This window comes from Schistocerca americana, chromosome 3, assembly GCF_021461395.2.
Source record: "Schistocerca americana isolate TAMUIC-IGC-003095 chromosome 3, iqSchAmer2.1, whole genome shotgun sequence".
NCBI lineage: Eukaryota > Metazoa > Arthropoda > Insecta > Orthoptera > Acrididae > Schistocerca > Schistocerca americana.
In genome coordinates this window covers 575,486,935-576,640,367 of record NC_060121.1, presented here as the reverse complement: position 1 = coordinate 576,640,367, position 1,153,433 = coordinate 575,486,935, and the positions used below count along the sequence as shown (strand labels likewise).

At 41.3% G+C, this 1,153,433-nt stretch overlaps 1 long non-coding RNA gene, 1 other non-coding gene and 1 pseudogene across 2 annotated transcripts; 1 reads left to right on the top strand and 2 right to left on the bottom strand.

Annotated features, from left to right (window-relative positions):
• Window positions 1-550,536: 550,536 nt before the first annotated feature.
• Window positions 550,537-1,052,931, top strand: LOC124607125. The gene is made up of 3 exons (XR_006978778.1): window positions 550,537-550,847; window positions 804,479-804,536; window positions 1,052,872-1,052,931. It is a non-coding gene; the product is annotated as an uncharacterized LOC124607125 (long non-coding RNA).
• On the bottom strand, window positions 700,977-701,051 carry Trnat-ugu. The gene has a single exon. It is a non-coding gene; the product is annotated as a tRNA-Thr (tRNA).
• On the bottom strand, window positions 1,047,128-1,047,245 carry LOC124607858 (annotated as a pseudogene).
• Window positions 1,052,932-1,153,433: the final 100,502 nt, after the last annotated feature.

Genomic DNA, 1,153,433 nt, shown 5'->3' with positions numbered 1-1,153,433 from the left:
AGTAGTGTTTCATTACCTTTCGTGTAAGGTGCTGCTGTGATGATCTAACTTAGGGTTTTATTCTCGTTTTGTTAGTGGAGACGATGGTTTAGTACTACGGTTCCGCTGACTTTAAGTAGCGTTGTCAGACAAGGCGGGAAATGAGCCCCGCAGAGCGGAGTAAGGAGCAATTTATGTTCGCGGCTTCAACGCGTTGGCTGTCGCCGTATATCGCTCTTCACTAGAATCCTCACCAGGACGTGTAAGCCGCCAGGTCAGACAAGAGAGATGGCCGATTGCTGGAATTTACCGTGTGTGCTCAATCCCGTGGATATACGCCGCAGCGAAAGGAAGTCGACCGCGGAAGGATGCGACTGTATACAGCTATTGTGGTCACGATAAAATACTACAAGGCATTTCCTCCGCAAGAAGTATCTTAGGCACGTTCGCTATTTTAGAACACCTATCACAATGTTTCTGCTAAATTTACAACCGTCCGCTTTCACCTAAGCAAGGCTCTATAGTGTTGACATAATGTTTGCTCCTCAGTAACTGTGACCATATTACGAACATTAACCCAGGTCGTCACACTTTTTACAGTTACGTATTATTTTACACGTTTAGGGATTAGGGTCGCATCGTCGGGCCTTAACACACATGGATCCAGAGATTACATCTGACATATAATAATCACCCTGTCATCTAAACGTCCAATTCCACCCGTCTGCTTTGATCAGTGACGTAACTGTGTTGTGTTGTATGACTTCACTGAGGCGCGGCGTGTTTGAAATAGATTGTGTTTGCAGAAGGAGTGTCGGAGTAACCAGTGGCACACTGTAATGTGAGATGTTTATTTTTCTAAACTGGTTGGCAGTCTTGTTAGCATCGCACTGGATTTAGTGTTATATGTTATTCGATATTTTGGGTGTCTGTTTTTGTAGCCCCGACAGTTACTTTAGAGCCGTTAGTTGTTGACCACTGATTGTTTATTTCAAAAGTATTGGTTGTTAATGGCTTGAAACTTATTTTTTTGTGCCTTGTTTGGTATTATGCATGTATCTCACAACGAAATTTACTGGTCGTTTATTGGTTACTGCTATGGCCGATAATATAGCGTCTGCAGTATTAAATTTCTCCAGTTACATTGCCTCTTGCTGAACGTGTGAAGTATTAACAATGTGCGGAATTTATTAAATTGAGCAAAGTCTCTGCTGTTCAAGCCAAGGCCTAGTGTATGTGGCGGTGAGTTCAGTTGGTTGCAGTAAGAGCTATTTTGGTTGTTACGTGCGTTTGCGTTTTTGTGTGTGTGTGTGAGTGTGTGTGTATTTGTGTGTGTCTGTATGTGTGTAACCGAAAATAATGTTTAGTAGTTTATAGTGGTAGGTATTGTAGTGTGTGTTGTAATTAATTTGGTCTGTTTGGGTTGTGATAACAGTTGCGCTGCTTGTGGGTCTTGGTACTGCAGTATTCGTTTGAGCCATATTTTTTTATAGTTTTGTGTATGTGAGAGAGAGAGGGAGGGGGGTTATTTTTTCGCCGTTTTCGTTCTGTTCTACTCGTGTGTTTTTTTAATTTTTTTCGGTTTATTCGCCATGATTTCGTTTGTGTTATTTGTCGGTTTTGTCTGTTTTTGAATGGCGACATTATTATTATTATTATTGTGGTGGCAGGCGTTATCGTGTAACAGAATGGTTCCTGCACTCTAATTCCTCGAGCGTGGAACAATAATGAATTTACAGCCCTATGAAGACACTTTCTATAAATTGTGGCTTAACATAAACTCAAAACGCTCTGGAATGCTGTCGTATAGAATCAGCCTGTTGCACGAAAACGCCTGCCCCCACGCTGCCGAACGAACAGAGAGTACGCTTCAGTGACCTGATTGGGAGACACTGCAACGTTCTACGCAAAGCCCAGAACTTTCACCCTGTGATTTTCACATCTTTGGTGACCTGAAGAAAGAAATGTGTAAACTTCAGTCTCAGCCGTAGAGCAAGTACAAGACAGTGTGCGGCTGCCATCCGTCATCAGCCGACCGCGTTTTTATAAAACAGTAATTGGCTGTCTCGTCTCACACTGCCATAGATGTATTAATGCGTGGGTGATCACGTTTGAGTGGAACCATTCCATGGCTGGTGTTCGGTTTCATTCAATGGCCGTTATATTTTAGTACAACTTTCACTTATGCATTTTTTTCTGGGGCTGTACTACTGACAGATTTTTTTATGTTGGTATATCTTGAACAATAAATTGACTCCAATGACAGCTAAGCAGGGGAAATAATTTTGCGAGCATGAGTTTTTAAGAATGTCTTGATAGGTCCATTTCGTTCCAGAGGATAAAAGTGACCAGTATCCTACCACACCAGTATCCTACCACAAAATTTATAACTTTGAATGAAATTTATAGAAAACTTTATGGGTTCCAACCTTCCGTTATCAACAGTGAAGTAATAGATGCCTTAACTCAAACGTGGCTCTAATTCCCTTGAAGATCATTCACATGAAGGACGCTTCAAAAATGCAACCGTAGATTAAAAGTTAGAGAAAGAGGGAGATACACTGACAGACGAATAGTGGTGATGGACATGTGGAATACGAGATATTATAGGCTTTTCAGAAGAATATTGTTAGAGAAAGAGGGAAATACACTGACAGACGAATAGTGGTGAGGGACATGTGGAATACGAGACATTATAGGCTTTTCAGAAGAATATTTTTTACATCAAGAAGTAGCTATACGCGCACCGTACAAGACATTAGGCTCCCCCTTTAAAGAAGTACGCTGGTCGTTTTACAGTGCCGTAGACGATGTATAACTGGTAACAGGCCGTCACGTGAGTCCATCGCTGACGTGCCATGGCAGTGAAGCTGCTGGTATGGTGGTAGGTGGTTGTATTGCATCAACGTATCAGAGCGTTCAGCGAGTAGACAAGACGGAATGGCAGAAATGAGCCGTCACATTTTTACGTGGCCATGCCCATGTCATGAAGGAAGTTGTCCAAGTAGAAATAATCGTGTACCACTAGCAGCCCTGTAACAATTCGTAAGAATTGTGCATTTAAAAAGATCCCAGCGCACATGTTCCAGAGACGATTGTCCCGCCTTGTAAATGAAGTCAGGCTCAAACACGACAGGAATTGCAGCTGTCACTGAATGCAAGTCATAACGCAGCCGTCGGATTCCCCTTTTAATTATCTTGCTTAATTAATTGTTGTGGTCGTCAGCGTACCGGAGTACCCAACGCCGTGTTACAAGAAAAATGTTACACACAGATGTAGAATCTTACTTTGCGTGTTCGCAGGATTTTTAAATCATTATTTTGAAACAGAGAAAATTTTATTCTCGTTGACAAGATAAATTGCACATTTCTCACTTTCTGGCTCCCCAGAGACATCTAGTAACGGTGATTCAAAATCCTATGAAATTTTAATAAATAATTACAAATTGAGGTACAAGATTCACAAAGGCACATAAAAGTTAAATGTAGTGTAGTAAATGCAGGGTACTTTCCTATAAACTTGGTGGAGTTATACTACAACCATAAAGTAATATCCCCCCAACAGTAAAACTGTTAGGTCTACTTCTTTTTCATTTCATTAAATGCTCCATCGTTGCATCCCTCAATGGCCACGTGACTTTTGTATGTTGTGCATGTATATGCTACATAAGCAGACGGTTGAGATGTGTTCAGATGACTGCACTACGAAACTAAATTTATACCTTTGTCCCATCATGCGGATTTACTGCGGGGCTGATAATGGCACCTGCCCAGCCTCGGTGCTGACTTTTCGTATGCGGTTTTTTCTGTAAGTTACAGCAATAAGACTATCACTCTTATTATGGTCCATTTCAAACATTTTGAAGTAAAAACATCGTGCTGATCAACGCAAACAGCAGATGTAATCGAAGCTTATGACCTCATTATTTCATCTCTCAAGGCTAACGATTCGTCTTCTATTATGTTTCTTGCCCCTCTGCCACTCAATTTTCCCTGATGCTTCCTTTGAAACACTCGACGAACTCTGATTCTTTCAGCTCAGATAGTCTTTAATTTCTATTTCTCGGTAATTTCTTTAGTTTTAATCTGCAGTTCATAACCAAAATATTATGGTCAGAGTCAACATCTGCCCGTGGAAATGATTTGGAGGTTAAAACCTGGTTTCGAGGTCTCTGCCTTATCATTATGTATTCTATCAAAAAGTTCCCTTGTCTCATGGTCTCATGCCCTTTCATGATTTTAAACCGAATATCAGCTATGATTAAATTATGCTCTCTATGCAAACTTTTTCCAGATGGCTTCCCCTTTCATTCCTTTCTCCCGCTCCATGTTCTCCTGATTTTTCCTACTCTTTCCTATTCTACAGACGAATTACATTCCCACTTCACAGTTAATTTTTCATCCCCCTGAACCATCCGAATAATTTCTTTTATCTTTCAGTCTATTCATCATCTGCGGAGCTAGCAGCACATAAACGTGTACCACTATTGTGAGTGTTGTCTTAGTGTCACTCTTGGCTACGATAATCCGTTCTCTCTGCTGTTCATAGCAGCTTACCCGCACTCTCATTGTCTTATTCATTATTAGACGTGCTCCTGACTTATCCTGGCTTGAATTTGTAGTTATGCTTATCTTATCAGAAGTCCAGTTCTTCCAACCATTACATTTCGATAATTCTCGCTATATCTTACTTCAATCCGTCCAGTCCCGTTTTAAAATTACCTAGTTTCCCTAACTGATTAGGATCCAAGATTCGACCCTCCTACCCGTAGAAAGCTGGTTTCGTTTTTCCTGATGACAATATTTTCCTAAATAGTCCCCGCCCGGAATCTCGGATGGGGAACTATACTGCTGACCACCCAAAATGCAACACTCTGAAGAAAGTATCCAGATGATGTGTAATTTTACAGCATGCGTTTGCGGCGAAGGCAGGTGCACATTATTAGCATTCAGAGCGGTCATGTCACACGGGTGCCAGTAACGCCACTTTGCAAGAGCTATATAAAGGGGGAGCAGACGGCCGTGTGAATTTATAGTTGCATATAGGGATAGCGGATTATCCTTCAGAGAAATAGGTCATCGTGTCGGACGGAACTGTGATGCGGATCTGCAGTCGCTGGATGCGAAGGGGGGGGGGGGGGGGGGGGGGGAACGTCGTACCGATGGGACCGATTACACCCACCTCGTTGCACCACTACACGTGATAGATATATTGTGGGCGTGGCAGCGAAGCATCGCTCTGCCACATCACGAACAGTATCACAACAAACTCGGTCTGTTGCGCAGTGACCGCTCGTACCATTCGTCGTCGTTTGCACCAGAGAGGGCCCTCCACAAGGTGTCCATTGCTGCGTTTACCACTGAGTCAACGCCACAGCCATTTGCGCCGGCAATATCGCAATGAGTGACGGACATGAACAACCGAATAGAACGACATTGCTTCTATCGACGAATCCATAGTCTGTCTGCACCACTACGACGGTCGGATAACGGTCTGGAGACACCTTGGTGAGAAACCTTTTTCTTATGCATCGCCATACTGCTCCTGCACCCGGCATTATGGTTTGGGGTGGTATTGGATTCTACTTCCGCACCCCTGTAATACGCATTGTCGGTACACTAACCAGCCAGCGTTACAGCTCTGAAGTATTGGAGCCTGTTGTCCTCCCTTACCTTCGAAGCTTGCCAACGGCCACATTGCAACAGGATAATGCGCGAACACATGTGGTACGCAATTTTCAAGACTTCTTCGTCGCCAATCGGAATGCAGTGTTGCCTTGACCTCCCTGTTCCCCTAATCTCCCGCCTAACGAAAACGTCTGGTCGATGACGGCGGAACGACGGGCCCGGGCTACACCACCCACGGCGACAGCAGAACAACTTTGGCAATATGTGGAAGCAGCATGGACTGCTATACCCCAACAACACACGCAGAGTCTCTTTTCAATGCCGAGGCGTGTAGCAACCGTTATAGCCAGCAATGGTTGCAACACTTAAACTGATTTCATCATCTTCCTCACTTCACATGGGGCTGTATTTTCAATCGTGTGAATTTTGTACGACATGTTATCTCCTAAGTCAAATTGGCTCTAATATCTCCAGTCTTGGTGTTGCATTTTGGATTGCTGGCAGTGAATTTTAACACCAGAATATTTACTTACGAGAATGTCATCGTCCCTAACCATGCAATAGAGGTGTATGCCCTCGGGAAAATAACCACCATATTCTTTACTGTGAACGGATCACCGTGAAAAGTATGATGGAAATGGGCATGAATATAAATCTAAAATATTACTCCCTAAGACAGATTTGAAGTAAAATTAGGAAACTCCAACAGAATCACCAGTTGTAGATCTGAAGGAAGATATTACGCATTCAAGGAGTGTAAATTAACTGTTTTAGGTCAAATGATGTACCTATGATTTATCACCGACAGAGGAAGGACTCTTTTCTAGGCATCTACTGCTGGGTAAATATGTCTGGAGTAAAATGATACCTAGTGGAACTGCACTGGAAACTGACGAGAAGACTCATTTTCTCCGGGATCGTCACAATACTGTTATTAATTATTCATTCAAAGTCTCGCAACATGCAACTTCTAAGACGGACACAGTGATAACTCTTTCGAGATGTGCGATATTTACCTGTTATCACGACGGAGTTCATTATAGCAAAGGAAATACTCCTTTATAGCCACCACCAAATGGATACTGTTGACCAGAGCACGGGATTACTTTCTGAAACCACAGCGTAAGATACTGAAAAGAGTAAATTCCTGTGCGATACACACAATGCTGCGACTGATCAAACTCTCGGGGTTTTCCCTGTGGTGACGGTACTCACGACTCCTGAGAGTACCGCACCACAGTCGATAAGCCGTGCTCGAAACACTCGTAGCGCAGGAGCTGTATGGGTTGGCACTACGAACTACGCCGAGGTACGCCAGGGGCCGCAGCTGCCAATCCATGGGCATCTCGTGCGTGGATAGCGACTGGTCGATGCCTCGTTAATACAGGAACAGTGAGCTACGGCTAACAGCTCTCTTCATTGAACCCAGTCGTGTACAGTCTCCACTTACTGCAAAGTCTGTAAGCTGCAGTGTTCGTCCTACGTCTCCGAGACTGAGGCTCCGTCAGACCAACTCTGGAGTCTAGGTAGGCATCACTGAGACGCACTGTGACAGGATTTTAATATTTTAGAGGACTTGTAATAATTTCAAACGTCTAACTGTCCTGGGCATTTCACAAGAAGCATCATTTAAGTTGAGTATGTCTTCATATTTAATAAATATCATTTTTTTTACTAATTGCTGATTATCTTTCTGATTGAAGGTAACCTATGCCGTCCTCCTACATTCCCAACATTCCCCACACTGCTGGAAAGAGGATCACTGTAATTAATAATCCAGCAATCTTTCTCTGGTGTCGCGGGAGGGACTGACGTACTTGACCTGTAACAGTAGGGATTCTGTGCTTTCGACCAAATCTTGTAAGAAAGTTCCGGAAGGATATCCTTTCATTGAAGGTCCATCTGCAGCTACACATCGCAGACAAAGGCATGCAAGTCATATTCAAATTACCATTTGCAGAAGTGGCGATTATACGTTTCTATACTGGGAAACTCGTTAGGCAATATTCCACATGGCTTACTGTCGTTTGTATGTGGGATTTCGTCTCGCGCTAATGTTACATTACAAAAAGTAGCCTGTTATTCCATTAGGTATACTGTAGTAAGAACATTATTTCATTTATCTGCTGCTGTATTGTTTCAGTCTGTCGATAACTCCCCTCCAGTACTCTTTTAGCTGGAGTAGAATCGATTTATAGAAATCAGCGAATCTTGCCGCGATCTATTCACCGAAATTTAGTCACCAGCATTCAAAGAGTTGCTAATCCCTCTTCTTATGATCTGTGTTTAAACTTAGACTTAGAATCCTACCTTTTATCGTAGTGCGATATTTATCACTCCAATAGGAAACACGTTGTCTCTTTCGTCCTCCTGGTGTGTGTGGGGTAGATGCATCAGAACTGTGGCCTACCCAGTTCTCCTAACATCGCCAGAAGACTGTTCAGCGTCAGGTTTGTCCTGTGAGCATCCATTTTGGCAGTTTCCTTTCTGAGACTTCCCTATATGGTAGATGTAACCACACTGGGAAGTAGTCGCTCCAAAGGATATCGGTACCTGTTCCCCGCGGGGCAGAATGAATAGCCACAGCAGCTGGCTTTGTGGGTGATTGAGCTAGAATAGTATACGTACGTTAAATTTACTACTGTAGACAAATGGCCACAGTACACAGTGTTGCTATCGCATATTTTGAATCTGTGCCCTGCACTGATAATCGTATTCTTTCGCCGGTAAGTTTAACACTACATCGAAGTGTTATGTACCAGCAGCCTCTGTCATTTGAAATACCCCATTGGTTTCAGTATAAAGTGTAATATCTGAAGACTTGATACAAAGGTTTCGTGTCTTCGGCCAATGCACGTTTCTGATAGATGATATTAATTCTGAAAGTTCCTTCAGCACAGCATTTACTTCCATCTCAATATTTTTAACTTCTGAACATTCTTTCTGCGTCTGTTCCAAGTATATGTCAATGACATCTCGGCATGTCGTAAGACCTGCGTCAAGATCTCGAGTGTGTTTCGCAGCTTACAAACGATAGGATGGTTTCCAGTTTATCTGTTCGCATGAGTTTTTCTACTTGTTCGACAGAGGCAGTCTTTATCAGAAAGATACCATTACAAAGCCTTATCAATATTTATGTACTCTTATCAGTATTACGGAGTATCTACAAGTCCCACCGATTACGGAATGTAACTGAAATCTTCTAGAAGTCACTTTTTTCTTTCTTCACCGCAGTAAGCAGATCATCACAAGATGGTACCATGTAAATAATCATATTGTGTTTGAGGTCTTACCAGATCTTCCTTCTAGAACTCTGCGGGTTGTTAAGTTGTCTATACAACCTGGTAGTCCATTGAGTCCGCTGCGAGACTGGTCAGTGGAAGAACGACATGGTGGCTAATAGATGACATATGGCGGCGACAGAGAGAAATAAAGCTCCTGTTTCCGGGTTACGTGACCACGGAAGGTCATACAAACTTATGTTGCTTCATACCGTGTTGAAAGTATTTTGTCTTTAAGTTATTTGGTTGTGGAAAGGAACTAGTTTGTTGCCAGTTTAAACATGTTCGTCATCTATAGTAAAAGCCCTCCCAATGTGCAATGGGTACTAATCCACAGATATTATAAAAATGTATGTATTTGTGTATGTTCAACAACTGTTCCAGAACTACTGGATGGATTTTAAGCAAACTTGGTACATATTTGCTTATTACCTGGAAAGAAATACTTTTGGGATAAGAACCACAAATCTCCTATTGGGGTGAGGCTGATAGAGACAGGAGGGTATGGGAGGAGGAGATGGACCAGTAGAGGATTGGAATAAATACTTACCTGGGCAACACCGGGTACTTAGCTAGTGTTTCTATAAGCGAATATTAGTTACTTGAGATAATTTATATCGACAAGCTATGTGTACCTTCCTAGTACACATAGTAAATATGAGAAAAACGATGTCTACATACTGCTTGGGAACTTATTTTTTGCGGTGGGCAACCTCATACAGTTAAAAATGTCTATTTGAAGGTTAATTTGAAGGCTATAAATGAATTTCATTGCGGCACAGTTTATCGAGCCCTTGAAGCCCTTGAAAATCAGAGAACCTGTGATAACAGTTATAAATTAAAAAGAGGACTGATTATAACCGTTAAGTAAAGGTAAATTCAATAATACTTACTGGTTGTTTATTTGAGAGCTAATTTACCTCCCACTGTTATTCAAAAATGCATTACAATATGACTTGACACACAGTATTTGCCGGTCCTGTTCTGCTACACTCATCGTTCAGTGCTTACGTTTTTCTGTTTCACTAGAATACAGTATACTGAAATAATTTTAATCAGAATGGAAATAATTCCAGTATATTTATGGATGAAAAACTATTTTATTGAATTGTCTGCATTTAAAAAAATTTACGAGCTGAGAAAAAACTGGAATAATAAAGACAGAGAAATTGTATGTATTTAAAAATTCTGAAAATAGAATTTTCAACCAAAAACAATGTGAATTTGAAGTGCACTCTCTCATTAGCGGCTCCTATGCCATGGAGTCGCTTGTTCAGGGCACTCTGGGTGCATTCATGCAACTGTACTGATGTCGAAGACGTCTCCGTGTGGTAGATTCATATCCTTTCTTGGATTCACACTGTACTTACCACTCAACCTAATGATCGTCCACTGAACTTGTAATGGGTCCAACGTTGAACAGGCAGTGATTCACGTCCGGCAGCTATCTCAGCTTGGAGTCCAAGTCTTCTGAAGTGTTCTTACTGCAAATGATTCCATTTAATCTTATACATCCTTTTTATGTGAGCGTCACGGCCTCTGTATAAACACATCATATTTCAGGACTATTTGAATGGGAACCAAATGTGTAAATATTACTGCAAAATAAAAGATTTGCAATCGAGTTTGAGTTTAATAAACCTGTGATCAACAATCGCACCTTTCCTGAGCTTCAAAGATACAGCTCAACCACTCTCTTATGAGTAAGGATACGGAATACTATCACTCAGCGACACGTTTGAAGACTATTGGATTCGTCATTCCGACGTAAGAATCCCCTTATCACTGACTTATCGTCAACGGGACGTCCCACGGCTTCTTTTTTCCTTCATAGAAAAATAAATTCGCGAATGCTATAATGTGTTTCAGGGTTTTTTTTATGGATACAAAGTACGCAGGCACTGATTACATTCCATTCAGATCATTAAGTACGTGAGACGCTTTTTTTTTTACAGAACGTATTACAAAACACAGTAAAGATAAGCCACTCTCCAACAAATACGGAAATATTTGGACGTAAATGGTGTAGGGTGGAGGGTCCCATTTCCTCCTTTGCTCTTCCATTCGAGAACGGTACGTGAAACTAACCACAGCAAGTCTGCGAATGATCTCTTTTCTTTGTTATTTCCACGCTGTTTATGTGGCAGGCAGTTTTCTGTTCTCTGTGTCTTATTAGAGTTTACACTTGAGGAACATTTTATTGTAAATTTCTCCGTTATTCACAAGGCCCCTCTTGAGTTACACGAGCATGTCAGAAATGCTTCAGCGCTTTCTAAGCGATCCCGCGACGAAACGCGCCGTTCCTTTTGGATCTTCCCCGAAGGAAGCAAGGAAGAAGGAAGGAAGATAGGGTTTAAGTTGCCGTTCTTATACAGTTCATTAGAGACGCAACACAAGCTCGGATTGTGTCAAGAATGGGAAAGGAAATTGGCCGTGCCCTCTCAAAGGAACCACCCCGGCATTTGCCTAGAGCGGTTTAGGGAAATCGCGGAAAACCTGAATCTGGATGGTTGGACACGGCTCTGAACCCTCGTCCTCCAGAATGCGAGTCCAGTGTGCTAATCACTGCGCCACCTCGCTGGGTGGATCTTCTGCGACTCCTGTAGTAGTGCTACTTGCTAAGGGTCCATGACTGACGAGCGATGACCAGTAATCGTTCGAAGACGCGCTAGAAAGCCTATTCTTTGTGCATGAATTACATTTCCTAATGCTTCTTCTAACGCGTCAACCTGGCATCTGCCCTTCCTAGTGCTACGTTGTCATTCCATTTTAGATCACTCTGGGCGAATAGTCACAGATATTTTACCACAATACTGTTTACAGCGATTTATAGCCAAATGTGATATCAACAAAAATTTAAACTTTCCAGTTGTTCATGTGGAACACATTACGTTCAACTTCGAGGGATAACAGCGAGTCTCTGCTTCACTTCCCGGTCCACTGCAGGTCTTACTTCATTTTTCTACAAGTTTCTGAGGTTGTAACTTTCCTACATAGAAAAACACTGGCCAAGAAAAGCAGAATGAAGATTCCAATGTTATCAGCTAAGCCATATACATACAGTGATGACCAAAACATAAAGAACACGTGCTTAACAGCTTGTTTGTCTGTATTTGGAACGAAATACAGCACTGATTCTACTTATCAAGGACCCGACACCTTATGGGTAGTTTTGTCGAGTTATGTGACATTAGGTGTCTACGCACAGGTCATGCAATTTACATAAATAACGGATCGTTGATTTGCGTACTCGATGATGATTGCCGAAAGCGACCCAGAGGGATTCCATAGGATTTACGTCAGGCGAATTTGGTCGACGGGACATCAACTTGCGTTCACTATAATACCCCTCAAACCACTGTAGCACGATTCTGGCTCGGAGATATCGACAATTTTACTGCTGAAAGACGACATCACCATAGGGGAAGACATCTAGCGTGAACGAATGCGGGTGGTCAACCGCAGGTCCCATGCAAGCGCCGGAGAACGTCCCTCATAGCATAACACTGCACCCACCATCCTGCAGCCAAGGCGCATTGCACGTTTCGAGTGGCCGTTCACCTCGATGACGGAGTTTGTGGAGACGACTATCGACCTAGTGGCACAAAAGTGTGATTTACCAGAAAATCTGACACGTTACCATTAATCTACGGTCGAATCTCTGTGGTCCCCGTCAACTGCAAGCGTAATTGACGATGTCGTTGGTTTACAATGTGAACACGTGTGGGTGGTCTGCTGCGGAGCTTCAAGTTTAACAATGTACGATGAACGGTGTGCTATGAAACACTTATCTGTGCATCAGCATTGTGCTCTTTCGGCAGATATGCAACAGATCACTGACTATCCTACTTCACAGAGCAGACAAGCCTCTGAACCCCACCATCTGTGAAGAGGGTGGACGTCCACCAATTCACTGTAGTTCTACCTGTTTCTGTAGATGCTCACGACAGGAGGACGTGAACATTCGACCAGCTTCGTCGTTTTAGAGATACTCGTTCACAGGCTCCGAGTAATAATAATTTGCTATTTGTCAAAGTCGCTTCTCTCAATGAATTTCCACATTTGCAACCCATATCTTCCCCAGGGTGATGCCCCGTCAATGTCTGCTCCGCTTAGGTGCTTGGCAAGCCGTCACTTGCTTTAGTCATAGACATATGCCTTTATCTTTCGCTACTGCCTTTGTCCCACATCTCGCGCAGTGTCGGCAAGGTTAAGTATGGATTTGGTGTAGTTAATTTTAAGGAGTGAGCAGATGCCCTTCCTGCTGCCACCCCAGACCCCATGGGTCGAAAGTAGCGTACCCCGTGTAAGTCATGAAATAGTGTGAATGTGTTTCAGATGTGTGGGAGTCGTGTAACTGAGGCGGAACGTGGGGAATTCGCAGGTGGTGATCAGGAAAACCGCCTGAAAACCACATCCAGGCTGGTGTGCCGTCGTTAATCCGACGGGCGGATTCGATCCGGGACCGGTGCGCCTATCCGAGTCCAGGAAACAGCGCATTACCGCTCTCAGCTAACCTGGTGGGACATAGACATATGTGTGACTGATGCTAAATATTTTTATCTTTACATAAAAAGTATTATCTTTTTAATAACGGTCACCTTCAGATCTCAAATTAATAATCAAATTATCTAATTTAATAAGGTTGAACCTTGAAATGCTAGTGTAGCCATGTATCACCACAATAAATAAAAACTGCGAATAACTGAGGGCGTGTAAATGAGAATAGTGGTGTATTTAAGTTTACAAAAATAATGACAAGTCTTCTTTGTTCATTATAATTATCATTCATTCCTACGTAGGAAGGCGTCGGTAAAATAGTTTCACCATCAGAAGAGAAATTTGCTAATTGAAATTGCGTGAAATCTCGTCGCAAAGCGAAACGTGTTTTTTTTAGCTATTGCCACCCCAACTCCCTTATTGTCTCCGTTACTCCTCTCTTCCTCGGTAATACAAAACGAGCTGACCCTCTTTGGACTTTCAATTTCCTCTGTCACTCCCACACCGAATACTCTAGCGTTGTGCAGGCAATCTCATTACTAGGCCTGTGGCATCTTCTAAAGTGTTCTACGGCCAAAACGCAGTGTTTGGTTTGGCCTTCTAGGTAACATTATCTGCGCGAAAGTTCCAATTTAAGTTGGTCGTAATTGTAATTCCAAGGAATTTAGTTGAATAATCATGTGGATGACCACACACTTTTCCTTAACATAGATAATTGCCCCCTTTCTCACAATACTGATATCGTGTCTAAGTCATTTTGCAGTTGGTTTTAATCTTCTGAACAGTTTGCTAGACGGTAGATTACAGCGTCCTCTGCAAACAGTCTAAGAGAGCTGATCACATGGTCTCCTATATCGTTTATGTAGATAAGGAACAGCACAGGGTCTGTAACACTTCCTTGAGGAACACCGAATATGACTTTTATTATTCTCAAAGATTTTCCGTCGATTACTGCGTACTGTGACCTTTCTGTCTGTCACAACAGAAGCGAAAGTGCATAGGCAACTAATTTGATTAGAAGTCTCTTGTGAGGTAGGGTGTCAAAAGCGTTCTCGAAATCTAGAAATATGGAATCGATTTCAGATCCCCTATGTGCCCTAATTTCAATACCACATTGTTAAATACAGGTGTCTCATTGTTTTATGAAATTAACTAACGTGTTTCTATTACTACTTCCTTTGTGTTCTCTAAACTAGAGAGAGACGGGAATTAGATCATGATATAAGATAATTTGGAAGGGTTTGGGGGTATTGCAATTTTGATACAACTCCTCCCAATATGTAATTATTAATTTTCACCAAGACGGTGGTGACCTGTGTTAGGTATCTCTATATGCCACAAAACTTGGCCGTAGGCACCAAGTTACTAACAGTTTTGTACTGGGAGCCCATGCACTCAGAAGTGTAATAGGCGCCACTAATATAAAGCGTTACGATTACCGTTTGCGAAGCGCAAACACACTTCACAATTTCCGTAGTCTTAAAATGAGCCGCCAGTCCGTAGTCTGCAGCTACAGAAAAACCTGCGACCGATAGCGGATTAAGTTACACTGTGTGCCCCCGGGTCCTTCTGTCGCTTCTCACTGCTCGCGTTTCTCCCTCACGGCTGTTTCAGCGCTACTGTCTCTTTCGAAATATCAGAAGACATCAACCTTGAAACTTTCTTTTTCTTTTTGTCAACAAGTTAAACGTGACGACTACCACAAATGAACACTTTTCCTCTAATCTCAACGCTAAATATTCGTTTTCTGAACTGTGTGCAAATCTTTGGTGCTCGGTATATTTAAAATATGAAATCAAATTCAGACTTTTCCCGATGTTATGGCTGTGGTATCATCGTTTCTCAGCCAGTGCTATACAGTCGATCACTATTCAGTAATCTGATATTTCTGATGCTCGTTTGCAGCTCACCGGAAAATAGTGGCAATTTTCACCATAAATCCCAAAACAAACGGACACGTCAATTGCAATTGAATTCATCAGTTTCTGAACTACTCAGCTTCTCCGCAAGAAGCAAATTAAAACATTTTCAGCCACGCGGAATGGCCGTGCCGTTTGAGGCGCCGTGTCACGGATTGCGCGGCCCCTCCCGCCGGAGGTTCGAGTCGTCCCTCGGGCATGGCTGTGTGTGTTGTCGTTAGCGTAAGTTAGTTTAAGTAGTGTGTAAGTCTAGGGGCCGACGACCTCAGCAGTTTGGTCCCTTAGGAATTCACACACATTTGGAACATTTTCATGAAACCACCTTACTAAAGCTGAGTCCAGACACCTAAAGACGCGTTCTTCCATAATGCGCAGTCACTTTCCTCGGACAATACTTAAACACACATCTCGCATACATTGTGAAGGAAATATGCCATTGTGCACAAACGACAGAAAAAACATTTCCAATTAAGCGGCTGAACCTGCTCTTCGGTGCCTCCCACCCAACAGTGCAATATGATTTTACTTTACCAACACATTCCAATATTCATACGTCACATACATGCTGTATCAGCCCCTCGTCACTCTGAGAGAATAACAAATGAAGAAAATAGTGTCAAACAACAGAAAATAATAATTGCTGTTCGTAACTAAACCCATGGCGTAAAATGTAGTTTTACAAACAAAATACTATTTAACAATCGTTCCACCTATGAAGTGCTTAAAGCCACTCTCTGACGTATTCTGACGAACGTACGTATGTTCCAGGAGGTTGCTTGTAAGGCAAACGTTTAGAATCTGTGACGTAGGTAATTTTGAATAAGCTCATACAGCAGTTACTTATTGTTATTGTAAAAAGTTACATTAATTTTCATGCTAATAGATTCCGGGAAATCACCAAATTAATTCACAGGCTGGTGTGTGGTTTTTGCGATCTGCAAAGTACGCACACACTTGGTGGGGCCTACTGTATACGAGCACAGAGCCAAAGGATGCCATTGCGTCGTCACGGAAGTGGCTGCTTCAAAAAATGGTTCAAATGGCTCTGAGGTCATCAGTCGCCTAGAACTTAGAACTACTTGAACCTAACTCACCTAAGGACATCACACACATCCATGCCCAAGGCAGGATTCGAACCTGCGACCGTAGCGACCGCGCGGTCCCAGACTGAAGCGCCTAGAACCGCTCGGCCACACCGGCCAGCGAAAATGTGCTGTCAGTGATGAAATATTGTTTTGGAGCAAGAAAACTCTCCATCTTTACGTAGATTGAACATAAAAATATCAGTAAAAAATTTATTTCTTGGCAACAAACATTAAGAATAACAAAGACTATATAGTGTCATGGAATTTCTACATAATTGTGGGATAAGGACTTTGATGAATAAAATGATCAATCTGGTTTCAGCTCTTAGACCTATCAGAAGCATTTGTACGAGGTTTCTTTTAAACGCACCATTTTGTTAATTGTACTACAGCTTTTTAACAATATATGTAGAAAAAGTATTTGGCCTTGTAATCTCATTTCATACCTCTACGTGCACGTGAATGAAGCGAAGTGGAAATAATTAATTATCGATAGAATTCATGTTTTATCACTGGCCATCAGCCATTTTTTTTTGACGTAATGGCGGATTGGGGAGCCATTATGTGAAATATAATTAATCACATGACTTTCGGGCTTCACCCTCAGGCTCACAAGAAAAAGTGCTTTGAATACTGTGTTATCACAAAAAGAAATTTTTTTTGCAGAAAAGTTTTCATTACATATACACGTCAAACGCAAAGACAACAAACAATAATAAAAGCCTCTGGCTTGCTTTTGAGTAAATTTCGGCCTGGTAAAACTCTTGTTTTCACTGCCGTGAATATTATTCAAATCATAATTAACAGTATAAAAGGTCAGTGAGCCAACGGGCTTGCCGCAGTGGTAACACCGATTCCCGTCAGATCACCGAAGTTAAGCGCTGTCGGGCTGGGCTGGCACTTGCATGGGTGACCATCCGATCTGCCGAGCGCTGTTGGCAAGCGGGGTGCACTCATCCCTTGAGAGGCAAACTGAGGAGCTACTTGATTGAGAAGTAGCGTCTCCGGTCTCGGAAACTGACATACGGCCGGGAGAGCGGCGTGCTGACCATATGCCCCCCATATCCGCATCCAGGACGCCTATGGTCTGAGGATGACACGGCGGCCGGTCGGTACCGTTGGGCCTTCATCACCTGTTCGGGAGGAGTTTAGTTTAGTTTTCAAAAGGTCAGTGATTAACAAAGAGTTTACCTAACGTTGAAAATAATGGAACAGCTATATAGGTGAGTATATCGTCTCCCCCCTCTCTCTCCCTCCCCCCCCCCCCTCTCTCTCTCTCTGCAACAATATTTATTTATCGGATATTAAGAATTACAGTTTTAAACAAACCACGAGTATTTTTTAGCTAGCCGTGTGTGTTGATAACAAAAGCAAATTGTTACAAAAAATAGCTCTGAGCACTATGGCACTTAACTTCTTAGGTCATCAGTCTCCTAGAACTTAGAACTACTTAAACCTAACTAACCACTAGGCCACTCCGGCCGGCGCAAATTGTTGCGACCCAACCTAGTACTTCTATTCAGCATTATTTGCCTACGTAACAACACTGATGATGATTCTAAGTGAATATTTTAGCCCCTACTACGAGGGAGCGAAATATACAAGAAGTCCCAACTTATAAATATTTTCATCCATGATTCCAAACGTAATAAACCGATACGTCTCATAAAAACAGAGGAAAAGAAAAGAGAGCGACAGTAGGCGTGCGCACGCACGCCTCGGACAGAGGGAAGGAAGGAAGGAGAGAGAGAGAGAGAGAGAGAGAGAGAGAGAGAGAGAGACGATACAGGCAACATTGAATTTCTCGCAGTCACGATAGCTCGCCTCGTGTTTCCATTCACAGTTCGCGCACCTCGGCTCGTCCTAACTAAGATTATGGAGTTGAAGTTGAAACCACCAGAATTACAAGCAGTCAGCTAAACAATTATTTTCATACATTCCACAAAGCAGTTATATTTAGTGATTCCAGAGCAAAGAATAGATATTCTTGCATTAATATAGGGTAGATTAAACAGGTGTTTCTATGTAATTTTCTAAGTGAAAAATCTATTCTTGTTTATTCATTGTCATCACGATTTGTTACACTTATTACAACCTTTTATGTGTGAACTATGTGATTCATGACGGTACAGTGCTTTTGTAAAGTGATAAAGTATTTTCCACATACTTAATACGAAGTGTGTGTAATCTTCTAAGTCGAGAGTTTTCATTGTTTGTGCTTTTGCCGTGTGAAGAGTGGAGGAATGTTGAGCGGTAAATTCGAGGGCGAATTTCTCCGAAGGGTGGAGGAATGTTGAGTGGTACTTAAGTAAATAAATTAGTGAAATCAAAGTGAACTAGAAATTAGAATATAAATGAAGAACTTGGTTTAGTTTAGAGAGTTACATACTCGCAAACAGCGGGCAGAACAGCAGAACAGAAGAGACAATGACCGTGAAGTCAGCAAGTTCCACATAAGCGGGCGCTGTCGATTCAGCCGTCAGGGCATCGCCCGACCGGCTCACGTGTTTCTCAGTTGTCGCATGTGAGCAAAGGCCCTCGCCTACATCCCAAGAGCCAATGACCGACGTTAAGAAGACTCTTCGAGAAGCTTTTCAACGTGACAGAAGAAGCAATGACCGGCTCACGTGTTTCTCAGTCGTCACATGGGATCAAATGCCCTCGCCTACATTCCAAGAGCCAATGACCGACGTTAAGAAGATTCTTCGAGGAGCTTCTCAACGTCACAGAAGAGGCAATGACCGTAAAGTCGTTCACCTCCAGTAAATTGAAGTGAATAAATATGCGAGACGCAGTGGGCCAGTCAGACGAAGACGGGGACGGAGACGGAGTCGAAGACGAAGACGGAGACGAAGACGGAGATGGGGACGGAGACGAAGAGACGAAGGAAGAAAAGAAGAGTAGCAGTAGTTTTCAGTCAGTTTCGGTGCTGAAGACCGTCATGCAAGAAGAGACTGCATCATGCACAGACGCACCAAGTCCGCCGCTGTAATGGAATAGCAAGCAGCAGCCGCGGCGCCAGAAGACAGAAGTTAAAAGGAATTTGAAGTCTGATTTTTGCGTACCCGGGTGATTCGTGAGGACGGGAAGGACACGGCCTCACCTCAGCTGTCACCTGTGAGCTGGGATGAAGACCTGACAGCCGAAGACTGGCAAGCGGGAGTCCGTGGTTCGAGTTCGGGACACTGGCCTTGCCCCGCCGCGCCGCTCCGCTGGTCGACGCACAACACACGCAGCCGCTTAGAGAAGAGAAACACTGGGACGCCACATCCAAGGTATCACGATCCGATGTACGACTTCGCTCGCAATAATTAAACGGGCCACCTCGCGCTGCGCGTCTCCAGTTAACTGGGCGAGACGGCGACACGAGATACACACCGCTACGCGTAATCAGACGCCGCTGCCGCCGCCGCCGCCGCCGCTGCCGCAGCAGAAGACTTCACAAACGACACAGCTGCCGCTCTCCGAACCAGAACATCCCGTAAGATACAGTTGTACAAATCTTCAATAAAAGTTATCTTATGTAAAAATGATGTTTCATTCGACCTCATACCCGAGCCAAGGAAGAACCCACCCTGCCCACATGTTGTTAAGAGAGAAAAGTTAAGTTATTTAATATTTTCACCCTGACAGAATGCTTTAGAATGCTCATTCTGACAATTGACAGCATCAAAAGAGAAAACCCAGTTACATTGAGTGACAGAAGTGTCACATTTAGTAACACAACTGTTACACTTGAGAGGCAAACTGAGGAGCTACTTGATTGAGAAGTAGCGGCTCCAGTCTCGGATACTGACATACGGCCGGGAGAGCGGCGTGCTGACCATATGCCCCCCATATCCGCATCCAGGACGCCTATGGGCTGAGGATGACACGGCGGCCGGTCGGTACCGTTGGGCCTTCATCACCTGTTCGGAAGGAGTTTAGTTTAGTTTTCAAAAGGTCAGTGATTAACAAAGAGTGTAGCTAACGTTGAAAATAATAGAACAGCTACATAGGTGAGTATATCGACTCCCCCCTCTCTCTCCCTCCCCCCCCCCCCCCTCTCTCTCTCTCTCTGCAACAATATTTATTTATCGGATATTAAGAATTACAGTTTTAAACAAACCACGAGTATTTTTTAGCTAGCCGTGTGTGTTGATAACATAAGTAAATTGTTACAAAAAATAGCTCTGAGCACTATGGCACTTAACTTCTTAGGTCATCAGTCGCCTAGAACTTAGAACTACTTAAACCTAACTAACCGCTCGGCCATTCCGGCCGGCGCAAATTGTTGCAACCCAACCTAGTACTTCTACTCAGAATTATTTGCCTACGTAACAACACTGATGATTCTAAGTGTATATTTTAGCCCCTACTACGAGGGCGCGAAATATACAAGAAGTCCCAACTTATAAATATTTTCATCCATGATTCCATACGTAATAAACCGATACGTCTCATAAAAACAGAGGAAAAGAAAAGAGAGCGACAGTAGGCGTGCGCACGCACGCCTCGGACAGAGGGAAGGAAGGAAGGAGAGAGAGAGAGAGAGAGAGAGAGAGAGAGAGACGATACATGCAATATTGAATTTCTCGCAGTCACGATAGCTCGCCTCGTGTTTCCGTTCACAGTTCGCGCACCTCGGCTCGTCCTAACTAAGATTATGAAGTTGAAGTTGAAACCACCAGAATTACAAGCAGTCAGCTAAACAACTATTTTCATACATTCCACAAAGCAGTTATATTTAGTGATTCCAGAGCAACAATATCGGCAATTATCAACACAAAAGATTCAAAAATCATAAAAGTTAAACAAGTCAAAGAAGTAATTAGATTTCTAACAGAAGAACAAGACGTCTGCAGTTCAGTGGATACCACCTTACAGTGCCTTAGATGAAAAAGCTGATTTTTTAGACAAAAAGAACACAAAAATTAAACAAATTTCAGAAACTATCATGTGGAAACTCATTATTAACCCCATGATGTACATTGATGATTTTGGCTCGTGTAAACAAATGCCGGAAAAGATTAAAATCACGGGTCACGCTTGTGTGAATGAAAGTCGGGCCAAACAGTTTTTTTATGTGTCGGATATGGTTCTGTTCAGTACATTCATAATCCTAAAAACCATCCGCGGAGAGAGAAACGAAACAAATTTTGATTTGCGAATTAATTTAGCAGAAGTAATGTCGAAAGATGTCCAACTGCCGACCTACGAAAAGCGTGAAAAACCAACACAATGTGAAAGACCTCTTATTGGCGAGTACGAAACTAGTATGAATTACTCTAGTAGTAACTCTTACTTCTATAGTCTGGACTGCTTCAGTAAACTACTTCTGTAGTAATATACTCTTTTAGTAACTGATGGAGAGCTCAGTTTCTATTTACTTCTTTAGTTGTAACTAAAGTAATAACGCTTTTTAACTTAGGAAGTAATCCATTTCCGCAAACTGCTGGTACGTACATTACGTTCCCTCTCATAAAATATTGACTGTCGGTAGACACTACTGCATCACCTTTTGCGTAATTTATGTTCATCGCTATAATTTTAGAAGCTAGAAAGGACTATTAAATTGAATTATTAAAACTGGAAAATCTAAATGCTGTTGTACTAATTAATCATAAGATCTGTTTATTCTGAAAAAGAAACGTGCTTTTAATGGATGAATCTATTGTTAATTCCGTCATCTAAAACTACCAACGTACATTGTTGCTTGGTGACACGCATTAATTTAAGTGTCAGTTGGAGATACGAGCCAGCAGCAGCATGGAGGTAGCCATGAAACGTTCAAAAGACATACCAGGAAATGAAAATGAGCGGTTTGCTGAAATAATGAAAAAGTACGTAACTACTATTGAATCTTAAAAAAAACACGGTGTCAGCAATCTAAAAAGGAAAATGGATGCTTGGGAAAAAATACACGCTGAGTACAACGCAAAGGCTCTTACGCAAAAATGATAAGAGCAGCTTAAAGTAATCTGAAAGGACAAGAAAGCGAAAGCAAATCCAATGAAAGCTAATGTAATAGAGAACAATTTCAAACTGGCGGTGGAGTAGGTGAGACGAAGATCGACGATATAAGCCAAATGGTTGTTGATATGATCCCACAAGTTTCGAGGGAATAGCTGGAGCTAACGACAATGACATATCTGAAGGTAATGTGATACCTTCAAGCAGCTTCGATAATGATAACTGCTCTGAAGGCGGCAATAAATCTGCTGAAGGTGGAACTTTATCTCATAGTCATGAACCTCGGCCTGCATTCTCTGATAGGAGCTTATCAGAAGATGCGCCCAGCATAAGAGGAAGAGAGTATGCTGCTGTAGTGAAGAACCAAGAGTTGTTGAAAAAAAGCAGACGAGGTTCATTCCTTAAAAACGCGTTTAATACGAGAGGAATACAAAGAAAACATGTTATTAATAGAAATCATAGAAGAAGAAAATAACCTTAAAATGGAAATTATCAGTAAGTTTAGGAGCGTAATGGAGCAAACTACACTAGACTCTCGCTAAGCCGGTAATTCCTGGCACATATGGGTGACGGATTAGCGAAGGGCCGGATTATTGAGTGGCTGAAATTTATTTTGTTCATTTATTTATTTTGAAAACGTAGGAGATATAGTGTCCTGTACTCTATTAAACCGAAGAACACAATTTTAAAACATAGAGGATATACTTAATTAAATCCCAAAATTCATTAATTTTCAAAGAAAACTTAGTCCTTGAGTGTATACTGATCATAATTGTACAGTCGTGTCACTCACAATGAAGCATGTCCCAAATTTTTAACTGTGGCCATGATGATACGCGGCAGTGGCACGCTTTATCACACAACCGCTTTACAAGCATTACATCGGTACTGCGTGTATCTGGTTGTTGCATAATGTGCTCCAGGAAGACCTCGGCAGCTTCAGCACCAGCAGTGTGAGAAATCTTCATGTTCTCTCCTCCTGTGTCCTCGTATTCATCACTTTCATCATTACTTTCTTCCACGCTTTTTATTATTTCTTCATCTGTCAAAGTTTGGTCCGTATCACAGTTTTCCTCATTCAGCCGTTTAGTAACATCTCCTTCATCAATTTCTTCTCCTCCTGGAAGGTTGTGGAATATGTCAGTGTACAAAATAATTGATAATTCCGAATTGATTGGCTCATCGGTGTCACTCACTACTGGATCCAACTCGGCATCAACGGACGGTCACAATTTTCTCCAGCTGTTCATTATTGTAGCCCTCTCCACTTTATCCCATACTTCGGCTGCTTGGAAAACAACATCACGTATGTTAATTGCTTTCCACGCCTTCAGCGTAGTCTCGATAGAGTCGATTTCACTTTCGTTCAGCAAGGAGACGAGAACTGAATGTCGATAACGACGTTTAATTGATTCGAAAATTCCCTAGTCCATGGGCTGGGCCGGCCGGAGTGGCCGAGCGGTTCTAGGCGCTACAGTCTGGAACCGCGCGAAAGCTACGGTCGCAGGTTCGAATCCTGCCTTGGGCATGGATGTGTGTGATGTCCTTAGCTTAGTTAGGTTTAAGTAGTTCTAAATTCTAGGGGACTGATGACCTCAGAAGTTAAGTCCCATCTGAAGGATGACTGGGAGCATTGTCAATTATAAAGATAGCTTTCAGTGGAAGCTTTTTCTTCTTTAGCTCTTTTCTCACTGCTGGAACCACCGAGAAAATATTTTGTCTGTCCATCCGCCCTTTCTTCTGAGTGCTATATCGCACTGGCAGAGTATTTGTGTCAGTGTGTTGAAAACAACGTAGATGTTGGGATTTTCCAGTCATCATTAGCGGTAGTTTATGACTCCCATTTGCATTACAACACGCTATTAATGTTACGCGCTGTTACTGTTGCTTGTAACCACGAGCTTCCTCCTCGTTCTTGGCAGCTAATTTTTTTGAAGGAAGCATCTTGTAAAAGAGTCATGTTTCATTTGCATTATACAAGGCACCAGAATTTAAATCTTCTTCCTCTATTATCTTCCGTATCTTGTTTACAACCTCATCAGCATCCATGATGTTAGTTGAGCGACTTTTCCCGGTGACTGTCAGCTGCCGAATTCCATGTCGTTTTTTCCAGTTTGACAGCCAGTCTTAGCTCGCTGCAAAGAACTTACTGCCACCAAGTTGTTTGTTAAATGCAGCTGATTTTTCCTTTATAATCAGGCCAATGACTGGAATTCCTTTACTGCATTGTTGTATGAACCATCTATAAACAGCAATGTCCAGTTCTTCATCCTCACTCTTTCGCGTAACCTCTCGTTTTCCCAACTCGCTATCCATTTGTGTTGAGTACTGTCAAAAGACATCTTCTTTCTTTTTCATGTCATAAATAGTTGCTGGTCCAACACTGAACTCAGCAGTAACGGCTTTCTGCGAAGAACCTCGATTTAAATTACGTAAAAATTTCGAGTTTCTGCTTGAAATCTAGCGTAACGTGTTACCTTTTAGAAGCCATGATTGCGAACTGGAAAGAAAGCAAAAATTTCAAATATAGTATATGAAGCACTGTTTTAGTAAGTATTGTTGTGCACGATAATTCATTGTGCAGGTGTTTTTGGATGTGCGGCGGATACTCAGAGGCCGGACAACTGAGGCCCGAATTAGCGAGAGTGTAGCGTACAGGTACCAATTGTTCAGACATTGTACTCGAGAAATTAGGAATTTTGTGAATGAATAAAATACTATTCATTTGTATAAAACATATTTTATTTCCTTGACATGTTTTCAAATGATTGATATGCTCTTGTTTTTTGTATGGCATAATATTTCTGTTTTTCATTTCAGCATCGGTACTAATTTTTGTTAATACCACAATCTAATATATGTCTGAATTTGTAATATTATAAAAGTAGTCTTTTTTTTAGAAATAATCGGAACATTGTATGACTTTGTATACTCATTTAAAAATAAAGCGAAAATGTCAATTCCGTAGCAAAAAAATAAGAAAGAAAAAAGGACATAACTATAAAATTACACATAAAGAAAGTGAGTCACTTTTCACTGCTGCAGAGACAACCCAATGGCTTATTCATTCATTTAAGAAGACATAGTATTTACACTAACATCTAATTTTACTAGAAAACTAAGTACAATTTTAATTACAGTAATTAAGTTTGATAGACCTTATGACAGCTTGTCCTGCACTGTCAGTTTCTCGCAGAAATGCATATTGTTTGATGTCATTCACCTCCACAGCATCAGGGTGAAAACTTCTCTAACTTCTATTCCAAAGTTGTGTACAACTGCAGCATCCACAATAACATTCTCACATTTGTTTGGTTTAAACCGGATTGTTTTAGTGAGAATTTGGAAACATTTCTTCCAAACACCGAACGCTCGCTCTATTACAAACCTGGTAGCAATACGCGCTCTATTGTAGCGCCGTTCGGCTCCTGTGTGGGCTCGGAACACGGGCGTCATAAGATGTTTGGAGAGAGCATATCCACTATCTCCGACAAGAAACGCATCATATTGTCCATTTTCAAATTCTACACCAACTCTTGCCCCAAACGCGTGCATCATGCGTGGAACCTGGCCAACGGCTTACTACGTTCAAAATCTTCATATTGGCATCACAGATGATTCGTATATTGATACAAAATAAATTCTTGCGATTTCTTGTGCTCCAGAAGGACAAAGTATGAGTATGTGTCCACAACCTATAGCCCCTTTGACATTTGGTTATCCACCAGTTCGATAGAATTCCCTTTTGTTCTTTGATATATTTTCTTGACTCTGTGACATTGACATATACAGTGGCTTTAAGGCAATTAAACTGTTTATCACACTGTTAAAAGATCTTCCAGCAGTAGTTCGATGGACATTAATGAGATCTCCTGCTACGATTTGATAAGTACTTGTGCGAAATATTCGCAGTCTACAAAGAAGCTACAGCCTAGGAGACAAAGCACGGTTCCTGTCAGAACTGTGATGCAATAACACGGCTCCAGCATACCAAGCAGGAAGTCAAAAGATTCCTTACGAAACGAAAACCATTGTTTGTAATCACTGTCGCTATAGATCACAAATGGGTCTCTTCTCTCCATTACAAACCTCATTCTTGCGATGTTCACCTCTTCCTCTATCACCATATATTCTTCGTAGTCCAGGTAATTCACAGAATTCTACACTTAAAACACAAAAATCAAAGATCACACTTTACCTCTTACTTTACTCCTGCTACTGCCTACGAGTAACTTTTGGCTTTATTTCCTTCTTAAGTTACTAACGTGGTAGCGTACTGTTCAATGGTGCTCTCCACCAGTAATGGAGTAAATAAATTTACTTCGGAAGTAAATGAAAAATTTACTCCTGGAGTCATTTACTCCTTTAGTTCATTACTATCGACTGGAAGTTGCCTATTTCCTGCACTTTTAGTAACTTATTACCCTAGTTTCACTTACTCCTGGTTGGCGCTCGCCAACCTTAGATTCCAAAGGTAATACAGGGCCCGTATTCCAAAGCATATCGATCCAAAACCTAAGAAAAAGACCAGCAAGGATGTGCAAAGTTTGCATGAAACACAAAGTACGAAGCGAAACGAAGTGCACGCCATTATATCTACCATTTCGAAACTACAGTTCCATGCAAGACTAAACTGTTTTAGAGTTGTAAGCATTTTACTATTAGGAATTCGTTGAAGGGGCGCATTTCTTCTTGTAACTGCATTTTTTTGTTGACAATATCCAATTTTAGGCGTCATGTTATTACAATCCCTCTCAAGAAGTCACACCTAAAGACGCCCATGAAGATTATAATTTCTATTAAAATATCATTTAAGTCTAAAAGCTGATATTTATATTTTGAATTATTATTCCCAACAGTGAGTTACAAAAATATGCATGAAAATGGAACAAGAATTGAATTAGCGTTAACGTCTACAAGAACAATATCACATGAAACAAATAAACGTGTGGCTACATAACAGGTACCCGCATGTCGGCTTTTACTCCTATTACGACTGTCTCGCGCATCCCGCTGCCCTGTTTCGCACGCCGCTTCTCACATCTCTTGGGCACGGACTTTGCCGTGTTAAATAGTGCGGTAAGGGGTTACTAACATATCTCAAGAAGAATTTAAAAGCTCCAATAACATGTTATCTGAGGGAAAGATGTGAAAACAATGAACGACTCAGTAGTGCCTGACGAACCAAGAAGAGAAGCAGTAGCCAGATTCCGCCTGACTGCTGGACATGACTGACCCCACAAGATTGGTTCGATCAGTAACGAAGAGCACCTAAAATAACGTACAAAATTAAGTGATTATAATTCAGACTTCAAATCGTTGTATTGGGAAGCAAGAAGACGAATGACAATAAGCCAAAAACCAGAATATTAAAATAATAATAATAATAATAATCAAGAGTTATTTCGCAGAAAGGCATGCAGGATTAGTTAGGCCTATGAGATTTACGGTTGAAACAGTATCGTGTTTGTGAATCAATAGTTATCATGGAGGAACATATTGATAGTAGAATGTAAATGAAAAGCCCTCTGTAATCAGTAATTATCTCTTTAATTAATGTGTAAACACAACGTAGCAATGGATACCCCAACATGAATGTGAAACGAGGTTAACGCTAACACAAGAGTTTAGGAGTTGATAGGGAACTCCGTTGCATACCAAAGGGACAAGAAAACAAAATAATTTGTCTTGTACTGTTAGCCTATTATTTCGAAGTGACATCGAGCCGTGCCCGCTTTAATTTTGGCGGGCTTCGTATCGCGCCACTAACTACTTTGGCTGCCGATATCAATCTTGATCATATGTCTGGAACAAGGGTCCTTGGTCGAGGCATGTGTTGGGTTTTGGCGGGTCCGGGGACTGACAGTTAGCTGCGGGGCCGACCGGAGTGACCGAGCGGTTCTAGGCGCTTCAGTCTGGAACCGCGCGACCGGTACGGTCGCAGGTTCGAATCGTCCCTCGGGCATGGATGTGTGTGATATCTGTAGGTTAGTTAGTATTAAGTAGTTCTACGTTCTAGAGAACTGATGGCCTCAGCAGTTAAGTCCCATAGTGCTCAGAGCCATTTGAACCTTTTTTTTTTTTTTTTTTGAGTTAGCTTGGGGGGGGGGGGGGCTGAGGTGGGACATGGCTGGCAAGTTGGTTTTCAGTCCTCTTCGTCCTCGAGAACCCGCGAGTAGTTAAATCGGTAGGAGGCAATCTTTGTAGGCTGGATTAAGGATTGACAGTGTCGAGTTGCGTGAAGAGCGGCGGACGCCGTGTTCAACATGTCAGCAAGTTCCGGGCTAACTCTGCGAGCTTAAATTTTATAGGACCTGGAGGATCACTTGCACGTATTGGACGCAATAACAACCCTGCTCGGAATCCTGGAAGTAACGGCTCCTTCACACCTCAGTGGATTTAGGTGTTGTTTTTTTATAGGTACTTGTTATCGTAAGGCCACGTTTGTCTTAATGTGGAGTTACACCTGTCACATTAACGAGCCTCCGGGCGATTCTGTGGCTGGTAATCGGTCAGTGTAACTGATAATAATTTGTTGTAGCAGGGGATATTCTGTGCAAGTGTACGATCGTTCTCTGTTACAAACTGAACTGATGATATTGTAACACAGTCTGTGTAGAAGGCAAGGCGCTTTTCATAAATGAGTGTGCCCTAGCTATTGGATTTGCGGGTGCTGATATTCCACCTTGCTAATTTTCAAGTAATTTTAGGGAGTGTTAATCTTGTAACTTGTATGTGTAGTCACTTCCAGATTAAATTAATATTGCTTGTACCCTAGACACTTTCGTTTGTAGTCTTATTTGGGCAAATTACGGTTCCCTTCTGATATTTGGTGGCAGATTAGTTTTGGCAGCGGACGACGCGCTCCTGTTTCCTGGGCCCGGAGCAGAGACGTGTTATCGTTCTGCTGCGGCGACCCTTCCGTCGTCGCATGACGACTAGGTTGACCCGTAATCTGGGGCCTCTCTCAGTTTCCTCGCGCTGTCTCAAATTAAGTAAATTTGATTGGTGATACGTGCCACGGTGGAGTGTTGCCACTTACTGCTGGATTACTTGATCTATTCAATGTTGTGACTTTTGCAAGCACATAATCTTTGAAGCGTGTTCTGCAAGTCCAAAGTTCCTTGTCACTATTCTTGATCTTTAACTACTTGTTTAAACCTCGCAGCCTTATTACTAGTTCCGGAGCGTGTTAAGTTTTAAAGCCATTCATTTATGAGTATGAGCTGTTGAGGTTTTTTCCTCTCTTATCCACAGTCATTGTAAAACTTGCCTGCTTGCCGCCTTTTGGCTGTGATAGCCGTCTCCTGTATTTGCACCTTTTCTTGTATTTAGGAGGACTGTATATTTATTTAAAGGTCATTCTTACAGTTTCTTCTGGTGCGTACCAGCTGGAAGTCACATTTAAAATGTATGTCTTCCCAGCTTTTCTCGTATTTTGGGGGTTTGTGTATTTTATTTGCTCAAGAGATTTCATTAAGCTTTATAGATTGTTAAGGGCTTTCCAACAGCCACAATCAGTGGCATAACATGCTATCCTTTCTGTATTATGGGTGGATGTTGTCTATTTCTTTAAGGCGTTACCCATACTTGGGAATTGTTTGTACCTTTAGTGATACTCATTTATAATTTATTTTACAGGTAAAACTCAGTTTGTTGAACCAGCTTGCAGCCACAACTAGTTGTTGTGACACCTGGTTTTAAGCTGTTTATTAATGGTATAAATTGCTAAGTTTTGTTATTAATGACTTAGTCATGTTCAAGTTCTTTAAATTATTGTGAGCGTAGTTATTCTTCTGACAAGGTTTTCAATTTGTAATTATAATAACTGTTGTTAAGCAACACAGTGTATTTCATGAAATGACAATTGGCGAAATATGTGGGGCCACCTTCCATGTGTTTCTCCTCAAAATTATCCCAGCTCTTGTTGTGAGGTATAAGACATTTTCCAGTTTCTAACTGACAACCTTAATATTTGAAAAATATGTTGGATACTTGTTGGTATTTGGAATATGGCCCAGTCTATTTCTAAACGAAGTGTGTTCTCTCAGAAAAGCAAACAAACTCGAGTCTGATAATGACAGATAATTACATTAACAGACTAAAGTGACGGAGCCAGACACATTAAAATTGTCTCCGCAATAGGACACGGTTTACATTATCACCACAACAGCAAAGAACAGCAATAATTTTACACTTGATGTACTGTGTGTGGACGATTGCTTTTTCGGTGAAGAATGGGCAGGTGGTACGCAATGATGAGTACTGAGCAACAGAGTGAGAAGTCCACCTATGAAAAAAGTAATAACATTGCGTCATTGTAAGCTTGCGGTTGGCGTCAGCCCATACCATGTGAATGGAGTTTGTTAATTAGAATCTTTAATGAAATAGACTCATTTGAGCCTGTGATATCAAACACAAGTAAATCATGACTCATCAAACAGTGATAAAGGAAGTCATCCAACTCATCAATTAAACAATGATTTCACTGAACTAAGTTTATTACATGTAATAAATTAAATCACAAGAAATGGGTTTAACAGTTACAGAAATGAATAAACTAGTGCCTTGACAAGTCTGCATAAAGGGCTTGCAAATATAATTCAAGTGAATGTGTAGCAGGACAAAATATTTGCGTTTGTGGAAGACATATTGTGATTGCCATAGTTTAGTGCATAGAGGCAGAGAATACTACAGAAAGGTTTGTGTGTGCACCTTTTGCTGTGGTTGAAAGCATGTTGAACCTCTTACTGCAAATTAATCTTCGAAATAAAAATCCGAATTAATGAACATCGTTATGAATGACTTGCCTTTCGATATAGTTCACTTTGCAGTTGTGGCCGGATATCACCATACCCATAAACTGCAAGTGGCGGCCGAAGTGGCTGCAAAATCAGTCATTAGTTCGACACCAACAACTCCTCCCTGTCTGCATCTAAATTCAACTCAGCCAGTGAGAGCCACTCGTCCCAGACTAGCTGAGAAGTCGTCTTGAATAGAAGTCTGCCCACACAGAAGCCTCCCAGAGAAGAAGCATTTCTGAGAAGTGACTATCTATAGAGAGCTTCCGAAATGGAAAACTTAGTGCTCTGTGTTTTCTGGCATTATGTGATTTTGATTGACTGTATACTAATTCTTGTGAGTGCTGATCAGTATAATGGTATCTTACACGATACTAGTCTCCCTTGCTCACTCAGGTTACAGGTGACTAACCAGTAAAAGCTTATTAGCCTTGGCACTCAAAAATATACCCACATGACTCCTTCTCTGTCCCTGCTCACATAATTTGTTCAGTACAGTAAGCACATTGTACATACAATGGTACTCCTTACTCCCACTTCTAATTAATTTAGATGAATCAACAGTAGCCATCTTTATACATTTTTAAATACTGTGTTTGAGAGAAGTTATAATATTATTTGCTTATGGTTCATTTATTTCTGTAAATGTGAAGTAAAGTGTGGTACACCGGAGTTTGAACTTCTTTGCGTTGTATGTGAGTAATGTATGTAAAATACTATGTAAACTGTTTACTATGTTAAATAATTTACTGTTGACATTTTGTATTTAAAAATATTTGTGTGTATAAATTGTTCATGTTGATGAAAATTTGACAATTTAAGAAATGGTCTCACTTAGGAACAATGTAAAAAAAATAGGTCTTATGTAAAAGCCAGTGCGCTTTTCTTTGAAACGAAAATGGCTCTGGGGAGTGTAAAAGATGGCAAGGGTGAATAGACGCGCTACCTAGAGCAAGTGCTGGAAGTAAGTCACACAGTCTGTAGGCAGCAGTGATTAAGACGACACCTTTGTGAAGCAGGAGAAGCTTTCCCTGCAAATTTCCACAAAAATGCCTCGGTTAGAGGCTGCAAGCGGCTTACGGCATAGCTGCGAGTGGTTGGGCTACTATATGCAGAACTGAACGACGGCAAGAAGAGAAATTGAGCCCACACAGAAAGATACTTGCAGGCCACCGTAACTGTTCGCCACATCCAAGCCTACAGCCACCAGAAAGTTGTTTTTTTGTATTTTTGCTTTTGTACAACATGAACTGTTAATTTAAACAGTGTTTTAGTAACCATTCTTTAACTATAAAGAAACTGGCTCACCCTGTTATTTCATCCTAATCATACACCTATATAGGGTTCCTTCCTAGTGTTTGGTTAGTCCAAGTATCCTGTTTTACAGACTTATGAATTGCCAAGTTAATACAAAGAAGAACCATTTAAATTGTTTCTGTGTAAATAATAAAATAGTTTTCTTAACTATTGCAAAGAGTTTTAGTACAGGTTTGCTTACATAAAATTCAATCGGAGTGAAGCCAAGTTACTAGAATCTGTTAACGACTATACAGAATTAGTTCAACGAGTAGGAGCTTTCGAAAGTAAATTCCAATAACAAAAAGTGAAGTGAATTGAAATATTCATTATAAAAAGTGTGTGCCTTAGCATCTAAGTATTTTAGTATTTAAGTTTCTTGGCTATAGAAAGTGCTTCTGTAAAGGCCTCCCCTGGCCAAATTTTTGTAGCTTCCTTGAAGTTATCTACAGGGCTTTTTCTCTTTTAAAAACGTAATGTATAAGGATGTAGTCCAACATCGTTTAAGTGGATAAATATTTATTTGGAGAACCAAATTAAACAGTAGCCATAAAGCAGGCAAAATTCATACTTCTGCTTTTGCAATACTTCACTGTTTCATTGCCTGATAGGCTGGCGACCATTAGTATGCATTTTAAACCACTAAAAGAACTTGGAACTGAGTTGTCCTAGCTTCAGTATAATATTATTCATACTGCGTTTCTATCTAACTGCTGGTTAAGATCTTAGAAAAAGAAGTGAATAGTCTGATTTGCTTATCTGCTAGACACAACACATGGTCAAATCCTGTAAGAAGGGTAACAATATTTATTAGCTTTTTCTATTAAAGGGACTACCCTCCCATATTGTACTTTATTTGGAAACTAAAGTAAATTTTAGTAAGAGTGTTATAAGTGGCTTTCCCTGTGGCAGGACTGTTTGTTCTGCTGGGGCAACAGGGCTTTCTGTCATTTAGGTAAAAGCATACTAAATTACAATAGTAGTGGTAGGGCAATGAAGTGACTGTCTGCAGAAAGCTTCTGACAAGGAAAATTTAGTGCTCTGTGCTTTCTGGCATCATGTTATTCTGATTGGCTGAATACTAATTCTTGTGAGTGCTGACCAGTATAATGATGTCTTACAAGATACTGGTCTCTCTTGCTCACTCAGGTTTCAGATGGTTAACCAGCTAAAAAGTTGTTAGTCTTGGCACTCAAAAATATGTCCACAACACTCCCTCTCTAGCCCTACTTTCATAATTTGGTCAGTACTGTAGTCTCTTTGCACACACAAAGGTACTCCTTACTCCCACTTCTAAATTATTTAGCTGAGTCAATAGTAGCCATCTTTACATTTTTTAAACATTCAGTTTGGCAGCACTTTGCCTAGAGTCAGGGTTTCACTCGCTTCCATTCTCATTCTACTTTCTGTAATATTTTATTAATAGTCCGCGTTTTTCAACGAAGTTTGACTGCCCCCTGTTCCCTTCTACAACAGCTCTTGTTATGGGACGTTGGCCATTAACCAACAAGCATTTCGTAGCCCACGCAGCTCGTGAAAAACAGCCTCAGTTACCCAGCACGTCCTGGAGATGGAATTCGAGTTGTTCAATTTCACATGTGCAGTGTCAAGAGTGGCTTTCGTTCTGACTCTCATTCCAAAAACCACAGCTCGGCCTAACATTATACCTGACTCGCATTTTGTGTCACATGGGAAGTTAGTAGTGACCCTGAGAATAGCGGTAGAGGCTGATTCCCGCGGATTTATGGCCCTGCTATGCATCCCCCATGAACATCACATGTTACCACAATATTCCTGGATTGAAGAATAAAGTAGATGAGCTCCTGGTTTGTTTGGATGACATTGAATCTGATAATTTAACAGATATACTATACCTGTCTGGCCATCACATTGTGTCTGATATGGAAAAGGTAAATATCAGTGGGTTACAAACTAGCTGCACGTATGAGTAGAGAGAATAAGGTGGGAGGAGGAGTTGCGATATATGTCAAAAGTTATCACTGTGTAAAAAGCTTAGATACAAAAACGTTTTGTCTAGAGCAACATATAGAAGCATGTGCCTGTCAACTTAAACGGAAGGAAGGCTCTTTTATTTTTGTAACAGTATACAGGTCCCCTTCAGGAAACATTCATTTATTCCTGGAAAACTTGGATGCCTTGTTGTTCTATCTGTCAGATAGGGGAGAGAAAATCGTTATTTGTGGGGACTTCGATGTCGATTCGCTGAAAGAGTTCAATAGGAAGAATGACCTGTAAGTCTTTCAGTTTGACAACTGTCATTGATTTTCCTATTCGGGTGGTAAAGGACAGCAGCACATTGATAGATAACACATTTATAGACCAAGATAAGTTTAAAAACATAAATTCTTGTCCTTTTGAGAATGGCCTTTCTGATCATGGTGGTCAGCTAGTTACAGCATATGACATAGCTCCATTCAGTAAGTCAAAACTACCCTCCAAATTTGTGTGTTCAATTAATGACTCAACAATTATAAATTTCAGGGAAAATCCTAGCAGTTGGACTGGGATGAGGTGTACAGGGAACCTGATGTCAATTTAAAATAACTTATTTCATGATACACTTGTAAGAGATTTTGAAAACTGTTTCCCCAGGAAGATAGTTAAATCTAATTATAAGAAACCATGCAAAAACCTTGGCTTACTAAAGGGATAAAAATATCTTGTAACCACAAAAGGGAACTGCATCTAAGAACAAAAAAGAGTAATGACCCAGAAACAGCCAAATATTATAAAAACTACTGTGCTACATTAAGAAAGGTTGTTAAAAAGTCCAGAAGCATGTGCATCATGTCTGAGATTAATAATTCTGAAAACAAAATCAAAACAATTTGGAATATTATTACAAGGGAGACAGGGCAATTAAGAGCACAGGATGACAGCATGACCATCAGAGCAAACGGAAACTTGACAAACAACAAGTCAGAAGTCGAAAACAATTTGAATAACAATTTTTTTAAATGTTGTAGAGAAAATAGGATCTAAATATTCATTAGAAGAAGCAAGGCAGTTAATGGAAGAGGCCTTACCCACACCATTTGATACAACTGAAAATCCACCCACCTCTCCTTCTAAAATTAGGAAGATAATAAACTCTCTCAAGGATAAAAGCTCACATGGAATTGATGGCATTTCCAGCAAGATAGCAAAAGCTTGTTCCCAAGAGATAAGCGGAATTCTTAGCCACATATGTAACAGCTCTCTCAAGCAGGATATTTTCCCAGATAGACTGAAGTATGCCATTGTTAAACCACTGCATAAAATAGGGGATACGTCTGATATCAACAACTACCGCCCAATCTCTCTTCTGACTGCCTTATCCAAAATTGTTGAAAAAGTAATGTATTGTACAATAGCTTCACATCTCGATAAAAATAAAGTTGTAACAAAATGTCAGTTAGGTTTCCAGAGAGGTTTTTCAACAGAAAATGCCATATATACTTTCATTAATGAAATATTAAATGCTCTGAGTAACTGGAAGCCAACTGTTGGGATTTTTTGTGATCTCTCAAAGGCTTTCGATTGTGTAAATCGTGGAATACTTCTAGATAAGCTCAAGTACTATGGTATGAATTGGGCAGCGCTCAAATGGTTTAAATCATACCTAACTGGAAGAGTGCAGAAAGTCGATCTAAACAGTTCACATAATATGCAAAAAAAATGGTGATTTCTCAAACTGGGGAACAATCAAGAATGGGGTGCCACAAGGTTCAGACTTGGGCCCTCTGCTGTTCTTAATATACAGTAATGACTTGCCATTCTATATTTACAAAGATGCAAGGCTGGTTCTTTTTGCTGATGATACAAGTATAGCTGTCACATTCAACAGACAAGAATTAACTGATGAAATTGTAAACAATGTTTTTCAGAAAATCATAAGTAGTTCTCTGCAAATGGGCTCTCATTAAACTTTGACAAAACACAGTATATACAATTCCACACAGTAAATCGAATGACACCATTAATAAATATAGACTCCGATCAGAAATCGGTAGCTAAGGTAGAATAGTCAAAATTTCTAGGTGTATGCATTGATGAAGGGTTGAACTTGAAAAACACACTGAAGACCTGCTGAAACGTTTGAGTTCAGCTACTTATGTTATTAGGGTCATTGCAAATTTTGGCGATATGCATCTCAGTAAATTAGCTTACCACGCCTATTTTCATTCTCTGCTTTCTTATGGCATCGTACTCTGGGGTAACTCATCATTGAGTAAAAGAGTGTTCATTGCACAAAAGCGTGTAATCAGAATAATTGCTGGAGCTCATCCAAGATCATCCTTCAGACACTTATTTAAAGAGCTAAGAATCTTCACTGTAGCCTCACAATATACATATTCACTTATGAAATTTGTTATTAACAATCTGAACGAATTCAAAAGTAATAGCAGTGTACATGGCTACAACACTAGGAGAAAGTATGATCTTCACTACTCAAGTTTAAATCCAACTTTGGCTCAGAAGGGGGTAAATTATGCTGCCACAAAAGTCTTTGGTTGCTTACCTAATAGCATCAAAAGTCTGACAGATAGCCATATAGCATGTAAAAGGAAATTAAGAGAATTGCTGAATGGCAACTCCTTCTACTCATTAGATGAATTTTTGGATATAGTAAGTGGGTAATTTCCCCACCCCCCCACAAAAAATTAAAGACATTAAGTGTCATGTAATATTCTGTGTAATGTAATATCTTGTATAGACACCTTTTATTAACCTGAGACCTTCCACATAATTACGAAGTGTTGTATTCATGATCTTTGGAACAAGTACTAATCTAATCTAGTCTAAACAGAGGAGTCCATCTTCCTTTCTCTGTGGCTCCTCATTTAGCACCGTAGGCAATGAAACATAGAAAATTGTAATGTAAATAGTTATCTGCTAGCAATCAGTAGTACTAATTAACATGTTTTTATCCAGTGAAGCTTCATTCATTCCAATTTAATTAGACTCTCTCTTATGGATTTTACATAAAGTATGGGATAGGTTGTTAAAAACGGTGCTGTAACATCATTACTGATAGCTTCGTTTGTGAAGCAGAAACTGATAGCAACTTGAATTATAGTGGTCTTAGTCAAGAAGGGGAATTCTGCAGCATCTTGGATCTTGGTGTTGGGGACGAACTATCTTAATGACGCATGGAACGTAATTTGCAACGTCACACCAGCAATACAATACAACAACCACTAGTCCCAAAAACAGTAGCAAGTGTTGCAAAAAATGCCAACTCCATGTAGTTTGAAATTGCTGATGTAGGCCAAATTTCAGAATCATTTGGTGTGTGACGAATTTTGTGTGGAGGAAGTTCATTAGGCTGGTTTTCAAGTTCCAATAGGTGTTGTGGAAGTTCACCTTAGTGAAGGGGAAATACTGATTCTTGTAAGTACGTTAAACGAAAGGAGAGAGGAAATAGAAGAATTAAGGAAAACTGAAGAGAAAACCGCACAATAAGAGAGGGAAAGTCATGAGAAAATAATGAAGAATATACAGAAAATTTTTAAAATTTGTAAGGAAATGACGAAGATGTTTGAAGAGAGAGAAGAAAAGCAATGCACAGATATATGTGAAGAAATGCAACATACACCTATTCTTAAGGACTTTACATTGCCTATCGAGTCACAGTAAAAAGCAACTTCAGATACTGACTTCTGGTAATTCGATAAATGTTCAAGGAAATGACAGTGTGAAGTATTGTGCTAAAATAGAGCTTGTGACAGTGACATCAGTGTCACAGAACGTCGAAAGTAGTGTCAGAAATTTTTATAAACCTTCTCTTTTGTGTGTTAACTTTCGTCCATTCTGTTTCGGCCGCTGCGCTCGAGAGAGATCGCACTTTGTAGTGGCGTATCTGATATAACGATGGAATTATCGTCTTATTGAAGCTGTATGCATCATGTAAGTATCATCGAATAATATATCAATTGCTAATTTCAAGATGTCATTGTTTCCTTTATCTTCATTTCCCTCCTGTGTTATGGAGTTGAGTAATTGGAATTTTTCTAGATTTGCCGTTAAAGCATTGTTGGATAGCGGCCATCAGCCGTCATTATGCCAGAACAATTTAATTTCAAATATTATGGGCTTCATTCCATAAATAAGGAAGTACTATTTATGTAATTCAAGACAGAAAGCTTTACCGATCGTTTTTTTGGCAAACAGAGTATTAACTGAAATACTTTCTGTGACGAAAATAGAAAATGCTCCTATATGGTTAGCCTTGTTAAGAAATAAATTTGTAAAATAGTCTATATAATATATGTTAAACTAATGGATTAATGTCCCATTTGAAATCATAAAGCAATATTGTCAGTCAAAGGTCAGCCTACGTTCGCTATAAATTTGTTTAGTTACGTAAGTGTGTTGTACTCGTGGCTTCTCCCGTAGCGTGGAAGTTTAGGCCGGACAAAGCATGGTGCTTATTACGCGCTGCGGTTAATAGCATTGTGCAAGCGACTTACTTGCAAATATTGTCGCACATATTAACAACTTTAAAGAATTTTCTTTGCCTACGTAACGAACGATTATTATTCTTGGCTGTTGTTAACTGCCCATTGCTACGAATACTTTCAAGCTCAACTTCACGCGCCGGCCGAAGTGGCCGTGCGGTTAAAGGCGCTGCAGTCTGGAACCGCAAGACCGCTACGGTCGCAGGTTCGAATTCTGCCTCGGGCATGGATGTTTGTGATGTCCTTAGGTTAGTTAGGTTTAACTAGTTCTAAGTTCTAGGGGACTAATGACCTCAGCAGTTGAGTCCCATAGTGCTCAGAGCCATTTTTTTCAACTTCACGCAACTAACACGCCGAGCAGTAGCTGCGTGCGTGAAATTGAATAACATCTACATCTACATTTATACTCCGCAAGCCACCCAACGGTGTGTGGCGGAGGGCACTTTACGTGCCACGGTCATTACCTCCCTTTTATGTTCCAGTCGCGTATGGTTCGCGGGAAGAACGACTGTCTGAAAGCCTCCGTACGCGCTCGAATCTCTCTAATTTTACATTCGTGATCTCCTCGGGAGGTATAATTAGGGGGAAGCAATATATTCGATACCTCATCCAGAAACGCACCCTCTCGAAACCTGGCGAGCAAGCTACACCGCAATGCAGAGCGCCTCTCTTGCAGAGTCTGTCACTTGAGTTTGCTAAACATCTCCGTAACGCTATCACGGTTACCAAATAACCCTGTGACGAAACGCGCCGCTCTTCTTTGGATCTTCTCTACCTCCTCCGTCAACCCGATCTGGTACGGATCCCACAATGATGGGCAATACTCTAGTATAGGTCGAACGAGTGTTTTGTAAGCCACCTCCTTTGTTGATGGACTACATTTTCTAAGGACTCTCCCAATGAATCTCAACCTGGCACCCGCCTTACCAACAATTCATTTTATATGATCATTCCACTTCAAATCGTTCCGCACGCATACTCCCAGATATTTTACAGAAGTAACTGCTACCAGTGTTTGTTCCGCTATCATATAATCATACAATAAAGGATCCTTCTTTCTATGTATTCGCAATACATTACATTTGTCTATGTTAAGGGTCAGTTGCCACTCCCTGCACCAAGTGCCTATCCGCTGCAGATCTTCCTGCATTTCGCTACAATTTTCTAATGCTGCAACTTCTCTGTATACTACAGCATCATCCGCGAGAAGCCGCATGGAACTTCCGACACTATCTACTAGGTCATTTATATATATTGTGAAAAGCAATGGTCCCATAACACTCCCCTGTGGCACGCCAGAGGTTACTTTAACGTCTGTAGACGTCTCCCCATTGAGAACAACATGCTGTGTTCTGTTTGCTAAAAACTCTTCAATCCAGCCATACAGCTGGTCAGATATTCCGCAGGCTCTTACTTTGTTAATCAGGCGACAGTGCGGAACTGTATCGAACGCCTTCCGGAAGTCAAGGAAAATAGCATCTACCTGGGAGCCTGTACCTAATATTTTCTGGGTCTCATGAACAAATAAAGCGAGTTGGGTCTCACACGATCGCTGTTTTCGGAATCCATGTTGATTCCTACAGAGTAGATTCTGGGTTTCCAAAAACGACATGATACGCCAGCAAAAAACATGTTCTAAAATTCTACAACAGATCGACGTCAGAGATATAGGTCTATAGTTTTGCGCATCTGCTCGACGACCCTTCTTGAAGACTGGGACTACCTGTGCTCTTTTCCAATCATTTGGAACCTTCCGTTCCTCTAGAGACTTGCGGTACACGGCTGTTAGAAGGGGGGCAAGTTCTTTCGCGTACTCTGTGTAGAATCGAATTGGTATCCCGTCAGGTCCAGTGGACTTTCCTCTGTTGAGTGATTCCAGTTGCTTTTCTATTCCTTGGACACTTATTTCGATGTCACCCATTATCTCGTTTGTGCGAGGATTTAGAGAAGGAACTGCAGTGCGGTCTTCCTCTGTGAAACAGCTTTGGAAAAAGGCGTTTAGTATTTCAGCTTTACGCGTGTCATCCTCTGTTTCAATGCCATCATCATCCCGGAGTGTCTGGATATGCTGTTTCGAGCCACGTACTGATTTAACGTAAGACCAGAACTTCCTAGGATTTTCTGTCAAGTCGGTACATAGAATTTTACTTTAGAATTCACTGAACGCTTCACGCATATCCCTCCTTACGCTAACTTTGACATCGTTTAGGTTCTGTTTGTCTGAAAGGTTTTGGCTGCGTTTACACTTGGAGTGAAGCTCTCTTTGCTTTCGCAGTAGTTTCCTAACTTTGTTGTTGAACCATGGTGGGTTTCCCGTCCCTCACAGTTTTACTCGGCACGTACCTGTCTAAAACGCATTTTACGATCGCCTTGAACGTTTTCCATAAACACTCAACATTGTCAGTGTCGGAACAGAAATTTTCGTTTTGATCTGTTAGGTAGTCTGAAATCTGCCTTCTATTACTCTTGCTAAACAGATAAACCTGCAACGGCCTTGTGATCACTGATTCCCTGTTCTACACTTACTGAGTCGAAAAGTTCGGGTCTGTTTCCTATCAGTCGGTCCAATATGTTATCTCCACGAGTCGGTTCTCTGTTTAATTGCTCGAGGTAATTTTCTGATAGTGCACTCAGTATAATGTCACTCGATGCACTGTCCCTACCACCCGTCCTAAACATCTGAGTGTCCCAGTCTATATCTGGTAAATTGAAATCTCCACCTAAGACTATAACATGCTGAGAAAATTTATGTGAAATGTATTCCAAATTTTCTCTCAGTTGTTCTGCCACTAATGCTGCTGAGTCGGGAGGTGGGTAAAAGGAGCCTACTATTAACCTAGGTCGGCTGTCTGTCGCCTTCAATAAGCAGAAGCGGAAAGCGGCCAGTTTGGCGCCCAACCCGGGTCCCGGTTGAAAGAATTACCGCTGCCCATTCGTATGTAAATATTTGATTATTAATATTACTGTTGTGTATTTAGTTCAATAGTAGTAAACTATTGCTAATTTCAATGCATTTTCTGTTCCATGCATGTTAATTATCCACTGAGAACTCCCGAGTAATCTCTTGGCTGAATTAAAGCTACTGAAGTGCCAGGAGGAAATACTGAAACAACTAGAGGCCATAGAGTGTAGCCGTGGACTGTCTATGACAACAAAGGGAAAAAGGTAAATGGTTCAAATGGCTCTGAGCATTATGGGACTTAACATCTGAGGTCATCAGTCCCCTAGAACTTAGAACTACTTAAACCTAACTAACCTAAGTACATCACACACACCCATCCCCGAGGCAGGATTCGACCCTGCGACCGTGACTGTCGTGCTGTTCCACACTGAAGCGCCTAGAACCGCTCGGACACATCGGCCGGCTGAGGAAGGTAAGGGCAACAGTGTACCTTCCTTTTATTTTTCGATATTGAAGTCAGGGTAGTGCAGTACAGAGGCCAAAGTGAATTTCCTTGGGCAGTGAATGTCACTGCGCACAATTTTTCAGTGTAGCATTGATTGGCAGAACTATTACTGCAATCTGAAGTTTTCAGTTTGCAAGATTTATTAATTATTTCGTTTTATTTCGTTTTTTTATAACCATGAGTAGGATTAGAACTAGGTTTCAGCTGCGCTCAGAGGGATAATATATCTGACAACGAGGCAGCAGAGAATATCCATGAGATAGACAACCAAAATGAGCAGATTATGCGTCCTTCGTTCTCCTAATTAGAATCAGAGAACCAATTAGCAAGAGATGCGACACCTGAGTCGAGAAGTACTCAGGAGCAAGTGGGTGGTGTACAGAGTACAGTGTCCACTCACAGTAGCACTGATACAACTAATGCAGCGGTGGAAAAATCCGATGGTCAACGGAGATTGGTTGACGGAATTCTTTAATTGGCTGGAACTGAAAGATAAAGGAAAGACAGGGAAAGAGATCAAGCCTTGGTAGTTCAATTTAGGGAGTAGCAAAGGGCCAGCTAAAAGGAAAGGGAAGAAAAGCAAATGCTCTGGTGTGACAATATCACATCGCAGTTGAATATTATGTTAGAGATAAGGGATCAAAACTTTGCTAAAAGAATAGAGGGTAGTTTGAAGAACATTACTACCAAAGTAAGTCTGATAAAGGAAGCCTATAATGGCTCACATGAATCAGGTGACGTACTTACGGAGGAACTACAGAAATCCCAGACCTCCACTGATAAACTGAATAAGCAGGTAGAGGAAGTGACCACTAGACTGGCTCAACTGCAGACAAAGCACTCAGTGCAGATCCAAGAGCATATGAAGGAGCATACCGAAAAATTAGACAACAATGTAGCACATTGGTTGCAACAAAAAGACGAGGAGATTAAGGGACACATAAATACAGAGGTATGGGCAGCCATTTCTGGAGCCACCACTGAATCGGCTTTTGTAAGTGGAGAGTCTGCCAATGAATTAAAGTCGAAACTGCAAAGTATCAATCAAATTTTATACGAAGATTTGCCACAATGGAAAAACTAAATCTCGACACGAATAGTTCGCATTGGGCGAGGGAGCCTGTGTGTGGCTGTAAGTCAATATCAGGGCATACCGTAGCGTAAGAGATATGGTAATGAATCAGGGTATCGAACAGCCTCTGTTCCGGTAGGTCAGTCCTATAAGAGAATCTCATGTACCTGCAAAACGAGAAGGCACATAGGCCTCCTAAAGTATAAATATCCTAGAGAATTTAACAAAGGATAGAAAGTTTACGAATTTTGTCATGAGATGAGAACCATACACGCTGTGATTTTTATAAAGAGTTTTAAGTTTGTTCTTCCCAAAGTTTGGACAGAAAGAGAAAAAATATAGTTCGTTGCAATCCACAGAGTTGTCGATCCAGCGTTACGGGCAATGGGGAGTGTTGAAGCATACGGTACCGCTCCAGCAATTTGAAAGTATTCAGGAAAGACTCAGAAAAGAAGTATACAGTTCTCAACAATATAACCCGAAAATGGTACTGTGAGAAATTTTGTAGAAAAGTATATTAATAAAACGTGATACTGAGACGAGCCGGTATCTACGAGAGATGTACTAGGTATTTTGAAAACAAGGCTGCCTAGGTCGGCACGCGAACATTTAATGAATGTACCTGACACAGACCTGGAACAATTTCTAGCTTCTACGGATTAATCTGATATGACCCAAGAGTATACTAAAAGATACAATGGGAATGACAGTATTTATCCTCAATCAAAAAACCACAATAAATGTGATACAAATGGTCATGGCAACGGTAACCGTAAAAGAAATGGTTATCGCAACCGTGACAACAATAATAGTTATGATTACGGTTCAGGCAGCAATGATCGTAATGGAGGACATAACAATAATTATAACAGTAACAGTTCACCAAATGAAAATCGTAAGCGCCGAAGCGATGCGATTCAGCGGTACCATCAACCGAAGGTTCGCGAAATTTGACTCCGACCAGCGACAAAACAAATCTGCAGGGCCTCCGAATACTCAATGGAGGTCGACTGCAAACCGCAACGAGGATCGTCAGACGTGCGTGTATCGGCAAAACAGTCCGGAGAGACATCCTCATAATGACTAAAGAGTACAAAGAATCTAAAGGCGTGATGAGAGCCCACTGGGCCTATCAAGTTCGAGTAAACTATATTTGACCACGCTACGCCTTCCACTGTTGGTCAGGGCACAGAGAGAAGGCACATTTGACTACCGTTACTTGTACCGAGACGGACATAATATCCGTGACCAATTGTGCTACGAGCCAGCAAAGTGTAAAAACACGGTAAAACAGGTAGTACAAGCTGCTATTCACGCCAGAATCGTAAAGTATCCGGTAACTGTCATTGTTGATAGAGGAGCGACAATCAGTGTACTTGATTTTAATTTTTACATAGAACTGTGCAAGGAACCCACCTTATCCATACCTATACTTCCCGTACATGGAAGCAAAGTCGTGGGCGCCATTGAAGCCAAAGCACAAATTGTGAAGTACCAGGCTCAAGTGGACTTGGCAATAGAAAATAATGCATTTCAGTGCATATTCCTTATCATTAAAAATTTGTCGGTCAGTTGCGTGCTGGGATGGGACTTCCTCCGTGAGTGGCAAGCGAGAATTGATCTCCCTACGCTTCAGTTTGGAACCGCGCGACCGCTACGGTCGCAGGTTCGAATCCTGCCTCGGGCATGGATGTGTGTGATGTCCTTAGGTTCGTTACCTGGCATATTTGTTAGTCAATTTTTAAATTATGTTCGTAGAGAAACCGGGAATCAATAAGGGTTATACTTACCATACTGAAATGCCAGGGCTAGCATGCCAGAGAGGGTTAGGTTGTGGAGAGGGGCCAAAATGAGGTTGCTGTCAGTTACACTCAACATAAAAACATAAAAACTTGTCCACACACAATATTACACAAGAATGCAAAACACTCAAAATTATAATGGACGTTTATAATGGAACTTTAGATCGGCTGAAGGGTACACTCAAAATCCAAGACGGAAGGCCTAGGTAAGAAATTGACCTAGAAGTTTCTTCTGAAGGTGTCACCCAAAAATATTTTATAAGTCTCCAATCTAAACAGGCTGAAGACCTTTGCACTTTAATGTTAATGGAACTAGGCTGGAGGCCACATATTAAGCAATAAGAAGTGTTTCAATCCAACGGCAGAAGGCCCAATCTTAAAACAATTGAAACAAATTCTGCTGAAGGCCCCATACCAGAACATCACAGTCGTATGCCTTACGGGCGAGACAAGAACATTAATTTAAGAAATATTAAAACTCGGCTGAAAGCCACACATCAACACAATAATTTAACGGCTTATGGCCTTAAAAGATTTGATGTAAAATTCGGCTGAAGGCCCCTAAAAGAACAACAACCTCATGCCTTAATGGCAAGACAAGAACATTTATTCAAGATATATAAAACTCAGCTGAAGGCCACACATTAACCAAATAACTAAAACTCAAACAGGGAAGTTACCATGTAACAGACACGGAATGGCGCTCAGAAGTTCCAAGGGTCGGCCTCGAATTGTAACACTAACACCCGTTTAGGTGGGACAGGCAGCCTGACCAACAATCTCTTAATTGGAAGGCAAACCAACCGACAGACAGCTGACCGACCAATCAACCAAATCAGTTCCACTCAATGCAACCATCAAAACGACCACAAGATTTCAATACAACGATACACAGAATCTTGGCGCCCACAACGACCAACAACACCTCAGCTGTTGAACTACACGCCACGTTGGACAGCAACAACACACCAAGGAAAATACAATGGCTAAAATTACATTAACTACCAGGGCAGGCAACCAGAACGTCAACGGCCATATGGAAGAAGATATCACTGGTGAACTTCAATAATAGGGAATAAATTAAGTTAAATTTTACAGGAAGACCGCTGGAATCTTAGTCGACTTAAATACACACATGCAGTTGCTCGTGGGAATGTCCCAGAAGCGACAACCAGGATCAAACGAAGAAATGTAAACAGTTGAGGCTTGATAGTAAGTTAAGTGAGGACTAAACTTTCATGTCCACTGGGCGGCGAACTTCTTCACTCGCAACCAGTACCTCACACAACTGCACGTGCAAGCCTCCAGCGGCTCCAGCCCGTATCTGCACAACTGGGCTTGCTTGCTGCTCCACGCCAACCGACCGACTGAACTGCTGGTGTGTCTCCAACTGACTGACTTCCTTCAGACGGACGACGTCCCGGAGACACTGGTTCGGACCCAACCATGCAGAGGGAACACAACCGACATCTCTGCACTGGAAGGAACCGACCCAAATAAACGTCGTCGATGCGACACCCGACCGAATGACCAATCAACAGTCGCCCCCAGTGGTACTGGCTGTGCGGACCTCACTGTGGCTCCGTGCCCGACTGCACTTGTGCCTCATTGTGGCCGCCCTGTTGGTCCTTCTCTAACTGACTGACTTCCTTCGGATCGACGACGTCCCGGAGACACTGGCTCTGATCCAACCATGCAGAGGGAACACAGCCGACATCTCTGCGCAGGAAGGAACCGACCTAAATAAACGTCGTCGATGAGAGGACCGACCGAACGACCAACCAACGGCTATCCCCGCTGGTACTGGCTGTGCAGACATCAATGGGGCTCCGTCCCTGACTGCACTTCTGCCACATTCCAACTCCAACTACTCCCACACATACGACGACCCGGATATACTATCGGTTGCCCAGAGATAGTGCGACAGTGCACTTATCGATACGCGCTGCTGCTCACAGGCAGGTAAGACATCAATTCAGTGACACCAGTAATTGAAATTAAAATGATGAGGTGGCCGTACAGTAAAAACAAGATGTTATATAAGGTTGGCATGAACATGAGCCATGCATGGCTCACATATGGACGCATATCTCATCCAAATGTATTGCAGACCCACATATTCAGTGCCCTGAAGCGTTTACCCATGAAATGAGGAAAATGTTGGAATGGAACATTAGAGAAGTGTCAAACTTACCTTATAGTAGTCCTTCTTGCAGTAGGTAAAATAAGTGGAAGTGTACCCCTGGTCCCTGGTGGAGGGGATATAAGCAAAATAATAATACCAGACTGTACCAGGCCAGACCATTTGGAAGAACAAATCCAAAAGTTTTATAACGTGAAGCGCCTGACGCTGCTGCTATGGTCGCAGGTTCGAATCCTTCCTGGGCATGGATGTGTGTGATGTCCTTGGGTTAGTTAGGTTTAATTAGTTCTAAGTCTAGGGAACTGATGATTGTAGATGTTAAGCCCCATAGCGCTTAGAGCCAATTGAACCATTTGAGCTACTCCGCACGGCTGCCGAAATATGTTACCAATTTAGAGTATTGCCCCTTTGTGCCGAATATAAGTGCCAGCTTCTTTATAAACGTGCTTGGCGCCATGTTAGGCTATGATCTATCATGCAGAGTCACTCTGAATGTTGATGACCTCGTCATAGTTACTAATGCTTGGGAGGACCATACTGAAATAATTACTGAAGTACTAACAAGGTTTGCAGATGCCGGGACAACAGTGAACTTTATGTAATCAGAGTTCAGAAGAGCACAAATCAAATTTCTTCGTCGCTTGATACCTGGGGAAGGAATAATTCCAGAGCCAAAGAAGTTAAAGGCAATTAGAGAAGTCTCAGCGCCTAGAACAAACAAGCAGTTGAAGGCATACCTAGTATTAGTATCATTTTTCAGGCGATTCGTGCATGATCAACTTTTTAACACTGGTGCACTGGTGAATTTGTTGAGAAAAAATACGCCTCGAAGAAATCCGGGATATCAGGATGGTGCAGGATTTCTGTGTTGCGTCGGACTCGTCATCATTTGGCCTGGTTTGGGCCTTATGCAAATCCCACTATTATGTGTATGGGAAACACATTCGTGGGCACGGTGGTCACACTTCACTAAGCTTGTTACTATCGTGCTGTTTATTGCATGCTAGCTTAGCAAGATGGGCTCTTATGACACAAGAGTATGACCTAGAAGTTATTCACGTAAAAGACAGCGACAATATCACTGCGACAATATCACTGCAGACACATTATCACGTTTGCCACAAAGGTTATCACAATTTGCAGAAATAACTGAGCAAATATTTCAATACCGGGTTATGCTAGTTAAAAATCCAACATATAAAAGGAAATTTGCTGGCACAAGCAAAAGTATGAGACAACTTCAACAACAAGATGACTTGTGAACGGAGATAATATAAGCATTAGTAAGTGATCCACGTAGTGAGTTAGCCAACCAGTATAGGATAGCAAATGATATACTTTCCATCGGAAAAATGTACAGAAAGACAACTGGTGTGTTTGTGTACCGTCCGAGTCGGTAGACAATCTGATCTGGTACAAAAGTGCAGTAGGAAAATTTCCGGTTACGGTTATTATCCTAACCTCAAAAGGAGAGTGAGTAATTTGGTAAGGAAGTGTTATATGTCATATGGCCAAACATACAAATGTATCTACGAAAACTGAACTCCATCCTATAACTGTAGTAAAACCATTGGAATTAACATCAATAGACGTCTTTGGGACACTTCCGACCGCTCGGAAAGGGGAGGGGGGGGGGAGTTGTAAGATACGTGTTCTCCAAATATTTAAACTTATATACGATTAAACGTTACATTTCCACACCGATTATCAGGAGAATAATGGCCGATTATATGCCAAATGTTGGTAAACCAACGGCCATGTTGTCTGATAATACATCATACGTTGTCAGCACAAAATGGAAGCAATTTCTACGGGAACAAGACATAACACAGGTACCGATCTCTCCATTCTATCTAGGTAGTGGTACAGCTGAAAGGGTGTTCAAGGAGTTTAATAGCATCATTAGAGCGTTTGCTAACAGGCAACATATAAAATGGGCTGAGTATGTTCAACCGTTTGCAAAAGTATTTAATAGTTTACCACACGCCCCAACGGGTTATACCCCAGGAGATACACTCCTGGAAATTGAAATAAGAACACCGTGAATTCATTGTCCCAGGAAGGGGAAACTTTATTGACACATTCCTGGGGTCAGATACATCACATGATCACACTGACAGAACCACAGGCACATAGACACAAGCAACAGAGCATGCACAATGTCGGCACTAGTACAGTGTATATCCACCTTTCGCAGCAATGCAGGCTGCTATTCTCCCATGGAGACGATCGTAGAGATGCTGGATGTAGTCCTGTGGAACGGCTTGCCATGCCATTTCCACCTGGCGCCTCAGTTGGACCAGCGTTCGTGCTGGACGTGCAGACCGCGTGAGACGACGCGTCATCCTGTCCCAAACATGCTCAATGGGGGACAGATCCGGAGATCTTGCTGGCCAGAGTAGTTGACTTCCACCTTCTAGAGCACGTTGGGTGGCACGGGATACATGCGGACGTGCATTGTCCTGTTGGAACAGCAAGTTCCCTTGCCGGTCTAGGAATGGTAGAACGATGGGTTCGATGACGGTTTGGATGTACCGTGCACTATTCAGTGTCCCCTCGACGATCACCAGTGGTGTACGGCCAGTGTAGGAGATCGCTCCCCACACCATGATGCCGGGTGTTGGCCCTGTGTGCCTCGGTCGTATGCAGTCCTGATTGTGGCGCTCACCTGCACGGCGCCAAACACGCATACGACCATCATTGGCACCAAGGCAGAAGCGACTCTCATCGCTGAAGACGACACGTCTCCATTCGTCCCTCCATTCACGCCTGTCGCGACACCACCGGAGGCGGGCTGCACGATGTTGGGGCGTGAGCGGAAGACGGCCTAACTGTGTGCGGGACCGTAGCCCAGCTTCATGGAGGCGGTTGCGAATGGTCCTCGCCGATACCCCAGGAGCAACAGTGTCCCTAATTTGCTGGGAAGTGGCGGTGCGGTCCCTTACGGCACTGCGTAGGATCCTACGGTCTTGGCGTGCATCCGTGCGTCGCTGCGGTCCGGTCCCAGGTCGACGGGCACGTGCACCTTCCGCCGACCACTGGCGACAACATCGATGTACTGTGGAGACCTCACGCCCCACGTGTTGAGCAATTCGGCGGTACGTCCACCCGGCCTCCCGCATGCCCACTATACGCCCTCGCTCAAAGTCCGTCAACTGCACATACGGTTCACGTCCACGCTGTCGCGGCATGCTACCAGTGTTAAAGACTGCGATGGAGCTCCGTATGCCACGGCAAACTGGCTGACACTGACGGCGGCGGTGCACAAATGCTGCGCAGCTAGCGCCATTCGACGGCCAACACCGCGGTTCCTGGTGTGTCCGCTGTGCCGTGCGTGTGATCATTGCTTGTACAGCCCTCTCGCAGTGTCCGGAGCAAGTATGGTGGGTCTGACACACCGGTGTCAATGTGTTCTTTTTTCCATTTCCAGGAGTGTATAATGTTTTCGAGTAGAGAAGACAATTTCAGTGCTACCTCAACTGGAAGCAGATGTAAATACAAAAATAAATAATACGTTAGTGTACCTCACAAAAGAGGCTGACATTCGAAAAGCGAAATATGATAAAAACCTGACTAAAGATCAAACCTATGTCACAGGTGAAACTGTCTTGTCGAGGACTTACCCAAAGTCTTCCAGCATAAAGTGGAAAAATTAGAAATGGCAGTTACTTTATGTTGGGCCTTACCGAGTAATAGAGATAACCCTGCTGAGAGGGGGGGGGGGGGGGGGGGGCTACAGACTAGCTTGTCTTATAGCGGTGAACATGAAATGATTATGTCCTTAAAAGGATTTGAAAAAGTTTATTCAATAATGTTGTTTGTCTCTTGTCTGCAGATGTAGGGTCTTAATATTTTCGTTTAGTACACATATCTCATGATGTTTGGTAGTTGTTATCCCAGTTAGTCCATAGTAGTAACTAGCAAACATTAATCATTTTAGAAGTGAGAATATTATGCATTGTTTATAATTTAATAGTGTAGTGAAGAGTTACTGATGGGAAGGTCTGGTGCAAAAGCCACAGCTTATGGTGGACTTCAATGCTGCGTAATAACGTACTCGAGATTAAGTCTCGTTTGACCATTAGGAATATTCTGATACAGACTCTCAGAAAGAAGCAGTTGCAGACCATGTTTATTTGAGATCAGTAGTAATAATAAAGTACTGTATGCTTTCATCAAACTAGTAAATATAACAGAAATTAGTTCAAAAATGGTTCAAATGGCTCTGAGCACTATGGGACTTAACATCTATGGTCATCAGTCCCCTAGAACTTAGAACTACTTAAACCTAACTAACCTAAGGACATCACACAACACCCAGTCATCACGAGGCAGAGAAAATCCCTGACCCCGCCGGGAATCGAACCCAGGAACCCGCGAACAGAAATTAGTATTCGTCCGTTGGACACAAATACTTTTATAATAATTGTAACGTTCTTTTAAAAGATTCGTGGTTTTTTTTGTTTGCTAATGAACATATACAATGCGTAATGTTTGGGTCAGGCAAATTTACTGTGTGATGTGTTGTTGAGCAAATGACTTAATCTGCTAAACCGATACACAATTTTCATAATGAAGTCACTCCCTCTGAAATTTACCCAGGCTCGTGTGTTCCACGAGTTCTATAACAGCGTGCAATAAACTGATAAAATTCCCTATGCAAATAAACAATGAAATAAATTTTTCTTAGCTCTAGAGTCGCAACGGATGTAAAATGGTTCAAATGGCTCTGAGCACTATGGTACTTGACTGCTGTGGTCATCAGTCCCCTAGAACTTAGAACTACATAAACCTAACTAACCTAAGGACAACACATACATCCATGCCCGAGGCAGGATTCGAACCTGCCACCGTAGCGGTCGCGTGGTTCCAGACTGTAGCGCCTAGAACCGCTCGGACACCCCGGCCGGCGCAACGGATGTAACCTTGGTATTCTGTTCTCTCCACAGTACGCACAGAAAATATTCAATCTTGGCACAGCGAAGTGCAATGCCGGCCGTAAAATAGCTTCATACAAATAATGTCAGTAGATTAACTGATAAATGAATAACCTTGCAAATATTCAGTGAAAATAATGTGCAGTGCTACCCTCATTGAAACTGTTACCAACATTAATACTTTTCTGGTTCCAGCACATTAATATTTTTCTGACTGTGATTGAAAAATGATTTCTTTAAAAATTATTCATTGCATTTAAATAAACGCGACATGTAAGAGGATGAGGTTCCGATAAGGGAATATCCTAAGACCAAATGCTTCAGTTTGAAAATTGTATTCAAAATAAAGTTTCTCCTTCACAAAATCTAATATGAAACATTTTACATTAACTTGAAAATCTGTGAACTTTTCAACGATTCTACAGTTCCCACTTACCATAGTAATTATAAACACCTGGATTGTTACGTGAGAAAAACTCTGATATAGTTTGGCAAAACATATTTCAAAATTTAACTTCTCTGTATCAGCACACAAAATATTACAAACAGGAGAGGAACACTGTGCTCTGGAGCGCGGGTTTTAGCCTGGAACCTTTGCCAGATGAAGTATCCATGCACGACACACGACCCAGATTCGTTTCGCTTCATGTCAGGCAGTACCTCTTTCTGCCATCCAAACAACACAGAAGTTCTCTTGCATACCTTGCGAAACTAATACTCCTGGAAGAAAGGATACTGCGAAGAAATGGCTTTGCCACGTCCTGTAGGACTGTTCCCGTAATGTATTTTTACGCTTCAGTGGTGTGTTCGCTCCACTTCAGAGGAGTGTTCGCTCATCTGAAACTTACTGGCAGACTAGATGTGCCTGGATGGTTCAATCGGTCGAGCAGTTAGCCATCAAACACAAATATACTGAATTCGTGTCCTGGTCCGGCACAGATTTTAATGTGCAAGAAAGTTTCAAATCAGCACACAGTCTAGTGCCCAGCTAAGATTTATTCTGCTACGATTTGTTTCCCCTCGACTTGCAATTTAATCAAGTGACAATCTCTGGAGAGGCGTCTCCCGGGCATTCGTTATTCCATTGCAACGGGATCTAAACTGAACACCTCTATTCCCTTCCTTGTGCTCGGTCTGTTTTGGTTGTGAGTAGTTCCTTTTAGCGGTTTTTGCTTCAAGAAGGTACCGAAATTAATTGACCACGCGCACAATGAGGCATTCATCTATTTACAATTTCCACGATCTCTTCCGCCTCGTGCGGAAGAAACGCTCTGTTGTGCTCCACAATTATAGTGACTATAATTTGTTATCTCTGGCATGTTATCATGTGTCAGGCAGTCAGCAGAAAAATACGTTCATTTCTCTCGTTTACGCAAATAAGCCGATGTCCAGTACTTCTTTAGCGTCGGAGTGGAATCACGTCTGTCGGACAAATTCGCTTTAGAATGCTAGATCCTATAACGCGACGTCGAATCTCATCTTTCATTTCATGTTGAGTGTATTAAAGCTTGTGAATGTCTTTTTTTTTTTAGGTTGGTTGCTTGGCTGATTTTAGGGGAGAGGACCAAACAGCGAGCTTATCGGTCCCATCGGATTAGGGAAGGATAGTGAAGGAGGTCAGCCGTGCCCTTCAAAAGGAACCATCCCTGCATTTGCTTGAAGCGATTAACGGAAATCACGGAAAACCTAAATCAGGGAGGCCGGACGTGGGTTTGAACCGTTGCTCACCCTAATGCGAGTCCACGTGTGCTAACCACTGCGCCACCTCCTTGGGTTTCTTTTCTTTTCTTTGAGTCATTTCTCATCGGATTATATTGATGCGGCGCGCCACGAATTCCTCTCCTGTGCCAACCTCTTCATCTCTGAGTAACACTTGCAACCTACGTCCTCATTCATCAATTTGTCGGATGTATTCCAATCTCTTCTTTCTCAACAGTTTTTACCCTCTACAGCTCCCTCCAGTACCATGCAACGTATTCCCTGATGCCTTAACGGATGTCCTACCATCCTGTCCCGTCTTCTTCTCGATATATTCCTTTCCTCGCCGATTCTCCGTAGAACTTCTTCATTCCTTACCTTACCAGTCCACGTAATTTTTAACATTCTTCTGTAACACATCTCAAGTGCTTCGATTCTCTTCTGTTCAAGTTTTCCCTCACCCATATTTCCCTTCCATACAATGCCGTGCTCCAAACGTACATTTGCTGAAATTTCTTCCTTAAGTTATGGCCTGTGTTTGATATAAGTAGGCTTCTCTTGGCTACGAGTGCCCTTTTCGCTAGTGCTATTCTGCCTTTGATGTCCACCTTACTCAATCCGTCATGGGTTATTTTGTTGCTTATGGAGCAGAATTCCTTATTTTCATCTACTTCGTGATCACCAGTCCCGATGTTAAACTTACAGCTGTTTTCATACCTATTGCTTGTCATTACCTTCGTCTGTCTTCAATTTACTCTCAGTCCATATTTTTATTCTTTGCTCATTAGAATGTTCATTCCATTCAGCAGATCATATAATTCTTCTTTACTTTCACCGAGGATATCAATGTCATCAATGAATCTTATCATTGGTATCCTTTCACCTTGGATTTTAATTCTACTCTTGATCGTTTCTTTTATTTCCATCATTGTTTCTTCGATGTACAGATTGACCAGTAGGTGTGAAATACTAAATCTCTATCTTACATCATTTTTAATTCGAAGACTTCGGTCTTGGTCTTTCACTCTTATTGTTCCCTCTAGCCTCTTGCACGTATTGTAATTTACCCGTCTTCCTCGATGGCTTACTCCTATTTTTCTCTGAATTTCAAACATATTGCACTATTTGACATTTCGAAACCTTTTTCCAGGTCTACAAATTCTATGAACGTGTCTTAATCTTTCTTTAGTCTTGCTTCCATTATCGTCGGCAACATCAGACCTTCCTCTCTGGTGCCTTTACCTTTCCGAAAACCAAACTTATCGTCATCTAATACATCCTCAATTTTCTTTTCCATTATTCTGTATATTGTTCTTGTCAGCGACTTGGATACGTGAGCTGTTAAGTTGATTCTGCGATAATTCTCGCACTTAATCAGTTCTTGCAGTCTTCAGAAATATGTGGGTGATGTTTTCCCGAAAGTCTGGCGGTGCATTGCCAGTTTCAAATGTTCTATACACACCGAGTTGAATAGTCTTTCTGTTGCCACTTCTACCCACTGATTTTAAAAATTCTGCCTATTCCTTCTGCCTTGTTTAATCGTAAGTCTTCCAAAGCTCTTTTGATTCCGATTCTAATACTGGGTCCTGTATCTCATCTATATCGACTCCTGATTCTTCTTCCATCACGTCATCAGACAAGTCGTCTCCCTCACAGAGGCCTTCAGTGTACTCTTTCCACCTATCTGCTCTCTTTCCTGCATTTAACGGTGGAATTCCCATTGCATTCTTAATGTTACCACACCTGTTTTTAACTGCCGAAAGTTGCTTTGATGTTTTTTTATACTGAGCCATACCTTCCGACATTCATTTCTTTTTCAATTTCATCACAGTTTTCTTGCAGCCATTTCCCTAGACATTCGATTAATTTCATTCCTAAGTGACTTTTATTTGTATATTCCTGAATTTCCCTGAACATTATCTTATATCCATCTTTCATCGATCAATTGAAGTATTTCTGCAGTTATCCTTGGTTTCTGTGTAGTTACCTCCCTTGTACCTACGGTTTCCTTTCCGACTTCTGTGATTGCACTCTTTAGGACTGTCCATTCCAACTGAAGTCCTTAGGGAGCTATTCCTTGTCGCATTATCTACTGCGTTGGAGAACTTCAAGCGTATTTCTTCATTTCTTAGTACTTTCACATCCCATTGATTATGCCTGACGTCTCTTAAACTTCAAACTACTCTTCATCACTATTAAATTGTGATCTGAGTCTATGTCTGCTTCTGGGTACGCGTTACAAAATAGTGTTTGATTTAGTAATCTCTACTTGACCATAATCTAATCTAAGTGAAATCTTTCCGGGTCTCTTTTACTAGCTGAACTCAATTAGTCATTCCTAGTACCAAGCTCTCATTCTCCTGTAATCCTTTCTTCTACTCCTTCCCCTACAACAGCATTCCAGTCCCACATGACTATTAGATTTTCATCTCCCTTGACGTTCTGCATTACCCGTTCAATATCCTCCTATTCTTTCTCTGCCTCTGAGCATGCGACGTCGACATGTCAGTGTTGGTTTGCTGTCGATTCTGATGGAACAACGCTATCGCTGAACTGTTTAGTCACTCACTCTCTGACATTCTCTCCTATTCATTATGAATCCTACTTCTCTTACAGGATTTTCTGCTGCTGTTGACATTACACTATGTCCATCCGACGAGAAATCCATGTCTTATTTCCATTTCTCTTCACTGATCCCCACTGTATCCCCACTAGCATTAGGATAATGCGGTTTGCCTTTGTTTATTGAATTACTCAGGCCACCAGTGTGTGTCTCATTTTCTTTAAATGCCTCAAATTCTGGCTCCTGCTTATTGGACTTACATTGACCTAACTTCGGTCAAATTACAAAAATGCTTCGCGCACAAAGGTATTCGCTCATAATAAGTTGTGCTTCAACAGTCCACAGCGTATTTCTGATTACTCTAAAACACATGTCGGCAGTACAATCTGTATTCGTGTACGCGGTTTTTTGTTTGTTAATGAATATATGAAGTGCGCAATGTTTCTCTCAGGCAAATTTACAGTGTGATGTGTTGTTGAGCAAATGATTTAACCTACAAAACCAGTACTCAGTTGTCATAATGAAATCAATCTCTCTGTAATTTACGGAGTCTCGTGGGCACCGACTTATATAGCCCTGTACAATAAACATAAAATTCCCTATACAAATAAACAATGAAATAAATTTTCCTTAGCTGTAGAGTCGCAACGGATGTAATGTTGGTATTCTTTTCTCTCTACAGTGCGCATAGAAAATATTCAATCTTGGCACAGCGAAGTGCAATGCTAGCCGTAAAACAGCTTCATACAAATAATGTCAGTAGATTAACTGATGAATGAATAACCATGCAAAAGTTCAGTAAAAATACTGGATATCGGCTCAGCGCTATGCAATGCTGCCAACAGTAAAGCTGTTACAAGCATTAACACTTTTCTGATTCTAGCACATATCTTTTTTTTTTACTCTGATTGAAAAATGATTTCTTAAAAAAAAATTTCATTGGATTTAAGTAAACACGACATGGAAGAGGATGAAGTACAGATAAGGGACTATCCTAAGAACAAATGCTTCAGTTTCAAAATTGTATTCAAAATGAAAGTTTCTCCTTCACAAAATCTGATATGAAACATTTTGCATTAACTTGACAATCAGTGAACTTCTCAGCTGTTCTACAATTCTGTCGTAATTAAAAACACTTGGATTATTACATGACAAACGTCTGACACCGTTTGTCAGAAAAGATTCCAAAATTTAACTTCTCTGTATCAGGAGTACAAAACATATAAAATATTACCAATCAACCTATACATTAAACCTGATGGAAAATACTTGGTTCCCACATCCAAGGATCGCTTCATTTTATAAAAACTGTATTCTGCGGCGTCCATAGACTAACAACTAAATTCTCACAGTATCTTTTAAGCCTTGCATCCTACCTGTAACAGAGTACAACGACAACTGCTACTGCTCCCTGTGCGCTCCTACTTACAATCGATTCTGCCACTCAGGTAACATCTTTGGTTCAGTGGTGTCAAAAATACAATCTCTTCTACATATGACAATCGTTTTAGGTTATTTTTCACGAATTATGTTACAAAATCGGGCTCCACGTACAAGTGGACCCCTCACACATCCAAACGGTACGGCATATTTAACAAACCACGCTGGAGGGTTATGTGGGGGGGACCACTTCAGACCGGGACAGATAGACCAGTAAACCACTAGACAGACAAGAGTAAGCAGCTGTATACGTTCATAGCCTGCAGTGACGGTGAAGACAGTTTAATATGCTCTATGCTGGCTCCACTACTGAACGCTTGCAGCTGGCAAAAACGAGAATCAGCTCGTGAGATACACCCGGTAGATGTCAGGGACTGCTACCGAATGAGATCTGTCGCGCAAAGGAAAGAAGTACATCGTCCCCAGTTGCAGAGTGCGAGAAAAATATTCTTTGAGGCAGAGTACGCTGCTAGGAAATGAAGTAAAAGGAACATGGAGAGAGTTTGCGGAACAGTATTAGTTTACATGGTTATATATTCTATGCAGTCATGATAAATTTGATGTCCAGAAGGAGAATATCACCATGTACTGTCTGCTTTATTGCGCACACAAGAAGTACTGAAGAAAGTAGGTGATCATTCATGTCCTAGAGATGCCAACAACATTAAGATGGTGAATCGTGCTTTGTTTGTTGAAGGAGTAACACAACGGCGATGACATAAAAAATTAACATATACCGTCACGAGAAAGAGAAGAAACTTCAGTGTTCAATGTCAACCTCATTATTCAGTTGTGCGTGCTGAGATTTGTTGAGGAAATATACCCATGTAAATCCTGTTATTTTTGTGCTGAGAAAGGCCTCGAAAGTAAACGTGGAGATTGCCTCGTTCGTTGAGCCAACATAAATCATGACGTATGTATCCCTCCTCTGGGTGAGCAGGAGGCGTGTGTAAATTCGATAGGAACCTCTTCGTTAAGTGCAGTTTTGCTCTACTAGTGTTTAGATCAATCGAAGAGTTTAGTTTAGTGTTAGAGAACAAAGCTGTCTAAGCGAGATTTCCCTTTTCAGAGAACCTGAGGAACTACGTCACATCTTTATGGAGATGAAACCTCTTAAGAGAACTTTCATCAGAAGCCAAAGCAATACCACCGTTCTGAATGTAAAAATGAGCATTCAGCCGGAAATGAACTACTACACATGTTGTTCTCCATCAGTTTACTTGGCTGCCTGTCTCCGAAATCTTGGTTTCTTCCAGGACGAATGGAAAAGGGGGAAAATTCATTATTCTGGGGAGAAAATCCATAAAAATTAATTTGATGATCGTGCCTAGCTTACCACTGTGACGACAGAAGGGACGTGAAGCTAGATAATGTGCTCTTCTTCAAATTCGGAATTTTACGGGACTTTGAATATCTGCTTTTCTTCGTAACTGTTGTTAAGTATTACTATTCTTTGTTTATTATTACCTAGACGTTGACCTATGTACTCTGCCAAATGTAAATTCTGAGTGCATTTACACTCAAAGTACACTGGTGACCAAGATTAAAGCATCAAACCGCTATTTCTCCGTCCTGTGTCTTATTCACGATCTAATGATACAAAGTGTAAACCAGACGTCCGTACGATCGTGTTCTGCACGGAAGATGGCATTCCGGTCAGTGGACAACCATGCCAACGATGACGTCAGGGCACCTATGAAACGAGGTATTGTTTGCCAGGTAGCCCCACACCCACAATCGCTGTGTACACAGTCACAGACGGCGCAGTATGGCACAGAGAAGATGCCTACCAGGCTATTGGCGGTGGAGGGCCATAGAAAGAAATGAAACAGGACAGTCCCAAACTGATTTGTCCCGATGGCTTCATGTGAATCGTTCTGTTGTTTCTCGGATGTGGCGACAGTTTATAGGGACCGTAACTGTATCCCAAGAGAAGGGCAGGGCCGATCACGTGTGACTTCAGAAGAGAGGACCGTTATTTGGCTAAAAGGGCACGACAGTACCACCTTAGCAATGCACAGCAGCTGGCATGTGAGATCGCAGAATCCACTGGACGCGCTGTATCGAGGCGAACAGTGTGCAGAAGGCTTCAGCAGAGTGGTCTGTATTGTCGGAGACCAGCTGTATGTCTACCTCTGAAGTGTCTTCACGGAAGACAACGTCTAGAGTGGAGTAATCAACATGCCACTTGAACGGTCGAACATGGGCCAATATTGTTTTCACATATGAGTCTCGATTTAGTCTGAAAAGTGATTCTCCATGGATTCGCATCTGGAGGGAACGTGGAACATGATTTCGCCAAACAAACATTGTGAAAAGAGACCGATATCGAAGAGGATCCCCCAGTGGTGGGGTGGTGTGGGCAGGTATTATTTACCACTCGAACTCCTCTTCATGAAATTGTATGGGTGAATCGCCATGGTTTAACTGTTGTCGGGTGTCGTGACGAGATCTTGGGATCTCATCTGCGATTGTCGCGAGGTGCTGTGGGCCCAGACTTCGTACAGATGGACGATAATGCTCGACCTCATAGAGCACGATGTTTGAAGTTTTTAGGAAGCGGAAGTATTGCACGCTTAGCGTGACCTGCTTGCTCTCCCGATTTGAATCCAATAGAGCATGCTGTCGTCAGTGAAAATGAAGAAGAATTACGCTATCTATTGATTAGAATGAACAGTGTAATGAGTAGAGAATATGGATTGAGAGTAAACCAGAAAAAGACAAATGTAATGAGAAGTAGCAGGAATGAGGATAGCGAGAAACTTAGCAACAAAATTGGTAAACACAAAACAGAGGGAGTTAAGAAGTTCTGCTACCTTTGAAGCAAAATAACCCGTGCTGGGCGATGCAAGAAGGACATAAAAAGCAAACCAGCACCGGCAAACAGGGCATTTCTGGCCAAGAGAATCTATTGTTATCACACATAGTCCTTAGTCTGCAGAATAAATTCGTGAGAACATACGTCTGGAGTACAGATCCGGAAAAGAAGAGAATTGAAGCATTTGAGATGTGGTGCTACAGAAGAATGTTGAAAATTAGGTGGCCTCATGAGATAAAAAATGACGAGGTTCTCCGCAGAATCGGCGAAGAAAGGAACATGTGGAAAACACTGAAAAGAAGAGGGAGCGGGTTGATAGGACATGTGCTCCGACATCAGGGATTAACCACCAGAGTACTAGAGGGAGCTGTAGAGGGTACTGTAGGGGGGAGCGCACCTGCTACTCTGAGATGAAAGGGTTTGCAGAGGAGCTGAATTCGTGGCGGTCTGCATCAAACGAATCAGATGATCGATGACAAAAAAGACACGTTTTAACAAAGTCATGTGCATGGCCCTTTCATTGTCTAGAAATTACGGTGCGCACTTCATTCACTTCGTTTCATATTTGTCAGTGTCTTTCTCTTGGTCGAGTCACTCTTTTGGTCATGATCTGGTAAGCTTATGATTCATTACTTGCGATATAAAATTGTTGGTATCATTATAAAACGTAACTTTAACTTACATACATCTCTGGTAATAACTATTCGTTATTCTTTCATTTAACGTCAATTTCTGAACTCTTTAAATTATTTTAGTTGTGCTATAGCCAGGAGTATGAAAAAAATTATTACTAGCTACGGTACAAGCAAATGCTTGAAAGTATGAGAGATGCCAGTTTGTCAACTAGTTCTATACGCCCAGAGAGAGCCGGTATATTTGGGTACTTATGGCCTGCTTTTTGTTTTCACATGGTAATAACTGATCGAGTAGTGTTACAAATTATACTACACTGTTGACTGACAACCAAGATACCATCATGCGGAGTTTTGCTGAAGAATGCTGTTGGCAATTTCTGGTATTGCATAAGCGTGTTGCCTACCTGTATTCTTTTCTGCTCTACTGCCCCCATCTGGAAATCTGGTTTATCGCAAATGTTTGTTTGAGACTACCTGCGAAGTGACTATTGCCATTTTCCTGTCTGATTGCAGCGAGACCTTTTGTGTTTCCCATTCCTCAGTCGCTAAGTAAACGTACCTAATGCAATATAGCAGGGTTTCCGAGCTCTCAAACAGCGATGAAAGGGAGTGTCTGTCCCGAGAACTTTGTTCAATAACCGGACAACATTGTTCTAAGTATTTTGTGTTTGCCCATTGTCAAGGGAAAGCCGGCCGGCAGCATAAAAGCTGTGTACGTGATTGTAACAATTGCTGTTTCAAAGGTCAGCAATATGTTTAAACAGAAGAAAATGAGACAAGAGAAAGGAAGCAGACACGAAGGACTGCGTCGTCATGTTAGCAACTACTGCAGTCAGCTGAGTGGTTCTGAACAGCACAGAGAGCTAAACCGCAATACAGAAACTGCCGAAATAAGGTTCTCTTCTCTATGACTGACACCTATATGTAGCTCTATTCTTCAAAGTATTTTGTATTCGGTCATAATTAACTAATTGGAACAAAGTGGTCTCCATAATAACACAAATCTCGTTAATCCGCTTCTGGAAGCATCAGTCGTGCCAAGCCAATATCGTTCTCTTCTGATGTAATATCACCCAGATGTCTACATCAGAAAATTCGTTCATTTTCGGCAATTAACCAAAATTCCATTGGTTTGCAAACGTTTAGATGGGAAGAACGAACAGTGATATTACTAGAACATTTTTCGGCGTTACACTGAATGGGGGCTTAATTAATAATATTAATGAATAAATGCAATAATTTTAGTAGCTGTGTGACCGGTTACGAAGTCTCGTAACTGGTTGGCCCTGACTAGTATTAGCACACGATCTGACTGCATAAAATAAAAATAAAGAATGACCTTTCAAGACTTCAATTATATGTATACAGGGTGAACATTAATAAAACCGACGAACTGCAGAGAGGGATTCCTGACTGGAAATGGAGAAAAAAAGGTCCTACGAACATACGTCCGGAAAAAACATCGTTAGCACTGTAGACGGCGCTGAAGAATGACAGCTCCTCCGACCACGTGCCGTCTGTTCCTTGCGTGTTGCAGGCTGTGTGGTTGACGCAGCGTATGGTAAGCAGCAGAATGGTCCGGTATTCATGTCGGGAACAAGCCGAGAGGCTTTTGTGTACGGCCAAGCAAAAAAATGGTTCAAAGGGCTCTGAGCACTATGGGACTTAACATCTGAGATCATCTGTTCCCTAGAACTTAGAACTACGTAAACCTAACTAATCTAAGGACATCACACATATCCATGCCCGAGGCAGGATTCGAACCTGCGACCGTAACAGTCGCGCGGTCCCGGACTAAAGCGCCTAGAACCGCTCGGCCACAAGGGCCGGCTACGGCCAAGCAGATGGAAATGGTCGACAGGCAGAACAGCTACACCACAAGTACCCTCACAGATACCAAGCAAATCACACATTTCAAACCTTTTCTGGGCGTTTTTGTGATCATGGGTCCATTCAGAGCGACGAACGTGCAGGGAGGCAGCGGACTGTGCGTGGACCAGAGTAGGAGCTTCTTGTAGGGTTCGTCTCTATATCATGCAGAACCAGGTCCTCCAACTCTGGAGTACGCACAGTCTGCCGGCTTCCTGCACGTATGTCTGTCTAACAGAACCTGTTATCACAAAAAGAGCTTGAAACTTTGTGATGTGGTTGGTGTCTATGAGGGTACTTGTTTTGGTTTAGCCGTGCTGCCTGTCGACCATTTCCATCTGCTTGGCCGTGCACAAACATCATCTCGGTTTGTTCCCGACATGAATACCGGGCCATTCTGCTGCTTACAGTACGCTGCTCCAATCATACAACCTGCAACACGCAGGGAACACACGACACGGGGTCAGAGGAACTGTCATTCGTCAGCGCCATCTACCGTGGCAACGATGCATTTCCGGACACAGGTCCATCGGACCTTTTTTCCGCATTTCCATTCACGAATCTGTCTCTGCAGTTCGTTGGTTTTATTAATGTTCACCCTTTATTAATCATACGGCGTGTGGTATTGTTTCCGATTTCAGAATTTCCTCAAATTGTAAGAAAAAACATAACGACCCAGAGTTTTTTTCCCCATTGCTACGAATGGTTCAAATGGCTCTGAGCACTATGGGACTCAACTGCTGAGGTCATTAGTCCCCTAGAACTTAGAACTAGTTAAACCTAACTAACCTAAGGACATCACACACATCCATGCCCGAGGCAGGATTCGAACCTGCGACCGTAGCGGTCTCGCGGTTCCAGACTGCAGCGCCAGAACCGCGCGGCCACTTCGGCCGGCTGCTACGAATGACAGCAGTCTTTCAATATAGATAAATGCAGGATATTTTTCTTCAGATGTGTTATCACAGCCGTGAGTTTATTAAAAGTTTAATCCACCTATTGAACTTGCAGTGTCAATTAGTGCAAATGCTACATTTTATTCAATGAATATACACAATTGGCCAGATATCGACCCAATAAGCCCTTTTCAAGTGAGTGAGTATAAGCAAGATCAACAGATTTGCTCTTAATATCCTCTATGCCATGTAGACGCACGAAATGTCACGATAAGTCGGTATTTGCTAATTTTAGGATCGATCAAAGTTTCCGTTCGAAGGCCGTACAGCTACATAACCGGTATGCCAATCAGGGAAAATCGCCTTAGGTAATGAGGCAATCATTCCACCGACACAGGTTGACAACATCCATTTGGTAATAAACACCGTGTCCTGCTGCGTGAAGAAGTCCGTAACTGCCTGTTGTACATCCTCGTCCGACAGGAATGGTCACCCCTTCGGAGCCTTCTTTAAGGAAACGAAGGCGTGATATCCGCACGGGGAGAGACCAGGACGATACCTTGGGTGCTTTACCATACCCACTTTTTGTCGATAGCAGATGAGGCTGGCCACCCAGTAGAGTAGCGTCTTGTGTCGAATCGTGACCAGCACGGAATTTGGTGCAGAAATATATAAAGGTGGATTTCTGCAGACATGCTTCGCCCTATATATTCTTCATTCTCCGATGGATGACTAGCGGTGTATATTCTTAGCAGTACGTTGGTCCAGTGCGGACCAATTCGATAATAACGTCGTCATGGTTCACATTTCCGTATTATCGTTCACAAGTCGGAAAGACACGAATGCCACACTGATCCCTTGCCTACATATCGGTGTTCGTGTTCCCGCACCGGAATCGCGCTACGTTGCATATGTACTGCAGCAACGCCCTCAAACGGAAACTTTTTCGTCGTTTCTTATAAACAACTACGCACTCCATGTGTTCACGTCCGTTCCAACAAACAAAACAAACAAATGGAATGCATCGCCATACAGTGTTATCTTCGCCTGTGTCCCCCACATCGCTGTTACCATATCCTGGGACGACTGTTGTGACTCGTTGAATTGTCAACAGCCACATGCAGCATAGCGGGTGGGCACTGAACGTTCGTGTTGATGCTAAGCAATGGATTGCAGTGTAATATCTGTGATGCGTACTGATAGTGAAGAGTGTGCTATAATTAGAAACCATAGCTGTCTATAATGGCCCCTCAAAGACAACTCCTACAGCTGAACCTTTTGATAAACTTATTTTTACATTCAAACACTGAGTGGAACGAAAGAAATAGTATTATATGTCGCCATAAAACTAGGCCTCTTAAGCACTTTAGGCTGGTTTATTTTGGAAAATGAAGGAAACTGCAGGACAGTTGCTTAATGCATTATCTTTATTCCCTCGTACTGACCACAGCACGACTGTTATTGAATTTTTGTCGCTTTTACTTTTTTGACACGGAACATTTGGTTCCATGACAACACTGAAGTGAGGAGATGATTAAGAGGTTTTATTTTTTACACCAGATGATGGAACTTTAAATGTTCCGCAACCGGTCGTGTACGCAACAAAGATCGTGGATTAAGCAACTGTGTGGTGGTTTTCTTCGTTTTTCAAAATGGCCTTGTACAGTAGCGGCTGCCCGTAAGAAGAACCCTTCGACTGGTTGCAAGTAACCAGCATACTGCAACAACGAGACACTGCTGAAATTATGGACAGTTACGCACTCGGTTGCCACAACCAGCCCGTCACTGAAGAACCGGAATTCAGTAGCGACCACACCTGGCGATCAAGCAATGGGGCAACTAATGGAATGGTTTGAAGTAAGCGAAGTTTGCACACTCAGTTTAGCAGCAAGACGGCGACTGAAATGATTCTGACTTGTCTTTGATACAGACCGCTTTATCACCAAAATTGATCGGCATCTGGCGATATGGGACGTCCAATACACAGAGTATTCAAGCAGAGAAATTTAAAAAAAAAGAAAAAGAAAAAAAAAAGAAGTTGTCCGCTTGTTTAGCTGGGTGGCAACGTACTCGTGTCCCATGCAAGCAGGCCCGGGTTTGATTCCCGGCCAGGTTGGAGATTTTCTCCGCTCGGGGACTGTGTGCTGTGTTGTCCTCCTCATCATTTCATCCTGATATCACGCGCGCAAGTCGCCCAATGTGGTGTCCACTGAAATAAGACTTGCACTTGGCGGCCGAACTGCCCTGAATAGGGACCTCCCGGCCAATGATGCCATACGCTCATTTGCATAAAAAAAAGTTACTTGAAGGAAATAGTTGACATCTTTTCAGACGAAGAACTAGTTAATGAAGGAAACAGAGAGGGATGTTAGTAGAAATTATAATTTAGAAGTTATATTTTTAAAATAATTATTTTAACATTTTCACACGCCTCTTTTTAAAAAAAATTATGTACTGTTTTCACGTGAAATTGTTATCATGTCCTCACTGTTTTCCAACAATGTTTTTCTTGAAGCTGTATTGAGAAGTAAGTTTTGTGCCTAACAAGAGCTACTGAAAAATAATGGTTTACTAATTCCGTGTCATACAGCTCACAAGTCCCCCTCAAAAAATTTTGCTATAAATGTTTATATTTTTATGTATACAAGGTGGCCAAAATAAGAGAGACCCCATGTCTTATAAACAACACAGATAAAATTCACTCGTTTATTGTATAATACAGAGTAGTAAATTGTAATTATGAAAAACAAAGTAGTGAATTTTCAACAGGTCAACAGTTCACAGGATGTGCTGAAAATATCCCACATGAACTTCGATACACAACTCGGCACGTCTCAACATCTTTCTCGAAACCTTTGCCAATTAATTTGGTGTGATTTCCTCAGTTGCATTGCGAATGTTTCTTTTCAACTGTTCAGTTGCATACTGGTTGTTACTGTAGATTTCAACCTTCAAATAACCCCACAAATAAAAATCACAGGTAGATAAAACGTGCGATCTGGAAGGCAATATACCTGCTGAAACAGTATGTTCTTCTCCGAAGGCTTCACGGACGTGTGACATTGAAAACCCTGAAGTACGCGCCATAGCGCCATCTTGCTGGAGAAACGCATTCTCTCGTTCTTCCTCCGTTAGCTGTGCTATGAATGGTAGCAACAGTTCCGTTACATGCACCTGACAGTTCAAACTGCTGTTAAAGAAAATGGGGCCTACAATCCGTTGGCCTGAAATTGCCCACCAAACGCCTACTTTCAAATCACGCTGAGGTAACTCAAATCGTTCCCTGGGATTGTCCATTGACCATTAGCACGTGTTTTGAGAGTTCACTACTTGTTAAGGTCAAACTATGGTTGAAAGTTGAAGTAAATATTCGGACCTACATAAAGATCAGTGACATGCTTGGGTAACCATTCGCAATAGCGTTGTCGTTGTACGTAATCCGTAGGTTTCAATGGTTGCATCACTCTTGCTTTCTGTGCTCGTATTTGTAACAGCTTCAAAATTTCTGGCATCACGTTCGTTTGATGTTTAGTTAGGAGAATAGAGGTCTAGGTGATTTCCGTGGACTTCTTACCATAGTCTCGAGAACACGTTCAATGTTTTCCGGCGAAGAAACTTTCTGTACACGGTTACGTTTAGCGTTAGCGCTTGAGCCCTGTTGCTCTAAATTTAGTGATCAATTTCTGCTCAGACTTTTTGCAGGAGCAGCTGTCTCCGGATATTTTATCGTGAACCTTTCATTTAACGTCTGAAACGATTTACATCCAAAAACCTTTCAACAATAAACACTCTTTGTTCCTTTGAAAAATCCGTTCCGCAGAACTGTACTCACAACAAGCTCCAGAATTACTGACAAAGCACACGGATCACTAAATCACCACTGGACATCATGTGACCTCACCCGAGCGACGCCCTAGCGTTAAAAAGTAATAATACTACGTAACTTCAAACATCATGTTCAGTATAAAACGGGGCCTCTTTAATCTCGGCTACCCCATAATTATTTCCAAATATTTCGGCTAACTTTTGAGTCTAAAATATCATGAAAACTGAAAGTCTCAGAAATTGCGAAGAATTGTAGAAACTACAAGCTTCATTTAGCATAGGACACTTTTTCAGTTACTTGCGTTAAGGCCTGCCCCCGAAATGGGCTGTCTGTCTAAGTACCTGCAGGGAACGTTCCAGCCAGGAAGTGGCGACCATTCACAGGCTGATAGTACCTGACTTCCTACGATTGAAAACCCCAGGAAGTTGACAAGACAAAACAGAAAGGGGAAGACCCTCTTTCAGAGAGAAAAAATAACAACAGATATATAGACTACGCGAGGAAATCTTTAGGGAATAGCTGATTTACACGCTCATATATCCATAGTCTGAAGACCTCTGTGCATAATTATAGCGTTGATACTATTATTGATAATCGTGAGTGCACACTGCCATCTTCGGTTTTGTAAATTATTATATTGCCAGAGTTGAGTAAGTTTGTTGGTATTATAGTTCGTAAATCAGTTGTTTGACACATTTACTTCTCAAATCTACGGCAGTCTGCCTATGATCGTCACTAATACAGAACTTATCTTCTGTATCTACGTGCGGCAAGATGTTCCAGGATATCTGATGACGACATTGTCCTAAACGCATAATGTTGGAATGACAAAGTCAGTTTGCATCCGGTCAATACTGCAGATATTACTATTACACTACTGGCCTTTAAAATTGCTACACCAAGAAGAAATGCAGATGATAAACGGGTATTCATTGGACGAATTTATTATACTAGAACTGACGTGTGATTACATTTTCACGCAATTTGGGTGCATAGATTCTGAGAAATCAGTACCCAGAACAACCAACTCTGGCCCTAATAACGGCCTTGATACACCTGGGCATTGAGTCAAACAGAGCTTGGCTGGCGTGTACGGGTACAGCTGCCCATGCAGCTTCAACGCGATTCCACAGTTCATCAAGAGTAGTGACTGGCGTATTGTGACGAGCCAGTTGCTCGGCCACCGTTGACCAGACGTTTTCAGTTGGTGAGAGATCTGGAGAATGTGCTAGCCAGGGCAGCAGTCGAACATTTTCTGTATCCAAAAAGACTCGTACAGGACCTGCAACAAGCGGTCGTGCATTATCCTGCTGAAATGTAGGGTTTCGCAGGGATCGAATGAAGGGTAGAGCCACGGGTCGTAACACATCTGAAATGTAACGTCCACTGTTCAAAGTGCCGTCAATGCGAACAAGAGGTGACCGAGGCGTGTAACCAATGGCACCCCATATCATCACACCGGGTGGAACGCCAATATGGCGATGATGAATACACACCTCCAATGTGCGTTCACCGCGATGTCGCCAAACACGGATGCGACCATCATGATGCTGTAAACAGAATCTGGATTCATCCGAAAAAATGACGTTTTGCCGTTCGTGCACCCAGGTTCGTCGTTGAGTACACCATCGCAGGCGCTCCTGTCTGTGATGCAGCGTCGAGGGTAACCGCAGCCATGGTCTCCGAGCTGATAGTCCATGCTGATGCAAACGTCGTCGAACTGTTCGTTAAGATGGTTGTTGTCTTGCAAACGTCCCCATCTGTTGACTCAGGGATCGAGACGTGGCTGCACGATCCGTTACAGCCATGCGGATAAGATGCCTGTCATCTCGACTGTTAGTGATACGAGGCCGTTGGGATCCAGCACGGCGTTCTGTATTACCCTCCTGAACCCACCGATTCCATATTTTGCTAACAGTCATTGGATCTCGACCAACGCGAGCAGCAATGTCGCGATACGATAAACCGCAATCGCGATGGGCTACAATCAGACCCTTATCAAAGTCGGAAACGTGATGGTACGCATTTCTCCTCCTTACACGAGGCATCACAACAACGTTTCACCAGGCAAGGCCGGTCAACTGCTGTTTGTGTATGAGAAATCGGTTGGAAACTTTCCTCATGTCAGCACGTTGTAGGTGTCGACACCGGCGTCAACCTTGTCTGAATGATCTGAACAGCTAATCATTTGCATATCACAGCATCTTCTTCCTGTCGGTTAAATTTAGCGTCTGTAGCACGTGATTTTCATGGTGTAGCAATTTTAATGGCCAGTAGCGAATATTAGAACTCTCTATATATTTTATTCTAATGAAACAGTTTATTTTTACTATTATTATCAAAATTATTATAAAATCTTATTCATCTGTAGCATGTTAAAACTGGCGGGGGAGATGAGTCGGCAGTTTACGAGGGGCGTTCAGTAAATAATGCAACATATGTTTTTCTCGACCAGTTTTGCTTGAAAAACAGCGGAATTTACTTCTAGGAATATTCCCGCTTCAGTTCCTGTACTTTCATTAAGTTCCGATAGGTGGGGGCGCTATACATAACCTTCAAAATGGCGTCTGTTACAAAGGTGGGATTCAAGGAGAAAGCTATCATTGAGTTTCTTTTGGCGGAAAATCAGAGAATCACAGATATTCTTAGGCACTTTTGGAATGTCTGCGGAGACCTGGCAATGAACAGAAGCACTGTCAGTCGTGGGGCGAAACGTCTTTCATCATCACAAGAAGATTGCGGAAACCTGTCTGATCACGTGTATGCCGGCTGACAGCACACAGCTGCAACTCCTGCAATTTTGGAACGTGTGGACACACTAATTCGAGGTGTAAGACGGATCACAAACAAACACCTCGCTGCACAACTGGGCATCTCTGTTGGTAGTGCTGACACACTCGTCCACCAGTTGGAGTACTGAAAGGTGAGCGACCGCTAGGTTCCTCGCCTCCTAATAGAAGAACGTAAACACCAACGTAGAACGATTACTAGGCTGATCGTGACAGTTTTTTATCCAACATGGTCACAGTCGATGAAATGTAGGTCCATTACTTCGAACCGGAAGCAATACGGCAATCCACGGAGTGGCCCCATACCAGCTCTACTCAGAAGGAAAAGTTCGAAGCCGCACCCTCAGCCGGTAAAGTCACGGCGACAATCTTCTGGGACTCTGGAAGGATTGTTCTGTTTGATGTCCTCCATCACAATGCAACGATAAACTGTGAAGAGTACTGTGCTACCCTCGGGAAATTGAATGAACGAGTTCAGAGTGTTCGTCGCCATAAAAATGCAAACGAACTTCTTGTTCTCCGCAACGCAAGGGCTCACACAAGTCTGCGCGCCTGAGGGAAGCGCACGAAACTTCACTGGACTGTACTTCCCCATCCACCCTGTTGTGTCTAGACAAGACAGCCTAGACACAATGAGAGGAAGCCGAAAGGCACGCGCTTAAACTCACGCAGGCTGGCGTGGGGTCTGAAACAGGATACGTAATGAATGCTATAAAGAAAAGTACGTAGCTTCTGGAATACTTAACTTTAATCCACATTTGTAGAACATCGCTCTTGATGATACATTAATAGAATCTCAATATCAATTGAATACGGCGCCTTGCTAGGTCGTAGCAAATGTAGCTGAAGGCTATGCTAACTATCGTCTCGGCAAATGAGAGCGTAGTTGTCAGTGAACCGTTCCTTGCAAAGTCGGCTGTACAATTGGGGCGAGTGCTAGTACGTCTCTCTAGACCTGCCGTGTGGTGGCTCTCGGTCTGCTATCACTGACAGTGGTGACACACGGGTCCGGCGTATACTAATGGACCGCGGCCGATTTAAAGGCTACCACCTAGCAAGTGTGGTGTCTGGCGGTGACACCACATTCCTCCCCCGCAAATCGGCGTACGGTTGTGTTATAAGGCTTCCGCCCACCGTGGGGAGGTTCCCATGTTGACGTATGCGACGAGGTGGGGAGCCTAACAACAGGCGAGGCTGTGCCACCCGCACCCTGCCATTCGGTCCGAGGGGAGCTAGGAAACGCCTAAAAACCTAGTCCAGGGTGCACGCCAACATGCGGTGTATGCGCCTGTAAAGATGTTCCGTTCGTCTGGACGACGGAATGTGAACGCGCCTTTCGCCAGTTGAAATCGGCATTGCTTTCAAATACTTGCCTTACGCCATTAGATCCCCAAAAACCCCTTTTGTTGATGGTAGATGCATCGGATTTCGGGATCGGTGCTGTGCTTACGCACAAAGATGGATCGCATGATCGCCCTATTGCCTTTGCGTCCGAATTGCTCTCGTCTGCGCAAAGAAATTATTCACAGGTAGAGAAAGAAGCTTTGGCTCTCGTATTTGGTATTACTAAGTTCCATGCTTTCTTGTATGGTCGTCACTTTACCATCATCACAGACCACAAACCTTTGACATCGCTTTTTCATCCGAACAAGCCTGTACCTCCACGTACAGCGCAGAAATTCATTCGCTGGTCTATTTTCCTCTCGCAGTACCGCTACGATATCTTGTATCGGTCCACTGCTAAGCACGGAAACGCCGATGCGTTGTCCCGTATGCCTGTTGCTGAGGATAGAGCATTCGATTCTTCCGAACTTGCTTGCATGTTCATTGATTCGGAAACCGATGACGTGGTCGAATCGTTTCCGATTGATTTTCGTCGTGTAGCTACAGCCACAGCTGCTGACCCTGTCCTTGCTACCGTTTTGCGTTTTGTTGCTACGCAATGGCCCTTGTCAAAGTCACGGATCGAGGATCCGTTGGTTCGCCGATTTTTTGCTCACAAGGGGAGACTTTTTGTTCGACGTGGTGTTTTGCTGTTGCGTTCTGATAATGATCAGTCCCGGGTCGTGGTCCCACGTTCGTTACAGTCCTCTGTCTTACGGCATCTCCACCAAGGACATTGGGGTATAGTGCGCACGAAACAACTTGCTCGTCAGCACTGTACGTGGTTCGGAATCGATGCTGCGATTACGAATATGTGCTCTTCTTGGATGGCGTGTGCCGCACAACAATCCGCACCACCGCGGAAATTCTTTGCATGGCCGAAAGCCACTTCCCCTTGGCAACGCTTACACATCGATTTTGCTGGTCCATTCTGGAATGCTTGGTTGTGGTCGATTCTTTCAGTAATTTTCCTTTTGTTGTCCGGATATCTTCCACGACGTCATCTGCCCATACAAGCGTTATCCGCTATCTTTTGCATTGAAGGTCTTCCACAGACTATTGTTTCCGACAATGGCCCACAATTCATGTCCGCAGAAATTCAGTCATTCTGCAAGGCCAGTGGTATTCAACATCTGACATCCGCGCCGTTTTCGCCTCAGTCAAACGGTGCCGCTGAACGACTGGTCCGGACTTTTAAGTCCCAGATGTTGAAGTTCAAAGAGTCGCATTCTCGGGAGGACGCGTTATTGCTCTTCTTGTCCTCGTATCGCTCTCAGCCCCGAGATGGTCGCTCGCCGGCTGAGTTGCTCCACGGTCGTCCTCATCGAACCTTGATGTCTTTGCTGCATCCGCCGCATCAGGTTCCTGTGCAACGGCAGACACCTGCTTTTGTTCCAGGCGACGTTGTATACTATCGCAACTATCGAGGTTCACGGCGTTGGCTCGCAGGGCGCGTTCTTCGCTGCCTCGGCCGCGCTATGTATTTGGTTTTGGGGGCCTCTGGTGAGGTGCGTCGGCACTTCAATCAGCTGCGCCTCTGTCGTCGCACGGGTTCTGCCGCTCCCCGTCTGCTTTCAGCGACGGTGCCGTCCGGTCAGCGCCCTGGGGACCACCCATCTACTGGCTCGCCTCATCCCCAGGTGTTACCGACGCTGCCTTCCATTTTGCCCCGTGGCGACGCGCCGCTGCCGCCGCCGCCGCCGCCGCCGCCGCCTGTTCTCCCGCCGGCGCCGCCCGCAGTGGACGCTTCGCTGCAGCCGCCAAGCGCCTCCCAGGGTCACGCGCCGCCGATCGCTTCCCGTGACCAGCTGTCCTCCGACATGGAACTCTTGCCCGCTCCGGACCAGATGTCGTTTTCGCCCGTCGGGTACCCCGACGCGATGGAGGTCGACCCTTCGGCCCCTCCTGTCTCTTTAAGGGCGCATACACCGCATGTTGGCGTGCAGCCTGGACTAGGTTTTCAGGCGTTTCCTAGCTCCCCTCGGACCGAATGGCCGGGTGCGGGTGGCACAGCCTCGCCTGTTGTTAGGCTCCCCACCTCGTCGCATACGTCAACATGGGAACCTCCCCACGGTGGGCGGAAGCCTTATAACACGACCGTACGCCGATTTGCGGGGGAGGAATGTGGTGTCACCGCCAGACACCACACTTGCTAGGTGGTAGCCTTTAAATCGGCCGCGGTCCATTAGTATACGCCGGACCCGTGTGTCACCACTGTCAGTGATAGCAGACCGAGAGCCACAACACGGCAGGTCTAGAGAGACGTACTAGCACTCGCCCCAGTTGTACAGCCGACTTTGCAAGGAACGGTTCACTGACAACTACGCTCTCATTTGCCGAGACGATAGTTAGCATAGCCTTCAGCTACATTTGCTACGACCTAGCAAGGCGCCGTATTCAATTGATATTGAGATTCTATTAATGTATCATCAAGAGCGATGTTCTACAAATGTGGATTAAAGTTAAGTATTCCAGAAGCTACGTACTTTTCTTTATAGCATTCATTACGTATCCTGTTTCAGACCTCACGCCAGCCTGCGTGAGTTTAAGCGCGTGCCTTTCGGCTTCCTCTCATTGTGTCTAGGCTGTCTTGTCTAGACACAACACACCCCACAGCCCGGACCTCTCACCTCCTGTTTTGCCCAGAAGGATGCTCTCCGCGGGAAGTAGAAAGTGGATGATGGGGAGGTTACTGATGCAGCAAGATGTTGGATCCTACATTGAACAGTAGAGTGGTACCATGCGGGCATAAAGGCCCTCTCAATAAGGTGGTGTAAGGCCGTCGCAAGGTACGGAGATTATGTAGAAAAATTGTGTTTTGTAGCCAAAAGAGTGAGAAATATTATGTTTTATTGGAATCCTGAATAAAATCACCCTGATTTCAGGAAAAAAATGTGTTGCACTACTTGTTGAACGCCCCTCGTATATTTGAGGGCTGGGGGAAAGGGGGAGGAGGAGAGTGGGGAGAGTCGGCAACAGAATCCTGAATCCGTGTATGCGTTAGATACGAACAAGTAAGTGACTTGGAAACTTCAAATTCTCACTAATCAAAATTTGCGCACAGCTGATTTACTTTTTTGAATTTTTTAGGTTTTGAAGAATTTAGCGATCATTAATTTTAACTGTGCTATATCAGCATCTGAGCTGAACATTCGCGTGCTCATTGTTGGTCCCAGCACAGGTAAAGGAAAAAGGGGAAGTGACAGTAGTATAAAAATTACCCTCCGCCATGTACTTTAAGGTAGCTTCCGGAGGGCAAATGTATAGTAGTAAAAGTTACTATATTCGGCATAGTTTGGGTTTAGGATCTGTATTTCTTATCTTTTAAATTTTCCGCTGCCATGCAATGTCTATGAGTTCGAGCCCATTAAAGTATATTACAAATCGCAACAGAACTTGGAAATAATAAATTCACATGAAGGATACTCAATGATTTGCATCAAACATTTTTATTCAAGGAAACAGTATCACTTCCATTGATCTTACAGCGGGAGTAGGACGATGGTTGCGTACACGTATGGGTAAAAAGGAACATTGAATTTCCATCCGCGAGATATAACATGTGCTATCTTTCAACTTCATTTTTCTCAGTAGGCAAGTACCAAAACAAGATAAAACGATTCCTTAAGAAGGAAGGGATGAACTTTCAACACACATTAAAATTCTTAAAGAAAAAATGGTAAACCATGGATGCACCAGGAAAAAACAGGCTCCAACTATTCGTATTTACATCAAATAAACAAGCAAAACTAATAGATAGCTGCAATATAAGTGAAGGAGACATGACCCAGAAACTGAATTCGCCATAGTGGTGGAGTTTCTAACGATCACCACCGATTCTCAAAACTACCAAAGTCTTCCCTGGTTTGGCTGCGTGCATGAGGATCAAACACTGGCGTAAAAAGATCCAGAATGTCAGCATTATTACCAAGTAGACACCTCGTAACCATACCGTGAAAAAGAATAGAATAGAATAGAATAGAATAGAATAGAATAGAATAGATAAACCTCACAAAAGTCGTCAATTGCAAATTATACATCGGTCCCAGACTCCATTTTGCTCAGCTTCGAAAAGTCTGACCAACCGGTAGAATGATAATTTGATCCATGGGAACACACATATATCTTGCAAGTGGGAAGGCAGCATATATTAGAAAGTTTTATTCTGCATATTGTATCAAGGAGTATTAATACCCTTGGAGGTTGAAATAACGTAACTCACGAGCAGTTTGGAAATTTGTAGTAAGGACTGAGAGACCAAACCGCTGAGGTCATCTCTCCCTAGGCCTACGCACTACTTAATCTAACTTAAAGTAACTTATGCTAAGGACAACACACACACATACACCCACGCCCGAGGGAGGACTCGCACCTCCGATGGGAGCAGCCGCGCCAACGGTGGCAAGACGCACCAGACCGCAGGGCTACCCCGCGCGGCTAACTCACGAACACTTACATAGGATTATGAAATAACTAAACTGATCCCACCCAAGATCAACATACGCTATGAGCGCTCACAAGAGCACGTCTTCCTCACCTGGTGGTCACCGCTTCTATTTGTTCTTCAAAAAAGGTTCAAATGGCTCTAAGCACTATGGGATTTAGCATTTGACGTCATCACTCCCCTCGTCTTAGACCTACTTAAACCTAACTAACCTAAGGACATCACACACATCCATGCCCGAGGCACGATTCGCACCTACGACCGCAGCAGCAGCGCGGTTCCGGACTGAAGCGCCTCGAACCGCTCGGCCACAGCGGCCGACTTACTGGTTCTTCAATTGTGCAGAAAGCCACCTTAGTTCTCACTTTGACCGCCGTGTTTTTACAAGATGGGAATGGTACTCAGCCTATTACAAAAACGCCCTGGCGGCTCCAGATGTTCATCCAATCCTGTAGGTGCCAGGAAACAGCCAAAAATTATGTGCCCTTTATCCTTGAAGCCTCCTGGACAAAATTCGAGCAGAAACTCCGCGGAACTTTCCACAGCGTTCCGCGTGAGCTCTAAACAGGCCAATCACAGGATGTACTTCTTAAATAATGCGGGAAGGTTGTTGTCTATGGCTAGCCCAGGCCACAAGCCAGGTTTGAAATATAGGAATCGAATTAAAATTACAGAACCTCTCCGAAGAAGAAATAATTCAAGCTACTCTGTCTCTTCACCTACAAATAAATGCCCAATTAGTAATTCGTCTACACATTGTAGAGCTTACTACTGAAGAGAAATATAGCAAAAGGATGGGACGGGATGATTATGTGAAATACAGTGATGTGAAAATTGATATAGATGATTCCCTTTCCACTGTTTCACCTAGCTCTCAGTTATTTAAAGCACCACCAGCAGATCAACCTGCTATAACTGAAAGTAATTTAAATATTCCTGAGAAATATTACTTGAAACTGGGCTGACGCAAAATTATGTACAAAGTCAACATAAAATTTGGGGTGCAAATAACATGACAAAGTAAGCTCAGTTTTGTGGGTAGTGCAACATACAAGGACGCGTTGAAGAGTAATGTCTCCGAAGAGTAATGCCTCCGAATTCTTATGTGAAAACTCTTAACGCTTTTTAAATAAAACAAATGTTATTAACATTCTCCATCTTTGTTCTTCATGTCTGCATAATTACAGCCGTCTGCCACTAGAGAGTTCCGAATTGTATCGCGCAACATGACGCTGTGTAACGTAACTATGTCGGTGCGTGAGAAATAGCGTGCCGTGATTGAATTTCAAATTTGAAGATTTCGTCCATACTTTGATCACCCCTCCTTCAGAATGATAGTGCCAGCCCACACAGGAGCGCTGCAACACCTTCAACATTTGACGCCTTGGGTTCAATGTCATCGATCGTCCTCCATAAGCAGCGAGTTGGCCCCATCAGATTTTCTTCTGTTTCCAAAACAAAGAACACCTTCGAGGACTTCACTTTGATGGTGATAAAGCGGTGCAAGCGGAAATGAGGTTGCGGCTCCTTCAATAAAGTCAGCCATTCTACAGTGACGGTATCAACAAAATGGCCTCTCGTTGGCAGGAATGTGTTTATCACCAGAGTGACTGTGTGGAGAAAAAAATATAGGCATGAAGAACGAAGATATTGAGCGTTAAGAACATTTTTAATACAAAAAGCTTTAAGATTTTTCACATAAAAATTTGGAAGCATTACTTTTCAGAATGCCTTCGTACTAAGAATATTACATTAACACAAATCTATTCTTACAGTGGTTTCATATGGAGTATCTTATTCAACATGCTTTGAGCCTACATATATACATACAAGTTATGAGTTTGAAATGTATGCAGAGGTAGACAGATAGGCAAACTTTAAGTAACTGTCCAAGAGTGGTTGTGTTGGACGCGAGTCTTCTGTGGAGCTTACTGGATAAACGATTACAACCTAATCAGTCATACTAGAAGTACCGTAATACCTTTAATTTGTCATGGTAATAAGCTGTATAGCAGAAATAGAACTGCAGTAAAGTAGTCGACACCTGGTACTGTAAGGTGTATCGACACTGGTGTGCAAAACTTAAGGACAAAAGTAACTTTCGCGTGATATGTCACTACCAAATGACATAGCTCGTTACCTCGGTGAAACTTGAGTCATATAGAGAAGAAATTGCTGCAATATAGTACAGAAGGCAACTCAAAGACATACGCAAGGAGACGAAAGAATGACACTTTTATTTTAAGACTGTAATCTCACTGAGGTCAAAGTGATTGAAGATGGTCCCTTGGACACCACAAAAGACTGTACATGGTTCTTAATAGGGTGTGATGTTACCACGGACAGCAATGCATGCTGTGCAGCGTGCTCCCATGGTGGTCACTTGTCGTGGGACGTTCAATCCCTATACCAGTGCGGTTGACAACAGTTGCATGATCTTTGGCGCACGTGGCTGTGCTGTAATACGTTTCTCCATCGAATCCTACACGTGTTCGATGGAATTTAAATCGGACGAACGGGCAGGGCAGACCATTCGCCAAATATTCTCCACCTGCGCTGTTCGATGCGGTCGAAAGTTGTCATCCCCAGAAATGAAATCAAGACACACATTCGGATGTAGTACAGTGTCACAATAACGTCAACTGGCTAGCGTGCCGTTTTCGAAGATTTGGAGGAAAGAACGCCCGTGCAACATAATGATTCCCGACATCATAACGCCTTGACCAATGGAACCGACCATATTCGACAGTACTGGACGTAACCGCATATGGCGAGAGGTGGCAACATGAAATGCACCGAGGAAGACGCTCACGTGTACGAACGACCATCAGAAGATGTCAACAGCGCTGGTGTAGGAATGGAACCGCCCACGTGCACGAACGGCCTGTCGTATGAACTCCTTACCAAACTTGTTACCAGCATGGAAGGACCCTGCACAGCTGTCGGTGGTGATCACACACGCTATTGAGAGCCATGTTCAGCCTTTCTTCATTCCATGGGACGCTCTTCAGTCACGGTGACTTCGGTGACTTTCAATAAAAGTGACATGTCTGTTCGTTTACTGCGTATTTCTTTCAGTTACCTTCTGTTGTGTTCTTTCTGTTCTGTACTGCACTGTAGCAGTTATTTCTTTCTATGGTCCAAGTTTCATCGAGCTACTGAGCTATGTTTCTCGACAGTGACATTTCGTGCGAAAGTTACTTTCGTCCTTAAGTTGTACGCATCAGTTTAATTTGATGCCACCCAGTGCCAGCCTCTTCATCTCCGAGAAGCACTAGCAGCTAGTCTCCTCAGCTATGTGTTGGATATACAGTATTCCAATCTCTGTCTTCCTCTACAAATATTATTATCCTCTACAACTGCCTCTAGTACCGTGGAAGTTACCTCCTGATCTCTTAACACTTGTCCTATCATCCTTTCCCTTCTTGCTGTCTTTGTTTTCCGTATATTACTTTCCCCGCCGAATCTGAGGAGAACTTCCTCATACATTATCTTATCAGACCACCTAATCCCAAGCAACCTTCACAGCACCATATCTCAAATGCTTCGATTCCCTTCTTTTCAGGTTTTCCACTCGTCCATAATTTACTACCACACAATCCTGTGCTACAAACGTACATCCTCAAAACTTTCCTTCTTAAGTAAGATCTGTATTTGATACTGGCAGACTCTTTCGGCAAGGAATACTCTCTTAGCCTGTACTAGTCTATTTCTTATATCCTCTTTGCTTCGTCCATCATGCATAGTTTTGTTTGCATCGTAGCAGAATTCCATCAATTCGTCTATTTCTTGGTCCCCACGTTTGATGCTAAGTTTGTAGCTAATTTCGTTTCTACTACTTCTCAGTACCTTCCTCTTTCATTGGTTTATTTTCAATCCATATTATGTGTACACCAGAGTTTTCATTCCATTTGTAGCGGTCCAGGTTGGCGACCACTATGTGGTCGTCGAAGGATGGCAGGAAAGCCGCCTGTCGAAGTCGAATATGGATGACCTCAGAGAATGAGTGATGTTGGATCCAAGGGGACAACGAAGCCAGAGAATGCTCTTAAGAGGGGCATCTCATTCTACAGAGCAAAGTTGGCCAGTGTTCATAGCCAGGAACCACTGAGGTAACGAAATGCGACATCTGTATGGGCCGGCATCTATCCAACCATCATCTGTTATGGAGACAGTCCACTGTTCGCTGACAATGTACAAACTACCCTACAGACAGACCAAATCACAGATTCAGTTGTTTGTTTTTGCGAAAGGCATCTTCTTCTGTATAACAGATCCATTGTAATTAAATTATTGTAAATATGGTGGAAGAGCTAGTCCAGAGACAGCCTGCATTTTGCCAGAGCTCCCCCTTCCCCACCCCTTCCCACCTCCCAAAACCCTCTAGTCCAACTGCCATGCGTGTAAAATGGCGGCTGTTAACTTATTAGCCAAGGAATATGAGGAGAACCTTCATGGTTGACTTATTGCCTGGTGTTTATTTAGGATCTAATTTATCACTCCTTTCCTCCTCCTCCATACCCTCTTCGCAACTTGAGTTGTCATCCAGGGTTTACTTAGGGTCTAATTTAATACCCAATTAGGATTTCTTTTTCTTGTCACTATATTTATTAATCAGTTTGCATGATTATTTAGGCTGTAATTGAAGACCCTCCTCTGTCGCCCACTGCTCTCGACCACATGGGTGTTTATTTCCGATTAAATGTATTACCTAATTTACTGTCTTTCTCGCTCATATTTATTAGTCAATTAGGATACTTTCAGACATAAGATGGCGTTCAGGATGGTCGACACTAAGCCATCACAATCGAAAATGGTTGTCCAAGATGGTGGAACGTCAAAGAGTCACCAAGATGTCAGATATATAAACCACCCACATTCCGAAATAGTTGTGCCAGTTTCCACGGCACTGTAATCGTCCACCCCCATCACACATCTGAAACAGTTGGGCTTGCTAGACAGTGACAGTACTGATACTGTCTCAAGCCTCCCCACAGTGTCAGTGCCAAGCAGCATCCCACCATGCTCCCTCCGCCAGAACAGCACATACTCCATATGCGGAGGCTGCACCATGCTCAACGTGGTCGATCACAGAATACTACATAGTTTCTCTAGCCGAAAAATGTTTCTAAGAATTCAATTATCACGTTCTTCATTAAGGCTGGAAGCTCAGTTTACATCTGATGCATTTTCATGTCAAACAGCGGTGCATGTTGAATGCGACAAATTTGCAGAAGGTTTAAGTGTTTGTGGCCCACCACACTGTCAGCCAACCGCCGACAGTCGCCCAACATGCTGTTTCGTGAGTTTTCTTGTCTTGTTACAATGCACATGCGCATAAAGAACATGGTGTTACGTTTACCCATTATTTAAACATAGAACGGTATACCAGTCACCACACAGACTTTGGTATTACAACAAGTGGTCGTACAAAACCAATCTCACCTCTTTTTCATGCACACGTTTTTTATGCACAGACAGGGACAGATTTCTTTAGATTACAGTTTCTATAGCATACACTACATGAAGATAATCAAGAAACAGACAGGAGTTGTGTGAAATCAACAATAGAGGCCAATACCTGCAATGAGGTAGTAAATGGGATTAAATGTGCGACACAGACTTCGTACTTTCCATTAACAGCAACAGTGCATTCTATACTCACTTCCCTCATCTAACTTAGTAATAATTATGCATTGCTAAGTGTGTTTTGTGGGCTAAATAACATCTCTACACATACAGAAATGGGGCAAAGTAAAGTGATTACCCTCTGCAACTGTGTTTAGGTAATGCAGAAGGATAAGCCGATGACTGTGTTTTATTGCCAGAACACTTAGAAGATGCAATAAATCAACTAAATTAGTTTGGCTACCACCATCACACCTCAGCAAAAGATCTGGAAGAAAAGCCGAGAAAATTATGATCGCGTGTAAAATCGCTAAACGCGTCTGAGGCTTCCATTCAGTCACTTGTTGACCAGTGTGGAATAGCAGTTGAAGACAGCAGAAGGAAAGCATAAGTTTTAAATTTCACTTTCAATAAATCGTTCACAAAGGGGAATGATGCAAAAATACCGTCATTTGATCATCGGACAGACTCCCTATGGGCGACATAGTAATAAGAATCCCTGGTGTAGAGAAACAACTGAAAGATTAGAAAGCAAATAAATCACCAGGTCCAGATGTAATCTCAGTTCGGTTTTACAAAGAGTACTGTATGGCTTGGGCCCCTTACCTAGCCTGCATTTATGATGAACCTCTCGCTCAGCACGAAGTCATAAGTGATTGGAAAAAAGCGCAGGTGACTCCAGTATATAAGAAGGTAAAAGAACGGACCCACAAAATTACAGACCAGTATTCCTAACTTCGGTTTGCTCCAGAATCCTTGAATATATTCCCAGTTCGAATATATTAAATTTTCTTGAGATTGATAAGCTTGTGTCCACGAATCAGCATGGTTTTAGAAAGCATCGCTCGTGAGAAACTCAGCTTGCCCTTTTCTTACATGATGCTCTGCAAGCTATGGATGAAGGCAACAGGCAGATTCCGTATTTCTAGATTTCCGGAAGGCACTTGACACGGTGCCCCATTGTAAGCTGTAAGCAAAGTTACGAGCATATGGAATTAGTTCACAGATACGTGAGTGATTTGAAGACCAATATGTTGTCATCGTCGACGAGTGTTCACCAGAGACAAGGCTATCATCAGAAGTACCCCAGGGAAGCGTGACAGGTCCGCTGTTGTTCTCTGTGTACACAAATGATTTGGCGGACAGCGTGGGCAGCAGTCTGCGGTTGTTTGCAGACGATACTGCAATGCATGGTAAGGTGTCGGAGTTGAGTGACTGTAGGAAGATGCAAGACGACATACACAAAATATCTAGCTGGCGTAATGAATGGCAACTAGCTCTAAATGTGGAAAAATGTACGTTAATGTGGATGAGTGAGAACAAACCTGTAATGTTCGGATACAGTATTACTAGTGTCCTGCTTGATACAGTCACATCGTTTAAATATCTGGGCGTAACGTTGCGAAGCGATATGAGGTGGGACGGTCATATGAGAACTGTGATAAGGAAGGCGAATGGTCGACTTCGCTTTATTGGGAGAATTTTAGGAAAGAAGTGGTTCGCCCGTAAAGGAAATGACGTACAGGACTCTGGTGCAACCCATTCTTGAGTACTGCTGGAGTGTTTGGGAGCCGTACCAGATCGGAATGAAGGAAGACATCGAAGCAATTCGGAGGTGGGCTGCTAGATTTGTTACCGTAGGTTCAAACAACACGTAGGTGTTACGGAAAGGCTTCAGGACCTCAAATGGAAGTACCCGGGGAGAAGGCGACGTTCTTTTCTATTAACACTATTGAGAAAGTTCGGACGAATGGCATTTAAAACCGGCTGCCAAACGATTCTACAGCCACCAACTTACAATGTGCATAAAGACCGCAAAGATAAGATACAAGAAATCAGGGCTCTTATGGAGGTATATAGACAGTTGTTTTCCCCGCGTCGCTCCGTTTGAGAGTGGAACAGGAAAGGAAATAAGCAGTGGCAGTGCAGGGTACTCTTCGCCATGTACCGTATTGTGGTTTGCTGAGTATCTATGTAGATGTAGATGAAGATGTTGATGTAGATGTACTCTTCTCACTCCTCTGTTTGAGTGATGCTGCGGAGTGTGGGATCCTCACGAGACTGGATTGACGGTTCATTGGAGAGAGACGTGGCCGATTTATGGCATCATCCATACCTAATCTATACTTACACTCCCTCTATTCTTTACAATAGATATAGTACGTACGCATGGTAAAGCTTTTCTCAGAAAATACTGTACCGAAAATCAGACGCATAACACCCACACGCCACCTTATAGTGCGTGTTGGAGAGCACTTCCATCACTTAACCTTAATCTCTGCTCCATTAATGAACGGTGTATGGAAAGAATGATTGTCGGTAATCTTCCCTATTAATTATAATTTTTCGGATGTTCTTGTTATAATTTCACGAGACGTATGTGGTAGGAAATAATATGTGGCCCAAGTCTTTGGAACATCTCGGATTTTTTTTTTTTTTCCAACAGTGAACGTGTCCGTGATTCACAGTTAGGAATTTTGGACTGCGTAACACATTTAAAAACGTGCACTGCAGAATATCTTTCTTTACAGCAGTTAAGTAAAAACCATTCCCAACTTAGTATTTATGGCGAACTGCAAAGCTGCTACTGATTTCTCTGCAAAAAGAGTGATACTGACGTATTTTTTAAAGGAAGTACATGCACCTGCTGTTGCTAAGCAGTCCGTATTTTAAAAAGAAAATCTTGACTGACAGTAGAAAAAAAATTTTGCCAGCTTCAAACAGAATCGCCTGGATAGAGGAAGGGTATTGCTGACATGCCTTTAAAAAAATCATGCACATGCCATGCTATCTAGAGTAGTCCGTATTTGAAAAAGATCTTTACTAAAAGCAGAAAATGAAAGTTATTTAGCCACCCTGAAACTGCTTCTCTTGCAAAGATAGGGTAATGCTGACGTACTTTTTTAAAAATAATCGTACATGTGCCATTGCTATGTAGTCCATATTTAAAAGAGAAGATCGTGTCTGGCAGTAGAAAACGAGTTATTTTATAAACAAATCCATTACTTACGTTTCGTTGCGGAAACGGAATTTCCGGTACCTGTACAGGCTCTGTTCACAAACGGTGCTTAGAAAGAATGATTATCGCTTAACATTCGTATTAGTTCCAGCTCTTCAGATTAACTCGCTGTAGTCATTTTGCGAGTCATATGTGGGAGGAAGTAATATTAGTTATATCTGACATTGTCAGAAAAGGAGAAAGCGATTAAATCTATGTTTCTCACAATTTTAAAAAAATTATATTTGTCTAGAACGCTTACACTATGAAATATTAAAATGCCATTACTAGTTGTTCAGTCGACTCAAACTAGTCATTACATTTTAATTTTTTATAATGTACGCAGTCTGAACAATTAGAAAAGCTTTTGTAAAAGGTTTTTACATTTGATGCTTTCGTGAACAACCAATTGACTGCTTCTTTCCTCCTTAAATTCGTCCAACGTCCACCTCGCACAGGATAATCTCAAAGACTTCTACCGCTAGGGCTGTATGAGAATCCACCAGCAGAGAACGCCTAACGCCTTATCGACATTCCCACTTCCAATGCTATGTTCGGTTGCACGAAGCCCTCACAATAGCATCCCATTATCTTTCACCACAGACTGGCCTTGGAGACAAGATGCATAAAATGATGGTGATTGATTTTCACAGACTGATACAAATCCTGAAAATTCCTTAGAGACTCCACATGGTTTATTTTCCCATTTAAACCACTGAACTGTTCCCAGTTTCGACCGGGATAAAGTGCAAGAGTACCAATCATTGAATGTTGGCGGTTGGTAGTTGGCATTCCTAACGAGCGACTGCCCAGCGGCTGACAGTTTCCGCCAACGTGAATGATTGGAACTCTTACACTGTCCGGCCCGACCGTGTGTTATATATTACCAAATATTATAATCTCATAACCTGAAGATGGGATTTTAAAATCTCGAAAACTGTCGTGGTTTAAATAAATACTAGTACAACTGAAGAGGGACTCTCTAAACTACATTTTGCGAAGAAGTTCGTATAGAAACAGTCATTGCCCTCTCTGTTGTGCTAAATGAATTTATTAGTTTTGTTTCTGCCACCCCTGTAGGTAAATCAGTATCATGGACACAATGTAATGGCGTTCTGCATACGCATGACGAAGCTGACCTGCACGCTCTCCAGTGGCTGCAAAGAAGTTGTCTGCAGTGCCACCTGCCCCAGGCCACAACGTGCCTGAGTGACGTTGCCGCCTGAAGTGACCTCTCGATGTGAGGAGACCACCTGAGTGTTCGGAAAAACAGATAGTCCTGCTCCAGAAACAGAATCCTGTGTTATTCTTTTCATGCCGCATCTTTTCTACAATGTATTTCACTAGTTTTACCCCTTTTTCTAGTGGTACCTGCAATGTCTGTTGTAGTTTTGCCGCCGACGGTGTTAATGATAATACGACGTCTCCCACAGTGTCTGCGTACAATGTTTGAAACGCAGTAGGAGCGGCGGCGGCGTCGGAAGCTGTAGGGGCGGCAGTGTCGTCGCCCTTAGCAGTGCTGGGGTCTCTTAGCATTGAGCTGAGGCTGGTGCAGCAAGCAGCTGCCACCTGCTGGTCTCTGGGACGTCGAAGTCGACTGGTCGTTCCTCCGTGTGGACCATTACACTTGCACTGGTAATGGTTCCGGCCTCGACTATAGTGTGGGATTCCAGGAGGGCCGAGGCTTGACACAGTGTGCTACGTAAGGCGTCGTGGCGGTTTTCTTCATATATGAAATGTATTCGCAATTGCGAATATGGACAGCCATCAACGGTATAATGGATTGACGAGAGTGAAAATTTGTGCTAGACTGGGACTCGAGCCCAGATTTCCCGCTTATCACGAGTGGTCGCCTAACGACAGGCTATCCAAGCACGTCTCGCGGTCAGATTCAAACTTCCAAGTGTCGTCAACAATGTGTCTACGACCTGTAATCGTACGTCCATTGTGTACATTCTCGTACAGGGGATATGATTTACTTGAAAGTCGTTTGCCGGTGTCGGCAGATAAATACGATATTACACTACCTGCATTATTCTGAATTACGACCAATTTTCCTTTGGACATACATGCGTGGCCGTGAGTCGAGTCGGAATGCCAAATGGTAAGACGACCGCTCGCGGTAAGCGTGAAAATCAGGTTCGAGTACCCGTCCGGCACAAATTTTCATTGTCGTCATTCCAATATACAGCTGATTGCTCTCCACATTCGTAACTGCGAATTCTTTTCATACATTTCATAATGGCTGTAGTCCTCACAGTGGCAGTTCCTTAGAACGTGCATACTTGTTCGAAAGAACATGGCATCGTAATTGGGAATAACACAGGCACCGCAATATCGTATGGTTCTCTTCATCGTCAGCCAGGGCACGTGCTCTCCACTGTAATCTCTCTCTCTCTCTCAGCTGCAGTTTGTGGATAGTTATGCAACAGAGGAGAAACTTTTCTCTAGTAATCTTAGGTTGGTTAGAAATGTACGGCCGCCACTTACAGTGGAAATGGTTTGTTCTCCCATCACTGGACCTTGCTTTACCAATTACAGCAACAACAAACAGTGTATCTTTTAAAAGCGACAGTTCCCATGTGAATAGTACAGCCTAGTAAAATTTGCAAAAAGGAATCTCACAGTCGCCATGTTCTACAGTGCACAGGACAACTGTTTATCACCTGGGCATAACCAAGTGTTGCCGTGATCGAAACAATAAGTGCGCTGCGACGACTGAGATTAAAGATTGATAAACGGCCTCACATGTTTCCACTATCAGAGAGTATATAACTACGGAACTTCTGTCCTTTGACCGCGTAGGTATCCAAATAATTTTTCAACTGGCAGGGGGGGCGGGGGGGGGGGGGGGGGGAGGGGGTGCTGGTTGTCTGGGGATACAATTAATAAAATGAGGACGGGGGAAATCTACGGTCAGCGAAAAGTCTCTTGACATCATGTAACCTCCCCCAACAGAAAAATATAATTATATCTTTCACATTTAGTGTAAACTCCCAACAGTTTATTATTCCATAACCTCGCAATAATAAAGTGACTAACTTCCGAATAGAAAATGTGACTCATATATAACCTTTCAATAATTAACTGACTTTGAATATGAACTGGCAAATTTGGATGTCAGCAGTGCTGCGTCATGGCCCTGAAAGATCGTCCTGAAGAAATTGAACATTCTTACCTCAATTTAGTCGCCGGAAAACGCATATACACTCCCGGAAATGGAAAAAAGAACACATTGACACCGGTGTGTCAGATCCACCATACTTGCTCCGGACACTGCGAGAGGGCTGTACAAGCAATGATCACACGCACGGCACAGCGGACACACCAGGAACCGCGGTGTTGGCCGTCGAATTGCGCTAGCTGCGCAGCATTTGTGCACCGCCGCCGTCAGTGTCAGCCAGTTTGCCTTGGCATACGGAGCTCCATCGCAGTCTTTAACACTGGTAGCATGCCGCGACAGCGTGGACGTGAACCGTATGTGCAGTTGACGGACTTTGAGCGAGGGCGTATAGTGGGCATGCGGGAGGCCGGGTGGACGTACCGCCGAATTGCTCAACACGTGGGGCGTGAGGTCTCCACAGTACATCGATGTTGTCGCCAGTGGTCGGCGGAAGGTGCACGTCCCCGTCGACCTGGGACCAGACCGCAGCGACGCACGGATGCACGCCAAGACCGTAGGATCCTACACAGTGCCGTAGGGGACCGCACCGCCACTTCCCAGCAAATTAGGGACACTGTTGCTCCTGGGGTATCGGCGAGGACCATTCGAAACCGTCTCCATGAAGCTGGGCTACGGTCCCGCACACCGTTAGGCCGTCTTCCGCTCACGCCCCAACATCGTGCAGCCCGCCTCCAGTGGTGTCGCGACAGGCGTGAATGGAGGGACGAATGGAGACGTGTCGTCTTCAGCGATGAGAGTCGCTTCTGCCTTGGTGCCAATGATGGTCGTATGCGTGTTTGGCGCCGTGCAGGTGAGCGCCACAATCAGGACTGCATACGACCGAGGCACACAGGGCCAACACCCGGCATCATGGTGTGGGGAGCGATCTCCTACACTGGCCGTACACCACTGGTGATCGTCGAGGGGACACTGAATAGTGCACGGTACATCCAAACCGTCATCGAACCCATCGTTCTACCATTCCTAGACCGGCAAGGGAACTTGCTGTTCCAACAGGACAATGCACGTCCGCATGTATCCCGTGCCACCCAACGTGCTCTAGAAGGTGTAAGTCAACTACCCTGGCCAGCAAGATCTCCGGATCTGTCCCCCATTGAGCATGTTTGGGACTGGATGAAGCGTCGTCTCACGCGGTCTGCACGTCCAGCACGAACGCTGGTCCAACTGAGGCGCCAGGTGGAAATGGCATGGCAAGCCGTTCCACAGGACTACATCCAGCATCTCTACGATCGTCTCCATGGGAGAATAGCAGCCTGCATTGCTGCGAAAGGTGGATATACACTGTACTAGTGCCGACATTGTGCATGCTCTGTTGCCTGTGTCTATGTGCCTGTGGGTCTGTCAGTGTGATCATGTGATGTATCTGACCCCAGGAATGTGTCAATAAAGTTTCCCCTTCCTGGGACAATGAATTCACGGTGTTCTTATTTCAATTTCCAGGAGTGTATATCTGCTCCTATAAGAAATTTTTCTGGCACAGCCGAGTGCAATGCTGGCCGCTAGATTTGTCATGATAAAAAGAAACAACTATTTTTCTTTACGATAATCTGGATGACCATGGATTGGAGAAATTAGCAAATTCTTTAAATTCAGATGAATGATTGTCAAAAGTTAATTTTTATAAGAAAGATTATTATTAAAAGATTTTTAAACGTTTACATGGGACTTGATATGACAATAGTAAAAAATTACTTGTAACAAATTACATATGCGCTCGGCTACATTTACCTTATATTACATCGCTCAAGCACGACCGGCCCCACCGCCCGACTGCTAGCTACTACTTACTACTACTGACACTGCTCTTATTGCAGCCAACACTGCTCTCTGGTTTGAGATTCTCTTATAGCTTACATATCGCAGGCAGCGCATGAGCAATCCATCGAAATTATATCTGCTCGAGTGCGCTAGCAATAAATTCCTTAGTCATGGACCTCTTACAAACAAAAGAATAAAAGTTGAGGAGGAGGACGAGGAGATTTCTAACATCCTTCCGACAACGAAATCATTAGAGATGGGGCAGAAGCTCCGATTAGGTAAGGACAGGGAAGGAAATCGGCCGCGCCTTTTCGAAGGAATCATCCCAGAATTTCACTGGAGCGATTTAGAGAAATCACGGGAAACCTAAATCAGGATGACCAGACGCGGGTTGGAGCCATCTTTTCAAATGCGAGTCCAGTGTTCTAACCATTGCGCCACCTCGCTCGGTAACACAAATTGTCGTGGCCTTGTGTTATGAAAGTTACTGTGGGCCAGTCACAAACATTGGCATATATGGTGAGCTTACGTCTTGCTTTAGACCAGGTAAAATGCAACCAAATGCATAAGAAGTTCAGTGAAGTAATTAAATAGAAGACAAATACCAACAGAGAGAGTGAAAGTGACTACGAAAATTCCACCTCTAACACAATATGGCAAATCATGGTAGTTGTAATAGGGTGGCACGTTGTAACTTACTTCACTTTTGCTGAGGGCTCGCGGTTCTGGATGCGAGGGTAGCATTTTGCGTAACGGTGCGTCACCGTAGGCACATCTTCACAGTGCACCTGCGTAATAGGCCAAAAGAAGCCCAAAGCCAACATAACTGGAGGGGGGCCGCTAACAGTTCCTGTGTCCCGGACTGCAGGCAGGGCTCGGCCGTTTGAAAGTTAGGTTACCTGGACTGTTCGGGCGCCAGCTCTACGAAGCGAGCGACAAATTGCTGCTCCTGAGCGGATGCGTGCCGTATGGTCGTATTTGAACTTAACGGCTCCCAATTTTAAAACAACCTGCCATTTTGTGAGATTTCAATATTAATTAAATAGTGTACAGCTAAACTGTTTAGCCGCATCAATGCAGTAGTAGACCTCGCTCGAAAAATAGCGCTGTTGTTTGTTGTACGGAGAAAATTGGTTTGATACTGAATGATTTGATTATTTAACTTTTTAATAGGTAAATTGATAGCTTCGTCCTCGGTAAAATGAATTCGTCTCTCTCCAGCAACGTGAGTCTGTAATCGGATTCCCTGAATTAATTCTATATCAGAATTTTTCTCTGTCTCTAGCACCATAAAGGGCAGTTCCGCTGGCTTTGCCCATAAAATAAAACATGAATAGCGTTGTACAGGAGGAGAAAATGTGGCGCCGACGATGTAGTTTGTAGTAGATCATAACAGGTTGATCTGCGCACGTCATTCCTGAAGAACATAGCTAGGGAAGGTACAGAAATAGTAAGGAAACAAATTACGCCTTCAATCTGGCTGCAAAATCAGGAATATGACACTTATGTTTTCCATACTAAATTCTTTTATAAATTAGTCACATCTGATGCAAGGTATTGTTTTCTGCAGACCTAGAGATCACTCTGACAATTATCTTTTCATTCGGTTAAGTGTCTTTCTTCCTATTTATCACTATACCACTTTTAAATAAGAAAGATCAAAAGGAACTACATTCGATAATTTTTCGACATATTACTATTAGTGCACTGATTAATAAGGATCGTCTTATTCACCAAGTCCCTCAGCTTTTTCATTGATTACTTCTGAAAATTATTCAGTTTAGAAGGGTAATAAAACCTTTATATCATTTAGACTCTCTTCAGACAGTCGATGAACTTCACGTCACGAGAATCTCACCACACTTGCTATATCTTTGAGCACCAGTTATAGCATCATTGTGACATATCCACAAAGAGAAATCGTTAACTATGCTCGAACATTGCAGTACAAGTTCACATAATTTCGCTTATGGTCAACAATGACAAACGTTTCGCGGACACCTTACACACAAAAATTCAGGGTGGGTTGTTAATACTCGCTCACTTGATGTGGGAAGTTACTCTTCCGACACAATTTCGTGGCTTTTGTACACAGCCTATGCGTTCATAACACACATAAAATGTTTTGGACACTTGACATCAGTAGAGTTCGCCCGATTACAGCCTGTCATTGAGCAAACTTTGGGCCTAACTGGAGTATGGAAACAGATAAATAATGAGGTGATACTTTTTGTATCAAACTGCCAAATGGTAAACCATGTGTTTTGAAAAACGGTGGAAAAATATTATTGGCCTAGAGTGAGTACTGGACGGCCAGAGAATTTCGTCAATGGACTGCGACTAGGAGAGTTTTTTGACAGGGCAGTCATCAAGTCACGCTTGCCTGATAACCGGATACTTATTAGTACAATAATTTCGTATTAATGACTGGAAAGCAGAGAGACTGCTTTTTGAGATAAAGCCCGGGCGGTAGCGTTAAGGTACAGCGGAGTGTCGACAAGCGTCGTACTCGTCATCTTCTGGCGAAGACAGATTGAATTTTGATCCAATGATGTTTGTTTATTATGAAGCGGTTTTCGGCTTATTTGGTCACCATTGTTTGAATAAGTGCAACAGACACAGACATTTCTAGGAAACCTTTCCTTTAACTTGAAATTATTACATTTTAGATACAACTATACTGTTTTACAAGGATATGGATTGTCTCTTTTGCTGATTATGGGCGCAAGCGAATGTTCGTCATGAATTTAATACATGTTCTATCTTAGTATTCAACTCTTCACGTCATCACGTTCTCGATTGGCTCGATTTCGCCTTCCTCTCCTCATGTTATCCTAATGTTTCTGTACCTGTTGCATCCTCATATTTAAGTACGTGGCTCACTCTACAGTACGTGGCGTCTGCTGCTCCTTCCGCAACAAAATGAATTTTTTTTTCCAAAATGCCTTAGCAGAGCTCCCATTATCCCTTTCCCCAGTAAGAAATTTTACACGGATTTTCTTTCTTACCTGTGATTTCTATTACGCCATCCTTTCGTTCTTTAAGTCTCGAACTAATTTTTAAGACCCACCTGCAGTGCACCATCTCACATACTTACACTTTATTCTTCTCCGAAGTCCCCTTCATTCACATTTCACTGCGCTCAGTGAGGTGCTCCATGCTGCACGATTCCGCCGTGATCATCCACGCACTGATGCTCTGGACTTATAATGTACAGTAGGTGGCAATTCCGCTCAGTGAGGTACACCATGCTGCACGAAATTCCGCAGTGGCCATCCCCGAACTGACACAGTGGACTGTACAGTGTACAGCAGGGGGCAACTGAAGGAATCACCAGTCTGACGTAAGCTGTATTAGTATGTTGAGTAGTAAACCGCTTCAGACGTAATCAGCTTGTCGTTAATTCGAGACCTAAACTCCCATCAAAATGGAGGATTAATTTTTTATGTCTCGGGTCTCAAACTGCTTATTTTGTTTGTTTCTACAGTACCTCTTCTTTCTTCTCTCTAGCGTTAATTCCGTCTAGTACGGGGACCGCTTTTCCAGGATTTGGCCTTTTTCTCTCATTATTGTTTAACTTCGTAGATGAATACCTTTCGTAACACCACGGTCATCAAAGTGACCTAACGGTGCTTTTAATAATTTCCATAACGAAACTCTGTCTCGAATCTGACAGAAAACCTAGAGAGATTCTGATCATACATAAAGCACACCAGTGGCAAGACACAATCAATACCTTCACTGCGCGATAACAACTGTGAAGTCACTGATGACAGTGCCACTAAAGCAGAGTTATTAAGCACGGTTTCCCGAAACTCCTTCACCAAAGAAATCGAAGTAAATGTTTCTGAATTCTAATCAAGAACAACCGCCCAGATGTGAAACATGGAAGTAGAAATCCTCGGTGTAGCAAAGCAGCTCAAATTACTTAATAAAGGCAAGGCCTCCGATCCAGATTGTATACCAGTCAGGTTCCTTTCAGAGTATGTTGATACAATAGCTCCTTATTTAGCAATTATATATAAAAGCTTGCTCATAGAAAGTTCCGTACCTAAAAACTGGAAAATTGATGAATTCATATCAATATCCAAACAGGGAAATAGGAGAAATCCGCTTAATTACAGGCCCATATCACTAACGTCGATTTGCAGTAGGGTTCTGAACATATATTGTGTTCCAACATTATGAATCACCTCGAAGAAAACGATTTATTGCCGGCCGGTGTGGCCGTGCGGTTCTAAGCGCGTCAGTTTGGAACCGCGTGACCGCTACGGTCGCAGGTTCGAATCCTGCCTCGGGCATGGATGTGTGTGATGTCCTTAGGTTAGTTAGGTTTAAGTAGTTCTAAGTTCTAGGCGACTGATGACCTCAGTAGTGAAGTCCCATAGTGCTCAGAGCCAAAACGATTTATTGACAATTAGTCAGCACGGATTCAGAAAATATCGTTCTTGTGAAACACAACTAGCTCTTTATACTCTTGAAGTAATGAGTGCTATCGAGAGGGGATGCCAAATTGATTCCATATTTTTAGATTTCCAGAAGGCTTTCGACACCGTTCCTCACAAGAGTCTTCTAACCAAACTCAGTGCCTAAGGAATATCGCCTCAGTTGTGCTACTGGATTCGTGATTTCCTGTCAGAAAGGTCACAGTTCGTAGTAATAGACAGAAACTCATCGAGTGAAACGGCAGTAGTACCTGGCGTTCCCCATGGAAGTGTTATAGGATCCCTGTTGTCCCTGATCTATATTAACGACATAGGACACAATGTGAGTAGCCCTCTTAGATTGTTTGCAGATGATGCTGTCTCTTACCGTCTTGTAAAGTCATCAGATGACAAAAACGAACTGCAAAATGTTTTAGATATGATATCTGTATGGCGTGAAAAGTTACAATTGACCCTTAATAAAGAAAAGTGTTAAGTTATACACATGAGTACTAAAAGAAATCAGCTAAATTTCGCTTACGCGTTAAGTCACACAAATCTGAAGGCTGTATATTCAACTAAATACTTACGGATTGCAACTACAAATAACCTAAACTGGAACGATCACATAGATAATGTTGTGGGTAGAGCAAACAAAGACTGCGATTGATTGTCAGAAAACTTAGAAGGTGCAACAGGTCTACTAAAGAGACTGCTTACACCACGCTTGTCCGCCCTATCCAGGAGTATTGCTGTGCGATGTGGGATCCACGTTAGGTGGGAGTGACGGATAACATCTAAAATGTTCAAAAAAGGGCAGCTCGATTTGTATTGTCGCGAAATAGGAGAGATAGTGCAACAGACATGATACCTGATTTGGAGTGGCAATCCTTTTTTTCATTTTTTGTATTTCGTTGCGACTGGATCTTCTCACGAAATTTCAGTCATCTGTTTTCTCCTCTGATTGCGAAAACATTCTGTTGGCACCCACCTACATATGGAGAAATGATCATGACGATAAAATAAGAGAAACCTGGGCTCGCACAGAAAAATTTATGAGCTCATTTTTCCCGCGCGCCGTTTGAGAGTGGAACAGTAGAGAGACAGGTTGAAGGTGGTTCATTGAACCCTCTGCCAAGCACTTTATTGTGAATAGCAGAGTAATCGCGTACATGTAGATGTAGATGGAAGTCACGTGCGTCACCTGTATGCGAATAGTATAAACTTTGTTATGCGTGTGATCGATCATATTATAACTGCTCGTGTACAGTATCCCATGAGGCTGAATTTCAACATCAACCAATGTTTGCCTAAGCGAGAGTGGAAAACCGCCTAAAATTCACAATTAGGCTGGCCGGTGTACCATCTCACGATCGTTAATCCACCTCACAGGTCGATTCGCGTGTGGGTCAGACACCTCCAAGTCTCGCAAACTAGAGCGCTGCGCTTAACGCTATACGAGCAGATCTTGCTTCTTCAGTTCTTATCTCAATAATTATAAGATGAGTTGAAATGAAAAAGTGGATCCCAAGGTGAAGATATTAAATAAACAACAATTTAGGTAATTTGTTTCAATATTCGGTTGGTATAGCTGAAGAGAAAACATATTTCGCCTGTGAAAGAAAGCGTTGTAAAATGTATATGCAGAGTAAGTGGTCGCGAAATTGAAGTTCGACTCCAAGCACTTTTCTTGTAGGTCCGTCTTCCCGACATCTTAAACGAATACTGCAAGCAGGCAGCGCTCTAGTACTGTCAGCTTATCCTGCGCCACCAGAGATATGTTCTCGGGAATCTCTAATTTCCCATTCCGCACTTCATGGGTTGTGTGCGCGTTGCGTTACAGTATTGCAGCCACAGTATTCTGATCTGTGGAAGCTTAGCTTTGATGCCGGCTGCTGAAATTGTGGCAACTTGGCAGAACGTGCTGAACACAACCACCACCTCATTCGGGCGGGTCAGCGACGGTATGTAGAAGAAGGTTGGTGATGCGAGCCGTCTCATAAAGGACACTTACCCATGGCACAAGTGTACTGACGTCCAGTACACTGACACGCTATATATGAGCACGGTTCGGCATCCTTACTTCCTAAGCCGAACGTATTCGATTCTTCTTGATCTGTTGATTTTGTTTTTGCGTTTCTTCGAAAGAAACTGGCATTTGTCTCCGAACAGTTCTATGGATATGATATTTATAAAATAAAATAATCACTTATATTTTTAGCCCAAGAGCAGTGGTAACTTCCTTGGTCCGTTCCATAATTTGAAACTGACGTCATGCTTGAAAGTTAAAACCTATCCAGCAAGAAATACGACATTTATTCCACAATAAATTCTTCTAGGAAAAAATAATTCTCATCTGCTTCTGCTTCATCTGTGGACTAAAGTAAATAAGTTGATAGATCTTATTCTAAAGGATTCACGAGTTACAAGCAGTCTTGAATTTTCATTGCACTGATATTGTGTGTGTGTGTGTGGTTTGAGGTTTTCGGGCGCTAGACAGCGTGGTCATCAGCGCCCAAACGCACAGGAACAGGAACACATGCGGTGAAGGGACGAAGATGGACAGTGAACAAGGAGAACGGCTGAAAGACACAGACCTGATGCAGTTCCAAATCCTCACATACAGAGGCAAAACATGAGGAGAAGAAACGCACTAAAAAAGGAAAGGAAACACAAGGAAAAGAGAACAGAAATCGAAGTGAAACAAGTAGGTAATCGTGACTGGTGGACTTCTTACCTAAACCCTGGGTGAGCCAGTCACCCAGCAGCACATTAAAATCCTGTCCCTAAAATCCGAGGCAACAAATTGGACAGGACACAAAACAGTAAGACCTTAACCACAGTCGTTGCGTCGTCTTGCAAAATAGAGGGCAAATCCGGTGGCAAGGAAACCACCACCCTCTGGTCAGAGAATAAAAGACAGTCAAGTAAAACGTGGCGGAGAGTAATCTGGACGCCACAAGCACTGCAGATTGGGGGATCCTCCCGCCGGAGTAAATAACCATGCGTTAAGGGACTGTGCCCGATGTGGAGGCGAGTGAGGAGAACATCAGACATCAAAAGACACTGTAATAAAAAATAATATTTCCCTTTGATAGCGGTACATTTCACTGATTTCGTTGTAGTTACATTATCGATTAATATCGTTCAGTAAAAGAAATTTAATTCATAAGATTCGCATATACGCAGTCAAACATTAGTGCAAATTCATTAAACTTGTCTAAACATCTACCCTGATGAGTTCGAGTCCGCTTATGTGTATGCTAGAACTTCCACACATGTATACTGTGTACTTTATTCCAGACACATTCTAACATAACAGACATGGTACCGACAGATTCGCTGAAGGTTTGTAGTCCAGCTTTACGTTTTCGAGTAGTTATACGTCTTACCACTTAAACTATTCATACATTTTTTTCGGTAAATAGTGTTGGTGGGCACTTCATAAGTACTACATTGAATAACTATAACATCAGTTAAATAAAATTTTATCGATTATGGAAAACTGTCATCAATGTACGTCTGCCATCAAATTTTTAAATACGTAATTATTCAGAAAACATAAATTATGAAACAAGCGAAGGACATACTACATGTAATCACGTCTCTGAGTTTTAACAACATGGAAACAGCCATTTTAATTCCATTAACAAAGGAAATGACGAAAGTTACAAACTGTGCAGTTAAGTTTAATTATAAATTAAACTACATTTTGGAACTTTATATCACATCCTAAAACTTAGCGGACAGAAACAATGAAATTCTGTCTAGTTTTCGTACAGTCTGTCTCAAATAAAAAACAAACAAATTAGACATGTGGAACATACGTTGTTATTTTTGTACTGAGAAATGTCTTTAATTTACGAAACTATTCACATCAAAACTCCGTTTTTAATTTCTTATTCCTGAGACTGAGCATAAAACTTACTTAATCTATTCTCGAAAAATACAAAACTGTCGAACACTGGCTTAACGAACGTATTGAAAAACGCGTCTTAGTTAAATTAAGCATACCAGTGTCAAGAGAACACTGAAATTCATATTCTCATAAATGTGTACCAATAAGGTCTGTAAGTTTTATCCACTTTCTATGTAGCTTGTATTGTACTATTTTAATAACGTTATTACCTTGTTACAAAAACGTGTAAACAAGAGCAACAATAGTAACTCCAACCCAAACCTGGTGATCTTACAAGGTCTTTGACTACACAAAGCGGACAAGGCACTTCGCTGTCATCTATATTAGGAAGCAGACGTGTTTTAAGCTTGCTCTGTGAACGATTACATGAAAATAATTACATATGAGCATTTCTGTCGACTGTGGATGTGAAAGTGTATCGTAACCGGAGATTAAATCATCTATTAAAATGGCATCATTATTCAACGAGAACATAAAGTATAAACTACTACCAGAAACTATTTTTACAAACTTGCACAAGAAGAAGCAACCTGGGAGATTATCATCAAGACATGGACTGCATCAAGTTAATTACAATGGATTCTGCTACTCCTTCTTCACTGTGTTCATATTTAGATCCTTAGAGGTAGACGATAAGTTCGACTATTTTTGTCAGGCCCTAAAGTGTTAAGACAAGTGAAGGAAGTGAGCTTAGAGCAGGCATGCGTCTTGTTTTTAATATGGTATTGTTGATCAGTCACTGGAATCAGTCACAGACTTCAAACATCTACCAGTTTCTGTTTGGAGCACTTTCAGGTGGCAGACCACGTAATTTTAACCGTGAGGAAGGTAGCTAGCTGGCACAGTTCCTATGAAATTGTAACACATACATGAAAGATATCACATACAAAATCCTTATTGAACCAGTCATAGTGAAGGAGTATAGTACCCACGAATCAATGATAGAGCACTACCCCTATCGTCAGTGTGAAATCAAAATAATTACGTGACTTGTGATTTTTTGTTTGCATGCTGAACTGAAACTGAAACGTTAATACTGCCCTTTTCCCCCCGTTTTCACGCGTTTGTTTATTATTAAAAGCAGTGGCAAGTATTTTTTGCTGCTACAGATGTAAATCGAAATACCGTACGTAAGAGAATGAAAAGGAACTTTTCATAGGTCAATATCATAAAGGACTAATTCAAGCTGTTGTTGATGTTGTTGTGATCTTCAGTCCGAAGGCTGGTTTGATGTAGCTCTCCATTCTATTCTGTCCTGTGCATGTCTCTTAATCTCCAAGTAACTGCTGCAACCTACCTCCTTCTGAATCTGTTCACTGTACTCATCTCTTGCTATTCCTCTACGATATTTACCCCCCCTCCCCGTTTCTCTCCACTACTAAATTGTTTCAGAATGTCTCCTATCAACCGATCCCTTCTTTTAGTCACACTGACCACAAATTTCTTATCTCCACAGTTCTAATCAGTACCTCCTCATTAGTTACGTGATCTATCCATGTAATCTTCAACGTTCTTCTATAGCACAACATTTCAAAATCTTCTATTCTCTTCTTGTCCAGACACTGTACTGTTCATGTTTCGCTTCCATATATGGCTACATTCCAGACAAATACTTCAGAAAAAACTTGCTAACCTTTAGTCTACATTCGGTGTTAACAAATTCATCTTCTTCAGAAACGCTTTTCTTGCAATTGCCAGTCTAGATTTTATATCCTTCCTACTTCGATCATCATCAGTTATTTTGCTGCCCAAATAGCAAAACTCATTTGCTACTTTCAGTGTCTCGTTTCCTAATCTAATTTCCTTAGCATCGCCTGATTTAATAAGACTACATTTCATTATCTTTGTTTGGCTACTTTTGTTGATATTCATCTCATATCCTCCTCAAGACTAGTCTATTTTCTTCAGATGCCCTTCCAAGACCTTTCCTATCTCTGGCAGAATTAAAATGCCACCAGCAAACCTCATAGTTTTCATTTCTTCTCCATGAATTTTAACTCCCACTCCCAATTTTTCATTGGTTTCCTCTATTGCTTCCGCAAAGTACAGACTGAATAACACTAAGGATAGGCTACAGCCCTGTCTCACTCCCTTCTCAACCACTACTTCTCTTTAATGCCTCTAGACTCTTATAACTGCCGTTTGGTTTCTGTACAAGTTGTACATAGCCTTTCGCTCCCTGTATTTTACCCTTTATTCCTTCAGAATTTCAAAGAGTATTCCACTCAACATTGTCAAAAGCTTTCTCTAAGACTACAAATGCTATAAACGTAGGTTTGCGTTGCCTTAACCTAAGATAAGCCTTAGGGTCAGTACTGCCTAGGGATATTTCTCCTGTCTCGCACATCTTACACACCAGATGGAAGAGTTTTGTCATGGCTGGCTCTCCCACGGCTCTCCCAGTTCTGACGGAATGTCGTCTACTCCCGGGGCCTCATTTCGACTTAGGTTTTTCAGGGCTCTGTCAAATTCTTCTCGATTACATCTCCATCTCATCTTCATCTATGTTATCTTTCTGTAATACCGCATTCATTTCATCTCTCTTGTATAGATCCACTATATAGTCCTTCTACCTTCTAGCTTTCCCTTCAGTGCTTAGCACTCGTTTCCTGTCTGAGTTCTTGACGTTCGTATAGCTGCTTCTCTTTTCTCCAAAGGTATCTTTAATTTTCCTATAGGCAGTATCTGTCTTTCCGCTAGTGAAATACACTGATAAGCCAGAACATTATAATCACCTGTCTAATAGCCAACATGTCAAACTTTGACACGTATAACAGCGGCAACGTGTTGTGGCAGGGAAGCAATGAGGTCGTGGTAGGTCGCTGGAGACACAAATCACCTACTTCCCATAAATTACGGGGAGGATAGCCATTAGCTCTGAAACCACAATCAGTCACAACCTAGACGTGTTCGATCGGGTTCAGATCTGGCGAGTTGGGGTCCAGCACATCAATTGGAACGCGTCTCTGTGTTCCTCGAACGACTCCATCATGCCCCTGGCCTTGTGACATGGCGTATTATATTGTTGAAAAAGTCACTGCCGTCGGGAAAAATGATAGTCACGAAGAAGTTACGTGGTCTGCAACCAGTGTATGATACTGCTGGGCCGTCATAGTGCCTTGCACGAGCTCTGTTGTATGAATGGATGCCCACGTCAATGTTCCCTAAAGCACAACGGAGCCGCCACCACCTTCTCTCCGTCCCACATTACAGGTATCAAGGAGCTGTTCCACTAGAAGGCGACTGATCCGTACCCCGACATCGGCATGATGAAGAAGATATCGGGATTCATCAGATCATACAATGCTCTGCCACTGCGCCAACGTCCAGTGGCGATGCTCAAGTTCCCATTTCAGTCGTAGTTGCCGATATCGTGATGTTAACATTGGCACGTGCATATGTCGTTGGCTGTAGAGACCCATCGTTAGGAACGTTCGGTGCATTGTATGTTCAGACACACTTGTACTCTGTCCAGCATTAAAGACTAATGTTAGTGCCACCACAGTTCGCCCCCTGTCCTGGATTAACAATCTGCCCAGCCTACGACGTCCGACCAACCACACAACAACTGGACCTGGTTCCACACTGGTTTCGCCACATGTTGAAGAAACTCACCACAACACTCCTCGAACACTTGGCAAGTCGTGTAGTTTTCGAAGTGCTTGTTCCGAGCCACTGGACCATCACAAGCCGCACTCAATCAAACCCAGACAGATCGCACGCCTTCCACATTCTTCAGAAGGGCAGCACGCTAGTGCACCGTGCGTGTGTCAGACTAGCAGTCATTCCTGTCCAGGTGACGCTGCTATCGTGTGGATGGGTTTATATCGATAATAGGTCAGTGGTCATAATGATCTGGCTCATCAGCGTATGCGTCCAAATCCTTACATTTGTCCTCTAGCCATTCCTGTTATCCATTTTGCACTTCCTGTCAATCTTATTTTTTAGACTTTTTCCCCTTTCGCCCGCATTATTTGCTGCAATTTTCTCCTTTCATCAATTAAATTTAATATCTCCTGCACTATACAAGGATTTCTGCTAGGCTCAATTCAAGTTATCATACCAGAAAAAGGCGCATTATTTGCTGCACGTCGTTGGTTCAAATTCGTTTTTTTTGTTTGGGACACTTTCACTTTGGAGCAGCAGGAAGCTGTTTCGCAATGCCACCGCAGCAAAATTCATTAAAAGAGAGACTTTACAGTATGGGCAAGTAGAGTAAAAAACGTAAGAAGTGGTTGCGGCTATCAGAGTTAATGACGTTTGAGCTATCTCATTTGTCGAAAACAAGCGAAATGCCCTTGCTATTTAATTCAGAAGTGTTTAGGAATGTTGATTCGAGATACCAAATGCATATTACTAAAGTGTCAGTGAAACGCATGTACAGACTGCTCCGTATTTCTGAGCGCGATTTGCCTGTTCATCGACTTAATGACATTCAGAATCCACAGAGCGCTTACAGACAAACCTTATACCGCTCTATAGTAATGTGGTTTTTGGAGTCTATGGCTGCTGACGATGAAAATTACATTCTACACATCTGAATGCTCATTCCATAGATATTCCTACTCTGTGAATACGAGACTGCGATCGCAGTCTAGGCAGTCGTTGATTATTTATTGTACAATTGTTAGAAATCTAATATTACTTTCGATTTTCATTCATGATCAACTGTTATTAAGTTTGTCTCTTGAGAAGCTGTTGTATTGGGTGAAGTTCAGTTGTTTAATGGTGTCCTTCCGGCTGTTCTGCCGAGTTGTTGTTTCCATTCTATGCACAATATTTCAACAACCGGCCCAGCTGTCTTCTTCTGGTGCTGCGAGTTGTTAAGTGCAATCGCTACGTGGATTTCATCCACACTACGAATTATTGTTGAACTCGCACGGCTATTTACAGCTGAGTTCGATCCTCGATGTATATTACGCCCTTTGATGCTCTTTTATTTCTCAGAGCCTGCACTGATATTCATCGAAACGCAAATTCTCTCAGCGGTTTCTAGTTATGGTGGATGTGCTAGCTGACGAGGTCCTCATAAATTAAGTGCAGCAGCCCGAGCCTCGTTTAAACTGATACCCCTGTCCCCGTTTATTAGGTTTTCTGACACCGTTATTTGAATAGACCCTACAATCATGTTGCAGAAACTTGATGTTTGCACCACAGTACTGGACTCGCCGTATTTCATTCCATTTAAAGGTTTGTCAAGACAGGCAATAACAGTCTACCCATCACCACGTCTTCGGTTTGTTCATGGTATTGTCGGTTGAATGGGAAATAGTTGAATCAGAAGGTGCTTAAAAAGTTTTGTGAAACAACCTGCGAACTTTTTCGCGATGTGTTCCAAGGAATCAGAGAGATTCTCTTAAAGAGGCAGACTGCATCTAAAGTGAGAGAGCACACGTTCATTTGTAACCGAAACTATAATTTATTGCTACTGAAACTACAGTTGGAGCACCATTTCGTAGAAGTTATCATTTACATTTACCCCGCGGAGAAAACATAAATGATCTTAATTTTAAGAAATAGTATTAGTGATTTTGAACAAAAAACTACATATGGACATATGCCCTATTACGAATGGTTTCCTAGGTAGAACAGGTTTAATATCACTTTTGTACGTCTTTCTTTAATAACTCGAAAACCGCACACGCCAGCGAAAACATGTTTTTGTACACAATTAAACTAAATTAAATTTGCTACAACAAAGGCCCTATTTATTTTTTCTCTAGGACTAACAGTTCGCGGCGAGAAATCACGAGAATATTGACAACATAGCGCGACGCGCGTGCGCTATAACTTAGGTACTTTTTGTAGGCCAGTTTGAGGTAGTTTTCCGATTTGAGAGACCACAAGCGTCCTGTATCAAAATGTTTGTCTATATTACTGTGGTACGTTGAAAACAATGACAATGAATAATACAGATAACAAACAGACGTTTACATTAAAAGAGTTTTATCTCGGAAACCATTCGGAATGTCCACATCAAGTTTTTTGTTCGTAATCAGTAATGCTGTCACACGTCAAAACCCGTGCCTTTTCCTATGAATCACTTAATATATATATCTCGCAGGTATGCATTGGCAGAGACAATGCAAACTGTTCGGCGTTGTTTACCAAGCAATTAGATATGATTAGAATATTCATCGACGAATTTCTCTGCACTGATGATTAAAATCGAATATGGACAACCAGTTAAATGAAACTGGTAATTTACATCTATTACGAAAAACAGCTAATAAAAGAACAGTCGACGAATATAGGCTTAACAGTACCAACAATACATCTTCGGTTTATAGGGAGACTTTGAAGAAAAATAACACTGAATAACTTTCGCGGAGAAAACGACTGTTACAATTTTAACATGAATTATTTTATTCCTATTGATGGCAGAGTAAACTGAATAAGTGAATAAGTTAACGAATTCAGCAAAGATATATTGCAGACTGTCCCTAAAGCAACGCAATGATGTTAGTCATGACTATTTTCACTGAAAAATATCACAAAAAAGTACCGCTTATCGTTTATTACACGAAGCTGAGGCAGAGCCATTATTTCGATGGACTGCTGAAATTAATATGTTACACTAAGGCAGTATTCCGAGATGCAGTGCGAAACACCACATCTTGGTGACACTAACTGCAGGACAGAGCCGTCATAGGACGATGTGAAATGTCAAGAATCAAGAAAAGAAACCAGAGGAACGGATAGAGGAACCGGTTGGACTCAACAAATCTCGCCACCTGTCTGCATTTACTACACCTACGTCAATACTCCACAATCCGTCTCACGGTGTGTAGCGGAGTGTACTTCGTTTTACACTGTCAATTATCTCCTTCCTGTTCCCGCTGCGAATGGTTTACAGGAAGAACGACTGCTGGTAAGCCTCTATATGAGCTCGAATATCTCTAATTTCACACCTGTGGTCTTTTCGCGAGGTACACAGAGGAAGAAGCAATGCATTGGTTGATTCTTCTGGTAACGTACGCTCTCGGAAACTTAACAGTGATCCACACTGTGATTCAGAACGACTCACTTGCAGCGTCACAATATTCATTGTCCACGTGGGGAAAAAATTGCTGCAGAGGTTCGTGACGGCGACGTTCCCGATTGCAACGACGCTGCTGGTTCTGATGGTGTAGCAGCCGCTCTTATAGCAGCTGCAGCAGTTCATCTCAGCTGCTAGCAGAGGGCTGCAGTAGCCACACACAACCATATGACTGGCGCTGTGTACCTCTTTCCACTAAATATACTCAGTGCGCCAGTGGTGTTATTTCGGTGACTGTAGTGAAAAATTCTAGTTAATGTTGTATTTTTTATGTATGCATTAACTTTGAAAAATCAATCAACCACAAAAATGGTTAAAAGTGAAGCAAATGAGATTTTTAAAAAAAATCTAGATTTAAATCAAAAGCTGGGGGACCTAAAATCAGAATTAGATGAGCTAAATGAAAACGTTAATAACCAGAGCTTAGAGTTAAATGAAAATAGCTCAGACCACTTGCAAGAATTGAAAATAGCTTGATCTCTAGAGCTCACTGTTAAATCAAAGTTAGATAACTGCAAAGAAAAATTTCGCAGGGAAGGGGGAGTGTAACAGCGACCCCGGAAGTCACGAAAGCAAGTACACTAATGCCCAGATGTTAAGTAAAACCAAGAAAAGAGGCCTTATTGCCTTAACAGGATGACGGAAGGATTAGTGAAACAGCTGCAGCTTAATCACGAGACATTTGTCGTACAGCTATGCCCGAAACACGATGTTATAACAGTTAGGATAGCTAAGATACATATTTTTAAGAAAATAATATCCACCCCCGGCAGCTGAGTGGTCAGCGCGACCGAATGTCAATCCTAAGGGCCCGTGTTCGATTCACGGCTGGTTCGAAGATTTTCTCCGCTCAGTGACTGGGTGTTGTGTTGTCCTAATCATAATCATTTCATCCTCATCGACACGCAAGTCGCCGAAGTGGCGTTAAATCGAAAGACTTGCACCAGGTGAACGGTGTACCCGAAGGGAGGCCCTAGTCACATGACATTCATTCATTCAAGAAAGTAACACAACTGGGGAATCTTTTCCATATCAAAATAAACTCTTAATAAGGGATATAGCTACTCTTAACAGCCAAACGTACTACACTGTCCATACTGGACCAACTGCACCTCTGAAACGACGAACATGTCGTAGCAGAACGTCATCTCTGTGCCTGTCAGCGTTTACAGTATTAATACGAAAGCTAACAAAGATCTGCAGCTCTGTAAGGCCATTCAAAATGTTGCCTCCAACAATATAACGCCATGGCTATCAAACCGGTTTCTTTCCACGGTGTTCCTTGGGTTGTATCGGCCACCAGGTTCTCTCTCGAGTAACATGCGACGAGAATCATTTTGAAACTGAAGCGGTAATCATTTGTGAAGAGCACATTGTTCCATTCACTCATTGTCCAATTTAGATGTCTCCGATTCCATAATACACGGGTGAGATGTGAAAAATACCGAGTTGCACTGTGGTTTGGAGTCAACGTTAAGCTGTATATCTCCTCCTAACTGGCTGACTAAGTCGGTTCAAACGTCGACGGAAAACTATGGCATACAACCTCCAACAGAACTATACCTGGTGTCCAGACCAATTTTGGGACTGGCAACTTCACGTTTTCATCAGAATAATAGTTGATGTATTAACCTAATGAATATCGCCACTGTATTAGGCAATTAAAACCCCAAACACTATTAATATTACTTACAAACTTCTACAAGGAATTAAAATATTTCAGTGTTAGCGCTTGAGTTAGTTCTGAGTCTGCTAAAGGCTATTTTTCAGTTATTTTCTTCATGCAGAATTGCAGAAGTACCGGCAATCGTATGCTTGCTCTCATTCCCAGTGTGACGAATGTGGTGAATGGTGTATCTATAGTGTCCAAAATATATGAGTATGGACAAATGCGCTCATTTTTCTACCGCTTCTGCAACAATCAGTAATGAGAACAAATAATACGTATTTGCAATTATTATTGATTAGTTTAGAAAGTAAGAAGTGATTTATGCCTTTGTTTTTCTTGCGCTTCAGGTCCACCGGACGAGGCTGCCGCCGACCGAAGTCCATTCAGTGTAAATCAAAGGCGGTCCGCGGATCTGGCCGTTATATGAACAGGGTTGCGAGTCTGCCGCTGCAAGAGGATCGAGTTCGACCGAATGTACAATCGTTTATTACTATTATTATGTTACTTTTGATTTGTATTCGTGATCAGTTGTCGTTTGGTTAGCCAGGAGAGAGGCTACTGCTTTGAAGTGTTGTTCAATTGTAGTTGAAACTACAGTATATGTGAGGGTCGCCTAGAAAGTAATGCACTGCATTTCTTTTTCTACAACAATTCTTTATTGAACATAATGAGAATTACACACACGAAAGAATGATGTTTTATCCAAATCCCTATTTCTACACGTAATCTCCATCCTGTTCTATGGCCCTACTCCAGCGCAAAACAAGGGCATGTATGCCCTGTCGGTACCATCCCTTTCTTGATGGCGGAGCTGTGCTTCACTGTGTGAATCACCTCCTCATCGTCCTCAAAATGTCTTCCACGAATGGCACCCTGTAATGGCCCAAACAAGCAGAAGTCCGAGAAGCTAGGTCAGGTGTGTCAGCTGTGAGAGCCACGAATGGTCTCCCCGACCGCTACAAATCGTGGAGCTCCGCCGAACCGCCTTCTGACGACCTCATCCTCTGTGTCCAGCGACTACTTCTCTCGACAGCAGATGCTCCATAGACTTTGCGCAAGCGTTTGTGAATATCCCCCCCAGTTTGTTTCTCTCCAGTGAGAAATTCAAAGACGGCACATAGCTTGTAACATGCATCACCTATAGACGCCATTTTGGAACTGTCCTGCAGCTACGCTATCTGTCGAAAACGACGAGAACTTGGCTAGCTCACTCAGGAGACTTCAAATAATACATACTTAACGTGTCCCATTCGTAGCACTGTTTTCGACTGAGAAAAAAGAAATGCGGTGCATTACATTCTGGGAAACTCTCGTAGTTATTATGTATCTATCCAGCTCGAAGGAACAATGTTTGATATTGAGGAAACAATTATATCTTTCTAGAATTATATTTTGTTAATTATCATGTAGACAGACGTCAGCACAGGCAATGAAAATTGTTCTCTGGTATTTAACCAGCAGTAAGTTCAAAAGATTGATTTGACTAACATATTTATTGGCACCGTTCTCTACACTGATGCACCTATTCAAATCTGGAGAATCATTTACATGAAATAGGCAATTTCGGTCTATTAAGAGTAAACGACTACTAACAGAGTGGTCGACAGATTTATATATATCAGCAGCAACAAAATTTCTTCCGTTTTTTTGAGACACTTTGTAAGAAAAAAATGATAGTACAATTTCCGTGGAGAAACCTACAGCTATAATATTAATAAGGTGGTATTTAGCCCCTTCGACCACGGAACAAGCGAACATGTAACAGTGAGGCTAGCTTGCGGATTGCTTGCGTAAAGTAGCTCTGAAAAACTATCCTGTATTGTAATCATTGGAAAAGGATGGAACAATGACAATGCATACCGCTTATTATAGGTCTACAAGTATCACGAAGCTAAATCAGGGTCATTTCTTCGACGGATTGTCACATAATACCAAGGCAGTATTCCAGAAGAAGTAAGTGACACTGTACGTTGTGCAAAAATCCGTCACTAGTGAATGTTAAGCATAGAAGGAGAAGCCGAGTTAGGGTCCATTCCTATCAGAGTCACACACGTGATCGGATAAAAGTTGATATTAACGCTACACAGAAGGGTTCAAATTGTACTTCGTTCACTTCGGGAAGCAAACAGCTTCCAGGTGTTCCGCACACCGTAAGGTGTGGTGGCGCCGCTGACGCTGAGTGCTTGGTTTTAGCACCACAGCCTGAATAAAGTGACTTTATGATTGACAGATTCCAGCAGCGGTGGCGGTGTCGCCAGAACGCAGTCAGCTTCGCTAGACACGCTAGACAACACTCTGCGCATACTAATAAAACAGGCAGCACAGTGAGCACTTGGCTGTCGAGAAAGAACCACAATTAGCTGGCGGCTAGACCTGTAGCACCCGACTCGCTGAGGCCTCAGATACGAAGTTACTTTAATCGGTGTACAAAAAGGTTTCAATTCCCTTCGGAGTGCAGTTCAAATTCTCTGCATCTGGTCTCATTTGCTTCTGGTTGTACCCATTTTTCCGAAATGTTGTCTCGAGGTGCTGCAGTTCTGCTGGAAGGCTCTCCTGATCGCAGATGGACCGTGCCCTGTGAACAAGTGTGCGCAAAACGTCTTCAAGCTCTGAGTTGTGGTGGCAACTGAAGCTATTTAGGTACAAATCGGTGTGTGTAGGTTTTCTGTATAAACTGTGTCCCAGCTTGCCGTCAGGTTTCCGTTTCACCAGGACTGGGCCACTAAATCAGCCGTGGCTGACCATTGTATAAAGAGTGACCATACTATGAACTATGAAAAAACAAAAGTACTCTGTCAATCCTCCTACGTCTGGGACTGCGTTACTAAAGAGGCCATCGAAATCCGACTACAGGACGACGTAATTAATAAAGACAGCGGCCTTCAACTTAGTCCAGCTTGGAACCCTGCACACAGCCTGGAGAGAAAGATGCGGTTCCATAGATCGAGGACCGTCCCCGATGACGGCAGCAGGGAGACTGCAAACCCCATTTCAGATCCAGGCGCCGCTTCCCCCACCACCTCCAGTAGCCGCCGCGCCGGCCGCACCGAAGACACCAGGAGAGGAACGGTGGAGGGGGTAACGGCTAGTATATATAGGGCGCCGAGAGGAACAGCACAGCATTCGTGAGGAACTACCTGAAGATGGCAGCGTGTACGTCTGCCGAAGTATTGAGGAGAAATTACGACTCTACCCGGTCGGATACCCGAGAACTGTTCAAATTGGAAATACGTAGGGAAAACTTCAGATCGCATATCAAGTCTCTATCATTCCGCCAACAGCCTTGTGAAAAGTGGTCGGAAAAGGAGATAGCGGTTCAAAGCACTCTCTTCCTGTTCAGGTGGAAACTGGCCCAGAATGCACAATAATCAGCAACGATCAGCGGCTGGGGTTAAAGAGGACAATCCAAAACATTTGCTTTAAAGACACTTAAAGTCTAGCCGCAGGAAATGTGGCCTACAACAGAAAAAAATTATGAAGGTGACTACATTGACAAATGGTTCAGAAATGGTGTCCCATTCGAACCTCCGGACAGGAAAAGCAAAAGGGGTGCTGACCATGACCAAAAAAAATTGATAAATGAAATGGAAGATATCATCTATGAGTGAGAGCATGGATTGTCAGAAGTCAGATACCATATGGATTACATCATGATGGAAAGATATTCCTACATGAGATATTGTATTGTAAGAGGTACCCAGGAACGGATACCGACTCAAATCGTAATTATAAATGGTGAAGAATCAACTGAAGTTTAAGAGAATCTCCAGGAAGAATCATCGTGCATGGAAGTGCGATACTGAAGAACGGGGAAACAATGGTGTGCGATGTAAGTTCTCTAATGTAGTTTAAACTATGGTAGTGAATAAGACAGTAGGTGCTCTAATTGGAAAGGAATGTTAATCTTTAGAAATCATAGAAGTTAGGCAGGCAACTACAGGTGTATGATTTTTAACTGCTAAGAAACGTCAGGTAAACAAGAAATAAGTTGATTGGCTACAGCTGAAAATGCAAAAAAAAAAGTAAATAAATAAATAATAATTCAGGAAAACAGAGAAATACTGCAACATAAATCTCTTAAACTGCAATCCGGCACTATGATAGAAGGGAAAGCTGATTTGGGATAAGCGTGTAGCGGGGCTGTATTAAGGAAAGAAAAGACAAAAATGTGGATAGGGAATAAGAAGTGGCTAAATATGAGACGGGCAGTCTTATATGAAAGGAAATACGAAAGATAAGTAGTACAGGCAAGGGGAGAATAGAATCATTTGAAATGTTATACTTCAGAGGCATCCCGAGCATTAAATCGATAGACACAATAACTAATCAATATATACTATATCAGTAAGTGTCAGTAAGTGTGCAATGTCCATGGTGCTAAAACTCAGAAACGAGTCCCGGTACGATCAAGGGAGTTATATGGTGTGGTAGCCGTTTGTCCCCTATCTAGGAAGAAAGTTCCCGTTTTTACCTGAAGGGCGTGCTTTTGAAGATATAAGGGCTGGGAAGTTTCAACCTCTAGTAATTTCTAGAACATTCCAGAATATTCGAGAGCATTCCGGAACATTCGAGACTACTCGAGAGCGTTCCGCAACATTCCAGAAAGTTCCGGAGTGTTCCACAATGATCTGGGATGTTCTGAAATGTCCGGGAATAATATGGAACATTAACGAAAATTCCAGAATGTTCGGGAACATCTCGTAATATCCCAGATCATTGAGTAACATGCTAGAAAACGCTCGAATGTTGTGGGATGTTCTGGAGCCTTGTGGACCATTCAAAGCGTTTTTGGTATGTTCTCGAATTCACCACTGGTGGAGCTACCCATTGGTAGGGGTATATAAAGCAAGACCCTCCGTGGGTTCGAATGTCAGTTTCTTATCAAGTGATGAAGGTAGGAACCGAGAAAGTAGCGCACTGAGTGAATAAAAACAAAAAGTGAAGTGTGAGTACTCAAAGTGATACAGTATTTGAATATAAAACGAAAATTGAGTGTGACACGCGTGAAAAGAGTAATTGGTGTATTTGTGAACAAAAAGTTGATTTGATTTATATTTTAGACAATGCCCAAACGTGAAAGAGGAGGAGATCTTACCAGTTCTGAAGCAAAACGGCGAAAATAAAAACGAAGAGCGCGAAGCACATTTAAATCCCCAACGAACGAGAATGAGCACCGTGGCAAGAAGAACAACCGACGAACAACGATATGAATGGAATGAAGAATCAAGAATTGTGACACAGTCTTGTAATAAAAGACTGCGAAGTGAAGGCAGCCTTGAAAATATCATCCTACGAGAAGTGCGGACGAGAACAAGTTCAGTACAAACTAACAAATGAAGCATTCCAGAACGACCAGACGAAAAAATATAACGTACACAGATGCGTCGTAATCAGAAAAAATAATAACATCTGCAATTTGGCAAGGGGAAAAGTTCAGAAGGCAAACACCAGGATTCTGCTACACGAATGGAAAAATTCTATTACTAACTCCTTGAGCGAAGCCAGCTTCTGAAGAGATAATACATGAAATTGGGTATGAAATAGCTTTAAGGCAAAACTTGACTAAAAGAAGGAGTAGGTTAGCAGAACACATCTTGAGGCAACAAGAAAGAATTGATAGGGTAATGGTGGTAAATGTGTGAGTACTTAAAGAGAGGGACCATGGCTTGACTACAGTAAGCAAGTTCAACTAGACGTACGCAGATTTGAAGAGGCCTAAATATGACAGGCAAGTGTGAAACGCTACAACAAATCAATCTTCAACCTTCGGACTGAAGACAACATCAACAAATTGCTTAGAAATGAAGCCAATAGGAAATGCACAGAAACCAATCTAAATACCTGGAGGAACATGTGATGAAACTGTCGTGAGATGGACAGATTCAGTAGAACGTAAGTGCGATAGTTTAAAAGCGCTGTTGTCAACATTACAATGAAAAATAATTTCCACAAATAAATTCAGTGAAGAAGGTATCGAAGAGAGGAAGTAATTGCCAGATAAAGTGACAGAAGAAAAGGTTGTATGTTTGGAGGACACGGGAGATCAAATATTAGAATTTAACAGAGCTGTGGAGAGACTGCCGTCAAACACAGCAGAGGCAGTGGAAAATATTCTTTTTGAATTTCTAAAATCATTAGGCGAAGTGTTAACCAAGCGTCTATTCAGATTCATATGTAGCCTCTATGAGACTGGAGATACGCCATCGGACTTTCGGAATATTATCATCCGCAAAATTTCAGTGACAGCAAAGGTACATAAATGCGGGAGCTATCGTACAAGGAACTGGGCAACTAATGCATCCAAGTTTCCGACTAGAAAAATATACACAAGAGTGGAAATGACAATTAAAGATTTGTTACATGACGATCAGCTTAGCTTTATGACAGGTAAAGATGCAAGGGGAGCAGTTTGCACGTCACATTTCATAATGGAAGCAAAACTTACAAAAATCAAGACTTTTAATATATTTAGAAACAGAATGCAGAAGGTTGAAATAAGTGGTTCATGTAATGTTAAAACAACAGCTGATTCCTCAAACTGGGGGGCTATCAAGTACGGAGTCCCACAGGGTTCGGTCTTAGGTCCTTTACTGTTCTTGATATACATTAACGACTTACTATTCAACACTGATGAAGATGCAAAGTTAGTTCTTTTTGCTGATGATACAAGTATAGTAATAACATCCAAAAACCAAGAACTAAGTGATGTAATTGTAAATGATGTTTTTCACAAAATTATTAAGTGGTTCTCAGCAAACGGACTCTCTTTAAATTTTGATACAACACAGTATATACAGTTCCGTACAGTAAATGGCACAACTCCAGTAATAAATATAGACTTTGACAGAAGTCTGTAGCTAAGGTAGAATTTTCAAAGTTTTTAGGTGTGTCCACTGATGAGAGGTTAAACTGGATCGTCTGAGTTCAGCTACGTATGCTATTAGGGTTATTGCAAATTTTGGTGATAAGAATCTCAGTAAATTAGCTTACTATGCCTACTTTCATTCACTGCTTTCGTATGGCATCATATTCTGGGGTAATTCATCGTTGAGTAAAAAAGTATTCATTGCTCAAAAACGTGTAATCAGAATAATTGCTGGAGCCCACCCACGGTCATCCTGTAGACATCTATTTAAGGATCTAGGGATCCTCACAGTAACCTCACAGTATATATATTCACCTATGAAATTTGTTGTTAATAATCCAACCCAGTTCAAAAGTAATAGCAGTGTGCATGGCTATAACACCAGGAGAAAGGATGATCTTCACTATGCAGGGTTAAATCTGACTATCGCACAGAAAGGGGTAAATTATGCTGCCACAAAAGTCTTTGGTCACCTACCAAACAGCTTCAAAAGCCTGACAGATGGCCAACTAACATTTAAAAATAAATTAAAAGTATTTCTAGATGACAACTCCTTCTACTCATTGGCTGAATTTTTAGATATAAATTAAGGGGGGCGGGGGGGGGGGGGGGGGGGGGAACAACTTAAACATTAGTGTCATGCAATATTTTGTGTAATGTAATATCTTGTACAGACATCTTTTATTAACCTGACACGTTCCACATCATTACGAAGTGTCGTATTCATGGAACAAGTATTAATCTAATCTACACAAAAGCATTCGAAAACATAATATGATGAAAGATAAATCTCAGAAAACAAAGATAAGATATAGGGAAAGATGGGTAGCACTTACGAAATAAGGGGAAACAATAAGAATACAAAATCAGGATAGAAAAACTCGGATTGAAAAGGGATAAGACACGGATGCAGTCTTTCTACGTTTATTTTTAACTCGTTCATCGAAGAAGCAATGACGGAAAAACGAGAAAGTTTCGCGAATGTAATTAAAATTCAGGGAGAAACAGGATCAAAAATAATGTTCGCTGATGACGTTGTTATCATGAGTAAAAATGAGCTAGAATCACAGGACCTGCTGAATGGAATAAACAGACAGTTGAGCACCGATCATGGATTCGCCAAAGAAAGGAGAAATTCATGAAGAGTAGTACAAATGAGATTGGCGATATTGGGGACTACGTAGCACATTATGTGAACGAATTCTTCCACATTGGAAGCAAAATAATGCATAACAGAAGAGAGGAAGATTTAAAATGTAGATTAGTGAAGGCAAAGAGGTCACTCCTCGCTAAAAAAAAAAGTCTACTAATACCAAACAAACCCCTAATTTAAGGAAGGAATTTATTGGTGTGCATGTCTGATGTACGGCACTGTATGGAAGTGAATCATGGGTTGTGAGAAAAGCGGAAGAGGAGAGAATCGAAACATATGAATTGTGGTGTGCCTGGAGGATGCTGAATACGTGATAAGAGGCATCGGAGAATCGGGGAGGGAAATAATGTCTGGAAAACATTTCATATAATAAGGACAAGATAATAGGAAACGTTTTAAGGCATCATTTCGTAGTATCAGAGTCAGCTGCAGATACAAAAATTTGAATTTTACGGTTTGTACATAAGGAAATGTTGGTGACCTTGGCGCGTTCTCTGTAATCGCTCTTCCTGTAATCTCCACTGTGTGCCTATGTGTGTGTGTGTGTGTGTGTGTGTGTGTGTGTGTGTGAGTGTATGTGTGTGTGTCTGTCTTACGCTATCTCTATTTTCCTCGTCAGCTGACTGTACCATTCATTCTTCCTTTGAAATTTAGAAACTGAAGCCTACTCTGGAAGGACGCGAAGTCAGCTGAGTCAGTATCTAGTTTACGATCAGTAAAACATCTACTGGCAATCTAAGACGAATTTTCTTTGATTACTTTACAAATGCTAGTATACCATGTGACTTCAAGGCTATCTCGCAATGGGTTTCGTGCTTCCACCACTGATAAAGCTTTCTTTGCTTCTTGTCTTTGCAGTAAATACATTTGTTTTAGCCACTTTGGCAGATTCCAAGCGGCTACCTCAGCGAGACTTTGAAAGGCATCCCCGAGAGACAAACCTTATTTTACGACCTCCTCTGCCCCTGAGCTCGAAGCTTTATTGCGACAGATTCCTTTTAGAAGCAAGCGCCAAACGTGAAACTTTTAACGTCAGGCTTCCCATGAAATTGCTGTCTGATACTTCTTTTATGCTGGAATTTTATGACTTCCATTGCATGATGACTGTGATTCACAGCAGGCTGCCACAATAAAAGTGACCAGGGCGGCAATCAGAACAACATCTACAGTTTATTAGACTGCTTTAGTTCCCCATGTTTCTCCACCACATATTGGAACTGGGTATCCAAGCCAATGATTCACTCTGTTCCAACATCGATAATATCAGCTCCAATTCCTTTAAAAAATCAATGAATTTCTCTGTATTAAAAGTCGCGACTGCTTCAGTATAACAAAACAATAACATCAATAATATGTGCGTGGATTTACAATTAAAAATCACGATAAAATAAGTTATATGAAAAATGAAGGAGTAAAAATTAATAATATTCTGTGCTGTACTCTATCAAAGATAGTTCACTGAAGAAAATGAATGATCCATAATCCCAGAACTTCCTCTTAAAAACGTTACTTCAGTATATCCTTCATACAGAAGAAAGGAAATTATGACAATAGAAATTATAGGTAACAGAGAAAGAAGCGTTAATCTCACAACGAAAGTCAGTGATGTGAGCTTTTGTACAGTCTGAAGTTATATAATATTGTTTATGTAACAGAAAATCCAGCCTGAGAAAACAGTCATAATAATTAATTTGGTTATGGTTTCAAATACTTGTATTCGAAGACAATAATTCGTAAATAACTTACAAGAAAAGCTAAATGGACGATAGTGGATGTCTCGCGTTTAGCTGATGTCGCCAGGGTCACGTGAGAACGAACGAGATAAGCACCAAATGAACAATAAAATTTTACCTGGGGTACAGACTGGCCAACATGCACACAGACTCACCGCGCGTCTTGTATGCATCTGGCTACAGAGAGACATGCGGGAGGGCGTCGATGTAGCTCTTAAAGGAAAGGCTAAAATAGAACAGGGTAGCAACTTAAGTCTTGCTTATTCCCCTCTAGTTTCAAAGAAACAGTGAAGGAAGTAAAAAAATCTAAGAAATTAAATAATGGGTCAAGTGGAAAAAATATCATTGACTTTTATTAAGTATAAACTTAACTAGCAGACGATGTTGTCACTAAAATTCTCTAGTAATTGCCTGGATCACCTGTTCCTCATTTTCAGGCAACGATCTCGAGTGCTGAAAGAAAAACTATGGGCATGTATTAGCATTTACACATGAATGCCCTCGCGCAACGAAAAAGACTTTGTCTCTAGAATCCGAATCACTGTGCACTCTGTAGAAAGGTGATAGTAGTCAGCCGAATACGAAGGAGCGAAGTAGTAGCATCTTTGGCCTCGTGTTCCGTCGTTCTCTGTAGCATTAGAGACTCTTTCACAGGCATCGTCAGATTCTACGAAGTTCTGGTGCTGTATCCAATGTATATACGTATGTCAGTAGTTTCTTTAGTAACACTGACGGAGAAGAGGAAATAAGTGTATCTGTGGTCCAAATCATCTCGTGTGTTCATACTGAGGCAAAAAAAAATCAGTATCGCGACAATTAATAGCGAGAAATAGCCAAGAGAGTATGGATATCTCTGGTGTGTGGGACGAGAGGAGGTGTATGGAGGAAAATAGGGTTGGTGGGTGGATGGCAATAGACCTTTCTTGCACTGCTGGCCAATTTTTTGTGACTGAATGGTATTAATAAGTCCTATTGCAGTTGAGATTTGAGATTGTATGTGGCAGCGCTAGTTGCTTGGCCATACTTCCTGCTGCGCGTTCCAGGTAGTGTAGGACTTGCACAGAGGAGAACACTCCCCACTAATCATTATTCCGCCTTCGGCCTTCCGGAGCGAGGCAACGAAACCAATTTCGCTCTCCACTGGCTCACAGCGTGGTGCCTAGCCCCACTCCCAGAGCCACCTGCTCGTGAACTGTCGCACTTCTGAGGCTCGCCTTCCCTCCAAGCTATTAACGCGTCACATGAGCACTCTCGCACCGCTAAAGTTAATTTACTGTCCCACCTACAGTGGTAACGCTGGCTTAATATTATCTCCACCCCACCAACTGTGCAACAGTGACAGTAGAATTACTGACATGTTATTCCACCATTGAAAGTACGAAACAAATCCTCAGGGTAGCCAGTTTATTTTCCTCGGGTGCTGAGTCCGTTTTGGCAATGCAGGAAGATCCATTCTTTATCCTCGTTATCTAGACAACGCCAAAAGAGACTCTGCTGTACTACAGAAAGTACAAAAAACAAGCACTTAAATAGACGCAACACCTTGTAGTTTTTAATATGAATTTGTTCCTAACTGAGCTCAGAGGGTTTATTTAATTTGATTAGAAGTTAATTTAGTTGAAGGCGCTCCAAAGACGGCAAAAGGGGCCACAAACTTTATGTACTAAATGAAATGTATTCGCAGTTGGCAATATGGACAACCATCAACTGTACAATGGAAAGACGACAGTGAAAATTTTTGCCGGATCGGGACGGGAACCCAGATTTCCCGCTCGATTTTCTTTCTGATGATCTTATTTTGTTCGTAATTGTTCATGGGATACGTTCGGGTCGGACGTCGCATGACACCTGTTAGAATGTTCATCGTTGATCCGTTCACTCAGTTTTTTTTTTCCGGCAGGAGCACGCCCCGTGCATTGCCAGTAATCGCCAGTGGTCAGTCATTAGATGATAGTGTGCTCCATAGAGATGGGTGTGGAATTCTGCAATGCAGTGACTGAGGCCTCCTCTTATTTCCGGGAGTAATTTCTCTGGGCAGATGTTGGCGCCTTTGAAATATATGCGACTTACTGTTTAACCGCTTCGGCATTCTTTTGAGGTATTACCGTCCTTGTGCAACAGGATAATACATAAGTTGCTAAGATCATTAGTTAGTCGAGTACTTTACCCCCACCCCCTTCTTTCCTATCTGTTTGAGGGGACGAGCAACAGCAAATGCGTGTCGGATACGTTTCATATAACACTTTTTTTTAATATTCCTTCCAAATGATACTACGTAGGAAGGATACTGTTTTTTTTTTTTTAGTATGTGGTCCAGTTACTCCACTTCCACCAGGAAGAATCTGCGTTTGCCCGAGTAACAGCGTAGACTAGCTGTCTTCATTTAACCGAAAAAATGCAGAGATTTGGTACGTGTTGCTGTTGAATAGTTCCATTGGGTATGATCATATGTCTATTATTAATTCTTCTACATATCGTTTGAACAGTGCTGATGCAACAGTGATGCCGCAAGGTAGGTGCTGAAACTGGTACAGGCCGAATGATGTATCAACCAGCTATATTTGCGGCTCTTCATCTGTGGAGATCTGCAGTTATGCTTCTGCCAGATCAGACTTTGAGAAGCACTGGCCAAAAGAGAGGTTGTCAAAGAATTATTGAGGCGTGGGATAAGGTAAACACCAATGACTGCTTCTAAACGGACTATTACTTTGTAGTCGCCGTAAAGATGTCCACTGGGGGGAGAGAAGTCACAGGATACCTCCTAATATCATGTCGGACTTCATTTTGCCACAGAGCGAGGTGGCGCAATGGTTAGCACACTGGACTCTCATTCGGGAGGACGACGGTGCAATCCCACGTCCGGTCATTCTAATTCAGGTTTTCCGTGATTTCCCTAAATCGCTCCAGGCAAATGCCGGGATGTATCCTTTGAAAGGGCACGGCCGACTTTCTTCCCCATCCTTCCCTAATCCGATGAGACCGATGACCTCGCTGTTTGCCGGCCGGTGTGGCCAAGCGGTACTAGGTGCTTTAGTCTGGAAACGCGCGACCGCTACAGTCGCAGGCTCGAATCCTGCTTTGGGCATGGATGTGTGTGGTGTCCTTCGGTTAGTTAGGTTTAAGTAGTTCTAAGTTCTAGGGGGCTGATGACCTCAGAAGTTTAGTCCTATAGTGCTCAGAGCCATTTTTTAACCTCGCTGTTTGGTCTCTTTCCCCAAACAACACAATCCAACTCGTTTGCCCGCCGTAATGCAGCAGTTCAAAGTGGCATGGACTAAAAAAGTAGTCGAAAGTCCTCCACCTCTATAGCTGGGCATAATTGCAAAAGTGTTGCCGGTGCAGGATTTTGTGCACTAACTGACGTCTCGATTACGCCCTTTAAATGTGCGATGGGATTTAGATGGGGAGAGCTGGGTGGTCACATAATTCGCTCAAATGGTCGAGAATATACTTCAAACCAGTCGCAAACAATCGTGGCCCGGTGACATGGTGCACGGTCAACTATAAAAATTTCAACGTTGTTTGGGAACATGAAGTCCTTGAATGGCTGCAAGGGGTCTCCAAGCAGCCGAACAAAAGCATTTCCAGTCAATGATCGGTTCAATTGGACCAGCGGACCCAGTCCATTCCACAGCCACGCCATTATTGAGTTACCACCAGCTTCAACAGTGCCTTGTTGACAACTTGGGTCCAAGGATTCGTGGGGTCTGCGCCACAGTTGAACCCTACTATCAGGTCTTATCAAATGAAATCGGGACTCATCTGACCAGACCACTGTTTCCCAATCGTCTACGTCCAACCGAAATCCTCACGAGCCCAGGAGAGGAGCAGCAGCCGATGTCCCGCTATTAGCAAAGGCACTCGTGTCGGTCGCCTGCTGCCACAGCCCCTTAACGAAAAATTTTGTAGCACTTTCCTAACGGATGCGTTCGTCGTACGTCTCACTTGGATTTCTGCGATTGTTTCACGCAATGGTGCTTGTCTGTTAGCACTGACAACTCTAAGCAAACGCCGCTGCTCCCGGTCCTTAAGTCAAGGTCGTCGACCACTTCGTTGTCTGTAGTGAGAGGTAATACATGAAATTTGGTATTCTCGACAAACTTTTGACACTGTGGATCTCGGAATACTGAATTCCCTGACGATTTCCGAAATGTAATGTCCCATGTTTCTAACTCCAACTACCAACCCACGTCCAAAGTCTGTTAATAATCGTCGTGCGGCCATTTTAATCGGTAACACGCTATACGTAGTTACAGTTCACACAGTTACTGACTAAAGAACAAAATCAGCGCTCTGATAAGGCAAAGGATAATGAAGAGAATGCGTTTAGCGTCTTCCATCAAGAAATGAGTGCGACGAAGTCGGGAGCTCCATGGTCTGTCCGTGTGGCGCATATTTTTGCGGCTCCCCTTTATGTGGCAGCAGAGGAACACTGGATACATCGCCTTTTTAGACGAGTACCAGTTCTGTGTACCACATAACAATGGACGTATCTATGTGAGGACGTTACGAGGAGAACACGCGTTGCCAGATTCTATTTGTCATTTTCGTAGACATCCAACACTTGGTGTGATGGTAACAGGTTCGCAGTAATCGGTAATTCGGAGAGCAGCTGTTAAACTTCATGATGTGTTAAGGCTAGTAGCTCTGCGCTGTCCGCAAGGTCTCAAAGACGCTATTTTTCAATAGTATAATGCATGAACATATGTTGCCCGTGGTGTCCTGATGTGTTCGGCAGTTGTATATTACCTATAGGTTCGATAACCGGCAATTGCGACAGATTGCCGAACGATCTTACTGTCACCAAAATACAACTCACGTAAGGACCCCGAAAGCCAGACAAGAGAAATCAAGACTCTTGCCTAAGCATACCTTCTCGAGACCAGTACCCCTGAACGATATCAAATTATATTGTAATGGCTATATCAGGAAGGGACCGACAGCAACACAAAAAATGTTTTAACAAGTAGATCCTGGACACCTGGATGGAGACTGCAGTGCTTGACAATTTCGCCAGACCAATATGAGGTCCTGAGCATTAAGAAACCGCTGATTTCAACCTGGCTGATTACCAATTGTGGGTAAAATACGACGCGGTCACGTACCATATACAAGCAAACAGTCCCAACACAGTATAAAGAGGCCACCACTTGATGAGCAGAGCAGAGTTCAACAGCCCGAGAATTACTGCCAGCAGACGAACCTCGGGTGTTCATTAGTCAACAGCAGAAAATTGAGTAAGTGTAAGAATGTGTTCAGTTAAGCTTGTACACTAAGAACGACTTGCATCTATCATGACTTAGTTGCATCTGCGACTGATTGTCACTTATAGTGTGATGTGTAACGGAAACTGTCGGTTTGATTTGAGCAGTAAGAAACTAGCTCCTTTTCATGATTCGAGTCAAAGTGAATAGGCCAGGCAGGCTATTTATTCTAGTAATTGTATCTAGTAAGCCTCACCTATGTTCTACGCTCATTGAAATTATGACCCAGTCTTCGTGCTCTTTGACACGTTGATGTGAACTCGAGAAGAAGCAATAAAATCTGACCAAGGTACCAACCCAGAAACTTGTTTCTTCATTTCTACCTCCCCTAGCCAACTAGCCGAGTCTTTCTGTACTGTCTCCAACCATAGGGACCTGATAAACCTCGGCTAGACCCGTCCGCCGACTTTTCCCTTTTCACGAAGCCGCTCGCGTGCCAAAGAGTAGGTAGACTGAGGGATTCACGTAAGTATGTTGTTACCCCTATGGGGTTACGACAACATCCAACACCCCAAACGAAGTCTGTGAAATAATTAAACATTAGAATGAAAAAACTGATTCTTCTCTTTCAAAGTGACGAATAGTTCACTGTACTTAGTTAATGTTCAAACAACTGAAACTTGCGTTTTCTACGTTTTTCACTACTCGAAGAAATAATGCGTTAGTGGGACATCTGATTCTACTTAATGGTAACAACACTTTTTTCTATTCACGGTCTAGTGTCCACCACTGCACATCGTAAGTCACGCGCCACGTTCGTTCAGATCTGCACTTTTGTTTTCACTGGTACGTAGTCCTAGTTCTACTTTCACATTTGTTAAGTTTCGAAAGAACGGTGTCCTTTAGTGTTTCTATAATAATAATAGTTACTAATCACTGAAATGTCGCTAAAATAATACCAGTTCTGTTTCCAGAAAATCTGTTTGGAATGTGTTGCCTTTCACGACATCCAAGAAACTGTGATTTCACACGGATTTCGCTGATGAAAATATGCCTTCATTGCATAAACTTGTCTTGGAACCCAGACATTTACTTGTCAACTTGATAAATCTGAAAAGTAGTTGCTAAGTTTATTAATTATGACTAGTAACAACTACCTCTGTATGGACAGCACAAGAAATAAATAGAAAAGTAAAATGACCTTGAGTACTCTTGATTAAATAAATAAATTTTTAAAATTAAAATTTTATTGTTCATGTAAATGAAGGTTTACAAGGAGTTCCTGTCGTCAGTTCTTACTCATGACAGTGAGATGTGATCTTTGAACACGATGACCATTAAAAATTTGAGGTTGCTTCAGCGACCAACTGAGGGATGCATGTTGGAAATTACTGTCAGAGAAAGGAAAGCAAGTAAATGAATTAGGGGACACATAGAACTGAAGACATGACTGTAATAATGAAGGAAAAAAGTGAACTTGGGGTGGACGTTAGCCACTTCCGACTTCCGAGACAAACGAATGAGTGGCAGGTGGATGACGTTAGAAAATATGCAAATGCAACAGGCTTTCGTATCTCAGAAGATCGGAATGTGATGAAAAGTACCTAGAGGGCATGTTTATCGAGCAAAAAAAAAAAAAGTTCATATGTGTGTGAAATCTTATGGGACTTAACTGCTAAGAGCACCAGTCCCTAAGCTTACACACTACTTAACCTAAATTATCCGAAGGACAAACACACACACCCATTCCCGAGGGAGGACTCGAACCTCCGCCGGGACCAGCCGCACAGTCCATGACTGCAGCGCCTGAGACCGCTCGGCTAATCCCGCGTGGCGTTTATCGAGCAGTGAAAGACAAATAAATGGTGTTGATCCATTACATACAGGGTGTCCCATGTAAAACAGCTACGCCTCACGTACCAATTTAATCAGGTCTAGTCGAATTGCTTGTGAAGTGGCAACACTGTCTCGAAAGATCGCTGCACTGCATTTTATCGAAAAGTTGAGTACAGCTGTGTGTTCGTGCGTCAGTTGTTGTGAGAAGCTCGTATTGTTGAGTTGTTACAGAAATGGAGCAGTTTGCATCTGAAAAGCGAATTGATGTTGTGGTGTGTTAGATAATGATGGGCTCCAATGCGAAATATCCTGACAGAAAACTCCCCACGATCAGCACTATTCAAGATCTGTACAAGAAATGGAGGGCTGTAGGATCCGTTCAGAATGTACAGAGAAATGGTAAGACCACTGAAACTATAGACAGAATTCGCATGGACGTTACGAGAAGTCTGCGCACGTCGGTAAGGAGGCTATCGCAGCGGATTGTGTATTTAATACTCCATGCCATCGGGTACTAAGAGAAATGAAATTTAAAGCACGACGTGTGAGTGTGATGCAGGAGTTAAAATCTGAGGGCCAGAAAAAAAAAAATATTATCGTAACTAGCTGTTAACATCAGCTGTTAACGATTACTTGGCCTCTTGCTTTACTTCATAACAGGCCTGGTTCCATTTGTCAGGATACGTGAACTTCCAGAATTGTAGGGACTGGTCGCAGGACAACCCATGCAGATACGTTTTTGGTGTGCGTTGTCCGGCATGTGCATTACTGGCCCATATTTTTCAGTTTCATCTTAAACTGTATCAGATGTACTGATCGCCCTGAACGTTACGGCCACCGACCTACTCAGGCGACAAAAGCGTCATCTGGTGAGCATCAATGGAATTCGTACAAGGCACTGTAATGGCCAAGGAGTATCGTACACTATTTGCAGACCACATAGACCCCTTCATGACGATCGTATTTCCTGACGGCAGTATCATTTTTAACAAGATAATGCACCATGTCACAAGGTCAGGAATGTGGTGGTGCTGTTCAAGGAATACAGTGACGAGTTCCAGTTGATATACTGGCCCCACAACTCGCCAGATCTGAACCCGATCGAACACATCTGGGATCTAATTGAACGTGACGCCAGAACTTACCGTCCCCCCTCCCCGGAAGTTACGTGAAGTGGGTGACGTGTGTGCAGATGTGGTGCCAGCTACCTCTAGCGACCTACCAAGGCCTCATTACTGCCATGCCACATCGCGTTGCTGCTGTTATCCGTGCCAAAGGTGGACATACCTGCTGTAACGTTGGTGGTCATAAAGTTCCGGCTGATCGGTGTACCGCGAGACCTTTGACTATTTCTATGCGCAATTAACAGATGCAGAGAATCTGTATGCAGTATTTCTACAAGGTGGAACAAACGCTCACACAGCCAACCGAAGTATGGCCTACATCACCAACGTGTTTCCAGAAGACAGACTTGTAAGTATAGACCTCTAGCCCCCAAGGTCCCCGTACTTAGCATCGTATGATTTTTGTCTATGGGGCACACGGAAAAGCAAAGTGTATGCTGTCAGTACTCACACAATACACGATTTTAATCGGAGGGTTACTAGAGAGATAAATGACATCACGTCTGCAGAATAATACAGTGTTGCTGGTAACGTCATCATACAAACGTCAGTGGTGTCTGGATGCCCATGGCCACCATTTCCAGAATCTCTAGTAAATAGATAACTACTTGCTCTTAATATTAATGTTATCTATTCTTTTTTTGGTTAGTTCATTGTTACTTGAATCTCGGACGTGAGGGGTATCGGTTTTACGCGGGACATCCTGTATTAGAGTCTCCCACAAACCGATAACAACAGTTACTTTCAAAAAATAATATGCAGTCTTCGCAAAATCGTCATTGAACCCAATTTGTTTTTACACCCCCACCCTCTTCTGCAAAAAAAGTTACATTTTACCTCTCAGGATACCACTGAGATAAAAAGTAGTTTTTCCTTCTTTCCATTTATGAGTGGAACAGCAATGGGAATGACTAATAGTGGTACAAGGTACCTTTCGCCATGTTCCGTATGATGGTTTGGAGCGTGTGTATGTATGTAGCTGGAGATGCAGTGGCCAATGCGTTTTCCGTATCTCCCAGCCATTGTAACTGGTCAAGGGTTGCCGAGAAACTGGCAAGCCACCACTTCTAACCACTACGACTACTGAACTCTCGAAAATGTGGAGTGACGAACTCGTGTCTGTCATCCACACTCACTGGGATTCGATACCAAGGCGGGCTGTAGTCGTATCTGCTGCTGGGAGTGGCACCTCTGTAGTAAATTCCACACCCTGTGTAGCCTAATGTATCCAACGCCTTGCCTTTGCCGTAGTGGTAACACCGGTTCCCGTTAGATCACCGACGTTAAGCGCTGTAGGGCTTGGCTAGCACCATTTAGTTCATGGGTGGTTTCTGTGAAAACCCGAAGAAAGTGTTTTCTCCATTTTCTCGCTGTCAGCAGCGCATATCTAAATACCTAATCGCAGGAAATTGCTGAAATTTTACAGGTATATTCTCTAGCTATTTATCTCGAATTTCTGTTTTCCAGTTTTCATAAATCTTCATCTGATACCGAGAAACACCTCAAAAACATGATTTTTGGATACCAAAACGGAGCCGCTGATTCCAAGACGGCTATGCGCACCTAATGACTAATCTTTAAGATACAGTCCCAGATTCCGATCTCGAAAAGTCTTGAAAATTTTCTTAATATCATTATCCGTTTCCGAAGTACAGAGGTTGTGGTGGTACGCCACATAACGTGGTCAAAATTATATTAAACCACTTCCCAAATATACCAATACTGACGTCGCAACGAAACAAACATTATCTCAAAACAATAACAAAAACTCTGTGATAAATTAATATGATCTGCAAATGTAGTTTTTTTTGTTTTTTTTTTTTTCTTCGTAGCGTAAGAAATCATTTTGTGACAAGGCATCAAAACGTGTAAGTTTAATGTAATATTTAGCCTAAATATAATCAGATATTACTTAAAAGTGTTGCTAATGTTTACTTGTACCAGCTCCTATATTCATGAAGTGGTAGATTTAAATTCTTTATGCAAATTTTATAGGGGAACTTTGGTGCAGAGGTCAGCGGCATCGTTCAGCGCCAGAGTCGTAATAAATATCTTAGTATTCGCTAATTTTTACAAGTAAAAATAAATGAAGGAGATTTCTCTTGATTAGCGGATCTTCCTTTGAAACAATAAAAGCATTATTGAATCATATTTGAGTAAACTAAGTCCAGTAATTTTTTTCGATCCCCACTTAACGACATTGCGAGAATGCAATAGTTGTACAGAGATGAAGAGAGTTGCACAGGGTAGTCTGGCGTGGATAGCTGCATCAAACCAGTCTTCGGACTGAAGCCCACAAGAAAAAATAACCAAATATTTATATTTTTTGATGTGTAAGAAAATATATTAACGATAAATCAACCGTGAGAACAAGAGGTGTCAATCTAGATAAGTAGTTGAAATTAATATGGATTCAGACTTGTTCTCCGGTACTAGCACATGTATGAGCCCATGCCTTGCTCGGTAAGAAGGCTCGCTAGCGGAGCCCCGTTCGCGTCATCACATGGCGGCATATCGTGTTGTACCTCGAGATACTCTGGGCACTTGCACTGCAAGTCTAAAAGTGTGCTTGTCGCATGCTATTCTAACCATGGACCGCTCCTACTCTTGGATGAGGTGCCTCCTGGAAGTACTGCTGCATAACATTCATCTGGGTGGGGCAAAACGACATTTTTGTTAGATGGTTCCAGTTGTTCATTGATTTTTCCCGACCATCAAAAGAGAAACCTACTCTTCTCTTGCTGGACAGTCACGCCACTCATACAAAGAGTCTACAATTAATTGAGTTGGCTCAGAAGAACAATGTCATTCTTCTGTGCTTTCCACCACACACAATACATCGCTTACGACCATTGGATGACAGTTTCATGGCGCCTTTAAGCTCATACTATTCTACTGTGGTCAAAAATTGGCTTCTTAACCATCCAGGCCGGATTGTCACAATTAGTCAAGTAGGGAAATTGGATGGTGCAGCATTCATTAAGGCTGCCACTCTTCAAACAGCCATAAATGGGTTCCATACCACAGGAATTTTCCCTTTCAAAACAGATATCTTTCCAGATTGGATGTTTGCTCCAGCTGATACTACAAACAGACCAGAGGAGGATGTTACTCAAGACATACCAGAACAGGAAACAGCAGAAATAGTGCTGCCTGTTGTCGTACCCGATGACACCAATTCTTTACTGACAGACTCAAACACTATGACTGTAGCCACACATGTTTCAATTGATTCTGCTGAAATGCTTAGGCCAAGCGACTCAATGTCAACTTTCAATGTGTCTTCAAAAGACATTCAGAAGATTCCCCAGGCTGAGAGGAAATCTAGGTCTAACCAAAATGACAAAAGAAGGGGCAAATCAGCAATAGTGACCTATTCTCCATATAAGCAACAACTGATTGACGCCGGCCGCGGTGGTCACGCGGTTCTAGGTGCGCAGTCCGGAACCGTGCGACTGCTACGGTCGCAGGTTCGAATCCTGCCTCGGGCATGGATGTGTGGGATGTCCTTAGGTTAGTTAGGTTTAAGTAGTTCTAAGTTCTAGGGGACTGATGACCACAGCAGTTGAGTCCCATAGTGCTCAGAGCCATTTTTGAACTGATTGACGCAGTAGTAGCTAGAGAAAGAAACTTCAGGAGGTTACACAAAAAAGTCACTGGACAAAAGTGTGAAAAGGGCGAAGACACACAAATCAAAACATTCTGCTCAAGTTGACAGTTCAGAAGAGGAGGAGAACAATCGAGATACATTGCGCATCTACTGCAATGATGTGTTCTCAAATTCAAGGTCTCTGGAAGGGTGGATCGAGTGCTCAAAGTGTGAAGGCTAGGCTCATTAAGTTTGCAGTGGTGTTGAACCAGATAACTCCAAAAAATTTGAGTGTGGTTTTTGTAAATAACTATTAATTATTCATTTGTGTATTGTTTCATGTATCATACTTCTATACTGTGTAATATGTCTATCTTATAATGAGTTGATTTTCTGTTATTCCTGACGAAATAAATTACTCTGGAAGACAAATCACAAAAAATTGCCAGGTGTCCTGTTTTATCCTACTAGTCTGACGAAACAGAACAATTAACCACTTCACGGAAAACTTCTCTCATGTTCAATAAAACATCATTTTCTGAAAATTATTTTTATGGAAACTATTGTTAAGTCTCAATTTAAGCTGCACATAAAATATGGACATTTATGCAACAATAACTTAGACATAATATGAAAATTTATGTTAAGTATCCCGTTTTGCCCAACTCTCCCCTAGAGGGAAAGAGAAATCATATTTGTAGAATTCTAAATCCAAACACATCCCATTGTACATCACTAGCTATTGTCGCCAATATTTGGCGAAATGATGCATTACACGTTGTTTGCTTGCTAACTGTGTGAAGGAAAAGAATGTTTCATGAAAGTAAGCCAAATTTGGTATCCTACAGAAATATAAAAAAAACTAAATTCTTCATTTATAACTTGTGCGAGATGCTGAGAAAATTGATGATCCCCTGTTTTTGCGATGAATATCACCCTGATACTTGAAAATTGTTTGTTCTTGTTGTGGTCTTCAGTCCTGAGACTGGTGTGATGCAGCTCTCCATGCTGCTGTATCCTGTGCAAGCTTCATCATCTTCCAGTACCTACTGCAACCTGCATCCTTCTGAATCTGCTTAGTATATTCGTCTCTTGGTCTCCCTCTACGATTTTTACCCTCCACGCTGCCCTCCAATACTAAATTGGTGATCCCTTGATGCCTCAGAACATGTCCTACCAACCGGTCCCTTTTCCTAGTCCAGTTGTGCCACAAACTCCTCTTCTCCCAAATCGTATTCAATACCTCCTCATTAGTTATGTGATCTACCCATCTTATCTTCAGCGTTCTTCTGTAGCATCATACTTCGAAAGCTTCTATTCTCTTCTTGTCCAAACTATCTATCGTCTGTGTTTCACTTCCATATATAGCTACACCCCATACAAATACTTTCAGAAATGACTTCCTGACATTTAAATCTATTCCCGATGTTAACAAATTTCTCTTCTTCAGAAATGCTTTCCTTGCCATTGCCAGTCCACATTTTATATCCTGCCTACTTCGACCATCATCACTTATTTTGCTCCCCAAATAGCAAAAACGTCCATTAGGTCGTCAAATTATTTACAACTGCTCATATTTAGGTAATTTATAGTCCAAAACAACAGTTTGAACAAAAGAAGTGATTTTCAAAAGGTTGTTTTATTTTGAAATGGTTATTGGCATTATTATTATTATTATTATTATTGTTTTTAAAAAGTGGCAACACTGGAAACATGCTTCATTCGTCAGTTATGTAGTTTTTTAATCATTCAGTCATTGCTGGTTAAAAAGTGCAGTTTGCAATATTGTCGGTTTTAATATTACCTATTTGTTTTCCACTAGTTTTCGTATTTAAAATAATCAAAAAGGAAGTAATGCTTCTTATTACAATAGTTTTGCTGAGTTTCATTTGTGGATTTAAATTTTTGTTACAGGTTCGAAATGATAACCTCTAATTTCCTTGCTAAGGGCAAGCCGTCGCACACTTCTCCAAGAAACTGCGAAGAAACTGGAATGTTGTGTGATGCCTCCTGGCAAGACATTCACAAAATCGTTGTAATACATGCAAAAGAAAATTTATATGTATTATTATTATTGTTACTATTATTATTATTATTTCATTTATGAATGAACTATTGTCGAATGTGTAGACTCTGCAAAAAAGAAATAATTTTTTTTCATTTTTATGTTTGTACAACAATTATGGATCTATATTTTGCAAATAACGGCTGTGGTCGGCGAGTGTAGAAATCGAAACAGACAATGATAGTTAAAAAAGATAACAAAGATGCATATTAAATTGCCTATAAATAGTGGAAGTTAAAACATTACTCTCTCTGTCTTCTTGTAGCCGTCAAAGTTGTAAGAGCCTGTAATGCTCGATTGGATGCTTGGTTAGGTCTCTTTTGTTCCTTGTTCGAGAAAGACGCCATTGGAGGCTGATGAATGTAAAAGGTGTGTACTTTAAATTTATGATTTTTAAATATACAGACTGTTAAAAATACTTGTAATAATTTATTGCTAGCTTGCCCAGTATTTCATTCCACATTTTTAACCTTTTTAAGCATATTTAGAATTTTTCATGATGCAGAGCTGTGCAGCGATCGCAGGAGCCACTGCCACAGAAAATTCAAATTAAAGTGAATGAAGGGGCAGTTTTCTCGCAATTAAGCGGGCAGGTAACGGTACATTAAAATTATTTCTTTCAGCTTCCTGGAAACGTCAGAGGTGAATGGTGGATTTTATTATGTCATTTTCTGGTGGACATGGGCAACTGCTACTACAATATCAGTGACGTAAATAATTTAAGTAAATCAGAGCAATAAAATTTTACTTGTGTGATATCAAAGACTCCTGTGATGAAACCTGTTCTGCCTAATAATACAAAAACCAAATTTCATTTTTACTCTCATGATCTCGTGTTAGTCGTGGAAATCAATAGTGTATATATATTAGAAAAACCACTGCAGCTATTACGTTCAGCAAAGATATAGCATACTGTAACTTCTGTACGTATAATAAGAGTAATTCTCAGTGCATTTCAGAGATGAAAGTAGCGAAGGACATGTCTAATTTCATAATTATTTACAGTAATGATACCGTGTTCCATTTCTAACAAACCAGATCAGGGTTACATAAGAATAGTTCGTAAATTAAAGATCATACGTGCACAGCAGGAAATCTTTTAGTGTTGTGCGAATCCCCACATAATAGATCAAGGTGCACTAAGTGTGCTCACAACAATAAGCAATATACAGTTAATTAAAATATCATGCCATATAAACTGCATATAAAGTCAAAAACGCGGTGAGGATTATGCAACAGTTGTTACTGCATTCCTGCATTCCACACATTCCCAGAGGCATATAGCAACTTTTTCATGGATTTCTAAGTCCATCATCAGTTGAATTAAAATTGACAATAGAAGATCTGCTGAAGCAGATAGTGCAGGAAAATGTACCAGGAAAAGGATCACCACACCTCGTACCGATCTGAAAATCAGGGACATCTGCCTCTAAAATTGTAAAGTGAGTGTTCCCCGTTTGACTGCGAAGATGAACGACGAGAGTATAAAAGTTTCGAAAAGAACAGTCCAGAGGCTGTTGGTTGAAGAGAATCTGGTGGATTGTCAGCCTACCAAAAAACAATGCCTCACTGGCACTATGAAAAAGAAACGACTGCAGTGGACTAGACAACACCGAAATATGATTGTTGCAAACTGGAATCAAGTAAGTATTATTTTTTTGAACAGTGAAATTTATCGTTAACGATTTTCTGCTGTTCATTCTAATATAGTATAGGTGTGTTTCTCCAAAGAATAGACATAACAATTTTTTGTTTCCAAAAGTTATTTTGTCAGACGATGCTCTGGACAACAATTCCATAGAGATTGCCTTGTGGAGAGGGGTAAACATCTGGTTAGTGTCATGGTGTGATCTGTCGTCACAGCCAAAGGCATGGGACACCTGTCCAGTGTAGAAGGGACTATAAAATAATACCTTTACAAGCGAGTATTAGAAACTGGTTACTGGAAATTGGATATTTGTGGTAAGTTCCTATGAGACCAAACCGCTGAGGTCATCGGTCCATAGGCTAACACACTAGTTAATCTAACTTAAAACACTAAGGACAACACACACACCCATGCCTGAGGGAGGACTCGAACTTCTGATGGGGGAGGGGGGGGGGGGGGGCACGCGGCAACACGGTTACTGCCGTAGCTCAATAAATGGGTCCGTGATGAGGGCGACAACATTTTTACGCATGAGTCGGTACTGTGCAGCAAAGCCACATATGTTACTGCTCCTGCATCCTTGGCTGAAAAAAATGTTAGTGTTTTGCCCTAGCTAGGGAATCACCAGACATGAACTACATAGAAAGCATGTGGGAGCTCACTAAACGAGCAATTGCAAAGGAATTGATCACCACCAAGTGCCAGTTTGGAATTCTCACCGGACAATAGCACCACAACTCCGAACTCCAAGAAAATGCAAAGGCATGTATGGAAAGCATGCCCTGATGCATAGAAGCCCTTACTGCAGCAAGGGATGCAATCAGGAAATACTGAAATTTATTTTATTAGATTTTCGTCAGTGCTAACATTACTTCTCCTAAAAATAAAAAGTAATTTTGCCTACATTTATTGTCCTTTAATCCCAATAGTATACTGGTACAAATAAAAATACATAAGAGACCTACAACCAACCTTTTTCATATCGAAATCCAATTAAACTGGAAAATACAAAAATCTGGGTACTGTACCTAATAATATGAGCATCCACTGTAGCTTCTAAAGTGATGCTGTAAAGTGCCTCCGGCTTCATCAGAAAGGTTCTGGGAATCCCATGTTGTGGTACTGAAGCACATGCAAAATTTTTGTGTATGTAAAATTAGTTTAGAGCTTTTCACTTTCACATAAGTAAACCATCAAAATTTTACTGACCCTTAACGTTCTTTTCATATGAGTGATATTCCCTGCTATAACAGGGGAAAGAAGGGAACCTGTGAAAAAATTCTCCTATCAGAGGACAAAAAAGGCGAATATGCTCCTTTCAAAATTTTCCCTAAAATTCTGGCACATAAATGTATTCAAACTTTCTTATTGCTGAGAGAGCATGAGACATTGGCAATGAGAAAGTGACGGAAAAGTGATAAAGCTAATGTAGTTGTGGTATAGAGAGCGCGAAAGAGACAATGGCAGTGTGAGAGAACGAGATGGACACAGTGGCAATGGAATGTAGTTGACAGTGAAAGATCTGTCCTAGGAAAAGAGTGAAGGAGACCATGCCAGCGTCAGAGGAAAGAAGAGGAAGAGAAAGTGGATGAGAGCCAGTGATAACGACAGTGGCAACGAGGAAGAGAGAGATAGTGACAGTGAGAAGAGACAGCAGCAGTGAGAAGAAATGAAGGAGACAGTAGCAGTAAGCGAGATCGAGAGGGAGACAGTGACAGTAAGACCAGACAGTAGTACCAGTAGGACAGTATGAGGGAGACTGTGGCAGTGAGACAGGGGGCAGTGACAGTTGGAGACACACTAAGAGTTGGGCTGTATGAGTGAGTCAGAATGGGCAAGTCGGAGTGGATGGGAAACAGAGACTTACAGAGATGGACTTGTGGGTGTGAACGAGTTACAGTTAGGAGATCTCGTGGGAAGTGGATTGCATGTTGAAAAGAGCGAGAATATGCTTGCATGCAGGTTTTGGTAAATTTTTAAAGATGCTGAGGAAGGTATAATGAGGCAACTGATGCCCCTCATTTCAGTCAGAGTCTCTTAAACAGGAGTGTATTGGCCTTTTTCGTGCTCAGATATAGGAGAATTTTTCCGCTGGTCATAAAGATATCGAAAACTGATGCAGATGATATCACAGGATAATAGAAGAAAAACATGTTCCAGTAAATACTGACGCATAAATGAACCGTTTGCGAGATAATTTCGAATGTTTGTTTACTAGCCACCTCTGACAACAGGATGAAACATTGTCGTAATTAGTGAAAATTTATTTGAAATGTAAGCTTTTCGAGTAATACCTCATGTAATTGAGCTCAATACAGCGCAGCATCTCGCCACGGGGGAGGCACAGAGGAGTGCAAAAATTGATCAAAAAACCATAAGTGAAAGTCGGTTTAGGAATAAGTTGGGACAGATAGGTAATTTTTCCTACCTCCTGTACATATATTCTGTCTACAAGAAGAAGCCTTTCCCTCACCTCACAACTATAAACGCACACTGTGTTTACAATAGTGTACCACGTGGTACACAGCAGTAAGGAGAAGTGGGCTTGGCGTGGTGCAACAGTTGTCGTCAGAAGGAAACTGGACTGGAGCAGAAATGATTAGCGAACACATAAATACAATAAATCGAAGTTTTACTTAACTTCTAGATTTCTCTGTGCGTGGAGAAGAAGCTTTAAAAAAAACAGCTCGCTCATATGGAGTTCTTGCTGCTACTTCACTACGATTCTGTTCGACTTGAAAGGTCAGTTAGCGGGTGCTGAAGGAAATAAGCGGTTTGACAGAAGGCTTCCTATTTGTTTCGATTTCTGCCAACTGAAGACTGGAGCGAGACAGGACAGTGGAGGAAGCAAACATTAAAGATGAAAGGGAATATGTTATTTACTGCGCAGCCAGCCAGTACTTCCGCTGCTACAAAGTTTCGGTCGGTACACACATTAAAAGGAATTCACATTAAAAGGAATTCTGTGTCTGATCATTAATATTATGGAAGTTTTTAGTCGATGTGCTCGTATACATCTACACTCTCTTTCTCTTCTGAACGTAGTATCAGTTAACACAAGATGATAAAAATCTGCTTCAGGCGGGATATGGGTGAAAACAGACCGTCAGATTTAGCTAGCTATCTTGCCGAAAGAATACGACACAGCAGCAAAATTTGTCTTCATTGACATAAGCAATGGGATTTCTTTGCTTAAAGCAAGGAAATGCAAAATAAATGGTAACAAAAAAACATCATTCTCGAGAACCAATGTTTTTGAAGATCTCAATTATATCTCATTTTCCTTTATTTCTAAACAATAACACAGGCCAACGATGAAAAAACTTTCTTGCTGAAAATACTTTATTCTTATGTTTTTTAGGGTGGGAAATCCAAACATGATACTTAAAAAACTGTCACCCACCATTTCTTCACGTTTTACAGTTAAATTTATTAAATTAAGCGATTTTTAAAGAATTTAACAGCTTTTATATAGTTAAAATAATTTAAAAAGGAGGTTTAATGAATGTAGATGACTTTGGTAGCACTGCTGAAAATATTTGCTGGCAAAAAAAGGTCGATTGTATTTTTGTGTTAACAGGTTTACTGTCAACCTAACCTCACTTTCCCATTTCCTGTACATGTGCTCAGTACAATGTCTAATTGTGGTTGTAAAAATTCTGCTGAAAGTTTTTATTGTATTTGTGGTGAATTTGTGATTTAAAAACACCAGAGAAACATTACAGACTTCGTGTAAAAGATTTGTCTATCATACTTGGGATCTAAATTTGGTGAACGAGACATATCTTGGGCACCGCATAAAGTATGTTATGTATGTGTTGAAGATCATTCAAGCAAGTCATTACAAAGTTCCTAGGATTTGTAAAAGACCCAGAATATGTTTCTATAATAGCTAAAATGTTAAAAAAATTAAATCTTTAGGATGTTTAATGAGCCTGAAAGTTCACATTTTGGACAGTCACCTTGATTACTCACCGGACAATATTGGAGGTGTTAGTGAGGAGCAAGGAGTGTGTTTTCACCAGGACATTAAAGTGATGGATAAACGCTACCAAGGCCGCTGGAATACCAACATGATGGGGGACTATTGTTGGTCACTTCACCGAGAAATTCAGCAAGCAACTCATTGCAGAAAAAGCTACACAAGAAACATCAAAGAAAGAAGAGAAAGAAAATACAAACAATTCCAGCTGACAAGTGAAACCTCTGTTAACACATATCATTGTTGTAAGTAGCTTACAGCAAATACAAACCATGCTTACATTGTAACAAAGCATTTTATCAATTTCCCCATTTACCGTATAGCATAGGATTTTTATACTTTATAGTAAATAGCATATTGCTCGAAAATTATGGTTGATACAAAAAACTAAGGTTAAATTTGGATTCAGCTCATAAAAATCTATAAAGATCAGCTATCAAAGTAAGAAAAGTTTTCAAAAAAAAATTTTCGTTGGTCTGTGTAATTTAAACGATCAAATGAAATCCGTTCTTTATTATATAGGGTATATCAAAAAGAATCATCTGATTTTTAAAAAAATCATAACTACTATTATGTTATTTGACAGATGTACTTGAACAATGTACTGTTAGAAAAAGGAAACTCTAGAGCTTTACTTGGTTCTTGCTAGTTAGGAGCAGTGTGTGCCCACTTCAGTTCTAGTAAAAATGGTGGTAGGACAACAGGAAGTGTTTTGTGATCTATGTTTTGAGCAGAGCGAGTCAGTAATAACTGGTCAGTATGACTTTTGCACTAAGTATGATGTGGATCCTCCTACAGTACAGAGCATTAGACAATGGCATGAACAATGCGGAGAAGCAGGTTGTTTGTGTAAAGGCAAATCGCCGTCCCCAAGTGTCTGACATAGTTTCCCAAGGTGTCTGCAGAAATCCGTTTGCCGTGCTCGACAGCTCAACATGCCCCCATAGTCCGTCTGGCGTGTGATGCATCAATGTTTACACTAGAAATCATACAAAATTCAGCTACTGCAAGCTCTTCGTGATGATGACATAGAATAGCATGTGAAGCTCTGTGATTTCGTTCTTGGCAAGATGGAGGATGACAGTTTTCATCCACGCTTAGTGTTTAGTGACAAGGCAACATTACATTTAAATGGAAAGACGAACAGTCATAATATGAGATATGGGGTATGGAGCAACCACATGAAGTTGTAGAATATGTGAGGGATTATACAACAGCGACGAACTCTCCAAGACTTTTTTTTTTTTGCAGTTTCACAGCAAAAGGTGTATGGTCCATTTTTATTTGCCGAGTACAGTGTTACAGGAAGCACATATCTCTATATACTTCAGAACTTCCATTTCCCATAGTTGGAGACTGATTCGAACGACTTCATTTACCTGCAGGATGGGGCAATACCACACTGGCATCTGAATGTGCAGGAATTTTTAAATCAAAGGATTACTTAACGATGGATCAGTCACACTGGACCAAATGATACAGCCTTACATTACTGGGTTCCAAAGTTACCCTGATTGTATGTGATTATTTCTTGTGAGGGTTTACAAAGGACTCTTTTTATATGCCTCCATTACCAACAACAATGAATGAACTGAGACATTGTGTAATAGCAACTGTGAAAACTCAAGACATTCTCACTGCAGTGTGGGAACAATTTGAATACTGCATTGATGTATTCCATCCATGTGAGAGGGGGGGGGGCATGTTGAACAACTATAAAAAAGTTTGAAAAAAGACTTTTTGGGTTTCCCATTCATCAAAAAACAAAATTCATTGCATATGTTTATTAGTTTCAGAGATTTAGACGTTCGAAATCGGATGATTCTTTTTGATACATCACAGCACAGTTATCACAAAGACAGAGGGCACTCCTTGTCATGAGAAGTCTTTTGGTAACAAGCATTGGCCTTAATTTGAGGAAGAAATTTTTGAGAATGTACATTTGGAGCACAGCATTGTACAGTGATTAATCATGGACAGTGGGAAAACTGGAACAGAAGATAATCGATGTGTATGTCATGTGGTGCTACAGAAGATTCTAGAAAATTAAGCGGTCTGATCAGACAAGGAGTGGAGAGGTTCTCTGCAGAATCATTGAAGGTGGGGACATATGAAAAACACTGACCAGAGAAAGGAGCAGGGTGATAGCACATGTGTTAAGGTGTCATGGTAACGTCCACTGTATTAGAGCGAACATTAAAGGGTAAAAACTGCAGGGGAATACAGAGATTTGAATATATCCAACAGATAACTGAGAGTGCAGAGTGCAAGTGCTAATCTGAGATGCAAAGGTTAGTGCAGGAGAGGTATTCGTGGTACATTGATGATGGCTGCACTATTAGCTGAAATGTAGATTTTCAATAAAATACAGTTGATATTACAACTAATGCTGACATTCTCTAGGTCCTAAATTTATTTCCTAGTTATACCTTTAATTTGTTGTGTGCAATACTTTTCTATAGTACATTTCACTTAAGCAATATTTTTAATAATACCTTATTTTAATTAAACCCACTTACCAAACTTGTAAAAGTTTCAGAAAGGCAGTTTTATTGGCCGAGAAGAAGGGATCACAGATTTGGCGGTTGTGTCAGGGGCTCAGGTTCATCTCTGTACTGCTTTGATTCAGTGTTTCTCCACCCTGTGCATTGGATCCATCTATGTCCCAATTGAGGCCTCCAGCATATGAGAAGTGTCCCTACAACGAAGCAATGCAAGTTCTGGCTGGTCGCAAGGTCACTCCATTTGGCAGATTCTTGTCTCCTGGAAAGGGGTGTGTTCATGAGATGGGCGTAGTATGTTCATACACCAAGGTATTGAAAGGCGAACACGTCATCAAAATGTTGATCCTAGGGCTGGACAACAGGCTGGCGAATCCTATCTCGGTACTGCGGAACCCCCAAATTGTCATTGATGACGATGACAGGCGTCCAACATAGGTACATGATGTCATGAATGACCCTCTTCACTACTGAACCCAGGAAACAGAATGGGTCAGAGGTACATGGTTGTATGTACTTGACAGTCTCTGCACAGTTCTATGTCGATCATCAGGCGTCAGAAGACAATCTGCATTCATCATTGAAAAGAACTCGACATGACTGTTTCAGGTTCCATTTGAGGTATTCTCTTGTCCACATTCTTCACCCACCTCAGAGCTAGTAAGTTGTTACTATAATTCATAATGAACACCTCGGGACGAAATTGGTCGTATGAAGACGGCTGGGTGCTCTAGGTCGACACAGCTTTCCCAGTTGCCTCTTACAGGGCAGCTCGTAATTTTATAGCCTTCTCCTCAGAATACCTAGAAGCCATAATTTCTAGGCAGCTGTTAGTTATCAGCTGGTGTAATTAATCACAGGCATCCATTACGAGGTACATATTCAGCGTTTTATATCTTACGGTAGTGGCTGAAATGGTTTTCATTTTTTGTGCAGTTATGTAATTCATCACTAAAGCAAATTTCTTAACAAGAAAGATCATTGGATATATTTAAGTAATTATCATCCAGTTTAATTGTATTCTGTTTTTGAAAAATACACGAGAAAGTAAAGTTCTCTACAATAGCTCCACATAAAACTAAAAGTTACTTTCTCAGCACTACAAAACCTTAGGGTTTAGAGAAGATAAAATGAAAGATTTTTTTTAATATGACAAAATACCACAATCGCTCCGTTTCCCCGTTAGGAGACCTTGAAGGGTTTGACATTGGATTTCTCTTTGGCCAACATTCACGATTTTTTTGACTGCTTAATATACATCAAGTTAACACGAGAATCTGATGTGCAGCACAGTTACATCTTACCTTTAGCAGCGTCCATGTCCATGGCAATTATTGTTGTTTATGTTATGTTGCATTTAGTACAAGAAAGTTTCTACTGATGTTTACATGTACTTTATGGCTGATTACAAACTAACCAAGTTAGCTGACATACATCTAAGAGAGATGTATATCAGCACTTTGGCCGCAAGTGAACAGGAGAATGTTCCTACTGAACACCAACACCTAAATAGTCTTCCAAAGAAATGGAAATTATGAAGGCGATGCAAACAGCACGACGAACCGGAAGAGAGCAAGCAACTGGCGTTTCTGTCATATGTGAGGCCAGGGAGTGCAAAGATCGCAATGATCCTCAATAAATATGATGTTAAAATAGTTTTCCGAACACCGCAGAAGATCTAGTTTTTTTGGTCAAGGTTTCAGTGCGACCGTGTTTGCCAAGATGTCCACGCCATTCATTGAGAGTGTGGCCTATTATAGTTGGGGCAGCCACAACGTCATAAGGTTCACCTGCAGGTAACAGACAAATTGGTGCTCACTGAGCTACGTATCTGATTTTGAACAGACAAGAGTCATTCGCAACGAAGTACCAGGGTTTGAAGCATATGTAAAATGCAGCAGAGTTCACATAATATCAGGTAAAGAACCCACATAAAACCCTAAAATAATAGCAGTGAGACTTTTGGGGTAAGCCTAAGTGTATACAGAATGCCTAGGCTAATGGTAATTGGAGGTGATGTAATCGTTGCAGTACACAAGAAACTAAACGAAACTGAAATGGTAACTGACGCTGCATCTGGTATGGTTTAGCAAGAATCAGTATAAAAATTTAGCATAAACTTATGACTTTGAGTCCTTCTAACTACGTTCTAACTCACCTCAAGAAGTAACCAAAAACCTTAGCGAAAACTCAGCTCGCTAATACATGTGTCTTCTAACCATACGATCACCAGTGGAGAAGGCTTTCTTCGCCCAAAATAGTTTGGAATAATTACAGTTCTGTAGGTGGTAGCTGTGACAAAACATATGTGAAACAATACTAAATACTTTCTCTTGGAACTGCTCACAACAGATGTTAATGAAACTGACCTCTGACAGTAACACATTATCGATGCAGCACTCACATCAGTCACTTCACCGAGAGTCTTCTTAACATGTTACATAAATCCCCTTTTAACAACTGTGCAATTTTCTCCACGAATGAATCCTGTTTCCTCTTCTTAGATTTTGGTCTCAGTGTATTTTCTGCTAATCGAGGCTCGGGTGCAAGTGCTCTCAGTTTCAACTGTGTTCATATACCCATAATTTACGAAAAATAACTTTTTTCTACAGGTATAATAATCTAATATTCATTCACAGGAAACCAACTGCAGCAGCTACTACAGTTCAAACAGTAAACTCATTACTACAGCTCTAACAGTGAACTTCTCCATCTACAGGCAGTAGTGGGTAATTTCCGCTTATGTCCTTTGTCGTAGCATTCAAAGGAAAGACTTCTGTTTATGAAATATGTATAGCTTAATGGGAGTAGCAGAGTCACTACTTCTTCCTTGGTTCTTCACATATTTCCTCCTTTTGCACCTCTTTAGTAAGAGGGGCGTCCAATAAGTAATGCAGCACATTCGATTTCTCGACTAATTTCGACTGAAAAAATTCGAAATTTGTTGTTGGACATCGTGGACTATTCCCACTTCAACCCCTATAGTTTCATGAAGTGGCAGCATTAGTCTATACGTAGCCTTCAAAATGGCGTCTACAAAATGGCGTCTACAGGTGTGTTCCAGCAGAGAGATGATATTGAGTTCCTTTTTATGGAAAACTATAGCATTACATATATCCATAGGCGATTACAGAATGTCTACAGAGGCCTGGCAGTGAACAAAAGCACTGTACAAGACGTCTATCATCGCAACAAGGTCGCACAAAACTGTCCGATCTTCGGAGTGCCAGCCGGCCTGTAAGTGCTGTAAGTGTTTTGTGCTACAAACAATAAATCGCCACAAAAATGTTAACGAACTCCTTCTCCATGACAATTCAAGGCCTCATACTAATCCGCGCACTCGAGAGGAGCTCATTGGAATGTTATTCCTCTTTCACTCTACAACCCAGACGCCACATGCTCTGACTTTCATCTGTTTGGGCCAACGGAGGATGCACTCTGCGGGAGGTTGTATGTGGATGATGGGGAGTTTATTGAAGTAGCAAGACATTGGCTCTGACGTTGACCAGTAGAGTGCTTTTTCCTGTGACGAAAAAAGGATTATTCCAAGTAAGTTCATCCAAGCCTGATACCCACTGCCTCAGGTGCAGGGTCATCAAATTAACATATTTAAATCTCAGTTCTTCTAGGCAGACAAAATAACCTTATATTTGAAAAACTTTTCCATTTTATTAATTCAGTAATTTTTTAAGGCTGTAATATATTTTTATCTCTGCAATTAACAATTATTCACAGTGATAAGGAAGTGTTCTGTGTGCTTGCAGTAGTTTGCATGGAACCTGTACAGACATGAAAAATGTCAGCCATGGACATGCATGTTCAGTGTCATTGAGATGCAGCAGTCAGTGCATTTGGCCTCAGTTGCTCTTTGTGTTTCTGTGAGACAGGTCATATTTGTTAAGAGTGCAGCCATTTGCCATTCTATTTGTGATGAAGTACATTTTTAAATGAAATAGTACTCAGTTACTTACAAAGGAAAGTATGAATTCGTGTGGTGTCAGAAAATTACTTAATACACCAGTAATAAGTGAAGAAGAACAAGATTGTGTATTATTACAGCCCAGTATAAACTATCCAGAAGATCAAGTTAAAGAAATACTATATTTGGACATCATAGATACTGTGTTACCAGTATTAAGCAAAAGGTTTTGAAAGGCAGCAAAGATCTTGTAGTGATCCTTTCAAATTACACAGGCAGGAAGTTAAAAAGATTTTGAGGCTAGGGCTTAAGTTGACTTTATTTAATTCATTAAGTGCTAGGAGAATCTAAGTAAAACCAGGCAAAAATACTTTCTATAACATGTCTTAAGATTTGTGAACAAAGAACTGAAATCAATGACAGAAATAAAAGTGATACAGGAGAACCATAGGTGACATTTCATAAGTCAGTACCAAAAAATCAAAGTGTCTAGGATGCAAAAAAGCTGAAGATGATTTGAGGTGCTCCCTGTTAAAACTCTATTTTTTTCCAAATTGCAGAAACGCCTCATATGGTAAACAGAAACTAGAAAAGTGAAGCATGATTTGATCATTTGAAGGGGGTGGGTGGTTACATAGTTTAATTCTTAATTTCTTTGCGTGTTTTTGGTACTTGCATTGTTTAATTCATAAATTTCGGGCGTATTATAGTATTTGAGAGTTGTAGCATCGCGTTTTAGTACCTGAATAGTGTAAATTCGCGTAGTCGTTTGTCTTCTGTTTTTGTTTTGAACGGCCAGTGTCGGTTGGTCACAGTCGGTGTGCTCCCTGCCGCCGTTGGATAAGCAGCTGCAGCAGCAAGTCGTATACTCCTAGCTCACTCATTTGTTACATAGTTTAATTCTTAATTTCTTTGCGTGTTTTTGGTACTTGCATTGTTTAATTCATAAATTTCGGGCGTATTATAGTATTTGAGAGTGTAGCATCGCGTTTTAGTACCTGAATAGTGTAAATTCGCGTAGTCTCCTTCCGCCGCCGAGCAGTGTCAGCAGTGCGCAAGTAGCAGCATTACTGCATTTACTAGGCAATCTTGTATTTTAATAACCGTTTAAATTTTGTGTCAAATTGTTTGTGCTCTCTGTAGATTAGTTCAGACGTTCTTTGCACAACAGTTTTGAGCATGGATAGGGACTGCAACTCTTGTGTTCGGATGCAGGCTGAGTTGGCATCACTTCGCTCCCAGCTTCAGGCAGTGTTGGCTTCGATCACACAGCTTGAGGCTGTTGCCAATGGGCATCACTGTGGGGGTCCGGATGGGGGTTTGTCGGGGACGGCCAGCTCGTCCCACGCATCCCCCGATCGGACTACTACTCTGGTTGCCCGGGATACTGCCCGCATTGAGGCTGATCCCTCACCTGTGGTAGAGTGGGAGGTCGTCTCAAGGTGTGGCAGGGGGCGAAAGACATTCCGGAGGGCTGAACGGAAGGCCTCTCCAGTTTGTCTGACTAACCAGTTTCAGGCTCTGTCTCAGGCTGATACTGATCTTCGGCCTGACATGGCTGCTTGTCCTGTTCCAGAGGTTGCCCCTCAGTCTGTAAGATCCGGGCGGTCGCAGAGGGTGGGCTTACTGGTAGTTGGGAGCTCCAACGTCAGGCGCGTAATGAGGCCCTCTAGGGATATGGCAGTAAGAAAGGGGAAGAAAACCAATGTGCACTCCGTGTGCATACCGGGGGTAGCCATTCCAGATGTGGAAAGGGTCCTTCCGGATGCCATGAAGGGTACAGGGTACACCCATCTGCGGGTGGTTGCTCATGTCGGCACCAATGATGTGTGTCGCTATGGATCAGAGGAAATCCCTTCTGCCTTCCAGCGGCTATCTGATTTGGTGAAGACTACCAGTCTCGCTAGCGGGATGAAGGCAGAGCTCACCATCTGCAGCATCGTCGACAGGACTGACTGCGGACCTTTGGTACATAGCCGAGTGGACGGTCTGAATCAGAGGCTGAGACGGTTCTGCGACCGTGTGGGCTGCAGATTCCTCGACTTGCGCCATAGGGTGGCGTGGTTTCGGGTTCCACTGGATAGGTCAGTTGTCCACTACACGCAGCAAGCGGCTACACGGGTAGCAGAGGTTGTGTGGCGTGGGCTGGGCGGTTTTTTAGGTTAGATGGCCTTGGGCAACAGCCTCAACGGGTGCGGGGCAAAGTCAGGACATGCGGGGACCAAGCAGCAATCGGTATTGTAATTGTCAACTGTCGAAGCTGCGTTGGTAAAGTACCAGAACTTCAAGCGCTGATAGAAAGCACCAAAGCTAAAATCGTTATAGGTACAGAAAGCTGGCTTAAGCCAGAGATAAATTCTGCCGAAATTTTTACAAAGGTACAGACAGTGTTTAGAAAGGATAGATTGCATGCAACTGGTGGTGGAGTGTTCGTCGCTGTTAGTAGTAGTTTATCCTGTAGTGAAGTAGAAGTGGATAGTTCCTGTGAATTATTATGGGTGGAGGTTACACTCAGCAACCGAACTAGGTTAATAATTGGCTTCTTTTACCGACCTCCCGACTCAGCAGCATTAGTGGCAGAACAACTGAGAGAAAATTTGGAATATATTTCACGTAAATTTTCTCAGCATGTTATAGTCTTAGGTGGAGATTTCAATTTACCAGATATAGACTGGGACACTCAGATGTTTAGGACGGGTGGTAGGGACAGAGCATCGAGTGACATTATACTGAGTGCACTATCCGAAAATTACCTCGAGCAATTAAACAGAGAACCGACTCGTGGAGATAACATCTTGGACCTACTGATAACAAACATACCCGAACTTTTCGACTCTGTATGTACAGAACAGGGAATCAGTGATCATAAGGCCGTTGCAGCATCCCTGAATATGGAAGTTAATAGGAATATAAAAAAAGGGAGGAAGGTTTATCTGTTTAGCAAGAGTAATAGAAGACAGATTTCACTCTACCTAACATATCAAAACGAAAATTTCTGTTCCGACACTGACAATGTTGAGTGTTTATGGAAAAAGTTCAAGGCAATCGTAAAATGCGTTTTAGACAGGTACGTGCCGAGTAAAACTGTGAGGGACGGGAAAAACCCACCGTGGTACAACAACAAAGTTACGAAACTACTGCGAAAGCAAAGAGAGCTCCCCTCCAAGTTTAAACGCAGCCAAAACCTCTCAGACAAACAGAAGCTAAACGATGTCAAAGTTAGCGTAAGGAGGGCTATGCGTGAAGCGTTCAGTGAATTCGAAAGTAAAATTCTATGTACCGACTTGACAGAAAATCCTAGGAAGTTCTGGTCTTACGTTAAATCAGTAAAGTGGCTCGAAACAGCGTATCCAGACACTACGGGATGATGATGGCTTTGAAACAGAGGATGACACGCGTAAAGCTGAAATACAAAACACCTTTTTCCAAAGCTGCTTCACAGAGGAAGACCGCACTGCAGTTCCTTCTCTAAATCCTCGCACAAACGAAAAAATGGCTGACATCGAAATAAGTGTCCAAGGAATAGAAAAGCAACTGGAATCTCTCAATAGAGGAAAGTCCACTGAACCTGACGGGATACCAGTTCGATTCTACACAGAGTACGCGAAAGAACTTGCCCCCTTCTAACAGCCGTGTACCGTAAGTCTCTAGAGGAACGGAGGGTTCCAAATGATTGGAAAAGAGCACAGATAGTCCCAGTCTTCAAGAAGGGTCGTCGAGCAGATGCGCAAAACTATAGACCTATATCTCTGACGTCGATCTGTTGTAGAATTGTAGAACATGTTTTTTGCTCGAGTATCATGTCGTTTTTGGAAACCCAGAATCTACTATGTAGGAATCAACATGAATTCCGGAAACAGCGATCGTGTGAGACCCAACTCGCTTTATTTGTTCATGAGACCCAGAAAATTTTAGATACAGGCTCCCAGGTAGATGCTATTTTTCTTGACTTCCGGAAGGCGTTCGATACAGTTCCGCACTGTCGCCTGATAAACAAAGTAAGAGCCTATGGAATATCAGACCAGCTGTGTGGCTGGATTGAAGAGTTTTTAGCAAACAGAACACAGCATGTTGTTATCAATGGAGAGACGTCTACAGACGTTAAAGTAACCTCTGGCGTGCCACAGGGGAGTGTTATGGGACCATTGCTTTTCACAATACATATAAATGATCTAGTAGATAGTGTCGGAAGTTCCATGCGGCTTTTCACAGATGATGCTGTAGTATACAGAGAAGTTGTAGCATTAGAAAATTGTAGCGAAATGCAGGAAGATCTGCAGCGGATAGGCACTTGGTGCAGGGAGTGGCAACTGACCCTTAACATAGACAAATGTAATGTATTGCGAGTACATAGAAAGAAGGATCCTTTATTGTATGATTATATGATAGCGGAACAAACACTGGTAGCAGTTACTTCTGTAAAATATCTGGGAGTATGCGTGCGGGACGATTTGAAGTGGAATGATCATATAAAATGAATTGTTGGTAAGGCGGGTACCAGGTTGAGATTCATTGGGAGAGTCCTTAGAAAATGTAGTCCAGCAACAAAGGAGGTGGCTTACAAAACACTCGTTCGACCTATACTTGAGTATTGCTCATCAGTGTGGGATCCGTACCAGAACGGGTTGACGGAGGAGATAGAGAAGATCCAAAGAAGAGCGGCGCGTTTCGTCACAGGGTTATTTGGTAACCGTGATAGCGTTACGGAGATGTTTAATAAACTCAAGTGGCAGACTCTGCAAGAGAGGCGCTCTGCATCGCGGTGTAGCTTGCTCACCAGGTTTCGAGAGGGTGCGTTTCTGGATGAGGTATCGAATATATTGCTTCCCCCTACTTATACCTCCCGAGGAGATCACGAATGTAAAATTAGAGAGATTAGAGCGCGCACGGAGGCTTTCAGACAGTTGTTCTTCCCGCAAACCATACGTGACTGGAACAGGAAAGGGAGGTAATGACAGTGGCACGTAAAGTGCCCTCCGCCACACACCGTTGGGTGGCTTGCGGAGTATAAATGTAGATGTAGATGTAGGGGGTGGGTGGTGGGGGGGACGGAATGTGTACCAGGTGTTAAGTAACAGTTTTAAGTTTTTGACAATAGGCAGAATAAAAGTGGTGAGGAAATTGTTAAGAAAGCAAGAGATTTTGCCATGTGTCTAGTGTTTGGAGATCTAGAAAAAAGATAAATAAAAATAAAAGGGGTCAGAATTTAATGTTAGGGAGTGTGTTGTTCAACAGGCAAGGAAACTGAAAATAGATATCAGCATTTTATCAATTTCTAAACAAAACGGACATCAAATGATCACAGATGAAGTTGTAAAACTTGTTGGATTCTTTGGTTTAGAAAAGTGAAATGATGTGGAAAAATTACTTAGGTACTAAATAAAAACTCATTCTCATTAACACATTTTACATATAGGCTACACACAAAATCTTGTTCCCAATTAATACCACAGAATACGATTTCACAGAGGTCTACTGGTCTAATGCACTTGGCACAATTATCCTATGCACAATTTTGTTCACACATTCCAACAGTTTGTCCCTGATTTCTACCAAAATGATGAATAACTTCAAATGTTATCAGAATCAAAAGGCAAAGTTTTCATTCAGGAGAATGTGTATAAGTAAAAACGAGTTATTCTGTGCAACCTAATGGAACTAGATCGTTGTTTTAAGTGGGAGAACTCAAATATTAACATTGATTTTTCTAAATTTTGTTCAGTAGGACCAAACTGGTGTATTTCAGCTGGTGCTGCAGGCAATCATTCAGTGTGTGACTGTAGTATCCAAAATGTAAAACTGTTTTGGATGAGGAACACACTGAAGAAACATTTTAAGAACGTATAAAATTTCGTGTATATGACCCACAAAATTATGACTGCATTCTTAATCACTGTGATAATTGTCTCAGTTATGACAAATTAGCTTACAAATATTCTGATCATGAAATTGAGTACACCCAGTGAATTTATTTATTTATTTTATTTATCTATTTATGTTTGTGTTCCACAGATGCATCATGCATGTGTATTGCCAGGACATAGAATGTGTCAGATTATTACAGTTATAACCATATCTAAATGGACTTGAGACTTACAAACTAAATCATATATGAACAGATACATGAAATTCAAATATTAAAAAAACAACACTGATTATAGTAGTAATAATGATTACACAAACCAGTTATAAGTTTTATATTCCTATACAAATAAAAACCATTCTGCCATCAATTGATATGCCAGTGCTCCATAGCCATTTCTTACAGAAATGCTTAAAATTGGGGATATAGCTAAATTAAAAAAATGGCTGAAACTTTATCTATTGAGTAGTTCTTTCTATTCTTTATAGGAATTTTTTGACAGTGTGCTACAATTAGTACAATTGTTTAATTTTAAGCATTCCTGCAAGGAGTTTCATTATAATCACTGTTTGCTTTGTAAATTGTATGATTATTGTTCGCAAAGCACATTAGTGAAACAACGTACAGAGATGGCATGGTGAGTATCCCAAGCTCTTTGAATGAATTTCTGCATGAGTATCTGGTGTGCACTCTAGCCATAGTTCTGCTGACTCTTTTCTGTGCAATAAAGACTTCATTTTCTCATGATTGGTTACACTGATTATCAGGCCAACTTGACAAAGCAGTTTCCAGTTTTTGTAGAATGCACTGACTTGTTGGTAATAAAATGACAAAACTTAAACCACATTCATTTATATCTTAAGTGTCAGGCAAGATCCCTGAAAAATTTGAATGAAAATTTAACCCCCAGTAAAGCAAACTGTTAATCCACTTCACTGAAAACTACAGTTTTATAATGCAGAATGAAATCATGAGTAACCACTGGACAAGAAGCAGCAGTGCAATCCATACTGTATGTAAGGGATAAGCAATAAATGTGGAAAAACTGGTAATATTGAACCGCTGCTTGATATCTAATGATGTGGAGCACAGTGTAGGATTTGTAAATGCTGCTCAGAAAGAAATGGTTAAGTTAGTTCACTTATGAATGTGTTGCTCAAGCTTCAATAATTTTTCGGTTGATACTGAAAATTTTTTTTCCTACTACCAATTGTAAACCGGTGTGATTCGTTGAAAGGAACTGTAAGATGTCTATTGAGGGAAGCTAGTCTTCAACTAGAGGATGATGTACCAATAATAACTGCATCTGGTGTTTAAAATATCTACAAGGCTAATGCTGACAAGTGCTTTTTCCACTCCTTAGAGAAAATCAATATAGATTTCCTATGCAAGACCCTCCAAAAGACATTTTTGACAACCACATAATTTCTGGTAGCAGGACTTTTCACAGTTACCTGCCACTTTCCTGTGGTTCATTAGAAATTAGAAGAGTAACTTGTTCTGAAAAGCCTTCCTCAACTTTCTTATTTAATGACAGTACTGTACCCCAGAATGAGCATGCACCCATTTTCAATAAAACTCTTTTGTAGCAGCTGTATATGCTGACAGGTGGTACTTCATGTTCATGAAGAATGTATGTGATGAAGAAGGAGATGATGAACTATTTTCCCTCCTCTGTACTGGACCATCAGTGTCATTCCTAAACCTGAGAAGGAAGACTCATGTTTTGTGCCTTTGCAAAATATTTTATGTACTGTTGGTGTACCTCTATCAAGCACATTGGGAAGACTTATTACTTTAATGAGAATGAGAGGAAGTTAACAGAATCTAATTTGTCACAGTTAATTAAAAATAGAGACACTGTAAGTACTTTCACTTGAGAACTCCAAGGAACTTCACTGCAAAACATATACATTTTATTTCAAACACTCATCTACCTAGAATAATTGTTATTTAAATAGATTCATTTGATATCTTTAAATAAAATCACTTAATTAAAATTAGTAATGAAATTTTCAATTAAAAATCTATTAGCTGTTTCCTATTATTATTTCAACAAAACATGAGATACATGTAATATATAGCTTATCGGTCTACACAATGTTTTAAATTAGCTTCTGAACAGTGCTTTGAAATGCTTATATATATATATAAAAAAATCTGTCTCTGTCAAATCCCCATTTTTTTTTTTTTAATCGTATCACATTTGAGTTTCAGTGAAAAATGGCATGAAAACAGCTCTGTCTGAGAATATTTACATTATTAAAAAAGAAAAACACTATTTGGGCCTTAACAGTTTCAGTTGATTTTCTGTATTCTGAAAAATCAAGCAGAGTTATTAAAGTTTTGGCCATTAAGTTACATCCTTTTTTTGATACCTGCAAAAATATGATGGATGTCTTGAAAATGAGCTAAGCTATTTTATTTTCTTCTAAAGTAATGCAATCCAAATGGGAAGCTTCACCCATGACATTAATGAATATTTTTTTACGAATTTTCCAACTTTTTCCCTCAAAAACTGTATGAAATATGTGGAAGAAATTTTGCTCTATTTATTGCCATTGCAAAAGTAACAAGTAAAAGAATTTTCATGCAAATTTTAGGTTGTGGGTTTCAGGTCTGGATTAACTTTGAGTGATCATTTTTTAGTCATAGTAAAAAGATTTTTGTTACCTGATTTTTTCGTGTGTAGATTCATTCATAAAAGTATATTTAAGTTTCATTTTATTAGAAAGCTTGCAAGTTTGGGAATAATTTCAGACCAAAACTAGGTTCACAGTAGGTTGAAGAAATGTGATACAACTGTTTTTCAACACCCTTTTAATTTTTCCACTAATTGGAAAGTCCCATACATTGATTTTTTATAATTGTCTTTGTAACGTAACTGCTTACATAATTGCATTTCTGTTGACTATACTCCTCTCTTAACATCTGGAAAAGTTTCCATATCAAATACCTCATAAAGAGCTGCGTTACAAATATCTCTGTAGATAAGTTCCATATCCTCATGGTTTAGATGGAAAGAGCATCTGCCATATAAGCATGAGAGTAAAGATTTTCAACTGTCCCCATTGATATTTGTCAATGCCTATAAGCAGCTAAAGGTCTTGATTTCATTGAAATTTCACTTATCACTTCATGTGGTATAATTTTTTGGGGTAATCAACCTTTAGCAGAAAATTCTTTATTGCACAAAAGAGAGCAGTTAGAATCATGAGTGGTGTTCATCCAAGATATCCTCGCAGAAACCTGATCCCTAAGCTGCAAGAATTAATGACCATTTCTCAATACTAATTTTTTCTGGTGGTTTTGTCCATAATCTAATAATCTCTTTACATCTAATAGTGCATACCATGACCACAGCACAAGGTCTAAAAGTGATTTACAAGTACAATCACAAAGGAAATAAAGAAAATGACAGCTGAAGGCTTCAAGGAATCATTCAAAAACTTCATCACAGCTGCGGACCCTATCACATTGAATTTATTTAAATAGGAATCTAAAAGATCTAAATCTTGCACCAAAAGGTGTTCACTGTTGTCCCATGAAAGTTTTCAATTCTCTTCCATCAGATATCAAAGTCCACATTAATGACTCACCTGCATTTAAACCTAAATTAAGAAAATATCTTATGGATAAGCCATTTACTCTTTTGATGAGTGTATGAAAATTAACCAGTGATGGTTTTTGTAAACAAATGTTGTTGTTTGTATTGAAGTTTTGAGACTTTCAACTTCTAATGTTCTATTCATTATTTATCTTCCTGTTATAGGATGGTCAATGTATAAATAAACTTTTCTTTTTGTACCTTAAGATCTTCTTAGTAATGTACATTATTTTATTGTGCACTGTTTACAATATCTATGTAATGATGTAAATCTGACTCATTCCACATCCTTGTGATTCATCACAATATGGATCTGTGGAATTTGAAATAAACAAATAAGTAAATAAAAAAATAAATAATTTTGCAGGCACATTCTCACAGAGCCAAAGTTATTGGAACATCACTATATTAAAACTTTGGTAAAAATAAATTTTAGTTTGAGGCAAAAAAACTTGTTTGTAGGCAGTGGGTGACATGACTTGGATAATTTGATATGGAATGACCCAATATTTTCAGTGTGGATATGTCTGTGCTGTCATGGACCTGTATGTACACTGTTTTTGTTCCATTTATGAACAGTAAAGTATATTGAAATACTGGGTTGCATTTTATATATATATATATATAAACAGTGAGTCTTTTATCCAGTTCATTCTAAACATACCACTAGCTGTAAGAGATGTCCTTATCAGCAGCATACACAGTGACATTGCAGCCTCTTGTGTACTCATCATTTATGTAGAGAATGAAAAGCATTCGACCCAGTACTGTTGCTTGAGGAACTCTATATTTAACTCCTTGAAATTTAATGTTTATATTTCTAACTTTCTCTTCTATTTTGTGTTTTATTTCCACACACTGCCTTCTATTTTTCACGCACAATTTTGTAATGTTACCTACTTTTACTCTCCTGCAGTATTGAAGTTTGTACAGCAGTGTATCATGACATTCACAGTCAAAAGCATTGGATAGATCTGGGAACAAACAACAAATTTTCCCTTGGTCATTTAATGGTGTCATTATGTCCATGATGAAATTTGAAATCACTGAATTGGTCTACCATTGTTCATTGTGTAGGATTTAACTCTTTTGATGAAGTGTATCAGTTTCTCTTTAATTATTGTATCTACTACATTTGACAGTACTGACCATATAGTGAAGGGTTTATAATTTTCTGGGTCTCTATTGTTGCCTGCTTTGTATATAGTGAAACATAACACCAATTAAATGCCACTCAACACATACATTCTCTAAATTAATTCAGGATCACTCACATAAATAAAAAAGGTCATAATATGTAATATATGCCTGAATAAATTTATACCAACAAAAATAATTACCACATTATATTTACGCTAAAGTGTAGAAGCTCTGTAAATGAAGGGAACATTTTCCATGATGGAAGCCTCGAGTAATTAATAAAAAATGTAAATGCATTATTGTCATTAAGTATTTGAGAAGTTATTCTCGAATAAAGTAACAGACATATACTAATATCATAGTGTGCTTACTGTTCTGGAGCAGACATAAGTTTATATACGTATTTTCAGTTTTTATGTATCAATTATAATTGTTAATCAATCAAAAAATGAATCTAAACAATTCCGAGGATTGTTCAAGATTGTTTAGATTGTATATATAGGGGACCTTTGGAGAAAAGAGAACCACTTGTATGAATATCAAGGGCTAAGCTGGAAACACAGTTCTAAGCAAAGAAGGGAAAGCAGAAAGATGGAAGGAGTATATAGAGGGACTATACGAGGGCGATGTTCTTGAGAACAATATTATGGAAATGGAAGAGGATGTAGATGAAGGTGAAATGGGAGATATGAACCTGCGTGAAAAATTTGATAGAGCATTGGAAGACCTAAGTCGAAACAAGGCCCCGGGAGTAGACAACATTCCATTAGAACTATTGACAGCCTTGGGAGAGCCAGTCCTGACAAAACTCTACCATCTGGTGAGCAAGATGTATGAGACAGGCGAAATACCCTCAGACTTCAAGAAGAATACAATAATTCCAATCCCAAAGAAAGCAGGTGTTGACAGATGTGAAAATTACTGAACTGTCAGTTTAATGTCACGGCTGCCAAATACTAATGCGAATTCTGTACAGAAGAATGGAAAAACTGGTAAAAGCCGACCTCGGGGAAGATCAGTTTGGATTCCGTAGAAATTTTGGAACACGTGAGGCAATACTGACCCTACGACTTATCTTAGAAGCTAGATTAAGGCAAACCTACATTTCTAGCATTTGTAGACTTGGAGAAAGCTTTTGACAATGTTGAGTGGAATAATCTCTTTCAAATTCTGAAGGTGGCAGGGGTAAAATACAGGGAGCGAAAGGCTATTTACAATTTGTACAGAAACCAGATGGCAGTCATGAGTCGAGGGACATGAAAGGGAAGCAGTGGTTGGGAAGGGAGTGAGACAGGGTTGTAGCCTCTCCCCAATGTTATTTAATCTGTATATTGAGCAAGCAGTAAAGGAAACAAAAGAAAAATTCGGAGTAGGTATTAAAATCCATGGAGAAGAAATAAAAACCTTGAGGTTTGCCGATGACATTGTAATTCTGTCAGACACAGCAAAGGACTTGGAAGAGCAGTTGAAAGGAATGGACAGTGTCTTGAAGGGAGGATATAAGATGAGCATCAACAAAAGCAAAACGAGGATAATGGAATGTAGTCGAATTAAGGGAATTAGATTAGGAAATGAGACACTTAAAGTAGTAAATGAGTTTTGCTATTTGGGGAGCAAAATAACTGATGATGGTCGAAGTAGAGAGGATATAAAATGTAGACTGGCAATGGCAAGGAAAGCGTTTCTGAAGAAGAGAAATTTGTTAACATCGAGTACAGATTTAAATGTCAGGAAGTCGTTTCTGAAAGTATTTGTATGGAGTGTAACCATGTATGGAAGTGAAACATGGATGATAAATAGTTTGGACAAAAAGAGAATAGTGGCCTTTGAAATATGGTGCTACAGAAGAATGCTGAAGATTAGATGGGTAGATCACGTAACTAGTGATGAAGTATTGAATAGTATTGGGGAGAAGAGGAGTTTGTGGCACAACTTGACAAGAAGAAGGGATCGGTTGCTAGGACATGTTCTGAGGCATCAAGGGGTCACCAATTTAGCATTGGAGGGCAGCGTGGATGATAAAAATCGTAGAGGGAGACCAAGAGATGAATATACTAAACAGATTCAGAAGGATGTAGGCTGCAGTACGTATTGGGAGATGAAGAAGCTTGCACAGGATAGAGTAGCATGGAGAGCTGCATCAAACCAGTCTCAGGACTGATGACCACAACAACAACATAGGGGTAGCCATATTGGCATAAGGAGGTTAGTCTGGTTTGGTTTTGGAGCAGTGGGCATGTAGCTGCTCCTTTTGTATCATAAGTATTGTTTGTCTTTGTAATGATGAGTTGATTTTATTTTGAAAGTATAATAAATATATTAAAATATAATACAAGATTAATTTTAAATTTAACTTTTCTGAAGTTAAATGTTACTGTTACTGAAAACTTAAGACTTCAGCTGCCACAGATCATCAGAAAGGATGAGTACACAACCCCAATATAAATTTTTAACCTAAGAATAGTTACATTTTAATAGAATCTACTTTATTGGCTTTGTGGGGTTCAGACAATCTTCCTTCTTCGATTGACTTGTTTATTAATAATGTCACTGTCTCTGCTGAGTACTGTGAGCAGTTCTCTACTCAAGTAGGTATGTCATCAAGCGCTTCTGCATTTTTTGTTTTCTTTATGCTGATTATGTTTCCTGTCTCCCTCTTATCTGTAGAACAAGTGGCATTTTGTCCCATGTGTTGCTGTTCTACAGTTATGTAATGCTCATTGAGAATGGAGCTGATTTCATGTTGGTTCAAAGATTCCTTTCCTTTCATTACAAGTATCATGCCTCAATTGTGTCTGTACTACTTAACCCAATTTCTTTTCTGTTGGCATTAGTGAAAGTTGTCACAATATTTGCCACCACAAAAACTTCAGTTCTGGATTTGGTTTCTCTTGAAAATCTGTGGTAAGCTGTCATGTTGTTAAAGTAGACTTCATTATTAGTTTATTTTTCATTTTTTTGGTTCCATTCATACAAAAATTTCAGTTTATCTTTCGATATTTAGTGTCGTACGCTCCTTACCCACCTTCCTCATTATATTTCTTCACAATTTCTTTAGATCTTGCATTACTTATTTTGAAGCAGAATGCTTCCCCTTGTTTATCAGTGGATTTTTCCATGTACTTCTCCATTTTGCTGATTTGAGCGTAACATTTAACATGTTCAGATTAGTTTCAGTCATCTTCTTTGATTCCTAAAGATGATGAAATTGTGTTCTGAGTTGTCCTATGTTACAGTAACAGCCCACAGTAGCTTGAAATTGCAATATTTAATACCTGAACTTTTTGTATAAACTTAACTATGTGAAGACATGATGTATCAGAATTTTAAGGTAGCGCAGCATCTTGTGGCATTTTCACTTTTGAACAAAGAGTGTGAGTTCTGATCAGATTATACGGGTCTCTTGAATAAGGGCTGTCTTTTAGTGTACTAATATCAATCTCATTTACTGCTATTACACACATGAATTCCCTGGTAGCCTTTTGTAGCAGTACCTCGAGAGAGAACTATCTTCTCTTCTAATGTAATCTTCAAGGTGTAACTAATAAAAACTCAATAGTCTGCTGTATATTACTGATGATGATATATTAAGACAAATAATACCTCTCACATAGGCACATTAACAGTCGTGGTACAATAAAAGACAAATTATACTAAACAGAAGTAAAAAAGGTAATGTGGGAAATGAAGCTTACAGCTTGGCTTGATAAATAATAAAATTAAAAAACTGACAGATAAAAAAATTCCTCGAATGCATTTAATTGTTGCAACCAAAACCAATTATTTAAGGGATAAATGCACTGAGATGATCTCTGCAAGATGTTTTTAGCATGCCAAGTAGTATTTGCTGGTGCATACAAAAAAAACCATTGACATAAATAGAATGTACCAGCAAGATAATTTCCTTTTTAAGATTTTCTCTTAGAGGAATTTTACACAAAAGCAAAATGGATAGGGAGTTAACAATTTCTGCAGAGAGAAATTAACCATTAAAGATAGTATGTTGTTGAAGGCTAATTTCTCAACAGATTGTCGAGGTTCTTTGCATATCCAGTTTTATAGGCAGCTAAGTACGGTATTTAAGCAGACCAATATAGACAGCTGTTATTACAGCATATTTAAGTCTGTCTCAAAGTATGCCTTGAAGCTTTTAGTGGTTATAAAGATTGCTTAAGGGCAGTTTTGTCAAGTATACCTAACATTTTTAACTGTAGTGCAGACCCGACGGGAGGCCCTAGCCACACGACATTTCCATTTCCATTAGCAGTGTCACCTATGATTAAGATTTTACAAAATAGATTTTATAGTGGTCACACCTGTTGCTGCTGTTTAGACTTTATTCAGTTATAAATGAATCAAGACTATTTATCAGCAATTGATTGTATGATATGAGGTGGGCTTTGTCATTTGTGCACAGTAAAATTAGCAAAACAGTGAGAAGTAAATGCAGTTGATAAGTATAGTTCATATACAAATATTTATTAAATATGGCAAATAATAAAATAGTCAATACAGTGATTAAATAGTCATTGATTTAAATACCACTCTTAACTTAATATGAATTGACACAAGTAGAGTTTTCAGACAGTGAATATATTAATAATCATACAAGCTAATAACCACTGTGGTTTTACTTCGTGTGAGTTCCCAGTTTTTGTGAACATTGGAATATCATTGTAAGTTTTGGTATAATGAGATAATCATGACTTTCTATCCTAGCAAGCTTCACTGCAATGTTTCTCTAAAGAGTACACAAATATAAACAGATTTACAACAGTCAACAGGCTGACCCTGCTAAAGAGATTGCAAAAGAGCTCCATTGACTAGTCATACCATTGTATGTGAAATTATTTTTCATATTTTTAAATTGTCAGTAATGTCAAGAGTGAAAACACAATATGAGATATGTGACTGTAAGATTTCAAAACACATTACTTAACGTGCTCACTACATATCACATCTCTAAGTTACCGCAGGTGCTTAGAGATTTTTGAAATATTTCTAGGCTCATAGCTGACCTGTTCTTCCCAGTTGCATTTGAAATTAGTGTGCATTCCTAATAGTTTAACAGATTTATTTCTGAGGCTCTTGACAGTCGTATAAGAAGCTTTCGCGTTTTCCCTGGATTACAGAGTAGTTTATTGTATGAGGTAAAATAGAGCTAAGATATTTTGATGTCAGGTAAGCAGAATTTATTATCAGCATAGCATATGACACCCTGATCTTTGTAATGAGCCATGTCATTGACAGCAGTAACAAGAAACAAAGTTTCAATGAAAGTATTTATATTTGGCCAAGACAAACTGTCAGTCTAATTATTAAGATGTAATTACTGGTAACACAGGATTACATTCTCCAGAAAATTCCAGCTTTGCCGCTGAGATATCTAATGGAATGCAGTCAAATGCTTTGTTTAAGCTGCATAATGCAAATGATGCCATATCCTTATTTCAAAGGCTATTTATGTTTGACCATTAATTTCCAAAAAATTTATGGTGGTGGTTCTGCCCTGTATGAATCCAAACTGCCGTACATAGAAGATTATGTTTATCAAAGTAGCTACTTAATTGGGTAGACATAAGTGAGTCCAATATTTTAGGAAATATGGGTAAACTGAGAGTCTGTTACAACTTTGTGGTAGATATTTATCATCAAAGAAGGGACATAATTGAAATTTTAAGAGAATCAGAATATATTCCTTACTGGTAAAATACGTTAAATATAAAAGTTAGTGGTGTAAATATGAAGTGTGTTATGGTTTCAATAATGTCATTAGAGGGTCAGTATCAGTCCTTGTTTTTGTTGTTTGAGATTCCTGAGACTGTTCTCTTGGTGGAAAAGCCACATATGAATATTAGCAATGTAGGGAAAGATAGATTGCTGCTTACCATAAAGAAGACATGTTAAGGTGCAGACACATACAATTAAAAGACACTTACACAAGGCTTCTGGCCGCAGCCTTCATCAGCAAAAGAGAAACATGCACCATTCATACACACAAGCAAGGACACCTCACTCACACCATCTATGGAACCTTAGGTCAGGTCAGAGAGCAGTTGTCACATGGGATCGCAGCAGCAGTCTCGATGGGATCAGGATAGGGGAAGAGATAGTAGTGTGTGGGTAAGGGGGGGGGGGCAGGGGACTGCAGGAAAGGAAGCAAGGAAAGATGGTGGCAGTTGGAGGGGATCATTGGCACAGGGTGCAAGCAAAGAGGCTGGAAGATGAGAATAGGCAAAAGATGATAGGCAGGGGGGGGGGGGGGGTGTGGAAACTGTTGTGGTGTGGGGAGGAGGAGGGGGGGAGTGTGTGAGGACACTATGTTACCATACATTAAGGCTGGAATAATTACAGGAGTGGAGAATGTGTTGTAAGGAGCACTCCCTTCTGCACAGTTCAGAAGAGTTAGTTGTGGAGGGCAGTGAAGTAGCCATTGAACATTGGAAGCGTGTTATGCTTAGCTGCATATAGTTCCACAGGGTGGTTCACTTTGGACTTGGTCACAATTTGGACGTTTGTCGTTCATCATGGTGGACAGCTGCTTGTTAACAGTATCAATATAAAAGACTGTGAATGGCTGCAACAGAGCTGGTAAATGATATGACTGCTTTCACAGGTGGCCAGGCCCCTGATGAGTAGGATAAACATGTGACAGGACTGGAATAGGAAGTTCTGGCTGGGTGGATTCGACAGATCTTGTTTAACATGGTTTTCTCTTTTGATGCTAGTCAATTGTCAGGATGAGCATTACTGTAAAGTGCATTTGATTCTACAGCATTATGTCAGGGTGAAAAACACTAAATAAATTACTTTTTCTCTCTTAACAACATGTGGGCAGGGAGGGTTCTTCCTTGGCTCAGGTATGAGGTAGACTGAAACAGCATTTTTACATAAGATAACTTTTATTGAAAGTTTTGTACAGCGGTTTTCTTACTGGATTGTTCTGGCTGGGAGAGCGGCAGCTGCGTAATTTGCGAAGCCTTCACGCTGCATGAGCGGCGGTGTCTGATTATACCTGGCGGTGTGTATCTCATGTCGCTGTCTTGCCCAGTTGACTGGAGACATTCTTCATGAGGTGGCCCGTTTAATTATTGAGAATGAAGTTGTGAAACAGATAGTGGTACCTTGTATGTGGAGTCCCAGTGTTTCTCTTCTCTAAGCGGCCGCGTGTGACAGTGTTGTGCATCGGCCAGCGGAGCAGCAGAGCGGGGGAATGCTACTGTCCTGGGCTCAAACAACGGACTCCAGTTTGCCAGTCTTTGGCTGTCAGATCTTCGTCCCAGCTCACAGGTGACTGCTGATGTGAGGCCGTCTCCTTCCCGTCCTCATGAGTCACCCGGGTATGTAAAAATCAGTCTTCAAATATCATCTAACTTCTGTCTTCTGGCTATGAGGCTGCTGCTTGCTATTCCATTACAGCAGCAGACTTGGTGCTTTTATGTACAGTGTAATCTCTTCCTGCATGACGGTCTTCAGCACTCAAACTGAACTGAAAACTACTACGTTTGTCGGGCCCACTGCATCTCATGTATTTATTCACTTCAGTCCACTGGAAGTGAACGACTTCATGGTCATTGCCTCTTCTGTCATGTTTAAAAGCTTCTTGAAGAATCTTCTTAACGTCGGTCATTGGCTCTTGGAATCTAGGCGAGGGCCTTCGATCACATGTGACAATGACAACTGAGAAACATGTGACCCATCCGGGCGATGCCCTGACGGCTGAATCGACAGCATCCGCTAATGTGTGTGTGGGGGGGGGGGGGAGGGGGAGGGGGGGGGGGGTTAGGGGGTGATGGCTTCTCTTGAAGGTGCTGACTTGCATGCACTGGACATTGCCACTGCTGCTCTGTCCACTGTTTGCCAGTGTGAAAATTTTTCTAAACTAAACTAAGTTTTTCATTTATTTTCTAATTTCTACTTCACTTCATATTGATTTTACTAATTTATATACCTATCTTAAGTACCACTCAACACTTGCACCTGGATCTTTCACAGGGATATGATCCTTGTGGCAAGAGATTGCAATTGGGAGTGGCATAGAGATGGACTAGCATGTTGTGAAAGTTGGGTAATGGATGAACAACAACACTCTAGGAGGGGGTGGACAATCTTGGTTAGTAAGTCCCTCTTTTCAGGGTATGATGATAGTTAATCAAAGACTTGGTGGAGGATGTGATTCAGCTATCCCAGTCTGGGATGATACTGGGTGACGAAGTGGCACTTCTTTGAGGTCAATTATTAGGGGTGGCGGAAGGATTGGAGATGTGAGGGGAAATGGCACGGGAGATCTGTCCAGACTCCAAACCCACTGCCTCATTCCTCATACCCTTACTTACTTTAACCTAGCCCAAGAATACTTCTCCTTTGAAGAGAAGGTATACAAACAAATTTATGGCGCAGCTACAGCAACCTACCTGGTATCCACTTCTGCCAACCTGTTTATGGTCCATCTAGAGGTGACCTTCCTAGCCTCCCAAAATGCCAACCTCTTAGTCTGTTTTGATTGGACACAGGGCCAAGACACCCTAACTTCATTGCTCACAACTTCAACAGCCCTCCTATCTGCTTCACCTGGAGCTCCTCAACCCAGTGAGCCACCTTCTTACATGTTTACCTCCTCTCTTCTAATGACTCCATCTGCACCTCTGTTCAAATTAAACCCACCAACCATAAACAGTACCTGCATTTTGGCAGCTATCATCCCTTTCATGGCAAAAAGTCCCTCCCATACAGCATGGTCAGCTGGGGATGGCTTATTTGCAGTGACAGGAAGTCTCTTGCTCAGTGTGCTGAGGGTCACACCGAGGCCTTCACGTACAGGCACTATCCCCCAGACCTATTCCACAAACAGATCTCCTATGTCATTTCCCCTCACATCCCCAATACTCCCCATGCCTCGGAGAACCGGAGACAGAGGATCGCCCCCTTCATCACCCTGTATCATCCTGGACTGGAACAACTGAACTACATCCATCACCAAGGCTTTGATTACTTGTGACCATGCAACAAGGGACATACTTCACAAGATACTTTCCACCCCTCTTAAAGTGCTGTTCCATCACCCACCCAACTTCCACAACATCCTAGTCCATCCCTATGTCACTCCCAATCCCAAACCTGTGCCACAAGGGTCATATCCCTGTGGAAGACCCAGGAGCTGGATCTGTCCAAACCAGACCCATCACAGGTTTATCCTAGGCCATCAGGGGCCGGGCCACCTGTGAAAGCAGTCATACCATTTAACAGTTCTTCTGCAACCAAGCACAGCCTTTTATTTTGGTATGACTACCAACAGCTGCTGACCAGGATGGACATCCACTGCAGAACTGTGGCCAAGGGCAAATAGACCACCTTGAGGACTGCATGCAGTTAAACATAATGTGCTTGATTTCAGTGCCTCTTTTACTAGCCTCCACAGCCTGATTTTCAGAACTGCACATGAGGGAGTTATCCTAACAATATGTTTTCCACTCATATTACTATCCCAGCCTCAATGTATGATAACATATTGTCCTCACAACCTCCATCCAACAGTTTCTAACACTTCTGTCCTATCATCTCCTGCCCAATCTCATCTCACAGTTGCTTTGTTTGCCACCCTCTGGCAACCCCTCCCCCTCAGATTTGCCCACTCCTCTCTTTTTCACTTCTTTTCTACCCACCTCCCTGCCCCATAACCTCCAGACTCTGTGTCTGCGGGCATTCTAGTCCCTGTACTACCTGCCAAACAGCATTCCTCTGTCCCGCCCCCCTCTCCCCACCCCTTCACCCATACAATACTAGCCCTCCCCCTTCCCTTCAACTCCACGTGATAGTTGCATTCTGGCTTGATATGCCAGAGTTGGCAGTTGTGTGTATGAGGTGTGCTTCCTTGTTGTATGAATGGTGTGTGTTTTTCTGTTTCTCTTTTGCTGATGAAGGCTGTGGCCAAAATCTTTGTGTAAGTGTCTTTTAATTGTGCCTGTCTGCAACTTAACATGTCTTCTTTACAGTAAGTTGCACTTTTATCTATTCCTACATTCTTGTTCTCTTAAAGGGTGTGGCAGTATACTGCTTAAAGATATGATCACTCTGCATGTGGACATTAAATAAATCTCTTGTAGAAGTGCATGTTGCTTCTGTTTTGCTTCCATTTTTAGTAACTGAATTAATAAAGTAGTGTTCTCTTCACTGGATTGAGTTAAGTCTATTGAGTGTGGCTTAAGGTGTTGTCTAGCACTTCAAATTCCCAAGCTCTCTTTCATTTATAGGGTGTACATTCTATTCATCTAACCCAGATCAATTCCTCTGTATACCAATTAAACTTTTCATTTTCACATATGCCAGAAGAAGTAGTTTTAATTAACTGTGAGCAGATATATCATTCTTCTGTGTTTATTTTTGTAAAAAGTTACCAAAGGCAGAAATTTCTTCAGGGCTCCAAAAATATGGAAATCACTTGGGGAGAGATCAGGACTGTAAGGAGGATGGGTAAGGGCTTCCCAGCCAAACTTCTGCAGTGCATTCTGAAGAACCTTAGCAACATTGTACAATACACACAGACCAAAAGTGATACAAGAGTACTGATTAAATATAATTATTTGAGATCTAGAGTTGTGGGAAATAGTGAACAGCATGGCAGATCCCATTTCCCTTTGTTATACAGTGAATATTTCTTCAGACATCCAGGGAATCTGAAAAACAGGCATAGATCATTGAACTCAAGCTGTGCTAGTGTTAGTAAAAGTGACAGTGAAGGTATTCAGAATGCGACTGACAAATCAACTCAAGTGAATCAGCAAACTCAACGCATCATGATCACCTGCGTCACCACCATTGTCGAGCCACTGTCAGTGTGAACAGACACAGGCAGTGTGTAGTGCTTAGGACCCAAAAGCATATCCAAATGTTGGACTGTAGAATTAGTATAGTTGTATTTCTAGTGTGTTACAGCAGGTTTGTTTATTTTAAAAAACTACAAGCAATATAGAATATGTGATATTTTGAACTGTAGTTCGCTTTAGGTGCCAACTACGAATTTTACTGATTCAGAAGAATATCAGTGGAACTAGATGTAGCTCTTCTAATAATGTAGTCACTTCTACTAACGCTAGGAACAGGCCTCTCTTAGTATTTGAACAGCCCTGAAATGTTTCCTGTTGTAACAAGGGGCCGATGGCGGCAGTCCATAACTTAGCTCCTTCTTCTTTAGTTTTCTTTTCATAGGATAGTTCACCTTGGATTATCATGTATGATTTTTAGTTCTTGCTTCTGATTATGTTTTGCAATTCATATATATTTTAAGGATGGTTTTAGTTTTAAATTTATTTAAATTTTAAAAATACTTGCATGATATAATTTTTCAAACAAATTTTGTACACTACACCTTCTAGAGAATAAGGTATCAGTTTTAATTGAATATACCTACAAAGAAAAACATAGTGTTGCAACAACTATTATTCTAAAAATTGAAGAATGATATAAGATATTCTGACTCCCAAACATTATTATCAGTGTTGATGGGCACTGAGAGACTGCATCTATGGTATGCAGGTCTCCAGAAAGAACATTATTCATTGTCACTGTTCATGGAACTGCTTGATTATTCATCTCTTTCATTAATGGAAGCAATAATTGAAGAAGATTAACATATTAAATGATAATTTTGCTTTGAGGAGCTTTGCCACCTGAAATACCAACATAACTACAAAGCAAGTAAACTGTTCATTATTTCAGAAGTAATTGCCATAATTCTTAATACAGTAACCCCAACGTGAGACAACATGTTCACTGCCTTAATGGGAAATAATAATAGTAATAAGTCTACTAGGCTAAATGACTATCAATTTCAGCATGGGAAACTAGTTACATATCTCATCTCAGCATTACTGTAAATTTGCAGGTTCAGTAAGTAACAATTCAGTGAATCAAGAGAAGTTACAACAAACTTCTGATGAAAAATTTAACTTTTTCTTAATGTAATGAAGAAACTGCAAAAAGGTGGGAATTTAAGGAGGTGGGATCTGGATAAACTGACAGAACCAGAGGTTGTAGAGATTTTCAGGGAGAGCATTAGGGAATGATCGAGAGGAATGGGGGAAAGAAATACAGTAGAAGAAGAATGGGTAGCTTTGAGGGATGAAGTAGTGAAGGCAGCAGAGGATCAAGTAGGTAAAAAGACGAGGGCTAGTAGAAATCCTTGGGTAGCAGAAGAAATATTGAATTTAATTGATGAATGGAGAAAATATATAAATGTAGTAAATGAAGCAGGTAAAAAGGAATACAAGTCTCTCAAAAATGAGATCAACAGGAAGTGCAAAATGGCTAAGCAGGGATGGCTTGAGGACAAATGTAAGGATGTAGAGGCATATCTGACTGGGGGTAAGATTGATACTGCCCACAGGAAAATTAAAGAGACTTTTGAAGAAAAGAGAACCACTTGTATGAATGTCAAAAGCTCAGATGGAAACCCAGTTCTAAGCAAAGAAGAGAAATCAGAAAGGTGGAAGGAGTATATAGAGGGTCTGTACAAGGGTGATGTACTTGAGGAAAATATTATGGAAATGGAAGAAGACGTAGATGAAGATGAAATGGGAGATACGATACTGCATGAAGAGTTTGACAGAGCACTGAAAGACCTCAGCTGAAACAAGACCCCAGGAGCAGACAACATTCCATAAGAACTACTGATAGCCTTGGGAGAGCTAGCCCTTACAAAACTCTACCATATGGTGAGCAAGATGTATGAGACAGGCGAAATAGCCTCAGACTTCTAGAAGAATATAATAATTCCAATCCCAAAGAAAGCAGATGTTGACTGATGTGAACATTACGAAACTATCAGTTTAATAAGACATGGCTGCAAAATAATAACACAAATTCTTTACAGACGAATGGAGAAACTGATAGAAGCTGACCTCGGGGAAAATCAGTTTGGATTCCATAGAAATTTTGGAACACGTGTGGCAATACTGACCCTTCGACTTATCTTAGATAATAGATAAAGGATAGGCAAACCTACATTTCTAGCATTTGTAGACTTAGAGAAATCTTTTGATAATGTTGACTTGAATAATCTCTTTCAAATTCTGAAGGTGGCAGGGGTAAAATACAGGGAGCGAAAGGCTATTTACAATTTTAGCAGAAACTAGATGGCAGTTATAAGAGTCGAGGGGTATGAAAGGGAAGCAGTGGTTGGGAAGGAAATGAGACAGGGTTGTAGCTTATCCCCGATGTTAGTCAACAAGCAGTAAAGGGAACAAAAGAAAAATTTGGCTTAGGAATTAAAATCCATGGAGAAGAAATAAAAACTTCGAGCTTCTCCGATGACATTGTAATTCTGTCAGAGACGACAAAGGACCCGGGGGAACAGGTGAATGGAATGAACAGTGTCTTGAAAGGAGGATACAATATGAACATCAACAAAAGCAAAATGAGGACAATGAAGTGCAGTTGAATAAAATCAGGTGATGCTGAGGGTATTCGATTAGGAAATGACATGCTTAAAGTATTAATGAGTTTTGATATTAGGGGAGCAAAATAACTGCTGATGGCCAAAGTAGAGAGGATATAAAATGTAAACTGGCAATGCCAAGGAGAGCGTTTCTGAAGAAGAGAAATTTGTTCACATCCAGTATAGGAGTATAGGTTTAAGTGCCAGGAATTCATTTCTGAAAGTATTTGTATGGAGTGTGGCCTTGTATGGATGATAAATAGTTTGGACAAGAAGAGAATAGAAGCTTTCTAAATGTGGTGCTACAGAAGAATGCTGAATATTAGATGGTTAGATCACAAGCCTAATGAGGAGGTATCGAATAGAATTGGGGAGAAGAGGAGTTTGTGGCACAACTTGACTAGAAGAAGGGTCCGGTTGGTAGGACATGTTCTGAGGCATCAAGGGATCACCAATTTGGTATTGGAAGGCAGCATGGAGGGAGACCAAGAGATGAATACATTAAGCAGATTCAGAAGGATGTAGGTTGAAGTAGGTACTGAGAGATGAAGAAGCTTGCACAGGATAGAGTAGCAAGGAGAGAGCTGCATCAAACCAATCTCAGGACTGAAGACCACAACAACAACAATTACACAACAAATTGCCACTAAAGCACATGAGAGTAAAATCAAACAAATGCAATTACAAGAGATGGCTAAGACTTTTAGTTAAATTACCAAATTTACATGAGAATAAGATAACCATGAATATAAGGCAATCCCTTTTCTTTCAAAGGGTTATTTGAAAAATTTTGTTTGACACAGTCTGACAATCAAAATTATGATCTATGTCATTGATATAAAATATCTGACTAAAAATGTTAACACCATACCTGTTATAAACTAATATCATTTGCTGCTTGTCTACATTTTGATGATACAGACAGAAATAAACAAAAAGGAATGGTTGCACTAATTTTTAGCTTCACTTCCTTCTTAGCTTACTATCTAAGACAGTTTATGGCATTACTATTTTTAATCAAAATGATCATCATCATTACTGGTACCATTATGTGAGATGATTACTTTCTCCTAGCTAATGAGAGGTGGGAAAAGAGGCAGTGTATTCCTATATATGAGCAGTAGTGAAATTTATAATCTTGTTTGATATAAATTTTTGGCTGTTTCTTCCGAATATGCCACAATTTGTGAGGTGATAGTTAGGGTGGGATCTCAAAGCATTGCTGCAACTGCTGCAAGTGAAATGATCCAAACAAAATATTGCTGGTTCCACAGCATATCAAATTTTTTGATAAAAAATATGTGAAAACAAAGAATCATATAAAAAAAGAATTCCCACAATTTAGGCAGGTTAAATGGAAGAAAGAATAGTCATCTGACCTCAAATAAAAGATTTCAAGAAGGACAGGAATTTTAGCGAATCACAAGGTAATGTCGGAGATTGTCACGCATTTCTTGGCGAGAGTAGAGCATCTAACTGCAAGGAGACTGTTGGCATCATGATGGGTGCACTCAGAAGTATGGGCTGCATATCCTTAAAAATGCATTGCCTCTACAGCAAATTGGATCTGTTTCGAATTTAACTGGCAGATGTCAGTGATGAGCATGTTGAGAGATTTCACCAGAAATGTCTTACATGGAATAACTGTACCAAAGCAAATGGATTTCAGCAATCCTTGCAGATTACTGCTGGAAACTCCAGATTAATTTTAGATTTGGTGTGGTAGAGGTTGATTGCACTGTTGCTTTCGTTTTAATGCAACATTTTCTGACACTTTATCTGAGCATCACAACTATGTAGCTGTTTTTACAGATGGGTTGGAAAGGGGGACTCTTTTGGTTGCTCTGTTGTTTTCCCCAGATCATGTCCTCAAAGTCTGACTACCTCAAGACTTTACTGTCTTTGATGCAGAATTATATGTGATCTTGCAGGCAGTGGAGAGGATGAGACATTCTTTCAGTGTTAAATTTCTTGTCTGTTCCAATTCCCTGAGTGCTCTTCACTCTCTGAAACATTTGTATCCAGCAGGTAAAGCAATCCAGACTATCCAGGATGCTGTCCTCCAACTACAATGACTGCAAAAGGTGGTGTCTTTCTGCTTGGTACCAGAACACATGGCAATTGTGGGGAACTAAAGGGCAGATCTAGCACCAAGGATGTCAAGGATGTGTCATGATCATCTGGTGTTTCAGTGTGTGATCTCCCAACATTCTACAACCTTGCTGTTGAGCTCTGGAGTCTTGAATCAGTGGGAGGATGAGTGGCTGGAAGTGACAGACAATAAGCTCCATCTAGTAAAGCCCACAACATGGCCGTGGTATACTTCCTTCCAGCCACTTAGATGGGATGAGGTTCTCTTCACTCATCTTCAAGTAGGCCACAGCTCTATGGCTCCCTGTTCCAGCAAGAAGCCTCTCCTATGTGTGGTCCTTCTGGCATACAGATCACTGTGTGCCACGTTTTATTGGACTGTATTTTATTTTCGACCAGTGAGCTGTGGATTATTTGCTGATGGATCTACAGTCTGTTTTAAGTAACATTCAAATGAATGTGGTAAGAATTTTGAAGTTTTGTGAATTGTCCAGCGTTTTCTCCAAGATTTTAGGAAGATGGCTGAATTGTGTTAACAGGTTGACTGACTCACCCATATTTTACATATATGGTCAGCCAGTGAATTTCTCTGTGCCTTCCATTTAGCTCCTTCGTCATTTTATTTGTGTTACAGTCTCCTGTTTTTTGAGTGATCAGTCTTCTGACTGCTTTGATGTGGCCCACCACGAATTCCTCTCCTGCCCTAACCTCTTCATCTCGGAGTAGTATGGCCTCAATTATTTGCTGGATGTATTCCAATCTCCATCTTCCTCTACAGTTTTTGCCCTCTCCAACTCCCTCTAGTACCATGGTAGATGTCCTGTCATCCTGTCCCTTCTCCTTGTCAGTGTTTTCTACATACTCCATCCCTCTCTGATTCTGCACAGAACCTCCTCATTCCTTACCTTCTCAGTCCATCTAATTTTCAGCATCTGCCTGTAGAACCACATCTCAAATGCTTTGATTCTCTTCAGTTCCAGTTTTCCCATAGTCCATGTTTCACTACCATACAATACTGTGCTCCAGACGTACATTCTCAGAAATTTCTTCCTCAAGTTAAGGTTTATTTTTGATACTAGTGGAATCCTCTTGGTCGGGAATGCCCTTTATGCCAGTGCTAATTTGATTTTGATTCCTCCTTGCTCCTTCAGACATTGGTTATTTTGCTGTCTAGGTAGCACAATTCCTTAACTTCATCTACTTCATGACCATCAGTTCTGACATAAGTTTCCCACTGTCCTCATTTCTGCTACTTCTCATTACTTTAGTCTTTCTTCAATTTACTCTCAATCCATATTGTGTACTCATAGATTGTTCATTCCATTCAGCATATCATGTAATTCTTCTTCACTTTCAATTGGAAAAGCAATGTCATCAGCGAATCATATCATTGGTATCATTTCACCTTGAATTTTAATTCCACTCCTGAACCCTTCTTTTATTTCCAACATTGCTTCTTTGATGTGCAGACAGAACATTAGGGGAAAAGACTGCACCCTTTTTAATCTGAGTGCTTCATTCTCGGTCGTACACTCTCATAATTCCCTCTTGGTTTTTATATGTATTGTATATTACCTGTCCCTTCCTATAGCTTACCCCTAATTTTCCCAGAATTTTGAACATCTTGTACCATTTTACATTGTGGGACACTTTTTCCAGGTCAACAAATCCTATGAACGTGTCTTGATTTTTCTTTAGTCCTGCTGTCAATATCAACCACAACATCAGATTTCCCCCTCTGGTGTCTTTACCTATTCTAAAACCAAATTGATCATCGTCCAACACATCCTCAATTCTTTTTTCCATTCTTCTGTGTATTATTCTTCTCAGCAACTTGGGTGCATGAGCTGTTAAGCTGATTATGTAATTCTTGCACATGTCAGCTCTTGCTGCAGTCTTCGGAATTGTGTGGATGATATTTTCCCATAATTCAGATGGTTATGTCGCCAGACTCATACATTCTATACACCAACATGAATAATCATTTTGTTGCCACTCCCCCCAATGATTTTATAAATTCTCTTGGAATGTTATCTACCGATTCTGGCTTACTTGATCTTAAGTCCTCCAAAGCTCTGTTGAATTCGGATTCTAATACTGGATCTCCCATCTCTTCTAAATCAACTCCTGTTTCTTCTTCTATCACATCAGACAACTCTCCCCCCTCATAGAGGCCACCAATGTATCCCTTCTGCTTATCCGCTCTCACCTGTGCCTTTAACAGTGGAATTCCCGTTTCACTCTTAATGTTACAACCATTGCTTTTAATGTCACCGAATGTTTTTTTGACTATCCTGTATGCTGAGTCAGTCCTGACAATCATTTCCTTTTCAATTTCTTCATGTTTATCATGCAGCCACTTCATTTAACCCCTTGCAATTCCTATCTATTTCATTCCTCAATGACTTGTATTTCTGTATTCCTGAATTTCCCTGAACACTTCTATACTTCCTTCTTTCACCAATCAACTGAAGTATTTCTTCTGTTCCCCATGGTTTCTTCACAGTTACCATTTTTGCATCTATGTTTTTCTTTCCAACTTGTGTGATTGCCCTTTTTGGAGATGTACATTCCTCTTCAACTGTACCTTCTGCTGAGTTAGTCCCTACTTCAAGCATATCTCATCATCCCTTAGCACTTATATATCCCACTTATTTGTGTATTGGTTCTTCCAGACTATCTCTTTGACTTCAGCCAACTTTTCATCACTACTACATTGTGATATGAGTCTACATCTGCTCCTGGGTATGCCTTACAATCCAGTTTCTGACTTCAGAATCTCTGCCTGACAATTATGTAATCTAACTGAAATCTTACTGTGTCACCTAGTCGTTTCCAAATATAGCCCGCTCTCTTGTGATTCTTATACAGACTATCTGCTGTTACTAGCTGAAATTTATTTCAGAACTCGATTAGTCTTTCTCCTCTCTCATTCTTTGTCCCTGGCCCATATTCTGCTGTAACCTTTTCTTCTACTCTTTCCCCTGCAACTGCATTCCAGTCCCCCATGACTATTAGATTTTCATCTCTCTTTGTGTATTGTATTGTCCTTTCAATATCCTCATATACTTTTTCTATCTCTTTCATCTTCAGCTTGCAACATCAGCTTGTATACCTGAACTATCACTGTCGGTGCTGGTTTGCTGTCGATTCTGACAGGAACAACCATATCACTGAATTGTTCACTGTAACACACTCTTTGCCCTACCTTTCTAATTATAATGAATCCTACTCCCGTTATACAATTTTCTGCTGCTGTTGATATTACCCTACACTCATTTGATAAGAAATCCATGTTTTCTTTCCATTTCACTTCACTGGCCACTACTATATCTAGATTGAGCCTTTGCATTTACCTTTCCAGAGTTTCTAGTTTCCCTACCATATACAAGCCTCTGACATTCCACCCCCTGACTCTTAGCATGTCATCCTTTCATTTATTATTCAGTCTCTTTCTCATAGTCACTTCCCCATTGGCAGTCCCCTCCCGGAGTTCTAAATGGGAGACTTTTCCAGAATGTTTTGGCAATGAAGAGATCATCATGAGACGTTTTCAAGTACTGGCCACATGTCCTGTGGATACACGTTATGTATCTTTAATGCAGTGGTTTCCATTCCCTTCTGCAGCCTCATGCTGCTGACCACTGCTGATTCTTCTGGCTTTAGTAGCAGTTTCCCACCCCAGGGACCAGAGAGTGCCCTGAATCTCTGTGCGCTCCTCCACCCTCTTGGGCAAGGCCATTGGCAGAATGAGGGAAACTTCTTATGGCTGAAGCCTTCAGCTGCCAATGCTGATTATTTATCAAAATTTAAGTGGTGGCAGGTTTCAAACCCAGGACCAAGGACATTTTGATTACTAATAAAAGATGCAACCCCTAAACCAGCTTCAGCTGTGTGGCTCCTCTCTAGTATCTTTTATTCTTTCCCATTCTCTTAGCATGTATGATCACATTTTAGTAATTTTATCCACATCTGTTTCTTTTAACGTGTGTACAGGCACTGGTGACCTCACCATTGAGCACCCGAAAGCGCCAAACACAGTCACACACACCTCTAATAATAGCTCATTAAAACACACAAATTATGTAGTCTTTGTTACTTGGAGATAAAGTATAGTTATCACTTTACAACAGGAAAGAAAAAGAAGTGACATTACCTGTTATACATAGGTAAGAGAGAATATATAATTCTGCATCAAAGACAGTAAAGTCTTGAGGTAGTCAGACTTTGAGGACATGATCTGGGAAAACAACAGAGCAACCAAAAGAGTCCCCCTGTTTCAACCCATGTGTAAAAACAGCTACATACTTGTGATGCTCAGATAAAGTGCCAGAAAATACTGCATTAAAAAAAATCAGGAGTGCAATCTCCCTGTATTACACCAAATCTAAAATTAATCTGGGCTTCTCCAGTGAACAGGGTGGCAGCTGGTCAAAACCCTGGAGTTGCAGTTGTACTTGCTCCACACTGAGTGACTGCAGCACAAGCTGCACACAAATCCCAAATGACATTGTGGCTTGTGGAGAATTAGAGAACAAGCATTCCAGAGGCAGATGTGCAACAGTATGGTGTGTGGGTGAAGTCAGATCTGTGAGGAACTCACATGCCTGATGCACCATGAGCTGCTGGTGGATGGTTAAGTGGCATTGTGGACAGCATCAATGGTCTGCAAATAAGAAGGCCTCACCGATCCATACACCCTGTACCCATAGTCCAGCCGCAAACACATGAAAACCCTATAGAGCTGTAGGAGATGTGCTCTGTCAGCTCCCAAGACATGGGGCTAAGGTACTTTATCATGTTTAGTGCTTTGAGAGACCTGGCTTTAAGGGCTCACAGGTGTTACAACCAAGACAATTTGGAGTAAAAAATGAGGCCCAGAAAACCTCACTGAGTCTCCAAAATGTAGGATGGTGTCCCCCATATACAAGTCAGGTAAATTAAAAATACAACAAGAACGATTGAAATGAACACACACAGACTTATCTGCAAAATAATGAAGATCAATCTTTGAAGCCCACTGGTCTGACCTCTTCACCATAAGTTACAACTCTGTTAACTGTTGTAATACCAGAGGAGCAACAGAAAACAGTAAAACTGTCCACAAATAAGAAGCATTATACAGGACATCTTACCATAGATGTAATACTGTTTATGGCTACAGCAAAGAGGGTAACACTTAAAACATTGCCCTAAGGGACACTGCTTTCATGCTCGAATTGATCTGACAGTGTCACCAACTTGAGTTCTAAAAAGCCACTGAGACATAAAGACCATAACAATATGGGGAGGTGGCCATGAAAACTCCACTGATGCACTTGCACAAGAATGCTGTTTCTACAGGTAGTGTCATATGCCTTACTGATAATGAAGATGTCAATGCAGTGATGGTCATGTAGAAATAGCTCCATCTAGCAGGTTAGGTTGTCAACAGTAGTTCGAAATCTCCAGAGTCAAAATTGAGAGAGGCTACAGAGAGTTGTGTGGTGTCTAACGGCCAGACCAGACAATGATTAGCCATTTGCTCCAGGGTCTTTTCTACACAGCTCATTAAGATGATACTCCTGTAGCTACTGCAAGAAGTGTGTTCCTTTCCTGGTTTTAGGAGAAGTATCAGTATTTCCTCCCTCCATAAGCTAGAGAAGTTGCCTGTGCATTATATAAGTTTAAAACATTCAAGGAGGCTTCCCTTTGATGCCACTGGCAAATGCCAAAGCATGCAATACCAGATTGGATCATGGCCGGGTGCAGTGTTCTGAGTTTCAGACAGTGCAGACTCCAGCCCCTACACGGAGAAAGGAGAGTTGTAGGCCTCGGAACCGTTGGACCCAAAGTCTAACTTTCCCCATTCTACAGTCACATGGTATCAGCGAAATGTCGGATCCTGGCTGGAATCGGCAGTAGTTTTTGCAAAATTCTCTGCCAGCATCTAAGCAATGTCTCTGGGTGTCATTTGGAGACACCCCTGTTTCAACACTGCTGCTATTTGTAAATGACTGTGTTTACCAGGAATCCTCTGGATGGCCTCCCATACTTTTGTAAAACAAATGGAACAGCTGATGGAGTACAGGAACTCTTGCCATAGCCTTTTTTGCTCTTCCTAATGATGTGTCGAGCCTTGGCCAGCATCTCAAAAGGCTGAGAGGTTAATTGCTGTTGGGAGGGTAATGATGTTGTGGCAAAATAATAACAGTTAACACCACTTTATGGTAATGATATATTTTATTCACTCTGTGATCACAAAATGTGACAAGACAGAAAAAAAGCTGGACATCTAGTGAGCTGAGAGATCATCATAAAGAGAGATAACATGGATTGATGTATCAAACCAAGACAGGGCCACCCCATCCCCATGGGAGTGCAGAGCATGGTGCAGGAGCAAAAGCAGAAGGGAAAGTAACCGGGAGGTGATCAGGAAAGACACAACGTAATCTTTCATCCATGTTGGTTGGTGTAGGGGATGACTGGCACAGGAGAGTGGGATCTGAATAGGAGGGGAAGGGAGGGACTGTGGTCGGTCACATAGAATGAAAATTGACAGTATGCCATCCTTGTTGATAAAAGCTCAAAGGGAGCCATTGACAAAATCTTTGGGTAAGTGAACAGCTTGCACAATCGTGAGGGTAACATCCTTAGATTTACATACATGAGACAGTGCACAAAAAACAAACAGTCATTATGGTGTTGCACTGAAATGTCATCCACTGGAAATGCTGAGACATCAACAGTAAATGTGGTCATAGTTGAGCACGGTGCTGGTGGTGAGAAGAAGGATACAGGGAGATTGTCAAACACATAACTGTCACTGGGGGAGACATGATCACTAACACTGGCTTAACAAGATGTAAAGGAGGGTGGGAGGGAAGTGCCTGCTGAACACTCACTGGAAACCTGTTCACTTGTTGGTTGACAGTTGGAGCATGTTCAGTGAGGACCCATGCAAGTTTAACTCTATGTAAAGAGACTGTTTGTGGCATGCCATTTAGCAGGATGATCATAGTGTTTGCAGCATGGTCAGGAACCAAGTGAGATCCTGAATAGGGTGAGTAAGAGCCGGATGAACGGTGCCCTCTTGCAACATAATAAAGTCACAGTCTGCAAGTTCCTTGTGTAAAAGGACTGGTGGATAGGTACTTGTGGTTGTGGTATGTGTGTACGCGGTATATGAGAGTGAACTTGCTTGACTAAGATGGGTAGCCTCTCTTCATGAACACTAGTAGTGTCCTCAACAAATTCTGCTTGAAGTACCTGGTGTTCGCCATAAAGGATCTCTGCCACAGAGGCCTTTAAATCGTCTTTATGTGCTGTGCAAATGCCTAGCAGTACCCACAGAAGTGCATCCAACCAACAGTCAGAGTGGCACATTAATGCTGCCTTTAGTGTGTGGTGCCAGCCCTCCACTAACCTGTTACTTTGGGGCTGGTATGGAAACACTTGGCACCGCATAGGACATACAATCATTTGAAGAGTAGAGATCTGAATTGTCTGCCCTGATCTGTGGTGAAGGATGCAGGGTAGCTGAAACAGGAGAGCCAGCAGGTAATGAACACTCGAGCCACGTTATCAGCTGACATATTGTTCAAAGGAACTGCCTCTACCCACCGTGTCATGCAGTTAATGACTGACAAAATGTAGCAGTGGCGATTAGAAGGGGGTATGGGGCCAACAGGGTCTGTATAAATGGGTCTGAAGTGTTCCTTCAGTATTCCAAAGTGACCCAGAGGGAAATATGCATGTCAACCAACTTTGGCACATTGGCAAGATACGCTGGCTCCAGCCCACTCACGACAGTCTTTCTTGATGTGTGGTCAAATGAAACATTCAGTTACTAGTCACTCTGATGAGCTACACCGTGTAGTGAAGAGAAAATGGCCTGTCAAAGAGGAAGGGATGTATTAGTCGATGTATCACAAATAATCGGTTGAGTTACACCAGGGAAAGGGCATGGTTGAATGTGGAGAAGGTTGCATGTTCATGTCATGTCAGGGTCACCAGTGTAGCGAGTATTGATATTATGGTGAAATAATAATATTTAACACAACTTTATTGTAATGACGTACTTTATTCACTTTGTGATCACAAAACGTAACAATACAGAACAAGTGAGACATCAAGTGAGTTTAAAGATCATCATAAAGAGACATCACATGGATCAAAGTATTGAACTGAACAAGTTACACATCTGTCTTAGATTGCTGATCGGTACTCCGGGATGGATAAGTGAGTGGCACGATGGATCACTCATGTGATGTGGTCCACCCACAGCCAGCTGGCTGAACAGCATCCAGTTAGCCCTGTTGATAATCTATTTTGGTGGCTTCTCTTCAGGTAGAGATCCATCCAGTAGGTGAATGTGAAATGGGAAGCGGTTGCTGGAATGAAGGTTGCCAATGACCTCCCACTGAATAGAGTCTGTGAAGGCTGGAGAGCACAAAGAGAGGTCAATGGCTGAGAATGACCCAGTAACAGTACAGAAATGAGTGTGAGTACGTTTGTTGAGGATGCACAGCTTGTGAGATGTTATGAGGCTCTCTGAAACCTAATCCTGAGGGCAATTAGAGGTTGAGCCTCACAAGATATGATGGGCGTTTATGTCTACCTGGAGGAGAAATGGTCAGGGGAGTTGCTCTATAAGATCTGTAAGACTCTCAGAGTCTATCGCATCTTGTGGAAGTAAACACAGAGAGCAAACAGTGATCCTCCAACACATGTGAATTTCAGATGCAACTGCTTGCAGGTCAGCAGCCAGGGGAGAGCAGATGAGTGGTGCATATTAGTGACAAACACTGCAAGCCCTCCCTTGGATCTCCCCCCCCCCCCCCCCCCCCAATAGGTCATCCTTTCAGTATAGCCTATAGCCCTGCAGCACTTGGACATCAGTAACTTTAAAATGTTTCTTGTAAACACAGGCACAAGGGGCGTGCCTGTGCTAGGAGATTCAGTTTCTCCACATGAGTCCTGAACACATTCAGATATGCTCCTCAGCAGTCAGACATGCCACAATGGCATCTGATGGTGGTTGAGACAGCTTTTGACCTGAAAGTTGTGATCCTTACCCTGCACCCTCTCCCTTCAAGGATGAGGTGGAAAGGAGGTGCTGAGAGCCACTCTGCTTTTTGTGTGCCTTCTTGATGCTCAGTGCAGAACTGTCACTGGTCTTTTCTGTGGCAGTTGCTTGGATTGCTTAATCCTTACTTGCTTTGCCTTGGCATGTACACATGCAAGTACAGTTGCTGGTGGTGGATAACTGTACACTGGACATTGTCTGTGTCAAAGCATGGACCTTAGGAACAGGTTTATGTGCCATAGAAGCATAAGAAGTGATAAACACAGAGGTTTTGTTGCCTTATATTCTTTCTTGGTTTCTGCATAAGGGATCTGCTTGGTGACTTTTAGCTCTTGAATTTTTCATTCCTCAGCAAAAACAGGACAGTCTCGGCTCCAGACTAGGTGGCTCCCAGAGCAGTTAACCCAAATTAGTTGAAATGGATGGTCAGTTCCAGCTTCATGGGCTGCCCTTCCACATATCCCACAGGTCACTTCACCCTCGCAACTCAGTGCTGTGTGGAAGAAATGCTGGCATATGTACCACTGCACAGTGTTAGGTACATAAGGCCTAACCCTAAGTTTGAGAAAAGCTGACGTGATGTGTTCAGACAGCATTGGAAAACTGGAGGTCACAATAAAGGTGGCGGTCTTCTTAGTTTCTCCATTATTCCTATGCATCCTTTGCTCTACGTCCACTATCCCCTTTGACACCCATTCTCATTTAAGTTCGGCAGCGTCTATGTCCAAAATGTCATGGCATGTGACCACATCCTTGCTGGAGTTAAGGGAGTTATGCAATTCAAGGGCCAGCCGAAGTGGTTAAAGGCGCTGCAGTCTGGAACCGCAAGACCGCTACGGTCGCAGGTTCGAATCCTGCCTCGGGCATGGATGTTTGTGATGTCCTTAGGTTAGTTAGGTTTAACTAGTTCTAAGTTCTAGGGGACTAATGACCTCAGCAGTTGAGTCCCATAGTGCTCAGAGCCATTTGAACCATTTTTTTGCAATTCAAAGTTATGTCATATTCACCCAATTTTTCTGACTTCCTATGTAGTTCCAACTGCTTTGTCCTGTTAGTCTCAACCAGTAGGGAACCATTTCACAGCCCCTTTAGACTTTAGGCTTCCAGCAAGTCCTTCCAAGCCTTTATGAATATAGAAGGGGGACACTTTTTCAAATGCCTCCCCTTAATCACCAAAGACACATTTTGATTTACCACTCCTTGTGCCCTGTTACTATAGCACAAGGTGGATGATTTCAATCATCAGGAGGGCTAGTCTCTCATTCATTTGGAGTGCTGGGTGTGAGCACTCCCAGGCAGTAAAACTATCATGCTGGGAGGAGTAGAAGAAAGCCCCACATGCCCGAGTAACCCTTATACAACTGAGGTGCAACAGGATGCCTAGAAGTTGCCCGATAATGGCCATTCCACCTCTTCAACAGCCATGCCTCTCATCAGCATGCAGCAAGCCTCCACTCTTACAGTCCAGGTGGTCAAGCCAAGATCCCAGTTCCCTGCCGCATACAATGTTCCACCACTGCAGCGCATGGTGGTTGCTGAAGCATGCATAGAGCTTATGGTTACAGGGGACTAGTTGTGCTTTCAAGTTCCCAACTCAGGAACCTTGGGGTCACCAAGCCTGTACTCAGCAAACAAATGTTTAGCCGCTGAGAGGATCAGCTGTTAGAAACACTGGTAAATGATGTGAATATGCGGTGAGGCACTGTATGCCAAATGCAAATAATATGTTACATTAAACAGTTTTTGTGAAAAAAATCAACACTGTATGTATTTGTACCTAGTAATATTTAATTAGTTATAGAAGGTGAATAAGAATGTCCCAATTGGGCCAAACTGTAGCAGCACAGGTATACAGTAGAACCCCTCTAATCTGACCTTGAATGGTCCGTCACTCCTGCTGGTCTGACCGTGCTACGGCTCGTGAGCCTGGCCTGTCAGGCCATTGTTGTAGTGTCTACTGCTGTGCATATTGTTATACTGTATGTTATTGTGCAGTTTTATCCTTTGTTGGGATTAAAAAATGTCATTGTTTGCTTTATTCCGTGTTCTATACAGTACTTATTACTGTAAATTCATTGTGTGTACAGTTGTCTGTTTTTCAACATGTCTAGATTCAAACATAAACATGTAACTCTTTCACTAAATGAAAAATTAGCAGTGCTACAAAGACTGGACAAAGGAGAATTGCTCCAAAAACTTGCAAAGGAACTGAATGTAGATGTTACAACAATTAAGGATTGGAGGAAGAATCGGAAAGACATTGAATCCTATACAGTTACAATTGATGGTGAAAACACTCTGAAGAATTGCAAAACATTAAAAAAGCCTAAACTTGAACTGCTCGATAACACATTGTGGATGTGATTTTGTCAAGAACGAAGGGAAGGATCTACAATAACCGGGCCCATTTTCAAAGAAAAAGTGATAGTTTTGCACAAAAAACTGGAAGCCAAAAGCAAATTTGCTGCCAGTGGAGGCTGGATTGATCGCTGGAAAACTCGTCATGATGTCCAATTTGTTTCTATTTCCAGTGAAAAACTATCTGCTGATGCCACAGCTGATAATGAGTTTTCTCTTAAGTTTCAAGAAATTGTAGAAGAAAATGAACTGTTACCCTGCCAAGTGTACAACATCAATGAGACAGGGCTGAACTCTAAAATGTTGCAAGCAAAAATGCTCGCAGCTTCAAATGAATCCGTGGTAGGAACAAAACTTACAAAAGAGAGAATAACAGTCATTCCTTGTAACAATGCAGATGGTACCCACAAGCTCTCCTTGTTTGTTATTGGCAAATCTAAGAAGCCAAGGGCATTCGAAAATATAAACTTATCTTTATTGCCGGTTTATTACCACAATCAAAAATCTGCTTGGATGGACTGCAACCTTTTTCAATCCTGGTTTTTTAATGAGTTTGTGCCAACAGTCAAAAAAGGCTTGAAGCAAAAAAATCTGCCCCTTCGTGCTCTACTGCTATTGGATAACATACCATCACATCCATCTGAGGAAGATTTGGTGAAAGGGGACATAAAAGCTCTCTTTCTGCCTCCTAAAGTGACCTTACTCATCCACCCAATGGATCAGGGCATTATCGAATGGTTGAAAAGGTGATATTGCAGAAAGTATATCAGCTCAATCTTGGAAAAATCTGGAGATCATAACTTATTTGAGGCAATGAAATCCCTGAACATCAAAGATGTTATCTATACAATCGCTGCAGCATGGGCGGAACTGAAACCTGACACATTGTAGATATTGTGGTGTAAGCTCTGGCCACAAGTTATGACTGAAAATGAGCATACCAAAGAAGAGCAAACCAACGATGCACTGGAAATCATTAAAGATCTACAAACTCTGGAGCCAATGAATGTGACAAAGACTGTGACATTTTTGAAGAGCTCAATGATGACCAAATTGTTGCTGCTGTTAGCCAGGAAACTGTGAATGAGGACTCGGATGGCGAAGACGAATCCCCCACCCAGATTTCACACCCAGATTTCACACAACGACGCAAAAAACACTTTTGACATCACCCTTCAATACATCAAGCACTATCCAACTTCAACTCCAATGGACATTTTGTGGATAAAAAAATGGAGGGACATTGGAGTTAAATCTAGAATAACATCTGCTAAACAAAAATGTCTGACTTTTTCTCCAGGTTATTTGTTTTCATTTTTACTGTAAAAACAATGCATACAGTATAATCATTTCTTAATTTATACATACAGTAGTTTATTTCTTTGTAAAAAATTCCTTTTTTTGTATACAGTGCCAAAGACATTTTTTAGTTTACAGTATCTATTGTTTATACATTATTCAGTACATTACAGTACTGTAATTTGTTTGTCATTTTTCCTTTTAAAACCAATACATATTATAGTCTGTGCAGACATTTTTTAGTTAATATATTGTTTAACACTGCATAAAAAACATCTTTTCATATTACTGTAGACGTCTTTTAGCTCTTAAATTGTTTAATTTTTTGTATTAAATGTCTTTTTATATTTTTTGCAATAAATATTAGATTTTTCAGATAATCCGACCTTTTTTTCGTTCCGATCATGGTCCCGGTTACGAAGGTGACAGATTATAGAGATTCTAATGTAGCTGTGAGTAAAATAAAGTGAAACATGAGCAGTTACCGCTTGTCAGGATGGGTCCTACTCTTCCTATGCGCATGGTAAGGTCTGCAGATGGTTTTGAAGACAGGGGAGATGTGTGGGGACGTAGTACACAGATCAGCAGTGGACATATACACATTATTGTTCAATTATTCATTTTTATTACCCCATGAACATGAATAAGTCTTTAGTTATTCAGTCCAGCTAGTTATAGTCATTCAAATCCATTTTGTTCTTCACATAATGTTCCGCACGGAGTGGCAGGCACAGTCATGGACAGTGGCACAGAGAGGCAATCTCCTTACTCAATGGAGAGTCATCCTGGTGTGCTGACTTGATGACAGTGACAAAGATGCTGCACAGGCCTTCATAAGGCTGTGGTGTTTAGCAAGACAAGCCATCGGTGCCTTATAGGCAGGCTGCAGTGTTCCCACGGGTGCAGATAGGTGGACAGCTGGCGCAGTGTTGGCTGCTCAGGTGAGGCAGACAGTCATAGTCCCTCATTCACGACCCAGTGGCAGTAGAGTTATAGCAACTGCTCAGACTGACACAGATTGGGTGTCACATACTGCTCAGGTGGCTAAACAATCAAGAGTTGGTATGGTCATGGTTAAATACTACTTCCCCCCCAGCCAATTCGTGGTAACAGCAGTGTTTCTGGGTAAGATCAAAGCATCAGCAGTGTGCTGATGTCCAGGAGATGTGATGTAACCACCAGTATGTCAGCCAAACTGCATAAATTACGTGATGCTCGGTTGTAGCCTGGTTTTGATGCTCATGGTCCGTCTGTCTGGTCGAGACCTCATTGCAGTTCTGGACTCCGACTTCTCTTTCATGTTCTCTCATAGTTCTACCATTACATGATTAACTAACCATTTTTATATCATTTACAAATGCCTGTTTTATGCAATTGTGTTTACAATAATACTCAGCCACCAGGCAGTCTATACATATCACACATATTTCAGTTTTGGAAGGTCAGTTGTCTCTCCTATATTTTTTCAAAAAGCCTTGGGCAATTCTGTTGTTTTGTTGTCAGTACTTTGTTCACGTATTCATGTTTACAAAGCTCTTGGTGGGGGCTGTTTTAATAGAATTGTTCAATCTCTCTTTCCATCAAGTACACTTGATATACTAGAGGTAGGCAACTGGCAATCTGCAGGCTGCCAGATCCAGCCCACAATTAGTTTATTTATTTATTATTTATTTTATTGCAAGTTCCATTGATCCTTATAGCAATTGAGCTGTAAGGATATGGAATGAGACAGTATCTTTACAAGGTTAACAATACAGCAGCATATATTATGGTAAACTCATGACAAGACTCGTAGTAACATGGAACACTAGAAGAAATAAAAACATATTGCATTCATCAGTATTTGAACAACAAGATAACACTACAGCAACAAATAGTTTACATTTATGCTTACACTGAATGGCTAACTCAGTTGTATAATAAAAACTTGCTCCTACACACTACAAATTCGCTAATGGAAGAGAATGACTTTTGTATTAGGTAGTCCTTGTTTGGTCTTGAACTTTGGTGTTTCAGGACCAAGACTTTTGATGACACTGGGTAGAGCATTGTAAATTTTGATGCCTGTATAATTTACTCGTTTCTGTACAAGAGTATAATTTGACTGGTTGCTATGAAAGTTCTCTTTTGACCTTGTATTTTGACCATTATATTCACTATTGGTTTTGAAGAGAGAGTGGTTTTTATTAACTAAAAATACAAGGGAGTATATGTACTGAGATATCACTGTAAATACCTGTAGTTTTGTAAACAGATTCCTGCATGAGTGCCTTGGTTGCACACCACTCATGATGCATTGTCTTCTGAGTGATAAAAAACTTTTTGCCCCAAAAGACAATTCTGTAAGACAAAATTACATGGAAATATCCAAAATAAGCAGCTCTTATGGCATTATTATGTGTGGCTGGTGCAATTATACGTAAGGTAAATGTTGCAGAATGTAGCCTTTTTTTCTAGATCTAGGGTATGGTTGACCCATTTTAGTTTGCAATCTATGTACACACACAGGAACTTAGCTGATTCGGCTTGCTTTATTTGGAGTTCATTAAACCAAGACAATTAGTTTATTGTGTATGTTACTATAATCACGTACTTCAAATACGCCTTCAGGGCATATTCTGTTGAGGTTTATGACTGAGTGCTACAAACTGAGTTTGCCTTTAATGCAGTTTGAGACATCAGCATGTGAAATGTTTTTTCTACAGTAACCAGTAACTAGAAAGTATCCAAGAAGAACGCTAAAGACTATTTAACTCTTTCTCCCAGTGTTCATTGATACATAAAATACTGCAGGTAATTATCAATACAATATTGCAGTTCATTGATTTTTCCCTCTGAGATATAGTTCATTTATATGAAGAAGGAGAATAATATTATTGATACAAAAAGATATTTTGATTTCACAGGGTCTTGCATGTTCATTTATTTTCACTGGGTGATCTAAGGCAACACCACTGTCTGAATGAATTAGTCTGCTGCAGTTTCCTTTTAATGTTGTTTCTACACTTCCTTTCCCTAACAAACAAGGTACATAGGTATACACACAAAGACTGTCTTTTAAAATGAGACAGATGCATTAACACATTTCATTTGTTTATCTCTTGACACAGAAATCTCTACCCATGGTAATTTAGATGCTCACCATGTTCGGTGTACAGAGTTTTCTCAAGACTACTAATATCTGCTACACTGGATTTTGCATAAGTGGCACTAATAGTGATCACCAGAAGATCCAGAAGAAGAGCCCAGAAACGGAAGATGATCATGACTTGACCTAAGAAAATAGAAGATTTTACTTTCAAAAAGAAAATCCTATATGATCTTAATATAAATATTCTCTTAGCTGATGATGAACTTGTAAGGTTTAAAATTTTTATGGGTTGCTACAATCTTGATCTGTAGGTTACACCTCCAACCAGGCTGAAAAATCATAGTACATATTAAGTTGTCTTGATAAAGTGCCCAGTGACATGAAGTGCACCATATCTTCTATAAACTTAGGATTCTCCAACCACAAAGCAGTGATTATGTAGCTCAATTTGCCATTGAGAACACCCCAAAATAAAAATTCTAACATAAAGCAGATAATTCTGTGAAACAAATGTGCATACTTTTCTGACCCATATACAGAGAGAAAATTTATAGACTATTCACCACTAGAGAACAAATATGAAACTTTCTTAAAAACTTCTTGCTTTTACTTTAACTGTCATTTTCCTTTTGAAACGAGAAGTACATGTACTAGCAGGAAATCCTCCAAATGTATCAGCAAAGATACTATTACATCAGCTAAGAGAAAGAGAGAACTTTTTACCCCCAGCAGAACCAAAGCTGGCAACAGTGAATTTACACACTTCAAAAAAAGTTTTGCATCACCTCGGTTCCGAGACTTCTGGAACCTGTACAGAAAATCGGAATAAACATCATTTCAGCCATTTTTATTGCTCATGAAAATCACACGTTGCATGTTGTACCACCATACAGTGAGACCTTCAGAGGTGGTGGTCCAGATTACTGTACACACGGGTACCTCTAATACCGAGTAGCACGTCCTCTTGCATTGATGCATGCTTGTATTCATTGTGGCATACTACTCACAAGTTCATCAAGGTACTATTGGTCCAGATTGTCTCACTCTTTAATGCTGATTCAGCGTAGACCCCTCAGAGTGGTCAGTGGGTCACATCATCCATAAACAGCCCTTTTCAGTCTATCCCAGGCATGTTTGATAGGGTTCATGTCTGGAGAACATGCTGGCCACTTTAGTCGAGCGATGTCATTATCCTGAAGGAAGTCATTCACAAGATGTGCCCAATGGGGATGCAAATTGGTGTCCATGAAGACAAATGCCTTGCCAATATGCTGTCAATATGGTTGCACTATCGGTCGGAGGATGGCATTCATGTATCATACAGCCATTACGGCGCCTTCCATGACCACCAGCAGCGTACATCAGCCCCATATAATGCCACCCCAAGACAGCAGGGAACCTTCACCTTGCTGCACTCGCTGGACAGTGTGTCTAAGGCCTTCAGCCTGATCGTGTTGGCTCAAAACATGTCTCCGACAATTGTCTGGTTGAATGCACATGCGACATTCATCAGTGAAGAGAACGTGATGTTAATCCTGAGCGGTCCATTTGGCATGTTGTTGGGCTCATCTGTACCACACTGCATGATGTCATTATTGCAAAGATGGACCTCGCCATGGACGTCAGGAGTGCAGTTATGGATTAGGCAGCCTTTTGTGCACAGTTTGACTCATAACACGACATCCTGTGGCTGCACAAAAAGCATTATTCAACATGGTGATGTTGCTGTCAGTGTTTCTCTGAGCTATAATCAGTAGGTAGTGGTCATCTAATGCAGTATTAGGCCTTGGATGGCCTGAGTGAGGCATGTCATTGACAGTTCCTGTCTCTCTGTATCTCCTCCATGTCCGAACTACATCGCTTTGGTTCAGTCCAAGATGCCTGGACACTTCCTTTGTTGAGAGCCCCGTCCTGGCACAAAGTAACAATGCAGACAAAATCAAACTGTGGTATTGACCATCTAGGTATGGTTGAACTACAGACAACACAAACCGTGTACCTCCTTCCTGGTCGGCTGTCGAACTACTTCCGTCTAATAGGGGCTGCTCATGCATGGTTGTTTACATTTTTGGGCAGGTTTATCAACATCTCTGGACAGTCAATGGTATTGTGTCTGCAATATAATACTCACAGCCAACGTATATCTTCAGGAGTTCTGGGAACCAGGATGATACAAAACTTTTTTTGATGTGTGTATAAATAAATTCCTTGGACTGTGGTTAGTACAGTGAAAAAGCATGCACAAATACTAGTAGAAACCAACAATTTTCACGTAACATTAACCTAAAAAAATGCGGGATTAGTTTCCAATAAAAATGAAATGGCTGACAAATTCAACTACTAATCACCTAAAGAATTAAAAATCACAGAAATTGTCTCAACAATAATCCCTTCCCACAACTGCAATAAGTTTGTTAGCAAGCCACTAACCCACATTATAAATTCCTTATTCCTGAATGGCACATTTCCAAATCAACTCAAAACTTTAGAAAGCCTACCAATACACAAAAAGAGAAATAAATGAGATAATAATAACTACAGGTAAACTGGCATACTCTCAGAATTTAGAAAAATATTTGAATTCATCATGGCCATCAGACTATATATATTTCTGTGGAACAGGGAAATTTTGCCCACACTCAGTTTGGCTTCCAGGGAAAGAAAGCTACAGTTGATGCACTGCAGGAATTCCTTGATTTTACTGTACATCTTTTTGACAAGAAGCTACCAACTTGATCTCACTTACGACATTGACCTGGTTAATCATGCCATTTCACTGAAAAAGATTAAATGAAAAAAAAGGAGTTGTTCATGAATAATATGTTCAAATAAATGAGATCAAGCCTTCAGGAAATGCAAATACTAGACTCACCTTCATGTATATAAGCCACAAAACATGGAATTCCACAAGAATCAATCTGAAGTCCCTTACTGTTCTTGCCACTTGCAAACTGACCTGCCCTTGAAATTATCTACCAGTAGAACCTTCCCTTTTTTATGACACCACATGTCTTACTTATGACACAAAAGAACCAGCCAGATTATGGTGAATGAAAGCACAGCCCAACTAAACTCATGGCTTAAGTCAAACCAACTGCTGCCTAATGCAAATAACAGTTGGCCTAACCTCACACACACACACACACACACACACACACACACACACACACACACACACACACACACACACTATCTCACTCTTTCTTTCTCCTCTGGTCCCCACTATATCACTTAAATGATAACTATGTTTGTCAGTGAAACCAAATTCCTATTAGTTTCCATCACTAGCTCACTCACATGGAAATGTCACATTGAGATAACCAGTACCAAATTCTGTGAAGTATCTTTTATGATCAAATGAATAGTAAATGTAAGAAATATTTGAACCCTGACATCAATGTATTATGCTCTCTTTTGTTTGATACTGAGTTCTGGAATGAATTTTTGGGACCAAAGCGCAGAATCATTGAAGTTGTTTAAACCCCAAATCAAAGTACTCAGATCGATACTGTCTGAACAGTAAAAGGAAAGGTGCAATCCACTGTTTAAGAAACTGAGAGTATTACCCTTCCCATGGCAATGAAGATGAGGTGTATTATATTTTGCAAAGAAAAACTATAATTAACTGGAAAGAAATTCAGAGTGGCACCACCAAAATACAAAATCAAAATCCCGCTAAGGATGGTTCTCCACTCAAAAAAACTACTACACAGGTGTTAAATACTTGGCAATAAAGCAGTACAATCATTTCCCAAAACTAGAGATTTATCAAGAAAGAAAGTAGAGCTACTGGCTTCAAGGACGCAATAGTAAAATTTTCTCACCAGTATGTCAAAATATTTCTCTTTTGTAGCTGTGAGAAATAATTGTTGCCATTCTTTTCCACAGATGTGAATACCGTGTTCTGCTTTGGTACTGCTGGACTAATAAAGAATTTTGAACATAATCACACAGAAGAATGATGGCTGTTCACAGACTCATACAAGAGAACCCTTAAAGGTGTTCCTCAGCTTATCAGAAATGAGGCTTCAAGTCCCTCAATTTCCCACACAATGCAAACTAAAGAAACTTATGAGAATATGCGCCTGTTATTACATTCTGTGGAACACATCACACACTCTTGATACACGTGTTGAGATTTAAAAGCAGCTCCTTTTACAGGGCTACAACTAGGTTATACCAAATTATGCTGCTCCAGAAGTGTAGGACAGGAGGAAAAGATCAGTCATTTTTCTGAATGAGAGTGGTCTAAGAGTAAACACTATGAACCTGATATGGAGATTATAAAAAAATACTGCTTGCAGATCCAAACAAAATATTGTTGCTTCCACTGCATATCAAATTTTGTTTGACAAAAGGGGTGTGAAAATGAAGAATAATGACAAAAGAGCATTTCAAATTATGAAGAAGGAATCCCGACAATTTAAGCAGGTTAAGTGAAAGAAAGAATAGTCATCTGACCTCAAATAAAAGATTTCAAGAAGGACCGGAATTTTAATGAATCACAAAGTAATGTGGGATATTGTCACGCATTTCTTGGCAAGATTAGAGCATCTAACTGCAAGGAGATTGTTGGCATCATGATGGGTGCACTCAGAAATATGGGCTGCATATCCTTAGAAATGCATTTCCTCTACAGCAAATTGGATCTGTTTTCAAGTTGACTGGCAGATGTCAGTGATGAGCATGTTGAGAGATTTCACCAAAAATGTCTTACATGGAATAACTGTACCAAAGTAAATGGATTCTTGTAATGCATGCAGATTACTGCTGGCAACTCCAGCTACAACATATACATGAAAATCATATTCAGAAAGTTAAACAGTTTGATTACTGAAGCTTCCTGGCAGATTAAAACTGTGTGCCAGACCGAGACTCGAACTTGGGACATTTGACTTTTGCGGGTAAGTGCTCTACCACCTAACCAACCCAAGCACAACTCACAACCTGTCCTCACAGCTTTAATTCCACCAGTAACTCATCTCCCGCCTTCCAAACTGCACAGAAGCTCTCCTGCATGCCTTGCAGAACTAGCACTCCAGAGAGAATGGATACTGCGCAGACGTGGCTTAGCCACAGCCTGGGGGATGTTGTCAGAATGAGATTTTCACTCCAGAGTGGAGGGTGTACTAGTATGAAACTTCCTGGTAGATTAAAACTGTGTGCCAGACCCAGACTCAAACTTGGGACCACTGTCAACATCTGCATTCTTTCTGTTTAGAATTATTATATTCATCTTGGTATTTCGCCTCTCTCATACATCTTGCTCACCAGATGGTAGAGTTTGGTCAGGGCTGGCTCTTCCAAGGCTATCAGTAGTTCTAATGGAACGCTGTCTGCTCATGGGAACTTGTCTCGGCTGAGGACTTTCAGTGCTCTGTCAAACTCTTCATGCAGTATCATATCTCCCATTTCATCTTCATCTACATCTTCTTCCACTTCCATAATGTTTTCCTCATGTACATCACCCTTGTACAGACCCTCTATATACTCCTTCCACCATTCTGCTTTCTCTTCTTTAACTAGAACTGGATTTCCACCTGAGCTTTTGATATTCATACAAGTGGTTCTCTTTTCTCCAAAAGTCTCTTTAATTTTCCTGTAGGCAGTATCAGTCTCACCCCTAGGCAGATATGCCTCTACAACCTTACATTTGTCCTCTAGCCATCGCTTCTTAGCCATTTTGCACTTCCTGTTGATCTCATTTTTGAGAGGCCTGTATTCCTTTTTGCCTGCTTCATTTACTGCATTTTTGTATTTCTCCTTTCATCAATTAAATTCAATATTTCTTCTGTTACCCAAGGTTTTCTACTAGCCCTCATCTTTTTACCTACTTGATCCTCTGCTGCCATCCTGATTTAGGTTTTCTGTGATTTCCCTAAAATCGCTCCAGGCAAATACAGGGATGGTTCCTTTGAAAGTGCACGGCCGACTTCCTTCCATAATCCGATGAGACCGATGACCACGCTGTTTGATCTCTTCCCCCAACCAATCCAATCCAATCCTCTGCTGCCTTCACTATTTCATCCCTCAAAGCTACCCATTCTTCTTCTGCTGTATTTCTTTCCCCCATTCCTCTCAATCAATCCCTAATGCTCTTCCTGAAAATTTCTACAACCTCTGGTTCTGTCAGTTTATACAGATCCCATCTCCTTAAATTCCCACCTTTTCGCAGTTTCTTCATTACATTAAGGAAAAGTTAAATTTTTCATCAGAAGTTTGTTGTAACTTCTCTTGATTCACTGAATTGTTACTTACTATGGAACATGCAAATTTACAGTAATGCTGAAATGAGATATGTAACAGGTTTCCCATGCTGAAATGGATAGTTGCTTAGCTTAGTAGACTTATACCTATTATTATTTCCCATTAAGGCAGTGAACATGTTATCTCACACTGGCATTACTGTATTAAGAATTATGGCAATTAGTTCTGAAATAATAAAACAGTTTACTTGCTTTGTAGTTATGTTGGTATTTCAGGTGGCAAAGCTCCTTAGAGCAAAATTATCATTTAATATGTTAATCTTCTTCAATTATTGCTTCCATTAATCCATTAATGAAAGAGTTGAATAATCAAGCAGTTCCATGGTGACCTCTTTTATCAGCTGAACAGTGACCAAAAAAAAAAAAAAAAGTTTTTTCTGGTGAACTGCTTACCATAGAAGCAGTCTCTCAGTGCCCCTCAACACTGATAATAATGTTTGGGAGTCAGAACATCTTATATCACTCTTTAACTTTTAGAATAAAAGTTGTTGCAACACTATGTATTTCTTTATTGGTATATTCAATTAAAACTGATACTTTATTCTCTAGAAGGTGTAGTGTACAAAATTTGTTTGAAAAATTATATCATGCAAGTATTTTTAAAATTTAAATAAATTTAAAACTAAAATCAGCCTTAAAAATATATATGAATTGCAAAACATAATCAGAAGCAAGAACTTAAAAATCATACATGATAATCCAGGGTGAACTCTCCTACGAAAAGAAAACAAAAGAAGAAGGAGCTAAGTTATGGTCTGCCGCCATCAGCCCCTTGTCACAACAGGAAACATTTCAGGGCTGTTCAAATACTAAGAGAGGCCTGTTTCTAGTGTTAGTAGAAGTGACTATATTATTAGAAGAGCTACATCTAGTTCCACTGATATTCTTCTGAATCAGTAAAATTCGTAGTTGGCACCTAAAGCGAACTACAGTTCAAAATATCACATATTCTATATTGCTTGTAGTTTTTTAAAATAAACAAACCTGCTGTAACACATTAGAAATACAACTATACTAATTCTACAGTCCAACATTTGGATAGGCTTTTGGGTGCTAAGCACTACGCACTGCCTGTGGCTGTTCACACTGACAGTAGCTCGACAATGGTGGTGATGCAGGTGATCATGATGGGTTGAGTTTGCTGATTCACTTGAGTTGATTTGTCAGTCACATTCTGAATACCTTCACTGACACTTTTACTAACACTAGCACAGCTTGAGTTCAATGATCTATGCCTGTTTTTCAGATTCCCTGGATGTCTGAAGAAATATTCATTGTATAACCAAAGGGACATGGGATCTGCCATGCTGTTCACTATTTCCCACAACTCTAGATCTCGAATAATCTTATTTAATCAGTACTCTTGTATCATTTTTGGTCTGTGTGTGTTGTACAATGTTGCTAAGGTTGTTTAGAATGTACTGCAGAAGTTTGGCTTGGAAGTCTTACCAATCCTCATTACAGTCCTGATATCTCCCCAAGTGATTTCCATATTTTTGCCTTTTTTTTCTTTACAAAACTTCTGCCTTTTTTTACAAAAATAAGCACAGAAGTATGATATATCTGCTCGCAGTTAATGAAAACTACCTCTTCTTGCACATGTGAAAATGAAAAGTTTAATTGGTATATAGAGGAACTAATATAGATTAGATGAACCACACTCCACCTAGACACTGCATATAAAAATGCCTGTAAGGAAAGGACACTATTTATGTAGCATGTCTAAATAATAATAATAATAAAGATAATGACAATAATAGAGATCTAGCTTTACACAACAAGTTACACACATAAAATGCAAAGAATGTACACCCTACAAATGAGAGACAGTTTGGAAAGTTGAAGCACTAGACAACGCCTTAAGCCACACTCAATAGACTTAACTCAATCCAGTGAAGAGAACACTACTTTATTAATTCAGTTACTGAAAATGGAAGCAAAACAGAAGCAACATGCACTTCTACAAGAGATTTATTTAATGACCACATGCAGGGTGATCATATCTTTAAATAGCATACTGTCACACCCTTTAAGAGAACAAGAATGTAGGAAATGATAAGATTGCAACTTACTATAAAGAAGACATGTTAAGTTGCAGACAGGCACAATTAAAAGACACTTACTCAAAGATTTTGGCCACAGCCTTCATCAGCAAAAGAGAAACAGAAAAACACACACCATTCATACACACAAGGAAGCACACCTCATACACACAACTGCCAACTCTGGCATATCAGGCCAGAAGGCAACTATCATGTGCAATAGCAGCAGCAATCTGAAAGGGAAGGGAAGGGGAAGAGCTAGTAGTGTATGGGTGAAGGGGTGGGGAGAGGGGGCGGGACAGAGGAATGCTGTTTGGCAGGGGTTACAGGGACTAGAATGCCAGCAGACACAGAGTCCGGAGGTTATGGGGCAGGGAGGTAGGGATAAAGGAAGTGAATAAGAGAGGAGTGGGCAAATATGGGTGGGAGGGGTTGCCAGAGGGTGGAAAACAAACAGACTGTGAGATGAGGATGGGCAGGAGATGATAGGACAGAAGGGGTAGAAACTGTTGGATGGAGGTTGTGAGGGCAATATGTTTATCATACAGGGTGTTTCAAAAATGACCAGTAAATTTGAAACGGCAATAAAAACTAAACGAGCAGCAATAGAAATACACCGTTTGTTGCAATATGCTTGGGACAACAGTACATTTTCAGGCGGACAAACTTTCGAAATTACAGTAGTTACAATTTTCAACAACAGATGGCGCTGCAAGTGATTTGAAAGATATAGAAGACAACGCAGTCTGTGGGTGCGCCATTCTGTACATTGTCTTTCTGCTGTAAGGGTGTGCTGTTCACAACGTGCAAGTGTGCTGTGGACAACATGGTTTATTCCTTAGAACAGAGGATTTTTCTGGTGTTGGAATTCCACCGCCTAGAACACAGTGTTGTTGCAACAAGACGAAGTTTTCAATGGAGGTTTAATGTAACCAAAGGACCGAAAAGCGATACAATAAAGGATCTGTTTGAAAAATGTCAACGGACTGGGAACGTGACGGATGAACATGCTGGAAAGGTAGGGCGACCGCGTACGGCAACCACAGAGGGCAACGTGCAGCTAGTGCAGCAGGTAATCCAACAGCGGCCTCAGGTTTTCGTTCGCCGTGTTGCAGCTGCGGTCCAAATGACGCCAACGTCCATGTATCATCTCATGCACCAGAGTTTACACCTCTATCCATACTAAATTCAAACCGCGGCAACCCCTCAGTGCCACTACCATTGCTGCACGAGAGACATTCGCTAACGATATAGTGCACAGGATTGATGACGGCGATATGCATGTGGGCAGCATTTGGTTTACTGACGAAGCATATTTTTACCTGGACGGCTTCGTCAATAAACAGAACTGGCGCATATGGGGAACCGAAAAGCCCCATGTTGCAGTCCCATCATCCCTGAATCCTCAAAAAGTACTGGTCTGGGCCGCCATTTCTTCCAAAGGAATCATTGGCCCATTTTTCAGATCCGAAACGATTACTGCATCTCGCTATCTGGACATTCTTTGTGAATTTGTGGCGGTACAAACTGCCTTAGACGACACTGCAAACACCTCGTGGTTTATGCAAGATGGTGCCCGGCCACATCGCACGGCCGACGTCTTTAATTTCCTGAATGAATATTTCGATGATCGTGTGATTGCTTTGGGCTATCCGAAACATACAGGAGGCGGCGTAGATTGTTCTCCCTATTCGCCAGACATGAACCCCTGTGACTTCTTTCTGTGGGGACACGTGAAAGACCAGGTGTACTGCCAGAATCCAGAAACAATTGAACAGCTGAAGCAGTACATCTCATCTGCATGTGAAGCCATTCCGCCAGACACGTTGTCAAAGGTTTCGGGTAATTTCATTCAGAGACTACGCCATATTATTGCTACGCATGGTGGATATGTGGAAAATACCGTACTATAGAGTTTCTCAGACCGCAGCGCCATCTGTTGTTGAAAATTGTAACTACTGTAATTTCGAAAGTTTGTCCGCCTGAAAATGTATAGTTGTCCCAAGCATATTGCAACAAACGGTGTAATTCTATCGCTGCTCGTTTAGTTTGTATTGCCGTTTCAAATATACCGGTCATTTTTGAAACACCCTGTACATTGAGGCTAGGATAATAACAAGAGTGGAAAACATGTTGTTAGGATAACTCCCTTCTGTGCAGTTCTGAAAATCAGGCTGTGGAGGTTAGTAAAGGAGGCACTGAAATCAAGCACATTATGTTTAACTGCATGTAGTGCCTCAAGGTGGTCTATTCGCCCTTGGCCACAGTTTTGCTTTGGATGTTAATCCTGGTCAGCAGCTGTTGGTAGTCATACCAAAATAAAAGGCTATGCTTCGTTGCAGAAGAACTGTCAAATGACGTGACTGCTTTCACAGGTGGCCCAGCCTCTGATGGCCTAGGATAAACCTGTGATGGGTCTGGATTGGACAGATCCAGCCCTGGGTCTTCCACAGGGATATGACCCTTGTGGCATGGGGTTGGGATTGGGAGTGACATAGGGATGGACTAGGATGTTGTGGAAGTTGGGTGGGTGATGGAACAGAACTTTAGGAGGGGTGGAAAGTATCTTGTGAAGTATGTCCCTTGTTGCATGGTCACAAGTAATGATGGAACAGCACTTTAGGAGGGGTGGAAAGTATCTTGTGAAGTATGTCCCTTGTTGCATGGTCACAAGTAATCAAAGCCTTGGTGACGGATGTAGTTTAGTTTTTCCAGTCCTGGATGATACTGGGTAATGAAGGGAGCACTCCTCTGTGGCCAGTTCTCCAAGGTGTAGGGAGTATTGTGGATGTGAGGAGAAATGACATAGGAGATCTGTTTGTGGAATAGGTCTGGGGAATAGTGCCTGTATGTGAAGGCCTCGGTGAGACCCTCAGCACACTAAGCAAGAGACTTCCTGTTACTGCAAATATGCCGTCCCCGGGAGGCTACACTGTATGGGAGGACTTTTTGGCATGAAAGGGATGACAGCTGCCAAAATGCAGGTATTGTTTATGGTTGGTGGGTTTAATTTGAACAGAGGTGCAGATGGAGGCATTAGAAAAGAGGAGGTCAACATGTAAGAAGGTGGCTCGCTGGGTTGAGGAGCACTAGGTGAAGCAGATGGGAGGGGTTTTGAGGTTATGAGGAATGAAGATAGGGTTGCTTGGCCCTGGGTCCGATCACGACTGACTAAGAGGTTGGCGTTTTGGGAGGCTTGGAAGGTCACCTCTAGATGGTCCATAAACAGGTTAGCAGAGGAGGATACCACATAGGTGGCTGTGGCTGTTCCATAATTTGTTTGTATACATTCTCTTCAAAGGAGAACTAGTCTAGGGCTAGGTTAATGTAAGTACGGTGTATGAGGAATGAGGCAGTGTGTTTGGAGTCTGGACAGATCTCCCATGCCATTTCCCCTCACATCTCCAATCCTCCCACCACCCCTAAAAATTGACATCAAAGGAGTGACACTTCATCACCCAGTATCATCCCAGACTGGGATAGCTGAATCGCATCCTCCAACAAGTCTTTGGTTAACTATCATCATGCCCTGAAAAGATTAGATTAGATTAGATTAATACTAGTTCCATGGATCATGAATACGATATTTCGTAATGATGTGGAACGATTCAAATTTTCCAATACATGACATAATTAAGTTAATTTAACAACATAATTAAGTTAATATAACAACTTTTTTATTTTTTGCTTTTTTAAATATTTTTTTATAATTTTTTTTTCTTAATTTATATCTAAAAATTCCTCTATGGAGTAGAAGGAGTTGTCATTCAAAAATTCTTTTAATTTCTTCTTAAATACTTGTTGGTTATCAGTCAGACTTTTGATACTATTTGGTAAGTGACCAAAGAAAAGGGTAGGAAGAAGAGGGACATACTAACAGAGATTGTCCACCCCCTGTTAGAGTGTTGTTGTTCATCCATTACCCAACTTCCACAACATGCTAGTCCATCTCTATGCCACTCCCAATTGCAATCTCTTGCCACAAAGACCATATCCATTTGAAAGGGCCTGGCCACCTGCGAAAGCAGTTATATCATTTACCAGCTCTGCTGCAGCCATTCACAGCCTTTTATATTGATATGGTTAACAAGCAGCTTTCTACCATGATGAATGACAAATCTCCAAATTGTGACCAAGTCCAAAGTGAACCACCGTATGGAACTATATGCAGCTAAGCATGACATGCTTTCAATGTTCATTGGCTACTTCACTGCCCTCCACAACTAATTCTTCTGAACTGTGCAGAAGGGAGTTTTCCTTACAACACATTCTCCACTCCTGTAATTATCCGGGTCTTAATGTATGATAACATACTGTCCCCCCCCCCCCCCCTATACCAAAACAGTTTCCAACCCCTCTGTCCTATCATCTCCTGCCTATTCACATCTTCCAGCCACTTTGTTTGCACCCTCTGCCTACGACCGCCCCGGCCACCATCTTTCCCTGCTCCCTTTCCTGCAGTCCCCTGCCCCCCCCCTTACCCATATACTACTCTCTCTTCCCCTATCCCGACCCCCTCCAGATTGCTGCTGCCATCCCACGTGACAACTGCTCTCTGACCTGACCTAAGATTCCATAGTTGGTGTGAGTGAGGAGCCCTTGCTTGTGTGTATGCATGGTGTATGTTACTCTTTTGCTGATGAAGGCTGTGGCCAAAAGCCTTGTGTAACTGTCTTTTTAATTGTACCTGCCTGCACCTTAACATGTCTTCGTTATGGTAAGCAGCAATCTATCTTTTCTACATTGCTGATATTCATATGTGGCTTTTCCACCAAGAGGAATCTCAAACAATAAAAGCAAGGACTGATACTGTCACTCTAATGACATTATTAAAACCACAACACACTTCATATTTACACCACTAACTTTTATATTTAACATATTTTACCACTATGAAATATATGCTGACTCTATTTGATGATAAATATCTACCACAAAGTTATAACAAAATCTCAATTTACCCATATTTACTAAAATATTGGACTCACTTATGTTTACCCAATTAAGTAGCTACTTTGATAAACATAATCTTCTATGTACGGCAGTTTGGATTCGTACAAGGCAGAACCACCACCATAAAATTTTTGGAAATTAATGGTCAAACATAAATAGCCTTTCCATTAGATATCTCAACAGCAAAGCTGGAATTTTCTGGAGAATGTAATCCTGCATTACCAGTAATTACATCTTAATAATTGGACTGGCAGTTTGTCTTGGCCAAATATAAATACTTTCATTGAAACTTTGTGTTTTGTCACTGCTGTCAATGACATGACTCATTACAAAGATCAGGCTGTCATATGCTATGCTGATAATAAATTCTGCTTACCTGACATCAAAATATCTTAGCTCTTTTTTACCTCATTCATTCTCATACAATAAACTACTCTGTAATCCAGGGAATATGTGAAAGCTTCTTATACAATTGTCAAGAGCTTTGGAAATAAATCTGTTTGAGTATTAGGAATACATACTAATTTCAAACGCAGTAGGGAAGAACAAGTCAGCTATGAGTCAAGAAATATTTCAAAAATCTCTAAGCCCCTGCGGTAACTTAGAGATGTGATATGTAGTGAGCACATTAAGTAATGTGTTTTGGAATCTCACAGTCACATATCTCATATTGTGTTTTCACTCTTGACATTACCGACAATTTAAAAACACAAAAGAAAATTTCACATACAATGGTACGGCTAGTCAAATGGAGCTCTTTTGCAATCTCTTTAGCAGGATCAGCCTGCTTACTGTTGTAAATCTGTGTTTATATTTGATTATAATAGAGGGAAACATTCCACGTAGGAAAAATATATCTAAAAACAAAGACGATGTGACTTACCAAATGAAAGTGCTGGCAGGTCGACAGACACACAAACAAACACAAACATACACACAAAATTCAAGCTTTCGCAACAAACTGTTGCCTCATCAGGAAAGAGGGAAGGAAAGGGAAAGACGAAAGACGAAAGGATGTGGGTTTTTTGGGAGAGGGTAAGGAGTCATTCCAATCCCGGGAGCGGAAAGACTTACCTTAGGGGGAAAAAAGGACGGCTATACACTCGCACACACACACATATCCATACACACATATACAGACACAAGCAGACATATTTGAAGACCCACATCCTTTCGTCTTTCCCTCTCCTTCCCTCTTTCCTGATGAGGCAACAGTTTGTTGCGAAAGCTTGAATTTTGTGTGTATGTTTGTGTTTGTTTGTGTGTCTGTCGACCTGCCAGCACTTTCATTTGGTAAGTCACATCATCTTTGTTTTTAGATGTGTTTATATTTGTGTACTCTTTAGAGAAACATTGAAATGAAGCTTGCTAGGGTAGAAAGTCATGACTGTCACATTAACCCAAACATATAATGATATTCCAATGTTCACAAAAACTGGGAACTCACACGAAGTAAAACCACAGTGGTTAGTAGCTTGCATGATCATTAATATATTCACTGTCTTAAAAACTCTACTTGTGTCAATTCATATTAATTTTTTTTTAAGGATGGTATTTAAATCAATGACTATTTAATCACTGTATTGACTATTTTATTATTTACCGTATTTAATAACTGAAACCCAGAATCTAAAATTTGCATGACAATTTTTTTACTTATTACTTTTGCAATGGCAATAACTAGTGTAAAATTTCTTCCACATATTTCATACAGTTTATGAGGGAAAAAGTTGGAAAATTTGTTAAAAATTATATATAAATGTCATGGGTGAAGCCTCCCATTTGGATTGCATTATTTTAGTCGAAAGTAAAATAGCTTAGCTCGTTTTCAAGACATCAGTTATATTTTTGTAGATATCTAAAAAAGGATGTAACTTAATGGGAAAAAATTTAATAATTCTGCTTGATTTTTCAGAATACAGAAAATCAATTGAAACTGTTAAGGCCCAAATAGTGTTTTTTAAAAATAATTTAAATATTAAATAACAATTGTTCTAGGTAGATGAGTGTTTGAATATAAAATGTATATGTTTTGTAGTGAAGGTCCTTGGAGTTCTCAAGTTAAAGTTTTTACAATGTCTCTATTTTTAATTAACTGTGACAAGTTAGATTCTGTTAACTTCCTCTCATTCTCATTAAAGTAATAAGTCTTCCCAATGTGGTTGATACAAGTACACCAACAGTACATTAAATGTTTTGCAAAGGCACAAAATGTGAGTCTTCCTTCTCAGGCCTAAGAATGACACTGATGGTCCAGTACAGAGGAGGGAAAATAGTTCATCATCTCCTTCTTCATCACATGTATTTTTCATGAATGCGAGGTACCACCTGTCAGCATATACAGCTGCTACAAAAGAGTTCTATTGAAAATGGGTGCATGCTCATTGTGGGGTATAGTACTGTCATTGAATGAGAAAGTTGAGGAAGGCTTTTCAGAACAAGTTGCTCTTCTAATTTCTAATGAACCACAGGAAAGTATTAGGTAACTGTGAAAAGTCCTGCTACCATAAATCATGTGGTTGTCAAAAATGCCTTCTGGAGGTTCCTGCATAGGAAATCTATATTGGTTTTCTCTAAGGAGTGGAAAAAGCACTTGTCAGCACTAGCCTCGAAGGCATTTTAAACACCAGATGCAGTTATTATTGGTACATCATCCTCTAGTTGAAGACTAGCTTTCCTCAATACACATTTTACAGTTGCCAAAGCATCACACACAGATTTACAATTGGTAGCAGGAAAAAAAATGTTCAGCATCAACAGAAAAACTATTAAATCTTGAACAACACATTCATTAGTGAACTAACTTAACCATTTCTTTCTGAGCAGCATTTACAAATCCTACACTGTACTCCACATCATTACTTATCAAGCAGTGGTTTAATATTGCCAGTTTTTCCACATTTATTCCTTATATACAGGATGAATTGTACTGCTGCTTCTTGTCCAGTGGTTACTCATGATTTCATTCTGCATTATAAAACTGTAGTTTTCAGTGAAGTGGATTAACAGATTGCTTTACTGGGGGTTAAATTTTCTTTCAAATTTTTTAGGAATCTTCCCTGACACTTAAGATGTAAATGAGTGCAGTTTAAGTTTTGTAATTTTATTACCAAGAAGTCAGTTCATTCTTCAAAAGCTGCAGACTGCTTTGTCAATTTGACCTGATAGTCTGTGTAACCAATAATGAGCAAATGAAGTCTCTATTGTACAGAAAAGAGTCATCAGAACTATGGCTAGAGTGCACACCAGATACTCTTGCAGAAATTTATTCAAACAGCTTAGGATATTCACCATGCCATATCTGTACATTTTTTCACTAATGTGCTTTGTGAACAATAATCATACAATTTTCAAAACAAACAGTGAATATCATAGTCACAATACAAGAATTAAACATGATCTTCACAAAGATATAAAAAATACAAGCATGGTATGGAAAGGAGTACATTATTCAAGCATAAAAGTATACAAAAAACCTCCATGTAATGTTCAGTCATTGCGGATATGACTAAATTCAAAAAATGGCTGAAACTTTATCTTTTGAATAGTTCTTTCTATTCTTTACAGGAATTTTTTGACAGTGTGCTAGAATTAGTACAATCATTTAATTTTTAGCTTTCCTGTAAGAAATGGCTATGAAGCACTGGCATATCAATTGATGACAGAATGCTTTTTATTTATATAGGAATATAAGACTTATAACTGGTTTGTGTAATCGTTATTACTACTGTAATCTGTGTGGTTGTTTCAGTACTTGATTCTCATATATCTGTTCATATATGATTTAGTTTGTAAGTCTCAAGTCCATTTAGATATGGCTATAACTGTAATAATCTGATACATTCTATGTCCTGGCAATACACGTGCATGATGCATCTGTGGAACACAAACATAAATAGATAAATAAAATAAATAAATAAATTCACTGGGTGTACTCAATTTCATGATCAGAATCTTTGTAAGCTAATTTGTCATAACTGAGACAATTATCACAGTGATTAAGAATGCAGGCATAATTTTGTGGGTCATATACACATAATTTTATAAGTTCTTAAAATGTTTCTTCAGTGTGTTCCTCATCCAAAACAGTTTTGCATTTTGGATACTACAGACACACACTGAATGATTGCCTGCAGCACCAGCTGAAATATACCAGTTTGGTCCTACTGAACAAACTGTAGAAAAATCAATGTTAATATTTGAGTTCTCCCACTTAAAACAACAAACTAGTTCCATTAGGTTGCACAGAATAACTCGTTTTTACTTATACACATTCTTCTGAATGATAACTTTGCCTTTTGATTCTGATAACATCTGAAGTTATTCACCATTTTGGTAGAAATCAGGGACAAACTGTCAGAATATGCAAACAAAATATTTCTTCAGTGTTTATAATTGTGATAATTGTGCCAAGTGCATTAGACCATTAGACCTCTGTGGACTGGTATTCTATGGTATTAATTGGCAACAAGATTTTGTGTGTAGCCTATATGTAAAATGTGTTAATAAAAATGAGTTTTTATTTTGTACCTAAGCAATTTTTTCACATCATTTCGCTGTGCTAAACTAAAGAATCCAACACAAGTTGTACAGCTGCATCTATTTATTTTATTTATTTATTTATTTATTTATCCATGGAACAATAAATATTGTATGGATGTCGTCAGTTTACAACACACGAGCACACATTTACATTTACAATGAAACAGGTTTCTCATATTTTGTGTAGTTTTTATAACTAGTCATACACACATTTATAATTACATAATATTTTGGTGATAATGTCATATGTTGCTAATAATCTGTATCTATGTTAAATATTCTTTTACAGTATAACAACTTTTACTTACTAAAAAGGTTTTAAGCTTTTGTCTGAAAGTGAGGGTTTCATTTATTTCTTTAATTTCTAGTGGTAATTTGTTATACAGTTTTATCCCATTATAAAATATACTTTTTTGCGCCTTTGCCTTGTTCTTTCTATCTAGATGGAGGTGGTGACAAGCTCTTGTTTCATGGTCATGTATTAGGCTGTTTGTGTTGTACATGTTGAGATTTTTCTTAATGAACATTATGTTCTGAAAGATATACTCACAAGAAACAGTTAGAATTCCTAGCTTTTTAAATAATTCTAGACAGTGGGCCCTGTTGTTGCTGTTTGTTATTATCCTTATGGCTCTTTTTTGTACTTTCAACACAGTTTGTATGTTACTGGCACTTGTTCCCCAAAACATGATCCCATAGCTGATGACTGAGTGTAGATATCCGTAATATGTTATTTTAAGACAAGTATTATTGCACACCAGTGCAAGGATTCTAAGAGCATAGCATGCTGTGGATAATTTCTTTGCCAAAATGTTGATATGGTTTGTCCATTTCAGTTGGCTGTCTACATTCATCCCTAAGAATTTGGTACTTGTTACACATTCTAATTCATTATTATTAACTTTTATTCTAGTGGCATTGTGTTTTTTGGTCAATTGGAAGTTAATATAGTTAGTTTTCTTTACATTTAGGGTTACTTTATTTTTTAATGACCTGTTGTGGACATCACTGAGAGCCTCGTTTGCTCTTTCTGACAGTTGTATTGGATTTTAACCTGTTATTATTATGTTGCTGTCATCAGCAAAAAGTACTTTTTCGCCATGTCTGATACTTTGTGGGAAGTCGTTAATGTATATAAGAAACAATATTGGGCCTAATACACTTCCCTGTGGGACGCCTATATTCACATTTTCTGGGTCAGACAGGTGTTTTATAAGGGAATTGTTTGAAACTTGTGATGTCTCAACTGTTTTCCAAGTATGATTTGAACCACTTCTTTGTCACACCTCTTATTCCTATTTGCCCTAATTTATGAAGTAAGATTTTGTGGTCAACTGTATCAAAGGCCTTGGACAAGTCTGAAAAGATACCACTTACATTTTCACCTTTGTCCAGTGCTTCTAAAATTACTTTAGTGAACTGTGCTATAGCAGATTGTGTGCCTTTTCCGGGCCTAAAACCAAATTGGTCATTGGAAAGAAGATTATATTTATTCAGGCAATTTAGCAGTCTCTTTTTGAGTAGTATTTCTATTATTTTAGAAATGATAGACAGTATAGAGATCGGCCTGTAGTTCTCTACATTTTCCACATCTCCGTTTTTAAGGATAGGTATAACTTTTGCTTGTTTTAGGTACTCCGGAAAGTATCCAGATTCGAAAGATTCATTAATTATGTCTGTTAATGGGCCCTTTATGGAGTCTATACAATCTTTAATTATGCAGACTGGGATTTCATCAAGTTCTACTGAAGTTTTATTTTTTAGTTGGTGTACTACTAGTGCCACTTCCCTTTCTGTAGTTGGCAAGAGCACCATTGAGTTTGTTGGCTGGTTCTGAGTAGATAAATCATACGTATCTGGAAATTTCTGCTGTAATCTTTTTGCAATACTACTGAAATATGAGTTTACAAAATCAGCTAATTTTTTAGGGTTACCTGCTGGTATATCTTTGTTTTCAAAATGTGAATTGAGGTCCTTTTTAGCAGAGTTAGATGTTTCCTGTTTGACGATGTTCCAGGCTGCTTTGCTCTTGTTTTCAGATTCAAGTAATATTTTGTTCTTTAAAAGTTTTTTTGCGGCTAGCAACACCTTTCTGTATATTTTCCTGTACTTTTTGTAGAATTGCAGAACTTCTGGGTTAGATTGATTATTTTTTATGGAGTTGAGATATCTAAGAGTTTCTGAGGATTTTTTGATACCTGTAGTCACCCATTGATTTCTCTTTGTAGTTTTAATATGATAAAGAGTTTTGGGAAAAATCTCTTCAAATCTAATCTGTGATCATTTGATGCCATTTTGTTTAGAAACTGATAAAATTTTGATTTCTATTTTCAGTTTCATTGCCTGTTGAACAACACACTCACTAACATTAAATTCTGACCCCTTTCATTTTTATTTATCTTTTTTCTAAATCTCCAAACACTAGCCACATGGCATCTAAATCTCTTGCTTTCTTAAAAATTTCATCACCACTTTTATTCTGCCTATTGTCCAAAACTTAAAACTGTTACTTAACACCTCATTCTTCACTTTACTAGCTTCCATTTACCATATGGGGCATTTCTGCAATTTTTAACAGGGAGCACCCCAAATCATCTTCAGCTTTTTAGCATCCTTGACACTTTGATTTTTGGTACTGACTTATGAAATGCCACCTACAGGTCATCCGTATCACTTTTATTCCTGTCACTGATTTCAGTTCTTTGTTCACAAATCTTAAGACATGTTTTACAAAGTTTTTTGCCTGGTTTTACTTAGATTGTCCTAACACTTAATAATTTAGATAAAGTCAAGCTTAAGTACTAGTCTCAAAAAATTTTTAACTTCCCGTCTGTGTGTTTTGAATGGATCACAATAAGATCTTTGCTGGCTTTCAAAAACTTTTAAGCAATACTGGTAACACAGTATCTATGATGTCCAAATATAATAGTTCTTTAACTTGATCTTCTGGATAGTTTATACTGGGTTGTAATAATACACAATCTTGTTCTTCTTCACTTAGTTCTGGTGTTTTAAGTAATTTTCTGACACCACACGAATTCATACTTTCCTCTGTAAGTAACTGAGTACTATTTCATTTAAAAATGTTCTTCATTACAAACAGAATGACAAATGGCTGCACTCTCCGCAAATATGACCTGTCTCACAGAAACGCAAAGAGCAACTGAAGCCAAATGGACTGACTGTTGCATCTCAATAATACTGAACATGCATGTCCATGGCTGATATTATTCATGTTTGTACAGGTTCCACACAAACTACTGCAGGCACACAGAACACTTCCTTATCATTGTGAACAATTGTTAATTGCACAGATAAATATATTACAGCCTTAAAAAATTACTGAATTAATGAAATGGAAAAGTTTTTCAAATGTAAGGTTATTTTGTCTGCCCAGAATAACTGATATTTAAATATGCTAATTTGATGACCCTGCACCTGAGGCAGTGGGTATCAGGCTTGGATGAACTTACTTGGAATAATCGTTTTTTTGTCACAGGAAAAAGCATTTTGATTTAAGATTTATTCATGTGCCCATTCGCAAAAATCCATTAACGTTTTTATTTTATTAGAAAGCCTACAGTCTTGGGAATTACTAATGATGAAACCTGGGTCTCCCAGCAAGTTGGCGAAATAAGATATTATAGTTTTTCAATGAACTTGTAGTTTTCTACTGTTGGAACAACATATGTGAAGACATTACAGGTTTTTTTGTAAAGAGGATGTGCTTTTTCATAAGCTACTGACTTTACTTTTCCTCAGTTCCTCATTTATTAAACTTAATACCACTGTTTCAGAATTCTCTCACAGTTGTGTTTGCACATTATGTTAGTGAGGTAAGACAGTGTAAAGTCCTCTGTGTTTTGGCAAAAGAAGCAAATTTTGACATAGAAACCAGAGGAATGTATAGGTTTTACTCAAAATCTGCAACTCATGATGCTTCTCTGTAAATTGCAAATGGTCAACAAGGCAGACAAAAAAACATTCCAGCATTTTCAGTGGAATTGTTTTTAGATACTAACAAAAACAGAGGTGACAGTAGATCTTTATGAATGGTGACCATGCAAGTGTGGGTGTGGAGGGACCCCACTTCATGTTTACAAAAAATGTGAGTGTAGACTATGGTTTAGAATGGTACTCCCCCACCAGTACTCTTTTCCAGCAGAAATAATGACTCCTAGGTTTTCTGAGGAGAAGGCTATAAAATTACGAGCTGCCTTGTATGAGGCAACTGGAAAACCTTTGTCAACCTAGAGCACCCAGCCATCATCATATGACCTATTTGGTCTCGAGGTGTTCATTGTGAATTATAGTAACAACTTACTAGCTCTGAGGTGGGTGAAGAATGTGGACAAGAGAATATCTCAAATGGAACCTGAAACAGTCATGTCGCGTTCGTTACAATGACGAATGCAGATTTTTTCTGATGCCTGATGATTGTCATAGAAGTGTGCAGAGACTGTCAAGTACATACAGGCATGTACCTCTGAGCCATGCTGTTCCCTGGGTTCAGCAGTGAAGAGGGTCATTTATGACATCTTGTACCTATGTTGGATGCCTGTCATCGCCATCAATGACAATTTGAGGGTTCTGCGGTACCAAGATAGGATTTGCCGGCCTGTTGTCCAGCCCTAGGATCAACATTTTGGTGATGTGTTCATCTTTCAATACCTTGATGGATGAGCGTACTAAGCCCACCTTATGAACAATCCTTTCCAGGAGACAAGAATCTGCTGAATGGAGTGACCTTGCGACCAGCCAGAACTTGCACTGCTTCGTTGTAGGGGCACTTCTCACATGCTAGAGGCCTCAATAGGGACAGAGATGGATCCAATTCACAGGGTGGAGAAACATCAAATCAAAGCAGTACAGAGATGACCCTGAGCCCCTGACACAACTGCCAAATCTGTGATCCCGTCACCTCTGCCAATAAAACTGCCTTTCTGAAACTTTTTCTACACGGAGTTTGCCAATTTTATAAGTTTGGTAAGTAGGTTTAATTAAAATAAAGCATTATTGAAAAGTATTACTTAATTGAAATGTGCTATAGAAAAACATTACACACAACAAATTCAAAAACCCCGTCTTACCATTATCATAATGCATCTGAAACCACCTGATGTCTCCAGGTGTATTCCACATACATAACCTTTTTTCATGATTTCTAAAGCAAGTGTCAGCAATGATTAAATTATGCTCCATGCCAGTTTCTACCAGATGGCTTCCTGTTTCATTCTTTACCACATGTTATCCTTCTATTTCCCTTCTCTTCTTTTTGCTACTACAGAATTCCAGTTCCTCATCATAATTAAATTTTTGCCTCCCTTAACTATATAAGTGATTTATTTTGTATGACCAACTGTACTTCACTGATAGTTTCAATAATTAGCACTTCCAGAGTGGTTAAAATATGTGATGTTGGTATAACAAACACTGAACATCAACTGACAGACATTTTCCAACTGCAGTTATAAGTAGATGCCTACCACATAAAAGGTAATGTACCACTATAATAGTAAACTGAGTTTTTTCATGGAAAATTACAGTATTATAACTATTATGAGAGTCATAACCAGTCATTTTTATGGAGCGACCACATAATGAAAGATGAAACAATTGTAAATAGTCAGTCATCAAATTTGTCAATGGTGAAAGAAGTAGACATGAAAAATGAAATATTTGAAAGAATGTAACTGATATGTATTCACACAACTTCATCTTTCTTTTCTATAATTTCATGGTATAGTTAATCACATGTGCTGCCATTTTTGCAGCGATCATTAACGTACAATCTCTGGACAACATGTAGAATTTAAACTACCACAGCAGCATATTAAAAACTGCTATTTATCTTCGTCTGAGGTGCCAGCTGCTAGATTCATGCCATAGGTTTCCCATCCATAGGTCTGTATGGCTTTGGTTACCATTAGTGACTGCCACTCCATACGGGAATTTCAGTTCCACATGAAAATTTCATGCCTTGGAAAATTCTTTTCCTCTACCTCTACTGCTTTCTGCCCTGCAGAGGGAACTGAATATGGGTTGTTAACCTTGAGTTATTATCAACATTTTTGACTATCACAACTACTATCATGGGATCATTAGAGATCCCAAAAATTATTAGTATCTCCATTTACTTAGATTCAATTTTTATTGTAATTGTTTTATACACATTCGTTTAAACTTGTTAACATCTGGTTCAATCTAAATATGAGGTGTAAGGAAGCCAGAAACTCATACAAAACATGTTTATTTTAATGTCTACATTTTTTCAATTCTCAATGCAAATGTACACTCCTGGAAATTGAAATAAGAACACCGTGAATTCATTGTCCCAGGAAGGGGAAACTTTATTGACACATTCCTGGGGTCAGATACATCACATGATCACACTGACAGAACCACAGGCACATAGACACAGGCAACAGAGCATGCACAATGTCGGCACTAGTACAGTGTATATCCACCTTTCGCAGCAATGCAGGCTGCTATTCTCCCATGGAGACGATTGTAGAGATGCTGGATGTAGTCCTGTGAAATGGCTTGCCATGCCATTTCCACCTGGCGCCTCAGTTGGACCAGCGTTCGTGCTGGACGTGCAGACCGCGTGAGACGACGCTTCATCCAGTCCCAAACATGCTCAATGGGGGACAGATCCGGACATCTTGCTGGCCAGGGTAGTTGACTTACACCTTCTAGAGCACGTTGGGTGGCACGGGATACATGCGGACGTGCATTGTCCTGTTGGAACAGCAAGTTCCCTTGCCGGTCTAGGAATGGTAGAACGATGGGTTCGATGACGGTTTGGATGTACCGTGCCCTATTCAGTGTCCCCTCGACGATCACCAGTGGTGTACGGCCAGTGTAGGAGATCGCTCCCCACACCATGATGCCGGGTGTTGGCCCTGTGTGCCTCGGTCGTATGCAGTCCTGATTGTGGTGCTCACCTGCACGGCGCCAAACACGCATACGACCATCATTGGCACCAAGGCAGAAGCGACTCTCATCGCTGAAGACGACGCGTCTCCATTCGTCCCTCCATTCACGCCTGTCGCGACACCACTGGAGGCGGGCTGCACGATGTTGGGGCGTGAGCGGAAGACGGCCTAACGGTGTGCGGGACCGTAGCCCAGCTTCATGGAGACGGTTGCGAATGGTCCTCGCCGATACCCCAGGAGCAACAGTGCCCCTAATTTGCTGGGAAGTGGTGGTGCGGTCCCCTACAGCACTGCGTAGGATCCTATGGTCTTGGCGTGCATCCATGCGTTGCTGCGGTCCGGTCCCTGGTCGACGGGCACGTGCACCTTCCGCCGACCACTGGCGACAACATCGATGTACTGTGGAGACCTCATGCCCCACGTGTTGAGCAATTCGGCGGTACGTCCACCCGGCCTCCCGCATGCCCACTATACGCCCTCCCTCAAAGTCCGTCAACTGCACATACGGTTCACGTCCACACTGTCGCGGCATGCTACCAGTGTTAAAGACTGCGATGGAGCTCCGTATGCCACGGCAAACTGGCTGACACTGACGGCGGCGGTGCACAAATGCTGCGCAGCTAGCGCAATTCGACGGCCAACACCACGGTTCCTGGTGTGTCCGCTGTGCCGTGCGTGTGATCATTGCTTGTACAGCCCTCTCGCAGTGTCCGGAGCAAGTATGGTGGGTCTGACACACCGGTGTCAATGTGTTCTTTTTTCCATTTCCAGGAGTGTAATTTAAAAGTAACAAATTTTTCATTTTAGTAGTAACTCTCCTTTTTTGCTTCATGTGCCCAGTTGATTGAGGTCAACATTAATCTCTGAAAGGGGAAATGTAAAGAAATTAACAGCCATTACTTCATACTTAACAAAAATTTCGAATTCTAAAATATTGATGTTCATGATGTAGTTACTCTTTGTTGCATTGTATACATAATGTCTTCTGCTGAGAGTGGTTTCTGCAGACATTTTTGTTGCATCTTGAACAAATGACTAACACTTTTTTGTCATGATTTCTTATGCAAGAGTTACATCTTTGGCGCTTTGTAGGCCCACTTGAGCTTGATGGTAGGAACTGCTCTTCCAAATGAAATGCTGAATTAATTAATGTTTTCACACTTTTTGATAGAGTTGGTACAGTAGCATGTTGCTTCATGTGCTTTTCTGTTAAGAGTTGTCGACAGTTCTTTCATAAACTGAAAATGTGACATCTTTGTGTTATGATTTGACTACTGTCATATTACATAACTGTTAATAATGGCAATATCCGTTACAGCCCACCATACGGCTAGGGACCACCTTTTACATCTTCTTACACATTTATAGAGAGCACACTACTGATCAAGAGCACCCACGCCCCCCTTTGTACAATTGTAAAATAGAGTAATATTAGGTACACCACTCTGCTGATCAATGCATTTGTCATGATGCACTGATGGTAGCATGACTACTGATTTACTTTTCTTGGGGAGCATATTGCTAAATGATTCGTAAAACCAAATTTTGTATGTCCCACTTCTTATAATTTACTGGCCAAGAATTATGCTGGAATTTCACATTACTGTTTCCAAAGTTTACCATTGTACATCAAACCAATCTTTTGTATTTCATTAGCCACTTCTACAGAGGTGAACCAGTTATCTCCACTTACGTTTCTGTTTGTTGTAGCAATAGGCTGAACCAGATTCAGAACAGATTTTGCTTGGATGCTTAGTTTTGACAGATTTTGTGTTGTCGCCTTCCCTGAATAAATAAAAGCATTTAGCACAACACGAACTCATAATTTTTAACCCAAATTTTTTGGGTTTGTTTTATAGATAGACTCTAAAAGAACAGCGTCCACAAAGACCTACTACCATTTCATCAACTGTTGCACATTGTGAGCAGCTGTAATTTGCTGTGGAGTTAGCTTGTTAAACAATAGCTGCCATCTTGTCACCTGACTGTTTTCTCTGTTCCCTTGTTGCTCGGTTATCAAATCTGATAACAGACAGAAGAAAAATAAACTATTCCTTGGAAATTGTTGCTCTAACTATTGGTTTTCCTGTTAGTTCTGTAGCAGAAAGTGCGTCTGCATTCCAATTATTATACTTACAAGCACCTGTGAGATAAATCAATCTGAGAAAAGCTCGCATTTCTTCTAGAGACACACAATTAACATACGTCGCAGTCACACCATAATTTACACTCACTTCAGAAATTAGTGCATTTGTGTTATCTACTATAGTGTTCAGTATATCATCTGTAATAAGTAGAGACCATGCTTCAAATGACGTAGAAGGCTTACATTGCCGAGCAGGTCCAATCAACCCCAGTAAGTGAAAAATAATATTAGTTTTCTCAGTCTAGAACAACTGGGGGGGGGGGGGGGGGGGGTTCATGACCATTTGAACCTGTTTTTCTCTTAGTAGTAACTAAAATAATCACTTTCAGAGACATCCAAATCAGAAATTGTTGTGTTTGTATTGTGGGTGATGTGTTCACTTTCACAATCACTTATATTGTAATCATATTCCGGGCTTCATTCTTCTTCTGCAGATTCATTTTCTATGTTATCTAAATAGTCCATAACCTCTACCGCAATCATAACAAATCTGTTGATACGAATTCATTCACTACTCTTTGTTATGTCACACATGCAACTCAGAAAACACAGTGGAATATTCAGAAATAATGTGCATGTAAGTACTATCCTGGGGTCTTCAGTGACCCCAAAATACAATTACTCTGTAACAAACTATGTCACAACTTGCACTAATGCATTCCTTGAAGACAATTGACTTCTAAGAGAATACATACAGTCTTCGGTGCAAGAGCAGAGATAAATAATATAATGTTTATGATGGGGTCAAAAATGAACCCCAGATAGTAACTGGTGGTTAAAGAATATACATATATTACATTAAAATTCTTCTTACTACATGTTGTCTTATTTGTTTTAAAGCTTTTTTTTTTCTGCAATGTTACTAATTACATAGGTCTTTTGTAACTCTAACAAAAGTCTTATTAAGGCCAAACATGTTTCATTTTATTCCAAAGCATCTTCAGTGGTCACTGTAACAATATGGATTTTCTTATAATTTTGTTTGCTAGGAGCATGAACAGTTCTCAAGCTTATGCTTACTATTATTAACAGTATTAAATTATAATTGTTTCTAATGGTTTTTTGTTTCTTATGTCATCCTTCATGCTCTTCTGGACACCTGTGATAAATTTTAATACATATAAATTTGATTGACACTAAATACATTCACATTTTTTAGTTGCAAAGGCACACTGTGATTTTGTCATATCATGTACTTTGTTTCGATATTACAGGATACATTCACCTTTTTGTTTTGTTTTGGTGGTAGAAGTAATGTCAGTTACTGCTGTATGTTTTTGACTAACCTCTCTCTCTCTCTCTGTCTCTCTCTTTCTCTCTGTGTGTGTGTAGGGGGAGTGTGGTGTGTGTGTGTGTGTGTGTGTGTGTGTGTGTGTGTGTGTGTGTGTGTGTTAACAACATTGTGAGGCCCTAGATTTATGTGGTGTTGTGTTTTCTTATCTTTATGTTTTCTAGATTTTCTTATTCAGTTGTGTAACTAGAGATTCTTACTCTCCATTATTTCTTGCTAGCTGAATTATTATTGTTATGTTCATCTCCTTATAGTGTTTGTCAAGTGGTGCTGTGTTTAGTCTGTGGAGCACATATTTAAAAACTGTATGTTTTTGTGGGTGCTTAGGTGATTTGTGCAGTGCTGTGTCTGTTGCGTTTTTCCTGTAGGTACTGGGTGGATGCTGTGATGGATATATCAAGGTGGTTTATTTGTGATACTTGTTCCTTCTCTAAAGTGACCTTAGCATTTTTTGTAGTGTGTTTATCTCTGTGTGTAGCTGTTCTATCTTACTTTTAGGTTTGTCAACCAATCAGACTCAGTCATCCAAGCATCTGAACCAGTATAGTATATACTATTTTCCTGGTTCTATTTCCTGGAATATTCTTCCTTCTACTTTTTTCATGAAGATGTTTGTTAACTTTTCTGAAATGGGGGATCCCATTGGCAATTCTTCTTCATGTAATAAGAATTCTTTATTAAATTCAAAGTAGTTTTCGCCAGTAATGAGGTGTAGGAATGTGCTTATATCAGTTATGTGTTCCTGTGGTAACTTACTATACGTATCTAGGTCTTGTTCTATTATCTTGATTGGTTCCTCAACTGGGATTGTGGAGTACATGTTTCCTACATCAAATGAGACCAACATAAATGTAGCTGGAATACATAAAACATTAACTTGTTTTAATATTTCTTCAGTGTTCTTCACTGTACTGTTGTTTAGTAATCACCAGCCATCTAACCTTTACCAATCCCAAAGACATGCAGCATTCAGATATATGTGCCACAGACAAACACAATACCACTTGACAAACATAACTACAATACTGAGCTGGACATAATAATTCAGATAGTAAAAAAATAATAGATACCAAGAACCTCTAGATGCAAAATTGAGACAATAAAATCCAAAAAACGTAAAAATAAAACAACACAACACCAAACAAATCCAAGGACCCACAACAACCACCGTGAAATACACACCAACACCACCACTACACAACAAGGACAAAAAACAGACCCTCCACACCTAAGATGATACAATTGGTGTATGGAAACAAACTGGCATACAAAATTGGGGACATCCTCAAGCAACAGTAGAATTAGCATACCAGAGCAATAACCAACTACAGAAATGTCTAAAGAAGGAAGATGACACTAAAGTCTTGCATTTACCAGCTGCAGTATAATAGTTGTGATGTCCTATACCTAGGAGAGAGCAGAAGAACATTTGAAATCTACACTTCTGTACAAATAAGAGTCATCATTTAAAACTGTTAGTAAAAATCTCAAAACGTTCTTCACCAATTTCCTTCAAATTTTTACATGATACTCTGATAAAAATTCAGGCAGGCACAGGCTATATGTTTTCTAATATATATAATACAATATAAAATGAAAACATCCCTAGCAAAAATCAGCAAAAGTTCTTAGACTGACTTACTTCAAGTTTTTACATGATATGCTAATTAATATTCAGTAGGACATTCGCTATATATATTTTTTAAAACCTACATAATACATTTTTGTTAAAAGTAACTGCAAGAAAAAAAAATGCAGTTTAGAAAATGTGCGCTTTCATTTTCTTTCTTGCAGTCAGTTTTAACAATGATGGCAAGTCACTTGGACCATTATATAAATTGTTTTATGCATAATTATAAACGAAAATGGTACACAAACTATGTGCCATCTTCTTTTCTCCCTTGCAGTCAGTTTTAACAGAAATCAGTAAAGATGTATTTATGGCTTATCAGCTTATGATTACCATACAGATTCTGAATTATCCGTAACTTTATAATCCTACCTGTTGCAGATTAAAACTATGCAAAATACTGATTTGAACCTACTATCCTCCACAATCCATCAGTGGGTGAGGTGTCTCATAACCTGTATACCAGTGATTCTAACCAATTTACCCAGTCCCAACTAATTCAGCTAATCATTTTAAGTGACTTTAGTTCCCAATCAAGGTTTTGCTCACAATAACAATAAAAAAGGTTCAGAGTCAGAGAGAGGGGAAATAAGAGATGGATAGAGGGGGGTTGGGTGTGGGAAGGAGAACATAGAAAAAATTGGGGCAAGGAAGTGGAGAGACATATAGGGAACAGGAGGAGATGAAGGAAGAGAGGGGTGAGAAGGAGATTAGGACATTTATCCAGTTTCCATATATATTTAGCAGTTACAAAACATTGTCTGTTTCGCTAGTGAGGTATGAGGAATATAAAAGCATATGGAAATGTGACACCAGCCATTAAACATATGCAAAACTTCTCCAAAACGAAAACCACCACCTTACCACAGTAGAAACAGTCACGAAAATATTCAGATTCAGTAACAAGAAACATCCCCTGAATCAACAAAAGAGGTTCCATATCCATAATGAAATAACAGAAAAGAAACACATAATAAATGACTAAATAAACATTAGCAACCAAATGTTATTTTAGCTAATACAACATATAGTGAATAATGAACAGTCTCCCTAGACACCACACGAATAGTACCAGTATCACATAAACAAGGCAATATGCCCACCCCAGACCATTCAGCACAATATTAAAGTAAGATAATACTTTATGCACACAGAAGTTAGAACAAAATATCTCTTCACTTTCTCTCACTCTCTCTCTCTCTCTCTCTCTCTCTCTCTCTCTCTCTCTCTCTCTCTCACACACACACACACACACACACACACACACACACAAATACCAGTTGAAAGATATAAACAAACACAGAACAGTGGCAGATGCTCCATTTACCACCAAAACAAAACAAAAAACAAAAAAAATTTGTATACCGCAATGATCAAAACAAAATACACAAAACGGTGACGTGGCAGTGTACCTTACTAAAAAAAAAGAAATGTTAATATAATTAGTGTTTGTGAAAGTGCTGTGTACTAAAATCTACCAAATATGTGTAGAAGAATGTAATGATTGACATAATAAACAAAAAAACATGATTGACAATTATAATTTAATAATGCTTATAGAAATAAGTGAAAGCAAAACTGTTCATGATCCTGGCAAACAAAGTTATAAGGAAAGCCATATTGTTACAGTGATCACAGAAGTTGCTTCGGAATGAGAGAAAAGTTTTTGATCTTCATAAGACTTTTATTACAGTGGAAAAGACAGTGTAACCTATAGAGTTTCTCATTACTGTTTCTTCTCTGTAACCATTGCACCTGTCTCAGTAAATTCATAAAGCAAGTTTTGGCAGTAACAGCTGCAGTGGAATGAATAGTCTGATGCTACCAGACCTGGGCATAGGGAAATTACTCTGGAGGTAAGAAATTTCTTATCTGAGAGTAGAGAAGACTCATCCCAAGAGTTAAAAGCTGGATTACATCCTAGTGGTGCAGACATTCTGAAATCAAGCATGAAAATATAGAATGTGCTTACCAAAACTAGACAAAAATGTCCAGTAAACATGGGCTCTAAAATGCACTACAAGCATTTGTTCATCTTTGCTACTGTGAAAAACATCTCTATCACTGCAAGCTCTTTTCTATTGTGAACAACCTACAAAACACTATAAACAAAAGAGTAAATAAATTCAAAATTAATCTCTTACTGTGTAACAGAAGAGCTTGTAATATAACATACTTGTTACTATGAGAGACTTGCACTTGAAAACTTCAGTAAAGGTGATGCTCAATATGGCATCCATTCATAGTAAGGAAATCTTCTATCCAATTCTTTGTTAATCATACACACTCCGAAAAATCTGAGATTAGTCATGAAAACATTGTCAAACACTGAAATTGCATTTCTGTAGTTCTAGCACATCATTAATCGGGTTTTTATACACAAAAGATTTCAAGTGGGTAGACAATCAAAAATCCAAAAGATCAGAGATTCGGAGAATGACCTCTCCTACATACTGGACCTCCCTGACCACTCTATTCATTAAATGTCTCTATGAGGTGTTCTTGGACATTTTGGAGAAAATCCACTGGAGTCCATCATGCATAAGCCATATTTCCAGCTGTTGTTGGAATGGTACCTCCTCTAGCAGGACAGACATGCCTTTTGATAAGAAATAAAGGTACCTTGCACCAGTCAACCTGTTTGATAGTACATAATGTTCTATTAGGCTACTGCCAATAATTTCTGTCTATACAATAACTCCAACTCAGAACTGATGCCTTGCTTCCTCAACTGCATGTGGATTTGCATAAGCCCATACTTGCTGCTTAAGAAAATTGACAATCCCACCACATTTGAAACCAATATTGTCTGTGAATACTACCTTTGTCATGAAATATGGATCAACACCACACACTGGTAAGTCACTGGCAGAACTGCATTCTGGAGGGCTGATGTGGTTGATGGGCATGGACACATTGTACATGATATGGGTATACTGACTGTTCATGTAGGATTACCCAGACTACAGAATGAATAACCCTGATAGGTGCTGAAAGTTTATGTACACTAGTTCCAGGATTTTATGTCATTCACTGCAATATTCTCTCCTTCATAACAGAAGTATGGATGGTGTGAAGTATGCAATGATCCATCATTGTTGGAGTTACAGAGTCAGTTAGCCACAGAAAAAGATGGCTGAATAACTGTGCAGATAGTATCCTGCATTATAGATGTTTTTCAAAATAGAGGACACACATCTGATGGTTGCTTCTGTTTGGCACACCATGTTGTTGTTGTGGTCTTCAGTCCTGAGACTGGTTTGATGTAGCTCTACATGCTACTCTACCCTGTGCAAGCTCCTTCATCTCCCAGTACCTACTGCAGCCTACATCCTTCTGAATCTGCTTAGTGTATCCATCTCTTGGTCTCCCTCTACGATTTTTACCCACCACGCTGCCATCCAATGCTAAATTTGTGATCCCTTGATGCCTCAGAACATGTCCTACCAACCAATCCCTTCTTCCAGTCAAGTTGTGCCACAAACTTTTCTTCCCCCCAATCCTATTCAATACCTCCTCATTAGTTATGTGATCTACCCACCTAATCTTCAACATTCTTCTGTAGCACCACATTTCAAAAGCTTCTATTCTCTTCTTGTCCAAATTATTTATCATCCATGTTTCACTTCCATACATGGCTACACTCCATACAAATACTTTCAGAAACGTCTTCCTGACACTTAAATCTATATTCGATGTTAACAAATTTCTCTTCTTCAGAAACGCTTTCCTTGCCATTGCCAGTCTCCATTTTATATCCTTTCTACTTCAACAATCATCAGTTATTTTGCTCCCCAAACAGCAAAACTCCTTTACTACTTTAAGTGTCTCATTTTCTAATCTAATTCCCTCAGCGACTTAATTCGACTACATTCCATTATCCTCATTTTTCTTTTGTTGATGTTCCTCTTGTATCCTCCTTTCAAGACACAGTCCATTCCGTTCAACTGCTCTTCCAAGTCCTTTGCCATCTCTGACAGAATTACAATGTCATCGGCAAACCTCAAAGTTTTTATTTCTTCTCCTTGGATTTCCTCTCCCTGGTTTTTAATATCTACTCCAAATTTTTCTTTTGTTTCCTTTACTGCTTGCTCAATATACAGATTGAATAACATCAGGGAGAGGCTACAAGCCTGTCTCACTCCCTTCCCAACCACTGCTTCCCTTTCATGCCCCTCGACTCTTATAACTGCCATCTCGTTTCTGTACAAATTGTAAATAGCCTTTCGCTCCCTGTATTTTACCCCTGCCACCTTTAAAATTTGAAAGAGAGTATTCCAGTCAACATTGTCAAAAGCTTTCTCTAAGTCTACAAATGCTATAAATGTACGTTTGCCTTTCCTTAATCTTTCTTCTAAGATAAGTCGTAGGGTCAGTATTGCCTCAAGTGTTCCAACATTTCTGTGGAATCCAAACTGATCTTCCCCGAGGTTGGCTTCTACACGTTTTCCATTCATCTGTAAAGAATTCACGTTAGTATTTTGCAGCTGTGATTTATTAAACTGATAGTTCGGTAATTTTCACATCTGTCAACACCTGCTTTCTTTGGGATTGGAATTATTATATTCTTCTTGAAGTCTGAGGGTATTTTGCTTGTCTCATACATCTTGCTCACCAGATGGTAGAGTTTTTTCAGGGTTTACTCTCCCAAGACTATCAGCAGTTCTAATGGAATGTTGTCTACTCCTGGCAGTATTGTATCTCCCATTTCATCTTCATCTACATCCTCTTCCATTTCCATAATATTGTCCTCAAGTACATCGCCGTTGTATAGACCCTCTATATATTCCTTCCACCTTTCTGCTTTCCCTTCTTTGCTTAGAACTGGGTTTCCATCTGAGCTCTTGATATTCATACAAGTGTCTCTCTCTTCTCCAAAGGTTTCTTTAATTTTCCTGTAGGCAGTATCCATCTTACCCCTAGTGAGATAAGCCTCTACATCCTTACATTTGTCCTCTAGTCATGCCTGCTTAGCCATTTTGCACTTCCTGTCAATCCCATTTTTGAGACATTTGTATTCCTTTTTGCCTCCTTCATCTACTGCATTTTTATATTTTCTCCTTTCATCAATTAAATTCAATATTTCTTCTGTTACCCAAGGATTTCTACTAGCCCTCATCTTTTTACCTACTTGATCCTCTGCTGCCTTCACTTCTTCATCCCTCAGAGCTACCCATTCTTCTTCTACTGTATTTCTTTGCCCCATTCCTGTCAATTGTTCCCTTGTGCTCTCCCTGAAACTCTGTACAACCTCTGGTTTCGTCAGTTTATCCAGGTCCCATCTCCTTAAATTCCCACCTTTTTGCAGTTTCTTCAGTTTTAATCTACAGTTCATAACCTATAGATTGTGGTCAGAGTCCACATCTGCCCCTGGAAATATCTTACAATTTAAAACCTGGTTTCTAAATCTCTGTCTTACCATTATATAATCTATCTGATACTTTTTAGTATCTCCAAGATTCTTCCATGTATAAAACCTTCTTTTATGATTCTTGAACCAAGTGTTAGCTATGATTAAGTTATGCTCTGTGCAAAATTCTACCAGACGGCTTCCTCTTTCATTTCTTACCCCCAATCCATATTCACCTACTATGTTTCCTTAACAGAAGATAATGTCTGCCATTTCCCATGTGGGATAAGTGGCTTCCACAATGCTGGTAAGTGAAACAATTAAACTAGAAAGTAAAAGCTCTTCACAAACTTATCAAAATACAATTTAGTTCCATTACAATAAAGGAATGCACTGACTTACCTTAAACTGTGAATACAGTTTATAGATCTAAGATGGCACCTAGTGTGTGAACAGCATTCAGTATGGCACACCAGTTCAAAAGTATTCTTTTATAGTGCTGATGTGAATCTCTACAAATCAAATGTTGAATGTTTCCGAGTGACATGCTACACTTCCTTACTTTGCAATCTTGCATGTGTACCTTTTCAAATAATGGTAAGCATGCAGCAATCCCTCCTCCAGCAGGAGCTCAGCCAGCTCTAGCAGAGCCATCTGAGTAGAACAGCATCTCAGCATTGTGAGCTAATCAGCACTCACTCATGTAATGGCCTTGCTGAAGCATACCGATACATTAGACCTAATCACTGCTTTGTCTCCAATGCAATGCTCAAGAAAATAGAGAACACAAATGAACTCAACAACAAGATCAGTGTCTTACTAATGAGAATGTGTGTGTCTTTAAAAAAAACACCCAGGATGACTCACACAATGGATGAGATTGGACAATACCAAAAATGTAATGATTTCATAAGTGTTCAGTGTACTAGACGAAACTGGTGCAAATACAAAGTATACTTCAAAACCACCACAAAAAAATTAGGCATAAAAGTCTCCTAATTTGCTATTAACGGTAACCACGGAGTAGGTCACAGGATGCCAGATTCCAAAAAATCCAGGACCTTCTTAACAAAATTCATATCCTATAGGAGACCTCAGAAATCTTCTGGGGCAACAAAGGAATCAGAAAAATCAGGTGTGACCATACGTGAACATCTTACACCTGAAAGAGTGAAAGTACTGAACAGTGCAATCTCTCAGTTTTGGTTGCAGATTGTGAGAGCTAGGGATGCCAGGATAATTATAAAGGCAGCTACAGAAGAGCACTCAGTGAGCAACAACAGAGAATTTAGAAACCTAAGTTGTGTGAGCCCAAATAGGTCTTTTGTAAAGAAACATTTTAGTTTGTAGTATGTTCCTCAAAAACACTTTCCTGTCATCATAGTTTGTTTATTTAGGTTTACTTTTAGTGCTAGTTACACATATTTATTCAAGTTTCGTACTTACTGTACCAATATAATCATTATTTCACTATTACTTCACTAGTGTCACAGGATTTTAATTCAGGTGATTAATTTACTATCAAATTAATAGCTTGGTGTATAAATTCTGGTTCCTACAGTTTTCCTCATTGATTGTCATTGTAGTTCACTGTTGCTATTTGAGTATGTATACATAATGTCATTTTGTCAGTGGACCCTAGAAAATGGACTGTCAAGTGGGAAAATAAGAATATTTCTGACATATTCTACTACTTGAGCTACATAGGGGTGGAGGCAGCCAGAAATATTTGAGTCACATGTGAGGATAATGCCATTGAGCAGAGCATAGCAAGTAATCAGTTTTCTCATTTTAAAGAGAATCATTTTGACAGAAGTGACTCTCCACATTCAGGAGAACCTTCAGGGTTTAGTGAAGATTGTTTAAATGCATTAATCCACAATGATCGACATCAGTGTACTTGAGAACTGGAAGATATGTGATGAACTGTGGTTATTCCACCATCATGCAACATTTTCATGCAATGGGGAAGGTTTAAAACTTGAGTGTACAGATACCGCATTCTGTAAGCCGAAAACAAGAATCAGTGGGTGACCACATGTGCATCTTTGCTTGCTTGTTATCAAGTGGCTTGAGAACAACACTGGTCATTCCAATCCTGCTTCATTTGTGGTGATGAGAAATGGTGTCTTTATGCTAACATAAGGAAAGGAAAGGAATGTTTGAGTACTTAAAAAGCAGCAACTCATCGTACAAAGACTCTTGCACATCTACAAAAGTTGTTATGCATCTGGTGGAACAGTGCCAGTGTGCTGTATTACGAATCACTGCCAACATTTATTGGCAACAACTGAGACATCTTGCAGATGCACTCTAAGAACAATGAACAGGTAGACTCCTTGAAGTGATGCTACTCCACAATAACACCTGCCCACATTCTACTAGACTGATAAAAAACAGTATACAAGAGTGTGGTTGTGAAGTTATTCTGCACCCACCTCATTCAACAGATCTTGCACCCTCAGATTTCCACCTTTCCCACTCTCTATCCCACAGCTTTCAAGGAACTTCCTTTCTGGATGAAATGCGCTGCGAACATGGCTTGACGAGTTCTTTGCCTCAAAACCACGTAATTTCTACACTTGTGGAATCAAAAAATTACACTAGCATTGGCAGACTGTTACCAATAGTGAAGGAGAATGTATCATTGGTAACTTAAGTCTCTGTTACATATATCTGTTGTGTTTATTACACTCATGGAAAAATGCTACAAACCTACACAACACCTAAGGATCATTTTATTTATTAGTGACATAACCTTAGATAAACTATTTCTCTGCTATTCCTATTGTTTTCTTTATTATTATTATTTGTATATAATCAGTCTTTCATTACCATTGTCTCATACTGTCATACACTGCTAATCTGGTCAACATGTTTTGTCGATCTCTAGAAAACACACACAACTTCAAACTTTACCATCCATTTCGAGAAACATACCACACCTTGAACTATCTATTTCCACTAGTCACTTCCTCCTGCTTCCCAACTAACTTTTACATCTCCTTGCACCTCCATCCTCCCCTGCCCACCAGATTCCACAAAGTGCTGGGCTATGTCTGACCCTGGGGCAGCTGTCTCTCCTATCTGCCCTCTAATAGTAGAAATGACTCGTGATAGCTCTACTCTACAGCTTGCTCACACAAATGTGCAGTCCTTATCTACTCCATCTGACTGAGTTCTGCTGCATACTTCAGAACCTCAGCTTTCATGTCATACTCCTTTCAGAGACATGGCTGAAGCTGAGTATCCATTTTCTTTCTCTAAGCCTTGACAATTTCATTTTTCTGAGACATAGTAGATGTAACAGACAAAGGGGTGGTGTGGCAGCATATGCAGGCACAAATTTGTTTCCCAATGAGATTCTCAGATCTAAGACAGAGGACAAACAATGCAAAAACTGTTTCACAGACATTAAAGCACTCAATGGAAAGTGTCTCATCTGTATAACATATAACGCACCTAAAGTTGGACGGCTCTCTACTTTTGAATCTGCTCTCTTGAGTCTCAAATCTTTGTATTAATATGTAATTGTAACTGGAGTTATGAACATAAATTTTCTAAATAACAGTCCTTCAGTATAAAAGGTCATGTGCATAGTTCCCAGCTCAAAATTTATATGGATTACACTTGAGTATACTCCCAATACAGCAAACATTCATGTTTATCGGTATACTGGCAAACAAATCTTGAAACAGAATAATTCACACCAATCAGATTGCTGCACCTGGCTTGTCTGATCTCAATGTAATATTCAAGAGTTACTTTTTGCAATGTCTAAAGAACAAACGGCAAATAGTGGATTTAAGAGATTTTAATTGTGTGAGTACGTCTGAGCTTACAGCTGATATCTATGATATTACTTGGCAGAAAACAGTGTGATAAAACTTTGCCATAAATAATGAAGTATCCAACTTCACTAAAAACCTCAATAATTCATATGACAATCATGCACATCTAAAAACAATAAGAATAAGGATAAAACCTGTACCATGGCTTACATGCTATCTGAAACACCTTACATGATCAGATGCAGCATCCAGGAGATAAGAACAGCACTTGACCTCTGATAATCATCTCATCTACAAGCACCTACAAAACTGAATTAGTCAGTCTGTGAGGAATGTAAAACTCAGATATCCCTACTTGATGACGATGTCCGCACACCTGCAGTTCTGTGGGAAAACCTATGATGTCTGGGAATATTCAAACCAAGATCGTCAGGTGTAAGATCTAAATGAGTATTTCATCAAGTCAATATCTTTACTTGACAAACATGCATCAGTTTCTTTATGGTATCAGTAGTATAACAAAAGAAAAAAAAAATTCTGCAGCTGGTAAATTCTAAAACAGTCCAGGAGTCAATTGCATGAATTTGTTTGGCAGCTGCATGACATGATAGTATAACAGTGCAAATGATTAATCTTCTCATTATTTCTCTACTACCCAAAATAATGGACATATTAATCTGCCAAGCAGCCTTCCGACTACAGGCACATTTGCATTCTACCAGCACTATTGAAGTCTTTAGAATACATATTTAATAAACAGCTAACCAATTATTTAACATCAAATAATCTTTTAGATGATTACCAATCCAGTTTCTGGCAAAACTGCTGCATGCTGACTGCTCTTATAAAAGTGACTGATTAACTGGAAAAGACAAAAGATAAACAACAGGTGACTATAATGTATATTTTGGATTTCAGCAACGCTTTTGACACTGTCAACTTTGACACTCTATTTGCTAAACTCACAAGTTGAAATTTTTCTTCAAGTGCTGTACAGTGGTTTCATTCGTACCTTACATCTTGCCAACAGTTTGTAATGATTAGAACAAAAAGGTCACATGGAGGGTTATAGTATGAGGGGTCTCAAAAGCATCAGTACTGGGCCCATTACTCTTCTCACTATATGTTAATGTTGTGTCATCTGTTCTCTCCCATTGCAGATATCACCTATGTGCTGACAACATTCAGTTATGCCTAAATGCAAGTCCAACAAACATGTACACAGCCTTGCTTTATCAGTATGCGCCCAGAATATAGCCTTGAAATTTAACCCATCTAAAATGCAAGCAATCTTAGTTGCTCACAAAATACATACTACCCCTCACTTCAGAAGGTCTCTTCCACCATTAATTCTAAATGGAACAGAAATAACCTTGTCTTCTCCTGCACAGAACTTTGGGATAATTCTGGACCAAAATTTCAACTGGACTGAACACACAACTGGCGAGTGTAATAAGGTTTCAGCATCACTTCTTCACTCACTGCGGAAATTTAAAAAATTATTTCCTTTTCAGCTTAAATGAAGCTCATAGAGACAATAATACTCCCTATACTTGACTATGGTGATGCCATTCTCCAAGGACTTTAATACAAAAGCACTTGCAGGCTGGAACTGCCGATGAATGCTTGTGGACGATATGCTTTTTTGACCATACAACACCAGCCACCAAAAATTGTGATGGCTACATTCCAACAAGCACAGAAACTATCGTACTCTGTGTTTGCTCTATTGTCTTCTCAATTACTCGACTGCCTCTTATTTAGTATTCAACTCTTACTGTACCATCTGAACAGCACAGCAGAAACACTTGTTCTTAACAAAATGAAATTCTCTCTGTACCATCACACAGCAGTGACATGTTGTCTAAATCAGTTTCTGTATCAGAAACTGAACTCTGGAACAAACTTATCAAAATATCAGAGAAATCAAAGTCCTCGAAAATGCGAAGAACGCCTGATGGTCCACCTTCTGCCACAACAGCCATCTCTCCTACATTCTGTGCAGCTCATTCTCATCATTCCCTCTTGTCCAGAACTTTTCCCTACATCTTGTTGCCAGAGTTCTCTATCTATATTCTGTTCTATCTTAAGAGCTACTGTCACTAATGTTTCCATTTTCTCCACTTTCTTTATCCAGTCCAGTTCTAATGATACTAAACATGGTTTCAAATGTACAAAGCTAATCTATATCATTCTAAATGTCCTTTCTTCTTCTTATTGTTATTAGCATCAGTTATTTTTATTATTACTATTATTACTGGGAAGATTTTGTAATATTTCTGGTATGTGTTGCTCCTGAACAAGGGTAAGAAAGGCCTTAAGGCTAAACAAGCAATAAATAAATAAATAGTGGATGTTTACTGAATGCTGTATCCATGGACAATAAGAGAGGAATGTGTGCCATTACTTCTGTATTCTTAATAGCAGATACATTTTTGTCTTGTTTCTGTTCACACTACCATCCTTTCAAAATATGGAATACTATTTTTTTAATAGGCATTATATCTGTTGCTGTGTTTGCTTTACATTCTAATGCATGATATTAGAATCCCTGTTTCACCATGATGGAATCCAGCTTGTAACTCCTGCAGTCAGTCTTCACAAAGTGTCACTTCCTTCCCTACTCAATAATAATTTACTAAAAGTACACAGAATATAAATCATCAGAAATAATTGGGGTGCAAGGAAACGGGATAATGAAGTAGGTACAGTGGAATTGCATAATGTGTTCAAAGTTTTCTGAAAATGTAGATACTGTGAATCTACTCTGAGGCTGTAAATACTGTGATTCTTAATAAAATAGTTGATATTTCAGTTTAACAGTATTGGATGTCTATAAAATAGACAGTCAGAGCATTGGACAGGCACAGATAGTTACAAGAGAGACAACAGTGAAGAAATTGTGGGCTAGAGAAGAAATATCTCCTAAACTGACTGATGTAAAAAGGCAATTTAAAATGTTCTTGAATAGAGAGAAATACAGTAATGTATTACCAGGGGCATAACTAGGCTGTGAAAACTGGGATGGTGTACCAAAGCCCCAAAAGAAAAAAAAGAGATAAAAGGAAAAATTAAAATGGAAAAATAAGTAAAACTGATCAGTCAAGTAAGGTGCTCTGATCCCACAAGAGAACACCACACAATGACTGACACAATAAACTGTATTAAGTTAGGAAACATCTTTTTATAATGGGTACACTGGCCATGGAATGGCTCACGATAACAGTTCAATAACACATATGCAGAGATAAACATGTAACTGAGTTATAGGTGGCCAGGCACATCTCTAAATACTGTATGCTGGCCAGCAGAGTGTATGGACGAGAGGATGCACGTGCACCCACAACTGGTGGCCTCTAATGGTTGTTGATCCTTTAGCTGGGTCAGTCGAATTCTATGGTGTGCCTTACAATTGTGCACTAGGGCTGTTGATGGGCTGTTGATAAAATTCCCCCCCCCCCATACATCGAGTAATGATATTTTCATTTTATATTACAATTTCTCGAAATTTTTGGAAGATATTCGTTGTTCTTCTTTTGAAACTGTAGTAGGACATAATTTTACTTTCACTGTTCGAAGGAGGCTTACTATTTTTTGAGCTTTCATCCTTGACTGTGTGAAGCAAGTATATGTGGCACAATAGAAGAATTCCAATTGCGCTGGGCGCAGGGGGTGAATTCTGATATGAAGAATTTAAAAAAATTAATGAAGCCAGTATACTATTTCTTCACATTGACATTCTTCAAAAATAGTTTCTGAAAATGATGATTAAAATTTTAAATGAGAAGACTGGTTGCTGTGTTGGGCAGAGATATGTGAGGGGAAATGCTGACATAGTCACTGCTTGTTTCTACCAACAGAAACTGCAGCATTTAGCTTCACCAGGCAATTTTGACACTACAACTGTTAGGTCACTTGCATTTACAGAAGTCAACATGTAGTGTTACGGACAAATCCGATACGTTATGAAAAAGAATGATGGAGCCATCAGATATATTTTATTGTGCCACTTACACGCAATGTACGTTGTTAGCAAAGTGGTTATCGCCAAGCATGAACATGAATCATTCTCCTCTCAATTCTTTCTCTACGGGGGATAGGCAGGCTGTTAGTTTGTCAATGGACAGAATATCTAATAATAAATCAATACTTAAATTGCAGCTCTAAAACTGACAGTATATTTACAATGTGCAGCTGATTTTTTTATAAGCAGGTACACCGATATTTTTTCTGCTGCTATATCAATACTTTTTCTGATATATCAAGAGTTGATAACGATATTTTTTTTTTAAATACTGATATGTTTGATTCTGATATTTTTAAAAATATCAACAGCCCTACTGCACACCAAGATCAGTGGTGTGGATCTAGGCAGATGACTGTGCCCACCCACCTTGGACGGTGCAGCATTGCTGATCCCTGGAGTGAGTTGTGGGTGACCATGATGTGGAGGACCTAGAGATGAAAGGAGTGAGCATCCTCCAGTCACTGGAGATGTGGAGATATGGGCAAAAGTGGCTGGTGGAAGGAGGGCCCCAACAGCATCCCATCAGAGCACAAGACAACAGAACCAGCTATGGGTAATCTGAGTCAGGATCCATGGAGACATCCAATGGTGGTGCGGAAGGATGAGGTGACACTGCCACAAGACGAGGCTGTTCCTGCAACATCAAACCAGATAGAGCTCACCAGAGTTGCTACGAAGACTGCCATTCTAGCCCATGATGACAGCTGGTATCCAGTGGGGTATCGACCAAAACCATGCGCCAAGCTTGCCTTCCCTGGCATAAAACTCGGTATGCAGAAACGCAATGGTGGGCGAGATCCAGAATGGACGAGATGGAGTGGTAACTTTGGCTGGCACCTGTGGAGAATCTCTACTGGAATATTGGAACCAACAGGAGTCATCTGGTAGGCTGTTAGACAAAAATTTAATGCCTCTTCAGTGCGGAAGCCTTCCGGGTATTTTTTTATCTGTGTCTTAAATGTGCAAGCCATGTGCTTGGCATCCCTGTTAAACTGTGGATGAAAGGGAGGGGAGCAAATGTGATGAATGCCTGACCACACACAGAAATCATGAAATACCTGGGAGAGGAACCATGGCCCACTGCCAGAAACAAAGGTAACTTGAAGACCTTCCATAGAAAAATTTTTGGAGAGACCTTGAATAGCAACCTAAGTAGTGACCAACGGACACCGGACCATGTATGGAAAATGCAAATACACATCAATGACAATCAGCCAGAACACATTCAGAAATGGACCCAAAACATCAAAGTGGATGCTTGCCCAGGGCTGGGTTGCAGGAGGCCATGGAGAAAGTGATGACCTGCAAAACACAATTCACACAGTTCACAACTGCCTGTTGACTAGCACAATGGGGACATACAGCAACCAAGTGCTCCATGTCACAGCCAATGTCAGGCCAGTAAACCTATCTGCGAGCTAATGCTTTGGTGCAGGAAGCACACCATTGTCCCTCAAGTAACCACCATAAAACCTTCCTCCACAAACTCCTAGGAATGACCACTGAGGAGCTGCATCATCAATGGAGGTGAGAACTATCTCATCTAAGACCAAGAGAAAGTACTTTTGAAGCAGATCAGGTGAGCACCCTGGATGATGAGAATACCAACCCTGTTGGATGAGGTGGACTACCTGCCTGAGGACAAGCTGCTGTTGCCTTGACAACTTGAGCACCAATGGTCAGAAAACTGTCTACCTTTTGGCGGGAGGAGACATCCAAATGAAAACACATGAGCTTCAGCCAATCAGACTTGCGGTCTGGGCCAACGAGCAGCCAAGATGAGACGTGGCTCCCTGTAGGGCAAAAATGAATGTTATAGTTGTATTTAGAGAGGAACAAGGCCCACTGCTGCAACCTGTGGGTCACCTTATTGTGGACACTGGCAGAAGGACTAACTAACAAAATTATGGGATTACGGTCTTTAATTAGTTGAAATTTAGAGCCACCCAAGAAAACATGAAATTTGGTGACCACATATACAACAAACAGAGCCACATTCTCGACATGGGAGTACTGGACCTGTGCTAGACTGAGAGTTTAGCATGAAAACACCAGTGAGTGCTCCACGCCATATGCATTCCAATGTGTGATGACCACCCGCACATCATGCTGTGAGGTGTCCATAGCCAAAGCCAATGGTTTTTTGGCATCAGGGGTAGCTAGAAATAGTGCCAACTGGAGATGTTCCTTCAGCTTAGTTAAGGCCTGGTTGGATGCTGGAAGCGAGACAAAGGGAGCATCTTGGCATGAAGGAGATGCAGTGGGTGTGTGCAGGTGGATGTCCTGGGAATGAACTGGTGGTAATAGGCAATTTTATCTAAGAAAAGAAAACCCTGCAGCAAGGGCGTACCCAGGATCTGAACTAGGGGTGGGGTGGGGCAGGTCATACTAGTCTCAGGAAACAAGAACTCGAGACAACATACAACACTTCTCATTAAATGAAACAGTAAACCAGTGAAAAACTGCTTTTAAAAAACATTTTAAATACAAGAATGCACTTTCACAATCCGAGAAAACGTGCAGCATTTCTTATTAAATAAAACAGTAAACTAGTAAAAAACTGTGAATATCTTCTAGGGGTGGTGGGGGGGGGGGGGGGGGGGCAGCTGCCCCCCCTGACCCTCGCTGGGTACACCCATGCTGCAGTTACTGCAATGATGAGGGATATGGCAGGCCCATAATGGCCCTGACAAGACTCTCCATGGGTGAGATGCTCTGCCTTGAGATGATATGGCCTGGAAACTCAAGAGATCATTGGAAACATCTGGACTTCTACAGGTTGCATTGCAGACCCATGGCCCAGAGTTTCTGAAACATGACCCAGTGGTTGTGCAGGTGGTCGGTCATAGTTCATCCTGTAATGATGATGCCATCCGGCTCGTTCAGTGGTTCCCAACCTGGGGGGAATTACACCCTGAGCGATAAAATGAAATTTTCTGAGTAGTAAAAACTAAACAATTTGATTCTCTTTCAGCCAAAAAACTAAATTATTTTCAAAAGATCATTACTATTATCATAATTTTGTAAGGCTCTACATCAATCATGTAAGTTATCAATAATTACTTTTTCTCAATTAGTAGCATTAATGTGGTGGAGGTTACATGTTCCTCATCTAGCTCACCCACTACACACATATGTTGTGCTTTGCCCTGTTCATCAGTGATGATAAAAGTGAGACATATACATAAGAAATGCTAAATATCTTATGAAAGTTTCGTCTTCAAGTTTCAGATAGCACCTGTAGTAGCCTATAAATTTCTTCGTTACTCAGTTCAAAACAGATAAATGAATTAATTGACAGCATAAAACACCAGTAACTACATAAGCACTACTACAATGCTGTACACATTATTATTGTTATTATTATTATTATTATTATTATTATTATTATTATTATTATTATTATTATTATTTTCACTTAAAACTTCCGGGCTGATAGGCCGTGGTCGAAGTATAAAACTCTCTCCTGACGTTTCGTCTCCGACTGCGGGAGACATCCTTGGAGCTAAAGTAATGAACTGCAAAGAGAACTCGACGAAGCCCTGATTACATAGGCAGTACAGAGGGCGCCACAGTCGATCACATGGCATCGGCTATGAGATTGTCTCTGGTAATGCCAACATTCTTGATTGAAAGTAATCGATCGTCACGCTTGCGGTGCAATGCTGACATCCAAATTTTATACAGTTTAACACCTTCGTCTTTCCTGTTAAAATTATTATGATGTTTATCAATCTCGATAGCCTCTCTATACAAGCATGCACAATAATGTGAGGTTTTTGATATGACGCTCGTCTCGCTGAATTTTATTTCATGATCACCTTCCTGGTAAACATGTTCCGCTATGGTCGATTTATCGGTGTGACCCAGGCGGCAATTCCTCTTATGTTCAACAAGACGGGTGTTCACACTTCTCTTTGTGGTGCCAATGTAAACCTGTCCACAACTACAAGGAATTTTATATACCCCCGGTGTAGCCAAAGGGTCTCGTGCATCTTTTGCCGACCTTAAAAATTCTTTTATTCTTCTGGTGGGTCTGAAAATAGTTTCCACCCCATACTTGCCTAAAACTTTCCCAATGAGGTCTGTGACCTTACTAATGAACGGAAGAAAAACTTTGCCCATGGATGACTGTTGTTCATCGTTACTCCTGATACTCTGCCTACAGCAAAGTGCTCAATCTATATCCTTGCTAGAATAGCCATTCTTCACGAACGTTGACCGTAGATGTTCAATCTCATCTTTTAAATGAACAGGTTCACAAAGTTTGTACGCCCTGTCTACCAAAGTTTTCATTACACCTCTTTTATGTCTAGGGTGGTGGTTTGATTCTTTGTGAAGATAACGATCAGTATGTGTGGCCTTTCTATGCAACTTATGGCCCAACGTTCTGTCCCGTTGTTTAATCACAGACACATCCAGGAAGTTCAATTGCCCATTCCTTCCCGTCTCCATAGTGAATTGGATTTTCGGATCAATGCTGTTTAAATGTGTTAGGAAGGCATCCAACTCCTCTGCTCCGTGTGTCCATACTACGAACGTGTCATCGACGTAGCGATACCATCTGGCTGGTCTCTTACTGGCAGTCTGCAATGCCTGTTGTTCAAAAGTCTCCATAAATAAGTTAGCCACAGCAGGACTGAGAGGACTGCCCATAGCCACCCCGTCAATGTGTTCATAAAAGTTATTATTGTATTGAAAGTAGGTTGTGGTGAGGCAGTGTCGGAATAATGCCACAATAACGGTAGGAAAAATATCCGCTATGCATAAGATAGCTTCGTTTACCAGAATCATGGTAAATAACGACACAACGTCAAAACTGACAAGGATATCATCCAGGCCCACGCTCATTTCCTTTAACTTGGCAATGAAATGAGCTGAATTTTTAATATGACTGTCCATCCTATCAACATAAGGCTGCAGCATTGAGGCAACGTGTCTAGCTAACTCGTGTGATGGTCCGCCTATAGTGCTGACAATTGGCCTCAACGGAATCCCAGGTTTATGAACTTTGGGTAATCCATAAAGTCTAGGTGGATATGCTTCTGTTTTACAAAGCAGCTTCTTATTGTCGGAGCCAAATGAAGACGCTTTCACCAGTCGATTTGTCATTCTTAAAATCTTCATAGTCGGATCTTTCTGGAGTTTTTTGTAATTGGAGGGAACCAAAATGTCATTGATTTATCCATGATAGTCCTCACTGTTCAGTATGATAGTGGCATTAACCTTATCTGCATTAAGAACAATAATGTTTTTATCTCCATTTATATCCCTCAGCGCCTTCCTTTGAGCCTGCGACAAATTACTTTTAGGTGGCTTACACGTACGTAAAATCCTAGCCGTTTCCATCCTAATTACGTCAGCGGACTGCTGTGGCAGCTTACAGATACCAGCCTCAATATTTGCTACAATATCCTGTGTGGGTACGTTTTGGGGCATCACAGCAAAATTGCCTCCTTTCGCTAGTGCAGAAATTTCAACTTTTGACAAATCTTTATCAGACAGGTTAATAACAGTTCGAGAATTGTCCTCAACTGAACCTCCAGAAATGTTGTTCTGTAAGTTATTGAACTTCTTCTTCTGCCTATTTGCTGACATTTCTGCACTAACTTCCATAGTTTTGAATGTTAGACTGTCAATCTTATTCCAATCACCATACTGCATAGTATTACTAAGAAACAAGTGGAGATGAAAAAGTTTACTGCTGGTTACCACCAGTGCTCACCGCGTCTGATGAATCCTCTCACATAGCATTGCAGACTCCATACGGTTGTAAATACGATGTGCCTGGGCCGAGCGAAACATCCTCTTCACCTTCAGAAATTTCGGAACCATCGAAGTGTCCCTGCACCGTAACAGGAAGGTGAGGATACACAGTTGTTGTGCTTTCTTCTTGCGCATTCATTCAAATCGTCGAACCGATGCTGACATATCCTCCCCGTAAAGGCGTTTGATCATACAATGTAAGCTTTCACGGCCGGTATTGTCTTCACTTAAAACTTCCGGGCTGATAGGCCGTGGTCGAAGTATAATACTCTCTCCTGACATTTCGTCTCCGACTGCGGGAGACATCCTCGGAGGTAGAGCGGCGAACTGCGAAGAGAACTCGACGAAGCGCTGATTATATGGGCAGTACAGAGGGCGCCACAGTCGATCACGTGGCGTCAGCTATGACACTGTCTCTGGTAATGCCAATGGAAGTTAGTGCAGAAATGTCAGCAAATAGGCAGAAGAAGAAGTTCAATAACTTACAGAACAACATTTCTGGAGGTTCAGTTGAGGACAATTCTCGAACTGTTATTAACCTGTCTGATAAAGATTTGTCAAAAGTTGAAATTTCTGTACTAGCGAAAGGAGGCAATTTTGCTGTGATGCCCCAAAACGTACCCACACAGGATATTGTAGCAAATATTGAGGCCGGTATCTATCAGCTGCCACAGCAGTCCGCTGACATAATTAGGATGGAAACGGCTAGGATTTTACATACGTGTAAGACACCTAAAAGTAATTTGTCGCAGGCTCAAAGGAAGATGCTGAGGGATGTAAATGGAGATAAAAACATTATTGTTCTTAATGCAGATAAGGGTAATGCCACCATCATACTGAACAGTGAGGACTATCATGGAAAAATCAATGACATTTTGGTTCCCTCCAATTACAAAAAACTCCAGAAAGATCCGACTATGAAGATTTTAAGAATGACAAATCGACTGGTGAAAGCGTCTTCATTTGGCTCCAACGATAAGAAGCTGCTTTGTAAAACAGAAGTATATCCACCTAGACTTTATGGCTTACCCAAAGTTCATAAACCTGGGATTCCGTTGAGGCCAATTGTCAGCATTATAGGCGGATCAACACATGAGTTAGCTAGACACCTTGCCTCAATGCTGCAGCCTTATGTTGGTAGGATGGACAGTCATATTAAAAATTCAGCTCATTTCATTGCCAAGTTAAAGGAAATGAGCGTGGGCCCGGATGATATCCTTGTCAGTTTTGACGTTGTGTCGTTATTTACCATGATTCCGGTAAACGAAGCTATCTTATGCATAGCGGATATTTTTCTTACCGGTATTGTTTCATTATTCCGACACTGCCTCACCACAACCTACTTTCAATACAATAATAACTTTTATGAACACATTGACGGGGTGGCTATGGGCAGTCCTCTCAGTCCTGCTGTGGCTAACTTATTTATGGAGACTTTTGAACAACAGGCATTGCAGACTGCCAGTAAGAGACCAGCCAGATGGTATCGCTACGTCGATGACACGTTCGTAGTATGGACACACGGAGCAGAGGAGTTGGATGCCTTCCTAACACATTTAAACAGCATTAATCCGAAAATCTAATTCACTATGGAGATGGAAAGGAATGGGCAATTGAACTTGCTGGATGTGTGTGTGATTAAACGACGGGACGGGCCATAAGGTGCATAGAAAGCCCACACATACTGATCGTTATCTACACAAAGAATCAAACCACCACCCTAGACATAAAAGAGGTGTAATGAAAACTTTGGTAGACAGGGCGTACAAACTTTGTGAACCTGTTTACTTAAAAGATGAGATTGAACATCTACGGTCAACGTTCGTGAAGAATGGCTATTCTAGCAAGGATATAGATTGAGCACTTTGCTGTAGGCAGAGAATCAGGAGTAACTACGAACAACAGTCATCCAAAGGCAAAGTTTTTCCTCCGTTCATTAGTAAGGTCACAGACCTCATTGGGAAAGTTTTAGGCAAGTATGGGGTGGAAACTATTTTTCAGACCCACCAGAAAAATAAAAGAATTTTTAAGGTCGGCAAAAGATGCACGAGACCCTTTGGCTACACCGGGGGTATATAAAATTCCTTGTAGTTGTGGACAGGATTACATTGGTTCCACAAAGAGAAGTGTGAACACCCATCTTATTGAACATAAGAGGAATTGCCACCTGGGTCACACCGATAAATAAGCCATAGCAGAACATGTTTACCAGGAAGGTGATCATGAAATAAAATTCAGCGAGACGAGCGTCATATCAAAAATCTCACATTATTATGCATGCTTGTATAGAGAGGCTATCGAGATTGATAAACATCATAATAATTTTAACAGGAAAGACGAAGGTGTTAAACTGTATAAAATTTGGATGCCAGCGTTGCACCGCAAGCGTGACGATCGATTACTTTCAATCGAGAATGTTGGCATTACCAGAGACAATCTCATAGCCGATGCCATGTGATCGACTGTGGCGCCCTCTGTACTGCCTATATAATCAGCGGTTCATCGAGTTCTCTTCGCAGTTCGCCGCTTTACCTCCGAGGATGTCTCTCGCAGTCGGAGACGAAATGTCAGGAGAGAGTTTTATACTTTGACCACGGTCTATCAGCCCGGAAGTTTTAAGTGAAGACAATACCAGCCGTGAAAGCTTACATTGTATGATTATTATTATTATTATGTCCACCCCTGGAAGCTGAGTGGTCAGCGCAACAGAATATCATGCCTAATAGCCCGGGTTTGATTTCCCACTGGGTCTGAGATTTTCTCTGCTCAGAGACTAGGTGTGGTGTTGTCCTTATCATCATCATTTAATACCCATCGACACGCAAGTTGCCGAAGTGGTGTCAACTCGAAAGACTTGCGCCAGGCTAACCATCTATCCATCGGTAAGCCCTAGCCACATGGCATTTACATTTTTGTTATTATTATTATTATTACTATTTCAATTACACCTACTGGCTGTGGCCAGACACAGAGGCATGAACAGCCTGAAGTCTTCCAAATTCAGTCAGTTCCAAAGTAAGGAGTGCAGCAATCAAGTAATTTATGAACAGTACATAGCTTACACATTTTAACTTGGTTGATTTTAAATTGGTGAACTGTGCAGGTCAAGTAAGTGCCAAAATGGAGAGGAGTAATGCAGGGGAAGTGATTTGCAATGAGTGTCTACCCTCACTGTGGATAGTTAGCTTTCTTATCTAAAAAGGAGTTATGTGAAACACCATTCCTTTGGCATGCATTCTAACATGCACACACACACACACACACACACACACACACACACACACACACACACACACACACAGTATATACCATTCACCTTTCATGGTTTTAAAAATAAAAATGTTCCAAGAAAGGTCTTTCATTCTACAGTTTAGTTAGGCTCTAAAGTTGGTGATAATGTGAGTGAGGGGTAGGGTAACAGATGGCAGTGGGTGGCAGGTGAAGGGGTGGGGGGGAATGTGGATACTAGCTAATGTCTAATTGCACTCAGGGGTAATCACCTAAGAAAGGTTGCTACCCACTCGTAGTTGAAGCAGTGTGGAGTATTGGACATTACCTGTTCCAAATAGCACTAAAATATTTCAGAGGCACTTGTGACCTCAAACAAAAACCATTGGTATTGATAAAGGCTGAAAGGTGTATTAATGACCAAGATAGGCTTGGGCTCATCATCCAGGGGTAACTGGTGATATGCTTAGCAAAGATCAAGTTTGTAGGAGAATTCACTCTCCACAAACCTTATTAACAATTTATCGGGACATCGTATTGGGTATGGATCAACCACAGGTTGTGAATTTACAGTGTCCTTAAAGTCGCCACAAAGGCACAATTTACCAGGGGGTTTTGTAACGATGACAAGGGGTGTGGCCTATTTATTAGAGGAAACAGAAATGACAGCCCTGAGAAATGGGAACCACAACCTCAAGAGAGGCTAGCTGGTTCAATTCTGCCTTGACTTTGGAGTAGAAATGTGGGGTAATCCACCTAGCATGAAAAATACTGGATGATCTGACTGCTTCAAGGGTATGTGAGCTTGAAAGTCTGCAGAGATATCCTGAAATTCTGACACAAGAGATTCCAAAGGTTCATAGGGAACCTTGGCAAATACCAGCTGTATGGAGTCCATGAACTAATAGCCAAATGCTCATGAAGGCATCAAACTCAATGAGGTTTGCTGCACTAGTAATATGGAACACAAAAACGGTAATAAGTCAAGTCACTGATTTAAAGGTGACTTCTGCCATTGATTTGCCAACAAGGGGATTTGCTGTTTACATATCCCCATGTCTACCTGCAACAGAAATAAAATCTCAATAAAAAGCCTGCTGGAATCATGGCCACAAACCAGTCGTGACAATGACACATAATGAATATCAATATCTGTTGTCTCTGATGTGGTGTTCTGCACATCTGAGTGACAGACTACCAAAATGTGCCCTTTTTTCAGACACTTATGACAGATGGCCCGCCCAACACTAGAGACACTCTGATCTGTCATGTATGGAGTAACATGATGTGCATGATGGCAACAAGATGCAGCACATAAAATGATGTAGGAGCCACAAGATCAAGCAGCTGGCACTGCCATGACATCATCTTCCCCAGATGCAGTGGATGTAGCCAGGCCACCCTGTACCACTACAACATTATACCAGTCTTCTACTAGCCGACCAGCAGCTTGTGAGAGCTCATATGCCTGGGCAATTGAAAAAACCTGTTTGAGGGAGGGGTTCTCTATCTGGAGGGCCATTGTTGGATTTCCTTAGTCCTGGACAAAGTAGATAAAATCATGAACCATGACATCTGCATGTGACTCTTTTGGCTTGTCCATGACAAAATGGTACTTGCAACTAAGGCTGTATGTGTGTGTGGGGGGTGAGGTGGGGATGGGGGGTGGGGAGGGATGTTGTGTCCCAGGCATGGTAAGACTGATGGGGTTGCCTCTTGTGTTGACAAAATTCAACCCTAATGGCCACAACATGCATCCAGCAGCAAAAATAGGAACACAACAATGAATGTAAGGTGCGAGGCTTATTAATGAGAGCAGGATACAATGTTTTACGAATAAGCTGCAATGAGTTGTATGAGATGAGATGTATGTAGAAAGACGCGCTGATCTCAAACTCAATTTATTCCATACTTAATTTATGTCATTATTTAAAGTTACTTCCCTAAAATGTTATCAAAAAGATCTACAAAAAGAACTAGTAAGACTTGGGTAACTAATTGAATTAAAATCTCATGGAAGAGAAAGAGGGAAATTTATGTGAAGGCCAGAGTAAATCAAGATTCGACATTACTTGTATACTACAAAAAATACTGTAGTATTTTAAGGAAAGTCATTCAACTGTCCAGAAGTATGCACGTTCTGACAGAAATAAATAATGCAGATAGTGAAATTGGATCTATATGGGACATTGTCAAACAGGAGACAGGACAACCAGTCAGTGTGCAAGATTCCATAACAATTAAACTAAATGACAGTGTTGTAACTGATAATTCACAAGTGCAAACACTTTCAACCATCCATTTCTAAATGTAGCAGCAAAAATAGGATTATATGGTTGAGATGAAAAAACAAGAGAATATATTAAAAGTGTCATTCCATGAAACTTTAAGCAGCTAGAAATAGCACCAACATCCCATCACTGAAATTAATACATTTATAAAAATTCCAAAAAGCGAAATTTCTTGTCTAGTTGAAGGTATTTCAAACAGAATTCTGAAAAGTTGTTCCAACTTAATAATTAATGTCCTTAGTGATATATGCATCACTGCCACAGGGAATTTTTCCTGGTATTTTAAAATATTCAGTTATTAAACCACTTCATAAGAAAGGTGACAAGATGGATTTAAACAATTATAGTCCAATTTCCTTACTGACATCTTTTTGAAAAATATTCAAAATAGTAATGTACTCAATAGTAGTTGCACACTTAATTGGAAACAATTAACTAAGTGTATCACAGTTTGGCTTCTAGAAAGATTACTCAAGTGAAAATGCTATTTCTACATTCAGTTATTAAATAGTAAAAGACTTAAATGATAATACATCATGTGTTGCCATTTTTGTGGTCTCTCCAAGGCCTTTGACTGTGTAGATCATGATACTCTATTAGAAAACCCACATTTTATGAAATAGATGGCTTTACACAGTTGATTTGAATCATACTTGGCAAAATGAATGCAAAAGGTTATGATGAATAATTCAGATGATGTTGGAACGGTAGAAAATTTTAGTGACTGACATAAAATCACAAAATGAGTCCCAGAGGGTTCAATTTTGGGTCAATTTGTATTTCTTTATATGTGAATAAGCTTTCACTTATGGCAATGAGATGCATGTAGAGGTATACTGAACAAACTGTCTCAAAAATATATGCACATAAATTTATATTTCGACAGTAGTCATACACATGTACACAGCAAGAGACATAAATGCAGAATCCTAGAATTACGTGGTGGCTTGAATCCCCAATCTCAGTCAAAGATCATGCTGTTCATGGTCGATATGTCCTATCGATGTCACACACTTAACATTCAACAAGCAAAATTGATATGTTTGCAGACAATACTAGTGTTATAATAAATCAGATTTACAGAGAAAGACACAGAAGAGATAGCAAATGATATGCTTCTCAGAATTACTAAGTGGTTCTCTGAAAACGGACTTGTCCTAAAAAAAAGAAGAAAGGAAAAAAATAAAAAAAATAAACAGTGCATTTAGTTCTGTACAACAAATAGAGTCATACCAACAAGTGATCAAGTACATGACCAGGAGTTTGTAAGCTGGATACAATGCTCCAGATTATATATTTTGGGGTAATTCATCACTGAGGAATATTATTGCACAAAATTATTGCACAAAAGCGTGTAATCAGAATAATAGCTGGAGTCCACCCAAGATCATCCTGCAGACATTTATTTAAGGATCTAGGGATATTCACAGTAGCTTCTCAGTATATATACTCTCTTATGAAATTTGTTATTAACAACCAAACCCAATTCAAAAGTAATAGCAGTGTGCATAACTACAATACTAGGAGAAAGGACGATCTTCACTATTCAAGATTAAATCTAACTTTGGCACAGAAAGGGGTGAATTATACTGGCACCAAAGTCTTTGGTCACTTACCAAATAGTATCAAAAGTCTGACAGATAACCAACAAGTATTTAAGAAGAAATTAAAAGAATTTCTGAATGACAACTCCTTCTACTCCATAGAGGAATTTTTAGATATAAATTAAGAAAAAAAATATTAAAAAAAAAATAAAATAAAAAAATAAAGAAAAACAAAAAAACACAAAAAAATAAAGTTGTTATATTAACTTAAGTATGTTGTTAAATTAACCTAATTATGTCATGTTTTGGAAAATTCGACTCGTTCCACATCATTACGAAATATCGTATTCATGATCCATGGAACTAGTATTAATCTAATCTAATCTAATCTAATCTAATCTTACATTTACATGTTGACAAAAACTTGAAATGGAAGAAGCATATTACTGTGCTTCTCAAACGATTAAGTTGTGCTACTTTTGCTCTTTGTGAAATTAATAACCTTGGAAACAAACTTATCAGCCTCCTGATACATTTCGCACATTTCCAATCTACAACGTCAAATCAAATAATTTTCTAGGGTAACTAATTATGTAAAGAAAAAAAAGTTTGACTGCACAAAAGCAAGCAGTATGAATAATATAAAAATAATACTTGGTGTTCACCCAAAGACATCATGCAGGTACCTCTTCAAGTAGCTAGGTAATTTAACTGAATTGTCACATTATATTTTCAGTACAGGGATATGTCGTGAATAATTTATCACTATTTGAGAAGAACAGTGATGTACATTCCCACAATACTGGAGGGAAAAATGACGTTTATTGCCCTATTACCCATTTTTAAGGCTTTCAGTGGCTCAGAGGGCATTTGATATGCAGCAATAAAATTTTTTGAACATTGCCAAAACATAAAACGTCTGACATGCAGTGAAGCAAGTTCTATATCTAATTTAAAATCATTTCTCTTGGACAACTCCTTCTATTTCATTGATGAATTTCTATTAAAAAACTACCAGCAAGTAAAATAGTTCAATAAAAAATAAAAATTTAAAAAGAAATCTAGATTGTAAGTGAAATGCTTGAGTAGGAGTACTGATAATGTGTTAATTAATGTCAGCACTAATCATGTATACATATCCTGTAAACTGGCTCATTCCACATTATTTCAATAACAGAATAATTAATATCATCTATGGAACATTTAACTAACTAAGTAAGTACCTCAGATGACAATGAGAATGGTTCCTGCAATGGGACCAATTCTTGCAACACCTGATACAAAGTGGAAGAAATCCATGACCAAAACAGTGCACAACATACTGCTGTATCCATAATGTGGAAGGCATTGAATGATGCTGTAGGCAGTGTTCATATACACCCAATATTCCACTGCCTTTCTGAATGGTAGGACTTGAGGAGGAAACAGCACCAGAAATGAATTTTTGGAGAGTAGCATGGGCAAAGCCTGTTGCATGACCAAGATGAGGTCCAAGGTCCTACTGTTGCTGCATTGACAGTTGGATCACAGATTCCAGTGCAAAAAAAAATTGTAAAGCAACTGCACAATTCAAAACACAGGAAAATATGACCCTCCCTGTTGCAAATGCTTTGTAATCCCATAAGAGAACACCACACAATGATCGACACAACAAACTTAATTAAGTCTAGGAAACAATTTATTATAATAGGTACACTAGCCACAGAGTGTTTTAGAACAGTCCAATAACATGTTGCAGAGGTAAACATGTAACTAAGTAAGAGCTGGCCAGGCCCATCTCCAAAAGCTGCCATCCAGCTAGTAGAGTACATGGATGAGAGGCTGCATGAGCATCTATGAGTGGTTCAGTTGTCAAACTTCTCTCTGCATCTGCTGAAATGTGTGGCCTCACTTCTGAGTAACTACTGCAAGCTGCATCCTTCTGAATATGCTTAATGTATTTATCTCTTGGTCTCCCTCTACGATTTTTACTCCCAATATTCTCTTTAGTATTAAACGGGTGATCCCTTGATGACTCAGAATGTCTCTCTCAACCGACCCCTTCATCTAGTCAGGTTGTGCCACAAATTTCTCTTCTCCCCAGTTCAGTTCAGTGCCTCCTCATTAGTTATCTGATCTAACCATCGAATCTTCAGCATTCTTCTGCAGTGCCACATTTTGAAAGCTTCTATTCTCTTCTTGCCTAAGCTGTTTGTTGTCCATGTTCCACTTCCATACATGGCTAAGCTCCATACAAATACTTTCAGAAAGGACTTCCTGACACTTAAATCTGTACTCAATGTTAACAAATTTCTCCTCTTCAGAAATGTTTTTCTTGTCATTGCCAGTCAACTGTACTAACACCAGAAAAGGAAAGTTGCTACACACCATACAGCGGAGATGCCGAGTCGCGATAGGCACAACAAAAAGATTCACACAATTAAAGCTTTTGGCCATTTAGGCCATTGTCAGCAGTAGACACACACACACACACACACACACACACACACACACACACACACACACACACACACACACACACACACACTCATATAAACACAACTTGCACACACATCTGCATTCCCAGAGAGCTGAGACCACACTGCAGCTCTCTGAGATTGCAGGTGTGTGTGCAAGTTGCGTTTATGTGAGTGTGTGTGTGCATATGTGTAGGTATGTCTACTGCTGACAAAGGCCTTAATGGCCAAAAGCTTTAATTGTGTGAATCTTTTTATTGTGCCTATTGCGAGTCACCATCTACGCTACATGGTGAGTAGCAACTTTCCTTCTCTTGTATTGTTACATTCCATCCTGGATTTTCCAGTCTACTGTACATTTTATATCCTCCCTACTTTGACTATCATCAGTTATTTCACTCCCCTAGCAGCTGAACACATCTAATACTTTAGTTGTCTCATTTCCTAATCTAATTCCATCAATATCTAATTTGATTACATTCCATTATCCTCGTTTTCCTTTAGTTGATGTTCATCTTATGTGTCCCTTCAGGATGCTGTTCATTCTGTTCAACTTCTCTTCCAAGTCCTTTGCTGTCTCTGACACAATTACAATGTCATCAGCAAACCTCAGAGTTTATATTTCTTCTCCCTCTTCTATTCCAAATCTTTCTTTTGTTTCCTTTGCTGCTTGCTCGATATACAGATTTAATGATATTGGAGGTTGGTTACAACCCTGACTTACTCCCCTCTCAACAACTACTTCACTTTCATGCCTCTCAACACTTACACTATAACTGCCATCTGGTTTCTGTACAAATTGTAGATAGCTTTTACTAACTACACATTACTACTACCAGCTGTAGAGTTTGAAAGAAAGTATTCCAGACAACATTGTCAAAAGCTTTCTCTATGTCTACAAATGCTATAAATGTAGGTTGGCCTTTCCTTAACCTGTCTTTTATGGGATGTTGTATGGTCAGTATTGCCTTGCATGTTCCTACTATTCTTTGGAATCTGAACTGATCTTCATCAAGGCCAGCTTCTACTAGCTCTTCCATTCATCCGTAAATAATTCAGGTTAGTGTTTTGCACCCATGGCTTATTAAACTGATAGTCCAGTAATTTTCTCACCTGTCAACACCTTAAGTTGGTATTATTACATTCTTCTTGAAGTCTGAGGGTACTCAATTTGTTTCATACATCTTCTTCACTAGATGGAAGAGTTTTGTCATGATTTGCTCAGTAGTACTAATGGAATGTTGTCTACTCCCAGGACCTTGTATCAACTTAAGTCTTCCAGTGCTTTGTTGAATTCTTCATGTGGTACCATATCTCTCTTCTCATTTTCATCTATGTACTCATCCATTTCCATAATATTGCCCTCAAGTACATTTCACTTGCATAGACCCTCTCTGCACGCCTTCCACATTTCTGCTTTTTTTCTTTGCTTAGGACTGGGTTTCCATCTGAGCTCTTGATATTCATACAGGTGGTTCTCTTTTTTCCAAAGGTCTCTTTAATTTTCCTCTAGGCAGCATATATTTTAACCCTAGTGATATATACTTCTACACCCTTACATTTGTCCTCTAGCGATTCCTGCACAGCCATTTTGCACGTTGTATCAATCTAAGTTTCTAGACATGGTTATAATAGAGGGAAACATTCCACGTAGGAAATATATATCTAAAAACAAAGATGATGTGACTTACCAAACGAAAGTGCTGGCAGGTCGATAGACACACAAACAAACACAAACATAAACACAAAATTCAAGGTTTCACAGCCAATGGTTGCTTCATCAGGAAAGAGGGAAGGAGAGGGAAAGATGAAAGGATGTGGGTTTTAAGGGAGAGGGTAAGGAGTCATTCCAATCCCGGGAGCGGAAAGACTTACCTTAGGGGGAAAAAAGGACGGGTATACACACACACACACACACACACACACATATCCATCCACACATATACAGACTCAAGCAGACATATTTAAAGACAAAGAGTTTGGGCAGAGATGTCACTCGAGGCAGAAGTGCAGAGGCAAAGATGTTGTTGAATGACAGGTGAGGTATGAGTGATGGCAACTTGAAATTAGTGGATATTGAGGCCTGGTGGATAACGGGAAGAGAGGATATATTTATGAGCAAGTTCCCATCTCCGGAGTTCGGATAGGTTGGTGTTAGTGGGAAGTATCCAGATAACCCGGATGGTGTAACACTGTGCCAAGATGTGCTGGCCATGCACCAAGGCATGTTTAGCCACAGTGTGATCCTCATTACCAACAAACACTGTCTGCCTGTGTCCATTCATGCGAATGGACAGTTTGTTGCTGGTCATTCCCACATAGAATGCGTCACAGTGTAGGCAGGTCAGTTGGTAGATCACGTGGGTGCTTTCACACGTGGCTCTGCCTTTGATCGTGTACACCTTCCGGGTTACAGGACTGGAGTAGGTGGTGGTGGGAGGGTGCATGGGACAGGTTTTACATCGGGGGCAGTTTCAAGGGTAGGAGCCAGAGGGTAGGGAAGGTGGTTTGGGGATTTCATAGGGATGAACTAAGAGGTTACGAAGGTTAGGTGGATGGCGGAAGTACACTCTTGGTGGAGTGGGGAGGATTACATGAAGGATGGATCGCATTTCAGGGCAGTATTTGAGGAAGTCGTATCCTTGCTGGAGAGCCACATTCAGAATCTGATCCAGTCCCGGAAAGTATCCTGTCACAAGTGGGGCACTTTTGTGGTTCTTCTGTGGGAGGTTCTGGGTTTGAGAGGATGAGGAAGTGGCTCTGGTTATTTGCTTCTGTACCAGATTGGGAGGGTAGTTGCGGGATGCGAAAGCTGTTGTCAGGTTGTTGGTGTAATGCTTCAGGGATTCCGGACTGGAGCACATTCGTTTGCCACGAAGACCTAGGCTGTAGGGAAGGGACTGTTTGATGTGGAATGGGTGGCAGCTGTCGTAATGGAGGTACTGTTGCTTGTTGGTGGGTTTGATGTGGACGGACGTGTGAAGCTGGCCATTGGACAGGTGGAGGTCAACATTAAGGAAAGTGGCATGGGATTTGGAGTAGGACCAGGTGAATCTGATGGATCCAAAGGAGTTGAGGTTGGAGAGGAAATTCTGGAGTTCTTCTTCACTGGCTGTTCCCTTCAATTAGGGCCATGGGTACCAGGATGGCCCCTTCGTACGCCAAACTATTCATGGGTTGCTTAGAGGAAGCCTTCTTGGTTACCCAGGCCTGCCAACCCAAAGTTTGGCACAGATTTATTGATGACATCTTCATGATCTGGACTCACAGTGAAGAAGAACTCCAGAATTTTCTCTCCAACCTCAACTCCTTTGGATCCATCAGATTCACCTGGTCCTACTCCAAATCCCATGCCACTTTCCTTAATGTTGACCTCCACCTGTCCAATGGCCAGCTTCACACGTCCGTCCACATCAAACCCACCAACAAGCAACAGTACCTCCATTACGACAGCTGCCACCCATTCCACATCAAACAGTCCCTTCCCTACAGCCTAGGTCTTCGTGGCAAAAGGAATCTGCTCCAGTCCGGAATCCCTGAAGCATTACACCAACAACCTGACAACAGCTTTCGCATCCCGCAACTACCCTCCCAACCTGGTACAGAAGCAAATAACCAGAGCCACTTCCTCATCCTCTCAAACCCAGAACCTCCCACAGAAGAACCACAAAAGTGCCCCACTTGTGACAGGATACTTTCCGGGACTGGATCAGATTCTGAATGTGGCTCTCCAGCAGGGATATGACTTCCTCAAATCCTGCCCTGAAATGAGATCCATCCTTCACGAAATCCTCCTCACTCCACCAAGAGTGTCTTTCCGCCGTCCACCTAACCTTCGTAACCTCTTAGTTCATCCCTATGAAATCCCCAAACCACCTTCCCTACCCTCTGGCTCCTACCCTTGAAACTGCCCCCGATGTAAAACCTGTCCCATGCACCCTCCCACCACCACCTACTCCAGTCCTGTAACCCGGAAGGTGTACACGATCAAAGGCAGAGCCACGTGTGAAAGCACCCACGTGATCTACCAACTGACCTGCCTACACTGTGACGCATTCTATGTGGGAATGACCAGCAACAAACTGTCCATTCGCATGAATGGACACAGGCAGACAGTGTTTGTTGGTAATGAGGATCACCCTGTGGCTAAACATGCCTTGGTGCACGGCCAGCACATCTTGGTACAGTGTTACACCATCCGGGTTATCTGGATACTTCCCACTAACACCAACCTATCCGAACTCCGGAGATGGGAACCTGCTCATAAATATATCCTCTCTTCCCGTTATCCACCAGGCCTCAATCTCCACTAATTTCAAGTTGCCGCCACTCATACCTCACCTGTCATTCAACAACATCTTTGCCTCTGCACTTCTGCCTCGACTGACATCTCTGCCCAAACTCTTTGTCTTTAAATATGTCTGCTTGTGTCTGTATATGTGTGGATGGATATGTGTGTGTGCGAGTGTATACCCGTCCTTTTTTCCCCCTAAGGTAAGTCTTTCTGCTCCCGGGATTTGAATGACTCCTTACCCTCTCCCTTAAAACCCACATCCTTTCGTCTTTTCCCTCTCCTTCCCTCTTTCCTGATGAGGCAACAGTTTGTTGCGAAAGCTTGAATTTTGTGTGTATGTTTGTGTTTGTTTGTGTGTCTGTCGACCTGCCAGCACTTTCATTTGGTAAGTCACATCATCTTTGTTTTTAGATATATAACTTTCTAGACATTTCTATTCACTTTCTTGTGCTTCATTTATTGCATTTTCATATTTTCTCCTTTCATTGATTATATTCAGTGTTTCTTGTGTTACCCGATCTTGACTACCCCTCATCATTTTACTTGCTCGATACTCTGTTGCCTTCACTATTTCATCTCGCAAAGCTTCCTATTCTTCTTCTGCTGTATTCCTTTCCCTGTTCTTGTCAATTGATCCCTAATGCTCTCTCTGAAACTCCCTATAACCTCAGGTTCTTTCAGTTTATCCAGGTCCCATCTTCTTAAAATCCCACATTTTTGCAGTTTCTTCAGTTTTAATCTGCAATTCATAACCAATAGATTGTGTTCAGGGTCCACATCTGCCCCTGGAAATGTCTCACTATTTAAAAACTGGTTCTGAAATCTCTGTCTTGCTATTATATAATCAAGCTGAAATCTTCCAGTGTCTCCAGGTCTTTTTCGTGTATACAGTCTTCTTTCATTATTCTTAAACCAATTGTTAGTTATGACTCAATTATGCTCCGTGAAAAATTCCACCAGGTGTCTTCGTCTTTCATTCCTTGTAGGAGAATGTATAATTTGCAGCATTCATATTTTCCTGTAATTAGAAGATTTACAAAATTCATACATCTCCAACACAATTTGGTTCAGAAAAACCACAATAATCAGCCTGTAGGACTAGTTTGAAAATCAGCCTATGCCAAATATAATTGCAGCGTCAAAGATCTCAGCATTCATTAAATATACAAGCTTGTGAGAATTGGTGTCATGTGTTCACAGAAAGGTACAATCAATTTCATGCCTGTGTTTTGACTGCCACAAATTAGTGGAACTCAGATGTTTGGTGATGGCTTAGCTCCATGATCTTATTCAATTTCACAGTTTTCTTATGATGTTGCTGACTGTGGTTGGACACACCCATGTTTCTCACCAGTCACTCATCTCAGACACATAATGAGCATAGGTGTGGGGCAGTCCAGAGACCCCTATATTGTTGAGAACTACATGATGCTATGATTTGTTGCTTACTCCAAGATGATATGCAGTACCTAGTCACTGCACAATTAAGGAAACTATCCAGCAATAGCTGCAGGGGTATAACGAGGATGGAATGACTGCAGTAATGCCTCCTAGTTACCCCTGGAAAAAAAGGAATAGTGAGAAAAAATTAAAATGGGAAGGAAAAGAGGAAAAATCAGTAACATCGATGAATCAAGAGAAGTATTTCCACTACATTAAAAACAGGAAAGGTCATTTTAGAAGTCATTTTGGTGAAATGGTATTTGATTTACCGAACTTGCCTCTTTTACCCAGTTTTCTTCATTAGGTTAGAAGTCAGTTTGATGTAATGCTATTTGATTTACTGAATTTACCTCTTTTACCCAGTTTTCTTCATTAAGTTATGGGCCCAGAGGGAAAGTAAATAGTTGGAAGTTTAAAATGAGATCTATTGTGAGCATACACAGAACCAGCTAAGATTCTAGATAGTGACACAGAAATGGAACAAACTGAGAAAGACAACTAGCTCAAAAATCTCATGAAATGTGATAAAAAATGTCATTGAAATATAATAGAATGAACTGTCAACAGGCACCTGGAATACAAGAAAGACTGCAACAGTGTGTTTTGAATGTGGAAAAACTTGTGCTAAAGATCTGAAAGAAAAGTGTCACTACTTTTACTTAAACAGTTACTGTGATTCAAGTTCGATCTAGCAAAAATGAGTGAGCATTTCTTGGAAGTTGACAAGTTATATGTAATCTTCACTCAACAGGTGAGGTAACAAATTGATGCAATGTGTCATCTTCTGTTAACAATGCCACAACAATATAACAAAGTTGTAACTGCAATTGAGACACTGAAAATGAAAAATCAGAAGTTAAGCTTCATGAAAAACTGGCTCATGGATCACCAAATTTAATGTGCACATTATAAGAAGAAACCTGCAGTAGACTTGGGGCAGAATAAAGTGTTCTAAATATACAGAAAAAGTTTCAACAAATGGAAAAAATGAAAAAACCAAATTCATATGTCAGTGAAAGTGACAAGCACAATGCAGATGGAGAAAAGATCTCTACTTTTAACTGACAAAACTGTGATGAATTAAGACATAAAAAAGCATATTTAATGAATTGGTTCCCTGGTATTTGGACTCTCCTGCTAGTGGACATTTTGTGAACAACTTAAAAGGCATAGATGAAGTGCAAATGGCTGAAAAACAGCTAACGATTAAAATTTCAAAAACTGTAACAATTCTGAAAGCAACACAGTTCAATGCAGTGATGCTGACTGAATGGAAGGGCAATGCCAATTTTGTTTAAATACATTTTGTTTGTACTTGGATTGTCTCACAACTTACTGTCAATGCACATGCTGGTGACAAATGGTCTTAAAGCTATGTTTAATAATGGAAGAACAGTTATTCAAAAGGAAAGAATATTGTTGCCTTTATGATACGGACAAGGTGTCTCATGAAAGAAGTCTAGGATTGGTACACAGCTCATGTGACATGGGCACTAGCTACCACCGCCATATCCCACGGAAGCTACCTCACCCGACTATTAGACGCTAATTTGCCGGTAGTCGGCTGCACACGTGCTTCCCCTGAGTTAAGCATAAACAGCGTTGCCATCTGATTAACTTAAGCTTAACTTTATTTACAGTAGGTGCTCAAAATTGTGTCCCTCTATTGTAAGAGCAGCCTGACATCACCTACACACATTAGCAAACACTCAACGAATTTCAGCTGCCAAAATCTGGGAAATGACTAGCCAAACTCCATCTCCTAACTTTTTGAGTGTTGGGGATTAGTTGTGTACACCTTGTCTTTTAACATTCCCCAAAGTAAATCTAATCTAATCTAAAAGACAAAAATTATACAGATTTAGATCTGAAGAATGAGAAGGACAGTCAACTATCCTATTATCAAAAGCACTTTGTATTACTGTCATAGAAGCATTGGTGATGTGTTGTCTTGTACTGTCCTGCATAAAACAATCATATGTCTCTTTGTTAGGTGTTAGTTCTTGAAAAAAAAGGATGCACCATATAGCTGACATAACTGTAAGAATATACATATTGTTACATGCTTCATCAGGAAAAAAGCATCTCAGCATCAATGTATGTCTCATGCACAGACTATAAAAGCCAGTTGCATTAATAATGTCAAGCAACAGTATCTGAGTTTCTCAGTTAATGCACTATTATTATTTTGTATGCTTTCAATTTGTATGTGCACAGCTCTATGAGCAAATGCTTTGGACACACCAGTCTGAGGTGCCAAATGGCACATAGATATTCTTGGATTTCTTTCCAAGGCCTCCAGTTAAAACACTAGGTTCTCTAGGCCTTCTTTTGTGAAACACAGATACAGTATCTTGAAATTTCTTCACTAATCTGTGTATCATCCAATCATTGGGATCATGCACCATGAATTCAAACAGACATTCCATGTACAATTCTGTTTCTGCATAGTTAAAGACAAGAAATGTTCTTTGATCCTGCAAGCATACCACATCGAATGGAAACACAACAGGAAACTCAAAACAAGTCACCTGAACACTCAGTCCCACAGTATAGAAAGAACATGAATGGTGTTTATGTCTGAGGATCGGCCCCAGTGTCATAAGAACAGGAAAAGCCCCAGACTTGGCACAGTTGCAGTAATGACATCAAGCAACAATATTTGAAGTGATTAAACTTGACAAAAAACTCAGAAGAAAACACCAGTATGCTCAGTTGCACTGCATAGGGACTACACACAAAGTATTGGTATCTGACAAACTATTACCAGAAGATGCAAACACGCTGCACATACCCTTCCTGAGCAGCTTTCATGAGAAACCGTGTATATAAAGTCATAAATGTACACTCTGAAAATCGTTTTGGTAACAGAAGCAGTACAGACTACTGTTTACTTGACTATCAAAACAGCAGCGTGTGCATTAAACAGAATGATTCTTACTATTATGTAATATGTTGAAATGCCAAAGTTTCAGAAACTATGAGTGTTTGTTTGCTTGGCACATTTGTGACTTTCTGGTGAAGTGATTTTTAGAAAGTCTGACTCCAGAATAAAGAAGAGCTTCACAGATGTTATAATGTTCTTGGGTATCCACTTTGGTGTCTGGAAGAGAAACACGTAATTCTTGGAAGAGACATCAGTTTAGTGAAAATTGTTTTGCTTTAATAATGAGGATTGGTTCTCTTGCAAAGAAGACATAAACATTGAGGGTATCATTGATGAAGAACATGTCAATGACTACAGAAATGACTTCACATCATGTAATAATGACGCTGAAGTGTGAAATTTCCAGAAATCCACTAAAGTGTATCAGAAAGAGAAGTCTGGCATGGATAGAAGACTATGTTGTATTAGAGTTGAATGCAGAAATGTATGTCAAGGATGCTGTGAGACTTTTAGAGGAATCTGTAGCAGATTGGATAGTGATCAACTGCTTCATGCTGTACCATAAGAGAGGCCAGTAATAAAATAAATAAAGAAAAAATAAGGAAAACTTACTTGGACAGTATGTGAATTACTTAAAGACAAGAAGGCAATTGACACCAAATGGCTTTTTAAGGTGAAATGTAATGACATAGGCAACACTAGCAGTTATAAATCTAGACTAGCTGCTTGCAGCTGCTCTCAAAGAACAGGTTTCTTTTTTTTTTTTTTTTTTTTTTTTTTTTTTCACTCCTGTAGTACAATATTGACAGCCTTGAGAACATTATTTGCCATTATGAATCATGAAAAACTGAGTGCAGACCAAAAGATACTTTACTTCATTAAAATTTAGACAAAGAAATTTCTGTAAAGATACCAGCAGGATTTAATGTAAAACCTGGAAGCACAGGTGAACTGAACAAAGCAATTAATGGTTTAAAGCAGATGTAAACACTAAGGTTTATGTTTTGTTATATGTAGATGCTATTATTTGTTTAGGAAATGATAAGTTGAAATTTGAAGAATTCAAATTAGCTTTAAGAATTAAATTTAAAATAAAGATTTGAGACTGTTTCTTGTGAATTAAGATGTATAAAGTAATGATGGAATAATTTTGAATTGTAAAAATTATTTGAAAAATCTGTTGAACAGGTTCAGTACGAATAAAAGCAAGCTAATTAACTAATCATGGAACTGAATTACAACACAGAGAAGTGTAGGATGATAAGAGATTGCAAGAGAAAGTGCTTACAGAAAATTACTGCAAAGTTTATTCTATGTAATTCAAACAAAATGGTATGATTTAAGATTTGTTGTTAAATATTTCAGTTATTATAAAAGTGATCCAAGGAAACACATTTGAAATGTTTGAAGAGAATACAGCATTACAGAAAAAGCACAGTAGATTATGAGGTGCATTATAAAAATAAGGAAAACAAGGAAATTATAATAAATTATGCTGATTAGATCAGTGAACTAGATACAAAATTCAGCTTCAGGTTTTGCTATCAACCTGTTGTTAAAACTTTAAGTTGAGGAACCAAAAGTCAAAGTGTTAAAGTGTGGTGGCATTGTATTCTACAGAAACAGAATTTCTATCAGTTGCAACTTGAGTTGTAGCACATTTGTGATTTGTGAAACTGTTTAATGTCCAACAAATTATGAAAAATAAAAGACTTATAATTTAGTAAGACAATCAGTCTAGAATTGTCTTTGTTTATAAACTGGAATATAAAAGACTAAAACACATAGATATTAAATATGAATTTTTTATAGACATGTGACTGAAAGTAAAATAGATATTAAGTACAATGAGTATGAAAATCAATTACCTGACATTTGTTTCAAAATCATTGTGGAAGCAACACTTTGAAAAATTGTCACACAGACTGGGATTATGTAAATTTGTAGACTAGCAAAATACAGTGTTCCAGGAGTAATGGTCAATTTCCAGGGATTTGACAGGATGACAATTTGAAGCAGCTCTTAAGATCTGCATTTTACAGCACAGGTTTACAAGACTTTTTTGCTCTGAATGACCATTCCTCTTATGTATCTGAATACTGATCACACCTTCTGGCACACTCCAAATAAAATTGAGAATGGGTGAAAAATTACCAGTCCTATAATATGTTTGTAAGATTTGTTTGCAGTGGAGACTCTTTGGCTTTTTCTGTACATTCACTGTGCATATCTAAGTTTTTATAAGGTGTATCTAAAAACAAAGATGATGTGACTTACCAAACGAAAGTGCTGGCTGGTCGATAGACACACAAACAAACACAAACATACACACAAAATTCAAGCTTTTGCAACCAACGGTTGCTTCATCAGGAAAGAGGGAAGGAGAGGGAAAGACGAAAGGATGTGGGTTTTAAGGGAGAGGGTAAGGAGTCATTCTAGTCCTGGGAGCGGAAAGACTTACCTTAGGGGGAAAAAAGGACAGGTATACACTCACACACACACACACAGATCCATCCGCACATACACAGACACAAGCAGACATTTGTAAAGGCAAAGAGTTTGGGCAAAGATGTCAGTCAAGGCAGAAGTACAGAGGCAAAGATGTTGTTGAAAGACAGGTGAGGTATGAGTGGCAGCAAATTGAAATTAGCAGAGATTGAGGCCTGGCGGATAACGAGAAGAGAGGATATACTGAAGGGCAAGTTCCCATCTCCAGAGTTCTGACAGGTTGGTGTTAGTGGGAAGTATCCAGATAACCCGGACGGTGTAACACTGTGCCAAGATGCGCTGGCCGTGCACCAAGGCATGTTTAGCCACAGGGTGATCCTCATTACCAAAAAACACTGTCTGCCTGTGTCCATCCATGTGAATGGACAGTTTGTTGCTGGTCGTTCCCACATAGAAAGCTTCACAGTCTAGGCAGGTCAGTGGGTAAATCACGTGGGTGCTTTCACACGTGGCTCTGCCTTTGATCGTGTACACCTTCCGGGTTACAGGACTGCAGTAGGTGGTGGTGGGAGGATGCATGGGACAAGTTTTACACCAGGGGTGGTTACAAGTGTAGGAGCCAGAGGATAGGGAAGGTGGTTTGGGGATTTCATAGGGATGAACTAAGAGGTTACGAAGGTTAGGTGGATGGCGGAAAGACACTCTTGGTGGAGTGGGGAGGATTTCATCAAGGATGGATCTCATTTCTGGGCAGTATGGAGTGATGGAGTACTTCCTTTCACGCCCATCACCTGCCTCCCTACCTAAAACCTCTTTCCTCATTACCTTACCCAGCTTCATCCTGACCCACAACTTCTTCACTTTCGAAGGCCAGACATACCAACAATTAAAGGGAACAGCCATGGGTACCAGGATGGCCCCCTTGTACGCCAAACTATTCGTGGGTCACTTAGAGGAAGCTTTCTTGGTTACCCAGGCCTGCCAACCCAAAGTTTGGTACAGATTTATTGATGACATCTTCATGATCTGGACTCACAGTGAAGAATAACTCCAGAATTTCCTCTCCAACCTCAACTCCTTTGGTTCCATCGGATTCACCTGGTCCTACTCCAAATCCCATGCCACTTTCCTTGATGTTTACCTCCATCTGTCCAATGACCAGCTTCACACGTCCATCCACATCAAACCCACCAACAAGCAACAGTACCTCCATTATGACAGCTGCCACCCTTTCCACATCAAAAGGTCCCTTCCCTACAGCCTAGGTCTTTGTGGCAAACGAATCTGCTCCAGTCCAGAATCCCTGAACCATTTCACCAACAACCTGAAAACAGTTTTCGCATCCTGCAACTACCCTCCCAACCTGGTACAGAAGCAAATAACCAGAGCTACTTCCTCATCCTCTCAAACCCAGAACCTCCCACAGAAGAACCCCAAAAGTGCCCCACTTGTGACAAGGTACTTTCCGGGACTGGATCAGACTCTGAATGTGGCTCTCCAGCAGGGATAAGACTTCCTCAAATCCTGCCCTGAAGTGAGATCCATCCTTCATGAAATCCTCCCCACTCCACCAAGAGTGTCTTTTCGGCATCCACCTAACCTTCGTAACCTCTTAGTTCATCCCTATGAAACCCCCAAACCACCTTCCCTACCCTCTGGCTCCTACCATTGTAACCGCCCCCGGTGTAAAACCTGTCCCATGCACCCTCCCACCACCACCTACTCCAGTCCTACAACCCGGAAGGTGTACACGATCAAACTCAGAGCCACGTGTGAAAGCACCCACGTGATTTACCAACTGACCTGCCTACACTGTGAAGCTTTCTATGTGGGAATGACCAGCAACAAACTGTCCATTCACATGAATGGACACAGGCAGACAGTGTTTGTTGGTAATGAGGATCACCCTGTGGCTAAACATGCCTTAGTGCACGGCCAGTGCATCTTGGCACAGTGTTACACCGTCCGGGTATCTGGATACTTCCCACTAACACCAACCTGTCAGAACTCTGGAGATGGGAACTTGCCCTTCAGTATACCCTCTCTTCTCATTATCTGCCAGGCCTCAATCTGCGCTAATTTCAATTTGCCGCCGCCCATACCTCACCTGTCTTTCAACAACATCTTTGCCTCTGTACTTCTGCCTTGACTGACATCTCTGCCCAAACTCTTTGCCTTTACCAATGTCTGCTTGTTTCTGTGTATGTGCAGATGGATATGTGTGTGTGTGTGTGTGTGTGTGTGTGTGTGTGTGTGTGTGTGTGTGTGAGTGTATACCTGTCCTTTTTTCCCCCTAAGGTAAGTCTTTCCACTCCCGGGATTGGAATGACTCCTCACCCTCTCCCTTAAAACCCACATCCTTTCATCTTTCCCTCTCCTTCCCTCTTTCCTGATGAAGCAACCATTGGCTGTGAAACCTTGAATTTTGTGTTTATGTTTGTGTTTGTTTGTGTGTCTATCGACCTGCCAGCACTTTCGTTTGGTAAGTCACATCATCTTTGTTTTTAGATATATTTTTCCCACGTGGAATGTTTCCCCTCTATTATATTCATTTTTATAAGGTGTGTTTAATATGGAGTTCTTCCTTCAGTGAAAAAATTAAAATTAAAGTTTCATTCTTGGAACTATGGTCTGCTAGCAGTTTTCTTTTTCAGAAATCACAGGAATCCTGAATTGGATGGGTAGATTAGAATTTAAATCACTGTTGTCTCAATTGCGATTCCTGTACTTTGCCACAGTTAGGATCCTGCCAGAAATAGCTAGTAACAAAGGATAATGTGACAAACTACTTGACAAAACTTTCAACATTTGTGAAAGATAAGAGCGTTGTGTGTAAACTGCCTAACAAATAGTTATAACAGTAAAGAAGCGTTTCAATGTGCTTTGCAAGGGTGAGAGGTTGGCGGAGGCTGCAACTGGACTTAAAGTTAACAGTTTTTTTTATCCATTGATTAAAAACACTCATTCGTGACTGAGGAGCACTACATGTTACAGAAAACAATGGAAACTCCAGGCTGCAATAACAACAATGTCAGGAACATGTTAGATTGCCACTCACCATAAAGAAGGCCCAATGAGTTGCAGACAGCCACAATGAAAAGACTATCACACACGCAGCTATCAGCCAAAGTCTTCCTCAGCAAAGGAAACATACACACTTTCAAAAAAGCAAGCATACCTCATGCACACTTGGCCACAACCATCGATAGCTCCACATTCCCGTCAGAGCTGTTGGTGGTGCAGCCGAGTGTGCATCAGTTGAGCTTGCTTGTTTGAATGTGTAGTAGTAGTAGTAGTAATAGTAGTAGTAGCAGCTTTATTCATCTGTAGATCTCTTTTTACAAGGATATAGGACATGTCAAAGTACAGGGTGATTCAAAAAGAATACCACAACTTTAAAAATGTGTATTTAATGAAAGAAACATAATATAACCTTCTGTTATACATCATTACAAAGAGTATTTAAAAAGGTTTTTTTTCACTCAAAAACAAGTTCAGAGATGTTCAATATGGCCCCCTCCAGACACTAGAGCAATATCAACCCGATACTCCAACTCGTTCCACACTCTCTGTAGCATATCAGGCGTAACAGTTTGGATAGCTGCTGTTATTTCTCGATTCAAATCATCAATGGTGGCTGGGAGAGGTGGCCGAAACACCATATCCTTAACATACCCCCATAAGAAAAAATCGCAGGGGGTAAGATCAGAGCTTCTTGGAGGCCAATGATGAAGTGCTCTGTCACGGGCTGCCTGGCAGCCGATCCATCACCTCGGGATAAGGTTTCATAACTAACCTTTTTCGTAGGACTCTCCATACAGTTGATTGTGGAATTTGCAGCTCTCTGCTAGCTCTGCGAGTCGATTTTCCTGGGCTGCGAACAAATGCTTACTGGATGCGTGCTACCTTTTCATCACTCGTTCTCAGCCGTCCAGAACTTTTCCCTTTGCACAAACACCCATTCTCTGTAAACTGTTTATACCAACGTTTAATACACCACCTATCAGGAGTTTTAACACCATACTTCGTTCGAAATGCACGCTGAACAACCGTTGTCGATTCACTTCTGCCGTACTCAATAACACAAAAAGCTTTCTATTGAGCGGTCGCCATCTTAGCATCAACTGACGCTGAGGCCTAGTCAACAGCGCCTCAAGTGAACAAATGTACAACTAAATGAAACTTTATAGCTCCCTTAATTCGCAGACAGATAGTGCTTAGCTCTGCCTTTTGTCGTTGCAGAGTTTTAAATTCCTAAAGTTGTGGTATTCTTTTTGAATCACCCTGTATTTACAAGTTTAGATCAATTTAAAATAAGCTAATTTGTATACATGTATTTACAAACTCCTGGTATACAATACTTTTTTGCAAATAATGAATTAAATAATGTAATGCCACACTGTACATTGATATCTCATTATCAGTCACTGCACACTCTATACATACATTGTATTATAACACTTTATTCGCAACACACACACACACACACACACACACACACACAAACACACACATTGGTGATCTCTGGGCCTTTTTCTGTATCACAACTTCCCATTTGGCGTCCTGAAAAACTGAGTCAGCAATCCTCAATAATGAGTGAGATGTTGAGCTCAGAAAGAGGAAGAGGTGTTAGTATTGTGATATGCATAGCTTTGGGGTAAGTATATCTAGAAAGGAAAAAAGAAGGAAATAAACAAAGTGCAGGCTTTATGTGGAAAGTTGGATGTTTTATAATCATTATTATTATTATTATTATTTATTTGTATAACATTTTTTATCAAACCTCTACTCTGTTTTATTTAAGTAATCCTACAGTGTATAAAATGTATTGCATAACAGGTACTTGTAAGCTGCCTTTTTAAATTAGTGTATTTTTGCAATTTCTTTAATCTGTTTCGTAATTTATTGTACAGTTTTATTCCTTGGTAGAAAATGCTGTTTCGAGTTTTGTGTTTATTTTTTCATGGTAAATGTAAGTTGAGTCTATCTCTTGTTACATGTTCATGAACCGAGTTGTTTGTGCAGTAATTACCAATGTTATTTTTGATATGTACAACTGACTGGTAAATGTATTCCTCAGTGTTTTGAACAGATCTTTACTATGAGCTCGACTAGTTATTATTCTTACGCTCTTTTTGGGAGTTAGAAAATTGTGTTCATATTTTGTGCATTTGTTCCCCAAAAAAGAAAGCCATAGCTAAGAACTGAGTGTACATATGAAAAATATGTAGCTAAAAGAATGGTACACACTGATCAGAGTATTCTATGGGCGTAACATGCTGATGACATTCTGCTTGCAAGTAGCTTTGTGTGTTCACACCACTTCAACTGAGAATCAATATTCACTCCTAAAGATTTTGCCTTTGTTACACAGTCTATAGAGGTGACATCTACATTTAATTTAACATTGTCATTTTTCCTCTTCAAACTGAATTTCATGGCATTACTTTTCTTTATATTCAGTGTCACTTTACTGCTTATTGACCAGTCATAAACTTCCTTGAGATTTACAGTTGCTTTCTCAGCAAGGAGTTCTCTTGTTTCCTCAGTGACTATAATCAGTGAAGATAATTTTTTCACCATGAGTAACACTACTGGGAAAGTCACTGATGTGTATCGGGAGCAGTACTGGTCCTAATATGCTTCCTTGCAGAACACCTATATTAATGTGTTTTGGTTCTAATAAGTGTTTTACTAAACATTTGGATCTATTTGAAGTATGTGTTATTTCTTCTCTTGATCAGAAAAAATCATTCAGAAGTACAAAAACCATTTTAACAGAAAAGATGGAGGACTAAAATGAGACAAGTTGTGAGCCTCGATCATAAATAAAACAAACAGCATCAATTCACTCACCTTACATACTCCACAACATATTGCCATACCTCGTCGATTTTGGCAGTTGTCTCTTGATGTCATTATCTCGCTGCTGTACAGATGCATATAAACAGTTTGGCTTGCTGAGTGTGTTTAAGATTGAAACAGCTGTTAGATTAGATTAGATTAATACTAGTTCCACGGATCATGAATACGATATTTCGCAATGATGTGGAACGAGTCGAATTTTCCAATACATGACATAATTAGGTTAATTTAACAACATACTTAAGTTAATATAACAACTTTATTTTTTTGTGTTTTTTTGTTTTTCTTTATTTTTTATTTTATTTTTTTTAATACTTTTGTTTTTTTTTTCTTTTTTTTCTTAATTTATATCTAAAAATTCCTCTATGGAGTAGAAGGAGTTGTCATTCAGAAATTCTTTTAATTTCTTCTTAAATACTTGTTGGTTATCTGTCAGACTTTTGATACTATTTGGTAAGTGCCCAAAGACTTTAGTGCCAGTATAATTCACCCCTTTCTGTGCCAAAGTTAGATTTAATCTTGAATAGTGAAGATCGTCCTTTCTCCTAGTGTTGTAGTTATGCACACTGCTATTACTTTTGAATTGGGTTTGGTTGTTAATAACAAATTTCATAAGAGAGTATATATACTGAGAAGCTATTGTGAATATCCCTAGATCCTTAAATAAAGGTCTGCAGGATGATCTTGGGTGGACTCCAGCTATTATTCTGATTACACGCTTTTGTGCAATAAATACTTTATTCCTCAGTGATGAATTACCCCAAAATATGATGCCATATGAAAGCAATGAGTGAAAATAGGCGTAGTAAGCTAATTTACTAAGATGTTTATCACCAAAATTTGCAATGACCCTTATTGCATAAGTAGCTGAACTCAAACGTTTCAGCAGATCATCAATGTGTTTCTTCCAATTTAATCTCTCATCAATGGACATACCTAAAAATTTGGAATATTCTACCTTAGCTATATGCTTCTGATTAAGGTCTATATAGATGAAGGTGAATCTTTATAGCCTTTGAAAATGTCTTCAGTATTAGGAAACTAAACTTTAGGCACAGAAACATGCTTTTTGGCAAAAGCCTAACTCCCATAAAACAAAATTAACCCTGGATGCAAATATTGGTTGTGAAAGCCTGGAGTGTATGATCATTTATGAAAGAAAAGAATTTATATCACTAAGCATACACATTTCAGTATCAGTTTATATTTTTAAGTGAAATTCAGACTTAAGTACATAATTGAAATTACCTGTTCATTCTTGTTTTGTCTTGCAGCAGGCCTACAGTCTTGGATGTTATCTAGCTTTTTGTGCTTTTATTTAGTGATGTAATTAAATTTTACTTAATATTTTTATTCTGAACATAAAATGATTCTTACTGGTTACATACAGATTCTCATAAGAAACAATTTAGTTTGGTATTTAATTAAAATGATATTGGATTGCATACAGTATTTGTTATGTGCAGTGATGAAGGAACGACTAGTGCTTCCATGTGTGGATAGATCAGAGAAAACTTGTTAAAATTAAATTTTGCTATACCAGAGCATTTAAAATAAAACAGACTTACAGGAGCATGCTGAAAAATAGTGTTTATGAATGTTTTAAGTGAAAACTCTTACAGCATTGTCAGTAAAACAAACTTTTTTAACATTCTGCATCTTTATTCTACATGTATTCATATTTATTTCTCAGCATAGTCACCCTGGCAATGAACTCATTTCTCCCAATGAGAGACCACTTTGTTGTACCCACCCCTGCAGAATATTTGACTTTGTTGGCAGAGCCACAGCCTCATCTCTGCTTGCACTGCTTCTTCACTATCAAAATCAAGTCCTTGAAGGTGTTCTTTAAGTTTTGGATACAGATGAAAATTGGATGGTGCCTATTCAGGACTGTGTGGAGCACAATAAACAACAGTGAGCCCAAGGTGTTGGATTGCTACAGATGTCACATCTCTCGTGTGTGGTATGGCAATGTCATGCTGAAGGAGAGGTGCTTTATGTGTGGACAAACCCTTCAAATTTGGGCCTTCAATTTTCTTAAAATACCTTGCAGAGCTTACGGTGGTGCCTTCAGGCACAAATTCCAACCACACCACACCTGGAACATTTCAGAACATTGTGAGCATGGCTCTGCCTGCTGATGTAATGGTCTTGAACTTTTTTGTGTCAGTGTTTCTTTGTCGGGATCTCCATTGATGTTCTCTTGTCTTCGGTGTAAAAATGGTGACACTAGCAGTCATCACCTGCCATGATGTTTTTAATTAACCCATTACCCTCACACATAAAGTAAAAAACAAATTGTTGACAAATGTCCAGTCTCCTCTGTTTCACATCAGGAGTGAGTATTTGAGGCACCCACAATGCACAGTCTTCCAGGCCACTGTTCTTCAATGATGGTCTGTAAATGCTCTCATGATATGCTGCACTTATATGATAGCTGTGTCAGTGTTATCCAATGATTTCGTCTGATAAGTTCATCAAACTAGTTGATGTGTCTCACAGGCTGCCAAAAATGTTTGTCCACTCTGAGCTCTATCATACAACCCTGTTTCCTTCATTACGAGCATGAACACCTGCATGTCAAACATTACTGTTGATGATACAATAATCACCATACACAGCTTTCATACTTCTATGGATCTCAATTGGAGGCACATTTTCTGTGGTTAGGAACTTGGTTGCAGCATGCTGTTTCCAATGTTACACCACAGTTGTATTACCCACCACTGTGTTACATACAACAGTCCAGAGCCCTCTAGTGGCAGAGAGTTGCAGCTTGCATCAGCCAAGTGGGAAAATTGGCTCAGCAATATGCATGGCATATAATACCTCAAACACCCAATTGTAAGAAGTATCTAGCCTGAATCAATGGTTGCACGCTCTCCTTGAGTACATGCACACAGTCATAATGACCCAAAACAGAGTTAAGTATTAGTTTGCCCACAACCCAAGTTCCAGTCAGTTACAATATTGCAGTATTCAGAATAAATACAGGTAAACAGAGTCATATTTAGCTTTGAATAATGACATAACCCAGTAGCTTGAGAACCAAAATTAGTGTATGAAAGCAGACATGTATACATCATGTTATATTGTCTATAATAGTAAATGTCTTCCACACTATTTGCTAATTGTCCATACAAATCAACCTACATACATAAAGGGCTAGAATATTCATTTACAATTGTTAAAAAAAGTACTAATTTCAAATTATGTAATGTATTGGGAAGTCAATCCCACTACTTAAAGAAAGATACATTGATGTTAATGTGGCTAACAATTCACAGATCTCAGTCACAAACTGATGAAGTTGCCAGATGCTTGAGTACATTACCCAGCACCTATGATCTGTTGTAAGTCAACTGGTCCAGCAGGGTATAGTAATACAGCAATGTGGGGAGTAGATCTGCCCACATCTTTCACACTCTGTCTGAAACTTCATTATGCTTAAACTCCACAAATACCTGATACTCACCAACATAATCACCACCATCATCATCATCATCATCATCATCATCATCATCATCATCATCATCACCACCATCATAATCTTTCAAAATTTCTTCATCAACAATGTCATTAACAACACAAGTTTCATCTCCATCAAAATCACTAACCGACCTACATTCATTCGCAATAAGCTACCAGTCTCAGACTTACCAACCTCAGTTATTTCACAGCTCTCATTCACATGTACATAAAAAATGCCATCTAATTCAGATCCAATATGGTTGTCACCTGATTTACATGCATCAATAGCACTGTTTTCTGACCCAGAGAAGAAATCATTAGTACATACTACACCAAAATTCTCATTACTCTCACATTCTGGTTTATAATTAGCACCTACATCACTATAATTAAACATGTATCCCAAAACTTTTCATCAAAACATAAATCAGATATCTGACTTCCTCCTGTTCAACTTCAGATACCTGTGCCATATCAGTAACACTGATGTCTAATTGCAAGAGTAAATTAGGGGTCCTGTGCTTGTTGTGTTTCCTTGCCCCAAGACTGTGGACCTCCACTAAGATGGACGGCCATTTTCTGAGTAGTTACCTCTATGATTGTTTCTCCTATTAAATTGCCCATGGTTATCCCCATTACTCCTATACTGCTGATGTTCCAAATTTCTGTCTCTATTAACATTTTGACCTTGATAGAAGTTACCATTTACTCTGTTTTTGTAGTTATTACCATTGTGACCTCTATCATTTTGATTATTATAATACATATTTCTTTCTACTGCCCCATCCAGCCTGTCAATATACTGCAAAAATTGTTCAAGACAATCATCAGGTCTGTGTACTAAATCCCACTGCAGCCTTTCTGGTAATCTCCTTTTAAGTGAAATAGTTAATGTCATTTCATCAAATGGTTTGTCAAGTTGTGTTAATTTCTAAAGTTGATTCATACAAAACTCTTTCAGAGTACTGTCCCTATTTCTATAATTAGGACCATTCAAAAATTTACTTTTAAATCTCCACTGCTCAGCTTCCAACCAAAATTTATTTAAAAAACTTTTCTCAAAACTTTGATACATTTCGCACTGTCTTAAATTTAAAGTTACCCAAGACAGAGATTCACCTTCAAAAATCTTTTAACAAATTTAATTTTTTGATTGTCACTCAAGCCTGGGGCAAAACTATCTCTACATTGGCGCAGAAAATCCACTGGATGTAAATTATCTGATGGAAAACTTTTCATTGGAATGCTGGACCATGCAATACCATTGTTTGAATACAGATACTAAGGTTCTGTTCCATTTTTCTGCTACGGCCTTCTGTCTGATGTCATTAACATTCTTCATCTGTCTTGGGGATTTGGCAATAAACTCATTTTCCAAAGCAATAAATTTATTTTCTAAGACATCACCTTTTTCATTCACACTTTTTAATCCCTATGACAGCCAACTTTTTAGCTCCAAAAACTGATTATGAAGTTGGTCTGTTTGGTATTGCACTCTGTCTATTTGTTGTTGTTTTCAGTTCTTATTTCAGTTAACTGACCATTAACTGCATTAAATTTGCTATTGTTATCTGCCTTCATTTCATCTAATTTTGCCAAAATCAACTGCAAAATACCAATTTTTATGGTTTCTTTGCTGACTACGATTTCACTCTGTTCAAACATATCATGTCTGGGTCCTACAGTTTTCACTTCTGCATCACTACCACACTTGCCTCTATTCATTTTGGCAACAATCACACAAGTCTACAAACAAATTAATTTTACAAATTGTTTGTACTTATCTATCTTTTTTTTATGTCCCTTGTCATAGGTCTAGAGTTGTTTTACAATTAATCTGGTCCATCATTTTTGTTAGTATCTCATCACAGTTAATACGACTTTGTTGGGTAGCTCTTGGTCTCATTTCTTCAAGAGATCAGAAATCCATTTATACATAAAACGAAAATGACACAAATCACTGTCCCTTATTCTGCAACAGAAAAACTTCATTATCAGTCAATTGATCCTGGACAATGCCAGCAATTGTAATCTTACCCTCCCTCACATCGGCTGTTGATTTTCACTCATTTCATAACAGATTCTTTTAATAAGCTTCAAGAGGAATAAGATTTACAAATAACTTTCTTTCTTGTCTTCTTTTCTTGTAGTTGATTCCAATTCTTCATGTCTAGAGGTTGATTCACGAGTCTGAAATTTTTGTCTTTGTGGGTTCCAAATGACATGATAATTCTGAAATAAGCCTGCTCCATAATTTCTGTTTCTGTAATTTTTTTATTCTATCACATTTATCTTTACCATACTGTCTTTACAATCTCCACTTTTAAATAAAAAATTACATTGTTATTGCCAAAATTAAAAATACGTCCAATCCCATCAGAGGCATGGTCACTAGCACTTCATTCTGCAGTACCAAGAAAGGAACACAGTTCAAATCAAGACATGACCTCAGTACAGTAAATGAAGACAAACACTTGGCTTGATATCACCAAGAAATTAATAATTTTGTGTGTGTACAGATCTCCCAGTGGTAGTGTGGACACTTTTTCAATAAATTAACAGAAGTTCTGGATAAAGTCTCAAGTACAAAGGTCAACATAATTCTGTGTGGAGACATTAAAATCAACACTAATATCAGAAATGTATCCAGCAGCACCTTCAAAAACATCCTTCAAAGTTTTGGCATGTCCCTATTGGTCAACAGTGCAACAAGGGTTACTACAATGACTGCATCAGCAATTGACCATGAGGCCACAAATATGGACAGGGAAAAATGTGATGTAGCTGTAAAAGATCTCAGACTATCAGACCATCTCTATCAAATAACAACAGAATTCACAAAAGTTGTACTTGATGATCTTGATAAAGATGAGTGTGTCGCAGGTATATTTTTGGATCATTCTATGGCATTTGATATGGTCGACCACAAAATTCAATTAAATAAATTAGAAACATTAGGAATAAGAGCAGTAGCTAATGACTGGTTTCAACCATACCTAACAGATAGGGTACAAAGAGTAGAGTTAACACATACTTCAAATAGATCCAATCGTTTAGTAAAACACTTATCAGAACCAAAACACATTAATATAGGTGTTCCGCAAGGTAGCATATTAGGACCAATACTGCTCCTGATACACATCAATGACTTTCCCAGTAGTGTTACTCATCGTTAAAAAATTCTCTTCACCAATGACAGCAATATTATAGTCACCAAGAAAACAAGAGAACTCCTTGCCAAGAAAGCAAATGAAACTCTCAAGGAAGTTTATGACTGGTCAATAAGCAATAAAGTCACATTGAACATAAAGAAAAGTAATGCCATGAATTTCAGTTTGAAGAGGAAAAATAACAATGTTAAATTAAATGTAGATGTCACCTCTATAGTCTGTGTAACAAATGCAAAATTTCTAGGAATGAATATTGATTCTCAGTAGAAGTGGTGTTAACACACAAAGCAACTTGCAAGCAGAATGTCATCAGCATGTTACGCCCATAGAATACTCTGATCAGTGTGTACCATGCAGTGTCTTTTAGTTACATATTATTCATATGTACACTCAATTCTCAGTTATTGCATTTTTTTTTTTTGGGAACAAATGCACAAAATATGAACGCGATTTTCAAACTCTAGAAAAGAGCGAAAAGAATAATAACCAAAAATACTAGTCAAGCTCATTGTAAAGATGTGTTCAAAACACTGGGGAATACATTTACCAGTTAGTTGTACATATCAAAAATAACATTGGTAATTACTGCACAAACAGCTCTGTTCATGACCATGCGACAGTAGATACTCTACTTACATTTACCAAGAAAAAATAAACATACAACTCAAAACAGCATTTTCTACCAAGGAATAAAACTGTAAAATAAATTACCAAAACAGATTAAAGAAATTGCAAAAATACACTTATTTAAAAAGGCAGCTAAGAAGTACCTGTTCTGCAACACATTTTATACACTGAAGGATTACTTGGATAAAACAGAGTAGGGGTTTGATAAAAAAATGTTATACAAATAAATGATGATAATAATGATTATAAAACATCCAACTTTCCACATAAAGCCTGCACTTTGTTTATTTCCTTCTTTTTTTCCTTTCTAGATATACTTACCCCAAAGCTAAGCATATCACAATACTAACACCTCTTCCTCGTTCTGAGCTCAACATCTCACTCATTATTGAGGATTGCTGACTCAGTTTTCAGGACACCAAATGGGAAGTTGTGGTACAGAAAAAGGCCCAGAGATCACCAATGTGTGTGTGTGTGTGTGTGTGTGTGTGTGTGTGTGTGTGTGTGTGTGTGTGTGTCGTGAGTAAAGTGTTATGATACAAGGTATGTATAGCGTGTGCAGTGACTGATAATGAGATATGAGTGTACAGTGTCGCATTACATTATTTAATACATTATTTGCAAAAAAGTATTATATACCAGGAGTAAATCTAATGATTGTCTCTAGCTAGAAGTCTGTAAATACATGTATACAAATTAGCTTATTTTAAATTGATCTAAACTTGTAAATATAGTAGAGGGAAACATTCCACATGGGAAAAATATATCAAAAAACAAAGATGATGTGACTTACCAAACGAAAGCGCTGGCAGGTGGAGAGACACACAAACAAACACAAACATAAACACAAAATTCAAGCTTTCGCAACCAAGGGTTGCTTCATCAGGAAAGAGGGAAGGAGAGGGAAAGACTAAAGGATGTGGGTTTTAAGGGAGAGGGTAAGGAGTCATTCCAATCCTGGGAACAGAAAGACTTACCTTAGGGGAAAAAAGGACAGGTATACACTCGCACACACACCCATATCGGTTGGTCAGGGGTACCTAGGAGGCATTGCTGCAGTCATTCCAGTCTCATTACACTGCTGCAGTTATTGCTGGATAGTTCCCTTAATTGTGCAGTGAATATGTACTGCACATCATTTTGGAGTAAGCAACAAATCATAGCATCATGTAGTTCTCAACAATATAGGGGTCTCTGGACTGCCCCTCACCTATGCTCAGTATGTGTCTGCGATGAGCGACTCGTGAGAAACGTGGGTGTGTCCAACCACAGTCAGCGACATTTTAAGAAAACTGTGAAATTGAATAAAATCATGGAGCTAAGCCATCACCAAACACCCAAGTTCCACTAATTTGTGGCAATCAAAACACAGGCACGAAACTGATTGTACCTTTCTGTGAACACATGTCACAAATTCTCACAAGCATGTATATAGTTAATGAATGCTGAGATCTTCAACACTGCATTTATATTTGGCATAAGTTGACTTTCAAACTAGCCCTACAGACTGATTATTGAGGTTTGTTTGAAGCAAATTGTGTTGGAGAAGCATGAATTTGATAAATCTTCTAATTACAGAAAAATATGAATGCTACAAATTATACATTCTCCTACAAGGAATGAAAGATGAAGCCTTCTGTTGGAATTTTTCACAGAGCATAATTTAATCATAGCTAACACTTGGTTTAAGAATAGTGAAAGAAGACTGTATACACGGAAAAGATCTGGAGACACTGGAAGGTTTCAGCTTGATAATATGATGGCAAGACAGAGATTTCAGAACCAGGTTTTAAATAGTGAGACATTTCCAGGGGCAGATGTGGACCCTGACCACAATCTATTGGTTATGAATTGTAGATTAAAACTGAAGAAATTGCAAAAATGTGGGAATTTAAGAAGATGAGACCTGTATAAACTGAAAGAATCAGAGGTTATAGAGAGTCTCAAAGAGAGCATTAGGGAACAATTGACAAGAACAGGGAAAGGAATACAGTAGAAGAAGAATGGGTAGCTTTGAGAGATGAAATAGCGAAGGCAACAGAGGATCAAGTAAGAAAAATGATGAGCGGTAGTCAAAATCGGGTAACACAAGAAACATTGAATATAATCAATGATAGGAGAAAATAAAAAAATGCAATAAATGAAGCACGTGAAACGGAATAGAAACGTCTAAAAACTTAGATTGATAGGACGTGCAAAATGGCTGTGCAGGAATCACTAGAGGACAAACGTAAGAGTGTAGGAGCATATATCACTAGGGTTAAAATATATGTAGCCTAGAGGAAAATTAAAGAGACCTTTGGAAAAAAGAGAACCACCTGTATGAATAACAAGAGCTCAGATTGGAACCCAGTCCTAAGCAAAGTAGAAAATCAGAAATGTAAAAGGAGTATACAGAGCGTCTGTACAAGTGAGATGTACTTGTGGGCAATATTATGGAAATGGATGAGTACGTAGATGAAAATCAGAAGGGAGATATGGTACCGCATGAAGAATTTAACAATGCACTGGAAGACTTAAGTTGAAACAAGACCCTGGGAGCAGACAACATTCCATTAGAACTACTGAGCAAATCACAACAAAATTCTTCCATCTGGTGAACAAGATGTATAAGACAGACTGAATACCCTCAGACTTCAAGAATAATATGATAATACAACTTCAAGGAATGCAGGTGTTGGCAGGTGAGAAAATTACTTAACTATCAGTTCAATAAGCCATGGGTGCAAAATACCAACACTAATCATTTAGAGAAGAATGGAAGAACTAGTAGAAGCTGACCTTGGTGAAGATCAGTTTGGATTCCAGAGAAATGTAGGAATATGTGAGGCAATACCGACCGTACAACATCCTATAAAAGACAGGTTAAGGAAAGGCCAACCTACATTTATAGCATTTGTAGACTCTGAGAAAGCTTTGGACAATGTTGACTGGAATACTTTCTTTCAAATTCTACAGCTGGTAGCGGTAATGTGTAGGGAGTGAAAGACTATTTACAATTTGTACAGAAACCAGATGGCAGTTATAGTACAAGAGTTGAGAGGCATGAAAGTGAAGCAGTGGTTGAGAAGGGAGTAAGTCAGGGTTGTAACCTACCCCCAATGTCATTAAATCTGTATATAGAGCAAGCAGTAAAGGAAACAAAATGAAGATTTGGAATAGAAGTTAAAGTCCAGGGAGAAGAAATAATCTCCGAGGTTTGCTGATGATATTGTAATTGTGTCAGAGACAGCAAAGGACTTGGAAGAGAAGTTGAAAAGAGTTAACAGCGTCTTGAAAGGCCGATACAAAATGAACATCAACTAAAGGAAAATGAGGATAATGGAATGTAATCAAATTAAATGATGATGGAATTAGATTAGGAAATGAGACACTCAAAGTAGTAGATATACTCAGCTGCTTGGGCAGCACAATAACTGATGATAGTCAAAGTAGGGAGGATATAAAATGTACAGTAGACATACAATAACAAGAAAAACATTTCTGAAGAGGAGAAATTTGTTAACATTGAGTACATATTTAAGTGTCAGGAAGTCCTTTCTGAAAGTATTTGTATGGAGCTTAGCCATGTATGGAAGTGGAACATGGACAATAAACAGCTTAGGCAAGAAGAGAATAGAAGCTTTCAAAATGTGGTACTGCAGAAGAATGCTGAAGATTCGATGGTTAGATCAGATAACTTATGAGGAGGCACTGAATTGAATTGGGGGGAAGAGAAATTTGTGGCACAACCTGACTAGATGAAGGGGTCGGTGGATAGAGACATTCTGAGTCATCAAGGGATCACCCGTTTAATACTAAAGAGAAGATTGGGAGTAAAAATCGTAGAGGGAGACCAAGAGATAGATACATTAAGAATATCCAGAAGGATGCAGCTTGCAGTAGTTACTCAGAAGTGAAGCCACACATTTCAGCAGATGCAGAGAGAAGTTTGACAACTGAACCACTCATGGATGCTCATGCAGCCTCTCATCCATGTACTCTACTAGCAGGCTGGCAGCTTTTGGAGATGGGCCTGGCCAGCTCTTACTTAGTTACATGTTTATCTCTGCATGTGTGTTATTGGACTGTTCTAAAACACTCTGTGGCTAGTGTACCTATTATAATAAATTGTTTCCTAGACTTAATTAAATTTGTTGTGCCAATCATTGTGTGGTGTTCTCTTATGGGATTACAATGCATTTACAATAGGGAGGGTCATATTTTCATGTGTTTTGCATTGTGCAGTTGGTTTCCTATTATTATTATTATTATTATTATTACTATTATTTTTCAATGGAATCTCTGATCCAACTGTTGATGCAGCAACAGAAGGACCTCATCTTGGTCATGCAACAGACTTTGCCCATGCGACTATCCAAAAATTCGTTTCTGGCTCTGTTTCCTCCTCAGTTCCTACCATTACAAAAGGCAGTGGAATATTGGGTGTATATGAACACTGCCTACAGCATTATTCAATGCCTTCCACATTATGGATACAGCAGTATGTTGTGCACTGTTTTGGTCATGGATTTCTGCCACTTTGTATCACGTGTTGCAAGAACTGGCCCCATTGCAGGAACCATTCTCATTGTAATTTGAAGTACATAGTTAGTTAGTTACATGTTCCATAGATGATATTAATTATTCTATTATTGAAATAATGTGGGATGAGCCAGTTTACAGGATATGCATACATGATTAGTGCTAACATTAATGAACACATTGTCAGTACTCCTACTCAAGCATTTCACTTACGATCAACATTTCTTCTTAAATTTTCATTTTTTATCTAACTTTTTTACTTGCTGGTAGATTTTGGATACTAGTTCATCAATGAAATAGAAGGATTTGTCCTAGAGAAATAATTTTAAATTAGGTTTCAAACTTACTTTGCTGCATGTCAGACGTTTTATGTTTTGGCAAATGTTCAAAAAATTTTATTGCTGCATATCAAATGCCCTCTGAGCCTCTGACAGCCTTAAAAATGGGTAATAGGGCAATAAACGCCATTTTTACCCTCTAATATTGTAGGAATGTACATCACTGTTCTTCTCAAATAGTGATGGATTATTCACGCATCTCCCTATACCGAAAATGTAATGTGGCAGTTCAGTTAAAATAACTAGCTTCTTGAAGAGGTACCTGCATGAAGTCTTTGGGTGAACACCAAGTATTATTCTTATATTATTCATACTACTTGCTTTCATGCAATCAAACTTTTTTTTTCTCTTTACATAATTAGTTACCCCAGAAAATTATTTGATTTGATGGTGTAGAGTGGAAATGTGTAAAATATATCAGAAGGTTGATAAGTTTGTTTCCAAGGTTATTAATTACACAGAGAGCAAAAGTAACTGAACTTAATTGACTGAGAAGCACAGTGATATGCTTATTGCATTTCAAGTTTTCACCAACATGTAAATCCAATAATCTGGAGTGTTGTACCCAGCTTACCAATTCCTGGTCACGTACATGTACTACATCACTTCTTGGTATGGCTCTATTTGTTGTACAGAACTAAATGCACTGTTTTGTATTTTTTGTATTTTTTTACTTTTTTATTTTTTATTTATTAATTTTTTTCTAAGGACTAGCCCATTTTCAGAGTACCAGTTAGTAATTCTGTGGAGCATATCATTTACTAACTCTTCTGTATCTTTCTCTGTAAATTTGATTTATTATAACACTAGTATCTTCTGCAAACATATCAATTTTGATTTTTGCTTGTTGAATGTTAAGTGTGTTGTGTCGATAGGTCATATCGACTATGAACAACATAATCTTTGATTGAGATCGCAGATTCAAGCCGCCATGTAATTCTAGGATTCTGCATTTATGTCTCTTGCTGTGTACATGCATACGACTACTGTGGAAATATGTATTTATGTGCATATATTTGTGGGACAGTTTGTTCCAACATCATCTGAATTATTCAGCATAACATTTTGCATTCATTTTGCCAAGTATGATTCCAACCAGCTGTGTATAAAGCCATCAGTTTCATAAAATGCGGGTTTTCTAATAGAGTATCATGATCTACACAGTCAAAGGCCTTGGAGAGACCACAAAAATAGCAACACATGATGTATTATCATTTAAGTCTTTTACTAGTTGATAATTGAATGTAGAAATAGCATTTACAGAATTGTGTTTGAAATACCTTCAACCCCACAAGAGATTTTGCTTTTTAGAATTTTTATAATTGTGTTAATTTCAGTGATGGATGTTGGTGCTATTTCTAGCTGCTTAAAGTTTCATGGAATGACATTTTTAATATATTCTCTTGTTTTTTTGCAACTGAACCATTTAATCCTATACTTGCTGCTACATTTTGGAATGGATGGTTGAAAGTACTTGCACTTGTGAATTATCAGTTACAACACTGTCATTTAGTTTAATTGTTATGGAATCTTGTACACTGACTGGTTGTCCTGTCTCCTGTTCGACAATTTCCAATATAGTTCCAATTTTACTATCTGCATTATTTATTTCTTTCAAAGCATGCATACTTCTGGACATTTGAATGACTTTCCTTAAAATACTACAGTATTTTTTGTTGTATACAGGTAATGTCGAATCTTGACTTACTCTGGCCTTCACATAAATTTACCTCTTTCTCTTCCATGAGATTTAAATTCAATTAGTTATCCAAGTCTTACTAGTTCTTTTAGTACATCTTTTTGATAACATTTTAGGGAAGCAACTTTAAATAACGACACATATTAAGTATGGAATAAATCGAGTTTGACATCAGCACATCTTCCTCATCCCATACCACTCATTTTAGCTTACTCTTAAAACATTGTGTCCTGCTCTCATTAATAAGCCTCACACCTTACGTTCATTGTTTTGATCCTATAAATGCTGCTGAATGCTGAATGTTTCAGCCATTAGGGTTGAATTTTGTCAACACAGAAGCAGCCCCCATCAGTCTTATCATGCCTGGGCCACAACACCCCTCTCCCCCCCCCCCCCAAACTCCACTCCCCTCCCCCCCCCCCCCCCCCCCCACACACACACACACACATACAGCCATAGCTGCAAGTGCTATTTTGTCATGGACAAGCCAAAAGAGTCATATGCAGATGTCATGGTTCATGATCTTATTTGCTTCGTCCAGGGCTAAGGAAATCCAACAATGGCCCTCCAGATAGAGAACCCCTCGCTCAAACAGGTTTTCTCAATTGCACATGCAAATGAGCTCTCACAAGTTGCTTGTCTGCAACTAGAAGACTGGTATAATGTTGTGGTGGAACAGGGTGGCCTGGCTGCATCCGCTGCATCTGGGGAAGATGATGTCATGGCAGTGACAGCTGGTCGATCTTGTGGCTCCTACATCATTCTAGTTGCTGCTTCCTGTTACCATCTTTCACCATAATGTTACTCCATACATGACAGATCAGAGTGTCTCCAGCGTTGGGCCATCTGTCATAAGTGTCTGAAAAAAGGCTACATTGTGGTAGTCTGTCACTCAACTGTGCAGAACACTGCATCAGAGACCACAGATATTCATATTCATTAAGTGTCATAGTCAGGACTGGTTTTCGACCATGATTGCAGCAAGCTTTTTATTGAGATTTTAGTTCTGTTGCAGGTAGACATGGGGATATGTAAACAGAAAATCCCCTTGCTTGGCCAAACAATGGCAGAAGTCACCATTAAATCAGTGACTTGACCTATTATTGTTTCTGTGATCCATATTACTAGTGCAGCAAACCTCATTGAGTTTGACGCCTTCATGAGCCTTTGGCTATTAGGTCATGGACTTCATGCAGCTGATATTTGCCAGGGTACCCTATGAGCCTTTTGAATCTCTGTGTTCAGAATTCCAGGATATCTTTGCAGACTTTCAAGCCCACATATCCTTGAAGCAGTTGGCTCATCCTGCATTTTTCATGCTAGGTGGATTCCCCTTGCATTCTCCTCTCAAGTCAAGGCAAAACTGAACCAGCCTGCCTCTCTTGGGGCTGTGGTTCCCATTTCTCGGGGTTGTCATTCCTGTTTCCTCTTGTAAATAGGCCACATCCCTTGTCATCGTTATGAAACCCCCTGGTAAATTGTGCCTTTGTGGCGATTTTAAAGACACTGTGAATTCACAATCAGTGGTCGATTCGTACCTATTACCACGTCACGACATATTGTTAATAAGGTTTGTGGGGAGTGAATTCTCCTTCAAACTTGATCTTTCCTAAGCGTATCACCAGTTACATCTGGATGATGAGCCCAAGCCTATCAAGATCATTAATACACCATTCAGCCTTTATCAGTACCAATAGTTGTTGTTTGAGGTCACAAGTGCCTCTGAAATTTTTCAGTGCTATTTGGAACAGGTAATGTCCAATATTCCACACTGCTTCAACTATGAGTGGGTAGCAACCTTTGTTAGGTGATTACCCCTGAGTGCAATCAGACATTAGCTAGTATCCACATTCCCCCAATCCCTTCACCTGCTGCCCACTGCCATCTCGTGCCCTCCCCCTCCCCCATATTATCACCAACTTTAGAACCTAACTAAACTGTAGAATGAAAGACCTTTCTTGGAACATTTTTATTTTTGAAACCATGAAAGATGAATCATATTTACTCTGTGTGTGTGTATGTGTGTGTGTGTGTGTGTGTGTGTGTGTGTGTGTGTTTGTGTGTGTGTCTTAGAATGCACATCAAAAGGATTCGTGGTATGATGCACAACTACTTCTCAGATAAGAAAGCTAACTATCCACAGTGAGGGTAGACACTTGTAGCAGGTCACTTGCCCTGCATTACTCCTCTCCATTTTGGCTCTTACTTGACCGGCACAGTGGAACCCAATTTAAAATCATCCAAGTTAAAATGTATATGTTATATGTACTGGTCATAAATTACTTGATTGTTTCACTCCTTACTTCGGAAATTGCTGAATTTGGAAGACTTCAGGCTGTTCATGCCTTTGTGTCTGACCACAGCCAGTAGAAGTAATTGAAATAGTAATAATAATAATAATAGTATTAATAATAACAAAATGTAAATGCCATGTGGCTAGGGCCTACTGACAGGTAGACAGTTTGCCTGGTGCAAGTCTTTCGAGTTGACACCACTTCAGCGACTTGTGTGTCGATGAGGATGAAATGATGACGATAAGGACAACACAACACAAAGTCCCCAAGTGGAGAAACTCTGACCCAGCCAGAATTCAAACCCAGGCCATTAGGCATGACATTCTATCATGCTAACCACTCAGCTTCCAGGGGCAGACATAATAATAATAATAATGAGTACAGCACTGTAGTAGCACTTATGTAGTTACTGCTGTTTTATGCTGTCAATTAACTCATTTATCTGTTTTGAACTGAGTAATGAAGAAATTTTATGGGCTACTAAAGGTGCTATCTGAAACACTTTCATAAGGTATTTAGCATTTCTTATGTATATGTCTCACTTTTATCTTCAGTGATGAACAGGACAAAGCACAAAATATGTGTGTAGTGGGTGAGCTATATGAGGAACACATGGCCTCCACCACATTAATGCTACTAACTGAGAAAAAGTATTTATTCATAACGTACATGATCAGTGTAGAGCCTTACAAAATTATGATAATAGTAATAATCTTTTGAAAATAATTTAATTTTGTGGTGAAACATACTCAAATTGTTTAGTTTTTACTACTCAGAAAATTTCACTTTATCCCTGAGGGTGTAATTACCCCCAGAGTTACAAGCTGTATTCCATCATTGTTAAACAGAGATTCTGATATCATGCATTCGAATGTAAAGCAAACACAGCAACAGATATAATGCCTACTAAAAAAAATATTCCATATTTTGAGAGGATGGTAGTATGGACAGAAACAAGACAAAAATGTCTCTGCTATTATGAATGACCTACAGAATACAGAAATAATGGTACACATTCCTCTGTTATTGTCCATGGATACAGCATTCAGTAAACATCCACTATTTATTTATTTATTGCTTTTTTAGCTTTGAGGTCTTCCTTACCCGTGTTCAGGAGCAACGCATACCAGAATCATTACAAAATCTTCCAAGTAATAATAGTAATAATAATAATAATAATAATAGTAATAATAACACTAATAATGGTAGTGATAGTAATATTAATAACTGATACCAATAACAATAACAATAAGAATAAGAAGAAGAAGAAGAAGAAGAAGAAGAAAGGGCATTTAGAAAGATATATATTAGCTTAGTACATTTGAAACCATGTTTAGTATCATAAGAACTGGACCGGATAAAGAAAGAGGAGAAAATGGAAACATGAGTGACAGTGGCTGTTAAGACAGAACAGAATATAGATAGAGAACTCTGGCACCAAGATGTAGGGAAGAGTTCTGGACATGGGGGACTGATGAGAATGAGCTGCACAGAATGTAGGAGAGATGGCTGTTGTGGCAGAAGGTGGACCATCAGCTGTTCTTTGCAGTTTGGAGGAATTTGATTTATCTGATATTATGATAAGATTGTTCCAGGGTTCAGTTTCTGATACAGAAACTGATTTAGACAACAGAGAGAATTTCACTTTGTTAAGAATGAGTGGAGTGACTGAAGAGCTGAAGAGACAATAGAGCAAACACAGAGTATGATAGTTTCTATGCTTGTTGGAATGTAGCCATCACAACTTTTGGTAGGCTGGTGTTATATGGTCAAAAAAGCATATTGTACACAAGCATTCATCAGCAGTTCCAGCCTACAATTGCTTTTATATGAAAGTCCCTGGAGAATGGCATCACCATAGTTAAGTATGGGGAGTATTATTGTCTCTACAAGCTTCTATTAAGCTTCTATTAAACTCAAAAGGAAATAATTTTTTTATATTTCTGCAGTGAGTGAAGAAGTGATGCTGAAACCTTCTTACACACAGCAGTTTTATGTTCAGTGCAGTTGAAATTTTGGTCCAGAATTATCTCAAAGTTCTGTGCAGAAGAAGACGAGTTTATTTCTGTGCCATTTAGAATTAATAGTGGAAGAGATCTTCTGAAGTGAGGGGTAATTTTGTGAGCAACTAAGATTGCTTACATTTTAGATGGGTTAAATTTCAAGGCTATGCTCTGGGCCCATACTGATAAAGCAAGGCTGTGTACAGGTTTGTTGGACTTGCATTTAGATATAACTGAATGTTGTCAGTGCATAGGTGATATCTGCAATGGGAGAGAACTGATGACACAACATTAACATTTAGTGAGAAGAGTAATGGGCCCAGTACTGATCCCTCATACTATATCCCTAGATGTGACCTTTTTGTTCCAGTCATTACAAGCTGTTTGAAAGATGTAAGGTATGAATAGAACCACTGTACAGCACTTGAAGAAAAATTTCAACTTGTGAGTTCAGAAAATAGAATGTCAAAGTTGACAGTGATACTGAAATCCAAAATGCACATTTTAGTCACCTGTTGTTTATCTATTGCTTTTTTCAGTTAATCAGTCACTTTTATAAGAGCAGTCAGCATGCAGCAATTTTGCCAGAAACAGGATTGGTAGGCATCTAAAAGGTTATTTGATGTTAAATAATTGGTTAGCTGTTCATTAAATATGTATTCTAAAGAATTTGATAGTGTGGATAGAATGCAAATGTGCCTGCAGTTGGAAGGCTGTTTGGCAGATTAATATGTCCATTATTTTGGGTAGTAGAGAAATGAGGAGAAGATTAATCATTTGCACTGTTGTACTATCATGTCATACAGATGCCAAACAAATTCATGCAATTGACTCCTGGACTGTTTTAGAATTTACCAGCTGCAGAAATGTTTTTTCTTTTGTTCAACTACTGATACCATAAAGAAACTGATGCATGTTGGTCAAGTAAAGATACTGACATGATGAAATACTCATTTAGATCCTACACATGAAGATCTGGGTTTGGATATTCCTAGACATCATAGGTTTTCCCACAGAACTGCAGGTCTGTGGACATCCTCATCAAGTAGGGATATCTAAGTTTGGCATTCCTCACAGACTGACTAATTCAGTTTCATAGGTGTTTGTAGATGAGATGATTATCAGAGGTTAAGTGCTGTTCGTATCTCCTGGATGCTGCATCTGATCATGTAAGGTGTTTCAGATAACATATAAGCCACGGTACAGGTTTTATCCTTATTCTTATTGTTTTTAGTTGTGCATGAATGTCATATAAATTATTGAGGTTCTTCATGAAGTTGGATACTTCATTAATTGTGACAAAGTTTTATCACACCATTTTCTGCCAACAAATGTCATATATATCAGCTGTAAGCTCAGACATACTTACAAAATTAAAATTTCTTAAATCCACTATTTGCAGTTTGTTCTTCAGGCATTGCAACAAGTAACTCTTGAATATTGCATTGAGAGCAAACAAGCCAGGTGTAATCTGATTGGTGTGAATTACTCTGAATATATGTTTGCCACTATATTGATACATGAATGTTTGCTGTATGGGGAATATGCCCAAGCGGAATCTGTATAAGTTTTGAGATGGGAGCTATGCACATGACTTTTTATACTGAAAGACTATTATTTAGAAAATTTATGTTATTAACTCCAGCTACAATTACATACTAATACAAAGATTTGAGACTCGAGAGAGCAGATTCAAAAGTAGAGAGCTGTCCAACTTTAGGTGCATTATATGTTATACAGATGAGACACTTTCCATTGAGTGCTTTAATCTCAGTGAAAAAGTTATTGTGTTGTTTCTCCTCAGTCGTAGATCTGAGAATCTTATTGGGGTGTCAAGAAAAGACCTAGAACAATAAGGTAAAACAGAAATAAGACACAGGAAACAAGCCTGGAAAAATATGTGCCTATCCACACCAAAGCATGGAATGAAGCATGCTGCCAGCAGTAAAACATGGACAACCCACGAAGAAAGTGGTAGAGGGAGCTAAAACAATATAGCAGATGGAAGTGGCTGGCTGACTGCAAGGAAAAAAGGGAGAGAGCCAGCCTCTCCGCAATACACTAAAACCTCCAGCCTAAAGGTTTAGGCCAGAGTCCAGACACATCACAAAACTTTAAAACATAAGACACACACATCTCATCATTATCTAAAACACAGGGCAGATCCCCATCAACTTGTGCTTCTGCCCTTGCATCACGGTATAAAATGCAGTCTGTTAAAATGTGCCGGACAGAGATGTGCACACCACAAGCATCACGAAACAGGGGATCCTCCCGGTGTAATAGAAAGCTATGTGTGAGAGGACAGTGCCCAATCTGAAGATGCGTGAGGGTCACTTCTTCTCGCCTGAGCACCCGGCAGGAGGTACACCACGGCCGAGTTGCTGACTTCACCAACCGCAGTTTATTGGCCGTCATCGCCAGTCATTCTTCCTCTCCCAACTCCATGCACTTCTCGTGGAGTGCAGAAATGACAGACTGCAAGGGAATAGGACACTGGACCACATCCTGCTCTCTGCAGGCCTCCTTGGCAGCCCAATCGGCCTGTTCATTGCCCCATATTCCGATATGACCAGGTACCCAGCAGAAGGACACCTCCTTACACTGCTGTTGGAGCAAGTACAGTTGGTCATATATCAGCTGGACCATCTCCTCAGTTGGGTACAGATTCTGCAATGATTGTAGGGCACTAAGAGAATTGGAGCAAAGGAGAAGTCGATTGCCTCGAACACGATTCATCTGCTCCATTGCCTTCAAGACCACGTGGAGCTCTGCTGCGAAAATGGTATATTCATCAGGGAGGTGAATCCAAGTAACATGATCAGGGAACACTACAGAACAGCCAATTAAAATCTCCTGTTTGGAGCCATCAGTGTAAACGACAGTAAAACTGTTATGCACATCTAAAATGTTAAAAAACAAAGATTCTAATGTAAAATCTGGTGTACAATCTTTCTTAAAATTAGTCAAATCTGAAATAAGTCTGGGTTTCTGGAGGAGCCAAGGTGGAAATCTGCTCCAACCACGGTGGAAAACATAAAGACCAGCCATATTTATCGCAGAGAGGCAACCCTGTATGCAAATCCCATAGGGCTGCATGATCACACTGTTCAGTACTTTCACTCTTTCAGATGAAAGATGTTCACGTATGGTCACTCCTGATTTTTCTAATTTCTTTGTTGCCCCAAGAGATTTCCGAGAATCTCCTATAGCACATGAATTATGTTAATAAGCTCCAGGATTTTTTGGAATCTGGTACCCTGTGACCTACTCTGTGGTTACTGTCAATAGGAAATTATGAGACTTTTGTGCCTAATTTTTTCATGGTGGTTTTGAAGAATATTTTGTATTTCCACCAGTTTCTTCTAGTACACTGAATACTTGTAAGATCATTACATCTTTGGTACTGTCCAATCTCATCTGATCTGTGAGTCGTCCTGTTTCTGGTCTTTTTTTTTTTTTTTTTTTTTTTTTTTTTTTTAAGCATACATACTTTCTCATTAGTAAGACACTAATCTTGTTGTTGAGTTCAGTTGTGCTCTGGATTTTCTTGAGCACTGCATTGGAGACAAAGCAGTGATGTTTGCCCAACTTGGTCTAATGTATCGGTATGCTGCAGCATGGCCAATACATGAGTGCAGATGAGCTCACAATGCTGGGATGCTGGTCTACTCAGATGCCTCTACTAGGGCTGGCTGAGCTCCTGCTGGAGGAGGGATTGCTGCATGCTTACCATTATTTAAAAAGGGACACAGGCAAGATTGCAAAGTAATGAAGTGTAGCATGTCTCTCAGAAACATTCAACATGTGATTTGTAGAGCTTCACAACATCAGCACTATAAAAGAATACTTTTGAACTGGTGTGCCATACTGAATGCTGTTCACACAGTAGGTGCCATCTGAGATCTATAAATTGCATTCACAGTTTTAGGTAAGTCAATGCATACATTTATTGTAATGTAATCAGTTTGTATTATGATAAGTCTGTGAAGTGCTTTTACTTTGTAGTTTAATTGTTTCACTTACCAGCACTGTGGAAGCCTCTTATCCCACATGGGAAATGGCAGACATTATCTTCTGTCATGGTGTGTCAAACAGAAGCAACCATCACGTGTGTCCTGTATTTTGAAAAACATCTAGAATGCAGGGTATTATCTGCACAGTTATTCAGCCATCTTTTCCTGCAACTGACTGACTCTGGCTCTGTAACTCCAACAATGATGGATCATGGCAGACTTCACACCATCTGTAGTCCTGCTACGAAGGAGAGAATATTGCAGTGAATGGCATAAAATCCTGGTACTGGCGTACATAAACTTTCAGCACTTATCATGGTTATTCATTCTCTAGTCTGGGCAATCCTACATGAACAGTCAGTATACCCATATCATGTACAATGTGTCCATGCCCATCAACCACATCAGCCTGCCAGAATGCAGTTCTGCCAGTGACTGTTGCCAGTGTGTGGTGACAATCCAAATTTCATGAGAAAGGTAATATTAACAGACAATATTGGTTTCATATGAGGTCAGATTGTCAATTTTCTTAAGCATCAGGTATGCAATGATGCAAATCCACATGTAGTTGAGGAAGGCATCAATTCTGATTCTGAACTATTGTGTAGACAAAAATTATTGTCAGTAGCCTAATACAACATTATGTACTATCAAACAGGTTGACTGGTGCAAGGTACCTTCAGTTTTTATTAAAAGGTGTGTCTGTCCTGGTAGAGGAGGTACCATTCCAATAACAGCTGCAGATATGGCTCATGCATGATGGACCCCAGTGGATTTTCTCCAAAATGTCCAAGAACACCTCACAGAAACATTTAATGAATAGAGTGGTCAGGGAAGTCTAGTACGTAGGACAAGTCATTCTCCCAGTCTTAATGCCTTTGGATTTTTGAGTTTCTCCTCACTTGAAATCTTTTGTGTATGAAAACCCCATTAATGATGTGCTAGCACTACAGAAATGCACTTTCAATGTCTGACAATGTATTTTGGCTAATCTCAGATTTTTCGGAGTGTGTATGATTAGCAAAGAATTGGATAGAAGATTAAAGTAAGTCAGTGTTAGAACTTTTGCTGGTTTTTGCTAAGGATGTTTTCATTTTATATTGTATTATATATATTAGAAAACATATAGCCTGTGCCTGCCTGAATTTTTATCAGAGTATCATGTAAAAATTTGAAGGAAATTGGTGAAGAACGTTTTGAGATTTTTACTAACAGTGTTAAACGATGACTCTTATTTGTACAGAAGTGTAGATTTCAAATGTTCTTCCGCTCTCTCCGAGGTATAGAGCATCACAACTATTATAATGCAGCTGGTAAATGGAGTACTTTTGGTTTATGTCAGTGTCATCTCCCATCTTTAGACATTTCTGTATTGGGTTATTGCTCTGGTATGCTAATTCTACTGTTTCTTAGGGACATCCACAATTTTGTATGTCACTTTGTTTCCATACATCAATGTGTATCATCTTGGGTGCTGAGGGTCTGTGTTGTGTCCTAGTTGCGTAGTGGTGGTGTTGGTGTGAGTTTCATGGTGGTTGTTGTGGTTTCCTGGATTTGTTTGGTGTTGTGTTGTCTCATTTTTATGTTTTTATGGATTTTATTATCTCAATTTTGCATCTAGAGATTCTTGGTATCTATTATTTTTTACTATCTCAATTATTATGTCCAGCTCAGTATTGTAATTATGATCGTCAAGTGGTACTGCGTTTGTCTGCGGCACATATATCTGAGAACTGCATGTCTTTGGGATTGGTAAACAACAGTACAGTGAAGAACACCAAAGAAATGTTAAAACAAGTTAATGTTTTATGTATTCCAGCTACATTTATGTTGGTCTCATTTGATGTAGGAAACATGTACTCCACAATCCCAGTTGAGGAACCAATCAAGATAATAGAACAAGACCTAGATACGTACAGTGAGTTACCACAGGAACACATAACTGATATAAGCACACTCCTACACCTCATTACTGGCCTAAACTACTTTGAATTTAATAAAGAATTCTTATTACATGAAGAAGAATTGCCAATGGGATCCCCCATTTCAGGAAAGCTAACAAACATCTTCATGAAAAAAGTAGAAGGAAGAATATTCCAGAAAATAGAACCTGGAAAATACAGTATACTATACTGGTTCAGATGCTTGGATGACTGAGTCTGATTGGTAGATGAACCTAAAAGTAAGATAGAACAGCTACACACAGAGATAAACACACTACAAAAAATGCTAAGTTCACTTTAGAGAAAGAACAAGCAACACAAATAAACTACCTGAATATATCCATCACAGCATCCACCCAGCATCTACAGGAAAAACACAACAGACATGGTACTGCACCAATCACCTAAGCACCCACAAAAACATGCAGTTCTTAAACATGTGCTCCACAGACTAAACACAGCACCACTTGACAAACACTATAATAAGGAGATGGACATAATAATAATAATAATAATAATAACAGACATGGAACACTTCTGGAGCAACATATGGTCAAACCCGGTACAGCATAACAGGCATGCACAGTGGATACAAGCAGAAACAGACGCATGCAAGATGATTCCACAAATGCCTGAAGTGATAATTTTGCAACATTAAGTCACCCGAGCAATTAATTCTACTCACAATTGGAAAGCCCCTGGAAAAGATAAAATAGCAAATTTCTGGCTAAAGAAGCTCACCTCAACACATTCACATCCAACTAAATTATTTAAAAGATACATTGCAGACTCATACACATTCCGTGATACACTTACACATGGAATAACTTATCTGAAACCTAAAGATCAAGCAGACACAGCAAACCCAGCAAAATATCGCCGCATAACATGCCTACCAACAATATCCAAAATTAATGACACATACAACACAGAACAAAATTATAAATGAAGAACAAAAAGGCTGTTGCAAAGGAGCACGAGGATTTAAAGAGCAACTGATAATAGATGCTGAGGTGACATATCAAGCCAAAACTAAACAAAGGTCACTACACTATGCATACATTGATTACCAAAAAGCTTTTGATAGTGTACCCCACTCATAGTTACTACAAATATTGGAAATATACAAAGTAGATCCTAAATTGATACAGTTCCAAACATAGTAATGAAAAATTGGAAAACCACACTTAATATCCAAACAAATTCAAATAATATCACATCACAGCCAATACAGATTAAGCGTGGAATATACCAAGGAGACTCATTAAGTCCTTTCTGGTTCTGCCTTGCTCTGAACTCACTATCCAACATGCTAAATAATACAAATTATGGATACAATATTACTGAAATCTACCCACACAAAATCACATATTTGCTATACATGGATGATCTAAAACTACTGGCAGCAACAAATCAACAACTCAACCAATTACTAAAGATAACAGAAGTATTCAGCAATGATATAAATATGGCTTTTGGAACAGACAAATGTAAGAAAAATAGCATAGTCAAGGGAAAACGCACTAAACAAGAAGATTACATATTGGATAACCACAGTGACTGCATAGAAGCGATGGAAAAAACAGATGCCTATAAATACCTAGGATACAGACAAAAAATAGGAATAGATAATACAAATATTAAAGAAGAAGTAAAAGAAAAATATAGACAAAGACTAACAAAAATACTGAAAACAGAATTGACAGCAAGAAACAACACAAAAGCTATAAATACCTATGCTATACCAATATTGACCTACTCAATTGGAGTAGTGACATGGAGTAACACAGACCTAGAAGCACTCAATACACTTACACGATCACAATGCCACAATTACAGAATACATCACATACATTCAGCAACAGAAAGATTCACATTAAGCAGGAAGGAAGGAGGAAGCGGATTTATTGACATAAAAAACCAGCATTATGGACAGGTAGACAATTTAAGAAAATTCTTTATAGAATGAGCAGAAACTAGCAAAATATGCAAAGCAATCACTCATATAAATACATCGGCTACACCACTGCAATTTTGTAACCACTTCTACAACCCTTTAGATCACATAACATCAACAGATACAAAGAAAGTAAATTGGAAAAAGGAAACACTACATGGCAAGCACCCATATTATCTAACACAGCCACACATCAATCAAGACGCATCCAACACATGGCTAAGAAAAGGCAATATATACAGTGAGACGGAAGGATTCATGATTCCAATACAGGATCAAACAATAAACACCAGATATTACAGCAAGCTTATTATTAAAGATCCCAATACTACAACAGATAAATGCAGACTTGGCAAACAACAAATAGAAACAGTAGATCACATCACAAGCGGATGTACAATACTAGCAAATACAGAATACCCCAGAAGACATGATAATGTAGCAAAAATAATACATCAACAACATGCCATACAACATAAACTAATAAAACAACACATTCCCACATACAAGTATGCACCACAAAATGTACTGGAGAATGATGAATACAAATTATACTGGAACAGAACTGTTATAACACATAAAACAACACCATATAACAAACCTGACATCACACTCACCAATAAAAAGAAGAAATTAACACAACTAATCGAAATATCCATACCCAATAAAACAAATATACAGAAGAAAACAGGGGAAAAAATTGAAAAATACATCCAACTGGCTGAGAAAGTCAAGGGCATGTGGCATCAGGATAAAGTTGACATTACACCAATTATACTATCAACTACAGGAGTCATACCACACAATATCCACCAGCACATCAACGCAATACAGCTACATCCAAACTTATATATACAACTACAGAAATCTGTAATTATTGATACATGTTAAATTATGCGAAAGTTCCTAAATGCAATGTAACATATACTGTACAGTTAAAAGGAAGTCACGCTTGATCAAGGTCTGCGTCACTTTCCATTTGTGACCAGACATAACGTCTGAGAAAAGAAAGGATAATAATAATATTAATAATAATAATAATTCTGTTAGCAACAAATAACAGAGACCAAGAATCTCTAGTTACACAACTGAATATAAAAAATCCAGAAAAATATAAAAATAATGAAAAACAACACCACATAAATCTAGGGACTCACAGTGTCTACAACACACACACACACACACAGACAGAGAGAGAGAGAGAGAGAGAGAGAGAGAAAGAGAGAGAGAGAGAGAGAGAGAGAGAGAGAGAGGGAGAGGGAGTGGGAGAGGGGGAGAGGGAGAGGGAGAGGGAGAGAGAGAGAGAGAGAGAGAGAGAGAGAGAGAGAGAGAGAGAGAAAGAGAGAGAGAGAGACAGCTCAGTTTAAAACAAAGAGCAGTAACCTTCTACCACTAAAACAAAACAAAAGGTGAATGTATCCTGTAATATCAAAACAAGGTACATGAAATGTCAAAATCACTGTGTGCCTTCACAACTAAAAAATGTGAATGAATTTAGAGTCAGTCAAATTTATATGTGTTAAGATTTACCACATGTGTTCAGAAGAGCGTGAAGGATGACATAAGAAACAAAAAACCATTAGTAACAATTATAATTTAATACCGACAATAGTAGTAAGCAAATGCATGAGAACTGTTCATGCCCCTAGCAAAAAAAATTATAAGATAATCCATATTGTTACAGTAACCACTGAAGATGCTTTAGAATAAAATGAAACCTGTCTGGCCTTAATAAGACTTTTGTTAGAGGTACAAAAGACATATATAATTAGTAACATAGTGACTGCAGGAAAAAGAGGCTTTAAAACAAAGAAGACAACATGTGGCAAGCAGAATTTTAATGTAATGTATGTATATTCTTCACCACCAGTTACTATCTTGGGGTCATTTTTGACCCCAGCATAAACATAATCTTATTTATCTCTGTAATGACACCACTTCTGCTCCAAAGATTGTATGCAGTCTCTTAGAAGCCAATTGTCATCAAGGAAATGCATTAGTGTAAATTGTGACATAGTTTTTTTACAGAGTAATTGGATTTTAGGGTCACTGAAGACCCCAGGAGAGTACTTACATGCACATTATTTCTGAATATTCCATTGTGTTTTCTGAGCTGTGTGTCTGACCTGACAATGAGTAGTGAATCTATTCACATCGACAGACTTGTTACGATGGCTGTAAGGTTATGGACTATTTAGATAACATAGAAAATGAATCTGCAGAAGAAGAATGAAGCCCGGAACATGATTTCAATGTAAGTGATTGTGAAAGTGAACACAGCGCCCATGAAACAAACACAAAAATTTCTGATTTGGATGTCTCAGAAGAAGAAATCTCTGACAATGTTTATTTTAGTTACTACTAAGGGAAAAACAGGTTCAAATGGTCGCAAAACCTACCCAGTTGTTCTGGACTTAGAAAAACTAATATTGTTGTTCACTCACCGGGGTTGTAAGCCTTCTACGCCATTTGAAGCGTGGTCTCTGCTTATTACAGATGATATGTTGAACACTATAGTAGATCACACAAATGCACTAATTTCTCAAGTGAGTGTAAATTATGGTGTGTCTGTGACTTATGTTAATTGGGTGTCTCTAGAAGAAATGCGAGCTTTTTTCAGATTGATTTATCTCACAGGTGCTTGTAAGTCTGATCATGAGAATGAAGAATCACTTTCTGCTACACAACTAATAGGAAGACCAATAATTAGAGCAACAATGTCCAAGGAACGGTTTCTTTTTCATCTGTCTGTTATCAGATTTGACAGCTGAACAACAAGGGAACAGAGAAAACAATCAGGAGACAAGCTGGCAGCTATTCCTGAATTGTTTAACAAGTTTATATCCAATTCCTCAGTAAATTATAGGTGTTCACAATTTGCAACAGTTGATGAAATGATAGTAAGTTTTTGTGGACACTGTACTTGGGTTAAAAATTCTGAGTTTGTGTTGTGCTAAATGCTTTTATTTATTCATGGAAGGCGACAACATGAAATCCATCAAAACTAAGCATCCCGGAACAATCTTTTCTGAAGCTGGTTCAACCTATTGCTAAGACAACCAGAAATGTAAGTGGAGATAACTGGTTCGCCTCTGTAGAAATGGCTAATGAATTACAAAAGATTGGCCTGACATACATTGGTAAACTTTGGAAACAGAAATGTGAAATTCTGGCAGAATTCTTGGCCAGTAAATCATAAGAAGTGGGACATACAAAATTTGGTTTCACAAACAGTTTAACAAAATGCTCCCAAGGAAAGTAAATCAGTAGTCAGGCTACGACCAATGCATCATGATGAACACATTGATCAGCAGAGTGGTGAACTTAATATTATTCTATTTTACAATTCTACAAAGGGGGACATGGCTACTCTTGATCAGAAGAGTGCTCTCTATAAATGCAGAAAAAGATGTAAAAGGTGGTCCCTACCCGTATGGTGTGCTGTAATGAATACTGCTACTATTAACAGTTATGTAATATGACAGTAGTCAAATCATATTACAAAGATGTCACATTTTCAGTTTATGAAAGAACTCTCAACAACTCTAACAGAAAAGCACATGAAACAATATGCTACTGTACCAACTCTACCAACAAGTTTGAAAACATTAATTAATTTAGCATTTCATTTGGAAGAGCAGTTCCAACCATCAAGCTCATGTGGGCCTAAAAAGCGCCAAAGATATAACTCTTGCAAAGAAATCATGACAAAAAAGTGTTAGTCATTTGTTCAAGATGCAACAAATATGTCTGCCGAAACCACTCTCAGCAGAAGACATTATGTATACAATGCAACAAAGAGTAACTTCATTATGAACAACAATATTTTAGAAATCGAAATTTTTGTTAAGCATGAAGTAATGGCTGTTATTTCTTTACTATGAATTCAGATTTACATTTCCTCTTTCAGAGATTAATCTGGACCTCAATCAACAAGGCACAAGAAGCAAAAAAGACGAGCTACTACTAAATGAAAAATTTGTTACTTTAAAATTACATTTGCATTGAGAACTGAAAAATGTAGAGATTAAAATAAACATGTTTTGTATGAGTTTCTGGCTTCCTTACACCTCATGTTTAGATTAAACCAGCTGTTAACAAGTTTAAATAAATGTGTATAAAACAATTATAATCAAATCTGAATCAAAGTAAATGGAGATACTAATAATTTTTGGGGTCACTAATGACCCCACGATAGTAGTTGTGATAGTCAAAAATACTGATAATAACTCAGGGTTAACAACCCATATATCAGTTCCCTCTGCAGGGCAGAAAGCAGCAGAGGCAGAGGAAAAGCATTTTCCATGGCATTAAATTTGCATGTGGTTCTGGAATTCCCATATGGAGTGGCAGTCACTAATGGTAACCAATGCCATACAGACCTATGGATGGGAAACCTATGGAATGAATCTAGCGGCTGGCACCTCAGATGAAGATAAATGGCAGTTTTTAATATGCTGCTGTGGTAGTTTTAAATTCTACATGTTGTCCAGAGGTTGTATGTTAATGATTGCTGCAAAAATGGCAGCACATGTCATTAACTATATCATGAAATTATACAAAAGAAAGATGAAGTTCTGTGAATACATATCAGTTACATTCTTTCAAATATTTCATTTTTCATGTCTACTTCTATCACCATCAACAAATTTGATGACTGCTATTTACAATTGTTTCATCTCTCATTATGTGGTTACTCCATAAGGATGACTAGTTATGACTCTCATGTCGTTGTTGTCATTGTTGTTGTGGTCTTCAGTCCTGAGACTGGTTTGATGCAGATCTCCATGCTACTCTATCCTGTGCCAGCTTCTTCATCTCCCAGTACCTACTGCAACATACATCCTTCTGAATCTGCTTGATATATTCATCTCTTGGTCTTCCTCTACAATTTTTACCCTCCACCCTGCCCTCCAATACTAAACTGGTGATCCCTTGATGCCTCAGAACATGTCCTACCAACCGATCCCTTCAACTACTCAAGTTGTGCCACAAACTTCTCTTCTCCCCAATCCTATTCAATACCTCCTCATTAGTTATGTGATCTACCCATCTAATCTTCAGCATTCTTCTGTAGCACCACATTTCAAAAGCTTCTGTTCTCTTCTTCTCTAAACTATTTATTGTCCATGATTCACTTCCATACATGGGTACACTCCATACAAATACTTTCAGACATGACTTCCTGACACCATTGTCAGTTATTTTGTTCCCCAAATAGCAAAACTCCTATACTACTTTAAGTGACTCATTTCCTAATCTAATTCCCTCAGCATCACCCTACTTAATTCAACTACATTCCATTATCCTCATTTTTCTTTTGTTGGTTTTCATCTTATATCCTCCCTTCAAGACATTATCCATTCCGTTTAACTGCTTTTCCTAGTCTTTTGCTGTCTCTGACAGAATTACAATGTCATCGGCGAACCTCAAAGTTTTTATTTCTTCTCCACGGATTTTAATACCTACTACAAATTTTTCTTTTCTTTTCTTCACTGATTGCTCAATGTACAGACTGAATAACGTAGCGGAGAGGCTACAACCCTGTCTCACACCCTTCCCAACCACTGCTTCCCTTTTATGTCCCTTGGCTCTTATAACTGCCATTCGTTTTTGGTACAAATTGTAAATAGCCTTTCACTCCCTGTATTTGAACCCTGCCACCTTCAGAATTTGAAAGAGAGTATTCTAGTCAACATTGTCAAAAGCTTTCTCTAAGTCTATGCCGGTCAGGGTGGCCGAGCGGTTCTAAGCGCTACAGTCTGGATTCGCGCGACCACTGCGGTCGCAGGTTCGAATCCTGCCTCAGGCATGGATGTGTGTGATGTCCTTAGGTTAGTTAGGTTTAAGTAGTTCCAAGTTCTAGGGGACTGATGACCTCAGAAGTTGAGTGCCATAGTGCTCAGAGCCATTTTTCTAAGTCTACAAATGCTAGAAACGTAGGTTTGCCTTTCCTTAATCTAGCTTCTAAGATAATTCGTAGGGTCAGTATTGCCTCACGTGTTCCAATACTTCTATGGAATCCAAACTGATCTTCCCGAAGGTCGGCTTCTACTAGTTTTTCCATTCGTCTGTAAAGAATTCGGGTTAGTATTTTGCAGCTGTGCCTTATTAATCTGATAGTTCGGTAATTTTCACATCTCTCAACACCTGTTTTCTTTGGGATTGGAATTATTACATTCTTCTTGAAGTCTGAGGGTATTTCGCCTGTCTCATACATCATTTTCATCAGATGGTAGAGTTTTGTCAGGACTGGCTCTCCCAAGGCTGCCAGTAGTTCTAATGGAATGTTGTCTACCTCCGGGGCCTTGGTTCAACTCAGGTCTTTCAGTGCTCTGTCAAGTTCTTCACTCAGTATCATATCTCCCATTTCATCTTCATCTACATCCTCTTCCATTTCCATAATATTGTCCTCAAGTACATCGCCCTTGTATAGACCCTCTATATACTCCTTCCACCTTTCTGCTTTCCCTTCTTTGTTTAGAACTGGGTTTCCAACTGAGCTCTTGATATTCATACAGATGGCTCTCTTTTCTCCAAAGGTCTCTTTGTTTTTACTGTAGGCAGTATCTATCTTACCCGTAGTGATATATGCCACTACATCCTTACATTTGTCCTCTAGCCATCCCTGCTCAGCCATTTTGCACTTCCTGTCGATCTCTTTTTTGAGACATTTGTATTCCTTTTTGCCTGCTTCATTTACTGCACTTTTATATTTTCTCCTTTCATAAATAAAATTCAATATTTCTTCTACTAGCCCTCATCTTTTTACCTACTTGATCCTCTGCTGCCTTCACTACTACATCCCTCAAAGCTACCCATTCTTCTTCTACTGTATTTCTTTCCCCCATTCCTGTCAATTATTCCCTTATGCTCTCCCTGAAACTCTGTACAACCTCTGGTTTTGTCAGTTTATCCAGGCCCCATCTCCTTAAATTCCCACCTTTTTGCAGTTTCTTCAGTTTTAATCTACAGTTCATAACCAATAGATTATGGTCAGAGTCCACATCTGCCCCTGGAAATGTCTTACAATTTAAAACCTGATTCCTAAATCTCTGTCTTACCATTATATAATATATCTGAAACCTGTCAGTCTCTCCAGGCTTCTTCCGTGTATACAACCTTCTTTTATGATTCTTGGACCAAGTGTTAGCTATGATTAAGTTGTGCTCTGTGCAAAATTCTACCAGGCGGCTTCCTCTTTCATTCCTTACCCCCAACCCATATCCACCTACTATGTTTCCTTCTCTCCCTTTTCCTACTACCGAATTCCAGTCACCCATGACTATTAAAATTTCGTCTCCCTTCACTATCTGAATAATTTCTTTTATTTCATCATACATTTCTTCAATTTCTTCATCATCTGCAGAGCTAGTTGGCATATAAACTTGTGCTACTGTAGTAGTCATGGGCTTCATGTCTATCTTGGCCACAATTATGCATTCACTATGCTGTTTGTAGTAGCTTACCCGCACTCCTATTTTTTTGTTCATTATTAAACCTACTCCTGTTTGCAACCATGCAAACTGATGAAGCTGCTGACAGCAACAGAACGATGGTCTTGTTACTACATTTTGTACCCCAAAGAGGTCACATACACACAAACTAAGAGATTAAAATTATCAAACCATAAAAAAGTGGGAGATACTTACCAATAAAAGAAGGTATTGTTAGTTCTGCACTATTCATTATCTCTGCTGCAGGTAATGTCTCATTTGCAGCAACAAAACACAGTCAAAGAGAGAATAAATGTTTGCAACTATGCAATCTGGTGAACTTGCCAAGAACAACAGAAGGAAGGTCCTGTTACAACATTTTGTACCACAAACAGGTGACTTATATACAAACTCAGAGAATCAACTTAACAAACAGTAGTAAAGTTCGAGTAACATACCAAAAGAAAGAAGATGAATATAGTTCTGCACCTCTCATGCTGCAGCTAATGTCTCATTTGGATCAACAAACACAGCTGATGGGACAGCAGATATCTGCTACCACTTAATATGATGACTTTGCTGAGAACAACAGAGGGAAATTAGAGTTACTACATTTTGTACCCCAAATAGGTGACTTACATGCAATATTGGAGAATCATACTACCAGACCATGAAAAAGAGAGATGTACATACCAAAGAAAGAAAATTAATTACTTATTCACTACTCACAATTATCTTGCCTGCAGATAATGTCGGTTTTGCAGCAACAAAACCCAGTCAATGGGAGAGTAAATGTTTGCAAACATGCAATCTGATGAACATACTCAGAACAACAGAGAGATATTCCTTTTACTTTCGTACCACAAGTTGGTGACATACACAAAAACTTGGAGAATCATATTATCAAACTATAAAACAGTGGGAGCTACATAACAAAATAAGGAAGATGTAGTTAGTTCTGAACTACTCATTATTATCTCTGCTGCAGGTAATGACTCATTTGCAACAACACACACAGTTGATGGGAGAGTGAATATTTGCATCAGAGCAAGCTGATGACCACAAATAGGTGACACTGACTCAAATTATCAAACTATAAAAGAGTGTTATGTACATACCAAAATAATGAGGATGTAGTAACTTTTACTCTGCTCGTAATTACCTCTGCAGTTAGGTACTGTCCCAGTTTCATCAACAAATACAGTCGATGGGAGAGTAAATGTTAGCAACCATGCAATATGATGAGCCTGCTGAGAACAACAGAGGGTGGTTCCCATTCCTACATTTCTTACTCCAAATTAGTGAAGTACGCACACATTCAGAGAAACAAAATATACAACTGTAAGAAAGTGGAAGATACGTACCGAGAGAAATAAAATGTAGTTAGTTCTGCACTGCTCATAATTATCCCTGATGCATGTAAAGCCTCCTTTGTGGCAACAGACACAGTTGACGGTAGAGTAAATGTTTGCAAACATGTGACATGATGATCCAGCTGAAAACAAGAGAGGGAAGTTGCCATTACTACATTTCGTACCCTAAATAGGTGACATACACACAAACTCAGTGAATCAAATTGTCAAACTACATAAAAGTGGGAGGTACATACCAAAAGGAAGATGCTGTAGTTAATCCCTCACTGCTCCTAACTATCTCTGCTGGAGGTAATCTGTCATTTGCAGCAACAAAACTCATTCGATTGGGGAATAAATGTTTGCAAGCATGCAAACTGATGAACCTGCTGAGAACAACATATGGAAGATCCTGTTACTACATTTTGTCCCCCAAATAGATGACATACACACAAACTCAGAGAATCAAGTTGTAAAACTATAATAAAGTAGGTGGTGCTTACCAAAAGAAATAAGATTTGTTAGGTCTGCACCGCTAATAATTATCTCTGCTGAAGGTAATGTCTCATTTGCAGCAACAAAACGCAATGAATGGGAGAGTAAATCCTACCAACCATGTAATCCAATGAATCTGCTGAGAATAGCAAATTTCATACCTCAAATAAGTGATGTACACACAAAATTGGAGAATGATACTATCAAACTATAAAAAAGAGAGCATTACATACCAAAAGAAAGAAGATGTATATAGTTCTGCACTGCTCATAATAATCTCTCATGCACATAAAGTCTCACTTTCATCAACAAACAGGGACCATTTCAGAGTAAATGTTTGCTAGCATGCGATCTGACGATCCTGCTGAGAACAAAAGACGGAAGTTACTGTTACTACATTTCATACACTAAATAGATGACATATAAACAAACACAGAGCATCCAGTTAAAAAACTATAAAAAATTGGGGGGGGGGGGGGGGGGGATTCACACCAAAAGAAAGATGATGTAGAAGATCTTCACTGATCCTAATTATCTTCACTGCAGGAAACACTCATTTGAAGCTACAAACAAAGTCGATGGGAGACTAAATGTTAGCAAACATGCAATATGATGAACTTGCTGAGAACAACAGAGGGACATTCCCAACCTACATTTCCAACCCCCAATTAGTGACATACACACAAATTCAGAGAAACAAATTGTGACACTACAACAAAGTGGAAGATACATACCAAGAGAACTAAGATGTAGTTAGTTGTGCAGTGCTCATAATTATCTCTGATGCACGTAGAGCCTCATTTGCAGCAACAGACATAGTTGATGGTAGAATAAATGTTTGCAAGCATGCAACATGATGATCCAGCTGAAAACAAGAGAGGGAAGTTGCCATTACTACATTTCATACCCTAACTAGGTGACATACACACAAACTCAGTGAATCAAATTGTCAAACTATAAAAAAGTGGGAGGTAAACACCAAAAGGAAGACAATGTAGTTAGTCCCTTAGTGCTAAAATTATGTCTGATGTGAGTAATGTCTCATTTGAAGCAACAAAACACAGTTGAAAAGAGAATGAATGTTTGCAACTAAACAATTTGTTGACTCTGCTGAGAGACATGGAAGGACGGACCTGTTACATTTTGTACCCCAAACCGGTATCTTACATACAAACTCAGAGAATCAACTTAACAAAAAACAGAAAAGTTTGAGTAACATACCAAAAGAAAGAAGATGTATATAGTTCTGCACCTCTCATAATTACATACGCTGCAGCTAATGTCTCATTTGGACCAACAAACACTGTTGATGGGACAGCAAATACCTGCAACCATGCAATATGATGAATTTGCTGGGAACAAGTGAGGGAAATTCCAGTTACTACATTCTGTACCCCAAATAGATGACTTACAAACAAAATTCAAGAATCATACTACCAAACCATAAAAAAGAGAGTGGTACATACCAAAGAAAGAACGTGCGGTTCTAGGCGCTACAGTCTGGAGCCGAGCAACCACTGCAGTCGCAGGTTCGAATCCTGCCTCAGGCATGGATGTGTGTGATGTCCTTAGGTTAGTTAGGTTTAATTAGTTCTAAGTTCTAGGTGACTGATGACCTCAGAAGTTAAGTCACATTGTGCTCAGAGCCATTTGAACCATTTGAACCAAAGAAAGAAAATTTAATTACTTCTTCACTACTCATAATTATCTTACCTGCAGGTAATGTCTGCTTTGCAGGACCAAACCCAGTTAATGGGAGAGTAAATATTAGCAACAATGTAATATGATGAACATATTGAGAACAGAGGGATGTCCCTGTTACTATATTTCATACCCCAAGTTGGTGACATACACACAAACTCAGAGAATCAAATTATAAAAAAGTGGGAGGTACATAACAAAATAAAGAAGATGTAGTTAGTTCTGAACCACTGATTATTATCACTGACGCAGGTAATGTCTCATTTGCAACACCACACACAGTTGGTGGGAGAGTAAATGTTTACAACGGTGCAAGCTGATGAACCTGCAGAGAACAATTTAGAGTAGGTCACATTACTCCATATCATACCTCAAAGAGGTGACATCAACACAATCTCACTGACTCAAATTATCAAACTATAAAAGAGTGTTCAGTACATACCAAAAGAATTAGGATGTAGTAACTTTTGCACTGCTCATAATTACCTCTGCAGAAGGTAATGTCCCATTTTCAGCAACAAATACAGTCAATGGGAGAGAAAATGTTTGCAACCATGCAATATAATGCACCTGCTGAGAGCACTGTTTCGTACCCCAAGGAAGTGACATACACACAAACTCAGAGAATCAAATTATCAAACAATAAAATAGTGGAAGGTACATAACAAAAATTTAAAAAAAATGTTGTCAATGTGGCAAGGCTCATAATTAGCTCTGTTGCAGGTAAAAATCTCATTTGCAGCATCAAACACAGCCAATGGGGGAGAAAATGTTTGCAACCGTGCAATCTGATGAACCTGCTGCGAACAATACAAGGAAGATCCAGTCACCATATTTTGTACCGCAAATAGGTGGTGTACACAGAAAACTGGAGTATGATACTATCAAAGGATAAAAAAAAAGACTGAGTTACCTACCAAAATAAAGAAGATGTAGTTAGTTCAGCACATCTCCAAATTATCTCTGCTACACGTAATGTCTCATTTATAGCAACAAAACTCAGTCAATGAGACAGTAAATCTCTACAACCATGCAATATCATAAACCTGCAGAGAACAACAGAGGGAAATTCTCTGTTAAAGGTTATGTCTCATTCACAGTAACAAACACACTCAATGGGAGAGTAAATGTTTGCGACAATGCAACCTGACGAACCAGCTGAGCGCAACAGATGGAAAGTCCTGTTACTACAATTTTTACCCCAAATAGGTGATGTACACACAAACTCAGAGAATCGATTTATCAAACTATAGAAAAGTAGGAGGAACATATCTAAAAAAAAAAAAAAGATGTTAGCTCTTCAATGCTCATAATTATCTCTGCTGTAGGTAATGTCTCATTTGCAGCAACAAACACAGTCAATGTGAGAGTAAATTTCTGCAAACATGCAGTATGGTGAACCTGCTGAGAACAACAGATGGAAGGTCCTGTTACAATATTTCATACTCCAAATAGGTGACACATACACAGACTCAGAGAACAATTTATAAAACTATAAAAAAGTGAGAGGTGCATACTGTTGTGACTCGCCGATCTTTCAAAGTGCCGCCGCACAGTTACGCGCGTCCTCTACATGCAGCACTGTCTGCCCGCCATGCAGCAGCAGTGCCACCTAAGCGTCCAGCCAGCCAGTGGCTGCTAGACTCGGACTCAGTGAGGATTTGACTGTTAAAGTGACACATGTCTTACTCTGTTTACTTGATCTGTGACTTTCATGTATTGCATCGTCCTTGAAATATATTTGTTCAACTTGAAGTTAAAACACATACCAAAAGAAAGAAGATGTAGTTAGTTTTGCACCACTCATAATTATCTCTGCTGAAGGTAATGTCTCATTTACAGCACCAAACACAGTCAATGGGAGAGTAAATGTTGCAACCATGCAATATGATGAACCTGCTGGGAACAACAGAGGGAACTTCCTGATACTGCATTTCATATCACAAATAAGTGCTGTACACATAAAATTTGAGAATCATATTATCAAACTATAAGAAATTGGGAGGAACATACCAAAAGAAAGAGGATGTAATTAGTTCTCCACCACTCGTAATTATTTTTGCTGCAGCTACTGTCTCATCTGCAGCAAAAAAATTCAGTTGATGGGACAGTAAATGTTCGCAATCATGCAATCTGATGAACCGGCCAAGAACAACAGAGGAAAGTTCCTGTTACTATATTTAGTACCCCAAATAGGTGATGTACACACAAATTCATAGAATCAAATTATCAAGCTACAATAACGTGTGTGATGAAGCAAGCTGGTATATTTTTATTCCCCTCTTGTTTTGCTGTAAGCCACATTAAAGTTCATTTTTTTTTCACTTGTGAATAATTAACATTAACATACATGAGTATAGTCTGCATTTTCATCCAAGAGAAAGGTTGGCCCTTAGTTTTAAAGAATGTAACACCAGATCGAATTTTGTGCTTAGTTTTATGTATGTAATTTATTTTCTAATTTATTTTGACTATTCCTAGTTTATACTTTCATTGTTGGGTGAAATCAGAAATTGTTTTGCAATTTAAATCAGTTTTTGACTTATAAACAAACATAATTTCAATAATAACTATAAACATTTGGAGGAACAACTAATAGTATTCTTAATGGTTCTATTTGGCTCCATTCAAAAACATGTTAGCAAAGCCAGCTCTTAATTAATAATTCCAAAGCAATTTCCAGTTTCATCAAAAGTATTGTTTGGGTAACAATATTTGTTAATTTCATGATTTAAACAATAATTTGACCTAAATGCTGTAGTAGAAGAAACTGTTAAAAAGAAACAATTTTGTGATTTATTTGGTTAATTTAATGAGGTAAGTGTTAATTGTATTTTCTGTAAATGTAACTTCGAACAATTTTTTGTTTTCGCACCTATTATTGTGAGGATGTATAAAGGGCCAATTTTTGGTCCTGAGACTATCAGTCCACGGCCAAGTTTCAGACAAGAAACTTGTGATGGTTAGAACAATAACAATGCTTCACTTTAACTGTGAAATAAGTGTTACTCAATTAGGCTGTATGTTAAAATAATGACAGTGTCTGCTCTATATGTACTGTTCTATTGTTCAAGAACTGTGAACTTTGTGGTTAGGTTTTTACTGCTCATAGATGTTCAATAGTCAACTATTGTAGTAGTGTGTGGAGGTTTGCCTGCATATTATTAATGAGGCTTATGAAAAGTTAATCAATAGTGCACTGGCCATATATAACTGCGTATTATTGGGGGTTTGTGGACAGTGAAAGTATAAACTACTGTGAAATGCAACTGTGCACCTCTCGGCTACATTATTTAAAGTAGTCAGTGTTGTATTTCGACTCCCTATTTTTCAGCAAGTATCAAAATGCAATATGTTGACACCGAGGACAACAATGAAAAAAAATAGAGAAGGAAAACCATCACATTTAGTGCCCCGGGTGAGCAGTATTGAATGTGGGCACAATAAATAAGGACAGTGAACTTCAGAGTGGCTTCCAGTACAGTTTTAACAAAGGAGTTGCAACAGTCAATCAGCACATGGGTTTCATGGCCACAGTAAGGTAGCATCCAATATGCAAGCAGTTTCTATGGAAGCATCCATTGAGTACAGGAGCAGCCAATCAGCACAGCCAACTGGGATAAACAAGACACCTCGCCGAGAAAATTACAACTTGCTGCAGCCGTGCAGACGAGTGATGATTGGTTGAGATGACAACCACAGCAGAGCAGCAGCAGACGAGTAATTAATACAAGGTAATTCATTGCAAATGCTGTTTTGTATTAAGTGATACATAATGAGTTACCTTAACAAATAAGTCAGTGTGACTGAGAACATAGCTGTAGAGGTTAAGTTTTACATGAACAGAAAGACCTAAGTGGGACTGGCTGTGTGGATGATAGTAGTTATAAATCAGACATGAATGTAACTTTGAAGGAGGGGAATGAAATTCCTATTTTAAAGAGCAAAATGGACAAAAACTACTGAAGTGGGTGACATTGTTAAGGTTAAGGAGGAGGAATCTAGTAGCGGATGTCAGCAAGAGCAAAAGTGTATGGCAGATGGAAATGTGGAAGCAATATTAAGGCAAATTATGAGTAGTCTGAATAGTATGGCAAGTAGTATGAAAGAAGCTTTTAGTAGGGTGGAAAAGAAAACTGATAACATTAGAACTGACTTGGTTAAAAAAGAAAAAAAAAGGATGAACTGAAGAAAGAAATTAAAAAGGAAATTCAGGAAGTTAGCACAAATCTTTCAGAATTAAATAAGAAGATTGATGTGGTAATCAAGGACTGTGATAAAACTGATGAGAAATTAACAGTGAGTCGTGAATGTTTGGAGGAGAGAAATATGCTTTGTGATGACTATAGTAGGAAGGTGGAAGTTTCTAAGAAAAAATGTGCTGGAAATAGGGTTAAACAAGAGAACCAAACTGATCAGTTTCAAAATGATTTAGAAATGGAGGTAGAAACCAAGTGTGCAGTAGTGCTAAAGGAAAAACTGGTAAAAGTAAATGAAAATGTAGATTCAAAATCGACTAAAATAGAGAAAAAAATGGGAAGTAGTACAAAATCTAAAGCATAGAGAAAGTGACAGTGGGCCTGCTAATCATTTTTATAAGCAGAATGCTCATTTTTGCATGGAAAGGATTAATGAGGATTTGTTGTATGAAGAAGATCACATGGTAAGTAAAAAGTAAGGGTGGCACCCTGTAATAACAACAAGTGTACAAGTTATACATGTTAAGTGTTTACTGGACGGTGGTAGAGATCTGAATGGCAATTCACAGGCATTTTTTGAATCTATTAAGAACGCAGGGGGCATGCAAGTGGTGCATGTTTCTGGAATAAAAATAGTTGGTGCTACTGCTAAGCTAACAAAGAGTGTGAAACATGAGATACTATTAATTGTGGAATTGGCAGGACAGCTGTGGACAGCACTTTCTTAGTAATTCGAAATCTCAGCATTGATGTAATATTTGAGAATAATTTCCTGTGCAAATAGCAAGTAGGGGATTCAACATTCTATGATGGATTCATCATGTGGTGATAATGCTTACCCCAGCTGTCAGTCTTTATTTTTTGTGTTTCCTGAGACATTCAAACTTTTGTCCTATCCTATATGCAGTTTATAAGTAAATCAGAAACTTTCTATCTTTGACTTTCATGTAATTTTGTACAGTAGTAGTCTTTAGCATAAGAATATTTTTTTGGAAAAGATTTCACCAGTATTATTTATACATATTATGCTGTGTTAGTGATAAATAATGTAATCATAAGAGGATGGAAGAAAATAAAGTGGTACTATGGTTAAAGAATTCCTGACAAACAAAGAGATAAGGTAAAATGAAAATGAAAGGTGTCAGTATATGTGGAGGATAATTAACATCTGAAGTAATCAGCTCACGAGTGTAGCAGCAGTCCCTAAATAGGGGACGTACACACAAGCTCAGAGAACCAAATTATAAGACTATAAAAATGTGGGAGGTACATACGAAAAGAAAGAAGATGTAGTTAGTTCCTCACTGCCCATGACTATCTCTGCTGCAGGTAATGTCTCATTTACAACAACAAAACACAGTTGATGGGAGAAAAAATGTCTGCAGACATGCAATATCATGAACCTGCAGAGGACAACAGAGGGAAGTTCCTGATACTACATTTCATACCACAGGTAAATGATGTACACATAAAATTGGAGAATCATATTATCAAACTATAAAAAAGTGAGAGGTACATACCAAATGTAAGAAGCTGTAGTTAGTTCTGCACTGCTTATAATTATCTCTACTGCAGGTAATGTCTAATTTCCAGCAACAAACACAGTCAATTCGAGAGTAAATGTCTGCAACCATGCAATGTGATGAACTTGCTGAGAACAACAAAGGGAGGACCACTTAAATAATTTGACAATTCAGCAGCTTCACTTATCAGGATAGAGATTTGCCTGCTGTTTCTCATGCAGTTCCTTGAGGAGTGATGGTTTGGCTATGTTTGGTATTAACAGTATTTCTTTTAAGTCCATAGACCTATCATGGCACTGCACTGAAGAGATATTTGAATGTTGTGCAGGGGCAGTTGAATTTAGTGAACCTAAACTCCTAATTGTTGTTGTTTATAGGTCCCCTAGCTCTGTCTTCAGAGCAGTTCTGCTCAAGCTAGAGTGGACTCTTGATTCACTTTGTAGCAAGTACCAGAAATTACCTTTATGTGGTGACTTCAATATAAATTTTGTGTTTGATGGTGAAAGAATAAGAATGTTGGTAGATCTCCTAAATTCATATGATCTGATGCAGATTGTGTTTTTTCTAACTAGGGTGCTGCGGAACAGTAGACAGCCATAGACAATATTTTTATCCATTCTTCATTACTAGATGGGCATTCTGTTAATAAAAGCGTGAATGGCCTTTCAGATCATGATGCACAAATTTTAAAACTAAAAGGCTGTTGTACTCAAACAAATGTCACATTTAATTACAAACAATGTAGGAAAGTTAATCCAACAGCAATAGAGAGTTTTCTAAACCTTGTTAAGGAACAAGAGTGGCAGGATGTTTGTAGTGCCGATAACATAGATGATAAATATAATGCTTTCCTTAATACATTTCTCATGCTCTTTGAGAGTTGTTTTCCATTATAATGTTCTAAATGGGGTGCTAGCAGCAGTTGGTAGCCCAGGTGGCTAACTAATGGGGTAAGTGTATCATGTACAACAAAGTGGGAATTATATCAAAATGTTAGAAGTAGTCACAATCAAGCCGCAGTAGCCCATTACAAACAGTATAGTAAGGTGCTTAAAAGTGTTATTAGGAAGGCAAAGAGTATGTGGGATGCAAATAGAAAAGCTAATTCACAGGATAAAATTAAAACCATATGGTCAGTTGTGAAGGAAGCGTCTGGTGAGCAGTACAAGGTCAACAATATAAAATCAATTCACAGTAAAAATATTTCTGTTGCTGATAAATCAGATACATGTACAGTATTTAGCAATCATTTTCTGAGCATTGCTGGTGAATTAAATAAAAAGTTAGGTTCTACAGGGAATCATATAATCCTCTTGGCAAATGCCTTTCCAAAATTGATGTCTGAGATACACCTCTGTGATACAGACAAGGGAAAGGTTGAGTCAATAATTAAATCACTGAAGACTAAGCACTCTCATGGTTATGATGGAGTGCCTAGCAGAATATTTAAGTACTGTGCTGTACATGTTAGCCCCGTATTTAGCCCGATTTGTAATTTTCCTTTACGAATGGTGAGTTTCCTGAATGATTAAGGTCCTCAGTAGTAAAGCCACTTGATAAAAAGGGAGAAAGGGATAATTAGACAATTTTAGACCTATTTCTATGCCATCAATGTTTGCTAAAGTTACTGAAAAAGCTTTGTATATAAGGATAATTGATCATTTTGTATCACACAATTTGCTATAAAATGTACAATTCAGCTTTCAAAGTCACTTAACAACTGAAAATGCTATATCACCTTTTCTATGTGCGGTTCTACAAAAGGTTTTGAACACTAGGCATATTTTTTGATTTAACGAAGGTGTTTGATTGTGTTGATCACAAAATATTGGTTCAGAAGTTGGACCATTACTGAATATGGGGAGTAGCACACAACTGGTTCACCTCTTACTTTAGCAACAGACAGCAAAAGGTCATTATTCAAAATACTGAGAATGGCTGTGATGTGAGGCGTGAGTGGGGTACCGTCAAGTGTGGGTGCCACAGGGATCAGTGTTGTGGCCACTCCTGTTCCTTATTTATATAAATGAAATACCCTCTAGTATTACGGGTAACTCTAAAATATTTCTGTTTGCTGATGACACTAGCTTGGTAGTTGCATGCAACATTGGCTCAGTTTCAAATAGTGCAGTTCATGACCTAAGTTTATGGTTTGTAGAAACTAAAATAATACTAAATCACAGTAAGACTCAGTTTTACAGTTTCTAACACACAATTCAACAAAACCTGACATGTTAATTTCATGGAATGGGCATACGATTAGTGAAACTGAACAGTTCAAATTTCTAGGTGTTCAGACAGATAGTTAACTGTTGGGGAAGCCCAGTTTCCTCATCTTGTTCAAAGACTTAATGGTGCCATTTTTACTATTCGAATGGTATCTGAAGTGAGTGATTGTTCACCATGAAAATTAGTCTACTTTGCTTATTTTCATTTACTTATGTCATATGGTATTATATTCTGGGGTAAGTCTTCCCATTCTAAAAGGATATTTTTGGCTCAGAAATGGGCAGTTCAAGCAGTAAGTGGTGTAAGTTCACGAACCTCTTGTAGATCCCTATTCACGAGTCTGCGTATTTTGACATTGGATTTTTAATATTTATATTCCCTACTGTCATTTCTTGTTAACAATATTAGCTTATTTCCAAGAATAAGCAGCTTTCACTCAGTTAATACTCAGCAGAAATCAAACCTGCATTTTGGTTGGACTTTCTTAACACTTGTGCAGAAGGGTGTGCAGTATACTATCTATATCTGGATCCCACTCCAGCTACTGCTGTGTCTGGGTGCTGACGAGTCCTCTCCATTTGGCTCAGTCCTCCCACCACTTTTCTTCCTCCACTTTCAGCCAGGTCAAACCTCTCTTTTCCACAGATAGTCTCACACCCATTTTCCGCTGTGTTCTTGGGTGCCCTCTAGGTCTTTTTCCATCCATCTTTAGTTCTTCCACAATTTTGGGGAGTCTCTGCCCACACATCCACTTAACATACCCATACCATCTTAATCTCTTTTTTTCAAATTTCTTCTCTCATACATTCTTGTTTAAGGTCCTTTCTAATATCTACATTCCTTACTCTGTCCATTCTTGTTTTTCCCTTAACTGCTCTGAGAAATTTCATTTTCCCTGCTTGCAGTCTGCTCCAGTCACTTTCTGTCGTTGTCCATGTTTCTCCTCCAAAGATGACAATAGGGAAGTAATAACTCTTATACATAAGGAGTTTTGCGTTTTCTGAAACTTCCTTATTCCAAATCAGGTGTTTTATTGTTTGGCAGAAATTGCCTCCCTTCTGTAACCTCCTATTCATTTCGTTGGTTATTCGTATATCACTAGATATTTCAGTCCCTAAATAAGTGAAACTGTCTACCCCTTTGAGAGGTTTTCCATTAAAAGTAATGTTTCCATTGATGCCTTTGTCTCTTCCAAATACCATTACTTCACTCTTATCTTTATTTATTTTTAATCCACATGCTTTCATCATGTTGTAGCTGTACATTTACCTCTTTATCACCTCATATTCCAATATCATCTGCAAAAATCATCTTTTTGTCTTTTACTGTATCTCTAACTGCCCTATTAATTCCCTCCATCACAACATTATAAAGTGCAAGAGAAAGAGTACTTCCTTGTTTAAGTCGTTGTCTTATTTCGAAGTATTCTAAATTACCCAATGGTGTTCCAATTCTACAATTGCGTCCTCTGTACATTGTCTTTATTATGTTAATGTATCCATCTTCTATACCTATCTTTTTCATTTCTTCCCAGAGTCTCTCCCTGTTAACTGAGTCCTATGCCTTTTCTATGTCTATAAAAACCATTATCACCCTCTGGTTATACTCCCAACTTTTTTCCATCGCTTGACGGACAGAAAATATCAGATCAATCGTGCTTCTTCCTTTCTTAAACCCATGCTGTTCTTCACTGAGCTCCTTGTCTATCTTTTCACTCATTCGATTTAGTAAAATTCTTTCAATAATCTTGGCTATATGACTCATAAGGGTTATTCCTCTGTAGTTCTTACAAAGTCTTTTATTGCCTTTTTTGAAGATGGGAACAACTTCTCCACTTCTCCAATAATCAGGTATTGCACTATTTCTCCACACACTTGACAGTACTCTATACAGCCACTGCATTCCCACTGGACCTGCTGCTCTTACTATGTCCACTGATACTTCATCATGTCTTGGGGTTTTCCCCCCATTCATCTTCTTCACAGGTATTTCCATTTCTTCCCATGTAATTTGTTCTAATTCTGCTTCCCAACTGCTCTCAATTTCTCCATTGTTTGTTGTTTCCTCATGTACCTGCTCCTCAGCATTTAACAGTTTCTTAAAATGTTCATTCCAGAGATCTTTTATATTCCCTAGATGTTCAATCATAATACCATCCTCTGTTTCCATCTTTACTGATACTTCAGAAGCCTTCCTTTTATTTTTCATCATTTTATAGAACATTTTCTTATTACTCTTCACATCTTCAAGTTTTTTTGTAAACTTCCTCCATGCCTTTTTCTTTGCTGTTTCCTCTATTTCTTGGCACTTCTTCTTTTCCTCTATATATCTTTTATGGTCCTCATCATTTTTAGTTTTCCACCACTTTCTCCATGCCCCATTTTTTCTTCTAACTGCTTGGATTGTGGTATCATCCCACCAACTTGTCTGCCTTATATTTTCCTTTCCAGATGTTCTACCACATACTTTCAGTGCTGACTAAAGTGTCTTAGAGTAAACTCCATTCTTTTTCTACATCGCAGAAAACTTCTTTCGGAAATTTTTGTGTGATTAATTCTCTATACTTCTCAGCACTTTCACTCTCCTTCAGTTTCCAATCCCGTATCCTCATCAATTTCTTCTGTTTTCTATTTGTCACACACTGATTCATTTTCCATTGTACCACCAGTAATCTATGGTCTCCATCTGCACTCACATTTGGAATTACCCTCACATTTGTTACTTTCTCTCCCCATTCACTATCTACTAGAATACAATCAATTACACTCTTGGTTCTTCCATCCCAACTGTATCTGGTGATAACATGACTTTCTCTCTTCATAAACCAGCTGTTTGCTATTTTCATTCCATTCCTCTGGCACAAATCCAGGAGTCTTTCTCCTTCTTCATTTCTGCCTCCATATCCAATACATCCCAACACTTGCTCAAATCCTATTCTGTCTTTGCTTACCTGTGCATTAAATCTTCCATCACTATATTAGCACTCTCTATACAGTTCTATTACTCATTTTCAAAGTCCATCTTCTCTTATTTGCTCCATCCCACTTGAGTTGCATAAATCTGGATAACTTTTAGTGTTTCTTTTTGGAATCTCAGGTTTAAGGTTATTATCCTGTCTGATATAGATCTCACATGTTTAATACAGCATTGTGCATTCTTATTCATCACTGCCACACCATTTCTTCCAAACCTGTTATTCTCACTCCAGTACAGTTTTCCTCCTCCTCCTCCTCTCAAATTCTTCTCACCTTTCCCTTCCACTTCGTTTTGCTTAAGCCCAAAATATCTAACTTTCTCTCTGTCAGTACATCCGTTATTTCTTCAATTTTTCCATTGAGGGTTAATACATTAAGGGTGCCAATATTTAAGTTATTTTTTAGTCTATTTGGTTTCATCTTCTTCTGCTGATGAATATCAACAGGTCTCCCATCACATGCACTAGTACTTGAAGAAGCAGTGGACTCAAATCCTGAGTGGTTTGTTCTGAGGCTCATCTGTGTTTTGAAATCAATATACAAAGACTTTCCTACTTGCTTGCTAGGCCTAACGTAAGAAAGTATTTTCTGTTGGGGCTGTCTCCCTTAGCCTTTGGAGTTTCTCCTCCACCACAAGGCAGTGGTTCCCTTCTCATTTAATCCCCAGAAAGCATACTGCTGCATATGTTTTCAATACACTACCACTTGATTTCAAAAAGCTTAGCAGTAATCCACGCACTTTCAAATCCATACTGAAAAATTTCCCCATGAGTCACTACTTCTATTCTTTCGAGGAGTTCCTGGAAAAATAAGCTGATACTTGTTGTATTGTTGATTGCATTTACTTAAACTTATGGATTGACATTTTACAAGTTATAAATATTTTATTTTTTCTATTATTACTTCCATGTTGTAATTTCATGTACTGACATATACCATGACTTTGGAGATTTGCTCCTCAGTTTGATACGATGGAACTTAACATATAAATAAAAATAAAGAGAGAAGTTGTAGTTACTCCTGTGCCACTCTTAATTACCTCTGTCAAAGGTAATGTCTCATTTTCAGCAACATACACAGTTCATGGAAGAGTAAATATCAAATTTAAAAAAAATCAAATCAAATCACCCACACAATCTGATGAACCTGCTGAGAACAGCAAAGGGAATGTCCTTTACTACATTTCGTACCACAAGTAGGTGATGTAACCACATGCTTGGAGCATCATATGATCAAAGTATAATAAAGTGGGACGAACATAACGAAAGAAAGTAGATGTAGTTAGTTCTACACCACTCATAATTATCTCTGCTGCAGGTATTGTCTTATTTGCAGCAATAAACACATTCAATGGGAGAGTAAATGTTTGCAACCATGTAATATGATGAACCTCCTGAGAACAACAGAGGAAGTTCCTGTTACTACGTTATGTACCCCCAACAGGTGATGTACACACAACACAGAGAATAAAATTATCAAAGTATAAAAAAATGGGAGGTACAAAAAAAAGGATGATGTAGTTAGTTCTGCATTGCTCACAATTATCTCTGCTGTAAGTAATGTCTCATTTTCAGCAACAAACACAAGTCGATGGGAGAGTAAATGTTTGAACCATGCAGTCTGATGAATTCAAACTGTTCTTCCCCGAGGTTGGCTTCTACCAGTTTTTCCATTTGTCTGTAAAGAATTTGTGTTAGATTTTTGCAGCCATGGCTTATTAAACTGACAGTTCAGTAATTTTCACATCTGTCAACACCTGCTTTCTTTGGGATTGGAATTATTATATTCTTCTAGAAGTCTGAGGGTATTTCGCCTGTCTCATACATCTTGCTCACCAGATGGTAGAGTTTTTTCAGGGCTTACTCTCCCAAGACTATCAGCAGTTCTAATGGAATGTTGTCTACTCCCGGGGTCTTGTTTCAACTTAGGTCTTTCAGTGCTCTGTCAAAATCTTCACGTAGTATCATATCTCCCATTTCATCTTCATCTACCTCCTCTTCCATTTCCATAATATTGTCCTCAAGTACATCGCCCTTGTATAGAACCTCAATATGCTACTTCCACCTTTCTGCTTTCCCTTCTTTTCTTAAAACTGGGTTTCCATTTGAGCCCTTGATATTCGTGCAAGTGGTTTTCTTTTCTCCAAAGGTCTGTAGGCAGTATCTATCTTACCCCTGGTGATATACCCATCTACATCTGTACATTTGTCGTCTAGCCATCCCTGCTTAGACATTTTGCAGCTCCTATTGATCCCATTTTTGAGATGTTTGTACTCCTTTTTGCCTGCTTCATTTACTGCATTTTTGTATTTTCTCCTTTCATCAATTAAAGTCAATATCTCTTCTGTTACCCAAGGATTTCTATTAGCCCTTGTCTTTTTACCTACTTGATCCTCTGCTGCTTTCTCTGTTTCATCTCTCAAAGCTACCCATTATTCCTCTACTGTATTTCTTTCCCCCATTCTTGTCAATCGTTCCCTAGTGCTCTCCCTGAAACTCTCTACAACCTCTGGTTCTTTCAATTTAACCAGGTCCCATCGCCTTAAATTCCCACCTTTTTGCAGTTTCTTCAGTTTTAATCTACAGTTCATAACCAATAGATTATGCTCAGAGTCTACATCTGCCCCTGGAAATGTCTTACAATTTAAAACCGGGTTCCTAAATCTCTGTCTTATCATTATATAATCTATCTGACACCTTCCAGTATCTCCAGGTTTCTTCCATGTATACAACCTTCTCTCATAATTTTTGAACCAAGTGTTAGCTATGATTAAGTTATGCTCTGTGCAAAATTCTACCAGGCTGCTTCCTCTTTCATTCCTTAGCCCCATTCCATATTCACCTACTACATTTAGTTCTCTTCCTTTTCCTACTATCGAATTCCAGTCATCCATGACTATTAAATTTTCGTTTCCCTTCACTATTTGAATAATTTTTTTTATCTTTTCATACATTTCATCAATCTCTTCGTCATCTGCAGAGCTAGTTGGCATATAAACTTGTACTACTGTAGTAGGCGTGGGCTTCATATCTATCCTGGCCATAATAATGCATTCACTATGCTGTTTGTAGTAGCTTACCCGCATTCCTATTTTTTTATTCATTATTAAACTTACTCCAGCATGATTTTGCATTTATAACCCTGTATTCACCTGACCAGAAGTCTTGTTCCTCCTGCCACTGAACTTCACTAATTCCCACTATATCTAACTTTAACCTATCCATTTCCCTTTTTAAATTTTATAACCTACATGCCTGATTAAGGGATCTGACATTCCACACTCCGTCCCGTAGAAAAGCAGTTTTCTTTCTCCTGATAACAACGTCCTCCTGAGTAGTCCCTGCCCAGAGATCCAAATGGGGACTATTTTACCTCCGGAATATTTTACCCAAGAGGATGCAATCATCATTTAACCATATAGTAAAGCTGCATGCCCTCGGGAAAAGTACGACTGTAGTTTCCCCTTGCTTTCAACCGTTCGCAGTACCAGCACAGTAGTTAGTGTTACAAGGCCAGATCAGTCAATCATCCAGACTGTTGCCCCTGCAACTACTGAAAATGCTACTGCCCCTCTTCAGGAACCACACGTTTGTCTGGCCTTTCAACAGATACCCCTCTGTTGTGGTTACACCTATGGTGCAGCTATTTGTATTGCTGAGGCACGCAAGCCTTGCCACCAACGCCAAGGTCCATGGTTCATAGGGGGGTACGCTAATGTATTAAATTGATAAATACTCTCACTTTCATCTGAAATGCTGCTGTTTAAGATGAAGTAGTCAATGTCGTAAATTTGCTCTTTCTCAGTGGAACAATGATTGTGTTTCATGATCCCTGTCGTTACTAATATTAAGTTATCCTGACAGACAACCCAGAATCTGTGTGCATGAATTGATATGGGTTCTGGTATTATGTCCTCTGGGTCATTTTAATCAACAAGAAAATAAGTAGGTGATGTTTGTGTATGAAATCAGGAATTTTGTGACTTGGAATGAACACACATATATTGTGTGGAGATTTTTCGACCAATGGCAACTGTTGTAACATATATCATAATGACTTACTCCGCAGAGATGTTTGATCAACAAGCAAAGTTCATTCACCATAGATGTCACATTTCCTTCTCCTGTGAAGTAGTTCGACAGCCATTGAGCATTGAGTCCTTGCTCTCTGGGACAATTGACCAGCCCTCAAAACAACAGTCATCCCTGAAAGTAAGCCGCATCTTATCCCCCCCCCCCCCCCCCCCCCCCCCCTCCAATTCCTTTGTGCAATATTGATTTTCTTGCCTGGTATTCACAGGCCCCTGCTGTGTCTACTGTAAAGATGGGAGCTTCTAAGGTTTCTGATAAGCTGCAGAGTAGAGTTACTATGAAGAAGTTCTTATATGTAAATCAGATCACATTAAAGATTGTGATCAGAAAGTACTGCGAAGGGGTGCTTTGCATTGTGTTGTAAGAACAACAACGTCCCCAAAGAACACAAACAATACAAATTTTCTCAACTTCATCTGAGAACAATCGCTGTTCATTACGTGTCAGTCTCATCCTGTAGGCCTAATACAAAAGTTGAGTTGCTCTTTTCTTCAGAACGAAAAGACTTTCTACTGGACGCTGGGACTCGAAAATAAAATCTTCTGTTAAGGACTCTCAGAAAAAACTGGAAGCTAGGAATTCGCCTTGGACCCAATTGTCGGAGACAAAGCAAACGATACAAGTGTCGCAAAATGACAGCTGCTCGTATACGTAGATCATTCAGAGAGCAATTATTTATCGCGGGAAAAGACTGAAGAGCGTAAGTAATACACGGCGGGAAACAAGTCAAAATGTAAGTAATATGTGGTGGGAAAAGCAATCTACTACCGAATATGAATAAAAGTTACGTATCAGTCGTCGAGAATTTTGACTTGAATTGAAAGTAAAGTATATGAACTGAACTAATGTATTGTTTTGCAAATAGCAACGTCGTTTGCACTAGCCCTCTCTCAGTCTGCACGTTTATAGAAATGATCCTTCAAATTTTTCCGAACATTGATATGATGCTATTTGCATAGATCAAAGACCCGAAATTCGATTTGGATACGGCGTGATTCTCGCGGGGGCAAAACTGTGTACTTTATTTTGCGTGTAGTGTTGCATATCCTGGCATAAGGAGTGTTTCAGTTGACCCACAACTGGAAAACATTTCGAAGAATACACACAACATACATGCAGCGTATACCGATACTCGCTGTTTTGTCTATAAGTCACTCTGTCTTTACTGAAGGACATTGTTTATATTCATTAACGCAGTGGTGGCTTGGACGTCAACAGCGGCGAGGAACTATTAATTCCATGGAGGTAATTCTATTATCCACGTGGTCGTGTCTGAATAGATTACACATGAGAGAATAGGACACTTATCTCTACGTTGCTGTTACGGTCACCTTACTGATTTTATTTGGTGACTGCTTGATGCATGAGTGCATGCTATGAACATATTATGGGCAAAGGGGCTCAGTGCTGCAGCTTTTAAGTTTTTAACTGAGAACGTCATACATGGACGCAAAGGAACTGGGTATCTTACATTTTCTTTGTTAGTCACAGACCTGCATAATAAAGGTATAAACTTTTGCAAGATCCTTTGTTTATTCACATGAAGAGTCAATATTTATACATGACGTATGAATCATGACGTATGAATCATGTGGTTCTAGACCGCTAACGAATTATTCCTATTGGGCATGTGGTTTTCAAAAAATGCCTTACGACTAAAGATGTTTTCAGGAATTAAGAAATGTGTCAAAGACAAAAGAGAAAACTCGGCACTCATAAGTGACATTTGCTTACCAGTGGCACCTCAATAAGTTGAAATCCTAAAATAATGAACGCTCAGCTTAGGGATCACTCTGATTTCTTGTCATTATGCTCAGAGCATGCACTCTGTTAGCTGACACCAACAAGAAATATCCGCCCTATGCGCAAAATCATTATTTACGGGCCGATCAAAAAGTTTCCGTTTGATGGCGTTGATGGAGCGTATGTGCAACGTAGCGCGACACAGATGCAGGTATACAAGCAGCGATATGTAAGCAAGGGATTAGTGTGGCATTCGTATCTTTCCGATGTTTGTGCAGTAAATGCGGAAACGAGAACTATGACCAAATGCTTCCAAACAGCTCCAACACATTGCTATTATTTTCATGCTTCGCGAAGCACAAACATCGGTTGACACCCGTCGGAGAATAAACAATGTGTATGGGCCATTGTGTTTGTCGAAAACTACCGTTTTGGAAAGAAGCGTAAAGTTTCGCGCTGGTCGTGGTTCAATACAAGACGCCCGCCGATCTGGGAGACCAGCCTTATTTGAAGGAACCTGGTATCACCATCACTGCGGAACGGTACTCTGCAACGCCGGAGAAATTACGGCGTGCAAATTAAGGCGAAACGCCTGGGAAAACTGCAGCAAGGGTACTGCTGCTTCAAGATAATGCATGTCCCCATGAAGTTGCGCCAACTCATATGGGACACACTTGAGCATACGCCCTACTCGTATAATCCTGATCTCTCCCTATTCGATTATTACCCCTTCGGCCCCTTAAAAAGGACCATGAAGGGTCGATTCCTGTCGAACGTGAATGTGCAGCAGGCAGTTAAGAACTTCTTCACACCGCAGGACACGGTGTTTTGCCAATCGTGTTATCTTCAACTTGGTGCGTCGATGGGATGATTGCCTCAATGATTACGCCGCTTCTGCCTAATTGGCATATCGATTCTGGAATGTACGGTCTTCGAATGGAAATTTTTTGATGGCCTCTTATCTTACTAATAGCTTAAAATAACCTATTAGTAATATAAGGGCAATCGAAAAGTTTTGCCATTTATTACCACATATTACTAACTAATCCTTCCAGCCGAGTAGTGGTGGAAAGTTGGCTTTGTTCTTTGATCGTACTGTCTGCTTTTCAAAACATATTTCGAGGCATGTGACAGTGGGCGTACCCAGCATGCGTAGGGATGAGGGGAGCGTAGAGAAGGGGGCAGCTCTCTATATTCGACCTCGTTCGTGCAGATCCGAGAGTTATTTTTGAGCCATTGGCATATCGCTGTCTTCTGGGAAGCTTATAGAAACAGTAAATGGGCAATAAGACATCTGTTCTGCTATTGGTGGTTACTGTGACGTCAACAAGGAGCAGCGCATTCACTTGCAGGCGGTGGGTACGCTTGCCATCGCTTAAATTGTCGACTCCGAACAGAGACTTCGAAACCCTCGGACATTTGGGTCAAACTGCATTATTTTTCCAGACACACAGAGTCTATCGACTACAAGTTGGCTGACAGCAGGTTGGAGCGAGGATGTACTTGTAAACGCATTTCCAGCGACTTCTAGTTGTTCTCAACGAAAATGCATCGAAAATATGTGTATAGGAGAGCATCAAGTGTGCTTGTTTTTTGTTTAATGTAAAACGAACGAAATTACCATTGCGCTAGAATTTTAAATAAGACTTCTTAAAATCTACTTATTTCCAAAAATCAATTTCTCCAGATCCAAAAAATGGTCTGGATTTACCCAGGACATTTGAATAGAAACCCTCCCAGGACGCACCCAAACGCCCTCAAAATTGTAATATTACGTTATGTACTTTAAAATTTAAATCAAAATTTATGATTGTGCTTCAAATACAGCAGCTCTACCTGTGACGAACGTTTGCCTTACACGAAGGAAAGTGCTTGTTTTCTCCGACGGTAATGCCAGCCTTATACCTGTCAATTTCTGTGGACTATGGGCAAGATTAGATGGGGCAAGGCTAATTTAATGCCTTTTAAATTACTGGGACCCAACATTCGACTGTCAATCACAGGAAACGTATATGAGTATTGTATTAGATAGTGGCACAGTATTTATTTCTGTTTGCTTCCTTTTTAAATCTTATCTCCTTCTACTTTGGATGGTCAAGATCAACTATTTTTCCTGCACCACTTTCCTTACCATCCGGGCCCCTGCAACAGAGTCTCTGTCATCTCATCCCCATGCGCTTCGAAATCGAAGAACTAGAATCGGCGTATGGATCCGACCTGCCTCACTGCCTATAAAGCAAGACTGAGTAAGGTCTGCTAAGCTTCGCGCAAAGTATCAACAACTTACCTCTTTCTTCTTAAAAACCCGCATCCTATGCAAATTTTCAATTAATTTTCAAGGTTACTATGGGCTCATGTGCTGTTCAAAGTACTTTTAAGAGGAACCAACTTAACGTATATGTAACAGTGTAATCCATTACCAGTTATGGATAATACGAGTACCGAAGACCATCTACAAGCAAGCAGCGTCGAAATAGTCGGCGTTTCTCTTAGGAGTCGTTATTGTAGAAAGCACTTCCTACGCCTGTGTAGTCATTCATGCAGTGCTTGAAGTTTAAAGACTTCAATTAGGGAGCAACGTAGGCCTAATACACCGGTGGTATACAGTTGCATACGAGGCAGTAGGAGACAAATCCTTCCAATATGATGACTACCACAGCGGGTTGTTTCCTATTCCATTTTTTGTCATTTTGTGTACTGTACCTGATACTGCAATGCGAGTTAGCAGTAACAAACATTAATCACCATTACAAACCATCGTATGATTTAAATTTAGTAAAAAGAACGCAAAATGTGGTTCAGTGTAATTCATTAAACGCTAAAATATAACTTTTTGTATGTCTCAACACGTATCTACGACCTAGCACTACTCGTAAATGACATTTTGAAGAGGGAAAACTGGTGAGAGGGAAAGAGTTTGATGATATTGTCATTTGCAGTAGAGTTTTCTCTCATCTAACTCTTCAACCAACATGCAGAATTTCACTACAGCCCATTTGGTATTGAGTTCCATTCGTATGCCACCTCAGCGCCTCTGTTCACACATAAAGAGCACGTTATTCGGAAACATGAGGTACTTCGTCTCAGTTGTGTCTACTCTGAATATGTAGAGACCCACCAGGCGTGGGACATAAGGTACAACGTAGTATCAAGTACTTCTCTGAGAAAATGTTTTGTGTTGAGTGCAAAGTCAGATTAGTGTGAGAAGCTTATTATAATGCTAGTTAACGTCATCCATAGCAAACAAAAAAAAACATGGTAGCATGCATACACCTAATTTTGTCTTAGTGAGAATGACGCTATGTCCCAGTTTAATTATTGAATTTTTGTTCTTCATAGGGGGGAAACGACAGTAACTGGATAAAACTGGAGGATCATTTCTATAAATATACTGAATAACAGGGGTCTAATATAATCGACTTTGCTATTTTCAGATCTATAGTTCACTTAATTTTGGCTCCCTATTATATGAGTTTTTGAGAGGATGTAAACTATGCCGACGATTGACAGCAAACATTTAATTTTGATCGATACGAGATTGTTTTTACCGCCACTAGTTATTATACTCTGATTTTTTTCTTGCTTCACAGTTACTCCACAATCTAACCAACATTAACAGCCCCTAACGGCGAGTAAGCTAGCCCTCAAATTAATGCTTCTCTTCAATTACATTTCAAGTTAATTCAAAAATAGTTATTATAGTTTTGCGTTCCAGACAGCAGTAAATTATCAAGAGACGTGAATGAACTTGTAGTAATGTAAGAAAAGCCAGATCTCACTGTTTCAGTGAACTACTTTTTCACGAAGAAGTAATTTCGAAAAAGGAATTGTTGTAGCTTACTCTGCTGAAAGCAATATAACACAAACACAGCATTTCATGAATGAGAAGCACATATTTATGCTCCTATCCGTTCTTGTTACGACAGCCACTTTTCTTGATACGTATAAACTTTATACGGCATGGAGTCTAATCATTAGCACTTTCTCACACCTCATTCGGCTTTCAAATACATGAATGTTATGTAAATGTAACTATCTTCAAAATATGGCTGTGTTGAAGATTCTCACTGTTCGTGGCTCAGAGGTAGCAAAAATTACAGCATTGGTTTCTTCTGTGTTAGGAAACAGTTTGCTTGATTTTGATGTTTTATCATCATCTCTGTGTGATTTCTCTTCCGCTAAAGCCGTGATGGTTTATTTGGTACGTTAAATAATGTAGATATTGCATTCCATAGAAGTTTCCTATGTTCTGCATTCACTGATTTGGCTAGGGGCGTAGCGAACAAAACTTCACGTTGTTGGGTAGTTACACGAGGTCTTTTTGCAAAAGGACAGGTCTTCTGCTGTTTGTTAATCATTTTTTGTTCTTAAAGGCGACATTCTTCAGTAAATGTCTGTATGTTATAAAAAAAATAGAAAGTGAGTATGGAAGTATTGGTCGGGTTTTTCTATCGCCTTGTGCAAGTCATTTTAGTTGACGTCAGACACTTTGATGATGACGAAATGATGATAAGAAAAGTGCACATGCCCAGCCCGAGAGGATAAATTATCCTGAGATGTCTCCCAGACTCTTTAAGTAACTCGGTGCGGTAGAAGACGAGCTTCTTCATGATGAACATAGAAATAACTTCTTGTTGTTAATGAATAAAATAAACTCTTCATGGAAAGAAATAAATCTCGTCTTGAAAAAGTGAGAAAATTCATGATGGGAAGAAAGGCGTTATGACTAATTACCCTGAAAGAGAACTGGAAAAAAACTCTTGCACATAAACAAATGGCCACTCCTCTTAAAGGAACAATTAAAATAACTTGAAAAAAAAATACAGCTCAAAGACTCTTTATGAGGAATGGTGGAACTTTTTCTTGAGGAAAAAGCAATACGGCTTTCCTCGAAGAGCAAGAAAAAACTTCAGACTACTTTACTGAGAGAGATATGCAAAACTTGCCGAAAAATTATTTACACTTCTGTTATACGGTAATTTCTTTTTTAATAGTCGGTGTTGCTGGGTTAAATAGTCTCGAATGGCTTTCGTTTCTGACTCTGCAGCCGGACAGAAGAGACATCTGGACGTAACATATTTTCTAGTTCTAGGCCTGTTGCTGAAGGTTCAATGTGGATAATGTGGGTCAAGCTGTTCCGAACTTATGACCACGTTTTCTTTCTATCGACGCACACGGACTGGTGATCAAGATTATCATGTGGAGTACACTTAGTGCAGTACGGATCCGGTGACATTCTGATTTGCAACGGTTTCACTCGCGTCACCAGTTCGTCATTGACAAACGGAGTACCACTGCCACCGATACTGGTGAGGTGAAAAGACCGATGTGCACTAACCCACACACGCAACCATTGCGTTCTAGGACAGATGATTTGTCTTAGATGTGTGGATGGTGACAGGAAGATCCTTCTGTATAATATTGCCGTGGCTAGGCGAATCAATGTAGTATTGTCTGACATATGGAAATGGGGCCTCTGAGCTACACACATGCATTGGAGGCATGTCTCCAGTTCTGCACTGCAGCACCAAAGATTTTGTGATGGAATTTGTCCTCACTTCAATGATGCGAGCACCACACGGCATCGAGGGCTAACTGTACGTTAAAAGAGAATCGTACAGAAATTGTGCTGTACTGTTCCATTTCATGCTTCCCAGGGACCGTAGGTAACTAAGGAAAGACAAATATAGTGTAACTTTTTAGTCAATGACGATTTTTACAACACTACATATGCTCCCTTTTGTAAAAATTGTGTTACCAACAAATAAAAACGATACTATTTGCACTCATCCGATGTCGTATCCAAAAGCATAGCTTTCTGTCCACTTGGAGCGCTGCTGTCACGGTATAACAAAAATGGGCAGCAGTGACGTGAATGCATTTGTTGGACGAGACTAAGGTTAGGCTGTGGTCTAACGCATAGTGTCTCTTAATTACTACTTTTCGGAACTTGTCTTGATTGCTCCGTTATTGACAGCAGCAGAAAATGTGAATTAGATGTTATGAAAGAACAGTAACACGAGATCCGAATTTCATATTTCAGTGGGGGCGAGTAAGTTTTCTTGGCATGAAGGTTAGAATATATAACCAGTAAGTAAGAGAGCGTAGATGTTTTTGATTATGCCCAGTAGCAGCTGCGAATCTTTGCTATGTGTGTTACTTCCTATCAAATGAGCTACAAAATGTGATGAAATGTTTGCACATAGTTTGTGGAACTTACATTATAGCAGTTAACATGTATAAATCACATACATGCTCGAAAAATGGTAATCTCTCTTCCACGACAATCGTTATCCATCACAATTACCCAAAGGCAGAACCGGTACAATACTTGTAATTGATTTTCTGTTTATTGATCGTGCTTCGCTACAGGTAAAAAGTTAGATGTGTTATCGTTACTGCCGTAACAGCATGCTTTTCCAGTCATTTCGAATCCTTTTTGTTCCTTCCGTTTTTCCCATATCAGAATATGGTACAATTTTAATGACCTCTACTTTGATGCTGATAATAGTTTTATTTTGTTAATCATACACTATACGCTAATTATCTGAATTCGAAAATGCCATGATGAACAAAATGATAGCCTTACAGCCGTGTTGGTGACACCCATCTGGTGCAGTAGTACCGTGCATTAAATTCCATAGCGTGAACTGAGTCCGTCAGTTAGTTACTTGTGTTAGATCTTTGCACTAGACGGTAACTGACATACGCAGATGTGCAGTTCACTGCCACTAGTGATCTACGTTCGCAATTACGACTGTAGAGCCAGAATTTTAGTACGTTATAAGCAGTGACCCTCCATGTTGTAAAACCCAAGTTATCGTCGTTGGAGCGCACGTGCTACTGCAGCCATGGTTGTGCAAACCAGCCGACATTACGGCTAAATATTTTTTCCCCCGTATATTCCTTCCAATGAAGTTTCGGTGTAAGTAGCATGAATAAAGTGTGTAGAGGATAAAATTTACGACGAACTCGTATTTACAATTTTTGTTCTATCCGGTATAATTCCTAGATATAAAGCCTTAAAAATGTGTATAGCCTAAGTTGGAAGACACAAGTATTTTGCATGTACAGGTTTGATTTGTTGGGAGTACTTTGTTCCCAGGGCAATTCTGGCAAAAATCAACTAACAACAATCTAGAGCAACAAAGATTTTATGTAAGGCGTAGAAGCCTTACAGAGGTTACTGCGTCCATGGTAGAACTGCCAAAGCTGTGAGGAGGAGAACCGGCAAGAAGGAGCATCCCGCCACCTTTTGCCACTAACAGACTGACATACTGACGCCATTAAGATATGGGATACAGGCCAGGGAAAATCAATATAAGAGCAGGAAACGTATGAACACCATCATAGTCGATATTTTATGAATTTCAACAGGGAAGTATTTCAAAACAAGTTTAATACATTTTAACTCTTGTTCTTTACAAGTATTAATTGACAACCTAAGTATTGTTAATCATGGCAGATAAATTTCGATAATAAGACTTCCTGACATAGTGGCGTTCGAAATACTGATAGAAACTGCTACGTAAATTGCTACTGTGTTGTGTAACCGACTGCAGGCTATTACTGCTCGCGACATTGCCAACGATATATCGCTCGTGTGTGGGGCACTCAATGAACTCGTCGTCGGTGAATCCACTTGGTGTCGGGTCACGAGCACACAACTGCAAAAAGAGGTCACGTTTAATAGATGCTCTCTGCTATAAATTACGTATTACTGAAATGCAACACAGCATTAAGCACTGCTGACTATAGCGTCAGACCTATGGCGCAAAGCATGACTTGAATGCCGATGTTGGCAGAGGAATGATACATTAGAAGCTCGAATTTGAGCGATCTCTGTCACTTCAGTGGGCTGCACTGTACTGGCTTTAAGAATACGAATAGCACTGGCACAAAGAAGATAAAGCAGACCCACCTAACTTAACGATGTGTAAGCAGCAATAGACAATTTCAAAAGGCATTTCTTTTCATGAATAAGACAGCTATGATTTAAAAGGCAAATTAGCGCTCTGTCAAAATAAATGATAATTTCTTGTTCCCGTTTCCACCCGGCAGCTTTGACCAATGACGTCATACCTAAGTCAAAGTCGCTACATACAGGCTTATTCTTAAACAAACGAATGTACCACAGAAAAATAGATAATACACATACATAGATAAAATACAATCGCAGTTCACACAATTAACTACGAAAATGAAAGTAACAAGAGAAAAACAGGAAACAACATGTATGAAATAAATTGATGAGCTGAGAACCGTAATGAACTAAAGCACACCGTCATAGATTTTGAGATTATAAAAAAATGGCTCTGAGCACTGTGAGACTCAACTTCTGAGGTCATTAGTCCCCTAGAACTTAGAACTAGTTAAACCTAACTAACCTAAGGACATCACACACATCCATGCCAGAGGCAGGATTCGAACCTGCGACCGTAGCGGTCACGCGATTCCAGACTGCAGCGCCTGGAACCGCACGGCCACTTCGGCCGGCTTTTAAATTATAGCATGTATGTATGTTCATGACATGTATTAATCTTACAGTCAACCAGCTTCATCAGTGCTATACCCTGAAACTGTATATATGGACATTTGCAAAAAGTAGCCGATTTATGTGATGTTCATTTCCATAAGAGCCCAAAGCATACATTGTCATAGTCCCATGAAAGCTCACTTGCTACGCTGACACACATTTCTTTATAAAATGTGGAAACTCTTGAAGAAATTCCCCACCATAACCTCATGTTCCATGGTTCCAGCATTCCAGGTTGTGGAATGAGCGCTGAAGATTTTAGGACTCTTAAGTGTGTTACGACCTCACTACCAAACTAAAAATTGATGTTGGTGGTCACAATGTACATATCAGAAATTTTACAATGATGATGTTTTCAACAGGTTTCCATTAACTGTTGTTTAAAGTAACATAGTCTTCATTGGAGACGTGGGAGATCGCCATATTCTTCAAGTCACATAATGGGAGATCACAATTTTGTTATTCCCCAAAGTTTGTAGATGCCTTGTAAATTCTAGTGTCCAGATACACAGGCAAAGGGAAAAAAAAGAAAAAACTGTGAAACACAAAGAATTGACAAAACTACTACGTCAAACATGAAACACAGACACTAAGGTGACGAAAGTTATGAAATACATCCCAGTATCGTTTCCGACTTCCTTTTGTCCGGCATAATGCAGCAGCTTGACGTGGCATCGCCTCACAAGTCGTTGGAAGTCCCCTCCAAAAATACAGAGCCATGCAGCCTCTATAGCCGTCCATATTAGCGAAAGGGTTGCTGATGCAGAATTTTTTACACGAGCTGACTTCTCGATTGTATCCCATAAATGTCCGATGGGATTCACGTAGGTCGATCTAGCTGGTCAAGTCATTCGTTCGAACTGTTCACAGTGTTCTTCAAACCAATTGTGAACATTTATGGCTTGGTGACATCGTTCATTATCACTGACAAAAATTCCTTCGTTGTTTGGGAACATGAAGTCCATGAATTGCTGCATATGGTCTCCAAGTAGACGAACGTAAACATTTCCAGCCAGTGATGGGTTTAGTTGGACCAGAGGACGCAGCCGTCCGCAGCTCGTCGTCGTGCGGTAGCGTTCTCGCTTCCCGCGCCCGGGTTCCCGGGTTCGATTCCCGGCGGGGTCAGGGATTTTCTCTGCCTCGTGATGACTGGGTGTTGTGGGCTGTCCTTAGGTTAGTTAGGTTTAAGTAATTCTAAGTTCTAGAGGACTGATGACCATAGATGTCAAGTCCCATAGTGCTCAGAGCCATTTGAACCAAGGACGCAGCCCATTCCATGTAAACACCGGCCACAGCATTATGGAGCCATCACCAGCTTGCACAGTACATTGCTGACAACATGCCTTCGTGGGGTCTGCGTCATAGTCAAACCCTGCTATTAGCTCTTACCTGCTGAAATCGGGATTCATATAACCAGGCTACGGTTTGCCAGTCATCTAGAGTCCAAATGATATGGTCACAAGTCCAGGAGATGATCTGCTTTTAGCAAAGGCACTCGCGTCGGTCTTCTGCTGCCACTGCCTATTAACGCCAGATTACGCCGCACTATCGTGACGGACACGTTTGTCCTACGTCCCGCGCTTATTTCTGTGGTTATTTCACGCATTGTTGCTTGTCTGACAAGTCTGTGCAAACACCGCTGCTCTCGGTCGTTAAGTTATCGGTGGTGAGAGGTAATGTCTGAAATTTTATATTCACAGCACTCTTGGAACTATGGAACAGTGAATTCCCTAACGATTTCCGAAATGGAATGTCCCATGCGTCTAGCTCCAACTGCCATTCCGCGCTGAAAGTCTATTAATTCCTGTAGTGCGGCCATAACCATGCCGGAAGCCTTTACACATAACTCACCTGAATACAAATGACAGCTCCGCCAATGCCAACCCTTTTATACCTTGTTTATACGATACTACCCTATCCTATGACTTTGTCACCTCAGTGTAGAGTAGAACATCGAAGTATTTGTGATGGAATCTTTTCTAGCTTCAAGGACGTGATAAGTGTCCTTTAGGTAGATCACAACACGAGCTGCTGACTGTGCGTTACAAGAAAATCGTAAGTAACACACTACTCCTTTTCGGCACTTGTTATGATTACTCTGTTATCTACAGCAGCTGACATTTGAAGTTACTAGTTTTCTTTTAAAGAGACCAATAACAAGAGATCTGAATTCCAGATTTCAGTTTGGGCGAGGAAGTTTTCTTGGCATAAAGGTTAGAATATTTCACCAAGTTAGGCCATACACAGTGGTGACTGTGCCCAGTAGAAGTTGTGGATCTTTGTGAGACGTGTTACTTCCTTCCATATGACCTATTAAATGTGATGAAATTCTCCCATGTAGTTTGTGGCACTTATATAATAAGTTAACATGTACGAGGTGCTATCCAAAATTTTCGGGACTTGAGATGCCATCTGTTGAAAATCTTACCTTTGGACTAATAGTCACCATCACCCTCAAAGTAGTTCCCATTCGCACGTACACACCGGTCCCAGCGCTTCTGCCACTGGTAAAACGTTTTCTGGAAGTCCTGTTCTTTGAGGGTGTTTAGCACCACCAGCGATGCTTCTTGAATCTTCTCCAGTGTGTCGAACCGAGGGCCTTTCAACTTGAGTTTCATTTTTGGAAATAGCGCGAAGTCGCAAGGTGCCATATCTGGCGAGTACGGTGGGTGGGGTACAACCACTATGTTGTTTTTTGCCAAAAAGGTCCTGGTGAGCAAGGATTTGTGACAGGGTGCGTTGTCGTGATGCAGCAGCCAGTTCCCTTGACGCCAAATGTTTGGGCCGTCGTCGCCGCACGTTTTCACGGAGTTGTCACAAAACGTCACAGTAGTACGCGGAAATCACTGTTTAGTTGGGTGGGACGGATTCTTTGTGTACAATTCCCTTGGTATCAAAGAAAACGATGACAATGCTCTTCACTTTGCTCTTCACCTGTCTCGCTTTTTTGGGTCTTGGAGAGCCCGGGCTCTTCCACTGGCACGATTACTGCTTTGTCCCTGGGTCATAACCGTCAATCCAACTCACGTCGCTAGTGAAATGAAATGATCGTACGGCATTGTTGGCCGGGAGACCCCATGCGGAGTGTTCGACCACCGGTTTTGCAAGTCCTTTTTCGCTGACGCCACATTGGCGACTTGCGAGTCAATGATGATGAAATCGCTAGTGATAACCCATGACAAGAAGGGTGGCTCATCAGATGCGGTCTGACGAAGGTCTGTGCACACTTCAACAAGCTGTGCCTTCTGATCGACAGTTACGATCCTTGGCACAAATTTTGCGGCGACACGATGCATGCCCAGTTCATGTCAACATTACTTGACATGTCCCATAACCAATACCCACTTCATCCGTAAGGTCTTGAATGGTTCGACGTCGACCCGCGCGAACCAATTGTTGAAGTTTGGCAACAATGTCTAGTGGTGTGCGGCTAACGGGGCTTCCAGTGTGAGCATCATCTTAGACGTGTGTACGGCCGGCCCTGAACCGAGCATGGCACTCAGACACGCGTGCGGCTCTTGCTCTGTCCCCCAAACACTTGGTGAATGATTGCAAGGGTCTCCGTAGCACTTTTCCCGAGATCCGCAACAGTTTGATACACATGCGCTGCTCTGTTCGCGGATCCATCGTAAAATCGGCACACACCAAACACAGAAAATTACGGAAATCACTGTGGACACACTACACGTCTTCCCAGCTGAATGCCACTCTGCACACTGACTCATCAGAAATGCAGTTCTCGCCACCTAGCGAGGCAAGATTTACTACTCCTACAAATGGTAGCACCAGTCCCGAAAATTTTGGATTCCACCCGCTATGAACCAGGCTTGTACTCAAAATGCGCATGGTTTTTAGCGTTCTCTATCTTCCACAACAATCCTCCTTCGGCAGAACCGATACAGTAACTGATATTGCGTTTCTGTTTATTGACTGTGCTTCGCAACTAGTAAAAAGTTAGATGCGTTGTGGTTAATGCCGAAAAAGCATGCCTTTCTATGCATTTCGAATAGCTTTTGTCGCTTCCGTTTTTCCGGTTTGAGAATCAGGAACTACATGGTACGAACTTGGTGACATCTACTTTGATGCCGATGTCAGCTTTAAGTTCATCACGCATTGTGTGACATACAGATGATCTGAATTCGAAAATGTAATTGTGAATGAAGCGAATGCCCTGGTGCCGTATTGCTGACAAACAGTTGGTGCAATAGTACCGTGAACTATATATTCGAGAGCGTGAATTAACTCCGTCAGATTATTTGCGTTAGATCTTTGCGCTACAACGTACCTGATGTACACAATTGTACAGAGTTGTTCCAGGGGAAAAAGTCACTACTCAGCGATATGACAAGAATGGTCATTCCAAGCAGAAGAGGTTAGTAAACATGTGCTCTGAAATTCATACCTTTAAGAGCTACGAGCACTTGCGCACCTTCGATACTGTGAAAAAAATCTTTTTTACTGCAAGCTCTTTGCTTTCAATACTTTGGTGAGAAGGTAGTATGTAAGAAAACTGGAAAAAATTGTGAAGCAAACACGGGCTGTAAAATGCATTCCGTAAGAGCTATGAGCACTTGTTAACTAGGAGAGAAGGGTTCCCCAATATCGAAGACGAACATGCGCTCATAGCTCTTCAGGCATGCTTTTTAGAAACCATGTTTACCAGAATTTTTTGCTTCGAATGATCGTTCCTGTCGTATTCCTGAATATTCCATTCCTGCTGGGACACCACATATACTCCAGTGCAATTAGTGATCTGCGATTACAATTATTCCGATAGTTTCAGTTTTTTTGTATTTTTTTATGAATTGCTCCTCTGTTGTAAAATCTAAGTTCTTGGCATTGGAGTGTGTGCATGTGTGTGACAGTGTCGAAAAAAAATCACACTAAATCACGACAAAATCTTTTTCCCCATCTATTTCATTTCCAGTGGAAATCTCTCTTGAAGTAGCCTGAATAAATTTTGCCAAGGAAGCGTCCTTGCTAACATTACCAAAGCTGCACTTCTCTCTTCCCCGGCCATCCGAAAATGAGGGCGGATGGGGTGGGAGGGTTGGCATATACCATAAATACGAGGGTATTCCCAAAAGTAAGGTCTCCTATTTTTTATAAGTTTAGAACTATGTTTGTGTGGCAGTTGGTCACGCTGTCATGAAGAGTGCTTCACTCGCTGTGTGTAAACATGCGCACGCCGCGCTGAGGCGCTCACTCTCGGCTTGGCAGCCGTTGAGAATGGAGCTCCCTTTGGATGTTACTTCCAAGTGCGAATTGCGAGCAGTCATTCGGTTTTTGAAAACAAAGGGCACTGCGCCGATTGAAATCCATCGCCAATTGACGGAAGTGTATGGTGAGTCGTGCATGGATGTCAAAAATGTTCGTAAGTGGTGTAGAGAGTTTGCAGCTGGTCGGACCGACATTCACGATGAACAAAGGCGCGGGAGACCGTCAATTTCTGAGGAGGCAGTGTTTGATGGTTGAGCAAAGCATGCGTGAAGATCCGCGGATCACCCTGGATGATCTCTGCACGTTGGTTCCTGAGGTTCCCGAAACACCGCTCACAGAATTTTAACGGAAACATTGAACTACCGGAAGGTATGTGAAAGATGGGTGCCACGCATGCTGATTGAGGACCACATGCGGCAACAAGTTGATGCTTCCCGCGCATTTCTTCACCGACTTGCAGCCGAACAGGACAACTTTCTGGTCTCAAATTGTCACGGGTGACGAAACCTGGGCATACTACTTTACACCTGAGACCAAACAACAATCACGCCAGTTCATAACTTCCTGAACAGCATGGCGGCGAGCTGGTGTGACATGGGTATACAAAAACTGCCACAGCGTCTACAAAAATGCATCGAGAGAAGTGGTGATTATGTAGAAAAATAGCTGGATGTTCGAGCTGTAAACCGATGTAAACCATTGTAGAAATAAACAGGTTTATGTACATATAAAAAAATAGGAGACCTTAGTTTTGGTATTACCCTCGTAGTATAACAAATAGTATAATAGTATAATATAATAGTTAGTATACCAATAGTATGATATACAGACCCCATGAACATACGAGATATAGGTCACGAAATAAATAGCTGATAATTTAAATCTGATCACCATCTTAGTTGATATGCTACTTACGCTTTGTGGCCGGAAATACTCCAAGGAAAGTTTTTTACAACCATTAATCGACATACGAAGTCTTGTTAACCGTTACAGATAAATTTAGATAGCTAGACTTCCTGACAGAGACGTTCGAAATATTGGTTGAAATTGCTAGGTAAATCAGTATTGTGTTGTGTGACCGATTTCAGGCGATAATTGCTCGCGACATCCCTCGTGTGTGGGAGTTCATAATGAACTCGTTGTCGCCATAACTGCTTGTTGTGTCAGGTCATGCGATACACAACTGCCTAGGAGGTCGCGTATAAATTTGGCTCACTGCTGTAAATTACCTGTCACCGAAACGAAACACATCATTAAGCAATGACGGCTATAGCGTCAAGCCTATGGCGCACAGCATCATCTGAGTTGCAAAATTTGCTGTGGAATGAATAAACATATAACAGCTCGAATTCGAGCGATCGCTGCCAATTCGATACTGCAGAGAAGAGAAGCCAAGAAACTGTGTCAGCACTCAACTAGTATTAAAGGTATGAACAGCACTGGTACAAAGACGATGAAGCAGACGCATCTTAATTAAAGACACGTAAGCAGAAAAGTAAATTTCAAAAGCCATTTCATTCCGTGAACACCTATAACTTAAAAGGCAAATTAGTATTCTGTCAAAAATAGAGGATAAATACTTGTTTCTGTTTCCACCCACGGTCTTTGACCAACGACATACGTAATTCAGAAACGCTATATGGAGGCGTTATCTGCACGGAGGTAAATAAAGAAGGGAGCTGTCATCGCGTCAAAAACTTGAAGCCGACGTCTTCCATCTTACACAGCTCAAAACATTAGCTTCACCGCATTTATACCTTCACGGTTCATCGAGTGACACTTCTCCGTATGTCACTGATTGGCCGTGCACAGATTTGATCGTTGGGAACATCAGTCGACTTCTATGGTCGTATACCAAACAGCAAGTGGCAGTTTGACTGTGTGAAGACGAAGTTGTTTCACCAAATATGACAACTTGCGTCTTTACGGGTTTACTAATCGATCCGATCGTAATCTAAAATGTAAAGGCACCACGTTTCATTCACAAGTGGAGCCGTTCAAGCAATGTTTTCTTTTGTATACATGAATTATGGTTGTGCTGTTTATTTTTATTGTAGTGGTTTTATTTCTGTTATTTGTCTTTCGATGTCCTACCATTTCGTCTTGTCAAGCCCTCGGCTGAGCGCTGAGCGAAGGAAAGACTGGGAAACAGCTAAATTTAGCAAAATATGTTCACGGCATTTTGGGGAAGAGGACATAGACCGAACATTAATTTCGGGAGTGCCATTAATTTTCCTGCGATTCCTCCTCACTTACAAAAGGCAAGGAAAGTGCAGAGCATCAATTTTGAATTCAGCTCCACACAATTACAATATAAAACTTTTCTACCAAGGTATCAGACATTACTTTTGTTGTTATATTGATAAATCGGGTTTCTACCGGTTATTCGCGTCTTTCCTGCGCGATATTTCAACTGCTTGACTCTCAGTCTTCTTCTGGTGGTGTCTGATACATTATTTTTGTTGCTATGTACATTAATACAGAATTGATATTTTATTGCATACGATTCATTTCTTGAAGACTTCATAACATGCAGCATCTTTAATTACATTTGTGTGCAGTAATTTCTATTTTGTCATTTTCTTTAGAATGAGACACAGGGACCACCACCAGCAGCAGCAGCATCACAGCAGCAGCAGCAGCAAAAGAAGGCTGCTTGCTGCCACGTATTGTCGGTGTAGCTGCTGCCACTGGAACTGACAGAGAAGTGTCTTCTCTTGCTGATACCGATTCTCAGTGTTTGGGAGAAAACCCAATGAAATGTCAGTGAATACGAAAATTTTTGAGAGGGTTAATAGCACTCTTTCAGCAAAAAATGAATAACTCAGTAAAATAATTAAAGATGTTCAAAAATCAAAGCGACAAATAAATAAGAAACTTTCGTTGCTGAACGCAGTAATTGATGAACTCAGAAAAGAACGTCTTGTTTACGAAAGTGGCCTTAGTGTTCTGGAAAACACAGTTTGGAATGAAAAAGGAGTTGTTGCAACGACAAGCTGCAAAGCCTATCTGTCAGTGTGTGCCTCAAACATGTAAATCAGAACTCTGTTCATTTGTCCTAATTTTACATTTTTACTCACCAAGGGCATATAAGTACGTTGGATGCCTGGCACATCTTAGAACATTAGTGAGACGATGTCAGCGGGTGGGTGGTGTGCCTGGTTTTACAACCGAGACTTTTATGACAATTAGATCAAAAGCTTTCCATCAGAAATTCAGAAATGCCATTCTCTGTGGCCTGTTAGTTAATGAGCATTTTTGTTGAAGGTATCAGTTATGGAGTGTCAATCATGTTAGAGATTCTACACTTGTTGAAACTCGTTAGGAATGCTTTGGGAGAAACGAAACATTTGTGGGATGAGCAAGTGATTTCATTTCATGATATCTCTTTGAATTAGTGCATAGAGTGCTGATAAAAGAAGGACTCCATTTAGGCAACATCATTATAATCAGCAACACTTTTTTCCTCGACAATAAAATGAAAGTGAGGTTAGCTGCCAACTGCTCAGCAATTACGTAGCAGATGCAATGCAGTATTGCTTTGGCGTGAAGGTAATCGGTTTCAACGATTCTTCTGCAATCAGAGTCATTCCCATATTCAACCGCCTTTTTGATGTGCTGAATTCCACGAACCTTATCCAGAATCAATGGAAGTGGCATTTGAGAGTTGTGGAAAGATTTTTGTTGGATGCACAGAAGTTCATTGAAGCACTTAAAAGTGTGTCCATTACCTCAAGATCCAAGAGTTGTGGACTCGATCAGGAAGAAAGGATTAGTTGGTTTCCTTATAAGTATTTCAAGTATTTTATACCTTTGTCCTTATAATTATTTCAAGTGTATTATACCTTTATGCTACGTTAGTTGAGCCTCAATTACAAGTTCTCTGAGGATCATTTAGAAATGGTTTTCCACTGCCATTCGTAGTCGTCCTCGATGGAACAACAACCCAAATGCACATCAGCTCATGTCTGCTACAATATGCTATTAGTACACAATTAAATTCGTGAATCTGAGAAAAACAGTTATTTGACACTGGTGGAAATTCCTATTATGACATGCTGGGCTAAGCACTGAGGAACACATTTTCACTCCAGATCGTTCACAGTTAATAGGTGTGCAAAGCCATTTGGTAACTCAAAATCATGGCGTTATTGAAGCTGGTCTGTTTCTCTGTGAAGTGGCGGCCCATATTGTTGTGCGCTGGATTTGTTGTTCGGCGCTTGGGAAGCATTCTCCAGTGCGAGCCGTGATGGCATTTATATGGTTCAAAATGGTTCAAATGGCTCTGAGCACTATGGGACTTAACTTCTGAAGTCATCAGTCCCCTAGAACTTAGAGCTACTTAAACCTAACTGACCTAAGAACATCACACACATCCATGCCCGAGGCAGGATTCGAACCTGCGACCTTAGCGGTCGCGCGGTTCCAGACTGTAGCGCCTAGGACCGCTCGGCCACCTCGGCCGGCCTGGCAGTTATACTGTCTATTCTATCACACACAGGAAGAGCACAGGTCGTTTAGTTCCACAATCATATAATGTTGTAGCCGTTTGTCTTTGTGCAGAAAGAATATTTAGAAAGCACAGTGCTGGAAATTGGAAAGTCCCTGAAAAACGTCTTTTCTCTGGGTGTCGGAGATACTTGCCCTTTTCTATTCAGACCAGTGTTCAACTACTTGACAACAAATAGACACCTGCTGACACGGCAGAAACACTGCAAAATGAGCAACAGATGCATTACACGAAAAACAGATTCTTTCTCTAACAGCTGGAGACAAAGGTCAGGTGTGTGCATTTAGTGTATGTGACTGTCAGAATGTGTATTCGGAAGAAGGCTTTGGGTGAAAAGATGTGACTATACTTTTCTTCGTGCCTGTCTGCTGCTCGACGTGTGAGTACCGATCTAACCGCTTCACGGTATAGCTATTCCCTTGTGAAGTTTGTTGCAAATAATCAATTGCATTTTAACAGGAAAAATGCTGTACATAATTACAAAACCAGAAGAGAAATATGACATTCATTACGCCACATTAAAGTTGTCTGTAGCACAAACAGGGTCTCTCAGTGCTGCAACCAAAAGTTTTGATCACTTACCCAGTGATATAAAATACAAGAGAGACAGAAAAGTAAAATTTGAAACTAAACGGGTAGAAGTACATTCCAATTGTGATACGTGTGGCTATCCCTGGTGAGAAATATTACGAGAAAAGGAGCAAGGAGGCTACTGCTGGAAAGCTTGGCGTACATGATACACAGGTTAGGTTATCATTAGTTACAAAATTGCCTACATAGATATCAAAGCAAACTATCGATTTTATGGGGTCTCAGTGCTTGAGGCCATTCCCTTAATCATATTCATAACATTGCACAATGCTGGCACGTGTCTCAATAAATTATAGCTTTTTTTCTCCTTAAAATTGCTATTACTGACCACATACTGAATGTCACATCATAGATAAGATTTCAAAGTGAGAAGAGGTGTAAATTACAGTAAGACTAATGCACTGACATTCCAACAAAACAAGAACACTATTCTGCGTGGAGGTATACATCTATACAGTTCTGTTTCTCTGACATTTCAGTAATCGTTCACTCTGTTGACATGTACAAGACGCTTCTTTCTTCATTGAACATTTTTATGAGCTAACAAAAAACATGTAGGTAAGTTTTTTTGTAAACGTGAACATTAAAAATGTTGTGCATACGAGGTGAAAGCTGAAAATGTAACGAACAAGAAGCAGTAGCAACAAGCAAACAAGTATTGGTTTCGGAACTCCAGCTTCATTTACTATCGAAAAAACTACAGTAAAAGTGGTTCACAGTACACCGTTATCTTCTTGGTTTTCGAAATATATCAACACAAAACAATTTATGTTTACGAGGACAACTGTGTCGTATAACTAGAACAAATACGCATTCAGACAGAGAAACGTTCGAAATTGCCTTCCTGAAACTTTGTTACTCACATAAGCAACGTAATTTTTAGTATTTGAAACAGCTGTTGCGTGCACACAACAGAAATAATGAGTAAGATGCAAGCGTAAACAGTGGTCTGCTATGTTTTTTTTTTTTTTTTTTTTTTTTGGCTCTTTAAGAGGGCGGTAGGCCACACCCACTATAGATTCAAAACAAAGTCTATAGCGCCATCTCCGTTCTTTTTTTACCTCCATAGATACCTTAAGACAATACGCACTTAGGGTGAACCAGCTTTATCAGTGCTTTACCGCTAAACTGTATATATGAACATTTGCGAAAAGCTTTCGCCCAGATTTCTCTTTCATTCACTTCCGCAAAGGTCAAAAGCACACATTTCATCGCTGCAGCAAATGGTCACCGGCTACATTGACGCCCACTTCTTCACAAAATCTGGAAGCTCTTGAATGAAAGGTTTACTATTTACTGTGTTTTTGCGGGAGTCGATATCACACAGTTAAATCGTGAGGAATTAGCAACCCACACCTAATGAAGATGACATAATAAAGGAACGTGGAATCGACAATTAGAGTGGTAACACATATGAAAATTCTAAAAGAATGCGCAGTAGCTGTGTGCAGTGGTTCGTTATAGGATATCTATTTTTGGAGATACTTTCTGTACTACTGTTGTTGCAGTAGACGTGTACATAGCTTTCTTTGATAATTTTCATGTTTTGTATCACTCTAATTGTCGATTCCACGTTCCATTAGTTTTAGTTATTTTTACTGGCTACTGCTTATTTAGTTAAGGATTTAACTTTATCGTGTCGCTCGCTGTGCTGCTGGAGAAAAGGGAAAAATTAACTTTCGGATCGACAACTAGACATTATTTACATAACGACAAGAACAAAATAATCATAAAAGAAATAACAATAAATACTATAAACGAAAAATCAGGATAAATAACGATCCATAGAACGGAACACTAGACTTGAGCAATACAGCCGTCCTCTAGGGTTCCCGCCTAACATCACCCTTGGAAATCGTGGCACATTCGGAAGAAACAGTCAAATATTTGAGAGAACCAAGATTATAAATATAACTGCAGACCGTTTTACACGCAGCAGTGTAAGCCGTGCTCCTAAGTTCTAGGTTGCTGCGCTACCGCTAACTTTGGAATTAATGCCATATTCGGAAAAACGTAGACAAAATATTTGTGAGAATCGAAGTTATAAATACACATTGTTATTACTTGATTCACTCGCTACAATTTAAGGTTCCTGCCTAATCATACCCTTGGAAGTTCCGACATATTTTTAACAAACAGCATGATTTACGTCAGTTACTAACCGCAGATAACATTTAATAACCAGCTACTTAACATTCTTTGCATCGTAAACTCGTGGCGTCACACACACACAGAATGTCACTGGTCAAACCTGACCGTTGGAATCGGGAACTGGAACTGAATCAAAATGGACTTAATGCCTGAAATTCATCTACAGTCAGTCAGAAATTCTTATAAAAATATATTATTTTTTACGATAGGACCACGGAAAACGTGTGTTTCAAAACAGCATGGCGATGTTCTACACTCGTCGAACGTTATCTAAACTAGCGAATACAGTAAGCACTTGGCTTGGCAGGTTCGTATGACCATTTGTAATTATTATTATTCCAATCCTACTCTAATTACCAGACTTATAAAATTAATATTTCTCGAACACAAACTGCCTTACACTACCCATAATAAACTGTCTGGACCCCTGATATGCAAAATTAAATTATCCTAAATATAATTGCTGTGTCGAACATCTCCATATTCATTAAAAACACGTGATGTGCGAATTAATGTTACAACTACGCAGAAAGGTGTAATCGATATGAAGCTTGTGTTTTGGTTGCCAAGAATTGGCAGAAATCAGATGTTGGTTGATAACTCACCAGAGACCGCCTGTGCTCCTAGTGCATTTCAAGATTTTTTATGGTTTTGCTGAATGCGGACAGGGACATCCGAGTTGCTCTCCATTCGACTCGTCTCAAACTGTTGCTAAGACACGGCATGGGGCGATGAAGAGAGCCCTGTATTATTGAAAACTGCGCCATGTCGCCATTTGTGTTGTTTACTCTAGGAATAAAATGTCCAGCGATAATAACAGGGGCTTACATGAGCTATGACGTCCAGTGCAACGCCGCCTAGAATAAAGTTTCTCTGGTGCCCGAAGAAAAAAAAGGAAAGAAATAATGAAACATTAAAACAGGAGGGAAAATGGATGAAAGTAGTAAAATGGATTGGCCAATACAAATCTTTCGCTATGTTAAAGTAATCAGAGCAAGTTATTTACTTTTATTTTATTTTACTCTTCTAGTTCCGTGCAGTGGCGGACACAGAAAAACCACAAGGAGGGGGCGCTAGAGATATTAACGGAGATATACGCATCAATAGTTTCCCATATCTAGCTCGTATTACGAGTTACGTACGGGAAACTATTGTTACTTTATTAGTAAAAATATTGTTTCGAGACTCGTACTTTATTTCAGTTTCTATAGTAACGTGTCACATCACCAACAACTTTAATCTTGGCACAATTCAGTGTATCTTTAACCTATTACGGACACAGAGGCTGATTCATTTCCTTTACGACGGTTCCTATGAATTACTATTATTAATACTTCACAATCAACTGATCACTCTCACTCTTGACTAATCTTCACACTTGCACTTGCTACAACTAGGACTTTTTACTTATTCATTCTTCAGTCTTAATATTTCTGCTTCTGAATGTAAACTAGCTTCATAGTCGGCGAATAGTCCGTATTTATAACGCTACGTATGAAAGGTTCTCTGTTCAATAAAAGAGAAGAATATTCACGACTTTTCTCGGACAAATGCCAGACAGAATAACGTATAGAGGTCACTAGAATGGCCGCGACTTTCCTCGTAGGTATGTGTTAGCTATCTATGTGCCAGACAGAAACGTATGAAACACGATTACGCAGACGCGCGTGCTACTTACGAAGGTACAACTACTCGATAACTCGATTCAGTCGAGTTGACTGACTAAAGAAACGAACGAATAGCGGGCAGGGGCGGCGCGGGTGGCAATGCGGGCGGCCCCGCAAGGGCGTGTGACGCGCGCTCGGCGCGCCCCTGGTACGTATTCGCCACTGGTTCCGTAGGACCATACGGAGGAGCAACCCTCCTGCGCCATGGAAAGAGACAGTACATTAAATTAACATGAAAAACGGCGATAACAGATAACATTTACATGAATCGTATGCAAATGACAAGTTGCCGAGTAAAAACTAGAATGATCTACAACATAATACATGTATTTTCATTCTTTTATCCAGTAACTCCCCGAACTCTTCGACAGAATAAAAAGAGTGAGCCACGAGAAAATTCTTCATGCCAGCTTATTTACAATCGATCACCAGAATGATGCACGTCTTTCGGCCCAAGAGACAAGGAGGTCTTCCACCTAGCATGAATTAAGAGAGAGCTGCTACTTCCCGGGAATAAGCTCGTATTCTTTACAGCAAAATACATTAAAGAAAAAATCGAGAGACCAATGTCAGAATTCCAAGACCCTCTAACAGGACTCGACAAGAGGTCGGCGAAAGTATATCACATTTTACTCGAACTGGCCGTTCCACAGCCAAAAATACCCTTCAGAATGAGAATTGGTACCCCAGAATATAATACTGTATGTCATAAGCGAATGAAAATAAACAAATTAGACTAATTTCTGTGTCGGACTATCACTTACTGCAGACTTTGTTCTAATGACAAATATAGAAGCATTAAGTTTTCAAGCAAGAACCTGAACGTGGGCTTTCTATGACAGCTTACCAACTACCCGAACACCTAGGGATTTGGACTCTTCAGACTCGATAGTCATATGCCCATCCTGCGTAATAAAAATGTCAGTTTTACTTGAATTGTGTGCTAGCAACTCTAAAATCTGAATCTTATTGCGATTTAGGATCAATTTTTGTCCTACAAACCATGAACTTATATATTGATCTGTCTTATTTGATACACTGCCTATATTTCACTCATCATCCTTCATTACCACGTTAGCGTCATCAGTGAACAGAAATATCTCAGAATGATCTGTCATACTGAAAGGCAAGTCATTTACTTACATAAGAAACGGTCTCTGCACCGACCCCTGAGCCTCCTCTCCCCCCCAGCCACCTTGCCCCCCCCCCCTCCCCCCGGTTACATAACCGGCCACCAGTCAGACTCCATGTCATTACAGTGGCTGTGTGGCATTTGGAAAAGAGAATACAGCATTTTCAGTTGTTATAAACTTCTAAAATCAGCCTGATCGTTTGACAGCAAATTTGTGAACTGAAATGAACAATAACCGTTAGCAAATTCCAATGGCACATAAATAGGTCTAAAATTATCTACATTACCCCTTTCTCCTTTCTTATAAAGTGGTTTCACTACTGAGTACTTTAATGATCCAGGAAACTGATCACCGCTGAAGAAAAAATTACAAACATGGCTAAACACTCGGCTGACATATGCAGCACAGTGGTTTGGTATTCTGCTACATACCCCATCAACTCCATGAAACCCCTTAGTCTCCAGCGATTTAATTATTAGCTCAGTCCACCCCTTGTCTGTATCACGGAGGCTTATGTGAGAGAGCAGTCTTGCAAAACCTTTTTTAAGAGAGTTTGTGCTTCTCTTTAGAAACGAAGTTTATTTTTAAATTCACCTGCTATATGGAGAAAGTGATTGTGAAATATGTAGATATATCTGACTTATCAGATTTTATACTACATGATAACCTTATATGCTCGAATTTGTGCTGATGACCAGACTCTTTCTTCACTACTGACCATATGGTTTTAATTTTGTCCTGAGAATTAGCTATTCTTTTGCATATCACATGCTTTTTGCTTTCATAATAAAATTTTTAAGATATGTAATCGGCTACTGCAGCTCGATTGTGACTGTTTATAACATGATATAACTTCCACTTCGTTGTACAGAAAATCCTTGTCTCATTAGTCAGTCACCTACGTTGCCTATTAGTGCTAGTACTCTTTTCTGGGCGTTATAATGGAAAGCAACTTTCGAAGAGCAGATAACTGTATTGAAGAAACCACTGTATTTATCTGTTGCCTGTGTTATCAGCACAATAAACGTCCTGCCACTACTGTTCTTTAATGAGGTTCGAAAAAGTCGCTGTTGCCGCTGGGTTCACTTTTCTAAATAGTTTGCGGTTATGTTTAGCATTTGTGTACGTACGAATTTCTTTTAGTATTAACATTCGTGTGTCGTGGTTTGAAAGGCCTTCCACCCTTTCACAAACCGAATATCTCTCTAGCAATTAATAATGAACAAGAATGTTTTCATGGTTGTGATACTCCCTAGTATCTTGTTGGACCTCCTTTTGTCCGGTGTACTGCAGGAACTGGACGTGGCATGGACTCAGCTAGTCGTTGGAAGTTCCCTGCAGGAATGCTGAGCCATGCTGTCTCTATACTGGCGAAAGTGTTGCCAGTACATGGTGTTGTGCACGAACTGACCTCTCGATTACGTCCCTTAAATGTTCGATGGGATTCGTGTCAGGCGATCTGGGTAGACAAATCATTCACTCAAACTGTCCAGATTATTTTCCAAAAGAGTTGCGAACAATTGTAGCCCGATGACATGACTCATTGCCATCCATAAAAATTCAATCGTAATTTGGGAATATGAAATCCATGAATGGGTGCAAATGGTCTCCAGGTAGCCGAACTTAACCATATCTAGTCAATGATCGGTACAGTTGGACCAGAGGACTCAGTCCATTCCATGTAACCACACCTCGCAATTTTATGGAGCCACCATCCGCTTGCACAGTGGCTTGTCGACAATGTGGGTCCTTGACTATGTGGGGACTGCGCCACACCCGAACCCTACCATCAGCCCTTACCAGCTGAAATCGGGATTCATGTAACCAGACTACTGTTTTGCACTCGTCTAGTCTCCAACCGATATGGTCACCAGCTCATGAGCGGCACTGCAAGCGATGTCGTGCTATTAGTACAGGCACTCGCGTCGGTCGTCGGCTGCCATAGCGCAGTAACACCAAGTTTCTCCCGCACTGTCCTAACGGATGTGTTCGCCGTACGCCCCACATTGATTTCTGCGGTTATTTCACGCAGTGTTGCTTGTCGCTTCCCACTGACAACTCGACGCAAACACCGAGCGAGTGGTTAGCACACTAGACTCGCTTTCGGGAGGACGACGCACAGTGGAGTATTTGTATCGAAATTCTGGCCAAAATTCTTTCAGTACTTTTTAAAAGTTTAAATCACTGCTGTTGACTTTTGTCATAATTTTAATAGTAAATCGGTCTGTTTTACTTTATATATACGAAAAAATACGTATTTACTTATTTGCATTTATTAATTTTTTAAAAAAACTAAATGTAAGTTATAAATTTGCGTTAACACTTTTTTACAGAGGAAATGATGATGGATTTATATATACTTACAAATAGAATGCAGTTAAGACATAAATATGTACAACTTCATTCGTTTGATATATACACACATTTGTATCAATAATTTTAGTCTAATTCTTCAGAACTAAAGTCTCTGTCGTCTTCTTCAATTTCTTCTTGTTCATCTCTCTCTTCTCGTTCATCATGAGAGCAGCCATCAGAACCGTCTGGACGAACTTGTAAGGTCTCGTTACAATAAGGCTTACTTCTTTTTATTGACCGTTTTCTAGAGCAGCTGATGTAAGAATCGCTGATAAGAAGTACCCTGTTTAAAACATATCTATTACAATATTTTCTACTGCACTCTCTAGAGTAATTTTTGCGGTATAGTCGAAAGTGTTCATTTATAGCTTTAGTACCTTCTTCTGGGAGCTGACCAATTGGTACTATAGCCTCTTTTATTACAGTGGCACCATGAATCAAAAGTTTATGCATTGCTGGCGTCATGGAGTGCCAACTGTACAGTTCGACATTCAGTTTTACTGTTTCATATTCCTATGCTTGGAATTTTCTCTCATCAATGTGAATCCCACTGGTCACTGCTTCCAATATTACTTTCAACTTTTTAATAAGTTGTAAATCTACTCCAGTAATTTTTGAGGCAGTTTCTGGATCTCAAAAGAAGCGTCTAGCGGTATTTCCATCATACGTATTCCCAAAGCCTGGCTTTGGAACATCAACATGTAGTCCTAATTCTTCTTTGAATATTTTTCTTTGTGGTTAATACAATACTTTTGTCTTCTTCACTTCTTGCTTGCCACTTCCGAATCGGGAGTCTGTATGATAAGTGAAGTACTGTCTCAAATAATCGTATGAGTGTGTGCAAATTCGACAAACCAAACTTCAAAGTATCACGTTTTTCCCGTAAGCTTTTATCTAGGTTATTGAAATCTTTTGAAGTGACCCCACAGACATAGCACATCATTGTTGATGTAGTGTCTGTTGCAGCATTGCAGATACTTCCATCAACAATTGTCAGTAACAAAGTGTGTTTAATCTTTAGCAGTCTTCCATCAATTACTACTTCTGTTTTGTTCAAAATGTTTATTTGTTCCTGTATGTATTTTATTTCTTCGTTTGTAACGTCTGATGTTTCTTGCACAGAGCGGATGTGCATTGACCTACAGAATCTTGTGAAGGAAGGGTTTGGATTTTGGCACATTGTTATCTTTTCTTCAATAACATTGATAAACAACTGAATGGGTGCAAAGGAACTCTGATATATATTAGCAGCACTGTCACTTAAATTTTGAAATTTTTGTTTAAATTATGATTGCTGAGAGCCATCACAACCCAATTTTGATATTAACTCTAAGCTGTGCTTTTCTTCTAAATCTGTGAGCTGCACCACTTCTTCTAAATACTAGCACAATCTTGATGTGGTGTGAACTAACAATCCATGCAACTTTACTTCTGCTGATTTTTAAGTTACAGTAATTTATTTTTTTAGGATAGCATTGCGTTTTTGCTTTTGTTATTAATGAATAGCACGGGTATACAGCCTTGTTTGCACTATGGATGACTTCATATTGCTTCCTTGTCAGCTCTGCATTAATTTAAATCGCCAATGCTTCCCCAGTAGTATGTTTTATTATCTTCTTCTCTTCAGACGTTGAAAGCTTTTGTTTATTTTTGTTGCCCTTGTTGGAGTTTCTGTTATTTTTTAAAATCATAACAGCCACATCAGGGTTTCCAGCAGTTATGTGACTCACAGTTGCAGCAAACGTCAGCTCTTCATGAGTTGAATACTGTCGTAGGACTTCAGTTTTCCTGCGTTTGCTTCTTTCACTTGACTCACTCAAATCTTTTTGAGGGCGGCCTGGGCCTACAGAAGTGAAAGAAAACACAGGTACTCTTTCATTTATTGCCAACCAATCACGATTCTTCTGCAGGAAATTCTCCTGTTTTCTGTTTGCAGACATCCATTTCTTTTTAAAATTCGTTTCGAAATACCGGAGTGAACGAATGAGTGAAGTTCTTTCAGCTTCTGGGCACTTCGTCATATCAGCGACTCTATTTTACACAGACTGAAGTTTCTCAACAATTAATCTGCCAGAAGATTGCTTAACGAGGTGGAAAAAAGCGAGTCTCGAAAATTCTTTTTCCATTTTCAAAGGTTGAAAAACGAAACAATGCTGACGTGCAAAACGTAAGTAAAATTCTAACTTATATTTTGCATAAAGGGTGGCTAACAAATAAAAAGTTTAAATACTCCTAAGGCCTTCTCAGATATGAGGTTATCAAAATAAAATCCAGACTGATTATTGACAAAAGTGAATTTTACTAGGGTTCTGTTATAATATGCACACAACATAAAGATAATTTTGGAAATATTAAGAATGTGTTAACTTACCAAAGCTTACACTGAAGGGGAAAAAAAACCCACCAGAAACGCTCTATTAAATCCGTTTCTCAATGGCAGCCGTCACGGCACACTCAACAGTAACGTAATGGCTGTAAAATTAAAAAAGAATCTCTTCTACAGCTCTAAAGGTAGCAGTATTTAATGCTTCCTGTGTTGTCATCAGTTATGCAGATTAGACGTTTAATAGTAAGCTCAATTTGAACATAAATACACGTGTAAGAATTGGGAAAATTAGAAAGTTTCGTGGCATCTAAAAATTTATAAATAAGAATATCGCATGTTTGCGCAATTTGTTATTTCTGAAATGAACTCACAATCGTACACCAACTGCGACTGTAATTTAGAAATAGCGCGACAAGATGCGAACACCTGTAAAAACGTTTATGAAAATGGTAGACGATCCAAAATCTTGTTTAACTAAACTTAAAAATCTTGTAAGATTATGATAAAAGTATTTAAATTAATACATAAGTTTAAAAAGATGCTGTTACCTTCCTTTAGTAAAGTCGCAAAGAATTGAGATTCAAATTGACAACTCAATCAAGAAATGCGTCGTCTGGCTGAAAAAGCCATTCTTCAAACGAGGCTAGAGCTCCTAAATGTGTGTCAGGCTCCTGAAAATTTATCCATCGACCCACCAATTAGTCAGTTAGTACAAAATGCATTTTCGAAATTTTTGAGTGACCGTAAATTTTTGCCTTTTTGACCAGGATTTTGGGGCAAATACTCCACTGTGCGGCGGTTAAAACGCGCGTCAAGCCATCCTTAGATTAGATTTACTTTCATTTCAGTTGATCCGTAGTGTGGAGGTCCTCCAGGATGTAGAAAATGTCAGAAAAACGATAATACATGACAGATATTTACAACTTAAGCAAATAAGCTAACGTACCTTCCACAGGTCCCAAGTGGAATGATCGCCTTTTTTTTAATGAACACTATAGGAAAGGATCATTTTACAAGACTCATTTACTAAGATCGCTTTAATGCACTGAATTTAAAACTAAAAATATTTGTATATACAAGGTAATAAACATATAATAGAACTACAGTACTCATTTACAGTGAATAAATTACTGCACTGAAATGGTGCAGAAGTTAGATTGTACTTTACACATGCACACGCACACACACAAAGTCAGTTGGTTCTACTGAGAAATTCATCGATGGAGGAGAAGTCGTTGGCCATCTAATAAATGCTTTAGGTTTCTCTTAAACTGAATTTCATTGGTTGTTTAGCTTTTTATGGCTGCTGGAAAGTTATTGAAATGTACGCCTTTCTGTACAAGAATAAGTGACTTTAAATCCTTGTGAAAATTATTCTTATTTCTAGTACTGATTCCATGAACTGAGCTGTTGCTTTGAAAAAGTGATATATTTTTAATGATAAATTTCTTTGCTTGCTTTGAAAAAGTGATATATTTAAATGATAAATTGCATTAAGGAATAAATATATTGGGAACCAGTAGTTAGTATCCCTGGTTCCATAAAGAGGCCTCTGTAGGATGTTCTTGTGTTCAAACCACATATAATTCTTACTGCACGTTTTTGTGGCTGGAAAAATTTAACTTGGCTTGATGAATTACCCCAAAACATAATTCCATATGACATCATGGAATGAAAGTATGCATAGTATGCCAGCTTTTTCATTTTGATATCCCCTAAGTCTGACAGAATTCGCATTGCAAATGGAGATTTGTTTAGACACTTCAGCAGTTCTGTGGTGTGCTTCTCCTAGTTGAATTTATTATCAAGCTGTAATCCCAAGAATTTAACACTGTCCACTTGTTCTATCTGCTTGTCATCATATGTTAGGCATATACTCGTGGGACACCCCTTGCTAGTTCTAAACTGCATGTAATGTGTTTTTTTTTTTTCAAAGTTTAATGACAAAGAATTGGCTGAATTTTCTTATTGCACTTTCGAGGATGGTTTCAGATGAGAGTCATCTATTTTAAAAAAGAAGGAGTAGTAGGAGATCTCCATCAATACGGGTGGAGACAGTTATAGAAATCGATGTCTCCTGCAGAGATGGTGGAGGTGAAAGAGACGGGAAGAGCGAAGGCAGCAGCGAAAATCACAAGGTGAGGACTTTCCTGCATTGTCGCTTTTTGATGGTATCTCATTTCTCCTCGAAGCAACCTCCAAATTAAGGTTCCAGATACTATCCCAAATTTATAGTACGTCAATAGAGTAGTAGGTACAAGGGCCGTTCAATAGTAATACAACATATTTCCCCCCCCTGAAAGCAGGTTGGTTATATTCAGGATTCCAATACGCCGTATTACTCCCCATTCTTTTGTCCACAAAATTCTATTTTTCAGCAAAGGTCCGTTCAGTGTGACAGTCTTACGCCACCTTACTGTGAGGGTCTGTATGCCCACATGATACCACTCTGCTGGTCGACGTTGGAGCCAAAGTCTTGCTGCGTCAATAACCTCCCCATCATCCACGTACTGTATCCCACGGGATGCAACGTGCATTAGGTCGGACAGATGGAAGTCGAAAAGCGCGAGATCCGGCCTGTAGATTGGATGACGAAGAAGAGTCCAATGAGGTTTCTGACCTTTCGGGTGCGCAGACTTGATGGCTTGCAGTGTCACAGAGAAGTTCATTCGAATTTTTGTGGCGGCGAATACGCTGACCTCATGTCTTCGATTTCCTGAGGATAGCACAGCTGTGTGTAGCCGGGTGGCACTTGGGTGATCGGACAGTTTTACACGACTTTGCGATGATGACAGACTCCTCGCTCAACGACTCCCTGTGCTTTTGTTCACTGCCAGGCCTCCGCAGACATTCTGCAACCACCTATAAATTTTTGCGATTCTCTGGTTTTCCGCCAAATGATACTCAGTGACAGCTCCCTGCCTGAAACGCACCTCCGTTGCAGACGCCATTATGAAGACTATGTATGTCACCGGCACCTATCGTGAATTTATGAAACTGCAGGGGCCGAAGCGAGAATATTCCAAGATTTCACAATTGCCCATGTTTTCAACCGGAATTGGATGAGAAAAAATGTGTTGCAGTGCTTATTGAACGCCCCTCGTATATAAATCAAATTTACCCTCTCTTCCAAGGAACATAGTGGGTAATTTCTCATTATATGGACGATGAATAGTTTAGACAAGAAGAGAATAGAAGCTTTCGAAATGTGGTGCTACAGAAGAATGCTGAGGATTAGATGGGTAGACAACATAACTAATGAGGAGGTATTGAATAGAATTGAAGAGGAGAGAAATTTGTGGCACAACTTGACTAGAAGAAGGGATCGGTTGGTAAGGCATATTCTGAGGCATCAAGGGATCACCAATTTAGTATTGGAGGATAGCGTGGAACGTAAAAATCGTAGAGGGAGACCAAGAGATGAATACACTAAACAGATTCAGAAGGAAGTGGGCTGCAGTAGGTACTGGGAGATGAAGAACCTTGCACAGGATAGAGTAGCATGGAGAGCTGCATCAAACCAGTCTCTGGACTGAAGACCACAACACAACACCCATGATGTCTCAAGCTTGTTTTGCTTCTTCCCGCTTTTAGCCTTTTAAAGCAAGTGGGGCATTGTAGTTCATTGCTACCACACTTGATAAAATACATCCAACTAGGGATGATGCATTTTTCAGTACAACCAATACCTGACGATGACAGAGAGAAACTACTATACTGGCCAGGTGGGAGGAATCTTGCACGCTGCACGTGCGACAGTGGGCGACAATTCTCTCTCTCTCTCTCTCTCTCTCTCTCTCTCTCTCTCCCTCTAATGTAAACGCTATGCCCGTGTGTGCCAACGGCATTCGGTCGAGCACAGTTGGCGTTCACAGTTCACTAGTTTTCCACTGGCTGTTTATTTTTCAGCGAACCTTCAAAAGAAGATCGCGTCCTCTCCGGTTCGGCGCTAGCACTACAGAAATATTTCATCTGCTATGTTGCCGACTTGTTTACGAGATTTGAATGAGCCACCGAGTAGTCTGAAGACAATACTGTTGCTGATAGAAGTATACAGTATTATACATGCTTCTGGGGTCCAAGAGATACGCAGACAAATGCCAAAGGAAAAGTGAAGAAAAGTTATATATAATGTCTTTCGGATATTCCCTAAAGAACGGACACCACATATTAATTAAGGTGAGGTCGACCTATTGATCACTTCAGTACAGATGCACACGAGTACGAACTCTTCCAGGAATTGGTGAAATGCTGTGAGAAACGAGGATAATGGGCAAGGGGCACTACATCAGTAGTGTATGAATAAGTTGAAAATTAAAGTCTGACGGGATGCGTGCTAGGATAGTCCATGCAGTTGCGATGACCACTGTGTCCTGATGGGCCAGTGGTCAGCGTATCTGCCTAGTAAGTGAGAGACTTGGGTTGTATCTTGGTGCAGCACAAATTTTCAAATTTCTGCATTGGTTTCAATCTATGTCCACTGACAGTTCAAGTCATTAACTGTTTTGTGTTTTGAAAAGAAAACTTTTCTGGGCAGTATGGAAATTCCTTATAAATGGTAAACACCAGAAGCTTATTAGGCAAACCACAAACATGAGACTGTGCAGACCTCTCGCAGATACAGCAGTTACAGATAACTGTTGCGTGGCTGCTTTCACAGCAAGTAAGGAATGCAGAAAAACATCGGAATAATGTGCGATCAGCGCTGGAAACAATCTTGATACTGAAAATGCGAGAAAGACGCCATTCTCGAGTCACACACTAGCCCACGTGAGATAGGAAAGTTCCACCCTGCACTGGGAAGCGTGATCATGAAGCGGCGATCAGTCACTGGGCGGCATTATAAATTTAGTCCGCCAACGATAACGCCGAGAGGAGGAAAAATTTAAGGAATCTGTTAGCTTAGTCGAGTGGAGAAGTGAAGACACGCTCGGTGAGACAGCGTGTAAGCGAGAGAAAACGAAGGGGCTTCCATCCGTCGCCCACTTACTCTGCTGACTATGCATATTCCCATACTAATGTTCACCGTCACTTTGTGATTCTTCTCCTGATCCGTATTCCTTGCTGTCCAGAGCTTGGGAATGAAGCACTCGACTGGGCATTGCAATTTCCTTGCCTATCATCCGCTTTGGACACCGTGACAACGCTGTTTCGGCTACGAAACCGACGGCAACCTGTCAACGCGGATACCGTTCCGGGTCCTCGCGGCACAGCCGCGGGACGCAGGGCAGGGCAGCCGCCTCGCCACCGCTGCGCTACGAGGCGACGCGCCGTCCCGACCCACTGCCTGTCACCGTCATCACCACACGACGAATAACGACGAGGAAGGGCGAAAGCGTTTACTCCCCTTAATCAATGAGCCGCGTCGCGTCCACTTAACTCGTCGCGGGATAACCGTGCGGTCTAGGAGTCTTGCCACGGTTAGCGCGGCTCCTCCTGTCGGAGGTTCGAGTTCTCCATCGGGCATGGGTGTGTGTGTTGTCCTTAGAGTAAGTCAGTTTAAATTAGATTAAGTAGTGCGTGAACCTAGGGACCGATGACCTCAGCAGTTTGGTCCCATAGTCCTTACAACAAATTTCCAAATTTTTCACGCCCACTTAAATCGGAACTGAGATTTGATTTTTTGTGTAAAAGACAATGTAATAAACATAAGTAATTATTTTTTAATACTCTAATTAATCTGTTAATCACTCCCATAATCTCGTAATGTTTTGCTGTTTGAGTTCGCTAAATTACTGATTCACTTAGCTGTTGATTCCCAGAGTGGGATTTTATTGTTGCTATGCTCCCTCTATGATATACAGACAGTTTTAAAGAATTCACAACAACAGTGATAGTCGCGATCATTCTCGTTGTTTACGTTCCAGGTGTCTGTGATTTGAGTGGAGATATATCCCAGTTGTTACTCATTTTTGGTGATAAATGAGAGTGGTCTACACGGAATTATGCTATTTGCCTTCAAACAAACGATGTAACATATTTTATTACACAGCCTCTATGACAGTTTGTTTGTATCACAGATCATTAATCATATTTTATTGATATCATCTACCTTATATATACTTTAATAAAATACATACATCAAAAAAAGTTTTGCATCACCCGGTTCCCAGAGCTCCTGAACATAGACGTTGCCCGTGGATATTGTATCACAGACACAGTCCCTTTGACTGTTCAGAGATGTCACTAAATCTATCCAAAGATGTAAACAACAATGCATGAGCAGCGCCTATTAGACGGAGGGGGTCCGACAGCCGATCAGTTACAGTCATTCCACCAGGCAGGAGGTACACGGCTTAAGTTGTCTGTAGTTCAACCATGGCTAGACGGTCAGTCGGTCAATACCGCGGTTCGATCGCGTCCGCATTGTTACTTTGTGCTAGGAAGGGCTCTCAAGAAGAAACGTGTCCAGGCGTCTCGGAGTGAACCAAAGCGATGTTGTTCGGACATGGAGGAGATAGAGAGACAGGAACTATCGATGACATGCCTCGCTCAGGCCACCCCAGGGCTACTGCTGCAGTGGATGACCGCTACCTACGAATTATGGCTCGGGGGAACCCTGACAGCAACGATACCATGTTGAATAATGCTTTTCGTGCAGGCATAGGACGTCGCGTTACGACTCAAACTGTGCACAATAGGTCGCATGATGCGCCAACTTGAGTCCCGACGTCCATGGAGAGGTCCATCTTTGCAACCATGACACGATGCAGCGCGGTACAGATGGGCCCAACAATATGCCGAATGGACCGCTGAGGATTGATATCACTTTCTCTTCGCCGAAGAGTGTCGCGTATGCCTTCAACCAGACAATCGTCGGAACATGTTTGGAGGCAATCCGTTTAGGATGAACGCCTTAGACACACTGTCCAGCGAGTGCAGCAAGGTGGAGGTCCCCTGCTGTTTTGGGGTGGCATTATGTGAGGCCGACGTACGCTGCTGGTGGTCATGGAAGGCGCTGTAACGGCTGTACGATACGCAAATGGCATCCTCCGCTCCCCCGCATCGTGCACATTGAAAAGGGCTGTTTATGGACATTGTGACCCACCAACCACTCTGAGTGGTCTACGCCGCATCGCTAGAGTGAGACAATCTAGACAAACAGTTCCTTGAGGAACTTGTCGATAGTATACCACGACGAATACAGGCATGCATCAATGTAAGACGACGTGCTACTGGGTATTAGAGGTACCGGTGTGTACAGCTATCTGGACCACCACCTTTGAAGGTCTCGCTGTATGGTGGTACAATATGCCATGTGTGGTTTTCATGAGCAATAAAAAGGGCGGAAATGATGTTTATGATGATCTCTATTCCAATTTCCTGTACAGGTTCGGGAGCTCTCGGAACCGAGGTGATGCAAAACTTTTTTTGATGTTTGTACTTGAATTCCTTTGCATTCTGTCGCTGCAGACATGAGAAACTATCTAATGTAAGGCCGCTATTGAAATGGTAAACAATCACCAATGGAAATATATATGCAGAAGTTTCTAAATCGGAGTTCAGATTATGTCGGCCGTCCATAATGTTCTGCTTTTAAGTTTCGACACTTGTAATGAGAAGCCGGCGAAAACATTCAGCCGACATACGTGCATAGATTTGGACTAATACTGATGAAAGTTGGAGCTACAATTCAGTGTCAAGTTCGCTAGCCCTACACTTTTCACGTTTACGTACAAAAGACACCTAAACTCTTCTGTCCTACGCCAAACTGCACAATCCTGTTCCTCATAGTGAGTAAGTTAACGAATGTAAGGTAATACACTGTCCTGTCACACTAAAGTGACCACCGCCTATATTCGACGTCAAAGTGCAAAAACCACTCACAGACGGCAGGTGACAATACAAGTAGTGGAGGGTATATAAACCAACAGTGCAGTCGTTGTCGTAATGTGGAAACGGACCGATTTACCTGACATACGGTAGGGCACGATCATTGGCTTTCGGGCCAAGGGTGGGTGTATTACCGAAATGGCTAAGTTCGTAAACTGTTCGTGTGCTGACGTTGTTAAAGTACACTGCAAATGGGAAAATCGCCTATCCAAAACGCACGTTGAGGCAACTGTGGTGCACCGCAGGCTACAGATTACAAGAGTGAACGTTGGCTGAGATGTGTACTGACCAGTAGACGTGCAACTGTTGAGAAACTGACTGCCTAGATAAACCAAGGGGTGAGATGGCGCACTGAACTCTCATTTGGGAGGACGACGGTTGAAACCCGCACCATGCAGGCTGCTGTTCATCCGCAATGAACACTGGAGTTTACACGTCAGTACCGCAAATGGACGTCCACTGAGCGGTTACAGTTGGACTTTTCAGATGAATCACGTTTTACCCTCCATCATGCACGTGGCCGTCGGCGCGTACGGTCCTGCGCCAATCGTCGGAAGAGTCCAGACGAGAGGCAGGGACGTAGCAAGGCTTTTGTCACAGGGGCGTAGGGTGGGGGTTATATTTGTTGAAGAGGGCTTTATAAAGGCTCATGTTCATCATTTTATTCTGAATACACATTTTTTTATTTTTTTATTTTTAAATTCATCATTTGTTTCCTGGAGGCGTTCATAGAAATAGTATTTGGTCTGCAAAATTAAGCAAAAACAGCTTTTCACAACCCTCGCAGTGCCAAGGGGGAGGGAGAGGGGGACTTTACACCTGCCTTTTGAAAATATTGTAACCTCGCGAAGTAATGTATGTATCAAAATATTAAAATTTTTTATTGTTTTTAATGACTTTTTATACCAGATTTCGTAACCGTTTTACCTTTTTCAGTAAAACGTAATCCTAAAATTTAAATCTTAGTAGTGAAAGTGACTTTTTTGCAACAAATGTCGTATTCATATTTTCATTTCCTTCTTGTACATCAATGTGTGTTTAAAAGTATGTTGCGAATAAAAGTCAACTACAATTAACGAGATCCATATTTATATTTTATTTTTTGTGAAGGTCATATTGTACCTTTCCCCTCTGTTTTTACAGAAAATTCGTTGGTGGTGCTTAGAGTGTGCTAAAAGGTATTTTCCGGTTGTTGACACTACTTATGCATCACTACGTATTTAAAAGGATATTATTAATAAAAGTTCACCATTAGTTTTTTGTAAAGTCTTTTGTGGTGGGCTTTTGGCAGTAAGCTTTATGCAAAATGTGTTGGTATAGCTAGGGTAAATTTAACATATATAGTCAAAAGTTTATATACGCATAAATTAAATATTTTATTGTCTCTTTACTAACGAAACACAATTCTAACATAAGGCTTACCGTCGTAAAGCAGAACAATATCAACAGTGGGCTGAATAACTTATAATGTTAAATGGCTTCAAATCATTGACAGTAGCTACCTTTCTCCTACCACAAAGTTGCATTTAATTTTATGACTTATCTGGAACCAAGTCAGGATTCCTTCAGCACATCATAGCAACCCAATTTCCTAAATTAAATCTCAGATTTTAGTCAGGTATCTTTCATTTCATTAAAATGCTTGGATTTCTTTTTCATAAATGAGTATTACAACAGTCAACTTGAAATCATAACAAACAAATTTATTTACAAAACAAAACGGAATACACAAATACTATAAGCTACAGTTTTTGGATCTCAACATTGATTTCAGCTAGACTCGCAGTGTATGCATTTGCATTTATACGTGATAATATGGTTATACAGCATGAAATCTGGAATACCAAGGATCGAGGAAAATACATGGAAGGTCTAGATCCTTTTCAGTACCATCATTCATCCTTTTGACAAAAACATTTGTTTTTTAAATTAACGATTTAACAACAAAAGCAGGAAAATTCCAAGTTAATTTGCCACATTAAATTCAGAGTTGAAAGCGTTCAAAATGATCAATATCACAGTCACTAAATTAAAATAATAATGGTCTTCAAGATACAACTTTAGCAATACTGGCCTAAAAATGTAAATAAACCAGCAAATAAAAATACTTAAAACTGCCTTCTAGATAAATTTCTGCGAGCGAGCTCAAAACCAAGACAATAGGCACCCCCAAATAATAAAAATTAACTAGTTAACAGGACATAGCAGTTCGCCTTCACGGCTTACTCAAAATAATTTAAAATAAGATTTAGAACAAAGTTGCAATATGTATTAAAACGATAAAGGGAAAATTCCCTGGTGAAGCTAATTAATCAGATAAAGGCCTTTTTACCGACAGCAAAATTTCACGTACATTGCAAATCAGATAATATAAGGTACTCAACTTGAGCACAGACTGTTAGGACACGCCACTGCATACAAATAGCAAGTCATGATAGGAAATGCTCGAGAGCCATCCACACGACCGCAGACAAGTCAGGCCCACGCGGAAAGAAGCGGTCGACTTTGAACGCTCTCCCGGCAACTTAGTTGGTGCTGTCGACATACACCAAACAGAATTGTCACATTGAATTACACTACAACTGAAAGTTTTGTTTAACCATGATTGCTCTAAAACACCTTTAAAATAATGTCATACGCCCTAGGAAATAAGCCTCGCTACAAATGTGAGGTGTGAAAGAGACCTACCCAAAGGGAACTCTAAATTCTTCTAGGCAGAAATATAAATAACTCGCTAAGTTCTTACCATTAGCTGGTGGTCATAATACACAAAACTTAAGAGGATGGACCATGGCAACGCCACAGAGCACACGAGATTCTAAAACATAGTGAAAACAAATATTAAAAGTCGGAAACAGTTTGCTCTCTCGCATAAAACAATTTAAAAATAAATGCAAAATTTCAAAAACTACATAATGCGTTGGAACCTGATATAACTATGCGTGAAAGCTGGCATAACATTAAGCATGGCAAATTTTTAAGAGAGAACCCTGGCCAGCAGATAAACACAAGTCGCTTCAAAAAAACACACAGAACAGACAGGGCAATAAATTTGTTCTACAATTACATAGAATGAAATGATACGTGCAGTACGACTCATTGCATACAAAGACGAACATCTGTTCAAACAGTTTGCAGGGGAGATCGGTGCACAGAGGTCAACAACCAGATACGTACGGCATACGCGAACCAAACCTTTGCCTTCTACCCAGTACTGGCGAAGAAGAGAGAACGATGATCCGGAGAAGACTTCGGGCCAATCCGAATCGCGTGTCCGTTGCTCCAAGCAATGCCGCTGGCCGCAGATCCACACTGTGTGAAGACTACACGTAAACCCAAAGCACTACGCTGCTCCAAGGTCTCTCTCCGTCGCCGCCGCAGCGGCTGCTTTTGAAGCCTAGTTGGGGCACCGATAACAGCACACGGGAGTAATACGCACCAACTAGTGAGACGTCAGGTAGAAGCTATCAATCGTGAGGAGATGAAATGAGATGCCACGGATCACGCACAGCCTTTGATGCACAAGCTCCTCCACGATGTACAACATAGGTCGTCGTTCACATGACTTTCATTAGGGTTGTGATGGTTGGACTCGCCGTTCAGAGGATATTACGGGTAAGTTATTTCATAATAGAACACCATTCTTGTAGTAAAAGTTGAAGTCATGGCATGTCACCATTCACAAGTTAGCTAACATTATGCACATATACTTAGCACTAAATGACGATTGATAGCCTCCCAATGTACACTACTGGCCATTAAAATTGCTGCTGCAAGAAGAAATGCAGATGATAAACGGATATTCATTGGACAAATATATTGTACTAGAACTGACATGTGATTACATTTTCACGCAATTTGGGTGCATAGATCCTGAGAAGTCAGTATCCAGAACAACCACCTCTGGCCGTAATAACGGTCTGGATACGCCTGGGCATTGAGTCAAACAGAATTTGGATGGCGTGTACAGGTACAGCTGCCCATGCAGCTTCAACAAGATACCACAGTTCAACAAGAGTAGTGACTGGAGTATAGCGACGAGCCAGTTGCTCGGCCGCTATTGACCAGACGTTTTCAATTGGTGAGAGATCTGGAGAATGTGCTGGCCGGGGCAGCAGTCGAACATTTTCAGTATCCAGAAAGGCCCGTACAGGACCTGCAACAAGCGGTCGTGCATTGTCCTGCTGAAATGTAGGGTTTCGCAGGGATCGAATCAAGGGTAGAGTCACGGGTCGTAACACGTCTGAAATGTGACTTCCACTGTTCAAAGTGCCGTCAATGCGAACAAGGGGTGACCGAGACGTGTAACTAATGGCACCCCATTCCATCACGCCGGTTGATACGCCGGTATGGCGATGACGAATTCACGCTTCCAATGTGCGTTCACCGCGATGTCACCAAACACGGATGCAACCATCACGATGCTGTAAACAGAACCTGGATTCACCGGAAAAAATGACGTTTTACAATTCGTGCACCCAGGTTCGTCGTTGAGTACACCATCGCAGGCGCTCTTGTCTGTGTTGCAGCGTCAAGGGTAACCGCAGCCATGGTCTCCGAGCTGATAGTCCATGCTGCTGCAAACGTCGTCGAACTGTTCGTACAGATGGCTGTTGTCTTGCAAAAGTCCCCATCTGTTGACTCAGGGATCGAGACGTGGCTGCACGATCCGTTACAGCCATGCGGATAAGATGCTGTCATCTAGACTGCTAGTGATACGAGGCCGTTGGGATCCAGCACTGCGTTCCGTATTACCCTCCTGAACCCACCGATTCCATATTCTGCTAACAGTCATTGGATCTCGACGAACGCGAGCAGCAATGTTGTGATACGATAAACTGCATTCGCGAAAGGTTACAATCCAACCTTTATCAAAGTCGGAAACGTGGTGGTACGCATTTCTCCTCCTTACACGAGGCATCTCAACAACGATTCACCAGGCAACGCCGGTCAACTGCTGTTTGTGTATGAGAAATCGGTTGGAAACTTTCCTCATGTCAGCACGTTGTAGGTGTCGCAACCAGCGCCAACCTTGTATGAATGCTCTGAGAAGCTAATCATCTGCATATCACAGCATCTTCTTCCTGTCGGCTAAATTTCGCGTCTGTAGCACGTCATCTTCGTGGTGTAGCAATTTTAATGACCAGTAGTGTAAATGTGGCTTTTAGTGCCGGGAGTTTGCAAAGAGATTTTCGGCTCCCCTTCGATGGAACTCTTTTCATTTGAGGAGGGAGGCTGCATCTTTAAGAAAAATTAGAATCTGTCAGGTAAAAGAAAATGGGAAACTACAGAAAAACATTTTGAAGGTTGCCCGCAAATAGATACGAACCTTCTCGCCTCCCGAATCCAGGGATTGTCATCTCAGCGTCTCAGTGCACAGAGCTAGCCCCTTCGGCGGAGAATTTGGAAAAAAACTAGATGTTATACCTTAATTTAAAATAAAATAAAACGCATCACAACAGAAGATGGAATTCTGGTATTGCGTGTTTTTCATTTAATTGTGCATGTTTGGTGATTTGACAGTACATGAACGCTTGCATGTTTTAATATTTAATTTTTATTGTATTCAGTTGCTACAGTGTTAGAAGAGCACAAGTAGATATTGGACGAAAATTGGTAGGCGAGAGGGGGTCACAGAATGCAATTGGCCCGGACGAATTCAAGCAGCCTGCAGAAAAATCTTTTGGGAACGAACTATACCGCTCTCCACAGATCTTGGCATCTGACCTACTAATGACAGAATTTTGAGAATTTTTTAAAGGAAATGCAACCACTGCCCTTTGGGCAATATTTTTGTTGATCAACGCGATTCTTTGTCGACAGGCAAATTCAAGGGAAATTTATGCACTGATTATAATTTAATATTTTTAATGATGTTTACCACTCTGCTGGCTTGTGAAATATTGACAAATTGTAATCCCAGAGTTCTACCACCCTCCGAATAACGACTCCAGTGCCAACATTATGCTGTTACAGATAGGTAATTGGGCTCCTATGGGGGGAGGATACATATTTTTAACTTGCCATAACGCTGGTGGACGAATCAAAATCGGTTTTCCTCTTCTTTCTCATTACAGACTTATCCTAATTAGAAACTATCACAACAGTACTCAGCTCAAAAACAGAAAAAGGCAGCACTTATATTACATTCATCTCTTACTAAGAACTGAGCTGATAATAAAACATTAGCTGAGCGCACGTGAGACCATTAGAGTAACATAGTCGGTCTTGGGAAAATAGGAATTCGCATTAGCCTATAGCACTTTCGATATGTCGATAGTTTCAATCTATGGATAGACTTACAGACTTTTTGACTATCAGTCATCGTATGACCGAAAATCAAAATATCTTTAAATTTTATTACAGTACAACTACCTCGTATGTAATTTCTTGTAGGTGACGGACAGGGGGAGGGGGGATGTCCAAACCCCCAGGAAATGCCCCCCCCCCCCCCCGCTCTTCTTAGGCTACGTCCTTGCCAGAGAAGGGGGTTTTATGGTTTGGAGAATGTTTTCGTGGCATTCCTGGGTGTTCTCGTCACTCTGGAAGGCACAGTGGTTGAACACAAGTATGCATCTATGCTTGGGGCCATGTCCACGCCTACCTGCAGTTTGTTTGCAACGTGTCACACAGATCGCAGTGCAGATGTGTGGTTCGAAGAGCTCCAGGATGAGTTTACTGTGTTCTGTTGGACACCATATTCCCCGGATTTAAATCCAATCCAGAATCTACGAGCCCATCTCATTGGGTTGTTTGCGCGTGGATCCTTAAACCAGAAATGTAGCGCAGCTACGTCACTGGAGTCGGCACGGCTCCAAATCCCTCTCGGTACCTTTCCTCACCCCACCGTCTCTCTTCCTGCACGTCCGCTCTGCAAAAAGGTGGTTATTCAGGCTCTTGACAGGAGGTCACATTAATGTGACTGGACATTGTTCAGTGATGGAGTGCAAGAGTGAACCCCGTGCACACTGGTTGCGAATTCGTCTTTGCTTGTGTTCGTTTGGTTGTAAAGGGGGCTCAATAGGCCGCACCACACGGCAATAAGAGTATTGTAGTCTCAACAATGCTGAAACAAGTCTTATGTGTTAGTCGCTCATTTCTACCTGTCGACGTTGTTATTAAAATAGCACTGATCGTATCCCCAATGTTATATAACAGCCCCATGTTTCAAAGCAACGGAAATTTTGCGAGTAAATATTACTAGTGTTAAAAAAAAGTGCTTATTTAATAACCAACAATTTTAGCACTGCTACTGTGACAAATTTATACACAGTTTAACTTTTTTATACGGTTATTAGAAAAAAGACCTTTTATAACGGAGACCAAACAAATAATGAAAAATATCGGTTTTCAGAACTAAAATACCGGCATCGGATTTAACAGGTCGGTTTTTCTCATCCCTGATCTCAACTACCCCGAGCGAGATGACGTATGTTGTCCACTTGGCCGTGTAGGGTCGTCTAGCCATGTGACTCGAGTTACGAAACGGACTTGGCGATAGTAAGGCTAGTATTCACGCTGACGGTGCGACGATGTCTGGAACCTCACGGAGTCCCAGTACGGCGACCATTGTTGCGGCTTCGCTTGGCACGACAGCAGAGAGGGGCGCGCCTCCAATGCAATGGTGTGCCGAACAACACGCGAGTGTCTGCGGCTACCGGCAGAAGAAATCCTCTCGTTCTTTTCTGTATAACATTCCTTTCGTGACATTAAGGCGACTTAAAGATAAAAGCTTCGAATAGGTTAGTTCACATCATAATATTTTGGAGCTCACCATTCATTTAACCAAAGCTGTTCCAAAAGCACGAGTGAGTCTCTGTTCGCATCCGTTCAGTTCAGCTTCCACCAGAAGAAGACAAAGTATACTGGGCTGGTGCAAAAAGTAAACGCCACAAAAGGGAAGGAGGAAGCGAAACAAAACTTCGTGGGCTGAGAGGCATGTGACATCACATTTACAAAGAACTTGGCAGTAAGAGCCCACTTATCACTGGAATGTTGAGCCCCTATGGCCTGGATGCATCCACTGATTCTGTTAGGAAGAATGTCATAAGGCCGTCGTGTCCTCTCCTGAGGTGACCTGGCCTGCAACTATTGTAACTGGCCCCTGATATTCTGGACACTGACTCTGGGGCAGACCTGACTTCCGAGACGATCCCACAAATGTTCTATGTGGGACATGTCTGGGGATCGTGCTGGCCACGCGAGTGCCTCAACATCACACAGAGAGTTCACATAGACGCGTGTCAAGTGTGGATGAGCCTTGTCCTTTTGAAAAACGACAGCATAATACTGTGACATTAATGGTAGCATACAAGAATGCGGGATCTCCAGTTCATATTGTGCCATTAGAGTTCACCAACAACCGCCCGCTGTGAACTGAAGTCATACCCTATGCCAGCACACAACACAATGCCAGGAATAACATTGCTTCTAGAGATGGCCAGTCCACTCCTGAATTGATTAAAAAAGCCAGATCATTCTAAGGAATGAATGATGGATGATTCAGAAAAACTGAATAGTAGCTCATCTAATTTCAAAATGCATCTCTGGTGAATGCAATGAGCAGAATGAAAATTCTCCAGCAGCCCGCTACAACGGCGCCTCACGCCACATCCTTAAGAAAACGTTTCCCAAGCTTCAAAAAATGTATTGTAAACCATGTGCACATGTGGATTTGCATACCATGTTACTATGTGAAGCTTTTATCATCCACGAAAACAACGGCAAATAAAGAAAGCTGTATTATTTTAAATGTATTGGCTGTCAGGCAGTACCCATTCAGCCTCGAAGAAAACGGTCTATTGACGCACAGTCAACATGGGTTTAGAAAACATCGTTCCTGTGAAACACAACTAGCTCTTTATTCACATGAAGTGTAGAATGCTATTGACAAGGGATTTCAGATCGATTCCGTATTTCTGGATTTCCGGGAGGCTTTTCCTGAGAGTTCACTGTTCGTTGTGATTGACGGAAAGTTATCGAGTAAAACAGAAGTGATTTATCGCGTTCCCCAAGGTAGTGTTATAGGCCCTTTGCTGTTCCTTATCTATACAGGGTGTTACAAAAAGGTACGGCCAAACTTTCAGGAAACATTCCTCACACACAAATAAGGAAAAGATGGTATGTGGATATGTGTCCGGAAACGCTTAATTTCCATGTTAGAGCTTCGTCAGTATGTACTGTTGAAAGGTGGCTACACTGAGCCACAGCGCCAGAGAGTTTTGTTTCGCCGCCTCCACTGGCAGTGATTATTGAGAAGTAGCGGAGGGCAGTGCTTGTTGAGAACTCGTAGTAGTGAGTGCTTGCTGAGATGTCGTAGTGAAGAGTGCTTGTCGAGATGTGGCAGTAGCGAGTCGGTGTGGAGATATTGTAATGATTAGAGTGATTTTCATCAATATAAATGAAGGTAACAAACTCCTTATCTTTTTTTTTCTCATTATTTCGATGTCCTGAATAATGCGTCATTACAGGTTCAGTCAACAAAGCATCTGGCTTGTGTTCTTGTATTAGAGTGTAATTCTGGTTTTCTTGCGCAATTATAGTATTTCTAATTTTTTTTATCACGTCAGTATAAATGGTATTTGAAATTTCTTGTCTTATTGAAGAAGAACCGTGCCAGATGGGTACGTTGAGTCATACTTCCACACACAGAACAGTTATACTTGTGCTTTGGTTTCGTAGGTTTTATAGTTGCTGGCGATTTAATTAATTAATTGTGTTAACGAAAATTTTCATTTCATTCTTTGTTGTTGTTCTATGCAGTCGGATTGCGTAATAATATTAGTCAGGGCGAGACACAGCGTAATCGGACATACAGCTACCAAAAATAAAAATGATTTTCAAATTTAATAATAAATAAGCCCCCATGCACGTGGCGACCGCTGCTTCGGATCGTCCCTTGGAATTCTTCTGATTGTAAAAATAGTAGACAGTACTATTGTTGTAGTAATTTGTAGTTTAGTAATTGTAGTCTATATTGCATGTGTAGATTTGGTAAATGTCATTATTCTGATGGTATTTTTTTTTCAGAATTTAAATTGTTTGTCTTGTATACGCGTTTGACAATTTAGTGCAATTATTTCAATTGTTCGTTAATCGTGTTTGAGGGAAACATTTCGTGTGAATGGTATTGTTGGAGATAAGGAGGCATTGTGTGTAATTTTCGTACAGTGACGAGTTTTGTATGTTTTGTAAATGATTACGCGATCGATGAAAAAGGCAAAAATGATGGATAGTCAGAATGACGAAATTGTTGATGGCGAACTCGTCAACACAGGGGAACAGTATGATGAATAATGAAGTGGGAAACAATTTAATAAGTCGGGAAAATAGTCCGGAACCATTTCAAAATTTTTCTCAATCAGAAAATTCACAGAATCCGAGATTAGCGACAGAAGATTCTGGAATAGTATCGAACACAAGATAGCTTTATGGGTATGCAGAAGGAAGTTAGTTTTGCGGGAAATGTTAGGGGCGAAAAGAATTTTGAACCATTTAATACGGAGCAGTTGGTGGGTGCAATATTAAATTTGGGATCTCGGTTAGACTCACAAATGGGTACAATGGAAACACGGTTAGGATCTAAATTTAAAACAGAGATGGGAACTTTGAGATCTGAATTAAAAACAGAGATGGAAACAATGGAAACACGGTTAGATTCACGAATAGGGACATGTTTCAAAAACATGAAAGATGAATTAAAGAAAGAAATCAGAGAAGAAGTACAACCGATTTTGAATTCTCACAATAATAGATTATTTGCAGTAGAGATTAGACAAAAGGAACAGGATAGAGAACAGGAAGAAAGAGATCGCGTAATAGTACAAAAATTTTCATAGTTAAATTTACAACGTGCACACGATAAGGAAGAAATATTTGAGAGAATCGAGGAATCCGTACCAAATGACAGATTAAATAATCTAACACAACAATATGAACAGTTAACTACTAAATGTGTCAATACTGAAACCCGAGTCACGACACTTACGGAAGACGTAGATAAACAGAAAGAAAAAATAGGTGACTTATCGGAAAGAGTTGAGGAGATTTCAGATAAATTGACAAGTCTTAGTTTAAATGGGGACAGAGATTCAGATGATACAGCACCACTGCCATTTGCAGAAGCCGAAGAGTATCAGAACATAAATAAACATGTTGAAAATCAGGAAAAATTTAATGAACGCGTTAAAAGGGAAGTCGAGGCATTACGAAAGCAAGTCAAACAAATCGAAGGCGAAATTGTAGGAAAAGACAGTAGAAGATATTTAGAATCACAGATAGCAGAGGGGTTTGAAGAAAGTAATTTATTTCATTTACGAGAAGCAACAAGAGAGCGCCAGGCGCGCGAACTTGACAATAATCAACATTGGGACTGGGACAGACGCGGTAGGTCTTTGTCGCCATGAGGCGAAAACTTTGACTATAAACACTTCTTAACTGTTCGGAAATTTAAGATCATTCGCAATTCTAAGAATGACATACATCCATGTGCATGGTTAGATCAATTTATGTACGCACTTCCACCAAACTGGCCATTAAGTGACAAATTAGAAATTATGTGCGGCTATTAAAGTCCTCAGGGGATTCACTACACTAAGTGAATATGTGCCGTAGCGTGCATAGGGCCCCCAGCCGTAGTGGTGCTATTTCCCTTTTAGTTTTCTGCACCGCTGCCTACTCTTTTACTATTCTTTGCATCTGTCAAACTAACTCTTCAACTATCCATCTATCTAGAGAGTCGGTAAGGATTAACCGAATATGACGATTTTACCCAAAAGAGATTTCGGAAATTACCGTTTGGACTTACTGTATCTTCAGCAGCATTCATTCGTAGCTTAAACGAAATTTTACCTGTTTATCTTCGTGACAAACTTCATATGTTGACGATATTCTTATTGCTAAACGTTCTTGGAGTGAGCAGAACAAAATTTTGGATTCATTATTACGTATTTTTGCAAGAGTTGGCATTACAGTGAACTTAGAAAAATCTGAATTTGGTCGTTCTCAGGTGAAATTTCTCGGTCACATTATTTCTACAGAAGGTATTCTTCCTGACCCAGAGAAACTAGATGCTATTCGTAATTATGCTGTTCCTACCACAAAACGTGAGGTTCGTAGTTTCCTTGGTGGCTGTAATTTTCTTAGACGCTTTGTTAAATTGGATGATTTGGCCACACCTCGTTTATGTGAACTATCCGGAAAGAATTCTAATTGGTGTTGGGATGAGGAAGCTCAATCAGAATTTGAACAACTTCTTTCACATCCGGATTTATCTAAAGATTTTTGTTTGGCGACGGACTCATCATACAAAGGCCTAAGTGCACATTTATTTCAAGAGATAGAAGAAAACGGCGTTGTAGTACAGAAAACTATTGCATTTGGAAGTCGTGTTCTCTCTAAATCAGAAAAGAATTATTCGATTACGGAACTTGAAGCTTTGGCTGTTGTATGGGCTTTCACAAAATTTCGCATATTTTTGTATGGCAGACATACTAAGGTTTACACCGATCATCGAGCTCTGGAATTTCTTATGTCGACAAAATTAACTCATGGCAGATTGTCACGATGGGCGTTGTACCTACAAGAATTTGATTTTAGTATTGTTTACATACAGGGTTCTTCAAATATTGTTGCTGATGCTTTGTCACGTGCACCTATGGGTTTGAAACAAAGTGCTGAAGAGGACTGCAAGGAAAACAATTATTGTTTGATGTATATTCAAGGTGTTGCGGTTGAGAACTTTATTTCGTCTTCGCTCCAGGACATCGCTAAGGAGCAAAATAAGGATCCAATCTGGAAGGACATTAAGGAGAAGTGGAGGAGAAAGGAAAGCGTAGCGATTAGACAGCATTATTTAGTTCGCAATGACATTCTTTTTAAACGAAAATCGGTCGACAACTCTGTTTGGTTAGTTTGTATTCCTGATGAGTGGGTTAATAAGCTGATTTGGTACACGCATTTCAGTTATGCACACTTTGGTCCCAGAAAATGCTTTCATAAATTACGGGAAAATTGCTACTTCAGTAATATGGAAAAACGTATTCGATCTGTTCTGACCAAACGCAAATTATGTCAAAAGGCTAAGCCGCCAACAATTTCTCACAGAGCACCGTTGTTTCCTATCATTCCAGCGAAATTAAAGGACATGGCTGCAGTCGATTTGTTCGGTCCAGTGGTTCGTTCTACTAATGGTTTTGCGTACATTTTCGTAGCAGTGGAGTTGACATCAAAATATGTGTGTTTTACACTGTTACGCAAAGCAACAGCTCGTTCAGTATCTAATGCTTTCATTAACCATTTTCTTAAAGAAGTTGGTCATGTTGATAAGGTTATATTAGATAATGGATCACAGTTTCGTTCTAAAATTTGGCTTCGTACCCTACGGCGTCATAAAATTAAACCAATTTTCATTTCACTTTTTCACCTTCAATCTAACACTTCAGAGAGATGGATGAAGGAAATCAATAAATTGTGTCGTCTTTATTGTCATCAGAATCACAGAACGTGGGATCAGTATCTTCATATTTTTCAAAACATTCTGAATGAACTTCCTAATGACTCAACTTCTTTACCGCCTATACTGATATTAAAAAACAAAGCACCGACAAATCGCATATCTGAAATCGTTCCTTTTCCGCCTTCACGGAAACTGCGGCATTCTGAAGTTGTCAACCTGGCTCTGCAAAATATTGCATCTGCGGCTGCTAGAAGAGAGAAATCAGCTAAACATCCTGGTCATTTAAAAATCTTGTCAGTTGGTCAAAAGGTGTTAATCAAGTCTCATAGTTTGTCTCACAAAGGAAAAGGCTTGTGTCGCAAATTTTTTCTGCTTTATAACGGTCCATATAGAATTCGCAAAATTATTCATGATAACACTGTTGAAGTAGAAACTCTTAAATCACGACGCTCTAAGGGAATACATCATATATCAAACGTTAAATTTTTGTGGAATGACATACTTTCGAGAAACCAACAGTTTACGTAAACATGCAGAGAATACAAGGATACCGCGCTGTGTTTTGGCGGCGGCATATACTCAAAGCAACAGTCAAGTCTGCGCGCCGCACAAGGCAGTCGTTGACCGCAAACAATTGCTTCCTACGTCACGCGCCTACAGCTGATCGAGCGCTCAGTGCGAATGCACTGACAGCCGTAAACAAATACACAGTCTAATTTCTCCGACTAAATTCAGTATAAAGCTATAGTGACTTGATGAATTATGTTATTAACGTTCAGTATTTTTCAGGATACGGTTGTATAAAATATTTAAGAACTTCAGGTAAATTCTGTGTGTCTCCGACGTTAAGAGGACTTGCTATCGAGAAAATTTCAGAAAGAATGTAATTTCCAAGAAGAAACTAATAAACTAAAGAGGTAACTATTAATTGAGCTTATTTTTTCAGGTAACATATTTCCAATTAGGTACGTACTTTAGACGTAATTTGCTGCTCGCAATTACGTGATTCATACTTTGTGCTAATTTCATGTTCTATGAATTTACTTGTGAAGCGACGTGCTTGCGTACATGTGCTGATTTTTGTCAATGTTTTATTAATGAACAGGGTTGTTATTTGTATACACTCCTGGAAATTGAAATAAGAACACCGTGAATTCATTGTCCCAGGAAGGGGAAACTTTATTGACACATTCCTGGGGTCAGATACATCACATGATCACACTGACAGAACCACAGGCACATAGACACAGGCAACAGAGCATGCACAATGTCGGCACTAGTACAGTGTATATCCACCTTTTGCAGCAATGCAGGCTGCTATTCTCCCATGGAGACGATCGTAGAGATGCTGGATGTAGTCCTGTGGAACGGCTTGCCATGCCATTTCCACCTGGCGCCTCAGTTGGACCAGCGTTCGTGCTGGATGTGCAGACCGCGTGAGACGACGCTTCATCCAGTCCCAAACATGCTCAATGGGGGACAGATCCGGAGATCTTGCTGGCCAGGGTAGTTGACTTACACCTTCTAGAGCACGTTGGGTGGCACGGGATACATGCGGACGTGCATTGTCCTGTTGGAACAGCAAGTTCCCTTGCCGGTCTAGGAATGGTAGAACGATGGGTTCGATGACGGTTTGGATGTACCGTGCACTATTCAGTGTCCCCTCGACGATCACCAGTGGTGTACGGCCAGTGTAGGAGATCGCTCCCCACACCATGATGCCAGGTGTTGGCCCTGTGTGCCTCGGTTGCATGCAGTCCTGATTGTGGCGCTCACCTGCACGGTGCCAAACACGCATACGACCATCATTGGCACCAAGGCAGAAGCGACTCTCATCGCTGAAGACGACACGTCTCCATTCGTCCCTCCATTCACGCCTGTCGCGACACCACTGGAGGCGGGCTGCACGATGTTGGGGCGTGAGCGGAAGACGGCCTAACGGTGTGCCGGACCGTAGCCCAGCTTCATGGAGACGGTTGCGAATGGTCCTCGCCGATACCCCAGGAGCAACAGTGTCCCTAATTTGCTGGGAAGTGGCGGTGTGGTCCCCTACGGCACTGCGTAGGATCCTACGGTCTTGGCGTGCATCCGTGCGTCGCTGCGGTCCGGTCCCAGGTCGACGGGCACGTGCACCTTCCGCCGACCACTGGCGACAACATCGATGTACTGTGGAGACCTCACGCCCCACGTTTTGTGCAATTCGGCGGTATGTCCACCCGGCCTCCCGCATGCCCACTATACGCCCTCGCTCAAAGTCCGTCAACTGCACATACGGTTCACGTCCACGCTGTCGCGGCATGCTACCAGTGTTAAAGACTGCGATGGAGCTCCGTATGCCACGGCAAACTGGCTGACACTGACGGCGGCGGTGCACAAATGCTGCGCAGCTAGCGCCATTCGACGGCCAACACCACGGTTCCTGGTGTGTCCGCTGTGCCGTGCGTGTGATCATTGCTTGTACAGCCCTCTCGTAGTGTCCGGAGCAAGTATGGTGGGTCTGACACACCGGTGTCAATGTGTTCTTTTTTCCGTTTCCAGGAGTGTATATTATGCATCGCTTAGCTGCATGCTTTTTCACTGGTGTCATATTTTTTTATTATGTGTCTGCTGCGCTTATTTATTTAAATTACAATTGTCACCTGATTAATTGTGCTGACTGTGGTTATGTATGTAAGTTATACTTTGTGATTTATCTGCTTGCGCCTTCATGTTTACTTATTAAGATGACATATGAACATTTATTTGCTTAACCTGATATGATGCTAATGACCTGTTTATTACGTAAGATATGTGTTGAAACGTCCCCTTTAAACAATTATACATGACTGTGCTTAAACTGACGCACAATACTTTGTTAGCGCAACGCAATCTGACTTTCAAAATTCCCTACAAAAGAATGGCCCTGACTAACATTAAACTATACCTTTCACAAATCACTTACCTCACAAAAATCTTCGCTGCTCAAGCTACTGGAATACAGCGAGCGCCACTACTGCCAGCTAAATAAAAGATTCAAACTATGGAAGGCACTAACTACTGATAGGGATAGTTAGCAAATGAAAGATATTAATAGAGGACAAACAATGTATTTACCTTGATATCATCATATATAAATATAGCAGTTCATGACAAATTTCAAAACTCCGCCATCTCTCTCCCCACATCCACCACTGCTGGCAGCTCACCTCCAACTGCGCAACGCTACGCGCTGTTCACATCCAGCTGCCACTGCCCAACACTACAATGGCAGACAACAATGCAAACTAGCCACAGACTGCACACAGCACAGCCAGTGATTTTCATATTGAGCGCTACGTAACGTTGCCAATAAGAAAACATAAACAGCCTACTTACATAGAGAAAACATAAACAGCCTACTTACAATGTTTGCTGCTATGCGTATGGATTGCATATTTATACATTTCTGTTTGTTGTCATAACTACTCTTTAATTTGGTATATAGAAATGCTGATATACTGTGTACAAACATAGAGTTTAGGTCACACTATGGTATTAATTATAGATTGTTTGCTTGGCAGAGCCTCGTTGTAGGAATTGTGCTGCATCCACTTGTTGACATTCTGTTCTCTACTGGTATATTTACTCGCTATTGCATGTTTTGCTTACGCTCAGTGCCTGATATTTTTAAGATAAGAAAATGAACTGCTATAATTCGACGAACGACATTAGTACAAGAAACATCATAGAAGTCACATGAGCTGGAGGCTTTATGGAAGCTGTATGAATTTATGCTAATAGGAAGGAAGCTAACGACATGACAGACCAAAACTAGGTTTAGACCATTGACAGTTATTACACTGCATTTTTCGTGAGCAATTGAAATAGGAAGTGACACTTGACACAAGAAATACTCCACATGTTGGCTTCTGTTTGCCATAATTCATGAAGTGGTGTACACACTGTGAAATATTATGACCATTCACACTCCGTAATCGTACTTAATTACTGAGAGTTATTCGAACTAAGTCTGTTAGATGTCATGTATGCATTTCTTTTATTTAATGATGGACAAGGTAACCAAAATCCATCTTATAATTTATAATGAGTAGAAGGTTTGGGTCAGATGGATTACACAGAGGTTGTGTGTTGACAGTGTGTCTTCGGATTGTATGGGATGATGAGGTTTGCATTAGGATTTTATCTGTACTTGTTCGAGGAGACTGACTAGAGGAAAGAGTTGTTATGGAAGTGAAATGATATTGGCGATAAGGTTTATATGTGTCGACGTATTGAAGAGGTATTATTGAGGTATTGACATTATATGAAGTTGATGATTATTGGAGTTTTTGTGGACAAGAGGTAAGGTAAATGATATTGATGATAAGATTTATATGTATCGACGTAAGAGGTATTATTGAAGTATTGAGATTATGTGATGCTGATGATTATTGGAGTTTTGATGGATAAGAGGTAAAGTAAGTGAGGTGCATATTTTTTTTTGTTGGTCTATATGGAACAAGGAGGATGAAGATAGCAGACTAGAACACTCAAGTAGAAGGAAGATTGTCTACACACACTTTGTTAAATCAATAAGCAGTACATATTTTCTTTGGGAGAGAGGAAGTAATTGCATATCTTGGCTCACTGACAGTTGTTCAGCAACCGTACATTTTGATCTGGCTTGGCAAACATTGGTCTTGACATGATGACTATGATGTTGACTTAACTATTATTGACTGTTATACATTGCTGCCACTACTACTTGATACACATGATGAACATCAAATTTTGACAGAATTGCATTTACACAGTTAACACTATTCAATTACACAGTAGTACTTAATGTGGATGAAAGATGAGTGAGTGTGTTTTGTGTGTTTTCCTTTCCGAATCCTACCCACCTGTCTCCTAAATATTATTTTATTTGTTTGTAGTGGCTTGTACTGACACCCATAAATATTATAGGTTTACTGATATTTGAGTATTTGTAATAGTTAATATGACAATTATCTGATATCATTTGTGTGTTTATTAGAATTTGTATGTTTAGTGTAAGAGCATTGAGAATAATTTTGTAAAAGCATTTGTATGTGTATTCAAACTATTGTTCATGCCTGAACTGTCTGATTAGTGATGGTGAATATTATGAACTGTTACCTGCACTTGTTCAACATTGATGTGTGACACTTAGAAATGTTTAATTTCTGCTGATGAACTGTATGATTAGTGATAGTGAATATTATGGACTGTTACCTGCACTTTTTCAACATAAGGGGTGCCATTTAGAAATGATTAATTTATGCTGATGAACAGTGTGATTAGGATAGTGAATATTATGGACTGTTACTTGTACTTTTTCTACATGATTGGTGCCACTAGGACATATTTAATTTCTGCTTATAAACTCTGATGAACAGTGTGATCAGTGATAGTGAATATTATGGACTGCTCTCTGGACCTGCTCATCATTGCTAGGTGCAACTGATGGACTGCTTCTACTGAAATGATGTCACTTGTTGGGGTCTGCACCTGTTCAACATTGCTGGGTGCCACTAATGGAACTGCTTCTACTGAGATAATGTCACTTGTTGGTGTCTGCACCTGCTCAACATTACTGGGTGCCACTGATGGACTGCTTCTACTGAAATGATGTCACTTGTTGTTGTCTGCACCTGTTCAACAATGCTGGGTGCCACTAATGGAACTGTTTCTGCTGAGTGATGTCACTTGTTGCTGTCTGCACCTGTTCAACATTGCTAGGTGCCACTGATGAACTGCTTCTACTGAGATAATGTCACTTGTTGGTGTCTGCACCTGCTCAACATTACTGGGTGCCACTGATGAACTGCTTCTACTGAAATAATGTCACTTGTTGCTTTCTGCACCTGTTCAACATTGCTGGGTGCCACTGATGGACTGCTTCTACTGAAATGATGTTGCTTCTTGCTGTCTGCACCTGTTCAACACTACTGGGTGCCACAGATGGAACTGCTTTTACTAAAATGATGTCACTTGTTGGTGTTTGCACCTGTTGACCATTGCTGGGTGCTGCTGCTGGAACTATCAACTATTTTTTTTTAATAATTAAAAGTATTTTATGTGAACATTTGTATAAACTGATTTTTTTGTGTATTGTGTAAACTATCATGTAAAGCCACATGTATGAAAGAATTTGTATTGCCTACTGTATTTTATATATTAGGTTGTTGAAAGGTCAGTGCAAAGCCAAAATTTTATCTAATTATGTGATATTTACGTATTAATATTATCTTTTATTTTTGTCTGTATTTTTTTTGACGAATTTGGTGGTATTTTCACCACCAATGCTGGCAAAAATACCATCAAATTCTAGCCCGTGGAGGAAGGGCATATGAAAGGTGGCTACACTGAGCCACAGCGCCAGAGAGTTTTGTTTCGCCGCCTCCACTGGCAGTGATTATTGAGAAGTAGCGGAGGGCAGTGCTTGTTGAGAACTCGTAGTAGTGAGTGCTTGCTGAGATGTCGTAGTGAAGAGTGCTTGTCGAGATGTGGCAGTAGCGAGTCGGTGTGGAGATATTGTAATGATTAGAGTGATTTTCATCAATATAAATGAAGGTAACAAACTCCTTTTCTTTTTTTTCTCATTATTTCGATGTCCTGAATAATGCGTCATTACAGGTTCAGTCAACAAAGCATCTGGCTTGTGTTCTTGTATTAGAGTGTAATTCTGGTTTTCTTGCGCAATTATAGTATTTCTAATTTTTTTTATCACGTCAGTATAAATGGTATTTGAAATTTCTTGTCTTATTGAAGAAGAACCGTGCCAGATGGGTACGTTGAGTCATACTTCCACACACAGAACAGTTATACTTGTGCTTTGGTTTCGTAGGTTTTATAGTTGCTGGCGATTTAATTAATTAATTGTGTTAACTAAAATTTTCATTTCATTCTTTGTTGTTGTTCTATGCAGTCGGATTGCGTAATAATATTAGTCAGGGCCAACCGTTTACGAGACACAGCGTAATCGGACATACAGCTACCAAAAATAAAAATGATTTACAAATTTAATAATTAAGCCCCCATGCACTGTACTTCCTCGATTCACCGCCAGTTGGCCCAATTGAAGGAAGGTAATGTTGACTTCGGTGCTTTTCTTGATATGCGACTCATTGCTCTACAGTACTAGCATCAAGCACATCAGTACGTAGCATCAACAGGTTAGTGTTCATCACGAACGTGGTTTTGCAGTCAGTGCAATGTTTACAAATGCGGAGTTGGCAGATGACCGTTTGATGTATGGATTAGAAAGGGGCAATAGCCGTGGCGCGGTACGTTTGTATCGAGACAGATTTCCAGAACGAAGGTGTCTCGACAGGAAGACGTTCGAAGCAATTGATCGGCGTCTTAGGGAGCACGGAACATTCCAGCCTATGACTCGCGACTGGGGAAGACCTAGAACGACGAGGACACCTGCAACGGACGAGGCAATTCTTCGTGCAGTTGACGATAACCCTAATGACAGCGTCAGAGAAGTTGCTGCTGTACAAGGTAACGTTGACCACGTCACTGTATGGAGAGTGCTACAGGAGAACCAGTTGTTTCCGTTCGATGTATAGCGTGTGCAGGCACTATCAGCAGCTGATTGGCCTCCATGGGTACACTTCTGCAAATGGTTCATCCAACAATGTGGCAATCCTCATTTCAGTGCAAATGTTCTCTTTACGGATGAGGCTTCATTCCAGCGTGATCAAATTGTAAATTTTCACAATCAACATGTGTGGGCTGACGAGAATCCTCACTAAATTGTGCAATCACGTCATCAACACAGATTTTCTGTGAACGTTTCGGCAGGCATTGTTGGTGATGTCTTGATTGGGCCCCATGTTCTTCCACGTACGCTCAATCGAGCACGTTATCATGATTTCATACGGGATACTCTACCTGTGCTGCTAGAACATGTGCCTTTACAAGTGGTTCATGCACGATGGAGCTCATGCACATTTCAGTCGAATTGTTCGTACGCTTCTCAACAACAGATTCGGTGACCGATGGATTGGCAGAGGTTGACCAATTCCATGGCCTCCACGCTCTCCTGACCTCAACCCTCTTGACTTTCATTTATGGGGGCATTTGAAAGCTCTTGTCTACGCAACCCCGGTACCAAATGTAGAGACTCTTCGTGCTCGGATTGTGGACGGCTGTGATACAATACGCCATTCTCCAGGGCTGCATCAGCGCATCAGGGATTCCATGCGACGGAGGGTGGATGCATGTATCCTCACTAACGGAGGACATTTTGAACATTTCCTGTAACAAGGTGTTTGAAGTCACGCTGGTACATTCTGTTGCTGTGTGTTTCCATTCCACGATTAATGTGATTTGAAGAGAAGTAATAAAATGAGCTCCAACATGGAAAGGAAGCGTTTCCGGACACATGTCCACATAACATATTTTCTTTCTTTGTGTGTGAGGAATGTTTCCTGAAAGTTTGGCCGTACCTTTTTGTAACACCCTGTATAAACGATTAGGATACAATCTGAGCAGCCGTCTTCGGTTGTTTGCAGATGACGGTGTCATTTACCGACTAATAAAGTCATCAGAAGATCAAAAAAAATTGCAAAACGATTTAGAAGAAATATCGGAATGTTGTGAAAAGTGGCAGTTGACCCTAAATAACTACGCTTGTCCGTCCTCTTTTAGAATACTGCTGCGCAGTGTGGGATACTTACCAGATAGGACTGACGGGGTACATCGAAAAAGTTCAAAGAAGGCAGCACGTTTTGTATTATCGCGAAATATGGGTGAGAGTGTCACAGAAGTGATATAGGGTTTGGGCTGGACATCATTAAAGGAAAGGCGTTTTTCGTCTCGACGAAATCTTCTCACGAAATTCCAGTCACCAACTTTCTCCTCCAAATGTGAAAATATTTTGTTAACACCGACCTACGTAGGGAGGAACGATCACCACGATAAAATAAGGGAAATCAGAGCTCATACGGAAAGATATAGGTGTTCATTCTTTCCGCGCTATACGATGTTGGAATAATAGAGAATTGTGAAGGTGGTTCGATGAACCCTCTGCCAGGCGCTTAAATGTGATTTGCAGAGTATCCATGTAGATGTAGATGTAGCCATGTCAATAGCAATGCCGGTTATGACAGTGCGAAAGTCTCGAGTGGAAAAAAGTCTTTTACCTAGCCAAGAATCGAACCCAAGTCCCTCAATTTAGCAGCCCACTGTAGTGACCTGCAAGTACCAAGGCCAACAACAGATTGGCTCTTTAGAATTAAACTTTAACGTTGAAAACACTTCCAGCTTCATGTTTCCGCACTTCATTTGCAATGAAAACCTCAAATTTCAGAAGGTCAATAAGCATTTACATACTTTTGAATAAGTTGATTATTCTTATCTTTTGACTTAGCATGGCACTCTGAATGTGTTGTCAGCGATCATAAAGCTGTAGTCTTCCTCCACTGTGTGGCAGGAGCATAGCGCAAGGTGATCCAGGCATCACTCCCCTCCCAATAGCTCAGCACTCCCACCACTCTCATAAATCAGACAGTAAACCATCAATTACCTCACTGCTGCCCACTACTCTCAGGGATTGAATCAAAATGTAGCTCACTAGCTCACTGCTTCCAACATTTGCAGGGATCGGATCACAAGATAGCTCACTAGCTCACTTCTCCCCACCACTCTTACGGATCGGACTGCAAGGTAGCTCGCTGCTCCCCACCCCTGTCGCAGATGAAATCACACGGAGTAAATCATACGGAGACTTCAGATAATTTTGTTCTCTGCATTCTTGGCACAGTGATACAGCTTGCAACTCACTTTCCTGACTGAACACCTCTCCATCCGATTTCACCTTTTTATAAAAATAATGGTATGTAACATATAATTATTTTAATACGTATGATAATCCATGTATAAAGGTTGTCTCAGGAGGAGTGGTTAATATTCAGAGATATGGCAGGAACGATCATTTGAAGAAAAAAACTAAGTATGGATGTATGCCCTATTCTAAAATGTTTCTGAGATGGAATACATTTAAAGTTACTTTTGTACGTTTTTCTTGAATAACTCGAAATCCGCAACCTGTAGCAAAAACGTGTCAAAGTAAAAAAATTAAATTACATTAAATTTCCTATAAAAAGGTCCCGTCATTTTTTCTCTAGGACTTAGAGTTTGCCTGAGGAGAGCGAGAAAATAATGAACATCTCGCGCGGAGCGCATGCGCTGAGATGTAGGTTGGTCTTGTAAGCCAATCTGAGCTAGTTTCCCGACTTGACAGCTCACGTGTCCTATATCAAATTGTTTGTGTCGACTTCGTCTGCACTACTTCTGTATATTGTAAACAATGATAATGTACTGAATAATAAGAAAATAAATAACTATGTACATTAAATATGTTCTACAACATATCGGAAACGGTCCAGAATACTGCTTATGTCCGCATAAAATTTTTTGCTTCAAATTATAGTCTCCTGTCATCCCTCAATATTAGCCATTCGTGGTGGGATCATCTGTATGTTATGTTTACTTTTTCAATAATTAATTTAACCTGGACAGATTAACACCTTCAGGACCCTCTTACATCAGATCAGAGTTTTATATGTAATTATAATACTTATTAAAATCATATTTACTTAAAAAAGTCATAGTATTTTTAATATGATATCTCTTCTTCTTCTTCTTCACCTCCTTCTCTCTGCACGCATTAGACATGTGGTTGTTTCCACCTCTTAGTTGAAATTGTTCATTTTCCTCCGTCTTCTTAAATATCTTCAGCCCAATGAGTAATAATATCATGAAGAACGTACCCAGCTACTCTTCTCAGCAATCGAATCTCTAGTATTGTATTCTGATGGGAACGAGTGTTTCTGCTGTATTGTCCAGGCAAGAGCTTTAAAGTCTAGTGAGCAGCGGTTACTGTGAGCCGTAGTGGGGCAACAATAGCCTTTATCATTTGGACTGTGCCGCTGTCCTCCACAGTTAACGATGATCTGAAGAATTTTTCGACGGCGTTCTCTCCTCAATTTTTCGCGACTATCGTCATTTACCTCGTGAAATAATCATTAAGTCTATGTTATATTTACGGTTCAATGATGGTTATGGTTAAAGTCAAGTACTGGTCTAGTTCCTTGGTTGGGATACAGGGATCAGCTGTAGCTTCTATTTCGCCTATATTTCTCTAGATTATACAAGCTTTTCCATAGATCATCTGGTCTTTATGTTTTAGATTAATGTATTGGCACGCCTTAGTCATCGTTTCTCTCAGAATGATTGACTTTGTTTGCTTTTTGCTTGTGTTCAGTTTTTCATTCTATGGTAGAAGGCTGTTTATAAGGCCGATGTGCACTGTCTCCGAGATTCATTAAGTGTTTCAGCTCTTCCGTGAGCCAAGGTGCAGGTTTTCCCTTCACGTTTCCGGTCTTGGGGAGTATATTTATTGTGTAAACGAGTTATTTTTGTAGTAAATCCATGTAGCTTGTCTTTCAAATCCAGGAATGGAAGGCAAGTCTTCTCCCAGATTATCTCTTGCATCTCCAATGCAAATTCAAGTTCACTCATACACTTAAAATTTCTGTATGTTGTCAATTACAGTTTATTCTTGGATATTTTAGAGAGTAAAGTCATGAATATGATATTGTGAGCTGCTTCCAGGCACTAATTTCTTTGCTTGTTGATTTCGTGACAAATGTATTTATGAGAGTGTGACTATAGGCTGCATTATGAATAGGTGCCAGCGAAATACTGTTACATTTGAAGAAGAAACTACACACGTGAATTTCAAAGTGAAGAGACAGAATAATTATGTGTTACTAGAATTATTTGTATGCTCCTAAGTGGAATCGAATTTGGAAAAGTCAGTTCTGAAACTGGCTATCCCGCCTACTTTCGGAGGTCTGTAGACGACGCAGAATAGGGAAATGTTGTTAAGGCATTTGATGTTTACGAACTTATATTCGACTTGTTTTTTCTTCATTACCAGTGGATGTGTGTAGGACGGGCGGCAAAAAGTCCAAGTGTTTGTATGTCGCTACTGTACCTCCTCATCTGTTTACTTCTGTGGTGTCTTAGGACAGTGGAGTGTATATTTACGGGACTGGAAAGCATGATTCACTTGAGCCAACTATCTACGTTCGTTAGAAGAAAGACATGGATGTCGATGTTCTGAAATATATGGCGGAGTACGTCGTAATAAGTTGGAAGCGGCCAACTATCTTCTACGGTAACAGTACAGACACACTGGTGGAACTTGTGGCTGCATCTGTAGCCAGGTTCGTAGCTCCTAAAGCACAGGCTTTAGAGTCATTTGCACTGTTTTTTTTTCAGCCTTTATCCGCACCATTATCCTGCCCTCTCTTGTTTATGTAGTCCAAGTTTGGGTATCACATTATTCAAAATTTTTGTCTTTCAGCAGTGAAATCCTTGCGTATTGCCAGACTTGTCTTCTGGGCCTTACTGTTTCAGACCTTTTCGTGTATGATACAAACTTCACGATTGTGGGTATAGGTTTCACAGATCATAGCGTCCTACATCTTACTCTACAACATCTGATTATAAAATGTGCTGCATTTTTCCAGCATAGTTGTCAGTGCTGCACGACAATATGTCAGTCACACTGTCTTCGACTGGAAGAGTTAGAAGCTATGTACGGAACCATTTTACCAAAATGGAGAAAAACGGAAATGCCGCTACTGTCAGCAGATAATTGTCACGGCTTCTGGTTGATCGTCAAATCTGAAGAGGCAGTTAAGATCGAAACATCATACAGTACCTCTGGAACGATCTGGGTGATGAAGCCGATCAAGATCGCCATCATCGATGCAGAAATTCGAGAAATCATTTCACGTGAACCGTCCTCAATGACGTCTGCTTCCATCTCGGGTGAATGTGTCCTCTCAGAAAGGCAAATTGAGTCTTAGGCTGTGTTCAGGCCATCAGTGTCGTCAGCTTCTGGACCAGGTCCTGATATATTTCCTTTTGTGATGCCCTCAACCCCAACTGCTTTTCATTTATAACAACCAATAAGTAAATGTTTTAAAATTATAAAGCCGCTCATGTTAAATAAAAGTATGGCATTAGATGTACAGCTTTTAAAAATGATTTAGAGAGAATACCATCCTTTTTCTATAGTCGAAGGTACAGAATTAAAAATATATACATATTACATGATTTGCCCAAACTTTACTTTACCACGTCGAGAAACGTTGTCAAACTGTCTAACTGCTAGTTTGTATCATGAGCTAGTCGATAAAATTAAAAATGATTTAGCCACAGCAAAAACCGTCTCCTTACGTCTGATGTGTGAACGAGTGTAAGTATTAGTTTCTATGATCTCAGTGCATATTTCATAGCTGAGAAGAGTGAACTAAAGTCATACCTTTAATAATTTGTTATTTCATAATGCGGGGCCAGAGTCATAATATATTTCTTTAAACTCAGTACTGTCATTAGACTGTTGTTTATTTAGTGTTACATTTACACTTAACACAATCATGATTTAAGCTTCAAAGTGCCATTATCAAATGTTTTAAGTGTTATAAATTGCCTAAGATGGCATACTGTCGTATTAAAATACACTATTAGACACATTTTCTAAGAGTTGATATTTCTGACAGAGCCTACTGCTTTGTTTCGTTACTGAGTACACCAAGTCAAGATGGCGTACTCACTAATGAAACAAAGCAGTAGGCTCTGCCAGAAATATTAACTCTTAGACAATGTGTCTAATAGTGTATTTTAATACGACAGTATGCCATCTTAGGCAATTTATAACACTTAAAACACTTGATAATGGCACTTTGAAGCCGAAATAACGATTGTGTAAGTGTGAATGTAACACTGTATATAAACAACAGTCCAATGGCGGTATTGACTTTAAAGAAGTAAAGTCATACCTTTCACAATGCTCACAATTTATAAGGCAGACGCACTGCAGAAAAAAATCTCAAGTAGGGTAAAGTTTGTTATTGTCAAGTACAATGTCGATTTTTAAGTCACCTCCCGAATAACAATGTGTCAAATATGGAAATTAACTGCTTCTCAAACTACCACAAAGCCTATGCTTTGCACATTCTTGAAATCTCACTGTGCAACACGCAATTCAGATGTCAATATAGAAAACCGTTGACGCGATCAAAAGAATTATGATTTTTAAGATGAGATACTTTGCTGTAACCAAACTTGCTGAAATGCAAGAAAATTAAAAAAAAATGAGCGATTGAAATTGAAACAAAATGTTCCAACCAAATTGAACTCTAGTTACGAAATGATGCAAAGATTTACTTTAAATAAAGACCCCATAATTTCTTGCTTCACTATTTTAGGTGAAAAATCGATCACCATAAACTTAAAAGATGCAGACTGGAGATAACGCTAAAAGCTTTACAAATTTTGAAAGTTTTCGACGAGGTACTCAAGGAGATGTCCTCAGAGACAACAGTGACACATTAAAGAACGAAAATCTTGCTAAGATTAATGGAATGGCAACTGAAATCCTTTAAAGACAAAAATAAAGAATGTCCTCAAAAAATAGAGTCATTGGCCTATAATTTCCTAAAATGGTTATCAGAGTAGTTTGGGGTTAACTGCAGGAACGTTGGTTAGGCAACTTTACCGGAGCCCTGATTCAATAGGCAAGGATTTTCAGCAGACAAAACCTTTCCGGATTTCTATACGAAGGCTATTGTAGAAATGAAAGCGTTGGTTGGTTGTTGAAAAAGAAAAAAACACTGCTCATTTCTTAACCAGTTGCCACCGTAATGCGTGAGACTTCTTCAACCTGGGAGGAGTTTGATGAAGTGTTATGTATCACAGTAACATCAGTGCCCTGTGAACGGATATTTTTAAAAGCAGGACAAATGAGTAGCCCAGCATGCAAAAGCCTCTAACTGAATGTTAAGCGAAACTGAGATACCCGCGAAAAACTTGTCCCATCCAAACTATTAAAGTTAAAGACTTCATTTCATTTCTACAAATAAGTAAATAGATAAGTAATTACACGGTATTAATCGCTGAAGTCTGCGATTATGTTTTATACATTAAAATCTTTAGAGAAATATTGACTTAGCGGTTTTTGTTCCCGATTTATGCAGATAGCAGTTTTTGTAAACGTGTCGATCCAATTACAAAGCACCCAGTCGCAAAATTCTGAATTCGTGGACGTGTTAGGAATGACGGAAAGGTGGAATTTAATTATGGCGAATATAAACAGAATACTTTTATTTCAAAGAGAAGTCTGAAAAATCTACGAAACTGGCATATAAAATATGAAGATGCCATTATTTTACCACGAAAAACTGACTTACTTATCCTCAAAATGATGACAGATATCAGTTTTCTGCATTACTTTTTTTTAATTAAATTCACCATCGCGATTTTGACATCAGAAGATATTTTAGAAAATAAAATAAACTCCAAATTGCATCTCAGTTAAACATCTACAAAAAAGTATATAATAAAATTGGAGGAAAGTTGCATCTTAGTTAAAACAGCGACAAAAATACAAGAAAATTAAATTGGCTGAAAATTGAAACTTCCTGGCAGATTATAACTGTGTGCCGGACCGAGACTCGAACTCGGGACCTTTGCCTTTCGCAGACGAGTGCTCTACCAACTGAGCTTCCCAAGCACGACTCACGCCTCGTCTTCAGAGCTTTACTTCCGCCAGTATCTCGTCTCCTGCCTTCCAAACTTTACAGAAGCTCTCCTGGGAACCCTGCAGAACTAGCACTCCTGAAAGAAAGGATATTGCGGAGATATGGCTTAGCCACAGCCTGGGGGATGTTTCCAGAATTTCTTTCTTCATTGCCGCTGGTAAACCTTTCTGGATGTGCGGTCGTGGTCCAAGCATTTGTTCTGTTCCTGACGTTTCGTTAGGAACAGAAGAGTTTCTTGGACCACGACCTCACACGCCGAAAGGTTTACCAGCAGCTATGTCATCCGGTCGTGAAAGTCTTCATTCTATGATCACTATTCATTGCATAACATTGCCTTAATAATACTTTTCATGTTCTTACCTTTCTGTTTTGGAAACATTTGTTTTCCACTGATCAGGATGCCTCCTTCTTTTCCGGGATTGACCGTCGGTCTGTTTCGTTCTGGTCATTTGAAACTACAACGATGGTTTCGACTTCTTGCACAATTCCTACTATTTCAATTACTACCACTTCGTTTGTACCATCTTCTGCAGTTAAACCGTCCACAAAATCACTTATTTTCTTCAAAACACTCACGCAAAAGGATGTACATCCTGTTCTGAGGCAGCAGCATGCTCAGTCGACTCGAGGCAGCCGCACGAAGCACACAGCCATGCCGTATCGTCGTAGAAGATACAGGAGGAGCAGACTACCAGTGTACAAGACAGTGGACATTTTCAGTTTTGTGCCTAATAATGTTTCTCAAGAGGAGCTACTCACTGGTCCAACCACATTTGTTGGATGCAAGATTAATTTTTCATGTACGACTACTGAACTTGTTCCCGGTAATTCATGGTTGACACTTGCTGTAGTACGAGGTAGTGATAAAGCATTACAAGGACTGGAGTCGTACTATGACAGAGACATTATAGCCTATCGTACTTTTTCAATTGGTGTACAGGGTGATAGGAACTATGGAACTGGTGTGGTACATACTGATAAACCATTTTCATTATATACAAGAAACAGGAGACGTGTTAATGCTAACGAAAGAGTGAATGTTTGGGCCAAGATTGATGGTACTTTATCAAATTATATTAAAGTACAAGGTGATATTACTGTATACTATCATTCTTAATAAAGAGAACCATCCTTATCTATCCCGTGAGATTTTTTTTTTTTAAATAAAAACACTAATTCAGCTACTGAAGCATCTTTCTCTTTTGTGGGTTGCAGGGGTTACGACCCCTGAGGAGGTGGGTGGGTTTTATTTCATGGCTGTGTGACTTAGCCTTATGCTGCTGTGTAAGGCGTGTGACCTTGAGTGGGACTTAGTCGCTGAGCGAGGCAGCCGGGCAACACGGGCCCTAGCGAATATGTCAACAAACATCCTACTGTTAAGCTGAACTTTGCGTATCGGCGTATATTTCGACAACGCATCCGCTTACACAGCAGCATAAGGCTAAGTAACACAGCCATGAAATAAACGTGCAGTTAGCGGCTTTTGCAACTGAACACGATTTTCTACAGCCATTTTCAACGGTTTGTAGCGGGTTTTGCACTCTGAAACCTATTCCATCGCGTCTGCGCTGAAAAAAACTGTAGCGTGCTCAACTCAAAATCGACTAAAAATACATTTAACGGCTTTTGCTTCTGGGCTACTCAAATATGCACTGAGAAGAGAAGCAGATTTTATTTATAAACAACAATGTTGATTCATTTTCCCTTTTTGGGTACATGTATTGTAAAACTGACTGTAAATGACGCCTGCAGATACTCTTTACTCACAGTCATGTTGTAATTCTAATGTTGTATTTTTTCTAATGAAAATATAAAAATCTAACAAGAATCAGTCTTCATTCTTAAAATTTTTCCACTCGATAAAAAAAAAATTAGGATTTTGTTGCAATATTTATCATTTTTACAGCAGACGGTGTTTAAAACTTTATATCTCAAAATTACTAGGAGCGTAACACAAAATTTCCACTCCTCTTAATATGTTCTTTCAGAATAGGACCAAAGCAGATAAAAATACAGGTTTAGTGACCTGAATCAAAAAGGCAGCGTGCCTTCCTTTTACTGATTTTGTGAGTGAGTGGTGGTTCATGAAGAAGAGCTAATTCACTCCAGTGAATGACTAGTTCTGCTCCGATCTCTGAAAGGAACGGTTTTGCTCATCTCTAGTCGCTTCGCCTTCACAAAACATTGGAATAATGGGACGTCTCCCCAGGTCGTCACCATACCCGCTGACGATGGTCATTCGTGATAGTGAAGAACAGCAATTAGTGGCTGAACACAAAAAAATGGTTCAAATGGCTCTGAGCACCATGAGATTTAACATCTGAGGTCATCAGTCCCCGAGAGGTATAACCACTTAAACCTAAGGCTATCACACACATTCATGCCAGAGACAGGATTCGAACCAGCGACCGTAGCTGCAGCGCGGTTCCGGACTGAAGCGCCTAAAACCGCTCGTCCACAGTGGCCATTAACCATGGTCCATGCTCCAAAGCCAGAGCACCACTCCAATTGGCAGAACACTTAATACGTGCAAGAAGTCTTCTAAAGAGACGGCCTACAGTGCGCTTTTCTGCTCTCTTCTGGAGTGCTGCTCTGCCGTTTCGAATCGCTAACACTAAGGACTGACGGAGGACATCGAAAAAGTTCAAATAAGTGCGGTTTGCTTTGTATTATGGCGGAACAGGGGAGAGAGTGTCACGGATATGACACGCGAGTTGAGGTGGCAATCATTAAAACAAAGGCGTTTTTTTTTATTGTGGCGAGAGTTTTTCACGAAATTTCTATATCAGATTTTCTCCTTCGAATGCGAAAATATTTGGTTGACTCCAGCCTTCTCATATCGCAGAGAGTATTGATCAGTATAATAAAGTAAGAGAAATCAGAGCTAGCACCGGAAATAGTTACGTGCTCACTTTTCCTGCGTACCCTTCGTGAATGGAAGGGTCGAGAAACAGTCTGAAAGCGGTTCTGTGAATCCTCTGCCAATCACCTATGGCTGAATTGCAGCGTAGTCATGTAGATGTAGGCGTCGATGTAGGCTAGTTTACTGAGCTACTTCTGCCACGTTGATTGTTATGTTTCTCCTGCTTTGTCGACCTTCAGCAGTTTTAAAGCTTATTGAGTATGAAATGATATGAAATAAATTTGCAAACAGAAAACGCAGGGAATGCGTAATGGCGTATAAAGAAAAGCTTCTGCCGCGATTAGGAAGGGACGGCAGAAAACTGTAATGAAGAAACTAGCAGTCAAAAGATATTTTCACTTCCCGACAGACATACAGTATACTTGCCCTTCTGGTATGCACTCTTTTATACAATGATAATGAGAGGTATGAGTATTATTTTATTTTTAACACATAAGTTTAATAACCACACATACTACCATGTAACAACTAAATAATTGAGATATCTTAATTTTTTCTACATTAATGAGGAAAGTTCTGATCTTAATCTTCATGACTTTTACACGACCATATTGTTTTCTGAAGGTTCGTTCGGTCCAGATAGGTCTGTACTTCACAGATGAAACTACTGTCAACGCTTTCCGATTTGGCGAATTAATGGTGGGCTTATTATGTTATATTAAAAAAGAATAAAAAAACAGATGTAGCTTAAAGCTTAGATGTATCAATTCTTCGTATAGCTTCTTAATGATCTTCCTTCATGCCATTCAAAACTATGCCATTCTCACAGTAGATGACTTGTCATTCTCATATCACAGTTTACAAGAAATTAAAATATTTTCGCCTCCCCCATAGATAATTCACTTCATTAATTAGTTGTGTTTGTAAGGGCATGTAATCTGATGTTGCTTTAATTTTGTAACTACTAGAAACTTGGTTTCTCATGAATACTAAACAACTACATTTCATCTCTTGATTATTCACCAGGCAAGCCGAGATTGTACTACGTTTACCTCATACTACGAAGCGAAGCAGCTTGAGCACTTCAAATTAATGTAGCTGTTAAACAGTTTAATTAATATCAGGTTCCATTTCAACGATTTTGTACAGGTTGTGTTTTACAGGCTACATTTCTGCAAGCCAAAGATAACTGAGTTTTGTGGATAATGAAACACCGAAGTGAAAACGTTTGTTCGAGCAAGCGATGTATCAGGGTGCTGGTAATAGAACATTCGAGCCAATGATACACTTGGCTGCTTGTTGCGGAGGTTTATGAAGTTGTAGCGTGCACAGCTATCGTAGTTATCGAACTCATTGCAGCACTGGTGGCCCATAAGAGGGACGTGAAAATTATATAAAACATAAATTTCGATCATGAAGCCGTTTATGAAAACCCCCTCTAAGTTACACTGCTATGTACTGAAATGATGACTACATCAGCACTCCTGTGAAACTGTCAGCATTCCGATTAACGCAATTTGCTACTACTTGAAATTAAGATAACAGTGCGAACAAAAACTGAAATTTTAGAAATTGGGTAAGCTATGCAGATTATAAATATATTTATATTAACGTGTTGAGAGCTGTGTAATGTTGTAGGAGGCCACATAACCTGCGCCATCGTCCACAGTTGCGTTTGCATTGGTAAAGAGAATGAAATTTGCGAAACTGTAGTCAAGACAGAGTATGACAAAGCGGGTTCTGGTGCATTTTGTTAGTGTAGGTTGCATACAATCAGGGGCAAGTGAACATTCAGGGGCAAACTGAATTGATTGAGGACCCCTTCCCACTCCTCTTAACCTACTGGTTCACTTATAACCCCCTGAAGGTTGATTTATGACCTTCAGTGGATAATCCATCCCTCTGAGAAAACCCCCCTTCTCAGCCTATCCCTCCTTCTCTCGCAGGTCTCTGGGATATCCCCTCACTGATACAAGCACACTTTTCGTATCAAATTGGTATGCAACTTAATCAAACTGTGACAGCTGATTATTTTATCACCATATCTTGTTGTACTGCTAGGTGGTTTATGAACCCTTGATGGTTGATTTAGGACCCTCTGTGGATAACTTGTCCCTCTGAGAAAGCCTTCCACCTGTCTCATTCCCCTCCTCCTCCCCAAACCTTCCCCATCCCTTTCCCCCTCCTCATCCCCAACCTCTCTCCCCTCACCCTCGCCAATACAAACAGACTTTTGATATCAAATTTATTGACTAATTAATTTGATCGATCAATTGATTAACCCTTCCCTTCTCGTAAATCCCCAGATACCCTCCTCTCCCCTACCTAGAAATTGGTAGGAAAAGGACTCAGTCTGTGCTGGAGAGGAAGGATCTCACCACAGGAAGTTCAAATCAATATCAATTACATAGTAAATGATACACTGTTTATTGATAAAATTCAATTCGAAGAGGCAGGATCTCTCTTCTATTTGGTGGGAAAAGCTCATCATTCTCTGCTGTATTGGAAAATGCAAGTCTTGTAACATATATCAAAAAGAATTAATTAAATCACTTCCTTTTTCTGATCACACAAGGAGTACCATCACAAAATCCATCTCAACATAACTCACTGCATGTAATTACACTGTTAAAAATCTTTCACTTTCCATAGACCAGACATGCCAGCCAGGACATGCATGCCCACATGCCTACCGCTTCACTGGCCTGCACCAAGCACTGGTGCCCGAGAAGCCGCACTGTGCCCACTCAGGAGCCATGACCACTGTCTTCCACCACACTGCCAGCTGTCTCAAGGTATTAGCACACCCCATGTTGCTATTTCCTGTTTAGTGCCACTGCTTGGGAGAAATATGACCAACTTGTCCAAACCAGCGGACCATAGTGTCACGGAATACTGTGATCATTTTCTTGTGAGCATCTGGCGGGCAAGTCATCCCCGAAACTGCGGGCCCCTTTGTTTGTGGCAGCGTCCTTTGCCACCTCAAGTGGCTACTTCTGGTTGCATCACCTGCACGATTGGCTCCCAAGCACATACCGTCCTTACCAGGTCAGTGGCAGCAGCTGTTATATGTGCTTGCCTGCTCTGCCGATACTGACTGAGTTAGTTCACAATACCACTGGTAGAGGTGACTGGGAGAAATAACCCCTCACCCCCCCCCCTTCCAAATCACTGCTCTACTGCCCCTCTCCCATCCAGTCACTTCCAGTCAGGCAAAGCAACAGGTGATGTCAACACTTTGATACATATGGCGACACCTCTTTGATACTGATACTCGAAAGTACCTCTCGAAACACTTTGTCCTGAATAAAGTAGTGGGTACCTGGTAAATCCCCAGCTGGAAAAATGGTCCCTCTCTCTATCAGATTGATTGACTAATTTATTAATTAAAATAATACCCTTTGTTTGTGGGCAGTTTTTCCTTGCATTCTATTGGTGGACACTAGGACTGGTATATGTAAAAGATTTCCATCCCACAATTGTGTGGTTTCCAAACCCTTCCAACCTCTTTTTTCTCTTGCCTCCTATTGGCGGATAATGGCACATGTATGTCATTTGGTAGGAAGTCCATTATGATAAAGGTAAATGAAAATTTAAAATTCCAACACAATTGCGTATCATGTCCTTAAACAATCTGTGGAGGGATTGGATTGACGTGTGTGCTCTCAGTACCACTATTGGAAACAATAAATAGACGAAACAGGGATTTGACGTCTAAATTGAAAGCTGTGCTGCATAAAATGATAGCTGGAATTTCAAAATTCGGCGTGAAATTTTAGCTTCACGTTTGTGGAATTTCCAACCAATATGGGTCTGCTAAGTGTAATTTACAAAGCACTATCTACACTACTGGCCATTAAAATTGCTACTCCAAGAAATGCAGATGATAAACGGGTATTCATTGTACAAATATATTATACTAGAACTGACATGTGCTTGCATTTTCACGCAATTCGGGTGCATATATCCTGAGAAATCAGTACCCACAACAACCACCTCTGGCCGTAATAACGGCCTTGATACGCCTGGGGATTGAGTCAAACAGAGTTTGGATGGCGTGTACGGCTACAGCTGCCCATGCAGCTTCAACACGATACCACAGTTCATCAAGAGTAGTGACTGACTTATTGTGACGAGCCAGTTGCTCGGCCACCACTGACCAGACGTTTTCAATTGGTGAGAGGTCTGGAGAATGTGCTGGCCAGGGCAGCAGTCGAATATTTTCTGTATCCAGAAAGGCCCGTCCAGGACCTGCAACGTGCAGTCGTTCATTATCCTGCTGAAATGTAGGGTTTCGCTGGGATCGAATGAAGGGTAGAGCAACGGGTCGTAACACGTCTGAAATGTAGCGTCCACTGTTCAAAGTGCCGTCAACGCGAACAAGAAGTGACCGAGACGTGTAACCAATGGCACCCCATACCATCACTGGGGGGGGGGGGGGGGATACGCCAGTATGGCGATGTGACGAATACACGCTTCCAATGTGCGCTCACCGCGATGTCGCCAAACACGGATGCGACCAACATGATGCAGTAAACAGAACCTGGATTCATCCGAAAAAATGACGTTTTACCATTCGTACACCCAGGTTTGTCGTTGAGTACACCATCGCGAGCGCTCCTGTCTGTGATGCAGCGTCAAGGGTAACCGCAGCCAGGGTCTCCGAGCTGATAGTCCATGCTGCTGCAAATGTCGACGTACTGTTCGTGCAGATGTTTGTTGTCTTGCAAACGTCCCCATCTGCTGACTCAGGAATCGAGACGTGGCAGTACGATCCATTACAGCCATGCGGATAAGGTGCCTGTCATCTCGACTGCTAGTGATACGAGGCCGTTGGGATCCAGCACTGCGTTCCGTATTACCCTCCTGAACCCACCGATTCCATATTCTGCTAACAGTCATTGGATCTCGACGAACGCGAGCAGCAATGTTGTGATACGATAAACTGCAATCGCGAAAGGTTACAATCCAACCTTTATCAAAGACGGAAACGTGATGGTACGCATTTGTCCTCCTTATACGAGGCATCACAACAACGTTTCACCAGGCAACGCCGGTCAACTGCTGTTTGTGTATGAGAAATCGGTTGGAAACTTTCCGCATGTCAGCACGTTGTAGTGTCGCCACCGGCGCCAACCTTGTGTGAATTCTCTGAAAAGCTAATCATTTGCATATCACAGCATATTCTTCCTGTCGATTAAATTTCGCGTCTGTAGCACGTCATCTTCGTGGTGTAACAATTTTAATGGACAGTAGTGTAATTCCTAAGTTTGTTCTCTCAGCAGTACCAGGATGGCGAAGGAGGAGGAAAGTGTGTACCGTATGATAGGATAGTAAAAACAACAAATACCACTAGAAGACAGAGTGCATTGCTTATGAATTGAGGTGCACTAAACCACAATCGTAGTAATTGTCACAGCTAGATGCCTGAGATCACTGAAGACAATCGTACATACATCCCACTCATCCCCAGATGTCCACATGCTACATGCCCATCCCCTCGTACACTGCCAGCGTCAAAGCTCAGAGGTCGGAGAAAACTGTCACTATGACCACAGCTACAGTCATGGACGCAGTGTTAACAACTGTTATACATTTACAAGCAATTTTAGAATACGTGGGGGGAAGTGATGTCATGATCGCATGGCCAGAAGTGAATACCTATAAATTGAGGGAAAATACGCCAGAATGTGGGGAAATTGAGAGGATGTCTTCTGCTTGGCGCAGGAAAATTCTTGAAAGAGTATGTGACAGCAAGAGGAATACAAGAAAAGCTTGACATGGAAGCACCGGGGACCAGGGGAACAGTGATTTTTCACAGGCAGCAATAAGATGGCTGCAATAGATTGTTTAACGTGGAATGACCACTACATGTAGAGCAATAAAGCTATGTATATGACGAACCACAATCCCAGGCGTGACCCCAAAGTTATTGTCAACCACCTTATAGATTTTTAGCGTCCTTAGCTAAGGACTATTATATTACTAGCTGAGGGACTACAACATACGACAACAGAATGGGTAACGTGTTGTATCCCGTGCAAGACTGTTCAGGTGTTTTGAAGCCTGACATACAGTATTTACCATATGCTTCTCTGTACTACCAATCACAACCATGTGGTGTCAGTTAACAAATACTTTATAGGACAGTTTGTGATGATACAGTTAAATTCAAATGGTAATGTCTAAAAATTGTTATTTGAACAGCAGCCATGTGAATCGATGCCCATTATCGGCACCTCACTTTAAGAGAGAAGTTCACAGCATAAACAGGTGCCATGCTGCTAATAGTATTCTGTTAGGCAAGACGTGTCAAAATTTATGTTAGAGATTGTTGTTAATGTTAGAAAAAAATGTGTAATTTTGTGCAGTTTTAATGAAAGTGCTTACTGGGGGAACTAGAAGCTGTCTTTTTCTGAGTAGCGACGTGTAGTTATAGGAGGGACAAGGGTTCTTTTTTGTAAGGCAGTCCTGGCAAGTAGCGGTACATGCGCGGGATGTAAACTCAACCGCTAAGGGGATTTACTGTTCTTGGAGCAGCCAACGCCGTATTCTCACTTCTGGAGAGATACAGAAATTATACAGCACATTATTACTTCCATTTAAAGCAATATTAACAGTTAATACAGATAAATATTCTTAGAATAATTCGTAGTTGTAAAGCATTCCTTTTCCTGCTACGTATGGCTCGCTTACTCGCGATGCGAACGTTTAAAATACAAAGGGGTATCTGTCACACATGGAAACGGCGGGTTCGGCTACACGTGGTGACTGTGACAGGACAGTTAAGTCTTTCCTGGTGAAAGCAAACGTAAGTTCTGTGCTTGAGAACCGAAGTACCGGAATTTGGCGATAAAAATCCATGAGATAGGAAAAAGATTTAGTAAATGTGGCTAGTTCTAAAGGCAATCTGGAAACAATGAAAATCAAGATGTTAGCAGTGAGGCAGAGCTTGCTGATGGCGCATGCGCGGCCGGAAAGAATGACGCAAATGACAAACATGTGTCGTTACTGATGGCTAGTGTCAGTAGGAGTATTAACCGAATCATAGCCGGTATTGAAGGAAGTAGAAATTGAGAATACAATTTCTGTTCAGCAGTATGATGCTACGAAGCAAACAACAGTGGCAGATTATGAACCGTACCTCTGAATTAATGGAAGTGTTGCAAAACATGCCCAAGAAGATGTTGACAATAAATATGGGGGCAATACAATCCAATATTATGACAGCTTCAGTCAGATAGTAAAAATACTCAGATGGAGATCCAAAAATTGAAAAATTTAAATTATGACTCAAATTGAGACAAAAAATACAGAGTTAGATGACAACCTAACAGCTAAAATAAATACAGATTTAGCCATTCTCAAGATATGGAGTCAGAGAGCAACTGAATTCAGTTGTTCCATTTCGTCAGTAAAAAGCGACTTGGCAAAATTCCAAAACAAAGTAGCTGCTATCAACGAATGACTTGGTATTGAATTGCAAAGAACAGGAGGGGGCGTAGAATGGATAGAAGTAATCAAATTGCAGGATTTGGTACCTAAGGTTACAGACTAAGGTTACAGACGAGACGACAGCAGACGTCGTGGCACTTAAAAATGGTGTTACGGAAGTACAAAATAGTGTTAGGTTAGATTATATTTGATTTTGTTTTCGTTCCATAGACCCAAAAATGAGATGATTCTCGTGGGTGTGGAACATGTCAGAAAGTATAACATAAAATATTTGAATATAATACTTACAACTCTAATCATTTGTTAGGAGATTGTCGAAAGAGGTGAATACAATGTGGTAAACTGGAACAGCTAATATTTACAGAATTAACACACTGTCATAATGAAACATTGTTGTGCACTATTAATAAGTTTATGATAGACAAAATACATAATCTTGACTGTTGTGACCAAGTGCTGTCAAAGCCAAAACCTAACAGACACTTTTACTTAAGCTTGCTTAACAGTCTCTGTTAAGATATTCATCTATAGAGTAGAAGGAGTTGCCTATAAAAAAGTGTTTCAACCTCTGTTTACTCTGTGCTTTATCTGAAACCAAGTTTTTAATGGTTGCTGGCAATTTATTGAAAATGTGTGTTCCTGAATATTGGACCAATTTTTTGGACCAAGGTAAGTGATTTTAGGTCTGTATGTAGATTTGTCTTATTCCCAGTATTGATACTATGTATTGAGCTATTTGTTGGAAATATATATTACTTGCAACAAATTTCATTAAGGAATAAATATACGGAGAAGCAGTGGTTAGAATACAAAGTTCTTTGCTTAGGTTTCTACATGATGTTCTTGAATTTACACCACAAATGATTCTTGCCACACGCTTTTGCACCATAAAAACTCGGCTTATGAGTTACTCCAGAATATGATTCAGTATGACATAATAGAGTTAAGTAAGCAAAGTATGCAAGATTTTTTTTTTTTTTTTTGTATTTATATCTCCTACATCTGACATCGTTCTCACTGTAAATACAGATGTGTTTAGGCGCTTAAGCAATTCTGTGGTATGCCCTTCCCAACTGAATTTACTATCGAATTGAAATCCCAGAAATTTAACACTCTCAACCTCTTTGATCTGTATGTCTTCATACGATATACACATGATGGAAGGAAATATCTTAACGATTCTCAACTACATATAGTGGGTCTTCTCTAAATTTAGTGACAGTGAATTAGCTTTAAACAATTTATTAACGTCAGTGAAAATTTGATTAGCAGCTGTTTCTAAATCTGTACTTGACTTTGTACTTATTGCAATGTTTGTATATCTACAAAAACAAAACAAAATTAGCATCTGGCAATGTAATGGGGGTGGGGTGTTCATTAATGTATGCAAGAAAAAGCAATGGACCCAAGATGGAACCTTGAGGAGCACCACATGTAATTCATTCCCAATCAGATGAAGACTGATGCTTACTGCACAGGTATTTTGCAATGACACCGTTTGTTTTCTGTTACATAGATAAGACTCAAACCATTGTGTAGCATTGCCAGTGACACCATAATATCCTAATTTACTTAAGAGAATGCTGTGGTTCGCACAGCCAAAGAAAGACCTTTGGCAGGTCACAGAAACTGCCAGTAGCCTCTAATTTATTATCTAATGAATAAGTACATTCTCAGTGTAAGTGTAAATGGTTTTCTCTATATCAGAACCCCTAAGAAATACAAACTGTGACTTGGACAATATATTATTTGCTGTCAGATGTTTAAGGAGATACCTGAACACAATCTTTTCAAATATTTTTGAGAAAGCCAGAAAAAGTGAAATTGGTCGATAATTTGATGGTATCTCTATATCCCCTTCCTTGTAAAGAGGCTTAACTTCAGCATATTTTAGCCAATCTGGAAATGTTCTGCTGATAATGTTGATTACACAAACTCTTAAGATAGGACTCCAATCGTATGAGCACTCTTTTACTAACTTCGCTGGTATGTTACTACACACACTGGAATACTAAGATTTTAAGGATTTTATGATAGATGGTGTAGGTGATGAAACCACGCAAATATATAATGAAATCGAATCATTACGTTTTGATTTCCAAAGTAAAGCGAGTAGTACATATTTTATGGTGCAAAAATATGAATTATTGATCAATGACGAAAAATACATTCCTCAAACGAAACAAGGAGGTTGGCATTCAGTCGATTTCATAAGGAATTGCGAGCAGGTGTTATCCAAGTACATGAAGGATAGCGAAAAGATAAGTCTATCACTAGATGTGATGGCAAGCACTACAAAGACCTGGTGCTTGAACCTGGATATGGCGAATATGGCATTAAAGGAAAAATTTTTAGGAGAGTTCTGCTCGGTGCAAAAGCGGGATAAGTTGTGGCGAGAATCTGCCATCGCAAAAATGTCAGACAATCATGGAAGATTTCTGTCAGGAAAAAAGCGCTATCTTGGCAATAATCACAAAATTTTCGATGATTTCTTGGAGAAATTTGAAGACGGAGATCGCTGGCGACAAACACGCGGTCGAAGATCGACTAGGAACCAAAATACATCTGAAAGATGAGGCAGAAACGGACATCAAATAACTGTGATGAGAAAACGCAGTAGAGGTCATGGCAGAGGTAACTTCAATAACAGTAAAGGATACAGAGATGAGGAAAACACATGACCTCACAGATTTCGGGTCTGTCGGGCCAGAAAAGCGAAATCGCCCCAACAAAAGACGACAGCGGTCTATTATCAATGTGGTAATACGAACGGGCAGATCGAGAGTGGTTCTGTTGGAAATACATTTTTGCAACAAAGACAAAGTAAAAGTGAATGTTGGAGTACAGAAAGAAAGTGTTGTAGACCAGACAACAGTCACACATGTAGCTGAAGCGGAAATTATTCAAATGGAAAAGGATAAAGAAGGAGAAGATGTTTCGGAAGTACCATAGGAAGGACATGTTGTTGCCCAAAGTAACAATAATAGCAAAGTAGAAGTCAGAAGATATTGCGTATTTTGAGGACCTTTGTCAAATATAGGGTGGGTTGAAAAATGGGAAAGTCGTGCAAAATACGAGAGGTAGTGACCTGGAATAGGCTCTGCCCTCAACGGTAGAAAGGAAGGAAAGGAAAAAGCATTGCACAGAGATGCATGCTCAAATCGATTTTTACATCCCATTCTCCGAATACGAACAACGTTTATAGCAGACCGCCCCAAAACTGATAACTTTCAAAAGAGAGACTAAAGACGATGATCCAAGAATTAAAATGATTAAGATCCATTCCGAGTTTGAGATATTTTCAGTACAGGAGGAAGTTCATTACGAGGCTAGTGATTCTGAAAATGACACAGATCTGGTAGGGTGTGGAAACGAAGAACTAAACGCTCGAGAATCTGATAGTATTGCCGCTAAAGTCAATAACGTCCAACGACCAATGACATCTACAAAAAATGAGGAGGAAGACTGTATGTATGATTTCAACAGTAACTTGTTAGAGGAAGACGAAGATGATCAAGAGATTTATAGATCAACTGTGGAATTTCTAGCGTCATGTAGAGCGAAAGAAAGCAAAAACGAGCACCATCCGGAGATTGAAGCAGCCGAAAGTAGTAATGATGACGAATTTATATTTGCTCCTGGAGTAATTGATACTGTATACGGTAATGACCTGCGTGAAGCCAATAGAAGAAAGGTACCGTTAGACAGAGAAACCGGAGCGAAAGTTACCGAATCCTCATACGATTCAGAAATATTGCTGACTGCTGAAAGCAACAGAGGTGAGGAGGAGGAAGGAGAGCATAAGTAGTGAATGATGTAGGCGGGAGAAGGAGGAAAAAACCTCCGGATAAACGGACAAATGTAGAGATAAGACATTTCGTGGCAGGACCTAGCTGTAGAAAAGGATTTGTTGTGGGAAAGTGAAGAGAATAGACAATAAAACACTAGAACACAGACAATAATACCAGTTGAAGACTATAATCGTGAATTATATGTTCGTCTGGGCAGTTTCCAAAGCGTTCTGTGATCAAAGAACAACACGTTTTGGAGTACAGGCCTGTACATTGTGTGAAAGTAATAGGAGCCACTGGAAAAATGAGAAAACCAAATATCAGATGTCGGTCGGTTTTAAACTACACGAACAGCTATTTTCACGTATTGTTTTGCTGGTGCATTACCTGAGTACAGAGATAATACTAGGCATAGGTTGGTTAATTAAACAGAAAGTGCTGATCGGTTGTGGAAAGGGACTGATTACCTGTCAGGTACAATGGAAATATTTGTGAATGCCTTTCGAAGAGGCGAGTACCTTAGAGGAATGTCAATTAACGCAACTGGAAATCAATTAATTAACAGCAACTGATGGATCAGGATCCATCCTGGAAAATTATCATCTTCAAGCAATGAGCGAGGATTCAAATAAAGAGCAAATCTTTATGAGAGTGGAAGAGTTGACAGAGGGAATAACATCAGATCAGAAGGAGGAGTTATCTGGTTTGTTGATGGGTAATGGAAAAGGATTTTCTATTAAACCAGGTAGAGTAAAATGTTACAAACATCATTTAAATGTAATTGAGCATGAACCTTTTTTCAAACCACTTTATGCCACTCCAGTGTCCAAATCGCGGAAGTTCGGAAATAGTTCGATAGAACGCTTGAGTGGGGAGTAATAGAACGCAGCAATAGTCCAGATATTAACCCACTGGTTTCGGTAGGTAGGAAGGATGGTTGTGCGCGTGTAATTATTGATGCTGTAATATTAAATAAGTTTATAAAAAATAGACAGATCGTCCTGAAGATCTAGACGAACTTCTTCAAAAATTCCATGAGATTAAATATACCTGCAGCACAGCGTGCTAAGCGAACAGCTGAAAGAGATTGACTGAAACATGAAATTTGCTACCTATACCCAAAAAAACAAGAACTGAATGTCAGCTTATACAAATTACACCTAGAATTAGCAACAAAATCTCCAGCTCCTCAGTACTGTATGACATAACAGAAAGAATAAATCACCACTCACAGTCAATAATGCAGAAGAAATGGCAAAAACGAGAACAGAAATTAAATAAACCCATGAACAAAAACTGCTCTAAAACCAAGACACACACACAACACACATCCCAGGTACGCTTGAGTGAATGACATAACACTCACAAAAGAAGAACAACAGCTACTTGAGAAAGCCCGAAATACAATCTGAACACCCACATAACTCATAAGACCACAGAAAATCTTATTACTGAGACTGAATACATCATAGGGCAACATGAGAAAACAAACACTCGTGACTTCAACCCATGCATAACAAGAGAACTACTGACAGAGGAAATGAAACAAATGATCAGAATGAACAAACCATCCATAAACACAAATAAAAAAAAAAACATCTGATGAGACAACGATAAACAGAAAACTAAAACAACAAAATGCTCTCATCACCAAGGCAGACAAAGGGAATCCTCTAGTGTTAATAACAGAGACAGAATACATTGAGAGAAACAGAAAACTTTCTGGCAGAGAATGAAATAAGCAAGCTAACCAGTAACACAACACACAGATACCAAAGAAACGCAAACACTCTCTTAAAAAACATCACACACACCTTGGCACCGAAGCAGACAAAAAGAATGACACAAAAGAACCCTAAAGCCCCTCTCTTAACAAGCCTGCCACAGGTCCACAAATCTCTCATCCCAGTCAGGCCAGTGGCTGACTTCAGAAAAGACCCATCTTCCTTACTACGGAGACACATACACACATCTCTACAGAAAACATACACATAGACAAGCAACAGAAACCTCAAAAACACAGGAGACATAATAGAGAAAATTAAGAATGTCAACATCCCCCCAACAGCTAACCTAGTATATTTTGACATGACATCCATGTACACAAACATAAGCACAGAAGAAACTATAAACATTGCAGAACAACAGCTAAATTACAGGAAATTACCAGATGTACAAATAAATGAAATGTCATCCATTCTTAGGCTAATCACAGAACAAAACTACTTCACTTCCAACAACAACTCCTATTTGCAGCAAGAGGGGCTACCTATGAGTCCCCCTTCAGTGGAAACTTAGCCAACATTTTCGTGGACCATATAGAGAACACAATATTCAATAACATTGTAGAACAAGGAGGGTACAAAATAATCTACTGTTACCGATATGTGGATGACATAAACTGTCTTGTAGATGAAAAACATAACAGCTACACAGTAACATCAACACAGTACACCCACAAATTCACTTCACAATGGAAATAGAAAAAAACAAGAAATTAAATTTCTTGGATCTTACAATCACATGAAAAAACCACCAACATCTACAGAAAAACCACATCCACAAGCACTGTTATCCACAGCTCATTCAACCACCTAATAGTGCATAAATACGCGTTTCACACACATGCTCCACAGGATAAACAGAATACCAGAAAACTACACACAGGAACTAAATATAATCAAACAAATTGCTGTTGAAAAAAACTGCAAAACAGATATCATAAACAAACTCAACGACAAGGTAAAACCACAGTCTAATATAACAGTCGTGACACTCACTGCTGTAAAAGTTGTTGCCGTTTGACAGATGGAGCGACACTAGCGCTCAGAGCGGCAGGTAAGGTGAACGTCAGACGTGTCGTAAGCATAATGTTTGTTTGCATCCATTTCCTACGTAATTTTCGAATTATTCGAGTTAGTTTCCTGCCTCCAAGAGTTTGTGTAGTACCAGAAGGCATATATGTTTCTAAAAATGATTCTAAAATAAGCGCAAGTATGGACAAAAACCATGAATAGAGTGGCAAGCTACAACACATTCGTGAAGAAACACTTGTGACATTGGACAGAATTGCAGCTTACCACGTTGATATCAAAAGAATATAAACACACAGATTCACATGTAAGAAGCACAGACATGTACCTCTACATGCAAAAGCGATGGACAGCTCGTTTATCGTTCTGTGGGCCTACTGTGTGTCATTGTCACTTGTTTCCACGACCTTCATCTTTATATTACTCTAAGTGGGACAAACAACTGACAAATAGTGGGAGAAATATGCTGAAAACATAATGAGCTGATTACATTACATTTCACGAAAAACCAAATATTTGAATAATTTTCAAACAATCTGTCTGTAGGCACTTTCCTTGTCCCTTAACAGTTTCGCTCGAAGTCTAGCGACCTGCACATTCTGACACTTCACACGCTTTTGTAAGACACGAACAGCTGCACTTAATCTAACCACTTCATCGTCAAAGCAGGTCTTGTGTTGATGATTCTCACGAATCTGGCACTAATAAATGGAGAGTTGAACTAGCTGCTTCTGTGTCATAGGACTGTTTTACAGCTTTAGATTGACTGTCGAATCTTTGTGGCAGTTTCTTCTTCATCGTAGGTTGAGGTGGCTTATTTGGAATGTCAAACAGTGTGGATACTGCATTCCACACGAGTTTGTTATTGTCTGCGTTCATGACCTGGTTTTGTTCGAAATGTAGCGAAGAAAACCTAATATTATTATACAGGTAAACCGGGTCTTCCTTCATAAGGTCTTCTCGTCTGCTATTAACTAGCCATTTTTTTCCTCCTAAAACGAAACATTCATGATTTATACACATACATTTTCAAATGAATCGTGACGATACAGTTTAGTAACATCATGGTATATACCTCTCAGGATCGTTAGGAAACCTAAAAAAGACAGCTGTGGTGTCTTCTTCCTATTGCTGCTGCAGTTTATTGCGCTACAAACGCTCCCGATGGTAAAAACCATTGTATAAATCAAAATAAACAATCACTATTCGCTTTCACGATCGCGCCGAACTCACAGTTCAACCTACCGGCCGTTTGGAGCACTGCTGGCGCTGAAGGCAACAAAATCGAGGCGAAGTGTCGCGACTGTTATGTTAGACTGTGGTAAAACTGAAACATGGAGTACACACAGATAACACAGCAGACCACACCACTTCACGAAAAAGAGAGAGATGGGACACACTAACATACAATAACAAAATATCACATAGAATAGGAAACATCTTGAAAAAGCAAGGGATCCTAATAACGTTCATAACAAACCATACAGTTCAGTAACGACTAAGATCAGTCAGAAAAACCTCAGACAAATTCAGCAACGCTGGAATATGTCAACTCACTTGCAACTCCTGTCAAGCCCAATACATAGGGCAAATAAGCAGAAACTTCCGAACGTTGAACACAGAGCACATGAGAGCTCTAAAGAGTGACAGCACACATTCAAGTTTTGCAGAACATCTAATGAACAAAAACCATAACCACACTAATATCGAAAACGATCTACACATTCTGAGGAACAGCAACAGTCTATACCGGCAACTAAAAATAGAAGAAAATTACTACATACAAAAGGCTATAGTCGAAGGGAAAAATGTTATAAACAAAAACACAACACTTTGCAGCAACACACTCTTTACTGCTCTGAGAGAACTGGCATAGGACACAGAACAGAAAAGTGTATATTATATGGATAAAGAAGATTAAATTGAAACTGGAAAGGTGTCACTGAATAGGAATTCCCTTCATACGTTAGTGTGAGGTAAATTTGTTTTTTCAATGTGTGTTATCCTGATGGAAAACCTATAATTTTTGAAGTACCTTGTTGGTTAATAAGGAAAGTTATTGGTCTGAAAAGACATTTCTTTGAACTCATCCTTTTAGGATGAATCAACAAAATGTGGGGCAAATACGATGACACAGTTAAATTCACATTGCACTGTCTAAAAAATTTTATTTATTTGAATAATGTAGAGTGAAAATCCATTGAATCAAATCATGGCTCTTACACAAAACGTTAGTGTTCAGGAAACCTCTATAACTACCCCAATATGCAAGAATGTAATGTTCATTGGAAAGAGAAGGTATTTGTGAAAAATTAACAATTTTATGGAAAATAAAATATAGACATGACAAATGTTCTCACAGTAACATTTTAAGGGTTGGGTTGTTTGGGGGAAGAGACCAAACAGCGAGGTCATCGGTCTCATTGGATTAGGGAAGGACGGGGAAGGAAGTCAGTCGTGCCCTTTCAAAGGAACCATCTCAGCATTTGCCTGGAGCGATTTAGGGAAAGCACGGAAAACCTAAATAAGCATGGCCAGATGCGGTATTGAACCGTCGTCCTCCCAATTGCGAGTCCAGTGTGCTAATAACATTATAAGGGTATTACAACATACAGGGTGTAAATTTTAAGTTGACAAACCAGAATAACTCGAAAATTAAGCTTCACACGAAAAAATGTGTAGAATGCAAAGTTGATTATTTTCGAGGGGGACATCTGCTGGTGTTAAGAGTAGCCCACCACTCCAGCCGTCTAGGGGTGGGGTGAGAGACAACTTTAAAATTTCAAATGGGAACACCCATTTCTTATTGCAGAAGCAGATTCTACATAAAAAACTACATACATTTTGTCTTAAGCATTTGTTTGATTCTTGGTAGTTGGTGCTGTAATTCAAGAAATCCATGTCCTCATTTTTGTGTGGAAAATGGTTATGGGTAAATAACGCTTTGATTAGCTAAAACTAAAACTCTCCCTCTCTCCTCATAGGGTGGGGTTTGAGAGAGAGGAAAGAGGTTTACAAATGTTGACCCAAATCTTTGGGGAGACAGGGAGAGTTCTAGTTTTAGCGAATCAAAATTTATGATGTGAATAAGTACTTTTTTTATTCGTAACCATTTTCCACACAAAAATAAGAAAATGGATTTCTTGAATTACAGGTCTAACTACCAAACAAATGTTTAAGACAAAATATACATAGTTTTTAATGTAGAATCTGACTCTGCAATAAAAATGGGGGCTCTCATTTGAAATTTTAAAGTTTCACCCGCCCCACCCTCAGGGGACTGGGGTGGTAGGTTAATTTTAGCACTAGTAGATGTCCTCGAAAATAATCAACTTTGGATTCTACACATTTTTTTCGTGTGAAGCTTATTTTTCGAGTGATCCTGGTTTGTCAACTTAAAATTTACACCCTGCACAATTAATTTAAACAAAATGAATTCATAAGGGTAGGGAATCCACTAATGGTTTTCAACCTTCAGTCTTTTGGATGACCTTGGGCTGAGCACCGTAAAGGAGGAAAAGAACGAAAAACCAGAAGCAATTGCAGTTGAGCCGTGACTGTACGTAAAATGGCATGTCATGTATGGCGATGTGAAGACTAAACAGTAAAATTTGTTGTGAAAGTGATTAATATTTTGTGTGGCAATAGCTTATCATTCCTGAAGTTGTCTCCAATTGATTTTGTGTCGGAAAGCAAGAATAACTGATTGGTTTTATTGGATGGAATATGGAGCCAATGATAAAGCAAGTTAACATGGCTCCTGAATGTGTGTGGTAGCTACGAATTAATTCCACCACTAGAGACATGAAGAGCCTATCCAAATTTTCATACAGCAAACAACAACTTCAGCACCAATATGACTCCAATGAACAAAGCAAGACATTTTCGTATTAACAGTCCTTAATAGAGTATCAGAATGTCACAGTAAAAAATCCATAGTTTGCCAAATTTTTGTTGAAAGTATTGGTTAGAATCAGTGTCCCAAAGTCATCAACCGATCCAGAGTTCCCTGTCCATTTTGCTAAATTTCATTTCCGTTTCAGTCTATATAGTCAAAAGATCATAATTAATTAGTTTTGGTGTTGCAGTGTCATATAAAAGTAACTTCAAAGAATAATTATTTACTTTCAGTATTCAAACAGAAGAAGTGTGGACGTTTTCATATGTCATTGTAAAGTGCAGTTTAATGAGATTTCTTACCTCTAAATTTTCTTTATCAGAATATTAACTTTATTATTAAAAGTAAAGATAGCAGCCATTAAGCCACGGAACCATATCTCCGCCTGCCTCTACCTTGTTTCTAAGTAAATTTGTTGCCACAAAAGTCATTAACATAAACTTACCTATGACACATTTACAGAAATATCAACTGAAATAGAGTATTAAAACAGCAACTTCAGAACTGGTGACCAAACAAGTCCTTGTTGATATTGTTTTCTTTCAGTGGATCTCTTGTAAGGTAAGACTACATAGCTGCAAGCTGTTTGCTACAGGGTTGCAGATAAAACCAAATCCATGTAGGCCATATAAAGGGTTGTGTGTATAATAAAAATATCAAGTAACACTAAGTATAAAAGCGTATACTTCCACTGTACTAGCAAGCTTTAATAACTTGTGTGGTGTAGCAACCCTGAAAATCGAATCCCATTACCCACACTTTGCTTTGGAGAGAAGTTTAAAGCATAAATAGGTGCCATGCTAATAACAGTATTCCATTAGGTAACATGTGTCAACATTTGTGTTAGAGATTTTTGTTAATGTTAATTAAAAAAAGTGTACTGTTGTGCAGTTTTAATGAAAACGCTATACTGGGCGAGCTAAACGATATCTTTTTCTGAGAAGCGACATGTAGATATTGAGGGAGGGACGAAGGTTCTTATTTTTGTAAGGCAGCCCCAGTAGGTAGTGCGCAACCAACGCTTCTGGAGAGGTACAGAAATTATTCTTCTCGTTATTACCGTCATTATAAGCAATATTAGCCGACAATACATTTAACTTGTAGTTGAAAAGCATTCCTTTCCCTGCTACATAGCATTATAAAGGGCTTGTTTACACACGATTTGTTCATTTAAAATGCCAAGGCGACTCGGTGGGTTCGGTTACAAGTTGCTGTGTTGGTTTTAACCGCATTCTGCTTTGTGTCCTTTGAGGTAAGAGGGATACATTGAAGTTGACTGGTGTCTTTGTTACTTACCTGGAAGAGAGAACCAACTGCCTCTAAATTAATACGGACCTGCATTAAAGGATGATAGAATGTGAATGGGGTGAACGGCTGAGAGTGACTGCAGCGACGTAAGATTTAAAGGGTGACAGTTGATACATTCTAGAGAGAGGGAGATGTTGCGACATTTCATTTGAGATATGAGAGTGCCACGAATATGATTCACTAGTGGCTGTAATCATTAAACGACATCTCCATTGGATCCAACACAAGTATGTGGTTGAATGGAGAGACTTGATTCCAAATTGGAGACAGAATTTCTACCAGAAGGCGTAACAATATAGATCTGGAGAGCCAGTGTATTGGTCATAGGATTTTGTTAATTTCTTACGAGTTCAGTTCCACACGCACCATACCATCTGCTTACTGTATTTGATGGTTCTCAATCAACCACCATCCTCCTTGCCTATAACACCATGAATGTATTGCAGAACCTGTGATACACTATTTAAATGGTATCAAGATAGAATGCATTGGAAATGCTATTTGCTAGAGTCAGAAATATCTAGCAATGGCATGAGAGAGTTGCAAATATCCGCTTAGTACCATGTTCCTTAGCTAAATCATTCTCTAAATTCGGTGAGAAGGATGATTTTATTGCGATCTTACATCTCTGGCCATGTGCACCAGCACTTTTGGTTTGTCAATAAACACCCTTGCAATGACCATTTATATTCAATGTTGTGGTATTTGTGTGAAGGAACACTTCATTCAGAAGCAATACCATACCTTGATTTATAAATCATGTATAGTTCTTAACATGGATATCGTTAGTGATACTTGTGTGTGTTTTGTAACCGAGATAGCTTTTTATGCAGAGTGGTAGTAACATAATCGTTGCAATTGTGTTTTTAATAGCTGGTCGCTTGTAAGACAATTATGTCTCTGTTCCTAAGACAAACTGGTACCACTTGCAAGGAAAAAAGTTAAGCCTATTCATCCATGATGGATTTTCGCTCTATATTGTTTGGTGCCACCAGCATTCAGTTACTGGAGATAGGTACTATACTTAGTAGGGGATGTATGATAGATTTGCTCTGATCGTCAGGCTTATAAAGTATTAGTTGGGGTGTAAAGCTACAACAGTCAGCGTATAGACATACGCAAAGAAATGACTGTGTCTGTTCGTAAGGGAGGTAGGATTTGATGTGGAAAATTGGCGTTTCAGTGCATGGTTAGTAGTAAGAGGGACGAAAGATTTTACATGGGAAGTTCAGTCATAAGAAGGATATAGATATTGATATTTCCAGAGCCACAGCAATCAAGAGGAGGTATTTCGGATACTTTGTTCATTGTCGACTGTCATAATATTGGGGCTGCAGCCGTAACATTTAATTTTAATTGCAATGATATGTATGTGTCTGGTTTCCGAGGACGACTCTGCTGGCTATTTACGTGCGTGGCGGAGGCAGCTGGTGTCTGGAATGTATTGACATTTCCGGCTTAAGGGTGTCACAAACGATGGGTACAAAGGGAGGGTCCAGCCAGCCGGCTATTCGGTTCTCACCACAGCTGTGGGGGCTAGTTCTAGTGTCGGTACTTGCAGCGCACTCGGGATAGCTGAATAGTGAACTACTACTCAGTAAGCAGTGAGCTGTCTCTTTGATTTCATGTGTTGCATGTGTTCTCTGTCGAAAATTGAAAAATTCAGCATTGACCACTGCCAAGTATTGGCGCTGGATCTACTGATAACATCTCAGTTCCTACCACTCCAATCACCTCGTATGCCCTCCATGGGTGGAATGGTGCACTCTGGCATACATGCGCATGCACAAAAGCGGCTGGTGTCATGGCAACAGTTTTCTCTGGCCTCTGAGAGTTGGTGCTGCCAGTGCACACTGAGTGTGGACATCTGGGAGCGAGTGGGCTGTATGTATGAATGTTTTCAGCGATTTCAGGCATCTAGCTGTGACAACTACAAGGACTATGGTCTAGTGCTTCTCAATACATTGCAGTGGACTCTGTCTTGTACTAGTGTTTGTTGTTGGTAGTATCCTGTCATGCAATAGACATTTCCTTCCTCCATCTTGATCCTGGTGTAGCTGAAAGAACAAACTTGGGAATTCTACACTATTTTATAAAATACACTTACTGGAGCAGTAGTGATCAGGAATTCCACAAACGTGACATTAAAAATTCACGCCGAAATTTGAAATTCCAACTGTCATTTTATGTAGTACCGCTTCCAATGAAGGCATGACATCCCCGCTTGGTTAGTTTATAGTTTCCAATAGTGGTACTGAGAGCACACACATCGATTCAAACCCTCCAGAAATTGTTTACAGACAGAGCATGCAACTGAGCTGAAATCTGAAATTCTCAGATACTTCCAGCGTAATGATGTACCATTATCCACCAACAAGAAAAAAAGAGAAAAATGTCTAGAAAGGTTTGGAAACCAGGTAGCTGTGAGATCGAATCCCACCAAATATACCAGTCCTAGTGACCACCAAAAGGAAAATTTGCTTACATAAAAAGGGCATCGATTTAATTAATTAGTCAACCAGTCTGATAGAGTGAGGGAATATTTCCAAGACATTCACAGCTGGGGAGTTACCAAGGACAAAGGAGTGGTTAGCGTGGCATTTAACACATGCTAACTGGGCCAGGAAATAGCTACCTGAGAGTGAGTGAGTGTGTGTGTGTGTGTGAGAGAGAGTGTGTGTGTTTTGAGAGTTGCCACCTACTGTAACAAAAAGTTGCCACCACCTGATCTTTGTCCAACTGGGGTGAGGGGAAACAGTGGAAGGAACCGCAGAGAAGAAGGGTGAGGGGAATTGCTTCGACCAGTGTCCTCTGACAGTGGTGTTGTGAAATAACTCAGTGAGTATCTGCATAGCAGGGCAAGCACATAGGGCGGCTGCTTCCACTGACTTGGTATGGAATGTGTGTGTTTGGAAGCATTTTGTGCAGGTGCTGCAACCAGAAGAAGGGAAGGGATACCACTGCAAAGAAAGGGGACAGCAATTGTAGGGGTTACCTGGCTGCCAGATCAGATGGTCACAAGAAATCAATTCAGTATTCTGAGACACGGTGATCTCCTGGTTTGGACAGGTTGCTCAGAATTCTCCCAAGCAGTGACACATGACAGGAAGTAGCCACTTGGGGTGTCCTAATACCACACGATGGCTGGCGGTATTGCGGCTGACACTAGTTGTGCGTCCGAGTGGTCATAGTACAGCCTCTCAGACATTGGCTTGTGGTGCATCTTGGCGAACCTGTCGGCGTAGGGGTGCACAATGTCCTACCTGTTATGTCTACATTGCAGTTAGTGTGAGGATGCAATCGGAAAATTTTAACATTAGACATAATAATCAATTTTTGTTGCATTCTTAAGCATCAACTATGAATAGCTGGATGATTTTGCAGAGTAGATAACGATTATACCTATAATAAATTATTTCCTGGGTGCAACAACACAAGAGAGAAAAAGGAGACTGCACAAAATTTGATTAAAACTATTTCCCCTTTATTAATGAGATACACAGAGAAAAACTATTACAGTAGTACTATAACAGGAAATCACCGAGATCCGCTAGCAGCCGGAAGAATATCCACGAAAAATACAGCCATTTATAAACATTGTTATTACTCTAAAACATCAAGTTGCTTGACCAGCAAATAGCTTAAGCCATCTTTAAATAGTTGCACTATAATAACGTAATATTTATTTGTGTCATATAATTACATATTGTGTGATATAATTACATATTAACATTTTTTTGTATCGTGAAACCTTGCTTCTTGCCAAATTTCATGATTCTGGGTCAACGGGAACTATCCTGCAGCTTCTGATGAATGAGCTAGTGAGTATGAAAGTATGTGACGTAAAGGGCTGTATCATTAGAATGCATTGACTTGGTTGCTTTTTATGTGACATTACTTTCAAGTTGACATGTCTATCTATTTCCGAGAGAAAGGGGTCATAACAATCGGACAGACAACCTGACAGACAGACGAATGGCAATGAACTTAGGTACGGAATCCTAATAATTAATTCGTATGACGAGTTACTAACGAAAAAGTCAAGAAAAGTAGTAACGTGGAAAACGCTTGAAACTGAAAGGGTTGGGTGAGTCCTGAAGAAACGGCCTCCTCCCCTAGAACGTGATTTGCATTTCCTCTTACACCTTCCATCATTTGGTCTCGCCAATTTCCTGTGAAAAGAAAGTCAGTAGAAACAGGTCACTTGCTCTATGCAAAAGTGGAAGAAAATTAAAACCTTGGCAGCAACATCAGAAGAACTATACAAAAATTTGGATTGCCTGCTTGTTCGAAGGCTTTATTCCAGCTGTTCTGGTTCGTTTCTCATCTGAGAGTCATAGATTCAACTCCTAGTAACAGTTTTACTAATTTCTGACTCTTTACCCATTTTACATGTTTGGCCCAAGTGTGTCATTTCACATTTGCATCATCATTACTCATTTCTGTTAGTTTCCAGTTCCAAAGATAGAGTGTTATTGATTCATTCCACATGCACATCATATTTCATTCACATGGATGTATAAGAATTCAGACAAAACCAATCGTTGCAAAATTTGGCTCTTTCTAAGCCTCTCATAAGAGCTCCCTCTACCCTCAAAGTAAATTACTAAGGGTTAACAAACGCGTTCATGTTTGATCAGTATTGGTGTCTATGATACAAGCAAGACACTCATGCCATCATGCACAACTGCAGCCGAATTGCCCAAACAGATAAGTAGGCTACCATTACTGACTGTTCCATGATCGCATTTTAATCTAAGACCAATACTACATGGAGAGTGTGAGGAAGAACAGTCAGAAACTGTACATGGAAACTTGAGTTACAAGCACGGAGACCACTTACCAGAATTTCTCATACACTTCAGTGAGGTGCTTTCTGCTTCGTATGGTGTACAGAAAGTTGCATATGCACGAATTCTGAATTCATTGATGTGAGCAAATTCTGTATTCATCTTACTGACAGTTATTCAGAAGCGGAGCCAATAGGCGATGTTTCTATTGCGAAAACATAGAGGATCAGTTCCAGGCGTAGCTTACAATAAGTCGATTACTTTACACTACATGAAGTATATTGTATGGGTTCAATGAAAAGCGGCCTCCTGTATTTGGAAACATGCCAAGCATGTACTTTTTATCCAAGCGAAATACAATGAAATAAGTTCATAGGGGATTGCAGTATTAGAATTGCGAATTTTAATTGTATTTTAATCTACTCTTATTTCATTATGTATTGGTATGTTTGTTTATATTCCGTTCATATAGCTGCTACAGAAGCGTACGAGCCTATGATTAATATCATATATAGAATCCAACCTGTATTATATCCCAACAAAATTTATTCGTGTGTGACCATTCAATGATATACCAAGGATCTGAGATTGACGAGGGGGAGGGTGAGAATGGAGGAAATAAAGCATAATTGAAGTGGTGGACGAAAGAAAGTGAAAGCTTTAAGTTTAGCAAGGAATGATTTGATCATGATATACCTTGTGCTTTTGAATTCATCGTTTACTACTAACAAGTGGTTCCATATCCACTGCTGTATATCTCTGTCGAGTATATGCATTATATTGTCTTACTGTATTTTTATTCTTGTTCCTGAATTTTTCCAAACATAAGATATGCAGCCCTCAAAATACGCTCTTATGGGTTAGCACTTTCTTCCACCATCCCTTCAATTCCTTACCAAATAAACCACAGAATTCGTGAAAAATTACATTTATTTATACTGATGCTTTCCGTTCATGACGTGCACCTACTACAAACACTAGGCCTATATTTAAAAAAGAGTTTTCACGAAATCTGTACGTACTATTTTTTTGTCAGGCTGTTACTTCACAGCATATTTCTAAATTAAAATATTTGGTATCATTTGAGATAGACAGGTAACATGGACAAAAATATAAATTGGAGGTACAACATTATGGGAAACTTTTAGAACGAAGAGCCATCTAGCAGTTTTAGAAGGTCGAAGAACGAAGACGAAGGAAAGTTGCGAGATGTGGCAAATGTGTCTGCACATGCCTACTACTATTCTGTATCCATAGCACGGTCTGGCTGGCTGTTTGGCGCAACAGAATGACAGTTTTCTTGTCATATATTTTTTTTAGTGGGGGGGAGTGCATCAGTTATACATGATTATCAACGATGTGAAAAATAGGTTTTGTGTCTCATAGCGAAACTGCTACTTTGGCCCATGGAGCAGGCTTATAATTGTTAAGACAAGTCTTATTACAGAATATACCACTTTGGATCGACATCACTTATATGACAAGAATCAAGCTACTCAGCCAAATAAAGCCAGAGATCTTTGTAATCTGAAGTAGTGCCTGGAAGAAGAAAACAAAGCCTTCAATAGGGAACTCCTTCATGGTATCGCAGATGAAGATTGTAATAAAGAGGATATGGAGGTTATTGATGACAACAGTGATGGGTGCAACTATGAAAAACAACTAATGATCTGAACAATAGATATAACTAAACCTCTATTATCAGAAGGTCGTAAGGAAAATAATATTGTCTTGTGTTTCTTGTTCCATACTCCCAGAATTCATTTCTAAAGTCAAATAAATCAGTCCAGTGAAAAATATTCGAGTACCATTTTTATCAATTTTCGACAAATACTGGACTAATACTAGTGAAGCTCATAGAAAAAAATTGATAGTTAAGAATTGTCTACAAACTGTATACGTAAAAACGAACATCAGTGAAAAGCTCTTCCTCTTTAACACTCTATGAATATAGTTTGGAAGCTTTTTCATGCTTCATTTTAAATGTTGGAAAGCAATTTTGGACATGAAAAATCACAATTATAGATTTGTTCAGTTATTTGTAAAAACCACTATTGTGCTTTCCCTAACATTTACTAAATTTTTCTTAAATTTCGTGTTTTGTATTCTATGCACAATATGTTCCCACCATTAGCTAAAGGTAAAATGTTTGTGTAACATAATACTGGAAAACCCCAGGTGGAACACATGTAGATGAAAGATTAAACGTAACTGCTCACTGTATAACAAGGTGTTGAGCAATTAATAGGTATGTAAATTAGAGAGAAAGCCATTTCTATCTTATTTCTTAAATAAGTGAACTGTCAACTGTTCAGTGCCTCCACTGTATGCTGTGTGCTTATATTGATAAAAATATGACAGCAGCAGTTTATAATTTTATTTCTGAGAAGTTTCTAGAACAAAAATCTATTTCTATAAATGAACAAGATGATGAAGATATTTACGAAATGTAAAGATGAGAAAAAGCGAAGGAGAATTTGACAAGGAGTTAGGAGAGTTAATATCTGCTTGTAAGGAATGCATACATTCAGTTTATATAAAAAAATAATCACAAGAAAAAGTATTTTCTAAAGATAAATGAAAGAAAGATAGGTTGATTATTCTAAATATACACATGTACAAGAAGATCCTAAATTTCCAGCTGAAAACAAGAATAATCAGCTTGTAGAATGAAGTTTGTGGTATATTTAGTAACACAGGTAACATGCTACATTTATTATCCTTGTCAAAAAATACTTACATTTACAAAGAATGAAGAACGAAATACCTCAAGAAACGTTTTCAAAAGTTAGAATGCTTTTTATGACGACACATAAAAGTTATTCGAAACTGTGAATGAAGGTTTATGGGGGTAAGTCAGTTAGTTACAAATGTTTAATCACATAATTTCTTAGATTATTAAAAGTTTTATGATAATGTTTTGATGAAGGGCTTAACGAAATATGTTAAATGGTGGGAATGTAACTGAAAATTATTGCGAGAGACAAAAAAATGTAAAGAAAGAAATTACTTTTAAAAAAAATTAAAATTAAATCTGAAAAATTCTTACATGTTCCTGCACCAATTAACCCAATAATTGAGGGAGTGTAATAATTTTTTCTTATGTAAATCGATAAACTACTTTACAAATTTAACATATAACTTGATTTTTCTAAAACTAATCGTACTGGAAATAATTATAAATGTAGTGACTTTTGTATCCTAGACATAGGTTTCATTATGAAGCTTCGTTGTAGTCAGGATGATAGCATAAAACAACAAAGTCTTCGGGTATATGTTAAAGAAAGCCTGAAAATGCTAAATGAACACTCTATATCTTTCATGTAAATGTGTGAACAATATGAGAAAGGGAAATACTGTGCATGTTACAGCATTTTCTTTACCATTTGAAATACTCTATTTGTTTCGCTACGTGTTATTACTGCCGTCATTCATGATTTGGAAAAACAAACTTTTAAACTGAAGTATGCTATGTCAGCTAGGAAAACTAACAAAACATGATTTTACGCTATGCGTCTCTTATGTTCAGAAAGAATATTTTTGTGATCTAAAAATCGTATGTCCAGAAGTATTTTACTACGTTCTTCCTCGGAACGTCTCTTTTCTAATTTTCTTCCAGTATATAGTATGTTGCGCAGTTATTTCTGCGACGATAAAATCTAATCTGGCCGCCATAAGAAATTACGTGACGCAAGAGAAATTCGCAGTCCTTCCCAAGGGTTTTGATAGTGATTCACGGACACGCGAAGGCCTATACTTTTATTTCCTAGCAAGCTCTGGCAACACGGTAAAGAGATAACAGCACAAGGACTGTCAAACGAAGAACTTACGTTTTAGAGTGCAGCGCTAGAAACATTACTTAAACTTTGGAGACGTGAAAATCCGCACCGTGATTTATTTATTATTTTTTAGTCATTCATCATTTTCGTTCCCGCCAGTAAGTCTGCGGATTTCTTCCACGTTTCCTGTTTTGGCAAGCCACCCGAGCGGAAACGGCACCGCATTGGGCACGTGTCCACGTGCAGCATGAGAAACAGCCGCGGGAGACCAAGTATTCCTGGCGGACTTGGCCCACAAATTTATCAAAACAACTGGCATCGCACAGAGGTGCTCATTCTCATACAGTACTGGCATCGTGCGCAGTGCGATTTCTTTCGGGCGTATAAATGCGCCGTAATTTGAGGGGTTAACTAGGCATTCGCTAAAAACAAAATCGTGAACACAACAACGTAATTTCATGAATCTCGTGGTATTTACTAGCGACGTCCATATCAGCGCCGTATCAAAGGTATTACTCGACAAGGTCAACATTAGTATTACGAGGTAAGTCTTAAAGACTTAATCACCACCGCGAGAAACTCAAGATGCCGCCAATAAACTGGAATCACCCTTTGTACGGCGTCTGTTGAACGAGATATCTTCACTGCCGGAAAATAGTTAGTACACCCTTTTAGAGGTTTACAGTTCACTCAAGATTTATTGCTGCAATAGTGCATGGCATGTAGGGTACGTGGAATAATCAAATTCACAGGCCAATAGCACAAGCGGTTCTGACGTATCGGGTATCAACCCATGCTGAAACACCAATGTTAGTACGTGGTGTAGCGTCCACGGACGGCAATGCAACCGCTGACTCCGACGCTTGGTCGATGATAAAGATGGCGAGTACTGTCCTGGGATCTATTATGCCACGCCTACTCGACCTGTTCATTTAGTTTTGTGACGGTTGTTAGCTGATAAGTCGCACGAATCACTTCTCTTCCCAGCATATCCTACTCGTGCTCAATTGTAGACAAGTCAGGAGATTGTGCTGGCCAGGGAAGCTGCTGTATGTCTTGCAGAGCACGTAGAGTTTGACGGACAGTGTATGGGAGAGCGTTATCCTGTAGGAACACGCATCACCTTTCTGGTGCAAGAACGGCAAATGAAGCGTCTAACAACGTTGTGCATGTACCGGGCGCTGGTTAGTGTCCCATGTAGAAACACCAAAGGTGAACGAGAGCTGTAGTTCATTGCACCCCTGACCGTAAGGCCCGGGATGTGGCTAATATGTCCTGGATGAGTGCATTCTGCGAGACAGCGACCACCCGGTGTACGTCGTACGTGCGAATGACCATCACTCGTGTGCAGGCGTGATTATCACTGAAGACCACGGCGCGTTGTTTCAAGTGAACCTCAGACAGAACATTTTCCAGTTCATAACGGGTTTGATACAGCAACCAGTGTGTACGATGTGACGAAACAAGCAGTCCTGGTTGCAGTGTTATAATTGTTTTGTTATTTCCCAATGATGCGTTTCACTTTTAGTTGGGCGTCTTCGGAATGACCTATAGAAATAATACAGAATTTTATAATAGTGGCGTGACCCTATTTAGTGAGACTTGATTACCAAGAAAATGGTAAACAACTTACGAATGTTTGGTAGCGACGGGTACATAGGATACCGAGCACAAAACATACCAGTAAGTTAATGTCTCTTGTCAAAGCTTTAAAACATTTCTTGGTGTGTTCTATAAAAAAAAAAAAAAAAAAGACAGAAGGAGACCGAAAGGCATTTTTTTAAAAAAAATATGTAACCTGCTTTGTCCTTAAATTGAGAAGCCACACTGGAAATAACAAGGAAGCAGCAGATTACCTTATCATGTAGGTGGTACAGTCCAATGCAAACCAAACAGGATTAGATATACAGTAAAGGTTCAATCATTAACATAGGAGAACTATAATGGATATTGTGACTGCACGCATCACACTGGCGATGGAAACATACACGGTCCCTAAGACTAGTGAACACAGCTCTTGGCAGATGGTGCTTTCAGGCTGTGAGCTAAGATAATGTTCAGATACTAAACCTTGACATCACAATAAACCATGACAGTTATTATAGATGACTAGTGTTCTAATACTTGCTGATAAAAGCTTACGTTAATAGCCAGAATAATCAGGGTGAATAACAACGAAAAACTAAAATATATAAAACAACTCTGCCATAATGCAGACGCATAAAAGTACCCAGGTGAGCTCCAAATACCAATTTTAAGTGTCCCAAGTAGTATTATAGCCAAAAACATTGTGCGTGCCCTAATCTCCCTAAAATCAGAATCTAAGCCCCTTCCCCTCTCAAGGAGGTAACCTTTAGCTATTTTTCGATTTCATGATAACAGTTATCTTGGATTGAAACAAAGCCCAACATTGAACAGATTCGACTTCATGAAGACACTAGCAATTAATCTAATAAAACCCATATGATAAGCAGGCTACTTACCCCAAATTTACTAGCAGAAGTGTGGAAAATAATAACAGACATCTTCCCACAGCAGGATGCGGAAAGGAACACAGACAAGTGATCTGACAGACCTGAAAAAAGAAAGACATGCCTCTATTGCCCACGTGACAAGTGCAGGAAAACTAATTAAAAGTGCATCAAGTGTGGGACTCCAAATTGCTTAGCGTTTTCTAAGAAGTTATGCTAAGGGTATGCAATGAAACTGTAATTTTTTTGCTGGTGAGAATGCAAATTTATGAACAAGAGAGACACTACTGAACGCATGTTATATTATTATTATGTGAAATATATCAACGGAAAAGTTGGGACTATGAAAATGAATTTCACAGAAACTTCATACTTTTGTAATAAGTGTTTTTTGTTACTTAATCATAATATGCTGTTTAAAAACTTTTTTAATATATTAAAAACATTTATATGTATGCAAATAAAATCAAATAAAAATTACACGGTCTGAGAGAGCGATGTTACCGATAGCGTGACAAAACTTATTTTACCATTTGAGGGTTAAGTGTTGGTAATAAAACTAACAGATCGCTATCATTTTCTTCATATGGGGTCCCACAGCCGTATGTTTGCTATAGGACATTTGGAGTTTTCCACCTCAGCTCTTTATCACAGCTATTCAGTTCTGTTACATCTAGCACGATTAGCCAACAAGTCTGACATGCTGGCACACAAAAATATTACTTTACTATTTCCAGACTAAAATTGCAAGTACTGGTTTTCTCTTCATGGCTATTTTATCCCACCTTGTCCGACATTGGCGGGAGATGGGCTGTCAGTGGAACATTCAAATCATTCTTCAGCCAGTTGGCAAGAGAATCCAAATGAGAGGAAAGAATAATAAATAGAAAGGTGAGATATTTACACATTCAAAACTTTTTGAACATGTAAATAAGATGGAAGCTTTTGAATATAAGAAACATGACTCCCTTCGCTTTTATTTCAAAACAGTTGTACCAAAAGTAAGGGAAAGATTTGCCATTGAGAAGGTATATGGATGGAGTACTGGTGCGAATGTATCGATGACATAGGAGTGGCTGTTGGGCTGCAAGAGGGATTGTAATAGACTGTTATTCGTGACGCAAAAACATTATGAGGAAAAGGGTCTAGGGAGAGAAGAGGGGAGGGGGAAAAAGGTGGTAGAATGTTAAATCTATACATCGAAGAAGCCATGACGGAAATAAAAGTTCAGGAGTGGAATTACGGTATTAGTAATAAGATTCGCAGATGACATTGCTATCCTTAGTGAAAGTGAAGAAGAATTAAACGACCTGATGAATGGAATGAACAGTCTAATGGGTACAGAATAGGGACTGAAAGTTAATGGAAGAAAGGCGAAAGTAATGAGAAGTAGCAGAAATGAGAACAACGAAGTAGATGAAGTTAAAGAATTCTGCTACCTCGGCAGCAAAATAACCCATGATCGACGGAGCAAGGAGGAAGCAAAAAACAGGCTAGCACTGGCAAAAAGGGCATTCATGGCTGAGAGAAGCCTACTGGTTTCGAATAAAGGCCTTAATTTGAGAAAGAAATTTCTGCGAATGTACGTTTGGAGCACAGCATAGCATGATTGTGAGTAGTGGACTGTGGAGAAATTGGAACTGAAGCGAATCGAAGCATTTGAGATGTGGTGCTACAGAACAATGTTGAAAATAATGTGGACTGACAAGGTATGCAATGAGGAAGTTCTCTGTAGAATCAGCGGAAAAAGAAGTTTATGGAGAATACTGGCAAGAAGAAGGGACGGGACGGTAGGACATGTTTTAAGACATCAGGGAATAACTTCCGTGGTGTTAGAGGGAGCTGCAAGAGGTAAAAACTGTAGAAGAAGACAGAGATTGGAACATATCTAGCAAATAATTGAGGATGTATGTTGTAAGTGTACTCTGAGATAAAGAGGTAGGCACAGGAAAGGAATTTGTGTAGGGCCAGATTGTGTACCAGTCAGGTTCCTTTGAGAGTATGCTGATACAATAACTCCATATTTTGCAATTATATACAACCACTCGCTCACAGAAAGATCCGTACCTAAAGACTGGAAAACTGCTCAAGTCATGCCAATACCCAAAAAGGGAAGTAGAAGTAATCCGCTGAATTACAGGCCTATATCACTAACGTCGATTTGCAGTAGGGGTTTGGAACACATACTGTATTCGAACATTGTAAAGTACCCCGAAGAAACGAGTTATTGACACATAGTCACCACGGATTCAGAAAATATCGTTCTTGTGAAACACAGCTAGCTCTCTATACTCATAAAGTAATATGTGCTATCGACAGCGGATGTCAAATTGATTCCATATTTTTAGATCTCCAGAAGGCTTTCGACACCGTTCCTCACAAGCCGACGGAGTATCGCCTCAGTTGTGCCACTGGATTCGTAATTTCCTGTCAGAAAGGTCACACAGTTCGTAGTAACAGACTGAAAGTCATCGAATAAAACAGAAGCAATATCCGGCGTTCTCCAAGGAAGTATTATAGGATCTCTGTTGTTCCTGATCTATATTAACGACATAGGAGACAATGTGAGTAGCCCTCTTAGATTGTTTGCAGATGATGCTGTTATTTACCGTCTTGTAAAGTCATCAGATGATCAAAATGACTTCCAAAACGATTTAGATAAGATATCTGTATGGCGCGAAAACTGGCAATTGGCCCTGAAAAAAGAAAAGTGTGAAGTTATTCACATGAGCACTAAAAGAAATCAGCTAAATTTCGATTATGTGATAAGTCACACAAATCTGAGGGCTGTAAATTCAGCTAAATACTTAGGGATTACAATTACAAATAAACTAAATTGGAACGATCACATAGAAAATATTGTGGGTAGAGCAAAACGAAGACAGCGATTCATTGGCAGAACACTTAGAAGGTGCAACAGGTCTACTAAAGAGAAAGCTTGCGTCACGCTTGTCCGCCCTATTCTGGAGTATTGTTGTGCGGTGTGGGATCCGCATCTGGTGGAACTGACGGATGACATCGAAAAAGTACAAAGAAGTGCAGGTCGTTTTGTATTATCGCGAAATAGGGGAGATAGTGTCACAGACATGATACGTGAATTGGAGCGGCAATCATTAAAACAAGGGCGTTTTTCGTTGCGACGATATCTTCTCGTGAAATTTCAATCACCAGTTTTCTCCTCCGATTGCGAAAACATTCTGTTGGCACCCACCTACATAGGGAGAAATGATCATCACGTTAAAATAAGAGAAATCAGGGCTCGCACGGAAATATTTAAGTGCTCGTTTTTCCCGCGTGCCGTTAGAGAGTGGATCGGTAGAGAGACAACTTGAAGGTGGTTCATTGAACCCTCTGCCAGGCACTTTATTGTGAATAGCAGAGTAATCTCGTAGATTTAGATGTAGGAATCAAGCAAAAGAAAGATGAAAAAAAGAAGAGGGAGGTGTACTTTCGTGATGGAGCTCATGATCTGGGAAGGGGAGGAGGTTGCAGTTCCTTTAGGAGAGTGTATGGAGAGTGTGCAGATGTAGCGTTGGTGGGCTGTACCGGTAGAAGCACAGCTGCGTACTGGGGTTGGAAAGTAAAAGGGATATTATAGCATTATTGGAGTCGAGTCTACGGATTGTGTAGGTTGTTCGGGGCGTTCAATGTGAGTGAGGAGAGATGTGTTGTAAGAGGTATGTGCTGCCTGCGATATGCAAGTTATAAGAGAATCTGAGACCAAAGAGCAGTGTTGACTGCAGTACGAACTGTGTAGCAGTAGCAGTAAGTTGTTGCTAACGAGCAGTCGCCTGTGACGCTTGTCAGTCCTGTCTGGTGTGTCATGTTGGCTGGGCCGGTCGCGATGCAGCGATGCCGGAGCCTGAGTATTATTGTATAAGGTAAAAAAGCAGCCTCGCGCATATCTAGTAATATTATGTAAACTCACATGTAAATCTTTTAAAAATGTCCTAATAATAATCTTTGTCTAATTTCTAACATGCATTCATTTCAATTTAAAGAATTTAATATTTTTATTTAATGCATGATCATTCCGATTGTTGCAAAAGAAAAATCATTTGCTTCCTTTCTTAAATAACAAATGTATAGGCCAGCATTGCACAGAGCTGTGCCGGAAAAGAGCTATTGTAAGAGCAGATAGTTGCCGACTTTATCGAGGTGAGAATTTTTGCTTTTTATTCAGAATGATCTTACAGGGCCATGTCGCAGCACTGCTGTCGTCGAAATTTTACCAGATTACTGAATTTATTTTTTATTACGAGGTTTAGGAGTTTTTCTGTTTCGAGATTATATTAAATGAGAAAAGAATTTTGTGGGTACATTAAATGGGAACCAATTTTGTTCAGAGGTTACACAAAAAAAAAAAATAGAATCATATTATTATCATTATTAATTAATTTTTTTTTGTGAGGTTACACAAAAATTAGAATCATTATATTATTATTATTTTACGTGGGGAAGTTACACTTAGCGACAACCGGCCAGGATCGGATTTCCTTTGTGAATTTCTGAGAAGTAGTCATATATCTGCTCTTATTTACTTAATTGTAGTTGCATCTGGCGCAACGCATTTACTAATTTGTCACTCTTTTTTTCACAGATCATCGGCGATTTATTGCTCTTTGTTGTAATTGTGTTTTTTCCATTTTTTGCTTCGTGTTTGTTTCATTTGTGCTTAATTTTGATTGGTGAAAATGCCGCGAAAAACTGTTAACAGTACATCGCGATGTGCAATGAGTGAAATAGTCGACTCGAATAATTTGACCGATAATACTTGCGACATTCAGTGTAATAATGATGATCCCCTAATTACAGATAATCAGTGTGTGCCGATCTCTAGTAATGGTTTTATTCCAGATGATGAGCAAACGAATTCATTTATGTCCACACTTAATTTAACGGCAAATGATGACAGGGCACGTTCCGATACAATGAACGCTGCCCAGTTTGACACACCCGGTTTGCAAAATTTAAGTAACGAACAGATAAATGTTTCTAACGAAAATGAACAGTGTAGTCAGAATACGTCAGATTTATTTGATTCCGGTGTAGTGACCAACAGTGCACATCCGATGAGCAAACATTTTCAAGAATCACAGAATAACCAAATGGTTACACAAAACGTGACACATATAGATACACCATTGCACAGCATAGAAAATAGAGTCGCTAATTTTGGCTTGGGTCAAATTATGGCAATATTGCTACAGTCGAAGAAAGAACAAGACGACAACTTCAAACAACTTAATGAAAAACAAGACAACAATTATACACAAATTAATGAAAGTCTTAAACAGTCGAATGATAAGCAAGACAACAATTACAAACAACTTAATGAAAAACTAGATAACAATTCCAAACAGCTTAGTAAACAGGTTACAGCCGTTGCCGTGTAATCTCATGATACTAAGGAACAATTACGTGAGGAAATTAAGACTTGTGCTAGGAACAGTAGTGAAGAAATTAGATCTGTGGCACAAGAATTAAGTAATACACATGCAGCCACAACTAAAATACTTAGAGAGGAAATTAGTGCAGTCGCTAAACAATGCTCTGAAAACGCAACACAGTTACGCGACGAGTTTAAATTAATGTCAGCAGAACTTTCACGCACACTGGATGCAAAAGTAAACGCGAAATTTGACCAACAGAACGGCCAAATTGACGAACGTTTTAATCACCACCTACAAAATAGTGAAACGCGTTACCGTAAATTTATACAGGAACAGAATAAAGTAAAGCGACAAGTCATGGAAACAATTACTGCACAGAGACAGGAAGATAAGCGTAAGTTGTTTACGAAAGCAAAAACATACGTAAACAACAACATTGCTACAGTATCAGACGAAATCAAACAGTTGAACACCGAGCTGCATGATGAAATCTCCGATCTTAAAACAAAAACAGACACACACACAGTAGACTTTCAGACAATGACCGACAGACTTCAACAATTAGAACTAATACAGGATCCCGATGCCAGCAAAGCAGACGTTAAAAAATTGAACGAAACCACACGTAAAATACAAAAACAAATTAATGCTTGTGATAATAAAAACGATGATCAGGTAAAAGCACTGACTGAAAAATATGATGAACTGGCCAGTCGTGTTGATGTTATCGAAAGTAATAATGACACCAAATCAGACGATACGTCACCTGTTTCGTTTAATCAAACACCCGAATTTCAAAATTTGCAGCAGGCGATCAGTGAGATAGGTTTGTCCAATAATACATTACGTAGAAAATTGTCAACTTTAAAGCAAGAAGTGACAGAGATGAAAAATGTTTCAGCCTTTAACACATCACAGCATACGCCACTTTGCGAACATTTGTCAGACTCACACAGCCAGTATAATTTAGGTAATTTACAGAGAGTACGTGAGTTAGATTCCGAACAGTCACAGACAAATAGATTCTCATACAATCCTGAACCTGTTCAGACATATGGAGACGATAACGTTGATTGTAAGCAATTTTTATCCGTGGAAAAATTTAAGGTACTTAATAATGACAGAACACAGATTCACGCTTTGGACTGGATACGACAATTTCCTTTTGTATTTTCATCAGCTTGGCCTGTAATGCAGAAACTAGCATTGGACTGGATACGACAATTTGTTTTTGAATTTTGACCGCCATTGCCAAATCGCAGAAACTAAAATTTAATTGTAGCGCGTAATAGACCTCAGGGGATTCATTACACTTCGATGAATATGTGCCGTAGCATGCACAGGGCCCCGAGCCGTAGTAGTGCCATTTCATCTTTAGTTTTCTGAACTGCTGCCTTCTCTTCTACTATCCTTTATATCTATCAAAACAGCTCTTCAACTATCGATTTATCTAGGATTAAGAATGTGTAAAGAAAACCTGATATGACAAATTTTACCGAAAGTGACAGTTTTCTTTAGACACTCCCGAAATGACAACTACCGGCGTAATTTTAATAACAGACAAAAATTGTAATCATCAGTATGTACAACATTTTGAGCAATCGTCAAAATTAACAGGAACCACATTTTGGTAACAATAGAGGTTTTTCCCAACAACAGCAACAAAACCAACCGGTTAGCATACCTAACCAACAATGCAGTCTGCAAGGTCAACCAAGGTTTAATGTTTCGCCGCCTGCACATATAGCGTCGGTTCCACCAAATAGTAACGCACCGCAACAAGGTAACCGGCACGTACAGGAAACACATCATTTCAATTCCTATCGCAACGCGCCATATAGCAATGACTATCATGACAGACGTAAAAATAATGGTCATAATTTTCAGCGTACGTTTAATAACAGTCGGTCGTATCAGCAGCAAGATCATCCGCAACAACATATTATCATGAATGAACCAGACAGGAGATATCATCCCGAACGTAATACGTCAGGAAGAAGTAACAGAATAGTGCAAATAGTGGAAATGCCACAGCATCCTCCCGCAAATGATAGCACGTCAGATAGAATTTGACTAGCTACAGTACAGGTTGCATCTTCCAGCAACGCAAGCAATACTTTTGACACGCAGACTCTCGTTCACGAAAATGTTATTGCTTTTGACGACATCCGAGACACACTCTTGCAGGAAAGACCAGTTATTCAAAAAACCATTTCCCACCCTGTCACTGAGGTAAAGATTGGATCATCCAAATTTTCAGCAGTAATCGATTCTGGATCACCTATGTCCGTTATAAATGAAGAAACTTTCAACGAAAGTAACAAAGAGAATACCTATCTCACGTTACCATTAGGCAAAACTAAAGTAAAAGGAGCAGTATCTGGTAAAGGAGTAGATGTAAAATTACAGACACATTAATCATTTTGTATTGCAGGTCATACATTTCACTCAAATTTTTGGATTGTTCCCTTATTGACAACAGACGTTATTTTAGGTACGAATTTTCTGGTACAACACGACGCAATTATTGATTTTCAAATCTCCTATTTAATGTTAAAGGATGAAAATGTACAACTGGCTTTAGAATTTCAACACTCTTTATCTGTAGAAGAACAAACAATTAATCGTACAGAAGTCATTTCCGCATCACGTAACATAGACTGTCATTCCACATTGTTCACAGATACGTACGTACACAACTATAATACTCCAGACGAAGCCGACTATGACGTTATACAAATGATTTCTGATAAAGTTAAACAGAGCAGTGCAAATACAGACGACGAACGCACGCAACTACGCAAAATTCTTTTACAGCAAGCTCCAGTTTTTGACACCGTCCCTGGTACTATGTCCGGTTTTATGTATTGAATTTTAAGTTAAACAGCACGACACATTTAAAGCCAAACATTATCCCATTCCGTATATCCACAGAGAACAAGTTAAGAAAGAACTGCAAGCTACGCTTTACCAAGGAATTATTGAACCGGCAATTGGTCCATACATAAACCTACTCCGTATTGTTAAGAAAAAGGATGGTGCACTTCGCCTCGTACTTGATTTGCGTCACATTAATGACATTATTATTAAACAGATCGCCCACAGACACTAGAAGAACTTCTACAGAAATTTCATGGTACTGCTATTTATTCTGCATTAGATTTGAAATCGGGATTTTGACAAATTCAGCCCCATCCGAACTGTAGAAAGTACACAGCTTTTCTCTGTTTTGGTGACTGTTACCAGTTTTGCAAATTACCGTTCGGTTTAACAATTTCATCATCAGCATTTATTCGCGGTTTGAATACTATACTTCCGACAGAACTTAAAGACAGGATCACAACGTATGTAGACGACATTCTTATTGCAGAAGCTAACTGGTCTGTACACAATCTGATTCTTGAACAACTGTTACGAACTTTACGTGCAGAAGGACTCACAGTTAATCTTAAAAAATCGCACTTTGGCAAAACTTCTATAAAATTTCTTGGACATGTAATTTCAGCAGAAGGCATTGTGCCTGACCAGGAAAAACTTCAAGCTTTACGTGACATTACTGTTCCTACGACGAAGAAACAGCTACGTAGCTTTTTGGGTTTAATTAACTTTTTTCGTAAATTTATTCATTACTCCGCTTTAGACACCCCTAGATTATGTCAATAGACGGGTAAAAACACTATTTGGTCCTGGGATAGCCAAGCACATTCTGAATTTGTGAATCTGAAAGAAGCGTTGTTGAATGCACCACTTTTATCACATCCAGATCTTACTAGAAATTTTTCCATTGCTACCGACAGTTCTAACAGCGCTTTAGGCGTACACATTTTTCAGGAAATTGAAGAAGATGGTACTACAGTAATTAAAAACTTCGCCTTTGCGAATCGCACTCTGTCACCAGCTGAACGCAATTATTCTGTTACAGAACTTGAAACATTATGTGTTGTATGGGCATTTACGAGATTTAGGCATTTTCTTTATGGAAGACACACTACCGTTTACACAGATCATAGAGCTATACAGTTTTTACTTTGCGCTAAATTTACACACGACAGATTAAGCAGTTGGAAACTTTATTTACAAGAATTTAATTTTACAATTGTTCACATTCCCGGTACACAAAGTATTGTAGCAGACGCACTATCCCGTTCTCTCAGCAACAATCAGCAAGACATCGCAACCAACTTCTGCAAAGCAAATTTCAGCGTCATGTATATTCAACAAGTTGCATTTGAAAATTTCATATCGTCGTCATTACGACACATAGCACAAGAGCAGAGTAAAGACAACGTATGGAAAGAAATAAAACATCTTTGGCAAGATAGGAATAATGTTACCATTAGAAACCATTACACTGTACGCAAAAATATTCTGTTTCGCCGCTCTCACCCTGACAGCAACAACTGGTTACTATGCATTCCTGACGAGCTTGTTAACAAATTAATTTGGTATACTCATTTAACTTACGCACATTCCATAATGTTTTCTAATACTGAGACATAACTGTTATTTTACCAACATGGAGAAACGTATTCGACGAGTTTTAGCGTCATGTAAAATCTGCCGGAAAGCTAAGCCAGACACGACTTCACATATTCCTCCGTTACATCCCATTGTACCTGTTAAATTGAGACACATGGCCGCTGTAGACATTTTTGCTCCGATTCCCAGAACTAATAGAGGTTTTTGCTACATCTTTGTCGCTGTAGAACTCACTTCAAAATTTGTTACCTTTACTCCATTACGCAAAGCTACTGCTAAATCTGTTTCGAAAGCATTTGTAAAACATTTTTTATTTCATGTAGGGCATGTATTGAAAGTAATTTCCGACAATGGACCACAATTTCGATCTGCTATATGGACACGTATGTTACGAACAAGAAGCATTTCTCCGATCTATATATCCAAGTATCATGCTTCTTCGAACGCTTGTGAACGATTAATGAGAGAAATTGGTAAACTGTGTAGAATATACTGCCATAAAAGACATATTGACTGGGACACACAAATACTCTCATTCCAGGATGTAATTAATTCCATACCAAATGAATCTACTATGCTATCTCCGACTGTTATACTGAAAAATGTTGAACCACCTAACAAAATTAAAGAATTAGTATCCTTTCCTACATCTCGTCGACTACGACACCATGAAATAATTGACATTGCGCTGAACAACATCAAACGTGCCGCAGAGCGCCGGAGAAGACAGCAAAAACAGGTTTGTACACGCCGTGACTTTGACATTGGACAGAAGATATTAGTGCGTACACACTATTTGTCTAACAGAGGAAAGAGTAGATGTAGTAAATTTGAGCTTCTATACGCAGGTCCATATAGAATTCGCAGCATTCCTTACACGTCGAAACTCTGAGAACCAGAAAAAGTAAAGGCAACCACCATGTCTCCAATATCAAACCCTTTATTGAATGAACATACTTTATCATTTATCACACTGTAATACCATTTCCTGATTTTTATATGACCACTTATACAATTATGTTTATATGAACACTTACTGATGATTATCGTATTTTTTCTTGGCAAGTGCCCGGCAAGGTAAGGTTAGGAGGTCGCTTTTCTTGTCGTTACACATCAGACCGTGCACATTTTTACAGATAAACTTACAAATTTTATGACCACTTATGCAATTATATTAATATGACTACTTACTGTTGATTATTATATTTTTTTCTTGGCAAGTGCCCGGCAAGGTAAGGTTAGCAGGTCGCTTTTCTTGTCGTTACACATAAGACCGTTCACATTTTTCCAGATAAACTTACATATCTTATGAACAATTGTGCAATTCTATCTAGTGACATCCTCCCCCCATGAACCATGGACCTTGCCGTTGGTGGGGAGGCTTGCGTGCCTCAGCGATACAGATGGCCGTACCGTAGGTGCAACCACAATGGAGGGGTATCTGTTGATAGGCCAGACAAACATGTGGTTCCTGAAGAGGGGCAGCAGCCTTTTCAGTAGTTGCAGGGGCAACAGTCTGGATGATTGACTGATCTGGCCTTGTAACATTAGCCAAAACGGCCTTGCTGTGCTGGTACTGCGAACGGCTGAAAGCAAGGGGAAACTACAGCCGTATTTTTTCCAGAGGACATGCAGCTTTACTGTATGATTAAATGATGATTGCGTCCTCTTGGGAAAAGTATTCCGGAGGTAAAATAGTCCCCCATTCGGATCTCCGGGCGGGGACTACTCAGGAGGACGTCGTTATCAGGAGAAAGAAAACTGGCGTTCTACGGATCGGAGCGTGGAATGTCAGATCCCTTAATCGGGCAGGTAGGTTATAAAATTTAAAAAGGGAAATGGATAGGTTAAAGTTAGATATAGTGGGAATTAGCGAAGTTCGGTGGCAGGAGGAACAAGACTTTTGGTCTGGTGATTACAGGGTTATAAATACAAAATCAGATAGGGGTAATGCAGGAGTAGGTTTAATAATGAATAAAAAATAGGAGTGCGGGTTAGCTACTACAAACAGCATAGTGAACGCATTATTGTGGCCAAGATAGACACAAAGCCCGTGCCTACTACAGTAGTACCAGTTTATATGCCAACTAGCTCTACAGATGATGAAGAAATAGATGAAATGTATGATGAGATGAAAGAAATTATTCAGGTAATTAAGGGAGATGAAAATTTAATAGTCATGGGTGACTGGAATTCTTCAGTAGGAAAAGGGAGAGAAGGAAACATAGTAGGTGAATATGGATTGGGGGGAAGAAATGAAAGCGGAAGCCGCCTTGTAGAATTTTGCACAGAGCATAACTTAATCATAACTAACACTTGGTTCAAGAATCATAAAAGAAGATTGTATACCTGGAAGAATCCTGGAGATACTAAAAGGTATCAGATAGATTATATAATGGTAAGACAGAGATTTAGGAACCAGGTTTTAAATTGTAAGACATTTCCAGGGGCAGATGTGGACTCTGACCACAATCTGTTGGTTATGAACTGCGGTTTGAAACTGAAGAAACTGCAAAAAGGTGGGAATTTAAGGAGATGGGACCTGGACAAACTGAAAGAACCAGAGGTTGTAGAGAGTTTCAGGGAGAGCATTAGGGAACAATTGACAGGAATGGGGGAAAGACATACAGTAGAAGAAGAATGGGTAGCGCTGAGCGATGAAGTAGTGAAGGCAGCAGACGATCAAGTAGGTAAAAAGACGAGGGCTAATAGAAATCTTTGGGTAACAGAAGAAATATTGAATTTAATTGATGAAAGGAGAAAATATAAAAATGCAGTAAATGAAGCAGGCAAAAAGGAATACAAACGTCTCAAAAATGAGATCGACAGGTAGTGCAAAATGGCTAAGCAGGGATGGCTAGAGGTCAAATGTAAGGATGTAGAGGCTTGTCTCACTAGGGGTAAGATAGATACTGCCTACAGGAAAATTAAAGAGACCTTTGGAGAGAAGAGAACCACTTGTATGAATATCAAGATCTCAGATGGCAACCCAGTTCTAAGCAAAGAAGGGAAGGCAGAAAGGTGGAAGGAGTGTATAGAGGATTTATACAAGGGCAATGTACTTGAGGACAATATTATGGAAATGGAAGAGGATGTAGATGAAGACGAAATGGGAGATAAGATACTGCGTGAAGAGTTTGACAGAGCACTGAAATACCTGAGTCGAAACAAGGCCCTGGGAGTAGACAACATTCCATTAGAACTACTGATGGCCTTGGGAGAGCCAGCCATGACAAAACTCTACCATCTGGTGAGCAAGATGTATGAGACAGGCGAAATACCCTCAGACTTCAAGAAGAATATAATAATGCCAATCCCAAAGAAAGCAGGTGTTGACAAATGTGAAAATTACCGAACTATCAGTTTAATAAATCACAGCTGCAAAATACTAACGCGAATTCTTTACAGACGAATGGAAAAACTGGTAGAAGCGGACCTTGGGGAAGATCAGTTTGGATTCCGCAGAAACGTTGGAACACGTGAGGCAATACTAACCTTACGACTTATCTTAGAAGAAAGATTAAGAAAAGGCAAACCTACGTTTCTAGTATTTGTAGACTTAGAGAAAGCTTTTGACAATGTTAACTGGAATACTCTCTTTCAAATTCTGAAGGTGGCAGGGGTAAAATACAGGGAGCGAAAGGCTATTTACAATTTGTACAGAAACCAGATGGCAGTTATAAGAGTCGAGGGGCATGAAAGGGAAGCAGTGGTTGGGAAAGGAGTGAGACAGGGTTGTAGCCTCTCCCCGATGTTATTCAATCTGTATATTGAGCAAGCAGTAAAGGAAATAAAAGAAAAATTCGGAGTAGGTATTAAAATTCATGGAGAAGAAGTAAAAACTTTGAGGTTCGCCGATGACATTGTAATTCTGTCAGAGACAGTAAAGGACTTGGAAGAGCTGTTGAACGGGATGGACAGTATCTTGAAAGGAGGATATAAGATGAACATCAACAAAAGCAAAACGAGGATAATGGAATGCAGTCGAGTTAAGTCGGGTGATGCTGAGGGACTTAGATTAGGAAATGAGACACTTAAAGTAGTAAAGGAGTTTTGCTATTTAGGGAGTAAAATAACTGATGATGGTCGAAGTAGAGAGGATATAAAATGTAGACTGGCAATGGCAAGGAAATCGTTTCTGAAGAAGAGAAATTTGTTAACATCGAGTATAGATTTAAGTGTCAGGAAGTCGTTTCTGAAAGTATTTGTATGGAGTGTAGCCATGTATGGAAGTGAAACATGGACGATAACTAGTTTGGACAAGAAGAGAATAGAAGCTTTCGAAGTGTGGTGCTACAGAAGAATGCTGAAGATAAGGTGGGTAGATCACCTAACTAATGAGGAGGTATTGAATAGGATTGGAGAGAAGAGAAGTTTGTGGCACAACTTGACTAGAAGAAGGGATCGGTTGGTAGGACATGTTTTGAGGCATCAAGGAATCACAAATTTAGCATTGGAGGGCAGCGTGGAGGGTAAAAATCGTAGAGGGAGACCAAGAGATGAATACACTAAGCAGATTCAGAGGGATGTAGGTTGCAGTAAGTACTGGGAGATGAAGAAGCTTGCACAGGATAGAGTAGCATGGAGAGCTGGATCAAACCAGTCTCAGGACTGAAGACCACAACAACATCAATCTAGTGACATATTCATTTTATCAAATTCTCTCTCCATTAAAGTCTTCAACTCTCGCCTCCATCAACTACACAACATACAAGCTGAACACAAAGAAAGTCATTTCTTGTCGTTATATATCAGACTGTGCACATTTTCCATTTTTTATGTATGTATGACTGTTTTCCTGTTTCTTTGTATGCACTATGAAATCTTTAAGATATAACAAACACCAGTTGACTTTGACATTTTTGCCTTATGATATCTCAACATTGTGACTATTTTACATTATTTTGCTACTACATTATGATACTCTGTGTACATTTTTGCACCTGCACACTGTCTGTGTTTTTGACAGATTACGTTTTCCGTCATGCTATGCTGTATGCTTAATTATATCACTAGAAACCAGTTTTTATTTAATGGGTATATGATTTAAATGCAAGACATCAATCATTTTTCATCATTTTCAGAAAGCAATAACGCGTAAAAGAAATAAATGAAACAAACACAGTGGATTACTATGAAATAGGAATTTCACCTTCGGAATGAACGAAAGAAGATGCAATACCTCGTCACGAAGGGTAAATGGATCAGAATTAAGAAACATTAACAAGAATATACTGTACACATCATATGATAGCAGTCTTAAACAATTTTTTCTTTCAGAATACGAGGCGATTGATGCAGGCTGTCAGACAGAACTACACATCTTAGTTTTAGTGATGAAATATGCTAGAAATAAGAAACTCTATACTATGAATAGTTATATGAAGCAAATGGTAATATGAATAATGAATAATGAAGTGTCTTTTCGCAGATGATTATGAAGGATGATGAATAGTGATGGAGAATATGGTAATATGAATAATGAAGTCTTTCTTTGCAGGTGATGATAATAATGAAGAATATGGTAATATGACTAATGAAGTTTTTCTTTGCAGGTGATGATAATAATGAAGTTATGGTGATATGAGTAATGAAGTTTTTGTTTACAGGTGATGATAGTGATAAATTTTATATGGCCACTAAATGCACCACTTTTAAGTTTTTCTTTGCAGATGAGAATAATGATGAAGTTTGTATATTTACCGTTAGTTAAGAAATGCTATGTAGTTATTTAAGTATTTGTTGCAGTTCGTTTCGACGGTATGTCTTATGTTGCATGGTATAATGACTGAAGGTTTTGGAAAGGACAGCTAGAGTAAATATATATTGAGTACACATTTCATTACCTGTTAATTCGAAGTTCACTACTTTTCAGCCTAATATGCGTTTCTTCTTTCAACTTAATAATCCATTTTGTATTTTTTCTGGGAGAAGCTATTCATGGTATTAATATGCTATGAGCAGTTAATCATTAAACCTGTTCTAGTACTTGCATTTTTTTTGCCCATTTGTGTGTGTCATTCATGAATGTGATCACATATACTCTACTTGTTTCGTAACCTTGCTACAGCTGACTCATTACGAATGACGTTACCTATCCTCATTTGCAGCAATAAGTCAAAAGCAAATATTTTCATGCCCCAGCAATTAATTATCGATCCCAACACAATGCATTGCTAGCAAAAAAAAAAAAAAAAGTATTACCAGTCCCAAATAATGCTTCCAGTTTAAGAGAGTTCTGAGTAATACTGAATTATGTTTTCTAATCACAGACCTTGAGTAATAGTTACAGTATGTTACATTTTCAATATGTCCTATGTCACTTGAATGATCAGTTCTGAGTAATACTGAATGATATTTTCTTATCACAGACCTTGAGTAATAGTTACAGTGTGTTACATTTTCAATATGTCCTATGTGACTTGGATGATGAATTCTGAGTAATACTGAATGATGTTTTCTAATCACAGACCTTCAATAGTAGTTACAGTATGTTAAATTTTCAATATGTCCTATGTCACTGGAATGATCAGTTCTGAGTAATACTGAATGATGTTTTCTAATCACAGACCTTGAGCAATAGTTACAGTGTGTTACATTTTCAACATGTCCTATGTCACTTGAATGATGAATTCTGAGTAATACTGAATGATGTTTTCCTATCACAGACCTTGAGTAATAGTTACAGTGTGTTACATTTTCAATATGTCCTATGTGACTTGGATGATGAATTCTGAGTAATACTGAATGATGTTTTCTAATCACAGACCTTCAATAGTAGTTACAGTGTGTTACATTTTCAATATGTCCTATGTCACTGGAATGATCAGTTCTGAGTAATACTGAATGATGTTTTCTAATCACAGACCTTGAGTAATAGACAGTGTGTTACATTTTCAATATGTCCTATGTCACTTGAATGATGAGTTCTGAGTAATTGTGAATGATATTTTGTAGTAATGCATAAATACTATGCCAATAATTTCTGTTTTTGTACTATTTAATACTTGCTATATGTTTGGTAACTGACCAATGAATGCCCTGTTTCTTATTTTAATTTTGTATTATGTCACCTACATGCTATTATATATGAATGCTAGTAGCTTGATGCTACATTCATTAGCTCCTGTTTTGAATGATGACTTCTGATGGTTTGTAACTGGCCAATGAGTGCCAATGATTACTATAACTAAGTGAATTATGTTAATACTATGCCATTCATTAGCTCCTGTTTTGAATGATGACTTCTGATGGTTTGTAACTGGCCAATGAGTGCCAATGATTACTATAACTAGATGAATTATGTAAATAGTATGCCATTAATTAACTCTTGCTTTGAATGATCACTTTTAAATAATGTACAAAAATGGTTTGTAACTGGCCAATGAGTGCCAATGTTCACTGTAATTAGATGATATATGAACATTATTCTGTAATACTTCATACATAGTACAGAAGTGTTCAGTAACTAGGCAATGAGTGCCAACAATTGGTCAAATCGGTTGATAGGCTAGTGTAATTCTCAATGATGACTAGCATGAGACTTAATGTCCTTCACCTTCTGACCTAATTGCCAGAAATTACTGCAATATACGTTTGTCCTTATGATCATGGAGCACTATATTTGGTTTCTGCACTAATTCTACGTTGGTGAATGAGTGTGGTGTTGACACATCATGGTGTCCACCACCTTGAACAATGGAGATGTTACTATGGTTCCACTGTTTGGTGTACCTAATGTACTACCAAAATGATAACATGGAATATTAATACGACATTTCAGTGTCTTGGCTACACTGATTAACGCTTCAGGGAGGAGAACTTCAGATTGTCTCACTTGGTGTTGTGCTTCTGTAGAAAGATATGGACTTTCAGTGCAGCTATGTGCAACCTAATGTGCTACAACCATGATGCAATCCTTCCCTTTCCTATCCTAGTTCTAGTGAAATGGTAAAAAAAATACTACAGTGTGTATGCACTATATGTCATTTGTTAATATGATTTGTGCTCATTGCGTATACATTTTGTCATTGCTCGATATGTTCTGTACTACAGTGTGTATGCATTTTATGTCATTTGTTAATATGTTTTGTACTCATTGCGTATACATTTTGTCATTGCTTGATATGTTCTGTACTCAGTGCATGTACACTATATTTCATTTCATGTTATGCACTTATATATATGTATATACTCTGTGACTGTAAACTTAGTTAATTAAGAAATATTGCGTATATATTTTGTGATTTCTTGATATGTTCTGTACTACAGTGCATATGCACTTTATGTCATTTGTTAATATGATTTGTACTCATTGCGTATACATTTTGTCATTGCTTGATATATTCTGTACTCAGTGCATGTGTACTCTATTCCATTTTGTGTTCTGTACTTATATGTATGTATATACTCTGTGACTGTCAACTTAGTTAATTAACCCTGCTGTTCTGTTCACTTTTACTTGACATATATACTGTTCGGGTCAATATGACCCGACATATCAAAATGCTTTAGAAACATAAATTTTGGTACAGTTTTAGCTATCGACATTGTTGTTCTATTCCAGTACCTTGTTAGTAATAATAATAATAATAATAATAATAATAATAATGGTAATAATAATAATAATAACAATGCATACAACTTTATTGAGGGATATTTTTCATTTAAATATGCACATAAATTTGAAACAACAGACAGTTTCCATTACAGGCATTCAACTTAGAAAGCACTACAGTTTTTCCATACTTCTATTCTTATTGTTGACAGTTTAGACGTAAGTATTGACATTTTCTAACAACAGACAGTTGTCATTACAGATATTCATCTTAGAGCACACTACAGTACAGAACACACTACAGTTTTTTTATTACATTCCAACATAGAAAGCACTACAACTTTAGAATCCTCTCTTCTTACTGATTGTAGTTTAGGCACAAGTATTCACATAAATTTGAAACAACAGAATTTTCAATACAATCATCTTATAAAATACTACAGTTCTTTTCTTACTGCTTGCACTGTGGACACAAGTAGGTTACATGTTTCTTGCAAATATGTTTACTACATTTTCCACACACCATGTTTGTTTTATTGTCATTACTTGATGGACAGAACTTACAGCGTGCACGTTTTGTAGATTTTCTTGTTGTTACCGATTCTGACACACCACCCACATCATTCGGGTTTTGGATGCTTGTGACCATTCTCAAAGAATCTTCTGTTCTTGGGAAATGCGTTCTTGATGCAATATGTTCTTTTATCAGTGACTTTCCAAGTTCCTCCAAGAATATTCTCCTTCTAGTCAATTTGCTTGCATTCCAATTAGGGTCAACCGAAATCCACAAAACGTATGCATTATAAGCAGAAACATCAAGAATATTGTAGAAAACTATCATTGGCCACCTATTACTTTTTCGTTTGCATGTATATGTACCTAATAACTGATCAAGCGTGTCTACAGCACCTTTGGTTGAATTATAGTCCAAAATCATTTTTGGCTTCTTATCAGCCCTGTCACTGATTTCCGCATCATGGTGGAGAGTGCTCATAAGTACAACATTCTTGTGTCTCTTAGGAATATAATTAACCACAGTAGTGTCATTTGTGAAGTAAAATGAAGAGCTGTGTACCTCCTTGTTGGTCATTTTGTGTGGAAGCTCCGGCTTATTTTTCCGTATAGTTCCCAACATAGTCAATTTCCTTTTCAGAAGCAGCTGCCCCAAATTGTACGACGTAAAAAAGTTGTCACACGTGATATTCTGACCACGTAACTCAGAAGTGAGATCAGATACCACCCTCATTCCCTGATTTCTTTCTGGTGCCGCTCCACTCACCTTTCCTGTATAAATTTGGGCTTTCAGTACGTATGAAGTTTTGCTGTCACACATGGTCCATATTTTGATCCCATATTTTGCCGGTTTACTTGGGATATACTGCTTGAATGGACAGCGACCTCTAAATGCTACTAACTGCTCGTCAACAGTAACATTTTCTCCTGGATTATACAGTTTAGGAAGGACCTCTACCCACTTCTCCCAAATACTACGAATTGCGGCAAGTTTGTCAGTACGTCGTCTTTCCTCTCTAGTAGATTTCTTGTCAAATCGCAGGACACGTGATATCTTACAGAATGTTTCATGAGACATGGTTGCTCGAAATATGTTTCGCCCAGTATCTTTATCCCACAAACTTTTTGTAGACTCCCCATGAGATCGATATACACCCGCTAGGAGTAAGAGTCCTAAGTATGCATGGAAAACAGAACCATCAATATCTGTCCACTGTTCACCATAAACTCGCTGCCCTTCAATATTTGTCATCTCTATTATTTCATTTTGAAGCGCTGTGTGAAATACTGCTTCAAATGAACATTTTACATCAGATATTCTGCTGACTGCATACCTGGTAACTCCTGGGGTACTCTTGATGATGTTCGAAGCTGGTAGGCGACCATGTTGTGCTGGTGGATGCAACTGCCATTCTATATTCCCATTTTTAGAAAGAAAAGTCTCTACACTATTTTGTATGGGCTGTGGACTGTCGTAACTGTCATCGGAACACTCGCTTTCAGATGCATTGCTGATGTGATCTTCAAACTCAGAAAGTGATCCTTCATCTGGTGAGGCATTTACTATTTCTTCCAACTCACGATCATTCAATGGTCTCATCGCCATGGTGTCACAAGTCAAACTGGGCAGAAACAAAGCATTCCAATTATTGAGAACTGCCAATTATTATTTCCTGGGGAAAGCAACAAACAAGCCCATTGTTGTGAACGCATGGAGCTTTAGGTGATTGTTGAGAGTAAGTTGGAATGATGCAGTCACTATTCCCACACAACACAACAAAAATAATTTTCGCCATTTCCAGATTTTAGAAATAAATACGAGTTACACTAAACATATTTGTGTCGGGTCATTATGACCCGAACATTACATATGCAACTATTACAGTTGAAGCCCAAACTTCTTAAACTTTTTTAAAACCTTTTAAAACACATGCTGCTCATCCATTTTCAGACAAAGTCACAAAGTTTCATAAATATATATTGGTATTTACATAATGTAAAATAACGTTCATATTCGTTTCGGGTCATATAGACCCGAACAGAACAGCAGGGTTAAGTAGATTTCAGAAAAATTTGTTGCTCGTGGCAAGTCCAATTGACTCACCATCGCTGCCAAATTTTTGCCCCCCCCCCCCCCCCCCCAGTGGAGGGTTATGTAAGAGGTGTATGCGCTGCCTGCGATACGTAAGTTATAAGAGAATCTGAGACCAAAGAGCAGTGTTGACTTCAGTACGAACTGTGTAGCAGTAACAGTAAGTTGTTGCTAACGAGCAGTCGCCTGTGTGTGCTTGTCAGTCCTGTCTGGTGTATCATGTTGGCTGGGCCGGTCGCGGTGCAGCGATGCCGGAGCCTGAGTATTATTGTATAAGGTAAAAAAGCAGCCTCGCGCATATCTAGTAATATTATGTAAACTCACATGTAAATCTTTTAAAAATGTCGTAATAATAATCTTTGTCTAATTTCTAACAGGCATTCATTTCAGTTTAAAGAATTTAATATTTTTTTTAATGCATGATCATTCCGATTGTTGCAAAAGGAAAATCATTTGCTTCCTTTCATAAATAACAAATGTATAGGCCAGCATTGCACAGAGCTGTGCCGGAAAAGAGCTATTGTAATAGCAGATAGTTGCCGACTTTATCGAGGTGAGAATTTTTGCTTTTTATTCAGAATGATCTTACAGGACCATGACCCAGCACTGCTGTCGTCCAAATTTTACCAGGTTACTGAATTTATTTTTTATTACGAGGTTTAGGAGTTTTTCTGTTTCGAGATTATATTAAATGAGAAAAGAATTTTGTGGGTACATTAAATGGGAACCAATTTTGTTCAGAGGTTACACAAAAAATAGAATCGTATTATTATTATTATTAATTAAGTTTTTTTGTAAGGCTACACAAAAATTAGAATCATTATATTATTATTATTTTACGTGGGGAAGTTACAGTATTACTAACTCCAAATTATCAAATTTGAGTTTATGTAAACGAAAGCGACAGTGAAATGTTTTGTGTTGTTGTCACTGTTTTTGTAGGAATTTTGAAATGTAATGAGAGGTTAATGAATGAATAGTGACTTTGTTCATAAAGAATTCTCGTGACCCTAATTCTTTGGTCGGTTTCTAAACTGTTACAACTCATTACATTTAGGCCTAGATTGCATCTGCCTAACTATAAGATATACTCAAATGAAAACGAGACAGATGGGGAAAAATTAAGCAGCTTCTCATGGTTGGGATTCACAGTCATATAATATTTCTGAAGAGACCGTCAACGGCGACTATGATGTCTTTTAAGAAAAATTAAGTAACTGTTTATTATCGTAAAAGTACTCGCCAATAATTCATTTGTCCCACGGTGAGACAAGACGGTGATTGCCTTCATGGAAAAATGTTTACAATGGCCTTCAGAACCACAATTGTACCCAAGCGCACACCTCTTCATCCGAAGCAAATCGGCGGCCTCGAATGTGTTTCTTCAGAGCTCCAAAAATACGGGGATCGCATGGGGTAAGATCTAGACTTTATAGAGAGCCAACACGTTGCCAAGATTGTTTCGAGTGTGCTACAGAAGTTTCTCAGAGGAGCCATTACATATGCCCCATACAGTCCTGATCTCTATCCATGCTATTTCCATACTTTTGGAATCCTGAAGAAGGATATTCGTGGTCGTCTATTTCCTTCGGACGTCGAGGTGCACGCTTGGGTACAGCCATTGTTCCATAGGCAATAGTAAACATTCTTCTGTGAAGGCGTTAACCGTCTTGTCTCACAGTGCGACGCAAGTGTTACAGGATGGCGATTACTTTTGAAAAAAGAAACAATTTACTTATATTTTTTTCTATCTGTCTCGTTTTTATTTAACTGCCCCTTACAGAAAACAATAAGAAATTTTTTCAGATATACGATGTACAAAGTTTTAGTTACACTTTTATGGTGGAAATAGATACTATTAAAATTAACAGCTGTATCGTTGTAACGAATTTATGCTATTACGGAAACAAATACAGAATTTACAGTGTTTAAATCACGCAAAATTTCAACCAACGTCGCGACTATCGTAATTTCAAAGTCACTGTCAGTAGGCGCGTTACTACTCGTGAACCGGGAAGACGACGTCTATTCAAGTTTCACAATACTCGCGTAATAGTGGAGCCAGTGACGCCGATATGAGGACGCAAATCTTGTCTGCTTTAAATACACGCTGTAATGGTGGTGAGCGTTAGTTATCTTTGAGACTTGTTGTAGTGAGCTGATGTTTGTCAAGAACGGCTTCAAGACGGCGAAGAGCCCTTTATCAACAGCTCACGGAGTTTAAATGAGGTCGTGTAATAGGGCTACGAGAAGCTGGATTTTCCTTCCACTATATTACAGAACGATTTGATATTAATCTAGCCATTGCACGTGATTGCCGGCAGCGGTGGTCAGGGGAAGGTACGGTCGCAAGAAGACCAGCCTCCGGATGGCAACGTGGCACTACCGAGAGGGAAGAACGTCGTGTTCGGCATATAGCTGTGGCGTATCGTGCTGCATCTGCTGCAGAAATTCGAGCAGCAGTTGGCACCACAGAGACACAACGAACTGTTTCAGATCGGTTTCTTTAAGGACATCTCAGAAGTAGACGCCCTGTAGCTTGCATTCCACTGACTCAAAATCATCGCCGTTTGTGACTTCAGTGGTGTCAAGAGAGTGCTCATTGGAGGGCGGAGCTCTGTTGCGTTTTATGACGACAGTGGGCGCTGCCTCGATGCTAGCGATGGCCATAAGTTGGTTAGGAGGAGGCCAGGTGAGCGCGTTTAACCATCTCCTTTAACGCCTAGACACATGGGACCTAGACGTGGAGTTATGGCGTGGGGTGCGATTTCGTATGACAGCAGAAGCTCTGTCCAGGTTATCCCACGCACTCCAACTGCAAATTAGTACGTCCCTGTTGTGCTGTCATTCATGAAAAGCATTGCAGGGGGTGTTTTCCAACAGGATAACTCTTGTTCACATACCGCTGTTTTAACTCTACGGAGTGTCGACTTATTGTCCTAACTTGCTGGATCACCAGATCGGTCTCCAGTGGAGCACATAAGGTACATCATCGGGCAACAATTCCAGTGTCATCCAGAAACAGCATTAACCGTCCCTGTATTGACCGACCAAGTGCATCACGCATGGAACTCCATCCCACAACCTGACATCCATCACCTGTACGACACAATGCGTGCACGTTTTCATACTTGCATTAAATATTCTGGCGGTTACATTGATTATTAATATAGCAGTATCTCACATTTGCATTGTTCTTCTCTTGTGCTTACATCAACCTGTGATCTTGTAATGTTCATCACTGAAATATGTTACCCAGACAAATGTTTTCTCGAAATTTCGTTACTCTAAGATAATTGTTTTTTGGTGTTGGAATTTTTTCCTTCAGTGTAACACGAGTGGTTTTTAATGAAAAGCTTCATCTGGACAACTATCAGCAGTTCTTTGCTGATGACTGCTGCAATACTGTAGGCGGAACCCCGCCTCTTCCACCAAACATGGTGGGTTGCCGACAGAACATGAACACGAATTAGCGACGTAGTGTCACTAACACACTTTAAAGAGTAACGAAGAGCTGCTTTCTGAATCGGAACCTCGCACTTTTTGTGAGTCTAGGTGAGATGGCTAGCGAAACGTTCCGGGGGGACGCTGCACGGTCCAACACGTCCTGAAATTCAAAAAGTTGAACGCAACGGGCATTGATATGAAACTGTTTTCGGTGTTTCTAAGTAGGCCTATCTATTACACAGACAGATTTTATATCGATAGGTTTCTTTCAGTGAATACTTGTAAGTCAACTGCTTTTCACAGCTCTACTTTAATAGTGTTTTCTTACTTAATTGCAGCAGAATAGACGCAGACTCGTAAATACGATACTGTTGTGACTGGAGCAACTGATCACTGTGTTATAATCAAACAAAATTGAGTCTATCCACATATTTACATGCAGTAGGTTGTACTTGTTTACACTGAGGGTCAGCGCACGATCCCTCGATCAAGCATCGATTCTCTGCCAAACCTCTTGTATTTCGCTGCTCTTTTGTGGTTTTGTGGCAATACTATATCAAAAAACCATCTTTGACAAATAGCCTCGTTAAGCCCCTGATGTTTCTGCCTGTAAATTAAACACCAATGACGGACTAGTGATGATATGGACTTAAAATAAAACAGTCTTGCTGAAGGAACCATACTGTCATTGACTGGAGAGATTTAGGGAAACCACTGACCGCATGCTAAGTCAGAGGACTGATTTAACGTTCTGTTTTTAAGTACTAACTTTGCGTCTTAATTACTGCTCACTGTTCCTGCCGCTGTTTCTAATAACTTACCTGTCAGTGTAACAAGAATGCCGAAAAGATACTCCTCATGTGTAACGAGACTCACAGTCCCTCCTAACTGGCGTTGGACGTCTTAATGAGCATCGCCCTGAGGGTGTCATTAACTCTCAATGGCTGCTGATGCTCAACGTGACTGAGTAGGAGCTGCGACCAACAAAGTCAGCCCTCGCCGTTTTTACAGAATCTTTGCGATTTCCATGTGACAGCTACTGAAAGAAAATTTTAGACATTTATTTACTCAATGTAATGTTAATGGACAAAATACCAAATACGAAACGCAGGTCCAGAGAGGCTACCAAGTCTGGAAACAAAGCGCTTGCCCTTTCTCACATTCTCGAGACGTAAGATCTTGGCGTGGTCTCCGACCACCACAATGTCCAAAAGAACAATGAGGAGTGACACAGTCTTGACTTTTCAAAAGTGACTCCACAACCACATGAAGGAATGCACACAAGAGAGCACCATAAGCAGTTTTCGTCATTTTCTGCAGTTTTTACTGTTGTCAGACGTGACGCTGTGTTTTGCGCATCATTTGTAAATGTTTTGCGTTCTACTCAGTTAATCCCTATGCAATACGTTGAGGCCATTCGTAATATTCTGTTAATTCTTCAGGTACATGCTTTTATGATGAAAAAAGGCTATTTACTGAGGCGACAAAAGTCTAGAGACAGCGACATGCGCATATTCAGATGGCGATAGAATCGCATACACAGGGTAGAAAAGGGCAGTGCTTTGGCGGAGCTGTCATTCGTACACAGGTAATTCATGTGAAAAAGTTTCCGACGTGATTATGGCCGCACGACGGGAGTTAACAGACTTTGCATGCAAAGCGTTAGTTGGAGCTACAAGCACGGGGCATTCCATTTCGGAAATTGTTAGGTAATTCAATATTCCGAGATCGACAGTGACAGAAGTGAGCCGTCATTACCAAATTTCAGGCATTACCTCTCACTACGGACAACGTAGTTGCCGACGGCCTTTACTTTACGATCGAGAACAGCGGCTTTTGAGGAGAGTTGTCAAAACAGATAAGCAACACTGCATCAAATAACCGTACAATGTGGAACGTACGACGCACTCCCTTAGGACGGTGCGGCGAAATGTGGCGTCAATGGGCTATGGCAGCAGACGACCGACACGAGTGCCTCTGCTAACAGCACGAAATCGCCTGCAGCGCCTCTCCTGGGCTCGTGACCGTATCGCTTCAACCCCAAACGACTGGAAAACCGTGACTTAGCCGGTGAATCCCGATTTCGGTCGGTAGGAGCTGATGGTAGGGTTTCAGTTTGCCGCAGACCCCACGAAGCCGTGGACCCAGGTTGTCAACAAGGCACTGTGCATACTGGTGGTGGCTCCATGGTGCTGTGGGCTTTGTTTACGTTCATCGTTGATAGGATACCGTCATGTTAGCCTGCTTTAAGACCATTTGCAGCCGTTCATGTACTTCATGTTTCCAGACAACGAAGTAATTTGTATGGGAGACAACGTGTCAAGTCACAGGTCCACAATGGTCCATGATTGGTTTGAAGAACATTCTGGAGGTGTGAGTGAATAATTTGGCCTCATAGATCGCCTGATTTGAATCGAACATTTATGGGACATAATAGAGAGGTCAGTCCATACACAAAATCCTGCAGCGGCAACACTTCTGCAAGTATGGACGGCTATAGAGGCAACATGGTTGAATATTTCTGCAGGGGACTTCCAACGACTTATTGAGTCAATGCCACGCCGAGTTGCTGCACTACTCCCGGTAAAAGAAAGTCCGACTCGATATTGTCAGTGTTTTAGATCCTGTAGATTGCGTTACAACAAGCCTTATACAACTAAGCCATACTTCGTCTGTCTGAAAGAGAAGAAGGTCTTTTACTATGGAATACGTGATATTTGCAAATGAACTGAGCTTATTTAACGTTTCAACAGTTTTACTTGTCTCGAAACTGGAAATTTATGTTGGTTCTTAATAGCTTCTATTTCAAAATATATTTAAATTCTAATTGGTTTTTGATAATACTTATGCTGTATTTGATGTCACTGGCAGACTGTTGGTGTGTAGAAGAATAATAATGTAAGAGAAAAACTATTAAATACAAAACTGGCACGATTTTATCGATTACAATGTTTCTACAAATTCAGTCCAATATCTTTTCCTAGGTGCATGATCATGTACATTGCAACATATTTTTCAGTTCTTGTAATGTCAGGAAATGACTGAGCCACATAAAAAATAAATGCCATCATTTCAAGCCGGAAAAAGGAAAATATTAAACTTCTATTACAGGGCTGGCTAGAAGTGAAAATCTAAAAGTGTACCAAGATGCAACACTCTCCCCTACACATTTCTAGAAAGAAAAACCTTTATTTCTCAACGTAATCTAAATCCACGGTTATACACATAATCCAGGAGTAATTTTTTTTTTTCATTTCCTCGGGAAAGTAATTTTGTTAAATTCTATAAAATGTCAGATGATGTCAACGATTTACTTTCGTATAAGATGCAAATATCTTCTCACCAAGCAAAATTTACAGATTGGATATTCGGAAGAAATCACTTGCAGTTAAGTCTGGAGAAGAGGATAGTTGAGAAACCAATCTGAAAACCAGCTGGTCCACTTTTGCCATTGTGATTGGTGGAATTTGGGCTGATGTATTGATTGCATGGCAATCTGGTCACTTTTGATGCAACTCCTGTTTCAAACTATAAAATAATTTATCAAACAAAGCCCAGTTATAGTTTTGCGCTTTCCGAAGTAATCTATTAGTATCATACTTTGAAAATCCTAGATAACAATTACTAGACCAGATTACAATAGGGCTTTGTGTTTTCAGGGATATTACACAGCATTAGTCCACTGTTTTGAGAAATGTTCCAACTTAAGTGTGTTGATGGATGCATATTTAATCCTCAGTCGCCAGTCTATGTAAAAATATCCTGCAGATTCCGATAAAAGCAGCCAAATTCTGTTGATGGCATTTTTGGACTACAGTCAGCAGTTGTGGATCACATCGCTCACAGATCGTTTACATTTCCTGGATATAGTGTACTCGTTCTGCGGAGAGGCGGTATTATCAGCAGTCACACATTTTTACTCGGTTGCGTTGAATTATAGTATCGTGGATTTCTGAACGATGTTCAATGTTAGTCCGATGGCTGTCGATCATCAGTGTTCCTAACGTCGCTTCTTAAGTCTTTAATCCAATAGTGCTGGTGCACAGTCCCCACAAACTTCAAACGACATGGTTGTAATTTGTCCAGCAGTCAAAGCCCTCATATGAAAATGGTTAATGACATCACATAACTCGTTTTCTTTCTTGTTCTGGACAAGCTGCAGTAACCATCACGTGAGATTTAATAAACTGTTTGATACATCTGGATTAAAGTTTCAAAATAACCACCATTGGAAAAACACCATTTCGGGTGTGGTTGGACACAATTCTGTACCTTGTACCAGTCTTTCGAACTACGACTTTCATAAAGATATTGATTACATATGAAAACAAATAGAATTGATTTACAGATAAATCTCCCCCTCTTGAAGAGGAGGAAGTGTGTGTAATCTCACAAAATGCGCAGCAGTTCCTTTGAATACAGAGGAACAATGACCTTCTTTGGGACCGCAAAAATGTGACGCCGGATGTAATATGGTGGCGACTCACGGCAATCAGTCACGCTGATGGCTATTCAGATTCCTCGACGAGGCTTCTGCGGTCGTCCTTTAAATAACATTTGACGTCCGTACTGAACTGGGCGGAATAAATGGCTGCGAAAACCGAGCATGTTAAGGCATCTAAATATGCATCAGGGTTATGACCGCTCGATACACTTGGCTCTTGCGTTGCAAATGCAAGCCTTTCTGGGGCAACCCAATTAAGTTTCTGCCGACGCCAGTGCAAAAGCACAACGCGGCACTTGGCTAGGGCGCCTTCCGTTTACAGAGGGTGGTTCCCCTCTGTTTCGCAGACTTTACTGCTAGCCATTAGCGACACTGTCCACAGGTCAGTATGTCTTACAGCCGATATAAGGCGTAGTGTAAAGGGAGGAGATTGCTTCTGTGACATGAATCGCAAGAAATGCATAATTACGAAAGAGGAGCACTTCAACATAAAGTTCAGTACAGTTTTCTGAAGAATACCGAAATATGAAATTTAAAAATAAATATTTCTTCTTTTACGAACAAAGAGTAAATGCTGATCAGCAGTAAGTAGGATTGCAATGGCGATTGTAAAACACTTTCCACGTGACTAGCACCTTAGAAGTGAGACTCCAGTTGCCTATTTGCACCGGCGATGACGTCACAAGCTACACCTCATCATCATCACCATCATCACATGACATGCTACGCCCCCTTTCTAAGATGTTTTCATACGTCTCCCTACCCTCCTCCGATGCCTGCCCTCGCCTCTGTACGAATCAGAGTCCATTACCTTACATACCACCCCACATTAAGACGAAGCAAAGACAGCCTAGTACTTCAATGGTCATTAAAATGAAACAGCCAGTCAACATGTAGCCCCAGATGAGCCATCTTTGATGTACTCAAAAGCATACAAAGAAAGTGAATTTTTTCGCCATATTCAGAAACTTTTACCCAAAAACTTACGTCAAGAGTGTAACTTGCAGTGTTTCCTCATCTCAAAACACACACACACAGTATTCATGTGAAGTGTAGCGGATGTTGGCAGCTCCATCCAACGCTGTATTATATGTGGTTTGTAAAGTGAACTGACGTTGTCAGACGATTTTACAAATTTTCTAGTAATGTTTCACCTTAGCAAGTACTAGTTGAGGGGGGAAGAAGATAGTGCATCATGTGTGACACTAAAAAAATATGACTGGTGATACTGAGTGCCAATTATTGCTTTTTATCTGAAAATAACTGTAGCCATCTATGCACTGCAGTGTCCCACTCTTGTTAAATGAAAAATTACTGCATAAAGTATGTGTGGGAATTGGATATACGTCCTAATCTCCTTCTCCTACCTATATCTGTCCAACTCACAATCCTTCCCCCTCTATGTTCATCACCTCCCCTCTCCGTCCATCTTCTCTTGCCTGCTCTCTTTCCATCTTCTCTTCTCTCCATCCTCTCTCACCTACTCTCCCTGTCCATCTCGTCCTTTCCGCACTCTGTGTCCATTTACTTCCATAACTCTGTCCATCCTTTCTTCCCCCTTCTCTCTGACCTTGAACCTCCTGTATTGTTAATGTAAATTCAGGTTCTATGTTTGTATTCTAACCATGTGCCGATAAGCCATAAAGACAACTTTCTTGTTGGTTAACGACGTTTCAAAATTATGTATTGCATGATCCATTAAAAATATATTGACTAAACCAGTTCGGACGTTTATTACAGTTACGTCTATAAATTTGAAGTAAATCACTTGAGTATTTTTTAAGATTTTTGGTAACACCGTTTCCCCTTTGTAGCATGCACACATGCTTATGTATTACAGATATAAAAAATTTGCAGTCTGTGTCCGCCTGGGGTGTCAACTACTTGTGATGTCAAATACTGGGGGTGTCAACTACTGGGACGTCAGCTACTGGAGATGTTAACTATTGATGATGTCAACTACTGAGAATGTCAACTACTGGCGATGTCAAGTGATGGGGTAGTCAACTGCTCAGGATGTCAACTACTGAGGATGTCAGCTACTGAGTATGTCAACTACTGGGGATCTCGTCTACTGGGATGTGCAGTACATTGAAAACTGGAACTAACTGTTCCATATTACACTGGAAATTCTTCTAAAATCAGCAAAACCATATAAAAGTCGGAATTTATCTTTAATTTAAATCTTTGATTATTAGATTTCGGTTTTATTTAGATTCCCCTTTTTTAGCATTAGATTGGTTTAGCTTTGATGATCAAGTGTATACAGCATCACTCATTTTAGAAATTATAAATGAAACCAGAAGATAGTTAACGCCACAATAATGATCTCGAAAATTTCGTCACTGAGCTGCAAAACTTAAATGTTGTTCAGTGTCTGAAAATTGAAAAGAGTCTTTAATTTCACTTAAAGAACCTTCAGAGCCTGCTAGAGTGCAATGCAGTACACAAATGAAATGTGGATGTCCAACTGGCTGCATAGGAAATTCAGATAAAAGATAATGGGTTAACGTCCTTACACTGACCGCATCTACAGATTCTCCAGGGAGCGTCAAAAACTCATTTTCCGGACATACAGCCGTATTCGCTGTCCATAACTTCACGTAAATCACTGTGAAAGACCAAGAAATATTCTTTGCCTTTTAACATAAACTGCTGTACTGGCGAAATTATTATATTCGTTTGTGAGCATAGTGTCACTAATTTGACACAATTAACGTCATACAAATGGAATCGAATACGGCAGACTGTAATAGGTAACTCAACAACAGAATTCAGTTCCCAATCAGACTGTCTCGTTATAGGATTCGTTTTCACTCACGTCTAGATAAGACATGATACCAGGATCGCTGCATCCTACTAGTATAGATTTCACTTTCCACAGAGTAACGCAAGTCAAAGATTTACCACGCGCAGTCGCCGTCGAATAACAGCCAATATCTTAAAAATCAAAATACGACAAATAATGTAAATTGTTAGCTGTATCGCAGCTCTTGACACATAAAACAACTCAAAACAAAAATATATAAAACTGTAACAAATTTGGCACATACTATAACAATATTTGTTTATGATTCATTACATTTTCTTATACTTTTTTGCTTTAAAAAATTTCGCAGATTGGTACTAAGTTTTTTGTATATGTAAAGTAAAGTGCGTTATACAGAAGATAGATGTTCTCTGCATTATATGTGAGTAATATATGTAAAATACTATGTAAATTGTTTATTACGTTAAATAATGTTCGGTGACCTATCGTCCTTAAAAGTATTTGTGTGTATGAATTGTTCATGCTGATGTAAATCGACAATTTAAGAAGTTGTCACGCTTAGCAACAATGTAAGAAATAGGTATGATGTAAAATCCAGTGTGATTTCGTTTAAAATGAAAGTGGTTCTGGGAAGTGGAAAAGGTGGCAGATGAGAGTTGGCGCACTACCTAGGGGAAGCGCGGGAAGTACGACACACAGTCTGTAGGCAGCAGTGACTCAGATAACACCTTTGTCGAGCAGGAGAAGTTTTGCCTGCAAATTCGCACAAAATGCCTCTGACTGCAAACGGCTTACGGCATATCTGCGAGTTGTTGGGATAATGTATGCAGAATTGAGCGACGCCAAGAAATGAAGCCCAAACAGCAAGAGACTTGCAGGTCATATTGTAGGTAGTGAAGCCGCCGTGATTGTTCGCCACACCCAAGGTTACAGCCACCAGATAACACTTTTTTATAGTGAATTTTCTTTTGTACAGCGTGAGCCATTAATTTATAATCATTCTTGGCTTATAAACAAAGTGGTTCACCCTGTTATTTCACCCTAATCATACACCTATGTAGGGTTCCTTCCTGGTGTTTGATGAATCCGAGTATCCTATTTTACAGACTTATGAAGTGCCAAGTTAATATGAAGAGGCACCATTTAAACTGGTTTTGTGTTTTATTAACAATTGCGAAGTGTTATAGTAAAAGTTTGCTCAAGTACAATTCAATGAGAGTGTAGTCTAGTTTCTAGGATCTGGTAAATGACTATACAGAGTTAGTTCAAAGGATAATAACTTTTGAAAGTAAATTACAGCAAGAAAGAGGTTTTCTTGAAGTGAAATGATCAGTATAAAAAGTGTGTGCTTTAGTATGTAAGTATCTTAGTATTTAAGTATGTTTGTTATAGAAAATAATTTTCTATGTGTCTCCTCTGGCCAATTTTTTTAAATTCCATGAATTTATACACTGAGAACTTTTTTTAAACGTAATGTATAAGGGTGTATAAGTTTTAAAAAAATCCAGTGTCTGCACCAACGTTGTTTACGTGGAATCATATTTACTTGAAGAACCAAATTGAACAGCAAGAAAAACTTAGGCGAAATTCATACTTCTGCTTTTCCAATACTTCACTGTTTCATGGCCTGGATAGACTGGCGACCATTAGTACATGTTTTAAACCACTAGATGAACTTGGAACTAAGTTGTCCTAGCTTCAGTATCATATTGTTCATACTGCAGTTCTATTTAACAGCTGGGTATAATCTTAGGAAAAAAATTGAATAGTCTGATTTTCTTATCCATTAGACACAACACATGATCAAATCCTGTAAAAAGAGTAACTCTATTGATTAGCTTTTCCTGTTAACATGACTATCCCCCCATTGTGTACTTGATTTGGGAACTTAACTAAATTTCGTAAGAGTGTTATATGTGGCATTTCCCATAACATAACCATTTGTCCTGTTGGGGTATAGTATCGGTGACAACATAGAGACAGGTTTTTCTGTTATTTAGGTAAAAGCATAGTAAATTACAATAGTGGAGGGAGGGTTATACACAGTGCCTGCTGACGGGACCTTTTACAGCAGCTAAGTGTCCATAAGTGGTTAAACACAGTTATACATTTTACAGGTAGGTAGGCTTCTTTTGGGAGAAGTATAAAGGTCTCAGGGTCACAAATTTGTTAAATCAGTTAATAGAAAGGTATAGCGGTATAAATTATTATATACGTGGTTTAACAACTATTAAAAACGGATAAAGATATGTATACGCACTATAGAGAAGCAAAGCAAGAGGATAAAAATGATGACCCTTCGGTAAACATTAATCAGGAGTAGGACAGAGAGGAATTGATCTTGTTGATGAAACAGCAGGTAGAAAATATTGATTTGAGAAATGACACTTCTATGCTGTTATCCAATGACTATTAGCAGAATTTGGAATCGGTGCGTTCAGGAGGGTGATACCGAACGCCGTGCTGGATCCCAACGGCCTCGTATCACTAGCAGTCGAGATGACAGACATCTTATCCGCATGGCTGTAACGAATCGTGCAGCTACGTCTCGATCCCTGAGTCAACAAATGGGGACGTTTGCAAGACAACAACCATCTGCACGAACAGTTCGACGACGTTTGCAGCAGCATGAACTACCAGCTCGGAGACCCTGGCTGCGGTTACCCTTGACGCTGCATCACTGACAGGAGCGCCTGCGATGGTGTACTCAACGACAAACCTGCGTGCACGAATGGCAAAACGTCATTTTTTCGGATGAATCCTGGTTGTGTTTACAGCATCATGATGGTCGCATCCATGATTGGCGACATCGCAGTGAACGCACATTGGAAGCGTGTATTCATCATCGCCATATTGGCGTATAACCCGGCGTGATGGTATGGCATGCCATTGGTTACACGTCTCGGTCACCTCTTGTTCGCATTTACAGCACTTTGAACAGTGGACGTTACATTTCAGATGTGTTAGGACCCGTGGATCTACCCTTCATTCAAACCCTGCGAAACCCTACATTTCAGCAGGATAATGCACGACCGCATGTTGCAGGTCCTGTACGGGCCTTTCTGGATACAGAAAATGTTCGACTGCTGCCCTGGCCAGCACATTCTCAGATATCTCACCAATTGAAAACGTCTGGTCAATGGTGGCCGAGCAACTGGCTCGTCACAATACGATGGATACAATATGATGAATTGTGGTATCGTGTTGAAGCTGCATGGGCAGCTGTACCTGTACACACCATCCAAGCTCTGTGCGACTCAATCCCCAGGCATATTAAGGCTGTTATTACGGCCAGTAGTGGTTGTTCTTGGCACTGATTTCTCAGGATCTATGCACCCGAATTGCGTGAAAATGTAATCACATGTCAGTTCTAGTATAATATATTTGTCCAATGAATACCTGTTTATCATCTGCATTTCTACTTGGAGTAGCAATTTTAATGACCGGTAGTGTAATTCCTTCAGTGAATTTCGACAGAAGTTCTTGGATTGGTATTGGTCCCAGCAGATACAAAATAGCCTCTGCGGCAAATTTATAATGGTTAGAATGTTCGAAGGTAAAGGCCGAATGAACATGAAAGAATTTTGTGAGTCATGGCATAGGAGATTAACTCACTTAACGAATCGAAGGAGTGATTCCGAGATCATATGGGAACTGTGGAAGAAATTACCAGAAGATTCGAAAAGATATGTAGGCAGTAACCACCGTACGTTTTCTGCATTTTTAGAAAAAGTAATTGACGAAGACCGCTACCGCGAAAACCATTTCGCCGCGTGGGATTAGCCAAGCGGTCTAAGGCGCTGCACTCATGGACTGTGCGGTTGGTCCCGGCGGAGGTTCGAGTCCTCCCTCGGACATGGGTGTGTGTGTTTGTCCTTAGGATTTAATTTAGGTTAAGTAGTGTGTAAGCTTAGGGAGTGATGACCTTAGCAGTTAAGTCCCATAAGATTTCACACACATTTGAACATTTGAAAACAATTTCCGTCAGAATAACAACCGCCAGAATGAAAGAAACAATAGGAATAACTGCAATGATGAGCGGAGTGATAATTTGTATCAGGTTAATACTGTTCAAAGAGGAAGAGGCAGAGGAAGATTATCCTCAAACCATCACAGATGAGGACGTAGGGCTCCCATAGGGTGGAGTTAAACCAAACAATGCGAACATTGAGGGTCGGTCGGACGGACATGGGAACAAGATACCGGATGCCCAAATGCAAGAAATATTATCGACATAGACAGAGAATCTTCTATGCGCTGCAGTATGGTGCAGATGAGAGGCTGGGCACTAGGCCTGCGGCGACAGGTGGTACTGCAGTTGAATCACAGTCGGCTAGCAACGGACTTATTTTGTGCGCCAACAAGCCACTGCAGCGGACCGCTGTAGCAAGAATTAGTTCTATCATAGTACAGACGGAGAGTGACATCACAGGGTAATCAGCTGAGTCTATGATTACGCCAGTAGACGGGGCATTGCCCGCTGAAACCAATTCAGAATCCATGAACAGACAACATGCAGTTACTGAGATGGAGGATAGCTTATACAGAATTGATAATTGGCGTATACAGATGAGTAATCTGTATGATGGTATAAAGCAGTGCAATGAAAAGGAAGATAGCATTACTTCGACTGGAAGGGAGGTAAAGGAAAAAGTTTTATTGTCTGGAGCTGCGACGAGTACGTGAGCTGCCTATACAATTGAATCAAAAAGCACCGTGCAGAGGATGCGTGTCGCTAATGTTAGGAAAATGGAAGAGGTCGTAAGTAGGTGCGAAGTAGGAGATGCAAATTTACACTTTCCTGAACAATCATTCCGTGCCAAAGAATCTGCGGATGACGGTTCTGTCATTTATAAGCCTGGTTTGAAGGTAAACGAATTTGTGATGTTGATAGAAATCCACAAAGATTATTTTATGAAGTGCATGCTGATGATGTCAGGCAAGATAAGGAGGATAGTTCTGGTGAAGACGAACTATCAAAAAAGGAAAACAAATTGCCTGCTACCAAAGATAGACAAGAGGAGCTGCGTTACTATAAAACGAATCCAGAAATGCATGAGTTACGAGACTAGTGACGATCTAGAGTTTTCAAAGAAATTAAACAGGGCGTCCATGTTCGAAGCCGACAGTGATAGTGAAGATGCCGACTTAAATGCAAACGAAGAAATCAGTCAATCTAGTGATTCAGAATTGGAGGAAACAAAGCTTACTGAAAAACTCAGTCTGATAGAAATAAGAATAACAGAGAATGGGAATATTTTGTGTGAAAGGTTGCCGAAACTGGACAGTAAAAAGGAAAATGAAGTTAGTCAAGAGGAATTAAAACCTGTAAATGATGAGAACTGTGAAGAAGCAGTAATCTTAACACAGGAGCCGGAAGACATAACGGATCCCAAAAGAAAGGAACCACCGGGTGAAATGATAAGTAAACAGCAACAACTAAATATCGTGAAGGAGTTTGTGACCGGAAAGAAAAAAGAACCAACCGACTTAAATGTAAAGAAATGAATACCATTTCATGGCAAGACGTAATGGTAGAACAAGACTTATTGTGGGAAGAACAAGAGGACAAGGAAGTGAAAGTGATAGAAACCAATGAGGATGGATCTTTTTAAATACTTAAAAGAAACAGCTGGTAGTAAAAGAATAGCCAATATACGGAAAAATGTTACGAGATTCCAAAACGAAGATGAAATTTGGAAATCAACAAAGGTCAATTTTGACAGAAATGATTGTCCACAGATACCAAAATTTTACAAAACATTTAAAGGGGTACCGTTTATTAGAAAAGGGAAAAAATAGTGAAGTATGGCAAGTCTGTTGGTCATCACAGTTTGGAGTAGAATTAATTGATTACTTTCATTTGGCATATAGACGTCATGGGGCGAAAAAGTGCCGTGAGAAAATTGCAAGTGTTGTCAAAATTGGGAGTAATACCTTGAAAAAGGTTACACAACGCTTAATGAGATGTGTTGTTTGACAAAGGGCTAAAGTGGCCAAAACTACCAACGGAGGTGCTATGCGGAGTCTCAAACCATTAGATGACATAGAGCTACTGTCTGTGGATCTATATGGGCCCCTACCTAAAGCTGCTGGAAATTTCGCATACATTCTAGTTACCGGTATTTCAGATGTATTTTCAAAATTTGTTTAACTATATCCAAACAGAAAAGCCACAGCTAAAGCAGTTTTCCATAAAATTTTGGAATACTTTGATGAGATAGGGATACAAAGGAGAGTAGTATCTGACAATGGTCCGCAATTTATTGCAAAAGCATGGTTAGAAGGAATAGAGCAAAAGGTAATACAAGTAACACACATTTCAGACTACCATCCATCTAATAATCCAGGAGCACGTTATATGCGAAAATAAGGAAGGCTACGCAGGACATACTGTCACCAAAACCATAGAACTTGACGAAAAATTATTCCAAAATTTGAAGTAATGATGAACTCATTACAACATGAAGCCACTGGTTTCACACCTGAAGAGGTTATGTTAGGCCATAAAACTAAAAGTTTGATAGAAGAAATGTTAGAATACCCACCAAGTAAAGAAATGGATTTGGTAAAGACAAAGGAAATGGTGAGTGAATTAAGTAGACAAAAAGCAGAAGCAAGAGCCAAAAGTCATGATGAAATTTAACATTGGCGAACTGGTAATTGTTAAAGCTCAAGAAAAATGTAGTGAGGTAAATCATGAGATTTCAAAATTTAAATACATTTACCATGGTCCTTTTGAAATTCCAGGAATACGTCACCCTAATGCATACTTCCTGGTTTATCCCAAGTCCAGAAAACCACTAGGAAATAGAAATATTGTTGACCTGAAGAAGTATATAGCCAGAAATGAATAAAACATTTGTAGCTGTTGTTATCATCCGATGTGTGTATTATGTATAAATTTTATTGCAACCATATTACTATCTGATAAATTTCAGGTTTTGAGACACTTTTGTGTGAATGTGCAAGGATGGAAAATTGAAACAAATGTGTTACTCAGAGGATCGTTAAGCGAAATACTGCAGCTTAATGTGCATAACAAACCCATCGTTTTTGGCGAAAAAAGACTGCCAAGCAGAATGTCAGAATAAAAGGCGCAGGCTACAAGGAAATATGCTCAAAGTGTTCTTAAAGATAATGTAAAATCGACTCCTTTTGATCTCATAAAGAGGCAGTCAAAGAAGCAGTGTATGCTATTGGTCCACTGGAGCCAGCAAAGACTGTCATAATACCCATACTGGGGCAGCAAATTGTTCTGTTTAAGTGTAGTAATTTTGTATTATTAATGTTAAAATGTTTATGTGTAAAGTGTGTTTGTAGGATGTAACTTGTAACAGATTTAAGTGTATAGTGTTTATTCAGGAGGGCAATGATTTAATGTAAATGAACCAATGAAATCTATTATTTTTGGGTATTCGAGCCATGCTTACCTGTAGGGACATATAACTGAAAAAGGGGCAAATATAACAATATTTGTTTATGGTTCATTCAAATTTATTTATAATTTTTTGCATTAAAATTTTTCGCTGTTTGGTAATACATTTTCTGTATATATGATGTAAAGTTTGTTATACTGAAGACTGAATCTTTACATTGTATGTGAGTAAGGTATGTGAAATACTATGTAAATTGTTTATTATGTTAAATAATTTTTTATGACCCATCGTATTTAAAAATATTTTTGTGTATGAATTGTTCATGTTGATGTAAATTGACAATTTGAGAAATCGTCACGCTTAGAAACAATATAAGAGATAAGTGTTCTGTAAAAGCCAGTGTGCTTTTGTTTAAAACTCTGGGGAGTGGAAAAGGTAGCAAGGTCGAGTTGGTGCACTACCTAGAGGTAGTGCGGGAAGTAAGACACACAGTCTGTAGGTAGCAGTGACTCAGATAACACCTTTGTCGAGCAGGAGAAGCTTTGCCTGCAAATTCGCACAAAATGCCTTGGATGGAGACTGAAAACGGCTTACAGCATAGCTGCGAGTTGTTGGGCTAATGTATGCAGAACTGAACGACGTCAAGATGAGAAATGAAGACCATACAGCAAGAGACTTGCAGGCCATACTGTGGGTAGTGTAGCTGCCGTGATTGTGCGCCACACCAAAGCATACAGCCGCCAGGTAACATTTTTTATAGTAAATTTACTTTTGTACAGCACGAACCATTAATTTAAACTGTGTTTTAATAATCATTCTTGAACTATAAACAAAGTGGTTCACCCTGTTATTTCATCCTAATCATACACCTATGCAGGGTTCCTTCCTGGTGTTTGATGAATCCGAGTATCCTATTTTATAGACTAATGAAGTGTCAAGTTAATATGAAGAGGCACCATTTAAACTGCTTCTGTGTTTTCTTAACAATTGCGAAGTTTTATAGTAAAAGTTTGCTTAAGTACAATTCAATCAGAGTGTAGGATCTGGTAAATGACTATGCAGAGTTAGTTCAAAGGATAACAGCTTTTGAAAGTAAATTATAGCAAGAAAGAGGTTTTCTTGAAGTGAAATGATCAGTATAAAAATGTGTGCCTCAGTATCTAAGTATTTTATTATTTGAGTTTGTTTATTACAGAAAATGATTTTCTATATGTCCCCCCTTCCCAAATTTTTTTTGCTTCCCTGACGTTATCTACTGAGCATTTTCTTTAAGCGTAATGTATAAGGGTGTAGTAGTAAAAAAAAAATTCCAGTTCTGCACCAAGGTTGTTTACGTGGAATAATATTTATTTGAAGAACCAAATTGAACAGCAGGAAAAATGTGGGCAAAATTCATGCTTCTGCTTTTCCATTACTTCACTGTTTCATTGCCTGGATAGGCTGGCGACCATTAGCACACGTTTTAAACACTAAATTAACTTGGAACTGAGTTGTCCTAGCTTCCGTATAATATTATTCATACTGTGTTTGCGTTTTACCGCTGGGTAAAATTTTAGGATAAGAATTGAATAGTCTGATTTACTTATCCATTAGACACAACATACAACCAAATCCTGTGAAAAGAGTAACTCTATTGATTAGCTCTTCCTATTAACAGGACTGTCCCTCCGTTGTGTACTTTATTTGGGGACTAAACTAAATTTTAGTGAGAGGGTTATATGTGGCTTTTCCCATAACATAACCATTTGTCCTGTTGGGTTATAGTATCCATGACAACATAGAGGCAGGTTTTTCTGTTATTGAGGTAAAAGCATACTAAATTACAATAGTAGAGGTAGGGGTATAATATCGGTAACAAAATGAGCCATGCACACTTCGATGTGTTTCGAAAGCATAATTTACCGTCTTTCTTTTAAGCTATGCAATGGCCTACTTAGTGTCCCAACATGGACCACGCATGCAGTCTGCTGTCACTCTAAATCAGCTCAAACCCAATTGTTGCTCACCTGTAATATGAGGATGTCGGCTGACAGCAGCTCCTGGTAGTTATGTGGGACGTGGATAGTACAAAGAACTGCTAAATTGGAGTAGCACTTCGTACAAAAGTGGACATTGGCAATGTGTCCATTGTGAGGTGGAGAAAAATAAGTCTCAAGTCTGGTAGACGTTGGCTTGGTACTGTTTGCTAAGTAATCTTTAGAGAGGCTGTGGAAAGGGTGGACTGGCTAAGGCTTATGGACTTGTTTGGTGAGCAGCTTGATGTGTAGACAGTACATGAAGTTATTTTGGGCTATCTGCTGTGCCGTGAGGCTCTTCTACTGGGTGATTTAGGTTTTAGTTAATCCCAGTGTTGTTAAGGGTAATTTTCCGGTACTTACACTATAAACTTGCCTCTCTTCCATGCTTATTTCTTTCTGACACATTTGTGCTCTCTGGATAAATTATGAACATTATGATTTGTTCCTGTAATGTGTACTCAGCATAAAGACAAATATATATTTCTGTCTTAATTTTCTGTGGGAGCTCTTGTTAAAATTTTCTTTATATCACTTTCAGTGGAATCTCGAAATCAAGCCATGTACATTGCTTATTGTCTCTGTCTGTTCATGTTAAGAATATTCCCGTTTATTGGGTGCAAGCACAGTTTGTAGTTTAGGATTATTATTTCTGCTGGATTGGCCATTCAAGGTTAAATTCATTACTCATCACTGAAGTCAACTGAGCGTTTTTTCATAATTATATTTTAACATCTTTTATAATTTCCTATTTATTTTACAATGTTGTTTAACAGTAGCTCGTTTTTCTGAGCTGATAACTAAATGCCCATTAATCTTAGTTCTGTTGTTATGTAATATTTGGTAATGGAAAGGTCTTTATATTAGTTTTTATTCTTATGTGCTCTGTTAATCTACTTTGGAACAGAATTTCAAAAGAGCTTAAACTCAATAGAGGTCTATTCTAAGGTGAATTGTTTATTTTCCAATTCTAAAATTATGCTGTCATTTTGCTTGTTTCAGTCAGTACTTCTCAGGTTTATTAAAGATGTGCTTAAGGGACACATAAATATTTGGAGTAGCTTTTTCATACATAAATTGTCTTTTCTGGTTTAAATGGTACCAGTATTAGTTACTTGCTAGCTACAGCATTTCACAACTTGCTGATGCTACAACAAAACTTTAAGAAATTGCCCTCCACTTCGAACCAAATGGAAGGTATCACATAGGTGATTGAAAAAAAAAAAAATCCTTGGTGCCACTACCCCAGATGCAAATGGGGCAATGATGCAGTGACTGTCATCATTCCCTGATACTGGTTTAGATAAATATTCAAGCAGGTAATAGCACAGTCACCATGTCATTGCCACTTTTATGTCATTGATTCCGCCATCTCGGATTGTGGTGCCATGCAATCAATGTCAAAGACTCACACGTGATGCCATGATGTTGTCATAGCAATCTGATGTGGCAGTAACATCGTTACTGGGGTACTGACCTGAACATGTGATGTCACAAATCTGACTTAGCTTTTTGCTTGTTGATACAAGTCCTGACTTGCATTATTGAGTTGTGTTAACTTGCAGAATATCCACATTTGCTTATTGTGCCAAGTCCCAAATTGTTGAAACAAGTCTGAACATGCTTACTTGACTTCATGATTACACTTGCTGATGTCCGTGCATGTGCATTGATGCTGTCTCCAATCTTGTCATATTTTAGATAGATGCACATGCTGGTTAATGACAGCCACAGTGTCAACTGACCAACACTGCCCAACCAAACAGTAAATGGGGTTAATGATAGTCATTACATTAACTAATTATCATCGCCCCCATTGCATTCAGAATAATAACTCTACGGTTTCTCTTTTACACTGATCAGCCAAACCATTACGATCACTGCCCACCTCGACGCTGGATGCCGCCTGGTGGCGTTCCAGGCACGTGATGCGGTAACGAAAGTATTTAAATGGAGCAGACGCGGACAGGAGTTCACTGTTGCAAAGATATGGGCTGCAAATTGGAAAATCAATTGATATAAACGACTTTGGCGTAGGGCAGATTATTACTACGCAGAGCCAGTGAACGAGAGTCTCAAAAACGGGAAGATAGTGGAATGTTCACGTGTTAGTGTCGTGAGCATCTATGGAAAGAGGTAGAAGGACAGTGAAACCACCACTAGGTGCTAAATGGTTAGACGTCTACGACTCTTCACAGAACGTGGGGTTCGGAGGCTTGTCTGCTCTGTAAAGCAGAGGATGATGATCTGTGGCATCTCTGCTGAAAGAACACAATGCTGGTGCATGTACAAGTGTTTCGGAGCACACCGTTCGTTGCAGTGGAACATCCCTTGGCGTTCACATGTTGACTCAACGACATCGTCTGTTACGACTGCAACAGGCACAGGAACGGTCGCTCAATGGAAACGTGTCGGCTCTTCGTGTTAATCACATTGTTGGTGCACTAGCTCGATGGTCGTCTCCACAAACGCCTCATCGAGATGAACGGCGGCTCCAAACGTATAGTGCGTCATGGATGAAGGCTGGTGACAGCAGTATTGTGCTGTGGGAGACGTTCTCCTGCGCTTGCATGGGACTTATGGTAGTAATCGAGGACATACTAACAGCTGCGAACTACCTGCATTCCTTCGTCCTTGATGTCTTCCAGATGGCGGCATCATCTTTCAGCAGTATAACTGTTCGTGTCTCGGAGCCAGGAGCTTGCTATACTGGTTTGAAGTTATTGCAGTGAACTCACATTGATGCGTCGGCGACCAATTTCTTATGATGTAAACCCTATGGAACCTATCTTGGTCGCTATCGGGCTTCATCAGCGCGTACGCAAATCAGCGGCCCGTTAGTTACTCGAATTAAGTGACCTATGCGTAGACATCTATTGCCACATACCTCCACAAACCTACAAGACACCCTCAGTACCTGGAACACGCCATACGTGATAACCCAACCCCCCCCCCCCCCCTACACACACACACACACACACACACACACACATACACTCCGTTTCTGGTTTTACAACACAGTTTTAACATCCAGTAGCTGACATTCACTGCGAAGTTGACATGTACGCTGTCAAGTTATGGCTCATTCATTGTCAATTTCTGTTTGCAGCATACTATTTCACTTCTGAATGCTAATTTGTCAGTATCAGTTGTCATTGCCTTGCCTTCTTTGCACTACGTGAGAGCATTCATTAGCGTTATCAGCAGGATATAACAAACATTCTGTACTACGAGATGAAATTAATACCTTTGCATGGAGTAGCTATAATGTTTGAGTGACTCTGAAAGTGGGCAGCTAAACGCATAGTGTCCCTTGTTTCTTACCAGCATCGATGTACATTGAAACGTGGTTCTGAGGAGCTGAAGAACTACGCCTCAAATGAGCGTCCCTCATTTAAAACAATTACAACGAAACAGAGAAATAGTATTTCAAACAATAATGGTCCAATTGATTTGCATGCTAGTGCCAAGTATGACGGGACTCAAATCCGTTCAGTAATGCCACGAATAGGACGTCACGTAACAAATGGTTCAAATGGCTTTGAGCACTATGGGACTTAACATCTGAGCTCATCAGTCCCCTATAACTTAGAACTACTTAAACCTAACTAACCTAAGGGCATGGCACACATCCATGCCCGAGGCAGGATTGTAACCTGCGACCGTAGCGGTTGCGCGGTTCCAGACTGAAGCGGCTAGAACCGCTCGGCCACACCGGCCGGCGTCACGTAACAGAAACAAGAGCTATATAATGCAATAGGCAATAGTTATTAACACACAGATAAACTCACCTAGTGTCTTAATAGATATTAATAATGAAGAAAAAATTAAGGACTTACAATTCCCTGTAAAAACATGACAATTACCTCCGAAAGCAACAAGGTGCGCACTTTTACATTGAAGTGGTTTAAACGTATATAAAAAATTAATCATATCGTCATAAGTAAAGTTACTCTTTAAAAAAAACAACTCTGTAGTTAATAAGTTTTTGAATACGTGCACTTGTAGTAATGAAATCTTATAAGCTCTTTATAGTAATGTCCAAACAAAGATGCACACATATACAGCAAAAGTTGGAAGTATGCCGTGTGCGCCCACTGAGTGGGTGGCGGCTAAACTTTAATTCCAGAAACAGTCAAAGATATACAGTGGAGCCAATCGATATTAATTGGAACGCTTCCTATATACTTCTGTTCATCACACTATTCCTTCGAAAATCGTGCAGTTTCCATTATATGACAACATGATTTAAAACTATCAGCATTAGATGACAAACTTTTGTACTGCAATATAAGTCTTCTAGCATGGGGACAACACTTTAAAAGTGGGTAGCTGAAATGATACGAATCGTCGTTTCTTACCTATACGAAAGTGTGTTACCATTGTTCATTGTGCTATTTCATTGAAGTGCCATGTAGTATTGTGTGACTGCATAAGATGACTAACGTTTTGAACTGCAAGATGAACTTAACACCATAGCTTGGGGACATTATGATATTTTTTCTGACTATTGATATCGGTTTTAGATACGTATTTTGGGAAATGTAGACGTTGAAATGACATTGTTTACTTTGGTAATTCTCGTCGAGAAGTGCATGTTAGGTCGCAAGTTAGAACACCGGTAGTGCCTCTGTGTGTTTTGTGAAGTTATAGAACCGATTACTACTAATTTTGGTTTCATTAGTGCGTGATAAAAAGATCAAAGTACAATGATCAACTAATCTATAATTTACTTCAGTAGCGCCTATAAGGGAGCCACGTGTGTTTCGATAAATAATAGAGAAATCTATTTAACTTGAGGTTCCATTGTGTTTGCGAATTATGGTCCAGATATGGAACTCTGGTGATCAGTAAGTGCTTGTTAACCTGTACGTTTTATCAGTAGTGCCAATATGCAAGATATGTGTATTTCTTTTTAATCTTACGAAACAACTAAGCTATAGTGGCAGTGCATTGTTTGTTTTCTGCTCCAAATCTTACAGATTTTGAGAAACAACACTAAGGGAAGTGTTGATAATGACGTTTTGTAGCCTTAAAGACATTCCTGACTAGCATCCACTCACCACGGCCAGTCTCAGAGGTAACTAACGCTCACGACCGTTCAGTGTGTACATAACGTAAAGCCGTTGGCATCCGCATAGTGGCACTGCTAGCGCCACTCTTATGCGACTGGCGCAGAATTTGAATAATCATCTTTCAGATGTAGAAGCATGCCTACCAACTTTCGTTTATATTATACAACTCCTTCCTGGTGTTGCGATTTTCTTCCGTCAGTGTGTATTACACAGACTGCTCCAAATTTGTTTTTTTCAAATTGATGCCGGAGGTAGAGAACATCCCTGTAAATGTAGCTATGGTACATATGGTCCGCGACGGCAATTTTTAATGGCAGGGACGATTTATTTGGAAGGCTGTTTAGCATGCTAATTACAGCAGTGACAATCACAGGGACTACTCGAATGCCCGACCACTGGCCAGTACACACGTAATACATCGCCGGACCATTGACTGTCGTGTCCGTTTGGAGATTCCTCGCATGTCCGCAAAGGTACCAGTAGTGTCGGCAATTTCAGTGATGAGGTCTTCCATAACGGTTCAATACACCCAGCTACGTCATATGCCCCCAGAGGAAGAACTCTAAACACATGAGATCAGCTGACCTGGGCGATTGGGCCACAAAGCCACATCAGCCGATCCATCAATTCCTGAAGATAACTTTCAGATGATTCCTCACAACAATGCTAAAATGGGCTGGCACCCGATCATGCTTTGAATAGATGTGTTCCGAAGCAGACCTCAGAGCCAATCATCATTTTACAGCCCCACACATCATTACACATTCCCAGTCAGCGACACCGGCACAACACCTTACGTCAGCACCACTACAAAATGTCCCTTAACGTTACAAGTTGACTTCAGAGACATTATGTTCCTTACCGAAGTATTTGTTTTGATTTCTCTACCTCCTGTATTAATTTGAACGAATAGTTTTGGAGCAGCCTGTATGCACCCCGTAAAAATTTTTTTTGGATAAATACTTTTCGCCGCACGGAGTAGCTGCGTGGTCTCAAGCACCTTGACACGATTCGCACGGCTCCCCCCGTCGGAGATTCGAGTCCTCCTTCGGGCATGGGTGCGTGTCTTGTCCTTAGCGTAAGTTAGTTTAAGTTAGATTAAGTAGTGTATAAGCCTAGGGATCGCTGACCTCAGTAGTATGGTCCAATAGGAACTTACCGTCACTACCAAATACTTTTCATTATAATGCAGAAAATTTAGAATGTTTGGGACTTCTGAACACGGTCAAGATGGCTGCTCTGGGGCTACATTGAGGTGAGCTGTTTCATTTTAATGGTGATTAAAAACTAGGCTGTGATTGGCTGTTTAGTTTTAATGGCAGGTAGGTAGAGGGCAAGGCCAAGATCGCGATATAAAGTCATAGTTAAGAATTGTAGCTTGTTGCCCGAGCTTATAGGCCATCAGCGTAGCTCCTCTCCGCTACTAGTCACATAGGAAGATTCTAACGGCCATTGGATTCCTGCTAGTGTGTTGTAGTAATAGCGTTAGGAGACAACGCTTCAGTGGCTTTTTTGAGTGTCAGTAAACAATTCATCTGACAACAGACATTTAGCTGTCACAGTCTTATTATGTAAGAACCGCCATTGCGTTCTCAACGCGCTAGAAACGTACGTGACATATAGAAAAGAAGTCCACATACACTAATTCACAGGTCTGATACTACCTTTAACAAAAAATTATGTACACTATGTGATCAAAAGTACCCGGACACCTGGCTGAAAATGACATACAAGTTCGTGGCGCCATCCATCGGTAATGCTGGAATTCAATATGGTGTTGGCCCGCCCTTATCCTTGATGACAGCTTCCACTCACGCTGACATACGTTCAATCAAGTGCTGGAAGTTTTCTTGGGGAATGGCAGCCCATTCTTCATGGAGTGCTGCACTGAGGAGAGGTATCAAAGTCGGTCGGTGAGGCCTGGCACGAAGTCGGAGTGCCAGAACATCCTAACGGTTTTCTATAGGATTCAGATCAGGACTTTGTGCAGGTCAGTCCATTACAGGGATGTTATTGTCGTGTAATGACTCCGCCACAGGCCGTGCATTATGAACAGGTGCTCTATCGTGTTGAAAGATGCAGTCGCCATCCCCGAATTGCTCTCCAACAGTGGGATGCAAGAAGGTGCTTAAAACATCAATGTAGGCCTGTGCTATGATAGTGCCACGCAAAACAACAAGGGGTGCAAGCCCCCTCCATGAAAAACACGACCACACCATAACACCACCGCCTGCCAATTCTACTGTTGTTACTACAGACGCTGGCAGACGATATTCACCGAGCATTCGCCATACCCGCACCCTTCTATCGGATCGCCACATTGTGTACCGTGATTCGTCACTCCACACAACGTTTTCTCAGTGTTCAATCGTCCAATGTTGACGCTTATTACACCAAGGGAGGCATCGTTTGACATTTACCGGCCTGATGTTTGACTTATGAGCAGCCGCTCTACCGTCAAGTTTTCTCACCTACCGCCTAATTCTCATAGTATACTTGCAGTGGATCCTGATGCAGTTTGGAATTCCTGTATAATGGTCTGGATAGATGTCTACTTATTGTACATTACGACCCGTTTCAACTGTCGGCTGTCTCTGTCAGTCAACAGACGAGGTCGGCCTGTACGCTTTTGTGCTGTACGTGTCCCTTCACGTTTCAACTTTACTGTCACATCAGAAACAGTGGATCTAGGGATGTTTAGGAGTGTGGAAATCTTGTGTACAGACGTATGACACAAGTGACACCCAATCATCTAGCCACGTTCGAAGTCTGTGAGTTCCGCGGAGGGCCCCATTCTGTTCTCTTACGATGTCTAATGACTACTGAGATCGCTGATATGGAGTGCCTGGCAGTAGGTGGCAGCACAATGCACGTAATATGAAAAACCTATGTTTTTGAAGGTGTCCGGATACTTTTGATCACATAGTGTACATCCTCTATAATTCTGTATGTATGAGACCACCGCTTCGCAAGCTGCAGTTAAGAATGCACTATATCTCTCACAATATGCGTTTCTGGCAACTTAACATCGCATGAATGACCACGTGTTATGAAAGAGTCTCTGATGATGAAGTTGTGTATTCTAGAAGTACATACATTGGCATAGTGTACATCGCATACAGAAATTATTTTTAAGATTTCGAAATTATTTTAATCTAATAACGGCAGTTGGGAATCTTGCTGAATCCTAAAACACAGAAATTAAGAGAAATTTAGCACACGTTATTGATCTGTAACCTCAATGAACTTCGTTAATGGCTCAAAATTATAATACGACTGGTCGGTGATCAGGGCAGAACAGTTTCGGCGTTGGTGGTTATTTTCAACTGGTACCAGGAATCTGTCACAAACAGCATGCGTCTCAAACGCGCCATAAGTAAGTGCAGACAAGCATTTCACTAATTCAGTCCACTGCCGAATAACGCGAAGAACCAAGGAACCGCAGTTATAGCTAATATGAGTATTCATCGTCCCACAGTAAATGAAAGTATACATACTGATACACATAGTAACACGCTAAAGACATTTATTTCCTCCCTGTTTAGTTAGATTCATTAAAGCAATTATAGTTTCTTTAATTTACTAAAGATCTGTATTGCCTATTCAGTCATTAATTTGGTGTATTGGTTTTATTGAAATAACAGGTGCGAACACTGGTTTGATACTGTCCATATTGTGCAAGATTTATTGTACCTGCATGGCTTCTGCACGAATCTTATAAATCTGCTTCCTGTATTCAAGTCTTGGTCTCCAATGGTTGTACCCTCCCTCAAACCCTCAACTTCCTTCCATTAACAAATCAACTATTCTCCAATATACTAAGAAACATCTCATCAACTTAATCCTTCCTTTAGTCAAGTTGTGCAACAAATTTTTCTCCTCGATTCGATGTAGTGCCTATTCACTAGCATTATTCCATATTCTCATCTCGTATCTAGTGTTTGTTGTCCATGCTTCGCTTCAACGTAGAGCTGCACTTAAAATAGATAATTTCAGAAAAGTCTTCCCATCTATTAAATTTACAATGAGCGTTAACATATTTCGCTTTTTTAGAAACACTTTTCCTGTTACAGCGTCAGCTTTCTATAAGATTTTTAATTCTGCCTTCTTAAAGTATTTTGCCTCCTAACTTCTCATATGCTGCTTACAATGTATGATTTCCTAATCTAATTCCTCAGTGCCACTTGGTTTAAGTAGACTATACTCCAATTTCACTGTTTTATTTTTATTTATGTTCATCTTATAATTTCTATGGAAGGAAAAGTCCATTCCAATTCCCTTGCCGTCTCTGAGAGGATTACAGTGTTATCGGCAAACCCTACAGTTTTTATTTCCTCTCCCTGAACTTAAATTCCCATTTCAAAATTGATTCAAAAGGGTCTGAGCACTATCGCACTTAACATCTGTGGTCATCAGTCCCATAGAACTTAGAACTACTTAAACCTAACTAACCTAAGGACATCACACACATCCATGCCCGAGGCAGGATTCGAACCTGCGACCGTAGCGGTCACGCGGTTCCAGACTTAAGCGTCTAGAACCGCACGGCCACAACGGCTGGCAAATTCCCATTTCAAATTTCACTTGGATTCCCTGATTGCGTGCTTAGTTGACGAATTGCAGTCTTGTTTTACTTCTTCCCCAGTTATCATCACCTTCCGATGTTCTTCGATACTTATAACTGGAGTATGGTTTCTGTACAAATCTCCCTGTATTTTATTCTTGATATCTTCAGATTGTAAAAGAGTGTATTCCAATTAAGTGTGTAAAAATCTATCTCCAAATCCATAAACGCTACAAATGCAGATTTCCCGTTTCTTAGTGTCAGTTTAGCTACAAATGTTCCTCTATATCTCTGTTGGTGACTTGTATAAGTGTATCAAACCTGCGAGTTATTAAAACTGATGGTTCGGTAAGACTCAAACTTATTATCCTTTACATTCTTTAGAATTGTGTTTATTATATTTGTCTTGAAAGATATTTTGCCTGTCTTATGTGCTACTGCACAGCAGATGAGGCAGTTTTGAAATGGTTGGATCTTCTATCTTAATAATTATGAATATGTAGTCTGTCAAGATGCCTTATTTCGACCTATAAACTCTCCGTGCTTCATTAAATTCTTACCGCAGTGTCACGTCACCCAGCTCATATTCGTCCACAATCTCTTTTCTCTTCGTAATATTGTCATTAATTTTCTTTTATTTATGCAATAGTTGTATACTAGTATTCCTTCCACTTTTATCATCACCTATTTGAAATGAGTTAAATGCACTGAAATTAAATGAATGGATTGACTGGGGTGAAATGTTAAAGCTGAAATGATATGAAATTATGTGAACACAGACCGTTGAGCAATACTGAAACTTTCGTCTAATGAATACTTTGTGGGAACAGTGTTCGGAAAGCATTGGAGGAAATGAATATTTGAGTCAAGCCTGAAAACATGTAGGATGACTTTATAGCTAAGGCTACTGCTTGCTTCAAGCAGGAAATCTGGGTTTGAGTCCCAGGAGGGCATAAATTTTCAGTTGACACAACGTATTCATCTCTTCTTTCCTTAGTACAGTGTTGTTGTCTGAACACTTGACGTTAATATGGCTGCTTCCCTTCGAAAGTTTCTAAAAATTTCCCATAATCGGCACATACCATTCTAACAGTAGTATATGCTTCTTCAGTTCTGCGTTTCTCACCAACAATTCGTGCTTTGTCATTTTGTATTTTCTTCCAGTCTCATTTTTAGGCATACGCATTTCATTTTATTCTGTTTAATGTGCTTCATTTTTATATTTTCTCCGTTCCTCAATAAAATTGAATGTTTCTTGCGTTATCTAATTATTTATCTTGGACTTTCTCTTTTTGCTTCCTGTCCCTCTACTGCTTCCGTTATTTCAACTGTGAAAGATATCCATTCATTATCAATTCTATTTCTTACATCAATTTTCTTTCTACCAGTTTAAGTTAGCACTTACCCTCCCTTTCTTTGAAACTTTCAGGGCACTTATGATTTTTTAATGTATTCAGGTCCCATCTCCTTAACTTCCCACATACTTTTGTAAAGTGTTCAGAATTAGTATGCATTTCTGAAACAAGAAATTTTGTAGAAATCCACATCAGGTCATGTAAATGTTTTTCACTTTAACCCTAGCTGTAAACTTGTTTGACTACTACTTAATTCGTCTTTCCAGGCCACTTCCACATATACAGCCGTCTTTCATGTTTCTTAAACCAAATGTCTGCTTTGGTTAAATCACGCTTGTAACCTCCCCACCAAAATTTTAAAATGACAATATTTAATAGAAATCGAGCCAAGAAGCAATATCGCCCCCACAGAAATATTTAAATAAAAAATATAATGGTAAATGGGAGCCAAGTGTAACCTCCCGCAATGAAATCTACTGACAATGACAATTAAACAAAAATTAGCAATCTGACCCAAGTATAAGTTCCTCACAAAAAATGAAAGTCCATTCAGTGATAAGAAAATCTCAGTGATAACGATAATTCAATTAAACCGAAATATCGGTCTTTGGCCCTGTGCAAAAAATCAGAATTAATTTCTTACCTCATTGAAACTGCTTGTCAAATTTCTGCTCTTATTGTTGGCCACGGCTTGGAGGAACTGCATTGCAAATAATATATTTTTTTTTTGAAATTTAACTGAAACTTTTCTTTAAGGGAAATGGAAGGAAATCGTTGGTTCAATTAAATGCTTCTTTTGTTAAAAATATTGTTTTGAAATCAAAATTATTATTGTGGCACTTGTTGAAAATTAATAACAATAAATAAACTTTACATTATCTGATGATTACCTTAATTAACATTATAACTCATTCAGCATCTTGACCAGAATGCCATGTGGACGCTCGCCGACTCCTCACACACACAACTGCACTCGACTGCTATTACCGACATACTGCACTGCTCACAGACTGCCCACTGACAGACTGCTCGCAACTGTACTGCACGACTACTACCAGCGTACTGCTCGCAACACTCGCGCGGTCAAGCGCAGACTAACTACGATAAATGGCTCTCTGGTCAAAGATTTTATCATGCCTCGCCATCGCTGCTACGTTACATACGTGTTTCATAACCCTCCACTGGGGGGGCAAAAATTTGGCAGCGATGGTGAGTCATTTGGACTTGCCATCGCAAGAAATTTTTACAATTTACAGAATATTCAAATGTAGTACATAAATTAAATGTTGTGCACATGCACCGAGTACAAAACATTTCAGACAAAGACAAAATGTGAGTACAAAACATATTAGCAAATCAGAAAACTGTATATACAAATTATTTGACAGATAACAGAGTGCACACGCACTGAAAAAATTCTTTAGCATTTTCAGAACAAATAAACAGAATGGCAGAAAATTATGTTGATAAGTGACATGAGTGTACTCGCACTGGAGTTGAGAACATATCAGCAAATGACGAAATGTATATACAATGAGTAACAAATGGCATAAGTGCATACGCACTGAAGTATTGAACATATCAGGAAATCATAAAAGGTACACAGAATGAGTACAAATCATATTGAAAAATGAGAAAAGTGCACAGGCACTGAAGTTCAGTAGAAAACATATTAACACATAACCTAAGTGCACATGCACTGTAGTTCAGTACATATCATTAAAATAAAAATGTATATACAATATAAAAGACAATAGTGTAAATATACTGTACTTCAGAACAAATCGAAAAAATGTCTTTAGCATTTTCGCAATAAATAAACATAATGGCAAAAAAATCATATCGACAAGTGACATAAGTGTACTCGCACTGGAGTTCAGCGAATCGAAAAAAATGTATAGCCATGAACATAAATGATGTTAGCAAAAAATGATTTTCATTATTAGGATAGGAAAGGGAAGGATTGCATCATGGTTGTAGCACTTTAGATTGCACACAGCTGTTCTGAAAGTCCATATCTTTCCACAGAAGTACAACACCAAGTGACACAATTTGAAGTTCTTTTCCCATCAGAATTTATCAGCGTAGCCAAGACACTGAACTGTCGTAGTAATGTTCCGTGTTTTCATTTTGGCAGTACATTAGGTACACCAAACAGTGGGACCATAATAACGTCTTCATCGCTCACAGTGGTGGACAGCATGTCGTGTCAACACCACGCTCTTGCAAGGCACACCAACGTAGAATTAGTGCAAAACCAAAGATAGTGCTCCATGATCACTAGGATAGACAGGACAAATGGACATTGCAATAATTCAGGGTAGTTAGCTCATAAGGTGAAGGACATTAAGTCACATACCATTCTTCATTAGTAGTTTGCGGCATTCATAGCCCAGTTATTGAACATTTCTGTACCATGTATGTAGTATTACAGAAAAATGTTCATTAATTCTTCTACATAAAATCAGTAACCTTCTTTTCCTAGTTACAAAGCATTATTAAATAATCGCATTCTTTTCCAGTTACAAAGTATAGCATAGTTAATTAATCATTTGTCATTCCAATACAGTAAGAATCATTAGCCTTCTCCTAATTACAAAGTATTATTAAACAATCGCATTCTTTTCCAGTTACAAAGCGTAATTAATCATTTGTCATTTGAATATAGTAAGAATTATTAGCCTTCTCCTAATTACAAAGCATTATGAAACAATCACATTCTTTTCCAGTTACAAAGTATAGCATAGTAAATTAATCATTTGTCATTCCAATACTGTAAGAATCATTAGCCTTCTCCTAATTACAAAGTATTATTAAACAATCGCATTCTTTTCCAGTTACAAAGTATAGCATAGTTAATTAATTATGTGTCATTCCAATATAGCAATAATCATTAGCCTTCTCCTAATTACAAAGCATTATGAAACAATCGCATTCTTTTCCAGTTACAAAGTATGGCATAGTTAATTAATTATTTGTCATTCCAATATAGTATTAATTATTAGCCTTTTCCTAATTACAAAGCATTATGAAACAATCGCATTCTTTTCCAGTTACAAAGTATGGCATAGTTAATTAATTATTTGTCATTCCAATATAGTATTAATCATTAGCTTTTTCCTAATTGCAAAGCATTTTGAAACAATCGCATTCATTTCCAATTACAAAGCATAGCGTAATTAATCAATCATTTTCCAAGTGATATATTATTCATTGCTGTTCAGCATTACTCAGAACTTTCTCAAACTGGTATCACTATTTGGGACTGGTAATACATTTTTTGTTAGCAATGCATTGCGTTGGGATCGATAATTAATTGTTGAGGCATAACACTATTTGCTTTTGACCTATTGCTGCAAATGAGGATAGGTAACGTCATTCGTCATGAGTCAGCTGTAGCAAGGTTATGTAACATGGCAGTAAATGTGATCACATTTATAAATGATAGACACAAATGGGTAAAAAGAAATGCAAGTACTAGAACATGTATAATAAGTAACAGGTTTAGTAAGTATCATGAAAAGCTTCTCCTGGAAAAAATCTGAAAGGAGAAACGCACACTATGCTGAAAAATAGTGAACTTCGAATTAACAGGTAGTGAAATGTGTATAAAAATGTGTTCCATAGCTGTCCTTTCCAAAACTTTCCGTCATCCTACTATGCAATATAACGCCTGCTGTCAAAGCAAACTGCAACAAATACTTAAATAACTACATAGCATAAATACATAACTTCAACATTATCCTCATCTGTAAAGAAAAAACTTCATTATCAATCACTTCATTATCCATATTATCATAACTTCATTATTATCATCACCTGTAAGGAAAAACTTCATTATTCATAGTAGCATATTCTTCATCATTATTCATCAGCATTCATTATCATCTGCAAAAAAAAATCACTTCATTACTCATTACACAACATCCTCATCTGTAAAGAAAAAACTTCATTATCCATCACTTCATTATCCATATTATCATAACTTCATTATTATCATCACCTGTAAAGAAAAACTTCATTATTCATAACAGCATATTCTTCATCATTATTCATCACTTCATTACTCATTATACAACTATTCCTTATCTCTAGCATATTTCATCACTAAAACTAAGATGTGTAGTTCTGACAGCCTGCATCAATCACCTTGTATTCTGAAAGAAAAAATTAGTTAAGACTGCTATTCTACGATGAGTATAGTATATTCTTGTTAATACTTGTTAATCCTGATCCATTTACTCTTCCTCATAAAGTTATTGCATCTTCTTTCGTTTATTCCGTAGGTGAAATTCCCATTTCTGTTGAATTTATTTCTTACACGCATCATTTCTTTCTGAAATTGATGAACAGAGATTAATGTCTTGCATTTAAATCATATACCCACTAAATAATGACTGGTTTATGGTGACGTAATTAACCATACAGCATAACATGACAGAAAACGTAATATGTCAAAGACATTGACCGTGTTCAGATGCAAAAATGTACACAGAATAATACAATGCAGCAGCAAAAAAACGTAAAACAGTCACGATCTTGAGATGTCATAGGGCAAAAAGAATGTCAAAGTCAACTGGTGTGTGTTATATCTTAACTATTTCACAGTACATACAAACAAAACTGGAGTACAATCATATACACAAAAAAAAAATAATGGAAAATGTGCTCGGTCTGATGTGTAACGACAAGAAAAACGACCTGCTAACCTTACCTTGACGGGCACTTGCCAAGAAAAAATACGATAATCATCAGTAATTAGTCATGTGATTATAATTGCATAAGTGGTCATAAAAAAATTAGTAAATGGCATCATAGTGTGTCGAATCATAAGGCGTCTTCATTCAATAAAGGGTTTAATATTTGACCAATGGTGGTTGCCTTTCGATTTTCTGGTTCTCAAAGTTTCGACGTGTACCACATTGGGATGAGGAATGCTGCGAATCCGATATGGACCTGCGTATAGAAGTTCAAATTTACTGCACTTACCTTTTAATTTACTGGATAAATAGTGTGTACGTACTAATATTTTCTGTCCAACGTGAATGTCGCGGCGTGTACAAACCTGTTTTTGCTGTCTTCTCCGGCGCTCTGCGGCACGTTTGATGTTGTTCAGCGCAATGTCAATTATTTCATGGTGTCGTAGGTGACGACATTTAGGGAAGTTTACTAATTCTTTAATTTTGTTTGGTGGTTCAACGTTTTTCAATATAACAGAAGGAGATAGCATAGTGGATTCATTTGGAATGGAATTAATTACATCTTGGAATGAGAGTATGTGTGTATCCCAATCATGTCTTTTGTGGCAGTATATTCTACACAGTTTACCAATTTCTTTCATTAATCTTTCACAGGGGTTCGAAGAAGCATGGTACTTGGATATATAAATCGGAGAAATTTTTCTAGCTCGTAACATACGTGTCCATGTAGCAGAACGAAATTGTGATCCATTGTCAGAAATTACTTTCAACACATGCCCTACATGAAATAGAAAATGTTTTACAAATTCTTTCGAAACAGTTTTAGCAGTAGCTTTGCGTAACGGAGTGAAAGTAACAAATTTTGAAGTGAGTTCAACAGCGACGAAGATGTAGCAAAAACCTCTATTAGATCTGGGAATCGGACCAAAAATGTCTACTGCGGCCATATGTCTTAATTTAACAGGTACAATGGGATATAATGGAGGAATATGTGAAGTGGTGTCTGACTTAGCTTTCTGGCAAATTTTACATGACGCTAAAACTCGTCGTATACGTTTCTCCATGTTGGTAAAATAACAGTTCTGTCTCAGTATAAGAAAACGTTTTCTGGCTCCGTAATGTGCGTAACTTAAATGAGTATACCATATTAACTTGTTAACCAGTTCGTCAGGAATGCATAATAACCAATAGTTGTTGTCAGTGTGAGAGCGGCGAAACAGAATGTCATTGCGTACAGTGTAATGGTTCCTAATCGTAACATTATTCTTATCTTGCCAAAGGTGTTTAATTTCTTTCCACACATTGTCTTTACTTTGCTCTTTTGCTATGTCCTGTAATGACGACGAAATAAAATTTTCAAATGCAACTTGCTGAATGTACATGACGCTGAAATTTGCTTTGCAGAAGTTGGTTGCGACGTCTTGCTGATTATTGCTGAGAGAACGAGATAGTGCGTCTGCTATGACATTTTGTGTGCCGGGAATGTGAACAATTGTAAAATTAAATTCCTGCAAGTAAAGTTTCCATCTGCTTAATCTGTCGTGAGTGAATTTAGCCGAAAGTAAGAATTGTATCGCTCTGTGGTCTGTGTAAACGGTGGTATGTCTGCCATAAAGAAAATGCCTGAATCTCGTAAAAGCCCAAACAACACATAATGTTAAAAGTTCTGTAACGGAATAATGTAGTTCAGCAGACGAAAAATGCGGCTTGCAAATGCGATGTTTTTAATTACTGTAGAGCCATCTTCTTCAATTTCCTGAAAAATGTGTACGCCTAAAGCGGTGTTAGAACTATCGGTGGCAACGGAAAAATTTCTGGTAAGGTCCGGGTGCGATAAAAGTGGTGCATTCAACAGAGCATATTTCAGGTTCATAAATTCAGAATGTGCTTGGTTATCCCAGGACCAAATAGTGTTTTTACCTGTCAATTGGCATAATCTAGGTGTGTCTAAAGCAGAGTGATGAATAAATTTGCGAAAAAAAGTTAATTAAGCCCAAAAAGCTGCGTAGTTGTTTTTTCGTCGTAGGAACAGTAATGTCACGTAGAGCTTGAAGTTTTTCCGGATCAGGTGTAATGCCTTCTGCTGAAATCACGTGACTAAGAAATTTTATAGAAGTTTTACCAAAGTGCGATTTACTGAGATTAACTGTGAGTCCTTGAGCATGAAAAGTTTGCAACAGTTGTTCTAGAATCAGATCGTGTTCAGTCCAGTTAGCTTCTGCAGTAAGAATGTCATCTGCGTACGTTGTGATTCTGTCTTTCATGCAAACGTGTGTCGGATGGCGTCAAAATTAATAACATTTTCGTGAACAAGATTCTGCGTATCAAAATTATTGCTCACGTTACTGGAATATGCAACCTGTACTGTCTCTGGTCAAATTCTGTCGTACGTGCTGTTATTTACGGGAGGATGCTGTGGCATTTCGACTATTTAAACTGCTCTGTTGTTTCTTACTGACGTGTTACGCTATAGATGACACCTATTGTCTGGTTCATTTATGATTATTTGTTATTGCTAATGTTCTTGCTGCTGATAAGATAGACTGTTATTAAATGTACGCTGATAATTGTGCTCATTGTTTTTATGTCTGTCGTAATAGTCATTCCTATACGGTGCATTGCGATAGGAATTGAAATAGTGTGTTTCTATACGTAGTTATTTCTTTGCTGCTGTGCGTTACTATTTGTTGGAGCTGAGACTATACGTGACGCGGCGAAACATTAAAGCTTGGCTGACATTGTAGACTGCAATGTTGGTTAGGTATGCTAAGCGGTTGACTTTCATGCTGTTGTGGTGAAAAACATCTATTGTTAGTAAAATGTGGTTTCTGTTACTAATAATTTTACACATACTAATGATTATAATTTTTATCTGTTATTAAAATTCTCGTGGTTGTCATTTCTGGAGTGCGTAATGAAAATTGTCACATTCGGTAAAAATTTGTCTTATCGGGTTCTCATTACATATTCTTAATTCTAGATAGAGCAATAGTTAAAGAGCTGTTTTGATAGATATAAATGATAGTAGAAGAGAAGGCAGCAGTGCAGAAAACTAAAGATGAAACAGCACTACTACAGCTCGGGGCCCTATGCACGCTACGGCACATATTCATTAAAGCGTAATGAATCCCCTGAGGTCTTTTACGCGCTGCAAATAAATTTTAGCTTTTGCGTTGCAGGCAATGGGGGTAAAAATCCAAAAACAAATTGTTGTATCCATGTTAATTCCAATTTCTGCATTATAGGCAATGGTGATGAAAATACAATAGCAAAATGTTGTATCAGATTCAAAGCTGGCTTCTGCATTACAGGTAATAGCGGTGAAAGTACAAAAATAAATTGTCGTATACAGCTCAAAGCGTGTACCTGCGTTCTGTCATTATTAAATTCCTTAGATTTTCTTACCAATGCAAATTGCTTATAATCAACGTTATCGTCACTGAATTCGAGAACACGCTCAGGTTTGTGTGAGAATCTGTTTATCTGTGTCATTTCGCATTTCAAGTTGCGTAGCTTTTCAGATTTTAAGTCGCGTGGCTTTTCGGATTTTAAGTCGCGTAGTTGCTGTAAATTGCTCACATTATACGCGCTGCGTGAGTCAGACAAATGTTCGCAAAGTGGCGTCTGCTGTGATGTGTTATTAACTGAAATATTTATTATCTCTGTTACCTCTTGCTGTAAACTTGACAAATTTCTACGTAACGTGTTATTAGCTGAATCGATCTCATTGACTGTCTGTTGTAGATTTTGGAATTCAGGTGTTTGATTGAATGAAACCGGTGAAGTATCGTCTGATTTGTTGTCATTATTACTTTCAATAACGTCAATACGACTGGCCAATTCATCATATTTTTCAGTCAGTATTTTTACCTGATCATCGGTTTTAGTGTCACAAGCATTAATTTGTTTTTGAATTTTACGTGCGGTTTCGTTCAATTTTTTCACGTCTGCTTTAATGGCATCGGAATCCAGTGTTAGTTCTAATTGTTCGAGTCTGTCTGTCACTTTCTGAAAGTCTGCTGTGTGTGTGTCTGTTTTCGATTTAAGATCAGAAATTTCATTACGTAATTCTGTGTTCGACTGTTTGATGGTATTAATTTCATCGGAAACTGAAGCAATATTGTTGTCTACATACGTTTTTGCTTTCGCGAACAATTTACGATTGTCTTCCTGTCTCTGTGCAGTGATTGTTTCCATGACTTGTCGTTTTACTTTATTCTGTTCCTGTATAAATTTACGGAAACACGTATCACTGTTTTGTAGGTGTTGATTAATCCGTTCATCAATTTGAGTGTTCTGTTGTTCGAATTTCGCGTCTGTCTTTGCGTCCATTGCGCGCGAAAGTTCTGCTGTCATTAATTTAAATTCGTCGCGTAATTGTGTTGCTTTTTCAGAGCATTGTTTACCGACTGCGCTAATTTCCTCTCTAAGTGTTTCTGTTGTAGCTGTTTGCATATCCCTTAATTCTTGCGCAACAGATCTAATTTCTTCGCTGCTTTTTCTTGAACAAGCTTCAATTTCCTCGCGTAACTGTTCCTTAGTGTCATGACACTGCGCAGCAACGGCTGTAATCTGCTCGCTAAGCTGTCTAGAATTGTTGTCTAATTTTTCATTAAGGCTGACATATTTTTCATTAAGCTGTTTGATCTGTTCGCTAAGCTGTCTGGAATTGTTGTCTAATTTTTCATTTAGCTGTTCGTTCTGATCACTAAGTTGTTTGAAATTTTCATCATTATTATCTAGTTTTTTACTAATTTCATTAAGTTGGTTGAAATTTTCATTAAATTGTTGTTTTGACACTCTCGTTTTGTTTTTCATTAACTTGAAACAATATTGCCATAATTTGATCCAAGCCAAAAGTAGCTGTTGCATTCTCTGTGCTGTTTGATTGCGTACCTGCAATTGTCGCGTTTTGTGTGACCATTTGATCATTCTGAGATTTACAAAAAGGTTTGCCAGTCGAATGTACACTATCGGTCACTATTTCGGAATTAAATGGATCCGTCGTACTTTCAGTACCCTGTCCATTGTCATTAGATAAATTTGTCTCTACGTTATTTGAATTTTCCAAACCGGGTGTGTTAAGCTGGGCAGCGCTCATTACAATAGAGCTCCCCGCGTCATCAATTGTTGTCAAATTAACAGAGGAGACAATTGAGTTCGTTTGTTCATCAGTAAGATAAAAATCATCATTAGTGGTTGGAACGCACTGATTGTCAGTGAACGCAGGATTGTCATCTTTACACTGCGTGTCACAAGTACTATTGGTGAAGTTGTTTAAGTCGGTAATTTCATTCATTATACTTCGCGATACACTATTCATAGTCTTTCGCGGCATTTTTACAATAGTCACAATTATTCACAAATAAAATAAGCACAATGCAAAAAGCAACAAACACTAATACAACAGAGCAACAAATTGACGATGATCTGAGGAAAGAAAGTCATAAAATTAGTAAAAGCGTTGCGCCAAATGCTAATTATATTAAGTAAATAAGAGCAGGTATCTGACTACTTTTCAGAAGATTCTCAAAGAAATACGATCCTGGACCGGATGTCACCAAGTGTAACCTCCCCGGAGAATTTTGTAAATTGACATAATTAAATGTTAATGGGAGTAGAGCCAAGTGTAACCTCCCCATAATTATTTTTAAATGATATGAATTCAATAAAAATGCAAATAGACCCAAATGTTAGCTTCCCACAGTAATAAAAGTCAATGAAAATAAAAATGTGCAAAATGTTAAGTCGCTACAAAATTAACGTTAAGATCAACCTGCTAAATTTTATAAGGATAGCTGCGCTAACCTTAAGCCCTGTGCAATAATGTTAAGTCCCTACAAAATTAACGTTAAGATCAACCTGCTAAATTGATTCTGGGAGGAAAAGCAAAGGAAATATTGTTTCAATTGTAATGATTCTTTTCTTAAAAAAATGATAGCTTTGAAAACCAAATTATTATTGGGGCATTTCTTGAACAAGTTAATTACAGCTAACATACTTTACATTATCAGATGTGCGCAATGCTGCTTTATTACCTTATTTAAAAGTATACCTCGTCGCGAACCTTGACCAGAGACGCATGTCGACGCCCGCCGACTCCTCACACACAACTCCGACTGTCTCGCACGCGCTACTAGCACGAACGAAGTACATGCTCTCGCGACTCGCTACGTACAACAACTGCCTCGTAACTCAACTGAACTCTCGCGCGGTCAAGCGCAGACTAGCAACGATAAATAACTCTCTGGTCAGAGATTCTGTCATGCCTCGCCATCGCTGGTACTGAATACATGAATACATACGCGTTTCACAATGTGTAACGTTGGTACAGATGGCGGCTACTAGCTCCATAATAAATGAATAATATCGAAAGCTGATTTTAGCCTCCCCGGCTCAAGAGATTCAGGTACCTTTGTGAGGTACCTCTATCAGGTACCTTTATCAGTCTCCTATTATCTGATTTATTTTCTTACCGATCTATTAGCTTACGAACCAAATTGTAGAGCGGTCATATCGTCTTCATTCTCATATAAATGTTGATAATCCCTCTAAAGACGCATCCTCCAGCGATGAACAGTGGACGTAATACGGTGCGTGCCCACTACACTCTCGTGCCTCCGTAGGAATTAGTTGAAGATTGCTCCTCTCCGATGTTTACAGCAAATGCAAAAAAAAATAGGTGAGGGAGAGTCACCATCTCAGTACTTCTGGGACCTGAACGATCATCAGCGAACGTCATAGCCGTTTGTCGTTCTTAGCTGAGGCTTCTCCATGCTGCTGTGTTTAGAAATTACTGCTGCAGTGCAATAACACCAGGTCGGGCGAGTATCTACCTGACGTTCTCTATCTGAATGTCCCCCATTTGCATTGTATCTCCTTCGCGTTTCGGTCTTTCAATGGTGCTTCGATACCATTCGGCCGATTCTTCTATTCCAGCTCTGTTCCCACATCTTGTGCAGTCCAAAACAATACATTCAATATATTATACTGCGTTTTTGTTTTCTGAAATGTTGAAGCATTTTTGAACTTCATTGCCTTAGTGGATATGTTAACCCTGTCTACAAGTCAAGGTTCGTGACACTGCTTGATCAATCCTGTTTTTGATCGCGTGATTTTTTGTACGCTCACGATTCCCTCTTATACAGTTACCTTTGGCTAAAACAATTGATCTACGTAATTTTTATACAACAAGTTTAAAATGTTGTATCAGTATTTTGTATAGTTAGGGACTGGTTTTCTTTCTTTTTAGGTATTTGAGATGAGCAACGGAAAATCACTGTTGGAATGGTCGCACCACAGCAAAAACAGTATTCAGACGGGAATAGCTAAAAGGCTACGAACTTTCCATAAATCAGTGAGTCGTATAAGTAAGGCATTAAGGAATAGGGAATAGGGAAGACTATCAGTCTACTCGGCAAGGAAGATGTGGACGAAAACGCAAACTGAGTACAAAAATTGATCGTAAGCTCGCCGAAATTACCAAAGTCAACAGGAGGGTCGGCAGTCAAGTTTAAAAATGATTTGTAACATTGTAGAATAAATATTTAAATCTCTACTGTTTGCAAATACAAATTATTATTGCAGATCTTCCACCACGTAGGCCAAGAAAGAAAGCCAAATTAACATCTGCGATGGCGATAAGATGCTCGATTAGACTAATGACGTTAAGAATAGTTTAAGAATGACTGGAGCGAGGTGGAAAATGTGTGACGTGTTTTGTACGAGAATGACAACTGCCTGATTCCTTGCAACTAATTCTTACTCTGAATCCACAAGGCAGAACACACTTCGGTATTCATATATTCCCAGAAAAAGAAGTTCGATGGACTGAGGCCAAGAGATATTGCAGGATAATGAACAGATCTTCCCAAGTCTATCCATCCATCGCCGAACGCATGCATTAATGCTGCACGTGTTAGTTCTGCAAAGAATGCAGGGGCCCTATCATGCTGGAGCCACATCCGCCATCTGATGCGAATACGTATCTCCTACAACGACATCAGAGGTACTCCTGGAAGAACATTCTGTACATTGGCCATCTGTACGCTGGCCATCATAACGCAGTCGCCCACGACACCCGCCCACAAGCTTACCCAAAATTGTTTCCAATCATTTCCCATAACTACTATATGTGGCTTTCCATTCACTCACAACTGTGAATTGCGACAATTGTACATGCTGTTCACAGTAAACTGACCCTCGTCAGAAAAATTTCAGGCAACTGAGGATCTTCGTTAGCCTCTTATAGAACCCAAATTCAAAGTGAAGGAGACAATCATCTGGCCCTTAGTCCTCTGCTACTGTAGGACAAAAAACATGAAGCAGGTGCTCAGGCAACACATTACACGCTAAACTGTGATCAACACCCGACTCAGTGGCACTTGCTCGTATATTCCCCCCTACCACATCTTCCACAAACGGTAGGTGTACACAGCGCCAATGATCTGCCTGCATTGAGCCAGTGTGGCACCGAATATCGGTACTACCGCGTCAGTCATGAATTTCTCTGAATGTCCGATAATATGGAATCTTGAACAGGGAGAATTTTGACCACTGTCTGTAGCTGCGTCGTAAAGAAAGTGAGTATCGCAGTTCTCACCATGTGCAGAAATCCGTGTCACGTACTGCGACCGTCAAATAGACACTATATGATGTTCAAAAGTTCAATGTCAAAATCAGGACTTCACAACACTGTCTCCCTCAAATCAATTTTAATGTATCAGTGATTGAAGAAAATACTTTCTATTTATCTTCTTCTTCACGGTCTTAAATCATATTCTTAGTATTCAGTCAGTATGTGGTTTCCACTCCTAGTTGCTTAAAGAGAGATAAAAAATGTCTCTGTGCACTATGGGACTTAACATCTGAGGTCATCAGTCCCCTAGAACTTAGAACTACTTAAACCTGACTAACCTAAGGATATCACACACATCCATTCCCGAGGAAGGATTCGAACCTGGGACAGTAGCAGTCACGCGGTGGCAAACGGAAGCGCCTAGAACCGCTCGGCCACCGCGGCCGGCTAGAGAGAGATAGACTATTCGTTGTTGGTTCCGTTGTAATAGCTGCGTTTCGGCGCTGAATGTTTGAGCACCCTGTGTACTCAATTTGGTAGAAAATTGTCGAGACGCTTACTCTGTTCTCTTTCGTAGTGATATTACTGCGTGTTATTTTGTGCAGAGATAAACAGCGAAGTTAAAAGCTACAGTCCACTTTAAGGGCACCGTTCCAGCAATACGTGCCTAGACAGTAGGCACGCAATTCGTGTGGTTCGGTTTTGTTCGCTGTTCCTAAGGACTGTTTAAAAGTTTCTGCAAGGGAAGCGTAATCAGGTTTCGTGTCTGCGTTGTGTTTCGGTCACTGTGGCTTGCGTGCCGACTGCAGTCGGAGCCTTGGGAACAGAGCGCAAGTAATCTGATCTTTCTAAAGCGTCGTAGAGCAAGAGGTCCTTATTTTGAAATAAACGTATTGTGTAGCTTCACGGAGAGAGTTCACATTATTTATTTATTTATTTTATTAAGTTATCTTTCTTCATTCATACATTTCTTTTATCTTGCAAGTACTACGTACCAGCCCAATCTCTTGAACCATATCAAGCATCTTTAGATATGCACATAACACATGAATTTAGACTGGGTGCAGAAAATTAGTGATACACAATAACGATAAGTAATGGTAAGTCCAATAATATAATAACAAGGAATATGTTCAGCAATGAACATAATAATTAGAAAATTACGGTTTTATTGACGCTACGATAAGCACAGTTCCTATAATACAGCTTTCCTTCCAAGTGACAGGAATTCAATATCCTAGCAGCAAGGCATGAAAGGACCAGGAAGAAAATCGGAGCAAAAGTTGACTGGTTAGCAGAAGCGCGAGGTATAATAGGGAAAATACAGCGAAACAAATAATGAAAGAAGAAACAGCTGAGAGAGAAGAAAGTGTGAAGAGAGTGAAAGAAGGCAGCAGAATCTTGACAATGGAACAATGTTTCTGGTTCAGTTTTAGAAAATAAAAAATGCGGATGATATATACCAAATAAGAAGCTGTATCAGCGATGAAAGCGAAATCTGTAGCGAGCTCTTAGGTACAGCATAGGTTAGGATCACAAACAAGTTATTGGATATTTTTCTTTTAAATTATATATTTGATAGTTGATATTTATTTTTCAGTGAGGCTATCCTTGCTGCACAACATACAATTAAGCAAAATCAGTTATCATGTATAATTACACATGGAATACTTATAATAGGCGTTGAACTATCACAAAATACTTTCCATAGTTCACATTTTAAATGCATGCTTTTTTGATCACGTTTTTTGCTAATTTAGTGCTATAGTGTGAGTTCAGAAGAATTATACGTTAAATTAACACGCTATGATAATACATAATGCGTACATAGTTTTCAAATAATAATCACTGGTATGCAGTGACACTGGATATTTAAGGTAACAAAGAAATGTTGCGAGAAGTTGAGAGCTGGAACCATTTTGTTGCTACTTAACTACTATTGGGCAGTACACATCCTTAAATCAGTTTATGGCATGTCTACAGGGCATTGTGCCCTAATGGAAGCATCTGTTAATCATTCGGCCAGCATCAGAGTTCAATCTCTGACAGCGGTAATAGCATCCTTTGATCAAACATTCTTGCTTCAACCTGTTATTCTGACAAAGTGGCTGTCGCAAATACGTGCACACAGAAATAATTCCATCACTGAACAAACTTGAATACGTGCTGTTCGCTAGCTGCTCAACGTTACCAAGAATCCTACCAGGTACGAACGTTGAAAGATCTATAAATATGCTGTGCTTTCCTCTTTATCACTTCCGTCACGGGACCGACCACCACTCTACAAAAACAAAATCCTTACAATTTTCATGTACATTTAGACACTTTGCGGAGAGATATTATTTCATTTTATGTTAAACATTGTACAACTATCAACTTTATGTTATATTTTCTGCATCGTACAAAACGGAATGACAGGTTCTAGTCAGATACACAACTTTATTTAGGTTGTCACTTCCTCACTGCGTTACTCAAACATCCATCGTATAAGAAGGAAATTTCTTATTAAAACGAACATAAACAAATGGGAATAACAGTATAAATTTTTCATGTTCAAGTTAATCCATCGTGTATCTGTGGAGAACTATGTTTTGGCACTCAGTTAATACTTATAAAACAATTTTTTATGATAAGTTGTTTGACTGTTCAGTATGAAGATAAATATGTTAATTTTATAGCTGACTTAAAAACCTGTCGAATACGCCAAATGCACATGTAACATGTTTGTAGATTTTGTTACTGGTACTATAAACAATTTTACACATAAATGTTAACAAGTTTGTTAATATCGGTTGTGGAGATATGGTGATAATTACATGTATTCCTTCCTTAACTGACATTTAACGCTGTCATCAAATTTTCTTTAGCTTGACTGGAAGTGATTTTAGTCATTTTGATGATTATTTGAATCTTTATTTGTAAAACAATCAGACTATGGCCACATTTTCTCGTGGCTCACAAGCATGTGATGATACCGCATGTCTAACCGAAATGGGAAATTCTAGGTCTCAAGCTTACATACAGATCATGTTGTTACAGGTTTACCACAGAACAGTGTGCTTCCTATTTACGTTCCGTATAAGTATAGCTGAACCGTTGAAGGAACGATTTGTAGATGAAAAATCGATTGCGAGGAGTCAGTCTGTTCTGGATCGATTGGTTCTGAAGGAGGGCCCTTTGTTTATCACAACCTAAACTTTTGTCTAATAAGACTTGGTTCTGATCGAACATAACAGCCTCTTCTATATTGTTTAAAATTATCCGTCTTTTGCCATACCGATATTTTTGTTTTAGCATATAAACAAAACCCTCTGGATCACAACTTTTTGTTTAATGACAAACGTTTTCAATCTGAGGTGCAGATCATCTCCAGGTCTGGCGCAGCAAGGTGCAATTTTCCAACTTTAGGTTTTACTTTAACGGCTTTCTTTCTGCCGTTCAATTTTCCGTATTTCTTTTCTCTTTCAAATATTATCTACAATGGAAGTCACTGCTTAACATAAAAGCTTTCGTGTGGGACAGCTTTCACGAAGTAATCTTGCTTAGCCTGATATGACAGCGCTGTATTATCGACCCCAGCTTTTATGAGTCTCATACAACCCGAGCACACAAGTAAGGTAATTAAATTTGGGACAGGTGTTATAAAAAAAATAAAGTGAACTTCACAGTTGGGACAGAATCTGGGAGCACAACTTCCAGTGTGCTAAATATAGTTTGTAATGTACGAGTAATAATGTTTCGTATACTTCTTTCGTTTATTTCTGTTTGTATACTCGTACAGTAACGTTCGGGCATGCGACTTCTAATCCTTTAAGATTTCACTCCTAAGAGGCGTCAGGCAAATTTTCTCTGATGTTTCGGTAGATATTTGCAATTTCATTTTATATTGTGTAGCTGGAGTCATCCAATCAACTAGTCCAGCCATACACAATTTGAATTAGTGATTTACATGCAAAAGGGAAAAAAATTACAAAATTTTGATTCACCGGCCTCCAGTTAAGAGTTACTACAGTTCTGTACTGCCCCTGCTCAGTAGTTTCCTTCACCACTTCCTCTTAACGCTTTTCATGCTACTTTCTTGTAATTTTTTTCCTTTTGCCTGTAAATCACTAATTGGTTCCACATCGTTCTTCCCGTCAACAGATGGCAGTACCGTTACCAATCTGATTTACCAGTTTGCTTCTTTCCTTGTGTACGCAACTCCGTGCTCTGTGCTCGCTGTTTGTTCATAGAATCCTATACTCTCCGCCGCGGCGCTCGGGGTCACAGTACAAAGTGCAGGCGTCCTGGTGTTCTTTGCATATTTCTTTATCCAGGCAATCGACCGTTGTAGTGTCTGGTGTCATTTCGGCATTGACTTAGCATTTACCGCATCTAGCCCGACCGATGATTTCTAAAATGTTATCTGGTACTTCTTTTTTTGTTTTCTCATGTGAATTATTGCGTGTAAAAATTATTATTAGTTTTGATCTTTCGCTTATTTTCAATGTCACCTCTGATGATGAGTTGTAACAGCTTTAAGCACTGAAAAATTAAAAAAAAAATCTTACAGCTGTAGCTGTATTTTCAACCTCTACTACGAGGGTTGAATGAAAAGTAATTGCTCCACCATCGTTAATTGGGTTTGAATGGGAATATTTTAATAAATCAAACGCAGTAATAATCCTTAGAATGTGATCTTTAATTACCAATGTTCAGTTTTCCACATAATCACCAGCCAATTGCACGCATTTCTGCCAACGATGAACAAGTTTTCTGAAGCCATCACGGAAGAAGTTGACACTCTGTTTCCGCAACTACAGTCTCACAGTTCTCTCGGCGTCTTCATCGGAAGCATAATGATGTGCCCGCAGATCGTCTTTCATTATCGGGAACAGATGGAAGTCAGACGGTGCTAAATCTGGACTGTATGGAGAATGCCGTACGGTGGTGAGATTCAGTTTCTGAAGTTCTGCTGTGGTGGCATTTGAAGTGTGTGGTTTGACATTGTCATGCTGCAGGAAAAAATTTCCCTTTTCGTTTGGGACCCCTGTTAGGCGTCGTTTCAGAGTTCGCAGCGTTATGATGTAACGCTCTGACTTTATTGTTGTTCCACGATCGAGGAAATCAACATTTGTAACACCATCTGCTTCCCAGAACACTGTGGGCATGATTTTTCCAGCTGAGTGCTGCGTCTTGAACTTCTTTTTCTGGGGCGAGTCTTTGTGTCGATATTTCATAGACTGACGTTTCGTCTCCGGTCGTAATGTTGTTCCCACGTTTCGTCTCGTGTCACATTTGAATGGAGAACGGCGTCACCTTCATTCTCGTAACGCGAGAGCAGTTCCTGGCAAATTTCAAGTTAGTGTGCTTTCATTTCAGGAGTCAGCATCCGGGATACACATCGTCTACAGATCTTCCGATAGCCAAGCAAAGCAATAATGTGTCCCAAACGTTCTTGGGAAATGTCGATTGTGCTTGCAATTTGTCTCTGAGTGATAAGACGATCGTCCTGAATCAGTCTGTTAACATGCTTGTGAAACCCGGTAGTTGCTGTCACAGGATGTCGAACTCTGTTTGTGACACAGGTCGGATGTTCTCGCCTCAACAACTTATAACTTACTCGCCCAACGACGCACAGTACTCACATAAACACAATAACCATAAACTGCTTTCATTTTCTGATGAATGTCCTTTGGGGTGACATCTTCTGCTGTCAAGAATTCAATGACTACACGTTGCTTAAATCGCATTGACCGACCGTACGCTCAGGGTTCCATACTTTACACTGCAACAACACAACCGCTCTATGCTAAGGCTTCCCGCCAAATGGAGCTATAGAGAAGAGGCTACGGAATAAACTAGTACCTACCGCATACCAATACTGGAAACTGTTGAAGAGTTACGAATGTGGAGGCATTACTTTTCAGTCAACCCTCGTATAATGCTCAATTGCAAATGTTCCTCCAGCAGGTTTGGTGTATTATGTCACTTACGGATGCATGTGTATTATCACATAACACACAATTAAGGAAGGCATAGTCAGATTTCTGATGTACTTATTGATGTTTTGGACTCCTGATTTCAGAAAGGGGAGTTTACATGTACCATAACCACATGGTTGTCGGAAAAGATGTTGTCACTCCTATTGTACTACCTAACGTAAAATATTTTGTTGTAGACTAGAGATGGCCTTCTGACTTGGACGTGTGCAGAGGACTCCAAGAAGCGTTCTAACGGAAAATATCATCATTAATCTTCAAAGCATAATAATTAGGATTCCAGAGAAGTCTTGTACGAGATTAAACGAAGCAGTACCACATTCAAATGATACAAGCTTTATCTGACGCTGATAAAATTTCTCTTGTACTAGCTGTAGAAGCGATATTAGAAATGATGCACATATACCAGATGTTGTGTCCTTTATGTCGGATGAAACCAAATTTCATGTAAGCGGCAATGTGAATAAGCACAACTGCGTCATTTGGAGCACAGACAATCGCCATGAACTAAGAGACCACACTCGATGCTCTCCGAAAGTTAACGTCTGTAGCGGTATTTGCAAGTTTTGAAGTACTGGGTGCACCTTTTTCAATGATCAAACTGTAACGGGAGATTCTTACCTAGATATGGAGCAGAATTTTGCTGTTAATGATCTCCGTATCGTAATATCAGATTACTTCCAGTAAGGCAGTGCACCACCACATCATTCCCTAAAGGTTTGACAGTACCTGGATGAAACATTTGATAGACGCTGAACTGGAAGAAGTGGCACGACCGTCGCAGTCACCCGATTTGACTCCATGTGGTTTCTGGCTGTGGGGATTGGTAAAAGAGTACTTGTATGCTACAAGACCTGCTGACGTCAATGACCGTAAAAAAGGCATAACGCAAATTGTCCGCTCTACATCTACGGAAACGTGTGAACAAGCTGTGGCCTGTATCGTGAGAAGACTTTACACATGCACTGAAGACGAAGGAGCGCGGGGCGACGAAGTTCACTAGCTCCATATGGACTTCTGTATCTTCTGCGTGTTTTTTGTTAAAAAATATCAATAATAATAAATAACAAAAACGAAATAAAATAAATGTCAATCCCATATAAGTGGTAACATGTTTTTGAACAATCCTGAATATTAAAATACCCACCTGCCCACCCTCACACACCTATCACACGTTACCAATTCTGACATCGCTGTGTGAGAAATAGTGGTGAGCGCAACAGTGGGTAAGCAGAATCTTACACCAGGCTCACACATTTCCAAACAGCTTAAAGCGGGAAGTTTAGCATACATACACACTTCTTGGTTTTTGGCGTGATCAGTATTAATTAAAACATTGACCCAATTGCATCAATAACTTACGAGGTACTTCTGCCAAGTCCAGATTTATGATCTATGATTAAAATGCAGTCTTTTGATGTATTAGCGAACCATGTTCTGTTTGTTTTGAATTTGGTATTTATTTAATGATTTTCAGTTTTGTATGGTCGTAGCCTTTCCATCCGAAGTCAACTAGGGTAATGAACATAATATAAACATGATTTGCATGTATACGTAACTGAAAATTGGTGAGAGACCCTGAATACTATTCTGATCTACTGAATCATACCGGTAATTCACCTTCCACGTCTTGTAGGAAGTTGTACAAAAATTCAATTGATTCATGAGACAATTTGTAATTGTTACGTGTGGTTTGACTGGTGCTATAAAATGGCGTCAGAAACGACAGTAGTAAGAGAAGCCGGCTCAGCTGAGATGTGAAGTTGTTGGCAATTCTGGGCTTTTTCCAGTGAGCTAGGGCAGTTATTGGCAGAGTGACAAGAGCAACAGCTTCATATATTTGGTACCAATAAATAGCATAGTGGCAACACTGAATGAACACAATACTGAAGTAGAAAAATAAGCTGTTTGTTTTTTTGTACTGGGTGACTGTAAACAAATGTCACACAAACTCTTAATTTGTTGTTAATAAACTTAAAATCAAGTCAAACAAAAAAAAGATAAATGACCAGAAGTTAAGCAAACTGGTGTCAAAAATTAAAGCAACACACGGCTATTTCCCTGTCCTGCATCTAATTCAGGATGTAATCATACAAACTTTCAACAGATGTCCGTACGATTACGTTCTGCACGGAAGATGGTATTCCGGTCAATGTACAACCACATCAGCGATGACGTCAGAGCATCTGTCGAAAGGGATAGTGTTTGTCTTATACCCGCACTACCACAGTCGCTGTGTACACTGTCACAGACAGTGCAGTATGGCCCAGAGAAGACGCCTACCAGGCTCTCTGCGATGGATTGCTATGGGAAGAATGGAAGCAGCACAGTCCCAAATTGTGGCCCGACAGCTTAATGTGAATTGTTCTGTTGTTTCTCGGATGTGGCGACTGGTTATAAGTACCTAAACGTTATTCGGACGACCAGGGCAGGGCCGACCACGTATGAGATTAGAAAGAGAGGACAGTTATTTGGCTGCAAGGGCACAACGTTGCCGTCTTAGTACTGTACGGCAGCTGGCATCTGACCGCCCAGCATCCACTGGACCGGTTGTATCGAGGTAAACGGTGTACGCAAGGCTTCGGCAGAGTGGCCTTTCTTGTCGGAGACGTGCTGTATGTGTACTTCTGGCGCGTCTTCACAGAAGGAACGTCTAGAGTCGTTTACATGCCACCTAGATGGTCAAAAAATGTTCTTCTCACAGCTGAGTCCCGATTTAGTCTGGGGGGTGATTCTCGACGGATTTGCATCTGGAGAGAGCATGGAACACGATTTTGAGACAGAAACATCGTGTAAAGAGGCCGATATTTAGGAAGATCGGTAATGGCGTGATCTGCTCGCTCTCCCAGTTTGAATCCGATAGAGGACATCTAGTGTGCACTTGGAAGATGGGTTGCACCCCGTCACCATCCACTATCCACTCTCCAAGACTTGCGAGCAGCTCTGCAGGAAGAACGGGCGTTATTGCCTCAACGTGAGATCGATGACATCATCCACAGCATGCCACATCGTTGTCAGGCCTATATTGCTGCCAGAGGTGGTGAAACCCCACACTGAGCTCATTAACGGGCTGTGTGCATATCCGTTGGAGAAAACTAAAAAAATGCATGGTGCAGTTGTTTACGTTTTGTATTTTTTACATTGTTTTTACTTTAGTATCACCTGTTTATACTGTTTCGGGGCGAAATAAACGCAACTTTGCAAAATTTCCTCTTGTTGCTTTACGTTTGGATCCCAGTGTATACCCACATTCTTTGTGGCATTGAGAGTCTACCGATGAAGGCTCGTTTTTTTGTAAACAAAACATACTGACCTCTATGTCATCAGCATGTTCGTGATAGTTGTAAGCTTGTGACACCGATCGTAGAGTAACTTTAGTGCCATCATACTTCCAACCAACAAATATTCCTATTTGTTTTACCAATTATCTTTTTTTTTGTAATTCTGCTTATTGCATTTATGCACTTTATGTAATTATTGAGATGTTAATTTTTATGCTTTTCTACTTATAATTACATCAGTAGAATTGTGTACTAAGAATTTCACAGAACTTATAACTGTCAAAAAGAGTGTATATAATTTCATCCAGGTTAATCTAAAAATTTGTAAATCTTCGGTTCGGGAACCCCGTGTGACATGGGAGTGCGCTGCAGACTGGCGCACCCGCGCATTGGTAGTTCGACATAGTTCACCGAGCAGATGCCGCAGTGGTTAGCACACTGGACTCGCATTCGGGAGTACGATGGTTCAAATCCGCATCCGGCCGTCCGGGTTTGGATTTCTGTGATTTCCCTTAATGGCTCCTGGCAAATTCCTGGATGGTTATCTTGAAAGGGCACAGCTGATATCCTCCCCCGTCCTTTCACTCCATTCCTAGTGATCTCGATGCTGACGGGACGTTGAACTCTAATTTACGTCTTTCTTCCGACACAATTCGTAATGCGCTGGGCTCTGATAAGGCCGTAGCTCTGTTGCGTTATGTGTGACGCGAGAAGAATTCTCTGGGCAGATAAAGTGTGAAAACATTTTGCTCGGAATTACGATGACTAGCACTGGAAGGGAGTCCTGCTGAAACGTGCGGATGTTGGTATAATAACTGATCGCAAAAAGGCACGCAAGAAAGAAGAACTTTCAAGTGGTGCGTGTAGCACTTTGGACTGAGCGTTAAAAATTACCATCGTCAACAACAACACGCAATTGATGATACACGTTAAATTTAGTTTCCAAACAGGTTGAAGTGAATGTTTTTCTTTTGCAATGTCATATAATACAAAATTAAATGACGTATCTTGTTGTCTACAAGATACCCTGTATTACAACTCTTATTATGTGTCTCGTGTATGGAAAAGTCCATTGCTTATAACCGTCAAATGAATTACTGCTGATTGACAGCGAAAAAATTTATCATGTTTTCTAAAGCGGCTAGTTACTGTTGTTTTGTTTGGATTAACTCATGGTTTAATGGCCTTCAGGCATGCATTGTGCTAACATGTTACATAAACTATATTAAGTATAAGGAATCATTTACAACACTTCTGCAAAATTTGGTTAAAAAGACTTTTTTCTGTCATTAACATACTTACCTTTGCTAGTTAATGACGTACGTCTGTTTCTTACGAAGTTTATTGAGAGTAACACTGTTCAGGATCAGACAACTTTAACTTTTCAAGTAAATGCAGAGTTTCTGCTTTCTCAAGTTTGATGCAAAAAATAGCTTTAAGATTGAAACAGGTTTCACTTTATAATCCAGAACTTCTACAGGAACTTCTATAGGAACAAAACTTTCTGGTGGATTGTCTACTGGTAAGTGCTAACTTGTGCCTTAGTCTGTGTACCACACTGCTACAAAGTGTAATTACGTTGAAGAAGGCTAAGCGAGTTGCAAGTGATTCAGCTAATTAACGAACTTGGTTCAGTGTGTGTTCAAAAATGGCTCTGAGCACTATGGGACTCAACTGCTGAGGTCATTAGTCCCCTAGAACTTAGAACTAGTTAAACCTAACTAACCTAAGGACATCACAAACATCCATGCCCGAGGCAGGATTCGAACCTGCGACCGTAGCGGTCTTGCGGTTCTAGACTGCAGCGCCTTTAACCGCACGGCCACTTCGGCCGGCAACAGTGTGTGTCATTGTGCCTTTGGATACTGATTGCTTGATCGATAACTTAGGTCACGGTTGAGGCTCCCTGTAAGTGTTTCTGTGAGTAGCTGGGTAGATACTGGGATAAAGCAAGGATGGATTGGAAGCACTTCTGAGAGCTATACTGATTTCATTACGTCTTATTAGGCGACTGTATAAATTCAAAAAACACTATTTAATTGATTAAAATTCTTTCCCGGTTCTGAAGGCAAAGACAGTTCAAATAATTTTCCCGCGCGAATAAGACTTAAATGAAGGAAGAGGGGCCGTTACAAGATGATACAACACTGATATATAGAGTGACCTAAGGAGGTGGATGCATCAAATCTTTTATTACAGTTTAGTAACAATAACAGGAATTTATAGTTGAAGGGAAATATTGAGGAGCGCAATAGCTAGAAAACTGCAGGAGAAGACTGTTGTTATTATTATTTTAATGTTCTGGCATCTGACTGATCTTTACTCCCATTCTTGACTTTCCAGAACAATGTTGTAAAGTTGATTTTGTACATTTTTTAAATGTTCTGCTTCATGATAGAGCCAATCTAATACCGCAGAACACATTCTGAAGACGGCGAGACGGAGATTTTTACAGGTAGGCAGCAAAAAAGTCTTGCCCAATAGTCAAGCGGTAAAAAACAATGGAAATGTCGTGTGGCTAGGGCCTCCCGTCGGGTAGACCGTTCGCCTGGTGCAGGTCTTTCGATTTGACGCCACTTCGGCGACCTGCGCGTCGATGGGGATGATTAGGACAACACAACACCCAGTCCCTGAGCGGAGAAAATTTCCGACCCAGGGAATCGAACCCGGGCCCTTAGGATTGACAGTCTGTCACGCTGACCACTCAGCTACCGGGGCGGACTAGTCAAGCGGTAAATTGGTACTGCTTCTCTTTCTCGTGAATCAGTCACGCTGAATCCACGAAGTTTCTTCAGGTCTTTCCATGAAAAGAAATTTTATTGAATCGTTTTGATTCTTCCTGAAATATGTTGTTGATAGCGCGTTTCACTATAGAATATGACGTCTTAGTTTTTCCAATTTTTTTAACTCTTGTACCATTTTTGGGTAAAAATGTCTGCTTGTTAATTATCATGTAAGCCACTGTGAGATGATATACACTGAACTGCAATTTCCTTGTTCTTCTGTTACTGAGGTTTACTTCTTGGACTTCGGTAACTTGAATGAGTTTTGGATCTTGTGCGTTAATGACTGCCATTGTTGTGAGACCTGAGTTTCTCCAGGTGTGTACAATGTTCAAACAACTCACGGAAAAGCAGCTGGGTGACGTCATCGACAACCGCCGATATTTAGACAGGAGCTCGCCTGCCATTTTCAAGGCATAACTGCAGCGAGTAAGCGCTGTGCATGCGAATTTAACACCTTAGTTCTCAGAGAAACTCCAGAAGGATAAGACTCACATACACTGCAAACACTGCAAACATCACAAACCAAAGATGACCGACGTCAGAAGTTATCGACGATGAAAATAATAATCAACGGGTGAGGCAGCATTAACTCCGTCCGTCTGTTTCTTGACGAGGGAGAGGGCAGGATTCCAAGCAGAATTTAAACAAAAATCACTATCTCCACTAAAAAGGTAACTTGTTAATTTAATTTCAACTGCCTTCTTAATAACACTATCCTAATACCTGGAACTGCATGACAGAATCTGTCTGTTATATTTCATAGAGTGACTGCTGCCAGGATAATGTTTTGCAATGACGGATTTGCTCGGCTGCTGTAAGCGTGTGTGCCGCTTATGCTCAATACACTGGTTCTCTACAGGCCTGATGGTCTGACTAATGTATAACATGCCACAACTGCAAGGAATAGGGTCGACACCCGCCTTTCGCAACCCAAAATCATACTTTACGGAACGTAAAAGAACTCTGATCTTACATGGTAGTCGAAAAACTCGCTTACAACATATTCCCACAAAATACGACCAATCCTGTTCGAAATTCTTCCTGCGTAAGGCAAAAGACCATAGATTTTGGTGCCTTCACATTATTGTCATTATTCACCCGGCGCACAGTTCGTTGACAGCTCAACGCACGTGTGGTCTTGTATCTCATTACAACCTTTTGAACGACTTTTTAGAACGCCTGAATTCAGACCACCAAAATATTTGTTTCATGATGGAGGAGGAAAAGGATGGCTGTCTTCCCTTCCCGAATGGTCTGACGACATCTGACGTTTGCTTTTAGCGACGCGAGCACGCATTCCGACAGATGGTGAATGTGTAATTTCACCTCTACGCACACTCCTGCGCGCCACAGATGGTACAGTATCAGCAGAGGGCGCGGATTTCGATAGAGGACGCTCCTGCGACGGCCGACAATCCGCGTGCGTTTCCGCCCCAATTTTTGCTGTTCAGCAGACACCGTGAACTGGCAGTCACCAGTGGCAGACACTCACCTGAAGACGGCTTGACCGTTGCCAGCCGGAATATTGTGGCAAGAAGTCAGCATGACTGGGACTGCTATCCCGAAACCTCACAGAATATTAAGTACGCTGGAAAAACTTCAAGAATCACAGGAGAAAGGTTGATGGTATGTTGGGACATACCATTGATAGGAAGATTACTCACACTAACTTGTATCTACAGGCTGATAGCTTTTACCAACCGGTTCATTGTGAAGGGATACCGCCTACCTTGGTTCATAGGGGCCACGTCATCTCGGACCCTGAGATTTTGTGAGTTAAATTGCCACATTTCGAAGTCATCTCTCGTCAGAATGGTTATAGTCAAACATCAAACATGGGTTGCATTATCAAACAAGTGTACACCGACTGAGTGATGATAATATCAAGGCGTTACCAAAGTCAACGGCCTTTTTGCCCTACGCAGGGAGTATTTCGAACTGGGTAGGACGTATTTTGTGGAAATATGATGGAAATGGGTTTTTCGACTACCATGTAAGATCAGGATGCTTTAACGTTTCGTAAAGGATGATCTTGGACTGCGTAAGACGGGTTTCGACCGCATTCCTTGCAGTTGTGGCATGTCGTATCTTGGTCACGCTACCAGGACTACAGGACTGGTGTACTGAGCATAAGCGACACACGCGTTAACAACATCCGAGCATATCCCCCACTGCAGAACATTGTCTTGGCACCAATCATGCTATGCAGTACAACTACAGGGAGATTCTACCATGCACTTCCGTTTATTGGGATAGTGTCGTAAATTAAATTGTTGAAATTAAATTAGCAAGTAACCTTATAAATAACGATAGTGGTTTTTCTTTAAATTCTGTGTGAAATCCTGCCCTCTCCCTTGTCAAAAAACAGACGGATGGAGTTAATGGTGCCTCATACGTTTATTATTATTTTCACCATCGATAACTTTTGACGTCGGTCATTTTTAGTTTGCGATGGCGCGAGTGTTTACAGTGTGTGTCAGTGTTCTTCCGGAGTTTCTCTGAGAACCGAGGTTTTAAATTCCCTTGCACAGCGCTTACTTGCTGCAGTTCTGCCTTGAAGATTGCAGGGCGTGCTCCTATCTAAATATTGGCGGTTGTCGATGACGTCACCCGGCTGCATTCCCGTAAGTTACTTAACACTGCCCATATTGCTGTCCTGGAGTCACAAAACAACTGCTTTGTCCAGCGAGCGTAAAAAAATTGTTTAAATGACTTACTGCAATTCTGATGGTTTCAGCCTCGCTTTCAGAAATCGAGTGGTGTGATCCTGAAGTGTGAGGAAAATAGAAAAGTTTGCTACACAGTCCACGTATGTCATCACTCTAAACTCAAATATGAACACAGATGATTAAACAACGTATTTTAAGCAAACATTCATGGCTAGATTCAGACATATGGAGCCCTCACTGCATGCAAAGTGTTCAGCCAAATCGCATACCCACGGAAATGGGAAGTGTTACAGCATGAACATCTTGATCGAACGCTACCGAACTAGTACTCCAGTATTACTCAAGCTGTAGGATAGTTTGAATAGAATTTCATCTTTATGTGAGCTTCTTTTCACTACAGAAGAAAGCCATTCCTACAGATGAAGACTGGTATCAGTACATGATGGCTAGTGGATGTATTTAATGTTCTTCTTTTCACAGCCCTTCGCTATCTTTCGGAATTCGAGAACGGTCGAACCACTGGCATAACGGATATCGGAACGTCATATTGACAGATCGTACGAGCATTTGGGTGTAATGCAATGACTACAGAATATGTTACGACATTATGGGCTCTGGACAGCAGTGTATAAAAAATAGCATGCATGGCTCCTTCCGGAAGGACGACAGTGCGAGAACATAGTAGGACTGTTCGATTGGTTCCGACAAGTAGATGGACGAGAACAGCTGGTCCGAGCAGAGGTCACAGCCAGGTCACACCATCGAGAATATATTCCTAGAGTCTGGATTGAGGCCCCAATTTGCCATGCGTCACTTATCAGTATCACAAGAGAGACGTAATTGGTGCAGGATCAACTGGGAATTGAGTGGCATGATATCGTGCTTAGTAGTGTGTCAATCTTCTGTTTGAGGAGGTCATATCGACATCAACGTGTTCGTAGACGACCCTGTGATCGACAACATGAAATAAACCTCTCCAACGTCTGAGATATGGCGTGAGGAAATGTTGGATATGACAACAGGACTGATTTGGAACAGTTGAAGAGAGGCAGTATATGTCAAGAATGGTAAAACCAGTTTTTACGCCCTTCACAACCAGGATACAAAATTCCACTTTCCAGCAGGACAATACCAGTCCCCACTCTGCAGTTTACATGGAAAATGCCAGTGAGGATTGACTGGACAGGCTGGTCCCTTGATGTTTCACCCACAGAACACGTATTGGGTGCGATGGAGAGGCGTATCAGTCTCCAGTTCATGTTCCCCATGACCTGACTGACACACCCATCTTTCATATGTTGCAATAAATTCCTAAAAGTGATATTCGGAGACTGTTTGCTCCCATGCCACAACAAATACACCTCAGATTGGCGTTGATGATCGACATAAATTCAAATGAAATGAAATTTTAATGATATAATAAGGTAGGGGGCCATATTTCGTTACTAGGTTAGGATATGTATAAGCCCTGAAAGGACATGGGATGGGCTACAAATTAGTATACAAACGAATATTCCGGTATTTATCCTCCCTTTGTACGCAAGTTGCAATTAAATAGTAATAACATACTACAGTAAATATTTGACGTAAAAAAATGGGAATATAAAAACAGTATTCGTAATTTCGACCCCATCCTCCAGTGAAAATTCTCAAAAGTACAATTACTTTAAATGCATTTTTCCATTCTAATATTGCAAAGCACTTTCACTGTCAAAAATCACTGGAAAGCCATGAATGAAGCACGACTTCAGGTTATCTCCAGCCTTATACACATGTATTATACACGAATTTGCATGTTTGCCTAGATGAAGGGCATGTTTCGTAATCCCAAATCAAGGACTTCTTGAAACTAATTCATTTATCTAAATTCCCATTTTTCCGTGCCATTATGCTTAAAATGATCTTTACAAATAGCAAATGAAATCAGTTTTAATAACAGTTCCAAATTTCATCCCTGGAATGAAAATAATAATTGTAAGGAGAATTGATTGACTGATTGATTGATTTTAACAGGAGAGCTAAAACAGCTTAGGTCTAACCCGCCACTGCCCGCACCGAAACTAGGTTTCTTGTGCAGTTTTGCTCCTCGTATATCTAGTACAGCCAACCAGTGCCCTTAAAAAGTGCAATGAGTCCCTCTACCAGTTTTCTGTTAGACACAATTTCTTCAGGTCTAGTTGTCCCCAAGGTTCTGTATCTTTTACTCTCCAATGCCATGCATTCAAAGATTAGGTGCGATGCAGTTTCTTCAACCTCATCACAGATCCTACAGTTAGGGTCCTCTTCCATTATACCCACTGTGTGTAGGTGTTTTTTGAAGTTCCCATGGCCGGTCATCAGTCCAGTCATGAATTTGATCTCTTTCCTGTTCAATCCCAGGATCACAGAGCTTCTTTTAAAATATGGCTTGGGCATCATTACTTTACCATGTTTTTGTTTATGGATCTTGGTCCAATATCCTACATGCTGTTTCCTAAGCCAGTTCCGTAGTCCTAATTTGATCATAGCCTTGGTGATTGTCAAGACAGGATCCGGTCCAATAAATGGAGTTTTTGCCCCAATCCTAGCCAATCTATCGGCTTGTTCATTGCCACTGATCTCTGAGTGGCCAGAGACCCAGACCAGGTACACCCTATTGCTTCCCCCTAGCTCCACCAGAGCCCCGTGGCAACCTGCAGCAATCTTAGATCTTGTTGCAGGAGCTGCCAATGATTTCAGGGCTGCCTGGCTGTCTGAATAGATGTAGATGCTACGGTCATTGTAGCACTCATTCATATTCTTCTCCACACATGCCCTGATTGCAGTATTTTCGGTCTGGAATACAGAGGCCAGTTTCCATAGAGAGATGCTGCTCCCCAGTCTTGACTGAACCCCATACAACCCTGCCCCAACGCCTTGATCTGTTTTCGACCCATCAGTGAACCAAACGATGTCCCCCGTACGGTGTCGAACTGTTTTCTCCCACTGCTCCCTACTTCCAATTATTACGTTGTAAGGCTTGTCGAAGCAGTTCGGAGTTATTATATAGTCAGCGGGCATTTCTCCAGCCATACCTATATTTACCTCACTCACTATGTTAGTGTGTGATTCTGGATAACCGAATGAGATCCACTTTGGCCAGTTTTAAGTCTGTAGGCCCCAGCTGCTGCCTCCATCTTAACCCAAAGGTGGAGGCATATCAAGCATGGCTTCCATTCCAGCGGTTGGTGTGCTGCTAATTCCGCCCATTATGGCTAAGCAGGCCAACCTCTGCACCTTAGCAAGCTCTTTAGCAGCAACCCGCTGTTCTATCTTCTTCCACCACACTTTAGCCCCATAGGAAATCCTAGGTCTAACCACTGGGGTGTGTATCCAGTGCATACCCCAGGAGCTTAGGCCCCAGTTTTTTCCAACAAGCCCTCCTAGTACTCACTAAAGTGCTTTTTGCCTTGGAGCAGATACTGTTAATATGAGGGGTCCCAGTTAGCTTCTCATCCAAGGTTACTCCTAGATATTTCACTGTCCCCTTCAAAGGTAGAGTTTCATCGAAGAGCTTTAGATTCCAACTTGCATGCTGAATATGTCTCTTCGTAAATGGCACCACAACAGTCTTCTTAGGGTTAACTCTCAGATCCTGTTTAATGCATCATTTTTGCACAGTGTCCAACCCTCCATGTGCCATATTCCCGACTGTGTCAGTGAATTTGCCAAGTATTACTATGACAAGGTCATCTGCGTATCCTTGGCAGAAGCATTGTCTGGAATTTAGTTCCTCAATAAGTTCATTCACCACTAGATTCCACAATAGAGGAGACAAAACTCCTCCTTGTGGGCAGCCTCTAGTGGTCTTAATTACCATCTTTTCATTCATCACAGTAGCCTCCACCTTCCTTCCACTAATCATAGCTCTGGTCCACCTACATAAAGTGGTCCCCAGGTCATGCTCCTCTGCTGCCCTTACCATGGAATCGAAGGTCGTATTACTAAAGGCCCCCTCGATATCCAGGAAGATGCAGAGGGCTATTTCTTAGAAGTGAAGTGCTTTTTCCACCTTCCTGACGCGTTGGTGGAGAGCTGTCTCACATGATTTACCTGGTTGGTATGCGTGTTGGTTCAGGTGTAGAGGGACCCTACAGATCCTCCTCTCCTCAACGTATACATTAACCAGTTTTCCAATGTTTTGAGAATGAAGGAGGACAGACTGATTGGTCTCATATCCTTGGCCTTAGTACGATCAATTCTCCCTGGCTTTGGAATGAAGACAAACTTCATTGCCCTCCAAACATTGGGAATGATTCCTACTGCTAAGCTATCCCTAAATAGCCCGCATAGGATTCTTATAAGCTTTCCTCCTGCCTGTTGCAGGAGAGCTGGAAAAATTCCATGTGGGCCAGGTGACTTGAACAGCTCGAATGTTCCCACTACCCACTGGATTTTATTGAAGTTCACACACTCCTTGGTCGATTCCCAGTCCTCTCTTCGAGTGTCTCAGAACCGTTGTCTCTCTGGGGTCACATACTGGTCTGTGTTATCCGGCACAGCATATTGAGGAAAGTGAGTTTTGTGGAGCAATTCCGGCGTCTCAATCGCTTTCTTTGTATATTCCCCATCCTCCTTCCTCAACGTACCTTCTGGAGTAGTTGGTACTCTAGTGAGAATCTTGTGAAGTCTGGCTTGTGCAGCCGTGCCTTCCACTTCCTCACAGAATGCCTTCCAGGATGCCTCCTTTGCTTGTCTTACTGCAAGATTGTAACTGACAAGGGCCTCACGATATTTAGCTCATTGTCCTTCACGTCTCGCAATATTAAACAGTCTCCGTACCTGTTTTCTTTGCGTTTCTAATTTGTTATTCCACCAAGGAACACTCCTATTTGTGCACTTCCTAATGATGGTGCAGTTGTCCTGATATGCGGTCACTATGGCAGAGGTAACAGCCTCTGCTACTTCCTTAAATTCTACTGGCTTCCTTATCGTGGTTTTAATTTCCGATAAGCCTAAGTCAAGGTCCCTCCTATATGTGTCCCAGTCTGTTTCCCTGGGATTTATATAAGTCATGGTCTGTCTGATTCCAGTTTCAACCTTGAATTTAATGTACATGTGGTCCGATGAGGATGGCTCCAACACCACATGCCATTGTTTGACATAGCTACCCATCGTCATGGAACCAAATGTTATGTCAGTTACTTTTTCCCTTCTGCTATTCCTGCATGTAGGTTCATTGCCCCTATTCAGGACCTCTAAGTTGTTAGCTAAGAGGAATTCAAGAGGGTACTCACCTCTACTGTTGGTGTCCTTGCTGCCCCACACTAGGTTGTGGGCATTGGCGTCGCACCCCACCAGCAGTTGGTCACCTTGCTGATGGCAAGTCTCTACCAGTGTCCTCACATCCAAGGGAGGAGGAGAACTGTCTTTGTAAGGAAGGTATGCTGAGGCCAAGATAATTTCCCTCGTGATACCTTCCTGACATTGCTGCATTTTGATGGTCACTTAGACCCTAGAGCAAAAATCCATCATTGGCATTAAAGAAATGCCGTTTCTAACATAGATGCATGTTCTGGAGTTTCTTAGATTCCTAGCATAGATCAGCTTACCTCCATTTCCTCCAAAGCCCGAAACACCCCCTTTGTGTAAATAGGGTTCTTGTATCAGGCCCACGTCCCCTTCCTGTCTCCCCAGGCAGCGGCTCAGGGCAGCAGAGGCCCCTTTACTGTGCTGCAGATTAATCTGCAGCACCTCCAGGCTCCGTCTTACTGCCATCTTTGAGGTCTTTGAGAACCCTGACGGTGACCTGCGAGAACGCTACAAACAGTTTCAGGTCCTGCTCCCACATTGCCATCAGGAACTTCTCACCAACCTCCACCACCAGGGTTCGTCCATCCACAGCAACCTTCTGGTTAATCACTCTCCAGTCCTCTGTCGGGACTTCTGGGTTCTGGGCCCCTATTTTCCTGAACATAGTCTCGGGAGAGACTTCCTTAAGGACCTTGGGTACCCATAATGATATCTTTGCGGTCTTAAGAAGCACTGCTGCTGTCTTGACCAGCAGCTTCGCATCTTCCCATGGGGATATCATGGGCATCTTGTCCTTGAGCCATTCTACTGCTTGCACCCCCTCACAGACAAAAATGAGTTCACTACGATCTAGATAGACCCTCCTGAAGTTGGGACCTGGGCCAGCGTCCCCCCCCCCCCCCCCCATCTTTTCAAAGAGATCCATCTGTATTAGTTCCTCCTGCTGCAAGGTAATGGCCACCAGTGGATAACCTTCCTGGAAAGCTGCCATCCTAAAAACCGATACTGCAGTACTTTAGGTCTGTTTCCCTATTCCTTGCCTCAGTTTTTTCAGGACTCGCTTATCCTGGGAGGAGGGAGTCTTTGATTCCTCTCTTATCCGCTTACTACCTGTGTTTGACGTTGTAGGGGCTGCGTGTCCCCTTCAACCTGAGACATTTTTTTCCTGGTGGTCTTGGGTTCTAGTCCCTTTACTTCCCTTCAATTGTGCTCAGGAAGCCATTCTTTTCCTTCCTTTTCCCTGTGTTCCCTGAGTATCTTCCTCCTTTGGGTCCCAGACCAGCCTTTGATCTTGATCTGGTCTAGCTTCTCGGTAACAGTTCCCACTTCTGTCTCAGGTCTAGACCCTGATTCGGTAGTGTAAGTGCCTTCCATCGGTTCAGTCCCCGATGTTTGGGTATCTGAGGTCTCAATTTCACCCTCAGTTTCTTTTTCTTTTTCTGCAGTCGTGTCCATGTTGGTCCCACGAGATTTGGGGATCTAGACGGCCCACACCACGAATACCCCACGTGGTGTAAGGATAATTACTCAGGAAGGTCGCCCGGTATCCCTGAGGCTCCGTTTGCGACACATCTTCCCATGTGCCACGCTCCGTCTTACTGCCTTGGGTTGGGTCAGGGAATAGGGTAGGACGGAGTGGATAGGGAAGAGGAGACGTTGTGGGACACTCTTAGTCTGGTCCATTGACTGAGGCCTTTCCGGCAGTAGGTCCTCTACCATCGGCATAACCCTCAGCTTCCCGCGGATACGAAAGCCTCTCCACCCGCACGGACAGTGCTTCGTCAAGGTGGTGTCGCCCAGAGAGGAAGGGGAATAAAAGGAGGAACCTCCCCAGATGTACCGGGTGGTTATAATTAAACTTTCGTTACGGTGTGTCGACGATTGCTGCGCAAGACCATTTCCACTGGCGACTGGACGCACAATAACTGTGGGTTCAGTGTGGGGCAGCGATGGAGTGGGTGGAGTGCTGTGGCCTGTTGTGCGGTTGTGAACCTCTGAGGGCAACGGCGGGGCGAAGCCTTTCCGTCGTTTCTAGGTCCCCAGTTCAATATTCAATACACAATGGGGTGCATAATTTCCACGAGCCATAGCGCCACCATCCAGTTACAGTCATCGTGATTCATAGTCTCACATACCTGACCAATAGCAGTTCACTTATTAATTTGTCAACAGGAGCCTCGACAAAAACAGCGGAGCATTATTGGTGAAGATCTATTATCAAAACATTAGTAATGCTGTAGCTGCTTTTTGAGAATATAGCCGGTTGAAAGGGTAACGGAAGGGTTATCTATGCGGAGCGGAGCACGATGAAGTTCGAATGAACTGAGGAACTGGGCGTCGCTCCGGGAAGAGGCCGACGATCGTTTGCATCACAGGTGGTTGATGAAATCGCTATTGCTATGGTAGACAACATAGCGTGCAATTCTCGATCGTCAGGCAATCCGCAAGCTGTTTCACACCAGTTGAACATCCCGTGCTCCACTGTACGAAAGGTGCTTCGAACCATTCTCAAATGGTATCCGAACAAGATCCTTATCGTACAGCATCGTGCACCGCACGACACGCAACAACATGTTGATTTCACTCTCCACTTTCTCGCCAGGACTGAAGCTGATGAGGGCTGGTCCATCCTATGGACAGACGAAGCTCATTTTTCTCTGACCGGTGAGATGACCACACAGTAAAGCCGAGTGTACATCTCCAGTCAATGCGCATGAAGTTCCTCTCTATGGTGAACGTGTCTACGTATGGTGTGGCTTCATCATTGGCCCATTTTTTTTTAACAGTTTGGTGCTCATTTACCAAACACGTACAGTGTGACTGGTCAGGGTTACTGCGTTATGCTTCGCCAGCATGTCGTAGCCTCCTTACAAGACCGACACGCATTTTAACTCAACAGTTTTCATGCAATATGAGGCCCCACCACACATAATTCGTGAAGTTCACCTGCTCTTCCGAAACACATTTAAAAACGATCGAATTGTCAGCCGATCGTTTCCAAACGCTTCGCCGGCACGATCACTTGACCTCACTCCCTGTGATTTCTGGTTGCTGGGCTAACTGAAGGGGAGGATTTACTAAGAGAACATTCACAAATGTGCTGATCCAAAGCGCTGCGTGTCAAGAGAGTTAGCCAGCGTACCTACGGGCATGCTTCGTTCTGCTGTGTACAATGCAATACTGCGCTTTCAGGTTCTTTTGGACACTGATGGGCGCCGTATTGAGCCCCTGTTGTAGCAGTAATGGTGTCGGTATGTAATGATGTACCGTAGTAGCACATTAAAAGCGTTTCAGTTGGATTGATTCTGCATCATTTCTCTTCCCAATATCCCTGACATTAATGCTGCCAAGTTTGGTCCTCGTACGGTACTTAATTTCCGTGTTATATTGTGTTAATTATAACCACCCGGTATTATAACGGCCGGTACAGTAACACATGTTACGCCAACCCCTTGACTATAGCGATATCACACCAGAAACTACAATACATAACTAAACTATAGCCCAACATCTGAACACAGATCAGTGCTCACATCAGGAGTAACAAGAGGTTACTTGACTGCTGCACTAACTCACCTGTACATAAAGATGAATTTCCTCACTTGAAAGCTAAACGTGTTGCACTCAACAGATTCTGTCAACAAGACAATGGAATGAGTCCACGCAGCTAAATATTGGTTACCTACTGTGAAAATTGGAAATTCCTAGTGGGACTAAATTATGATCAGGGTCGGAATTAGAGCCTCTAATCTACCCAATTATATGACGAATACCTGGACAAAATTTAATTAAAATCAGTTGGTATTTCATGGTGCAATACTCTCCATTTTGGACACTGCACGAATAGAAATTCTATAGGATTATGACTAGAGTAGTTTGTACCTTTTGAGAAATGACACAGAATTTAGGAATTTCATATATGGAAAAGACCGTTTCCCTGCTCCATCCACCTCAAATACACTCCTGGAAATTGAAATAAGAACACCGTGAATTCATTGTCCCAGGAAGGGGAAACTTTATTGACACATTCCTGGGGTCAGATACATCACATGATCACACTGACAGAACCACAGGCACATAGACACAGGCAACAGAGCATGCACAATGTCGGCACTAGTACAGTGTATATCCACGTTTCGCAGCAATGCAGGCTGCTATTCTCCCATGGAGACGATCGTAGAGATGCTGGATGTAGTCCTGTGGAACGGCTTGCCATGCCATTTCCACCTGGCGCCTCAGTTGGACCAGCGTTCGTGCTGGACGTGCAGACCGCGTGAGACGACGCTTCATCCAGTCCCAAACATGCTCAATGGGGGACAGATCCGGAGATCTTGCTGGCCAGGGTAGTTGACTTACACCTTCTAGAGCACGATGGGTGGCACGGGATACATGCGGACGTGCATTGTCCTGTTGGAACAGCAAGTTCCCTTGCCGGTCTAGGAATGGTAGAACGATGGGTTCGATGACGGTTTGGATGTACCGTGCACTATTCAGTGTCCCCTCGACGATCACCAGTGGTGTACGGCCAGTGTAGGAGATCGCTCCCCACACCATGATGCCGGGTGTTGGCCCTGTGTGCCTCGGTCGTATGCAGTCCTGATTGTGGCGCTCACCTGCACGGCGCCAAACACGCATATGACCATCATTGGCACCAAGGCAGAAGCGACTCTCATCGCTGAAGACGACACGTCTCCATTCGTCCCTCCATTCACGCCTGTCGCGACACCACTGGAGGCGGGCTGCACGATGTTGGGGCGTGAGCGGAAGACGGCCTATCGGTGTGCGGGACCGTAGCCCAGCTTCATGGAGACGGTTGCGAATGGTCCTCGCCGATACCCCAGGAGCAACAGTGTCCCTAATTTGCTGGGAAGTGGCGGTGCGGTCCCCTACGGCACTGCGTAGGATCCTACGGTCTTGGCGTGCATCCGTGCGTCGCTGCGGTCCGGTCCCAGGTCGACGGGCACGTGCACCTTCCGCCGACCACTGGCGACAACATCGATGTACTGTGGAGACCTCACGCCCCACGTGTTGAGCGATTCGGCGGTACGTCCACCCGGCCTCCCGCATGCCCACTATACGCCCTCGCTCAAAGTCCGTCAACTGCACATACGGTTCACGTCCGCGCTGTCGCGGCATGCTACCAGTGTTAAAGACTGCGATGGAGCTCCGTATGCCACGGCAAACTGGCTGACACTGACGGCGGCGGTGCACAAATGCTGCGCAGCTAGCGCCATTCGACGGCCAACACCGCGGTTCCTGGTGTGTCCGCTGTGCCGTGCGTGTGATCATTGCTTGTACAGCCCTCTCGCAGTGTCCGGAGCAAGTATGGTGGGTCTGACACACCGGTGTCAATGTGTTCTTTTTTCCATTTCCAGGAGTGTATTCATGCAGTATTACATCGGTACGTTTTACGGTTTTAATAGTGTACCATCGAGAAGGGTCGCACTGTTTCACGAAACTGTTCACTGATCAAATTTCAGTGCGAGAAGAGGACCACCCGTGACTTCGTAGAGCTCCATTGAACTTCAGATCGTCATCCATGTATGATATGGTACAGGCAGTGTTATTACGACTAGCATTTATGTGCACCTGGCTGTGTACAAAAACAAAAAGAAATTTTCTAAAGTTTAATCACTGAAACGACATTTTTCAACGATGACTTCGTTCCCTTCTATAGAAGATTAGATATTGTTCTCTCAGATAACCGTCGATTCCGGGCAGGGAACTGTGATGGAAATTAAATGGTTTAATTTTCAAAAGCGAGATATCGATGTTAACATGTAACGTTTTTGGATATGTATCTATCCCCAGTAATACAGTGACTAACGCTCCCTTTCAGACACCAGGGTGTCTATTATCTCTCTGTCTCTCTCTCTCTTGTTTCCTTTCTGTCTATCGGACAGAACGTTTTGTGTAACTACATCAGCTTTGGCACACGAAGAGGCAGAATCGACGTCTGGGGATCTGTTTAGCCAAGATATGTGGAGTAGCATTTGAAAGTTGACAAATTTGAATTTAAAAAATCTGGTTCACTCTTTATTGATTGTTTTATGAAAAGTAAATCTGTTAGTTGTATGTTTGAAAGTAAGTTTTCCATTTTGCTGCTATTGTAACGCCCTAGACTGATACGTTGCACGGCTGGCGCCAGTATTTCAGTCCCGCTAGTATCCTCTTTGCTTTCGATACTCCTTCGCCCGGCCACGAGTCAGTTGTTCATTGCGTGTCCGGCTATTTAAGCCTGCAGCGTCGGGAGGATGGCCCTTACTTGGTGCGCATGCTCACTGCGCGTGTTACGAGTAGGGTGCTGCGGCCGGATACGGCGACGAAGTTGGGTTCTGGCACGACGCGAGGTGTTTGGTTTTGTGCTCACCTCACAGTGAACGTTGAGGAGAAGAGCTTGCCGGAGCGTCGCTTGGATTAACCGTCCGCCTGCCCGTAACTGTGAGTTTGGTCCTGAGTGTTCCATGCCAAGTCAAGTCACACACGCCATGATAACGGGCCTTAGACATTCCACCTTGGTTTCTTACTACTTGATAAATGATCAGCAGATATATGTAAACAAGACTGGTGAGTTTCTCATTATTTAGTGATTGTATGTTTGTGGTGGTGCTAACCGCGCTTTTTAAATAAAGTATCTACACATTAGTGACGAGTAACGAAATACGATGCTGTCTCGTAATATCACATCATGTTTTATGAAAATATAATTCTGCTCGGCCTTGTCTTTAAAATAAACTCAGCTGTTACTATCGCGTGATGTTATGATGTTTACATGAATGCTTAACTTGCTGAGTTAGAAACCTTTTTTTAGGCGAACTTTCCAGTTTTAAATATTATGGATTTATGTCTTGCGTGTTATGAATGTGTAAATGCAAGTGTGCTGTTGTAGTTGATCTATGTTTCTGTTACGTGGAGCGCAGTGCATTTCGTCCGGTACGGTGGGGCGTGGCATCTGGGCTTCACGACTTGGTCGTTGCCATCGGAACTGTGATTCGTTTGACCGGCTGCATGTGGAGGCCCTCTTCCTCGGTCTTTGGCTTCGTTAGGTCGTTAAGCTTGATAACCCGTTCCTCCGCCACTCTGGCGAATCTCCTTTGGGCTTGAAGTTTGACTTCGATCTTAGAATCTTGTGTGGTACTCTGTCATTAGTGTCCGATCAGATTGGTTAGGGCTACACTTGCTTAATTGTCCTTTTTTGCAGCACGGAGTGGCCGTGTGGGTAGAGGCGCTGTGTCACGGATTGCGCCGCCCTTCCCGCCGGAGGTTCGAGTCCTCCCTCGGGCATGGGTGTGTGTGTGTGTTGTTCTTAACATACGTTAGTTTAAGGTAGTTTAAGTAGTGTGTAAGTCTAGGGACCGATGACCTCAGCAGATTGGTCCCATAGGAATTCATACACTTTTTAGAACATTGTCCTTTTTTTATCATTCAGGATGTTATTTATGCCTTGTGTGTGAGTTGTAAAGATTTAAATTGCTATAAAGCAAGGTTTTATGTGTGTATGTTACCAAGCAATCTTTAAATGCCTAGGGCCTCCTTTATTAACTGTTTGTTATTTTAATTAGCGTTTATCTGTACTGGCACCTACTTGATTTTCAGTCAGAAGTTTGTGCACCGGCTGCCAGCAGTAGGGGGCGTTAAGATTTTAGAAGTTACCTTTTTTTCCCTTGGGTTTTGCAATATTTATTTACGTTATTCCTTTGGTATGAAATCTTATTGCATTGTATATCTTAGTCTTGCGGTTGGAGTTTGTCAAGTTGGTTTTTATTAAGTGTTTGTGCCAAGAGCAACTTTAATTAATGCTTTATACATTGTTTAAATAAATGTTCATAAGGGTTTGAGAGAAGTTTTATTGTAATTGTAGTGAGGCTGTTAAACACGAAACTGTCTTGTTGTATTACAATGTGTAAAGTAAATAAAACTGTTTAACACAAGCTGTGGATGTTCGATATTACGGCCCTGCTATTTCTGTGTAATGATAAGATGCGAAGCGAGTTTCATAGGCGACAGTGGATTGTAATAATGTTAATTTGAGCTGGAGACGACGAGTCACTCAGCAGTAAGCTACAAAGACGGCGCTACAGTTAACGGTCTAGAGCAGCTGACTTTAGAAACGACGCTCTAACAGTGAACAATCGGACAGAAATGGTCAGCTGAAAGGTTCTAGCTGTGATGATTTACAGTGAGACAATATAGTTAGGGGAATTGCAGCAGAGCCAATAATTACGTAAGAAGCAAAGATGTAATGGGGATAAAGATTCCTCTAAAATTAATGTCATTAGTGCCATTGGATCTGCTGCACATGGTAACTGGATACAAGTCAACAAAAATACCACAGCGGTACTCTACACAACTGTTCGCGTCTCATAAAGCTATGCAGAATATCCGGCCCAAACACTGAGACAAGTAAAATTTCGTTTTCTGCTGGTTCCAGGACTAAGTGGTGCATGCCTTTCCTATGTACGTTGTATTTGATGAAATCACATTCTTTTTCTGACGCGTAGCGTTATCACTGCCCTGTCGACGAAATTTGCATCATATTTCAATGTTATGTGTGACGTACCTACTAACTGAACGAAACTCTTAAGATTAAGTTTCACTTTGAACAGCCAAGGGGGTCAATTCATCACGAAAACAAAACATCACGGAGAGTGAATGGTGCGAATATCTTCGCATGATACCTTCAGGCAAATTTATTACTGCAGAAAGTGTCGGTTGTACCTCTCCAGTAATTGTTGTGAAGCCATTTATTTAACCAACCAATTTAACAACGAGAATTTAATTACCCATTTATTTCTAACATAAAGCTCGTATTGAAAAGAAAAAAAACGAGTTCCAGTTCATTTGCGATCGATATTGGTTACCATTAACGTTAAAACCTAGATTAATACACTGAGAAGCCGAAACATTATGACCACTGCCCACTGCGACGTTGAATGCTGCCTGCTGGCGTTTCGAGCATGTGAATCGGTAACAGAAGTATGCTAGCGCACACACGGCCGGGGATCACCCTAGCGAAGAGATCGGGTCCAATTGGGGAAATCCAAAGGGCAGAATATTATAACACAGATCCTGTGAACGAGTATCTCGAAAACGGCGAAGCTGGTCGAATGTTAAAGTGCTACAGTCGCAGCCTCTGTGGAAAGAGGTGGAAGGAGAGTGAAACTACCCCTAGGCGCTAAATGGTGGGAAGTCGGATAGATGGTGATCTGTGTCACCTTCGCCGAAAGAGCATAATGCTGGTGCACGCACAAGTGTTTCGGAGCATACTGTTCATCGTACATTGCTGAACAGGGAGCTCCGGAGCAGACCACTCCGTGTTCACATGTTGACCCAACGACATCGTCAGTTATCATTTCAGTGGGCACAGGACCATCGGGATTCGACCGTCGATCAATGGAACGTGTCGGCTCTTCGGGTGAATCACAATTACGCTACAGTAGGTCGATGGTCGTCTCCACAAATGCCGTCATCAAAGTGAACGGCGGCTCAAAACGTGCAGCGCACCACGGACGCAGGTTGGTGGGAGCGACATTATGCTGTGGGAGGCATTCTCCTGCATTTGTGTCTGATCTGTGGTAGAAATAGAAGACACGCTGACAGCTGCGAACTAGCTGCATTCCTTCATGCTTGATAACTTCCCAGACGGTAATGGTCATCTTTCTGCAGTATAATTGTCTGTATCTCGGAGCCAAAACCGTGCTGCAGTGGTTTCCAAAATCATTATAGTGAACTCACGTCGATGTACCTGCGACGAAATTCAACTGATGTAAATCTTATGGAACCCCCCCTGGATCGCCATCGGACCCCATCACCAAGTAATCAGTGGTACGTTATTTACGCGGATTATATTACCTGTTCGAAGACATTTAATGCCACATATTACAGTAAAGCTACCAACATACCACCGGATCCGTGATACGGAGGTCAGTGATGTATTTCGTACCAAAGAGGGACATGCAAGCTATTAATCAGGTGGTCGTAAAGTTTTGGCTCATCAGTGTATATTTTTGAATAAAAGCAACTGAGAATAATAATACTCTCGTTCATAAATTTGGTAATAGGATCATTAATGTAAGCACTCCACTGGGCGTATTCCAGTAAGTTACTGAGTTAGTGCATAAGTTTGTAGCGTTTTTCCGTAACTTTAATAAACACAACAGATACACATAACAGAGAATTTATTCATCAACAATATATTCTCATTCACTATTTGCAACTGTCTGCAAACGCTGGGGTAACATTTCGATTCCACGACTGGAGAAGTCGCTTGTTTTTGAGGCAAAGAACTCGTAACCATGTTCGGAACGCATTTTCATACGAAAAGGAAGATCATTGACGGTTGTTCGACAGAGAGTGAACAAGGTGAAAATATGAAGGCGCAAAATCAGGTCAATAAAGTACGTGGGCAGTGACTTCCAAAATGCTGTATAGAGTTTTTTGTCCGTCTTGCAGAACGCGGGTTGGGGTTATCGCGGAGTAGCATCATTTCACGCAGTCTTTTTGGTCGTTATTCTTGGATTGTTTGTGCAAGACATCTCAGTTGTCATCAGTGATGGTTTCTCTTCGGGGAAGCGATTTGTAGTACAGCGCGCTGTAGCTCTTCCAACACTTCTTTGAGGTTGCGTGTAGGTTTCTGTACGTGGAGCTGCTGCTCTGTTTGGGCTCAGCCACTACTTTCTTGTCCTTACGTTCGCATAAAGGCATCATGTCTCGTCACAGGTAACGATGGGCGATAGGAATAGTCAGAGTTATTCATGAACCAAGTGATGACGAACAAGCAGAGATATACATACGGCTACCAGCCGATTATTACGATTTTGCCTCAGAGCATATGGTCGGTACCTATACACCCGACTTTTGATCCTTTCCCATTGCATACAAATGTCGCACGATCGTGGAATGATCACGGTCCATCACATTTGTTAGTTGTCGAGTACACTGATGTGGTTCACTGTGGATTAATGCGTTTAAACGATCTTCACCAAACCCAGGAGTTCTTCGTGAAAGTGGAGAGTGACTAATGCCAAAACGATCCTCTTTATAACAAGAAAAACATTTTCTTGCTGTGCTCTATGCAATGGCATTATCCTCATACACGGCGCAAATGTTTGTGGCTGTCTCCCCTGCTGTCGACCCTCTACTGAACTTGAACAGAAGAATATTTCGGGCATGTGCCGATTTCTACAATTGGCACTCGGTTTTCAAGTGTACACAGCTCCACTCACTACCGCCAAATGACAAAATGATAAAATAGGAATTCAAATAGCAACAGTGAAACCCATAGCAACCCGAGTACCAACATGAAAAACAAAAGCACTACGAACTTACACGCGAACGTAATAGAATTGTGGACGTTTTCAATTCGTTTACAACATTGTTGTAAGCCATATAGCTTGGGTCTGTTTTCTATCTTCCAATAAATTCGTGAAACCTTTACCTCTGAGTAAAATGAATATAATTAGAAAGTCTGAGTTTTTATTGAAAATTTCGAACGAATTAATATACTGTTCCACACAAGTTGTCTCATCACTAATTTAACAAGAGAGTCCTATGTGTTTTGAAAGATTTTATTAAGAGAGAACATTTAAAATTTACAGAATCTTAATCAATCAACGCAATGTCGCTAGTGAAGACGACAATAGTGGGCGTATCGAGTTCACGGATAGCAGCTGGTGTATAGAGAAGGGGGTCTGCGGGCCTGCTGGGTAGCGGCAGTATTGGCCAGAGCTGCCAAACAAAGTGAAAGCAATTTCGCCGAGGAAGAAGAGGGGCGGACGTCGCTAGAGTTTAAGTATTCCGGTGCGTGACCAATAGTCTTGGAGCAGACGAGAACCGGCACACGTGGTGTAACACAAGAACAAAGTAACCAGTCCTCTCTGCCGCCGCCCTCCTCCCTCGCCATCGCTCCCCACCCCTACCGTTCCAACGGTTGCCAACAGTTCAGTATGTTGCAAATGGTTTCAAACTGGTCAGTATGACAAAGGAATTGTAATATATTTTCAGAAACCTATCTGGTTTTTCGTGGTAGTTGAAAATTTTAAGGCATTTCATCACGTGATCATGATCAATGTATTACAAAACTTTGGTTGCTGCAGTAACATGCTCGTTGACTTACATGATGACTGTGGGCTATTATTCAAAAAAATTACCCTGAGCTGAGTTTTGTTTCCTTTCAATAGCGTACGTGCCCCGAACAAGAGAAATGTTGACGTCTGTCATAATCGGAATAATCATTTCGGCATAGTGTTTCATTGTTCTAGAGTTATTTAGTTTCAATTGGTACCAACTACATCACTACAGTGCTTCTGGAATCAAGTTTTAAGCCAGACACCTGTAGCGCAGGTATTATTTTACGGTAATGATGTCCGAAAACTTATCTCAGTCCGAGAGATGACTAGACTCGGAAACGAGTCGGTGACTGAAAAACACAAGCAGAAATTGCGTTTCGTGTGTTGGTAATCATAAAATTTGAGTCAAACACACTAATTAAATGATTTTATACACCACGTGGCTCAGGAGTTGTAGCAGAGGAGTACTTCAGAGAAAATTGGGAGAAGATGGCGAGTGAACTTCCTGGCTAGTGCCTATACAGCAGTTGTAGCATCAATAGCCTAAAGATGCTGCATGGAATGTTAGGAAACGTGGGAAAGTATTTTTGCTTACCAAGGGTGACAGCAAATAAACTGCAAAGTATCTTAGCTTGAAAATAAAATATTCAGCTTTGGGATCAAGAAGGTGAAGCAAAAATGGATAAAATTTTGAAAAAGCTTTTAAAACATTCTTTAGACTAGAATCTGTGTCGATGAAAGGCACGAGCGACGGCAGACACCCACTGTGGTTCAATATCCTCGCTACGAAAGGAAGAAGTGCTTCATTACAGATCAAATCGACGTCGAAGTGTTGTTAGCAAAGAAAATGTCTGTTCTTTGACATGTTAAGTGAATGTATCGCTCTGTTACGTAATTTATTTCCCCTTCATCATCTCCCCTTTATAATTCACAGGTGTGATATACTCCAGATTCGGATCCCTCAGACTTTTGGAGTAGATTTGTGCGTGTCTCCTTCCTCTTGACATATATTCCAGCGTCCAATTTCTCCAGTGAATTCCCACCATTACGTATACCCCATAGCATATTCCCAGCCCTTAGTCCTTCCTTCTTTTTTCAACGACTTCCGTCGGCAAACTGCTTCACCTCTTACTCAAATCGTTCGTCTCAGTGGCAATTCATCATATACCGCCATTAAAAACCGATGTTATTTCTATTTCAAACCAAGATTCTTCTTAATTCCCATTCTTCATCACCTCTACTCATTCATCATTAATAAAACACAATAACTTGAGAATTCATCACTGCTCTAATCCATAAGAATTTATGTAAAATCATTCACTTTATTCATTAGGCTCATTTATTGCGTTCAGTGTATTATCTTTCAGTGGTATCACTATGGTATTATAATTTTTATTGGTGTTGGAAACGGACTACCAGGTGCTGTTATGTTAGTAATTTCACGTGGCCTTTGTTTCCTACACAATTTTATTGGTAACAGGGACGTCCAGATTTTGTCCAACTGCAACAAACACATCAGCATCTACACATTAGTCACTCACCATCAACAGAATTAATTTTTTTTTGTACCTATTCCCAGATTATATCTGTAGCTGCAATGTTACATCAGTATCTCTGAATATCCCTTATTTCTATTCATATACACTGATCAGCGAGAACATTATGGTCATCTACCTAATAGCCAGATAGCAGCGGCGACGAGTCGTGACACGAAAGCAATGAGTCCTCGGTAGGTCGCTGTCACCACATCTGCACACACAGGACACGTAATTCCCGTAAATTCGGGTAGAGGGCGATGAGATCTGACGACAGGTTCAATCACGTCCTACTGTGTTTCATTGTGTTCAGATCTGCCGAGTAAGGGGAGGGAGGGGGCGGGGCAGGGCAGCATATCAATTGGAACTCGCCACGGTGTTCCTCGAACCAGTCCATCACACTCCTGGCCTTGTGAAATGGCGCATTATCTTACTGAAAAATGGTATTGCCGTCGGGAAACATCATCGTCATGACCAGTGTATGACACTCCTTGGCCGTTGTGGTGCTTCGTGCTTGCTCCACTAGACCCATGGATGCCTAAGTGAATGTTCTCCAGAGCATAACGGAGCCGCCGCCAGCTTGTCTCCGTCCTGCAGTAGAGGTGTCAAGAAGCTGTTTCCCTGGAAGACGACGGATTCGCTCGCTGCCATAGGCATAATGAAGAAGGTATCGGAATTCATCAGACCGTGCAACGCTCTGCCACTGCGCAAACGTCCAGTGCCGATGGTCACGTGCCCATTTCAGTCCAGTGTTAACATTGACGCGTGTATGAATCGACGGCTGAGGAGACCCATCGTGCACTGTATGTTCAGATACACTTGTGCTCTGTCCAGCATAAAAGTCTGATGTTAGTTCCGCCACAGTTCGCTGCCTGTTCTATTTTACCAGTCTGACCAACCTACGACGTCCGACATCTGTAACGTGTGCTGGCCGCCCATGTCCACGACGTCTAGACGCGGTTTCAGCTTCGGTTCGCCACGTGTTAAACACAGTCAGCGCAGCACTCCTCGAATACCCGTGTAGTTCCCGAAACGCTCATGCCGAGCCCCGGGCCGTCACAGTCTGCACTCGTTCAGACTCAGATAGATCGCACACCTTCCGCGTTCTACACACGGACAGCACGCTCACTGACACAAGTGCGCCGTGCGTATGTCTGACTAGCAGTCATTCCTCTCCAGGTAACGCTGCTATCTCCTGGAAGGGTTTATATCGATAGTAGGTCAATGGTCAAAATTTTATGGCTGATCAGCGTAAGTATATGCCTCGCCCACACTTACTTGACTTCAGTTACTCTTCACAAAAACATCAACAAGAAGCAGTCGCATTACACAGAGCGATAAAAAAGAAAACATTGATATGCCCATAGCACTAATAGATCTCTGTGATTCGCTTTCAGTTATTACTCTTACATTCTTGAAGCGCGTTTTCCATTTCTTTAGGCTGTTGTCTTATAACCTCGCCACTACATTTGTTTCTTTATGAAATTGAGCCCAACTTTACCTACCACTCTATAAAAGTCTACGTAATAATAAAAACTGTGCCCCTACAATATGCTCTCCAAATTAAACTCGTGTGTTACTCTTTGACTAAACAGAACCTAATTTGAACTAAGCTGTAACTGATCTGAATGCAACTTGTCTTTATATTAAATGAGCAACGGAAGTAAATCAGTTATCTGGACCTTATCAAAATTTCCGCTTACATCGCGCTTGACACCAATGATGCAGATTTCTCGAAAGCACAATAGCAAACAGCAAGCAGGCACGGGATAAACTACATTTCTATTTCAAAATAAAATTTTGAAAATTAATATTCATCCTTGCGGTCCTTTACAACAAATCTTTCTTCATCTAACAGATACCGTCACAAGTTAACACAGCACAACTGAATACGTCCATCACCTACCACACTTCAGTTAAGAATGCATCAGAGTGTACAGAGGCAAAGACTATGCCACGACCAAACCAAAGATTTTTTAACAGTAACGTAACTTGCTCTCTCTCTCTCTGACGTGCACATCGATAATATACAAAAACCAAGATGAGATGACCATCTTACATATCCTCCACCTTCCCCCAGTAGAATTTTGTATGAGGGTCATTTCAGATATGAATGGGACGAGGACAAAATTCTAAACATCATGGATAGGAACGTATAGCACATGTTGCTAATACAAAGAGTAAAATAGCTTTACAAGAACGTGAGTAACTATAAGTAAAAATATTTAGGAAAGTCAAGAACATGTGAATGATTAGTCAACAGAATTCACCACTGTTAAGTTAACAGTTTTTTTATGATATCTATGAGAACGTTCTGCACAGGACTATTTTGAAAGTTTATGTGTCACATTTTGTATTAAAGTAGTATTGGTGATCTACACAGTTTTTTTTTTTTTTTTTTTTTTTTTAGCACACAGGAAGTAGGTTAGAGTTTGTATATAAGACAAGGCTTTCATTTCTGAAGCACAGTCACATGTGACAGTAGTAATTTGCACGATGAAAGCTGGTAGAATAGTGTCCTTGTCACGGACGCTCAAACTTTCTTAAGTTCGTTGCAATAACGTCACTATTGTGGGAAGTGAGGCTAAGTGCTGTTTTCAGCTGACAATTCCACACACACACACAAACAGTGAAAAATGAAGCAGACTGTGAATCCGCTAATAATTCCAAAGCCATCTTGTAGTATCGAAGAGTTCCTTTTGAAAATCAGTTGCACCTTTTATTGGTGAAGCATGCCTACATTTGGCAGAATATTTCAGTTTTTAAAAAGTAGACGTATTTCTACCGTCCTGGCAAGTCTCAATCATTTGTGGAGACTGGTCAATCAGTTACAATTTGTTACACTTACCTATAATAAGATAGGAGTAATAATACCTGATTTCTATGTCTTTAAAAAAGTAAGAAAAAAATGTCATCATGGTTTTACAATAATGAATCACAAAAGCAAATCATGTGAAACAGTGTATAGTAATAGGTATTATAAGAAAAACATATTCTACAAAAAATACTAAATCTATTCAAACAAATATGTATTCGTGAACATCAGTGAAATACACAAATGTATAGAGAGTAAGATAGAAAGATACGCATAAGGTTAGTGACCACGTGCATGAGAATAGTGGCCACACACATAGGTAAGGAGTACAGAAGTATATAATTAGGAAAACATGGATCAAGGTGGAACTCAGGTTCATGTCAAAGAATACTTTATGCAGTCAGTCAAACATCAACGTAATATGATCAGTAATTAGCATGCTGTCTACTTATATTTTATTCTTTAGTTCGTGCGCCTTTTATCCTGTTGCCCATAATTCCATCAAACTTTCAACAAATACCACTATTCACTGTATTCTTTGCTTCTTTCCGTCAAAAGTTTCATACATTCTTATAAGTTCATATTATTTAGCTCCACTGCTTTTACACATACATCCTTGTAACCATTTCTCTGTTCTTTCTTACCTTTTGATTTGAATCCTCCTTAGACATCTTTCATGATTTCTTACACATCTTAAGTGACTTATGAGAGCTTCCTACAGTCCTAAACATAATTATTATACTACTGGCGTCGCATCCGACGGTAACAATTTATACACAGAATAAGCATCATAAAGAAACTCAGTAATTGACGTATGTGTAAAAGGCAAACACAACCTGAAAATTCCCATGTTAAAATAGCGCTTATAAATTACATTTTTTCTCATAAAGTATTTAAGCTAGAAAGTTGAAACTTTTACAGCTTGTTTATTGGAATATTGTGTGCAACTTAACACAGGATTTTTAAAAAAAAATTGAATTCAGTTGTTAGTGTTTAATTTTTTTTCTATTGTAATGAAAGTTCACTGCTTTTTTGTGTCATTTTTTCTTATAAATTCAACAATATACAGATTTTGGAAAAAGGCTGTGTTAGGTTACACAGAAGGGACTAAGTAAAACTTATCGAAAATTTGAGGCAGATTGCTTTGGTCTATCCTGAGAAAAGGTGTAATTTATATGAAACAAACTTTTGGGAATCTAATGACAAGGTCTGGATTACGTTTTTAGTTTATTCTAGGTCAATAGGATGGATTATCTTCATCTCCTCCAGCTCCTTTTTTTCCTGTTTATTCTGGGTTGTATTTCTAGGCTATTTACAATCCTCTCAGCAGCCTGAAGAAATTCCTTGTTTAAAGCAAGCATTGTCCATACCATGTTGAAACCTATCTTCATTCCCATATTTCGAAATACTTTGCACCTTAGAACGTTGCCATCACTGAAAGTAGCATTGGGGTTTTGGGTTTTTCCATGAACAGACTTTTTCAACAGTTCAGGTGTTGCTAAGTCTCTGAAAATAGGTTTTATCACCTCCATTACTACATCAGTCAGACTGTCTTTATGAGTGTACACTTCGCAAGTTGGCGATTAGTTATTGTACTTACACCAACTGTTTTCTCCTTTGGTACACAAGTAATGATTTGGACTTCAATGGGTTGAAAAAGTATTAAAAAGAAGAGCCCAAACAGCCTTTTCATTTCATCGACACTGTGTGTGTTTTGCCTAGTAGCCATTCCATAATGGTTCTGTAGTTTGTCAATTACACTGTCACTTAACCTTCCCTTCCCATTCAAATCTTCAAGCTTTCAGTCGTCAGAGCCTTGATCTCATTCGTTTCTGTACGTGTCCAATACACTCAAATTTCTGCACTACAATATCTTCACCATAGGGTTCAGTTCTTGAATATCTTTGAAATTTTGAGAATCGCCATCACCAACGTAATTCTCATAACGCACTTTATCACATGCAACCGAATGTTGAAATATACTAGCAACGCCAGCCACTTCCATTCCTCCACTACTGCCACTATAATTGGCTGTGCAATTATTTTCATTAGTACCTATACTTTTTTGTGAACTCCTACAATATTTAGCTATTACTGCTACATCTAAAACTTTCCCTGTATACACACTCATGGCGCATATGCACGATGAAGAGATGTGTGTTCCCGTTTATGCCAGGTACCATCGAATGCTGCAGTCAAATCTCTATTACCACTGTTTTCTACTATTGCTTCATCCACAGCTTTCTTCTTAGAATCTATAGAGACATCTTCTACTTTAAACCATATAAATCTATTATAAACTTGGTTGGGCGATTTGGAAGATTCATCATGCCACAGAAAACTGCATCTGCAGTAGCCCCTTTACCAATTGTACACATACACAAATCTAATGTTGTGTTCATAGATCTTTCTACAATTTTCTTCATTTGGAGTTACTACTACACTGTTCCAAAAGGTGGTTATGTATGAACACCTACCACACTTCAGTTCCTTTTCACTGGCAAGTGCTAAGTGATTTTTATAGAGTTTTCCGGACCGATTTCAGTACACTGAATACATCTTATACAGTTTGGAAAAATCCTGTTGACAACTGATATACCAGATATTTCATTCATATCTGATTCGCCCATAAAACATTCATACTTTTCACCAGCTGAACCAAACTTCTTCTGCAAAGTGCTTTTTTTCTCACTTTCATTGCAATGGACAGATGTACCAGCAAGGTTAGGTTCACACACTTGGTTATCATCTCCATTGTTTACAGTAATAATGCCTACCTTTCTCCTTTACTTAAAAGCTTTCAGAGGACATCTATTCACCTGAAGTTAACCAATGATTATCCTTCAATAAAACAGAGACTTCAATGAAGAGAATTCACTGATTACAAAAGAGTAAATAAACATGAAACACGTGACAATCTTGCGAGTGATATTTATCAAACTATCACAGGTTAGCCACAGTACTTATTTTGTATCAGTTATTTTCTCTTACACCACTAAAATGTAATGGTGAGCATGTAAATACATGAATGCAACACTTGACAGCAGTTTAACAGCACCACAGTGGATTAAGCCCATACAGAACATATTTGAAAAATATTTTAAGAACAGTCTTAGTCTTCTGAACTGAATAAATTATATATCAATTGAAAGGGGAATGACTGTAGATTTCTAAAATGCAAAAAAGTAAAAATTGATTTCATGACTTTGGACTTTTCCCGAGTCCCTTAAGCTGAAGCAATGCATATTATTATGTTACATCATATGTAAATACAACAAGACAGACTGCAATGTCACACACGTCAGCATAAAAATAGGTATAAAAGAATCGTATCCTACGCCATCAGAAAAAAGAATGAAGCTGAAAGTAAAAAGAAAAGTAATCACTAAAATTCCTTATACTTCCTGCATATTGTCTGTCTATGTCACCTTGCGAGTGATGAATTTCATCTTCACGTCACAAAAATTTAAAATTTCCCAAACACCTAAACTGTTATGACATCGTTTCATGCATATGTTAAGTTTATCTGTTAGTCAAAGAAAGTGCTGATTAGTTCTGCATGAGTCAGCTGAAGTTAAATTTTGAGAGCATTAATCTATGTAAAAATCAGAAAAAACAATAAAGAAATCAGAAAAAGTTCAATGAGGTACCATATACTAAAAGAGTGTGTCACAATACAGCGTAGCAATCAATTCTGAACCATATCTCTGCAAAATTATTTTCCATGCACAAATGGAGACAAAATAACACACTTCTTGAATTATTGTAAAGTATAACTGTTAGATGTTGTGCTGTTTCGATGAAAAAATGACGAATATGTTTAGTAAAAAGGTTGAATAATTTGCAACAGATAAATATAAACTCCACATCAAGGAAATAACTGTGTTGCCTTAAGTCACGTTACCTTCGTTTACTATTTTCATCCAACCACAATTTTTCAAAAAACTATCTTTTATGCTCATATAAACATGAAGTGCAACCACATGGCATAAAAGTGGACTGTAACAAGGAACAGGGTGCCTATGCCTTGACCATTACTCACTCACTCTTTCTCTATATTAATCATCATAATCATTGCCTCATTCTATTACTGTATGCATCATAGCTCTCATAATTATCATCTCAAGTACCTCACGAGCATAAATCTCTTCACTTATTACAATATTCATCATAATAGCTGTCTTCGCCTCAATATAACTTCAGATAACAATTCCTTTATCTGTTTTAGTCCACTTATTTCCACGTAGACAACACTTCATAGCTGTAATCGTAAATATTACAGTTCAGTAAACATCACATTACTATCTCACAATGGATCCTGAAAATCTTCTTATATCAAAATGCCTATCACTCTTCTCTCCAGAGAACACAATTACCATCCTAAAAGGCTGTATGTCTCATCAAAAATGGTAGAAAGTGTTAAATTCTCTCTATGATCCTCACTGTGCATAGCCAAAAATATTTCTTAAGTGAAGAACACATTGCTGATAACATTTGTACCCTCTCAGAACTGGTTAAAAAAATTGAAAATTACGTCTTCTTATTCTAGGTGAAATTTCGAAGTTCGTAGCAGCTTGTCCAGCGTGCGTGTCGTGGCAGCAAATCGGTCGAGTTCTTGCTCGATAAATGAAGTTTGTTGAGCAACGGTAGTCGCCCGAAGCTTCTCAAAAGTTGTCTGCCGCGCGACGGGAGTCGCTCTGGCAGATGGTGCGACACCATTGTTTGTCGCCAAATGTTGTTGTGTACTGTAATGCAAGAAATATTTTAGAAACAGCTGACATATTTCTGTCATCGTAAAGAGTATAAGCACAACTTGTGTTGTTATGAAAGTACTCGGATGGAATTTGCGATGCATTATCTGTCAAACAACAAACAATTTATTTCTTCTTCTTGTTCCGAGATCCAGTCTTGAAACATTAGTGAAACTAATTCCTACTTCGGTGTCATTGAAATCAAAACACCTTTTTATTTGTTTAGAAAATCTACTGCTAATGTCATTTCAGTGGACAAAAAAGTAATAATCGAGAAATTCATCGAAAGTGAATAGCGTAGACACAAAAAGTCTAAGTAGGTTTCCTAATTCACGTCAACACTTTTTTCAGAAATCGCTCCTCCTATCTTAATCTCACATGAAGGTAAAGTCGGGCAATCTCTTGTTGTCATACATGTTGGAATGCAGTGTCACTGACCACAGAAATAGGGCTGCCGAAGTCCAAGACATCGGAAAATGTAGTGTTGCCCACTGAAATGTTTATTGTTGCATGTACTATAGAGTTTTGTTTGTCATCAGTCTCTTCCAGTAAAATATCTCCAATGTCTTCAAAATGCACAGAGTTCAAAGTTACGGAAGCTGCGAGTTTTGTGTGATCCTTAGTATTGTTTGCTGCCGGAGTCGCGAGTCATTGTCTTGTATTGCTTCCTAATTGTTGATTATCTATTGGATTTGGTGATCTAACTTCAGCTTTTTCTATTTGTCGCGCTGGGCTTGCGCTTCCAGAATTTTGCCGCAGTTGATTATGATATTTGTTACTACGACTCTGTTGGTTTTGACTTGTTGGTTACTATTTGCATAACTGTTGTTGTCGGCGTAATTTGCGGAAGGACTCCGGAAATTATTTTTATCAGAATAATCATTATTCAATTGCGAGAATTGTGAATGATGCGGACGATGTCGGTTATCACGGATGTAGTTGTTTCTGTGATTGTATTTGTTAAGCGAGTACCCATAGTTTTTGTTTTCACGTGGTACAAACGCGTCGTGGCGTTGCAGTTTCTGCTGTTAAACAAATGAGAATTAGCTCTGACAGATTGTATGGGTCTGATAAGTATTGATTTCTGCATACCGCGTCTTCAGAGTATTTTGCTAGGCTCGGGAAGTCAAACTGTTCGAAGTTCTGTAACATTGTAATGCTATGTTTTATTCGATCTTGTGTGGTCTGCGACCAGTAGGCTGACAAAAATGCTCGATAGAAATCATTTACACTTCCGACATCTCTCACTACTGAGCGCTTTCTTGATGGAGTTTCATTTTCCAAACAACCGCAAAGAAATTTTCATTTATGTTTAAGTGGACAGTTCGGTGGTAAGAGATATAGGAATTGATCGGTCCAAGCTTGGGTGTGAATTTCGTTACCCCTAACTCCTGACAACTTTAAATTTACATACTGTCAGAAAGTGTTCGTAATCGGAATTACAGAACCAGATTGTTCTCTATTGCACCACATCGGTGATTCCTTGTCGTATCTGGATATGTGGTACTGTTCTCGTGGAAAATCACCTAAACGACATCTATTTGTATAGTCACCAAAGTTTTCTGAATGTGAATGTACACTGTCAAAATCGTCCTTTTCGTCGCTGCAGTTAACCTTTCTTTCAATACGCTCGATCTTTTCATTCATAGTGTTCCTGTAAAGCTTATTTACCCGATTAATTTTCTCCTGGTTGTCTTTAAAATTTGTTAAAGACTATTATTTTCCTGTGTCTGGAAATTATACTGGCATTGCGTCGTTTGAATCTCTGTCTACAATGGTTACCAGATTTGCCATTTGCATTGTCAGGCCGTCAACTTTTTCTTTAATTGTGCTTAACTGTTCTTTTTGTTCTTCAGAACTTACTGTCAAAGCTTTCACTTCTTCATTAATTTCTTTTACCGTCGTATTAAGATGTTCGTCTGTTCTTTTATCTGTGTAACTATCGTACTCGGAACTAGTTTTTAATTTCTTCCCTAAGTGATTTACTAATATTTTCCTGTGACTTATCGATTTCCTTACTCAGTTCAACCTGTGTTTTGTTGACTTTCTTGCTCATTTCATCTTGTGTTTCTTTAAGCGCCTGGTCAATTGATTTTAGAAAATTTGTCGGATTCGCGCGGTGTGGTTCTGCGTAATTGTTCACTGAAGGTGATGCATGGTGTGTTCGTCCAAAAGACACGCAAAACCTCATTGTGATGTGTCTGTTACCAGTTGTTGTAAGCTATCGCACGACTGTGGCGACTTAAGTATGCTATCGCTACACTGCGGCGACTTCCCGTCGACCGACTTCAGAAATAACGTTTTCATCACCCAACGTTTGTTCTATTTCATTATGATGCACTAAAGTGGTTAATAATTGTGGATCCGCGTGATTTCCTGCAGTCTCATGTGAACTATTGGTATTTGCTAATCACTAAAGGTGGTTTATTTCATTCTGCACCGACTCATTATTTTGTTGCACCCTCTGTTGTCTTGTGCTGCGACGGACTTTCAATATTATTTTCTGTTACACCAAACACGATGAAACACTATATCCTAGAGAAGCAAAATTGCTGCATTGACGGGCTACACAAAACTGTACTACTCAACACTGAAAGAAATCCACACAAAACCTGTAGTATTATTACAACTGCTTATGCAACAAAGTAATCGATAATCGTCACAGGACACAAAAAATTCACAAACTGAATATACAATTTTAAATCAGTTACCTGAAAAAGAAACACAACATTATTAAAATTAGCGCAGGGGTATTTTTTGATTTCAAGAAATTCAACTCTATCTATTACTAAACGAAATCAACGAACTTTCCAGACAGCATCGCCATATGTAACTTCACAATTATATTTCTATCTTTATAAATTTAACCCCACTTTACTTCCCACTCTATATAAAGTCTACACATTTCCAAAGCTATATCCCCACAAACTACTGTCAAACTAAAATCATCAGCGAATCTTTGACTGAGCAGAACCTAATTTGAACTGAACTGTAACTGATCTGAATGCAGCTTATCTTTATATTAAATGCGCAACGAAAGTAAAACATTTACCTGGCGCTAATCAAAATTTCCACTTATGTCGCATCTTGACAACATTCTTGCAGATTTCTCGAAAGCACAACAACCGACAGCAAGCAGGCAGCGGCTAAGCTAGATTCATATTTCTAAATAAAATTTCCAAACTGTATTCAGACTGTGAGATGTGAGAATGCGTAGTGATAAACAGTGAGATGGGGAGAGTAACTATTCCTATGAAATGGTATTCCATGGCAATGATGTCAGAATAAAGTATTATTCAAAAAGACAGAGCAAAACTCTGCCTGATCTTCACACATAACATACGTCTGAACGATGCTATGCATAACAAAGTGGACAATGATTTAAGTGAAGGATGGAGTGGTAACAGAGAATTTCTATAAAAATCTAACAGCCTAATCAATATGTTAATGCATGACTCAGAGACATAGGGTAGTCTTTCTCTCAGCTCTGACAAACTTAACAACCTGACAATAATCATTCTTAGTTGCGTAGTGCTGCAGTCTTACCTCAAGCTTCTTCTCTTCAAAGAAATAACATTATTCGAAATTTGTATCCAATATATACATCATATTCATCCTTGCTGTCCTTTACAACAAATCTTTCTTTATGTAACAGATATCATCACAAGTCAACACAGCACTGCTGAATACATCCATCATCTACCACACTTCAACTAAGAATGTTTCAGACTTCGCAGAGGCGAAGACTGTGGCACGACAAGACCAAAGATTATTTAACAGTAACATAACTTTCTCTCTCTCTCTGATGTGGACATCGATAACATACAGAAACCAAAATGATATGATCACTTTACTGTCTTACTAAAGCGGAATCTCTCAGTATGATAGGACAGCACTTTAAATGACTTCCCTAAAGAGTGACAGTAAGTCGGACTTCTCGATAAACAATCACGGTGAGAGATTCAGAGGAAGTTTAAAAATCGCTCCATCTCTGGTTTTGCTTAGCACTTGCACGTCACTGCAGATAAATGCATAGACGCCACAGAGACGGCAATCACACGTTACGGTTTTCCTGCGTTGTCTGTACTCCAATACTAGATCATGTTATTGGGACGACTCCAGTATTTTCCATTACAGTTCTTTCCCTTTTGTTCCACAGATATTTTAACGCTTAACACATTCGTAGCATGCCGTGAGATATTTGTTTTCCTTTATTCACGTAAAAGCAATGTACAACGCCTGAGGAGTGTCTTAGCGCCTGGATGTTATGTGTGATAATAGGCTGTTAGAAAAACGAGTACTGTACTATTCCATTTAGAATTCTGAAATTGTGACTGAAGCTAAATATATGATCTTAACATGTACTTCGTTACACATAAATGCATCCACAGGAGATCACTGTCATTTTATGACTTCACTGAACATTGGAGGGTCAGTCTCGTTTCAAATGTACCTGTACCTTGAAACAGTTACATAATTGTTTTTAATAGCCACAGGTTATTTACAAAATATTCTATTCAGATGTGTTTTCCATAGTTTTCATAATGAGTACACGAAAAATACAAAAATTGATTTGAAGTTTGGAGTAAAATAAACTAAGGAGCAAAAACAGTATATCACATGAAATGGGCTTCACCTAACATGTCATCATCTAGCTTTGTTTGGTTTCAGCATTCCATCAGCGTAATTCATGTTTTGAATTTCTCAATGTACTTGGTCACCGTCGGTGTGTCCTAAATTGATCACAAATCATAGAAGATCGTTCAGGCGATTATTTACTCGATATTCATTTGTTGTTAGCTCTGCCTCTCTCTTTGCATAGATTCGCACCCTTCTCACTGACTCGGTCAGAAATTCGTCTTTTTGGGAGAAATATAGTTTTGTATGGTAATGTTATATTTTAAAGCCAAACAAAAGTTGTTTGGCGGTCTTGCATAAGGAGCAGTTATCGTTGAAAAATCGCCCGAAGAAATTATGTACGTCCGGTTCTATGTTACGAGTTGAAAGTCACTGTCCATCGGATTAAATGGCAAAGTGTAACTTGTATAGCTTAATATTATGGTTTAATGTCATCTTTCACGAATAATTGAGACTACCAAGTTTCAGGACAGAATAAACGTAAGTTCTGCAACTCAACTTTACGGTTGTAGGTGAAGAAACAATTGTCGTGTATGGAAGTCGGCACGAGATTCCTCATCCAAATTCAAGATAAAGGATTTTCTAGTAAAATCATTTCGGTGCATGTTGAAAACACATGTATGAAAACGAGGAGCTGGGAACAGTGACACATCCTGCAGCACATTGGATTGTGCATCACACCGCACTACTGTAAATGCCGTCGTAGGTCACTCAGTATGCTGCCGTGACATCAAACCCACACCCATGATGGTGCTGTGGTGCAAATCCCTGTCAGGTTACTCTTTTATATATTAGACATCCATTCCCTAGTTCTAGTTGTTCATTACTGACATCATTTTGTGACAATAGCCTATCACATGACACTGGGATCAATTAAAATGCATACATGTGTCTTCAACTAGTAGGGCAAAGTTTGTACCACCCCACATTACATGGTTGCCAAATTGATTCAAGATGGCAGATCCAAGATGGTGGCGATGGATGTGTGCACCATCACAAAGACGTCATGACAGGTTCCAATTTTGGTGGGAAAATAGGTCAATTGGGCTACCTCTACTAACTTAAACGCCACACCTCCCCTCCCCACCACTCCAAGAAAATGGTGGGAAGTTCAAATTTTCTCAGAAGAAAGGCCACTTAGGCTACCTCCACTAACCTAAGTCACCTGATCGCCACCTCTTCCTTGGAATTGGTGGGAAAAAAACTCAGCCTGTGCTGGGCCACTGGATGCATGTAAATCTTTATTTTGTACAGGCAGTAGCTGTATCCAGTGTGTTTACCATACGGTCTGGAGTCCAACTGACTAGTACACAGTACTGCTACCAGAGGGAGCTGTCATCTCATGGCAGTCTGGGGAAAAAAAGAGAGAAAAGGACTTGGTCTCTGTCCAGCTGCTGGAGAGAGGATGGTGTGTACTTTATTTATTTTAGAACAATTTATTTACGTATGGAATTATTTTGCTCGTTTATTACACTGATAGAAAACACTCATTCTGACATGCTTGGGGTCACACCACATAGCCTAAAAACCTACGAACTACTCGTAAATCACCAAAATAATGCAGGACACTTACGTGTAGACACGAAAACAACTCGTAAATTGTCAAAATAATTCATGTATAAAGCTCTGAAAACACACTTTCTAATCGTAAACTGTCGAAATAATGAATTTCACAACCTACAGACCTCCAAATTACTCATATAACGGAAATTATGGAGTACACTGATGTGTCAAAATAATGCATATATAAAGCTCTGCAAACATGCTTGCTAATTGTGAACTGTAGAAATAATGCATTGTACAGCCCACAGATCTGTAAACTACTCGTAAATTAGCGAACTAATACAGTACACTGATGCACAGAAACGTTCACTATGTGTACAATTGGTAAAATAAATCATATATAATGCTCTACAAACACCCTCACAACGCTTAAACAGCCGAAAACACTCATTGCACAAAAAAAAATGCTTTCAAGCTACCGTCAACCATGACGTATCAGAGAAGTGTTCCCTTCAGAGATTGAAGGTGCGCACATGCCGGTGCAGCCCACCCTCCAAAGTGACAAGCTGCTGGACCACTCAAAGATGTCAGTTCGGTTCCTGCAAGCATGAGTTGGCGGCATCCCTCTCACACTTTACACCTGCGAAATACCTGTCGAAACACGTGTCTACCTAAGCACCATTGCTGCCGTGAAGATGCATAGCCTTTGTACCTGCAATCCTGCAAGATGTTTGCATAGCGGATCACCCTTAGCGAGATGGTTGCATAGCAACTCAAACCGCTGCCACATGCAGCCAGCCAGTGAAAGTCACGTCTATTTTTAGGAATACAGTTAGAATTATACAAGTGTTATACTGACGTCTCATGTCTATATAAATAAAAGACAAGTCTCCCTCTGGATGTGCTATAGAAATTTTTTGCAATGCTTCCCAGAATAACACAGGGTACATTCTTCCTAGCGATCCTAACAGGACAGCGCATTCATTATGTATCAATCCTTCCTGCAAATAGTGATGTGCTGCAGAAATAGTTAATGGTCGCTTTTGTTGTTGCTGTAGGACCTTTCGTAATGTCTCAGCTTATCTGCATGGAGATTCTTGTCCTAACAATACCTGTTTACGAAAATAGTCCAGAATAACGCCGAATACATTCCTCCTGATGGTCCTAACAAGGCACCCTGTCCATCATGAGTTACCCTTCCTGGAAATCGTGACATCATGATTTCAAGAAAGGTCTTAGAATCAGTAAATGTTCTCACCCTTATGTAGAGCCTCCTACATCCCACCATGAAGGATGTCTTGTGAATGAATAGAGCATTCTGATTGGCTCTTACTGAATTTACCCTCCAAACTGCTGCTGCTGCTGCCAGTGCGTTAGCACTGATGACCGTTTTTTTTCTGCAGATGAGACTTTCAGCAGCGAAATTATTTTGTACAGATCACCAAATTGCACTGACAGTTAATCCGTGCAAAAGTCGTATACAAATCGTCAGATATGAAAGACAGTTGGTGAATTACACTGCTCTGCCACTGAGAACTGTAGCTTGAATATTACATCGTGAAACTGATCTCCACGTACCGTATTGATGTAGTAAACACACAATTTGTATCCTGCACCATACAAAATCCCCATTTCCTGCATCCTGCATATAGCTATCTACCACCTTACACTCGTACATATACCGTGAAGACAGACAGCATAAGCACATGCGCCGTATATACTCTCCATGGCACTAGAGATTTACCATAATGTCGGCCGGTCATCAACCATAGCCGATGGTTGCAAGTCATCTGCCCGTAGCATTCACACTGCCCGTATGCATGACCAGAGCGCCCTCAACGGAACAAAGTTACTCTCTGAACTGTTGTACAAAGGCTGAGTCAGTTCCTCTCGGCACAGAGGTGTTACTGTTTCTGGCCCTGAGTTGGAAATGAGCGTTTGGCGTGATTGGCCGGGAGGGCCCTTTGTGGGGCAGGTCTGGCCACCTTGGTGCTGGTCTTATGACGTTCGACGTCACACTGGGTGACCTGCGTGCCGGATGAGGATGAAATGATGATGAAGACAGCACAAGAACCAGTTCCTGAACAAAGTAAATCCCCGACCCATCTGGGAATCGAATCCAGGCCTGTAGGATGGCAATCCGTCACGTTGACCACTCAGATATCTGTGCGGACGTTTCTGAGCCTGACCTGCTTGCTTGCTTGCTTTCTACACTCTCTGGAAACCCGAAACTTTAGCGAGGTGGAGCGTGCTGTAAACCAATGAGTAAATAGATACTTATCTCGTCTGCTAAGACCTTTACTTGAAAACACGAAAGAAATAGAGGAAACTGATATTTGCACTCGCGAATACTGATGTCGGCGACATAACATATCTCAAATCATCCTTATAATTTACAAAGTCAATTGAGGTGTTTCTCATGTGTAGAGAGCCAGTAAACGTGTCTTCAGCCCGTCTTTCACCTGACAGATGCACACAACACACACGACAATCGATGTTCTCTCAACTAAATAAGGGCGGGAAACGTGCAGAAGCAGTCAATCAGAAAATATACATTGGAGGGAATAATGGCCCAGCGCAAACACACGTCCATATTGAATCTTCTCAAATTTACATGGAGAAGACACGCGATCACGAAGCTTGCCCAACACACAACGAGTATGAGTTCGCTATTCAGCCATTTAGATAAAGACAGGGTTAGGCCAGCTACATTCCTGTACCCAACCAGTCTTCCTATTCGAATAGGTCCTGCCGTTAGCGGGAAACGTGAATCATTCTCGCCACAGGCCACTGCCACCGCGCGCCATGCACCCCTAGAAAGAATCATCCTGGGAAACCGGCGATATGTATATTTGGTCACTGTACTTACAATTAAATATTACGCTTGTGGTCTGAGTCAAGTATTGGAAGTACACCCTGCTGTTCCCAGTGATTCTGGAAAGAGAAATATTTGTACCAATCTTATGACTTGACATACTTTTCCAAGTAAAAACAAAATCTTTCATTCCCTTTGCTATCACAGTATTCTACATCAAATCCATACGTTCCTTGCGATTGGACATAGCCATTTACTTTGTTCATGTCGAAACTCACACACACATCCACGCACACTTTATGAGCCTGAAGCTCATGACGAACCTATCACGCATCCCCAGTTACTAAGTATAATACTTCGCCAATAACTGATTGCTGCCGATCTGAAACAATACTGAGCGAAAATCAGCGATGAGTGGACATGTCTTGTACGTTTCTCTGCGAGTAGTGCCACTGTGTCTCAGAAAGAGAAGCGTAATCGTCTTACAAGCCGCAGATGGTAAAAAACACGATCGCAACGACCATGTTACTGTCACAGTCGGTCGTGGTTCTACTGGCGCACACAGGTATCCATGTTAAAAGCTATACTGGCTTCATAAATTGAGGTATTGCATTACCTCCAAATGATGTGGTTTTTCCAGACAAATACCTCGACACTGAATACAGATGCTGACCACCGGAGTGCATTTTATCAGACCAACAGTGTGGTTACATCTGGCCGACGAGTTTGGGCTCGTAATCGAATTTAGAAAGTGATTCGGGTAAGGAATGCCGTATGAAGCTGGTATTTGCAACTCCTTCACGCCGCTGCTAGATATTTCTCCAGTATTTGTAATGCATTCTGTCTTGATGTCATGTCACAGGTTCTGTGATGTATCCACTGGGTTATAGGCCATGTTTGAGAAGGATCACAAACAGCAGATGGTGTGCTGATTGAGGTCGTAAGAAATGCTCTCAGGATTTTCAGATCTCTAGTGTTATGCTCTGCCGGCCGGAGTGGCGGTGCGGTTCTAGGCGCTACAGTCTGGAGCCGAGCGACCGATCCGGTCGCGGGTTCGAATCCTGCCTCGGGCATGGATGTGTGTGATGTCCTTAGGTTAGTTAGGTTTAATTAGTTCTAAGTTCTAGGCGACTCATGACCTCAGAAGTTAAGTCGCATAGTGCTCAGAGCCATTTGAACCATTTTTGTTATGCTCTCCATTAGAATTGCTGTCCGCAATTTAGAATCAAGTCTTTCCATTCTATCACATACCTTTATTGGATCTTATGGAGAAGTCCTTTAATGATTACAGCCACTACTGAATCATATTCCTGGCACTCTCATATCAAGAAATAAGTCAGCTTTTTTTGAACCTGACTGTTACAGTAAAATTCCAAGGTGGCTTTTTAGGCATCGAGCGGTCTAAGGCGCTGCAGTCATGGACTGTGCGGCTGGTCCCTGCGGAGGTTTGAGTCCTCCCTTGGACATGGGTGGGTGTGTTTGTCCTTAGGATAATTTAGGTTAAGTAGTGTGTAAGCTTAGGGACTGATGACCTTAGCAGATTTCACACATTTTTTTCTTTTTCCATCTCAAACAATCGATGTCAGTCAATCATTATGTGGTAACCAACAGCATACCAGTGGACAGATGGGGTGGAAAAGACACTACTCAATGTACTGTAATAATTAGCATCACAGTTGATAGAGCAAACAATTGTAGCAGTTTTGCAGTAATTTCAACATTGGACAGTGGTACGACAGCATGCTTCCAAGACTCAGTATCATCGCCAAACCGCCCCCTCTTCTACTTTGCAATTACCATTGCGAACGTAGATAGATGAATGTGCAGAACGTACATTCATTGTTAATTCTCGAACATATACGTCATCAAAGTATACCAGATAGAGATCTACATATTTCTAACACCTCGAGCACTGTGTGTAATTTATGATCTGTCTATGCGGCTGGGAGTCATAGGACATTCTCGCATTCCTAGGATAAAGTTAGAGACTGAAAGACCCCCCTGCACTCTCTTTGAACAACCCACCCTGCAGCACCGTTACCGATTTAATCTGCAGTGGACCAGGAGTAGACATTCTGCGTCTCGTGAATGAATGGAGCTTGCCGAGTCCACATTCATCCAAGTGCACAAGATTTCTCCAGACGCGCCCATGTCAAGGAGGTTAGCACACCTTATCGGTGTATAGTAGTAGATGTGAAAGTGTTGTGATGTAATAGCAGACATTTAAGTAGAATAAGAAATGGGTGGTTTTTATGCATGATAGAGTTCGAAGCATTTTACGTAAATCAACTACGCTATCAATTCTAAAGTATTGTTCTAGTGTCTGGGATCAGTACCAGGAGGGTATTGGTAAGAGTGAATATAAAAACACACGCTTCTAAGGCTACATGGTTCTACACTTAAAACAGGCCATAATGTTAGATCACTTCAGTTTCCGACCTATTAGTCATGTGGAATGCAACGCTGTTAATATTCCAATGTAAGAATATATTTCCAGCGCTTAACATACATCTTACTTCCAGGTTTCTCTAAGATAAACTATGGTAATAAATTGTAAAATGAAAAAAATTGCTTCCTTAAAACATCGGTTAAGCGTGATACATGCACAAAATAGCTTTCCAGAGATGTATGGCGTCCACTGTTCACATCCGGTCACGGTTCAGAAATTATACTATGCAGGCATCAGCCCTATATGAAACGATCATTAGTAAAGGAGAATACTTCTTACAGATAAACGCATAGCAGCTGCTTTTGACAGGCAATCACAGAAGATGGGATTATTTGTAGTTGGGAGCTCTAACATTAGGCGCGTTATGGGGCCCCTTAGAGACTTGGCTGACAAGAAGGGAAAGAAAACCAATGTGCACTCCCTGTGCATAGCGGGTGGAGTCATTCCAGATGTGGAAAGGGACCTCCCGAATGCCATGAAGAGCACAGGGTGCAAACTGCATGTGGTTGCTCACGTCGGTACCGATGATGTATGTCACTCTGGGTCAGAAGAGATTCTCTCTGGTTTCGAGCGGCTAACAGAAGTGGTAACGGCTGCCAGTCTTGCTTGCAAGATGAAAGCAGAGCTGATCATTTACAGCATAGTCGACAGGACCGATTGCGAACTCTGGTACAGAGCCGAGTGGAGGGTCTGAATCAGAGGCTCAGACGGTTCTGCGACCGTGTAGGCTGCAGATTCCTCGACTTGCACTAAAGGGTAGTTGGGTTTCGGGTTCCGCTAAATAGGTCAGGTGTCCACTATACGCAGGAGGCGGCTACACGGGTAGCAGGGGCTGTGTGCCATGGACTGGGTGGTATTTTGGGTTAGAGGGTCTCGGGAAAACACAAGAAGAGCTTCAGTCACAAAAGGTGCAGGCTGAACACAGGACGAACGTAGATACAGGAACCATTGGTATAACAGTTGTAAATTGTCGTAGCTGTGTTGGGAAAGTACCAGAGCTCCAAGCTCTAACAGAAAGCACTGATGCTCAAGAAGTTATAGGCACTGAAAGCTGGCTAAAGGCACGTACAAGAACCTAAGGGTGTTCCGAAAGGATAGGCTAAACATGGTTGGCGGTGGCGCGTTCTTTGCAGTCAGAAGTAGCTTAGCTTGTCGGAAAATTGAAATAGATGCTTCCTGTGAGTTAGTATTGGCAAAGGTCATTGTTGGCAACCGGAATAAAATAATAATTGGATTCTTTTACCGACCTCCCAATTCAGATGATACAGTTGCTCAAAGGTTCAAAGAAAACTAGAGTGTGATTTCAAACACGTACTCGACTCATACGATATGAGTTGGCGGTGACTTTAATTTACACTCGATATATTGGCGAAAATACATAAAATATCATCCGAAATTGTGCTAAACGCATTCTCTGAAAATTATTTCGAGCAGCTAGTTCATGAGCCCACACGAATAGTAAACCGTTGTGAAAACGCACTTGATCTCTTAGCAACAAATTCTTCTGAGCTGATAACGAGCATCAAAACCGTTTCAGGGATTAGTGAACACTGCGTTGCCGTAGCGAGATTGAATATTGTAATCCTCAAAAAAAAAAAAAAAAAAAAAAAAAAAAAAAAAAAAAAAAAAAAAAATATATATATATATATATATATATATATATATATACCTATTCAAAAAAGCAGATAAAAATTCACTTGACGCCTTCCTGAGAAACTATCCGCACTCATTCCAAATCAATAATATAAGTGTAGACCAGCCGTGGCTTGGATTCAAAGAAATAGTATCGGCAGCAATTGTGAGATTTACACCAAATAAATTAACAAACGACGGAGCTGGTTCTCCACGGTACCCAAAACGGGCTAGAACACTGTTGCAGAAACAACGAAACAAACACGCCAAATTTAAACAGACCAAAATCCCCAAGATTGGCGATCTTTTACAGAAGCTCGAAATTTAGCGCGGACTTCAATGAGAGATGCTTATAACAGTTTCCACGACGAAACTTTCTCTCGAAACCTGACAGAAAATCCAAAGAGATTCTGGTCGTACGTGAAGTATGTTAGCGGCAAGAAACAATCAATGCCTTCTCTGCGCGATAGCAATGTAGATACTATCGAAGACAGTGCTGCCAAAGCAGAGTTACTAAACACAACCTTCCGAATTGTCTTCACAAAAGAAGACGAAGTAAATATTCCTGAATTCGTGTCGAGAACAGCTGCCAACATGAGTAACGTAGAAGTAAATATCCTCGGAGTAGTGGAGCAACTTAAATCACTTAATAAAAGCAAGTCTTCTGGTCCAGACAATATACCAATTACGTTCCTTTCGGAGTATGCAGATGCATTAGCTCCATAGTCAACAATCATATACAACCGTTGTCTCGACTAAAGATCCGCACCCAATGACTGGAAAGTTGCACAGGTCACACCACACCAATATTCAAGAAAGGCAGTAGGAGTAATCCATTAAATTACAGGCCCTTATCGTTAACATCGATATGCAGCACGATTTTGGAACATATATTGTATTCGAAATTATTATTAACCTCGAAGGAAACGGTCTATTGACGCACAGTCAACATTGGTTAAGAAAACATTGTTCCTGTGAAACTCAAGTAGCTCTTTATTCACATGAAGTGTTGAGTGCTCTTGACAAGAGATTTCTGATCGATTCCGTATTTCTGGATTTCCCGAAGGCTTTTGTCACTGCACCATACAAGCGGCATGTAGTGAAATTACGTGCTTATGGAATATCATCTCAAATATGTGACTGGATTTGTGATTTCCTGACAGAGAGATCACATTTCGTAGTAAGTGACGGAAAGCCATCAAGTAAAACATAAGTGACTTCTGGCGTTTCTCAAGGTAAGTTATAGGCCGTTGCTGTTCCTTATCTATATAAACGATTTGGGAGACTATCTGAGCAGCCGTCTTCAGTTATTTGCAGATGACGCTATCGTTTATCGACTAATAAATTCATCAGAAGAAAAAAACAAACTGCAAAACGATTTAGAAAAAAATATCTGAATGGTGCGAAAAGTGGCAGTTGACCCTAAATCACGAAAAGTGTGAGGTCATCCACATGTGACAGAAAGCCATCAAGTAAAACATAAGCGACTTCTGGCGTTTCCCAAGGTAAGTTATAGGCCGTTGCTGTTCCTTATCTATATAAACGATTTGGGAGACTATCTGAGCAGCCGTCTTCAGTTATTTGCAGATGACGCTATCGTTTATCGACTAATAAATTCATCAGAAGAAAAAAACAAACTGCAAAACGATTTAGAAAAAAATATCTGAATGGTGCGAAAAGTGGCAGTTGACCCTAAATCACGAAAAGTGTGAGGTCATCCACATGAGTGCTAGAAGGAACTCGTCAAACTTCGGTTACACGATAAATTAGTCTAATCTAAAAGCCGTAAATTCAACTAAATACCTAGGTATTACAATAACGAACAACTTAAATTGGAAAGAACACATAGAAAATGTTGTGGGGAAGGCTAACCAAAGACTGTGTTTTATTGGCAAGACACTTAGAAAATGTAACAGATCTTCTAAGGAGACTGCCTACACTACGCTTGTCCGTCCTCTTCTAGAATACTGCTGCGCGGTGTGGGATCCTTACCAGATTGCAGAAAATAAACAGATTGGACTGACGGAGTACATGGAAAAAGTTCAGAGAAAGACAGCACGATTTGTATTATCGCGAAATATGCGAGAGAGTATCACAGAAATGATACAGGGTTTGGGCTGGACATTATTAAAAGAAAGGCGTTTTTCGTAGCGACGGAATCTTCTCACGAAATTCCAGTCAACAACTTTCTCCTCCGAATGCGAAAATATTTTGTTGACACCGACCTACATAGGGAGGAACGATCACCACGTTAAAATAGAGGAAATCAGAGCTAGTACGGAAAGATATAGGCGTTCATTGTTTCCACGTGCTACACGATATTGGAATAATAGAGAACTGAGAACGTGGTTGGATGAACCGTCTGCCAGGCACTTAAATGTGATTTGCAAAGTATCCATGTAAATGTAGAAGAAATTACACGTCATGCCGCCACTATCTCTGTAAACAGGATATCTGTCAAGCAGGCAGATGTATGCACGAGTATTTCAGTGCCTCACAAACACCTATAATTAGCTTAAAATCATCTTAGTTATGAAACTTGCTAAGGTTTCGGGTTCCTAGAGAAATAATTTCCAATCTGTATCTTCGGAATTATGGTGTGCAAGTGATTGGTAGCATACTGCTAAGTGCTTGACATCGAGAAGTATCGCATAAATGGTATGATATTCTGGCAACTAAATTGAAAATACATATGTTCTTGTAACCCCAGAGCCTGGAGATGGTTGTAGAAAGCAAGCAAGCAAGCAGATTGGGGGCAGAAAAATAGTAACGCCTTTGTGCTGAGGGGTACCAATCCAGCTTTTGTACAACAGTTCGGAGAGTGACTTCGGTCCTTTGAGGGCGCTCTGGTCGTATGTCGGGGCAGTGTGTGGGTGGGGGGCGGATGACTTGTGACTGTCGGCAGTTGTGGATGACCACCCAACATCGTGAAAAATCTCTAGTGCTGCGAGGAGTATATAAGGTGCATGTGTTTAAGCTGTCTGTCCCCATGGTATATGTACGAGTGTCTGGTGGTCGATAGCTATATGCAGGATGCTGGAAGTGGTGATTTTGTATGGTGCCGGATACGAATTGTGTGGTTGCTCCATTGATATGCTATGTGGAGATCGGTTTCACACTGTAATATTCAAGCTTCCATCCTCAGTGGCAGGGCCATATAATTGAGTAGGTGTCTTTCTGTATCTGACAATCTGTATACCACTTTTGCAGGGATTAACTGTCAGTGCAACATGGCTACCTGACGAAATATTTTTGCTGCTGAAAGTCTCATCTACAGAAGAAAATGGCGACCAGTGCTCCTGCACTGGCAGCAGCAGCAGCAGTTTGGCGGGTAAACTCAGTAAGACCCAATCAGAATGCTGCATTCATTCACAAGACATCCTTTGTGGTGGGATGTAGGAGGCTCTACATAGCAGGGAGAACGTTTACCATTTCTAAGACGTTTGTTGAAAGTATGACGTCACAATTTACAGGATGGATAACGGGTGATGTACAGGGTGCCCTGTCAGGACCACCAGGAGGAATGCGTTCGGCGTTATTCTGGGCTATTTTCGTAGACATTTCATGTTAGGACAAGAATTTCCATGCATATGAGCTCCTACAGCAACAACAAGCCGGCAGAGAACTATTTCTGCGGCACTTTACTATTTCCAGGAAGGGTTGATACGTAATGAACGGGCTGTCCTGTTAGGATCACTAAGAAGAATGAATCCTGTGTTATTCTGGGAAGCAATGCAAAAGATTTCTATAGCGCACCCAGAGGGAGCATTGGCTGTTATTTACGTAGAAATGAGATGTCAGTATAGCTCTCGAAGAATTCTAACTGTATTCCCGAAAACAGACGCAACTTTCACCGGCTGGCTACAGGCGGCAGCAATGTGAGTCACTGTACAAACATCTAGCTGAGGGTGATTGGGTATGCGAATATCTCGCTGGACCACAGGTACAAAGGCTATGCAACATTGTGCCAGCAATGGTGGATAGGTGGACGTGTGTTTAGCCAGGTATTTCTCAGGTGCCAAGTATGAAACAGATGCCACCAACTAATACTCGCAGGACCTGAACTGACATCTGTGAATGGTTTGGCAGCGTGTCGCTTTGCAGGGTATTCTGCACTGGCGTGTGCGCACGTTTTCTCTCTGGAGGGAACAGTTCACTGATATGTCACAGTAGACGGTAGTTGGAAAGCGTTTTTCTACGTGCAATGAGTTTTTGTGCACTGTATTATTTTCGGCTGTTTAAGCGCTGTGAGAGTGTTTGCAGAGCATTATAGATGCATTATTTTACCAATTTTACACATAGTGAACGTTTCTGTTTATCAGTGTACTCTATTATTTCTATGATTTACGAGTAGTTGTCAGTTGTGTAGGCTATACGACGCATTATTTCAACAGTTTACAATTAATGATCGTGTGTGCAGAGCCTTTTACATGCATTATTTTGACAATTTACGGGTTGTTTTCGTGTCTGTACATCAGTGTACTACATAATTTCGGTGATATGAGTAGTTTGGAGGTCTGTAGGCTGCGCAATGCATTTTTTCTACAGTTTATGATTAGCAAGCATGTTTGCAGAGCTTTATATATACATTATTTTGACAGTTTACGAGTCGCTTTCGTGTCTGCACATCAGTGTACTGCATAATTTAGGTGATTTCCGAGTAGTTTGTAGGTCGGTAGGCTATGTACTGTGACTGCAAGCACGTCGGAGAGTGTTTTCTATCAATGTAATAAATGAAAAACATGAAATCCATCCCTAAATAAAGTGTTCCAGAATAAATAAAGTACACTCCTTCCTACCTCTAGCAGCTGGACACATATCGAGTTCTTTTCTCTCTTTTTTTTCCCCAGACTGCCATGTGATGACAGTGCATTCTGGTGGCAGTACTGTGTACTAGGTCAGTTGGACTCCAGTCCTCATGGTGAACATACTGGATGGAGTTACTGCCTATGACGACTCAGTTTGTTTAAATAAAGACTGCCTGGAAAATAAAGACTTACGTCCATCATATCCAGCAGCTCAGCACAGGCTGAGTCCTTCTCTATCCAATTCTGAGGAAGAGGTGGCGGTCGGGTAACGTAGGTTAGTGGAGGTAGCCCAAGTGACCTTTTTGCGCCAGAATTTGAACTTCCCACCATTTTCTGGGGATGGGGAGGGAGGAGGTGATGGGAGAGGGTTAGGTTAGTGCAGATAGCCAAATTGAGCTATTTTCCAGCGAAAATTTGAACTACCCACCATGACGTCATTGTGAAGTTGCCACATCTATCGCCGGCACCTTGGATCCACCGCCGCGCGCGATAAGCCGAGCGGTCTAAGGCGCTGCAGTTATGGATTGTGCGGCTGGTCCCGGAGGAGGTTTGAGGCCTCGCTCGGGCATGGGTGTGTGTGTTTTTCTTTAGGATAATTTAGGTTAAGTAGTATGTAAGCTTAGGGACTGATGAGCGTAGCAGGTAAGTCCCATAAGATTTCACATACATTTGAACATTTTTTTTGGGTCCACCATATTGAATAAATGTGGCAGCAGTGTAACGTGGAGTGATACGAACTTTGCCCTACTACTTTTACTAACCGTGCAGTGGATGACCCTAACTTGACCTGTCAAGCTCTTTTAAGGCGGCTTCCCGATGGAATAAACAAACACAGAATACATCAATATGCATATGGTGATGGGTGTGTGGGACAATAAAGCTGCTGATGGTGTGTATGCTGCTCAGTAGCCTCAAAGGCAATGTCTCGATAAGAATGTTTTTCGTCATCTGGAGCAACGCCTTTGGGAAACTGGTAATTTTCGTCCACAACTAATGGACAGAGATCGCCCAACGACTAGACGCTATCCACAAGCAGAGGACGAAGTACTCAAAACCGTTCATCAATGATCTCGGTGTAGTAACTGCATCTATATTATCGTACTGTATGTTAACACCAGCGGTCAGAATACCACATTCGACTAGTATAGTTTTGTGAATGGCTTTTGCACCAAGTGTAAGATAAAGAGCATTTTATTGGTAACATGATACAAACTGAAGAATCTAGCTTCACTCGTGATGGTATTTTCAGCCTCCACAACAGTTACGATTGGTCAGAGCACAACTCAAATATCATCAATGAACGTGGCTTTCAGGCACGCTTTAGCATAAATCTGTGGGTTTGAATCGTGGTAGACGTTGTTTTGGCCCCTTACCTACTGAGCGGACAAATTGAATGCGTCCCTGTATCATGCGTTTCTTTGCTCAATTTTGCCTGACGCATTAGAAAACATTCCTCTTAGTCAGTAATTAAAACTTCCGGGCTAAGAGGCCGTAGTCCAATAGTAGAATTACTTCTCCCTGACGTTTCGTTGCCAGCTGCGGGCAACATCATCTGAGGTCGTAGACTCACCTCAGATGATGTTGCCCGCAGCTGGCAACGAAACGTCAGGGAGAAGTAATTCTACTATTGGACCACGGCCTCTTAGCCCGGAAGTTTTAATTACTGAAGACGCCGGCCGTGAAAGCCTACACGCTATGATTCCTCTTAGTGTTCAATGATAGCTATGGTTTCAGCACGATGGTGCACCGCCATGCTTTGGAATGAATGAGTGTAACTATTTAAATGAAGAGTTCCCAGAAAAAAGGATTGGTCTTGCATGTCCAATATTCTGGACTCCACGTTTTTCAGACATTAATACCCTCCTTTTTATGTGTGCCGAAACTTACAGGACAACTTTACAGTGCTCCAGCCACGACCTAATAGTTTACGTACGTACTTGTTCGACAGCAGTGGATGGTTATAAATCCGTTGTGCTACTTGCGATACCGGTGGGAATGGCAACGATTATTTCATATCAGATGCAATAATTTGCTCGTATGGTAGAGCTCTATAAACTGTTACTTGTCACATGACATATAGTACATAACAAATCTAATTTATAGTAAAAGCAGAAAGAACATAATGGTGACAATGAAATTTGAAACAGCTTCTTTGAAAGATTATGATTCTTAATTGTAACCACTGCTATTCGGTGTATCAGAAGTGTTCCCCTGCAGAGCATTATAACGGGATTTCACCTTTATATTGTTACAGAATTCCTCATTTAAACCGCTTCATGGACGCCGAAAAAGCGAAGTCTAGGACAACTGATAACAGAATTATAAAATCGGCTGATATCGCTCCGCTGAGGAACTCAGCTGGACATTGTAGAACATATGTACGGTTCAGTTTAGATCTTGAAGAAGAACTACGTCACCTTCTAGAAGCATTTATCCTTGGTCGCTGGAGCAATGAAATGTTTCAAGAGATTGGCAAAACAGACTTATATCATCGCCATTTTCCAGAAGGGTCGATCGACTGATGTGTGAAACTAACTATTTTTCATTCCGGGAAACAACAGTTGTTGAAACGCATGATGTTAGGAAGAACTCTGTTAATAGCTGGTAAAATTCTTGTTTATTAAAGTACAAGCGGTGTCGCGACCTAAAGCCTCATCATCAGGTGCAACCGACATGATAAAAAGCAAAGCACAGCGTCACCACATTTGGTGGATATTGAAATTAACAAAGGAGTGTCTAAAATACACTCACATCGTTAAAAGGAACCATCCTGGCATTTGCCTGAAGCGATTAAGGGAAACTGCGGAAAACCTAAATCAGGATGCCAGACGCGTGTTTGAATCGTCGTTCTCCCTAATGCGAGAAGTTATATTTCCTCATTTGCGTGTTACCAAGTTAAACAGAACGATATGGCATGTTTCATTTTATTCACGTCAGTCCTTAACGGACTAGAACTGTGGCTGCGATTGCTGCTGGCCAATTTTTGCTTTGTGGGGTGAACATGCCCACCGCTCTATACACATTGAAATATCCTCGCTACAGCGTCGTAGCACGTCGCTAGAAGAATCAAACCGAAATAGCGCAGTCCACTGGAAAGGTGGAGTATTGTGCGGTACTTTTTTTGCACTTTTGAAGGGGGGGACAACACTGCAAAAATCCGTGAGAAATTGGTGGAAGAGTACGGAAACAATGTATGGCAGTCAAATGAAAACCGAACATTCGTTACGACGGGAGCATGGAATGATTCCATTCAAAAGCAATCATCCCACACGTTATGACATTTTTTCTGCTGCAAGACGAGACACTCAATTCCGGTTTCGTAGAAAACTATCGGCCGCTAACGGAACCAGAATCGCAACCACTCTTGCACTCCCTCATCCGAATGAAACCGTCGTCCGCACATGTCTTTCTTCGGGTCGCCAAAGATATGCATATCGTACAATCAAAGATAGAGCTTATACGGAGGATGTCGCAGTGTTTTCCAGACAAATAGCTGAAGCATAAGCTTCGTCCGATTGTGGTTTCACACCCGAGTACTTTGTTTCCATGTGATCGTCGGAGTCAGTGTAGCGGGCGGGAGAGGAGAGCAAAAATGGTTCAAATGGCTCTGAGCACTATGGGACTTAACTAATGTGGTCATCAGTCCCCTAGAACTTAGAACTACTTAAACCTAACTAACCTAAGGACATCACACACATCCATGCCCGAGGCAGGATTCGAACCTGCGACCGTAGCGGTCGCGCGGTTCAGAGGAGTGCAGGCCACGTCTGGAACACAGAAATCTGAAGGATAGTCGAATCGCAGACGCTAGCCGTACGATACAATGAGATATGGACAACCGCACTAGACTAATTCTCCAGCACCCAAGATCATAACCCAACAACTGCGTGTACCTGTGATGTGGTGCAATGCCGTTTCCGCGTAACAGCACAGAGTATCGAAAAGAAACAACAATGGCGGAGACTGTGTGTTATGACGGGTCCTATTTTCGTTTGGCAGCCCCTTATATAACACAATGACTGGGTGACTGACAGATTCAGTGTGGCGTAAGAAATATGAATGATAAATAACAAAATGGCAGATAATCTCTTTGTGAAGAATTAGAAATCATAAAAATACTGGAGGACTTAATGTTCAAACGCCGGTGTATCACAACCGAGACGACAGCGAAGAGAATGGGAAAAAGTCATGGAGCTGATTTCACTACGCTGGACCACATGATGAACAGAAAAAAGGTCTCTGCCTGCTAGTATAAACATTCCAAAAGCCTATCAAACAGCAGAAATGTTGCCACTGTGTCAGGCCAATCCAGATGACCTCTTTAGGCACCTAATTTTTCGTGGATGATGAGTGTATAACAATTTGGTTCACGACCCTAGAAACAGGGGAACACCCAACCATTATCACGCAAGCTGATGCAGCGCGCTTTTTGAGACTGTCATGAGGTAGTGATAACGGATTATGCTCATAAGTGGCAAACTGTCGCAATAGCCTGGCATCAAAATCACCTGACAAGGTCACCCGAGTCCTCCCTCTGGCATGGGTGCGTGTGTGTTTGTCCTTAAGATAATTTATGTTAAGTAGCGTGCAAGCTTAGGGACTGCTGACCTTAGCAGTTAAGTCCCATAAGATTTCACACACATATGAACATTTTTTTGAAGGTCACCCGATGCTGTCAAGACGAAGCGTAGTGGTAAGCAGTTCCAGACGGTTATTTTGCTCCGCAATACGGTCCAAACTTATTCTACACAAACTGCGGTGACAATACTACATTTTTCGGCTGTCACATTTTGTCTCAGAGTTAGTATTCTTCTTGCATGGCGCTCAGTCACATAGTTCTCTTTCTTCAGATGAAGAAGCCATTGCATGGAAGGCATTTCCAGAGGGGCTACTAGGTGACCTTCGTGTTGTAACGTCTCCTGAGCAGTGATACGACAGATTTTGTAGCACAGCTGAGTGAGCAGTGAAACTGACTCAGGTTGTATGGTAACAAATATATTTTAATACGCTACTCACTTTTATTATCAAACACAAGTGAGATGTAGATCAAATTGCTTCATACACAAGGAATGATATAAGGAAATAGCAATCTCTTTAGACAGGGTGATTCAGTTGCGCTATCGATGGCTTTTATGCAGCCTGCTATACCTGCAAAAACAATACATCAGATTTTAATATTCATTCGCTCGCTACATGTAAACTTTTAGCCTTATAGAAAAAGTGAATTGAACTTTTTTGCAGGAAATTTAATGTAGTTAAATTTTTTATTGGGATACGTTTTAAAAGGAGGCCACATCCCAGTACAAAATTTAACTACACTACATTGCCTACAAAGGTATACTGTTCATCTTTTCCGTAGAGCTAATAGTTGTGTGTAGCGAGGGAGAGATTATGAAAATATTGCATAGGATATTCGAAAACGTTGCGGGTTGCAAAAAACACGTCGGTATGCCCAGCTGAATCACCATGTATAAAAGGTAATTTCCTAACTGACCGACTCACAATAGCCCAGTCCAAACTTTTAAGGAGAGAGTGCTGATATTATACTGTATGGATCACTTACAAAGCGACTTTTCGAAATTGCATAAGTGAGGGGGTGAAATAGGAGATAAAAAGTTTTTCGAAAATATGTCGCTGTTAAGCAAGTTTGTTGCTAGAACTATGAAAAATGGAGTTTGGTTTCTCAGTCAGAAACACGAAAAATACGTGTTTCAGAGTTTCTGGTAATTCAGCCGCAAATGGAGTGAGATAGTGGATGAATTTCTTACAAAGGAAGTAATCTATTAAAGGAGTACTAAGGAATTTTTAAAGCTACATCTATGAAAATTGCTATTTGGCTTCCTGGTGAGAAATAAGTGGTGGTTCAGTGTGTTTGTATACAAGCCGAAACGGATTGAAATAGGGCATGAAAATTTGTATGAAATTATTTCTTTATGTCAAATCATTGTTAAATGTGTATCTGTGAAAGCGGGTATTTGTTTTCTCGGTTAGAAATGAAGAAATGTGTGTTAGGGGCTGAAAGTTTCTATGGAAATATCACCAGAAGAACTCACAAGGCAGGATTAACAAAACCTCTGATTCAAGCTACCAGAACCACTTTTTCGTCTGAAGTGCATCACGAAAAGACCTTGCTTCTATGATCTTAATTAGTGTGGAAAGTTTAGAAGCTGTCATAATTTACGAACTAAAAGAAGGCGACAGATCGTCTTTTTCAGAATTGAATAGAAAAAGAAACGGATCTTTAATACATTAATTTTTCAAATAGGTGTAATATATGTTGATACAATTATTTTTGTTATAATTACTACGCAAACTAATCATTGCTGATGATGAAATAGATACCACGTTTAAATGAGACTCCATATACAGGAATATCTGTTTGAGATGACCAGCCACACTGTTTCTATACTGTTCATTTGTACATGAACCACGTGTTTCAGAATACATAAATTCAATAAATTTTTTGATATCAACTCTATCAAGTCTTCGAATGAAGCACTAGTGTAACGAATGAATTCACGACATCCAGAGCTTTATGGCTCTATATGACATTTTCGTTTATTTGGAGACGTGTATATGGGGCCTGAAGATGGAATAGTGGAACGCTGAAACTGGTAGCCTTCAAAATAAAATAACAGCTTAGGTTACACGGCTGTTGTTGAATTTCATTGACACTGACAATTAAACTATCCCGTTGAACGCGCGTTTGTTCACGGAGTGTTGCGAGTGAAGTAATGCGAGGGACTGAGAATGTAGCAAAGAGAATCATCGATTAACTGTGTTTGTAAACGCGCTGGCTAAGGTGCCAGATGTGGTGTATGTTTGCAGCTTCTGATAAGCTAGTATTCCTACTGTCGAACAATACCGTCGGCTCTTTCCGACATATGGAAATCTTGATCGTAGAGCGTATATCAGAGTTTCCAGCACACTGGGTGAAACAAGTATTCTTCCACGTTCCCATTTTCCTTCTGAACCTGTGGTTCAACAGCCTGTACAAGAACAGCAACACATTGTTGGAATGGTGCAGTGTAATCCTACTACCAGTACACGGATCAGCACGTATCAGTGTCCCATGAACACATATATGGCGAATATTACACGCCAAAAACTTTTACCCGTTTCACTTTCAGCGTGTCCACACTTTTCGTATTGGCGACAATGCCACACGACTTGAGACTTGAGTTTGTCACTGGTTAAATGACATTAATACTGTTCACTGATAAAGTCACATTTGTACGGAATGGAATCAGCAAAATATGTAATAGTCATCGATGGTCGCACGAAACTCCACACGCTACAATGGAAACCAATTTCCAACATCATTTTTCTTCCAAAGTTTGGTACGGCATGATCAGTAACATGTTGATAGGTCCAATAATTCTAGAAGAGCGATTGACGGGACAGAGTTACTTTCATTTTTCGGAAAATTCGTTTGTTGAACACCTTGAGAACTGTTCTTTAGGCATGCGGACTCCAATGTACTTCCCGCATGATGGAGCCCTTCCAAGTTTTACCACACGTGTGAGGAAACAGCTCACCCGAACTTACCCTAATCGCTGAATTGGTCGTGGTAATACAGTTACGTGACCAACGAGATCGCCAGACCTTGCGCCATTAGGTTTTCTTTTATGGGTTTGGATGAGATCCGAGGTGTACAAATGAAAGGTTAATACGCGAGATGAACCGCATGGTCGCATCATGGACTCTGCTGCACTCAATAGGGAACGCACAGATACAATGAGACAAACACAATATGTTCTTCCAAGAGTGTACATATGCATTGACGTTGACGAAGGGGTATTCGAACATTTATTGTGAACTGCACAACAGTTTTATATGATATACGATAGTGCTTAGATGTGAATGTGGTAAAAACACGTATTTATCCATTTCTGATTTGTAGAATGTATGTTGTTATGTTTACTAACTGTTGTACATGCGTGCCGGACAATGTATTAAATAATACAGAAAATAAACAACAACGTACGTCAAATGCGTTCCACTACGGAAATCACTTGGAATAGAACATATGTCTATATGAAGTTCTTTGCTTCAAATGATCGTCCATGTCATATCCCTAAATATTGACCATTCCTCCTGGGGCTCCCTGTTTAGAGAAGTACTAGCACCATTGTTAAATTTCATGATGGCAGTACGTACGAGTATCTGAAAATAAAAATAATTTTGATAAAATTTTCCAGCGCATCACATGGTTAAATGTCCACTAGTTTTCTGCCGACTGCTCCTTGGCTGTTTTCAAGTGGTGTTTATTGTGTGATTGTTGCTGCCGCCCTTATATAGCTTCGCTGCTGTCTGTGGTGTCAATGGTGCTCACTCCAGCACCATATGTGGTAAATGTTTTTGTCACACACCCGCTGCGCTCGCATCAGCCTTCCAGTGCTCGTCTCCCAAGCTGAGCTTAGGTGCATGCCATCATCTCTATTGAGGCTGTTGTTAAAAATTTATCTTTCTCTTCTTTTGTAGCGTTGCCCCACGAACCATTTATCCGTTTAATAACAGGCGCCCTGTGGAATGCTGTTAGGTGTCCGTTTTCCAGAACAGTTTCTGCTTCCAGTGATCTCTCAGGATTCCGTACTTGTAAACACCTCCCGTGGTCCGTACTGCGCTATTAATTGTACTCACAGTCTCTTCGACATAAAAGTGTAACACTCACATTGTCGTTTGTGAATTCCTAGCTTTCTGAGGCCTACACCGTCTTTCACAGTCCTCATAAGTCTAAACCTAGAGGTTTTGATGGTGGACAGAAGATTGAATCCACTTTACGCCTCTTTAGGAACCGAATAATCTTTCTTCTTACTGAGCCACAGAAAGACAAATACGCAAGCTTTTACCTATCCCCATTGAGGATTTTCTAATTGCGTGTCTTGTGTGAAATGGCTTAGGAAATTTATCGGTTGCTGTAATCAGTTTCCTTGTATACTGCCCATACGTAGCTCAGTTCCTTCAGCAGTCTCTCGATACCTGAAACGGCTACTGTTCGATACACCAAGATCCTCAGATCAGAGAGTTTTGCGATGGGTGTTGGTAGCTGGTAGCGTGCTGACGCAGATCTGTGTGACTGAGCTTCCGGCAAACACTGTGTCTCAGACATTCATTTCCTTTTCTGTGGAAGATGACGTGAACGAAAGTTCAGGAACCGTTCTTATCTATTTGCATTGTGAACGAAATTTTGTCATGGATGTTACTGGTGTAGTCTCAGAACTCTCCCAGCTTTTACGTGCAGGAGGCCAAACAAGGACCGTGTCGTCAACAAAACGATAATAACCAAATAAGCTTTTCTGGAGTCGTGTCCAAGGCGATGCTCTCAAATTATGACTGGAATCAAGGGCTCCTCGCCATGATGCCATCCGTCTGGTTAAAATACTCTCCACCATACAAGAAAGACAATGACGTCAGAGTGTACTTAAATAAATCTGGTACAAAAATCATTTTATGAAGTTTAATCGCAATTACAGGATCTTTCTGACATTAGGACACTAGCTACGTTAGGCATGAAGATATTACTTATGGTTGACATTGGAAAATTTGTGCCGGACCCTGAGTCGAACCCGCATTTCTCACTTGTCGCTATCTGTCACTTCGATGCATTACTTAATACTTACTGTTACCTGTAGTTTCTCCGCAGTTAATTAATGACTGTATCACATGAATAATAAGAGAAGACAATTTCATTTATGAGAAAAGGACGACAATAATTGCTACATAAACAAAGAATCTATTTGAGATATCAATACTTCCATAAACTGTGTAGGTGATGAATGTAAAGCCACTGAGAAAAAGGTGAAGGAGGAGTTTTCTTTCGTAATATTCTTGATAAGTTGTCTCTTGTTCTTGGGAATTCAAGCTGAGCAGATGTACAGTGTCGACTCCACCTTTTATTCCACTGATTCAAGGAACCACGTTGTCTCCTAATCATTTATTCCGTTTACGTTGTGTTTTGTATAGAGGGGAAAAACAGGCGAGGTTGGCTGCGGATTGTTTGGTCACCATTGGTGTTCTTTCGTTAATTGCTTTTATATTAAGAGTCAGAACCCTTATGAAATATTTAATCCGATCATTTATGTTCTGTACACACTATTTTATAGTGACAATTACGAAGGTCTAATCGGTTACTGTCTCTGAACAGTGACCTCTCTGAACCTACTCATTGGCGGGATGTAACGCAAATGACCCTGCAATAAGGTAATCTGGGCATCACAATCATATGAACGTTGATATGCTCCACCGCAGCGTGTAATTTAAGCACAAACCAGCCACCCCCAATGTCGGTTGCCGCCATGTCACGACTGATATGCTATAGTGAATTGCATCATTTACAGAGCTTGCCGGAGTGGCCGTGCGGTTCTAGGCGCTACAGTCTGGAGCCCAGCGACCGCTACAGTCGCAGGTTCGAATCCTGCCTCGGGCATGGATGTGTGTGATGTCCTTAGGTTAGCTAGGTTTAATTAGTTCTAAGTTCTAGGCGACTGACGACCTCAGAAGTTAAGTCGCATAGTGCTCAGAGCCATTTGAACCATCATTTACAGATTGTTAAATTAATATCGTATCTTTGAGAAATCTGAAGCGCAGTCCTCTCACTGCAAGACGTAAGACAACGCCACAGTCTTAACCACTTTGGCTATCCGAGCGCCCTTCCAGCAGCGACAGAAACTCCCATACTTCATACCGTCTACGACCCCAACATTCGTAACCATACGTGGGATTAGCCACAAGGTTTCAAGGTCACAAAGGTATTAAACTTTAGCATTACGATTATCATTTTGCTCCTCGAGGCTTGATCGTATAGCCGAAATTGTTAAGGCGACCACTGACGATAAGTGGGAAATGCGGGTTCGAGTCCCGGTCCGGCACAAATTTTCTTGTCACGAACGGGGAATATCTTTACACCTAATGTAGCTAATGTCAGAAAGATTCAGTTGCGAATAAATTTCATAAATTTAGAGCGGCTGCTAGCTGTCGTCCCGCAAGGCGAACAAGTCAAGGTTGCTACTTGATTGCATTTTTGTTCGCATTTTGCTGAGATATCTAATTCTGTAATTAAGAGAAAATGTTGTTATAGTTGGATCTTATGGGCCTGAACTGTACCAAGAGCAATCATTTATTTATGATGCAGTTAATGAGGGTCCAGTTGATTCTAATGGTGGAGATGAAAAGGATGCTGTTATTGTCAGTGATCACCGACACATCCGAGTTGGCAGGAGAGGAAAACGATGATCAGGTCAGCGTTAGTTATTATCTGTGAAACGATGCGAAAAAGATTGTACGAGTAAGGAGAAATTCGATGTTGGATCAAGAAAATGTTTTCGCATAATGAGTGTCTTGTGGTACTGTCTATACATAAATCACATTTGGGTGATTGTAACTTCAGTTATATCATTCAGTAGCTTTGGGCGGAAAAAATTAATTTCAGTATTGTATGACTCAATACTTACAACTGAATGTGAGATTGCCGTTGATAATGGAAGTAAGACTAAAGAAACATCAAGACACGTTCATAGGATTTGTCGACCTGGCCAGAGTGTACGACATTATCAAATGGCATAAGATGTTCAAAATTCTCAGAAAAAGTGGGGTAAGCTATAGGGGAAAACGGGTACATAATATGTACAAGAGCCAAGAGGGAGCAATAAGACTGGAAAACCAAGAAGAAAGTTCTCGGATTAAAAACAGTGTAATACATGGATGCAGTCTGTCGCCGCTTCTGCTCAATCTGTGTGTCGAAGAAGCAATGACGAAAATAAAGGAAAGGTTCAAGAGTGGCATTAAAATTCAAGGTGAAAGGATACCAATGATAAAATTCACTGATGACATTGCTATCCTGAGTGAAAGTGGAGAAGAATTACAGGACCTTCTGAATGGAATGGACAGTGAAATTAATACAGAATATGGAATAAGAGTAAATCGAAGAAAGGCGAAAGTATTGAGAAAAAAATGGTTCAAATGGCTCTGAGCACTATGGGACTTAACTTCTGAGATCATCAGTCCCCTAGAACTCAGAACTACTTAAACCTAACTAACCTAAGGACATCACACACATCCATGCCCGAGGCAGCATTCGAACCTGCGACCGTAGCGTTCGCGCGGTTCCAGACTGTAGCGCCTAGAACAGCTCGGCCACCCCGGCCGGCGAAGTATTGAGAAGTAGCAGAACTGAGAACAGCGAGGAACTTAACATCAGGGTTGATGGTCATGAAGTGGACGAAATACAGCAAACTAGGCAGCAGAATAATGGATGATGGACGGAGGAACGACATAAAAAGAAGATTAACTCTGGCAGAAGGGTCATTTCTGGGCGAGAGAAGTCTACTAGCATCAAACATTTGTCTTAATTTGATGAAGAAATTTCTGTGAATGTACGTTTGGAGCACAACATTGTGTGGTAGTGAAACATGGACTGTGGGAAAACCTGAACAGAAGAGAATTGAAGTACCGTATTTGAGATGTGTTGCGACAAAAGAACGTTAAAAATTAATTGGAGTAACAAGGTGGGGAACAAGGAGCTTGCTTGCATAATCGGCGAAGAAAAGATTATATGGAAAGCACTGACAGGAAGAATGAACAGTTGGGTAAGACAAGCCGTGCGGTCCAACGCACTGCTTTCCGAACGCGAAGGCGCGCGGTTCGCAGCACCAATCCGCCCGGCGAGTTCCGGTGTGTCGGCCAGTCTGTGAATTTTTTTTTAAGGCAGTTTTCCTTCTGCCTCGTGCGAATGCGGGCTGGTCCCCCTTACTCCGCCTCAGTTACACTATGACGACGATTGCTGCGCAAACACTGTCTCCACGTACGCGTACACGATAATTACTCTCCTACGCAAACATTTGGGTTCAAAAAATGGCTCTGAGCACTACGCGACTTAACTTCTGAGGTCATCAGTCGCCTAGAACTTAGAACTAATTAAACCTAAGTAACCTAAGGACATCACACACATCCATGCCCGAGGCAGGATTCGAACCTACGACCGTAGCGGTCGCTCGGCTCAAACATTTGGAGCTACACTCGTCTGGTGTGAGACGTTCCCGACGGGGTCTACTGGGGGCCGAACTACACAATAACCCTGGGTTCGTTGTGGGGCGGCGGTGGGGTGAAAGGACTGCTATAGCCGGTTGTGGGGTTGTGGATGAAGAGGTTGGCACAGGAGAGGAATTCGTGGGGGGCGGACCGCATCAACCAGTCACAAGACTGATGACTCAGATCATCATCATTATGTGAGTAATAATAAATAAAATTGCATTTTATTGTTGTTACTATGTATTAATAACATATGGTAACTAATCTCACTGTCAAATATTCAAAATATATGAAAAATTACACGGGGTGTACTTCGTGCCACACACCACTCCCGTAAGAATTCCATGCCACACGACTGCCGGATTAATTTGTGTATTTGTATATTTTATGTCATCTTGTGGTTTGAAGGAACAAAACGTTCTGTGCACGGTGAAGTTGTTATACGTTACAACTTGCGTGTGTATTCTGGAAGTTCTAAAGGTTCGACGCCGTATGTCAGTGTGCGGCAAGCGGCGGAGGGTTAGCTGCTTTCTTCCCTGAAAATGACAGCCTCTCACGCTCTCATAGAATGGACGACTGGAACAAATACAAGAGAGGAAAACAGAGGCGCCGGACTGGTGGTTTTGGCATCGGGCGTCAGCGCCGGTGGCTGCGGAGTGCGCATGCGCCGGCGGGAGGGGGGCGTCCCGGGCGAGGCGCCGCGGCGCTGTGGTCCCCTCCGCCGCCGCCGTCGGCGTCGCCGCAGCCGCTGGCGCTAGCCAATCGCCCGCAGTCGGTGCCCGCGTCGCGCGCGACCAACCGCCAACGCCGCTGCCGCGCCGCGCTGCGCTGCGCTGCGATAAACTCGCGCCGGTCGCTGGTTCGCAGCGACCTCCTCACTACCGTCGTCATTACCTAGCCTGTGTCCTCTGGTCAACTCGTCTCCGTGAGACGCCAGTGGATAGCCACTGCTCGGATCAGGGCAGTCGACAGTTCCCGACACAACGTCTGCCACGTGTAGCTGACGATGAGACTATCGGCAAAGGAACGTCTGTGCTGAAGAGCTTCGGTGCTCAGGACTCTGCGCTCTTATACCTGTCTGCTGCCGCCAGCATCCGCATCTAGGTGAGCATTTTGCGGAAGTTAGCCGTTTCTCGACATCCTTGAATGTGTGTTCACTGAGTCGTTGAGCATCCTCAGCTGTATTAACAGAGCGGGGTACTGACTAAAGCTACGAATGTCTCTAAGTTTTAATTCACAACAATGTTGCCAAAGTATGCTCTTAAATGACAACACGATCATCAATTATAGGACAAGTAAGTACCGTCAAGAACATTTCTTATATGATCCATCTCATAAATCTACGTATTTACGACTTAGTTTTCATGGTAATTCGCGTAAGTATCCAAATTCTTTGAGTTGCTCCTGAATCGTAGCCAAATACTTATCCCTAGTCTATATTTATCGTGGCAGCATTTCGTGCAAACTTACTTTACAAACCAACTGTCACATCTGTAGGAACAAAATGTTCTCGCGCCATCTTTCGCCAGTTTGTTTGAGGCAGTAACCTTGTTAATCAGTGCTAACTAACAGTCACTGTTAAACGAAATCACGCCATTGTCAAAGGTTTTCGATTTTTAACCTCTTCCGTTGTTGCAGTAGAAAACTGTTTATCCATGTAATATTTTTGTTACTTGTAACTGACGATACAGAGCGCTGAAAGTCTTTGCAGTTGCTAATGATACCTCGTGGAAATTTGAGCAAAGTGTTGGCACGCATATCATTTGCGTTAAATGGCTTCTATTTGCAGGTAAACGTCACCAGTTCCGTGTGCCATAAGCGATACGGGGAAGCGAAGAGGCTAGGACCATTTTGTGCTTTATCTCGCTAATCAGTAAATTTCCTAAAAGAACGGAAATGTTATTAGAGAGTATTGCATAAGATATACTTAAGGAGAACGTGACACAAACATGCGCTGCAACCTCAACCGTTACAAAAATTCATATGTTAGTAACTTTCTAGAATGAGAACGTCGTTACCACGCTGCTTTGTTTTATCATCTATTCGTACTTGAAGAGCAATTTTCAAAAATGCCACTGCCACAACCCTATTTGCAATGCCGATACTACTAACTAACGTCTAAATTCTACTTTACCTTGCACACAACCTCTAAATACAAGGCAAAAATGAAATGAAATAGTATGAGAGTTGGCGTAATACGGCTTGTAATGGAGCAAAATCTATAAAATACAACAAATACGAGGGCGTGTTGAAAAGTAATTCCTTGGAGTTTTTGTGTGAAAAATCTTAAGGCTTTTTAAATAAATCAAACGTTACCATCGTTCTATACATTTATACTTCACGTGTACATCTTTGCAGCCCTCTGCCCCCAGGGATTCAGAATTGTAGCGTATAACTTGGCGCGGTCTAACGTAACAATGTCGGTGCGTGAGAAACAGCGTGCTGTAATCGACTTTCGAATTCGAAGAGTTCGTTCATACATGGAGCATTCTAACCTTTAACATGAAAATGCCATATCACACAGGAGCGCAGCAGACATCTGCAACAATCCGACGCCTTGGCTTCACTGTCATCGACAATCCACCATACAGTCCCGAATTGTTCCCATGCGATTTGCATCTGTTTCCAGACCTTAGGAAGACTTGACTTTCATAGTGACGAAGCGGAGCAAGCAGTGAAGCTGTGACTCCGTCAACGAAGTCATTCTGCATAGACGGTAATAGTGAGCTTGTATCTCATTGAGAGAAATGTGTTTGTCACCCGGACAAAAAAAGTAACATGTTAATGCCATTCGTTTTCTTTAAAAAGCTGTAAGTGATTTTACATACAAAATTCGAAGGCATTACTTTTTAGCACGCCCTCGTAATTTACTGGCGCCACATATTTTCCAGCTGCTTCAAAGAACTGTGTGTTGGAATCACTTGAGAGCATGTGTTCATGATTTTACCTTTAGGAATTGTTCACAGAACCGTGTATGACTGTTACCTATAAAAGTAGCCGGTGACTTAAAAAATGACTTACTTTTAGAATTACGTCAGTCTTCATAATCAGATTGTCACGTCAATATGATTTTAAACTGACAAGTGTAAAGAGAAGCTATCCATGAACATGAGAGCTATAGAAGATGCTCCGTAAATTTAATCCATCCACTGGACTGCCACAGAAGAGATTCAGTACATTTTATCACATAATCTGACGCTATGATCTTTCGTTGTCGAAACGAACTCAGAATTCACACAGCCGAAATACCACCACACCAACCGGCAATTATGCAGCATCAGATTCTTGAGAGAGCGAGTCGTCGGCTCTTAAGGCGGGCCAGGTGGGCAGAGATTCTGCGGCGGCCCACTTCACGGCGCGCCCTCTGGACCGGGGCGGCTCGTGCGGCCGCGTCTGCAGACTGGCTGGCGCCGGCCGCCACGTTGCAAATGGCGTGGCGCAGAGGCGAGCGCGCGCCGCATTTCCCACTAGTGGCTCACTGGCTGGCGGGTAGCTGAGGGCCTGCCAGTCACGGCGGACGGGGACGGCCGCTGGCGGCGCGATCGATGTCTTCGGCGTGACCGCCGGCTGCGTGTCGCTCCCTGCCCTGGAAGCCTCATTGAATATTTATCTACCCAAACAATGAGCACCTTGGGGTCGCTTCAGCGGAAACTTAAGCAGGATCGTTAGATTTTCTTCACGACATCGCAAGGAAGGTGCCATCGTAGAGACTTTATGAGGTCTTATTGAGTGATGAAGGAAAGTTTTATTGAGATTACTAGGTGAAATTTACATCAGGAGGAACAAGGAGCTCGGAGGTACAATGCACGGGAACTTCTTACGGCTCTGCCATCTGTGACATTTGTAGGAAAATTTGGAAACTTGTGGTAAGTTCTACTGGACCAAACTGCTGAGGTCAGCGGTCCCTAAGCTTACACACTACTTAAACTAACTCATACTAACTTACGCCAAGAACAACACACACACCCATGAACGAGGGAGGACACGAATCTCCGACGAGGGGGAGCCGCGTGAACCGTGACAAGGCGCCAAAGACCTCGCTGCTACCACGCGCGGCCATCTCTAGGTGATAGCTATTTACTGACGTGTAGGCCAACAGGACACCCCTAGTACAGACAAACAGCTATCAACGTAGTTGCCATTCACCAGCCTTGACCACACTGACCACACAGTCTCAAAAAAAAAAAAAAAAAAAAAAAAAAAAAAAAAAAAAAAAAAAAAAAAAAAAAAAAAAAAAAAAGGGAAATAAATAAATAAAATAAAATAAATAAATAAAAATGTTCAAATTTATGTGAAATCTTACGGGACTTAACTGCTAAGGTCATCAGTCCCTAAGCTTACACACTACTTAACCTAAATTATCCTAAGGACAAACACACACACCCATGCCCGAGGGAGGATTCGAACCTCCGCCGGGATCAGCCGCACAGTCCATGGCTGCAGCGCCTTTGACCGCTCTGCTAATCCCGCGTGGCATCACACAGTCTATTGAAAATTGAATCATAGAATTTCTTTTTGTCTTTTAATTGGTTAGTGATAATCAGCAAGGTTTTCCACAAATAAACGACGTCGGAACAGCGTGTAACATTAAAGTAAGCAGCTGCTTCTTATCCTGATCTGTAGATGGCAGATGTCGACTGAAGCGAGTTATTTGTTGTGTGACTGTTCCAGTACACAACCAATTAGAGATCAAGAATTTCTGTCAGTCAGTGTGTTGTTCTCCACTGCGACCAGAATATTCCTTTTGTCTTACTATTAGCATCAAACCGCCTTTCGAGATCTTGCGTTACCGGTACACACGCAACTGTATGTGCTAACAGTATGTTCCAGTATGCTGCGAATAAAAACGGGATTCTTCTGGCGCTCATGCCTCCGGTTCTATTGCTGACAGAAAGGTAGGGTCAAATATATTGTAAAGGCTTGGGCTAGGTACCATTCGTACGTGCGACAAAAGAATCGTCATACTGTAATTACCCTACAGCACATTGCCAGTTTTTGAATTACACGCTTCCTTTAACTTAGGCAAATGTTTCTTTTCGTTTCTTTTTTGCATCAGATGTCCTCTACGGCGCGCCTTAAGCAGTTTAAGAAAGCATCATTTAGTTCATGGGCGGTTTCTGAGAAAGCAGGAAACAAGCGTTTTAACAATTTTTCACCACCTTCAGCACCGGGCACCTAAATAGCTAAACGCAACAAATTGCTCAAATTTTAACAGACAGTTAAATAGAAATGCCATCATCCCGTTTAAAAAAATCTTTATCGGTTATTGAGAAGCACCCCAAAACCGAGACACGGCTTCCAAGACGTCTATGCACAGCAAATGGTTCAAATGGCTCTGAGCGCTATGCGACTTAACTTCTGAGGTCATCATTCCCCTAGAAATTAGAACTACTTAAACCTAACTAACCTAAGGACATCACACACATCCATCCCCGAGGCAGGATTCGAGCATGCGACACAGCAAATGGCTGTTATTCTTATGATATATTGCTAAGATCCCGATCTCTAACAATCTTAAAGATTTTTCTTGATATCTTTATTCGTTCCCGAGACACAGCGGTTCAAATATGCCATTACTGTACACGTAAAATACTCAGGTAAAATGCGGTGTGGTGCGGAAACGTAGTTTATAAAGTGACCTAGGACGGAGAGAGATGTGTAAAGTGTTTCTGTCACTGTCAGAAGGGTACTGTGAACTCCATGTTGTAGTACTGAAGTGCATGCAAATTTTTGTGTATGTAAAATCAGGTCTGAGGTGTAAAATTAATTTTGCTTAATTTCAAATTCACATAAGTAAACTACCAAAATTTTATTGACCTACAAAGTTATTTTCATGTGAATGAGATTCCTTGCTGTAGCAGTGAAGAGAAGTGTACCAGCGGAAAGGAGACTATGCTCCAGTTTAAATACTGACTGCAGTGGGATAACACCTGCCTCATTCTACCTTTCTCGGCACATTTAAAAATTATAAAAAAAAAATTATGCAAACGTATTCGGTCTTTTTATACTGTGAGAGAAAGAGACAGTGGCAATGCAAAATTAACGGAAATGTAATAAATGCTATAAGACAGTGGACAGTGGTTATGGTGTTGAAAGAGTGAAGAGGACAATGACAGTGTGAAAGAAAGAGACGGATACAGCTGTTGTGTATCATAGTTGATTGTGACAGAACAGTGGTAGGACGAAAGTGAAAAGTGCCAGTGGGAGAGGAACAAAGAGAAGGAGAAAATGGAAGTACGTGGGAACCAGTGATAATGAGAGACGGAGTCCACGACAATGACAACGAGGACGGGAGAGACAGTGACTATGAGAAGAGACACCAGTAGTGGGAAGGAATGAATGAGATAATAGCTGTAAGAGAGAGCAAGAGGGAGGCAGTGGCAGTGAGAGGAGGGAACGAAGGACACTACGACTGTGCCACAGGAGACAGTGACAGTGGAGAGATGCAAAGAGACAACGACAATGAGTTGGGCTGTATGAGTGCGCGAGAACTGGCAAGCGGGACTCGCTGGGTATGAGCGACTTACTGCGATGGACTAGTGGGTGTGAGCGAGTTACTGTAGAGTAGCTTGTGGGAGTGAGAGATGAGTTGCATGTTAAGAAGACAGCGAATATGTTCGCGTGCCAAAATTTTTTGGGAAATTTTTTAGATGCTGAGGAAGGTTGGATAAGGCAGCTGGTACCCCACTTTTCAGTCTTTTAAACAGGATCATATTTGCCTTTCTTGTGCTCCAGCAGGAGTATTTTTTCCGCTGGTGGCTTAAATGATATTCTGGATTCATTTTATTGTGCTTCATTTAGATATTATCATTTCATACTGTCACGTGTAAAACCACATCAAAGCTAAAAAGGCGGGAGTCCAAGTTATGACGCCGTGAAATTGTATCCTCAGACAACCAAGGCCGCCCAGCCGATAGTATTTATTCTGGGCGAAACTCTGCCGGAATGATTAAACGACAGATCCTTGAATACTTGTGGAGTGTCTGAGATTGACGATATGCTGGCAATTAGGTCTTTTGTGAGACAGAAGATAAGATTCCCGGGAAATGTTGGCAATGAAAACATAATTTCATGTCGGCGAAGAAACGATTTATGCCAAGGAGATGTACAATGAATCACTTTAATATTTGGGCAATCTATGACGTAAATATGTGTGCATTATCTCTAACGTATTTGTCAGTAAAGTGAAATAATTAATCATTTTGGGATACTTCGGCGTATTTATTTTCAAAATATTGCTCACAGATAATTATTAGACGCAAAGAAATATTCAAAACCGAAAGCTATGTGCAACCAAAACCCAAGATCCTTCTTACTGATTTAACTAGCATACTTGTCTTCTTCTCACTTCTTTCAAATGTTCGTGCACTCAAGCCGTATCCCAGTCTCTTGCTTTATTGGTCTTTGAGCTGTCCTCTTCCTACAACCTTCTTATCATAACAGCCTCTGCCTCATTTTTAGGCAAACATTTCTGTGAAATCTGAATAGAACAAAGATGCAGGTATTGTAAAGGCATTTCAATAATATTAGGGCAGTTAATAATGTTGTGTCTAGACAAGACAGCCTAGACACAGTGAGAGGAAGCCGAAAGGCACGCGCTAAGCTAAAGCCGGATGGCGGGAGGTCTGAAACAGGATACGTAATGTATGCTATAAAGAAAAGTACGTAGCTTCTGGAATACTTAACTTTAATCCATCCTTTTGGTACATCTGGAGATTGTGGCGATACAAGTGAGACTCTTCAGATACATGCAATGTTACTAATGGCGCCTTGCTAGGTCGTAGCCATTGACTTAGCTGAAGGCTATTCTAACTATTGGCTCGGCTAATGAGCAATGCTTCGTCCATGTAGTCGCTAGCAAAGTCGTCCTTACAACTGGGGCGAGTGCTAGTCCGTATCTCGAGACCTGCCTTGTGGTGGCGCTCGGTCTGCGATCACACAGTGGCGACACGCGGGTCCGACATGTACTAATGGACCGCGGCCGATTTAAAACTACCACCTAGCAAGTGTGGTGTCTGGCGGTGACACCACAAATAACACTGAAACTGTATGCGTCATACGCTTCAGACAGTTATGTTCGTACTATCTAGAGCGATATGGGACACTGTTTTTCAGCAGTTTCTAATAAAATATGCCCTACAATAGTCAGGCAGCTTTAATCAAACCTCGTCAATAAATGCTCGTTCGCCAACTGCAGCTCAAGATACGGGGACTATTCGGAAAGTAAGGAACGAGCGGTCGCGAAATGGAAACTGCAGTGAAAATCGAAACTCTTCTACACTCCTGGAAGTGGAAAAAAGAGCACATTGACACCGGTGAGTCAGACCCACCATACTTGCTCCGGACACTGCGAGAGGGCTGTACAAGCAATGATCACACGCACGGCACAGCGGACACACCAGGAACCGCGGTGTTGGCCGTCGAATGGCGCTAGCTGCGCAGCATTTGTGCACCGCCGCCGTCAGTGTCAGCCAGTTTGCCGTGGCATACGGAGCTCCATCACAGTCTTTAACACTGGTAGCATGCCGCGACAGCGTGGACGTGAACCGTATGTGCAGTTGACGGACTTTGAGCGAGGGCGTATAGTGGGCATGCGGGAGGCCGGGTGGACATACCGCCGAATTGCTCAACACGTGGGGCGTGAGGTCTCCACAGTACATCGATGTTGTCGCCAGTGGTCGGCGGAAGGTGCACGTGCCCGTCGACCTGGGACCGGACCGCAGCGACGCACGGATGCACGCCAAGACCGTAGGATCCTTCGCAGTGCCGTAGGGGACCGCACCGCCACTTCCCAGCAAATTAGGGACACTGTTGCTCCTGGGGTATCGGCGAGGACCATTCGCAACCGTCTCCATGAAGCTGGGCTACGGTCCCGCACACCGTTAGGCCGTCTTCCGCTCACGCCCCAACATCGTGCAGCCCGCCTCCAGTGGTGTCGCGACAGGCGTGAATGGAGGGACGAATGGAGACGTGTCGTCTTCAGCGATGAGAGTCGCTTCTGCCTTGGTGCCAATGATGGTCGTATGCGTGTTTGGCGCCGTGCAGGTGAGCGCCACAATCAGGACTGCATACGACCGAGGCACACAGGGCCAACACCCGGCATCATGGTGTGGGGAGCGATCTCCTACACTGGCCGTGATCGTCGAGGGGACACTGAATAGTGCACGGTACATCCAAACCGTCATCGAACCCATCGTTCTACCATTCCTAGACCGGCAAGAGAACTTGCTGTTCCAACAGGACAATGCACGTCCTCATGTATCCCGTGCCACCCAACGTGCTCTAGAAGGTTTAAGTCAACTACCCTGGCCAGCAAGATCTCCGGATCTGTCCCCCATTGAGCGTGTTTGGGACTGGATGAAGCGTCGTCTCACGCGGTCTGCACGTCCAGCACGAACGCTGGTCCAACTGAGGCGCCAGGTGGAAATGGCATGGCAAGCCGTTCCACAGGACTACATCCAGCATCTCTACGATCGTCTCCATGGGAGAATAGCAGCCTGCATTGCTGCGAAAGGTGGATATACACTGTACTAGTGCCGACATTGTGCATGCTCTGTTGCCTGTGTCTATGTGCCTGTGGTTCTGTCAGTGTGATCATGTGATGTATCTGACCCCAGGAATGTGTCAATAAAGTTTCCCCTTCCTGGGACAATGAATTCACGGTGTTCTTATTTCAATTTCCAGGAGTGTATTTGCAACAGTTAGCTAGACCTTCCAGTTACTTCTCTACATAACTGCCATCCCGACTTAGAGATCAGTGTACCAACTTTCTAATATCCTCGTGATAGAAGGCAGCTTCCTATGCTTTTGTACTCTGAACTGCAGCTCGTTATCTCTCCCAAAATGTGGTCTTCATACCCAGCGGCACGTACGAGCACAGAGGAACATCAGAGGGATCCAGACCCGGGCTGTGTGGTAGGTGATCAAGCACTTCCCATCGAGAGCGCTCCAGCAGTGTCCATACTGCCGCTTCAGTGTGCTTGCCGGCCGGGGTGGCCGAGCGGTTCTAGGCGCTACAGTCTGGAGCCGCGCGACCGCTACGGTCGCAGGATCGAATCCTGCCTAGCACATGTATGTGTGTGATGTCCTTAGGTTAGTTAGGTTTAAGTAGTTCTAAGTTATAGGCGACCGATGACCTCAGATGTTAAGTCCCACAGTGCTCAGAGCCATTTTTTTTTCAGTGTGCTTCCGAGAACTGTCATGAAGAAGGAACTGCATGACAGGTACATTACGTGGTGTTGCATGAAACCAGGCGAAATCTTTCGGCAGGCACCCATACTTGGCGAGAGACACTATTTTCTAGACATCCTTACACGCTCACTGTGCGCTCAGAAATGAGATGAGAGACGTGACATACTAGAGACCGGAGAACTAGAGACATTGTCCAACACATCTAGACAAAACTTCATCAGATTTCCTCAGTGGTTTCGTTTCCCGACGGATCGTTCCTTGCTTTGCGAATAGCCCACGTGTATAAGCTCAACAGACAAAAATTAGTCACCCGAGGGCGCTCACACAGAAGAGTAGTTAAGCCTTTACAGATATTGCGGCGATCGAGTCACGTGCTCAATCGCGCACGCGGCCTCTATGTGAGCACAACGCAGTAGCGATCAGTGGGATATTTACGATTCAGGCGGACGTTGTACGAAAACATGGTAAATGTAAGGAGATGACAGAGCGGCAAAACTGGAAATCGTGTTTGGCCGTGCCCATGGCCATGCAGCGTGTGAAGTTGCTGGATTTATTGGCGGCGGACTGTTCAACGTGTCTGTAGTCAGTGGTATAACACACTTGGCCACGAAACACGGCATCGGAATTGCGTCCAGAAAAAAGATCCTGACTGAGAGGGACCGGAGACTCTTTTTGTAATATAGTATACATTTACGTACGCGAGCATTTCAATTGGCGTTAGGTGTGTTTTCGATAAGACGGCGCTCCTCATGTCCTGGAGACTGCTATAGTTCTGCGTGTGACCTGTTTCTGATGTAAGGGGGTGACATGTATTCGCCATCGGCTGGAGATTAGGGAAGACACGAGACAGCAGCAGCATCCGATAGCGCTAGATCGTGGATGCGCGACCCTTGGGATATTACACCTCCGAGGTAGTGCAGGCACTGGACTTTCCACGTTCAACTATTATGGTGTACCATGCGTAGGGAAAGATGGGGTAAAGAGGCCATTCTGAAGGAAATTGAATTTTCGCCAAACAATGGGTATTGATAGAAGCCTGTTACTTACATATTTTGAATCTACGTATTACATGGTATCACACTGAATGTTTGTAAGTAAAAATATGTATAATGAGTACGACCAATATTCACTGTTCTGAGTCCTTACGTAATGTTCACTTTTTTCCAGCCTAAGGGCATAAAACAGCCAGCATGGATGTATATACTCCGAAAGTGGGCAGCAACGTTCTTTTGGCTGAAGTAACTCCACCGGATTGGCGTCTGCCTTTTAGGTGGAAATACTTTGCTGTTCTTGAATTGATCAGTCAACGCTTTCATCCACATTATAAATGTGACGAGGAGGATCAAATCGTTTTTTTAGCAGTATTTTAAGGATATCAGAAAATTTGTCTACGTTGATCTTGCTAATTACTTGTAATGGTGCTGCCTTTGTCTGCCATCTCCGGCTCACTTCTAAGACGATGCTATATTTTCTCCGCTCTCCCAGCTAGAATGCTCATCTCCATAGACCTTTCCTAAAAAATTCGCTAATTCTCTTTTTCATTTCAAAAACATAATCAACGATCTCTTGTTTTTGTTCTTTACTGAAAGCACACCATAAGGTATCCTTAATCTTTTTGACACCTATTGTATATTTTTCCCAAGAACACTTTATTTCAGCGTATTATGTCGAACATGAAATTTATTTGATGGTGAAGAAGGGATCTTATCCTTCTTCCCCGCATCAATAGCATTTTCTACCGTAACAGAGGCCCATGATTGTTTATCTGACTTCCGGACACATTTTCTTGATGTCCTAGTGCTTGCATCAAAACCAAACCGCTACAGCAGACTGCAGTCAATCGAATATTTGTATTAGCTCAATTGTAACAGAGCGGAGTGCATTATGTGTTCCCATCTCTCGCCGTGAGAGGGTACCTCCAACGCCGTCGAACATTTTTGTTTTGGTCGTCCAAATATTATGGTTACGGAGAGACAATGTTGCATGGTCGTACTGACCTCCAGATCTCTGAACACGATTCGATCACTAATCAACGTTATTGTGACTCTGTACTCCCTCCCCATGTGCGTCTTTTTTATGGCCGGCCGGTGTGGCCGAGCGGTTCTAGGTGCTTGAGTCTGCGACCACGCTATCGAAACCTCAGATGTTAAGTCCCATAGTGCTAGAGCCATTTGAATCATTTAATTTTTATGGACGACAATGCGCGACCTCCTCGAACAGTGCATGTGGAGGAGCTCTTGGGGCGAGAGGGTATTCGGCGAATGGACTGGTCTGCGCCTTCACCAGACACCATCGAGTAGTTGTGGAATGCGTCTGGGAGACATGCGTCCACATGCACCAACGACCATCCAGCTGTTGGCTACGGCGCCGGTGGAGGAGTGGAACGCTCCAAATGGAACGCCCTACCACAGGAACTCCTTACCAATCTTGTGGCCAGAATGGGAGCACATGGCAGAGCATGGATTGCCAGCAGCTATGATTACACACGCTATTAAGCACCGTGAACCGCCTTTGAAATGTCCAGGAGACCATTATAAATCACCGTGACTTCGGTGTATTTATTGTCTTTCAACAAAAACGTCATTTATGTTCGTCTCATTTCGAATTTCTTTTAGTTACCATCCGTACTATAGCTACAACAATTCCTTAGGTTTTGCACACCATTTTATGCAAAGGATTTAGAGGTCAGTCTGTATTTAGAGGAACGCTTCGAAATGGGTTTCATCATTATTTCTCACATGGAAACTTTACTGTCAAAAACAAATACACCACGGCATGACGAACTATACACGCTGCAATATTTTTCGACGTAGTCACCACCGATATTGGTACTCAGGTTGTAGCGTGCAATCGGCTTGAAAAAAACCTCTCTGGTAAAACTCGGTGTTCCGGGATGTGGGAAATTGTTACACAGCCTGTTCAGTCTCAGCACTGGTTTGGAAGTAACGTCTAGTGAAGGAGGCTCTCTATGCAGGAAACAGGTGAAAGTTCGGTGCGGCAAGATCGGGGCTGTATATCGAATGATTCCACCTCTCCCATCCGAAGTGATCTTGTGTGAGCCTTGCAGTGTTTTGTTTTGCGTTGTCACTCAACAGGCCTGGTTCCTTTCGCCGAAAGGCGGACCTGAGTTTTGTGAGTTTGTTGCAGTAGTGTATCACTTCGACGGTCTCTAGCTGCAGGAAATCAACACTATGTCCTGGACTCTAGCAATGTTGTTTTCATTCGTGGATGTAAAGGGACGCCCACTTTGACCTTATCCTTCCCAATCTGTCTTCCTTCTCTGAACGTGTAACTGCAGTGACCAACCATTTGGCGAGACAAAATCTCTTTTCCATACATGGTCTGTAGGCGTTCATGGATAACGAACACATTAGTACCACGTGACCATTCGTACCGGATAACAAGACGCACTTCATTTGGAAGCACATTGTCAGTTCACGTCCGTCTGTCATCGTGATGTGTACTCGAATAACCTCGGGCACTCTCTTCTTCGGTGGTTTCCACACGCGTCACTCCCCCGCCATTGACGCCGTCGCTGAAACAGCAACGTCTGTGGACTGACATGGCGTTTTCTTGTGCTACCTGGTGTACCATCTTCCCTTTCAAAAACAATGACGAAAGCTACTTTCGGAACTTCCCGTGTAGTGTACGTGATATACTGAAGTGTGAACTCTTATTGGGGTATTACACATTTCGTACAGATTACAAGTGAACTGTTGCCGGCCAAAGTTGCCGAGCGGTTCTAGGCGCTTCAGTCTGGAACCGCGAGACTGCTACGGTCGCAGGTTCGAATCCTGCCTCGGGCATGGGTGTTTGTGATGTCCTTAGGTTAGTTAGGTTTAAGTAGTTCTAAGTTCTAGGAGACTGATGACCGCAGATGTTAAGTCCCATAGTGCTCAGAGCCATTTGAACCATTTGAACCAAGTGAACTGTTCGGACAAGTGGACATCTTTCCCACATTTCGCTATGGAGTAGTGTGGCCACATTACCTGATCGATCCTCATAGGGGCACAAAAGGATCACGGATGAAACTATCAATACGAAAGAAACAACAGGGAACTACATTTGTGAGTCAATATACCTTGTTTACCCACTGACACTGAAAAAATGTTTTACTCTATTTTTAAATGAGATAACAACAAAATTATAAACGAGTTATCTTTCATCACAGAAATGTAAATTAAAAGAGTTTGCACAAAAAAATAGCGTGAACAGGCTTCCTCTGTCAAACTAGGAATGATCATGGTGTATACAATTAGCATGAGCACTTCTCGGCAGGTAGCAATGCTCTTCAGGACAAAAAAATATGCAGTGGTCACCTTTCTCGCCCTGAACGCTTTACCCCAACTTCCCCTTCCTTTGTTGAGGGAAATCTATCGCCACCAGATGTCGATGTCGCGGGCATTAAGAAGCAGAAGCGATGTCCCTCCGGCCCCGCACTTTCTTGTTGACCATCATAAAGTCTTGTACTGTTGTTACTGTGAATGATGTAGTTACGATAAAAGATTCACAGAATGCGGATGTGCGAGGTTTCCCACACGTCTGGATCCGTACACTAATTTATATGTTCCCATCTAGGAGATAATAGGCATAAATCTTCTATAGAGTAGTGCTTTACGGCAGAAAGGAGTTCCACGTCAAACCGCGTAGAAAAAGACCTTTACGACAGTATGGTATGAAGTAGAGTAACTGGTGGACTATACTTGTCAGCTACGGTAATTCAGGCATGGAGATAAGGACTTCTTTGTTATTTCGGTAGTTACTGGGCACCAACAATGACTCTTGCTGATAACAACAGTCTCATTCCTCAACAAACCCGAGTCTTTATCAGAGGGATCAATTTGAATGTATGGTGGGCCGCTTGATCCTTTTTTTTTTTTTTTTTTGGTCATCAGTCTACTGACTGGTTTGATGCGGCCCGCCACGAATTCCTTTCCTGTGCTAACCTCTTCATCTCAGAGTAGCACTTGCAACCTAAATCCTCAATTATTTGCTTGACGTATTCCAATCTCTGTCTTCCACTACAGTTTTTGCCCTCTACAGCTCCCTCTAGTACCATGGAAGTCATTCCCTCATGCCTTAGCAGATGTCCTATCATCCTGTCCCTTCTCCTTATCAGTGCTTTCCACATATTCCTTTCCTCTCCGATTCTGCGTAGAGCCTCCTCATTCCTTACCTTATCAGTCCACCTAATTTTCAACATTCGTCTATAGCACCACAATCAAATGCTTCTATTCTCTTCTGTTCCGGTTTTCCCACAGTCCATGTTTCACTACCATACAATGCTGTACTCCAGACGTACATCCTCAGAAATTTCTTCCTCAAATTAAGGCCGGTATTTGATATTAGTAGACTTCTCATGGCCAGAAATGCCTTTTTTGCCATAGCGAGTCTGCTTTTGATGTCCTCCTTGCTCCGTCCGCCATTGGTTATTTTACTGCCTAGGTAGCAGAATTCCTTAACTTCATTGACTTCGTGACCACCAATCCTGATGTTAAGTTTCTCGCTGTTCTCATTTCTACTACTTCTCATTACCTTCGTCTTTCTCCGATTTACTCTCAAACCATTCTGTGTACTCATTAGACTGTTCATTCCGTTCAGCAGATCATTTAATTCTTCTTCACTTTCACTCAGGATAGGAACGTCATCAGCGAATCTTATCATTGATATCCTTTCACCTTGTATTTTAATTCCACTCCTGAACCTTTCTTTTATTTCCATCATTGCTTCCTCGATGTACAGATTGAGGAGTAGGGGCGAAAGGCTACAGGCTTGTCTTACACCCTTCTTAATACGAGCACTTCGGTCTTGATCGTCCTCTCTTATTATTCCCTCTTGGTTGTTGTACATATTGTATATGACCCGTCTCTCCCTATAGCTTACCCCTACTTTTTTCAGAATCTCGAACAGCTTGCACCATTTTATATTGTCGAACGCTTTTTCCAGGTCGACAAATTCTATGAAAGTGTCTAGATTTTTCTTTAGCCTTGCTTCAGTTATTAGCCGTAACGTCAGAATTGCCTCTCTCGTCCCTTTACTTTTCCTAAAGCCAAACTGATCGTCATCTAGCGCATTCTCAATTTTCTTTTCCATTCTTCTGTATATTATTCTTGTAAGCAGCTTCGATGCATGAGCTGTTAAGCTGATTGTGCGACAATTCTCGCACTTGTCATCTCTTGCCGTCTTCGGAATTGTGCGGATGATGCTTTTCCGAAAGTCAGATGGTATGTCGCCAGATTCATATATTCTACACACCAACGTGAATAGTCGTTTTGTTGCCACTTCCTCCAATGATTTTAGAAATTCTGATGGAATGTTATCTATCCCTTCTGCCTTATTTGACCGTAAGTCCTCCAAAGCTCTTTCAAATTCCGATAATACTGGATCCCCTATCTCTTCTAAATCGACTCCTGTTTCTTCTTTTATCACATCAGACAAATCTTCACCCTCATAGAGGCTTTCAATGTATTCTTTCCATCTATCCGCTCTTTGCTCTACATTTAACAGTGGAATTCCCATTGCACTCTTAATGTTACCACCGTTGCTTTTAATGTCACCAAAGGTTGTTTTGACTTTTCTGTATGCTGAGTCTGTCCTTCCGACAATCATATCTTTTTCGATGTCTTCACATTTTTCCTGCAGCCATTTCGTATTAGCTTCCCTGCACTTCCTATTTATTTCATTCCTAAGAGACTTGTATTTCTGTATTCCTGATTTTCCCGGAACATGTTTGTACTTCCTCCTTTCATCAATCAACTGAAGTATTTCTTCTGTTATCCATGGTTTCTTCGCAGCTACCTTCTTTGTACCCATGTTTTCCTTCCCAACTTCTGTCAGTTACCTGTGTCAGTCAGGTGTTAGGCTGCAGGAATACAGCTGGCACACCCAGTCACATTTGCTGACGTTCAAGGACTCGCCGACGTTATACTGTTTGCGAGATGTGTGTTTCAATTTGCCATAGGTAGTTAAGGTTCCACGACGAAGTCTTGTTTTTAGCCAGTTGTGTTTCCACTAATGCTTGGACCTACGGTCCGGTTATCTGTGTCGTCGAGCCTTGCGAGATACCTACTTGTACAAGGCCCACTGTCTGTTGCGAGGTAGGAACCATATGTCTTCACAAAGCAACAACTAACACACGATGTCTCACCGTAGTAACACGCACAATAATTTAAGATACTCTTACAGCATCTGTTGGCTCGCACAGCGATTGTTTCTAATAAAATTTTATATCATAACAGTGTAAATGGTAACCTTTTTTATTTATCAGTCTCTCACTAATTAGAGAGATAAATTTGCCATGTGGATCATACGAGTTAACACAATTGTAATAAAAATAACAATCTGAAAAAATTAACAAATATTTGAAATATTCGTACGTTCATCGATGCAGCATAGATGCCAAGTGGCGATGTAGCACCGTCCTTGTTACGAGATTAAGTGTTTGTTTGGATGTATAGCAAAAACCTATATTGTTGACAGCTACCTTTATTGTCTCATGTACTCAACAGCTTTTAGAATATGAGTACCGTAAGGTTTTAAGCAGCCACTAGGAAATGATAAAACTCTTTCCTTAGATGACCGCTGATTTAATTGCAGCCTTACACTAAATGACTATGTATATCCTATAGGATAATCTACAGATCTGTCAAAGATCTTTTATAGACCCTGTATTATTATAATGATTTTTTAATATTACTGATTACGAACTCACGGTTTTGAAGGGGATGTCTCGGTCCTGATATTAACTATGGATTCTCTGAAAGGCACTTATCGAATGCACAATGGCTATCCTCTAAGCTGAACGTGGCAACTTACAACAGGCATCGATTGTGTGAAATCGGTCTTGACCTATAAAATAGACCGTAATATTTTATTTTGTGTTTATTGAACCTGATAGCAGCTATTGCCCAAACTGCTGAGAAGATAATGGTAGCCATTTCAAAATAGTTTTCTTTCTCTATATCAACAGATTTGTGTATCTCCTGACTCAGACTGCTATATTTACATGATAAAGGTGCCCCTCTTTTCACTATCGGTGCTATTTCGCTTTGTGCTAACGTCCATAACGTCCATGGCCTTACTGCTACTGGACACTATCTTTCCCTACGTTCGTTGGATACAAAACCTACAAATTCTTTCCCGATCGTCAACATCAACTATGTCCTCACTCACAATTACTTCTCTTTTGAGGGTATCAACTGCAAACAAATCTGGGGTGTGGCAATATGCACCCATATGGCACCATCCTGTGCCAAACCAATTCTTCCTAACCATCCAAAATCCCAAACCCCTCACCTGGTTCAGATTCATCGATGACATATTCGTGATGTGGATCGAGGGTGAGAACACCCTATCCACGTTCCTCCAGAGCCTCAACACCTTCTCCCCCTTCGCTTCACCTGGTCCCTCTCTACCCAAAAAGCCGCCTCCCTCGATGTTGACCCGCACTTCAAAGATGGCTACACCAGTACATCTGCCCACATCAAACCTACCAACCACTAGCAATAAATCCAGTTCGACAGCTGCCACTCATACCATACTAAGAAGTCCCTTCCATGTAGCCTATCCAAGCATGACCGTCGCACCTGTAGTGACAAGTAGTCCTTCTGACAATAGTCCAAGAGTCTCACTGGGCCTTCACAGACCGCAATTACCATCCCAACCTTGTTCACACAGCTCTCCTCTGCGGGACCTTTCCGGTCACCCACCACCTCCCATAGTCCCACCATCCAACCCTACTAGCCTTCCCACCCTTTCCACAGTCGTATTCTGCCGCCCACTGTACCCATCCAAAATCCTCATCCTTCCTCACATAACTCCTACTCCCAACCCCTTGCCTCATGGCTCATAACCCCATAATACACCTATATGCAAGACCTGTCCCATACCTCCTCCCACCATTACCTACTCCAGCCGAGTCATAAGCATCACCCATTCATCTAAAGAAGGGCTACCTGTAAAACCATTCATGCGATCTACAAGCTAATCTGCGACCACTGTGCTACATTCTAGGTGACCATGGCGATCAACAAGATGTCTCTACACACGCACGAAATAAGCAATTGCAAATCTGAAATGCTAGTACATTAATAGTCGGTACAGGTGTAAGAATGTTGAACGCAAGCATAAAAACGTACGTGTATTGTGCTTTACAGGTGTTCGTGGGACGTCAGTTTGTGGGATGGGGTTCACTGGCCGTTGCACTTCGTCGTTCAATACAGGGACAATTATTGCTGGTTGTGGATGACGCTGGAGATGTCGTCCGATGATGTCCCATACGAGCTCGACTGGAGACAGATCTGATGACCGAGCAGGCCAAGGGACATGTCAACACTCTGTAGAGCATGTTGTGCTACAACAGTAGTATGCGCGCAAGTGGTATCCTGTTGGAAAACATACCCCAGAATGCTGTTCATGAATGGCGCTGCAAAACAAGTCACCGGATTGATGTATAAGTTTGCAGTCAGGGTGTATGGGAAAGCACGACAGTGCTCCTGCTGTCTTACGAAATCGCATCCCGAACCATAATTCCAGTGTGTCTAACGCGCGCACATGTTTGGTTGCAGGCTCTCAAGTGGCCTGTTTATAACCAACACACGGCCATCACTGGCTCCGAGGCAGAACCAACTTTCATCAAAAAACAGACTTCCTGCCCTCCAATGAGCTCTCGACATCACTGAAGGCGCAAAGGACGGTGGTCTGGGATCAGTGAAAGGCACGATACAATGTGTCTGGCTCGGCTCTGTCCTTGAAGTAACCGATTTGTAACAGTCCGTTGTGTCGCTGTGGTGCCAACTGCTGTTCAAGTTGCTGCCGCAGATGCAGTACGATGCGCCAGAGCCTTACGCCCAACACATCTGTCTTCCCTCTTGGTACTGCCACGTGGCCTTCCGGACGCCGGTCATCTTCTCATGACCACCGCTGCCAGCAACCATATACAGTGGCTACATTCCTGCTAAGTGCTTCTGTAATTTCGCGGAAGGAACATCCAGGTTCTCGTAGCCCTATCACACAGCCTCGTTCGAACTCAGGTGTTAATAACAGCATCTTGGTCGCGTTAAAGGCATCCTTGACCAACATAATTCACCACGTCCAACCTCGAAGGTAAGTAATTCTCACGACTGTTACAGCGTGTATTTAAGGCATACCTGATTTGCACCCTCATAGTGGCTCTAATGGCGCTACTCTTATGCAACTGGCGGGACATTTGAATAGAAATCGTCTTTCAGATGCAGAAATACGCCTACGAACTTTTGTTTATGTTGCTCAACTTTTTCTGGTGTTGCGATTTTTTGCCGTCAGATTATAAAGGAGGATGTCCTGTCTAATTCAGTGATTCATCATCGCCCATATCAACCGCTAGGGATAAAAGCCTGAAACGTGGAGAGGGTGTTTATCTTACACTAAAGGGGTGAAATAGGGGATGGAAGGTTTCATGAAAATATGTCACTCTAAGACAATTCTGAAGCTAGGATTATGAAACATGGCACTTGATTTCTCGGTAAGAAATAAGAAGTTGTGAATCAGAATTTTTGAAAATTCAGCCCCAATGCGGGAGAAATATCGGATGGCATTTTTTTAAAACAGATCATTATTGAAGAAATGCTAAAGAATTTTTTGAAGCTGCGTCTATGAAAATCAATACATGAGTTCCCAGTTAGAAATAAAGAAAATAGAGGTTTCACGTATTTCGAAATTCAAACCCTAATGGGTTAAAGTAGGGGGTGAAAATTTTCGTGGAAATGTTTCATTATAAAAGAATTTTTCAACCTAAATGTATGAAAATTTGTAATTGGTTTATCGGTTAAAAATTAAAAACATATTTTTTTCAGTATTTTTGGATATTCTGGCCCTAAGACGGTGGAACAGTAGATGAAAAATTATCTGAAAATATTTCTTTTTATTCAAAGGTTTTTAAAGTTAAATCCATGAAAATTTGTATGGGACTTCAGGGTTACAAATAAAGATATACATGGTAGCGGATGAAATTTTCCATGGAAGTACCAGAGCTCAAGAGGCAGGCTTAATCAAAACTTCCGACTCCAGCTACCAGAACAGTTTTTTAGGCAGAAGTACATTCGGAAAATGTTGAATCCTGCATAGTTGTGAAAGATGGGGTGTCTAGGAAACCTTCTTGTCGGATCTCTGGACAACAATTGAAGAAAATCGTATTAATCAGTTTTATTACGAAAAGTACGTGACAGTCCCCCCCCCCACCATGAACCATGAATCTTGCCGTTGGTGTGGAGGCTTGCGTGCCTCAGCGATACAGATAGCTGTACTGCACTTGCAACCACAACGGAGGCCTATCTGTTGAGAGGCAAGACAAATGCGTGGCTCCTGAAGAGAGGCAGCAGCCTTTTTAATAGTTGCAGGGGCAACAGTCAGGATGATTGACTGATCTCGCCTTGTAATATTAACCAAAACGGTCTTGCTGTGATGGTACTGCGAACGGCTGAAAGCAAGGGGAAAATACAAGTAAAATACACTACTGGCCAGTACAATTGCTACACCAAGAAGAAATGCAGATGATAAACGTGGCCGGCCGCGGTGGTCTCGCGGTTAAGGCGCTCAGTCCGGAACCGTGCGACTGCTACGGTCGCAGGTTCGAATCCTGCCTCGGGCATGGATGTGTGTAATGTCCTTAGGTTAGTTAGGTTTAAGTAGTTCTAAGATCTAGGGGACTGATGACCACAGATGTTAAGTCCCATAGTGCTCAGAGCCATTTGATAAACGGGTATTCATTGGACAAATATATTTTACTAGAACTGACATGTGATTACATTTTCACGAAATTTGGGTGCATAGATCCTAAGAAATCAGTACCGAGAACAACCACCTTTGGCGGTAATAACGGCCTTGATATGCCTGGGCATAGAGTCAAACAGAGCTTGGATGGCGTGTACAGGTACAGCTGCCCATGCAGCTTCAACAAGATACCACAGTTCATCAAGAGTAGTGACTGGCGAATTGTGACGAGCCAGTTGCTCGGCCACCATTGACCAGACGTGTTCAGTTGGTGAGAGATCTGGAGAATGTGCTGGCCAGGGCAGCAGTCGAACATTTTCTGTATCCAGAATGGCCCGAACAGGACCTGCAGCCGGCCAGTGTGGCCGTGCGGTTCTAGGCGCTTCAGTCTGGAACCGCGTGACCGCTACGGTCGCAGATTCGAATCCTGCCTCGGGCATGGATGTGTGTGATGTCCTTAGGTTAGTTAGGTTTAAGTAGTTCTAAGTTCTAGGGGACTGATGACCACAGATGTTAAGTCCCATAGTCCTCAGAACCATATGAACCATTTGAACAGGACCTGCAACATGCAGTCGTGCATTATCCTGCTGAAATGTAGGGTTTCGCAGGGATCGAAAGAAGGGCAGAGCCACGGTCGTAACACATCTGAAATGTAACGCCCACTGTTCAAAGTGCTGTCAATGCGAACAAGAGGTGACCGAGAGTAACCATTGGCATCCCATACCATCACGCCGGGTGATACACCAGTATGGCGATGACTAATACACGCTTCCAATGTGCGTTCACCGCGATGTCGCCAAACACGGATCAGATGCGACCATCACGATGTTGTAAACAGAACCTGGATTCATTCGAAAAGCCGGCCGGCGTGGCCGTGCGGTATAGGCGCTTCAGTCTGGAATCGCGTGACCGCTCCTGTCGCAGGTTCGAATCCTGCATCGGGCATGGATGTGTGTGATGTCCTTAGGTTAGTTTGGTTTAAGTAGTTCTGAGTTCTAGGAGACTGATGACCGCAGCAGTTAAGTCCCATAGTGCTCAGAGCCACTTGAACCATTTTTTTTCATTCGAAAAAATGACGTTTTGCCATTCGTGCACCCAGGTTCGTCGTTTAGTACACCATCGCAGGTGCTCCTGTCTGTGATGCAACGTCAAGGGTAACCGCACCATGGTCTCCGAGCTGATAGTCCATGCTGCTGCAAACATCGTCGAACTGTTCGTGCAGATGGTTGTTGTCGTGGAAACGTCCCCATCTGGTGACTCAGGGATCGAGACGTGGCTGCACGATCCGCTACAGCCATGCGGGTAAGATGCCTGTCATCTCGACTGCTAGTGATACGCGGCTGTTGGGAACCAGCACGGCGTTCCGTATTACCCTTCTGAACCCACCGATTCCATATTCTGCTAACAGTCATTGGATCTCGACCAACGCGAGCAGGAATGTCGCGATACTATAAACCGCAATCGCGATAGGCTACAATCCGACCTTTATCAAATTCGGAATCGTGATGGTACGCATTTCTCCTCCTTACACGAGGCACAACAACAACGTTTCACCAGGCAATGCCGGTCAACTGCTGTTTGTGTATGAGAAATCGGTTGGAAAGTTTCCTCATGTCAGCACGTTGTAGGTGTCGCCACCGGCGCCAACCTTGTGTGAATGCTCTGAAAAGCTAATCATTTGCATATCACAGCATATTTTCCGTGTGGGTTAAATTTAGCGTCTGTAGCACGTCATCTTCGTGGTATAGCAATTTCAATGGCCAGTAGTGTAGTCCTCCATTCGGATTTCCGGGCGGGTAATACTCAGGAGGACGTTGTTATCAGGAGAAAGAAAACTGGCGTTCTACGGATCGGAGCGTGGAATGGCAGATCCCTTAATCGGGCAGGTAGGTTAGAAAATTTAAAAAGGGAAATGGATAGGTTAAAGTTAGATATAGTGGGAAATAGTGAAGTCCAGTGGCAGGAGGAACAAGACTTCTGGTCAGGTGAATTCAGGGTTATAAATACAAAATCAAATAGGGGTAATGGAGGAGTAGGTTTAATAATGAATAAAAAAATAGGATCGTGGGTAAGCTACTGCGAACAGCATAGTGAACGCATTATTGTAGCCAAGATAGACACGAAGCCCACGCCTTCTACAGTAGTACAAGTTTATAGGCCAACTAGCTCCGCAGTTGACGAAGAGATTGAAGAAGTGTACGCTGAGATAAAAGAAATTATTCGGATACTGGGGACGAAAATTTAATAGTCATGGGAGACAGGAATTCGATAGTAGGAAAAGGAAGAGAAGGAAAAGTAGTGGGTGAATATCGAATGGGGGTAAGGAATGAAAGGGGAAACCGCCTGGTAGAATTTTGCACAGAGCGTAACTTAGTACTCATACTTAAGAATGACGAAAAAAGGTTATATACGTGGAAGAGGCCTGGAGACACTGGAAGGTTTCAGATGGATTAGAGAATGGTAAGACAGAGATTTAGGAACCAGATTTTAAATTGTAAGATATTTCCAGGGGCAGATGTGGACTCTGACCAGAATCTGTTGGTTATAAGCTGTAGATTAAAACTAAAGAAACTGCAAAAAGGTGGGAATTTCGAAAAAGAAACCGATGCTTAATACATTAATTTGTCAATAGGTCTAATATATGTTTATAAAATTATTTTTCTTGAAATTACTCTGCAGTCGCAAGCGAAGCAGCTGGCGCTAAGCTATTTGCGTGTAAATGGAGTGCGCGCACATGAAGACTACGCTGTTTTTGTGAATGTGGCAAGAATTGTGAAACATAGAAGTAGTTATTCTCAGTATAGCGAAGCAGCTTAAAACAGTAAAGTCAAGGTCTCCGGCCCAGACTGGAAGCCGGTAGGGTTCCTTTCAGAGTATGCTGATACAATAGCTCCATATTTACTATAGCCATGATATACAACCGCTCGCTCGTAGAATGATCCGTACCCAAAGAGTGGAAAGTTGTACAAGTCACACCAATACCAAAGAAAAGAAATAGGTGTAATCCGCTGAGTCACAGACAAATATCACTAATGTCGATTTGCATTAGATTTTGTAACATATACTGTACTCTACGATTTTGAATCGGCTCGAAGAAAACGATCTATTGGCAAATAGCCGACATGGATTCAGAAAATACCATTCTTGTGAAAAACAACTAGCTCTTTATTCTCACAAAGTAATGAGCGCTATTGACAGAAGACGTCAAACTGATTCCAGAAGAGTTTTGACAATGTTCGTCACAAGCGGCTTCTAATCAAATTGCTTGTCTATGTATTATCGTCTCAATTGTGGGGCTGGATTCGTGATTTCCTGTCAGAAAGGATACAGTTTATAATAACTGACGGAATGTTATCGAGTAAAACAGAAGTAATTCCATTACACAAGGAGTAGTTATAGTCCCTTTGTTGTTCGTGATCGACACAAAAGGTTTAGGAGACAACCTGAGCAACCCTCTTTGACTGTTTGCACGTGGTGCTATCACATGTCGTTACGTAAAGTCATCTGACGATCAAAACGAATTCCACATTGATTTCTGTATGGTGAAAGAAGTGGCATTCGACTGCATTATCATGAAAAGTTCTAAGCCATCTAAATGAGCAGTAAAAGGAATCCTCTAAATTTCAGCTACACGTTGAATCTCACAAATATAAAGGCTGTAAAAGCAATACTTAGGGACCAAAATTACGAATAACTTAAACTGGAACGATGACGAAGATAATGCAATTTTCGCTGTGGCAGGGCCTTCTCTTGGGACGTCAATCAACAACTTTCTCGTCAGAGTATGGAAATATTTTGTCGGCACCCACATATATAGGGAGACATAATCATCATAATACAATAAGAGAAATCAGATCTCACTGGGAAAGATTTCAATGTTCGTTTCTTCCGCGCGCTGTACCGAATGGTAGAGAGGTGGCTTGATGGTGGTCCGATGAACCCTGTGACAGGTACTTAATTGTGAATTGTAGAGTAATAATGTAGATTAGAGGGGTGGATGGTTCTTCATAAAAATTGATGAAATAAAATTCTGTAGCTTGTTTTATATAATAAAATATAATAAATAAAATTAGTATCCCTACTAAAATGCAGATGTAGCAGTTTACTGCAGGTGACTGTTAATGTGACGTTATTTGACTACCACCTACTATCTCGACAGCTATCTCGACGGGTTGTTATCGTTATCGTCTGAGGAAATTCTGTATTATGAAAATAATACACGTACTTTGTGCTCTGCTCTTTCGCCTGACCAATTGCAGGGTGGTTGCGCCTCTATGTACTATGTGATCGAACTATCCCGACACCTACTAGCCAATATTAATACGCGATGTGTCCAACCTTCATTCTTATGACGTCTTCAAACCTGGTAGGGATACTTTCAGAGAGGCATCTGAATGTCTGTGGAGAGATGGCAGCACGTCTTTCTGAAACCGGAGGTAGCGATGTTGGACGCTGGGGCCTGAAGCGAAGACTACGTTCCAACTCATTCCAAAGATGTTTCATTGAGTTCAGATTGATACTCTGGAGAGGTCAGTCCATTTCAGTTAAGTTATTGTCCACAAAACATTGTCTCACAAACGCTTTAGTAGGCATCACCGTCACACTGATACAATCATCGTCTTCTGTGTGTTCCACTACCCGCACACAGTACACGATGCTGTAAAACGTGTTCATATCCTCCTGCATTTAACCTCTTCTTAAGCTAACGTACTAACCAGGAAAAGCATCCCAGTACCGTAACACTTCCTCCTCTGTACTTCGCTGTAAGCGTAACACGTGGGGATAGGAAATGTTCTCCAGTCATTCTCAAAAAGCCAAACGCTTCTACCGGATTCCCACAGTGTACTGCGTGATTCGTCACTCCAGGTGAATCGTTTACAATCATGCGCTGTCCACTGGTGTCCCTCTTTACATCTCTTTATGTCACCTCAAGCCGCGTTTAGCACTGATTACAGAAATGCACGCCGTGTATGAAGCTGTCCGACCATAGTACCGCATTCTTTTTAATATCCGAAGCGCATCATGTCACCAACAGGCGATTTGTGTAACTTTAGAAATACTGAGAGATCCATAGTGGTTTTCTCACACTGACAACCGTAGACAGGTCCATCAAGTTCGATGTCAGTGAGCTCTCCTGACAGACCGTTCTGCTGCTGCTGCTTCCCTACTGACAACACAGGGCTCCTCGCCTCCTTTTGCACTGGCAGTTCCACCTCTCGTGGTGTCTAGTGATCAATTCCGCCGAGCCAGAGGTATCTTTCTTCCATACTTATAGGAACTCGTGAAGGGATTCTGTCGCACTACGAAATATCTGCGTGCACGAGGCATCTTTATTGGAGTTACTCCTATAGTATAGTGGGTGACGTACACCATAACGAAGAGTTATGATGACACATGATGCGGACACTTCGATCTTGACGTTTAGTTTTAATGTAGGGAATGATATGCATTCCCTCCGTTGCTACATTTTCGGACAACTGATGGCATCTAGTGTCATCGATACGTTTCTGACAACACCCGAAGAAACAAGCACCAAGGTCTACACCAATACTGAGTTACCAATGGTGCACCAATGGAAATGAAGAGTACTTTACGTTCGGCTGCTCTCGAGTGTACAAGTTCAGGCAGCATCGTGACAGTTGCTGCATCGAATTCTTCTGTTGGTCGACGTGCCGGGACTGGGACCTGTGAAGTATGTTAGCTGTTTATTATTAAGTCGGTTGTGAGCCCTCATGACGTACTACGGGAATTACTTTTAAGTATTTTGTAATAATATTTTAGTGTCAGAAGGAAATAAACTGTATTTTCACTACTAAGCTTTCATTTATTGCTAACTGGTTTTTGATTTATCAGACGACCTGTTGATGAGTTAATAAGCGAAGTCGATTATTACTTAACAGATATTGGTGGAACCGAACACAGTTCGTGTGGTTTACATATTTAAATATCGAGCAGGGTAGCATACTGGATTCGCATTTGAGAGGACGACGCTTCAAACACGCGTCCTGCCATCCTGGTTAAGTTTTCCGTGATTTCCCTAAATCGCTTCAGGCAAATGCCGGGATGGTTCCTTCGAATGGGCACGGCCGCTTTCCTTCTGCACTATTCCCTAATCCGAGATTGTGCTCCGAGTCTAATGACCTCTCTGTCCACGGCACATTAGAGACTAATCTCCTCCTCACACACTAAAATACAAGGAAGGAAAATATCACAATTGCAAGAAGGATTCGTGCGAAATAAACTAAAGTTGGTAGACGTGTTTCTACATCTGAAAGATGATGACTGTTCAAATTTCATGCCAATCACATGGCAGAAACACTTGGCAGGAATGTAGTCACTGTACGTGATTGCTGACAGCTGCGGTCATGAGAATGTGCGGTCGCAGTAAGACGCTCCGGGCGGTCACATGACACTACCGAGAAAGAAGACCATCGTGTTCGGTGTATGGCTCTAGAGCATCGTACTGCATATGTAGCAGTAATTTCAGCAGTATTTGGCACCACAGTGACACAATGAACTGTTAAAAATCGATTAATTCAAGGATAGCTTCGAGACAGAAGCCTTGTAGCGTTCATTCCACTGACCCCAAACCACCGCCGTTTGCGACTTCAGCTGGTGTCAAGCGACAGCTCATTGGAGGGCAGAGTGGAGGCCAGTTCTATTTCCTAATGAAAGCTGATTCTGCCTCGGAGCCAGTGATGGCCGTGTGTTGGTTGAAAGGAGGTCAGCTGAGGGCCTGCAGTCAACCTGTGTCCGTCCTAGACACACAGGACCTACACCTGGAGTTACGGTTTGGGATGCGATTTCGTATCACAGTGGTTTCTCACACACCCTCACTGAAAATCTGTACATGACCTGGGTGATTCGACCTGTTGGAGTGTCATTCATGCACACCATTTAGGGTTATGTTTACCAACAGGATACTGCACGCCCACCTATGGCTGTTGTAACCCAACATGCTTTACAAAGTGTCAGCATGTTGCCTTGGCCTTCTGGATCACCAGAGCTGCATGCAATTTGACTTATGGGAGATCATCGGACGACAGTTGCAGCGTCATCCATAACCAGCACTAACCGTCCCTGTACTGACCAACCAAGTGAAAAATGCAATGAAGTTTACCCCACGAACTGACATCCGACACCAGTGCAAGACACTGCATGCACGTCTGAATGCTGGCATGCCTCGGTTATTAATGTACTATCGTTTCACGTTTTCAATAGCTTATCTTGCGCTTTCCTTGAGCTGTAACAAAAAATGGCTCTGAGCACTATGGGACTTACCTGCTGACGTCATCAATCCCCTAGAACTTGGAGCTACTTATACCTAACTAACCTAAGGACATGCCCGAGGCAGGATTCGAACCTGCGACGCAGCCGTTGCGTGGTTCCAGACTGTAGCGCCTAGAACCGCTCGGCCACTCTGGCCGGCTGAGCTGTGACCTTACAGTGTTAATCACTTAATTGTGTAAGTATTCCCAAAACTTCATTACTTTACACCAGTAATTTTTTCCGTCAGTGTACAGTCCTTCCACAAGCTGTAGTCTCTACGACATCGCATCACGCATTAATGTTAGTATTTGAGAAAAAGAAGTAATCACTGATAACTTACGTAATCAGGATCACATTCTCAATAAACAGCGATAATAATAATGACATTTAATTTGGTTTCGTGACGAAAACAAAAACTAATCACTCCGTTTTTATCCCAACGAAAATTACATTTAATTTGATTACAGTCCATTACTCCTGTTTTACTTTTGCTAATGCTTACCATGCAGTACCTTTTCAAGACACTACCCATTCCGTTCCTCTGTTGTTCCAAGTCCCTCACTGTCTCTGACAGAATTATAATGTCGACTGCAAAATTCAAAGCTTTTAGTTTTTCTCCGTGAATTTTTCTTTGGTTTTCCCTGCTGCTTGTTCATATACAGATTGAATAATACCGGAGATATACGATAACTGTGTCTTATTCCTTTTCTCAACAACTGCTTCCCTTTCTTGTTCGTCGGCTTTTACAACAGCAGTCAGGTTCCTTTAATCTTCCTATAGGCTGTATCCAGGTAGATTGTGACTTAGGCCATAATTTATTAGTTTGAACTTCAGACTTACATTTCTCCTCATTGTCGAAAGAATTGATATTGTGATTAGGGACTGGAATAAAAAACATTTGACAGTATTGGATCATTGTTTGCGTACGCGATTATGTCGCAGTTGGTGAAATCTTGATTTTCATACAACTGCTTCGCTTTTCGCCAGATGTTTCTTTAATCTTCCTATAGGCTGTATCCAGGTAGATTGTGACTTAGGCCATAATTTATTAGTTTGAACTTCAGACTTACATTTCTCCTCTAGCCACTCTTGCTTAGCCATTTTGCACTTTACATCAATCTCATTTTCAGACCTGTGTTCTCTTTCGCCTGCTTCATTTGCTGCATTTCTATATGTTCTCCTTTCATCATCTAACTTCAAAATCTCCTTTGTTACCCAGAGATTTCTACTAGGCGTTGTATTTTTAACTAAGCGAGCCTCTTCCGCTTTTACTATTTTATCCCTCAAAGCTACCCATTCTTCTTGTATTGTTTTCCCTTCCCCCTTTTCATTCAAACTTAGCCTAACGCTCCCTCTGAAACCCTCAAGAACCTCTGTTTCTTGAACTTCTTTTCTTCTTCTTTTGCTGACGCCTTTGTCCCGCAGTTCGCAGGGTCAGCGTGGTCACAATGGGATTTCGCAAGGTCAATTTGAAGGGGTGGCCGGATGCCCTTCCTGCCGCCACCCTGTTCCCCCTTGGGGCGGAATCAATGTAACTCAGCTTTCTGCATCTAGTGTAATTCATGAAATAGTTCGAATGTGTTTCAAATGTTTGCGAGTCGTGTAACTGAGGCGGAACGTGGGGACCAGCCCAGTATTTATCTAGGGGGATGTGGAAAACCACCTAAAAACCAAATCCAGGCTGGCCGGCACACCAGCCCTCGTCGTATATTCGCCGGACGGAATCGATCCGGGACCAGCATGCCTGCCCGAGTCCAGGAAGCAGTGCATTAGCGCTCACGGCTAAGATGGCGGGTTACCTCTGTTTCTTGAACGTTCTCCTTAATATCCTACCTTTTCGCCATTCCTTCAGGTTTATTCCGTAGTTCATAACTCAAATGTTACGGTCCAGTCCACATCTGCCCCTTCAAATTTTTTACAGTTTAAAATCTGGCCTCAAGATCTCTATCTCACCGTTACATAGTCAATCAGAAACACTGCAGTGCCTCAAGCTCTCTTCCACGTTTACAATCTTCCTACATAACTCCGAAACCAAGTGTTAACAATGATTAAAAGGTCTGTGCAAAATTCTACCAGATGGGCTCCTGTTTCATTCCTACCCCTTAGCCCGTGTTCTCCTAATATTTTTCATTCTCTTCATGTTCATGCTAATGAATGCTAGTCTTCAACCACAATTAAATTTTCGTCTCCCGTAAGTGGATGAATAATTTCCATCATCTCATCAGATATTGCTTCAAAATCATCATCTGAGGAGCTAGCTGGCATACAAACTTGTGGGTACTGTGGTGGGTACTGACTTTGTCTCAGCCATGACCACGACAATGCGTTAATTATGTCGTCCCCACGGCGTACCAGCATTCTTATTTTCCTTTTCATTATTAGATCCACTCCAGAATTACCCTTTTGATTTTATGTTTATAACCCTGTACTCACCTGAAATCCTTTTTTTCCTGTCACCACGTTCCAGTATTTCTTTAACCTCTCTACCCAACTCAATGATCGAAGATTTCACGCCCAGACCCGCCGAACTCCTGTCTTGATTTTCTCGAAAATGATAATATCCTGAGTATTCCCCATCTGGAAATCCAAATGTGGGGCTGTTTCACCTATGAAATATTTTACCCAAGGGGATACCAACATCATTTAACCATGCAGAAGAACTGCATGCCCTTGGGAAAAATAACAGCTGTAGTTTTCCCTTTTTTCCAGCCATTCGCAGTACCGCCATCTTGTTGGCTAATGTTGTAAGCCCAGATGGCTCAGTTCAAGTGGTTCGAATGGCTCTAAGCACTGTGGAACTTAACATCTGAGGTCATCAGTCCCCTCAGATGGCTCAGTCATCGAGACTGTTACCCCCGTAATTACTGAAAACGCTGCTATCCCGCTTCGGGAATCATCTTCACAGCTATCCCCTGTGCTGTGGCTGCACCTACAATATGGTTGCACCTATGTCGCTGAGACACTCAAGTCCCCCCACCACCTAGAGGTTCCTGAGGCGGAAGCCCTGTGTACACACAATTAGCGCTGAATTTCGTTGCTAGTTGTATGTCATTTTCTTAGTATTACACGATAATATGTTTTCTACGTTAATTATTACTATGTCTCACGAATAACCCATTCTCATAATAGAAATATTTAAGAGAATGTATTTTACCGTCAGTTTTTAGTTTAAGACTGTCGCTGAGGTGGAATCAGGTTGCTCAGTTCAACAATGTCCCTTCGTAATAGCAGATTTCTGACTTCGAGAATCGGTTAGGTACATGTTTTAAAAATGTAATACATAATCATTTTACTGGATGTTTATCACTCCAGTTTGTGTAGGAAGTGAAAAGCGGCTGTTCTCCAGATTGTTACAGCATTAGTACGTTAAGTTCCATCCTCCAAACAAAAGTTTGTCAACGTTTTCCTTTTCGCTTCGCAGGCAGCAACTTATGCGTATGAGTTGTAGGTAATATCTTACAAGGGAACCTCCCCATCGCACCCCCCTCACATTTAGTTATAAGTTGGCACAGTGGATAGGCCTTGAAAAACTAAACACAGATCAATCGATAAAACAGGAAGAAGTTGTGTGGAACTATGACAAAAATTAGTAAAATACACAAACTGAGTAGTCCATGCGAAGATATGCAACATCAATGACTATAGGACTTGAGGAGCGCCGTGGTCCCGTGGTTAGCGTGAGTAGCTGCGAAATGAGAGGTCGTAGGTTCAAGTCTTCCCTCGACTGAAAATTTTAGTATCTTTATTTTCACAAAGTTATGATCTGTCCGTTCGTTCATTGACGTCTCTGTTCATTGTAATAAGTTTAGTGTCTGTGTTTTGCGACCGTACCGCAAAACCGTGCGATTAGTAGACGAAAGGACGTGCCTCTCCAATGGGGACCGAAAACATTTGATCGCAAGGTTATAGGTCAACCGATTCCTCCACAGGAAAACACGTCTGATATATTCTATACGACACTGGTGACGGCATGTGTGTCACATGACAGGAATATGTTGTCTACCCACCCAACTTGTACACTTGGCGAATGGGTAAAAAGATTCTTCTACCTTGCCCGATTTAGATTTTCTTGTGGATGTGATAATCACTCCCAAAAATTGATGAAAATATAAGGGTTTTGTTACATAAACTGAAAATAAAAAGTTACACTTTTCACCGGAGGGTAGGTTTGAACCAAGGACCTCTCGTTCCGCAGCTGCTCACGCTAACCACGGGACCACGGCGCTCCTGAACTCGCGTGAGCCTTGATGTTGAATATCATGACTATGGACTACTCAGTTGGTATATTTTGCTTATTTTTTCATAGTTCCACACAACTTCTTCCTGTTTTCTCGATTGATCTGTGTTCAGTTTTTCAAGGCCTATCCACTGTGCCAACTTATAACTAAATCTGAGGGGGGTGCGATGGGGAGTTTCCCTTGTTAGTATCCGCAGCTTCCTAACAGGAATGAAAAAAAGTTCCCTCTGCAGGAATTCAACCACCGGAGAAGTGGACTGCGTCTTATTTTTCGCTAACTAGGTCATTCGTAAGGTCTAAATAGCATTCGGATTACTAATGCAGTGGACAAGAACTGAACATCAGCCAAGAGAGTTTGACAAAGTGCCGCGTCAATGAATTCGAATGTTTCTAAATGAATTATTTGACTTGCGTTGGAAAGATCTGTAGCAGAAGTTCTGTCTTCAGTTATTTGAACAAAAGAATGTCGAGGATAAGAGTATGATTCAGCAAAATACCTACTGGGAGAAGGATATAGAAACGAAACAGTTCTTGAAACCTTAAAATACAACCACGAAACGCTACTGGTACAGCACTTCGCGACAGCATTATAAATAATTAGCCTGTATCACACGAGCATGTCGCGCTTACCGCTTCGTTTATCTCCACATGGGATCGAGATACAATAAAGATGTAAGTCTTAAAAAGTGATCAATAAATTTTACTTATCATACTTATTATAATAGCTCATTAGAGTCAGTTTTTTCTGCAACAACTTCGATAATTTGCATCTTTGGTGTAAGTTTTACGTGGAGTACATACTGAGAAAAGCGCACGTATGGCCTACAACAAATCCAAACGAAGCTGCTAGTGAAGTGCAGCGGCATCATTAAAGGAACACATCAAGGACAGTTCCTGTTTGTCGTGTAGAACAAAAACACACTGTTTTTGACATCATTTCGTCCAATGAAAGTAACTGAAGAATTCAAGAAAAAATCGCAACATGCTGTTAATCAAGTGCATGAATTGAGCACACATTTCAAAATAAAAGAAGTCTGCAATTTATTTTGTAACTTGAGTATATCGCGTAGCCTGACGTAGCAGACACAGAAACAGTTTTAGTGCCAGTTCCGCATCATGTAACGTAAGTATTTTACCAGGAATCATGTAATTTCTTTTAAAAATTGTCGTACATGATGATGTGTCGTAGATGATGATATGCAGAAGAAGAATATCGGGAATTTTTCCAACAGTACCAAAAAATGAGTAAATGACCACTATGTCTGCCACACACGTAGGATTAAAAAAAAAAAAAAAAAAAAACGCTATTGTCTCATTCCTCACCACATTTCGCGTAATTCATGCCTTTGATAGTCTTGGAATTCAAATTTTTTCCTGAATTACGAAATAAATAAATTTCGTTTTACAGTTTGATACTATAAATGAGGTTTAATCATACACTACCTGACAGAAAACTGAAGCACCGAGAAGGGAAGGAAGGAACGAATTGAAAGTTTACAGAGAATTTGTCAGTGTGAGCCATTTATCAGCATGGTCCGGATGCATGCACTAACTCGGCTGGGAAAGATGATGAAAGCCGTTGTATCCTCTTCTGAGGCAAGATGGTCAACTACTTCTGTAACTGGTCCTTGATATACTGGATATCAAGGAGTTGGTGTGTGAGCTGGACACACACTGTTCTATCGGAGAACGATCTGGCGATCTTGCTGGCCACAATAGTACCTCAACATCACGCAGGCAATTCACAGAGATACATGCCAAGCGTCGACAAGCATTGCACTGTTGAAAAATGGCACCACCACAGTGTCACACGAAAGATAAAACACGAGAGCGCTGGATGTCTGTAACGTAAAGTTGTCCCATCACATTTCCTTGAATCACTACCAGCTGTGACCTAAGTCATACCTGATCGCTCTCCACATGACGACGCGAGAAGTAACACCGCTGTGCCTCTCCAAAACATTGAAAGAATGGGACCTCTCTTTATGCCGCCTTCATATTCGCCGACGGTGGTCGTCCGCGGTAGTGGAGAGCCGCGATTCATCGCTGAACGCAATGTGACGACACTCATCAGCAGTGCATGCTTCCGCTTACGGCGCCCCACCAAACAGCCGTTTGTGTCGTGCTATTAACGTCCTCCTACGTATGGGACGGTAATTCCCTGGTCCACCTACTGCCAGTTACCGACCAATGGTGCGGGATAAGACAGAATGTTGCTCAAAACTAGACACGATTGCCTTACTCGGAGAGCCGCGATCGTTCTTTGAATAAAAATATGGCACTTCAGACTGAAATGTCATATTTTTACAGAATGTTGCAGCGTGCCCTTTATTGGATCTCGAATGACAGGCGCAGGTGTGAAGCTGTTACGTTGTGGTTGGTGCACAATACAGCGATCCTCCTTCGTAGTGGTGAGACGTGGTCGACCGCAACCTTGACTACGAGTATGCCGCCCTTAGGATCCTGTGCAGTCCACTGCCACGTCTGAATGCTCAACGAATGTGGATATTACACGATTCAACCAGCCGACCAATCTGAGACCCACAGTGAGGGTTCTTTTAAATTCCGTCAGGTGCTGATAACGTTGTCTCACACAAGTACGTGGCCTTCTGTCTCTTTCAACATGATCATTCAACATCTGACGCTGTTCATGCCTCTTAGGTACTCTATCAAGTCTGTTAATGACACTAAACACGACACCACCCCGGTGGTCGCTCTACCTGTCACAGAGAACTTCCCTCCCCCCCCCCCCCCCCTCCCCCCGCCGCTACTCCTCAAATGGCGTGTAGGTATACGAATTCAGATTGATGTCCGACCATCTCTTCTGACACACAAACCTCTAGATGTCACTCAGATCGGTACCAAACGTAGTACGTAGATAGACTATTAACCAAAACACCGATTTAGTTCGTGCTACGTGCTTTCGTCCAGTAGTAAACGCTAATTAAAAAGAACACCAGAACTGTGACACATCTTTGTAGATCTCTCGTAGTTGAGTTGATAGTACGAGAGCCGCGCGGGATTAGCCGAGCGGTCAGGGGCGCTGCAGTCAAGGAATGTGCGGCTGGTCCCGGCGGAGGTTCGAGTCCTCCCTCGGGCATGGGTGTGTGTGTTTGTCCTTAGGATAATTTTAGGTTAAGTAGTGTGTAAGCTTAGGGACTGATGACCTTAGCAATTAAGTCCCATAAGATTTCACACACATTTGAACATTTTTTTGATAGTACGTACCAAATGTCCAGTGTTTAGCCACACTAATGACTATTTGGTTTAACTGACAAATGCGTGAAACTGTTATATGCGAGAACATTTTCCTGACATGTGAAAGGACTCTTCGAAGTTTGCAGCAATTTTCTTTTGGGAGTCCGCTTTCTCTTCGTTTGTTGAAAGCAGAAACCTATAGAGTATATGTGTATAGATGTGTGGTATTCTGTCGGACATGTGTGACAGAACAGACAGCACTTGTGATGAAGCAGCTAGTACATATGTAGTTTCACAGAATTAAGATGAAAAATCGGAAAAATAAAATAAAGAAACAACTGTATCTCACGTGCGGAAGTAATAATAGTCCCATGCAACACTTTCACGCACAATACAGTAAAAAATAATTGGCATCATTGAAACATGAGCCCAGGACGCTTGGTAGGACGATCTAACGCTCTACCAACTACCTCACGGAAGCTATCCGTGTTAGTTACAGTTATCCTGTGCTCTGTAGTTCTGGTGTTGCTTTCAATTAAAGTTTACGCCCGTTCGGCTGGACGACAGCACATATAACGAACTAAATCGGATTTTTGGTTTATTATCGACTCACAACGTTTGGTACCGATCTGAGTGTCTGACATCTGGAGGTTTGGGTGTAAGTGCTACACTTTTAGTCAAGTAGTGTATTTCATTCTATAGGAATTTTTATGTATGTACTTAACAATGTTAGGAAAAATTTATGAGATAAATCACGCCGATATGAGCTAATACAGTCGCCTCACAAATTTATTTTTTCAAGAATTTGAGTTTCAACTCTATATACTCAATCAAAAAATTAATCGACCTACATAGATAATACTTTTCTATTCCATTTCTCTGTAATCCTGACGGTAAGCAAGTGAAGCACTTCAAATTACAAAGTGTGCGCCTTACAAATAGATATGAACTTAAAAATCTGCTGCTCGAGAGGAAGACTCCCTGTCCTGTCATTAGAGGAAGTCCTGCCGGGAGGGAGATGGCATAATGAGGCCTGAGGACGTCAGAGGTCTCCATTTGCCAGCAGTACTCCACGCTTAGGTTGGCGTGAGGACAAGGCGAAGTGTCACCGCAGGGCAGATCTATAGGCGCAGACCCTTTCATCTGCCGCCAGCAGACGCCGCCGCAGGCGTGACGTCAGTGAATGTCAACAGGAAACGTCAGCACCGCCCGCTGCGGAGGCTACTCTCACTCACCGAGCGAGGTGGCGTCTTGGTTACTGCGCTCGAAGAGCACTCGCAAATAATGTGCCTCAAATTTTCGTACGGCCAAGTACATTTAAGTTTCACATGGTTTCGTAAATGATTAAGGCAAAGGTTTCGATTTCTTTGACTAAGGACACGGTCGACTTTCTTTCCCAAAACGAGTTTGTCATTTGCCCCCATTGAACTCGTCGTCGAAAGGGTATTGAAACGTAAGTATACTTCCAGCCTTCAGTTTAGACTTTGCAGGGTCTATCACATTCGTCGTTAGCTACATTAGGAAGTGTAAAAGATACTCAGTTTCATTTCTCTACTAGTGCATAATAAAGAACGAGCACTTCGGAGTCGTAACGTACTGATAGATGACATTAACAACCGAGACTCAAAGCTCTGTCTTATGACCGAGCGCTAGATTCTTCGAATCTTGAAACAGTTATATTTGCTTCCCAGTGCATGAACCCAAACAGGAGCTGCTTGTGCCACTATTGGTAGTATAGCGTGTTTGTAAATTATTTTCATGGCTACTGCACCAAGTCCTGAGCTGAGCCTTGCTGATTTAGATAAAGAATGAATAAGTTTCGTGCATTTTTCAGTCCTGTATTGTACATGTTCATTAAACATAAATTTAGAATCAGTACTTATACCCAAGTGTTTTAATCGTTCAACTTGATGCGTAACATTGTGGTTGAGAACGATACTGTTTCTTTGTCTTTCCGCCTTCTGCTTGTTATTAACTTTACTTTCGATTTTTGCTTGTTCAAACGGATTCTGTTGTTTTTGACCTTTTGTTGTTTTGGGCCCAAGCTGTGATTTTTTTTCCGTTTCTCTATTGCAAAGCTCCTCAGCAATAAAGACAGATCTGCTTTGGTCAACACAATTAAGTCATCTGGAAATGCTCTCTTTTTTGTGCTAGCTGTATAATCCAAATTAAGCAGAGAAGTATACTGGATATTCCAAAAACCTATGCCACAGCAAGACTTCTGTGGTCATCCTTTCATCACTTTCTTTTCTAGTTTGACGCTATTAAATGCCAACACTGCTGTTCCATCACTCAAATAGTTTTTTGCAAGGTTATATAGGTTCCTAGAAATTTAAATTCTAGTAGCGCTTTAAGAATGTTTGGCCATCAAGCTGCGTCAAAAGCTTCTTGAACATCAAGACTGACCATGTAATGTGCTTTCCTCTACGAAGTTCTTAACAGTTAACAATGCATCGACTGTTCCCTTCTGTGGAGTAAATCCATACTGACTGCTGCTCAGGAGATCCTTAGGAGATCCGTAGAAAAGACATGATGCATAATTCTATTTAATGACTTTTCCTATACTTTTTCTCTCCGTTTACAGAAAACTGGTGGGACAAAATTTGGACATATCCATGCTGTTTTCTCTACCAGGTTTGAGAACTGATACTATTTTCGTTCTTTTCCACAATCTTGGAAAATAAGTAATCTCTAGGCAACTGTTACATGAAGCGGTAAGGCAGTTGGAAGAAACGCTATGCAATCAACGAATGATCGTTTAAATAACACCATTTTCACCACGAGTCTTGTTTGCAGGCAGGTTCGTTGCTATTTCCTACATTTCTGTCTATGTAAAAGCTACATCATCTACCGTTCCGTTGGTTCGTAGCGTATCTACATCTGCATCTACATGGATACATTGCAAATCACATTTAAGTGCCTGGCAGAGGGTTCATCGAAGCACCTTCACAATTCTCTATTATTCCAATCTCGTATAGCGCGCGGAAAGAACGAACACCTATATCTTTCCGTACGAGCCCTGATTTCCCTTATTTTATCGTGCTGATCATTTCTTCCTATGTAGGTCGGCGTCAACAAAATATTTTCGCATTTGGAGGAGAAAGTTGGTGATTGGAATTTAGTGAGAAGATTCCGTCTCAACGAAAAACGCCTTTCTTTTGGCGATGTCCAGCCCAAATCCTGTATCTTTTCTGTGACACTCTCTCCCATATTTCGCGATGATACAAAACGTGCTGCCTTTTTTTGAACTTTTTCGATGTGCTCCGTCAGTCCTACCTGGTAAGCATCCCACACCGCGCTGCAGTATTCTAAAAGAGGACGGACGAGCGTACTGTAGGCAGTCTCCTTAGTAAATCTGTTACATTTTCTAAGTGTCCTGCTAATAAAACGCAGGCTTTGGTTAGCCTTCCCCAGAACATTTTCTGTGTGTTCCAATTTAAGTTGTTCGTAATTGTAATACCTAGGTATTTAGCTTAATTTACGGCTTTTAGATTAGACAGATCTATCGTGTAACCGAAGTTTAACGAATTCCTTTTAGTACTCATGTGGATGGCCTCACACTTTTCGTTATTTAGGGTCAACTGCCAATTTTCACACCATTCAGATATCTTTTCTAAATCGTTTTGTCATTTGTTTTGATCTTCTGATGACTTTATTAGTCGATAAACGACAGCGTCATCTGCAAACAACATAAGACGGCTGCTCAGATTGTCTCCCAAGTCGTTTATATAGATAAGGAACAGCAAAGGGCTTTTAACACTACCTTGCGGAGCGCCAGAAATCACTTCTATGACTTTCCGTCAATTACTACTAACTGTGACCTCTCTGACGGGAAATCACAAGTCCAGGCATATAACTGAAACGATATTCCATAAGCACGCAATTTCACTACAAGCCGCTTGTATGGTACAGTGTGGAAATCCTTCTGGAAATCCAGAAATACGGAAGCGATCTAAAATCCCTTGACTGTAGCACTCAACACTCCATGTGAATAAAGAGCTCGTTGTGTTTCACAGGAACGATGTTTTCTAAACCCAAGCTGACTGTGTGTCAATAGACAGTTTTCTTCGAGGGAATTCATAATGTTCGAACACAATATACGTTCCAAAATCCTGCTGCATCTCGACGTTAACGATATGGGCCGGTAATTTAGTGGATGAGTCCTACTACTTTTCTTGAATGTTGGTGTGACCTGTGCAATTTTCCAGTATTTGGGTACTGATCTTTCGTCGAGCGAAAATTGAATATGATTGTTAAGTATGGAGCTAATGCATCAGCATACTCCGAAAGGAACCTAATTGGTATACAGTCTGCACCAGAAGACTTGATTTTATTAAGTGATTTAAGTTCCTTCACTACTCCGAGGATATTTACTTCTATGTTAATCATGTTGGTAGCTGTTCTCGATTCGAATTCTGGAATATTTACTTCGTCTTCTTTTTTGAAAGCATTTCGGAAGGCTGTGTTTAGTAACTCTGCTTTGGCAGCACTGTCTTCGATAGTATCTCCATTGCTATCGCACAGAAAAGGCACTGATTGTTTCTTGCCGCTAACATACTTCACATACGACCAGAATCTCTTTGGATTTCCTGCCAGGTTTCCAGAAAAATTTCGTTGTGGAAACTGTTATAAGCATCTCGCATTGAAGTCAGCGCTAAATTTGGAGCTTCTGTAAAAGATCGTTAACTTGGGAATTTTGCTTCTGTTTAAATTGTGCATGTTTGTTTCGTTGTTTCTGCAACAGTGTTCTAACCCGTTTTGGGTACGAAGGAGGATCAGCTTCGTTGTTTGTTAATTTATTTCGTATAAATCCTTAATTGCTGCTGACACTATTTTTTTGAATTCAAGTCACATCTGGTCTACACTTATATTATTAATTTGGAATGAGTGGAGATTATCTCTCAGGAAGGTCAAGTGAATTTTTACGTGATTTTTTGAATAGGTATACTTTTCACTTATTTTTGGAGAATTTGGGAATTACAATATTCAATCTCGCTACGACAGCCCTGTGTTCACTAATCCCTGTATCGGTTTTGATGCTCGTTATTAACTCAGGATTATTTGTTGTCAAGAGGTCAAGTGTGTTTTTCAACCGTTTACTATTCGCGTGGGCTCATGAACTAACTGCTCGAAATTACTTTCAGAGAATGCGTTTAGCGCAATTTCGGATGATATCTTATGCTCACATCCGGAATTAAACATGCTTTTTGCCAACATATCGAGGGTAAATTAAAATCGCTACCAACTATTATCGTATGAGTCAGGTACATGTTTGAAAACAAAGTCAAGTTTTCTTTGAACCTTTCAGCAACTGTATCATCTGAATTGCGAGGTCAGTAATAGGATCCTACTATTATTTTATTCTGGTTGCCAACAATGATCTCTGCCCATGCTAACTCACAGGAAGTGTCTACTTCAATTTTGCGACAAGTTAAACTACTTCTAACAGCAACAAACACGCCACCGCCAACCGTGTTTAGCCTATCCTTTCGGAACACCGTTCGGTTCCTCGCAAAATTTTCGTTTGAGCTTATATCTGGCTTTAGCCAACTTTCAGTGCCTATAACGATCTGAGCATCAGAGCTTTTGGCTAGCGATTTGAGCTCTAGTACACAGCTACGGCAATTTACAACTGTTATACCAATGGTTCCTGTATCTACGTTCTTCCTGTGTTCGACCTGCATCCTTTGTGACTGAAGCCCTTCTTGTGTTTTCCCGAGACCCTCTAACCTAAAAAACTACCCAGTCCACACGGCCCCTGTACCCGTGTAGCCGCCTCCTCCGTGTAGTGGACACCAGACCTATTCATCGGAACCCGAAACCCAACCACCCTTTCGCGCAAGTCGAGGAATCTGCAGCCTACATGGTCGCAGAATCGTCTGAGCCTCTGATTCAGACCCTCCACTCAGTTCTGTACCAGAGGTCCGCAATCGGTCCTGTCGACTACCCTGCAAATGGTCAGCTCTGCTTTCATCTTGCAAGCAGCACTGGCAGCCTTTACCACTTCTGTTAGCAGCTCGAAACCAGAGACAATCTCTTCTGATCCCAAGTGACATACATCATTGGTACCGACGTGAGCAACCACATGCAGTTGGCTGCACCCTATCTTCTTCATGGCATCCGGGAGGACCCTTTCCTCATCTGGAATGACTCCACCCGGTATGCACACGCAGTTAACATTGGTTTTGTTTCCCTTCTCGTCATCCAAGTCCCCAAGTGACCCCATAACGCGACTAACAAGTACCTATATCCCACCCTATATATAGGTGACAGTTTCTATTAAATTCGTTGTTCTCATGTTATCAAACTTTATTAGAGTTAATACGGTAGTATTATTTACGATTTTCCCTAACGCGATTCGATAGACTGTGTTCCTAGAGTTGTTTGTTGGGTTCAAGCTTCAGTATTGCTTCCAGGACCTTGTTTTTTGCTTTCTGTATAGCCTTGATGTTTTTCTTCTTTTTACAGTACTGTTGTTTTCGTAGGTCCTGTAGCTCTTTTCTGTCCTTTGTCCTCTCATAAATTAGCCGTAATGCATTGATCTTTCTTTTTCTTTCTCACCGGAGTTAATTCAGACATCCGCCAGGGGATAGATTATCTCCCATATCTGGGTTTTAAGTGTTTTTGTATCTTGAAAATTTTATTGCACGACGTATTTAGAACATCTTCAGTTTCTGTGGTAAGCGTTTCAGTATTTGTTTCCGCCAAATTCTGGTCTACTTCTTTTAAGTTGTGTAGGTCCATGTTTGGTAAATATTTGTACCTGCTAGTATGAGTTATTCTTCCAGCATATGCCATTGGGCACACTCCCATGCTGAAATTAATACTCCTGTGGTTGGAGAAACTCTCTTCTTCGCTACATGTCCATTGGCTCAGCATCGGTATAAGATGAGAAGTGGTCATAGTTAAATCAATACTGCTGTTTCCTTTACAGTCCTCAAAAGTTGGCCCACGATTCCCATTAGGTGCAGGTTAGTAGCAGCCAGAAATTCCTCTGTCTCTTTTTCTTTTGAGTTTGATTCTTTATCATGGCACAAGCTAGATCATGTATTGCTGTACACAGCAGTTACTAAACCAACTCGTTTACTATAGACTACCATGTCGTCAATTTTCTCAGCTCACCTTTGATCGGTTTTGTGGTATGTAAGTACACGCTAGATATGAAAATTCGCTAATTTTATTTTATTATTTCTACAAACACTGAATCTCCGTCTTTCAAGTGGCTAATCATTAAGGAATCAATACCTTTTGTTTATTAATAGTATTGCTGATCTTTTCTTTGTGTCACCTGGGCTAAATATCTTGTAGCCACTAAAAAGCCAGGTACGTACAGAAGAGGTGTTGTTTGGAATCTACTGTGGTCTGCATCGAGAGGCGCTTTGTGGAAAATCAGTAACGTTAGAATACGTCATGCAAATTGTTGTGTGCAATGTAAACTATCTGAAAACACACGGGCTTACGCATCGCCAGTTTCTGCAGTTCTTGCTGGAATTAGGAGTACAGCGACATATCTTACTATACCGGAGTCCGCTGGCTCTGTCGAGGTAAAATTCTGAAAAAAGTTTTGATTTATGTGTGGCCGTAGTACATTTGTTACATGATAAGGGAAAGAGTGAACCTAAACTAGAATGCCCTTGCTGGAATCAGAACTTGCATTTCTCGTGGACATTATGTCACACATGAACAGCCGGAACGTCAGTTTGCCACGTGAAATGAATTTAGTTTCTGACATTCTGGAAAAAGAAAATGCTTTTTAATTGAAGTTTGTTCTTTGGGTTGACCCAACTCTTGGTTGAAAACACTGCTAATTTCCCTGCCCTTGGTTTGGTCCACTAAAATGCTAGATTTCAAGAATTCGTATCAATAATTGTAGAAGTTAAGGAGTAATTTCGAGCACATTTTGTAGACGTCACTAGTATATCTCCTATCATTTGTTGTTTTGCACATTCCTTTTCAGCATCCGTTGAAGATGTTCTGAATCATCTACAACTGGACCTCATCGCCTTGCAGTACAATACACGGCTGAAGGGCCAGTTCAGTACAGTACGAAGTACAAAAGAATTAATTCTACGAAAACTTCCCACGCCAAGAATTTCTACGCCTGCATAACGAAGCTACGAGAGTTCTGTCAATGTTCGGATCTACTTATGTGTGTCAAGGATTTTTATCTGTAAAGAAAATGAATGAATCAACTTTTCGATCGAATATTAGTGAAGAAAATCTTCGCAATTGCTTGTGTTTATCAATGTACCATGCTTTCGTATCAGGCGTTAACTTTATCGTTTCTTACTACTCATGATAAACATATTTCGGATATGTTTATTTTTCTAATGTAAAACTGTTATTGCCGGCCGGAGTGGCCGAGCGGTTCTAGGCGCTACAGTCTGGAACCTCGCGACCGCTACAGTCGCAGGTTCGAATCCTGCCTCGGTCATGGGTATGTATGATGTCCTTAGGTTAGTTAGGTTTAAGTAGTTCTAAGTTCTAGGGGACTGATGACCTCAGAAGTTAAGTCCCATAGTGCTCAGAGCCATTTGAACCATTCTTTTTAAAACTGTTATTTACTGACTGTGCCTCATCCTGATCCATGTTACATAGGCGAACGTTGTTATCTGATTAATTTTGTATTGAACCGGTTGTTCAAGTTGTACGTGCGTGCTTAAAAATTATACCTTAATTATTGAGAGACATGGTTGGTTGGTTGATTCGGGGAGGGGACCAAACAGCGAGGTTATCGGTCCAATCGGATTGCGGAAGGATGTGGAAAAAAGTCGGAAGCACCCTTTCAAAGGGACCATTCCGGCATTTGCCTGAAGCAATTTAGGGAAATCACAGAAAACCTAAATCAGGATGGGTGGACGCGGGTTTCAACTGTCGTTCTCCCGAATGCGAGTCCAGTGTGCAAAACACTTCTCCATCTCGAGCGGTCGTTGAGAGACATATTTGATATCCTTGCCTTTAAGGCTATTTAGGTACCAAACGTGTGTGTAAAACCAATCCGGCATGTTTATGCACCTTTTTTATGTTTTGTTTTACAACCGTGACATTTGCTGATAGGGCGACGGAATAGCGCGGTACCTTCTATTGATTGCGTTGCACACGAGAATTCCCTAGGTACAGTGTATCCCAGCTAATGGGTAAAGCGAGGAGGCGACAACTGTGCTTAGAGACAAAAACTAAATGAGCGGTGAGGATTCCGTTTCACGTTTACATGTCTGGTAAGAATGCACAGTGTCACCAGGAAGTTGCACATGTGCAGCAGCTCCGCACGTGTGCAGTATTTCTGGCTGGCCTTGCTCTAGTGATTCCTCCTACCTTTTGTGACAACAATACGGTTCTTGTATGAAACCAATGGCAGTTTGATATTGAACAATAAGCTGAATTAGGCTATCTGTTGGAGCTCTTGAGCGCTGTAGATACTTATGTATGCACTTGATTTGATTCTGAAGAGACGAAATTGTTTGGACTGGATTTGATGTTGCCATTAGTGATAATCTGTGTTCTGTTTGCGTTGTGTACTATTTACATCGGACGTACTACTGTATTGTTCTTGGCGGAACACAGATGTGACGAACTTGTATCTCAATTGGTGGCCATTTCTTTTTTAATCGTATTTAACAATCGCTGTAGGTGACAACGTTCGGCGATTGCTTTGGCTTTTGTAAGTCGTTTACCAATTAACTATCGAAAAGCTACAAAATCTATAGTGTACTTTTTTTCTATCGCAAGTATTATTTTCTGATTTCTTGATGCCTTCAAAAAGGCTTTGAATTCTTTTGAAGAATTGGGGTAATCTGTATGGATATCTTCCGCCAGTGGCTCACCTCTCATTGAAAAATCTGTCACCGACGAACCAAATTCGTATCCCGTATCTATTGTATTATCGTTCTGTTGTGTAACACCAAATGCAGTAATGTGTGGGTAGCAGCTGCTGCGCCTGACGCTATGTAAGCTTTGGTATTAGATCCGCCAGTCTCGCTAAATTCACATAACATGTTAGTTTCCATAGGAAGGACACTGACAGACTTTTAACCTGGTGTTCATTGAAAGGAATATTGCTATTAGTGACGACTGAATTGTTGACAGTTAAAATCGAAATCAGCCGGCCGCGGTGGTCTAGCGGTTCTAGGCGCTCAGTCCGGAACCGCACGACTGCTACGGTCGCAGGTTCGAATCCTGCCTCGGGCATGGATGTGTGTGATGTCCTTAGGTTAGTTAGGTTTAAGTAGTTCTAAGTTCTAGGGGACTGATGACCACAGACGTTAAGCCCCATAGTGCTCAGAGCCATTTGAACCATTTTTTTGAAATCGAAATCAGATCGACGACTTTTAGAGTATTTAGGCGCCAGAGTCAGATGCTCTTTTCCAGGTGGTGTGGGAGAAAGACAAATTTTAGGAGCCGCGCGGTGTAGCCGCGTTGTCCAGGGCGTCTTACCACGGTTCGCCCTGCTCCCCCCCACCCCCGCTCCCCCTGTCGGTTAGAGTCCTCCCACGGGCATGGGTGTGTATGTTGCCCTTAGCGTAAGATAGTTTAAGTTAGATTAATTATTGTGGAAGCCTAAGGACCGACGTCCTCAGCTGTTTGGTCCCATAGAACATAGCACAAATTTCCAATTTTCCAAATTTAAGGAACTACTTTTTGTATCGATGGTGAGATTTCTAGTGTTGTACACACATAAAAAAAAGTTATGCATCACTCCCGTTCCCAGAACTCCTGAAGATAGACGTTGACTGTGGATATTGTATCATAGACATAGTCGCTTTGATTGTTCAGAGATGTCACTAAACTCACCCAAAGATGTAAACAACCATGCATGAGCAGCGACTAATAGATGGATGGGGTCCGAAAGACGATCAGTTCCAGTCATTCCACCAGAAAGGATGTACAAACCTCGTGTAGTTCTACCATGCCTGGACGGCCAATACCACGGTTCGACAGCGCCCGCATTGTTACTTTGTGCTAGGAAGGGCCCTCAACAAGGGAAGTGTCCAGGCTTCTCGGAGTGAACCAAAGCGATGTTGTCCGGACATGGAGGACATACAGAGAGACAGGAACTGTCGATGACATGCCTCGCTCAGGTCGCTCAAGTGCTACTACTGTAGTGGATGACAGCTAACTACGGATTATGGCTCGGAGGAACCCTGACAGCAACGCCACCACGTTGAATAATGCTTTTCGTGCAGCCGTAGGACGTCGTGTTACAACTCAAACTGTGAGCAATAGGCTGTATGATGCGCAACTTCACTCCCGACGTCCATGGCGAGATCCTTCTTTGCAACCACGACACCATGCAGTGCGGTACAGATGGGCCCAACAACACGCCGAATGGACTTCTCAGGGTTACAATCAGGTTCTCTTCACCAATGAGTCTCGCATATGCCTTCAATCAGACAATCGTCAGAGACATATTTGGAGGCAACCCGGTCAGGCTGAAATCATTAGACACACTGTCCAGCGAGTGCAGCAAGGTTGAGGTTTCTTGCTGTTTTGGGGTGGCATTATGTGGGGCCGACGTACTCCGATGGTGGTCATCGAAGGCGCCGTAACGGCTGTACGATACGTGAATGCCACCCTACAACCGATAGTACAACCATATCGGTAGCATATTGGCGAGGCATTTGTCCTCATGGACGACAATTCGTGCCCCCATCGTACACGTCTTGTGAATGAATTCCCTCAGGATAACGACAGCGCTCGGCTAGAGCGGCCAGCATGTTCTACATACTTGAACCCTATCGAACGCCTGGGATAGACTGAAAAGGGCTGTTTACGGACGACGTGATCCACCAACCAGTCTGAGGGATCTTCGCCGAATCGCCGTTGAGGAGTTGGACCAACAGTGCTTGTGGATAGTATGCCACGATGAATACAGGCATGCATCAACGCAAGAGGACGTGCTATTGGGTGTTAGAGGTACCGGTGTGTACAGCTATCTAGACCACCACCTCTAAAGGTCTCGCTGTATGGCGGTACAACATGCAATATGTGGTTTTCATGAGCAATAAAAAGGGCGGAAATGATGTTTATGCTTATCCGTATTCCAATTTTCTCTACAGGTTCCGCAACTGTTGGGACCGAGGTGATACAAAATTTTTTTATGTATATAGTAGATGAGTCAGATGTATGTTAGTCTTTTCCAGACTGTGTGAGGGGGTGCTTCTAATACCAATGGTACGGACTTTTGTGTAGCAGTATTACGTACGAGAGCACGAAATTCGGTTTCATCATTCGGAACAGTCAGTAATTTGGAGCAATCTTTCTTGATATAACCAACACCTTTGCAATGATGGTAATATACTGAAATGATTGCCTTCATAGGGATTCAGTATCATGTATGGAGTTTTGCTTAAATCGTCGAATACGTACTGAGCAGTGCGACGAAGTGGTTTTATATGAGAGCATTGCTGAACCCTGGAGCCGGTTGAAATATCTCTGACACGCCCTAGTATACATCTCCATTTAGACATTTTGTTAAGCTGTTTGATTGGTTGTGTGGGGAAGGAGACCAGACAGCGAGGTCATCGGTCTCATCGGATTAGGGAAGGATGGGGAAGGAAGTCGGCCGTGCCCTTTCACAGGAACCATCCCGGCACTTGCCTGGAGCGATTTAGGGGAATCACGGAAAACCTAAATCAGGACGGCCAGACGCGGGATTGAACCGTCGTCCTCCCGAATGCGAGTCCAGTGTGCTAGCCACTGAGCCACCTCGCTCGGTTTTTGTTAAGTGTTATAGTATTACCAATAAATGGAAATATATTAGAAAAGACAACTCATGTACTGGCACCTTTAAAACACATTATTGGCGTCTCTTTAAAACACAAATCACCCTCTTGTACTAATATGTATACATTTTCAACTATTCTATTATAAATACAAATACTGCATCCAGAAATACGCTAGCAGTGCACAATATTGATGCCAAAATTTATGTCACTTACAGATTTTACATAGTCAGCTATTACTATACTGCGAGCATTGTCGATGATGGAAGCTTGTTCTGGTGAGATCACATTTTCAGTTGGTGCAGCCGGTGTATGCTTAGGCGACTGAGTCGTGGAAGCTTCAATACCGCACCCATTTCCGTGTACGTTGGTAGCTTCGGTTTTCACAAGTGATTGTAGCGCCGCACTGTAACCGTTTAGCAAGCTCGCCATTCCGTCGAAGTTGCCCTATTTAACTCGATAACATAGGAATCATAACTTGTGCGCTGAAATGAAATATATTACAGTGATCCTTGTGAATTAGATTATAAAACAGCCAAGTTCATTAACTGTAACAGTTGCTTAAAATCACCGTTTGGAACAGCAGACGGACACACGTGTTTACGTTAGCTGCTAGTCAAAGATTCTGCTAGCCACCGTGGTTTAGTATTTCGTTTGTCGGAGATACACAGATACACAGCAGTGACTCTCGCTGAAGTTTCCCTTGTAAACAAGTACGTCATCGAACAGGAAATAGAGAAATTATATGATGAATTTTTTAATTAAGGTTCAACAAGCAGGATTTCCTCTCATGCCATTTTCATTGCGCCTGCTTAAGTCCAACAAACCTTCTTTTTTGAACAATAAGAATGGACATACAATCATCACTTGATAGTTCACAGAACCAGACTACGCAGCGTCATAGTAAAGTTGGAACACACACCAACAGAAGAATACAGGTAGTTCGTGGTCTCGCACGTCTGTCAGCAACCGTGCACTCACAGTCCCAAGAGTTGTCCACCGCAGTTGGAGTGTATCTCTCACTATCGACCTCGCTGTTTGAGGACGCAGATATCACATATATCAGAATGTCTAATTTGATGTTAGTTGAAAATACTCTCTAAAATGTCTTACGAAGCGTATTTCAAATACTACGGCACTTAATGAAATCTTGTAGTGGTTAGAACACAGAAATATAATTCAGAACGAGTATGCTCAAATTCTGCTCCAGACTCTCTGATAAAAACTGTGCATAGTGAGAATGCCGGAATGGTTCCATAAACAGATTCTGGTCAAACTCCAGAAGTTAACGACCTTGACGTCGACGAGAACTTAGAGACTTAACTTTTCTGTGGAATCAGATTCTGCGGTGCCAAGCACGGCGTAATCGAATGTTAGCTATCTCGATTTAACTGGTATGCTAAAGTGGCCATAAGTATTCGTAAATAGCAATAGAGATCAAATAAAATGTTATGTTTATATATTAAATAATACAGATTTGTATTGATTATGTTTAACAAATTCCGAGGAAGACTGTAAAAAAAGTATTTGTGAAAAGGCACATTTGTTCGATGTGTAAATACGCTGTAAATCTAGCAAATTACAATTTTTTAAAATGTTTATTGAAAATGGTGATGGCTCTACCAAAACAGTCTTTATAGTAGTTTTAGTAAAATATAATTGGTTGACACGTCTACGTATCAGAGAAAGATTTTCCAAGTGTTCCTGGCGGATTCAGTCTCCCTTACACATCTCACATCCTATCCTGGATAAATGATGCAGCTCCTTATGCAAGTCAATGGCGTCTAAGGAATATGAGAGGTGATAGAGGTTTTAAAGGTTTGGGTAGTGCATATGCAGTGTTCTCTATCGGATACTTGTACGGAAGGTGAGCTAAATATTAACAAAGAGTATAACCACGTATGATTTAACTTTAAAGTATTCATTTACGGAAGTGACACAAAAATATTTCTAGAAGAAACATACGAGCTTCCTGGTGGCAGAAGCAAATAAGCTGTACATACTCTCGCTGTTTTTTCCCGAAACTGTAAAAGTTGAATGACAAACGGAAATATTTTATAAAATTCTTCTATGTTTTACACTTCATCATATTGTAGCATGATGAACTAATAAACAAGTGGACTTCAACGGCATGTGTAATATGCCTCTGTCTACAAACTCAAATAACTTTGTAACACACCGAGCGAGGTGGAGCAGTGGTTCGACACTGGACTCGCATTCGGGAGGACGACGGTTCAATCCCGCGTCCGGCCATCCTGATTTAGGTTTTCCGTGATTTCCCTAAATCACTCCAGGCAAATGCCGGGATGGTTCCTCTGAAAGGGCACGGCCGACTTCCTTCACCATCCTTCCCTAAGCCGATGAGACCGATGACCACGCTGTCTGGTCTCCTTCCCCAAAACCAACCAACCAACCAACTTTGTAACAACTGACTCCACCCACGAAAGCCTAACAGCATATGAAACACGCCAGTTTTTTTTAGAATAAACCTGCCGTTCTTCAATGATTAAACTTGGGGTTAATGCGTCACTGCAAGGACGAATGATCTAAGCTTGAACGTTATTGACCTGGAAAATTAATCATGAGTGGGGAACGTGTGGTCAGATGAAGTCACCGAGAGACTGTAAAAGAAAGACATTAGGTTCGGTTTAGTATCAATGTGTGGACTGGGACTGTGGGCGATAGACTCAAGGGGTGCACAGTTTATCGAAAAATTAACAGGCACTGTTTATTACTAGTTTCTGTGTTATAGATTATCCGTGTTATTCGAGAACGTTACGCAAGGGGTGTGGTCAAGCACAATGACGCACCAACGCATTTTTGCACCTCTTATGACAGTACCCAAACACAAACATTTAATGAGAAAGGAGTTGGTCAAAGAAGTACAGTAGCGTGGTCTGTCCCTCACCTGATTCTAATCTCTTATACTTTCGGCTTTGTGCGTATTTTTATATATTGTAAATTCCACACCGATTGACAAGGTGCACACTTTACAGGAGCCTGAGTCCCATGCCTGTGACCAAATCCGAATGTAACCTCCCCCTCACTTATCGACCTTAATGACAGTGAAAAATTAAACCGCGTGTACCTAATGGAAATTTGGGAAAAGCAATCGTCACCGAAGTTAATCTGTCGGTAAAGAGGGAGGAAAGGGTTACATCTAAATGAAAGGAAAAATGCAAATGAAACTGGTGGAAATTAATTTTGAAAAGGGGTAAAGTTAATAAAGAAAGTAAATGTGTGGCCATTACGTCAACAATTAACTAGCGGTAATTAGATATTTGAGATTTGGGGGAAATTACGGTCGCCAGTCCTAAGGACAATTACTATAGTAACTGAAATAGAAAGGTTATTACACATATAATTAGCACTAGAAGCGTGGCAACTGAAGGTTGACACGTGTCGTGTGAAAACTGAAAGTTTGTCAGAAGTAATAAATTTCGCTACACTCTGACTTAATTTAGCAAAAGAATTAATAAAACCGGAAAACTGAAAGTTAATTTAGTGACTGAAATTAAGAGTGAGCTTTCTTTCTGAAGCACATCGAAATTCAGTAAAATACAGTTAGTCTTGGGCTACCTCAACAATCATTTCAAAAGGTACTTGAATCTACGCAATTTAGAAATAAGAGATTTAACTTTGAACTTGAATTAAATGATTCTGAACAATTAACAATAGTAAAATTTAGTACGTACCAAGCTGAGCTGCAGTCATGGGTAACTAAAATACGGTAACAAAACTCGCACTCTTAATTTGTGCTTGTGCAATCTAAATATTGTAGCCAGCTATGAATACCTTAACTGAACTTTGAAATTAAAACAGCGAAATCGAATGATGCTGGCGTTTGAATTTCAACGACACTCGGGCTCATTTCGGAAAAGGAAGAGACCCTGCTTGGCAGTGCTATTGGGACAATGAGCAACAAAGGTTCATGCTAAGTTGCTGTAATTTTGTGATGCAAAAATTTTAAAGTTTGAAAAGCTGAGGTCTGCCACACAGTTCTAAAACTTTACGTGCTTCCTGTCTTCCTTGTTGGCTGATTGAAGGTCAATCGAGGAGGTGGCGACAGTCACTCATTGTCGGCCGTAGCTGTTGCAGAAGCTGGATGTTGGCGCGCCTTCTTATCGACACGGTCACCAGACGAAACGGGCTCTTAATGTCGCCAGCTAATGCTTCCCGTCCGCGACACCATGTCAGAAACTATCATCGCAAGTCGAGCGCAATTACATGCTGCCAAACCCTGAACGCGCGGCAACTCGCGGGAGCTTCACACAACACACCTGCTCCACTGCACCACCCCAGCCAGACTCCCTCTCTTCCCGCGTTGCACGCGACAGAGTTAACACTATCAAAGATCCTAAACACTTTTGTTCTCCACACGACCTATCGATGTATTCGTTCGATAGCATAGTTTTCCCTAGGCCAGACCCAGCGTATAAATACAAATAATATTCACAAAACAAACCAACATAAATGCATATATATATATTACTGTTTGTATATATATATATATATATATATATATATATATATATATATATATATATATATATATATACAAACAGTAAAACAATTAAAATATATAAAGACACAGAAATGTCATATCTTCAGGTAACAAAATAAGAAAAAAAAATTGCAGTGCAATAGATGGAAATAGGAGGATATGCATTTCCGGCGTTACACGAAGATAGCCGCGTTCTACATTCAACAGTTCCCAGTGGTCCTGCAGCATATACACTATGTGGTCAAAAGTATCCAGACATCTGACTGAAAATGACTTACAAGTTCGTGGCGCCCTCCGTCAGTAATGCTAGAATTCAATACTGTGCTGGCCCACCCTTAGCCTTGATGACAGCTTCCACTCTCGCAGGCATTCGGCCAATCAGGTGCTGGAAGGTTTCTTGGGGAATGGCACCCCTTCTTCACGGAATACTGCACTGAGGAGAGATATCAATGTCGTTCGGCGAGGCCTGGCACGAAGTCGGCGTTCCAAAACATCCCAAAGTTGTTCAATAGGATTCCGGTCAGGACTCTGTGCAGGCCAGTCCATTACAGAGATGCTATTGTCCTATAACCACTCCACCACAGGCCTTGCATTATGAACAGGTGCTCGATCGTGTTGAAAGATGCAATCACCATCCCCGAATTGCTCTTCAACCGTGGGAAGCAAGAAGGTGCCGATAACATCGATGTTGGCCTGTGTTGTGATAGCGCCACGTAGAACAACAACGGGTGCAAGCCACCTCCATGAAAAACACTACCACCGCCTCCGAATTTTACTGTTGGCTCTACATACGCTGGCAGATTACGTTCACCGGGCATTCGCCATACCCATACCCTGCCATCGGATCGCCACATTGTGTACCGCGATTTGTCACTCCACAAATCGTTTTTCCACCGTTCAATCGTGCAGTGTTCACGCTCCTTACACCAAACGAGGCGTCAATTGACATTTACCGGCATGATGTGTGGCTTACGACGAGCCGCTCGACCGTGAAATCCAACTTTTCTCACCTCCCGCCTAACTGTCATAGTACTTGCAGTGGATCTCGATGCAGTTTGAAATTCCTTTGTGAGGATCTGGACAGATGTCTGCCTATCAGACATTACGACCCTCTCCAACTGTCGGCGGTCTCTGTCAACAGACGAGGTCGGCCTGTACGTTTTTGTGCTGTTTAGGAGTGTGGAAATCTCGCGTATAGACGTATGACACAAGTGACACCCAATCACTTGACCACGTTCGGAGTCCGTGAGTTCCGCGGAGCGCCCCATTCTGCTCTCTCACGATGTCTAATGACTACTGAGGTCGCTGATATGGGGTACGTGGCAGTAGGTGGCAGTAAAATGCACCTAATATGAAAAAGCATGTTTTTGGGGGCGTCCGGATAGTTTTGATCGCATATTGTATGAGATCGATGATTTTTTGTGCTGGTTTCTGCTGCAGTATTGTAAACATATAGCATTATTGGAGGCGTAGCTGCCAAAAGCTGTCAAAATAATTTTACTGAGATCACAGAGATAAAACATTTTAAAAATAAGATGACCACAACATAACAGGGTGACGAATGATACTTATGCTCCAAGATGCAATATGGACCTTGTAATACCAATTAAGACGTACCATAGATAATGACAAAAAACACCGAAGTGAGCTTGAGTTGGCCGTGCGGTTCTAGGCGCTGCAGTCTGGAACCGCGAGACTGCTAAGGTCGCAGGCTCGAATCCTGCCTCGGGCATGGTGTGATGTCCTTTGGTTAGTTAGGTTTAACTAGTTCTAAGTTCTAGGGGACTAATGACCTCAGCAGTTGAGTCCCACAGTGCTCAGAGCCATTTTTTTTTCTTTTGAGCTTGAGTAACTTGTAATCAATGTGTTCAGATAAATCAATATCGCAGCAGAAACCTGTCCAGCCAGATTTGTTCACATGAGTCCGTTATTCTTTGGGCAGCTGTACTAAAGCACGTGTAAGCTTGAGTGGTAACCATATTTAGGACTTCCCGTAGCCTAAACACACTGGAGGGTAACAAGAGGCAGAATGGCGCATATCTAAATATGTACTTGTTTCGCGGCATAAGTTTAGACCACACGAGATGCATTTTAGTTTTGAATATAGTACAGCTTTATGTAGAGATACCCTGCATACTGCAGGGTCTCCGAAATTTGTTGTTTTGAAATGACTCTGAACACTACGGGACCTAACATCTCAGGTCATCAGTCCCCTAGAACTTAGAACTACTTAAACCTAACTAACCTAAGGACATCATACACAACTATGCCCGAGGCAGGATTCGAACATGCGACCGCAGCGGTCGCGCGGTTCCAGACTGAAGCGCCTAGAATCGCTCAGCCACCCCAGCCGGCCTTTGTTGTTTTAAAGTAATACGAGAACCTTCCACAGATTACTGAAAGAGTTGGGTAGATCTCTAGAAAAGAAACGTGTCGTTATCTGCTCTACAGCAGAACATAATAACAACGGAAACATACTATTAGCCTTAGGCTTGGTCGTAATTATTTAAGTAGTTTAAAACGGATGTACAACAAACTGATGTTTGTTGAAGAGGCAGATAAAACTGAAACATTTGAATAACCCTAAGGACATATAATTTATGAAGAGGGTACGGAGCACATAAAATCCTCCTTCGATATGTTTTAGAGCGTTACTTCTCTGACACTCCACTCCTTTTATCTATCGTCAGACATCAGCAAAAACACCCTTTGAGTGTGTTAGCGTCCATAGAATAAATGACTGAGGTATGAAATGGACCCATATTATATGACAGAGCACAACAGTGTTTAGCTATACACAAATTGTGTTTAATACATGAATTTACATAGGTTGCAACATGATAGTGTTAGAGCAGTTCTCAAGAAAACGCATTTCGTGCTGTTTAATCGAAATAACTCAGAACACAACAATATCAAATTTTACGCTAAAGCTTCTCTACAAAATTATTCTTAATACTACATCGTTGGTCAATATTACGGCAAATCATCCGATTCGGATTCTAAGTTCGGTACTATTTAGGATGACCATCAACTCTATGGAGGATGGTTAGTTTTTGTGACAAGCTGAAAAAAAGATTAGTCAAGGTTTCTCGAGTTAACAGTGGACACAAGCTGGTTAACCAACACGTTAACGCCTTTGCTAGGGCTAGCTGCGATGAGCTGTCGGTTGCATGGCTGCTCTCGTCTTCTGAAAGTCATTTAAAAGCTAATCAAAATCTTTGCTGATTTTATCAGCGTAAACTGGCCTATGTTTCTCGTTAGGTGAGAAAACATGCACTCATCATGATTCTTGAAATATGGCGATATGCACAAGCATGGATGGAGCAGCATGCATATTACAATGCCCTCTCAGTTCTTGCAAGACCAATTAACTACGTGGCTCTTTCGTTTCTCCGTTGTTGCAGCTCAGTGACACTATAGCTAATATCTAGCTGAATGTCAGCCGAAGTGAATGCAGTGTTCACCCAAAATTCCTCCTTTGCGTCGCGCAGTGCATGATGCGTCCCATTCTGCACTTGATGCTGGTCCAGAGGAGAGTCCACGAAATTTATGGTCTTGTGTATCTCGTAGCCAAACTGTCCCCCACCTAGGTCTTTTCATGCCCCACGTCATGGCTTTTTCTGACCAATAGGAGCGTTTCTTTCATCTTGTGGAAACTATGTCTGCCAATCGCAAAGGGCCTACCATCAAACTACATCGAAATTTCGGCACTTTACTCCTTCCTACCTCATGTCAGCCAATCGGACATTTTGTGTCCGCTCCAGACGCCTAAAAGATACACACATACATCATGAGCATACCACGCAGTTCACGTGATCGACTGCATTACTGGTCTGTTTGTATCCATCTGGAAATTCCCCACTGCAGTTTTCCAAAGATCCTCTCCATACTAAGCCACTGGCTCGCTATCTGTCCTCTGCGATGAGTTACCCAGCACGTTCATTGCCATTGCCATGGGTCACTTTAAGAGCGTTCCGTTGTACTTGGGCCGTGACGTGGCAACTCGCGTCTGCTCCCAATCTAAGACATTTCTCCAGCAGCTGTTTTCCTCTCTTGCTCATTGACATGCAGGGTTTAGGTTCGGTGGGTTAATACCTTTGACTCAGCGTCATCCCTTTGCATTGCATACTGTACATTTTAATATGCAAATCTGCTCCTTTTCGCCGAAGTATGTCAGTTGACATATTCATCTTCCTGTTACGACGTATAAAATCTCTCATGTAATGTGCGAAATCGACATTCATTTAATCTGCCACCCTACACTTCTTAGTTGAAGATTCTTACCAGACACTATTAATAGAGAGGACAGCGAAGATCCAAAGAGGACCTCTGTATCCTCACCAAAGCGTCATGAAGATGCTAATCTCTGTACAATTTTAAACACTAATCCATGCCGAATGGGGTTAAGTAAAGTATTATGTCCTTTCACCCATGGTTGTTGTGGTCTTCAGTCTCAAGTTTGGTTTCGTGTAACTTCCCATGCTACTCTATCTCGTGCAGGCCTCTTCATCTGCGAATGACTACTGAAACTTACATTCTTCTGAATCTGCTTAAGGTATTCATCCCTTGGTCTCCCTCTACAATTTCAACACCCCCCTCTCACATTTTCCATCCAATACTTAACTGTTGATCCCTTGATGTCTCAGAGTGTCTTATCAAGCAATCCCTTCTTCTAGTCAGATTGAGTGATAAATTTCTTTTCTCCCCAATTCTATACAGTACCTCCTCATCAGTTACGTGATCTATCCACCTAATCGTCAGCATTCTTCTGTAGCACCACACAGCAAAAGCTGGTATTCTCTTCTTGTTTAAACTGTTTATCATCCAAGTTTCATGTCCATACATGGCTACACTCCATACAAATACTTTCAAAAACGACTTCCAAACACTTAAATCTGTATTTGATGTTAACAAACTACTCTTCTTGAGAAACTCTTTCCTTGCCATTGTCAGTCTACATTTCATATCCTCTCTATGTGGGCCATGATCAGTTATTTTTTTCCCCAAATAGCAAAACTCATCTACTAGTTTTTAGTATCTCGTTTCCTAATATAATTTCCTCACCATCGCGTAATTAAATTCTACTGCATTCCATTATACCCCAATTTACTCTTGTTGATGTTCATCTTATATCCTCCTTTCAAGACACTGTCCATTCTGTTCAGCTGCTCTTCCAAGTACTTTGATGTCTCTGACAGAATTATAATGTCATCGGCATATTTCAAAGTTTTTATTTCTTCTCCTTGACGATTAACTCTTTTTCGAAATTTTTCTTTTGCTTTATTTACTGTTTTCTCCATGTACAGATTGAATAACATCTGCGATAGACCACAAATCTTTCACACCACCTCCCCAAACACTGCTTCTGTGTCAAGCCCCTCGACTTTTATAACTGCCATATGATTTCTGTGCAATTTGCCTCTCTCTCCCTGTATTTTACCCCTACAATCTTCATAACGTCAAAGAGAGTATTTCAGTCAACATTGAAAAAACCTTTCTCTACAGATGCTGTAACGCAGGTTTGCCTTACCTTAACCTATTTTTTTTTAAGATAAGTCGTAAGGTCAGTATCGTCTCGCGTGCTCCTACATTTCCCCGAGGTCGACTGCTACCAGTTTTCCATTTTCTATGAAGAATTCGTGTTAGTATTTCCCAACAATGACTTACCAGACTGATTGATTGTAGTATTCAGATCTGTCAGCACCTGCATTTTTTTGGTATTGGAATTATGACACTCTTCTTGAAGTATGAGGGCCTCATATATCTTGCACACCAGTTGGAAAAAGTTTGTAATGGCAGGCACTCCCAAGGCTATCAGTAGTTCTGACAGAATGTCGTCTACCCCTGGGGTCTTCTTTTGACTTAGGTTTCTCAAGGCTCTGTCAAATTCTTCTCGCAGTATCCTATCTCCCACATCACCTTCATCTACGTCCTCTTCCATTTCTGTGAAATTGACTTTAATTTCATATCCCGCGTGTAGATCCTCCATGTACTCTTTGTGGAAAGAGAGCTCTTGATATTCATATGGCTGCTTTTTATTTTCTTCAAAAGCCTCTAATTTTCCATTAGCATTGTCTATCTGCCCCTAGTGGAATATGCTTCTAAATCCTTACATTTGTCCTCCAGCCATTCCTTTTTAGTCATTTCCCACTTTCTGTTAATGTCTTTCTGTAGACAACTGTGTTCCTTTCATTCATTTGCTGCTTTTTTTATATATTTTTTCCTTTCATCAATTAAATTCAATATCTCCTGTGTTATCCATGTACTTCTACTAGGCCTTGCCCTTTTTATCTAGTTGATCCTATGCTGCCTTCACTACTTCATCTCTCAAAGCTACTCATTCGTTTTCTACTCTATTCCTTTCCCCATATCTGGTCAATCATTGCTTTGTGCTTCCTGTGGAACTCTGAACAACCTCTGGTTCTTTTAGCCTCTCCATGTCCATTCTCCTTATTTTCCTGCCTTTTTGCAATTTCTTTGATTGTAATCTACAATTCATAACCAAAAAATTATGGTCAGAGTCCACATCTGACCCTGAAAAGTCTTACAATTTAAAATCTGGTTACGAAACCTCTGTATTAAGATAATACAATCAATCTGAAATCTTCCGGTGCCTCCAGACCTCTTCGAGTTATACAACAGTTCATGATACTTAAACCAAGTGCTAGCAATGATTAAATTATGCTCTGTGCAAAATTCTACCAGGCGGCATCATCTATCGTTCTTTTCCCCGAGTCTATATTAACCTACAATTTTTCCTAATCTTCTTTTTCCTACTGTCCAACTGCAGATTCATTTCTTCAGTCCTTCACCTACGGAGCTATTTAGGACATAAACTTGTACTTCTGTGGCGAGTGTTGGTTTTATGTCTATTTTGGCTTCAATAATGCGTTCATTTGTACTGCTTACAGTAGCTTACCCACATTCCTATTTCCTTATTCATTGTTAAACCTGTTCCAGCATTATTCCTATTTGAGGTCGTATTTATAACCCTGTATTCATCAGAACAGAACTCCTTCTCCTCCTGCTAAAGGAGTTCCCTATTTCCCACTAAATCTAACTGCAACATATGCGCTTACCTTTCAAATTTTCTAACTTACCGGCCCTAGTAAGGGATCTAACATTCCAGTCCGTATTACTCCAGTCTTGTTTCTCCTGATGACAACATCATACTGAGTAATCCCCGCCCAGAAATCCGAATGGGGGATTACTGTACCTCCCTAATATTTTACCCACGAGGATGCAATCATCATTTAAACTCCTTCCACACATAACTGGCGAAACCATCATGATTCCCAATCAAAGGAGCTCGAGCAGATGAAGATATCTATCGAAATTCGTTCTTCCTAAGCCCCATGTACTCATGAAGTCTGGGAGGGTGAGGAGGGAGTTAAGTGATAGTAGTACACGATATACGTACTGTATACCACACGCCTTAAGGCGATTTGTAGAGCTAAAATGTGGATGTTTTACTGTTTTGAAAAGTTAGCTATAAGATGTACACTTTTACGCATTAAAAATCGGTTGCACCCGTATATCTCTAGATAAAATCATTTTTTACATGTTCCATAGGTCATTTGAACGATTTTTTTAAAATTGAAATGATGCTGAACGAGTCATTTTACGCACAATGTACACATCATTAGTTTATGTGGATGGCTACATTCCGGTCGTTCACGAGTTCCTAAATGATACAGTGGTCTAAACTCTAATGAACATATTATTTATTCCTTCTCCTGCAGCTATACTTAAAACTAAGGTTTCTTGCAAGCCATCAGTCTTTAAATTTGCATTACCACCAAACTTGCTTTATTACCTGTCAGAAATTTTACATTTGTGGGGAAAAGATAAAAATTTTGTGTTGATGCATATTGAGCTACTCATACAGTCACTGACAGCTTTACTAATCAACAATAAAGGTCATTTATACTTCTAGTGTTGTAGGTATGGAAATCACTATTCTTTTCAAATTCTGATAGATTATTTATGACGAATTTCATTATCAAATAGATGTATCGTGTAGATGCAGGTAAAATGCACAGTTCCTGATTGCGGATCAGAACTGAATATTTTTATTACTGTTTGCTTTTGTGCACTCAATACTTTCTTTGTAAGCGACGAATTACTCCCGATAATCATTCCGTAAGTCACTACTGAGCGGAAATTTGCAAAATAAGTAGTTTGAACAGCTCTGCAATATGTTTATTCGAGTTCAAGTTTTCACCAATACGTACACTTAAAAATGTAGTCCATTTTATCCTCTTTACTGATTCCAGTTCGTATGCTACATCAATTTTTTGTATGGCTCTATTGATTGCACAGAACTGTATATAGTGTGTTTTCTCAAACTTAAAAGAAAGACTATTTTCAGACAAACACTTAATAATTCTTTGAAAAACATCATTAACAGTGCCTCTAACAGAATCCATTGTAACACTAATACCGTAGTTAAAAAGCACCATTTCCGCTTAATGGAAGATAATTAGGAGATCGTTCACATTTATATAGAATAAGAGTGGATCCAAAACTGAACCCTGTGCCGCTCCGTGAGTTATCTACAGTCAGTAAAATTTTTTCTGCTTTCAACATTGTTTGAATTATTTATCACAAAGTTTTGCAGTCTGCTTTTTAAGTATGATTCAAACCAGTTGTTCGTACAACTATGAGTTTCATAAACTTTTAATTTTTCTATGATAGTAACATGATCCACACAATAAAACGCCTAGGACAGATCACAGAAGACACCAGGCGGTGATATTATCAAGCAGAGTCCTCATTCCTGTATGTAGAATCGCTTCTGACAATAACATCAGTTTTCTCAATTATCTGTGAACTGTTACATGTGCAACACCTTGAAGGTACCTTCCATAGCATGAAGGTAAATAGTTGCAACTGTATCTCTCAGTAACAACTCCTTCGTCTAGGGTGAAATATCGCTTTCTGCTTGTTAAAAATCTGAAAGCAGGTAGCAGCCTATACTCCGTATCGGTGGTAGGTGTCTGTAAAGAACTAGATTCTGTTTCAGAAAGTGGAAAGGTAGTAGACGCCATATTAATTCGATAACTGGGATAACAGATAACGTGTGAAGAGTACGAGCTGTGGTCACACACTCAAGGCGTTGAGAATCTGTGCCTTGTCTTTGAACAGACTATTTGGTCCAAGCCAGCTCGACAAACAGTTAACAAAAACGAGAGTGTTGGGAACTGGGCGGTGTTTCGACCACAGCCACTTAGCTTCGGGAGCAACGCTAAGGCTGGCCTCGTTCCAGGTGGTCGTGTTGAGGGCGGCTGCTTCGTTTCACCGAGCAAGCAGTTCGTTGCCAGGCCGCTGAGTGGTCGATAAAAGCTGTCACGTGCCATTCGGGGACGCCTGTCTGAGAACCGTCAACGGGCACTAAAGATTTTTGCTCCAGTGCGCACCTGCTTCCATCAGAGTCGCGCACGACGCCGCACCGCCTGGATTACGCTTTTACTGCATTTTCATTCAGTTCACAGATTTCTTACGTGGAATTAGTTCCGACGAGGTTAAATGAAGTTGCAGAGTGGAAGTGGTCGTAAAGTACCGCCAGGCAACATCTCATCAGGGTTGAACCTCGCTGCTACTCCCACCAGAACTGGCAACTCTCCCCCTCTGATGGCTTCCCGTTCGAATTAACTGCTCTGTACTTACATATTTCCTAAACAGTTACCTTATTCTGTCTTATTTTCCCTTAACGCACAGCTTCTGAGTGAACTCATGCACCTCTTAAAAAGGATGCCTTTCCAGCGTAGTTTTTATTTTCCCTTGTTTATGCCGTTGTTATGGTTTCCTGTGAATATTACTTGGTTAAAGTTTGACGTTATATTAACCATCCAATTTTAAATTACGTGTTATATCCATGTCAGAATGACTTAATAAAGGCGGAATGTAGCACTTAGTCTCATCGGAACCAAATTACAATTCAGAATGCAGAAACGACGAACCAAATTGCAGAAATCACGAGACAAATGCGTGAGATTAAAGAACAAAACAAAAAAATTCAGTTACACCTAAGTCATATTGAAGTCGAGGCAAAAGAATCTCGAGAAGTGATAGGAAACTTAATAACAGGTCACACTCAATTGAGAACAGACATTGACAAGGTACAAGCGGACGTACAAACATTGCGTAATGACACTCAGGACGAGATCAAAACATTACGTAACAACACCCAGGGTGAAGTCAAGAAACTAGAGAAACGGATAAACGTAATTACTAGACAAGCAGCAGGTACAGCGCGTGAAATTGTTGAAAACAGTGTGTTACGCAAATGTATCACAAAAGCAGCGCTGAAAATATATGATAACCGCATAGTCAAAATAGAAACGCAAACGAAGCAACAACATCAGAAATTGCGAACAGAGTTGTTGCAAACCATTGAAGAGCGTAGTGAACAGGATCGAACAAGCACTGAGTCTGCAACCACAACCGTATCTGTAACAGCACCGGAAAAACAAGCAATTAACGAAGATATCAGATTCCAATCACAGGCGGAAAGTAACATACGTGGTATCGGACAGCCTGCACCGCGGGTACACGAAAGTTACAGTGGACAATATCCAATGGATCAACCACAACCGGAAAGAACGACGGGAGAAATGATCAGAAACAAAAGTGGCGAAGAATCGCGAATTTCATATGGAACTATGACGAAGTACGACAACGATCATTTCCTCACAGTCAGAAAATTTCAACACTTTCGAGAAGTCAACTCATTACACCCATGAACTTTTATTGATCAATTCCGAGCAGGATTAGCAGAACACTGGACGCTAGCACACAAATTGGACTTTATATGTGGACACATGTCAGGAACAGTCGCAGAAACCATGCAGAATGTTGCAGCGACATGCCGATCGTACGAAGATTTCAGAGAGAAGTTTCTCCTACGATATTGGTCCAGCGAAGCACGGAACAGAGTGAAGTACGAATTATTACAGAACCCATATTTTGAAAATTCAGGAGAGAAGAGTCCCGTGAAATTTTTCGAATTAGTGGCAAAGAAAAATCAATGCTTACATGTACCATACAGTGGCGGAGAGTTGATTAAATTATGCGCGATGAAGTTACCATTGAAATAACAGCAATCATTAGTAGGTCGCGGAGGCAATGACGTCGAAGGATTTAAAGGTATTCTAAGGGAACTAAAGTTCATATTTTCGGAAGATGACGCAAGAAAAAGACGAAGTGCACGTGAAAACGAAGGCAAAAAGCAGTGGAATCCACAATACACAGTACGAAGAAACAATAATTACGAACCACGTGATAACTTCGCACCAAGAAACGACAATAGATTTCAACAAAGAACCGGTTATGGATTTAGAAGAGAATATGGCAATAACTATAATTCACCCAGGAACGGCAACAACTATTACAGAGGCAATAACGACAACCGGAACGGGTATTGGAGCGCCAATAGACCGACAAATTATCAACAAAGAAACCAATATCAACAAGCGGGGCAAGAAAAGAGAATACAGATGGAAGGGGTGGAGGTAAGACCACCAAACCCCGATAAACGTTCGACTTGACAGCTAAGCGCCCATGCCAAAGAGAATGACACACCGACCCAGGACAATTGCATCACCTTGAACAGAGAAGTAAATACCTTATCACGAGAAGAGAAGAAGGAAGAAACAAATCCGCAGGGACCAGATGAAAACGAAGACAAGAAAATAACAATATCGTATTGGGACGAAATTAATTAGGAGAATACTGACGAGGAAGATGAATTACCATAGGCATGCACAACGAATGTAGGAGGAAAGGACGAAGTAATGAGTATTGCAGAGCTATTTGAGATGGAAACCAGGGAAAGCGAATTCAATGAGGATAATGCGCAGTCGACAGAAGTTGAAAATAAGTTACTAGTGGGCACACAACTCAGCGTATATAATGAAGGAAGTTATGAAGCGATAATTAGAGCATTTAGATGCGATTATGTGGAAGTAGCGACGAAGAAGGAGAAGATAGACGAAGATGAGGAAAAAGTAGAGGATGTTGAAGAAAGCATAAATGAAGGAAGAAATAGAGAAGAGGAAATAAAAGAGAGAGAAGTAGCAGTCGAAGCTTATCCTACGGAAAGTTCGAATTCGCAAGGGAAATTTCTGAAAAGACTCATGTATGATTCAGTGGAGGATTCGTTGATACAGGAAGAAGAAGAACAGAACCAACCCCTCCAAATTCAACCAATTGTGAAGGCCATGGTAAAGGATATCCCAGTCAACATTGTAACTGATAGCGGAAGTGAACTGACTGCGATCTTAGAAAATTTATTCATGCAGTGTAATGCCAATGAGGAATTGCCAGTTCTGAAAACACGTAAGATTAAAGTAAGAGGCACTATTAGAAACAATGCTGCGGAAGTTACGAGACAAACAAGGTTAACTCTTTCGTGTCAAGGTCAAAAGATCGAAGCCAACTTCGTTATTATACCTAAACTAACTGTAGATTTGATTATAGGTGCAGATTTTTTAAATGAGAGACGAGCGATAATAGATGTGGGGAAAGGTAGCGTAACATTCGGGAATGTCACACTTCTCTTTGAGCAAAAGCTAAAATTAGAAGAGATGCCAGTTATAAACAAACAATTAAGAATGACGCGAGATAAAGAGGATGAAGAATTAGAATGGTATGCACAAAAGGGGGAATGGCCTCAACTCATGTTAGAAGTCCATAAAGAAATCGACGAAAAATTGCAAGAAGTTCAAGGTATTTCGGAACACAGTAAAAGGGAATTAGAGGGTATTTTACGAGATAAAGCAGAGGTATTTTTACCTAAGACTGGCAGTATTAAACACTTTCAGTACAACTTTGAAGTAAAACAGCACGAAACATTTAGAGTGCCACCCTATACAATCCCGTTAAGCTACAGGAATAAAGTATTCCAGGAGATATCTAAAACGTTAGATGATGATATTATTGAACCAGCTACCTCCACATATAACAGCCCGCTCCTTATTGTACAAAAACGAGATGGGAGCATTAGGTTAGTGCTTGATTCCAGACAGATCAACACAATCATAATCACTGAGACAGATCGCCCAGAAAAATTAGAGGAATTGATACAAAACTTCCACGGTGCTAAGATATTTTTATCAGTTGATTTACGGAGTAGTTTCTGGCAAATAGAATTGGCCCCAGAATGTAGAAAATTTACAGCATTTATCGTATTCGGTAGATGTTACCAGTTTAAACGATTGCCATTTGGTTTAAACATACCATCAGCAGCGTTTATTAGGGGATTTAAAACTATACTCAGTCCTGAAATTTTACAAAAAATTATTTGCTATGTTGATGATGTGATTATAGCAGAACCCTCTTGGGAACATCACGACGACACATTAAATCAGTTGTTACAGATCATGAAAGAGCATGGGGTCACAGTAAATATAACAAAATCCAAATTTGGAAGGCTAGAGGTCAAATTTCTAGGGCACATAATTTCAGAGAAAGGGGTAATGCTCGACAAAGAAAAACTAACGGCAATCAAAGAATTGTGTACTCCATATAATAAGGAAACTCTCAGAGAATTTCTAGGTCTCACCAGATTCTATAAAAAATTTATTTGGATCGACTCTCTCGAAACACCACGCCTATGTGCATTGACTGGAAAAAACACGCCATGGGTATGGGATCAACAAGCCAATGAAGAATTTTTAAAAGTGAAAAACGCACTAACAACAGCACCGATTTTAGCACATTCTGATCTAACACAAAATTTTTGTATGGCCACTGATAGCGCGAAAACAGGTTGAGGAGTTGTTTTATTCCAAGAATATGAACAGGCAGGGCTAAGATCATATAGAACAATTGCATTTGCCAGTCGGGTACCCACAAAAAGCGAGAAAAACTATTCAGTCACGGAGCTGGAAGCATTGGCCATTGTATGGGGCTTCCAACGTTTTCGATACTTCCTATTCGGAAGAAAAACAAAAGTATACACAAACCACAAAGCATTAGAATTTCTGTTATCCGCCAAACTAACTCATGGAAGGCTAGCCAGATGGATGTTAATACTACAAGAATTTGACTTCACTATTACACACATACCAGGACCAGCGAATGTATTAGCAGATGCTTTATCACGATGTCCACAGGGTGCACATCCAATAACATAGGTTTGGAAGCAGCAGAAGACCAGTTTACAATGTACTATATGAAACAAGTGCCTTTCGAAAACTACATTACAACAGCATTGAAAAACATAGGCAAAGAACAGGACAAGGATCCCAAAATACTAGGAATCAAACACAAGTGGAGAAGTAAGGATTTTCCAGACATTCGACAGCACTATCTAGTAAAAAACAATGTTTTATTTTTTAGACGAAATGTTGCAACGAATGAATGGTTAATTTACATCCAAGATGAACTAATTAATAAGTACATATGGTATACACATTTAAGTAATGGCCACTTTGGACCAAAGAAATGCTTTTTAAAAATAAAACAAACAATCCATTTTCCTAATATGGAAAGACGAATTAGAACAGTATTAGTCAAACGCAAAAAAATGTATGAGGGCTAAACACGTCACTTTCCAAACCAAACCACATATGTTTCCAATAATCCCTAAAAAATTAAAACAAACAGCTGCAACAGATTTGATGGGGCCCCTCCCACGCACAAAAATTGGATATATTTTCATATTTGTCGCTTTGGAACTTACTTCTAAACAAGTTACCTTGACACCATTAAAACGGGCAACAGGTCTTACGATAAGTAAAGCATTTAAACAAGATTTTCTCAGACAACTAGGTCGAGTGGATCGAATAATTTCTGATAATGGCCCACAATACAAATCAGTGCAATGGCAGAACACGTTAAAACAACACAAAATAAAACCCATCTACATATCTAAGTACAAACCTAGCATAAATCCAGCAGAACGTTATGTGAACGACATAGGCACTTTGTGCCGATTATATGCAGGCAAAAGACACAACACGTAGGATATATACCTTAAAGAGTTTCAAGAAGTAATAAATGAAATGCCACATAGCACTACACTACTACCCCCCAGTTACTGTACTTAAAAATATTGAACCCCCAAACATAACCAGAGAAAATGTTAGATTTCCTGTTGTCATAGACAGCACAAACAAGTCATAGCAACAGCACTCTCCAACATCAGAAAGGCAGCCATTAAAAGAAAGAGGAGATAGAACAGCAATTAAAAGAACATTCTCAGGAGGTCAGAAAGTATTTGTAAAAACACATCATCTCTCCAGCAAACAGAAGCACAAAATACATAAGTTTTATGCTGCATACAAAGGACCTGTCATAATTAGCCGACTTGCTCATGATAATGCTGTGGAACTAATGAACCCAAAAACAATCAAAACCTTAGGACTACACCTTGTGAGCCATATCAAAAAGTTTGAAGATTAATTTTATTACTGGTAAATGATCAGCACAATATTTCAAGATTATGTTGCAGATAAGATCGTCAGGAGAAAGAAGAATGAAGAGAGAGGAAGGTGGGAAAAAGAAAGTAGTTTCAATAGAAACAAAAACAAAAATAACACCAATAGTACCATAGATTAAGGTGAAGGGATAAAGCGTAGATAGTCTAACAGCATGAAATACTAAAATGCTATACACCACGTCACTACACAAAAATAAAAAACGGATTTGAGGATTCTTGTAGAAATTAAGACTCAAAATACCTTAGAATTGTAACATGGAAAGGGCGCCAAAATTTGTAAAGCTTTTTAAGAAGGTGTAAAACAATGTAGGTGCTAGACATATATTACATGATTATAAGTAAAACATTTTGTAAGAACCATTGTAAAAACTCCAGCAAAGACCAGATGCAATGACCCACAAGCTGCAATGCGAGAAGTATCAAGAAAGAAAAGGACGTAATTAGCAAGACATGATTCTTACAAGGCAGAAGCGTCGAGAGAAGGGAAAGGACAGTGAGACCAGCAGAGGGCCCTTGTAGCCGAAGTGGGCACTAAATCTGCTGAACCACAGAGTGGCGGAACCCTGCTGGGAGAGAACACAGAACCACAGAGTGGCGGAACACGGAAGGCCAAGAGGGTCTTGGAATGCCCCAACTCAGCGGAGCGAGCAAAAAATGGCCCGAGGAGAAGACCGCTTGGGCAAGCCACCACTGGCAAAAAAATATGTGTAAAAGTCACACTACTGCTATTAAACAGCACGCTGATGCACGAAACTGAAGAAAACTTCCACAATGTAAGAATGGCACATCCAAACAATTTTTCAAACTGTTACTAAGAGGAGAACTTCAAAGCGACAAGTTATCAACAAACATTTCCATATCCCGCCCAGAGAAGAACCAAGAAGCATGAAAGAAGCAGAGAAATATCAGGAAGAACAGAAGTTGAAGATTCGCAAGATTGAGACCAAGAAAGAAGATGGGTGAAGAATAGACGACATACCTTCCCAAATCACTGTCCTATTGTAAACTAGTCGTCTGCGAAGTATTACAACGAAAAACAACAGCCTTCAGCGACACATAACGATGACTTTCACGCATACATAGCCAGTAAACCACGAGATTCTGCAGTCACAGCTCCATTCCATTATGGGACGTCCACAACAGCAACACACACTCGCAAAGCCAACAAGGAACGATGAACGAAGCTGTACATCAAATACTTGCCCACATCCATCTCGCTCAAGTCCATCACCTTCGTGCAAAAACATTCGCCAACTTCATGCTTAAACATTCATAGGATTGTGTGAATGTGTGAAATCAAACTATGTGATGTAGGAATTGTGCGAAAGAAACGTGTGAAAAACTAAATAAGTTAAGCACACCAGACAGCTAATAAACTACAAAATAACAGTCATTGACTATGGACTTAAGTAAGAAATAGACTATCGATAAAAATAAGTCAATAGTTATGAAATGGACAGTATATAAAGAACAAAAGTAAGGCATAATAAACACTAAAATTATATGCCACTTATTTTCTCCTCTTAAAAATAAAAGAATAACTATATTTTACTTATATTCTCCTTATAAAAACAAAGAATAAAAAATTATCTTGTTGGATATTTTCCCTTTTTTTAGCATTTGTACCATTTGTTTGGATAATATCTCAATACTTGTGTATGTATGTTTCTATGTGAAAGCAATTCTTGGAAATAATTCTTATTTGTTAGTGTAACAATGTTGAAATGAGTGTCCAGAAACAAAAACATTTTACTTGTACATGATATTTACAAAATGTGTTAGTAATAGGTTTTGCATAATTACTACATTTATAAAAAAAAATATTTCTAAGAAAATCGATGTGAAAGACTCCTCACTTTCAATAACAAACTTCTTAAAAAACATACTTCACACTTAAATAAAGAAAGAAAATAATTAAAAATTAATAATAATAATAATAGCATAAAAATATTCTTCTCTTGTCAATAATAATGTATTTTTGAGAATAATGTGGAAGAATATAAAAATATAAATTAGTAATACAAACTAGCATAGAACCAAAATTACGTGGCTGAACAGCAGGCAACAAAATTTAGATAAAGGAATAATTTTTGACCGACTTAGACAACGATTCAATAATTGCCTAACTTCAGTGCAAAAATTAAGTTCAAAGGGTGGTGATATGTAAGGTGTCAGGCAAATCCAACACCTTCCATGAAAACCCTGACATGATAAGCAAATCCAGTAGTACGTCACATAGCTCCGAATAAATCGTGATATTAAATTAACCAATGTAATACGAGTAACGAGTGAGCAAATGGAATACTACAGACTATCACAAGAATACCTAAATGCATGTCATACCTTCTCACCATGAGACAGACGCAGTTCCGAGGGGAGAAACGAGAACAGAAGCCGAGAGCAGAACTGTGTTAAGCTAGAAGGCCCTACGATAAGGGACGGACACCCACGTCGCCAGCTAACCACCAGGTCCACCCCCCAGCCCATGTTAAAAGCTAGAGCCCTCCAGAAGAACAGTATAGATCTTACGATAACACTAAAAGGGCCACACTAGCCGCAAGTTTTAGCGTGAGACTTTTTCGCGTCTCTGTTACATTGCAAACGTTAAAAACATTGCCGCACCACGAAAAGTAATCGCCAGGTCCACCTCCCAACCCATGTTAAAAGATAGAGCCCTCCAGAAGAACAGTATAGATCTTATGATAACACTAAAAGGGCCACACGAGCTGCAAGTTTTAGCGTGAGACTTTCTCGCCTCTCTGTTACATTGCAAACTTTAAAAACATTGCCCCACCTCGAAAAGTATAACGTTTCTCATTGGATGGACACAATTGATGTAGGCGGAGCTTAAGTTTAACATTGAGACCCTGATTGGTCAGATGAAAACACAGCCAGATAGTTTTTTTTAACCAAATTCGGTAAATAGTAGTAAGGAGAAGTTAGGAGAGAGTTCCTTCTGAGACGGCGAGCTATATGGACCTGCGCCGGCCGCCGCCCCCTGACGAACACCGAGAAGGTAATGAACGCACGTGATGCCGCATTTTTGAGCGCATAAGGCTTCACTCAGAACTGCAGATGTCTCATTTGTTACATTCCCTTTTTACGTAATACTAATGTCGATCGTCAATTGAAGCTCATGGTATTCACGTTCGCTACGTAAGTTAAAATATGAAACGTGATGATTTTTCTGTTATATAATTATTGAGGAGCCACATCAGCCACTGTAATTTACGACAAGTTAGATAAGTAATTAAAGACAATGGAGTGTCACTGTAGCCCATTTTGATAGTTTTCTCTTTTGTGAAACTTAATTTAAACCTAGATTATAGATGTGATATGGCATAGGTCATCCTTTGATCCATTGTAGAACTTGGAAACCCATTCAGGGAATATTCGTTCACATTTTTGTTGTACGCAGTTGGTTTTTATCATCCTGTACGAAAACATTTCCTTTTATCAATAGTGAAATTTATAAACAATGTTTTGTAAGTAGAATAAAATTTCCAATGGTAAACAAGTGCTTTTTCGACGTTATTTTACCAGCTAACTAAAAATAGGAAAGCCTTGAACCCCTTCCACTAAATTTAGTTAGTATTAAGATTCTTTTACAGGGAGTGCAGTGGAGCTGACGCTGAAATCATTAAGTATTTGGTTATATCATCGCTAGTCTTACTGAACTCTTCTGAACTCTACATGTCATGTGTGGTCTGACGTCTCCTTACGATCCGTCCTCACAGCTTCAATTCTGCCAGTACCTTGTCTCCTACCTTCCAAACTCCGCAGAAGCTCTTCTGCGAACCTTGCAGAACTAGCACTCCTAGAAGAAAGGATATAACAGTTTGAATTTTTACTTAAAATTGGATGTCCAAAACAAAAAAAAATACTCTAAAGAGATAAGCCGATTTCCATACGGGATGGAGCTGAGCACGTGCCAGCGGCCACATAAAATAACTACCAGTTAAATGCAAAATGCGTGTACGCAGCACAACTGAAGCTGAAAACGAAGCAAGAAAAGCGCCAAGCTGCTTCAAACAAACTACAGACAACCGACTTGGCGAACATTACAAATGACGCTCACCGATAAACAGAAAGAGGCAGGACGTGGCTCTGTCGTCGAACGGAAAACCAAAGCAAAAGCCCACGATGAATGCGTTCCGAGCATCTAGGGCAGTCCAGGTCACGAACCGTAGGCCTCGCCGAACCGCGAACCGCTTCGTCAAGAGGTACCCCGAAACCACAAGAACTGGCGCAGCCAGGACAGATGTAGCCTCGCCAAATGCGTCACGTCAACAACGCACCGACCTGTACGGTAAACGCCGGCTCACTACGCTCCCACCACAAAATCAGGTCGCCAACAATACTGGCCAATTGCTGCCTAAGAAGCACGTACGCTCCGCCAGATACCAGTCCCAACAACGACCAGCTTTGATCACCTCCATCTCACTGTCTCTACTTCTTCCTTATTGCCATAGCGAGGGACCAAAGACCCTCGAAACGGCAAAAAAAGTGCTCAACTCGACGGGCGTAGGCCATCGACCTATCAGGGCGGCTCACCACTCTATATTCTAAAACTGACTCTATGAAAAAAAGTTACCTGTTTGAAATGTTTCTTCAATTAAATATCAGTTATTAATAAAAGATCTGAATTTCTTTACCTCACAGTTTCACTATATGAAAATCTGATTTCTGTTTAACCACAAATTTTATGTGTTTTGCTTTTCTACTGCGTGAGATGACATATTTTTAATGAAACTGAAATCTGTGCGATTTCAGGCTTCACATCACCTGATGATTTTGAAATGTTACCTGATATTCAGTCAAGAGACATCGTCCAAGGGACCGACACTACCCAGCTGAATACTCGAGAACATTTAAAAACTTGAACCTGGCCGGGCACAAGCTGTTAACCTGCAAGGAAGTTTCAAACTAGCGCACACTCTGTTGCAGAGAGGGATATTTCTCTAAAATGAAATTATAAAAACAAGATATCTGAAACTTGCTCAATAGCAAAAGGAAAAACTCTAACGATCCAAACAGTGTACCTTTCTAGTAGTACCTTCACCCATTAGGTGATGGCTGTAATACTGTATTGGCAAAGAAGCAGGGATAGTAATGAAAACATACTGGTTCCTAAGGTTTCTTTTGCTCGGTCGTCGGAATACCCCATGACCAAATGGAAAATATTATGCGCTACCTTTGACGTTATTCCACAATACTCTGCACTGTAAACATTTACACATCGTGAAGGAACATCTGCACTACGAAGTACTGAGTCGCCCATTTTCTCGTCTCTGAGAAAATGCACCTTTCAGCATTTAATCCCTGCAAGTATTTCTCATTCGTGTATCGTTTAGGTTCATTTGTGTTTGCAAACAATGCATAACCTATGCCTAATACACAGCTGCAGTGGACATATTTGACCTATACCTAATTGACAACTGCAGTGGACACAGTGTTTGCTATTACCATGAGCCCTATTGTTCCTGAACACGCGTAACAGCGTCGATTAACGTTTTCGAAAAGTTTACTCTCTCGTAACCACAGTAGGGGACTTTAGAAATAATGAATTATTATGGCACGCCAAATAATTTTTTTTAATGCTGCACTATACTTAAAAATTACAGACACGTGACACAATTTTTCAACGTAGTCACCAGGTCCTTAAATAACAGTCGTAACATTCAACCACTCGTTCAGTTCTTCAACGATAGAAATCCGTTCCTGGTCATGGAGCCATTTCAGAACCGCTGTGCCAACGACTTCGTCGTTGCAAAATCTCTTTTCTCCAAACGTTCTTTCAGTTGCCGAAAAGATCGAAATCTCATGGTGAAAAATCTGGATTGTTTGGCGGATGCTTTCAAATCTCCCAATCGAAAAAACTGAAGCACTGCTTACGTTGAGAATGCGGTGTGGGGTGTCGCATTGCCGTCCAGGAGAACATTGCCTTTGCTTAATTCTCCACGCCTCTTGTTCTACATGGCCATAAACTTTCTGGTTTTGTTCGTAAGTGACAGTGATCTTGGAACCTAGAGAGAGCACAGTAGTACTAGTTACGAGCGAATACCGAAATATTTTTATTATCAAGAATATGAAAGTTTCTGGCATATTAACGATGTGTGATAGACCAGTATTTAACTTGCGACCTTTAAATTTCGCTGGCGGCTGCTCTACCTACTGCGCAACCCATCCACGACACACAACTCACAGCTTTACTTCCTCAGTACCACCCTCCAAGTGCAGATTCGTCCTGGGAAAAAAGCGTGACCCATTTTCTCTAAAAATATTGTTCATTTCATTTCTTCTCTATGACTTTATTCTTCCTTCCTTTCGTCCCTGCTTAGTTCACATCAACCATTCTTAACTATACTACTACACCTGTAACCGTAACAGAAAAACTGCTGAATGTATAGTCAACATTTTACTTGACATGGTATGTGACACATTTAGTTGTCAGGCCTGTTAGCATTATAGAAGACAATCTAAAGATAGTTCTGCAGTGAAAGATACACTGAAGTGCCAAAGAAACTGGTACAGGCATACGTAGTCAAATACAGAGTTACGTATACAGGCAGAATACGGTGCTGCGGGCGGCAACGTCTAAATAAGACAAGTGTCTGGCACTGTTGTTAGATTGGTTACTGCTGCTACAATGGCAGATTATCAAGATTTAAGTAAGTTTGAACGTAGTGTTATAGTCGGCGCACGACCGATGGGATACAGCATTTCCGTGGTACCGATGAAGTGTGGATTTTCTCGTGCGACCATTCCACTGCGAATATCAGGAATCCGGTAAAATATCAAATCTTCAACATCGCTGAGTCCGCTAAGAGATCCTGGAAGAACGAGACCAACGACGACTGAAGAGTATCGTTCAACGTGACAGAAGTGCAACCCTTCCGCATATTGCTGCAGATTTCAAGGCGGGGCATCAACAAGTGTCAGCGTGCGAACCATTCAACGAAACATCATCGAAACTGGCTTTCGGAGCTGAAGGTCCACTCGTGTTCCCTTTATGACTACCCGACACAAAACTTTACGGCTCGCCTGGGACCTTCAACACCGACATTGAACTATTGATGACTAGAAACATGTTGCCTGGTCGGGTGGGTCTCGTTTCAAATTGTATCGAGAGGATGGACGTGTACAGGTATGGAGACAACCTCATGAATCCATGGACCCTCCATGTCAACAAGGGAATGTTCAAGCCAGTGGAGGCTCTATAGTAGTGTGGGACATGTGTAGTTGGAGTGATATGGGACTCCTGATACCTCTACATGTGGCTCTGACAGGTGGCACGTACGTAAGCATCCTGTCTGATCACCTGCATCCATTCATGTCCATTGTGCATTCCGACGGACTTGGGCAATTACAGCAGCACAATGCGACACCCCATACGTCCAGAAGTGCTACAGAGTGGCTCCAGGAACATTCTTCTGAGGTTGAATACTTGCGGTGGTCACCAGACTCCCCAGACATGAACATTATCGAGCATGTCTGGTATGCTTTGCAACGTGCTGTTCAGTAGGGATCTCCACCTTCTCGAATTCTTACGGATTTATGGACAGCTCTACATGATTCATGGTGTCAGTTCCCTACAGCACTACTTCATACACTAGTCGAGTCCATGCAATGTCGTGTTGCCGCACTTCTGCGTGTTCACGGGACCTCTACGCGATATTTGGCAGATGTACCATTTTCTTTGGCGCTTCAGTGTAAATCGGTTATTGGAAATTATACGGTAGCCAACTTGTCGGTCGATTGTATACAGAGTGAACCGAAATCTGCTGACACAATTTTTGAGGTTTCCCCCATATATTTTCTGTTAATTTTGGAAAAATGATCCTGTGGTCTTCAGCCGCACATTTCATTTACTACCCACTTTGCCTTTGTATCTATATTGGACTTAAAATATACGAACAACAGTGAAAATGTCTACGGTATGTGCCGACCCTTGTGGCCTAGCGGTTCTAGGCGCCTCAGTCTGAAACCGTGCAGGTTAGAATCCTGCCTCGGGCAGTTAGGTTTAAGTAGTTCTAAGTTCTAGGGCACTGATGACCTCAGATGTTAAGTCCAATAGTGCTCAGAGCCATTTGAACCATTTCTGCGGTATCTGCTGTGTGTTTTTAACAAGAAACGTCTTTCAATTACCCACGGTAATTGCTGTAGGCAGCAATGCCCGCTTCATTCTTCGCCCTAAAACTGCATTTAGTATTACACTGTGTTCTCTTATGTTTGTTTTCGGCCAGTGTTATTTGTATGTAAACTATGCTAGCCAGCAGTATGGATGGGATTTCTAATACGTTTTTCGACGTGAACTTCTTGTACGGGTTTACTGAAAGCGGTGGATGAGCGGCACAAGGACGCAATGATGCGTTGTTACCAGAGCGGCGGCAAACACACCACTGTTGCTTCATTTCTTTGTGCTTGTGTTGTACGTCTTTGTTATTGATTCTTATAGGGCTTTTTACTGTTGTGAAGGTATATTCACTGATCGGAGGTAATAAGGACGTCAAACCATATAAACCATAATTACTCTGTAACGAGCCCCTGAGACTCGGTTTCCTGATAACAAAATACTCAGAAAACTTCACTGAACAACATCAGAAACTGGGTCGTTGGGGTCCCAGCTCACCGTGTGCGCACTGACAAAGGTTGTAAATGACAGTTCACGATAATTGTGCAGTAGTCTACAATACGTATTGTTTAACTAACCGGTTTTCGGTTGATAAATCTTCGATAGGTACAAAGACAAATACATGTGGCTACGAATTTTATGAGATGAACGACATAAAGTAGGTAGATCCAAAGAGTGTCTCAGTTGGCTGCCAAAGGCGATAGTTATTTAAGTGTGGTATAACACTAAAGTGAGAAGAATTACTTCGATAAAAATGAGAAGTGAGAAATAGATATATTTTATCTAAGCTAAATAGTTCTCCCTATATATTTAACAAAGCTAAATACCTTTGCTCCCCATTTTATCGGAATAGATCCTTTAGCTGGAGTCTGATATCGAATGTTAATAACTATCATCTTTGACATCCTATTGAGAGCTCCTTGGTTGCACCTTATTTAAAATCCTTGATCTCACAAATTTCACATCTACATACCTTTATCCTCCACCTTACCAGCCTAAAACTACCTAGTTAAACATAGTAGTATGTACTGTAGAGTCATACACAAGTGTCGTGTGCATTTCATTCATAATGTATGCAGTATTATACCATGAACCGACGTAGCAGTTGGTTAATAGTTGATAAAGGCTTGATTCAGTTGCTCAATTGGAACAGAATTTAAAAATATTTTGCACTCACGGCGGCAAGGACGGCTCTAAGCTGTTGGCACAAACACCGTGCATTCGAACGTCAGCGTTGAGAGTGCCGAGTTTCTGATTTCATAGGGTGAAAAAAGCACGCCATAGAGTCTTTACGGACGTGCAGAGCAGTATCTAGCATGTCGGATATTCCGGACGTGCATTTGAACGTAGACAAACGAGATGGAAAAAAGGCTACCTACGTCATATGACACCATCTTTCTTCAGTGCAGAGTCGCGAGACGCCATACTGACTTTCAGCTGAAGCCTATTGGTACATATGGCTTTTATAAGCACAAGCATATTGAAGATTACTCGAAAACTCGTCGTCCCTGTTGTGTTTATTGTTGTCTTCAGTCCAGAGACTGATTGATGCAGCTCTCCATGCTATTCTATCCTGTGCAAGCTTCTTCATCTCCCATTACCTACTGCAACCTACATCCTTTTGAAACTGCTTGTGTATTCATCTCTTGGTCTCCGTCTACGATTTTTACCCTCCACGCTGCCCTCCAATACCAAATTGGCGATTCCCTGATGGCCTTTCTCCTCCTGTATTTTACTCCTGCCACTTTTAGAATTTGAAAGAGAGTATTCCAGTCAACATTGTCAAAAGCTTTCTCGAAGTCTACAAATGCTAGAAACGTAAGTTTGCCTTTTCTTAATCTAGCTTCTAAGATAAGTCGTAGGGTCAGTATTGCCTCACGTGTTCCAATATTTCTACGGAATCCAAACTGATCTTCCCCGAGGTCGGCTTCTACCAGTTCTTCCATTCGTCTGTAAAGAATTCACGTTAGTATTTTGCAGCCGTGACTTATTAAACTGATAGTTCGGTAATTTTCACCTGCTTTCTTTGGGATTGGAATTATTATATTCTTCTTGAAGTCTGAGGGTATTTCGCCTGTCGCATACATTTTGCTCACCACATAGTAGAGTTTTGTCAGGACTGGCTCTCCCAAGGCTGTCAGTAATTCTAATGGAATCTTGTCTACTCCCGGGGCCTTGTTTGGACTTTGGTCTTTCAGTGCTCTGTGAAACTCTTCACGCAGTATCGTATCTCCAATTTCATCCTCTCTACATCCTCTTCTATTTCCATAAAATTGTCCTCAAGTACATCGCCCTTTTATAGGCCCTATATATACTTCTTCCACCTTTCTGCTTTCCCTTCTTTGTTTAGAGCTGGGTTTCCATCAGAGCTCTTGATGTTCATACAAGTGTTTCTCTATTCTCCAAAGGTCCCTTTAATTTTCCTGTAGGCAGTATATATCTTAACCCTAGTGATATATTCCTCTACATCATTACATTTTTCCTCAAGCAATTCCTGCTTAGCCATTTTGCACTCTCTGTCGAGCTCATTTTTGAGACGTTTGTATTCGTTTCTGCCTGCTTCATTTACTGCATTTTTATATTTTCTCCTTTCATTAATTAAATTCAATATCTCTTCTGTTATCCAAGGATTTCTGCTAGCCCGCGTCTTTTTCACTACTTGATCCTTTGCTGCCTCACTATCTCATCCCTCAAAGCTGCCCATTCTTTTTCTACTGTATTTCTTTCTTCCATTCCTCTCAATCGTTCCTTAATGCTCTCCCTGAAATTATCTACAACCTCTGATTCTATCAGATTATCCAAGTCCCATCTCCTTAAATTTCCACCTTTTTGCAGTTTCTTCAGTTTTAATCTACAGTTCATAACTAACAGATTGTGGTCAGTGTCCACATTTGCCCTTGGAAATGTCTTATAATTTAAAACCTGGTTCCTAAATCTCTGTCTTGCCGTTATATATTCTCTCTGAAACCTACCAGTATCTCTAGGATTCTTCCATGTATACAACCTTCTTTTATGATTCTTGAACCAAGTGTTAGCTATGATTAAGTTATGCTCTGTGCAAAATTCTACCAGGTGGCTTACTCTTTCATTTCTGACCCCCATTCTATATCCACCAACTACGTTTCGTTCTCTTCCTTATCCTGTTATCGAATTCCAGTCACCCATGACTATTAAATTTTCGTCTCCCTGCACTATCTGAATAATTGCTTTTATCTCATCATACATTTCATCAATCTCTTCGTCATCTGCGGAGCTAGTTGGCATATGAACCTGTAGTACTGTGGTAGTCGTGGGCTCCGTGTCTATCTTGGCCACACTAATGCGTTCAGTATGCTGTTTGTAGTAGCTTACCCGCACTCCTAATTTTTTTATTCATTATTAAACCTACTGCTACATTACCCGTATTTGATTTTCTTTTTATAGCTCTGTATTCACCTGACCAAAAGGTTATTAATTGCACCATTTATTGTAATAAAATCATTGCAAACGTCATATTGATAGTTAAAGAGGTGCATATTATAGAAGTACACGTATTCCCCAGTAAGTCAACGGCACACGGAGGATTCATCAAAACCGCATTTTTCTTGGTACAATTCGTTATAGTTAAATGCCAGTTAATAACATATCTACAATTAGAGCTTTCAAGAGGTGGTAAGATGGAAGTTTGGCCATGAATCATTCATGCTCGGTGTCCGCCCCCGGTAGCTGAGTGGCACGGTAGCTCAGCGTGATCGGTCAGCTGCCCTCTGTGATAAAAAAGAAACTGAGTTCACCGATCAACAACGAACTGAAACGGATGTCTTACGGCGTCCGCCCCGAGCCAATGCAAAGAACGAAAATTAACAAAATGAGATAAAAAAAAGTGGTTAGCGTGAAAGACTGTTATTCGTAGGTACGAAAAGTATACAGAGTTTTCAATTTCGCATTGATGCAGGCTTCTTACCAACGCTAGCCCATGCTCAGTCAATTTTAAGCATTGTCAGTTTAGTAGATAAGCAGGTCTCCACTGTAAAAGAAGCCGTGAGCTTTACTCAACAGTACGATCCCGGTGTAGGATGTTGCGGAGCTTTTTTTTCCATGGGGAGACAGAGGCTGAACTAAATTGTGAGGGTACTAAAGCATGGGGTAGCACCACTAAGAAAAAACGTTGTAGGGCCCGGGTTCGAATCGCGGCTGGGTCAGAGATTTTCTCCGCTCACGGACTGGGTGTTGTGTTGTCCTAATCATCATCGTTTCATCCCCATCGACGCGCAAGTTGCCGAAGTGACGTCAAATCGAAAGACTTGCACCAGGCGAACGGTCTACCCGACGGGAGGCCCTCGTCACACGCCATTATTATTATTATTATTATCATTATTGGTGCTCGGTGTAGCGTAATGAGTAGAGACGCAGAGTTGTAAAGTTACAGGTGATATTTTGCTACCTCGCGTCGCACTGGATCCAAACAATTGTTTCACTAACCGTTGCACTATCTAACAGATCTGATACGTTCTTATCGGAAGTATATTCTATAATACTCGATGTTGTTTAAATACAACTGTGCTTTGTTTTGGGAGTGAATTTCTTCGTTTGGTTGTATCTAAAAGACAGCTGGCACTGCTTGCAGTAAGATATTTTGCGCTTTTTTGTTTCAAGTTTTGTATTTAACATCTTGTGAAGATCCTGTACTGTAAAGAAACAGTGATCGATTAAGAAACGTTTCTACTAAGAAATGAGAATACTGAAATAATTTGCGTCTTATGTGGACAACTGTTGTAAATTTGTATTGCAGCTTTTGTAATGGAACTTTTATGAGTCGGTGTCCTTACTGACTAGAAATGGTGCGTCGTTTTTTGCCTTACAACACGTTCATAGATGTTGAAGTTTTTGTTTTTGTACTCCAAAAGTAGAACGACGTAACTAGCGTACGCACAAGGGAGGAAATGTGCGTTTTACTCCCGTGCATTTTGCAGAGTGGCTTACGAGCCAGATGCAGCCGACAACTGTCGCTGGAGCGCGATCCGATCGCGCGTGCCACGTTGAAGCACACGCACCAGATGCATCGTTTCTGAGCGTTCAGCAGCACATTGAAGCTACCGTTCGAAAGCACGGCTTTAGGACGGTCGCGCAGCGCAGTTGGGGGCGGTCACTGCTTCGGCCCGCCAGCCAGTGCCTGCCTACCTGTGAGCCGGGCCACGCCGCCCGCGTTGGGCGTGTCGCCCACAATCGATAGCAGCCGCTGCTGTTTGCGGCCGACCAAGGACGTCCTGCTCTGCTGGCCTCGTCCCGCGCTCGGGCCGTCGGCCACAGGTAGTTACGGGCCCCTCTGATCGGTCTCTTCTCTCTCTCTCTCTCTCTCTCTCTGTCTGTCACGCAGTTCCTACCAATTAATCGGCCAAATGAACACGACCGTCAGTAGAAATTTACTTCGAAGAGGAAGCGGGGAGTCCGGCCGGAGTGGCCGAGCGGTTAAAGGCGCTACAGTCTGGAACCGCACGACCGCTACGGTCGCAGGTTCGAATCCTGCCTCGGGCATGGATGTGTGTGATGTCCTTAGGTTAGTTAGGTTTAAGTAGTTCTAAGTTCTAGGGGACTTATGACCACGGCAGTTGAGTCCCATAGTGCTCAGAGCCATTTGAACCATTTGAAGCGGGGAGACAAGATCCTGAAACCGCTATTTTTAACACACTTCCATTTTCTTGTCTCTCGGATGGTTAGGTACAAGTTTCTCAATTTTCTTTGAACTAACTTCCCGATGAACTGGAGACTTGAAAAATTTCAACAGAGCTCACAACTGTATGACAATCCAGTATCAACTCGCTTTCTTCTGTGGTATGTTTGTGGGAAGACAGTTGCTGATAAGCCTCCAAAAGAACCCTAATCTCTCTAATTCTTACTTTCGAGGTCTTTTTGTGAGTTGTAAGTAGGAGGGAGCAATACACTGGTTGTCTCAGGTCAAGAGAAACTGAAATATATTTGAAATTTGCAACATGTGTCTGTTGTAAACACATCAATATGTTCGAAATCGAGTGACAAATATTACACACACAACACTAAAAATGGGAAAATAGTTATTTAAATAAAAACAAATTTTTAAGATAACACGTTCTTATATCGGACTAAGTTAGAAAATAAGATAATTCCAAAAGTCTGTTATTGTGAATAATTAATAGCTATGAAAATACTTGTAAGATTAGAACGAAAACCGGTGGCCCACGCATTGTGTAACTGATGCGTGAATGGTTCACCACTTAACAATTGCCTGTTGCACGGGTACCATGCTTTTCGTTGTAAAAATTTTCATTTATTTTCATTGCTATTAAAAATTCACAATCACACATTTTCGGAGCTATCTGTTGCCCATTAGCATTCTGTAAGAGGCTAGCAGATATTGTTTTGTGCTTTTTAGTCCGATATAAAAAAAGAATTACACTAAAAATGTATTTTTATTTAAATGATTATATAAATGACTTGACCAGTTTCGAGACCTGTCATGCAATAAGAATTAAATGCATAGGCGACGTAAAAAACATATTATATGTCAGAGGATTGATGATTATCCACTCACTCCTGAAAGTGAGTGAGAATTCTGTAATGAATAAAAGGTATGTACCCAGATTCCAGGAGGGGATAACGACCCGTCTTGCCGCGCTTGACGGCGCCCGTGCAAGTAAGTCTTATCGCACTTGCAAAAACATGTAGGTAATGTAGACTTGCCTTCAGTTACCTCTTGTCTCTCGAACGTAATTAGTTGAGGAAACAGCAATACCTACACTGAGTCTCGCTTAATACATCCCGTCAGAGAACATCGATGCAAATTCTACGATCGGTCATTTATGCCTAGCGACTGATTTATTCGTAGGTTTGAAAAACATACAGAATTTTGAATTTCACATTGTTGCACGTTACGTAGAAAGGTTTGTAGGTACTGTTGATTTGCTAGATTTCGAAGTCGGCTCAAAAGCAACTACGTGGCTGGCCGCATTCCAGATAGTTAGTCTTGTCTTGCGAATTTGCTCTCATAATTAATGTTTTTATCGAGTTTGTAGATATCATATGAAATTACGAACAACTCCAATGATACATCTGGTAACTGAACAATGATTGGTTTACTTACTTCAACATCTTGTTACTCTAGAGATGACAATATGAGTGTGTGAAGTCACGTAAAACTTTTCTGTGTGCTTTTTTTATTTGTAGGTATGAAAAGTATACAGAGTTTTCAATTTCGCATTGATGCAGACCTCTTACCAACGCTAGCCCATGCTCAGTCAATTTTAAGCATTGTCAGTTTAGTAGATAAGCAGGTCTCCACTGTAAGAGAAGCCGTGAGCTTTACTCAACAGTACGATCCCGGTGTAGGATGTTGCGGAGCTTTTTTTTTCCATGGGGAGACAGAGGCTGAACTAAATTGTGAGGGTACTAAAGCATGGGGTAGCACCACTAAGAAAAAACATTGTAGTTGCGATGCACGGAAGTCATTTATAATGCGCAGAGAATTTTAAAACATTTTGTCGCGTACCACAAGACCAAGTTTCCTACATTAATGAAGACAGAAACTTTCTTTTAGTCACATATACATATAATCTTGGCCTACTTTTTAAGATTAGTCTTACAATCAAAGTTTATCTTTTATATTTCGCATATTTTAAATGTCTGTATATATAATCTGCAAACTACTGTGAAGTGCGTGAGAGTGTACGTAATGGAAACAAACGTTAGGATTTCTTCCAGTCAGATCACATATGAAGGACAGGAAAAATATTACTAAATGCTTCTGCGTGTGCTACAATTAGTACAATTTTTTCTTCACGTTACCTATGATAGCGATACCCATGCGGCAAAAGAATGTTTCAGATTTTCGTACTCAATACTGGCTCCCGAAATTTGCAATAGGCTTCCGCAGGATAATTTGCTTCTATATTCACGAGTCTGTCAATCCGGATTTTGCAACAGACCTGAGACCTTTGGTGCCACCGTTCTTAGTATACGTTTCACATCCCCTGTTAATCCTATTTTGTATGGGTCCCATACAGCCGACCAATATTGTGAGATGGGATGCGAAAGTCATTTGTAAGTAGTCTACTTTCTAGACTGACTGCATTTTCCCAGTACCTAGAAGAAATACTGCATGTACCTGATTCCTTTGATCCTTGGCTTTCAGGATGTCTTGTGAGAAAAACAATAGTTGTGTTTCGCGTCATCGTTGCTTTCGGAATCCACGTTGTTTGCATGGAAGTGGTGATTCTGTTCGAGATACCTCATAATGTTTGAGCTCAGAATATGTTGAAGCATTCTACAACAGGTGGTGAAACGTGTCAACACAGCCGTTCCATAAGAACTTCCCACTAACTAAAGCAATTATGAATTATGTGGCCCACCGCGTAACTGTCGTTGAGCGTATGATCCGTCACAGAAGCCCTGAGTAGGCGGACTGACGGCAGAAAAATGTTTCTTACTGCCACGAAACCAGGTATTTTGCAAAAGGTCACCAGTGTTTCATTATATCATGTCGCTTATGTTCCACGTTTCCACACGTGTACGTATTCCTTTCCCTAAACCGTCTTGTGTGTGTGAATGTGAACCAATGAGAGTCTGAATGTCTTTTCTATTTATTTATGGTGGAGGTTGAGTTGGTCGTCGTCTGCTGGAACGAGAGCTGTGTGCTCGCTGCTTGGAGGGGAGAGCAGAATGACGAACTCAAGATCCTTGTACCTGGGCAGAGAGGTCTTGTCTTTCTGGAGGTGGTATTATCCGCCTGTTAGGTTGGTAACGGAAGCTCTCTCTGGTTTTCGTTTTCACGTAGTAGCCGGCGGAACCTTTGTGGAGAGGGACTCGGCTGCTGATTACTGGTGAGTACAGACGTAGTCCTATGTTGCCCTGCTAGAAACTTCCGAAATTTTTGCGTTTTGTCCGTTGAACATAGCCTGAAATATTTAAGTTCAGTTCATCTGAAACGCTATGAATCTCCCAGTGCCTTTGTGATATGAGGTTGCAGTAACAGCTGACGATTATGTGCAATTTTTGCACTGGTCGGACTTGGCTTTGTTCCAGTGGAACAACGTGATGCAATTCACATGTGGTGATATTATTGCGAATTCTCGAAGTTTTCATGCAAGTGCTGAAATATCGCGTAACATTTGTGTGGGAACGACATTGGTGTGGAATAGGTAAAGGCATTCAGTCGGACCAGATTATTCCCCATCGATTTGATTTATAGGGCTGCTATCCTGTGATAGACATGCACTCTCTCTGCCCACTTTTTCTCCTTTGAATGCGAGTGCTGGTGGTGGCTCTTTCTTGATTCCATCTTCTGAGTCTGAACAGAGTAATTGAGTGTATGGCCATTTCCTAATTACTCCAAGTCCTTTTTCTTCCGCGTATTTCACAAATGTTACGATTTTCTCATTAAAGAGAAGCAGTTTATTTTATTACAGAATAAGGCAACCATTTTCTCTAATAATGTAACTGATTCCATCCATTAATGAGCGCTGCTGATTAGTTAAACCAGTGATGAGTCGTATACCATCAATCCTGCGTATTATTCATGATCGTTAGGTTAATACTCGATTTCAGTTGTAAAATCAATACGAATGCTCTGTTCATTTTTATATCTTTCGACGAGTCATTGCATAAGGACAGTAATAAAAGACAAGATAAAAATCACCAGAAGAATTTAATTAAGTGACTAAAAAGAAAACGGGGCAAGCAATTGTGAATCCTGTTTTTATAAACATTTTCCGGTTCGGTCGGTTCTCTTGTCTTAAGAGTCGTCTTAAGCTGGTGGTGACTGAAATTCTATCATATTAGTTGTAAGCCTGAATGCCCCAAGGTACTAAAAGTAGCATACCGATCCATGGGTCCTAGGTCAAGTTGCTAGAGCACACTCCGTACAAGACCTAAGCATTCTACTTACAATCGTTGTTGCTGATGAGACTGGATGGTAGTTTTGTAGACCACTTCTGTCACTGTTTCTTGAAATGAGTGCGTTCTATGCATCGTAATTTTTTTCCAAAACAGTGCGGATAGTGTTTTGTTCGACTGACCTACGGTATAGTGTGGTTAAAATTGGAGCTTATGCCTAAGATCTGGCAGGGATCTTATCGACCCCGAAGCGCTGTTAAATTTTAGCAGTTTTTAGCTGTCTCTTAACTCCACAGACACTAATATCTGTTACATAAGAAACTATCAGCCTCGATTGCGCTAATGAAACCAACCTTTACCTATGTTTCAGCCCAAATAATTGAGCCTTCTTCAGGAGATATACCTGAATTTGTAATTTGTCTAAGAGGGCATGGTCTAGAAATAAAACTAAAACAGTTTTATTTCTAGACCATGCTGTCTTAGACAAATTATAGATTCAGGTATATCCTCTGAAGAAGGCTCAATTATTTGGGCTAAAACCTAGGTAAAGGTTGGTTTCATTACCGCAATCGAGGCTGATAGTTCCTTATATGTTAGATTATCAAGATTGCTGACTGGGCTGCAATGTTGAAAGTACTAATATCTGTAACAATCTTCCTCATAGTGGACCGGGAAGTAAACTGAAGCGGTAAATGTGCATCTTGCTTTGTAAACGAACATTTAAAAACAGCGTTCAGTGTTCTTGTTTTTGCTTTGCTGCCCTCACCTTCACTTGCTATGTCATCCATGAGGGTATGGACACTAATTTCACGTCATTGAGAGCCTTTACATAAAAGAAGAATTTCTCAGGATTTTGTGAGAAACGTTTCCACGGGGTGCATGACGAACATTCAGACCATATAAGTTCATCGGCTTTCACGGCCACCGTAATTTTGAATGGACCTACTAATGTTGTTTTCCAATCACCTACCAGTGTAGCACACTGTATAGCACCTATCTCCAAGTTGTCCAATGACATCCGAGGTACGTAACGTTAGTAACTATCAGATAAGCGAAATAGACAGCGTATAGAGGAGTACATGTACTAGTACCTAGCAGTTAACCGTCCTGAAGACGACCGCTGAGTAGTCGGTCGGAACTTACGCAATTCAGTTAGTCTAGTGTTTTATAACGACGTACCATAGTTCCCAAAATTATTTTATTCAAATTTCATACGATAGTCAGACTCGTCTCATACTTTTGCGTGCATGTCAGTTCACTGCCGTTGCTATGACGCGTCGTAGTTCACCCAAAGTTGTTGGAAGGGGGCCACACAGGATTCTTATACGGACCCACACAAAGAAAATCAAGCACCGTGAGATAACGAGTTTGTTTCAGTGGTCATCCTCCGCAGCAAGCGCAGACGTTTTTAATTTACAAATAAGTGAGATAAAGCTACCTAGGAGGGCTACCTAGGAGGCCAAAGTTTTCTTTTTAAATTGTCATTTCATCCCCTTAGTCCCGTACACACTAAACAAAGAAAAGTGCGAGGTCATCCACATGGGTACTAGAAGAAATCCGATAAATTTTGGGTATACGATAAATCGCAGAAATCTAAGGGCTGTCAATTCGACTAAATACCTAGGATTTACAATTACGAGCAACTTAAATTGGAAAGACCACATAGATGATATTGTGGGGAAGGGGAACAAAGACTGCGCTTTGTTGACAGAACACTTAGAAGATGCGACAAACACACTAAACAGACAGCCTACATTACACTTGTCCGTCCTCTGCTGGAATATTGCTGCGCGGTGTGGGATCCTTACCAGGTAGGATTGACGGAGGATATCGAATAAGTGCAAAGAAGGGCAGCTCGTTTCATGTTATCGCGCAATAGGGGTGAGAGTGTGACTGATATGATACGCGAGTTGGGGTGGCAGTCACTGAAACAAAGGCGGTTTTCTTTGCGGCGAGATCTATTTAAGAAAATTTCAATCAATAACTTTCTCTTCCGAATGCGTAAATATTTTGTTGACACCCACCTACGTAGGGAGAAATGATCATCATAATAAAATAAGAGAAATCAGAGCTCGAACGGAAAGACTTATGTGTTCCTTTTTCCTATTCAAGAGTGGGATAGTAGAGAAGTAGCATGCAAATGATTTTAAGAACCCACTGTGAGGCACTTAAATGTGAATTGCAGAGTAACCACGTAGAGGTAGATGTACAAGCGAAGGATGCGCTGTCAGAGGCACATTCACCCCGAAATTGAGTCAAGACACAAGTAAAACTAAGACGAAAAAAGACTAGTATTAAAGTGATCTATTTACAGCTGAATTAAGAATTTTTGAAAGTGAAATAATGGAAGGTTTTTATACATAAGAAACACGAATTTCTTTGTTTTTATTAAAAACATGAATTGTGAAATGGTAAAAAGGAAAACAAAAGGAAAGCATTTCAAACGCAATGTGGAAACACTGATATTAAAAAGAAACAAATCACTGGAAGGACTTGGCCCGGGAAACGTAGTCTGTTGTTGAAGCGGTAAAAGGTTGAGGAAGGTAGGAGGGTGGGGTATACAGACTAATAGGTAGTATCGATGGAGTGGATGTTGGGAGACAAGAAGGGAGGAGTCGCTGGCGATATCGGTAAGACCACAATTTGGGGGAGAGAAATGGGATAGGGAAAGAAGGGAAGCGGGAAGAGAAAAACGGGTAGGAAAATGTGGGGATGGAAGAAAACGGAAGCATTTATGAGATGGAATGTGTACAGTGGATTCTTAGTTGATAGGATGGTAGACGCCTATGGTACTATGTTAGATCAGTACGTCTCTAATGGCCAGTCCGTTGGTAAGGCAGCTCATTGTTAAGAAATGCTCCAATATGCCGACTCCAGCGTGGTGGTGCTCCGTCCAGCCCAAAAATGAGTTTTTTGTCTTGTTCTCGTAATTGTGGAAATATATGAATTTCAAAAGATGCAGGTGTTTCATTCCTGCAACAGACGGCTGCGGAGACATGCGAAGAGACCTGCAATTGCTGAGCAACTGATCGCCCAAATGAACGAAGGGGCTACCGCCTCAACGACTGTCGAGCGAACGTAGCTGCGTAGGGGTCTCTGCAGCAGGCTCGTGGTTCATGCACCCATGTTGACTGCTGTTCATCGGCTACGGAGGCTGGAATTTGCACCTCAAAGCCGCAACCGGACGTCGACTGAGTAGCGGCAGGTGACCTTTTAGATGAATCACGTTTTATTCTCCATGGCATAGATGGCCGCTGATGTGCACGTCCGAAAGCAAACACACTGCAACAAACGTCGAAAGGGCCCAGGACGAAGAAGGGAGCATTATGGTCTAGGGAATGTTTCCAGCCGGCCGCTGTGGCCGAGCGGTTCAAGGCGCTTCATTCCGGAACCGCGCGATCGCTACGGTCTCAGGTTCGAATCCTGCCTCTGGCCTAGATGTGTGTGATGTCCTTAGGTTAGTTAGGTTTAAGTAGTTCTACGTCTAGGGCCCTGATGACCTCCGATGTTAAGTCCCATAGTGCTCAGAGCCATTTGAACCATTTTGTTAAGTCCCATAGTGCTTAGAGCCATTTGAACCATTTGAATGTTTTCATGGGATTCCCTGGATGACGTCGTCACTCTGGAAGTAACAAGGGAATCACTCAAGTATGTATCTGTCCTTGGGCACCATGTCCACGCCCACATGCAGTTTGTTTTTCCTAGGCACGAAAGCGTCTACCAGCAGTATAATGCAACATGTCACACCGCTTGCACTGTACGTGCGTGGTTGGAAGAGCACCAGGACGAGTTTGCCGTATTCCCCTGGCCAACAAACTTCCTAGATTAAAACCCAATCGAAAATATGTGGGACCAAATCGATCGGCCTCTTCGCTCCATAGATCCTCAACCCAGAAGCCTAGCGCAGCTGTGGCTGCCACGGCACTGAAATCTGCGCGGCCCCACATCCCTGTCGGTACGTTACAGAACCTCACTGACTCTCTTCCTGCACATCTTGCAGCAGTCAGCTCTTGTCTGGTTGTTACATTAATATGACTGGACAATACAGTTCTGGCTGCGCTCGTACTGTCACTTCCAGTACACAGTAAGAGAGCTTTAAACTACTGAAGGTTGATTTGTTAGTCTATCATAGCTGCCCGACCAAACGCAGGATGTCATATATCTGCGCCTCAAAAACCTCAATAAACGACCAACAGACCTATTAGTGATTAAGAACACATTTTATTTCGTAGTCTTAATCTTTCTAGTCGCTTTTCCAGCTACAATATGCCCTGGAAATAATCGTCTTCAGAAATATAGGTCCCTTTTAAATTTTTTTATACTTGCTCTGCAGCTTAATGATATTGTTTTATATTCTACAATCTTTTATTCTTCTACCTAGAAAGTGTTTGAAAAATTTCCAGACAGTTGAATTTAACTACGTATTGCCAAGATATATTTGTCACGTTGAAAAGAGAGCGTTACACAGACATTTTTTTCGTCGTTGGCACGGTGACACACCGTCCGAGGCCTTGTAACATTTGGCACCACGGCGATCAAAGAAGATAATTTAATTACATACGTAGCTTCTTCAGGAAAAAGTAATTTTTGGCAACTTTCAACTATTATAAACTATTCATGTACAATTTAGATAAATGTAAATACTATTAGTACTAGCGTAGTAAATGGCTTTTGTTTTTCACTGCATCTAAGAATAATGCAAAGTTGCTTCAAGAAACCTTAAGCAAAGAAAAAAAAAAGTTTATTATACTACCCGCGTGAAGAATTACTTGATGATGCCATTGGAAACAAAATAAAGTTTGGTAATCAATTAAAAACAAGATTGTATTTGTATTTAAAATAGATCTCATATAGACTTTGACGAACATATCTTGTGAATACCAGATACTGAACCATTGACTATAGCTCTAGAGTATTATCAGACCACTGGTAGTTTCATACTATATGCCTGTTCATAGAATTTCACACAGGTGTCTCAGAATCAAAGTGTTACTGTACTTATATGCTATGCTATATCTATGTTTTTCAACAATTATTACACGGACGTCTTACATTGGCCGGCCGCGGTGGTCTAGCGGTTCTAGGCGCGCAGTCCAGAACCGCGCGACTGCTACGGTCGCAGGTTCGAATCCTGCCTCGGGCATGGATGTGTGTGATGTCCTTAGGTTAGTTAGGTTTAAGTAGTTCTAAGTTCTAGGGGACTGATGACCACCGATGTTAAGTCCCATAGTGCTCAGAACCATTTGAACCATTCTTACATTGAAGACACTAGTTACTAACAATCTCAGTGACATTTCGACCTTTTTTTCATTTTGAGTCTGTTTGCTTGCATTTAATGTTAAACTCGTAATTCAAAATAGATTCGTAATTCACAATAGAGTCCTACAGATTAGTAGTTGACTAAGGGAACGAATCCACAGTACTTTCAGCATTACATGTTCACGTGCTACAGTTGAATCTGTCGCACTGATTTTAGATTTCTAAGCTGGCAGAGTGATTCGTAATTGAAGAATTCAGTCCTGGTGTAGGATGAAACCAAGTAGACGTTTCCACCGGTGCTCAACCAATAAAGATTTAAAAATAATAAAGATAACTTATTTTTACAAGGTGGTTCTCCACCGCTGTAACACCTTTAATGAAACACTAATTTACATACACCATCAGCTGCTGTACGTATTTTATTGAAATGAGCTATTAATAGTTTTGTTCAGTATTATACTACCTCGCGCCGGGCGAATTCGTCTTGCCTTCTGATCTATAACAGACTAAACATAATTGCGTTAATACAGACTTAAGAGGTAAACATCAGTAATTATATGTCACTAACGCGTTTCTGATAACTGAACACGTCCGTAATCGAGCTGAAAAGACAGCACATACAATTCTTGGAAGACTTGCCCAAGTTTCTCTTACAAGAAGTGTATACCACCTTTTCAGGGCGATAACAAGTGTGACAATTATTTTAAAAAATGTCTTAGTAACATATAATATAAATGCTGACACTTGCACGTTTCATTCATCAGAAAGCAGTCCAGTGGCAAGAGATAGTCGATACAGCGCGGAAATAGCAGCACATTATCAATAAAGTTACTGTAGGGGTTCAAAATGGTTCAAATGGCTCTGAGCACTATGGAACTTAACATCTGTGGTCATCAGTCACCTAGAAATTAGAACTACTTAAACCTAACTAACCTAAGAACATCACACACATCCATGCCCGAGGCAGGATTCGAACCTGCGACCGCAAGCACCCGCGCGGCTCCGGACTGAGCGCCTAGAACCGCTAGACCACTGCGGCCTGCCTACTGTAGGGGCTGACGGTGCATACAAAGATGTTTTCATGAAATACATTTCAAGGATAAAATATCATTGGAAGAAGTGTTTTTAGGAGTGTTTTGTGACGTGAGCCTCTCTTATTACTTATTGCTGTAGAAATGTTTATGCTTTTATAAACGTGTGACAGAAAGTTCTGTTAATGAAAGAAAAAAGAGAAATCTTGTCGTCTTAAATAAACACAGAGCAGGTCATTTATTTATAAGGAAGTGTATTCTATACAATAAGCTCTGTTCCGCATTTATTTAAGTACGACCGCGATCCATACTGATGTCACAATAAAGAAAATAACAAGTAAGTCAGTTTATTACTACCTCACTGAGAGCTGTGGCTGTGATCCAACATACTTGGGAACAATAAGAAGTAATTACTTAGTTTATCTATCTTTTCCTTGAGTTAGGCCGGCCGCGGTGGTCTAGCGGTTAAGGCGCTCAGTCCGGAACCGCGCGACTGCTACGGTCGCAGGTTCGAATCCTGCCTCGGGCATGGATGTGTGTGATGTCCTTAGGTTAGTTAGGTTTAAGTAGTTCTAAGTTCTAGGGGACTGATGACCACAGAAGTTAAGTCCCATAGTGCTCAGAGCCATTTGAACCATTTTTTCCTTGAGTTAGCTCTGGATGGGAAACTAATGTCATCCCACTTGCGAGCACAATTGCAAGGCACTCCATAATTTGTAACTCTGAATACGTGAGATTTTGTGAGAAAACATCATCAATACAGTTACTTCATAGATTGTAAGAATAGAATATTCTCGTCTATGTATATGAGACACGTCTATAAACTGAGTGAGAGCTGAGTGGTAAGAAAATATTTCTCGTAGCTAGTAAGCCGGTGGCAAAATTGAAGAGGAAAAGGACAGTTGGTATGTGGCAGACGTTGTTGCCGCGCCGTTTTTCATACGTTTGGTTACTTAGTTACGGATACTTGAACAGCGTTTTCGTTTTTACAGCCAGTTAATGTGCGTCTGTCAGTGACAGCTCTGAGCCACATTTGCATCGGTTGACACCCAGTAAGTTTATGACTCAGTTTTTGCCCAGCTTCGTACCTTCTGGCCTTCCATATAGTCTCTAATCCGGCGCTCTTTGGTTTTATTTAGACCCTAGGCCCTTTCCAGCACTTGAAAAATTGGGTGACTGACGTGATAAACATCTGAAATATGATTTTAGCGTGGCCACTTTTCCATATGCTCTCTGATGAGCCATCCTCGGCAGACATGCTGACTTTAACTTAACTTGGATTCAAATTGTTCAAATGGCTCTCAGCATTATGAGACTTAACATCTGAGGTCATCAGTCCCTTAGACTTAGAACTACTTAAACCTAACTAACCTATGGACATCACACACGTCCGTGCCCGAGGCAGGATTCGAACCTGCGACCGTAGCAGCAGCGCAGTTCCGGACTGAAGCGCCTAGAACCGTTCGGCCACAGCGGCCGGCTGACTTTACATGGAAATGTACACTTTGTACTAATATTAGATATGCTTATTACTGTCTATTTTTTAGCTTATAGGGTTTTTCAGTGCTGGTAGGTTTTCTTGAGTCTTACTGTCCACACACATGGTTTCATTTGCGTTTGAAGATGGAGCTGAGACCCCAAAACAGGTTTGTCTAAGACAGTAATAACTGTTTTGTACAACTGTAGCGGATGTTTCAGTTATTAGCAATTGACATAGCAGTTGTGGATGTACCATTAAGAGAAATTTAAGCTATGCAGCAGTTTTATGGTAAGATTCCCACGAATTTCATGCCAGAGTACAACAAGAGGAAGTAAAAATCATTTGAATTTAATAAGCCGTCGACGACGAGGTCATTAACCTCAGGCTGCTATAGGACGAGCACAAGGAAGGAAATCGAGCGTATTCTTTTCAAAGACTCCATCGCAGCATTTGCCTTTACCGATTAGTGAAACCACGTAAAATTTAAAGCCGAATGGCCCATCGAGTATTCGAATCGTGGTTTCCCGAACGCGAGGTGTATTACCAGTAAGGCAAATGAAAGTAATATTTCCCGCGAAACCCGCTCGTTTCGAATGGACGAACCAATAACTTAGGAATTTCCGAAAATCCTAGCTACACCGCCGAGTGCGTATAAAAATTATGTCAGTAACTTGAATGAAAATGAACCGAGAAGCTAAAACAGATAGAGAAGCAGTTGAGCGCAAATCGTCGTAGTATTTTCTTTGTAATTTTTTCAGCTCACCCCGGTGAAGGTGGTCTGACGGTAGGCAGCCTTTCAGAAGCCAGCTGACTCATTAAAGTGGACTTCTTTTGTGGATGCTACATATCTGTAACCAGAAACCACAACTGCAATTGTGACAGTTTACCACTCCCCACTGGCACCTAATTTAGTAGATGTGTCTCAACTACTGGAGGCACTCAGTAACAGTGCATCGATCTTCACTGGCATCTTCTTGTAGTCTTTAATTAGAAGCTATCACTCTCACAGAAGAACTAATTGACGTGTGTCCTTCGAACCGTGCACAAGCGATGTTTCTATCAAAAGTTTAGACATTGGCTTGAAGACCGAAATTCACACTTGTCATTGATTAGGGATTGCTCATTATTTCCTACGGCAGAAGCCGAAGAAGTAAGATGAAAGTACACTGCGAAGAAAATCATCCACTTCGTTATTCCTTGAACTTTCCCTCCAGTCACCACCGAAAGTCTAACGCCAGCACCCACGACGAAAACCCGTGACGGAGAGCGCGAAAAAAGACGCCATCAATGCCGAAAAAGAAACAACGTGTTGGTCTATCTTTGGAAAACAATACAACGCTATGTGACGTGGATTCGAGAAGTCCTATGTAGGTTATCGCAGGCACGTTGCACTAGACGGCTACGCACACGTCACGGAACTCCCTAAATTATGGGCTGATGGTATGTGGGCGGGGAGATGCCAACCAATAGCGTCCCTTATCTTTTGCTTTGGTATAAAATCTGTAGACGTTGCTGGCAAAGATACAACGCGAATGGACATTCATATTTTTCTTGCTCGATTCTGATTTGGTAATAGTTCTTCCCATTTTTAAGGTAAATGAGCATTCAGACTCCGTATGTAGTAATTCCTTGGAAACGTCTTGATTGCTAAATACTTCACTTATGACGCACGCCGAATAATCATTATCAGATAGCTGTTGCCAAAATTTACACAAAACACAACTTTTTTTTCTTTATTGAATTTCGATTCCCTACCAGAGGGGGCGGGGGGGGGGGGGGGGGGGGAAGGGCTGGCAGCGGCATAATACGCCGCTCTGTAACCGACAGAAAAGTTAAAAAACATAATTAGGACATGTAACAATAAAAACAGGTGATAAAATGGTGACTGCTTAAAAACGAATATGGTGAAAAATTGCGAAGAAAATATTAAAAGAAAAGAAAAAAAAACAGAAAAAAACGAAGGATGGGCAATGCTGATGAAAACACATAGTAATTATGCAGGCACAATTAAAAAACACAGCGATAGTCTGACTTCTGTTTGCAGCACTTAAAATGGGGACACACAATACAGAACACTCATGGTACACTGCACTATAGAGTACAAATGAAGATGGGGAGGGGGGCGAAGACCCGATCCAGACACTAGAGGGGGGAAATAGGGGGGAGGAGAGGAAAATCTAAAAAAGGGGAGCCGATCGAAGGAGAGGACACACAAAAAGGGGGATGAGCAGATGCAAGAAGGAGTGGGGAAGGCAGTGGAGGGGAAACCAAAAGGACTTGGAGGAGAGAGTCAAAGAGAGGGTAGGTAGGCAAATAAACAGGATGAGGGAGGAGAGGGAGCCTGGGAAAAGGACAGAGGGAGGGAGGGGGAGGTGAGAATCAGGATGGGTAATGGAGGGAGAGAAGGCATCATCCAGGAGGGGAAGTTGACAGAAGCCACCTTGGGATAGGAGATGAAGTGGGTAGAGGTGGTGGGTAGGGGGGGGGGGGGACAACGGTGAAGGCAGGCGCAGCAGTGGGCAGGGGTTGGAGAGGAGAGGAGCAACCAATGAATGGGGCGGATCAAGTCGGCGGGAGGTGTAGAGGATGTGGATATGTTCGAGGAAAAGGATGGGGGGAAAGGAATCAGATCATAGAGGAGCCGCGTGTGGGATGGGAGGTGTATACGGAAGATGAGGTGGAGTGCATGGCGCTCGAGGATCTGGAGAGACTTACAGAATTTGGGGGGGGGGGGGGGAGTGGGCGGATATCCAGGTGGGACTGGCTGGCGTAACAGTGCATGGGACAGATTAAAGATTTGTAGGTGTGGAGGACGGTAGAGGGGTTCAACCCCCATGTCTGGCCAGAGAGGAGCTTAAGGAGACAGAGGTGTGTGTGTGGGCTTTGGACTGGATAGGGCGGAGATGAAGGATCCAGGTGAGGTTACGGTCATTGGCCAGTCCAAGGTAGGTGAAGGTGGGGGAGAAGCGGACAGGACGGGCGCAGATGGTTAGGGAAAAATCAAGGTGCCGGAAGGAGCAAGTGGTATGACATACGATGATTGTCTGTGTCTTGGAAGGATTGATTTTGAGGAGACAAAAGATCACATTTCAAAGCCTTATATATAAATATCACAAGACCGGTGTAACATAAGGAACGTAAGTACTCATTGAGTTTAAGTACTTAAAATATGCTTAGGAAAGCTCATACAAGTGAGCAATAGAAGAAAATTGTACACACTCATAAGCAATTGCCTCTAAGCGTATTTTCAAAGGACGTTACTTTCAGATGTCGCATGCCACACTGCAGGCAGCATACTCGACAGCTGTATTACTTCAACATGGCACCATATGGCGTTGATATATAAAAAATAAAACTGATGTAACGTTGTAACTGATATTTACGATGTTTGTTCATTGTAAACTCTATGTCCTGGTATGCTGCGATCTCTGAGATCAACAGCATCTGACTCCACGTTGAAGTAATAGGGTTCTCGAATCTTCTGCCTCCAGTGTGGCATGCGATGTCTTAAAGTAATGTCTGTTGAAAATACGATTAGAGGCAATTTCCACGTGAGCGTGTACGTTTTTCTTGTATTGTTCAGCTGTATGAGATTTCTTAAGCATATTGTAAGTACTTAAAATCAATGCATACTTTACTAACTGATGCTATAACGGTTTTGAAATATTTTTATGTAAGGTTTTCGAATGTTGTCTTTTGTGTTAAATTTGGTCACAGTTATCTGATGAGGATTACTCGAAACGCGTCATCACTTTTCGAGCAGCCGTCAGACTTCACGACCACATATCCGAACACTAACACCGTCCATCAGCTGTAACAAGAAAGGGATACGTTTCCATTGATCCACGGATTGAATCTCGATGCTTTTGTGCGCACTGCCTTCGTGATTGACGATGTCGTTCGGTTGTTGTGGAAACACGCCGGGGCCGTTTGCTGTAGAGGCCCATGTTCAACGATGTTCGCTGGACGACGTGCACAGAACCACCAGTGCCTACACCGACACTCTACTCTGTTGCCAGACGTGCCGCAGACTGTCGTCTGAAGGAGGGTCACGCCTCCCACATCCACGTTGTGTGATGAGGCAGGTGCGTTCAAAACTTTGTCACCTGCTCGTGGTTTTACAGTCCTTCAACCACCTTCCCTGGAAGCTCACGACAGTAGCAGGTGGACAGCGGACCAGCTTCATCGTTTCCGAGATACGGTTTCCTAGGCACCGAGTCACAACAATCTCCCTCGTGTAAGTTTCCGCGGCCAGTGTCAGTTGACGTAAAAATGTTATGTTTATGGTACAGCGTCATATTTCTGGTGAAGCCAACGTTTCGGCCACTGTTGCAGGACCTTCTTATGGAGCATTTTTTTATAGTATGACGCGGTACCGTACCCACGAAACTTTCACGTCACTCTCCCGTTAGTCCGAGTAGCTTGTGCCAGGTGATTTCCTCATTTTCGGTCCATATCGTTTATAAAATGATTTCCCATTCGTGTCTGTTCATGTTATACACTTTCCTTACCCAGTCACGTGCTTTCTATGCAATTACGTGATACCTGGTAGGCCGTGGTGATCAGTTTTTGAATCATCAGATGTGTAGTGACAGCAGAAGTATGACGGTTACGACTCTTTCCGCGTATAGTCTACGAACAATGCAAAACTGCAATTTCGTCGGTATTACAAGTTGTGCAAAGCATATCGTAAATTTTTTACTACCACGTGTAGTAACCGTTTTTTTAAACATTACCTATCACTGCTTCAGATCGATACACTGATACTAGAACAAAGAAAATGGTCTCTCGTAAGCGTAAATACAGCTTTTGATTGAACGAAAATCGTGTTATGTCATGCTAACCCACAAACTGCTTTATTTCCAGGTTTTCATTTTTAATATCCATAGATTTTTTATCTAAAGACACGGTGATCAGCATACATTTTCTCTTCATAAACTATCTTCTACCCACCGAGTTATAAGATTGTTGAATACACAAGGGGTGTCAGGAAGAAAGGTGAATATTCGGTGATAGAGAAGTTCATGGGAAGCCTAAAAATTCCATAGATGTATCACTTATTCTAAACGTTTTCCGAGTGAGAACACCTTTTTGGAACATACCTCAGCTGATAACTAGAGTCAGTACCTTTGAAAGCTCGTAACTTCGAAAACTTGTCAAGCAGCGTATTTCCACAATGATTGTGCCACTTCACATTCCAACATACATAAGAGACAATACGTCAACGTCGCTCTGCTCGTATCGGTAGATTATCTGTAGCAGAACTATTATCCAGCACGAACTTATCAAGACGTAAGACAGTTAGACTTTGTCTGGAGGATTTGACGAAGACAGGAGCAAAGGAGAATAGAGTGAATACAAGAACTGAAGTGAGAAGTCACATCCTGAACACTGCTCCTCTAGTAAAGGACTTTAGAGATTCTTTTCAGCAAGTAAATTAAGATGATTCTCTTGAGTTACAAACGTACATTGAAAACTGAATTCGATGTTGGACACTTTCAAAGTTTATTGTGAAATGCTTCAAACTATTTGTGACGTGCCTTAGGTTTGTGGCCAGACAATACATGAATATTGATAAGCAATTTAAAATCATTTCAAATTATAATAATGATAATAGACTCACAGGAGTATATACGAAGAACAATTTAAATTGGAATAAACGATTTTATGGAAGTTTCCTCTTCAAGTGGTTACTTCTTTTAGCTAGGGGTAAGCTGCGTTATAGAATAGTCGAAGTCCTAAAGTTTATCGAACATGCTGGCACGAGGAGACTTTGTTATCCCAATTGTGGAGAAGGGTAGTTCAAACCTTTTTTCGGGAATCCAGCTTAAGGTTCTCGGTGGATTCACTACATCGATTAAGGTGAAACGCACGATCCAAACAGACAAAATCGATATCTTCCTCTATCTTGTCATCCCAGATTTTGTGCTCCATCTCTAATGACGTCGTTGTCGCCGTTAAACCGTAATTACCTTCTCTTACTCAGATCTGACCTCTATTCCGAATAGTTGCAGCCCGTATGAAGTACTCTGGGTGAAGGAGGAATGTGCGTAAGCTTTGGCCTCCTGCTTCTCCTCCAAAATTGCATTAGCTGTTGCGCGTAGTTACTGTGACATCGAAATGTCAGCACTAATTGGCGTGTCAGTGGCAGCGACAAAAACAAACACGGATATGACGTCTTATTTACCTGTCTTCCTAGAGTCGGGCACACAGTTTTAATCTGCCAGGAAGTTTCATAACAGCGCACACTCCGCTGCAGAGCGAAAATCTCATTCTGGAAACATCCCCCAGGCTGTGGCTAAGCCATGTCTCCGCTATATCCTTTCTTTCAGGAGTGCTAGTTCTGCTGGTTCGCAGGAGAGCTTCTGTAGAGTTTGGAAGGTAGGAGACGAGATACTGGCAGAAGTGAAGCTGTGAGGACCGGGCGTGAGTCGTGCTTCGGTAGAGCAGATGGTAGAGCACTTTCCCGCGAAAGGCAAAGGTCCCGAGTTCGAGTCTCGGTCGGGCACACAGTTTTAATCTGCCAGGAAGTTTCAACTACTTGCTTGTCTTAGAGGTAAGACAATACTGTAAATTCACGGTCCAGAAAACCGCAGTTCAAATTCCCATCTCTTCATTCAGATTGAACTTCTGCGCGATTTTCCTCAATCCAGTAAAACGAATTTCGCGCTGATTCCTCTGAACACGGTCGATTTCCTACTGCAGTACTGGTGTTTCCTCGGGTCCTAATGTCGTCGTCGTCGGATAGGCGTTAAAGCTTATAATTTATTCCTTTTATTTCTGTAGAAACATCGAATTATCCGAATTAAAGATCAAAAATTAACCCACATGTTTCACAACGAATATTAATGTGAAGTAGGATATCGGAATAAGGGAGATGGGAAGCCCAGCATTTATTTCTCTGTTGACGCTGAATATACTAGACACGGAGCGTAACCTGTCTGGACAGCAATAGGCAGATCTTGCTCAGTAAAAGGAAACTTTACAGATATTCGTCTGGAGTGACCACAGTCAAGGTGTCCCCGCAACGGTTTGAGCCCTTCTCATCTAGAAGCCGAGTCCAGTTCCATGAATACAACGCCACTTCACTTAATCACCATGATTTCATCCAGCAGTATTTGTTGATGTTCTGTGATTTATACAAATCGCGTTATGCGAATATTCCACATCAACTTTTCTCAAGATTTCATTGTCGTAGACCATTTATTTCCACATATTCCTAAGCCATAATTTATTGGTTTGTCGTAATGGTATTGTAGTTTTCAGTATTAGCTTTCCTGGATGATGGCTTGATATCGTTAACACTACTGTATCGTTATAGTTGAACATTGTACTGTAATATTCATAAACAATGAAGGAAGTTAGAACATTGTACAAGGAGCATTCAATAAGTAATGCAACACATTTTTTTTCTGAAAGTAAGCTGATATTGTTCAGAATTCCAATACAGCATGTTATTCCCCACTCTTTACGCTACAAAACCCTATTTTTTAACATAAGCTGTCTTGAATGCGACGGCGTTCCACCCCCTTACTGGTACCGCCTGTATGCCAGCATGTCCGGCTGCATCAATAACATCCCCATTATCCACGTACTGCTTCCCGCCGAGAGCTTTTTTTTTTTTTTTTTTTTTTTTGGAAGTCGGAAGATGGGAGTTGCGGACTTGGGTGTAAGAGGAGGGATTGTCCAATGAAATTCTGTGAGCTCCTCTCGGGTGTGCAGTCTTGTGTGAGGCATTGCGTCGCCATGAAGAAGAAGAAGAAGTTCGTTTACGTTTTGTGGCGCCGTACACACTGAAGTATCATCATCAATTTCCTGAGGATAGCACGGCTGTGCGTGTGGAAGGCCATTACAGACGCCATTTTGAAGGCTACGTACAGTGCTGCCACCCATCGGAACTTCATGAAACTTTAGGGACTGAAGTTTGAATATTCCACGACGTCTCACAACAAATTCCGTATTTTCCAAACGAAACAGGCTGAGAAAAATGTGTTGCATTGTATATTGAATTCCCCTCCTGATAGTTAGTGACACAGATTATGGGCAGGGAAAACCTCCGTGAACTTTCACTTTTACGTCAGACGTGAGACAATGACTTTGGGAAGCCTTGTAGGAGGTATGGACAACAGATATAAGCACTACGCGAACATTGAAAGCATGAGGAGATTGGATTTTTGTTAGAAGATGAGGGAAAGAAGCTAGTTTGGATTTTTGTTAGAAGATGAGGGAAAGAAGCTAGTGGAAGAAGGGATGGTAAATGTACAAAGGTATCTGTACTGGTTTGATCAGTTCCTTGTCCAGAACGGCAATACAGAAGAAAAATGTGTTGCCATTCAAAGTCGAAAACAACTGTAATGTAAAGTATTCACACGCAACTGAATGTTGCCTGCCCTACGGAAATATAATGACTATAAATCTGAGGCGAACTGTATTCTCTCAGTTATGAAAATTGTACATAGTGAGTACCTGTAATGACGTTCTGTCTGGCATTTGAATGTTTATTGGTTAATAAAAACAATTTTTGAATAGTTTTCAGTTTTATTTTGTAAGAAACTATGGTTAGTTTTGCCCATTCCTACCCCTTCCACAAAATTAATATGATTGCGCACATCCCCTTTTCAACTCTTATCCTGGATAAGTTCTTGGTGGTATGTACAGGGACGAAGATACAAGCATCAGATAGGCTGTAATGGAGGAGTGTATAGAATAGTCCTAAAATTATTTCTGTGAGCTGGAAACAATGTAATACAAAAGATATTAAAAACCAAATTATGTAATTGTCTTTATAGATGTATGTCAGACTTAACACACTGACTGATGGAAAGGCTCACGTGCTTTATTAAACGACGGCTACACGTGAGACAGTGAGTAATGAATATGTGAGTTGGTTTGTGCGTGTGTGTGTGTGTGTGTGTGTGTGTGTGTGTGTGTGTGTGTGTGTGTGTGTGTTTAAAAGGGGGAGGTGCGGTAAGGCGGGGGAGGGGGTTGTAGATTACAGTGTGTGTTCATTTGGCACGAAATGTTGCACGTGATATAACAAATATTGACACTTGTTCAGACCCAAATACAACTGATCATATTTGTATGTTTTCTTTCATGAGGTCCTTATTGTTGGTATTACGATACCACGAAAAGTCGGATGTGAAGTATTACCATGATACACCCGTTAGCAAGATGATGGTATAAAACGACCATATGCTGAGGCAACACTGAAATATCAGCCACACGGCAGCAGCCACCGCAGACGCCGTTGAGGGAGGTCCAAGGACACCGACAACAATGTGAGGTGCCAAATGTTAAATCCGTATGATAGCGGCAGGTCTGTTGCTGATGCCAAACGCCGGAGGTGCTCTTGCCAGATTCTACACCCAGCTCGGCGCAGCACTCGTGTGTTAGGTACAATCAACTTTCGAATCTCCAGTCTTGTGACTGAAAGTCGGAGGGATTTCCGCTGTTCACTTGTGCAAGAAAATTAAACACCTACAACCGTCCGTATGACGCCATTTATTGTATGGCTACCAGTTTCGGCGCTTCGGTGCACCATATTCAGGCCTTTGCTGAAGCTGAAGGTGTTAACACCATCCGTATACATGATACATCAGTAGCCATCATCCATAGACTACCCGTAACCGCGATACTGTCTTTCCAACCATCAACTATCTACTTAGATGGTAGCTGATGACTGGAGAGACAGCATAGCGGTTACAGCTAGTCTGCGGACACAAGTTATAGATGTTGGCGTTATGTACACGGATAGTGTTAACCCCTTCAGCATCAGCTAAGGCCTGAAGACGGTGCACCGAAGTGCTGAAATTGGTAGCCATACAATTAATGACATTGTCAAGGACGGCTGAAGATAGTTCATTTTTTTAAAAAAATGGTTCAAATGACTCTGAGCACTATGGGACTTAACATCTATGGCCATCAGTCCCCTAGAACTTAGAACTACTTAAACCTAACTAACCTAAGGACATCACGCAACACCCAGCCATCACGAGGCAGAGAAAATCCCTGACCCCGCCGGGAATCGAAGCCGGGAACCCGGGCGTGGGAAGCTAGAACGCTACCGCACGACCACGAGATGCGGGCCCATTTTCTTACAATCAGCGTTCGTGTTCCGTGAGTGAGCGTGCATGTGGTCAAGTACATCTCAGATACGCGTGGCTCCGCAAAAGGAAAAAAGAGAGCGAGATTACAGAAAATAAATACCGCCTGTGTGAACAACACTGTAAATTTATGGTTGAGTGCTACGTGAGCACGCGAGAGGGCAACAGATATTCGACCATCACTTCACACCGTGACACTGAGACAGGTGTGTTATCTGTGCACGATACATAGACAATGACTGGCGGGGTGATTAATGTTCACCGTTGTGTAACATGCAAGTCGAAACAGGTGTCACGCTAGTGAATGTACAGTTTCAGTAATAGAAAGCTCTTTATATCTCAGTGGTTCACTGGACACTAGTAAAGTATTGAACCGTTACAGGTACCGAATGTGATACACCCTGGTCATGTTTCGTTGGTAGCGCTTACGGCCAGTTGAAATGACTAATACAATTGCCTCATACTGAAATATTTACGTTTCTAGACGATTACACCCAGGAAAATGTGACGCTTCACACATCCACGGAACATTGTGGTCCTAAGAGCACATCTGGTTGATGTGAGTCCTAGTATCTACGCCACACTAGAGCGAGAGTAAGCTGCAGTTCCTCTTGCCGTCAGTATTCGTAACAGGTTAAATGGCACGTATAAGAAAGAAGAATTACTACTCCTCCTTTACACCGAACGGAAGAGAACACAGCGAACGAGCTATTGCGGACAATTCGCCCGAATTCAATACCATTCACTTGTACCCCGTGAACAATCGTATACATTGTACGTCTACATCTATACTCCGCAAGCCACCACATGGTATGTGGAGGAGGGTATTTTCATGTCACTACCGCATCCCCCTTTTCGTGTTCCGCGCATGGTTCAAGGGAAAAACGATTGATGGTAAGCCACCGCGTGGGCTCGAATCTCTCTCAATTTTATCTCCATAGCCTTCTCGCGAGTTATACGTAGGGGGAAGCAACATATAGGTTGACCCTTCTAGGAACGAACACTCGTCGAATCTTAACAGTAGACCATGCCGTGATGCAGGTTGCCTCTCATGCAGTGTGCCACTGGAGTTGGCTGAGCATCTCCTTGACGCTTTCACGCGTTCTAAATAAACCCGTAACGAAATGTGCTGCTCTTATTTGAGTTTTCTCTATGTCCTCTGTCAACCATATATCGTACGGATTCCAGACTGACGAGCAGTATTCAAGCATCGGTTTAACGAGTGTTTTGTAAGTTATTTCTTTTGTTGACAGTCAACTTTTCCTGAGTCTTCTCCCAAAGAATCTCATCTGGCATGTGTATATTTTATGGAGGTAACTGATTCCAGGCATTGTTCTGCGATACTGTAACCGTACAGCGAAGCGTCTTTCATCGGTGTATTCGCAGTACTTTATATTCTTTTATGTTGAGGGTCAATTGCCACTCTCTGCACCAATCGTCGACCTGCAGGTCTTCCCGTATTTCGCAACGATCTTCTAGTGTTACGATTTCTCTGTATTCAACAGAATCATTGGCGAAATGCCTCAAGGAACGTTATCTACCAGGTCAGTTACGTACATTATGAAAAGTAATGGTCCTGTAACACTCCCATGACAATGACGTGCTGCGTTCTGTTTGCTAAAAGCTCTTCAGTCGAATCACACAGTTGGTCTGATATTACGTACGCTCATACTTGTTCCATTAGGCGGCAGCGCTGAACTGTATCTAACGCCTTCGGGAAGGTGACACCTCATTGGGCGCCTTTATCTACTGCTTCTTGGGTCTCGTGGTCGAACAGAACGAGATAGGTTTCACATGGTCGTTGTTTTCGGAAACCATGTTGATTACCAAAGAGGACATTTTCCTCACCAGAAATTGGAGGCAACGGAAGCGGATACGAGAGAAGGAGCATAGCTTGCTAACCTTAGGAACGCTGTGTTACTATCTCTTTGCGCTAGTAATTTCCATGCAGATTTTATTCGATACGACACTAGTTATGGCCACGATAAAAATCTGTGGTATTCAGATAGGATTAGTTTGCGTGGCGACCACGTTGATTTTGTCGAACCAAGGACACTGGTGTAGGAAAAGAGGAATGTAGACCTAGTGTCTGAATTTGTACGTCTAAAAATGGTTCAAATGGTTCTGAGCACTATGGGACTTAACATCTGAGGTCATCAGTCCCCTAGAACTTGGAACTACTTAAACCTAACTGACCTAAGGACAGCACACACAGCCATGCCAGAGGCAGGATTCGAACCTGCGACCGTAGCGATCGCGAGGTTCCAGACTGAAGCGCGTGGAACTGCTAATTTGTAAGTGTGAAGCGTTTGGAGGTAGTGATCTTGAGACTGAGATGCAACTCCAACCTTTATTAGTATTAGTTCAAAACTTTGTACATAACTCGGTTGAGGCTCTTCACTGGTTTTGTCAATAGAACTCAGGAGGAAACGTCCAAGCAGAACATTAACTATCGACGATCGACATAAATCAACATAAGCTGAAGAATGGGTAGCATATGCTGTGTGGTTGTTATTGTTTCGCATTCCAGTGACTGCTATTCTCAGGTAGCTCCCGATTTCTGAAGTGATATGTGTGAAGTATTGCAGGGACATTATTACTGCACGTATGGTAGATAATATCAATTAGGTATGAGTAATGAATTGTGAAATACGTATACAACATGTCACATAAGCAACCGTATATCCTCGTAGCTTGTTAGATGGGAGATACCGTGATTGCAGGAAAATATTTTTTATTGCTTAGGTTGGTGCATCAAAAAATCTAAAACCGTAGTGGCACAGTGGTACATAAGCTATGAAATTACAGCCACGAAGAACTTAAACAATGGAAATAACCAGGTCTTTTGAAGATTTTCAATTTTAATCAACATAGTATATACGTATCTTTACCTACCCGCATAGCGAAACGCGCACTGCCGTAGCTCGCGAGACAAGAACTTAACCCAAACACGGATCTAATAACGGCGACAGATTAACGACCGTGTGCTGTTGCGTTGACCAGCCTGACTGTGGATTTTAGGCGGTTTCGCATAGAACAAAGTTTACACAATGATGGTGCACACGACTTTCTTCCCTTAGGTAACTGACGACTCTGGCGACAGGTAGGACATCTGGTCACAAAGTTAAATTAATATAAATTAACCAAATTCTGATTTTAGAGGAGCGCATCCTAGACTGGAAGAACGCTAACAAAAAGTAGGTGTATGTACGTACATATTCGTGTTTATTCGCTTTCTAAGAAAGTCATTGTGCTGTTATATTTTAATAAATATAAAGATCGTGCTTATTCATTCAGTTTCCGTCCGATGGAAGCATCTGATCAGTTTGTCGTCTTTATAGTGCCCGTAGTTTGGGACATACGCTAAACACCTGACGAATGCTTTTCTTACACCTAGCGCCAAAGCGGAGAATACTCGCACTTCCATTGGTATTACACTGAAACACCGATAACCAGCAGAACAAGAGCGAGCACCTGTGAATGTGAACCCAACGTGACTGAATGATGTCCATTCAAGCTCGGCTATCGTTTACACAAGCGAGGGTCCTCGTTCGCTTGTGTTCGTTTCTGTGTCTTCCAGGATTTTGTGTTTACAGTTCCCTTTACGACTAGATCATTAGAAACGGAAAGAAGGCCAATGCGATGTAGTGTCATTGTTGTAAAATGAACATTAAGTCTTCTTGTACCACATTATTGTCAAAAACCTCCATCTGAATATTTCTAAAAAATATTTTTTTTCACTTTTTTGCAGGTACGATACTCAAAGTCAAGACCACTGTCTTCTGCGAAAGGCACGGTTTCTTATTTATTTATTTATTTTTTTGAGTCGTCAGACTTGATTGGTTTGATGCGGCGCGCCACGAATTCCTCTCCAGTGCCCACATTTTTATCTCAGAGTAGCAATTACAGCCTACGTCCTCAGTTATTCGCTGGATGTATTCCAATCTCTGTTTTCCTTTACAGTTTTTACTCTCTACAGCTCTCTCTAGTATCATGGAAGTTATTCCCCGAGGGCTAACAGATGTCCTATCATCTGATCTCTTCTTTCTGCCAGTGTTTTCCACATATCCCTTTCTTCGTTGTATCTCCGGAGACGCTCTTCATTCCTTACCTTATCAGTGTACTTAATTTTCAATTTTCTCTGTAGCAGAATATAGCAAATGCTTAAATTCTCTTCTGCTCCAGGTTTCCCACTGTCTATATTTCACTACAATGTCGTAATCCGTACCTACATTCCAAGGAATTTCTTCCTGAAATAAAGGCTTGTGTTTGATACTAGAATTTCTCTTCGGCAGGTATCTCCTTTTTGTCAGTTCTAGCTTGTTTCTTATGTCTTCCTTGCTCCGTCCGTCATGGGTTATTTTGCTGTCTGGGTAGCAGAATTCCTTAACTTCCTCTACTTCGTAATCCCGAATACTGATACAAAGTTTCTCACTGTTCTCGTTTGTGATACATCTTCCTTCTTTTTATCCTCGTTCCTATTCTTTACCCAGTAGACTGTTCATTCAGTTCAACAGATCCTGTAAGTCTTTTTCACTTTCATTCAGGGTAGGAATGTCATCAGTTACCCTTATCATCGACAATTTTTCACCTTGACTTTTAACACCACTCTTGAACCTTTAGTGCTAGGATTTAGACTCAACGCCTCAAGGACCAGTTTAGAGCTTCGACCCGTTATTGTTCCTACCCGTATGTTCGAAGCTCCACAGGAACTGATGGACTATCTGTCCTAATGGAAAGGATATGACATTAGCAGCAGCCTAAATGGAGTACTAATTGCCAGACGAGATGTTCCTACTCATTAGGGAAATACACATTGCAATGAACACTTTTCACAAACTAAATGAGTGCACTGCACTAAGATCCATACCATTATTGGCCAGCGTACTGCAGTTACCAAATTTGAGCACTGTTTTTGTATTTAGAAGGAATATACCGCAATTTTCCACGTGGTCATGGCGCCTGAGGTTCTCTGCGATTTCCCTAAATCAGTTCAATAATTCAAGTCTTGGACGTATTTCGATTTATTTAACTAGATTAAAATGCAATCAATGCTGATAATGTTGCTATTTATGAAGATATGAAGGTCACCGGTTACCTTCAATGTTTAAAGTAGCTTCACTTCGAATCACTCGAGACTCTTTCTTGAATGGATCAAAATTTTCATATATTTTGTGGACGCTTGATGATGTACCGCATGTTGGATTCTGTATCGAGTTCTTCGGCCGAAGTTTCTTTAACAATTGTTCTGACGTTTTGCCAGTACGGGTAAATTGGATTGTCAAAGGTTCAATCTAATTGTTAGTGGCGGACTGGTCCAGTCCGCTACAAGGAATCGAGAGTCCACTCGTGATGGGAAAACTACAATATAATCGTTAAATGAACTTCAATCCAGAAACCTGAGGCAGAAGCCAACTCGGATGGATCTTTTAGTAAAGAAGTGACTTATGCTGATGAGCGGAAACATTGTGACCAACTGCTTAATTGTGTGTTGGCTCCATTGTAAGTGGATCTAAGTAGACTCTAACAGCTCGCGTTTCTCGCCAGCCTTCTGTTTTTGCACCAACTACGTCGTCTGAATTCCTCTGAGGGCTAATTTCCACTACTTGCCTTTCGTTATAAATTTCCTTCCCCCAGACAACAATTAATCGGTACGAAACAGTAGCTGACTTACGCTTCTCTCTTCGACTTTCTTCACGTACAAACAGGAAAATACCCACAAAGGTACCCACTGGAGGCTGAGAAAATTTTTCGTAATGGATACTTCCGAACGTAGAGAGGAGTGGAAGAATCACGTTGACTCCAACATGCAGCTGATAATTCTATGCGAATGTCGCCGTGTCAGCTTAACGATTAACCACACACGTGGAGGAATGAACATAGTTCCGCAGTAAACTGAAACGTGAGGATATTACAAACGCTGACTATTTACGGGAAACCTCAAAACCTTTCGAAAGACATGGGCTACAGATACACATGCACATGCAACGCACACACACTATGTAAATAAGAGGTAAGCAAATGAGAAAAGAGTCATAAAGGGAACCCATAGTTACGAAGATGATTGTGACATGAAAAATGTGTCGATGATTTATAAGTGTACCGACAGTGCGACCTCTATAGCTATATGAACGGAAACGCAGGTTTCGGCGGAGAAACGGTTATATATCAGTACTAGTATATTAATGTAAAAATTATGACGTGAACTATTTGCTAATCTGTAAGCACCGGATATAAAAATAAAACTGTATTGTTACAGATTAAATTCACTAAAACGCCGTTATGTAAACGTATTTGGAACAAGCCAGAACGCAGAAGGCGTTTCAATTTATAAAACTAAAATTTACTTCTAAATTTATGTCTACAAATATACTCTACTTTCTACGTTCTGGTATATGGTGGATGATACTATCGGTATAGTTACGATTTTCATCTTTCCTGTTCCCATCGTAAAATGTGACCGGTAAGAACTGCTGTCAATAACCCTCCACATGAGTTCGAATTTCTCTGGTGTTCCCATCATGTTATCTCTCTAGCTGCACTTGGGTGGAAGGAATACACTGCCTCGTCCTTCAGGGAACTTACCCACTCGGTATATCAATAGTGTACCGCTTCGTGATATACCATGTCACTCTTGTAGCACTTTTGGCACGTGCCACTGCAATTTGACGAGTATTCGCGTGATACTCCTGCGGTAGCTAAAGAAACCTGTGAATGATCTCGCCGCTCTTCTCTGTACCGTCTCTATCCATCTATATCGTATTGGATCTCCTTTTGTCCAGCGTAGTGCAGCAACTCGGCGAGGCATGAACTCAATGCGTCGTTGGAACTCCCCTGCAGAAATACGGAGCCACTACCTCCGTCCATAATTGTGAAAATGTTGCCGGTGCAAGATTTTTCTCTTGAGCTGTCCTCTCGATTGTGTCCCATAAAAGTTCGATGGGATTCCTGTCGGCGATCTGGGTGGCCAAATCATTTGCTCGAGTTGTCCAGAATGTTCTTCAAACCAATCACAAACAATTGTGGCCCGGTGACACGGCGCATCGGCATCCATAGAAATTCCATCACTGTTTGCGAACATGACGTCCGTGAATGGCTGTAAATGGTTTCCAAGTATCCGAACATAACCGAGGACCCAGTACGTTCCGTGTAAACACAGCCCACACCATTATACAGCCACCACGAGCTTGTAGGGGGCCTTGTTGGCAACCTGAGTCCATTGCTTCGTTGGGGTCTACACCACTCTCGAACCCTACCGTCAGCTCTTACCAACAAATCTGGATTCATCTGATCAGGTCACGGTTTTCTAGTCGTCTAGGATCAAATACGTAGATATGGTCACAAGCCCAGGAGAGGCACTGCAGGCTATTTCGTGCTGTTCGCAAAGACACTGTCTGTCGTCTGCTGTCATAGATCCTTAACGCCAAATTTCGTCGCACTGTCCTAAAGGATACGTTCGTCGTACCACCCGCATTGATTTCTGCAGTTACTTCATGCAATTTTGGTTGTCTGTTACCAATGACAACCCTATGCAGACATCGCTACTCTCAGTCGTTAGATGAAGCCCGTCGGCCACTGCATTGTTCATGATGAGAGGCAATGTCTAAAATGCGGTATTCGCGGCACACTCTCGACACTGTGGATTTTGGAATACTGAATTCCGTAGCGATTTTCGAAATGGAATGTCCCAAGCGTCTACCTCCAACTACCATTCCGCATTCAAAGTCTGTACCTTCTGTCTTGCGGCCATAATCACATCGTATCGCTATCCCGTGACTTGTTATCACGGTGTATAACAGTCATTTGGGGTATTCCAACAGTTAAATTTAGATAGGTCTATAAGTGTGTTGGGTTGTGTCTGCTAAGAAGTCCTGTATGCAATCACAAAGTCATATTTTGTTCGCTAAACGACATTGAGTAACAGTATCTAATGGCTTCGGACCTCTAGGAATACAACATCAATCTGGCTGCCATTTCCTACTGCCGCTCGTGGATAAACAGAATGAGTTGAATTTTACATGATCGCTGTTTGTGAAATCCATGTAGATATTAAACGTTTTCCACATTTCATCAACAGATAACGTCAGCGACATAATCCAACAAATATGTCTACTTATCAGAAGTCCCAGCCAGTCCTGATAATTGTGGATGGGGTCGCCTTGCAGTGCACCAGATGGAAAGAAGGGAGAGAAGCACACCATATTTCTCAGTGGGACTGGAGAGACGAAAAGACTACTTTGAACAGGAACAGTAGCCAACAACGAAACAGTGCATGCTGTATTAAAATGTGAAGCAATCAGTGAAAGGCTCCGCTACCTGAGAATCAAGGGAAGATTTAAGAAAGTTTCCATTTTCTCTGTACATCCCACGTGAAATGATGCTAGAAGGAAAGCAAATCCCTTCTTTCATGCGAGTATTTCAGCGAACGTCTTTTCTTCTTGAGCGATTTTGAATTCCCATTGCGTTGTCACTTACCTCAATTTCAACTTTTTTTTTGTGTGTGTGTCGGGAGGGTGGGAGGGGGGGGGGGGAGGGGGGGGGGGGAGTAGCTCCACAGCCTCAACGTATTTTGAGAAAGGAAACGTGGTTCAAGTACGCTATATTCTCGTTATTATCAGTGCAATTGGTCCATTTAAGCCGTGGGTCGTTTTCAAGCGCTTATCTCAAGCTTCCACCTTCATTTTGCATTCTAATGCATCGCTGGTACATGTGGGCAGGTGTACATCGTATTTTAACTTTTAATTGTGTCAGATTAATCACTGAGTGCCTGTATAGTTGGTTTCTGTCGGTCTACGAACTTCACGTGAGTCTAAAACTTCGCATTTTCTTTCATATTCGAGTTCACTGAATGGTTCTCGCAATCCTCCCCTTACGCTCATATTTTATTTCTTCATCTTAATCTTTGAAGAAGCTCTCTTTACTTCCATATACACATTCGAACACGACTACTGAACCGTCATCACAACTTTCTCATACGGGTATATAGCTTGGTGTACAGTACTTCTGAATTTTATCAATTTATACTAAACACATTCTTTTCAGGGGTCCACGTTATTCTTGATAGTTCAAGTATATTTTCATGTTATTCTTAACATTGTTAACGTCTGTAATCATCGGAACATTAACATCCTTATGGTCACCCCTCCTCTACGATAACCAAATCGAAAGGGGGCCTATTACTAGGACATATCATCATCTTGAATCATGTCTCTTATTAATTACTCGTCGTAATTTTCAGGAAAAAGGTCAGAGCTATCTCATGCGAATTCGCGTCTCTTCTTCCATTATATAACTGGAATAATGAAATCTCCTCCCTTGTTTAGGAAAATTACTACGATTATCTGTAAATTTTTCCGTGGCATTCTGCCGCTACAACTTTTGTGGCGGCGGTCTATGAAAAAAGAAAAACAAAGACTTTACCATATTTGGCCGACCTTATACCCATGCCCCCGTCAATGTTCCTTCGCTTTAGGACTGTAATATCCTCAGCAGATGTCACCAATTTCCTTACGGCAATCAATATGCCGACGCAATAGGCATCCAGATTAACTCTGAGTTATATATTCTTATCGGAATTTAGGATTTTGCTACTGTTCTGGTTTCATCCAGATTTCTGTTCCTGAACTTTACGAGTATTATTAGCGTAAACACTTGAGACTAGTTCCAGAATCGTACCGTGGACGCTCCTGCAGGTAAATAATACCGTATAAACATATTCTCTTTGTGTCCTCGATTACGGTACGCTATTTACCATGAGTCCCTCTAACTTAATAACAAAAGAAAAAAAAGACAGATGCACCACAAGTACTCTGCTATACGAGTAGGCTCTTCCACTGAGAAGTGAATGACTGAAATATTGAGGAGGGTCTCTACCATTCTCACTCACAGTCATAGAACTATCTGAGCCTGCGGTTTAGGCCCTCAACTCGATTCCAGAGCAGACAATCGCAACCTTTTCTGGGTACGATTCAGCAAATCCTGAGCCCTGTTTCCAACACATATGCGAGGCCTCTGACTCAACCAGTCGTCTAAAGGAACCGATAATAGCCCCAGAATTCAACAGGTAGGAGTCACTGATGCACTCAAATGCTGTGATTTGCAGCCAGTATATGAAGAATTACTCGTATTATAAGAAACAGCCATGAGACCACTACTTCACGGCAGAAGAAATGTGCCATTCAAAGATGAAAGTGTGGAAGCGGAAAGCAGATGAATTCGATTTCCCCTGGCAGAAATATGACGTCCATATTTATCTGGACTGCAATAGGAACTCTTCTAATGCATAAACCAGTAGCTGCAAGTCATTTGTGCGAACTCTATGGGGAAAAAATGAGTGAGGAAACCTCCCTTAAGTACGCTGTACAAGCAACAGAAGTACTTTGGTGGTGGGAGACTGAAGGATTTTAAGTACGAATTTCTGGAACATCCACGCTGTTCACTAAGACTGGCAATCTCCATTACAACCTGCTTCCACGTCTAAGCCCATTTACGACTGGAATGTGTTTCCAGTCCACTAAGAGGATTTGGAAGAGATAGACGGGTATTTGCAGACCTTCCCGAAGCCAGCTTCATGGATAAGTAATAAACTGAAACATATGCAGCCGTCCTTTCGATGCTATTATTATGTAGCAATTAGTTTCAATGACTCAGTACACCATCTTCAGGCCGTAACTGACGCTGACGGGGTCTGCTCCATTCGTATACACAATCACCCACTTAGCGTCAGTTAAGGCCTGAAGATGACGCATTGAGCCACCGAAACTAGTTGCCGTACAATAAATAACATCGAAAGGATGACTGCAGGTATTTCATTTTATTACTGAAGTGAACGACCGAAGTCCCACAAACCTTCAGTCAGAAGGACGGAAATACAAAAACTGCATGGCTGGAATCTAAAATATTCTCATTGTCCTCGTTTTTATTATGATAATGTCAGGATGTTAACGTCTACCACAAACTAAGAGGCAGTGTCAGCCGAGAAATTCTGTGCTTGGACAGATGTGAACCGCTGCGTGATACGCGAAGCTTGCCAGATTTTGGCTTTGTTGCTGTGTGGCGGAAGATCACTGGGGCGGAACAGCTAGATGCGTGCGTCCGCGGACAGATTTACGCTAATGGCTGGCTGGGCGCGCAGCCGCTGTTATTTCACGGCCGTCCCCGGCAGTCGCGACCCAGTTACTGCGGGCCGCCGGCGCACTGGGCTAGGCGAGCTGCAGTCCGCGGGGATTAGTACCCAAGATAAAGGGGCTGTACGCAGCACCAAGGCGAGCGGCGTCTGGCGCAGGCCTATCCGTGCTGAAATACGGGTATTTAGTACTTGCTATGAAGAAAGACAAGCGAGTATTACAAAGCGTTAAATTAGAGGAACGTAAAAATAAAAACATAGTATATGAATCAAGTGTGTCGTCTTTCTACACTACAACTGCAGACATATATTGACAGGCTTCTTTATTCATAAGAGCAAGAAGCCGCTTATCTTTAAGCAAGTTATTGTGATACAAACTCTTCCATAATAATTCACGTTACCCTCACCGCTGGTGAGCTCTGACTACCTGCGACATCGACTAACGGCGACTTAATGGTTGACTGTGACTGACTGGCCGTCCGGTCCGCGGCAGTTGAGAGAGCGTTGGCGGCACGTTCCTTGCGAGTCTGTCTTTGGTCGCTCTCCAAATAGGCGCTTTTGATTCAGCGCCTATTGTTGATGTTCTTGCAACCTCTTTGCCGACCAGAGCACTGGTGACAGCTTACGTCAGTACATTCCCCCCCACCCCCCCACCCACGAAATTCCGCACTGTTTTCGTGTAGGGAGGCTGCGAACGACAGTGGGGAGCGAGGCAGGACGAGCTGGGAGCTGTGACTGTGGAGGACGGCATACTCCCGACCGTACCTCGCCATCTGGCTCGTGAACAACAGGAACATCCTCCAGAAAACTATTGCCAGGGCACACGTCTAGGCTGGAGGGGATGTCCTGCGGCGATGACGACGACGGCAATGGCTACTGCGATGGTGGGTCCGAATTCCATGGGGTCGGCGAGTGGGGATGGCGGGAGCGAGGTCGCATCCTCCATCTAGTCCTCCTGAGATGCCCTGGTGGCACCAGCCGGCGGCTGCAAAGGCTGCGCAGTCCCGTGAGGCCGTGAATCTGGGGTGAGAACAGTAGCGCAATCACGGGGCAAATGACAGGCAAGAATTTGGTTCTGGTGGCAGCGCTGCAAACCATCGGGACCTGCAATCAAGTACATGAAAGAGCCAATGCGTTCCTGGATCACGCCTCTTCCCCAGAGCCCACGGTGGCCATAAAGCCTGAAAAGAACGAGATCGCGCGGCGCAAAGCGATACTTGCGGACCAAAGGCGGCGCCGGATGCTGCGGTCGGTGTAGCAAGTGTAGCAGCGTCCGATGGCTGCGGTCGGGCAAAAGTTCCACCGGTGATGGTCCGTCTCTTAGGTGGAAGCGATAGGATGTGAGAAAGAGTTGCAGTGCCTTTTCCCGTGTGTGCAGTACCTTTTCCCATGCGAAGCTTAGCCATCTGTTCCTTAACAGTGAGTACGAAGCGTTCTGCTTCTCTGTTGGACTGTGGGTGGAACGGAGCACTTGTTAGATAACAAACGCCATTTCGTTCACAAAAATGTTCAAAATCACGTGAAGTGAACTGAGATCCATTGTCCGACACAAGTACTTCTGGCAAACCTACTATGCAGTATGTGGAGGACAACGCTTCAATGGTGCTACTTGACGTGGTAGAAGCCATAGGCACCGGAAATAGGAACTTGCTGAAAGAGTCTACCACTGTGAGGCAACGAGCGTTTCAAAATGGTCCTGCAAAGTCCATGTGCACTCTTCGCTAAGGGGATTGAGTCATAGGCCAAGCTGAGAATGTCTGTGGCGAAGCAGATCAGTGTTCCACAGATGCACGACACTATCACATCCTCGGTTCAATGTGGGCATCCATTCCCTACCAAGTACAATATCCTCGCGCTAACTTTTTAGTGCGAATAATTCCCCAATGTCCTTGGTGGAGTAATAGAAACAGTTGCAACACTGTAAATAAGCACAAGCGATTGTCCGCTGTCGTTTTGAACTTTCTTTTTTTTGTCATCAGTCTACTGACTGTTTTGATGCGGCCAGCCTCGAATTCCTTTCCTGTGCTAACCTCTTCATCTCAGAGTAGCACTTGCAACCTACGTTCTCAATTATTTGCTTGACGTATTCCAATCTCTGTCTTCCTCTACGGTTTTTGCCCTCTACAGCTCCCTCTAGTACAATGGAAGTCATTCCCTCATGTCTTAGCAGATGTCCTATCATCCTGTCCCTTCTTCTTATCAGTGTTTTCCACATGTTCCTTTCCTCTCCGATTCTGCGTAGAACCTCCTCATACCTTACCTTATCAGTCCATCTAATTTTTAACATTCGTCTATAGCACCACACCTCAAATGCTTCGATTCCCTTTTGTTCCGGTTTTCCCACAGTCCATGTTTCACTACCATACAATGCTGTACTCCAGACGTACATCCTCAGAAATTTCTTCCTCAAATTAAGGGCGGTATTTGATATTAGTAGACTTCTCTTGGTCAGAAATGCCTTTTTTGCCATAGCGAGCCTTCTTTTGATGTCCTCCTTGCTCCGTCCGTCATTGGTTATTTTACTGCCTAGGTAGCAGAATTCCTTAACTTCGTTGACTTCGTGACCATCATTCCTGATGTTAAGTTTCTCGCTGTTCTCATTTCTACTACTTCTCATTACCTTCGTCTTTCTCCGATTTACTCTCAAACCATACTGTGTACTCATTAGACTGTTCATTCCGTTCAGCAGATCATTTAATTCTTCTTCACTTTCACTCAGGATAGCAATGTCATCAGCGAATCGTATTATTGATATCCTTTCACCTTGTATTTTAATTCCACTCCTGAACCTTTCTTTTATTTCCATCATTGCTTCCTCGATGTACAGATTGAAGAGTAGGGGCGAAAGGCTACAGCCTTGTCTTCCACCCTTCTTAATACGAGCACTTCGTTCTTGATCGTGCACTCTTATTATTCCCTCTTGGTTGTTGTACACATTGTATATGACCGGTCTCTCCCTATAGCTTACCCCTACTTTTTTCAGAATCTCGAACAGCTTGCACCATTTTATATTGTCGAACGCTTTTTCCAGGTCGACAAATCCTATGAAAGTGTCTTGATTTTTCTTTAGCCTTGCTTCCATTATTAGCCGTAACGTCAGAACTGCCTCTCTCGTCCCTTTACTTTTCCTAAAGCCAAACTGATCGTCACCTAGCGCATTTTCAATTTTCTTTTCCATTCTTCTGTATATTATTCTTGTAAGCAGCTTCGATGCATGAGCTGTTAAGCTGATTGTGCGATAATTCTCGCACTTGTCAGTTCTTGCCGTCTTCGGAATTGTGTGGATGATGCTTTTCCGAAAGTCAGATGGTATATCGCCAGACTCATATATTGTACACACCAACGTGAATACTCGTTTTGTTGCCGCTTCCCCCAATGATTTTAGAAATTCTGATGGAATATTGTCTATCCCTTCTGCCTTATTTGACCGTAAGTCCTCCATAGCTCTTTTAAATTCCGATCCTAATACTGGATCCCCTATCTCTTCTAAGTCGACTCCTGTTTCTTCTTCCATCACATCAGACAAATCTTCACCCTCATAGAGGCTTTCAATGTATTCTTTCCACCTATCTGCTCTCTCCTCTGCATTTAACAGTGGAATTCCCGTTGCACTCTTAATGTTGCCACCGTTGCTTTTAACGTCACCAAAGGTTGTTTTGACTTTCCTGTATGCTGAGTCTGTCCTTCAGACAATCATATCTTTTTCCATGTCTTCACATTTTTCCTGCAGCCATTTCGTCTTAGCTTCCCTGCACTTCCTATTTATTTCATTCCTAAGCGACTTGTATTTCTGTATTCCTGATTTTCCCGGAACATGTTTGTACTTCCTCCTTTCATCAATCAACTGAAGTATTTCTTCTGTTACCGATGGTTTCTTCGCAGTTACCTTCTTTGTACCCATGTTTTCCTTCCCAACTTCTGTGATGGCCCTTTTTAGAGATGTCCATTTCTTTTCAACTGTACTGCCTACTGCGCTATTCCTTATTGCTGTATCTATAGCGTTAGAGAACTTCAAACGTATCTCGTCATTCCTTAGTACTTCCGTATCCCATTTCTTTGCGTATTGATTCTTCCTGACTAATGTCTTGAACTTCAGCCTACTCTTCATCACTACTATATTGTGATCTGAGTCTATATCTGCTTCTGCGTACGCCTTACTGGGTTAGGTTAGTGTTTTTTAACGTCCCGTCGACAACGAGGTCATTAGAGCGGAGCGCAAGCTCGGGTTAGGGAAGGATGGGGAAGGAAATCGGCCGTGCCCTTTCAAAGGAACCATCCCGGCATTTGCCTGAAACGATTTAGGGAAATCACGGAAAACCTAAATCAGGATGGCTGGAGACGGGATTGAACCGTCGTCCTCCCGAATGCGAGGGTACGCCTTGCAATCCAGTATCTGATTTCCTATTCTCTGTCTGACCATGATGTAATCTAATTGAAATCTTCCCGTATCTCCCAGCCTTTTCCAAGTATACCTCCTCCTCTTGTGATTCTTGAACAGGGTATTCGCTATTACTAGCTGAATTTTGTTACAGAACTCAATTAGTCTTTCTCCTGTTTCATTCCTTGTCCCAAGCCCATATTCTCCTGTAACCTTTTCTTCTACTCCTTCCCCTACAACTGCATTCCAGTCGCCCATGATTATTAGATTTTCGTCCCCCTTTACATACTGCATTACCCTTTCAATATTCTCATACACTTTCTCGATCTGTTCATCTTCAGCTTGCGGCGTCGGTATGTATACCTGAACTGTCGTTGTCGGTGTTGGTCTGCTGTCGATTCTGATTAGAACAACCCGGTCACTATCGGTTTTCGTATATATATCGGCCACGTGTAACTGAATGGTGGCAAATCAGACTTACACCCACTCTGAAATAACAATGATCCGTCAAGCAAGTCCAAAATGCAATTACGCGTCAAGATGGACCAAAAGCAACACTGAAGATGCTACCAATTTGATAATAATACGGTCGCCAGCCTAATTAGGCATTAACTGAGTTTCTTCCCTGTACAAGTTGGTGTATATTCATGCAAAACAACAAGTAGTAACACTGCATAATGTAGTAGAATTTTAGAACCAGAGAATCTATTGAACTGATAGTTTCACATTCTGTACTGATATGGAAAAACCATGAATACATAACACTACACTGTAATGTATACTACAAAACTTCATGCAGTCTATTAATCTGATTAAAATCGGGCATAGGTTACCCTGGCAATAGCACTTTCGTGACACACACAAAATGTCAATTTTGTTAAAGACAAAACACTTATAAATTTTGACTTATATATTGACTTTAACTTTTGCTGGTCAAACCAATGTGGAACACTTCAGAATTCAAATGAATAAAAGGGGGGGGGGGGGACCCTGAAACTGTTATGATCACTATATTAAAAAAATTGATTACTAAAATTATTATGCGTTCAAGATTTCCAGTATATTAGTTACTACTCTTTTTATCTTATTTACTGCTCATTTAAATACATTTATATCTGTCTCGAAATAATTAAACTTCATTACTATATCAATATTAAAGTTATCTTTCAACTTCGTTAGATCTTCGTTATTCATTTACTGGTTCATTAACAAAACAGTTCTTTAAACACCATTCTAACATAGTTAGGTCTGCAAGTAATTATTATTAACACGAAATTTAATTTTTCATTTCGGGACACTCGGATTACACAACATTTGGAAAGGACCCTGTCTAGGTTAGTTGTGAGGATAATTAAATGATGGGAAAGTTCTGGTAAAATTTAGGTTATTATTGAATAGTTCACTCTGTGGTCCGTACGAATACAGTACTAAAAGTTTCAACCTGCTTGTATTGATGCGGCGGTTGGTGGGCGGCGAGATGGCGAGGCACAGAGCACACATACAACCACAGCTATGGCTCTTGACGTATCGACACTTTAATTCTTCTTAGCGCCACAATACTTTTCCCTTTAGTGCCTATGGAATTTTGCCATGTTGTGTGGGCGTTGGAACGGCATACCCGAGGCTCAATGAAACTACGTCTTCCAGGAGAGCCTCCTCGCTCCAGAAGGTGTTGCTCAAACCAGTGTCAAACTCCAACTACTACTGATCCCGTTGTGGCGTGCAGTGACCGTGCGCATTTTCCCGCGCTCGCCTGCCATCCACCTTGTACCGCTTCCTTACAGACAGGGTATTCACCCGAGGCTTTACATTCGACATATCCTAACACATTGCCTACGTATGGACCAGACGCACAGTTACAGTTCTAAACATCTTACAACAGCCTCAACATTTGTTACATTTCAGTTCTATCACAATATTACTTGACATTTTACATAAACATTAATATTCACATTGAAACTTGTTTACAGTCTTGTTAACACAATGACATGAAACAAAAAAAAAGAAATAAAATCAGAACATCAATCACATGGAAAAAAATTTACTTATATGTACAATAGTACAGCGTCGTTGTTGTTACACTCTGAACAGCCAAAGGGACTTTGTCTGTGATACAATATCCACAGTCAACGTCTATCTTCAGGAGTTCTGGGAACTTGGGTGATGCAAAACTTTTTTTGAAGTGATTATAATCACACCTTGTTGTACCGAAAGCTTATGCCGAAGTGCAAAATATTGGCGCACAACTGAGTTCTGGATACTATTCAATGAACGAGGCCAAGAGGTGCGAATATAATGTAACAGAATCTTGAGATCAGGGTCTGCTTCCGAGGCCTGTGAAATTCTTCTGTAATGCAAAGGAAAAGATTCCAGCAGTTCAGAGTCCTGTGGATCGATTTAGCAACAAGATACGGCAGATCCATCAAAATCAGAGTCTGGGCCAATCGGAAGGCGAGATAGGGCGTCTGCATTGCCATGCTTTGTCTTAGTTCTGTACACAATTTGATATATAGCGAAAGCAGTAAAGCCCAGCGTTACATTTTTTGAGCAGTGTGTGTAGGAACCAACTCTGACGGGTGAAACAGGGACTGCAAAGGCTTGTGATCTGTCACTAAAACTAACTTGCAACCATAAAATTGTGATGGACTTTTGTCACACCATACACAACAGTGAGAGCTTCTTTTCCTATTTGAGAATAATTGCACTGAATTTGAGTTAACAACTTGCGGCAAAAGCAATAGGTCTGTCTTGCGCACTAATTCTGTGCGAAAGCACAGCGCTGATGCCGTTGGAAGAAGCGTCGACTTGCAAAACTACTGGCTTGACAGGGTCAAAATACACTAAACACCTGTCACTAAGCAAAGCATTTTTGAGTATCTGAAATGCGTCTTGGCAGTCTTTAATCCACACCAAAGGAACATTTCTGCGACGCAAGCGATGCAATGGTGCCGCGATGTGAGTGGCATTCGATATGAACCGAATGTGGTATGTCATCTTGCCTAGTACTGACTGCAGTTCAAACACATTGCGAGTAACAGGCGGGTAACAGATTGCGAGAAAATGAGATTGGAGGGGATGCACACCCTGACTGTGTATCACATGACCTAAGTGCAGCAGTTTGAAAAAAGTCACACTTCTCGAGACGACACTTGAGTCCTACTTCTAACAACACTCGAAAAAGGGTACGAAAATTGGCAATGTATTCCTCTGGTGTACGACCTGAGACGACATTATCGTCAAGGTAGTTTGAGCAAAATGACAGTTTTGCAGTCAGTTGTTCCAAGTAACGTCGAGAAATGGTGGGTGCGCAACAGTCCTAATTGTGTATTTACAACAAACATTTTCTGTAGATTCTTCATCCAATGGAATTTGCAAGCAGGCATCACGTAAACCTATCTTAGAAAAGTGACGTCCTGCATCAAGGCTGTCCATGAGTTCCTCTGGACCAGGTAACGGCAGCTACTGTCTGTGGGTTGACTGTAGACTTGAAGTCAACACAAACGCGAATGCGACCGGAGGGTTTAGGCAACAAAATGAGAATACTTACCCATTGACTAGCTTAATAGGAGCAATTACACCATTATCATCCAATTGTTTCAATTCATTGGCTACTTTGTCTCTTAAAACAACTGGAACGGGGCGGGCCCAGAAAAACATTCGCTGTGTATTGTCTTTCAATGCGCTACGAAATTATTAGGTTTTTCTCATTCCTTCCGAAAGTAGTTCAGGAGATTCTTTAAGCAAGCTAGCGACACTGTATGCTAGTGCAAATTTAGAGACTGCCAGTACATTGTCGTGGATGCTACGGCCAAACAACTCAAAGGCATCTAAACCGAAAATGTATTCCAACACTGTAAAGTTCACTGTCCTAGTGTGAGATTTGTAAATGCCAGGCGAACTACACTGTCCAAGCACTGGAATTTCCTCTCCGTCGTAAGCAGTGAGGTACTTGTTAGATTTAGAGGGGCGTGGTGAACCTAACTGTTCGTATGTAGCACGATTAAGCAAAGATACTGACGCATCTTTGTCTAACTGAAAGTTCACACGACTGCCAGCAATGCCTAACGAGGCAAATATTTTGTTAGAACTTGCACAGCACTAGAGCGAGAAGGGGGCACAACCTTAGTCTTACTTTTGTCAAAACACAACGCTCACTGCACTTTTCTGAAAGTGGGCAAAGTTGCCTTTTTTTGCAATTGCAAACAAACTGCTTGGACATGGCCCTTTTTCCACAGGTGTAACACGTTGCGTTACATGATGGACAATCCTGTCTTTTATGGCGAATAAAACATCTAGGGCAAGACTTCACAAAGTTAAAAAAAATGGTTCTGAGCACTATGGGACTCAACTGCTGTGGTCATAAGTCCCCTAGAACTTTGAGCTACTTAAACCTAACTAACCTAAGGACAGCACACAACACCCAGCCATCACGAGGCAGAGAAAATTCCTGACCCCGCCGGGAATCGAACCCGGGAACGCGGGCGTGGGAAGCGAGAACGCTGCCGCACGACCACGAGATGCGGGCGCAAAGTTCACAGGCTTGTTGACATGTGGCTGTCCGTGCGGCTGTGTGCGCGCTCGTTGTTGTGGCTGCTTGGGGGCGGTGGTGAGCAAGCGACGACTCGACCCGATAAATCGGGGCCTGGTCAAACTTATTGGCCTCTATGACACCCGAATCATATTGCTCTAATATTTGCAATATTTGGGAAATGATGGGTCGGAGTACTTTAGGATCTTTTCCTGTAGTCTACTATCGGGGACACTGAATGTTACTCATCCCTAATCACGAAATCACTGTGAAAGATGCCACAACGACACTTACTTTTACACTTCCTTGTCATGGTCGTTAATTCTCTGTACCGTTGATGGTACGTCTGTTCCTTCTTTTTCTGTAAACGAGAAAATTGATATCTGGCTGAAGCTACTTGGACTTGCTGGTCATTGTACTGAGTTAATGCAGCGATTACTTGGCCATAACTGAGTTTTTCGGGAGACGCAGTTGGGAATAGTTCTTGTATTAACCTGAACACTGGGGACCCCGCAATTGAAAGAAACTACTGTAGTTCCACGGTAACTTGAACTCGATGAACTTTACAATGTCCTTAGAACTGTGACAGGCATTCGAGCAATTCCTCTTCGGTGTCGTTAAATTGCCGAAACGGTGGTATGCTGGTCGGCGACACTTGTTGGGCCGATTTGTTGGTCTGCTGTGTGGCCGACGTGGCTTGTGCAGCCAGAAGTTGCACCGTCGACAGTAAGATAACGATTTGTTGATTCTGAAACTGAAAAGCTTGTGTTAGATCCATCATACTGGCCATAAGCGTCCGAAACGCGGGCGCAGGGGGTGGAGGGGGCGGGGTAGCCATGGTGTACACAAATACACTACAGCAAAAAAACAAGCAAAGCCTCTGAAAAGAGAAATTTGATTAGTTCTGCGGCTCCCCTTTTGGAATGCATGCAAGAACACAATAAAAAATTAGCATTATGATCACCCCTACAACCGAAAACGCGAGAGAATAAAACAAAATCTTCGGCTAAATGAATTAATCTCGATCTTGACTGTTGAATTATCCTCGTCCCCACTTTTGCGTCGTCTCCTTGACGTGGTAGAGTCTTGTACAATGGGAAGCAAGGAGAGGATGTTGTTTGGTGGTCGGTATCGTCTTTCTACAATACAACAACACACATTCATAGCAATAAGAAGCTACCGATCTTTAAGCAAGTTGTTGTGGTACAAGCTCTTCCTTAATTGTCCACATTAGCCTCACTGCTGGTGAAGTGCTCTACTCTGGTGGCTAGATACTGACTCACTCTGATCAAGAGACTGTGACTGACTGCAACTGTGGCTCTGACTACCACTTACTGGTTCACTGTCTGTGATGGGCTGGCCCTCCAGTTCGTGGCGGCGATCTAAATACTGGCGGTCTAGAGGGCTTTGGTGGCGCGTTGCTTGGGAGTCTGTCTTTGTCCTGATAGGCGCACTTGATTCAGAGCCCATTACCGATCTTCTTGCATTCTCTTTGCCGACCCGTATGCTGGTGACACCTTATACCAACTCAAACAAAGTGAATACCAACAAGAGGAGTATGAACACTAATAAGAGACAGATATAGCTGCTGAGTTTGAAAAAACTACTTTACAAAGATGGAATTACGTATTTTAATTGAATGAGCCTGCAAATTGGTTAAAACTCCAGACCTGTATTTGACAAGAAATGGGTTCAAACTCTGTCTGCTCAATTTCTCATGGGCTTTCCTAAATACTCGAGATAAATCTCATGATTATTCCTTAAAAGCGGTCACTTATGGTGCTTTCCGCATAATTGCCTGATCAGAGTTGAGCTTTTTGAGATTTCTGGTCTACAGTTCTTTCGACAGGTCAACATCCTGCCTTGCTGATGGTGTTGTTTCTAAACTACGTACTGTTATTTTTTTGGTACTTACGAATGCTTGTTATTGCATGACTACAGCTAATGATACTTTCCTATACTTATTCACCGCCTTTTCACATTTCCAACGGTATGTTATCTTAAAAGCATTAACATATTGTGTAATACACTATTAAATAGATCTCTCAGAATTACTTTTAGTATTGGCTTCTCATTATTTTTGCTCAGCTTCTGAACAGTGCTTTTATTCTGCTTGACTATACATAATTTTCTTAGGCTATGTTTCCTCTGTGGGTTACAGACCTGAAGATGTTTACAGGTACCAACTGTAACTAGTTATCATACTTTAATCATAATATTAAAATTGTGGTCTAGGTACTAAAAGATTTATACTTTAAAATTATTTTATTTACTAAACCACATTAAGACGGTCATCTCCTCCTTGACAATGTCATACTTCACTAGTATAGAATTTTTTTCATAACAGTTATTTCTTATTTCCGTATTGACACATATGGAAGGAACAAGGATGCGTGATGAAAATACGTTAAAAAACGTATAAATACGTGCAAAAAATGGCAAAAATGAGTTGTGTATGCGTGAGTGTGTGAGTGTATGTTGTCTGATTCCGATGAAGGCCTTTTTGGCCGAAAGCTTACGTGTTTGACAGTCTTTTTATCGTGCCTATCTGCGACTCTGCATCTCCGCTACATGGTAGTAGCAATCAATCCTTTCCAAAATAACATCATTATTTCATCCTGGATTTTCCAAAGTTAAACTTAAGCAGGTTAATGACTTATTAGTCTTGAAACCTTCTACATTAATGCCGACTACACGTAGTGACAAAACGTTCATAAATTAAAGCACCGACGTCTCACTGATTATAAGAATAACTACCAGCTGTTAACACGGAGTGCCTGTAAGCACTGAATCAATAATTGTTTAACCGAACGGTAGAATTTGCAAGAAAGCTACTGAAATCACTAAGTGGGGAAACCACCAATGAAGTACGATTTAGCTAAGTACTGAATCTTATTATAAGATTCAGAGGAAACGTACCGGTATATTAAATGTTACTTTTATTGCCGTTACTCAATAAGGAAGCAATTCCCCTGTTCGCAGTTCAGATGTACCGACGCAATCCACCACGCTGTCGTAATTAATTCCATATCAGTCAGTACTGGCCGATAATGCCCTGATGTACATGCCTCAACTACCAAGTCCGTGGCGTACGCAGGGCCGAATACAGACACAACACACTTGCTGTAGTCGCCTTTGCTAACCAGGCCCAGCATTACAAGTGCTTGCCGGAGTGTCCTGTTCCACGACTCGCCACACATCACCTTCCCCTCACGCTTCTGACACTCCCACGACGGCCCACAGGTGGCACCACCGCCGCGTGCCAAAGATCTTTGATACAACTTGTATGTGCCTACAAACCGCACCGCTACAATGCATAAAGATGACTACAAAGGACAATACAAAGATGTCCTACAGCAAAGAGGCAGCCGTTGTACGAAAGTACTCATAAAACTGATTTTAAATCCACACAGTTTATGCAAAGAAATAGTCCAACGTTATACACCTACAAAATCCCACTTGATTGTAAGACGTGTAGTTACGTTACTAACAAGGACGTTACGTTGGTCACAATCTAGGCAGTCTTCACATTGGAGCCGTAACCCTTCAAGTGTTACTGATAAATATAGATACGACTGATTTACATCTATAACTACACGTTTACTTTGAAATTCACAATTAAGAGCCTGGCAGACGGTTTATCGAACCACCTTTGAGCTGCTTCTCTCCTGTTGCGCTATCGAACAGCGTACGGGACAAACGGGCTCTTGGATCTTTCCGTACCAGTTCTGATTTCCTTATTTTATTGTGATGATCGTTTTTACCTATGTAGGTGGGCGCCAGCAAAATATTTTCACACCCTGAGGAGAAAGCTGACGATTGAAATTCCATGGGAAGGTTCTGCCGCAGCGAAAAACGCCTTTGTTTTAATGATTGCCACCTTAATTCGTGGATCATACCGGTGGCACCCTCTCCCCTATTTTGCGATACTGAAAACAAGCTGCCCTTCTTTGAACTTTTTCGATGTCCTCCGTCAGTCCTCCCTGATGAAGATCCCACACGCACAGCAGTACTCCATAAGAGGGTGGTTCAAATGGCTCTGAGCACTATGGGAGTTAACTTCTGAGGTCATCAGTCCCCTAAACCTTAGAACTACGTAAACCCAACCAACCTAAAGGCATCACACACATCCATGCCCAAGGCAGGATTCGAACCTGCGACCGTAGCGGTCGCGCGATTCCAGACTGTAGCGCCCAGAACGGCTCGGCCACACTGGCCGGCCCCAAAAGAGTGTGGGAGAGTGTAATGTAAGCGGTTTCTTTGGTAGACCTGTAACAATTCCTAAGTGTTCTGACAATAAATCGCAGTCTTTGGTTCGATATCCTGACAACAAGAACTATATGACGCTTCTAGTTTAAGTTATTCGTGATTGTAATCCCTAAGTATTTAGCTGAGTTTACACCCTTTAGATTTGTGTGATTTATCATGTAACTGAAAATCAGCGGATTGTTTTTAGTGCTTATGAGATGATTTAACATCTTTCATGACTTAGTGTCAATTCCCACTTTTTCCATTCTACAAAGTATGTCTTAATTATTTTGCAATTAGTTTTGATCATCTGATGACTTTACATAACGGCAAATGACAGCACCATCGGAAAACAACCTAAGAGGACTGCTCAGATTGTCTCCTAAATCATTTATACACATTAGGACCAACAATAACTCTTCCCTGGGGAAGGCTTGATCCTACTGTTTTACTCGATGACTTTCCGTCAGTTATTATGAACTGTGACCATTCGGACAGGAAATCACGAATCCAGTCACGCAACAGAGACGATACTCCATAGGCACGCAATATGATTTCAAGGCTCTTGTGAGGTACCGTGTCAAAAGCCTTCTGGAAATTGAAAAACATGGAATCAATTTGACGCCCCCTGTCTATAGCAATCAATATTTCGTGGGAATAAAGAAGAGCTCGTTGGGTTTCAGAAGGACGATGTTTTCCTCATCCGTGTTGGATATCTGTCAACAAATCGTTTTCTTCGTGGTGATTCATAATGTTCGAGCACGGTATATGTTCTAAAATCCGACTCGAAATCTAAGCTTGTGATGTGAGTCTGTAATTCAGCACGCTACTGCTATTTCCTTTATTGGGAGTTGTTCTGTATTAGAATTCTGAAATATTTACTTCGTCTTCTTTTGTGAAGGAATTTCGGAAAACCGTGTTTAGTAACTCTGCTTCAGTAGCGATGTCATCAATAACATCACCATTGTTATCGCACACTGAGGTACTGATTGTGTCTTGCCAATGGTATATTTTACATACGACCAGAATCTATTTGGGTTTTCTGCCAGATATCGAGACAGATTTTCGTTGTGGAAACTATTAAGAGCGTTTCGCATTGAATTTGGCGACAAATTTTGTTTTTCAGTAGAACTTCGGCAATCTCAGGGCTTTTGCGTTCTTTTAATTTGCTGTGCTCTTTTCGTTACTTCTGCAATGGTGTTCTGACTTGTTTTGTGTGCTATGCGGAATCAGTACCATCTCTTATTAATGTACTTGGTATGTATCGCTCAATTGCCGTCGATACTGTCGCTTTGAATTTAAACCACATGTGTTCAGTGCTTACATAGCCATGCTGGAAGAAGTGGAGACTGCGTCTTAGGAAGGTGTCAAGCGAATTTTTATCTGCTTTTCAAACAGATGTATTTTGCGTTTATTTTTGGTGGGTCTGGATATTACGGTGTTGAGTGTGGCTACAACAGCCTTGTGGCCACTAATCCCTGTATCTGTGATGACGTTCCACAAGATTATTTGTTGTTAAGAGGTGAAGTATGTTTACGCAACCCTTTACACTTTGAGTGGGCTTCTGGATTGACTGTTCAAACCATTTTTCTGGGAAAGAACTGAGTACGATTTCGGATGACGTTTAATGCGTACACTGATTTTAAACAATCTGAACATGTATTTTCGCCAACATATCGAGGATAGATTGAAGTTACGAAGGACTATTATAGTATGATAGGGGCTTCCACTTGAAATGGCACTCAAGTTTTCTTCGAACTGTTCAGCAACCTTGTCATCCGATTCGATTGTCAAGTATAACCTTCACCCATACTGACTCACAGGAACTACCTACTTCAGTTTCACTACAAGTTAAACTACTTCTAACAGAAATAAACACTCCACCGCCAACTTTATTTAATGTATCCTTTATGAACACTGTTACGTCCTTTGCAAAATTTTCAGCTGAACTTATTTCCGGCTTTAGACAGCTTTCCGCGGCTATGGCGATTTGAGATTCAGTACTTTCTATTAGCCCTCGGAGCTCTGGTTCATTTCCAATACAGTTGCGACAGCTTAGACTAAAATACTAACTGTTCCTATGTCTACCCTCTTCTCGTGTTCGTTCTCCACTCTTTGAAACTGAATTCTTTTCTGCATTTTCCCGAAGCCCTCTAACCTAAGTACCAGCACAGATTGATGTTTATCAGTTAGCCGGCCACGGTGACCGAGCGGATCTAGGTGCTTCAGTTAGGAACCGCGCTACTGCTACGGTCACCGGTTCGAATCCAGCCTCGGGCATGGATGTGTGTAATGTCCTTAGATTAGTTAGGTTTAAGTAGCTCTAAGTTCTAGGGGACTGATTTCCTCAAATGTTAAGTCCCATAGTGCTCAGAGATATTTTTGTTTATCAGTTTACTTACTACAAACATTGAATTGTATTAATACTAATGTATTCGCAGCAGTTTCTCTGATGAGGTCAATATTCTTTTATCCGCCCCCATAGCTGAGGTAACTAACGCACGCTCGGAGGTAAGCCGCCTCAAATCCTGATAGTGGAAAAAATTTTCGCTGCCGTTATTTGGCCAGCAGCGGGAAGAGAGATGGTGGCGTAAAGTTTCTGATGACCAGTCATTGCGTCGATGTCCTGGCTCAAATCCCAAACTTCCCTGCAGTGTCTCATGAAGTGAGGGCATGTGACGCTATTGATAGCGATCCGTCCGCGGGATGGAGATATTAAGCTCGCCAGTCTCCTTGGTGCTCTTCGGGAAGACTAGGCAATGTGTCGGCACCGTATATCACACTCTTTCTTTTCTCACCATCTGCAGCACAAATACAACACTACACACACGCATTACAGACATATATACCTAACAATAGCTCATGCTTAGCGAAGGAAAGGTGACTACGAACATGGAGGATAGTGGAAGTCTTTCCATTAGGCGGCTGAACCTGTTCTTCGGGGTCTCCAGCCCTTCACGCCGTAGGACCTCAACTTTTTACTATCATTTTTATGTTTCTAAGTCGGTAGACTTGAGATGTCATGGAAAGTGTGAGTAACACTATTCATGTTTGCCGATGGCCTTTAAGGAACTCGTCTTCAGAGTTGGTTTTGTATTCAGTTAGCATTTGTCAACTGTGGATTTACTCTTCTGGCATCTTCTGAAATAAACGACATTACGTTTAATTTACAGTAACATTTTCTGTATTATAACGCATAAAATCAGTAAGGGAGTTGTTTGTAAGCATATTTACATCTAGTTTTCTTCCTCGCCGTACATATGAAGGAATATATTGCTGTGGATTCTGTTACTATTTACATCCAATCATACTGAGTATATACTGTGGAATGCTTCTTCTAATGAAGAATGAACAGTGTGGATGACATTGTTTCTGAAATTATTTCGAAAATGTTAACCACTGAGATAACGTAACATGTTTGCGCTAACGGTGTCTGTCTACAGTGATTACCGAAAATACGTAACATAACGGAAACAGTTTACGCAAACACTTAAATGTTATAGGCACACTATTTCCTCACTTTTGTTTTGATAGTTGGGGAGAACATAAGTGGATATTTCTTTTAGATATGAAGAATGACTTCATGGAGTTGGCAGAGTTCTATGACTGACTGTACTGTATAATGAACTCCTGGGAAGAAGTTGCAGAAGACCACGCAGAATATTGGGAATTAGAAAGACACTACGATGCTAATACTGTAGCTATGATTTCTACAGTTTCAAACACTATTACAGTAATTCACGATGACCTGGGTGACAGTGCCAAGTGGACCACTGCGTGAAACGTCTAGTACAGATGCAGTAGGAAGGCTACGCTGTTTGCCTGTGCTTTAAGAAGCGTTTCATGACTCTGACTCTTATACTGAAGTGGTTAAAATGTAAATTAATATGCATGGTCTACAGTTTTTAGTGAACTCTAATTGTTTGGGAAATTTCTTCCTCGTGAGGACATACGTTTGCTATCGGAAACTGAGAGTGTGATTTCCTGCAGACTTTTTCAAACTTTTTCAACGCGTATTTTGTGCTCCTGATTCATTGATATTAATATTTACCACCCTATGAGTCATGGTGGACTTAGAAACACCTAATTAAGCACTTTTTTTGATTACTATTCCAAAACTGTACGTACTGCCATGTATTTCATTGTTACGCAGGATAGGAAATTTTAACACTTAAAGGGTTAAATTGTTTTTATTCAGATACTTTCAACAGCAATCTGCCTACGGTAACGACTGTTTCTTACTAAGCGCTGCCCACTGCACTGCGTCTTTAGAGAACAGAAAGCAGTAGCTTCAGCAAAAACCTGACAGGCACCACCATACCCGTCTACAGACACCAATGGCGGCAAATGCTACGATTGTATATTACCTAACGCAGGATCTGTGTCGACACCTCGTACTTGTGTATAAATTTAGGATGCTTTTAAGACAAGGACTGGACTGGTATTGGTTTTTATGCCCTGTGTACTTCGTTTCTGGAAAGTGGTGTTTCGTATCGAGAGCACCGTACGCGCGTGCCAAATCTGATACTACAATTTAAAAGTTGCCAACTCGACGCTGTCGCTGAGAAGTCGGCTGCCAACGTGAGCATGCACTGCAGAAATTCTGGTGCAGCGGTTTTACAACCACAGCTTAGATATCGAAGGTGTCAGTAGCAGAAATAACCTACGGAGGTGAATTTCTCGTATTTGGCACTGTGATGAGTTGATATGATATTATTTCTGTGCCATCAATACAAGACGATTTTTTAAAACTTTTTCTCATATCTACGACAAAGGCATCACCTCTCAAGTAAGATAAACAATGCCATCTTTTATTATACACCTCACATTTCATCCATTGTGTTATTGGCTGCAGATCCAGCGTTGACAAGTCTTGTATAATTCCTTCTCACTACCTTGTCCTTTCTCTCCACGTTCCTGTAAACTATTGTAATATACTAATAAAATTCTCTCGCGCTTCCAGCCGCCTGAGCTTACTGGCAAGAGCTCCCTGGCAATATTCAAACGCCGACTGTCATGTGGTTGTTTCTTCCGCAAGAAAAGACGCAATGGAGATAAAAATATCTGACAACACTCTCAATAAAGGCAGCGTCTCGGCTGTTTCGCACAAGATGACACTGTGTAGATAAGCTAACGAACATGTGACGAGATAAAGTTATTTTCGGCTATTGAACGTGTCACAGGGAAGGAATTAACTATTCCTTTAAAGGACATGTTACTACTTCCTGAAATTATGAAGACCAGACAGAAATTAGTAGTTGATGTTTTTTCAGAATATTCGGTCTGCAAATGAAACGCAAAGGTAATGCAGTCCCCATATGACAGTAAATGAAATAACTGTCGATTAGAATTACAGCATTCTACATTTTATTTTTATCTCAATCACAGCTCCATCAAATAGCATAACACATCACACAACTTAACAAACGAATGCTGACGCGCAAGTGCTCAGCGTGGCTACAACCTATCAAGCCAATAGGGTATGTGAGACTACAAACTTCACACTTACTGTGCTTGCTGTTTACAACTATTCCGACTATAATGCCTAACCGTAAAAATAATTAATTCAGAGTTATTTACTAATTTGCATATTTGTAAAAGCATTTTGAAGTAATGTGGGACTTATAGCTGCTTAGCTTGTGGTAGATCTGTTCCATGTGAAACGAATATAATGAGCGTTTTGAGCGCCACAAATTTAATCCAGTGCTTCATCTCCAATATTATTCTTCGGCTCTTCATAGTTACCAACAATTTATAAAATAGTGAGTTACCTCAGCGTCAAAAATCTGTCGAACAACTACGAAGATCGCATATTTATTCTTAAGCTCATACCCTATTTATTGCGAATATTCTTTGACAACTCATTTAATTGTGGTTATGTGATAATCAAGTTTCGGGCACTCAATATAACATCGATAGTAGAAGTCTTCGGTGCCTCAACGGGAGAACAATTGTAAAGATCTAAATATGTTGAGAAATAGTACAAGGAAGTGTTAAGTAGCGTGATTAAATAATGTGATACACACAGAGGGTTTCTGTAGGCTTCTAAAAATTACAACGTCCACCTTTTTATTAGTAGCTATCTTAATTCATTGGTGTTTACAATAAATTATGGCTAAAGACGAGTAAGAACAACTATAAAGACTTTTTGCTAAAGAAAGCAGACTGCGACCTAGACATGTTCTGTGCTGAAGGAGTTGTATGGGAGCTTTGCATCACCAGGCCAGTCCTCTTTCTCAAGAGTAAAAGAAGAAATGTCCAGTAAAGTTGAGCTACTGCACATAAGATCGTATGATTAAGATTCTGGATACTGGCGAAGTAATACGCAACTTGCCCGAAACGGCACATAATATTTGGAACGAATTTATGAATGCACAGGAGCTGAGTGTAAAGTACCTTTGTTCACACCGTATCAAACAGCCTCCATCAACATTCACCTGGAGACATAAAATCCGTTAAAATAGTAGGTTAGCTAAGATTGAAGTATGTCACAAAAATCCAATCCCGTTCTTTCAGCGCTAAAACTCAGGGTGACTGTGCTTTGTGATTCTTGGGGTATCACTGTGACTGACAATTAAAAAAGGAAAAGAGATCAGTATCGATTCCACAAAGTGATTTGAAGCAAATGTGAACAAGATTACTACAGTTTGGGGTGCAGTATTGCATTAGCTTCTAGTCTTTAGATAATTGAATATTTCTGTGGTTTCCTTTTTCCCACGATTTTTAGTACGACAGTGCACCTATTTCCACAGTGGGCGTTGGTATTTGAAAGCGTGGAGCTGAACTTCGAAATAATTCCCCACCACCCCATAGCATAGATTTCTGCACGTATCATATTTATCATTTTTTTCTAATGTCAAGAAGTAGCTTACTTGATGGTAGCACAAAATTATTCCACTAAGTTATAAAAAAATTACTTCATGATGAAATTTAAAACAAAAATAACTTGATCCTCCCTTGGACCAAAAGTTTGTAGTTCAGTAAAGATCCTGTAGAGAACAAGAATAGTACTAAATAATATTAATTCGTATTTTTTTAAGTTCAGTTTGGGGAACAGAACGGGTTTGAATCACTTCGGAGCCCAGAACTGTAAATTTTGGCGACGCAGCAGCCTCTGAAAATAGCTCCCATTTGTTCTTGTATTTAACTTTTGTCCGCAGTTCGTTGTCGTGCGGTAGCGTTCTCGCTTCCCGCGCCCGGGTTCCCGGGTTCGATTCCCGGCGGGGTCAGGGATTTTCTCTGCCTCGTGATGACTGGGTGTTGTTTGATGTCCTTAGATTAGTTAGGTTTAATTAGTTCTAAGTTCTAGGGGACTGATGACCATAGATGTTAAGTCCGATAGTGCTCAGAGCCAGCCATATTTAACTTTGATCGCTTCTGCTTTAACTACCAGTGCCAACGATCCGTATCACTGAAAATTAAGAGCCATATTTTACAGGTAGTCTGTATAGTAGTTTTTGACTCGCTATCCCCCCTCCTAAGAAGAAGAAAAATGGAAATATAATCAGTCTACAGCGTATTCTGCCGACCAAACTGTTTACACTTATTTGTGCATTTTCTCTGTCGTCAATCCACTGTTTTCGTTGCTGTTTTCACTCTGTATTGCAGTACTGAACCAGTGTCTAATCTATAGTGTAGATAGTGAGATGTTTGAATATCTCTGTGGTTTCATTATCTTGCCGACATTTGTACTGCACTCAGTTTCTTCACACGCAATACTTCATTCAGGATCGTATGTGTCCAGCCATAGATGATTGTTTCATCTCAGTGAGGCTCCCAGAATGTTCCAAACCTGCTGCAGTGTTCACGCGCTCTCGTTTAAATTCACTGCACGAAAACTCGCCTCCATCCAGGAGGGGAAAATGTTGTATCTTGGAACAGTTCTCAGACTTTCGCCTCTAGTCAGCCCTGTAGCAGGTATTTTATACATTTTCTTATTCCATTCTTCAGTGATAGCATTCTCTTTTAGTCTGCTGTACTTTTTTTATTGCAATAAGTACTTCGGAAAAGTGCGGTTTTTCCAAATGTGAAATTTGGAAGTGTTGAAAGCGATAGAATCTTGTCAATCCCTTATTTAATAGGCTGCCTGTTACATAATTACTGTACTAGACGCCAATAATCAGAAATGAAATCAGATTAAGTTGAAGTATTATCAACAACATTTTGGAGTAGAAGGAATTGGAAAGTAACACACGTTTCAATTTTCAAGACAGATAAAATTGTTGAGACGTTGTAGAAACTCAGTTCATTGCAAATACCTCTCGTTTCGTGGCAGAAGAACGTCTGCCGCTCCTAGGTATAATATGATTGAAACGAAGGATGGCTTAACCGTCAACGCGTTGCACGATGGAATTTTACTTACTTTGATGTTCTGTTATAGAAGAATTGACAGTATATTCCAAATAGCTTTTACATATGAAAAAACCTAGAAAACTCTGGAAACTGCTTATTGCAGCCTCTAGTGCTCACTTCTTCGTGGGATCCAAAGACGGTCACTAGCATCGATCAAGAAACATCATGCTTTCGTATCCTCTACATACAACACTGTTCCCTGCGTGAGACGCATATAAGCAAACTACTGCGGCTTGCATCTGCTTGAAAATGCGTGAAGTAAGCCGTTATAAAAATCACGTTTTGAATGATCATACTGCTTAACAAAATTTCTTACTAGTAGTGCACAGGAATTTAACACCCTTTCATTCCACTCTAGAATAGTGCACGTCTACCTAACGAGTTGAAATTTCGCCTTCCACTTACGTTTTGGGTGTTTGCTGAATATATTTTACTTTCCTTTTAAATTCAAATCGACTCCTCAGTATCGAAGTCACTGACGAAGGGCAATTATCTAAATAATACATTACTTAGATATTAAACTGATGATTCAATTTTTTTGAGGAGTTGTTGCAGCATTCGCCTGTGAAAAATCTGAATAAGAATAATTCGACAGGGGTTTCAAACTCGCTTCTTCCGAAAACAGACCTCAATATAACTTAACTCTGCAGAAATTTTGAACATCTTATAAGTTCCTGTCGTGTTTCACTGTAAGATCTATGTAGCCACAAAAGCTCCATTGTTGTACGTTCTCATGTTCTATGAACCATTGAACCCCTTAATACTCATAAATTCTCTTGCTCTGTTATCTTAAGTGATGAAAAACTTACAGAACGGTACACAGTCAGAAGGGTGTCTTATTTGTCCCAAAGGTAATTTGTCCGACACTCCACTCGCCTAATACATTCCCCGGTAGCGAAACGAGACATTTGCTATGGAGAGAAAACGGTAATTCTGTTTTAAAAAATGGTTCAAATGGCTCTGAGCACTATGGGACTTAACATCTGAGGTTATCAGTCCTCTAGAACTTAGAACTACTTAAACCAAACTAACCTAAGGACATCACACATATCCATGCCCGAATAATTCTGTTTAAACCTGTTGAAAAAAAAATACGTATGTGATGTATACGAGCTACTCATTCATATATATCGGATACTGCTCAGTGGTCTCCAGCGTTCAGCTATAACACGAAGATATATTTGAACTGTTAATTATTTCTACAAGTGCTAATATTGTACACAACGTGAACTGAAGTAAGCACGGTATGTATATAGCAATAAGAAAATATTGCTGCACTGATTCATTTTAAAAAGTGTGCTTTGGTAAGTGAATAATCAATATCTTTAGAAAAAGAACTTTCCACGTAGAATTTCTGATTTCCTCGTGTTTTGCAATCGAACTAGTCAAGGACAATTTGGTCGCAACAGTCTGCTCATGTCTGAACAGTCAAACATCAAATAAATGTTAAGATCGATTTTTGCTTTACGATAATTTTTTCTTAATTACTTTACTCAAAAACGTGAATCTCAGATGTATAAAAAAAAGGAGAGAAAAATTCAAACAGCGTCTATACAGTTGGCAAAATATGTGAAACTGGGATTCTGGGGTAAATAATCTGCTGTTGTTAAACTACCTACACGGTTAAGCCAGTCTTTAATTTGACTGACGACATAGAAAAAACATGAGTTTGTATCAACCACTAAATGATGAGACTAAAACGCGTTACGTTTTTTAATAAAATTCTACTATCAGTTATGAGTTTCAAAGGAATCAGGGTTCTGGAATGAAAGTTGCTGTTCGTCTAATTGTTCTGTATTTTGTATTGTAGAAATAAAAATTGGTTGACAAGTTGGGTAAATTTTGCTGTTTAGACTGACACCTATCAAGTACTCATGATATTAAAAATAACCAACTTAGAGGAAAGTTTTCCACAGCTAAGAAATATTAATGTGGAACGTTAACAAGCGTCAAACTCAGTATACATGTGAAATGGTTAGCTTATGACAGGTAGTAAACGAACTGTAGGAGAAACAGCTGTCGTGAAACTCCACGAGGTGACCTACTGCTGGCCGTAATTATCTGGTGTAAGCAGCAGTCATGTTAGAAATGACTGGCTGTCTACTCGCACTTGTATCTTTCCAAATATACATCTTGGAGGACGCTGCTGTTAGCACTGGTGAAGTAGCATTGGGAGAGAACCGCACCCTTCACCTCTTCACTGTTTGTTCAAGGCAATATTTAACAAACACTTCTAAATATTCTTCAGTTCTGGCGTCTACATACCGATTGTTATCGAAGTATTTACTAGTGGTTGCTTATAATTTTAATTTTCGATGGATATCCAAAAACAGTAGTATGAAAAACGGAGAGTGAACTTTGGTGAACGTTAAGTTCAAGCATATAGTGGAATGGAGGCATGAACAACTGTACCTTAAGACTGGTGAACAGATGGAAAAGCAATCGTCGCCACACATCTCAAAAGTAATTCAGCTTAGTATCATATCAACTTAAGGCAATACGAATTGTTTTATCATATGCAACTCAATTTGGACAGCAAGCTCCACCATTTAAACGTGCAGGAACGAATTACGCGTTTTACTTTGTTAGTTAATGACGTCCGAAGGAATATAGGAAGTGGTACGTCTGTAAGGGGGCGACCAAAATGTTTATGTTTCAGGGCCTTGCTGCAGCGTCTGTGCAGCCCAGCGCGAATCCGATGCAGGGATGGAAAAACCCATATATCGGCAATGGGTTATTGTGGCATTCTAACGGAAACTTTTTATCTCCTAATGTGTGAAATTAATTCCTATAGACCATGAAATCTTAATTTACTACCACGATGTACTATAGAGTATGAAATGAAACTCTGATCTTCATTTCTTCTTCATACAGGGTCTCAACTGCGATTTGAATGCAATGTGCGAATGCATATAAGTAAGATGGGAACTTCTTCACGGTGAGAAGGTAAAATATAACTCTGTGACCCCTGGACCGAAAGCAATAGTCACTGGAGAGCGCCACGCAGGAAATAGCCTACCTGAAGTCACAGAGTCGTTTAGTGCGACCAACTGCTATCAAATAATGACATGTTGGAGCTTAATTTCCTGTCAACACGGTGGCAGGGTTCAAGATCAGTTGATGCAGAATGTTTTGTTCTGGAAGTATGTCTGTGGGAAGTCGGAAGTTGAGAAAAGTGTCTATGAGATCTATTTAGAGGACCGTTTGTTCCGTTCAACTGAAGAGATTCAAGAAAGCCGTGGAAATCTTAAACTAGTATTCGAACAACGTTCCTTCCTTAATGCTAGGTAGTGGCTTTACCTCAGCTGTTAAGGACAGTTAGAGGCTTCATACTTAGATCTCTCATAACGTTAACGATCTGGTACGACGCATGAAAACGTCCGTGATCGTTTCCGGTTTTATGATTTCTTTCCAAGTCCGAAGACTCAGATGGAATGGAAGCATCTTGAGTGAATAGGGGCGACAACTGGCCCACCTACCTGATTACATTGTGGTCTGAAAAAAATAAAGCTAGGAGTATAGCACTAGTTATCTTCAAAGAGAGAGAGGTGGCAAATCTTCCATAGTAACCTTCAAGAGCATTGGCACAACAAAAACATTTACCTATTGTCTGCGTCTAAGAGTAATGAATCTAACACATAATTAGACTAGTTAAGTAAATGCCATAACCTATTTCTTCCACAATAAACTACTAGAAAACTCTAGATTCTCTACAACTCTATCGTTACTCGCGTGTGATACGCTTGCTACAGACCACGAGATCGTACATTTCCAAGTAAATGTTCTCTGTTAAAGAATTACTCTGACGCAGTTAACAAATCATCTGCAGTGATTTTCAGGAGATCCTGTCTTTAGAGTTGTCTAGATAATGAACATTCATCTTCGTCACTCCTGTCATTCGAAAGTGGGAATAAATAGCTAAAGCGCCATTAATAATGACTGATCTTCCATCAGCCCCTGTGGTCACGGCTTTCACTTTTTATCTTCTATTTAATCAGTTCCTTATCAAGTAAAAGGGCAGTAGATACGAAGGGAAGGCAGTGGCCACTATTGGTCGTATACTCATATTTCACCAACCGTAGGAAACGGACTCGCGAACGAGAATGAAAGAAAATGTTGGCCAGGTGTTTGGAGGAAAACGCGTTCGCAAATACGCTGAGAACTAGAGAAGAATGGTGATTAAAACTGCGTGATGATCGTTACAGCGGGATATGGAAATTTTTATAAGGTGTGGTTGTAAAGAGCTAACAGGAATCGTCAAAAGGTACACGAAAATGAAAACAACGTTGTCTCCGAACGCTATGAAAGTGAATCATCACGCAGTAAATGAAGAAGTTGAATGGTGGTGTATGGATTACGTTTCAGGTGCAACGTACCATAAGCTAGTACACGGAGATTCATCTTAGGTTTCTGTAGTGATTCTTTGTGAACATTTTCATGCCAAGTGTTCTCTAAGTGTTGTTTTCATTGAGGGATATTTTACGTGACATTAAGTAACATATTGTTTTGTGATGTTTTTAAAATTCGTAATGTACCTATTTGTTTGGCTATTGTCGTAAACTGGTAGGTATCTTAAATATATTTTACAATGTCTGACACACAAAATTGTGATTAATTATTTATCGAGACCTTGTGCATTCCTAATGGCAACTTTTCTGAATACTTCTTAAGTTTTGTTTCCACAAAAGTGTGAATGCTGTAGCTTCCAGTCACATATTGAGGTAACGAGGTCTAGAGCGAAAGCTGAAACTCTGATACTATGGAATTCTCCCTGTATATCATTTTATTCACTGTTTCTCTGTCACATGCAAGAGAAATCGCTGTGTACTGGTTGACAATCCTTATACTACCAATCCGCACTTCACTGAAAGTGTATGTATACTGTGTCTGAATTATTACGTACTCTGTTTATTTTGGTGTTCATAAATCAAAAGCATATAAAACTTTACTTACATCAATGTTGAGCTTGAAAATCGAAGTGAAATATCATCCGGGGATAAATAAACATTAAAAATTGTTCAAATGTGTGTGAAATCTAATGGGACTTAACTGCTACGTAATCAGTCCCTAAGCTTACACACTACTTAACCTAAATTATCCGAAGGACAAACACACACACCCATGCCCGAGGGAGGACACGAACCTCCGCCGGGACCAGGCCCACAGTCCGTGACTGCAGCGCCTAAGACCACTGGGCCAATCCCGCGCGGCCAAAAATAAACATTGAAGTTTATGAAAACCAAAAATAAAAGTTAGCATTTAAACGTCTTGTCGAAGATGATATCATTGGAGATGAAATGTAAACTCGGAATTTAGAGCAACTGAGCAGGAAACTGACTGTGACTGTTTCTAAGGAATCATTACTGCATTTGTGTTTCGTATCTCAAGGAAGCCGCGGCAGATGTCATCTTCGCTGGATGGAGGTTTAAACCCTACTTTATCTGAAGAAGCGTTAAACAGACTTCCAATACTGTGCACAAATCAGATGACTGACAAAAGACCACAAATAGTATTTAAAATCCTTTGACAAAGTAAAATAAGCTACTGCGGAAATACACGTAGAATACAAGTCCTATATTCTTAAAAGTCCTAGAAATCATTTTTCTCGCGTTGGCAGTTTTTAAGTGTGAAATAAACGCTTCTCCGTTATCAATGATTAGCTACATTTGCCTCCCTGAGCATGTTCAAGTACCTGGTGGTGAGAACAGTAACAAGAATATTGGGGAGATTCAAGCAATACTACAAATAATAAAAACGGAAATACTGGAAAATATACCAAGAACAGTGTTCTGCTTTCAGCACACACGGCAGTGTGGGAAGAACAGCACTTCATGGCTCCTCTAATAAGAATGTAGCCCAACCACAATAGTTATCTATACATAGTAGATGCTGTTGAATGTTTTAATACCTTACAATTACAGACTGTCACTCGTAAATGTAAAACCTGTGACTACTTATCGAAATCTCTGAGATGATATCTGTAAAAGCATCAGGATCAATGCTAAACCCGTATAGAAACTGCATTATAGAGCTGTCACTGTCATAGTCGCCGAGTGCATTTAATAATATCTTCACGTCCTTGCAGATAGAATGAGAATAACGAACATAGGATACGGATTTAATATCAACTTCCTCCAACGAAACATCATGGTCATCAACACGAAAGCAATGAACAATGAAGTTATCAAGCTGTATCGGATCGTATTTCACAGTATAAACTAACTGAAATGTCCATAATGCTGGCTGACACAAAAAAGCCATCGATGAGGACAGAGGGATCAGGACTGTCTCTCTACGTTTAAGATTAAAAAAGAAGTCTGAATATCTGACATACGAGGTGTATCATCAATCTGTAGCTTTAATAGAAATGAAGTGTAAACAAGGCTCCACAATTGCAAACCACATGTAGATTTAATAGTTTTACATATACGTATATTATTTTTGTTTCCTGTATTTTAAATAAAAAACATTAAAGTTTATTTGGCTGCGTTTCTTTTCACACAACCGAAACAAATTACGTCTAAGATAAGTTCCGATTAATGAAAAATTAATATTTAATCGATTCCAGTGGTGTGTATACTTCGATCGTGCGGCTTTTCTATATGGAAATACTATATGTTTTAGCTTTCCTTACTATCTTTCGTAGTTATGAATTTTTCTATGTTATAGGCTAAAAAGAGTTTCGATATTCTACTGTAAAATAATTCGTTTGTTTCCTGTGTGGGTGGCTGTAAAATAATCAGATTTATTTTTGTTCTGTTTTCGTACATTCACTAAATTTGAGTTCGACGCTGTTCACCGAATGCACCTGTACATCTAGCCTTCCGTGACTAGGAAAAGCTTCTTGTTTGTCACCGCCACCTTATACCTATCTAAATGCAACCAGAAAAATCTCAGCCACTTTGTGCGTAGGCGCTTCAGTAAACAGAATACTCCCAAAATTAATTTGTTATGGGAATTTGTGGAAATTAAAGCCAGTACGTTTCTAAGCGGCGAGTAACTGTTCCTGTTACCTACGGTTCCACAATCTACAGTACCACAGTACTGATAGTCACAATCGCTTTTTATATTGGGCTCTCTATGCATCACCGGCCTATTAATGTCTCGAACAGTCCGAAATATTTACAATACTATGCATTTCACTACAATCACATTTCCAAGCCTAACAGGCACTGACATTAAAGTATCACCTCAGTACAACAGGCACCGTTCTCACTAGATATGGCACTCACCATGGATAAATACGAGTATCTTTTCTAATAACGATCAAAACACTTATAATTGAAATTAATACCCTGTTCACTTAGAGACGCCCTTTTCGTTGTGACCAGCCAACGATTATTTATTAAACGCAACATTTTGCTTTGGACCGCGGCTCTATTTTACTTCTATGAACCATTATTGTGTCTAACCAGAGTGGAAAATTGTAAGCTGAATCCGTCACAACATAGATTTGGAGTGCCTAGGTAATGATAGCAACCCTCCGTAACCCAACCCTACGCAAAATGTTTCCCTATGACTATTATATGACATCTCCAAATCAACACAAAACCAACGGATCAGTGTCTATCCATCCCTGTGTACAGGAGCCCACACACGAGCTAAGTATCGCTGCAGCCTGTCTCCAGGTCGCGCGATCTGTCCTCAGACAACTTGGCCACCTGGCTACGATTCATTTGTCTGGGTATTAAGAGGGGTTATAGAATTTTGCTACATCTCGCTATGCCCACATAGAGCAAGAATTTTAGTAAGAATTTATAAATACTCAGGAAACACAAACACTAAAAGTGAAGTTGAAGCCGGAGTTACCACAAGTATTAAGAAAGTACTGCGAAGCTTATACTACCACAGGATCACTGCAGCTTCTGGCTCATATTGCTGACATCAGCATCCTGGAATCACTGACGCCAGCATCAGCATTTCCGGGATTCCCTTATTCTCCCACATTCTCCTGGAATTCCCTTCCATCGTAGCAAATAGCGTGACTCACGTGCTTCGACCTCATGCTCGCAATCCGTTTTATTGGGGCCGCAGAGCACTGACGCTATGGCCAATGGCGTGCAAACTCAGCACCCGACCCTCCAGCAAAAATAATTCTACTGCACGAGCGCCATCATTTGTTCGCCGTCTGTAAATGCGTCAAAGTCCCATGTTCTCAATCGACGAGATACGTACATTGAGCAAAGAACACCTTATGAAGGATATTTGTTGTAAACATGTACCAGAGAAATGCTTTCACAGCTTTCTGCATCAAGAATGGTATACCGTGATAGTGGTGGAGTGTACGACTGCAAACAAGGGGAATATTGTTCAACAAATAATGGCAGTGTAGCAGAATGCTAAGAAGATGCATTACCTGGTTGGATCTGCCAATAGAACGTGTTGCACTTGCTGGAATTGTATGCACTTTTTAAAGTCCCTGTTAGTCTCCTGTCATACAAGTAGCGATTTTGAGCTGCGCTGAAAATACGTGTCAGTAAGTATGAATATTCGTCCATCCGTTATTATTATTATATGTGTATGTCACTATGCTTAGGACTTTTTTACTATCACAATGCTAGCAGAAGTAGTTCTGTTAGCGTTGTAATAGTATACGTTTGTATATGAATATCTCCTATAAAATTATTTTTTATTTTCAACCTTATCAATCGATAACAGCACACATACCTGTCGCAGTATATAAGGTGCTAAGCAGGAATAGCTAGTTGAACTTGCCGCAACAGATCCTCTTAACTGTCAGCTGTATCATTAAACTGGTTGAAATTGTTGGTATTGGCTGTACAACAGGCTAATCGAGAGAATACCAAATCCAGCAATTGGCAAAACCACACATTGCATGTTGTACCACCGTACACCGAGACCTACAGAGGCGAAATTACAATGAAATGATCATCCTTAGCTGCTTACAGGCGTTGACATACGTCAACGTCTTCTATCACGTCAGACAAACCTCCCCCCTCATAGAGACCTTCAATGTACTCTTTCCACCTATCCGATCTCTCCTCTGCATTTAACACTGGAATTCCCGTTGCACTCTTAATGACAGCACCCATGCTTTTAATTTCACCGAAGGTTATTTTGACTTTCCTACATGCAGAGTCAGTTCTTCCAACAATCATTTCTTTTTCGATTTCTTCACATTTTTATGCAACCATTTCGCCTTCTCTGTACTTCCTATTTATTTCATTCCACAGCGATTTGTATCTGTGTATTCCTGAATTACCACGAACACTTGTACTTCCTTCTCTCGCCGATCAACCAAAGTATTTCTTGCGTTACCCATAGTTTCTTCGCAGTTACCTTCTTTATACCTGTGTTTATATTTCCAACTTCTGTGATTACCCTTTTTAGAGATGTCCATTCCCCATCAACTGTACTGCCTACTGAGCTATTCCGTATTGCTGTATCTAAATCCTTAGAGAACTTCAAGTGTATCTCGTCATTCCTTAATACTTCCATACCCCACTTCTTTGCGTATTGATTCTTCCTGATTAATCTCCTAAACTTCAGTCTACTCTTCATCACTACTGCTCCTGAGTATGACTTACAATCCAGTATCTGATTTAGGAATCTCTATTTGACTGAAACGTAATCTAACTCAAATCTACTCTTATCAGCCGGCTTATTCCAAGCATATCTCCTCCCCTTGTGATTCTTGAACGCAGTATTCTCTATTACTAGCTAAAATTTATTACAGAACTCAATTAGTCTTTCTCCTCTCACAGTCCTTGTCCTCAGTACATATTTTCCTGTAACCTTTTCTCCAATCCTTCCCCCACAACATCATTTCAGTCCCCCGTGACTATTAGATTTTTATCTCCCTTTACGTACTGTATTACCTGTTCAGTAGCCTCATATACTTTCTTAATCTCTTCAACTTCAGCCTGAGACGTCGACATGTATACCTGGACTACCGTTGTTGGGGTTGCTTTACTGTCAATTTTGAAGAGAACAACCCTATCACTGAACTGTTCACGGTAATACACTCTCTGGCCTACCTTCCTATTCATAACGAATCCTATTCCCGCTATACCATTTTCTGATGCTATTGATATTACGCCATACTCATCAGACCAGAAGTCCTTATCTTCTTTTTACCTTCACTGACCCCTACTATATGTAGATTGAGGCCTCGCATTTTCCTCTTCAGATTTCCTAGTTTCCCTACCAATTTCAGACTTCTGCCATTCCACGCCCCGACCCATATATTTCGCTGGTTATTCATTTTCTCATGGTCACATCCCATTTGACAGTCCCCCCCTCCCCCCCAACCCTGGAAACCCGAATGGGGAACTACTTTGGAATCTTTTGGCAATTGAGAGCTCATCATGACACTTTTTCAATTATCCTGTGGAGACACATTATGTGTCTTTAATGCAGTGGTTTTAATTGCCTTCTGCATCCTGATGCCGTTAATCAAGACTGATTCTTCCGCCTGTAGGAGCAATTTCCCACCCCTAGAACAAGAGAGTGCCCTGAATCTTTGTCTGCTTCTCTACCCTCTTTGATAAGGCCGTTGGCAAAATGATGGTGCCTTCTTGTGCCGGAAGTCTTTGGCTACCAACGCAGATTATTACACAAAATGTAAGCAGTGCCGTGTTTCGAACCCGGGACCAAGGACGTTTCCATAACTAATGGAAGACGTTACTCTACACCAGGGGTTCAGTCGTAACACAGTTCTGATTTTTGTTTATCAGCGTGGAACTAACAGATGTGAGATATACTTATCACGAGAAAATAAGTTGGAACCCTGTTTTACTGCAGATATGTAAACCAATCAAGTCTTTACATATACATATGTCCAAACAGTTATCAGAATGCAACACTAGCTAATTCTGCACACATTCCTGTTTTGAGGGGACTGATGTTAGAGGGGGTGCAGCTCTATCACAACAGCATACTACAAGATGCTATTCTGCACTTTGCATTAGGTAGTTAAATTGACAGTAAGCATGCAACGTCTCTGTGCATGGAGCTGTGACGCTTCAGACTTTGATTTAAAAGAGCGACTGCTGTCAGTTTGCTGTATTATAGGCCATGTCGTTTACAAGGAGATACAGTTAACACACGTCCACAGATTATTGAATACACCATGTGTAGTCCACCCCAAGAGCTGTATGCTAGCCAAGCCGGAAGGGTGAATGACAGCGATCATCACCTGTGCAATATACTCAAGTGTTCTGTGAGTACATTATGTTGGAGCTGCGTTTCAGGAGGCGGTATGCGGAAGGCGTTCCGATTCTAGCAGTAGGTGTAGTTGCAATATTACTTATAGTTTCGGAGACTTGATATTCCTAAATTGGAGTGAAAGCGCACTGTGTCAAGAACCACGCCAGCGACGCATGATATCTGACATGCATCATCACGGTTAATATCTTCAGGTGTAACAGCATCTCTGTGTGCTTAAGTCACGGCGGCGAGATGAGAGAAGCAGGGGGACGCAGCACCTCACGAAATGCACTCAGTACAGGGCCGATCAGCTGCCCGTATCTCGAAACCAGAGTACAATATTAATTTACCATGCGGCAGCTTTATGGTATTTGTAGCCAGCAGGGCATCCCGATACTTTTTAGCAGATCGGCTTCTAGTGACTAAGTTGGCACATTGACTTTAAAGTTCCACATAAGGAAAAAAAGTAGCGATGCACTTTTTCATACCCATCTCATTTTCTGATAGATTGTGTTAGATACACTGGTTCTTTTTGTTAAGGCCTACGAAATAATGGCTTGTAGGTATCAAGCGTAATTCAGTACTATCCTTATTTGATGGTACTGTAGTAAACAAATACGTTTCTCCCGCTGCTTAAATACATACATCAAAAAAAGTTTTGCATCATCGCGGTTCTCACAAGTACTGGAGATGACGTTGAATACGGATATTCTGCCACAGAGACAGTCCCTTTGTTCAGAGATGTCCCTAAACTCGCCCAAAGATGTAAACAGCCATGCATGAGCAGCGCCTGTTAGACTAAGGGAATCCGACAGCCGATCAGTTTCAGTCATTCCACCAGGAAGGAGGTACACGGCTCGTGTTGTATGTAGTTCAACCATGCCTAGTCGGTTAGTACCGCGATCCGATTGCGCCAGCACTGTTACTTTGTGCCAGGAAAGGCTCTCAACAAGGGAAATGTCGAATCGTCTCGGAGTGAACCAACGCGATGTTGTTCGAACGTGCAGGAGATACAGAGAGACAGTAACTGAGTTGACATGCCTCGCTCAGGCCGCCCAAGGGCTACTACTGCAGTGGATGACAGCTACCTTCGGATTCTGGCTCGGAAGAACCCTGACAGCAACACCACCATGTTAAATAATGCTTGAATAGGCTGCATGATGCGCAACTTCACTTCAGATGGTTCAAATGGCTCTGAGCACTGTTGGACTTAACTTCTGAGGTCATCAGTCCCCTAGAACTTAGAACTACTTAAACCTAACTAACCTAGGGACAACACACACATCCATGCCCGAGGCAGGATTCGAACCTGCGACCGTGGCGGTCGCGCGGTTCTAGACAGTAGCGCCTAGAACCGCTCGGCCACCAAGTCCGGCGCAACTTCACTCCCGACGTCCATGGCGAGGTTCATCTTTGCAACCACGATACCATGCAGCGCGGTACAGATGAGCAGATGAGCCCAACAACATTTCGAATACACTCTTCATTGATGAGTGAAGCATATGTGTTCAACCAGACAATCGTCGGAGACGTGTTTGGAGGCACCCCGGTCAGGTTGAACGCCTTAGACACTCTGTCTGGTGAGTGCAGCAAGATGGAGGTATCGTGCTGTTTTTTTTTTTTTTTGGGGGGGGGTGACATTAGGGACCGACGTACGCCGCTGGTGGTGACGGAAGGCGCCGTAACGGCTGTAAGATACGTGAATGCCATCCTCCGACCGATAGTGTAACTATATCGGCGGCAGATTAGCGAGGCATTCGTCTTCATGGACGACAATTCGCGCCCCCATCGTGCACATCTTGTGAATGAATTCCTTCAGGATAACGACATGGCATGACTAGAGTGGCTAGCATGTTCTCCAGACATGAACCCTATCTATCATGCCCGGGATAAACTGGAGAGAGCTGTTTATCGATGACTTGATCCATCGACCACTCTGAGGGATCTACGGCGAACCGCCGTTGAGGAGTGGGACAATCTGGTCCAACAGTGCCTTTATGAACTTGTGGATACGACACCATGACGATTACAGGCATAGATCAATGCTAGAGGACGTGCTACTGGGTATTAGAGGACCGGTGTGAACAGCAATTTGGACGACCACCTCTGTAGGTTTACTAAGATGGTATCTGTTCTTTCGGACATGTCCGAAAGAACAGGTAGCATCGGTGACCAAGCAGCTCGTTAGAATGAAATTACAATGAAATGAACACCCTTAGCTCCTTACAGGCGTTGACATACGCCAACAGGGTCAGATGAAAATGTGTGTCCCCACCGGGACTCGAACCCGGGATCTCCTGCTTACATGGCAGACGCTCTATCCATCTGAGCCACCGAGAACACAGAGGATAGCGTGACTGCAGGGATTTATCTCTGGCACGCCTCCCGCGAAACCCACATTCTCAACGAATTGTCCCGCACTACATTCGTAGTTCCCCCGCCCATTGTACTCATTACTCGCGGCGCGTTGCCGATTCCCGTAAGAGTTCGGGCACTGTTAGTGCATTCGCACAGAAGAAGAAGATGTCCGAACCATTATACTCATTACTCGCGGCGCGTTGCCGATTCCCGTAAGAGTTCGGGCACTGTTTGTGCATTCGCACAAAAGAAGATGTCCGAAAGAACAGATACCATCTTAGTAAATATATATTATACAGAAGTGTACAGGAGAAATATATTCTTCTGACATTCCCACGAAAAACTTTCTTCCACAGTTGTTAAGGAAAAAATCTGTGTCGAACAAACTTAAACTTTTCCCTATTAAAAAAGAAAAGTTCTGTAGCACTTGCACACGAAAGTCATAAGTACCGAGTTCGGGTCTCAGTCCAACACACAGTTCTAATCTACCACTAAATTTCATATTAGCGCACACTCCGCGGCAGAGTGAAAAATTCATTCTATTGCACACATATCTGCAAGATTTCCCCACCCATGTTCGACGAATTGCTGTAGAGAGCGTGTTGCCTCTACCGCACATTTGTGTTGTCGTTGTTCGGATGGAGTTCCTGTGCGACCAGCTCAGTGAAGTTCATCGAGCACCCAAATGGACCTCCGCTACTACTGAAACCCACTATGTATACAGTAAAACTTACCATTAAAGGAATTGCAGAAGAAAAACATGGAACCATGTGAAGGAGAGTTTCACACTCCCAGTGTCAAGACGCTAACGTCATTGCCACCTCGACTATAGGCTGCTTTAAATTAGCTGATACCTGACGTTTGTGTTGTAGTTGAGATATTATCGCACCAGGCACTGTCTGCAAGCACTCTGTTATTCGCGGCGATAGAAAATCGCTTTAAAGTCTCTATTTACAAGAGAAATTACTTAAAAATCTGAAATTCAGACATCTTAGACTACTATAATGTCTCTAAGTATGTTTAAAAAATTGTTGACATTAATTAGTGTCAGAGCTACCAATTTTTTAACGAGTGATATCTTCCTTTCTAGGAAACAGCTTGAAACGTATCAGGTGATAATGGTAAAACTATTGAACTTACAGAATTTTTTTTTTTTTTGCCATTAACAAAAATATTTTGATCGGCAGCCGAGCTTTCCAAAGATAAGTGTGGTTCTGCGTTTGCACTGTACGAGTGTAAGTATCTTACAAGGACGTTTATTTCTTTGAGATTTTTGATCTAATTTTCTCAATTTTTGGCTTGTAATAAGCATGAAGTTTTAAGTCCCCTTATTCTACCAGAATTTTGCAAAAGTTTTCAAATTAAAAAAATTATTACTGTAGTGTCTATGAGCATGTCAAAAATCTGTTCGCAGGTTTAAATGAGGCCAAAAATTAGGTTTTTTTCTCGGTATAGATGAAATTTTCGCATTGGTAGGCACAATGCTTAGCGTAGCGGAAGTGGCCGTACAGTGGCAGCCGACAATGTCCGGCCGACAATGGGTTATTGCTTTTTCGTGCGCCGTTGTCCTGCATCGCGGCATGGCTGGCGTAGCTGTGAACGGGTTTGACACTGTGAATTCCCGGGGCGGCCAGATGCCGTTCCCGTCGCCACCCCGTGACACCCACCCCCTCCCCCACTGCGACGGAGTACGTTTACTTCAAACTCCAACTGTCTGCGTGTAGTATTACTGAAGTGGAAGTGAGCGAAAGTTTTCTAAGTATTTGCGAATAGTCTAACTGAGCCATAACGTGGATACCAGCTCGGTATTCATTTACTGGGATGCAGAAACGCACCAAAAAACCACACCCAGACTGGTCGGCACACCGACCTTCGTCCATAATCCGGTTTCGATCCGGCGCCAGCGCACATCTCTGTCCCGGAAGCGACGCCGTAACACACGAGGGGTATCTTTTCTGTAGGCTTCCTTCTCCCTTTATAGACCGACCATCTATTCTCTTTCGTTATTGCCTTCCTCAGCTAGCTTCTTTGCTTTACTGTCGCTTTGCCTTTGTAATGTAAACGTGAAATTAAGTGTCTTCTTCTGTTAAACTGAAAGTTTGTCCTTTCTTAAAACAAAGGTAAGTTTCTATTCTTGAAAAAAGATATTCTTGTCGAAATTAAAATTTCATTTTTTATGAAGTATTTAATTCCGGCTTCTCTGCCTTCCTTGAAAATAACAACAAAGAAAATCATCTTTTTAAATCTCGAAATGTAGTACTCCGTAAACAGCAATATGCTACTTGGAAATTAAATAGTTTCTTTGGAAAAGAAAAGAGGTTCTGCTCGAGGTAAGTAAGTAACGTCGTTGACTATGGATTTCCGTCTGGCGAAGGCTGCTTGCCACGTCTCTCGTCGGTATTACTTAACATCTATGGTCATCAGTCCCCTAGAACTTAGAACTACTTAAACCTAACTAACCTAAGGACATCACACAACACCCAGTCATCACGAGGCAGAGAAAATCCCTGACCCCGCCGGGAATCGAACCCGGGAACCCGGGTGCGGGAAGCGAGAACGCTACCGCACGACCACGAGCTGCGGACCCTATTCAAATGATCGATCTGTTGCATGTGTACTTCATGTTATGAAATGCGTTATCCACTATCATCCGGTGTGTAGGGTCCCCTTAGTATGAGTATTCTCAGCATGTTCTGAAAGATCTTCATGTAGTTTGAGTCCTCTGCGATCTTACAAACTTCGTATAGGATACAAGCAAAATAGTCATTGATATTCCCTAGTCTTTTTTGTGTTATATACTTTTCCGTGTGTTCAGTCACCCACACGGCACTGAACACTATGGGACTTAACACCTGAGGTCATCATTCCCCTAGAACTTAGAGCTACTTAAACCTAACTAACCTAAGGACATCACACACATCCATGCCCGAGGCAGGATTCGAACCTGAGACCGTAGCAGTCGCGCGGTTCCGGACTGCAGCGCCTAGAACCGCGTGGCCACCGCAGTGGGCGGCAGTGTTGCTTGCCGGTGGAAGTTGGAGTTTATCCGGCAGAAGCAGTTCTCTCGGGCATGTACACTGAAGAGCCAAAGAAACTGGTATACTGCCTGATATCGTGTAGGGCCTCCGCAAGCACGTGTAAGTCCTACATCGGTGTTGACGGCCCCAGGCCAGGCATAAAGCTTCGTGTCGTGCTGTCATCAAGGGTCACGAGTGGGCCTTCGGCTCCGAAAGCCCATATCGATTGTATTTCGTTGAATAGTTTGGACGCAGACTCTTGTTTATGGCCCAGCATTGAAATCTGCGGCAATTTGCGTAAGTGTTGCACTTCCGTCACGCTGAATGATTCTCTTCAGTCGTCGTTGGTCCCGTTCTTGCAGGATCTTTTTCCGGCCGCAGCGATGTGTGAGATTCGATGTTTTTCCGGTACACTCGTGAAATGGTCGTACGGGAAAATCCCCACTTCATCTCTACCTCTCAGATGCTCTGTCCCATCGCTCGTGCGGCCACTATAACACCACGTTCAGACTCACTTAAATCTTGATAATCTGTCATTGTAGCAAGCAGCAATAACCGATCTAAAAACTGCGCCAGACGCTTGTTGTCTTATATAGGCGTTGCCGACCGCAGCGCCATATTCTGCCTGTTTACATATCACTGTATTTAAATACGCATGCACATACCAGTTTATTTGGTGCTTCAGTGTATGATTGCTGGTTGTTAGGGAAAGGAGTGCTAGTTTCCGCATGTACGTCTATATCTCCATCGCACTACCACAAGACTTCGGGCATAAGAACTGGATTTTTTCGGGACTCATACTTCGGTTTCTGCTGGTGATAGGTAGGGGCAAGTGGTTTAGATAGCCCTTGGGCTAGGGAACATTTGTGTACCAACGGAAGGATTGTATTATTGTAATTAATCTACATTACACGGTCAATTCTTTTGATACGACACACTTCCTCCAGCTTCGGCAAATGGGCTGGTTTTTGTCTGCGCTAGATGTGGTCTACGGTGCACCTTAGGGGCTTATGGAGGCACTATTTGTTCACAGGCTGTTTTTTTAAAGCGACGTAGCACGGAGAAATACGCTGTAAAGTGTCTCCGTAATCATCGGAAGGCTTGTGTCAAGCATATAGTTTAGTACTCAAGTATATGCGAAATTGTACATGTAAAATCATCTCTGAGATGTAAAATTACACACTTTTGGCGTTATTTCAATCTCACATAGGCAACTATCAAAATTTTAATGACCCTGCTATATCACGGAAAAGAAGGGGACTAGCGGAAAAATGCTCCTATCGCAGCAAAAAAGGCGATTTTGCTCTGACTGAAAAGTGGGTACCTAATTCTATCTTCATCAGCACGTGGCATTTTTAAAATTTTCCAAAAAATTTTGCGTGTCAACACATTCGCGCTTTACTATGCTGAAGAGAGGGAGACACAGGCTGTGAGGGAGAGGCATTGTAAGGGAAAGAAGAGGACACAGTGGCCGCGGAATATAGTTGACATTGACAGAACAGTGCTAGGAGAAGAGTGGAGGAGTGCCAGCAGGAGAGAAATAAAGAGAAAGAGAATGTGGAAGTGGGTGAGAGACAGTGATAAGAAGAGACGGAGTCTAGGACAGTGAAAAGGAGGAGACAGTGACAGTGAGAGGGGACAGCAGCAGTGGAAAGGAGTGAATGAGGTAGCAGCAGTAAGAGAAGGCAAGAGAGAGACAGAAGCGGTGAGTGGAGAGTGTAGTTAACAGGATAGAACGAAGGAGACTGTGGCTGTGTGACAGGAGACAGTGACAGAGAGAAACAGGGAATAATGAAAATGAGCTGGGCTGAATGAGGATGGGAAAGTGGGAATGGATGGGTATGAGCGACTTACAGCGATGGACTAGTGGTTGTGGGCGAGTTAGAGTTAGGGGAGCTTGTGGGAGTGAGAGGTGTGTTTTATGTTAAAAATGAGCGAGAATATGTTCGCATGACAAAATTGCTGGAAAAAGTTTTAAAGATGGCGGAGAAGATAGAACGAGGCAGATGGAACCCCTCTTTTCAATCAGGGTCTTTTAAACAGGAGCATCTTCGCACTTTCTCCTCTCCAAAAGCAGCATTTTGCCGCTGTAAGCGTGTACTGTAACCTCCCTTGTGAGTCAGTCAATTAGCGAAAACCGTATCAAAATGCCTACAGTAGTTCATGAAATTAGCCTTCACATAAAGACAGAAAAACGCGCTGAGGGAGTTGAATTTAGTAATATGTGCAGATAAATATTCCAAATTTAATAACTGCTGTTTCCATGGTTTAATATTTAATCACGCAGCCACGTTGCAGTAACGTAATATTGGGTAATTCACTATATTACTCGAGCAGATTTATCGCTGGTTTATAATAGCTGACATGCTTGCTTAAAGAACTCAAACTGAGTGCTTGAATACTTGCGCTGCTACAGCCACGTCGCTCCTCATTCATTGTTGTCCATAGAGTGATCGGAGGATGGAAAGGAGGAACGAAGAAAGCTGAAGATTAAACCTCCAGTCAACGATGAGGTCATTAGAGACGAATTACAAGCTTGGACTAGGGAAGGATGGTGAATGAAATTGGTAGTTCTCTTTTAAAGGAAGCATTCCAGCATTCGCCTTATCCAATGTAGCGAACCTAAATTTGGACTGACAGAATTAAAATTCTGCCATTAGCGGCATCGGGCAGTGACGGCGGCAATGACGGCAAGTGAAAATTTGCGCCAGACCGAGACTCGAACATCGATTTCCAACTTCATGCGAAGGTCCTCTTAACCACTTCGGCTACCCGAGCACGCTTCCCGTCCAACCGAAATTTGCAACTTGTCACGCACTGCATACGTAACGTTACCCGTCCACTACCCTAATTGCTTGCAGCATTCCCCGTCCACAACCCTAATAGCTTGCAGCCTCACGTTGATCCCGCAAGAGGTCGGACGAAGAGAGCATCTGTACGGAATAGTCAATAATAACTGTGAAGGTGTGTATATTTATATGTATGGTGTCTGTTCATTCGATATGTCTGTAAGAAGGGGCATCATCTGTTTTCGATCCCGTAGTCGTATATACAAGCGAGCGGTCATCTCAACGGCTTCGCCTATGCGAGCATGCTTCTCGTCCAACACAAATTTCCACCTTCTTGCACATTACACTTTCTTCATATATAGCTGCTGGATCAAAAAGAAATAGTACCTACGTATAGTCGCTGTGAAACTCTGACAATACCAACTTTCCCGAAAATTGATTATTAAAATATAGAAAAGATGATTGTGTTCTGTCGTAGAAGCAGGAACTAAATAACGCTTGTCATTTATTGGACTGTTCGCTAAATGCGGCTCATGTCTGTCAGAGAAGATATAATGTTCTCTCTCGGATTCCAGACCAGTACGGGCCGGTACCAGTCTCATTAATCGTTATAATGGCTGGTGGAGAAACCGTAAGCCGTAAGCTGTCCTCATTCATTTCACTTCCTGTTGTAAGCACAAACAGGACCTCAATCTGCATGCAAATTTCGCAAGATAAAGTTGACGTAATATATAGGCTTACAGTATGTAAAACATAAACACTTGTTGTTATAATTCGCGTGCCTGGCAGTTAGGCAGTGAGCGCTAACCGACTGAACCGCAGCGCGGCTCGTGGTGGCGCACGTCCTGAATATTGCTGCGGAGCGAGAGGCGATAGCAGCGCCGGCAGCGGCGGCGCCCTGCTCAGGTGATAGATAAGTCCAGCGGCCGTCACGCGAGCCGAGGCAGTGCTAACGACCCACACTCATTTCCGGGGTAGCCTACGGCGGCTCCGCGCTACCTGTGCCTAGCTGCCTACCCAACACCTGCTGTCCGGGGCGGTCGTTCCTCGGCGTGTTCCAACTATAATAGTAGTAGTACATCAGTTTTACAAGATCTTACGCATGTCTTAGTATTACAATTTAAGAACAATAAAAACAACGTAATTCGTGTATATAGACATTTACATACACTGCTTGACAATTACTAAGGAACAACAATGACACTTGCCAACTGCCACTTGGTATGGCATAACCGACAACTGCAACAGAACACCCAACCAGTGACAGTAAAATGACATGTAAAGGGCGGATCATATTAACTGCCGTGTAGCCTGCTCACATCACGGTATGCAATCGACAGTTGATATTGTACCGTGTTTGACGAAGGCTGTAGTGGAACCGATTAGTGCGACATTCCATGTGGTACAGCAAAATGTCTGCAACACATTTGAATGCTTGCGATTGCGGACGAACAGCTGGACGGCTCGAAGACGGTTAAAGTGTCTCTACTGCGGCCACAGCAAAGCTCGCGTCCAAAAGTGTCATCTCGCAGTTAAAAAAGGCGCTGAAGGTAGAAATGCTGTGAGAAAACATACCGATGGTCTTAGACGGAAAACTACATCGCTGAAGGAGCGATACGTAGCCCTAGTGCCCAAAAGGAGTAGGCATTCCACCCTGGGTACAACCGTCCTCGCTAGAAAAACCTCACGGCGATAAAATCTGATTTGCTTGTACGGAAGGCTCAACCACGCCATCTTCCAGAAAGAGTTCGTTGGTTTAGAGAGTATGTTGTTTGAGGTCACCAACAGTGGCCTGGATTGATGCTCTCTGCCGAATCCGGCTTCAATGAGGCAAGTGATATTGTGGAGAGAGAGGTGAACACGTTATACACCAGACAATGTTCATGAGTTCATGAAAGTCGTCGGTATGGCTCAGAGGCTACGGTGTGGGCAGGCATAAATCACAATGGTCGAATACTATAGTATATCTTTGTGCGAGGGACTTTTACAACACAGCGGCTTTGCACAGACATTATTCTAGTTCATGTCCGTCTGTATAGAGGCGCAGTAGGTCCGACTTCCTGTTTATGGATGACAGTGCCCGACCACACTGGACTGATCAGATGCTGGATACACTGGAAAGTGAGAACATTGAATGTAAGGATTTCCCTGCCTAGTCCTCGGACAGTCTATAGAGCATGCATTGAATGCTCTTGGCAGACGTATTTCTTAACGTACATCCTTCCACCACCACACCCGCACCGTGCAAGAGCTGAATACCACCTCTAGAAAGGAGTGGGACAAAATCCTCCAACGACTCCCCAACAGTTTGGCAGCCAGCGTAAATAACAGATGCAAAATGTCCATTATCGCCTGGAGGAGGACATACTCCTTACTGAGAGTCCGATATCGACCTTTATGTTGGGAGTCCGACCTGTGTCAAACATGAACGTTATCCTGTTTTCCCATGTGGAGAAATCTGTGCCATTTCTCGTTATAAATGTGCCACTTCGCCTTTATTTCGTACATACTGTGCTTCATGTGGTCCATCACTTCCCGTTATTACTCCTGTCCAATGATGTCTCTGTTTCTTAACAGCTGTCAAGCAGTGTACTTACAGGCCTAGTTTGAGAAGGTTGGGAGAAGTGATTTTATTATAGGAACCATCAGGATAGCTGATGAAGATTGAAGCCTCCACCCTCCCCGATACAAGGCCAGTCTATTTGAAACAGTACAACCTCATCGGGTTTATCCCAAGTGCACAATACTGTTTCGCATGGAAGTTATTAAATAATGTAAATGTGTAATGCTACAGTGTTCATTCATTTCTACTCCCAGTCACTGCACATACTACACCCACTGATTCACAATGTAACACACTATCAGGCGATGTCAGGGCCACAGCGATGATACCTGGTTTCCATTTTGTGTACCGAAACCTTCCACTTGCTAGTTTGAAAAACGAAGTCAGCATCCCTCCATATTGATCTCAGAAAGACGGTACGTTTTTGGTATTATACATTACATAACCTTCGCAGTGAATTTCTACAGAAGAGGAAAATAAAGGAAAAAACGTAGTGTGAACGTATTATGTGAAATAATATATATTTTATTATCGTTGTTATCATTGTTTAAATGTGTTATATTTCTTACCAAATCACTACTACGCGTTTTCTATGAAATCCTTCAATGTATATCCCTGTTTAATAATTATTTTTAATTACTCTTTGAGTAGGTTTGTTTTAGTAATCACTTTATTGTTCTTGGATAATTTATTGTACTGTTCTCACTCTCAGTAGAAATGCTGTTTTGCGTTTTATGTTTATTCTTTCTTGATAAATATGTTTAGTTTAACTCTTGGTCCCTGGCCATGAACAGAGCTGTTTGTGCAGTAATTATCAACGTGACTTTTGAAGTATACTACTAGTAAATGTACTATGGTAAACGTGCTTACATTACGTGATTAAAATCTCCACTGTTCTGAACAAATCTTCACAATGGGCTCGACTACTAATTTTGGTTATTTTTATTATGGTCATTTTCTATAGTTTGGAAACTCTGTTCATCTTTTGTGCATTTGTTCCATGAAAAGAACTCCATAACTAAGAATTTAGTGTTTACATAACCAGTCTGTGATTAAAAGACATTGGTTGTTGGACACTGTTAACATAACTCTAAAGGCGTAACATGCTGGTGACATGTTTACAAGTATCTTTGGTGTTCGTACCATTTCAACTCAGAATCAACATTAATTCCACGAAATTTTGTATTTGTTACGCAGTCTACAGAGGCGCCATCTATATTTAATTTAACTGTGTTATTTTCCCTCTTCAAACTGAAATTCATAACATTTGTTTTCTTTATGTTCAATGTTACTTTATTGTATTTTGACCAGTTATAAACCTCCTTTCATTCTCAGAACCAATTATTATCTGCAGCTCTTGTGCCTCATGCTCCTAGCTTATTTAGTAAAATCTTATGGTCTACCGTATCAAACGCCTTAGAAAGATCTAAAAATATGCCTGTGACACGCTCATCTTTGTTAAAAGCGCAAGTACCACTTTTGTAAATTATACTGTGGCTGATTCTGTCTTTCTACCACTTTGGAAACCAAACTGTGCTTCACTTAAAATGTTTCATTTATTCAAGCGGTTTACTAACTTGTCATCCATAGTTGATTCTATTATCTCTGAGAATGGTAATAGTAGGGAAAGAGGCCAGTAGTTTTCTTTCTTTCGTCAATTATCTGTCTTCAGCAGAAGTACAGCTCTTGCTTGTCTTAAATACTCTGGAAATCTCCCTGTTTTAAATGATCCATTTATTATGTTAGGTAAGGGAGTCTGTCTGTTTGCTTGTTTCAACATACATATTGGTACTTTATCCAAGCATACTGACTTATTTTTTAGATTTCATGCTTTGTGGTTAGTAGTAACATCATTGTACTTAAAGCTTAACTATTTACTGTTGCTAAACTAGGTCTCGGAATTTTTGATATACAGGACATAAAATCTCGTCTGAGGCTTACGATCATTTTTATGTTAATAATTGGCAACCAATACTGTACAATCGCAATAAAGTCATGAGATGTTCAATTGACTCTTTTATTAGAACATGTTTCTCGGAATTTTTGTTTTTCCCTTTTTTGCAGCACTCAACACCTTCCTATATATCTTTTTGTACCTATGATAGAAATTTACGAATTCTGGCTCATGATGATTCTTTTTTCATGGAACTGAAGTACTTAAGGTTTTTGGAGGCCGTTTTATGAGAGAATGGTACTGATGTGGGTACTTTCGGAAGAGTATTTTCAAAGTTCAATATAAACAACTTTGAGAATTTAGATAAATTAAAATTTACATTCCTTTTTCCATAGAGTACATCTCAGTTTTGGTTTCCTAGTTCTCTTGCAAAATCTTGTTTTCTGATTTCTGACAAATGTCTTTTAAGACCTGCATTAGGCATTTTTTCCATACTCAGTTTTGCTGTTATTATTTGACGGAAATAACCTGATAACTCAAGATCTTATACAGCTTCATCACACTTTCTCTTGTCCCCATCTATGACCACATGGTCGATTATTGACGCAGTCACTGTAGTTTGTAAATTTACTGAAAAAGTGTCCACAACACCGCTGTGTTATTGATACACATAGAACGTGATTAATTTTTTGGTGTGTCAATCCCTGTTAATTCAATAGCTGATGTTACAAAGCAATTGTCTTCACTTGCTGTACTAACATCATTTCTTGATTTGAACTGTGTTTAGTTTCTGACATAAATGCATAATCCTCTGCCCTTTGAAGGAATCCTACAGTAAGAGTCTGTCAATTGGTACAACAATACAATTACATGGCGTATTTCTGCGTCTCTACACCAGTGCACAGTGACAGAAACTACAGAGCAATTCAGATACTGGAGCTCTACTTCAAATTATTATATTTTATTTTTTATTGACTGTATGTTTTGATGAAGGATTGTTAACTGCATGAAATGTCCCAGCTACTTTTTCCAATAGTTTCTGCTTCTTTATGATAGGTAGTGTCATTTGGTGTATTTGAATCTATCTTGTGAGTGACTGCTTCACAATTTTTCGGACTACTGCAGGTACTCTTTAGGCAGCGGAACCTGTTGTCTGGATTTATCCTAAAAAAGACCTAATTCTTCTATCCTTGAGAGCAGGTATTTTACCATGTGTGACCCGACATCCGCTCCCTGCACCTTAATGATTCAGCTGCACCAATCTTCCATTCCCAGTCCTGCTCTTTATCGGAGACAGGCTATGTGTTGCGCTGATTGTCTATCGTTCATAATATCATCAGAATGGGAGCATAGCCGCTAAGCGCGAACCAATAAAAGTTTCTGCAGTCGTTGCGAAAGTATTGAAGGAAGTGCTGGTGTACTGCAGGCAGATCAGAAGGAAAAATGCGACGGTTGAGGCGGAGAGCACATCCCTCCGTCCCGCGACTGCCCGTTGGGTGTGTTATTGGCAGTCTGAAAAGCATTGCTTACCAGTAGACTTAATTATGTCAGGCTTGTGTTTCACTGACCGTTGCCTATGATTTGCCACTTTAATTTTTTATATAAGTAGACTACCAATGAGAAAAATGAAAGTTCTTATAGAGCATTCACACAGACGCCACATCCAGTGCCGGATTTTCAGACAGACGTGCTCTAGGCCAGAGGCATTCTTACACCTCCATTTCTCCCGTCCCATGCATTTGTTTTCGACTTTCGACGTTTTTCCTTATTATGTATTTTTCTTTGTCCTGTAAAATTAAGTTTGCTACTAATCGGTCACCTCGCTACTAACATACTCCTGCCATAAAAAAGGCAACTGTAACTGAGAGAGGCAACAAGCAAGCTCATCTTGGTGCTGGTTCAAAATGGTTCAAATGGCTCTGAGCACTATGGGACTCAACTGCTGAGGTCATTAGTCCCCTAGAACTTAGAACTAGTTAAACCGAACTAACCTAAGGACATCACAAACATCCATGCCCGAGGCAGGATTCGAACCTGCGACCGTAGCGGTCTTGCGGTTCCAGACTGCAGCGCCTTTAACCGCTCGGCCACTTCGGCCGGCGATGCACATATGGCCAGACGCCTATTTTTGTGATTTGGCTTGCAGCACGCTGTACCTATACATCCAATTTTTGAACCTTCCTCAGTGCACATAAATGTTGCTCGATGGCGGAATGACTACATTTTATGACATTTGCTCGTTCTCGAGTACACCGACGTGATCTTGGTGGATTAGCTCGTTTAAACGATTTCCATCAAACCCCAAAGGTCTTCCCGAACGTGAAGAATGACTAATGTCAAAATGATCTTCCTTAAAACGAGGAAACGCGCGGGGTAGCCGTGCGGTCAGAGGCGCCTTGTCACGGTCCGTGCGGCTCCCCGCGTCCGGTGTTCAAGTCCTCCCTCGGGAATGGGTGTGTGTGTTGTCTTTAGCGTAAGTAAGTTTAAGTTAGATTAAGTAGTGTGTAAGCTTAGGGACTGATGACCTTAGCAGTTTGGTCCCGTAAGACCTTACCACAAATTTCCAATTAAAACAAGGAAACCATTTTCTTGGCATGCTCTGTCCAGTGGCATTATGCCCATACACAGTCCAAATGTTTCTAGCTTCCTCCGCTTCTGTCACCCCTTCATTCAACTCAAACAGAAGAATATGTCGGGAACGTTCCGATTTCTCCACTTGGAATTCTATTTTCTAGCGTCCGTAGCTCCACTCACTATCTCCAAATGACAAAATGGCAATATGTAAACTCAGATAGCAACAGTGAACTGCAAATAAAGAGTGGCAATTGCTAAATAAATCCATAGCAATCGGAATACCAAAGCGAAAAATAAAAACGTTACCAACTTATGCACCAATGTAATACTTTCTGTCATAAAAGGGCCACTAAAACACTGGTCAAGTACTGTTTCCAGTTTAGAAGCCGTGAGTATTTGGAAATTAATTACAAAACAAAACAAGAACAAAGACAGGTGATACCTTTACTGCAAAATATAATGTGAACTGCGTCATCCCAGATAATACGTAAGCTTAATGTGCCATACGCACACACAGAAGCTAACATAGACGTAAGGAACAATATTGTACTTATTGTAACACCTGCACAGGTAAAGGAAAACTCTGAAACGAGCTCGTCGTCTGTCTCTGTAGTCATTACAAGTAAACAAATCAAAAGTGCAACAGAAACCTGTACCACAAATAAAACAAGAATATTGAATTATTATAAAAGTGCAGATGATCCAAAATATAATGACCACCTGCTGGACAGCACTCCGTAGCATGGATTCGATGAGTAATCGGTAGGTCCAGGAGGTACGCAATGTTGCACGCCCAAGTCATGATGTTCGGGGGGATATGGGCCGGCAGAGTGAGCGCGCGGAGCTGGCGCCGGACAGCGTCATAGATGCTTCCCGTCCGGCTCAGAGCAGGCGAATATGGTGCCCAAGACATCAATGTGAATTCAGTATCACGCTCTTCAAACCACTGTAGCACGGTTCTGGCGTTGTGGCACGGACAGCTATCCTGCCGTCGGGGAAGACATCAAGCATGAAAGTATGTAGGAAGAGTGTGGTCCGGAATAAAGTTCACGTACTTAATGGAAATTGAGCACCACAACCGTATTTTCAAACAATTTATTACTCATACGACTAGTTTCAACACTGCATTGTCGTCCTCCTCATGTCCTGTTTATCAAAAACCAACTCACAATCCCTGTGTTTAATAACTTAATTCCTGTGAAAATAAGATGCCACAACTGCATTAACACCGTGAAAGAAACGAAACTGAGCAAATTCATTTTCTGAGCACACATCTGAATAATAACTTTCTTTAAGTTTCTGTTACAGTGACTTGAGTCATAAAATTGACAAAATTACATGAACGTAAAGCCACACACTAGAAAAATGTAGCATAGTAACCATACATGTCGTTATTAGCGTACGTGAGTTACTTGGACTCTTTTAAGTTAATTGTTGGATTACTTTAAAATTAAGACATTACAGAAGAACATAGTGTTCAGCTATTGCAAATTTTGAGAAGGACAAAATATCAGACATGATCCAACTTAAAAATGTGCAGAGATATACAACAAACGTTTATATGTGAAAGGTAGAGCTGTTGTAAGCTAAGCAAAATGGCAGCAAGGAATCCACATGGTGCAGGTCAGCTGCAAGCTAAGAATAAATGCTTAGTCATCTTGAGGTTGAAGCTCTTCTGTTTGTGTTTGGTTAGAGACAGATTTGTCTGCGGAGAGTGTCTGCCTTGAGCAAAACACAAATAAAAGGAAAATGTAAAATTGTATTGTGCTCAAGGCGGACCCTCCCCAGAAACAAACCTATAAATACTTAACAACATACATAAATACGATATTCTGGAGAAACGACCTCTACGGAATAAAAGTTACAACCTGATCTAAAACCCCTGATTAATATAAAAGACCCTTAACTAAATATGAATGCTGGGATCTTAGGTGTCATGTGCATTGTCTTGTAAAAAAACAAAAATCTCGTAAACGGTGAGAAAACTAAAATGAATATAATGTCAAAATCCATCATTTTGCACTTCTACAACCTTTTAAAAATCATGTTTGTTGTACATGATTGTACGTTTTTCGGTTGAGTCATGCCTGATATTTTTCCTTTTCAAAATTTTCTGTTGTTGGACACTATGTTGTTCTGTAATGTCATACTTTTAAAAGAAGAATCTTAGAAGGTTTCACCTCTTCCACGTACGCTAATAACTACACTTACGATCAGTATGATACATTTCTCTACTGTGTGTTTTTATGTGCTTGTAATTGTATCCAACTGATAATTCAAGTGTCCGTGAAAAAAATTAAAAAAAAAAATATCTATAAAAGCCATTCCGTTATTGGGGGTGTACACTCACACGCCACTTTTATTCAGTTTTGTTCCTTTTATGACCTTAAAGCACCTATTGTATCTTATTTTCTATGTCATTTAAGCTATTAGACACAGGAATTGTAAATGTATAAGTCGTTTCTAGATGAACAGGGCCTGAATATGACGCAAATGTAGCTTTGAAGTAAGTCGTCTGAGTTATAAATACTTTGAAAATACGGATGTGGTATACCACTGCCGTTACTTACATTGTGTTCGGCTGTCCCAAATCCACAAGAAGGACGGACTTCCAGAAAATGTTTGTTTCAATTATTACCACAGATGCCGTGGAAGCAGAGGTAAAGTGTCCTCACAGCATAGTGCAGCCCTTGATAGAACTGTGTCTGCTGCGCGATATATATTTCGAGCGGCCATTCATCTAGGTACTGGCACCTTCGAATACGGCCACCAATTTGTCTTAACAAAAACCATGGTTCATCCGAGCAGACGAAGTTTCTATTGATTCACCGTTCATTCTCTACGATGCCGAGTCTACTGATGTCGTAACTGGCGAAATCCTTGTCTCAGTAAGGAAACAGGTCAGAGTCGTCTGCTACGAAGCCTCATACTCAACAACTTGCACTGAAGGATGCACTTTGAAAAATATTTGCCTCGGCCAATGTTGTACTCTTTCGTCAGATCTGCCGCAGCTGCCGCCTATCCTGATTTAAAAAGCGGGACAGCTTCCTACCTCCACGTACTGCGATGAGGCGTAAACGTCGACTGCTAGTGGATGTTCGCGACAACAGCACGCAAACAGCCGTCCATCTTCGCCGTTTTCAAGTTGCTCGTTCCCAGTCACTGGAACATGACAATATGCGCTTTGTTAAAGTCGCTAATGCCCGCATCTCGTGGTCGTGCGGTAGCGTTCGCGCTTCCCACGCCCGGGTTCCCGGGTTCGATTCCCGGCGGGGTCAGGGATTTTCTCTGCCTCGTTATGGCTGGGTGTTGTGTGCTGTCCTTAGGTTAGTTAGGTTTAAGTAGTTCTAAGTTCTAGGGGACTGATGACCATAGATGTTAAGTCCCATAGTGCTCAGAGCCATTTGAACCATTTTTTGAAAGTCGCTAATGTCAATGGGTTCCTCTACGTGTGCCGTGTGTCACCGCTAGAATTATCCCTCGTTTCACTCTGGTTACATACTTTCCTTACCACGTCACGTGACCACAGCGCCACCAATCAGCAAGCACCAACGAGTGGGGAGTGGTCATAGTAATTTGCCTCATCAGTGCATCACAGAATATATCCTTATTGACTCTCGGTTTGTTTTGTGGAATATGTTAGTACATGAGCGACTGGAACAGGTCTCAGAGAAATGAAGGACTCTCCAAAAGGGCAAGAAGATGAGGGTTGCTTGAAAATTGTGCAGAAGGAATTACTACAGAAAAGGAAATTAGCAACCAGTGGTGGTATTTCCTCGTGAAGATTCCTTTCGTAGAGATTACAATGTGTTTGCAAGCGAAGCAAGTGCGACTTAAATCAGAAATCATTCCGATCACTTCCAACAGTTTCTGCTGTTCCAGAAAACCGAGGGATGGCGTCCAAACTACTGATTTCTCAAAAGTTTCTTTGTCTAGCTGAATTTTGGGTGGTGAAATTAAGTTCACAGGGCATGTGCGATACAAGCAAGGTTGTCTGAGCCACAGGAGAGATCAGGAAACAAATTGTATTCTTCTTATACAGCTTCAGTCTAGAGCAGAGAAGCAGGATGTCTTCCCCTCCACAGTGTTTAGTCGTAAGCATAACAAGTCGTAAGAGATGGTATCCTTCTATTTTTTACTATAGGGGCAGTGGTGGAGGACCAGCTTTTTGAGCTCGGTACACCAAAGCATAGACCAGGCATGATCGAAGGCGTATATATTGGGGATTTCACGCCATTTTTTTGTAAGGAAACTACATTGAAATCTCTGTGGACGACTATCGTTTCACACTGAAATCAATTTTTCGCTATCTTAGGTAATTTCTTAAATAATTGAATGAGGGGTGATAACTATACAGAAACTGGGAAGGCAGTTCTGTGGTTCCTTACGATCGTAACAACTTCGACAGTGAAATTCTCTCAAATGAACACGAAATTAGCCTATTTAGCCTATCAGTTCTTAAGAATTCTTAATTACACAGGTAAGAAAAATTTTAATATCGTTGACTAGTTACACATACATTTTGCAGTCACTCTTTACAAGTGTTGTTTGTCATTCATACTCAGTTATCCACGACTCTCGAAGAAATGAAGCTTCACATCCTGAAATCAGATTTGCATAACGTATCACGATTATACCCCACATTTTCGTCTTTAAACGTGATCGAAGGCTAAAGCAACAGTTTAACTGTGAGGATATTGCTACTTCAGGAAGATAACGTCATCGTAGGTGAAACCATCTGCAAGGAATGGAAACTTCCAGATGAATGCGTCATTGGCTTAGGAGGACCTGACCCATGACCTTTCAAGCAGGACGTGACTCAGCCCGAGTGGATGTAGACTGTGTCTTTACGCAAACATTCTGCTGAAGGGTCATCAGCGGAAGTAATACCATTTTGTGCCTGTTAGGGAGATCCTTTACCAACGTACAGGAATATCTATTACGGTATGAAAGAATAAACACATTTCAATATTGACAATACTAGTTCTGTCATTCTTCTTCTTTTTGAAAGCGTACAAGTATACAGTTCCTTGACTTTAATATTTGTTATGGAAATCTTCTGCGATATGTACTTTTCTCTTCAACTCTTATTCTAACGAAGACTAATACGCTAAGGTTATGCTCACGTAATACAAAAGAAAATGGAGTGTAGAACATCAGCGGTAAAGGTGGGCAGGGTGGTGGAGCGTTAAGACGGGGTTAAAATAAAGTGCCAGGAAGCGATGAGAACATTATCTGTAGAGAAAAAATGACATCTGGAAGGCACTTACTAGGTTCCTCTAGGTTTTGTAGAGTGTTGTGTGTCATAACGTAACTACTAGATAGAGAGAAAGAGCTGCACATATGACAGACACATCTGAGAAAAAACATATGAGGAAGAACCCTTCGTTTTCACGAGTAGATACACAAGCAACCTTCAAAGACATTCAGAAAATTTTGTTAGAATAGCGATATTAATTGATTTATGGAGTCAAAAAGTGCGCCACGTAGACGCTGTCGCATAACAGGTGAGATTCTGGGAGAAAGCTATACTATACGACACGCAGGGTTAAGTAAGAGATAGCATTCTTACTTATCTTGAAACATTTTCCATGCTGAAAAATATAGAACATCTCTATCGAATGGAATCGTTGTAGATTGTGGGAATAATCATGACAAAAAATTAATTTTCTAGTAAAACTTACTTTTAAGAAATTTTCGAGACACGGTTCTGAGCTCCATTTTATTACTGTGAACTACAGCCCGTATTAAGCAAGTCACAGAAAAATAGTATCAGTTGTTTTATTGTTACGTTAACACATTATACAATGAGATGTCTTAAAATGACTGTGACCTAGTGTTACCAAAGAGAGGACCGAACAGCTCACTGCCGTGCTCAGTTTGTTTTTGTACCATGACCATCTGGGGCGCGGGCTGCAGATTTTGAGACTACATAATGCCACGCAACCGGTGTAAGGAAAATGTTCATCAAGTGTTTTAATTGGACAGATAAAGTTATTTACTAATAGCACGCAGCGTGCGAGTGGCTGCATGTAGCGTTGTTCAGACTGTGGAGAGAGGCTTTATAGTGTGATTAAAGTATTCGCCAGTCGGTCGCGGTTCTTCCTCGAGCGCCACGTGCTCGCTGGGCTGCCTGCTCTGTTCCGCATCCGGATCAAGCGTGGCTCGTTGCACGCCAACAGCAAGCTTCCACTTTGGAGAAACATAGGCAGGGACGTCTGTGCGCTCGTCAGACACACACACACACACACACACGCACACACACACACATTAGTTATATTAAACTAAAGTAGCGCATGATGATAGTTTCTTTAAATAACGTGAAAATTTGTGAGTTTACTAGCTACGTCAAAATAAATTAAGAAATTTATTAGTTGGCAAGTCAGTCGTCAACATTGACATCTACACGCTACTGTGACTGGCGTCCACCCTCTAATCTGACAACAAAGTTCCTTTAAGACATGTAATTTAATGATTTGATAAAACATGTTTACTATACTTCGACAGCGAGGTGTGAACAATGGGAAAGTAGTAGAGTGATCTTACGCGAATAGTCGATTGAGCCAAAGAATTTTAATCATGTGGAGGACGGATAACAAGGTGTGAAGCAACAAGAATGAAACCTAATTTTTGTTATTACTATTTATGAAACTTTTGTCATTTTTGGCGACAGAATACCGTGTACATTCCATGCTGATTTTCCTTCTGTACACCGGAATAAGAAAATTGAAATAATAACTAAAAGGAATTAAACAGAGAGAGATAATATAGAAAGAATTTCACAAAGCGCTTATTAACAAATCCATCACAGCCGCCGTACGTATGTTTTACGACTAGTTTCGACCCAGTTGGCTCACGCTCAAGCTTGACCACCGAAAGTGCCTGATCTTAATAACAAATATCAAAATGGCAATACAAGCGTTATAAAATGATCGCAGATGATTGTCACAATCAACACGAACCTACTTAGTGAATCAGAATCGAACTTCATGAAGCACGCATTGCCATTTTGATGTTTGTAATTAAGAGCGGGCACTTCCAGTGCAGCTTCAGTCGGTCAGGCTTGAGAATTAATCAGCTGGATCGATACTAGCGACAGATTTGTTAATAAATGCTTCATGAAATATTAAAAAGGTTGGTGGTAATGTGTCAACAAAGTATTGAAACAGAATAATAGAACAAAGTGTTACTTATTTAGGAAATAAATGTGATTGTTATGCTACAAATTTTGAAATTTAAAATCCTATACCAATTCATACTTATCTATAATACATAGTAATAAAAGCTGCATTTAAGCTAGAAGCTAAACGTTATTATTTGTTCCATCCTGTTAGTCTCTGCACTTGCAACCTACGTCCTCAGTTACTTGTTGGATATATTCCAGTCTTTGTTTTTCTCTACAGTTTTTACCCTCTGCAGCTCCGTCTAGCACCATGAAAGTTATTCCGTGACGTCTTAACAGATGTCCTACCCTACTGTCCCTTTTTCTTGTCTGTGTTTTCCATATGTTCTTTTTCTCGCCGATTCTCCGGACTACTTCCTCATTCCTTAACCTACCATCCCACCTAATTTTCAATATTCTGTAGTAGCACCACAACTCAAATGCTTCGATTCTCTTCTTTTCCGGTTATCGTACAGTCCTTGTTTCACTACGATACAATGCTGTGCTCCATTGTACATTCTCAGAAAGTTCTTCCTCGAATTAAGGCCTATGCTTGACATTATTAATTGCTGCGAGGACTGGAAGGGTCTCAGGGAATAATTGCTGGTCCTCTCCGAGGCGCACACTCGCGTAACTTCCTAAGAAATGCCATGATTTCCTTGAAGCCCTTGTTTCATTCTTCCATTGTGATGCGAAAACTTCAACCACAATTACCGCTCTGGACGTTTAGTCACCATCCCCACGTCCGGTAACTATAGCAGCATTACTTCGTGAATGCTGCTGTTGTAAATTTGACAAAACGTAAAGACGGTAACATATCACTGAGACTGGGTGACGTATCGCTCAAACTGGTTGCTGTACCCAAACCTTCTCCCATCAAAACGTACAATTTAAACCAAAACTACAGTGATAGCTAGCGGAGAGATTGGTAATTGTTTTTAACATTGTTGATCGGTTACTGGAGTCGTCTGGGAAAAAAATGGTTCAAATGGCTCTGAGCATTATGGGACTTAACTTCTGAGGTCATCAGTCCCCTAGGACTTAGAACTACTTAAACCTAACTAACCTAAGGACATCACACGCATCCATGCCCGAAACAGGATTCGAACCTGCGACCGTAGCGGTCGCGTGGTTCCAGACTGTAGTGTCTAGAACCGCTCGTCCACCCCGGCCGGCGTCTGGGAACATGCTTCAGTTATAGAAAAGGCACATAGGGCCTACCAGTATGAAGTTACTGAACGACTACTCTGCAGATGTCATGGATGACCGATGCAGCACAGTTTCTGACAGCTTCTTGAGTATTTTTCGTGACTATGAACTTGGACAACGTAATATCTTTAGAGAAATCCCTTGTCTGAAGATACGTGCTCCGGATTTCCTCAAATGTTCGTTTAGCCAGCGGCAGAGACTCACCGAAATACTTATAGAGTTGAAGTGGCAGAATGTATAAGAAGTGGCTGGTGATTAACCGAGATATGTGCTATTAACATTCCAAGGGCAAACGTCCCAAATCGGCGAAGCAACATATTACTTCCTCCAACATGTACATTTCACAAGAAGTTCATGGCCGTAAAACTATATAAAATTGTGTGTATTCAGAGACAGTTAGTTTCTCCGAACGCTATTCATGAATGGAACAAGGAGGAGGGAAATTGATGATGTTACATATACTCCCTCCCGATGTGGAATGTAAACATACGTGGTCACGGTTTACGTTGTGTGCTTTGCGTTTCTTCTTACGAAGTTCAGACGTATCCAACACAGTTTCTACCTAAACGATAACTTGAATCACGTAGTGACTGCAAACGTTATTTGAGATGGCACATTTGGAGAGCTGGCGAGTAGTGGAGTCTCAGAAAATGGCGATGCTAATAGTATTCAAATTAAATAACTTCCTACTCCGTGACCGAGGGAAGCAATGCGTTGGTTACGACAACGGACTTGCATTTGTGAGTACTGTGACTCGGGTCCTCGTCCGGCTTTTTTTTCTAATCAACAGTGATTATTTCTGTTTCTCGACTCTTGCACTTACTACCATTTATCTGTCCATTCTGGAGATCAGCGCACGGTGTCACACCGCTAACACCAACAACGTATCGACCGTGTTTCTGGAACCGAACACCGGGCCAAGGTTACATCAGAGGTCGACTCAGTACTTGACTGACTATATCGGAGATACAAAGTACAATATTTTTTTATCACATGAAGACGACTGTGATTTTAAAGTAGTTAAAATGATTTTTATTTTTTTCCGTTCCGATATAATCACAATTACCTCTACAGGTGATCGGTTTAGACTGCCTCAATCGCCATCTTCCGATCTAGTGCACAGGATTGACGACCCGTCGACATCCTGCATGTGTCGCTCGCTGCAGTAAGCTCGTTCTTACCGGCTGTGCTCCGTGCCCAGACCGAGATGACAATTTTTTTAAGTCGTCAATTTTCTGACTGGTCTTATGCAGACCGCCGCGAATTCCTCTCTTGTGCCAACCTTTTCATTTCAGAGTAGTACTTGTAACCTACGACCTCGATTATTTGCTGCATTCCAATCTCTGTGTTGCTTTACTGTTTTTGTCCTCTAGTAACATGGAGATCGTTCCCCGATGTCTTATCAGATGTTTTATATCCTGTCCCTTCTCTTTGTCCGTGTTTCCCACATATTCCTCTCTTCTGATTCTGCGCGGAATCTCCTCATTCTTTGCCTTATCAGTCCGCGAAATTTTTAACATTCGTATGAAGCACCAGATATCACATTCTTCGATTCCCTTCCGGTTTTTCCACAGTCCATGCTTCACTACCATACAATGCTGTGCTCCAAACGTCCATCCTCCGAAATTTCTTCCTCAAATTAAGGTCGATGTTTGGTACTAGCAGACTTCTCTTGGCCGGGAATGCCCTTTTTGCGAGTGCTAGTCTGCTTTTGATTTCCTCCTTGTTCAGTCCGTCATTGGTTATTTTGCTGCCTAGGTAACAGAATTCCTTAACTTCATCTACTCCGTGACCACCAATCCTGATGTTAAGTTTCTCGCTGTTCTCGTTTCCACTGTTTCTCATTACTTTCATTTTATTTCGATTTGCTCTCAGTCGATATTCTGTACTCATTAGACTGTTCATTCCATTCAGCAGATCATGTAATCCTTCTTCATTTTCACTCAGGATAGCAATGTCGTCAGCAAATTATATCATTGATCACACTGAAACTTAATTCCACTCCTGAACGTTTCTTCCATATCTATCATTGCTTCTTCCATATACAGATTGAACAGCCGTATTAATCTGAACACTTGTTTATTGGCCGTTCACTCTTATTAAACCCTCTTGGCTCTTGTACATTTGTTTATTGTCAGTCTCTCCCTATAGCTTACCCCTTTTTTCTCAGAATTTTGAATATCTCGCACCAGTTTATATTGTCGAACGCTTTTTCCAGATCGACAAATCCTATGAACGTGCCTTGATTTATCTTTAGTCTTCCTTTCATTGTCAACCGCAACGTCGTCATTGCCTCTCTCGTGCCTTTACCTTTCCTAAAGCCAAACTGATCAACATCTGACACATTCTCAAATTTCTTTTCATTTCTTCTGTGTAGCAATCTTGTAAGCATCTATGAAGCATGAGCTGTTAAGCTGATTCTGCGATAATTCTTGCACTTCTCGGCTCTTGCAGTCTTCGGAACTGGGTGGATGATATTTTTTCGAAAGTCAGAAGGTATGACGCAGACTCATACATTCTACATACCAACGTAAATAGTCGTTTTTTTCTTTTGCCGCTTCCCCCAACGATTTTATAAATTCTAATGGAATGTTATCTTTACCTTGTGCCTTATTTGATTGTAAGTCCTCCAAAACTCTTTTAAATTTTGATGCTAATACTGGATTCCCTATTTCTTCTAAATCGACTCCTGATTCTTCTCCCATACAATAGATAAATATTCCCTCTCATAGAGGCCTTCAATGTACTGTTTCCGCTTATGAGCTCTCTGCTCTGCATTTAACAGTGGAATTCCCGTTGCACTATTAATCTTGCCACCCTTGCTCTTAATTTCATCGAAGATTATTTTGACTTTCCTATATGCTGAGTCAGTCCTTCCGACAATTATTTCTTTTCCGATTTCTTCATATTTTTTATGTAGCCGTTTCGTCTTAAATTCCCTGCATTTCCTATTCATTTCATTCCTCATGCGACTTGTATTTCTGTACACCTGAACTTCCCTGAATATTTTTGTACTTCCTTCTTTCATCGATCAGCTGAAGTATTTCTTCTGTTGCCCATGGCTTCTTCGCAGTTACCTTGTTTGTGCCAATGTTTTTCTTTCCAGCTATAGTGATTGCTCTTTTCAGAGAAGAACATACCTCTTCAACTTTACTGCCTACTGAGCTACTCCTTATCGCTGTATCGTAGCCTCAGAGAATTTTAAGTGAATCTCATCATTCCTTATTACTTCCGTATGCAACTTCTTTGAACACTGATTCATCCTGACTGATCGCTTAAACGTCAGTCTACTCTTCATCACCACTACATTGTGATCTGAGTCTGTATCTGCTCCTGAATATGCTTTACAGTCAAGTATCTGATTTCGGAATCTCTATCTGACCATGATGTAACCTAACTGAAATCTTTCCACATCACCCGGCCTTTTCCAAGTCCACCTCTTCCTCTTGTGATTCTTGAACGAACTGTTCGTTATTGGTAGTTGAAATTTGTTACAGAACTCAATTAGTCTTTCTCCTCTCTCTTGTCCCATATTCTCCTGTAACCTTTTCTTTTACTCCATCCCCTACAGCTGCATTCCAGTCCCCCATGACTATCAGATTTTCATCTCCCTCTACGTGCTGTATTACTCTTTCAGTATTCTCATAATATACTTTCTCTGTCTCTTAATCTCCCGCTTGCGACGTTGGCATGTAGGCCTGGACTATCGTTGTCAGTGTTGGTTTGCTGCAGATTATGGTAACAACAACCTTATCGCTGAACTGTTCACGATAACACACTCTCTGCCCTACCTTTCTTTTTATTACGTGTTCTACTCCCGTTACACCATTTTTTGGTCCTGTTGATTTTGCCCTATAGTCGCCTGTCCAGAATTCCTTGTGTTCTTTTCATTTCACTTCACTGACCCCTACTATATCTAGACTGAGCCTTTGCATTTCCCTGATTTTATAGCTTCCCTACCCCATTAATACTTCTGACATTCCACGCCCCGACTTGTATATCGTTATCCTTTCGTCGGTTTTTCAGTCTTTTTCTCTTGATCACCTCCCCCTTGGCAGTCCCCTTCCGGGGATCGGAATGGGGGATTATTCCGGAATTCTTTGCCAATGAATAGATCATCATGATACTTTTTCAATTACAGATACACGTTATATGTCATTAATGCAGTGGTTTCCACTGCCTTCTGCATCCTCATGCCGTTGATCATTGCTGATTCTTCCGCCTGTAGTAACAGTTTCCCGCTCCAAGGAGAAGAGAGTGCCCTGAACCTCCATCCGCTCCTCCGCCTTCTTTGACAAGGAATGAGTGTGACTTCTTATGTCGGAAGTCTTCGGCCTACTATGCTGATTATTAATCAAAATTTAAGCGGTGGCGTGATTCGAACCTGGAACCGAGGACTTTTTGACGCTACCTCTGGACCATGAGTGCTGAGATGACAATTACGTAGCAGTAAAAAGCTTTTTGCGTTATTTGTTTCCACGACGGTACGAAGTTTCAAGACGTTGGTTGTTCGTGTAAGGCGTAATTCACCGATCGCTCCCGTATGCTCGTTCAGGACGAAGACTACAATATACAGTTTTCCAATTCGTCCACTGAAGTATGTTCGTACTGCCAGTGGAGTGTTGGCTGTTCCTGTTTCTGGTGTGAATGTTTTGCGGCAACGATTGTATTTCAAGCCATACAAGATTTCGTTGCTATAGGTCTTTCACGATGGTGAGAAAAACACGGGTAGAATATTGCGAATTCTGAGGGTGGACACAGCATTGCGAGCAATTACCGAAAATTTTATTTTGCAGCAGGCTGTAGCACCATCATTCTGCCAGCTGTATGGAAGAGCATTTTACTCTGTCCAGTAACATTAATGTACCCATGTATCAAAAGCCTAAATAACCAACTTTTGCAGCGCCGATTTCTGCGAAACGTCCAGGAGGAAAGTCGTGAGGTTCTGAAAGGTACCGCCAGGGATGTGTATACTTGCCGACTCTACTGCAGTGCCCTGCAATGCTAAGTTTCTCGGTTGAGGATTCATGGCGCAGACAGACCTACTGAGGTGGTCTCATTGATTCTCGATTGGGTTTAAATACAGGGAGTTTAGTGGTCAAGGAGCTATGGTAACCTTATCGTAGCGCATCTTCGAACCAAGCACGTATTTTGCGAGCTGTGTGACACGTTGCATTCTCGTGCTGATAGAAGCCATCGTGCCGAGGAGAAACGTACTGCACGTAGCCGTTGACATTTTCCCCAACGATGGATGCATACTTGTGTCGATCCATTGAGCCTCCCAGAATGACGACCTCTCCCAGAGAATGTCACGAAGACATTCCCCAGACCAAAAGGCTCACTCTTCCTGCCTGGACCCTTGCTACGACTGTTGCCGGCTGTTCGCCTATGACTGCAGTTGTGCGCATTAATTTTTACTGTGTCTTAGCTGCAACAGATGTATTTTTATTCCCAAATGAAACCTGAAGCACACGTTTGTGAATGTTCAAACTTTTCATCATGTGTAAGTCCTGCTAACTGTTGGGCACCACTACAAAACTATGAGCAAATCATTATAGCATTTCGCACCAATTCGTGACACCAGAATACACGGATGTGGTTAGTTCGCTTTATTCTACTGTGTAATTGAATAATGTTATTGTTATTTTGCATGATAATTATTGAATGATCATTTTTACTATTTATTACAATAGATATTTTTTCCTAATTGGTTATTTTAGTCCACTCTTGACTCTAAAGCCAACGATTATACTCTTTTGGAAGTGAGATAAATCCCTGCGTTTCCACCTTACGACAACTTGTAACACCCATTTTATATCTGTATCGATATTTCTAAGTCATTTTGTAGTACTGCTTATGTAGAGTGTTGTATCTGCCATGGAAATTATTTTGCTATATTTTCATATTTCAGTTATGTGAACTTTTTGAACGATTGAAACGTCCCCTTTGAACAATTTATACATGACTGTGCTTAAACTGACACACAATATTTTGTTAGCGCAACGCAATCTGACTTTCAAAATTCCCTACCAAAGAATGGCCCTGACTAACATTAAACTATACCTTTCACAAATCACTTACCTCACAAAAATCTTCGCTGCTCAAGCTACTGCAATACAGCGAGCGCCACTACTGCCAGCTAAATAAAAGATTCAAACTATGGAAGGCACTAACTACTGATAGGGATAGTTAGCAAATCAAAGATATTAATAGAGAACAAACAATGTATTTACCTTGATATCATCATATATAAATATAGCAGTTCATGACAAATTACAAAACTCCGTCATCTCTCTCCCCACATCCACCACTGCTGGCGGCTCACCTCCAACTGCGCAACGCTACGCGCTGTTCACATCCAGCTGCCGCTGCCCAACACTACAATGGCGAGTATTACAACAATGCAAAGCAGCCACAGACTGCACACAGCACAGCCAGTGATTTTCATATTGAGCGCTACGTAACGTTGCCAATAAGAAAACATAAACAGCCTACTTACATAGAGAAAACATAAACAGCCTACTTACATAGCCCCCATGCTCCCCACAAAAAATTTTACAAATTTGATTGGTATGTAACTCAGTAGTTAAATCTTCACCTGTTTGTTCAAGTGTTTGCTCCAATGAGTCTAACTTTTTAAGATTTTGTTCCACTGTGTCTAACTTTTGAAGCTTTTGCTGTGTTTGTCTCTGATTTTGTTCCATTGTGTCTAACTGTTGCTGTGTTTGTCTCTGATTTTGTTCCATTTGTTGCATTAATTGCAATAATAATGTATTAGTGTCTGGAATCTGTTTCTCTACGCTTTTCGGCAGTGCATTTGCACCGGCAACATTCACATTTTGACAAGCAGTAAATGTGTCTTGACTTATTTGAGAAAACGGTGATGACCCAAAACCTGAATCTACAGTATTTGCAAAATTGTGTCCTGTCATTTCGGATTCCTGAGGCGAGCTATTGCCGACCGATCGATCGATAATGCTTCCCTCTTCACTAATTGTTTCACTGCCTACACCATTGTTTGCCGCCCGCTCCATTTCCCTATGCACAATTACCAAATTACTACTTTGAACATCAGTTAATTCATTACTCGGTGGCGCTAACACACTGCTTTCATTTTCACTGTCATTTCTCAGTTTACTTTGGAGCCTAGTATTACGTTTTTCACACGCCATTATTGTCACAGTATTTCACACGACAACACAGAAAAACACAATTTGAAGATCAAAAATAAGAGAACACATTAACATAGCACTGAAAATAATATCTAGTTAATTGCAGCTGCGAAATACTTGGTGCAAATCTACATGCATGCCACAACTGTTTTACTGTACAACAATTAAAGACTGCAACTACAAAGGAGATTTTCTCTACAATTACGCGCTAGCAATAAACAATAGCTACACTAATTACACAAACTACAAGAAAAAATCAGAAGATTCCAGTGAGGTATCCTCGGCTAAGGGTCACAATATGAAACGTCCCCTTTGAACAACTATACAGGACTGTGCTTAAACTGACACACAATATTTTGTTAGCGCAACGCAATCTGACTTTCAAAATTCCCTACCAAAGAATGGCCCTGACTAACATTAAACTATATCTTTCACAAATCACTTACCTCACAAAAATCTTCGCTGCTCAAGCTACTGCAATACAGCGAGCGCCACTACTGCCAGCTAAATAAAAGATTCAAACTATGGAAGGCACTAACTACTGATAGGGATAGTTAGCAAATCAAAGATATTAATAGAGAACAAACAATGTATTTACCTTGATATCATCATATATAAATATAGCAGTTCATGACAAATTACAAAACTCCGTCATCTCTCTCCCCACATCCACCACTGCTGGCGGCTCACCTCCAACTGCGCAACGCTACGCGCTGTTCACATCCAGCTGCCGCTGCCCAACACTACAATGGCGAGTATTACAACAATGCAAAGCAGCCACAGACTGCACACAGCACAGCCAGTGATTTTCATATTGAGCGCTACGTAACGTTGCCAATAAGAAAACATAAACAGCCTACATACATAGAGAAAACATAAACAGCCTACTTACACGATGTTCTTTAAACTGGGTTTTTGAATTTCAGTAACTACTGGAATTATTGTTATATAAAGTACCGTAAATGATTTGGTCCATAGTTATGGAACGTAGGGTTGAATGTAAAAGATGTGGGGAAGCCCCGCAGCTACGGAAGTAGTCTGGCGGAGTGGCAAAGGTGTGGTTGGCGCGCAAGTGGCAACTCGTCCTTTGTGATGGGTAAGGAGCATGGGCTAAGCAGTGCTGTGCTTAACATCTCGCTAGCAGGAGCGGATCATTGTGAATCATGTTCTTGGAGTTTTCAGGGCCAGAGGAACTTAAGAGCAGTACTTATGGGCGACGGATGCTGCATTTGGTGATACTATTAACATTGCTTGATTTTGGTCCTGTAAAAATATAATTCCGACGCCAAGAAGATTTGTAACAGGGCGAGGCCAATAGTAATGCCATGACTGCATCGCCGCCATGTTAACACCCACTGAAAATTACGCCACCAGTGCTACTAGCTTCCACTAAATTGTTTATATTTGGCACTCTGTAATTGGACCAGGTATTTGTGAAATTTGGTTGATTTTAATAATAATACTGCTGTTGCTAAAAACACTCGTGATTATCCCAAATCACAAACCTGGACAATAATCCTGTCCTAGTGAATTTAATTCCGAGTGTCCTAATTTATTATGAAAAGACTTATTCGGCAGCTGTAAAAATAGTTGTGACTGCTTTGTAATTGGTAGAGTTATGGTGTTTAAAGCTCAGTTTTATAGTTTCAGAAATACTCCACTTCCAGTGCATTTTTAAATCAATCTGCAATCATTTTCTTAAATGATTTGCGTACTAGAATAGCTGCCTGAAAACAGCAAAGTTGTTGGTTAAAAGAACAATAATAATGATCTGAAATGAAAAGATTATTAATTGTTGCATTTGTGCACATTGATCAGAATTACGAAGTTTTGTCAGTATTCATTTCATGAGGATGTGTTTGAACTTGAATGTAATGTTGTTTAGGCATTTGCACAGCCATCAAAGTACATTTGTTATTTAAAATGTTATAGTTTGTTGTGGTTTACTTAATTAATAATTATTGATGAGAATATTTACCATTTCTCTGCCATAATTGTTTAGTTTTGTTAATGAGCATGGTTCTTCAAACCATGAAAGTTTAAGGGCCCTAGGGCCCTCATGTGCTAGACTAGTTAGTTAATGAAACAAAGCAAAGCTCCTTAGAGCCAGTGTAGTTGGATTGGCATTCTGTTTAATTGTTTCAAACTGAGCTTAAGAAAGAAATATGTACTGTGTTAGCTATTGTATTGCAAGCTGGTTAATGTACAGGCATAAAGACCTCGTACTAAGCAGTGTGATACAGAGTATGATCATTAATAGCCATCCCGATTTAAGTCAGAATAATTTCATGCTCTTCCCTGTTTAGTAATGCTTATAGTTTCATGGGCGTTGGTTATTGGCTCTCTAAACTGCTGCGTCTAGTTCATCTAAGGTACGTGTTGTTGAGAGGCATATGTTACTGTTTGCTATCTCATTCGCCATTTGTTTGTCTGACTTCCAAGTTAGTAGTGCATTTATCTGCGAGGTTAGATTACTATGTTGCAGTGTGAACCGGTACAAAGAAAGAGTTTAGTGTGTGTGTGATGGGAGGGGGGGGCGGGGGGTGGATGTGTATGTGTCAAGGAAGGTTAGGTTAGCCTTAGCACTGCCTTCTGCTTTGTTATATTGCTTGACACAAGAATTAATTGGGCTGGCGATCGATATTAATACGTAATATTACAACTTGCTTTTGTGCGAGGAGAACGTCTGTTCCTCGCCCACCTGTTTACTGTGGGTTATACTCCGCTGGCGTGTTTCAGAAACGAATCCCAGTCTGATTGTTCTGTTCCCATTAGGTTATCTCACGGTCACAACTTTCTCAAAAATTCCTCGCAGAGGTGTAACTTTAGCAGCGATTGCCGTTTAAGGTGGTCGGCGTTACCGATACAAACTGCACTGTTTGACGTATCCTCCGACAATCTTCATATACCCTTCATTGCAGGTGCTGCCGTCTTCCGTCTGCAATTGATTGTTGCACGTTGACGTCAAATTTAGGCGGTGGTCACAGTAATTTGACGTCGTCGTGTATTAACAACGTGCTGATTCTGCGATGTATGCGTCTTGAGGGGCATACAAATCTCACGTTGTGCCGCCGTCTGAAAGACACTATGGGAACCCCATTGCAGCAGCTTGGAATGAGCTGTGACATTGCACACAACGTCAGTTTATGCAGTGACTACAGACATGAAGTATGGGATGAGTTTGACTACCATCTGGGTGGTTTTCGTGTCGGCAACGCCTGTGTAAGACAAGTGTCTGGCGCTGTTATTAGATCGGTTACTTCTGCTACAATGGCAGTTTCAAGATTTAAATGAGTTTGAACGTGGTGTTATAGTCGCCACACGAGCGATGGGGCACAGCATCTCCAGGTACGACCATATTACGAGTGTACCGTGAGTATCAGGAATCCACTAAAACAACAAGTATCCGACATCGCTGCAGCCAGAGAAAGATCTTGCAAGAAAGGGACCAACGACGGCTGAAGAGAATCGTTCATCGTGACAGAAGTGCAACCCTTCGGCAAATTGCTGCAGATTTCAATGCTGGGCCATCAACAATTGTCAGCGTGCGAACCATTCAACAAAACATCATCGATATGGGCTTTCAGAGCCGAAGGCCCACTCGTGTACGCTTGGTGACTGCCCGATACAAAGCTTTACGCCTCGCCTGGGACCATCAACACTGACAATGGATTGTTAATGACTGGAAACAGATGAAAGCCGGATGGGACCACGTCGGGAATGTATGAATGCTGATCGATGACAGGATTGTTGCACACGTCGCAGCGCTCGTGTGTGGTCTGACATTGCCATGCTAAAGGACAGGGAACGAAATCTTCGAATTGAAAACTTCATTACAGAACGCTGTATCTCACCCACCGATATACTTACTTTACACAGCGCCATGTTACACGCTACAATTTGAAGCCCTCCAGCTACAGAGGGATGCAAATACGTAGACATGAGGAATAAAGGTGTAGAATGTTAATAATGTTTGTTAGATTTAAAAATAGTTAGAGTTTTCTCATAAGAAGTTCAGAGGAATTAGTTTTCAGCACGCCCTGTTAGAACCTTTCTTGTAAATGGAAAAGCTTTTTTGTAAAAGATATTCATTATTGTGTTTCGATGAAATAGAACTTCAGCTTGACGGCGTTGGTTCGTTTGACTCTGTTGCTCACGTAGCCTTTCTCATCTTTCACGCAGCCTACTGGGAAACGCTGACATGCTTTAGGACAGCCCAGTGGCGTTACGTGGGCTACATTTGTAATCATGTCCTTTAATATTTTGATAATGGTTTGCCAACCTCTACTGTTTATGAAAGAATACGGGAATCTAGATTTCGGTAGAAGTGACTTCAATGCATACAGCCTATGTAATGTATACAGGCAATGTTTCACAACGATTTTTCTAACTTTTTTATGCGGTCCAAGAAATCTCGTAACCGTTATCAATACCGACGTACTTTTCCATCCGGATGCATTTCATAGCAGAAGTCTATTTGTTTTACTCTACAAACCAATGCATATAATCTGGTTTTCGGGATTCTAAGACTCTGGGGAAGTATAGATCACACATCCCAATTATTAAATGTATAACTGTCTCAGTATTGGATTCCGCACTGTGCGTCAAGCACAGTATATACGCTTCACTCAATCTAATAACGTTTACAATCGCGTGTTCAGTATCCGATGTAACTAAAATATGCTTACCCATTATTGACCCTGTAGAACACCGTGAATACATATTAAATGAAACATAAGTGACCAGTCACTTATGATCGTTCGTGCATGTATTTACATTCTATTCAATGTAATGTTTCCCCAGACATGTGCGAATATCAGTTTAGTTATCTTGATTGGTGACGTTTGGAGGCGTTGATATTTTTAACTACGGTCAGTAGTCTGTATTGTGCAATATTTGCTAGCTCATACTGCACAATAAGGTTAATTTCCATTGTCCTGCTTTTGCCAGATAAAGTAAAAACACTAGGTGCGCAATAGTCGCAGTAAAAACTTGTGAGCATTCAAACACAATATTGTTACTTAAAAGTGTAGTATTCCTGTGCAAATCGCTTTTCTGATGAGTTGGATGAAGTTACCCACATTCGTGGTCAAGCTCGTCTTTCTTAATTGAGTTCTGCACTCTGCCGCGGTAATTGAAATTACAGTTAAATTTCCCATGGGATTCCCCACACGCATCTAGTGTCAAGTAGCTGCGGCGCAGGTGAAAATTCCATCGAATGTCGAATAGTGGGTTATTCTGTTACACGATCACCGATCTGACCTGTGCTTCAGACCCAGGCGTATGTATCAGTTTTTACTTCACTATCAAATGTGTTTCTTCGGCCACTGTGCATAACGCAACTACAGATATCTGTGTTCCTTTTATTTATTTTTACCATAATATTCATGATTCCCTACACTTCAGGTGAAAGTTGAGTCGGCAATAAGTTCTCTTTATTAATGTATGTCTGGCCACAGGGAATTGTGTTTGTTCACGGCTCAGAAGACTTTGAAACAGACCATAAAATTACATAGAGGGAGATGAGATGGATGATTCGCTAACTATAGTCATATTTTGGGCTTGAGTTTCAATGCGACATTTGGAACAGTGGAAAGTGTGACAATAAGGCTGTCGAATAATCGCTTAGACTTGCAGATGCAAGGATCGCCTGTCGAGTCGTGGTGCATATAACAATCTCAGGCCACTGAGGCACGTTAAGAGGTACATCGCTATAGGAAGCTGTTTGGACCAGGTGCCTTTAGAGATTTCTGTAAGACATTATTTCTCCTTGAAGTTTCCAGAATGAAATTTTCCTTTACATCTCATTGAAGCTTTTCTGTTGTACGTCATGAACGTTTGAAATATCGATTAGGGTAACATTCAGTGACGATTCATTGTTTTCCTGGATATTAGAAGCCACTACGAAACCAAAAGTCTATCGTGAAAACCACCATCGTCAGACTCGCCTTACGCACTGTGTACGCAAATGGCAGACTGTTGTCGTAAATCAGGATACACCATTGCTGCTGCAACGATGCGGCGAGCGATATGTGCATTCACATCGGACTATGACTACAAGCATGTTCCTTATGTTCAACACGTAACACGTTTGGCAGGCCAGTCATGCTCGCATTGCTGCCTATTTTCCTTTTAGATAGCATACGTAGAATTAATACTGTATGTTTCAACCATTATTTGTGACTAATGATTTTTTCCTTTTACTTCAGCTGAATGTTATTGATAAGGGTAAGTTGGGTTTAAAAGTGTTGTATGACATGAATTAGTGGGAGTTGTTAAGAAATTGTCGCGCCATCGTTGGAAATTTGAGACAGGGGACCGAAATTAAGCATAGTGCTGGATAGTACTCGCACCTTTGAAAGGGCACGGATCCTTCCTTCCAAGTTTGTGTTCCGCCTCTGGTGAGCTCGTCGTTGACCGGACGTTAAACCCTAATCTTTCTTCCGTACTGCATGGTGCTACGATCCAAATACTTTCCGCTACAATGGAGATGAAACTAGACAAACTTTACCTCCTGGTAAGAAGGTACTGACTTTAGGAGCAGATAACCACCACTGAAAGCTCAACATGAGAAGAAGTGGCCGCATCCAGCACAAGATATTAACATGTTGCGGCGATGTCGTGAGTTACACATACAATCCTGATAACGTAATCCCAAAGAATTGTATAGCATTGTCCGGTTACTTCGTTACACAGCTTGTTCGCACATCGTGATCGTCTAGCACGTCTCCCGAATGAAAATAGGGTGTATTCAGTCCAATACAATACATGCGTTGTAAAGAAACGTAGCAGTGACTTTGGAGGACGACATGGGTCAATGTTATTCAATCAGATTTCGGGCTTAAGCCCCGAACAGGCACTAAAACCTACATAAATACGCAGTGAATAATCACAATGGTGCAACGGCCGTGCAGATAGGAGAAAGAAACGCTGCTACATTTCGCAGACGCGTCAGAACGCAAATCCAAACGAATAAGGAAACTTCATTTCTTTTCCGAAACAAAATCAGTCATCAGCTGCACTTGAAGTATTATGTTTCATTTAACTGGTTACGACAGATTAATCTCTCACCTTTGGAAATTCCATACCGGTATATAACATCTATGTGGAGACGTCAAATTAAGACTGGATAGTTCGTTAATGAACAGTAACAACGTGAGAAATCCCAAAATGGTCATGGTACTCGACTGACCTGAATTGCATTGCGCCAGATTTGCACGCAGCCCGCATAACATAACTATCCTGCCGGTCATCCATTCTCTTTCCGGTACAGGCGCTAGCCAAGCAGAATGGCTACCACGCGACACCAGTGGAGTACACTCCTCGGTATGCCAATCAGTCCAAATGAAAATTAATACCACGATACTGAAAATTGCAGAAAACATGTTATCAGAGACATTCTTTAACGCTTGTAAACTCAGATTTATTATAATAAGAGAGCCTTCCATAAGCTAGTCTCAAAATTAAATTGCGCGATGCACATTTTTCTACAGGACTGACTGCTGGGACACCTATCCAGCAAATATTGTACCTGTTTACTAGCAATGAAAGACGGTAAATATTATTTCATTCCTAAATGACAGCGTATCCACACTTTCAAACCTCAATTATCTTAACGTGAAGCTCTGCTTCGGACGAAGATCGAACCCAACAGCTAATCGGATTGCTAACTAAGCACACTCAAACGTTAGACATAGATTTTTTAGGCGAAATTAGATTAATGAGCTCATGATGAATGAGCGTTTCAGTTTTCAGACTGCTTCAGAAAAAGAGAAACTGAAGTATCAACATCAGGTTAACCTGGGTGCATGATGACTTCCAAGGAAAAAATTAGACCTGCCTACCTCTTTCATTTCTCTTGCTCCGAATTAGAGCATGTAGTTCCCATACAGCCAACTTTATAACTGTGCCCACTGAATGAAAATTTCGGGCGACGTTCAAACGGTCGCAGTTATCGGGTACTGACGTAGACCGTTGCGATAACTCTAAAGACGTTCTTCATTAAAGCCTGTTGTCTTCCTGAGTGGAAAACAGTTCACGTCAAAATAATTCTGTACGCGGTAAAAATGATTCCAGCTGCCTCTACTGTACTCTCGTGCACTGCAGATTACAGGTGAAAGGAGTGAAGCGACGCTCAGACCCGGGTGGATGTTGGCCGGCGTCTTGCAGTCGGTGGCTGCTAGCGCTTATCTGCTGCACAGAATTTGTTCTGATGTGGACAGACAGCCACGAGCACTTACGTTGGAATGGCTTTGGAAATTTTGCTATTACTTGCGGATTATAGGGTGTTGTTCTCTTCAAGCTTCCATCAGAGTGATACAGTTGGTAGGCGAAATAAAAGAATTAGTGGTCTAGCACTTCCAGGTCCGTTTCTACACCACTGACACTTACAGCATCAGACCATCTCACGTGTGAAGTAAAACTTACTGCAGAGATTCCCGCATCCTATGTTATTGCCAGTTCCTACAGATTGCTATTAAGTTATTTTTATTTTATTGATTACAAAATCAAGTCGAAAATACAGGTTTCGTAGATGAGGCCACTAGTGGTGGTCGATGCAGTCGGACAAGGAAATAAATGTATTGAACAGGACATGCTCTACATCGGGTATCAGTCTCGCTGGAGATCTGCCCACCATTCTCGCAGATACCGATTCCAATGTTACAAGGGTGGTGAACTTTTATGAACTGTTAGGCCTCATCCCTAAATTGCTGGGTAAGGGAGACAGACTTTAATACTTTTTCAGCTTCTCTTCGTGTGGGGGCAGCCTTCGTCCCCATCCATGAGATTTGCATGCGGACTTTTCGTCAGGGCGTTGATGACCATGATGTCGAGCGCCTCCTAAATCCAACTCACCATTGACACCGGGTAGTCAGAACACTCTTCCAGAATGGTGCATTCTACGTTATGAAAATATCATGAAGCAGTGCTGCGTTGAATTCAGTGGTCTGTTGGAATAGTTGTAGCTTCGGGACACAAACATTCATATCCCGCTTTACGCGAGCTGTCACCTTAACCGCTTTTGTCATACGTGCACGACTTATGGCCCGACACAGACTTCCGCATGTCGTCGTTCCTGAGTCACAACCTGTACTCGTACACACGTTATACAATTCCCGCACAGGGGAGGACATTTATACGTGATAGTCGCTGCCCGGTATCGGCGGATCAATGCAATATTGCAGGGGCTGTGTTGTTACGAAGAACGGTGCAATGTTCTTTCAGACATGCATGTACGCTGCCTGGTATTTGGGGATAAATACCATATTGCAGCGCCTATGTTGTAAAGACGAACGATGCAATGTTCCTTCGAACATGACATGTCCTCCGCTGTACGGGATAACAGAATGTATGTACGAGTACAGGTTATGACGCACGAACGAGGACATATGGAAGTTCCGATTTATCGTGCTCTTGTAATCAAAGTGATTAAGATGACAACTCGTGTAAAGTGGGAGATCCGGGTTCGGTCCCCGGTCTGGCACAAATTTTCGTTCTCCTCATTCCGTTATACAGGTGATGGTTGTTCATATTCTCATCTCCGAAAACATTTCATGTATTTCATACGGCTGTAGTCGAGCAGTGTCTGATTCTTCAGACTTACGTGCATATTCGAACGAACATCACATTATTCTTAACAATACAGGGACTACAATACTGTACACAGCTTTGTATGTCTACAATTGGCAGTTCGATTCACTTTTCGAGCAATACTTTGTACCATGCACTGAGAGAGCCTCTTCACCTGTAGTACACCGATTAAACACCATGCGGTTGCACCTCCTTGCAAATCCACGTTAAACGTGACGTCCCTTCGCTACCAACTGGAGAAAAGTCGGTTAGGTTGCATCTAACTGAGGCAGAAGACACCAGAAGCAGATGCTCTTAGAGTAGCAGTTTTATTTTGGATAATGAATCAGTCGCCATGTGGCATCAGAGAGCACTTCTTATTGTATCCGCACTTGAGACGTTGAAAATGTTGGTGCTGGACTGGGATTCGAACTCAGCCTTCATCTTTCGCTGTATCGTACTACATTGTGGCGGTTTTTTCCATTTTTTTTTGTCATCAGTCTTCCGACTGACTTGTAACCTACGTCCTCAGTTAGTTGCTAGGTGTATTATTTGCTTGATGTATTCCACACTCTGTTTTCTTCTCCCTTCTTCTTATCATTACCATGGACGTGATTCCCTGATGTCTTGACAAATGTCCTACCGTCCTGTCCTTTCTTATTATCAGTGTTTTCCACATATTCCTTCCTCGCCGATTCAGCGGAGAACCTCTTCATTACTTATCAGTTTACCTAATTTTCAGCATTGTTCTATAACGCCACATCTCAAATGCTCCGATTCTCTTCTTTTATCGTTTTCCCGCAGTCCATGTTTCACAACTATGCAACGCTGTGCTCCAAACGTACCTTCTCAGAAATTTCTTCCTCAAATTAAGGCTTACGCTTGATACTAGAAGACGTCACTTGCCCAGTAATGCCCTCTTTGTCAGTGCATTTCTGACTTTTACGTCCTTGTTTCGAGCGTCATGGATTATTTTGCTGCGTAGGTTGCAGAATTCCTTAATTTCATCTACTTCGTGATCACCAACCCTGTTGTTAAGTTTCCCGCTGTAATCATTTCTGCTACTTCTCATTACTTTTCTCATGGTCACTTCCCCCTTGGCAGACCCCTACCGGAAATCCGAATGAGGGACTATTCAGGAATCTTTTGCCAGTGGAGAGATCGTCATGACACTTTTTCAATTAGACGCCACATATCCAGTGGATACACAGTACGTATCTTTAATGCAGTGGTTTCCACTGTCTTCTGCATCCTCACACTGTTAATTATTGCTGGTTCCTCCCCCTTTAGGGGTAATTTCCCACCCCAAGGGCAGCAGAGAGCCCTGAACCTCTGTTCATTAATTCGTTATTTCCCCAGCAGTCCAAAATCTACTATACGTTCGTATCAGGATTCTAATCATGACCCGCACAAAAATGTTTGTCTCGTCATTTCAAGCAGGAGGATGTGTACACCAAACTACTAGTGAAAAATTATTGTGATCCTTAAAATTTCTTCCAGAATTTTCAACAATAATGATATGAGCCGATTTCGGCTCCCAGTCGCAGGCAGAAGTTTTTTTTACGTTTTTTCTATTTCAGACATGCGCACGTTTCACTGTTGATGAAATAAATCGATATGTAACGTGTATTCGTGGCGATAGGTGTTGGGTTCGATTCCCGATAATGCAAAATGTTTTCATCTCGTCTTTTCAGTTTCCGTCATCTCCATGCTGGTGAAAAAATTCGGCTGTTAAAGACTGTCTCATCTCTAATAAAGTGGCATCGGGAAGTGAAGGCATAGCGCATCGCATTCTGAACGTGACTCCCGAGACGTTCTGATCTGTTGTGCAACATTCTGCTTCTCGATTTCAACTTGTGGCAGGAAACGGTGGACAGCATACTGAAAACGTCTCACGACAGTTAGAAACGGATGACGTTTCGCTTTTTATCGGGATTTCAGGCCAAGGACAATTACAACCGGTGTCATTTTGCTATTATGCGGTTTTGGCTGCAGGACGGTTAAAAACGTATTTTACCCTTTCGATGTGATACGATTTTTCAGTGGTGGAGGGGCTTATGTGAGTAACAGTGCCACAGCTGTTCAATACCGAAAGTGTGCAGTCATGCACATTGAACAATACCGATGATGTAAAGTAGAAGTCAAACCACGGTCGTCGTAATGCCATTCATCAGTCACTCGTAGCCGACGGCATTTGTGTTTACGTTACGTCATCTATTGGTAAAATTTCCTTTAATTTTTTCCATTACATTTTTCCTTGCCTCAACAATATTCTGTACAAATTTGGCGTTATTCTGATCAGAGGTTCTCGTCCGATAGCGTTTTGAAATTGGAACTTTCATTATGGACACTCTATATATGTGAATTGTGGTTATTATAAATGTTATTTGCGATGATATGCTTTGACTTATCACTTGTATATCGAACACAGTGCCATCAGAGGTGAACCCTGGGACCAATCTCCTGGAATGGACTGCAGCCAGTTTAATTAATGCATCAACGATTGTCGATGAAATCTAGAATATGGATTTGTGGCGTAAGTTTATGGGCACTCAGAATTTAATTCTTTATGGATGTCGATTTTAGGAGACGCCACGAGGGCAAGTTTATGTGTGCTTGTTTATGAGTCTTATCATACACCACTGGGTAACAGTATCTCCTCAATTTGTGGTATGCGAACAGTTCTTTGTTCAGAACCTTGAGCAACGAGTTATTGAAAGACACTGTTCGTCTTAAGTTTCTATCTCCGACGATAAAATACATCTAATGGTACCGAAACATAAGTGTAAAAACATTTAACTTCGCCAGCACTACGCTATGCAGCACATAGTAAATGAAGCTGTGCAAATACGAGTAGCAAGTAATGTTCCAGTTGTGAACGGTTAACAGCAGTAACTTGTGCGGTGGGCACTTCACAGACAGTTGTGTAGCCTACTGTTTCCTAAGTCAGCGTCGTCAACGTTGGTGCGTCAGGCAGCTGTTTGTTATGAAAAATAAACAACTAAGAAACAAGCGCCTTGCAGGATTTATTCATTTGGACCTGTACCACCAAATATTCATCGCCGGTCATTGCTTCCTGACCATACAACACTCAGTTTGGGGTCCTCTACCGGCTGCATAATTTTGACTCATAGATTTGGGAATCAAATTAAATGAAGCAAATTAGTCCTATGGTATTTCCCCGGACCAAACACTGAACGTAATGGTTAGCGTCCAGAATTAGCGACAGGAAAGTCTGATCGAAGGTGGGTGTGGCTCACCAGCCCTGCGAGGTAACGGCGGACAAGTGCCCCCTTCATGGCCCCTGAGCGTGCGAGCCAGCACTGACGAAGCGAGCGGCGGGGCAGCACGTCCGGACAGGTTCCCAGAAGTTAGCAGGCCAAGACTGTGCCTGGAGGCTGCCGCCGGGTGCTGCAGGAGGGTGTCGCCATTGCAATATCCTAGCAGTATAAAGTAGCGATAACTCCATGACTATGAACCAAATAGTGACGCAGAAAAAAACGTAGAGATTGTTTAAAGCAGGAGCTCTTTTCATTGAATTATACACTAAAGTGACGAAAGTCATGGGACAGTTGTATGCGCAGATGGCGGTGGTATCACGTGCACAAGGTAAAAAAGGGCAGTGCTTTGGCGGAGCTATCATTTGGGCTCAGGTGGTTAATGTGTAAGGGCTTCCGATTTGATTATGCCCGCACGATAGGAATTAACAGGCTTTGCACGCAGTATGGTAGCTGAAGCTGGACGCATGGGACATTCTGAGATCCACAGTGTAAAGTGCGCCGAGAATAATAAATTTCAGGTGTTACCTCTCATCACGGAGAAGGCAGTGGCTGACGGCATTCACTTATCAGTGGAGAGCATCGGCATTTCCATAGCGTTAACTGTGTTAACAGATAAGGAATAAGTTACTGCATGAAATAGTCGCAGAAATCAATGTGGGACGTAGACGAACGTATCCATTAGGATACTACGGCCACATGTGGCATTAATGGGCTTCGGCAGCAGACGCCCAACGGGAGTGCCTTTGTTAACAGCAAGACATCGCCTGTAGCGCCTCTCCTGGAAGAGTGACCACATGTGTTGAACCCTAGACTACTGGAAAATAGTGGCCTAGTCAGATGAGTCCCGACTTCAGTTGGTATGGGTAGGGTTGAAGTGTGGCGCAGACCCCACGAAGCCGTGGACCCAAGTAGTCAACAAGGCACTGTGCAAGCTGGTCTTGGTTCCACAATGGTGTGTACTGTGTTCACAGGAAATGGACTGGGTTCTCTGGCCCAACTGAACCGTTCATTGACTGGAAATTGTGGTGTTCGGCTACTTAGAGACCATCTGCAGCAATTCATAGATTTCTTGTTGCTAAACAACGATGGGATTTTTATGGATGAAAGTGTGCAAGGTCAGAACACTCTCCACAGTTCGACCGAATGATTTAGCCATCTAAATGGCCCGACGTGAATCTCAATGAATATTTATGGAACATAATCGACGGATCACTTCGTGCACAAAATTCTGCACCGGCAACACTTTCGCAATTATGTGCGGCTATAGAGACAGCATGGCTCAGTATTTCTGCAGGGAACTTCAACGACTTGTTGAATCCATGTCGCGTCAAGTTGCTGCAGTACGACGGGTAAAAGGAGATCCGACACGATATTGGGAGGTATCCAGTGACTTCCATCATTTCAGTGTCTATGGCTGAGCCACGACGAGAGTAATGAGCACATTTAGCAATCAATTTCTAAATTAATAAAGTTCGTTGAAAAATGACTCAACTGCAATCAAGATGTCACTTAATGACGCGCTTTACGAGGCAACAAATGCTACATGGAAAGTTTGGTCAGCATACAAAATTCAAGCGTTACTTGCTATAATTGTAACTGCTATTAATGTTTTAATCTAAATTAACAATAAATTGCAACAGGAAATTACATTACATCGTAGGGAACAGTAGAAATCGTAAATTTGTTTGGTCCAGTGGCCTGGAGCAAGTATTTCCATTGGACGCCACTTAGGCGACTTGCGTGTCCCCAACTTACCCCAGCTATCCATCCGGGGAGAGCGAACCTACAGTATAACGTGGAAATCCAATTACGTCTCGTTTCTGGCGAACCTCCACACCATTCAGTTTAAAAACGCAGACCAAAAAAATCCGTGGTCCGGCCTGGAATCGATCTGGGTTTCCAGGTACACACTTAACAGCTACACGAGAAGACATGACAGGGAGTATTACTATTAGTCATTGCGTGTCCATAAAAAAACTGGGTGATACCTATTTCATAAAATTACGTTTCAAGTGTTACACAGAATTACTTTGAATATTCGGTAAGAACTATTATTAAAGTTAGGGACAAATGTTCATCATTAGTGCAAAGAGCAGAAAAATTCCATTGGAAAAGAATGGGGTAATAATTCGTTTTAACGGTTTAGGTTTTGACGATTGCCTTCATCGTCACCGGCCGCGGTGGTCTAGCGGTTCTAAGCGCTCAGTCCGGAGCCGCGCGACTGCTACGGTCGCAGGTTCGAATTCTGCCTCGGACGTGGATGTGTGTGATGTCCGTAGGTTAGTTAGGTTTAAGTAGTTCTAAGTTCTAGGGGACTGATGACCATAGATGTTAAGTCCTATAGTGGTCAGAGCCATTTGAACCATTTGAACCTTCATCGTCTTCGTGAGGAGCAACTGACTGTCTACACTGATGTTGTGGTAGACTTACACAGTCCATAAGCGGCTTCTCATTGGTCAGCAGTTACTTAGTCGCATCGCAAATGGTGAAACGTTTGCGCCGGTGACGCCTCCGCTGCCGTAGTGGCGTCAACCTCGCGACGAATATCTCTGCTTCTCTGCGTAGAGAACTCGCTTCCTTGCATCGCTAAGATTATATCCCCTGTCACGGGTGAAGTTATTCTCGTACATTCGTGTATTTTACAGACTCTCAAATTGCAAAATCCTAGTATGTAGGAGGTTGGGACAAAACTTTTGTGCCGGCCGGAGTGGCCGTGCGGTTCTAGGCGCTACAGTCTGGAGCCGAGCGACCGCTACGGTCGCAGGTTCGAATCCTGCCTCGGGCATGGATGTGTGTGATGTCCTTAGGTTAGTTAGGTTTAATTAGTTCTAAGTTCTAGGCGACTAATGACCTCAGAAGTTAAGTCGCATAGTGCTCAGAGCCATTTGAACCAAAACTTTTGTTTCGTCGTACAGTGTATTGTTTTTTGTTCATAAGGCTGTGTTCAGCATCTACAGAATTCTCCAGTTCTCGATTTTTAATATACAGTGATTAGAAATATTACGGATGGACTAACCAATGTAACTGCTTGCGAGCTCTCAAGGGATGTTATAAATTCCAGGCCGGCCGGGGTGGCCGAGCGGTTATAGGCGCTACAGTCTGGAACCTCGCGACCGCTACGGTCGCAAGTTCGAATCCTGCCTCGGGCATGGATGTTTGTGATGTCCTTAGGTTATTTATATTTAAGTAGTTCTAAGTTCTAGGGAACTGATGACCTCAGAAGTTAAGTCCCATAGTGCTCAGAGCCATTTGAACCATTTGATTCTGAGGCCGAGACTGTCCTTAAGATTGTGTAGCATCTCTTTATCTTCCTAGGAAGTCGGAAATAAGTCTTATACCTCGTCTTCCTAAGACTCTTATCTATTTTGCTGGATGCAGCGCCGTAGAAAGGAAGGAATACAACCGGTGGCTCATCACTTGAATGTTCAATATCTTCACGTTTCGTCTTCTGGAGAAAGCTGACTTCATACCACATGAACCACCGCCGTTCTTTCGTAACACGTAGTTCAGATGATTAAATTCGGAATCTAGGTGCTCCTCGTCAGAAACATTTTTTGCTATGTGTACCGATGTACATAAATTTGGAAATTTGTGGTAAGGTACTATGCCACCAAACCGCTGAGGTCATCGATCCCTAGGCACACACTACTTAATCAAACATAACTTACGCTAAGGACAACACATATTCTTGTATCCCGCCTGGAAGGCGGCGCGTGGGTCTGCTCTTGTAAACTGAAGGGTAGGACGAATGTAGGAAGCGAGTAGGAGCAGGTGCGGTAAAACTCTCGGTACAACTTTTTACGTAAAAGTACATTTAATAGAGAACATTTGTGAATGACATACGAAACTTGTGGTAAAGATGAGCACGTAGGTGCGAAGCCGTACAGTTATCAACGCTAACAGCTACTAGTAGGTAGACAAAATATCATTGAAGTAACTGAAGTAACAAAGTCTGTAATGGCTAGCCCCCAATGAAGTAGAAGCTAAGTTGCTTGGTCGTCGGAATCAAATGGGTAGAATCTGGAGCGGCGCTCGTAGAGCTGCACAATGCCGGCTAGAGGGCGCTGTCGTCGGTGCCGGCATCGTAGCTATCGATATCACACACACCCCCATGCCCGAGGGAGAACTCGAACCTCCGACTGGAGGGAGCCGCGCGAACCGCTTCAAGGCGCCTCATACAGCGCGGCTACCTCGCGCGGCGATGTACAAAAAAATGCTCTCTTCTGCGCTGAATGATGAAAACTTCGGGCGCTAATATACAAAACGATATGTGTTGGCTTGCGGGACACAGAGTGGCCGCTACGCTCAACCAACTTAACGACATACAAAAACTTTAAAAATGGTAGCCTCTCTTCTTCCTCGACAGTGAACAGCTTATTTGGGTGCATGTTGCTCATGTGTTCAAGGAAGTGATGAAGAGTTTCTACACCGTGTGACCAGACCGTAAAGGTGTCGTCAACATGACGATAAAATGAAGATGGACAAAGGGAATTCAGAGTTAATGGACGTTCCTCAAAATATTCCGTGAAAAATATTGACCATTGCTATAGACAACGGAGAACCTACAGCTTTTCTGTCTATCATTTCACAGAATTTACCGCCATACAAGAAGTTGGTGGTCGTCATAACATGTCAGAACAACTTCTTGGTTTTCGGAGAGAAACGTATGGCACCAGTTTCAATGGGTCCTTCGCAGGAATATTTGTAACCGCTAGACCACATCCAGGCTGACTAAAACATTGTTTGAACTATCATCTGAGTTTCCCAATGAACATCTGAGAGTGTTTGGTATGTTCTTCGATGCGGCCAGCTATCGGGGTCATTAACTTAGGTATATGAGTAGCTAAGGGCTAACAGTCTGAGCACAACCTTACGAACAAACGAAAAATACTGTTTGACAGAACGAAAGTATTGTCACATGCTTTTACGTACCGGTATTCTGTAACTAAGGAGGCTGTAGAAATAAGAATATGCGAAAAGAACTTCAACCGTGACAGTGGATATAATCTTAGCCGTGCCTGGAAACGAGTTGTTGATGCAGAGAAAAAGCAGAGGCATTTGTCGCAGTGTTACTGCGGGAACAGTAGCGCACTAGCGCAGACGTTGAGACCATCTGCGACAGCCTTACGTGATCACCGGCCAGTCGTCTGTGAGCTGTATAAGGCAACAGGAGCAGCAATTTGAAGAGTCAGTTGCTCCTGACAAAGGACGTACCGTGGAAATCGCGATACTTCACCCTGAAGTGATGTGGCAAGATGTACGAGATTGTTTTATACAGCAGTGCCATCACGAAAGATTTAGTTCTCTTAAGTAACTGATGATTAGAAAGTTTAATAAACGATTGCTGCAGCCGAACAACAAGGACAAACACCGCCATGTCTGGTGTCAATAGGTGCGGCTTTGAGATTGGAACACTGTGGTGCGAATAATTTTACTGTAGTATTTTATCCATCCTCAGCAACTGTAGTTGTATACATCGAAATAATCAGCAGCCAATTACTTAAGAGAAATTTAGTTTCTTTACCAGTTTCGGACACTTAGTGCCTTCTTCAGAACGTTATACGTGTCGCATTATTTTGGAGTGTCAACAATAAGATGCACACAGCAAAATGCCATGGTTACTATGAACCACTACTCTTCAATGCCTGAGGCTATGTCCTATCAATCGATCCTATCTTCCAGACCAAATACTCTCCTGAGCGTATGTAACAAGATATTGGAAGCGATAATTTACACGAGAATCCTTAATATCGTTGAAAAGTACATACCCATCGGACATCACAGCTTTACAGAAATTTCTGCGACGAAGTACTATCCGTGACAACTCACATCGGGAATGGTTTTCAGAAGAAGCTAAAGACGGCGGCTACTTTCACTGACCTAACCTGTGCCTACTTCACGGTCTCTGCAAGCTTGTATCCTGTTAATCTTTTCTACAGCTTATGAATGAAAAAAATAAGTGACAGAATATTTAAAGTAACGTTGAGCGTAAGGAAACCAAATTCAGAAGCCTGCAAAACGGCCTTTCTCAAGGCTCCGTTCTGACCCTTATTGTGTTCAACGTCTACACGCCGGATGTCCTAACAACAACATCACGAAAGTCCACGTATATAGATGATATAGCCAAAGCCATACAAAGCGCGAACTTAGGCCAAACAAAAGACCTCCAAATAATGAATGAATGTTTTATGAAATGGGGACTTCAGCCAAATCCGAAAAATGCAGATGTTTCAGCTTTCCATCTAAACAACAAACAGGTTCTCGTTTAACTGAGAATACGCTCCGAACGAGCCATCTTAATACACAATACGTACCCGAAAAATCATGTGGTAACCCTCGATCGAACTTTGTCGTACAAACACCATTTGGAAAATGTCTTAGTTAAACATAAATCAGAAATTAGCTAATATGTCTTACGGAGCTGACGCCAACACCTTAAGAACCGGAAGTATCTCTTTGGTTTACTTTCCTGCTGGGTATTCCGCCCCTATTTGTTACAACAGCTACCACACAAATATTGTTGGCGTCCAACTCAAGTAAATGGTGAGATTATTTACAGGAACTATCAGAACAGCTCCCACTCACTGGATACCAGTTTTGAGCAACATATCACTGCCCTGATCAGACGTCTTGCTGCTTTAAAATCTCAGCTTCAGAAATGTTCTAAAAAGCCAGCATTGCATAATCACGCCGATTCTATCCAACTTACCAACGAAGTGCGGCTGGTCCCGGCGGAGGTTCGAGTCCTCCCTCGGGCATGGGTGTGTGTGTTTGTCCCTAGGATAATTTAAGTAGTGTGTAAGCTTAGGGACTGATGACTTTAGCAGTTAAGTCCCATAAGATTTCACACACATTTGAACATTTTATCAACGAATAGACGGAATTGAGATTGAAATGAGGAAATACCCCAGTGAGGAAAGTAACACAACTTCGGGTCCTTACTACAGAAGATCATTGGCGATCACAATCGGAACAAGATGTCAGAAACTGTAACATCATAAACGACTTGACAGTCGAAGTCGCTGATTTCGATCAGAGTAGAGGGGAATAGTTCACCCTGAACAGAATCCACACTGGACGGGTAACATGAAGTAAGTCACTGTTCCAATGGGGATTGTCAGAAAATCCTTAATTTGGAAAGTGTGGGGCCATAGAACAAACCCTTCCACACAGCATTTGTATGCCCAAATATGCGCTTAGATGGGTCGCTGCAAGAAATCGACGACAGTGTGCTTGCAGCACTGCTTTGACTGAAAACTTAGCGTGTGTTAAATTTGTATTTTTAAGCTTTAAATTTTCCCTTTTAGCCTTTTTTACACATTTGTACAGTCCCTCTTTGTCAATGGTATGTATCTACTATTCATGAAGCAATGAGTAATGTTCATACGATGATAATAATAATAATAATAAATTTTTCAGTCAAGTTTGCATACGTTTCTTTTTTGCCAACTGGAGTCAGTGCCTCCCGATTCGATCTACCCATCTAATCTTCACCATTCTTCGTAGCACCACATTCCCACAGTTTCAGTTCCCTTCTTTTCTGAAATGGTTGTCGTCCACGTTCAACTTCTGAGCAACGTGCCATTCAAATAACTTTAGAGATTTTTTCCTAAAACTTAAACCTAAATTTAGTGCTAAATATATGTTTTTCACAAACGCTTTCCTTGCTATTGACAGTCGGCATTTTTAAATCATTTCTACTTTGGCCATTGTTGGGTATTTTGCTGTCAAATATCAAAACGCATCGTCCAGTTTTAGCTTTTCACTTCCAAGTCAAATTTTCTTAGCATCGCCTGATTTAAATCAACTGTATGTCAATACCCTTGTTTTACTTTTATTCATGTTCGTCTTACAGCCTCCTTTCAAGACAGAATCAACTTTGTTAATGTGCTCTTCTAAGCCCTCTAACAGAAGTACATCAGCAAATCTCAAAGTTTTATTTTTTGTCCGCGATGCTGAATTCCCTATCCAAATTTATCTTCGCATCCTTTAGTGTTTCCCGAATGCCCAGACTGAATAACACAGGTTACAACCTGTTTCATTCCCGTCTCTGCCTCCTTTTCACGTCTTTCGGCTATTATAATCGTAGTCTACTTTCGGTACAATTTGTAAATAACTTTTCGTTCGTTGTAGTAAGTTTAGAAGAATGTGTTGTCGACGGCTTAGTCAAACTCTTCCTCTAAATCTAGAAGTGCTATGAATGTAGGTTCGTCTTTCCATAGTCTATGTTCTAAAATACAGGATGTAAAAATGCAGATATTTCCATTCGTGGCTATGGACAATGTACTGAACAACGTTACATCCGTATTTACACCATTTGCGGACTAATAATTATAGCTGCTACAAGTCCTATGTTTTTAGGTTAATTAGAACCTCCAAGTACATGTGGCAAGAGCAAGTCAATGACGATTATTTCCCCCTGGGCGGAAGATCAAATGCTGAAGTGTGGACATGTGAACATAAAGCGGTTGGTCTATACCGAAAGTTGCGGTCCGTTCTGTGGTGCAGTTACGGCCGTGCAGAAAACACCAGGTAGTATACTGAGGGGTTTGTAGGAAAGTTGTTCGATACATAGAAACAACAGCCAATACACTGATGTATGTACATATTAAGGAACCAGATATAATAATATCTGCACTTACACCCGTTACGGCCTGTATACAGTAAGATCGTGGTTGTTTCGGGTGTTCAGAAACCTTTCTACACCCGTGTTCCCTGTAATTAGAAGTATTACATTCTTCTTTAAGTCTGGGGTATTTGGCTTATCTCACGTACCTTGCGAACAAGGTGGCGCAGTATTATAGTACATATGTTCCACCAAGGATCTCAGTAATTCTGAGGCAATGTTGTCTACTCCAGGTGCTTACACTGACTCAGGTCTTTCAACACTCCATCATTTTTTTTTTTTTTTTTTTTTTTGCGGTACGTCGTCCTATTTTTCTTTTTCTGTAATGTTGTCTCCAGATATCTTTCTTTTTGCACATGATTGTGTATTTTTTTAGATAGTGATCAGAATGTTGATGCAGCCGGCAATCGTTTGTTCTGAAATGCGCAAACGAAGCACTATGCATATTGCTTATCGAAAAACTCGTACTGTCAGAAATATTAATTTGTGACCATAGATGCTTTTTTGGAAAGTAATCAGCGTAGGGTTATTTACAGGGTGTAATTTTGATCCAAAGGTCTGGGACACACCGTAGAATGACAGTGTCAGTCCTCTCCTTATCCCGAGTTTACATTACAGCCGTTGGCACACGAGGCGAGTTAGTTAACGTTGACGTGGCGCTCTACGAGTTTCGTGACGTCACTTCCTGCTATCTCATTCTGAGGAGCCATTTCGTCACGTGAAACGCAAAATAAGTTGCGCCATATTTCGAAAACTGCCAAGTGAAGTAGAACCAATAAGAAGCAAGAATGCTTCCTACGTCACAAGCAGAAAGCAAGACGTCATAGTGTACTTGTGTTCAGTAGGAGCCCATATTCGGTGAGTTTTATGTTATATGTTACACTCTGTGAATATGTACCGTTTCTAAGCACAAGCAGCCGGCCAGTGTGGCCGAGAGGTTCTAGGGGCTTCAGTCCGGAACCGCGCTGCTGCTACGGTCGCAGGTTCGAATCCTGCCTCGGGCAGGAACGTGTGTGAGGTCCTTAGGTTATTTAGGTTTAAGTAGTTCTACGTCTAGGGGACTGATGACCTCAATGTTAAGTCCCATAGTGCTTAGGGCCATTTGAACCATTTTTTGAACTATTTTAGCACAAGCACATTGATTGTCCCGAGAGGAAATCGTTATTGGTGCTATTTATTGTGATAAAATGACGAGAAACGTCATAGGGGTGGTTAAAAAATTTTCGTATTTCGTTATTTTCGCGTTATAACTCGTGTGTTTATGAGAGTAAGCCGTTTGAAGGCAACGATCCATTGATGCTTCATGTAAATGTATCGTTCTTGTTAGGATTTGTTATAATTACATATCAGTTAATAGCATTCCGGCGATTAAAGCCTTTAGAAGACTGTAATAAAAAAAATTGAGACCGGTACATGCAATGTAAAGTACAACGTAGTTGGTTGGCTGGTTGGTTGAGGTTCCACATTGTGGGACAGGACGTGGGTGCGTCCTGGTGTGCGAAATTTTTTTTTTTTTTTCACTTTGCCATTTTCTAAAAGGTTATGAGACTTTCCTACTACATGATTTGTGTGATATTTGATGCTGCGTAAATATAAGTTAGCTGTCTGTTAGGAGTTAGTTTGCTCCATTTGGGGAACTTTTATAAGATGATATCCTTGCTTAGTGGACGTATCTCTTTCATTTTTGTCTTATTACACGTTCACAAATATTGATATTTTTATTTCTTTGTACGAAAGACAACATGATTAGCGTGGGATCAAGTAAGGAATTCTACACTCCTGGAAATTGAAATAATAACACCGTGAATTCATTGTCCCAGGAAGGGGAAACTTTATTGACACATTCCTGGGGTCAGATACATCACGTGATCACACTGACAGAACCACAGGCACATAGACACAGGCAACAGAGCATGCACAATGTCGGCACTAGTACAGTGTATATCCACCTTTCGCAGCAATGCAGGCTGCTATTCTCCCATGGAGACGATCGTAGAGATGCTGGATGTAGTCCTGTGGAACGGCTTGCCATGCCATTTCCACCTGGCGCCTCAGTTGGACCAGCGTTCGTGCTGGACGTGCAGACCGCGTGAGACGACGCTTCATCCAGTCCCAAACATGCTCAATGGGGGACAGATCCGGAGATCTTGCTGGCCAGGGTAGTTGACTTACACCTTCTAGAGCACGTTGGGTGGCACGGGATACATGCGGACGTGCATTGTCCTGTTGGAACAGCAAGTTCCCTTGCCGGTCTAGGAATGGTAGAACGATGGGTTCGATGACGGTTTGGATGTACCGTGCACTATTCAGTGTCCCCTCGACGATCACCAGTGGTGTACGGCCAGTGTAGGAGATCGCTCCCCACACCATGATGCCGGGTGTTGGCCCTGTGTGCCTCGGTCGTATGCAGTCCTGATTGTGGTGCTCACCTGCACGGCGCCAAACACGCATACGACCATCATTGGCACCAAGGCAGAAGCGACTCTCATCGCTGAAGACGACACGTCTCCATTCGTCCCTCCATTCACGCCTGTCGCGACACCACTGGAGGCGGGCTGCACGATGTTGGGGCGTGAGCGGAAGACGGCCTAACGGTGTGCGGGACCGTAGCCCAGCTTCATGGAGACGGTTGCGAATGGTCCTCGCCGATACCCCAGGAGCAACAGTGTCCCTAAGTTTCTGGGAAGTGGCGGTGCGGTCCCCTACGGCACTGCGTAGGATCCTACGGTCTTGGCGTGCATCTGTGCGTCGCTGCGGTCCGGTCCCAGGTCGACGGGCACGTGCACCTTCCGCCGACCACTGGCGACAACATCGATGTACTGTGGAGACCTCACGCCCCACGTGTTGAGCAATTCGGCGGTACGTCACCCGGCCTCCCGCATGCCCACTATACGCCCTTGCTCAAAGTCCGTCAACTGCACATACGGTTCACGTCCACGCTGTCGCGGCATGCTACCAGTGTTAAAGACTGCGATGGAGCTCCGTATGCCACGGCAAACTGGCTGACACTGACGGCGGCGGTGCACAAATGCTGCGCAGCTAGCGCCATTCGACGGCCAACACCGCGGTTCCTGGTGTGTCCGCTGTGCCGTGCGTGTGATCATTGCTTGTACAGCCCTCTCGCAGTGTCCGGAGCAAGTATGGTGGGTCTGACACACCGGTGTCAATGTGTTCTTTTTTCCATTTCCAGGAGTGTACATGCGTCCATTTTCTTGAACAAACTGTATGGTTTGCGAAGCAAATAAAACCGGCAACTACCAATGGAGACCGCATGCAGACCGCACTGTGTTTCGTGAAGCTGGATATCCAGTCTGCGTTAGGTGCTTAGTCCGGTGTGCCGACGGCTGAAACCACTTGTGTACAACATTCTTAGAGTCTGCGTATTAACAAGTTTTCTATCCAGTCGTATTGGTGAGCTCAGCTGAAGACGCTTGGCGTGGACGTAACTCTGGAAACGTAACGGAGAGAGACAAGCGCTGCGAATCGATCGCGCGCCTGCCGCCTGAATGGGGCATTCATTCGCGGACCGGACCGGAACGAGGTACCCGAGCCTCAGCTGACTGCGCGGCCTACGCGCTGGGGTGTGCGAATGTGGAGAGGGGCGTCCCCGGCCTGCGCGAGGCGTCAATACGACGCGTGTGCGGGGGCGCACGGCTGCACGGCTGCACGGCTGCACGTCTGGCGTCCCGCCTTGAATATTGCAGCCCGCAGCCCGCCACGCCGGCCGCCGTGGACCGCGCAGGTGGCCCGCCGGGTCAATACACTGGCCGGCCGGCTGCCGGAGGGAACCGCCACGCCCCCTGACGCATTTTCTGGAACGCGTCGCCGCGGCCGGACTCTTCCGCTCAGTCTGTAGGAGTACTCTCTTCAAGAGCACAACTATTTGGATTCCCACTCACCGAACAAACTGAAACCGTTATTTCCGCCTGGTCTATTGTGTGCTTACCTTGTGAAGAACTCAGTTACGTTCCTCTAAGTGTCAGAAGATGTTAAACGATAGCGGCAATACTACCCGCAGTCTGCCATTTCATTACTTTCGGTATTTATTTTCTGTATTATTCTACACTCTAACAAGGCGAAGGCCTCAGACACGGCCAACCGATTCGGCTCAAATTTGGCAGGTCGCGCCGGCCGAAGTGGCCATGCGGTTAAAGGCGCTGCAGTCTGGAACCGCAAGACCGCTACGGTCGCAGGTTCGAATCCTGCCTCGGGCATGGATGTTTGTGATGTCCTTAGGTTAGTTAGGTTTAACTAGTTCTAAGTTCTAGGGGACTAATGACCTCAGCAGTTGAGTCCCATAGTGCTCAGAGCCATTTTTGGCAGGTCGCTTGTGTACAGCCTAAAACGAAGGACTCCAAGATATTTTGGGTCAACACCCCCGAGATTTTGAGAAAATCACCCCTGAAGGTTATGACGAGCAATAGACTCAAAATTAAAGGGATCGATAGGTAATTGTAAATAGAGCATTTTTCACCACCAGGTATGGGGTCCGCAAACGTAAACTTTTCCAGAAATCGAGGAAACAAACTTTTACAACTGCCGCTTCTGTACCCACATGGTAAACGCTTTTCGCCGACAGCGCCGATAGCGCAACGGCCTAGGTAAAGCCGGCACGGTAGCTCAGTGTGTTCGGTTAGAGAGCTCGTTGGCCTGTGTAATTAAAAAAACTGAATGGAAGGATCAACAAACAAACTTGAACGGATGTCATGTGACTTCTGCAACGACCAAACCCAACGATCAACAACGAACAAAATGAAAAAAAAGAAAAAGAAAAAAAAACCGTAGCTGTCTGGGAATCAGAAAACCTGGGTTCGAATCTCGAAGAAACCTAGCGTTCTTTTCGTTTATATTTTTTCCATTCTCAACTGATAGGGATAGGAGGGTTATTTGCCCACCTTATTATTATCATTCATTATTGATTTACTTACCTTATTAACCCTCCTATCCCTATCAATTGAGATATGGAAAAATACAAGCGAAAAGAACAACATCCGCTAGGGTTCTCCGATTCCCAGCCTGTTACCTTGGCCATTGCACTGTCGGTGCTGTCGGCGAAAAGCGTTTACCGTGTGGATACAGAAGCGTAGGTTGCAAAAGTTTCTGGAAAAGTATGCGTTTTCGGACCCTATACCTGATGATGAAAAATGCTTTATTTACAATTATCTATCGATCCCAGCAATTTTGAGTCGATTCCCTGTCATAACATTTAGGGCTGATTTTCTCAAAAAAGCGGGGGTGTTGACCCAAAATATCTTAGATTCCTTCGTTTTAGGTTGTACACAAGCGACCTACCAAATTTGAACCGAATCGGTTGGCCGTGTCCGAGGCCTTCCCCTTGTAAGTCAAAAATAAATAAATAAAGTAGAAGACGTACCACGAAGGACTTATCCGAGTGGGACGGAAATCGGTAAAGTTGATATATATTTACAGACTAAGACTGTTGTTATATTTAAAAAATATCGGGAAACCGGTATATCGACAGTTGAAAAAGTCTTTATCGGTCCTCAATATATCGACAAGTAATATTGATATACCGAAGGCAAAATAACGACAAATTGCCTATAAAAATATCGGCAGCGCATGGTACACATACTGACGGTATCAGAGTTGTATATTTAAGTATTGATTTATTATTAGATATTACTTGCATCAACGAGCTAGCAGCCTGCCTATCGCCCTTAGAGCAAGAACTGAAAGAAAGACATTAAACTTGAACCTTTTAATGCCAGGGATTCACAGTCATGTAGAACTTTATAAAATACATCATATTTACGCCAGTGACTGTAACACTTACTTCATTTTACGATTGCAATTTCGGCCTTAGGCCATTATCAACTGCAGACTTTTGTGGCTTAAGTTGACATGGCTTAAAGCCACAAAAATCTGCACTTGATAATGGCCTAAGACTGAGGTTGCAATCGTGAAATAAAGGAACTGTTACAGTCACTGGCAGCAACACGATGTCTTTTATCAAGTACTTAAATTGAAAATATGTAGGTTAAGTTCGTTGATTTGGGGAAGGGGACCAAACAGTGAGGTCATCGTTCCCATCGGGTGACGGAAAGATGGGGAAGGAAGTCGGCCGTGCCCTTTCAAAGGAACCATCGCCTCATTTGCCTGAAGAGATTTGAGGAAATCATGGAAAACCTAAACCAGTATGGCCGGACGTGGGTTTGAGACTTCGTGCAAATGAAAAACTTGTATTAGAATATTTTTTTCGGTCGACTGTTGTGTTTTGAGTTAACAACTGTGTACATGTTCATTGTCATGCAGTATTTCATTCCAGTTCACCTCTTATACCTTGTTTTCTGGCCATTGGCTACGTGCGAAATAAACCGCTTCTAACGCTGATGTAGGAATGCTGCGTGGTGAAGCTAACTGTTGCAGCTTCGGTTGGTAGCCCGGAATACGTCACCATTTCCCCTCACAAGTTCCCATAAGACAAATCTGGTCGTTTAGATTTTTGTTCATCATTTTCAGCAAGGGTTTTTGAAGAACGCCGATGTGCAGAAATGGTTCACTAGTTCCGTTAAAAATTGTTTTAACGCAACTAGTGTGCTGTTGTTATTCCATTCACATCACCATCCCTTTTAGTGCAATCGGACTTCTTCTTTCGTGCCACCTATACTTTCTTCACACAGTCAAAGAGAAAGACTGGACGTGATGAAAACTCAAAAAATAATAACACTCATTCGTCCACTGAAAGTAAATTTATGTTCTACTACAATTTCGACATCTTCAAATATTTACCGAAAACTTCGAAAAATGTAATATAAAATAAAAAATCAACATTCGATATTTTCGGTTTGATATCGACACATCGATTTACCGCGCAAGAAACTATCCCCATCATGCTTCGAAATTTTCAGGGATAAAAATCGGTACATCGATATTGTATTTACAGTACAGACAAACCAATGGTTACAGTTTCAGAAAAAATTGAGTGATTTACTCAAGAGAAAGATCTTCACAAATTAAGCAAGTCAGTAACGTGTCGGTCCACCTTAGGCTTTGTGCAAGCAGTTAGTGGTGTTGGCATTGATTGACAGAGTTGCTTTATGTCCTCTTGGGGGATATCTTAGAAAATTCTGTGCAACTATCGTGTGAGATTGTCAAAAACGCGAGCTGGGTGGAGACCTCTGCCTATAATGCTCCGAACATTCTCAATTCGGGAGAGATTCGGCGATCTTGCTGGCCAAGGCATGGTTTGGACAGCACGAAGACAAGCAGTAGAAAATCTCGCCGTGTGCAGGTGGGCATTATCGTGCTGAAAGGCAAGCCCAGGATGGCTTGTCATGAAGAGCGACAAAATGGGGCGTAAGAATATCGTCGACGAACCCATTAGTGTGAAGCGAAACCTCTGTATTCTCTCAAAGTTACGGTTCTGGCTGCGGATTGCAGCAGAGGCATTATTGGGCATTTTCTCATTCGAGTAACGATCACGAACGTTGCGCTGTAATTTTGGAACTGTTTTTCGCAGCAGAGCTAGCGTTGGAGTATTGACAAGGTACCGAGAGGTTCATCTAACATGGAGCGAGTCCATATTGCGCCTAACAGGTATTTCGCTCTCTTGATGAATACACCGGGAATAGAAGTATTGCTTGGGACTATTGCAAATTTACTGGTACAGGATGAATTGGCCTCCAAATCTGCTCATTCTGACTTCTTTTGACTACCTTTCGTGGGACACATTGAAAGACACTGTCTACCGGAGCCATCCTCCCATGTTGGACGAGCTGTCTGACATCTGAATCCATTTTCGTTAAGACACGACACGATGTCATGACAAATTTCATTTCGACACCTCCGTATTGTGAGTGGTGGACATTTCTTAAAGAGTGTGATGTGACGGCAGCGACTTCGTGCAGAGGACGAGTTTAATTAAGCACACTGATACTGTCAAGCTGCATAGCGTATAACGCCTTTTCTTAGCAGCTTTTCGAAGTATTTCGAAACCTCTTCATAAAATTATTACAGCTTACATACCAAACATACCTTTTGTTGCACTTCTCTATCCATCTTAGTTTTCGAGATATTTAATTTTGAAGTCAGGGATTCGTTCGCTGAACACCCTGTACGAACCCTTGTAATTCTACACGCGGGAGGTTTTACTCCACACTCACACTTCTGTGATGCTTGTTGGTTGTTTCTTGACTTCAGTCTCCTAGATATTATATTCAGTTAATGGTATATTTGTTTTTTTTTTCTCACAATTTACGGACGGATAGAACCCCACAGAATTTTCATTGACAGACAGGCACCCATACGCATGTGCAAATAGTTTATATCTTACAGAACGTTCGCTTTGATAAAGATCTTTCTTAACCATGTTCATTAAAAATCTGTGCAGATTTGAGCAATCGACTGATCACAAGATGGTGATCTTAACAAGTCAGTTTCTGCACATTACTTTATATGATTTTTCGCGGTATACTAGTTCCACTGATGCTTCTCTATCACAGCACCGTGATCAGCGCACATCAAAACGTCACAACGTGACAGTCGCAACATAACGACAACAGCACAACAATAGTACTTTTTGAGACCAGTTATTGTGCCCTGTTACAGCTAGTTCACATGACAACTGCGTATTTTCATGTATACGAGGTATACCGAGACTTACTTCTACATCCGTTTTCAAAAATTATTTTTGTTACTAGTCTTTTAAACTTTCATGACTATTCATGCTGAAAATTACTGTTGATTTCTTTTGATAGCCTATGGTATCAGCTGTATTGTTAAGGGCAGTAAAGTTTCCGCAGCATATGTGCCACGCAGCGCTACTCTCATGCGGGTGCATAAACACCGACTAGCAGGCAAGGGATTAGTGTGACAGTCGTGTCTTTCAGACGTGCCTGTGGTAAATGCAGAAATGTGAACTTTGACGACAATACTACCAAATGTGTCCAAATAGGACCTACGTGCTGGTTATTCTTTACTTGGCTGACGAAGGACAAATACCGATAGATATCCATCGGAGGGTGGAGAACGTGAATGGGGGCATCACGTCTGTCTAGGACCACTGTTACGGAATGGTGCGCCAAGTTTTATGCGACAGGAGGTACTGCTGCTTTTTGATAACACACGTCCCCATATCGCAGAAGTTAACGTCCACTCAAGTGGGACACACTCGGGCATCCGCCCTATAGTCCTGAACTCTCCCATGTGATTATTACGCCTTTGGTCCCTTAAAAAAGACCTTGAACGGTTGGTGATTGCCGTCGGACGAGAACGTGCAGCAGGCAGTTGTGGACTTCTTCGGTGGAGTGAATGCTTCAGTGCTATGGCGATTTTACCTGACTGGAATACCGATTCTAAACTGTACGACCTTCGAACGAAAACTTTTTATCGCCAGTTATACATACATTAACAGAAATTTAATTAAATTCTTTCAGCCAGTTCTGAACCGTTGAAAATGAAGGCAGTAACATCAGAGCTCTTATAAATGTCGTCAAAGAAGTGAGTAAGGAAACTTTGTTTTATATAATGTCGACGACAAGGTCATTAAAAACGGTGCACCCTCTCTCATCAGATAAGGACGGCGAAGGAAATCTGTCATTTTTCTTTAACAGTGAGTATCTGGCTTAAGCAATGCAGGGAAACTGCTGAATACCCAAATCTAAATGGTCGGGAAGAAAATTGTGCCAACATGGTCACGAATGCGAGTGCAGTGTCTTACCGGTGTGCCTCATCGCTGGGTAGAACAGCAATCAACTGCGAATTAACTGCCATTGGCGATAAACCATTCCCTTACAACAGAATGATATGACAGCACGGTATTCTAATGCATTCAAGTGAGCGTGACAAAGATAACGCCAGTACTTTAGAAGCACGTGTATAAAATGTATTCAACAAATAAAGTAATAAGGCTGCATGTACCGGTATTTCGTTGATACAGGGCGTCCCACTAGAAAGAAGCCTCACCAAAAAAAAAAAAAAAAAAAAAAAAAAAAAAAAAAAAAAAAAAAAAAAAAAAAAATTGCTTAAATTACACTTGAAAGCTTTGCATAATAATCACGAAATTGAATTAAATGAACATGTTGTAAGGACATCTGTTGTCACTGCTCGGATTTCACAGATGATGTTCTCTCGTAAATCTTCCAAGTTGTGTGGTTTCTTCCTCTAGACCTCGCTTTTTAAGCGACCCCAGAAAAAAAGTCAGGCGGTGTTACATCGGGTGAACTTTAGGGCACCAGTCTGCTGGAGAAAAGTGATTCGACATCAGCCACGGTCACTCGTGATGTGCAGCATGTGGCGCCATCCTGTTGGTACCAGCCGAGGGTAAGCGTGATGTGTTTGTCACTAACATTCAGTCTCTGAACAACTGTGGGTACACGCTGGCTTTCTTCGCAGCTCTGTGACATGTGCTACGCGACGTTCCACTAAACGCTGAACACTGACGCGTGACGCGCGGAAACACACTGCTGCGTCAAACGATGTTGCAGAGTGCAGTGTTGCCACGTCAAGTGTCACAAACTACACGGTACAATTTCAGCGGAATTGCACACATGTTTGTGGGGCCTTTTCCGAGTGGGACACCCTGTGTTAGCACTGTCTCTAACGTAGACGATTTTCACCTTTCCCTGACAGTGTACCCTTGATGGTGACAGTGAGTGAGGTAGCACAACGGTGACACGACTGGACGCTTCTGGAAGGAGTGAGCAGCTTTAGGCTTTCCACAGTTTCCCCAAATCACTTGAGGAAAGTGTCGGCCTCATTTCACTGAAAAGCACACCGCCGATTTCCTTCCTCACTTTCGTTAATCAGAATTTTAATTTCAACTCCAACGGTGTTGTCGTCCGCAGGACGCTAAACCATAACATTTCCTGCGAATGGCTTGAAAGGGAGAGACAAGTCTTGTACCTGTCAGAAGCAACAGAAGTCGACGTGCCGTTGCACAATCCACCTTCCTATGCACTTCATGCAATTATTGTTTTACTGTCAAGATTTCCACAGTTTCCCCAAATCACTTGAGGAAAGTGTCGGCCTCATTTCACTGAAAAGCACACCGCCGATTTCCTTCCTCACTTTCGTTAATCAGAATTTTAATTTCAACTCCAACGGTGTTGTCGTCCGCAGGACGCTAAACCATAACATTTCCTGCGAATGGCTTGAAAGGGAGAGACAAGTCTTGTACCTGTCAGAAGCAACAGAAGTCGACGTTCCGTTGCACAATCCACCTTCCTATGCACTTCATGCAATTATTGTTTTACTGTCAAGATTTCCACAGTTTCCCCAAATCACTTGAGGAAAGTGTCGGCCTCATTTCACTGAAAAGCACACCGCCGATTTCCTTCCTAACTTTCGTTAATCAGAATTTTAATTTCAACTCCAACGGTGTTGTCGTCCGCAGGACGCTAAACCATAACATTTCCTGCGAATGGCTTGAAAGGGAGAGACAAGTCTTGTACCTGTCAGAAGCAACAGAAGTCGACGTTCCGTTGCACAATCCACCTTCCTATGCACTTCATGCAATTATTGTTTTACAGTCAAGATTTCCACAGTTTCCCCAAATCACTTGAGGAAAGTGTCGGCCTCATTTCACTGAAAAGCACACCGCCGATTTCCTTCCTAACTTTCGTTAATCAGAATTTTAATTTCAACTCCAACGGTGTTGTCGTCCGCAGGACGCTAAACCATAACATTTCCTGCGAATGGCTTGAAAGGGAGAGACAAGTCTTGTACCTGTCAGAAGCAACAGAAGTCGACGTTCCGTTGCACAATCCACCTTCCTATGCACTTCATGCAATTATTGTTTTACTGTCAAGATTTCCACAGTTTCCCCAAATCACTTGAGGAAAGTGTCGGCCTCATTTCACTGAAAAGCACACCGTCGATTTCCTTCCTCACTTTCGTTAATCAGAATTTTAATTTCAACTCCAACGGTGTTGTCGTCCGCAGGACGTTAAACCATAACATTTCCTGCGAATGGCTTGAAAGGGAGAGACAAGTCTTGTACCTGTCAGAAGCAACAGAAGTCGACGTTCCGTTGCACAATCCACCTTCCTATGCACTTCATGCAATTATTGTTGTACTGTCAAGATTTCCACAGTTTCCCCAAATCACTTGAGGAAAGTGTCGGCCTCATTTCACTGAAAAGCACACCGCCGATTTCCTTCCTCACTTTCGTTAATTTGAATTTTAATTTCAACTCCAACGGTGTTGTCGTCCGCAGGACGCTAAACCATAACATTTCCTGCGAATGGCTTGAAAGGGAGAGACAAGTCTTGTACCTGTCAGAAGCAACAGAAGTCGACGTTCCGTTGCACAATCCACCTTCCTATGCACTTCATGCAATTATTGTTTTACTGTCAAGATTTCCACAGTTTCCCCAAATCACTTGAGGAAAGTGTCGGCCTCATTTCACTGAAAAGCACACCGCCGATTTCCTTCCTCACTTTCGTTAATCAGAATTTTAATTTCAACTCCAACTTTGTTGTCGTCCGCAGGACGCTAAACCATAACATTTCCTGCGAATGGCTTGAAAGGGAGAGACAAGTCTTGTACCTGTCAGAAGCAACAGAAGTCGACGTTCCGTTGCACAATCCACCTTCCTATGCACTTCATGCAATTATTGTTTTACTGTCAAAGCCTGTATACTACAGTTGAATTACAAATCTGAACTGAATCTACAACATGTATACGACATGTATGGAAAGATAGGGCATACGAGGAAGTGTTGTGCATTTTGAAGTTCTCCACATTCACAGGTTGCTTATCCTTTAATGTACCTACTAGCGGGCCAAGTGGCGTTTGCACCACGTCATTCGAGTTCGCAGTCTATCCAAGGTGTCTTGCAAAGTAACCAACAGCACGCTCTCCATTACGCTTCTTGTATCTCTAGGCGTCTCGTTTTGGCACATTTCTATTCGGCAGGCGTAAGGTGACAATGCTACTGCTTGAATAGTTCGAGGATATGTTGCTTCACTTCGTGACATCAGGTGTCTGTGGTCATTTTACAGTACTTTTTCGTTCTGAACTTTTGCCTCTGATTTTCGTCTAATATCAAGGAATGCTGCGTCTGAAAGATGGTAGATTTTCTCAGCTAGAGTTTGTTGTATGGCTGCTTTTCAAGAACACTGAGTCAATTAAGCACAACTTATTTACAATTACATCACAGAAGGTGATGTACGCTTCTCAGAATACACAAAGGCTTCTGCAGGCGGAGACCTTTCTGTCAGTATACGCCAATGTTCAATAAGTCACACGCCTGAGGTGAGGAAAATTGTTTTTGAGTTCGACTGAAAAACATTCAGATACGAACCATTTTCTCGATGGATTAACGGGGCGTCATCCCGTTCACTGAAATCACAACGGTCAGACAGACAAGCAAATCCCTGCGCTAGCCAGATCTCGTCAGCGGATAGCAACAAAGTCTACATCACAGTCCTGGAGAAAACTACGTAGCGTACGGTCGTTCTGAGTCGATACTCCGCGGAGCAGGCTGTAAACCAGGGGCGGACACCGCGCGGCAAACCTCGCGCGGGTCGGGTGTGAGGGCCACGTACGGGGTATGTCGGCTTTGTTCGTTCCTTCCTGGAAGTAATCGCTAAAGCGTGGCGTTTCATGTAGTACTGCGGTGCGGCAATTTTCGGCTGGCACAATTCTCTTCGGCACAATCGTCAGCAGCGTTTATTTACCCTTTGCTATTTGTTCGTGGTATGAAGGACGATCACAGGTCCAGGGTTCTGCTTACACAAAACGAAGAACGATTTTTCTATATAAGCTCTGAAAAATGAATGGAAATAATAGAATAGAGGAACGGGAATTGTCACTAAATATTATGCTGTCGCATAAGCTACGGTACTGCTAATTTGCTGTGAAACGATGATTACAATGCCATGCAGTAAGAATTTAAGGTTTAGTTGACAATGAAAGAGGAAAAAATTTGTTTTGTTTGTGATGTGTGTTGTTGTGAAACATAAAACTAAGTCGTACGCAGTGTGACTGCACTTCCATTCAAAAATGGCGCTTTCACAGTTTTCCCTCTTCCCCTCCTAGCGCTCAGACAGTGTGGCATGGCGGTAGGGAAGGTGTCCAGCGAAGCTGAGTGCTGCGGTATTCGTGAATTGAATTCTTGACCGCCCCTGGTTTCAACATCGATTGGATAGTAAATCTGCCGTGGGTGTTTTGCCACGTGATTTGGCACCCGGCAGATGTTGATTTCCATGCTGTGCCTTGCGACTTCGCCGGACATAAGCATAATTCTACCGTGTGATCCACCTATATGTCCAGCGGAATTACAAAACGGGTGGCCATGGGAGTCTTGTTACGATGCAAGCTAACACCAGTATCAACGTGCCCAGCAAGCACAGCAGAGTTTTAATAACTAGTGTGCGTTCTGCTTCGGAGACCCGAAGGTCTGGATCGAACACATTTAAGACAACTGGTTGTGCCCCTGCTTTAATCTCATGCAAAAAATTAGATATTTGAAATTCTCAGTATCTACTGGCCATAAAAAATTAACACAACTTAAACCGCCTGGTCCTTGTACTTGGGAAAAATTAAAGTTAACTCCAAAATAAATGAAACTGAAGGAACAAACATCGTTTATAACACGATACAATCAGTAATAACTACTGAAAAAAAAGACATTCCGTTCAAGAATATCAGTAAGTGACTCATAAAGTTCTACTTATTATTGATGTACTTACTTTTCATGAGACCGTCCGAACCGGTTTAGGCCCACAATGCCAGAACAGGAAATATAGAAAAGCTTATATTATGCTCTTAAAACAATAAACATTATTTTTTTCACGTCTACTTGTGAGTTAAATAATGTTATGCAATTGTTTTAATTGCGCATTACTTATCTCACAACAAGCTCTAGTCTTAAGGGCGTAATATAAGCTTTTTCCCATTTTTCCTATTCTAGCGTCTGAAAACGGCCACTGTGGACCAAAACTGTTTCTGATTGTGTCTTAAAAAATGATTTCGTCAATAAATAGAAATTGATAATAAAGTCAGGAAGCGCAGTGCCTTTCATACAACCTGGTTCACTATATGTTTCCCATTCTATCACATGTAATCGAGCACCGCTAACAGAGTTGATGTCCTGTAGCAGTACCTTAGGGTTACACGACAAATTCGGCGGAGACAAGTGATACTGAGCGATGTCATAACCAGCGTCCAGCGACAATGGCGGTGAGAACATCGTGGCGTAGCGTAGTGTAGGCTTTAAGCGGCTTCCCGAAGAGAACTAAATCCAGGCTGTTATGCGAGCGACAATGTTGCCATTTTTGTAGTTCCATAGGCGGTTAGTTTGCGTTGTGCGGTGGTCACATGCCGTAGGTACTACAGGTTGTGGTGGAACCACTATATGTACGATGCCCATGGGCGCAGCCGTCGATGGCAAAGATATAAAACTCCTTACGGGCCACTGGTAAGCTCGCATATAGAATTACACTAAGGTGACAAAAGTCATGGGCTAGCGATATTCAGATGGTGGTAGTGTCGCGTTCATAAGGTATGTGGCGTATCGGCGCAGCTGTCATTAGTTCTCAGGTGATCCATGTGAATGTGTTTCCGACGTGACTATGGCCACACGCCTGGAATTAACAGACTTTGAACACGGAAAGGTAGTTGGAGCTAGACGCGAGGTACGTTCCAAAGTTGTTAGGGAATTCAATGTTCCGTGGTCCACAGTGGCAAGAGTTCGCCGAGAATACCAAATTTGAGGCATTACCTCTAATCACGGACGACAAAGTGACCGACGGCAGTCACTTTGAAACGTCCCCTTAGAAAAATTATAAATGACTGTGCTTAAACTGACACACAATATTTTTTTTTTTAGCGCAACGCAATCTGACTTTTAATAATCCCTACAAAAGAATGGCCCTGACTAACAATACCCTATACCTTTCACAAATCACTTACCTCACAAAAATCTTCGTTACTCAAACTACTGCAATACAGCGAGCGCCAATACTGCCAGCTAAATAAAAGATTCAAACTACTGAAGGCACTAACTACTGATAAGCATAGTTAGCAAATGAAAGATTTTGATAGAGAACAAACAATGTATTTACCTTAATAGTGTTCAAAAGTCATAATATCTATATCAGTCCATGATGTCCAATATTACAAATTTACTGTCTCTGTCCAGATCATCCGCTCTCAAAACTCCGCCATCTCACTCCCCACATCCACCACTGCTGGCGGCTCACCTCCAACTGCGCAACGCTACGCGCTGTTAACAGCCAACTGCCCAACACTACAATAGCAAATTCCAACAATGCCACCCAGCCACAGACTGCACACAGCACAGCCAGTGATTTTCATACAGAGCGCTAGGTGGCGGTGGCGTTACCAATATAAGAACCTAAACAGCATACTTACAACTTGACGATTGAGAGCAGTTGTCACTGCCAACAAACAAGCAGCACTGCCGGAAATAACCAAAGAAATCAATGTGGGACGTACGACGAACGTATCTGTTAGGACAGTGAGACAATATTTGGTGTTAATGGGCTACGGCAGTAGACGACCGATGCGAGTCCCTTTGCTAACGGCACGACATCGCCTGTAGCGTTGGGCAAGTGACCATATGTGTTGAACTGTAGAGTGGAAAACTGTGGCCTGGTGTGACTAATCCTGATTTTAGATGTTAAAAGTTAATGGTGGGGTTCGAGTGTACCGCAGTCCGCTCAAGAAGCCTTGGACCGAAATTATCAACGTAGCACTGTGTAAGCTTGTGGTAGCTCCATAATGGCGTGGGTCCTATGGTCCAAATGAACTGATCATTGACTGTAAATGGTTATGTTGGCTACTTAGTGACCTTTTGCAGCCATTCATGGACTTAATGCTCTCAAACAATGATGTCATGACACCGGGCCACAATTGTTCGCGATTGACTTGAAGAACATTTTGGGCATTTCGAGCGGGTGGTTTGGCCACCCAAATCGCCCGGAATGAATTCAATCGACCATTTATGGGACATAATCAAGAGATCAGTTCGTGGACAAAATTCTGCATTGGCAACACTTACGAGATTATGGACAACTATCGAAGCACCATGACTCAACACTTCTGCAGGGGACTTCCAGCGACTTTTTAAGTCCATGGCACATCGAATTTCTGTTCTGTGCCGCAGAAAAGGAGGTCCGAAACGATATTAGCAGGTATACAATGACTTGTTACTCCATACTGCTCCACAGAGTCTCGGCGTAAGCGTAGAAGGGACTGGAGCGTCAGTATCTTGTGGACAATAGTGTACTGAAGGCCGGTATTTGTGTGCTGCGGCCGTGGGTTTCTTCCAGGAATGTTGACCAAGCGGCAGGCTACAGGCTGCTCATTACGGAGAGAGCCTCTCCCAGGGGCGTCGGCGGCGTCGGCGGCGTCTCGCGTGCAGCATGCGAGGCCGCGGCGGCGCGGCCCACGCGACGCGCGGCTGCGGCTGCGTGACTCAGAGGCGCCGCCTGGCCGACCCCGCTGAGTGTAAACCAAGCAAAACAGGGCCATGCCCAGTGCTTCCTGAAGTGTACCGCACACCACACAGGCCTGTAACGTAGTCGTTCTCAGAGTCGACGTTATCACCTCGTGCGGGACGTTCTCACTCCTAGAGGCGGCTGTGGAGAGGAGTTGTGCCGACAAGAGGGCTTTGCTTGCTGACGGGGACGAGTCTCTGCGTCTGATTTGATGGCTATTCTACGTTTAGTTACAGTTAAAAGTTAATTTATACAATAGCATACGACATTGAATCCACTCATCATTGAAACTACAAATTACTGTAACAGTCACAATTTTTACCTATTTATACTATGCATTTCGGTGAGTTAAACGTCGATCATCAGGTAATTTATGACAATTGGTAAAAGATATATGTACCTTATGTACTATTTTTCAGTAGCGCAAGGCACTGACTGGTAGTAGAAGAATAGCCATTTCTCACAAAGGTGTAAAGTGGATATAAAAACAGTGCTGCGAGTGGAGGAAAATTTATAGGTCTTTTTAGTAATTAATGTTATATGAAGTTGATGTAGTGTGTGTGTTTTCTGCTACCAAATAGTACCACAGACTACCAAAAGTCGTACTTACTGCACATACATGTCTTACTAATTTATGTCCACCCTATGATGGAAGTTCATTTCCCCAAAACACACAGTAGAAATAGATATAAGTTGTGACTGGTTACGGTAATTTATAGATTCAACGGGCATTGGTAACATTTATGGTAAAGCCTAACATAAAATTTTCGCATTTAAGGCCAGTTTAATAGATTCATTAAAATGATATTTCTATTACTAGTCATTGTTGTAACAGAACATTAGTATTATTAACATTGTTGCTATTATTATTACATTTATTTATACTTGGTTAAACATGCATTGTATATTGATCTTCTGACCATTAAACGTTAATGAATTCGTTCAATTTTATTATTATGTTGTTCAAGATAGAAATTAATATTTGAATAATTCATTCTTCAAAAAATGTGTTTGCTCATCAGAACCATATGCAAATTGAACGTATTTTTAATTATTCGGCGGATGAAAATAGCTCTTTGTTAATCATTATATTGTACAAGAAAACTCAGCATCATAAAATCTGTGATTTAGAACTGAAACAGTCAACTTCAAACGTTTCATTTAGCTGATTAGAATTATATTCCTGAACATAATTAAATTAAATTTACAGTAGTATAAAGTTATAATGTATAAAACAAACTTACCCATTTTTACATTTGTGATTATGGTAATAATTTTGTACTAATGAGAGTTCATATACAATAGAGACTTTGACTGTGATTAAGCTTGGAAGAATTTCGATGCCGATACCAAATAGGCCTGCGGTAGCAGCAAGTGATCGCTGTGTCAAGAAAGCATGAGAACCACTATGCTACCGTGAATAAGACACGCCCTCGTACATGCCGTAGGCACGAGAGAGTCATTGTCATTTCTTACAGAACGTCGGATAGAGTCTTTTGGCTTCGGCGGTTTCGATCACCAGGGGAATACTACTTAACACATCAAACTGTAGGCCCAATCATACCGTGGGAAGTGGTTATTTATATGTAGACATGTTCCAGTACTGCGTACTCCGCATTATAGGGTTCCACTGCAGACCTGAAAAGTGATAGCAGAGAAGTTTATTAAGAAAGGCGCGAAGACTCACGCTCAATGTCACTCAGTTTATTGACGATGTGAGAATGAAAAGAACCACTTCTCAGATGGAGTTTTAAATGACTGGCAATCGTGACTTGAGGAGCTCGCCACGGCGGTGGAAAGGTCCCAGCGCCAGACAGGATTGGTTTACCCATTTACATGGTAGATGGCAGAATCTGACTGCTGTGGAACTCTAGAGGAACATGTGTGCGTGTTGTTATTCAGGCAACTTTTCTTCAGGTATTGTCAGTGTAGAGAAGCCCTTTGTTAAGTCAACATCCATTGTTATTGCTGCTACGCAGATAATATTTATAGGGATTTTGGATCCTCCTCTGGAAAGTTTAACGAAAGTATTACAGTACTGATTAAAATGTGCAAGGATTAAGAATAGCATAGCGTTCCTTTCTTAACGAAAATTCCACATATTTGAATATCAGTAAGTCTTTTTAAACGTATCAATTGGCTCCAAAACAGCTTTCGAACTTTTCTATCCCTAAGAACTCATTATGAGAATGCATTACTGCTCTTAAAAAGGTATACAACAATGTTACCTTCTTGGGGCAAATTTAAAAACTCTTTTACTGATCAATTGGAAGATGAGCTAATCAAACATCTTAAGTATTTAGACAACTATTTTCTACCCGCAAACAAAACGGAATTTTTGAATTTAGTTTATGGTTTAGCAGAACATTTGAAATTGCCACATCAGTACAATAGGAACAAGAAAACTGCAGGCAACATTTTTTTTCGGGGTTTAATGAAGCGGCATTCCTGATTTTGCTTACATTGTGTGCTATCTTCTAGCCTTAAAAGAGAATATGGCTTGAACAGAGAGCAAGTTGGAGGAAGTAATGGGCAAGTTCTCGTTCCCACCAAGCAAAATACACAGTTGTGATGAAACAGGTGTTAGTATTGTTCACTCGAACACTGGAAAAGTGCCAACTATTACTGGCAAGAAAAAGGTCAGTAAACTCGCATCGAGTGAATGTGGACGAAACATCGTAACAATGCTTTGTATCAGTGCTGCAAGGGATCATTTCGTCGCTCCACAGCTCATGACAGATATACCAGGATGAAGTGTCTCCTAAGCACAAGAAAGTGGCTGGATATCAGTTTCGCGGTCTTTGAAGTAGATGATATCAATGTGGAAATGGTGAAACCATCAGAAGCAATCCAGTTATACTCAACCTGACTGGACATTGTACTCTCAAAGATCTTCAAGTTATCCTATTTGCCAAGAAACATTATAATTATATCCTTAGTCTGCCCCACACACTACAAATAAGATCCAGCCACTTGACTGTTCAGTGATGAAGCCTTTCAAAAGTATATTCAACGCAGAATGTGAGGTCAGGATGAGTAAGCACGGGAGGTTGGGGATGAATATAGCTGATAAGAATATCTGCGTACTGGCTGCCCCTGCTTTCCCCAAAATATGCGGGATGGATCTGGCAAAAGCAGGATTCAGATGGAATGCCATGTGGCTAGGGCCTCCCGACGGGTAGACCGTTCGCCTGGTGCAAGTCTTTCGAGCTGACGCCACTTCGGCCACGTGCGTGTCAATGGGGATGAAATCATGCTGATAAGGACAACACAACACCCAGTCACTGAGCGGAGAAAATCTCCGACCCATCCGGGAATCGAACCCGTGCCGTTAGGTATGACATTCCGTCGCGCTGATCACTTTTTTTATGTTTTATTTTTAATCTCATTTTGTTCGTGTTCTTTCGTTTCATCTGCTCGTGCGGACGTCGCAAGACACCCGTTTTAGTTCGTTGTTGATCCATTAACTCAGTTTTATTATTTTTATTACAGAGGGCAAGCTAGCCCTCTGACCGAACACGCTGAGTTACCGTGCCGGCAGCCACTCAGCTACCAGGGGCGAATAGGATTCAGACAAACTGGCGTTTATACACTAAACAAAAATATTTTCGCAGATATGGATTTCTTCCCATCATCTAACACCAGAACTGTACCAGACAGAGACACCTCAGCACCTGAAGAATATGATCAGCTACCCACAGCAAGGCAACTGGATAATGGCCCTATAGGCCTAACACTTCCAAAGCCTATCGATACAGTTGTACCTTCTAATTTCAAAGACTTCAGAAATTCCACTGAAAAAACCTGTCCTGTCACTTATAATTTTAAGAGGAAGATGGGTAAAAGGAGGAGAAGAAGAGAAAGAAGTGAGATATTGACAACGACACCATTCAAACGACAGTTAGTAGAGTAAGAAGAGAAAAAGCTACTCAAGATGCAGACATAAGTGATTGATTCTAACGGTCCAAGTAAAAAAGAACGTTCACAGAAGCTTCCAAAACGTAAGCTCGACTTTGTTAACAATGATGAAAGCAGGGAAAGAAGAGAGAATAGGCCTGACATCGAGTGTCTTACCTGCAGAGAGACTTTCGACGAAGACTGGGTGCAGTATTGCCTACTACACTCCTTATAAAAGTGCAATAAGGCTTCTGTGTCCAGCCCTGGGGCGACTCACCCTACCTGATATATTGCACGTTACGTGACTGCTTCGTCACGTTGTTATAAAGACTAGCGGTTTGGCTCCTGTTCCCAGTGGCGTTCATTAGGGTTGTTGACCACAAACTTCTTCACGTATACCTGTACTGTACAAATATGCGGAGGGTAGTTCCACAATGTCGTGCAGTGTATACAAAGCATCATCTTGGCCACTCGCCACACTGACCAAAAAGCTGATATACAAACAGCAATAAGAACGGGTCGCATACCCGTAAAAGCCTTATAGTATTGGCAAGAAAGCCTACAGTCCCTTTTGCTGAAGTGCAGTTACGTCGAGAGTCTGAAAATTATGGAAGAAAGGACTCGATGAAGCGGAACATGAAACGATTTGCTTAAAAATAAGTATTCAGATGGTGATATTCAACAAACCTGCCTTCGTAACCCAGCGATCAGTTATTACATTATAAAAATTAAGCCAAAGAGACCATTATTCTTTCCCCAGGATCGTAAATTGATTTACGCTGTGTTAAGATGCAGGAGCCACTGCGAACACGTTACGCGTAAGGAAATTATATAACCGAAGTTTAGACGAAAGGGGAGTCATTCTGTGAGGATATGGACAGCCATCTGACATAAAGTTAGAGACTATAATATTCTATGTTCCTTCTATAGTCTGCTGAAACGTTGCACCCTCTTGTTTGTCTTTAACTCTTATTCTACTATCTGAACAGCACAGCAGAAATACTCCTTTTCAACAAAATAAAATTTTCTCTGTATCATCATATGTCATGATTTCTAAAATATTTCTTGTATCACGATGCTGACTTTGGAACAATATTTCTCAAAATATAAGACAAATTCCTTCTAAACTTCTAAAGGCAGCTAAAGGCCCACCTATCACAATTGCCACCTCTTCCACATTCTGTGGGCCTCACTCTCGCCAGTCCCCTTCCTCACAACTTCTCTAAATGTCCTTTACCATTATTATTATTATTATTGTTGTTATTAGTGTCAGTTATTGTTATCGTTACTATTATTAGGATTATTGTTATTATTATTGGGAATGTTTGTAATACGTTTTGTGTGTCTTGTTCCTGGTCAGATGCAAGAGAGGGCAATAAGGACCTAATCTGGTAAGACAAAATAAGCAATAAAGAAATAAATAAGCGACTTTGACAAAGTGGAGGTTGTTATGGCCCGACGCGTAGGAGCAAGCATCGCGGAAACGGCAAAGCTGGTGGGTTGTTCACGTCCTACTGTCGTGAGCATCTGTGGTAAGCGTTTGAGTGACGCTGAAACCACGACTAGGGGACGACGTGCTGGACATCCGCGCCATATGAGAGAACACAGAGGCTGGAGGCTTGCCCGCTTTGTAAAGTTGAATAGGCGACTACCTGTGGCAGGTCTGATGAGAGAGTACGACGATGGTGCAGGCACGAGTGTTTCGGAACACACTGTTTAGGACACATTGTTGAACATAGGGCTCTGTAACAAACGACCCTACGTGTTCCCATGCATCAGTAGTCGATAAAACCAAATTTAAACTTACTATTGATTCCGTCGTATGTAGGTAAGAGATAGTTGGTGACAGCGCTCCACCTCCCCCCCCTCCCCTTCCTCTGTCTCTCTCTCTCTCTCTCTCTCTCTCTCTCTCTCTCGATCTCTCTCTTTATCTGTATATCCCTATCTTTTCCCTTCTTCTTGAAATGTCCCGGAGGCCACGAGACCGTAAATATGTGTTTCCTTCTCACCTGAAGTATTCAGAGATCCATGTTGGTCGCAAATGTTTACTCTCGCAGATTGCGTGACTTCCTAGCAGCTCCAGCTCTGTTTGTTCTCATTTATGTCAATAAGTCTGAGGTAGTATTTTCTTTTCTTTAACCTCTGTTACGTCAACATCGTACTTCATTTTTTATTCCCATATACTTTGTCAGTGTACCCTTAGACTCTCACTTTCTTTTCCGCTGTAGGTACATTTTCACGATGTAAGTGTTTCTACTAAACACCGCTCTATTCCTTCTGGCGGAAGAGAACTTAAATTCACTGTTGACACTCCCCCCCCCCCCCTTCCCCCATACATACTTCATACTTGTTCGTTTGTAATGCCTGAAGAACTACAACAAACAGCTTTTTGTGGCAGTTACCATTTGTCACTTTTTCGTTTCCGTGCGGTCATTAATTTCGCATATAAAACTGACCTCTTCCAGAGTGTCCTTTATTAATGGTTAGTTTTCGGAAGATTAACCCCCTGTTGTCAGGTATTTAATCGAACTCCTACTGTCTGATAATGCTCTTCCTGGTGTCACGTCTTACATGAATTAAGACTGGTAACCTAACTATGCCGTGTGGTCATAATTGTACAGTCTCAAAAGCCTGAAAATGAATGACCGATCTCCGGAAGACGTTAGCGTTTAATTCCCAATAATTTGGCAGAGGCGAATTTAATTTACTGTTCTTTTCTTTTCGCAGTTCAAATTCCCGTAATTTTCCTGAAACAGTGTTAATCAGAAGTAATAACAGTCAGATTATGCTCAGGTCAGGGAAGCATTTTTCATGAGGACTTAACTATTATGCAGCAGTTATCACACTTTCTCCAGCAAAACAGTATCCTGCGAAAATCTATACTAATATAGTCAATCAGGATAACCTTGAACCTCTTCGTACTACTTTTTCAAAATAAATTACACGTTACAACAGATATTGTAACATTTTACAGTTATAGTTACTGAGTGCTCGGAAAAGTCAAAATATGTAGTAGCTATGCCCTGTTAGAACAAAATTTCAATTTTAATGGTGGAACAAAGTTACAGTGTCATTCAGGATAACTTTAAACCAGTCTTTAAAACAAATTCCATACCTAATGGTCTGGGTAAATTTAGGTCATGCCAGAAGGGAATCAAGTGTTGGTCAGAAGAAAAAAAAATCGTTCAAATGGCTCTGAGCACCATGCGACTTAACTTCTGAGGTCATCAGTCGCCTAGAGCTCAGAACTAATTAAACCTAACTAACCTAAGGACATCACACATATCCATGCCAGAGGCAGGATTCGAACCTGCGACCTTAGCGGTTGCTCGGTTCCAGACCGTAGCGCCTAGAGCCCCACAGCCACTCCGGCCGGCTCAGAAGTAAAAAACAACAGTGTTAATACAGTACAGCAGATTTACTTTGAAATATGAGGATACTGTATCGACCTGGCGTTGTTCAACTTAAATCACTGTCGCCAAAAGCTTTCGTCACAGCCAACTCAACTAAAGGACAATCACAAGCCTAAAAGCTTGTAGGAAGTTAGAAAGACACTGAAACGTCCCCTTTGAACAATTCTACATGACTGTGCTTAAACTGACATAAAATATTTTTAGCGCAACGCAATCTGACTATCAAAGGTCCCTACAAAAGAATGGCCCTGACTAACATTAACCTATACCTTTCACAAATCACTTACCTCACAAAAATCTTCGCTACTCAAACTACTGCAATACAGCGAGCGCCAATACTGCCAGCTAAATAAAAGATTCAAACTACTGAAGGCACTAACTACTGATAAGCATAGTTAGGAAATGAAAGATATTAATAGAGAACGAACAATGTATTTACCTTGATATCATCATATATAAATATAGCAGTTCATGACAAATTACAAACCTCCGCCATCTCTCTCCCCACATCCACCACTGCTGGCGGCTCACCTCCAACTGCGCAACGCTACGCGCTGTTCACATCCAGCTGCCTAACACTACAATGGCGAGTATTACAACAATGCAAAGCAGCCACAGACTGCACACAGCACAGCCAGTGATTTTCATATTGAGCGCTACGTAACGTTGCCAATAAGAAAACATAAACAGCCTACTTACATAGAGAAAACATAAACAGCCTACTTACATAGAGAAAACATAAACAGCCTACTTACATAGAGAAAACATAAACAGCCTACTTACAACACTTGTAACACTAAGTAGAAATCACAGACGTATTAAAATTGTTACTTTTTATAAAATAATGCAAGTTGCAGGAGCAGCTGCCATTTTAAAGATAATGGTAAGTGGTACAAATATGCCGTAACTGGTGAAAAGTTACGTTGATTGACTATATTGTAAATGCGAAAGCAGTTTTGTTACGATTGCACGACTCAACCGCTGAACCAATTGAGATGAAATTTGTTGTGGAGATAGCTTGAACACTTAGAAAGAGCACAGGCTATCTTAGAAAGTGTGTAATACAAGATATTTATTGGTTTGAAGAATATAACGTGAAATGTGGAAAAATAATTCCTCTTCGAAAAAATTATTTACTCTTCGACTTTTGAACTTTATCACGTTTGTGGATATTCTTTTATCATTGTTGTGTTTTATATAATACGATTCAACGTAATGAATACAAAACTTATACAACACTCAACGTGTTTAATCCGTAGTTCTTTACTAATATCAGTCGCAAGCCTGTCGCATTCTAGCCGCTTAGTGCCAAGCGTCTTTTATACCTTCTAAGACGCCTGAAAGACTCAAAACACCGACGAATTCTGCATGATGTATGGCAAACACAGAGACGTTGTGCTTATACATGCAGAACGTGGGAGGCTTTTAGTGAGACTATTTGTGATTATGGCATACAAGTGCAGCCGCGGGGAACAGACAGAATCGTGAAGGAAGCTGATGTGGCTACAAGGTCAAATGATATAAAATTTGCAGTGCAAGGAACTATAAATTATTTATTATCTTCCTTTGTAAGTTTAACGCTGCTTAATAATTTTAGGAAGTCCTCATTTTATTTTAGTGTCAATTTCGGTTAGGTTTGCGGATCCTTGATCACGGAGTCCAGGATTTGATTCCAAGCCCGGTCGGATTTTCTTCTCTTCGTAAGAGTATGTGTGTTTTCTGATTTTAGCACTGTCGATCCGCAAATCGCCGAAGTGGGATCACAAAAAGAGACTTGCACCAAGCGGCCGAACAACCTGGACGGCTTCTTCTGGCCAGTAAAACCATATGCATATTTTATTTGACTTTAGTGACGTGCGAGCGCAGCGGCTGGTAACAGCTAGTTCGTTTCACGTTTCGCAATAAGATCAGCAACAATGGCCCTCAGCGCAAATAACTCCTGAATATTTTAGGTGTAGTTTCCGAATTTGTGCAGACTCAACAATCACACAAGTTTCTAACTTACTGAATTCTTCCCGTTAACGCATTCATAGGAGCACATCTATGATATTATCACATTCGATATGCAAGTAGAACCTTGACTTCAGAGCTTTATGTTACGTAGACTACGTCCATTATTGCACAACTCACATTTATCAGTGAATTGATAACATCCCTTTATCCTGCGATGTAACATTGGTGGACCCTTTTAGTCTGCTAGCTCCACGCATAGCTTATCGTGAGATAGATAAGCCTCGACATTGAACTCAACCAGTATTCCTAACAGTACGACGCCGATTTACACAGACAATACGATGTGCAAAAGACATAGCATAGTTTACACTGCACATCTCATTAGTGTTTGGCTATCTTCCATCCTGTTCAAGTTGCTTATCGTTGACTAACGCTTAGAACTACCGCGGCACATGAAACATACCATCATGTCCCAGAGCCACTTTGACTGGAGCTACCCCAGTTTCCGGATCCGTACCCGATTATCAAAATTATCAGTGCACCACCTACTACTATTTTCTTCAGTTTCAGTTTACAAACGACTTTCATATAGCGAAAGAAAATACTTACAGTGCAACCTCTACACCTCGTATTCTTGGATCTTAATGGCAACACTACACTAATATTTGCGTAGGTTATTACAAAGTCACATCTCCAGTCGTGCACGATTACTTGACAACCGGTTTCTACCCTTAGCAGAATTTCAAATACAACTGAACAAGAGCACTCGCGTTTTGATTGCGCCTAGCGAAATTATGTGAAGCACTGTTGCATGTTGTCAGAAGGTAATTTACTCATTAGTTTTTACAGCTTATTTGCCTGTTATAAACGGTGTTTTACGCCCTTACGTAATTCAAATAATTCGTTTCAGTATTTTGACACTGCTGGTACGAGATTAGCACTTTGCTCTAAATTAAGAGACAGAATTGCTCAGTATGGTTTCAGGGGTAATTTTTGGCCAGTGCGTAATATATATCGCATAAGCTATGTGTGCAATGGGTCGCACCGAAACGTGAGGACACAGGGAACGGTGACAATCTAGATTAGGCAAGAGCTTTACGAACATAGGGTTTCCTATTGGAGGTCCATCAATGCCGCCAGTGCAGTGAACATGCTTCAGAGATCATCGTTTGATGGAAGACAAACGTTGTCTGTCTCCGGGAACTGGGACTTTCGCTACTGTGATAACGTAAGAAACCTCATTCTCAGTGAGAGCTACGTGTCGATTGAGTGAGTGGCTGTCAGGGCGAAAGAGTAACAGTGGCCCTCAACTACACAGAGTTTTATCAGGTACGTAAGTTCTGCCTGAGTCATATTTTACTTCCTCACCAGTGCCTTAAGTGTGCCAGCACAGTAACTTACCGTGTTCGGACAGAGGGCTGGCTACAGTCTCTAGTAAAAAAAAAAAAAAAAAAAAAAAAAAAAAAAAAAAAAAAAAAAAAAAAAAACTAAGCGATGAACTTGAGGAAGTGAGGAAGAGACCAAACCACGAGAACGATGACACGTATGAAACAAGTACAAAATTGTTCAGGGAAATTCAGAAATACAGAAATTCAAATCGCTGCGGAATGAAGTAAATAGGAAGTGCAGTGAAGCTAATGTGAAATGGCAACATGAGAAATGTCAAGAAATCGGGAAAGAAATGATTGTCGGAAGGATGGAATCAGCATATACAAAAGTCAGAACAGCCTTCGGTGAAATTAAAAGCAAGTGCGGTAACATTAAGAGTGCAGAGATACTTCCACTGTTAAATGAAGAGGAGAGAGAGGATGTGTGGAAAGAACGCACTGAAGGCAGGGAAGGGATGGGGGATCCAGAATTTAAAAGGTCTGTGGACCACTTAATACTGAATAAGACGGAAGGAATGGATAACACTCCATCGAAATTTCTAAAATCATTGGGAGAGGTGGGCAACGTAATGAATGTTCATGTTGGTGTGCCGAATGTACCCTTTTTTTTAGTATTAGTCTGACGAAATACCAGCTGACTTTTCCGAAAACATAATCCATACAAATCCGAAGACTGCAAATGCCGGTAAGTGCGAGAATTATCGCACAGTCGGCTTATCAGCTCATCCATCCAAGTTGCTGACGAGAATAATATGCAGAAGAATGCAAAAGAAAATTAAGGATCTGTTTGGCTTTAAGAAAGGTAAAGGCATCAGAGAGGCAATTCAGACGTTGCAGCTGATACTGGAAGCAAGACTAAAGAAAAATAAAGACACATTCCTAGAATCTGTCGACCTGCAAAAGGCGTTCAACAATGTCAAATAGTGCAAAATGTTAGAAATTATGAGAAAATAGGGATTAGCTATAGACAAAGACTGGTAAAATATAACATTCAAGGACTACGAGGGAACAATAAGAGTAGAACACCAAGAACGAACTGCTCTGTTTAAGAAGGGCATAAGACAGGGATGTACTCTTCCGCCTCTACTCTTCAATCTAGATATTGAAGAAGCAATGACGGAAATAAAAGAAAGATTCAAGAACGGGATTAAAATTCTTGGTGAAAGGATAACCATGATAAGATTCACTGAAGACATTGCCATCCCCAGTGAAAGTGAAGAAGAATTACAGGATGTGTGAAATGGGGAGAACAGTCTTATTCGTACAGAACATGGACTGATATGGACTGAAAGTAAATCGGAGAAAGACGAAAGTAATGAGAAGTAGCAGATACAGCGAGAAACCTAACATCAAGATTGGTGACCACGAAGTAGATGAAGGAATCCTTCTGCGTAGGCAGCAAAGTAACCTATGATGGATGGAGCAAGGAGGACACAAAAGCAAACTAGTATTAGGAAAAAGGCCATTCTTGGCTAAGAGAAGTTTACTAGTATCAAACATAGGCCTTACTTTGAGGAAGAAATTTCTGAGGACGTATTTTTCGAGCACAGCATTGGATGTTAGTGAAACATGGACTGTTGGAAAACCGGAAAAGAAGAAAATCGAAGCATCTGAGATGTGCTATAGAAGAATGTTGAAAATTAGGTGGGCTAACATGGTAAGGAACGAGTAGGTTTTGCACAGAACAGGAGGGGAAAGGGAAAACACTTACAAGAAGTAGGGACAAGATGATAGGATATCGGTTCGGGATTTTGTTTGCCCCAATAAGCCGGAGCAGCAATACTATTCCCCCTTCTCGATGCACAGCACTGTCTCAGGTGAAGGTGGAGCCAAAATCGTCTGTAGAGTACTGTAAAGCACCTGTAATTTGTTATCGCCGGCTCGAAATATGCAAAGTCACGGGCTGGCGATCTGTTAGACGGGTCGCAATTACACTCTAAGAGAGCCTTGCAATCTCAGCAGATTCCAGCTTATGACACTCCTGTCCGTCAGTCATATCACGGAGCAGTTTGACTCATTTGTACGACAGTGCGCACAAGGAGGTCAAACGTTAGGGTGACGGACCGGATATGAATAAGATTGTCCTCGGCACAGTGAGCTGTCTGAGATGACAGAGGTCTAAAGACTTCACCATAGGCTCACCAATCAAAACCAGTGCCAGTGCGAAGTCACGCTCTGTGCGAGTGCCCAAGTCCAACCACTCGTAACAAGCGTCACGTTCAGAATCTCGTCTCCAGACTGGAGTTTGAATCAGAAGCCCTCCTTCCATCAAAACTTGGTAAACTCCAAAAGTGGCATCAACGCAGCTGTACTTCCCCCCTCCCCCTCCCCCTCCCCCCCAAGCAGCTTTCGTGTCAATCACGATCGCCATATCTCCCCTCTAGCCCACCTCTTCTACCTCCCAGCTAGTCCTAACCTGCTGGGGAAGTAGCCAGCTCGAGACTTTCAAATTTCGAAGCAGGCGGGGAAAGAAGTTATTCTCCCAACTTGTGTTACCCACAGCCACTGTAGGCAGCATATTTTGAGAGTTTTCGTTAAAGTGAACAACACATTTACCACTGAGTACGAGGGCAGTTCAATAAGTAATGCAACACATTTTTTTTCTCGGCCAATTTTGGTTGAAAAAACCGGAAATTTCTTGTGGAATATTTTCAAACATTCCCGCTTCGTCTCGTATAGTTTCATTGACTTCCGACAGGTGGCAGCGCTGTACGGAGCTGTTAAAATGGCGTCTGTAACGGATGCGCGTTGCAAACAACGGGCAGTGATCGAGTTTCTTTTGGCGGAAAACCAGGGCATCTCAGATATTCATAGGCGCTTGCAGAATGTCTACGGTGATCTGGCAGCGGACAAAAGCACGGTGAGTCGTTGGGCAAAGCGTGTGTCATCATCGCCGCAAGGTCAATCAAGACTGTCTGATCTCCCGCGTGCGGGCCGGCCGTGCACAGCTGTGACTCCTGCAATGGCGGAGCGTGCGAACACATTCGTTCGAGATGATCGACGGATCACTCAGTGCTCAACTTGACATCTCTGTTGGTAGTGCTGTCACAATTGTTCACCAGTTGGGATATTCAAAGGTTTGTTCCCGCTGGGTCCCTCGTTGTCTAACCGAACACCATAAAGAGCAAAGGAGAACCATCTGTGCAGAATTGCTTGCTCGTCATGTGGCTGAGGGTGACAATTTCTTGTCAAAGATTGTTACAGGCGATGAAACATGGGTTCATCACTTCGAACCTGAAACAAAACGGCAATCAATGGAGTGGCGCCACACCCACTCCCCTACCAAGAAAAAGTTTAAAGCCATACCCTTAGCCGGTAAAGTCATGGTTACAGTCTTCTGGGACGCTGAAGGGGTTATTCTGTTCGATGTCCTTCCCCGTGGTCAAACGATCAACTCTAAAGTGTATTGTGCTACTCTTCAGAAATTGAAGAAACGACTTCAGCGTGTTCGTAGGCACAAAAATCTGAACGAACTTCTCCTTCTTCATGACAACGCAAGACCTCGCACCCGAGAGGAGCTCACAAAACTTCAGTGGACTGTTCTTCTTCATGCACCCTACAGCCCCGATCTCGCACCGTCGGATTTCCATATGTTTGGCCCAATGAAGGACGCAATCCGTGGCAGGCACTACGCGGATGATGAAGAAGTTATTGATGCAGTACGACGTTGGCTCCGACATCGACCAGTGGAATGGTACCGTGCAGGCATACAGGCCCTCATTTCAAGGTGGCGTAAGGCCGTAGCATTGAATGGAGATTAGTTGAAAAATAGTGTTGTGTAGCTACAAGATTGGGGAATAACCTGGTGTATTTCAATGCTGAATAAAACAACCCCTGTTTCAGAAAAAAAATGTGTTGCATTACTTATTGAACTGCCCTCGTACATTGATGGGCTAACATTACAGCATGTCCGACAGGGGGCATCGGCTAAACTAAGGGAGGTGCTTTTGTGTCAACATAGGCCATATCAGAGCCAATATAAATGTTGAGTTCCATCCTGAAATTGTTATGAAGGGACGAGGCTTCCCAAAAAACTCAGCAGGCAGAGGGACAACACCACCTGGTGGCTCCATCTGTAGCATTTGGTGCGGGACGAACAAGGAAAGTTTCGGATTTTTACGGATACCAGCCCCTAACACAACGGGCGTTTACAACAGTGTCGCAACGCCTTGGCCAGGTGACCCGCCTCCTCTCCTGTGCCCCTGTCCGTGCTGTGGCCAAAAACGCCAACCAGGTAGATCCAGGTAAGCAGGTTTTCTCCTGTTGGGCCGAAAGCATTGTTTGCACATCAGTGCAAGAAATTCTTGGAAGCCGCAATCTATACCTGATAAGTGCTGTGAGATGTTCCTCTCCCTAACAGCTATAGGTGGTTTCCAATCTCCAAATGTCCAGTGCAAGATTTGTTGTTAAATAACCAAATCGGCTGCTTGTTCTCAACTGCAGAAAATACTATTCGAAGGAGAGCTGCTATAAAAATCCCGCATGCATAAACGATGTACATGCTTCTATCAGTACCTGCTCATGTCGATAACTTTCTGTCATCTCACAAAACATGATGCCTAGGGCGTAATACGAACAATAAAGAATACCATTAAATATGAAAATAAGTGAGAAAGTGACTTGTCCTCTCTCGAGCTCACGACGCGAGAATACCCACACTTTAGTCATCCAGTATTTGATAATGAGAGCACTTAAATACTTGCAACAAAATTTACACATGATTTCAAACCTTTACAAAACTTTTTGTCCAGACAACCCCCACAAAGTGAAAGAAAATTTTTTTTACTTCATTTTCGCTATTCATGCAGTAAATCTGGGGCATGGAGCACGATGTTTTAATTTATTACTTCTTTACTACCAACTGTATTCGCGACAATTTTTTAGACAGTATCCGTATACCACTTCATGTGCCAGAAAAATTACACTATTTTCCAGCCCTTATTTCAGGTGATACGACTTCATAATGACCGAGATGTGCTGCATTATGCATGACGTTTTAATTTAGTGTTGCTTTATTACTAATTCGCAGACAGTCGGCATATATACCACTGCATGTGCATGCAAAATTACACTGCTGGCCATTAAAATTGCTACACCAAGAAGAAATGCAGATGATAAACGGGTATTTATTGGACAAATATATTATACTAGAACTTATATGTGAATTCATTTTCACGCAATTTGGGTGCAGAGATCCTCAGAAATCAGTACCCAGAACAACCACCTCTGGCCGTAATAACGGCCTTGATATGCCTGGGCATTGAGTCGAACAGAGCTTGGATGGCGTGTACAAGTACAGCTGCCCATGCAGCTTCAACAAGACACCACAGTTCATCAAGAGTAGTGACTGGCGTATTGTGATGAGCCAGTTGCTCGGCCACCATTGACCACACGTTTTCAATTGGTGAGAGATCTGGAAAATGTGCTGGTCAGGGCAGCAGTCGAACATCCAGAAAGGCCCGTACAGGACCCGCAACATGCGGTCGTGCATTATCCTGCTGAAATGTAGGGTTTCGCAGGGATCGAATGAAGGGTTGAGGCACGGGTCGTAACACATCTGAAATGTAACGTCCACTGTTCAAAGGGCCATCAGTGCGAACAAGACGTGACCGAGACGTGTAACCAATGGCACCCCATACCCTCACGCCGAGTGATACGCTAGTATGGTGATGACGAATACACGCTTCCAATGTGCGTTGACCGCCATGTCGCCAAACACGGATGCGACCATCACGATGCTGTAAACAGAACCTGGATTCATCCGAAAAAATGACGTTTTGCCATTCGTGCACCCAGGTTCGTCGTTGAGTACACCAACGCAGGCGCTCCTGTCTGTGATGCAGCGTCAAGGGTAACCGCGCCCATGGTCTCCGAGCTGATAGTCCATGCTGCTGCAAACGTCGTCGAACTGTTCATGCAGATGGTTGTTGTCTTGCAAACGTCCCCATCTGTTGACTCAGCGATCGAGACATGGCTGCACGATCCGTTACAGCCATGCGGATAAGATGCCTGTCAACTCGACTGCTAGTGGTACGAGGCCGTTGGGACCCAGCACGGCGTTCCATATTACCCTCCTGAAACCACCGATTCCACATTCTGCTAACAGTTATTGGATCACGACCAACACGAGCAGCAATGTCGCGATACGATAAACCGCAATCGCGATTGGCTACAATCCGACCTTTATCAAAGTCGGAAACGTGATGGTACGCATTTCTCCTCCTTACGCGAGGCATCACCACAACCTTTCACCAGGCAACGCCGGTCAACTGCTGTTTGTGTATGAGAAAACGGTTGGAAACTATCCTCATGGCAGCACGTTGTAGGTGTCGCTACCTTGTGAATGCTCTGAAAAGTTAATCATTTGCATATCACAGCATCTTCTTCCTGTCGGATAAATTTCGCGTCTGTAGCACATCATCTTCGTGGTGTAGCAATTTTAATGGCCTGTAGTGTATATCATTGCATAGCTCTAGCTCAGGAGATACGATGTCATGAACATTAAGATCCATGAAAATGAAACTGCAAGACGAAATGCACTGAACACGCCGGTGAAATATTTTAAATATGTGTCAAATACATTTGACATGAGCGTATGCGAGCAAAGCCATAGTTGAAAAGTTTATCCTAAACCTGTGGAACGATTTCAATCACATTTGGTACACATGTTAGTTACAATCTGGAAAGAAATACGGCCAGCCTTCTATTGAGATGAGTGTGAGAACGTGGAGAGATAAGGGAGGATGAGGAGAAGGACGGACGGCGAGAGGGAAGGAGGACACAGGCACAGGTAGGAGGAGAGGAGATCATAAATGGACAGAGTGAGGGTAAAGGAGGAGATGGACAGAGAAAGGAAAGAGGAGGAGATGCACAGAGACAACTGGAGGAAGAGACAGGCAGAAAGATAGGAAAGGGGGAGATGTACAGACAGAGGGAGGAAGGAATTGACAAGAGAGGCGAGGAGGAGATGGAATTAGAGGGAAGATAGACGGATGGGGAAGGAGCAGATAGACTTAAGGGGGAGGAGCAGATTAACAGAGAAAGAGGGAGGAGGAGATGAGGAGAGACGGGGACAGAGAATGGGGGTTGTCTGAAGGGGACAGAGAGAGGGGATAGTATATGGAATTAGAGGGGAGAGAAGATAGACAGATGGGGAAGGATCAGATGGAATGAAAGGGGAGGAGCAGATTAACAGAGAAAGAGGGAGGAGGAGATGAGGAGAGAGAGGGACAGAGAATGGGGGTTGTAGGAAGGGGACAGAGAGAGGGCATAGGAGATGAAATTAGAGGGGAGAGGAGATAGACAGATGGGGAAGGAGCAGATGGAATGAAGGCGGAGGAGCAGATTAACAGAGGAAGAGGGAGGAGGAGGAGAGAGAGGGACAGAGAGTGGGGGTTGTAGGAAGTGGACAGAGAGAGGATATGGTCGAGATGCACAGAGAATAAATACATACCTGGGCAACGCCAGGTACTCAGCTATTACTCCGATAAAGTACTTTTGTGAGTATTTTTGACGCTTATCGTACTAGACTATTTGTGCGACAATTTTCATACCTCTCCACTCTTGCTTTAATCGGAAGTGTAGTAATTACTCGTAAATCGTTTTCACGAATTACATAAACGTCGGTCACGAGCTATTGTCGCTCTTGTTCTGCCTCTGTACCTGACGATCGCGAACGTTCTGCTGGAGTGTCTTTCGAGTTGAGTCAAGAACAGCCTCAACAGGTATTGTGAATAAAAACATAGTCTAGATAGGCAGTATTATTTTTTATTAACTATACAATTGTAGAATTTCGCCTTTTGATCATTTTTAAGCACGTATCTTTCGTTTACAGCTTCATTTTACAGTACAATGTATCGCTGATACATGTAGACAGTATAACATCTTACCCCTGTGCGTATGAGGCACAAAAACAATATACTACTGCACGTGACTACGTCTATTATCCGACACAAAACTTTTTCAAATTCAGAAAAGAATGTTCTGTTCTCCTGTCATCTTCTTGCACCTTATCCTCAACTTCAGTTAGCCCAATTCCTCATGATAAAAATGGTTCAAATGGCTCCGAGCACTATGGGACTTAACGTCTGAGGTCATCAGTCCCCTAGAACTTAGAACTACTTAAACCTAACTAACCTAAAGACATCACACACATCCATGCCCGAGGCAGGATTCCAACCTGCGACCGTAGCGGTCGAGCGGTTCCAGACAGTAGCGCCTAGAACTGCTCGGCCACCCAGGCCGGCCCTAATGATCAGTTATATTTTCCAAGCATTGATTTCATCTTATAGCTTCAGTTTCTGCCTAAATTAAGCAATTACAGTTTGCATCTATAATCGTTGTGCTCCTTGTTCTGAACTTCCTAAAGTAACTGTTTTTAGCAATTTCATCCTACAAAATTATCGTACAGGCGATATAGATCTCGTTGTTGTGGGCAGTTACATATCTATCACCATGACCATCAAGTCTTCATAAAAACTGTAGTAGAGGGGAAAAAGACGAGAAATTCTAAAGACAGAAATTGCCTTGTATGTTAATTTCCGACCTCAATGCAATATAAGAGTTTGCTTTTTAAAAATATGACACTACCCGCAGCTTGAAATAGTGTAGAATATGCAGGTAGCAAAATGGTTCAAATGGCTCTGAGCACTACGCGACTTAACTTCTGAGGTCATCAGTCGCCTAGAACTTAGAACTAATTAAACCTAACGAACCTATGGACATCATACACATCCATGCCCGAGGCAGGATTCGAACCTGCGACCGTACCAGTCGCCCGGCTCCAGACTGCAGCGCCTAGAACTGCACGGTCACTCCGGCCGGCTGCAGGTAGCTAAATAACTGCTAGATACTGACGGGCAGACAGACAGAGGGAGAGAGAGGGAGAGAGAGAGAGAGAGAGAGAGAGAGAGAGAGAGAGAGATGGCGAAGCAAAACGTCTAGTTTTTGTGTTTAACAGTGGTGATCTGTATAAGAAAGGGAATATGTGAACGTGAATGATATCGCTTCGCGGACAACGCATAATTGTCCCTTCGTTAGTGACTGCTGGATGGGTACCTCCAGAAAATAGCTCAGCTGTAGACGTTTTGTCACAGACATGTTGTACATGGTCAAAATACGCGTCTTGACGACTGTAGTTGGCTCCCTCTGGCAGCGTAGCTAGTGTCCCAGGCGCGCTATTATTAGCACAGAAAACGAAACAAGTTGTACTGTGAGTCAGCACTGCGACGAGTTGGTACACCCTTCTAAAACACCAACTATTCGGTACTAAGACACGTCTTGTAATAAACGGTAGTTTTCTCGCTTCCAGAGCATTTACGGTCACTAAGGTAGTAGGTACTTTTACCTTCATTCGCTTGATGTCCTTTTTATTCGTTCTCACCTTTTCAGTAACATTTAGCAACCGTCTTTAAGCTGCTGTCAATGACCACACTTGCTCCGCAACGCTATCATGTAGCAAGTATTATATGTGAATTATTATTGTATGTGATATTGGTTTCGTATGTGGTTCTGATTTCCGTGGTAAGCTTGACGAAAAGCAGAAAGCCGACGCAAGCTATTCGCTGCTGTTCACTCAATTTGTTCGAATGCTAGGAGCACTTACCGACATTGTGTTCACGTAATTTAGAAGTGAAAATACGTATACGGAGTGGGGATCTATATCTAGATGTAAACCTTGCCAGCTACTGCAAAGAGCACGATGGAGGGTGCTTCGTCCGAATAATATCGATTTTCTGTCCTATTCCATTTGAGTATGAAGCGTGAGAAAAGTGACTGTTTGCCTCTAGACGCAAACTAATTGCTCGAATCTTATTCTCAAGGTCCCTTAGCGAGATACACGATAGTGGCAGCGTAATGGTCGCACAATCAAATAAATGTTTTCAAAATTTATCCAGCAATGTTTTACGAGAAATACATCTTTCTTCCAGGAATTTCCTTATTCCGACATTTCAGCCTACCAGTGCGCCTATGAATTCGTTCGAGATACAAGAGATGGAACGTAAATAGTGGCAACTATTTATTCACTACCGATACAAAAGAGTTACATGTTTTCACCTGTTACTGTCTTTAAAGTAGTCACCAGCGTTATGTAGAATCCGTTGCCAGCAATGTGGAATGCGTAGTATACCGTTAGTAGAGACTGTTCTGTTGACGGTGCGAACGGAGCGGTCTACTACCCCTCGAATCTCTGGAACGGTTCTGAAGAGAATGCCACGAAGTGGTTCCTTGATCTTCGGGATCAAATCAAAGTCGCAAGGACTTAAGTCGCATTACTGTTCATTTTTGGATCATCACCTGCGACCAGCTTTGCGAAACAAGCGGTGACACTTTCTGCGCAACCCACCAATCATTTTGCACGACAATGCGCGGGCGCGTACAGCGCAAGCTGTGGCTGCTCTGTTCGGCCGATGGGACTGGGAAGTACTGTGCCATCCACCATACTCCCCGGGCTTAGGTCCTTGTGACTTTGATTTGATTTCGGCGTTGAAGGAACCACTTAGTAGAATTCACTGCAGAACTGTTCCAGAGTTTCGTTAGGCAGTAGACCGCTCCATTCGCAATATCAACAGGACAGGCTCTATTAACGGTATACTACGCCTTCCACATCGCTACCAACGGATTCTACACAACGCTGGTGACTACTATGAAGGACATTAACAGGTTCAAACATGTAACTCTTTTGTATCGGTTGTGAATAAATAGTTGGCACTACGCGTACATAGTCATGTCCGATTAATGAGGACTCCTAACACTGGTACTATGTGTATAACTGATCACACAAGTGTCATGTATGCGACTGCTCGGCGCTGTACCTTTACCAGTACTGATTTTGCGTGATGGTCCCACTTCACACCACTCCTTAAAATTACCGTTAAATGAAAGGTGCCTCTGAAAAGTCTGATGAGTGGTACCAGTAAATATAGGAAACAAGAGTTACGAATAAAATACCTTTACTGGCCTTCATAGTAATCACCATGAGTTATATTACACATCTGACATTGGTTGTAAATACGGCGGAAACTGTCAGCAAACGCTTGTTGTGGAATCGCTCGAAGCACCGTGGCCACGCGGTGCTGGATATTCGCATCATTACAGGAAATAAGGACTGGTGCTACCGGTAAGATGCGGAGAGCAAGCGACGGTCAATGGCATGCTGCTCATCGTCTTTCTCGCCCCCCAAAAGAAAGTCGGCTGACAGAATCCAAGATGTGAAGATGGTGATCGGAAGATCTTGATCCATCATGAATTTCTACCCGACAGAGATAGGAAAGACGAGGAACACCATGCCACCGATTGTCATGCCACTGACCGTCTCTTGGCCTCCGTATCTTGCTGGTAGCACCAGGTCTCATCTCCCATAACGATGCGGATACCCAGCAGCGCGTGACCACCGTGCTTGGAGCGATTCGACAAGAAGCGTATGCTGACAGTTTCCGACAGCTCTACAACCGATGTCAGAAGTGTAGCGTAACTAATGGTTATTAATTTGAAGTCGATCCCACAAGAAGCGTTTGCTGACAGTTTAAAGCGGCTTTACAACTGACTTCAGAAGTTCTGGGTAACTAACGGTGTTTACTTTGAAGGTCAGTAAAAATATTTTTCTAGCACCTCTTGTTTCCTTTATTTTCTGAGACCATTCATCGAACATTTCAGTCGCGCCTTGTACGTTTACGATGTGACGTGGTAGTAACCGGCAATATTGTGATCGGATGATGTGGGGTTTTTGTTGCAGACATTATCTTACCTTTTTGCACATTTAAACAGAGGTGCCATTTATTTCGCCATATGGAAATTTCGTCCCATTCCTGCATTTCATGTGATCGTCATCGACGATACTATCCTTTAGCATCGTCAGCCAACAATCTTGTAATATTGTTGATCTTATCTGTTGAATCATTTACGCATGTTGGGAATATGAAAGGACCTGTTAAAGCTTTTTGAGGGAAGACTAGACTTTTGGTTCTGTAGAACATTTGCTGTCGAATGCAACGTACTGTGCTCTATTACATCTGCATCTGCATCATACTCCACAAGCCACGTAATGGTATGTGGAGGAGGGTACTTTTTGTATCACTAACTGAGCCTTCTGACCCTGTTGCACTACCGAATAGCGCGTGGGAAGAATGAGTGTCGGTAAGCCTCTGTATTGCCTTGAATTTCTCTAATTTTCTCCTCACGTCATTACACGAGATGTATGTAGGGGGATGTAATATGTTCACTGACTCTTCCGGGAAAGTGTTCTCTCGAAATTTCCATAGTAAATCTCATCCTGATGCTTAACGCCTTTGTTGTAACAGTTGTACACTTTAGTCTCTATTCTTGTGACTTTTTCTGTTTGGTGAGAGCACTCCTGCTCAGACGTTTTTCACCCATGGTGTGATTACATGTAATCCTATGTAATTTTTTGTTCTGATGAAGACTGTTCTAGTGCATCCGAAACCATGGTCAATTTGGCAATAATTTTGTGCAACGGAGGTGGCTATATATACATCCAATAATTGAATTTGCAGTTCTTTGAACAGCAAATAGTTCGTAAATCCTAATTTAATTACTTTTTGTGACTACTTAGTAAGCAGAGAACACTTGTGTTTGATTGAGAGGGTATGCCAAAAGCTGCTTTATAGACTAGCTAAATGTGTACAAATACGTTTTCAAATTTGTATATCTGATGTGCAAGAGCTACACTGATATTCTGTTTTTAGATACTGGTACTAGAAATGGCAAGGTGCTGTAGTGTGGTTGGCCGTAAAAGTAATTACATAGCTCAAAAATAAGCTGTCAGCACATTTTCTTTACCAGTCGATGAGGAACTGAAGAACAAGTGGCTAAGAAAAATTCGCACCGATTTCTTAAAGCTAAAGAAACCAGTAATATGCAAAAAACATTTTATTGGAAAAAATGGAAATGTCGTGTGGCTACGGCCTCCCGTCGGGTAGACCGTTCGTTTTATTGAAAAGTGCATTATGAAGACAGAAAAGTTTGTAGTTGATGTTGAAAGAAAGACATTTGAAAGATGATATCCCTAGTTGAAACCAAAAGCAGTGCCTTCAATTTTTCCAAATTTACCAGAACACTTGACAACAGCTGGACCCTCTGGACCCTCGTGTGGAAGAGTCTGTAGTGTAGAACGTGACAATCTTGAGAAAGCAGTGGCAAGAAGATTACAGGCAATAAGAGTACAAATCGCTATTAAAAATTTGGGGGGGACATAAGCATGCATTTGATAGAATATTGAAATATGTTGAATCAGTAGTGTCTGAAGGAGAAAATTTAAACAAGTGTTTGATGGTTGAAAGTATAGTGAAAGTGCTAGAAGATAAACTTTCGGGTGATACATGTTCACAGCTGCAGCTGATTGTTGAGAAAATTCAGTTCCTAACAAAAAATGGCAACAGTGGTAGATATTGTGGGAATACAATATTACTTGCAACTTCTATGTGTTTTCATTCACCATGAGCATACACAATTGTGCACAATATTGGTTACCTATATTTGCCACATCCATTCACTGTCAGGAAGCTGATATGTAAAATCAGTTTATATAGTACAAATGTAGAAGGCAGTGTAGAGTATTTGAAAGTTAAGAAAACATTTTGAAACTTCATGAACTTGTGGTAAAGGCGCTCCTCGACGAAATTTACATTGAGCCTTGTTTGATATTTGAAGCTGGTACAGGTGCTCTCTGATAAGGAAGCTGAAATATCCATCCCAAATTCCTTCGTAACAGAATATGACCGTGGAGAGTTGACAATTCCCACTGAAACTTCTGTTACAGTGACAAGCCTTGGTTGCTTTATGCTGAAAGCAACATTAGATTTGTATTGAGGTAGTTTCATTGGTGATTCACATCAACTTTCTGTCGTGCAAAAAATTTGTTGCTTGAAGCTGGAGAGCTGTGATCTTACTAAGGCTGACTTAAATGATGTTTGCAAATTTCAGACAACTTTGGAGGATGTAGTGCAAAATATTATCTTCAGATACTGTAAAGTAGTGGTAAACAGTCTCACTAAGAACGTCAATGAGTCTGTAATCAGTAATAAATGAACATAGAATATTTTTGTATACAATTTTTTTTTAATTTGTTAACTCACTGTACAAGTGGTGAACTGTCTACTTTTAATTAGTATGTGGCAAAATAAATACAGTTTTCTAACACAGTCACTATACTTCCCAGCACAAAATGAATTTTATAGCTAGGAAGGTAATGCTGAACAGGCATAAAGCGTGAAAAATGTCAATGACAGGTGTAAATAAAGTATTATACTACTTTAAAAATCGTGAGATGTAAATGTATTACATTACTTTTAAAAATCACGGAACGTGTAGTTTTTCAACAAGTTACTTTCTAAATAGTAAATACACTTCTTTTAAAAAACAGTTTATTTCCTCTTGTCATTAACGATAAGCTTTTAACTCAAGTTTTGACAAAGTTTCTCCTAAGGAAAGACAGAAGATTCCATTTTAAGGGTTGTATGTTTGACTTGTACAGTTTTTCGGGTAGTTCATTTAATATTCGCGGCTGAATACTTCAGTTTCTCAGTGTGTGAGTGAAATTTAGTCGTAAGAAAGAATCTGAAGTACAATGTTTCACATAAAATATGCTATACTGAGATATAAAACTAAAAAAACATTTATGAACTTTTTTATGCCTACATGCTCTCTTTCTCTATACCCCCTCCATAAGTCTGCCTGTGTGTGTGTGTGTGTGTGTGTGTGTGTGTGTGTGTGTGTGAGAGAGAGAGAGAGAGAGAGAGAGAGAGAGAGAGAGAGAGAGTGGGAGAGAGAGAGAGAAGCTGGATGAGGGGGAGATTGAATTTGAAGTCTAGAGTTTTGCTAGGAATTGACTACGATAGTATTAGTGACTTATATGACAAGTTTTAGATGTAAATTTTGAAAGATCTGCTAAGGAGAGATAGGAGATTTGAGTGTTTGTTTGAGTTGTACACTTTTTGGAAGTTGTTCATTTAATGTTTTTGAGGTGAACACGCTGTGTATGTAGTGGTATTTAGTGGTATCTGAAGTACAATATATCACATAAATTTTGATGTTGTGGGGTATAAAACAAATATTTATAAACAAAGGTTTGTGTGTGTGTGTGTGTACTGAATTTCTGTGGCTAAACAGAATTTGAGGTAAAAGTACAGTTTAGGTGTTGGCAGTTTTTACAAGACATGATGGTGCCAACATTATGATAAATGACGGGTAATGAAGACCGATATTCTACTTGTTAATAAATATGACTGCTGTTCATTTAACTCGCAGTAATTTAAGCTGTGCTGTTTGGTTCCTGCCTTAATGCAACCTCGAAAATCGTCATATATTCTTAGAAAACAGTGAAGCATTTGTGACAAGCAAAACTGCAAATATGACTACCGTCTTTATTTCCCATCATTTTGTCAGAACATTACCTACATGTAATATCTTGTAAATACTGCCTACCTCTACATCGCACGTTAACCGAATGTGAAGTACGTTATACACTACAGTCCTGTTGAACTGAAATCTAGAAGAGTTATGTATGAACGTATATTCGCTGTATATATATATATATATATATATATATATATATATATATATATATATATATATATATATATATACAGGGTGAGTCACCTAACATTACCGCTGGATATATTTCGTAAACCACATCAAATACTGACGAATCGATTCCACAGACCGAACGTGAGGAGAGGGGCTAGTGTAATTGGTTAATACAAACCATAAAAAAATGCACGGAAGTATGTTTTTTAACACTAACCTAGGTTTTTTTAAATGGAACCTCGTTAGTTTTGTTAGCACATCTGAACATATAAACAAATACGTAATCAGTGCCGTTTGTTGCATTGTAAAATGTTGATTACATCCGGAGATATTGTAACGTAAAGTTGACGCTTGAGTACCACTCCTCCGCTGTTCGATCGTGTGTATCGGAGAGCACCGAATTACGTAGGGATCCAAATGGAATGGTGATGGACCTTAGGTACAGAAGAGAGTGGAACAGCACATTACGTCCACATGCTAACACCTTTTTATTGGTCTTTTTCACTGACGCACATGTACATTACCATGAGGGGTGAGGTACACGTACACACGTGGTTTCCGTTTTCAATTACGGAGTGGAATAGAGTGTGTCCCGACATGCCAGGCCAATAGATGTTCAGTGTGGAGGCCATCATTTGCTGCACACAATTGCAATCTCTGGCGTAATGAATGTCGTACACGTCGCAGTACATCTGGTGTAATGTCGCCGCAGGCTGCCACAATACGTTGTTTCATATCCTCTGGGGTTGTAGGCACATCACGGTACACACGGTACATGATGGCCACCACATTGAACATCTATTGGCCTGACATGTCGGGAGCATGAGTAATCACTTCAAAGTTGCTATCACGAAGAAACTGTTGCGTAACGTTAGCTCGATGTGCGGGTGCGTTGTCTTGGTGAAACAGCACACGTGCAGCCCTTCCCGGACTTTTTATTGCATTGCAGGAAGGAGTTTGTTCTTCAAAACATTTTCGTAGGATGCACCTGTTACCGTAGCGCCCTTTGGAGCGCAATGGGTAAGGATTACGCCCTCGCTGTCCCAGAACATGGACACTATCATTTTTTCTGCACTGGCGGTTACCCGAAATTTTTTTGGTGGCGGTGAATCTGTGTGCTTCCATTGAGCCGACTGGCGCTATGTTTCTGGATTGAAAAATGGCATCCACGTCTCATCCATTGTCACAATCGACGAAAAGAAAGTCCCATTCGTGCTGTCGTTGCGCTTCAACATTGCTTGGCAACATGCCACACGGGCAGCCATGTGGTCGTCCGTCAGCATTCGTGGCACCCACCTGGATGACACTTTTCGCATTTTCAGGTCGTCATGCAGGATTGTGCGCACAGAACCCACAGAAATGTCAACTCTGGAGGCGATCTGTTCAACAGTCATTCGGCGATCCCCCAAAACAATTCTCTCCACTTTCTTGATCATGTCGTCAGACCGGCTTATGCGAGCCCGAGGTTGTTTCGGTTTGTTGTCACACGATGTTCTGCCTTCATTAAACTGTCGCACCCACGAACGCACTTTCGACACATCCATAACTCCATCACCACATGTCTCCTTCAACTGTCGATGAATTTCAATTGGTTTCACACCACGCAAATTCAGAAAACAAATGATTGCACGCTGTTCAAGTAAGGGAAACATCGCCATTTTAAGTATTTAAAACAGTTCTCATTCTCGCCGCTGGCGGTAAAATTCCATCTGCTGTATGGTGCTGCCATCTCTGGGACGTATTGACAATGAACGCGGCCTCATTTTAAAACAATGCGCATGTTTCTATCTCTTTCCAGTGTGGAGAAAAAAAAATCGGAGGCCTTAGAACTTGAATGCACCTTGTACCGCGAGGTTCTTGGACAAAGTTTGTAGACGATAATTCTTCAAGTAAAATATTCCATACTACTTACTTTCATATAAGAAATTGGCCACTTCTTTTTCACACATTTTTAAACGATGATCCTACAGTTCCATTTTGGGCATTTTCTTTAAGTTTTTGCTTCTCAGGCTGCTGTTTTGGGATGTCGGTTTAACTGACATTTTGCAAAGGAACCTCGGCCCCGTTTGAATTACGAGGGGCGTTTAATAAGTAAAGCAACACGTCTTTTTCTAAAAGCAGGTTGCTGTTATTCAGGATTCCAGTAAACCATATTACTCCCCAGTCTTTTACCTAGAAAACCTTATTTTTCAACATAATCTTTGCACAGTGTATTGACCTTACGTCATCTTACTGAGAGGGCCTGTGTGCTCGCATGGTACCACTCTACCGGTCGACGTCGGAGTTAACACCTTCTATCTGTCTGGCTCATTGAAGGATGCACTCCACGGGAGCAGTACGTGGTTGATGGGGAGGTTATTGTTGCAACAATAACCTCCCCATCAACCACGTACTGCTCCCGTGGAGGGCATCCTTCAATGAGCCAGACAGATAGAAGTCTGCTCCACGGGAGCAGTACGTGGTTGATGGGGAGGTTATTGTTGCAACAATAACCTCCCCATCAACCACGTACTGCTCCCGTGGAGGGCATCCTTCAATGAGCCAGACAGATAGAAGTCGTAAAGTACGATATCCGGGCTGTTGGTTGGATGAGGAAGATCAGTCCAGTGATATTTTGTGAGCTCCTCTCGGGTGCGCAAACTTGTGTTGTCAAGGATAAGGAGAAGATCGTTTGCATTTTTGTGGTGAAGAACACCCTGTAGCCGTTTCTGCGATTTCTTGAGGGTAGCCCAACACACTTCAAAGTTGATCGTTGCGCTATAAGCGAGTACATGAAACAGAAGAGCCTCTTTACCGCCCAGAAGCCCAATCGCTTTACCGGATGAGAGTGCTGCTTTAAACTTTTTCTTGGAATGGAGGTGATATGGCTCCACTCCATGGATTGTCGTTTTGTTTCTATTTCTAAATGATGACGCCATGTTTCGTCGCCGTGATGATGTTCGAAAAAAAATAAAGAGAGAGAGAGAGAAAAGAAACTTTCTCCGTCAGCCTCGTAACGCCCAAGCACTTCATCAGGGATGGTCCTCCGTTGGTCTTAATCGTCTTTTTTTAGGCGAAGAGGAACCCAGCGGGCACATACCTTTGAGTACTGCAAATGGTGGACGAATGTGTCAGCACTACCAGCAGAGACGTCCAGTTATGCAGCGAGAAGTTGGATTATGATCCGTTTATCACCTCGAATGAGAGTGTCCATACGTTTCAACAGTGCAGGAGTCACAGCTGTATGCTGCGGCCAGCACGTGGGAGATCGGACAGGTTTAGCGTCCATATTGCGACGATGACAGACACCTCGCTCAACGATTGAACGTGCTTTTGTTCACTGCCAGGTTTTCGTAGGTATCCTGCAAGCGTCTAGCAATACCTGCGACGCTCTGTTCTTGCGCTAAAAGAAACTCAGTGTCACCTGTCGGCTTGGAATTCATCTCCGTTAAAGACGCCATTTGAAGGCTTACCTACAGCGCCGCCAAGTATCTGAACTTTATGAAAAAATAATGGATGAAGTGGGAATATTCCAAAATATCCAACAAACTCCGAATTTTTTCAACCAAAACTGGCCGAGAAAAGAAAATGTGTTGCGTTTCTTACGGAACAATCCTCGTATGCAGTGCGTTTCTTAACTTTTTAAAATAAAAGGGCAGACATTGTATAATGCATCCCAATTCTGTGTCAATTATATTCTTGTAGTACAGGCCCACAGCTTCTACAATTTTTTTAAAGGAAGATGAAATCCAGTTGTGTTGTGATATTCTGTTGGCAATAAACCGTCTGAAAAAAATTACAAGTCTATCGATTTGAATGAAATCGACATAATTCGATTTGTATAAGAATCCATGTAAACAAAACCATTCTGTGGACAAAGTTACCACTTAACTTTAGTTGTTGTTCAAAATTTAGCAGCAACGCAATCTCTGTACTAGATTGAGTAATTACCTGCTTGCCTTAATACTGATAGTCGGTGATGAAGACACTTCCCAGACTGTGTCTCAGATGCTTATGTTTACCCTAAGCCAAAGCTTCTGCTCCATGCAGAAGGAGATAATGTTCAAAGAAGCATATTGTTGCAAAAGCTGTCACACATTCTGTGACAGCTTATTTAGTGGGACTGCAGTCTAGAGATGTAGTTAAGCTTGATACTTGTCATGCTTTAGTCAAAGCGAGCACATAGGAAAGCTGCTGCTTGGGCCACGAGGAGAATAGCTGGTTAGATAATGGTTTACCGCGATGGAGGGGGTGGCTGGCCGCTCACCCGGTGACGAGAGCCCTGGAAATGCTGGACACACAGAATTCGACCAGTTCCTGGAAATGTTTGTCAAGACGCCTTGCGTCTCCTGTAGTTGCTGTGCAACCATGGAACCACAGCAGTTCTGGGAACTCCGGCTCTGTTTTGCGAGTCCTAAATGGAAATATGTCGGCAGCTGCCAAGTGTTACAGTAATAGTTGCGGTTCCCAGGCCACAGCTATAAAGGGAAATTCATGTGGGTAAAGCAAGAGAGGCAGCGGAAGTAGCAGGAATCTGAGTGACCAGTGACAGTTCGTAGCTGTGGCTGTTTATGAGACACCTAATCAAAAGCGGGCAGAGGCCACGATTTGTTCATCGGGGTATAGGAGTGAAAAGAGTAGGGAAGGCAGTGGGTGTAATTGTGTAGTGGTGACAGCGGCGTGCGAAGTTTTAAGCAGCCTGGAGGGCGAGGGTGGGACCTCGGCGAGGACCACTGGAGAACGGAGAGGCACAGCGCTCACTGTCAGAGGTAAACCACCTTACAAAACTCTCTGCAGTTTCATTTATGGTTGGGCGCAAATAACACTAATCGGTCAAAGACTCGAGGGCTTGTAGTTTGCAGGTTTTACTAGCTGTCGGGAAGGACTGGAAGTTTTTAAGGGTGCAACAGGGACTGGCTTAAAACTTATTTGTTATAGTGCAAATAAGGAGCGTTTATTAGACAGCATGGATACAGCGATTAGAGGAGACTTTACTTGTCAAAGTGTAAAAGGTTTGAAATGGTTATTAAAGGATGTGAATATTTATTGCTATAACCTTTCAGCAGCTAATCTCCCCACCTGGAAGTGTTGAATGACCTATGCGCGTCTTTCGTTTTCAGTGTCGCCGTAATGTTTGTGCGATGATAGGCAATATTTATGTCTGATGTCTGTATTTCTGCATTGGTTTCCCTACACTTCGACAATCCTTATGAACGAACGCAGAGCCTTCGCAACTCTTCAGATGGGCCAATGATTTTCGTTTAAAATAACATCACTTGCCTCAAGGGGTGAACCTTGCATTGTGAGCGCTGGCGACCGAAAATAGCGTTATCGATTTTGCAAGAGTTGGTATTAAAGACTGCCGACAGTAATTAACATGATTCGAGAAGTATAGTTAAGCGAGGGACCATTGCGATTCTTTATCCATCGTGTGTGATAATTGTTTTCTATCATGGATTTTATAGCATTTCATGTAAGTTCACAATACAATTCACATAAGTGTTGATGTACTGATCCGAGATCACTGCTTCGTAGTTGTATGAACATTGTTGATCACAGTCTATTTCTTTATGCCGTTATTATAACGTTCTACGATGTCTCTTCGGGAAGTAGAGTTGGTAATTATAGCAGTATTATGATTAAGAACTGATGGTTTATCACTGAGACATATTGAGGTCCATTTTTTTGTGTTGTCTTTAATTATACCCTACTGCAAACTACTGCCAGGACTAATCAAATTTACAAAATTTGTTGATTTGGGGCTCCGTGGCTGTCGCTTGTTGTATGAATGATTTAACCTTTGTTTCATCCCTCAGTATTTTTTTAGTGTTTAGTTTCGCCTGTCAGCCATTTTCTTGCTCTATGTCCAACGTGATGACATGTCATTATAAGACGTTTCGAAGGTAACTCAAAACAAAATCTTAGATTTTTGCGTTATTTATGGTGCGCTCGAGAATAATGATTTATCACTTTTCGAGTAGATCTCCGCAAGACTCAAGTTACAAACTGCTTGAATTCCCACAGAGGAGAACTAGTGTGGGACTGGAAGTGTCCGCGACCACCTGCTCACCCCGTGTGTGCCACCTATTCATCAGTACGAAGTGTCTCGCCTCGCAGTGCTCCTCCGAGTCGTCCAAACCTCTGAAAATTGTTCGGGGAAATGCCTGTCGGGGTTAGTGAATGCGGAAGGCGCTCAGATTTTGAAGTCTGCTATCATCGCAATAACTTTACTGTTCTGTGCCAGCGTTTTTCAACACGTGCACGACGCTAATCCGGCGTTTCATTAGGAGCATGCACACCAGTTAAATGCTACTGGGGCTATTTTTTGATTCTTCGTTACGGATTTGCTGTTTTTATTCGAGTCACTCTCTAATTTAAACTTTGACAGTGCCTAAGTACCGTAACTGGTCGCAAAGTATGTAAAATAAATGACGATACTGCGCAGGTGAGATGGAATGGTGATTATGCCCTTCTTACAATGTGAAAAGCTTCGTTGGAATCAACCGATATTATACTACATGAGATTTTTGAAGCTTAGCATTTCCTGATCATCACTATCACAGGTGAATGGCACCAGAAAACATCGATTTTGATGTAGTGTCACAGAATATTCCGAAACGGGTTTCGTTTCGTGACTGAAATGCAAGTGATCCATATTTTTGCGCAGACCGGCATTACTCGTATAATAAAGCTTATCACCTAGACAGTTTTTACGTGTTCTGTGTAGAATTTCATTTGTGATCTCTTCGGGCACTCCAATGCAATTGAAATCATGGCCTACTTCGCCCCTGATTCATAATTTGATACTGCACAGTTTGTGGGAATAATCTTAATTCAGTTCACGTAGGAAAGCACATTTGGACATTAGTTAGCTTTTTGTTCACGCACACACACAATATCTGTTGATAGAAGTATTCTGGAAAAGTACAGTCACATCTAATGAAATAATTCTTTTGTTTTATTTTATCCCTTAAAGTAGCTTTTAATTCACCTTTCAGTAACATACAACGTTCCCTTCGAAAGGAAGATCTCACCATTTATTCTTTTTAAAGAAAAACTAACTGTAATTATGTAAGTAGAATTTCCATTTTTCATACTATACCAAATAAAGCATTTAGATATAATAAAAAAAAAGTGAAAGAGCAGAGGTTAAGGAAATATATTTCGTTTGATTACCAGCTAATTACATACACTCCTGGAAATGGAAAAAAGAACACATTGACACCGGTGTGTCAGACCCACCATACTTGCTCCGGACACTGCGAGAGGGCTGTACAAGCAATGATCACACGCACGGCACAGCGGACACACCAGGAACCGCGGTGTTGGCCGTCGAATGGCGCTAGCTGCGCAGCATTTGTGCACCGCCGCCGTCAGTGTCAGCCAGTTTGCCGTGGTATACGGAGCTCCATCGCAGTCTTTAACACTGGTAGCATGCCACGACATCGTGGACGTGAACCGTATGTGCAGTTGACGGACTTTGAGCGAGGGCGTATAGTGGGCATGCGGGAGGCCGGGTGGACGTACCGCCGAATTGCTCAACACGTGGGGCGTGAGGTCTCCACAGTACATCGATGTTGTCGCCAGTGGTCGGCGGAAGGTGCACGTGCCCGTCGACCTGGGACCGGACCGCAGCGACGCACGGATGCACGCCAAGACCGTAGGATCCTACGCAGTGCCGTAGGGGACCGCACCGCCACTTCCCAGCAAAGTAGGGACACTGTTGCTCCTGGGGTATCGGCGAGGACCATTCGCAACCATCTCCATGAAGCTGGGCTACGGTCCCGCACACCGTTAGGCCGTCTTCCGCTCACGCCCCAACATCGTGCAGCCCGCCTCCAGTGGTGTCGCGACAGGCGTGAATGGAGGGACGAATGGAGACGCGTCGTCTTCAGCGATGAGAGTCGCTTCTGCCTTGGTGCCAATGATGGTCGTATGCGTGTTTGGCGCCGTGCAGGTGAGCGCCACAATCAGGACTGCATACGACCGAGGCACACAGGGCCAACACCCGGCATCATGGTGTAGGGAGCGATCTCTTACACTGGCCGTACACCACTGGTGATCGTCGAGGGGACACTGAATAGTGCACGGTACATCCAAACCGTCATCGAACCCATCGTTCTACCATTCCTAGACCGGCAAGGGAACTTGCTGTTCCAACAGGACAATGCACGTCCGCATGAATCCCGTGCCACTCAACGTGCTCTAGAAGGTGTAAGTCAACTACCCTGGCCAGCAAGATCTCCGGATCTGTCCCCCATTGAGCATGTTTGGGACTGGATGAAGCGTCGTCTCACGCGGTCTGCACGTCCAGCACGAACGCTGGTCCAACTGAGGCGCCAGGTGGAAATGGCATGGCAAGCCGTTCCACAGGACTACATCCAGCATCTCTACGATCGTCTCCATGGGAGAATAGCAGCCTGCATTGCTGCGAAAGGTGGATATACACTGTACTAGTGGCGACATTGTGCATGCTCTGTTGCCTGTGTCTATGTGCCTGTGGTTCTGTCAGTGTGATCATTTGATGTATCTGACCCCAGGAATGTGTCAATAAAGTTTCCCCTTCCTGGGACAATGAATTCACGGTGTTCTTATTTCAATTTCCAGGAGTGTATATCTATGACATGAAATTAAAAGTGTATTTAAAACAATACCAAATTCATTTTTTCGTGAGATACCTACTATTACCTATCTAATTACGAACGACCTCCCTTACATTAAATGATAATTTCTGAGATAATTTCAATCACCATCGTTATTTTTTAATATTATAAATTATTTTCGTTAGTTTACTTTCATATGTATGTAATGTTTTGGAACATGGAAAAAGCCACAACAATTTTTTACAAAATTTTAATAATGTGTAAAATACATTTAAAGAAGCTAGATGCAGTAAATTAATGGAAATATAATGTTCTGCGTGGTCTAAATCTCTCCGTCAAATGTGGCGTATTACGTTATCTCAGTTTATCACTTAAACACAGATTTTAAATCTTCTCTGCTAGACTTGATTACTACCGATTATTCTTTTCGCTCCACATGTTCAGTCATTATGTGCAAGTGACATTAAATCTGAACTCAAAGCACTGTGAACACTGGTTTTATTACCAGTAGGTGACGTTCTCTTTATTGAATCTTGTGACTGTTAATGCACTTCAGAGTTAACTGATCCCTGTTAAGTGTAGTTTGTAATTACCATATAGACTTTGCATTCCTCGATATCGTTTAAATACGTAGTGTGTAATCCTTAACTATTTTCTTTTTGGCTTCGTTCTGTTGTCAGTAACAGCTTTGTGATGCTCTTGCATTTTGCTAGAAAATTTTAATAGAACGATACATGTTAACAAGGTTATTTCTAGTACGATGCAGAAGTGTTGGCGAAGAGTCCTTACTTGTCTTCAGTGCCGTCCCGATGTCTCTGCATGCGATTTCCGTATTTCTGGGGCCATGAAGAGAGAGACATCCGTGAGCGTCGATTTGCCTCGGGAGAAGATGTGCATCCCTGAACACCGTCATGATTCCATGGGCAACCACAAACCATATGATCTTCACCAACTGAGGTGGCGCAGTGGTTAGCAAACTGAACTTGCATGTGGGAGGGCAACGGTTCAAACCAAGGTCCGACCATCCTGATTTAGGTTTTCCGTGATTTCCCTAAATCGCTTCAGGCGAATGCCGGGATGGTTCCTTTGGAAGGCTCCCTATCCTCCCCTCATTTGATGAGACCAATGACATCGCTGTTTGGTTCCCTCCCCCAAACTAACCAACCAACCAATGACCTTCTTGTCCCACAGTAGGATTAATGTATGAACACTTATGGAAATTACTTTTGAAGTAATAAACAATTTACTTAGCTTTTGTCCATCTTTCTCGTTCTTATGCGGTTTTTAAATAATTGTTATAATTTTGTGAAAAATCGTTTTATATCTCAACATTTTACTTTTCTCTTTATAGGGACTGTTGCACGGTACCCAGCCTCAATTAGGTGGAGTGTCTGAGGAATTTATCGGAGGTAAGATCACTGTACGAATACTTATTTATTGTCCTATAATGTCTGCACAATTTTGTTAAGTTATGAAGTTTGTTAGCTTGGGAAGGACAGAACACAAGGGAAAGGGGATGGCGGGCGGGAAGGCCAACTGGTGATCAATGATAAAACTTCAGAATTTATCGTTACTACCTGCAGCATAACTGAGAAAATTACTTTTCAAATAACAATATTTTCCGTCTTCGACTGTATTTATAATTTATTTTCCACAACTGATCAGTTTAGGCTGTTAAGAAATTTTCAGGCGGTAGTTGAGTTCACTAGGGCGGGACACCGAGCTGCCTAGTTGACAGTATACGACGCGCAAGCGAAGTACTCTGCCGTGAAGTTCACGCACTTGTTGTGAAACCAGTTACAATATTAGTGTCTTTCTTGGAGTTGTATCAATGGCCTTCAAGCCACTTACGTCCATATTCGTGTTTCCAAGTGGTGTACAAGATAGGAAACGCTGATTACACTTAAAAATGTCATCCATTAAATTAAAAATAAAGTTTCCGGACCTGTCGGAAATGTCTTCGTTGCATGTTTTGTTACACGTTACAGTTTGTATGTCACAGTGTAATATTAAAAACGTTTAAAGACTAAAATGGTTTGGGCCGTTTTGGGGGATGAGACCAGACAGCGAGGTCATCGGTCTCGTCGGTTGTGCCCTTTCGAAGGAACCATCCCGGCATTTGGACTAAAATGGGTATCCTTATAATGTACCAATAAAGTAGTAAAGTTCCTATAGTTCTCGTTAGACACCAGTAGGGTAGGGAAAAATCGATCGTTGTAACCGAGCAAAACAACTGAACTGGTGCGAGAAGCAACAGGAAGTCGGGGCGGCCTGCCCTGGTGAGATTCCGCAGACGACTGATTGAGTCGAGGCGGGGGCGTCCTCTGAGAATAAAATCTGACTCAGCTAGAAGTACGCGGCAGAAGGCTCAGCGAATTTTAATGAGGGTGACGGCCGGGTGGGCTGAGTCAGGCGCACCGCGACCTGAATGCTCGGCTGCTGACTGCGTCGAGCGGAGGGGAGGTAGGGGAAGGGGATGAATCGTGCGCTGTGCGTTAAGGGCGGAAGCGGCTGAACCGTCGCCACGGCTCTGCGCAGTCCTCGTGCCGGTGCAGCCGACACACGGATACCGCCTGCGACCTCCGACCTTCGAGCTCCACCCACTGCGCATACGTGCAGCGTCTCATTCAACTCATCACGTCCATCAATACAATTTCTTAACACTAGCAAGGATAAGTGCATACAAACACACACGCACACACACACACACACACACACACACACACACACACACACACACAGGCGCGCGCGAGCACAACACACACACACAATCGTACGCACGGTCTGCACCTATATTTTGTTGCATTATTCTGAATTTCAAGAGTGGTCTGATGTGGCTCTACACACTAATGTATCTCATTCAAGCCTCTCATTTCCCAAAAACTTCTGCAAACTACATCCATATAAACCTACTTACAGCGTGCCTTACCATACATCCCTCCATTTGCAAACTGGTGATTACTTCATGTACATCTACATATACAGCTACATGATTACTCTACAATTCACAGTTAAATGCCTGCCAGAGTATTCATCGAACCACCTTCAACTTACTTCTCTACCGTTTCGCTCTCGAACAGCGCGTGAGGAAAAAGAACACTTAAATCTTTCCTTGTGAGCTCTGATTTCCCTTATTTTATTATGGTGCTCATTTCTTCGTGTATATGTGGGCGCCCCAGCAAACTATTTTCATACTCTGAAGGGAAATCATCTTGGGTATACAGCTTCAGCTGTATTTAGTCCTCTATTATTGGATCACTACGGTTTCGTGGCACTAAAAGCCATATCTTCAGGTGAACATTAGAGCGGAAAACCTTTGTACCCAACATTCGTTGTCCATCAGAACAAAACACCGCTAAAAGACGGGATGTCATATAATAAAGGAGAAAGCTGGTGATTGAAATCTCATGAGAAGGTCCTGCCACAGCAAAAAAACGCCTTTGTTTTAATGACTACCAGACCAATTGGTGTCTCATATCTGTGGCACTCTCTTCCCTATTTCGTGATATTACAAAAGACTTGCCTTCTTTGAATTTTTCCGATGTCCTCCGTTACTCCTACCTGATGCAGATCCCACAAAGCACAGAAGTACTCCAGAAGAGGTGGACAAACGTAGTCTAAGCAATCTCTTTACTAGACCTGTAACATTTTGTAGGTGTTCCACCCTAAACAGCAGTCTTTGATTTGCCTTCCCCCCAACATTACCTATGTGAATGTTCCAATTTAAGTTATACGTAGTAGTGATCTTTAAGCATTTAGCTGAGTTTACAGCCTTTAGATTTGCGTGATTTATCGCGTAACTGAAATTTAGCGGATTCTTTTTATTGCTTATGTAGATGACGTCACACGTTTCAAGATTTACAGTCAATTGCCACATTTTAAACCATACAGACATCTTATCTAAATCATTTTGCAATTTGTTTTAATCATCTGATGATTTCTCAGGACAGTAAATGACTGCATCATCTGCAAACAATTTAAGAGTACTGCTCAGATTGTCTCCTAAACCGTATATCAGGAACAGCAGGGGGTCTATAACACTTCCGTTGGGGACGCGAGACTTTACTTCTGTTTTACTCGAAGACTTTCAGTCAGTTATTGTGAACTGTGACCTTTCTGACAGCAAATCAGGAATGCAGTCACACAACTGATACGATACTCCATAGGAGCGTAATTTAATTAGAAGCTGCTTGTCACGAAGGGTGACAAAAGCTCAGAATGTGCCCTATTAACCGATCCCCTCTCTTAGGCGAGTTGTGCCATAAAATTTTCTTTCTGTCCCATTGTATTTACTAACTTTTCGTCAGATATTCGCTACATCACGTAATCTTTAGCTTTCGCCAGTATCTTGTATTTAATTATTGTCTGAAATGTTTATCGTCCACGTTTCAATTCCATACTAGAATACTCTTCAAACAATGACCTTCATAAAAGAGTTCCGAACTTTGAATTTATATTCTGTGTTAACAAATTTCTACTTTTTAGAAATTCTTTCCTTGCTACTGCCAGTCTGCTCTTTATATCCTCTCTACTTCAGCCAATGCCTGCTATTTTGCTGCCGAACTAACAAAATTCACCTACAAGCTTTCGCGTCTCATTTCTTACTCTCATACCGTCATCAGCCCTTGTTTTACCTTTGCTGATATTCCTCTCATAATTACCATTCCTTGCATCCGTGCTCTAGGGATAGCGTCTTTAATTAGAAATGGAAACGTCCTCGCTCCCGGATTCGAATACCAACACCGCTTAAATTTTGAATAAAAATCACCGGTAATAGCGGCCGAAGACTTCCGACGTAAGAAGTCACCCTCATTCAGCCAACGACCTTTTCAACAAAGAGAGCGGAGGAGTGGACAGAGGTTCAGGGCACTCACTTGTACTTGGGGGGGGGGGGGGGGGAGGGAGGACTGCCCCTAAATGGGAAAGAATCAGCAGTTATCAAAGGCATGAGGATTCAGAAGACAATGGAAAACACTGCATTAAAGAGACAATGTGTATCCACAGGACATGTGGCTTGTTGGCGAAAGATTCCGGCGTAGTCCCCCATTCGCATCATCAGGACGGGACTGCGAAGAGGGAGTAGACCATGAGAAAAGACTGAATAAACAACGACAAGATAACGTTCTACGTGTCGGGGAGTGGAACGTCAGAAGTCTGAACGGGTCAGAGAAGCGAGAAAATCTGAGAAGGGAAATGCCTAGGCTCGGTCTAGATATAGTGGGGTCAGTAAAGTGAAACGGAAGGAAAACAGAGATTTCTAGGCAGACGTAATTCAGTAGCTGCAGAAAATGGTAAAACGGGAGCAGGATTCGTTATGAGTAGGAAGATTGGGCAGAGAGTGTGTTACTGTGAAGAGTTCAGTGACAGGGTTGTTCTTTGTAGCGAGTCGGGGTTCAGTGACACTAGATATTGAGCGTAGTGGCAGAGGGGAACACAAGTCATTTACCAGGGTTGGCGGGAGGGAAAACGACACTTTGTGGGCGGTGGAATGGGCTCTTTCCTTGGCTCAGAGACTGAGGGGTGAGTGAAACATTGGTGGTTTCAGTAAATGTCATTTACTGAGACATAAGATCCTTTAAACAAATAGAATAATACAATGTGTTTTAACTCGCTCACTACCTCGCGGCTGCGAATCGGCGGTGTCGTAGCGTGTAGATTCCAGTGGCCACTGATACGGCGATGGCTCGTGTTCAGTGGCGCGCTGGCGGCGTGTTCTTCCATTCAGTACATTTCCCGTGACTCACCGCGGCGGCGGCGCGCACTTCTCCTCGTGAATTCGCTCGCTGCGTTATTAACAAGCGGTTACGGCGTGGCGCGGAGTGCTCCGTCCTGGAATCTAACCAGCAACCCTAAGCTTCGGCAAGATACGACGGAGTTCATCAAACTCTAGGTTCACAGGTGACGCATTCTATGAGGCCGCAGTCCCTTCGTCCTCACCAACCACCTGGGTAAGTACCACGCGAATGCATACACGCAAGGGCGCCAAAGCCCCCAAGTGGTCACCTGAGATTTGGCAAATATGTATTCAGCTCGGGTGTCAGCAAGAATCCCGCGGTTTTCACTTTCCATTAAACGTGAGGAATTTCGTACTACCTCAAGAGAATGAAGGTTCGGTAATTGTGAAATCGACGTACACTTATGAACCCGGGTTCCTACACCTCCATTCGTGATTAGGATGATGACGTTGATGTTTGTTTTGTGGGGTGCTCAACTGCGCGGTCATCAGCGACCGTACAAAGTCCCAATTCTTACACTAATTCTTTACACAGTTCAATCGACCCACTCTCATGAATGGTGATGGTGGTAATGTAATGTCGAGGACAGCACTCAGTCCCCGGGCAGAGAAAATCCCGTGTCGGGATCCACGTTTAAAAATATATGGTTAGGAATACACTAACGTACTTTTTCAGTCTCTTTCCCGCTGTCCGCAGTAGGCAGACATTAACTTCAGGTTGTTAAATATGGTGACAAATACGGAGCGCTCGCACCTTTTGATTCAAAGCTAAAATCAGTTACTAATGCAGATTAAAAATTATTCTATTCCATCTTCGCGTTGTGGTACAGCAACCTTCTATTGCTATTATTAAAAAACAGTCGAGGGTTGGAGAATGTTCTTTATTAACTTGAGAACGACGCATTTCGTCCGGATAACCTGATTATGCCCTGTGGGGGCGAAATGTCCATCTTACGTTGACAATTCTTTCTACTTTTTACGACTGTTTTTCAATAGTGTATAATGCAGATTAGTTTCAAAACCAGTTCATGTCATTGTCATCCACCCTACCAAAGTCCCAAGTATACTGTACAAAATGTGAAGTTGGTTGGGTTCTTTGGGGAAGAAGACCAGACATCGAGGTCATCGGTCTCATCGGATAAGGGAAGGACGGGGAAGGAAGTCGGCAGTGCCCTTTCAAAGGAACCATCCCGGCATTTGCCTGGAGCGATTTAGGAAAATCACGGAAAACCTAAATCAGGATGGCCGGACGCGGGATGGAACCCCGAATGCGAGTCCAGTGTCTGACCACTGCGCCACCTCGCTCGATACGAAAAAAAAAAAAAAAAACAGTTCTGGTTTTTTTATGTTTATGATCTTAGTGTATAGAAGTTTTGTAATCCTATCGGCGATATTTTACTGACAGCGTCTTTCATTGTACACTACGCCACACAATTAAAATATTAGTTTTTTGAAACCCCTTAATAGTCTCCCACTGCGACGCAGAAATTCCAAATCTAAATCAAAGGTGCCTACGACATCCCTCTGTAAATATGCGAGAGAAGGCTAGAGCTCAGAAGTTCTTGTGAGCTACAAGGTGGATTAATAATGTCATATTGACACCAAATTTCACCAAAATTCTGTCTAACACCACCACGGACGTGACACATCCCTTCGTTTGACACCTCTGTGACGGAAGTTAGGACCGCTACTTCCAGCACCTGTCGCATTGGTATATGCATACAATATGATGTTTCACCCGCTGCGACCTGGATCCATGCACCAATGTGTCAGGGAAAGTGGTCATGAAGCTTTGTACCCTCTCGTGAGGCAGTCTGGTCCAGAACTGTTGTAACTGTTCCTTGCTATACTGTTTACTGGCTCTGGTGCAGAGTTGACATTTGAGTTGGGCCCACAAATGTTCTATCTTGGACGGACCTGGGGATCTTTCTGTCGACTGGAGCACCTCAACATCACGCGTACAGTTCATAGAAACTCGTGTTATGTGTGGGCGACTATTGTCCTGCCGAAAAGTGGCACCACGATACTGGTAATTGAGAGGTAACACCTGAGGACTCAGGATGTCTGTGAAGTCGAGTCCCACAGTAACTGCCAGCTGTGATCCGAAGTCATACCTGATAGCTTCCAACACTGTGACGCCAGAAGTAACATAGCTCTACCTCTCCAAAACACTGGAGGCATTCGGCCTTTCCCCAGGTTGCCGCAATACTTGCTGACGATGGTCATCAGGGGTAGTGGAGAACTACGATTCATTGCTGAACACAATGCGACGCCAGTTACCAGTAGCACACAAGCCTTCCGTTCAAGGCACCACTTCGAATGCGGCCATTTATGTTGTGGTGTTAGCGACAGCCAACACATGGAGCAGTACTTCCCTTGTCCTGCTGCTACTAGTCTTTGGACAATGGTGCTTGATGATACAACGTTTGTCAGTGAGTCGGTTACAACAATACTGGATGGCAGCGGCAGATGTGAAGGGGCTGCGGCGCGCCTGCTGCTCAACACGGTTATCATCCCTTGTCGTGGACAGACGTGGTCGGCCAGTACCTCGTTGACAAGTATCTCTTCCCTTATGTTCCTATAAACCCCTACATCGGACCACTGTCGTATCTGAAAGGTCCAAAAATTTTGGTATTGCACAGTTCGACCAGCCGGCCTTTTGGACACCCCAAATATGGATCCTTGGGAGCTCTGTCAGACACTGGTAACGCTGTCTCACGTGTATAAGTGGCATTTCTGCGCCATCACGCAACGTGTGACGCTGTTCACTATACCTGGTAAGAACATTAAACACGAACAACACTATTCGACTCGGGTTCCAGTTCTATCTGCCATACGGAGTTAGTACTCTACATGCTTGCCGAATGTTTGCAAGTGTACGAGATTACATTGACATTACACCAAGTTTTATGAGTGTTTTCTTTTTTTTGTGTGTGTGTCAGGTTGTGTATATTCTCGAGTGAGAGTCAAACTTGAGAATATTCTAGAGAACTGATAAGCTTATTTCGGAATTGACTGTCTCCACTTGCGACCAATGTTTAATTTGTAGTGGTACAATAGTGCGTTTACTTTAATTTTTCCTTTATAAGTTGCATCTGCCAGTTTAAAATGGAACCGGAAAATAGCTGCCATTTCTAAAGGAGAGTGTCTTCTTTCTGTGTTTATTTCAAAATTGTTGCTCATTGAGTGGGAGACCGGTACAGTCGTGGACAAAACGAGCGAGACCCCTCGCCTTTTCGTTATGCTGATCCTCACAGCTTTAAAGTCGGCTACACAGCATAACAGGCAAGGCGACGAAGTGCTACCAACGTACTATGCACAGGCGTGAAATTGACAAACTATCCAAATTTTCTCAGACTGTTTTCAATCATGTGTGTGACTATATTAATGCTGATTAGTGTGTTAAACACAACACGTAAATATAAGATATAAATGAAAGAAGAAACGCTAATTAGTATGAACTGCACTAATAAAAATGAATTTGAGCTTATCGAGAGAACATAATTGTTTTAGTAAGACAAAGTACGCCAGATCGTTGTGAATTAGCAAAACGGGTTTTAAGGGCTGGGTAGACAGATAGACGGTGAAGAAAGTGAGACTAGTAGGGTTCCATGTTTACCGATTTAGGCGACGAAATCCTAACAACTAAAATAGCTACGACAGTTACTGAAGATGAGGGCAGCATAAATAATTCCCCCTACTCTTCATTGGAAATGTTCTAGTTGCAGTCGATACATCAGCATATTACTCGTACATATGCTTTCGATCCAAATCACGTTTACAGGAATGCAAATAAAATCCATTTTCCTATACACGTGGTAATTCAGATCCCAGTATTAATGCCACCGCGTTTTAGAAGTGCGAGCATTCCCATTGCTAGGTAGCTTAAGAAACACTTCGACTAATGAACGTTTTCGGGCTGTGGCGAGTCTAATGGAGAATTCGAAACATTGTAGAATACGTCTGGCAGCTATGTAGCCGTTTATTTCTTGGGGTGGTGCAGAATTATCCTACTAAATTTACTCACTTAATTTCGGTAAACATCCCGAATGATTGTCACATAAGCGGTGACATAAAGGAAGAAAATTCTTGTTTTGAGTCCAGAAAGCTCTATCCAACAGAAACTGAAGATCATTTTGAAATTTTCATTGCGAAATTGCCGGATTATTCAAGTCTGGGGTAATAATAAAGGGCTGTTTGCCTGGGTTGTCTGTTGGCGTAGTGAAAGGTGTTTGCTACTGCAAGGGAAATCTGCTTTGTTTTTGGTTCTAATCTCGATGGAGGCAGATAAACTATCAGTAAAGCAATTTTAAGAAATTCTCGCGCCCCTATGCTTTTTATTACTACCTTTATTCTGTACCGGCGCCCTGTGAATGTAAATATGAAGATCTTGTAGAATTCCATACTTGTTACTGATGACTTTTTCCGCTTCTGTCAATAACTGATTTAACTTATGTGTGGCACTGAATGATTTTCAAGTGAATTTCGTTATGAATCTTCACGCATTGCTAACTTTGCACACTTTCATGGTAGGTCAGCAACGGTAATCCAGTATGACTGGTCTGAACGTTGACACAGACAGTTTCGCAGCCGAATGCGCATAATGTTTTGCTAATTCGTAACGATCTGGGGTACTTTCTCTTACTATATCAGTTATGTTATCTCGATAAGCTCAAAATTCATTTTTATTAGTACAGTTCATTAATTAGCGTTTCTTCTTTCATTTACATCTTATATTTACGTGTTGTATTTAACACACTAATCAGCATTAATATAGTCATACGCATGATTGAAAACAGTCTGACAAAGTTTGGAAAGTTTGTCAATTTCACGCCTGTGCATAGTATGTTGGTAGCACTTCGTCTCCTTGCCTGTTATGCTGTGGAGCAGACTTTAAAGCTGTGTGGATCAGCATAACGAAAAGGGGAGGGGTCTCGCTCGTTTTGTCCACGACTGTACATGTCAAGTTGGTATTGACTTGTTGAGTTTTGTATTTATTTTTGGATTGTTTGTAATATGAAGAATTACTGAACATGCTATCCGGATATACCACAAACAGAAGACGTAACCCCCTAGAATGGAAGAACAGCAAACTTTGGAGACATGCTAGCGATGATCGCCAGCCCAGTTCCGCTTGTTAGTCCACTGTGAAACATAAATAAAGACTCATATATTTTGAAACTCCCTAATTGCCTCCCATTGCGACGCGTAAATTTGAAATTTGCTTCAAATATGCTTAAAACCTTCCTCTGTATTGATGCAAAAGCGTGGCGCTCTCCAGCGTCGTCCTCGGGCTCGGCGACGCTTCAGACAGCAAGGTGTCGATACATGTGAAAAATGGTTTGACATTACAAGTTGTTACGAACTTTAAGGTGGGTTAATGGTGTCGCATCGGCACCATATTTCACAGTTCTGCCCAATGTCACCGTGGACGTCTCCCACAATGAGAAGGTTGTCACCGTCCACCCCCCTCTCCCCCACCTACAACTCAGCCCTTTTTTATACACCTCTGCTACGGAAGTCAGAGCCGCGACGTACTGTTTTCTTACGCGTGGCTGTGAAAATATTCATACCTCCCTTCAGAATCAATACGACAAGGTTTAAGGTGGAAAGACCCATTCCTTTGGTGCATTGATTCCACACATTTCGTCGAAGGAAACGAATTCCCAGTGTAATCGACAACATGGCGACATTCTTAACAATCTTGGATGGCATCTGCCGAACGATTCAACTGTTCTATAAGGGCACTGTGGGCCTGTAACTTCATTGGACATGATCCCACCCGTTTGGAGGGTAGTGTACCGGAATTCTGGCTCTAGTGTAATGCTTGGAACCACTAGGGCCCGCTCAAAACCATTCGACGAAATGTGAACGTGATCCAAAGCAGAAAAGCGCATTTACTCATCTACATCTCTCCTTTTCAGCTCCTTCATAAGGCGTTTGGGAGGGGGGAGGGGGGGGGGGGGTCAACATTGACACGCACGTGAATGAATGGTAAAGGATCTCTTTAAGACCGTCTGTTTTGAGACACCATTGGCGCCAGCCACGCACCTTTGTTGGACACTTTAAAAACTCACAGTATGGAGACACCCGTCTACCGATCCCACCGGCCAGCCAGACAGGCAACCCTTTCGACACTCCTATGATTTAGCATGTGACCAGCATCTGTTAATGTGCAGTAGGCTGGCTATCCCACCAGAGTGCGGGAAATGGTGGATGTCTCCGTTTAGGAACATCATGAAAGTTTCCGACAAAGCTGTTCGAGAGGTATCTAGGATGTAGCCGAAGCCGAATTGAGGGGCAGGGGGTTGGGGGGGGGGGAGGTGTTACTGGGGCATTTTGCCATTTTATTCACACATGTTACTGTCGCAACCTCCACCGCGTACCCTCTCCCCGCCCATCCTTGATATAATTCCACAGGAGATTGGTAAGCAGGAGCTCTAAAAATACTTAATCAAGCTTTTTCCCTGGTAATGTTCAACTTCCGTCGAAAGATTATGAACAATACCTTGTGGTTCCATTAACTGAACCAGAACATGCTACATTCGGAAGGGGTGAGGTCACGTTGAATGGGATTACAGTCTGCAAAGACTGCAGAGAGGTGATGAATCCTGTGGGGGTGTCAGCAGTATCAAAGGATGTCGACAAAGTCTTCCTGTTGCTCGCTGCATTGCGAATTGTCGTTTTGACCGCGAAATGTGTTGTAATCAATACCCCAAGAGAAGGGGTGGTTTCATTTACACCGGTTATCCCACATTCTGAAGCTTTTACCAGTCGACTCTGAGGGACGTTGTACCTGAAATGTTTTTCTCGGCCGCCTATACGAAAACCGAGTGATTTCAGTGATATAAGTAGCGGTCCTAACCTCCATCGCAGAGGTGCCAAACGAAGGCATGTGACACGTCCAGGGTGGTGATGGACAGAGTTTTGGAGAAATTTGGTGCCAATACGACATTATTAATCCACCTTGTAGCTCACAAGAACTTCTGAGCTGTAGCCTTCTCTCTCATGTGTCGACACGTTGTTGCTGGAAGCGTCGCCGAGCCCGAGAATAACGTTGCGCGGCACCACGGTGTTGCATCTTTACAGAGGGAGGTCGCAGGCACTTTTCAGTTAGATTTGGAACCTCTGCGTCGCAGTGGGAGACTGTTAAGGGTTTCAAAAAAGTAACCTTTTTATTGTGTGGCATAGTGTACAATTACAGACCCTGTCAGTGAAATTTCGCCGATAGAATTACAAAACCTATATACACTGTTATAAGATTATAAACATAAACAGAACCAGAACTGCTTTATTAATAATACCATACTGGTATAGAAAACAGGGGAAAATGGAACGAAAAGTGATGAGTGCCAATAGCTTTGAGCGAATTTGCTCTGGGGATAATGTAAATACGTTCTTTGCATTTTTTACAGTACACTTGGAACTTTGGAGTGGTGGATGACGTGAAGTGGCTTCGAAACTAATCTGCATTATACACTATTCAAAAAATAGTCGTAAATTGTAGAACGAATTATTAAAGTAAGAAGGACATTTTGCCCCGACAGAGCATCATCAGGTTATGCGGACGGAAAGCGTCGTTCTTAAGTTAATAAAGAACATTCTCCAACTTACGACTGTTTTTTTTAATAATAGCGATAGAAGGTTCTTGTACCACAACGCGAAAATGGAATGGAAAAATTTTTAATCCGCATTAGTAACTGATTTTAGCTTTGAATCAAAAGGTGCGAGCGCTCCGTATTTGTCACCATAATTAACAGCTTGAAGTGTTAGGCAACACTCCACTGTCTACTGCGGACAGCGGGAAAGAGCCTGACACTGTAAAAGTACCTTAGTATATTTCTAACCATATATTTTTGAATGTGGATTATGGTGACCAGGTTGGGATTTTCTCTGCCCGGGGACTGAGTGTTTGTGTTGTCCTCAACATTACGTTATCATAATCATTAATCCTGACAGTTGCTCGACTGAACTAAATAAAGAATTAGACTGTGTAAAAATTGAGACTTCGTACGGTCGCTGATGACCGCGCAGTTGATCACCCCACAAATCAAACATCATCATCCTCATCCTAATCACGAATGGAGGTGTAGGAACCAGGGTTCATAAGTGTTCGTCGATTTCACAATTACCAAGCATTTATTCTCTTGAGGTAGTGCGAAATTCCTCACGTTTGATGGGAAATGAAAACCGCGGGATTCTTGTTGACACCCGAGCTGAATACATATTTGCCAAATCTCAGGTGACCACTTGGGGGCCTTGCCGCCATTGCGTGTGTGCATTCGTAAGTGTTCAAAGCTGGGAAACCACTGTTTCATAGTATGGCGAGAAGCCCCTCTGCCGCTGCTCGACAGAAAACACAGGGCCGGCCGGTGTGGTCGTGCGGTTCTAGGCCCTTCAGTCTAGAACCGCGTGACCGCTACGGTCGCAGGTTCGAATCCTGCCTCGGGCATGGATGTGTGATGTCCTTAGGTTTAAGTACTAAGTTCTAGGGGATTGATGGCCACAGATGTTAAGTCCCATAGTGCTCAGAGCCACAGAAAACACAGGTTGTCTCGGAATCCGCTTCACTACTTAAGAAGCATTCAATCATCTCTCAACAGTTTGTACTGCAGACTTTTATTATGAAATAAATGTAATTAAACTCATACAGAATGTGAAGCGATCTGTACTAGTCATGTTACAGTTTTCAAATGGTTCAAATGGCTCTGAGCACTATCCGACTTAACTTCTGAGGTCATCAGTCGCCTAGAACTTAGAACTACTTAAACCTAACAAACCTAAGGATATCACATACATCCATGACCGAGGCAGGATTCGAACCTGCGACCGTAGCGGTCACGCGGTTCCAGACTGTAGCGCCTAGAACCGCTCGGCCACACCAGGCGGGCTCAAGTAAATGGTAAGCATTATTATGACAAGGTGTTCAGTTTTAAATCCAAGTAAATGCTGTTGACAGGAAATAAAGATTAATTTACTCTTTGTAAGAAGTTTATCTCTTCATTTCTGTATTTTACGTCTAACTCGCTTTACAGTTATTATCTGTCTGTACACAGACGATGTAAAATGTAGACTCAGCAATAACTGTATTTCATGCTAAAAGAAAGGCAAACTTACAGGTGAAAACATTGTGTCTCTCTGTGCGGGAATCAATGTGCGAACAGTAGCTGACGGGTCAGTAGAACATACGAAAGTTTGGATCGGCCCTGATGGCGTGTTCGGATAGCCAAAGTGGTTCAGGCGACCGATCGGGCTGGGCGGAATATCCGGGTTCGTGTCCTGGTCCGGCAAAAATTTTCATGTGTTTTAGTAGATGGTACAGTTGAAGTATAATCGTATTTGTTGTTTGAGAATACATTTCAGACATTGTTAAATACAGACACTGCAGTAACTGTGATTCTTGTAGTGTTTGATATTTTACGCTAAACAGGTAATCACGATATTGCAGTGCCCGTGCTGTTCAGAAGTACGATGTAAAAGTTCCTTCGGACACGTATGCATGTTCGAAGGAATAGCACTGCGGCGACTAGAGTCGTTATGAGTTACATGAAATGTACGGAAAAGCATCAGCTGTATAATGGAATGACGACAATGAAAATTTGTGCCGGACTGGGACTCGAATCCGGATTTCCCGCTTATCACGAGTGGTCACCTTGCCATTTTTTTTTACTCGAAACCTGGACCTTTCGCAGGCAAGTGCTCAACATTTAAATAACATTACAGGAAAGAAAAGACACAGTCAGCTTCAGCCTGTATGGAGAGAACGTGGGCAGGAGTCGAATCCCGAGGCCTGGCCACTATGCCTCCCCGCCTTCTCCACCACCCCACCCCCCCCCCCCCCCACCTCCTCTCCAATCGCCTGTCACAGTGCTGTTTCCTCACATAGTAATGGCTTGATTTTTCTTTTTATTTATTTTTGTTTCGGAAAATATAACTTGATCGACACAAATTCCACAATACTGAGACAGAAAAGACAATCTTTTATACCATTACGTATCCTAGCACCAGTCATGGACAGAGCCAAACTTTCATATGTCTTCAGCCAAGTGACAACAACCTGTACTCGTACCTTCATTATCTGTATTCCTATACGGGAATATACGAGTACACAACGAATGTACCAGTTTTGTCACATGGCTCTGAGCACTATGGGACTTAACATCTATGAATTCTATGTATTCTATGTATTCTATGTATTCCTATACGGGAATATACGAGTACACAACGAATGTACCAGTTTTGTCACATGGCTCTGAGCACTATGGGACTTAACATCTATGGTCATCAGTCCCCTAGAACTTAGAACTACTTAAACCTAACTAACCTAAGGACATCACACAACACCCAGTCATCACGAGGCAGAGAAAATCCCTGACCCCGCCGGGAATCGAACCCGGGAACCTGGGCGCGGGAAGCGAGAACGCTACCGCACGATCACGAGCTGCGGACTTTTGTCACATGATTGACGACATATGGAAGTTTGTGTCTGGCCGGGAGTCATGTTCGAATGGTCTTATGAACAGTCTGCCGTTGGCGGTTCGCAGTGTTTAGCCATCCTCGTCGCTGTAGGCGCGTGGTGTTTGTTTACTTCTGCATTGCCGGGCAGAACAATCATGGCCAACTCTTACAGGAAGAACACACTTCAGTTCACCTTGTCGAGTGAACACGCACGATCCAAAGCACTGCCCATCGAGCACCTCCTATCTGATGATGTCGAGACCCATTTTGACGATTTCATCGGCATTCACCTATCTATCGTTAGCAGTGTCGTTTATGTTAAGCTAACGTCTGTTGCTGCCTGCAACAATATTACCCAGCGGGAGCGACATTCCGGCGCTAACATTGGACCTATTGACGAGGACCACGCAGGTCTTGCCCTTCGAACGATCCGTGTTTTCGAACTGCCTTTAGAGATGGAAGAAGACTAAGTCCGTATGAAAAAGTTCACAGTCATTTAGCAGAAACATGGGCACTATTTACGATGTATCCATTACTTTGTGGTGTGAGACAGGTCCGAATAGACCTCGAACACAAAGTCACATCGCACATTTTTGTATGCGGCTGCCGAGCAGTAGAGATTTACAACGGACACCCTGGAACATGTTCCGGTTGTGGCAAAGAAGGCCACGTCCATAATGAATGCCTGCAACCCCGCATGACACAACTGCGACACGACGACACGAACACCGACCGTACCACAACCACCTTCTCACTCACCTATGCGGCGGCACCGCACGTCAAGTCCTCATAAGACGCAGTCCATGACCCTCTCCCGGGGCTGATAAAACCAGAGGCGTCACAGCACCTTGCCACCTGTAGTGCCGGCCCCGAATATGATTTCCAACCGTGCGACGGATTTTTACGTGCGTGCCTGCGATGCACGAATTGCGACGGATTATACGTTGCTGCTGCAATGCAATTTCTCTTATAATTTTTGTTCACCTACCTCTTTACAGCGGTAGATTTTCGCACGTGAACTCCTGACTGCAGCTACTTACGAGATCACAGAAAAGCAGTGCTGAGGAAACTGTAACCTCATAGCTACACGCCGGAGGCCGCTATAAGTAAAATTTGCTGATAATTGTGTATCTACTTTAAAGAAATGATTCGGAAAGGGGATGTCACTCGTACTTTAAATATGAAGTTCAAATTTAAACCTTCAATAGATCATTATTGCCGTTAAGCAAGATCATCAGCCCACATTTACGAAAATTACTAAAGTTTCTGCTCACAGTTATCACCATACCTAAAACTGCCAGAACTTTTACCTTCCCAAATTCAGAAACCAATTACTTGTAACACAGTCAATGTTCGTCCAATTACTTCTGCACACGATATTCAGTGGTTGTCTTTAGTTAAAATTTATGCTCGCCATAAAATACTCAGTAAGAATATACTCAGTACCGCCACGCTATATAATTCAACGTCCACTCGCGATTTTCGTCGGAACGAATTATCACAACACTCTAAAGTTTTCATAAACAGTTTCTGGTCACTACCAGATACCATTAACACTGGACCATAACGCGGAAGTCATCCCAAGACTTCATCTTACACATAATGCGAAAAGTCACATCCAGCATAACCGCCTCCAATCAGAGCTAGCTCGCGACTCCTCTCTCTCTCCCACACTCAAAACTATATCTCCTCGCTAGGCGGCCAACCGTCTCGCTTCTCATTGGCTGTCAGAACTTACGACCAATGAGAACTCACTTCTAGGGCATGGCTCGCGTCAAAATCTGGCAAGCACCAACCACTTCTCTAGGCTCACTGACGGCATCAATTTAAGTAACACAAAACTCTGTAATTAAATAAACAAAACAAAATGGGCTATAAGCTTTACTCTTTATCTGGAAATTTATTATGTAGTCGCGAATGTTCTGGCTGTCTTATACATAAGCATACATACTTGGTTCAAAATGGTTCAAATGGCTCTGAGCACTATGGGACTTAACATCTGTGGTCATCAGTCCCTTAGAACTTAGAACTACTTAAACCTAACTAACCTAAGGACATCACACACATCCATGCTCGAGGCAGGATTCAAACCTGCGACCGTAGCAGTCGAGCGGTTCCGGACTGAGCGCCTAGAACCGCTAGACCCCCGCAACCGGCATACATACTTGGACATCCGACATTCACTAGTAGGGGAACCACTAGTGGATTCGTTCCCACGTTACAAAGTTGGAACATTTGCCAGTTCCTGTAGAGAATTACATGAATGATTTTTAATAATGCCGAACGTCCCACATACTCCCACGCACGCATTCTCATTCACACGCACCCTAACACACAATACACATATTTACTTAGAATTCTTGAAATTATTATAATAGAAAAGTCACAGAGGTTTTCTGAAACTAAAATATTTCCAAACTTATATATGGACACTGAAATTGTTATCACATCACCGTACATAGTCACTGAAGGTGAACTATTACATAACTGTATTTATTTTAAATTCTTGACTGTCGGAAAATTAGGTTTTTCTTATGGAATTTTACTAACTGACAAAATCCAACTTTCTTGATCTCAGACTTTGACATATTGTTTGTTTTCACAACAGAAGGATGTAAATCAAATATGACGTTCCTCAGGTTATTCCTATATTAGTTATTAATATTTTTAATTTAGTATAATGTAAGTGGCCTTCCAGCGATACTCCACTGTTTTCACACTCGCAGCTGCAACAGATGGTCGTGACGTCAGTCTGCAGGACACAACTCGTCCGTTACTGACTGTATAATACTCTACCGGCTTACATTGCAGCCCACATACATTCTGAAGTAAAGCATTTAATAGACGAATGGGCGATCGCGCACTTATTGCGACGCCGCAACCGGACACACCCATGCTCAAAGTTCAGAAGGATACACGCGAGAGTCTTATCGAGATTGAAGACCGCATCACACCAGCCGCGAATCTCTTCCTTCCTCAGAAACCGATACACAGTGGCGGAAGCAAAAGTCGGCCAAATGCCACAAGACATCATAATCGGCCACTGAGCCGCCTTTGCAGGACGAAGAGTTGGTACACAAATCTGACGGCATGCACAATAAATCTTTCTCTGCTTCTATGGGGACACGTTTTCCAAAAGACTGTGAGTCGCCCAACAGAGATTGTGAGCAAGAACCACGCCCAGAAGCCATGGAAAACAGCACGCCCTTGTCGCCAAAGCGTTTGAGGTGATTTGGCCACCGCCACCACCTCTCGCCAATTTTGAAACTAACGGACCTTTTTTTTTCATGGGCGCTTAAGAGGGATCTGCCATCTCCACCCAAAGCGGAAATATCTCTCTCTCCATTAGACCATTACTAAAAATGAGGGATCTACCCACGACAACTCATGCGAGTGCTAGGGACTTCCACAATCCTCCACGACAACCTTCAGCAGCTCTTGAGCATATCTACAGCGCAGATGCTTCTCTTCTTCTCTCCCCCCCCCCCCCCCCCCCCGACATACGAAATAGCTACTATCAACACCAGTAACATCGGCTACCACGTTAAACTACAACCTTACGACACGACACATCACCATGCTGCAAGAACCCAGCACTGCAACTTGGTCCGGTTTTATGGACAGGAAACGCACGCAGCCCCAGCGGCTACGAAAGACACGGGAGAGGCCATTCTCTTCCGAGAAATGATCGTAGCTTCCGATGTCGTATATCTACCAACGACTCGAGGGGTAGCCCTGACAGTTAAGGGAACCAGAATCATCAATCTCTTTACCCCATTGAGCACGGATAAACGCAAGGACAGCTACCAATACTATGCAGTAGATATAACACCTTTATTTCTCAGCAGATATGACTACCTCATAGTGGGCGGAGATTTCAACTGTGTTCTCGAGCGTACAGACCAATACCTACATTTCACCACGTGCCCGGATCTTCGCTTTCTCATCCACCGCCTTACTCTTGTTGACACTCGGAAAACAGTACACGGTGACCGCTGGGGAATACGCACAACACGAGTCACTCCGCCAGCCGACTCGACAGAATGGTTATCGCTGATGCTCTAGCACCTGATATTCTCGCCGCGGAATCTGTATAGCCCAGTGAAACTCAACACTTCGCTATTGCGAGACCTCGAATGTCGACAGCATGTCACAGATCGATGGCACATTTGTGTTGAACGCATCAAGCATTAAGAGACCCCACTGTAGTGGCGGGTGCTGTGCGCCATACCGGCCAACCTCCGCACCTTGACACAGTATAGTAGAGACACAGCCTGGTGGAACTACCATGCAACAGATACCTATTACAGCGATCTCATGAACAATCCACCATCCCCAGACAGTCAAAAAAGAAGCTGAACACATCAGGGCAATAATTTCAGCCTTGATCTGGTGCCGTTTGGATGGTGCCATTGTACGAGTACGCAGCCAAGGAAGGATTAAGGGTGAAGAAACCTCTATGTATCATATCGTTCAAATTGTTCACCGAAGTCGACAGGCTTTAATGTCAGCTCTAAACCTACTTAATGGGCGACAGCTGACATCGTAAGCTCCCAACCCCGATGCCTTCACAAAGCATTGCAGACATCTCTATCAAGACGTCTGGCTGGTACAGGGAGTACTGCCGAGGCTTCTCAGAAGGTCCTCCTTCCAGCTGGACCAAATGGTCACTGAATCAGTCTCCCAGGCCGAAAGGTTTACCACTAGAGTTTTACAGAACCTTCCAAGATGTTGTCACGTTGGAGGTATGTACTAGGAAATTCTTTCCAGCGCGACAGTCTCGCCACCAGCGTTCATGGAATGCTTACTTATGCCAGTCCCGAAACCCACAAGAGGAGCACGGCTTGTATTTACCTGCCGATCACGTTACTAAATTCCGATTTCAAGGTCTGCACGTGAGTTCTAGTCAAACATGCGTTACGACAAGCTGTTCCCCATGAACAAACCTCCTTAGGTGGCGATAATAACATCCAGACTGACCTCTATAAACATCGAGATGCGATCGCCGTGGCAACATGACGTTTTAATCTCCAGCGATTTCAACCAAGCGTGTCAGTCAAACATTCCTCAATGTAACGATGGGCCAGATGGAAATTCCCATCGTTCACGCGGGTAATCACGTCCGTCCTTCTCGACAACGAAAGACTTACGAAAACTATACAGATCGAATGCTCAATACGATATGGTTGTCCTTTGTCGACTGTCCTTTGTCGCTGTCCTTTGTGCCATTACGTTGGAACCACTCCCTTGCTGTTTACGGCGACACTTGACGGGTATTCCACTCCATAACACAATCCCACTGACTTGTTATCCTAGGTTAGCGGTCGAAATACAAGCTACGATTCAATAGATTACCTGTTACAGTGCAGGCGCAAGGCGTGCTTTGAACGTCGCAAAATCAGGCACCATGAAGGTCGGTCGTGGCCTTCCCACAGGCAGCGTATCCTCGTTTTCAATTGCTGGATACCCTCCACTGCCTTGGATGGTGAACATGGGAGACATGCGCCATACCTCGGAAATTAGTATTCGGGAGCTGCTGCAACGCTTCACGGCAACCGAACAGAACCACCTAATACCTCATCATGATGCATAGCTAGTTACAGTATATGACATACCTCCATACAGTAATGCAAAACAGTTCTCCAAAATAGTACTTTTAATTAACTATTTAACAAATGGAAATGTTAGAAAAAGCTTGCAACACGTAGACTGGAATGAGGGAACATGATGCTAATTTAAAATTTAACCTGTTTCATGATACCGTTGTGAGTATATTCGAAAACAGCTTCCCTTAGAAAACAGCTAAACATAATTGTAAGAAACCATCTAAAAAGCCATGGCTTACCAAAGGGATAAAATATCTTGTAAACAAAAATGGAATTTTATCTTATAGCTAGAAGAAATAATGATCCAGAAACAGTGAAACATTATAAAAACTACAGCATTGTATTAAGAAATGTTATTAACAAGTTCAGAAGTATGTGCATTATGTCTGAAATTAGCACCTCTGTTAATAAAATTAAAATAATTTGAAATATTGTTAAAAGGGAAACAGGGCAGGAAGGCTGTATTTCTGTGAAAGTCAATGAAAAATTTGTTAACAAAAAGTCAGATGTAGAAAACATTTTAATAATTATTTTTAAGTGTTGTAGAGAAAAGAGGATCCAGCTATTCATTAGAAAATACATGGCTGCACATGGAAGGGGCAATAACTATGTGATGTGATAAAATTAAAATTCATTCCACCTCTCCTACTGAAATTAGGAAAATAATTAATTCACTCAAATGTAAAAGCTCACATGAAATTGATTGCATTATGAACAGAGTACTAAAAGCTTGTTTGTAAAGGTTAAGTATGATTCTCAACCATGTATGCAGTAACTCACTGAAACAGGGAATTTTTCCAGATAGACTGATATATGCCATTGTTAAACCATTGAATAATAAAGGGGATAAGTGTGATGCTAACAACTACTGCTCAATCTCGCTCTGACATCTTTATCAGAAATTCTTGAAAAAGTAATGTATTCAAAGCAGCATCACATATTTGTGAAAATGTACTAACAAAATATCAATTCGGTTTACAGAAAGGCTTTTCAATAGAAAATGCTGTAAATATTTTCACTGACCAAATATTAAATGCTTTGAGTAACTAAACTTTACCCATTTGGATATTTTGTAAACTCTCAACAGCTGTGTGAATCATGAAATTCTTCTAGTTAAGCTTAAATATTGTCGTATGAGAGGGACAGTGCACAAATGCTATAATTCACATTTAACTGGGAGAATGCATAAGGTTGAAATTAACAGTGCAGGTAGTCTGCAAAAATCAGCAGAGTCTTCTAACTGGGAAGGCTCAAGAATGATGGCTCACAGGGTTCAGTCTTGGGTCCCTTATTGTTCTTAATATATATAATAATGACTTGTCACTCTATGTTCATGAAGATGCAAAGATTGATCTTTTTATTGCTGATACAAGTATAATAATCACACCCAACAAAAAGAAATCAGCTGAGGAAATTGTAAATAATCTCTTTCAAAAAATTATTAAGTGGTTCTCTGCAAATGGGCTTTCACTAATTTTTGAGTAAATGCTGTACTTACAATACAGTACAGTATATGGCATAATACCACTGACAAATATAGACCTTCAACAGAAGTGTTGCTAAGGCAGAATATTCAAATTTTTTGGTTGTGTGCATTGATGAGATATTGAACTGGAAGAAACGTATTGATGATCTTAAGAAAATATTAAGTTCAGCTACTTATGGTATCAGGGTTATTGTAAATTTTGGTGATAAACATATCAGTAAAATAGTCTACTATGCCTGTTATTATTCACTGCTTACATATGAGATCATATTGTGGGATCAGAATTATAGCGGTGGTCCACCCAAGATTACCTTGCTTACATTTATTTAAGGCGTTTGGGATATTGACGATACTTCCGCAATACATTACTCACTTATGAAATTTATTAGTAATAACCCACTCCAATTCAAAAACAATAGCGAAGTGTATATCTGCAACACTAAAAGAAAGGATGGTCTTCACTATTCTGGGTGGCATCTGACTTTCACACAGACGGGGTCAAATTATGTTGCCACAAAAATCTTTGGTTATTTGCCAAATGGCACTAAAAGTGTGACAGATAGTCAGCCAACATTTAAAAACAAATTAAAAGAATTTCTGAATGACAACACCTTCTACTCTGTAGATGAAAAAAGAATTAATTATATTGTGTAAAGAAACTGACACTTTCCAGATCATTACGAAATGTATTCATTATCTGTGGAACACGTATTAATGTAATGTAATGTACGCCCACTGAATGTGTGCCATTGTGTCAACTTCGTCAGTACACACCTGGCAGCCTGGTCACTCCACTTCGCGCAATTTTGCCCACCATTGCGACAATGGTGGGCAGACTGCAGGCGCCTTTCGGGTATTTTATATGTTCGGGACACATTTTCAAAGTCGATTATGATGCCCTTACCTTACTGTAGCTTGATGGTGACCACGCTTTGGTTAACGTGAGACAAGGACCACGGTACTGTACACCAACTGGAACGCTGACCGCCGAGTTCACCCCATTTCGAAACGGCCACCAACGTCACTTACACATATCCCACCTCCAATACTACGCATCGACCGGTTCTTTTTGGAGTGTAGCTATATAAGCACTGAGCTCCCCAGGACCAGGAAGACGACCACCCAAGACATCTACCGCCTTTTCCGACGGTCCCTAACCCTGAAACCCCGCTGAAGCATATCACCCCTAAGTTTCATGGCATACAATTTGGAAAACGATAGATTAAACACACCACATCACTGACACCACCGCGACATGGTACTTTCTCGTCAGCGGAAAATATACTACAAGACCGCATCGGGCAGGTGGACTCACCTTTGTGCCTCAAGTGGAGTGTCGAAGATAGGGCTTTACACCATGTCGTATGTGGGGCAGTAGCAGCTGTCTGGGTCCTTGTACATGCTTACATATATTTCCCATTATCAAAGTGCAACCCATCACATTGATCAGAAGCATGCTTCTCAGCTACCATTTCCGGAACGACATCGTCGATTCGGCGGACTTCTGGACACGTCCAGAAGTACAACACCACATTCTAAGCCAACATGGACACTATCGGGCCACTTTCGAGAACCATTTACAAAGTATTTTCGTTAACCCGCCCAGGAGCTGGAATCTCGACGAAACGCGACAGCCAAGACAGGACGACACCCCTACCCCTTCCACCGATAGACCGGCCGTTGTTTTGACGGCGAGACAAATGTCGAGCATGCGGAGTAAGTCTTCCTAGGTTCCCTACACTTCCTTTCTCTCTTGGTCTCCTAAGTATTTTTCCTTCATGTTTATTCACGGATGGCTCTGCATCTGCACCATTATTTGTTTATCTTTTCCATGCACTCTGCTATTGCAGCCATTTGCTAATAATGTAAAACAAAACAAAAAAGGAGAAATAAAAAAAAAGAAATGGTCAAGACCGAAGATCAGATACTCTGAATAACGTATTCTAATGTTTAATTCTTTGTATGTTTCTAAAATATGAGATTACACAATGACTGTGACAGTTGAAAAAAAAAAATATTTAAAAACTTGTGCAGGCTGGCTTTATTTTTTTCTCGTTTACCCTACGTAATATTTTGTCTTGAAGTGAGTTTACAGGTGAACGCTGATAAATATTATTTTCTTAAAATAACAAATTGGTGTAAAAAAAGTTTAGACTACAGGTCGCGATAAGCGCGAAATCCATGTCCGAATATCGGTCCAGTACAAATTTTCACTGTCGTCCTTCCATTACACCGGTGATGGTTGTTCATTTGCAAGTGTGAATGCATTCAATGTTAAACAGATAAACGTTATGTTTGTTTTTAATGCCAGTGAGCCGTGGCGCCCAATACGAGGGTATGCTTTCCTTCGGCAAGACGATATTTGCGAGAATTTCGAGAGGTCGAGTAGAGAAACCAGCCTCGAGAAGTCACGGTTGCGGCAAAAACGAGGATGCGTACGGACGGTGGTCGCGAGAGGGAGCTGAGAGGGTTGCTGTGGGCCCGCACGGGGTGTGGAGACCGGCCCGCGGCCAGTCGGCTACTGCTGCCTTGGTCGGGTACGATTGCCTTCCGCTGAGGTGGTCCTCGGGGCTGTGAAGTGATCGCCTCGAGTCTGTTGATACCACTGTGTACGCTGCACGATGGGACAAAATCCGGCGATTGATGACGGTGAGCCTTGCTGCACGTCGGACAGATCTGGGTTTAAAGCAATGAGTTGGATCAAAAGCTGGTTGTGCATGTTTCTCGTGAATCGAGCTTAATGCTTGGAATTGTGTAAGCTGGTTAAATGTGTCACAAGTGTAGTAGGCAGAAGCATACGTTTGCGTGTGACTTTGTGGTATAGGTTGGTCAGCTGAATTACGTGGGCTAGTCTGTTAGTATTTACAACTGTAAACGCACTCTTGCCGCCTTGCGCTTATTGTAATTAGATACACTGATTAGTACAATGTGGCAGCACCTTGGTATATTCAGGTTTCATTCTTGTCAGATAACGGAGTTTAACCTCATATGTCAAGCGCCCCTTTAAGTAATATAAGCTTTAGCCGTTGCCGACTATTGGTCCTTAGTAACATAAAGTTAGTCTGTTTTTAGTGCTCTACTCCTCGTGTTCTGTAATTGGTAGCCTTGCCCACTATGTTGTTAGGCGGGTAATTCAAGTTGTTTATGGTGGTCGAAATGGCCTGGGCCGATCAGTTGATGGAGGGAGGATTTAACGGAATGCAGTAACCGTATCTGTAATATTGCTGCGACGATGGAGAACGGGTCGGCGCCTTGGCCTTCGATTATTACGGACTAAATTATGTACATAACAGTTACGTTAAAGTTATTATGTTTAAAGGTTGGTTAAAGTGCCTCGCTTAATTTTTTTGCCACTTGACAATCGAACTGTATTTAAATGTGTTCCTAGCAGTATTTTCTTACATTCTTTGCGAGTGAACTAAATTCATTTATCTCTGGAAACTACTAGGCAATTATTGAATGTTGGTTTTACGATTTTAGCCAGTTGTGTGTCTTGAGAAATATTATTTCTGAAATGAAGTGAGCAACGGTCTAATTTGCTTTGGTATTCTTGATGTTATAAATTTAATCAGTCATTTTCTTTACCTCAGTATTTGTTAGCATTAAGTTTTGGCATAAATTCAGGCAGTTGTTAGTAGTTCATTATATATTCATTGCCTTAATAATTGCTATATGTATGAAGCAAACATGTTACTTAAACCCCAATTACTCTGAATAGTTTCTCGGGATTTCTTAAAGCTATTTATGATTAAAGGTATTTAGAAATGTTTACCTTCTTTAAGAAGATCACTATTTTTACCCTATTGTAAAGAGATCATTATCTTAAATATATCTGAGGTTGTTAAAGCTGAGTGAGATCTGAAGAAAAAAAAATTGTTTCTTCTTCTTAAGATTTCATTATCATAAATTCACGCAATTATTTAAGGTTACTATATCAAATTAACCTTATCAGTTGTTAAATATATTATCTGTTAAAATTATTTAACTGTGAATAGTTTTGGTGTTGTGTTACCCTTGGGGTCCTCTTTATGTACCAAAACCCGTTTTCTGGGCTTTACCTTCTCTCTGGTAAAACCCGTTTTGTCCATATTCGCAACTGCGAATACATTTCATGTAAAACAAATAAACGTTATTTTTGTTTTTAATGCCAGCACACAGACAAATCACGAAATTTTAACTGCACTCCTAAAAATTTTAATTCCTTGGAGATAAGACACTTTGAAAATACGTTCACAAATCTGTTCCTGTTCCTCGTACATTGTTCGTTATGAAGTGAAGTACACAGCAACCGAAACATCTGATGTTGCTGGAGAGCCACTGTTCCACAGAAGGGCTATTCGTGGCCTCCCACACTCTAGTCAGAGCTGGGCAGAGGAAGGACGAATTGTGATGAAGGGAAAGAGGAGTGGGGAGCGTGGGCGTTGGAGAACCGCGCCGCGGGGTGCGGGTGCGGGGGCGGGGGCGGGCAGCGCTGGCTTCCGGGCGCGCGCAATATCCGGCCAGCGATTGACCGGCGCCGGCAGCGGCGGCCGCGGCGCCGCAAAGCAGCCGCCCTTTGTCATCTGATTAGAGCGGCTGCGAGTGGCGTAAAGGAGGCCCCTAACTACTGTCCACCCGCCCCTTTCCCATTAAGCGGCCAGGGAACACACCAGTCTGACCACGAGTCGACATACCCGCTTCACCCCACGGAATACTCTGCATTTGCTACAGAGACTGGAGAAAGGTTTTATCACCTCTCAGCAGGAGCGCTGCACTGAACTGTCTGATAGCAAGGAATAGGCAATGTAACTAACAGCCGCACAGTGACTAGCCATTGTTGTTATGCACACACATTCCGAGGCTCATTTTGAATGGTATATTTCGTATGATCCAGTATAAATGGATTTTAAGGAATACAATTAGGACACATGTAATAAGTTCATTTGACACTGGTTGACATGTTGCTAGCAAAGCTGGCTGTATGATAAGATGTTCTGAAATCTGTATAAGTAAGAACCAATTGCCGCGTGTATGAAAGTTCATCGACTGAGAACGGCTTCACAGATTTGCTTTATTTTGTTTTTGTTGTGTTCGTTAACGTCAGGACAAGGTTTGTAAGACAGAAAATTCTTGGAAAATCCGACGGAGAAATCGGAAACAAACATCAATTGGCACATGTGTGAAATATCACCAATTAAGAAGGCGATAAATTTGGTTGATTTTCGTTTTTGTTGTATTCGTCATTGTCAGGACAGCGTTTGTTTGAAACACACTTGTCCAAAATCCTCTGTAAAAATCATAAATTAAAATAAATGATGAAAAATTATCTCTTCAGAACGGCTCGACCTATTTCCCTGATTTTTTTTTTTTTTGTTGTGTTCGTAGTTGCGGATGGTAATGGCACTTTTTGTATGAAAAAGAAAATAAAAAAAACCGCGTTCTGTTTCACACTTCTGCTGTTACATGTTTCCATACCGAAAACGGTGTTTCACAATTTTTTTCTTTTTTTTGAGTCATCAGTCTTCTGACTGGTTTGATGCCATCCTTCACAAATTCCTCTCCTGTTCCAAACTCGTCATCTCAGAGTAGCACTTGCAACCTACGTCCCCAATTATTATCTCTGTCTCCCTCTACAGTTTTTGCTCTCTACAGCTCCCGCTAGTGCCTTGGAAGTCATTCCCTCATATCCGAACAGACGTCCTGTCATCCTGTCACTTCTCCGTGCCAGTGTTTTCCACATCTTCTTTTCCTCTCCGATTCTGCACAGAACCTCCTCATTTCTTACCTTATCAGTCCACCTAATTTTCAACATTCGTCTGTAACACCACATCTCAGATGCTTCGATTCTCTTCTTATCCGGTTTTCCCACAGTCCATGTATCAGTACCATACAATGCTGAGCTTCAAACGTACATTCTCATAAATTTCTTCCTCAAAGTAAGGCCCATGTTTGATACTAGTAGGCTTCTCTTGGCCAAGTAATATTGTACTACCTTTTTTCCAGTACTAGTCTACTTTTGATGTCCTCCTCCCTCCGTCCGTCATTGGTTATTTTGCTGCGTAGGTAGCAGAATTCCTTAACTTCATCTACTTCGTGACCATCAACCCTGATGTTACGTTTCTCACTGTTTTCTTATCTGCTACTTCTCATTACTTTCGTCTTTCTTCGATTTATTCTCAACCCATACTCTGTACTGAAGAGATTTTTCATTCCACTCAGCAGATCATATAATTCTTCTTCATTTTCACTCAGTATAGCAATGTCATCAGCGAATCGTATGATTGATACCCTATCACCTTGAATTTTAATACCTCTCCTCAACCTTTTTTTTATTTTATCATTGCTTCTTCGCTGCACAGATTGACAGTAGCGGCGAAAGACGACATCCCTGTCTTACACCCTTCTCAATCCGAGCACTTCGTTCTTGGTTCTCCACTCTTTTTATTCCATCTTGGCTCTTGTAAACATTGTATATTACCCGTCTCATCCTACAGCTTACCCCTATTTTTTCATAATAATAATAATAAACATCTTGCACCACTTTACAATTGGAATGCTTTTTCCAGGTCGACAAATCCTATGTACGTGTCTTGATTTTTCTTCAGTCCTGCTCCCATTATCAACCGCAACGTCAGAACTGCCTCTCTTGTGTCTTTAACTTTCCTGTTGTTGTTGCTGTGGTCTTCAGTCCTGAGACTGGTTTGATGCAGCTCTCCATGCTAATCTATCCTGTGCAAGCTCCTTCATCTCCCAGTACCTACCGCAACCTACATCCTTCTGAATCTGCTTAGCGTATTCATCTCTTGGTCTCCTCCTACGATTTTTACCCTCCACGCTGCCCTCCAATGCTAAATTTGTGATCCCTTGATGCCTCAGGACAGTCCTACCAACCGATCCCTTCTTCTAGTCAAGTTGTGCCACAAACTTCTCTTCTCCCCAATCCTATTCAATACCTCCTCATTAGTTATGTGATCTACCCACCTTACCTTTCCTAAAAAATAAAAAATGGTTCAAATGGCTCCGAGCACTATGGGACTTACACATCTGAGGACATCAGTCACCTAGAACTTAGAACTACTTAAACCTAACTAACCTAAGGACATTACACACATCCATGCCCGAGGCAATATTCGAACCTGCGACCGTAGCGGTCGCGCAAGTCCGGACTGAAGCACCTAGAACCGCTCGGCTACAGCCACTGGCCTAAAAACTAAAAACGTTAATGTCGAGTGACTAGCACTTCCCGTCGGGTAGACCGTTCGCTGAGTGGAAGTCTTTCGATTTGACGCCACTTCGGCGACTTGCTCGTCGATGGGGATGAAATGATGATGATAAGGACAACAGGTAGCGGCGAGATCTATTTACGAAATTTCAGTTACCAACTTTCTCTTCCGAATGCGAAAATATTTTGTTGAGCAAGACCTACATAGGTAGGAATGATCATCAAAATAAAATAAGAGAAATAAGAGCTCGAGCAGAAAGGTTTAGATGTTCGTTTTTCCCGCGCGCTGTTCGGGAGTGGAACGGTAGAGAGATAGCACTTAAATGTGAATTGCAGAGTAATCATGTAGATGTAGATGTAGACAACACCCAGTCCCTGAGCGGAGAAAATCTCCAGCGCGCTGACCACTCAGCCACCCGGGGCGGACTTTACCTATCCTAAAGCCAAAGTTATCGTCATCTAACGCATCCTCAATTATCTTTTCCATTCTTCTGTGTATTATTCTTGTCAACAACGTGGATGCATGAGATGTTAAGCTCAATGTGTGATAATTCTCGCACTTGTCAGCTCTTGCAGTCTTCGGAATTGTGTGGATGAAATTTTTCCGAAAGTCAGGTGGTATGTCGCCAGACTCACAATTCTACACACCAATGTGAATAGTCATTCTGTTGCCACTTCCCCAGAGTTGCCACTTCCCCCAGAGACTTTAAAAATTCTGCTGGAATGTTATTTATCCCTTATTCCTTATTTGTTTTTAAGTCCTCCAAGGCTCTCTTAAATTCTAATACTGGATCCCCACTCTCTTCTAAATAGACTCCTGTTTCTTCCTCAATCACATCAGACAAATCTTCCCCCTTACAGAGGCTTTCAGTGTACTCTTTCCACATGTTCGCTCTTTCCTCTGCATTTAACAGCGGAATTCCCGTTACACTTTTAATGTTACCACCCTTGCTTTTAATATCACCGAAGGTTGTTTTGACTTTCCTATATGGTTAGTCAGTCTTTCCGACAGTCATTTCTTCTTGGATTTCTTCACTTTTTTCATGTCGCCATTTCGTCATTGCTTTCCTTCACTTCCTATTAATCTTATTCCTCAGTGACTTGTACTTCTGTATTCCTGAATTTTCCTGATCATTTTTGTACTTCCTTCTTTCATCGATCAACTGAAGTATTTCTTCTGTTACCCATGTTTCTTCACAGGCGCCTTCTTTGTACCTATGTTTTTCTTTCCAACTTCCGTGATTGCCCTTCTTGAGATGGCCATTCCTCTTAAAATGTACTCCTACTGAGCTATTCTTTATTGCTTTATCTGCAATCTCAGATAACTTCAAGTGTATCTCGTAACTTCTAAGTACTTCCCCTATACCACTTCTTTGCGTATTGATTCTTCCTGACTAATCTCTTAAACTTCAGCCGACTCTTCGTCACTACTTCATTGCGGTCTGAGTCTATATCTGCTTCGAAGTACGCCTTAAAATTCAGTACCTGATTTATGAATCTCTGGAGTCTTCCTGTACCACCCGATATTTTCCAAGTAAAAGTCTTCCTCTCGTGATTTCTGAGCAGAGTATTCGCTATTACTAGCTGAAATTTATTACGGAACTCGATTAGTCTTTCTCCTCTCTCACTCATGCAGCTCTAAAATGGTTAAAGGATGAGGCATCCTCTTGGGTAAAATATCCCCCATTGAGATCTGCGGGCAGTGTTACTCAGGAGGATGTCATTATCAGGAGGAATAAAACTGACGTTCTCTGGATCGGGGCGTGGAATGTCAGATCCCTTAATCGGGAAGTAGGTTAGCAAATTTAAAAAGGTAAATAGATTGGTTAAATTTAGATATAGTGGGAGCTATAGTTTGGTTGCAGGAGGAACAGGACTTCTGGTCAGGTGAATACATGGTCATAAATACAAAATCAAATAGGGGTAAAGCAGGAGTAGGTTTAATTATGAATAAAAAAATAAGATCGCCGACAGACTACTATGAACAGTGTAGTGAAAGTATTATTGTAGTCAAGATAAATTCGAAGCCCACAACCATCACCGAAGTACAAGTTTGTATACCAACTAGCTCCTCTGATGATGAACAGGCTGAAGAAATATATGATGGACTTTATTCAGATAGTTAGGAGGAACGAAAATTTAGTTGTCATGGTGGACCGGAATTAATTTGATAGTAGGAAAAGAAAGAGCAGGGAAAATAGTAAGCCGGCCGCTGCGACCGAGCGGTTATAGGCGCTTCAGTCCGGAACCGCGCTGCTGCTACGGTCGCAGGCTCGAATCCTGCCTCGGACATGGATGTGTGTGATGTCCTTAGGTTAGTTAGGTTTAAGTAGTTCTAAGTCTAGGGGACTGACGACCTCAGATATTAACTCCCATAGTGCTTAGAGCCATTTGAACCATTTTGAAAGAAGTAGGTGAATTCGGATCGGGGGTAAGGAATGAAAGTGGAAGCCGCCTGGTACAATATTTCACAAAGCATAATTTAATCGTAGCTAACAATTGGTTTAAGTGCCACGAAAGAAGTTTGTATATGTGGAAGAGACCTGGAGACACAGGAAGGTTTCAAATACATTCCGTAATGGTAAGACAGAGATTTCGGAAACAGATTTTAAATTGTAACGCATTTCCAAGGACAGATGTGGACTCTGATCACTATTTATTGGCTATAAACTGCCGGTTAAAACTGAAGCAACTGCAAAAAGGCAGGAAATTAAGGCGATGGAACATGGATAAACTGAAAGAATCACGGGTTTTGGAGAGGTTCAGAGGAAGCATGTTGGAACGATTGTCAATTATAGGCAAAGGAATTCAGCAGAAGAAAAATGGGTAGCTTTGAGAGATGAAACAGTGAAAGCAGCAGAGGACCAAGTAGGTAAAAATGGTAAAAGGACGAGGGCTAGTGGAAATCCTTGGGTAACACAAGAGAAACTGAATGTAACTGATGAAAGAAGAAAATACAATAATGCACTAAATGAAGCATGCGAAATGGAATATGAACGTCTAAAAAATGAGACTGACAGGAAGTACAAGATAGCTAAGCAAGAACGGCTCAGCCAAATGTTAGGGTTTAGCAGCATATATCAGTAGGGAAAAGACAGATGTCGCTTACAGGAAAATTAAAGAGGAATTTGGAGAAAAGTGAACCACCTGTATTAATATCAAGAGCTCAGATGGAAAACCAGTCCTAAGCAAAGAAGGGAAGGCAGAAAGTTAAAAGGAGTATATAGAGGGTCTATACAAGGGAAGTGTACTTGAGGGCAATATTACGGGAATGGAAGAGGACATAGATGAAAATGAGGTGGGAGATATGATACTGCGTGAAGAATTTGACAGGGTGCTGAAAGACCTAAGTCGAAACAAGGCCCCAGAAGTAGACAAAATTCCGTTAGAACTATTGATAGCCTTGGGTGACGCAGCCGTGACAAAAGGCTTCCAATGATGAGCAAGATGTATCAGACGGGAGAAGTACACTCGGACTTCAAGAAAAATATAATAATTCGAATTCCAAAGAAATCTGGCTTTGACATGTGTGAAAATTATTTAACTATCAGTTTAATAAGCCTCGGCTGTAAATACTAACACGAATTCTTTACAGAGGAACGTAAAAACTGGTAGAGGTGACCTTGGGGAATTTAGTTTGAATTCCGGAGAAATGTAGGAACGTGCGAAGCAATACTGACCCAGCGACTTCTCAAAGGAGATATGTTAAGGAAAGGCAAACCTAAGTTTATATCATTTGTAGATTTACAGAGAGCTTTTGACAATGTTGAGCTAAAGCCTATTTGCAAGATGAGAAACCAAATGGCAGTTATAAGAGTCGAAGGGCATTAAAGGGAAGCAGTGGTTGAGAAGGGAGTGAGACAGAATTGTTGGCTATCCCCGATGTTTAAATCTGTTTACTGAGCAACGACTAAGGAAAACAAAAGAAAAATTTGCCGTGGGAATTAAAGGCCAGAGAGAAGAAATAAAAACTTTGAGGTGTGCCGATGACTTGGAAATTCTGTCAAAAACAGCAAAAGATTTGGAAGAGCAATTGAGCGGAATGGACACTGTTTTGGAAGGTGGATATAGGGTGAACACTAACAAAAGCAAAATGAGGATAGTGGAATGTAGTCAAATCGTGTTAACAAATGAGGCCCTTAAACTGGTAGACGAGTTTCGCTGTTTCAGCAACAAAATAACTGATGATAGTCGAAATAGAGAGGCAATGGCAAGAAAAGCATTTCTGAAGAAGAGAAATTTGTTAGCATCGAATATGGATTAAAGAATCGGGAAGTATTTTCCGAAAATATTTGTATGGAGTGTAGCCATTTATGGGAGTGAAATATGTACGATAAACAGCTCAGACAAGAAGAGAATAGAAGCTTTTCAAATCTGGTGCTACAGAAGAATGATGAAGATCAGGTGTGTAGATCACGTAACTAATGAGACGGTACTCAGTACCATTGGGGAGAGAAGAAATTTGTAGTACAACCTGACAAAAAGAAGGGACATTATCTGGTGAATGAGTCTCGTATTTTGTTATATGAATGCGCGGTGTCCGATATTCCGAAAGACAGGAAGCATTCACAGAACTGCTCCATCTAGATGGGAAACGTACCAAACTTCTTCAGTGCAGCGCTATTCTGCGGATAGGTGGCGCTTGGTGGGATTGTCGGTGAAAGCTCTGTATAAATGGCAGTATGGCCATCCTTTCCCCCCTGAAACCCTGCACTCCATTCTTGCGTCTTTCCCTCCCACATCCCTCCGTCCATCTGCCCCCCCCCCCTCTCTTCCCTTCCCTCCTTTCTTCCCTTCTCCCTCATCTCCTTGCGCCTGGCAGATCCTCCGTTTTGATCATCGTCAGTATACCATGTCAGTGTTGTGTTTAGTGCTGTTTTTCCTGCGCGTCGAGCGGTGTTATTTTAATTGTGTGCTGGCCTTGTACTTAGTGTTACTGCCAGTGTTTGTTATGTGCTACGCCATCCGTCGATACTTTTATGCTCCAGTCATACTGCGCCTTGTGTTCTTTTAACTGTCCCAATGTGTGGTTTTTTGTGTGTGCTACTTTTTTACGGTTTTTATCTCTATTTTACAGTCGCCCCTTTTTTAATCTATTGTCTTCCATGATGTTCCCCATTTTTTTTTAAATTTATGTTCACCATGTTTTCTCCTTTTTTATTTTTAAGTGTCTTCTATTGTTTGTTTTATGTATTTACGCTAAAAAATAGCGCATGTGCTGCTGCCAGCCCACCCTGATGGGGAATTGAAATACAATAAAGGAAAAAAAAGAAAAAAAATCCTTTTCCCCTGCATTTGCCACTGTAATGATTGGATGAAACCGCGTCACGTGACATTAGCAGCCATTGTGGGCCCAAGCGTTACGTGCGAAGCTTAGGAAGCGTTATGTATATTCGAAGTTTTAAGTCGAATAATGCCTCAGTGCTGTAGTTTTGGCTGTTCGCTTCGTGACGAAAAGGGAGGAAAACTGTACAGAATTCCTTCCGAAGGGAGGGATGCAACAAGAAGGAGAATATTTGTCGCAATGGGAAAGGTTGCCGGAACTCGACTGAACCATTCACTTAATTTTATTCATTTCTGGCCTTTTGGTTTTGTCTCCTTTTTACATTTCTGTTTCTTAGTTTCCGATCCATCTGAACAGCAAAAAAAGTGAGAAGAGCTAACAGGACAGTTTAATGGTAATTTAATTACAAAACAGAAATCTTAGAGATAAAACTGCCATTGTTAGCACATAAAACGAAAAATAGTGAGTGGTACCGTGCAAAGTTATCATGACCGGTAAAAAATTTGACCTGATCGACTGTGCAGTATGATTTAAACTTATATTTACGATGCTCACAATAGTAAACTGTAATTTGTTCCCCACAATATAATGTATAAAATATTTTGTTTTGCACTAGGCAAGCACGACACCTATGACCTTTCATACAGTAACCATTAACATTACCAGTAGACTGTTGTTAATGCTGCAACTTGGCCGCTAATCTACATTGTATTAATACAAATACAGTTGTTACTGTTTCCTACAGCCTGATTTTGGTCGTAAACCAAGTTTTATTCGAATACATTTTAATATTTTGTATTCTCTAGTACTTTCGTAATCATTCTCCTAATGTTATAGAGCAAGTTGCAGACCAAGGTTTATGGGACAGATCTGACAAAACTGTAAAGCATGCATAATCATAGGCACACTTATCAGTTCTATTTAGTAAGGTACCACGCATATATATTTGAATCAAATGCTTTATTTCGTATAACAAAAGAGACATTGGGCGAAATTTCGTAGTACCGAGTAGTAGGAACAAGAGGTAAGTGGATATAGAGCTTTAAATTAGAGATGGATTTTTCCATGCACTTGCGAACTAATATTGGTTCCCTTTTGTCCTGCTGGCTATTGGATAGGACCAATTTAACACTAATTACGAAAACAGGTGTTCAAACTCTATTCCGCAGCAAGAACTGCGAAATAAGCTTTCGCTATTAATAAAGGATATCGGGAAAAAACTGTGTTTCATGCTTGCCACAGCAAATGCTCTTCGACTCATTTAGCTTAAATATGTTGAAACTTTTTGTTGATAAATATCCGAAATGTTCCGTTTGAAGCTACTGATCAGTTTTTGCATTGCATTAGACGGTGAAGGGCACTTCGTTAATATACATGGCTAAATATGCTGCAGAAAGCAGCAGCGCAGTGGGCCCAAAATGGCGGCCGTACTTTCACTATACAGAGCTTTACTGTGCGTTGGCGGTGAGAAGTGCCGAGATAGTCCGTGGAGTGACGGTAATACTGCATGCCAGATGGCGCAGTGGTTGACGCACCTGTCCAGTAAGAAGGAGGTCCCGTGTTTGAGTCCCAGCCCAGTACACATTTTCACTCGTCGCCACTAATTACGCGTAATGTTCCGATGCATCTGACGTCAGTAATACCTATCCCTTCTCCACCCTTCCACTTTCAATTTACAGATCTTATATTTTGCCATGTGAATAGAAAACATTTATTTCCAATTTTTTTTCTTTTTTACCACAGAACACCAAGGCATGGAAAAGCTTATAACAAACGATAAGTGTTACGTCTAGTAACGTATTGCAGCTATTTGAAGTCGTACTAATGGTTCTAAGCCACTAATGCCAATAATCAAGGAAACGAGTGAAATATTTAATCAATTTAAAGGGTTTTAACATGTTTTGTAAGAAATAATCGTTGCAAATCCTCTGATAAATTTGAATGCACTGAGCATATACTATACCAGTTGCACTTTCATTTTAGTACAGAGCATTAAAAGGAGAACGGATGTGTCAGATTCTTAGGACTGGAAAACAAATGGAAACAAGTATTTTGTTATGGTAGGGCGTCTATTTACAAATGGTCGACAGCGCATTTCACGAACTGTCTCTACTTGTATGATCATCCTGTTTGGATCTGGATGTATACTTGAAATATTGGCTGTACAGAACCCATGCAAAAGTTAAATGGGTTCAATTATAGTGTATGAGTAATTGTATTACCACAACAAACAAACTTGTCTATTGAAACTTCCTGGCAGATTAAAACTGTGTGTCCCGAGTTCGAGTCTCGGTCGGGCACACAGTTTTAATCTGCCAGGAAGTTTCATATCAGCGCACACTCCGCTGCAGAGTGAAAATCTCATTCTGGAAACTTGTTTATTGTTTACATCAAAATGATACGTCATTCTGGATAATAGCTACATGATTTCCACCACTATTCATAGATATACACTCATGCTCATAAATTAAGGATAATTCTGATACATGGTAAAATAACGCCCTGGTAGGCAGTTTGCGGGTTTATATCACCTCAGGGTATGGCCATGCGGTGCATTGGACCTGCGGTTGTCGCACAGTGGCGCTGGCAGCAGTCCACATACGCAGAGGTGTGATGGTGCATGTCAGAGTGCGGTGCAGCGACTAAGTGTGCAGACGTTTTCAGAGGTGGTAATGGTGACTGTGTGTTGAAAATGGCTCCAAGACCATATATTGATGACGTTGTGAGGGGTAGAATAGTAGGGCGACTGGAGGCTGATCAAAGACAGCAGGTCGTAGCGTGGGCCCTCCATGTGCCACAAAGTGAGATCTCAGGATTATGGCAACGATTCCAGCAGACAGGAAACGTGTCTAGGCGCTACAATACAGGACGTCCTTAGTGTACAAAACCACAAGAAGACCGATATCTCACCATCAGTTCCCGCAGACGGCCACGGAGTACTGCAGGTAGCCTTGCTCGGGACCTTACCGCAGCCACTGGAACAGCTGTCTCCAGACACACAGCCTACAGACGACTGGACAGACATGGTTTATTCACCTAGAGACCTGCAAGGTGCATTCCACTGACTCATGGTCACAGGAGCGTCCGTAAAGCCTGTTGTCAAGCACACAGTACATGGTCATTGGAACAGTGGTCCCAGGTTATGTTCACGGACGAGTCCAGGTATAGTTTGACCAGTAATTCTCGCCGTGTTTTCAGCTGGCGTGAACCAGGAACCAGATACCAAACCCTTAATGTCGTTGAAAGGGACCTGTGTGGAGGTCGTGGTTTGATGGTATGGGGTGCACGTACACCCCTACATGTCTTTGATAGAGGAGCTGTAACAGGTCAGGTGTATCGGGACGTCATTTGGCACCAGTATGTTCGCCTTTTCATGGGTCAGTGGGTCTCACCTTCCTCCTGACTTATGATAACGCACGGCCCCACCGAGCTGCCATCGAGGATGAGTACCATGAAACAGAATGTATCTGGCGAATGGAGTGGCCCGCCTGTTCTCCAGGCCTAAACTCCATCGAGCACGTCTGGGATGCTCTCGGTCGACGTATCGGTGCACGTCTTTAAACCCCTACGACACTTCAGGAGCTCCGACGGGCACTGGTGCAAGAATGGGAGGCTATACCCCAGTAGCTGCTTGACCACCTGATCCATAGACCAACCCGTTGTGCGGCCTTTGTACGTGTGCATGGTGCTCATATCCCATATTGATGTCGGGGTGCATGCGCAGGAAACAATGGCGTTTTGTAGCAAATGTGTTTCGGGACGGGTTTCTCATCACCAATTCCGTGGACTTACAGATCTGTGTCGTGTGTTTTCCCTATGTGTCTGTGCCATTAGCGCCAGTTTTGTGTAGTGCCACGTTGTGTGACACCACATTCTTGATTTATGAGCATAAGTGTAGTTACACTGTGTGCCACTGCAGGTAGGTGCCTCCTGAAATTGGGGAGCATAATTAATAATCATGTATGATCTACAATGTAGCAAGATCGGGTAAACTCAAAATACCAAAAATTTTGCTGTGATACGAATCCTAAAAGCATGAATCAAACCCTGGTCGGCTGAAAGAAAGTCACTGAAGCATAAAAGACAGTGTATATCTTCCTCACTAAAATTGCTGCTACTACGTTTGATAATGGTATTTTGCAATGGAACGACTTGTTGCAATTTTCGTCAATACCAGTTGCAACGGCTTTGCACAGTCTACAGATGCGTGAAGTAAAATTTTTGTTCGACGAATACAATTGTTCTGTAAAAAAACACTACGTATATACACATTTACACGTATACACTGTTGAGTGAACCATTTCGACCAGCTGCTTAATAGCGTGTGGGTGCACCTTTGGAATGCATGAGCAGCGATTCTGCGTGACGTGGCTCCATGTCTTTGGTAGGTAGCACCGGGTGTCTGCACACAGGTCTACACACAGTTACGGTCCGGTGGGTTGTCTGTGCGACACCGTTACTCGTTTGTTCCTTGGGGTTCAGTCAGCTGAATTTGTTGGCCAAGTCATCAATGGGAGTTTACTATCATGAGCTTTAGCCCACTGTAGCGCGGTTCTGTTCCTGTGAGCCGGATAGTTATCTTGTTAGAATATGCCATGTTCATCACGGAAGACATCAAGCTTGAAAGAGTGTAGGTGATCCTCAATAATTTAAACATAGTTCAAAGATGCAGTTGTGCCTTCAATTATGGGTCACATGTTATGAAGCAGCGTTCTCCAAGAAACGGAAACGTGAAAACGCTGAACATTCAGGTGATGAGCCACTGATTGCATTCCTTCCCTTCTGTGGCGCTGCATTCAGTAAAACAAGCCAAGTCCTAGTAAGGCGAGGTATCTGATACATTCTCCGATCTCCTAAGAAGATAAAGGAGATGCTACGCTCTGTTAACAGCAGGCTCGGGATTTACAACATCCCTTGTCAGAGCGGAAACAATTACATCGGTGAATCCATCCGCACAGCTTCTGACCAATGTGAAGGACTTCAACGGTATATTAAAAATAGAGAAATGATCAAATCTACAGTAACGGCATGTTAAAAATAGAGAACTGTTGAAATATGCAGTTGCAAAGCACAGCCTCACGAATAAACATAAAATAATGTTCGCCGAAACAAAACAGTTTTTTCCCAGGCTTCTACACACTGGGATTCTGTAACTGAAGAGGTCTTAGAAATAAGAATGTGTGAGTAAATCTTCAAGCGTAATTACGGATATAATCTTTACAGTGCATGGAAGCGAGCTCTCGATGCAGAGAAGATGCAGAGATATTCGCCGCGATGTTTATTCTACGGAGGGAAGGTAGCGGCACCAATGAAGACGTTGACACAATCTGCGACAACATGACGTAATAACCGACCAATCAGAAGTTGCCTTTGGGCTATATAAGGCCATCATAGGATTAGTTTTGACGAAGACGGTGGATGTAATGGTCAAAAGTTCGAAGTTCTACCCTGAAATGACTCGGTAAGAAGACCGAGAACGCTTTATACGGCATTCCGCAGATATTCCCGACTGCATCACACGCACAGCCGCTCAGTGTTTCCGAGATGCTCCTACTCAGGAGCGAGACTATAACTGTCTGCTGTTTCTTCAGTCGATTTTTCCTTTTGCGGCCCGTGTGTTTGCAATAATGATTCCCCATTCATCTCTGCTCCGCTTACACACTTTCCTTGCCACATAACGTACCCGCAATGCAACCAAAGTCGTTTAGTCTCGCGATGGGCAGCAATAATAATGTTTGGCTCATCAGTGTTACATGCACCGTGCGATGTCAGTGCTGGATATAGCTCTTCACGTTTAAAGGGATTCATTAACGAAACAATGTGGCCTGATTAAACATTGGTTAATCACGTGTTTAATACGTTTAAAACCACCTGTACTCGCTAATGACGAATTACGTTTGTTATTACATTTCTGTCGTTGTTCTGTATAGAACACACTGTTAACATTGGTTTTAGCTAAATGTTGATCGGATAGCCACAAAAAACAAGATTTTCTAAAGGAAACAAAAATACTTTCCCGTCCCATATTTTTGCTAACGCGCACCGAAGCGCTTAATGTGAAACAGAAAGCCAGAAAACATAAGAAAACTTCGTATCGTATTTATACTTTTTTGCGGCTCATACTAAAGGGTGTTCAACCTAATTGATTCTAAAGTATGCAGGGTGTAACAAAAATGTACGGCACAAATGTAGGGACACATTCCTTACACGTAGAGGAAGATATTATGTGAACATGGATCAGGCAACTCTTTGTATCCATTTTCTCCAACTCATTAATTATCTGAAACACGCAGGAACAGAGCGCACCAGCATACCAAATGCAACTCTTCCTCACAGGAGATGTTCCTTATGCCCTCCGTAGGTATGATATATGCTTCATCCCGCCACAGTAGTGACTCTCGGATACGCTGATGTATCCCTCGAGCATTGTGTACGGTTTCGCAGCCTTCGATAATACGGGCACGGAGATCCTGAAAATCTTATGCTGGGGTTCCATACACAAGAGCTTTCAAATACCCCCAGAAATCAAAGCCCATAGCGTTTAGGCCTGGACAACTTGGGGGCAGGCAGTTGGTCTATCTCTGCCTATTCATCTGTCACGGAAATTGTTGTTTAGAGGCCGATGGACATTAATTCTAAAATGAGGAGGTGCTCCATTGTATGTGAAGTACGCGTTTTTCGCACAGCTAAAGGCACATTTACTAACAGATCAGGTAGAACGTTCTCTACGAAATTATGATAACTTTGTCCATTGAGCCTGGGTGGATTGAAAGTGAGGCCCTACCAAATAGTCACCAACAATTTCATCCCTTACTTTGAAAGAAAATCTTTGTTGATGACTGTCCATGCATGTCGACTGTGAAAATTTATAATATGATCTCGTCGAATCGACGCCTCGTCTTTGGACGGCACCGTTGCACTAAAATTAGAGTTGACACTTTGTTATATAAACCGTTCGCAGAAGAGTACCTGTGCAGAAAAATCAGCTGTTGATAGTGCCTGGACGTGCTGTGAATATTGTGGATACAGCTGGTCTTCGTGTAACACTCACCAGACAGTCAAGTGGTCAACATTCAGTGTTGAAGCTACATGTATTGTATTGACACTAGGGTCGTCAACTGCGTGAATAATTGCCGCCTCTCGTTGCGGTGTCGTTTTCCTAGGTTCCCCTATGTCGACGATCTATGGCTTTAGACGTTTTCCTGTAGGAGCACCTTCGTACCTGTAATTTCTTCCGCTACAAACGTCGAGCGTGAGTGCCATTGCCGTCAGTTAATCCACGCACTAAATGGGCATCTGCCACCTTTGCATTTGTGTACACTGCCATTGCACGAGTAAAGTCTGTGATTACCTCTAGGTAGTAACCCGTGTGGTTGCAACGGCCGTACTGGTCGCTCGAGCAGTTGACGTTGTCTCTGAACAAGCGATGACGTGCGTCGCATGGCAACAGGAACATGTAAAACAAAACAATGGCTGTAAACAACTTATCAAGACGCCACCAAGAGTGCATGTTCCCCAAGATTCTAACATTCTATCCCATAATTAATGAGTTGCAGAAAATGAGTTGTAACACGAAAATAAAGCTTTTCTAGAGCCATATTCATATAACATAATTTCTTCGTCTACGTGTGACGATTGTGTCCTGCAATTTGTGCCGTACATTTTTGTTACTCCTTCACTATGTCATGCTCTTTTCCAAAGATGAGTGTTGCGTTTGTTGCAAATTTATAAAAGGATATGCTTAAAAGAATTGAAGCAGAATGGAACAATACTGTACTGTGCACTGATTGATTAGTGTGGTTTGGACGCAGGTTTACGTTATAAATAATGCAGCATTAAAAACAGGAGGTGGAAGCCCAGCACCGAGAAAAGCGCAGCCTGTTTATGTGGCAGAATGGTTATGGTCAGACAGTACTGGAATGCAAAATGAATACTAGTTATTCACACTTTTCAAAGCAATAAATGCTGAATACTGCACAGGTCATTTAGAAAAACTGGTAAACATGAGGGATATACACGCATTACAAATGGAAAAGAAAAATCCGGAGAAATTGGCAGACCGCAATATCCAGCACATTTATAAGTAGCAGCGACGACTGATTACATCTGTGATCTCATCTAAGGAAGTCTATGGTTGGGAAACGTCATGAGTTCACTGATGCGGTTGTGAGTGTCGTGGGTTGTTATTCCACAGTCGCAATTGAAGGTTACTGGAAAAAATTGGATAAAGCTGCGTAGACCAAAAAGGGAAATTCTTGAAAAAATTGTACCATACAATTTTAGTTTTTCACTGACAGAAAACTGTCCGTGTCTTTCTGGTATAAAAACAAAACGCCTTTTGCGCCAAGGAGATAATTGCAGTATTTTCTTAGTGTACATGCGTAGCAGCGGAAGACAGTGTTTGTCATGTACAGCCTCAATGCACTACAAATTTGAATTTATGGTGAGTCTCAATGGATTTTTTAAATACATAATGTAAGTACTAACTGGACAAAAGGACTCGTATGGTAGGGAAAAGGGGTACTCGTTAATCACAGTAAGGCCCTCTGTGATACGTAGAAAAGAAGCTGGCGTTGTGCATAGGTTGAGATACTGGACTCGCATTGTACAGGATAGCAGTTCAAATCCCCTTCCAAACATTCCGATTTGGGTTTTCCGTGTCTTCTCTGAATCACGTAAGGCAAATGCTCGGTTGGTTTCTTTGGAAAGGACACAGACGATCTCCATTCCAAATCCCTCTCCTGTTCGATCTTGTGCTCCGTCTCTGAAGACTACGTCGATTGTTAAACTCTAATCTTCCTTCCTCTCTTGAAACTAAATGAAGAAGCAAACTGTTAAACTCTAATCCCCTCTCCTTCTTTCAAATGAACGGAACAAACAAGCTGTTGAGTGTGAGGCCACGCTCCGTGTCACCCAGATAATCGCGACGTCATGCTCATAGGTGGACTAACAAGCGTGTGCTCTCGTGCGCCTGCGTGTAGACTGGCCCGCGTTGCGTATAGTGGTCCCCCGCCCCGGCTTCATGAAAAAGGAAGCCAACTCTTGAGTGGCCTCGAGGCATCCGGCAAAGAGTGCGCCCTGTGCTGCACTTCCTACCAACGTCAGGCCGCTTAATGTACTGTTTGTTGAGGTGTTCGTATGGTTTGGAGTACAGGACAACCATTACAACTGTAGTGTGTTGCGTCATATTCTTATCACCATTTTCCAAACCAATAAACGCGTAACTCTTGATTTATCTGAGTTGAAAATGAGGGTAATGCCGACTGTTTGACCACCTACCCCTATGACTTCATCGCGAAACTGTATGATAACAGGACTGCCAGTGCTCCTGTAAATAAAAGTCATGGGAAACACCGAGCTACATATGATAGTGGTATCTGACGTGAACATTGACAGTGTGTGAAGAACCGTCAGAATCCATATGACCTGACGGCTTATTAACTCCTCCACAAAAATTATCCGTACAAATATGCAAGTATTCGGGATAATTCAACAAAGGTAGTATTATTTGTCTGGTATAACTTTACCAGTGTGCTAGTTGGCCTTGGTGATTGTTCACATAAACATTGTTTCAAAACATCACAGAATCGAGAAAAAAACACAAGTGTACTTACTAGTTGCTTACAAGTCGGAAGAAGAAACGTATCAGTAATGGATAATCGTGAAATCTACAGTTAATGTTAAATCTGTAAGTGATGCTTTTATAAGTTGTATCGGTGATGTACTGGCACATCTTCATCCCAGTAAGCAGTATTAGCAAAGTCGATGACCTCTTCATTGATTTCGACACTGGTTTGAAACACATTACAGTGTCAATATCTCTTTTCAATATTTTTGACAGTTTTACGTGTTTTCGTCCTGGCTTCTAGAGTTACTTCTACTATTAAAATTTATCTCAGCATCTTTAAAGCTTTCAGTGAAAATTGTTAGATATTTTTGTTTCTAATACGTGCTTGTTGATTTATCTTCAAAGTTCGTTTGCTAGACTTACGTTGCAAGGGTCGGTAGTTGATTGTAGAGCATAATATTCATTGTCTGTATTGCCTCCATCTATGTGATAACTATCACCGTCAAGTACTCACATTAAGAGTAAGTTATTCCTATAGCCCCATGATGTAATTCGAACTGTTAATTGCTTTCTGTAACGTAACAGTGAGGCATTTCTGTTTCTCTTCCACGCTGCTGCTAAGAACACTGCCTGCAGATTTCCCAGCTCTCATTTCATTTACCGCTACTCAGCGACCTCGCACAGCTCACGCAGACGGAGCCACTATTTTCGTCCAGTAAAGATATTCCAAACAGGTAGTAGGAAGCTATAAATCAATGATCAGTACCACAGATAAAAAAATGTGGAACATGATGCCTACTAATGACGGGGGAGTTCCCTGTGCACTGGTGAGTTAGTCGTTCCTCTCGCTGCTCTAACGCTTCCTTATTTCATGTTGCCATTAGTTTATCTTTCGATATCAACTGGCCCGCCCATCCCACACCTATGACTTATCGAACCATACGGTGTCTGATGCCCTATGATGGAGCTACAGGTCTCTGAAACTAGTCGTGCAATAAAAAGTACATCATTTACAACTAAAACAGATTTATCAATATAAGCATAATACTACACTTGACAGTAACAGTTTGAGTACCTCTGAATCCAGCATGAGACTAACCTTGATATCCACAACGTAAAGTTTCGAAACATTCTCAATATACGTTTGGTAAATTCAGTTTGAAATTCAGTTTGTTACTATCCAGCATTTGGAGGGCTTGACGTAAATATTTTCGCCGAAAGGTTTAAACTATTGACCTCTTGTATCTAAACGTTGCAGAACACATCTAGGAATCGAGCACAGGTCCCTTGCTTCACAGGTAGGCGCCTCGGTCGCTCGGCGAGCGCTGCATTTGTCGAAAGGCGTTAACCTTAGGGTTACACAAGCGGCAGTCTTCAAAGCTACTTTTCTCGTTATTTCGGAAAAATATATGTGCGGAACCCATATGTGACGATGTAAACTGCTCAGTTTTCTATTATATATCGATTTCTTTACAATTATGTTGATTATGCATTGCTAACTTTAACGATCGTTATCTCAAAAATAGCGAGTCCTTAATTGTAGGGGATAAATCAGCGACGTGCCAGTTATGAGCCAAATGGATCTGCCTTATCTGAGGACCTCCCATTGTTTCGTCAGTAGAAGGTGCATTTTGACTTAAGCTCTCGATTATCAGCTGGTTGTCCAGATAATTGGAAAAAATTTAACATAATGTGACTCCTGTCACTCAATGGTAAACGCATTTGTTTACTAGTCCACTTGAAGTCTTCACACCCTGTAGTATTATTTATGAGCGACATTCTCCACATTTATTTGGAACATTGTAATCATATCTATAACTGATACAGGTCCTTGATAGAAACGGTGACCATCAGTTTCAAACTCACTTTTACGCAGAATTATTGCACAGTTATGATGCATATTTATCTCATTACTTTAGAGCGAAAAGAAAATCATCCTCACTGTCATCTATGTTGCCGATAAATGTTCCGTAATGAATTCGAACTTGTGCTTTATTTATTTCTCGCTTCTCTCTCCTTCCATTCCATTGAAATCGTTGCTGTAACTACTATCAATGGGTGTCCGAGTTTCAGCATAAACGATTACGTAGTTAACTAACACCTGGTTTATATTTCCCCATTTCTCACCTCCTCGGAAATGCCTGTCCACGTCATTGAATAACTTAGGTAAAATTCAGCAGCCTTTGCAGAATACTTCTGGTAAATGCTCATCGAATTTTACACAACAGCCTACGTAGGTTCATCGCTCTTTTCTTCCTGCCAACAGTTCACGCTGCGTTAAGAGCACATTTGATCAAACTAAGATAGCATTCCTCAACGTGAAGGAACATGTCAGAAAATTTTTGCACCATTTCATTACCAAGTTAACAGAGCTTCTGGTGATGTCCTCTAAAAGACTCAATTCTTTCTACGATGCTACTCGTTGGGGGCATGCTTACGTCTTGCAGTTTAGGCTCCCAGTCTTCAAAGCTTCACGTAATCAACAAAAGCAACTTGAGGTGGCGTCTAGAACTCAGGTGACAGTGGTCACTGGTGCCGACAAGAATCGAAGCTAGCAACTGGTTGCACCCTTCGTGTCAAATAACAGCCAGCAGAACCACCTGGATATTTAGAACCTGCAGCACCAGAATTTCCGCCTATTTTACTATGTTTGGAGTTCCCAGTAAACAGCAGTTCCTTTTTCTGTGTTTCATATCACGGTTCAGTAAGCTAGCACCATCAGAAAACGGAAATCATACTGGCTCAAGGGTACTGTACTTTTATTAGAGACGATAACTCGTATATTCCCTTGTGTAGACGACGTCGCTGACGCGTACTTCAGAGATGGCACTTAATTCTTAGGTTGATAATTCGAATCTTCCGGTGAAAACAGTTTCATCGACAATACTTGCTCAGGTAGAAAATTATCAGGCAAAAACCTGAATCAGCAGAATTTACACTAACGCCATCCGTTAAACTCCAAATATCTGTACTTGGTGTCATGGAGTGAGGAAATATGCTACCGTTAAGAGCCGTCTGTCCTTCGAACGGGGACGTTAGGTTCGGCCGTCTCCTTAGTGCCACATGAATGTAGTAGAATACGTGGTGGCATCAGGTTACACCATCTCCCTTTTCCTGCCATCAACAACACACACAGCACAGTACTGTACACGCTCACATCCCGGTCACTTCTACATCAATATGTACTTGAGCTATCTGAGACGTAAACAGTGTCAAATTTTCTGTGGTATGGCTAATAGTGCTGTATCCCCCCGTAACAAGAACTCACTGAAGCTATCTTGCAGTAGTGAACTCAGCTACCGAAGAAAGACATTTACAAAACGTAGCTCTCATTGTTATGGAAAATCTCAAGAAGCATACAAATAAAACACCTAATTTACTTTCCCTATTTCGCGATAATACAAAATGAGCCACTCATCTTTGAACTTTTAGGATGTCCTCCGTTAATCCTATCTCGTGAGAAGCCGGTACCGCACAACAGTACTGTAATGTAGGCACTTTAATAAAAGTTTTGCATCTTCTAAGTGTTCTGCCGATAAAACGCAGTCTTTGGTTTGTCTTCCCTACAACATTATCCATGTGGTCACTCCAAGTTAAGTTGGTCGTAATTGTAATTCATAAGTATGTAGTTCAAATCGCAGCCTTTAATTTTAGGTGATTTATCGTTTAATCGAAATTTAACGGATTTCTTTTCGTACTCATCTGGATAACTTCATACTTTCCCTTATTCGCATCATACATATATTTTGTCTAAATAATTTTATAATTGGTTTTCATCTTCTGATGCTTTTAGCATAAGATAAACGACTGCACAATCCGTAAACAATCTACGACGGCTGTTCAGATTGTGTCCTAAATCGTGTGTATAGATTAGGAACAGCAGAGGACCTATGACACTTCCTTGGGGAATGCCGGATATTACTTCTCTTTTACTCAAAGATTTTCCGTCGATTAGTATGCACCGTGTCCTTTCTGACAGAAAATCACATATCCCCTATCTCTAGTATTCGTGACAACGCGCGAATAAGGTGCTAGTTGTATTTGAAAAGAACGATGTTTTCTAAATCTATGTATGTCAATAGACCGTTTTCTTCAAGGTAATTCATAATGTCCGAACACAATATGTGTTCCATAATCCTACTGTGGTCTTTTGGTGTGTATATTTTGTCGATTGAGCGGTTGTATGTGATTGCTAAGTTGGGGCTATTGTATGAGCATTCTCTTAAAGGAACCTAATTGGTATGCTATTTGAACTAGAAGACTTGCCATTATTAAGCTACTTTAAGCTGATTTAAGCTACTTTGCTACACCGAGAAGATGAATTTCTTCAATGTTACTCATGTTGGCATCTGTTCTGGACTCGAAATCTGGAATATTTACTTCGTCTTTGATGAAGGAATTTCGGAAAGCTGTGTTTAATAAATCCGCTCTAGTGTTGATGTCGAAAGCCATATTGCCATTGGCATCGGGCAGTGAAAGTATTGACTGGGTCTTGCCATTGATGTACTTTACATACTACCAGAATCGTTTGAATTTTTTGTCAGAATGAGAGACAGAGTTTCGTTGTGGAAGCTATTAAAAGTATATCACCTTGAAGTCCGCGCTGAATTTCGAACTTCAGTAAAACATCGCCAGCCTTGGAGATTTTGTGTTCTTTCATATTTGGCGTACTTTCTTCGATATTTCTTCAACGCTGTTCTGACCTGTTTTATGTACCTTGGAAGACCAGTATCTTTTATTTTCTCGACATAAATCTCTCACTTCTCGAAGTTTCTGTTTCCCCGAATTTGAGCTACATCTGGTCTATACTTACATACATCGTTGGGAAGAAATGGAGACTGTGTCTTACGAAGACGTCAAGGAATTTTTTATCTGTTTCTTTTTTTTTTTTAAATAGATATACTGTGTGTTTACCTTTGGTGGATTTGGATGTTGCGGTTGTCAGTCTCAGTACAAGGATCGTGTGGTCACTAGACCTTGTACTCGTCATGATGCTATCTGTTTACTCAGGCTTATTTTTGCTAAGAGGTCGAGTATGTTTACGCAACGATTTACACTTTGATGGGCCTCCTGAACTAACTGCTCAAAATAAATTTCGTAGAAAGCATTTAGTACAATTTCTGATGATGTTTTGTACCTATCACTGGTTTCGAAAATGTATTTTCTTCATATCGAGGGTAGGTTGAAGTCAACTTCAACTACTATTCATGGGGTGTATCGGAAGACAACGCACACTGATCTGTATTTGCACGCAGACAGCTGCCACCACCATTCACAGAGGAATGGGGTACTTAAAACTCTAGTACATAGGGCGCGGAGTATCTCTGACGCAGAGAGTCTACCCCAGGAATTGGAACAGCTGAGAACTGTATTTCAAAAAAATGGGTACTCAGAGTAGCAGATTCAACGTTCTCTCCGCCCAACAATTACTGCACAACCTGTGGAGATGGATGAAACCACGAGGGAGGAGGTAGGCCCTGCGTTTATTCCATATACAGGCGCACTCTCGGGGAAAATCGCCCGCATTTTGAAGAAACACCGGGTCGGAACTGTGTTTTGTCCTCCGAATAAAACTCGTGCACTGGTGGGGAGCGCCAAAGATGACCTCGGTTTGAGGAAGGTCGGAGTGTACCAGATTCCGTGTCAATGTGGCAAGTCGTATATTGGTCAGACGATGCGTACTGTCAAGGATCGATGCCGTGAACACCAGAGGCACACTCGACTGATGTATCCGAGCAAGTCGGCGGTCGCTGAACATCGTTTGTCGGAAAATCACGCTATGGAGTATGAACGCACGAGGATTCTGGTACAGACGTCGAGATACTGGGACAGCATTGTTAGAGAGGCCATCGAAATTCGCATCAATGATGACTTCATAAACCGTGACTGTGGCTAGCAAGGCTTGGGAACCAGCGATTGGGTTAATCAAGAGTAAATCGAGCAAATGTATAGTTGTGACGACCACGGCGGACAGAGCCATCACACCGACGTCATCTCAGACGCCGTCGCTATCTGTTTCACCGCGTGACCGTAGCGCGGGGCGCGGACGGCGGAGGGAGTGCGCCGCGGGTGGAGGGTATTTAAATCGGCCGCCGCCGCGACCGAAGCCAGTTCCCCCTGAGTAGCCATAGCGTACGGATCTCCGTACCGGCACATTCACAGGAGCTCAGTGCGTCAGTTCACCTGATGATGGCGACATGTATGATCGCCGAAATATTGTGCCCGTTGAACACTGTAGACAGGCAGTACACCCGTGGATATTTTGATTATCAAATACGCCGGTAGAAACTCAAGAATCATACTATTCTATGGATGTGATAACTATGATAATCAAGTTTTCTTTAAACTCTTCAGCCACTGAATCATCTGAGTCGGGGGAGGAGGTCGGTAAGAGGAATGAGTTATTAAGTTATTACCGTTATCACGTTTATACCGATACTAACTGACAGTAACCATTTACATCAATTTCACTACAATAACAAACACGCCACCACCAACTATATTTAATCTAGCCTCTCAGAACACAGTTAGATCCTTTGTAAAAATATCGGGTGAACATATCGTCGGCTTTAGACACCGTTCGTTAAGTACAACGATTTGAATTTCAGCACTTTCTGTTAGTGCTTGGAGCTCTGACTCTCTCCCTACACAGCTGCGACAGTTTACAACTACAGTAGTGTTGGTTGCTATGTCTAACATCTCCTTGCGTCTGTCCTGCAACCTTTGAGACTGAAGCCCTTTCTGTCCTTCCGCGAGATTCTGTAACTTAAAATTTTTCGAAAATCACAGAATTTCCCTATGGGAAAGGAGCATCTGAACTATGTACCTTTTTGTTCATAAATAATAATATACAAAACTGGATAAAAAAATTCTAACTGCAAAATTCAAAACGTGAAAAATGAAATAAAAGAACGTAACGCTGATAATCTTCGAACACAAATCCGTCTCTTCGTAATAGATCGGGAAATGTTTTCCCATAACCCAACTGTGTTGACAGACTTCAGTAACTGGAAACTATGATTGTACTTTCAGGCCGCAGATGGGCCGTCAGTGCCCCTTACAGATCGCTAAGATGGAGTTATGGACTTAGAATTGTAGTCTATTTCAGAATTCTATGAAAAGTCCGCAGCATTCGCTTTCTCGAGGAACATAGCGTTGTTTCATAAGTTATTAGTTTTGTCGTTGTCATTGCTCGAGAACTTCAATTTACTGACATTGCCGTCAGTAATACACCGGATCCGTTTAGTCTACTTTTTGACATTTAGTGAGCGAGGTGGCCTAGAGATTAAGTAACTGGACATGTGCTCGAGATGAACGAAGTTCAAAACCCAGTTTTACCATCCAGATTTTATTCATCAGAAATGTCGGTGATTTCACGTGAACGCCGATATGGCTCCCTCTATGACCCCGTAACCGATTCTATCTTTAATCCTTGTTACTCTTTGCCAGCATTTTTAAAAAACTCATGTGGACAACAGATAACAATTTAATGTTTTCTTTGGCTGTATTGTGGCACTTTATTTTTTTTCCGTCAACACTATGGTTCGTCTCGTGCAGCGTAAGGGTTACATGACGATATCCAATTGATTCACCAAGGAATAACAGCAACACGTTCTCAGCTGTATGGGAGCTTCCTGTCTGGAACTTACTGACAAACTCATAAGGTTGGGCGCATTTTATTTTTATTTTTGATAGGTGCCATTAACATCTGACCTGCCACTCCATGACTGGGACAGTTCGTGTTTTCACAGTATTAAATTATATATGTACGTGAAATGTACCCAATTTGGTTTCTTAGTGTTCTAGCGAAGTTGCAGTTTTATACAGTTGAAAACTTAAAAAGAAAATGTATAAGAAGGCAATAAGTTTAGATTTGTGGAATACTGCCACCTATGCTGTCCAGGAGAGTGTACCTCAGAAGCGCACGGGGCCCTTCGATCCTCGACAGCTATTGCCCCATGTTGCAGTCCCATCGTCCCTGCATCCTCAAAAAGTACTGGTCTGGGCCGCCATTTCTTCCAAAGGAATCATTGGCCCATTTTTCAGATCCGAAACGATTACTGCATCTCGCTATCTGGACATTCTTCGTGAATTTGTGGCGGTACAAACTGCCTTAGACGACACTGCGAACACCTCGTGGTTTATGCAAGATGGTGCCCGGCCACATCGCACGGCCTACGTCTTTAATTTCCTGAATGAATATTTCGATGATCGTGTGATTGCTTTGGGCTATCCGAAACATGCAGGAGGCGGCGTGGATTGGCCTCCCTATTCGCCAGACATGAACCCCTGTGACTTCTTTCTGTGGGGACACTTGAAAGACCAGGTGTACCGCCAGAATCCAGAAACAACTGAACAGCTGAAGCAGTACATCTCATCTGCATGTGAAGCCATTCCGCCAGACACGTTGTCAAAGGTTTCGGGTAATTTCATTCAGAGACTACGCCATATTATTGCTACGTACGGTGGATATGTGGAAAATATCGTACTATAGAGTTTCCCAGACCGCAGCGCCATCTGTTGTTGAAAATTGTAACTACTGTAATTTCGAAAGTTTGTCTGCCTGAAAATGTACTGTTGTCCCAAGCATATTGTAACAAACGGTGTATTTCTATCGCTGCTCGTTTAGTTTTTATTGCCGTTTCAAATATACCGGTCATTTTTGAAACACCCTGTAACAGCACAATTGTTTGAAATCTGACAAAATAATAAAATGGCGGACGTTTGAGACAAAGATGTGGTTCTTTCGTGTGTTTTTGGTCACGTTTTCTGCAGTAACTACTAAGTTAAAATAAAATGTAGCCTACCACTCCTTGCGGATATGTCCAAGGAAGAATTCAGTCAAATTTCAGAAAGATTAGCGTGCCCGCAATCCATTCTGTCAACTTAAAAGCAGGCTGTATCTCAAGCTGACGGAGTGGATTGTAGGTACACTAATACAAATATCTTTCTGTAATTTGGATGAATTACTTCTCGGACATGTCCACAATGAGTAGCAGGCAACTTTTTTATTTTAATGTATTAGTTAATGCAGACGAAGAAACTACATCTTCGTTCCAAATGTCCGCCATTTATTATTTGATCAAATTTCAAACAACTGCCCTGTTACTTCGTGTGCAGTATTCTGTAGAGAAAGGAAATCGTTTGTTGTTTGATTTCAGATAAGATTTGCAGACCGCAGGTCCATTTTGGACACTGCTACCTCGACTCCTCAGACGGGGAGTTAATGATGACTGAATTTCTTTAAAAAATAAGAAAATGTTGTCCAAGAATCAAGAAAGAATCTACAAAAAATTTAAGTTGATTGCTTCATTAGTTTTTCCAACAAAATTGTAAAAATTCGCTTTGTTTATAGGCCGACTGAGGAGAAGCTTCTACTAAGAGTGTGTTCTTTTCCAAACACTGTTGTAGTCCGTAATTTTTATGGCTAGAATTTACCTGCGTTAGTTGATCAAATGCATTACCTAGCCTGTGTTAGTACTTTGAATTTAGTCCTTATTCTAAGCCAGTCCGTCTTCGTGTGAGTCAGTGCCGTCTAATTTGCTACCACTAATGCTGTTGTCCGGCTCACTAGAACGATATGTAGACTCCCTCATCGCCTGTGCTCGTAGCCACGTGTCCTCTCATCGCTGAAAGTAGTTTTTATGTAACACTGTAAATGTTCTGCGTGCAACATCTGTGGGTTAGCGTCTGGTTTATACGATATTGTATTATGCCTTGTATGTGGACTGGTCTCCATTCCCGAGAAAAAACGGCCGCAGTAACACAGTACACTGGCTTAGCAAATGTCGTGGGATAGTACCTAATACCGCTTGGAGTCTCCTCTGCCCCTGCAGTAAGACGCGGTGGAAGTGAGTCATTAAGTCCACGGTACTTCTTTAGAAGCATCTAAGACAAATGGTTTGCAGAGCGGCAGTCAATTCTGGTATGTTTGTGGATGCAGGATCGATGTGACGGAGCCTCCGTTCCATGACATGCGGTATATGCTCGACAGGATTCAAATATGGGCTCTGAGGTGACCACCTCAGTCTTTGGACCAACACTGCATGGTTCTGGAACCATTCCCAGGCTACGTGGGAGTGACATGGTGGCGCGTTATCATCTCGAAACACTTCAGAACCCTTCAGGGTGCTGGAAGGTGGAGATGGTCCCCGAGCAGCTCAACACATCGAAGACCAGCCGAAGTTCCTTCCAGAAGAAACTGGGGGCTCGTTTCGTACCAGGAAAATGCAGCCACACCATAACAGAGACACCACCGCCTTGGAACACACACCTTCTTGGCACGCAGGGTCCATCGGTTCGTGTGGTCTTCGCCACACAGCGTGTCTCGCATCGGCATGAGTTAGCAGTGACACCCGTGGGCGGCACCGGCTCCCATGCTCCACTGAACCCATGTTACTAGGGATTGTCCATTGGGAGACGTGCCTAGCACGTCCTGTGTTCAACTGAGCCGTGATTTGTTTGTCCTTCTGTTACTATTGACGATCTGCGTCAGACGCTCCTGTTCACGGTTATGAGGGGTGGCTGAACGGCGGGTAGCTCGTCTGTTGTGCACTATGACGCCCTCATTCAACCATTCACGATGCTCCCTGGCCACGGTTGAAAGTGTGAAGCCAAATTCCTGCACCAATGCCGAAATCGAAATTCCCATCTATCGGTCACCGACCAACATACCCCGTTCGAACGCCGCCAGATCACAACAACGTTGTCTTACGCAACTCACTTGCGCAACAAATGGTTCAAATGGCTATAGGACTTAACATCTGAGGTCATCAGTCCCCTAGAATTTAGAACTACTTAACCCTAACTAACCTTAGGACATCACACACACCCATGCCCGAAGCAGGATTCTAAACTGCGACCGTAGCGGTCGTGCGGTTCCAGACTGTAGCGCCTAGAACCGCTCGGCCACCCCGGCCGGCTCAGTTGCACAACCACTTCTCAGAATGTCTCCTATACAACTGCAGCTCTAACAGAAGCCTGGAGCGCAAACAACACATTTGCGACATCATTTGTGTCCCACTATCTCATGTTTTCTGCGTCGCCGGCCGAGGTGGCCGAGCGGTTCTAGGCGCTACAGTCCGGAACCGGGCGACCGCTACGATTGCAGGTTCGAATCCTGCCTCAGGCATGGATGTGTGTGATGTTATTAGGTTAGTTAGGTTTAAGTAGTTCTAAGTTCTAGGGGACTGATGACCTCAGAAGTTAAGTCCCATAGTGCTCAGAGCCATTTGAACCATTTTTTCTACGTCAGTGCTATGGGGTCTCTCTCTCTCTCTCTCTCTCTCCATAGGCAGAGTCAGCATCCTGACCGAGGTACTGTTAGGTGCTGAGAGACCGCGAGTGAAGCGTGTCAGTGGCCTTTGGGCCCTCGGAGGACGCGCGACACTTAATCCGGCGCAGCGGGTAGGCGGCCAGCGAATCTGGAGGTATTTAGGTGGCGTTAGCTGGTGGAGCGCCTCTATAAATAGTGGTCAGCGGCGGCGTCCACCCGCCATTGTTCTCGCTCGCCACGCTCGCACCGCCGCCGCCGCTTTTGCCAGGCTCGCCGCACGGCCTTTACACGGTGCTACGTGTACTCTCACGCTGGGAGGATGCGAAACGATCACTGTTCGAAGAAATACTCAGATGCTTAGAATAGCATTGATTCCCTATCGGCGCATTAAGGCAGCTCTACATCCACATGATAGTATCGTTTGGCAGAGGGTTCATAGAACCACATTTAGACTATTTCTGAATCCTTCCATATTCCACGATATAGGTGAGCGTAGACAACAGGTTTTAGCATATCCTTAATTTTCGAGAGAGAGATAGAGAGAGAGAGAGAGAGAGAGAGAGAGAGAGAGATAGCGAGACGGATGGAATTCGTTAGCCGCAGTGTGTGTGCGCGCCCTTATGGGGGAGCGTGCATGCGTGCTTGCCTGTGTGTGTATGTGTGTGTGTGTGTGTGTGTGTGTGTGGTGTGTGTGTGTGTGTGTTTGTTAATTTTGCTGGTCAGAAGCTTTAGGAGCAATATAAGTTTCGTCTGTGAAAATACGTCTACAGGCTTGCCATTTACATATTTCGAATTTTAGTATTAATCTGCAATAAAATTTTGTAACCCGTCCACACACAACTGTTACGTAGATGTCTGCCAGCACCATTTTTATAGCTACACAGTTACTTTTCTGTGACAGACGAAGGTTAAGGCGTGGAATGAGGAGGATACTTCTGTTTCTAGTTCTGTATTTATGAATATTACTAGTATTTTCAGACTGAAACAGGTTCTTCAGAAGAAAAAAAACAGAAGAGTAGAAATGAGTAAGGAAGCATACTTCTCGTTTTCAACGTTTGCCTGTTTGAGGTTCGACGATCGACACCAGAAATAACCCTTACCGTAATTTCCTACGCCCTGACTGCTATATCAAACAGTGAGATCGTCCCAAAAATTATCCCACATGACATTAATGGCTGGGAGCGTGCTGTAAAATCAACATTCCAATCCCCCCATCACCAAAATGCCGAATCAAACGCTATGGAAATGTTCAGTGACTTGAGCAATATGTGTGCAATGTTCAATTTTACCATCCAGTTTCTAATTGAATAATACAACCCAAAATATTCTTCACTATGTTTTATACATTTCTCCCTGTGCTTCATTGCTCTTTATGGTGATATATCCTTATTTTTTTAGAACTTCTTATCTTGGTATTAACTTACTTGGTAATCGTCAGCTCCTATAATTTACGTGTAGTTGCTTCAAGTATCAATGAGCCACAAGTACTGAAAGATGTTTAACTGCTGTGAGCTAGTAACTTAATGAAAAAGTACTGTCTCAAACGTTCTCTTTCACGGTATGTCCAATAATTAGCTGGAAACCGCAAGCATGCTTGACCATCAAGCTGTCTAGCAAGTTCATCAAGAAAACTATCTCTATCTGTTATCCTAGATGCACTGACTATAGTGAGGCAAAAATTCTATAATGTGATGGGAAATAAGCAGTGTCAGACGCTTGTAATAACTATAAAATCTTCTCTGGCTTCTCTTACAGCAATAGAATAGCAGAGTCCGTATTGTATGACCGTAACTAAAATGATAAAAAAAACGCATATTTCAAACGAACTATCACTCTATCCATAGACGATATAATGAATGTAATTAAAGAGTAAAAAAAAAAACATTAAATTCTGTGTTACTTCTCTCTAATTTTACAAGACCCCACATCACTGGAGTATTCAACGTGGTACCACAACAGCCGAATTTTATTGTACACTGTCGTATTGTATTAAGGAAGCACTATTGAGAAAACTCGTTCAGTTGTTTGTTAAAGGCTTTTTATACTAGCGATGTGTTTAGATTAGAAAACTAAAACTTTTCAAGTAACATGTCGCTGTTCTTGCGAAATATTAGATTTTCACTCAATTTTATCGGCGAAAGTTGAAGGACTACACATTTTTGGGACGTATCAGCTTTTAACAAATGTAACTGGCGCATCGAACGTTAGGGTTACAACGTTATTTCATCTGAAAATTATTATGGCTGTAATCAGTATTTAGTGTGACTGATCGATAAAGATCTTAATCAACTGAAACTCTGTTCATAATACAGTTAATCATGTTACAGCACTGAATTTCTTATAGAGTAACTACCACTACTTCCATCTAGCAACTGACAAACTTCTTTGTATCATATAGAGCTTTGAAAACGTTGTCGTGTATAGTGTAGGTAACTAACAAGGAAACTCCCGTTCGCAGCCCCCTCAGATTTAGTGGTAAGTCGGCCCAGTGGAAAGTCCTTCAAAACCTGAACACAGATCAAGCATGAAAATAGGAAGAAGGTGTACTGGACTGTGAAAAAGGGCAAAATAGTAACAGTGAATGGCCCAAGAACAAGAAGTACAATAAATGGCAAGCTAAGACAGCAACGGCGTCGTTCGTAAGTGGCCATGGTGTTAGGCTCCCAAGCGGGCGAGCAGTGTCCAGAGTTCCTTATTGCCATTTTTTATTTTTTCACAACATTATGAACTGTCCGTCTGGTCATTGAAATATTTGTTCTCTTTCTATAGTCTTGATGGTCGTCATATTATACATTGGTTATAGAATATTAGTCATGCACTAAGAATACGTTACCGTCGCAAGTAAATGTGAATAGCGTAAGCAGGCGAGATACCACATACCGGGTGATCAAAAAGTCAGTATAAATTTGAAAACTTAATAAACCACGGAATAATGTAGATGGAGAGGTAAAAATTGACACACATGCTTCTTGGAATGACATGGGGTTTTATTAGAACAAAAAAAAAAAAAAAAAAAGTTCACAACATGTCCGGCAGCAAAACGTCAGTGATTGCGCATGACAATCGTGTATAAAGGGAGCTGTAATGAGAGAGAGAAGCAGATGCGCCAGCAGACGCAGAATGTTGCGGTTACCTCAGAAGGCGCTTTTAGTGAAGCTGTATTATCAGAATGGGAAATGTGCTAGTCCAGCTAAGATTCCTATCACATGACACACGCACTTCACTAATTCCGTATATGACACACCAGACGTGTTTTCCGGTGGGGGATTCGGTTGACTTGTCGCCTTGTCATCAAACGTTTGCGGTTCCTTTCAGTTGGTAATAGAGAAATTGTGCAGAGTCAGCTGCTATTATAGAATCCTACCGTGCACCTCACTGTTGCAAACGGCCGTTACACTACGACACAACACAAATCTGAATAAAGCGAACAGCGAAAAAAAAAAAAAAAAGGCACGAAGCAGGTTTTAAGACGCCTCAGCCGCACACTAGTTCAACACCGTAACCACCTACTAACGACGCCATTTATCTTCGCGCCTGCTCTATATCGCACTTCTTGTTCTTGGGCCATTCACTGTTTCTGTTTTGTCTTTTTTCACAGATTAGTATACCTTCTTCCTGTTTTCATGTTTGACCTGTGTTCAACATTTGACTGGCTGTCCACTTTGCCATCTCACTACTAAATCTGATGGGGGTGCTATGGAGAGTTTACACCGTAAGAAAAATCAAATACATAGTCGACAATCCAATCGAATCAGAATTATTTTGAGACTAGCGAAAGGAACCTGTAATCATATAATAATTATGCTTAATCTACTAGTAAGCTATATTTGAAAGTTCGATTCATAGGAAGTACAATAGAACTACTGTTCCTACATATACTCAACAGCTTAGTCATTTTGACATATTAGTTGATCCGGTATTTTACACCCTTTATCGGCAGTGAGAAGGGGTAACTCACTCTTGAATCCTTTGTCTATCGATTCGTAAAATGCGCTGTGGAAATGTCTGCTGTTTCCAGTACCGGCATGTTGTGTTCTTATTATGGTGATATTCAGTGAAACAGGAGTGTATTTTTATAGTGAAAACAGAGCTACATGAGAGAGACAGCCATAGTAATTAACTTATCCATGTGACCCTATTCCTTTATCTGCTTGCAATATTTCACACGTTTCATTTAGCACTGAAAATACTAACTTATATTACAATTGAGTTTGATAATAAGCAAACACCATAAACAATGCAGAATGATTTCTCACTGTGCAGCGGAGTGTGCAATGACTTGAAACTTCGTGGCAGATTAAAATTGTGTCCCTGATTGGGACTCGAATCTCGGGCGTCTGCCTTTCGGTGGCAAGTCCTCTATCGACAGCTGTCCAAGAACTACTCACGGCGATTTCCCCCCCCCCCCCACACCCACCCACACACACCCCCCTCGCCCCCCTCAGCCCCCCCCCCGGGCGCCACTTGCAAACCCCCCTCCCCCACTCGCTGCTTCAAATTATGCTGGAAAACTTTCGGAAGGTAGAAGAAGTAGTGTCGGAATTGAACCAATGAGGACGGTTCGTGAAATGCGTTTAGATAGTTCTGTCAGAAAGCATATCCATACGAAAGTCAGAGCTCTCAATTCGAGCCTGAACACAGTTTTTATTTGCCAGGAAGTTGTAAGTAGGCTGTTTATGTTTTCTTATTGGCAATGTTACGTAGCGCTCAATATGAAAATCACTGGCTGTGCTGTGTGCAGTCTGTGGCTGCTTTGCATTGTTGTAATACTCGCCATTGTAGTGCTAGGCAGCTGGCTGTGAACAGCGCATAGCGTTGCGCAGTTGGAGGTGAGCCGCCAGCAGTGGTGGATGTGGGGAGAGAGATGGCGGAGTTTTGAAATTTGTCATGAACTGCTATATTTATATATGATGATATCAAGGTAAATACATTGTTTGTTCTCTATTAATATCTTTCATTTGCTAACTATCCCTATCAGTAGTTAGTGCCTTCAGTAGTTTGAATCTTTTATTTAGCTGGCAGTAGTGGCGCTCGCTGTATTGCAGTAGCTTGAGCAGCGAAGATTTTTGTGAGGTAAGTGATTTGTGAAAGGTATAGTTTAATGTTAGTCAGGGCCATTCTTTTGTAGGGAATTTTGAAAGTCAGATTGCGTTGCGCTAACAAAATATTGTGTGTCAGGTTAAGCACAGTCGTGTATAAATTGTTCAAAGGGGACGTTTCATATGTCGACCCTTAGCCTAGGATACCTCACTGGAATCTTCTTTTTCTTGTACTTTGTGTATTTAGTGTAGCTTTTGTTTATTGCTAGCGCGTAATTGTAGAGAGAATCTCCTTTGTAGTTGTAGCCTTTCATTGTTGTACAGTAAAACAGTTGTGGCATGCATATAGATTTGCACCAAGTATTTCGCAGCTACGCTTGCAATTAACTAGATATTATTTTCAGTGCTATGTTAATGTGTTCTCCTATTTTTGCACTTCAAATTGTGCTTTTCTGTGTTATCGTGTGAAATATTGTGACAATTATGGCGTGTGAAAAACGTAACACTAGGCTCCAAACTAAACTGAGAAATAATAGTGACGACGAGCGTAGCTTATCAGCGCCGCAGAGTAATGAATTTACTAATGTTCAAAGTAGTAATTTGGTAACTGTGCACAGGGAAATGGAGCGGGCGTCAAACAATGGCGTGGACAGTGAAACAATTAGTGAAGAGGGAAGCATTATCGATCGATCGGTCGGCAATAGCTCGCCTCAGGAAGCCGAAATGACACGACACGATCTCGCAAATACTGTAGATTCAGGTTTTGGATTCTCACCGTTTTCTCAAATGAGTCAAGACATATTTTCCGCTTGTCAAAATGTGAATGTTGCCGGTGCAACTTCACTCCCGAAAAGCACTGAGGTACATGTTTCAGACACCAGTGCATTGTTATTACAATTAATGCAACAAATGGGACAAAAGCTTGAAAAGTTAGACACAATGGAACAACACCAGAGACAAACACAGCAACAGTTAGACACAGTGGAACAAAATCTCAAAAAGTTAGACACAGTGGAACAAAATCTCAAAAAGTTAGACACAGTGGAACAAAATCTTAAAAAGTTAGACTCATTGGAACAAACTCTTGAACAAACACGTGAAGACTTAACTACTGAGTTACATAACATTGAATCGAAATGTCAAAAAGTCTGTAATGACGTAAAAACACAAATTTGTGAGCATTTTCAACCTATTTTTTCGCGGCATGAAAATGCATTACGGAATCACGAAGCAGCCATAAAAGAACTGCAAACTATTGTTCATGAAAATCATGAGACCTTGCAAGCTAAATTTGACTCAGTTGCATCTACCGATTCGGTTACGCAACTTGCAAAAACTCAGGAAAACTTAAAGGACACAGTAGATACTCTGAAACTTGGTTCAGAAAAACACACTGAGGAAATAAGTACACTATCGGATAAAGTAGCCGAACTTTCAGATCAGTTCACTAACTTATCTACAAAGGTAGATGATGATCTGAATGACACAACACCTGTAGCCTTCACTGACACAGAAGAGTATGAACAAATTAGGAAATTCAAACAAAATCAGAATCAAATTAATACGCAACACCAAAGAGAAATCCGGGAAGTACAAGATCAGCTGACACAGGTAATACAAGAATTACGTATTTCAGAGGACACTCGCGCTCCAACACGGGAAGAGGGACTTAGAAATACGGAAAAGCCGCAAAATAATAACACAGGGCATTTCGGAAGTTATGAAAGAAATTGGCAATGTGCACCGAATTTTGATATGGAACGGCCGACACGACCTAACAATGACCGATATGCGACTCGCCGACATGATGATTTTGACTATAAGCTGTTCATTACTACACGTAAATTCAAAACATTTAAGAATTCTGGCAACGACATTCATCCACAAGCATGGCTGCATCAATTCTCTCATTGTTTTCCTCCCAACTGGTCATTGGAGCACAGGTTAGAATTTATGTGTGGCTACTTAGAGAATGAACCAGCTGTAAGAATGCGATCGGTAATTCACGATTGCCACAGTGAAGGAGAGTTTTACCATGCCTTCCTCTCAGCATATTGGTCTCAAGCTACACAAGACCGTGTAAAACATAGCATCATGATGATGAAACACTTTGAACAATCTGAATTTTCCAGTCTTGTCAAATATTTTGAAGATATGTTGCATAAGAATCAATATCTTTCAAACCCATACAGCCCCTCAGAACTCATCCGCATTTGCTTACTCAAATTGCCTGAACATTTACGACATATTATTTTAGCAGGACGTTGCAAAGATGACATTGAAGCATTTCAGGGTCTGTTACAAGAACTGGAAATTGACACTGACAATCGGGGAACGCGGAAACAGGAGCACAACAATTACAGGTCACATCTGTCACAATTCCACGATGAAAGAAATAATAACTGGACACGACAAGGCTATTCTCACAACACATATCGTGACCAAAACAGACACCACCCGTATGACAACCGTTGGCAGAGTAGTAATAATTACAGGGAAAGATCACCTCTCCGTGGTAATGACTATCACAGAGACAATCAGAGAAACAGACAATGTGGGAACCAAAACAATTATTATCAAGGGAGACAGAATAACTTTAGACGCAACGGTCCAGCGCGCAGTTACGATTCAGGGAGAAATACTCCACCACTTAACCGACAAGAAAGAAACTACAGGAACTATCGACATGACGACAGACGATGTGATCGTAACGACAGAAATGAATTGCATCAGAACTGGCGGGATTTAAACAGGGCAGGGCCCTCTCGTCACTGTGAATTTGTAGAAGTTAGGTCTCCAAATCCCAATAACGACGCTCGCCAACAAAGAGACAATAGGCAATGACTCACACCGCTGGCAGCCACAAAACGTTCTTATGACACTAACGACGCAGCTGCCGTAGCTAGTAATTACGTAAAAATGGAAGACATTAGGGACATCTTACTCCAAGAACACGACGTAAAACATGACAACATTGCATATCCTGTGATTCACATTACAGTAAATGACGTAAAATTTACGGCAGTACTTGACTCTGGCAGTCCCATTTCAGTAATCAGTGAAACAGCCTTTAGCAAATGCAACAAATCGAACGATTGCCCCACACTTCCGTTACGTAAGATTAAATTGCAAGGTGCAATCTTTGGAAAAAGTGTAGATGTACGCCAACAAACCAACCTAGAATTCTTTTGTCAAAGCCACAGCTTCTCTATGAAATTTCTTATTGTTCCATTATTGTCGACGGAAATTATACTGGGAGTAGACTTTTTAAATGAATACAAAGCAATCTTAAGCTTTCACGATGCTGAAATAAGTTTAGAAAAAGAAGGTAAGTCAGTAGCTTTGAAATTTGAAGATTGGCTCTCAAACCATGACGAGGAAATTAATCGGCTTTACCTTCTGTTAGACAACAGTTCGGAATTTTCGACGGAACTTGACACTAACAATCACTCTGCAAGTACTGACAGGGATGACATCGACGGCATATTTGAAATTAATGAGTTAATTCAGAATAAAATTCAAGCAATTGAGAATTGTAATGACACTGATAGGCAGGACCTCTTTGAAATTTTACAAGCACATTCCACAGTTTTTACTCACAAAACAGGAACAATCAAGGGATTTCAATACCAATTTCGTGTTCGTGAGCATACTAAATTTTGTGTTAGACCATACGTAATTCCGGCGCATTATAGGGACCGTGTTAGAACAGAAATACAATCTATGCTTGACGAGGGCATTATTGAGCCTGCAGTAAGCTCATACAACAATCCGTTACATGTTGTTGAGAAGAAAAATGGATCGATCAGGCTTGTCTTAGATTCGAGACAAATCAATACGATCATTATTCCTGAAACAGACAGGCCGCAAACGTTGGAAGAACTTCTTCAAAATTTTAATGGTGTAAAAGTGTTGTCTTCCATTGATCTCAGATCCAGCTTTTATCAGATCGAACTTCATCCAGAATGTAGAAAATACACAGCTTTCCTTTGTTTCGGCGTTTGTTATCAGTTTCGGAAACTTCCCTTTGGTTTGAACATTTCTTCGGCAGCATTCATTCGTGGGTTAAATTCCATATTACCTGAGTTCTTAAAACGTCACATCACCTTATATGTGGACGATATTCTGATAGCAGAAGCTTCATGGGAACAACATAATCGCATTCTCAACAGTTTGTTACATATTTTTGCAGAATCTGGAATTACAGTTAACTTGGAAAAGTCTGAATTCGGTAGGACAAAAGTGAAGTTTTTGGGACATATTATTTCTTCTGAAGGCATTCAGCCGGATCCTGAAAAGTTAGAAGCAATCAGAGCCATTCCAGTTCCATCTACAAAAAGACAAGTCCGCAGTTTTCTAGGTCTCGTAAATTTTTACCGTCGTTTTCTGAATATGCAAATTCTTGTTACACCAAAACTTTGTTCTCTCACTGGAAAAAATACTATTTGGAACTGGGACGAACAAGCACAATTGGAATTCAATTCTTTGAAAGAAGCGTTACTTCACGCGCCAATCTTAGCTCATCCAGATCTGTCACAAGATTTCTGCCTTAGCACGGATTCTTCTAAAGTCGGTCTTGGTGCCCATTTATTTCAAGAAGCCATAGAAAATGACACTACCGTTCAGAAAACCATTGCTTTTGCTAGCCGAGTGCTAACAAAATCTGAAAAAAATTATTCCGTTACTGAATTAGAAGCTTTAGCTATCGTTTGGGCATTTAACAAATTCCGTTTCTTTCTTTCTGGTAAGCACGTAAAAGTATACAGTGATCATCGTGCATTACAATTTCTTATGTCCTCAAAATTAAATCATGACAGGTTAAAACGTTGGGCATTGTTTCTGCAAGAATTCCGCTTCACAATAGTCTACATTCCCGGCAAGGAGAACATTGTTGCGGACGCACTGTCACGCGCACCGGCTGGGCTTGAGAAAAGTAACACAGAAGGCAACCTCGAGAAAAATTTCAGTATTCTTTACATTCAGAAAGTCGCCTTTGAAAACTTCATCACCACATCTTTAAAGGACATTGCTCATGAACAAGATAAAGATCCGATTTGGAAAGACATCAAGAGCAAATGGCATGAAAAGACACACACACAGATTCGGCATTATTATCTGGTTAGAAACAACATACTGTTCAAACGCTGCACTGTTGATGACAAGCTATGGGTACTTTGCATTCCTGACGATTTTGTTAATAAGCTCATTTGGTACATTCATTTCAGCTACGCACATTTTGGCCCACGAAAATGTTATCATATTCTTCGAACGACTTGTTATTTTAACAATATGAAAAAAAGAATTCGAAGAGTCTTGTCTATTTGTAAACTTTGTCAAAAGGCGAAACCATCTACTATCTCCCATAGTGCTCCGCTGTTTCCTATCATTCCTTCTAAATTAAAAGAATTTGCTGCTGTTGATCTCTTGGGACCGCTTGTCAGAACATCTAATGGATTTTCGTACGTTCTAGTCGCTGTTGAACTTACTTCAAAATTTGTTTCTTTCACACCGTTACGTAAAGCCACTGGACGGTCTGTATCCAACGCCTTTGTTAAAAATTCATGAGCTTTTCAGATAACGGACCGCAATTCAGATCTGCTGTTTGGTCACGCATGCTTCGCAACCATAAAATCAAACCTGTTTTTATTTCATTGTACTCACCACATTGTAACCCGTCTGAACGGATTATGAAAGAAATCAATAAGCTTTGCAGACTTTATTGTCACAGAAAGCATCAGCATTGGGACAGATATTTACACTTATTTCAAAATGTGCTGAATGAAATGCCTCATGATTCCACTGCTTTACCACCTACTCTTGTACTAAAGAATGAAGAACCACCGAACAGAATCAGAGAGCTTGTACCTTTCCCAAATACACGTAAACTTCGACACAAAGACATAATTGATTTGGCTCTTAAAAATATAAAATCTGCAGCAGACAAAAGGAGAAAACTACACGGTAAAGCAAATGCAAAGAAATTGTATATTGGTCAGAAAGTTCTCATTAAAGCTCATTCATTGTCACATAAGAAGAAACACTTGAGTCACAAATTCTTTCTAGTTTACAATGGACCTTACAGAATCCGACGTATACCACATGATAATTGTGTTGAAGTTGAAACTCTGCGTACTAGGAAGAGTAAAGGTTTACACCACATTTCACATGTAAAACCATTTATTGAGAGATAATCTGCTTTTTAACTTTGTCTTTGCCATAAAACGTTTCACTTCACGTTACTAGTATGCTTAAGAAACTGTTAACATACAACAATGTTTGAAGTACAATATCCAGTCTAGAACCTAGGGAACATTTTAAACAGAAATTACGAATGCATTGTTATAGTGAACAGACGACACAGTATTGTATTTGTACATTCTTGTTTGTTTGTTGCACGATTACGTAACGACTATAAGGCTCACATACTTAGAACATTTACCAGTACTGCTAATGAGATTTTAAGGCAACATTTTGGTTGACCTGAAAATATATTCTGGATTTAAAGTACTTTCTGTGAGATACCAGATGACACAGTGTTAGTTTATGTGACAGTTACACGATTTTATCACGACGCTACTAATGAGTGACAATTTACAATGTTGCTTTTGCAGTGTTTCTGTTTTATATCCGCACAGTTTTTCTGAATTCTTCTGGAAAGCAAAACATGTTTTAGTAGTAAGCTACAATGTGAGGCCCTTTTCTTAGCACAACAATACTTTACAGTATAGTATTTTCTTGATCACAGTAATGTGCATAATAATTATGATATCTATACACAAAGCATTTCACTTTCGTTTCTGATGGGGTAAGTACATTGACTTCTGCAGAACTTAGCTTTCGGAGGACGATAATTACGACACTTCCACAGAATTATCTTACAGCAAGACGCACATTTAGCGCTACAGGACACGCATTTGAGTGATTAATTTTGTACTTAAAACATTTATTTTTAAAGATTTTTGAATTACAAAGAAAGTTTTCCATGATACATTTCATTCCATTGCTGTAATCTGTAACACCTGAGGGTATAATTACATTAATCCTCAGGGGGGTACACGCCTACTTTGTGTACCATGTGTTTGGCAAGCACAAGGAACACTAGCTAATATGGTATTTGCTTATACAACTTTACACATCGGTACCATATTTCTCTAAAACATAGATTACACAGCGATCTGATCATTTAACTGAGAGATAAACATGTTTTTTTTACTACGTCAGTGACACATGTTTACGTAATTACACCGTTGGATAACTTCACACTTACGAAATTGTATTTTGTCTGTACTGTGTGAACTCTTCATATTTTTTTCGGAATCATTGTGATACTATGAGAGCTTTGAATGATGTATTTTGTATGGATTCATGATTTTTAAAGTACATTTGTGGCAGATGACACTTATGACATGAGCAGAGAATTTTTTTTAATTATTGGAGGAAGCTACGACGATTTTGAGATTTGACTGAGGTGTTATGATGTTATTATTATGACGACGATGTGTATTATGTTGTTGAGGAATGTTTATTATGCTACGTATTTCTCATGATGAAATATTGAAGAAGTGTCGACGAATATGTATATGTAATAAGGTAAGGAATAATGAGTAGTGGTGACTCTGATTTGTGGAAAAGGTTGTTGGAAACCAAGAATCGTACTTTAAGAGTTATGAAATGTGTGAATATGCGTGAATGTATCACAATGCTGGCGAAAATTTTTTGAACGCTGTTATATTTACAGGATTTTGTTTCTACACATTTGTAACGCAAATTTTCGACCTGTGAAATTTTTATATGAGACTGTCACTGTAGCGAAAACTGCTGTCGTCGTAAATATTTCCGTAAGAAAGTTAAGTGACCACCTGCACGTAATGCGTCGTGGGCACGCAGCTGTGTCAGACGCCGGGAGAACAAGTGACTGCCTCATCAGAAGCACAGGTAGAAAAACAAAGAAAGGGAAGGCGATTATACTCGCTACTGACATTTCCTTGTTGAAAGCATACTGTGGAGCTCGCAATTTATGATATTTACTGAAATGCCTAATAAAATGACATGAAATATTTTTACATCTGCACACCTGATTACGACAAGCGTCTTTCTATGAGAGTTGAGAGAATTTCTACTAACTTATGAAATGCCACATGACTATTGAATGATATTTTTATGCTTTGCTTTTCGTAGTTGCTTATTTCACTTGATATCTGGTTTCCAGCTGTGTTGCAGCATTGCTTTTATAAAATGAAATGCATTTGCTAATGTGAACACTTTCTGTCAACAGATCTATTAAATAATAATTTTATGATCCACATTCTTTAAAAAAGGAGCACTTGGAAAGGAAAGAACAATAAGAAGGAACTAGTAATAGTAACACATAATTTTCTTTTCAAGTACATGGTAATATTTCTTTTTACAATCAGTTGTTGTGGTGCACCACTTTAATTACATAGACATTAAGATGTGAATATACATTTCCCTTATCTGCATTGTTGTCTTTACTGTATTTTTTCTGCTTGAGCTATGTCATGTTTAGATATAAGCTGCTGTTTGCCAGGCATAGTGCTGCTAAATTTAACTTTGTATTACTCTGTTAAGCTTTTCTTGTTGCTGCACATTGGCTCATATTAGTTGTAATTTTGCATTTTTTCTGTTAATTTAGATTTACTGTAGCTTGCTTTGCAATTTTCCAATTTTTTGGTAATTGCTGTTTATATTAATTGTTTTATGTGCTGCTGCATTGCCTCGTCCCTTAGTTTAGCATCTGAGCTCAGTAGATTTAAGTTAGCTTAAGAGGGAGTAGACTATATAAGAAACTGACTATGGACAATATGAAAAAGATTTGGGCCAAAATGAGTATTGTACACTGAGAAATAATTATATTGAAAGAAATATGAATAGAATACAGAAAGCATGCTTGGATAGGATTTTTTTGGTGGAAACAAAGGATGAAATAAGAGGAAAGATATATGAAGTTTTGGGTTGGACTGCAGTACCAAATGTTACACTGAAAACGAACCCTGTCCTTTCCTATTGGTGTTATCCCACTATGTGTTTGTGTACCCTTGAGTATTTGTTTTCTTCCTGTCTCTGTGTAGTTTCATAGAATTTTTTCTTCTTTTAATAGTAAGTTACATTCACTATGATGAGGAATACTGTTATCCTCAAACATAATTTGCATTTATAATATGTTATTTTCTTTGTAAAGATGTTTAAACATTATTTATTCTGTTTTGTTTTAATGCTCATGTTTGAGGTTGATGTTTCAAAAGTTATTCTGATCTTTTATATATTTACTTATGTCATAATTCCTGTAACATTGATGTATATGTCTATTTCTATTCTTTTGTAAAGCCTGTTTTACTACAAATGTTATCTGTATTGTTATGTTCTTTAATGATGTATACTGTACCTTTGTTATTGTATTCTCATGTTATAAAATGGTAATTGACACCAGTTTATCAAACTAAGTAACTTGTAAGCATTCATTTCACTGCACACATTTCTGTTGGTCATAGTATATGGACAATATGTGAGAAGTAGGGACTGATAGTGTTTGCATGTGTGTTAATGATTCAGCAAGGGACTGGATAACAGCATTGCTGGATCTAAGGACAATTCCAGAAACTTTGTGAGTGCACAAGTGGTGGTTTATGGACTTGCTATATTGTCCGCAAGACTCTTCGATGGTGATTGTGCACCTGCACATTTGCAACAGATGGCTGCTGGCCGTCTCTACAAGGACTACAGTGGGTCTGCATCTTTGATGACCCACCAATACCATTATCTCTACCAGGACTACAGTGGGTCTGCTCTGTGATGACCTAACTACCAATATTCTTCAAAACTTCGACTGACTCTGCTGTGGGTTTGCTCTGTTGTGGCGCATTACCTGTCTGCATGTCAAGAGTCAGCACTATCTTTCCATTGGAAGGACAACACTATTTCTTCAAGACAGCATGGAAATCCACTACTTCCGTGTGCATTTTCTTCTACTGCTCAGGCTTTGAGAAAAACACTACTATTTTACCGTAATGAACGATCAAGACTGTCTTTCTGGACTGTGAGAAAATTTGAGCTTTTGACCAACATTGTATCAATAAGTGTGTGCATTTGATATGTTTGTTATTGTAATTATGAAAAATTTTATCAAATCATTATTGGCCACTGCCCAAAAATATTTCGTAAAATTTTTTGTGGGGAGCATGGGGGCTATGTAAGTAGGCTGTTTATGTTTTCTTATTGGCAATGTTACGTAGCGCTCAATATGAAAATCACTGGCTGTGCTGTGTGCAGTCTGTGGCTGCTTTGCATTGTTGTAATACTCGCCATTGTAGTGCTAGGCAGCTGGCTGTGAACAGCGCATAGCGTTGCGCAGTTGGAGGTGAGCCGCCAGCAGTGGTGGATGTGGGGAGAGAGATGGCGGAGTTTTGAAATTTGTCATGAACTGCTATATTTATATATGATGATATCAAGGTAAATACATTGTTTGTTCTCTATTAATATCTTTCATTTGCTAACTATCCCTATCAGTAGTTAGTGCCTTCAGTAGTTTGAATCTTTTATTTAGCTGGCAGTAGTGGCGCTCGCTGTATTGCAGTAGCTTGAGCAGCGAAGATTTTTGTGAGGTAAGTGATTTGTGAAAGGTATAGTTTAATGTTAGTCAGGGCCATTCTTTTGTAGGGAATTTTGAAAGTCAGATTGCGTTGCGCTAACAAAATATTGTGTGTCAGGTTAAGCACAGTCGTGTATAAATTGTTCAAAGGGGACGTTTCAAAGTTTCATCACAAACAATCTTCTGTATCAGTGCCGTGTTTACGATCTATAGACACCTCGGCAGAACCTGCGGGGCGTGCTCTTCCGGGGAAGATGTTACGATTACTGACGCATAAAAACAGCATTTCACAGCAGTTTTAGAATTAAAAGCGTATAACACAGCATTTAAATTTCATTATTTCATGATATAACATTTTTTATACAGTCATAATTTAATGAATCAATGAAATAAAAAGAATAACAATCCGTTTTTAAAACCTGTTTCCGTGTGGAGGGATTAGTTGGTAATTTTCGTGGCCCATAACAACAGGTACAAAAATCATCTCGTTACAGTGCTAGCTTTACATTTGCTTTTACGTTGTTGTCATTTACTTACAGCGTCAGGTGCAGCTGCCACGTATTTATTGCGTTACAAGGATGGCTGTAGCCGTCATAATGCTGTAATAGGACCGTTTACAAAGTTGATTCCAAATGCAATAGTTTAAGTATGACAACGAAAGAAATATTTATAGAAATAGATTCATATTTTTTAAAGAACGCAATTGTTTATTTGACTTTATTCATTTCCCGCTAAGACGGTCGATCTGTCAATTAACTAGCTGTGAAGCCATGATTCAGTGCACTATCTGTCACACGTTATGAAGCGCAACTCATCATGTATGTTTCCTGCAGTCTCTCCTTAACTAATTATTTTCTTCAGACCCAACAGCCCAAGAATCTGTGTATGTTGGCAGGAAGAAAACGAAATGAGGCCCGGTTTGAATGAAATGAACTATGGAAGAAATCGACTTTCCACGATAACTAACGTCAATTACCAACATTCTATTTATAATTCTTTTAAATACGGAATGCTTTGCTTACTCCTACACTCAGAGATGTCAATTTTTAATACCTTCTTTGGGACTCTATTTACTTTCTTACATTTTTTTTTTTTTTTTTTTTTTTTTTTTTGCTTTCTAACGTATTTCGTATGGTCTACCCTTTCGTTATACACAGGTGTTCAAAACTTAAGGAACAAAGTAACTTTCCCATGATATGTCAGTGCCAAGTAACATACCTCGATAAAATTTCAATCATACATAAGAAGTTCTGCTATAGTTTAACACCTAAGGTAATTAAAAGAAATACGCAATATGACCAACGTAAATGGTACTTTTATTCAAAGACAATACTTAACTTAATTCACTGTAATTAATGACATTATAAGAGGTGGGACTTGTTTCTGAACAGGGTGTGTGGTCGCAACGGACAGCAGTGAATACTATGCAACGTGTTCCGATGTCGAACACGACGTTAGTAAGGCGTTCTTGTCGTAGGTCGTTCCATTCCTTGCACCAGCGCGGTTGACAACTGTGGATTGTCGTTGGTGCCTGTCGTATGTCTCTTCAACGCATCCCACACGTGCTCCTCCGCCACCTCTCTTTTGGCATCCTTTTCAACTCAGAGTAGCACTTGCAAACTACGACCTCAATTTTTTGCTGGCTGTATTCCTGTCTCTGTTTTCCTCTACATCTTATACTCTCTATAGCTCCCTCTAGTACCATGGGAGTTATGTCTTAACAGGTGTCGTATTATCGTGTCCCTTCTTGTTCTCCATCTTTTCCATATATTCCTTTCCTCGCATATTCTCTGGAGAACCTCCTCTTTCCTTACCTTATGAGTCCATCCATTTTTCAACATTCTTCTGTAGCACAGTATCTCACATGCTTCGATTCTCTTCTTTTCTTGTTTTTCCGTAGTCCGCTGTCACAATAACGTTGAGCTATGAGTGTGCGTGTTCAGGAAGTTGGAGGCCATTACGTTTGTGCAAAATTTTGATTTGTTACAAAATAATTCCTGGACCAGCAAAGTGATCATGTTCGACAATGTTCCTAAATGCAGTGCTTGTACACACTTCTCTCCATGTGTGGGTACCACCTAAATCACTACTCAGACTGAATCTACTCTCATCTGAGAGGAGCACGTGGCCCCTCTGCTCACTGGTCCAGTCTCTATGCTCTAGGTACCGTCGCAAATGGTGCACCAGATGTGTCGGTATCACCGGTACACAAATTACTGGTCGTCAGGCAGCGAGACCACTCCAGTACAATCGCCGTGTCACCGAGGAGCTTGGGACTGCCTACTTTACTGTTCTGTAAAATGTGGTCGCAGTTGCATCCGCAATTTGGCGCGGATCCCTTCTTGTTAGATGCACAATGTAGGGGGCACCTGGTGCTGCAGTTGACCTTGGTCGACCATCTCCCCTCCTCCGTACAGCACTGCCTGTGGCTCGGAAAGACCGTCATGCTGTGAAACAATGCTGTTAATAATACAAAAGTGCTGTGCTACACTCCTCACACTTTGCTCTCCTCCCAGCTTCCCCATGATCCCTGACTGTAAGAAGTCATCTAATGCTTCTGAGACATGTGGTAATATCACCACCACAGTGAACAGTAACTTCTTGTTGACACACGCTGTCTTTTTCCGTTCCTTCGATTGTCTCGTGTTCCAGGCCGAATGCCATTGGGCGCTATAGTGACTCCGACCTCACATCACGTGACTTTCAGATTTCTGTGCACGACTGGGACATATGTCACAACACGCTCTCCCACTTCCATTCAATTTTACACGGTACTTAAAGGGTCGGTACTTTCTCTATATCGTCCTTTAGTTTTGCGGAAAAGTGGTTGTTTATATGGTATCATGAACAGAGCTTTGTGGCTGCTACGATGCGATGTACTGCTTTTCACGTACTGTCCTTGTGATCCAAGAGTGTATATACAGCCTTCGGGCAAGTTTTAAACTGTTATGTTCTTTTAACTTCTATCTTTCATGATATAATACATTCTTTTATTATGTATGAACGATAATATCTGTTTATTTGGCATACATCTTACCTATTTTTAAACATACAGATTATGCCGTACTTTAGAAGTACAGCGTGTTTATAAACGAATGTCGGGGTTTTAACGCTTTATAATATCTATTACATTAAACTTACAGTTATAAATGATATGTCAAATCAAAGAGCAACTCTAACAGTTTTACCAAGAACCTAATAAATGTTCGCCGGCCGGAGTGGCCGAGCGGTTAAAGGCGCTACAGTCAGGAACCGCACGACCGCTACGGTCGCAGGTTCGAATCCTGCCTCGGGCATGGATGTGTGTGATGTCCTTAGGTTAGTTAGGTTTAAGTAGTTCTAAGTTCTAGGGGACTTATGACCACAGCAGTTGTGTCCCATAGTGCTCAGAGCCATTTGAACCATTTTTTTAATAAATGTTCAATGTGAACATCATTTGTCACGCGGTACACAACAAGTCTATAGCCGAGTTTTTGCTAAACCTTGATAAGTGTGTCTTCAGTGATTGTAGCAACAGCTGCTTCAATTCGGTTTCTTAATTTAGGGAGGTCTACTGGTAGCGGAGGCACGTACACACGATCCTTGATGAAACCCGAAAGGAAAAAATCGCATGGCGTTAGGTCGGGTGAACGTGGAAGCAAGCCCTTTCATTGGGCTTGGGAAGAACCCGGCTATAGACTTCATTTGCTCTTTCATTTTACATATCATTTATAACTGTAAGTTCAATATAATAAATATTATAAAGCGTTAAAACCCCGATATTCATTTAGAAACACTCTGTATATAAAAGATATTCCACTGAAAGTCTTTGTATCAAACGAATTGGGCTGATAGACCATGTCCCTAGCAACAACTTTTGTTAGAGACAGAAAGTTTGCTGACACTTCCTAGCAACGCAAGCCGTCTTTTATTACAGATTATCTCCTGCGAGGCGGCACGGTGTAGGTCCTCTTCGGCGTGCTATGCAACGTGTTTTTGCCTACAATTCAGGCATCTGCACTCCATAAAGGGAGTAGGCCAAGTTCTTAATTCACTTTAAAACATCTTTCTCTGCTTGGATCCATTTTTAAGGATTTCTTTTCCATAAATACTCTATCCGCTTACTGGGTAGGTGGTATGAAAATGCAGCACCCCAAATGGCAGACCCAACTTGTTCGGTAAATGTGGTCGTCCCAGTGCTGGCGCACTAAATTAAAAGACGCCTAACGCCACTGTAAAGCGTCAGCAAATATTTTACCCGTAACAAAAGTAGTTCCCTATCAGGAGACATCCCTTTACAATAGCACTGCCCGTGAGAAACAGAGGATCTGCATGTTCCAGTGAAGTAGAGGGCTACACCGGCACTACCGTAGCTGCCTGCAGGGTGTCGCAAGCCGACTAGGCGTCTGCAGAGGAACCAGATAGAGTCTGTCACAACGTCCCATCGTTCCTTCATCCGGTTCTGGTATTTCCTCTCGTTGTTTATGACGTGGGTGGAATTCAAAGAGATGACAACCCAAAATTTTGCGGCGTCCTCCAGTGTTGCTGTTGTGCAATTCGGAAGTCTCTAAGGAATAAGCCGAATAGTTCTCAATAGTGTTAACAATAGAGCGCACGCAAGGGCTACATGTGTAGCCCTGTGAGTAAAACAGTCGTTTATTTTCAACGGTTGGCGCGCTACAAAAAAGAAAAAAAAACTAAAAAAAAATGATTTAAATGGCTCTGAGCACTATGGGACTTAACTGCTGGAGTCATTAGTCCCCTAGAACTTCGAACTACCTAAACCTAACCAACCTAAGGACATCATACACATCCATGCCCGAGGAAGAATTCGAACCTGCGACCGTAGCGGTTGCGCGGTTCCAGACTGTAGCGCCTAGAACCGCTCGGCCACCCCGCCCGGCGTTGCGCTACAATGCCGCCGTTTTGTGTATTCCTCAGGTACTGTCATAAGTACTACAGAAGGCAATGATGACAAAATGGGTGCTACTAGCGGTGATGCTAGAAAACCAGAAATCACCACATTTTATAACCAAACGAAGTGTGGCGTCGGTATTTTTGATAAAATGTGTAAATAATACGACGTTATGCTTTATACTGAATTTTTAGACGGCATGTTATTATATAAATAATATGGATGAACAGATTCATAGATGGCTACTGGAGGATGACGAAGATGGTGACGTTTTGAGAGAAAGTAAGGAGAAAGAAGAGCTCGTGGAATAAATTGTATTGTTTGTGTCTCCTCACAAGTCTGGTACGGAACAGGAAGGCGACGCAAGACCATGTCTCTGTCGTCTTTGGCTACCTTTCAACCTCGTGATGGTACGAAGGTGGAGCAAATTTCCACTATCCACTTCAAGAACAAGACCTCACAACATTTTGGCTCATCAACCACGCACAATAGGACTGGCTATAGACGCTAAAACAGCTCTTCTATCACGTCTGCTACTTTTCGATGGTGATGTTTGGAACATTCTCGTTGATTCGACGAACATTAACTTTGATACCAAAAACGGCAAATATCAAAGAGACAGAAATGCATCTCATACTGACCTGATAGAAGTCAAGGTCCTTATAGGCATTTTATTAGTAACTGGAATTTCCTTTCCAGGACGAAGATCTGCACAGGACTTTTGAGATAATCCAAAAGGTAGTCGCTTCGAATTAGTATATACAACTATCACAGAGAGTAGATTCCGATTCCTATTGCGACCTCTGCGCTTTGATAATATAAGAAGCAGGCACGCTCGTCAAGCAAACGACCGATTGGCTGCAGTACGCCAAATTAATAACAAAATGCTTCAGAACTGTAAGAAATATTGCACTCCAAGCAGAAATCTTACGACTCATGAGTACTTAGTCGTCTTCAAGGGACGCTGCGGTTTCATGATATACATGCCAAACAAACCAGCAAAGTACGACATAAAGATCATTACGGTGGTGGATGTCAAGTATCCACACGCCAAAAATTTTGAGATTTACGTAGACATGCAACCAAAGGGACCATTTAGAGAATCAAATAAATTGCTTGATATCGTCCTTAAAGTTCTGAGTCCATTACCTGGCCTGGGATGCAATAACACTATGGACAACTGGTTTACTAGTGTTCATACATGCAAAGAAGTGTTGACTCACAAGATTACGGCCATAGGAACACTAAGAAAGAATAAAACAGAGACACCTGAATTGTTCAAAACAATAGAAAACCGAGGAATTAACGAATTCATTTTAGGATTTCAACCTGAATGTGTTGCTAGTGCCAAAGCGAAACAAAGTGGTTTTGTTGTTATCTACACTTCACAAAGATGACAAAATGGATGCTGCTAGTGGTGATGTTAGAAAACGAGAAATCATCACATTTTATAACCAAACGAAGTGTGGCGTCGGTATATTTGATAAAATGTGTAAATAATACGACGTTATTCGAAACAGTCGCCGACGGCTTCTGACTCTTTTTTTACAATTTTGTCAATATGGGAGGCATAAATGGTCTTGTGATATATCAGATGACAACTCTGAAACGAAAGTCGTCTGCCGTCACTACCTACAAGAAGTTGCATTCGCGTTAGCAAGACTTTCTATTGAACATCGAATATCGCAACAAAACATACCCATAGCTATCAAACTGAAAGGCAGACTATTTCTTGGCCTTCCAGAAACGCATTTTAGCGATCATCAGTCTGTCTTGTGCCCTGAATGTATGTCAATTGAAAGAAGATGGTCGTGAGAAATTGTTTATTGATTCCATTAGATCATAAGAAATAAGGAAACTAATAAGTATAATTTTTGAAATTAAAATCATGAGAACATCATCAAAATCGGTGCTTGTACATTAATTTTTTAAAGAGTTTTTTAGTTCTTTGTTTATGGTGGTTAAAAACTTAAATTTTATTAATTTTATGTGTAAAGGTGATAAAAACAAAGATGTCTGGTATTTTTTCTTTAAATTATGTCCAAATTTTTATACAACACTATTTATTGTTGGGCTATGTATGTCCCCTCGTGTCCTCAAGCAGTGTTTATGGGCGTGTGAACTCTAAGCGTTAAAGGCATTTTATGTATAGGTGGCTGGAATGTAAGATGGGGTTTAAATCCAAAGGAATCAGAGATACAGAACCTGTAATAAAAGAAACAAAGAAGAAACTGAGAGGAACAAAAGATTTAAATAATTACACATTAATTTCCACTGGAACAAATGCAACAAGCAGTGTGTGGAATAAGTATTTTAGAGAGGGCAAGTGTAAAAGGAAGACTAATTTTTTGAAAATATCACTGAGTGGATAGTAATTGCTATTTTCAGAATTGACAGAAGACATTTATGCATCAGAGTAGTGTATGCACCTGAAGAAGAGAAATGTGAACAGTGTGCTATGGTTTATAAACAACAGCAAATACAATGAAGTATATATTGTAAAACTGATAGTTTCTTAAGGACACTTAAGCGAAGAATATGAAAGTACCAGCAGTGCATACAATAGGCACATTTGATGAAATAACTTTAAATGAATATAGTAAGACACCAAGTTGTTTCACTAAATTTGAAAAGTTCAAATTACAGATATCTTCGTTAGAAATAAAGACTTAAATAAATGCACCTGGTACACAAGAGGCCAACATACAATACCTGATATGTAATACCTAATACAAAATAACCTCTCAAATTAGAGATACTCATATATTGAGAGATAATGGTATAGGCTGTGATCTCATAATAGTTACTTCAAAGACCGAAATACAGGCAGGATAGAGGAAACAAACAAATGAAAGAAAGTCCAAATAAAAAACCTTATTATTCAAATTTGATTTTCTATGGAAGGAAAGTATAAGGAGCTTATATCAACAAAGACTCTCAATCGTTGAAACTGAAGACAATATCAAAGAATAATGGAGAAGATTGAATTCAGTAATGAGGTACTAAGCAAAAGTAAAATATCATACTGTAATTGTGGTTTGAAAATATATAATGGAATAGCCAACGACATTAGTTAAAAACAAAATGTCTCTTTACAAACATGGATGAACAAAGTATGGAAAATATATGAACACAAGAGAAATAAAACAAAGAAGTCAGTAAGGCGATACCATAGTGAATCCCAGGAAAGTTTCACTGCTAATGTGGAACATCACATTCATAGAAGACAATAAAGCAGTTAATCTTGAGGAAAAGATGAATGAAATGGAGAAAGATACTGCAAATATTAATATAACATCATAAAATCAATGGATGCCGTTTTATAGAAACTTATTGTATGATGAACATACTAAAGAAAGTTATTTTAAGGAACTGGTAATGACTATATACATCAAATAGACTAAGAGAATTAAAATAGCCCTAAAAGCAATAAAAATAAAAAGGTACTGAAATAAATAGAGTCAATGCTGACTTAATCAAATATGGGAAAGCCATTTTAGAATATTTGTATGTGTTGCAGGAACTGTTTCATATTTGAAGAATGGAAGTCATCTAAAGTAATTTTTATATTGAAAAAATGCAATAGGAATGGCACAGGAAATTATAAAGAAATAATTTTCTGAATGTATGATATAAAATTTATGGAAAACTTATAAACAGGGATTGCAAATATTTGTTGACACAGTAATTTCAGAAGAACAATCAATCTTCAGCAAGAGACACTTGTGTAATGGTAATATATTAATAATGAGACTAATTAGTGAAAAACTTTGGGAATTTGGCATAGAAACAGATTTAGCATTGATTGATTACAAGAAAGAATATAAGAAATAAAAGGTTTTCTTAAACACTTGATTAATAGCATACAGTCTCTGTCTGAAAACATGAAGTTCAAACACGAAGACGATTGCTGAAATTTTAATAACCCAAGGTGTTCAACATTGGCATAGTCTATGACCCACATAATTTAACTAATATTTTGATGACCTATTTCCAAAATGGAAAGATGATATCTACTTAGGAATTAAAATAGCTTCTAGTATGCCATTAAATATTGTATTATATGCTAATGACAAGAGAATTGTACAGGAAACAAAAGATAATTTACAAAAAGCAGTATACATTTTCAGTAAGAATGCGATGTATTACAGTTTAACCATGTTTGTGAATAAGACGAAGAAAATAGGTTTCAAAGAGAAGAAGCCAATCAGATCGAAAATAGTAGTGAATGAAAAAAATTTTGAACAAGTCCCCTACTTAAGTTATTTAGGATGTAATATTGGTTTTAACTATGGAAAAGATGTTGAAAAGAAGGTTAATAAATTTTAAGCTCTCTGCAGAATAATTGGACGAACTTTGTGAGAAAATAAGTAAGTAAATGAAAATAAAATTCTATAAATTTATGGCTGTACCTACACTCGTATGTGGCTCCGAATCATTGACAACAACAAAAACGGAAAAATCGGCGTTACAAGCAACAGAGATTAAGTCAGTGAAATAGGTAAGGAACTGCAGTGAAGTGGACAAAGTAAGGAATGAAACAATGACGAAATATTTTCGGTTAATAACGAGATAGAATAGAATCGATTGAAATGGAAGGTTTATATTGATAGAATGATAAAAAATAGGTTACCAAAATAATAAAAAAAATATTGGCCAGCTGGTGAGAGAAAACTACGAAGATTCCATAAGAGGGGAGGGGGTGGAGGGGCTGACCATAGACATCGCAGCAGGTGACTATAGCACGTAATCCTTTCTAGGAGATGAGCATGATGATGACTGCAAAAATTATTCCCCATGATGTGATCTATCTCTCCTAGATGTTTGACTTAAAATACTTTGAAACATGTGTACCTTCAGTTGTCTGCAACTGGTGTTTTACAAGCGCCGGTCGTTGCAAACTTTACTTAATCTATATATGGGCACTCGTACTTTATTTTATTAAGCACTGAATACCTCCTTTGGTATGACTGCTCTTTGTTTTAGGTAACTTGTTCTCTCTATACACATACAGAATGTTTCGGAAGTGATGGTCAATAATTCACACATGCAAAGAACAGGCCAATGGTAACCAAAAAGTTCTAATAAACACGGGTCCGCGTATCAACCGTTCCCCAGGTATCGCATTAATTCGAGTTGGGAACCAACTATAAACGCCCCTAGATACAGCGGTATCCACGTCAGTATCTTAAGGTTCGGGATCAATTATCTGTTGTTTATGTATGCGCAACTACTTCCCTTTCCCCAACTGTGGCGTACCCTCCTCACGATCAGCACCATGGACAGAGGTTACACCAGTGAAGAGTACACTGGTATGCACTCTATGTGTGGCAAAGGAAATGGCAGTGACCTTGAAGCTGCAAGACTGAATGAAGAAGCTTTTTCTCTCCGCAAGCAGCTCGACAGCAGCACATTTAGCCGGTTACATCAGCGCCTCAGAGAAACCGGGAGCTTCGCACATCCTGTACGAAAAGGTCGACCTACATCCCTAACACCTGACGTTGAGGAAAGGGTGTTACACATTGTACACGAACGTCCGAGTACTTCAATAAGGAGGACTGCTACCCAAGAGAGTGTCCTGCGTCAGAACAGTGTGTGGCGGACTTTACGTTGGCAAGTACATTATCCATATCATCTCCAGCGAATGGAAGCCTTCAACAATGCAGACTTTCTGCCAGTAGGTGCAATAACAGTGTACCCTGAATCCCCCATTCAGAGATGAGGATGGATTTAACCGTGACGGCATTTTTAACTACCATAACTGTCACATATGGGCCGATGTCAATGCTAATGCAACACACGTATCACATCTGCAGCGTTATTTGTTGAACTTCTGGGCAAGACTGATCAGAGACGGCAGACACACTTCCCACCACAGAGACTACCGGACAACTGTACATACGGTTTCTGTGAACTGTGCATCCAAATCAAATGGCTCTAAGCACTATGGGACTTAACATCTGAATTCATCAGCCCCCTAGACTTATAACTACTTAAACCTAACTAACCTAAGGACATCACACACATCCAAGCCTGAGACAGGATTCGAACCTGTGACCGTAGCAGCAGCGCGGTTCCGGACTGAAGCGCCTAGAACCGCTCGGCCACAGACGCCGGCAGCTGTGCTTCCATATGTACATGATGATGTCCCACTGAACCAACGTCTGAACATATGGTTCATGCATGACAGTGATCCAGCAAACTTTCATTTACAAGTGCATCGGCTTCTAACTCGGACGTATGGTCAATATTGGATAGGTAGAGGAGGGCCTGCGCCATGGCCTTTAAGGTCCCGGGATTTAAATCGCGTGGATTTCTGTGTGAGAGATCATGCCAAAAGCATGGTACACAAAAGCCTGAGGAATTACGCTTGCGGATTAAAGCATCCTGCCAGCATTTACAGAATTCCCCCAGACGGCCTGAGAGAATTCGCAACTCATTCCAGAGACGAGTTAAATGTTGCATTCAGACGCATTTCGACCACCTACTTTAACGTTTAGAGATGCCATGTGTTCCTAGACACTGACGAATCGCAACAGAAAATGTGTTGTACCTCGACAACGCTTGATTTGAGGACCCATGTTTATTGGAGCTCTTTAGCGACTTTGGGCCTGTACTTTCCATGTCTGAATTATTGAGCATCACTTCTTAAACAATTCTTGTTTTATAAGTCTGTTGATAAATGTTTGTTCATATTGCCTCATTTTTAAATCTGACGATGGCTGCGAAGCTGAAACCGGTCATCAGTTGTAATCTAAAGGGCACACTGCATTGTGTAACTTAATCCAACACAAGGGTCGCTGGTCTACTTAGCAGGACCAGATGGCTCTATATTCTGAAATTTGGCAAGTAAGGCTTTCTTTAAAATTAAAAATAAAGTCATTAAAATGAACAATAAAACTCGCTTGAACAAATCATGCTTAGAGCTTATGACAACTAAACATATGCTCACATATCAATTAGGAACAATTCATTTGCCACACACATAGCTAAGCAGAAGCACAATATAGCATAGACAGAAGTTGAAATCAAGCAAGCTTATGACAAAGCTAAATTAAACTGTGCTTTTCATACGACACTCTGAACACTCAAAGCCCAGCTAAATGTAATATAGGTAGATTAAACTGTGTGATCATATGAAACTCCAAATTCTCAAAATCTAGCTAACTGCGTTATATGGTGACAAAAAGATGAGACAGAACAACGTACGACTCACTATGGACATGTTAAAACACTTGCAGAGCAGCCTAACACAGCAAAGATCCTCTTTATCCAGTCATGTACAACTTTCACGATGAACAGTTAATTCATGAAATTTTAATTTTACACCGCAAAAGCAGAAGTTACAATGAAAATGTGTAGAATATAATATAGCTGCCCCTTCATCCTCTGTCAACTTTAAGGACGGCACTATTGGAGTTAACTGGTTACTGCAGACATCAAGCTGAAAGCATATACAGAAAATCGTGTAGTAGTAAACGAAACGTACTAACGAACGAATTAAAATCAAACAAAGCAATTTAAATTTGATGCCAAAAGTCAAAAAATAAGTGAGAAACTTTTAGAGCGAAAGGCCATTATCACTATAACCAACAAAGAACCCGTGATTGTGATTTGAGCTTGCAATGGTATGTTTCCAAAAGGGAACAGTTTTTACTGACAGTGGTATCACAGAAAGTCCAAACAGGGAAATTAAAATTCCTAACCAGTCTCGATTAGCATTACTCGAAATCATCAACTTACATGAAAACATTGTGACTCTCAAAACTATAGATATTATAAAAAGGTTAATTTTTTACCATATAAAAACGTGAGTGTTAACGAAACATGGGAAATCTGTAGACTTTCGATACATTCCAGTCATACGCTGTTTTTAAATTTAACCGAAAAATGTGTACATGAGGAGAAGAGCTGCCAATAGGCCCTCCTTGCAGGAATTTATTATGAAATTTTTACTATCGAATTGCACATTTTTAAAATATTTTCTTGCATCACAGAAATAATACATCAACGGCTCAATTTTACTATTATGTAAAGCTGCTTGAGAAGAGGTAAAAGAAGTACTACAAAAAATTCTTTCGCGCACCCTACTATAAAAGTTACCATTGATATCAAAATTAACGGGTAAATTTCCTTTAACATAGCTACAACTAAGCAGACTGACGAACATGCATTCGGTATTTATAGAAAGCAAACATGTACAGGTATTACTATCACGAATTCATGGCAACCATAGTGGTACAAAATGGCCTACTTTAAGAGTCATGATTAATGAAGAATTTTAAGGTTACCTCTGCTAGAAAGCGAAATTAGGAAGAAGAAACAGCTCTAAAGCAAGTCAAGATAAATAGTATCATGATAACACAGTAGGAATACTGTAGAAGAAAATTAAAAAGGACATTACGTGAAATTGAATTCTGTGAATCATTCTCCTTCTAAGAGTAGGAATGGAGAAAAAGCAAGTTATGCTCCAATGATTTGCAATGGACGAATACCAATAGTTGCATGAACATACACTGAGGGTACAAAAGCGCTGTGACACCCTGCCCCCCCCCCCCCCCCCCCCCCAATATCGTGTTGGACTTACAATTTCACGGCATACAGAAGCAATTCGACGTGGTGTGGACTGAGCCATGTCGGCTCTATAGCCGTCCATAATTTTTGCCCTCTACGGCTCCTTCTGGTACCATGAAAGTCATCCCCTGACGCCTTCTCCTTGTCAGTGTTTTCCCCATGTTCCTTTCCTCGCCGATTCTGCGCACAACGTCCTCACTCCATATCAGGATAGCAAAGTCACTTGCGAATCATAACACTGATATCCTTTCACCTTGAATTTCAAACCCAGTCCTGAAATTTTGTTTTATATCCATCATTGCTTCTTCGATGTACAGAATGAACAGTAGCGGCGAAGAACTACATCCGTGTCTTACATCCTTCTTTAGCCAATCACTTCGTTCTTGCTCGCCCACTCTTATTATTCCCTCTTGGCTCTTGTACATATTGTATATTACCCCTCTCTCTTTACAGCTTACCCCTATTTTTCCCAGAATTTCAAACATGTTGCACCATTGACAATGTCGAACGCTTTTTTCAGGCCGACAGATTCTATGAACGTGTCTTCATTTTTTATTAGTTTTGCTTCCATTATTAACCGCAACGTCAGAATTGTCTCTCTGTTACCTTTACCTTTCCTAAAGCCAATCTGATCGTCATCTATCACATCCTCAATTTTCTTTTCCATTCGTCTGTATTATACTTGTCAGCATCTTGGATGTACGAGATGTTACGCAGATTGAGCGGTAATTTTTGCACTGGTCAGCTCTAGCAGTCTTCGGAACTTTGGGTACAGTATTTTTCCGAACGTCAGATGGTATTTCGCTAACCGATACATACAACGCTAACATGAATATTCGATTTGTTGCCATTTTACAAAAAGGATGGAATGGTATCTGTCTCTTCTGCCTTGTCTTCCAAAGTTCTTTTAGGTTCTAATTTTAATACTGGATCCCTTATCTCTTCTAAATAGACTCCTGTTTTTCTTCCATAACATAAGACTAATCTTCCTCCTCACAGAGGTCCTGTCCTGCCTCTCCTCTGCATGTAGCAGTTGAATATCTGTTGCACTTTTAATGTCACCACCCTTGCTTTTAATTTCACCAATGGTTGTTTTCATTTTCGTATTTTCTGTGTCAGTCCTTTCGAGTAGCATTTCTTTTTCGATTTCTTCACATTTTTCATGCAGCTATTTAGTCTTAGCTTCCTTGAATTTCGTGTTTATGCCATTCCTCAGTGACTTGTATTTCTGAATTCTTGAATTTATCTAAACATTTTTGTACTTCCTCGTTTAGCGATCAGCTGAAGTATTTCTTCGGTTACCCATGGTTTCCTCGCACTTACCTTGTTTGTACCAATGTTTCTTTTTCCAACTTCTGTGATTGCTCTTTTTAGAGATTTCCGTTCCTCTTCAACCGTACTGCCTACTAAACTATTCCTTATTGGTGTATCTATAGCTTTAGAGATCTTCAAGCGTATCTCGTCATCTCTTAGTTCTTCTGCATCAAATTTCTTTGCGTACTGATTCTTCCCGACTAATCTCTTAAACTTCCCGATTCTTCATCACTACTACATTGTGATATGAGTCTATATCTACTCCTGGGTACGCGTAACAGTCTAGTATCTAATTTCGGAATCTCTATCTGACCATGATGTAATCTAACTGTAATCTCCCCTTATCTCACCGCCTTTTTCAAATACACTCCTCCACTTGTGATACTTGAATATATTCGTTATTACTATCTAAATTTGTTACAGAACTCAGTCTTTCTCCTCTCTCATTCCTTGTCCCAGGTCTTTCTCCTGTAAGCATGTCTTCTCTTCCTTCCCCCATAACTGCATTCCAGTCTCCCGTGACTGTTAGATTTTCGTCTCATTTTACGTACTGTATTACCTGTTCAATGTCTTCATATACTTTCTCTATCTCTTCTTCTTCAACTTGCGATGTCGGCATGTATACCTGAATTATTGTTGTTGGTGTTGCTTTGCTCTCGATTCTGATAATAACAACCCTATCAGTGTACTATTCACAGTAACACACGCTCTGCTAACCTTCCTATTCATAACGAATCCTACTCCCGGTATACCATTTCCTGCTGCTGTTGTTTTTATTCTGTACTGTCTGACCAAAAATCCTTGTTTTCTTTCCATTTCACTTCACTGGCGCCTGATATGTGTAGACTGATCCTTTGCATTTCCCTTTTCAGATTTTATAACTTCCCTACCACATTCAAACTTCTGAAATTCCACGCCCCGACTCGGATAACGTTATCATTTCGTTTGTTATTCAGGCTTTCTCTCCTTCTCGCTTCTCCCTTGGCAATCCCCTTCCGGAGATCCGAATGGGAGAGACTTCCGGAACCTATTGCCAATGGAGAGATCATCGTGACACTTTCTCAATCACAGGCCACATGTTCTGTGAATACACGTCATGAATCTTTAATGCAATGGTTTCCTTCGCCCTCTGCATCCTCATGGCGTTGATCATTACCGATTCTTCCGCCTTTACGGGCAGTTTTCCACACCAAAGACAAGAGAGTGCCCTGAACTTCTATCCGTTCCTCCGCTCTCTTTGACAAGGCCGTTGGCAGAGTGAGCTAGACTTCTTACTCCAGAAGACTTCGGCAGCCAGTACTGATTATTAATAAAAGATTACGGGGTGGCGGGTTTCGAAGGACGTATTGATTACTAATCAAAGACGCTACCTCCAAACCACGGATGTCTCTGATCTATCGAACGAATGATTTGGACTATCAAATTGCCCAATGTGAATTCCATCGGACAATTATGGGCCATAACATTCGATGAAGTCCCCTAAATGTCCGACGGGATTCATATTCGGCAATCATGGTGGTCAAATCAGAATATTCTCACAGCAAACGCGAACAACTGTTGTCGGTGACATGGCGCATTGACACCCATAAAAATTCCGTCGTTTTTTGGGAACATGAAGTCGATGAATAGCTGCAAATTTTCTCCAAGTTGACGAACATAGTTCATTTCTACTCAATGATCGGTTCGGTTGGACCAGAGGACCCATTCCATTCCGTGTAGACACAGCCTACACCGTTATGGAGCCGCCTTCAGCTTGCACAGTGCCTTTTTTACAACCTGAGCCCGGGGCTTTGTGGAGTCTGCGCCGCACTAGAAACCTACCATCAGCTCTTACCAACTGAAATCAAGTCTGAGCAGGCGACGGGTTTTCAATTGTTTAGGGTCCAACCACCATTTTCACGAGCGCAGGAGAGGCACTGCATGCGATGTCGTACTCTTAGCTATGGCTCTCGCGCTCGTTGTCTGCTGTTACAGCCCATTAACGCCACATTTTGCCGCACTGTTCTAACCGATACGATCGGCGTTCGTCCCACATTTATTTCTGCAGTTATTTCAGGCAGTGTTGCTCGTATTTTACGACTGACAACTCTAGACAAACGCCGCTGTTCTCGGTCCTTAAGTGAAGGCCGTCGGCAGCTGTGCTGTGCGTGGTGTGTGATAATGCCTAATTAAATGTTTTATTCTCGATACATTCTTGACACCTTGGATATCGGAATACTAAATTCCCTAACGATTTCTGAAATGGAATGTCCCATGTATCTAGCTCCATGAATCATTCCGCGTTCGGAATCTTTTAATTCCCGTCGTTCAGCCATAATCACGGCGGAAACTTTCTCACACGAATCACCTAATGACAGTTCCACCAGTGCACTGCCCTTTTATACCTTGTGCACGCGAAGCTGCCACCATCTGCATAAGTGAATATTGCTATCCCATGCCTTTGGTTACCTAAAAGCACGTCTACGCAGAGATCATGGAATTCCACTATGTTGTACTGGAAGATGCCATAGCCGTTGGAAACGACATGATACCCGAAGGAGTGCAGGTCATCGGCAATAATGTTCACGCAGTCTACTGCATTTGATGCCTTTCATTACTGCCACAGGTTGAATGAAACTCCAGGTGAATGTTCCTCACAGCATAACACAACCTTCACCGATCTTCCTCCGTGAAGTGGTGCGCGTTTCGAGTAGCCTCTCGACCTGATGACGGCGTATCTGGACAGGACCACTGACCTGCTGTTATTCATTCAGTGAGGTGATAAATTACCTTTGATCAGTGGTCCATTCTCAATGATCCTATCCCCTATTCAACATAGGAATTCAGAGAGCTCGAACACTGCAGAGCCCCGAGGATATTTTGATTTTCAGTCATACGACGATAGAGGAATACACACTACCGATAGTCAGCAACGCCAACGATAGATTTAAACTGTCTATACATTCATAGTACTATCGACGACAACCCACCTCTATTTTAGCCATGACCAACTGTTGGTCTTGTTTGAGCTCAGTAGTTGTTTTGTTAATAAGTTCAGTTCTTACTTGCAGTTAAACTTAACGTAAGTGCTACCGTTTATCGCTTTATGTGCTGTGTGCTGTTGTAATAGTTCCTAATTCTAGATAAGTTTGTAACATGAAAGAAGTGGTAACTCCATTTTTATTCATACGTTAGCATTATATTCAGTTAAGAATATGTACGCACTACTACAATAGCCTAAATTAACTATTTATAGCAGTTTAATGCTAACGCTGGATTCGTTATTTGGAGGCTGGTAGAACGTTGTTGTTGCAGTATTTCAGTATTTCATAAGGCTGTGGAGCGATAAATATTATTAAAAGGCCCGCATCTCGTGGTCGTGCGGTAGCGTTCTCGCTTCCCACGCCCGGGTTCCCGGGTTCGATTCCCGGCGGGGTCAGGGATTTTCTGTGCCTCGTGATGGCTGGGTGTTGTGTGATGTCCTTAGGTTAGTTAGGTTTAAGTAGTTTTAAGTTCTAGGGGACTGATGACCACAGATGTTAAGTCCCATAGTGCTCAGAGCCATTTGAACCATTGCCATTATTAAAAATTACATTAAATCAGAATCAGTACATAACAGTACACTTCGATTTACTAGTATCGCCCAAAAATCGCGTCGATTAATAAAGATATCACCCAAACGGCGATGGTTGCATTTCTGTAAGAAATTGCTCGATATTCTATAATTAGTAGACCAAGTGCCAAAATATTGCCTAATCTGGTTACATGGGCGGTTCTCAATTATGGAAACCAGTTCCGATACAGAATAATGAGGAGAGGTTTCTGGAGAACGAAAGGGGTACAGGATGACAGTACATTCTATATATATATATATAACTTTTTTTTCGGTGGGCCGCTTGAATTCGTCAGAGGCGCTGCGCACTGCATCCCTCCCCCTCCCCCTCCCCCTGCCCCCCACCACCTTTCGCAAGAAATCTATTTACGCTCTTGTAATACTGAAATAACTGAAGCCATCAATTTCATGCACAATACAGTCTTTAAATATGGCTGCACTCTACACTATCAAATGACTAGACATGCACAATTAAAGGTAAAATATGCAATGTTAGAACTCAATCTTTTGTTGTGATGCGTTTCATTTTATTTAAAAAAAATGTACAAAACTATTTTTTGCAACTTCTACACAGACTTCGGGTAGCTCTGTGTGTTGTGCCGCTGAGATAGCAATCCCTGGATTCGCGAGGCGAGGTAGTTTGAGAGTCAATTTCTTCTGAATACCTTTCTTTCTTGAAAGAGTCCGATTCCCCTAAAAATGCAGCCCCTTTAATTAAATGACTTGCATTGAAAGCCAGCCGAGCTTCTCTTTGTATTCTCCCGACACTAAAAGACATATGATAAAAGAATAATAAACCAAATTCTCCTCATTTAGGCTCATGCATTTGTCTGAAGGTGCATTCTTTAATGCAGAAAATGATCATTCTTACGTTGCAGGAAGCGAGAGACGCATACATAAATGAGGGAAATTGAGAAAGTGTAATGATGAATAATTCCGGATCCTTTTGCACTTTTGCCACAAAAAAATTTTGTAGCTTCTCTGTCGAAGAGAGATCTCTTTACTCCAAAAGCTCTGTCGGTAATAACCAAGGTGTCCCAAAAAAATTAGCGCTCATCCGTTCCTGATCACTTCCTCAGCTCAAATGTGGACTGAAAGAAGAAGAATGTAAAAAGACCTTGGAGGGTGAAGGGAGATTGGAGCATGACAATTTCTTAGTCGTTTGTGAAAATACAGCAATCCTTTATAGCAAGGCTGTGTCTCCGCTTCGTGAAAACGCCGATATCTTTGTCGAATAAAATGGTTTATAGTTCTTTACAGAAAATTTAAGAATAAATGCAAAACTTGAGTTCTCTTTAACAAATGCCTCCCCGCCCTCCTTGTGACAAAATCCTGGCAACGTCATTGTCTGAGCCGTGTACTCAGCAACGCTTGTGCCTGTACCAGCACGTCAGATCCGCCACAAGTCGTCACCTATCTCGCTTTACAGAGAGGCAAGCTTCCGACCTACATATTGTGCGATGATTACCCATTCGTCTTTGCTCCGCTTTTAGAGGGTGGTTGGAAACGCTCTGAACAGCTTGTAAGGTTGTTGCACGGTAGGATGTACTGAGAAATAATTGTTGAGCGAAACATTTGATATGTTGCGCCGTTTGCAAGTTATTTAGCACTGAAGACAGCCAGTCAGGCCACTTTATGCGCAAATTCAAACCGCCCGCCAGAGGCGCTATCGCCAAACGTGGTTTTCGTTTGATTTGCTAAATCTGAATAAGAGAGCGACACAAAAATTGGACATGGGACGTTAATAAGGATCGAACCTGAACCAAAGACTGAGCAGTCTCGCGCGGTGTCACAACGCTTTGGGAAGAACTGACACTAGTTGTATCTGGCTGGCCTCTTGAATTTGCTCGTGCAGTGACCTGATGCTAATTAACTCGGAAACGGCAGAACTTATAGAATTTTTTTATTAAAAGATATTTCTCAGTACAGTCTACCCGACACCACCCTTACAAGCTTTTCAGACTGTTTCTGACCACCCTGTATACTTTCCTTACCGCACAGTGTTGTCGCAACACCGAAAATGTTCACTCTGGCTGTGGACAACGGGTATAAAGTTTGGCACATCGCTGTATCCCCCAAAGTAGCTAGTTTGCAGACTCTTGTTTATTGTAAAGTTTTGCTTCCGTTGCTGTGTTCTTTCACCGACGTCAGTCATGATATTGATTATGAAAATCACTATATGAACTGTCTTCGAATTCTGGATAGAGTACAAACCATTTTTGCAAAACAGTAAACGTTTGGACATACTTCTCGACGGTATCCCAATATCACATTAGAAAAGGATGAAGTACTTTGGTGCAGCTTCGGACCAGCACACCTAGGTAGCAACTACGGTCTACACTTTTAGGGAGGCTCCCTAATGCTTCTATGCCCTCCTGAAATGTCGGATTGTATCTCCACAGGAAGTGAAACATACACTAACCATAAACGCTTGCGAGCGTTACATATACAGCATCCGATCATTCTACGATGCCAGTGCCTCATACGCCCAGTTAGGATAATTGCGGCCTGACAAATCATACAACTACAATGTGCAGTTTATATTTTATCCGATTTTTACTGTGCGCGCATCCCAATGCGTCACGTCAGAAATCAAGTACAGTTCATCTTATCACCATCGTAAGACATACCAATAAATGTATTATATTCTTTCTTATTTAATCTTTCTTTTCACTAATAATAAAGAAAGATTAAATAATATAATAAATATATTTTATACAATTATGTACCCACAGACAAAAAGAAGAACAATCGCAAATTCCTTCTCTGTTGCTGTTGTTTGCCTCTGAAAACAAGCTCCCCTGCACTCTGCAAGCCTTGTCGCATTTAAGAAAAAGCTCCAAGCCTTCCTTTTTGTAAACGTAGTAACTTTTCCCTAAAAATTAAGACATTTGACCACTTTTATTTCTTTTCAGGAGGCAGTGCCCCTTACCTCGTATACGTTTGAAAAATGTCCTTTTACAGGCTTGAGCTGCTGATAAATGCACCGTATGGTGGTTTCAGGAGAATGTCTGTATTTATAACGTATGCAGATATAATGTGGACACAACGTAAAATCTGTACACTGCCTCGATAGACGTTTAAGGCAGGAGCCTGACCTTCGAATGTTGTCTGTATGTAAGTAAAGAAATATATCATCGGCGTACCTCCCAGTTGTGGCTTCTCGTTTCCTAGGCCCGTTTAATGCAGAGTGGCTCCGGAAATAAAACGTCTCTACGCCGTTTATCAGTCCGCAGTTAACACACTGAACGCCTCAGTGTTTGGGGAGCACCCGTGCAGCTCGGAGTCCGCGCGCTGGTTGTGGGGGAGAGTGATGGGGAGCTCGGACCTGCCTGAAAGCCGCGGCAGTGGCAGCGGCGGCGGCGGCGGCTGCTAAAAATATGACGGCTTTCGCCACCGCACCGCACCGCACCGCACCGCACCGCAGCGCAGCGCGGGCCGGCGCATCGCGCCACGCGGCCCGCGCCTCCGTCCGTGTTTACTCTGTTAATCACCGGTGGAGGGGGCAGGGCGCGCGCCTGCGTGGCCGGCTCGCCGCTCGCCGCTCTCTGCTAGCCACTCGCCGGCTGGTCACTGGGCGAATATTAGCGGTGTCGGTGGCGCGTCTCACAGCCGCGTCCGCTACTCTGCTGCTCCAGCGCGTCTCATAAATCACGTCTAGCTTACGCCAGGGCTGCGTAAACCATAGCTGTATACGCCGCCCGTTAGTTCTCTCTAGCAGAGAGGCGATGCCTCTCCGAATCCAGTCGTTTATGTCGAAACAGGAAACATTACACGTCACGTAACTTTTTCTTCGTCAGTTTCTTCATAGTGTGAAGCGGTTAGTTGATCCGTTACTGGAAACTATTAATGATATACACGATACCTCCAGAAATATTCATTCATTTCTTGATACCTCACAACCAGGATCAGTCTCAAGAAATGTCAGAATGTAGTGAGTTTGTAACACGCCCGGGAGTACTAATGGAGGTGCGGGACCCTTAAACTGGTTGTCGTTTCGGACTGTTGCTTGACCGAGCGCCCTGTCCACACCACATACCTGATAATCCCGCGGCGGTCGTATTGTCCTGCTCCACACTGCTGTCGGCTTGTCTGAAATTATCTATCAAAGTATGCAAGCGGGTTCAGGGGAGCCACTCAACGTTTAAACACAGCACTGTCCTATGTCTGGTATGAACATCTATATTCTGTGACGATGTGGAAACCACAGGTTGCACTGCTTACACTCTAAGTCGTAAATGTTTATCCCAATTAACAATCTTGATTATTATCTGTCCACAACATTACTCAGACGAGCGTACGCGTAACCGAACACGGCGCGGATTATTGTTGATGATGCGAAAGCCGAATGATCGCACGAAAGTTCTTACGTTCGCCACGCATACGCAGATTTCTTTTGGTACCAGTCCTCCTTGACACTAGTAATGATATAACACTGTTAATTTTTCAGTTCTTACTTCTACGTGCGTGCGCGGAACCGTCGCGGTGCGGCCGATTGTTGATCATGCGGAAACGCGATGATCGAACGCACGTCCTCACGCTCGCTACAAGACACTGGCACTTCCTTGCACTCTTTTCTGGTAACTAATTTTTGCTGATTCACATTAGTTCATTCTGAGAGACCGAACACGGCGCCGATGATTGATACATTACGGTACGACACGCAAGTACATTATCAGCAGCACTGCTCATTTTTAAATTACTTCTTGACGCACTTTCCTCTGAATCATTTACTTATTATATCACTTTACTGTAATAGCATTTGTAGCAACACTTTAACTTTCATACTAACAATGCCTCTCACATGCAGAGCTACACAATACACAACATAACAGTTCTGTGTCCCGCGCTCGACTCTCTACAGACACGGCTGCTCGCAAAGATACTCCACAACTCATCCAGCGATATGACAATGCGCTTACAAGTTTTGCAAGTCCATCTTTATACAGACGGTTGCGAGACCTTAGCTGTTCAGTATAAAACGTTGGATCAAAGAACGTTCAGCCGTCTAAATTTCCGGTTGTTATTTTATTTGAGCAATCAGTTTCAGCTCTACATTACGCCAGCTTCAGGCCCTCTGACCGATGTATAGGAAGAATCCCACCTCTGGTCCAGTCAAAATAGGGGTCAGCATTCAATCATTGGTATCTGCAGATTTGTCACACAGTAATCCCTTAGAGCATCACTTGCTGACTGTTAGAAAAACATTCTAATAGTCAGCAAATGATGAGCGAAGGGATCGTTGTGTCACATATCTGCGGATACCAGTCACTGAATGCTGACCGCTATTTTGACTATACCAAGTGTAGGATTCATGCAACAAGTCAAATTTAGACGGCTGAAGGTGTTTTGATTTGACGTTTTTGTAGTGAGTCACGTCCTTCCTCAGGCGAATGGTGCAAGAAAAAAAATTATTTGTAAGCATGCTGAATGTGTCTTAATTATACGTACATCGTGATAAATAAGTATACTGGTAGATCCTTCTAGGAACGTGTCCTCTCGGAATTACACCGGTAACCCTCATGGTGACCCACATCGTCTCTTTCTTGTAGCGTCTACCACCGCAGATGGATGACCCTCTCCGTGATGCTTCCACACTTACTGAACGAACCAATGACAAAAAGCAAAGCGCTGCTCTTCTTTGCATCTTGTCTATCTCCTCTATCACCCCTGTGTGGAACGCTTCCCAGACTGACGAGCAATATTCATGTATCTGCTGAACGAGGATTTGTAACCTCCCTTCTTCGTCAGCAGACCGGAGCTTCTTCCAATGAATCTGCCTTTCCTGCGTTTACTTTTGTGTGGACATTCGACTATAAACAGCTCCGTACACGTACCTCCTGGTTTTTAATAAATTGATGCTAGTGATTCTTCATCAGTCTTGTAGCCAGACAGTAATGGTTATTTCCACCTACTTAAGCACAATAGGTTCAATTGGTTACAGTTCTTTAGGATGAAAATCAATTACCAATCCAGGTACCATACATCGATCCTTTGCAGCTCTTCTTACATTTTGCCACAATTATCTCTCCCCTCTTTCTGTGCATCTCCTCCTCCCTTCTCAATTTGTGAATGTCCTGTCCCCCTCCGTCCAAATCCTCCAACCCCTCTCTTTCTCCACCTCGTCCACCCTTCTCCTATATCCACCTCCTCCCGCTCTGTCTGTCCATATCCTCCTGCCACTATTTCTCCCTCCCAGTTTTCCTGTCCATCTCCTACCCGTTCCACTGTACATCTCCTACCCTCTCTTATCTTTTTTCATCCCCTCTTTCCACTCCTCTCTTTGCCCATCTCCTCCTGCCTTCTGTCTTTGTCCACCTGTTCCTCCCCTCTCTGCCCACGTTTTTGTCCATCTGCTCCTTTCCCCTCTGTGCATCTCCTCCTTCCCCCTTCAAGCACATCTCCTTCTCACCTGGATGCCATCTCCTCATCTCCCTTCCTGCTGTTCATCTCCTACTCCTTCATCTCTGTCTCTCCCTCTGTGGTGTCTATCTCATCCTCTCACCCTTCTTTCTCGGTCACCCACACCACACTAGGAACTTTCTGGTTGTTACCCCCACAGTATTTCGTTCAACATATTAAATAATATGTGTACGAAATTTGGGCTTAGGAGGAACAGTTTTGGATCGAAATTCGCCCTGTAGTTTCTTCTCCACATAGCCCAATGTTTATGATGTCATACATCGTGAAGTATGTCACACAATGATATAATTTTGAAGGTAAATCGATTGGCATATTTGACTACTGTCTGCGAAATGTGTTGCGAATAGAGTTAGTAGTAAAGAAGTACTACACGTAAACGTCTTTCACGGTGTGGCAGTTTTTCACGCATCACAGTATTTGCGACGTCATGTCTCCTCAATTATAAGTTGTACAGTGATTTGTTTTTGTTGGTACATTCAGCGGTTTAATCGGATACTCTCTCCGAAATGTGTTGCGAATAGGCTTGGCTCAAATGGCTCTGAGCACTATGCGACTTAACTTCTGAGGTCATCAGTCGCCTAGAACTTAGAACTACTTAAACCTAACTAACCGCGAGACTAATTATACCCAACTAACCTAAGGACATCACACACATTCATGGCCGAGGCAGGATTCGAACCTGCGACCGTAGCGGTCGCTTGGTTCCAGATTGTAGCGCCTAGAACCGTGTTGCGAATAGAGCTAGTAGCAAAGATGTAATAAATTTAAATGTCATGCAGGATGCGGTATTTTGTCACGAATCTCAGTGTTTAAGACGTCGTGCTTCCTTAACTTTGAGTCATATAATGATATAGTCTGGCTTCTACGTTCAGTAGTTTATGTGAGTGCTGTCTGCAAATGTGTTGGGAATACAGTTAGTAGCAAAGAAGTAATAAATTAAAATTACATGCATCCGGAGGCTATTTTACTGTACTAACAGAGAAAATGTAAGCGATAAACGTTTTCCATTTCATCATTTTTGTTGTCAGCGAAAGATCTGAATTAGCGTCTAAAGTTTATTGCAAGTCACTCAGTGCTCTCAATCTTAAATAGTGGATGAATATAGCCTGGGTATTTGCGTGTTGTGAGCTACGCTACTTTTGCACTCTCATCCCTTTGGTAGGTTGCTGATTCTTAACCCCACAGTGATTGTTTCGATTGTTTCGAGACAGTAAGTGATTTGTGTTCAAAGTTTGTTTGAAATCGATCTAGAACTTTAGGTAGAGATATGAAACATACATACATACGCGAGTACACACTGATGAGCCTAAACTTGATGATCATCTACTTAAAAGCGTGTTTGTCCAATTCTGGAACGCATTCAGCAGTGATTGTGCAAACCATGGACTCGACAAGCATATGATAGGTTTCCAGAGGTTTGGGGCACTAGTTGCCTACTCACAGGTCACACACCTTGCGTAATTTACGGGAAGTTGGTTTGTGGCACAGATCTGGTCGCCTATAACATCGCTGTCCGCTGTGGTGGAGTGGTTCTAGGCGCTTCAGTCCGGAACCACGCGTCTGCTACGGTCGCAGGTTCGAATCCTGCCTCGTGCATGTATGTGTGTGATGTCCTTAGGTCATTTACTTAGTTCTAAGTCTAGGAGACTGATGACCTCAGATGTTAAGTCCCATAGTGCTTAGAGCCATTTGAACCATTTGAACCCTATACATCGCAATTGCGTTTTATCCGATTCAGTTAAGCCGAATTTGATGGCCAAGATATCAATGTGATTTCTCTACCAACCCATTGCAGCACAATTCTGGTCTCGAGACACGGACAGTTACCCTGCTGGAAAATGCCATCGCTGTTGAGGAAGACATTAAGCGTAAGGGGTTACAAGTGGTCCGTAATAATATTCAGTAGTCTACACCTCTAATGGCACCTTCGGTTGGTACCGCAGGGCCCATGGAAGACCAGGTTAATGTCCCGCATAACATAATACTGCTTCCACAGGCCTGTGGCTGTGGCGTGCTGCATGTTTCAAGCAGCCATTCGCCTGGATGACTGCGTGTGTGGACACGACCACCAACCTGGTTTAACAACGGGATTCATCCGACCAGGCAACGCAATTCCATTGATTCGCGATCCAATCTCGATGATCCGGTGCCCACTGAAAGCATAACTGACGATTTTGTTGGGTGTACATGGAACACGTCGGAGTCCTCTGCTGCGGAAAACCGCGTTCAACCTACGTCCTGAACGGCGTGCTCCAAAACGCTCGTGCCTGTCGTCAGAACTTCCACAGATCGCTGCCTACCCTACATTTTAGAGCTGCCAAGCTTCTGATCCCTAGGTTCTGTGGTGAGGTATGGACGTCCAACTTCTTGTCACCTACTCGTGGTTTCAGCATTCTTCAAACACTTTCTGTAGTCGCTCACGGCAGCGGCACACGTACAGCAGACAAGCTTCGCCCCTTCCGAGATGTTCGCTCCCAGGCATCGGGCCACAACAATCTGGCGTTTGTAAAAGCGGCTTAAGTCGGCGGATTTCCGCATTTACACCACTTATTGTCACTAGAGTGATCCCCCATTTGCTCCATACACGTCTCTTGCCGCGTCGCCTGCCCTCTGCGCGACTCGGTAGCATACAGTCTCGCGGTGGGCAGTAGTCATAATGTTTTGGCTTATCAGTGTATGTACACTCATTTTTATTATATTTATGCTACTGTATCGCATCCCTGGTGTACGCCCCAAGGTATTTCTAATGCTAGATTTTTTTATGGAGAAGAAAGACGTGCTGTGCGATAGTTCCTATGAAGTTTTCAGAACAATCACAAAGCTCGGCTGATTTAACCCTACGCTCGTATTATGTTCGCTACGAGAAAAATGAAATTTAAACACTTCTATCACTGTCATCAAATCCAGTGAACGTGAATTATCTTGCTGATACATCGAGATTTCCCGCAGATCGTTAGTCTTGCTGCATGTATAAACATCAAACAAAGTATTGGATCACCTCGGTTCCCAGAACTCCTGAAGATAGACGTTGACTGTGGATATCGTATCACAGACACAGTCCCTTTGACTGTTCAGAGATGTCACTAAACCCGTCCAAATATGAAAACAGCCCATGAGCAGCGCCTTTAACATGGAAGGGGTCGGACAGCCGATTAGTTCCAGTCGCTCCACCAGGAAGGAGGTACACGGTTCGTGTTGTCTGTAGCTCAACCATGCCTAGACGGTCAATACCGCGGTTCGATCGCGTACGCAATGTTACTTTGTGCCAGGAATGGTTCTCAACAAGGGAAATGTCCAGGCGTCTCGGAGAGAATCAAAGCGATATTGTTCGGACATGGAAGAGATACAGAGAGGAACTGTCGATGACATGCCTTGCTCTGGCCGCCCAAAGGTTACTACTGCAGCGGATGACCGCTACCTACGGATTATGGCTCAGAGTAATCCTGACAGCAACGCCACCATGTTGAATAATGCTTCTCGTGCAGTCACAGGACGTTGTATTACGACTCGAACTGTGCGCAGTATGCTGCATGATGCGCAATTTCACTCCCGACGGCCGTGGCGAGGTCCATCCTTGCAACCACGACACCATGCAGCGCGGTTTGGCATCTCGTTCTCATCTCCAATGAGTGTCGCATATGCCTTCAACCAGACAATCGTCAGAGGCAAACCGGTCAAGCTGAACGCCATAGACACACTCTCCAGCGAGTGCAGCAAAGTGAAGGATCCCTGCTGTTTTGGAATGGCATTTTGTGGGGCTGACGTACGCCGCTGGTGGTCATGGAAGGCGCCGTAATGTCTATAGGATATGTGAATGCCACCCTGCGACCGATAGTGCAACCATATCGGCAGCATATGAGCGAGGCATTTGACTTCATGGACGACAATTCACGCCCCCATCGTATTCATCTTGTGAATGACTTCCTTCAGGATAACGACATCGCTCGACTAGAGTAGCCAGCATGTTCTACAGACATCTAACATGCCTGGGATGGATTAAAAAGGGCTGTTTATGGACAGCATGACCCACAAACCACTTGAGGGATCTAAGCCGAATCACCGATGAAGAGTAGGACAATCTGGACCAACAGAGCCTTGATGAACTTGTGAACAGTATGCCACGGCGAATACAGGCATGCATCAATGTAAGAGGACATGCTACTGGGTATTAGAGGTACCAGTGTGTACAGCAATCTAGACCACCACCTCTGAAGGTCTCGCTGTATGGTGGTACAACATGCAATGTGTGGTTTTCAAAAGCAATAAAAAGGGTGGAAATGCAGGTTGTATTGATCTCTATTCCCATTTTCTCTACAGCTTCCGGAACTCTCGGAACCGAGGTGATGCAAAACCTTTTTTTGATGTGTGTAGATGCAGAGCCCCGTATTCGATTCCTAACTGGCTCAGGGATTTTATTCACTCAGAGACTGGATGTTTGCGCTTGTGCTCCTCGTTTCATCTCCTCTTTATCGACGAGTAAGTAGCCGAAGTGGCTTGAAATAAAAATTCATGCACCAGACAGCCAAACACTCGTCCAATAATGCCGTACGATCTCTCCATCAATGTATTTTCGACAGTATTTCATTCTCTTCCACGCATCTAATTCGTATCTGTTGCATTTTATTTTCTTCAAATATTTTGAATAGAAACAAAAAGAAGCAAAAAATAACTCAATTCATTCTTGGAAAACAGTGAGAAGAGTCTACAAGACGTTTTGAAGTTCATCTTCTGGAGAGTTTGTGAGCCGTAGGATATGAAATTCAGTCGACCATGGCATCCGCTCGCTCCTCATGAAAAAAAGACGGTAGACTCTATCCTTCTGATATAAAATTAAATAAATAAAAATTTCAGTGCTTAAGAGACCCGTGATCTAGGGGTAGCGTCTTCGATTTATAATCAAAACGTCTTCGGTCCCGGGTTCGATCCCCGCCACAGCCAAATTTTGATAAATAATCAGCATTGGCGGCCGAAGACTTCCGGCATAAGAAGTCAGCCTCATTCTGCCAACGGCCTTGTCAAAGACGGCGGAGGAGCGGATAGAGGTTCAGGGCACTCTCTTGTCCTAGGGGTGGGAAATTGCCCCTAAAGGCGGAAGAATCAGCAATGATCAACGACATGAGGATGCAGAAGGCAATGGAAACCACTGCATTAGAGACACGTAACGCGTATCCACAGGACATGTGGCCAGTATTTGAAGAAGTGTCATGATGATCTCTCCATTGACAAAAGATTCCGGAATAGTCCACCATTCGGATCTCCGGGAGGGGACTGCCAAGGGGGAGGTTACCATGAGAAAAAGATTGAATAATCAACGAAAGGATAACGTTCTACGAGTCGGGGAGTGGAATGTAAGAAGCTTGAACGTGGTAGGGAAACTAGAAAACCTGAAAGGGAAATGCAAAGGCTCAATCTAGATATAGTAGGGGTCAGTGAAGTGAAGTGGAAGGAAGGCAAGGATTTCTGGTCAGATGAGTATCAGGTAATATCAACAGCAGCAGAAAATGGTATAACAGGTGTAGGATTCGGTATGAATAGGAAGGTAGGGCAGAGGGTGTGTTACTGTGAACAGTTCAGTGACCGGGTTGTTCTAATCAGAATCGACAGCAGACCAACACCGACAACAATAGTTCAGGTACACATGCCGACGTCGCAAGCTGAAGATGAACAGATAGAGAAAGTGTATGAGGATATTGAAAGGGTAATGCAGTATGTAAAGGGGGACGAAAAACTAATAGTCATGGGCGACTGGAATGCAGTTGTAGGGGAAGGAGTAGAAGAGTAGGTTACAGGAGAATATGGGCTTGGGACAAGGAATGAAAGAGGAGAAAGACTAATTGAGTTCTGTAACAAGTTTCAGCTAGTAATAACGATTACCCAGTTCAAGAATCACAAGAGGAGGAGGTATACTTGGAAAAGGCCGGGAGATACGGGAAAATTTCAATTAGATTACATCATGGTCAGACAGAGATTCTGAAATGAGATACTGGATTGTAAGGCGTACCCAGGGGCAGATATATACTCAGATCACAATATAGTAGTGATGAAGAGTAGGCTGAAGTTCAAGACATTAGTCAGGAAGAATCAATACGCACGGAAGTATTAAGGAATGACGAGATACGATTGAAGTTCTCTAACGCTATAGATATAGCAATAAGGAATAGCGCAGTAGGCAGTACAGTTGAAGAGGAATGGACATCTCTAAAAAGGGCCATCACAGAAGTTGGGAAGGAAAACATAGGTACAAAGAAGGTAGCTGCGAAGAAACCATGGGTAACAGAACGAATACTTCAGTAGATTGATGAAAGGAGAAAGTACAAACATGTTCCGGGAAAATCAGGAATACAGAAATACAAGTCGCTGAGGAATGAAATAAATAGAAAGTGCAGGGAAGCTAAGACGAAATGGCTGCAGGAAAAATGTGAAGACATCGAAAAAGATATGATTGTCGGAAGGACAGACTCAGCATACAGGAAAGTCAAAACAACCTTTGGTGACGTTAAAAGCGACGATGGTAACATTAAGAGTGCAACGGGAATTCCACTGTTAAATGCAGAGGAGAGAGCAGATAGGTGGAAAGAATACATTGAAAGCCTCTATGAGGGTGAGGGTGAAGATTTGTCTGATGTGATAGAAGAAGAAACAGGAGTCGATTTAGAAGAGATAGGGGATCCAGTATTAGAATCGGAATTTAAAAGAGCTTTGGAGGAATTACGGTCAAATAAGGCAGAAGGGATAGACAACATTCCATCAGAATTTCTAAAATCATCGGGGGACGTGGCAACAAAACGACTATTCACGTTGGTGTGTAGAATATATGAGTCTGGCGATATACCATCTGACTTTCGGAAAAGCATCATCCACACAATTCCGAAGACGGCAAGAGCTGACAAGTGCGAGAATTATCCCACAATCAGCTTAACAGCTCATCCATCGAAGCTGCTTACAATAATAATATACAGAAGAATGGAAAAGAAAATTGAGAATGCGCTAGGTGACGATCAGTTTGGCTTTAGGAAAAGTAAAGGGACGAGAGAGGCAATTCTGACGTTACGGCTAATAATGGAAGCAAGGCTAAAGAAAAATCAAGACACTTTCATAGGATTTGTCGACCTGGAAAAAGCGTACGACAATATAAAATGGTGCAAGCTGTTCGAGATTCTGAAAAAAGTAGGGGTAAGCTATAGGGAGAGACGGGTCATATACAATGTGTACAACAACCAAGAGGGAATAATAAGAGTGCACGATCAAGAACGAAGTGCTCGTATTAAGAAGGGTGGAAGGCAACGCTGTAGCCTTTCGCCCCTACTCTTCAATCTGTACATCGAGGAAGCAATGATGGAAATAAAAGAAAGGTTCAGGAGTGGAATTAAAATACAAGGTGAAAGGATATCAATGATACGATTCGCTGATGACATTGCTATCCTGAGTGAAAGTGAAGAAGAATTAAATGATCTGCTGAACGGAATGAACAGTCTAATGAGTACGCAGTATGGTTTGAGAGTAAATCGGAGAAAGACGAAGGTAATGAGAAGTAGTAGAAATGAGAACAGCGAGAAACTTAACACCAGGATTGATGGTCACGAAGTCAATGAAGTTAAGGAATTCTGCTACCTAGGCAGTAAGATAACCAATGACGGACGGAGCAAGGAGGACATCAAAAGCAGACTCGCTGTGGCAAAAAAGGCATTTCTGGCCAAGAGAAGTCTACTAATATCAAATACCGGCCTTAATTTGAGGAAGAAATTTCTGAGGATGTACGTCTGGAGTACAGCATTGTATGGTAGTGAAACATGGACTGTGGGAAAACCGGAACAGAAGAGAATCGAAGCATTTGAGATGTGGTGCCATAGACGAATGTCGAAAATTAGGTGGACTGATAAGGTAAGGAATGAGGGGTTCTACGCAGAATCGGAGAGGAAAGGAATATGTGGAGAACACTGATAAGGAGGAGGGACAGGATGATAGGACATCTGATAAGACGTGAGGGAATGACTTCCATGGTACTAGAGGGAGCTGTAGAGGGCAAAACCTGTAGAGGAAGACAGGGATTGGAATACGTCAAGCAAATAATTGAGGACGTTGGTTGCAGGTGGTACTCTGAGATGAAGAGGTTAGCACAGGAAAGGAATTCGTGGCGGGCCGCATCAAACCAGTCAGTAGACTGATGACCAAAAAAAAAAGACACTGTCCATTAACGTCCTAATAATCATACTGAATTACAAAACGTCAAAATATTTGACTTTAACTGTGATCGGTAAGTGGCAGCAGTACGAGTGCCAGTGTAAACCACTCTGTGACTCTACAATAACGTCACAATTAATAAAATGTTCCGGGCTATTCTAGTAGTTTTCAAATTTAAATCCATCGTTCCGTCCCCGTCTGCTGATGACACTTTCAAGGGAGATCGTAGTTTCTTCGAGTGTGCGATTTACACCCTGGCTCGGTACAGTGAGTAACGAGTCACGGTGTGAATCGGACACTCAGAGAAGATGGGTTTAAGTTTGAAAACCATTCGACCACGGCATAAGAGCCCGGAACATTTTACTTACTGTGACATTTCCTGCAGTGAAAATTTACATTTTACAACATTTACCGAGGTATTTTTGGACAACAAGTACGAAATTACTGTGAGAGGTCGAATATCGATAAAAACGGAACCACTTTTGCACATTAAAACAGGAAAAATCAACACATAAAACAGTTTCCAGTAAGTACAAGGTTTCCCAGATATTTACGATAAAAATTACTCAGACGGTAGACAGTCCTAAACTAGGTATTAATGGCCCTTATTGGTTCATGGACTGAGATTACCTTGTGCTTGTGGAGGAGACCGCTGGTCTTACCATCCAAATAAATCGAGGAATGCACCGTATTTATTAAAAATAGGTTCGAGGAAACAAATTACTAGCTTCTGCTACACTGCTATCACGAGACCTACGAGGGGACAACAAAAGTTATGAATGAACCATGAACACGAACTTCACGCATTTACACGAAAAGCAAGAAAACTGATTATCTTATGGAGTGCGCCGGCACGTGGTCGTAAACTAAGCTCATTAATAAACTGCGTAATTCTTAGACAGCTTGTAAAAATTACAAAGGCTAGCACTTCGTCGCTGGTAGAAGTCAACGAACATTTAATAAAGTGATATTTTACAGGAGTAATTAGATGTCAGAAATTGCAGTCAAAAGAAAGAAATACATTCGCAGTGGTAAAGATGTGAATGAAACAAAGGAGTGCGATGAAACTGTTCTCAGAAACAGAATAATATATTAAATTAGTAGCAGTAATGGGACGAAGCACTATAGCTAAGAAATGTAGTATAGGGGAAACAAAAATAGTTAAGATGAAGAGGAGTATGTCCAAGGTGACGTTAACAGCTGTCTTAGTGCGGTGGTACTCTCGCCGGTATGAAGTATGCGGTGAGCTCAGCAATAGAACTAACTGTGGCCCATGGAGTCTATTAGCTTATTATATACTGGGAACGACCGGCTGGGGGGTTGTGTTGATGTCAGTAGGTCGTTACATGGTAGTGGTCGCTGGCAAACATCTAACGAAATATAGACGTAGGCATGTGCGAATAACTGTACCACAAATACTCTATCGTTACGTACAGTCTTTAACAACATCATAAGAAGGGCAGTTTTAGGTTTCGCAATTTCACTCAGAGAATTCATACGATTACGAAGGCATGCTGAAAAATAATGGCTCCGATTTTTTATAATGTGAAATACCCTTAAAGCTTTTTCAAGAAGATAAACGTTATGAACATTACACGCCTTTATTCTTCGTGTTTACATATTTGTAGTTCTCTGCCGCTAGAGGGCTCCGAATTGTAGAATGTAACATGGCAGTGTGTAATGTAACTACATCGGTGCGTGAGAAACAGCGAGCTGCAATCGCGTTTCGAATTCCCACACATGATAAATCCTCTCCTTCAGCATGACAATACCGGACAACACACGGCTGCTGCGACATCTGCAAGAATCTGACACCGTGGGTTCACTGTCAACGGTCATCCTGCATACAGTTCCGACTTGGCTGCATCCGAGTTTCGATTTCAAAACTTAAAAAACACTTTCGAGAACTTCCCCACGTTCTCCTTTTCCTTGAACACATCCGCACCCTATATATAGTCCGCCACCTCAATCCCCCCTAATGTCTCCCTCCCTAGCCACCCCAGCCAGTTGCCGTGACTTTACTGTTGTGTTCCATCCTCTCTCCATCTCCACACCCTCCGCCTCCTTTCCCAATACAACTTCCAGCATCTACCCCTCCCAGATGATGAGCTTCGCCCTGACGTCTACCCTTCCTACCAACTCTAACCCCACCTTCCTCCTGCCTCCTCCTCAGGACTCACTCTCCTCCCCCTCCCTTCTCCTGAGCGGCTTTCCCCTCCTACACCCCCTCCCTCCCCTTCAGTGCACTCCCTCCTACTCTGTCTTCCCTCTTCATCTCCCACCCCACCTGTCTCCTGCCTCTTCGTGCACACCCCGACACCCCTACTCTTTTCATCCCGTCCCCTCCCCTCCTGCTCCTTGCTCTCACCTCCTTTTCCATCCTCTCAGGCCTCTCCCTCGGCAGGTCCCTCCTGGCAGTTTTATTCTCCGTCGTGTGTACTTCATCTCTCCAAGTGGGTTTAAAGTGTCTTGTTCTGGAGTGTTTTTAATACTGTGGTCATTCTTTAAGCTGTGTGTGTGACTTCAGTGCCTTTTTTGCGCTCTACGAATCGACATCTGTGTTTTTTCACTTTATGTCGACTTTTTTAATTGTCACCTCATGAATGTCTCCATATCAGTGTATTTTTACTTCCATTGCCTCCCCTTACTGTGTTTTTATGTCACCCATTTTTATCGCCTATCTATGTATCATTTTCTTCTTGTATTAGCTGTCATGTCTCTCAGCTGAAGAGCAGCGGATTGTGCCACTGACAGCCCGCCCCTGCCCATATGGTGCAGGGTAATGAAATCACAATAAAGAAAAAAAAATTCGAGAACATCACTTTAATAGTGATGAAGGGATGCAAGCAGGAGTGAGGTTGTGGCTCCGTCAACACAGTGAAGCATTCAGAAGTGACGGTATCAAGAAACTGGCCTCTGTTGGGATAAATGGGGTAAATGTATTCGCCACCAGCATGACTATATTGAGAACTAAAGATCTTAAGTGTTAATAACGTTCGTTTTATTTAAAAAGCCCTAAGAGTTTTCACACAAAACATTCAGTGACGTTTCTTTTCAGAAAGCCGCCATATTTTTCACCTTAGCATATATTTTAGTTCCTTCTAAAACGTTTTACATTCCAAACGAAAAGCCAACACAAGTCTAATAATGTGAAAACGTGGTACAGCTGTTGGCTTATTCACATGATGAAGAAAACAGCCATTTGTGGGCCCAATATACACTACCTGCCAAATTAAAGAGAGAGTACCCAGAAAGTATGCTTGTAAATGTAACTTCGCACGTGGATACACCATCAGTGTGTATGTAAATCATTTAGAGTTACAATACTCTGTGATAGGTAGAATGGTCACTACAGTAAATTAGTGTTGTTCGTGTTTTGTGTTGTTACCAGAACCAATAGGTTATTTAAGGGGGCGTAAACAGCGTCAGATGTTGAGTGATCACTGCGAAGGACACAGAGATGCCAAGTACGCATGTGAGACAGGATAAACAGAACATGACAGAGTTGGAAAGGACCTTCATTGTGGGTCTCCATTCGGCGGCTGGTCAAATTGTGCAGTATCTAGCTTTGTGCGACATGCGGATGTGACATCGGCCTGACGTTGGAAAGCTTGGGCATGTGAGGGTAGGTATACTCGTTGTCAAGCTCCCCGTCGATCGCTGTGACCACTATAGGGGAGGATCGCCGTATTGAGCATTACCAAATCGTAACGCCCTCCCCCCCTCCCCGGCCCCCCAACCCATGCCAGGGCCGAGAACAAGTCGTGCACTCCATGCATCATTCTGTGTCATCCTGGTGGGAGAGTAGAAGCAGCCGCACTACAGAATTAACGTCCTCTACACAGGCGGCCGTTAACACCACAACATGCTCGGCTGCCTTTGGAGTGGTGCTGTGATGGGGAACGATGGGATACCAATACATGGCGACCCAATGTGTTCAGCGATGAGTGGCGGGCTTACATTGCTCTAGATGACCACTATTGGCGAATATGGCTGTGACTTAAGCAGAGGACTTACAATTATCTGGAGAGTCAACGCTGTGTAATTCGTAGTGTCACGCTGTGAAGAACCGTCGTGTATGACTTCAGGTCTCGGCTGGTGGTGATGTGGGAACCTGTGACGGCACAGCGGTAGGTCACGGAAATTCTGCGCATTGTGTGCAATGTATTACGAGATAATCTACATCTAAGTCTACATGGATACTCTTCAAATCACATTTAAGTGCCTAGCAGAGGGTTCATCGAACCACCTTCACAATTCTCTATTGTTTCAGTCTCCTATAACGCGCGGGAAAAACGATCACATATATCTTTCCGTGCGAACTCTGATTTCCCTTATTTTATTATGGTTATAGTTTCTCTCTATGTAGGTCGTCGTCAACAGAATATTTTCGCATTGGGAGGAAAAAGTTGGTGATTGCAATTTCGTGAGAAGATTCAGTCGCAACGAAAAACATCTTTCTTTTAATGATGTCCAGCCGAGAGCCTGTATCATATCAGTGAAACTCTTTCGCCTACCTAGCGATAATACAAAACGTGCTGCGCTTCTTTGAACTTCTTCGATGTACTCCGTCAATCAAAAAAATGGTTCAAATGGCTCTGAGCGCTATGGGACTTAACAGCTATGGTCATCAGTCCCCTAGAACTTAGAACTACTTAAAGCTAACTAACCTAAGGACATGACACAACACCCAGTCATCACGAGGCACTCCGTCAATCCTATGCGTTAAGAATCCCACATCCCCCAGCAGTATTCTAAAAGAGGACGGACAGGCTCCTTAGTAGATCTGTTGCATTTTCTGAGTGTGCTGCCAATAAAACGCAGTCTTTGGTAAGCCTTCCCCACAACATTTTCTATGTGTACCTTCCAATTTAAGTTGTTCATAATTCAAGTTCCTAGTATTTAGTTGAACTTACTGCCCTTAGATTTGAGTGATTTATTGTGTAACCGAAGCTTAACGGATTCCTTTCAGCACTCAGGTGGAATTTTCGAACGATACATATTTCTTTCTAAATAATTTTGGAATTTGTTTTGATTTTCTAATGAATTTGCTAGTCGATAAAGGACAGCGTCATCTGCAAACAACCGAAGACGTCTGCTCAGCTTGTCTCCCAAATCGTTTATAGAGGTAAGGAACAGCATAGAGCCAGAAATCATTCCTGTTTTACTCGATGACTTTCTGTCAATTACTACGAACTGTGACCTCTCTGACAGGAAATGACGAATCCAGTCACATAACTGAGACGATATTCCATAATCACGCAAATTTAGTACAAGTCCCTTGTGTGGTACAGTGTCAAAAGCCTTCAGGAATTCCAGAAATATAGAATCAATTTGAAATCTCTTGTCAATAGCACTCAACACTTCGTCGTACTAAAGAGCTTCTTCTGTTTCACAAGAACGATGTTTTCCTAAATCCATGTTGACTGTGTGTCAATAGACAGTTTTCTTCGTGGTAACTGGTAATGTTCGAACACAATTTATGTTCCTAAATTCTGCTGTATATCGACGTTAATGATATGGGCCTGTAATTTAGTGAGCCGGCCGGGATGGCCGAGTGGTTCAAGCTGCTACAGTCTGGAACCGCGCGAAAGGCTACGGTCGCAGGTTCGAATCCTGCCTCGGGCATGCATGTGTGTGATGTCCTCAGGTTAGTTAGGTTTAAGTAGTTCTAAATTCTAGGGGACTGATGACCTCAGAAGTTAAGTCCCATAGTGCTCAGAGCCATTTGAACCATTTTTTTGTAATTTAGTGCATTACACCCATTACCTTTCGTGAACATTGATGTGACCTGTGCAACTTTCCAGTCATTGGTGACGGATCCTTCGTCGAGCGATCGGTTATTGAAAAGATCTGACTTCCAAGGGTGTGGCATGTCACTTTAGTTGTAAGCCATGTCCTTTCAAATAAATCATTAACTTGCAGATTCGAAAATGCGCCAAAAGAAAGGGAACGTTAAATGTTTCAGTAACATGTGACATCAAATAGAAATACAGACACAGTACTTTTCTTCCGACTACTCTTTCAGTACTGAATATTTACTTCTAAGGTGATAAATTCAGAATGCTGAATATATCTATTACTGAACACTACATACGTGATGAGTTTTTTTTTTATTTTTAAGAAAAGGGACACAGTTTTATGTAGTAACTAAGCTCTACAACCGTCTTGTTTATTAGTCCCACAACATTATTACAAGATAACGTAAATACTCCTTCTCAGTGGCCTCTGAAAATGTAAAGGAATCTAAAAATGTTGAGGTCGAATATGGCTTTTTTAATAAGTTCTTAATAGCTCGTAATATATTAAGCGAAAGAGAAGGACGAAAAAGACGTAAAAATGCCCGCGCTTAGCGCCTCTGGATTCTTACGCTAATGAGAGCTAAGATCACTATTATCAGAAATCACGATGATCTGTACACGACACATTACGATGTCCCTAATGGGGAGAGATATTATTTACTATTTAAATATGTCTGCCGACATACTGGATTCACTCGCTTCAGTAGTGAGTTACATGTTTTTGTGAGAGCCAAATTAAGTTTTGAATTGTCTTTCAATTGTTTGCTCTTAGCTTAACATGAAAGCGTATGCATAGGAATATCTAGACAATAAGGACAATGTACATAACAACTTCAGTATGCTAAATACATCAGTGAATTACACAGTCCTTGTTTATGGCATTAAATACAATCACTGTCTGTCTGGCTACTCGTGAGGTCAGGTTATGTCTTTCACCTTACAGTAAAAGTTTCTATATACTACTCCACCAATTCATACGAACCTTACCCCGAAAACCAAGGGAAAATATGAAAGGATCCTTCATCCACAAGAGACATTTAATCCTCTGATTTATCTTTTATTATCGTATTTTGAAGACAAGATTTCAGTGTTTATGTATGGATAAGTTAATACAGAGTGGTGATGATTTCCGCTTGGTTTTGTAGTTTTGTACGGTTCCTTTTTTATTATTTCGTAGTGTGACACTAGCAAGCTAGTTTCCATCCACCCACAAGGATTGTACGTTTATACTGCCAATCTATAGATACAAACTGAGCAGACTTAAATCGCATCTTCACAACATAACATGTGAGACTGTCATCCCCAACCACATGCAGCTTCAGACTATACACATGATTAAATAAAGTTATCATACTAATGTTAACCTGGACATTAGGAAACCACTTCAGGTGTGTGAAAATACTTTTTAATGGACTCACGGCCAATTTAATGGCATTACAACCACATCTTGACGTGAACAGATATTTCAGATCATGATAAACACTACAGATATATGAAAGACAAGACATTCGTCGTCAGTTTAGCATGAAAACTAAACCGCTAAGAAGGCGGTACGTCGAAAATAAAAGGTACAACTTAACTACCCTAACTTCGGTTAGGTAGTAAGACCGAAAGTTGTAACCTGATGGATGAACTGTCATCTATTTCGAAAGATAAAAAGTGGAATGCGCTGATAGGTTCAGTGATGGATTTCCACTGTAAAGAAACCAGTACCATTATTCACGAATTCCATCTCACGAGCCCTAGAGGGCACCACCTCGAACGGTCTAGTGCTATAGGCACGAAATTAATCAGCTGACTAGAAAGCCAAGCGCTTGCGCCACGGGAGAGTAGCGCACGCGGCCGCGGCAAGAGACGTCTCTTCACTTTCCCTCACTACTAGAATCACAAAAAACATTACTTATCACTGAACTCAATGAATGCCAACGATGGTAGCTGCGTCGAAAAATGCCCTGGGAAAAAAGAGAGAGAGAGAGAGCAGTATAGCATCGCTATACACTTTTCTCTATCTGGATACACAAAACTAGTTAATAGAATATGTATTTACAATAAGAATTGTCTAAAACTACCAGCCAGAAATTTCAACTACTGTAAGAGGGCAACTTGGTAGCAAGCATGAAAGTATATCAATAAGTGAAATTTCCAAACATTCAGCCGAGCTCCACCGACGAAAACTATCCTTCTCTTGGTGTGCCAATCTTTAGTTCATTTTCTGGTAGACGTTCTCCACTCGCAGTAAAATTCTGATATAAAGTAAAAAAAAAAGCAAAAGGTTTTAGTGGCAAGATAATCGATGACTTACAAGTCCTGTTGTCGGTAGTCAGTTATGATGTTCGGTGTACGAAGTCGTGATGAAAAGTAATGACTTCGAATTTATTACATGAAAACTCAGTTTTTTAAATAAAACAATTGTTATTAACATTCTAATTCTTTATTATTCCTATCTGCACACTTACTGATCAAGAATCACCCTGGCGACCAACATTTTTCACCCAACGAGAGACCACCACTGTAAAATATCTGACTTTGTTGACAGACCCACAACTTCACCTATGTTTGCATTGCATCATGACAACAAAGTGAAATCATCGAAGATGTTCTTTAAGTTTTGGAAACAAATTGAAACCATATGGAGCAAAGTTGCAATTGTATGAACTACTCGGTGGTTATAATTAAACTTTCCCTATTTAACAGGTTATAACACGGAAACTAATTGCCGTACGAATACCATACTTGGTAGCGTTAATATATATTGTGTGGGAAGTATGATTTCCAAGCGTCACAGCGCCACAGTCCGGTTCCAACTATCGCCACCAGGTGCCGTGATCAGTCATCCTGATTCATAGTCTCACACACCCGATCAGGCGCAGTGCACTAGTTGACGTGTCCACATGAGCTTGGACAAAAGGAGCAGAGCACTATTGGTGAAGCACTGTTATCAAAACAACAGTAACGCTGCAGCTGCACTTCGAGAATATCGCCGGCCGAAAGTATTACGGAAGGTTCCTCTTCCTCCACCTGCTGTGCGAAGCATGATGAAGAAGTTCGAATTAACTGGAGAACCGGACGTCGCTCCCAGAAGAGGCCGACGACCGGTTGCACCACAGGTGGTTGATGAAATCACTGTTGCTACGGCAGACAACGCTACACGCAATTCCCGATTGTCAGGCAGTGCGCGTGCAGTGTCACGACAGTTAAACATCCCGTGGTCTACTGTACGGAAGGTGCTTCGAACCACTCCCAAATGGTATCCGAACAATATCCATATCGTACAGCAGCTTGCATCACAGGACGCACAACGACGTGTTGACTTCGCTCTCGACTTTCTCGAAATAACTGAAGTTGACGACCATCCTGTGGACAGACGAAGCTCATTTTTCTCTGTCAGGTGAGGTGAACACACAGAATTGCCGAGTGTGGGGATCCTCATCCCAGTCACTGCGCATGAAGTTCCTCTGCACGGTGAATGTATCACCGTACAGTGTGTCTTCACGGCTACGTTCATTGCTGGCCCAGTCTTTTTTGAACAGCTTGGCACTCAAGGACGAAAGACATGCACTGTGACTGGCAGCCTTATTGCTATATGCTTGGCCAGCATGTCATAACCACCATACAGGAGAGCGACGCATTGAACTCAACACTTTTCATGCAAGATCGGACCCCACCGCATATCGCTCGTGAAGTTCACCTGCTTCTCCGAAACACATTTGGAAACGACCGAATTATCATCCTATCGTTTCCAAAAGCTTGGCCGGCACAATCACCTGAACTCACTCCCTGTAATTTCTGGTTGTGGAGCTACCTGAAGGACAGGGTTTACCAGGGGAACATTCACACACGTGCTGATCTGAAGCGCAGCATAGCAAGAGAGGTAGCCAACACACGTACGAACATGCTTCGTTCTGCTGTGCAGAATGCAGTCCTGCGCCTTCAGACTCTTCTGGACAATGATGGGCGCCATATTGAGCACTTTTTGTAGCAGTAATGGTACGGGTATGTAATGGTATGGTGTACTGTAGCAGCACATTAAAATTGTTTCAGTTGAATTGATTGTACATTGTTTATCTTCCCAGTGTCCGTGATATAAATGCTACCAAGTTTAATCCTCGTACGGTAGTTATTTTCCGTGTTATAACGTGTTAAATAGGGAAAGTTTAATTATAACCACCCAGTCTGATCGATGACGGTGAACCCAAGGCTTCAGATCGGTACAGATGTCGCAGCGCTCGTTTGTGGTATGGCATGGTCATGCTGAAGGAAAGGGTGCTCCATCTGCGGACGAACTTTTCAAATTTGAAACTCGATTACAGCACGCTGTTTCTCACACACCCGACGTAGTTACGTTTCACACCACCATCTTACACGCTACCATCCGGAGCCCTGTAGTGGCAGAGAGTTTCAACTTGCGTAAGCGAAGTGCGAAAGACGACCGAGTAATATGCATGACATGTAACACTTCAGCCGATATTGAGAACAGAACAGCAAATTATGAGGCATACACGCATATATAACATAAAGCAAAGACATAATATTGTCTTGTCCTATCTGACGATTTACGAGAATGAGGGATGTCTCTCTAGTTGTAAACCGTAATCCTTGAAATATACCACGAAGTAGCAGGTTCGAAAATGCGCCAAATGAAACTGAGCGTTAAAATGCAAAGCTAAATGCCACATTACATAAATGCAAAAATAAATTACACATTAAAACTATTCCGCCAACTCTTTAAATATTTAGGCGCAAAGAACATTCATTTCTGACAAATCCAGGTGGGTTAATTAAGAATGAACACAATATTAACCTGTACAGCCGTTTGGTTTATTAATCTCAAAATATTTCAAGATACCATACGTACATCTTCTCAGCAGTCTCTAAGAATGCAGTGGAATCTAAAAATGTAATGACCGAATATGGCTTTGTTAATAATTTTTACAATACGCGTAAAGCAAGGAGTGAAAAAGGGGGCGACAACAATTTTATAATGCGCGAGCTCTGTGCTTCTGCATTCCTATGCTACTGAGAGCAAAGGCACTTCGATTGCATATCACAAAATTCTAGGAACGATATTACATGCTTTCTTATGTGTTGTCTCCCATGTGACTGCATCGTGATGCCAATTTTCAATAAAACAATGCACATTCTCACATGATATGTCTCTGTGAACTAGTATGTGCGTCGTGTTGAGGTACCCTCGTGGCCAGCAAGTTACTCAGATCTTTCCCCGACAGGACATGGGACCAGCTCGCAAGTCATCTCCGTCGCAGTGCCAGTATCCAGGATATCAATGACTGTTTAAAACAGTTGTGGTTCAGCTTTCCTCAAGAGAGGATACAACGACTTTATGACAGCCTTATCAACCGAATCAGAGCATGAATACAATACAGACGGGGTGGAATGTCATACTAATAAGTGGGCTCATACTGCCAAGTACTTAGTAAATTTGACTCGATATTGTAATCATATCAGTCGAAAAAAGTAGACGATGTTCCATCAGAACGATTGATAGCGTTGGGAGAGCCAGGAATGACAAAACTCTTCCATCTGGTGTGCAAGATGAATGAGGCAGGTGATATAGTCTTAGACTTGAAGAGCAATATAATAATTACGATTCCAAAGGAAACAGGTTCCGATGAGTGTGAATATTACCGAACCGTCAGTTTAATAAGTTGCGAAATACTAAGACGAATTATTTACAGAAGAGTGAAAATACTGGTAGAGGTCGATCTCGAGGAAGGTCAGTTTGGATTCCGGAGAAACTTAGTAATACGAGAGGCAGTACCGACCCTACGACTTCTCTTACAAGACAAGCTAAGGAAAGGCAAACCTATCTTTATAGCATTTGTAGCTTTAGAGAAAGCTTTTGACATTGTTGACTGTAATACTCTCTTTGAAATTCGGGAGGTGTTGTTGTTGTTGTGGTCTTCAGTCCTGAGACTGGTTTGATGCAGCTCTCCATGCTACTCTATCCTGTGCAAGCTTCTTCATCTCCCAGTACCTACTGCAACCTACATCCTTCTGAATCTGCTTGGTTTATTCATCTCTTGGGCTCCCTCTACGATTTTTACCCTCCACGCTGCCCTCCAATACTAAATTGGTGATCCCTTGATGCCTCAGAACATATCCTACCAACCGATCCCTTCTTCTAGTCAAGTTGTTCCACAAGCTTCTCTTCTCCCCAATCCTATTCAACACGTCCTCATTAGTTACCTTATCTACCCATCTAATCTTCAGCATTCTTCTGTAGCACCACATTTCGAAAGCTTCTATTTTCTTCTTGTCTAAACTATTTATCGTCCATGTTTCACTTCCATACATGGCTACACTCCATACAAATACTTTCAGAAACGACTTCCTGACGCTTAAATCTATACTCGATGTTAACAAATTTCTCTTCGTCAGAAACGCTTTCCTTCCCATTGCCAGTCTACATTTTATATCCTCTCTACTTCGACCATCATCAGTTATTTTGCTCCCCAAACAGCAAAACTCCTTTACTACTTTAAGTGTCTCATTTCCTAATCTCATACCCTCAACATCACCCGACTTAATTCGACTACATTCCATCATCGTCGTTTTGCTTTTGTTGATGTTCATCTTATATCCTCCTTTCAAGACACTATCCATTCCGTTCAACTGCTCTTCCAAGTCCTGTGCCGTCTCTGACAGAATTACAATGTCATCGGCGAACCTCAAAGTTTTTATTTCTTCTCCATGGATTTTAAAACCTACTCCGAATTTTACTTTTGTTTCCTTCACTGCAATATACAGATCGAATAACATCGGGGAGAGGCTACAACCCTGTCTCACTCCCTCCCCAACCACTGCTTCCCTTTCATGCCCCTCAACTCTTGTAACTGCCATTTGGTTTCTATACAAATTGTAAATAGACTTTCGCTCCCTATATTTTACCCCTGCCACCTTCAGAATTTGAAAGAGAGTATTCCAGTCAACATTGTCAAAAGCTTTCTCTAAGTCTACAAATGCTAGAAACGTAGGTTTGCCTTTCCTTAATCTAGCTTCTAAGATAAGCCGTAGGGTCAGTATTGCCTCACGTGTTCCAATATTTCTACGGAATCCAAACTGATCTTCCGCAAGGTCGGCTTCTGTTAGTTTTTCCATTCGTCTGTAAAGAATTCGTGTTAGTATTTTGCAGCCGTGACTTATTAAACTGATAGTTCGGTAATTTTCACATCTGTCAACAGCCGCTTTCTTTGGAATTGGAATTATTATATTCATCTTGAAGTCTGAGGGTATTTCGCCTGTCTCATACATCTTGCTCACCAGATGGTAGAGTTTTGTCAGGACTGGCTCTCCCAAGCCCGTCAGTAGTTCTATTGGAATGATGTCTACTCCCGGGGCCTTGTTTCGACTTAGGTCATTCAGTGCTCTGTCAAACTCTTCACGCAGTATCATATCTCCCATTTCATCTTCATCTACATCCTCTTCCATTTCCACAATATTGTCCTCAAGTACATCGCCCTTGTACAGACCCACTATATACTCCTTCCACCTTTCTGCTTTCCCTCCTTTGCTTAGAACTGGGTTTCCATCTGAGCTCTTGATATTCGTACAAGTGGCTCTCTTTTCTCCAAAGGTCTCATTAATTTTCCTGTAGGCAGTATCTGTCTTACCCCTAGTGAGATAAGCCTCTACATCCTTACATTTATCCTCTAGCCATCCCTGCTTAGCCATTTTGCACTTCCTGTCGATCTCATTTTTGAGACGTTTGTATTCCTTTTTGCCTGCCTCATTTACTGCATTTTTATACTTTCTCCTTTCATCAAGTAAATTCTATATTTCTTCTGTTACCCAAGGATTTCTACTAGCCCTCGTCGTTTTACCTACACGATCCTCGGCTGCCTTCACTACTTCATCCCTCAAAGCTACCCATTCTTCTGCTACTGTATTTTTTTCCCCCATTCCTGCCATTTGTTCCCAACGCTCTCCCTGAAACTCTCTACAACCTCTGGTCCTTTCAGTTTATCCAGGTCCCATCTCCTTAAATTCCCACCTTTTTGCAGTTTCTTCAGTTTCAATCTACAGTTCATAACCAATAGATTGTGGTCAGAGTCCACATCTGCCCCTGAAAATGTCTTATAATTTAAAACCTGGTTCCTAAATCTCTGTCTTACCATTATATAATCTATCTGAAATCTGCCAGTATCTCCAGGATTCTTCCATGTATACAACCTTCTTTTATGATTCTTGAACCAAGTGTTAGCAATGATCAAGTTGTGCTCTGTGCAAAATTCTAACAGGCGGCTTCTTCTCTCATTTCTTACCCCCTATCCATATTCACCTACTACGTTTCCTTCTCTCCCTTTTCCTACTACCGAATTCCAGTCACCCATGACTATTAAATTTTCGTCCCCCTTCACTGTCTGGATAATTCCTTTTATTTCATCATACATTTGTTCAATTTCTTCGTCATCTGCAGAGCTAGTTGGCATATAAACTTGTACTACTGTAGTAGGCGTGGGCCTCGTGTCTATCTTGGCCACAATAATGCTGTTTGTAGTAGCTTACCCGCATTCCTATTTTTTTAATTCATTATTAAACCTACTCCTGTATTACCGCTATTTGACTTTGTATTTATAACCCTGTATTCGCCTGACCAAAAGTCTTGTTCCTCGTGCCACCGAACTTCACTAATTCCCACTATATCTAACTTTAACCTATCCATTTCCCTTTTTAAATTTTCTAACCTACCTGCCCGATTAAGGGATTTGACATTCCACGCTCCGATCTGTAGAACGCCAGTTTCCTTTCTCCTGGAGGTAGCAAGGGTAAACTAACACGAGCGAAAGGCTATTTACAACTTGTACAAAAACCAGACGGGGCATGAAACGGAAGCAGAAGTTGAAAAGGGAGTGAGACACAACCTATGCCGCTGTTATTTAATCTGTACATTGAGCAAACAGCAAAGAAAACCAAAGAAAAAGTTTGGAGTAGGAATTAAAGTCTACAGAGAATAAATAAACACTTTGAGGTTTGCTCATGGCGTTGTAATTCTGTCAGAAACAGCAAAGACTTGCAAGAGCAGTTGAACAGAAGGGACAGTGTCTTGAAAGGAGGGTATAAGATGAACATCAACAATAGCTGAACAATGACGATGGAATGTAATCCAGTCAAATCAGGTTTATGCTGAGGCGATTAGATTAAGAAACGAGTCACTTAATGTCACAGATAAATACTGCTATTTGGGCAACCAAATAACTGATGACGGCGGAAGTGGAGAGGAAATAAAATGTACTCTGCCGATGGCAAGAAAAGCGTTTCTGAAGAACAGAACATTGTTAACATCGAATATAGATTTAAGTGTTAGGAAGTCTTTTCTGAAAATATTTGTATGGAATGTAGTCACGTATAGAAGTGAAACTGGACTATAATCAGTATAGACAAGAAGGGAATAGAAGTTTTTGAAATGTGGTGCTACAGAAGAATGCTGAAGATTAGATGGGTACATCGCACAAGCAACGCTGAGGTACTGAACAGAATTGGAGCGACAAGGCACAAATTACTAGAAGAAGTGGTCGGTTGATAAGACAAAATTCTGAAACATCAAGGGATCGTCAATTTAGTTCTGGAGGGAAGTGTGGGGAGAAAAAATTGTAGAGGGGCGAAGAGAACAATACAGTAAGTGGATTCATAAGGACGTAGGTTGCAGTAGTTATTCGGAGATGAGGAGGCCTCACAGATAGAGTTCCATGGAGAGCTGCAACAAACCACTCTTCGGACCGGAGACCACAACAACATCAATTGTAATCACTGAGATAAAATCACATACTCTCTCAACCTGTGATGTTTCATTTCGTTTGCCGCTCCCCTTATGTTAAACTTTTTTGCTAGGCAATGCTGTTACTCTCTGGTTAATTTTTCAAATAACTGTACATCTAAGCTATTACAATATTAACCATGTGGAAGAATAGGGTGTTAGAAGAGAAACGTTTTCGATCCTCTATAAGACATGATCGGAGATGAATAGTAATTCTGTACCACTGTAAGCTGGATTAAATGTAGAACAGCTAAACATGGAAAGCTTGATGAGAGCTCGTGGCTCGTGATGGTGAGCCGTATCACTCGAATCTACGCCAACCAATGGACTGTAGATATTAGTGGGAATGTTCCGAATGGAAAAAAAGCCACGAAGCGTAGTTACAGTGTTGGAGGATTGATTGGGGGAGGGGCGAGCAAGAAAGATAACCTTTTTGATAAGAGGAAGTTCACAGTCCCCCTTCTCTAATCATGGTGTTACCTTCATACTACTACTGGATACCACATTAGTAAATCTGTAGTCTGATCCGCACGACAACAGGAATGTTCCGAGATCTTCGTCCGTACAAGGCAGTATTCTTTCGCTTCTCGAAGTATATTTTTTATGTTTAGATATTTAACGCTTGTAGAGCTTCTAGCTACAATTGTGTACATTAACTTTTGCAGTGTCTTATGTGCAACAGAAGTATTTTTTCCCATGGAGTAAGTGCTACCAGCTGTCGGGAAACACTATGAATGTATCAGCAAGTCAATGTAGCAGTGCACAGCAGCTCATGACCACTAGAATACACGGGCGTTGTTGGTTCGCTGTATTAAATTGTATAATTGAATATTGTTATTGTTATTTTGCGTGGTAGTTAATGAATGATAATTTTACTATTTATTACAACAGGGAATATTTCGCAACTAGTTATTTTAGTCCATAAACTGGAGCTAAGTGTGAAAAATATGTTTTGAAAACAGGTACATATTTTTTTAAATAAATATTCAATTTAAAATCATAAAAGATCACCTAAGATCATTACCATATAAGGGAATGTTATCCTTCTGCTAGAAAAAATACAGGTCTGAAAGGGATGACAACTCTTCATCACATAAATCTCAATTTTATTCACTCTTAGAAAAGCATAAGCAAAAATGTTGCGTCAAACAAACTTAAACGTCAAATATAGACTTGACTTCTAAATGTACAAAGAGGTGTCGTTACAATAGTGAGATATTAGACAGGGATAATCCCAATAATAACAGTGGTGTGTGAGTTTATGTAAGCAAAAAAAAATTTGTAAAATGTATAAATGGCAGACAACAAACTCGAAAGTCCTAGTCCAGTCCTCAACCAGACCTATGGTTTATTTTTCTGTCATAATGTTTTCTTTCAGCTCTGGGAATGATTTGTAAATGTGCCAAATTCCACAGTAGTTGGGAAACCAGGAGAAACTGTAAGTCTCTTATAAATCCACATCTACGTAGATACTCCGAAATGCTACCTGCAGTGCATGGCGGAGGGTACGTCGCAACAATATTATCGATTTTCTGTCCCGATCCATTCTCATATTGAAGGAGAGAACGTTGATTACCATTGCACCTCCGTGCGTGCCATAATCCCTTTTATCACACTCTCATGGTCCCTAAGTGAGCAGTAAAATGGTGGCAGGACAATGGTAAGACAGTCCTCACTGAATACAGGTTCTGTAAATTTAACCATGAGGATTTTGCGGTAACTACGTCGTCTTTCTTCCAAGGATTCCAGGTTCCCGTGAATTTCTGAAGGAACAAGATTAGGGTTTAACGCCCCTTCATGAATTTCTGTCACAGTTTCATATGTGCTATAGTGATGCGTAACGACCTTTCTGAATTCGTTCTTTATTTGTTGTCGTGCCTACCTGCTGAGGACTAGAAACAGAGAGCCGAATGGCGATTCAGTGTATGAAGCAGAAAGTTTATACAAGTTTTTTTTTTTTTTTTTTTTTTTGCACTCACTTACTAGTGTCCAACGACGATGCCTCGCCCCCCACCCCCACATAGACAACATCATGGCCAGCCAACAGTCTCATACTGACTGGGTACGTCTGGTCAGAGGTCGGAGAAAAGGCAGTGCTTGCCATCTCTGATAGGACTTTGTCTAGTAAAGGACTATAGTCTTCAAACTTAAAGTTGATGAGAGTTACATCTTTTCATTCTTTTTGTGACCAGACCGCCTTGATCACGGTGGAGCGCTATGGAGACTTCTACGGTATTTTTTTATTGTTTATAGCGCACCCACCGCACACGCACAGGGGCTATCAAAGCGGGAGCTGGCACGCCACGTGTCTGAAAGCGGCAGCTGCCACGTCGGTTGCATGTGTGCCTGCGGGCGCTGACGTCAGAGCCGTCTGCGGCGTGAGAGATGAGTGCATCCGCAGAGCGGTCACCGAGGAGCGCGGCCGCCGCCGCCGCCGCCGCCCTGCCGTAGCGGTCGCTGATCAGCGGCTCCCCGCCCTAGGCCCGACCCTTCTCTACCTTCGATCTCATCGTGAACGTGCGAGCTCGGCGCGCTTAAAGGAAGGAACCAAGTCTCAGTTTCCCTCCGGCTGCGTTTGCGGAGGCCTATCGCTCTGGAATTTTTAAACACATACAGTGCATACTTCTGCTTAGCTACTACAGATGAATGTCACTGGCGCAGATAAACGTTTAGCCTGGCCACACGTAAAGCGCACTGGTAACATAATACGGTATCACTGAAGAAAAAGCAGTATTTTTTGATCTCGAAAGTACTCTAAATTGATATGAGCACACGAAACAGTTCTTTATGCTGTAGTATACGGCTATACCGCGTTTGCGGTGCATATTCCACGCATCATTAATCGACATGAAGTGCAAACCCCTTACACGCTGCCAGACATTTCATATAAGTGGAAACAGGGACGCTTTGAATTAAAAGCAAACTAGGTCAAAATTTCTGAAGAAAAACACACTATTAGCCTAACATTGGGTTCTCTAAGCATCACATCCAAAGAGACTTCGCCTCGAAAATATTTCGACGCTGATGAGGAGGTTAGGGCACCAATAGCGTGGGGCGTTTGAGATCTCATAGAACCGCAGGTCGGAGAGGGAGATGTTCACTGAAAAAACATTAATAAACTGAACACACGTGAATTTTGACAAGCTCTTTAAGCTTTTATCCAAGACACACAATCTCTCACAGTTTGCCTGAGAAATTTTTACCTTATGATTACCTACTTAACTTCCAGTTCTGAAGATCTGCAGATCCATCATCCACAAAATAAGCTTCGAGTAGCGTCTAGCTGTGTCTGTTTATAGTACATACATCCAGGTGTTCCACGACAAGTTACTTTAGGATGATAGTAATGACTGCAATAAACAGCTACGAACATGAAGGAGAACATCGCCACAATAGCCCAGTAGAAATGGAAATTGTGGCAAAATATGTGGATAAAAAAACTCCGAGCCAAGATTGCTAAAACTCCTTCATTTGATACTAGTTTCATTTCACTGACGAGCCATCGACAGATCCTTGGCAGCTTTTTTCTGTTTCCTTTCGCCTGACTTGGCATATTTAAGCTGTTATTTGACTTTGTCAAATCGAAAGATACGCGATATGTTACGTTAAAGTAAGTGGATAAAAAATCCTAGTCCAAGACTGCGTCAAAATGAGTTAAATGATCTCATTAAAGATTTGGAGCTGTCTAAAGCTAAGGCTGAGATTACTATGATTTTTTAGTCCAGATATCTTAACGTAACAGATCGCGTATCTTCCGATTCGATAACGCCAAATAACAACTTTACTTACACTGTGCAACAATGAAAATGTAAACCGAATAAAAATAGCCAATTCCTATCATTTTTAATGTGCTGATCGCGAATGTCACAAATACAATTGAAAATTAGCTCTAGTTTTCATTTTACACTGTCTTATTACGGTGAGATAATTATTTACGGATTTTTATGTTAAGTTCAAAATCAAATATTATAATGGTTTGTCAGAGTCGTAATAACTAGCTACAATGGATTATATTATTGTCCCCAGGCTTACTTGTATGCAATATTTTGGATATAAACATTTTTATACCAATTTTAGTGGTCTTTTGTTTCTCTCCTCTTCCACTTCAGTGACTTTATTAGAGCATGTAATAATTCTTGCACATTTGTTTCCAGATTATCTACCAGTTTTTCAAGTTGACTGCTACTGAAATGAACAAAAATACCACGAGTTTGTATTAACAGTACTGACACATTTTGCTATGGGTGTGGAGAAGTGACATTTGCTTTACAAAAACAGAAAATAACTCCATTGATTAAAAACGCTTTTAGTTGTTGTTTTGGGTTCAAAATAGGTGATCAGAATATACCCTGGGCTCCACATACGATCTGCAGCACTTGTGCCAACAATCTCAGGAACTGGATGCGGTGGAAAGGACGTTCAATGCCCTTTGCAATGCCCATGATCTGGCGTGACCCAACTAGCTATGTCAGTGACTGGTACTGTTGTATGGTTTCTCCTATAAAGAAAGGAATAACTAAGAAGAAGAAGAAGAAGAAGAAGCAGACAGTGGTCTATCCTAATATTCCATCTGCCATACGTCCAGTTCTACATGGGGAAGGATTGCCGTTACCTGAACCTCCGATAGAGTACGAGATTATTTCTGATGGGAGTTCTGAATGTACATCACAGAGTCTCTTCCAAATATATCATCAACTGCTGATCCACAAAAACTGTCTCAAAATGAGTTAAATGATCTCATTAAAGATTTGGAGCTGTCTAAAGCTAAGGTTGAGATTTTAGAATCAAGACTGCAGCAGCGCAATTTTCTGGAAAGCAGACTAAATGTTTCATTCTACCGCAGAAGAGAGCAACAATTCACTCCTTTTTTTAACATGCAAGATAGTCTTGTGGCATGTGTAGACGTAAATAGTCTAATGAAGTCTCTCGGAATTAATTACAATCCTGATGAGTGGAGACTCTTTATTGATCCGTCAAAGTTAAGCTTAAAAGCAGTGCTTTTACATATTGGTAATAATGAGCCACCTTCTATTCCAGTTGGGCGTAGTGTGCAAATGAAGGGCCGGCCGGTGTGGCCGTGCGGTTCTAGGCGCTTCAGTCTGGAACCGCGTGACCGCTACGGTCGCAGGTTTGAATCCTGCCTCGGGCATGGTTGTGTATGATGTCCTTAGGTTTTTTTTGCAAATGAAGGAGTCATACCAAAACATGAAAATTTTACTGGATGCCAACAAGTATAATGAAGCTCAATTTGTGGTGACTTGAAAGTGAGTGCACTGCTATTAGGTATACAGTTACGGTATACTAAATATTGCTGCTTTCTCTGTGAATGGGATAGCCGAGCTCGTGCATCTTATTACAGTAAACATGAATGACCCACCAGAAAATCTCTTCAACCAGGTATAAAGAACATTAAGAGTGAGCCTCTAGTAGACACTAAAAAGATTCTGCTCCCGCCCTTGCGCATCAAGTTGGGTCTCATGAAAAACTTTGTTGAGGGAATGAACAAAGATGGTGACGGGTTTCTCAAGGCAAAAATTCCCTTACTTGAGTGATTCCAAAGTAAAGTAGGGCAGCTTTGTAGGCCCACAGATTCGAGAGCTTTTTGGAGACCATACTTTTGATGGAATCATACAAGGTGATGAGAAGCATGCATGGGAATGTTTTAAGACAGTCTGTTTACAGTTCTTAGGGAACACATAAGCAATAAATTAAGATTGTAGATAACATGTTGTCATCTTATAATAAACTTGGTTACAACATGTCATTGACAATGCATTTCTTACATGCCGGTAATCATCTTGACTTCTTTCCCTAAGATTGTGGTGCAGTAAGTGACGGACACGGGGAGCAATTTCATCAAGCTATTGCCACATTTGAGAAGAGGTATGCCGAAAAGGGGAGCAGTTATTCCCGAGTATGTGTATACACGTCAAGCCAAGCGAAAAAGGTCGTCATCCGAGTTTATCACGGAACAAAATATGTAATTGTATATACTGTACATAAGGACATATAACATCTGTAATCCTTAATTTACATTTGTGAACACTTAAATTATGTATTTTCTTTTGTGCTTTGCATGGTTCTGGTACAAAGTAGACTTAAAAAATATTTTCATTTATCTAATATTATATTAATTTTTTGTGATATATTACTTTTGTACTTCGAGAATAGTACTGAAATTTATCAATGCGTAACACATAACATAATTCAAGTAATTATTCACTTAAAAATTGTTATGCTGAATCTTGGAACATGAATGCATATTTAGTTAGTGTGTTATTTATACAAAAATGTAGATTACTTTTTTTAAAAAAAACTAGAGCTATCTATTCATGAAGATAACGATTTTGTATCATTTTATACTGAAATAAACATAACTAACTCAAAATCACGCAATTTACACACTTTCACTTCAGATTTGTTGTTCGGTGTTATTTGTGTGTTGTGTGCTCCATGGACAATAATTGTGACACACACACACAAATTATTCTAAGGAATAGAAGCCCATTTGTAGCACATATGATTCCAGTTATGTCTGAAAATATTCCTATGTTTTTAACGGAGAATGATGTAGAATTTTATGCCTCAGAACGTACTATTTTCAGTACCACACTAAGGCTGAGCAAAGAATAGAGTAAATTATTTCTCCTTGTGTTGCATATGTTACTATTGTTTCCAAATTGTGTTTATCGTCAACAAAAGTCGTAAGGAAATAAGTGTACTGTGAGCTTTTTCTATTTGTGTGAGGCGATTCTGGAACTGACGTCCCATATTATCCTTATCGCACTTTCTACACACATCAAAAAAGTTTAGCATCACCACGGATCCGAGACTTCCGGAACCTTTACAGAAAATTGGCATAGAGAACCACATAAACATCATTTCCGCCCTTTTTGTTACTCATGGAAATCACACATTGCATGTTGTGCCACCATACAGCGAGACCTTCAGAGGTGGTGGTCCAGATTTCTGTACACACCGATACCTCTAATACCCAGTAGCACGTCCTCTGGATTGATGCATGCCTGTATTCGTCGTGGCATACTACCCACAAGTCTAACGGCGATTCGGCATAGATCCCTCAGAGTGGTTGGTGGGTCATGTCGTCCATAAACAGCCCTTTCTAATCTGTACCAGGCATATTCGATAGGGTTCATGTCTGCAGATCATGCAGGCCACTCTAGTCGAGCAATGTCATCCTGAAGGAAGCCATTCACAAGATGTGCTCTATGGGGCGCTAATTGTCGTCCATGAAGACGAATGCCTCGCCCATATGCTGCCGATGTGCCTGCACTACCGGTAGGAGGAGCCGTGTAGCTCCTTCCTGGTGGAATGACTGGAACTGATCGGCTGTCGGATCCCCTCCGTCTAATAGGCTCTGCTCATGCTTTGTTGTTTACATCTTTGGGCCGGTTTACTGACATATCTGGTCAAAGGGACTGTGTCTGTGATACAATACCCACAGACAACGTCTGTTTTCAGGAGTTCTGGGAACCGGCGTGATGCACAGGAGTAAGGTAATATTGTGTGTGGTGCTCTTGAACACTTGTGATTAGATTTGTTCTGTGTTTTCATGGGGTGGGAATGGAGATAGTTTTCTGCTCTGACTTTTATAAGGTCTTCCTGATGTTGTGGGTTGGTTTGTTGATTTGAAGGAAGAGACCAAACAGAGAGATCATCGGTCTCATCGGATTATGGAAGGACGGTGAAGGTAGTAGCCGTGCCCTTTCAAAGAAACCATCCTGGCATTTGCCTGAACCGATTTAGGTAAATCACGGAAACCCTAAATCTGGATGGCTGGAAGCGGGATTGAACAGTCGTCCTCAGGAATGCGTGTCCAGAGTTAACAACTGCGCCACCTTGCTCGGTAGGTCTTCCTCAGATGGTAGGATGAAGGGTTGCTAGTAGGTTGTGTGGTCGCCGAATATATTGCTATATGTAACTTGTGTGTAGAGCATGTTCTTCAATACGGCTTATATCTGTAAGAGTGTACCTAGTTGTTGATGAAGCGTCTGATGATGTGGTTATACGTAGTAATGTTGTTCTTCATATATCGTTGTTATTCGAGGAGTGGCAGTTGGTTATCGATATTGAGAAGGACGTTGGTACAGGGGGAAACATGGTAGGTGAAGGGTGACAGTGATTAGGGAGGATACTGTGCGTACAGGAGGATGAATTTAAGGTGGTGGAAGAGAGGGAAGGCATGGGGGGATGTATACAAGTGCTGTCGCACAAAGGTCGTTTTGGATCGGCAGAGCTGGCGACTGACAACAGGCGAGATTATCAGCAGTCTGTTACGAGGGTGTAATTATGCCACAACCAATGGCAACGTCTGCTGTCCAAGCGGTGAACATGACGGTGACGGAACCCAGGCTACAGGAGACGATGAGCAGGCGACGCTGACAGATGTAAGCACAGCGAGAGTTGGAGGAGTGGCGGGTGACGATAAAGCTGTATTGAAAAGGCGATGAGAAGACGGCCAATGGCCACACAGCGGCCAACGCCCACAAAACTATTAACATAAAGTTTTTAATTCCAACCGCAAGCAAACTTATGGAGTAGTCTTAGCATAGTGTGCGTGTTTCACTGTGAATTCAGTAACTGAAGTCCCTTTATCAGTCATTCTTAACTCCACTGGCGATGCATCACCATTACCTCTAGTACTAATTACATCATAATCAATACGCCGTACATCAGCCCGTTAAGGAATAAAAATGTTAACGACCTTTACAGTGAAAAGATATACCGACGTTAACATAATAATGAAAATTAATAACTTCGAAATAAAATCGATTAAGCAGATTGTACTCTCTACCGTAACAGAAACTAATTTGGTAGTGTGATTTGGTACAGCTAATTTCAGTCACGCTGCACAAACATGTAAAGTGATGGCGGAAAATTTCACCTCAAAGGATCGTGACGGATTGCTGCCAACGTCATTAAATTTATTGGCGGTAAGAGGGGCAATGGAGAGAAAGTCAGTGAATAAGTTGGTGGAATGTGCAAGCTAAATGGTAAAATTTAGGAAGTCTGTTGTAGGCAACTTACTAAAAGAACAAATTAAAACAGAAAGGTAAGAGGAGACCATCTGCTTCAAAGGAGAGAAAGAAAGGTGACCTAGGAAAACAAGGAATTTCATAGTTTGTTTCGCAGTGAGCTGAATTTGAAGATTGCCAATGACACCCAGAATTTGTTCTATACATGAAATTTGGCTTCTAAAGTGTACACGAAGAAACTAATAATGGCTTGTGGACAGGACAGTTGCAAAATCGATAATATAACATTAGACTCTTAAGAAAAAATAAAGCATCAAAGTGAAGGGAACCGGTGCATTAAACATCCTATACATCTTCATCTACATCCGTAGTCTACGAACAACTGTATAGTGCACCAGCTATCGATGCTTTGTCCCCTTCCACATACGTATGGACCTCAGGAAGAATGACTGTTTGAACGTCTCTCTGCATGCTGTAATTAATCTAATCTTGTCCTCTGGATCCCTGTGGGAGCGATATGTAGAGGGTTGAAGTATATTCCCAGAGTCATCTTTTAAAGACAGTTCTTAAAATCTTGGTAGTAGACTTTCTCGGGATAGTTGCCGTCTGTCTTCACGATTCTGCTGGTCCAGTTCTTTCAATATCGCTGTGCCACTCTCCCACGGGTCAAAAAAACCTATGACTATTCGTGCTGACCTTCTCTGTATACGTTCAATTCCCACTACTAGTCCTTTTTATTAAGGGCCTGGCACACTAGCACAATATTCTAGGATTGGTTGCACCAGTGATATGTATGCAATCTCCTTTGCAGACAGATTGCATTCCCCTAGAATTCTACAGAGAATTCTAAGTCTCCTATCTGCTTTGCCCATGACTGAGCCCATGTGATGGTTCGATTTCAAGTCCCTGTTAAATGTTACACCCAGGGTTCTATTTTGTTTTACCGATACCAACTGTGACTCAGAAATATTATATTCATGAGATACTATTTTTTCTTTTTCGTTTTGTGAAGTGCACAATTTCATACTACTGAATATTTAGCAAGTTGCCAATCTTCGCACCACTCTGAAATCTTATGAAGGTCTCACTGTACATTTGCGCAGCTTTGTTCATATTGTACTTCACTGTAGATAACAGCATCATTTGCGACAAGTCGAGGTTACTGTTAGTATTGCCCGCAACGTCATTAATATACAACATGAACAGCAAGAGACGCAGAACACTTCAATGGGCTACAGCCGAAGACACTACTACACCTGTCGATGATACCCTCCCCAAGCTAACGCTACGTTTTCCCTTCCAAGAAATCCTCAGACCAGACACAAATTTCGCCTGATACACCACACGATCGTAGTTTTGGTAATAAGCGTGGGTGATGTACTGAATCAAATTCTTTCGTGAAATCGAGAGATACTGCATCTGCGTGATTGCCTTGAACCATGGCTTTCCGGATGTCATGTGAGAAAACCGCGGCTTCAGTTCCGTATGATCAATGTTTTCGAAATACATTACAAGTGGTATGGAGAATGTTCTTGTTTTCAACATACCGAATTATGTTTGAAGTGATAATATGTTCTAAGATTCTACAAGAAATAGACGTCAAGGACAGTGAACAGTAGCTTTGTGGATGACTTCTGCTACACTTCTTGTAGACAGGTGTGGCCTGTGTTTTCATCCGGCTACTAGGCAAGGTTGTTTGTTCAAGGGATCTGCTGCAGATTATAGCTGACAGGCTAACTCAGCCGAAAACTGGGACAGAATCTGATAGGAATCCCATCGAGACCTGGAGCTCTGCTCAATTTTAACGATTTCAGTTGTTTCTAACACCATTGACACCAATATCACGTTTTTAGTGGTACAAGAATTACAATGGGATACTAATCCTGAGTTTTACTTTGTAAAATAATATTTGAAAGCAGAGTCAAGCATTCGCACTTTTGCTTTACTACTCTCAGTTTCATTTCTTGTTTTGGCAGTGAGTGAATGGACACTAACTTCGGTGCCTCTAATAGACCAGCATTTATTTGGGTTTTTCTGTGGTAGTCATTGATGTTCACGAATTTATCTCTTGAGTGCTAAACGAGTTTCATTCAGTAGCTCTCTTCCTACAGCCCTATGCTTTGTTTTATAACTATTACGTTGTAGTCTCTGTTTCTTTAGCAGTTTCGTAACAGTGATAGTATTCCGTGAAGGATCTCTCCCACCATGAACTGTTCTACAGGGTACATATCTATCCTGTGCATGGTCAACAATTTTTTAAATTAGGGTCATATTTCCTCTTCATTCTCCTGTTCTGAGCTAGAAGTTTCAAGTTACTCAATGAGATGTGACAGTACTGCTTATTTGTCTACTTTGCTGAACATGTAAATCTTTCTTCTTGTTTTACCTGCTCGATGTACTTTTGCTATTCGTTGTTTCTATAACTGCCTCATGGTCACCGATACCAGATTCAATGTGGACATCATCAAACAGTTCAGGTTTGTTTGTTGCAGTTACATCTGATACATTGCCGTCACGAGTGGAGTTCCAAACGATGTGTTCTAGGTAGTCTTCAGAGAAGGCATTTATTAATGTTTCACAGGCTGTCTTGTCACCCCCACCACTAGAAACGTAATAAATTATCAGAACTGATTGTTGGATGATTTAAGTCTCCACCAGTAATTACAGTATGATTAGGTAACTTACGTACCAGCTAACTGATCTCTTCTCTAAGGTTTTCAGGTATACCATGAGGGGAATCTGGTGGTCAATACAAGAGGCCTACTATAACTTTATGCCAGTTCTTGATACTTGCCCGTATAATATCACATGCAGCTTCAATTCTTGTCTTTGTGGATATAATTTTCTTGTCTACGGCGACAAATCCACCACCTCCATTTTCCATCTTCGGCATATGCTTAAATTTTACCCAGTGATCTTACTACTGTCAGCTTTAGGTTTTAGTCAGCTTTCTGTGCCTAGTGTTACGTGAACTTCAGTACTTTTTAGCACCGCTTCAAACTCTGACATTTTGTTGGGAATGCTTCGGCAATTAACAACTCGAGTCCTAATATTCTCATCTGCTGGGCCATTTCTTTGGATCTTACACTAATACTTCTTGGTGTCTAGCTGATTTCATTATCTGAACTGTACGGAGAGTTGCGTAATCTAAAAAAAGCCCTTGCGTGCACCCCACATACAGCCAACTGCTTGTGTAGCAATTTCGTATGTGCAGTGCCCATCCCATCCGCTCAGCGGAACCCAAAGTTCTCAACCCTATGGTGCAAGTCAAGGAAATCATAGCCTAGCTTGCCACAGAACTGGACGGAGAGTTGCCTAATCTAAAAAAACTGTTGCATACACTTCACACACAGCCAACTACTTGGGTAGCAGTCTCAGATGTGCAGTACACATCTGATCTGTTCAGCGGAACCCTACAGACCTCAACCTTATGGTGCAGGACCAGGAAGTCACAGCCTAGCTTGTCACAGAACCTGGTTCAGTCTCTCGAGTCAGAACCAGAAGATAACAATCAGTTCTGGGGATAGTGCTGCAGACTGTAAGCTGCGGCCATTGCAACTCCGTGAGCATAACCTCGGAGCCCAGACGGCAGGCACAGATCGTTGCGACGTGCGCCACAACGTATAGTCGGTTGCACCCTGTTCCATCAATGGCTGCCGGAAAAGCCTCTTCAACATGCTGGATGAGGCCTCAAAGCATGCACACCGAGTGCACTTGTCTCTTGCTGCTATTTCCCTGATGGCTACCATACAGCTGAAATGCCAACGTTTAATAAACCCGTACCCCTTTGCGTTCGTTGCTCCTTGACACAGGACACAAGATGTGTCCCAACGGGCGAAGCGAGTCTCAATTGCTCAGTTTCGGTTTCAGTGGAAGACTGCACCTCGAACCTGTTGGTTGGATGGATGGGAGCAACATGGTGAGTTCTCACAGATCTCAGTCTCCCCTGTACAGGACGCCTAGGCATGCCATTGACACGCCACTCCCACTCAAATGGACGAGTGATGACGGCTACTGTATTTCTTGCAGGGGAGACAGCATATACAGGGGAGCATAATTCTTGAGGTACTTTTCTAGCTCTGGTACATAACTCTTGGGAACTCTGCTAATACATCCATTCGCATCAGCTTCTTATCGCTTGACAATAGTTGCATACCAGTAGTAACCAACTCATCCCGTTCCCGAGAACAGCAGACACAGTGTGACTGCATTATGCCCGGTGCAACATTTTACAGAACAGTAAACAAATAACTTAACCATGGTGCACTGTACTACCAGTAGCCTTTTTGAACTGGAGTGTTTTACAGCGAAAAACGATACGTCTAATACGATAACAGTAAGTTTTGCTACTCGTATTTACCTGAAACGTTTTTCCCGTTATGGCCACTAACAAAATTCAACAGCAGCGTTAATATACGATAAATTCAGACAATATACACTCTTATTAAAGAGAGAACTAGTGTGACCCAATTTGTCACAGTTACCGTAAATCACAAACACCGATTTATTACGAAATAGCTCATTCAAAATACTCGTAATTTACGAAAAACTTCTCAAAAATATACCTTTTTAAGGTCGATATTCTGTGGAATTTAGGATCTGTTACTTGTGAGCGAGTTTAGAGTTGCCAATGTTTCTGAAAAGCAGTAATGTTTACAACTGACGATGTAATATTCACAATAAATCACGGTTCTGAGACGCGCAGGTTATGCTTGCAACTGACAATCAAATTTTACACAATATATCACGAAACCCGCACTAGTTGTGCTAAAATCTGCACGAAAAATACGTTGACATTTTACGTCAAGGTTTTATACCTAAGTTTTCTAAATAAATATACCGGACGCACGTGACTGTTCTCGAAGACATAGTTACTACTGAGATTCCGCCTATATACCTAGGTGTAAGTAAATAAATGAGCGAACTGCACGAATTTTGCAACTGAAGTGCTCTTGCTTCCCCTTTTACAGAAAGATGAACACTGTAGCTCCAGTATATGCGACAAAAACGACATGAAATTTAGAACAAAACAACGCACAAACTATACTGTGCTGAGAGTTGACATAGTGACACTTTGCAGAAAAACAAAAACAAAAAAAAAATGCCGTCACGTTTACGGCTGTTGTTGTTGGTAGTTTACTACTTATTTGCCGGCCGCTGGTGGCCGAGCGGTTCTAGGCGCTACAGTCTGGAACCGCGTGACCGCTACGGTCACAGGTTCGAATTCTGCCTCGGGCATGGATGTGTGTGATGTTCTTAGGTTAGTTAGGTTTAAGTAGTTCTAAGTTCTAGGGTACTGATGACCTCAGATGTTAAGTCCCATAGTGCTCAGAGCCATTTGAACCATTTTCTTTTACTACTTATTTACAATTCATAAGTTAGAACTTCTATTCAGAAATGGGCAGCAAAAATTTAAAAAATTACATACAGACCAAGTTTACTGTAGAATTATTCCCAGACATATTTTAGTTTTTAATAATGCTCCACATTCTTCTACTTCAGTAAAAACAAGGGAAACAGCGCAGCGGCTAAATTACAGGATTCACCTTCCATTTTCCAATGCTGATTGAGTTTACGGACGGGACATTTTCTTCGAGAAAGGCACGCGTGATTTCTTCCTCTTGACCTACCTAACCGCTCGCCCGCTCTCTGTCTAATGATCTTGTTAACCACTAACCTGCGTGTCTTCTAGTTTCCTAAAATATTAGACGTGCTGTTCCTCTTCAGTAGTGCTACACATCATGAGCCAGACCAGAAATTCGGCATTATTTACGGTTTTCTCGTCTTTCTGCTGTTAAAATTTTACAAGAAAATGATTACTTTCGCTTGTACTGCTTTCAGTTCATTCACATCAAAAACTCATTTAAGATATCTAGAATGTTCATAAGATGCATAGGAACTGAAAAAAAGATCTTATTATGGAGCCGCAGAATAAAACTGTATGTATTGATGGATGTGACAACTGTAAATATAATAATATCGATCAATATGGACAAACACGAAGAGTCGTTCTTATAATACGCAGCTGAAATAACGACGTTTGTGAACAGACAGCAGACGAATGCGGTGAAATCACGCTGAAACATCGTTTTAGGGACACTGCCTGCGAAGTGTCGCGAACACCTGGGGTAAGATAAATGTGAGGTCTGCTTCTGTTCGTGTTTCGGTTACCCATTTCATTTAGTGTGGCGTAGGATGTGACAGCCCTCCATTTGTAAGAATACTGCGCAGGATAATATGTTGCTCCCATCAGCTGCTTTCTTGTGACGAAACACGACGATGTTCCCAATCTAGCTAGGATTTTAGAGTTCTTTGCTGGGTGATACACATTTCACAAATGGACAAGAGAAACACATAAGCTATTCGAAACATCGGATATTTGAATCTCAAGAAAAGATAGGGAAACAAGATAGAAGTAATCTTTCCTGGCAGTGAAAGACTGTGAATTTATTCAACGTTTTCCCATTGACGGATTCCCACATTCGGTTACGTCGTACCTAGTGAATACCTGTTCATTGTTTCTGTAAGCTCATCATTGCATCGGAAAAGTTTTCCAACCGAAATTTTCTTTGTATGTGGTAACAAATGGAAGATATAATGTATATAATCTGGCTAATAGGATTCATGTTATTTTATTCATGTTTAAAAACTTGGTTTCACCCTTGTCAAAGTAATTGTGCGTGCAGTTGCATTGTCGTTATGAACGATTACTTCCTTTTTCAGCCGGAAACTAGACCTCCTCTCTGATATCTTGTCGACCATTTGATAGAGAAGAAACTTCTAGCACACGCATTTTATAAAATTAGTCCATTGTAATTATGAAGATGAATCTCTTTTGCGTATTAGGAAACACTGGCCATAGCTTGATATATGAAATTAACTTTACATCTTTGGCGCAGGGTCATCAGGTTCCATCCATTATTTGGTCACTGTCTGGCATCTATGCAGAAATGAGAGATCCACAGTAAGTAGCTGGTGCAGAAACTATGTAGAATTTTTTTTTTTTTTAACTAGTCAGACGAAGCTAAGAAATTGATTATCGTACTTAATTTTGGAATGAATTCGCAGTATTGTTAAGTTGAGTTGTAAAACGACCGTAGGCCCCTAAGTCAGTGTAGACTACCGTAGTGTTCCTTGGAGCTTTGCTAAGTTAAGATCTCAACTGCATTACCTGTAAATTAAGTGTGTTGCCTACCTATTGGGCGATACGTAATTTCGATCGCTTTGTTTCCGTATCCCATCAGTGTCTTATTGTGTTCCCTAGAAACCGTCAGCGGTCAACCGTCTAGATACTGGGTGAGGTTATATGAAGGGTCGCGCAAGTTACGGAACATTTTTGTTCCACATATTCTCATGTTTTTTTACTTAAAATAAACAGCATTTATCGGAATATTGGAATTGTCGATGTTTAATTCTGGTTTTATTCGTAAATTGTTGATTTGCGACGTAAAAAAATTACGAATTTATCATACAGCTCTAGGAAACGCAAATTCCTCCAGAAAAAATGATAAAATGAAAAAGGCAGCAAATCAGAAACATATCAGACACTGCTTCAATACTTCGTCGAGCTCATATAAAACATGTTAATGTTATTCATAAACAGCTTTCGCACTTATCAATAATAACAGGAAACTCTTGCCTTTGATGATGATGATGGAGAACGTTGTATTGAGTACAAATATATTCCTTTACGTTAGTGCTTTTAAACTATACTTGTATCAAAAGTATCTGCTTTGGTTACATATAAGCGTGGAAGCTACGCTATCAGCTAATTTCAGTTACTTATAAAATGCAACTTATCTTTTCTAAGGATGTAAAGTATACGCTGTACCAACGCCGAACGATGTGTGGTTCTAGTTGTGTGCTAAACAAACAACCAAAAATCAAAGTGAAATCGTCGGCTGCCAGTTCCTCTCCCATACATTCAGTTATGTTTCTTTCCCTTCCAATGTTACCAGCACCATCAGTAATCCTACAATTTACTACCTCATTTATGTGCTGTACCAAAACTACCGAACCAATATTTTGATAGAACGCAACTCTACTGCTGAGGCTTTCGTGGCCCCTTGTTCATGTAATGCCTGTTGGCGTCTGTCTCGAGATTTTCTTCCGGCGATTGTTTAACGATTTTTCTGACGTTTCGCGTGCATGAATGGCTGGCATTGTTCAGATTCGATCCTCTATCCCTGGTGATGGGCTGGAATCGAGCCCGCGACAGTAGAATGTAGAGGGTGATTCCGTTACGATGTTAAAAAATTTCAGGGATGATGTGCAATTCTTGGTAAGGTGCCTTGATATGGCGGCAACAGAGTAGAAAGTTATAAGCAAAAGTCGTTCAGATATGTGTGACAATGGAGTACTGTTGATGTTAAGATTGAAGGCAACATTCAGAAATGGTAGTAATGACAAAAACAAGAGAAAAAGTAAAGTAAACATGGACTCTAAAATGCGTACTGTAAGCGCTATGAGCACTTGTTCACCTTCTTATTATGAAACACATTTCTTCTGCTGAACAAATGCCCATTGGTCTTAAGGTATGCATTTTAGAACCCATATTTACTGGACTTTTTTTCTTGTTTTAGTCCATACTAACTCCTCGAAAAATATGGAAACCAAAGAGACTGCAGTAGAAGAGATGTTTCACATTGTCGAAGGTAAAGAAGTGCTCAAAGTTCTCAATGAATTGCATTTTAGAGCACCTGTTTTTTAGTTTTATATATGTCGTAGTAAGCTTTATGACAGTGTAATAGTTTTACTTCTGGTGGATATCGAGGGACGTAAAGAATATCAGTTCGCTATAGCAAAACTCTCTAATATAGAATGCTTATCTTGGATATAATCCGTGTCTTCATGAATGACAATGCATATTCATTACTGTCGCAGAACACAGCGACAACTTTTGAAAAATACGTAAAAATCTGCCAACCGGTTGCATAGATTTTCTATATACCTTCATCGGGTTTCGTCACCTCTAAGGGTGACTTCATCAGAAGGTAAGGTACCTTACCTTACCTGGTCAAGGTATATAGAAAATCTATGCAGATTTTTACATATTTTTCAAATTTGTGTAACGGTTGCTGCTAACGTCAGCCATGTTCAAAGTTGTACAGCGACAACTTCCTATTATTCTGAAAAATTGTGAAAGCCAGTCAAGTATCACATTCATGTAACTATTAACACAGTTCTAATGGCACTAGTTGGCTGCAGGATGTGAGCTATGAGGATGGCGCTATCGTAGTCGGCTATCAAACAGTGCGGTTACCGGAGTTGCTCTCTGACCTGAGCAGACTTCCAGCAGCGGTGGCGTGTGGAACCTCTTGAGGGCGTGTCTTCGTCGACGTCTCTCATTTGTAGCTACTTTCTGGTAGCCGTCAGGTACCAGTATAACTATCGAACCTTACTCATAGGACGACGTAAAAATTAGATTTTTTTCTTGTTTTGGGCCTTCTACCACTTCCGGAAGTTGCCTAGCTTCCGGTCTTAGCAACAACTGCACAGTTACATACATTCCACTCCAACATTCATCAGTACGATTTTAGCTTATCACTTTCCACTCACTTGTTTCCGGGCCAGAGTCTCTCGCCTCAGATTGATAGATTTACCCTTCTCCTACATCACTGGAAGTTTATAACATTATCATGGAATCACACTGTAGGTGTATGTAGCGCCAAGTAGTGAGAGATTTTCCCAGGTCATTACTCCCACTGTCGGCTGCAACGGAGAATTTCTTCTTGTTGAAACTACTGTCACCTTTCTGGATTTCTAAGCCTCCTCTGAACGAGAGTGTGGTGGGACTCACACTTTGTGTGTTCCGCCTCTGCCGATTTCTCCACCTGTGCCAGCCTGCGAAACTTTTATATTAGGTGAGCCTGGTGTTGATGGATCGCACCGTAATTACAAAATACTCTTTCCCACATGTACACGGTACGTACTATATACCAGACAGTAAGGGTTCCTTTTGTCATTCCCCGATCTGAGATACAATTTGATGTTCTTTGTCCGTCTGCAAATGGTCTTTACTCTGTTGTTGCGCAGGGTCTCCTTCCGCCGCCGAGCAGTGTGTCAGCAGTGCGCAAGTAGCAGCATTACTGCATTTACTAGGCAATCTTGTATTTTAATAACCGTTTAAATTTTGTGTCGATTTGTTTGCGCTCTCTGTAGATTATTTGGTTGGTTGGTTGGTTTGTTGGGGGAAGGAGACCAGACAGCGAGGTCATCGGTCTCATCAGATTAGGGAAGGATGGGGAAGGAAGTCGGCCGTGCCCTTTGAAAGGAACCATCCCGGCATTTGCCTGGAGCGAGTTAGGGAAATCACGGAAAACCTAAATCAGGATGGCCGGACGCGGGATTGAACCGTCGTCCTTCCGAATGCGAGTCCAGTGTCTAACCACTGCGCCACCTCGCTCGGTGTAGATTAGTTCAGACGTTCTTTGCACAACAGTTTTTAGCATGGATAGGGACTGCAACTGCTGTGTTCGGATGCAGGCTGAGTTGGCATCCCTTCGCTCCCAGCTTCAGGCAGTGTTGGCTTCGGTCACACTGCTTGAGGCTGTTGCCAATGGGCATCACTGTGGGGTTCCGGATGGGGGTTTGTCGGGGACGGCCAGCTCGTCCCACGCATCCCCCGATCGGACTACGACTGTGGTTGCCCGGGATACTGCCCGCATTGATGCTGATCCCTCACCCGTGGTAGAGTGGGAGGTCGTCTCGAGGTGTGGCAGGGGGCGAAAGACATTCCGGAGGGCTGAACGGAAGGCCTCTCCAGTTTGTCTGACGAACTGGTTTCAGGCTCTGTCTCAAGCTGATACTGATCTTCGGCCTGACATAGCTGCTTGTCCTGTTTCAGAGGTTGCCCCTCAGTCTGCAAGATCCGGGCGGTCGCAAAGGGTGGGCTTACTGGTAGTTGGGAGCTCCAACGTCAGGCGCGTAATGGGGCCCCTTAGGGATATGGCAGCAAGAGAGGGGAAGAAAACCAATGTGCACTCCGTGTGCATACCGGGGAGAGTCATTCCAGATGCAGAAAGGGTCCTTCGGGATGCCATGAAGGGTACAGGGTGCACCCATCTGCAGGTGGTCGCTCATGTCGGCACCAATGATGTGTGTCGCTATGGATCCGAGGAAATCCTCTCTGGCTTCCGGCGGCTATCTGATTTGGTGAAGACTGCCAGTCTCGCTAGCGGGATAAAAGCAGAGCTCACCATCTGCAGCATCGTCGACAGGACTGACTGCGGACCTTTGGTACAGAGCCGAGTGGAGGGTCTGAATCAGAGGCTGAGACGGTTCTGCGACCGTGTGGGCTGCAGATTCCTTGACTTGCGCCATAGGGTGGTGGGGTTTCGGGTTCCGCTGGATAGGTCAGGAGTCCACTACACGCAACAAGCGGCTACACGGGTAGCAGGGGTTGTGTGGCGTGAGCTGGGCGGTTTTTCAGGTTAGATGGCCTTGGGCAAGTACAGAAACGGCAACAGCCTCAACGGGTGCAGGGCAAAGTCAGGACATGCGGGGACCAAGCAGCAATCGGTATTGTAATTGTAAACTGTCGAAGCTGCGATGGTAAAGTACCGGAACTTCAAGCGCTGATAGAAAGCACCGAAGCCGAAATCGTTATAGGTACAGAAAGCTGGTTGAAGCCAGAGATAAATTCTGCCGAAATTTTTACGAAGGATAGATTGCATGCAACCGGTGGTGGAGTGTTCGTCGCTGTTAGTAGTAGTTTATCCAGTAGCGAAATAGAAGTGGATAGTTCCTGTGAATTATTATGGGTGGAGGTTACACTCAACAACCGAGCTAGGTTAATAATTGGCTCCTTTTACCCACCTCCCGACTCAGCAGCAGTAGTGGCAGAACAACTGAGAGAAAATTTGGAATACATTTCACATAAATTTTCTCAGCATGTTATAGTCTTAGGTGGAGATTTCAATTTACCAGATGTAGACTGGGACACTCAGATGTTTAGGACGGGTGGTAGGAACAGAGCATCGAGTAACATTATACTGAGTGCACTATCCGAAAATTACCTCGAGCAATTAAACAGTGAACCGACTCGTGGAGATAACATCTTGGACCTACTGATAACAAACAGACCCGAACTTTTCGACTCTGTATGTACAGAACAGGAACAGATCATAAGGCCATTGCAGCATCCCTGAATATGGAAGTTAGTAGGAATACAAAAAAAGGGAGGAAGGTTTATCTGTTTAGCAAGAGTAATAGAAGGCAGATTTCAGACTACCTAACAGATCAAAACGAAAATTTCTGTTCCGACACTGACAATGTTGAGTGTTTATGGAAAAAGTTCAAGGCAATCGTAAAATGCGTTTTAGACAGGTACGTGCCGAGTAAAACAGTGAGGGACGGGAAAAACCCACCGTGGTACAACAACAAAGTTAGGAAACTACTGCGAAAGCAAAGAGAGCTTCACTCTAAGTTTAAACGCAGCCAAAACCTCTCAGACAAACAGAAGCTAAACGATGTCAAAGTTAGCGTAAGGAGGGCTATGCGTGAAGCGTTCAGTGAATTCGAAAGTAAAATTCTATGTACCGACTTGACAGAAAATCCTAGAAAGTTCTGGTCTTACGTTAAATCAGTAAGTGGCTCGAAACAGCATATCCAGACACTCCGGGATGATGATGGCATTGAAACAGAGGATGACACGCGTAAAGCTGAAATACTTAACACTTTTTTCCAAAGCTGTTTCACAGAGGAAGACTGCACTGCAGTTCCTTCTCTAAATCCTCGCACAAACGAAAAAATGGCTGACATCGAAATAAGTGTCCAAGGAATAGAAAAGCAACTGGAATCACTCAACAGAGGAAAGTCCACTGGACCTGACGGGATACCAATTCGATTCTGCACAGAGTACGCGAAAGAACTTGCCCCCCTTCTAACAGCCGTGTACCGCAAGTCTCTAGAGAAATGGAAGGTTCCAAATGATTGGAAAAGAGCACAGGTAGTCCCAGTGTTCAAGAAGGGTCGTCGAGCAGATGCGCAAGACTATAGACCTATATCTCTGACGTCGATCTGTTGTAGAATTTTAGAACATGTTTTTTGCTCGCGTATCATGTCGTTTTTGGAAACCCAGAATCTACTATGTAGGAATCAACATGGATTCCGGAAAAGCGATCGTGTGAGACCCAACTCGCCTTATTTGTTCATGAGACCCAGAAAATATTAGATACAGGCTCCCAGGTAGATGCTATTTTTCTTGACTTCCGGAAGGCGTTCGATACAGTTCCGCACTGTCGCCCGATAAACAAAGTAAGAGCCTACGGAATATCAGACCATCTGTGTGGCTGGATTGAAGAGTTTTTAGCAAACAGAACACAGCATGTTGTTATCAATGGAGAGACGTCTACAGACGTTAAAGTAACCTCTGGCGTGCCACAGGGGAGTGTTATGGGACCATTGCTTTTCACAATATATATAAATGACCTAGTAGATAGTGTCGGAAGTCCCATGCGGCTTTTCGCGGATGATGCTGTAGTGTACAGAGAAGTTGCAGCATTAGAAAATTGTGGCGAAATGCAGGAAGATCTGCAGCGGATAGGCACTTGGTGCAGGGAGTGGCAACTGACCCTTAACATAGACAAATGTAATGTATTGCGAATACATAGAAAGAAGGATCCTTTATTGTATGATTATATGATAGCGAACAAGCAGTTACTTCTGTAAAATATCTGGGAGTATGTGTGCGGAACGATTTGAAGTGGAATGATCATATAAAATTAATTGTTGGTAAGGCGGGTACCAGGTTGAGATTCATTGGGAGAGTCCTTAGAAAATGTAGTCCATCAACAAAGGAGGTGGCTTACAAAACACTCGTTCGACCTATACTAGAGTATTGCTCATCAGTGTTGGATCCGTACCAGATCGGGTTGACGGAGGAGATAGAGAAGATCCAAAGAAGAGCGGTGCGTTTCGTCACAGGGTTATTTGTTAACCGTGATAGCGTTACGGAGATGTTTAACAAACTCAAGTGGCAGACTCTGCAAGAGAGGCGCTCTGCATCGCGCTGTAGCTTGCTCGTCAGGTTTCGAGAGGTTGCGTTTCTGGATGAGGTATCGAATATATTGCTTCCCGCGAACCATACCCGACTGGAACAGGAAAGGAAGGTGATGACAGTGGCACGTAAAGTGCCCTCCGCCACACACCGTTGGGTGGCTTGCGGAGTATAAATGTAGATGTAGATGTAGATATACGGCCTATTATGTCCATCACCTTCGGGACAGATTTCTAAATGGCCTTACTTGCTTTTTCCTTCCGACGCGTCATTGCCCCAAGTGTCAGGTTTCGTGATACTTCTCATGTAACTGGCGGGGTTCCAATTGCTCTTCAAAACCTATGCCAGAAACTTCATCTCGCGTCGGAGGTGCTTTGGCTCACATATTCGTCTTGAGCGCGTTACAAGCGTGTTAATCGTTCATCTTTTTTGGCTCACGTGATAATTTGACTATTTGTACAAATCTCGATCTGTGTGTATTGGTTTACGACACAGGCTGTAGTCCAGCTTTCACTTTTATTCGTAACCATTACATCTGGAAGTGGTAGCTGTGGGTCCTTTTCTACATCCATTTCATGTTGGTTGTGGGGACTTCTCAGATGCCTTAGGAATCAATTGAGATGTTCTCGACTATGGCTCCACACGACGAAGGTATCGTCGACGTAACTGTATTGCACATGGGGTTAACGAGATATCAAGTACAGGGCCTGTCTTTGAAAATACTACACGAAGAAACTGGCAACCGCTGGAAACCGCTGGACTATCTGGATTGTGTATGAAGAAGCCTTTCACTTACTCACAGACATCGCCGCTCCACATGAAGCTCATGGTAAGACGTGCTTGAAAGAGCTGCAGAAAAATGGAAACGATATGCTGCACATTAGCAGACAAAGGGACACCATCAAAGTTGTCCGGGATGTTGGCCAGTCCAAATTTTAGTTTTATTAGTTCTTTCATGAAATATTACGATTTCTTTATGTATATGTTGGTCTACCTCACGGTAGAAGTAGAGACCAATGTTTCGCGTTTACGACGTATATGTCGGTGAGCCAGGAGTGCTTACGAATGGTCTTAACGGTACATCATCTCTTCGGATTTTTGATAACCCCATACAGCCTGATACGCTTCTATTTTGTGTATATTCCTCTGTACATCTATCGAGAGAAAATGCCTTGATTAGTCAGATCGTCATCGAGTGATCTGTTGCGTCGTATCTGCGCTCACCTTTTGGTATGTCATTGGATCTAGTAGGTCACGTATCTTCTGCTGATATTCCTGATCTTCAATACAACGGCCGTATTTCCCTTGTTGGTTGGCAGTATCAGTATACTCTTGTCGGCATTAAGTTTCTTGATAGTTTTCATCCTCGTGGGTTTCCTTGTCGCAGTATCCTAACAGTTTCACTGACGATGTACTAAAAGCTGTGCACAGATCGGGCGCAGCGGATCACACGGAATACGAATCGATTAATCAAGGCATCTTCTTCCAGACAAAGTGTGGAATATACTGCGTACCGTCTATATGTCGAAAAGTGTATGTGTATGTTGGAACAACTGGCCGATCCATCAGTACCAGGATTATCGAACATGAATACCACTGCAGGTTGAGACAGGAAGAGAAATCTTCCGTGGCGGATCACGTTCTGCGTAAGGTGAATCACATAATAAAATTCGCCGACACAGAGCTTCTCTCTGTGGTTCAGAGAAACCATAGAACTTCGCAAACGTGACAATAGTTTCAACAAGAAAGAAGAACGCCTCAAGGTTACCACAATGTGAATACGCTGTAACAAAATACGATTGCAGGTAGCAAGGGGAACACTATAGTGATGATGATGACGACGGAAAAGAAAACACTACTCCATTGCGCCATGAGCAATGAATGGAGAACTTACGATAATGAGAGCCACTGGTTCTGGTGAAACGGCAGGAAAATCGCTAAACAAACGTCGTCCGAAGATGCTGAGACTGAAGCCAACAGGCAGTACATCGTAAGTCAGTAAACGTTCCATACTTCTTACATAAAGCTACTGTATCTTTTTCTTTTTATATGCGTATGGCATCAGCTGTCTTACTCATCTTTAATTACCTATCATACAACAACATATATACTCAGCGACATGGCACAGTAGTAAGATGAAGCTTATGTTCTAAGAAGTGTCTGCAAATCGCTTAAGGCCGGCCAGAGTGGCCGAGCGGTTCTAGGCCCTTCAGTCTGGAAGGTACGGATCCTGCCTCGGGCATGGATGTGTGTGATTTCCTTAGGTTAGTTAATGCCAGGAAGGATTTTTTATTTTTATTTTTATTTTTTTTATTTTTTTGAACGGACGCGGTATGTTTACTTCCCCAATTCAAATTTCAATTTGTCTATAATACTTTTCCCACCCCGTAAACCCATATAACGCACGTTCTCAAAGTTTTCATCTGTTATTCCAGTTGTACATCGTCTGTCATGTAGATCATCTTCGTTACTTTATTTGGCATCAATTTTCTAATACTTGCAATGGACCTAGGTAACTCGGTATGACCCATAGTTAATTTTCCTTGAATAGAAGGAAGTAATAAACAGTATACTACACACATCAAAAAACGTTTTGCATCACCCCGGTTCCAAGAAATCCTGGAGATAGACGTTAACTGTGATACTGTATCACAGACACAGTCCCTTTTACTGTACAGAGATGCATTTGTAGTGCCTATTAGATGGAGGGGATGTGACAGCCGATCAGTTCCAGTAAGTCCATCAGGAAGGAGATACACGGATCGTGTTGTCTATAGTTCCACCATGCCTAGACGGTCAATACCGCGGTTCGATCGCGTCCGCATTGTTTGTGCCAGGAACGACTCTCAACAAGGGAAGTGTCCAAGCGTCTCGGAGCGAACCAAAGCGAAGTTGTTCGGACATGGAGGAGATACAGAGAGACAGGAACTGTCGACGGCATGCCTCGCTCAGGCCGCCCAAGGTCTACTGCTGCAGTGGATGGCCACTACCTAAGGATTATGGCTCGAAGGAACCCTGACAGCAACGCCACCATGTTGAAAAATGCTTTTCGTGCAGCCACAGGACGTCGTGTTACGAGTCAAACTACGCGCAGTAGACTGCATGATGCGCAATTTCACTCTAGATTTCCATGGAGAGGTCCATTTTTTCAACTACGACACCATGCAGCGCGGTACAGATGTACACAACAACATGTCGAATAGAACACTCAGGATTGGGATCACGTTCTCTTCACAGATGAGTGTCGCATATGCCTTCTACCAGATAGTCGTCGGAGACGTGTCTAAAGGCAACCCGGCCCAGCGAGTGCAGCAAGGTGGAAGTTTCCTAATGTTTTGGGGCGGCAATTTTTGGGTCGACGTAACGCCACTGGTGGTCATGGAAGGTGCTGTAACTGCTGTACGATACGTGAAAGCCATCGTACGACCAATAGTGCAACCACATCGGCAGCATATCTGCAAGGCATTCATAGACGACAATTGGGGCCCCCATCGTGCGCACCTTGTGAATGACTTCCTTCAGGATAACTACATCGCTCGACTAGATTGGCCAGCATGTTCTCCAGACATGAATCCTGTCGAACATGCCTGGGGTAGATTGGAAAGGGCTGTTTATGGATCACGTGCTACTGGGTATTATAGGTACCAGTGTGTACAGTAATCTGGACCACCACCACTGAAGGTCTCGCTTTATGGTGGAACAACATGCAATGTACGGTTTTAATAAGCAATAAAAATAGGGGAAATAATGTTTATGTTGATCTCCATTCCATTTTCTCTACAGATTCCGGAACTCTCTGAACCGAGATGATGAAAAAGTTTTTTTAATGTGTGTATATTGTAGACTAAAGACTTTTAAGAAGACCCGACAGTCCAGTTTACCTATTAGTGTGAAACATACGCTCTTCTATGGCTTTGGACATAGCACTCTACTATTTATCTCATTTTCTGTTCTTTTCACAAGAGTTAGAAAATCGTGGGAAAACTGTAGATGTTTGTAGAACCTAACTCCAAGAAGATACATTGATTTCTATCGAAGGAATAATGAGACACGTGGGGCAGTATTGACCCTACGATTTTTGTTAACAGATAGGCTAAAGAAAAGCAAACATACTTTTGTAGCGTTTATACCGTTAGAAACAGCTTAAACTGTCCAACTTTTCAAAATTTTGAAACAATAAAACTCTTGGAAATTCTGAAGGCAGCAGTAAAAAAAGCAAGTAGCGAATATTTTTCTATATCGTGTAGAGAAAAAATATTATAGTTCAAACAATCGAAGGACATGAAAGGAAAGTAGTAACTGAGAACTGAATGAGGAAGCGTGTGGGTTCTCCTCAACGTTATTCAGTCTATTCATTGAAGTAGCTGTATAGGAATTTAGGAATTCCAAGGAGAAATTTGGACAGAATCGGAAGTCCGAGGAAACAAAATAAAAGCTTCGTAGTTTGCCGATGGAATTGTCATTCTGTCAGAGACCGAAAAGGACGGGAAATCTATTAAAAGAAATGGATAATGTCTAGTTTGAGGTTATAAGATGAATACGATCAAAACTGAAGGAAGGATAATGTATGCAATCGAATTAAATCGGCGCATAGTGAAGAAATTAGGTTAGGAAATGAGACACTGAAGTAGTAGATTAGTTTTGCTAATTGGGTAAAAAGAAAAGAACTGAGAATGTGTTAAGCAGAAAGGATATAAAATGGTATCAAACTAGAGCAAGAAAAGCATTTGTGAGTGAGAGAGAGCTGTTTAGATCAAATACAAATTTAAATCTTACTTTCATCTGAAGGACTTCATCTTGAGGTCTTGAGTGTAACCTTGTGAGGAAGTGAAACGATAAGCGATTACCAGTTTAGACAATAGGAGTATGCAGATCTTCGAAATATGGTGATTATTGAAGGATTTCTTAGACTGGATAGGCAGATAGCGTAGGTAATGAGAAAGTGTTGGGGAGAAATTTTGGCAAAACTTGATTAAAAAATGGTTCAAATGGCTCTGAGCACTATGGGACTTAACGTCTGAGGTCATCAGTCGCCTAGAACTTAGAACTAATTAAACCTAACTAACCTAAGGACATCACACACATCCATGCCCGAGGCAGGATTCGAACCTGCGACCGTAGCGGTCGCTCGGTTCCAGACTGTAGCGCCTACAACCGCACGGCCACTCAGGCCGGCCACTTGACAAAGGAAGAGTCAGGTGATAGGACTCATCCTTAGGTATCAACGAATCATCAGTTTGTTTTGGAAAGATTTGCGTGTAGAGGGTAAACATTATAGATGAAGAACCAGTGAGTAGGTTCAAGTGGTTGTAGGTTATAGTTGTTACGCACAGATGAAGAGGAGTGCAGGGGAAAGACTAGCGTGAAAAGCTGCTTCGAAGAAGTCTTCGGACCGAAGACCACAGCAGTTTCCCACGATTTCACATACATACTTGTTTTTTATCAGTTTTAATTTGTAATTAACAAGCTACACCCAATAATATACAACAAGGACAGATGTAAAACTAACGGGGATTCTACCGTGCGAAATTCTCTTTTCGGCACAGAACAACAAAGAGGCTATTGGGATTGATGAGTTAACACTTAGGAATCACATACAAACGCTTTTGGAAAATCAACCGGATATTGAATTTGGGAAAGGAGCAAATATAAAAATGCAGCTAATGAAGCAGGCAAAATTGGACACAGAGGCTAAAAAATGGCATTGCAAGAAAATGCAAAACGACATAGCAGGAATGGCTAGAGACTGAATGGTGGTCTATGGAAGTATGCATGGCTATAGCAAAGATAGATAGCGGGTGAAAAAACTTAAGAAACCTTTGAGAAAAGGAGAAGAAACTGTACGAATATGAAGATATGATTTGAAACCAGTACTAAGTAAGGAAGGAAAGCCGAGAGGTTGGAATATACCTGAGGGCTATACAATGGAAATGAAGACAGAAAGGGAACGCGATGTAGATGACGATGAGACAGCAAATATGATACCGCGAGAAGAATTTGGCAGAGGACTAAAAGGCAGAAAGAAACCCTCACAACTATTACGATGCTTGGGAGACCCTGCAAGTGATTAAACTATTGCAACTGAATGTAAAACACATTGATGGAAAAAATGCAAACACCTAGGAGCTGTGCGAGATAAGGGAAAGCTGGTAGGTGTTCAAATTTCACGCTAGTCGCTTAAGAGTGGCGTTAGTAGCGCCGATATGACGATACAAATCAGGTTTGCTTTAAATATACGCTCTAAGCGTCACGAGCTTTAGTTACCTTTGAGACTGGACGTTGTAAATTAATGATAAGTATACCTTTAAGACGACGAAAACGCCATAATCAGCACTTAACGAAGTTGAATGCAGTAATAGGACTGTGAGAAATTGGATGTTCTTTCGGCGATATTGCAGAAAGATATAGCTTGAATGTAACGACATATGTGATTGCTAGGCCGGCCGCGGTGGTCTAGCGGTTCTAGGCGCTCAGTCCGGAACCGCGCGACTGCTACGGTCGCAGGTTCGAATCCTGCCTCGGGCATGGATGTGTGTGATGTCTTTAAGTTAGTTAGGTTTAAGTAGTTCTAAGTTCTAGGGGACTGATGACCACAGATGTTAAGTCCCATAGTGCTCAGAGCCATTTTGTGATTGCTAGCAGCGGTGGTCACGGACTCTGGATGCCCATGTGACACTGCCGGGAGGGAAGATTGTCGTATTCGACGTATGGCTGTGGCGCATCATACTGCGTCTGCAGCAGCGATTCGAACAGCATTTGGCATCGCAGTACGCCAAAGAATAGCTACAAATCGGTTTCTTTGGGCAGCTCCAAGCTAGTCGCCCTGTAGCGTGCATCCCACTGACCCAAAACCGCCGCCGTTTGCGACTTCAGTTGTGTTAGGCGAAAACTCATTGAATGACGAAGTGGAGGTCTGTTGTGTTTTCTGATAAAAGCTGGTTCTGATGGCCGTGTTAATTAGAGGGAGTTCAGGTGAGGGCCGGCAAACAACCTGTCTGCGTGCTACACGCACAGGACCTACACCTGAAGTCATAGGCTGTGGTGCGATTTCGTACGACAGCAGGAGCACTCTCGCTGCAAATCTGTATGTCAGTCTGGTGATTCGACCTGTTGTGCTGCGTTCTAACAGTAAAACGCTCTACAAAACTGAACTGCTGTAACTCAGCATATTCCGCAATGTGCCGACATTTGCCATGGCCTGCTCGATCACCAGATCTGTCTCCAATCGAGCCCTATATTGGCCCACCAAGTGCAACAGGCATGCAACTGTATCCCACAATCTGACATCCGGCACCGGTACGACGCAATGAATGCACGTTTGCATGCTTGAATTCAACATTTTGGCTTTTACACCGGTTATTAATGTACCAGCATTTCACATTTTCAATGGATTTTCTCACGCTTACAACGTTAAATAAGTTGGCTAGGCAAATGTATTAACGAAATTTGATTACATTATTTATTTCTTGGTGAAGAATTTCTTTTACCATCAGCGTATACGAGACAGGGCAATACTTTTGGACCGAATAAAATAATGTAATAATTAATAATCCAAGTAAGGCAAATGCGATTAGTTGAAATCGTGGTTGCAAAATACTGATATAAATTAATTATATAAGAGTGGTTCGGGTTCCGGAGAAATGTAGGAACACCCGTCGCGATAACGGCTTACGTCAGTTTGTTGCTAAAGAGAAATATAGGGCACTAAAACTGTAGGTGGAAACTAAGGCTTGCAGAGTTGCATCAAACAAGTCTTCGGACTGAAGACCAACGACAACCAACACTCACAGAAAAGTTGTTGATAGCAAAGATATCATTGTGCCAAGCCGAGCATCTTTCGGCAAGCCAGCTTCGTAAATGTGCCAGAGTCCCGCACAGGTGCCACACTGGGAGGTGAGCGGAGCGCCCTGGGGCTAGGCGAGGCGAGGCTGGTAGCCTAGGCCAGCGGCGAGCAGCGGACCCGCGAGCCGCCGCGGCCGCCGCTGTCAGCCCGCGGCGCTGCCCGGACGGCGTCTGGCGCCGTTCCCACTGGCGACGCTTTATTTCTGTCGTGACGTAGGCCGGGCCACGCTGCAGCCGTGACGGCGTAGGAATGTGCGTCATTCCTGAAATGGCCCGCCTGGAGATGGCCCGTCCGCTGACCGCTTATGCAGCTGCTTATTCTAGCAACAAAATGTTTCTGTCACGGTTCTCAGTAGCTCGCCGGAAAGGCAAATCTGCCCTCGATATACAGCGTGTTTCAAAAAGAATGATCTGATTTTGGACGCTAATAATTACGAAACATGGGATGTGCTGGCAGGGAAATGTGTGTTGTTTCATTGGGCGTGGCCTAGAGTTTCAGAAAATCATCGCTAGATGTCAGTCAATGCGTGTTGTCGGTTTGAAAAGTCAGGACTAATAGGGCGTCCGCTCAACAGAAGGCGTGTTATGCTACAGTTTGCAAAGAGTGTACAGTGGTTTCGGTCCAGCGTGCTTTTCTTCGTCGTTTTGACATCGATCCGTCTGTATCCGTTCGTCGTTGATATCGCCTGTTTTGCGAAGATAAAAGTTCAGGTCGACCTTGCACTTCTGATGAGATGGTGGAAAGAATTCGGCAAACATTTGAGCGAAATCCATGGAAGTGTACTTGCCAAGTAAGTAAAGGACTGGCAAAGCCTCATACCACTGTCTGCCGAGTGTAAAGGTGTGGTTGGCGTATAAACCATACAGGCCACAACTAGTGCAAGCTCTTCGGGCTGGTGATAAAAGGAACCGGGGTAACTTCAGCAATGCTCTGCTAGAGGACATGGAAGACCAGACAGTTTTATCATGGTTAATTTTCAGTGATAAAGCAAAGTATCATGTTAGCGGTACCGTAAACCGACATAATGTGCGCATATGAGGACTCCATAGCCCTCATGACTTTCTTGAGCACTAAAGAGATTCTCGTAATGCGAATGTTTTTCGTGTCATATCTCGTGAAAAAGTATGCGGCCCCGTCTTTTTTGAGGAAAACACAGTGATTGGAATGAGCTATCTTCAAAAGCTGCAGAGCTTGATTTTTTTTCCCACCAACTTCAGGAGGACTCCGATTACTTTATTTTCCAACAGGATGGATCTTCACCACACTGGCAGCACAACAACATACGCCAGTTTCTCAATGACATTCTGCCTCAACACTGGTTAGGTTGTACGGGACCCCGAGACACTGCCCTGTGTTCTTGGTCTCCAAGAACGCCAGACATGATCCGATGCTATTTTTTCTTCTGGCGACATCTGAATAAGAGTTCATCTCCCCTTTATTTCATGACACAGAAAAGAAGAACAGAATAACGCCGCCATAACTTCTATAAAAGCAGACTCATTGCGTGAAGTTTATGATGAATTTAGCTATCGTGTCGATGTTCAGTACGCTGATGCTGATGGACACACAGAGCATTTGTAATAGCATAGTTAAAGCTTAAAGATTTTTGGGAGTATTTGCAATTTTGCAATTTATCCCATGTCTGTAGTATGTTTTATTAGTAAATATGGGGTTTTGAAATCTGGTCATTCTCTTTGAACCACCCTGTATAATAAGCCGTTTGTTGCGCCTCGGTATGATTCTGAAGATGAAATCGTCTGTCGGCCAGCCGGGATGGCTGGTTCAGGCCACTTGCTGTGCTGAGTAGAAGAGGGTCGTGTGGAGGAACTCGTGAGTCAAACTGCGGCGTAAATAACGTACGCTAGTTACAGTCGCTCCTTCAGTGAATTCCCTACACGCTTTACCACCTTGCCTTGTCTGTATTGTATTGAACTGCTCTTGTCGTATTTTCTGGCCCAAATTTCTTAAAGTTCATTGATCAATAGTTTCCCTAGTTTCTGATTTGATTTTTCGTATTGTAATATTTCGTTATGGTATGTTGATGTTTTTTTACTTTCGGAGCATCTAATTAGAACTGAATGAAACACAGTTTTCGTGCCATACGCATTGCGCCTTTATTCTTTGCAAGGCATCTTCAGCTGCTTTGAAAATGTACGTATTTTTCTTCATTTGTGTGGCCATAGTGTCCGTAGTTGCTTTATAATTCTTGGGGGTGTTTTTGTTCTGTTGTTGCAACTATAAAAATGCGTATTTTTTTCACCATACGCGTTTCGCTTTCTTGGGACAAAGCATCATCAGTGGTCTGTAATTAAGTTATTCACGTTTTGAGCAAATCAAAATGTTATAAACAGTTGCAGTTGGCAGTTTGCTTTTGTATGATGTAGTGATAATTAAAAGTTCTGCTTACAGGTTTCGTGGATGTTGTTCTACATGTTGTGTTTTTGTTCCATTTTCTGAGCTGTTCTTCTTCCTATAACTGCCATTTGAAATTCTGTTTTTCGGACTTACAGTACTAGGAACTGAACACTGGTTCTGATGTTGTGTTTTGGTTGGTTTTGCCAACCGTCTAATGTTATTGCCAGTATTTCAGGTCACCGAAGACCCCTTGCAAAGAATAAAGGCGAAACGCGTATGGCACGAAAATTGTCTTTCATTGTCTCATTCAGTTGTAATTAGATGGTCTAAAAGCGAAAATTACCAAGGTACCGTAATATTATATACAACGGAGGACGACATTACAAAAGCCGTAGATGAAATATGTCAGTTTAGCTCCCAGTAACATGGCGCATCTTCGACCTTGCATGTGTTCCCGTTTCACATGAGCCGAAAAGAGATGAACACTGATGAGCCAAAACCTTGTGACCACCTGTTTAACAGCGTGCTGGACCGCTTTGGAGTGCAATACAGCATTTGTCCTACGTGCGATGGATTCGACACCTCCTTGGTAGATTTTCAGAAGTATGTGGCATCAGATGTTACGCACAGGTCACAAAATTTCCGTATATTACGGACCGGTGATTAGTATTCGCCTAGATGGTGCCAAATAGCGTCCCACATAAATCCATATTTAGTGAATTTAGTGACCAAAACATAAAATTGAGTTCATAGCACTGCAGCACTCTTCTAGCCTTCCACAGCTATCCTGCTAGAAGATTCCATCGCCGTCGGGTAGGACATCAAGCATGAACGAATGTAGATGATCAGTAATAATACCATATAAACGTCCTCCTTGGCTCGATACCGACCCCACCCCCTGTGTGCTTGGTGAGATGCATGGTTCGAGTAGCCATTCGCCAGGACGGCAGCATAACCGGACACAACAATCGATTTAGTGTAGCTTGAACCATAAGTCAACTGAACACGCTACAAGTATCCATTGATCTAATATCCAATCTCGATGAATCCGTGCCCATTGCAGTGGTAACTGGCAACAGCCGACATCGTTCACTCAACCAGGGACCACGAAGTGATCGCCTGCTGCAGGATATCATGGTTGACAACGTGCTCCGGAACACTTGTGCCTGGACCAGCTTTGTACTCTCCATGAGCCATAGTTCGTTGCATTAGCACACTGGACTCGCATTCGAGAGGAGGACGGTTCAATCCCGCGTCCGGCCATCCAGATTTAGGTTTTCCGTTATTTCCCTAAACCGCTCCAGGCAAATGCCGAGATGGTTTCTTGGAAAGGGCACGGCCGACTTCCTTCCCCGTCTTTCCCTAATCCGATAAGACCGATGACCTCGCTGTTTGGTCTCCTCCCCAGACAACCCAAACAAAACTATAGTTCGTTGCCTATCTTTCGAAGCCTTTGACTTTCATGTTCTACGATGAGAAGTGGGCATCCAACACGTTGTCGCTTACTCACGGTTTACCTCTGCTTTAACCATGCCACAGATGCTCAGAGTACCTAGACAACAAAAATGAAGTAATGAGAAGATCTTCAAATAACAAAAAAGAAATACTGTAGCAGAGGGGCACACGAACCTGCCGTTATTCGTTAATCGAGGGTGATGTTTGCATTTTTCTATTCTGTCTCTGCTACGGTACTTCTTTTTCGTTATTTAAAGATTTTCTTATTACTTAATGTTTTTTGTACAGATACAACCCCATTTTAATGCGATCCTGACGTATGTTTAATTCAAAGCATTCTAGCAAACGGTAGTTTTCTTCCCTGCGGTTCGTAGAAACTTCTTTGATATTTTCATTTCGAGCGTAGCATGGTAGGATCAAACTTCTGGCTATTCATATTTTCGTTTCCTCTTTTTTGTAGAAAATCTGATGGTGTCCTAAGAATGCGAAACGCTTTCCGCAACCAAAACTGTTGATCTTCAAAATAACTGTTCATTCGTAGTCATTTTTCATTTCTCTTCTGTTCGTTAATTTAGTTAGCAACAAGAGGACCCATTATTTATCGTAGTATGTGGATAAATGCAGAAAAAGTCAGTACTTCGAGACGGACGCTCCATGGATAATATGTCGATACCAGTCCAGTGGAGGCTACTGGCTGCAGATGCAGGTGCCTACTTGCTTATAAACGACAGTGAACACAATGTTGTTTTCAGCATCACAAACACTACATCGTTGTCGACGTTTAGGTGCAGAGAATTACGGCATTACTGTCCATTACAGGTACTGGGCAAAGGCATTTGTAGCGCGAGTGAAATAAAAAGGAAAAAGAAGTGCTATTGTCATATCGGCTAATTCATGTGCAACATAAATTGGTTTAATAAAACGAACACCAGCTATTCAGGCAGACGTAAACCAATTTACGCGGCAGTTCAGTATGCCATTGCCACTATAGCGCTGCTCAAATTTTATAAATACAGTAGCGCTGCATCACTTCGACGTCTTACGGGAGTAGATGACAGCTGCACGTTTAATAGCTAGACGGTACCTGGCGCAGCGACAGTCAGAGAACACAGCTGGGATAGTCAATTTTGTCAAGTTGCATCGAGAGGCCTTAGGCGAGTTAGACACATTCAGTGTGAGATAGAGATGAACAGGTGACCAAATGTGCATACGTTCTTGCAGTAATTACAGTCTATGAGTTCCGAAACTAGAAGGCAGTGACGGCCAAGGGCTCCAACATGCGACGATTACCAATGTCTGTCCTCACTATACTAAACGAAAGTGTGTTATTTAAGTATGTTGTGCACCGATGACGTTTATGTAATCGGTAAGTATGCCAAACTGTAAACCACCCACATCTTGTCATAGGAGTAGGCGTTTTGTAACAATAACGGTAACAAGTACACTATATTACAGTTCTATTATCGTTGAAAATTACATCAGAAGAAACCCCTTTGTCCTCATTTCGAAATCTGTGAGAAGCTTGTCTTCGAACGCGGTAGTGCAGCGGATAGTTTCAACATCAAAATATACGGACCAAGTAGTGTTTTGTCGATTTTCTCGATATCAGCCCGATAGGCAATATTTGGAATATCCTCGCTGAGCTGCTTTCGTCTTGTAGTCTTTCTCCCCAAATTCTCACTGTAGAAAGAGGAGTTTTGCGACAAGAACGGCATTTACCTGATACAGAGCTTGTAAGAGCTGTCAATAAATAAACCACATGTTCGTAAATGACTGTTTTGCTGTGTGATGTAATCACGGAGGGGAAGGGGCTAGATCAGAGTGTAACTGTTTTTGTAGCTTTTTGCTGGTAGAGCTTCCTAGTTTAAGTGAGGAGAGAACAGTGTATCCTCATCCTCTTCACCCTCTGTCTGGGAGAAAGTTAATTATGATGCCCGACGTCAGTCCTGGCCGCGTAAACCAACTCCCTTCGCCCCTACTTGCAGAAGGTTCTAAACTGATTGATTAAGAGACTGAGGCCGTGGACGATGGACATTGGTATTTTATCCACGTATTAGCATCAGGTTCTTTCACGTTGCCGACAGCAGGCTTCATAAGAGTACATTTGCACCCAAGAATTCACAGCAGACAACTTTACATAAGACACTAAAACTTAAAGCGAAACATGTTTTCTTAATAAATTAGTATACAGGTTCATGGAGTTATGTACCGACTATGCAACTAAATGAAGGCAGTTTCTTTATTGCCATACGAGATTCACTTCTTTTATTTGGGAAACATGATCAGTGGTCTGAAATACACGTTTCCTTTTATACATACAATAAACGTATTAAGTGGTAATATAATATGCTGCTATATTGCATTTTGCCGTGTTTTTCTGTTGCTTTTTAGGTTAGAAGCAACTTTTGTAGCACAAGTTCCGTATTGCCAATGTATCATTCTGTGTTACTTACGATTTCCAGGGCTGTTAACACATGTGTGTGGTCCTGGAGATGTGTTTGTTAGTTTTCATACAACAGGTAGCTGATTTCTGGCGTTATTTTATCCACATTTATCACATCTCATGTCTCACTTTCACTTTCCACTTGGTTCCACTTGGTGATCAACGTATGTGTGATTTTGGTGTGTAGTGTTGCCAACTGCTGCTGTGTGTCTGTCTTTTTTTGTGTTGTTTTTGATGATTTTCACTTGTTTTGTGTGTGTGTGTGTGTGTGTGTGTGTGTGTGTGTGTGTGTGTGTGTGTGTGTGTGTGTGCGTGTGTGTGTGTGTGGTTTTTTTTTAATGCACCATCATACCATGTGGCAAAATACATGAACAAAATCATAATGGAACATTATGAAATGAATAACAGCAGAACAGTGAAAAACACAAATCAACTCATAACACAAATAAAAGACTTACACATCCCACAAACAGCATCACTCATCTCTTTTGACATAGAGATCATCTGCACCTCAATACCTACTGCAGACGCAATTAAACTAACTGAAGAAATCTTTCTGACATACAACAAGCTACCTGCAGACAATATTAATGAAACAACTAAAGCCCTCAAAGCAATCATTTCCCAAAATTACTTCCAATTTGAAAAGAAATTTTACTTACAAGAAGATGGGCTTCCAATGGGACCCCCAGTTTCAGGAACACTGGCAAACATATTCATCAAGCACATACAGTCACCACAAAGAAACGATACAAAATTGTTTAATGTACAGATATGTGGACGACATAATCTGTATGGTAGATGAACTAACAGAGAAAATTGATAAACTTCATACCGATATAAGCAACATACTAAAAAATATTCAATTTACCATGGAAAAAGAAACACAAAAGCAAATACATTTCTTGGATATAACAATAACGAGAGAGTACAATAAACACACATTTGACATCTTCAGAAAACCACAGGCATAATTATACATGCTTCACCCAACCACCCACAAAACCAAAAATTAGCTGCCCATCAGCACATGTTACACAGACTCAGCAAAGTAAACTATGAAAAGAATTACAAACATTATAACTGATAGCCACAAGCAATGGTTACAGTACCCACAGAGTACAAAAACTCAACCAAAAAATTAAAACACAATTAAAGAAAAATCAAAACATGCAGAGAGTACAGAACCCCATGGACACTACAGCACACACGGAAACACAAAACAATAACACTTATTACATAAATAACTGAAAAAAACACAAGGCAACACACAAGATGACAAATACACTAAAGATACAGGGATTTCAAATATCTTACAGAGCAAGAAACACACTCCAATTACATTTACACACAACAGACAAATCATATACATACCAAGGAGCACGTATATACGAGCTGGAGAGCCAAGAATGTAAATCAGTATATCTGGGGATGACAAGCAGCAAGTTTAAAAATAGATATAAAGAACATGGACAAGAACCATCGAACATGGAATGTGACATGATAGTTATCAGGGTGAATAATCACAACAAAAAGTTCCTGTCTTTGCAAGAAAACTTTCACAGACAAACAGCCATTGCAATAGAAAAGAAGGCACTCAACGACCAAATCCATATAAACAATAACTCTCTGATCATGCTAGGTACTAAAACACTAGCAAACCGAAAAGTAACCAGGATAAATAATTGTATTGTATTGTATTGTATTGTATATTAACCGGGAAGCTAGAAACGATGGAGAGGCTCCATCCCCGCCACAGCCGCAGTGGTCCTCAACCCCATGACGACTACCGCAGTCCACTTCACCCCTCCACCGCCCCACACCGAACCTCCGAACTCAGGGTTATTGTGTGGTTTGGACCCCGGTAGACTCCCCCCCCCATCCCCCTCCCTCCCTCCCTCCCCACGGGGAACGTCTCACACCAGACGAGTTTAACCCCTATGTTTGCGTGATAGAGTAATGGTGGTGAACGCGTACGTGGAGAACTTGTTTGTGCAGCAATCGCCGACATAGTGTAACTGAGGCAGAATAAGGGGAACCAGCCCACATTCGCCGAGGCAGATGGAAAACCGCCTAAAAACCATCCACAGACTGGCCGGTTCACGGGACCTCGACACAAATCCGCCGAGAGGATTAGTGCCAGGGACAAGGCGCTCCTTCCCGCCCGGAAAGCCGTGCGTCAGACCGCACGGTCAACCGGGCGGGCCTAGGATAACTGATTAATGAATATCCTTCCCCTCTTCTCTCTCTCTCTCTCTGTCTCTTTCTCTCTCTCTCTCCCCCTCCCTCCCTCCCTCCCCGCCCCCCCCCCCAACACACAAAGACACATGAACTCAAATATATTTAAAAAAAACACATTTACACACAGCAAAAGAAACACACACACACACACAAACCCATACTTATTATTTGAAAAAATAAAAAAAACATCTACACGCAGCAAAATACACACACATAAACTCACATTTATTATAAAAGGACGTTATACACAGAAAAACACAAAATACACACACACACACACACAAAACAAATGAACATCAAACACAACATAAACAAAAGACAGACAAACGCACAACAACAGCCGGCAACACTACACACCAAAAAGACACATATGTTGATCACCAAATGAAAAGTGAAAGTGAAACATGCGATGTGACAAATGTGAGTGAAAGAACGCCAGAAATCGGCCAGCTGGAGTATGAAAAGTAAGAAATACACCTCCCGGACCACACACACATGTGCTGACAGCGCTGGAAATCGTAAGTAACACCGAACGATGCATTCACCGTACGGAACTTGTTGCTTCTAACCTAAAAAGCAACAGAATATAGCAGCATAATATATCTATCACATAATATGTTTATAATTTGTATAAATGGAAACGTATTTCAGGCCACTGATTATGCTTCCCAAATAAAAGGAGCGAATCGCGTATGGGAATAAGGAAACTGCCTCCATTTAGTTGCATAGACGGTACATACCTCCACGCATTTAGAGTAACTAAGGGTAAGATAGTATATACGTGGTGGTAAAACAATTGCAGAAAACGTGTGTTTCTCTGAAAACTAAATTTAATCTCTAGGTTAGGCTGCAGATTTTGTTGGGGAAAGATTTCAAGATGTAGCAGAGAGATAAAATAGATTACTGCTTTCATGAGAATTTGGTGGGCGGACGGCGGGGTGTCATAGATCAGATTCCTGGATACTGCTGTCGAGTATTTAAGCAATCTAGTTGTCTTGAATTTTCCTTTGAGAGGGAAATCTGTTTCTTAAGTTAATAAAATTAATATTAACAAATGAAATGCAGCATAATGTTAGTTGATTTTAATTACTTGGGGCCTCTTTCTTTGCTTGTTGTCCTTATTTCATGGAATAGCATTTCAAGATATAGTTGACGTCCCGCCCTGCTCGGCATTCCTGCTACTGCAGAACGCACGCGAAGTAGGAGAATAGCTGAGTGCAGCGATACGAGAAGGCAACGAGCAAACGGGAATGACAACAGCAGTCTTGTGTGTGACAAAGAAGCGCCGACAACTTGGAAGAGCGCCGTCGCCGGCAGACAGAAGTGGATCAGCAATATTGTGCACGTGATGCTGGGCCACGGATGGCTCATGGCTCGCCCTTCCGTCATGTTTATGTATTGGAGCGGGTGGTTCGTGGAAGGCCACCGAGCAGTGACACCTGGAACGAAGCTAGTGGTTGGCTGCTGGCCGCCAGTGATAGTGCTCCCATGTCTATGGAGTATGGACTGGTCGCTGTCATCATGGGGACTCAAAGCTAAGGGAGACAGACTGTCTGCTGAAGTTCAGCGACGGAGCACAATGGAGATCGGAATCAGCTATATGGGTGGTGTACCAAGTTCGTATGGCCAGCAGTTGAAGCAGCCTGGTGGCCTCTGGGCTTGAGCTAGCAGCGACTTCAATCAACACTTTCAGCTTCCACCGTTCCTGCGTCACGTGAGAGGTCATGTAAACGTTTTGGCATCTGGTACCTGGTTTCATTTGTAGGGTGCCCAAGGCCGCTATCGAACGACCAAAAAATAAAGTGCTACACCTAACTCCGTCAAAGAAGAGCCATCAAACGAAACAGAAATGTGCCCGTTCACCTCGTCAAAGTAAAGAGCTGAAAATGATCATATGGACAATTTAGAGGGTGGAAGATTGCCCTCCGAAGAATGCGTTTATCATACATGACATTTCGGCTTGTGTAGAACATAATACGACGATAGTTATGAGTGTATGGAGCCAGCGGTGACGACAACGTACTAGATACGCAAAGTGAACATAGCGCAGGACCACCGTCCAGTCTGCTCGGTCATAACGGTAGGGATAGTGGCTATCGCTGAAACAACCGGTTTTCTATTACAACGATTTTTTCTACGCCAGTTTAACAGGACTGTTAAAACTGCTCCGAAACAAGTTTCCGAAATTAGCGATTCTGGGTCTTTTGTTCCTTTACTTTCGTGTACCAAAAGTAGAAATCGAACAAAGATAGAAAAATTTTGACTCTCTTAGTTTTAGGACGCGCAAAATCAAAACATTAAAATCATAGACAAACAAAAGAAAACTTAGTCCGTCCACCATTCGCTCTATTCTCGAAAACTGCTAAGTGGTTCAGTACCACAAAAAATCACCAGTATTCTCCCATTGTTTCTAACCATTTTATGCTCTGCTCAAAAATCATGTTGTAATCGAGTATCATACCACTGTTTGTGCACTAGGAATAGTCAATGTAAAAGTGTAAAAACTGAGGTTGAGGGACTCTATTTTTCATGTTAATTTGTCCGTTTTCATGGGTTGCAAGAAGGTCGAGGTGTGTTATGTACACAGGTAACAACTCAGCTACTTTCTATTTTTATTATTAAGCATAAATGAATTGTTAACTCTTAACTTTCTTCCTCATTTTATGTCTCAAGTTTGTTGTGGTTCGTCCCGGTTTTAATCTTTTAAAGCAAATGGAGCATTGTACTCCACTGTTACTGCACTTAGTAAGATACTTCCAGACTAGGCGTGGTGCCATTCTGTAACACAACTCACGTCCGAGGACGACAGCGAGAAACTACCATGTGGATCGAAGGAGCAAGACTTGCACACTGCATTTACACGCGTACCATCTACTAGGCCACGCCACATCGTAACAGGTACACTGCTGTCACAGCAGCGCTGTACCAATTCTTAGTACATGTGTTTGTTGTCTGTTTCTATCAGAATTGTTATTAAAATAACAGCGGTCGCTTTTCACATTTTCTATTTTAACGCAACATTTCGAAGCAATGTTACTTTAGCCCGCCCGGTTAGCCGTTCAGTCTAACGCACGGCTTTCCGGACTGGGAAAGAGCGCCTGGTCCCCGGCACGAATCCGCCCGGCGGACTTGTGTCGAGGTCCGGTGAGTCGGCCAGTCTGTGGATGTTTTTAGGCGGGTTTCCATCTGCTTCGGCGAATGCCGACTTGTTCCCCTTATTCCGCCTCAGCTACACTATGTCGGCAATTGTTGTGCAAACAAGTTCTCGACGTACGCGTACACCACCATTACTCTACCGCGCAAACATAGGGGTTACACTCGTCTGGTGCGACACGTTCCCTGGGTGTGGGGAGGGGGAGGGGGGGGGGGTCCACCGGGAGCCGAACCACACAGTAACCCTGAAGGAGTGGTTCGATGTGGGGCGGCGGAGGGGTGAAGTGGACTGCGGTAGTCGTCGTGGGGCTGTGGACCACTGCGCTGGCGGCGGGGACGGATCCTCTCCGTCGTTTCAAGGTCCCCAGTTAACATACAATACACTACATACAATGTTAATTTTACGAATAAAAATTACTCGTTTTTTGGAAAAGTTTTTTTTTTAAACCAAGGAATTTAGCAGTGCTACTAAGGCAATTGATATTTAATTTTTTAACCGTTTATTAGCGAAAAAGAAAAAAATACCTATTATTGCCGAGACCAAACAAACACCGAAAAATAACAGTTATTTAGATGTAAAATACCGGTATCAGTTTTAAGCGGCCTGTTTTGTCCATCCCTCCATAATGGATTGTACACGTTCGTTCACGGTGTTGACTCGATCTACTGCAACCAGCGCAGATGTGATTATGTCGTCGACTGACACATTTCCCGTGGAACAGGTCGGGAATACGGTTAATTGGGAACTAGGCTGTGATGGTCCTGCAGCAACTATTTTTGATGATTCGATCGCTCGCATTAAGCCGCAGGATGCATGTCTTAAGCAACACCTTTGGTGTACGAAGTTGATTTGTGTCACACAGTTCATCTCACACAAATGTTTCCTTCCTAGTATTTCAGTTTTTACACATATTAGTCGATTTATTTCATACAGATTCTTGTTCTGAAACGGTGGTATGTTTTATTTACACCGTTTCAGGTCACCTACACCAAGTTTAATTACATCCAACAGTTAACTTTCTAATTGTTTTATTGATTTGGTTGGTTTATTTCTTTGGGACAGTCACTAGTGCAGTTGTCAGCGCAGTTGCCAATACTTTGTGAAAAGAAGAACATCAAACTGCACTTTCTACCACCAAATTGTACCACATGCTCATAAAAACAAAGTCATCTAACAAAGCTTATGTAGTGAGCCCCATTGTTAAATAAGGATTGATAGACAATACCTCACAGATGTAAATAGATAAGTCATCAGCTATACGAACACACTAAAATCTCCTTTCTAATATCGCAAGTAGATGATCAGATACAAGCAGATTTTGATGTAGGAATTTTACGAAAGAGGATCAGGTAGTGAGTGTGGGTGGAGCAGGGAATAGTCTTGAGGGATGGGGAGTGTAGTGTAGGTGGTGACCTGATAAAGATAGCTACTCAAACTGTTGGCACTAATGTGCACTTCGTGCAACTGTTTCAACGTCATGATCGGGCTTGCCTTAATGCTGCTGTTAGCCGTGTTAACATGGGGCTGGAGAAGGCACTGATGGCGGAGTGCATGGCTCACACCGTAGTGGTGCCAGCTCAGTCTATTAGTGGATCGCGTTTCAGTAGGCATGGCCTGCATCTCAATAGGCTGAGAAAGCTTATAGGTGACAGTGTAGTAGTGGTGGTGGGATCACCCTTGGAAAAATTCCTGTAGTAGCTATTTTAGACCGAAGTCAGTTAATAGGTATCCCTGCTTAAAGGAAGAACCTCTATCTAAGGCATCACCTTCAGGGAGGTCAAGTATCGAAGTAGAGAAGGATTTAGCATATATTATCAAAATATAAGAGCTATTACAGATAAAGTCAGTGAACTGACTATAGATGTTGACTCTGACATTATTGGTATATCGGAGCACCACTTAAATAGTCTGACAATTCAGAGGCTTCCTTTACCAGAATAGAGATTAGACGGCTTTTTTCTAACGAGTTCCTTGAGGAGTGGGGGAGTGGCCATGTAAGTAAATAACAGTATTCCATTATTATTATTATTATTATTATTATTATTGTCGTGTCAGAAACATACAGGTACATGTACATAAATTTTACACAGTTATGATTAAAATACCTTTGACCAAAACTTAGCCACTTCCAGTGTAATTTCTTTTGCTTATCGAAGAACATCTACTGTACCGGAAACTGGGCACAATCGACACCAAAGCATGTGCCGAACTGTCTGTTCTCCACAGTCACACCGAAAGTCATTTGGATCAGTGTATCCCCATCTTTCGATCTTCCAACTCCGGACCTCAGTCTATTCAGAGACTTCCTAGTTGTCCATTCCCTGTCATGGCCTGGAGGTAAAGCTTCAACAACTCTTTTCAACAAGGGGAAAGGTAGGTCGTAGCCCTCCATAGTTGTAACTTAGCTTTTTCAGCAGTGGTTCTAAGTTCCATTGGAGTCCGTGAACATATCACGGCGCTGCACTCAACAGATATTGGAATGTTGTTCAGGGGCAGTTGAAGTTAGTGAAACTATACTTCTAGTTGTTGTTGTTTGTAGATCACCTAACTCTGATTTCAGAGCATTCCCGGTCGAGAGAGGATTCTTCGTTCACTTTATAGGAAGTACCTAAAGTAGTTACGTGTGGTGACTTCAATATTAATTTTCTATGTGATTGCACAACAAAAAGGAAGATCTCCTAAATTCATATGATCTGATGCAGACTGTGGTTTTTCCAATCAGGGTGCAGGGGAACGGTAGCACAGCCATAGCCGATATTTTTACTTATTCTTCATTACTAAATGAGCATTCTGCTAGCAAAAGGGTAGTGCCCTCCAGACCATGATGACAAATTTTTAACCTAAAAGGTTTCTGTACTCAGACAAATATTATATATAATTACAAACTACGTACAAAAGCTAATCCAAAGGCAACAGAGAATTTTTTAAAGCTCATTAAGGAACAAGAGTGGCTGGGTATCTATAGTGCCGATAACGTAGATGACAAATATAATCCTTTCCTTAACACATTTCTAACGCTCTTTGAAAGTTGCTTTCCATTAGAACGTTCTAAGCATGGTACTAGCAGTAAAAGGCAGCCTGGGTGGCTGACTAGTGGGGTAAGGATATCATGCATAATAAAGTGGGAATTACATCAAAATGTTGGGTGTAGTCACAATCAAACTACAGTAACCCATTACAAACATTACTGTAAGGTGCTTACAAATGTTATTAGGAAGGCAAAGAGTATGTGGTACTCAGATGGAATAGCTAATTCACAGGATAAAATTAAAACTGTGCAGTCACTTGTGAAGGAAGTGTCTGGTTAGCAGCACAAGGTCGACGATATAAAGTCTTTTCACAGCAAAAATATTTCTGTTAGTGATAAGTCAGATATATGTACAGTATTTAACACTTATTTTTTGAGCATCGCTGGCGATTTAAATAAAAACTAATTTTCTAACGGAAATCATTTAATTATATTGGAAAATGCCTTTCCGAGACTGATGCGTGAAATACTCCTCTGTGATACTGACAAGGGGGAGATTGAGTCAATAATTAAGTTACTGAAGACTAAGACCTCTTATAGATATGATGGAGTGCCTAGCAGGATATTAAAGTACTGTGGTGCACATTTCAGCCCTATACGTACCCATATTCGTAATTTTCCCTTTAAGAATGGTCAGTTTCCAGGACGATTAAAGAGCTCAGTAGCAAAGCCGCTTTATAAAAGAGGAGAAACTGATAATATAAACAATTTTAGACCTATTTCTATGCCATCAATGTTTGCTTAGGTTATTGAAAAAAGGCTGCTTATGTAAGGATAAAAGATCATTTATTTCCCATACATTCCTATCCAATTGACATTTCGGTTTTAGAGGTTGTTTAACAACTGAAAATGCCATATTGTCTTTTCTCTGTAAGGTACTGGATCGATTAAAGAAATGTTTAGAACGCAAGGCACCTTTTTGATTTAACTAAGGCGTTTAATTGAATTGATCGCAAGCTATTGCTCCAGAAGTTGGACCATTATGGAATACGGGGAGTGTTCACAATTGGTTCACCTCTTACTTTAACAACAGACAACAAAAGTCATTATTCACAGTGCTGAGAATGGCTATGATGTGGGGTCTGAGTGGGGCACGATCAAATGGGAAGTGCCCCAGGGATCAGTGCTGGGCCACTCTTGTTTCTTATTTATATAAATGATATGGCCTCTAGTATTCCTTAACTTCATCTACTTCGTGACCATCAATCCTGATGTTAAGTTTCTCGCTGTTCTCGATTCTACTACTTCTCATTACTTCTGTCTTCCTTCGATTTACTCTCAATCCATACTGTGTACTCATTAGATTGTTCATTCCGTTCAGCAGATCATGTAATTCTTCTTCACTTTCACTCAGGATGGCAATGTCATCAGCAAATCTTATCATTATCATTGATATCCTTTCACCCTGAATTTTAATTCCACTCCTGAACCTTTCTTTTATTTCGATCATTGCTTCTTAAATGCATTAACAGTACGGGCGGAAGGCCACATCCTTGTCTTACACCCTTTTTAAAACGAGCACTTCGTTCTTGATCGTCCACTCTTATTACTCCCTCTTGGCTTTTGTACATTTTGTATATGACCCGTCTGTCGCTATAGCTCACCCCTACTTTTCTCAGAAATTCCAACATCTTGCACCATTTTACACTGTCAAACGCTTTTTCCAGGTCGACAGATTCGATGAACGTGTCTTAATTTTTCTTTAATCTTGCTTCCATTATTAACCGCAACGTCAGAATTGCCTCTCTCGTGCTTTTCCTAAAGCCAAACTGATCGTCATCCAGCACATACTCAATTTTCTTTTCTGTTCTTCTGTATGTTATTTTTGTAATCAACTTGGATGCGTGAGCTGTTAAGCTGATTATGCAAAAATTCTCGCACTTGTCAGCTCTTGGCGTCTTCGGAATTGTATGTCGCCAGACTCATACATTCTACACACCAACGAGAATAGTCGTTTTGTTGCCACTTCCCACAATAATTTCAGAAATTCTGATGGAATTTTGTTTATCCCTTCTGCCTTATTTGACCTTAAGTCCTCCAAAGCCCTTTTAAATTGTGACTCTAAGACTGGATCCCCTATCTCTTCTAAATCGACTCCTATTTCTTCTTCTATCACAGCAGACAAATCTTCCCCACCGTAGAGGCTTTCAATGTATTCTTTTCAGTTATCCGCTCTCTCCTCTGCATTTAACAGTGAAATTCTCGTTGCACTTTTGATCTTACCACTCTTGCCTTTAATGTCATCGAAGGTTGTTTTGACTTTCCTGCGTGCTGAGTCTGTCCTTCCGACAATCATTTCTTTTTGATGTCTTCACATTATTCCTGCAGCCATTTCGTCTTAGCTTCCCTCCACTTCCTATTATTTCATTCCTCAGGAACTTGTATTTTTGTATTCCTGAGTTTCCTGGAAAATTTTTGTACTTCCTCCTTTCATCAATCATTTGAAGTATTTCTTCTGTTACACATGGTTTCTTCGCAGTTACCTTCTTTGTACCTATTTTTTCCTTCCAAACTCCTGTGATGGCCCTTTTTAGAGACGTCCATTCCTCTTCAACTTTACTGCCCACTGAGCTATTCCTTATTGCTGCATCTATAGCCTCGGGAACTTCAAGCGTATTAGTAGAGACGGGTGTTATGTATGGGAGATCATTGTCCTGTAGAAAAATGGCACCACGATAGTGGTACATGAGAGGTAACACATGAGATCACAAGCTGTTAGTACCTTCAGGGTTTCCTCAGTCACCACAATGTCTGATGTGAGGTGATTACCGATGGCTCCCAGCATAATGACGCCAAGAGTGACACGGCTGTGCGATTCTTAAGGTTGGAACACTGGAATGTATGTCGAGGTCGCCAGCATACAATTCAGTGGTAATGCTGAACCGCGATTCATTGCTGAACACACTGCGACGCTATTCATCAGCAGCTCACGCTTCCAGATCACGGCACCCCCACCTCCTCCATCATCCCCCCCCCCCCCCCCCGCCCTCCCCACCCCTACCCAAACGCAGCCGTTTGTGTTGTGACGGCAGTCTATTCCCTGCTATTCCCTGCTCTGGCTGTTGCTGCTCTCCGTCCAATGGTTTGTGACGACACAGAATGGCAGGGAATCCATTACTTGTTCTCAGCTGTCACGCGCTGGCGTGAAGAGCTCACGGTGTAGTTAATGCACTGTGAGGCGTCGGTGGTCGACCGGAACCTTGACGACGAATTTGCCTGACCTCAAGTTGCCATCGGCAACTATAAAAGCCGAATGCCCCACAAATTTGTATATCGCACTATTCGGCCAGCCGGTAAAGCGGTCGCCGATAATGAGGCTCCTTTCAAAACCCGTCAGGTGCTGATAACGCTGTCTCGAACCAGTATACGGCAAATGCGTGTCCCTCACAGTGATTACTCAAGATATTCCTGTTTGCTGATGACACTAACTTGGTAGTAAAGGATGTTGTGTGTAACACTGGCTCTGTTTAAATAGTGCAGCTCATGACATAAGTTCATGGATTGTAGAAAATAAACTAACGCTACATGACAATAAGACATAATTCAACAGAACCCGACGTTTTAATTTCACAGAATAGGCATGTCATTAGTGAGGCTGAACAGTTCAAGTTTCTCGGTTTCAGATAGATAGTAAACTGCCGTGGAAAGCCCACATTCGGGATCTTGCTCAAAGACTTAATACTGCGATGTTTACTATTCGTACACTATCTTAAGTAAGTGATAGTACAACACGAAAAGTAGCCTACTTTGCTTACTTTCATTCGCTTATGACGTACTGTATTGTATTTTGGGGTAACTCTTCCCATTCTCAAAGGATATTTTTGGCACAGAAAGAGGCAGTTTGGGCAATAAGTGGTGTAAGTTCAAAACCTCTTGTGGACGCCTTTTTATTAGTCTGGATATTCTGACATTGGCCTCTCATATTTATTCTTTACTATCGTTTCTTGTTAACAATATCAGCTTATTCCCTAGAATTAGCAGCTTTCACTCAGTTAATATTAGACAAAAATTCAATCTGCACTTGGATTGCACTTCCTTGACTCTTGTGGAGAAAGGTGTGCAGTATAATGCTGCATCCGTTTTGAACAAGCTACCACAAGAATTCAAAAATCTTAGCAGTAATCCACGTGCTTTCAAATCCAAACTGAAGAGTTTCCTCATGGGTCACTCCTTCTACTCTGTCGAGCAACTCCTTGAAAAATTAAACTGATTCCTGTGTTAGATTAATGGCTGCCTCTACATAAACTTGTGGCTTGTCTTTTTTCGGTTCATAAACATTTTATTTTATCTGTTATTACTTTTATGTTGTAATTTCATCAACTGACACGTTTCATGACCTTGGAGATTTGCTCATCGTCAAGGCAGACAGCAGGTTAGCAGTAAAGCCAAGGATATAAAGCACACTTAGGGCTAAACACTTGTTTCTAATGATCGTTGACTGATCTTTAAAACCTTATCATCTTTCCTTCCATACATACTTTGTTCCACAGACACATGACAGACGTTCTGAACAACTATGTTACAAAACAATGATAGTATAATAATGCACTGAGGTTCATATCAAACGCAAGAAAACTAATACAATTCGTTATTTAATGTCAGCGGTGGTTCATGAAATTTATAGGCTCGTAACATAATCCTAGAATTTTTTTAATTTTGCCTTTTTATAATTTCGTACTTTATGTGGTTGTAATGTCTCCTTTTCATATTATCCGTTTGAATTTCGTTATAACGATTACAAAATGTTGACTATTGGCAATTCACGTTACGAAACTTATTGTAATATTCCCTTTATTTCCATTATTAATAAATGACAGAAATAACTATATTTCTATCTCTAGCGATACAGAGTCATATTCACATTATGTAAGAAATACTCATTTACTTTGTAATTTGAATGAAATACACTTAAACTTAGCTAAATCACATTTCATGCCCCAGGTTACGTGTACAGGTCCACCTTTTCACAGCGATGAGTACTCAAGTTCTCTGAACATCGTAGCTATCTAGTAATCTACACAATCCAGTGCACCCCGTAAAACTCAACACTGTGATATTTATTACGTGCTTCTGTTACGCAATGAAATATTGTATCATTTTTTCCTCACTTCCAAGGCGGCTGACGCTACATGCCCATTCGTTGGATTTGTAGCTCATAATCGAGGACAACAAACTCGCTTGAAATAAACAAACAAAATTATGCCAAAGGTAACTCTTCTTCCCAAGATGCCGCTATTTTGTACAAAGCTTTTCAAGCAGACATGGCATTTCCCCGATGTTTACGGTGAAGCTCCATCGCTCATTGCAATGGCTGTCCAAACAATGGGCTTGCACTTTCCTTTTTATCGCCACATGGCTACGTGCTGTGCGAACGTGAGAAATTGACGGTGTCTCAGCATCTGTAAGACAAATAGTATGCAAGGAGGGCAGTTTTAGTGGTTCACCATCCGATGACGCTCCGTATTGTGAAAGCAACTCTTGGAAAATCGCTCATTTGATGTAACCTGGCATTTCTCATGCACCAAACCAGAAGATCTGTCGCCAAAAGAAAATAATTTTTTTGTAAATTTTAGAGGGGTTTTGTGACCTAAAAATGGATTCAGAAAACCAACAAATGTCAAAAAAAAATTTGTAAAATCTAGAATATTGAATGCCTTGAAGTGTCCATAAATAGCATTAATTTAGGTGATACCTTCAGAACTTATTTGCTCTGTTTATTAGGCCTCTAACATTATGGAATTTTCAGAAATAGAAGTTTCACTTCATACAGACGTACCTCATAGCTAATGATCATTTTTATTACCTATTTTTATTTCAGTAGCAAAGAACAATTACCTGTCGAACTTGATATAGGGGAGTACTTCAGACTCGTACAAGGAGGTGGATTTGGATTCTCGTTTGGTCATTTTTACTTGTGTTTTCAATAACTTCTTTAAACTTTTTCTTGAGAAAGCTGAAACGTGTTGATCCAAAAAGGCCACAACCTATTTCTTCTCCCGCCCTCTCTCTCTACAGCGCTCAGCATCGAGGGGAGGTTGCGATGCAACAGCCTTTCCTTTCAAGTTGATACAACCGGACGCGCAGGGCTCGACCTTTGTGCTGAACAAACACTCCGCACGCCCCTAAGCCTTCCCCAGTCCCGGTACCAAACTTTTCAACAGCTCTCGAGTGACCGTTGTAAATACAAGATCTTTGCCTCCGGTATAGAGGATAACTTCCGAACCTGCTTCTTCTCTACTAATATTGGCTCATAATGAAGAAGATTACTTATTATGTGTGAAAGACTCATTTCGCTACGTGTGTAGAAACTGAATTTTCCGATTCTGGCATGTCAAACAAAAGACTCCAATTGCGAATGTACAATGGATAAACTACATCGAAGTTTTCCCTCTTTGTTCCTTGGTAAGTGATAATTAAAAGGCATTATTTAGAGCTAGAGAATCGAAACCAAGGTTATCGTTTGTAATTTAAGCTCATACTAGTCTAGGAAGTAATTATAAAGACAATGGGAGTCACAAAATACCGTCACATATAGACAATACTTTACAAAATAAGCTTTTTCGCTATTTTCAAACAAATCTTTTGTTTGTTACCTTTCGCGGCTATGAGACACAGTTTTTCTCCCCTTCAACCATTGTTCTCAAACTAAGCACATAAGTAAAAACAGCGAAAAGAGTACTTTCTTGTAACTGGTGAACTGGTTTGCAACAACTGTGCAAGCTGTGACTTTTGAAATACAATAAATATTTCGACGAGGTTTATGGAGCTAAAAATACATCTGTACATTTTGAAGACAACATTATAATAATGAATTACAATAATGAATTATGAGAGTCCCTCTTCTTGAGAGAACAAATTCTTTTTTAAAATACGCAAACATGTTTCACCGTCGTTGTCACAACCGTAGTATTTTTGTCATTAATGTACTAACCGAACTTGGATCATACGAAATAATCGTTTCCTAAGTTCAAGAGTCGAAACCTAGAAATCCACTACAATATAGCTATTCGAAAATGTATGAAAGTCAATATCTATAAACACTCTGTGTAACTGCTATGAATATTATGGCCTTCTTAAGAAGACATCCATTGGTTAACAATTATTTTATTTTATTTTTGAAATGTCCGTTTCAAGGATGATTTTGTATGAATAGATAGATTAGTGGTAGTATTTTCTGTACTGTATGTTGTTGACAGTAAATCTTTCTTCTCGTGCAGTTCGAGTTGGGAGTGCGAGTATGGAGTACGATTTATGTATGTGTTGAGTTAGTATGTAGGTTGATGATTACTGTACTGTGAAGTGAGATAACTAAAAATATACCTGTTCAACAACTGAAATACCACCAGTGTTCATATTATTTAAGAAAATGAAGCTGAGCGTCCTGTAGATCAGTGTATAAATTTGCATTTCAGAATCTAGCATGAATATAGACCATGAGCCTACAACTTTCAACAAAGAAGACAAAATTAGTTTAACACTATAAAACTGTTCGTTTAAATTCTAACGTTGCTCTATCTGCAGTGTGTCACTGTCTCAGGGTGCCAAGAGCTGTGAAAATGTGACCAGCTGCCCAAATTTAAACTTACCTTAAAATGAATGATTCGACTTTTGGTGATAAAAGGGTTGTGACAGTGAGAATACCCTGTGAAATGATTTCAGTATTAAGCACGTTTTCTGAACTGTGCACTAAACGAAGCCTACAAAGTTTTAACAGTGAATACCTGTGCTTATTATATCGGCTGACATAAGTGAACATTACGCATCTTTGACCGCACTTTTATACTATCACTTTCTGTGGGAAAGCCACAGCGGCATTATGTAATAAGGTCGGCAGCTACTGTGATGGGTTTCACAGCCGCCAGCCTGGGAAAACGACTCTTACGATTAAGCTGTCTCCTTATTTGTTATGTAAAACTAAATACCTGCTGTTGAATTCACATCCATTGTTTCTCATTGTTATTACCTACTTCACGTAAGTACTCATTCTTGACTTACTGGCAGTAACATACATATTTTATTTTGTTATCTTATTATGCTTATAAAATGTCCTCAGCACTCTATGCGAGTGTTTCTTTTCCTTTTGTATGTTTGGGGAAATTTTGTAGTGCATTATGCAATATTTCATTCGAAGCATTCGTAAAATATACGCATCGTAAAGTGCTCAGCATTTTGGCAGTTAGCTTCGACCAATCGGAGCAGAGTTAGTAAATTTTCATTGACAGGACGTTTAACAATGGGAAAGCTTTTAATGTTGGCAGTAGAGTGCCGAATAAACTGTGTTTACGTATAAAAGCGCGTCATACTGCAGAACTTGAGGGTTGTTGAAGGCACTTGTCTGCCTTTGTGGATGAGTGTTGACGACCATTTTAGTACAGATGCAATTAATGTTTCGTATATGATAGGAACAGCCAAATTTTATAAAGTTTATTGGTTATTCCAAAATTACGTACAATAGATTCAAAATCAGGTTTCTTCTCATTTCCTTCACCGTTATTCGCCAAATTTCGCTTTTATTTGACATATTAATTAGTTGCTTCATTTATGTGGCCATATTGACAGTAGTTGATTTACAATTCCATAGGATATTTTTGGTCCGGCGTTACAAGAAAGTGGGTATTTTTCTCACCATATGAGTTTCGCATTATGGTGGTAAAGCATCATCAGTGGTCTCTAATTAAAGACGTTTACAATTTGATTTGTTTTTAACATCGAAAAACCGTTCATTAACCATTTGTTGGTTTTTACTGCTTGGTTTCTCGCCTACATCAGGAAATGCCGTCTTCCAGCGTGTCTTTGGTATCTTTCTTCATTACACACAGATACTTGTAGCCCAATTTTTCGCTGCTTTGCAGAACTATGCATCTTTTTTCGTTTTGCACAACTTACTCATTTATACACCACTGTTCACTGATGTGTTGCGTTTTGTAGTGTTGCCAACGTAAGTCCACAGCTAGTGGTCGTGCGGTAGCGTTCTCGCTTCCCATTCCCGGGTTCGATTCCCGGCGGGGTCAGGGATTTTCTCTGCCTCGTGATGATTGGGTGTTGTGTGATGTCCTTAGGTTAGTTAGGTTTAAGTAGTTGTAAGTTCTAGGGGACTGATGGCCATAGATGTTAAGTCCTTTAGTGGTCAGAGCCATTTGAACCATTTTTTTGTTGCCAACGTAACATTACCACTAGTTTGTCTTTGACCTGAGCTTTTCTTTAGTTGATTATATGTGTGTTAATGTATTTCATTATTGTGCTGTGTATTTATATAAGGTGTAAGGATAATGAAGCCGCTGTGGCCGAGCGGTTCTAGGCGCTTCAGTCTGGAACAGCGCGACCGCTACGGTCGCAGGTTCGAATTCTGCCTCGGCATTGATGTGTGTGATGTCCTTAGGTTAGTTAGGTTTAAGTAGTTCTAGGGGACTGATGACCTCAGATGTTAAGTCCCGTAGTCTTCAGAGCCATTTGAACCATTTGATAATGAAGGAATAGTGAGGGAGTGGTTGTTTTGGTGAATAGTGGGGGAGGGAGAAACAAAGATTAGCGGACGTAAATGCATAGTAATATGATGGATAAGTGCAAAAGTGCATAGTAGTGAGTTAAGGGACAAGGTGAGGAGGAAATTGGGTGCAGGGTTGGGTGAGAGTAGGTGAAGGACAGAAAAGGCTCCTTTTGGAGTGATTTCGTCTATAATTTTAATTTATTTTGTCACTAAGCAACTGTTTATTTGTCTTAATGCTTTTTTTATGTGGAAACTTTCTTGGAAATGGAGGACGTGTCTATCTTTACTGATTCTTATGATATTCATATCTTTTTAAATATTGCTTGGTCCATGGTATTCCTGTTTTAGATTATATGCAAATGCTGAACAGCTTGTACCGTATTTCAGTGCTTTGATGTGCTCTTTCTATCTTGTGTCGAACGTCCTGCCAGTCATTCCAAAGTACATTTTTTCACAATCTCAGTAACTGACAACGCAAAGTTCCCGCTCTCAGTTTCACTTGTAAGATGTTCCATTGGACAGCCCCTCAAAACTGAACATAAATCAAGCAGGAAAACTGGAAGACGGTGCCTATTGAACTGTCAGAAAGAAAGAAAATGGAAGCAGTGGACAGTCCAATCTCAGCATGTGCAGCAGAGAGAGCATTTGAGAAAACAAGGTGTCTTGGCTATGTCGTCACGGACTCCGAACGGTAAAATCCGTGTTCAAATCTCTCTCGTGCTACATACATTTTTTTCCACAAAATTATGAACTGACCGCCCAGTCATTGACGTGTCTGTTAGCTGTATTCAAATTTGCGAGTGTGTCGTGGTTTAACGTCAACTTGCAACAGTGAGGTGGAAGGAAGGGGCCACCTGTTTGATCTCCACAAGTGCCGTATTCTACAGCCAATGCGCGCTATGACAGTTACCAAGACAACAGAAGCAGAACAGACACGTCAATGGGCGGACGCGAATCTCATAATTTTTTGGAAAAAAAAGAAAAACCGGGGATGAGAGAGAGGTGACCACGGATTTTCCCCTTAGAAGCCCAACACCGTGACCACACAACCACGAGGCAAGAGCTGTTCCAGCTCGCTCGATGCTGCAATCTTAAGGCTCGACCCTTCACGGCATCGATTTTGCTTCTACCTGCTTTCATGCCTCTTGTGCGTTCAGTTTTTGACGGACTATCCACTGGGACATCTGACCACTAGATCTAAGGGGGTGCGATGGGGAGTATTACTAATAAGGTAACAGCAAGGAATACGCAATGAGACGAAAGAAATAGCACTTTTTTCAAAGACAATAATTACGCTGAAGTCACAGCGATTAATGATGGTCTGCTGGACATAACATATGGCGAGTCGTGGTTCTTAATTCCATCAGGACAATGCGACGCCCCATACGTCCAGAATTGCTACAGAGTGGCTCCAGGAACACACTCTTCTGTGCTTAAACACTTCCTCTGGGCACCAAACTCCCCATACATGAACATTATTGAGCATATCTTGGATGCTTTCACAACAAGCCCTCCACCCTTTCGTACTCTCACGGATTTATAGACAGCCCTACGGGACTACAGGATTCATGGTGTCAATTCCCTCCAGAAAAAACTTCAGACATTAGTCGAGTTCATGTCACGTTGTGTTGTGGCACTTCTGCGTGCTTGCGGGGGCCGTAGACGATATTAAGCCGGCATACCAGTGTCTTTGTATTTTCAGTGTATTATAACTAATTACAATGGTGTTTGGGATATACACATGAACATCTTGTATTTATCTGTAGAATCAGATGAGACAACACAGTATATTCACTCATATAAAAATTTGTGAAATAAAATAGGGATGCTTTAAATTGCCTGTTAAGTATTACCATTTGTAACTTGCGACTGCAAAATAATAAGGCAATAAATTAACAACAGCACAAAAATTATAGAATTTGCAATAGACGTGTAATGTAAAAGAAGTCGATCTTTTAGCAGTAAAAACACAAGATTAATTCTGAAGCTTTCTACGAAGAATAATGGGTCCCAGTATTTTACTGGTTGGCACAAGTGTAAGTGGTCTGGTAATCGGCTCTGAACTAGAGCTCCCTGTGTCGCTAAAGACGTAAACACTATTAAAACACAGCATCTTAACTAGAATTCAGCTTTTACTGCTAAGCTACAGAAGTAGTCAGGATTATTAAAGGAATGCTGACCTAGACACACTGAACGAACACGCCACAGAAATAGTTCAAAAGTTTCATGTTTACCGAATGATAGTTTCCAGTGAACTACATGCATGAAAAAGTAATCAGTATTTGATTCAGTAATACTCGTAATCATTTCAATGCAGAGGAGTTACCGGCCAATTTTGATATTTATCTACTGTGTCGTGACTTCAGCATCAGTTTGGAAAGTAAATAATCCGAATCTGCCCATTTCAGTAAACAAACATGTCACCTGTAACAGTGTACATCTGTGCTCTTGGTGGGTCCACGTGAAATACATACATTAAAGTATGTGGTAAAATGTGGTGTTTTTGGTTGGTTGATTTGGGGGAGGGGACCAAACAGCGAGATCATCGACCCCATCGGATTAGGGAAGGATGGGGAAGGAAATCGGCCGTGCCCTGTCAGAGGGTCCATCTCGGAATTTGCCTGAAGCTATTCAGAGAAATCAAAGAAAACCTAAATCAGGGTGGCCGGACGCGGGTTTGAACCTTGTCCTCCCGAATGCCAGTGTGCTACTGTGCCACATCGCTCGGTTGTGCTGTTGTACTTTACCGTTTGTGAGAAATCGAAAACGCAGGAAGAACATCCAGAAATGTTCTGAATTCAGAAGCTGTGAAGAACACAAACGAAGGAATCAATGAGTATTAGCTTTAATGACCTATTAGCGATGATGTCGACAGAGGAGGAGCTCAAACACGCCCTAGGCTGTAGTAGACAGGTTTCCGCTGTTGCCGGGATGCTGCATGGGATGTAATGTACAGTCTTAGACATAAAAACTGACCGCTGGCCGGCAGCCACAGAGACTAAGTCCGAGTCGTTCACTTAAAGTGGCCAATAAAACTGACCGCCCCTGACAACAGTCCGGCCATCTGCACAATCTGGCAACACTGTAAGATGCGGAAGTGTTAGGAGGAAGTGTTGTCTACTTCCGAGATATTGTCGGGTTGTGTGAGCCCGTGGTCTAGTGACAGTCGGCTCACAGCCGTGTTAGCGTGCGGAGCTGCTCCGTGCGCCGTCCGACGCTCCGCTCTCAGTGGTGTTTACTTACGTGTTGCGGTGTTTGTGTCTATCGAGTCCAGTACTAACGTACTCCATGGCGCACTCGTAAGACCGTGCAACGATCAAAGTAACGTTTCAGGCCGAGCATCCACGACCCAGAGCTTTCGAAGTCGAACAGTTCATCCGGGAGGATCTACGTTTGAACCCCCAGGACGTAATCGGCATACACTTTTCCCTCACTGGAAGTGTTGTCTACATCAAGATGTCGACGGAGGAAATTTGCACTGACATAATTAACCGTCATGCCACTGGACTAAAATTTAAGCACTCTGATGGCCATATTGGTGCTGTGACAGTCGCCCATGCTGGATTCGGTCTCCGGACATTGCGGGTGTTTGAACTCCCGTTCGAGGTGCCTCAGGATGTGGTCATTGCCGCTTTCCAACCATATGGCACGGTCTAGGGTCACGTCGCGGAGAAGTGGCAAACATTTACCACCTACCCCGTATTAAATGGCGTCCGGCAAATAAAAACTGAGCTGACGAAACATGTCCCATCGTACCTGCTGATTGGCGGGTGTGAGGGCCATCGTCATGTACGATGGACAGCCACGAACATGCGCAGGATGTGGCCAGGAGGGACATGTACGTTCCGAATGCTTACACAGCCGTTTAATACAGACGCCGTTAAGTGAAGAGACCCAGGCTTCGATGGTCACGTCGTTACCCAGGACCCCGTCGTGCCACTCCCGATTTCGCCAGCAGCATCGTCAACGCCACCCGCCGCAGCACAACGCGCCGACGACACCAGCACGGCGTCGCCCCCAGTGCTCGCTTCAGGACCGTCAGGGTTGCAGACCGAAACCGATGTTCCTGTTGGAACCATGGACGTCGACCTCGGTGTCCTGCCGACGTCTGCCTTTGTCCAGACAGGTTCGGCGTCAGACGACGGGCGACCACATTCCGATTCAGAAGGCCACATCAGAAAACAGCGGTCGCCTCGCAAACACAGGAAACGACGACGAACGCATTCCGATGACGCCCTTTCTCAGACGGCCCTGCAAGATGTCGACCTTATGTCTGACGGTGGTCTCCCACATTGCGTCCAGTCACGCGATGTGGCAGCAACAGGCGCCCCTCCTGTGACGCCTCCTCTCCCAGCCTGGGACGTGTCGTCGCCGTTGTCAACGAATGATGACGGCGGTCCCCCTCCACTCATGTTGCGGAATCCACAACACCCGTTCCGGAAGTACAGGAGCTTCACATGTCCACGTCGTCAGGTTCCTGGCCTGACGACGTCGAAGAAGAAGTGGAACAGACTGCCAGCGTGTCTGCATAGGAGTCCACCACGGCGACACTGGGGCTGGCGCCACGCCAGTAATTATCACCACTGCGGCACCACCGGCGGGTCTCCACCTGCCGGCTACTTCTACCGCACGTTCGGCAAATACTGAGGATGGCCGTCCACAGCAATATCGTATCGCCACGATGAATCTTGCCACCATTCGTGCCCCCCATAAACTGGCCGAGACACTACATACTCTGCGGATGTTGATATAGCACTCCTACAAGAGTTGTTTGTGGCTGACTTCCTAGTTCCTACCGGATACAACGCACATGTTTCCCCCGCATCCGACACCGGTAGCGGCGTCGCCATCCTGCTACGCGACTGACTCTCTGCAGAGGACGTCTTCTACCTCCCCACTGCGCGAGGTATGGCCCTCACACTGTTCGGCGTGCGTATCATTAATATCTACGCTCCGTCCGGAACTGACCGCTGTCATAACCGACAAACTTTCTTTGCCGAAAGCTTCACACCCCTCTTCACAGGTCCGCAGGACGATTTGGTAATCGGTGGGGATTTTAACTCGACACAAGAGCCCGCGGACTAACTCCCGCGACATTCACCTTGTGCATCTCTCTCAGTGGTCATCGACCGTCTACGACTTATTGACACTTGGAAGAAGCTCCACGGAATTCAACCGGGCTATACATTCTACACCTCTCACTCGTCAAGCCGCAGAGATCGCATCTACGTTACTCGCTCCCTTGCTGATGGCACACGTGATGCTGAAGTCTGGCCTTTGGCCTTTTCAGACCATGACGCGTACCTCTGTGACGTCACTCTCGCCCGACAGCGAGTGTGGCATAGTCGTGGTCTGTGAAAACTCAATGTCGCTCACCCGACCTCCTCAGACTGTCGCCGTATGGTCGAGGAAGCGTGGGCACGCTGCCGCCATCGTCGAGAAGCCTTACGCGACTCCACCTTATCATGGTGGATCTCCTGTGCAAAGCCGACCCTCAGGAAGACACTGATGAGTTATGGGAAGGAATTTAAGGCGTGGCAAACTAATACCCTGCACTTTTACTACACCATACTACGTGACTGTGCGATGATGCCTTTCTCGCCAGCCCGGCAGTCGATGGTCCATCGCACGAAGGCGCAGATCTCCTTGATCATGCGGCGTCACTTGGAAGGAACTTTAGTCCGTTCTCGTACTTCTAATCGTATCCCTCAAGAACGTCCGTCGATGTACCACCTCCTTCAGGAACGACAACGACGACGACGAGCTCTGATCCAAGTACTCACTGATGTGGAAGGGCGCCGGCACGACACCCAACAAAGCATCGGTCGTGTTCTCCATGCTCATTTTGCCGGGCTATACGCAGCCGTAACGCATTCTGCAGAACTGATCGCAGAAGTCGCTCAGCTTACTACGAACACTCTTCCGGAGGATGCAGTGCATGACCTCCAAGACGACGTAACCATAGATGAAGTGGTAGATGCTATCAAGGCGGGTTCTGATAACAGATCTCCTGGACCTGACGGTATACCCATCGAATTATATAAAAGTTTTCACTATTTGTTGGCTTCCACGTGGACGGCAATCGCACAAGAGCTGATTTCACCGATGACAGTGGTCCCGAGCGCCTTTCTAGATGGCATTATTATACCCGTACATAAACCGCGCGGGATATCGAGGATCCAGGACTAGCGACCAATTACTTTGCTCAACAGCGACATGAAAATATTCACACGGCTACTGTCATAGCGACTCAAGAAGGTCGAACGCTACGTCACATCCTGCGACCAGACTTCCCTAGGAGGTGACAACAACATCCGTACGGCCCTTTGCCGTTACAGAGACATGAGAGCATTGGCGCATTATCAAAGTCTTCCTGGCGCCTCGGCTTCACTGGACTTTAGCCAGGCTTTCGACCGTGTTGACCACTTATATTTACGGACAGTTCTTCAGCATATGGGATTTCCTGGCGGTATTGTCACAGTGGTTATGCACCTGTTGAGTAGTGCAACCTATAAAATCATGTACAGTGGTCGCCTCACACCGCCCCTGGTCATCGCACGATCTGCACGACAAGGCTGCCCTCTTTCCACGATTTTGTATGCATTCGCCTTGGAACCCCTGCTCCAGGGCATGCGCCAACGTTTGGAAGGTATGGCTGTGCATGGCCACCGTTTTTGTTGTACAGCCTTCGCAAACGACATAGTACTATATCTGCGCAGTGAATATGAAGTACGAGCAGCACTAACATGGGTGGCGACTTACGGCGAAGCGTCGGGGAGCTGCCTCAATGTGTCAAAATCCAAGGTCCTGCTCACTGGTGAGGGCTTGCCGGAGAGATGCGTTGCCCCCATTAGTGTCGCCGCCACCATACGATGTCTTGGACTTGATTTCGCAGCAGATCTGCGCCGCTCAGCGACTATCAATGGTAGACGCTTGCTACAGACAATCAGAGCAAATCTCGCAGATCACCGGCTACGAGCTCTCCACGTTATCCAACGCACGCAATACGTGAACATGTATCATGCTTCCCGTATACAACACGTGGCTCAAGTACTATCAGTCCAAAATCTCCTGGCCCGACGACTGTTGATGGCTTTCGGCTCCTTCGTCAGCTCGGGGATGTTATTCAAGGTGCAATATGAATCCCTTGCACTGCCACAAGATCGTGGCGGGGTGAGATTCATCCACGTGCCGACTCGTGTCAAGGCACTTTACGTCAGCTCCCAGTTAAAACTTTGGCATCGTTGCCCGCAGAGCCTTACTAGCCTCCTGCTTCACAACTTTGCGCCGGCCTCCTTGTCCGCCCCAGTACTGGTATCGACCATTCGGACCCCCTTTTATTACATCCAACGATTTTTCCTGGAGTTCAGTTATGTCTACCGGTCCTTACCACTTACACGTTTGTACCTCACGAAAACAGTCTCCGAATTGTTATAACAGTGCCGCCCGTCCAACCCCATCAAAGTATCCACAGTACGTGTGGCGACACATATAGACGGCGATCCATGCGCGTTTTCTCGAATCAGACGTTCAATCAGCTTCGTACATCACCGTGAATGACAAAAAAGTTAACCGAGATAGTCTGCATCGCATCCATCTCGCTGATTAATCCCTCTGTGCCCACTGTGGAGTAGATGACACGGAGGTCCACCGGTTCCACTGTGGCACAGCGTTCGACGTCTGGACGCTTGCGCGGCGAATTTTGGCGTTTCTTACTCGACAGACACCAGCTCAGATCGACGTCCACATGCTTTTGTACCCCGATAAGACTTCCTACCCCTCCGCCAACACTCACTCTGTGAATTTGATCTGTGGCCACACGATCCGCTATCTTTTTACTTCTGGCGGCAAGTCTACGAAACGATATTGGACTTATCTCAACCAACGACACTGCGTCCTGATACGCAACCCACGATATAAGAAATATTTTTCCAATTTCTTACGCAGCACTTTCGATGACCCACCTCGTAGCTGGAACGTCCAAGCCCTGAGAAGCTGAAAACTGTATTAACCGAACCGAACTGAATAGATCTGCTGCCAAGGGCCCACGCTTATGCATTGAGAAGACACGTTTGGACGAGCTGGCCTGCTGTAGGCGGAGACACTTCAGGCGCTCTTGTAAGAACTGGTCTTTAACTACAGGCCGCACGACGACTTATATATATATATATATATATATATATATATATATATATATATATATATATATATATATATATGTGTGTGTGTGTGTGTGTGTGTGTGTGTGTGTGTGTATCAATTAAAAAAATTAAAACAATAAACTTTTCCTTATTCATTCCTCATAATTTCCTTTTAAAGGAAACTGAAATTTTATTTTGGCTTTGAGAAACGTTCTTTTTGTTCCAAAAGATTGTTTCTTCGCCATCAAGACGAAGGAGACTAATTTTTGTTTACTGGAAGGAGAAACCAGTATAATTGGAGTATTTGTTTTCTTTTGGAAAGAAAAAAAAATGAAAGAAAGTGGCTCAGATGGATAGAGAGTAAAAAAAAAGATGGATAGAGCATCTATTAAAAAAATTAAAAAAGTGGAAACCGTCGAAAAAACAGAAAAAAAGGTAATCCTCGTGCCTGTTCGCGTCCAGCTCTACATTTTATTTCATTTCATTATTTTACCGCATTTCGGTCTAAAGTTATGAGTCTGATTGAACATTGAAGATAGTTCAAAATGGTTCAAATGGCTCTGAGCACTATGGGACTCAACTGCTGAGGTCATTAGTTCGCTAGAGCTTAGATCTAGTTAAACCTAACTAACCTAAGGACATCACAAACATCCATGCCCGAGGCAGGATTCGAACCTGCGACCGTAGCGGTCTTGCGGTTCCAGACTGCAGCGCCTTTAACCGCACGGCCACTTCGGCCGGCGAAGATAGTTCGTGTAACATTCTACACACCAGCAATAACAAGTACTTCCAGAAACAATTGCGCAGGACAGCTCGTGGCTGCGTCGCAATCATATCAGCTTACGCTAGAGCGTTTCCTCGCGCTGCAGCGGCTACCGGCCACAGGCCAGACGCCACCCGCCGCATGAAATCCGGCGCCGCCCGTGTTAACGCGACGCCATGCTGTCAGTGTATGTATCAACTGTCATTTTCGAATTTGAAGTTCTAGTTGTCAAGTTGCAGTTAAACATTGGATTTTGCATACTTGAAAATCATGAACTACAGTTAAGCATTGTAAAATTGAGTCGCAAGTGGAAAAAGGTGTAAGGTTTACTTTTGGTGTAACAGAGGGGTGAATGCAGAAGAGGCAGCTAGGAAGATTTGAACTGTGTTTGGTGCGAGTGCTTTAGGGAAAAATACGCCAGAAAAAGATATTCTTGTTTCAACAAAGATCGTTCTGGCATGAATTATTTTCCACATTAAGGAAGTCTCGACTACCGATATATGTGATAGTTTACCATTTTACCATCATGCGACATTTGCATTCAACAGGCAAAGTTCAGAAGTCTGGTGTAGGAGTACCGCATGCTCTAATTCGAAACAACTACAGTCAACGGAGTGACTATTATTCAACGTCATCAGGTCGTTCATTGAGCATTCCTATGCAGTACTGTTACTGGTGACGTGTTATGATACCTTCATCGTTAACTTCCTAAGAAGAAATGAAAGGCTGAGCCCCACCAAAAGACGTAAACTAGAGCAAAGAGTAGTGTGAACATAATACACTCCTGGAAATTGAAATAAGAACACCGTGAATTCATTGTCCCAGGAAGGGGAAACTTTATTGACACATTCCTGGGGTCAGATACATCACATGATCACACTGACAGAACCACAGGCACATAGACACAGGCAACAGAGCATGCACAATGTCGGCACTAGTACAGTGTATATCCACCTTTCGCAGCAATGCAGGCTGCTATTCTCCCATGGAGACGATCGTAGAGATGCTGGATGTAGTCCTGTGGAACGGCTTGCCATGCCATTTCCACCTGGCGCCTCAGTTGGACCAGCGTTCGTGCTGGACGTGCAGACGGCGTGAGACGACGCTCCATCCAGTCCCAAACATGCTCAATGGAGGACAGATCCGGAGATCTTGCTGGCCAGGGTAGTTGACTTACACCTTCTAGAGCACGTTGGGTGGCACGGGATACATGCGGACGTGCATTGTCCTGTTGGAACAGCAAGTTCCCTTGCCGGTCTAGGAATGGTAGAACGATGGGTTCGATGACGGTTTGGATGTACCGTGCACTATTCAGTGTCCCCTCGACGATCACCAGTGGTGTACGGCCAGTGTAGGAGGTCGCTCCCCACACCATGATGCTGGGTGTTGGGCCTGTGTGCCTCGGTCGTATGCAGTCCTGATTGTGGCGCTCACCTGCACGGCGCCAAACACGCATACGACCATCATTGGCACCAAGGCAGAAGCGACTCTCATCGCTGAAGACGACACGTCTCCATTCGTCCCTCCATTCACGCCTGTCGCGACACCACTGGAGGCGGGCTGCACTATGTTGGGGCGTGAGCGGAAGACGGCCTAACGGTGTGCGGGACCGTAGCCCAGCTTTATGGAGACGGTTGCGAATGGTCCTCGCCGATACCCCAGGAGCAACAGTGTCCCTAATTTGCTGGGAAGTGGCGGTGCGGTCCCCTACGGCACTGCGTAGGATCCTACGGACTTAGCGTGCATCCGTGCGTCGCTGCGGTCCGGTCCCAGGTCGACGGGCACGTGCACCTTCCGCCGACCACTGGCGACAACATCGATGTACTGTGGAGACCCCACGCCCCACGTGTTCAGCAATTCGGCGGTACGTCCACCCGGCCTCCCGCATGCCCACTATACGCCCTCGCTCAAAGTCCGTCAACTGCACATACGGTTCACGTCCACGCTGTCGCGGCATGCTACCAGTGTTAAAGACTGCGATGGAGCTCCGTATGCCACGGCAAACTGGCTGACACTGACGGCGGCGGTGCACAAATGCTGCACAGCTAGCGCCATTCGACGGCCAACACCGCGGTTCCTGGTGTGTCCGCTGTGCCGTGCGTGTGATCATTGCTTGTACAGCCCTCTCGCAGTGTCCGGAGCAAGTATGGTGGGTCTGACACACCGGTGTCAATGTGTTGTTTTTTCCATTTCCAGGAGTGTATTTTACATGTGATAGCTCCAAACGTGTGTTTTGGGCTACGAATTCTGCCCCAAGGGGTGTGTGCAACACAGCTGGAATTTGTTGTCAAAAACTGAGACACCTTTCGGTCGCAGTGTAAGAAAATCGAGCAACAAAATTACATCACCTATGCTTCTGCATGATAACGCACTATGTTGATTTGAGAAACAAAACTATCCAGGAGATTGATAGGAAAATCGTCTCTCGGGCACTTGTATTGATAGGGAAGTCCTCTCTCAAGCACTTGTCCCTCTCGTCACATATTCGTAAAATTTTACCTTTCCCGCTCTTGATCGATCAACCGTCAAGGCAAATCATTTCTAGCCGAAAATACTCTTAAAACTACTCTGGTTCAATGACATCGTTAGAACCAGTAGGTTTCTACGGGCGTAGAATTTGTAAACAACTTTAGCATTGTAAGATTGTTTTAGATATCGAGAAAGAAAATTCTGCTGCTGATTAATTTCTCTTTGATGATTACCGTTGCGTTTAGTAAACTAATGGAAAATGCAATTAAAATATTCACTGTACTAACACAAATTAAATTCAGCTTACTACAGAAACATCACGACGGTAGTCTATCTTAATAAAACATTGAGTGTGTGTAAGAGGATTGTGCCTATTTTAGCGACTTTTGATTTCTAAAACATCTGTATTTACTTCATTTCCTGTATCATTCGCAAGTATTATGAAAATATGGCATTTCATAGATAAAATTATGTATTAACAACAGCAAAAAATATCTCGGCAGAAAACAAAAGTGGCATTATGAATTTGGCAGTACCCTACAGTTTACCCTACAGCAGCTTATAGTGCTTATAAGATTATCTTTCGCGATGGAACGTATTCTTTATGTGAGGTGTTCATAATAGTTTCCGATCCAGGGCTACCTCTAGATACACTACAACCCTCTCTAAAGTTTCATCAAGAAACATAATTTTTCAGTGTGTGTGCTGGACATGCTTCCCCGTAAATAATACTACACCAGTTTTCGTGGGGCTTGTCTTTAAATACTTTTTCACGATGTTCAGTGCACATAGGTTTAACAGTACTAACAAATTTCCTAAGTCTTACTGTAAATAAATCGTCTACGTATTCTTTTCAAGAGTAGTCTCCCGCATTCAGCTCATCTATGAGTTCATTCACTGCTGGGTTCTTCATCTCTAACCATTTACTCGAAGGTCGTATTAATAGAACCCCCTCGACATCCAGGAAGATAGAGAGAGCATCCAGAAAGGATAGTGCTTTTTCCACCTTCCCAACTTTCCACCTTCCCAACAAGTTGGTGAAGTGTTATTTCACATGATTTGCTTTCCAAGTATTATGCAAATGTGGCATTTCATAGATAGAATTATGTATTCACAACAACAAAAAATATGTCGGCAGAAAGCAAAAGTGGCACTATGAATTTGGCAGTACATTAAGGTAACTAACTAACCTAAAGACATCACACACATCCATGCCTGAGGCAGGATTCGAACCTGCAACCGTATTGGTCGTGGTTCCAGACTTTAGCGCCTAGAACCGTTAGGTCACTCCGGCCGGCGAACTTAAGTTTTTCGTGTTTATTTTCTCACTTCATACTAAAACAAGGGCGTTAACATGAGAAGAGGAAATGAAATATACGCTTCTAAGACATAATATTTCCTTGTGTGCTACTACTGCATACGTGAAGGCCCTGCAGTTAATTTTTGTATGTTGGATAAATTTTGATATCACCTCACATTCTTTGTGAGAAGGTTCCTATTTTCTTGGGATTTAAATACAGTGAACATTTCATCACTGGTTAATATTCTGATGACTAATGACATGATACCCGTTGCAATTGCTCCATGGCACCTGTGAGTAGAGTCTCACGTTGGTTACTATAAGAACACGCAGGCAGTGATACCCGCTCGCTGCAGCCAGAGCCAAGGCGATTTCTTTCTGGTTAAGGCGAAGCGTCTGCTGCAGTGTCCACGCTCAGCCGACATAACCAAGTCGCGACAGCATTGGGCACTGCTAATCGCTGCACTTGTCGCGAGCCTCGACAACAAGAGCGCACTGTCTCTGCTAATGATACTATGGAGTTAATACATCTTATTAAACGTAATATGCACGTCGTGGGTTGGGTAAAAATTCAGTTTGTAACTTACCATCGCATTAAAATATTTCAAAGTCATATTTGATGCAGTATTTATTGATGGTTGTCTCTCTAATGTTAATAGTATTGTTTCAGATTGTGCGTGAATACGAAAACACACACACACACAAACAGTCATTGATTCCAGTGAGGGTGAAAACTACTGTGTGTTGAACAACACATGCACCAGTCAGTTCCTCCGTTGGCGTCGAGTGGATGAGGTTTTTCAATTACCTTCCATTGCAAGAATTGTAAGGAGGAGACTGAAAGTAAATGGACTTGTATGCTAAAGAGTTGCGACAACGCAAAGCTTGACCGATTATCAGATAATTGTCCACATGGGTTTTGTGGACGAGTATACTTTTAGTAACCAACCCACCCATGATCATTACCTAAGCTTTCTCGACGGCGTAGGGGCATTGTTTTCATTAAGTCGTCGAAAGTGTAGCGTGATGGTTTATTTCCCACCATACGTTTTCTATATTCGTCCAAAGGTCGCTTGCATTTGTAGGTCCACATGGCAACGACCTTATTACCTCTGCCCACATATTCTCTATCTGGTTGATGTTCGATGATCGTGGAACAAACGGCAACAGCTTTATCCTCTCTGGGCCCTGAAACCAATCTCGCACTGCTCTGCTATGATGGATGGGGCTCTGCTCCTGTAAAGAAACTGTTATCTCGTTAGTTCATATATTTATATTGAAATAACGTATTTGTAATAATCATATTGTATTATTATTTTCCACACTGTTTAAGAATTCAGTTCCTGTCATAGATAAGTGATCTAGATTCAACAGTCCGATTAAGACTGTGTTTTACCCAGTCTATCAAATGGTGAGAGTCGTAGTCGGATATCCATATTAAGACTGACTGGCTGAATCCGATTAGAACGATCTGGTATCGAAATTAAATTACAGAAATCGGATAATTTGAACGTCTGTATTGCAACAATGCTGTGCACATAAATTCTTATGATGGAGTAAGTGGTTGCAACTGTCTAAGAAAAAGTGAGAAATATGGCTACTAGCAGCAGTGTAATGTAATTGTAACCAATATCTATGTGATGGAAATACTGAATCGAATAATACACATCTATTTCAGTGGTGGGAAGATACACTATATCGGATTTGCTGATGACATAATGAAAATAATAATAATAAAAATCCCGTGTGGCCGATAGGGGAAACCCTCCCCCATATGGGTGGTACCGAGGAAATAAAATATTTGGGGTGAACCAAATACTAACACAATCCTGAACGGCTACTCAATCCGTTGAACCCAAAATCCAGACACGTCTGAGGGAAAATCAATGCTATTATGGTCACCATCTGTTAGCTCAATGAGCTCGGCTGAAAATATTTGTTTCCGAGGGTTTCAACACCCTCTGGTCCTGTCCGTTCCTGGTACCACCCAAGTCAAACCAATGAATCACAAGCAAACATGAACTGTGCAAGCAAAGTCAACTTTACCCCAGGTGGTACACAACCCGGCTGTCGACAGGCGGCAGCTGGATTTTAGGATTCTGGGGAGTCCAGGTTAGCACGGCAGAGAATATCGAAGATCTCTGGTAAATTTCCCTACAAGCAGTAAACATGCATTTGAAAACTAAACATCGATACATTAATCCAAGCACGAAAACGAAATAATCTCACAAAAGAAATCGACCGACAAAAAAATCTTATCCTTGCTCCTCAAGAACCACGACTAACTTACAATGATACCTTGCATTACGGAAACCAATGCATCTTCAAGAGAAAAATACAACAAAAGGTAGCGAAAGGCGTACCAATCTTCGGCATTGCATTTATCGAACACAGATCTAGCATCAACTCTGTCAAAGAAATCACACCCATCAACAATCAAATGGTTCAAATGGCTCTGAGCACTATGGGAATTAACAGCGGAGGTCATCAGTCCCCTAGAACTTAGAACTACTTAAACCTAACAAACCTAAGAACATTACACACATCCATACCCGATGCAAGATCCGAATCTGCGACCGTAGCAGTGGCGCGGTTCCGGAGTGAAGCGCCTAGAACCACTTGGCCACCGCGAGCGGTCTTTCAACAATCGACTTATGACTATGCTCATTCAGAGCCCCAGTAAAAAATATACACTCATCAATGCACATGCCCCCACCAACATCGAAAATAAGGAAAACACCGAAAATGTCGAAAAATTCTGGAACACACTCGAAAATACTATGAGCAAAATTCACCAAGATGACGTGAAAATATTAATGGGAGACTTCAACTCTCTATTTGGGACAGAAAAAACCTGTAAAAATCAATGGTGCAAATTGAACACACCGAAACGCTTAGACAAACGGCACACGTCTGACTGACATTTGCCAACAACTCAACCACAAAAGGATGTGTTCCCACTTTAGGAAAAAATCAGTTCCCAGGTAACATGCTCGGCTACCAGGTGCAAGCTGCTTTCGTTCGCCTTGGGAGACTCACTGAAAGCCAGATTTTTAATTCTTTTGTAGCAAAGCTACAAGCAGGCAGATACAAACCCAGTAAGGGAATCGTAAGACAACGCTCGAGCAAAATGCGTCTTGCTACTTTCAATAACCCTTAGTGTCAGAGCGAAAACCTTAAGGTACTGCCAAATTCATAATGCCACTTTTGATTTCTGCCGACATATTTTTTGTTGTTGTTAATACATAATTTTATCTATGAAATGCCACATTTTCATAATACTTGCGAATGATACCAGAAATGAAGTAAATACAGATGTTTTAGAAATCAAAAGTCGCTAAATACTACCAATTCGTGTTAAAATAGGCACAATCCTCTTACAGACACTCAATGTTTTATTAAGATAGACTACCGTCGTGATGTTTCTGTAGTAAGCTGAATTTAATTTGTGTTAGTACAGTGAATATTTTAATTGCATTTTCCATTAGTTTACTAAACGCAACGGTAATCATCAAAGAGAAATTAATCAGCAGCAGAATTTTCTTTCTCGATATCTAAAACAATCTCACAATGCTAAAGTTGTTTACAAATTCTACGCCCGTAGAAACCTACTGGTTCTAACGATGTCATTGAACCAGAGTAGTTTTAAGAGTATTTTCGGCTAGAAATGAATTGCCTTGACGGTTGATCGATCAAGAGCGGGAAAGGTAAAATTTTACGAATATGTGACGAGAGGGACAAGTGCTTGAGAGAGGACTTCCCTATCAATACAAGTGCCCGAGAGACGACTTTCCTATCAATCTCCTGGATAGTTTTGTTTCTCAAATCAACATAGTGCGTTATCATGCAGTAGCATAGGTGATGTAGTTTTGTTGCTCGATTTTCTTACACTGCGTCCGAAAGGTGTCTCAGTTTTTGACAACAAATTCCAGCTGTGTTGCACACACCCCTTGGGGCAGAATTCGTAGCCCAAAACACACTTTTGGAGCTATCACATGTAAAATATTATGTTCACACTACTCTTTGCTCTAGTTTACGCCTTTTGGTGGGGCTCAGCCTTTCATTTCTTCTTAGGAAGTAAACGATGAAGGTATCATAACACGTCACCAGTAACAGTATTGCATAGGAATGCTCAATGAGCGACCTGATGACGTTGAATAATAGTCACTCCGTTGACTGTAGTTGTTTCGAATTAAAGCATGCAGTACTCCTACACCAGACTTCTGAACTTTGCCTGTTGAATGCAAATGTCGCATGATGGTAAAATGGTAAACTATCACATATATCGGTAGTCGAGACTTCCTTAATGTGGAAAATAATTCATGCCAGAACGATCTTTGTTGAAACAAGAATATCTTTTTCTGGCGTATTTTTCCCTAAATCACTCGCACCAAACACAGTTCAAATCTTCCTAGCTGCCTCTTCTGCATTCACCCCTCTGTTACACCAAAAGTAAACGTTGTGTTGCAGATGTTACACCTTTTTCCACTTGGGACTCAATTTTACAATGCTTAACTGTAGTTCATGATTTTCAAGTATGCAAAATCCAATGCTTAACTGCAACTTGACAACTAGAACTTCAAATTCGAAAATGACAGTTGATACATACACTGACAGCGTGGCGCCGCGTTCACATGGGCGGCGCCGGTTTTCAGGCGGCTGGTGGCGTCTAGCCTGTGGCCGGTAGCCGCTGCAGCGCGAGGAAACGCTCTAGCGTAAGCTGATATGATTGCGACGCAGCCACGAGCTGCCCTGCGCAATTGTTTCTGGAAGTGCTTGTTATTGCTGGTGTGTAGAATTTTAAGCGAATTATCTTCGATGTTCAATCTGATTCATAACTTTAGACCGAAATGCTGTAAAAAAATAATAAAATAATGCAGTTGGATGCGAACAGGCGACTATAAGTTTAGAATGCACGACGGGCTCACACAACCCCAGAAGATCTCGGAAGTAGACAACACTTCCTCCTAACATCTTACAGTGTTGCCAGATTGTGCAGATGGCCGGACTTAAAGTTGTCAAGGGCGGTGAGTTTTATTGGCCACCTTAAGTGAATGACTCGGACTTTGTGGCAGCCGGCCAGCGGTCAGTTTTTATGTCTAAGACTGTACACTAGGTGATCCAAAGTTTCCGGAAATCCCGATGCTTTAGGTGAGCACTAGATTGAAGAGAGGCGGACTCCACAGTATAAAACGAGGCGGGAAATGCTGTGTTGACAGTAAAGAAACAACAACAGCAGAAAGGGATCAGTTATGAGAGTTTAGTGACTTAAAGTGTCACCCGACGGCTAAGTTCATCTTGGGCATTTCAACACTTCTTAAGTTGGTCGAGTCAACTGTTGGTGTTGTAATTGTGAAATTGAAACGCAAAGACACAGCCACGTTGACTGACGCACGATTACGCACGCAACGTACTAATCACCCTCTCTTTGTCTCTGACTGCTTTCTTATCACACTTTCTCGCTGCCCACTCTAAGCCTGTGAACTTATGACAATTTCGTGTTCTTCACGAAGTAATAATTCTAAGCAGTTCTCGGTTTTTAAGGCAGAATAGGAGATTAAGTCCAGACACACCTCATATATTGGTGGAAAGTGGGCCGCTAGCTTTGCAGTCTGTGGTTGTAATTGAATGAACTCAGTGGAATTAATCATTTGTAAGTTTCAAAGTGCTACCAACAGTCCAACTAGCACAATTTCGGTGCGTAGGTAATTTAAAAAAATGGGGAACGGTGGTCGAGAAGCAACACATTTCTGTAGTCAACCCTAAGCGATGCATGAGATGGTTCCACTGGACAGTGGATGATTGGAAATGGGAGAGTTGGAGTGATGAATCGCGCTGGACTACTTGGCATTACTATGGCAGTATTTAGATTTCGTGAATGACAAGAGGACGTCAGCTGCCGTCGTCAGTAGCTCCAGCGGTGAAGCGCAGAGGAAGTGTTGTTGCGGTAAGAGAGTGCCCTTTTTTTGTCGTTGGTATGGAGCCCCTTTACTGTACTTAAGAAGACGCTAAGCGTGGAAAGATTTGAACACATTTTACAGCACTGTGTGTTGCGTACAGCAGAGCAAAAGTTCGGGTACCTTCATTGCTTAAAATAGCACATCATTGCTTCCTGTCACAGAGCGGCATTTGTGAGCCAGTGGTTTGTAGACAATAACGTTCCTGAAATAGACTGGCTTCTCAGAGTCAGGACCTAAGAAATCTAAAGAATTTTGTAAAAAATTATTTCTCATTGTAATTTTTATCAAAAGCCGGCTTAAAAAAAGAACTTGTAATTTTTATCGCAGGGTGTGTGTGTGTGTGTGTGTGTGTGTGTGTGTGGGTGGGGAGGGGGTGGGGAGGGGGGTATTGTATGGCTGAAGAGGTGCGTTCCAGCACCTAAAATTTTAGAAATTAAGCACTTGTACCCACCACCCATTAGAACTGACTTCTACAAGGGAAAAAGCAAGTATTTTTCTTGTCGCAAATGTACATCTTCTATGGAAGTAATATGAATGCAACGTTATGTAACAGAGAAATTCGTAAGTGTGTGGCCGGAACATATTAATCAATAGAAGTTTCTTTTCATGAGAACCGACAATACTGTGTCCGTGTTACAAAGACTATACATTCATATACATTCATTATGACTGACACTGGCAACATACTGTGTTTACAATTTACGTCAAAATATTGTGTCAGGACTATTATTTCCTTTAAACGATAGCAACATTAATGACAACAATAGGTCATTGTCAAGAGCGACTTCGTGAATCCATGTTTATGAACGGAGGCTGTTAGATTACTGCGGAAGCTTACATCACAGGCATGTATCACTCAACTAATCGAAAGGAGCTTCAAGAACGGGGAACTGTAACAAATTATCAAGCTCTCTGACGAAAATAGAGCTGTCATGGAACTCAGCAAGCAGCAGGATATTTATGTCGACAGCACCCGAAACATTCCTTTGATATAAACAAACATTTCGTGAACTAGGAGGTTCTCTGAAAAAGGATTCAATAACATCTTCTGTCAGTTACGACTGTCACAGATTACGTGCACTTTTCGAGGCCCATCCGTGACAGGCCGGACAGTTAAACAGTATTTCTCATTCATTGATTATGACTCTGTTTTTACTTTCAGTTACGGTTATTCTTGTACGATGAACATGCTTACTCTTATTTAAAATCTGTGCCACAAGGAACGATGTCATGTTGATTCGCGGAAAGGGCTCTTAAGAATAGAATATTTTTAAGTAGTTACAGCTTCTTCCAAACGTCGTCCAGAATACCGTGAATAAAGTGAAATTGTATTTATTACTAACTAAATAGCTCGAAAGGTATTGGAAAACCATCCAAGAAACGGCAGGCACTACCACAGTCGGCTTTGGTGGATTAAAAAGGAAGCGTTCTATACGAAGGAATATCTAGCATTATGACACTAGAAATACCTTCGTGCTGACCAAGCAATACTTTTTCGTCATGGTCTACTTGCAAAGTATACAGGCTGCGCTGGTGTAGAGAGGAATAACACATCTTTGACGAGCCAGTGCAAACGGACGTACAGCCAGCAGAACAAGTACTTTCTGCAGTTAGAAATTGAATTTGATCATTGTCAGTTCAAGAAAATCGAGGAAGAATCCTGTCGAACATCAATGTAGACTGCCAAGCTTATTTATAGGCGGTTGTATGTTAATTATCTGATACACCCTGATATATGAAATGGGGTATGCTTCACTGAATATTACAGCCGTGTACATGGAAATATTTATTCGACAATCGCCGCTAACGTTGAATAGTAGCGCAGTCGTCGTTACAAGCGGTCAATCTGTAGGAGACTCACTCGTCTCTGAGCCTTCTTCGCAGCAGTTGCATAGTTCTTTCATCGTCAGAAAACAACATTTTAGATAGTACGTGTGTGGTGTTCGAAAATAAAGACTGTAAACTGCACATTTAAAATACGTATAATTAAGTAAACTAATACGTTCGGTTACGTTGTCTTTCACCAATTCAGAAATAACATCATCATTGTGTGGGACTTAACGAAACATTTTAAACTTGGCAAATTTAACAATCATAACAATTTTACTTGCCTTTTCATTTGTTTGTACCACAGCTTATGAGAAAAACATGTAGTTTTATAACACGTTATAGTACGAAGTGAGCGCTAGAGCTAGTCTGGATTCTCGGTCGGTAAGTGCGTTTCCCGCTGAAAACAAGGTTCCGGGTTCAAGACCTGGTCCACCACACAGTTAAACAGCCGAAAATTTTCAGAACAGTACCCACTGATTGCAGAGTGAAACATCCATTCTGGGAACAATACATATCTCTGCGGTATCCTACTTCCGGGAATGCTAGTCCCGCAAGGTACACAGGAAAACACGTGTGATGTTTGTAACTTAGGACAGAGGTACTGGCGAAACCTAAGCTGCTACACTTGATTGTGACTCGTACCTAGATAGCTACTTCAGTAAGAGCACTGCCTGTGAAAGAGAAGGTGCCGGATTCAGGTCACAATCCGCAACAGAATTTTAATCTGACAGGAAGTTTCATTATTTTTGAACGTAGAACATTTTTAATTTAACAGAAAAGCAATGTTTGTCTCATCCGCTATACAACCATCTCATAACACCCCACCGAACAATTAGAAAATACGTATGATGTCTAACACTCATCCTTTTTCCTCAGGACACAATGAAACAACCGTCAACCCATTGTAATTGGAAGAGAGGCAATATATACTGGAAAAAGGACAATTACAAAGCTGCCTCTCCTATTACGTAATTCTGTATCACTGTCTCTAAATCGAGGAGGCCCTTTTTTTCCCATGCATGTAGAATGTCTGAATTTAGGCTCTAAGCTAGTGATGCTCATCTGTTAAAACACTAATGCTGCACTTCTAATAATGACACATTTACGACATAGCTGATACTTAATAATCTCACAGTAAGTAAGTGCATAGCTCGAAAATAGTAACTAAGTGCATAATTTGAAACCGTATTAATTTTGGTACAACATGATCAGTGAAACAGCCCATCATTTTAACTAGTTTACGTCATCCAGAGTTAGCCATTATCTCTACAGGCAACTGACAATAGCACAATCTCACACTCAAATTCACTTCGTCAAAATATTCCTCTCTAATCACGAAGTAGGACTCAGCTCTACAATTACGTCGTACCATCTTTCATAATATACAAAAAGTATAGAAACACAAATAACACATTCAACCAATAAACATAAAATGAAATAGATGCACTTAAAACAATCAAAACTAGGTACTAAACACCCCGAAAAACATTTAGTTACGTCACTACACCACACGAGAGTGCGTCCAACACACAATGTAAGTCGCCTATTGCACTCAAGACACTAAGTTCATAATTTTTTTAAAATAGGTCTTAAAATGTTTTTCCTTGAACACAGAATTTGGCTTACTACTTATAAAAAGCTTTCGTGCATCATCTCAGAATAGGTGGTTATTAAACTCCTTCTCGTCAATAATATTCTGGATTCTTCAGGAACGTTAGAGTTAGGTGTCTGAATACTGAAACTGGTGAAGTCAATCAACATTATACTTTTGTTTTATTGTAATTATAATACCAAAACAGTAATCACCATTTTTACATTTTAGCTGATATTTAACGTTAGCACGTTTGACTTACATTAATCAGTACGCACTGTTTCAAATTAGATTTAATTAATAAGATCCACACCTTTCGTTTCAATCATCACGAAACCATAACACATGACATATTAAGCTACACTTCCGACGTATCACTTGCATTCACTGCCACCTCTTTTTCGCCACTCTCCCACCTTCGATATCAATATCAAATTACCGATGGTATCCAGTCAAGCGTTTAGAGTTCGTCATATGGAGCTGGCACTCAACGATTAAACCGAAAACCATCCGCATATAGTACGGGAGGGATAAAATATGTTTGAAAATAGACCATTTAACCGGTAGCACTCATATTGCTTAACACTGTTTCACTATGTTGAAATCCAGCTCTGGTGATATTTACTGTCAAATGTATAATATCTATCCATTACTAATGCCGTTAATTTGTTAAATCACTACAGTACCTAAATCGTTTTACATCAGTCAGTTCATTACGTATGTACCGTGTGCATATGTTATGACAGAACGGCCGTTATTCTCAAAAGTCTAGTATAAAATTATATTACAAAAAAATAGCTCTGAGCACTATGGGACTCAACTGCTGAGGTCATTAGTCCCCTAGAACTTAGAACTAGTTAAACCTAACTAATCTAAGGACTTCACACACATCCATGCCCGAGGCAGGATTCGAACCTGCGACCGTAGCGGCCTCGCGGTTCCGGACTGCAGCGTCTAGAACCGCGCGGCCACTTCGGCCGGCCAAAATTATATTACAAATCTGAAACAGTCTGTCTGGCTATTGTTTAATTAGCACAAAACGTTTGAATTTCGTTTTCATGGGTGTAAGCAAGTGTTTCTAGAAATGAAACTCTAAAGTAACGAGACATCACTTGCAGTATCTCAGTTCGTGTTGCCCATGTTTCACACACCAACCACTGAGTACGAATATCACCGCAGTGAACACTCGCATGATCTAAACAGAGGTTTGGTCGCCTAAAAATGTTGTCACCAAGGTCACATCACTTTGTGGTAGTTATCTACGAAAGTAACCGTACCAACTTTCACTTAATTTGTAACAGAGACAATTTATCAGTTTGTTTCTGTTCCTGATAAATACGTGCGGAAAACAGAACGAATACGTTTAATGTTAGTGTTTTGGAATTTTTTACAGTTTTTCTCCTGCTAAATACTACTTTCATCTGGTATGTGGACAGAGAAGCCATCTACGTGCTAAGCCGTCAGCACAATTCGGGATCACGTTTTTAAATTTTCCAAATTTAATAAGTGGAGATCACTTTGCTAAAATTAATCTGTCAGCTCTTACGCTTGAGCTGAAATCTATAACTGATGCACTTATATCCCATTAGGTGAAATCTTTTTCTCGTACGTTCCTTGTTGCTACTCGATAGGTAGAAAAGTTCTTTCTTCGGTCCGGTACTAGTATCTAGCAAAAGTCTGGCGGCAATCTTTGTAACTGTCAGTGAAACCATCATTTACATTTATACTCCGCAAACCACTGTGAAGTGCAAGTCAGAAGGGCACAGAGTCCCGTTTCTATGAAAAGCAAGACAGGTAGTTGGTCGAATGCAACGGGGAATCCAGAACCCATTCTGAAGACCTTATTCGTATGATACTCGTATGGTACCCTATCATTTCCATTTATTCCGGTATCCAAAGAAATCAGATTACCTTCCACAGGGTCAAAGAACTGTGACTGACGCCCGAACAAGAGGGAACTGACATGCATTGAGAGTAGAAAATAGTGCAAGGCACTAGTCGAAATCTGGATTTGCCAAATAAAACCTGCAAAAAAGGACTACTGATTGTTGTACACTATTATTTGTAAACCCAAAGAAATATTTTTGAGTCTTATTAAGATTTTATGATAGCTGAATATGGGCATTTAGTAGAGAGGTTCACTTCCAGACAGAAATTAATTCACTTTGAAACCAATGGATCGAGTGCGTTGAACTCAGTGATGACATCATCATCATCGTCATCATCATCATCATCATCATCATCATCTTTTTCTTCTTCTTCTTGCTCTTCTTCTTCTTCTTCTTCTTCTTCAATTCTTTGTCACCCAACGATAGAAACGTGCTCCAGACTTTTTACCGAATTATTGTCTTCCATCAGATGCAACCGAATTGTTATTGGGTGTTATGACCGTCGTCCGATCTTCTCTTATCTGGTATCTAGTAGAGACTTTCTTGATCCAGCTATCATTTAGTCTACAGGCTACGTGTCTTGTTCATCAGTATGACTGAGTTCATAACGTTTTCAATTCTAGTCTGCTTTTAGATGCATTGGTATGTTTCCCTCTCTCTCCTAGTCATTCGTTCCAAGCTTCTCTCCATTACTCGGCCAAGCAGCCTTCAGTTTTTGAAAGATTTTCGCATTAGAAGTACACCGGTAAACATCCCAACACGATTCCTTAAAGGATTTAACTCCCAAGTATGAAATAGCTTCAAACGTCTGTTTACGAATGAGTTAATGTGTTAAATATTTGTCTAAGGCGCAGCAGTCATGGACTGTGCGGCTGGGTCCAGTCGGAGGTTCGAGTCCTCCATCGGGCATGGGTGTGTGTGTCTGTCCTTAGGATAATTTAGGTTAAGTAGTGTGTAAGCTTAGGGACTGATGACCTTAGAAGTTAAGTCGCATAAGATTTCACACACATTTGAACATTTTTGTTAAATATTTGACTTTAAGCATGTAACCTAAATAGAGCTTGGGAAAGGTTTGAAGCTATGTTGTAAGTTTGTTGTAAGTTGCTAAGTGCTCTTATTCTCAAATATTAAATAAATAGTAAGTAGTAATTTGCGAGCCATGAGTTATGCTGCCTCAACGTTCCCAACTTTAATTACTGTCTTACTCTCTTAAACTTTTCAAGTCAGATTGTTCCTCTTAATCAGTAGATTGTGACAGCATTTCATATTTTTAAATTCGATCAGTAATTATATGAAATACTAAAAATCAAATATTTGTTGCCCGTGGAGGTCGTTAGGTACTCAATCTGTGACTGTGACCGTGCACCCCGCACCACTTTGACTGTTTGATTTGATTTTATCAGCGAAGCAAAGAAAGTATTGGTGAAGGCCGCTGCAGCCTGCACCGAAACAGAGTTTATTGTGCGGTATCATTCCCCGTGTCTCTAGTGAAGCCAACCAGTGCCCTTGAACAGTGCAAGGAGATCCTTTACCAGTGCTTTGCTAGACACAATTTCTTCAGCCTGGTTGACCCGAATATTCGTGTTTTTTAATCTCCAATCCCTCGCATTCGAAGATCAAATGTGATGCTGTTTCCTCGATACCACACATCCTGCATTTGGTGTCTTCTTCTATTATCCTCATTGTATGTAGCTGTTTGTTGAAGTTCCCATGGCCTGTCAATAGTCCACCCATAAGTTTCATTTCTCTCCTATTCAAGCCGAAGATTGAGAGACATCTCTCAATCTCTTAGAACACGACTTCGGCATCAATACTTTGCCATGTTTTTGCTTTTGGACCGTAGCTCAATATTCTACATGCTGTCTCCTTGTCCAGTCTCGTACTTTTATTATGACCATCGTCTTGGTGAATGTCAGGAAAGGTTCCGGTCCAATAAATGGTATCATCACCCCTATCCTGGCCAACCTATCGGCTTGCTCATTACCACTAATTCCTGAGTGACCAGGGGCCCAAATAGGTTTACCCTATTACGTTCCCATAGCCCCGAAAGGACTTTGTGGCATTCTGACACTATCTTTGATCTTGTTGCAGAGATTTCCAGTGCCTTTAGGGCTGCTTGGCTGTCTGAATAAATGAAAATGCTACGACCTCTGTAGCACCTCCACAAATTCTCCTCCACGCACACCCTGATGGCCGATATATCTGCTTGAAACACAGTGACCATCTTCCCTAGACAGACTGTACTCTCCAGCCTTGGCTGCACTTCGTAAACCCCGGCCCCAACACCTTGGTCTTTTTTCGGACTGTCAGTGAACCGGTCTATTTCCCCAGTAAGGTGTCGAAATACACTCCTGGAAATGGAAAAAACAACACCTTGACACCGGTGTGTCAGACCCACCATACTTGCTCCAGACACTGCGAGAGGGCTGTACAAGCAATGATCACACGCACGGCACAGCGGACACACCAGGAACCGTGGTGTTGGCCGTCGAATGGCGCTAGCTGCGCAGCATTTGTGCACCGCCGCCGTTAGTGTCAGCCAGTTTGCCATGGCATACGGAGCTCCATCGCAGTCTTTAACACTGGTAGCATGCCGCGACAGCGTGGACGTGAACCGTATGTGCAGTTGACGGACTTTGAGCGAGGGCGTATAGTGGGCATGCGGGAGGCCGGGTGGACGTACCGCCGAATTGCTCAACACGTGGGGCGTGAGGTCTCCACAGTACATCGATGTTGTCGCCAGTGGTCGGCGGAAGGTGCACGTGCCCGTCGACCTGGGACCGGACCGCAGCGACGCACGGATGCACGCCAAGACCGTAGGATCCTACGCAGTGCCGTAGGGGACCGCACCGCCACTTCCCAGCAAATTAGGGACTCTGTTGCTCCTGGGGAATCGGCGAGGACCATTCGCACCCGTCTCCACGAAGCTGGGCTCCGGTCCCGCACACCGTTAGGCCGTCTTCCGCTCACGCCCCAACATCGTGCAGCCCGCCTCCAGTGGTGTCGCGACAGGCGTGAATGGAGGGACGAATGGAGACGTGTCGTCTTCAGCGATGAGAGTCGCTTCTGCCATGGTGCCAATGATGGTCGTATGCGTGTTTGGCGCCGTGCAGGTGAGCGCCACAATCAGGACTGCATACGACCGAGGCACACGGGCCAACACCCGGCATCATGGGGTGGGGAGCGATCTCCTACACTGCCCGTACACCACTGGTGATCGTCGAGGGGACACTGAATAGTGCACGGTACATCCAAACCGTCATCGAACCCATCGTTCTACCATTCCTAAACCGGCAAGGGAACTTGCTGTTCCAACAGGACAATGCACGTCCGCATGTATCCCGTGCCACCCAACGTGCTCTAGAAGGTGTAAGTCAACTACCCTGGCCAGCAAGATCTCCGGATCTGTCCCCCATTGAGCATGTTTGGGACTGGATGAAGCGTCGTGTCACGCGGTCTGCACGTCCAGCACGAACGCTGGTGCAACTGAGGCGCCAGGTGGAAATGGCATGGCAAGCCGTTCCACAGGATTACATCCAGCATCTCTACGATCGTCTCCATGGGAGAATAGCAGCCTGCATTGCTGCGAAAGGTAGATATACACTGTACTAGTGCCGACATTGTGCATGCTCTGTTGCCTGTGTCTATGTGCCTGTGGTTCTGTCAGTGTGATCATGTGATGTATCTGACCCCAGGAATGTGTCAATAAAGTTTCCCCTTCCTGGGACAATGAATTCACGGTGTTCTTATTTCAATTTCCAGGAGTGTATGTTTTCCCAGAGCTCTCTAATTCCAATTACCACAATGAAATGCTTCTTGAAGCAGCTGGGAGATATTATACAGGGTGGAGAATAATTGTGTCACGATATTTCAACCCTGGATAGCTGATCCCAGTAGGAACCAAACTTACTAATGTTGTGTAGGTCGACAACGTACAATTTTTAATCTACGGAAACATGGCACCACGCGCTCCGATTGGCCGTGATATTGCCCTGTTGCCGGGAGCCCTGGATAACGCATGACCACAAATGCTTTGCCTGCTGGAGATCGCGATGCATTCAAGATGGCCCGCACGCTCGGTTGTAGCGCGCCAGCCTTCCACACTGGGAGCATGGTGGGCGAATCCGCCAGTATCCCGACACATGGTGGGCCGTTGTGGCCGAGCGATTCTAGGCGCTTCAGTCTGGAACTGCGCGACCGCTACGGTCGCAGGTTCGAATCCTGCCTCTGGCATGGATGTGTGTGATGTCCTTCGGTTAGTTAGATTTAAGTAGTTCTAGGGGACTGATGACCTCAGATGTTAAGTTCCATAGTGCTCAGAACCATTTGAACCGACACATAGTTGTAGTTTCATGATAAGGCATACTGGGAACAAACCCATCAACTGCTGTTAGTTCTTGTACAGAAAAGCCTTTTAGAAATTGTGTCGTTTCTGAAAAGGGCCTTTTCTGTAGCTAGGACATTGTTTGTTTAAAGCAGGTGCTCGAACTGGCGACCCTCTGAAGCGACACAAGCTTGAGAACGTAGAACGGTGTTTTTTCTAACTCTTTCAAAGATCCCTGGCATCGCCCTGATGTGATTGGTGGCATGTTGAATGCATCCATTACTTTTTCTTCGTTTCTAGGTGGTTTGAATCTGAGTGGGCGAACTAGAACCTTGAAGAATCCCCACAGGAAAAAGTCCGGGGGCCATGTCCTACGAGTACCTCTGCCAATTACCCGGCCGTCGAAGAGTTCATTTAAATATCCGCGCACAGCATGAGTGTTACGTGCGTGCGCCCCCTTATGCTGCAACCACATGTGTAGCCGTATGTCCAGGGAAACATCTTCCAGCAGGCCAGTTTCTTGCTAAATTCGCCCTGTTATGGAAGGTGCACTCGTCGGTAAACAACACCAATGGCGGGTAAGTCGGGATCTCGTGCAACACGTCGCAGAAACCATCGGCAAAACCGTAGTCTGTGTTCATAGTCCGCCACAGGGCTTACGTCTTGGACAGGTTGGAAACTAAATGGATGCTGGCTGTCATCCCTCAAAACCTCCCAGACTAACCGATGAGTGGCCCCCATGTCGTGTCCATCCACTTGAGTACTTGTCGTAGATGCTTCCTCGAAGCGCTCGAGAATAGTCTCTTCAAGTGCAGCATCCCGTCGTGTTCGGAGTCTTCCAGCATCACAATGATATCACGCCAACGAGTCTGTTTCTCCAAGTCGCCAGTGAATTGCTGTAAACGTTTGCAGGTGTGGGTGGCGTCTAGCTGGGTGCCGTTCCTCATACAACTGTCGAGCTTCATGCGCATTACCGTCGGTTAGTCCACAAAGAAAAAGCAAATCTCGTTGTTCTTCAAACGAATACTGTGCCGCCATGCTTACTGTATGACTAAATTGCAACTGACGTGTGTGTGCTCCGAAGCGAAGCTTACGTGTGTGTGCTCCGAAGCGAAGCTTACCGGTGTATGCTTCTGACGTGAGGCGGAGACAAACAGCGAGATCTATTCGACATGTGTGCGTATCACGTTGGGACAGTGACGGGCCGAGGGACGTTTGTTATGTGTGAACCGCCAACTATTGCGCAGCCCGTCAACCGACGAACGGCAACAGGGCAGTCCCACGTCCAATCGGAGCGTGTGGCGCCAAGTTCCCGTAGTTTAAGATTGATGCCTTGTCGACCTACACAACGTTAGTAATTTTGGTTCCTACTGGCGTCAGCTATCCAGGGTTAAAATTTCGTGACAATTTTGCTCCATCCTGTATAGCCGGCCAGCATTTCCCCAACCATACCTACGTCTACCTCACTCAGTATTTTAGTGTGAGATCCTGGATACCCCAGTGAGTTTCAGTTTTTTACAGTCTTTAACCTTTGTGCTACTGCTGCTGCCTCCATCTTTACTCACAGGTATAATGGGGCATGTGCAACATGGTTTCCATCCCAGCAGTGGGTGTGCTGCTAATTCCGCCTGTAATGGCTAAGCGGGCTAATCTCTGCACCTTAGAAAGCTCCTTAGCAGTTAACTGCTGTTCTACCTTTTTCCACCATACTATAGCCCCATACGTGATCGTAGGTCTTACTACTGTTGTGTATATCCAGTACATAATCTTGGGGCTTAAGCTCCAGTTTTTATCACAGGCTCTCCTGGTACTCATTTCAGTACCTTTCGCCTTGGAACAGGTGCTCCTTATGTGAGGGGTCCACGATTTTTTCTCATCCAGGTTTATCCCTAGGTATTTCAGTACTCCTTCACTGGTAGAGTTTCATCGAGAAGCTTGAGATTCCAATATGTGTGTTGTATCTGCTTCCTCGTAAATGGTACTACAACAGTCTTTGTAGGACAGACCCTTGAATCCTGTTTCCCGCACCAATTTTGTACAATGTACAATGTTCAGTGGTCCTTGTGCCATAGCTCTGACTGTACTTGAAAATTTTCCAAGTATTACTATGACAAGATCGCCTGCGTATCCCTGGCAAAAGTACTGTCTAGAGATTAATTCTACACTGAGTTTATTCACCACAAGGTTCCACAGTAGAGGGGACAGGACCCCTCCTGGTTGACAGCATCTGGTGGTGTCGTTTACCACTTTTTCTCTCATCGTGGTGGCTTCTACCTTTCTACCACTAAGCATAGCTCTAATCCACCTGCAAATGGTGGCCTCCAAGCCATGCACCTCTGCTGGCTTAACTATGGATTCGAAGGTCATGTTCCTAAAAGCCCCTTGGATGTCCAATAAGATCCAGAGGGCTATTTCCTGAAAGTGTAGTGCATTTTCCACCTTCCGAACAAGTTGGTGGAGTGCAGTTTCACACAATTTTCCTGGTTGGTATGCATGTTGGTTTATGTGTAGAGGGATCCTAGTTAACCTCCTCTCCCTAACATGCACGTTGATCAGTTTTTCTAATGTTTTAAGAAGAAAGGAAGACAGACTGATTGGTGTCATATCCTTGGCCTTGGTATGATCAGACCTCCCTGGCTTTGGAACGAAGACCACTTTCACTGCCCTCCAGACATTAGGAATGATTCCTGCTGTTAGACTAACCGTAAATAACCTGCATAGGAATCTTATTAAGTTCACTGCTGCTTGTTGCAGGAGCGCTGGAAAAACTCCATCTGGGCCAGGTGACTTGAACGGTTGAAATGTTCAAACTGCCCATTAGATTTTACTGTGGTCAACACATTCTCTGGCAGTCTCAGATCTCCCTCGAAATACCTGAAAACCGATATCTCACAGGGATCTCATCCTGGTCTGCGTTGTCTGTTGGAGTACATTGAGGAAAATGAGTCTTGAGGAATAGTTCCAGCGTTTCATGTGCTGTTCTTGTATACTCCCCATCTTTCCTTAAAGTTCTTGCTAGATTAGTTGGTATCCTAGTGAGGATTTTGTGATGTCTGGCCTGAGTAGCTGTACCCTCTACCTCCTCACATAATACCTTCCAGGACGACTGCTTTGTCTGCATAGTTGCAAGATTGTACCTGACAAGGGCCTCCTGATATTCTGCCCATTGTACTTTCCTTCCACAAGGTTAAATAGTCTTTGTACCTGTTTCCTCGATGATTCCAGGATGTTGTTTCACCAAGATGCATTCCTATTCGTGCACTTCTTGGTGACTGAGCAGCTGTCAAGGTATGACGTCTTGACGACAGGTGTCACTGCCTCTGCTACCTCCTCAAACTTTACTGGATTTCTTATCGAAGTACTGACTCCCAATAGGCGTTGTCCCTCCTATACACATCCCAGTCCGTTCTCCTGGGGTTCCTTCCTATAGGGCATGGTCTGTCTAATGCCCATTTCAACCTCGAACATAATATACATGTGGTCTCATGAGGATGGCTCTAAAGTCACATAACCCATCAAAGTGGAACTGAAGCTTATGTCAATTACTTCTTTAATTCTTATGTTCCTAAACGTAGGTTCCTTGCCCCTATTGAGGAACTCTAAGTTATTAGCTAGAAGAAATTCTAGAAGGTTCTCACATCTATTGTTGGTGTCAATGGTGACCCACATTAAGTTGTTGGTGTTAGCATCGCATCCAACCAATAGTTGGTCACCCTGGTGGCCACAGGCTTCCTTCAGACTCCTCACTTCCTGAGAATGAGGAGCACTGTCCTTGTATGGAAGGTATGCCGAGGCCATTACAAACTCCCTCGTGTTATCTTCTTCATGTTGCTGCATCCCAATGGTATGTAAGTCCCTAGAACAAAAGTTTGCCATTGGCATGTAGGGGATTCCATTTTTAACATAAATGCACGTTCTGGAGTTTATTTCTAGCATAAACCAGCTTGCCTCCCTTGCCGCTGAGGCCCTATCCACACCCTTTATATAAATAGGGTTCCTGAATCAGGGCCACGCCCACTTCCTGTCTACTCTACTCAGGGTAGCAGTGGTCCCTTTACTGTGTTACAGATTTATGTGCAGCACATTCAGTGTCCATCTTGCCGCCACTATCGCTTTCAGTGTCTTTGTTTACCCTGACGGCAACCTGTGAGAACCCCAAGAATAGTCTCAGGTCCTCTTCCTGCATTGCTCTTAGAGACTTCTCTCCACCACAAGGATTTGGCCATTTGGTGCAACCTTCTGGTTGATTACCTCTGTCGAGACTTCCGGGTTTTGAAAACCTATTTTTTCAATCAGATTCTCTGGGGAGGTATCCTTAAGGAGTTTTGGAGTTTTAACACTCAGATTAAAATCTTTGTGGTCTTGAAGGACTCATCTATTGACTTTACCAGCAGTTTAGCATCCTCCCATGGTAATATTAGGGGCACCTTTTCCTTAAGCCAGTCCACTGTACCCACCACTTCACAGACAAAGACAAGAGCACCGTGATAGACTCCCCTGAATTTTGGTCCTGGACCAGAGTCCCCCCCCCCCCCACCCCACCCAATCTTCTCAAACAGAGCCATCTGCATGAGCTCCTCCAGCTGTGAGGTGATCTTGACCAGTGGACAGCCTTGTTGGATAACTGCTATCTTAAAAACTGAGACTGCAGTACCATAGGTCTGTTTCCCTTCGCCCTGGGGCAGCTTGCATGTCTTGGGCTCAAGCCCTTTTAGTTCCCTGCACATTTGTTTAGGAAGCCACTCTTTTCTTTCCTTTAGCTTTTGTTCTCTAAGAAGTTTCTTCCTCTGAGCCCCAGACAAGTCTTTGATTTTAATCTCGTCCAACTTCTTAGTAACCATTCCCACTTATTGAACAGGTCTGTCTCCCTGTTCAGCTGAGGGGATGTTTTCCATCGGTTGCAGCCCCGATGTTTGGGTGTCTGAGGTCTCCACTTGCTCCTCAGTATTAATATTTCCTTTCACATCCATTTTAGTCCCACGAGAGTTGGGAATCTAATCTGTCCACATCACAGAAACCCCACACGGTACCAGGCTAATTACTCAGGGGGGTCACCCGGTATCCCTGAGGAACTTTTCATGACACATCTTCCAATGTGCCATGCACCCCTCGGCATGGATCGCATCATACCTTGGGTTGGGTATCGAGGAGCTGGGAAAGGACAAGGAATGGATGTGGGATGACAGGTCGTTGTGGGACTCACTGAGTCTGGTCCATCAGCCAAGACCTTACCGATTGAAGGTTCCCACAGCCGGTATAGCCCTCAGCTTCCCGTTAACACATAAGCCTCCCCTCCTGCACAAACAGTGCTACTTCAAGGTGGTGGCCCCCAGGCAGGACGTTGATTGTCTAGTGACATAGATGTCTCACTGTCAAAAGCCAAAATTGGTGATAAATATTGGTTGTAGGCTTTCATATTCAAACATATCAAGAGGTTATTCTCGAAGGACCTCTTTATTTATAAGCAAGACCGCAGGTTATTTTCATTCTTGTGTTTATTTACTAACCCAAAAGGATCCGCTTTGCTTGGTTTTCTTTTCCATTTGTTTCTTGAACTCGAAGTAAATGTGCAGCTAATCATCTTATTTGTGCAGCATCTATCTTATTCAGTATATATTATTTTAAACGCCATTTGGTGTTTTGCTTTCGGACAAGTCCAACAAGCGAACAAACTTGGCAAAAAACATGATCCTTTCAAATTTCCTCTGCACAATTGGAATGCTTGCCGTTGGTTCCTTATTAGTCGTAATGGAAATTTGAACACTTTAAGGCTGAATGTCGAGCTCGCTTACATAAATGAAATTAGTAGTGTTAATAGTGACTGACTTTTTCATTTTATGGACTACTCCTACACCTACATGATTACTCTGAATTTTACAGTTAACTACCTGGCAGAGGATTCATCGAATTATTTTCAAGTCATTTCTCTACGACTCCACTCTCGAACAGCGTGCGGTGAAAACGAACACTTAAATCTTTCCACGCGAGCTCTGATTTCTCTTGTTTTATTATGATGCTCATTCTTCCTTATGTAGGTGGGCGCCAAAAAATATTTTCGCACTCTGAGTGATATAAATTTCATGTGGAGATCCTGCCGCATCAAAAACGCCTTTGTGTTAATGATTTCCATTGCAATTCATGTAGCATATCCGTGGCAGTCTCTCCTTGTTTAGTGATGATACAAAACCTGCTGCCCGTCTTTGAACTTTTCAGTGTCCTCCGTCGATCCTGTTTGGTGAGGATCCCACGCCGCATCACAGTATTCCAGAAGAGGGCGAATAAGCCGGGTATAAGCAGTCTCTTTAGCAGATCTGTTGCATTTTCTAAGTGTTCTGCCAATAAATCGCAGTCGTTCTCTTACCCACAACATAGTCTACGAGAACGTTCGAATTTACGTTATTTGTGCTCGTGATTTGTTGAATCTGCAGACTTTGGATTTGTCTGTTATATATTCTGTGACCGAAATTTAAAGGAGTTATTTTAGTAATCATATGTATGACTTCACACTTTTCATTATTTAGAGTCAACTGCCACTTTTTGCATCGTACAGATGTCTTTTCTAAATCGTTTTTCAATTTGTTTTGATTATCTGATGACTTTATAAGACGATAAATGACAGCATTATCTGGAAGCAATGTAAGAGGACCTATAACACATCATTGGGGATCACTAGATATTGATTCGGTGATTTTCCGTCAATTACTACTGGCTGTGATCTTTCTGTGTTGTTTAGAACCTTTTGACGAAGGCATACTGGGAACACTGGACGAATTTAGGAGTTCGGTCGGAAAGTTTACGCTTTCATCTTGGTTCAGCATTGTATCAATGGATTTAAATTTTCTTTCTTCACAGGATATCTATTCTGTATTTGATGATTTGTTCGTAGAACTACGTCATTTTTACGGTTTTTTTATACGATTTAGCTGAAATGCGGATCACGGTGATCTGTGGCGTTTCCAAGTTGCATTCTACAGCATCCGAGAATATTCTAGAACGTCCGAAAACGTTAGTTAGCATTTGAGAATATCGTAAAAGCTCAAGCACATTATTGAACAATCTCCAATTTTTTCCCTTAAAAATCAAATTTATGCGAAAGAGACATAAGATTTAGTGACCACTACGATGTGGTTGCAACCGCTGCAAACGGTTCATATTTGCTCCGCTTCAACAGTTAGCCTACCGTCACACAGCCACTAGACTGCACAAAGAGGGAACCAAGGGTGCCACTCTGGTAGTCGTCCTTAGTACTCTTAATATAGAATCTGTCGCTCCATTGCTAACCCTTCAGATTTCTTCCCATATATTAGTTACACGTCTTTTTAGTCTAGTTCCCGTCATCCGCTGTAGAAGTTCATCTGCATTGGAGGCAGTATAATTCTTTCAGCAAAGTGAAGGTGGCTTGGATATGTTCCATCACAACTCAGTGTTGCTTTGTTTTTTAAGTTCAAACATCGAGAAATCTCCAATTAAAACTGCTGAGGAAAACTGTAGCATTTAAGTTCGTGAGCTCAAGTCTCTAATACCTGGTGGTCTGTGGTTCGTTTCTAAGGAGCAGTTGCTATAGCGTTTACTGAAACAGAGTCAAAAGCGTTCCATAAATCTATACATGCCTGACTTCCACACATTCCGTAGTGCTAAGTCCTGCAACCATGTTGATCCTTTGCCCAATTAAAGTCTAATGTAATTCCTACGCAGCTGGTGATCACTTTAGTGACTATCTTGTACATTACGGCAAAGGCTCATAAATGTATAATTCTTTGTTTGTCTCTTTTGTCTGGTGAAGAAACATGTTTGTATTTTTTTTTACTGGTACAGTTTTTAAATGATTTTCTACTTGCTTCGAGCGCTCTAATGTTTCGTGTTCGTGTACTTTGTAAATTCCGAAGTATCTTTACAGCTGAAACCAGATGGCATGCTTTACGGATTTCGTCTCTCACTTCATTTCTCTTCGTACACGGTGTTTGATATGTCCACGAAATAGTTTAATAAGAGCAATCCGTCGACCAGAAAAAATGTATTTTAAGATTGTATTAGTGAATAACACGCCGGGCACATCTCGATCAAAGCAGGAAGATATTTAGAGTACTAATTTTCAACGAAAAGGCATTTACTTCTTATGAAATAGAAATTTTTATTTACTAAACATAAGGAAAGGACTCATTTACTTAAAATAGTCTGAGGAATAATTTTGTCTCCTCCTCTGCCCTCTCCCCCCTGATCATAGGAAACTAAATTTAAGAACTTCTAAAGCACTCCTTCTTCAGGCCACGAGTGGCCTACCTGGACCATTCGACCGCCGTGTCATCCTCAGCAGAGGATGCGGATAGGAGGGGCGTGGGGTCAGCACACCGCTCTCCCGGTCGTGTTGATGGTATTCTTGACCGAAGCCGCTACTATTCGGTTGAGTAGCTCCTCAATTGGCATCACGAGGCTGAGTGCACCCCGAAAAATAGCAACAGCGCAAGGCGGCTGGATGGTCACCCATCCAAGGGCCGGCCATGCCCAACAGTGCTTAACTTCGGGGATCTCACGGGATCCGGTGTATCCACGGCAGCAATGCTGTTGCCTAAGAACCTCTAGGATTCCTTAAAATTTCTGTTTCTCTCTATAATTGTTACACATACCGTCAGTGCTAGGAAGATTACATTGATTACACCACCGAACTGGTTCAATGTAAGAAAATCACGCAGAATTATATACACTGTAATAACTTTTTTGCTGAATAATTTTAAGGCACTTCCGACGTTGACGGTACTTTCTAAATAGCTTTATTCAGAAGTACATTAGCTTGCATATTCGCATTTACAACACTGATTGTAGATGAATGTAAAGCACACAGTTTTCTTCGGTAGGGATTTAGCACGCTACCCGCTCAGTCAGTGTATTACTAGGGGCGTTCAACAAGTAATGCAACACATTTTTCTGAAGAGAGATTGGTTTTATTTGGGATTCCAACACACCACAATATTCCCCACTCTTTTGGCTACAAAACCCTAATTTTCAACATTGCCTCCGTTCAATGCGACGGCCCTATGCCACCTTACTGCGAGGGCCCGTATGCCCGCGTGGCACCACTCTGTTGATCGACGTTGCTGCCAACGTCTTGCTGCTCCATCATCCACTTACTGCTTCACGCGGAGTGTATTCTTTACTGGGCCAAACAGATTGAAGTCGGAGAGTGCGAGACCAGGGCTGTGGGGTGGTTGAGCAACAACAGTCCGTTGAAGTTTTGTGAGCTCCTCTCGGGTGCACAGATCAGTGTGAGGACTTACACTGTCATCGCAAAGTATAAGTACACTTGTAGCTTTAGGGCGAACCTGAGAGTAGCACAAAACACTTCGGAGTTGATGGTTGCACTATGATGGAGGACATAAAACAGAATAACCTCTTCAGAGTACCAGAAGCATGAGGGTGCGGCTTTGAACTTTTTGTTCGGAGGAGGAGTGATGTGTGTCGTTTTGTTTTCCGTTCGAAGTGATGATCCCGTGTTTCATCGCCTATGACGATAGCCGACAAAAATTTGTCGCGATCAGCCTCGTAGCACGCAAGCAATTCCACACATACGGACCTTCGTTGCCCTTTATGGTACTGTGTTAGTCGGCGAGGAACCCAGCGGTACACTCCTCTGAGTACCCCTGGTGGACGAGTGTGCCAGCACTGCCAACACAGACGTCCAGTTGAGCAGCGAGTTGTTTGACTGTGATCCGTCGACCACCTCGAATGAAAGTGTCGGCATGTTCCAACATTGCAGGACTCAGCTGCGTGCGGCTAGTCGGCTTACGGGGCATGGGGTAGGTTTACTCTACGTAAGATCCGAACTATGTTTCACTCAGGGCGTTACGTCCTGAATTACTAACATGGATTATTAATGTGAATTTCGAACATCAGGTTGCTATGGATAATCCAATTAGCTGGAGAACGGCTAATACGGTTTTTTTCATGATGTTAAAAAGAATTTCGCTGAGACCTGGTGAAATTGTTGATTTATTGATACACCAGCGGTTTCACAGCCTAAATACTCATCACAGGGCGCAACCTACATGGTAAAAAGTAATATATGGTGCCTTTACTTTGTGCATCTTAAAATTAATAAGGGTAATACTTAAAATATACTCACAATGTTAAAAGGTTACAGGTGTACCAACCGCACATAGTGAAGGCGTTGTCTACGTTACTTTGGCGATGGTGACAGACGTCTTGCTCAGTCACAGAGCTCTTTTCACTGTCAGGTCTCCGTAGACCGTATGAAAGCCCCTATAAATATCTGAGATGCTCTGGTTTTCCGCCAAAAGAAAATAACAGCTCTCTGCCTGGAACACACCTTCTTTACACAGACGCCATTTTGAAGGCTACGTATAACGCCGGCTCTTATCGGGACTTCATGAATCTATAGGGCCTGAAGCGGGAATATACCACGATGACCCACAGCAAATTCATCAGTTTTGCAATGTAAATTGCCCGACAAAAATGTGTTGCTTTACTTAGTGGACGCCTCTCGTATAATCCGCTGTCCATTCAACTATGTGAACTGCCATGCTGTCAGTCCCCGTAATGCACCGGAAATAGTGTTCACGATTCAATGAATCTAAACTCAAATGAGTATTTAAATTATAGGAGAATGCGGGGTGAACTAAAAATGGTTCAAATGGCTCTGAGCACTATGGGACTAAACATCTATGGTCATCAGTCCCCTAGAACTTAGAACTACTTAAACCTAACTAACCTAAGGACATCACACAACACCCAGTCATCACGAGGCAGAGAAAGTCCCTGACCCCGCCGGGAATCGAACCCGGGAACCCTGGCGCGGAAAGCGAGAACGCTACCGCACGACCACGAGCGGGGTGAACTAACACAGTGCCATATGGAAGAGAATACCGTAAAATAAATCATACGATGCGGTTACCCAAATGAATACATTCAGAAGCTGAAGCTATTTTCATCGTTGACTGTAACGCAGAGTGTAAGTTCCAGCTATGAAGACTTTTTTCCAAACTGAACCTAAGCTCTACAGTCTACCTTTAATACCAGTAGAGTCTTTCTTACAGTTAGTGGCACAGGCACTCTTGTAGAATGGAGAGCAGTATATAGTTAAAGAAGAACGTAAATGAAGAAAGACGGGCATCGCCTAGATATCAAAAACTACATGTGGGTTGTGCGATAGTATGATGAATAAAATACAAACTGTCGAAGAAGATGCACAGATTCGATTAAATTTCTCTCCTTCTGAATGCGAACACTGAATACTCGAACAGCAACGCTGTTGCGTTTTCTCCATTATCTCATTCTCGGTAATCCGATTATAACGTGTGTGGGCTATCGGTGTGAAAGATGGGATCGCTACTGCCTCTCAGCCCACGTAGGGTGGTGTGTGGGCGCTGTGCTGTGCCTCCCTCCTCTGTGAGCCTTCCACACAAACTCCCCATCACACACACGAGCTGTGTATGAATATGGGTGTGTGTGTGTGTGTAGAGAGAGAGGGAGAGAGAGAGGGGGGTGAGGGAGGAAGAGAGGAAAGTGGAAAGTGTTAGGGAGCGGAGCTTAGAGCTGAGTTGGGTGGAACTGTGCTAGGCATTACGTTGGTGTTAGGGGGTGAGATTTGCGATTGGAACAAGTGCACGATGAAGCTTACTGCGGAAACTTCGTGGGGGGGTGGTACGATACGTCCGAGAGCAGATAACGTGTATTGACTCATTGCCGTGCTGTCCGTTGTTGGCTGCAATGTACAATACATGCGATCGCGCTGATCACTGTCCAGTATTGGTATACATAAATTCCGATAGTGAATAAAATCGACCGACGATAGGGAAGGATGAATTCATGAGTAATGAGCAACATTAATAGACATAGTGGAAGATACTTCACATTTGCCCTTTCAAGGCCCTTGGCAAAGAATTTGGGTAAGTTTTGGCGAAGGTGTTTGCTATATATATTTTGTAACGGATAAAAGTGCAGAAATTCTGTATCTGGTACCTTAAAATGTACACACATCAGTGTCTTGCTTGTTTTTTCTCTGTCCTTAACAATCTTCCCACAAACACATTACAAACTGATGTTTTCTCCGATGCTGTAGCTGCACCACTAAGTGGATTACACATGCCAATATAGACTAACCGTTTGCCGGCCATGTGTCCAGACTTCAGTACCTGGGCTGCTGCCCAGGCGAAAATAAGCATTCATGGCTCCCTCTTGCCACATGCGTTTGAAGCTAACCTTAAAACATACTACTACTAATAGCTGCAATTATAGGTCTGCAAATGAAGTAAATACTGTCACGTCATTCAGTAGATTGTCCATAGTCACGAACTGAAATATCTGCATTTATATCTTATATGGTTATATCTCTACAAATAACTAACACACCTTCAGTACACACACAAATTAACACTCTGGTCCAAAAATTATTCACCCCCAGGAGAATTACATTAATATTGTGTAACATTATGTAACATCGCCTCAGTTCAAGAAGGAAAAGGGTCTTTAAAGAGAAACCACACAGCGACGATACTGACTGCTATGTTCCACTCGCTGTTCTAAGAAGGTAGAAACTTTTCTATGGAACTAGGTGGCCAGCTGAGGTGCGATGTGTGCCTGACAGTTCTGCAAGTGAGGGAAGTACAGCCCTTTGAGCCAGGCTGCGTTTTCTCCTGAAAGACATGATTATACACAGCATATTCAACATGAAGATGTAGTAGAAAGATCAAGTCTTGGCCGCCGAGAATGTTTCAACGAACATCCTGGTTCCTCTCCATGGCAAGATGAATGTATGGGCTCAATTCATGGTATGTAAAAGGCATACAAACACTCTCACACAACCACCTCCAGCCTGAAACACACACGCCACACACTAGTGTTTAAATGTCTCATTGAGCAGTAGACACATTCGGAAACCCAGAAAAGAGGCTAAATAGTGATCGGCAAACAGCATTAGGCGCATTCAATCAGTTACAGGTACGTTCACACCTGCGCAGCTCCACGTGCGCACTAGATACATGCAGCCATTACACGATGAGGCAAGAAGACGCATGCACCGGTGAAAAGTCGCGCATGCCTCTGAAGTGAGCGCACGGGAACGCAGGAGCCTTAACACACAAATGTAGGGACACACGCACCTCACTCAGCTTGGGTGTGGGGCAAGCTCGGCCGCACGGCGACAAGCCGCAAGGCGCACAGGCGTACATGCGCCTTAACGCTGTAGCACAACGTGATGCCTCCACAATCGAGAACGTGATGCTGCGACATCACACCTGGCGGGAGAGAGTGTAGATAGTGGTTCAGCACAAGATCATTCTGCAACAATCAAAATTAGAAATTTTTAGATATAAAAAAGTAAATGCACAGCTCACGTTGAGTGATCAATTAGAATTAAAGCACAACGACATTCTGGCTCATTTTGATAGTTTGTACCATTAACTATTATTATGTAATAAAATTCATTATTACTCTGACGTGTAAAGAGAGTCACAAGAGTTCCTAGTCATGAGTACATGACGTTAAACTGTCTACGAGATAGCTTCCGTCCCGCCAAACAGTTAGCCCGTCTTGTTCACTTGCCCAGCTGTCATAACGATAAGGAAGTATCACCTTATACCGTTCCACACACTTATTCCCATTGTTCCCCGACTAATCATGTTAGTAGTAACTGTTTTTATTATCAATACGATTTTCTACAATTTTTGGCGACCTCCAACCATAAATTATTTTCACTTTTTTCAGGTGCAAGCAAATTTTAAAACGAGGTCTGTAACAGTATTTTCCACACACCATCACTTTTACGAAATTAATGGGTCACGCTTTTGTCACCCTTTGCTCCCTGAAGTAACGTAGACAATATTCACTGGGAGCGATGGGTACACCTATGATCTTTTATCTCTGGGAGTATATTTTGAGTATTACCTTTATTAATTTTAATATCCGCAAAGTAGAGACACTGCATGTTACTCTTTACGTCGTACGTTGCACGTGACGATGCATATTAGGCCATGTATCAGTAAAAGAACAAGTTTACCAGCTGTCAGTGGAATTGTTTTTAACAACTTGCAGAAACCGTATTAGCACATCTCCAGTTAATTAGGCTATTTGTAGCAAACTGATGTTCAAAATTCACATTAGTATTCCATCTTGGTAATTCAGAACATAACACACTGAGTGAAAAATGCGTCGGATCTTAACTACTATAATTTAAAAACATCTATAGAATTGGAACAACAGAGAAGAGTTCATCAGTAGGTAAACATACCAAATGGGAAGTCAGGAATTTCTTTTTACTGTCAAGGATTTACAGTCCGTCAGCAGATACAAATAAAAAAGTCTCTGAACACGAGTGCAAAGAATTACAAGTGTATCTTATCAGTTCTTTCTCCAAATTGTCTTACTTCCTGGGTCTGAATTTCAGATAGCTACACGTAAGTATAAAAGAAATTATTCAGGTAGTGAAGGGAGACGAAAATTTAATAGCCATGGGTGACGGGAATTCGAGAGTAGGAAAAGGGAGAGAAGGAAACATAGTAGGAGAATATGGATTGGGGGTAAGAAATGAAAGGGGAAGCCGTCTGGTAGAATTTTGCACAGAGCGTAACTTAACCATACTAGACGGTATCAGATTATATAATGGTAAGATAGAGATTCAGGAACCAGGTTTAAAATTGTAAGACATTTCCAGGGGCAGATGTGAACTCTGACCACAATCTATTGGTTATGAACTGTAGATTAAACTGAAGAAACTACAAAAAGGTGGGAATTTAAGGAGATGGGACCTGGATAAACTGACTAAACCAGAGGTTGTACAGAGTTTCAGGGAGAGCATAAGGGGACAACTGACGGGAATGGGGGAAAGAAATACAGTAGAAGAAGAATGGGTAGCTCTGAGGGATGAAATAGTGAAGGCAGCAAAAGATCAAGTAGGTAAAAAGACGAGGGCTAGTAGAAATTCTTGGGTAACAGAAGGAATATTGAATTTAATTGATGAGAGGAGAAAATATAAAAATGCAGTAAATGAAGCAGGCAAAAAGGAATACAAACGTCTCAAAACTGAGATCGACAGTAATTGCAAAATGGCTAAGCAGGGATGGCTAGAGGACAAATGTAAGGATGTAGAGGCTTATCTCGCTAGGGGTAAGATAGATACTGCATATAGGAAAATTAAAGAGACCTTTGGAGAGAAGAGAGCCACTTGTATGAATATCAAGAGCTCAGACGGAAACCTAGTTCTAAGCAAAGAAGGGACAGCAGAAAGGTGGAAGGAGTATATAGAGGGTCTATACAAGGGCGATGTGCTTGAGGACAATACTATGGAAATGGAAGAGGGTCTAGATGAAGATGAAATGGGAGATACGATACTGCGAGAAGAGTTTGATAGAGCACTGAAAGACCTGAGTCGAAACAAGGTCCCGGGAGTAGACAACATTCCATTAGAAATACTGACGGCCTTGGGAGAGCCAGTCCTCGCAAGACTCTACCATTTGGTGAGCAAGATGTATGAGACAGGCGAAATACCCTCAGACTTCAAGAAGAATATGATAATTCCAATCCCAAAAAAAGCAGGTGTTGACAGTTGTGAAAATTACCGAACTATCAGTTTAATAAGTCGCGGCTGCAAAAAAAAAAAAAAAAAAAAAAAAAAACGCGAATTCTTTACACACGAATGGAAAACGTGGTAGAAGCCGACCTCGGGGAAGATCAGTTTGGATTCCGTAGAAATGTTGGAACACGAGAGGCAATACTGACCCTACGACTTATCTTAGAAGAAAGATTAAGGAAAGATAAACCTACGTTTCCAGCGTTTGCAGACTTAGAGAAAGCTTTTGACAATGTTGACTGGAATACTCTCTTTCAAATTCTAAAGGTGGCAGGGGTAAAATACAGGGAGCGAAAGGCTATTTACAATTTGTACAGAAACCCGATGGCAGTTATAAGAGTCGAGGGGCATGAAAGGGAAGCATTGGTTGGGAAGGGAGTGAGACAGGGTTGTAGCCTCTCCCCGATGTTATTCAATCTGTATATTGAGCAAAGCAGTGAAGGAAACAAAAGAAAAATTCGGAGTGGGAATTAAAATCCACGGAGAGGAAATAAAAAATTTGATGTTCACCGATGACATTGTAATTCTGTCAGATACAGTAAAGGACTTGGAAGAGCAGTTGAACGGAATGGACAGTGTCTTGAAAGGAGGATATAAGATGAACATCAACAAAAGCAAAACGAGGATAATGGAATGTAGTGGAATTAAGTCAGGGGATGCTGAGGGAGTTAGATTAGGAAATGAGACACTTAAAGTAGTAAAGGAGTTTTGCTATTTGTGAAGCAAAATAACTGATGATGGTCGAAGTAGAGAGGATATAAAATGTAGACTGGCAATGGCAAGGAAAGCGTTTCTGAAGAAGAGAAATTTGATAACATCGAGTGTAGATTTAAGCGTGAGGAAGTCGTTTCTGAAAGTATTTGTATGGAGTGTAGCCATGTATGGAAGAGAAACATGACCGATAAATAGTTTGGAAAGGAAGAGAACAGAAGCTTTTGAAATGTGGTGCTACAGAAGAATGCTGAAGATTAGATGGGTCGATCACATAACTAATGAGGAGGTATTGAATAGAATTGGTGAGAAGAGGAGTTTGTGGCACAACTTGACAAGAAGAAGGGACCGGTTGGTAGGACATGTTCTGGGGCATCAAGGGATCACAAATTTAGCATTGGAGGGCAGCGTGGAGGGTAAAAGTCGTAGAGGGAGACCAAGAGATGAATACACGAAGCAGATTCAGAAGGACGTAGGTTGCAGTAAGTACTGGGAGATGAAGAAGCTTGCACAGGATAGAGTAGCATGGAGAGCTGCATCAAACCAGACTCAGGATTGAAGACCACAATAACAACAATAACACGTAAGTCCCCTGTACTTCCTTCAAACATATACAATTAAAGTACTTGAAAATAACTGTTTGCAAATGTTTCTGCTCATATTTAGCACATATGTAGCAATGTTTTAATTTCCTTCTCACTGTCAGTTTCCATGAATGAATTAAGGTACTGACTAGGAATTAACAGTTGAAACACAGAGATGCAAAAGGGCATCACAGATGTTCCATCTAAACCAATATAATTTAAAATAGTTTATAATTTCAGAATACTCAGTCCTCTTGATAGCTACATAAGCCCAATATTTTCAGTAATTACGGTACTTTCTTTCACAATAGCTTCCATGGAACGTCTCTGTATGTGTCCTCTAACAGGGTGCATGTGTGTCTCTGTGCGTGATCCATGTGGTCCACATAAGTCGAATCATTATTTCTCTTACTTTGACAACGGGAGCATTAAGAAAAAGGAAACATTCTCTCACCATAATTACTCGAGATATAGCAGTGAAGTTTTTACTGATAACTCGAAGTTTGATGCATTATAACATTTGAAGATATTTACTGAAAAATAGTTAACTTATAGACAAAAGTGAATACCAGTAAATTTATAAATTAGGCCTCTCACAACTTTCTGACAACAATGTACATACCCATCTTGAACAAATGGGACATTTGAATGGCGAGCCTATATGATCTGTGAAGAATAATCACGTCATCATTTGCAATTGTTATTCTGTTTTCCCGTCGTACGCTTACAGCAGTTTAAAATAAATTTTTCGCCCGATGCGTTTGGCTTTCATTTACAAAGCCCTGACTTTTTTTTCTCTTTTTTGAATTTTTTGAAGTCCACTATTACTTCTTGCGTTGTTAGTGAAGGGTGGAGTCGAAAAATACATGGTTGCACATTTACCTTTCGCGATTTCTCAGCTTTTACCAACTCGTTTTTTCTTCTGTGACATTTTTGTTGAACTTCGCTTTCATAAACTTTACGAAAGTTGTTTCCACAGAAATCGAATTGTAGTTTCACCTGTTCCACACTCAGCACTTGTGGAAACATGTTTCTTTCCAGTCCCAGTTTCCACCAGCAACGAAAGAAAAAACAGAAACAGTGAGTTAAAAAACATCTAAACAACAGGTAAAGACACCAATGAGAATAGAAGATGCTTTATAAATGAATGCGGAACGTTTCTGTTCAATAACTTCTTTTAACGTGCAGTTAACTTAAAACGAAAAAAACAGTAAATGTGAATTTGAAAATAAAAGCAAAATGCGTCTGGGGAAAACGTCCTTCTCAGATGCAGTAAGCACAATACGGGAAAAAGGAGTAATAATTGATACATAACATCTCCCGCGGAAGATAGCCATGCAAATAAACATACCGCATTATTTTGTTTCGAAACAATTCAAAGGTATGGCCAGAGGGTGAGGGCCCAGCAGAACAACCATAGGAAGGTCTACTCCCTTTACAGCCAATCAAGTAACGACACGGTTTTCTCGTGCAGCTATTTAAGGAATCAAGTGTGTTCATTTAGCAGTTAACGTAAGGCCCTGATGAAGGCTAGCTGCAACGCTGGCCGAAACGTTGGCGCATTTTAAATTATGACGATGCGGTCTGATACCCTGAAGAATTTTATTGAAGAAGACAACGACCGCGGAAGCCTACGCTTACATCTACTCACTTGTTACAGATCCAGAATGCTAAGGTCCACTCGTAAACTGTGGGACGATATTTTACCAGGAAGCAGACAATATCAGATACTGAGCGTCATCTGTCATTGTGTAGTGGTTGCAGTCGGTGGCTAGCGGATTGCAGGTCACTAACTTGATCCCTGCCATTTGGCCTAATTTCGGATTTCTCGAATAGTCTCGGACTTACGTATGTATGACATACTATAATTCTTTATGTATAGGCCTGTTTGTATTAATTTGAGATCTTTCTGCTAAGGTAGGAAATTTGCATGCTCCGTGTCATCGTCTTTGTTTCCCCTTTATCCAGTATCAGGCAGGGTTGGAACATTTATGATAGTTCTCCACTTTCCCTTGTCTATCCGCCATTCTTCTAATATAACTGTTTTGTTCCTTTCTAGATTCCTTCTTCTTCTTCGTGTAGGCTTAATAAATGAGCTATTAGTGCGTGGTGTTTATTCCTATTGACGAACGTGCTCTCGTAACTGCATCTGGATCCTACACGACTGTAGCGGTGACTACGACTGGTACTTGGTGGAGCCATCCCCATGCCTCAGCTTCAGGCATGGTGCCACTATACAGGCTGAGTCACTACCCATTGCCACCAATAATAACTCCGAAAGTATGACAGGAGCTGAAAAGTTTGTGGACAAAACTTGCATGGGACAACGGGGGGCATAATATGGCGTTGGTTTTTTGTTTCAATATGGGGTCACTTCAGAAATATGAATATGAATGTCAACTTTGTTTTTTTTTTAATGGTATGCAATGGTTTGTTACTGATTTTCTGATAGCAGCTATCGAGACGAATCCAATGATGTGTAACAGTAAGGTCTCTGGATGTTAACGAAGGTCAAAAAGGTGGCATGAACGTCCATTCACAGAAGGCGTTCGAAGTGATGACCATTGGTATCAATGCAGTGCTGCAATATTCTTATCATGGATTGAGTGGTATTCCTTATCACATTGGCACTTATCGAAGCACATGCTCGGACAATTCTCTCTCGCAAACCCTCAGGTGTAGTTGGAACGTCTTTATAAACAACATCTTTTACGAATCCCCACAAGAAAAGATCCAGAGGCGTCAAGTCTGGCAAACTAGCCGGTCACGACACATCTCCCCTGCATCCAATCCAACGATTTGGAAATTGTCTCTGCAACTCATTTCTGACCATCAGCGAAAAATGTGCCGAACACCTATCGTGTTTCTTCCAAAAACAGATCTAATATTTCCTGCAGGAATGTGGCGTACTCCCTACCATTAACATTTCCTTCAATGAAATAGGGGCCCAAAATTCCGTCCTCCAGAATCCCACAACATACATTCACCGACCTCGGTTTTTGGTGTGAAACTTGCCGCAGCCAACATGGATTTTCATTTGCCCAATAATGCGTGTTATGCAAATTAACATTTCCAAGGTTCGTGAATGTAGCCTCGTCAGCAAATGAAATCAAATTAATAAATGTGTCATCCCTCTGAGTCTGAAGTTCAGCCCATAGGCAGAATTCAGTGTGACGCTTACAGTCAGTTAATTCTTGGTGGAGACTGATTTGGTAAGGATGACATTTATGGCGATGCAGAATACGAACAACACTACTCTGGTTCATGCTCGATTCCCTTGCAATTTGAAGCGAACTAACACAAGGATCTCGAACCACAGTTGTAAGAGTCCCAATTTCCGTTTCCTTGTTAGTAACTTTTTCCTTTGCCCAATGCGTTAAAGATCTAGTTGTTCTCAATTTATCATACACATATTTAAATGTACGACGTGTAGAGTGAGTACGTTGAGGATATCTTTCAGCAGCTCTCTCTGAATTTCGTTGGCATTCTCCTAAACGAGTATATCGACTTGTTCTTCCAAGGAATACGTCATTCACATTCGCTTGATTCGACGATACTATCTTACCGTTCCTGTAAGTGTTGAATTGCGAAACCGTAGAATGGTGTTTACATGTCAATGGTACGTTATATGGATACGGCGTATTCAATGAATATTTACTATTTGCGCGATATACGAGAGAGAATTGTCAGAGCATGTGCTTCGATAAAGGCCGATGTGATAAGCAATAGCACTCAGTCTAGGATAAAAAGATTGCAACACTGTATTGATACCAATGATCTCACATCGAACTCCTTCTGTAAATGGACGTTCATGCCACCTTTTTGACCTTCGTCGACCTTCAAAGACCTTACGGTTACACATCATTGGATTCGTCTCGATAGCAGCTATCAGAAAATAAGTATCAAACTATAGCATCCCATTTAAAAAAACAAATTTGACCTTCATATCTCTGACGCGACCCCACCTAGCAAGAAAAAACCAACGTCATATTACGGTCGCTGTTGTCCCATGCAATATGTGTCCCACAAACGTGTCAGCTACTATCGGAGTTATTCTAGGTGGCAATAGTTAGTGACTCACCCTGTATAAACAGCCTCCTTCATTGCAACGTTGACTTTTGCGTGTTACTGAGGCAACGAGCTCAGGCGGCGTACCTTGCTGCTGACACGCAAGGCTCGGAGTGAAGTTTTGAGTGTATAGTGATTGGCATCACGTGTCGTGCTTGTCAGATTCAGATAGCTAGTATGGGAATATATATTTTATTTTTCATCTTGATGTAGTGTTGCTTAAAGCTCAAAATGCGGTCCATTTATTATAAGATATTTTGGTGTTGGACAAGTTGCAAGAAAGTCTCCCCTCCAATACATCTCGAGTGCTCCACCCGCTTTTTTTATGTTACAGGCACACACGAGCGTAATGCTGAGAATTGAGTTGATATAGTTGGCACAACTGTAAGCTTCTTTTTAACGTTGCCAAAGGACGATTCCTACACAGCCAGTGTAATAGTAGCCGCTTTAATGAACTGCTTGGCACAATTTGATCATTTTTATATGAACTATAGTGGACTGGTGCCAAAACATTACCCTGTGACCGTCAGTTCTTCTGGGTTCTCCAGTTACTGACAGATCTGAGAGTGACTTCCAATGAGTGACGCCTTTTTGAAGGATCTCTTCAAGTGATACGTGTTCTATAGAAATTTCCGGTGACGTCCTACACCAAACGCAGAGAATAGATCAATAAAAGCTACCACTTACAGCCTTGCTTCACTCAAAAATATCTTCAGCATGCTGCATAAGGTAGGTGATCATAGTACAGAATGACTTGATTTTTTTAAAAACCATCTTAATAATGAGTAAATTTGTTCTTAAAATAAATTTCTCCTTAGTCGTGGCTGAGAGTGAGGTGTTCCAAGATTTGGACTGTGTGACATGTAACGGAGAGGTAATTCTTGAGGATGTTTGGTTATTTTCCAGGCGCTGGTGGGACGAGTATGCCTTTTACACAACATACCTAACAGTAGTGGCGGCTGCTGATCATGTGCTAAAGTGCTGCAGCATGCTGTAAATATCGCGCTAAAATTAGGTAATGATTCTTCGAATGCGAGCTGAAAATATCACTAAAATAACGCCATTTGTTTTTGAATGCGTGCTGGTATAGAAATAAAAGGGACGAGAACCTGTTTTGTAAATCTCTCTCGGTGATACCTAGAAACCAGTCTCGATCGCTGAAATGATGGCCAGTTGCGCTACGAGGAACTCAGTGAATGGCCGCAGCTGTCTCTTTTCGACTGTACATGCTCTAATCAGTCTAATGTAACGTCATCCCTGTCAGCGTGTAGGGGCCTAAGTTGCTCACAGCATCAGATCAGTGTATTTCTTTGAGTGTGTATGTAAAGCACTGTGCAAGAAACATGAAAAATTCTGTAGATGACCTGCTACAGAGGTCCTTTTCCTGTAAATCTTCGGAGGAGCAAGTGAGAGTTAAAGCTTTATGTAGATCTACTCCGAATTGAAACCGCAAATGGCGTGGGACGCGGCTCACAAATTTGGCTCAAGCTGTGTGAGTATAAGCCTCTTAAATGCTCCTTTTTCACCTGAGTGGGAAATTTCACCTGAGTGGGCCATAGGAAAAGGTAAAACGGTCTTTAAAGATTTGGGAGTAGCGTATGAGTGATTTTTGAGCAATTCCTGGCATATCGGTACTGTGGTGCAAAGCGCCCTAGCTAGCGATTCGTTACGTTTGGGTTCCATTCTCGCTGTTAACATCTTTCTTTTTCATTATATTATATTCCTGGCAATATTAAACGATTAATTATAAAAATGAAACGCGTTTAACAGTTCAGTTTATATACATAAAATTAATATTTCCAGCTTAATTACGATTACTAACAGTGTAAGTCAAAGGCTACAGGTGGTGGTAACGAAAAGCGAGCTTACGAGGAAGTTCAGTATGAAAGTATATGAAAAGAGTTGGATCCGGGAGTGTGGTGTTCGTAATGCACTTTCTTGCTTACCGTGTTCGTTATTCGAACAGTGATGCGTGGTTTACAGGGAAAGTGAAAGATCTAGGATATATTAATGCATTAACAAACAACACATAGTCGAAATCATAAACATATAAACAACATACTCGATCTTAGTGAATTATGTACAGCTAATATGACAAGAATATTAAGTCGCCCATATCATGACGACATAGTGAAACACAATCTTGTAATTTTTGTACTATTATAGCACATTGGTACAATTTTTCACGAGTTGCCACTGCCTAACAGCATACCGGTGCAAATGTAAACATTGTCCTCACGTCATCGGATATTCTTTTCACTAACATGCAACATGGAGCTATTTGGTAAAGTGTACTAATGAAACACCGAGAAGATTAAAATTCACCATATTATTAACACGAAAATGATTAATACGAAGCCAGGTTGTGTGAATATCTAACGATAGGTCGTAAGCCGTGTTTTGGATGAGTCAGTATAAGGATCTCTGGCGAGAATGAAGGTTCCGGATTCGACACTTGGCCCAGCGATCAAATGAAATATGCTAGTGAGTTTCACAACTACCTTCCTTCCGCTATATCATGAAAGATTCATTCAGAAAATTTGTTTTTCACGAGACTTATTTCCGTCAAAATCAGAACCAGAACTCCAATCATAGTATAAATCTGGAATATGATGCTTTCATCATCGCCCATCGCACTGAGATCAGGTGAAAGTCAGTAAGGCTTAAGAGACCACGAAAACTTTCTTCGTTGGTTTTCTTAAAAACTATAATGTTTAGAGAAAGGTGTAAATAGGTAATTTTTCTCCTTTATTGCATTGGCATGTACATGTGCGAAATTCCATGTAACTCCGTTATCCACTACTGCCGGTCCATGGACGGTATTGATCATCGGACCCAAGCCAAAGGCTGAGCAGCCTCGTGCGCTACCATCTACTTTATGGGAAAAACTGACACTCTTTCTGTCAGGCTGGCAGCCTGAATTAGGACGCAACGGCCTGACAGGCTAACCGCAACGCTGATTAACTCGGAAACGGCGCAACGAACAGCATTTTTGTCTCAACACTTATTTCTCAGGACAACCTACCCTGCAACACACTGTTTCTGACCTTCCTGTATGTCCTAAGGATAGTTCCGTCGCCAACGTTGGCGGTGTATTAATCTTCGTAAAGAATACGGTGGTGTCTAGTGATGTTATTCGAACTTGAAATAACCTGAGTGAAGATATACCTCAGAGGTGGATAAACTGGTAATAGGGTGTTATTATAGACTATCCGCCTCTAAAGCTGTACTGGCAGAGAGCATGAGAGAAACTTGGAGGATATCGTGACTAAATTTTGTGATCATTCAACTGAAATAGCAAGAGGCAGCCTGCTTATTTCGCCTTCCTTCATTTGTCTGTCGTCCGTTATTTTGCTACCAAAGTAGTAACATTTCTTCACGTCGTTTGTTACGTGGTCCCCTACTTTGAGTCACATTCATTGTTCTCCCATTTGTGGTGCACTTCAGCTGTTTCTTCATCCTTTGGTTTACTCTCAATCCACATTCTGTGGTCGGTAGATTGTCTCTGCCATTCAAGAGGTACTCCGTTTCTTCCTCACATTCACGGAATTAGTGACGTGATAAAAGCTTATTACTACACAAAAACGTGAATAATAAGCTTCCATTGCCACAGAATTCAGAAGACCACAAGCGCTGCCGGGCGCGCGCAGTCGAACAAAACGTGATTTTGCGCAGTACTAGATCTTCTTTCCGTTTATGTAACGTTAATCGTATTGCTGCTTGTGGGCTTCTTTGTCTTGGGAGAAATAACTTCTACATCTTACCCTGAACACTGTGTAGTTTGAAAGTCACGTATTACACAGTACATGCATTTCAATAGGAGTTTTGTTTTCCTTAGATCGCCGAAATCGCTTTTGCATACATTATGTAATCGGTATCAATAAGTAATGCAAACTCTATGATCTACGTTTTGTGAAGCACTGCTGTAGTTGAGCGTTGATGTTTGGCGAATTCCGCTCCGCTACAGCCAATAAGTCGTTAGAAGTTTGAAAGTAATTGACCCATATAGTCGATTCTGTTTAAATTCGCACTTGTGTTCTGGACGCGGCAGCCATGAAGTGCAAGCCGATCGGAGGTGGCAAATGCAGCTGCAGATATGGTGACACAGTTACAGTTATCTGCAACGGTTGTTGATATTCGACATTTCAGTGAGGAGATTTTGGTATTTTCACATTTAAACCATATCATTATTAACAGTTACGGGTTTTCCTTTTACATAATTAACACTTTAATTACTTTCTTCTATCGGTGTCGTTTTCATTTGCCTGTCCTTTTCACGAGTTGGTAGGCGATTACAGGACCGTGTCGTAGTCGTTCAATCTAACACTTTTCTCTCAGTTTCATCTTTCCCTCCCCATTTCAAATTACTTAACGCATTACTGGAAGATATGTATAGGGAAAAAGGTTTATGTGATTGCTAGAAATTCGATTCATGTACACGGGTGAAGCCCACGTTATGGTTATCTATTGTTTGATTATTTTGAGGTTCATAAAGAGTAATAGTTCAGCTTTATAGTCACGTATGTAAACTCTCTTAGCCGTTTATTTATTTATTTATTTATTTTCGAAATCTTGAAGCACACATTATGTGATTCCATCTTGGACACATTTGTTGCCAACATGTTCCTTTGTCATTTCTTTGATCGTAATTCAGTCATATGCCGTATCTCCCACGAATTTGTAATAATTTCCCTCCCTCTGCATGTAGGCCTAAAATTTTCAAGTAAATTAATGTGAGTCTCTTCGATTGCACCGTGATGGAGATTTAGTGCAGCAGATACTTATAATGATCTTTACATGGAATAATTTATGCAGAAGACGATAGTGAGGTCTTCATATCATGAAATAGTTTGTGAACATTTCGTCCGTAAAACAAATGAGTAATCAATTAATGCTCTGAAGTACTTTCAGTGGTAGACCATTTTCAGATTAAATTAGTGCGATTACAATCAAGGAAAGTCGCACTATATCACCGTGTTTAGCAACAAGCTAACAGTATTTACAACCTCTTATTCTGAGGCGCATTTAAGTGTGATTAGTGATTACATACCATTTGATGTTCAGCTACACAAGCAATGTATATGCGTATACACTTAACGTTGCGAGGATTTTCTGTATGTGTCTGCTGCTCTGAGTAACTCTTTTACTTACTTCGTAGTGAGATAATTTACAAATTGGTTATTGGGTCATGAACTTTCATATAACACAGCATAACTTTATAAGTTCGGGCTTAGTCTAATTACTGATGATAATATCACAAGTTCTAAACAAATTACACAATTTCCAATCCGTATCATTTAGCACGAGCACATATCCACCTACACATTGCTCAACTTCTAAGGATGTTTCCGAAAGCTTCGGGAGCGAATCACCACATAAAGCTCCTCCATTAGACCTCGATTGGGAAAAAGACTCATAACATCACTGGGATAAATTCGGTAAGGATCTCAGAGTAGCTAAACTACAAAACTGACGGGGATAGTGAGTTACTGATAAACGTTTACTACATAAAATCGATAACGGCTGTTGTTGCTATCCACAAGAAACTATTAGTAAGACATGATGAGAAATTAACTGAAGAAACAATTATCTCCAGACGGCGAAGTAATTCGCAGAAATAACATCAGAGACCAAAAGATGGTTTTCGCTTACCAGTCGGGCTTCTCAACTGGCAATACATATCACATAAAAGAAGTAAACTCCAGAAGCATGGTTACTTTTGCAGTTGCTCTGGTTGTGCAAGTAGAGTCTCGTGCGGCGTCAAACATCTGCGACGCAAAATTTATTCCGTAAAATGTAACAGCTGATATGTGAACAAGGGCAGAATACCCTATCCTTGTATAAAGCTCTCTCTGCAACATACGAGCCTACCAAAAGAGTATCTAGTGGTCCATAAATTTCTGAATCGTCTTACACTACCTATACGTGTATGTGTGAGAGCCGTGACAAACACATTTAGGACTATGTTCTTTACCATTCGTTATCTCCTTTTCTTATGTTTGTTGTTTCTTTACTTGTATGTGTTCTTAATTTAACCCTATATTTTTATGTCACCTGACAGATCCCCAAAGAAAAACCATAATCTGAAAAGTATTTAATTTTTACAGTGCCTATGTTTCGTGTGATAGTAGTCAGGTCAAGGAACATCGCCGTCGCTTTTGTAAATATGTTGCGGAATTGACAGTAATGAACAATACACGTATAATTGGCAACATTTTTCCTCTTACGATATTAATGTAGCCCTAACCACAAAGAGCAAACAGCTAAGCAGAGCAGCGGGGAAATGAAGTAGCCTAAACGTTTTATTTGAATATTATTCTATCAATCGACGCTTAGAAAGTTCACCAAAAACAATTAAATCATAAACATAAGTGCACTATGAAGGAGGTTAAACAGCTTCATAAGAAATATCCTGGATGCTGAAACAACCCACAAACGGGGCTGTGACCGATAAAACATGCACTGAATTTTGTTTAAATGTCTATATGAAAAAATGCAGCTGAAAAAGAAAAAGGTCGGCGAGACCACCATGTCGATTAACTCTCAAAGCAGCCACAGGTTTGAAGGTGTATAGGAAACAAAGTAAAATCATACAACTCGAGTGGAGACGGAATAAAATTTGATAGAAAATTTACAAATGTAGTTTTTGTGCAAAAAACGTCCACTTAAAAGCTCTAACATGTTGTGGCTATTACAATTAGTCGCGTATTTATGACCTGTCAGTAGAAGGTCAGTCACTTTTCATTTAGTGGTAAGCAAGAGCACGCTGTAATCTGTCAACCATCCGTAAATACGCATTTTTCACAAGTGAATGTGTCTGTGGTCGTTGTTTTATATCCTTAGGTGGACCCATCAGTCTCTTTTCATTCCCACACAGACTATGACCTCATAGGTCCTCCACGGCCATATACACCACGTGGTCACCCATATGTAATACGGAATTGACCAATAGATGTGACGAGAGGTGGACCCACCAGTATAAATGGAGGAGGGAGGTATTGTGTTGTCAGTAGAGGGGCAGTAACAGTGGAATTGGTCAAGCTCAGTGACGATGAACGAGGACTAATCATTAGATATCACCAGAATAACAAATCTGTCTGTGACATTTGAACTCTTCTACAGCTGCTCAGTTCTAGAGTTTGTGAAGGAACATCCATAGCTAAATCAAAACAAAGCAGTTATCATGCATTGACAGAGACCCTTAACTATTGCAGAGGGCGGTTGTAAAAATTTGCGTTATATGACTGGTGAGTTTCAAACTGTCGATCTAGCACACTGACCGTGGGTAGAGACTTAAAAAGAATGGGACGCTATGGTCCGTCAGCTTCTCGTAAGCTACACATTTCTGCTGTCAGTACTAAGCGACGCTCGAGGTGCTGTAAACAGGGCGAAGCCATCGGACAGTGGACGACAGGAAACGGATTATTTGGAGTAATGAGTCACGTTGTACCATGTTGCAATCCGATGGAAGAGACTGAGTTTGGCGAACGCCTGGAGAACGTTGCCTGCCATCGTGTGTAGAGCCAACAGTGAAGTATGCAGGAGGTGGTGCTATGGTATGCGAGAGCTTTTAGTTGTTAGGCTGTGGTCCCCTTATTGCACCAAACAAAACCCCGAATGCGGAAGGATTAGAACACATTCTATCTTTGTACTGCATACAGAGAGTAACATTTCAGACACGACAATTGTTTGTAAAAGCATGACTAAGTATCCTGCCATAAAGTAGCACCTGTGAGGAATTTTGTGGAGAGTAACATAGAATTGTACTGGCCTACCCAAAATCCCAATAGAACACCTTTGAGAGTATTGTTACGCCTTCTGCACCACTTGTTAGCAGCAGACACAGTGGCTGCGCCAAAAACTGAGACAGCGTCGAGTTTTACAATTATTTATTGAACTTTCCTTACAATTTCTCCCTCGTCGTCGCTGCCCAGCCCTGCGGATTCCTCCGCCTGGCTGCTGCTGTGTAGATTCTCCGACAGAGCGTGCAACGCGCGCCGCTGATCGCACTCGGGAGCCTCAGGCCACCAGTGCTCCGCTGAAGCCAGGATGCCCTGTGGTTGAGATGAACTCGTCGCCATGAGGTCAGCTGCCGTCACCTGCTGCACCGGCGGCTGGGAAGCCGTCAGTCGCGATGTCCGCGAGGTCCCGTCATGGACAGCCCATGCGCCGTGGGGCCGGGTTGCCGTGAAGTCTTGGCGTCAGACCTCGGCGGCGCCTGTGACCAAGACCGCACTACGGCCGGTTCTGTTGGAAGTTCTCGCTGTAGTTGAGTCAAGCATGGTGCCGACCGAACTCGGGACGACCTCCAGAGCTGAAGTTGACATCTGGCGTCGAACGAATGACCCCTACGAGCTAGAACAGACTTCCGGAATCGTCACCTACAAAAATTGAACATTCGGATACAGACCACGTCCGTCCTCAGATCCGAAGTGCTTCCTAATGGCTTCTGTCTGTTGCTGCCTGCGCTCCACTATTTATATCCGGCAGGAGGACGTTTTTTTCCTCTCGGAGGTAGCTTTTTGTTATTCCTCCTGCAGTATTTTGCAGCGTAACTTATCGTACTGGCCTCACTTCCCTTTACTCAGCACTCTCCAGGATTCGCTCGGCGCTCGCTCTGTGTGCGTACTTCTGTCAGCCTATTGGTAGACTGCTGCTGTCAGCAAGGCTATCTCTGCCGCGCTTACTTCGCAATGCCTCGGTCGCCGGTGTACCTCTGTTTCGCCATTCTCCACTGCATGAAACAACACTTCCTACTTGTTGCCGCAGCAGTATTCAGAACGTCTCTCCAGACCCATTGTCTAACATCACTATATTCACTGGTTTCAGCACCTGAGAAAGAACTGGCTGCGATTTCTCCACAGTCACTCAGACACTGCACTGAAAATGTCCGTCAGCAGAGCACATCCGTCACAAAGGCCAATGGTAGTCATGCCCTTATTTAGGTCCCACTAATAAGTTTGCGGATATTTTTCATGAGGTAGCGTACAGTAATTCTGTATTAGAGGAGCGGTAGACCGCACAGAGCTCCCGCTGTAGACGAATACTTTCTCTAGCAAACAATTTCGCAAGTTAAGTTTCTATCAGGATCTCGTAATCCGAATTTATAGAGCTTGCTTGGAATGCTGTCGAAGTTTATTGTACGTAGCTATCGATTGGAATATAATTCACATCTTATGGTGCCCATAGAAGTCCTTTTAGGAGTAAGCCGCTCTTCGTGTTGCCAAAACTTGATCCATTCCTAACTGACACGCAGATGTTTTCCCAGGAGATCTGAAGATCCAGCACAATTATTTTTGGGTTCATATGTACATGTACTTTACTTGTTTCCATTGTTTGTTCTGCAACCTAGCTAATTATTACCACAATGAATACTTCGTTTTTTTTCAGTCATCGGTTGTTTTAGTTTTCCTGAACGCAGTGCTATTCAATTTGAAGCAGAAACTTCGCTACTTCGTTTTTCCTCTTTGAATTGCATTTTAGCTTCATTTTAATGCGGTCGCTCTATGTTAAACCGAGCTCACGCATCGTGGCTTTAATGTTCGAACGAAATTTCAAGGTGGATAGATTATTCTGAAATACAGAGGCACAAAGTCGTCTGCAAATACGATATTTCGTTACTCGATTTCCTGTACAACTGTTATGGATACCTTCTGCATATGTATAAGAGGCGGTCAAAAAGTTTCAGTTTTAGGGTGTTGGTGCTGCGGATATGCCATATGGCTCGACTTCGATGCGGGTATATGAACACCGATATGTAGACAAGGGATTAGTGTGGCATTCGTGCCATTCCAAAGTGCGTGCGGTATATATGTAAACGTGAACTATGGAGACGTTATTACCAAATACGTCCAAAAGGGCCAACGTGCTGTTATTCTTTTCTTGGCTGCCAAAGGACAAACACCGATAGGCATCCATCGGAGAATGAAGAGTATGTATGGGCCGCCATGTCTGTTGAAAATCACAGTCGTGGAATGGTGCGGCAAGTTCTGAGCCGGTCGCGGCTCGACATAAGACGCCTGCCGATCTGGGAAGCCAGCCTCACCCATTACCAACAAGTGGGGGACACTCGAGCACCCGCAGTATGGTCCTGATCTCTGCCCAGGTGATTGTAGTGCCTTCGGTTCCTTAAAAACCACCTTGAACCTTGAAGAGCTGCACACTGCAGTCGGATGAGGGCATGCAGCAGGCAGTTACGGGCTTCTTCACGCAGCAGGACATGGGGTTTTACCACACGTGTATCTTCAACCTTGTGCATCGCTCAGATGTCTGCCTCAGTGGTCATTATGATTTTGTCTAATTCGCATACAGATTCCGGACTGTAAGGCCTTCGAACAGAAACTTTCTGATCTCCCCTTATAGTTAAAAAACGATTGAGAACTCCGAATGGAAACCTAAATGGCTAATTATCTTCTTTCGTAGATTTTCTCTGTTTCGAATACTAACCGACAGCAGTTTGGTACAACAGTAGCAGACTAAAATGGTAGAACCTATTTGATTCCTGGCTTTCACTGTTCAGAAAGAGACGCACAAAAATACGTGAATATTGCATTGTTCCACACTCCGTCATAATAAATGATTTTCATAAACGTATGCAGACTCTATCAAATTTAAAGATGTTGTCATTGGTTAAAGAATAAATAGTGATAATTTCGTAGTATTTTCTGGCTGTAAAAATTTATGCCTTCGTAAGTACCCATAAAATATTAATTCATGAAGAATGAGTAAATTTGTGAAAGAAATATCTTGGACAGCAATGCCAATGAATCATTTCATTTTATAAGTCTTGCTAGTAGAAGTAGCTCTTTATCCATACAAAAATCAAGAAAACAAAAGTAGGTAAATTTAAAAATACAGGTAGGTGTTTATAAGCTGGTACTGACTTCGAAGTTTCATAAACAATTTATAGAAGCAATGTCATTTGTCTTAAACATCTATTGTCTTCTCAACTGAAGTAGTGTTCTGCACGGGACGATTCGGTTTGCTTCTTCCAACACCGCCCTCGCAGATGTAATTCGTTAAAAACAGTATCAACTATTACGTATGAAATGCGGGTGGTTTTAACTATCACTTAATCCACTCAAATTGTACATATGGTTGTCAGCAGTCACATTTGCGATTAAAGCTTAAATTAGATGTTTTCATAGTTTACGTCTAGCCATAAACTGTAATTAGCCAACAACAGAAGGGAAAGTGGAACTTGGAGGAAGAAGTGACACAACTCAGAATTCCCTGAATTTAGGAACGGAACGTGCTGTTAATATGGAGGAGGCAATCTCGGCGGCTTTTTGATGAACACATATCTTCATGTCTCTCCCTACAGCGACGAGGACGTGACTGCGTACACGTATTTCACCGCGCAGCTCAGTTACTGAGCCCAGCTCAGGAGATGTGCTACCGTTCTGGCACAGGGACTGTTGGCGTAGGGCCGCTCTAGGACCTGTTGCCTATGCATTACGATGGCGTAACAGGTGGCGATAGCTGGGTCAGGTGACGACCTACTCTCTGCAGCTTGTTTTCTCTTTGCATAGAAGGTCTGCGTAACATTCAAATGGTTCAAATGGCTCTGAGCACTATGGGACTCAACTGCTGTGGTCATAAGTCCCCTAGAACTTAGAACTACTTAAACCTAACTAACCTAAGGACATCACACACATCCATGCCCGAGGCAGGATTCGAACCTGCGACCGTAGCGGTCGTGCGGTTCCAGACTGTAGCGCCTTTAACCGCTCGGCCACTCCGGCCGGCAGCGTAACATTCAGATCGCACCAAGCGATTAAGCTCTTTTGCGCGGTAAAAAGCAACTTTACGACCAAAAAATCCAGTAAAAATGGCTGACTCGCATTGCGCTTCACCTGTAGTCTCTTGCTGGCGAACTATGGTAGTTAGTTTTCTTGATATACTTTTTCTTTGACTACGCCTCTGCAGTATGTCATTATTGACCAAGTTTAATCAAATTATCAGTATTTTCTGTCGTAGGTGTAAACATTTTCGCGATGTGGCGATAGAATAAGATGTTATCCTCTTAGTAACTGCATTAATTTGTCAGGTGTCCGCGATCTTTTGGACAAACCCTTCGATTAAAATGTAAACTACATCGACGGAAAGAGATTCGCAACACCAAGAAGGTGTTGTTCAACATAAATTAAAAGTTGGTAGGCGTGTTTCTACATCTGTAAGATGAACACTACTAAAATATCATACCAGTCGTATAAGAGTGGCGTTAGTAGCGGCGCTATGAAGATGCATATTAGGTTTTGCTTTAAACCCACACTGTACAGTCGTGAGCGCTAGTTACCTTTAAGATTGGACGTAGTGGGTTGATGTTAGTCAGGAATGCCCTTAAGGTAACAAAGACGTCAGTATCAACACGTCAACTGGAATGAAATTTTCACTCTGCAGCGGAGTGTGCGCTGATATGAAACTTCCTGGCAGATTAAAAGTGTGTGCCGGACAGAGACTCGAACTCGGGACCTTTGCCTTTCGAGGGCAAGTGCTCTACCAACTGAGGTACCCAAGCACGACTCACGCCCCATCCTGCTTGGGTAGCTGAGTTGGTAGAGCACTTTCCCGCGAAAGGCAAAGGTACCGAGATCGAGTCTCGGTCCGGCACACAGTTTTAATCTGCCAGGAAGTTTCAACACGTCAACTAATAGACGCGACACTGCAGAAATACTTGGCAGGAATGTAGCAACTTACCTCATTGCTAGCACCGATGCTCACGAGAATGTTCGATCGGAAGAAGACCGGGCTACGGACCGCCAGGTGGCACTACCGAGAGAGAAGACCATCGTGTTTGGCGTATGACTCTGGGGCATCGAACTGGACCTGCAGCAACAATTGGAGCACCAATTGGTACCGCAGTGAGACAATGAACTATTCAAATCGTTTGCTCCAAGGACAGCTCCGAGCCAGACGTCCTGTAGCATTCATTCCACTGTCCGCAAACCGCCGCCGTTTGCGACTTCAGAGGTGTGAAGAGAGAGTTCATTGGAGGGCAGGGTGGAGGTTTGTTGCGTTTTATGATGAAATCTGGTTCTGCCACGGCGCCGGTGATGGAGGTCCGTTCGTTAGGAGTAGGCCACTTGAGAGACTGCGATCAACCTATCTGTGTGCCAGACACACTGGAGTTATTGTCTGGGCTGCGATTTCGTATAACAGCAGGAGCACTTCGCGGCTATCCCACGCATCCTGACTCCAAACTTGTAGGTCAGTCTGGTGATTTGACCTGTTGTGCTGCCACTCAAGAGCAACTTTTCAGGGGGTATTTTGCAACAGGATAACGCTCGCCCACATTCCACTGTTACAGCCTATCATGCTCTACAGAGTGCCCGCATGTTTCCTTGGCCTGCTGAATCACCGGATCCGTCTCCACTCGAGCATATGTGGGATATCATCGGACGTCAACTCCAACGTCATCCATAAACAGCACTGAGCGTCCCTGTATTGACCGTCCAGATACAACAGGTACGGAACTGCGCCCCACAAACTGACTTCCAGCACCTGTACACACAATGCAAACAAGTTTGCATGCTTCTGGCGGCAACACCTGTAGTTACTGTACCAGCATTTCACATTTGCAATGGGTTATCTTGCTCTTATATTAACCTGTGATCTTCCAGTGTTAATCACTGAGCTATGTTACCAAGCCAATGCATTCCAGAAATGTCATTACTTTACATTAATTAATTTCTGGTGTATTTTTTCCCGTCAGTGTATATTAATACAAACATTAGATTTACAAGGATTATGGGGAACCAGTGACTTTCGTTTCTGAATGGAGAAGAAACGTGATGGTACTGTGGAATATGAATTCCATATGAAACGCAGAGATAAGAACCACTATTAGAGAGTCCGTGTCGCCGTCTATGGCAGCGATATTCGGTACTGACGGGGCTGGTACTGTGACGGTGGCAACATACTGATGGACTTGGACACATGAGGACAAAAAAAGAAGAAAAACCTACGTTGCCAACGGTTACTGTAATGACGGTTTCAAGAAGGTGCCGCCGCGCGGGGGGTGTGTTTTGTCCTTAGCGCAATTTAGTTTAAGTTAGATTAAGTAGTGTGTGGGCCTAGGTACCGATGTCCCACAGGAACTTGCCACAAATTTCCCATTTCCAAGATGGTGCTGAAATTGCCCCGAAGCAGGAACAAGAACAAAGAGCCATAAAAGAAATAGCTTTCCTATTACACGCTTGCTCGTTCTCCAAATACTCAGTCGAACTCTGAACAACTATTAAGCTAAAACGATCTAATAACAGAGCCGTATAGGCTGTGTCAGTGGCTACGCGGCGCACATTCGCCTGAGATTGCATGATCTTTACCTGCGAAGTCGCAGTGTGCATAGACGCTATGCGCTTCCTTTAGTCACCGCTACTGCGGCTTCGCTGTGATGTATCTACACCTTATGGTTCCTTAGGTGCCTGGAGGGACCACCCAAGTGCAGCTAATGTAGCTAGGCCACACATGAGAATTTGTCTTGAGTTTGAATTCTCTAACTGACCTATGACCACTAATGTTGATCGTCTGTACATGGCATTGCACACAGCAGTGCTGCTTCTTGCTGCAGGATGTGCAGCAGTGGCTAATTGCTAATGTCCACTCGCTGAACGGCGAGGTTAAGTATTTTGTTCGCTCGTATATGGGGACGTTAATTTCACCACTCGACTCTTGCAGTAATTCCTCGGACATCCGCACAGGACACCCAGTCTCTCTTAACTGAGAGATGAGTGACACTTACCCTGTGTTATCGAAGGCTCCCTAACATTCGATATGATTACCACAATGCATGGGCAGAATGATGAAAGAATTATCTCAACTACGTAGTTGATGAACTCTTCAGTCGACTTAGGTTTCTCAAGATTATACCGCCTTTCTTTTATTCTGTGCGGTATTCTGCAATTTGAAGAGGTTGAAAAATCAGCTAACCAGTTGCGAACAAAGGTTTATGAGCCCTTGATCTAGGTTTCGATATATTGTAAAAACATCTCCTTCAGGAGCAGTGGGCCTTGTTACATCACATGAGGCCGGCAGGAGTGGCCGTGCGGTTCTCGGCGCTTCAGTTTGGAACTGCGTGACCGCTACGGCCGCAGGTTCGAATCCTGCCTCGGGCATGGCTGTGTGTGATGTCCTTAGGTTAGATAGGTTTAAGTAATTCTAAGTTCTGGGGGACTGATGACCTCAGAAGTAAAGTCCCATAGTGCTCAGAGCCATTTGAACCATTTGTAACTGCGTGAAAATATTCGGCACCTGTTCTCAATCTTTACTTTGCTGTTAAAAAATGTACAAATATAAGTGCTATTTGTGGCGGTGCGGGCAGCAAGGTACTTTGCTAATTCCTTCGATAAACCTACATATGAACAGATGGGATAGAAGTTTTCCCTTGCGTCATCTCTGATGTCCACAGCTATACAGTTTCTCATCATGGGGAGTTATGCTGTTTGTCCTCCTAGTATTACATCTATTGTGCGCGTTTGACATCAATTTTGATTATCAATAATCACAAGTAGATTTGTATGGCTGATACGACTTGTCCAAATTTTACTGTGCGTATGTAGTCAACTATTTATTGAGAACGTGCGTGTAGAACTTATCTTTTATTTCGTTGTAAATGGTGCTATATGAATGGCGATAGGCCTACACGTTCGCGTGAAGTCACACTCATTAGCAACCAGCCGACAACAGCACTTTTCCTTGAATCGCCACTAGAGGCAGAAGGTTCCTTGGCCGTACTGTCATTTTGGTTTGGTTCGTCATTTCTGTTTCATAAGAGGAGCACACGACACTCGGATTTTCGTTTTGTTTCATGTTTATAGTGTGTGAAGTTGAGAACTCAAATACCAGTTCCCAAAGCAGTTCGATGCAACTCTCAAAAATTTGCCGGAGAATCGACTTTGAGGATCCCCAGGCGTGCTTAAAATCCTGAAGTAAGGACCATTTTTCGATAAGCAGCGTCGTTCAGTGGTAGACTGCTCGCCTGCCATGTGGGAGGTCTGGGATCGATTCGTGTGCGATGCAAATTTTTAAACAAAGATGCATGTTCTACGAACATTTCCGTGAAGTGTAAAATACATAGAGATGCGGAAAGAATCAGTAATGCTAGAGACTAGTAATCTCTGGATCACTGGTTCGAATTTCGTTCCAGTGAACACTTTTTTGTTTTCTCTTCGCTCAGTTTGAAACCCTACGTCATTTATATCAAAATTCATCAAATATATGTAAGTTAACACATATCACATGATACTTTTTATGAGAAATGAACATCTTATTTCTAATTAAATATCGCACTTCATAATCCAGTGCCCATTGCAAATATAAACTCTTAATTAACGATTTTTATGGAAATAATAAAGACTGTTAAATTTAAAATTTACAAATTACATTTTCTCATCTCTAATGTTCTAATGCTAGTAGAAAATGCACCTCTATCTAAATTTAGCAGAGTTGGGAATGAAATCGTAACTACCCACTTGGCAGGAGAGCAATCTACCACAGAGCCAAGCGGGTTTTACAAAGACTAGGAAAATTTTGAAGTCGATTTTCTAGACAATTATTGAGAGTTGTATAGAAGAGATTTGGTTAATAGATGTTTTACTCCCAAACCTCATGCACCAGCAAATAAAATAATTCAAAACTCCAATCGCCATACGGTCTCGCTATCAGATATCGACATTTTAACGCTATAAGTCTCTGGCTTCCAACGGACCTGTAGCCATATTTTATTCTAAAATGTACACACATCAAAAAAGTTTTGCATCACCCTGGTTCCCAGAACTCCAGAAGATAGACGTTGACTGTGGATATCGTACCACAGACACAGTCCCTTTGACTGTTTAGAGATGTCACTAAGCCCGCCCAAAGATGTAAACAACTACACATGAGCAGCGCCAATTAGACGTAGAGGGTCCGACAGCCGATCATTACCAGTCATTCCACAGGAAGGAGGTACACGGCTCGTGTTGTCTGTAGTTCAACCTTGTCTAGACGGTCAATACCGCGGTTCGATCGCGTCCACATTGTTACTTTGTGTCAGGAAGGGCTCTCAACAGAGAAGTTTCCAGGCGTCTCGGAGTGAACCAAAGCGATATTGTTCGGACATGAAGGAGACACAGAGAGACAGAAACTGTCGATGACATGCCTCGCTCATGCACTGGATGACCGCTACCTGCGGATTATGGCTTGGAAGAACCCTGACAGCAACGCCACCATGTTCATTAATGTATTTCTGCAGCCACATGACGTCGTGATACGACTCGAACCGTACTCAGTAGGCTGCATGATGCGCAACTTCACTCCCGAAGTCCATGGCGAGGTCCATCTTTCCAACAACGACACCGTGCAGCGTGGTACAGATGGGCCCAACAACATGCCGAATGGACCGCTCAGGATTGGCATCGCGTTCTCTTCACCGACGAAGGTCGCATATGGCTTCAACCAGCCAATCGTCGGAGACGTGTTTGAAGGCAACGCGGTCAGGCTGAACGCCTTAGACACACTGTCCAGCGAGTGCAGCAAGGTGGAGGTTCCCTGCTGTTTTGGGGTGGCATTATGTGAGGCCGATGTACGCCATCGGTGGTCATGGAAGGCGCCATAACGGCTGTACGATACGTGAATGCCATCCTCCGACCGATAGTGCAACCGTATCGGCAGCATATTGGCGAGGCATTCGCAATTCGCGCCCCCATCGTGCACATCTTGTGAATGACTACCTTCAGGATGACGACATCGCTCGCCTAGAGTGGCCAGCATGTTCTACAGATATGAACCCTATCGACATGTCTGGTATAGACTGAAAAGGGCTGCTTATGGGAGACGTGAGCCATCAACCACTCTGAGGGATCTACACCGAATCGCCGATGAGGAGTGGGACAGTCTGGACCAACAGTGCCTTGGTGAACTTGTGTACAGTATGCCGCGACAATATAGGTAGGCATCAATGCAAGAGGACGTGCTAGTGTGTGTTAAAGGTACCGGTGTGTTCAGGAATCTGGACCACCACCTCTGAAGGTCTCGCTGTATGGTGGCACAACACGCAATGTGTGGTTTTAATGAGCAATAAAAAGGGCGGAAATGATGTTTATGTATATCTCTATTCCGATTTTCTGTACGGTTGCGGAACTCTCGGAACCGAAGTGATGCAAAACATTTTTTTATGTGTGTATTTACTGTCTGCTGTAGAAAAACAAATGGTGCTGAAATTTGTTTAGCTATTGTTGCAGTTTATACTTTATCTTCATTAGCTTACATTCTTAGACAATGCGTAAGATATCTAGGAGATACAAAATAAATAATGTAGGTCCACCCGACAAGCAGTTAATCACTATTTTTAATGGCTCATTGGACTGTTTGGAGCGTTGCACATGATGTAAGCGTGTACTAGGCGGCATGTGACCCTCAACCACTGACGGAAGTCATAGTAGTAAAGTGGTGTGTACATGGAAATCAGTTGTATGGCATCAGGGCAGTGATGATAATTATGTGTGAGTGAATGGCTTGTTGCAAGTCTCTCAATTATCCATCTGGGTACCTACAGTTTAACGTGGAATCCGGATAACGTATCGTATCTGGCGATTCTCCACATCACCCAGAGGTGAGTGCTAGGTGAGAAGACAGACTGAAAAACCCGTAGTCCGACGGGTATTGGGTTCAGCAGCTTTTCGATTCCCATGCGCGCGCTTTACCACTACCATGCCCGACAATGAGTTGAATCTACATGGTAACGTGACAAAATGGCAGAATGATTGTATTCGTTTATGTCCATAAAGCACTAAAAGCAAGCACTCCGTCTTCAGGCCAGAAGTGGCCCATCGGGACTATCAGACCGCCGTCTCATCCTCAGATGAGGGTGCGGATAGGAGGGGCGTGTGGTCAGCACACCGCTCAGCCGGTCGTTACGATGGTTTTCTTTGACCGGAGCCGCCACTATTCGGTCGAGTAGCTCCTCAGTTGGCATCACGAGGCTGAGTGCACCCCGAAAAATGGCAACAGCACATGGCGTCCCGGATGGTCACCCATCCAAGTGCCGACCACGCCCGACAGCGCTTAACTTCGGTGATCTGACGGGAACCGGTGTAGCCATTGCGGCAAGGCCGGTGCCGTTTATGTCCATGACAGATCCTAAATGAAGTTACCCAATTTGTTGATGTATGAAGGTGGTCTGTTCAGCGTGACTACAAGGAACGGTGTACCATTCGCAGCGATGTGAAACAGCGTAATAACGACCATGAAAAGATCTTAATTGGCAATGACTGAAGACGAGCGTCACGCCTTGTCAATTCGAATCGATGTCCAATCCGACATAAATTGCTGCTGTTAGTGAATCCAGGTCAGTCTTAACCAGTATTTCATCGATGCAGTGGGCAGTTGGATAAAGTGCTCAGCAGGAGGCCGCTGCTCACAACGGTACACAAAGCCGCACGTTTTAAAGAGGCCCAACAACATTGAAATTGGTAGCTAACTGGATCCATGCCGTACGAGTTGCGATTATGGCTCTCTTAAAAGCAAGCAATCCGCTGAGTGCACCATATGACCAATAAAGCGTCTAATCTGCAGTGTGGGAAGCGTATGTCCCAAGTCAAGGGAAGATCTGTGACGTTCTGGTAGTGTTCTTCGTATCATGACACGAGCTCACTCATCTTGGCTACCATTCTTGGTGACCAAGTGTTTCCCCTGCTTCTCCATGAAGAGTATGCATTGTACACTCCCAACTTCCGAGGATGATGATGATGATGATGATTTCGGTTTGTGGGGCGCTTAACGGGGTGGTCATCAGCGCCTTTACAATTTCCCAATCTCGTCACTTGCCAGTCTGGCCATTTTCATGAATGATGATGAAATGATGAGGACAGCACGAAGATCCAGCTCCTTGGCGGAGAATAACTCCAACCCCGCCAGGAGTCGAACCCGGACCCCGTGATCCAGTGGCAGCAACGCTGAACCACTACACCACGAGCAGCGGACCTGGATTCCGAGATGACCATAGCTGCCCACGCAAGACTGTACGCTTTTGCTGCTGCTTCGACAAATTCTCAGGCGTCCTGTCGCACCTCGCCTGGCCCGCTGAATTACCAGATCGGAAGTACAAGATCTCTGGGATTATTTCGAGTAGCTTGTAAAACATAGCATCAACATCCCTAAAGCGTCTACCTCAGCGGGATCTAATCATAAAAGAAGGGCTTCAGCTCTGTACGGTATACTCAAAGAACCTTGTGGACATTCTCCATCGCCGAATTGAAGCCGGTATCAAGTCTAGAGGCAGTCTCTCACGGTATATTGCCTAATGTCTTGTGGGAGTGAATATACCAAATATATTAAGAAGAGATGGTACCAATCCTGCCAGTACCAATCCCCCCATGATACACAAAACACATCAGAGCGCTGTTTCAGAAGCAACGAAAAAACGATGCAAGATTCAAAAGAACGTGCCAAATTTAAAAGAACATATGCCGCCAAATCGGTGAAATTTTACAGAATCTAGAAACACAGTGCGATCTTCAGTGCGAAATCCTTTTAATATTTGCCACAACGAAAATCTGTCTCGAAATCTGACAGAAATCCCAAAGAGATTGTGCTCTATGTGAAGTACACCAGAAAAAAGATTCAATCAGTACCTTCACTGCGTAATAGCAACGACAATGTTACTGATGACAATGCCACTAATGCAAAGATACTAAACGCGTTTTTCCGAAATTCTTTCACCAAAGAAAAAAAAATTCTAGAATTTTTGTCAAGACCAGCTGCCAAGTAGATAAGAACGGAAGTTGATAACCTCGGTCTAGCGAAGCAGCTTAAATCATTTAATAAAGGCAAGCGTTCCAGTATAGATAGTACTCAAGTTAGGTCCAATTCAGGGTATGCCGAAACAATAGGTCCATACTTAGTAATCATATGCAAGCACTCGCTAGGCGAAGGATCGATACCGAAAGACTGGAAAGTTGCACAGGTTATACCAATATCCAAGAAAGGAAACAGGAGTAATCCGCTGAATTACATACCCATGTCACTGGTTTTTTTAAAAAGAAATTCGCCAAACAAACGTGCAACTTGACAAGTCATTTTATTTTATGGTCCTGAAGATAGCATTATGAATTGCCGAAACTAGTAGCGAAAATAAAGTAAAAGAACCCAATTTGTACAGCTATTTGGCGAATTCTCTATTATACCAATTTCCAACAACGCGCGGAAGAAACGATCTTTCTTGCGAGCTCTGATTTCACTTATTTTATTATGATGATTGTTTCTTCTTATGTAGGTTGGCTTGAAAAAAACATTTTCGCATTCGGAGGAAAAATCTGGTGACTGAAATTTCGTGAGGAGATTCCGTTGCAATGAAAAACGCCTTTGTTTCAATGACGTCCATTCCAAATCCTGTATCACGTCAGTGACACTCTCTCCCCTATTTCTGAATAATAAAATATGTGCTTCCTTTCTTTGAATTTTCTCAATGCATTCCGTAAATCCTATATGGTAAGGATCCCACATTGCACAGCAGTACTCTAAAAGAGTATGGACAAGCGTAGTGTAGGCAGGCTCTTTGGCAGATCTGTTACATTTTCTAAGTGTCCTGCCAGTAAAATGCAATCTTGCTAACAGAAGTTTGACGGATTCCTTTTAGCACTGAGGATCGATTGCCAATTTTTGCACCGTACAGATGTCTTTTATAAATCGTTTTGCAATTTGTTTAGATCATCTGATACTCTAAAAGAGTATGGAAAGGCTCTTTGGCAGATCTGTTACATTTTCTAAGTGTCCTGCCAGTATAATGCAATCTTTGGTCTGCCTTCTCCTCAACATTTTCTGTGTGTTCTTTCCAATATAATTGCTTGTAATTGTAATTACTAGGTGTTTACTTGAATTTACGGCCTTTAGATTTGATTGATTTGTCGCGTAACAGAAGTTTGACGGATTCCTTTTAGCACTGAGGATCGATTGCCAATTTTTGCACCGTACAGATGCCTTTTATAAATCGTTTTGCAATTTGTTTTGATCATCTGATGACTTTACTAGACGATAAACCACAGCATCGGCTGCTCAGATTGTCTCCTAAATCGTTTATGTAGATAAAGAACAGCAGAGGCCCTATAACACTACCTTGGAGAACGCCAGAGATCGCTTCTGTTTTACTCGATGACTTTCCGTCAATTACTATGAACAGTGACCTCTCTGACAGGAAATCACGAATGTAGTTGCGTTAGTAAGACTATATTCCATCAGCACTCAAACTGATTACAAGCCGTTTGTGAGGGACGATGTCATAAGCCTTTTGTAAATCTAGACATTCGGAGTCAGTTTGAAATTCCTTGACGATAACACTCAGCACCTCACGTGAGTAAAGAACTAGTTGTGTTTCACAAGAAAGACGTTTTCTAAATCCCTGTTGACTATGTGTCAACAGACCGTTCTCTTCGAGGCGTTCGAACACAATATATGTTCCAAAATCCTTCTGCATATCGAAGTTAATGATATGCACCAGTAATTCAGTGGATTACACCTACCGCCGTTGTTGAATATTGGCGTGACCTGTGCTACTTTCCAGTCTTTGGGTACGGATCTATCGTCGACCGAGCCGTTGTATATGATAGTTAAGTATGGAGCTGAACCACAAACATACTCTGAAAGGAATCTAATTGGTAAACAGGCTGGACTGGAAGACTTGCTTTTATTAAGTGATTTAAGTTGCTTCATTACTCCGAGTATACCCGCTTCTAAGTTACCCATGTTGGCAGATGTTCTTGATTCGACTTCTGAAATATTTACTTCCTCTTTTTTGGTGAAGGAAAAAAATTGGAACGATTACATAGATAACGTTTTAGGGAAGGTGCATTAAATGATGCGATTTATTGGCGGAATACTTACAAAATAGAAGAAATTTACTAACGGTCAGCCTGAACCATGCTCGTCAGCCCTCTCCCCTGGAGCATTGCTGCGCGGTATGGGATCCACACGAGATAGAATTGATGAAGGACATGGAAAAAGTTCGAAGGAGGGCAGCTTGTCTTGCAATATCGCGAAATACGGGAGAGAGTCCCACGGATATGATCGGCGGGTTGGGGTGAAATCATTACAGGTGTTTTTAGTTGCCGCAGGATGTGCTCACGAATTTTCGATCCTGAACTTTCTCCACAGAATTCGAAAATATTTTATTGGCGCCCATCTATATAGGAACAAGTAATCATCATAATAAAATAACAGTAATCTGAGCTCTCATTGACAGATTTGTGTGTTAGTTTTTTACACGCGATGTTAGAGAGTAGATACGTAGAGAAATAGCATGAATGTGGTTGATGAACCCTCTGCCAGGCACTCGACATAAGTACATAGTAATAGCGAAGATGTAGAACTTTTTTTGAAAATTTGAAGCCATATTGACCATTAATCGACCATGACTGTTCGAAAAATATGAAAAGATTTCTAAATACCGCTACTAGTCAGAAAATTTGTTGACTACTAAATTATTTAGTTAGGTGATATTTCGTCATCATGCTATAGTGGCATTACAGAACCATGTAATGTAAGTGTATACAGACTTATAGTTTCTTTACATTACTGCTTTTATTTATTTATTTATTTATTTATTCATCCGTAGAGAAATTTCTGTGTGTGATTGTGGTGAGGACACAGAAACCTAAGCATACAACGATACCATATTCAGCAGTCACCTCAGTCAAAGTAGCCAAGCTATTTAAAAAGACTGATATCAGTATCACTTTTGGCAACGACGGCTTAAGAGAGAAACTGGTGCATCACATCATACAGCCTACAGAGAAATTAGTCCGCTATAGCAAAACACATCAGTGAAACAGGACAGAGTGTTACAACAGACAACGACATCAAAGTACTGTGTACTTTGGAAAAGAGGTGGAGAATGGACATCTTAGAAGAAATGGAAATTCTCATTGATAACAATAAGTGGAAAAATGAGATCCTAGATGCAATGATGAAGTTGAAAAATTCATTCTTCTTTACGAATTTCAATTCAGTTCTCTTAAAATAGCAAGTACATGATATTTAAGGTTATATATGAGTATACATCCCAGGAATATCTATATAATTCTAGAAATAAAAAGATTTTATACTGTAATTTGTGTTATAAAATTGTCATTGTCGCTCTTTTTGTAATATATTACGACAATAAGACATGCAGTAGATATTGCTGCTGACAACACCAAGATCGACATATCGATAGTCAAATCGAAACTAGTCTTGTTTTGACTTCTATCTTGTTTTCTGGGCTGCTAATTTGTTTTGTGTTAGCATGTTTTAAAGCCACACTGTGAAGTTTGTGAACAATGGCGAAGAAGTCCAAGAGAGCCGTGGAAATAGCGACACCTCAGCACGTCACAAGAAGACTGCCACGTCACAAGAACAAAGTGAATGACTGTTTGAAAAAATTCACGTGAACAGCAGACCAATATACAAAGTGACATCGCCTTTTACTAGGTTACGCTTCTATTTCTCCACAGGCCGATGACACCTGTCTTGTAAATAAACTTTAGCGTCTGTATACACTTATGTTAAATGTTTTTGTAACGGGACTACAGGATGATGATGAGGTATCACCTCGAAACATGGAACTAAACAAATAATACAGCAGTCAACGAGTTTTGCGACTGGTAGCGCTACTTGAAAACCTTTTGATAGAATTTTTGTGGAGTTCTTGTTCCTGTGCATTCCGAAGCTGTGACAGATGTGTGTGCTGGAGCGGCTGTGCCCTGGTTCCGCAGGCCAGGCAGGGCGGGCCGTGGTCGACGCTGGCTGCGGGCAGCTGGGCGGCAGCAGAGCAGAGCAGCGCGCGCCGCCAGCGGCAGCTCCCGCCGGGCGCCGGCCAGCCGCGGCCGCGCGGGCCCCCACTGCGCGACGTAGCCGCGAGCCGCCGCCCACCGCCTGCTGCGCCTCGCCCTCTCACCATGGCAGGTAGGCGGCACTGGCTCCCCGAGCAGTTCCTAACCACTGCTGGATCACAGACAAGTCACGCTGAAACTGTTCCGCTGGCGGGAAATGTAGCAGGTGTGTACAATGCAGGGTGTTGGAAGTTCCCGTTACAAACTTGTAGGACTTTGCAGGGAGGAGTAAGTACTTAATATTTTGAATAGGGATCCATGTCCGGAAACATCATCCAACGACTATACATAGCCTCAAACGTATTGGCGCAGGCGCCTGGAAATATATGTATACATAGAGGTTGCGAGGTGCCGTGGCTAGCAGTGTACTTAACACTAAATTCTTCTAGAATCTTCATATGGAAATGATGCTCTAAGTCCCCCCCCCCCTTTTCTGACTCCGACTTTTACTGTTGCACATGGATTAAGAAGAAACGCGAACTGACTGTAATCGACCCTGGAAGTGGAGTAGAAAAGAGTTTGGCACCTGCAATAATTTAATTTGATAAAGGAAAGTTTCATTAACGTAGTGAGAAATGAAAGGGTTGCTCTACCGGTCCACAGAATGAAAGTTCTGTCCAAAATAACAATTTGATTTATTGTGACTAAACTCAAAATAATAAAAAAACACATGGAAAATTTACAATACATCCAATTGGATACTCAAATAAATGCTGTGAAGGTGAAGTTGTCCATAAACTAGCTTGTGACGTTTATGACCAAGTGGTATGCGGAGCCAATAACTTGCAACTCAAATCTTAAGAAAAACACCCAGTCAACCCAACATTAATTGCTGCTACAGTAGTGAGAACTCAGACAATGAACATCCAAGACAGAACCACGTAAGAAAAGACGGGAACAGGCGCCCTCTGCTGAGTTCTGATTATCACAGAGCAAAATTCCCTAATCTGCCGGTGCTGCGGACATACATTACCAAACTGTCTTCTTAACTGCAAGGACACAATATGGCGTACTGGAGGCAATGGCTGGTTGCTTCGACGTCCTGTCGTGGTGGTGATAATGTCACGAGTATAGCCCGAAACAAATTATCCTGGTCTAGTTGTTCCAGACTAAAGACTTCCTGTCAATACAAATGCGCCTCTGAAGGAGACGAAGAAGGTTCGCCACACAATCACTGACGGTACAGTGATTGATTTTAACATGCGAAGTCACACAGTAACTCCGATACAGTCAACTTTAGCCAAAACTGCTCAAGAGGGACAACATAGACCGCTTGTATGCAGAACGCTCAATTGCCAACAGTACTCGGAAAGTTACGTTGAAGTCGAAACTTCAGCAACTTCGTCAAACAGTCACACTTAAATGAAAGTATATTAGACAGCCAACAGAAGGCAGGCTGTCCAGAGCAGCGACAGCTCTGTCTTGTAACCTACCCCGAGTGAAAGGCGAGAGCCGACTCTCTCAAGAGCACCTGTACAAGCCGAACACAGAACATTCCCGCCCCCACGACAGTGGCCGTGGTTAAACGTTCCTATCAGCAACTCGAAAACCGGCGGAAAATTCCACTCTATTGCCGACGCACTACTATTCCACCAATGGAGATACTTGGCGCCAATTTCTGAGCCGATTTTGCTACATCTCGGAGCTATCCCCTGAGCAAGCCAATCACAGTTATGATTTTGCAGAAAACGTGGGAATTTGCCCGCCAAGACTGCCTAGGAACACAAGCCATTCTCACGCCTCGCTGGTAGCCCGCCAGAAAGTGTTTTCACTAAGTTTCTGCGAAGTAACGGAATCTCTAGCCCAGCCGCTCCGTCAGACCCCTGTGGGCGTGTCGCCCCCGCTCTTATGACAATGGCGGCATTTGGAAAGCATCCACATGACTCCCTCACACCTGTCAGCTTAACCCTTTCAGGATCAGCAGAACCCGCCTGTCACCGGACCACCCGGGTGATGAGAGACGCTGCATGGGAAGTCCGCGTGTGAACGAATAGCAACTTTTCACCGCATGCAATTAGAGAGGAAAATCGAATTACCCAGAGTAAGATAGAAATATGAGAGGGGGCTCATGCCACCTCTCAAGGTTGATTCTACAATGATACTACAAACTTTGAAGGACAATAGGGAAGGAAAAATGTATCAGTTTGACTTAAGTTCCCTGTATCAGAAACGAACGAGTCAAAAGTTATAAGAAAAAACTGTTCTGAAACCTCTGACAATGGAATACATGTACTGGTCTTGCTGTTATTGAGATTATAGGTTATTCAACTTTCACACGTAGTGGTATGGACCAAAACAAGAAAACATATGTAGTAAAGGTGGACTCTGAAATGCATAACTGAGGAGCTATCAGCACTTATCATCGCTACTGTGAAACATATCTCATCTACTGCGCAAGTTCTCATAGCTTTTAAAGTATGCATTTGAGATCCCATGTTTACTACACTCTTTTGTTTTCTTGTTTTGATCCATACTACCGTCTCTGAAAGTTACATACCCAACATTCTTAAAAAGAACAGTACTGTTACACTGTCAGAGCTATCAGAAGGTTCTTTATCTCAACTTGATACATCTATCCGTCTCCATCATCCCTCAAAGTTTGTAACATCATCACGGTGTCACCCTATACACATACATATATTTACAGGTGCCGACTCCTACAACTACGAAGCTCTGTAGCATCATTGGATGACTTTTCCGTCGGTAGTGAGTTCCTAGTCAAAATATTATACATTTACTCCTCTCTACCAGTCCTACAAGTTTCTAACGGGAATTTACGAACACACTGTATAAGGTACATCAGCGCTCAAAAGTATTTTGCAGAAAGCATTTGCTACAATTACATAAACATACGACTGTTGTAGAAAAAACTGCCAGTAGATAATTGGAAACTGTTCAGCTATAATACACTAGTTTAGTGCCCGCTGATTTGCTAGCGCAGACTGTGTCGTCTGCACAGACCTTTTCTGTAATTTTTATGTTGTTCACAAATTGCAACATCATCGAAACGTTTCACGCTAATTAAGGCAACAGAGTTATGGTCTTCTCCGAATGCACTTCTGACTAAAAAGCGATTCTGATTGCTGGAATCGACTGTTTTGTTAATAATGCCTTTTGCGTTCTTATGGTGAGATTCCCGTAGAATCTTTCTCCTCCTAACACATATTTCTTTGTATGTAACGTAAACGACAAGTGAAATACCAATTTTCATTAATTTATCTTTAAATTTTTTGTATTAGAACGAAATATTTTCTTATAAATTTTCATCCCCTATTTCATCCCGTTGGGGATTTCATTTCCAAGAACATTAAAACACGTATTCTTTCACCTTTAAGACAGAAGCCAAAATGCAAATTTTAATAGATTTAGCTTTAAAAGTGCTTCCATAATTAAATATTTTGATAAAACATATCATCCCCTATTTCACCCTCTTAGGGGTTGAATTTTCTATAGCACTGAAACACGATGTTTTTGGTTTCTGACCGAGGAGCCAAACATCAGTTTCCGTAAATGTAGCTTTAAAAATACTTTAGCATTTCTTTATTAATGATTTACTTTCAAAGAAACTTCCACCCACTGTTTCACCCCATACAGATTAAATTTCCCAAAATGGTGACTCACGTATTTCTTTATTTTTGACCGAGAAACCAAACAGCAATTTTAATAGTCCTAGGTTCAGAACTGCTAAAAACGACATATTTCTAAGAAATCTTTCATCCTCTATTCCCTCATCTGATCGATGCAATTAAAAAAATCCCTTTTCAAACGGAGCCTCTGCAAATTTCAAGTATCTGTCCAAAATTGTTTGGGATCGGCGATGGTGAGTCAGTGAGTGAGTCAATCAGTCAGTCGGGACATTGCCTTTTGTGTACAGAGATTTAGCACAAAACGAAATTAAGTTTAAACAAAAGTACCTTATATCAAAACAGAAATAATAATTCTTCCGCCTCGATAGTAATTTGTAGGTATAAGTACGAATAAAACAAAACTATTTCGGAATCACATTTTGTTGTCCCTGTGGTTTTCTGGCTGACGTATATATAGTGCGCACCATCCGGAGAAAGTACTTTAAATTCACTTCGAATACTCCATAAAACAGTATGTCAATCTGTAGCATTCCAAGTTTGACGTTTCCTTCCTGGCATTCCTATTTTTGAATTTATGAATGATTTACTTGGTATTTAAATCACCCTGTACTAGGTGACGTTTTACTGTAGAGACATGTAGGTTCAGTCCATGATTGTACTCCTGATCATCCCTTACTTGTCGAGCCGGGTTTCTTGGACCAGGAGCAAACTGTTCACAAATCATTGTGTCTTCCATCGTTTTTCGAGGAAGACTTGATATTCGTTTTTGGATACTGTTTCTTCCTGCTTTTACCGATGATCCCACACACACGTATTAGTTGTCGTGATACGTTATAGCGTCTAGCAACGCTAAATTGCGACTTTTCCCTCTACAGAGCACGCAAAAGAGCTTGTCTCACATCAACCGAGTATTCTTTGTCCTTTGGTATGCTTATAGTTGCCTCCACAAATGAACGAACACTGACTGAATGCCTGAGTAATGTTATTAATGAATAAAGTACCACCAAAGTGAATTATAAAATACTTTTGACCTAAAGGACTACACACAATGATGAGAAGAAACATTATGACAATCTGCTTAATAGCTTCTTTGTGCATGTTTGGAAAGAAATTCTGCGTATCAAGGATTCAACTGTTGGTAAGTTTGTGCAGGTCTGTGGCATTAGATGTCTACGCACAGGTGATGTAATTCTCGTAAATAAGGGACCGCTGATTTGCCTACAGGGTGACGGTGCCCGACAGCGGACCAGGCGGGTTCCATTGGACTAACAATAGGCGAATTTGGTCGCTGAGACACCAACATGACTTCGCTGTAATGCCCCTCAAATAACTGTAACACAATTATGGTCAAGAAGTCTGGAAACACGAACGATTACACGGCTGCAGGGTGGCATCGTCGTCAGGGAAGGCGTCAAGCATGGAGGGACGCATGTGGTTCGCAGCTGTCAGCCTGTCTTCCGTTACTACCACATGTCCCATTCAACCGCAGGAGAATGCCTCCCGTAGCATAATACTGGTCCCACTAGTCAACGTCTATGGCGCGCTGCACATATCGAGCAGCCGTTCACCTCGACGGCGTTAGTGAAGATGACCGTCGATCTAGTGTAGAAAGAGTGTGATTCACGCGAAGACCCGACATTTTTCAATTGATCGTGATCCTGTGCTCACTGCTGTCGTAATTGATGATTTCGTTCGGTCAATTTGTGAACACGTAATATAGTCTGCAGGGAGCTCCATGTTCAACATCTACGATGAACGGTGCGGTCTGAAACACCAGCATTGTGCTCTTTCGACACAGTCGCCACAGATCACTGTCTATTCTACGTCACAGAGCACACAAGCCTCTGAACCCCATGTTCTGTGAAGAATCGTGGACTTGCAAGCAATTTAGCGCGTAGTGGTAGTTTCACTGTTCTTCTACCTCTTTCCGTAGATGCTCATGACAGTAGCACTTGAACATTCGACCAGCTTAGTAATAATAATCTGTCCTATGTCAAAGTCGCTTATCTCATTGGATCTCCCCATTTGCAGCCCATATCTTCTCTAGAGTGACCCCCCTCCCTCCGCTCATTCCCCTCCCCCCCCCCCTCCCCCACTCATATGTACCCCACTTACATACTTTAGCTACCGTGTCACGTGCCCGCAACGCCACCAGGCGGCATCCAACGTCGCAGTGGACAGTGATCATAAGCGCTCGCTTATCAGCGTACACTGTTATTGTATGATCTTGCTTATTTACTAGACATGCACCCACAGCGGAGCGAAGCTCTTGAGGGTTGTGACATTTATGTCCGTTACTCTGTTGTGACTGGATGCATACAGTACTGAGAACATAACACAGCAACTACAACATACTTTTGGGTGCTTCTGTATGTGTTTTTTTTAAAGAACATACACATTTTCCACATTTTCATGTGGATATTGCAGCAACTGAAACGACGTTATAAATAAAGACAAATACAGACGTCATAAATAAGATCGAAATTCAGGCATATTTCGAGAATAAAACTGTCTAGATAGCGTGATGCACAAATCGGAAACGTATAAATACAACGTTTGCTCACTTAAGAAATGGAAAAAGCTCGCTGCAGTGCCGAAGTTATTAGAAAAGTCATTTTCTGATTTAGTAAACAAAACCCCAAGATTACAAATTATAAAAATACCGTAAATATTTCTCTAAAATAAGCCTAAAAACTCGTAATACTGCCAAAAATAATTACAAAAGTAAGCGAGATCACTCGTGATGTCGAGGATGTTGGAAAATGATGTGTTCCGAAAAAGTGAACATAAGTTTCTGTAATCTCACACATGTCAGATTTGAAATTCCTATCGTGTTTAGACCTTCCCTCAGTAAAAAATAGCCTAATTTACTCTAAACGGTAGCAGCCAGAAACCTTACGACAGATGCCACAGCTAGCACAAATTTTACGAAACATAATATTTATATATGGAAAATTCTCTGAAAACACGAATGCCGAAGCACATCCCCAAAAGTCATGTGAAGATACATAATTATAACGGCAAACAAAAGCTAAAACAGGAAAAGTCGGCCAAGCAGTTGTGGTAGAGAAGTAATATGCAAACAATGACAACTCGGATTATTCTTGAATCTGGTTATTATAAGACTACATTTACCGATAGAAATTTTTTTTTATTAAATTAGTTACAATAAAATTATGTTAAAATATCTGAACTGCTTTCAGAGTCTTTACGGAGAGAGAGGTTTATGACGATTAACATTATAATGTTGCTTTCGTCCGATGTCAAGTTAGGTGATGCTGGCAGAGGCTACATTGCAGTAAATCCGTCAATGTTAAAATTCAGCTCTTACATGCTCTTGACGTGTGCATAATCCATTTGGCGACGGTAATATTGCTTCGTCGACTGCTAGGGAGATATGTACCGGTCGGAAGCAATTACATAGTATTGTAGTTCACTAGCGTACATATCTGCACTACGGTAACACTTCTGTCAAATAATATACTTGTTAACGTCACATCCACAATTTTTAACGGGTGCATAAATCTCTTTAACTCGTGGATAACGAAACTGCAGTTAGTCTGTTGTTACCACACTTATCACACCAGTGAACTCACAATCTGATGCATAATACTGTTGTGTAGGAAACTGTTTAACCGTTTTATAGCTACTTTTACTGTATTAACGCGCGTGAACTCATTTTAGATTGCAAATGAAAAACGTAAATCTAACCAGTTTTTGCAGTTGGTGTCACAGTCTATCGGAGACACAATCACCGTCGTATATGTCGTCAGTGGAGTCTGTAGAATTTCACGAAACTCTATTATTTGAATCAGTCTGATGTTTTCTTTTCAAGATGTTCGTGGCAATGTTAAGTCCATTTCGTATTCTGAATGTAAATGTTCGGTATTACTTACCGTAAGTTTCATTCCGACACGACACCCATCCGCATTCCACGCCAACTCTCCCACGCGCACACACACTCTTCGGTTCCAGACTAACTATCACTCGCTCTTTTCCTCTCGTATGGCTGTTTCATTTATTATAGTTACAACAACAAAAAATGTTACATGAAACTGAAATACCCATTCATCCAAAATCAAGTACTATATGTCGATAACAAATGTGTAGCAAAATATAATGAAAATAAAGCATAGTTACATTTAATAGTATAGAACAAAACCCGTCAAGCAGCAAAGAGTTAACACATGGAAATAAGAGGAAGAAAAATAATATTACTCATAATTAAGTGTCCTCACATGTGTCCCCACCCACATTTCATCACGAGATGTTCCTTAGAATTTTGGAAGATAAAATGACTTCCTTACACATGAAACACAATACTTTGTGAAACTAGTTAGTGCGTGAGTGTTGATTCTTTAGGAACACTGGAAAATAGCATTCACAGCATTAAATATCAGTCTTCAAATATTTCATACCCTCATATGAAATTCAACATTACAAGAAACCAAGAATTAAAACAATTACAGATTAATGTCACTCAGGAAATCATTTGAGAAAAAACGTAAATTAATATGTTCTCAGAATCAATAAAAAGAAAGATATTTAACGTTACAATCCACAATCGAACAGAAACTAATAATAAAGCTATAAAATTATACCAAACGACTGAGTAAATGGGTTACATGCCCAGAATTTTTTTAAGTAACTCTGGAAACGTACTGAGACCTGTGTTACCAGTAACTTACGAACAACGCCCAAGAATTTTCTGTGATATTTTAAAGACCCTCTGAGACAACACCATCGTTCTGCAAATATTATCCGCCTTGTCGCTCCATTCATTTCATGTGATTTAATATTACATTAAATGCTCAATTAGATACTATTTGCCCAACTGCTAAATTAAGCACACTTACTCATGCAGGCATAACCACACACTTCTTAGGTTGCTCTCGGTTTCTAAATGGAAATTGTCAGCGAAAGAATACAATAATTGAAAATAACTTGCTTAAGCACGAAAACTTGTCCTCGCCAGAAATATGAGTTCATTGAATTGTTAACATTAATAATGTCACGTAACTACTTTTCTCTAAATAACAAAATGTACCAGCAAAAAGATGGCCTAGCTATGGGTAGCTGCCTTTCCAGTTTACTCGGCCGATATTTTCATAAACAATATAAAAAGAATTTCAATTCTTTGAAGAAAAGCACCAGATAGTTAACAAAATAACATGTTATAACAGATATGTCGATTATTTATGGCACAGCAGAAAAAATGAAGGACCTCGCAAAAGAAATGAATGAAATGCACCAGAATATCTTCACCGCTGAACACCAGAGGGTCAAAGGTTAAATTTCTTCTATCTCTCCATAAGTAGCTCCAACGGCAGACACAAATTTCAAGTCCAACGTAACATCTCATCCCCCCCATAGAAGCACAAAACAGCTTCATACATAGAAATTATCAGCAGAATGTACAATATCCCGTTAGAAGCAGATGAACAAACTCATGAACTAAACACCAATAAAGTAATTGCTTACAATAATAGCCACAGCCCAGAACTAATAGATGAGCCCAATTAATAATAAAATAAATTTCCACAAAGAAAAACCAACACAAAATAACACCACGCCACAGTTAACAGAAAAAATGTGTTAGCATGCCACTCTTAAGGAAACTGTCACACAAAGTAGCAAAATTTTTCTGGGGAACAAATCTCGGAATCAGTTTTAACAAACAATCAAATTAAGGACAAAGCCATCCACAATACTGAAAATAACAGCAAGCCATACAGTCGATCAAGAACATAGAAACTTAACTGTAACTCATGTTCAGAGACAAAAAGGACAAAGAGGGAGAAACTGCAACAAACGATTCCGGGAACACATCGATGCCCTTAGTTTAAAAAACTTAAGCAAATAAAATTTTCCCTGCATGTAGAGAGCCCAGATTACATTCAAAATGACAAAACCGAGCTATCAAACAACATTTAACGAAGGAAATTCGATGATTTGCTCATACAATCACACACCAAGCACTACTTCATGTAAATCTGTTGTTCTGCGTTTATTGTTTACAAATGTTGTTTATAAATGTCACTCTAAATGTGAGAGAAGAAAGAGGAAAAAGTAATAATAATTCTGTATAAAATATGCTATATTATTTTTTGTAATATACCATATAACCTAAACAGTCACTAATGCAGCTGTTAACTATACAGAGTACAGAGCACAGTCGCATTAAATTTTATTTCTTTTTAGTCATACAGAGACTGCAAGCAAAATATAAATTTGACTTTAGTAGAACATGTAACCAAAAATAACGGATGATAACAGATGTATTTTTGGGTGTAAACGAAGATGTCAGTCGGCAACATGATGGATACTAAAACATATTTGAGTAAAATAAAAGTAAAAAAAAAAGTATTTCTGCCCCATTTGTAAGGTCAAGAATGGGAATAACAACAGGCAGAGTAGAAAGTAAGCACACCTAAACAGCAATACAGCGTAAGCAACAACTCGCGAAGTGTAGTAGCTTTCGACGTTGTGACTATCTACATACCCAAATATATACTATGCGAACTGAAGATGGGTGAAAGCCCGAAATGCATATTAGCTTAAATAAAAACACATAGTAAAGTTGCTTGTTGCTGTAATTATTAAGATAAAATAATAGACGCAGGTATGTGAGTGATTTCTCGACTTAATTCCGCTTATTATTTTAACGTGCGTCTACAACTCATGAGAATATACATTCAATGAAAGACAGTCGTGTCAATAGAGATTTCCTCCTATGAACCTCGATGGGAGCTAGAAGAACATTAGTGGAAAACTTAAATTGCTGAAACGTTATTCAAGGATTACACTACAATATTATCAAGGAACGTTACGCATTACAAGATCATAATTTGTAATAATATTTTACGAACTATTTCAGAATAGCACCATATGAACGCCTGTCATGTGGCACAGTGATCCGGCGTTACAGCCGCGTGACGAAAGTAAACAATCTGGTATGACAACGGTTCAAGTTATTCGTGCTACAATACGCAACTGTCCTATCGACTTCCAACAAATATGAAGTTTTCTCTGTTTTTTTTAATAAATTTACGAGATTAAACTTCGCGAAATGATATGTAAAATATCATATGCTGATACACTTTTTCAATTATCTCAGATTGTTTCGCGTTTAATGCAAAAGAGAATAAAACGAGAAAAAAGCAATTCGCTCGCATATTTCGCGCAAACGTTTATTGAGCGCCTGCCTGGCGTTGATCGATGCTTCTGATCAGGAAATGTAGCACTAGCGTTCCTCGCGGCATATGAAACTTTTATTTTCGTCGTAGAATAGCGGATCGCGCAACAAGCCGCATGAAAGGAATCTAGCCTATACAGCAAACAAAGTCGGCTTCCCATTCGCATTAAGTTCTTCAGAAAACAGCGTGATATGATGACAATTGAAGTGATGGGAATCGTAACACTAGACCAGTCTGAGTTGAAAAATGGTAGAATGAGTTGAGAAAGTTTTCCTAAAATGTGATATTTACTTCTGTTGACTTTAGACATTCTATTGACCTTGGATTTCCTTACCTACAGCCTTCCTAGTGCTAATACTCCTAGTTCACTCTCATTCGACAGCGACTCTCCTTGAGTGATCTTCCCTCAACCAGCCGAATCTTCTCCTAGCAAAGAAATGTTAGTTAGATCGTGTAAGATATAATGCCTGCCGGAAACTACACTGAACAGCCAAAGAAACTGGTACACCTGCCTAATATCGTGTACGGTCGCCGCGACCACGCAGAAGTGCCGCAACACGATGTGGTATTGACTCGACTAACGTCTGAAGCAGTGTTGGAAGGGACTGACTCCATGAAACCTGCAAGGCTGTCCATAAATCCGTAAGAGTACGACGGGGTCGAGATCTCTTCTGAACAGCACGTTGCAAGGCATCTCAGATATGATCAATAATGTTTATGTCTGCGGAGTTTGGTGGTCAGAGGAAGTGTTTAAACTCAGAAGTGTGTTCCTGGAGCCACTCTGTAGCAATTCTGGAGATGTGGGGTGTCGCATTGTTCTGCTGGAATTAAGTCCATCGTAATTCACAATGGGGATGAATGGATGCAGGTGATCAGACAGGATGCTTACGTACGTGTCACCTGTCAGAGTCGTATCCAGACGTATCAGAGGTCCCACATCATTCCAATTGCACACGCCCCACACCATTACAGAGCCTCCATCAGCATGAAGCCCCTGCTGACGTGCAGAATCCATGGATTCATAGATTGTCTCCATACCCGTACATGTCCACCCGCTCGATACAATTTGAAACGAGACACGCCCGACCAGGCAACATGTTTCCAGTCATCAACAGTCCAATTTCGTTGTTGACGGGCCCAGGAGAGGCGGTCATCAAGGGTACAGGTTCCGAAAGCCCAAATCGATGATGTTTCGTTGAATAGTTCGCACGCTGACACTTTCTAATGGCCTAGGATTGAAATCTGCAGCAATTTGCGGAAGAGTCGCACTTCTGTCACGCTGAGTGATTCTCTTCAGTCGTCGTTGGTTCCGGTTTTGCAGTATCTTTGTCCGGCCATAGCGATGTTGGAGATTTGATGTTTTACCGGATTCCTTATATTCACGGTACACTCGCGAAATGGTCGCACGGGAAAATCCCCACTTCATCGTTGCCTCGGAGATGCTGTGTCCCATCATTCGTGCACCGACTATAACACCACGTTCAGACTCACTTAAATCTTGATAACCTGCCATTGTAGCAGCAGTAACCGATCTAACAAATGCGCCACACACTTCTTGTCTTATACAGGCACTGCCGACCGCAGCGTCATATTCTGCCTGTTTACATATCTCTGTATTTGGATATGAATGCCTGTACCAGTTTCTTTGGCGCTTTAGTTTCTATCGCTTGAAAGACATGAACACATTTTCGGAGTTCCGTACCTCAGTCGGTAAAACAGAATCGGTACAGGATCACTTTGTTGTCCTCCTGTCTGTCTTTCTGTCTGTCTGTCTGTCTGAATGTTCTCAGGGACGTGTACAGATATAAGATGAAATTTGCGTCACGTACTAAGGCTTAGGCACGATTGACGGTGTTAAACCTTGAAGCTTCTCAGTCAATGCAATCAAAAGATACGACCATATACACTGAATATTTTTATGACCTATAGATGAACTACATTTATACATGTTGGGCCTTGTCGTCTAGTGGAAAAAAAGCGTTCCTGGAAACCGAGATGTCACGGGGGCGAATCTCTGTCGGACCACGGATTTTTCAGTCTTCATTTTAACGTAGCCTTAACCTCTCAACAATGTGAGGAGTCGCCAGAAACAAGTCGTGGTGTAGGTTCCACGTTAAACCTTAAGTACCCCTTTTCCCGCTGTTAATTGGCACAGGTTAGGCATATGCAGATTCCCAAAGTGGCGTCCAATAGAAAGACCTGCACCAGGCCATTGAATCATGCGATATCATTGTTATTATTCTTCTTCTTCTTATTATTATTATTAGTAGTAGTATGTGTATATGTAATTAAGTTTGTAGTGGGCCAAACTAGAACTGGCAGTCCTCGTGTTCTTTTCTCCACTGAGCTAACTTCAGGTGTCCTTCACGTACAGCTGCATTGATCACTAATATGTAACGAGATTACGTATTGTCTAATATGCAAAGTTAACAACGTGACATATTAAACTTCTTGGCAGTTAAAACTGTGTGCCGGATCGAGACTCGAACTCGGGACCTTTGCCTTTCGCGGGCAAGTGCTATACCAACTGAGCTACCCAAGCACGACTCACGCCCCGTCCTCACAGCTTTACTTCTGCCAGTACCTCTGCCAAGAAGTTTCACATCAGCGCACACTCCGCTGCAGAGTGAAAATCTCATTCTGGAAACATCCCCCAGGCTGTGGCTGCCGTGTCTCCGCAATATCCTTTCTTTCAGGAGTGCTAGTTCTGCAGGGTTCGCAGGAGAGCTTCTGTAAAGTTTGGAAGGTAGGAGACCGGGTACTGGCAGAAGTAAAGCTGCGAGGACGGAGCGTGAGTCGTGCTTGGGTAGCTCAGTTGGTAGAGCACTTGCCCGCGAAAGGCAAAGTTCCGGAGTTCGAGTCTCGGTCCGGCAAACAGTTTTAATCTGCCAAGAAGTTTCATATCAGTGCACACTCCGCTACAGAGTGAAAATCTCATTCTGGAAACGTGACATATTGTTTACAATTAGCTCACAATCTTCCCAGCAGGTTTCTCTGAACAAAGGAATAAATTCAGCTTCACTGGCAGTATTACATAGAACGAGCGGAAAAATAATTCTCGTAGAGGCTTAGTTATCGACTGAAGCGTTGCGATCAAAGATCATTCAAAGCAATTTTGTTTCTATGGTAAAGCTGAATCAACACCTCTGAGTATATACAGCCCATGCATCTACAGATACACCTTAGAGAGTCCAGTCAACCCCACCAAGATAAAAGCAGCACTACCACTCATTTCAGAGGGACCTGTCAGTCAGTTGTCAGAACTGAATCATAGGTAGCACCAGTCTGAAACACTGAATCCTTTTGCAGAATGCTAGACTACTGCGGTGTTGGCGTAACCGTTGCCTGTACCGTTTTCTCATATGTTCTCGTAACCTTCGGCGAAAGGAAGAGGAGACTCTTAGGACTCTCATCTGTGATTAGCAGAGACGTGTGATTAGAGCAGTCGCTGATCGTAACCACACTGTGCTGGTCACGCAGTAGTGCCCGACTATATCATCAGAGTGTAAATGACGTGGGTGTGATATAACCGTGCGGGACTACTTTTGCAGTGTGGTATGGCTAGTACTTGGCTGATAAAGCGACCGAGTGTTAGCACGTCTACTATACTTTTTTACTGAACCTTAGCAAAACTGAAAATGTCGTCTACGCCACACCACTGAGCTGTCACTTTAACCATTAGTTACTTTCTCCTATATTACATGCCAGTCTACACACTTTTAAAACTGGCAGATTTATTTAATGTTTTTACACGACTTCTGTGTTACATAAAATCTTCCAGACTAGTCATCGCGTCCTCCCATGACCCAGATTTTAAATTCTCCATCCACTGTCGATTCTAATAAGTGACAATGTCGTCGCAGATGTGAAATGTTTTCGCGCCGCTCGTTTAGAAAATTCTAGACAATGAGTACAACTCGCGATGTGTCGTTCTGGTTCTCGAGAGGTTCTACAAAACAAACACTCAAAGCAAGACTTTAAAGTGTAAAATAAGAAAGTGAGATAAAAAAAATGTCCCGTCTTCTTATAGTTTCAGATATCCTTGTGAATTTTCTCTTTATAATAATGACAAAGGATGACAAGAAAAAAGTAACATAGATTCAGCTACATGAAAAAGAAAATGTTATTTCTGAACAAACTAGAATGAATTTACGTTACAGTAATTAAGGCCGCTCGCTATGATTCATGTGTCTGAAAATAAATGGTTTGATTCGGATCCCAGAGATCGCACAATCCTTGCGTTTTTACTATCTCAAACGTACTGCAGTCGGTTTACATTATATTCCATCACTCAGCCTGAAAGTTTATTATCGCTCGAAAGAGGCACGGAACTCGCTTGTGAAATGTCTGATACCCCTTTCCTTATCAGTAGAGGCTACAGTGGTTCTACACTTCCAAAAATAATAAAAAATCTTCCATTATAACTTATCACATTAAGAGATTATACCGGCAGCATAAAAACAATCTACTTGACCTATCTGAAGAGAATTATGCCAAACAGTTTTACGCCAACTACGAAGGAACAGATTCTCTGCTGACTTTGTTAACAGTGTGTATCTGATATCCAGTACAGGTTGAACATCTCTGCCTATTGAATGAAATGCCGTCAAGTACGTCTTAGGTCAACTTTTACGAGTTCCCATGGACGCATAGCAACGGAAAAGTGCAGTATCTTACTCGTATTATACAGAAAATGTACAACGTTTTCAGATTCCCCAATGGGAAATACCTTACCTGTACGTACAGCGACAATACATTTCCCTATTTGTACAAAAGAGACCAAGACCTCGAATGCCTAATGTATTAAATTATGAAGTTATTTCCTTTATGGATGCAACGTATAGGATGGTGATAACTAGACTTTCGTTACTTGAGAGGGCCCCCGTGACAAGCGAGTGATCAAAGGACAACGAAACTTTGCGGAAACGTATGTATGGACATGCAAGAGAGAAATAACGAAAAACGACTGAATGAAACAACATTTGTTAATTGTGTACAAAGTTTACGTTCCGGGTTACAAACCTTGCTCGCTTTACAGCTGCGGTGGACCATGGAATATTCAGCTGTCGTGACACAGCTTGTGCACTGCTTGAAGACTGCACATTGCGTCCAGCATTCTCAGCCATGGCAACACTAACTGCTGCAACAATGTTGCCGCAACTGGCAGTCGGCTCTAGGAGCACTTCCCAAATGGAACTTCCGAATCGCACTCTTCAACCCCGGAGCAGAGAGAGGACGTTTACGTATCCTAATAATGCGTCGATACTCGGGGAGAGCAGCAGCACTGTTGCTGTTGTTTTGATATAACAGCTTGACCATTAAAATCCCGCTCACCTCGTCCACACGCACATTGACTATCTGCAGCTGTAATGCACATTGATGCTCGTGTTTCTATCCAACGTCGCAGTACCAGTACCGGCGCCTAACGACAATTCATGACACGAAAACTACTAACAATGCAAATCCTGCAGCGCACAGTCTGCATATCATTCTTATAAAATTGAGTACCCATATGACAAATAGTTTTCCATCTACACTGGCTTAAGTAGCGAAAGTCTAACTGTAACCATCGTGTAATTCAGAAACTTGCCTAACTTCAGAATTTTTCTCCAAATTTTACTAGTCTCAACGAATATCCTCTGAAGAAGACACATTGTCCAGCTTTGATGCACTGCATACTTACAATGGTCTGCAATACATCTTTGTCAGCCCTTGTTTGCCTCGAATGTCGACAATGCATGAATCTGTTAAACTACAGGGTCAAGCTGTTGCATACGATGTGTTCGAAAGCGCTGTAAATTTATTTAGAGATTTTTCCTTTGGCCCTTGTGTAACTTTAGTATCAAATTGTAGCTTTTAGATGCCAAATGTAGTTCCTTCGCCGTTCTATGTTGCAACTTGCGAGCTTCTGTTTACACGATTTCATCTTCTTCTGCAATCATTCTGGAGGCTGCACCAAATATGTGATGTTGTATAAGACAACTGCGACCGTACGGCGAGAACGGTTGCTGCCTCGATTAATACACAGATGTACTTACGATCTTTTAGTAAAACGCAGGCCGTTAGTCAAAATAAGTTACCATGTAACACATCCTGCAACTACATACACTGTCATCTTGGGTATTAATAAACGCTACCGGTTTCGTGGCACTAAAAGCCACATCTTCAGGTGATCGTATATATAACAATAAATCCTGAAGCAATCACAACCCTGAGACATACAATGCTATGGTAAATTAAAACTTTAAAATTTTTTTAAAAATATTGAAGCTTACTCTTGGATTTCTGTGCCAGAGTGGGCTTAGTAATCACAAACTCCATTTCTAAACATAAGAACATTCACCGGTATACTTGGGAAGGCAGGGGAACCAGATCTGTCATTGACTATATAATAACAGATCAGGAATTCAGGAAGGCTGTGAGGTACACACGTGTATTCAGGGGATTCTTTGATGACACTGATCATTATTTAATCTGCAGTGAAATTGGGATTGTGAGGCCGAAGGTGCAGGAGGTCGGGTCCATATGTAGGAGGATAAGAGTGGAAAAACTTCAGGATAAGGAAATCAGGCACAAGTACATAACAGTGATCTCAGAAAGGTACCAGTTAGTTGAGTGTAGTCAATTACAGTCACTGGAAAAGGAATGGACAAGGTACAGGGACACAGTACTAGAAGTGGCTAAAGAATGTCTTGGAACAGTAGTGTGTAAAGGTAGGATGAAGCAAACAGCTTGGTGGAATGACACAGTCAAGGCAGCCTGTAAAAGGAAAAAGAAGTCATATCAAAAATGGCTACATACTAGAACTCAGGTAGACAGAGAAACTTACGTTGAAGAACGAAACAAAGCCAAACAGATAATTGCAGCATCCAAGAAGAAATCTTGGGAAGACTTTGGAAACAGGTTAGAGACTTTGGGTCAAGCTGCTGGAAAACTATTCTGGAGTGTAAATAGCAGTCTTCGAAAGGGAGGTAAGAACAAATTGACGAGTATTTTGGACAGGTCAGGAAAACTGCTGGTGAATCCTGTGGATTCCTTGGGCAGATGGAGGGAATATTTTGAAGAGTTGGTCAATGTAGGTGAAAATGCGATCAGTAATGTTTCAGATTTCGAGGTAGAATGGGATAGGAATGATGATGGAAATAGGATCACATTTGAGGAAGTGGAGAAAATGGTCAATAGATTGCAGTGCAATAAAGCAGCTGGGGTGGATGAAATTAAGTCGGAATTCATCAAATACAGTGCAATGTCAGGTCTTAAATGGCTACACAGGATAACTGAAATGGCCTGGGAGTCGGGACAGGTTCCATCAGACTGGACAAAAGCAGTAATCACACCAATCTTTAAACATGGAAACAGAAAAAATTGTAACAACTACAGAGGTATCTATTTAATCAGCGTTGTGGGTAAAATCTTCTCAGGTATTGTTGAAAGGAAAGTGCGAGTATTAGTTGAGGACCAATTGGATGAAAATCAGTGTGGCTTTAGGCCTCTTAGAGGTTGTCAGGACCAGATCTTTAGCTTACGGCAAATAATGGAGAAGTGTTACAAGTGGAACAGGGAATTGTATCTATGCTTTATAGATCTAGAAAAGGCATATGACCGGGTTCCTAGGAGGAAGTTATTGTCTGTTCTATGAGATTATGGAATAGGAGGCAAACTTTTGCAAGCAATTAAAGGTCTTTACATGGATAGTCAGGCAGCAGTTAGAGATGACGGTAAATCGAGTTTATGGTTCAGAGTAGTTTCAGGGGTAAGACAAGGCTGCAACCTGTCTCCACTGTTTTTCATATTATTTATGGATTATATGTTGAAAACAATGGACTGGGTGGGTAAGATTAAGATATGTGAACACAAAATAAACAGTCTTGCATATGCAGATGACTTAGTTGTGATGGCAGATTCGATTGAAAGTTTGCAAAGTAATATTTCAGAGCAAGATCAGAAATGTTAGGACTATGGTATGAAGATTAGCATCTCCAAAACGAAAGTAATGTCAGTGGGAAAGAAATATAAACCGATTGAGTGCCAAAGTTAGAACAGGTGGACGGTTTCAAGTACTTAGGATGCATATTCTCACAGGATGGCAACATAGTGAAAGAACTGGAAGCGAGGTGTAGCAAAGCTAATGCAGTGAGCGCTCAGCTACGATCTACTCTCTTCTGCAAGAAGGAAGTCAGTACCAAGACTAAGTTATCTGTGCACCGTTCAATCTTTCGACCAACTTTGTTGTATGGGAGCGAAAGCTTGGTGGATTCAGGTTACCTTATCAACAAGGTTGAGGTTACGGATATGAAAGTAGCTAGGATGATTGCAGGTACTAGTAGATGGAAACAATGGCAGGAGGGTGTCCACAAGGAGGAAATCAAAGAAAAACTGGGAATGAACTCTATAGATGTAGCAGTCAGGGCGAACAGGCTTAGATGGTGGGGTCATGTTACACGCATGGGAGAAGCAAGGTTACCCAGAGACTCATGGGTTCAGCAGTAGAGGGTAGGAGGAGTCGGGGCAGACCAAGGAGAAGGTACCTGGATGCGGTTAAGAATGATTTTGAAGTAATAGGCTTAACATCAGAAGAGGCACTAATGTTAGCAGTGAATAGGGGATCATGGAGGAATTTTATAAGGGGGGCTATGCTCCAGACTGAACGCTGAAAGGCATAATCAGTCTTAAATGATGATGATGATGATGATGATGATGATGATGATATTAAAGCTTTTTACTTGAGAATATCAAAATATTAGTATTCACATGACCAAAACATTAGAGCGGAAAAGGTCGCAACCTCTTTGCCTATCATTCGTTGTTCGTCACAACAAAGCACCACTAAAATGTGGTATGTCATAGAATAAAATAGCCGGATTACAATATAATGGAAAAGTATTAAGCAAATCGTACCATAGTGATCCATTGGCAACGAGAAATCAAATGAATATTGGTTCAAATGGCTCTGAGCACTATGGGACTTAACATCTGAGGTCATCAGTCCCCTAGAACTTGGAACTACTTAAACTTAACTAACCCAAGGACAACACACACATCCATGCCCAAGGCAGGATTCGAACCTGCGACCGTAGCGGTCGCGAGATTCAGGACTGTAGCGCCTAGAACCATTCGGCCACTCTGGCCGGCCAAATGAATATTAAGGCCTAATTCTTGGACAGATTGAAAAACGAAGAAGTGGTTGCACAAAATAGAGGCATGTTCTACCTGGACAAAATCGTCAAGGAAACAGCTATTGGCAGAAAAGCAGAACCTGATAACCGCACTTACCCCTTCTCCGATCTACACGGAATCGCACGCGGTCGCTTGCCTTTTTCGCGATTCCATACAGATCGGAGAAGCGGTAAGTGCGTTGTTCAGGTTATGTTTTTCTGCCAATAGCTATTTCCTGTATGATTTTGCTGAGGTAGAACATCACTCAATTTTGTGGCAACCACTTCTTCGTATTTCATTCTGTCCCAATATTAGGTTGGTTGGTTCATTTGGGGAAGGGACCAAACAGCGAGATTATCTGTCCCGTCGGATTAGGGAAGGATGGGGAAGCAAGTCGACCATTCCCTTTCAAAGGAACCATCCCAGCATTTGACTGAAGCAGTTTAGGAAAATCATGGAAAACCTGAATCAGGATGGCCGAAAGCGGGTTTGAATCGTCGCCCTCCTCCAAAATCAGGTCTTCATAGTTTCCATTTATTATCTCCTTGCGAATGGATCACTATGGCACGATTTGCCTAGAACCCATCCACTACATTGGAATTCGGCTGTTTTATTCTATGACATATCGCCTTTTAGTGGTGTTTTGTTCTGATCGACAACGAATGTTGGGTAAAAAACTTCCGAGCTTATCCACTCTAACGTTTTTGCGTGCTAACGTTTTGATATTCTTATGTAAAAGTTTTTAATACTTTAAAAAAAAAATTAAAATCTTAATTTTTTAAATGTATCTCATTGTTGTTATTCCTTCTGGATTTATTGTTGTACAGATGTGCACCTGAAAATGTGGCTTTGAGTGCGACGAAACTGGTACTGCTCCAATAATAAAGGACTAAATACAGCTTAAGGTGTTATTAATACCGAAGCTGAATACTCGTAGATGTGATTGCCCTACTTGCAAAGTTGTCTGCATATACTATGTTATCGTGTGCAACTTGCTTATCATTACAATTTATGATTTAATAAAATTTTTCATTCTGGTAACCTAATGACCTTCTTTCGAGCGACTGGATAAAGGTTAGTATAGGAAGTTGCAGCCAGGATGTATTTTATCCTAATCTACCGAAAGAAACATTAACAACGGCAAACATAAATGTGTTTAATTTGTAGTGTCAGGTACAATATCCTACTTGTTTGAATAGCGGAGTAGCAGATAAGTTGAAGTTTTCAACAAGCGCACTCCCAATGGTACTTGCTGTACGACAAAATTTGATGTGTTTCTTCTCATTCTTAAGATGTGGACGTTGCAGTAAGAAAAGGTTAAAATGGTTCAAATGGCTCTGAGAACTATGGGACCCAACTTCTGAGGTCATTAGTCCCCTAGAACATAGAAATAGTTTAACCTAACTAGCCTAAGACATCACACACACATCCGTGCTCGAGGCAGGATTCGAACCTGCGACCGTAGCAGTCGCACGGTTCCAGACTGCAGCGCCTAGAACCGCACGGCTACTTCGGCCGGCAGCAAGAAAAGGAAGTTCCGTACGATAAACTCCGTCGACACTGTTCGATACGCTAGAGCCAGAAAAACCAGCCTCCAAAGAAGTTTTGTTTACACCCTACTTTAATATTTTCATTTTATAAACAGAGAAGATCAAAAACTAATAATATAAAGGATTTTGGTCATTCAGAGAATAAAGATTTTCAGTACTTAAAGCGGAACAAATTCAGGTCTAATTATGGGTGAAGACGGAAGGAAATTCAACTTGAAAAGAGGAATAGTATAGTTTGAAAAACGAAATTTCTTAGTTTCAAGAGCGGAGAATTTTTAGTTGACAATCGGGAATGGATTTCGAGGATGAAATTTAATTTTAAGCGGGTAATACAAGTTTGCAAAAAATTATGAACTATCTTTTTCAGCCTTATTTGCTATGCACTTTTAATGTTATCACCCTTGCTTCTAATGTCACCGGTGGCTGTTTTGACTTTCCTGTATGCTGAGTCTGCCCTTCCGACAGTCATTTCTTTTTCGATGTCTTCACATTTTTCCTGCAGCCGTTTCGTCTTAGATTCCCTACACTTCCTATTTATTTCATTCCTCAGCGACTTGTATTTCTGTATTCTTGAGTTTCCCAGAACACTTTTGTACTTCTTCCTTTCATAGATCAACTGAAGTATTTCTTCAGTTACCAATGGTTTCTTCGCAGTTACCTTCGATGCACCTAAGTTTTCCTTCCCAACTTCTGAGATGGCCCTTTTCAGATACGTCCATTCCTCTTCAACTGTACTACCTACTGAGCTATTCCTTATTGCTGTACCTATAGCCTTAGAGAACTTCAACCGTATTCCGTCGTTCCTTAGTTCTCCGTATACCACAACTTTGCGAATTGATTCTTCCTGACTAATGCCTTAAACTTCAACCCACTCTTCATCACTACTATGTTGTGATCTGAGTCTATATCTGCTCCTGGGTACGCCTTACAATCCAGTATCTGATTTCGGAATCTCTGTCTGATCAAGATGTAATATAACTGGAATCTTCCCGGATCACCGGACCTTTCTTAAGTATACCTCCTCCTCTTGTGATTCTTGAACAAAGTATTCGCTATTACTAGCTGAAACATTTTACAAAACTCAATTAGCCTTTCTCCTCTCTCATTCCTTGCCCCAAGCCTATATTCTCCTGTAACCTTTTCTTCTACTCCTTCCCCTACAACTGCATTCCAGTCCCCCATGACTATTAGATGTTCATCCCCCTTTACGTATTGTATTACCCTTTCAGTATCCTCATACACTTTCTCTCTCTCTTCATCTTCAGCTTGCAACGTCGGCATGTGTACCTGAACTATCGTCGTCGGTGTTGGTTTGTTGTCGATTCTGATAAGAACAGCCCTGTCATTGAACCGTTCACAGAAACACACTCTCTGCCCTACCTTCCTGTTCGTAATGAATTCTGCTCCCGTTATACCATTTTCTGTTGCTGTTGGTATTAACTCATACTCATCTGACCAAAACTCCTTGTCTTCTTTTCACTTCACCTCACTGACCCCTACTAAATCTAGATTAAGCCTTTGCATTTCCCTGTTCAGATTTTCTAGTTTCCCTACCACGTCAAGGTTCTAACATTCCACGCTCCGACTGGTAGAACGTTATCCTTTCGTTGATAATTCAGTGTTTTTCTCATGGTAACCTTCCGCTTGGTGGTCCCCTCCCGGAGATCCGAATGGAGGACTATTCCGGAATCTTTTGCCAATGGAGCAATCATCATGACACTTCAATTGCAGCCCTCATGTCCTGTGGATACACGTTATCTGTCTTTAATGCAATGGTTTCCATTGCCTTCTTCATCCTCATGCCGTTAATCAGTGCTGATTTTCCGCCGTTAGGAACAGTTTCCCACGCGTGGGCCTTGAGAGTGCTCTGAACCTCTGTGCGCTCCTCCGCCCTTTTCGACAAGACCGTTGGCAGAATGAGGCTGGAAGTCTTCGGCCGTCAGTGCTGATTATTAATCAAAATTTAAGCGGCGGCGGGATTATTTTTTGTATCGGCCAATCTGTTTAATTTCACAATACATTCTCATACATGATGTGAAATTCATATACACACAAATGAATCTCAATGAACGAACCAAAATTCCACTGACAAATGTACACACTTCTCTCACATACTATCTTTACACAACACAGCAAAGTCCAAATTTTCTGAGCTTTTATACTCAACCAGCTTGAATACATTATTTCTAAATATTCTTTTTACTACACGCAATATTAAAAATAAATGTTCTTTAGCTACCAAAATTATGACATTCTAGGTTCAAACCCGGGACCGAAGACGATTATGAATCAAAGGCGCTACTCCCCTTTTTCTTTAATCCCACAAATACAATAACAAAAATGGGTAGCTTACAATGAAATGACATAAATATGGCGACAGAGAATTGCAGTCATAATTTACAGTACTCATAGAATGAAGAATGATGCTCAGTCTTAAGCAGTAGCAGACATTTAGCATCCTCACTGTCACCTTCAACTGGTGGCAGCTCAGCATGCACATTTTCTTCTTCTCCAGACTGAGGTTCCTCATCATCAATTCCCAGACCCGAATTAATCATTCAGTAAATCCTTGGTGTATGTTCCTTCCAGGGTAAATTACGTGGACAGCAGTCCCGAACAGCGACATCGCAAAGTCCTTCACTGCCTTGTTATTTTTGTCAGTTCCAGCCTTCTAAACACATCCTTAGGGAGCCCAAGATCTTCCTTTATATCCCGTCATATCTTTGTATCTGCTGTACTACTGATATATTTTTCATGTGTGAGTTGCAGGTGATGTTACGGTTCGGGAACGTGACCCAATCCATCCCCTCTCCACGAGGAACCCACGTGTTCCTATCCTATACCCATTCTGTTGAAGACAATTCGGAATATTTTACCATATATCTCATTTTGATTCTGATACTTAAATGTTTTCTCGAATTTATTTTCCATATACATCTTGTATTCAATGTGTTCATCGCTCCCAATATTGTTAAAAATGTAACTTGTATATTTGCCCTTTAACCAAATCACTGCATTATTTTTTGCCTGAGGGTCGTAACTTTCTACTCGTCTGAAGAAAATGTTAGTCGGTACATTGTTTGCCGAAGTTCCTGTTATTTGAGCAATTTTCTCCCTGTTCCATTTCCAGTTGATAATCCGATCTCCACATGTGTAACGACGAGTCAGTCAGCAAGGTTGCATTTGCTGCAGAGGTTAGCGTCATTTAAACCGGTGGCAAAGGGACGCTCATTAGTGCTAATGATGTTATTGACTTCCTTGTACCACCCCTCACGTCAGACGAAAAAACATCACTATTGATGTTGTTCCAGACTACACTCCGTGCTATTCCAGCATATTTAGTTTCTATGTTATTTTTCCTTATGCTTCCGACTTTCAGCTAAAATCGCCTTTGCTGTAACGTTTTTGCAGTTTAAAAGCTTTTTGCTGAGATAGCTTAGTTCAAGATAATACTCCATAATACGTTTTAGTTTAAAACTTATTTTTTGTGTATTTATAGGCGGCTCTATTAAAGAACACAAAGCTCTAGGAATAGCATTGACAATTTCCCTTCTAAAAATGATAGCAATAAATTGGCGGGAGGTGACAAGAAAAATGAAGGTAGCTTTGATTGAAAACTGTTAACGTAGCACAGACCAATTCCAGAGAATACTGTTTATCAACACGTATATTTTGTCAAAAGCTTACTATATAGCATAGGTTTTCCCCATTCCATCATTGGTGGCGATGACGATCATGTCTACCTTAGCGAAGTTTTTGTGGAAAGGGGAATTGTTCGAGTGCCGGTGAAGAAAGCAGTTTTGGATCCATGCAATGGAGGAATGAGACTAAAGCGATAGTATTGTATGTCAAACGAACATGGAGCATAGTGTGCAACGATCCAGGGTGCATTACAGCAGAACTGTACGACACTGTGAAGCCAGACAGTGTGCTCCTCGTTGTGAATTATAAAGAGTATATTACAGACTTACATAGTTTTCGTTCACCAAATGTCAACATATTCCTCATCTAACCATAAAGGCACGGTGTGTCCATAAATGTACAATTTTTATGTGGTTATTTTAAACACTGATTGACAAATTACAGTAACTGAATCACATCTATGTACGATTTTATATAAAAGCACATAAAACTGTAAGTAACGTGTATTAAGAAGGTACGCATAATACATTTGAAAAAAAAATGACATATAGTTCCAATATACAAAAGGAATAGGCTAATTTTCACATTTTATAAAAGATGACATGCAATCAAAGTAGTATTTGTTTTCAATGCAATGTGATCGTTCGATAAATCTTTCGAATTTAGGTATGATTTATATAGATTTCAAATTCATCTAAAAGGTTCATTTTGTGCCCCGTGTCAACATGTTTCATGTTACGCAATGATGGGACAGAAGGTGTGTGTTTCTCTTTTTTGAGATGTTCTGGAGAAGTTGACTTATATGAATTCTCGCAGTCTTTGTTGAGCAAGTGCTCACGAAAGTGGGCCTTCCTGTCTGTCTGTCTGTCTGTCTGTCCTACCAGATTTGAGAAATTTATCACTTGGAAGTTCCTCATTATGTGTAATGATTAACTTGATGGCATTGCTGGTGGTAAAAGACACAGTGACTTAACATTTAAAAAAAAAATAAGTTCGCCAAACGATACGAAATATCACCTAGAAGTGGGATATAGTATATTTGTTAACAATAAGACTATTTTTATTAAGTTCAGAGGAATCTGTATTTTTGTTGGTTTTATTATTGTAAACTTTTTGTACAAGAACATTCTGTAGTAATAGCAGAAGGGGGTCGCAACTCATCATACCCTAATGAATGCCATTTCGTGCTTAAAGGGATGACGAGAAGGAGCATGAATGATGTTATCTGTTCAAATGGATTTCCTGTAAAGATCAGAGTTACTTTTACAATATACTAAACATAATTTCAGATCTATAAAACTTAGTTATGTGGATTTTGTATTTTATAGATAAATCAGTTTTACGATGGATGCAATTCAGTGACTCACTAAGTCATTTGACGTTCTCCCATCTCCTTTTAACACAGTTCCCTAGTGTTTATCCCGTTCAGTAGAGTCCGATTATTCAGGATTTGGCAAATTTTATTTCATCTTATTTTTTAATTCTGTAGACGGATGACCTCCACAACACCACAGTCATTATGGTACCTAAGAGAGGAAATCCTTTAGGCCACATGCCTGTGAATTGTGTAAACGTTCTTCTGTGCCTTATCGTATTCTCTGAGGCGGAACGTGGAACCCAGTCCTGCTTTTGCATAAAAGAGCGTGGCAAACAGCCTAAAAACCACACTGACGCTGGCCGGTGCACCAGCCCACGGTCATTAACACGCCGCGAGGATTATAACTTAACTATGGTTTACCTCTCCATCTTCGCAGCTAGCACATTGAGGTTTACTCTGTACCAGTAGGTCAAATTATGTATGGCAACATGTTATGGGCATAACTGGATCACTGTTACAACTGTACTCAAAGTACTGTTCCATTTATCAAACGTACCAACTTCAGGCTGGTAATAGTCAGTACTTTTCAAAAAATTAGACTTGGTTTTTCGCTCGTCTTCCTGAAATGAATGAATCATTAGCAAGAAGTCCCTAAAACAAAGAAACGCCCAAGAAAGGATAGAAATGTTAGGTTGGTGCGTAAGTTTGTAGCGCTTTCCCGTAAGGATGTTTAGGAAGTGAATCAGGAACTGTATTTATTGCTTGCCATTACTCTTTCATACGGATGAACAGCTTACAGGAAACTCACAAGAAAGATGCACGCCGCAGAGTGCCTATGCCCTGGCGGCTCTCAGGGGCATAACCTGCACAAAAGGACGACTACGGGCGGCGGGAAGCGCCAGCGAACATTTTGTCTCTGACAAAAGCTGTTCACCATGATGTGATCTATCACCCCTAGACATTTGAAACACCCTGCATAAACTGTATAAACTGCTTACCAGTCCTACGTCCTCTGAGTGAATGAATTGAGAATGTCGACGGGAGTTCTGCACGCCCTTGAGGGTAACCTGATACCCGCGTTTTGTTCCTCGTTACAAAGGAAGCACGAAACGAACATGTGTGCAGGCGTTCACCTATAGTATATGGTAAAGTACCATCGTTGAGTGAGGGTAGAATGATAAAGAATTTGTATTTTGTGTGATGAATTGCGGCTTTCTGTAAATGTAGAGAAACGTGACTTAATATGGGTAAGCAGGAAAGGCAATGAAGTAATGTTCGAATACAGTATTAGTGGAGTCCTGTTTCACACAGTCTCGCTGATTAAATATCTACATGTAATATTGCAAAACGATATGAAAACAAACGAATATGTAAGGACGATCGTAGGGCGAATAGTCGACTTCGGCTCATTTGAAGAATTTTAGCAAAATGTAGCTCGTCTACAAAAGGAGAGGACGTATAGAACACTTGTGCGACTCATTCTTGAGTACTGCTCCACTGTTTGGGATCCCCATCAGGTCTTACTAAAGGAAGCCATCGAAGGAATTCAGAGGCTTGATGTTAGATTTGTTACGTGTAGGTTAGATCACCATGTGAATCTTACGCTGCTTGATGAAGACGAATGGAAACGCCAGGCGGGAAGACGACGTTCTATACGTGAAACAGTATTGAACAGAGCAGGCACTTTCAGCTGACTACAGAAAGATTCTACTGTCGCGCAATGTATATTTCGCATAGGGACGGCAGAGTCCATACACGAGAAATTGAGCTAGTACGGAGGCATACAGCCACTCTTCTTTCCTTCGCTCTATTTGCGAATGGAATAGGAAAGCAAGTGACTAGTAGTGGTATATGACACTAGAGGTGCACTGTATCAAACTGCGGTTCGGTAGTTTTGGTACAATTTATAAATGACGTAGGAAATGGTAGCATTACCGGTAGTATTGGTAGAATTGATGGCGAAATGGGCATAAGTTGTAAGAGAAAAACTGAAAGCGGACGGATTGTCTTTCTTTTTTGTTTGTTTGTTTGTTTTGCACATCGTTAGAGCCATACTTCATTCAGTGTCAGTCCACGGTGTACTTTAGACCCTTAATTGTGCTGTCTCTCTGCACTCACCATGACGAATATTCTTGAAGGAAATTGGTTCTGGTGGCGTTACATGGAAATTAGTCATTTGGCTTCTAGACATCTGACCACCTATCATAAATTATACCGATAGCATTTGAAGGTCTAATCTTCTATCACAACGGTTTGTAGACGTTGATACGCAGCGTTGTAAAACTCGGTACCATATCACGATCGTTGAGGCGCGTAAGGAGGATGAATAAAATAAAAATGTGTCCTCTAGTCTCTGACATCGATAACGAGGCTCATGAAGCATAATCAGCTCTAGCGACGACTTCATCTACATCTGTCAGAAATTGTTGTAGGACATCCCGATGAAACCGATGATGCGGCATTCGAGAGAGTAGATTGCTCGTCAGGTGAGGTTGCAGGCATACAAAACATCAACGTTTCAATATTTATTTCATAAATCGTCCTCAGATTTTTTTCTGATATATGTAAAGGTTTCTGAATGTCTGTGGACAGAGTGTACACTTCCGAAGGTGATCTCGAAGAAGAGTAGCCACTGTACTATGATGTTCCCACAGTACACTCACGTGGCTTTTGCCTTGAATTCGATGGTTCTTGTTTTGTATTCCCACACTGTCCTGGACTCCTGACCAACGGGCCCGGGTTCGATTCCCGGCTGAGTTGGGGATTTTCTCCGCTCAGGGACTGGGTGTTGTGTTGTCTTCATCATCATTTCGCCGGCACGGTAACTCAGCGTGTTCAGTCAGAGGGTTAGCTGCTCCCTGTAATAAAAAAACTGAGTGAATGAATCGACGACGAGCTGAAACAGGTGTCTTGCGACGTCCGCCCCGAGGAAATTAAACAAACGAAAACGCACAAAATGAAATTAGAAAAAAAAAATGGTCAGCGTGACGGATTGCCGTCCTAAGGGGCCCGGGTTCGATTCCCGGCTGGGTCAGGGATTTTTAACGCTCAGGGTCTGGGTGTTGTGTTGACTGCATCCTGATTTCATCCCCATCCCGCGCGCAGGTCGGCCAATGTGGCGTCGAATGTAATAAGACCTGCACCAAGGCGGCCGTACCTGCCCCGCACGGGGCCTCACGGCCAATGACGCCAAACGCTCATTTCCATTTCCATTCCCACACTTCTAAACGCCTGCTCAAGAAGTTGGTCGCTTACTGAAGGTCCTTATGTCCTTTATGTTTCCTCACGCAGTTCCTAGACGTTTCAACGCTTCCGTTTTCTAGGGAAATCTCGCATGATCGCATACGCCAGGGTCGGGCACAGCGTGCTACACTGCGCGGGCGCAGCGCGTGCGGTCCGCGTCCACCCACGGCCCACCCGGTTATTCGTCTTTGCTCGGTCCTTGTCGGAAGTACTCGACAAGCGTGACAGTTCATGGAGCATCTCAATTGAAGACATGAAGTCTGGAAATGAGTTCGTGTTCTTATTTTGGCACTGTATTTTACAGGTCCATCTTGATCACACAAACATTTACATTTCGCTATTACCGGTTTCGGTTACTGCCCTCTTCCGATCTGTTACAAACAAAAATAGGGAGTAACCAACTATGTTCAAGTTGCTGACATTGAATCTATAAAAGGCCTACGTTACATAACAAAAATAAAAAGTATTTATAAGATTAACAGACATGTATAACAGCTATATATACGATAAAATATTCTGAAGTAGGTTTGAGTTACTTCAAAATGGCAAAAAGAGGGTCTGACAATGAAACATGTACTGATATACCATACGTGGAATTAGATCCATACTTAAATTCCACATAAAATGTGTGCATAGTAATAATGTGAAGCTCCTAGCCTGTGTAAAGGTCAGCATAAAAAGTTTAAGAACAAGATCACATCTATAAAACGAATTCTACTGGCATAACAAAACAATTCAGGGGGAATCATAACTGTAAGGTAATTAACGAAACAGTGATATTAACTAAAAAGGCCGATAGTCGATAATGCATCCTTAGTGGGATTTCACTGGCGACGCCTCGTGACTTCTCTGTGTGACGTTGTTGTTTTCCTACGGCGGAACTAGCGGAGGATGCGGGATGCCGAATCACACGAACGCCAAGTCGCTGCTCAAAGTAGTAGATTTCTTAACACGTCAAAATAATCATTCAGGTTAAACTCATTCTGTTCACTCAGCACTAATTCCGGTTACCGCTTTCTGTGTACATATATCTCCACTTCCTTCAGTAGGTTCAGTAACTGCCCGTTGGCTCCCTATGAAACACTTTCATATTATTCTCCGTTTCCTGCCGAATGCTTTTCTCTGCTCAAATGTGTACCGAAAGCGCTCTTATTTTGATTACACGTATTCTCTCTATAACGAGTCTGTAGATTCCTGCCCGTCTGACCAATATAAAACTTGTCACAATCTTGGCAGTTGATGTTACAGACACCGGATTCTAAATATTTGTTGCTGTTGTTACCAACTTGGGGGCGTAGCCTAGAACCAGTTGTAATTTTAGTTTTAAATCCCTATTTCTACTTTCGTGATCCTGTCAGTAGCCGTCGTCTTCCTAAATATAATAATCCTATACCTTCTATCTCTTTTAGTCAACCTAAGATCCAAAGAGTTGTGCATCCTTCTTCTTCCAGTTCTACTATCAACTTTCGTCACCCTTATACAGTTGTATGATGTCATCCGCATAACGTCTGTAATAGGCAAATTTTTCGCAGACGTCAGGATTTTGTTCAAAAAATTTATTTTCTAGCTCATTTGCAAATATGCCTGCTAACGTATCCGACAAATTGTTGCCCAGTGTCCATTCTTTTTATACAAAATCTTATCGTTAATCTTAAAATAATGGAATGACAAAATAAGTTCTAAAATTTACAGCAGTTGTACTATTTCCCCTTGACTAATCTTCTTGTATGTTAGCAAGTTCTTCTTTATAATCTCCATCGTAGCGCTTACTGGGACGTTGGTATACAGGACAATAATGACAAAGGAAACAAGTGTAGCTCCTGCTGGGATCGGTATATCCTTAGTATCATTCGCCAATTTATAATATTCTTGACACTGAATGATTCTTATAAGTATATGCTGTCCTCAGTTTTCTGTTCCATTCTCGGTTCAATTTGTAATTGGGATATGACATGTTGTTAATAATCGACCTAATCGGTTGCCCGCTCTTGTGTAATTTAATTTGCGAACGAAGTAGAGGAATTGACGTATTCATCCATTTTAATCTTCGTTTCTCTTTCTCATCTGGAAACAAAAAGGTACTGTTTTCAATTGTTTTCTTTATATCTGACTGAAATTTGTATACAGGATTTCTCTTGACTTCGGCAGTATTATTACCTGCAAGAAATTTTTTGGATGTAGTCGCAATCGTAAATTACGACAGCGGAATTTCCTTTATCAAATGGTTCAGATGGCTCTGAGCACTATGGGACTTAACATCTATGGTCATCGGTCCCCTAGAACTTAGAACTACTTAAACCTAACTAACCTAAGGACAGCACACAACACCCAGCCATCACGAGGCAGAGAAAATTCCTGACCCCGCCGGGAATTGAACCCGGGAACCCGGGCGTGGGAAGCGAGAACGCTACCGCACGACCGCGAGATGCGGGCTTTCCTTTATCAGCCCTCGTAATTATAGCACTTTCTATTTCTAATTTTTGATTTAGGCTTTTACGTGCTTCTAAATGTTTTGCATTTTCCTTTCGTAGCGACCTACTCTGGATATATATTTGATAGTTTTTATTGCTATGTCTATTTGATCAACTTTATTGAGTTTAGCCACTCCACAAGCAACTTCTGCAATAGTATTTTTCTGTTGCCTGGGCTCAATTTCGGGGTGATACTAAATTGTAAACCCTTATTCAGAAAATCCATTTCATTATCCGTCATTTTGATGTTCGTGAGGTTGACCGCCCTGTCCGCAAACTGATGTTTGCCTTCCCTCTTCCTGTCTATTCTTACATTATACTTCGTCCGTATATTTGAGGTTTTCTTCCTATGTCCACACTGCGATCTTTTTCTGTTCGTTGTCCACCATGTTATCAACACCTTTGAAAACACATGAGAACTGTAACGGTAAGAGCAACCAGCCTAAAAGTAACTGAATTTCGAATGCTTCCAAACTATGTTTTTTTTTTATTCTTGTATGCTTCGCTGATCTCAGTTCTTATCATAGAATTTCACTTTTGCGTTTCACACGTACCGCAGCTACAGTATGATTATTAATGCTGACGATAACATAATTCCCACATCCAAACAGAATTTGTTAAACGTTATTTTCATTATATGTTTCATAATGCCGACTTCTGTTTTAAGCAACAGTTTTAATTCATTCTTGGCCTGACTTGGCATAAATTTATCAATTGAAGTCTGGAAATTAATCTGTGATGAAAGTGAAATAAGAGAGGTAGCAGAAAGAATTTCTGGGATGCACGAAAAGAAAACAAAAATTAAGTTCACGATATAACTGGAAGAAGGAGGAAGTACAACTCTTTGGATCTTAGGTTGTCAAAAGGGCTGGAAGGTTAAGATTATTATATTTAGGAAGACGACGGCTACTGACAGGATGATTAATGTGGAATCCTGTCATCCAAAGAGCATAAATGGGTATACTTCAGAGCTATGATCAACAGACTGCTAAGACTACCACTCACCCTAACGACGAAGTGGAAGACTTAAATGTGATTAGGCAAGTAGCCGAGTCAAACCTGTACAAGGACTGTTATGAAATGTTGTTGCTGTGGTCTTCAGTCCATAGACTGGTTTGATGTAGCCCTCCATACTACTCTATCCTGTGCAAGCTTCTTCATCTCCCAGTACCTACTGCAAACTACATCCGTCTGAATCTGTTTAGTATATTCATCTCTTGGCCTCCCTCTGCGATTTTTACCCTCTACACTGCCCTCCAATTCTAAATTGGTGATCCCGTGATGCCTTACAATATGCCCTACCAACCGATCCCTTGTCAAGTTGTGCCACATATTTCTCTTCTCTCCAATTCTATTCACTACCTCCTCATTAGTTATGTGATGTACCCATCTAATCTTCAGCATTCTCATGTAGCACCACATTTCGAAAGCTTCTATTCTCTTCTTGTCTAAACTATTTATCGTCCACGTTTCACTTCCATACACGGCTACACTCCATACAAATACTTTCAGAAACGACTTCCTGACACTTAAATCTATACTCGATGTTAACAAATTTCTCTTCTTCGAAGAAATGGTTCAAATGGCTCTGAGCACTATGGGACTTAAATTCTGAGGTCATCAGTCCCCTAGACCTTAGAAATACTTAAGCCTAACTAACCTAAGGACATCACACACATCCATGCCCGAGGCAGGATTTTCGAACCTGCGACCGTAGCGGTCACGCGCTTCCAGACTGTAGCGCCTGGAACCTCTCTTCTTCAGAAACGCTTTCCTTGTGTATCTTACCCCTAGTGATACGCGCCTCTACATCCTTACATATGTCCTCTAGCCATCCCTGCTTAGCCATTTTGCATTTCCTATCGATCTCATTTTTGAGACGTTTGTATTCCTTTTTGCCTGCTTCATTTACTGTATTTTTATATTTTCTCCTTTCATCAATTAAATTCAATATCTCTTCTGTTACCCAAGGATTTCTATTAGTCCTCGTCTTTTTAACTACTTGATCCTCTGCTACCTTCACTATTTCGTCTCTCAAAGCTACTTATTCTTCTTCTACTGTATTCCTTTCCCCCATTCTTGTCAATTGTTCCCTAATGCTCTCCCTGAAGTTCTCTACAACTTTTCGTTCTTTCAATTTATCCAGGTCCCATCTCCTCAAATTTCCACCTTTTTGCAGTTTCTTCAGTTTTAATCTACAGTTCATAACCAATAGATTGTGGTCAGAGTCCACATCTGCCCCTGGAAATGTCTTACAATTTTAAACCTGGTTCCTGAATCTCTATCTTACCATTATATAATCTATCTGCGACCTTCCAGTATCTCCAGGCTTCTTCTATGTACACAACCTTCTTTTATGATTCATGAACCAAGTGTCAGCTATGAATAAGTTATGCTCTGTGCAAAATTCTAACAGGCGGCTTCCTCTTTCATTCCTTCCTCCCATTCCATATTCACCTACTACGTTTCCTTCTCTTCCTTTTCGTAATATCGAGTTCCAGTCACCAATGACTATTATATTTTCGACTCCCTTCACTATCAGAATAATTTCTTTTATATCATCACACATTTTATCAATCTCTTCGTCATCTGCGGAGCTAGTTGGCATACAAACCTGTACTACTGTGGTGGCCGTGGGCCTCGTATCTATCTTGGCCACAATAATGCGTTCACTATGCTGTTATTTGTAGCTTACCCCTATTCCTATTATTCCATTCATTATTAAACCTACTCCTGCATTACCCCTATCTGATTTAGTATTTACAACCGTGTGTTCACCTGACCATAAGTCTTGTTCCTCCTGCCACCGAACTTCACTAATTCCCACTATATCTAACTTTAAACTATCAATTTCCCTTTTTAAATGTAATGAACCTTTATAATAAGCTAAAGTCAAAGATTCGTGACAAGAAGGAGACAAGAGAACCACAGGGCTAGAAGTTTGTTGCTATGTCATGCAATGGTGAGTTTTCCGACACAATTGCACAAGCTTTCAGAGAAACGAAAGTAAAAATAGCATTTAAAACTAAAAGTACAACTAGTTCTAGGCAACAACAGCAACAAACGTTTAGAATCGGATGTCTGTAAGAGCAACTGCCAAGATTGTGACAAGTTACGTATTGGTCAGAAGGGAAGGAACTTGAAGACTCGTTTTAGAGAGCATGCGTTTAATCACGTCAGCCTTCGTCAAGAAAATAATAACTCCACTCCCAAATAAAGCAGGTGTTGACAGATGTGAAAATTACCCAACTATCAGTTTAACAAGTCACGGCTGCAAAAACTAACACGAATTCTTTGCAGACAAATGGAAAATCTAGTAGAAGCCGACCTCGGGGAAGATCAGTTTGGATTTCGTAGAAATGTTGGAACACGTGAGGCAATACTGACGCTACGACTTATCCTAGAAAATAGATTAAGGAAAGGCAAACCTACGTTTCTAGCATTTGTAGACATAGAGAAAGCTTTTGACAATGTTGACGGGAATATTCTCTTTCAAATTGTGAAGGTGGCAGGGGTACAATACAGAGAGCGAATGACTATTTACAATTTGTATAGAAACCAGGTGGCAGTTATAAGAGTCGAGGGGTATGATAGGGAAGCAGTGGTTGGGAAGGGAGTGAGACAGGGTTGTAGCGTCTCCCCGATGTTATTCAATCTGTATACTGAGCAAGCAGTGAAGGAAACAAAAGAAAAATTTGGAGTAGGTATTAAAATCCATGGAGAAGAGATAAAAAGTTTGAATTTTGCTATTTGGGGAGCAAAATAACTGATGATGGTCGAAGTAGAGAAGATATAAAATGTAGACTGGCAATGGCAAGGAAAGCGTTTCTGAAGAAGAGAAATTTGTTAACATCTAGTATAGATTTAAGTGTGAGGAAGTCGTTTCTGAAAGTATTTGTATGGAGTGTAGCCATGTATGGAAGTGAAACATGACCGTTAAATAGTTGGACAAGAAGAGAACAGAAGCTTTGGAAATGTGGTGCTACAGAATAATGCTGAAGATTAGATGGGTAGATCACATAACTAATGAGGAGGTATTGAATAGAATTGGTGAGAAGAGGAGTTTGTGGCACAACTTGACAAGAAGAAGGGACCGGTTGGTAGGACATGTTCTGGGGCATCAAGGGATCACCAATTTAGTACTGGAGGGCAGTATGGAGGGTAAAAATCGTAGAGGGAGACCAAGAGATGAATACACTAAAAGATTCAGAAGGATGTAGGTTGCAGTAGGTACTGGAAGATGAAGGAGCTTGCACAGGATAGATTAGCATGGAGAGCTGCATCAAACCAGTCTCTGGACCGAAGACCACAACAACAACAATGTATAATCAAAATAAGAGCGCTTACAGTACACATTTGGACAGAGAAAAGCATTTGATAGGAAACGGAGAATAATATGAAAGCGTTTCACAGGGAGCCAACGGGCAGTTACTGAACCTACTGGAGGAAGTGGAGATAAATGTACACAGAAAGCGGCAATCGGAATTAGTGCTGAGTGAACAGAATGAGTTTAACCTGAACGCTTATTTTGACGTGTTCAGAAATCTACTCGTTTGAGCAGCGTTGAGCGCCCCAGCGACTTGGCGTGCCGTCGTGTGATTCGGCATCCAGCGACGAGGAGACCGAGCCTTCCTCCGCAAGTTCCGCAGCAGGAAAACATAATCATACAGACCCGAGGTGCCACTACTGAAATCCGACTACGGAGGCATTATGGACTATCGGCTTTTTAGTTAATATCACTGTTTCGTTAATTACTTTACACTTACGATTAGCGTTGAATTGTTTTGTTATGCCAGTAGATTTCGTTTTACAAATGTGATCTTGTTCTTAAACTGTTTATGCTGGCTTTTACACAGGCTAGGAGCTTCACATTATTACTATGTGCACTTTTTATGTGGATTTTAATTTTATGGTATGTATGGCTGTTATACATGGCTGTTAATCATGCTAATACTTTTCATTTTTCTTATGTAACAGTAGACCTTTTATAGAATTAGCGTCAGCATCTTGAAAATAGTGAGTTTCTCACTGTTTTTGCTTGCAAGAGATCCCAAAATGGCTGTTGCCGAAACTGGTAATAGTGAAGTGTAAATGTTTGCGTGATCGAGACGGACCTGTAAAATAAAGTGATTTCATAGAGCATTGTGGTGGGCGTTTTTCGGTCGATACAACTCTCTGAGTTCGGCAGACTTGTAGTTGGCTATTTGTTTGTGATACAGAAGACGTACAGCGGCCCAGTTGCTGTGCAACTCTATCGTCACAATCCTTTAAAATGAACGGGAACGATAGCAAAGAGGGATGAGAATTCTGATTTAGTGTAAGCGACAGATACTGCATATTTGCTGTGAAACTACATTAAAGACCACGCAGAAAGATTTTAAAGATACATTTGACAATGAAAAAACAAAAAATTGGAAGTATCGGCAGATGGGACTCATTTTTCCGAACCTTCAGATAAATTTGCAAGCATGGAGCACTTGAAGGAACTGATGGTACGAACAGGAAAATTTTTGGATTCACATGCGATATTCCATTGTCAGTTGCAACAATTTTAGTGGAATTGAACAAATAATGTGGAGCCTTAATATACTGCTGCAAAGTGCGTAGGTTCAGTCAAGGGGCATGCCTGGAACGATTTTTTCATTTACAACTCGCTATTGTTGAATTTATGAAGGAAAGAGGAAAATTAGAGCGTCCTGATTGACTCCACACTTCGTGTTTTATGTGGACTGGACTGCGCCCTGTACATAGTAAGGCACTGCACGGTAATTTCTTTCTAATTTCATTGGGATGCAATTAAAAAGAAAATCGCTTTGTGGGAGAGACACATTTTGACAAACACAGCCCAGTTCTCTGGCGTTAAAGAGAAAGCGAGGTTTTTAGGATTCATTGTGGCCTTGAAAGAGTAAGGACAGCTTTATAAAAGTTTTGAGGGCACTGCCAATCTTACATCTGTTTTCAAGTAGTTTTCAAGATCGTTTGCCATTTCAGTTGAAAGCGCCCCATTGTGTCTGCAGATGTAACTGACTGACCTGCATGGTACATTTAATAACAAATCTTTTTACCTCTGACTGGGTTGTCTACATTGTTTTCCTAAGGTAATGAGGTTGCAAAGGTGCTACAATATCTCGATCGAAGTATCTGTGGCCTTTTTCGATTATGAAACTTTGAAGTCACAGTTACGTAGCAACTTGAATAAAACTCTGTGAAGTTGCCTCCGTCTGTCCGTATGCTGACACTTTGCACCAAATAAAAATTACATTACGTCTTCTGCGAGCCAAAAATAATTAAATAATACTGAGAATTTGTTTTGTTTGTGATCCTTGTTGTTCAGAAATGTGAAATGTAAAACCAAGTCGTATGCAGAGTGACTGCACTGCCATTTAAATGCGGCGCTTTCGCTGTTTTCCCCTCTTCCCCCTACTCGTCCTCGGACATGGTGACGTGTACTGGAGGGGGGGGTGGGAAGGGGGGCTGGAATGTTCAGCGAGACTGAGCGTTTTGGTACTCGTGCCCGGGCACGGACTGCGAACCGCAATTTTGGCAACCACTGACATACGTAAACAAAGTGGTCGAAATGAGATATCGCCCGATAGGTATGCAACACACCTGCCGTAGGAGTAACGCGAATTGGATTTTGAAGGAAACGGCAGGGTGAAGGACGAAAATATTGCTCAAATTCAGGACTTTTTCCTCCGTACTGGAATGCAGTAGAAAAATGGGGTTTACTGCAATGAATAAGGCTTACATTGAAGTTTTTATTGTTTTTTTTATTGAAAGATATTAATATCTTCACTGTGTAATTGAGATTTTACCGAGGCAACTCTGAAAGGAGGTAGTTTGCGGTTGTAGCTGTAACTCCAGTTGTGATAATTTTAATTCATTAATTAATCGTAGGGATTTGCAAGAAAAAGAAAAAATGGCGCAATTATAGATATTTGAAAAAAATGACTACTTTTGCCCCTTTTTTTTGGCCGAAAAAGATACTAAGTATGAAAATAATACTAAGTATGAAAATAATGATATCGGCTACGATGAATGGAAGAGAATTCCGTTTGTTTCAGAGGAGACGGATTATCATTAAAATCAAGCGAAAATTGTAGCTTGGGTGGTTGCACCCATGAAGCAAAACATGGTTTTGAGTAAAACTCGTTTAAAGTTTGGCAAGTATTTATCAAACAAAAAAGGAACAAAGCTTTAAATTTACGGGATATCATCGATGGCCGCATTCTGCTACTTTCACCTGGTCAGCCCTCATTTTCGTCCTCAAAGCCCTTTTCGTCGTTGGGCGCATAGCCGCTGGCGTCTATGTGTTCACAGAATCGGCCCGTTTCATCGCCGATTTTGATTCGAAGGGCGTTGCCACGTGCATTAATGCAGTACGGCTTACATTGAATAGACATACGGTTAAATTTGAAGCAATGTTGACAATTACGTTTCAGAAGGATGTTATTTTTTGCGTATCTTTAAACGAAAAAAAGTGAGAGTCTACTATGTGTTCGAGACATTGGTAAATATTTGCGCCATTAGAATCAGCCCTATACGTCTCACGGACGCAACGAAGGGAGCGTGAGGGCGTTAGCGGTTCCCTACCGCCGAGGTGTGCCGTACACGCCGTGCTTCCAACGCTGCCTCACTGTATATACACACATCAGAAAAACGTTTTGCATCGCCCCAGTTCCCAGAACTCCTGAAGTTGGACGTTGACGGTGGGTATTGTATCAGTCCCCTGGGCTGTTCAGAGATGTCACTAAAATCGCCCAAAGATGTTCAAATGGTTCAAATGGCTCTAAGCACTATGGGACTTAACTTCTGAGGTCATCAGTCTCCTAGAACTTAAAACTACTTAAACCGAACTAATCTAAGGACATCACACACATCCATGCCCGAGGCAGGATTCGAATCTGCGACCGTAGCGGTCGCGCGGTTCCAGACTGTAACGCCTAGAACCGCTCGGCCACTCCGGCCGGCACCCAAAGATGTAAACAACCATGTATTAGCAGCTCCTATTGGACGGAGGGGGTCCGACAGCCGATCAATTCCAGTCATTCCATCAGGAAAGAGGTACATGGCTCGTGTTGTCTATAGTTCAACCATGCCAAGATGGTCAATAGCGCGGTTCGATAGCGTCCACATTGTAACTTTGTACCAGGAAGGGCTCTCAAAAAGGGAAGTGTCCAGGCGTCTCGGAGTGAACCAAAGCGATGTTGTTCGGACATGGAGGAGATACAGAGAGACAGGAAATTTGATGACGTGCCTCTGTTAGGCCACCCAAGGACTACCACTGCAGTGGATGACGGCACTATGTTGAAAAATGCTTTTCGTGCAGCCACAGGACGTCGTCTTACGATTCAAACTGTGCGCAATAGGCTGCATGTTGCTCAACTTCACTCCCGATGTCCATGTTGAGGTCCATCTTAGAAACCACGACGTCATCCAGCGCGGTCCTGATGGGCCCAACAATATGCCGAATGGACCGCTCAGAATTGGTATCACGTTCTCTTTACCGATGGGTGTCGCAATGCCTTCAACCATTTGGAGGTACCCCAGTCACGCTGAACGCCTTAGAGACAATGTCCAGCGAGTGCAGCAAGATGGAGATTCCCTGTTGTTTTGAGGTGGCATTATGTGGAGCCGACGTACGCCGCTGGTGGTCATGGAAGGCACCATAACGGCTGTTCGATACGTGAATGTCATCCTCCGACGGGTAGTGCAACCATATCGACAGCATATTGGCGAGTTACTCGTCTTCATGGACGAAATTTCGCGCCCCCTTCGTGCACATGTTGTAAATGACTGCCTTCAGGACAACGACATCGCTCGACTAGAGTAGCCAGCATGTTCTCCAGACATGAACCCTATCGACGTAATTTGAATACATTGCAAAGGACTGTTTATGGACGACGTGACTCACCAACCGCCCTGAGGGATATACGGCGAATCGCCATGAGGAGTGGAACCATCTGGACCTACAGTGCCTTAATGAACTTGTGGATAGTATGCGACGACGAATACAGGGATGCATCAAGGCAAGAGGACATGCTACTGGGTATCAGAGGTACCGTTGTTTACAGCAATGTGCACCAACACCTCTGAAGGTCTCGCCGTATGGTGGTACAACATGCAATGTGTGGTTTTCATGAGCAATAAAAAGGGCGGAATTGTGGTTTATGTTCATCTCTATCCCAATGTTCTGCACAGGTTGCATAACTCTGGAAACCAAGGTCATGAAAAACTTTTTTTGATATGTGTACATTCGAATTTCGTATTAACAAAAATTTCGACTTTTTTCGACCGTCACCGTTCTCCTGTGTACCGCAGTTTTTTCTTACGTATGTTAGTCTAAAATGGGCTATGGTACTTTTTCAACTGTACATGATACTCTCCGTCACACAGCATACGGTGGCTTGTGGTGTATATGAGTAGACATAGAACACCAATGCCGATGCTCGCCTTGGACCCTTTTCCCGGCGTGAGGAGCGTTGTGCTGTACGGACAGAGGCGGGTGTCGGATCCCCGCGGGCCCGGCTGCGGCAGTCGTTGTCCGCCCGCCGTGCCGCCTGAATGGGCGGCGGCGGCGGCAGCGGCGGCGCCGTGTGGCCGTGTGGGCGGCAGGGCGCGTGCGCCGGCGAGTACGTGCGGCGAGAAGCGGAGCGCAGCGGCAGCCACAGCGCGCGGCCCGATCGAAGGCCGGCGAGCAGTCGGGGCGCCGGCGGCCTTCGAGTGCAGCGCAGCGCGTCGCTCCGCGAGTGTCCCAGCCAGCGGCCGCGAGGCCCGCCTCTGCCGGCGTAGCCGCCCAGCGCCATGGAGGACGACATGGAGCAACAGGGCTGCACCGCCAGCTGGCCCGACGCCGAGCATCAGGTAGGCCGCCACCGCCCTCTCGCCACCAGCTCCGGAGGTCGATCCGCGCTGTCGGAACCTCTGCTGGATGTAGGGCACATGTGGCGACCGCTCCATTCTCCGTCTCCCTCCGATCGCACATTTATTAGGGCGGAGCACCGAGTGTAAGGCATTTACGCGCTTTCGGGAGTATTATGTGAGTCTGAAATTTTTATTGCGCATCGAATGTGGTACAACATTAACTCGGAAACAATTTGGTACGAGGGAACGCTTCGGTAGAAGACAAACACGTTGTTGTCGTTGTGATCTTGAGCTTGGTTTGGTGCAGCTCTCCAGGCCAGTCGTGTGCCTCTCATATCTACGTAAACCACTACAAGCTACGTACATCATTTTAAACATATTTATTATATTCACGCTTATGTCTGTCTGTAGAATTCTTAGCTCCACGCTCCCCTCCGTTACAAAAGTGACGGCTCCTTGATGATTCAGGATACGACATATCAACCGATACCTTCTTTATGCCACGTTATTCCATAAATTTCTTTTATCCCCTATTTGGTCCAGAACATTCTCATTTGTTATTATATCTAACCGTGCAGCCTTCAACATTCTTTAGCAGTAATGCAAGCTTCTGTTCTTGTCTGAATTGCTTATAGTCCACTTTTCAATTCCTATAAGTTTACACTTCCTACAATTACCTCCAGAAAATAGTTCCTAACACATTTCTATTCGACGTTAACGAACTTATCTTTTATAGAAATGTTTCTACTTCGGCCACCATCACTTACTTTCTTGCCCAAACAGAAAAATGCATCAATTACTGTTAATGTATCATTTCCTATTACAATTCCCTCAGTACCGCTTGCTTTAATTCGGCTGCATTAACCTAGTATACGCAGGGAAAAATATCGTACGGGAAAGATTGGCTCCGGATCTACATTGTGTCCTCTTTCTCTTGCAAGCATTTATCGGCTCAACCTCAAAGCACCCACTACGTTGCGTCTACGTTTCCTTCGCATTTCGTCAAGAGCGTAAGTACGTATACTACCAACACGGCGGTATAGTAAACCACTGCTACAGCTCATGCGGATCACTATCTAGTAACAGCGGCTTATAATGTGTACAAAGGAGAAAAGCGCGAATGATCACAAGCTTGTTTCCTCGGGAAAGTATGACAGAACAGGTGAGAAATATTCATTTTCAGACACGCAAAAAAAAAACGCCTCTGACATCCCGCAAAAGTTACATGAAGGAATAGAGGTAATGTATCATGAGAGCCCAATTAAAAAAATTTAAGAATCGGTTTTCAGGGTGTAAGCTATAAGTAGTATTGAGTTCCGATAGAGATTGTGAAAAAAAAGAAAAAAACACAATTAATAACGGCTCACACGGAAGTACATGTACATTCTTTCTGTACTCAGGTTTTGAATAGAAGATGAAGAATCTTCTTTCGTGTATGGTACAACACCAAATATTCTCTGCATCGCACTTCGTACTAACTTGCAAAGTATGCCCTGGCTTCGGTAATCGGTGTCACTGCTGCACAGAAAATGCACAGCTGTCTTATCATAAACACCTTACAGAAAGGCACTTTGTGAATCAGCCGTCCACGTGACTCCTATTTCTAGTATGGTACGTGTCCAGCCAGGCAGGACACGCAGCTGCCGCTGCGGCGAGTGCTGCCGCGTTCTCTGCCGCTGGGTTGTCCCTCGCCCGCGGCGGTGTTCTTGCGGTACCGATCTGTAACTGGGACAATCATGGCGGACGGGACGTAAACAAAACCGCGAGTAGCGCTTAAAACTAAGCTTGAAGCACTGCAGGCGGACAGGATCAGGAGTGCGGTGTGTTTAATAAGTTAGGTCGTGTTTTTGAGTATTTTTTTCTGTTTGTAGTCCTGTTAAACACTTTGCAACCGTACCAATGTACTGCACACTTCCATCGTATTCTCAGACACCATTCCTCAGAACCTCCTCTACGTTACCGGAAGTTACCATACGTGTCTGCAGCTGCTATCTGCAACACAAACTGAGCCTCAAGTCACACATTTGACATTATTACTGCAAGAAAGTGAAGAACTATAACCCGCCCTCGTTGCCCTTATTAACCATACCTATCAGTACTTATCCACAGAAAGGGTTCATGCAGATTCAAGCTTCTAGAAACATGGAGGTATACAACGCCATATAGGAAGAAATTGTGCAGTGTTCTGCAGCTATATAATTATCATCCAGGCGCGACGCTGAGAATTATTAAATACCTTCCAGCGGTTTGTTTTCGAAAAAAAAGGCATGGATAAAGGAAAACAGCGAAATGTAACATTTCAAATTTCTTTTATAACGGGCGGGTCCTCGTGAGATTTTTCTGCTTCTTCCTTAGTCTATAGTTCCACTTCGATTCCACCAAGTTTGATTCCATACGGAACCGTTGTGCACAGCAATTGTACGTTATTATAAGGAGGGGCAGGAACACAGCAGTCGGTCGCAACCCCACTGGTTTTTTATTACTCTTGCAAATTTCAGCTATAAATCGCCATCTTTAGAGCCAAAATACAAGTAAATTTCAGAATCAGAACTGATTTACATAAAATAAGTACAACATCACGTTATCCAACAGAAGTGATGAATTTTATTTAACACACCATTTTGAGTGGTACAGCAGCCTCAGTTTGCGTCATGTCACGGAAGTAGCGCCCTCTATATTCACAGAAACTAACTAAACCAGTTTCTTTCCGATATGGTAGTTTAAAATCCATTTTCTGCTGAATAAAATCAGTAAGTATATTTCCATATCGCTTTCAAAAAACGCCAAGAAACGCCGAATTACAATATTACAACAATCTTCAAACTTTTATTTAATTTTTTATTTCGAATGTGATGTAGCAATTCTGTTACAGCTGTATGAACCATATAATGATCTTTTACTTCACCGCTAACATATGAATAAATATACTGTAAATCGGCGTTTCTTGATGTCTTTTAAAGGTGATATGCAAACAGATTTGCTGATTTTATCTAATAAAAACAGGGTTTGAATTAACTGTATCGGAAAGAAACTGGGTTAGTCGGTTTTTGGAATTTAGAGGGCGTTACTTACACTACACGACGCAAACTGAAGCTGCTGTACTTGTTGTAAACATCAACCTTATTTTCCTTCTGCCTGTAAACCAGTCATATGGTGACATCTAGTACTAGGAGTTTGTTACAACTAATTCAAACGGTAAGGTGGCTACAATGGATCATTTCTATTTGATAACTTGGTGCCTTACTTATTGTTTTGTGTAAATCAGTTCTCATTCTGTAATTTCTTTGTACTTCAGCACTGAAGATGGCTGTTTATACCTGAAATCTGGATATGCAAGAATAATAAAAAATCTGTATATATGATTGCCACTGATTTCTGTGTTCCTATCCTTTCACTTCTTTAAAGAAGTCAGATAATTACTCAGAAAATTTCCACTTCAAACGCGTTGTCACATTCCGCAACTTGATCCGTGACACAACTTCTCCACGACGGAGCGTACACCTCATCAAGGTAGGAAAATTATTTGTATAAAACTTTTGTTCGTTGTAGACCGCGTTAACTGTAAATTGATGAACGAATGTTTAGATCTTATTAGGTATTGTTATCGAGGTAGGCATTCTAATCCCTTTTATCTATCAGAATTTCCGAGGTTTCTAAATGATTATGATGAACTTTAATTATTTTAACAGTTGAAATCTTACGCGTTTCCCGTTCGTGATTCACTGCATTACAGCGTTTGGAAAATACGATAAGCGCTCTGTGTCTAATCCGTGCATGAATCAGTTTACTCGTAACTTAGATGACATGCTCGTACGCTATGTGCAAAGAGACAACTAATTTCTCAACGTAACAAGTTTGCAGCATCTCGCTTTCTTCATGTCAGTAACTAAATGGCAACAGTCGTATTCTTTCGGAAACAGTCACTTATCAATGTTCTTTATTCGAGGTCGCTACTAAATTTTTAACATCATGGATTTTGCCGAAAACATCGTCCATAGTAACATACGTATCAATGATATGTATATTTTATAAAACAAGTAACATACGGAAAAGAGACTTTTTCATCATGAGTATTTATATACTGGGTCAGTCCAGAGACTGGAGAAAGGCGATGGTATACCAGATGTGGTGTTCAAAATGACCTAAGGTTTGCTGATTAGTTTACCGTTTAGGAACAGAGTAAGCTGATAATCGACAGTTTTACATAGTTCTTTATTAAAATCAGTTGGACTGTGGAGAAAGTTTAGCATGTTGTCTTCCCTTGCGCGGTACTGATACCGCCTTTACTTGCATTTGTCACTCGATTTCTCAAGTGTTGGTGCTTAACGAGTAAAATTCAGACATGTTGTTACATGTATTGTACTATGATGTCATTGATATGCTTTCTGAGAGCTACACTGATTTTCTAACATTTTATATTGCATCCCTTTTTCGACGCCTCTTTCGTTACGCATCGCTATCTCGTATGTAATCAAATAAAAGTGCTACCTATTACATACGTGTCTCGCAGGTCAGTGTCATCACCGCCACTTTCAGCTCCATTAGGTTCAAGCAACAACCGGAGTCTGCCAACGAGCGGTGCGACGCAGTGGAGAGGCACAGACCTCGTATTCGGCAGAACGGCGGTTCAGCTCACTAACTGGTCACCCACACTACGTTTCCCGTGGTATTCATAATTTTGCTCCCTCTCTAGTGACCTCTTCGTCGACGGAACATTGAACTCTAATCATACTTACCTACTTACTTCCAGAGCCAGCCGACGTATTAGAGAGTCACTCCTTCTGCACCGCCTTCGTCGTTTATTTCATGGCATGGAAAACTGGGTAGGAGCATATGGTTTCCGCCAACCAATTTCAGCTGTTATCGCAGCCGGGTCGCTGGACTTATGAGTATAGGCAGCATAGAAAGAAGTAGCGGCCTTTGCGACCGCTCATGTGTTAGGTGTAGACAACGCTTTGAAGTGGCACCGCTTTTGCTTTCACGCTTTCCCTCTACATATCATCGTATTATTTCTCTCTCTCTCTCTCTCTCTCTCTCTCTCTCTCTCTCTCTCTCTCTCTCTGTGTGTGTGTGTGTGTGTGTGTGTGTGTGTGTGTGTGTGTGTGTGTGTGTGTGTACATTGTTAGGTACGATGTGACTATGCGAGTGTTTTGAGCAGCTGAAACAGGTCCCTGCTGTTGAAAGTAAGTAGAAAAATCACCCGAAATACGAGGAAAAATTAAACCTTCAACAATTGAGTGCAGAAAGTTGTAGCAGAAGTGAATGAGGCCATCCTAGAAACACTCTCATCATTCTTTGGTAGCTGAAGTGTACCGCATCGTCATCTGGAAACTTGTAGAGTGTTACTGTAGCCAGCATGAATGTGATGTAGTTTATTGCTGTGCTTGTATCACCACTACCCAAAATTTTTCCTCCGTTTCCCTTCAAAAGTTTCAATAAAATAATGTGGGTTGTGACCCCTGTGTAACAGTAGACATCACCGCAGCAGAATCTCTACGGATGGATTTGTGAGGACAAAATAATTATTTTGCACCTAACGGAAGAATATTCCTCACAAATTAATAATTGTGACAGTATACACAGTATGTGATGCAAATTCTCTATATAAAGAAACTATCCACAAAGGTAAGCTACCTCGACTACTTTTCATAGTAAAACCCAACTCAATAATACTATAACAGTCATTAGTCGTGTATAAAACGCGTTAGTAACCTTGAATCAAGTGCAGGAATACAAATATAAGTTTTAGTACTTTCGTGCTATGGGGTCACCATATCTTGCTACTAACAAAGAATGAAACGCATACTTACATACATATGAGTACTTACTAGGAAGCAGCCAACATTCTGCAGGTGCAGCCGCCATTATTAACGACTAATTGCTGATGATTTTCTTCCACGCTCCGTCTGAAAAACTGCAATAAGTGAAAGTTTTCAGATGACAATGATAAACGTAAAGCTATTGTCAGTGCGAAGTTTGTTGTTTACGTCGCGGGGCTAAATATAGAGATGAAGATGGTACCCTCTTGAATTCTCCTTTTCTAAGAACTGCTCACCTAGGCACTTATAGAACATGAAATGCCATCCATGGTGCAAATGGAACTTCTCACATGCACAGTACAACGTCTGAGATTAGGAAGTTCCGTTAGCTGCCATACAAGTCTGGGTTGTATCGTGGACTTTTAAGTCTGACCGTGGCGCCGTTACCCTTTGGTGTTTTTAGTTTCTTCACATCGCTTTAAATGCTTAAATACCATTACCGTTACGTACTTTCTCAGCGGTTATGCACCACGTAAGGGACGAACTATAACTACCTCCGTCTGAGTGATTTAGATATACATATGTATTGCAATATTTCTTCAGAGTCCAATAGAGACAAGAAATAAATTAAGAATCCCGTCTCGATCACAGATTCTGTCATTAAGTTAGTACCGCTTTGTATCTGCCCTGCAGATCTTCAGCCCTGGCGTAGCAAGCTGCTTTTAACTATGGTAAGAATGGCATTCTACAATTCTGTTGACAAATTGCACCTTGTAGTGCCAGATCTGAAGACGATCTACGGTCCAGATCGAAAGCGGTAGTCATTAATAAAACAATCTGCGATGGAAACGGTGCTTTTTCCTTTTGTTATAACAACAAAGATCGCAGATATGGCGTCGGTTATGAGAAACAAGAAAAATAGTAATTTAATGAAAACAACGTGGGTAAACGGGTATCATGTTTCCAGAATCATGTTGTTCAAAAGGTGAAGGGCCGAATAGAAAAGCATAGTATGGGCTTAAAAATAATAAGACTAAGTATAATACAGTAGAATATATTGGAAGCATAAAAAAATACGTGACGAAGGTGATCTCTGTTGATGTATAGCTATCGCCAGTATAATTTATAATTTTATTCAAAGATGAATTCCTATAAGCATGAACTACTGTAGCTATGTTATCCGTATTTGTATAAATTAAATAGAAAGTTAGAGGGACACCATCTTCTTCCAGTGTATCGTTCTTCGTTTTATAATGTTTGAAGATGTTTCAGTTCGCAGTTCCTTAACAGTTTTTAGTTTTAGTTCCTATGGGAAGTGTTGCGGTTATTTTTTATCCCTTATCAGAAAATGTGCACTTTCACTGCAAGTATTGCTGGTAGTATCTTCAGGTTAGTAAAAGCATGGAATGAACAAACCCACAGAAACTTATTGTTTACGTTTTTTTTTTTAATAAAAAAAGCTGTTTCTCTTAGCCCACACACAACGTTTTATTCCCATGTACTAACACGAGGGACCTATGTTTCTTCGAAATATATGGAAGACTATGGGTAGTATGAAGCGGAATTGCAAGACCTATATGAACCACCTTATATGCAGGGAAATTATTTTAGAATTCTTCAAGTAGGGCGCCAGACTTTAAAAAACCTATGACATCACTTCTTGCACCAACGCTGAAAAAGGTGTTCTGTTTAGGAAGTGCTCTAAGCAAAAAATTTGAGACTAATAATGAACAAAAAACTAATTTCAGTATCGTAACAATAACAGAATTGCTTAAATAGTACATGCGCACTGATCAAAGGATTAAAAGACATACTATTCATATATGACCACTTCTGTCCCGAGTTTGGGATGTACTAAAACACGGGATGAGATCATTTATCCCTACAGAAGAGTTGACTTCCTTAAGCTGTGTGAGTACATTTTAAATTGGCCCATTCTATTATGAATCATAGTGACGCACAATGTATCTTACTGATCTTACGGCTAAGTTTCTGTTGTAAACTTCGTACAAAGCTATAAGCAAACAAAGAAACAGTAGTGTGTTTCTGTATTACATTGGTCGAAATTTGTGAGTGGTGGTTATCCTACGATTCCTTTACCACGGCACATGGCGACGTATTTGCGGTTTGAAACCAGGTCGGGAAGTATTTTCCATGCCAACGATGGTTTGACGTAGTGATTTCTAAGTGGCTTTCGTTCAATATTTAACACACTTCTTACTGTTCCTGGCCCAAAAATGATACCCTGTTTACACTCTCTATCTAAACTTTAATGGGTTTGATACCGATACACCGCTTATAAATCAGATATCCTTGGAATTATTTTCTACCGAGAAAGGCAGACATTTCAGCGAGATTCTCCACTGCGATAAGCTAAAGTCAGATAAATAAGTGCTGTTTATCGATTTTTTATTCACATTGTACTCGATGGTAGCCTTTTTCAGCATGTTCGTTAGATTTATAACAACATAGTAAACTGGATACTATTGAAAGAAGGGAAAGAAAATCGGTACTGAAAACGCACACTATTTTTGAGCGTATGGTTACAATAAAGGACTAGAACACACTAAGAAAAGCAATGGTATCCCTGATCCACACATCTGCTTTCTCACCACAGAACTACACATAGCCGACGTTTGAACCGAAACCCGGTTTCCGTTCTTCCTTTGGAGTCTCTTATTGTTTCCAAACGGCTCACGCACCGGCCTGCATATGCTTCATGGCTATAAATCAATAGGCTATTCCGATGTATGTGCTTAACCGAATGAAATATTTCGTTCTATATTCCTTCCAGCGTTATAACTGAATCCAGTATTGGGGGTAACAGCCAGCTGCGTCGGCAATTTTGTGTGAATGTATTCTCATCCCTAGCGCAACGTGAACCAGTGCCGCGCAGCTGAAGCAACGATCTAATTGTTTTTGTAATTGGTTCGCCCGGAAATTCAACTCAATTCTGCGTCCACTCTTACTTCTCAAAATTAGCTCCAGAGAACGGAAGCAAAAGCATGTGAGCCAGCAGGAGTTTACCCACCTCCAAAATAATACAAAATTATAAAGATAATAGTCGTACTTAAACTGCTTGCAGTAATGACTTTTAGACTTCTTGAGAGCCGTCCGCTGTGACCGAGCGGTTCTAGGTGCTTCAGTCCGGAACCGCTCTGCTGCTACGGTCGCAGGTTCGAATCCAGCCTCGGGCATGGATGTGTGTGATGTCTGTAGGTAAACTATGTCGTGCTACACACATTTTTACATACCCGTTCGCCTTGTAGCTGATTTTTTATTAATGATTGCGAAAACACGAAAAATAAAATACATTCGGTGAACATCGCTACCCTTTACTCACAAGCAAGGCAAACGACTGACGTCTACACGTTTAACACATTGAACAAATTAGGGGGAAACTGGCGGAAGAAGCAATAAGGCTGGAATACAGGAATCAATTGACACGAAGATTGAGAATGTTGATATCACAGCAGTGTCGTACTTAAACACCAGATACAAACCAGCGGAAGAAAAATCCAAATTAGTCATATATAAGTTCTTAGAGTAGAATGACGTTACTGCTTTTGACGTGACATGAATGAGTGTAGGTCGTAACATTCCCTTCCCTGTAACACTTGCAAATGGGGCGAGGACAAGGTGGCTGCAGTATGATCCTCTGCGAGTCACAATATACTCCTTGTGGTCGTTTCGCGAGATATACGCTAGAGGTAATAAAATGTCCCGCAATTTGTCGCAAATATCAGTTCTCTAATATGTTTGAACAGAATTCGCAAAAAGAACGTCCTCTTCTCTCCAAGCATTCCAATTTAACCCAGTCAAACGTTGGTATGCAAATGTGCAGTGTGCAGAAGGATTCGTAACGGCGAAATGTACGCAAAGCGATCAGCCATATACTTATCCTCATAGGGTGAAATGTTTGTTTCGCAACATCGACATCAGTACTTGCCTGCAGTTCTCATTTCAGATGGGATCATTTAGTTAACAGAGCGACAACAAATGTGTTTACACTCAGTGGCAAGGTACAGCTCCCACCTATTTAGCAAAAAAGAAAAAAAAAACATGCAGATGCAGAAAATTTTACGATTTTATTCTACGACAGGACAACGCTCGACCGTTTAACTCGTGGATGATTTCTCTAACAAAAGTGAGTTCAACGTATAGAAGAAAGTTGGAAAACATCGCTCGTAAATTCCTCGAACATCCCACAGAATCAGATGTTTTGTATATAATCTAGCAGCTACTGCTCAACCTAGATGAACTTGTATTAATGAGCGTAAACAGATGCAAAGACCCCACGTAGTTTGATGACAATCAGTGAGCTATGTCACAAATGTCAAGACTCCACAAGTACCTGGCTTGTGTGATTTAGGTTGGAACGACCGTATAAATCAGTCTCCTTCCAAGGCAGAAACCGTATTAGTATTTACTGGAGGAAATCTAGGGAAGTCTAATTGACTCACCAATATATATTATTCGTCAGTCTCATACCTGTGTCAAGTTGTCTAAACGAAAGAAATCATTTAATTCGAACGATGATTCACTCAAAAATCACCCACCTACTCCAATGGGAGACGCTGACGTGAACGGGATTCTGCATAGCAGGGAGCAGTACTATCAAAATTACAAGTAGCCGCTCTCCAATATGAGCCAGTGAATACTAATTCTTCCAGCATACGTCCCACAAAAAGCCTGTGAGAATGAAACTGTCATAGAGAGAGGCGAAAACAATCCTTTCCGCGTTCCACCTCCGAATGGGTCAAGATGAAAGGCAAATTATTCTAATACTGAAACTTCCCCGCAGATTAAAACTGTATGACGTACCGAGACTCCAACTCTGGACCTCTGCCTTACGCGGGCAAGTGCTCTACAAATGAGCTACCCAAGCATGACTCACAACCTGTCCTCACAGCTTTAATTCCATTAGTACCTCGTCTCCTACCTTCCAAACTTCACAGAAGCTCTACTGCGAACCTTGCAGAACTAGCACCCCTGGAAAGCTGTGAAGACGGATCGTGAGTCGTGCTTGGGTAACTCAGAGCAATTGCCCGCGAAAGGCAAAGGTCCCAAGTTCGAGTCGCGGTCTCGAACACAGTTTCGCTTTACCAGGAAGTTTCATATCAGCGCACACACCGCTGCAGAGTGAAATTCTCATTCTGGATTCTAACACTGTTCTCACAGTGCGTGGAAATGTGTTTTAACTTCTGCATTAGCAGCATTTATTCATACACGTGTATGTAAATAACCTTGTTATTATTACGGGCATGTTGAGGGATCATTTCGTTATGTATGGACTGAGCGTAAATGATTTGTACAAGTTTGCATGGGAGATGCCCCTAAATCTGGTTTATGGTTCAGTGTTTGATGCAGCCTTTTGGCTGCAAGAAACATACTGCGGAGTTCACTTGACAATGACATTCTGTATTTGTAAACCGGCTGTGCTCTTTTAAATAAAAGTAAAATATCGACCGGAAGCTATTGTAAAGAAAGATATATCTTCATGGTGAAGACTTTAACTTGCGGACCCAGAACCCTGTCTTCAGCGAGATGCTGAAAGGTAAGCTACAGCGCCGTGATTCAGATTGTCAGTGGAAGTGCATACCTTATGTTCATCTCAATCCAGCTAGTGAGGAAAAGTGTATGCCGACACAGTGTGGCCGTAAGGTCTTCAACACCTGCGCTCTGTACGGTGTCCATTTCTCCGAGGGTATTAAAGTGTGTACATAGTGCGACAGACATTATATTCGTCAGCGCAGAGAAATGCGTGATTTCGTTCGGGGTGTGATTTTAGGAAACCATACAATCAGTTATTGACTTAGGAAATTTCACCAGATGTAAGTGCGTCAGGCACTCGGATAGTGATGTTATTTTTATGTGGAAACTGCGGAGAACTAAACTCTACATCAGCCTGACGTAATGCTTGCTAACGACAGGGATCTCAAATTAATTCAGTAGTTCTACATTTCCAGAAGTCTTTTTAACACCCTTCTGCAGTAGCGGCTTCTAATAAAATTACATGCCTAAGCCACATCACCTCAATTGTGCGACTGGATTCGTAACTTTGTTAGAAATATGGCAGTTCACAGTAATTGGCGGGAAGTCATTGAGTGAAACAAAGTGGTATCTAGTGTTCAATAACTAACTGTTATGGGTACCCAACCGTTTCTAATTACTATAGAAGATTTTGGAGATAATCAGAACAGCATCCCTTTTAGATTCTCTGTAAGTGATGCTGTCATTAACCGCCTAATAAATGCATCAGAAGGCCAAACTAATAGCAAAATAATTTAGAAAATTTAAATGACACGAAAAGATTGACGCTAAACTAAAAATAAAAAGACTGCGTGTTTCTCCACACGAGTACAAAAAAATAATAAACAAATAAGTAAATAAATCAATCCGTTACATTTAGGTTACACGATAAATCACACAAATTTAAAGGTTGTCAATTCAAATAAATACTTATGAATTATAATTACGAGCAACTTAAACTGGAACCAACACACTGAACGCGTTATGGGACGGTGAACCAAAACTAGCTCTTTGCTGATAGAAGACTCAGAGATGCAATAAATGAACTAGAGAGACTGTCTATACCACGCTTGTCCGTGTTCTTCTGGAGTACTGCTGAGCGGTATGGGAGCCTTACCACACAGGACTGACGGGAGACTTCGAAAAAATTCAGACAGCTCGTTTTATATTACAAATCTGTCTCTAAGCTGCTCGTAGGTTGTGTTCCAAAAACGAACAGCACAGAGACAGAAATGATGACACTTTCTGCAGAACCTGACCATCATTTTGCAGGGCAATGCTCAAGCACGTACAGTGCAAGCTGTTACTGATTTGTTTGACTGAGGGGTCTGCTAAGTGCTGTACCACCTACTGCACTCCCCTGAATTAAGCCCTCGTGAGTTCAACTGGATTTCTAAACTGAAGGAAACACTTAACGGCATTCGCTTCAGTTCTGCTACAAATTCGTTGGGCAGTAGACCGCGCCGCTCGAACTGTCAACACAACTGGCACTGCTAAGAGTATCCTACTACTTTAACACCGCTGGCAGCGGGATATACACAATGCTGGTGACTACTTTGGTCAGTAAAACTTCGAAACACGCATCTATTTTGTACGAGCTGTAAGTAAATAGTTGCTACTATTAAATTTCCGACCGTCGTATGTAAGTTGAATCCTGCGAATTTTGGATAGGAAGGCTTAATCGAAGAAGCGGAATTTTGAGAGAGAGATTCCTAGCCAAATAATGGCTATAATAATTGTAGCTGGACCAAGAGGAACAACAGAGTTGTATCAGAATAATGAATGGCTGGTGGAATTAATTATGAAACACAGGTTTTAAAATTAATAGACACAGTATTTGAGTGGCAATGGAGTCCGCAGCCGAGATATATCTCTTGACTGCTGTCAGTTTGTCGCACTGGCCGTTAGTTTCTGGATTAAGACATTTTATTTTGTGTTGTTCACTACTAGATAGTTTATAATAAGTAGAAATTCTCAAGTGCCTGCCTGTACATAACAGATATACCACAATTAAAATGCCAAGTATAAACAACTGTTAACTAAAGCTGTGGGTTCAGAAAAGCACTTAATAGCCCAGATCAAAAATATAATTTTTTTGATTATCAGTGAACTAAAAAGGTTTCTTTTCCTGAATCCTCATCTTTATGTAACGGTTGTTTATAATTTGTATTTTAATTGTGTTATATCTGTTATGTATTGCAGGCACTTGAGAATTTCTACATAGTGTAAACTATCTGGCAGCGACGCAAATCGCTTACCTCCAAATGTCACCTTATCAATTAATAAGACTACCATTGATTCTTTACATGACAGAATAAAAAGAACTTAATCAGTACAACGTGTTGAATGTATATATGTGGGTTACAGCTAGTGGGTCTGTGGACGTCACTCGATTTTAGAAGCAGGTCGCCGTTGGTCTGACATACAGTAAAAGTAAAACGAACTCGTTTTAGTTAAAAACAGTAAGTACAGAGAAATGGATAATACCATAGAATAAAATATTTAACTGAAAATGTTTGACCGTACCACCAACTTTAGAATTACAGGCGCAACAGCAGGTGGTACGAAAACAATAATTACACAGCAAAGCCATGGGTTTTGTCAACCACGATCTGCTTCTAAAACTGTGTGACGTGAGCAAGTACGCTGACTGTAACTTCAGTCTGTTTGTTTAACGTGTTATACTCTTAAGTTCTTTTTTTATTCCGTCAGCTGATCAACCAATGGTTGCTTTATTCTGGGTGTTTCAGTTTTGTTATACCTGATATATAATGCAGATACTTGATAACGGGAACTCAGTAGATGATACGTAGTAGCGAGCAATATGAAATAAAAGGATGGTGTTATCTTAATAATAACGTCTAGTGTGGCAAACTGATATCTTTTCTATAGACACCTTAACAGAATGGAGGAGGGTCCACCGTCATTCCCTTTTGTTTTAATCCGGTATAGCAGACTTTAAAGTTTCAAGCAAACCTTTCCGAGAACTAGTGAAGAATATTTGGTAAAGCCTGATTATAACGAGAATACATTTCAAACAGAATGGAGTACAGATAAGTAATGGGAACATTCATTGATTTAAATTAAGGAAAAACAAAATTTTAAATAGTGGGTTGTCAGTGAAAAGAAGGCAGGCAGTCGGAGAAAGAGTGCTGAGACTCCAGAAGGCAAAGAAAGCCTCCAATAATGTGTATGAAATATGTATTAGACATATATAGCACGAAGATGAAAAACTAATGTGTCAAGAGCAAGTCAAAAACTCTCAGAGTAAAGTTTCTGAGTGTCATAGAAATAAGAAAGAGCATTGGAACCTAAAGGAGCAAGCATCTGTCAAGCTTCTATAAAACAAGGTCGTAAGCTGTGTGAAACTGGAGACACATTTTGAAGTAACAACAGAAGACGGATATAAAACGAGGTAAGACATCGCTCTAGAAAACAATGTATGAATTCTGAAGAATGTTTCTGGCCACTTGTTTTCTTTGTAAGTAGCTATTCTTCCAGTATTTTCTCGTAACGCTAACGTGTCGTATCATTTGAACTCCTCTTTCGTACTTTTTGATTCTATTACTGTGTGTTATTTCCGCCTCAGTGTACAGATTAATCCGAGGCGCAACTGACCCAGAATTAAAGCAGCATAACTCGTCAGCAAAGCGACGCCGAGCCATCTGTTACGTTGGCAAGGTGCCCAAAGCAATCGCTACCGGATGTCTGCGTCGAGCTTGCGGGATATAATCCGCCTCAGCCAAATTCCTTGTTTTGTGTTTCTGAATATGACGACTTGCCAGGATAATCGCCGCACTATTTCCTGCCATGGAGGGAATACAGAATCATTCAGGATTCAACGGATAAAAAGAATGCGCTAGTTTATGTGAGGAATTTATGTCTGATAGCACAATTTCAGTGGCGTTATATACATACTCTGGCGCGCAGAAGCTAGGGACGAATGCGGTCACGACAGAAGATGTTGCTGGGTACATTGAGTGCTCGCACCTCTAACCATAAGAGGCTACGTCCATGATCATAATTTGGTGGTCCAGGTGTTATGATGTGGGGAGGGAGGCATAGTGCTGCATGGGCATACTGACCTCCAACTCTTTGAACACGGTACACTCACCGACCATCGATATTTTTAACCTGTAATCCTTCCCGAAGTGCGTCTTTTCAAGGATGCGCTCGGTTCTGGCTTCACTTTTAAGGTTCCGTAGCTCAGTCGATAATAATGGAAACCCTTATAGGATCACATTGTTATCAGTCAGTCTGTCCGTCCCATTGTTAAAACCCTTTTTCTCAGGAACGGATAGAGGTACCAAGTAGAAATGTATGTCGTATACTAAGGCCTATAGTACCTTGGCACTGTAACAAATGTAAGCCTCTGAGTCAAAAAATTTACGGCCGTTTACATTACATTTTTTATGCTCACAGACTCGCTCTTCAAAAACTATAAGGTACTTTCCACTGACCTCTAATCATAAAAATTGCGAGATAGCAAGGTTCCACAGAACTACCAATGGGAAAAAAATCGGTAAATTGGTGATCTGGAATTAAATCACACAGAAAAATCTTTTTGTCGTTTCTTATACGACATTTTTTCTCTCCGCGTATTGTGGCCTCTTTTTCTTAGGAAAGGGTCGACATATGAAGTTGAAATTTATATCATATAGTAAGGTCTATGACTCCTTGTCATCAAAACTTTAAGCTCCTGAGTCATGATAATCAAAAGAGACGGTCATTTAATTCATATATTTCATACTGGCAAAACCCACTCATCAAAACCTGTAGGTTACTTACTGTTGACCTAAAAGCACGATATTTGGCAAGAAACAACGTTTCACAGTACAAACAAAGAGAAAAATCCAATGTTATTCATTTGTAATTATATCCGCCGAAAACAATTCTTTGTCATTTGTTATCCGACTTTCTGTCTGTCCTATTAAAACCTCTTCCTCTCAGGCGTGGGTAAATACACAGGGTGATTATAATTAAAGCTAAACTTTCAAGCCGCTGTAGAAATAACACGATTGGTAAGAATGACGTCAAATTGCAACGGAATATTATCGGAGAAGGGGGAAAACGTATGGCAGAACAAAAATAAATAGTTACAAAATGTAGCATCATAATTTAATATTGGCTGACTACAAATGACAAATGAATCATACAACACATAAGGTGTACGTCTGACGTTAAACAAACTTACTACTCAGTGTGCAAGGGTGTACAGGTGTAATACTGTTAGCTACGTAAGCCCATGCACCACGGCAAGGTTATGCCACATCGGATGGGAAAAAATCGGTTTTCAATTGTCCCATCCACACATCCACGCTGTTGGAGAGCCGGAATGAAGTGGTTGCGCAAAAGACACTCATAGCTCTTACCAGTTCGGTACAGGTAACAGGACCGAAAGCACCAGTATCTTCGAAAAAATATGGCCCTATGTCAAATTATGCCGTAAACCCGCACCACACAATGATCTTTTCAGGATGAAGTGGTACTGATTGATTTGTGTGCGGATTTTCCATTGCCCATATTCGACAATTCTATGTTTTGACATATCCTGTCAGATTGAAGTGGGCTTCCACGGCCAATCATTGTCCACTTCGATACGAGCAAGATCTTCTAAAGCAAAGGCCTCTCTTGCTGGCAGGTCAACAGGAAGCAACTCCTGCACACTGCTAATTTTGAATGGATAGCAAAGAAGGATGTTTCGTAGAATTTTACGCACCGTGCTCACGGGTATGTCCAATGTTCGGGCAATTCTCCGTGCACTACACGTTTGCACACCACCACTCGTCTCCCCCTGCACTGTTGTGGCCACTGCTTCTACCGACGTCGAATCAAATCGTTTCCTCTCTCTACCAGGTTGGGCACCAAAAGAACCCGCCTTTTCGAATTTCCCAATCATTTCCTCCACACCCACGGCAGTCATCGGACCAACGCCTTTTTTCAATCCCTTCAGGGTGTTCGGTACTTCTGCAGAGTGACCTGTGCACAGTCATCAGTCTCGTAATATAGCTTTACAAGCGGAGCGCGATCCTCCATTGAGACAGTCATGGTGAACTCGCAGACGCTAAACGGAGAAAAGCCGTGTACCCGGCGTGTTTATACCAACTTCGATAGGTCGTGCGCATGACAGTTGTTTTCATTTACATATTGTGACACATACAGCGCCATCTATTGATCAATTTTCACACTATTTTTTCTTCTGCCATACGTTTTCTCGCTTCTCCAATAATGTTGAGCTAAAATTTGACGTCGTTCTGACTAGTGGTGTTAATTCTACAAGGTTTTGAAAGTTAATCTTTAATTATAATCATCCTGTATATCTTGCCTGTGTTGATATCGATAACTGACAAAAATCGTCGAGATTCTCAATCCTCGGGATGGTTTAAAACTATCTAGACACATCATTGAATTGTGAAGAACCCTCGGTGCGCGAGTCCGATACGTAGTTGTCCACATATTTTATGGATGGAATTGCGGGAACGCATTTAACTACAGGTGAAGGAGCTCTTGGAACGAGAGGAGATTCGGCGAAAGGCTTGGTCTGCCCGTCCCCCGACTTCAATCCTATCGAGCAGGTGTGGGATGCTCTGGGGAGAGGTAGTGCAACAGGCGACGTGCACCACGGAACACCCAGCAGCTGTCACTCGCGCTGGTATGCTGTGCCACAAGAACACCTCAACAACCTCGTGCAGAGCACGGGAAAAAAATGGTTCAAATGGCTCTGAGCACTATGGGACATAACATCTGAGGTCATCACCCCCCCCCCCCGCTCCCAGAACTTAGAACCTAAGGACATCACACACATCCATGCCCGAGGCAGGATTCGAACCTGCGACCGTAGCGGTTGCGCGGTTCCAGACTGAAGCGCCCAGAACCGCTTAGAGCACGGGAACATATTGCAGACTATGAGATGCCGCCAATGGTGATCACACACCGTATTAAGATTCATGTCTCGTTTTCTGTAATGTCCAGGGAACATCATGAATCTCGGTGACTTCAGTGTAATTGTTGTCCTTCAACAAAAGTGTCATTTATCTTCGCCTCATTGGGCAATTCTTTCAGTTACTTTTGTACTACAGTGTGGTAGTTCTTAATACGTATGGCCCACGCTTAACCGAGCTTTCATTCTTGACAGTGACATATCATGCGGAAGTTCTTTCGTTCTTAAGTTTCGCGCACCATTGTACACTGAAATGACAAAAGTCCTAATATCGTGCCGCACCTGATTTTGCCCGGTGTGGTGCAGCAACTCGACGCGGCGTGGAGTCAACAAGTCGTTGGATTTCCACTGCAGGGCCATACATTGTCTGTAGCCGTCCATAATTGCGAAAGTGTTGCCGGTGCAGGATACTGTGTACCAGATTATCTGTCGATTATGTCCCATTAATGTTCGATGAGATTCATGTGAGGCCATCTGGATGGCCAAATCATTCGCTCAAACTGTCCACAATATTCTTCAAACCAATCGCAGACACTGTGGCCCGGTGACATGGCGCATTGTTATTAAAAAAGTTACATCCTTTTTTGGGAATATTAAGTCCATAAATGGTTGCAAACGGTTTCCAAGTAGCCGAACTTAACCATTTCCAATCAAGATCGGTTAAAATGGACCAGAGGAGTCAGGTCATTCCGTGTAAGCACAGCCCACACCATTATGTAGCCACCACCAGCTTGCACAGTGCCTTGTTGAGAACGAGCTATTACCAACTCAAATAGGGACTCATCTAACCAGGCCATGGTGTTCCATTAGACTAGGATACAGCCGACATCGTCACGAGCGCAGGAGAGGAACTACAGGCAATGTTGCACTGTTAGCAAACGCATTCGTGGCAGTGCTCTGCTGCCGTAGCCCATTAAAGCTAAATTTTACGGCAATGTCCTCAAGATTACATTCGTCATACGTCCCACATTGATTGCCGCGGTTATTTCACGAAGTGTTCCTTGTATTTTAGGACTGAAAACTCTGGCAAACTGTGCGGCTGGTTCCGGCGGAGGTTCGAGTTCTCCCTCGGGCATAGGTGTGTGTGTTTGTCTTTAGGGTAGTTTCGGTTAAGTAGTGTGTAAGCTTAAGGACTGATGACCTTAGCATTTAAGATTTCACACACGTTTGAACATTTGAACTTTGGCAAAGTCAATTTCTCTCAGTTGTTAAGTAAAGGTCGTCCGCCAGTGCATTGTCCATTTTGACTCTGTGGATCCTGAGATTTTGAATTCCCTAACGATTTCCGAAGTGCAGTGTCCCACGTATCGTGCTCAAACTACCATTCCGAGTTCAAAATTTGTTAATTCCCGTCGTGCGGCCATCATCACGTCGGAATCTTTTTCACATGAATGCGCTAAGTCCAAATGACAGCTCCGCCACATCGCCCTTTTATGCCTTGTGAATGCGATACTACTCCCATCGGTATACGTGCATGACTTTTGACACCTCAGTGTGTATCGCTATAGTTGCAGGGAGCCTTGAAGACAAATGCGCATTACTTTCAGTAATTATGCAGTTTGTCTGTAACACGAAAAAATAAACGGCGCCCACAGACTGTTTATCACCTTTGATGTGGATGTAATGTAATGTAGATGACAATGTGTTTCGGAGCTTGTTCTTTATCCTGACGTAATGTTTAGGCTATACAAGGAGTCTTCGATGTTTGCGTAATGCAATTAGCACCGCCAGAAACTGGTTTCTTGACCATTTTGACTGTAGAAGTTTCTGACCATGAAAGTCAGACAGGGCAGAGTGGTGCAGTGACCTGCACAATGGACGTTATTCGACGCGGTGAGGATTCATATACTCGTCCGGCCATCATCGTTTCCGTAAACCGATTAAGAAGAGGTACTTTTCAAAAAGGTCAAAGCGGATATATTTCCCCAGCCTTTCCCAAAGCGATCTTACGTTCCTTCTCGTCTTCAAAGGTACTTTAACACTATTTTTGAACCAATCTACGTCCACCGAAAGCAGAATGGGTAAGTTGTTGTGACACCGTCTAACCACAAAAGGACTTGGTAATCCATTAAAAACATATTGGTGTGCAATAAAAAATAATCGTCCTGTTATTTAGTACGGTTTTCTTTTTCGTATTAGCTATCGAGTAGAAATCAACAGTCCCAATTCGGTTTACATATAACTACAAATTTTATGTTTTAAATCCCATTTAGTTGAAAAGGGATACTCCAGTAGCGATCGAGAATTGTTGATCATAATCTTTTTCCGTACTTCAGCAACATTCGCAATTCATTAAACTTCACTATCATTACTACGAATGGCTAGCATGTTTCGCTGTGAACGTGACGTTAGAAAACACTATCACGCATTTCCTTCAGTGGTAAGGTATTTTAAGATTAAATATCAAACAGAATCCATCTAGCAAAACTGTAAACGTGTTTTCGATCATCATATTCGTGAAACATTTTTCCGGAAGAGCGTACGTCACTTTAAGCTAACGTCTTTACGTGTTGACATTGTCCACAAAGACGGCAACACAATTGAAAAATCTCCATCTATTAAGTCTTAGTTTTTCAAAACAAACAAAAACATAAACGCAGTTATAATAAACTTGGAGCATTATTCAGTTTGCAAAACAAATGTTCAATAATTGAGTTTATACAACAATTACTACACTTAGAACTTTCTGCAACAGATTTCGTTTTTACATGCATTTTTTTACTGTAGTACCCAGGCCATGAAGTGTCTGGTCAACAATACAAATGAGAATGTTGTCGTAGTTGTTGTTTTGTTGTTGTTGTTGTTGTTGTCTTTAGTACAGAGACTGGTTTCAAATGGTTCAAATGGCTCTGAGCACTATGCGACTTAACTTCTGAGGTCATCAGTCGCCTAGAACTTAGAACTAATTAAACCTAACTAACCTAAGGACATCACACACATCCATGCCCGAGGCAGGATTCGAACCTGCGACCGGAGCGGTCGCTCGGCTCCAGACTGTAGCGCCTAGAACCGCATGGCCACTCAAGCCGGCGAGACTGGTTTGATGCAGCTCTCCATGTTACTCTATCCTGTGCAAGCTTCATCTCCCAGTACCTACTGCAACGTACATCCTTCTGAATATGCTTAGTGTATTCATCTCTTGGTCTCCCTCCACGATTTTCACCCTCCACGCTGCCCTCCAATACAAATGAGAATAAAAAGGCAAATATATTTGAAGGTATTACATTCTAATTGGCGTAAAACGAAATTTTAATGAATTTGCGCGGCAGCAAACATTTTTATCTCGTTGTTGTTATACGCTCGTTCGTACACATAAATGTATGGTCAGAAATATAGGGTGCATTCACCTATGCTTTTAACAAAATATTTGTGGTCGAGGTGACAAAACTGGCGTTCTGCGGATCAGAGCATAGAAGATCACATCCCTTAATCGCGCAGGTAGGTTAGAAAATTTAAAAAGGGAAAAGGATACATTAAAGACAGATATAGTAGGAACTAGTGATATTCGGTGTCAGGAGGAACAAGACTTCTGGTCAGGTGAATGCAGGGTTGTAAATACAAAATCAAATAGGGGTAATGCAGGAGTAGGCTTAATAATGAATAAAAAAATGGGAGCGCGGGTAAGCTACTACGAACAGCATAGGGAAGGCATGACTGTAGCCAAGATAGACACGAAGCCCACGCCTACCACAGTAGTACAAATATATATGCCAATTAGCTCCGCAGATGACAAAGAGATCGAAAAAATGTATGATGAGATAAAAGAAGTTATTCAGGTAGTGAAGGGAGACGGAAATTAAATAATCATGGCGGGCTGGAATTCGATAGTAGGAAAAGGAAGAGAAGGAAAAGTAGTAGATGAATATGGAATGGAGGCAAGGAATGAAAGAGGAAGCCGCCTGGTAGAATTTTGCACAGACTATAACTTAATAATAGCTAACACTTGGTTTAAGAAACATGAAAGGGGATTGTATACGAGGAAGAGGCCAGGAGACACTGGTTTCAGATATGTTATATAATCGAAAGACAGACATTTAGAAGCCAGGTTTTAAAATGTAAGACATTTCCAGGGGCACATGTGGACTCTGACCACAATTTATTAGTTATGAACTGTAGATTAAAACTGAAGAAACTGCAATAACGCGGGAATATAAGAAGATGGGACCTTGATAAACTAAAAGAACCAGAAGTTGTAGAGAGATTCAGAGAGACAATTAGGGAACGATTGACAGGAACGGAGGAAAGAAATACAGTAGAAGAAGAATAGGTAGCTTTGAGAGGTGATATAGTGAACGCAGCAGAGGATTAAGTAGGTGAAAAGACGAGGGCTAGTAGAAATCCTTGGGTAACAGAAGAGATACTGAATTTAACTGATGAAAGGAGAAAATATAAAAACGCAGTAAATGAAGTAGGCGAAAAGGATTACAAACGTATCGAAAATGTGATGGATAGGATGTGTAAAATGGCTAAGCAGGGATGGCTAGAGGATAAATGCATGGATGAAGAGGCATATATCACTAGGGGTAAGATAGATACTGCCTACAGGACAATTAAAGAGACCTTTAGAGGAAAGAGAACCACTTGTATCAATATCAAGAGGTCAGATGGAAAACCATTACTAAGCAAAGGAGGGAAAGCAGGAAGGTGGAAGAAATATATAGGGTGAGTCACTAACTTCTGCCACCTACAATAACTCTGGAAGTATGATAGTAGCTGAAAAGTTTGTGGAGCAACTGTTGCATGGGACGACGGGGGACATAATATGCCGTTGGTTTTTTGTTGCTGGGTTGGGTCGCGTCAGAGATATGAAGGTCAACTTTGTTTTTTTTTTAAAGGGATGCTATAGTTTGGTACTTATTTTCTGATAGCGGCTATCAAAACGAATCCAGTGATGTGTAACAGTAAGGTCTTTGAAGGTCAACGAAGATCAAAAAGGTGGCGTGAACGTACGTCCATTTACAGAATGTGTTCGAAGTGATGACCATTGGTATCAATACAGTGCTGCAATCTTCTTATCATGGATTGAGTGGTATTCCTCATCACTTCGGGACATATCGAAGGACATGCTCTGATGATTCTCTCTCGTGTATCTTGCAAATAGCAAATATTCGACGAATACGGCGTATCCATCTAACGTGTCATTGGCATATAAATACCATTCAACGGTTTCGCAATACAACACTAATAGGAACTGTAAGACTGGTATCGTCAAATCAAGCGAATGTGAATGATGCATTCCTTCGAAGAACAAGTCGATATGCTTTTCATTTAGGGAGAATGCCAATGAAAGTCAGTGAGAGCTAGACACTTATACACTGAAAGATATCCTCAAAGTACTCACCCTACACATTGTACATTTAAATATGTGTATGATAAATTGAGAACAACTGGATCTTTAAAGCATCGGAAACATATCCGGCAAAGGAAATTTACGAAAGAGGAAACGGAAATTGGTACTCTTGCCAATGTGGTTCGAGATCCTTGTGTTAGTTCGCGTCAGATCGCAAGGGAATCTGTCATGAGCCAGAGTAGTGTTGTTCGTGTTCTGCATCGTCATAAATGTCATCCTTACCATATCAGTGTTCACCAAGAATTAACTGGTTCGGATTGTATGCGTCGAATTGAATCCTACTGATGGGCTCAGCTTCAGATTCAGAGGGATGACACATTTATTAATTTGATTTTATTTACTGACGAGCCATGAAAATGTCGATTTGCACAGCACGCATTATTGGGCAACTGAAAATCCATGTTGGCTGCGGCAAGTTCCACACCAAAAACCGTGGTCGATGAATGTATGATGTGGGATTCTGGTGGACAGAGTTATAAGCCCCCTATTTCAGTGAAGGAAATCTTAATGGTAGGAAGTGCACTACATTCCAGCAAGAAACATTAGGTCTGTTAATGGAAGAAATACCTTTAGGTACAAGGAACAGAATGTGGGATCAGTACGATGGGTGTCCGGCACATTTTTCGCTGGTCGCTAGAAATGACTTGCAGAGACAATTCACAAATCGCTGGATTGGGCGCGGAGGATATCTTTCGTGGGCGGCTCGTTCGCCAGACTTGACGCCTATGGATTTTTTCTTGTGGGGATTCGTAAAAGACGTTGTTTATAAAGACGTTACAACTACACCTGAAGATACGCGAGAGAGAATTGTCAGTGCATGTTCTTCGATGAGTGCCGATGTGATAAGCAATAGCACTCAATCCATGATAAGAAGATTGCAGCACTGCATTGATATCAATGGTCTCACTTCGAACACCTTCTGTAAATGGACGTTCATGCCATCTTTTTGACCTTCGTTGACCTTAAAAGACCTTACTTTTACAAATCATTGGATTCGTCTCGATAGTGCCATCGGAAAATAAGTACCAAACTGTAGCATCCCATTTAAAGAAACAAAGCTGACCTTCATATCTCTGACGCGACCCCACTTAGCAACAAAAAGCCAACATCATATTATGGCGCCCGTTGTCCCATTTAAGTTTTGTTCCATAAACTTTTCAGCTCCTATAATACTTTTGGAGCTATTCTTGGTGGCAATAGTTAGTGACTCACCCTGTATAGAGGGTCCGTACAAGGGCGACGAATTTGAGGGCAGTATTGTGCCGACAGAAGAGGACGTAGATGAAGATGAAATGGGAGATATGATACTGCGTGAAGAGTTTGGCAGAGCACTGAAAGACTTAAGTCAAAACAAGGCGCGCGGAATAGACAACATTCCATTAGAGCTACTGATACCCTTGGGAGAGCCAGCCATGACAAAACTCTACCATCTGATGAGCAAGATGTATGAGACAGGCGAAATACCCTCAGACTTCAATAAGTATATAATAATTCCAATCACAAAGAAAGCAGGTGTTTACAGGTGTGAACATTACCGAACTATCAGTTTAATAAACCACGGCTGTAAAATACTAACACGAATTCTTTACAGATGAATGGAAAAACTGGTAGAAGGCGACTGACGTGGCCCCGCAGGCGTTAGCTGTGATAGATACCGGGGAAAACATCAAACAACGCCCGAAGGCCAATGCTTTGAATACGTGGAAGTTGTGGGGATTACGGACAGGCACCGTTTCTCTAATAAAAGCTGTTTTTTACCTTTATAATTTTACAACTTAATACACTTGCTTTTAAAATAGTAAGTGAACATTCATTATCATGAACAAGATCCTCAATATAGTTTGTTAATGGAAGTTCCTGATGTATTATTTTAACAGATGAATGAACAGCCCTCAGAATGAATTTACAACGCTTAAAACTCAAAATCCCTTTTGAAGAAAAGGATAAAAAATACAAATTGCTTAATGCAAGGTTAAATAAAAAATTCTAACGCCACATGGCAATACCACAATTTTCGTAGATATCACCTGTGACCTCTAAAGTCAATAAAATATTGATCACAAAATTTTTAATTGAAACAACGTAAAGGCAATAAAATCTGATTCCTATCAACGTACACTTAAACCCCGTAGCCTCTACGATGGCCACCGTATCACAAAATATTTTCCTTCCTTTCAAAGTCTTTGTACAATAAACTTGCACCATGCTGTCCTTCAGGATCATATGCGGCACGGGAAAGATTTTCCGCGATGTACAAAACGTTAACAGGGCGCAACCAACATACACAAATTGTATACTGGGGTTGTACGTCGATATGATTGCGGCTCGCTTATCTTAAAACGAGCGAAGGAGTAGATGCGGTACTACTGAAAATTTCGACCATACCATGCCGCACCAAACGGGTAGACAAGAGACTAATCAACTGTAGCAAGCCAACCCCAGTGAATGTAGTAAGAAAATGTTTGGGGCTTTAAACTCTTGGAAGGGCTACAGCAACCCATAGAATGACGTCCCACGCTAAATTATTAAAATACTATCGGCGATTTCACTACGACAAGTAAAAATTGTTGAAATGGCTCTGAGCACTATGGGACTTAACATCTGGGGTCATCAGTTCCCTAGAACTTAGGACTACTTAAACCTAACTAACCCAAGGACATCACACACATCCATACCCGAGGCAGGATTCGAACCTGCGACCGTAGCGGTCGCGCGGTTCCAGACTGAAGCGCCTTGAACCAGCCGGCCACCATAGTAAGTGTAGCGAAATTAACACGATTCATAAGCGTCCGACTGAAAAGCTCCACATTCAATCTTTCCTTTACTATAAACACTTAAGAGTCCCTCCAAAGTTCACTCGTGGACACTACTAGAGTTTCAAATTCCTCGTTATAACTGTACATAAAAGAGTTTAACACGCTGGGGGGTGGGAGGGGGGAGGATCTTAGGTTTCTTAATAAGACAAGCAATGATTCGGTCTTTCATTTGGTTCTATCTTCAATCCAAAACAGTAATTTACCTTAATGCAGCTAAATATATGACAATACCTATATCAACGATCTTCTCCCAGGCAACGCTCTAACTGGAGACTGCAGTACCGAATCAAAGCTTACACCATTCACAAGTCTGATACACGCGCCACCAACGTGCACCTTTTTAGAAGTCTTATGTTCACCTCACACACCAAGCTTGCCGTATTTCTTCGTCGGAATCCAAGGGCAGAACCAAGAAATCACTTTTCAGTCCTTGAATGACCACACGATGATCGCTATCGGAACAACACCGGCCCTCCACAGTGGGATCATCGAGCCCACGGCGTTCCGTCCCCAACCGACTGCTTCTGCGGGGCCCACCGACAAAGCGGCCTTGCCCTCCGACACCGACGTCGCTCCTCACACACAGTCCAGAGCTAACTCCGAGCAATCTCCTTCTTCCTCGTTCTGTCCGCCTCGAGGCACGTGGCATCAGGGATTTTTACCTGCCTCGAGATGACTGGGTGTTTGTATTGTCCTCAACATATCATCATCATTCATGCGGTGACATTGGTCAGAGCAAAGGTTTGGAATTCGTACGGGCGCTGATAACCGCGCAGTTGAGTCCCCCACAAACCAAACATCACCAGCATCATCATCATCATCATCATCATCGTCGAGGAGCGCGGGAAGCCAACTCGCCAAAGTTATGCGGCGACCAGAGAATCCAATCCGATCTCGATATTGACATTGCGGCGAGCACTGAGAATGCGGATGGTTTCAAAAAACAAAAAAATTTAATAGCGAGCCTTATCAGCTCACCGACCTTGGGGAAGATCAGTTTGGATTCCGTAGAAATGTTGGAACACATGACGCAATACTGACCCTACGACTTATCTCACAAGCTAGATTAAGGAAAGGCAAATCTAAGTTTCTGGCATTTGTAGACTTAGAGAAAGCTTTTGACAATCTTCACTGGAATACTCTCCTTCAAATTCTAAACGTCGCAGGAGACAAATACAGGGAGCGAAAGGCTTTTTACAATTTGTACATAAGCCAGATGGCAGCTATAAGAGTCGAGGGGCATGAAAGGGAAACAGTTCCTGGGAAGGGAGTGAGACATGATTGTAGCCTATCCACGATGATGTTCAATCTATATATTGAGTAAGCAGTAAAGGAAACAAAAGAAAAATTGAGAGTAGGAATTAAGATCCATGGAGAAGAATCAAAAACTTTGTAATTCTGTCAGAGACAGCAAAGGGCTGAAAGATTAGTCGAACAGAATGGACAGTGTCTTGAAAGGAGGATATAAGATGAACATGAACAAAAGAAAAAGATAATAATGGAATGTAGTCGATTTATAACAGGTGATGCTCAGGGAATTAGGTTAGGAAATGAGGCATTCAAAGTAGTAAATGAGTTTTGCTATTTGGGGAGCAAAATAACTGATGATGGTATAAGTAGAGAGGATATAAAAGGTACACTGGCTATGGCAAGGTAGCGTTTCTGAAGAAGAAAAGTTTGTTAACATCGAGTATGTATTTAAGTGTCAGGAAGTCTTTTGTGAAAGTATGTGGTGTGTAGCCATATATGGAAGAGAAACGTGGACGATAAATAGTTTAGACAAGAAGAGAATAGAAGTTTTCGAAATGTGGTGCTACAGAAGAATGCTGAAGATTAGATGGGTAGATCACATAACTAATGAGGAGGTATTGAATAGAATTGGGGAGAAGAGGAGTTTGTGGCACAACGTGACTAGAAGAAGGGGTTGGTTGGTAGGACATGTTCTGAGGCATCGAGGTGGCACCAGTTTAGTACTGCAGGGTAAAAATCGTAGAAGGAGGCCAAGAGCTGAATACACTTAACAGATTCAGAAAGATGTAGTTTGCAGTAGGCACTGGGTGATGAAGAAGCTTGCACAGGATAGAGTAGCATGGAAAACTGCATCAAACCATTCTCTAGACTGAAGACCACAACAACAACAACAACAACAACAGAGTGCCTTGGTCACCTTGAAGATAATATCGTTGAAAAATTTGACAATGCATAAAAACCATAACAGTCTATGATCGCAAAAAATTGTTTTATTGAATGACCGCTGTCGATTGTTACGTTCATCATACTGATCTGTGTCCTTTAAGTAAGTAGAAGAAGCAAATAAACTTTGTAGCCGTCACATAGTGTAATAACATGATAAAATTGCAATAAACACCGACAGGCCGTGATGTATGGCCGTCGCTAACACACTCTGCTAACAACATTCAGGGCGAACATTAATAAAACGAAGTGCATGAAGGATTACTGACAGGAAACGGAGGAAAAAGAGGTCTTATGAACGTGTTTCCGGAAATGATTCGTGTGCGTGCAACGATCACAAATCGTCACCAAACACAGTAAGAGCTCTATGGCATCCACATTGCAACAATGTTCAAAGTAGCCTCAATGTGATGCAATGCGCGCGTTCACACGTCTCATTATAGGTTTCTGCACTCTTTCGCAAGTTTCGACTTGTCTCCGAATAGCGTCGCAGGCGCGGTGGACACGCTGTTGAAATGTCTGCACATCAGGAACTGGTTCAGCATACACAACGCTTTACAGATGCCCCAGAAGTAAAATCCTGGAGCGGTTAAATCCAATTATCTAGCAGGCCATGCTACAGAGCCTCCGCCTCCTATCCAGCGTCCGCGGAAGATGTTGATGAGGTGCCGGCGCACTGTAATAAGGAAGTGGGGCTGTGCACTGTCATACAGAAGCCACATAACCTGTCCTATTTCCAAAGGCACATTTTCAAGAAGCCCAGGCAAAGTATTCCTAGAAAGTCCAGGTACGTTCGTCCGTCGAGGCATTGTGAAATAATAACCGATCCAATTATGTGGTCTCCAAGAGTCCCCGCCCACACATTGATGCTGAACCGATATTGACGAGACACCTCAACAATTTCCCGAGAATTTCCTATAGGCCACAAATGACGGTCACGCAGATTGATGATGCCAGTTCTGGTTACTCCGTCGGTGAAGAGAACTGATGACACATATCCCATAATTGTGATGGTCCGATGTAAAAACCATCGACAAAATCCTTCCCGTAGAGGGAAATCAACTGCTGATAATCCTTGCTGTCGTTGCATGTGACAGAGATAGTAGCGGCTGTCATGCAGGATACTTATAATGGTACTTTGGCTTACACCGTGTTTGTGAGCCACTTGTCTGGAGCTTGTACCAGAGTTCGTCTCAACATCCTGTAGAGCTCGTCCTCTTAACCTGGTGTACGCGCAGTCCGCCGCCCTTCCTGCACGTTCGTCTGTCTGAAAGGACCCATGATCACACAAACGCCAAAAATTGGGTAAAATGTCATATGATGTGTTAGATTCCATTGAAGTACTTGTTGTGGTATACTCGTGCTACCTTTCGACCTCTTCCATCTGTCTGGCCGTACACAAACACCATCTCACCTTGTTCTCGGCATACTCGACATGATTTAGGTTTTCCGTGATTTCCCTAAATCGCTCCAGGAAAATGCAGGATGGTTCCTTTGAAAGGGCACGGCCGACTTCCTTCCTCATCCTTCACGAACCCGACGGGGCGGGTTGAGACTCAACTGTAAGGATTGAGACTTGACTGTAAACGTAATAAGTTTATGCATACGTTTACAAAAGACTCTTATCTTTCAATGCCCTCACGGGAAAGCTTAAATTGACAACTTTAACAAAATGGTCGGCTAACCGGGTGGCGTAACAACCCAGTCAATTGAAAACCAAAACAAGTAGAATATGAGAAATAATACGTGCGGTGACAAATTTTTGTACAGTGCTTGGAGGGAATGCCACTAACGATAGGCTAAAAATCCTCAACCGTTGAGGATGAGTGTGTGGGTCCGGGTGTGTTTGTATGTCACTTACGTACCTCTTCCTGGAATAACTCGAAAACTGCGGCCTCTTGCCGAAAAAAATCTACTTCAGAATGAAAGTTCCTACAAAGGAGGACCCATTTATTTTTGTCCCTAGAAGCAGTAGTTTGCATCCAGAGAGGGAGAGAGAGAGAGAGAGAGAGAGAGAGAGAATATTCGGAATCTCGTGCCCTGCGTATACGTTGTAGCTTAGGTGGTTTTTCTAACCAGTTTGTGTAGCTTCCCGACTTACATGAAACTTTTCGTCCAGACTTGCTACACACTACTGTGACACGTTGTAAACAATTATCTTCTAAGCCTTGTATAGGCTTGTAAGTAAACAGCTCATAAAAGCTATGTGATTTTGGACGTTTGGATTAAAAATAAAGGGCGGTAGCCTCTAGTCTGCGGTGAGCTATTTTAAGAAATTCCAACGAAGGCCAAATTGTGAAAAACTTTTTTCCTCATTTCCTATAAACTTTTGCTTTAAGAAGTATGTAGTAAAGCACATATAAGACTGGGTAGCTTTTCTCCCCCCGGACTCTGTGGATGGTGTACTTACATAAACGGAGTGAGTCCTCTACTTCAACGAATTTTCATTCGTAGTCTTTAAATTATTATTCTTTCTCAGATTACACTTGAGAACGCCGCTGTATGAATTTTCAGGCAGGTACAACGTAACACAATCAGATATGAACTACTTAATATTTGGAAATAAAATCTAAAGATGTATAAAAGTGCTATAATTGGAACTCGGCTGAAATTATTATGCTGTCTCATAAGTGCAGCCCATATGACGAAGATGACCGTTGGAAACTATGCGTGAAACGTAGTCAGTGTCAACAGTCGGATCAAGAAACAAAAAAATGGTTCAAATGGCTCTGAGCACTATGGGATTCAACATCTTAGGTCATAAGTCCCCTAGAACTTAGAACTACTTAAACCTAACTGACCTAAGGACATCACACAGACCCATGCCCGAGGCAGGATTCGAACCTGCGACCATAGAAGTCCCGCGGTTCCGGACTGGAGCGCCAGAACCGCACGGCCACCGCGGCCGGCATCAAGAAACATTTCAGTTTTATATTACGTGTCTGTTCTGAGAACTGCTAGCGTAACCTACCTTGGGGGGTGATGTCATGTGGGAGAGGGAAGTCGACCCCAGTGCCAAGTACTGACGACTCGTCTGGTATGTCTGCAATCCTAAGGCCATTACTGGGCAATGTCATAAGTCAATATCTGTCAGGGAAACAAAACATGCAAGATTCACAGGTATACACAACACTTCCTTCATAAACTGAAGTGAATTATTTCATTATGAATTTTAGAAATCATGTTCACCGACCACCATGCTTTTTCAGACGGCTGCATCTGCCATCTATAACTTTTTTTAAAGAGTCTTTGTCAAATATACAACGAAGTAGTTCGTATCAAGATCAATCATGTCTACACCTGTGTTCCAAATGGTGTGCAAGAGAAAGAGTATTTTTCTACCCTACGTTGTTAAGATGAATGACATAACAGAGACTACGAAAGTATTCGATTATACCTTTCGAATAATGATTAAGGAAGGAAAGCGGGCGGAATCTTTTATTTTCATGTTTAATTGAGATTGAGACCATGGGTGTCGCAGACTTAGTTTCGCAAGTAATGAGAGAGAAATCGACTGTGGTAAAAAGGAAGAAAAGGGAAGGACCCACTGCAACACTCGCAGGCTATGATGTAGAGGAACCTTTCCGAACCCAAGTCAAGGACGTAGAACCACGTTATTCCCTGCAGTGGAAGAGGAAGACGGTCTAGGTTCCAGTTTTCCATTGAAAACCAGCATACGCTCCAATACTCATTTGTCACACACTTCGTTATAGTCCACATATAGTGGCTCCTGTATCTAAACCCGATTTCTTGAGTATCAGCCTATCGACGATATTTTTAGTGCCAGCAACAACTGATGATTCTGCTCTTGATTCTGTTAGCCAGCCGTATTAAATTTTTAGACCATTAATATATTAATATAGCAAGTGGGGCTACATTTCAGACTTCAAAAAACATGAGGTATTACAACTATCAAATGCAGCTAATATCACAGATATGAAATAATACTCTTTTACAGATATCAAATTCATAATATAAGCAAACAATATTAAGTAAATGATGTGCTTTAATCTGATGTGATGTACATGTACATATTAACAATGATCACCATTCCAGAAAAATTGTATCATTTATTCAAGAGAAACAGCTTCACAAACTGAACAAGTCAGCAACGCGTTGGTCCACGTGTAGCCATTATGAAAGCAGTTACTCAGCTTAAAATTGATTATTAGAGTTGTTGGATGTCATCCTGAGGGATATCGTGACGAATTCTGTTCTATTGGTACGTCAGATCTTCAAAATCCCGAGCTGGTTGGAAGGTCTTGCCCATAATACTCCAAACTTTCTCAACTGGGAGCGATCCGGTGATCTTGTTGGCCAAAGTAAGGCTTGGAAAATATGAAAACAAGCAGTGGAAACTCTCGCCTTGTGTGAGCGGCCATTATCTTATTGGAATGTAAGCTCAGGATGGCTTGTCGTGAAGGGCAGCAAAGCGGGGCGTAGAATATCGTTGACGTATTGCTTCGCTGTAAATGTGCAGCGGATGACAACTAAATATGTCCTGCTGTGAAAAGAAATGGTACCTCAGAGCACACTCCTCAGTCAGTCTGGTATCCGACCACTGTCCGGAACGTCTCCAGACGCGTCTTCGCTTGTCACTGCGGCTCAGTTCGAAGCGGGACTCCTCAGCCCGAAAACGCGTCTGGAGAGTCCCTGCACAGCGGTGAGATACCAACCTGACAGTCGCCCACCACACGGTCCTACGACCAGGAGGGATGGCCTTGAGTGCAGCTCCTTTCCTTAGCAGGACCCCTGTGGTTGTCATTCGCGGCACCCTTACAGCACATCGGTACGTTGACGATATTCGGAGCCCCTTCTTGTTGCCTTTCATGACAAGCTGTCCCGGGCTTACATTTCAGGAAGACAAGCCCCATCCACAGACGGCGACAGTTTCTACTGCTTGTCTTCATGCTTGCCAAACACTACTTCGGCCGGATCTCTCACCAGTTAGAAAGGAATGAGCATTATTGGCAGGGCCCTCCAAACACCTAGGAATTTTGACGTTCTAACGAGTCAATTGGACAGAATTTGGCACGATATCCCTCAGGTGGTCATCCAAAAATTCTGTTAGTGAATGGTGGACCCTTCCTTAATTTGTGAATCTCTTTCTCTTGAATAAATCATCCAATTTTTCTGAAATTTTAATCATTTAATTGTCTGCAGTTGTATATCACATCAAACGATTTCCGTCCCATTCAGGCAATTCCTTCATGGTGTGTCGTTTGTATTTTTTTTATTTATTTTCGTTTTGATTTTGATTTTTTATTATTTATTTGATCCTACTGTGCATTAAGGTTTTAACAAGTAGACAATTTCTATCGAGCGAAATTTAAATAATTAATCGTCAGCTTGCCGCTCTACTAAGGTTCTGCTTATAGTTCTAGAATACCTCTGTAGTTCGATTTATTCGTCTACACATACTCAAAATACTACGAGGAAAGCCGGCCGCTGTGGCCGAGCGGTTCTAGGCACTTGAGTCTGGAACCGCGCGACCGCTACGAACGCAGGTTCGAATCCTGCATCGGGCATGGATGTGTGTGATGTCCTTAGGTTACTTACGTTTGTTCTAGGTTCTAGGGGACTGATGACCTCAGATGTTAAGTCCCATAGTGCTCAGAGCCATTTGAACCATTACTACGAGGAACTCAAGGACTTAGATATATCTAGCTCTTTTGTCCCAAAATGGCAGGTCACTGACAAACGTGAGAAAATCATCTTCAGATGGAGTTCCACGTGCCTCACCGTTCTTGTTTTTGAGAAAAACAAACAAAATGGAAGAAAAGTTTGCGAAGCCACGAGTAACATTTAACAACAACTTACCAAAAATTCTCGGTTCTTCATCTCTTCTCGAACACCTTCCATTTCTTTCTTCTAGACGTTCTACTTTAATTGTACTATGCTGGATATACATAGTGGATTTATTTTGTAACCTCTGTTGGGTGCTGACACCGTCTAAGGAAATCAGAAAACTGAAAATATAATTGCATGCATATGTTTGTTTATACAACTTCGTTTTGTTTAGTATCATTTATTTTCAATAGTAAATTAATAGTTTTAACGTGCTCTAAATTATTTTGTATGTGGCTTATCTTTTGTTCACCTCGAATTTCTTAATTCGATATTATTAGTGTCAGTAATGTTTTTGTCAGTAAATTATTCATCAGGCGGAATATCTCAATTCTCCTGTCTTAAATGATTAGATTTAATGGGCTCTGTAAACTAAATTTTTAGTCTTGTTTCAGATAATTCGGTTCTACTTTGGTTCCATAAATTAGCCCACAATGGTCACTATTAATTTATTGCGATTCATGTGTGCAATTTAAAATTATCTTCAAAATATTACTTTAGTTCCAACTACCTCTTTGATGCTTTTACTTACATCTAATTCATATTCAGAGTGAGTCTTATCACAGAAAATTCACTGTTGCTGCTATATGTTTATTTTCACCGTCCACGAAAGGGACTTTGTGAGGCCTGTGCACGTTTTTATGGAACCTAAATGTAACCTGCCTCACATCAAGCTAAATAAATTGATAAAACAAAAATATATCGTGTTACTGCAGTTACGACTCCACATAACTCTTATTACTGTCATCGAACATCTTCAGTGATAACGTTAAATCGTTTTACATCATTTCACTACAACTACCTCTAAATTGACTTTATATTTCCTCTGTTTGTTATTGACACTGTTCACCTTTTATATTCGTATACCTCACTAGCTGCAGTACACACAAAGTTCCATCATATAACAACAATGAATATGTGGTTTGTCTTATAGCAAAGTTAATAAGAGATCAGTGCTGTGGAACTTTGCGTATAGCAGATAGAATGTACAAACTATGCCTGTCACTGGAACGCTAACAGGAAAAGGCATTGGACCGAAAATCTTTCAGGGCATAAAATAAGTTGTTTTCTTCGGAAATTATATGTAATGTAATATTAAAGTTCTGTTTCCATCCAGATAAGTTCGTCCAAAAAAAAAAAACGACGCTTATATCCAGAAAGATGACATGAGTGAAGAAGGTCAAGAGACGAATACACGTCGAAACATCACTCTTATACAGCGAAATCACCTGGATGGAAACTAGAAACCTTATGTTAGCTTCATCTGCCAGGAAAGACAACGATACATTTACACCCTGTGTTCCTAAGGCGTCGTCCTTCTCAAAATTCCACGAGTTGCTTGGCTAGCTTTACGTAAATATGTGCAGATTTCAATGTTACTTCGCCGTTCTCAGATGCTTCGTAGAAAATCGGAGAAACTAAAACACACTACCCAAACATTGCCTTATAAATCCCGAAAAACTGTAATTTGTAGCCTCACAATAGAGTTGCTCCCCGATCCATGACTACATCAACATGACTACTACAGCTTTCTTGGTAAGAATATACACTGCCAAACAGAAAAAGTTAAGCACACGAGAGGGTAGGAGGAAAGAAAGTGAAACTTTGGAGAAGGTATGTGATGATGTTTCAGTGGTTACAAGAGCGAGTGAGTTTACAAATTATCTGGCATTATGAGCCCACTGATCAGATTGATGCTGCACGCTCTGTGGCCTGGACACGTACACTGATTCGGCTGGAAGGGTGTCATAAAACCGTTGTATCCGCTCCTGATTGAAGCCGCCTGCAACTGCTGTAACTGGTCTTCGGTATCCCGCATAGGGATGGAGTAGATGTCCGAGGTGGCCCCAGACATGTTCTTTCGGGGACATATCTGTGGATCTTGCTGGACACGGAAGTAACTCAACGCTACCAGACATATTTCAGGTCTAGACGAGGACAGTCCTGTCGGAAAATGCTACTACGATTCTGTCACTTGAGAACCAATACGAGCGGTTCCTGAGAAGTAATACCTCCGAAATTATGTAAAAACCCTTAAAGCTCTTTAAATAAAACTAACTCTATTGACTTTCTACATCCTTATTCTTTATCTATGTATCTACTTCTTAGCATAGTCATCCTGGCGATGAACACATCTTTCAACGAGACCTATTTGTTGATACCGTCACTGTATAACGTTTGACTTTGTTGACTGAGTCACAACTCACCTCTCCTTGCTCCGCTTCATCACTATCAAAGGGAAGACATCGAAGGTGTTCTTTAAGGTTTGGAAACAGATGAAAATTAAATGGAGCCAAATCGGGATTGTATGGAGGATGATCGATGGTAGTGAACCCAAGGGGTGGGATCATTGCAATATGGCAGCGCTCGTGTGTCGTCTGAGAGTGCCATGCAGAAGGACAGGGTGGTCCGCGTGTGGACGAATTCTTCGAATTTGAATCACCATTACAGCACTCCGTTTCTCACGCACCGACGAAGTAGCATTACACACGGCCCTGTTATAAGCTAAAGTTGGGAGCCCTCTAGCGCAGAGGAATGTCAGTACGTAGACAAAAAGAATGACGATGTAGAACGTTTGTGCTGCTTAAAACGCTTTAAGGGTTTTCACATAAAAAATTCAGAGGTATTACTTTTCAGCATACCCTCGTACGTCACTCGGAATACATCCATCACATGTTCAGTGGACTTACGTATTACTGTTTAATTGTTCACCTCAGTGTCCCTTCCGATAGCTAACGCCATTTCCCAAACATCTGCAACACAATCCTAAAAAGAACGAGCGGGTACAACATTGATTATGTTCATCTTTTCTTTTTTTTTAATTTGCATTGGAGCTGATGTTGTAGCCCAAGAAGCTTGGGTGAATAGCTATAGCTATGGTTGGGGTATCTGTCGTCTCTCCTCTTAAGAGTCTCAGTTAGTACAGATTACCGAAAGAAGGAAAGAGGCCTTCGGAGAGTACTATTACAGATCCGTAGCACGTCACTCAACTGCTGATCTGCTGTCCCAGGTGTCGGACTTCGTTTCTTGCAGCAGGTGTCTCGTCACCTGGTAAAGAATTGATTAACAAAAACAGAGAAACAGGGAAAGTAAAGACCAATGAAAGTCAGTATATGCTGGCTGCGCATCTCTTTTGCAATAGACACCTAAATGAGAGATAGCCCTCTCACAAGATTGCTAAACTATCACTCAAGATAACGCTGCCACTGTGCGAGAAATAGCTGTGGGATAAGTCAAAAGGTACACAGTACGTAAGAACGTGGTCAGATTAAAGACCAATCCCAAGAGAGAGCAGAGAAATGAATTAACAGGAATCACTATAACAAATGTTATCATGGTAACAGCGGTTGGACTGAAGAGCTTACCACGCTACATGTCGATTCGTAGCGCCTGTATCTCCTCGTGCAAACGTTGCGACAGCACAGTCGCAGCCATACTACACACATCAAAAAAGTTTTGCACCATTTGCAAAAGCAGCAACTAACTGTATTGAGTACTTGGAATTAAATGTGCGTCGATAGTAGTAACAATTACAATAACAAACTGCAACGTGAAAAGTTACCAGCCTCCTGGCGATGCCAGTGGAATTTCTATTTTTTCTATGATGATACGTATTTCGAGGTAATGTAGGTCAGTTGTCAGTTCATATGCGGGATACCTTCTGTTTATACGGCTTTTGAAAGTCGTCATGTTGTGGGCGTTTTGTTCAAGTTGATAAACGGAAATATCTATTTGTTTTGGCAGCTTATGACCAACTACGACATTAAAGTCTGAATTTAGATTCAAACGTGCAGTAATTCTGCTCAATTTTGTCAGCCCAATGGATGTCCAACACCGGCAACAGTGGAAAATACCTAAAAAGAAAGTATCGAACAAGTGCCAATTGTAGGCGTACAAAGTAATAGGTGCCATAGATATAGCTGAAGAATGAGTATGGTATATTTCAGACAAGAACGAAATATTTTAAGAGGTCTGTTTAGGAAGACAGTTAGTGCAACAAAAAGAAACGCGAGGAAGACATTCTCTGGTAAAGTGGACAGCTTAAAAAAAAAAGAATAAATCTGATTTTGTTTGCATATTTCCTATTGAGGATGAGAATTTCGATCCTCAGCTTTATGCTAGACATGAAAAAGCGATCAGGGCAGACAGAGGAAGCCGTGGCACTGATCGATCAAAGCAGTGTTGAAAGCCTATTTTCAGTGAGATACGTAAGTAATTATTCTGATGGAGAACTTTGTAAAGCGTAGACAATAGCTGGCGAATACTGCACGTCTTCTGGACCAAACAACTGGAAAAAAATGACAAAGAAAAGTCAGATACAGCAAAAGAAATCTAATTCAATGACAGAAGACCTACCAATGAATGTTTTAGGAAATGGGAAAACTGTTGTTGTTGTTGTGGTCTTCAATCCTGAGACTGGTTTGATGCAGCTTCCATGCTACTCTATCCTGCCCAAGCTTCCTCATCTCCCAGTACGTACTGCAGCCTATACATCCCTCTGAATCTGCTTAGTATATTCATCTCTTGGTCTCTCTCTACGATTTTTACCCTCCACGCTGCCCTCCCAGCCTATACATCCCTCTGAATCTGCTTAGTATATTCATCTCTTTGTCTCCCTCTACGATTTTTACCCTCCACGCTGCCCTCCAATACTAAATTGGTGATCCCTTGATGTCTCAGAACATGTCCTACCAACCGATCCCTTCTTCTAGTCAAGTTGTGCCACAAACTCCTCCTCTCCCCAATCCTATTCATTACCTCCTCATTAGTTATGTGATCTACCCATCTAATCTTCAGCATTCTTCTGTAGCACCACATTTCGAAAGCTTCTATTCTCTTCTTGTCCAAACTAGTTATCGTCCATGTTTCATTTCCATACATTGCTACACTCCACACAAATACTTTCAGAAACGACTTCTTTACACTTAAATCTATACTCGATGTTAACAAATTTCTCTTCTTCAGAAACGCTTTCCTTGCCATTGCCAGTCTACATTTTATATCCTCTCTACTTCGACCATCATCACTTATTTTGCTACCCAAATAGCAAAACTTCTTTACTACTTTAAGTGTCTCATTTCCTAATCTAACTCCCTCGGCAAAACCCGACTTAATTCGACTACATTCAATTATCCTCGTTTTGCGTTTGTTGATGTTCATCTTATATCCTCCTTTCAAGACACTGTCCATTCCATTCAACTGCTCTTCCAAGTCCTTTGCTGTCTCTGACAGAATTACAATGTCATCGGCGAACCTCAAAGTTTTTATTTCTTCTCCATGGATTTTAATACCTACTCCGAATTTTCCTTTTGTTTCCTTTATTGCTTGCTCAATATACAGATTGAACAACATCGGGGAGAGGCTACAACCCCGTCTCACTCCATTCCCAACCACTGCTTCCCTTTCGTGTCCCTCGACGCTTGTAACTGCCATCTGGTTTCTGTACAAATTGTAAATAGCCTTTCGCTCCCTGTATTTTACCCCTGCCACCTTCAGAATTTCAAAGAGAGTATTCCAGTCAACATTGTCAAAAGCTTTCTATAAGTCTACAAATGCTAGAAACGTAGGTTTGCCTGTTCTTAATCTAGCTTCTAAAATAAGTCGTAGGGTCAGTATTGCCTCACGTGATCCCATATTTCTACGGAATCCAAACTGATCTTCCCCGAGGTCGGCTTCTACCAGTTTTTCCATTCGTCTGTAAAGTATTTTGCAGCCGCGACTTATTAAACTGATAGTTCGGTAATTTTCACACCTGTCAACGCCTGCTTTCTTTGGGATTGGAATTATTATATTCTTCCTGAAGTCTGAGAGTATTTCGCCTGTCTCATACATTTTGCTCACCAGATGGTAGAGTTTTGTCAGGACTGGCTCTCCCGAGGCTGTCAGTAGTTCTAATGGAATGTTGTCTACTCCCGGGGCCTTGTTTCGACTTAGGTCTTTCAGTGCTGATGGATTTGAAAACCGAAATGCTGAAACATCTTCCCGTGTTCATAAAATACGGAATCGTCTTACTTCCTTCTAGAAAGACACATAAAAACTCTATGGGTGGGAATCGCTTTGTGTCCACTGAAAATCATGCGTGCATGGATGTGTTTTTGCAGACTTTCCTGAATGGAACAACGCAGAAAACGTTTTACAAAGTGCATTGGCTCAAAAGGGAACTGCGTTGAAAAGTAAGGGGACTTTTCACCCAAATATGCAGACTAATCGTAGTTCGTGGCCTTTCCACTTTGCCTTCGTAAGCCAGGTTATTGTCTACGGTTCTGTTAAAACTCTCTTCGTGGTTAACCCACGTCGAAGGACTATTCAGCGACGGTTTGAGGCGGCGCGGGCCCCGTAGCATTTTTTTCTTTTTTTTTTAACTTTCGTATTACTTTACTTCCATATAAAATGTAAAATTTAGTAACTTTTTTCCACTAATTTAAACATTAATAAAACGTATGCGTCTTTATTTTAACCATATCTGACATACATAATAAATATTAATTTAGATACTAAAAGTAACTATCACACTTTTTGCAGCTCTTTTGATATATTAAGGATAAATCACGGGACAAGTACATAGTTATGTCTCACCGTTCTCAATAAAAAAATAGTTAACCGCCTTGGGTAGTTGCATAGCAACATGTCAGGCCCTTCAGAACGGGGAGACAAGTGCTGCCTGGATTCGACCGCAGATCGACTTGTTTCTGTTTGATAGGCTGGGTAAATGTTTGCGTCTGAGTTTCGCTTTGGTGAAACAGGAAGGACACGAAAAAATATTACATTAGAACACTAATATTCTTTCTTTTGAACGTCCGAACGGTCACGAAATGGAAGCCGCAGCGAAAATAAAAAATGTTTCACTTGCAACATTTAGTTACACCTTCCAGCCACTTCTCTATAGAGCCGCCACTCCGACTTAGACTTTTGTCGTAGCGTTGTACCATGGTTCCAATACCCTCGTTGTTGTTGTTTTCGGGGAAGGAGACCAGACAGCGAGGTCATCAGTCTCATCGGATTAGAGAAGGACGGGGAAGGAAGTCGGCCGTGCCCTATGAAAGGAGCCATCCCGGCATTTGCCTGGAGCGATTTAGGGAAATCACGGAAAACCTAAATCAGGGTGGCCGGACGCGGGATTGAACCGTCGTCCTCCCGAATGCGAGTCCAGTGTCTAACCACTGCTCCACCTCGCTCGGTCCAATACCGTCGTCATGGAAGGCCTGTGATTTCCGCCAATTCCCTACGCTGGTCTGCAGTTCGATGTCAGTGTCAAAATGTTGTCATCATAGCCAGCGATTCATGTGAACATAGAGATGAAAATCGGGGTGAGCCAAGCTCGGACTGTGTGGTGGATGGTCAAACACTTCCCATCGAAAACGGAGTACAAGTGTCTTAGTTGCACCTGCATTGTGTGGCCGATCACATCACACTTGGCGAGAGACTCTATTGTTCTAGGCACCTTTACGTGCTCACTTTGCGCTTAGAACTGAAAAGTGAGACCTAACGCTGTCTATGGGCCCACTAGGAACACTGCGCAATACATCTGCACGGATCTCCAACGGATTTTCAGTGTGGTTTTAATTTCGTGACCGATCGAACCTTGGAAAAACAATAGGACCCGTATTAAATAACAAATAAAGCCGTGATGATGAGGCTCTGGTTTCTGAACGTACGTTGTCACAGTAAATACGCTATAACAGTAGACAGATTTTATTATTATATTTTCCTGAAGTATTTTTATCGACTGAAAACTACTATCATTTAATCCCCTGCTGTAAAACTGTGCAGTGCGTACGGGAGACCCAAGACAGTGCAGAGTCCATAACATGTGCTGTAAAGTTGGTCTCCGTCTACCATTTTATTCTCCCCCTCCACCCCCTCCCGCACCCACATACACACCTTCTTCCACTACTAAATTAACAATTCTAATTCTTCTCCTCTAATCTCCAACATTCTCTTCTAGCATCATATATCAACAGCTTCTCTTCTCTTCCTGTCTGATCTCTTTACTGTCCACGTTTCGCTTTCTGGAGACTTCGAAATGCTCCAATTTATTATTTGAAAGGCATCACTTTCCCACCGTTGGCTATAATGTTTTACGTTTCAGTACAAGCTTGCAGCTGCGGAACTTATTAGGCCCATTCACATATCAAAGACAAACTGCTTTTTGGAAAAGTAAATAGTTAAAACTCACCCCTTGTTTTCCCTACCCAATAAAAAAAGATTAGATACGATGACTATAGCGGGACGAACACGACTAGTGATGTAGCCACTTATTTCAGGGCGGTGCAATGTTCAAAATGCGTAAGAATTGAAAATATTGATAATTAGCAAGAGCTCAGGCAGTGCGTTGAAAGTTGCAAAAGGCGTCCCATGGTTGATGTGTGTGTTGAGATGAGAACATGGGCAAAATTATGGATATGATCCTAAAAAGGTCAGTGCTAAGGCGTAAGTTCCAAAATTATAATTGTACATTGAAAAATAAAATATTACAGTCAACGGTGGAAATATGAGAAAACTCATTTTTACTTTGACCCCAATGACCAAAAGTTTATAAAAAACCTAAACATATATTTAATGTTAACAAATTTCTGTTTTTCATTCATACTTATGTTGCTATCGGAAGTTCGTGTTCTACATCATCATTACTTCGACTATCGTCACTTCCGTTGCTGCCCACATAGCAAATTCGTCTGCTGCATTTGGTGTCGCATACCCTAATTTAATTACCTCGACATTACGCAATTTGATTAAATTACGTTCCATTGCCCTCGATTTAATCAGTTGAATCTATATTGTTCCAGAGATCTTTTCAAGTCTCAAACATCTACGATGTATATATGCAGACTGACGCGACGAATGAAGATTTATACCGAGGCTGCGATTCGAATTAGGGTTCGTTGCTCACTAGGCAAACGTGCTAACTACTACGCCACTCTGGCACAGTGGCTCTGCACAACTCCACAGACTACCCTAGCACGCCTCCCTCACGTTAGCTCACGTGGTATCCCCCCTAAACTCAAACAGCATTGCAGATGCTCTCCAACTGTATTGGAATAGCATCTCAGAATCGAACAAAACGACGGATCCTGCTGTTCGAGTTTTAGGGGATACAATGGCCGGCCAGTGTGGCCGAGCAGTTCTAGGCGCTTCAGCCTGGAACCGCGTGACCGCTACGGTCGCAGGTTCAAATCCTGCCTCGGGCATGGATGTGTGTGATGTCGTTAAGTTAATTAGGTTTAACTAGCTCTAAGTTCTAGGGGACTGATGACCTCAGAAGTTGTCCCATAGTGGTCAGAGCCATTTTTTGGAATACAAAGTGGGATGAGGTGTGAATGGGAATTTGGATTGAAGGCTTGCTAGGTTAGTACGTGTGGTTGTACAAAGCCAGTCTGCCAGGATGGTGTGGTGTTTAGCGGATCTGCCAACTGAGCTGTAAACTCGGAATCGAAGTCCGGCCTTGGCACAGATTTTTGTCCAACGCTTCAGTCTGCGTATGTATACACTCGGTTTACTCACGTTGATGTTCATCGCATAATCTCTTTTCAAGACACTATTGATTCTGTACAAGTGCGCTTCTAAGTTCTTCACCGTGTCGGAGAGAATTACAGTTTCGTAGGAAAATGTCAGAAGTTTTCATTTTCTCTCCATGAACTTCAATTCACTTTCTTAATGTCTCCTTGGTTCCCTTTGAAGATTGCTCAATGTACAGACTGAATAAGGGATAGGCTACTACTCTCACTCGCAGCTCTATGTGCTGTAACGGGTAGAATGGGTGTAGCGAGCAGGCAGCTTATTTCAGGGCGAGACGACACGCAAAGTGTGTAAGCAGGGAGACAATCGATAATTAGCGCGCGGCAAGCGGCGGGCACGCAGCCGCTCAGAGCCAGTGTTCTCGGCGCGACAAAGGCCGGAGCGGCGCGTGGGCACGCCGCCCACTCAGGCGTGCAATTAGCGGCAGTCGCCACCTGCGGGGCCGCGCCGGCTGCCGGCTGCCTGCTGCCCTCCTCCGCTGGCTGCTGCCGGCTGCTCCGCCAGGCCGCCGCGCCGCGCCGCGCCGCGCCGAGCCACTCCCACCAGCTGCCAGAGCGCGCGCAGCCAGAACACCCGCCTGCGCCCCACGCTATCTGACACGGCACGTGCCTTACGCCGGTTATTTACGCGCAATCCAGAGAAACGGGCAGCCCAGTTGTGGTTGCAGAATCGTTGGCACACTTGATCACGTCCTACTGGAATGCTTAGTTCAGGAGCGGCTCATTGTTTGAAGATGGAGAGTCGAAGTCGCTCCAAATTATACAGTGCGCTAGTGGTATAAGTGCAGATATTGTGGCCGTTGTTATCTACCCAGTACCCACCACAATGCGTTAATTCTTTTTCTCTGCGCCTGTCTTCCCACAACCACGTAACATCATTTACTACCTGATGGTTCCTGTGTAGTCACAACCCTTCGCTCGACGGTTAAAGGCGCTGCAGTCTGGAACCGCAAGACCGCTACGGTCGCAGGTTCGAATCCTGCCTCGGGCATGGATGGGTTGTGATGTCCTTAGGTTAGTTAGGTTTAACTAGTTCTAAGTTCTAGGGGACTAATGACCTCAGCAGTTGAGTCCCATAGTGCTCAGAGCCATTTCAACCATTTGAACCTTCGCTCGACGAAAGGTCCGTACCCAAACGCTGGAAAGTTGCACAGGTCACATCAACATTCAAAAAAGGTAGTAGGAGTAATCCACTAAATTACAGGCCCATATCGTTAACGTCGATATGGAGCAGGATTTTAGAACATATATTGTGTTCGAATATAGTGAATTACCTCGAAGGAAATTATCTAATGACACACAGTCAACATGGGTTTAGAAAACATCGTTCGTGTGAAACACAACTATCTCTTTATTCACATGAATTGCTCAGTCCTATTGACAAGGGATTTCAGATCGATTCCGTATTCCTCGATTTCCGGAAGGCTTTTGACACTGTACCACACAAGCGGCTCGTAGTGAAATTGCGTGCTTATGGAATATAGTACCAGTTATGTGACTGGGTTTGCGATTTCCTGTCAGAGAGGTCACAGTTCGTAGTAAATGACGGAAAGTCATCGAGTAAAACAGAAGTGATTTCAGGCGTTCCCCAAGGTAGTGTTATAGGCAATTTGCTATTCCTTATCTATATAAACGATTTGGGAGACAATCTGAGTAGCCGTCTTCGGTTGTTTGCAGATGACGTTGTCGTTTGTCGACAAATAAAGTCATCAGAAGATCAAAACAAACTGCAAAACGATTTCAATTGTGCGAAAAGTGGGAGTTGACCCTAAATAACGAATAGTGTGGGGTCATTCACATGAGTATTAAAAGGAACTCGCTAAATTTCGGTTACACGATAAATCAGTCTAACCTAAAAGCCGTAAATTCAACAAAATACGTAGCTATTACAATTACGAACTACTTAAATTGGAAGGAACACATAGAAAAACGTTGTGGGAAAGGCTAACCAAAGACTGTGTTTTATTGGCAGGACATTTAGAAAATGTAACAGGTCTACTAAGGAGACTCTCTACACTACGCTTATCCGTCCTCTTTTAGAATACTGCTGCACGGTGTGGGATCCTTACCAGATAGGACTGACGGAGAACATCGAAAAAGTTCAAAGAAAGGCAGCACGTTTTGTATTATCGTGAAATATGGGAGAGAGTGTCTCAGAAATTATACAAGATTTGGGCTGGACATCATTAAAAGGGCGCTTTTCGCTGCGACGGAATCTTCTCACGAAATTCCAATCACCAACTTTCTCCTCCGAATGCGAAAATATTTTGTTGACACCGACCTACATAGGGAGGAACGATCACCACGATAAAATAAGGGAAATAAGAGCTCGTACGGAAAGATATAGGTGTTCATTCTTTCCTCGCGCTATACGAGATTGGAATAATAGAGAATGGTGAAGGTGGTTCGATGACCCCTCTGCGAGGCACTTAAATGTGATTTGCAGAGTATCCATGTAGATGTAGAAGTGTACGACGCCTGTCAGTGCAGACTAAGCATTTTGCGTCCATACGTCCGTACCTCAACAACTGAACTGCTGGAAATTTTTTGGAAATTTATGTTTGAGTCTTATGGGACCAAACTGCGGAGCTCATCGGTCCCTAAGCCTACACACTACTTAATCTAAGCTAAGCTAACTTAAGCTATGAACAACACACACACCCAGCCCGAGGGAGGACTCGAACTTCCGACGGGGGGAGCCGCACGGACCGTGACAAGGCGCCCTCAGACTGCACGGCTAGCCCGCGTGGCCTGAACTGCTGCCCAGGGGAAAATCTTCATTCGTAGAGGTAACAGAGTGTTAGTACAGGCGTTTGGCCATTACAAATGACTCTAAAACAGCTGGTTGGTCGCAAAATAATAGTCAAAGGATGTTTCTGGACACATTTGTTATTTCCAGAATGAGATTTTCACTCTGCAGCGGAGTGTGCGCTGACATGAAACTTCCTGGCAGATCAAAACTGTGTGCCCGACCGAGACTCGAACTCGGGACCTTTGCCTCGGTCGGGCACACAGTTTTAATCTGCCAGGAAGTTACATTTGTTATTCATTATGCTCTGCCTATCATCAAATAACAGATGACAAAAAAATTTTTTTACAGTCTTCAAAATTTATTCAGGTGTCTTTAAAGAGGACCTATGCTAAAACATAATCGAACAACAAAGACGTGTAAAACAAAATATATACCAATTAATGGAGAAATTTTGACAGGACTGGCAACTAACATAAAGTTTACTGGTTCACGTATCAAGTAACTTGACGACCTAACACGTGTGCTGCTTACAGCTGAGTGACGTGTCTGGCAGATATTCCCACAAACGAGGACTTTTTAACGCTAAGTATCGTCAAGTACTGTGGCGATGCCGTAAATGGCCGACACATAATCGTTAATGTTAATAACATTATCTCTTGGAGAAGAGGTACGAATTTAACTTACACTACAAGTAATAAAGGTAATACCAACCTCAAGCGAAGACAAATCCGAATATGAGAGATTATTCACGCTAAGTGAAGATAGAAAAAATCTATGAATATTTTATGTCAAATATACACTCCTGGAAATGGAAAAAAGAACACATTGACACCGGTGTGTCAGACCCACCATATTTGCTCCGGACACTGCGAGAGGGCTGTACAAGCAATGATCACACGCACGGCACAGCGGACACACCAGGAACCGCGGTGTTGGCCGTCGAATGGCGCTAGCTGCGCAGCATTTGTGCACCGCCGCCGTCAGTGTCAGCCAGTTTGCCGTGGCATACGGAGCTCCATCGCAGTCTTTAACACTGGTAGCATGCCGCGACAGCGTGGATGTGAACCGTATGTGCAGTTGACGGACTTTGAGCGAGGGCGTATAGTGGGCATGCGGGAGGCCGGGTGGACGTACCGCCGAATTGCTCAACACGTGGGGCGTGAGGTCTCCACAGTACATCGATGTTGTCGCCAGTGGTCGGCGGAAGGTGCACGTGCCCGTCGACCTGGGACCGGACCGCAGCGACTCACAGATGCACGCCAAGACCGTAGGATCCTACGCAGTGCCGTAGGGGACCGCACCGCCACTTCCCAGCAAATTAGGGACACTGTTGCTCCTGGGGTATCGGCGAGGACCATTCGCAACCGTCTCCATGAAGCTGGGCTACGGTCCCGCACACCGTTAGGCCGTCTTCCGCTCACGCCCCAACATCGTGCATCCCGCCTCCAGTGGTGTCGCGACAAGCGTGAATGGAGGGACGAATGGAGACGTGTCGTCTTCAGCGATGAGAGTCGCTTCTGCCTTGGTGCCAATGATGGTCGTATGTGTGTTTGGCGCCGTGCAGGTGAGCGCCACAATCAGGACTGCATACGACTGAGGCACACAGGGCCAACACCCGGCATCATGGTGTGGGGAGCGATCTCCTACACTGGCCGTACACCACTGGTGATCGTCGAGGGGACACTGAATAGTGCACGGTACATCCAAACCGTCATCGCACCCATCGTTCTACCATTCCTAGACCGGCAAGGGAACTTGCTGTTCCAACAGGACAATGCACGTCCGCATGTATCCCGTGCCACCCAACGTGCTCTAGAAGGTGTAAGTCAACTACCCTGGCCAGCAAGATCTCCGGATCTGTCCCCCATTGAGCATGTTTGGGACTGGATGAAGCGTCGTCTCACGCGGTCTGCACGTCCAGCACGAACGCTGGTCCAACTGAGGCGCCAGGTGGAAATGGCATGCATGGCAAGCCGTTCCACAGGACTACATCCAGCATCTCTACGATCGTCTCCATGGGAGAATAGCAGCCTGCATTGCTGCGAAAGGTGGATATACACTGTACTAGTGCCGACATTGTGCATGCTCTGTTGCCTGTGTCTATGTGGCTGTGGTTCTGTCAGTGTGATCATGTGATGTATCTGACCCCAGGAATGTGTCAATAAAGTTTCCCCTTCCTGGGACAATGAATTCACGGTGTTCTTATTTCAATTTCCAGGAGTGTAGTAATATGTTTTGAAATTACCGCTTCCAACTACAAGCACGTCATATATGGTAGACTCGTAACACTTAAGCCATCTATCATCAGCAAGCCCTAGTATGTGGGACTGTCTGCCTTCCGTATCACTCCGTTGTAAGCAGCACACGTTAGGTCATTAAGTTATTAAATGAGTAGACTAGTGAACTTTATGGTTCTTTCCACGTTAATAGACATTCTTACCGAAGTTTTCAATTCATTCTGTAGTAAATAGTGTGTATTTTCTTTTAAATGCCTTCATTGTTCGATTGTGCTTTAGCAGTTGCCTAAATTTGCAACATTGTAAGAAAAGTTTTTGGTTACGAAATTGTCACCAGGTTATCTGAGCACGGAGGGAGCCCGAGACACGTGATGAATGATAAATGGGTCTAGAAACATCCCGTGACTATTCTTTTGCGACCAACAAGCTATTTCAGAGCCATTTTAATCATTGTGAAAATCACCATTAATGGCTTGCTCTTGCCACGTGTACTTGGAGGTAATAGCCAACCTCAAAACACACCACTCCTAGTAACTACAGATGAAGTAAATACCGATGTAATGTTGTTCGGTACACTCTCCTCAGTCATTAATAGATATATCTCCATTTATACCCCTCCCACCCTGTATATTAAAATCTATTTTCATTAGTGTATTCAAATAATCAGGACGCGTTTCGAAATTTTTTCAAAGGGTTTTACATGTTAGTAAACTTTCTTGGTACTTTTGGTGTCTAGTAACGTGTTTACAGCAGCTAGTGGCCGAGGTTATCCAGCACGTAGAGTACTTGACTCCGGCCATGGAGGCCACAGGTGTCCTGGGTTCAGTCTCAGGGGCGAGCATTTCTCCTCGTCCCCGTCACTTCGGGACGGTACAAGGTCCACTCAGCACGTACCAAATAAAGGTGATCTTTCCTGACGATAATAAGCGGACAGGGCACTGGGCTCGCAGCCCGCCCGCTCCTAGTGCCGCGGTGAAGAACAGTTGTGCTGTACGTGCAGTCAGACCAATAGCCCGCCCATAGAGTGTGTCACAGACTTTGCCTTTCAGTAGCTACTCTTAAGGCTGGGTCTTGAACTGCCCATTATTCCATGTAGTGGAGGTCTGAGGCTTTTATGGAGCACAGCTTTCACGGGCGTCCAGAAGGCACTGTTTGTACGGCCTAAGGGTACGCAACCAACTGTGAAGCCATGCACTCCGGCGGCGGCAAACTATAATCAGCAGATCAGAGATTAGAAAACCTCTCATGGTTTTATGTGTGTTGCGATGGCAGACGAGAGATACCAAATGCACAATAATATTGTCTTGGTATACAGGATGATTCCATGATGTGGATATAAACTTTCAGGGATGCTAAAGAACGGTCAGTATTTCAATTAGAGGCAAGGGACACTGGTCAGGAAACGACCGAGTCTAAAACTGCAGGTGAAAGTCGTTCTGATACCTCTGTCAGTAAAACAGATGGGCTGTTACTGTTGTTATGATTGTAGGGTAGTTATCTTTCAGAGGCGATAGTATGGATCAGAACAAAAAGAAAATTCTAGTAAACGTGTGCTCGAATAAGCATACCTAAAGAGCTAATGAGCACTCATTCGATATTGTGAAACACGCACTTCTACTGAACAAGTGCCCATAACTGTTAAGATATGCAGTTTAGAACCCATAATTGCGGAATTTTTTTCTTATCTCTTAAAGTTGTCTAGTCTACAATCACAGCAATAACAGTACCAGTACACGTATTCCATTGTCAGGAGTATCAGAACGATTTTCGCGTACATCTTTCGACCTGGTCGTTTGCAGACCAGGGTCCCTTACCTCAAGTGGATACATTTACCCTTCTTCATCATCCCTGTCGCATTATCTGAATCAGAAGAAGTCAGTATCTGGCAACCTTACGAAACATGCTTGCTCAAAATTGTGGAAATGATGATAGTTAAGTTGGCTGTCTAAAGTAATCCTCCATCCGCTTGGCCGTTTTCTTGGTAACCTGAGTGTTTAAATAAGCCCCCATCTCTGCCTCACTGGGATCCAATTTCTTCTGCCGTCAGACTCCAGCTCACATGGTCCTATCCCTAGACACCGTGTTTGAGACACTTTAACTAATTGCTGCAAGCGAGTTCGATAAAGATTCGCCAGTTAGTCGCAAGAATCTTGTTGCTCGCTAGTTTCGACGATCAGACTATCTGGAATTACAATGACAGCTCACAATCACGATCTCATCCCCCCCAACGATACCTAGATGCCGACGGCAACGTAATCCGCCACTTTCTACTGCCATGTGCCACCATTAGTATCTCCTTCGGTCGCCCTAAATTACGTTCTTTATTTTCTTCATTTCTGTGGTTCTTACCTGTGCGTGTGTGGCCTTTCGTGATAGACCGAGCGCAGTAACAACTATATTGTACCCAACCATTTTTGCTTTCTACTTCAGTAACTTTTTACCTTTTTCAGTTGCGTGAGTTTCATTGTTAGTGTATTTGTGCGTCACTATCGAAAAATAAAAATTTAGTTGGTTTGTGCTACCCCCTTTCATTAACAAGCTATTTTCTCACCTGATCTACTCCACTGTTATTGAGAAGACAAGATAGAAACTGGTCAGCATTAAGAGATGAATTAGATGCTTTAGGCACGACCAGCTCAGGGAGTTGTGTAGTCAGTAGTGGATGCTCGTCTTCACATCATACGACTAGTACGCGCTTTCAAGTTTTCACGCTATCTCCGAATTACTTTCTTGATCTACATAGTATACAATGCTTCTCCTGCTTTCACACTGCTTGCACTTCTTACTCAGTTTCGCCAAATGCTTGTCACCTTTAGATGTGCTTGATCCACAAAAGGCTTCGTACAGATAGACGAATAAAGTTAGGCCCTCTGAACATCGTAAAGTCATTTTACATTACAATGAATGTACATCATATCATCTCACGATAGAAGACTGAAATTAAAATATCGTTCTGCGTTGTTATGTAGTGATATGAAAGAGAGGGGGAAGAGGAGGAGGGGAGAACATAGGCATATTGGGAGGATACAATATTACGGTGCTTTGTTGTTCATATGAACGATCCAATGTCCCTGCGGGCCTGCATGTATTGTCGAAGGAACACTGCATCGTACTTACGAACAACACAGGCATTACAATATCGTATTTATCCCCAACATCGGGCAAGCGACTTTCAATTAAAGTGTCTCACCTGCACTGGAATATGAACAATGGATGTGTAAGTCAGACTGTAGACATGTGGTTAAAGACATATGAAAGCTATGATCTGGCCGTGAAGTATGCTTGAATAGCCTACTTCTACTGCAAGTGATATGCAGAGAAGTCCGCCAAAACCTACTTCGACTGATGGATCCCCTACAGTATGTCAAGTACTGTACCTTAACCTACACGTGCGACACGTGGCTCAGTTTGTCTTGCAGCGATTGTGCGCAGACTGCAGGTGGCATTTGGATGTTACCTTACTGCTGGATGTTTATTTGAAGTTCGGTACGATATCCTCACCATCGCGCCATGTGAAGGTGAAGTGGAACTTATAAATGTACGAGCGCGGGCTGCAGCCTTATATTTGAGCACAATGGAAGGAACTGAGGATCCATCAACATATTTCACTTACGGGCAGCTTATTTGTAGAAACTGATTCAGCATCCATCCTGCCATCTGTTACGATTGCGGACATCGCTTCCTCTCTTCTCCGCATCTCGGCATTCATACTCGAATATACAAGGTTATTACAAATGATTGAAGCGATTTCAGAGCTCTACAATAACTTTATTACTTGAGATATTTACAAAATGCTTTGCACACACATAGAAAAACTGAAAAAGTTTTTTTAGGCGTTCACAAATGTTCGATATGTGCCCCTTTAGTGATTCGGCAGACATCAAGCCGATAATCAAGTTCCTCCCACACTCGGCGCAGCATGTCCCCATCAATGAGTTCGAAAGCATCGTTGATGCGAGCTCGCAGTTCTGGCACGTTTCTTGGTAGAGGAGGTTTAAACACTGAATCTTTCACATAACCCCACAGAAAGAAATCGCATGGGGTTAAGTTGGGAGAGCGTGGAGGCCATGACATGAATTGCTGATCATGATCTCCACCACGACCGATCCATCGGTTTTCCAATCTCCTGTTTACGAAATGCCGAACATCATGATGGAAGTGCGGTGGAGCACCATCCTGTGGTACGTTTAGCTCCCTGCTTGCATTATTCGTCGACTTCCGCGGGCTATGGGTGAAACTTGTCCGCACGCGTTCAACTGTTTCTTCGCTCACTGCAGGCCGACCCGTTGATTTCCCGTTACAGAGGCATCCAGAAGCTTTAAACTGCGCATACCATCGCCGAATGGAGTTAGCAGTTGGTGGATCTTTGTTGAACTTCGTCCTGAAGTGTCGTTGCACTGTTATGACTGACTGATGAGAGTGCATTTCAAGCACGACATACGCTTTCTCGGCTCCTGTCGCCATTTTGTCTCACTGCGCTCTCGACCGCTCTGACGGCAGAAACCTGAAGTGCGGCTTCAGCCGAACAAAACTTTATGAGTTTTTCTACGTATCTGTAGTGTGTCGTGACCATATGTCAATGAATAGAGCTACAGTGAATTTATGAAATCGCTTCAATCATTTGTAATAGCCCTGTAGTAACGTGCGTCCTGAACTGGCGACCACTCTAGCTCCTAAGGTGAGAGATATCTATCGTTTGCTGCTGAGGTCCATCCTTCGCAATGTGAGTGAGAGTAAAAGCCCGGCCACAACATCCCTGCCTCCCTAAACGGGTACGAGCAACGTCGTACATTGTGGTCAACCGGAAATACGTGGCACGACACAGGTAGCACGCTATTGGGCTCACAGATTCTTCCCGCCTCCCGAACACCGGCCAACGCTGTTTAACATGTGCAACAGCGTTTTACGTATGGATGCTGGTACACAAGATCCTCGCGGTCACCTTCGTGCCCCACCCCACAAGACTGACCCCTGGCACCTCCTATATTCTGCAACGATGAGAAGATGGTTGTTGACTGTTGGCAGTATCTCCAAGATAATCACAGATACTTGAGCGTACTCCTCGCCTGAACGATTCTTCCCAAATTATACGCGAAATGTCTTCATAAATCCCCGTGCTGGGGTGTACCGTGTCGAAAGCGACCCGAGGCTAAATGGTTATTGAACTGGACCCAAGAACATTATCCGCAGATGGCAGCGTGCGCGGGTCAGCCTGCAGGATTCGTTTTTCATCATTATCTTGATTTCCTTTGACTGTGTGGTCGTTGAATAAGCAATATACTTGTAGAAATTTCCATTCTCTTATTTCTTTCTTAGGATTCTTGAGTTCACTAGTGTGTTGGAAGATAAACGGCCAAAGTAAAAGTAATGTTTTAAAAAACAGTATCGTGACCGCTCGTGATAAGGAGAAATCCTGGTTCGAGTCCCGATTCGACGCAAATTTTTATTTTGTTCATTCCCTTACACGGCTGACGGTTGTTCCATGTCCGCAACTGCGAATATATTTTCTGTAAAGTGGAGGATAGCAGCGTACTCTGCATCTTTTTGTGGTTTCTGTGGCCAATCAGGTACCGCTGGCGTTTAAAAAATATTTCTGAGAGAAAGCAAATTAAAATTTAAAAAATTAAAAGATGATACGTAAAATTAGAAACACATGCACACGTCACTGATAGTCATACCTTAAAATTATTTAAAATACAGGACGTCAAATTTAGCATTTAAAGCCAAGTTTTGAAACTGTGTTCACAAAAACACGCCCGTGTAAACAAACGATTAACAGACAAATGATGATTTACATTTTATAAAAAGATGTACCATTAATGAAAAAATATAAGCACCCAAAGGTCAGTCCTGCAAGAAATTGTAAACGTTGTCCCTGTGATATAATGAGTGCAAACAGTTGTCATTAAAACCTGTTAAAATGAAATTATAAAATAGAATGATCTCTACTGGGCCTTTGGTAGTGATACGTTGCTGGTGCCGGCGCCGCCCACGTGTTAACCTCCGTGTATTTGTCAGCGCGCAGTAGGCTCAGCGTGGTCGCCTCGTGCCACATGGTCGTCCCGGTCGTCAGCTGTCACCCTTCTTCAAAAAAGTCTCTCTTTGTACGATTCGCTGGAGGATCAGATTGTCGGAAACACTGAAAAAGGAACTACGGGAAGAACCTTTCTGACATTTCAGCACATTTACGGAATCCAGCATGTTGTGACTGTGAATTTAAAGTTCTTTAAACAACTGTATCTGGTGCCTGTCCCTTATCTGCTCTACGCAGAATCTTAATATTTATTTGTGCGCATTCAACAGAGTATTTACATTCTACCAAGTACTCACCGAAAGTTGTCTAATTGCTACGGAGGCGTTATTAACGGCGTCGAAACTCGTAAGCTTTGTAAAAATTGATATTTGATGTTTCACTTAAATTTTGGCTACTGTCAAATCTAAAAAACTAAGCCTGTCATTTGCTTCCATCTCAACGATGAAAGTTATATTTGCGTCTATTTCGTTTAATTTTGACACCAAATGATTTAGTTCAGCTTACCTTTGAATAATATGACAGTAGTCAACATACCGTTCGCGGTGCGCAATGTTTTCGGTTATTTGTGGTTATTTAATGAAGAATCTGCGCTCCACATCATTTATAAATATATGTGGCAATATTCCAGATGAGTTGTTTCGAACTGCCAAGCCAACATATTGCTGATAATTGTCTTGAAATAATTGAAATCCAGTAGCAACTGTAAAAATTCCATCAGTTCAACTGTTTCACCGGTGCTTAATTTTCCGTAACTAATTAGGTTCTTGTTGATAATTTCAATGGCTTCTTTGACTGGAACGTTTGTATACAGATTGGTGATGTCAAGCGAAGCTAATGTGGCTCCTTGTGATATTCCAACATCTCTAGCATTGTTGAGTAATTCAATGCTGTTTTTAATGTTGGCTGTAATTGACTGCACTTCATGTTGACTACTCCCACACTCCACATTTTCTATCCTTTCACTCTTGCTATGCAAAAGTATTTTCCTAGCATTCTTAATATTAATATTTCTTATTATTTCTTAATATTTATTATTTATTATTTAATATTTATTATTTCTTAATATTAATATTTCTTCTCTTAGATCCGTGTTCATTGATGCTGTCCAAGCCTTATGATCACTGATACCCTCCTCTACATTAGCTAATTTGAAAAGTGCCTGTCTATTTTTCATCAAAAGTTCTCAGACGTTACCTAACTAGTTGATTCTCTATCTATATTTCGCAGTACTTTTCGAACAGGGTATTCAAAATGTCACACGAATCTGTGTTTCTGGCATCAGTTTTGATAGCGTGACTCTCCCGTTCTATAGCTGGCAAACTGACGTCTTATCTCACTACAGTAGCGTGATCAAGAAAGTTATCACGAAATTCTGTAAATTCTCTCTAAAGCGCACTGCCACGACAACTCCTGACGCAGGGCATCTATAAAAGCTACCGATTACCGTGTCTAATCCGCCTTTAACGCTTAATTTCATCCAGATTATTCACATTCGACATTCACTTGGTATTATCGAATTCCTTACTGCAATAATGATATAAAATCTGCATTTACAATTTCGTTGCTTTTCAATTTCTGTTTGAATAAAGTTTGTAATACTATCTGATCATTATTATATTTCATAAGCGATACTAATATTGATAACTTAACATGGATGCTCCTGCTGATTGCTAATATCATATTAACCTTTTTTCTTTCCGACCTGCGAGGCCGAACGTTCTCTGATAATAATATTGCTGGTCTCTCTCCGATTTCAGGAGCCAATTCATCACTGATCCCAAGTGGGTGTTTCCTCTGACTCTAGTAGCCCCGCTTCATGCGTGTCACGCATGCCTGTCCTATTGAGGAGGGGCCGGAGGGGAGGGGGGTATAAATCTGCATCAGATATCAGAGATCGGAAGATTCGTATCCGCTGTCCTCGCAGAATGGCTTCGACCTAACACTGCTATCCAAACCAGAGGACGCTGATCGATTCTGGGTACGATGCTACAAATAATAAGTACAGCTTGCACCCCATTTGCGATGCTAGCTGCCTTCACCAGTTCTGGCAACCGCTAAAGGAACCAACAATGGCCTCATTACCCAAGTGTCAAGCGTCATTCGTGCGGACGTCAGCCAAGATTTGCAGCCGGTTGCACCAAGAGAGTTCATTAGCCGCCGGCCCGGGCATCATTCAGATTTCGAACGGAACCTCCCTCAGACTTTCCACGCGCACCCATGTCTTCTTTCCCGGCATGCCCGCTATTACCTTGAGGGACTCCATTACCCGCCTATTTTGGAGCTCCCAATGACCACCATACAGGCTTCTCCACTTCTCCGGACTAGGTGGGAAAATCAGCTACTGGTCCATGGAGGAATCCCGAGTGGCTCAGATATATCAACATTCGTTAGCACCTCGTACCTGCTGCTACGGCGTAAGCGACAGCCATGCCGTCAGTTTCCACTTTGAGCCTCTGTCCAGAAAGACACGAAGCCACCACTGTCTACCAGTCACACTCGAGTGAAGACTGACCGATTAGGTGTGTTTAGGTGTGGCACTGTCGTACCACGCAGTGACAACAGAGTTGTGTCGCATCTTCCGCCACTGGTATCCCAACGTCGTTGAAGCTTCGAGCAGTAGCCAGAAGCCTGTAGACTGTGGCCAACGAAGCTTCCAGTTGTTTCTGAACAGCGAACAGTTCTCCTTGTGTCCAGTCTCTATCCATTTCGTACTGTGTGGAAACTGTGAAAAGGTCACAAAAAAACAAAAAAAGGAGTCAGGATTAATTGAGAAAGGGTAGACGTCAGCAAGAGATAAAATTACTAGGCTAGGGCGCTACTGAACTTGCGATGCAAAAGAAAAATTAACGAGAAAGAAATAAAAAAACTAGAACTCAAATCTGCTCCATGAAGTTCTCACTCTACACTTAGATCATAAAATTCAGAAGCTCTTAAAACCAAATTACATTACAGGAAACATACATGAACAGTTCGTATTCAATAGAAATTCAGCTCACGCAGAATGTAATAATAACAACAATAAAAACCGCAAGCAGCTAGAAAATTTGATCAGCACTAATGAACTCAGACAACCGCACAGATATTATCCACTTCTTGACAGAAGCTCGTAAGAAAACAGTAAAATCTCTGTACAACAACAAACAACTGAAACAATTGTTGCTGCTACAACTATTGGCGTTGCTCACTTGTGGGCGGCTGGAACGCCTCCTATCGTGGATGCTGAGCATTCCGGTCTATTGTCCTCGTTGACACAAGCGCACTGCAGACTTCTCCTTGACTCTTTTACAGACTTTTTTTTCGCTTCCTAGTTGTTTTTCTACACTGACTCTTCTTCGATACCTCGATCCATTTCTTTTTGGTGCAACAGGACTCGAGTTTGTAGATGTTTTCTTACTACGAACTGTAATCATGTTTATGAACTAAGAAACGACGAAATACCACTG